The 1153433-nt window shown below is 34.9% G+C and overlaps 3 protein-coding genes and 1 pseudogene across 3 annotated transcripts; 1 reads left to right on the top strand and 3 right to left on the bottom strand.

Annotated features, from left to right (window-relative positions):
- Window positions 1–515710: 515710 nt before the first annotated feature.
- Window positions 515711–516644, bottom strand: LOC137752144 (protein SET-like). Its single transcript, XM_068526880.1, has one exon. The coding sequence runs from the start codon at window positions 516642–516644 to the stop codon at window positions 515769–515771; it is 876 nt and encodes a 291-aa protein (XP_068382981.1). The 3' UTR covers window positions 515711–515768.
- Window positions 516645–766516: 249872 nt separating this feature from the next.
- Window positions 766517–777018, bottom strand: LOC137751862 (sarcoplasmic reticulum histidine-rich calcium-binding protein-like). Its single transcript, XM_068526520.1, has 6 exons — window positions 776903–777018; window positions 768407–768849; window positions 768261–768331; window positions 767657–767725; window positions 767337–767395; window positions 766517–766598 (listed from the first exon to the last, which is right to left on the bottom strand). Exons 1-6 carry the CDS (start codon window positions 777016–777018, stop codon window positions 766517–766519), a joined length of 840 nt encoding a protein of 279 aa, XP_068382621.1.
- A 12193-nt stretch (window positions 777019–789211) lies between these two features.
- Window positions 789212–795232, top strand: PCDH9 (protocadherin 9). The gene is made up of 2 exons (XM_068526629.1): window positions 789212–789749; window positions 791021–795232. Exon 2 carries the CDS (start codon window positions 791156–791158, stop codon window positions 794252–794254), a length of 3099 nt encoding a protein of 1032 aa, XP_068382730.1. The 5' UTR covers window positions 789212–789749; window positions 791021–791155; the 3' UTR covers window positions 794255–795232.
- A 208992-nt stretch (window positions 795233–1004224) lies between these two features.
- On the bottom strand, window positions 1004225–1004713 carry LOC137751861 (TSSK6-activating co-chaperone protein pseudogene; annotated as a pseudogene).
- Between the last annotated feature and the right edge of the window lie 148720 nt (window positions 1004714–1153433).

The following is a 1153433-nucleotide window of genomic DNA, read 5'->3' as shown; positions in this document are numbered from 1 at the left end:
TATTGATTAGACAGTATGGTCAGGGGCAAAGTCAAAAAAAATGCCAATTGATTTCCTGGGAAATGCTACAAAATACTATGGAGAGTGAGTCACAACATCAGTTGAAGCTTAGTCAGTACAGATGAAACAAACATTTGGAGAAAGTCTTCCCTGTGATGATAGAGGAGGAGCTAAAACTTTAATTTTTTTTTTTTTAAAGAAAGTCTCTCTGAGGTTATTTTGTTCTATGTTTCTTAAATATGTAGCACATTCCTAAAGTAACAACAAATGCATTAAATATACTTGTTTCCATCAGATTTCTTCCTGCTAAAAGTGTTAATTCATTTACCAAAAGGTAGTTTGACCAGATATGTTAATGGATTCTACTACTGAACAGCAAATAAGTAAAGGATCATTTTACAGATTCAGTTTGTGAAGATGGACTTTAAATTCTGATATCCTGGTTTCAAACCTAGGCTTTACATGTATGGCTATTTGAACTTGGATGAAGTACTTCATCTCCCTGAGCATCAGTGTTCTTACTGGAAAAAAACAATAGCAACAGCAATGCCAAAATGATGTTAATGTTAATAACCATATATATATATATATATATATATTTGTTTTGAGAATAAAATAATTTAATAATAAGAGTAGCCCTTTTATAATGCTTAATATTTGCCAGAAATCAATCTGTGTGTACCTGTGTACTTAATTTTTGTAATAGCCCTATAAGTAGGTACTATTATTTTCCCTATTGTGCAAATGTTGAAATCAATAAACGGAACTTTTCCAGTTTCATACAATTAGTATTTGGAGAGGCAGGAAGTAAATTCAGAAAGCTGGTTTCAGATCTGTCGAGTTTCCCACTGGGGAACTAATTTTATCAAGGACCTTTCCTAGGCCTGACAAATTTTAAACGCTTAACAAATTTTGTTTCAAAAGATCAGGATTAGACAGAGCGATTCTGGGAACACGGGAACATGGTAAGCTAACTGTGTTTTCCTCTTCTTCCCCTTCCACTTTCAATTCATTTTTCCTTCCTACTCAAAAGACTTCAGGGGCTCTCAGGTAACATGGAAGACCTTGGGTTCTGAGGAATTTTATGCCAATGTAATTGGTATATATGTGTTCTACTCAGTGTACTGAGCCAAGAGTTATAACAGGAAGACAGCAGATTCTGATGACCATCAGGGATCCTATGCCTTCCTAGATTGTTATCAATATTATTAGTTGTTGTTATTCTATTTCATTTGTTTTTTGTGATAGTCACAGTTTATTTTACTGGGTTTGTATTTATTTGTTCTAACTATTAGAGGTGGGAGTTGCTTAGGTCGTTTGAAATTTTCCTTAGTTGACTTAGTGGGGCTCAATCAGGTCTGATGGATGGTGATGGTAAAACAGGTGGAGAAAAGCAAATTGTTTCTATTCCTGGGCCAAAGAAGGTTAACTGCCAGGCCCCCTGAAACTTAAGAAGCCTTCTTGATCCCTTGATTCCTGATGTTTGGATATTCGTCCAGTTTAGGAATTAGGACAGTTCAACTTTTTTCACTTTCTTCACTTCTTGGGGCCAGGGAGACCAGAACACACACACACACACACACACAACTTGAAATAAATTAATGATGATTATTATGATGATAATATCACTCTGAAATATTTAAATTTCACACAAAATTATATTTCTAAAGAATGTAATTTACCAATTAAATAATTAAGTCCATGAGTAATGGGAGAGGTAGACACTGTTGAATCTTATGTAAGTAACTTAGGTTACCTAGTACAACAAATATCTTAAAAATTAACAAAAATATAAAGAGATGGAAATTCTAAAAAAATTATAAGGTAGGTATATAACAGGCAATCATTAAACATATTAAATAAGAAATTTATCCAGATTGAAGAATCTACAAGTTAAAGGGACTTAGTGAATTTAAAGAAATAAAGGATCAGAGACACACATTAAGGAAAACTTCTGAATTCTATATTGAAAGAGAAAGGATTATAATAATCCAAACAAACAAAAAATTACCTGTAAAGAAAAGAACAGATGTCATCAGATTAACAAGCACAAAAGGACAGAATAGAGAATAGATTGTGTATTCAGACAACAAGGAAAATTCTGTCCTCATCCAAAATATCATTCAGTTGCCATAACAAGAGAAAGTTATTTGAGGACATAAAAAGCTCAGAGAACATGACACATTAGTATCCCATTAGAGGAAAATATAACTGCACTTAATTATCTGTATCATTTTATTCCTGAGTTTGGATTTTGAGTGATGTTGACTTATTTAAAACTATTTTTAAATAAAATAGTTTACTAAGTTCCATATATTAAGTACTCAGAGTTACCTTATTTGGGTTCTGTGGTAGCCAGAATAACACCCATCCTTCCACTACAAAGATGCCCATGTCTTCCTAATCCTTGGAACCTGTGAATATGTCTTCCAAACTTACAGAAAGGGGTTTTGAAGATCTTGAGATAGGTAGAAAATCTAGGATTATCTGAATGGGGCCAATGTAATCAAGAGTCCCTATAAGGGAAAGAAGGAGGGAGGGGAGTTGGAAAAAGGGATGTGGCACAGAAAGCAGAGACTGGAGTGATGCAATTGCTGGCTTTGAAGATGGAGGGGCCACAAGTCAAGGAATGCAGGGAGCTTCTAGAATCCAGAAAAGGATTCTCTCCCGGAGCCTCAGAAAGGAATGTACCCCTGCCCACACCTTGACTTTGGCCCAGTGAGACCAATTCAACCCCCAGAACTGTGAGATAATAAATTTGTATTGTTTTAAGCCACTAAATTTGTGGTGATTTATTACAGCAGCCACAGAAACTAATGCAAGGACCTTCACACACAAAAAAATGTATCCTAAGCTATTCAGTTGCTGAGTTCAGCTGGAGAGAATTCACATAATGAAGGATATCTGTACTCAAGTCACTCTCAAAACCAACAAATGACACAGAACACATGCCTAGCTCCCAGACTATGAAGAGAAACAGAACTAGTGGTGAGCAAAACATAGCTCTCCTCTCTCTCTTTCTCTCCCTCTTTTCCTACTCAGTCTCTCTGACTCTCTTTTTATCTTATTTCTTACACACACACATTTGACTGGCAAGAACAGAGTAACTAAATATATATATAACATAAGTGTCAAAAGAGAGATCTTGACATGGAAAGCAAATACTATAAGGGAAATTCTAGTACTGTAATTTACTTTCTATCAAAGATAAGAAGTCCTTACTCTAAGACACATTATTATTTTGTGTAACCCTAAGAAAAGATAGTTCCTTCCATTTAAACAGTGACATGCTATCAATTGTAAGATTCATGCCAATTTTTGATAGTGACTGTTTTGTTTTGATATACTTCTAGAAGTGGAATTGATGGATCATATGGTAGTTCTATTTTTAATCTTTGGACAAACTTCCATACTGTTTTCCATAGTGGCTGCACAAATTTGCATTCCCACCAGCAGTGCTCAAGGGTGGTATAGTTAACAGTACTGTGTTACATACTTGAAAGTTGCTACAAAAGCAGGAGTTATAAGATGAATTCTTAAAACTTCTCATCATGAGAAGAAGTGTAACTATATGTGGTGATGGATGTTAACTAAAATTATTGTGGTAATTGTTTTGAAATATATATCAAATTATTATGTTGTACACCTTAAACTAATACAATATTATATATCAATTATATCTCAATAAAACTGGAAAAAATAAATTCATTCTAAGATCAAAGATGTTAAAGTAAGAAAAAGTGTGTAAGAATAAATAACATTGGGCAATACTTTAGCATTATACTTTTTAATCTGTTGCAGAGTAACTTATGGGTTTATGGGTATGAAAGGTGAGGAAAGAAAGAGTTTTCAAAAGTTTCAGTTGAGAAGGTAGTAGAGATTTAAGAAAGAAAGTAGAGAAGAGATAACATTCCAAATTTGAGGAATCAAGAGCATTGTAATGGTGAAAATGATATCTTGATTGCAGAAAGTATTAATCTCATTTTGGAGTAACAGCAGGCTATATATATAATTGATACAGTAAAGAAAAAGTAAATTTTAAAGTAATGGGGAAACTATACTAAATCTACTAAATCACATGTGCAAAAATGAAAAGCATGACAATTGGATCTAATCAGCATCTCTTTTTAACTAAAAAAAGAAAGTGACAGTACAAAATAAGTTTATACAAGCATAAATGTTTATATAAGCATAAGTGTATGTAAAAAGTATAATATTATTTGCAATATATGTACATAGATTAGATTTTACAATTTACAGACGTTGATTGATTACAGTAATGTAAAACTGAATGAAATCAGGCTGTCATTTTCAAAGAATACATGTTAAAATACATGATCAGATATGTAGCCTAACAGAGAGAATATATGATTTTACATTTTTTACTTTATAACTTTTATTTTCAAGTTTAAAATTGGTATATAGTAGCTAAAAATTACAATTATAACTTTGGTCTGGAAATAGCCAGATTAGTGAAACTAAATAGATAACTGAGGAATAAATTCTAAAATATAGATGTTTATTTAATGAATAGAAAATGGGAAAGTCCATTTCCATAGGAAAAAGATAAATCATTTAATAATGCTTTTAACACATCTGGTTGTCTAGGAGAAGATAAAAATGCAGCCATATCACATGTCATATGAAATACCAATGGATAAAAATATGTTAAAAAATACAAAATCATGTTACTAGAAAATCAAAGATGTTGCTTTTATAACAGAGAGGCAGAGGAAACCTTCTCAACCAAGACTAGAATCCCAGATACTAACAGAGAAAAAATAGACACATTAAAATATACATTTAAATGTTTGTATGGTAAGAAATACCTTAGAAAATGTCATCAGAGATACAATAGATCTTAGGAAACATACTCATAGTGTTGATAATATGTGTCTAAACACCTAAAAGACCCTGAATAGCCAAAACGGTCTTGAGAAATAACAAAGCTGGAGGTATTATCATAATGTGTCCTGTTATCTTACTATAACACAAAGCTACAGTAATCAAAACAGATGGTACTCACAAATATCACACACATACATCAGTGGAACAGACAGAGAGCCCAGAAATGAACCCACACTTATATGGTTAATTAATCTACAACAAAGAGTCAAAAATATACAATAGGGAAAAGACAGCCTCTTCAATAAATGATATTGGGAAAACTACACAGCTACACACAAAAGAATTAAGCTGGACTAATTTTTCACACCACATCCAAAAATAAACACAAAATGGGTTAAAGACTTAAATGTAAGATCTGAAACCATAAAACTACTTAAAGAAAAACATTGGTAGTATGGCCTTTGACATTGATCTTTGAACTTTTTGGATATATCTCCCCAGGCAGGGGAAAGCAAAACAAAAATAAATAAGTGAGACTACATAAAACTACAAAACCTTTGCATAGTGAAGGAAGGTATCAACAAAATGAAAAGGCCACCTACTGAATGGGAGATGTTTACAAACAATATAGCTGATAAGGGATTAATATCCAAAATATACAAAGAACTCATTCAAAAAAAAAAAAAAAAGGAAGAAAAAAGAAAGCCTCAAAGAACTCATTCAACACAATTTTTTTTTTAAAAAAACCCAATTAAAAGAAGGAGAGAAGACCTGAATAGATATTCTTCCAAAGAAGATATACAGATGGCTACAGACACAGGAAAAGAGGCTCAACATCACTAATCATTAGGGAAATGGAAATAAAAATCACAATGAGATATCACCTCATACCTGTCAGAATGGCTATAATCAAAACAACAAGGATGTGTAGAAAAGGGAACCCTTCTGCACTGTTGTTGGAAATGTAAATTGGTGTGACCACTATGGAAAACAGTAAGGATATTACTCAAATATTTAAAAATAGAACTAGCATTTTATCCAGATATTCCACTTCTGGGTATGCAAAGAACACAAAAAACATTAATTTTAAAAGATATCAATATATGCAGTACTATGTTCATTGCAGTATTATTTACAATAGCCAGAATATGAAAGCAGCCAGAATATGAAAGTGTCCATCTATAGATAAATGGATAAAGAAAATGTGATAGATATTGCACACACACACACACAGAATATTGCTCAGCCATAAAAAATATAAAATTTTGCTATTTGTGAAAACATGGATGGAGGGTATTATGCTAAATGAATTATGTCAGAGAAAGACAAATATGGTATAATTTCACTTATATGTGCAATTAAAAAAAAAATAATAAACATGCAAAAGAGAAACAAGAGTACAGAGAACAAACAGGTGGTTTCCAGAAAGGAATAGGGTGTGAGGATGAGAGAAATAGGTGAGGGAGATCAAGAGCTACAAACTCCCAGTTACAAATAAATGAGTCACAGGTATGAAATGTGCAGTGTGGGGATATAGTCAGTAATAATGTAATATCTTTATATGATGACATATAACTAGACTTATCATGGTGATTATTTTGTAATGTATAGAAATATCAAATCATTATGTTGTACACCAGTAAATAACATAGTTTTGTAGGTCAATTATACTTCAAACAGACAAATGAATTCATAGAAAAAGAGATCAGATTTGTGGTTACCAGAGGTAAGGGTGGGGGAAGGGGAAATTGGATGAAAATAGTCAAAAGGTACAAACTTCCAGTTATAAGATAAGTACTAGAGATGTAATGTACAACATGATAAATATTATTAACACTACTGTAATTTATAGATGAAAGTTGTTGAGAAGGTAAATCCTAAGAGTTCTCAGCACAAGGAATTTTTTTTTTCTTTTATTTTGTATCTTATGAGATGTTGGATGTTCACTAAACTTATTGTGGTAATTATTTCATGATGTATATAAATCAAAACATTATGCTGTACACATACAGTGTTGTATGTCAATTTTATCTCAATAAAACAGAAGGAAATAAATAAATAAATAAATAAATAGCTTTTAGGTAAATGCTCATTTTAAAATAAAAAATAAATACAAATAAAATATACAAGATCTACTTAAATGCATAATGAAAACACAAACAGATCAATATAAAGCTGTGCAAATAATATGAATAGGAAATTCACAGAAACTGTCAATAAGCATAAGAAAAGATGTTCAGCCTTGCTAGTATTTAGAATAATGCTAATTAAACAAATTTGACAAAAAAGTAAGAAAAACATAGGTTTTAATCTACCAGGAATTTATGTCAGTGGTAGGAATAAGAAAAAAAAATAAAATAAAGCATTCTTACAATACCTATAAACAATAAAAAAAATATACTCTTTGACCAAGTAACCCCTTTTGATGAATCTGTGTCTAGAAATAAAACTGCTTCTATATATGGGCATGTACACACGCATATTTATCAAAGCATTGTTTACACTGGGAAAAAAAAAAAAACTTTAAAAATAAAACAGATGTCCAGAAAAGGTAATGACTAACATTATGCCAAATCATATAAGATCAAATATTACATTGAATAATAGTCATTATTTAATAATATCACATAAACTAATTAAAAGGACTGGATTAGAGTTCTACCAGTCAAATTGGGAGAATTTCTACTAAGCTATGTTGAATGAGAATATCAACATACGTATACAAGTGTAAGTGCAGATGTATCAGTATAAGAGTATATGATTATAGAGAAATACACCCAAGGCAAGGAAATATTCTAGGTTGTTAACATGCATTATTTGGCGGTAGGTATTGGACAGTTCTGAATGAAGTGGCAGAAGCTGAGGAAAATAAAGTGGCCTAGATATTTGATTGTCCTCCAAACATTTCAACTCCAAATTTAGAGGCTGAAACTGCTGAAACCGTCTGCAGCAGGTCTGCTCACCCCCTCATGGTTAAGGTAGAGAGAGGCACATGACCCAATCTCAAATAATAGGTCAAACGGAAATTTAAGATGTCATGTCTTAAAATTATTTTTTTTTCTATTAATAAGAGGTTCACAGGATGAAACCTTCATCTTTCTTAAGGATTCATTTGTTTATTGATGTGGATTTCCTATAGTCATGTTATAACCATTAAGGGAGAAAGTAACATCATGGGTAAAATAAAGAGAGCAGAGGAGGAAGATAGGGAAAAAATATCAATGAAATAGTGAGTAAATCCTGGAATCTGCACTATCTCTGATTTTCTTGTTACAGAAGGTGATAATATTTTTTATTCTTTAAATCTATCTTAACTGAATGTATGTAAAAACAGAAGGAATAAGTGTAAAGGAAAAGAAAAGGGAAATATATGAAATGATTATATTTAGACATTACATTTAATGTTATAGATATGTATGCATATAGAGAGAAATACAAAATTGAAATTTTACTTTAGTCACCATTTAGCAGGACTGAAAACAGTTGATTATTAATAGTAGAATAAATTGGAAGCTAACTTTATTTTCTAAATGATCATCTAGAAAATGCAGGCCAGTGATCAACTTCCTTTTTTTAATCTCAAATGCTTTTACGTCACTTCCTCAGTGCTGTAGGAAACCATATTTCCCAAATTCCTTTCCTCTCTGGTTTTCAGGTAGTTTGAGTCATTAAGTATCACTGGAGAATCATTTGAGGGTATGGATAGAGGAGAAGCCAGAGCATTTCCCTCTGTTTATAGTGATACAAGCCTACCTCAGGGAACAAGAAAAATCTCAAACAATCTAACCTTACACTTAATGGGGCTATAAACAGAACAAACAAAACCCAAATTTAGTAGAAGGAAAAAATCACAAAGATCAGAGGAGAAATAAATGAAATAGAAACTAAAAAATATATATAGAAAAGATCAGTGAAACTGAAAGCTGGTTCTTTGAAATGATAAACAAAATTGATAAACCTTTAGCCAGACTGATCAAGAAAAAAGAGAGAGGGCTGAAATCAATAAAATCAGAAATGAAAAAGAAATAACAACTGACACCACAGAAATACAAAGGATCATCAGAGATTATGAACAACTATATGCCAGTAAAATGGACAACCTAGAAGAAATGGACATATTCCTAGAAATGTACAATCTCCCAAGACTTAACCAGGAAGAAATAGAAAATATACACTATTATCTATAGTGAAATTGAATCAGTAATAATAAAAAACTCCCACCAACAAAAAAAATTCCAGACCCTATGGTTTCATAGATGAATTCTATCAAACATAGAGAGAAGAGTTAACATCTATCCTTCTCAAACTAATCCAAATAATTGCAGAGGAAGTAACAATTCCAAACTCATTGTACAAAGCCAGCATCACCCTGATACCAAAACCACACAACGATATCACACACAAAAAATAAAATTACAGGCCAGTATCACTGACCCACATAGATACAAAATTCCTCAACAAAATATTAGCAAACCAAATTCAACAGTGTAATAAAATGATCATTACCATGATCAAGTAGGATATATCCAGGGATGCAAAGGTGGTTCAATATCCTCAAATCAATCATTGTGTTACACTACATTAACAAATTGAAGAATAAAAATCACATGATCATCTCAATGGATGCAGAAAAACATTTGACAAAATTCAGCATCCATTTACGATAAAAGCTCTCCACAAAGTGAGTATAGAGGGAACATACCTCAACATATAAAGGGCATGTATGATGAGCCCACAACTAACATCATACTCAATGAGGAAAATCCAAAAGCATTTCCTCTAAGATCAGGAACAAGGCAAGGGTGCCCACTCTTGCCAGTTTTATTCAACATAGTATTGGAAGTCCTAGCCACAGCAATCAGACAAGAAAAAAGAAATAAAAGGTATCCAAATTTGATAGAAAGAAGTAAAAATGTCACTGTCTGCTGACAAAATAATACTACATGTAGAAAATCCTGAAGATGTCACTACAAAACTATTACAGCTCATCAATGAATTCAGTAAACTTGCAGGATACAAAATTAACAGAAATGTGCTGCATTTCTATGCACTAACAACAAACTATCCAAAAGAGAAATTAAGAAAGTAATTCCACTTACCATTGCATCAAAAATAATAAAATACCTAATAATAAATCTAACTATGGAGGTAAAAGACCTGTACTTATAAAACAATAAGACACTGATGAAAGATATTAAAGATGACACAAACAGATGGAAAGATATATCATGTTCATGGACTGGAAGAACTAATTTTGTTAAAATGGCCAAACTATCCAAGGCAATCTACAAATTCAGTGCAATCCCTATCAAAATATCAGTGACATTTTTCACAAAACTAGAAAAAATCATTCTAAAATTTGTAGGGAAACAGAAAAGACCCTGGATATCCAAAGCAATCTTGAGAAAGAAGAACAATGCTGGAGGTTTGCTCCCTGACTACAGACCATTCTACAAAGCTACAGTAATCAAAACAGTATGGTCCTGGCACAAACATCAACACATAGATCAATAGAACACAGTAGAGAGCCCATAAATAAACCCACACACTTATAGTCAATTAATCTTTGATGAAGGAAGCAAGAATATACAATGGGGAAAAGACAGTTTCTTTAATAAGTAGTGTTGGAAAAACTGGCCAGCTACACATTAAACAATGAAATTACATTTTCTCACACAGTATGCAAAAATAAACTCAAAATAAATTAAAATTCTAAAGGCAAGACAAGAAATCATAAAACTCCTAGAGGAAAACATGAACAGAACACTCTTTGATGTAAATTGTAGCAATATTTTTGGAAACATCACCTAAGACAAGGAAAACAAAAGCAAAAATAAGCACATGGGACCTAATTAAACTTAAAAGCTTTTGCACAGGAAAAGAAACCATTGACAAAACAAAAAGACAACCTACTGAATGGGAGAAAATATTTGCAAATGACATGACCAATAAGGGATTAATAACCAAAGTATATAAACAACTCATGCAACTCAATATCAAAAAAAAAAAAAAAAATATATATATATATATATATATATATATATATATATATGATTTTAAAATATGTACAGAAGACCTGAACAGAATTTTTTCCAAAGAAGACATACAGATGGTCAACAGACATATGAAAAATGCTCAACATCACTAATCATCAGAAAAATGTAAATCAAAACCACAATGAAATATCACCTCACATCTGTAAGAATAGCTATCATCAAGAAGAACACAAGTAACAACTATTGATGAGGATGTGAGGAAAAGGGAACCCTTGTACACAGTTGATGGGAATGTGAATTAGTGTAGCCACTATGGAAAACAATATGGAAGTCCCTCCAAAAACTAAAAATAGAAGTAATATATGATACAACAATTCCACTTCTGGGTATACATCTAAAGAAAATGAAAACACTAATTTGGAAAATAAATGTACCCCAATGTTCATAGCAGCATTTTTTACAATAGCCAAGATAATGAAGCAACCTAAGTAACCATCAACAGATGAATGGATAAGGAAGATGTGGTATACACATACACACACACACACACACACACACACACACACACACACACACACAATGGAGTACTACTTAGCCATGAAAAGAAAGAAATTTTGCCATTTGCAACAGCATGGATAGACCAGGCGGGTATTATGCTAAGTGAAATAAGTCATACAAAGAAAGACAAATACTATATGTTATCACTTATATGTGAAATATAAAAAATAAAACAAACACATTACTATAACAAGACAGAGTCACTAATATCTAGAACCAATTAGTGCTTACCAGTGGGCAGAAGGAAGGGGTGAGGGGCAAAATAGAGGTAGGGTATTAAGAGGTACCAACTACTATGTATAAAATAAATATTCTACAAGGATACATTGTGCAACACAGGGAATATACCCAATGTCTTATAAGTTTAAATGGAGTATAATCTATAAACATTTTGAATCACTATGTTGTACACCTGCATTAATATATTGTAAATCACCTATACCTCAATAAAAACATTAAAAAAGAATTTCTGAGTCAAAATCTAGCCATCATATTTTAATATGCCTACAAACTGAGACAATACTCTAGCTCTCAGTGTAGTTGCAGTTTCATAATCCCTTACCAACTCTTGTTTAGCTTCTTAACTCTTAGTTTGAAAGGTTGGCTTGGTTACTGTTTCCTGCCTAGACCTGACACATTATTACTATTATTACCATTATACTACAATTAATAATTATTTAATATACAGCATGATGACTCCAGTTAATAATACTATTATATATTTGAAAGTTACTAAGAGAGTAAATATTAAAAATTCTCATCGCAAGTAAAAAAATAATTGTAAATACGTGAGGTGATAGATGTTAACTACATTTGTTGTAATGACCATTTCACAAACTATACAAATATTGAATCATTATGTTGTAAACCTGGAATTTAATATAATGTTATATGTCAGTTATATATCAGTTCACAACTAAATGAAGTTTAAAAGTGAAAAAATAATGACTAATGTAAGAAAACTAAAAGACTGGATACCCAAGAATTCTCACATTTCTGATTACCAGAATCCATCAAAATAGCCAGAAGAAGGATTTCAGCATTAAGTCTGAGATGGCCAGGCAATGCCTCTATGCAATTCAATCACATTTATCTCTTGTGTGTTCTCAAAGGCAATGTAAGAAATGATCACATAGAATAATTGAAACTGAATATAACAAATCTAATGACTTCAGGAATTTATCAGATCAGTTCACCATTTTCTATTTCTTTTTAACTGAATTTTTAAACCATTGTATATTTTTTTGTTTATGTATAAAGCATTAGCTAGAGAGACATTCTAAAAACTAATTATTAAAAATAAAAATAACTTGGTAGAACTGCATCCTTGTGTGTTGAAACTAAGATTAGCACTCAAGTCTCTGAATTTCTTTCTTTAAGAACCTTAGAAGACACTGTCAGGTCATATTTTGAAATTTGGAATATTTATAATTAGATTGCAAACGCTTGAAATCAGGGATGTTTTCTATTTCTTCTTTACTCTTCTTTTGACAATTGACTGATGTCATGTGGTAAAAATAGAACTGGCCAAACAATTTTGATATGCTTGAGGGTCACTATCCTATTTATGACACAGATGTGTTTCAAATATTGATTTAATTGGAACCCAAAACACTTTTTACAAATATTAGTAATATTTGAGTGATATGTCGCCTTACTTAAGTCATAAAATATCTCAGAGATAGAAGAGATTATTACGTCGTATTATATTTTTTGCCCAATTAAGTTTCTTTTTCTAATGATTTCTGTTTCTTTGTATCACTCCAACAGAACTCTACCTTTACTTTTTTCCCTGTTGCTTCAAATTAAAGTTGAAGATTAACTTATAATCATCGGATTTCTTCATCAGAGTCAAATATACTCGAAGCCCAGGCTACTACTTTTTCCTTTCCTTCTTTCCTTCCTTCCTTCCTTTCTTCCTTCCCTCTTTCTTTCTTTTCTTTCTCTCTCAGTCTCCCTTTCTTTCTTCCTTTCTTTTTCCCTCCCTCCCTCCCAATCTCTCTCTCCCTTTCTTCCTTCCTTCCTTCCTCCCTCTCTTTCTTTCTTTCTTTCCCTCTCCTTTATTCTGGCCTAGCATGGAAATTGTGATTAAAGAGTAAATCCTACAAATGCCATTTAGTATTGAACAGATAAATGATCCAAGATGGAATTGTAGTCTATTCATTAATGTTTAGAACACACTGTGAGCCCAGTATGCCTGCTTCTTGGAGTGAGATATCTATTATGTTATAAAGCCACCCTTGTACTACATTGACTGTGAGCTGTGTTTCCTGATAAGCTGCTAGAGAACAGGCCTGCCATGTCTATGAACTACTTCCTGAACAAGACCTCTAAAGGAATTTGTAGTAGTAGCTGCTTTTACCACCAAATTAGTGCCTTAACCTAAATATGAAATTGTTCCTGAAGGGATACATGATTGACAGTCTCATATCCAAATTGACCTAGGTCCAGTTTTGAATATTGATTTCTCCTATCAAAAAAAAAAAAATAAGGGATAGAGATTATTATTGATTTCCAGGCATAGCGGTGTGATGGAAAGGGAAAGAGAAGACTTAAAAAACAAGTCGGTTTACAGTACCTCTGCCACAGCATGGCACCATGTGCTGCCTCAAGTTACTGTCTCAGGTTGTATGGTGTTTGCCAGGAACATCCTCAGCCCATACCCATGCTAAAGCACATTCTCTATCTGATGCCTCTTATATCTAGGCACACACTTGACCACCCTGGTATACAAAACTGGACAGAGAGGCAAACTGGCTTTTGATCATATCAACAACATTGCTACAGTATGAATTCTTCCTGGAGCCTTGTTGGAATTTACATGTGAATATAGAATTTTAATTTTGTCACAAATCTCAGTCAATATGAATCTGAGGGATATGCTCCATAAATGTCTCAATTCAATAATATAATCATTGTAATACCAATGGCTAGATATGGGGATTTGTATAACTCAGGATAGTTTCCTGATTTCACTACACCAGAGTACTTTAGAGGAATTTTTTAGCCAAAGTTCAGAAGAAAGTCTCATGTTGCCTGACCCCAAATTAATTCACTGGTTCTTTTGTAATACAATGGAGGAAGATTCTGGGTTCTAGGAGATTGTCAGACAGAATTTTTTTCTTCAAAAAAATAGCTTTGTAATCTACTTAAAATAATAATGAATAATTAGCCATTACCTTCTGCCTGTAAGATTTCTTTTATTTAACTGGTTGAAGCAAAATTGGATATTCTTTCTTATTTTAAAAGAGGAAGTGCAATTTCAGCTACAATCAAGCTTAGTAAAAATGACATTGTCACTGCCACTTTTTTCCCAAAGTGACCTGCCTTAATTTGTACCTTACATGATTGACAGTGAAGATGCTGAATTATACTTTTTTCCCCCTCTTTTGAAACACTGAAGAGATGACTTTCTCCACCTGCTAAAAGAAATACTACAAAAGTAGAAAAAGTGCAAAACTGTAAGATATATAGAAACACAAAAAGTATGAAGAAGCTCACAGTTTTGTTATTTCCTTGTTATAATTATAAAAATTATTGTGTGGGAATAGAACAGCTTCAGCCTTACTAAGCTGTCCTTTCAGAGGAAAGGTCTATTAAGCTCATATGTTCAGATGAAGGAAGGATTTTTCAAGTGGCACATGTCTAAGAAGCCTCCTTGACCTGGTGTGGCAGTGTTATTAAAAGTTGCTTAGGCATCTAGTAATACCTTTAATGTGTCTCCCCAACACTTTCAGTTCAAAATCCTATCATATAAAGACTGGAAATCTTGGAAAATGTCAGAGAAATGCCTTATGAATATTCACATACGATAAACTTAGTTGTTCACGTTTGGCTCTTCTATTACATGTGCCTGTCGCAAGCTGGCCTGTATCCTCTCCTGCCGGACCAGTGTAACTCAGGGGCAACTGGGAAGTGCTTCCTTTAACCAAGGACTGTAAGATGCAGCACTCTGGAGCTGTGGTTTCCAAACCTGTTCCTTGGAGGCCTTGAGTCTCGCTGAAGTGATTCAAGGTTCCAAAACATTGGTTTGTAATATTACGTTTGGTAGTGTGGTAATTAAAGAAAACACTCAAACGTGCTGTCAAATTTTAACACGTTGGAGACCACTGATGTGTTAACTTAAACTGCAAGGTTAATTTGCTTTTGTGCATTCCTCAGTAAAATTACTCCTACTATCTCTGTAAATATATATGAAGGTTTTATAACATGTACTGATTGGTGAAGTTGGAGCTCTGCCCTAATCTTTTAATGTTTTTAATTCCTGTGTGAGCATTTCAACACCTTTAAAATTAACCTGCAAGTCTTTTATTAAAGTGTTTGCCTAATGTACCCAATTAAATAGTAAATATGGCTGAGATATAAGCTTGTTGCTTACTCTCTTCAGCAAGTAATGGTCAGTTATACAATGGCTACCAAATACAAAGTAATTTTTAAGCATAAAATTATATAAGCAGTTTTAGCTTTTCTCATTCATTGGTTTTATTTTTAAAAATGCTGTAATTTGAATGTACAAAATCAATTCTTTAAAATTATTATTTTTTTAAGTTTCATATATTAAGATCTACATAAAAGTTTTGTTTGCAAAATTGGGCACCGACCCTTAACTGTGAGTGCAGGTGGAGCTATGGCGCAGTGAAATGGAAACTGGAAGATTGCGGTGGGGAGGCTTTGATCTACCTTCACTTCTAGTGTCACTGGTTTTGTGGGTTTGGGAAGTCACTTTTTTAGACCAGGGACAGTTGAAATAAGAGACATAATCTGGCATTGCTATTTAGGCGTTAGAGGTCTGTCTGTTCGAGGTCCCGGCTGTTCATTCTGAATGAAAATATTATAAAAATTATTAAATTTTTTATTAAATTAAATTATTAGGAAATAACTTCAGTTCTTTCCGTCTGTGAATGATTCCTAAATTTCTTTATGTAGTTTTAACCAAATTTTGGTATTTATGTGGCTTTAGCTATGGAGTACAAAACTAGATTCCTAATAAAGCCCAGAGTTTTCAGAGCTGGTTGTTAGTTAAGGAAGACGGCGTCTTTGACAAGACTTCAGAGTACAAGATGGCAGGTGACTTACCAAGGCGAAAAAAAGGGTATCGATGAGATTGAGGTTGATTTTGGTTTTTTAGGCAGTTTTTCCACACCTGCTTGCCCTGTTGTAATAGAAAAATTAGTATTTGATTAAGAACTAATTCGAGAGAAGATTATGTAACATTGTGTTGCAAGGTCATTTCATACCTGATAAAATTATTGTACATTTTTTTAAAATTAATTTATTTATTTATATTTATTTTTGTCTGTGTTGGGTCTTCGTTTCTGTGCGAGGGCTTTCTCCAGTTTGTGGCGAGCGGGGGCCACTCTTCATCGCGGTGCGCGAGCCTCTCACCGTCACGGCCTCTCCCGTTGCTGAGCACAGGCTCCAGACGCGCAGGCTCAGTAGTTGTGGCTCACGGGCTTAGTCGCTCCGCGGCATGTGGGATCTTCCCAGACCGGGGCTCGAACCCGTGTCCCCTGCATTGGCAGGCAGATTCTTAACCACTGAGCCACCAGGGAAGCCCTATTGTACATTTTTGAGGCAGGCATTTGAGGCAGCCATCTTGGGTTATGTCGTCTGTCTCCTGTGTCACCCATTGACAGCAAAATGATGACAATATCGTCTACGTAACTCCCAGGTACCTTGATGTAGCCCCAAAATGTAAAGGGATAAGAACTTCTAAGTGAGTAATCCTAGCTCACATAAAATCTGCTTTCTTTGTGAATAATCAGTTAACCTGTAATGTACTTTTGTACTTTTCAGTTAAAAAAGAAATAAACAAGTTAAGGCTATTATCCTAAATAAAAGAACACACTATGAGGGACATTTCAGAAATTGAGCTCTTGACTATATTTCAATTAAATATAGTCTTTCCCAATAGAACATTTGAAAAGTATGTTTTCTTGTGTGCTTTATTTAAAATACCATATCTGTATTTTTTTTTTTTTTTTAAAGTATTTGCTTATTTATTTATTTAGGGCTGTGTTGGGTCTTCGTTTCTGTGCGAGGGCTTTCTCTAGTTGCGGCAAGCGGGGGCCACTCTTCATCGCGGTGCGCGGGCCTCTCACTATCGCGGCCTCTCTTGTTGCGGAGCACAGGCTCCAGACGCGCAGGCTCAGTAACTGTGGCACACGGGCCCAGCTGCTCCGCGGCACGTGGGATCTTCCCAGACCAGGGCTCGAACCCGTGTCCCCTGCATTGGCAGGCAGACTCTCAACCACTGCGCCACCAGGGAAGCCCCATATCTGTATTTTTAAAAAATAATTGACAGTTATAACATGTATCAATACTGAAATGTATCATAATAGGTTGTCTTCTGGCTTGTTTGCGGGGTTCCTTCTTCCTCAGTGCCAAAATATCAATATTTATGATTCATACCTTGCAGTCCCATTTCCCACTCCCTTCCTCTTTAAATTGACTGCTCTTAATCTACACTAGGCAAAAAATTCTTATAATCAAAGTTGTTGGCATGAACAAAATATAGAGGGAAAAGAAAATGAGTAAATGCCTGAGGATTTAATTTATTAATAAAGTCCATAGAACTGAAAATATCGATAATGAGTTTTATTTGAAATTTTCATTGTTTATTTGGAAGCATTTCCCAAGTAATTGGAACTGAGTTTAATTCTAACACAGTGTAACAGAATTTTCCAAACATTCTAGGTGACCTTTCTCTCTTTCGCAGAATAGTACTTTCCCTCCACCTCCATGTTGCTAACCATAGTTCTGAATCTGCGAGAGTCAGAGGAGAAGTAAAGGGTAAGGAAAGATTTTACTCTGGTAGTACTATCTCAAGATGGCAAGTGTTTGAAGCTATCTCACTCTCATGACATTTTAATAAATTTTGCATTTTCTGTAAATGCTGATGATGCACTTTACTTTAGGCGACGATTCCCTTTTCAACTACTGATTTTTCCTGTGATCAAGTCCGAACTTTCTGTCTTTGGGGACTCCATATCAATATTTCCTTAGTGGATTCTTTGGCAGGATGTAAAATGACTCAAGCTGGCTTTATCACCATGTAGTCGATCTCTCTCTTTTCTTGGGCATCACAAAACTTTTGATCCGATAAACTGTAGGAGAAAAGGCTAATCCCCCATACAGGGACACTTTCCTTAGCTCCACTTCTAAAACATCTGGACAGCTGTTTTTTTTTTTTTTTTTTTTTTTTTTTTTTTTTTTTTTATCCTCTAGATCAGGGACAGGAAAGTAGTGCTTATTGGACAAATCCATTTTATTACCTGTGTGTGTAAATAAAGTTTTATTAGTACATGTGCCCTTTTATTTATATGTGGTCTACGGCTGCTTGTGTACACAAAAGGCAGAATTGAATAGTTGTGACTGAGGTCATATGACCTGCATAATCGAAAATATTTACTATCTAGCTGTTTACAAAAAAGTTTTCTGACCCTGCTCTAGACATAGGGAGTTGAAGTCAAGCTTTAGTCTCTTATGCTCTGCAAACATGTAGGGACACATAATGAGCTCGCCGAGTGAGCCCACTCAGGACCCATTGGGAGGAGCATGGACACTAGGTAAATCTTCTCCCAAAATCATCTTCTCATATTTTCTTTCTCTACTATTTATCACTGATGCTTGTAAATTTTGAACAAGGCTTTAGATACTTGCTTTGACTTATTTAGAGGGTTGTCTATATTAGAAATTATTTTGACATCTAATATTAGAACTTATTTTGACATCTAATATTTCATAATTTAACACTTCAGTAGAAACCTCCAGATTAATATTTCATTATAAAAAAAGATTTAGTAAGATGAGCTACCTCTTACCTCTCACTTTGTTTCTGTTCAATCTTATTAAACTGGAACTTCTTTTGTAGAGCCGTCTGTGCTCTGCTATTTTTTTTTTTTTTTTCAGAAATTCTCCAGATAGTATTCTAAATTCTCCAAATTCTTCTTCACATAGAATGAAGAATGACTTACTTATTTGGGGAAAAAATAACAGAACACAGATGCTTCAATTAATTTGTTTCTTGGTATTGTGTCTGCCTCTTCAAAGAGTTGGGTGGCATTCCCAGATCTTGTTCTATTTTTGAGGGTATGTGGCCAGACCTTATACATTCTACAGGAAGATCTGGAGACCAATCCTTCTCTCCCCATGTGAGAAGTGTGTGGGAGGCACCACTCTGGGGGTTTTTCTGTGTTGCAGTCCCAAACATTCCATTAGGTGTACCATCTAAAAACCAAGATTGGAGAGCAAGTATTGGTTGTGTCTTCATAGCTAGGCTGAGCTCTCTATTCTTATCGTAATAAAACTGATTTTTAGATCTCTATTTGCCATTTTGCTTATTTTGGTCTATACTCAAAAGTGTTGTGAGTCATTTCACTTTCTATACAACTAAATTAGTAAGCAGTAGGCACTCAATTAAAATCAGCTCTTACTTTCATTATTACAAACCATAGGTTCTGATTTTATACCAAAGAATTTGTAATTAGCAAAGGGAAAACATCATTCAAAAGGATTATTCAGTCTTTTCTCCTTTTACCACTTCTCTCCCCTTAATCTCTCTTTTGCTTTTAGCCTGATATTTTAAAAGTAATTTCAGAAGGTTTCCAAGACTTCTGGACTGAATGAGCCCTGACTAGTTTTCAGTTGAAACTTCTAAGTTCCTGAAAGACTACAATTTGAATAATATAAAAGAATATGTTATACAGGTACATATATATATATATATATATATATATATATATATATATGTATATGTTTATCTATGTCATAATTATTATGAAAGAAATAATCATTATTAATATTTACAATGTACATGTACCTATATAGGGAGAATGTGCCACTCTAAAACAAACCGATTGATATTACATGTCCCTGGTGGGCATGAATTTCATTATTTTATCACTACAAAGAGTATGTCATAACTTATGGCATTTTATTCAATTTGACACATTACAAATTGCTATTTCCAAATAAATATTTTTTTAAAAAATTTAAAGTTAAAGCCGGAGGGTTTGGGAAATTTGACATTGCATTCTTACAAGTGGCTGACCTCATTTGTGCTTATCTGGAATAAAATGGATCTAATGATCTCTTGATTGTTTGTAAATCTCGAAGCCTAGTCCCTGCAGAAAAAAGTGTACACTGGTTGAATCAATATTTTATCCCAATGAGACTAACAATAACATTAACTTTTATATTGTATAAAATAAATAAAAAAACAGTTAAAGTATTTGAGCTGCATGACATCTGAACTACTTTATTCACAGATGGCATCTTTCTTTTGAGATGTTTTATAACTTATCAAGCTACCTTAAATACTCTCTAGAACAAGGTAAGACACACAGTCAATGTCACATTTATTTCCACAAAAAGAATAAATAAAATAGGCATTAAAAGAACACCTCTAACAGCAATTTTGGTTGACACAAGGAAGACCCTTTAAGGAATAATATAATAAAAGCATCGGCATCATATTTCCCAGTTTTGAAATCTCATGTTGATATCTCAAGTTTCATTTAAAAGATTCTCTCACTAACACTTGGACAATTTTTGAAAGTGGGGCAAGAGTTGCATAATTAAATGACAAAAGAAAAATACATTGAATCATACCATCTCAGAGCTGAAGGTTTTCATAATTATCTAGTGTTAAACCAGTTATTTAACACAAGAAACAAATCCAGTGTTGTGACTTGAAGACCCAGGCTTTCTGACACTCCATATTGTGTTTTCTACTAGATGATTCTTAAAAAAAAAAGTCAGCAAATACAATGGGGAACTGGTGATATTTATGTCAATCATATCATTGTTTACAGATTTGCTTCATTAGCATTACCAAATGTTTCATTCAACTATTTCTCTTCCATCTTTCCCTTCAAACACAACAATTTCCTTGGCAAATAAAGCATCCGTAAGTACACTTGGATCTATCTCTGGGATTTCTGGCAATTGGCATTTTAAGATAAGAGTAAAAATAAAGGGAGATGGCTTCAGGGCAAGATATCTTGGCAACATTCAATTTTTGTCTCATATAGAGGAACATGGTTTCCTCTCAGGAAGCTGTGCTACAACACAAAGATTAGAGCAATTATGAAAGCCTTCTTTTTAGTCATCACAAATGATATTTAAAAATGAGCAATCTGTATTTTCTCCTCTATATACCTGTACAAAACTTTAACTTGGGACAATTTGTGGGGTAATTTGGGGCTATTTAGCCACAAAATAGCATTAAATACATAGAGACAGTTTAACAAAGTATTGCCCTTTAGAAAAACCTAATAGAACAACTATACAAAGATAATTTTAAAATGCATGCTTATGAATTACCTACATAATGGTAAACACTGTATGTGTTCTCAGTTCATTGCTTTCATACAAATAGATGCCTCTAAAATGCTTAAGACCTTCCCTCCTTCCTTTTTTTTTCTCCCTTTCTTTTTTTTTCTCTTCCTTTCTTTTGAAAATTTTGTTTTTTAGAAGAAGCAAAATTATATTATTATTATTTTAAAAAGAATATAAATTTATAGACGCCAAAATGTAAATTCCCATCATCTTTTTCCCCCAAGCTCCATGCTGACGACAGTGATAAAATCCAGTGGATTGGTGATGTTGAAGATTTGCAAAGAAAGTAGTTTGACTTCATATTCAAATATTTCATGACGTTAAATAAAACACAAACAGTTTCTTCCTTACCAATAATGGAAATTGATAAGAACCTGGCTTAGCTAAAACTGCTCTAGATAAATTATTCTTTTTGATGTAGAATGAAAACAGCAATTCAAATTCACAGAGTTATTCTATCCTGTTAACTTTTTCCCCTCATTGCCCCATTCCCAGATTGCTAACTTTAAAGCACAGATTCCTGGAATAGATAATTAATTCTATGTGGACAAAACCCTCACTGTATCTACTTTTCAGAAAGATGTTAATATGCCAGAAACATAAATTTAATCACAATTGTAACATTGAATTCTCCTTGAAACTGAGTAAAGGGAAAACAAACTTTTGCTTAGTTATTGCTTCCAATTTGCCAACTTGATATGATTCATTCTAAAAGTGAAAGTACTGGGATCTCTACTACCTTTTACTAAGTGCATGAATTACATAAGAGCAGAGGAAGAAAAATATGTAGCAAGAATCACAATCCACTCAGATTACAAAGAAATATTTCGTTAAAAATAACTTCTTATTTGTTAATCTGTTCTTCCTTATGAATTTCACCACGTAGGGTAGTTGAAAAAAAAAAGACAAAATAATACTTAGACCTAACCAGTAACTTTAGTTCAGCTAATACTTTCTTTAGTATCTTTAGGAATTTACTCTGTGTTTGAATAAATTATGCAAATTTCTGATATTTTCAGCATTCTAGTCTCACCTGGTGCTGCTCCTAACCAAGATGGTGACTGACTGACTGCTTTGTGGGTGTGTATCTAATATACCTTGGTGTGGAGCAAGAAAAATGAGGTATACAAATCCATGTCTTCTGGGTCCTCTTTCTACTTCAAAATGACACATCTAGCTCAGGGAAAAAATACATTTTCATCCAAAGTTAGCACCTGCCTCTGTTCTTGACTTTCCCACATCTGCAGCACAAACCTCTCTCATGTTTCCTTAGGGTCATTGGGAAACTACATTTCCTGCACACCTCATGCTGGCCAAAAAGAACAAAGGTCACCTAAATTGCTTTCTCTTGCCAAAGCCACTGAACAATTTTCCTGCACTGTATAGAGAATGAACGTTATTGGAATTTCTCCTAAAAGTTTAGAGCCCATGTTACCATTAGCTCCTTCTCCCTCTTCTCCAGTCCACTAATATAATGAGTTGAGATTTGTTCTTTTTATTCCTTTATGATTATGTCTTCTTTATTCCTTTCCTGGACATATAGTAAACTCTAGTATGCCAGTGGCCAAGAGAGATAGAGAAATTTTAAAATCCTTTTTTTCCTGACTTTCACCTTGCTTGTCTATTATTTAGGAAGTCAGAAACTGAATATTTACTCCTTTTTGGGTTTGAATTTCTGGTCTAACATTCCTATAGCTTCCCACTATTCCACCAGCTCCCTCTCCGCCACGAGGGTGACTCAGAAAAGAACAGGAACACCAAACGACAAAGAGAAAAATATAGAAATATATTTAGATTCATTCTCTTATTGTATATTTCACTACTAAATGTAAGATTTTATTAGTTAAATATTAATGTTTTATACACTGTGATGTTTACATGAGGATTCATTGTTTACAGTATAACAGATTGTAGGCTGTAACCTATTTTAACCCTAAAAGAAAGCTTAATATGTGAAGAAAAATGTAAATCAAGTAAATATAGTGGAGAAACAATTGGGAAAATTTGAAACAGAATAAGGTCATATAGTAAACTGAACATCGGATTTTAACTGTATTACTACATTGAACAACCTGGCTCAAACCTCTGCTTTGATTTCTATACATTACTTCTCTGGAGCAGACCTTCATTTTTGCTTCCCTGTACTAAGACAGCATGCTTCCCATCCCAAATCCCTGCCTCTGTTTCTATCACCCTTTCTCCTATCCATAGTGTATGCTTAGTTTTCCCCAAACTCAATTATATGCTCAAATGACAGTGGCATCATTTTTTCTCAAGTAAGTTCTAAGTGTGTTTCTGTGATATTAAAGCCTGATTGGCACTCAAAGTCTGCTACACCTTCATTGTTCTAGCTTTTCCTCTATGGCATGTTTTTTTTTTTCTCCTCTAGTACCTAGTCATCAATCTGTTGTCCCCAGAGGCTTACATTATTTTCCTTCTTCTCTTCTCATTTTCTCCACAATTACAATAATCTTTTAACTGATAATTCTCAACTTGCTATCTCCCATCCAATCCACTGGACATCTTAGGTCATGTAGCCAACTGCATGCAATGTAAATATTTCAAAGCAGAGAGTATTGTACCAAAAGTGAAAGAAACTTCCCTCCAAATCTGCATGTTCTTCCGTATTATCTTACTTTTATTAATGGCCTCACTATCCACCTATTTCTGTTCAATAGGGCAATATAATGCCTTATATCAGCCCTAATTCCAAGCTAACTTCTCATGAAACTTTTCTTTTTTTTAGCTTTATTGAGGTATAAGTACAAATAAAATTGTAACATATTTAAAGTGTACACCATGATGTTTTGATATACATAAACATTGTGGAAGGAATCCCGCCTTAAATTTAATGAACACATCCATCACATATTTACTTTTTGTGTGTGTGTGTGAGAATGCTTAATTTCTCTCTCCTAGCAAATTTCAATTATATAATACAATATAATCAACTATAGTCACTGTGTTTCACATTAGATCCTCAGACCTTATTCATCTTATAACTGAAAGTTTGTACCCTTTTACCAACCTCTCCCTATTTCCCCTACCCCTTCGTCCCTGGCAGCCACCATTCAACTCTCTGTTTCTATGAGTTTAACTTTTTCATTTCTTTTTAGGTTTCACATATAGGTGATACCACGCAGTAGTTGTCTTTCTGTGTCTGGCTTATTTCACTTAGCATGATGCCCTCCAGGTTCATCCATGTTGCAAATGGCAGAATTTTGTTCTTGTTTAAGGCTGAATAATATTCCATAAATATGCATAATATATATTTAGGAGTGTGGCAAAAGAGAACAAATAGTAAATATTATTTATAGGGACTTAGGATCTTAACCCAAGAGGTTAAAAGAGGTTTTACGGAGGGAAATGCTTTGTTATGACAAAGTATATGACATAGTATTTTAGGTTTGTGAGGTAAAAGCCCTGGCAATTTTAGGTGAGCTGTTTATAGAAAAGTGCAGACTATCATTAGTAGATACCTGATTTTCCAGATGAACAAACTGCATGCTAAAAAAAAAAAAAAAAAAAAAAAAAGGTTTCCAATCAGTTCCTAAAAGAAATAGTAAAGTTATTAATGATTTATAGCCTTACCTCCTGGGTGAGAACTTTTTTTGAGCAGGCATTAACTTTGACAAAGATGTTCTCAAATCAGAGACCCCGCAGTTATGATGATGCTGGTGAGCTTGATTCTCAATCCCTGCCTTGTGTCATTATCCATTCTGAGCTGAATTCATTCAGTTTTCATTCACTTGTAAACTGAGAACCAAGAGGGCCATATTATAACAAGAGAAAAAGTCTATCCCATGTTGAAGAGAATGCAGAACCAGATATAGGGTATTAGCCAAATGACCTAATTTAATTATCTATTTGTTTTCCTGGATCTTTTCCATGTCAGGAAGGTCTCAGGATACGAGTACTGCATTCTTCCCCTAAGATGACACATATTCCTTCTTAAGAAGTTAACATTATATCTAGGGATGTTCTGCTGGACTTGTTTGTCCAATTTAATAAATTTCTAGGGCAAGAAGTTCTCTGGCCTCAGTGATCTTGCCTGGCTTCAATCATGATCTGAATCACAGAAGGAAGAATTTTTCCTCATTTTCTAGGCCCTTTGTAAAGCGTGAAATGAAGAGAATTGAAGACAGTCCAGAATTCCTTTATGTTGGCTAAGTTTTGTGGTCATGAATCATGGGCTAGATATATTCTGTCTTGAATTAGGTTATTAAATAATCTCTTTACTTTGTTGTTTTTTTTTTAAACATCTTTATTGGAGTATAATTGCTTTACAATGATGTGTTAGTTTCTGCTTTATAACAAAGTGAATCAGTTATACATATACATATGTTCCCATATCTCTTCCCTCTTGCATCTCCCTCCCTCCACCCTCCCAATCCCACCCCTCTAGGTGATCACAAAGCACCAAGCTGATCTCCCTGTGCTATGTGGCTGCTTCCCACTAGCTATCTATTTTACGTTTGGTAGTGTATATATGTCCATGACACTCTCTCACCCTGTCACATCTCACCCCACCCCCTCCCCATATCCTCAAGTCCATTCTCTAGTAGGTCTGTGTCTTTATTCCCGTCTTGCCACTAGGTTCTTCATGGCCTTTTTTTTTTTTTTTTTTCCCTTAGATTCCGTATATATGTGTTAGCATACTGTATTTGTTTTTCTCTTTCTGACTTACTTCACTCTGTATGACAGACTCTAACTCCATCCACCTCATTACAAATACCTCCATTTCATTTCTTTTTATGGCTGAGTAATATTCCATTGTATATATGTGCCACATCTTCTTTATCCATTCATCTGTCGATGGACACTTAGGTTGCTTCCATGTCCTGGCTATTGTAAATAGAGCTGCAATGAACATTGTGGTACATGACTCTTTTTGAATTATGGTTTTCTCAGGGTATATGCCCAGTAGTGGGATTGCTGGGTCGTATGGTAGTTTTATTTGTATTTTTTAAGGAACCTCCATACAGTTCTCCATAGTGGCTGTATCAATTTACATTCCCACCTACAGTGCAAGAGTGTTCCCTTTTCTCCACACCCTCTCCAGCATTTGTTGTTTCTAGATTTTTTGATGATGGCCATTGTGACTGGTGTGAGATGATATCTCATTGTAGTTTTGATTTGCATTTCTCTAGTGATTAATGATGTTGAGCATTCTTTCATGTGTCTGTTGTCAATCTGTATATCTTCTTTGGAGAAATGTCTATTTAGGTCTTCTGCCCATTTTTGGATTGGGTTGTTTGTTTTCTTGTTATTGAGCTGCATGAGCTGCTTGTAAATCTTGGAGATTAATCCTTTGTCAGTTGCATCATTTGCAAATATTTTCTCCCAGTCTGAGGGTGGTCTTTTTGCCTTGTTTATGGTTTCCTTTGCTGTGCAAAAGCTTTTAAGTTTCATTAGGTCCCATTATTTTACTTGTGTTTTTATTTCCATTTCTTTAGGGGTTGGGTCAAAAAGGATCTTGCTGTGACGTATGTCATAGAGTGTTCTGTCTATGTTTTCCTCTAAGAGTTTGATAGTGTCTGGCCTTATACTTAGGTCATTAATCCATTTTGAGTTTATTTTTGTGTATGGTGCTGGGGAGTGTTCTAATTTCATTCTTTTGCATGTACCTGTCCAGTTTTCCCAGCACCACTTATTGAAGAGGTTGTCTTTTCTCCACTGTATATGCTTGCCTCCTTTACCAAAGATAAGGTGACCATATGTGCATGGGTTTATCTCTGGGCTTTCTATCCTGTTCCATTGATCTATGTTTCTGTTTTTGTGCCAGTACCAAACTGTCTTGATTACTGTAGCTTTGTAATATAGTCTGAAGTCAGGGAGCCTGATTCCTCCAGCTCCATTTTACGTTCTCAAGATTGCTTTGGTTATTCGGGGTCTTTTGTGTTTCCATACAAATTGTGAAATTTTTTGTTCTAGTTCTGTGAAAAAAGCCAGTGGTAGTTTGATAAGGATTGTATTGAATCTGTAGATTGCTTTGGGTAGTAGAGTCATTTTCATAATGTTGATTCTTCCAATCCAAGAACATAGTATATCTCTCCATCTATTTGTATCCTCTTTAATTTCTTTCATCAGTGTCCTATAATTTTCTGCATACAGGTGTTTTGTCTCCTTAGGTAGGTTTATTCCTAGATATTTTATTCTTTTTGTTGCAATGGTAAACGGGAGTGTTTTCTTAATTTCCTTTCAGATTTTTCATCATTAGTGTATAAGAATGCAAGAGATTTCTGTGCATTAATTTTGTATCTTGCTACTTTACCAAATTCATTGATTAGCTCTAGTAGTTTCCTGGTAGCATCTTTAGGATTCTCTATGTATAATATCATGCCACCTGCAAACAGTGACAGCTTTACTTCTCTTCCGATTTGAATTCCTTTTATTTCTTTTTCTTCTCTGATTGCTGTGGCTAACACTTCCAAAACTATGGTGAATAATAGTGGTGAGAGTGGGCAACCATGTCTTGTTCCTGATCTTTGTGGACATGGTTTCAGTTTTTCACCATTGAGGACAATGTTAGCTGTGGGTTTGTCATATATAGCCTTTATTATGTTGAAGAAAGTTCCCTCTATGCCTACTTTCTGAAGGGCTTTTATCATAAATGGGTGTTGATTTTTGTCAAAAACTTTCTCTGCATCTATTGAGATGATCATATGGTTTTTCTCCTTCAGTTTTTTAATACGATGTATCACGTTGATTGATTTGTGTATATTGAAGAATCCTTGCATTCCTGGAATAAAACCCACTTGATCATGGTGTATGATCCTTTTAATGTGCTGTTGGATTCTGTTTGCTAGTATTTTGTTGAGGATTTTTGCATCTATGTTCATCAGTGATATTGGCCTGTAGTATTCTTTCTTTGTGACATCTTTGTCTGGTTTTGGTATAAGGGTGATGGTGGCTTCGTAGAATGAGTTGGGGAGTGTTCCTCCCTCTGAAATATTTTGGAAGAGTTTGAGAAGGATGGGTGTTAGCTCTTCTCTAAATGTTTGATAGAGTTCGCCTGTGAAACCGTCTGGTTCTGGGCTTTTGTTTGTTGGAAGACTTTTAATCACAGTTTCAATTTCAGTGCTTGTGATTGGTCTGTTCATATTTTCTATTTCTTCCTGGTTCAGTCTCAGCAGGTTGTGCATTTCTAAGAATCTGTCCATTTCTTCCAGGTTGTCCATTTTATTGGCATAGAGTTGCTTGTCGTAATCTCTCATAATCCTTTGTATTTCTGCATTGTCAGTTGTTACTTCTCCTTTTTCATTTCTAATTCTCCCTTTTTCTCTTGATGAGTCTGGCTAATGGTTTATCAATTTTGTCTATCTTCTCAAAGAACTAGCTTTTAGTTTTATTGATCTTTGCTGTTTCTGATCTGATCTTTATGATTTCTTTCCTTCTGCTAGCTTTGGGGTTTTTTTGTTCTTTTTTCTCTAATTGCTTTAGGTGCAAGGTTAGGTTGTTTATTCGAGATGTTTACTGTTTCTTGAGGTAGGCTTGTATTGCTATAAACTTCCCTCTTAGAACTGCATTTGCTGCATCCGATAGGTTTTGAGTTGTCGTGTCTCCATTGTCATTTGTTTCTAGGTATTTTTTGATTTCTTCAGTGACAACTTCGTTATTAAGTAGTGTATTGTGTAGATTCCATGTGTTTGTATTTTTTACAGATCTTTTCCTGTAATTGATATCTAGTCTCATAGCACTGTGGTCAGAAATGATACTTGATACGATTTCAATTTTCTTAAATTTACCAAGGCTTGATTTGTGACCCAAGATATGATCTATCCTGGAGAATGTTCCATGAGCACTTGAGAAAAATGTGTATTCTGTTGTTTTTGGGTGGAATGTCCTATAAATATCAATTAAGTCCATCTTGTTTAATGTATCATTTAAAGCTTTTGTTTCCTTATTTATTTTCATTTTGGATGATCTGTCCATTGGTGAAAGTGGGGTATTAAAGTCCCCTACTATGATTGTGTTACTGTCAATTTCCCCTTTTATGGCTATTAGTATTTGCCTTATGTATTGAGGTGATCCTATGTTGGGTGCATAAATATTTACAATTGTTTGTTATACCTTCTTCTTGGATCGATCCCTTGATCATTATACAGTGTCCTTCTTTGTCTCTTGTAATAGTCTTTATTTTAAAGTCTAGTTTGTCTGATATGAGAAATGCTACTCCAGCTTTCTTTTGATTTCCATTAGCATGGAATATCATTTTCCATCCCCTCACTTTCAGTCTGTATGTGTCCCTAGGTCTGAAGTGGGTCTCTTGTAGACAGCATATATATGGGTCTTGTTTTTGTATCCATTCAGCCAGTCTGTGTCTTTTGGTGGGAGCACTTAATCCATTCACATTTAAGGTAATTATCGATATGTATGTTCCTATTCCCATTTTCTTAAATGATTTGGGTTTGTTATTGTAGGTGTTTTCCTTCTCTTGTGTTTCTTGCCTAGAGAAGTTCCTTTAGCATTTGTTGTAAAGCTGGTTTGGTGGTGCTGAACTCTCTCAGCTTTTGCTTGTCTGTAAGGGTTTTAAATTCTCCATCAAATCTGAATGAGATCCTTGCTGGGTTGAGTAATCTTGGTTGTAGGTTTTTCTCCTTCATCACTTTAAGTATATCCTGCCACTCCCTTCTGGCTTGCAGAGTTTCTGCTGAAAGATCAGCTGTTAACCTTATGGGGATTCCCTTGTGCGTTATTTGTTGTTTTTCCCTTGCTGCTTTTAATATGTTTTCTTTATATCTAATTTTTGATAGTTTGATTAATATGTGTATTGGCGTGTTTCTCCTTGGATATATCCTGTATGGGACTCTCTGTGCTTCCTGAACTTGATTGACTATTTCCTTTCCCATATTAGGGAAGTTTTCAAATATAATCTCTTCAAATATTTTCTCAGTCCCTTTCTTTTTCTCTTCTTCTTCTCGGACCCTTATAATTCAAATGTTGGTGCATTTAATGTTGTCCCAGAGGTCTCTGAGACTGTTCTCAGTTCTTTTCATTCTTTTTTCTTTATTCTGCTCTGCAGTAGTAATTTCCACTATTTTATCTTCCAGGTCACTTATCCATTCTTCTGCCTCAGTTATTCTGCTATTGATCCCTTCTAGAGTATTTTTAATCTCATTTATTATGTTTTTCATCGTTGCTTGGTTCCTCTTTAGTTCTTCTACATCCTTGTTAAATATTTCTTGCATTTTGTGCATTCTATTTCCAAGATTTTGGATCATCTTTACTATCATTATTCTAAATTCTTTTTCAGGTAGACTGCCTATTTCCTCTTCATTTGTTAGGTCTGGTGTGTTTTGACCCTGCTCCTTCATCTGCTGTGTGTTTTTCTGTCTTCTCATTTTGCTTATCTTACTGTGTTTGGGGTCTCCTTTTCACAGGCTGCAGATTCGTAGTTCCCGTTGTTTTTGGTATCTGTCCCCAGTGGCTAAGGTTGGTTCAGTGGGTTGTGTAGGCTTCCTGGTAGAGCGGACTAGTGCCTGTGTTCTGGTGGATGAGGCTGTATCTTGTCTTTCTGGTGGGCAGGTCCACGTCTGGTGGTGTGTTTTGGGGTGTCTGTGGCCTTATTATGATTTTAGGCAGCCTCTCTGCTAATGGATGGGGCTGTGTTCCTGTCTTGCTAGTTGTTTGGCATAGGGTGTCCAGCACTGTAGCTTGCTGGTCATTGAGTGAAGCTGGGTCTTGATGTTGAGATGGAGATCTCTGAGAGATTTTCACCGTTTGGTGTTACGTGGAGCTGGGAGGTCTCTTGTGGACCAGTGTCCTGAAGTTGGCTCTCCCACCTCAGAGGCACAGCCCTGATGCCTGGCTGGAGCACCAAGAGCCTTTCATCCACACGGCTCAGAATAAAAGGGAGAAAAAATAGAAAGAAAGATAGAAAGAGGATAAAATAAAATAAAATAAAGTTATTATAATAAAAAATAAGAAAAAAATTATTAAGAAAAAGTTTATTAAGAAAATTTTTTTTAATTTTTTAAAATAAAAAATAAAAAAATTATTAAGAACAAATTTATTAAGAAAATTTTTTTTAGTTTTTTAAAATAAAAAGCAAAAAATTATTATTAAGAAAAATTTTTTTTTAATTTTTTAAAACAAAAAATAAGGAAAAAGTTATTAAGAAAAAAGTTATTAAGGAAAAAAAAATTTTCAAGTAAAAAAAAAAAAAAAAAAAAAAAACAGACGGACTTAACCCTAGGACAAATGGTGAAAGCAAAGCTATACAGACAAAATCTCACCCAGAAGCATATACATATACACTCACAAAAAAAGGAAAAGGGGAAAAATTAATATATCCTGCTCCCAAAGTCCACCTCCTGAATTTGGGATGATTCGTTGTCTATTCAGGTATTCAACAGATGCAGGTACATCAAGTTGTTTGTGGAGCTTTAATCCGCTGCTTCTCAGGCTGCTGGGAGAAATTTCCCTTTCACTTCTTTGTTCGTACAGCTCCCGGGGTTCAGCTTTGGATTTGGACCCGCCTCTGGGTGTAGGTCGCCTGAGGGCACCTGTTCTTTGCTCACACAGGACGGGGTTAAATGAGCAGCTGCTTCGGGGGCTCTGGCTCACTCAGGCGGGCGGGAGGGAAGGGTACGGATGCGGGATGAGCCTGCAGTGGCAGAGGCTGGCGTGACGTTGCAGCAGCCTGAGGCGCGCCGTGTGTTCTCCCGGGGAAGTTGTCCCTGGATCACTGGAGCCTGGCAGTGGTGCGCTGCACAGGCTCCTGGGAGGGGCGCACATGGGCTTCTTTGTGACGCAGCAGCAGCCTTAGCGTCTCATGCCCATCTCTGGGGTCCGCGCTGATAGCCGTGGCTCACTCCCGTCTCTGGAGCTCGTTTAGGCGGCACTCTGAATCCCCTCTCCTTGCACACCGCGAAACAAAGAGGCAAGAAAAAGTCTCTTGCCTCTTCGGCAGCTGCAGACTTTTTCCCGGACTCCCTCCCGGCTAGCTGTGGTGCCCTAACCACTTCAGGCTGTGTTCATGCCGCCAACCCCAGTCCTCTCCCTGCAATCCAACTGAAGCCCGAGCCTCAGCTCCCTGCCCCCACCTGCACCGGCGGGTGAGCAGACAAGCCTCTCAGGCTGGTGAGTGCTGCTCGGCGCCGAGCCTCTGTGCGGGAATCTCTCCGCTTTGCCCTCCGCACCCCTGTGGCTGTGCTCTCCTCCGTGGCTCCGAAGCTTCCCCCCTCTGCTACCCGCAGTCTCCGCCCGTGAAGGGGCTTCCTAGTGTGTGGAAACCTTTCCTCCTTCACAGGTCCCTCCCACTGGTGCAGGTTCCATCCCTATTGTTTTGTCTCTGTTATTTCTTTTTTCTTTTGCCCTACCCAGGTACGTGGGGAGTTTCTTGCCTTTTGGGAGGTCTGACGTCTTCTGCCAGCGTTCAGTGGGTGTTCTATAGGAGCAGTTCCATGTGTAGATGTATTTCTGATGTATCTGTGGGAAGGAAGGTGATCTCCACGTCTTACTCTTCCGCCATCTTGCCCCTTCTCCCTATGTTGTTTTTTGATAAGAGAAATCAATATGTAAAAATGGACCCTGTGTCCGTTTGAATATGAGACTATCAGGAATGCTGGCAACAGTCTACCAAGGTAAGTCCGTGTCCCATCTGCTTGTAGTAACCTGTAGGCTTTGGTACTAAAAATTTAATACCTGTTGTTGAGGGCCACCTAACTATCTAGTTTTTAGCAAAAATTCCATTAAAAATAGCTAACTAGTATTGTACATTTTCAATGTCATTCAGCAAGAGGAATCAGGTGCCAGACAACAAGAGATCATGTTAAAGATCTGAGTCAGAAAATCCACATAAATAGTGAGACTTCCTTTTTTTTTTTTTTTATAAATTTATTTATTCATTTATTTATTTTTGGCTGTGTTGGGTCATCGTTTCTGTGCGAGGGCTTTCTCTAGTTGCGGTGAGCGGCGGCCACTCTTCTTTGCGGTGCGCGGGCCTCTCACTGTCGAGACCTCTCTTGCTGCGGAGCACAGCCTCCAGACGTGCAGGCTCAGAAGTTGTGGCTCACGGGCCCAGTTGCTCCGCGGCATGTGGGATCTTCCCAGACCAGGGCTCGAACCCGTGTCCCCTGCATTGGCAGGTGGATTCTCAGCCACTGCGCCACCAGGGAAGCCCGAGACTTCCTTTTAAAGTCTATAAAAGTGAAAAAGCTTCAATAGATATACAATATCTTTTGTAATTTCTTCCCAAATTCAATATTTATGAAAGTTTGGTTACAGAAATAAGCTCCTACAAAAGGTCCCCAGATTTTTTTCCTATATGCGATATTAGAGAGAGATTTATGTGTTTAGCTGTCTTTTTGTGATGTTTACTTCTGAAATTGTGTTTACTATTTTAGAACATTAAACTTGGAACTATTTGTTTCATTACCACAGAGCTGGATGACACCCTGAGGAATATGTATATGCAGACCATAAATTTGATTAGGTTTTAGATTTTAGCCAAATTATAAACAAACTCTAGCTAGAATTAGACCTATACCAGGAAGTAACTAGGAATGCAACAAGCAATATTTACAAAAAGGGCATCCTAGGTATCATAGTTAAGAGCTAGTTAGTGTCTGTTGAAATTAGAATGTTAAACCAGCAAAGAGAAAATAAAATATTTATGAAAATAAAGAATATTAGCATATTTTAAAGCCTGATACTCTGTTGTTTCAGTCATCTGGATCTTGTTCTCTGGGTCTTGGTAAGAAACTTCAGGTTTACACGTGAACCTTGAAGGTGACAGTTTCTGAAAATTTCAAGAATTCTCAGTTTAAAGTGTCCGTTCTTCCACTGATATGAGGATGGTTGTGTCCCTTAAATGAACAGTATTGATTCCAAAGACCAACCTCTTTGAGTTTTGTTCACATGTTGGCAATATTTTTTCCATAGGAGTTTGCAGACCTTTTTTTTTTTTTTTCCCTCTGATTTATCTTCCAGAATATCAGGTCTCCAGGATCCTTATCATGTGAGGGTTGTTAAAACAATGTTGAGGATGGTTCAGCTACATCTTGATAAGAATGGGTATTTTGCACAAGTCCCTTAAAGGATTTGGGCATACCTGTTTGTAGTGGAACAGGTTTATAATCAGAGTGATCTTTCCAGATGGATGGGTTGACCTATCGTTAAATCATAAAGAGAGAAGATGAATCACAGAAGGAGTTAATTTTTTTTTTTTTATATTAAAACCAATAACAAATCTTAGGCCATGGAAGATCAAGATTCACTTAAGTGCTTTGCAAATTTTAGTTTCAGAATTACATTTGTTCTTTCCAACTTTCCTGAAGATTGAGTATAATTTGAACAGTGAGATTTCTGAGTATGTAGCAAGGCTTTGCAATTCTCTATAATATCAGTCACTCTAAATTGGCACTCCTTTCACTGGAGAGAGAGACTGAAAATCCCCAGATTCGGAATGAAACAATATTTTTGCTAACATTAAATCAGTAGCCTTCCATCAAGTAAAAGCTTCAATCTATTGTGTAAGTAAGTAAGCAGTGACCAAAATGTATTTAAAATTCATTGCAGGGAATACGTTATGAAACTCATTTGAATGTGTTCACAGGTACCCTAAGACTAGGCCTCTTGTCCATATCCCATCTTTACAGGTTTACTGGTATAATGTTGATGACAGAGGAGACACAATACAGAGATTCCTCAGACAAAGCCCCCACTTCGATATTGGTTGAATATAATACCCTAATTGTCCTTGCTGTGGTAGAAAAGTCAGTGTAAAATCATTGCAATTTTTTTTGAGGGAATAGAAAGTATTTTCATGTAATATAAAGCCAAGTTTCGCCCAATATTTCTTTTCTTTTTTTCTTCCTTCCTTTCTTCCTTTCTCCTTTCCTCCTTCCCCCTCTCTCTCTTTCTCTCTCCCTTTCTTTCTTTCTTTTTTCCTTTCTTTCTTTCTTTCCTTTCTTTCTTTCCTTTCTTTCTTTCTTTCTTTGAAATTGTGGTTACCAGTCACTGGCATTACATAACAGCTTCTTTGAACTTCTTTAAAAAGTTGGCTTTTTGGAGTTTTAAGAGGGCCAAGATCTTAATTAAAGCTCCAGTCTTTCATAATGATTACCTAAAATCTTGCCCTTTGCCTTCAAGTTATCCTTTTGTGTGCAAATTCTGATTTTATAATGACTATCTACTTCAACAATATTAGGCATAAAGAGTTCTTTAATCTACTGGATATTCTGAATTGGAATTCATGGTGATATCAAGAACGCTTGTTGTTTCCAAAGCACTACAAAATCACATATTACATGCAGAACATGTCTGCTACTACAATAAATGTTAGCTCTCTGATCTCCAGCCGTTCGTCATGATCCAGAGTGTGCAGTGTATTCTGCCATCTGGGCTGATTTGGTTTCTAGTAAAGGGTCGTATACTGTGAATAAGTTGACTTATGTTTTTATAAATCTTAAAAATTTCCTGTTCTGATCTTAAGACTAAACTCATTACCAAGCAATATTATATCTGTATTTTCTATAGGAATTTTTAAAATAACTATGTTTAGAGCATGGATGATGATTCTTGGCAGAGTCCAGTCAGTTATTTGTTTCCCCTTATTCTGATTATGGAAATAAGGTGCCATGATTTAAAGAATTACATTGATGCTTAGAAATGTGTGAGGGAGTAAGAATTTTATAGGCGATATACCTACTTGTTAATAAATATTGAGCTTTTAGGCGAGAACAAAGACTGCTCAGCATGGGGAGCCATCAATTTTAAAACAAAATCTAAACCTCATTTCATAGAAGCTTCCATTATTTGAGTTAAAGCTATTATTGCTGTAAAACAGGGTAGGTAGGCTTTTGCCACAGAGTAAAAAAGGAATGCTGTAATAAACTATTGGTATCTGCATTCCTGTGAAGTTGAGTCAGAACAACATGAGCTTGTCCAGATCACTTATTTATAAATGGATGGGAAATAAATCATAAAATGTTTGCTCCTGCTTAGGGGGTTCAATTATTGAAAACTTGGTTAAATTATACACATATATAGTGATTTCAGAAAAATAATGGATCGATTGCTTATATTGCATCAGTGCGATCAAGGAAACTTCTAATTATTTCTTGACCAGAATGAGAGAAATTTTAATGATGAGAAGTATCTCATAATTGAAATATTTGCATTCTTGGAATATATTATGTCCTGGAATAAGTCATATCCTTTGTTTTGACAAAGTATAACTTTTTCTTAAAAGGGCTATGGTCTTTTTGAGCTGATTAAATATATTGAATCAATCTTGGGCACCACATTATCAATAGAACATAATAAAAGTTGATCCTTATGTCAAATAAGAAAATCATGGGAAAATTTAACATGATTAAGGTCCTGTGAAAAATGGAGAGTGTCTTAATAAACCTCTGAGGCATCATTCTGCTGGTATATTTTAGACCTTCACAGAAAAAGGCCAATAAGAACTTAATTAGTTTAATGAGGGGAACACTAAGATATAAAGCAGTGTACAGATATACAATTGTAAAATGTGTAGGCTTAGGTGACACTGAAGATAAAACACTACTTGGATTCAGTATCACAGAAAGCAGGGGATTACTATTTTCCTTCATGGCCCTGGAGTGTTGAACAAATCAATATCTTTTCTTGTTGTGTTTTGTGACTTACAGTGAAAACACACTGAATAGTATTACAGTGATTGGTACAAGTATGATGTCTTTTTTCTATCAAGCTTCCAATGATTGGTTTCAAGTCCATCTTTGCCTTCTTGTTTTAGCGGAAAATCTGCAAGTTGGGTAAATGTATGTACAAGACAATCTAAACTTCAATATATTCAACATCAGTAAGTCTGTTAATATCAGCCGAATGTTTGGACCATAAAAAGTCCATGAACTCTTGGAAATCTTCAATTTGGGCTTAATTTAGACACAAGCAAAATAGTAGATCAAGATTTGAACTACCTATGACCTGATTACAAATAAGAGAATCTTTGGTTATCTCAAGAAAGAGGTCTTCAGGAGAACACAAGAAGTAATTCTATTTACAAAATAAAACCGTTTTTATTAAGTTAGCATGTGTAGTTTCACAAGAGAAATAATAATATTCTTTGGTTGGAAGCACGCTGATGAGATTTATTGGCTGATAAATGGGTAATGTCTGAAATTTGCTATATAAATTTCTACCACCTGACTGGTCATTATTCCCAGAGTGAGTTTGTGTGATAGTGGCAGAATTTAAGGTTAATATTGTGGTATGTGATATTAATAAAAAGTTTCTAAGTTTGTTTGTTAATATTTAGAGAAAGTTCTTCTGGACAGTTTAAGAGAAAACTCAATTAAGTGCTTTGTTCCCTCTCAGAATACCTGCATTGTTTACCCATATTATCTTTTTCGGTTTTTCCACTTCTTATCTAGCATAGAACAATTGCAGACAGTGAGGATTTGCATTAGTCAGGGTTCTGCAGAGAAAAAGAACCAGTAGGATATGTATATATTGTAAGTAATTCACTCATGTGATTATGAAGGCCAGTAAGTCCAAAATCTGCAGGCTGGTCGCAGGCTGGAGACCCAGGGGAGAGCCAGTGTTACAGTTGTGTACAAAAGCTCTCTGTTGAAAAAATAACTCCTGCACAAGGTAAGTCAATCTTTTTATTCTATTTAGGACTTCAGCTGATCAAATTAGGCCCACTCACATCATGAAGAACAACCTATTCTACTTGAAGTACACCAATTTAAATATTAATCTCAACCAAATACCCCCTTATAGAAACATTCAGAACAATGTTTGACCATATATCTGGGCACCATGGTCAAGCCAAGTTAACATTAACCATACAGGATCTAAAAGAATAAAGGTATTAACTTTTGTACTTTTAAAAATTTATTTCCTTTTTCAAGATATCTTTTACAGAGTAAATGTGTAATTCAAAGTTTCCCCAAGTGGCCATTGTAATTTTGGTGAAATTTTGACATTTAGAAAGTTAGTTGACTAAAGGCAAAACTTGTCGTATAAGACGCCAATCTGACAAGACCTTTGGGACTCGTTGGCCCTTGGGAATGAGACAGATTTATTGCATCTATTCTTATCCTCTTGTCTATGAACGTCCTCTGAAAAACTGGCAACAGGAAGTGGAAAGAACAATCCAAGAAATAAATGATGATGCTGTTAGAAAAAGGACAGATTTTTACCGACCTAAGACCAAAGAAAAGGCTTTTTTAAATTGATGAGATTAGCAGATTACTTTTAAAATGTTTCTTTTATTTCCAGGAGACAAAATTATCTTAGAATTTGGGAGCTTGATGAAAGAAATAGGTGCTCAGACTCAAAGCGGGACCTAGTTCACCCTCATGGCCAGAAAGTCATTCCAAGCAGAAGACTCATGGGGCTTCAAGTAATGCAGTTTTCTGTAAGTCTTAAGCCTTAATGGCCATTTTGGCAAGATCTCCAAAGTCGTCCACTGTTGACTACTCAATTTTATTTGAATTAGCAAAAGAAAAAATTAAAAAGCTTACTGATCAAGCGATGCTGAATGTACAGATTTACAGCTTCAAGGGAGAACTACACCTTGGCAGAGTCTTAATAATAATTCAAAATGGGAAAGTTAGGATAAGATATTAATGAGTTTTGGGGGTATTAGTTTGATGGATTCAACACATCATCCAAGACAAGGGATTTGTTGGTGAAGTCTGTAACAGAATAGATTAGAATTGGTTCACATGGAAAGATGCAAGCCTTAAGACAAAGTTAGATAAGAAAACTGTTCTGATCATTGGGCTTATTGTCAGGTGGAAAAAAACATTGTCTTGTTGAGACAACAGTTTGCTTAATGAAGCATCTTAGACACTTTGAGAAAGAATTCAAATAAAATATTACATTTAATAATGTGTTTATATTTTTGGTGTTAGTTTTAAAAATGGAAAGGATTCTACTGAATTTTATCGTATATCTTATAGTTGCCTTTTTAAAAAATTGAAGTATTGTTGACTTACACTATTATATGAGTTTCAGGTGTACAAAATATTGATTCAATATTTTTATAGTTTATACTCTATATAAAAAGTTATTATACAATGTAAAAATAAAGTTATAAAATATTGGCTATAATGAATTTTAAAAGTTAGCTTTTCCAGAGGACAATAACAACATGTAGTTCTCTGGGATTCATGAAGAGATTCTTTTCACAATCACAAATTTCTTAAGGGAAATTTAATTGTATTAGTTCTGTACCATCTTAATGAAAAGGGATTTTATTAACCTCACTTGGAAAATGTTAAAATCATTTAAAGTTATCTTACTGTCTTTGATTTGAATTTTCCTGTATATTTATGAATGTTGATTAAAAAGGAAATTTTTTTTAATCTAATTTTTAAATAAAATATTAAATCACTCTCTTTCCTCATAAGGTCCTTTTTTTGTTCATACTCTTATGGAAATAATTATTTTTTTCTCAGAAAGTGTGAAAGCTACTTATATGTAGAGAATAACAATAAAAACAACACAACTCCTTAGCAAATGTGATAAAAATTAATTAAAAATTCATAAAATATCCATAATGGATAGAGCAATAGTACATTCATTCCAATGTATACTTATTAGATAATGTATTAATACTTCATTTTATTGTACATGAGTTCAGCCATTCAGCCACATGACTTCTCAAAACTTGATAAAATATCACTTTGTGCAGCTTGGCTTTAATACACATTTTTCCTAATAAGAAAACAATTGCTGACCCAAAGAATTTACTCTTATCAGCTTGATAATCATAATGAGTCTCTACTGAAACTTTCTCTCTATTTCAGTATCAACTAACCAGAGTTAATTTCTGTATTATCTTTTTTGTGACATTTTCAATAGCATAGAATAGATGTTGCTTCTTAATAAGCCCTGACCTTTTCCATCTTTCTTCTAATTTGTTATAAAGGACAGCTGAATATGTCCCACTATTTCTTGTATTCAAAATGAAAATGCACTGTAATAAACATAATAACTTTTAGATTATATATCATCAAAAATATTTCTGATTTTTATCTAATTTAATCATTCTTGGTTAGTTAATATCTGAGAAAGGACCCAAATAATATTTGAATAAATTACATAGTATCCTGTACTTGTGATCCACACCTCAGTAATGATTCAAATACTGATATACTGCTCTTGACTGTCACACTGTTGACATTTCATATTTCCATGAGATCAATGTGTCACAATATACTAGAGGGTGAATGAAAAGTTGAATACCCACAGCAAATATCTTAAATAATTTATCTACATTGTAATGTCACATTATTGCACTTTTGAAGGCATCAAAATCTGTAGGATTTTATGTAATTATTTATATTAACTATAACTGTTTAAACAAACAATTAAAAAATCTTTAGAACAAAATCTGTAAATATTGCATATTTATGGAGCTAACTATCTTCCATCTAAATAATAAAAATGCATAAGAAAACCTAGATTTAGATTTTGTTTGCCTGTCTGACTTATAATGATTTTAAAGATGTATGGTAACACCATTTAGCTGTTACATTTATTGTAAACAATGGTTACAAGTGACATGATTTTGCTATTTTAAATGTTAATAACTGAGTATTTAAAGAAAATTTCAATGAATGTATCATGACAAAACATGTAATTTTTATTTGTTTTGTAAGACTACTCTTCAATAAAATAGAAACATCTAGCTGAGGGAAAAAGGGGAAAAAATGCTTCTAGAAATACTTCTTTTTGCTGTTATTTGCTTCATGTTTATAATCCCACGGCTTCTTAAAAGTGAAAGTGATAAATTACTATCAGTCTATGACAGCTTTTTGATGTGTCCCTTTGTACATGAGAAACTAAGTTGAGACACCTGAACTCATTTTTCTTGGGGTTTTGAACAACTATAAAAAATGGTTTCGTTTTGGACTTGGTAGGGTTCTCTGAAATGAAAATGCCATTATATGAGGACAGCACATCAATCTAATTTTCTACCTGGATCCCTAGTCTCATCTTTTCCCAGTTGAGACTGTTTTACAATATGCAAGATATCAATCTTACTTCACAAGTTAGTAATATTTTCTAAGTGACTTTTATATTTGTATCAACAGGGATAGAACATAACATACTAATTTAAATTGTTACTAATGAATTTTTCTAAAGTAGTGAAAACAGGAGCATTGTAGCTTGTGGGTGCTGTGTTTTTTTGTGAGCATGGAAGCTATATCAGCCAAGATTACACCACAGACAGCTCCCCAAAAAGTAAATGAGTAGATGGAAGCAAAAAGCTACCATTATGTCTTGTTTAAAAACGAAAAAAGGAAAGCCTTAAATTGTGTAACAACTTTATGCAAAAGTGAGAAACAAAACTATTGTTATCTTGATATCTATTATATTTTTGTGATTGAATATAGATTTGATAGTTCAGAGGAAAAGGGAAATGACTATACAATGACATCATTTTATTGTCTTAAAAGAAGAACTTAGGAAATTTTAATATTATATTAATTTAATAAGAATTGTAACTTTAAGGTATTGACACACAAAATTTTGTTAAAAAAGTAATCTCAGATTTGAAAATAAGAGTACCATGATCTCTGTTTTCAATTTATCTAGACATTTGTAAGTGCTTATTATAAATGTTTATAAATGTTTCTTTTAATATATTTATCGAAACGTGTCAGGAATCTGATGAGATTAAGTGTGTACGTGTATATACATGTACAAATTAATCTAAAGTTTCATTACCCTGCCAGCACTTTTTCCTGCAAGATTGAATGTCTATATTCTGGGCAAGAGTTTTGTTTAATCTGATGTACCTAAAGCCTTAAGGATTTCATGTAAAATTTTGTGTTGTGTTTATGTCTGTGTGTGTGTGTGTGTGTGTGTGTGTGTGTAGCATAGAAGATATATGGTTATTGTCTTATAAAAGATAATAAGCCAAAAAAGTCTAAAACCAGTAATCTCTAAAATAATTTCATGATGCTAGAGCTTCCATTATCAAAATTATTCAGTAATCCATTCTAGCATATGGATGTGAGGAGAAAAGAACTTCTTTAAATTGGCTGAAGTATGCACAGGTATTTTAGAGCATTGTTCCTAAGAATAAGAATGCAAGGACAACATTCATCTCAGTTCTTCATATCAACCATGGTTCCCTCAAAAGACAACACACTCGACTTGTATTTTTGAAAACCTTAATTGAAGTAGCTATTTATAGGGTCGTAGATGGAATCAACTGGTTTTATAGGAGGTTTCAAGCCACTCCAGGACTAGTAACAGCCAGAAACCATTTCCAACATTGAATCCCAGTGTGAATTTAGTCACCTGTCAGAAGCTATAGTTCAAAAGGGATGCGGTTACTTTCAGAACCACATGAAAACAGAGTTGTAAGGGGCTTCATAACCTGAACTCAGTCTTTTCCTTCATTTGACCTCTGCTAGATGCCTTCATTGCTTGAAGCCAACCAGTAGCCAGAGAGAAGGGAAACCAGGGTTATGTAATCTGTACAACACTCAGTCTCCCAGCGTTCAGAGCAGGAGAGAGAAAGAATGAAACATGAGTTGAAAGGTACCAAAGGAGAATAATCAGCACAAGGTACCATTTGCTTAAAATGCTGATTGAAAGTTATTTCAAACAAAACTATTCAATCAAAATTCCTAGAATTAGAACACAAGAATCTGCATATTGCAAACAGTGCCAAGGTGAACTTCTGCATATTAAAGTTTGGAAACCTGAGGAGAATCATCTGGAATATTCCCAGCAAAAGAACTATATTTTGCATATCTTTGTTTATGAAAAGATTTTAACAAAGTTTGTCCAAATAAATGAGTTCTTCACTCCCTAAGATGAATTGCATGATCTTCTTAGAGAATGTTCTCATACTGCTGGCAGTTTTTGAAATAGCAGGGTTTTCTTTCTCTTACAACTTGTATGAAAAATATCTGTTTAGCATGATTGTTAAATTAGGTTACTACTCATACTGCATTTCTACTACCCAAAACCATGATCTTGCTTGTAAAATTACTTTAAACTTGGATAAAACACTAATATCAACAATGATTTCATTAACAGTGCCTAATCTTACAGTATAAACTTCATAAAGGTAATATTGTGACTTAATGCAAATATATAAAATAAAGATGGTCAATGATTTTTCTTAACTCATTAATTAATGAGAAAACCCATAAGATGTTAAAACTTCTCCAAAGAACATTTGACAGTTCAAGCAGTTTAACAAAGAAATATTAGGAAAAGATTTTTGAATTATTTTCAAAATTAGTTAATGTCCAACAGGGCCATAAACCACAGTCTTTATTGTTATTCATCCCAGTGGGTGAGAAATACTTCCATCTTTAATGACCAATCTACAAGTCAACCTGTGCCTCTATAGAGTTATAGACAATAACACATCAGTCCCAACATTGTGCTCACAAGACACCCAGTATGCTCTTTTACCAATTTCCGAATTTAGAATATTTTTTCAGACACTAATAACCACCCTTAACGTAAATGTCAAGTCAAGAGACCTATAATGATATTTAGGAACATAGGCACTTCATCATTATCTAAATACTGTAATTAAGTTGAAACTCTGCTGGATGATATTTATTTAAGACATATTTAAGATGTATCTTAAATAAATTAGATATATTTAATTGAGATAAATATATTCAACTGTTCTTATATGAAGAGTTGCAATGGAGAAAATCACAAGCAGGAAAGGAAGATGAAATATTAGTAATTAAATTTAAAAAAATAACATTTAGATCTCTGTGATGGTAAAAGATCTTGAAGAACTGGGTGAAGGTGGAAGCAGCACTGTGGCTATAAAGGAAAAGAGGTGTCAAAGAAAACACTGGTTCTAATAATCTCATAATGCAGATAATTGTCTAAAGGAATGCCATGCACACAGGGTAGTAACACAATAAATATAAAAATACCATGTGGTAAATTAATGCCACAGCATATAACAAAACAATAAAGGTAATTCAGAACAGAAAAGCCAGGAAGTTTCTGAATCAAGTAAAATTTGAAATGAGACTTGTAGGAGAATAAAATTTGTATTGTAAGAGGATATCTGAAGGGCAATACATTGGAAGAAATAGAAATGATTCATGTCTGCATTCACTCCCAAATATTAATAAAGTTCTGATTATGTAACAGGCATTAGCTGGCAACAGAAAGTATAATGGTGAGCTAGATGGAGGTATTACTTGCTCTAATAGAACTTTTATTATAACGTCTGCTAACAGTTAACAAGTAGTTATGTTGACTGTAGTTTATTTTTTAAAACTTCAGTGTATAAGGAAATAATATCACTAGACAACCTGTTAATACAGCAAAGCCCTGTTAATCACAGTTCACTATAGTAAGGGACAGCACAGCTTTCACAGAATCCTAGGAGTGTCTTGGAAGCGGGAAGTAGGTTGATGATAATTATATAGTGTTTTGTCCTGAGATCAAATGTTTTAAGAGGATCCATCAAATTAGAGCTTGTTGAGATTGGGCAAAGTGTGAAATGTTATACTTTAGGATTGGTTACTCTGCAAAAAGAGGGTCTTGAACGATTCTTGATTGTTAAATTGCTGCTTGATAGGAAATGTTCACCTAAGCTGAGTAGAATATTGTCCCAGTTAAAATAATCTGCAGGAATTTCTGGAAGCAAAATATGATGTTACATAATTGGTTTATAATCTTATCTTTCTTTATCAATTTCCTAGAACAAATAACAAGACACAGATGACCTCAGTTCTCAGTCTTAAGAGAGAAGAGCTATGTCATACTGACACTAATGGTCTCAGTTGATGGGGGGAGGTGAGAGAGAGGAAAAGTGTTATGCCACATTGATATTAATGGCTTCAGAATGTTTATATGTACACTCATTACACACATTCATGTGTGTAAATACACTCAACTGTCTAATGTCCTAATCAGGATTACATTCTACTGTGCTTACTAAATAGTATCTTAAAAACACTCCAGAAGAAGCTACAACAATCTTTTCATTCAGTTTTATTTATTTCTGATGAACATAAGGTGCCTTAATAATTAACAATATCAATGTTGAAAACAAATTTTTGTTAACGAAGTGAGTAGTGTTCAAAATAAGTGTTTTAGTTAGAAGTATTGAATAGATACATCTATCCTTACCTGAAGAGTGTATTAAGATCTGATGAGCCCACTTGTCTATGTTCTCTGAAATGACACTTGATATTTAAACCAGAAATAGTACTGCATTTGCCAATGACCTAGAAGATTACTGATAACTTCTTTTACTGTGTGGTTAATTGACCATCTCTAATAGCATACTGTTTGATTTGATTCTAGTACATCTTTTAGGCAATGAACTGATGAAGTACCTAAAATGACACAGAATCCAGCAAGTGGATATTAAATTCTTTTGGATTTTTTTGTTTGTTTGTTTGCTTTTTTTTTTTCCTAACAGATGTTGAATGTGTGGCAGAATTCCATCTGAGACTCATTTTTCTTTGTGCCCTAAGGAGTTAGGAAGAGATATATATTCCTCATGTTCTCTATTAGAGTATACAAATAATTATGAAAAACAATAATTTAGGGCCTCTTTGTCTTATGGCAGATTATAACAGAATAAAAAAATAAATTAATAGTGTGTTATAAAACCCAAAGAAGAAGAATGTATCAGAGAGAATGATGAGGAAAGTTCTTTCTAAGGGTTGGCATTTAAGTCGAAGGATGAAAATGATATCTATATCACTATCTATATATTAGGGAATATAGAGGAATTACATTCTGTTTTTAAGAGAAAGAGAGTGAGAAAGAAAATTTATTGTAAAGAGCTTGAAGCAGTAAGAAAACATGATATGATCCAGAGAATATCAGAGGGCTTTTAGACAAGAACAAATCAAGAGAATGGTGAGAGAGCTTCAAGATGGCGGAAGAGTAAGACGTGGAGATCACCTTCCTCCCCACAAATGCATCAGAAATACATCTACATGTGGAACAACTCCTACAGAACACCTACTGACCACTGGCAGAAGACCTCAGACCTCCTAAAAGGCAAAAAACTCCCCACGTTCCTGGGTAGGTCAAAAGAAAAGAGAAAAAACAGAGACAAAAGAATAGAGACGGGACCTGCACCAGTGGGAGGAAGCTGTGAAGGAGGAAAGGTTTCCACACACTAGGAAGCCTCTTCATGGGCGGAGACTGTGGGTGGTGGAGGGGGGAAGCTTCAGAGCCACGGAGGACAGCACAGCAACAGGGGTGTGAAGGGCACAGCGGAGAGATTCCCTCACAGAGTATTGGTGCCGACCAACACTCATCAGCCTGAGAGGCTTGTCTGCTCACCCGCTGGGACGTGTGGGGTCTGGGAGCTGAGGCTCTGGCTTCAGAGACTTTTTCTTGCCTCTTTGTTTCCTGGTGCATGAGGAGAGGGTATTAAGAACGCCGATTAAAGGAGCTCCAGAGATGGGTGCGAGCCGCGGCTATCTGCGCGGACCCCAGAGACAGGCATGAGATGCTAAGTCTGCTGCTGCTGCCACCAAGAAGCATGTGTGCAAGCACAGGTCACTCTCCACCCCTCCCCTCCTAGGAGCCTGTGCAGCCTGAAACTGCCAGGGCCCCGTGATCCAGGGACAACTTCCCTGGGAGAACACATGGCGTACCTCAGGCTGGTGCAATGTCATGCCAGCCTCTGCCACCACAGGCTTGCCCCGCACTCTGTACCCCTCCCTCCCCATGGCCTGAGTGAGCCAGAGCCCCCTAATCACCTGCTACTTTAACGCAGTCCTGTCTGAGCGAAGAACAGACAACCTCAGGTGACCTACATGCAGAGGCGGGGTCAAATCCAAAGCTGAACTCCAGGCACTGTGCGAAAAAAGAAGAGAAAGGGAAATCTCTCCCAGCAGCCTCAGGAGCAGCGGATTAAATCTCCACAATCAACTTGATGTACCCTGCATCTGTGGAATACCTAAATAGACAAGGAATCATCCCAAACTGAGGAGGTGGACTTTGGGAGCAACGATATATATATATTTGTTCCCTTTTCCTCTTTTGGTGAGTGTGTATGTGTATGATTCTGTGTGTGATTTTGTCTGTATAGCTTTGCTTTTACCATTTGTCCTAGGGTTCTGTCTGTTGGTTCTTTTTTTTTTTTTCTTCTTTTTTTTGTGTAGTTTTAGCGCTTGTTAACATTGGTGGATTTGTTTTTTGGTTTGGTTGCTCTCTTCTTTCTTTCTTTCTTTCTTTCTTTCTTTCTTTCTTTCTTTCTTTTTTATTACTTTTAAAATTTTATTTAGTAATTATTTTGTATTTTAATAACATTTTATTTTTTTTCATTTTATTTTACTTTATTTTATCTTTTTAATTCTTTCTTTTTTTCTCCCATTTATTCTGAGCTGTGTGGATGACAGGCTATTCTTGCTCCAGCCAGACATCAGGGCTGTGCCTCTGAGGTGGGAGAGCCAAGTTCAGGGTATTGGTCGAGCAGAGACCTCCCAGCGCCACATAATATCAAAAAGTGAAAATCTCTCAGAGATCTCCATCTCAACGCCAAGACTCAGCTCCACTCAACGACCAGCAAGCTACAGTGCTGGACACCCTATGCCAAACAACTAGCAAGACAGGAACACAACCTTATCCATGAGCAGAGAGGCTGCCTAAAATCATAATAAGATTACAGACACCCCAAAACACATGACTAGACATGGACTTGCCCACCAGAAAGATAAGATCCAGCCTCATCCACCAGAACACAGGCACTAGTCCCCTCCACCAGAAAGCCTACACAACCCACTGAACCAAGCTTAGCCACTAGGGGCAGACACAAAAAACAATGGGAACTATGAACCTGCAGCCTGCAAAAAGGAGACCCCAAACACAGTAAGTTAAGCAAAATGAGAAGACAGAGAAACACACAGCAGATGAGGGAGCAAGGTAAGAACCCATCAGACCTAACAAATGAAGGGGAAATAGTCAGTCTACCTGAAAAAGAATTCAGAAAAATGATAGTAAAGATGATCCAAAATCTTGGAAATAGAATGGAGAAAATACAAGAAACGTTTAACAAGGACCTAGAAGAACTAAAAAGCAAACAAACAATGATGAACAACACAATAAATGAAATTAAAAATTCTCTAGAAGAGTTCAATAGCAGAATAACTGAGGCAGAAGAATGGAAAAGTGACCTGGAAGATAAAATAGTGGAAATAACTACTGCACAGAAGAATAAAGAAAAAAGAATGAAAAGAATTGAGGACAGTCTCAGAGACCTCTGGGACAACATTAAATGCATGAAGATTCGAACTATAGGGGTCCCAGAAGTAGAAGAGAAAAAGAAAGGGACTGAGAAAATATTTGAAGCGATTATACTTGAAAATTTCCCTAATATGGGAAAGGAAATATTTAATCAAGTCCAGGAATCCAAGGAGAAACACGCCAAGACCTATATTATTCAAACTATCAAAAATTAAATACAAAGAAAAAATATTAAAAGCAGCAAGGGAAAAACAACAAATAACATACAAGGGAATCCACAAAAGGTTAACAGCTAATCTTTCAGCAGAAACTCTGCAAGCCAGAAAGGAGTGGCAGGACATATTTAAAGTGATGAAAGGGAAAAACCTACAAACAAGATTACTCTACCAAGCAAGGATCTCATTCAGATATGACGGAGAAATTAAAACTTTACAGACAAGCAAAAGCTAAGAGAATTCAGCACCACCAAACCACCTTTACAACAAATGCTAAAGGAACTTCTCTAGGCAGGAAACACAAGAGAAAGAAAAGAACTACAATAACAAACCCAAAACAATGAAGAAAATGGTAATTGGAACATACATATTGATAATTACCTTAAATGTAAATGGGTTAAATGTTCCAGCCAAAAGATACAGACTGGCTGAATGGATATAAAAACAAGAACATATATATGCTGACTACAAGAGACCCGCTTCAGACCTAGGGACACATACAGACTGAAAGTGAGGGGATGGAAAAAGATATTCCATGAAAATGGAAATCAAAAGAAAGGTGGAGTAACAATTCTCATATCAGACAAAATAGACTTTAAAACAAAGACTATTATAAGAGACAAAGAAGGACACTACATAATGATCAAGGGATCAATCCAAGAAGAAGATATAACAATTGTAAATATTTATGCATCCAACATAGGAGCACCTCAATACATAAGGCAAATACAAACAGCCATAAAAGGGGATATCGACAGTAACACAACCATAGTAGGCGACTTTAACACCCCACTTTCACCAATGGAGAAATCATCCAAAATGAAAATAAGTAAGGAAACACAAGCTTTAAATGATACATTAAACAAGATGGACTTAATTGATTTTTATAGGACATTCCATCCAAAAAAAAGAATACACTTTCTTCTCAGGTGCTTATGGAAGATTCTCCAGGAGAGATCATATCTTGGGTCAAATCAAGCCTTGGCAAATTTAAGAATATTGAAATCATATCAAGTATCTTTTCTGACCACAATGCTATGAGACTAGATATCAATTTCAGGAAAAAATCTGTAAAAAATACAAACACATGGAGGTTAAACAATACACTACTTAATAACCAACAGATCACTGAAGAAATCAAAGAGGAAATCAAAAAATACCTAGGATCAAATGACAATGAAAACACGACGACCCAAAACCTATGGGATGCAGCAAAAGCAGTTCTAAGAAGGAAGTTTATAGCAATACAATCCAAACTTAAGAAACAAGAAATATCTGAAATAAACAACCTAACCTTACACTTAAAGCAATTAGAGAAACAAAAACAAAAAACCCTTAAGGTAGCAGAAGGAAAGAAATCATAAAGATCAGATTAGAAATAAATGAAAAACATGAAGGAAATGATAGCAAAGACCATTAAAACTAAAAGCTGATTCTTTGAGAAGATAAACAAAATTGATAAACCATAAGTCAGACTCATCAAAAAGAAAGGGAGAAGACTCAAATTGATAGAATTAGAAATGAAAAAGGGGAAGTAACAACTGACACTGCAAAAAAACAAAGGATCATGAGAAATTTCTACAAACAACTATATGCCAATAAAATGGACAACCTGGAAGAAATGGGCAAATTCTTAGAAATGCACAACCTTCTGAGACTGAACCAGGAAGAAATAGAAAATATGAACAGACCAATCACAAGCACTGAAATTGAAACTGTGCTTTAAAAGTTTCCAACAAACAAAAACCCAAGGACCAGAGGGATTCACAGGCGAATTCTACCAAACATTTAGAGAAGAGCTAACACCTATCCTTCTCAAACTCTTCCAAAATATAGCAGAGGTAGGAACACTCCCAAACTCACTCTATGAGGCCACCATCACCCTGATACCAAAACCAGACAAAGATGTCACAAAGAAAGAAAACTACAGACCAATATCACTGAGGAACATAGATGCAAAAATCCTCAACAAAATACTAGCAAACAGAATCCAACAGCACATTAAAAGGATCATACACTATGATTAAGTGGGGTTTAACCAAAGGATGCAAGGATTCTTCAATATACGCAAATCAATCAACGTGATACACCATATTAACAAATTGAAGGAGAAAAACCATATGATCATCTCAATAGATGCAGAGAAAGCTTTTGACAAAATTCAATACCCATTTATGATATAAACCCACTAGAAAGTAGGCAGAGAGGGAAATTTCCTCAACATAATAAAGGTCATATATGACAAACCCAGAGCCAACATCATCCTCAATGGTGAAAAACTGAAACCATTTCCACTAAGATCAGGGACAAGACAAGTTTGTCCACTCTCACCACTGTTATTTAACATAGTTTTGGATGTTTTAGCCACAGTAATCAGAGAAGAAAAAGAAAGAAAAGGAATCCAAATCAGAAAAGAAGAAGTAAAGCTGTCACTGTTTGCAGATGACATGATACTATACATAGAGAATCCTAAAGATGCTACCAGAAAACTACTAGAGCTAATCAATGAATTTGGTAAAGTAGCAGGATACAAAATTAATGCACAGAAATCTCTTACATTCCTATATACTAATAATGGAAAATCTGAAAGTGAAATTAAGAAAACACTCCCATTTACCACTGCACCAAAAAGAATAAAATACCTAGGAATAAACCTACTTAAGGATACAAAAGGCCTGTATGCAGATAATTATGAGACACTGATGAAAAAATTTAAATATGATACAAACAGATGGAGAGATATACCATATTCTTGGATTGGAAGAATCAACATCTTGAAAATGACTCTACTACCCAAAACAATCTACAGATTCAATGCAATCTCTATCAAACTACCACTGGCATTTTTCACAGAACTAGAACAGAATATTTCACAATTTGTATGGAAACACAAAAGACCCCGAGTAGCCAAAGCAATCTTGAGAACGAAAAACAGAGTTGGAAGAATCAGGCTCCCTGACTTCAGACTATACTACAAAGCTACAGTAATCAAGACAGTATGGTACTGGCACAAAAAACAGAAATATAGATCAATGGAACAGGATAGAAAGCCCAGAGATAAACCCATGCACATATGGTCACCTTATCTTTGATAAAAGAGGCAAGAATATACAGTGGAGAAAAGACAGCCTCTTCAGTAAGTAGTGCTGGGAAAATTGGACAGCTACATGTAAAAGAATAAAATTAGAACACTTCCTAACACCATATATAAAAATAAACTCAAAATAGCTTAAAGACCTACATGTAAGGCAAGGCACTATCAAACTCTTAGAGGGAAACATAGGCAGAACACTCTATGACATAAATCACAGCAAGATCCTTTTTGACCCACCTCCTAGAGAAATAGAAATAAAAACAAAAATAAACAAATGGGACCTAATGAAAATTAAAGCTTTTGCACAGCAAAGGAAACCATAAACAAGAAAAAAGACAACCCTCAGAGTGGGAAAAATATTTGCAAATGAATCAACTGGCAAACGATTAATCTCCAAAATTTACAAGCAGCTCATGCTGCTCAATATCAAAAAAACAAACAACCCAATCCAAAAATGAGCAGAAGACCTAAATTGACATTTCTCCAAAGAAGATATACAGATTGCCAACAAACTCATGAAAGAATGCTCAACATCATTAATCATTAGAGAAATACAAATCAAAACTACATTGAGATATAATCTCACACCGTTCCAAATGGCCATCATCAAAAAATCTATAAAAAATAAATGCTGGAGAGGGTGTGGAGGAAAGGGAACCCTGTTCCACTGTTGGTGGTAATGTAATTTGATTCAGCCACTATGGAGAACAGTATGGAGGTTCCTTAAAAAACTAAAAGTAGAACTACCATACCACCCAGCAATCCCACTCCTGGGCATATACCCTGAGAAAACCATAACACAAAAAGAGTCATTTACCACAATGTTCATTGCAGCTCTATTTACAATAGCCAGGACATGGAAGCAACCTAAGTGTCTATCGACAGATGAATGGATAAAGAAGATGTGGCCCATATATACAATGGAATATTACTCAGCTATAGAAAGAAACGAAATTGAGTTATTTGTAGTGAGATGCCTGGACCTAGAGTCTGTCATACAGAGTGAAGTAAGTCAGAAAGAGTAAAACACATATCATATGCTAATACATATATATGGAATCTAAAAAGAAAAAAAAAAATGGTCAGGAAGAACCTAGGGGTAAGACGGGAATAAAGACGTAGACTTACTAGAGAATGGACTTGAGGACACGGGGAGGGGGAAGGGTAAGCTGGGACAAAGCAAAAGAGTGGCATTGACATATATACACTACCAAATGTAAAATAGCTAGTGGGAAGCAGCCGCATAGCACAGGGAGATCAGATTGGTGCTTTGTGACCACCTAGAGAGGTGGGATTGGGAGGGTGGGAAGGAGGGAGACACAAGATGGAAGAGATATGGGGATATATGTATATGTATAACTGATTCCCTTTGTTATAAAGCAGAAACTAACACACATTGTGAAGCAATTATACTCCAATAAAGATGTTAACAAAAAAAAAAAAAAAAAAAATGGTAAGAAATGTAAGAAGAACCCGAGAGATTGGGAGGTTGGAATTTCCAGGTCTTGTGAGGCTTGGTAAAAATAAGGCACACAGTTAGATGTTGTTCTAAGTAAAATGATGAAACTTGTAAAGATTTCAAGAAAAACATTTATATGATCTGTTTGGGATATAAAAGGAATACTAAAGTTGATCTGTGCTGAATGGATTGGATGGGGAAAAATTAAAAATTTGAGAAACGAATTTGATAGCTAAAGTGACAGCCACTTAGACATGGTGGTGGAGAGAAGTGTAAAAATTAATGAACACAAATCTCAATTATGTAAATTTGGGGAACAGAAGGGGGAGCTCTCATGCCCTGCAATGACAGCAGAGCCCAACAGAAAGAATGACTCCTCTTCTTTCCTAGCAAAGACTCAGCCAATGTAAAGCCATGTTCTTTTTCTTTACTGTAGCCCTCCCAAATTCTATAAAAGTGTTCTCCTTCCCTTGTTGTTCAGAGACTTTTGTATGGCTTGACATCATTGCAGACCTCAAATTGCAATTCTCTACTGATCCTGAATAAACCCATTTTGGCTGGAGAAATATCTGACAGTCTATTTCAGGTCAACAGAAGAAAATGAATACAAATATATTTTGGAGGTATCATTAACCTAGATATTGAATTCACCAAGGAGGATGATTAGGGATGTTAAGAGGAAGACTGTGAATCAGGAATAAATATTTCTGAGAAGAATGGCAGCTCTCATGCATCTTTTCCTAAAATGATATGGTGTCAGAGAGGTAAATATCTCCTGCTCTTGTGTGTCACTGGGGAAATAACATCATCCAGGAATAGTACATATAAGTTAAAGAAAGAGGTTAGGAGAATGTGTGAGAACAGTGTGAGGGATACCTTGGAATTTTCTAGTCACTAAAAGGGAACTCAGAAGATAGAACTGGAAGTTTGTATGAAACTAAATGTTGACAAGTTTACTCAGGTTAATGACAATACTGACTCATATGTGTATAGCATTTGCCTGTCAAGGAGATTTGTACTTTAAGCAATTCCTAAAGTAAACAGGAATACTAATGGAATTGGTCTTGGTGGAAATGTAGAATATAGTTTATTTCAAGAACCTCTGAGTAACCCATTAAAAATTGTATGGAAGTTTCACATAGGAATCATTTAGCAAAAGATTACGGAGGGCCTTGAATGCTGAGGTAAAATACTTGCTTTAATCCTATGGATTATGTTACATATATGAGTATGAAGATGACTTTGTTTCCAAAACAGAACTCAGCTCTCTGCCAACAGCTAGTTGGTGATCTTGAGCAAGACAGTACATGCTTAACAGTCAGTTTGTCTCTAAAACTGGTATGACAACTGATTTTATGTCAACTTGATACTATTGCTTAGAGACAAACATATAAAATAAGTGTTTAGAAAGTATAAATATTATAAAAATATGTAACTTGTTTTTGGTCTGCCTTCTCATTTTCACAATTGCTGAATGTTCAGTACAGCAGTACTTCTTTCTACAAATTTTAGAAGCAACAGAGAAAGTTAGAGAGAGAGGGAGATGGAGAAAAAAACAGAGACAAAGAAAGACAGACAGACATGGACAGACAGAAAGAGATGGTATGGGCATAGGGGAGAGTCCTGTGGCACTTGGGAGCTCTTGGTGGCCAGTTCTTAGGAATATATAAAAAAAAAAAATATATATATATATATATATATATTAGGAATATATATATATATATATATATATTAGGAATATATATATATATATTAGGAATATATATATATTAGGAATATATATAATATATATATATTAGGAATATATATATATATGTATATATATATATATTAGGAATATAGGAATTAGGAATTCCTATATTTTAGGAATATAGGAATTAGGAATTAGGAATATATATATATATATATATATTCCTAAGGATGACAGAATGATGAAGCCACACTGAAAGAAGCAAAGATGGAGAATAGAGGGGACATCATTTCTTTACAGTAGATCTCCAATCCCTCATCCTGTTCTTGAGAACTAGCTCCATTGCTAACCTTGCATTTTGCAAGATATCCCATTATTCTCCTGTTAAATTTCCCCATTTTTCCTACAAGTTATTCAAATTGGGCTTCTGTAACTTGCAATCAAGAGAATCCCAATTCCAAAAGCATCACATTGCACTTAGAATGAAATACAAAGTCTTTTCCTTGGCCTACTGACACCATCTGGTCCAGCCTTCCTTTCCCACCTCACATCTTTCCAGTTTCCTCTTTACTCTCTGTGGAAGAGCAGATCATCTCTGCTTTCCAGACCCTCAAAATTTGTGTTTGCCCTAGAGTCTCTACATGGTTCTTTGCACTTGGTCTAGAGTATTCAGTTTCCAGTCATTTCCTGGCTGGATCACCTAGATAAATTAACTAGCAGGCCAGCAGTGTAGGAGGCCTTTCTATGACCACCATTATAAAGTAGCTTTCACTTTATCACTCCCCATCACATTACTCTGTACTTTTAAAAATTATAATTTAAGCTTCATGATATTAGAGACATTTTAAGATTTATATATCACTGTTTCCATGTGACCTAGAGTATAGACCAAAATAAGTATCAAATATTTATTCAGTGAGTAAATGATAAAAAATTATTATGGGTTTTATAGATATTTTAGCAAAAAAATTACATAGCCATAGTTATTTTAAGAACTTTAAACAGTTTTAGTGTTCAAAACATATTACTAATGGATGAGAATTTCTAGTTTTAAAGAGATTCTTTATATACTCTTTTTAAACCAGAGCTTATAAGTTCTTAGTGCCAGGTGGGGGAGAAGATGAGAAATACCTGTGCATTAATGATATAAAATGAAGGCATCCTGTGTCTTGTTCTCATAGAAAATCTCTAGTGATACAACAGAATTTCCAGTTTGCATGCTTTTGTTTTGCACTGTGTAGACATCAGATGTGCACTGCATTTTAGAAAAGCCATTTTTTAATTGAAGAGGTAAACCAGATGGTCCATGTGTGTAGGCATGTAGGTAAAATGTGGAAGATCTAAACGTTATTTAAATTGAGTTCAAGGAATTACAAAGCCATTTTGTGGTACAGACGAACAGTGAGAAAACTAAAATCTATGAGCAAAATTAGAAAGGGATACAACATGAAGACAAAAAGTTTTCATGAGAAGTTTTAGAGTGTCCAGGTAACTGGTAAAGAGATCAGTAAAGAGAGAGTGGCATAAATGAGCACTTTGGAAAGCAAAAGAGTAGAGGTCACACATGACAGTTACTAATACCCAGGAATATGCAGTGGCCAACCACTACTTCTTTTCTAGCAGAGAAATGCTGTGCCTTATGGAGAGTGATAATGAACATGGAATCCTTGGAGAAAATCACATATCTATTTGGTCAAAGAAATGGACATACAGTTCCCCCAAAAGTGGAGGGTTATGGAAATTCAATATATCAGAAGTCCCAGAGACTATGATGTCAGGGTGCTGGGTACAATATCTGGGGCATTTTTTTACAGTTTGAGTTCAAACCCCTGCTCTGGTCCAATCTGATTCCTTGCCTTCGGTTTCCTTCCTTGCAGCAGACCCCTGGACTCATCCTGTTCCTTTCTCTTTTAGTAATGTTTGACTCAACATCTCATGCTCCTACTCTATTTTTTTACTTCTTCTGAAAAAAACGCACAGATAATTTTGTTTAAATTTTAGCTGCTAACTATTGTGTGAGAACACCTCTGTTCTTATTTCTGAGTCAGATGCTCACCAATTCTTGTCCCTCTCCCATCAGTCCCCTTAATTCTCCCCCAATAATGATAGACACATACACACTCAAATGCTTTCTTCTGATGCCATCTTAACAAACCTTATGAAATCATTTTCTTCAGCTATTTGCCTCTTTGAAAACTGAGGGTGTAATGCAGGCAAAACAACACATAACTTCCAATCTTGGGAGGTTATTTTCAATGTTTTAGGATATCCTAACTTTGTGTAGCCTTTCCAAGATACAGGATTAATAGTAGCTAACACTTAGTAAAGTTCTTGCTAAATGTCAGACACTGTAAAATATCCATTACATATTTTTTTTCTTAATTTTTATAGCATCCTTGTCAGGTAGCTTTTACTATTAACATTATTTTTACACATAAGGAGACTGATAAATAGAAATTTAAGGCACAGGATGGAGGGAGGATTCAAACCCAGGGACATGGGTTGATTTATATATTTTTTAAATTATTACTATTATTTTTTACCAGTATGCTATATTAACAAACAGAACATAAAGACTTAAAAAAACTGAAATTGAATGTAGACAGAAGTTATATAAATCAAGGAGGGAATTGAGCATAGATCAACGTTGGTAAGAAAGTTAACATGGTTATATCAGAAACACAAAGAGAATGACAGGGGCAGTCCATTTACCTAAGCATTAATGTATTCTAAAATATTTTCTGTGGCTAAATTTAGAGCAATGTTGAAGAAGGAAAACCTTAAGTAATTTATTAGAGTAGCATGGGTTTTTTTTGAATTATCACTAAGAAGTTAGTTTGGATTTTAGCAGAGAACAAATAACCACCACCATCAAAATCACAACAGAAATATGTATATGGAAGATGCTGTTTTGTAATAAATTTCAGGGGATTAGCCACACAAAACAGAAATGATGGATGTTGTGCAGAATTTTAATGACTTTTGCTTTAGAAACCCTACAGGTATCTATTTATGTGGTAACAATTAAAAATGGACATGTTTGATTTAGAGATTACTTGTTTGCTTTCCATTGAGAAATACAATCTCCAAAGTCAACCTGAGGATAAGCATATATAAAAATATTTTATCTGGATTATATTTCTAAAAATTTCATTTTGATTTCCAAATTTCGTTAACAGATCTTTATAAATATCAAACCTCCCCCTTCCCAAGCAGTCAGAAATGAGATGTATAATTAAAGACTGTTTTGATGCCAGTGATGGAATAAAATCTGGTTAATTTGTAAGTTCAGTCAGACTGTGTTAAAACTATTAGAAGGATAATGGCACAACTTTTTATGTACATAATGGAACGAGTTTTTATTATCAATAAAAAATTGAGCCTAATTTTGTCCTAAAGTAGTGTCTGCTTGTAAAAGAGGATAGAGAAAGATAATATTTAAATAAACACAGAAAGTTATAGTTTTCAGAAAGTAAATTATTTGCCTTGAATTTATAGTAACTGCAAATAATAAGTCTAAAAGCAGCATAAATGTTTTCATCTTTTTATGCAAAGTTTCTTGTTCTTATTCACAAGATAATTGAAAAAACATGAGGGAGCTTGTGAATTCTTTACTGACAATTATATTAATGCAAAACCAGAATTAGGTTTTCTTTCTGAGAATGATAAATTGATCCGAGATCATTAATTCTATATTAACAAGTGGTAGTAAAGATGTAGTTGTTATCTTCGGAACAATCTTTTTAGGTAGAAGTTTTCATGTCTTACAAGAATAATTGTTGGCTTTCTGCTGACTTTGCCATGTCCTTGATTATGAAAAAGTTAAGATCCCCTACTTTGAGTTACTTTATGTGGTTTCTTAAAATATTACATTGCCACCTTGATTAGTAAGTAATTAAACTATTGTTTCTTGATGATTATAATCATGCTTAATCAAGTGACCAAGTTTCTATTGATAATTCTTTTGATTTTTCCTCCTCAAGATCAAACTCTAAATTAAAAAAAAAAAAAAAAAATTAGTGTATCTTTCAGTCTTAAAACTCTTTGATTTTCCCCAAGAGGCACTTTGAGGCAATTTCAAAGAATGATTTTCTCACAGTATAACAAGAAGTATACTAGATAATTTGATTTGTTTAGGATGCTTCATATTTCCCAATTAGATCCAACACAATTGTAAGAAGACCTTCATAAAAAGAGTTGTCAAATCAAAGGACAATTTTGTAAAATATTTTAGCATAAATGTTTCAGAGATGGTGCACTTGGAAAATTGGATTAAAATACCTTATACATGTCTTAACATCCTCAGTATAAAGAATAAGAGCTTATCTTTAAAATGAAATGTAATCAAATTAATATGCAATAATTATCTATTTTATTCAAAAGAAAATTTTACTACCCTACATTCAGATATTGTTAGATACTATAAAAATTAACTACAACTTGATTATTTCACAATATATACATGTGTTGAGTCATCACATTGTACACCTTAACCTAACACAATGGTATATGTCAATTATATGTCAATAAAGCTGGGAAAAAAACAAACGAAAAAAACAAAAAGAAAAAATAACAAACAAATTAACCACAACCACTTAGCCATATTAACAAACAAGAAGTTTCCACTTTCTTCTAATGCTTACCTGAAGGCTTAGCTATATAAACTACAGACTAAACTTTGTGTTTTCAACAAAGAAACTCATTCTTGAACCTCATGAAAAAGATGGTATCAGGTAATTTCAATTAATGGTGCTTCAAGAAATTGACTTATTAGCACAGGTTTCAGAGCTTAAAGCTGGCATTGCTGAGTCAACTCTAAGGAGTGTACCTACAAACAAAGTCAAGGACTCGGTTCCAGAAGCAGGCAACTGTACGAAAGCTGGTTAGTGAACCCAGACTCAAAGGAGCAAGGATCATTTACTAATGAAATTTAATTGTAGTTATTTGTTTTGTAATATTTTAGGTATTATTTTTAATTTCTCACGTTTATATAAATAATTCATTCTTTCTTGTTAGTTTATCTTTAACCCTCAAGTTAATAGGCTCTCATTTTATAAATAGAAATAGAACATTTTTAAATGGAATCTAATTGCTACTAAACTTCAGAATTTAAAATCAAATAATTTTGATGAATCATCTAATTTTTCATGGCAATATAGTTATTTGAACAGGGCAAATAAGAAACATGCAGTGTGCAATTGTGCGACAAATGTTATTCCATGTAGCATGACATTTGAGAAGTGTTCATTCACCTGTAATTATTTACAATAAGCTCACCAATAAGGAACAAGCCCTTTCAGGAAAAGTTGTATGATACTTACTCTATATATAAAAGTGCCTGAGTCCCATAAATTGTAATCAAGTTCATTTTCCGGCAAGTCAATGACTTGAACATATTTGGAGAACAAATACATAAAAATTCAACAAAATCTACAGGTATCATAAGAGAAATCTCTGAAGAGGTTCTTGGTTTTCTAGCTTCCAAAAGGAAGAGTAAACAAATCTTTTAAAATGCCCAATCCTGGGCTTCCCTGGTGGCACAGCAGTTGAGAATCTGCCTGCCAATGCAGGGGAAATGGGTTCGAGCCCTGGTCTGGGAGGATCCCACATGCCGTGGAGCAACTGGGCCCGTGAGCCACACTACTGAGCCTGCACGTCTGGAGCTTGTGCTCCACAACAGGAGAGGCCGCGACAGTGAGAGGCCTGCGCACCGCGATGAAGAGTAGCCCCCGCTTGCCACAACTAGAGAAAGCCCTCGCACAGAAACGAAGACCCAACACAGCCAAAAATAAATATAAATAAAGAAAGAAATTGACACTTTACTAAAAAAAAAAAAAAAGTCCAATCCTGTGTTCCTTAATAAAATTAAAAAAAAAAACCAAAAATCTCTGATGTCAATAGTTGTTAAATATTAAAAATTCAAGGAGGGCTTGTACATTTAATTGACACCACTTGCTACATCTAGGTAAACAGTCACAGCAATACACATTAAAATGAGCATTTTTGCCATTAGGAATAATTTTAGAACATTTTTTGTGATCAGAATTGGGGGATTGTTAATAAAAAATGAACCAAAATTTGTATATAAGCAAAAGAGAGCACAGTATAATACTTTTCAGTGTACCCCATGGTCATTGTTAAAAGCATGTTTATTGATTATTTCATTTTTTGAAGGGGTTGGAGAATGTCCTATGTTTGAAATAGACATTTCCTATTGATTAATGGAACAGAATCTGTGAATTTACATGCCAACTTAAAGACCTAGACAAGGGTAGGTGCAAATAACTTCTGTCCAATCAAAAAGATAATCCCAAGGTTTCAGTTTTATTTCTTTGTAGGATATACCAAAAATTTTGTATGTAACTTAATAATCTCTAATATTTGTTTCTAAAAGTATATATTATCCACTCTTTCAAAATTCTTTTGAATCATTATCAATGAGTTGAAAAAATACTTGACATGTTTATTCTATATTCCTAAAATACACATGTTCTCAACTTTTTGGAAACTACACTTTGACAAGTCTAACTCTTTAGGACTTACTATTCAGTGATAAGTATATTTTCATTGAACATACTCTTTTTTTTTTTTTTTTAATTTATTTGACTGATGTGTTCAAGCATCCCCAGGGCTGTCAGACCCCTTAGAAGAGTCAGAATTCTACCTGCTCTTTAGGCTTTATAATCACCCACTTAGACTATGTGCCAGCTTCTCTTAAGAATTAACTAAATGAAAAGAGAATCTGTTTTTATTTTTTAAGAAATAACCATATACTTTATCAAAGCAAGACAACAAATATCTGCAAAGCCTAACTGTATTAGTTTCCTGTTGCTGCTGTAACAAATTACCACAAACTTAATGGCTTAAAACAATACAAATTTATTATTTTGCAGTCTAGTAGGTCAGAAGTTCAACATGGGTCTCACTGGGTTAAAATCAAAGTGTCGTCAGGGCCATGTTCCTTTTGGAAGCTCTAGAGGAGAATCCAGTTCCTGAACCTTACAATCTTCTAGAGGTTACACACATTCCTTGATTCATGGTCCCTTTCCTCCATCTTCAAAGTCACTTCTACATTGCATGACTTCTCAAATTGTACTTCTTGCTTCCAGTTTTAAGGACCCTTCTGATTACATAGGTCTATCTGGTTAATCCAAGATAATTCCCTGTTTTAAGTTCAACCTTACTTCCATCCGTAATGGTAATTCCCCTTTCTATGTAACATAACATATTCACAGATTCTGGGAATTAAGATGCAGGCATCTTTGGAGGGGAGGGGAATTATTTACCTACTATAATAACTAAAATAAGAAGCTGAATAATTAACCCATGCAAAATAAAGGTGCCTTAGAAGTGTATTCCTTGGTAAAGCCAAGAATATTGATTGATTCACTCATTTTTTTATTTATTCACTCAGAGACAATATGTCATAGTAGAAAAAACTGGGATACAGTAATCACAAAGAAAGAAAAATAGAGTTTGCATCCCATTTTACTTCTCACAAGATGTGTAATGGTGGGGAATTATTTATTCTATTTGAGGTTCTTTTCTCAATTTTTTAATCAGAAAAAAAATGAGAGCAATTAAACGCACCTCAGCACGTTGTTCTGAGGACTAGGTATGATAATTAATATAAAGCTCTCATCAGGTACCAAAGAAAATTAGTTAATAAATGTCGGCTACAAATAGTGTAGCATAGTGCCTGCCCTAAATAGATTTTTAGTAAGTGATGTTTATTCATTAACTAAATAATTTATTTAATCACTTATTTTTCAAAAACTATTTTAAGCTCCTGCTATTATTATGCAACACCAAAACACACACAATGTATAGCACATGTTATTTCTAAAATATTAAAATAACATTGATTCCACCTAGAGGGGTGGGATAGGGAGGGTGGGAGGGAGGGAGACGCAAGAGGGAAGAGATATGGGGACATATGTATATGTATAACTGATTCACTTTGTTATAAAGCAGAAACTAACAAACACACCATCGTAAAACAATTATACTACAATAAAGATGTTTAAAAAAAAAAGAAAGTAAGCAAAACAAATTTTGGCTAAGAGAACAACAGTAACAAAAAATAACATTGATTAGTGTAACTGAAAAAAAAAACACTGATGCTTTATTGCAGTTACCATTTATCAATTTATAGTCATAAGAAATTAGTCACAAAGACATTAAAAATCAGAAGAGTCCTATAGGAAAGTACTAAAATCTCTATTTTTCAGACTACTGCATTCTTTGTGAGGATAGTATTTTATTAGGTCTATTGTGAATTTTTAAAAAATGAGCTGCCAGGGCATCACGCTTCTCCAAATGCTTTATAATTTTAACACGTACTTTGTATCCACATATTAGCCTCAGAAAGGACTTTGCTATATCGTCAGTACTGTCTTTTAAAAACAAGCATTAATATAACTACTGGTACTATAAATTTACTTGTGGAAAATTTGACCTTATTTTACATGATAGATAAATTACCATTATACCATATATTTAATAGTTAAGGCTTATATGTGTTCAACATATTAAATTGTTTTAAAGTATTTTATTATGAAATATAAAATTTTATTCAATTTCACAATTTGTAGCTTAAATAATTTATATTTATATTTCCAAAAATGGATACTATAGCATAGATATTCATTTTAACCAGAGTAAAAAAAAAATTGTTTTTTAGCCTCTCTCAAAGAAAGTCCTATAATCTCTAGGAAAGCTATTTCTCTCAAAGTTGAATTCCAAATTCCTGAAAAGTACAAAACATTTTTATTTTGACAAGGTGTTGAATATTTTAATAAATTTTTTAAAATAATATTATATTCTTTAAGCAGAGTATACTTCAAAGATTTTTTTATCTTTCCTGATGAACAAACCATGGTTTACCAGATTGCACTATAATGCAATATAATTCTTAACTCTGTACAGAGATATTTTCCTTTATTGAGAAGTTCCCAGTCACTATTTCTCTATTGTCTCAAAATCTTTTTGATTTAGTTGAAATAGTACTAGACTGGTACTCAAAGAAACAGAGGCCCAAATTGTCCATCAATAATTTTGGGGACACGCAGAAACTTACCTGATATTTTTAGGTCTCAATTTTCTCATTTATTATATAAAATTTTAATTCAATTTTCTCTATTATCTATGTAAACCTGCTCTTCTCTTCAGGAAAGCTCTTTGCCATCAACCTCAGCATTCCTTGTCAAAACTCTTAGCATCTATAAATCACAGTTTTTTAGTGCATGAGGATCTCCTTTGTGGGGCAAGAAACTCATTAGAAGTTTCATCCCTATGGGTAGGTAACTGAGATTAATTGTGCTGCTAGGGAACCAGTACAGGATTTGCTTGGGATTATTTCTACACAATTTATATGTTTAGAACATTATGATAAGCAAGACACCCAGTTGTGTCTATTCTCAAAGACATTAAATCAGACAAGTAAGTAACCCTGCCATAAATGAGGAGAAACAGGTTTTATTTTCTGTTCTCTAATTGGCAAAAGCCACCTGATTAACAGACCCATGTATGCCATATTCAGAGATGTAGAATTTTTTCCTGACTATCTGAAAGAGTGGTTCTCATTGAGGGGCAATATTTCTCTCAGCTGGGGACATTTGACAATGTCTGGAGACATTTTGTTTTTCAAGACTGTGGGGCTGGCTGTCCTACTGACATTGAGCAGATGGAAAACAGGGTTGCTGCTAAACATCTTACAATGCATAGGACACAACAAAGAATTATCTAGTCCAACATGTCAATAGAGCCACTTTTAAGAAAACTTGATCAGAACAAATTCAAAAGTTTGATATTATCATATCTGTATTCTATTACACCACTCTGATTCTAATGGTATATTGGAATTGGCATATGCAAGAGAGTGTATCAGATAAGGTGTCCAAACTAGAGACTTTAGTGGCCTGAACTAAAGATAATATGAAGATGTGGACAATTTTGGAGATCTTGGAGCAAAGCAATTAAATATACTTCATAATTAATTAGGTGAGGTCAGAGAGCCAGTGAAGTGTCTCTGTGACAACAGAATAAATGGTAGTTAAAGGAGATAAAGAGATTGTAGGAGAAGAAGCAAATTTAGGGAAGAAGATTTTAGGAGGTAATGGATTTTAGTAGATATTCTCAAATGGTAGGTAGAACTGTACATAACTCAATCTGATATAGATAATAATGTAATTTCTATGCGTATAACATTAAGTAGCCACTTGTAGATTCCTTTTATCCTAAGGTAAATTTCTTTTCAAAATTCATTTCATTCTCATTACAGTTTTGAAAGAAGAGAAGAAGTGCTTCTAAGAGGTTTTAAAGATGCCTGTTTTACTAAAAACCCAACTCATATCATTCAAATTGAGAAATGAACAAATAAGTGCATGACGGTTTTATATACCATGACTCATTTAAAGAAGTTTGTGACACTTCCCTCTCTGCAAGTAATTTTATCCCATGTTCTTTCCCAGGGCTTTTTAAAAAATTAATTTTAAAATAATCTTCAAATGTTTAAAACTCAACAGAAGCTGCAAGTGTAGTACAGAGTTTGTTTATATCCTACACCCAGCAACCCCCAATGATAATATCTTACATGACAATAGTATGTTGTCAATTTGATCTAGCTCAGGCTTTCATAAGCATATAAAGGGTTGTTGATAATAGAAAGGAAGATGTACAGGTAGTGTTTTGTTTGATTCAGTTGAAGCATGATGCTGTTATTGTAATAAAATTAGAGCAATTTCAATTTACCTTTCAGTTATCTTAGTATTTTCATTGGGTAACTTGGGCTCAGCAGCAAGAAGGACAGAATTCAGCAATGAACTAAGAGAAAGAGAGCTATTTAATTCTTAACTTCATTCCTTTTGGATGTCCTATTCTCCTCAACAGTAAAATGTGTAAAAATTTGCTTGCCAAGTATCCTTAACATGGTTGTTTGGAGGATGAAAACTGTTTTATTGACATATTTGGGATGTTTATAAATTCTAGTGTGATATTCACAGGTAAGGGCTGATGATTATAAGGTTCATCTTTCTTCACTGATCTATTATTTTATAGTAAATTTCCTTGAAATAAAGACAATAACACTTGAATAATCTTTATAAATCACTAGTTGATTATCCATAATAACATCATATGTTGTGTATTATAATTCACATTTCATAGATGGAGGAATAATTTATATGAGTTTCTCATGCTCATTAAATCAGAGTAATGAATCAAGTTTCAAATGGACTCTTCATTTCTGCAGTAGATATGTCACAGAGGTAGGAATAGAGCCAGGCAAGTAAAGTGAGTGAGGCAGGTGCCTTGGGTAAAAAATTTAATGGGACACTAAAATCTCAGTAATCAATATCTTAATGCAATATTTTTAAAAGTAAAACTTAAAATGAAATATCCATAATTTAAAAATATCAAAATTTTAAATAAAGACATGTCTTATTGAATTTTCCTTTTGCCTCAGTGTACTATATGCCTCTGCATGGCACTGAATGTGTGGTTTAGCATATTGGGCTCTAGAGTTGTGAAGCCTGGGCACATATTCCTGCACATACTTATGGTATAATAAGCATATAACTTCACCTCTTTAAGTTCAGATTTTTCCTACCTATAAGATGTTTATAATATTATTGCTTGCTTGATAGGTTTTATGACAGGATTAAAGAGACAATGTACCTGGCACACTTTGTGACAATTTATAAATGTTCAATACATGACATAGTTTCTAGTGCTTATTTATTGCTGTAGTTAAATACAGCATTACAGAGCATATATGAATATAAATGTAATGCAATATATATATAAATAAATGCAAGCACACAACACATCACACAATCTTGGAAATGTTTCAAAATAAGAAAATTAGTGAAATGCATTTATGGGGTTTTAGATTAAAGACTGGATGATTTTAAGGACAGTCAAAAAGAGAAAGAAATTTTTTGAAATGGTCAGAGTTTGACATAATATCTTTGGATTGGGGATCACAGGGAAGAAAGAGCCTAGATGTGAATCTTGGTGAGCACATTGTTAAACCTGACAAATAGGATATTAGTTGTTTTATATACCCATCTTCCAGGAACAGTCATTTCCTAGAGCAAGTTGATGTTATTTTTCATCACTATTAGCATTGTTTGACACAGAAGCAGGAAATATTTTGTTGCCTTCATTTTTCTTTCTTTCTCTCTCTCTATATACACACACTTACACAAGAGTGTGTTTATAAATGTATTATACACACAGGTAATAAATAGAGAAAATGTTTTCAACTGAACTATGAAGTAATTTAAATTTGGTAGTTACTAATATGTTTGCTGCTAGATGTTAATTTAAAATCACCACTGTCATGCTAGGGACTCTGCTGGCAGTCATGCTCTGATCCTCTTTGGGTTGGGTCCCCATAGTTTCAGCAACTTCCTTTGCATAATTATTCTGTCTCTTCAGATAAAATTACATTTATTGTACTTTATCAATTTTAATCCAAACTCAATTCACTGTGATCTGTGATAACTGAGATATTTTTTTAAAAATTTATTAAGAAATATGTTTCTAAAACACATCAACAAACAACTGTCTGTGAAACACAGGGTAATTTACAGAGTCATTGGTGAATGTTTATGAATGTGCTTTTTGTAGTTAGCTAGTATAGTTTTAGAAAACAACTGCTTAATTGGAATTTTATTGTGTTCTTTCAAGGGATATTTTTTAAACCAAAATCAGCAGGATTTTTTTTTTTTTTTCTTTTAAAAATACCGATAGCCATCTAACTGAAACAGCAAGGCAAGTGACAGGCAGGAAATATATGTTGTGTAGGGAAACTTGGCCCCTAGGAGATCTAGTTTGGGTTTCTTGAAAAGCCTATTTTCAACAGGAACTCATATGTATCCTGTTGTTGCCATTGAGCTATAGAATAAGGAGGTTAAAAGATAATACTATTTATGCTAATATATGCTTTTGCTTTAATACATTTATATTTTAAAATGGCTTATAATTGCATTACTGAAACTACAATAAAGTGAAGAAAAGAAATAATATAAATTAGATTAAAGGTCTTGACAGTTTTAGAGTTTTGTTTTCTTGCTGTTTTTTTTGAAGACTGGTATACAGCTCTTTTTTGTTAACTGTCAATATCTGAAAGGCATAAGAAAGAGTAAAAAATTCATACATTAGTATGCCTTTCTCTTGTTATTGCAATTCATAACATTGCCATCATTGGTAAACATAGGTGCTTGGAGATGCATAAATCTTCATCAGATCACATAATATAACCATAGAAAAAGGGAGAAATAGATCTCACAACATGACCAAAAGTAACAGCACTTAGGCTAATCCACGTAAAATGTTCTTTTAATTCTGACTTTCTTATTTGTGGTCAGCCTGAGAAAAGTGATACTATATTGACAACAGGCAAAACGTATACATAAAGGACTTAGAGAAAGATGAATTTATTACTGTGGTATGCCTACATGACAATGATCAAATCAAATACATAAAGCACAATAGTTAGATTCTAGAACTTTGATAGAAGTGTTTCCCAGACCACTTTTCTAATTGAACATTAAATAACAGGAACTAATTGTATTATATATAGAAAGTGATTTCAATTATTAAAAGAGAAGTACTCTCGAGAGCATTTGATATGTTTCCTAGTGTGACACAGGTTGTATTTTTAAGTCTTACAATTATTGATTAGCATTCTTGCAGGTGGGTGAAAGGCAAACATTTCTTCCTTACGTGGCAGTAATGAGAATACATAACAGCACTAAGGAACACACAATGAAGAAAGGAAAAAGGAGGAACAAGGAGAGAAACGTTGTAAGAGAAAAGGAGAGGGCAGAGGGCAAACAGAGCTCAAGTCATTCGTTATCTATTTATATGTATTTACAGACTATAAGCTTAATATTGTGAACTATATCTAGAACATAAATAGCACTATAGTGCATATAGGCATATAGTTCATATAAAATAATGTGTGCTATCATCAAAACAGGACATCTTGAAATGTTATTTTTCTCACTTTTTTAGTCTCTTCATATTAACATTCAAAAATTTTCACATAACTCATTAAACTTTATCAAATAGCAATTTTTGTTTCAATATCAAGAAAAGAGAGCACCCATATGTATTATTTTCTTTTTCTCCAGTTTTTGAGATATAATTGGCATATGGTTGTATAAGTTTAAGTTGTACAGAATAATTATTTGACTTACACACATCATCAAATGATAATCACAATAAGTTTAGTGAAAATCCAATATTTATATAGATATAACACTAAAGAAATAGAAAAAACTTTTTACTTGTGATGAGAACTCTTAGGACTTACTTTCTTAACAATTTTCATATATAAACTACTGCAGTGTTAATTGTATTTATCATGTTATGTTTTACATCTTTAGAATCTATTTGTCTTATAACTGGAAGTTTGCTCATTTTGACTATCTTCATCCAATTCACCCTTCCCCCAACTCCCACCCCTGTTCATAACAAATTTGATCTATTTTTTTCTAAGAGTTTGTTTGATTTTTTGTTTGTTTTTAAAGTATAATTACTTACAACACTATGTTAGTTACTGGTACAAAACATACCTTTCTATACCTTTCAAAATGATCACCATGATAATTCTAGTTGTCATCTGTCACTGTACAAACATATTATGTAAATACTGATTATATTCCCTATGTTGTACATTTCATATATGTGACTCATTTATGATGCAGCTGAAAGTTTGTACCTCTTAATCTCCCTCAACTAATTTTCTCCTTGCCCCACTGCCCTCTCCTCTGGCAACCACCGATTTCTCTTTTGTATCTATGACTCTGTTTCTGTTTTGTTACATTTGTTCATTTGTTTTGTTTTTTAGATTCCACATATAAGTGAAATCATAGAGTATTTGCCTTTCCCTATCTGATCTATTTAACTTAGTATAATATCCTCTAGGTCCATCCATGTTGTTGCAAATGACAAGATTTTATTCTTTTTATTCTTTGTTTATGGCTAACTAATATTCCATTTCATATATATATATATATATCTTCTGTATCCATTCATATATCAGTGGACACTTAAGTTGCTTCCATGTCTTGGCTATTGTAAATAGTGCTGCAATGAACATAGGGGTGTGTATAACTATTCAAATCAGTGTTTTTATTTTCTTCAGGTAAATACCAAGGATTGGGATTGCTGGATTTTATGGTAGTTATTTTTAAGTTTTTTGAAGAATCTCCGTACTGTTTTCCATAGTGGCTGCACCAATTTACATTCCCATCAACAGTGCACAAGAGTTCACTTTTCTCCACATCCTCACCAACATTGTTATTTGTTTTCTTTTTGATAATAGCCATTTTGACAAGTGTGAGGTAATATCTCATTGTGGTTTTGATTGGAATTTTCCTGATGGTTATTGATGTTGGGCATCCTTTGACCTTCTGTATACCTTCTTTGGAAAAATGTCTATTCAGGTTCTCTGCCCATTTTTTAATTGTGTTATGTGTTTTTTGTTGTTGAGTTGTATAAATTCTCTGTATATTTTGGATGTTAGTCCCTTATCAGATATATTGTTTGCAAATATCTTCTCCTGCTCAGTAGGCGGCCTTTTCATTTTACTGATGGTTTCCTTCACTGTGCAAAACCTTTTTGGTTTGGCATAGTCCCATTTGTTTATTTTTGCTTTTGTTTCCCTTGTTTAAGGAGGGGTATTCAAAAAAAAATATTACCAAGACCAATATTAAAGAGCCTACTGCCTGTGTTCTTTTCTAGAAATCTTATGGATTCAGGTGTTACATTTAAGTCTTTAATCCGTTCTGAATTTATTTTTGTGCATGGTGTGAGAAAGTAATCCAGTTTGATTCTTTTGTATGTAGCTGTCCAGTTTTCCCAAACGTTTATTGAAGAGGCTGTCTTTTCCCCATTGTATATTCTTGCCTTCTTTGCCATAGATTCAATGACCATCTAAGCATGGATTCATTTCTGGCCTTTCTATTCTGTTTCATTGATCTATGTGTCTGTTTTTGTGCCATTCCATACTATAGCTTTGTACTATATTTTGAAATCAAGGAGCAAGATACTCCAGTTTTGTTCTTCTTTCTCAAGATTATTTTGGTTTTTTTGGGTCTTTTATGTGTCTATACAGATTTTAGAATTATTGTTGTAGTTCTATGAAAAATGCCATTTGGTAATTTCATAGGGGTTGCATTGAACCTATAGATTGCCTTGGGTAGTATGGTCATTTTAACAATATGGATTCTGCCAATCCATGAACACAGTATAACTTTCCATCTGTTTGTGTCATCCTTAATTTCTTTCAGCAGTTTCTTATCTTTTTCTAAGAAGAGGTCTTTTACCTCCTTCGTCAGCTTTTTCCTAGGTGTTTTATTCCTTTTGATGTGATTGTAAATGGAAGTTTTTTCTTAATCTCTCTTTTTGATAGTTAGTTGCTAGTATATAGAAACGCAACAGATTTCTATATATTAATTTTGTATCTTGAAACTTTACTGAATTCATTGATGAGTTCTAGTGGTGTTTTAGCAGTGTCTTTAGGATTTTTAGGCATTGTTTCATGTTATCTGCAAACAGTGACAGTTTTAATTCTTTCTTTCCAATTTCTATGCTTTTTATTTCTTTTTTGTGACCTAGCATGTGATCTATCCTGGAGATGCCTGCACGTGCACTTGAATGTATATTCTACTGTTTTGAGATGGAATGTTCTGTGTGTATGTGTTAAGTTCATCTGTTCTAATGTGTAATTTAAGGTCAGTGTTTCATTGTTTTTCTGTCTGGATGATTTGTCCATTGATATAAGTGGAATGTTAAAGTCCCCTACTTTATTTTATTACTCTAAATTTCTCCCTTCATGTCTGTTAATATTCGCCTTATATATTTAGGTGCTCCTATTTTGGGTACGTATTAAATTTACAATTGATATATCTTCTTGAACTGGGTCCTTCATCATTATGTAATGTCCTTCTCTGTCTCTTGTTACAGTCTTCATTTTAAAGTCTATTTTTTTATATATAAGTATTGCTATCCTTCTTTCCTTTCATTTCCATTTGCTTGGAATACTTTTTTTTCCATCTTCTCACTTTCAGTCAGTGTATATATGTCTTTAGTTCCGAAATGATTATCTTGTAAACAGTACATAGATCTGCTAGTTTTTGTATCCATTAAGCCACTCTATTTTTTGTTTGTTTGTTTGGAACATTTAGTCCATTTACATTTAGTATTATTACTGATAGGTATATACTTATTGCCATTTTGCTCGTTGTTTTTGTACTTCTTTTTGTTCTTTTCTTCTTTTGCTCTCGTCCCTTGTAATTTGATGATTACCTTTAGTGTTATGTTTGGATTCCTTTCTATGTTTTGTGTTTGTATCTATTATAAATTTTTGGTTTGTGGTTACCAAGAGGTTTATATATAGCAATTCTATATGTATATGATTGTTTTAAGTTGATGATCTGTTCATTTCAAACCCATTTTAACAACCCTGCATTTTTACCTCCCACCCCACATTTACTGTTTTTTTGACATATTATTTTGCATCATTTTGTTTTGTGTATCCCTTAACTACTTATTGTGGATATAGATGATCGTACTACTTTTGTCTTTTAACCTTCCTACTAGCTTTACAAATGGTTGATCTACTACCTTCACTGTATATTTGCTTTACCAATGAGATTTTTACTTTCATAATTTTTATATTTCCACTTTTGGCCTTTTCTCTTCTGCTTAGATAAGTCCCTTTAATATTTCTTGTAAAGCTGGTTTCTTGGTGCTGAATTATTTTAACTTTTCTTATTTTTAAAACTTTTGATCTCTCCTTCAGTTGTGAATGAAACCCTTACCAGTAGTGTACTCTTGGTTGTAGATTTTTCCCTATAATCACTTCATGCCACTCCCTTCTAGCCTACAGAGTTTCTGCTGAAAAGCTTAGTTGATAGCCTTATTCATAAGGCTATCCCTTATACATAACTTGTTGCTTTTCCCTTGTTGCTTTCAATATTCTCTCTTTATCTTTAATTTTTGCCATTTTAATTACAATGTGTCTTGGTGTGGTCCACTTTGGGTTGATCCTGTTTTAGACTCTCTGTGCCCGGACTCGAATATCTGTTTTCTTTCATAGGTTAGGGAAATTTTCAGCTATAATGTCTTCAAAAATATTCTCTGCCCCTTTATCTCTCTCTTCTCTTTCTGGGGCCCCTATAATGAAAATGTTAGTAAACCTACTGTTGTCCGTTAGGTCTCTTACACTATTCTCTTTAAAAATTATTTTTTTTTAAATTTCTATTCTATTCCATGACTGTTTTTTTCCAGATTACCGATCCATTTCTCTGTATCATCTGATCTACTATTGATTCCTTTCTGTTTTTTTGTTTTGTATTGTTTTGTTTTTAGTTATTGTATTCATCAGCTTTGTTTGGTTCTTCTTTATATTTTCTAACTCTTTGTTAGAAACTTCTAACATCTCACTGTGTTCATCCATTCTTCTCCTGAGTTCTTTGAGCATCTTTGTACTCATTACCTTGAACTCTGAATTGGGTAGATTGCTTATCTCTACTTCACTTAGTCCTTCTGGGATTTTTTCTTGTTCCTTTCTTTGGTACACATTCCTCTGTCACCTCATATTACCTAAATTGCTTTTTATATTTCTATGTATTTGATTGGCTGTTTCCATATCCCAACTTGGAGAAGTGGTCTTACGTTGACTATGTTCTATGGGGCCCAACAATGCATATAGCTCTGGTCACCAAAGCTATATGCCATAGAGTTTTTCTCTACATGAGTTTCATGGGACTTCTGTTGTGCTGGGCTGACTACTGTGGGTATGCTGGTCGACGTGGCTGGCTCCTAGTCTGGTTGGTTGCCAGACCCTGTCTTGTACAGAGGTTGCTGGCTTCTGCTGGACAAAGCTGGGTTCTGGCATGGCTTGCTGCATAGCCAGGTGAGTCCCTGTCATGGTGCTTGCCAAGTGGTAGGTGGGACCAGGTCATGAGACATCTAGTTATGGAGCCCCAAGGGGTGTCCAGTTCTAGTGTTGGCCTACTAGTAGGCAACAATGGGTCCTGGGGTGGCTGGCTGCAGGTCTGGGGGTCCTGGAGCTAGTAGCAACTCACTGGTGGGTGCAGTCAATTCCTAAATCAGCCTACTCTGGGGCCCAGGTTATCCCAGAGTGATGACACTCTGGTGGGTGGAGCTGGATCCTGGAGCTTCCTCAGGGTCCCAAGGTGTCCCAGAGCTGCCTTAGGTTTGCTGTTTGGTAGAACCAGACCACAATGTGTCCAGGGGATTATGCCAGAACATTGGTGGGCAGAACTGTGTCCTAGGTCTTTGGTTGCAGGGTCTGGAGGTCCTGAAACTAATGTCTACCCAATGGTGGGTTAGTCTGAGTGCTAGCCTACTGCTGGGAAGACCTTGGGACCAGAGTCTCTGGTTCCAGGAACCTGGTAATCCTGGAGTTAGTGTTCAGCTCCAGGTAAGCAGGGGTAGGGCTTGCCCCCTGGTGGGTGAACTTGGGGCTGACTCATGGTTGGGGCCAGGTTTTGGGCCCTTTGATGTGTTGAGCCATGTCTCAGGTCACTGGTAAGGAGGATCAGGAGACCCTAGGGCAGCAGACCTGCTGATGGGTGGGGCTGTGTCCCCGCCCATGTAGCTGCTTGGCTTGGGGCATCCTGTACTGGTGCCATCTGACTTGTGAGCAGGACCATGTCTTGTCAATAATCAGTTAGAGGGAGGATTCCAAAATGGTGCTTGCCAGCATCAGTACCCTCATGGTGGGGTGAGCTCCTAGAAATGGCTGCTATCAGCATCTAAGTCCCCAGGGTGAGTCCCAGTTGTCTCCTCTTCTCTCTAGGAGGTTCTCCAAGATCAGCAAGTAGGCCTGACCCAAGCTCCTTTCAAATTACTGCTGTTGCCCTGCATCCCATGTGAGACTTTATGTGTGCCCTTTAAGAGAGCAGTACTCTATTTCCCACATCTTTTTGGCTCTACTAAAAGTAAACTCCACTGGCCTTCAAAGTCAACTGTTCTGGGAGCTCATCTTCCTGGTGCAGGAACACCAACCTGGAGAGAACTATGTGGGTCTTGGACCCCTTGTTCCTTGGGGAGGAACTCTTCAATTGTAATTATCTTTGTATGTCACTTTCCTGGGGGTGTAGGTCTTGTCTATATCTGCCCCTTCTCCCCATATCATTGTGGTTTCTTTTTATCGTTATTGTAGAAGATTTTTCTGCTATTTTTCAGGCTGTTCTCATCAATTATTGGTCTGTAAACAGTTGTAGTTTTGGTGTGCCTGTGGGAGGAGGTGAGCTCAGGGTCTTCCTCCTCTGCCATCTTGGCCACTCCCCAACCTGTATGTATTATTTTTCAGTCTCCCATAGGAGATAAGTTCTGACCACAAAGTATTCTGGGGTCCACAATGGCAAAATAGAGAAAAGTTTTAGACTGCCATGAATTCAAGTTACAGGATATTGGAGCTAAACCAGTAATGGCCTTCAGGACATACAAATTCTCCTTGTTGGATTGGAAGGCAGAAGACATTATGCAGGCCTGTGGGGTCATTTAAACTCGGAATTTACCCTATTGAAATGGATAATTTCCTTAAACAACTGTAAAAATTGTTTGTTTTTTTGGTTTTTGGGGTTTTTTTGGGAAATGCTTTAGATTTGAGTGGGAAACAGAATCCAAAAAGAAACAATTTAAAAGGAAATTTGAATAGATTACTGAACATGAAAAGATGTTTTACTAAAGACTTTTCTAGGGAATACAAACTATATCTTCCAGAAAGCAGCAATGCTCATAGATATCCTATGACTTTTTTTATATGACCCTCTGGGAAAGGAAACACTACAAAGAAAGAAATCTGGACAGTGATTGTAGGGGCTGAAAGTAGGGAAAGGGATTACAATGAGGCAACAAGGAAATATTTGGAGGTCAAGGATATATCAAATATCTTGAGTTTGACATTATTGTCACAACTCACAGAACTCTACATCAAAAAAAACCAAAAAGGGTAAACTTTGTTCTATGTAAATTATGCATTATGAAAATTACTTTAGAAGTTTTTGAAAACTTATATCATGGTAACAAATATCAAACAAATATTGAACCCTGATTAGTGATATGTATGCTAAAGTATTTATGCTGAAGTATACTGATGTCTGCATGATATTTTAAAATGCATCAAAAAGGTAAGATGAGTTGAAGGATGGTGGGAGGATAGAGAGATGTCAGATAGGTATGTGTTAAAGCAAATACAGCAAAATATTAACTTTTATTCTACAATTCTCTCAACTTTTCTGTATATTTGAAAATTTTCAAAATAAAATATCGAGGAAAACTACACACAAACACACACATATTTGTAAATGTATGGGAAAAGTTTCAGAATCACAGTGCAATCACACACCAAAATATGTACAATGTTTTCTCCTAGGTAATGGGAATAGTATGTTGATAACATGTGGGAAATGGATGGCAAGTTTTGCTTTATAAACTTTCAAGTTTTTTCATTTTCTTACATGCCTCTATATTTTATACTTTTAAATACAAAGAAATAAATAAATGGGGTGGTAATGATATACTGGTAATTTTACATATATATATATATATATATTTTTTTTTTTTTTTTTTGCTCACATGAACATTCTGTTATGCCATGTCTCCAGATTCCAGTCTTATGTAATTTATCTGTGGGCATTAATAGATAATCATATGCATGTGGAATTATGAGGACAGAAAGTGTCAATGTCAGCATCAGCCTACAACATACACTCCATTAAGTATTAACAGTGTGCCTTAGAGTAGTGAACCCAAGCCTGGAAATAACAGTGTGGTAGTTTAAAAAAAAATCATGCCTGTCTTTAAAGCTTCCTCAGCTGTCTCATAAGTGGAGGTAACCAAGCCAATGCAAGTCAGATATCTCTGGCATCGTTGACCTTACTACATGTAACAGTATTTCAATACTTATCAAACTATATAAATTTCAAAACATGTGTTAATGATCATCTTGTTGGTCAACTACCAGTGGTCACCTTGTGTGACATATGGATTCATCAGTCAAAACAATAATAGGCAGGGCCATTCTGACCAAAGTAAAGTAAAACTTATGATTTTCTTTCCCATGGATATTCAAGCATATAGATCTGTGGAGGATTGAAGGGATAGTTCTCAACTTTTAATTGTTATATGATAATAAATGTCTTCCCAAGTCCATATAAGAAAGGAACTGAGCTAGGGTAGGGAGTGGATGTTAGGGTCAGAAGAAAGTTGAAAAAAAAAATAAAAGAACCTGTAATAGTAATATATTTTTAACAACATAATTATGAGTCTGATTAAAACCTTCTATCAGTTATTTTGTACTTAAAATGATCAAAATATAGGCTATAGACATGGTCCTGGGTAAATTCTCTCCTACTTCATCCTCTCCTCATCTCCGGTCATCCTCTCTATGTTTTTCTAAGATCTAGTCCCATTGAGTTTTGCTCAATGTTCAAGCACACAAAGTTTTCTCCTGTTCCAGAATAATACTCATATTTGTTTTAGTCCTCTTTTAGATCTATTATAAACTTTTATATAGAAAACCTCAATATAATTTAGCTTCCCTTGAATTTATTCTCTCAGAATATCATATGTTTCCTTCATATAACTTACTATAATTGGTAATTATATTTTTGCTCTATTCAACTGTTAACCAACTTTTTCTTGATTGACTGTGAACTCTAGAAACTATGAACATGATTCCTGTGTTCACTACCACTCAATCATTGACACACACAAGGACTACTGCCTTGTAAACACCCAATAAATGTATGTTTATGGCTGAGTATTCTAAATTACTTATGTAAATGCCATCTCCTTATTGAAAGTAGATACTATCTTGTTATGTGTTCAATGCCAGGAATTCCTAGCACAGTATTTTACATATGCTCTTAACATATGAAAGTTGGAAACAGTTAAGGACAGCAAATAATCGTCAATTAATCAATATTTATTGAACCCCTATTAGGTGACTGACACTGGGTTAATTATTACATTTGTGGATCTCAGTTTTCTGTTCTGTAAAATTAAACTGTTGTGCTATGGAAGATCAAAGTTTTTTAGGAACTTATATTTCTGACTTTTAAAATATTCTACTTAGGACTTCCCTGGTGGTTCAGTGGTTAAGACTCTACGCTTCCACAGCAGGTGGCAGGGGTTCAATCCCTGGTTGGGTAATTAAGATCCACATGATGCACGACACGGCCAAAAAATAAGTACATAAAATAAAATGAAATAAAATATTCTTCTTACCTATTAATGCCAGTTCTAAAAATTTGGAAAAAAATTTAAGTGTCTTACACACTACTTTCCTTCAAGGTACCAGTTATATAGAGGTTAGATAGTACCAGGCAATCTTAACATTACCACAAAAGTTTGCAGCAAATTCTCAAATTTGAGAGAAAAATGCCTGAATAATATTCAGCATATAAATTTGATATTGAAAAAAATATATGTCTTTTGACTAGACTTCACAGAGGCGTCTTTAAAAATTAAAATTGGTAGAACTGATATTTCTATGTCAAAAGATTTCTGAGATAATCAAGGTAGTTTTTTAAGTGAAACAGAAAAATAATTGATTGACAAGCTCATGTTTTCTCTAAAAGCATTTGTGTGATACCAATTTTATACCAGATATAATATTGTTTGATTATATTGAGTTATCATTTACACACCTCTTATCATTCAAATATTAAGTTGATACTCCATATTTTTATTCCAAACTTAATCCAACAGGAAGCCATAAGGAATGGTATATTGAGGAATATGATGTATTGTTTCCTTAGAGTGAAAGTAATAGATCATTTCCAAAATGAGAAAAGACAAAATTAATAGAATACATCTTGACATATTTTATTCAAAATTGAACACCTTTACATATCAGCATTCATGATGGCATTCCAAAGATAAAAATAATGTCTTCCTTGAAGGTCAAAATAAAAGATAAGAGAAACTCAGGCTCATTAACATCTCAGAACATTTCTGGGGCTGATTTAATTAAAGATCATGGAATAATTTGTACACTGTTCCTCAAAGATAGACTTTTATAGAAACCCTCATCTATTTTTAACCTTTATTGGTACATGCAAGTTTAATTCTGTATATGTAAAATTTTTCACGTGCTAAAGAATATCATATATACAAATCAATAAATGGCAAATGATTTAAAATATGATATCAAATGTTATATTAGTAAATATATCTATATCAATATGTATTCTTATATATAACTCAAAATCTTAAATATCTTAAACAGAAGACAGATCCCATGGCAGAAATATTTAATTTCAATAGCCATTCCAGATTACAATATTTGACTGCTTGGATTCATTTGGATCTTTTGGACCTAGGATCTGCTTGGATTTGGACCTAGGAAAAAACATTTCCTTTTCCTAATATTATATTTTATTTTTTCCATATAGAGAATGTTATATAGAAAGTTATATCAAAAGATAAATGAGTAGCTTCAATTCCTACACTGTACAACATATAAACAAATTCTTAATACAGTTAGCAAATATTATTAGGTCCCTCTTATGCTTATGCCACATCCTTAATGTTCCTTTCTTTCCTTTAGTGGAGACAAACCTGCAAGGCAATGAATTTAGTAATAGAGGGTAAATATGTGAAGGTTTTATTAGCAGTCTTCCCCAAATTATCTCCTTTATGAGATCTGAGATTTCTAATCCTGCTGTGTTCTGTTGAGAGTGTGGTGAAGACAATGAAGCATGGTAGGCCTGCTAGAAAGATGGTGGAGAAAGAGATTATTAATCTGAAACTGATGTTTTCAAGTATGCTTAGCTCTTTTTACTCCTTCTAAAAACTAGGATGCATATTGTCAACAAGACAGGTGATTATGCAATATTTTAAAATAACAAGTAAAATATTCTTTTTCTCCTTAGATCATGATTCCATGAGCAATTATACCTCCTCTACTTTGTAAACATGTCCAGGTGTTCTTTCAGAGGTTCATCTGAAGAGATTCACCTGCATAGTCTCACCTGTGCCATGGGTAATTTCTCAAAGGTCAAGTCCTATTTTATAAAGAGACATTCATTTGTGGAGTTCAAAGGTTTTAAACAATTGAAGAATCCTTCATACAGGCAGAACTCAAGGGCAGAGTGATCAGTATCTAAATATTCCTTGCAATCACATTTGATAGGAAAGAAAACTCCTTTAGCTTAACCTGTTTCCTACACTTCTGAAATTTCTATTTCATTGCAATAAAAGACTATATAAATTAATATAAGCACAATGTGGCCGAGATAAGTAGACATTTCTAATGTTGGGTAAGCGCCAGAACAAGGAGGACAGTGTATAAGAAAGGAAGGATGCTGAGGATGAAAGCAGTTGGCATTAAGCTTTCAAACTGAAGCATTGCTCTTGAAAGTTTGATGCTGACATCTACCCATATCAGATGACAGAAGCATAAGATAGAGAAAGACCACCATTTTTTGGTTCTATTACAAGGGATTAATTAAAATATACAAATACAAGAAAAATCTCGAGACCCAATAGAAACCTGGCTCTTTTATTATTGTTATTGTTTTATTATAGAAGTAGAATGTACATATATATGTATGTATAACTGAATCACTTTGCTGTGCACCTGAAACTAACACAACACTGTAAATCAACTATACCTCAGCAAAAAATTTATACCTATTACTAAAAAAATAATGAAGGACAGCTGATTAGCAGCTGTAATTTTCTCTGCAATCTTAATTTTCCTTAGCTATGTAAGATAAAATATTCACAGTTTCTGGAAATTAGAGGTTGAACATCTGTGAGGGTAAATATTCTGCCTCCAGGTATGTTTTGAAAAATTTAGATAATGGAGGCGATAACTAACATTTAGAGTAATAAGGAAAAGCTATGTAAAAGGCATGAAATTTATGCTATATTTTGATATGTGTGTTAAGATACAGAACAAAAACTACTGGAAATCTTGAGATTACCGAGTAGGAAAATCTCTATATTCTACATTATTAGTTCCAATAAAGTCAGGACTTGCGGCTACCCCATGAACCATAAAGATAAATGTTATATATTCATGTTTCTTATACTATCAGGCCTAAGTTAATCAAATAGTTATTGAGGACAGTGACTTTTTTTTTTTTTTTAATACGTGTGTTAGGATCAGAACAACTTTTGGCAGATCTCTTGAAAAGTATTCTAATCCAAGACTGTAAAATGTATATTTTTTTATTATGATGACACAATAGTACTGAGAACATATTCAGACAAGCATAAAATTCAGTATGGCTGAATTTTACTTGCAACAAAATTCCATTATTTCCAGTAATTTATAGTACTTTAATTCCTTAAAAATTCATAGAGTTCAATAAAATGGTAAACTCTCAGTTAATCTAAATATAGTTATTTTTTAAAAAAATACAAATACTCTTGGTCAAGCAGAAACATTGCATTTTGTAAAAGTTTTACAACCATCTACTTTTAAATGCATTTGAGTCAGTGGCTATTTTTTATATCATTTTAATCTAGATGTTTGGTGTCTCAGGGAGAAAAAAATAGTTCTTATTTCATGAACATCTGAACAGACCTCAAATCTAGATGAATGACACTATTACCTAGATAGATAATCCATTTTTCTATAGTGACAATCTGCTCTAATATTTCAGTAGTGCTGCTTTCAAGATGTAAAGTTAGATGCCCAAATCTATGCTTTAGTCCCTGAAGTGAGAGTTAAAGAAAGGCACCATGAATGACTATTTAATAAAGGGAACAAATATAATACACAAAAGACAATGATCCTTCTTGTATAATTAAATGATATGACAATGAGGAGGTAATATTCGTATTTTAATATATTTATGATAAATAAGACAATGATATATTTTCCCCTAATTAAATCTTGAGTGCCTTGATGAAAATGCCTTTGATATAACAGATATCTTCAAAAAATGTAAGGTGCAGCACCATTGAATTTCTGTTTATTGTGTCAAATAACTGATACACTTTGGGGGGTCCATGTATTATTATATAATATCACACACTCTGTCACATATTCATAGCAAATGAATATGGTAACTTAAGAGCCTCCTTCTTGCATAAATACTGCTTTATAATCGACATAATGACAGTTGTAAAGACAATAGGATTTTAAATAAGTTAATACAACAAATCAGACTAGTTTAAAATAGAAAAAAAGTAGTTGGTACTTCAAAGTTCCTATAGAAGTTGGCCCAGTTGGGGAGCATTAAAGTGAATTTCTGAAAGGTCAGGAACAGATGCTTTCTGAACTGAGTTTTTCAAAAATTCATACAATATATACTAAAATATATATATATATATATATATATATATAAAATATACTCTAGTTGATCTTTTATTTTTTTTTAACATCTTTATTGGAGTATAATTGCTTTACAATGGTGTGTTAGTTTCTGCTTTATAACAAAGTGAATCAGTTATACATATACATATGTTCCCATATCTCTTCCCTCTTGCATCTCCCTCCCTCCCATCCTCCCTATCCCACCCCTATAGGTGGTCACAAAGCACCGAGCTGATCTCCCTGTGCTATGCGACTGCTTCCCACTAGCTATCTATTTTACGTTTGGTAGTGTATATATGTCTATGCCACTCTGTCACCCTGTCACATCTTACCCTTCCCCCTCCCCATATCCTCAAGTTCATTCTCTAGTAGGTCTGTGTCTTTATTCCCGTCTTGTCACTAGGTTCTTCATGACCTTTTTTTTTTACCTTAGATTCCATACATATGTGTTAGCATACTGTATTTGTTTTTCTCTTTATGACGTATTTCACTCTGTATGACAGATTCTAGGTCCATCCACCTCACTACAAATAACTCCATTTCATTTCATTTTGGCTGAGTAATATTCCATTGTATATATGTGCCACATCGTCTTTATCCATTCATCCGATGATGGACATTTAGGTTGCTTCCATTTCCTGGCTATTGTAAATAGAGCTGCAATGAACATTGTGCTACATGACTCTTTTTGAATTATGGTTTTCTCAGGGTATATGCCCAGTAGTGGGATTGCTGGGTTGTATGGTAGTTCTATTTTTAGTTTTTTAAGGAACTCCATACTGTGGCTCCATATAGTGGCTATATCAATTTACATTCCCACCAACAGTGCAAGACTGTTCCTTTTTCTCCACACCCTCTCCAGCATTTATTGTTTCTAGATTTTTTGATGATGGGCATTCTGACCGGTGTGAGATGATATCTCATTGTAGTTTTGATTTGCATTTCTCTAATGATTAATGATGGTGAGCATTCTTTCATGTGTCTGTTGGCAATCTGTATATCTTCTTTGGAGAAATGTCTATTTAGGTCTTCTGCCCATTTTTGGATTGGGTTGTTTGTTTTCTTGCTATTGAGCTGCGTGAGCTGCTTGTAAATCTTGGAGATTAATCCTTTGTCAGTTGCTTCATTTGCAAATATTTTCTCCCATTCTGAGGGTTGTCTTTTGGTCTTGTTTATGGTTTCCTTTGCTGTGCAAAAGCTTTTAAGTTTCCTTAGGTCCCATTTGTTTATTTGTGTTTTTATTTCCATTTCTCTAGGAGTTGGGTCAAAAAGGATCTTGCTGTGATTTATGTCATAGAGTGTTCTGCCTATGTTTTCCTCTAAGAGTTTGATAGTGTCTGTCTTTACATTTAGGCCATTTAATCCGTTTTGAGTTTATTTTTGGGTATGGTGATAGGGAGTGTTCTAATTTTATTCTTTTACATGTACCTGCCCAGTTTTCCCAGCACCACTTATTGAAGAGGTTGTCTTTTCTCCACTGTATATGCTTGCCTCCTTTATCAAAGATAAGGTGACCGTGTGTGCGTGGGTTTATCTCTGGGCTTTCTATCCTGTTCCATTGATCTATGTTTCTGTTTTTGTGGCAGTACCATACTGTCTTGATTACTGTAGCTTTGTAATATAGTCTGAAGTCAGGGAGCCTGATTCCTCCAGCTCCATTTTTCATTCTCAAGATTTCTTTGGCTGTTTAGGTTCTTTTGTGTTTCCATACATATTGTGAAATTTTTTGTTCTAGTTCTGTGAAAAATGTCACAGGTAGTTTGAAAGGGATTGCATTGAATCTGTAGATTGCTTTGGGTAGTAGAGTCATTTTCACACTATTGATTCTTCCAATGCAAGAACATGATATATCTTTCCATCTATTTGTATCATCTTTAATTTTTTTCATCAGTGTCTTATAATTTTCTGCATACAGGTCTTTTGTCTCCTTAGGTATGTTTATTCCCAGATATTTTATTCTTTTTCTTGCAAGGGTAAACGGGAGTGTTTTCTTAATTTCACTTTCAGACTTTTCATCATTAGTGTATAGGAATGCAAGAGATTTCTGTGTATTAATTTCATATCCTGCTACTTTACCAAATTCATTGATTAGCTCTAGTAGTTTTCTGGTAGCATCTTTAGGATTCTCTATGTATAGAATCACGTCATCTGCAAACAGTGACAGCTTTACTTCTTCTTTTCCGATTTGGATTCCTTTTATTTCTTTTTCTTCTCTGATTGCTGTGGCTAAAACTTCCAAAACTATGTTCAATAATAGTAGTGAGAGTGGGCAACCTTGTATTGTTCTTGATCTTAGTGGAAATGGTTTCAGTTTTTCACCATTGAGGACGATGTTGGCTGTGGGTTTGGCATACATAGCCTTTATTATGTTGAGGAAAGTTCCCTCTATGCCTAATTTCTGCAGGGCTTTTATCATAAATGGGTGTTGAATTTTGTCAAAAGCTGTCTCTGCAAATATTGAGATGATCATATGGTTTTTCTCCTTCAATTGGTTAATATGGTGTTTCACATTGATTGATTTGCATATATTGAAGAATCCTTGCATTCCTGGAATAAACCCCACTTGATCATGGTGTATGATCCTTTTAATGTGTGGTTGGATTGTGTTTGCTAGTATTTTTGTTGAGGATTTTTGCATCTATGTTCATCAGTGATATTGGCCTGTAGTTTTCTTTCTTTGTGACATCTTTGTCTGGTTTTGGTATCAGGGTGATGGTGGCGTCGTAGAATGAGTTTGGGAGTGTTCCTCCCTATGCAATATTTTGGAAGAGTTTCAGAAGGATAGGTGTTAGCTCTTCTCTAAATGTTTGATAGAATTCGCCTGTGAAGCCATCTGGTCCTTGGGCTTTTGTTTGTTGGAAGATTTTTAATCACAGTTTCAATTTCATTGCTTGTGATTGGTCTGTTTATATTTTCTATTTCTTCCTGGTTCAGTCTCGGCAGGTTGTGCATTTCTAAGAATTTGTCCATTTCTTCCAGGTCGTCCATTTTACTCACATAGAGTTGCTTGCAGTAATCTCTCATGATTGTTTGTATTTCTGCAGCATCAGTGGTTACTTCTCCTTTTTCATTTCTAATTCTATAGATTTGAGTTTTCGCCCTTTTCCTCTTGATGAGTCTGGCTAATGGTTTATCAATTTCGTTTATCTTCCAAAGAACCAGCTTTTAGTTTTATTGATCTTTGCTATTGTCTCCTTCATTTCTTTTTCATTTATTTCTGATCTGATCGTTATGATTTCTTTCCTTCTGTTAGCTTTGAGGTTTTTTTGTTCTTCTTTCTCTAATTGCTTTAGGTGCAAGGTTAAGTTGTTTATTCGAGGTGTTTCCTGTTTCTTGAGGTAGGCTTGTATTGCTATAAACTTCCCTCTTAGAACTGCTTTTGCTGCATCCCATAGCTTTTGGGTCGTCGTGTCTCCATTGTCCTTTGTTTCTAGGTATTTTTTGATTTCCCCTTTGATTTCTTCAGTGATCACTTCGTTATTAAGTAGTGTATTGTGTAGCCTCCATGTGTTTGTATTTTTTACAGATCTTTTCCTGTAATTAATATATAGTCTCATAGCATTGTGGTCGGAAAAGATACTTGTTACAATTTCAATTTTCTTAAGTTTTCCGAGGCTTGATTTGTGACCCAAGATATGATCTATTCTGGAGAATGTTCCATGAGCACTTGAGGAAAATGTGTATTCTGTTGTTTTTGGGTGGAATGTCCTATAAATATCAATTAAGTCCAACTTGTTTAATGTATCATTTAAAGCTTGTGTGTCCTTATTTATTTTCATTTTGGATGATCTGCGCATTGGTGAAAGTGGAGTGTTAAAGTCCCCTACTATGATTGTGTAACTGTTGATTTCCCCTTTTATGGCTGTTAGTATTTGCCTTATGTATTGAGGTGCTCCTATATTGGGTGAATAAATATTTACAATTGTTATATCTTCTTCTTGAATCGATCCCTTGATCATTATATAGTGTCCTTCTTTATCTCTTGTAATAGTCTTTATTTTAAAGTCTATTTTGTCTGATATGAGAATTGCTACTCCAGCTTTCTTTTGATTTCCATTTGCATGGAATATCTTTTTCCATTCCCTCACTTTCAGTCTGTATGTGTCCCTAGGTCTGAAGTGGGTCTCTTGTAGACAGCATATATATGGGTCTTGTTTTTGTATCCATTCAGCCAGCCTGTGTCTTTTGGTGGGAGCATTTAATCCAGTTACATTTAAGGTAATTATCAATATGTATGTTCCTATTCCCATTTTCTGAAATGTATTGGGTTTGATATTGTAGGCCTTTTCCTTGTCTTGTGTTTCTTGCCTAGAAAAGTTCCTTTAGCATTTGTTGTAAAGCTGGTTTGCTGGTGCTGAATTCTCTCAGCTTTTGCTTGTCTGTAAAGGTTTTAATTTCTCCATCAAATCTGAATGAGATCCTTGCTGGGTAGAGTAATCTTGGCTGTAGGTTTTTCTCCTTCATCACTTTAAGTATATCCTGCCACTCCCTTCTGGCTTGCAGAGTTTCTGCTGAAAGATCAGCTGTTAACCTTATGGGGATTCCCTTGTGTGTTATTTGTTGTTTTTCCCTTGTTGCTTTTAATATGTTTTCTTTATAATTAATTTTTGATAGTTTGATGAATATGTGTCTTGGCGTGTTTCTCCTTGGATTTATCCTGTATGGGACTCTCTGTGCTTCCAGGAATTGATTAACTATTTCCTTTCCCATATTAGGGAAGTTTTCAACTATAATCTCTTCAAATATTTTCTCAGTCCCTTTCTTTTTCTCTTCTTTTTCTGGGACCCCTATAATTCGAATGTTGGTGCATTTAATGTTGTCCCAGAAGTCTCTGAGACTGTTCTCAATTCTTTTAATTCTTTTTTGCTTTTTTCTGCTCTGCAGTAGTTATTTTCACTATTTTATCTTCCAGGTCACTTATCCATTCTTCTGCCTCAGTTATTCTGCTATTAATCCCTTCTAGAGTAATTTTAATTTCATTTATTGTGTTTTTAATCTTTGCTTGTTTCCTCTTTAGTTCTTCTACGTCTTTGTTAAATGTTTCTTGCATTTTTTCTATTCTATTTCCAAGATTTTGGATCATCTTTACTATCATTATTCTGAATTTTTTTTCAGGTAGACTGCCTATTTCCTCTTCATTTGTTAGGTCTTGTGTGTTTTTACCTTGCTCCTTCATCTGCTGTGTGTTTTTCTGTCTTCTCATTTTTCTTATCTTACTGTGTTTGGGTTCTCCTTTTTGCAGGCTGCAGATTCGTAGTTACTGTTGTTTTTGGTATCTGTCCCCAGTGGCTATGGTTTGTTCAGTGGGTTGTGTAGGCTTTCGGGTGGAAGGGACTAGTGCCTGTACTCTGGTGGATGAGGCTGGATGTTGTTTTTCTGGTGGGCACGTCCACGTCTGGTGGTGTGTTCTGGGGTGTCTGTGGCCTTATTATGATTTTAGGCAGCCTCTCTGCTAATGGATGGGGCTGTGTTCCTGTCTTGCTAGTTATTTGGCATAGGGTGTCCAGCACTATAGCTTGCTGGTCGTTGAATGAAGCTGGGTCTTGGTGTTGAGATGGAGATCTCTGAGAGATTGTCGCCGTTTGGTACTACTTGGAGCTGGGAGGTCTCTTGTGGACCAGTGTCCTGAAGTTGGCTCTCCCACCTCTGAGGCACAGCCCTGATGCCTGGATGGAGCACCAAGAGCCTTTAATCCACAAGGCTCAAAATAAAAGGGAGAAAAAATAGAAAGAAAAATAAGAAAGCGGATAAAATAAAAAAGAGTAAAATAAAATAAAATAAAGTTATTAAAATAAAAAAATATAAAATAATTATTAAGAAAAAAAGAAAAAAATATTTAAAGTAAAAAAAAAAAAAAAAAAGGATGGACAGAACCCTAGGACAAATGGTGAAAACAAAGCTATACAGAGAAAATCTCACACAGAAGCATACACATACACAGTCACAAAAAGAGGAAAAGGGGAGAAAATAATATATCTTGCTCCCAAAGTCCACCTCCTCAATTTGGGATGATTCGTTGTCTATTCAGGTATTCCACAGATGCAGGTACATCAAGTTGTTTGTGGAGCTTTAATCCACTGCTTCTGAGGCTGCTGGGAGAAATTTCTCTTCTTTGTTCGCACAGCTCCCGGGTTTCAGCTTTAGATTTGGACGCGCCTCTGCGTATAGGTCTCCTGAGGGCGTCTGTTCTTCGCTCAGACAGGACGGGGTTAAAGGAGCAGCTGCTTTGGGGGCTCTGGCTCACTCAGGCCGGGGGGAGGGAAGGGTACAGATGCAGGGCGAGCCTGCAGCAGCAGAAGCTGGCGTGACGTAGCAGCAGCCTGAGGCACGCTGTGTGTTCTCCCAGGAAAGTTGTCCCTGGATCATGGGACCCTGGCAGTGGTGGGCTGCACAGGCTCCCGGGACGGGTGGTGTGGACAATGACCTGTGCTCACACACAGGCTTCTTGGTGGCAGTAGCAGCAGCCTTAGCATCTCACGCCCATCTCTGGGGTCCGCACTGATAGCCGCGGCTCCTGCCCATCTCTGGAGCTCGTTTAGTTGGCGCTCTGAATCCCCTCTCCTCGCGCACCAGGAATCAAAGTGGCAAGAAAAAGTCTCTTGCCTGTTCAGCAGCTCCAGACCTTTTCCCGGACTCCCTCTCAGGTAGCTCTGGTGCGCTAACACCTTCAGGCTTTGTTCACGCCACCAACCCCAGTCCTCTCCCTGCGATCCGACCAAAGCCGGATCCTCAGCTCCCAGCCCCCGCCCACCCCAGTGGGTGAGCAGACAAGCCTCTCGGGCTGGTGACTGCTGGTTGGTACCGCTCTTCTGTGCGGGAATCTCTCCGCTTTGCCCTCCGCACCCCTGTTGCTGCACTCTCCTCCGTGGCTCCGAAGCTTCCCTCCTCTGCCACTCACAGTCTCCGCCCGCGAAGGGGCTTCCTAGTGTGTGGAAACCTTTCCTCCTTCACAGCTCCCTCCCACTGGTGCAGGTCCTGTCCCTATTCTTTTGTCTCTGTTGTTTCTTTTTTCTTTTAACCTACCCAAGTACGTGGGGAGTTTCTTGCCTTTTGGGAGGTCTGAGGTCTTCTGCCAGCGTTCAGTGGGTGTTCTATAGGAGCAGTTCCACGTGTAGATGTATCTGTGGGGAGGAAGGTGATCTCCACGTCTTACTCTTCTGCCATCTTCTCCTCTCCTTTTAATTGATCTTTTAAGGAGTGTTATTGGCTACTATCTCTCCAAATATTTCTTCTGTCCCATTTATCTATCTTTTTTATTTGTCTCTCTTTGTGTTCATTTTGGATAATTTGCATTGAACTGGACTCAAGGCCACAGGTACTTTCCTCACTAGTGGAAATATATATTTGATTATATATATTATAAATGTAATTATATGATAAATATAATATATATGATTAATTTATTTTAACTCTCTTGCCCTTCTCCCTGAATTCTGTGGACCACTGCTTTGCACATAGAGAAAATTTGAGAATCAGCATATACCTGCCCATCTTCATTTTTAGAAGCTAAAGTCTTGAACTCTGTGAATTCCTGGGATAAGATTTAGGTATGGATATAAATGAACTCTTTTGTCTTTTGATGTACTATCCTCATAAATTTAGTAAAGAAGTGTGGGACAGAGTTAGTGGATTGTGGGTACGACCCCACAAGATTCTAATACTTGACACGAGCTAATATGTGTTCTTTAAAGTCATTTAAAACACCAGTTTATTCCTGGATCATGTGGTAGTTCTATTTTTAGTTTTTTAAAGGCCCTCCATACTGTTCTCCATAGTGGCTATACTAATTTACAGTCCCACCAACACTGTAAGATTGTTCTTTTTCTCCACACCCTCTGAAGCATTTATCATTTGTAGATTTTTTGATGGCCATTTTGACCAGTGTGAGGTGATACCTCATTGTAGTTTTGATTTGCATTTATCTAATAATTAGTGATGTTTAGCATCTTTTCACGTGTTTGTTGGCCATTTGTATGTCTTCTTTGGAGAAATGTCTATTTAGGTCTTCCACCTATTTTTTGATTGGGTTATTTGTTTTTATGATATTGAGCTGCATGAACTATTTGTATATTTTGAGGATTAAGCCCTTTTCAGTTGCTTCATTTGCAAATATTTTCTCTCATTATAAGAGTTTTCTTTTTGTTTTGTTTATGGTTTCCTTTGCTGTGCAAAACTTTTAAGTTTAATTAGATCCCATTTGTTTATTTTTGTTTTTATTTTCATTACTCTAGGGGTGGATCAAAAAGACCCAGAACCCCACTGCTGGGTATATATGTGGAGAAAACCATAATTCAAAAAGATACATTCACCCCAATGTTCATTGCAGGGCTATTTAAAATAGCCAGGACATGAAAGCAACCTAAATGTCCATCAACAAAGGAATGGATAAAGAAGATGTGGTACATATATATAATGGAATATTACTCAGCCATAAAAAAGAACAAAATAATGCCATTTACAGCAACATGGATGGAGCTAGTGATTGTCATACTGAGTGAAGTTAAGTCAGACACAGAAAGACAAATATATGTTATTGCTTATATGTGGAATCTTAAAAAGAAGGTACAAATGAATTTATTTACAAAACAGAAATGGAGTCATGGATGTAGAAAACACACTTATGGTTTCCAGGGGATAAGGGGGAAAGGGATAAATTGGGAGATTGTGATTGACATATACACACTACTATATATAAAATAGAGAGCTAGTAAGAACCTGCTGTATAGCACAGGGAAATCTACTCAATACTCTATAATGACCTGTATGGGAAAAGAATCTTAAAAAAAGAGTGGATATATATATATAAAACAGATTCACTTTGCTGTACACCTGAAATTAACACAACATTATAAAGCAACTGTACTCCAATAAAATTATTTTTTTTAAAACACCAGTTTATTCATTCTTACCCCCATTGATATGTGACCATTTTCATATTGTTGGTCATCCATGGAGGAAATCAATTATGGATCATACACCCACTGGGAATGCCCAGTCAATTTCTAGATTTTAGTTCATTTAGGTTTGTTTGGAGTTCTCAACTTGCTAATATGTTTTCAAAAAACTATAATTTTGCCATTTATCTAGATTTTTCTCATTGTTAGAGTGGGAAATGACAATCTCTTATAAATTTCTACAACCACAATTTAAAGAAGTCCAATATATATTTAATTTTAGTAGCCTAAAATATGTGTAAGAGTTTTTCTTTAATCCATTAAATTTTATACCATAGATATTTAAGCTCTACTGAATAAAATATTCAAAATGAAAGCATAGAATACAAAGAAATAATATGGAACAATTTCTTATATTCAAAAATTTAAAAACTTCTAAGAAAATGAATGAAGCAAACAAAAGAGAAGGTTAATAAATAGCATTTGGCAGTGATACATTATGTGGCACAGATAAATCTCTATAGGAATTAAAGTAAGTTTATTTAAGGACTCTAGTTACTTCTCAGCCATCACAGAGGAGAAGAGATAAAAGTTGTACCTTGAATGTCTCTTTAAGTCAAAAGAGAAGGATATAATAGCATAAGAAAAACTTCATGTGCTACTGGGTTCTAGTTATTCGTTTTCTATTCACATGTATTTATAGAGCATGTGGGAGGCCATAAACTCAATATCGTGAACTATAGGTAGACCACAGCTAGGACTGTAAGTAACTAGTCCAAACACAAAATAGTTCTGAGAGATCTAGGTACTGAAGGTAAAGCCAAACAAGTTTCATTAGAATAAAATAATAGATCAAGAGGTCTAAAGAGAAAAAAAAATTAGCTAAAACAGTAGATTTAAACAGCACAAAATAAAAACAAAAATCCTGCAATTATTAAAGGTCATAGTAAAACAGTGAGTCAAAAACCTGGATTAAAAAAGCAGCTACTTTTTTTTTTTGCAGGTCTATATTTCTGTTTTTGTCTGATTCCAACAACCTAATCAAAATATGGGCAGAAGACTTAAGTAAACTTTTCTCCAAAGAAGACATACAGATGGCCAACAAACACATGAAAAGATGCTCAACATCACTAATTATTAGAGAAATGCAAATCAAAACTACAATGAGGTACCACCTCACACTGGTCACTACAAATGATAAATGCTGGAGTGGGAGTGGAGAAAAGGGATCCTTCTTACACTGTTGGTGGGAATGTAAATTGATACAGCCACTATAGAGAACAGTATGAAGATTCCTTATAAAACTAAAAATAGAACTACCATATGATCCAGCAATCCCACTCCTGGGCATATACCTGGAGAAAACCATAGTTCCAAAAGATACATGCACTCCAGTGTTCATTGCAGCACTATTTACAATAGCCAGAACATGGAAGCAGCCTAAATGTCCATCAACAGAGGAATAGATAAAGAAGATGTGGTATATATATATATATATATATATATATATATATATATATATATATGCTGTTCCCAGTGATCTGCTTTGCAGGCAACCCAAAACTCTTTTGCTACTGAAGAAACCAATGGCCAGTATGGCCTCTGCAGACCCTCTGCATATTTCACCAGTTATTGTCCCACATGTATTTGCATTCACTGATGTCAACTGCATGAGTCCCTCCCTTCTCCCTACCCACCTCACCCATGCTGGAGCCTGGAACCTACACAGGCAGCCAGTCCAGGTCTCTGTGGCTGTGAGAGTCCAAGACACTAGCCTAGACTCCTCTAGCTGACCCCCACCACTGTGTGTGAGCTTGGGGTTAGCCCTTCCCGCTGTGCATTGGCAGGCAGATGGCTTGACACCCATCACTGGCCTCCATTATTTTGTGCATACAAAGCAAAATATTATACCCACGGAGGTGCACGCTGAAAGCCAGGGTCCCCATAGCTGTGTATGAGCCTAGATCTAGCCCTGTCTCCTGGTACTGACCTGCATCATAGCCTCACCAGCAGCTAGCCCCTCCAGCTGTGCCTCTGCACAGCCCAGTCTGACTCCTCACACTAACCTTTACTGCTCTGCACCAGCGGTGAGAACCAGCAGCAAGAGGAGTGCACTATAGAAGCCAAGGCCTCTGCAGCTGCCAGTGGACTTTCACAATTGGACCTGTCACTTGCTGCTTACCTTGGCCCCCATCACCAAGTGTACACTTGCAACTGGCCCTTGCCACTACACAGATACCTGCAGCTGACCCTCACAGCTGAGTGTGTGAACAACACTAGCTCCAGCCACCACTGTTGCCTGCTCTTGTTCTTATCTGCTGAACCTGGAGACACCACTGACAGTCAAAACAGTCCTTGCAGCCTCAGTGGATCCCCCTCAGTGATCACCAAGGACTATGCATTTGTTGATGCTTTGGTACCCAGTGACCCAAGCTGATGAGTCACCTCACCCCCTGGACCCAGAGCCACCACATGCTCATACACTTGACACCCTTTACCACTGGACCCAGAGTGACAGCACACTTCAATATATACAAACAAGTGAAGGTCTTTCTTTCATGGGTAAATTCTATCAGACATTTAAAAGGGAATTAATGCCAATTGTTCTCAAATTACTCCAAAAAATTGAAGAGAAGAAAACACTCCCAAACTTGTTTTACAAAGCCAGCATTACTGTGATACCAGAGACAGATAAGGATGATACAAGAAAAGAAGACTACAGGCTAATATCCATAATGCATACTGATGGAAAAATTCTCAACAAAATATTAGCACACTGAATTCAGTGGCACATTAAAAATATCACACACCATGAACAAGTGATATCTAAGCCTGAACAAGGACAGTTCACACATGCAAATAATAAAATACATGTTAATAAAATGAAAGACAAAAGTTATATGATCAACTCAATACATACAGAAAATACATTTCACAAAATTTAGAATCCTTTCACAATAAAAACTCAACAAATTTTGTATAGAAGGAACAAACCTCAACATATAAAGGCCGTATGTGACAAGCCCGCAGGTAATATCATATTCAACAGTGAAAGATTGAAAGTTTTTCCTCTAAAATGAGGAATAAGACAAGGGTTCTCATTCTTACCACTCTTATTCTGCATAGTAATGAAAGTCCTAGACAAAGCAATGAGGCAATAAAAATAAATGAAATATATCTAAATTGAAAAAGAAGAAGGAAAACTGTTGCTGTTTTATGAAGATATAATCTTACATATAGAAAATTCTAAAGACTCTACCAAAAACATTTTACACCTAACAAAAGAATATAGTAAAGTTTTGGGATACAAAATCAACATACAAAAATCAGTTGCATTTCTATACATCAACAATGAACTACCTGAAAAAGATATAAAGAAAACAATCCCATTTACAATAATAACAAAAAGAGTAGAATATTTAGGAATAAATTTGAGCAAGGAAGAAAAACATCTATACACTGAAAACTATAAAATATTGATGAAATAAATTGAAGAACAAATAAATGGAAAGATATATCATGTTCATGGATCGGTAGAGTTAATACTACCGATTTAATGTGAAAATGTCCAGTGCAATCCCTGCAAAATACCAAGGGCATTTTTCAAAGAAATAGAAAGAAAAAATCATAAAATTCTCTGTAACCACAAAAGATCCTGAAAAGCAAAAGCAAGCTTGAGAAAGAAGAAAGGTGGAGGCATCATTTTTCCCGATTTCAAACTACTTTAAAAACTATAGTAATCAAAAAAGTATCGAACTGGCATAAAACAGAAACATAGGTCAATGAAACAGAATTGAGAGCCCAGAAATAAATCCACACTTATATGATCAACTAGTATTTGACAAAGGAGGCAAGAATACTCAATGCGGAAAGTATAGTCTCTTTAATAAATGGTGTTGGAAACCAGATATTCACATGCAAAAGAATAAAATTAGAACCCTTTTTTATACCATTCACAAAAAAATAACTAGAAATAGATTAACAAATTAAATGTTATGACTCAAAACTGTAAAACTCCTAGAAGAAAACATAGTGGCAAAACTACTTCAGTTAAGTCTTGGCAATGATTTTTTGGATATGACACCAAAAGTAAAAGCAACAAAAGCAAAACTCAGCATTGGGACTATATAAAATGAAAAAAATCTTCTGCAAGGCAAAAGATACAATCAACAAAACGAAAAGGCAACCCATGATATGGGAGAAAACATATCAAACCATATGTCTGATAAGGGGTTAATATCCAAAATATATAAGGAATTTACAATTTAATAGCTAAAAAACAAACAATCCAATGTAAAAGTGGGCAGAACAATGGAATAGACATTTTTCCCAAGAAGACATACAAATTGCCAAAAAGTACATACAAAAGGTGCTGTTGATCATCAAGCATCAAGGAAATGAAAATCAAAACCACAATGAATATCATCTCATACTTGTTAGAGTGACTATCATCAAGAACACAAGAAGTAAGAAATACCAGCATGGATATGGAGAAAAGGGAACCCTTGTGCACTGTTGGTGGGAATGAAAATTGACACAGACACCATGGAAAACACTACAAAATTTCCTCAAAAAATTAAAAATGGGACTATCATATGATCCAGCAATCCCACTTCCGGATATGTATTCAAAGAAAATGAAATCACTATCTCAAAGAGGTATCTGCATTCTCATGCTCATTGCAGCAATATTACAGTAGCTAAGACATGGAAACAACCTAAGTGTTCATCAACAGGTGAATAAATAAAGAAAATGTGGTATATATTTATACAATGGGATATTATTCAGGCATAAAAGAAGGAAATCCTGCTATTTGTGACAACATGGATGGACCTTGAGGGCATTATGCTAAGTGAAATAAGTCAGACAGAGAAAGACAAATATAGTATGATCAAACGGTACAAACTTTCAGTTATAGATTAATAAGTTCCAGAGGTCTAATGTACAGCATGGTGACTATAGGTAAGTATACTGTATTGTAGACTTGAAAGTTGCTACGAAAGGAGAACTTTAATGCTCTCATCATAACAGCAACAACAAAATGGTAATTATGTGAAGTGAAGAATGTGTTAACTAACTTTATTGTGGTAAATATTTCACAATATATACATTTATCAAATCATCGTATTGTACACCTCAAACTCACACAATTTTATAGATCAATTATATCTCAATAAAGCTGGAAGAAAAACTGACCATGTGTGAAGAAAAGTAGAGTTTTTTATTGAGGACATAAAATGAATAAAGTTCCTGTCTTCAAGGATTATAAGCTTAATTGAGAATGAATCTAAATTGAAGTAGTTAGGAATATGTTGAGAGTCTCAAGAAATTAAGAGTTTGGGGCAATATCTATATACTTTCAAGCAGTTTAAAGTTCACAAAAGTGCTTGAAATATTTAAAAAATACTAATTCATGAAACAGTGTTGAAATAAATGAAAATTTTATAAAAACCTTTCAAATGAATTTTCAAATTTTGTTTTAATTTTATTACAGAAAAAAATTAGAGCTGATTGAAAAACAATAAGTCACAATAGATTCATTCAAGGTGAAGATTATTTCCCTTATTCCTTGCGTCCGTGTGAAAATTAGAGTAAGATAATTGCTCAAATAAATTCTGTATTTATCTTTAATTATGTGGGTACTAGATATGATTTTTTAAGTTTTATTTTTTTAATATCACAGATTACCTCTAGGCATTATCTTTATATAATTAATTTAGTTTTAGTTTTTAATTTTGTCCAATGAAAAACTATCTTTTGAAATGCAGGGTATATGTTACAAAAATAACCATACTTTTAGTATTGTTTAAGAAAAACAGATGAATGTGTATTTAAATTTTCCAAATAATTACTTAGTTTGAAATGCAACTTTAACTGCAGAGACCTGATTAGGGAGAGTGTAGTGAAATTATTAAAACTTGTCAATATGACCCTCTAATTAAAAAATATGTTTAAAACAGAAAAACCCACCATATTATTATCATTCTCTGTGGATATACCTGTATTTGTGAAATATTTAAAGGAATCTATATTAAAACATTTAAATGATGACACTTCAGCAGCACTTAAAATTAAAATCAACAATTAAAAGCATGACTGTTTAACCACATTACTCAACCATATGGTAAAATACACATTACAAAAAATAGTAATATAGGCAATTAATTAGAATGGAAAATTGGTTAACATTAAAACTTTTCAAAATATTATAAAACTAAATGAGAAATCAGTCTATTATTATGTTTTTGTTTAAAAATTCAGAATATAAGGATAATCTCATTTACTCTTATTGGTAAGTAATGCAGGAATTTGCTTTAAAATAATATTCACAATTTAAGATTAATATTGGTTCTCAAAAGCTTATATATTTTTTTCTTAAAATACTTTAGGACTTAGTTTCCTGAAACTTAGTTTGATTCTATATAAATCTGATTTATTTATTCTTTCTATTTTCCGTTTTTGATTGAAAATTGTTCTATAAATGACAAAGTAGAATTGATTTTATGGTGTCTGTTGATCTTATGCATATTTTAATAAATTGATGGTGAATATATACTGAAAATGAGAAAGCATCTACATATTTCTATTATCGTATTTTCCTATTGGTTCTCATAAGAGACTATCAGAAATCTATATATTTATCCAACTCTACTACAAATAAGGAAAACGAAAAGGAGATTTTATTACTTTTACTCCTGCCAAAGCAGGAAATCTAGCATTATGATTTTAGATTATCACATTAACTAGAATCCAGAGTATCAAACTGAGGGCATAAAAATCTTTTTATGGCTGCAAACTTTTCTAGACTCAGTGGTAAAACTGGATTGATGACTGTTTATAATAGCAATAATCCCAGCAAAATCAGTCATTAGTACAGTTAACAACAATTTGTTGGAGCGTTAACTGCCCTTGGCTTTGCCTCAAGCTGTCCGCAAACTGTCATTAACGGCTGGTTACAATTGATTTCTTGGGGCCCTAGTTAACAGAAATTTGATTTCAATTCAATAATGCAGAGGCTAATTTTGACTCAGTAAACAAGTAAGTCTCTTTTCTTAAGGTTAGTCTTGATACAATATTGTTTTCCCCTGATATATCAAAAGACATCCCAAAAGTCAATGAACATGTGGAAAATCTGTGATTACTCTATACATAGAGTAGATCTAGATTACTCTAGATCAATGTTTGTATTTTTCAACCCACATGGCAGGACTGACAGACAATATAAGACAAGAAAAGCAGTGAAGAATAAAATGTCTTCAGTTTAATATATTCATATACTACACATTTCCAAGGGTGTTCCAGTGAATGAAACCACAGTATATACTTCAAAAACTTACTATATTATTGAGCCATGTAATGGTAACAAAAGAAATGGCTAACAATAATTAAGTATGAAAAATGTCTTATTTCACTATGAATAATCACAAAAAACTCAACATGTTATCTTATTATAGTCATGTTTGATTTCAAAGTGAAAACCCACATTCATATACTTCCTCTGAAGAGTGCTGTTTAGTATGACTTAAGTAATTCATTCATTCATTAAACAAATATTCATTGAGCATGATCTATGTGCTAGGCATTGTTGTTCACATTTGAATAAAACAAATATTACTAATTTGGGGAAATATTGTTTCTAGTGGGGTTAACAGACAGTAAACCTAAAAATCAGAATAAAATATACGTTAGAAAATAAATTCTATTAAAAAAAGGAAAAATAGAATAATGAAAGGAGTATCAGAAAGTAAAAGAAGTGTGGTTATGTTGGAGTTTGAGATTAAACATAGGATGGTCAGGATAGGCTTCAATAAGAAATGGTTTCAACAAAGACTTGAAGGAGGTAAGAGAGTTAGCCAAGTAAATATTGGCAAAGCACAATCCAAATAGAAGAAATAGCTAGAGGAAAAATTCTTATTTTTCTAATGTGGTCACATATACATAAAATGAAATTTACCATATACACCATTTTTAAATGTACAATTCAGTGGAATTAAGTACATTTACAATTTTGTATAGTCATCACCACTTTTTATTTTCAAAATGTTTTCATTATCCTACACAGAAACTCTATAACCATTAAGTGATAATTTCCAATTACCCCATCCTAAACTCTTGGTAAACACAGTTATTCTGTCTGTCTTTATGGATTTTCCCATTCCAGATACTTCACGAAGAACTATGCGGAATTATGCATTATATTTACCTTTTAGTGTAGCATGTTCTCAAGGTTCATCTGTGTTATAGCATATATCAGATCTTTATTCTCTTTTAAGGCTGAATACTATTACATTGTTTATCTATTTATCCATTAATGGACAGTTGGTTTGTTTCCACCTTCTGTTTATTTTGAATAATGCTGTGATGAACATTGGTGTACAAGTATCTGAGTTCCTGTTTTCAAATCTTTGGGTATATAACTTGGAGTGAAACTGCTGGGAGATATGGGACTCTATACCATATTATGCTTAACTACGTTTAAATTTTGTAGGAACCACAAAACTGTTTTCCACAATGCCCCACTCCCTAACATTTATTTCTTTCCTTTTTTTTTTTTTTTTTCATTTAATAGTAACCATCCTAATGGATGTGAAGTGGCAGCTCATTGTGCTTTGATTGCATTTTTTTTAATGACTAATGATGTTTAGCATTTTTTCATATGCTTATTGGTCATTTATATATCTTAGTTGAAATAAATGGCATGATATACATAAAGTGATGAAAGGGAAGAACCTACAACCAAGATCACTCTACCCGGCAAGGATCTCATTCAGATTCGATGGAGAAATCAAAAGCTTTATAGACAAGCAAAAGCTAAGAGAATTCAGCACCACCAAACCGGCTATACAACAAATGCTAAAGGAACTTCTCTAAGTGGGAAACACAAGAGAAGAAAAGGATCTACAAAAAAAACCCAAAACAATTAAGAAAATGGTCATAGGAACATACATATCGATAATTACCTTAAACATGAATGGAATAAATGCTCCAACCAAAAGACACAGTTTTGCTGAATGGACACAGAAACAAGATCCATATATATGCTGTCTACAAGAGACCCACTTCAGATCTAGGGACACATACAGACTGAAAGTGAGGGGAAGGAAAAAGATATTCCATGCAAATGGAAATCAAAAGAAAGCTAGAGTAGTTATACTCATATCAGAAAAAATAGACCTTAAAATAAAGAATGTTACAAAAGACAAGGAAGGACACTATATAATGATCAAGGGATCAATCCAAGAAGAAGATATAACAATTATAAATATATATGCACCCAACATGGGAGCACATCAATACATAAGGCAACAGTTAACAGCTATACAAGAGGAAATCGACAGTAACACAATAATAGTGGGGGACTTTAACACCTCACTTACACCAATGGACAGATCATCCAAAATGAAAATAAATAAGGAAACAGAAGCTTTAAATGACACAATAGACCAGATACATTTAATTGATATTTATAGGACATTCCATCCAAAAACAGCAGATTAAACTTTCTTCTCAAGTGCACATGGAACATTCTCCAGGACAGATCACATCTTGGGTCACAAATCAAGCCTCAGTAAATTTAAGAAAATTGAAATCATATCAAACATCTTTTCTGACCACAATGCTATGAGATTAGAAATCAATTACAGGGAAAAAAATGTAAAACACACAAACACATGGAGGCTAAACAATACGTTACTAAATAACCAAGAGATCACTGAAGAAATCAAAGAGGAAATCAAAAAATACCTAGAGACAAATGACAATGAAAACACGATGATCCAAAACCTATGGTATGCAGCAAAAGCAGTTCTAAGAGGGAAGTTTATAGCTATACTAGCCTACCTCAGGAAACAAGGAAAATCTCAAGTAAACAATCTAACCTTACACCTAAAGGAACTAGTGAAAAAAGAACAAACAAAACCCAAAGTTAGTAGAAGGAAAGAAATCATAAAGATCAGGGCAGAAATAAATGAAATAGAAACAAAGAAAACAGTAACAAAAATCAATAAAACTAAAAGCTGGTTTTTTTAGAAGATAAACAAAATTGATAAACAATTAGCCAGACTCATCAAGAAAAAGAGGGAGAGGACTCAAATCAATAAAATTAGAAATGAAAAAGGAGAAGTTACAATAGACACCGCAGAAATACAAAGCATCCTAAGAGACTACTACAAGCAACTCTATGCCAATAAAATGAAAAACCTGGAAGAAATGGACAAATTCTTAGAAAGGTATAACCTTCCAAGACTGAATCAGGAAGAAATAGAAAATATGAACAGACGAATCACAAGTAATGAAATTGAAACTGTAATTAAAAATCTTCCAACAAACAAAAGCCCAGGACCAGATGGCTTCACAGGTGAATTCTATCAAACATTTAGAGAAGAGCTAACACCCATCCTTCTCAAACTCTTCCAAAAAATTGCAGAGGAAGGAACACTCCCAAACTCATTCTATGAGGCCAACATCACCCTGATACCAAAACCAGACAAAGTTCCTACAAAAAAAGAAAATTACAGACCAATATCACTGATGAATATAGATGCAAAAATCCTCAACAAAATACTAGCAAACAGAATCCAACAACACATTAAAAGGATCATACACCATGATCAAGTGGGATTTATCCCAGCGATGCAAGGATTCTTCAATATAAGCAAATCAATCAATGTGATGCACCTTATTAACAAATTGAATAATAAAAACCATATGATCATCTGAATAGATGCAGAAAAAGCTTTTGACAAAATTCAACACCCATTTGTGATAAAAACTCTTCAGAAAGTGGGCATAGAGGGAACCTACCTCAACATAATAAAGGCCATATATGACAAACCCACAAACATAATTCTCAATGGTGAAAAACTGAAAGCTTTTCCTCTAAGATCAGGAATAAGACAAGGATGTCCACTCACACCATTATTATTCAACACAGTTTTGTAAGTCCTAGCCACAGCAATCAGAGAAGAAAAAGAAATAAAAGGAATCCAAATCAGAAACGAAGAAGTAAAGCTGTCACTGTTTGCAGAAGACATGATACTATACATAGAGAATCCTAAAAATGCCACCAGAAAACTACTAGAGCTAATCAATGGATTTGGTAAAGTTGCAGGATACAAAATTAATGCACAGAAATCTCTTGTATTCCTATACACTAATGATGAAAAATCTGAAAGAGAAATTATGGAAGGACTCCCATTTACCACTGCAACAAAAAGAATAAATTACCTAGGAATAAACCTACCTAAGGAAACAAAAGACCTGTATGCAGAAAACTCTAAGACACTGATGAAAGAAATTAAAGATGATACCAACAGATGGAGAGATATACCACGTTCTTGGATTGGAAGAATCAATAGTGTGAAAATGACTATACTACCCAAAGCAATCTACAGATTCAATGCAATCCCTAACAAATTACCAATGGCATTTTTTATGGAACTAGAACAAATCACCTCAAAATTTGTATGGAGACACAAAAGACCCCGAATAGCCAATGCAGTCTTGAGGGAAAAAAACGGAGCTGGAGGAATCAGATGCCCTGACTTCAGACAATGCTACAAAGCTACAGTCATCAAGACAATATGGTACTGGCACAAAAACAGAAACATAGATCAATGGAACAAGATAGAAAGCCCAGAGATAAACCCACGCACCTATGGTCAACTAATCTATGACAAAGGAGGCAAAGATATACAATGGAGAAAAGACAGTCTCTTCAATAAGTGGTGCTGGGAAAACTGGACAGCTACATGTAAAAGAATGACATTAGAACACTCCCTAACACCATACACAAAAATAAACTCAAAATGGATTTGAGACCTAAATGTAAGACCAGACACTATAAAACTCTTAGAGGAAAACATAGGAAGAACACTCTTTGACATAAATCACAGCAAGATCTTTTTTGATCCACCTCCTAGGGTAATGGAAATAAAAACAAAAATAAACAAATGGGACTTAATGAAACTTCAAAGCTTTTGCACAGCAAAGGAAACCATAAACAAGACAAAAGGACAACCCTCAGAATGGGAGAAAGTATTTGCAAACAAATCAACAGAGAAAGGATTAATCTCCAAAATATATAAACAGCTCATGCAGCTCAATATTAAAGAAACAAACAACCCAATCCAAAAATGGGCAGAAGACCTAAATAGACATTTCTCCAAAGAAGACATACAGATGGCCAAGAAGCACATGAAAAGCTGCTCAACATCACTAATTATTAGAGAAATGCAAATCAAAACTACAATGAGGTATCACCTCACACCAGTTAGAACGGACATCATCAGAAAATCTACAAACAACAAATGCTGGAGAGGGTGTGGAGAAATGGAACACTCTTGCACCGTTGATGGGAATGTAAATTGATACAGCCACTTTGGAGAACAGTATGGAGGTTCCTTAAAAAACTAAAAATAGAATTACCATATGATCCAGCAATCCCACTACTGGGCATATACCCAGAGAAAACCATAATTCAAAAAGACACATGCATCTCAATGTTCATTGCAGCACTATTTACAATAGCTAGGTCATGGAAGCAACCTAAATGCCCATCGATAGACGAATGGATAAAGAAGATGTGGTACATATATACAATGGAATATTACTCAGTCATAAAAAAGAACGAAATTGAGTCCTTTGTTGAGACATGGATGGATCTAGAGACTGTCATACAGAGTGAAGTAAGTCAGAAAGAGAAAAACAAATATCGTATATTAACGCATGTATGTGGAACCTAGAAAAATGTTACAGATGAACCGGTTTGCAGGGCAGAAGTTGAAACACAGATGTAGCGAACAAACGTATGGACACCAAGGAGGGAAAATCGCGGTGGGGTGGGGATGGTGGTGTGCTGAATTGGGCGATTGGGATTGACATGTATACACCGATGTGTATAAAATTGATGACTAATAAGAACCTGCAGTATAAAAAAACAAACGAAAAAAACAACTAATACTAAACTTTCTTTGGGTTATTTGCATGGAAATATGTTAATATAAATGTTAAAAAAAAAAAGAGAAATGTCTATTGAAGACCTTTGTTCATTTTTGAATTGGGTATTTTGTTGTTGTTGAATTGTAAGGGGTCTTTGTATAATCTAGGTATTAATTCTTTAACAGATACATAATTTGCAAATATTTTCTCCCATTTTATGAGTTAGCTTTTTTTTCACTCTCTTTATGGTGTCTTTTGATACACAAATGTTTTTAATTTTGATGAATTCAATTTGTCTATTTTTTCTTTTGCTGCCTGTGATGTTGGTGTCTTATGCAAGAAATCATTGCCAAACCCAAGGTCATAAAGAATTTCTCCTGTTTTCTTCTAAGATTTTTATAGTTCAGCCTTAAATTTAGTTATTTGATATGCTGTGAGTTAATTTTTGTATATGGTATAAGGGTTCAAATTCATCTTTTTTTTTTTATAAGCAAAGGGTCCAACTTCATTCTTTTGCATATGGAAATGCAGGTTTGTAAAAATCATTTGTTGAAAAAACTGTTCTTTCAACACTGAATTGTGTTGACACCCTTGTTGAAAATCGATTGATCATATATGTGAAGGTTTATTTCCAGGGTTTGTATTATATACTGTTGGAGTATATGCCACTACCACATGGTTTTGATTACATTAGCTTTGTAGCTAGTTTTTAAATCAGGGAAATCAGGAAATGTAAGTCTTTCAACTTTATCTATCTAAATATAGAGAGTTGCTATTTGTGGTCCTTTGAGATTCCATATTGCTATGGAATAAGTACTGTTCTCTCCAAATTCATCTGTTGAAGCCCTAAACCCCAATATTATGGCAGTTGGAAGGTAATTTTGGTTAGATTATGTCATGAGGGCCCTCATGACGGGATTAATAATTTTATAAAAACAGGAAGAGACTTGAGATCCTTCTCTCTCTCTGTGTATACAACAAGGAGAGCCATAACAGGACATGATCAGGAAGAGGGCTCTTATCAAGAACTTGACCATGCTGGCACTCTGATGTCCTACTTCCAGCCTCCAGGATGTGAGAAATAAATGTTTGTTGAAGCCACCCATTGTATGGTATTCTGGTATAGTAGCTTAAACTGACTAAGCCTCCTATAAGTTTTAGTATGAATTTTTCTATTTATACAAATGTTTGTCATTGAGATTTTGATGTTAATTGCATTGAATATGTAGATCACAATGGGTAGTATTCAGATCTTAACAATATTGTCTTCCAATCCATAAACGTGGTATTCCTTTCCATTTATTTGTGTCTTCTTTAATTTTTCAGCAACATTTTTAGCTTTATGTGTTTGTCTTTTGCTTCTTTAATTAATTTTATTTCTAAGTATTTTATTTGTTTTCAATGCCACTGTAAATGCAAATGTTTTCTTACTTTCCTTTCTGAATTCTTCATTGCTAGTGTACACAGATACAACTGATTTGGGGACATTAATTTTTTAACATCTTTATTAGAGTATAATTGCTTTACAATGTTGTGTTAGTTTCTGCTGTATAACAAAGTGAATCAGCTATATGTATACATATATCCCCATATCCCCTCCCTCCTGCATCTCCCTCCCACTCTCCCTAACCCACCCTTCTAGGTGGTCACAAAGCACCAAGCTGATCTCCTTGTGCTATGCAGCTGCTTCCCACTAGCTATTTATTTTACATTTGGTAGTATATGTATGTCAATGTTACTCTCTCACTTCGTCCCAGCTTACCCTTCCCCCTGCCCGTGACCTCAAGTCCATTCTCTACATCTGCATCTTTATTCCTGTCCTGCCCCTAGGTTCATCAGAACCATTTTTTTTTTTTTTTTTTTTTTAGATTCCATACATATGTGTTAGCATATGGTATTTGTTTTTCTCTTTCTGACTTACTTCACTCTGTATGACACCTGTAACTTTGCTCAGTTAGTTCCTTGGCTTTAACAGTTTGTGTATGTGTGTGTGGGAGGGAGATTCTTTAGGGTTTTCTACATATAAGATAATGTAATCTGCATAGAGAGAAATTTTTACTTCTTCCTTTCCAATTTATATGATTTTTTTGTTTTTTTCTTGTCTAACTGCCCTGACTAGAACTTAGAATACTATTTTAAAAGTTAAAGAAAGGTTGTAATAGTGAGCATCCTTGTGTTGTTCCTGACTGTAGAGGAAAGATATTAGTCTTTCACCACTGATATGGCAGTAGCTGTAGATTTTTAAATGCATGTCCTTAATCACATTGAGTAAGTTCCCTTCTATTCCTAGTTATTGTGTTTTTACCATGAAAAGTTTGGATTTTGTCAAATGCTTTCCCTGAATCAATTGAGATGATCATGTGATGTTTAGGATCCCCTTATTTATTCTTCCAATTTGTTATTACAGTGACTGATTTTCGTATTTCTAGGGTAAAACTCACTTTCATGGTGTATAATCATTTTAATATGCTGCTTGATTCAGTTTGCTATTTCACTGAGGATTTTTGCAACTTTATTCATAAGGGATATTTCCTGCAATTTTCTTTGCCTCTAGTGTCTTTATCTGATTTTTGTATAAGGGTGATACTAGCTTTATCGAATGGGGTAGTAAGTGTTCCTTTTCTTCCATTATTCAGAAGAGTTTGAGAAAAGTTATATTAATTCTTCATAAATGTTTGGTAGAATTCATCAGTGAAGCAACTTGGTCCAGAAGTTTTCTTTGTTCTGAAGTGTTTTATTACTGATTCAACCTCTTGTATATAATGAAACATTTCTTTCTTACTGCTTTCAAAATTCTTTCTTTGACATTGGGTTTCAACAACCTGACTATGTTTCTCAGTGTGCATTTCTTTAGGGTTATATTGCTTGGAGTTTGGGGGCTTTTTTGTTTGTTTTGTTTCAGTTTCTTGAGTGTATATATTCTCTCTTTTCATTAAATTATAGAAATCTTCAGCCATTATTTCTTCAAATATTTTTTTCTGTTCCTTTCTCTCTCTCTTTTCATCTAGGACTCATATGAAATATATATTGATATACTTACTTGTGTCACATAGGTCTCTTAAACTCTATTTTTTCTTCATTCTTTTTTCTTTCAGGTCCTCAGACTTGATCATCTCAATTACCCTTTCTTCAAGTTTGCTGATGCTTTCTTTTACCTGCTCAGACCTTCTAGTGAAATTTTTCATTTCAGTTATTATATGTTTTCATTTCAGTTATTGTACACTATTGTGGCTCTAAAATTTCTGTTTGGTTCCTTTTTATCTTTTTCTGGATATTCTTATATTTTTCATATATCATTTGCCTGATTTCATATAGTTCTTTGTCTATGGTTTCCTTTAGCTCATTAAGTATAAATGTGACAGTTGTTTTAATGTCTTTGACTAGTATTTCAAATGTCTAGGTTTCCTCAGAGATGGTTTCTGTCATGCTTTTTTTTTTTTTTTTCCCTGTGAGTGGTCTATATTTTCCTATTTTTTGTATGATTTGTATTCTTTTGTTGTTGTTGCTGTTACTGAGAATTGGAAACTCTGAGTATTATAATGTAGTAAATTTGTAAATCTGATTCTCTAACTCCTCAGGAATTTCTGATTTCTGTTTGTTGCGGTCTGGAGCTGTCTGCTGTAGACCTTTCTAAACCATATTTGCAAAGTGTACATTCCTTGCTGTGTGTAGTCACTGAAGCTTCTGCTCTATTATCTCCGAAGTCTGTAAGTTACTTAAGATTTTCTTAAATGTTTGTCTCCAAAAAGGAAAAAAAATGCACTAGCTCTTTAAATCTTTTTGAGAGATGTCTCTGGTGAAAGCTACTGTGGTCAAAGGATTGAAACCTAGGCAAGCATCTATGTGGGTCCCTTAGAGTACCAACCAAACTTCACATTTCCAAATTTTTGTAGAATAAGGACTCCACTGCCCACCTGGATAGCAGCTAGCTGCTCCCGTTGTTCAGAAACTCTCCACCACCAAATTTTGCTAGGGCTGAGGAACGGATACGGTGGCTTTTCATAGTTACAGCTCTCTTTCTTTAGAGTAGCAACCTCTCCCTTACTTCAATCTCTCTTTCCAACTCACTTGTTGCTTTGGTGGTGGAGCCAACACCAGAATTTCCTACTCTGCTTGTTTGCATGATATCACTCCAGAGAAAATTAAGAAAATAACATGCCCACATTAGGGAACAACTCTTCATGAGTCAGTCATCTTGTAAGCCAAGGCATTTGTATTCTGAATTATCTTTGCAATGTTGTTTGTATGGCAAACACCCTCAGAAGATAGAAATGTCTAGGTTTGTTTGCTGTGCAGTATAATAAAGTTAATGTCTCCCTCTGGAAAAAAATTAGGTAGTTTGTTGATAGCCCCTTTTTAAAAATTAGGATTTTCTAAGTTTCTAGTTTCTCTCATATAACAAAACCCACTGTATGTGCCAGTATCATCTGGTTCCTAGCATGCTGCCCTGCTGGAATTGGGGCTTGGGGAATGAGTAAAGATAGTGTGATATTCTAGCTATTTCTATTACTTTAATAAACTGTTCTTTGTTTCTGACACAAGAGTCTTATAGCTTCAGCCAGCTTCTGTTGGACTGTAGCAGACTAGCTTGTTAGCTTGCCCGTAGAGTAAAACTTCAGACCCTTCAGAGTTCTTAAATGTCTAGTGTGTTTGAGGAATAGCAGAGAGTCCAATGTGAATTAAGCAGAGTAAAAAGTGGGGGTAGAATATTAGGAGATGATGTCAGAGACGAAGGAATTGGAAGGATGGACAGTGTATTGTGCAGGGTTTTGTAGGCTACTGGAAGGGAAAATATACTTGCAGTGAGTGAAGTGGGAAGCCATTGAAGGGTTTTAGGCAACATATGACAATGATGTGACCGAATTTATAAGGAGATCATTCTGGATGCTGTGTTTTTGCAATTTACTGGGTATATTTGGTAAACAGGATGATGGATGGTGATTGGCTAATGGATATAAGAAAAAGGGTGTTGTCAAGGCGTATGCAACTGCCATCACCTGAGAAGGCTGTAAGTGGAGCAGGTTTTGGTAATAACATCAGGAATTCAGTTTTGATATGAGATATAGTGTTTGAGATTCTTAATGAGTCTTGCAAACCAAGATGTCAACTAGACAACTGAATATGGTTCTGGGCTGGAGATAGATATTTGGTAATCAGCATGTGAATAGTATTTTAACAATTAGACTGTACAAATCATTAGACTATATGTCTGCAAATGTCTTCATTCAACCTAGAATTCTAGCCTGGGAGTATTGTATTCTGGTTTCTACCTTGTGCGTATTTTTTGAATCATCAATTGTCAACTAGATTTTTACTCTTTGAAAGGTAATCTGTGTTTTCTAAAGATGTTTTTAAGATTTGCTTTTTGTCTTGATTTATTAGAAGTTTTACACAAATGTGTCTGTATATTGACTGCTTTATTATTTATCCTGCTTGAGGTATGCAAATCTAGAATCTATGGGTCATCTTTAATAAACATATCCTTAATTATAATCCCTTCAAATATTGTTTCTGGTCTATTCTCATCTCTCCTTTTGGGTCTTCAGTTACGTATATATTACACCATCTCACTGTGTTCTATATCTCTTACCATATCTTCATTATTTTTCAACTTTCTGTCCTTTTGTAATTCATTTTAAATATTTTCTTATGATCTGTATTCGTATATGGTTTTATATATCCAATTTATGTAGGTTTATAAATTGATGTACTGATTTTTCTATATGTTGTCTTATTTCCTAATGCACCTAACTATGTTTGGGTCCAGATGTTATATTTGTACAATTTTTTAGAAATATTGTGAAAACTAGGATGATATCTTCCTCCAAGGAAAATTTGTTTCTTTCTTTCAAGGAAACAAAGGGCATAATCACTCCAGTATCATCTTAAACCAATATCAGGAATTAATATGATTTAAAAATGTACTACACTCTCTGTATTATTCTGAATTATTCTTTTTCATATTTTCAAACCATTTTGTCTCAACCTATTGTGAAGGGATTCACTAGGCATCCCACTTTGGCAAGACATAGAATTAAATTTTTCTCCCCCTCTCCTTGGGAGACTGTCAAAAGCTCCACTCCACCTACTGACTTTTGACCAACATCTTCAGAATTAACTATCTACAGCAGAAAAGAAGACTGGTCAGTCTCACCTCCCTGGTTTTGCTCCTTTCAAGCATCTTTAGTAAAGTCTTTGAAACCTTCTTAACTTTCTAGTGCCTTCAATTATTCAGAGGATTGTTGTTGTTGTTATTGAGCAGTAGTGCACTGAGTAGGTTTGTTTTATTTTTAAATTTATTTATTTATTATTTATTTTTGGCTGTGTTGGGTCTTCGTTTCTGTGCGAGGGCTTTCTCTAGTTGCGGTGAGCGGGGGCCACTCTTCATCGCGTGCGCGGGCCTCTCACTGTCACGGCCTCTCGTTGCGGAGCACAAGCTCTAGATGCGCAGGCTCAGTAGTTGTGGCTCACGGGCCTAGTTGCTCCGCGGCATGTGGGATCTTCCCAGACCAGGGCTCGAACCCGTGTCCCCTGCATTGGCAGCCAGACTCTCAACCACTGCGCCACCAGGGAAGCCCAGGTTTGTTTTAAATTACTCACTCACCATTATCAAAGAGAGAGCTGTCTCTATGAGTTTTCAATCAAGTCTCTGGTTCTATAATTAGTTAACCAAAAAATTAACCTAAGTGTGTATAACAATGACACATGTCAATACATTGTCCTAAATACCCAGGTCTATGGTAAATTATAATACTCTAATGTTCTTAATCAGAAGTTGTGCATATATTTATTCCATCTTTGGTAATTCCTTGCTAAAGTTTAACCTCTATTGAATGTCCTCAGTTCTTCAGAACTATCATCTTGCTTCATGCTGCCTGACACTGCAGAGCACATAACAACTATGAAAATTATCACAAATTAATGCAGTGGCTTGGGGGAGAGGGTATCATTAGTTTAAATTTAATGGAATAAAAACTTTGAAAAGGTATTAAAAATTGCAGCTAGTGATGTCTAGGTAAACGTTAGATAGCTTATATTTGTAACTAGAATAAGAAAGAAAGCAATATACTGCTTATTCTTCTTCAAGTTATCATTATTATTTTGCTGGCAATGGCAACATAGAATGTTATTTTATGCCTTTTATATATATCTGAATGTATAAAGAAATTATACTCCTGATTTCCCACTAATGTGTTTGCCTCTATTTAAGTAACTTTCAATTCACTACTTTTGGTTTACATAAATACCCTACTCTTCAAATAAACTCAACCCCAAATGCAGAAGCCATACATTTTAAACCGTGATACTGTGATCAGAGAAATCTGTGTCCTAATTATAGAAGTACTTTCCTGGCATGTAAAATGTGAAGGGGCCATAATATCTTATCTTCTCTGTCCTTCAAGTTAAAGACATGTTCTGTGATCATAATTTAAAGGCAGCATACAATTGCATGCTTCTCAATTCAGCATGTTTCTTTAATTTTATTAATTTTTATATTATAGTATTCCTATTCTTTTGTATAGTAAAGCTATATAACTTCTTTTACTTTTTGCCCGAGGCAAAGTGCTAGTATTTGATTTATCTTCTGTACTTGTTTTTCTTTTAACAATATGAACTTTTTCTCAGACAAGTGCAACACTGTATGTGACCCCACAGGGAAATCACTTTCTTTTTAAGAAATGTGTACAAAGTACTTAATAAGTCATGTCATTCCATGACTTACTGTATATTATATTTTCAATGACTACGGTTAAATTTCTTGGTCTCTAGATGCCAACATTTTAATAAAAACAAGACATTTTCAACAAAATATCAGAAACCAAGTGATCAAAGTGCTGTGGGAGCAGTTTGACAACAGTTTGAGCTTTGAATTTCCTGTTCACTTTCCAAAACATTCACTTAAAAAGCATTTATTGAAGCTGAACTGCCTTTATCAGCCTGATCAGAGCTCCATAAAGAGCATGCATGATTCAACTGCCTTCCCAAGCTTTAAAAAATATAACTTTGATATATACCTCACAAGTGCAGCACAATAGTTTTCATGCTCACGTTTGTTAAGATTTAGTGCAGCCATTAAAGAACAGAAGGGCTCTTTGGTGGCAATCCTCAGACATACCAAATATCCCAAAGCAAAACCTTCTACAAATCAGAGATTAAGGTACTGGCAAAAATTTCCACTTGATTGCAGTTTCCCCTTTTAAACCTTATATCAGGAGTGACTATCTTTTCGATCAAGTCTCTTAGGGAGGTGAATAGATAGGTTTTTTCCTCTTGGAGAAAAATATCAACTGAAAGATAAAAAGTGACATTTTATGTGCCTTGTCCAAGAGTCAGTCGATTTATTTAAAAAATGGTATGTGAGCCTGACCTATACATGAAGTTTGTGGCATGTCTCTTGTCAAGTATTGATCACTTAAGACTTTACTGTTTGCCTACTGCAGTGTAGCAATAATCTCTTTTCATTTAGTTTGTGGCTTTGAATTCTTATCATGGCTTTAGTGATTTCTCTGGGACCTATTAGATCTTGCTTTTTCTGTGCAAATGGCTATGGAAATTAAGCTTGCTAAAGCATTTTTCCTGTGCAAACACTCTTTGTTTTCCATCAGTTCATGTGTCAAGTGGTTTGCATGCAGATAGGGTCCATTTGGAAGCAGCGGGTGCCATCAATCTTCATGACTTAGCTATACACACCATTTCACCTCGACCTGTTTCAATGGGAGATTGTAAAGGAAGGCTGAGCAATCAAGCTATTCCCCTTGACTGACATCAGGTATTTCTATCTAACTCACCTTAGCACTTTGGGGTCGATGCTGGGTGCTTTGAAAAATTGGCCTCTAGGTGATGTGGTCAAATGTCTTCCACATTTTGACATATTTGCCAACTCTGTTGGCTTTCAAAATTGTATTTTTTAACTTATTCCACAAATCAGAAGCAAAACTGAATTTCCTCTGCTTACATGTATGCTCTACTTTTAGTATCGTCCAAAATTTTGTGAATGGTTAGTACAACTGTTTTATTTTCTGCATGACTACATCGAGTTATCTCTCATTCAACCAAGAAGTGAGCCATACTTATGAGAAATATGGTGTTTAACTTTCTTGTATTCCAACATGATCTACAATAAACGAATTAGGTGTCAATCCTTTCAAGGCAGTGGTTGATATAGATTAAGGAAATTATAATAACAATAAAAAAGTCTCATGCAAAATATTCTTGTGTGTGCGTGTATGGGTGTGTACATGTGTGTTTTGGTGTATATTGGTATACACAAAGAAAGTAATATGCTATTCTATTATATTATCAAAGTTAGCAAATTGATCAATAGTGTTCACAGTTTTATATTACTATTTAGTGTATTTATCTGTTAGTCCCAGTTCATAGCTCAAAAAATAACTCACAATAAACTCAGATTATATTGGCTATATGATAGTCACAGGTTTTCATTTTTTAATTGAAATGATACTGGTATCAAAATGTATCTTAAAGGAACTCCTCCAGATAGGAGAGTAAGAAAGCAATATATATTTTTTTTTAATTTAGAAATCATATCCAATAATCATTTGCATTTTCTAATCAAGTTTCAATGTAAATATCAGGACCATATTGTATATGATACACTTGAATGGGAATACTGAAGGAAGAAAGTAAAATTTTAAATTTTGCACATAGATTAATTCTAATCAGTAGTGAAATAGAAAGATTCAAACTCTTCCCAAATTAACACAGAATCCTTTGGTACTCTATATGTTCCAATGCTTTGGTTTATAAGTAAATATATGTTAAACATTCCATGAAACCCTCTCAAACACTCAACTCTTTTATTAAAGTATAGTTGATTTGCAATATTAGTTTCAGGTGTACAACATAGTGATACAAATTTTTTTATAGTTATCATAAAATATTGGCTATATTCCCTGTTTATAAGTAAACATATGTTAAATATTCCATGAAAACTTCTTAAACAGTCAATTTTGAATTGGTGACAAAGTTAGAATTGTGAAAAACTGTATGCAAGTGTGTGTGTGTATGTGTGTGTGTGTGTTTGAAGATACATGAATGCAAATATATAATACTCACGTACTGAAAACAAGACTTATGTACTCACTAACTGAAAGCAAGATGCTCACTTACTGAAAACAAGAATTATGAACTAGAATCTTTTAGATAATATACCTTAAAGAATATGTCATTTACATATCATTAATGACTGCATTAAAAATAACAGTTCATGGTATTAAAAATTTAAATACTCTCAGAATGTATATAACTATTTATTTTTATAGTATGTAATATTATAATTTAGCCCTACTGTTTCTAAATATTTAGCTTCTTAATCAATGAATTCAAGTTATTAAATATTTACTATGAATAGTTAAAATGTATATATACAATTTTTGCAATTCTACTTATCCTTTGTGTCTTCCTTTATTGATAAGTGGACATCTAAAACTGTATCTATCTGTGATTAATCCCTTCCTTTGAGGACTGCTTTTCCTCCTCACTTCACACTCTAAGTTCTATCATGTAGTAGTACCAAGGAACAGTCATAACCTTATGTAAACTCTGGACATACTTGATTCATCCAGGAATGGGCAGTAGGTAAAATATGAACAATAATTTACTCTCTGGAATTTTGCCAGGAGGTAAGTAATAGGAAAATTTTATTTTTTGTGAGAATTACCTTTTACTATGTTTAAAATACTTATAGTAGTATCTGGCATATAGTAAGTGCTCAATAAATGCCAGTTATTACCATGATTATTATGATTATTATTATCATATTAGAACAGGAGAGTCAAAATCTTGGTTTTAACCTTCAAATGCCACTCTCATAGGCAACATGCAAGATTTTCTCGTGTTGTGCAATAAGAAAGCAGAAAAAACTGAGGACCAGGCATAGCATTTAATTGTCAGCATGGTTGAGCTCCAAAGAAAGTTAAATTTCTGAACAAAACTGCACTGCTATGTGAAGGTCAGGACCCTGGTTAGGAAATAATAGGACTACTTGACACATGGAATGGTGATATCGGGCTTGAGTCCTTGGAAAATCTTATATATCCAGGTTCCTCTGAACCTAGTGGTCCTGCAGAAATGAGCCACTCAAGCACAGGATGTACTAGCACAAGCTTCTTGTCTAAGATGTTGCAGTGGTCTCTCCATTGCAAGATAGCATAATCCCCTCCCCAGTCAGGATCTGCCTCCCACTTCCTTTTAGGCCTATAACTAGAGTTAAGTTACAACATTACCTACTGAAGATATGCTGGGCCTTATCAGAAAAGGGAGAAAAAAAAAATCCCTGAAATCCGAAGGATCTGCACGACTGAGCTAGTATGTACCACTAAGATACAGGAGAGTGTGTGAGGGATTGAATTTTGTGGCTCTTTGATCCAGGGAGACTTTATTAGGGAGCACTGACCTGGGACACAGGATTTAACAACTTGGAAAGAGCCACAGAAAGACTTGCTACTAGAATGACATACAGACATAGAAAAAGTAGTGGTCTACTCTACATGACATTGAAATGTTGCCCTTACATAAAGTGAAAGGATTAAAATACCTGGAAACTGGGCTTGGCTGGAGTGGTTACTTTATGTAAAGGCCTAAAAATTGTAAGATAATTATATTACAAGAGAGGATCCATATAATATACAATTTATCATGTCCATTAGAAATATGCTAATGAGAGGAGTACTAACACCACCACAAATTTGATGGTGGCTCTCCATGTAGGTCACTCCTGACTATCTGAGAGGCTACTATGGAGTTAGGTTTACTGATAGCAATTCGGATGATAGGACTCTGAAACAATGGTACTTATGTATTAAGTCAAGTGGATGCATCAACTGTGATATGTGGCAAAGTCAAAAGGGCAACTATGGAAGCCTGACTTGAAAGTAGTATTAGAAACAGCATCCATAGTTACAGAACATGACATCCCAGGGAAAAATAACTGGGCACCCTACAAGTGTCTTACTCATTTTTTAACATTCAATGAAAGAAAAAGTCTATAACCAAGAGGCTAAGGGATGTCACCTTAATAAAAGTCAGCATCTCTTCCCCAGTTCTTGGGACTGAGACTGTTTTTGGACTCAGAGTCTTTGATTTAAGAGTTTGACTATCAGGAGGAAGGATCCTACATTGCCAATGTAAGTGTACAACTCAGATAGTTATGTACTGGAGAAAGGGAAATGTTCAAATATTTTGAGGACTCTTGGACACAGGATCAAATTCCTTTGATAACTAAGGATGTGGAGAATTATAATGGCACCCTTCTTAGATTGGACACATTGTTGCTATTGAACCTAACAAAGGCCCCTCCCCTGTTGCACAGCAAAACCCATCTACTGGCACAAGGTTGTGGTGAAGGAAAGTACAGCATTTATTGAAGGGCACCAAGCAAGGGAGTGAAAGACAAGCCTCAGATCCACTCAAACTTGGTCTTGGAGTTAAGATTTTTTTTTTTTTTTTAAGCAGGAAGAACAAAGAAGCTGAACTTAATCACCCTCTTGTGACATTTCTTAATCATAGATTTGGGAGTCAGAATGTCTATGGTTTACAGTTCTTTGCCTAGATGGTCTATGGATAAGGGTTTTCTTAGCTCATCTTGCTTTGGAGAAACAACCTGAGTTTGTCCAATAATGGTGATATCTATAATAGCAATTTTATTACGTTAATGATATTATAGATGATAGCAATTTTGTCGTCTGATTCTGGTTGATTTGTGTTCAGTTAACATGGGATTGAGGTCCGAGGGGACAAGAAAGGGAATAAAGTTTCATATAAAGGGATTAATCATAAACTCAGTAAGGGAACTCGGTTTTAGGTGGACTTGGTTTCAATATGGAGTACATGCAATAAATGGCATTGTGACCAAAGTTTAACTCCCACTGTCTCCATTAGTTCTATAATCCATCCAATGGTTGTTTTATAGCTAGAATAGGCATAACTTGTAGTTGGCACAAGGTTCTTCTTGACCTATGAGATAAGGGCTATTGTCATAGCAAAGGTAAAGTGGAAGCCTCTATAATTTCTTTCCCCAACCCTAGCCATGAGAATAAATTTAACACATAAATAAAATTATTATCTTTTCCTGAGGATATTATAGAATATATAACCACTTTTAAGAATATAAAGGATTATATGAGGACTCCACACCACTGAGGACTCCTTATACCAGAAGAGAGGACCTGAAGAAGAAGGCTGCACCAATGGCATGGGTGGTACAGAGAGAGAAGAGAAGGTGGGCTTAAGAGAAGATCACCCCCTAAGGATCATGGCCACCAGAGCCTGCGTGTCCTGAGTACAGGGCACCAGGGCACAGCACCAGGATGGGATGGGTGGAAGGAACTCAGGGCAAGGGTTGCAGTGGGACAGCAGTGGCAGGGTGCACTCTGTGATTGCACCATGTGCGGCTGAGGTGATCTCAGCTTCAGTCGTGCCACCCCCTGCCTGGGCCCATGAACTCACTGTGCTTGAACCTGGTTGAGGACCACATCCTGGGGATTGTGACAGACAGTTCCAAATATTCAGGAAAAATGAGATTGTGAAAGACACCATCTACACACAGAAGGTTGGGACGCTGAGGTCAGTCCTATGTCACCTCAAGTAAAACGAGTCTGACCCATATTCATACACAGTCATAAAGTCTTTTTTGAGGTCTAGAGGATTTTCAAGATGGCGGAGGAGTAGGAGGACATGGAGTTTATTTCTCTTCACAAATACATTAAGAATACATCTACAGATGGAACAATTCTCACAGAGCACCAGCTGAACACTAGCAGAAGATCTTTGACTTCAGAAAGGACAGGAAAGATCCCTGTGTAACTGGGTAAGATGAAAGAAAGAAGAAGGGAAAGAGAAGAGGAGAGGAGGCTGGATGGGACCTGTGACCCTGGGGAGGAACTGAGGAAGAGGAGAGGTTGCTGCATCTGGGAAAGCCTCCTCACTGACGGGGAAATCAGTTGGGACAGAAGGGGAGCATCTAAGTCTGTCAGAGTAGGGTGAAAGAGTCAGTCTGTGGCAGACAGGACAGAGTGAGACCTACAGACGGTCCGTGCCACAGCCTTGTGCACACCAGACTGGGACATGTGTCTGCCTGTGCACACCAGAGCTGGGAGCTGGAACGTGGAGATTTGAGAGCAAACCTGGAGAGAAGACTGCCGTTGTCTGCAAGGAGTCAGCCTGAGAGGATGGGAGGAAGGAAATCTGCAAATGGGAATGCTTGTGGAGCAAACCCAGTCTATTGCAGAAGCAAGTTGCCATTGTTGAGTGACGCTCAGGGGTGGAGCAGCCATTGCAGCCTCTCTCTCCCCACATGCCAGCTCCTGCCTCCCCGGGTGCTAGGAAAACCCCCCAGTGGTCTGGCCTTCTTATGCCTGCTGCTAGGCACTAGGATAGGTCCTGGCCAAGGCTGGCCCTAGGGCATCAGCTGCCAGACACTAGGAAAGGCTGCCTCCACCGCTGATCCTCTCACGAGGCCACCAGGCTCTAGGAAAATCCCCAGCTAGGGCCGGTTCTCTCATGCCTGTGGCCACTGGCTTCCATGTGCATATCTTCACTGGTGGGACCAGACCTCTTGTGGATTCCACCCACCCTGTGCACTTGTCGTCACTGGGGCACCTAAGACTTGGGCAGCTGTGCCGCTTCTGCATGCTGTTCTCACTGGGGCAGACCCAAGTGCTCCAGGGCAGCCTCAGGAGCAGATCCCTGTGGGTGATCCACACACAGAGCCACCTCTGTGGCTAAAACCACAGCTGAGCCCCCTGGGAGCGGGGCGACTAAGGAAGAGGAACAAAAATCTTTTGGTGCAGCTGCACAAGCCACAGATTAAATCCCCATGATCAGCTTGGTAAACCCTGCATCTGTGGAATATCTGAATGGAAATGAGTGTTCCCACAACTGACACCAGTCTAGCTTTAGCAGCTGTGGATTTTGGGGACAACTACATATGGGAGTTGGGCCTGGTCAGAGTCTGAGCTGCCCCCACATTGCCCTCAACAGGTCCAGAGACCTAACTAGAGGTACTGAAGGGCTTCCTGGGGAGGCAGAGGTTGGCTGGGGCTCACAGTGGGGGCAAGGACATTGACAGCTGAGATGACAGGAAAATATTATTATTACTATTTTTTAATGTTTTGTTATTTTCTGTTGTTTTTTTAATTTTTTTTATTTATATTTTTTAAAGTTTAAAAAATTTTTAACACATTTGTTTTTTCTACTTTTATTTTACTTCTTTGTTGTTTGGTGTTTCCCTTGTTTTCATATTTTTCTTTCTTTTCTTTGTTCTGTTTTGTTTTTAATCTTAGTTTTTTGATCATTTTTGCGTGTTTCTTTTATGTTTTCTGTGTCTTTTTCTAGTTTGCATTCTGCTTTTGTTTTGCTTCCTGTTTTTTTGTTTCTGTTAATTTTATTTTTCACTGTTTGATTTCGTTTTGGGGTTCTTTTGTTTGTCTGGCTGTTCTCTTGCTTCTTGCTTTCTTTGTTTTGTTTTTGTTCTTTTTTTTGTATTTGTGTGTGTTTCTTTGTTAGTTTTTGGTTTTGTTTGTTTTTGCCTTTACCATTTGTCTTAGGTTGTATTTGTTCGTATGTTTTCTTTTTTTTTTTAATAGTTGTTGTTGCTGTTTGTTTGTTTTTGCTTTTGTTATTTGTCTTGGGCTTTGTTTGTTTTCTTTGCTCTCCTTCTTTTAGCCGTACTGAGTGGTTTGTGGGGTCTTTTTTCCCGAGTTGGGGGTCAGATCTGAAATTTTGGGGTGGGAGCACCGAGTCCAGGATGCTGGACCACCAGAGAATTTCTGGCCCCAGGGAATAATAACTGGCAAGAGCTATCCTGGAAGTCTCCACCTGCACACCAAGACCCAGCTCCACCCATCTGCCTTCTGGCTCCAGTGCTGAATGTTTCATATCAAACAACAAGCAAGACAGGAACACAAACCCTCCCATCAGCAGACGGGCTGCCTAAAGTCATACTAAGCTCACAGACACCCCAAAACGCACCACTTGATGCAGCCCTGCCCCTCAGAGGGACAAGATACAGCTCCACCCACCAGAGTGCAAGCACAAGTCCCTCCCACCAGGAAGCCTACACAAGCCACTGGACCAACCTCATCCACCAGGGGCAGACACCAGAAGGAAGAGGAACAATGACCCTGCAGCCTGCAGAAAAAAGGTCTCAAACACAGTAAGTTAGACAAAATGAGAAGATAGAGAAATATACTGCAGATGAAGAAGGAAGGTAAAAACCCACAAGACCAAATAAATGAAGAGGAAATAGGCAATCTATCTGAAAAAGAATTCACAGTAATGATAGTAAAGATGATCCAAAATCTTGGAAATAGAATGAGGAAGACACAAGAAATGTTTCACAAGAATGTAGAAGAAATAAGGAACAAACAAGCAGTGAAGAACAACACAATAACTGAAATTAAAAAACACACTAGAAGGAATCAATAGCAGAATAACTGAGGCAGAAGAACAAATAAGTGAGCTGGAAGATAGAATGGTGGAAATAACTACCACTGAGCAGAATAAAGAAAAAAGAATGAAAAGAAATGAGGACAGTCTAAGAGACATCAGGGACAACATTAAACACACCAACATTCAAATTACAGGTGTCCCAAAAGAAAAAGAGAAAGAGAAAGGGTTTGAGAAAATATTTGAAGAAATATATTTTAAAACTTCCCTAACATGGGAAAGGAAATAACCACACAAGTCCGGGAAGTGCAGAAATTTCTATATAGGATAACCCCAAGGAGAAACATGCTGAGACACATATTAATCAAACTAACAAAAATTAAATACAAAGAAAAAATATTAAAAGCAGCAAGGAAAAAGCAATAAATAACATACAAGGAAATCCCCATAAGGTTATCAGATGATTTTTCAACACAAATTTTGCAGACCAGAAAGGAGTGGCAGGATAAGTTTAAAGTGTTGAAAGGGAAAAAGCTACAACCAAGATTACTCTACCCAGCAAGGATCTCATTCAAATTTGACAGAGAAATCAAAAGCTTTACAAACAAGCAAAATCTAAGAGAATTCAGCACTACCAAACCAGCTTCACAAGTGCTAAAAGAACTTCTCTAAGTGGGAAACACAAGAGAAGGAAAAGACCTACAAGAACAAACCCAAAACAGTCAAGAAAATGGTAATAAGAACATACATATCGATAATTACCTTAAATGTAAATGAATTACATATACCAACCAAAAGACAAAGACTGGCTGAATGGATACAAAGACAAGATGCATGTGTATGCTGTCTACAAGAGACCTAATTAAGACCTAGGGACATATACAGACTGAAAGTGAGGGGATGGAAAAAGATATTCCATGCAAATGGAAAACAAAAGAAAGCTGGAATAACAATTCTCATATCAGAAAAAATAGACTTTAGAACAAAGACTCTTACAAGATGCAAGGAAAGACTACATAATGATCAAGGGATCAATCCAAGAAGAAGATATAAAAATTGTAAATATTTATGCACACAACATAGCACCTCAATATGTAAGGCAAATGCTAAGAGCCATAAAAGGGTAAATCAACACTAACAAAATAATAGTGAGGGACTTTAACACCTCACTTACACCAATGGACAGATCATCCAGACAGAAAATTAATAAGGAAACACAAGCCTTAAATGACACATTAGACTAAATAGACTTAATGAAAATGTGTATAGGACATTCCATCCAAAAACAACAGGATACACTTTCTTCTCAAGTGCTCATGGAACATTCTCCAGGAGAGATCATATTTTGGGTCACAAATCAAGTCTCTGTAAATTTAAGAAAATTGAAATTGTATCAAGCATCTTTTCCAACCACAATGCTATGAGATTAAAAATAGATAACAGGAAAAATAACTGTAAAAACACAAACACATGGAGGTTAAACAATACACTGCTAAATAACCAAAAGATCACTGAAGAAATCAAAGAGGAACTCATGAAATACCTGGAAATAAACAACAATGAAAACATGATGACCTAAAACCTATGGGATGCAGCAAAAGCATTTCTAAGAGGGAAGTTTTTAGCAATACAATCCTACCTCAAGAAACAAGAAGAATCTCAAATAAACAACCTAACATTACACGTAAAGTAACAAGAGAATGAAAAGTAAAAAAAACACAAAGTTAGTAGAAGGAAAGAAATCACACAGATCAGAGCAGAAATAAATGAAACAGAAAGGAAGAAAAAAATAGTAAAGATCAATGAAATTAAAAGCTGGTTCTTTGAGAAGATAAAATTGATAAATGTTTAGCCAGACTCATCAACAAAAGAAGGGAGAGGACTCAAATCAATAAAATTAGAAATGAAAAAGGAGAAGTTATAACTGACCCACAGAAATACAAAGGATCATAAAAGACTACTACAAGCAACTATATGCCAATAAATAGCACAACCTGGAAGATATGGACAGATTCTTAGAAAATTACAACTTTCCAAGACTGACCAGGAAGAAAGAGAAAATATGAACAGACCAATCACAAGGAATGGAATTGAAACTGTGATTAAAAATCTTCCAACAAACGAAAGTCCAGGACCAGGTGCCTCCAGAGGTGAATTTTATCAACCATTTAGAGAAGAGCTAACACCCATCCTTCTCAAATTCTTCCAAAAAATTGCAGAGGAAGGAACACTCCAAAACTCATTCTATGAGGCCACCATCACCCTGATACCAAAACCTGACAAAGATACTACAAAAAAATAATATTACAGGCCAGTATCACTGATGAACATAGATGAAAACATCTGCAACAAAATACTAGCAAACCGAATCCAACAACATGTTAAAAGGATCATACACCATGATCAATTGGGATTTATCACAGGGTTGCAAGGATTCTTCAATATATGCAAATCAGTCAATGTGATACACCATATTAACAAATTGAAGAATAAAAGCCACGTGATCATTTGAATAGATGCAGAAAAGGCTTTTGACTAATTTCAACACCAATTTATGATTAAAAAAACTCTCCAGAAAGTGGGCATAGAGTGAACCTATCTCAACATAATAAAGGTCATTTATGACAAACCCACAGCAAACATTATTCTCAATGGTGAAAAATTGAAAGCATTTCCTCTAAGATCATGAAGAAGACAAGGGTGTCCATTCTCACCACTGTTATTCAACATAGTCTTGGAAGTTCTAGCCACAACAATCAGAGAAGAAAAGAAATTAATGGAATCCCAGTTGGAAAAGAAGAAGTTAAACTGTCACTGTTTGCAGATGACACGATACTATACATAGAAAATCCTAAAGATGCTACCAGAAAACTATTAGAGCTAATAAATGAATTCAGCAAAGTCACAGGACACAATATTAATACACAGAAATCTCTTACATTCCTATACCATAACAAGGAAAATCAGAAAGAGAATTAAGGAAACAATCTCATTTATCAATACTACTTCAACAAAAAGAATAAAATACCTAGGAATAAACCTACCTACGCAGTCAAAAGAACTATACATGGAAAACTGTAAGATACTGTTTAAAGAAATCAAAGACTACATAAACAGATGGAGAGATATACCATGTTCTTGGATTGGAAGAATCAACATTGTGAAAATGACTATACTACCCAAAGCAATCTACAAATTCAATGCAATCCCTATCAAACTACCAGTGGCATTTTTCACAGATCTAGAACAGAAAATTTCACAATTTGTATGGAAGCACAAAAGACCCAAAATAGCCAAAACAATCTTGAGAGAGAAAAACGGAGTTGGAGGAATCAGGCTCCCTGACTTCAGACTATACTACAAAGTTACAGTAATCATGACAATGTGGTACTGGTACAAAAACAGAAATACAGACCAATGGAACAGGATAGAAAGCCCAGAGATAAACCCATGCACATATGGTCACCTTATCTTTGATAAAGGAGGAAAGAATATACAAGGGAGAAAAGACAGCCTCTTCAGTAAGTCGTGCTTGGAAAACTGGACAGCTACATGTAAAAGAATGAAATTAGAACACTCCCTAACACCATATACAAAAAAAAAAAAAAAAACTCAAAATGGATTAAAGACCTGAATGTAAGGCCAGACACTCTAAAACCCTTAGAGGAAAACATAGGAAGATCACTCTTTGACATAAATCGTGGCAAGATTTTTTTGGATCCACCTACTAGAATAATGAAAATAAAAACAAAAATAATAAATGGGACCTAATTAAACTTAGAAGCTTTTGCACAGCAAAGGAAGGGATACACAAGATGAAAAGACAACCCTCAGAATGGGAGAAAATATTTGCAAATGAAGCAACTGACAAAAGACTAATCTCCAAAATTTACAAACAGCTTATGCAGCTCCATATCAGAAAAACAAAAAGCCCAATCAAAAAATAGGCAGAAGATCTAAATAGACATTTCTCCAAAGAATACATACAGATGGCCAACAAACACATGTAAAGTTGCTCAACATCACTAATTATTAGAGACATGTAAATCAAAACTACAATGATGTATCACCTCACACTGGTCAAAATGGCCATCAATAAAAAATCTACAAACAGTAAATGCTGGAGAGAGCGTGGAGAAAACGGAACCCTCTTGTGCTGTTGGTGAGACTGTAAATTGATAGTCACTATGGAGAACAGTATGGAGCCTCTTTTAAAAGCTAAAAATAGAACTACCATATGACCCAGCAATCCCACTACTGGGCATATACCTGGAGAAAACCATAATTCAAAAGGACACATGTACCCTAATGTTCATTGCAGCACTATTTACATTAGCCAGGACATGGAAGCAACATAAATGTCCATCAACAGAGGAATGGATAAAGAAAATGTGGTACATATATACAATGGAATATTACTCAGCCATAAAAAGGAATGAAATTGGGTCATTTTAGAGACATGAATGTACCTAGAGACTGTCATACAGAGTGAAGTAAGTCAGAAAGAGAAAAACAAATATCGTATATGAATGCATATATGTGGACTCTAGAAAAATGGTATAGCTGATCTTATTGGCAAAGCAGAAATAGAAGCACAGATGTAGAGAACAAACGTATGGACACCAAAGGGGGAAGTGGGGGTTGGATGAATTGGGAGGTTGGGATTCACACACGTGCACTATTGATACTAGGTATAAAATAGATAACCAATGATAATGGACTGAATAGCACAGGGAACTCTACTTAATGCTCTGTGGTGACCTAAAGGCAAAGAAAATCCAAGAAAGAGGGGCTATATGTATACATATAACTGATTCACTTTTGCTGTACAGTAGAAGCTAACAACATTTTAAAACAACTATACTCCACAGAAAATTAATAAAGATAAATAAATAAAATTTCTATTAAGAAAAGAATATAAAGGTTTGTAGTTTGGTCATATCTCCATTTCATTCTCCAGACAGATGTATGAGAATGAGAGTAGATTACCACAAACATAACCAAGTATTATCCCAAGTTACAGCCACCATGCTAGATGTGGTGCCTTTGCTAGAGAAGATTAGCACAGCCTTTGTTGAATGTGTTTTACTTGTTTGTTTTTCTCTCTTTATCAGAAAAAATGGTCAGAAGCATTTCATGTTCACATGGAATGGGCAACAGTCATTATTGCATATTAACACCAGTGGTATGCTGACTCTTTCACCCTGTGTACTAATCAAGCCCAAATGGATCTGCACTTCCTGGTCATCCCTCAAAATATCACATGGACCATCTCTACTGTTGGCATCATGCTAATCAGACCAAATGAGAAAGAATGAACTACCAAGCTGAAGATGTTATTATGACACAAACCTAAGAGTGTGAGAGATAAATGCAATGCAGGTTCAGCTACAAAATCAGTGAGATTTTTAGGAAATCAGTGGTCAGGGGTATGTTGAGACATCCCTCCAAAGAAACAATTAGCATATCTTGCACCTCTCACCAGGAAGAGGAAGCAGAATGTCTGGTGGTCCTCTTCAGATCTTGGAGGTGGCACAACCACACCCAGGAATACTGTTCCGTATAATATGTTGGGTCATAAGAAAATCTGCTAGCGTTGTGGGAGGTCCAGAGAAGAAAAAGACTCTGCATCAGGCCCAGGCGACAGTGAAAGCTGTTCTGAAGCTTAACCCCTAAATTCCAGCACACATTGCCATATAAAAATATAAGTAACAGGAAAAAATCCTATGGAGTTTATGAAGAGCTCTGATGGAAAACGCGAGTCAGGGTGGGCTGTCGGCAAAAAAGTCTTATGCTGTCAGCTCCTTCATGGATGCCTCAGCTTCAGAGAGCTACTTCCCCAAGGGCACACTCTTCTCAGGGCAATTCACATCAAATAATGATTGATTCAGGGGTGTAATCCAGGACAATTCTGCAGTTGATCAAGGCTGCCATTAGGCTTGCATTGTAGCACAACTTCTCAGATTTGGCTTCCACAATAATTCTGTGGGCTTTTTCCTTCTAACGTCTTAATATAGCTGATTACTTTAATTGATGTTATGCAATATTTATAGACAACCCAAGACATTTACAGTAAGCTCAATTTATTGATTAGAAATAAACCCAATTTTTCATATAGCTGTATTTTGTTTACTAATATTTTGAGTTATTTGCACCAAGTTTCCTTTGTGAAATTGGTCTGTTAATTACCTAATTGCTATTGTCTTTGTTAGATTTGAAATCTAGTTTTTGTTTTTATTTTTTAACACATAAAGTCAGCTGGAAGAGCACTCTCTTTTCCTATTCTTGGGAAGAGTGTGATATTTCACTATTATATAATGTATACTATTAATAAAATTATTGATGATTATTATTACTTAATTATTGATTTTTATGTTTGGCATAATTCATTGAAAAGTCATCCTGATCTGGGGTCTTCCTTGGACTAATTCAATTATTGTTTCTGTTTCTGTATTACTTCTGCTACCTATTTCTTCTGTATTTAATTTTTTAAGAAATTGTTTTTTCTAGAAATTTGTTTATTGCACTTAACGGTTCAGATGTAGCTGCATACAGTTTTTTGTAATTATTATTACATTTCAACATCTATAGCATCTATAACTTTTTTATCACTGATGTTGGTGAGCTGGGCTTTTTAAAAATCAATCTCTCTTTCTGACTTACTTCACTCTGCATGACAGACTCATTGATTGAGTTATTGGTAGAATTTTTCCTGTTTTTCTTCCTTCTTATAATCACTTAGGTATACATAACATTTTGCATAATCATGGTACTTCATCTAAGCACATAAAGTATTTATTAAAGTATATTGAAATTCAGAAATGTAAATTAAGACCACAAATCGACATCACCTCACGCCTGTTAAAATGGCTATTTTAAACAAACAAAAAAAAATAACAAGCATTAGCAAGGATTGGGAAAAGGGAAACTTTGTATACCTCATTGGTAGGAATATAAATTGGCAGAGCCACTATGGAAAATAGTATGGAGATTTCTCAAAAAATTAAAGACAGAACTACTGTACAATCCAACAATTCCACTGCTGGGTATTTATTTTTTATTTATTTATTTATTCATTTATTTTTAAACATCTTTATTGAAGTATAATTGCCTTACAATGGTGTGTTAGCTTCTGCTTTATAACAAAGTGAATCAGTTATACACATACAATATGTTCCCATATCTCTTCCCTCTTGCATCTCCCTCCCTCCCACCCTCCCCATCCCACCCCTCTAGGTGGTCACAAAGCACCGAGCTGATCTCCCTGTGCTATGTGGCTGCTTCCCACTAGCTATCTATTTTACATTTGGTAGTGTATATATGTCCATGACACTCTCTTACCCTGTCACATCTCACCCCACCCCCTCCCCATATCCTCAAGTCCATTCTCTAGTAGGTCTGTGTCTTTATTCCCGTCTTGCCACTAGGTTCTTCATGGCTTTTTTTTTTTTTTTTCCTTAGATACCATATATATGTGTTAGCATACTGTATTTGTTTTTCTTTTTCTGACTTACTTCACTCTGTATGACAGACTCGAACTCCATCCACCTCATTACAAATACCTCCATTTCATTTCTTTTTATGGCTGAGTAATATTCCATTGTATATATGTGCCACATCTTCTTTATCCATTTATCTGTCGATGGACACTTAGGTTGCTTCCATGTCCTGGCTATTGTAAATAGAGCTGCAATGAACATTTTGGTACATGACTCTTTTTGACCTATGGTTTTCTCAGGGTATATGCCCAGTAGTGGGATTGCTGGGTCGTATGGTAGTTGTATTGGTAGTTTTTTCAGGAACCTCCATACTGTTCTCCATAGTGGCTGTATCAATTTACATTCCCACCAACAGTGCAAGAGTGTTCCCTTTCCTCCACACCCTCTCCAGCATTTATTGTTTCTAGATTTTTTGATGATGGCCACTCTGACTGGTGTGAGATGATATCTCATTGTAGTTGTGATTTGCATTTCTCTAATGATTAATGATGTTGAGCATTCTTTCATGTGTCTGTTGGCCATCTGTATATCTTCTTTGGAGAAATGTCTATTTAGGTCTTCTGCCCATTTTTGGATTGGGTTGTTCGTTTTTTTGTTATTGAGCTGCATGAGCTGCTTGTAAATCTTGGAGATTAATCCTTTGTCAGTTGCTTCATTTGCAAATATTTTCTCCCATTCTGAGGGTTGTCTTTTGGTCTTGTTCATGGTTTCCTTTGCTGTGCAAAAGCTTTTAAGTTTCATTAGGTCCCATTTGTTTTTTTGTGTTCTTATTTCCATTTCTCTGGGAGCTGGGTCAAAAAGAATCTTGCTGTGAGGTATGTCATAGAGTGTTCTGCCTATGTTTTCCTCTAAGAGTTTGATACTGTCTGGCCTTACACTTAGGTCTTTAATCCATTTTGAGTTTACTTTTGTGCATGGTGTCAGGGAGTGTTCTAATTTCATACTTTTACATGTTTCTGTCCAATTTTCCCAGCACCACTTATTGAAGAGGCTGTCTTTTCTCCACTGTATATTCTTGCCTCCTTTATCAAAGATAAGGTGACCATATGTGTGTGGGTTTATCTCTGGGCTTTCTATCCTGTTCCATTGATCTATATGTCTGTTTTTGTGCCAGTACCAAACTGTCTTGATTACTGAAGCTTTGTAATATAGTCTGAAGTCAGGGAGCCTGATTCCCCCAGCTCCATTTTTCGTTCTCAAGATTGCTTTGGCTATTCGGGGTCTTTTGTGTTTCCATACAAATTGTGAAATTTTTTGTTCTAGTTCTGTGAAAAATGCCAGTGGTAGCTTGATAGGGATTGCATTGAATCTGTAGATTGCTTTGGGTAGTAGAGTCATTTTCACAATGTTGATTCTTCCAATCCAGGAACATGGTATATCTCTCCATCTATTTGTATCATCTTTAATTTCTTTCATCAGTGTCTTATAATTTTCTGCATACAGGTCTTTTGTCTCCTTAGGTAGGTTTATTCCTAGATATTTTATTCTTTTTGTTGCAATGGTAAACGGGAGTGTTTTCTTAATTTCACTTTCAGATTTTTCGTCATTAGTGTATAGAAATGCAAGAGATTTCTGTGCATTAATTTTGTATCCTGATACTTTACCAAATTCATTGATTAGCTCTAGGAGTTTTCTGGTAGCATCTTTAGGATTATCTATGTATAGTATCATGTCATCTGCAAATAGTGACAGCTTTACTTCTTCTTTTCCGATTTGGATTCCTTTTATTTCTTTGTCTTCTCTGATTGCTGTGGCTAACACTTCCAAAACTATGTTGAATAATAGTGGTGAGAGTGGGCAACCTTGTCTTGTTCCTGATCTTAGTGGAAATGGTTTCAATTTTTCACCTTTGAGGACAATGTTGGCTGCGGGTTTGTCGTATATGGCCTTTATTATGTTGAGGAAAGTTCCCTCTATGCCTACTTTCTGGAGGGCTTTTATCATAAATGGGTGTTGAATTTTGTCGAGAGCTTTCTCTGGATCTATTGAGATGATCATGTGGTTTTTCTCCTTCAATTTGTTAATATGGTGTATCACGTTGATTGATTTGCGTATATTGAAGAATCCTTGCATTCCTGGGATAAACCCCACTTGATCATGGTGTATGACTCTTTTAATGTGCTGTTGGATTCTGTTTGCTAGTATTTTGTTGAGGATTTTTGCATCTATGTTCATCAGTGATATTGGCCTGTAGTTTTCTTTCTTTGTGACATCTTTGTCTGGTTTTGGTATCAGGGTGATGGTGGCCTCGTAGAATGAGTTTGGGAGTGTTCCTCCCTCCGCAATATTTTGGAAGAGGTTGAGAAGGATAGGTGTTAGCTCTTCTCTAAATGTTTGATAGAATTCACCTGTGAAGCCATCTGGTCCTGGGCTTTTGTTTGTTGGAAGGTTTTTAATCACAGTTTCAATTTCAGTGCTTGTGATTGGTCTGTTCATATTTTCTATTTCTTCCTGGTTCAGTCTTGGCAGTTTGTGCATTTCTAAGAATCTGTCCATTTCTTCCAGGTTTTCCATTTTATTGGCATAGAGTTGCTTGTAGTAATCTCTCATGATCTCTTGTATTTCTGCAGTGTCAGTGGTTACTTCACCTTTTTCATTTCTAATTCTATTGATTTGAGTCTTCTCCCTTTTTCTCTTGATGAGTCTGGCTAATGGTTTATCAATTTTGTTTATCTTCCAAAGAACCAGCTTTTAGTTTTATTGATCTTTGCTATTGTCTCCTTCATTTCTTTTTCATTTATTTCTGATCTGATCTTTTTGATTTCTTTCCTGCTGTTAGCTTTGAGGTTTTTTTGTTCTTCTTTCTCTAATTGCTTTAGGTGCAAGGTTAGGTTGTTTATTCGAGATGTTTCCTGTTTCTTGAGGTAGGCTTGTATTGCTATAAACTTCCCTCTTAGCACTGCTTTTGCTGCGTCCCATAGGTTTTGGGTCGTCGTATCTCCATTGTCATTTGTTTCTAGGTATTTTTTGATTTCCCCTTTGATTTCTTCAGTGATCACTTCGTTATTAAGCAGTGTATTGTGTAGCCTCCATGTGTTTGTATTTTTTACAGATCTTTTCCTGTAATTGATATCTAGTCTCATAGCGTTGTGGTCGGAAAAGATACTTGATACGATTTCAATTTTCTTAAATTTACCAAGGCTTGATTTGTAACCCAAGATATGATCTATCCCGGAGAATGTTTTATGAGCACTTGAGAAAAATGTGTATTCTGTTGTTTTTGGGTGGAATGTCCTATAAATATCAATTAAGTCCATCTTGTTTAATGTATCATTTAAAGCTTGTGTTTCCTTATTTATTTTCATTTTGGATGATCTGTCCATTGGTGAAAGTGGGGTGTTAATGTCCCCTACTATGATTGTGTTGCTGTCGATTTCCCCTTTTATGGCTGTTAGTATTTGCCTTATGTATTGAGGTGCTCCTATGTTGGGTGCATAAATATTTACAATTGTTATACCTTCCTCTTGGATCGATCCCTTCATCATTATATAGTGTCCTTCTTTGTCTCTTGTAATAGTCTTTATTTTAAAGTCTATTTTGTCTGATATGAGAATTGCTACTCCAGCTTTCTTTTCATTTCCATTTGCATGGAATATCTTTTTCCATCCCCTCACTTTCAGTCTATATGTGTCTCTAGGTCTGAAGTGGGTCTCTTGTAGACAGCATATATATGGGTCTTGTTTTTGTATCCATTCAGCCAGCCTGTGTCTTTTGCTGGGAGCATTTAATCCATTTACATTCAAGGTAATTATTGATATGTATGTTCCTATTCCCATTTTCTTAAATGTTTTGGGTTTGTTATTGTAGGTGTTTTCCTTCTCTTGTGTTTCTTGCCTAGAGAAGTTCCTTTAGCATTTGTTGTAAAGCTGGTTTGGTGGTGCTGAACTCTCTCAGCTCTTGCTTGTCTGTAAAGCTTTTAATTTCTCCATCACATCTGAATGAGATCCTTGCTGGGTAAAGTAATCTTGGTTGTAGGTTTTTCTCCTTCATCACTTTAAGTATATCCTGCCACTCCCTTCTGGCTTGCAGAATTTCTGCTGAAAGATCAGATGTTAACCTTATGGGGATTCCCTTGTGTGTTACTTGCTGTTTTTCCCTTGCTGCCTTTAATATGTTTTCCTTATATTTAATTTTTGACAGTTTGATTAATATGTGTCTTGGCGTGTTTCTCCTTGGGTTTATCCTGTATGGGACTCTCTGTGCGTCCAGGACTTGGTTAACTATTTCCTTTCCCATATTAGGGAAGTTTTCAACTATAATCTCTTCAAATATTTTCTCAGTCCCTTTCTTTTTCTCTTCTTCTTCTGGGACCCCTATAATTCGAATGTTGGTGCATTTAATGTTGTCCCAGGGTTCTCTGAGGCTGTCCTCATTTCTTTTCATTCTTTTTTCTTTATCCTGCTCTGCAGTAGTTATTTCCACCATTTTATCTTCCAGGTCACTTATCCTTTCTTCTGCCTCAGTTATTCTGCTATTGATCCCATCTAGAGTATTTTTAATTTCATTTATTGTGTTTTTCATCATTGCTTGGTTCCTCTTTAGTTCTTCTACGTCCTTGTTAAATGTTTCTTGCATTTTGTCTATTCTATTTCCCAGATTTTGGATCATCCTTACTATCATTATTCTGAATTCTTTTTCAGGTAGATTACCTATTTCCTCTTCATTTGTTAAGTCTGGTGTGTTTTGACCCTGCTCCTTCATCTGCTGTGTGTTTTTCTGTCGTCTCATTTTGCTTATCTTACTGTGTTTGGGGTCTCCTTTTCACAGACTGCAGGTTTGTAGTTCCCGTTGTTTTTGGTATCTGTCCCCAGTGGCTAAGGTTGGTTCAGTGGTTTGTGTAGGCTTCCTGGTGGAGGGAACTAGTGCCTGAGTTCTGGTGGATGAGGCTGGATCTTGTCTTTCTGGTGGGCACGTCCACGTCTGGTTGTGTATTTTGGGGTGTCTGTGGCCTTATTATGATTTTAGGCAGCCTCTCTGCTAATGGATGGGGTTGTGTTCCTGTCTTGCTAGTTGTTTGGCCTAGGGTGTCCAGCACTGTAGCTTGCTTGTCGTTGAGTGAACCTGGGTCTTGATGTTGAGATGGAGATCTCTGAGAGATTTTCGCCGTTTGGTATTACGTGGAGCTGGGAGGTCTCTTGTGGACCAGTGTCCTGAAGTTGGCTCTCCCACCTCAGAGGCACGGCCCTGATGCCTGGCTGGAGCACCAAGAGCCTTTCGTCCACACGGCTCAGAGTAAAAGGGAGAAAAAATAGAAAGAAAGAAAGAAAGAAAGAGGCTATAATATAGTGAAGTAAAATAAAGCTATTATAAAGCAGAGGTATACAGACAAAATCTCACCCAGAAGCATATACATATACACTCACAAAAAAAAGGAAAAGGGGAAAAATTAATATATCCTGCTCCCAAAGTCCACCTCCTGAATTTGGGATGATTCGTTGTCTATTCAGGTATTCAACAGATGCAGGCACATCAAGTTGTTTGTGGAGTTTTAATCAGCTTCTTCTGAGGCTGCTTGGAGAGATTTCCCTTTCTCTTCTCTGTTCGCACAGCTCCTGGGGATCAGCTTTGGATTTGGACCGCCTCTGCGTGTAGGTCACCTGAGGGTGTCTGTTCCCCGCCCAGACAGGACGGGGTTAAAGGAGCAGCTGCTTCGGGGGCTCTGGCTCACCCAGGCCGCGGGGAGGGAGGGGTACAGAGGAGGCGGGGCGAGCCTGCGGCAGCAGAGGCCAGCGTGACATTGCAGCAGCCTGAGGCGCGCAGTGCGTTCTCCCTGGGAAGTTGTCCCCGGATCACGGGAGCCTGGCAGTGGCGGGCTGCACCGGCTCCCGGGAGGGGCGGTGTGGAGAGTGACCTGTGCTCACACACAGGCTTTTTGGAGGCAGCAGCAGCAGCCCCAGCGTCTCACGCCCGTCTCTGGTGCCCACGCTGATCACTGCGGCTCGCACCCGTCTGTGGAGCTTGTTTAGGCGGCGCTCTGAATCCCCTCTTCTTGCGCGCCGTGAAACAAAGAGGCAAGAAAGTCTCTTGCCTCTTTGGCAGCTGCAGACTTTTTCCCAGTCTCCCTCCCAGCCAGCTGTGGTGCGCTAACCCCTTCAGGCTGTGTTCACGCCGCCAGCCCCAGTCCTCTCCCTGCGATCCGACCGAAGCCCGAGCCTCAGCTCCCAGCCCCCGCCTGCCCCGGTGGGGGAGCAGACAAGCCTCTCGGGCTGGTGAGCGCTGCTCGGCGCCGAGCCTCTGTGCGGGAGTCTCTCCGCTTTTTCCTCTGCGCCCCTGTTGCTGTGGGATCCGCGCTGTTAGCTGCGGCTCGCGTCCGTCTCTGAAGTTCGTTTAGGCGGCACTCTGAATCCCCTCTCCTCGCGCACCAGGAAACAAAGAGGGAAGAAAAAGTCTCTTGCCTCTTCGGCAGCTGCAGACTTTTTCCCGGACTCCCTCCCGGCTAGCTGTGGTGCACTAACCCCTTCAGGCTGTGTTCACGCCGCCAACCCCAGTCCTCTCCCTGTGATCCGACCAAAGCCCGAGCCTCAGCTCCCAGCCCCGCCCGCCCCGGCGGGGGAGCAGACAAGCCTCTCGGGCTGGTGAGTGCTGGTCGGCGCCCAGCCTCTGTGCGGGAATCTCTCCACTTTGCCCTCCGCACCCCTGTGGCTGCGCTCTCCTCCGTGGCTCTGAAGCTTCCCCCCTCTGCCACCCGCAGTCTCTGCCCGCGAAGGGGCTTCCTAGTGCGTGGAAATCTTTCCTCCTTCACAGCTCCCTCCCACTGGTGCAGGTGCCGTCCCTATTCTTTTGTCTCTGTTATTTCTTTTTTCTTTTGCCCTACCCAAGTACGGGGGGAGTTTCTTGCCTGTTTGGAGGTCGGACGTTTTCTGTCAGCGCTCAGTGGGTGTTCTGTAGGAGCAGTTCCACGTGTAGATGTATTTCTACTGTGTCTGTGGGAAGGAAGGTGATCTCCTCGTCTTACTCTTCCGCCATCTTCTCTCCCCTGCTGGGTATTTGTGAAAGCAACTAAAAACACTGATTATAAACGATATATGACCCCTATGTTCATTGCAGCATTATTTACAATAGCCAAGATATGAGAATAAATGTAAGTGTCCATCAAGAGATGAATGGATAAGGAAGATGTGAAATATATGTATATATTTCCATTATACACACACACACACACACACACACACACACACATAGCTGAATATTACTCTGCCATAAAACAGAATGAAATCTTTCCATTTTCAACAACATGGATGAATCTAGGGAGTATCATGCTAAGTAAAATAAATCTGACAGAGAAAGATAAATACAGTATGATTTCACTTATATGTGGAATCTAAAAAACAAAACAAACAAACTTAACAAACGGAAATAGTTATAGATACAGAGAACAAATAGGTGGTTGCTAGAGGGAAGGGGTGGGGAGAGGAAAGAAATAAGTGAAGGAGATTAAGAGGTACAAAATTTCAGTTGCAAAAAAAGTAAGGGTATGAAATGTACAGTACGATATAGTCAATAACTAATATCTTTGTATGGTGACATATCATAACTACACTTATGGTGATCATTTTGAAGAGTATAGACATATCGAATTACTATGTTGTGCAACAGGAATATAATGTTGTTTTGAATCAATTATACTTAAAAAACAAACAAAAAAAACTTAATGGAAAAAAGAAAACAGATTTGTGATTACCAGAGGTGGGAGATATTGTCAATAATTATGCAAGATATTTGTGTGGTGACTTATAACTAGGCTTATCATGTTGATCATGTTGAAATGTATAGACATATAGAATCACTGTGTTGCGCAACAGGAAGTAACATAGTGGTGTTGTACGTCGATTTTACTTTAAAAACAAGCAAACAAATTCACAGAAAAGAGAGATAAGATTTGTGGTTACCAGAGGCAGGGGGCTGGGTAAGGGGAACTGGGTGAAGGCAATCAAAAGGTAAAAACTCCCAGCTATAAGATTAATAAGTACTAGGCATGTAATGTACATGATAAATATAATTAACCCTGCTCTATGTTATATATGAAAATTGTTAAAAGAGAAAGTCCTGAGTTCTCATTATAAGAAAATAATTTTTTCCTATTTCTTTAATTTTATATCTATGTGAGATGATTGATGTTCACTAAACTTATTGTGGTAATAATTTTATTTTGTATATATATCAAATCATTTTGCTGTACACCTTAAACTTATACAGTCCTGTGTGCAAATTATACCTCAATAAAACTGGAAGGAAAGAATATTGAAGTTAAGATTTTTATGGGTAGGTAGAAGATTATTTGGTCAAGTTCTAGAGAAATTTTAATGAGACACTTATCCTCAGTTAAATAATTTTGTAGAAGTGTTGTGTCTGCTGAATGTGAGGTGTAAAAAGAGATTATTATGAAATGGTTGATATGTGTTCCATTGAAAACAATTTGACAGTCATATATGTTTTGTAAACACAGAAATCAAGTGTTCAATCTGTTCCTTATCCATTTCCTAAAATATTGTGTGTTTACATTGTGACAAATAGTATGTGTTTATTTATTATATATTAGATTTTTAAATTTCATTGATTTCTACAAAATATAGAACAATTTTCCCAATATTTTAAGTGATAATTTTGAATTATAAAAAGTAATTTTAAAATAATACAACAAATACTAATCTACCTTACGTCTAGGTTCTATTTTAAACTCATATCTCCTAAAAATATTTTTTAAATATAAACACATAAATGGAACAATTTAAATGGAAAAATAACCTCAATCATTAAATTTTATTTGTGTTGTTAACTATATTGAAATAATTGGCAATTATTAAAAATCAAATATCATTTTAAAGAATCACCAAAACAAATCTGAACACTCTATTTGTTCACAGTATTTGTTCCTGTGTGTATTTATATATGAACAACTATAGTTTGGATACAGCACTTGTTTTCTTTACAATTTTATTTTGAGTAATAATTGATTGTATCTTGAATAATCAATAATCTAATACTGACCTATTAGTTAATTTATAATTTTATGCAATCTTAAGTACATGAACATATTTCCAAATGATTGTTTTGTAGTCATTACAAATTTCAGTTAAACTACCTGTAAAGTAATGGGTAGAAATGTAGAAAACTGCATGTGATGTATTACAGTTGCAAAATACTCCTTTATTCAAAGTAATGGTTAATAGAAACACACTCTCACAGAATCATTAGCTTTGCTATAATTATAGTCTATATGTTTTAGAAAAAATTGACAGCAGATCCCTAGAGTTCCTCTATGTTCCTAAAGTCACAGCCTACCTGCCTTTAAAATGGAATCTCATAATCCACTAGTTTTGTTGCACTAACTTGTAAAACCTTATGCAATATATGCTGCTAAAACTTTTTTTTAACCTCCAAAACATTAAATTGCAAAGATAAAAATATTTAAAGTCTAGCAATTAATTAAGAAAAAGGTAGATTTTCCTGTATTTCCAAAAAGTCTTAGAAAAAAATAAGTGGAAATTTTTCTTTAATACCTTTAGATTTTCTGTTTGCTTTTTAGTTTTTATTTAGTGTTTGATAGACACATAGAGATATATTACTCAAGGTGATTCTTTTAGCTCTAGGCTAGAATCTTAATTTCTGCATACTTTATGGAAGAATAATGTCTATCAGCAGTGTTAGTGTGTGAGCATGGATAATCAGTTGATAAATATTGGTTTCTTTTCTCCAGACTTTCTATTATGCTTTATTCTCCTTGTGAAAATTTGAGGTGTATTGAAAGGCATTTGTATGTTTTTTTTGTTTGTTTTTTTTTTTTTTGCCCAGTTCAGCTAGACAGCAGCTTAATCCCGTATCAGTTTATTTTACCAACGTCTTAGGAAGTTTTCAAAAAACATTGATTTCTGAATATACATAAGAACTACTTGACTTTACTTTAAAAATTATTTTTCAGTAAAAGTGATATAGTGCTAGATAGGACTATGAATATTAAATTAGAACAATTTTATTTAAAATATCCGTGAAATATAAGGTATATAAAAGAGAATAAGATAAGGCTCCTGCTTAGAATAAGCACGCAGTTTTGCTTATTATATAGGTAAACAAACACATGAAATCTAAGACATTGCAACGGACATTTAGGAGTATACAGAGATTGGTATGAGCACATGTGAATGAAGGAGAAAATACAAGGAGCAAAGTAATAAAAAAGACTTTTGCTTGGAGAATAAGAACAGGAGAATATAGCTAGATTCTTGACACCCTTGTAGTGTGAGACATCTTTATTCTTTCCAATGTTAATCAAGAATTTGCATATATTTTGATTTTCTTTAAAATTCAAAATTTATAATGTAAGCATCTAAACAGTATGTAATTTTAATTCTCTAAAGCTTAGTTGTTCTAAATGCTAGATATGTAAGTGTCTCGCTGCATCATTTAATATAAGAAACTAACTGTATCTTCAATAATGTGTTTACAGAGATCACTGCAATAAACACACCTGCTTATAAGACAGGTGGTTCTATCTGCATATATATGAGAGATAGAATCAAGAGAAAAAAATGTGAATTTATTAAAGAACAGCAATGGACAATTTGGTCTGAAAAGTAACTGCCTTATTTTTTTTTAAATTGTGCTCTAAAGGAGATCATGGAAAAATGGGTGAAATGGGTGAAATGTCAAGAATAATTAAGAAAAATGATAGTGTTTAATATCAGCAAAGGAAATGCATCTTTCCTCACACAATTTTCTTTCCAATTTTCTCCCTTAGTTTTAAATGTCATCTCTATTCTCAAATTATTTAGGATAGTGCTTGGAAAAGGGTAGAATAATTTTTAGGTAATTTGACATATCCCTTTGTTAAAGTTGTTGATTGGCTATTTTCTTATATATAGATCCATTTAACTTGTGCGTCTACTTTATTCTATGACTTAAATGGGTCAAAATTCAATAAAATAACTGAAGGATGTTGGCTTATCAAGGGGAATAGCTTAATTTATCTTTGGATTGTTTCCACCTCATTTCACAAAATCTTTTTTTGGTTGATGCTTCATATGCAATTTAATAGATATTTAAAGTAAAACCATAATGAGGTGTCACAGAGTAATTTATACTTTCATTATTAGTTAATTATACCAATAAGTTAATCCATGTACTAAAGAAAGTTTTGTTTTATTCTTTAACATAAATATTAAAGTCATACTTTTTACAGTTACTATATTCTATAATGGGTAATTTTAGCTGAAAATAATTGTATTTAAACAATTGACATACTTCTGCTTTGATAAAAAAAAAAAATAATAAATAACATAGCTAGTTCACACAGTTCCTAGAACTAGTTCAGACACTTAAATAAAATAAGATTTTTTTTTTAAAAAATGAATTTTTAAAGCTCATGTAAGATCAAAAATATGTAATTTGAAAAATCCAATGTATTAGCTTTAAAATTTTACAGAGTGTCAGGTAAAATTTCCAAATTCAATAACAAAATAAATCTTTGAAAATGGAAATTTTATAACAGACTAGAAGTGAAGCCACTGGTAATTTAGCTGTAAACAACTACAGAATTAAAGTTTTATAGCAGTGTTGTTTATTTCATTAAATGTTGACTATCAGTTACTAAAAGGTACAAAATAGAGGAGTGACCAAGATGACAGAGTAGGAAGACTCTGAGCTGACTCCTCCCACAGGCACACATTACAACTATTTATAGAGAAACCATAGATGAGAACAACCTGAAGACTAACAGAAAAGATCTTCTACAACTAAAGATATAAAGAAAGAACCACAATGAGACAGTAGGTGGTGTGGAGACCCAGTATAGTCAAGATCCATACCCCTGGGCAGGTGATCCACAAATAGGAGGATAATTACCATTGCAGAGATTCTCCCCAAGAAGTAAGGGTTCTAAGCCCCACATTAGGTTCTCCAGCCTGCAGGTCCTGCATCTGGAAAATGAGCCTCCAGAACACTTGTCTTTGAAGGCCAGCATGGCTCACTTTAGGAGAGCCAAAGAGCTATAGGAAATAGAGACTCTAATCTTATGTACACAAATCTCACATGTTTGAGACCTGGGAAAGAGTCAGAAATTTGAAAAGAGTCTAGATTGGACACACCTACTGATCTTGGAGAAATTCCCAGAGATGTGGGAGGGGATTGGGACTCACCTTGAGTACATACATGCTACCAGCAGCCACGTTGGGAAGTTTATTCTATCATGAGGACACTGGTGTTGGCAAGTGTCATTTGGAATTCTCCCACTAGCTTATAAGTCCTGGGACCTAGTCCTGCCCACTAGCCAGTCAAAATCAGTCCTGATACACCCCAGGCCAAACAGGTAGCCAAGCAAGGACACAGTTCCACCCACTAGTAGGTCAGCTGTCCTAGGAACCCCTTGACTTCAGCTGCCTCAAAACCTGGCCCCAACCACCAGACAGCCCAGAACATGGTGCAACCAACCAGTGGGTCAGCACTAGCTCCAGGATCTGCAGCCCTGCAGCCAGTCACCCTAAGACACAGCTCTGCCCATCAGTAGTACAGCATTAACTCAGGACCTTCCGGGGCTCTGCAGCCACCTGTCTCATGACCCAGCCATGCTCACCAGCAGGTCTGCACCAGGACTTGGACTCTCTGGGTCATGGTGCTAACTGTGTCAAGACCCAGACCCACCCACCAGTGGCTGGCAGCTTCTGGAATAAGCAGGGCCTGGAAACCAACCAGACAAGGGACTAGCCACATCTAATAACATACCCATGTTAGCCCAACACAACAGAAGGGCCCATACAGTCCACATAGAGGGCACCCCTAGAGCATATAACTTTGGTGACCAGAACTATATGCACTGCTGAGTCTCATAGAATGTCTTCCACATAAGGCCACTTCTCCAAGATCAAGAATTGTAGCTAACCTACCAAATATATAGAAATAAAAACAGAGAATTAGATAACATGAGGAGACAGAGGAAGTTGTTCCAAAAGAAAGAACAAGATACAATCCCAGAGGAAGAACTAAGTAAAGTGGAGATAATCGATCTACTTGATAAAGAGTTAAATGTAATGATCATAAAGATGCTCAAAGAACTTGGGAGAAGAATAGATGAACATAGTGAGAAGTTAGAAGCTTCTAACAAAAAGCTAGAAAATATAAAGAAGAAAAAAATAAAGCTGAAGTATACAATAACTGAAATAAAATGTACACTAGAAGGAATCGACAGTATATTAGAAGATACAGAGAAACAAATAAGCAAACGGAAAGAAAAAGTAGTAGAAATCACTGAAGTTGAACAGAAAGAAGAAACAAGAATTTTAAAAAATGAGGACAGTTTCAGAGACCACCTGGAAAACATCAGTTGTACCAATATTCACATTATAGGAGTCCCAAAAGAAGAAGAGAGAGTGAAAGGGACAGAGAACATTTTTGAGGACATAATAGCAAAAATTTCCCTAACCTGAGAAAGGAAACAGACATCCAAGTCAAGGGAGCACAGAGTCCCAATTATGATCAACCCAAAGAGGACCACACCAAGATGCATTGTAAATAAAATGACAACAATTAAAGATAAAGAGAGAATATTAAAAGCAGCAAGGGAAAAGCAACAAGCTATATACTTAGGAACTCCCATGAGGCTCCCAGGTAACTTTTCAGCAGAAATTCTGCAGGTCAGAAGGGAGTGGTACTATATATTTAAAGTGATGAAAGAAAAATATCTGCAACAAAGAATACTCTACCAGCAAGTCTATCATTCAGATTTGAAAGAGGAGATAAAGAATTTTATGTACAAGTAAAAGCTAAAAAAATTTAGTACCACTATAAGAGCTTTGTAAGAAAGGTTAAAGGAACTTCTATAAGCAGAAAAGAAAAGGTCACAACTAGAAATATGAAAATTACCAAAAAAACATCTCATTGGGAAAGGCAAATATACAGTAAAGGTAGTAGATCAATTGCTTATAATGCTAGTAGAAAAGTTAAAAGACAAGAGGAGTAAAATCATCTATATCTGCAATAAGTAGTTAAGGGATAGACAAAACAAAAACAAAAAATATGATGTCAAAAATATTAAAGTGTGTGGGGGAGTAAAATACATATTTGTTAAAATGCATTCAAGCTTAAGAGATCAACAACTTACTATATATATGTATATATATATATACACACACATATATATTTTAAGTTGCTATGTATATATATATCTATATACACAGTTATATGTAAACTGTATGTACATATATATTCATTATATATATATTTTATTATGTATACACACATATATTTTTAAGTTGCTATGTATAGGTGTGTATATATACACATACCTATATATATGTAAACCTCATGGTATCCACAAATCAAAAATATATATAATGAATACACAGAAAAGAGAAAAGAATCCAAACACAACATTGAAGGTAGTCATCAATCACAAAGGAAGCAAGCAAAAGAAGAAAGGGAAAAAAAGAACTGCAAAATAACCCCAAAACATTAGCAAAATGACAATAACAACATACCTATCAATAATTACTTTAAATGTAAATGGACTGAGTGTTTCAATCAAAAGACAAAGTGGTGGAATGGATACACAAACAAGACCCATATATATGCTGTGCAAAAGAGTCTCACTTCAGGGAATGAAAAAAGATATTCTGTGCTAATGGGAACAAAAAGAAAACCAGGTAGCAATACTTATATCAGACAAACTAGATTTTAAAACAAAGACTGTAAGAAGAGACAAAGAAGGACATTACATAATGATAAAGGGATCAACCCAAGAAGAAGATATAACCAATAAAAATTATATGTACCCAATATAGCAGCACTGGAATATATAAAGCAAATACTAACAGAAATAAAGGGAGAAACTGACAATAATAGTACGGGACTTTAGTACTCCACTAACATCAATAGACAAATCACCCAGATAGAAAATCAATAAGGAAACATTTGGTTTAAACAAAACATTCAACTAAAGGAGCAGAATACACATTTTTTTTTCAAGTGCACATGGAACATTTTCCAGGATAAATAACACACCAGGCTACAAAACAAATCTCAATAAATTTATGAATATTGAAATTGTAACAAGCATCTTTTCCAAACACAAGAGTATAGAAAAGATCAATGAAACTGCAAACTGGTTCTTTGAAAAGGTAAACAAAATTGACAAACCTTTAACTAGACTCATCAAGAAAAAAAGAGAGAGGGCCCAAATAAATACACTCAGAAGTGAAAAAGGAAGTTACACCTGACATCACAGAAATACAAAGGATCATAAGAGATTACAGTGAATAATTATACACCAATAAAATGGACAACCTATAAAAAATAGACAAATTCCTAGAAATGTATACAATCTTCCAAGACTGCATCAAGAAGATATAAAAAATATGAACAGATTATTTACCAGTAATGAAATTCAATCAGAAATGAAAATAACTCTCAGCAAACAAAAATTCAGGATCAGATGGCTTCACAGGTGAATTCTATGAAACATTTAAAGAAGAACTCACACCTATCCTTCTCAAATGATTCCAAAAAAATTGCAGAGGAAGAAGTGCCTCAGAACTTATTTTATGAAAACTGCATTATCCTTAAACAAAACTGGACAAAGGTGTCACAAAAAAGCACATAATTGGCCAATATCACTGATAAACATTTGTGCAAAAATTCCCAAAAAACAAAAAATTGGCAAATAGAAGTCAACAGTACGTTAAAAGTATCAGACAGGGCTTCCCTGGTGACGCAGTGGTTGAGAATCTGCCTGCCGATGCAGGGGACACGGGTTCGAGCCCTGGTCTGGGAGGATCCCACATGCCGTGGAGCGACTAGGCCCGTGAGCCACAATTCCTGAGCCTGCACGTCTGGAGCCTGTGCTCCGCAACAAGAGAGGCCGCGATAGTGAGAGGCCCGTGCACCGCGATGAAGAGTGGCCCCCGCTTGCTGCAACTGGAGAAAGCCCAAGCACAGAAACGAAGACCCAACACAACCAAAAAATAAATAAATAAATAAATAAAAATTAAATTCTCTTGAGTTTAAAAAAAAATAAAATAAAGGTGACAGGGTGATAACCTCTCTTCTCCCTTAGTAGCTTCCTCCTTTAAAAAAAAAAAAAAAAAGTATCAGACAACATGATCAAGTGGCATTTATCCCAAGAGTGCAAGAATTGTTCAATACCTGCAAATCAGTCAATGTGATACACCAAATTAACAAATTGAAGAATAAAAATTATATAATCATCTCAATAAAAAATCTGTTAACCAAATTCAACATCCATTCATGTTAAAAGCTCTCAACAAAGTGGGTATAGAGGGAACATACCTCAACCTAATAAAGGCCATCAATGACAAGCCCACAGCTAACATCATACTCAATGTTAAAAACCTGAAAATATTTCCTTCCTCTAAGATTAGGAATAAGACAAGGATACCAACTCTCACCACTATTGTTTAACAAGTTGTGGAAATCCTAGCCACATCAATCAGACAAGAAAAAGAAATAAAAGGAATCCAAGTTGGAAAGGAAGAAGTAAAACTGTCACTGTTTGCAGATACACAGAAAATCCTAAAGATGCCACCAAAAAGCCACTGCAACTCATAATTGAATTCAGTAAAGTTTCAGGATACAAAATTAATATAATAGAAATCTGTTGTGTTTGTATGCACTAACAAGGAAGTATCAGTAAAAGATATTAAGAAAACAATTCCATTTACAACTGTGCCAAAAGGAATAAAATACCTAGGAATAAATCTAAGGAGATACAAGATCTGTACTTGGGAAACTATAAGATTGTGATGAAAGAAAGATGACACAAACAGATGGAAAGGTATCTTGCTCTCATGGATTGCAAGAATTAATATTGTTAAAATGACCATAGTACACAGGGCAATAGTACCCACAGATTTAATGAACTCCCTACCAAAAAAACAGTGGTATTTTTCACAGAACTAGAATAAATAATTCTAAAATTTGTATGGAAACTCAAAAGACTCTGAATAACTAAAACAATTTTGAGAAAGAAGAACAAAGCCAGTGATATCACAATCCTGATTTCAAACTATACTATAAAGATACAGTATTCAAAACAGTATGGTACTGACACAAAAATGGACACATAGATAAGTGAAACAGAATAGAGAGCCAAGAAAGGGACCTATGCTTGTATAGTCAATTAGTCTATGACAAATGTGGCAAGAATATACAATTGGAAAAAGACAGCTTTTTCAATAAATAATGTAGAGGAAACTGGTCAGCTACATGCAAAAGAATCAAACTGAACTGCTTTCTCACACCTTATACAAGCATAAACTCAAAATGGATTAACAAACTAAATGTAAGCCCTGAAACCATGAAACTTTTAGAAGAAAACTTAAGCCATACACACTTTGACATCAGTCTTAGTAATATTTTTTGGATATGTGTGCTCAGGGAAGGGAAATAAAAGCAAAAATAAACAAATGTGACTACAAGAAATTACAAAAGCTTTTTTCCAGCAAAGGAAACTATAACAAAAGGACCACTTCCTGAATATTTGAAAACATTTGCAACTGATATATTTGATAAAGTGTTAATAGTCAAAATAATCAGAGGATATCTACAACTTGACATCAAAAAGAACAAATAACCCAATTAAAAAAATGAACAGAGAAACTGAACAGACATTATTCTAAGGAAGACATTCAGATGATCAACATGGCTAGTCATCAGGAAAATGCAAATCAAATCCACAATGAGATATAACCTCACACCTACCAGATAACACCTGTCAGAATGGCTATTATTACAAAAGACAATAACAATTAACAATTGTTGGCGAGGATGTGGAGAAAAGGGAACGCTCAAGGCACTGTTGGTGGGAATATGAAATGGTACAGCCACTATGGAAAACAGTATCAAGTTTCACCAAATAATTAAAAATAAAACTACTGTACAACCCAGCCATTCTTCACCTAGGCATTTATCTGAAGGAAATGAAAACACTGATTCAAATAGATATACACACCCCTATGTTCATTGCAGTATTATTTACAATAGCCAAGATATGGAAGCAAACTAGGTGCCAACTGAAAGATGAATGGATAAAGAAGATGCAGATAAAGAAGATAATATATGCAATGAAATATTAGCCATAAAAGAGAATGAAATCTCACCTTTTGGGACAACATGGGTGGACCTAGAGGGAATTATGTGAAGTGAAATAAGTCATACAGGAGAAAGACAAATACTGTATGATATCATTTATATGTGGAATATAGAGTCATAGATACAGAGAACAACAGGTGGTTTCCAGAGGGGAGGGCAGGTAAGAAGATGAGAGAAATAGGTGAAGGAAATTAAGAGGTACAAACGTCCTGAAACAAAATAAGTGAGTCACAGGTGTGAAATGTACAGTGTGACAAATATAGTCAATAATAATGTAACATCTTTATATGGTGACAGATGGTAAACTATACTTATCTGGTGATCATTTTTAATGTATAGAAATATAGATTACTATGTTGTGCACCAGGAATGACAAAATGTTGCAGGTCAATTATACTTCAAAAACAATCAAACACACTCATAGAAAAAGAGATCACATTTGTGGTTACCAGAGGTGGGGGTGGGGAGGAAGGGAAATTGATGAAGGTGGTCAAAAGGTATAACTTTGTTATAAGATAAATAAGTATTAGGGATGTAATATACAACATTATAACTAAAACTGTTGTATGTTATATACAAAAATAAAATAACAAAAGTTATTAAGAGAGTAAATCCTAAGTGTTCTTATCACAAAGAAAATTTTTTTTCGATTCATTAAATTTTGTGTATATATGAGATGATTGATGTTCACTCAACTTATTGTGGTAATCATTTCATGATGTATATAAATCAAATCATTATGCTGTTCAACTTAAACTTATACAGTGCTGTGTATAAATTATATCTCAATAAAATTGGAAGACAAAATGTTTTAAAATAGTAAATGGTACTGAAAGAGACAATAGGTATATAAAATGAGGAAGATATGCTTCATATCATCAAGTTTAAGTTTTTGTGGTTCTAATTCATAAATATAAGTACTGTTTAAAAACCATGTTTATGTGTGTTTTAAGAAACATTAATAAACATGCAGTGTTTATTAATCCATGAATAAACATGTCATACATTTAGAAGTCAAGAAAATCATGATACAGCAGTCAAAATTTGAACTACATTTTCAAATAGAAACATATGTTTACCAGGTAATAAGGAGAGCAAGTATTTTCCTAGCAGAATAAGTATACACAAGAATTTCTCATGAACCAATGGGGGAAGTGTGTTTCACTGGAGAAGAGAGTGCAAAAACATTATGAGTCCAGAGAGAGAGATAAATAAAATACAGACAAAAATAAAACTAGGAAAGGACTTGCATTTCATGGTAACTAGAGATTTTTTTCTATGCATTTAATGAGAGATATTTAAGTTTAAAAAGTGTGGAGGGACTTACCTGGTGGTCCAATGGTAAAGAGTCCATCCTGCAATTCAAGGGACACAGATTCTATCACTGGTCAGGGAGCTAAGATCCCACATGCCGCAGGGCAAGTAAGCCTGCGTGCCACAACTACTGAGCCCATGCACCACAATTCCAGAGCCCATGCATCACAACTCCAGAGCCCACGTGCCCTGTAGCCTACACACCACAACTAAAGAAGAAAAAACCCATGTGCCATAACTAGAGAGAAGCCTGTGCGCCACAATGAAAATATCCTGCATGCCGCAGTGAAGATCATGCATGCCACAACTAAGACATGACACAGACAAAAATAAAAATAAATTTAAAAATACATATTTAAAAGAAAAAAAAGTGTGGAGATTGCACTAGAGGTCAACAGCGGCAGACAAGTTCAGAACATGTAACCATAATGTAGGTGAAAAATGAAGAAAGTCTGAATTATATCCACAATGTGAAAATTAGACCAAAAAAAAAAAGAAGTCCTTGAGCAGAGTTCATCCTTGGAATCTATATGGGTTTTATCTCTGATTGAACTGAGGGAAAAAAGGAATCAAAGAATTAATGGGAAAGGAAAAAACAAAAAATAGTCATTTTTTAAAATGGTAATATTAAGAAATAGTACCTCACTTAGAGAATGCTTATATCAGTTATATTTAAGCCTTCATTGCTGCAGGTCCAAGTGTCTTTGCTTTACCTATAGTTGTAGCTTTCTCCTATGTCCCAGAGCAATGATTGATAGTAACACCCTCACTCTCAAGTGTCCCAGTTTAGGTGATAAATTACATGGGCCCCACCGTTGTAAGTTATATCTGCACATCTCTACATATTTTTTATTCTACATAGTATTAAAATCAAAGAAAGGATAACCATCCCCTAGTTGGAAAAATTACGGGTAAAGTTATATGTAAAAAGCAAATTTAAATAATTTAATCCAGCATTCAATAAATTTTATCACCTGAACAAAGCTAACTAATACCGAAAAAAGTTCAAATTCAGGAACTTATGTGCTTTTGACCAAAACATAAGCAACTGTGCCTTTTCAGTAGTCAACATTTTCAGTGTTTCTTATAATATCCCCTGTAGTCCTATGCCATAACAATTTAAATTTTAAATAATAATCTAATATACAGTCTAATATATAACATATATTATTCCTTGAAATTAAAACATTTTAGAAGCTATGTAGTACAAGACCTTTGTTTACTACATATTGAGTCATTAACTTTATAACTGGCACTTTCATCTTATAGATTTACTTTAAAACTGTTTCACTGGTAAAGCTAGACTCACTATAAAATATATACTTATATTCATGATGTAAGTCATTCTTATGAGTTTTATTTTGATTTTTTAGTTATAATTAAAATTTGTAATTTCTATCTTTTTAAATATAATAGTAAAACAAAGGAGTAAGGAAATCAAACTGTCAAATGGAAATCAATGTACATAAAATGCTTAGGACATTATTTAGCATGTCATGTATAAATATACAATTATTATCTTTAATATTACTAAAAATTACCAGTCAGTATTATTAAAACTTCACCAGAGCAAGGCAACTTTAGCCCTTTTGCAAGTAACAGCTCCAAACTCTGGACAAAAAATCAGTGACTATCTAAAGTCACTGAATAACAACCAAGTGGGGAAGAAAGAAAGTTGAAACTTGGAAAAAAGGAGTTACACTGGATAAATTTGTGCACATGTATGTGTGTGTGGTTTAATGGCATTTATCCTTGGGGCAAGCCCCAATGTGTGGGTCTATCAAATTCTTAGAAATGTTTACCAAAATTTTCTTGCATTTCTAAAGTTTCCTTTTATATATTTAGTTCCTATGCCATTTAGTATATACATTACTATACATAATAATTTCCTAAAAATCTACACCTCTTATCAGAGCACAGTGTGTGTGTGTTTTTGTTTTTGTTTTTGTTTTACTATTTAGTGTTTTTATCCTTAAATAACTTGTGTCTGAAATTGTTATTCTTTTTGTATGCACAGAATATTGTATTTATTTGCTCATCCACATATTTTAAAACTTTATTCACTTTGTGTTAATGTAATCCTTAATCTTATTTTGCTATGTTATTTAGGACAGCTAACACAGTTTCATGTGTTACACATAGGCAAAAATAAGGGATAAATTTTCCATATAATTTTCCCTCTCAGGTCTTTAAGACACTTTATATATACTTCATCTTATTTTAGGAAACTCATCTTCTTTCTGTCAATCTACAATCCTTCTCTACTTTAAATTGCAGGCAAGATAAAATTTACCCAAATATATAGACTGGCTCCTTACTAAAGTTACACAATTCTCTCCAATTAATTTCTGATGGAATCCATGTTTTCAGTATCATAATTTTTCTCACACTGTTTATCAATCTCTTGGAAATGTTAAATAAAAGTCTGAATATTTATGTAAAATGTAAAACTTCAAGAATTTTGCTTCTATACACTCTCTGACAGACTGTGATTCGAACATTTCACCAGAGGCTTCTTCAGTAATATTCAGAAGCTCAACAGATTCGCAGGGCTTTTGGTTCTCTCAGAAGGGTTGACATCAATTTGCAGTAACACTGAATGTTCACATGCTTTTGAATACATCACAGGCAAGAGTCTATACACTGATTACCAAATGTTTAATTTTAATACTCACCTTGTCCTTCTTTAAATATCTCCCCTCTTTAGAATTAAAAGGGTCTCAAAAAGTCATTTGGGTTTTTAAATAACACCGGATGAATAAAAGTTCTCTTCAAAAGGTTAAAAGAACCCATAACTCTTTGAATAGAGAAAACACAGATGATCTCTTTTGGTAATTGTTAAAGGTCATGTTTTAATCTAGTGCCTCAAAGTGATAATAGGGAACAGCCACAAGACTATAGTTGAAGGTCATAGCATCGCACTGAACTCAAAGTATATTAGAGTAAAATCAATTAAGCATGGTATTTGTCTTTTGAAATTACTGGGTTTAACCAAGTTCACACCCTCATATTTGATATGAATATTTATTTACATATGTTGAGGCAATTGCAATAAAGAAGAAAATAAATTAGGTGGATTAAAATATAATTCAATCATTTTAATATATGTTAGTATTACCTTTTACTTACTTGAAAGTCATTTTCATATATGTTGATTATTAAATAATACCTTGACGAGAGTTCTTAGTTTAAATATTATTTTTAAATTTTTTCCTTCCTCCATAACCTTTATGTCCTGCCAGATGAAATATATAATTAATTGTTCTGATAAAATTTGTCCAGGTTTAAATAAAAAAGAGTTGCAAATTTTAATGTGAACTTCATTGCCTTTTCTTGGCACATCTTCATTATATTGAAATAAACTTAACCTAAAAACTGAAAATTGTGTGAAATTTTAACATTTTATGTTGCCAGTATAGAACTCAATATTATTCAGTATTCATTAAAAGATTAAGATTAGAGAAGTAATAATAATGAAGTAATATTTCCTCAATAAACTTGATGATTTTTTGCATCCACAGGAGAAGAGATCCAATAATTTTACTGGCTTATAATTCTTCTTTACTAGGATAAACCTTATGAAACATATATTTTTATGACAAGTTTTGAATATGTCAAACTAGGATTACTTTAGTTGTCAAATTTTACCATATAAATTAGAAATGGATAAGAACTAACACAAAGATCTTTATTGGTTTTCTTTAACTACCTAGCCCTCCTGCACTCTGCGCCTTGAATGATCTCTTCAAAGACTGGCTTCAGAGACTCAGACAGTGCTCTAAAAGTGTAAATCAAAGGGCAGGTGCAGAATGGTTTCTGGGCAGTGAATTTAAAATAAAATACGGGGGAAAAAGACAAAATGAGATTATATTCTCCAAAATTCAGAAAGAAAAAGAAGAGAGTAATACAAATAAGATGAAATTAGTTATTTACTTTCAAACACTCAGCAAAACCTAATACTGGAAGATTTTCTCTATTTATTGTTAATGAAAAAATACAGTTTGTAGTCTCCAAGCTGTAGCATTGCTTACAGTTGCCAATTACTTTGGAGGAAGAAAGAGAAAAAAATAAATACTTTCTACTATGTGTTAGAAACTACTCCAGATACTTTAAAACTTAACAACTTTACTGACTAATTGCATGCTTTTTAGAATTTATTTAAATTCTAGTACTTTATTCTCACAATGTCCCTGGTGAGAAGAAATTGAGATTCACAGGAGTCAATATTTCAAAGTTCACAAGGCTAGCTGGTGAAAGAATTGTTATTAAACCCAGTTCTGTTTTCCTCAAACTTTTCATTGTGAGGTTGGAGAGATGAAACACCAAAAGCTTGCATAAAGAAAATGGGAAGTAAAATCTTACAACAGAAGATAGTGGCTGTAATGGTATGTTGATATTTTCCATCTCAAGGATCATGAGAGATTACTGCAAGCAACTATATGCCAATAAAATGGACAATCTGGAAGAAATGAATGAATTCTTAGAAAAGCACAACCTTCTGAGACTGAACCAGGAAGAAATAGAAAATATAAACAGACCAATCACAAGGACTGAAATTGAGACTGTGATTCAAAATTTTCCAACCAACAAAAGCCCAGGACCAGATGGCTTCACAGGTGAATTCCATCAAACATTTGGAGAAGAGCTAACACCTATGCTTCTCAAACTCTTCCAAAATATAGCAGAGAGAGGAACACTCCCAAAATCATTCTACGAGGCCACCATCATCCTGATACCAACACCAGACAAAGATGTCACAAAGAAAGAAAACTACAGGCCAATATCACTGATGAACATAGATGCAAAAATCCTCAACAAAATACTAGCAAACAGAATCCAGCAGCACATTAAACAGATCATACACCATGATCAAGTGGGGTTTATCCCAGGAATGCAAGGATTCTTCAATATACACAAATCAATCAATGTGATGCACCATATTAATAAATTGAAGAATAAAAACCATTAGATATTCTCAATAGATGCAGAAAAATCTTTTGACAAAATTCAACACCGATTTATGATAAAAACCCTCCAGAAAGTAGGCATAGAGGGAACTTACCTCAACATAATAGAAACCATATATGACAAACCCACAGCCAACATCATTCTCAGTGGTGAAAAACTGAAACCATTTCCACTAATATCAGGAACAAGATAAGGTTGCCCACTCTCACCACTATTATTCAACATAGTTTTGGCAGTTTTAGCCACAGCAATCAGAGAAGAAAAATAAATAAAAGGAATCCAAATTGGAAAAGAAATAAAACTGTCACTGTTTGCAGGTGACGTGATACTATACCTAGAGAATCCTAACGATGCTACCAGTAAAGTACTAAAGCTAATCAATGAATGTGGTACAGTAGCCGGATACAAATTTAATGCACAGAAATCTCTTGTATTCCTACAAACTAAGGATGAAAAATCTGAAAGAAAAATTCAGGAAACAATCCAATTAACCATTGAAACAGAAAGAATAAAATACCTGGGACTAACCCTACCTAAGGAGGTAAAAGACCTGTACTCAGAGAACTATAAGACACTGATGAAAGAAATTAAAGATGACACAGACAGGTGGAGAGATATACCATGTTCTTGGATTCGAAGAATCAACATTGTGAAAATGACTCTACTACCCAAAGCAATCTACAGATTCAATGCAATCCCTATCAAACTACCAATGGCATTTTTCACAGAACTAGAACAAAAAATTTCACAATTTGTATGGAAATACAAAAGACACCAAATAACCAAAGCAATCTTGAGAAAGAAAAAAGGAGCTGGAGGAATCAGGTTCCCTGACTTCAGACTATACTGCAAAGCTACAGTAATCAAGACAGTATGGTACTGCCACAAAAACAGAAATATAGATCAACGGAACAGGATAGAAAGCCCAGAGATAAACCCACCACATATGGTCACCTAATCTTTGATAAAGGATGCAAGAATATACAATGGAGAAAAGACAGCCTCTTCAGTAAGTGGTGCTTGGAAAACTGGACAGCTACATGTAAAGAATGAAATTAGAGCACTCAGTAACACCCTATACAAAAATAAACTCAAAATGGATTAAAGACCTGAATGTAAGGCCAGACACTATAAAACCCTTAGAGGAAAACCTAGGCAGAACACTCTTTGACATAAATCGCAGCAAGATACTTTTTAACCCACATCCTAGAGAAATGGAAATAAAAACACAAATAAACAAATGGGACCTAATGAAACTTAAAAGCTTTTGCACAGCAAAGGAAATGATAAACAAGACCAAAAGACAACCCTCAGAATGGGAGAAAATATTTGCAAATGAAACAACTGACAAGCATTAATCTCCAAAATATACAAGCAGCTCATGCAGCTCAATATCAAAAAAACAAACAACCCAATCCAGAAATGCGCAGAAGACCTACATAGACATTTCTCCCAAGAAGATATACAGATTACCAGCAAACACATGAAAGGATGCTCAAGATCACTAATCATTAGAGAAATGCATATCAAAACCACAATGAGGTATCACCTCACACCGGTCAGAATGGCCATCAACAAAAAATCTAGAAACAATAAATGCTGGAGAGGGTGTGGAGAAAAGGGAACACTCTTGCACTGTTGGTGGGAATGTAAATTGATACAGCCACTATGGAGAACAGTATGGAGGTTCCTTAAAAAACTAAAAATAGAACTACCATACCACCCAGCAATCCCACTACTGGGCACATACCCTGAGAAAACCATAATTCAAAAAGAGTCATGCACCACAATCTTCATTGCAGCACTATTTACAATAGCCAGGACATGGAAGCAATCTAAGTCTCCATCGACAGATGAATGGATAAAGAAGATGTGGCACATATATACAATGGAATATTATTCAACCATAAAACAAGGAAATTGATTTATTTGTAGTGAGGTGGATGGACATAGAGTCTGTCACACAGAGTGAAGTAAGTCAGAAAGAGAAAAACAAATACTGTATGCTAACACATATATATGGAATCTAAAAAAATGGTTCTAAAAATAAAAAATGGCTCTGAAGAACCTAGGGGCAGGACAGGAATCAAGGTGCCGATGTAAAGAATGGACTTGAGGACACAGGGAGTGGGAAGGGTAAGCTGGGACGAAGTGATAGAGTGGCATTAGACATATATATACTACCAAATATAAAATAGATAGCTAGTGGGGAGCAGCTGTGTAGCACAGGGAGACCAGCTCGGTGCTTTGTGACCACCTAGAAGGGTGGGATAGGGAATGTGGGAGGGATACACAAGAGGGAGGGGATAGGGGGATATATGTATACATATAACTGATTCACATTGTTATACAGTGGCAATTAGCACAACAATGTAAAACAATTATACTCCAATAAAGATGTTAAAAAATAAATAAATAAATAAATAAATAAAAGTTATATTGAAAAAAAAGAATAAAAGAAGTGATGTATATGCACTACTATATTTAAAAAGAATAACCAACAGGGACCTACTGTATAGCACAGGGAACTCTGCTCAGTGTTATGTGGCAGCCTGAATGGGAGGGGAGTCAGGAGCGAATGGATATATGTATATGTATTCCTAAGTCACTTTGTTGTTCACCTGAAACTATCACAACATTGTTAATTGGGTATGCTCCAATATAAAATTAAAAGTTAAGAAAAAGAAAAAAGAAAATAACAGAATCCAGAGGCTCTGCAAATCCTCACTAACTAGTATAAAATCAAATATTAGACATGTGAAAACTAGGGCCCATAGTCAAAGAAAAAGAGTTAAAAAACTGATGGCATAGTAACCCATATGTTGAAATTGGTGTGAATTTAAACTATTATAAATATACTGAAATACTTGAAATATATATTCATAATAAACACATGAAACCTCTAAATAAAAGATATTATGAAAATATTTATATATTAATAATAGACTATTTTTAGAGCAGTTTTAATTTTACAGAAAATTTGAGCATATAGTACAGCAAGTTTCCATATACGCCCTCTCCTCTCTTGCAGTTTCCCCTATGTTCAATGTCTTGCATTATTGTAGTACATTTGTTAAAATTGTTGAACCAATATTGATACACTATTTTTACTAAAGTCCATGGTTTGCATTAGGATTCACCCTTTGTGTCCTACAGTTCTATGGTTCTTGACAAATGCATAATTTCATCTGTCCACCATTGTAGTCTCATAAAGAGTAGTTTCACAGTTTCATTGCCCTAAAATTCCTTGTATTGCAACTATTCACCCCTTCTCCCCTCTACCTCCAAACCCCTGGCAACCACTGATCTTTTTACTGTCTCTATAGTTTGTCCTTTTCTAGAATGCCATATAGATGAAATCATACATTTTGCTCTAGTTTTTGAACTGGCTTCTTTCACTTAGCAGTATGTATTTTTGGTCCTCCATGTCTTTCTGTGGTCTGATAGCTAATACTTTTTTATCACTATATAGTGTTCTATTGTATGGAACATACATAAACAGTTTTTTTATTCACTTACCTATTTCAGGAAATCTTGGTTGATTGCAGTTATTAAATATTTGCAGATTTTTGTGAAGTAAATGAAAATTTTAAAATTAAAAATTACGGTAACTGAAATAAAACTTAAAATAAGTAAATGACTATAATGGCTCAGGAGGACAGTAGAAATGTTTACTGAATTTGAGTAAAGACTTATAGATATAATTGGATCTGAGGAATGAAGAAAAAAATTTTTTTAAACCCAGAGTCTTGTATTTCTATGGGACAATATCAGTTCATTTAGTGTATGTGTATATATATATAGTTCTTTTTTTGTAATTCATGCTTTATTTATATATATATTTTTTTATTGAAGTATAGTTGATTTACAATGTTGTGTTAGTTTCAGGTGTACAGCAAAGTGATTCAGTAAAATATATACATATATTTATTATTTTCCCATATACATTGTTAAAGAATATTGAATAGAGTTCACTGTGCTATACAGTAGGTCCTTGTTGGTTATCTATTTTATATATAGTAATATGTATATGTTAATCCCAAACTTCTAATTTACCCCCCCAAACCTTTCCTCATTAGTAACTATAGGTACGTTGTCTAAGTCTGTGTGTCTGTTTCTGTTTTGTAAGCAAGTTCATTTGTATCATTTTTTTTAGATTCCACATATGTGATATCATATGATATTTGTCTTTCTCTGTCTGATTTACTTCACATAGTATGATAAACTCTAGGTCCATCTATTTTGCTGCAAATTGTAATATCCATTATTTTTCATGGCTGAGTAGTATTCCATTGTGTATTTATACCACATCTTCTTTATCCATTTATCTGTCAATGGACATTTAAGTTACTTCCTTGTCTTGGCTATTGTAAATAGTGCTGCTATCAACATTGGGGAGCAAGTATATTTTCAAATTATGATTTTCTCTGGATATATGCCCAGGATTGGGATTGCAGGATCATATGGTAACTCTCTTTTTAGTTTTTTAAAGAACCTCCATACTGTTCTCCATAGTGACAGCACTAATTTACATTCCCACCAACAGCGTAGGAGGGTTCCCTGTTCTCCACATCCTCACCAGCATTTATCATTTGTAGACTTCTTGAGGTTGGCCATTCTGACTGGTGTGAGGTTATACTTCACTGTAATTTTGATTTGCATTTCTCTAATAATTAGTGACAGTGAGCATCTTTTCATGTGCCTGTTAGCTATGTGTATGTCTTCTTTGGAAAAATGTCTATTTAATTCTTCTGCCCATTTTTTGATTGGGTTATTTGTCTTTTTTTATTGAGTTGTTAGTTTTTTGTTTTTTTTTGATATTGAGCTGTATGGGCTGTTTATATATTTTGGAAATTAATCCCTTGTAGGTTGCATCATTTGCAAATATTTTCTTCCAGTTGGTAGGTTGTCTTTGTTATTGTTTATGGTTTCCTTTGCTATGCAAAAGTTTTTAAGTTTAATTAGGTCCCATTTGTTTATTTTTGCTTTTATTTGCATTACTCTAGGAGACAGACCAAAAAAAAAAAATATTGCTGCAACATTTAATTTATATTTAGTTAGATTCCCAGAAAGAGAGGAAAGTAAAAAATGCATAGAAACACATATGAAGAAATAATGATGGAAATTTCTTCATTTTGGTGAAAAAAATCAACTTACAGTTAAAAGAAGCTCAGTTAACTCCAGCAGAATTTAAAAAAAAGAAAAAACATGAAAGAAAAAGAGCAAGAAAGAAAGAAAACAAAGAAAAGAAAAATAGAAAAAACACATTTATAGTATAGTAGTCAAACTAATGATAACCACAGATGAAAAAGGAAAGGTCTTGAAGGTAGCAAGAGAAAAATGCAGCAGTACATAAATGGCAACCATGATAACAAAGATGGCTTAATTTTCATCAGGGACATGGTGGTCAAATGATAATAAATCAACATTTTGAAAATGCTGAAAAAAATGTCAATCCCAAATTCTACATTCAACTGTTAATGAGTATAAGCTCATACCATTCACTGCATGACAAGCCAATAAGTTGAGAAACAAGGTGTTAGGGAAAGGAACAGCAACTCTTCAGAAAGCCAGCAAACTAAGAAGATGGTGGACTAATGTTCTAAAGAACCATCTTGTCTGGGTTTGAATTCTAGTTTCTTTTATGCTACAAAGAGGGGGAGGTGGGAGGAAGGAAGGTCAAAAGGTAATAGACTTCCTGGTGCTGGCCAGACCTTGGAGGGGATGTGTTAATTTCCTTGTTCTTTCAGCAGTTTGTCATGGGCCTTGTCACAATATTCCTGTAAATCTATGTAAAGTATTTTAGCTTAAGTCTCAAGCATGGGAGGCAGGGTTCCCAGAAAGGGGCTATTATGTATATTTCAAGCTATAGTCAACATTCTTTTAATGATTAACTTGCCTGTGTGCTGAGCTTGCAAGACTAAGCAAAAGCCATAGAATACAAAAGTTAAAGCAAAAGACACAGATCCAATATGGAGTCAGATTTGTTCTTCCCTATTACGTAACCACAAAAGCCCCACAAACTTGCTTTAAATATGAGACTGAAATTCGTATATTTTCAGAAAATATAAAGTCTGAGAGAATTCAGCAGCACCAGGCCTACACTAGAAGAAATGTGAAAGGAATTTCTTCAATTTGAAGGGAACTGACAGTTGATTGAATTTCAGCTATACAGGAATAAATTCCAAGCACTGGAAATAATAAGAATAATAACTCAATAATAATATTGAGTTAAATATAAAATACTATCATTTTCCTCTTTATTTTTTTAAAATCATAACTAATCAAAGCAAAACTACATTGTGCATTACATTAAGTAGATAGATAGAAGGCATATGGAAATAAAAGCACACAGATGAGAGGTAAATGGGTTACATCATGACAAGCATTCTATACTTTGAGTGAAGTGGTGAGATACTAACTCTAAGTAGTAAAATTATAGTGTAATGTGATCCCTACCACATCCACAAAAAACAAAAAAAGATCCCTAAAACAAACAAACAAAATTTAGAACTAAAACCAGAAACCTGATGAAAAGAGGTATACAAACATCAAGTACTGAGAGGTATATCAAATATCAAAACTGAGATAAAGGAAAGAGATGTGGCTTTTGTGATAGTCTATCAAACACTTTTATTGTATCTCTGTAAAATACAGTGTATGTATGCATGTAAGTGTTTTCATCCTAATGTTGCTACTCCCATGGCAAAGAAAAAAAAGAATGAAAAAAAGAAAAAAAATTGGAAAAAATCAGGCTCATAGCAGCTACTGTGTAGAAATTCCCCCCTACTTTTAAATATTTGGTTTTCATTTTCCTCAAAAAATCAGAATACATACAAAGGCAAAACATTTTTTCTCTTTTTTTCCTTTTTGACTTGATCTTCTAAAACATTCCTTACTCCAATTTAAGCTATTTTCTGTTAATATTATTAAGTTTAATTATGAGGCTAAGAATTGTTAATTTTTGTTTAGAGCCCACTTTGTAGCAGATTTATTTGAAATATTTTTTATGAATATTTACACGTTAGAGAAACAATACAACAACAACCATATCAATGTAAAATACATTAAAATATTATCAATTATACTATTATTAAGTATTTTAAAGTATTTTAGAGTCAACATTTTGAAAACATTAAAATTTCCCTTGCATATTTTTTGCTGTCTACTTAATACATATCTGGAGACAAAATGACTGAAATATGCTTTCCCTACAAAAAATTCTTTAATTTTTTTATAATTAAGCTTCTGATATTTAAATAAGTCACATGTAATAATTCTTTTCTCAAAACATTACAATTAGTGTACTTCAATTTTTTTAATAGAAACATGAAGTTAGACATAGCTTGATTTCAAATCATAAATCTAAAGTCCAGTGACATGCTTTTATTTCATTAAATGTAAATATGATAGCTGTAATAGTTCTGATATCTCTTTTTAAAAATTAAGATTTATGTAGATATAAAAACAATAAAAATGTTGTTACAGAACATGTAAAATGATTACAGATTGTACAACTATACTTAATTAAATACTGCTTTGTACCTGATACCTTTTATAAATTATTTGTTAATCTTTTGTTTCTATTTCACAAGTGTAGGTATTATTATTATCTCAATTTTACATTCAATCCATTGTTGACATCTTATTTCATCACTGGTCTCTTGGCCAAAGTCTTATCAATTCCCTTCATACAATCATAAAAATAGCCTAGCCATTCTTACTCACTTTGCTAACGCATTTTCCCAATTTATCTGTTCTAAATCCTAAATTGTTTACTTTCTGTTCCCACATTATATCACGCCCTATTCATTTTGGGGCACTAACAGGTTTCATTAATCCAACATACCAAGAGTATTACACTAGATCCAAAAAGCCTTCTATCGAATTCTATTACCTTAGTTTACCTAAATTTGAAAGAAAATCTTCAACACATGAGGTTGACTGTAGGCCAAATAATTGTCCTCCACAAATGCTCACATCTTAATCCCTGAAACTTATATATATAATTTATATTGTCAATGGGACTTTACAGATGTGATTAAGTTAAGGATCTTGACCTGGGGAGATTACCCTGGATTATCCAGGTGGACCCAATGTAATCACAAGAGTCTGATGAAAGACAGACAAAAAACCAGTCAGTAGTGGAAGAGGTGATGACAGAATCAAAAAGCTGGAGTAAGGCAAGAAGTCCAGTGTAAGTGATGCAGGCTTTGTTAAATAACCTGAAAAAAGCAAGGAAATGACTTATCCTCTGAAACCTCTAGAAAGAATGCAGCCCTGCAGACATTTTGATTTTACTCTTCTGACCTCCAGAACTGCAAGAGAATAAATTTATATTGTTACAAACCACTGTTTGTGATTATTTATTATAGCAGCAATAAGAAACTAATATAGATTTTCACACCTGGAAATGGAGTACTGCTGTAAAAATACGTTAAAAATGTAGAAGTGTTTTTGGAATTACAAAATGAGCAGAAGCTGGTAGAGTTTTGAGATACTAAGAGAAAAAGAGATCATCATCATAGACTGTTGGTAGGAATATGGATGTTAAAATCTATGCTGGTGAGGGCTCAGGATGAAGTGAGGAGCATGAATTCGTAATTCAGGAATCCTCTAGAAGCTGAAAAAGACAAGAAAATAGATTCACCCTTCAGAAATTTCAGAAGGAGTCAACCCTTCCTACACCTTGATTTTAAAGCAATAAGCCTGATTTTAGAGTTCTGACTTCCAGAACTGTAAAATAATAAATTTGTGTTAAGTCATTAAATTTGTGTTAAATTGTCACAGCAGCAACAGGAAACTAATAAGTCTGAAGGCAGCTGATTTAACTTCATTCTCAAACTTATTTTCCTTTCAGGTTATTTCAAGTAGTGTGATGAGGAAATATTAATCTTGTAGGGACTGAGGTTGCTTTTATTGGGAGCAGCTGGGATTTCTGTGATTAAATTTGGTGGAAAAGGAATTTGATAGTGTAAGAATTTCTGTCATGTTTATGAAGAATTTTACATTGACATGAAAGTTGATAGAATTTCAAAGTGTCTATTATAATAATGTAATACACTTCACTTTAATCTTGTCCACTAAGGTCCAATTAAGACTATTCTTTGCTGTATCCTCCCAATGAAAAGGAATATTTTGTCACTTTAGTAACTAACACCCACCTCAGGTAGGTCAACGGTGGGTCACATTGAATAAATACATCCTATTCTATAGCTAATTATGTTACGCTGAGTTTCCCTTTCTGTATTTAACATTTTATTTCTTGGTTCCAGAAAATCCTAATGATTGTGAAGAAAATCATTTTCAGTTTTATTCTTTTAAAGGTTATAGCTATAATTTATACTTACAAATTGCCATTGTCCTGGAGTAGTTTGAGCTCTGCACATATGTCAGTTGTCAATATAGAAATTGATGAGAATTTATTGGACACAATGTAAATAATTATTTAACAGAGCCAATTGTAATTGCATGCTAATGTAAGTCTGATAAGCTCTTTTTCTGTTTTTAAATGCAGACCTGATTACCAGCTCAATAATATAAAAGTATCCTTTCCTCACCAAACAGCAAGCAAGCATCAAGATTTAGTACTAGAGTACTGATCCACTTTTTAAACCTAAAAATAGGTCAAATTACTTTTAAACAATAAAAGAAACTAAAGTAAATTATATTTAAGTGCCCAAGATATATGGTTATATTTTTGGCATATATTATGTTTACTTTATTGGAAAAATAATGAATAACTTCATCAGAAGTAATTGTTTTCTTTACTGTTGTCCCCATGATTGTTTTCTTTAATTCTTATATCTTTCCATTTATTCCTCTCTTCCCACTCATAGAACTTTTCACTGGCTAAACCTAAAGGGACTGCAAGCTTTCTATAGTAAGACTTTAGAGTCATTTAAAGTTCCAAAACTGATTTGAAGTTCAATATACCAGCTTCTACATTTATCCAAAATTTCCCAAACCAGCATTTAATTCAGTGAAATATATTTGAATATATTTTTTGATTATCCATGTGAATGTAAATAAAAATACATTGCATTGTCCTTAATTAACAAATTTATGGTATTCTTGGCATAACTTACCTCCAATACAGTTGTAACTTCTAGTAAACTATGACAGAATTTATAGTCTTTATTACCAAATTCCGTATATCAGAATCCACAATGAAAGTTCAGGTATTTCAGCTAAGCAACAGAAAGCTTCTTTCCTAAATAACCTCAGTGATATTTCTTGACAGATACTTTATAAAAACAAAGTGAGATGTCGTGCCAATATAGATTCATCCTACTATAGTTGCTTCCTAAATATGGAAGGGTATATCGGCCCTATTTCTTTCTCTCCCCTCTCTTTCTCTCCCACTCTTTTCCTAAAAATGCAAGATGATTTGAAAAAGACATCTTTACAAGAATGACAGGTAAATTTCTATTCACCTTTGGTTGTGCAGAAACATTAATGAGTATGAGGGGCTGTTGTTGTCTTCATATGGGTTTGCTCTAAGGTGATGACAAGAGCATTCTCAGAGTGTTTACCTATAGTGGTTAAAGTCCTAGAAAGAATTGTGTGTGTGTGTGTGTGTGTGTGTGTGGTCTATTGCAAACAATGCAACCAATAACCTGCACAGGTATATCAATATGTTTTGAATGTTCTATAGACCTGTTACACTTTTTAATCTCTGAGCCTCTCCAAATGTCCTAACAGAACCAATTAATAAGCTGCCATATGCTGATACCTAAAGACAAAAACACCTGCAGCAGATTATAAAATAGATAATTAATAATACAGCAATAAACAAAAAATAACAGAAAATAAAGAACATGTATTACCCTACCATTGCAGACTTAGGGTCAAATGAAAATATTTACTTGGCTTAACACTCCTGAAAAAAATCTGAAATTTTAAAGGCCTCCCAGTAAAATGCAAAGCGATGATCTAGAGAAATATAAACATGCCAAAAGATAAGTAAAATGAGAAAGATTTCAGTGGTCACAGAGAGTAAGGGTAAGATCTTAGCACTGGAGACAGTCCAGGTTTCTCCAGTGTTTGCCATTTCTTAGGTGTATGACCTTGGGCAAGTTAGATAATATCTCTGTGCCTCAATTTCCTCATCAGTAAAATTAGGATAAATTCAATAACTGCTTTACAAAGTTGCTATGAGGAGTAAATGAATTAATACTTTTTAAGCACTTGAGTGGGGTTGGCACATGGTAAGAACTGTGTGTTTTTTATATAAAAAATTTTTTTAAAAATTCATGGCAATTGTAAATAGTGCTGCAATGAACATTGGGGTGCATGTGTCTTTTTTTTTAACATCTTTATTGGAGTATTATTGTTTTACATTGTTGTGTTATTTTCTGCTGTATAACAAAGTAAATGAGCAATATGTATACATATATCCCCTTATCCCCTCCCTCTTGTGTCTCCCTCCCACCTTCCCTATACCACACCCCTAGGTGGTCACAAAGCACCGAGCTGGTCTCCCTGTGCTATGCGGCGGCTTCCCACTAGCTAGCTATTTTACATTTGGTAGTGTATATATGTCAGTGCCACTCTATCACTTCGTCCCAGCTTACCCTTCCCCCTCCCTGTTTCCTTAAGTCTATTCTCTAAAACTGTGTCTTTATTCCTATCCTGCCCCTAGGTTCTTCAGAAACAATTTCTTTCTTTTTTTTTTTTTTTTAGATTCCATATATATGTGTTAGCATACAGTATTTGTTTTTCACTTTCTGACTTGCTTCACTCTGTATGACAGACTCTGGGTCCATCTACTTCACTACAAATAACTCAATTTCCTTTCTTTTTATGGCTGAGTAACATTCCATTGTATATATGTGCCACATCTTCTTTATCTATTCATCTGTCAATGGACACTTAGGTTGCTTCTATGTCCTGGCTATTGTAAATAAAGCTGCAGTGAACATTGTGGTACATGTCTCTTTTTGAATTATGGTTTTCTCAGGGTATATACCCAGTAGTAGGATTGCTAGGTAATATGGTAGTTCTATTTTTAGTTTTTTAAGGAACCTCCATACTATTCTCCATAGTGGCAGTATCAATTTACATTCCCAACAACAGTGCAAGAAGGATCCCTTTTCTCCACACCGTCTCCAGCATTTATTGTTTGCAGATATTTTGGTGATGGCCATCTGACCGGTATGAGGTGATACCTCACTGTGGTTTTGATATGCAATTCTCTAATGATTAGTGATGTTGAACATCCTTTCATGTGTTTGTTGGTAATCTGTATATCTTCTTGGGAGAAATGTCTATTTAGGTCTTCTGCCCATTTTTGGATTGGGTTGTTTGTTTTTTTGATATTGAGCTGCAAGAGCTGCTTGTATATTTTGGAGATTAATCCTTTGTCAGTTGCTTCATTTGCAAATATTTTCTCCCATTCTGAGGGTAATCTTTCGTCTTTATGATTTCCTTTTCTGTGCAAAACTTTTAAATTTCATTAGGTCTCATTTGTTTATTTTTGTTTTTATTTCCATTCCTCTAGGAGGTGGGTCAAAAAGGATCTTGCTGTGATTTATGTCATAGAGTGTTCTGCCTATGTTTTCCTCTAAGAGGTTTATAGTGTCTGGTCTTACATTCAGGTCTATGATCCATTTTGTGTTTGTTTTTGCATATGGTATTACTGAGTGTTCTAATTTCATTCTTTTACATGTATCTGTCCAGTTTTCCAGGCACCACTTACTGAAGAGGCTGTCTTTTCTCCATTGTATATTCTTGCCTCCTCTATCAAAGATAAGGTGACCATATATATGTGTGTGGGTTTATCTCTGGGCTTTCTATCCTGTTCCGTTGATCTATATTTCTGTTTTTGTGGCAGTACCATACTGTCTTGATTACTGTAGCTTGTAGTATAGTCTGAAGTCAGGAAACCTGATTCCTCCAGTTCCATTTTTCTTTATCAAGATTGATTTGGCTATTCGGGGTCTTTTGTGTTTCCATATAAATTGTGAAATTTTTTGTTCTAATTCTGTGAAAAATGCCATTGGTAGTTTGATAGGGATTGCATTGAATCTGTAGATTGCTTTGGGTAGTATCATAATTTTCACAATGTTGATTCTTCCAATCCAATAGCATGGTATATCTCTCCATCTGTTTGTATCTGCTTTAATTTCTTTCATCAGTGTCTTATAGTTTTCTGCATACAGGTCTTTCGTCTACTTAGGTAGGTTTATTCCTAAGTATTTTATTCTTTTTGTTGCAGAATGGGAGTGGTAAATGGGAGTGTTTCCTTAATATCTTTTTCAGATTTTTCATCATTAGTGTATAAGAATGCAAGAGATTTCTGTGCGTTAATTGTATCCTGCTACTTTACCAAATCCATTGATTAGCTCTAGTAGTTTTCTAGTAGCATCTTTAGGATGCTCTATGTATAGTATCATGTCATCTGCAAACAGTGACAGATTTACTTCCTCTTTTCCGATTTGCATTCCATTTATTTCTTTTTCTTCTCTGATAGCTGTGGGTAAAACTTCTAAAAATATGTTGAATAACAGTGGTGAGTGTGGGCAAGCTTGTCTTTTTCCTGATCTTAGTGGAAATGGTTTCATTTTTTCACCATTGAGAATGATGTTGGCTGTGGGTTTGTCATATATGGCCTTTATTATGTGGAGGTAAGTTCCCTCTATGCCTACTTTCTGGAGGGTTTTTATCATAAATGTGTATTGAATTTTGTCTAAACCTTTCTCTGCATCTATTGAGATGATCATATGGTTTTTCTCCTTCAATTTGTTAATATGGTGTATCATGCTGATTGATTTCTGTATATTGAAGAATCCTTGCATTCCTGGGATAAACCCCACTTGATCATGGTTTATGATCCTTTCAATGTGCTGTTGGATTCTGTTTGCTAGTATTTTGTTGAGGATTTTTGCATCTATGTTCATCAGTGATATTGGCCTGTAGTTTTCTTTCTTTGTGACATCTTTGTCTGGTGTTGGTATCATGGTGATAGTGGCCTCAAAGAATGAGTTTGGGAGTGTTCCTCCCTCTGCTATATTTTGGAAGAGTTTGAGAAGGATAGGTGTTAGCTCTTCTTTAAATGTTTGCTAGAATTCACCTGTGAAGCCGTCTGGTCCGGGGCTTTTGTTTGTTGGAAGGTTTATAATCACAGTTTCAATTTCAGTGCTTGTGATTGGTCTGTTTATATTTTCTATTTCTTCCTGGTTCAGTCTTGAAAGGTTGTGTTTTTCTAAGAATTTGTCCATTTCTTCCAGGTTGTCTATTTTATTGGCATATAGTTACTTGTAGTAATCTCTCATGATCCTTTGTATTTCTGCAGTGCCAGTTGTAACTTCTCCTTTTTCATTTCTAATTCTATTGATTTCAGTCTTCTACCTTTTTTTCTTCATGAGTCTGTCTATTGGTTTATCTTCTCAAAGAATTGGTTATCTTCTCACTTTTGTTTATCTTCTCAAAGAACCAGCTTTTAGTTTTATTGATTTCTGCTATTGTTTCCTTCATTTCCTTTTCATTTATTTGTGATCTGGTCTTTAAGATTTCTTTCCTTGTGCTAACACTGGGGTAGTTTTCCTTCTTCCTCTAATTGCTTTAGGTGTAAGGTTAAGTTGTTTGTTTGAGATTTTTCTTGTTTCTTGAAGTAGGATTTTATTGGTATAAACTTCCCTCTTGGAAAAGTTTTGCTGCATCCCATAGGTTTTGGGTTGTCATTTTTCATTGTCTTTTGTTTCTAGGTAGTTTTTGATTTCCTCTTTGTTTTCTTTAGTGATCTCTTGGTTATTTTGTAGCATATTGTTTAGCCTCCATTTGTTTGTATTTTTTTTACACTTATTTCCTGTAATTAGTATCTAGTCTCATAACATTGTGGTCGGAAAAAATACTTGGTACAATTTCAATTTTCTTAAATTTACCAAGGCTTGATTTGTGACCCAAGATAAGATCTTTCCTAGGCAATGTTCCATGAGAACTTGAGCAGAAAGTGTATTCTGTTGTTTTTGGATGGAATGTCCTATAAATATCAATTAAGTCCATCTTGTTTAATGTGTCATTTAAAGCTTGTGTTTCCTTATTTATTTTCATTTTGGTTGATCTGTCCATTGGTGAAAGTGGGGTGTTAAAGTCCCCTATTACTACTGTGTTACTGTTGATTTCCCCTTTTATGGCTGTTAGCATTTGCCTTATGTATTGAAGTGCTCCTATGTTGGATGCCTAAATATTTACAATTGTTATATCATCTTCTTGGATTGATCCCTTGATCATTATGTAGTGTCCTTCTTTGCCTCTTGTAGTAGTCTTTATTTTAAAGTCTACTTTGTCTGATATGAGAATTGTTTCTCTTGCTTTCTTTTGATTGCCATTTGCATGGAATATCTTTTTCCATCCCCTCACTTTTAGTCTGTATGTGTTCCCAGCTCTGAAGTGGGTCTGCTGTAGACAGCATATATACGGGTCTTGTTTTTGTATCCATTCCACCAGTCTATGTCTTTTGGTTGGAATATTTAATTCATTTACGTTTAAGGTAGTTATCAATATGTATGTTCCTATTACCATTCTGTTAATTGATTTGGGTTTTTTATTGTAGGTCTTTTCTTTCTTTTGTGTTTCCTGCCTAGAGAAGTTCCTTTAGCATTTGTTGTAAAGCTGGTTTGGTGGTGCTGAATTCTCTTAGCTTTTGCTTTTCTTTTTTTTTTTTTTTTTAAAGTATTTGTTTATTTATTTATTTATGGTTGTGTTGGGTCTTCGTTTCTGTGCGAGGGCTTTCTCTAGTTGCGGCAAGCGGGGGCCACTCTTCATCGCTGTGCGCGGGCCTCTCACTATCGCGGCCTCTCTTGTCGCGGAGCACAGGCTCCAGACGCGCAGGCTCAGCAACTGTGGCTCACAGGCCCAGCCGCTCCGTGGCACGTGGGATCCTCCCAGACCAGGGCTCGAACCCGTGTCCCCTGCACTGGCAGGCAGACTCTCAACCACTGCACCACCAGGGAAGCCTAGCTTTTGCTTTTCTGTAGAGTTTTTAATTTCTCTGTTGAATCTGGATGAGATCCTTTCTGGGTAGAGTAATCTTGGTTGTAGGTTTTTCCCTTTCATCACTTTAAATATGCCCTGCCACTCCCTTCTGGCTTGCAGAGTTTCTGCTGAATGATCAGCTGTTAACCTTATGGGGATTCCCTTGTGTTATTTGTGTGTTTTTGCTTGCTGCTTTTAATATTTTTTCTTTGTATTTAAATTTTGGTAGTTTGATTAATATGTGCCTTGGCATGTTCTCCTTGGATTTAGCCTGTATGGGACTCTCTGTGCTTCCTGGACTTGATTGACTATTTCCTTTCCCACATTAGGGAATTTTTCAACTATAATCTCTGCAAATATTTTCTCAGCCCCTTTCCTTTTCTCTTCTTCTTCTGGGACCCCTATAATTCGAATGTTGGTGTGTTTAATGTTGTCCCAGAGGTCTCTGAGACTGTTTTCAATTCTTTTCATTCTTTTTTCTTTATTCTGCTCTGCGGTAGTTGTTTCCACTATTTATCTTCCAGGTCACTTAACCGTTCTTCTGCCTCAGTTATTTTGCTATTGATTCCTTCTAGAGAATATTTAATTTCATTTATTGTGTTGTTCATCATTGTTTGTTTGCTCTTTAGTTCTTCTAGGTCCTTGTTAAACATTTCTTGTATTTTCTCCATTCTATTTTCAAGACTTTGGATCATCTTTACTAACATTATTCTGAATTCTTTTTCTGGTAGACTACCTATTTCTTGTTCATTTATTTAGTCTGGTCGGTTTCTACCCTGCTCCTTCATCTGCTGTGCATTTCTCTGTCTTCTCATTTTGCTTAACTTATTGAGTTTGCAGTCTCCTTTTCCCAGGCTGCAGGTTCGTAGTTCCTGTTGTTTTTCGTGTCTGCCCCCAGTGGGTAAGGTTGGTTCAATGAGTTGTGTAGGCTTCCTGGTATAGGGGACTGGTGACTGTGTTCTGGTGGATGAGGCTGGATCTTGTCTTTCTGGTGGGCAGGACCACGTCTGATGTTGTGTTTTGGGGTGTCTGTGAACTTATTATGATTTTAGGCAGCCTTTTGCTAATTGGTAGATTTGTGTTCCTGTTTTGCTAGTTGTTTGGCATGGCGTGTCCAGCACTAGAGCTTGCTGGTCATTGAGTGGAGCTGGATCTTAGCAATGAGTCAGAGATCTCTGGGAGAGCCTTTGCCAATTGATATTACATGGGGTTGGGTGGTCTCTGGTGGTCCAATATCCTGAACTTGGCTCTCTCACCTCAGAGGCTCAGGCCTGGCACCCGGCCAGAACACCAAGACCCTGTCACTCACACGGCTCAGAAGAAAAGGGAGAAATTAAAGAAAGAAAGAAAAAATAAAATTAAATAATTAAAATAAAAAAATTTAAAAATATTATTAAAATAAAGATGGTAATAAAAAAAAGAGAAGAGAGTAATCAAACCAATAAACAAATCCACCAATGATAACAAGCACTAAGAACTAAACTGAGATGAACATAAAAATCAGAAACTAGTCAGTCACATACAGCACATCCCAAGTCTATAGTTGCTCCCACAGTCCACCACCTCAATTTTGGGATGATTCGTTGTCTATTCAGGTATTCCACAGATGCAGGGTACTTCAAGTTGATTGTGGAGATTTAATCCACTGCTCCTGAGGCTGCACGGAGATATTTCCCTTTCTCTTTTTTGTTCACACAGCTCCTGAGGTTCAGCTTTTGTTTTGGACCCCGCCTTTGCATGTAGGTCACCCTCTGACGTCTGTTCTTCACCCAGGCAGAAAGGGGTTAAAGGAGCAGCTGATTAGGGAGCTCTGGCTCACTCAGGCCGTGGGGCGGGAGGAGTATGGAATGTGGGGTGAGACTGCAGTGGCAGAGGCCAGTGTGACATTGAAACAGCCTGGGGTGTGCCGTGTGTTCTCCTGGGGAAATTGTCCCTGGATCATAGGACCCTGGTAGTGGCAGGCTGCACAGACTCCCAGGAGGCGTGGTGTGGATAGTGACCTGTGCTTGCACACAGGCTTCATGGTGGCTGCAGCAGCAGCAGCATTAGCGTTTCATGCTCATCTCTGGTGTCCACGCTGATAGCCGTGGCTCGTACCTGTCTCTGAAGCTCATTTAGGTGGTGCTCTGTATCTTCTCTCCTCGCACACATGGAAACAATGGTCTCTTGTCTCTTAGGCAGACTATTTCCCGGACTCCCTCCCAGCTAGCTGTGGCTCACTAGCCCTCTTCAGGCTGTGTTTATGCAGCCAACCCCAGTCCTTTCCCTGGGATCTGACCTCTGAAGCCCGAGCTTCAGCTCCCAGTCCCCACCTGCCTGGTGGGTGAGAAAAGAAGCCTCTCAGGTTGGTGAGTGCTGGTCGGCACCAATCCTCTGTGCAGGAATCTCTCCGCTTTGCCCTCTGCACCACTGTTGCTGTGCTCTCCTCAGTGGCTCTGAAGCTGCCCCCCACCCATCCACCATCTCCACCAGTGAAGGGGCTTCCTAGTACGTAGAAACTTTTCCTCTTTCACAGCTCCCTCCCAGAGGTGCAGGTTCCATCCTTATTCTTTTGTCTCTGTTTTTCCTTTTTTCTTTTGCCCTACCCAGGTACGTGGGAGTTTCTTGCCTTTTGGGAAGCCTGAGGTCTTCTGCCAACGTTCAGTAGGAGTTCTGTAGGAGTTGTTCCACATGTACATGTATTTCTGATGTATTTGTGGGGAGGAAGGTGATCTCCACATCTTACTCCTCCACCATCTTGAAGGTCTTCTGGATTTTATAATCTTTAAAAAGCATTGCCAGTTTGATAGCAAAATAATGATATAATATTCTGTTTACCTTGTGAATAGTGCCTAGGACATAGTGAGACTCCAAAAATGTTGGCTGTTGCTCTGTTATATTATTGTTAATACAGAATTTTTCCTTTCCCCACTAATCTCAATATCCACTTCATAATATACTAAATTCATATACATACCAAGATCTGAACTTTCTGTTTTGGTTCTGAATTTGTACCCCTTCTCTCATAATCTGTACATATATGATCAAAAGAAATCCTCTAAAATATTCTTGACTTAACCCATTGGAATTACTCTGGCAAGAAAAATTTTAAGCAAAAAAGAAAAAAAATGGGATATGGGTGGGGAAACATAGGAACAGACAGGTTTTTAACCATACTTCCTAAATCACAACTGCTGTCACAACTTAACCTTAGTTATTAGTCATTTCTTCTGTCTGTCTTATATAAACAAAATAATTCAAAGCATCAACTGTCTCTACTGTATTGACCAATATAAATTTACTGTAGGAGGAAGACAAATTATCCATTGTTAAAATACTGTTGCATAACAAACCATCCCAACAGAGTGGCTTAAAACAAAAATCCTTTATTATCTTTCTTGTGTCTATGAATGAGAAGAGTAGTTGTGATGATTTGGGCCATTTCTGGGTAGAGCTCAGCTGGGTTTGTTCATTCCTTTGAGGTAGGTTGGCAGCGGATCATTGTTGGCTGCTAGAATTGCCTTGGCTGGGACACTGGGTTCTCTTCCATGTATCCTTCACGTTCCTACAGCATTCTAGCCATATTCTCATGGGTGAGGCAGGCATTCAAGAGGAAGCAAGCCCAGTCACGAAATGGGAAGCAAGAAGACACACACACATACTTCTAAAGCCTATGCTTGTGTAATTCTTGCCATTAATATCCAGTTGGCCAAAGAAAGTCACATGTTGAACCTAGAATAAGAGTGGAAGAGCACTGAAAGTTATAGTACTAGGATACAGGCTACAGGGAGACCTTTATGGACACAATTAATGCCACACAGTAAAAAATCCTGAAGGTTACTGTGAATTGTATGAATTTTCAGAGATACCTGTGTTCCAGCATACTCAATTATTAAGGCCCTTAATCAATGCAAAAGGATGAATGGTACTTAGAGTCATTTTGTATGTTATGATTATAAAAGTATTAAATAATTATAAAAATTGAAGAATTTCTGATAAATCAAATCATGTTAAAATCTTATAAATATTTTAATAATCTTGCTTTAACTATACATGCATGTGATTACATGTTAAAAACAAAACTGAGAATATACTGTATATATATATCATGTTTATACTGTTTATATGCATATAATGTGTTTATATGATTATGCATACATATACAATGTAATATATCATATAAATATATACATGAACACACACATGTACATGTGCACACACATCCAGACACCCTCCACATACATGTATATTCTCCTTATCATAAACATTTCTCCACATAATTAAAGATTATTGAAACTCTCCTTTAATTCAACACCACATTTGTTAAATTGTTTATTGTTGGGATCTTATAATGAACCTGTATTATTCTTTCTAATACATAGATATTTTACAGTCCTAAATTTTTTTCCAGAAGATATCTTAGAAGTTGAATTATTGGATCAAAAATATAGATGTTAATAAAGTTCTTAACATATGATCCTCAATTGTCCATGAGAATGCTCTTACAATTTACCCTTCTAGTAAGAGTATCTGAAAAATACAGACTTCCCTTCACTCACACTGAAGCAAGGTAATTTGATTTGTCAATGCAAAAGTTAAAGAGTTTTTTTTTTTTTTTATTGTTACAGAGTGAAATCTTTAACAGTTGTATAATTTTGTCAAATTATTTAACCTTCCTCTCCTTCAGTTTCCTCACATGAAAAATTGGTGTGACTCCACAGAGAAGATGGTGAGGAATAAAAACAGTGAGAATTATTAATTGCAGATCATATTTTCAGGCGCACAGCAAGTGCTCAAAGGGGTTTGGTATTTTTTATTGTTGACAGTACATATGCTGATTTTTATCTGTTATGAAGTGGGCAGTCAAGTATTTTAAATACTTTTCTATTAAGGTATTTCTCACTTTCTTATCAACATATTAGAGCTCATTATACTAAGTATATAAATTCATTGTCATATGCATAACAATGATTTTTCCAGTTTAACACTTACCTTGTTCACAGTGTAATTAGGTGCAGATATTTTTAAAATTTTTGTGTGTCCAAATATATTATTCTTTTTTTCTTATCTGAGTTTTATTATTATTCTTATTATTATTTTAGGAAGGTGATTTCTTTTTTTAGTTTTTATTTTATATTAGAATATAGTTGATTTACAATGTTGGGTTAGTTTCAAGTGTACAGCAAAGTGATTCAGTTAAACATATACATATATCTATTCTTTATCAGATACTTCTCCCATGTAGATTTTTACAGAATATTGAGTAGAGTTCCCTGTGCTACACAGTAGGTGCTTGTTGATTATCTATTTTATATATAGTGGTGTGTGTATAATAATCGCAAACTCCTAATTTCTCCCTCCCCCTCTACTTTTCCCCTTTGGTAACCTTAAGTTTGTTTTCTATGTCTGTGAGTCTGTTTCAGTTTTGTAAATAAGTCCATTTGTATCATTTTTTTTTTTTACATACCTCATATGTGATATCATATGATATTTGTCTTTCTCTGTCTGACTTACTTCACTTAGTCTGGTAATCTCTAGGTCCATCCATGTTTCTGCAATGACAATATTTCATTCCTTTTTATGGCTAAATAATGTTCCATTATATATATGTACTACATTTTCCATATCCATTCCTCTGTTGATGGACATTTAGGTTGGTTCCATGTCCTGGCTATTGTAAATAGTGCTGCAATGCATATTGGGGTGCATGTATCTTTTCGAGTTATGGCTATTTCCAGATACATGCCCAGGAGTGGGATTGCTAGATCATATGGTAGCTCTCTTTTCAGTTTTTTAAAGAACCCCCATACTGCTCTCCGTAGTGGCTGTATCAATTTACATTCCCATCAACAGTGTAGGAGGGTTCCCTTTTTTCCACACCCTCTCCAGCATTTATTGTTTGTAGACTTTTTGATGATCGCCATTCTGACTGGTGTGACTTGATAACTCTTTGTAGTTTTGATTCACATTTCTCTAATAGTTAGTGATGTTGAGCATCTTTTCATGTGCTTTTGGCCATGTGTATGTCTTCTTTGGAGAAATATCTATTTAGATGTGCCACCCATTTTTGACTTGGTTATTTGTTTTTTTGATATTGAGTTGCAAGAGCTGTTTGTATATTATGGAGATTGATCCCTTGTCGGTCATATTGCTGGCAAATATTTTCTACCATTTTGTAGATTGTCTTTTCATTTCGTTTATGTTTTCCTTTGCTGTGCAAAAAACTTTTAAGTTTAATTAGGACCAATTTGTTTATTTTTGTTTTTATTTTCATTACTCTAGCAGGTGGATCCAAAAATATATTGCTGCGATTTATGTCAAAGAGTGTTCTGCCTATGTTTTCCTTTAAGAGTTTTATAGTATCCAGCCTTGCATTTAGGTCTTTAATCCATTTTGAGTTTATTTTTGTGTATGGTGTTAGAGAATGTTCTAATTTCATTCTTTTACATGTAGCTGTCCAGTTTTCCCAGCACCACTTATTAAAGAGACTGTCTTTTCTCCATGGTATAGTCTTGAGTTCTCTGTCAAAGATTAATTGACCATAGGTGCATGAGTTTATTTCTGGGCTTTCTATCCTGTTCCTTTGATCTATATTTCTGTTTTTGCTCCAGCGTCTTGATTACTGTAGCTTTGTAGTATAGCCTGAAGTCAAGGAGCCTGATTCCTCCAGCTCCATTTTTCTTTCTCAAGATTGCTTTGGCTATACTGGGTCTTTTGTATTTCCATACAGACTTAACATTTTTTTGTTGTTCTAGATCTGTGAAAAATACCATTGATAATTTGATAGGGATTGCTTTGTATCTGTAGATTGCCTTGGGTAGTATAGTCATTTTGACAATATTTATTTTTCCAATTCAAGAACATGGTATATCTTTCCATCTGTTTGTGTCACCTTTGATTTCTTTCATCAGCATTTTACAGTTTTCTGAGTACCTCCTTAGGTAGGTTTATTCCTATGTATTTTTTTTTTTTTGATGCAATGGTATATAAGGTTGTATCCTTAATTTCTCTTTCTAATCTTTCATTGTTAGTGTATAGAAATGCAACAGATTTCTGTGTATTAATGTTGTATCTTGCAACTTTACTGAATTCATTGATGAGCTCTAGTATTTTATGGTAGCCTCTTTAGGATTTTCTATGTGTAGTATCATGTCATCTGCAAACAGTGACAGTTTTACTTCTTTTCCAATTTGTATTCCTTTTATTTCTTTTTCTTCTCTGATTGCCATGGCTGGGACTTCCAAAACTATGTTGAATAAAAGTGGTGAGAGTGGACATCCTCGTCTTTTTCCTGATCCTAGAGGAAATCCTTTCAGCTTTTCAATGTTGAGTATGATGTTAGCTGTGGGTTTGTCATACATGGCTGTTACTGTGTTGAGGTAGGTTCCCTCTACGCCCACTTTCTGGAGAGTTTTTATCATAAATCGGTGTTGAATTTTGTCAGAAACTTTTTCTGCATCTATTGAGATGTCCATATGACTTTTATTCTTCCATTTGTTAATGTGGTGTGTCACACAGATTGATTTCTGGATACTGAAATATCCTTGCCTCCCTGGGATAAATCCCACTTAAGCATGGCATATGATCCTTTTAATGTATATATGTGAGATTCATATGTATTTTTATTTTTATTATTATCATAGGACATTTTTATATTATGCTTTTAAATTAATATATCTGGATTTGAGTGTACCATAGTGGTATCATTTATGTACTAACCCTCATAGAGCTGTTGGGTAACATACCAAATTACTCCTTGTAATAAGTTTAATACAATGAGAGGCCAAAAATCAGTTCTCAATGTATGTTTGCTATAAGTCAGTGTACATTAACTATAGATTTATTAATTTTAGATGTAGATTAAGCCCTTACTCATCCCAAATATTTCTTGCATTTCCCACAAAATTTTTAGAAAATGGCTACACTAGAAAACTCAAAAATATATATATATAGGTTGGATTGACAGCAAATAAGTCAGTAGAATCTGTGAAACAAGTTATTCAAACTTGGGCTATTCACAGGCCTTAACCTGTGGGCTGTGTCCTATAAAAACAGCTGATCCTTTCAGTGAAATACTGGAAAAACAGAATGAATAGGGAAACCATGGACTTTACTTTTGAGGAAAAAAAGTGATAAGCAGTCATTTGCATACTATTTACCTGAGTCATATGGTGCTTCAGCTTCTCAAGACCTTGTCATATTGTCATGTAAAATGTCCATGGACACATATCACTAGTACCAAATGGTACAGATATAGGGCTTAATGGGGAAAAACACCATAGCAGAGAACACTTAATCACCCACACTGTCATTATACTATGGCTTAGGCTGAGCACAGGTGCTCTATGAATGCCATAACCAAGTTCCAGTAGAAAGGCATCCCATCTACATAATGCTCTCTATATTTTTAGTTTGGGAGGAGGAGATATTATCCATGTAACTGTGTAAAATGAAAACTGCCTTGTCTGATAACTGTCCTTGTTAAAAAAAATGGAACAATTGGGAGTTCAGTAATTAGTACTAACCTATTCTTCTGTTGAACTAATTCAGACCTGCTGAGCCAAATCTTGGTTGAACCATGAAAAGAGGGATGATGAACATTCAGGGCCATCCTTTGGGCATACTGATGAATACATGCATTGAAACCCATATATTTGGCTTCTACAGAAATCAATGTTATACACAGCAAGAATGTTCTCTATCCATAAAGCATGCCAAAATTGTACAATTGAAATAATACCACAGTCAGGAGAAGAAGAAGAACTTGATCTTTTCACATAAGATACTAAAGAAATGGTGCTATTCAGTATGGTTTCCAAGTATAATAACTCTGGCTGGCCCATGAAGGCCAGTGGTGCTTGGAGCTTTCTGTGGATGGCAGAGTCCTGGATAAGAAATTAAGCACCATTATACTTATGGTACTGACCCCTTAATTTTGAGTGTGTTGTTATTTTGTATTTTGCTTTCTATATTGCCAAAGCAATATACAAAAGCAACTGCAATTGGTATTTTGTTTTGGATATTGCCAATGCTTTATTTCTTACAGCTCTCCAGAAAGAAAACAAAAATAAGATTCTCTGCATTTGGTTTGGTATGCCAACAACCTTGCTTCAGGGGGTTGAAAAAACTCTAGTACAATGTGAACTAATTGTAGATGTATGGACATTTTGTTGATAGTAAACTGCTGACCCTACAGCCACCAACTACAAATAAACTGACCTAAGACCAATTGGCCTATTTGAAAATTGGGAATAGCACATTCTACAACTGGAATTTGCTACTTCCTTTTTAGCAAATAACCAGATACATATCTAAATTTGAATGGAATCCCTTAGACAAGTAGTTTTAAATACAGTTAAGAAAGTGATAAATTAAATTTTACTGTGGAGTATCTGAGCTTTTTTTTGTGCCTATGAAACTGCAAATATTAGCTGTCAATCTCACAGGTGACTAGAACTTTTGTCAGCAAGATTCACCTGGTATTGTCCAGTTTGGGCCTGTGGACTCCAGGGCTTCCTACCTATCTTGAATAGCTACTAACTGGTCTGTTACAGGATCTTAATGGAGACGTATTGTCTCATTAAAAAAAAGCCATGGGGGGGTGGTCTGGGCAAGATGGCGGAAGAGTAAGACGCAGAGATCACCTTCCTTCCCACAGATACATCAGAAATACATCTACACGTGGAACTGCTCCTACAGAACACCCACTGAACGCTGGCAGAAGACGTCAGACCTCCCAAAAGGCAAGAAACTCCCCACGTACTTGGGTAGGGTAAAACAAAAAAGAAATAACAGAGACAAAAGAATAGGAACGGGACCTGCACCAGTGGGAGGGAGCCGTGAAGGCGGAAAGGTTTTCACATACTAGGAAGCCCCTTCGCGGGTGGAGACTGCGGGTGGCAGAGGGGGGAAGCTTCAGAGCCACAGAGGAGAGCACAGTCACAGGGGTGCGGAGGGCAAAGCGGAGAGATTCCTGCAAGGAGTCTCGGTGCCGAGCAGCACTCACCAGCCCGAGAGGCTTGCCTGCTCACCCGCCGCGGCAGGCGGGGGCTGGGAGATGAGGCTCGGGCTTCGGTCGGATCGCAGGGAGAGGACTGGGGTTGGCGGCGTGAACACAGCCTGAAAGGGTTAGCGCACCACAGCTAGCCAAGAGGGAGTCCGGGAAAAAGTCTGCAGCTGCCGAGGAGGCAAGAAACTTTTTCTTCCCTCTTTGTTTTGCGGTTCGCAAGGAGAGGGGATTCAGAGCGCCGCCTAAACGAGCTCCAGAGACAGGCGCGAGCCGTGGCTATCAGCGCGGACCCCTGAGATTGGCATGATATGCTAAGGCTGCTGCTGCCACCACCAAGAAGCCTGTGTGCGAGTACAGGTCACTATCCACACCGTCCCTCCCGGGAGCCTGTGCAGCCCGCCACTGCCAGGCTCCCATGATCCAGGGACAACTTCCCCAGGTGAACGCGTGGCGCGTCTCAGGCTGCTGCAACGTCACGCTGGCCTCTGCCACTGCAGGCTCGCCCCCCATCCGTACCCTTCCCTCTCCCCCGCCTGAGTGAGCCAGAGACCCCGAAGCAGCTGCTCCTTTAACCCCGTCCTGTGTGAGTGAAGAACAGATGCCCTCAGGCGACCTACACGCAGACACTGGTCCACATCCAAAGCTGAAACCTGGGAGCTGTACGAACGAAGAAGAGAAAGGGAAATCTCTCCCAGCAGCCTCAGAAGCAGCTGATTAAAGCTCCACAAACAACTTGATGTACCTGCATCTGTTGAATACCTGAATACACAACGAATCATCCCAAATTCAGGAGGTAGACTTTGGGAGCAGGATACATTAATTTTTCCCCTTTTGCTTTTTTTGTGAGTATATAAGTGTATGCTTCTGGGTGAGATTTTGTCTGTATAGCTTTGCTTTCAACATCTGTCCTAGGGTTCGGTCCGTCCGTTTTTTTTTTTTACTTAAAAAATTTTTTTCTTAATAAATTATTTCTGAATAATTTTTTCCTTAGTTTTTATTTTAAAAAATTAAAACAAATTTTCTTAATAAGTTTTTTATTTTTTATTTTAAAAAAATTTAAAAAAAATTTAGTAATATTTTTCTTATTTTTTATTATAAAAAATTAATAAATTTATTTTAAAAATCTTAAACATATTTTTCTTCATAAATTTTTTCTTAATAATTTTTTCTTATTTTTCATTATAATAGATTTATTGTATTTTATTTTATTTATCCTCTTTATTTCTACTTTTTCTCCCTTTTATTCTGAGCCATGTGGATGAAAGGCTGTTGGTGCTCCAGCCAGGCATCAGAGCTGTGCCTCTGAGGTGGGAGAGCCAACTTCAGGACACTGATCCACAAGAGACCTCCCAGCTCCACGTAATACCAAACGGCAAAAATCTCTCAGAGATCTCCATCTCAACATCAAGACCCAGCATCACTCAATGACCAGCAAGCTACAGTGCTGAACACCCTATGCCAAACAACTAGCAAGACAGGAACACAGCCCCATCCATTAGCAGAGAGGCTGCCTAAAATCATAATAAGGCCACAGACATGCCAAAACACACCACCAGACGTGGATGTGCCCACCAGAAAGACAAGATCCAGCCTCATCCACCAGAACTCAGGCACTAGTCTGCTCCACCAGGAAGCCTACACAACCCACTGAACCAACCTTAGCCACTGGGGACAGATACCAAAAACAACAGGAACTACGAACCTGCAGCCTGTGTAAAGGAGACCCCAAACACAGTAAGATAAGCAAAATGAGAAGACAGAATAGCACACAGCAGATGAAGGAGCAGGGTCAAAACACACCAGACCTAACAAGTGAAGAGGAAATAAGCAGTCTACCTGAAAAAGAATTCAGAATAATGAGAGTAAAGATGATCCAAAATCTTGGAAATAGAACAGAAAAAATGCAAGAAACATTTAACAAGGATGTAGAAGAACTAAAGAGGAAACAAGCAATGATGAAAAACACAATAAATGAAATTAAAAATATTCTAGAAGGGATTACTAGCAGAATAAATGAAGCAGAAGAACGGATAAGTGACCTGGAAGATAAAATAGTGGAAATAACTACTGCACAGCAGAATAAAGAAAAAAGAATGAAAAGAACTGAGGACAGTCTCAGAGACCTCTGGGACAACATTAAACGCAGCAACATTCGGATTACAGGGGTCCTAGAAGAAGAAGAGAAAAAGATAGGTACTGGGGAAATATTTGAAGAGATTATAGTTGAAAACTTCCTTAATATGGGAAAGGAAATAGTTAATCAACTCCTGGAAGCACAGAGAGTCCCATACAGGATAAATCCAAGGAGAAACACTCCAAGAAACATATTAATCAAACTATCATAAATTAAATATAAAGAAAACATATTAAAAGCAGCAAGGGAAAAACAACAAATAACACACAAGGGAATCCCCATAAGGTTAACAGCTGATCTCTCAGCAGGAACTCTGCAAGCCAGAATGGAGTGGCAGGATATACTTAAAGTGATGAAGGAGAAAAACCTACAGCCAAGATTACTCTACCCAGCAAGGATCTCATACAGATTTGATGGAGAAATTAAAACCTTTACAGACAAGCAAAAGCTGAGAGAGTTCAGCACCAGCAAAACAGCTTTACAACAAATGCTAAAGGAACTTCTCTAGGCAAGAAACACAAGAGAAGGAAAAGGCCTACAATAACAAACCCAAAACATTTAAGAAAATGGGAATATGAAGATACATATCGATAATTACCTTAAATGTAAATGGATTAAATGCTCCCACCAAAAGACACAGACTGGCTGAATGGATACAAAAATAAGACCCATATATATGCTGTCTACAACAGACCCACTTCAGACCTAGGGACACATACAGACTGAAAGTGATGGGATGGAAAAGGAAACTCCATGCAAATGGAAATAAAAAGAAAGCTGGAATAGCAATTCTCATATCAGACAAGATAGACTTTAAAATAAAGACTATTACAAGAGACAAAGAAGGACACTATATAATGATCAAGGGATCGATCCAAGAAGAAGGTATAACAATTGTAAATATTTATGCACCCAACATAGGATCACCTCAATACATAAGGCAAATACTAACAGCCATAAAAGGAGAAATCAACAGTAACACAATAATAGTAGGGGACTTTAACACCCAACTTTCACCGATGGACAGATCATCCAAAATGAAAATAAATAAGGAAACACAAGCTTTAAATGATACATTAAACAAGATGGACTTAATTGATATTTATAGGACATTCCACCCAAAAACAACAGAATACACATATTTCTCAAGTGCTCATGGAACATTCTCTAGGATAGATCTTATATTGGGTCACAAATCAAGCCTTGGTAAATTTAAGAAAATTGAAATCGTACCAAGTATCTTTTCCGACCGCAACGCTATGAGACTAGATATCAATTACAGGAAAAGATCTGTAAAAATTACAAACACATAGAGGCTATACAGTACACTACTTAATAACGAAGTGATCACTGAAGAAATCAAAGGGGAATTCAAAAAATACCTAGAAACGAATGACAATGGAGACACGATGACCCAAAACCTATGGGATGCAGCAAAAGCAGTTCTAAGAGGGAAGTTCATAGCAATACAAGCCTACCTCAAGAAACAGGAAACATCTCGAATAAACAACCTAACCTTGCACCTAAAGCAATTAGAGAAAGAAGAACAGAAAAACCCCAAAGCTAGCAGAAGGAAAGAAATCATAAAGATCAGATCAGAAATAAATGAAAAAAAATGAAGGAGACAATAGCAAAGATCAATAAAACTAAACGCTGGTTCTTTGAGAAGATAAAAAAAATTGATAAACCATCAGCCAGACTCATCAAGAGGAAAAGGGAGAATTCTCAAATCAATAGAATTAGAAATGAAAAAGGAGAAGTAACCACTGATGCTGCAGAAATACAAACGATCATGAGAGATTACTGCAAGCAACTCTATGTCAATAAAATGGACAACCTGGAAGAAATGGACAAATTCTTAGAAATGCACAACCTGCCGAGAATGAACCAGGAAGAAATAGAAAATATAAACAGACCAATCACAAGCACTAAAATTGAAACTGTGATTAAAAATCTTCCAACAAACAAAAGCCCAGGACCAGATTGCTTCACAGGCGAATTCTATCAAACATTTAGAGAAGAGGTAACTCCTATCCTTCTCAAAATCTTCCAAAATATTGCAGAGGGAGGAACACTCCCTAACTCATTCTATGAGGCCACCATCACCCTGATACCAAAACCAGACAAAGATGTCACAAAGAAAGAATACTACAGGCCAATATCACTGATGAACATAGATGCAGAAATCCTCAACAAAATAATTGCAAACAGAATCCAACAGCACATTAAAAGGATCATACACCATGATCAAGTGGGGTTTATTCCAGAAATGCAAGGATTCTTCAATATATGCAAATCAATCAACGTGATACATCATATTAACAAATTGAAGGAGAAAAACCATATGATCATCTCAATAGATGCAGCGAACGCTTTTGACAAAATTCAACACCCATTTATGATAAAAGCCCTGCAGAAAGTAGGCATAGAGGGAACTTTTCTCAACATAATAAAGGCCATATATGACAAACCCACAGCCAACATTGTCCTTAAAGGTGAAAAACTGAAACCATTTCCACTAAGATCAGGAACAAGACAAGGTTGCCAACTCTCACCACTATTATTCAACATAGTTTTGGAACAGTTAGCCACAGCAACCAGAGAAGAAAAAGAAATAAAAGGAATCCAAATCAGAAAAGAAGAAATAAAGCTGTCACTTTTTGCAGATGACATGATACTATACATAAAGAATCCTAAAGATGCTACCAGAAAACTACTAGAACTAATCAATGAATTTGGTAAAGTAGCAGGATATAAAATTAATGCACAGAAGTCTCTTGCATTCCTATACACTAATGATGAAAAATCTGAAAGTGAAATTAAGAAAACACTCCCATTTACCATTGCAATGAAAAGAATAAAATATCTAGGAATAAACCTACCTAAGGAGACAAGAGACCTGTATGCAGAAAATTATAAGATACTGATGAAAGAAATTAAAGCTGATACAAATAGATGGAGAGATATACCATGTTCTTGGATTGGAAGAATCAACATCGTGAAAATGACTCTACTACCCAAAGCAATCTACAGATTCAATGCAATCCCTATCAAAGTACCAATGGCATTTTTCACAGAAGTAGAACAAAAAATTTCACAAGTTGTATGGAAACACAAAAGACCCCGAATAGCCAAAGCAATCTTGAGAATGAAAACTGGAGCTGGAGGAATCAGGCTCCCTGACTTCAGACTATATTACAAAGCTACAGTAATCAAGACAGTTTGGTATTGGCACAAAAACAGATACATAGATCAATGGAACAGGATAGAAAGCCCAGAGATAAACCCTTGCACATATGGTCACCTTATCTTTGATAAAGGAGGCAAGCATATACAGTGTAGAAAAGACAGCCTCTTCAATAAGTGGTCCTGGGAAAACTGGACAGGTACATGTAAAAGTATGAAATTAGAACACTCCCTAACACCATACACAAAAATAAACTCAAAATGGATTAAAGACCTAAATGTAAGGCCAGACACTATCAAACTCTTAGAGGAAAACATAGGCAGAACACTCTATGACATACATCACAGCAAGATTCTTTTTGACCCAGCTCCTAGAGAAATGGAAATAAAAACACAAATAAACAAATGGGACCTAATGAAACTTCAAAGCTTTTGCACAGCAAAGGAAACCATAAACAAGACCAAAAGACAACCCTCAGAATGGGAGAAAATATTTGCAAATGAAGCAACTGACAAAGGATTAATCTCCAAGATTTACAAGCAGCTCATGCAGCTCAATAACAAAAAAACAAACAACCCAATCCAAAAATGGGCAGAAGACCTACATAGACATTTCTCCAAAGAAGATATACAGATTGACAACAGACACATGAAAGAATGCTCACCATCATTAATCATTAGAGAAATGCAAATCAAAACTACAATGAGATATCATCTCACACCGGTCAGAATGGCCATCACCAAAAAATCTAGAAACAATAAATGCTGGAGAGGGTGTGGAGAAAAGGGAACACTCTTGCACTGTTGGTGGGAATGTAAATTGATACAGCCACTATGGAGAACAGTATGGAGGTTCCTTAAAAAACTAAAAATAGAACTACCATACGACCCAGCAATCCCACTACTGGGCATATACCAGAAAACCATAATTCAAAAAGAGTCATGTACCAAAATGTTCATTGCAGCTCTATTTACAGTAGCCAGGACATGGAATCAACCTAAGTGTCCATCATCAGATGAATGGATAAAGAAGATGTGGCACGTATATACAATGGACTATTACTCAGCCATAAAAAGAAATGAAATGGAGGTATTTGTAGTGAGGTGGATTGAGTTAGAGTCTGCCATACAGAGTGACGTAAGTCAGAAAGAGAAAAACAAATACAGTATGCTAACACATATATATGGTATCTAAGGAAAAATAAAGAAAAGGTCATGAAGAACCTAGTAGCAAGATGGGAATAAAGACACAGACCTACTAGAGAATGGACTTGAGGATATGGGGAGTGGGAAGGGTAAGATTTGCCAAAGTGAGAGAGTGGCATGGACATATATACACTTCCTCCATGGAACATAAATTCAACTGTTTTCAATTATTTTTGTGTTGCATATAATCTTACCCTCTTTGTTTTGGATGAACTCTCAAGTAACTGAGAGTCACTGGGGGTTCGGCTCACTCCAGGACTCGCTCGCTCTCCTTCTCTTTCTCTCTCTCTTTCGTCTCCCTCCCTCTCTCCCTCCATCATTCCCATCCCACCTACCTTGCACTGGCCTGAGAGGATGAACGGATAGTTCACATAACGTCAGTGAAAAAATTGCATAGTTCATTGTGCTCAGATAAAGAGCACCTGGGTAGACATGAATTCAGAGACTGCCTGTTTTTCTGGTAGTTCTGCAGGCCATTCTTCTGCTCTCAGATGTTGTTTATGATGATGAAACTGTGATTCCTAGATCTCTAAGAGCCTCTTCACTCCAGAAAAAGAAAAAAGAGTTGGGTTTATCCCTCATGGGGTGGGGGGGAGGGGTGTGTGTGTGTGTAATCCTCCACCACAGTAGATAACAGACATCAGTTAGTTTAGCATGAATAAGACTGATCATTGTAAGAGGATGGGGAATGAGGGGGTAAATGACTCTCTTTTCCTATTACATACCTGAATGAACTGCCACAAGTGGCCTTCCACAGCTGTTTCGAAACTGCCTCATAAACTCGAAGTTGATAGATACATCGATTTGCCCCTAGCCTAGCATTTTGGGTATCTTACTGATGTTAGGCTCTCAGATAAATTGTAGAAACTTCTCTGTCCTGTGATGGAAACTATTTTACAACCTGGTGATCAATTGCAACAGATAGAGATACTTATGTGTACAGAGACCTCAAAGGTTACAGGATGAACAGATGAGAGATATACTTGGATATCCATATCCTCTCCCTTTTGGTGCCTGAGCAGGTCTGAATTTGTTAAACAAAAGAACAGGTTAGAACAGTCGCTAGGTTGCCAAGACCCTCTCTTTCTAAGAAAGTCACATTGCTAACCAAGGAGCTTTCAATGCTGCCTAGTCTGCTTATGCCTATATTCAGCCTCCCAGGCCATTAAATCTGTAGCTTCACTTTGATTGTGGTTCTTCATTAGAATATAGGTCATGCTGTATACAGACTATCAGTGTCCATCCTAAGTTTTAGGATATTAAATGTTCAAGGCATAGTGTGTACTCCATTACTTATATTTTAAATTTTTTTCTAATAAATCCTGCTTTGTATTTTTTCTGTGTAGTTCTAATGGTTTAAGTTCTAAACCCTTGCATGACATCCACTCAGCCATTGTTTCTTATGGGAGTGATAGCAATGCCTGAGACAAAATATATTTGGGTCCTGAGACCCTAAATTTACCTTTTTCTAGCCTCACTGACAGAATTGTTATGAGATTGTTTTAATTTGTAAGGAATGCCCCTTTTTACTAGGGAAGAAAGCACAGTGTCATTGTGAATGAATAAATCAATACTGGGGAATTTTCGGGATTTTTTTCTGTTCCATATGAGCTACATTCAGGGGTTTAAGTGGAATTTTCTTCTAGAGAAAGATTTTACCACTGCTATTCACCCTAAGTGAGAAACAACGAAAGGATTTTTGTGTTTGGGGTGAAGGTGACATCACATCATCTCTGAGGAATGGAGGCTCTACACTTTGAGGCTCAAAGATTGCTGAAGTGCTCCCGTGGATAGAAGGTAAGTTCCTCCTCCCCCTGCTATACTGATGTTCATTCTGGAGTAGATGGCAATGCCATGCATTTTCCCCCACTGGTAGGCAATTTGGTAGCATCATTGGAATTGGGTCCATTCGCTTTGAAAAGTAGTTGTTTTCTAAAACCCCTTATATGTGTGGCACAATTAGAGAGACCTTCCCTTTAAAGAGTAATGCCAATCCATGGTTTGGAGTAGGGGCCTCACCATTTGTTACCAATTAAGACAGTTGATCCCAGCAGAACAGAGATTTGGTGGGATCACCAACAGATGAAATCACAAGAAGTGGTCAGCAGAGAAGCATAAATTGACAAAGACGAATGGCTGACTAAGTGGTGACTAATAGCCAAGACAGACTTATGAAATATGGTAATATTCCTCCTGACTAAGGGATGAAAATCAGTAGCTCTCCAGCAAGCTCCATAACATAAGGTGGTGCTGATGACAACCGTGTAGTGTATGTACTCTTACTGCTGTTTACTTAATGGGTCCCAAGGTGTTCCACAGGTAGTCAAGGCTTCTGAGAGAGGGATGCCCTCCTCCAGCACTGTGGCATCTGGCATGGAACTAAGAACAGGGAAGGTTGCCACTGCCCCCTTAGCAGGGCGTATATGACAGAGGGCACAAGTTTGGCTGCATTTTAGAATAAGGAGGACTCGGTAGCTCTGTCAAGCTTGCTGGATTCTTTCTCTATTGCCCGAGGTATAATGGGAAACTGGTTATGGAAGATCAAGGTCTCAAGGGATCAAAGCCTTTTACAGTGTCTATTTCCAGGACAGCATGGCATGTGGCTAGAAATTATTGCTCTAAGGGCATATAGCATGGTGCCAATGAGGACAGTAACCTGCATCAAAAGGCCAGGGACAGTTTCTAGCGACCATGAATGATCCAGAGACTCCGGGAGGCTTGAGAGGAGGTTACTAAAGCCTCTAGTTTACAAAAGTAAAGTAATCTCTGAGCGATACTAATAGTAATGCTTATTGAATTTCAATTTCGACAGATTCTAGATCCTTTTGTAATAGGATACCCCATTCAAGGTGAGTCATTTTACAAGTAATAGCATAAATGGCCTAAGTAAAAGTTTGAAGTAAGGAATAGACTGCTTCCAGAACACAAAAATACCTGAAAGATGTCAGGCTTGTTGTTAATGTTGTGTGTGCTAAGAGGGTCAATAGCTATCTCTTGCTAGTGTCAGGAATGGAACAACCCTCATTCTACCAAATAGCTTTTAGGAATTTAACCAAGATGGCACGGACCTGCAGTGTGTGTGAATCAATGGCCAGTCCCCTTTATGGAAAATTCTTTGTAAGTATTCTGTGTCTTGAATAAATGTCAAGTGCATCCCTTCTGAGTAGAATGTTATCAATGTGATGTCATACCTTTGCTTCTGGTAAAAAGTTGTATCAGATTAAGACCGTGCCTAAAAAGACAGTGTATGATGACAAGGCAGTTGAAGTACCCCATGAGTAGCCAGGTAAAGTTTTACTGTGACCTTTGGAGGTATGGTTAAAACTTTACCTAAGAGGCTGTTTAAATAGTCTCTGTACAAAAAATTTTAGACAACTCTATAATCTCGAAATATCTACCAGTGGTTTATTGAATGGAGTCGTTTATTTTTTGGTGGTTTGGTGGTTACTAGATAGACTTCAGGAATTCCTCTCTACCATGCTTATAAGATTTTTTTTTTCTTCTAGAGAGCCTCAAATTAGTATAATCAGTGTTTAGGGCTTTCGCATGGCATAAGTAGAATAACTCTTTTGGATGTGCCACAGCAGTGCTATGAGTGATTTTTCAGATAGCCATGAAAATCAAGATAATTTCTGGTGATAGAAGAATAGGCAGAAGCAGCAGCAAAGGCAATGAGGAAGTCTTAGTGAACCATTTGTTTTTAGGAGTGTGACCTCTGTATGCCAGATAGTAGCTGCTCTTCCTGCACATGAGTGATCACTCAATGAACATGCATTATTGCATAAGTATCTGCCTTTCCTTAGAGCACTCTACAGAACAGAGTCTAATGCCTGGTTGACATACACAACTAACAGTCACAGGGAAGAGTTGTTTCCCTGAACCTAGCTAGCCTCAGCCACTGTTCATTCTGGGAACAACACATACAGTTCAATCTGAAAAACAGAGATAGGTCTAGGGCAAAACATATGAACCTGAGCCACTTTAAAGAGGACCCTAAATTCATACTCCTCTTTCTAAATGCCAATTCTTAAAACTTCCAACACATAGGTTAGTTAAGACAGAGACTGGATAAAACTCCAGAAAATATAGCACAAAGCAGCACAGCCCAAAGTGCAAGGTAACCACTAAGCAGTAGCTCAAGGAATATACTGTCAGCAGGCAGCAGAACCAGTTAGCAACATGGAGAAAAACAAGAAAAAACCCTTGTATGTAGCAGTGGTCATTGTTAGACATCCTTCTCACAGCACCAGTTGTTGTGAACGCTCTACAGATTCAAAATGGACCTCCACCTAACTTGGTTCTGATGAGAATGAGGATGCCACACACACACCAAAAGATGTGAAAAGGTTAATTACTAACATAATGACACTTTGTAGGGAGAACAGAGTAGATCCCGAACAGGTACAAAAATAGTTTGAGAGAGCACAGTAAGAAAACTGGCTTGGGGTTTTACAGTGACTGGGGGTAGGACAGGAGTGAGAATTTCCCAAAGGCAGAGACTCATGGTTTGAATTCTCAGTGCTGCTAAAAGAAGGAACACCCTAATTTTCTTATCAGATTGTCCAGCTGAGGGCAGAAAGGGAAAAAGAAGGAGTGAAGCCTAAAAGCTATCAGTATCAACATCAATAAACGGAGTCATACTCTTTCTTAACTCATATATTCAACTATCCCCCATCCATCTCCTTCTACATGGTGATCACTGATATTTTTTCTGTCTCTATAGTTTTGCCTCTTCCAGAATATCATATTGTTAGAATCTTACAGTTTGTAGCCTTTCCAAATGAGCTTCTTTCATTTAGTGATACACATTTAAGTTTCCTCCATGTTTTTTTCCTAGCTTGGGAGCTCATTTTATTTTATTGCTGAATAGCTAGATCTCTTGTGTTGATGTACCACAGTTTGTTTATCCATTAACCTATTGAAGGACATTTTGTTTCCAATATTTGGTAATTATTAGTGAAGCTTGTATAAACACTTGTGTGCATGGTTTTGTGTGGACATAAGCTTTTAATTCAGTTGGGTGAATATCTAAGAGCACAAATCCCAGACTACATGTTAAGATTATATCTACCTTTGTGAGAACCTGTCAAACTATCTTTCACAGTGGCTGTACCATTTTGCATTTGAATCAGTCATGTATGAGAATAAGATAATCAGTTTATATTCTCCCATTTTAATTAAAATCATTCATAATTCTCTGTCATATAGACATTTTGAATCATTCTCCCCAATATCTACATTTGAATATATATCCTAGTAGTATGTAAATGTGCATTCTTTCAAAATCTAAACTTCTACTGGCATCTAAACAATCTGCTTTGGGAAATGATACACACTCATCAAGGACCATTATCAACATTGCATGGTGCAGAGATTTCATATATTTATCATAAAAATAAATCATCTGAAATGGGTATGATTATGAAATAGAAACTTATAGAGATTTAATGAGTTGTTTAAAGCCATACAGCTAATAAGTGACGTTCAAACTCAGGGATATACATCTTCAGAGATGATGCTTTTTTCACCTCATCCTACAGCCTTTTCATATTAGTGATGAGTCACTTGTGTGGATTTGAAGAATGTTAAAGTGGATGAGAAATAAATTAGATGGGAAGTGTAACTACATGCACAGGTAAAATTGATGTGTGTCTGCATCAAGTGTGTTAACTTTACAACCACACCTGGAGCAAGTTTCTTTTCCTGGGTTTTGTCTGGGCCTCCTGTAAAGATCCTTCTTCATTCTCTGTTCCACTCCAGACAATAAGAAAGGATTATCTTGGGCTTCCCTGGTGGCGCAGTGGTTAAGAATCCGCCTGCCAATGCAAGGGACACGGGTTCGAGCCCTGGTCCGGGAAGATCCCACATGCCGCGGAGCAACTAAGCCCATGAGCCACAACTACTGAGCCCACGCGCCGCATCTACTAAAGCCCGCACTCCGCAACAAGCCACCACAATGAGAAGCCCGCACACTGCAACGAAGACCTAACGCAGCCAATAAATAAATAAATAAATAAATAACATTGTTTAAAAAAAAAAAAAAAAAAGAAAGGATTATCTTTTTATGATACCCATATTTTATAAACAGCTATTTAGCCTTTACTTTGGAGAACAAATTTCACTGTAATATGGTAAAGATTTCTAATATTTTTCCACAAAAGGAATAATGACATCATTACTATTTATAGAGGCTTTATCTGGAAACACAAATTAATGTCCATAGACTAAATGCAGTCAACAGAATGTATTGTTTGTCATCTCTCTCATTTTAAAGATTGGAGCTGACAAAAAGCAATCAGTAGATTTCATATATAAATCTATGTATCTGTTGAAAAGAAAATCTGTCAAACTCTTCCTATGTCCCCGAGTAGTCACAAGTACTAGACACATGTTCTGCTGCCCACTGTAGTCCTTGCCTCTTCAGGTTGCTTTTTGCAGTGTCTGTTGTTATTTTTCATCTTTTCTTTGGGTATTTGTATGTATTAGGGATAGAATTTAATGTCTTCATATCTCCGTGCCACACAAAGAATTGGGTAGAGAATATTTTTTCTGGAAATAAAAAATTTCCTACATATTTAATGTACATCCAAATATAGACATTTAAATTTGTAATACTTGTTTTACATTATCCCATTTTGCTCACTTATTAATTCTTTATTTTGTATCATCTATTATACTATAATATCCTATACTATACTATATTTATTAAATATATAGACATTTGCATATTTTCAAATATATTAATGTTATTGAGAGTTGGCATTTATACATTGGTTCATAGTAATGCATTTAGAAAGTAAGTAATGAGCTGTGGTTTCTAAACAGCCTTATAATGCATTATTTATATATGGATAATCCGAAGGAAGTTTCTTAACTTCATTTTTTTTAGAATTTGCAGGCACAAGGATTGCAATTCAAATTTCATTTTCTCATAGCAACATGTTTATTAGAACATCTTACATGTAAAACACAGGTTATACACTCACAGACATTCTGCACACAGCTGTGTCTATTTGTATTGTATTCGTGCTAATTAATTTATGATAGCATTAATCTTAAAAATTTTAGCCAAAATCTCTTTGTGCTTCAATATGCCTGGAGGAAATAACCAAGAATCAGGATCACTTCATGTTAAAAGTATATTTCACACTTAATGTTGCAGTGATTTTTAATCATTGTCTACTAATATTCAAAATAGGTACAATGCATGTAAAGAGTTTCTCAATTGTGTTCTTTTTTTTTTTTTTTAAACATCTTTATTGAAGTATAATTGCCTTACAATGGTGTGTTAGCTTCTGCTTTATAACAAAGTGAATCAGTTATACATATACAATATGTTCCCATTTCTCTTCCCTCTTGCATCTCCCTCCCTCCCACCCTCCCCATCCCACCCCTCTAGGTGGTCACAAAGCACCAAGCTGATCTCCCTGTGCTATGCGGCTGCTTCCCACTAGCTATCTATTTTACATTTGGTAGTGTATATATGTCCATGACACTCTCTTACCCTGTCACATCTCACCACACCCCCTCCCCATATCCTCAAGTCCATTCTCTGGTAGGTCTGTGTCTTTATTCCCGTATTGCCACTAGGTTCTTCATGGCCTTTTTTTTTTTTTTTTTTTTCCTTAGATTCCGTATATATGTGTTAGCATACTGTATTTGTTTTTCTCTTTCTGACTTACTTCACTCTGTATGACAAACTCTAACTCCATCCACCTCACTACAAATACCTCCATTTCATTTCTTTTTATGGCTGAGTAATATTCCATTGTATATATGTGCCACATCTTTATCCATTCATCTGTCAATGGACATTTAGGTTGCTTCCATGTCCTGGCTATTGTAAATAGAGCTGCAATGAACATTTTGGTACATGACTCTTTTTGACCTATGGTTTTCTCAGGGTATATACCCAGTAGTGGGATTGCTGGGTCGTATGGTAGTTCTATTTTTAGTTTTTTAAGGAACCTCCATACTGTTCTCCATAGTGGCTGTATCAATTTACATTCCCACCAACAGTGCAAGAGTGTTCCCTTTCCTCCACACCCTCTCCAGCATTTATTGTTTCTAGATTTTTTGATGATGGCCATTCTGACCGGTGTGAGATGATATCTCATTGTAGTTTTGATTTGCATTTCTCTAATGATTAATGATGTTGAGCATTCTTTCATGTGTCTGTAGGCCATCTGTATATCTTCTTTGGAGAAATGTCTATTTAGGTCTTCTGCCCATTTTTGGATTGGGTTGTTGGTTTTTTTGTTATTGAGCTGCATGAGCTGCTTGTAAATCTTGGAGATTAATCCTTTGTCAGTTGCTTCATTTGCAAATATTTTCTCCCATTCTGAGGGTTGTCTTTTGGTCTTGTTTATGGTTTCCTTTGCTGTGCAAAAGCTTTTAAGTTTCATTAGGTCCCATTTGTTTATTTGTGTTCTTATTTCCATTTCTCTGGGAGCTGGGTCAAAAAGAATCTTGCTGTGATGTATGTCATAGAGTGTTCTGCCTATGTTTTCCTCTAAGAGTTTGATAGTGTCTGCCCTTACACTTAGGTCTTTAATCCATTTTGAGTTTATTTTTGTGCATGGTGTCAGGGAGTGTTCTAATTTCATACTTTTACATGTAGCTGTCCAATTTTCCCAGCACCACTTATTGAAGAGGCTGTATTTTCTCGACTGTATATGCTTGCCTCCTTTATCAAAGATAAGTTGACCATATGTGTGTGGGTTTATCTCTGGGCTTTCTATCCTGTTCCATTGATCTATATTTCTGTTTTTGTGGCAGTACCAAACTGTCTTGATTACTGAAGCTTTGTAATATAGTCTGAAGTCAGGGAGCCTGATTCCCCCAGCTCCATTTTTCGTTCTCAAGATTGCTTTGGCTATTTGGGGTCTTTTGTGTTTCCATACAAATTGTGAAATTTTTTGTTCTAGTTCTGTGAAAAATGCCAGTGGTAGTTTGATAGGGATTGCATTGAATCTGTAGACTGCTTTGGGTAGTAGAGTCATTTTCACAATGTTGATTCTTCCAATCCAGGAACATGGTATTTCTCTCCATCTATTTGTATCATCTTTAATTTCTTTCATCAATGTCTTATAATTTTCTGCATACAGGTCTTTTGTCTCCTTAGGTAGGTTTATTCCTAGATATTTTATTCTTTTTGTTGCAATTGTAAACGGGAGTGTTTTCTTAATTTCACTTTCAGATTTTTCGTCATTAGTGTATAGAAATGCAAGAGATGTCTGTGCATTAATTTTGTATCCTGCTACTTTACCAAATTCATTGATTAGCTCTAGGAGTTTTCTGGTAACATCTTTAGGATTCTCTATGTATAGTATCATGTCATCTGCAAATAGTGACAGCTTTACTTCTTCTTTTCCGATTTGGATTCCTTTTATTTCTTTGTCTTCTCTGATTGCTGTGGCTAGCACTTCCAAAACTATGTTGAATAACAGTGGTGAGAGTGGGCAACCTTGTCTTGTTCCTGATCTTAGTGGAAATGGTTTCAGTTTTTCACCATTGAGGACAATGTTGGCTGTGGGTTTGTCATATATGGCCTTTATTATGTTGAGGAAAGTTCCCTCTATGCCTACTTTCTGCAGGGCTTTTATCATAAATGGGTGTTGAATTTTGTCGAAAGCTTTCTCTGCATCTATTGAGATGATCATATGGTTTTTCTCCTTCAATTTGTTAATATGGTGTATCACATTGATTGATTTGCGTATGTTGAAGAATCCTTGCATTCCTGGAGTAAACCCCACTTGATCATGGTGTATGATCCTTTTAATGTGCTGTTGGATTCTGTTTGCTAGTATTTTGTTGAGGATTTTTGCATCTATGTTCATCAGTGATATTGGCCTGTAGTTTTCTTTCTTTGTGACATCTTTGGTTTTGGTATCAGGGTGATGGTGGCCTCGTAGAATGAGTTTGGGAGTGTTCCTCCCTCTGCTATATTTTGGAAGAGTTTGAGAAGGATAGGTGTTAGCTCTTCTCTAAATGTTTGATAGAATTCGCCTGTGAAGCCATCTGGTCCTGGGCTTTTGTTTGTTGGAAGGTTTTTAATCACAGTTTCAATTTCAGTGCTTGTGATTGGTCTGTTCATATTTTCTATTTCTTCCTGGTTCAGTCTCGGCAGTTTGTGCATTTCTAAGAATCTGTCCATTTCTTCCAGGTTTTCCATTTTATTGGCATAGAGTTGCTTGTAGTAATCTCTCATGATCGTTTGTATTTCTGTAGTGTCAGTGGTTACTTCTACTTTCTCATTTCTAATTCTATTGATTTGAGTCTTCTCCCATTTTCTCTTGATGAGTCTGGCTAATGGTTTATCAATTTTGTTTATCTTCTCAAAGAACCAGCTTTTAGTTTCATTGATTTTTGCTATTGTTTCCTTCATTTCTTTTTCATTTCTTTCTGACCTATTCTTTATGATTTCTTTCCTTCTGCCTGCTTTGGGGGTTTTTGTTCTTCTTTCTCTAATTGCTTTAGGTGCAAGGTTAGGCTGTTTATTCGAGATGTTTCCTGTTTCTTGAGGTAGGCTTGTATTGCTATAAACTTCCCTCTTAGAACTGCTTTTGCTGCATCCCATAGGTTTTGGGTCGTCGTATCTCCATTGTCATTTGTTTCTAGGTATTTTTTGATTTCCCCTTTGATTTCTTCAGTGATCACTTCGTTATTAAGTAGTGTATTGTGTAGCCTCCATGTGTTTGTATTTTTTACAGATCTTTTCCTGTAATTGATATCTAGTCTCATAGCGTTGTAGTCGGAAAAGATACTTGATACGAATTCAATTTTCTTAAATTTACCAAGGCTTGATTTGTGACCCAAGATATGATCTATCCTGGAGAATGTTCCATGAGCACTTGAGAAAAATGTGTATTCTGTTGTTTTTGGGTGGAAAGTCCTATAAATATCAATTAAGTCCATCTTGTTTAATGTATCATTTAAAGCTTGTGTTTCCTTATTTATTTTCATTTTGGATGATCTGTCCATTGGTGAAAGTGGGGTGTTAAAGTCCCCTACTATGATTGTGTTGCTGTCGATTTCGCCTTTTATGGCTGTTAGTATTTGCCTTATGTATTGAGGTGCTCCTATGTTGGGTGCATAAATATTTACAATTGTAATACCTTCCTCTTGGGTCGATCCCTTGATCTTTATATAGTGTCCTTCTTTGTCCCTTTTAATAGTCTTTATTTTAAAGTCTATTTTGTCTGATATGAGAATTGCTACTCCAGCTTTCTTTTGATTTCCATTTGCATTGAATATCTTTTTCCATCCCCTCACTTTCAGTCTGTATGTGTCTCTAGGTCTGAAATGGGTCTCTTGTAGACAGCATATATATGGGTCTTGTTTTTGTATCCATTCAGGCAGCCTGTGTCTTTTGGTGGGAGCATTTAATCCATTTACATTCAAGGTAATTATTGATATGTATGTTCCTATTCCCATTTTCTTAAGTGTTTTGGGTTTGTTATTGTAGGTGTTTTCCTTCTCTTGTGTTTCTTGCCTAGAGAAGTTCCTTTAGCATTTGTTGTAAAGCTGGTTTGGTGGTGCTGAACTCTCTCAGCTTTTGCTTGTCTGTAAAGGTTTTAATTTCTCCATCAAATCTGAATGAGACCCTTGCTGGGTAGAGTAATCTTGGTTGTAGGTTTTTCTCCTTCATCACTTTAAGTATATCCTGCCACTCCCTTCTGGCTTGCAGAGTTTCTGCTGAAACCTCAGATGTTAACCTTATGGGGATTCCCTTGTGTGTTATTTGCTGTTTTTCCCTTGCTGCCTTTAATATGTTTTCCTTATATTTAATTTTTGACAGTTTGATTAATATGTGTCTTGGCGTGTTTCTCCTTGGGTTTATCCTGTATGGGACTCTCTGTGCGTCCAGGACTTGGTTAACTATTTCCTTTCCCATATTAGGGAAGTTTTCAACTATAATCTCTTCAAATATTTTCTCAGTCCCTTTCTTTTTCTCTTCTTCTTCTGGGACCCCTATAATTCGAATGTTGGTGCATTTAATGTTGTCCCAGGGTTCTCTGAGGCTGTCCTCATTTCTTTTCATTCTTTTTTCTTTATCCTGCTCTGCAGTAGTTATTTCCACCATTTTATCTTCCAGGTCACTTATCCTTTCTTCTGCCTCAGTTATTCTGCTATTGATCCCATCTAGAGTATTTTTAATTTCATTTATTGTGTTTTTCATCATTGCTTGGTTCCTCTTTAGTTCTTCTACGTCCTTGTTAAATGTTTCTTGCATTTTGTCTATTCTATTTCCCAGATTTTGGATCATCCTTACTATCATTTTTCTGAATTCTTTTTCAGGTAGACTACCTATTTCCTCTTCATTTGTTAAGTCTGGTGTGTTTTGACCCTGTTCCTTCATCTGCTGTGTGTTTTTCTGTCGTCTCATTTTGCTTATCTTACTGTATTTTGGGTCTCCTTTTCACAGGCTGCAGGTTCGTAGTTCCCATTGTTTTTGGTATCTGTCCCCAGTGGCTAAGGTTGGTTCAGTGGGTTGTGAAGGCTTCCTGGTGGAGGGAACTAGTGCCTGAGTTCTGGTGGATGAGGCTGGATCTTGTCTTTCTGGTGGGCACGTCCACGTCTGGTGGTGTATTTTGGGGTGTCTGTGGCCTTATTATGATTTTAGGCAGCCTCTCTGCTAATGGATGGGGCTGTGTTCCTGTCTTGCTAGTTGTTTGGCATAGGGTGTTCAGCACTGTAGCTTGCTGGTCATTGAGTGATGCTGGGTCTTGATGGTGAGATGGAGATCTCTGAGAGATTTTTGCCATTTGGTATTACGTGGAGTTGGGAGGTCTCTTGTGGACCAGTGTCCTGAAGTTGGCTCTCCCACCTCAGAGGTACGGCCCTGATGCCTGGCTGGAGCACCAAGAGCCTTTCGTCCACACGGCTCAGAGTAAAAGGGAGAAAAAATAGAAAGAAAGAAAGAAAGAAAGAGGCTATAATATAGTGAAGTAAAATAAAGCTATTATAAAGCAAAGCTATACAGACAAAATCTCACCCAGAAGCATATACATATACACTCACAAAAAAAGGAAAAGGGGAAAAATTAATATATCCTGCTCCCAAAGTCCACCTCCTGAATTTGGGATGATTCGTCGTCTATTCAGGTATTCAACAGATGCAGGCACATCAAGTTGTTTGTGGAGTTTTAATCCACTCCTTCTGATGCTACTGGGAGAGATTTCCCCTTCTCTTCTCTGTTCGCACAGCTCCCGGGGTTCAGCTTTGGATTTGGACCCGCCTCTGCATGTAGGTCGCCTGAGGGTGTCTTTTCCCCGCCCAGACAGGACGGGGTTAAAGGAGCAGCTGCTTCGGGGGCTCTGGCTCACTCAGGCCGCAGGGAGGGAGGGGTATAGAGGAGGCGGGGCGAGCCTGCAGCATCAGAGGACGGCGTGAGGTTGCAGCAGCCTGAGGAGCGCAGTGCGTTCTCCCGGGAAAGTTGTCCCTGGATCACGGGACCCTGGCAGTGGCGGGCTGCACAGGTTCCCGGGAGGGGCAGTGTGGAGAGTGACCTCTGCTCGCACACAGGATTTTTGGAGGCGGCAGCAGCAGCCCCAGCGTCTCATGCCCGTCTCTGGGGTCCGCACTGATAACCGCGGCTCGCGCCTTTCTCTGGATTCTGCGCTGTTAGCCGCGGCTCGCGCCCGCCTCTGGGGTTCGTTTAGGCGGCGCTCTGAATCCCCTCTCCTCGCGCACCAGGAAACAAAGAGGGAAGAAAAAGTCTCTTGCCTCTTCGGCAGCTGCAGACTTTTTCCCGGACTCCCTCCCGGCTAGCTGTGGTGCACTAACCCCTTCAGGCTGTGTTCACGCCGCCAACCCCAGTCCTCTCCCTGCGATCCGACTGAAGCCCGAGCCTCAGCTCCCAGCCCCGCCCGCCCCGGCGGGGGAGCAGACAAGCCTCTCGGGCTGGTGAGTGCTGGTCGGCGCCCAGCCTCTGTGCGGGAATCTCTCCGCTTTGCCCTCCGCACCCCTGTGGCTGCGCTCTCCTCCGTGGCTCCGAAGCTTCCCCCCTCTGCCACCCGCAGTCTCTGCCCGCGAAGGGGCTTCCTAGTGCGTGGAAATCTTTCCTCCTTCACAGCTCCCTCCCACTGGTGCAGGTGCCGTCCCTATTCTTTTGTCTCTGTTATTTCTTTTTTCTTTTGCCCTACCCAAGTATGGGGGGAGTTTCTTGCCTTTTGGGAGGTCTGACGTTTTCTGCCAGCGTTCAGTGGGTGTTCTGTAGGAGCAGTTCCACGTGTAGATGTATTTCTACTGTATCTGTGGGAAGGAAGGTGTTCTCCGCGTCTTACTCTTCCGCCATCTTCTCCCCCCTCAATTGTGTTCTTAATGCTTGTATCTAGACATGCTAATTTAGTTCAGAAGGATGTGTATTTCATTTATAAAATTTATTTTATACAGTATGTAACTTCAGGGTTTATAATTGCAAAAGTAAACAAAATAATGTATACATATAAGGGTGTGTTTTCTCATGGCCTTTTCTGTTAGTTTGAAACTTAGAATAAATAACTTTTTAACTTCACTTTTTAAATTGAAGTATAGTTATTATTACTGTGTTTGTTTCAGGTTACGGCATAGTTATTCAGTATTTTTGCAGATTTTATTCCATTATAGGTTATGGAATGAGTATAATTCCTTGTGCTATTCAGTATTTCCTTGTTCCTAATCTTTTTTTTATATAGTAATTTGTATGTGTTAATCCCATACCCATAGTTTGTCCCCCCACTTCCCTCTTCCCTTTGGTAACCACAAGTTTGTTTTCTATATCTGTGAGGTTGTTTCTGTTTTGCATATACATTTATTTGTTTTATGTTTTAGATTCTACATGTGATATCATATAGTATTTGATTACTGAATTATTGTCACAAGCTAAGACAATAGATTGTGGTCACTGGTGTTCAAAATTTTTAATGTTTAATTTAATTTAATTAAAATTTATTAAGAACAACCTCAAAATATGTCTACTTATGTGCTTATTATAAAAATATTTTATTGTATACTAGAATACTGTGCTAAAATATTTTGCATTATAAAAGATAATAAAAAATATGAATTAAAATGAATGAGATAAAAGTAACATACTTTAAAGTATTTTCTGTTATATAGATATAAGAAGTCTGTTTTCCTATATAAAAATCTTATTGAATTTAAATCTTTGGTTTATCATGTGACTTATTGAATTCTATGTGTGACCATGCAAGATTCCAAATCCATATTGATTTTATTATTAAATAATGGAAGCATGATTAAATATGCTTCATTATTTTTTATAGTTTTGGCATAAAACTTTGTACACCAGAGTTTTATTTTGATAATGGTTACTATATCTGAAAAACAGATTTCACAGATAAGTAGATCCAAATGGAAGTACATTATTAGTTATGTTCTCTACATTATGATGGTCAGGTTCCAAATCAATCTAACCATTATGCAAATATTTTTGTTAAAGTTTTGCTTGTAAATTTTTATTCTCTCTAAAGTTATTTGATTGTTCTTACAATCAAATAACAATGGAAACAAATAAACTAATGGAAAATATAATGCTTTTTTTGTTTTTATATTTAGAGCGTATATTTCTCTGAAAGATTTTCACTGAAATAAAAGCAAAGCTATTATTTCCTCATTCATATTTAGAAACATCATGCAAATCTTAAAGAAAAAGATAAAATATTTTAAAACATGTATATTAAGTAGCATACCACAAATCGTTATCAGTGTTATACTGTAACTTTGCTGATGAGTCATCAATGAAAAAAAATATTCAACTTTGTTATTTTCTTGTTTTTTTTTTTTTTTTTTTCTTGTTTTCTTTTGCTTATCTTCGATCTTGGTTTCACTGTCAAAAGTTCTCTATATCTTGTACTGATTTTGTGCATATTAATTACATGTTAGATATGTAAATACTTATAAGCAGAAACATGCAAATGTAATATGTGAAGAGTCAAAGAACAAATGAAGATGCCATTGTTGATGCCCCCAACATGTGAGAAATATTACCCTTCTCTGCTTTCCATAAATGATTCATCACCTTCTTATGAGAGGCTGTGAGACAGCACCCATATCAATTTATGACTGAAATGTTAGTAAAGCTAAGTATCCTTGAATTATCATGTGTGTTTGTGTGTGTATGTGTGTGTGTGTGTGTGTGAGATACATCACAGTAGATAGTGTCATGCTCTGCACTGGAGGTGCATGAATCTAATATAGTCTAGACTAGTCTAGACTACAGAATAAACGCTTTATTTCAAAATCCCAAACATAGAATATATTTCTGAGCTACTTTTAAAAATAACACAATTGTAAAATCCTCAAGAATAATGAGTTTGCCTCATTTTTATATTATCTCCCATTTTGCCTAATAATATGCCTAAATATGCATTCACAAATTAGGTTTATTTAATATTGATTGATAATTCAACCTAACAAATTGCTAAGGTACACTCCCAAATTGTAGATTTTGAGTTATTTGCATACAGAACTCATGCAATATAAATTGTTGAAGAGATTCTTTGTTATGCATATATTATCTTTAGGAATTCAAAAGCTTGTGCAATAATCTACTTTTCCCAGTTCCCAGGAGTAATTCCATCAGCAGTGGACTTAGAAGACTTTTTAATAATTCAAAATTGATCTCCTTTCCTAAAAAAAAAAAGTATTTCAAATAAGTACACTTCAAATTTTGATATTGTTGCCAACTGTATTAGATTTACCTTGATCTAACAAATTAAAAAGTGGTGATAGAAGCAGTGATCAGCATTTTTAACAATCTCTTCTAGGACATTTTAAATCAGACTGAAGTTTAACAAACACTGCTTCAAATGGTTTCAGTATCATTTCAAATCACAGCTAAGTATATTACCCACTTTGTATGTGACAGAGCCAAAAGGGAACTCAACTCAAGCACTGTAACTCCAGAATCTGTGCTCTTAAATCACGGTTATTATGTCTTTTGATAGATTCAAGATAGCATTCTTGCATCCCAATGATTTTTAAATGTTTCCTCTTAAATTATACCAAAGATTTCTTCTATCACAAATTCCTTATCTGGAGCCAGTCTTTTTAATTAACCACCCTAACAAATTGCTGCAAGACAAATAACACATTGAATTAAGAATATCTTTAAGCGATCAATGTGGACAAATTAAACACGATCTAAAGGCATATCTTATTTTCCTTGGTTAAATAATCTCATAGTAGTCTCATATTCAACACCAGAGTTTTGCTATGTTGATAATATACTTTTGTAGTTTGCTCTGTGTGTTGAACAAGTCACTCCTAATGGTTTAGCATTCTGTTCCAGGAGCCTTTTGGAATTTTATTTAGTTCCCAAGAAAATGCAGGATGAGTCTCTGGAGGAATTTTGAGCTTCCCCTTGCAAATAATCTTCCTCTGAATAAGGCAAAGGATGCTGGAGAGTCGAATCAGATGTAGACAATCAAAGAAACAACCACAGGGAATTCCCTGGTGGTCCAGCAATTAGGACTCCATGCTTCCACTACCGGGGACTTGTGTTTGATCTCTGGTTGGGGAACTAAAATCCCACAAGCCACGTGGCATGGCCAAGAGAAAAATAAAAAAGCAACAACCACAGTTGATCATAATTTTTACTATTGGGTGCTCACTTTGTCAGCCATCAGCAAAGCTGATCCTTCCTGGCTCCACATCACTAAATGTGTCCCACCCATCCAAGTTCTTTGTTCACCTAAAATTTAAGCTTTTCTTTAAATTATTCCATTGCATTGTGCCATGTTGTATTGTGCTGTATTCTATTGTTTATACTATTCGTGGTGCCTTCCAAATTGCCAAATGCAACAATAGATTTAGACAAATTAATCTGTGCTAATGTTCATGGATGAAGGTCTAGAAAAGTTCCTGACAAATTATAGATGATTAATGTATAATGGAATAAATAGGTAAATGAGAAAACTGGGCTCTAATATTCATTCACAGCTTCTCAGGAAAGAGAGATGCATCTTAACCATAAAGAGTTGAAAGAAGTGTTTCTGATTATCTGGCTTAAATTATTAGACAAGTAAATAAGATAAACTGATAAAAGTTTGATGAAAGAATGGAGGATATGAATAATGTCTGTTGAAAGAGTGTTTTGGGGATTCACGTTAGTGTCTTTCTGAGTAATTTAATTTGTGAAGAGATTACTTCCTCCTTATAATCATATTTTCATATATTGGAAACAATGGACTGAGTGTTTTTAATAACATACTTCAGTAGATATGCCATTTTATATTTAATTTCCTTTAAGAATATAAACTAAAGAACTTCCTGATTAAAATATACTGAATACAAAAAAGTGTATAAACATTATGGGTAACTAAGACCAGACAATCAACTTTAGGTCATACTAGAAACCTTAACTAGAGAAAGAACATTTAATAGATGAGTAACGGTTTTGTCTCCACATGTAAACATTTTGACTTCATTTTCTACCTTTCTATCATCTATCTATCTATCATCTATCTATCTATCTATCTATCTATCTATCTATCTATCTATCTATCTATCACATGGATGTAGAAGAAAACCCTTAACTAGATAGTGAATTTAGAATGTCTACTGTATGTGTCTAATTTAAACAAAAATAAAAATAAAGTTTCTTCATTGATTACATGTACATTTATAAAATCTTTTTATTTAACAATGTTCAACTGAATCACTTTGCTGTACACCTGAAATTAACACAGCATTGTTAATTAACTATACTCCAATACAAAATACAAATTAAAAATAAAAATAAAATTCATTCTAATGAAAAAATAAAGAAGTATTAAATATTCCTGTATATTTTGCCTATATAGACTCAAAGAGATTTAAGGATTTTTCTTTTTATTTAAAAAATTTTTTTTAATAAGAAGGGTTTTCTTAAAGTCACATGTAGTTAAACTAGAAGGCTCACATTCACTTTCAAATACTTTGGAAGCTCTGTGAATACTTTCAAACTTCTATTGATTTTAATGTATATAAAATAGAAGAATTTTCAAATAATGCAGTGCTTTTTTTTTTTTCTTACTTAGTAGGTTGTATCAATTAAAATGTTGAGCAGTGTGCCTGTTCTGTGTCTAACTGTAGTCAACCTACCCCAGAGAGAAATTAGAACTGTCAGATAACTTGTATTTTTTCACTAATTGAGAAAGATGGAAACAGTATATGAGGTTGAGGGGATCAGGTATAATCTATCAATCCTGAAAGCTCCACCTAATGAACACTTATGTGGAGCTTTAGCCAGTTTTATCTTAGGTAGTTATCCAAACCCAGAATTTTAAATGTCCATCTTGTCACCAACAATTCCTTTCACACATGGCTTTAAGCAGTTTATATATGTACCTAATACCACTTAATTCAATCATTTTTATCCTTAATCACATCACCTCACACTCTTATGCAGAATATAATATTTTCTTGAATGCCATTCTATGTATCTTTATAGAAATAATTTATGTGATCTTACTAATGAGTAAATGCTGGCAAGGTTTATAAGACAAGAGGGTAATTTTAGAAACCTAGTGCCACCGTTGAAATATTCAAATTTAGAACAAGTTCAAAACATAACTACTGATGTTTAAAAGGGAAGTTTGATATACCACTTTTTCCCCTTGTAAACATTTCTGTTAATTACTTGGAGTTTGAAAACGCTTTACTTCATCCTGGCAGTTCCCCAGAGTTAACAATCTGTGGCTTGGTTTAGTGATTGTGGCAGAATGCCAATTACACTGCATGATGAGTGAAATATCTGCTACAACTGTCAAAAAGCAACAAAAGTCACAGAAAACATTTACAAGCCAGAGACTTAGTATTAGTTTTCTCACTGAATATGTAAACAAGACTTTATGTCTCAAACTTATCTGCAACAATGAGAAATATGTTCCCATATTTAAAAATAACAAAAATTATCATATTTCATTACTTGATTTTCACTATTCTTTCATGATCAAAAAACACAGGAATAGAGAACACACTAAAAAAGGAAGTTGCTACTATTATTATTTATTTTTAAAATTAGTAATATGAGAATCGTTTTTCTATATTCCTGAAAATGCATAAATTAATGTGCATATAACTAGGTATATATAATATACAAGGTACAAATAATTTACCTAAGGAATATTTGGTAATAATCTTAAGCATTTTAAAGTGGGTTAGGGAAGGGACAGGGAAATTCCAGTGATACTGGAGTAAGTTTAAAGCACATAATATTTATAGCCCAAAACATCGAAAACCACAGGATTTCCCATTATGTACTTGTTTGGAAAAATAATTGTATAATTTTCACTTCATTTTTTTTTTGTACGTTAGCTGCTTTGATACAAAATCTATTCATACTCAAAGATCTACAGAAGTAGGATTCTCTCTTATGCATCCTATTTTTGTGATGGGAGGACATAAATAATCCTGACAGGCTTCTCATTCTTTCTTGGAAGAAATTGCACATGGGCCCTTCAATATTTTTTAGCCACTAATCTCCTCCAAATACACACACACACACACACACACACACACCCCATACGTGTGTGTATGCAATTTCTAATTTAAATTGACAATATGAAATCCCACTGAAAGATTATTTATATCTGTAATTATTCACAATAGTAGGTCTACACTGTAACTATTGTTTTCTTTTATGTGTGTGAGCCATGTATTGTGTAGTTCTTCCAAAGAGGTAAATAAATCATTGAGGAAATGAAATAAAAATTGTAGAAAATAAAATATAACTAACTGCTGGGGAAATGCTTATATGACTAAACACACAGGAAAAAAATTATAGGAAAAGAGGGTAGGATTTGCTGAATAAAAAATGGGATAAAATATTCAAGATGTATGCATATAAATACAAAAAATCGAAACCATTATGCAAAATACGAAAGTATCATGAGTTTGTAGAGACAAGAAATGGAAAGCAAACCAAATATTTGATGAAATGATTTATACATAAGAATTTATAATTGTTTCTAAATGCCACCTCAGGCAATGTGTCTTCCCTCAAGCTGGTCTCTCCAGTGCAGCTCTTCATTTTCTGACAACCAAGCGTGCTGATGACCAGCAACAACATCCACCATGGGAACTATATTTATTGAAGTCTCATACAGTCCTAAAAGTTTTCATGCATTAATTCATTTTAAAAATCCTGTTCAATTTATTTCCACACCTCCATGAAGTAAATCATCATTACCATTTTATGTTTGATGACATTCAAGCCCAGAGATTTAAGAACTGTTCAAGGTCATAAGCATAATGATAGAGTGTGGATTTGCATTTTAGTGATATAAACTTTGTATTGATTACTACTTTCTCAGATTAACAGGTTTGCTAGTATATACTCTCATATCTGTATAACATGACCCTATGTAGGTCACGATCTCTGAAAGCACAATGATATACATGGCACAAATGTAGTTCATCTTTTTTGTTTTTAATAACCATTCACAAACATGAAGCCCTGAGAACCCTTAGATATAACTTGGAGATAAAGAAATATAAAATTCAAAAGTAAATTTAAAAATCAATTGATTCATGTTTTCCTAACTTGAGCTTTTATATTTTGTGTCATGCTGTATGTTACATTCATTCAGTAAACATTGACTTTGTACTTACTGGTACTTACTGTGAGCCAGGGAATGGCAATAGAATAAAGTTCATATTCACTATGTTCAAAGTGAACTATGTATTCCACAACCACTTTGTAAATTTTAGAGAATAAAGTGTTTTTAAGTATTTACATTGATAGGAGTTGAATATAATTCATTTGATTTCATAGACAAACTTCTTAAATGCAAAATTTTATTGCCTAAACCAGGACTGAGACTGGAGTATACAATGCCAGCAGTAAAGTCCTGTACACTTATTTGATTGAGGGGGACCTCTGTTTGATTGGAAATTTTTAACACCAAATGCAAAGAGCAATTTATGTTAATTTCTACAAAGTGTACAAAAATTATAAGTATATTAGTTGTTCTTAACAAGTAAAGTGATTTCTGGTATTTAGATCTGAAAAAGCTTTCTTCAATGAGTCCTTATGAAGAATGTATTATAGAACATAGTGTAAAATACAGTCAGCAATTTCCATGGAGTAAGGACAAGGAGTTTTATGAAATAGTTTTTTATAAATCCTTCACTGTATTTAAAACAATAAAAGTACTTTGACTCTGTAGTCATTCTAATTTATAAACATTTTATACATTTTTCTTCTTTGCTTAATAATCACAACTATATTAACAACAAGAACATTAATTCCTTTTATTTAGCACCTGTGGCACATGCTGTAATACAAACTTTGCATGCATTCTCATTTAATTCTCGATACATTCAAAATAATATAGATACCAGTAATAAGAGAGAGGGAAATTGACACATAGAAAAGTTTAAATAGATTGCATGAAGTCACATAAAAAGAAAGTGAAAAAGAAAGTGGCAAGCTGAGCTTCTCTCATTGGGTAGATGGGTGGATGGATGAATGGATAGGTAGTTAGAGAGACAGAGAGATAGAGAGAGAGAGAGAGATAGTCAATCAGTCATAGACGTGAAGAGATATCAAATGGGGATGAATTCATCTGGGGGCTTGATTAGGATAGAAGCTTCAAGATGGTTCATTCACACTGGACACTCTTCCTAAGGCAGCAGGAAAGCTTCAGAGCCATAGGAAGTGTGAATTCCTATCTTCCTTGCTTCTCTGCGTGGCCACCCAACAGTTTTTCAACATGATCTCTTCAGTATAATAGTTGGATTTCTTACAAAGAAGTTCAAAACTCTCAAAATCACTAAAAGGGAAGCTTTCTGGCTTTCTTAAAGCATAAACCCATAACTGTTAAGAAGTGACCTTTTTCCATATTATACTGGATACAAAAATCACACAACTAACCTAGATTCAATGTGGGAAAGTCTACACAAAGATTTGAATCCTGGGAGATATGGTGCATTTTGGGCCATCTTTGAGAATAGCTACCAAAATAAGTTCAGCCCAGATTAAAAAGAGGAAGGAAAAAATAGAATCTCTCTGAGAGTAGCAGTGATGTATTCTCAGAGAGATAAGACATGGTGAAAGGAGGAAGTAAATTTGCTTGGGGTCACTATATTAATATTAGCCACATTATCCTTTTCATAATAATTTACTTCAAAATATCATCTAAATTTCATTTTGATTTCTTGACACATGAGTAAGTTTGAAGTATATGACTAAATTTCCAAATGCGTGAGTTTGGATAGACATTTATTTTCATTGTATTAGTAATAATAATAATGATAATAATAATGATGATGTTGATGATAAACAGTAGTACTTGCAGTAATAGTGGTGATGGATGTAGTGGTAGTAACAGAAGTTGTTTGTAGCTCAGTTGCATGATAACCAGAATACATAGTCTCTATGATTTATGTCCTTTTAAATTTGTTGTAACGTATCATGGCCTAGCATACATTCAATTTTGGCTGTTGTTCCATTTGTCCTTGTAAAGAATATATCCTTTGTCATTGTTGAGTGCAACGTTATGCAGTCAATTAGGCCAAATATCAAACTCAAGTTGTACAAACCTTCTACTTATTTGCTGACAATTTTCTTTTATTTTTTTATCAATTACTGAAAGATGTACTAAAGTTTCCCATTGTTATAGGTTTGTCTATTTCTTTTTTAAGTTCTCTCAATTTTTGCTTTATATTTTGAGGCTATATTATTATATTTATACAAATTTATTAATTTTATATCTCCCCCATGAATTAAACCTTAATGATTATGAAATTACTCATTTTTCATAAAATCCCTCTCTCTTAAAATTGATTTTCTCTAATATTACTATACCTGGTTTTAGTTTTTGCATTGGTATCTTTTCTGTTCTTTTACTTTCAAACCTTTTACTCATTATAGTGTGTTTCTTACAAGCTCATGGGTTTTTATTTTTCATTTGGATAATCTTTCCTTTTCCTCAATTTGTGTTTCTCAGCTGTACACATTTAATGACATTTAATGTGTTCCTATCAAGATTCTAGATCAAACTACTCATTCCATCACCCAAGATAAATCCCAACAATAATGTGAAAGAAACCAGGAAGATACTCTATTCTAGAAAGTCATTAGGGTGAAAAGGAAAACTGCTTTGATCTTGTGCATATTTGGACAGTGGCTTTGGCCTATGGCAGGAGGAAATCAAGCATGAATGAATGAGATAGTGAAAACAAACAAAGAGTTATTCTCTTGTATTTTGCTCATCATTAACTTGGAAGAAACAGTATCTGGCCCTGTGCCTGATTTGTCTTAGATCTGTTCATGATGCTTCAGCAACAAAATCAGTGCAGAATCCCTGTACTTTTGAGCAGTTCAGAAAATGATAGTGACTAACTAGGTCTTTAACGTTACTTTCCACCTTATTCAAACCTCCTGGCCTGGTAAAAAGTAATCTAAAGACAGTCAGCTCTAATGTTACTTTTTCCTCATTAGCAAAGGATGGAGCCTTGATCTGATAAAATGCTTTGTGGGGTGAGGAAATGATTGAATGTGATTTTATGGTACCTGGTGGTCTTCAACTTAGATCTGTGTTCTCCCTACCACTGAATTACTTGGCTGTCCCAAGTGCTGGGTCCTGGCCTTCACCAAATATATACTGGTTGAAAGAATAGCTGATATCTCCAGGGGGTAATGAGCTCCAGAATAAAGTAACATGATATATTATTAACACCATTATTTTAAGAGAAATGCACACACACACACACACACATACTACTAAAGAGTGTCTAAATCAGAATTACTAGAACTGAAAAATCAAGAATTCAAAATAGAAATATTAAAGAGCTAAGGGAATGTTAGCATATAAAATAATAACCTGAAAACATAATATCACCAATTATAAATATGAGAAATAAAACCATTAAACCATTCCTCTTCAGAAGCATTTTTCTGATTATTCTATATTGCAATGTCATTTTCCTCTCTTACTAGCTGTTGTATCTTTGACAACTTACTATTTTATGCTTCATTTACTTCCTACAAAGTGTGGATGATAACAGTGCTTATAGCATAGATTTATTTTAAAAATTAATTAATTTGTGTAAAACTTATTCTAATATTTCTGACAAGTAGAAGGATCTATTAAAATTTTATATTTTATTGTCATCATTATTGTTAATTAAATCTAGGACTGAAAAAATAAAAAGATTAATATAATAAATAGACATGCATAAAATATTAGAAATTGAATATTAAAGAATATATAATAGGTAAGAAAAGCTGAGGTTTTATTACGCTATAAATTAAAGATTTATATTTTATTTTTCTGACCACAATATATCAATTTTTAATAGATAAATAAATCCCAAGTCATTTAAAGTTTAGGAAAATACTTCTTAATTACTCATAGATCAAAGAACAACTAGAATAGAAATATAAACACTAAGAACTAATTATAAGAAAATATATATCAGAACCTGAAAGATGCAGTTTAACCAGCAAAAGAATTTGTATAGGCTTCATCATTATATTAGTAATTAATTAAGATGAAAACAAATGAGTTATGTTTCTAATTTAAGAGAGAGAGAGAAAGAAAGAGGGAGGGAGAGGGAGGAAATGTTCCCACTTTACATAAAGATGAGATTAGTTTGAAAGTATAAGGAGGGACAAAAGTTAGCCAAGAAAACACTAAGCATATGAAAGCTGGTGCAGCTGTATTTATAACATATGAGGTGGCCTTGACCACCCTGAGTGACAAAGTGGTCATTTCATAGGAACCCAAAATAATCACAATATGTATAGACCTAGTAAAAGTGCTTTAAAATATATGAAGCAAAAATAAAAAAGGAAAAGTAGGCCAATTCATAAGCCTATAGGAAGATTCAGCTAGCAATTTTTAACAATTAGTAATGGTTGTGTGTTGGTTAGTATGCAGCCCCTGTGGGCCCTGGTATTGGGGGTTCCCACCACTTCACAGACTTATTCTCCAGGAACACAGGCTCACAGGACACATTGTAGAGTGTCCCGAGAAAACTTCTTCTGAGGTGCTGGCTAGAGGAGGGTAACAGCACCCACTGCTAAAACTCTCCAGGCCCATCTCCCCTCTCTTCCTACAAAAAATTACTTTAATCTATAGAGCAAAGGGCAAAAGAACATAGCCTGAAGATCACTGTGGAAACTGCCTGTATCCAGGAGAAAATAGCAGCCACAGCAGAAGTCCCCCTCAAACCCATGACACCATTCCTCCTCCCACCTTCTACCTCCTATGGGAAAAGATAGAAAAGAGAAAACTCAAAATGGTACTACTAGTCTATAAGACTTCTGGAAGAAAACATAGGAGAAAATTCATGTGGTATTGATTTTGGCAATGAGATTTTAGATATGAATCACCTTTATAGAAGAAAATCTTAAATTGGAATTGATCAAAACCAAAAATATTTGCACTGAAAAAGACATAGTTAAAAAATAAAAAGGCAAGCTGCAGACTCAAAAGAATATTTTCAAATCAAATATCTGATAAAATGATTGTATCCAGAATATATAAATATCTCTCAAATCTCGATAATATGTATAACTTTGAGTGAAGAAAAGTCTCAGATTAAATTAAGTTTGATATTCATTCTATAAAATTAAAATCCAAACAAGTCTAAATAATATATTGTTTATGCAGATACATATACATGGGACGATACACACACAAAAGCAGTGGAATAATGAATACAAAAATTTAAAAGCTAGAGTGAAAACATAGATTTAACTAAATTACTGATAATCGTCTAGCTATTGTTTTGAGTGGTGAATTCATGATTGATATTTTAAAATAAATATAAAAATAAATCAAATATAATAGGGATATATGTAAATCAAAATGCTAGGTATATCATTACTGTGGTCTCAATGCTTATGTCACCCCACATTTCATATGTTAGAATTCTCACATCCAAAGTTATGATGTTAGGGAGGTGGGGCTGATCTTGGTGACAAGAGGACTTCTGTCTTTGTGGGAAGAATTCAACAAAGAGACTAAGATTGTAAGGCAGGTACAGAGTTTATTGGAAGCACAGTATGTGCAAAGAAAACAAGGCAGCCATTTATTTAGGGCAGATTGAAACTTACACACTCAGAGAAGAGTGTGGGCGTCTTCGCTAGTGGGGGCGTGCAATAGGGGAAGCTTAGGTTGTTAATATGGGGTTAATTTTCCAGGGTTTAGATGACGGTGACTCCCCTTTTCCCTCTCTTACAAGTGTGTCATCTGAAATTCCTTATCTGGGCTTCTGCCAGGGACCATTTTGAATCTTTCCCGTGAGCATCTAAGCAAAACCCGTGGGGGGGGGGGGGTGGGGGAATCACAACTGCAATTATAATGATATTATAATGATATTACAATGTGGCCAAGGTTAATAGAGGACAGGTTGAGATCCCCTCTGCGCATGTGTCAGGCTGGGAACTCCTCTAGACTACAAGAATGAGGAGGGTGCGGTGGGCTGCTTTGTCTTTCATCAAATTGTCAGCAGCCTATGGATTTTTATTTGTTCCATGGTTTTCAAGGCCAGAGTTTCTTGCTCAGATGCTACAAAGTTTCTGTTTCAGATGCCATTCCTCCATGCATCATGGCCATATTAAGTACAAAACAAGAAGATGGCTTTGCCTTCTGCCTAATGCCTATGCACGAGGAGGCTGTTCTTGGGCCTGGACCTGACTTTCCTGCCTCAGGGCCTTTAGGCCGTGAGGATGGAGACCTCATAAATAGAATCAGTGCTTTTATAAAAGACATCCCACAGAGCTCTTTAGCCTCTTCCACAAAGTGAGGACAATGCAAAAAGCTGCCATCTACAAAGTGGACCTTCACCAGACACTGAATCTACTGGAGTCATAATCTTGGGTGCCCCACCCTCCAGAACTGTGAGAAATAAATTTCTGTTTTTTATAAAGCCACCTAATCAGTGGTATTTTTCTATAGCAGCTTGAACAGACTAACACACTTATAATAGGAATTAAGTTTAAAAAAAAAAATAGAACTTAAATAAGAATGGATAAATAAATCATGGTATACATGATTTGGCTTGAACTTTATACTAACTAGAACACCCTGTCTTATGGCCTGTCAAACATGCATTTGTACTTCTGTTTTAATCATTAAAGGAAAGAATGCATTTAAAAATCAAAATGGAGTAACTGTAGTTCAGGCATTCAAAGTGGAGCTGGGTGGTCATCGTAGATGTGATTTCAGACACATTCCTGCATTACTGAGAACTTGAACTTTCTGAACTGCATCAAACTCAAGGACACTACCAACGTTATCAAAACAATATCTGCTACCAGCTGCCAGCTGCAACCTTATGGTCTCAAGTTCTCCCCTTGTAACTCTACAACAATTTTGGACCCAAGTCAATCCTTGCTTAACAAGTACCCTTACTTCTTGCAGCTCCAATTATAATTCTTGATAAATAACTCATGTAACTAACTGAAACCCTGAGGTTTTTGCCTATATAAGCCTTCCCCATTTTGTAGTCTGGTGGAACACAATTCAAGTGCTTCTTGAATCTATTCCCCCTAGACTATTGTCCTCAGTTTGGCTCTAATGAAAATTTTTTTCTATTCCTATTATAGATTGTTTATTGATTATTTTCATCAACAAAAGAAAGCCCCAGAAGAAGTCCACTGTAGTATGCATGCCTACTGTAGTCATGATAGTCTCTAAGATTCAAAACCAGTAATACAATGTTATGGATACATATTATATATGCCATAAATGTAAAAAATGAAAATAGTATAAATAATCTTCTTGAAACTAATGAGATTGGTTTTCTCTTTGGGAGGGTGGGGAAGAGAGTAATTGAATTGAGGAGTTATGTATAGAAGACTCAATTTTATTGATAAAATATTTTATTTCTTAAACTGATTAGTGTGTACATAGGCATGTTGCAACTTCAATAGATAATAATATGTTGTAGTTGAAATAGTACTTTTCTGAAATACGTAAGCGTATATATATAAATGAGAGAGTCAGAATGAGAGACAGACAGACAGAGACAAATAGAAAAGTTATTAAAAACTATATGTGCATAATTCCATTTACAGCTATTGGAATTAGTATAATCATTCAAAATTATTTAATATAAGGGAAAGGAAAAAGTTAAGGCAATAAATGGGATAAAAGATGACATAATTAAATTAACTATTAATCAGCTAAGGTTTTTCAGATACCTCAAATTTTTATTTAATATTCATAATGCATTTATGTGATAGGTTATTTTAATTCTCATTCTATAGATGTAGAATTTGAATTCAATAAATTTTCGGTTCTGAATTTCCTGCATCTTCCTGTATGATTGCTTCTAATGGAGTCACAGTGGGAACATTGGTTTCATTTCATAGCTGTGGAAATATAGGATTTAATTTCAACCAAGAATAAATGAATGAGAAGAGCAATCAAGGAAGGACTTTGGGTTTGCCAGTAAAATTTTGGTGACTTTTTAAGGAAGCATTTTTATAGAATAGTGGGACTAAATTGTTCTTAGGAAAATAAGGCAACAAGTAATATTATTAGCTTATTTTTGTCTCCTTAAATTTAGCTTTGTGTTTTGCATTTTTTTCTCTTTTCAAGATCTTGTGCAGAGATGAAGAGATGAACAACATTAACCTAAATACTATTTTTTCTGGTTGTTCAGCTTGCTTAACTTTGGAAAAACTGAAACTACTGATTACAATGTTTCTCAGATATCTAATGTGGCCCCCCCCAAAATTACATGCCTTTGGAAATTTTTATATCTGTTAACAAAGAAGTGTTCCCTCTCAGAAAAATGAAGTGACTCCTGATGGACACTGTTTAGATACCACTTTAAAGAAAGCATTTGTTGGTTGCTAATAGGAAATTTTGTTTCTTCAGTGACTTTAGCAACAAAAAGTATCCAGGAGCTAAAATACAGCTACAGCTGGAGCTGACTTCCATTCATTTGTCATTGTCACTTCGTGAATTAAGAGCCAACAGACCATATCTCTCACTTACCTCAGCTTCTTTTCAGAATGAGGTAAGGTTCATAATGCTCAGATATGATAGTTCTTTCTTCTAACCCATTATTTAGAGGCAATCGATTTTGATTGGTGTCACTCTATAAACTATTGAGCTTTTCAAAAGGAAAATAAATTCTGATTGGTGTTTATGTATAATTATATGCATCCATGTTAATGGGACATACAGCAATGACATTTGCCTAATATGCCTGTGGTGTTTTTATTGGGTACATTTTAACTTCTCTAAAACTTGAAACAGCTCTCCTTTTCTCTCATTCAAATAATCATGTTCAACATAAGTCCCTTTTTAAGGACGTTAAATGAAAAGATTCACATTTTCCACATCTCCAAAGCTTTTATTATAACATTTTAATGGTAACGGATGAAATGATTATATGTCTACAGAACTGCCAATAGGATAATTGGTCACATCATCACAGAAGGGAAGTTTTTCCTTAAAATGGATTACATTACATCGATTTATTCTCTCTTAAGAGTTACAAGCATTAACCTTTGAAATGACCATTAACCTTTAATTGGCATTCTTATACTATCCAATGTATCATTAGCCTTTGTAGATTGTGTCATTAAAAGTGGCAATCATATTATTCAGTAAATTATAATACTGTAACAAGGTGGGATCACCTTTTTAGCCCCCCAAAAGCCACTAATTAACTATGTGTTTGTGTCAGAATATAAAATGAAGATTTGTGGCAAGCAAATATTTTTTAACTGTTTAGCCTATCATAAATAGAGGGTTATACATCCACATAATTTATAAAGTCACAAAACATAATCATAACTTAATCTCGACAAGATGTCTAAAGTACTCTATGTAAGAGAAAACCATTACAAAAATAAAGGCTCCTATAAAATGTACTTCAATGACATGAAAACCTTTAGAGTTTTTTAATATAAAATCTATGATAAAGATGTGAGATTATATAGGTAGATTCCCTGGATTATTAACTATATAAAAGTCAACTTTTCAAATGTGAACAGGCGGAATCAGCATGGCAAAATTGTTTGAAAATATTGTGGTATCAAAATATATAGATATATAGATACACACATTAGGATTTTAAATTTGAAAAATATGTCACTATAACCCTTGTAACCGATGGAAAGAATATTTGTAAACATTTTTGACACCAAGAGGTACAGAACTTACTAATTAGTTTTCACACACGATTTAACAGAGGGATTCATAAGCCCAGTGTTGAATTAGATGTTTTGCATAATGAACATCATTTGGTATAAACATTTAAAGTGCTTGATATAAAAGTTTTTAAACAATATTCTTATGTGTTTTTTAAAAAAATATAATAAGTTTGGCTTGATATCATGTTTTGTTTTATGACCAAATCTATAAACCCAGAACAAGCTAACATTCTCTAAAGGAATGAGTTTGCTATGGGTTTCATACTATTGACACTGAAGGATATTTAGTAAACCAATTCACAGTTGAAAAGCTTTCCTCCTCCAGTCACCCTTATAGAAATCATATTTTTATAAAAAGGGGAAACCTTGTGCCATCATCACTGATTTCGATCTGTGATTAATTTGTCAGTCTTTGCAGATTTTTCCAATATTCAGTAAAAGAACAGAATATTCTCTGCTATCAGAGTTTTTCCAAAGTAAAATAACTCACTCTGACCTAGCTTTCTCAAAATAGTGAATTAACTAATGATAATGCCAACAAAGATTATTGTTTTATTTCAGAATATACTTACAAAGAAAAGTACTTTGAGACTAAATTCCAATAAATAATTCACAGAATTCTGTTTACTTAGCAGACAGAATGTATGTCATAATCATTATATTGAAAAATTGTTTAGACAAGCGTCTGTGAAGCTTAAGCATTGGAAATAAAGCATCAGAGTACTTTTTGCTCCAGATTACAAATGTGTTAACATATTTGTAATAAAATAAAAAGATGTAAAATTACAGAATGTTTTAGCATGCAGCTACCTTAGAGATAACTGTATCCCTCTGATAATTTAAACATGAGGAAACTGAGACCAAAAGATCTTCAAGACTCATTCAATTTTATGTAGCTATTGCAGAATAAAAAACAAAACCCAGGTAGTCTGATACCTGCTCTTTCCACCACATAGTGCTGTTAAATCACTTACAAAAGTAAACATTCTTTTCTCCTTTTTTAAATTTATTTATTTATTTATTTATTTATTGGGCTGTGTTGGGTCTTCGTTTCTGTGCGAGGGCTTCCTCTAGCTGCGGCAAGCGGGGGTCACTCCTCATCGCGGTGCGCGGGCCTCTCACTATCGCGGCCTCTCTTGTTTCAGAGCACAGGCTCCAGACGCGCAGGCTCAGTAATTGTGGCTCACGGGCCTAGTTGCTCTGCGGCATGTGGGATCTTCCTGGACCAGGGCTCGAACCCGTGTTCCCTGAATTGGCAGGCAGATTCTCAACCACTGCGCCACCAGCGAAGCCCTCTTTTCTCCTTTTAATCAATGTTTATCTGCTAAATGCAGGATTACCATTCAACATATGCAAATATTAACTTTATTTACTAGTCCCATTAACTTATGCAAAAAGGCACTCTTTTGATTCTATTATATAAAGATCTGACCTAGATGACATAAAAGTTAAATGAACATGAGTAAAATATGGAGGAAGTTGTAATTTGGTGAAAAAAGTAAGGCATTTTAAAGATAATTATATACCAAAATATATGTATGATCATAATAAAAGACAAAGTATAAGAGAATTCAGACGGACAAAGTAATGTGTCTACCTGGAGTATCATTAAATTTTTAATCAAGAATGAGACCACTTATGTTGGGCCTTAGATATTGGTAGAATTTAGCATGAAAAATAAGATTTTTGCATTTTTTCTAAATAAGATATTTGTTTTAATAAAGGAAAGCAAGATTTTTCAGCACTGAAGAAACTTTCAAGAACATGCTGAGTGCTTTATAACAATTTATTTGTCAAAATACGAAACAAATGTATACATTATTTACTTAGAAGGGTAGGACTATTCATGTTTGTTGTCTGAATCTTCTTAGAGTTATGTCAAAGTTGGAGAATTAAATTCTAATGTTTTTGTCATCTGATATTGGATACTATATAACCTCTGTTCTAAAGTTACTTCTTTGGCCTTTGTTATGCTGAGGTAGTGTCCTTTATTTGTTGAGAGTTTTTATCATGAAAAAGTATTGATTTTGTCAAATACTTCTTCTGTATCTATTGAGATGATCATGTGATTTTTATCTTTCATTCTGTTAATGTGGTATATCACATTGATTGATTTTCATATGTTGAACCATCCTTACATACAGGGTTAAGTCCCACTTGGTTATATTGTATGATCTTTTTAATGTGCCGTTGAATATGGTTTGCAAGTATTTTATTGAGGATTTTTACATTTATGGTCATCAGGTATATTAGCCTGCAGTTTTCTTTCCTTGTGGTGTCTTTTTCTGGTTTTGTTATCAGGCCAATACTCGCCTTGTAAAATGAGTTTGGAAATGTTTCCTCCTCTCTGATATTTTGGAAAAGTTAAAAGAAATGCTGTATATACATACAATGGAATATTATTCAACCTCAAAAAAGAAGGAAATCCTACAATATGTGACAACCTGAACCTGAAGAACATTATACTAAGTGAAATAAGCCAGTCACAAAAGAACAGATATTGCATGATTCCAATTATATGAGTAATTAAAATAGTCAAACTCATAGAAACAAATAATAAAATGGTAGTTGCTATGGGCTGGGGAGTGGGGAATGGGGAGTTGTTAATCAATGAGTATAAAATTTCAGTTATGCAAGATGAATTAGTTCTAGAGGTCTCATGTCTAATATTGTTCCTATAGATAGGAATTCTGTATTGTACACTTAAAAAACTATTAAAAGGTTAAATCTAGTATTCTTAATACAATAAAAAAGTTATTTGTATTGCTTTGGAGAGCTTAAAATTCATATATATATATGTAATGTATGTGTGTATACACTTTATATACACAAATACTAAAATGCAATTTGGTCAACCCTTTTTTTTTTTGAAAAAGAACATCTCTGCTCAGTATCGAGCTGCAGAACTATTATTAAATAAGAACCACATTATTATCGTCAACTATGATACAGAAAGCAGTTTCCATACTCTAAAAATTTTTCTAGAGTTAAGTATTTGTGCTGAGTTTGCATTTGCTGACAGGATTGTGCAGTGATAGCATAGAGGACATGCAGTAGAAAACAGGTTGGAAAGCATCTTAACTCCATGAAGAGAAAATACATTGCAAAACTATTCAGCAGCATGCAACAAAAGTTTGAAAACAGCATACCATTTTCAGTCAGTGATTCTCTCTTGGAAATTTTACCAAAAAGTAATTCTTAGTTTAAAAAATAGTGTTTACGCTTATGAGTCATTAGAGTATTTTTTTTTTTTACATTACCAAACTTGGGAAACAATGTAAATGGATAAAAATAGAGAAATTTGAATACATATAGTAGACATTAACTCAAAAGCATATTATGCAAGTGACCATTCAGTTGGAGACACTTTTAATAAGGATGATTTGGAAGAAAGCCAGTGCTACAGGTATAAACTCGGACTGGTCCAGGCAAACCAAAACACATGGTTACTCTAAATATTATTCACCTTTTAATATAATGTTAAAAAATAATAATTGACTTGAGGAAGCATTTATAACATTAACTGTATGAATAGTAAATTCAGAATCATCAAAAATATATACATTAAATTGGTGATCTGCTTTGATATTGTAGATATGTCTTTTGGTAAAGATATAAATGACTACATTTATTTTCCAATTTTCTGCATTTTACTAGTTTTTTATATTGAATATTCATTGATTTCATAAAAGAATACATAGTAAACATAGCTTTATTTAAAATATAAACAAGAATTGCCTAAGTAATGAAGTAGTATAACTTGTTCAGAATTCTTACAAAGTTAATAGTTAAGCTATAGAGGAGAGAGAAAATAGCATAAAGAATATATATATTCTGTCCTTTTCTAAGTTATGCAATTCAAAATTACCCCAAATATTTAACAACTTTAAGTCACATTTCAGAACCATTAAAAAAACCTGGCAATTATTCTACAAGTGACCTACAAATAGGTAAACCAGATTACGATTTTATTCTGAGAGATTAACAATTTCTAGACAATGCCTTGAAAGTATATTACTTTTTAGTTTATTTGGTAATGTAGTTTAATTCTTTTAATATATTGCTCAGTTTAGTGTCATTCTCTTAATGCTAACTCACTAATAATTACATACTATTAATGATACACTGATTTTGGAATAAAATTACATTTTCTTACCACAGTCTGTATAAGTGAACAGGGAGTGTCCAGCTAATTCAATTACACAAGATATTCCCTGCCTTAAAGAAGCCTACTGGCAAAAGAGGGAATAAAGCAAGTATCTCAAAATGTTCCTTTCTAGGAAATATGCTACTTAATTTTCAATGAATGTGACTGCAGTTCTGTATAGGTTTAGAATTGTTTACTTCAATCACATTAGAACAAACATAAAAATTATTAAAAAATATATTTGAAAGGACAGGGCTTTTCAATATCATTATAAGATGCTCCAATATTTATGTAATAATTCTCAGATCTAAGGTTCAGATATTAATATTTATAAGGCCTAATTAAATTTGTGATCAGCTTAGCTAATTCACAATAAAAAAAAAAAAACTTGACCAGGGTTTTCAGAGTCATAGTTCTAGAAAATTAAGAGTTTACAGTTACATGCATGATTTTTTGAAATAATAACCAAATGAGTCAAAGTCCAATCTTCCTCCAAAGCCAAATTTAGGAATTTCTCCCTACTGAAGTAAGCAAGCATGAGAGGAGAAATTATTGCAAAATCTCCAGAAAGACAAAAGAAAACAACTAACAGCCATTGAATATGAATGGTTTTCATTCACCATAATCCTTTCTGTAATCTTGTGTGGTAGGTATTATCATCCTCTTTTGAAGATGAGTATACTGGGTCAAGGAGAGATTAAATACATTTTCTAAGATGCACTCCTAATAAGAGTCTTGAGGCAAGTCCACACTGCCCAGATACAAACTTTGTAATATTTTTAACCCATTACATTCATAAAATTTTTGTTGTTGTTACAGTTCCCAACATAGATTGGATTTTCTATTCTCGTCTAATTAACTCCTCTCTATATATTTTAGAAAATATTTAGTCAAGAAATAACACACATCTCTGTTTTTTATGTAATTTAACCATCCCAGTAGCCATTAGATACTATTTCTTTTAAAATAATTTTACTAAATAAAACTAAATAAATTGAAAGAAGAAAGAATCCTCTGGACATGATACTGATCCTAGCACTTGTGACCTCCTTTGTTCTATTGGAAAGCACACTGTCTACATCATATCATTTACAGTTAATCTCATCATTTGAATTGAGCTACCTTACAACTTCATTCTAAATGTGTCATCATGTTGCTTGATTAAAAGAAAATAATCAAGAAGCTCAATATATCCTTCTTCTACTAATCTCTTTCATATAATTCAATAACACAGAACATGCCTATCAAAAAGAAAATGCAGCAGATTTTTCATACATTTTCATTGCTGTTTTTTTCCCTTAGCCTGAAAAGTATGGCATTTGTTTCTTTGTAATGAATTCACATGCTTCTCTTAGATTTCTTTTCCTCTGCAACAGTCCAATGAGTCTTTATCTATTGCTCCAGACAGCCATCTTCTCAAATCACCTAGAGATGTGAATGATAACCCTATCACCTAGTAGACAGAAACATCAAAATTCTGGCTACCGTTCACCAAGATAGCTTTTTCTTATCTGAAGCTATCCATCTATAATGTGTAAGGACAGAGCCTGCTTTCAGTAATGCAGCTGGTGATAGCAACTAAGAATAGCACAAGCTTCTTTCCAGATGATGTAGGTAACACACCTTCATCAAAATGAACTAGAACCAGATGCTTGACTTCTGAAGGACAATTGGAAAATTGTATATTGCATATAAATTGCATAGAAAGACTGAATCAAATAACTAATTGAAATATATTTTGTAACCAATTCTCTAAATAGGTATGATTTGACATCTATAGACAGTTTAACCAGCTTATAATTGTTTTGTTTAATAAGGCAAGTACCAGTAGTTTGCATTTTTCATTATGTGATCAAAAACAATAGCAATAATTGTATAAGTTAGTGAATAAATATGTTTGAGTGAACCTGACATTTTAATGCCATGAAATAATTAAATACATATTGCTCTGTCAGAAAACACACCTCTCAAACCTGAATTTTTCTTTTTGACATTACCTAATGTTATATAAGCTGTTACAAGATCCTCCATTATACAAATTAATCCTGAATAAGCCATCATGATGCAAAACTTACTTTGACAATTAAGACAAAAAAAGATTATTATCTTAACACTAACATATTATTGAATATAAAGTCATTTTCCCCTCAATAAAATAGAAAAAAATCATAAAAATTATTTTAATAAATAGTCACTTTAGCAACAAAATGATTTATTATTTTTAACTTAAATGGCAAGCATCAGGCTCCTTTTTACATAAAGATGTTTGCATCTGTGTGTGTGTATATTTATACACACACACATATATATCTATATATGTACATCTATATCTGTATCTATATCTATATATAGATATATATATATATATATATATAATTTTTTACCTGTGGCTCATGCCCTTCCTTGAGGGGATTTCCTTTTGTCTCATATAAAGCAGGTCTCATCAGATTTTGTGAAAGCCTGAGGTTAGCAAAATCATTTTGTTTTAAGTAAATTTAAAACTTGAGTTCCTAAGAGTAAAAGGCAAATGCACCACTCCACTCCATCCTGTTCCTTATTCCAAGGGTCTTTAAATCTTTCTGATTTGTGTTCCAGAAATGGAGGTAGGCTCACCTTTCTACCTCTCATTTTAGAGCTCCTGTTACACAGTTTGGGCATTTGCAGTAGGGAAGATGGAACAACTCTACACACGTTGTTGCCTCTCTACCATTTAAGCATGGGTGCGGGGTTTTGTGTAACTTACTTAAAGTATTAGAGGTATTAAAAAGGCTTTATTAAATGAGTGTGTAGGCAACTGAAGGTGCACCAGAGTGATATTACCTAATTGCCTGTGGTGCATTTTAATAAACTGCAGGCTCACATATCAATCACAGAATAAATGCTAGCCTATAGAAATGTTTAGATTAATTGTAATGTTAATTGGAAATTAGGGCGCTTTGCTTTCTTGTGGCAAAGCACATCAGTGAAAGCGTGAGTTAGGAGGTGAGGTACTCAGCACTGACTGCAGCTGACCCTCCTTTTCCACTAGCATTTTCCTGAAGTGTTGCTTGATAGCAACATCGTGACTATTATTTAAGCACCGTGCTTGTCAAAAGATAAACTAATTGTGTTACTGTTCTTTCCTGAGAAGGAACCTGGCAACGCTACCCTTTTTCTTTTCTCAAACATTTGCCTCCTTCACATATTCAGATCTTTAAAATACACATAAAACTTTTTTCTATCAAAAACAAAACAGTGGCAACTATAAAAAATTAAACCTATGCTTCTGTAGTCCTTGCATGATTATTTCACCCATGAATCTTACAAATCAAGCAAAAGGGAGTGATGTAGGATCAAATGCGCAGCATCGGCGAGGTGATAATGTACACACAGCCACGTGCAGACTGTGTGTTGGGCTCCATCTTCAACACCTACTATTTTATGTCTTTTATGTGTTTAGGGTCTCAATTTCCTCTTCTTAGCTTCCTATGTGTGAAATGATGACAACCATCCACTTCAACTGAAACCAGTAAATAAATCATAAGACTTATAGCTATGTAATCATTTAACATGTTGAAGGAAGAACAAATATTTTTCAGAAAGTCTTATTGGACATTAAGAAATTATTTCATGAAGTATTAAAAAGCCATTAAAGATAAAACCATGCTTAGGCAAGAAGTATCAAGAAATCATTAACATTGAATATTTTAATTTTATTTAGATGAATTAGTGAGTTTCACTAGCAACTCAAGAGTGTAATGTTTAACTGAAAAAAGAAATCCAGTGGTTGGTTTGTTCAGGGGTGTGTTTAATTTGCTTATACTACTTATGTTAGTTTACACTTGTCTCAGAGGTGGGACATGAGGATAGCTCTCTTTTTGTTCATCGTTTAGTGCTCTCCTCTTTGGGGGCACATTTTATATTAAATATATCTAGTAAAGGACATTTAGCAATTAAACCATTTTTTAAAAAATTTAGTTTCTAAAAAAGTTGAGAAATGTTTTAAAATACATATGCCCCATGGGAAAATTCTTGCCTATATTCTGGACCCTCTCATTTCCTTTAAACAATGCAGAAGGACATTATCTCCTTGCCAAAGATCTGGAAGCTGGTTTTGATTTTCAGCTCTAATGGTCTCATCTGAATCCTCATCCCAGGAGCATTAGCTGACAGAGACCCCATGCTGTGATTCACGCTGTTTAATGCCAAGTTGATGGGCAATAAAGTTATCATAATCCATAATTTAATTATAGATGATAGTCTCTGCTCTGATTGTAACACTGAGACTCTGGTTTCATTTACACTTCTGGGATGCTTGACAAATGATTTGGGTTGATCTTTGATACAGGGTCAAGGGTGGAGAAATTTTTCATATAATTGCATTCTATCTTACTTGAAAGAAACCTTCTACGTCCAAATTGGATTTATTTTTGAGTTGACATATGTCTGTAGTTTCTACGGTAAGTGTAAATTTTAACAAGCATTTGTGTAGGTGTTTCCTCTTTGCAAGAGATATTTAGATTGAATTTATCATCCTATTTGCATGTAAAAATTGCTTCTTGTTACTGCTACAAACCTCAAAAACAGAAGCAAAATATACTGTTTCCTAGGGAAAATAGAAAAAATGCATATTTGGAAATTGATTTTATTGTTCCCAAACTACTGCTCTCATGCAAATTTCATGTCAATTTATGAATTTGCTGAGGCTGTTCACTTAGCTGAGCATAATGCCCTCCTTTCTTATTTTAAAATCGTATCCAATTCTATCCTCTCTATTTTGTGAAGCCCTTTCCTGCAAGGAAGTGTAGTAGATGCTAAGTTCACAAGTAGCCTGTATTAGCACGTACTAGCTATGTGATTGGCACATTCACCAAAACTTTCTAAATCTCTCTAACTTCTCATGACAATGGCAATTTAGCTTCTCTCAAAGGGTTGTAATGAGTAAGCAAGATAACACTGAGGCAGATCTAGCATTCTCTCAGAAGGACTTAATCAAAATGCTATGGAATATATGGATAAAAAAATGAAGCAGCTTTGCATCGGTTTTAATTCTTTATTTTTGTTCATAAGTATGTATACAGGGGATGGTTTTAATGTATACGTTTATAATAGAAATCATTACTTTAGAAAAATGCTTTATACTAAACATTCTTTGTACACTTACTTTCATAGCTAGGAAGATTAGCTTTATTAGATATTCCTTGGAAACTGCAATTATATTTAGAAAGGAAAACCAGTTAATTATGAGCAGCAAGAGACTACAGGGAATATGATTTACTTCCCAATATCTTAAAGAGTATACTAAGTCTCATAATTGAATAAAAGATTCAGGGTCTTTTGAGATCTCATATGTCAATGTTGAATACATAACTACAAAATTTATGAAAGTTGGATGTAAACATCTTTTGATTAGACTGCACTAGACAATAATATATAAATTTATAGGCAGTACTATTGAGATCGAGAAATATTTACAGAAAAAAAGTTACAGATAGAGAAATATTTACAGAAAAAAAAGAGTTACAGAGTACTTTCTATGGGATAAACATAGGCTGCTCTACATTAATACATGTAAAGAAATACGAAGTTAAATTTTGGCCTTGGTAAGTCCAAGGCCAAAAGCATAAGTGCTTTTTCTTTTATTTACATATAAATATTACCTATATTGCTTATACTAGTTTACTGAAATTAAAGAAATCACAGACTAATACACTACACATATTACATTTATACAAAAGGCTGTTATACATGTATTCTCTTTTCAATTATCACACATTTTAAGTTACTACACCAAAATTTTATGTAAGTGCATACATATTCTCTTTTAATTTACATTTAAAGGTTGCCATTCCATCCCTGAGGCATGTTCAAGGAAGAAGAGAAAAATTACAATGGAAAAGAAAAGAAAATGGAATTCACAAAAGAAGAGAATATTAATGCACTCTCTTTCTTTTGCTTTTAGATTATTGGCTTTGAGTTACTGTTATGGAGTAATATTAATTCACTTTTAGAAAAAGAAAGAATTCCTGGAGAGGATTTGGAGGAATTCTAAACATTTCCTTACCTGTAGTAGCCCCAGTTTTTATCTGAACATAAAATTCCTCACTCTATATATTATTTCTGGCTTCACTATACTATCTAAAAGTGATTGTGTACACATCTGTAGAATGAAGTTGAAACTTAATTTACTATGTTTAAATTTTAGATTTGTTTTATGTTGAGCATCCATAGATACTCTAAGCCAAAGCTTGGTTTCATAAATGCTCTTTCGCATTAAAAGAGAAGTTTCCAGAACTTACCTATCACAGTAAATATGAATTTAACAATTTAATTTTTTTAAGTACATGTTTATTTATATTCCATTGAATTCTATGTTATATATAACTCAAAAACTTGAAAAAATAAGATTTACCTCCTAAAGGAAAGTGATTTATATATGCAAATATTCTATTTGTATTTAAGATCTCATGTTCAAAATATGTTATGTTTAAAATATAAAATATCTTAAAATACAAAGTATGTTAAAATAACCTTAGGTAAATATTAAATAAGTTGATATTTAGCTCACATTTTTAGGTGCATAATAAAGATGTTTACTTATTCACGCAAAATCTGGAGAAAAATTATATAAACTATGGTGATGTTTGTCAGAATATTAATTGAAGGATTAATTAATATCAGAATATTAATTGATGGATAGATGCATGCATATATGATAGATATCTAGGCAGATAGACAGATTAGATAGATTATAGTTAGCACTTCTATAAAAATTCCTAGAAAAAAATTATCATTTTAAATTTAAACTTCCAAGTGCTGATTGATCTTAGCACATAATCAACCATTTTGTTTTAGAATCATCTTATTTTTAGAAATGTAAGTTATAGACATGTATGAAGCATATAATTTTCTTTGCAAATAGAAAAGACTTTATTTGTGGTCTTAGAATTGCAGTTTGGGGGAGGCACAGATTTCAATAGCAACTCACATTCGTTCCTGAAGCATACAGTATTTTAACAATTTAAAATTTCTTATTTAATGTTTCTCTTCCTCTAAGTATTTGAAAAATATATAGATAATTTCATTTAACGTGTTGCACACTGATTTATGAAATAAATTTAAATGTGAAAGAGAAATATTTTATAGCAATATACCAAAGAGACAAGAGTACAAATATCCAACTCAAAACTAGAAATAATTTTTCTAAGTGCTAAATCATAAATATCAAGAATATCTACCTTAAAAAAAACAAAAAAAGAATGTCTACCTTAAAATTTTTAAATGTTCAACAGTTGATTTTTTTCCACATCTGAAGTATTTTCATATTTTCCACTTTCAATTTCTGATATATATATATATATATATGCATATATATTTTTTAATCTTAGGGAGGTAGGTTGCCTTCTCTGGTTTTAATGCAATAGCAGATAATTTTCTTCCTGAGAAAAATAATGCTGTCTGTCAATTGTTATTATTGAAAACTCAAAGATATATACAACATACTTCCTTATTGGGACACATTTGTAACAATGTATCTCAATTTAACACATATGAAAATCTACTCATTCTCTCCATAAATAAGGAGACCAAACTCAGTCACTTTCTCCACTTATGAGTGTTCATTTCTCCTTTAATACAACCACATTCTGAACGTCATATACTATAAGCTTGAGCTAAATTACAGTGATAACCACCAAAATAATTTAAATATTGGTGTAAGCAGAAGAAAAAGTAAATTAACATATACAAACATATTTAGTTTGGAAATAAACAAATAAAATATGAGAAGCTATTTCAATCTTCATTTTGTTAATTGGTCCCAAGGCTGTTTTGGTATTCATAGCTTCTTTCCTCAACTATTCATTTCGGGCCTTTTGCCCTTGGGAGTACAGAAGTAACTGGAGTTCTTTCTCTTCTGTTTCCAAAGGATCTGAAATCTGGGTGGACTTGCCTGTGTGGGATTTCTTTAATCTTCCTTTAACACTGTCAAATAAATATGGCAGTACTAGAAAAGATTCTAACAAATTCCCTAGATTCCACCCATATCTTGTCAGACACATTATAAAATAAAAATTATAATTTCTCTTCATATTAAGACTCAATCACTATAGCCAAAAAGTTATTACTTGCCCAGTGGAATGAGGTATTCTATCCAAATGGTTGGTGGTTGCCGCAGCTTTGAATTTCACACAATTTTATTTTTTAAGTAGGTTCCCAGGAGGAGGCATTCCTCCTTCAGTTTCTAAGTCCTGAAAACCAGCAGATTTCCAGATTGAGTGGACCAAGTCAAGATTTTGTGACTGAACCATTAAATGTAACATTTACAGATGCATTTTCAACTCTTCTTTGATTCCCTCTATGATACATTTTAGTTACAGAAAGAAACAACAGTATATATGGGTTGCTGGTTCAAAGCATAATACCATATCCTATAAGAAAGCACCTCAGACTTTTAAGGTTTTGTATTCCCAGCTGACTTTTAACTGAGTCTTCAAAAAGCCATTACACAAGCAATAGTTTCTGGGCAATTGTTTCTGGGGAATTTAGAATATAATAAAATCCGTAAATTCAGTATGTGTTGGCCTATATTGCCTTACTTTGTTTGCTGCAGAATTAGAAACAGTATTGTGTGGAATACCAAGAAGGTGAAAGAGGTATTCGGTAAGTCAAGTATGATTTTGCTGAGAGAGCATGACATATCGAAAATGGAAATGGAAATGGAAAATAAATCCATTTCCAGAAGTTATAATTCTAATCCTGAGGGAAAATCATTGCCTCCAATCTATGATCTGGGAGCAAATTTATACCCTGTAAAATGTTGACTACCAGAGACAAAAGATAGTTCATTGCTACTAACCAGTTGGTTACTCAGTTTTGGTCATAGCCTTGATATAAGAAACATGTTGTTGCAACCATGTGTAACTGCCATCCTGTCCCCATGGCCACTGGGTTCATCAGCCTATTGGGTAAGCACAAGGGTGGCACAATGTTCACCTGCTTACTGAAAACCTTCTATTCAATGAGTACCCTGTGGTGGCATTCACAAGGATAGGTATTACGAAACTCTTCTGAGAAGTCCATTCACATACATTTGTTTAACTCTCCATGTCGCAATCTTCCAGTCTTGCTTTTCCCAAATCTCTGACCACCCAGTGAGTCATAACTGCTTGTCTAAAGTAAATATGTTATCGAGTCCAAGCTCAAACTGCTCACCCCACAACAGGCCAATAAATCTAGAGACAAGGTGTTTTGGGCAAGGAATAAGGACTTTATTAGGAAAGCCACCAGGTCTAGAAGATGGTGGACTGGTGTCCCAAGGAACCATCTTACCAGAGTTAGAATTCAGGCTTCTTTTATACTAACATGGGGGAGAGCTTGGCCGGTGTTGCAAACTTCTTGGTACTGACCAGACCCTGGAGGGGATGTAATAATCCTTTGTTCTTGCAGCTGTACAGGTCAGTCTGCTCACAATGTTCCTCTAAACCTCCAACAAGGCAATTGTTATTTTCTGTTCTGCAACTTTTTATCTCTATATGAATAGAAAAGTGTTATACCTTTAAAGGTCAAGCCTGGGAGGCAGAGCATTGAGAACGGGATATTATGTATATTTCAACATTCTATTACAAAGGTGCAGAGTCAGCATGACTAAGCAGAGGCAATAGAGTACAAAGGTTAGACATAAAGGAATAAGTTTGCTCTTCCCTGTTACAAATAGACTGTCTTTGGACAGTATTATTGTCTAAAGTCTGTATATATCTGACTTCAAATAACCATTATTATCAAGTAAACTGTGACATATTGCTCACAATTTTGCCCTTTGTAGGGAAATTTCTTCCCCACGTTCCTATAGGATCACATCTGAGTGTGAATGTAAAATCTGTACACTTCTGGATGTGTACAGACTATTTTTAAAGTATACTCAATAGTTTTCCTAAAGTCAACTTGTCACAAGAGCTTCTTGTTGGTTCACAGGTGAGGTGGTTTCAGAAGGAATAATAGTGTAGCAGGAGGAGGCATGCTGGGGAAAAAAGTCAATGGTTCACACAACTTTCTTATGCCTTCAACATTGTTTTGAATATGTACTACTTCTACTTGATGTTGGAATGCTGTTGTGTGTATCTGCTCTAATTGCCACACTTGCCCTGCTGGCTATTGATGCCAAACCTCCTGTGCATGCAATTTTCAGAGCTTTGATGAGAAGACTGTAACCTAGAACCTTCTGGGTGAAACTATTATGGTATGTCACCCATGATGATTGATTGCAATATCTCCATCTCTTTCTTGTTTATTATACTGAGGAGTTTCCAGTCCTTCAATTCCTTTCATTGTAAGCCTCCACTGAGTCTTTTTTTTTTTTTTTAAGCAGAAATGAAATTTATTGAATAACTTTAGGTAACTTCCAGAACTAACTTGAGAACCAGAAGGTCAGGATTCAAGGCTCTGCAGCCATAAAAACTCCCAAACCACAGAGTGGGACTCTCAGAAAGTTAAAGCAAGACACTATTGGTGTTATGTGGGGCAGTTTATCAAATTCACTAAGTTACTGGAAACTGGGAAGAAGAAAAACTCCAGTATTCTAAAATACAGTATACTAAAAATTTCCTGTGGAAGATTTAATTTCAGTAATTTACACTTTATGCAAGAAATTTGTTAGTTTGATCAGGTATAACCTAAAAAAATGAATTTCAAAACATTTTTGGTCAGGTACTAATAATTATAGTGATATAATAAAAAAAAGTTTAAGGAAAACTATTTTATGAATAATAAATCAAAATTAAAACTAAATTCATAGTATTTCCAAATAATTCAAAACTATTTATTGCAAAATATATTTTTCTCTATCCATATATTCATAAGGGTTAAATTCAGCTTGAATTGACCTTTACCCACTATAAATTTTTTTAATGTCTTTCAATATCTCAAACCAAAATAAATCTCAACACATTGCCTGTGTTTAGATATTTTCATGTACTTTTTCATATATTATACCCTACTGATGACAAAAAGATAAATAAGACATCATTTAATCAAATCAAAAGGACAGTAAGTAAGTAGGTATATGAGAGGAATAAACAAATAACTCTTTGGTACCATCCAAGACCATCACAGAAATACAGAACATACTTTTACAAGGATCAAAAAATTAGAAGATCAGAGATGTTTAGAGGTAACTAGTCAGAGTATCTTGAGAATGTAGCATGTGAAATAAAACCTGAAGTATAGATAGGATGTTAACAGAGAAAGGAGGAGGAGTTAACTCAGAGAGAATATTAGGAGGAAAGGTGCAGAGGCAATTGGAGGTTGGGATAAGTCTAAGTATATAAAGGAAATACCACACAACACTTGCACAATAAAAGTCTGAGACATTTGTTATATATCCATGCATAGGATTTTTAGTTTACTTGTATAGGCAAATAGGGAAGTCCTGTGCAAACACTGCTTCAGGAAGATTATATCGTCAGCTATGTTTAGGTGCTGACATTCCCATTCATGAGCACCATGAGAATTACTTTTCAGTAGTTTTCAGTAAGCTGGACATAATTAGGACCCAAACACATTCGTTGATGGTGGCCTTGGAAATAATAGAACAGATGAGACTTAATGGAGGCAAACTATACATAACTGGGCAATTATTTGCAGAATGAAAGAGAAAGGAGTAAACGTGGTTAATTCCAGCACAAGTGACTCTAAATTGTATTATTATTACCAAGGTTAAAAGGATTTCCACTGACATTTGCTTTTTTGTGTATTAGATGATATTAGATTTCTATGGAAAAAGAGAACCAATAAGAGATATATGTGTATATATATTAGAATAATATATAATATACTACCTTTATATATTACATATTATTAAATATTTCTATATAGCATAGTGTATATTCATATATGTGTATGTAAAGATATTTATTGTAAGGAATTGGCTCATATGGTTATGGACACTAAGTTCCATGATCTGTTGTCACCAGCTGAAGACCCAGGAACGTTGGTGATGCAGTTCTGAGAACCATAGTGCCAATGGTGTCTCAGTCTGTGAGGGCAGGAGAAGACTGATGTCTAGCTCAAGCAATCTGGCAGAGAAAACAAACTCCCCTTCTCCATATTTTTGTTCTAATCGGGCCCTCAATGGATTAGATGAGGCCCACACATACTGAGGAGAGCAATCTGCTTTACTCAGTCTACCAACTCAAATGCTGATCTCATCCAGGAACACCCTCAGAGACATACCACAAAATAATGTTTAGCCAAATATCTGGGCATCCCATGATCCAAACAAGTTGACACATAAAATTACCCATCAAACCATGGTTAGATTAGAAGTATATTGCCTATTTTTCAAATATTTCTAGTTATATTTTTGTAATTGGTTTCTTAGTTTTACTATGATCAGGGATATAACTTAAATCCTTACAAATTTGTAGACTATGACTCAGTATGTGGTCAATTTTGGTAATTGTTCTATGTGCACTTAAAAATAGTAAGTATTCTTCAGTTGTTGGATGCATTACTCTAAGTGTGTCAATTAGGGTTAAGTTTGTTAATCATATGTTCACATCTTCTATGTCCTTAATACTTTAAATCTACTTATGCTATCAGTTCCTCAGAGAAGTACTAAAAATATCTCACAATGATTGTAAATTTGTCTATTCATATTTTCAGATAGGGTTCTTTTTATCTGAAATATATTTTTTTCACATCTTTATTGGAGTATAATTGCTTTACAATGGTGTGTTAGTTTCTGCTTTATAACAAAGTGAATCAGATATACATATACATATATTCCTATATCTCTTCCCTCTTGCGTCTCCCTCCCTCCCACCCTCCCCATCCCACCCCTCTAGATGGTCACAAAGCACCAAGCTGATCTCCCTGTGCTATGCGGCTACTTCACACTTGCTATCTATTTTACATTCGATAGTGTATATATGTCCATACCACTCTCTCACCCTGTCACATCTTACCCCTCCCCCTCCCCATATCCTCAAGACCATTCTCTAGTAGGTCTGTGTCTTTATTCCCGTCTTGCCACTAGGTTCTTCATTACCTTTTTTTTTTTTTTTTCCTTAGATTCCATATATATGTGTTAGCATACTGTATTTGTTTTTCTCTTTCTGACTTACTTGACTCTGTATGACAGACTCTAACTCCATCCACCTCACAACAAATACCTCAATTTCGTTTCTTTTTATGGCTGAGTAATATTCCATTGTATATATGTGCCACATCTTCTTTATCCCTTTATCTGATGATGGACACTTAGGTTGCTTCCAGGTCCTGGCTATTGTAAATAGAGCTGCAATGAACATTTTGGTACATGACTCTTTTTGAATTATGGTTTTTTCAGGGTATATGCCCAGTACTGGGATTGCTGGGTCGTATGGTAGTTCTATTTTTAGTTTTTTAAGGAACCTCCATACTGTTCTCCATAGTTGCTGTATCAACTTACATTCCCACCAACAGTGCAAGAGTGTTCCCTTTTCTCTACACCCTCTCCAGCATTTACTGTTTATAGATTTTTTGATGCTGGCCATTCTGACCGGTGTGAGATGATATCTCATTGTAGTTTTCATTTGCATTTCTCTAATGATTAATGATGTTGAGCATTCTTTCATGTGTCTGTTGGCAATCTGTATATCTTCTTTGGAGAAATGTCTATGTAGGTCTTCTGCCCATTTTTGGATTGGGTTGTTTGTTTTTTTGTTATTGAGCTGCATAAGCTGCTTGTAAATCTTGGAGATTAATCTTTGGTCAGTTGCTTCATTTGCAAATATTTTCTCCCATTCTGAGGGTTGTCTTTTGGTCTTGTTTATGGTTTCCTTTGCTGTGCAAAAGCTTTTAAGTTTCATTAGGTCCCATTTGTTTATTTGTGTTTTTATTTCCATTTCTCTAGGAGCTGGGTCAAAAAGGATCTTGCTGTGATTTATATCATAGTGTGTTCTGCCTATGATTTCCTCTAAGAGTTTGATAGTGTCTGACCTTACATTTAGGTCTTTAATCCATTTTGAGTTTATTTTTGTGTATGGTGTTAGGGAGTGTTCTAATTTCATTCTTTTACATGTAGCTGTCCAGTATTCCCAGCACCACTTATTGAAGAGGCTGTCTTTTCTCCATTGTATATCTTTGCCTCCTTTGTCATAGATTAGTTGACCATAGGTGCATGGGTTTATCTCTGGGCTTTCTATCCTGTTCCATTGATCTACTTTTCTGTTTTTGTGGCAGTACCAAACTGTCTTGATTACTGTAGCTTTGTAATATAGTCTGAAGTCAGGGAGCCTGATTCCTCCAGCTCCATTTTTCGTTATCAAGATTGCTTTGACTATTCGGGGTCTTTTGTGTTTCCATACAAATTGTGAAATTTTTTGTTCTAGTTCTGTAAAAAATGCCAGTGGTAGTTTGATAGGGATTGCATTGAATCTGTAGATTGCTTTGGTAGTAGAGTCATTTTCACAATGTTGATTCTTCCAATCCAAGAACATGGTATATCTCTCCATCTATTTGTATCATCTTTAATTTCTTTCATCAATTTCTTATAATTTTCTGCATACAGGTCTTTTGTCTCCTTAGGTAGGTTTATTCCTAGATATTTTATTCTTTTTGTTGCAATGGTAAACGGGAGTGTTTTCTTAATTTCACTTTCAGATTTTTCATCATTAGTGTATAGAAATGCAAGAGATTTCTGTGCGTTAATTTTGTATCCTGCTACTTTACCAAATTAATTCATTAGCTCTAGTAGTTTTCTGGTAGTATCTTTAGGATTCTCTATGTATAGTATCATGTCATCTGCAAACAGTGACAGCTTTACTTCTTCTTTTCCGATTTGGATTCCTTTTATTTCTTTTTCTCCTCTGATTGCTGTGGCTAACACTTCCAAAACTATGTTGAATAATAGTGGTGAGAGTGGGCAACCTTGTCTTGTTCCTGATCTTAGTGGAAATGGTTTCAGTTTTTCACCATTGAGGACAATGTTGGCTGTGGCTTTGTCATATATGGCCTTTATTATGTTGAGGAAAGTTCCCTCTATGCCTACTTTCTGCAGGGCTTTTATCATAAATGGGTGTTGAATTTTGTCGAAAGCTTTCTCTGCATCTATTGAGATGATCATATGTTTTTCTCCTTCAATTTGTTAATATGATTTATCACGTTGATTGATTTGCGTATATTGAAGTATCCTTGCATTCCTGGAATACACCCCACTTGATCATGGTCTATGATCCTTTTAATGTGCTGTTGGTTTCTGTTTGCTAATATTTTGTTGAGGATTTTTACATCTATGTTCATCAGTGATATTGGCCTGTAGTTTTCTTTCTTTGTGACATCTTTGTCTGGTTTTGGTATCAGGGTGATGGTGGCCTTGTAGAATGAGTTGGGGAATGTTCCTCCCTCTGCTATATTTTGGAAGAGTTTGAGAAGGATAGGTGTTAGCTCGTCTCTAAATGTTTGATAGAATTCACCTGTGAAGCCATCTGGTCCTTGGCTTTTGTTTCTTGGAAGATTTTTAATCACAGTTTCAATTTCAGTGCTTGTGATTGGTCTCTTCATATTTTCTATTTCTTCCTGGTTCAGTCTCGGCAGGTTGTGCATTTCTAAGAATTTGTCCATTTCTTCCAGGATGTCCATTTTATTGGCATAGTGTTGCTTGTAGTAATCTCTCATGATCGTGGTTTGTATTTCTGCAGTGTCAGTGGTTACTTCTCCTTTTTCATTTCTAATTCTATTGATTTGAGTCTTCTCCCTTTTTCTCTTGATGAGTCTGGCTAATGGTTTATCAGTTTTGTTTATCTCTTGTACTAGTCTTTATTTTAAAGTCTATTTTGTCTGATATGAGAATTGCTACTCCAGCTTTCTTTTCATTTCCATTTGCATGGAATATCTTTTTCCATCCCCTTACTTTCAGTCTGTATGTTTCTCTAGGTCTGAAGTGGGTCTCTTGTAGAGAGCATATATATGGGTCTTGTTTTTGTATCCATTCAGCCAGTCTGTGTCTTTTGGTGGGAACATTTAATCCATTTACTTTTAAGGTAGTTATCCATATATATCTTCCTATTCCCATTTTCTTAAATGTTTTGGGTTTGTTATTGTAGGTGTTTTCCTTCTCTTGTGTTTCTTGCCTAGAGTAGTTCCTTTAGCATTTGTTGTAAAGCTGGTTTGGTGGTGCTGAACTCTCTCAGCTTTTGCTTGTCTGTAAAGGTTTTAATTTCTCCATCAAATCTGAATGAGATCCTTGCTGGGTAGAGTAATCTTGGTTGGAGGTTTTTCTCCTTCATCACTTTAAGTATATCCTGCCACTCCCTTCTGGCTTGCAGAGTTTCTGCTGAAAGATTAGCTGTTAACCTTATGGAGATTCCCTTGTGTGTTATTTGTTGTTTTTCCCTTGCTGCTTTTAATATGCTTTCTTTATATTTAATTTTTGACAGTTTGATTAATATGTGTCTTGGCGTATTTCTCCTTGGATTTACCCTGTATGGGACTCTTTGCGCTTCCTGAACTTGATTGACTATTTTCTTTTCCATATTAGGGAAGTTGTCAACTATAATCTCTTCAAATATTTTCTCAGTCCCTTTCTTTTTCTCTTCTTCTGGGACCCCTATAATTCGAATGTTGGTGCGTTTAGTGTTGTCCCAGAGGTCTCTGAGACTGTCCTCAGTTCTTTTCATTCTTTTTTCTTTATTCTGCTCTGCAATAGTTATTTACACTATTTTATCTTCCAGGTCACTTACCCGTTCTTCTGCCTCAGTTATTTGCTCTTGATCCCTTCTAGAGTATTTTTTATTTTATTTATTGTGTTGTTCATCATTGCTTGGTTCCTCTTTAGTTCTTCTACGTCCTTGTTAAATGTTTCTTGCATTGTGTCTATTCTATTTCCAAGATTTTGGATCATCTTTACTATCATTATTCTGAATTCTTTTTCAGGTAGACTGCCTATTTCCTCTTCATTTGTTAGGTCTGGTGTATTTTTACCTTGCTCCTTCATCTGCTGTGTGTTCTTCTGTCTTCTCATTTTGCTTATCTTACTGTGTTTGGGGTCTCCTTTACACAGGCTGCAGGTTCGTAGTTCCTGTTGTTTTTGGTATCTGTCCCCAGTGGCTAAGGTTGGTTCAGGGGGTTGTGTAGGCTTCCTGGTGGAGGGGACTAGTGCCTGTGTTCTGGTGGATGAGGCTGGATCTTGTCGTTCTGGTGGACACGCCCACATCTGGTGGTATGTTTTGGGGTGTCTGTGGCCTTATTATGATTTTAGGCAGCCTCTCTGCTAATGGATGGGGCTGTGTTCCTGTCTTGCTAGTTGTTTAGCATAGGGTGTCCAGCACTGTTGCTTGCTGGTCGTTGAGTGAAGCTGGGTCTTGATGTTGAGATGGAGATCTCTGAGAGATTTTCGCTGTTTGCTATTACATGGAGCTGGGAGGTCTTTTGTTGACCAGTGTCCTGAAGTTGGCTCTCCCACCTCAGAGGCACAGCCCTGATGCCTGGCTAGAGCACCAAGAGCCTTTCATCCACATGGCTCAGAATAAAAGGGAGAAAAAATAGAAAGAACGAAAGAAAGAAAGAGGATAAAATAAAATAAAGCTATTATAATAAAAAATAAGAAAAAAATTATTAAGAAAAAATTTATTATTTTTTTTTAATTTTTTAAAGTGAATTTATTAATTTTTTATAATAAAAATAAGAAAAAAATATTAATAAAAAATTTTATTAAGAAAAAAAATTTTTAATTTTTTAAAATAAAAAATAAGGGAAAAATTATTAAGAAAAAATTTATTAAGAAAAAAAATTTTTAGGTTAAAAAAAAAAAGGATGGACCGAACCCTAGGACAAATGGTGAAACATAGCTATACAGACAAAATCTCACCCAGAAGCATGCACATATACACTCACAAAAAAAGGAAAAGGGGGAAAATTAATACATCCTGCTCCCAAAGTCCACCTCCTGAATTTAGGATGATTCGTTGTCTATTCACCTATTCAACAGATGCAGGTCCATCAAGTTGTTTGTGAAGCTTTAATCCGCTCCTTCTGAGGTTGCTGGAGAAATTTCCCTTTCTCTTCTTTGTTCGTACAGCTCCCAGGTTCAGCTTTGGATTTGGACCTGCCTCTGCATGCAGGTCACCTGAGGGCGTCTGTTCTTTGCTCAGACAGGACGCGGTTAAAGGAGCAGCTGATTCCTCGGCTCTCGCTCACTCAGGCCGGTGGGGAGGGAAGGGTAAGGATGCCGGGCGAGCCTGCAGCTGCAGAGGCCTGCATGACGTTGCAGCAGCCTGAGGCGTGCCGTGTTTTCTCCCGGGGAAGTTGTTCCTGGATCACGGGACCCTGGAGGTGGCGGTCTGCGCAGGCTCCCGGGAGGGGCGGTGTGGACAGTGACCTGTGCTCGTACACAGGCTTCTTGGTGGCAGCAGCAGAAGCCTTAGCATCTCATGCCCGTCTCTGGGGTCCGCGCTGATAGCCGCGGCTCGCGCCCGTCTCTGGAGCTCGTTTAGGCAGCGCTCTGAATCCCCTCTCCTTGCGCACCAGGAAACAAAGAGGCAAGAAAAAGTCTCTTGCCTCTTCGGCAGCTCCGGACTTTTTCCAGGACTCCCTCCCGGCTAGATGTGGTGCGCTAACCCCTTCAGGCTGTGTTCACGCCGCCAACCCCAGTCCTCTCCCTGCGATCCGACTGAAGCCCGAGCCTCAGCTCCCAGCCCCCGCCCACCCCGGCGGGTGAGCAGACAAGCCTCTCGGGCTGGTGAGTGCTGGTCGGCACCAATCCTCCGTGCGGGAATCTCTCCGCTTTGCCCTCCGCACCCCTGTGGCTGCGCTGTCCTCCGTGGCTCCGAAGCTTCCCCCCTCCGCCTCCCATATTCTCTGCCCGCGAAGGGGCTTCCTAGTGTGTGAAAACCTTTCCTTCTTCACAGCTCCCTCCCAGAGGTGCAGGTTACATCCTTATTCTTTTGTCTCTGTTATTTCTTTTTTCTTTTGCCCTACCCAAGTACGTGGGGAGTTTCTTGCCTTTTTGGAGGTCTGACGTTTTCTGCCAGCGTTCAGTGGGTGTTCTGTAGGAGCAGTTCCACGTGTAGATGTATTTCTAATGTATCTGTGGGAAGGTGATCTCCGCGTCTTACTCTTCCGCCATCTTGCCCAGACCCCCCTATCTGAAATATTTTGACAGCATGAGATAGTTAAACGCAAGTTTAGATTTATTTATTTTCCTATGGATTTACATTTTTATCATTATAAAGCATTTCTCTTTATCTCTAGTAATGCTTCTTCTTTTAAGTATACTTTTCCTAGTATTAATATAACAATCTCAGCTATCTTTTGGTTCACATTTTCAGAGTATATCTTTTTCCATCTATTTAATTTTGACATTTCTGTGTACTTATATTTAGGGTATATATCTTATAAGCAACCTAAGTATTATTTAATCCAGTCCAACAATCTTAGCCTGGAATCTTTATAAGATCAGAGATATTATCTGTCTTCTTCATGATATACTCTAGGTATAGCAACATATTTTACATACAAGAAGTGCTAATAAATGTTATTGAAGTTATAGCTAAATAAATGCATTATGAACTCTCATTCTAGTTATCTTTAGCATCAATTATCACTTTTTTATTCTGTTTTTTCTTTTTTTTTTCTTGACGGTATTCAGTTCTCCCCATCTATCCCTTAAACTGCTTAAAGGCAGCTATTTTGTCAAATAATTTATCTTTATCCTATGTAATATTGAGACAATATTTATCTATCCATCTATTTATTCATCCATCCATACATATGAATGTATGTATATATCCATATATTGGAATATGTGCACATCCTATTTCTTATCTCAGATCCTAATGTAGTTCCAAAATTAATAGCAGATTTAGGTAGTGAAATTTAGGTTCATGTATTCATAAAACCTACTCACTAATTGTACTACATAACATACTTTTATAACATACACTACTTGCAGTTATAGAATAATTAATGTAAAACTATGCTCTCATCTATACAATCCAAGCACTGAATTTCCCTGTTTAAATCTTCTGGATTATTAAAATAGAATAGCATATACATTTGGATAGTCAATTAATCTGAAATTTCAGGAAACCTTATGAGAGCCTACCAAAAAATGCAAAAGTAGTTTTTTCTTGTAAAGGATGTGAAGTAGTTCATTATATACTAGATAACATGTTTGAGTTTTAATGGAGACATTGGGAGTTGCTCATATTTAAGACTATAATAGACAAATTTAAATCTGAAAATATTTTAATTAATTAGATCTGTCAGAACAATCTCACACAGTTGCAAGTTTACTTTGCTATTTAGAAAAATAGTAATACTTGAGTATAGGTTAGAAACATCCGGTGTGGAATTTGGACACGACATACACATGCATCATTTATATTTTGATTGCATTCTAAGTGCCAACAAGGTGTTGTATTCATGAATAATTCAAACAATCTAAAAGAATGGGTTTTTTACAATTCCATTCCAGAGTTTTGTTTTTCAGACAGGACGTCTTAACAATGTAAAACATGTCTCACTGATGGAATATGATTAGAAATACGCTGTGATCTGACAGTTAACAATTATTCCCATATGCACTATTCTTACAGACTATATAAATGATATAAAAGATGTACAGTAGCTCAAAGTATAAGTCACAGAAACGTGAAAAGTAAGCAATATGTGTAATATATTTTGTATGCAAAATTAAAAAAAAATTGAAGTATAGGAGTATAGTGTTTTAGCTAACTAAATGCGATGGATTTCATAAGCAGAATGGAAAACTTACTACCAGAAAGTGGACTAAAACATGAAAAACTAAGCTCCAGGTTGAAATGCTTTTTTTTCATTTTCTTAAGCAAAGTTTATAAATATTAAAGAATACATTTTTATACTTAACTGAAGTTCATGACTTTCTTCATTAATAATAAATTTATCTATTTTGCTTTTAAGTTTCTCTACTAAAGAACAAAAAGTATAAGAATTACAAAAATTAAAATTTGAAAATAAAATCAAACAGGAAAAAAGTTATATTTTTCCATCCATGGTACACAGTCTCAGTGTAGGCAAAAATCAGACACTAGTAAATGTATTTATACATTTCTAATAAAACTGTAGTTAATTTCAGCTCAGATATTTAGATATTTAAAACTATTTAATTATAGGGTGGAAACAGGCAGCAATTTGGGAACATTCATTTGATGTGTTCTAAATCACTGATTGCATTTCTAAGCCAGTTTCTTTGGGACACTAGTAATGTATAACTCAAGGTCGACAATTTTGACCAATTGACAGACTAGACTAAATTTTAGAAACATTTTTACTACATATTCTACTCTTTTATTTGTAATAACATATTCTCTTTGTTACACAGAATAGTATATATTCTGCATAAACAATTATTTACAAATACATATTAATTACATTGTGTTACTTGTACAATGTGTAATTTTTAAAAATATATTAATGAATAATTTATTACTTTGATAATAACTCTTTCACATAATTTATAACTTAAAGAAGTAAAAATAATTGAAAAGCACATATAACTGAAAGCATAAATAGTTCAAATAAATCTTCCTCCCACTTTTGTTCCCTTACCAAATGAATCACCTCCGAAGAGACATTTTCTATTGCTCTTGCATTATATATGTTTACAGATATTCTCTCTATATGCAAATAATATGCATACTAATTTTAAGTTATAATATACTATGTGTAATTTTGCATCTTGCTTTTTTTCATTTGTTAACATACATTAGAGATTGAACTGCCTCATTCTTTTCAAGTCGATACTACTCTATTTAGGACCCTACTGTAATTTATTTGACTGTACCATATTGAACATTACTTACCTTGTTCCTGAAATCTAATGCTGAAATGAATGCCCTTATCCTTCTTTGAGTATATTTGTGAGTATAGTCTAAATCCCAAAAGTTGCATGGTTGAAGGGAATGTATTATTTATTTGACAGATTGTGCCAGGAATTGGTAACAAAGACTAGATATATTCTTTTTTTTTTTTTTTTTTTCTTAAACTGTGGTCTTTATGTAGAGTGATCTGGCGGGGACATTTCCTTGTGGAAATCCTGATGTTGGCGTATTTAGAGCTTTCCTCTGGGGCTGCTTAAATTCCCAAGCAAAGTCTTCCTCTGTCCTCATGTTCTGAGATTATCTCTAGGCTCATCTATGGTGCTGCAAAGCGCAGTGTTTCATTCTTTTCCATGGCGAATATTCCACTGTGTACATGGACCACTTCTTCTTTTTACATTCATTGTCTTGCCAGGTGTTCAAGTTGCCCTGGGCCTGCGGAGCCAAGTGAAGAGCCGCAGTTCAAGCTTTGAAAAGGCAGCGTTGTCAGGGCATTGGGTATCAGGTCTTGGTTAGAGGCAACTCCCACGACATCTCAGACAGCTCACTGGCACAAGGTGGCCATCCCTGGTTTCACATCAACATGATCTCAGGCACAAACCTCCTTGTTTTTCCATTTTGTCTTTAAGTTACTTGCTGAAACAACCAGCCTGCAGTCCCCAGGACTGTGCTTCGCCCGCCGGGGCCCCTCCAGAGCTGGCAGCCTCAGTGAGGCCACCCTCCCCTGGGCTCTGGGGCACTTCAGTGATGGTGGAAGGAAGAGACCCCGAGCCGGGAGTTTCAGCTCTGTGGAAACGCGGGCTCCGTTCTGTAGATATATTCTTTATTATACCACAGTAACCTGACAGTGTTGTCAATCTGATACTTTAAAATGGCATTTCTTTTAATTTTTATTTACCTTATTATTAGTGAGGGTGAGCATGTGTTTGTGTGTTGAAGAGCCATTTTTATTTCCTATTTCTTTTTCTTTAAGCACTTTATTCTTTTCCATAGCCCATTTCTCCCAGAGATTTTTTACTCAAGTCTTTTTGATTTATAATATGTTTGTGTACATTGTGCTGCAGTTATTTTTCCAATTGTCTCTTGTGTTTTACATTTGTGCACGTTATTTTTTTTCATATAGAATTTTTAAATGTAATTGAATTTATCAACTTTTACATTGTTTTTGCATCTTGAATTTGATCATGCTTAGAATAATGACATATTATGCCCAATTTTTCATGTTTTTTTCTCAGTAAAAACGTTTGATTTAATATTTTTATCTGGAATACATTTCATAAACAATTACATTGAGTATTACTAAATGTCTTTTTGGCATGATAATCACATGATTTTTATTTTTCTTAAATTTGATACAATAATATTTTAAATATATCCTAATATTAAACCATCATTTCATTCTTGGTATGAAACTGGTTTTGTTATGTTCAGTTGTATGTTAATTTCTCCTGGTTTGTGTTTACTAATTTGAGGTGGATGTAGAAACTCCTTTTACCTGGCTTTATGTTTTTGTCATTCAATTAAAAACTTGTGGCCTAATTATACCACCTTACTCAATATTTGTCAAAGGAGCAACGGTGAATTATCTTGCTAATGAGGTTCTCATCCTGGGTCCCCTCAAAAGGAGAACCCCAGAAAAAGTCCCCCAGACAAGAAATTAATCTGGCTTATCATCCTAGGGCTCTGTAACGAGCATTTGGGGGATTGAAAGAGGAAACGACAGACAGCCAATTAAAAACAATATCCTATCGTTGATCACTGCTATGGATTACTGGGGCTTAACCTACCTGAGATTTCTTAAAACACATCTTAGAATTATCCCACTTGGGCACACAGAGGAAATAGTTACCTGCTGCCTTAATTTGCCTAGTGGTTAATGACAATACTACACATTTTAAGCCCCTAATGTTCAAGATTGCTTATGTGAAGATGTTAAGTGGATTCCCAAGGGCATCCTACATGAATAGATTAGAGAAGTGAGAGTTTCTGGGGCTGGAAGTAATAGGCAGGAAAAGGCTCAGCCTTTTTATTTATTTTATCCAGTTACTTCAGACATACAAGATCCATTGTAAGACCAGTGGAAACCATGTCCATATGCCTGTAATTGCATCTTCTTTGCTGTAACTAACCATTTTATCTGCAAAGCTTCTCAAAGGGCTACTTAGAAATAGTTGCTTTAGCAGTGCTCGGAGCAAGAAAGACCCTCAGGATTTACAATAGTGCCAAAAGATGTCCAATGTCGTCACCTATTTGTACCACTTAGCTATATTATGGCCAGTCAGCCACAGGCCTCTTCAAAGTGGTAACCCTATCTCTTAAATGGCATAATACAAGTCAATTAATAGAAAGAGAAAACAATAGTTTCTTCTCCAGCAACAGCACGCATCCCCGAAGTAATGGTTAACATTCATCATTTTTTCCCCACCACTTATACTAATTTTCACTCACTCTTGGCCTTTATTTTGGCTGGTCAAGGTTGCTTACCAGGTGGATTGATCCAGATCTTCTTTCCCAAGAGTTACGAGCCTTTGTTTGTCTTACTATTGTCCTTCTGTGATTGTTGCAATTGCCCAGATGCAGTTACCACAAGGTAGGAAAGAAGCAAGAGAAATCCCAGTGAGTTTTCCAGTTTCCAGATGTACCCTTACCTTCCCCCACCATGTAGTTTATGGCTCCTTATGGAAACTGGCTGTTATCCCCCTCAATACAGCAACTCTTTTTTTTTTTTTTGCCTGATTGTTAGTTGGAAGGAGGAGTCCAAAGTTGCCAAGTAGTAGTCGTAATTTTAATTTCTGTGGAATGTTTAGTGTGTTACCTAGAGGAAGTATTTTGTCAGTGGGAGTAAGGATCTTTAATTTAGCCAAGCCTAAAGTAGTGGTGGCAAACAGCACAGATTTTCCAAGTTAATTTCTTAAAGTTTTTATAAAAGGAACCAACATGACTTCCATATCCCAGTTCCTAATTTCTTGTTTTCTATCTGTTAGGGACACATCACCATTTATCAGGAATTGGCAATGTACCATATTTCCATGGATTGATGTTCTGAAGCTAGGGTGTCAGTTGAGCCTTTAATAGGCTATTTCACTCTTCTAGTAGGCCAGTTACTTCAGACATACAAGAGCCATTGTAAGACCAGTGGAAACCATGTTCATATGCCTATAGTTGCATCTTCTTTGCTGTAAAATCAATTCCTTAGTCTGAGTCAATGTTGTATGAATGATCATGCTAATAATTGATCAGTCATTTTTAAGTATTTGGATGTGAGACACACCATGGTCAGGAAAAGCAAACATATATGGAGATGATATCAGTTCTATTAAGGACAAATCACTGTTCCCTTAATGGTGAAAAATATCCCCCCAAGGTAATCTACATGCCAGCAATTGACTGACTTAGCTCATCAAGGGATAGTTTTATATATGCTAAGAACTTGGCATCAGTCTCAGTTGCTGGTAGTCTGTAATACATTCTGCAGTGTCAGTATCTAGAACATCCCTGATAAGAGAGAACCCCTGCCATTGAGCCCACGCATAGCCATCACCACTGCCACCATAGTCAATTTGTTTATGTACCCATTATGCCAGCGTTGAGGCGGCTGAAAGTTAGGCTGTCTGAATTCTACAGAGTGAATCATCCTGGTCACTTAGTTTCTGAGTTCCTCTTGTAGAGATCATTAACAAGATAAAAAAAATAACAAAACTTTGTCCACATTCTCATACAATACACGTTTCTTCTTTAATGTTCGTGTTCTATTTTCTAATTTTGTTCCTTCTATGTCACTAAGTAATGCACCAAGCCAATTACTACTACCCAGGATTCCATGTATATCTGAACTTCAGACTACTTTTCTACCTCTCTTTCCAAGCAAAGTGAACAAATAAGGTTTAGCCATCCCCTCTGGGAGGAATTTTTTTTTTTTTTTTTTTTTTTTTTTTTTTTTTTTGCATTGTCATTTAGGGCCACCCTTGAGTAAGATTTTATTGTGGCAGCAGTACATCTATTGCTTTTGATTCTCGTTACTGTTGAAGCTTGAGAAGAATGAATTTTCCAGGTCAATATTTATATAGCAAGTGTTAGAGGCTATGTTGTTCTGCTCCAGTAAATATACTACTTCTAACATAATGGCTGTGATTGAGACAGCCATTTGGTAAAAGTTTTGGTAGTTCATCAACATCTGTCACAATCTAATTGGTTTTTCTAAAGCCAAACAAAAAGAAATTAAATGGGGAGATGACAGAGACAATGCCCTTGAGTACTTTCAACTTTTGATTGAGGCACTAATTTCTTCCAATCTCTCCAAGATGCAATATCATTTAGATAATTATCTTGGCCAAGAGTGGAAGAGTGTCAGGCCTTGCATCTCCCCTTCCTACCGTTATAACCCTTATTCCACAGGTCAGATAACCAATGTGATAGAAGTATAAAATATGAGATGGTTACACTTGTCTGATAGTAAAGATCTAAAAATAAGAAATAGAAGAGACAACATCGTCTTTACAAAATGCTGGATTTGGTGTCAACTTAGATCCCTTCTGGGTGAGATCAAGTGGCCATTAGGAAATGATAATGTCTATGTCTCAGTCAACACTCAAAATCATTTGAAATGTGTCCTAAATCAATAAATTGACTCAATGATTTCAGTATGCAGGGATCTTTTTATGTTAAGTCTGAATCTCACAAACTGATAGCATTTATTATAAATTGATGTTAGAAAAACCGTGTATATCATGGATCTAGATCAGTTTGGAACATTATGGCAAATACTGAAGGACTAAAAATGAGTCCAGGAATTGTAATGTGAATGGTACATTTACATGATACTCTGAAGTACTGGGTTTTGATTTGAAGAGGAGTAAAACAGTTGTTTTGTAAAAGAAAATTCTAAAATACACGAGTAAATATACACTTAAGAACGTCTTCAATGGTATATATGTAATAATCATATAAAAGTAATTTAATAGGATACTAATTGAAATTCAACTTTATAACTGAAAATGAAAATGTAATGATAGGAATATAGTTAACACTTTTTTCATTATCACAATAAGTCTAATTAAAATTCTCTCAATGATGTTTTTAAAATTGTATTCATATACACCGAGAGAAAATATGATTTTAATATATTCATTTACACTAGATGTTATAATAAACTTTTTAAAAATCTCTTTAAATTGACCTAAATCCACTATGTAAAATATTTTATTTACTTAATATGTAAAGCTATGTCCAAATTAAAAAAAAATAAAAATTTAAACTGCTGACTTTAATTTTACTTATGTATAGAAAAAGGCAAAGCAAAAGCATTTTTTTTTTAAACTCATTTGTGTTTTTTTTTTTTGTTTTTGTTTTTTTTTTAATTAATTAATTTATTTTTTGCTGTGTTGGGTCTTTGTTTCTGTGTGAGGCCTTTCTCTAGTTGCGGCAAGCGGGGGCCACTCTTCATCGCGGTGCGCGGGCCTCTCACTGTCGCGGCCTCTCTTGTTGCGGAGCACAGGCTCCAGACGCGCAGGCTCAGTAGTTGTGGCTCACGGGCCTAGTTGCTCCATGGCATGTGGGATCTTCCCAGACCAGGGCTCGAACCCGTGTCCCCTGCATTAGCAGGCAGATTCTCAACCACTGCGCCACCAGGGAAACCCCAAAAGCATTTTAATTTTACAAAAAATATATTGGATTTGAGTTTGATGCTTTCATACCCAGGCAGAAGCTATCTGTCAAGAAGTCAGAAGTTATGGTTTTTAGGATTTTAAAGTGTTTCTTAAAAAATAATTTGTAAATAGAAATATGAACTGCTTTTCTCTTTCCATTATTAATGCTAGGGTATATGCTTAATATTTAAATGCACATCTCATTCATATCTTTTGTTTCTATAAAAATTTTCCAATAGAGTCTCAAAGCTGCTGAATACAGGTTTAATTCCAAATTTCATTTCTTTCTGAATTGCACCATCCTTAAGCAATGCATCATCATCACAGGTCATTGCACCGATGAAATTAATCTGATAAAACACCTGTGTGACACAGAAAATGATATATTAGTGTGATTCATCATTAATGAACATCGTCAGCCCATGATCTATTAGTGTATTGCTCAAAGGATGGTGTCATTAGGAGTGAGTTCCTAGTGTTAAATTATGGTGTTGAAGGCAGTAGCTAGAGCTTGTTGTAACCCAGAAGGCAGCAAGTAGACGTACCAATACAAAATCAAGTTCCCCAGAACTTTTTTTTTTTTTTTTTCTGGCTTAAAAGTGTCAGATTTGCATCTTTGCTAATAAGGTTTACTACCCTAGGGCAAAATTGAGTTTGCCCTTATTATTCATCTACTATTAAGTACATATCTATCCTCCATAAATTATACCATTTATGGGGCTGACTCACATATGCTGTATCACCAGTGAGAAATGCAAACAAAATTTTATTCGAAAGGGAAGTAAAGATGAATTTGAATTATCTGTGAAAAAATAATAATCTTGCAAGGTTGTTTCTTCAAGCACTTATTTAGGTATAAGTGTGACACAAACTATATTTCACTTGACCAGCTCATATCGAGATTGGAAATTGTCCAGAAATACCTTTGTTAAAGTAATCCAACCAGGAAATTTAAGTTTATTCAAGATAAAAATATGTTTGTATATGCAACAGAATTTTAAATTAGTGTTTGATAAATAGGTAACAAATTTTAAGAATTCAGAATCTGAATAGATTATTTTCTAACATAAACTTGATAAATTTGCTCTTTTAGATTAAAGTAACCTTAAAATGCGACTGGATATTTACTAATTGCATTACTTTGAAAAGATATTAAAAACTGTTCTTTTCCGAGAATGTTTGCTGAATGAGTCAAAAGGTTTTATCTGTTTGATTCATTGTTTTATCCCCGGATATAGACTAGAGACATGCTGCGGAGCAACTAAACGTGTGTGCCACAACTACTGAGTCTGCCCTCTACAGCCTGCGCTTTACAGCCCGTGAGCCACAACTACTGAAGCCCGCATGCCTAGAGCCCGTGCTCCACAAGAAGAGAAGCCACCACAATGAGAAGCCCACGCACCGCAAGGAAGAGTAGCCCCCCGCTTGCCATATCTAGAGAAAGCCTGCACGCAGCAACAAAAACCTAACGTAGCCAAAAATAAATAATTAATTAATTTTAAAAAAAAGATGCTGTCACTTACAAATTTGCAATAGTCTAAATATGCATAAAGTGAGAGTAAAAGTTTTATTAAAATCATTCACAGTATAAGCAAGAACTATTAACTAAACTCATTGGGACTTTCAGTTCAGACAAGATGGCATAGCCTCATTTTTGTCTTTTCCATTAAGTACAATTATAAACCTTTGAAATAACACCCGGGGCAAGTATGGAAATTTCTGAAAGTTGCTAAGAAGGAATCTAAGTCATTTAGAATCCCAGGATTGGAGAAACAACACAGTGGCTCCCATCGACCAGAAGACCTTCTAGACCCGGCATTTCCCCAGCCCCAATCTAGCAAAAGAAGGCAGCTCAGGTAGGTCTCTTTATGAGCCCACTTGTTTGTTTTGTTTGTATATTTGTTTTCTACGTCCAGATACAGTTTGTTTCCTCAGTAACACTGTTCTCATTGGTAGTTATGTGTGCATTTGGTTAGTTACTTTTTTAATGTTAGTCACCGAATTAGAATTTTCTTAACTATAAGCTCCATTAGGGCAGAGTGATTTCTGCTTTGTTCATTGCTCTGTGACCAAGTCCCACTTGAAGGCTTGCCATGGAGTGATTCTGTCTTTAACTATCCTAATTCCCTCTCTTCCTGTTCCCCCTTTTATGTACATTCCTTCTTCCATCTCTGCTTCACTTCCATGTCCCCCTAATCCTGTGGAACAAGCTGTTCTTTTAAAAATCAATCTCTGTGTCTCTACTGGCTCTTTCTTATTAGCTTTTTTATCACTTTAGTTCTTCTTCAGTAAAAACAAACCAATTCAACAAAATCTGAACTCCAGACTCTTCAGATTCCTTTAGCTGTGTGAGTAACTTTATCCTTTACCTTCACAGCCAAATATCATTGAATAATCAAGCATGTTTACAAAATCTCGTAGTCAGCCATCCTCTCATCTAGTTTCCAGCCCCCATTCAGCTACAAAAAACACACTGCAAAAGGTTAACAATACATATTCATATATCTACTCTTTTTCAGATTTTTTCCCATATACCTTATTATAGAGTATTGAGTAGAGTTCCTTGTGCTAGACAGTAGGTCCTTGTTGATCTATTTTACGTATTGTAGTGTGCATATGTATAACTAAATCACTTTGCTGTACACATGAAACTAACACAACATTGTGACCTAACTATACTCCAATATAAAATTAAAAATTTTTTTTAATTAAAAAAATTATAAATGGGAGAAAAAAAGGTCAACATTGCATCCAAGTCAGTAAATAAAAAGAAAAATTCTTAGGTCTCCTCTTGTAACACATCACAGCAACAGTTGTATGTCTGATCTCTTCCAACTTTCAGAGACCCACCCTAGATCCCTCTTACCTCTTTACTCACTCCTCTTTCCATTCCTTATTGGCTCACCTTCCTCAACCTAAGCATCAAATGTTGGAGATTCTAAACTCCAGTGAAATTTTAAAATCATACCCAAATTCAACATACAAATACTTAGATAAACTTATCCATACCCACAGCTGCAATAACCACCTAGATGTAGATTCCTCACAAAGTTATGTTACTAGCGTGTAATAAAATGGCTGATCTTTATTCCCGGTTCCTGGGTGATAACCTGTAAATCCTTGAAATTTCTTGAGTGATAGAGGTGCCTTTGTTATTCATAGTGGGTCCCTCATATCACAAGGGATGGCATGTGCTAACAAGGTGTCTCAGGGTGGGTCATTCGATAGTTTGTGCTAATGAGATAGCTTAAGATTGGAGCTAGCCATGCCAGAAAGAGTAACCCTGTGATTAGATGGTTGGGATTCTTAGCCAAGTGATGTCAGTTTGACCTCTGAGGAGGGGAGGGGGGTGAATTTTGAGTTTGAATCATGTGGCCAATGATTCAATCAATCATGCCTAGATAATGAAATGTCAACAAAACTCCAGGTACTAAAGCTTAGGTAAACTTCCCTGGTTGGCAGTACTCTGTGTACTGTCACACATCAGTGTGCTGGGAGGTTAATGTGTCCTGACTTCATGAGAAGACGACAAATAGAAGCTGCACGTTTGAAACTCTTCTGTATCTTACATACGCATCTCTCCCTTTGGCTGGTTCTGATTTGAATCTGTTTGCGATAATAAAACTGTAGGCATAAGCATAGCATTTTCCTAAGTTATGTGAGATGTTTTAGTGAATTACTGAATTATTGATTATTTAGTAAATTATTTAGTCAGAGTAGTTTTGTGGAGGACTGTGCCCTTAACCTTTAAGGTTTGGCCTAAATCTGGGTACTTGGTATCAGAAGTCATTGTAGCTAGACTAGACTTTTTCTTCTATTTCAGATTGTATGTCCAGCTCCCTATTATTAACTCCTCTTACGTAGCTCAAAACCACAAGTTGGTGAATCTGTTCTAACAAAATGAATGACCTTCCCATATATGCCCTTCTTCAAAGATGCCTGAATTACTGAATGACTCTATCACCTACTTAGTAATGCACAGAAGAAACATGATGCCATTGTTAACTATCCCCATTCTTTTGCCCACCCCTTCAAATATCCAATTTACTTTTTTTTAAACATCTTTATTGGAGTATAATTGCTTTACAATGGTGTGTTAGTTTCTGCTTTATAACAAAATGAATGAGCTATACATATATCCCCATATCTCCTCCCTCTTGTGTCTCCCTACCACCCTCCCTATTCCACCCCTCTAGGTGGTCACAAAACACCAAGTTGATCTCCCTGCGCTATGTGGCTGCTTCCCACTAGCTATCTATTTTATATTTGGTAGAGTATATAGGTCCATGCCACTCTCTCACTTCGTCCCAGTTTACCCTTCCCCCTCCCCGTGTCCTCACATCCATTCTCTACTTCTGCGTATTTATTCCTGTCCTGCTCCTAGGTTCTTTTTTTTTTTTTTTTTTTTTTTTTTTAGATTCCATATATATGTGTTAGAATATGGTATTTGTTTTTCCTCTTTCTGACTTACTTCACTCTGTATGACAGTCTCTAGGTCCATCCACCTCACTACAAAAAACTCAATTTCATTTCTTTATATGGCTGAGTAATATTCCATTGTATATATGTGCTACATCTTCTTTATCCATTCATCTGTCAATGGACGCTTAGATTGCTTCCATGTCCTGACTATTGTAAATAGATCTGCAATGAACATTGTGGTACATGACTCTTTTTGAATTATGGTTTTCTCAGGGTATATGCTCAGTAGTGGGATTGCTGGGTTGTATGGTAGTTCTATTCTTAGTTTTTTAAGGAACCTCCATACTGTTCTCCATAGTGGCTGTATCAATTTACATTCCCACCAACAGTGACACTCTATGACATAAATCACAGCAAGATTCTTCTTGACCCACCTCCTAGAGAAATGGAAATAAAAACAAAAATAAACAAATGAGACCTAATGAAACTTAAAAGCTTTTGCACAGCAAAGGAAAACATAAACAAGACCAAAAGACAACCCTCAGAATGGGAGGAAATATTTGCTAATGAAGCAACTGACAAAGGATTAATCTCCAAAACTAATCCAAAATTGGGCAGAAGACCTAAATAGATATTTCTCTAAAGAAGATACACAGATTGCCAACAAACACATGAAAGGATGCTCAACATCACTAATCATTAGAGAAATGCAAATCAGAACTACAATGAGGTATCACCTCACACCAGTCAGAATGCCATCATCAGAAAATCTACAGTAAGTGTTTATAGCTGACTTTTATTTAAATAGGAAGGAGAGGGGAGTATTAGGGGTACCTTTATATTGAACACTGCCCACTTATCAACTTTGCATTGAAAATATCTGAATTTCGTGTTTCTCATTTTGCTCCAACCTTCTGTCCCTTGTTGGGTTCTATGTAACTAATTATTTCAAATTACTTAAGGTCTCATATTGAGGGGGAAATAAAGCTCTGCACAATTTCACAGCATTCTCAAGTAGTTTGATTTGGGCTGTATTTGATAAACCCTCTCCTCCATTAACCTGCCCGTTGTCCTAACTTTTCATACCCACATGTCCCATCAAGTTATTCTATTTTTAGGAAACAGTTATCTTCTACAGAATAAGTATGTATCTGACTTTAGAAATGATGAGTTTTCTTAGGCAATACTTTATCTCTCAAAAGGTAACTTAATAATGAAGTCAAAATCTTATAAGAAAGGTTTCTGACATGACAGAAAGGTTTCTGACATGACAGAATTTCATTGAAAACAAAATGAAAGAAGCCCCCAAATTATTTAACACTGAGTGTTTATGACTAAAGCAGAAATGTTAACTCAAAATCATTACTACAAACTAGAAATGCCCGAGTATATTCTAGGAGCTCATCTTAGTATCCAATTCTAATTAGAATTAGTATCCAATTCTAATTTCCTAAGCATGCTAAATTATATAAAGGTTAATCTTGCCCCCAACATGTGAAATTATCATTTGTCTTACTCCATTCAGTCTACTATAATAAAATACCATAGACTGGGTGGATTATAAACAAAATAAATTTATTTCTCACAATTCAGGAGGCTGTGAATTTCAAGGTCAAGACACCAGCAGATTTGAGGTCTGGTGAAAGCCTGCTTCCTGGTTCATAGATGGCCATGTTCTCACTGCATCCTCACTTGGCAGAAGGATCGAGGGAGCACTCTGGGGTCTGTTACATAAGGATACTAATACCATTCATGAGGACTCGTGACCTAATCACCTCCCAAGAACCTTGCCTCCAATACCATCACATTGGGGATGAGGTTTCATCTAATGGATTATGGGGTACATAAATCTTCAGTCTACAGCATCATTACATATCTTCATGCTACCCTTGATTATTTTAGCACATACAAGTCATAAGCAACTAGTTACTAAAATGATAAATACAAATCCATTCTTTTGGAAAATATTAATACATATTGATGATGCCACTTCCTATAATTGTATTTTCAATAAACTGATAGATGTGTTATTCTTATTATTTTTTCTTAGCTCCTAATGCAAAGTTAATTTTGGAGAGCTATAGATAAAAGTAGCTGGTTTTAGAAAAGTGACACAGCACACAAAATAATTGTATCCCAAAAGACTAAATTTAAGTTATTGCTGCAAGAGATTTAAAGGTTTCAGAAGTTCCAGCTTCCAAAACACTCTTTCTATAGTAACTTTAGGTTTTTGACACTAATATTGATAAGCATTTTAGTGAAGAAATATTTTCAATCTAAGCTCAATAAAAGTGGATATAAATCAATGTGTATACTTTGCTAAATTTGGCATATTAAATCACTTTTGGATTTAGAAAGTTGGATTTAAATCTCTCAACTTCAGAGAAACTTTCCTCATACCTTTAAATGTATGATATCATGAAAATAAAGAATAAGATATAAGTAAATAAAAATAAAACCATTTTTTTCCTGCTCTAATAAATGACAAGACTCTTATAATACACAGAAAATTGTGTGAATGATCCTCAGAGCTTTGACATTCAGTAGAAAAATTTTATATTAGATTCCAGAGTAGCTGCCAGTAAGGAAAAGAACAAAAGGAGGAAAACTGAAGGGCTATTCCAAATAGCACTGAAAAGAGGAATAATGCAAACTAATGAGACAGGACAGTATTCCTGAAGGGCAGTTAAAAAGATGTATGAAAAGTCTTGAAAAACATACATATCTACTAGTCTAGCAGTTTCACCTTTGGAAATGGAAACTTTTTCCTAAAAAGTAAACAATTGGGGAAAATGTCAAAGATTTATATATGAACTCATTATATGTAACAGAAAAAATTAAAAATAATTCAAATGCTCAAGAATAGATGATCAGTTAATTAAATTATGGTAATATGTATAAAAATTTAATGTCAAGAGAAATAAGTATTATCAAATGTTAGGTATAAAATTCAATAAAATCAGTAGACAAAAATATGAAAAAACTTGTATATGTGTGTTTCTTCACATATGTGTATACGTGTGTGTCAGCTATACTACAACATGTCTGTGTGGTAGATTTATGAGGTTTCTTTTTTTTCTGTATACTCCATGAGAAACCATGAATTTATTTTATATACATATTATATTTAAAATTGGTTATCCAAACATAAAATATCCTTTTATTTCTAGCATTAATATAGAGCTGCATGGCCTTTGAGTTAATATTTATCAAGTAGTTACTATGCACCAGGCAGTGTGTGGAGGCTTTCTACATATAAGTATTCTGCATATATATTATGTATACTTTATTTTGTAGTAGTGATACTTTTTTCTCAGTATCCAAACGCTTATGTCACAAAATACTCTCATCATCTACCTTATCTATTTTAATCCTGAAAATATTTCTAAAAATAAATATTATCCCTGATTGACAGAAAGTTCATTAAGTATTACAACATACTAATATTTTTAACCTTCAGAAAATAATAAAAGACAGATAGAACTATCTTAACTACACAAATATAGAAACTGAAGTTTAGAAAGTTTTAAAAATTGTCCAGGGCCACTCATCTCTAATTGTTTTCAGGAATTAAGCCAAGATCTCTCTGACTTTAAAAACGATTATCAATTTTTTTGCAGAGAAAAAATAAGGCAAGGAGAGGTAGCAAGAAACCCATGATCACACTATGATTCATAGGATGCAAACCAAGGTAATCTGACTTTATGTTATCTGGAGGTTGAGTCACCGCTACTCTGGCCCTTTATGAATGGAGATAAGAGTAAAGAGACCCAGAACAACTTTCTCCTGTTAAATTGAACTGTTTTTTGATTCTCAATGCTTTACCACCCAATCCCCAGTCTCTCTGGATCTAAGAGACAGGTTTGGATGGTCAAACAGACCCCTGACAAATGCAGGTTTATTATTACTAGTCAAGTGTCCTAAACATTCTGAATCCCATTTTCCTCCTTTGTAAAATGATACTGACTTCATAGAAGTGGAAGAATGTAGACATGTGCAAAAAAGCATAGTGTCTGGCACAGAGGAAAAAACTAACAAAATTCTTTTCTTACTGCACATTCTCTTTGCCTGCACAAGCACTTCTTCCTGTCTCCATTTCTGAGTCCTGCTTTTCCTTCATTGCTGTGCTTAATTTTTTTTCCTGCAGAAAATGTTATTTCTATATTCTGGAAGAGATCTCCTCCACTGCTGAATTCTTGAAGTAATTTCCTCCATCTCTTTATGGCAACCATAACAGTTTTACATTTTAACAAAGTCATATTGGTGCATGCCTTACTCTCCTACTTGGCTATATGCTCCTCAAGAAAATTTAGTTTTGTTCAAAATTCATGGAACACCTCTTAAGGGTCAGAATTCATATAAGTCATTGGAGATTCAAAGTAAAAAGAATCCTTGCCATGAAACTTCTCACAGCATTAGTGGGAACAAACCATTGATCTACTACTATACAGATGAAGAAAGAAATGAATTAATTCATTATTTAACTTATTTATTGTCATGAGCTTTACATATTTTATCAACCAATTGTTGAGTAATCATACAAAACTTTTGAAGTATATATATATATGTAAATTTCTTTTGAATAATAAATATACATATATGTACATATGCATATTTATGTATAATAAATAAAGCAAATTTCTACAGGAACTTCATCCAATAACTGGTCTATGTAGTTTCAGCTACTTTGAAGGAAAGCAAGAAGAAACTGAGAAATTACCTGTTATTTCTAACAAGATTTTCATTGTTGACACCTTAAAACCTATCTGTAGACCCTTTGAATAGTGACTGGATTTGGGCTTTGGACAAATTTGCATCAAAATAATGGCTCTACCTTCTATATATGTTCCCTGGGATAATAAATCAGTAACATTAACCGCAACCCCAATCACAATCAAAACCAGTAAGCTACGAATTACCAGGTGTCTAACATACCAGGCATTATGTTAAGCATTACTGAAACCAAGCAGGACACTGTGGGGCTTCTGGGCATGGAAGCCTTTCTGTGTCCCCTGTTTCTTCTTGGTAAGGAATAGACACCAGTGCCCATGACATTTCCTGAGTTCCAAAGGACAGATTTGAACAGTTGCTAATCAGGGAAGGGAGGGGATGCAGAGACAAGGGAGGAGCAGTTAAGAAACAATAGTACAACCTTGGGGTAGGGTCCTGGTTCTGCCTCAAGGGATACACATAACAATATCTTTAAGCTCTCTGCAGAACTACAACCTCACCAAAAGGAAGATGTTCCAGAGAGAAGGTCACAGTTTGATAACCTCAAGAAGTCACAAGCCTGCTGTGTCCCACTTTGCCTGGCAAAGCAATAAATCTATTATTTTCTTCTTCACCCAAAACTCTGTCTCTGAGATTTGATTAGGCACCAGTGCACAGAGGTCAAGTTTTTGGCATCATTACTACATATTATTTCATTTAATCTTCATTAAAACTTTGAAATAAGTATTATAAGGCTATATAGACAAAAGAAAACCTAGGGAACCAAATTAATTGGATTCAGTACCAAATCTTTCTTACTTTAATGATCAGGAACTTAACTATAAGCAACATGGCACTTCCTGTTTCCATTCAGTTTCCTTATTAATAAAAAAAGTAATTATGGGACTTCCCTGGTGGTGCAGTGGTTAAGAATCTGCCTGCCAATGCAGGGGGCACAGCTTTGAGCCCTGGTCCGGGAAGATCCCACATGCCGCGGAGCAACTAAGCCCGTGCACCACAACTACTGAGCCCACATGCCACAACTACTGAGCCTGAAAGCCACAACTACTGAAGCCCTCACGCCTAGAGCCCGTGTTTCACAACAAGAGAAACCACCTCAATGAGAAGCCTGTGCACGGCAAGGAAGAGTAGCCCCCGCTCACCACAACTATAGAAAGCCCATGCCCAGCAACGAAGACCCGACACAGCCAAAAATAAATAAATAAAATAAAATAAATTAATTTAAAAAAAGTAATTATATTTAACAGGGTTGTTGAAATGATTAAAGTATGTCAAATCATATAAAAGGTCTGGCATACCTGACTGATGCTCAATAAACTAGTGGTAAAATAACCAAGAATATATAGCAATATATAATGTGAGTGCTGGAATCAAGTCTTGTGATTTAGTCTTACCTTTTCAGGCTGCCAAAAAATAAACTAGCCACCTGGAAGATTCAGTGAGTTTCAAAGATCTCAAACAACCAGTTGATGGCAAAACTTGTAGAAGCTATATTTCATCATAGCTTGGACCTTGCAGTAGTAAAGTACTGTGAAAAACTGAATGAGATTAAGAGTTGAAAAAGATAACAATATTGTAAGAGATGAACCTCTGAAGAATTATGGAAAATTATATATATTAAGCATTGAGACAAAAATACAACTTAATAATTCTCCTTTGGCATATAAAGGTTTGACCATTCTCTTTTCCACTGAGAATGAAAAAGAAAAAAATTGCAGTTAAATTGAACAAGAGCTCTTTAGATAAATGTGAAAGGCTATTTTGCTGAAAATTAGAGCAGGTTAGTAGGGGAGGTTTGAGAAACACTGTTAAGGCTATAAAAATCAAATGGATAATGATCTCTTTGAGATGAATTAGGCTCAGTACTATCTATGCAGTGGAATAAATATGAAGCTATCCGGAGCTCAATATTTAGTGATTTGTATTCTGCCAATGTAAAAAATTGTCTTAATCCTTAGATCTTATTATATTGAAAATTTGATATTTCGTATAATTAAGAGAAATCTTTCAAAAATTCAAGCATTTTAAATAAGCCATTCAGCTTTAAGATTCTCTCTAATACTGTTTCAGTTGAAATAACTCCTACAGTTGAAGATAAAATAACGTTTCCATTTTACCCTTTTAAATTCAGCAGTAAAAATGGTTTGTAATTATGGAGCACCTCTCTTCTGTGGAGCTTAATGTGTTTTGTGGACATTTCCTCATTAATCCTCCCACCTTTCTTTTAAGGTAGATATAATGGTACTCATTATACAGATGGAGAACCTGAGGCTCAGAGAGGTTAATTGATTTGCCCAAGGTCACACAGCAAGTAAGTGATGAGGCTATGACTTCTGACTCACCATCTAATGTCTTGCACACCAGGCCATTCAGACTTTCCCGATGGGGAGAAATAATCTATTCATTTTTATCAAAGTTCAACTCCAGGCTGCTAAATTCCTTAGGGCAAAGTTACATACTGCAATTTCACACCACAGCATTGGCACACTGTCAGTTTACACAGAGGAGATCTCAAACTGAGCTGCAAGGTTACTAATAAAAATAGAGATGAGAAGATGTCTAAAAATGGCTCTTTGAGATGCCTGAGTTTGTGCTGCTAAGAACTCACACCATCCTTCTCAACCAGGCTGCAGTACAGAAACCTGCAGACTTCAGATGTAAAAGTCTAATGATAATAAATGGTTTGAAAATATTTTTAAAGCAATAAAACAAACGTCTTAACTAGGTCATAGTAAAAGTGTTTTACAGGTGTGCCTCACTTATTTATGCATGTGTATTTTTATTGATTTGTCTCAAACATAAAACCTTCTCTATCTAGTCTTTGGTAAGCTTTCATAAATAAGCACCCTCATCCAAACAAGATAAATAACCAGCACGTTAAAAAGTTATCACTTCAGAACAACAGCAAAACATTACGTGAACCCACTATCTAATCTGCACAATAAATCTCTCCTTGTGTAAAACCTGAAGGAAGATATTCCAGAAACAAAGGTTGTCTGATTATTTGGTATCCCAGTATCCTCTCTAAGTGAGCAGCACAGAATACCATTTTCTCAGTGGCTGAAGACGCAATAACACCATTCAACATACTATTTGTACTGCTTACCCAAAATGGGAGGAATTCAGAGAAGTGCCAAAATGTAGCTTTCGTTATTCCAAATAAGTCTCAGAATGTCGTGAATTATTTTTCCCTCTGAAGCACAACCAACCAAAAACTACAGAAATTCTTAGTTGATTTAATGTCCTATAGACACTGCAAAGTGTTAGTGGAAGTAAAACAATAACAAAAATCCTTTCCCATAAAACAGTATCGATATTTAATTAGGGAATGGCCTCCTACTTGCAGTGGGTTGAAACTTTAATTCACCCCTGCAGACACTAAGGAACAGTCATTGCTGGCTTGTAAGGGGGTGGTACGCCAGAGCCTATGAAATGGACTATGCCTTAGTGTCCCGAGACATATTTAGTTAAATCTCTCTTTGCAGGTCTGGATCCACCTCGCACTCAGTGTAACGTCGATGATATTTATTCCCTATCTCTTCAGAGAAAGATGGAAATAAGCAAATCTTGCCCCTCAACAATTCCCTCTCTGAAGAAATAAACTCAATGAGGGTGAGAATCTTCCTGTTCACTAATGAATCCCAAAAGCCTACAACAAAGATTTTCAATAGAAATTCATTAACTGAATAAATAAAATGAAAAGAATCAATTGTTAAAAACAAAGTCATGCTAATGACTCTGTGCACATATCTTAGAAAGTTATTTCTGTTCTTTCTACAAGTGGAATATATCATGCTTATATGGTTTCTGGAAGAAAGTTGTCTCCAAACTTGTGCCAACTTGTGGCTTAATGTTTCTAAATTTCCTAATGGTGAAGAATCAGATAGGCTGGATTTTAATCACAATTCTAACACTTAATAACCTTATAACCAACCATACACAGGTTATTTAACCTCTCTATGTCTCAGTTTCTTCTCTAAAATGAGAGTAATCATAAAGCCTAACTCATATAGTTATTGTGAGGATTAAATGAGTTAGTATATGTAGAACTCATGTCAAATTCCTTGAAAAAATATTAAATGTTACATAAGTATGAATTATTATTAATTAGTAATAGAGATGGGCCTGCCTGTGGATCCTACTTCAAATGATGTTATCAAGTTATAATTACATCTCATAATCGCTAAGAATTTTTTTCTCCATAGAGGGTATGAATAGAACATTAGCCCCTCCATCATTTAAAGCAGGTGTTTCTCCTTCTGGCCTCCCATCTTCCCACAAAATAACAGCAAGCAACAACTCTCACATGCATAAGAATTAAACTAATCTTGTAAATTCTGAATAATGTGTAAAATCTGAATCTTATGCAAAACATCTCTTTGCCAAGTCACTGGGTTTCCTTGTTTCCTAAAAATTGAGACATTACTTATTTGAAACGAAGAAAAATTAGGCTTGAGCTCAAGAATGTGTCAACTGGGATTCTTGGCAAGTACACATATCAAAGTAACCTTGAGAATGTGTGCTCATCAACACTAAGATATATCTTGTTACTTTTGGCTGTTGCTGTTGGGTCAAAAAGAGGACTTTGGTCTGGAATTCATATCCTTAACATAGTATCTCCCAGAGAGAGGCATTTACCTCCAGATTGGATTTTTTTTCTCTTACAGAATCAGACAAAATTAGTTTCCCAGGGAAGCCTCTGGCTTTTGGACCTGCTAGCCAGCCCACAAGGTGAGAGGTGTGTATCAAAAAACTCTCAGGGCAGGGCCAATATTCCAGATTTTAAAAATCACAAATATCTTTTTTTTTTTTTTTTTGTAAGAGGTACCACAAAACAAAACAAAACAAAACAAAGAAAGGGAAGAAAAAGAAATAAAAGAAAATGAAAAGCCAAATAATTTAAATGACTATGGCAAGAAATGTCATATTTAACTGTCCAATAAAGATGAAAATGTAATGGTCATTCCAACTTATTCTAGTATCTCCCCTTTGCTAGTTAGCAATTAAACAATGTCAGTATGAAACAATGTCAGTGACTTTCAAATGCCCTCACAACCTCTCTACCCAAACTGCTTCTTTCCTAATCTCAGAACTAAAATCACTATCCAGAAAGTCACACTCATAGTTGTTCTTAAATCCTCTCTTTCCATTACACTTCACATGTAATCCAATAGGTAATTCCATAGACTCTATGTATAGAATATATTATAAATTGGATCACTCCCCCCTCTTCACTGTTACCTCCCTAGTCCAAATTCTACTTCAACAGCCTCCTAACTCACCTCTCTGCTTCTAGTCTCACCTCACTCCTTGGATATCAAAAGTGATCCTCCATCCATTAAAGCATGTCCAATGGTTTCCCTTCACATGTAAAATAAATCTCAAACTCTTATTCTAGGGTACAAAGCCCAACATGCCCTAGCCCTGTCTACCTTTCCTACTACCACCACCGTACTCTTGTTGACCTAAAACAAATAGACTGACAGTTATTTCTCTAGCAAAAATGAATTTATTTAGGATCAGCAGAGAATTACAATTCAGTATCAGCAACAGTGATGAGCCATGTTCAAGTCCCCACACAGCAAGGGAAGGAGAACTCTTTTATAGAGGGGAAAAGGAAGTTGGGGGGGGGAGGGGGAAGGTGGTTGGCTGAGTTGTTGCCAGAAAGAAGAGGAGTCTTTCTCTCTGTTGGGCTCTGTTATCTTTGCAGAGCATGAGAGCTCCCTCTTCTGGTCTACCGACCCTATTTAATTGAGGTTTCTGGTTTTTGTTTTTTTTTTTTTACACTCTGCATCAGCCATGTAGACTTTCTTTGTGTTCTTTGAATAATCCTAAGCTTATTCCTGTCCCAGGGATTTAGAATTTGTTGTTTTTCAACAGAAATGTTCTTTTCTGAAATCACGTGACTGGCTAGCTCATTATTCTGGTTTCAGATCAAAGGTTACCTCCTTAGATTAGTTTTCTGATATCATCCACACTAAAGTAATCTCCACACACCCTATCTCCTGTTCTGCTTTATTTTCTCATATATGTATTTATAATATAAATTATTCTTCCACTTGAATATAGATCAGAATTTTGTCTGTGTTATTCACTACTCTACTCCTAGGTCCTTGACAAACAGCACACATTTACTAAATATTTGTTGAAGGAGAAAATGGAAGAAAAAATGAAATGAAGTAATAAATAATCAAAGAAAGCTAAGGATATAGTAAAGATCACAAGGTCTAAATCCCTTATCTAGAGATGGGACAATAAAATAACTTGCCCAAAATAACAAAAATAATTACTTTTCTCTGTGTGTCTAAAATCCTGAACTGTTGGTACTCAGGTTATCACCATGTCCATTAGCCATACTGCCTTCCAAAGCCATAAATGTTGTGAGGGAACTGTAAAAGTCTACCAAGTAAATCATACATTTGCCATAAAAAGAGAAATAAAAAACTTACCATAAATCAATTCATTATGTTTTCAAAACCTAACCTGCCTTGGAAGCACAATTTACATCCCAATATATCTATATACTCCTCCTTACTATTCCAAATTTCACTGTTATTTTTCTCTGAATTCAGAACCTGTATATTTTTTGAGTGCCTGAAGATACAGCCAATAAGCAACAAAAATTAAGTAAAACATAGTATGACACATTAACATAATTGTGATAAAAAAATGAAACAGGAGAGAAGGAAAGAGATTGGGAATGAGGTGTAGGGCCAATTTTATATGAGATAAGCAAAAACCTGAAAGAGTTATTTGTGAAAAAAACTTTTTGACATTTTCAATATTTTTAATAAGGAAAGAAATTTAATATTAGCTAGTATTGCTTCTTTGGAGTGCAATCTTTACTTATTTCCAAATATATTAGAGAAATTTTCCTTTTCTCATATTTTACTTTAGAAAGTACACAAATTCTGAAAAATCTATTAGTCAAGTTAATGATTGAGTATTGGTAGCTTTCCCCTGTTTTCTTCTAATTCACATGAGGTTTGAATTGCTAAAAATCAATTTTTTAATTTAACTTATTTTAGATTTGGTTTGACAACATCTTTTTCCTTCTTCTGAACACAGGTCCTGTCCCTCCCTGTTCAGTAAATTTCAAGTATTTTCTATATATTCTATGAAGCCTCATGAAATAGCTTAATGGCATGGACTGGTGAAAATGTAAGGATGAAGTGTGTTACAGGCTATTATGTTTATAAAATATAGTTAAAGATTAATCTAGCAGCCACAAGTGTATTTTAAAAATTGGCAGTCTAATGGTGAAGTAAACACAGACACATAATTTGAGGAAAAACTTTTTTTTAATTTTAACTTTTCTTTTTTTTTTAAACTATAGCTATTTACAAAAAGCTATCTCATTCTGTCTTCTGTCTTGCATTATATTCAGTATGCATCAGGATGACACTCCCAGGAGAATTTTCAGGATTATTCATTCTTTGAATAATGGCTTGTATGTGGGCTTCAAAGAAAGGCAGTAGAAGTGGGAAGAAAAACATTTTCATTTCCAAAGGAATGTTCTGAACTTCCCAGGGGAAGCTGGGAAATGATTTTGTTGAACTGAGGACACTTGACAGCCAGTTATGTGGCTCAGTGCATTCACAGTAAAAACTAGTTTTCCTCCTCCCCATATCCTAGTTTTATGCATGAGAACAACTTGGTATTCAACTAATGCATAATCTCACTTATAGTACAGGGAATTCATTAACGGGTAATGCAGAGAATAAGTGATACAATGTCATCCACAGAAAAAGCAAAGCGCTCCCTTGTGGCAGGACAAGGTTTCATTCTGTCTGATCTGAATTGAAAGAGTTGTGAGCCCCTTCTCTGCTTAGAGAGTTTGGCTTTTCAACAGGAGCTGCTGAAGAAATGTAGAGTTTTGAAAATAGCAAGTATATTTTGATCAGCATTAAATTCAGGGCACTAATCTTCTGCTACTCACTTATCATGTCTCTGGCAATACCTCACTTGGCCAAAGAAAAGTGGGTTTAATTCAATCGGAAACAGAGGGCTTGAGTGTGTAACCACAATGCACTTAAGTCAGTTTTATATGCTGACTCTTCCTTTGTTTTTACTTAAGGGTTTGCAAAAATTTTAAATATGAATCTAATGGCATGAGCATATAAAGCACTATCATACTACACATAAATATTGAAACTGGATGGAGTCAACATAATAGAGCTGTTAGAATTATTTCCCATATAAATAATTGATATTAAATCTGAGCAACGAGAATACATCTTCTTTTGTGTTTTGTTTCTAGTTAAGAAGAATTTTTTTTTTTTTTTGGATGCAATCTAAAGACTTTAACAAGTCTTATCATGATTCTCAGTTTTTTTGTTTTTTTTTTAATACTCTATTCATGCAGGTAACGGATGACATCTATAACAAAAGTTCTTTTTGTCATATATGTAGTTTTCTACTCTCAGAGATTTTCTTTTTTAAATGAATGCAAACGTGTTTCCTGTAAAGAGTACAGATTCTGATCACTGAGAACTTTACCCACTGGTTCATTGATTGCATCTCCCTCATCAGTATCCAGATATCAAAATTTTCTCTACACTGTCAAGAACTCATAAATCCATTCAGTCATTTATTCATTGAGTTTAAGAATGATTTTACTAATTCATTGAGTATCTGCTATGTACCAAGACCTGTGTTTAGTGTGGGAAATTCAGCATAAATAAGGCAGACAAGGAAGCATTGTGGGGATTTTAAGAGAGGGAGATCTATGAAGATTGGTGTGAGAGGAATCAGAGAGACTACAAGGAGACCAGTGAAAAGCATCTTGTTTTGCACTTAAGTAGATGTGCTGGTGGATAGGTCCAGAGTAGTTGCAGTTGAGGTAAAGAATAGTGAAAGGACAGAAATGAAGCTCACAGATTGGACAGAGAGAGAGGCAGAGGTCATACTTGTTGCTAACAAAATCTCTGGAAGCCAGTTTATTTATTAAGATAGGTTAATTGGAGGGGAAACTAGTTGCAGGCGAATATGAGTTCAATATGAGTTCAATTTTGGACTTTCTGTGATATGTTTGGCAAATAGAAAGGATCAGTGAAAAAAATAGCTATATGATTCTGTTGCTCAATGTCAATGACTGTGTTCAGAATATACTTTTTTCTTTTGATTCATTGAGATGCATTTTTGTACTTGAAGTTATGAAAATGGATGAGGGTATTTTAAGAAGGATGACTAAAACCACAATATAGCAATTTTAAAGCCAAACACAGAGGAACTCAAAATATAAGGATTAGGTAAAAGTGATAAAACTAGAAGTAGAGATCAAAAATGTAGCCAAAGAGGTAAGGAAACTAGAAAATGTGATATTTTTTCTTCCATAAGGAAATGCTTTAAGAGAAGTGTATCTAGTTGTGTCCAATGATGTGAAGAAACTAAACAAATAAAATAAATAAATAATTGAGCCTGTGTTGAAATAAACAAGGAGATCTGAAAGAATAGAGTTTTCTCTTTATAAACTGATGCACAGCAGGGATGACAGCCTCTGAAGAAACTACTTCAAAGAGATTAAACAGGGAAGGGGTTTTGTAGGACCTTTGCAGATGGAGCCATGCTAAGGACAAGTAGGAGTGATTCTGGTAAAATAAACTGCAAGGCTTTAAACATTCTGGCATGCAAGCTTTCAACAAAATAGGACACCTGTTGGTGTGAGTAAAAACAAAATGACCCCTGCAGGGTTCTTGAGAAAGGTACAGGTTGTTATTTCTAGTAACCTTGCTTTAACTTGGGCTAGAGTGGTTTTTTTCACCTGGGGTAAATGGGGCTTGGGAAAAGCTTATAAGAATAGAAAGATCCAAGTGATTTCAGGAAAATACAGTCTTTCAACTGAAATCTATTATTTGAATACATCAACATGGATGCCATTGTTAACAAAGCCAGATTGGAATATGTTGAGAAGTAAATTAAAGGAGAGAAAATTTTATTAGGCGATTGGAAAACTCTTTTGAGAAAGTCAACTCTAAATTAAAGATGAGAGAAAGGAATAGTTAGAGCTGTGTGCAGTAGATGGAAGAATGTGCAGAATTGAGTGATTATTTATGTATCAATTATTAGAATTTTTATTTATTATCAAGATATTGTTAATATATTATTTACCAATTTTATTATTTATTTATTGACATGATAAACTAGAACATAGGAAATGAAGTGAAAAGATCCAGTGGAAAGGAAAATGTTGATAATAAAATATAGAAAATAATCAATAGTACAAGGTTCGGGAGATTAAGGAATAAAATCAAAACAACAGGTAAATCATCTAGACTTTGAGGGAACTTTTTTCATCTAATTGCATCAGGATAGTGGAAGATCACAAATTGAAAGTGACTTTAAATTTGGTGTTGAAAAGGCTAGAAAATCCCCACTTGTGTCTTCTATTTTATCTATGATGAAAACAAAAGTCCTCTGACAAGAGTGGGAATAAGGGAAGATGAGATATACAAGAAAGTTGAAAAAATTGGTATTGTTATTCAGGAGAGTGGAAAGAAAAGCTGGCAAAAGAAATAGTAAAACTGATTAGAAATAACGACGCTCCAATAATTAATCACCATTCACTATTATGAACTCAAATGTTCAGGAAAGAGTATTATTCTTCCCAACTTTATTCAGCTGCTTGGTTCAGCTACTGAAAAAAGAGATGGCTGAATTCATCCATAGTTAGAACTTTGACAAGAAAGTAAACATTTCCTTTTCACATAAGAATGTAAGTAGCCAACAAAAGTAAGAAATCTCCTTTCAGAAAAGCAGGTAGTATGTACCTTGAGAGGGTGAGAATATAAATAAGAATGTCAGGATGGACAAAAGTGAAAATACACGCAAAAATAGAAGACAAGATGAGGTAAAAACTTGAAGAGTAGCTCTACAGGATAGATAAAATAAGAAGAATGAAAAAAAAATTTTTTTTTTGAAAAATACAAGATTAAAAAGGCAGAATTTTATATCCTTTCCCCCAAAATTAGTACATCTTATGTAATTTTGCATAAAATTTAGTTGCAAATCTTAAGTCTTAATCAGAGATTGGCAAACTACAGCTCATGGGCAAAATCTAGCCTGTGGGCTGTATTGATAAATAAAGCTTTATTGAAACACATCTATGCCCAGCCATTTGCATATTATCTAGGGCTACTTTTATGCTGCCAAGCTGAAGTTGAAAAGTTGCAACAAAAATCATATGGTCCTCAATACCTAAAATATTCACTAGCTGGAAATAGACACAAAAAGCTTACCAATATCTAAATAAAAGCAATGAGAATGCTACATTTAAATTTTATATTCTGAATAATAATTTTAAATGCACAATTAATTCTTCAATCTCTTAAAACTCATTCAGTTAACAGATGTTTTTGAGCCCATTGAAAGTACTGGGATCTTTTTGAAACACTGACTATCCAACAGTCAACAAGATGAGTGATGTGTTTGCCTTTAACAAGTATAAAGTTCAGTACAAAGGAAAATTAAACAAGTGCAATAGATAATTAGTCAGCATTAAATACTAAACAGAAAGTCAGAAATTTGTAGGAAGACAAGCTACTTTAGGTTGGGTTTCAGAGAGGCTTCCCCAGCACACAAAAAAAGGAGAACACAATATGTTAGAACACATTTCAGGCAGAGGGACTAGCTAAAGAAAAGGCTCTGGAGCTAAAAATTAGTTTGACATATTCAAGAAACAGGAAGCAGGTCTGTTCCCTGGAATTATCAGGCAGGTGGGAGAGTAGCTTTAGAACATGTTAGTCAGATAGATGAAAGTCAGTTCATGTTAACACTTTGTAAATTGGATAGTAGACTGAGTTTTATTTCAATTAAACTGGAAGACCCCTGAATTATTTAAAGTAAGTGAAATGGTATGATTTAGTTTGAAATAAATTACTCTGGCTGCTATGCAGAGTTGTGAGGGGTTAGGTGGAGAAAAGATTGTAGGTACAAAGAGTAGAAGCTGGGAGACAAGTTAGAAAGCTACTGTAATTTTCAAAGCCAGTGTTGAAGGTGGTGTGGATTTATATGGATGGTACTGGAGATGAACAAAACTGAACTGATTCTAAGATTTTTTTTTTTTTAAAGAAATAGACACAATAGATTTTGTTTATGGAATGAAATAGGGATGAGAAATATAAGTGAACAAAAGATAACTTCTCTGGTTTTGACATGAGCAATTTAGTGGATATAGGAATAGAACCCCTTTTAGTACATATAGTACATTTAGTACAAAGAAGGTAAAAATGTGGGGAGAAACCAAGGGTTCTCTTTTAACAATGTCAAGGGAGGCAACTTTATGTCCTAGTGGAAAAGTTACATAATTAATTCGTTATTTATCTGTAGCTCTAAAAAGATCAACATTAGATATAGCTTGTGATAGTTATATTGGGTTATGGGGGACTAGACGGACTAATCTCAATATTATACTAAGATAGAAAATACAGGGAGCAGAATGGAAACTACATCATTTAAGAGTCAAGAAAGAGGGACTTCCCTGGTGGCTCAGGGAAGAATCCACCTGCCAATGCAGGGCACACGGGTTCGATCCTTGGCCTGGGAAGATCCCACATGCCGTGGAGCACCTAAGCCCATGTACCACAACTACTGAGCCTGTGCTCTAGAGCCCATGAGCCACAACTACTGAGCCCGCATGCCACAGCTACTAAACCTCACGCTTCTAGAGCCTGTGCTCCGCAACAAGAGAAGCCACCGCAGTGAGAAACCTGCACACCGCAACGAAGAGTAGTCCCCGCTCACCGCAACTAGAAAAAGCCTGCGTGCAGCAACGAAGACCCAACACAGCCAAAAATAAATAAATATAAAATAAAAAAATTTATTAAAAAAAGAAGATATGGTACATAGATATAAAGAAATATCTCTCAGCCATAAAAAGATGAAATCTTGCCATTTGCAACTACATGGCAGGATTATATGAGAGTATAATGCTAAGTGAAATAAGTCAAAGTAGAAGACATATAGAGTTTGATTTTATGATTATAAAAGCAAACAGAAACAAAATAAATGAACAAACCAAAGCAAACAAACAAACAAAGAGTCAAGAAAGAGATATAACACAAAATATGGCGTAGGAGTACAAGGGAGATGGCAGACAAAATGGTGAATATGGTGTGAAGGTAACCAGGAGAGTAAAGACTTAAATATAAAAGAGTCACTGTTTCTAATGTGTATACCAGGAGAGTAAAGACTTAAATATAAAAGAGTCACTGTTTCTAATGTGTATATATAGTAGATCAAAAATAAAAACCATTTAATTTCGAATCTGGAAACACAGAGTTCTTTGATTTTGATGGAGTTGAGGGAATGGAAAACTGATGAGACTGAGGAGAGGGTGTGAAATGAGGACACGGATATAGTTTCTAGAATCAAACTTTTCAAGAACTTTTTAAAAATACGTAGGTACAAAGGGGTATTGTTGTAGGCAGAGAGAGGATACAGTGTCAAGGAGTATTGTTAATATAGGAAGTTCTAGGGTATGTTGTACTCCTATGTGTATAATCCAGTAGAGAGGTCTTGAAATATTGATACTGAGGATAATTAAGGGAGGAACATTCTGGAAAAGAAGGGGGAGGAGGCTGATCTCTAAAGAAGCAGAGGAAGGGTTAACCTAAAATGTATAGTTATGACTATGCATTGTAAAAGGAAGGGAGGTACAGATATGAATAAGGATGTGCAGAGGTTGATGCATTTTTGGTAGGCACGTGAAGTGGTGCCTGCCTGATTGCTTCTATTTTCTCCATAGTAGATGAGATAATGTCATCAGTTGAGATTTTCTGGCACTTTAGCATATTCCTGCGCTCTGTAATGCTCGTGCCGTAACCCCAGAAATTGCATTTCCCAGGCTTCCTTGCCATTGAAGTTTGGGGATGTGTTGCCAGTATGAAGCCCCAAGTGCTGTCAAGAAAAACAGGAAGCAGTGGGGCTTTTGAAAGGGTTAGAACATAAACTTGGGTTCCTGTGGCAACTGTATCAGGGAAGTGCCTGCTTCTTCAGGGCGGTGGCAGTTTCCTAAAGTTACTGACTTCCAGATAACACTACCTTCCCTCCTCATGTATTTCAGTCCTTCCAACAATTTTGCAACCTAAGTCCCATTCTTTTCTGCTTCTAGTATCTAGAGTGGTAGCTTCTGTTTTATTGCCTGGATCCTGATATCAGTGAGTGAATTCTGAGGAAGAGAAGATAGGAAAGTCATAGTCAGAAGGCTGGCACGTGATGCATATAAAAGCAAGCCTTTTATGTTTGCAATAAGACAAAATTGCAGACCTCCAGCTACTTAGCCCTTTTCATCTTGCCCCTGTTATGGTGTGTGGTTCATTAAGCAACTCCAGAAAAACACCCAAGGATCATGGGGCCTAATTTTAAAATTCCCGGTAGATGCTTTACTATTCTTTAAGACGTTAGCAACAGTGTTTACTCAGCCAAAATCTGAGCCTTGTCAATGGCAGGACTTCTTAACTTATTAGACCATTTTATTCTTCAAGCAAACTTATTTTTTAAACAAACTCTTAAATACACCATTCTATTCTATGACTGTAACTTCTTTCCCTTGGTCTAAGTGTTTGCTTTGTGACCATTCTGAAAAAAAAAAAAAAGTCTCAATATCAACCCCGTAAATATTTTAAGATCTCTATTACGAGAACTCTCTAGTTTTTTTTCATCTTCAGTATAAAATCCCCCACCCCGACCCCAGTGTCTCCTTGTAGACAATGACACTGAGTCTATTCAATATCCATGCTCCTGTCTTCTGGACCTAATCAGGTTGGTTAATATCTCTCTTAAGTTCTGGCAGCTAGAATTATATAAATACAGTATGAGTGGCCTAGAAAAAAATTGGACAATTGCTTCCCTTGCATTTAACTTCACATCAGCATTAATTGCAAACTTAACATCGCTGATAAATATTTCAGTAACAGTCAATTAAAATAGTTAAGACTTTGTTTTTGGCATTTCACGTGGTGTGTTTGACTATGTCATCTCTACTTTATAGATTTAGTTTTTAGACTTAAATTCAAGGTTTTATATCCATGCCTATTTAACTTTGCTTCATTAAATTTGGCTTGATGCCAGATCTTTTCTTGGATGCCCCTTCAGTCATGCATTGCATTCACTATATCGTGGCACCTGATTATATCAGTTGGCAGATTTTATCATCACAGTATTATTACTTTCATCTAAGTCAATGTCTAAACTATTTATGGATGATTACTACAGGATGACATTGGAAACTTGAAATTTACATTGTTCAGACATCAGTGCACTATTTAGGACATTCAGAATTGAGACCCTGCAGAATAGAATATCCAAAAGATGGAGGCATGTGGGGAAAAATATAGGCTGAGACCAAAGATGATAGTCTAAAGAATCATACAAGTAAGGAAAGTACTGTATTATTTGCTAGCCCTCCCATAACAAGAACCATAGGTTGGGGGTTGGGGGGAAGGGGTTGGGCGTAAAGAGCAACAATTTATTTTCTCACAGGTTGGAGGCTGGAAATCCAAGATCAAGGCGCCAGCAGGGTTAATTCCCTCTGAGGCCCTCTCTCCTGGGCTTGCAGCTGACCACCCTCTTGCTGAATCTTCACAGTCTTTCCACAGGGTATGTGATTTTTTAAGGAGATCACCAGTTAATCGCTCAACGGCACTTCAAACTCAATATATTCAAAGTTCAACTCATTTCCTTTGCTATTCACCTGCTCATGTTCATACCTGTTATTCTTCCTGTGTTATGTTTTCTGATTGATGGGTCAGTCATGTACCTAAGGGCTCAGGTTAGGGGAGCCATTGGGAAACCATTATCCCAATGGTTTTCCACACTCATTGTTATTAGGATAAATTCAAACTACTTACTATGGTGTCACAAGGCCATATACATGACCTGGTCTTTCATCTTAGACATTATCTCCTATTATGTTCCCTTCTTTTACTATATTTCATGTACACTGGGCATCTGCTCATCCTTACAAAAGTACACCAAACTATTCTCAATCTCAGGATATTTGATTTCCCCTTGACCTCTACTTAGAACATTATTCAACAAGATTTTCAGATGACATTCATTCTCAACATTCAGGTCTTATCTTAAATGTCTCTTATTAGTAAGGTCTCAGCTCAAATGTCACCTCCATAAAGGATTTTTTCTTGACTACAATATCCAAATTATGTCCCCTAGAGTCATCATCATTTGTCACTCTCTGTCCTGTTACCTGCTTTGTTTTCTTCACCTATTGCAACATGCATTATTCTTAAAATTTATTATATAGTTCATCACGACCATTGTACTTATATTACAAAAAATATTTAAACTATTTAAAACAATTTTAAACGTCTGGTCTGATAACATGAACAAATTTTTTTTAATAAACTGTAATTATTAAACTTAATAGTAGGGCATTAAAATATGATTATTAACTTCTCAAACTGTATAAACTCAAAAGAGCATTAAATCCATTTCACATAATACCTTGCATGATTTAAAACATTGAAAGAGGAAAACAAATAATATGGTAATAGTACTTGACTGTACAAGTGGATCTTTCTACTTTATTGATCCAGTGCATGAACAAGAGTCATATTTGTTTTGTTTACTTCTATTAAATGAAAGCAGGAAGTGTAAGAGCCATATATATCATAGTTACTAATATAATGGACTGTGGCTGTCTAGCACAACTGGACCATTGTGTTTGCCTCATAACAAAGTACTGGAGGGTTCATTCAAAAACTACATAAGCCAGGTGGCATACTAATTTCCATGTCAGTATATCATTGGCTACACAGTAATAGAATCCTAAGGCAGATGGTGTTTTGAAAAATCATTACACATGGGAAGTCTCTTATCTGGTAGAAAGAATGTTTAGAACATATCTATTTCTATAATGTAAAAGAGCATAAAATATAAATCCTAACGTTAGAGTAAACTTAGATGTCATCCAGGTCGATTATTTTACCAAATTACAGAATTCTATCACAAAATTCTGAAAGGTTCTTGCTCATCCTTTCTTTAAAATCTTCCAAGGATGAGTAACTTGATATTTCACATGTAATTTCATTTTTAAAACAAAACAAAACTTCTAAGTATAAAACTTCTTTTTTAAAGCTGAATGTTAAAATCCCCTTTAGTTCTTCTTTCTCTAGTGATGTATTAAGTCTATTCCCTATCCAAAAGCAGTCCCTTTTTTGCTTTGATAATGGGTATGATACCCACCTCCCAATCCTAGGCCCAGTGTTATTCTGATCGCAATACTATGCAATTGTTCAAAGTTGATTTGGTTGATATGTTCCTGGAGAGAATAAAATACAACTAAAGTATCTTGGATAACAAACTAACATATTAGAGATTCACAGAATCAACAAACATAAATCTAAAAGTGCATATGTATATCACTCTCCATTATATTCTCTATTCTATCCTATAATCCTGCAGTCAAAATCTCTCATGAATACCTCTAATAATGGAGAAGTTTCTGATTTCAAAGACAATTATTTCTATTTTAGCCAATATAGCAATTTCAAGTCTAGTAGAAATCATATATTTAATAGAAATCAGATGTTCTTTAGTTTACATATTTAATATTGCTTCCAATATTTTAGACCTATAACATAAATGTCACTGCTTTCACAAAACAAATTGTTCAAACTTTTAAGGAGAGCTAGTTAAGGACTTCCCTGGTGGCACAGTGGTTAAGAATCCACCTGCCAATGCAGGGAACATGGGTTCGAGCCCTGGTCTGGGAAGATCCCACATGCCGCAGAGCAACTAAGCCCGTGAGCCACAACTACTGAAGACCATGAACCTAGAGCCCGTGCTCCGCAACAAGAGAAGCCACCGCACTGAGAAGCCTGTGCACCGCAACGAAGAGTAGCACCTGCTTGCCGCAACTACAGAAAGCCCGCGCGCAGCAACGAAGACCAAATGCAGCCATAAATAGATAGATAGATAAATAGATAGATAGATAGATAGATAGATAGATAGATAGATAGATAGATAGATAGATACATAGATAAAAAATAAAATAAAAAAATAAAGAGAGCAAGTTATTCACTGCCTCCCACTCCCATCTCCCAAATCTGCATTTATTTTGTTTTATTCTAAACACTGCTGTTTGATTGCACAACCTAAGATAGCAGAAAGATTTTTGATATGCAATCACACTTATATTTTGCTTATAGTCTAATAAAATTCTTACTGTTATTTCCTACACTGTACTTTTTTTTCATTCCTGTGTTTTTGTGTATTTTCAGATTTTCTCAGTGTAGTATTATTGAGATCTAGAGATTTAAGATTAAGTTGTGAGTTTGGAAAACTTGACAAAAGGGGTTGATAGATCCAATTTTATTTCTACAGGCATATCCTAGACCACTGTTTGTCCAAGTATTGTGTACTTCCCACTGGTGGGTCATTCACTGATTCATTTTTCCATTCAGTATATATTTATCATAGGCTTATTTGTGTGCAAATAATATTAGTAAAATTGTTCGACTTAAATATTTTTGACAATGGCGGGAAAGTCATACACTTTCAAATAGGCTACAGAATAGTATAAACTGTACTTTGAATTTTGATCTTTTCCCCAGGCTAGCTATATCTGGTAGACACTTTCTTGTGATGCTGGGCAATAGCAGCAAGCTGCAGCTCCCAGTCAGTCACAGGATCACATGGGTAAACAACCAATACACTTACAACCATTCTGGATCCAGTTTTTTACTTTCACTATTAGCATTCAATAAGTTATATGAGATATTCAACACTTTATTATAAAATAGACTTTGTGTTAGAAGATCTACCCAATTGTAGACTAATGTAATTGTTCTGAGCATGTTTAATTTAGGCCAGGCTAAGCTATGTTTGGCAAGTTAGGTGCATTAAACGCATTTTTGACTTAATGATATTTTCAACTTAGGGTGGGTTTGTCAGGACATAACCTCATTGTAAATCTAGGAAGATTTGCAGTACAAACAATATAGTCACTACCTCAAGTGGTTTATTTTAAAGAATTAATTAAAGTATCCATATAAAAGAGCTTAACATAGTGCTTGATACATAAAAGTAAATCAATAAAGCAGCTTTTCTGTCATCATCATCATCATCATTTTTTTTTGTTGGTATTTCTTTAGACCTTCTCCTTAGGTTGCTATGGCCTGTGACTGAGACCACCTTAATGTTTCCCTCAGCATGACTAAATTTTAGACAGGTTTCTTCCTGACTATAAGTCTCGGGTCACCCTTTTCTTAGAGCATTTGCTTTATAAACTTGCAATTATAAATTATTTTTCTTCCCCTTTGAGATGTAAATTTTATCCCAGCATCTTGTTAGGTTTTACAACTCAGGAATGTCTTTCTCAAGGACCTAGGAACCATCTCTTTACAGTGTAACTATCAAGAAAGCTAGCACCCCTATCTTCTAGTCTCTGTTCTGGTTTTATAATTTAGGCCCAGAAAATCAAACCACTTTTTGAACAACCCCCATCCAGTTATCTTTTGATTTTCTCAGTGTAACCTTGCCTTTTAAACAAAAAACTTCAATTAGGAAGAGGAAAAAAAAATGTATATTTTGCTGCGTACGTCTTCAACTGTCCTGTTATGTCAACAAGAAATTTAAAAGAAGGAAATTATATTACAGATTTAATGAGGTAGACTCCTTCATTCCATCATGGATCAGAAATAAATGGTAGCCATTGGGATGTATATATCTTCAGACTCTTAATCATGACTTGCACTTGGTACATCCCCCAGGAAGACAGCATGCCTAGCAGTTACTCCTGCTTTCCCACAGATGACATTATCTTGTTTGTAGCAGAGACAATAAGGAAGCCCTGTGTACCTGGTCAAATTAGTATCATTTTTCACCATTTATATTCTGTGACTGTTCTGTGTTGTTCTTTTGACTTGAAGTATTATCTCCTCAAAAAATCTGAATTTACATTTCTAAATGTGTTATTTAGTCTCAGTAGTATATGTTTCTTCTGCTTTTTTCTCTCTGTTTCAGTTTATTGAGTTGCCAAAAGTGTCTTGAATTCATGATTGCATTTGCAAAATATTTTTCAATTACTCCATTTTATTGAGGATATCTTCATCTTTTATAAATAAGATAAGAGTTCTAAATCTTGTCACTCTCTTTTAAATCTAGGACCAACTCATCTCTAAAGCACATCTAATTGGTGAGTCCCTCAGCAGCAGGATAATCTTATACATACATTTATGATCATGGAACAGTTCCCTTTATACCTATACCTCTTAGGTATCAAGGTAAACTAGTGTCTATCATGGGTTCCCCTGTACACTCTCCACTTTTCCTGGCCTGTTTTATCCTGGGCTTCTTGTTCCATATTACTTCTAATAAAGTTATTACTCCTCCCTTCATGCTAGTTTCTGCTAACATAGTGAAATACTAACAATTGCCATGTATTTGTTCAGTTAGTGTCAGCAGAAGTTTCTTCAGAAGCTGAGTGAAGTTTCATCTGAATAATCCAAAAGTTTTTATAGCTTATTTTACTTGTTTTACAAATATTCACAAGCACATACTCACATGTATGTTTTTATGAATAAAAAGAGATCTGAAGTGAGTATTTTGGTTTTTAGAGACTATATTGAGAACTACTATTAAAATCCTAGCAAATTTTCCAGTACCTCTTGAAGGACTAGATTCAAAGAGTCACTTAAATATGGCTGAACCATTCCTAGTTAATTGAGCTTTCCTCTATGGGATGAATTATCTCAGCCTTTGATTTCACTTCCTCCCAATAAATACTTAATGACAATAACAGAATACTATATGCACAAATAAACTTGGGAGTGAGTCAACAGCAAGCTTACTGTGAGCCAAAAATATGACATAGTACTTAAATAAAACAGATACAATCTTTGGCTACATGAGTGAATAATAACAAGAATTGATGTTGAGAACTTACCGTGCAGATATCTCTGATCACAGCTGGAGAATCCCACATGGATTGTCATATTTTACAAGACACATCTTAGAGCACCTTCACTATAGACAATCAGAATGATCAGAGCCCCTAAACAATATCATGTGAGAAATCACCCACAAGGACCCATTTTTTCATTATTTTATTCATATATTCAACAAATATATGTTGAGTGAGAGTTACGTGCTATGACTGTTTCATTCTCATGGAAGAAGAAAAAGAAAATAATGTAATGTAACAAAATGCAATGTAACGTAACAAAAAAATATGTTGTGTATTTTGGTGTGTAAAATGCAAAATATCTGCACATTGTAAAGGTGATAAAGGCTTTGGACAAAAAAAAAAAAAAAAAAAAGCAATGAAGGGAATACCTCATCTTGGGAGGAAAGTTTGATCATTTAAAAGATGGTCAGAGAATGCCTTACAAAGATGGGGACATTTAAGTAGAAGACTGATGGCAATGAGAGGAAAAGAGGAACTTGTGAGTGGGTAGTTGAACTACTTTTCAGGCAGGGAGGAGCATCGCTAAGTGAAAATTCCATAAGGCTATAACTTATCTGCAGAGGTTGAGGAAACAGGAAGAGGACCATGTGGCAAAAGTGATTAATGCAGAGAGTAGAGATGAGGCCAGTGAGATAAGGGCCCAGGAAGATAGGTCTTAGAGAGTCTTGTAGGCCATTTCCAGGGCTTGGACTATTATTCTGAATGAGATGGGAGCCATAGAAGAGTTATGGGCAGAAGAATGACAGTAAGGATTCAGTTTTAACAAACCCACTCTGGCTGTCCTGATATAAATAGTCTCCAAGGATGAAAACAGAGAAATTAGTTAGAAAGTTTTTGTATTTAATCATCAAGACATAATGGTTAAGTAACACCACTGTTGATAAGAGGGAAAACAGAAGTGGTGAGATTCTGGATTTGTTTTAAAGATTGGTTAACAAGGTGTGCTGGTGCACTCACTGTATTTGGGCTTCAAGAACAATATTCATTGTGAATATTTACAACAAGTCCCTGATTTGCACTGTAGCATGGGATGGTGAAATTACCCTGCAAGCTGAAACTACACAAAGCAATCTTTGTAATCAATGGGAAAATTTATGATTGTTGCATGACTTTTAAGAATTTTTGTCAAATCATTAGAAACTCTGATACTATCTGTTATAAATGTATATAGAAGTAAAAAAATGTATAGAATCCAATATTTATTTAATATACTATCATATAAAATATTGAAAACATACAGAATTAAAGTGTCTTATTTCCTTGTAAAAAAGATAAAGAGTAGTTTATGTAGTTTGAACAGTGTTTGCCTTCTTCTCATTAAATATGTTCGGCTGAGCTTCCAACATTTTATCCTTTGCACTTTTAATGTTGTGAAATATCTCCAGGAGTCTCTTCAATGTGAAGTTTTTGCCAGTGTCAGTGCCTCTGCTGTTTCTTCATTCTTTTCATCACAAGGCCAATTCCCTCTATTGATCATTCATTTTTGTAAAATGCCACCTTTGTTTATCACCAGGATATTAGGAGGTAACACAAGTGCATGCTTTGCTGTCTCTGCTTGTACCAAATAACAGATTCACCAAAAGGCTGAAAGAAGTAATGTGACTGATGACAAATCAGGGTGTTAATAATCATCTATTTTTTACATAATGATTTGGGGACTAAAGAGCTAACAGCAATGTTGTTACTTTATGCAACTGGTCACAGTTTATCCACTATTGTAACTGAAATTTGAACCTTGGTGTTGGGAGACTGATGTTATTTAGCTAAACCTTGGTAATTGAAACTCATGCATATTACAAATCATATAAAGTGAGGATTTCCTATTCTCTGGATAACAGACATTTTAGAAGGATTCCAGTTGCTACTTTCAAATATATAAACTGAAAAATATAAATGTCTTGTATATAGTCAAGAAACATAGGTGAAAGTTATAGATGGTAAGATGGTAATTTTTTGCCGGTAGGTGAATTCATTCAAAACAAGATAAGGCTTATAAAAATTAGAAATGTCCAATATTGGAAGACATTGCCTCTGAAATAAGTAAAAGCTTGACCAGTAGATATTTTCTAACACACTAGGTAACCATCTTTTGCCCAGGAGTGTTATATGGCAAACTCCAAAATTAAGTAGACCTTTCAACCAACTAACTCTTTTCATCTAGCTAGAACATGCTCTCTTATTTCTGGAGTATATTGGATGGAACTCCCACTACTCAGGGACATCTACTTCCTCATTTCCTGTAGTGAGAAGAAAAGAAGTGTTTTTTGAAAAGAATAGGTCATTCAACAATGTTATATGTACTAACACATTTTGACTATCTATGTATGACACTTTTAACCAGTTACTGGAAATGTGCAAAATTTAGTCAGCAAATATCAACAGTGTGTTCAAAATAGATAATGTTGCAATAAGTAATTATTTTCTCAGAATTGGAAACAATTTATAATAGTTGATTTGCACATGTACCATGACATATTTGTAGTATATCTATATGTGTTCTTACAAACTATAAAGCAAAATATACCCTAGTAATTATGCATAAGAGTAATTTTATGCCATATGATATGCACTTGTTTATTATACAACATGATATAATGATGTTCCACTATCCTCCATGTATGTGTCACCAGCATTATGGCTGGGAAATTTCAGTAACTGTGGGAATTGCTGTAATGTGAGAGATGCTACAGTAGCTTTAACCTTGTCTCCGTGTAAAAGATCAAATTAATTAGTCTTACATTAGAAAACACTATTGTAACATTATTCCAGAAAAAAATATAGGATGTTTTTTACCAGTGAGTTCAATCTGTTTTGTTTGAAAGTGATGTGAAATCTTTGATGTGGCACAGCTTCTTAACAGATAATCTATCAAGGAGCAGGATATGAATACATAGCATTTTAATCATATTTTCTAATTGCTACTTTAGTTTTTTGGGTTTTTTTGTTGTTGTTTTTGTTATTTTAACTTTTTATTTTATATTGGAGTGTAGTTGATTAACAATGTTATGTTAGTTTCAGGTGTACAGCAAAGTGATTCAGTTATACATATACATGTATGTATTCTTTTTCAAATTTGTTTCCCGTTTAGGTTGTTATATAATATTGAGCAGAGCTCCCTGCGCTATACTGTAGGTCCTTGTTGGTTATCCATTTAAAATATAGTGGTGTGTACATGTCAGTCCCAAACTCCCTAACTATCCTTTCCACCCACCCTTCCCCCCAGTAACCATAAGTTCGTTCTCTAAGTCTGTGAGTTTGTTTGCATTTTATACATAGGTTCATCTGTATCAGTTTTTTTTAGATTCTGCATATAAGATCTATCATACGATATTTCACTTTCTCTGACTGACTTCACTCAGTATGACAATCTCTAGATCCATCCATGTTGCTGCAAATAGCATTATTTCATTCTTTTTAATGGCTAATACTCCACTGTATATATGTAACACATCTTCTTTATCCATTCCTCTGTCGATGTACCTTTAGTTTTCTTCCATGCCTTGGCTATTGTAAGCAGTGCTTCACTGAACATTGGGGTCCATATATCCTTTCGGACCATATTTTTCTACAGATATATGCCCAGGAGTGGGATTGCAGGATCGTATGGTAGCTCTATTTTTAGTTTTTTAAGGAAACTCCATAAAGATCCCTATGCCTATTTACATTACCACCGACAGTATAGGAAGGTTACATTTTCTCCACACCATCTCCAGCATTAGTTGTTTGTGGATCTTTTGATGATAGCCATTCTGACTGGTATGAGGTGATATCTCAATGTAGTTTTGATTTGCATTTCTATAATAATTAGTGATAATAATTAGTTGAACATCTTTTCATGTGCCTCTTGCCCATCTGGATGTCTTCTTCGGAGAAATGTCTATTTAGGTCTTCACCCATTTTTTGATTGGGTTGTTTGTTTTGATGATATTAAGCCACATGAGCTGTTTGTAAATTTTGGAGACTAATCCCTTGTTGGTCACATCATTTGCAAATATTGTCTCCCACTCTATGTGTTGAATTTTCATTTTGTTTATGGTTTCCTTGGCTGTGCAAAAGCTTTTGAGTTTAATTAGGTCCCATTTGTTTATTTTTGCTTTTATTTCCATTATTCTGGGAGGCAGAAAAAGAAATTGCTACAATTTATGTCAGAGAGAGTTCTGCCAATGATTTCCTCTAAGAGTTTTATGGTGTCTGGCCTTACAGTTAGGTCTTTAATCCATTATGTGCTTATTTTTGTGTATGGAGTTAAAGAATGTTCTAATTTCATTTTTTTACATGCAGCTGTCCAGTTTTCCCAGCACCATTTATTGAAGAGACTGTCTTTCCACCATTGTATGTTCTTGCCTCCTTTGCCATAGATTAATTGACCATAGGTGCATGGGTTTATTTCTGGGCTTTCTATCCTGTTCCTTTGATCTATAGTTTTATCTCTGTGCCAGTACTATACTGTTTTGTTGACTATAGCTTTGTAGTATAGTCTGAAGTCAGGGATCCTGATTCCTCCAGCTCCATTTTTCTTTCTCAAGATTGCTTTGGCTATTCAGGGTTTTTTGTGTCTCCATATAAATTTTAAGATTTTTTCACTCTAGTTCTGTGAAAAATGTCATTGGTAATTTGATAGAGATTGCATTGAATCTACAGATTGCCTTGCGTAGTAGAGTCATTTTGACAGTATTTATTCTTCCAATCCAAGAACATGGTATATCTTTCCATCTGTTTGGCTCGTCCTTGATTTGTTTCATCAGCTTCTTATAGTTTTCAGAGTACAGGTCTTTTTTCTCCTCAGGTAGGTTTATTCCTAGGTATCTTGTTCTTTTTGATGAAATGGTAAATGGGATTGTTTCTTGAATTCTTTTTCTGATCTTTTGTTGTTAGTGTATAGAAATGCAACAGATTCCTGTGTATTAATTTTGTAACCTGTAACTTTACCAAATTCATTGATGAGCTCTAGTAGTTTTCTGGTAGTATCTTTGTATTTTCTATGTATAGTACCATGTCATCTGTAAACTGACAGTTTAATTTGTTAATGCAGTATATCACATTGATTGATTTGCAGATATTGAAAAATCCTTGCATCCCTGGGATAAATCCCATTTGATCATGGTGTACGATCCTTTCAGTATATTGTTGCATTCGGATTACTAGTGTTTTTTGAGGATTTTTGTGTCTATGTTCATCAGTGATATTGGCTGTAGTTTTCTTTTTTATGTGGTATCTTTGCCTGGTTTGGTATCAGGGTGATGGTGGTCTTATGGAATGAGTTTGGGAGTGTTCTTTCCTCTGCAGTTTTTTGGAAGAGTTTGAGAAGGATGTATGTTAGCTCTTCTCTAAATGTTTGATGGAATTCATTTGTGAAGCCATCAGGTCCTGGACTTTTGTTTATTGAAAGCTTTTAATTCACTCTTTCAATTTCAGTGTTTGTGATTGGTCTGTTCATATTTTCTATTTCTTCCTGGTTCAGTCTTGGGAAATTGTACCTTTCTAAGAACTGGTCCATTTCTTCCAGGTGGTCCATTTTATTGTCATACAGTTGCTTGTAGTACTCTCTTATGATCCTTTGTATTTCTGTGGCTTCAGTTGTAACTTCTCCTTTTTCATTTCTATTTTTATTGATTTGAGTCCTCTCCCTTTTTTTCTTGATGAGTCTGGCTAAAGATTTATCAATTTTGTTTACATTGTCAAAGAACCAACTTTTATTTTCATTGATCTTTTCTATTGTTTTCTTCAACTCTATTTCATTTATTTCTGCTCTGATCTTTATGATTTCTTTCCTTCTACTAACTTTGGGGTTTTTTTTTTTTGTTCTTCTTTCTCTACTTGCTTTAGGTGTAAGGTTAGATTGTTTACTTGAGATTTTTCTTGTTTCTTGAGGTAAGATTTTATTGCTATATACTTCCCTCTCAGAAATGCTTTTACTGCATCCCATGGGTTTTGGATTGTTGTGCTTTCATTTTCATTTGTGTCTAGGTATTTTTTGATTTCCTCTTTGATTTCTTCAGTGATCCACTGGTTGTTTAGTAACATATTAATTAGCTTCCATGTGTTCATGTCTTCTACAGTTTTTTTCTTGTAGTTTATTTCTAATCTCATAGTGTTGCAGTCAGAAAAGATCCTTGATATGATTTCAGTATTCTTAAATTTACTGAGCCTCACTTTGTGGCCCAGCATGTGGTCAATCCTGGATAATGTTTCATGTGCATGTGAGAAGAATGTGTATTCCACTGCTTTTGGATGGAATGCTCTATATATATCAATTAAGGCCATCTGGTCTAATGTGTCATTTAAGGCCTGTGTTTCCCTATTGATTTTCTGTCAGGATGATCTGTCCACTGGTGAAAGTGCGGTGTTAAAGTCCCCACTATTATTTTGTTACTGTCAATTTCTCCCTTTATGTCTGTTAGTATTTGCCTTATATATTGAAGTGCTCCTATGTTGGGTGCATATATGTTTACAATTGTTATTTCTTCTTCTTGGATTGATCCCTTGATTATTATGTAGTGTCTTTCCTTGTCTCTTGTAACATTCTTTATTTTAAAGTCTATTTTGTCTAAAATAAGTATTGCTACCCCAGCTTTCTTTTGGTTTCCATTTACATAGAATACCTTCTTCCATTCCTGCTACTTTACTTTTCTTCATTTTTTCAGGGTGAGTAAAAATGCTTGTGTGAAGTAATCATGCTTATAGATTTGTTTGTCTCAGCAAGTAGAAATTCACAGAAGGATCTTGTTCATAATTTTCATTTAAAAATTGTACTATTTATTTTGAGACTTGCATACTTATTTTCAGGCTTTTGTGAGCCAATTTTAAGCAATTGATCATTGAGAATGTAAAGCAACATTATAGAAAACTACCCAAAAGAAACTTATCAAATATATTCAATAATGTGAAGTGACATGAAAATGCTTTAGCTGAAATGAAACACTTCTTGTTACTAGTAACCCACAGAGTCTTTTTATCTCATGCACAACCTTTAAGAATGCATCAGTTACTAAGTTCTTATTAAGGTCTCTGGGAGCCATACATTACCTTTAGTTGCAAGTTTTAAAAATATCTCTGAATAAAGTCATTTAAATATTTTCTCTACTTTTTTCTAAAATATCTTGATTAACATTTGATAGACCAATGGCTAACCAATGATCCTTAGATGAAGATGAGAAGGGATTCAAGTTGGGTCAAGACTTGAGTTTCTAATGCACCTGCAAGGTGTCATAAGCACAATGATTTCTTGAGTACTTTATCAATGTTACTTATAAATCATACTTGATACTGCATAAGCTAACTTGCCTAATCTTACACTGCAATCTGATGACCCATATTAAAAGGACACATGGTAGAGCATAATTAATTAGACTGGATTTATGTAGAAGATAAATTGTGGAAGGTGTTAAATAATTGTTCAAATTTTCTCATCAAAATTCCAGCTATCAGGATAATCATTTAAAAATTACATTGATGTTGAATTTCCATATCCTTAAACTTTAAATAAATTGTCAGTGGCTTATATGGTATGCCACGTATACCAGATGTTCCAAAATTGTATAAAAGTGAGGTGGAGTCATTTTTTTAGATTCAGCAAGCATTTACTAAATACTTTCTAATATGAAGGTTCTAAGGAACAAACATGAAATTTCCTCGACCTTGAGGAGATAAAATTAAAATATTACTATTTATATTAAAAATATAATGAAAAAATTTAACCATTGATTTTAGACAGCTTGATGGTGAAAATCTGATCCTATGGATTAGGAACAAAGTGTAAATTGCCACTGCTAATCATGGTTTTCTATACAGTAGAAGGAACAAGTGCTAGTAAAATTGGGGAAATTTTAGTTGTAGACTTAAAATTATTTCATTTATATAGTTATTTCTGAAAATCATCCTACAAGATACAAAACAGAGCAATGCCTCATTTTTATTTCATATTTTAGGAGATTGAGGCTCATGAAGATTAAATGGCTTATTACAAATCAGAGTTAGTGACAGAGTCCTGACAAATGTCCTTGTTCTTTTTTCATAATGATTCTATAACAAAGAAGCCAAGGAGAGAGAATTGAAACCTTCATGGGGATCTGGATGGTTTGGATAAAAAGACATGGTCAGTAGTATAATGCAATTTATATTTGGGAAAATGAAAAAAAAATTTCAATAGCTCAAGCCCAACACATTCTAGTAGTGATTAAGTACATGCAGAGAATGAATTGTGTACCAGCAATTCCCTTGAGTCAGGAGTGTCCTAGGAGAACATAATGGAATCTTGAACTGACAAAATATTCCTATTTATTATAAGGTAGAAATATTTAAGGAAGAATGGAAAAAAAACTGTCTTATATAATATTAAATTATTTAGAATAAAATGAACAAAACAAAAAAAAAAAAATAAAGACATTTGGTTTAATATGTATGATGAAAGAAAAATGCATTATGTAATTTCTATTTCATATGAATTGCTCTAAAAATGAGAAACATTTATTACATTCATTAAAGATCATTATGAGAATTATTCTTATTACTCATATATTTTCAAGCATCAGAACACTTTTTTGAAACAATATTTAGTATATCAAAACTTCAAACCAAAGACTTATGCGCAGACCTACAAACACTACATTGAACACAAGTTATTGAATGGATCTCAAGTTAAGTCATAAAAGAAGTAGATTTCAATATGTGTAACAAAGCATAATATTTTTGCAAAATTCTTGTCTGGCATGTGCTACTGCAAAGTTTCCCAGACTTTTTTTCTAAATTATTTCTCACCTAAAAAAAACTTTTAATATATTTTCCCTAACTGTTCCCTCCAATGAAATTTTAATATCACAGAGAGACTGTATATCTGTTTATGTACTGTGGCCTTCAGGAAGACCATAAATCCCAATAAAGCCAAGCCCCCTCAAAAACCAAAAAAAAAACAATTTTCTTTCCCTTGGTGTAATACTTTCCAGATTGATTATTCATGTGATACAGTAATCAGTTTTAAAAGTACAGAAATTCTAAAAAATTAATCTGGTTGATTATATAAATTCATTATCACTCCTTTGAAATTCATAAATGCCTGGCTAGCTCTTGTCAAACACTTGATAGTCAATTCAGCACAGTATGAAGAGTCATCATGTCATACTTTTAATATACAATTGTAATTTTTCCCAATTCTAAAGCATGAGATATATGTATTCCATCCATAAGTACTACTGTTCTTTACGGAAATGTATCACTGTTACTCTAGAAACATAAGAATTCATAGAAATGTGTACATATCAAAGTCAAGTTTTCATGTAAAAAACAGAAAAAATTTATTGTTTTACCATCAATTCAAGAGGAAACATGCACAACTAACGGAATTATTTTCTCCTGAGCTTATTTTCTGAATGTAAACATGTCCTTATTTCTGCATTTGAAAGGTAAGTTAAAGAAAATTATGTATAAATTCATAATTTCTGTGACCATTAATGTTATTTTATATGTATTTATGTGTTAATAGAGAAAATACAAACTACACAAAAAAATCCTAAGATGAAGGGTAACACATAATTAATACTTAAAAAAACACACACACACACAGCTGTACTTAGAGATGCCAGTGTCTTTCTGCTCTCTTCTGCCATCAACTTCTTGCAATCAAAACCTCATATTTTTTAATTCCAAAAACCAATGATATATTCGCATGGGATTTCTCTCATGTCGAACCTTCTGCATGTCCCTTTATAGCACATTTCCTTCTTGTCTCACAGTGGTTCAAGATGTAAAACTTAGGTAAGAAGGGAAAACATGGTGTAGCTGCAAGTGACATGATAGATGCGTTGTTCTTGAAAGATTACTATTTCATTGACTAAAGTTTATATAATCATACAATTGCCTATGATTTAAATGTCTTCCCACCTTGGGTTGAAATCATATATAATGTTTGCATCTGGTGCTTAGTAAGACAAGAAACATGCACACGGACATCCCTTTATGTGTACACCACCAAACACATACAAGAAAACTGCTAAATAGTAAAGAATTTGCCTATTCCTAGAACTTCATAAGTAACTTTATTTAAGTTTATTCCTAGAACTCCATGAGCAACTTTATTCCTAGAACTACATGAGTAACTTCATGAGTAACTTATTTACTAGTTCTTAGCCCTTACAACATTATGAAGTAGAATTATTAGAATTATTATATTCTTTATGAATACAAAAAAGTCCTAGATAGGTTAACTTAGATACATGTTGTTAAATGAAGGGACTGATATTCTAGGCAAGATATGACTCATTCAAGAGCCCATGCAAATATCCTTCAATTCAACAGAAAAATATGTCATCTAAATATACCATTAATGTCAGACTTGGTCTAAAAATGTATTGGGATAATGCATGTAACTCCTTCCCCTCATCGAGTCCTAGTGAGATACCAAATATATGCGTGTGTATGTATTTAAGGATGAATACATAATTGGCATAAAAAATCATGGCAATTGTACCATCAATTTTCCAGAAATTTTAGTGAATTATTTTAGAATTTGGAGGAAGGTAAAATCAGATTGGCTGAGAAAAAAGAAGAGAGAAAGATAATAAAATAAAGGCCACAAAAACAAAGCCCACATTCATGAATAAGAACTCTATTTAGATAAGTATTGTAATATAAAGTATTTGAAAGATCCTAAAATAAACCTAGTAAAACAATTTAATGGAAACATGAGCAAGTCAGATAAAAATGCAGTCCATGAACAACAAAAATGCATCACATATAAACCTTAAAATGCATTGAAAATAGCCTCATTAGTATCAGAGACAATTTAAAACAATAATTATTGTTGTTGAAACAATGATTTTGCTCCCATCCTATTTGCAAAAATTAAAAGTTGATTAGTCGATTCTACCTGAATTTGTTTTAGATGTGGGAACTGGCTCTATCAATGTCACTGATGGACATGATAATCAGTACAGCCAAAGATATATAGCCATATTGGATGTATTTACCAAAATTTAAGTGCGTGTGCCTTGTGATTCTGAAATTATCCTTCTAGAGATCTATCCTGTAGACAAGATGCCTATATATATATTTAAGGGTGCTAGTTGCAGCATTGTCTGTAATACAAAAAATGGAAGAAAACACATCATAATTATGGTATAGAATGTTATACCAGGGTTGCAATGAATGAGGTGTGTATCTATATACTGACATGGAACACAATCAGAAGAAATTTTGTTTAAAAAAGGACCAGTTACCTAACTGCATGTATAATTCCAGTTATGTTTTCTAAATTTGTGAACACAAAGACTTAGACAAAAACCTAAACATGTAGAAAAATGTGCAGAAGAATATATATCAAATTATTGAAATCCTTGTTTAAGGGGAGAGGAGAGGTTTGATATTGAGAAAATAAAGTTACTTAACTTTTTCTTTCCTATGTCTGCATTGATAGAAGTTTTAACATTTATTAGGAAATAATATATTATAATTATAATAATAAATATATACTTTGAAAAATGAAATTAAAATACACTATGTGAGATGACGGATGTGTTAACTAAGCATATTGTGGTAATTATTTCACAATATGTACATATTTCAAATCATCACATTGTATACCTTAAATTTTCACAATGTTATATGTCAGTTATATATCAATAAATCTGGAAAAAAATTACTATATTTTCATTTTATTAATACATTTTTGCAGATTTTCTTTGTGACCATTAAACTCCATATTTCTCACTAAAACCTATATATTTGCACCACAGGTGAAGATGCCTGTAATGATAATACATTCATTTAAGTGTTAATGGAAATAAGGGAATTTCCTTTATGGCAGCTTCAAAAATAATTCCTTTTTTATTTACTATGGATTTAATTTATCTTAGGTGAGATTGCACTTGCTAATTCAACAGTTCTGTTTAATTAGACTCGACTACTCCTGTTATTAAAACCCACCCATTGTCTAATATGTAATTCTAAAGTTAACCCTGAAAATTCTGTGATTATTGATGTTAATGTCAGTATGTTAATGTTTTAATTGATGACAAATACACATATGATTACTACATTGTTTTGATATCAATTACATTTGTTATAAGGGTTCGTAATTCTATAGGTTAAAATGACAAATATATTCAGATTTGGGGGTGTGGACATATGAAGGTGCACTGTGTACGTATGTGTGTGAAAGAGGGATAGAAAGAATACTAAATATTTTCTAATTTTGACTATTATTGTGATAATCGATAGCTTTATACAATGTAAACTACAATTCATAATTTATCAACAGATAATGTCATGTTTTTTTAACTTTTAAATTTTGTTTCGAGAAATTATCAGACATATACCCAGAAACATTTAGGGAAACTTAGCCAAATTAAATATGAAACAGCTTAATGTGAAAGAATTTATCTTTTATATGTTTTAGTCTCAAAAAGTTAAGCAGACCACAAACATATTTTAAAAATTAAATATCTTCATTAAACATTTGTGCCACATTCTTGCGGGATTTGATATATAATGCTCTAGTGAAACTAAATATTTGTAAGGACAAATTTAATTTATCTTAGGTGAAATTGCAAACTGTAGTAAAAAAATATTGTTTGTAAATAGACTGGATTAAACATGCCTTATCTCAGCAAGCATTATCCTTATTCCTCCATTTCAACATTCTTTTACTTTCTATATAAATGGTTATAATGTCTTCTTTTTCTTTAATACACTTTAAAGAGAAATTTCATCCTTACTGACTTCAGAACAGGAAATTTGAATGCTGAGGCTCTGCCAAGATTTTATTCGTAATAACATCATATTGTCTCTGATGTGCTTACAGTATTAACAACTTGCCATAAAACAAATTATAGCTCAAAGGCTTAAAATCCATTCCCTGTGAAACATACCTGCTGATGACTCACTCTCAAATGATGTAATTTTCAGGGTTATTTGATTTCCCATATTGAACATTTTATATTAGATCCATCTTTTAATCAGAGGGTATACCATGTCATATCTATGAATTGTAGGAAATCAGTGTTTCCATATTGATTGTTCAGAATTCAAAACACATTTTCTCATGAAGCAGTAGTTTAGTCTCAGGATATTGGGCACACAAAATCCTATAAAGTGGCTAAAAATAATGCAGTTGTATTAACTCAAATTTTCATTCCTGAGACCAGAAACATTTGATATAGGAGGTAAGAAGTGAAGAAAAAGAAAATGGACAAAGAGAAATAAACAATTTTCTAATATTTGTCCTGCTCTTAAATTCTGTCTCTTTCACATATTAGGCTGCTTGAGTTTAGGAAAATTACTTAAATTTTCTGGTCTTAGTTTTAAAACAGACATATAATACTATCTTGATTATTTCTAGGATAATTAATGCATGATTCATCTTGAAGTACGTCCCTAAAATTTTTATGATTTTTGCTATAAATCTCCTTTTCATAAATACAAATTTTAATTAAACCAACTATGCATCAGTAGAAATATAAGAAATTTTCTGACTTTGGGGATTCAGTATTTTTAGTACATTTTTTACCAGGAAGCATGATGCATTATTTTCTAGAGATATGGTATGTATCAAAAAGAAAAGAAAAAATATCATTTGTCTTCATAGAAGTTTGTATTTCAGGTATAACCACCCCTGGATTTACTATTTACTATTGACATAACTTGTCACTACCAAAAGGTTAGAAGTGGGGAAGATAGTGACAGAGAATGGACTTCAAATTTAAAAATTCAAATACAATTTGTTAGTTGTCCAAGCATCTTTAGAGTTCATATATGAGACCTATCACTAATGCTGATATTTTTATTCCCCCTCCAACTATCATACTAAACTCAAAAATAATAATAATAATAATCTACAAAGCTGAAATCTGAGAGTCATAGGGTAGCATTTGAAAAAGAGAATCAACATAAAGGAGAATATATTTCATAAAAAAAAAGTCTTGTAAGAAGTGTGATGCTTGCTTATTTTAGCTAAAAACATGTTAGGCAGTAGATTAATTTTACTTGTTGCTTCAAATTGGTTAACTCACCAAAAACCAAGTTTTATTGTTGTTGCTCATGATTGTCTTTTTTTCCCACATCACACTTCTGACTAATAGCTAGGCACAAAGAGATTAATAGAAAAAAAATTGTTAGTAAGAGTGATATTTGAAACTCTTGAAGGAGATCAAATCCTTTAACAGGGTAAATGGCCTATGACAATATCTGTAGATAGTTGTTATTTTGACTACAGCATGCATCAGGCACTTCAGAGTGGTATAAGGAGTACATCCCAAGGTTGTTTTATGGTACGCAATGCTTCATTAAAATCAGCCCTTTTGAAACTGAAACAGTGTAACTTTGTAAGATTTTATTTTCATTCTAAGGTGAATACATTTCAAGCACAATGTTTTCTCCAATTATCAGCGCAATATATCTTTCTATTTAGTTGCCTTTTTGTATTCAATCATCTTTTATGCTTATTCTAGAAATTGGAGCTTGCAATATTCAAAGTTTAGTATGCTACCAAATTATCATTAACAACAAAGATTTTTTGACAGGGTAGTAGTCATTTTAAGTTTTCTTTACAATCAATAAGATGAAAGGAGAAACTCTGAATCACCGGTAAGCTTTTTCACTTCTACCACAGCAAATACTCACAATGAATGTATAAGTAGAATCAGGTTTGGGACGTCAAAAAAGAAATATTTCCTAGTTGTTTTTGTTGGCTTTTTAAAGGTGACTGTCCTTTTAAAATTCTTATTATCATTACTAAAATTTTACACATCCTAGACATTCAATAAATGTTTCTTTTTGATGAAGACAGGGTTGCTGTAAAGAATATCAAAAAGATTAAAACTCAAACTCCCTTATAACCAAGAAAACTTGAAGCAGAAATCTTTATGCTGATATGTCTATCTCAAAAAGAAAATGATCCCCTAGATCTTATAGAAATGTTTGGGTCTCAGATTGTCATATCTTATCAATCTTTATGCACTATAGGTTTATAAACTGTAATAATGACATTGATCATGTTAGAATTTATACTTGCTCATGTTCTTTCATAAAAATAAATTACATTTTAAGATTTCAAGGTTTTAGATATGGTTTTGCAATGTTACAACTTCTCACAAAGATGAATAAAATGCAGATTTTTTTGCCTTTCTAACTTGTATTTATATATATATATATATATATATATATATATATATATATATATATATATATATATATATATATCTTGGCTATACACATATATATACATATTCAAGACAAATATGTATGTATATGTACATATATACATGTATATGCTATTTTATTACTTATCCTCTTGTGGTATGAATATTTCTGAAGGGTCAACATTATTGAAACACATACAAAAGTGTTTCCTTAAATATATAGTATAAACTATATGTGTGGGAATATATTAGAATTCATATATTACTATAAATTGTTGGCTTGTTAGGAAACAATATATATTGATCCTATAATGTTAAAATTACTAAAATTATTTTTGACTTCTTAAGGTCAAAAATCACTTAAGGTAACACACATCACAATATTATCAACACATTTTAATTTGAACTTCAAATTATAACATTATTAATCATGATATTCAAATATATCCATCAAATTTGACTGCTGGTATTTTGGCCATTTCCAAAAGTCATATTCATTCTCAAGGGACTAAGTTTTGCCCCTATTTAACAAGAGTAAACATTAAAGCTCTGTTATTAATCACTGACTTCTCCCTACTCCCTTAGCTTTTCCAAATGTAACTCTAAACAACACCCTCATTTTTGTTAAATAGTACCTTGAGTTAGTCCATCTTGACTGGTTCCATTTTTTTTCTATTTATAATCATCTTCAATCATCTCTCACCCATAAATGACTAACCATATTCATGCCTCTCCTCAAGATACCATTTTTTCCCCTTGCTAACCAGATTTCTTGAGAAGTTAGTATCCACTGCCTCCACTTTATTGTTCCCTTAGGTCCTTCACAGCAGTCTGACCTTGGTCACCATTACACTTGTGAAATTGCTATCACCAAAATTACCAGTTATCTAGAACTGAATTGAAGGTGATCTTCTCATATTTCATTCTATGTTTACTTTCTGATGCAGTTAGTCTTTTGACTAAATTCTTTGGAGTCAGAGAGTCTCTGTGCAAAAACCACTTGTATTATTATTTGTGCATACATTTTTGTCCTTTAATTTTTTTGGATTCTCATTCTCCTAATATGGGGATAGTGAGACCTACTCAGTGGTTGGTTTGAGTAATTAAATTAGATAATATATAGAAAGAATACTTTATAGTATCTGACACACATCAAACACTCAAGAAATGTTAACTATCCTTCCTTTCTAAAGTGTTGTCTATATTTGACTCCTTTCACTCTATTTTTCTTTTCACCCAATATTTGTATTTTATTTCTTATGTATAATTCAAATATAGATGAACATCTGCCAGAGACCATCAGGAGCACAGTTGTTTTCAGCAAAGTTAGATTCTCTACTTCCTGTAGCAAGGGAGATTATTTAATATAAATGTGGGCTGCCTTTAATAGCAGGTAAGGTAGAAAGAGTACTTAGGTTTTGTGCTAGAGTTAGGTATAGGAGAGTCTTGAAAGGGATGTTTCAGATTTTGCAAACGGCAAAGTCAGTGGACTTACCTTTAAAGTTGTAGTTCTAAACAAAGGAAACCAAAATGAGAACAAACAGAAGCTATTTATTCAAAGCTGGTTATAACAAAGGAGTTGGCCACAATCACTTGAGTTTTAGAGTCTCATGGGTAGGCACAGAAATGGGAAAGCATTCTTTTTTTTTTATAGTGCAAAAAAAAGGGAAGTCTTCAAATATTCTCTAATCGGAGGCTGTTTGCATGGGGAAGCTGGAGGCAGGGTGACTAGAAGTGGGACATTTATGTGATTGATTTGGGGACCATTTTTGGTTTTATCTGGTTGGGCCTCAGAAGTAGGGACAAAAATTGAGGAAGTTGACAGTTATTGACTGTTTTGGACTGATTGCTGCAGAGGTTGTGTCTTGGCTTCCTGGTCAGGCTGCTGTGGAAGTTGTGGGGTAGAGCTCTGTTGTAATTTATGGCTGACCAGTGTCCATGTTTATATTCAGTCTCTCAGAACCCATGAATTTGTGCTGAGCAAGTTTTAGGTCAATTTCTCTATAATCATCTTGGACCATATGTCTCTGGATGAACTGCTGTTTAGAAAAAAATTGAGTTAGATATTTTGTAAAGAACATGATGGCTTTGGTTTGATTTGGTTTCCTATTTTGAGAGTCATGGTGTATTGGACAAGCTGTGCTTTATTTTTCAATTCTCAGTTCTTCCCTAACAGTTTAGCAGCCAGCCGGTCAGGTTTTCACTTATCAAAATCTAAAATAAGATATATTCACCTGGATATTTCAAAAGCATCTCAAAACAAGTGGTTAAGCTGTCCACCTATACTTATAAAATATTTTTACTTATATTTAATTACCAAGTGACTGTTTCCTGATTTTTGTTTGTACTGATGTATTCTAGGTTTTAGCTATCTCTTGAATGGACAATTGTAATATACCCCTAACTGGTGTATCTAATTCCAATCTTTCCTATGTCCAGTCTATCTACCCCCAAGCTACTAAAGTTTTATTTCTAAAGTATAGAATTTGCTTTAAAATATAAAGTTAATTCTGTATTTAGTACACAATAAATCCCAAACATAATAGGCTTCATATCCTGGTTCAGCCCACTTTTCCACAGCCTTTACCTTTCCCTGCCATATCTATATCCCTAAGGCCCCGAATATTTCCTGAGTTTGACAAATGCTTTTACAACCTTGTTCACTTATTGCTTTTCCTCCTTTGTCTTGCCTGTGATTTCATTTTCATCTAAACATTAAAGGTAGGTCCAGACTAGTATAATTTCACCAGCCTTCTCAGACAAACTTAACTGCTTCTTCCTCTGTGTCCCTATAGCCCTCTGTCTTGGAATCCCCATAGCATTCCAATCACATTGTCATAATCTGGGGTCATACTGTATTAGGTGCCCCTTCATCAGCTTATCATTCCCATTATACAGATGAGGAAACTTAGTGAGTTAAGAACTTGTGCGCCATCTTGAATATTTAGTTTTCCATATACAAACTTGCTTACTTTACTGTCTTCAAAGCCTATTATATTTACTAGTGATCCACCTTGTTCCTCCTGCATCATAATTAGAAGTGTAAGCAAAAAGTCAAAAAATTCGACTTTATCTTTCAGCATAAATTAAAATGCAATTTACCATACGACATCTCTATAAATTTCTTTTTTTCACCATTGTATCAGCTCCTCCAAGGCAAGAGTCAGGTATAATTCATTTTTAAATCCCCTGTGTAATGCATTGTCTCTCCTATACATAACACAGGGCAAAAATTGAATGAGTGTGGCAAAACTTCTAAATTTCTAATGGCATTTCAGAAATACCTTTAGAAATTAAAAATGTATCTCAAATATTTCCCCTTGTAGGTTTAAATTTTCTCATCATCATATATAGCCATGATTGAAAAAGAAAATTTCATAAAATATTAAACTGAACTTTAATTTTTGGTAAAAATTAAGTAGTTAATCTATTTGTTGAATTAATTTCTTCGCTTTTTTTCCTCTAGTTAAAAACATTGTAGATGTATCAGAACTACATACTATTTACATACCATACCACTTATATAATATTTACATATACATTGTTTAATGCTTACTATTTGCATACATACCAAATGCATAATCTCTTATTGGTTATGCATTATGGAGACATAACACAATAATTATTTGTCAGTTATTGTTTTAACCATCTTCAAAAAGTTTTAGATTGGGCATAGCTAAGGGAAAAAAATATTTGGGGACAAATAGATATTGAAATTACATAGCTTAAAAGAAGAAATATAAGATTTTGTAGTTATCTTCTTGAGTCACAATTCCTTTGCTAACATGTTGTCAAGCAAAAAACAAACCTGGCCTTATCAGAAGAGACTTTCTTTGAAAGGGTTATCAGAAGAGTGGGAAAGAGACAATTGCAATGGGGGAGACCGAGTATTGACACAGGTAGAATGCTCTTAACCTTCTCTCTTTTTCAGAATCACAGGGCTCATGTAAAATTCAACACAGCCAGGATTCTCTTATATCACAATTTATGCTATATCATCTATTTATCCCAAACTGCCCTGACTGTGGAAAATGTTTTGAAGTGGCCAGAGTCTGATACAAACCCAGCTCTCCCACACACCTGTAGCCCAAGCTGGATGTTTTCAGTCACCTGGGAAGAAGACTTCAGAGAGGTAGTGTGAAATAACTTTTCATGATGAAAATTCATCAGTAAACCTAATGCTATTCCATTGGTCTCCTCCCTGTCTGCTTTTCAATATCTGGCCTTACTTATTGCAAAAAGCAAAAAACTCAATGGCCACAGTGCTCTCAGATATTCTTTTCTATGTTTATCTTAAAAATAATTGTTTCTTTAGAAATAGCGTATATCCATCCCATGTAGAAAATCAGGGAAGTACATAAAAATAAAAGAAATGAAAATTACTCATAATCATATTACCAACAAATAACTACTGTTAACGTGTGTGTATCACATACATATTTATATACTTGAGATAATGCTGTTAGAAAATTTGTATTCTACTTTTTTATATTTCACATTTATCTTATATATGATAAAATTATTATAAAAATAATTTTAACTTTTGTATAATAGTCTATTCTATGTAATAATCCCATATATTGTTATACAATATTTAATGAAATATTATCATGTATTTAGGATATTTGATTCTTTATTTCCTAATATCCTAGTAAGGTAAATAAGGCTTAATAAAAATAATAATGCATAAATCTTTGGCTGAATCTGATTACCTCTTAAAGTTATATTCATGTTACTATAATTACTAGAATAAAGAGTATGAACATGTTAAAATATTTATTTCTGAGTTGCCTTCCAAAAAGAATCATTGAAGTATACTATTTCACCACATTTTGTAATAGATGTATATATTCAAATTTTCACAAATTTAAAAAAATTAATGGTTAAATAATATTTCATTATTTAATGTACATTTACTGATAATGTTGAACAGAGTACTATCTCCTTATTCAATTTGCATTTACTAATAATGTTAAACATCTTTTTTTTCTTTCATTTTGAATTGGTGAGGCTCCTTTTCTATGGGAAATCTTATATTTCTTTCGAACATACATGAGCTTTCCACAATTTTTGTCTCCTCCTTAGTCAATAATATTTAGTCCTTCATGAACCCATTTATAGTTTTAAAATAAGCCCTGTCTTTCCTCTCTCTAGGTAGATTTGACTTTCTCTAGTCCCCCAACCTCCATTTTGTAATTCACGTATTAAAAGGTCAGAAAGAAGGGTTCAAAATACCCTGGCTTCCTAGTGCTCCTTTTAAAGCATTGTTCTTGCAATGATGACAGTGAGGACAACTCTTACTTATCATTCCTGTAGTCCATGAATATCAAGGTTACTATTCCATTTCTATCTTTTTGTCTTTGCTTATATCTTACCATCTATCTGGAAGAACCTTACCATTACCATTTTGTCTTCTGGAAAAATTCGACTTTATCTTTCAGCATAAATTAAAATGCAATTTACTGTACAACGTCTCTATAAATTTCTTCAATCCAGAGTAAATACCTCTTCTGTGTTTTCATAATTGTTTCTATTGCTTAGAACAGTGACTATCAGAGAATAGATGTTAATGATTTTTTGAATGGATTCATTTATATAAAGCATGTTATAACCTTCTTTTGTAGTTGTGTTCTTTGTAATTGTATGTATTCATAGCACATAACATATACATGAACCTTTTTTGTTCTAGATTGCGAGTTTATTAAACATAAGAACCAGCTTTGGTTTGGTTTTGTTTTGTTTTCTTCATATAATGCATGTGTTAAATGTTTCTGGAGAAAAGGATCTAGCAAATACAAAGACAAACGTGATAAACCTGTGACACAGGTGAGCTAATGTGGGAATTAGTTACTCAAGATCAGCAGAGGATCATGAAAGAATTGACAAATCCAGGCAGAATATTTGAAACCAGAGGTAAGGAGGGACAAAAATAAAGTCATTCTTGATTGGTTTAAAGCTGGATTTGTAGTTGGCTCTCCGCAATCAACAGGAAAATTAGAACAAAAGGCTAGCAAGTAACATGGTAACATTATTCTAATTTGTACTTTATTCAAAGATTTTTTTTCAAGTTCTCCACTACATTTTGAAGTAGCTAGCATCAGTCCACTGACAATCTACCAACCGTTTTTAAAAAGCCTTTTATCTGAATACGTGTGGAGCTTCAGACACAGAATGTATAGATGTTTGGACTGTTTTAAGATCTGATTTAGATAGCTTTATGTAAGATTAGATTAGGTGTAGAAATCCTGACAGAAAATAAATCTAATTAAATGACAGATACGTGATCAGAGATAATTCTTTACAAAACAGTAAATGTTCAAAAGTGCTTCAGATAATTGATCAATGCAGAGTGATGTTCTGAATATTCAGAATAATACATTGCACTTTGGCTCCTCATTGTCTAAAAATGATGAAAATATTCAGGTAAGGCTTGATGTGCACGCCAGTGGACACCATGTATTTCCATTTTGAGCTACATTTTGCAATGAAATGCTAGATAGCAGTTGGATATAATTTTTCCATAATGAAAATAACAAAATGTCTTCCGTGTTAGCGCATAACAAACAATATTCATATCAAAATGAACCTATTTAATAAAAAGTGTAGCTGGTTTTATACACTTTTATAGCAGTTTGATCATATTTTGGCATAATCAGCACTGAAATAAATCTACTATATGTCTCAACAGAAAGTGTTAAAGCTGAATAAAAAATTGCACAGATCTAGTTTTCTCATGCATAGTTTTTAAAACGATGTTCAAAATTATACAGAACTATGCTGCTTAGGCATTTCTTTAATGAATCAGAGTGAATGATAGTGCATTCTTATAAACAAACAGGCACATAGAAACAGTAAAGTGGAAAGGAGGATTCAGAGAATTGCATTATGCTAATCCTAAGAAACTAATTCTTGTGATGTAGTACAAGAACAGTCTACATCCCATTCACTTCAAATAAGAAAATATACTGCAGAGACCATTCAGAAATTACTGTTACTTCAGAGTACATTCAGCAAATCAATATTGTGTGTTCACTATTTTGGCAATGTGGGCTGTATGGGTGCTGTCAGAGTTCTAAAACTCTACCAATTCATCTAGAAGAGAAGGCAATTTGATTTTTTTAAAAAATAAATATAAAACTGAGGACTCATAATTATAGTCTCATGCATAGGAGAGTAAACAGAGGAGCATGCATAGATGCATTCCTTTGAATTTTATACAGCTTTGTTATTGAACTTAATTATAAATGTCTGTTATGTGCTATGTTTAATGGACAGTACAACACAGAAATAGCTAATAAGTATTAATTATGTTAAACGGAATGTGTTGTTAATTAATGAAGTTTTCCTTTGAAGAAATTTATAATGTCTGATTTTAAATATATTGTGATTATATTTTTATGGGACCACCATGATGATTTGGGGACATAATTTAAGTAGGTGAATATTTTATTTATTTGATAATTAAATTATCATTCCTCATTCAAAGTAATGCCAAATAGGAAAGTTTATGTTTGGTATAAATGATATTGATTGTCTATCTAAGATGCATGCTAATCTAAGATAATAAAAATGTGCAAATCTTGTTGGTTGTAACAGAAAGACCAATTGACAATTTTTATTAAATTGCTGAATACAAAAAATATGTTTTATTTGAAGAGGACTTTATGTCAAAAATATATAAAAAGTATTGAGTAAAGTCAAGTGCAAGACTCAGTCATCAAATGAGGTTTATGTTTTTATAATTCCTTTTGCAAATAGCTTTCAGAATTGCATTAGAAGCTAGGCTGAAACTCAATTTTGAGTCTGGAATATTCTAATCATTTGGATAGGGGAACTTTTGCAAACATGTTGTTTTTGATCCAAATTTTTTCATTAGGGTGGTATTATGAAATGGGATCTCTTGTTCTAAGGTGACTTTATTCATATAGAGTGCTGAATAAGATTATATCCTATAGCACCAGATGCCTGTATTTAAACCATACTTCATCTAATCCTGTATAAGTGACCTTGACATAGTTAAAAAGCCTAACAATACATCAGTATATTCATCTTTAAATCCAGGGTAATAATAGAAACTTTTTAATAGAGTTCATTAATCTGTAATTTTCAGAAGTTTTGTAAAGCATTCCTCTCATACAAATATAAAATGAACATCTGTCAGTTGATATTTAACTTACTATTTAATAAAGGAAGCAGTAACATGTTATGAACAGTTTAGAGAGCATTTAAGTATATACATAGAAATAGAAATAAAGATAGATATGAAATTTGATAGATTGCTGAATAAAATACAAAACTGGCCAATATCCAACAAATCCACAAACCATAATATTTGGGATTATCTCTTCTACTGGATAGAAATTATTTACATCTCTACCAGGCAAAATTCTATAAGTTTACCACTGCCCCTAGAGGGTTGGTAATCACCAGTAAATGAACCCAGAACTGCACTAGAAGAATACCTGGTAATCTCTTTACTTATATCCAAGTTGTGGATATTTTTGATCTGGCAGTTTTCCCCTGTTGTGATCAGAATCTCCAAAGATTATTCTTGATCGCAAAAAAAAGCTGTTCTTATTAGATTTAGACTGATTATTTGCATAGATAAAGCAAGAGTGTTACTTAATTCAATAAGCCTTCTTCAGTTCTGAAAATCAGACTTGAATAGTTTTGGCAACTAATAATGTCAACTAATTAACCTCTGTGTATAAAGTTTCAGAAGAAATTCTAGATTGACTCCTCAAATTATATGATTTTTTCTTTATTGGTGAGGCTGAGGTTCCAAGCCTAAGACACACTCTCCATCTGATTTCAACTGTTATATTTATATATTTGGGTAGATTTCTTTTGAGTTGAAATTCTCTAAGATTCATTAAGGTCCTTATATTACTAGGTAGTGAATTCCTTACTGAGAAAATTCACCTGTGAATTTTTAAACTGTGGTACTTACTTGATAATCCAGGTAACAAGTCAGATTTCTTGGAAGAATATTACAGAATTTGGCTCCAAATATTGTCAATACCTATTCCTTAATATGTGCTTGTCATACCTGATTAGATGAGATTTCTCTCAAATGTAACACTCCAAGTATAGCCTTGGTTGCACTATTGATTTGTCCAATTATATCCTGGTAAGACAGAGGGCAGATCTGTACTGCATTTACTTTTATAAGAAGACTCAGCAAAAATATTTGTTTTTGATTTTTGAAGGGGCAGTGAGAATCAGATATTACCTTAGAATTGTTCATTTCAGCTTAAAAAAGCATAACCTACTAAACAGTGGGTTAGAGACAGCTTAAAAAGAAAGAGAAAGAGTGTCTTCATATACCCATATAAAATAGAACATCAAAAATAATGCTAACAGTATTCCAGGACTCCCACATGAAAAAATTAAGAGTTCAGACAACATTTTTCCAAAAATAGATTTTAGAATTTGAATGATTGGCAGCTCAGGACATTGATCCCTGGGCAAGGAATGACAAAAATGATGAGCCCTATGAATGTTCTAGCTTATTCCTGGCTCAAGTGCGTTTCCAGGATGTGGAGAGATGTGACTACAAAAGTAGAGACCAGAGTGAAATGATTGCTGCCTGCGAGGAGCTCCTGAGCTAAGGAATGGGTGTAACCTTTAGAAGCTGAGAAATGCAAGTTAACAGCGTTTTCCCTAGAGCCCTTGATAGGCATGCTGCCCTGCTGACATCTTTACTTTAGCCAAGTGAGACCCAATTTGGACTTCTGACTTCCAATATCATAAGGCAATAAATTTGGGGTGTTTTTAAGCCACTAAGTTTGTGGTAATTTGTTACAACAGTAATAAAAAACTAATATAAGACTTATAGATCAAGGCAAATAATATTCCCTTGCCTCTCATATCTTTTATAACTTGGTATACTTCCTCAAGTTTTGCCTTTCATTATATACTCTCATATATTCTGAGACAACTATATCTACACTTTAGAACAAAACTATTTACTTTACCCTTGAAAAAATTAAAATTCTTCCTATTATCTTGCATGTCTGGTTCTTTTTCTTTGTCACTATTGCTGAGTATACTCTAAACTACCCATGTCAATAACTTTTAATCAGAGAAGCTCACTCCTAATTGACAGATAAAACTGGGAAGTAAAAAGCTCCAAACTGTGCCACAATCAAACATTGTAGCAGGTTAGCTAAACTTTAAAATGCACGTCACACAAATTTCTATAGCCAACACACATGTGCTTTACACCTTTTTAAGTGGTAACTAAGTCAACTTAATAACGAATTATTATTATGTTATGAATTAGCTCAATTTAATAATCCAAGCCTTTAAGTTAACGAAATATCTTGGAAATAGTTTAAGTTGAAAAAGGAAAAAAAATAGTGATGTAAAAACTTTTACTGTCATTATTATGCTATTATAATTTATGTTAGCTTACTTGATCATATAACCAGTATAAGAAGTAAGAATTTCAGATTAAACTAGCCTCTTCATTTAAAACAAACACAACACAAATTTATTAAAGATAAACAGGCAAATAAATAAAATGTACGTTTGCATTATCCTCAAGAAAAAGGTATATAGCTGTTTAATATTTTTAAAAACACACAAAATTATTACAACAGTCTAAAGACTTAACTATGAATGTAGACTCTGAAAATGTTTCTAAGCTAGCAGTTTCTCTAAGGATTGTTTTTTCTTAAAATTTGGTACATTAAAAGTATTAAGATTTAGTATTTTTTTATTCTCAGAGAATCTAGAAATATTCTATTTACTTAAGCATTTATTAATACCTATACATCAATAAAGGATCTTTTATGTAAGAGATGTTAGAGTAGGAAATAATCTCATGCTTACATAAAAAGGAAAATCTTTTCTCAAGTACAAACACACAGACTCACAGACACAGAGAGTTTATATTTTTGGTTCTACAATATCATCCACAGTTCAAAAGCAAACATACAAATACAATCACTGTCTATTCCAGATCTCAATGGCTGTTTTCTTTCCTAGCATACAGGAAACTATTAATTGATTTGAGTTCATAAATAAACAGACACAAAAAAAAAGACTAACAAACTTGATTCTCTATCATCTCTCACTCAACAGAGAATTGTTCTCAATCATTTGTTTACAGAGATCACCAATGTTCATATCATTAAACTAAACCCTGCTAAACTAAATTTCTGCCATCGATGAGAAATAAATTATTAACCATGTGAATCAAAAAACCAAATCAGTCAATATCCTGTAATAAACCATAATAGAAAAGAAAAAAACAATTAAGAAACCCAAAAGCAGGGGAAGGGGAGGGACAAAATTCAAGTTCTGTTACTTCTTAACATTCTCTCTAGTTCTCTGTGAGCCAAGAAAGAAAGAAAGGAAGGGAGAGAGGGAAGGAAGGAAGGAAAGAATGAAGGAAGAAGGAAGGAAGGAAGGAAGGAAGGGAAGAAGGAAGGAAGAAAGGAAGGAAAGAAGGAAGGAAGGAAGAAAATAAAACCAAAATGAGCTAAACAGCCCATGAAGCACCTGTTAGGAAACAATTCTCCATGCCTGTCTCAAAGTTCTCCAAACAAAGGCAACAGCTTCTTGTCTAGACTAATACTTCAGGATGTTTATAGAGCCAATGACATTGCAAGTTAGAGTGTGTTCCTCACTCCAGAACCAGGAACAGATTTGTTTACAGTAGAGGATAAGGAAGATAATACCTCCCTCCAAGTCAAAGTTTGGACAGGTTTGCTAGGAGCCACTTTAAAAGATTAGAGTTATCCAAAACTGTGGTTCCTCAGCCGTGTTTCAAATGTACAGTGTGTGCAGAATTCATCCGGGCCCATCTCTGCACTATCCTACAGACATGGGGGTGCAAAGGGAGCCTATGAGAACAGGAAGTTGTGTTGCTTGCTGTGCTGTAATAAAGTCCTTTGCTCTGTCCCAGGAGTCTCATATCTTCTGCTAGCATCAATGAAACTGTGGCTGGCTAAACTGTTAACTTGTAGGTTAAAAGTTTATTCCCTAAGCAGCTCTTGACAAGGACATTTCTTTAACCATGCAGTTTCTTTGAATCTTTTAGGGAAGTTTACTTGGGCATCTTCCCAGATGATTTCCAAAACTCTTAAAGCATAAGTTTCAAAAGTGTGACTCTCCTACCAATATAAAATGAACATGTGTCAAAGATTTTCTTTAAATCATTAACTACTGTAATAAGGTAACAGGTAAATTATTGTGACTCCTTTAAAGAGCATTTGAGAAGCTAGATTACATATAGAAATATAAGAGTGCTGGGTTGGATACAAAAGTTGTTAATGTTCAATTGGAATAGAAACTATAACTTTTGGCCCTCTACCAGAGCAAAATAGTCGAGACAAACCCGACCACGAAAAAGTTGTAAAATAGTCCAATGAAAATTTGTAAATTGTTCAGTTTCAGTGCTACACCAAAAGATCACCCAGTAATATTTTACTTATTTCCAGGTCTCAGATGATGTTTCCTACTTATGGTTGGAAGGATTATATAGGTTAATATATTTAAATCTCTTAGAACATAATTAAATGCCATATAATATATATGTTAGCCATTCTTTCTCTTTCTTTCTTTCTTTCTTTCTTTCTTTCTTTCTTTCTTTCTTTCTTTCTTTCTTTCTTTCTTCCTTTCTTTCTTTCTTTCTTTCTTTCTTTCGTTCTTTCTTTCGTTCTTTATATGATTTGCAAAACCAAGTATGAATTAGTTTTCTGTTTTTCTAGACAGGAAAAAGAGCTGAATCTTAGCTTATCAATGACCTATTCCTAGATAATTTGTTTATTAGTTATCTATTTCATACATATTAGTGTATATATGTCAATCACAATCTCCCAATTCATCCCACCACCATGCCCCCGACTTTCCCCATTTTGTGTCCATATGTTTGTCCTCTACATTTATGTCTCCATTTCTGCCTTGCAAACCAGTTCGTCTGTAACTTTTTTCGAGATTCCACATATATGCGTTAATGTATGATATTTGTTTTTCTCTTTCTGACTTACTTCACTCTGTATGACAGTCTCTAGGTCCATCCACGTCTCTACAAATGGCCCAGTTTCATTCCTTTTTATGGCTGAGTAATATTCCATTGAATATATGTACATCTTCTTTATCCATTCCTCTGTTGATGGACATTTAGGTTGCTTCCATGACCTGGCTATTGTAAATACTGCTGCAATGAACATTGGGGTGTCGTTTTGAATCATGGTTTTCTCTGGGTATATGCCCAGTACTGCGATTGCTGGGTAATATAGTAACTCTATTTTTAGTTTTTTAAGGAACATCCATACTGTTCTCCATAGTGGCTCTATCAATTTACATTCCCACCAACAGTGCAAGAGGGTTCCCTTTTCTCCACACCTCCAGCATTTGTTGTTTGTAGATTTTCTGATGATGCTCTTTCTAAGTGGTGTGAGGTGATACCTCATTGTAGATTTGATTTGCATTTCTCTAATAATTAGTGATGTTGAGCAGCTTATCATGTACCTCATGGCTACCCGTATGTCTTCTTTGGATAATGTCTATTTAGGTCTTCTGCCCATTTTTGGATTGGGTTGTTTGTTTTTTTAATATTGAGCTGCATGAGCTGTTTATATATTTTGGAGATTAATCCTTTGTCCATTGATTCATGTGCAAATATTTTCTCCCATTCTGAGGGTTGTCTTTTTGTCTTGTTTATAATTTCCTTTGCTGTACAAAAGATTTTAAGTTTCATTAGGTCCCATTTGTTTATTTTTGTTTTTATTTCCATTACTCTAAGAGGTGGGTAAAAATGATCTTCCTATGATTTATGTCAAAGAGTGTTCTTCCTATACTTTCCTCTAAGAATTTTATAGTGTCCGGTCTTACATTTAGGTCTTTAATCAATTTGAGTTTATTTTTGTGTATGGTGTTAGAGAGTGTTCTAATTTCATTCTTTTACATGTAGCTGTCCAGTTATCCCAGCACCACTATTGAAGGGACTATATTTTCTCCATTGTACATCCTTGCTTCCTTTGTCATAGATTAGTTGACTATAGGTGGGTGGGTTTTTCTCTGGGCTTTCTATCCTATTCCATTGATCTATATTTCTGTTTTTGTGTCAGTAGCATATTGTCTTCATTACTGTAGCTTTGTAGTATAGTCTGAAGTCAGGGAGCCTGATTCCTCCAGCTCTGTTTTTTTCCCTCAAGATTGCTTTAGCTATTCGGGATCTTTTTTGTCTCCATACAAATTTTAAGATTTTTTGTTATAGTTCTTTAAAACATGCCATCAGTAATTTGATAGGGATTGCATTGAATCTGTCGATTCCTGTGGGTAGTAGAGTCATTTTCACAATATTGATTCTTCCAATCCAAGAACATGGTAAATCTCTCCATCTGTTTGTGTCATCTTTGATTTCTTTCATCAGTGTCTTATAGTTTTCTGAGTACAGGTCTTTTACGTCCTTAGGTATTTTATTCTGTTTGTTTCAGTGGTGAATGCGATTGTTTCCTTAATTTCTCTTTCTGATCTTTCATTGTTAGTGTGTAGGAATGCAAGAGATTTCTGTGCATTAATTTTGCATCCTGCAATTTTACCAAATTCATGGATTAGCTCTAGTAGTTTTCTGGTGGCATCTTTAGGATTTTCTATATACAGTATCATGTCATCTGCAAACAGTGACAGTTTTGCTCCTTCTTTTCCAATTTGGATTCCTTTTATTTCTTTTTCTTCTCTGATTGCAGCAGCTAGGACTTCCAAAACTATGTTGAGTAAGAGTGGTGAGAGTGGACATTCTTGTCTTGTTCCTGATCTTAGAGGAAATGCTTTCAGTTTGTCAACATTGAAAATGATGTTTGCTGTGGGTTTGTTGTATATGGCCTTTATTAATTTGAAGTAGTTTCCCTCTATACCCACTTTCTGGAGAGTTTATACCACAAATTGGTGTTGAATTTTGTTAAAAGCTTTTTCTGCATCTATTGAGATGATCATATGGTTTTTCTTTAACATCTTTATTGGAGTATAATTGCTTTACACTGGTGTGTTAGTTTCTGCTATATAACAAAGTGAATCGCTATACATAAACATGTATCCCCATATCTCCTCCCTCTTGTATCTCCCTCCCACCCTCCCTATCCCACTCCTCTAGGTAGACACAAATCACCGAGCTGATCACCCTGTGCTATGTGGATGCTTCCCACTGGCTATCCATTTTACATTTGGTAGTGTATATATGTCCATGCCACTCTCTCACTTTGTCCCGGCTTACTGTTCCCCTTCCCCATGTCCTCAAGTCCATCCTCCACATCTTTGTCTTATTCTTGTCCTGCCCCAATATTCAGAACCATTTTTTCTATTTTTTAGATTCCATATATATGTGTTAGCCTACGGTATTTGTTTTTCTCTTTCTGACTTACTTCACTCTGTATAACAGTCTCTAGGTTCATCCACCTCACTACAAATAACTCAATTTCATTTCTTTTTATGGCTGAGTAATATTCCATTGTATATATGTGCCACATCTTCTTTATCCATTCATCTGTCGATGAACACTTAGGTTGTTTCCATGTCCTGACTATTGTAAATGGAGCTGCAATGAACATTGTGGAAGGCCAGACACTAAAAAAAACTCTTAGAGGAAAACATAGGGTGAACACTCTATGACGTACATCACAGCAAGATCCTTTTTGACCCACCTCCTAGAGAAATGGAAATAAAAGCAAAAATAAACAAATGGGACCTAATAAGACTTAAAGCTTTTGCACAGTAGAGGAAACCATAAACAAGATGAAAAGACAACCCTCAGAATGGGAGAAAATATTTGCAAATGAAGCAACTGACAAAGAGTTAATCTCCAAAATATACAGGCAGCTCATGCATCTCAATATCAAAAAAGCAAACAACCCTATCCAAAATGAGCAGAAGACCTACATAGACATTTCCCCAAAGAAGATATACAGATTGCCAACAAACACATGAAAGGATGCTCAACATCACTAATCATTAGAGAAATGCAAATCAAAACTACAGTGAGGTATCACCTCACACCGGTCAGAATAGCCATCATCAAAAAATCTATAAACAATAAATGCTGGAGAGGGTGTAGAGAAAAGGGAACCCTCTTGCACTGCTGGTGGGAATGTAAATTGATACAGCCACTATGGAGAACAGTATGGAGGTTCCTTAAAAATCTAAAAATAGAACTACCATATCACCCAGTAATCCCACTACTGGGCATATACCCTGAGAAAACCATAATTCAAAAAGATCATATGGTTTTTATTCTTCAGTTTGTTAATATGCTGTATCACATTGACTGATTTTCGTATATTGAAGAATCCTTGCATCTCCGGGATAAATCCCACTTTATCATGGTGTATGATCCTTTTAATGTGTTTTTGGATTCTGTTTGCTACTATTTTGTTGAGGATTTTTGCATCTATATTCATCAGTGATATTGGTCTGTATTTTTCTTTTTCTTGTAGTATCTTTGTCAGGTTTTTGTATCAGGGTGATGGTGGCCTCGTAGAATGAGTTTGGGAGTGCTCCTTCCTCTGCAATTTTTTGGAAGAGTTTGAGAAGGCCGGGTGTTAGCTCTTCTCTAAATGTTTGATAGAATTCACCTGTGAAGCCATCTGGTCCTGGACTTTGGTTTATTGGAAGATTTTTAATCACAGTATCAATATAATTACTTGTTATTGTCTGTTGATATTTTCTATTTCTTCCTGGTTCATTCTTGTAAGGTTATACCTTTCTAAGAATTTGTCCATTTCTTCCAGGTTGTCCATTTTATTGGCATACAATTGTTTGTGGTAGTCTCTTAGGATGCTTTGTACTTCTGCAGTGTCTGTTGTAACTTCTACTTTTTCATTACTAATTTTATTGATTTGAGTCCTCTGCCTCTTTTTCTTGATGAGTCTGGCTAAAGTTTTATCAATCTTGTTTATCTTCTCAAAGAACCAGCTTTTTGTTTTATTGATCTTTGGTATTGGTTTCTTTGTTTCTATTTCATTTATTTCTGGTGAGATCTTTATGATTTCTTTCCTTCTACTAACTTCGGGTTTTGCTTGTTCTTCTTTCTCTAGATACTTTCGGTGTAAAGTTAGGTTGTTTATTTGAGATTTTTTGTGTTTCTTGAGGTAGGATTGTATTGTTATAAACTTCCCTTTAAAACTGCTTTTGCTGCATCCCATAGGTTTTGGATCATCATGTTTTCGTTGTCTTTTGTCTCTAGGTATTTTTTGATTTCTTCTTTGATTCCTTTAGTGATCTCTTGGTTATTTAGTAATGTATTGTTTAACCTCCATGTGTTTGTGTTTTTGTTTTTTTCCTTGTAATTTATTTCTAATCTCATAGCGCTGTGGTTGGAAAAGATGCCTGATATGATTTCAATTTTCTTAAATTTATTGAGGCTTGAATTGTGGTCCAAGATGTGATTTATCCTAGAGAATGTTCCGTGTGCACTTGAGAAGAAAGTGTAATCTGCTGTTTTCAGATGGAATGGCCTATAAATATCAGTTAAATCTATCTGCTCTATTGTGTCATTTAAAGCTTGTGTTTCCTTACTAACTTTCTGTCTGGATGATCAGTCCATTGGTGTAAGTGAGGTGTTAACATCCTCCACTACTCTTGTGTTACTGTTAATTTCCCCTTTTATAGATGTTAGCATTTGCCTTATGTATTGTGGTGCTCCTATGTTGGGTGCATATATATTTTTAATTGTTATATCTTCTTCTTGGATTGATCCCTAGATCATTATGTAGTGTCCTGCCTTGTCTCTTGTAACATTCTTTATTTTAAAGTCTAGTGTATCTGATATAAGTATTGCTGTTCCAGCTTTCTTTTGATTTCCATTTACTTGGAACATCTTTTTCTATCCCCTCACTTTCAGTCTGTATGTGTCCCTATGTCTGATGTGGGTCTCTTGTAGACAGCATATATATGGGTCTTGTTTTTGTATCCATTCAGCAAACCTGTGTCTTTTGGTTGGAGCATTTAATTCATTCACATTTAAGGTAATTATCGATATGTATGTTCCCATTACCATTTTCTTAATTGCTTTGGGTTTGCTTTTGTAGGTCCTTTTCTTCTCTTGTGTTTCCCACTTAGAGAAGTTCCTTCACCATTTGTTGTAGAGCTAGTTTGGTGGTGCTGATTCTCTTAGCTTTTGCTTGTCTTAAAGCTTTTGATTTCTCTGATGAATCTGAATGAGATCCTTGCCAGTAGAGTAATCTTGGTTGTAGGTTCTTCCCTTTCATCACTTTAAATATATCATGCCACTCCCTTCTGGCTTGTAGAGTTTCTACTGAGAAATCAGCTGTTAACCTTATGGGAGTTCCCTTGTATTTTATTTGTCATTTTTCCCTTGCTGCTTTTAATAGTTTTTCTTTGTCTTTAATTTTTGTCAGTTTGATTACTGTGTGTCCCGACATGTTTTTCCTTGGGTTTATCCTGCCTGGGATTCTCTGCACTTCCTGGACTTGTGTGGCTATTTTCTTTCCCATGTTAGGGAGGTTTTTCGACTATAATCTCTTCAAATATTTTCTTGGGTCCTTTCTCTCTCTTTTTTCCTTCTGGGACCCATAAATGTGAATGTTGGTGCATGTAATGTTGTCCCAGATGTCTCAAAGGCTGTCTTCATTTCTTTCATTCTTTTATCTTTATTCTGTTTCACAGCAGTGAATTCCACCCTTCTGTCTTCCTGGTCACTTATCTGTTCTTCTGCCTCAGTTATTCTGCTATTGATTCCTTCTAGTGTATTTTTCATTTCAGTTATTTTTTTGTTCATCTCTGTTTGTTCATTCTTTAATTCTTCTAGGTCTTTGTTAATCATTTCTTGCATCTTCTTGATCTTTGCATCCATTCATTTCCCGTGGTCTTGGATCATCTTCAGTATCATTATTCTGAATTCCTCTTCTTGAAGGTTGCCTATCTCCACTTCATTTAGTTGTTTTTCTGGGGTTTTATCTTGTTCCTTCATCTGGTACATAGTTCTCTGCCTTTTCATTTTGTCTATCTTTCTCTGAATGTGGTTTTTGTTCCACAGGCTGCAGGATTGTAATTCTTTTTACTTCTGCTATCTGCCTTCTGGCAGATGAGGCTATCTAAGAGGCTTGTGCAAGCTTCCTTATGGGAGGGACTGGAGGTGGGTAGAGCTGGTTGTGGCTCTGGTGAGCAGAGCTCAGTAAAACTTCTAGCCACTTGTCTGCTGATGGTTGGGGCTGAGTTCCCTACCTGTTGGTTGTTTGGCCTGAAGCGACCAGCAGTGGAGCTTACAGGCTCTTTGGTGGGGCTAATGGTGGGTTCCAGGAGGGCTCATACCAAGGAGTACTTCTCAGAACTTTTGCTGCCAGTGTCCTTGTCCCTGCAATGAGTCACAGCTGCCCCCCACCTCTGCAGGAGACTCTTCAATACTAGCAGAAAGGTCTGGTTCAGTTTCCTATGGGTCACTGCTCCCTCCCCCTGGGTCCTGGTGCGCACACTACTTTCTGTGTGCCCTCCAAGCCTGGAGTCTCTGTTTCCCCGAGTCCTGGAATCAAATCCCAGTAGCCTTCAAAATCTGATTCTCTGGGAATTCCCCCTCCCCTTTCCGGACCCCAAGGTTCTGACATGGTACTCAGAACCTTCAATCCAGTGGGTGGACTTCTGTGGTATAATTTTCTCCAGTTTGTGAGTCACCCACCCAGTGGTTATGACATTTTACTTTACTGTGACTGCACCCCTACTACCATCTCATTGTGGCTTCTCTTTTGTCTTTGGACGTAGGGTATCTTTTTTGGTGAGTTCCAGTGTCTTCCTGTTGATGATTTGCATCAGTTAATTGTGATTCCAGTGCTCTCGTAAGAGGGAGTGAGCGCACATCCCTCTGCTCTGCCATCTTGAACCAATCTCAAGTCAGTCCTATTTATAGATAATTAATGATGATACTTCCCCTCCACCCAAACTGTCATAACACAATTATATCAAAATCTTAGGCCACCTATCTTAATCTGTTTTCCCTTTTTATTTTACCATTCTAACTCCATGTGTTAGGAGCATTGTCAGAATTCTGTTACAGGAGAATTAGTCATGAATTCTCTGTCAATCATGGTTCCCTGAATTTTCCATTGTGTATAATGAATTAACTTATCTTCTATGCATCTAGAAGATACTAGCTATATATTCTCCTTGGGACAATAAAAAACAGCCACTAAAATTCTTCTTTGTAGTTCTTCATTCTCTTAAGGAGCCTTGATTGAGAAAGGCTGGATCTGGACAAGCAACATCAGTAACACTTGGAGGATTGTTAGAAACTTGAAATCTCAGTATCTACCTCACCTACTAAAATTCAGAATGAGAATTTTAGCAAGATTCAAAAGTAATTCCTATGGTTATTAAGTTTTTGTGAGGCACTGCTCTAGAGTATCCATCTGTGCAGTACTTCCTCAGTTTATGATGGGGTTACAGCCTGATAAATCCACTGTAACTTGTAAATATTGTAAGTCAAAAATGCATTTAATACACCAACCCTACTGAGCATCAGAGTTTAGCCTAGCCTACCTTAAATGTGCTCAGAAAACTTACATTAGCCTACAGTTGAGCAAAATCACCTAATACAAAACTTATTTTATACTAAAGTGTTAACTATCTCATGTAATTCACTGAATACTGCACTGAAAGTGAAAAGCAGAATGGTTGTTAGTATACTGGTTGTTCCTCTCATGATCATGTGACTGATTGGGAGAAGCTGTCCTGCACAACTTCATGAGAGAGTATTGCATAGAGCTAGCCCAGGAACAGGTCAAAATTCAAAATTTGAAGTACTGTTTCTACTGAATGTGTATTGCTTTCACACCATGGTAAAGTTGAAAATCGTAAGTGAAACCATTGTAAATGAAGCAGTTGACTAGACTGCTCCAGAGGGTAAACCTTCATCTGAGAGGCAGTTTATGTAGTAGTTAATTGTGAGGCCCCTGAAGCTTGATGACCTGGTATAAAACTTGGTTCCACCATTTAAGAGTTTTGTAACTTCTGCAAGATAAATAACCCTTAACTAAGTACTTTAGTTTCTTTATCTGTAAATTGGGTATAAGGATACTATCTAATTCATAGGGTTGTAGAATAGAATTCTACATATGTAAATGCTCTCTATCAGCACCTGACACATGGTAAGCTCTTAATAAATGAGGACTATTGTTATTTATATTCATGTCTTGGAGACACTTTTTATTTTTTTACCCAGATACAACAATTGGATATATTTTAATTCCCACCCTTTGTGAACTGAATATTTTACATCAATACTGTATTGTTTTACATTAATACTGCATGCTTTTCTATATGAATTTAATAAAGGATGTCATAAGCACCGTGGGAAAGCAAAAGTTGAATATTGCCTCGTATTGCAACATTTAAGGATTTCAAGATTACATTTATGGTCAGATAAATTATATTTATTTTCATTTTAAAACATGGTCTTATGTGATTTTCAGTTGCTGTAATGTTAGATATGTTTGAATTAATAAGTATACACACACTTTGCCACATCACTCAAAATCCTGAAATAAGGGAATTAAAGAGATTCTTAATTGTTTGATCTATGAAAGAAGAGGAATTCAGGCTCAAAAGAACTTAGTCCAAGGGAAAATTTAATTGCAGCCTAGGAAATAATTAAGTTTAGAAAAGAGTCATTCTCAGGTGGAGAAAGCTTTGGAATAATCTGACAGCATTTTGGTGTTATTACCATAAGAACACCATAAAGCTATAAACACAGAATAGTATTCCTAAGAAAGCTATTAATCTTGAAGAATTAGACAGAAAATCACTTCCTACTCTAGAAAGAATTCCTCTACCTTTGTTTCCATGATAATATGCTCATGTGAGTTCTCAGTATCTTTCTCAATGTTCCTTTTGCCGTCTTTTGCTGAATAATTCACTTTTCTATTTTCCTTAAAAGCTTAAAATATTTGTGCATAGTAAAAAGAATCTAATACTACAGATGTATCTAAAAATAAAAAAATAATAATATCCTGCTCCAATTCTCTACACTCCCTCTCCCCTTCCTTGTAAACTATTTTAAATAATTTGTTTTTTTTTTAAAATTATTTGCCAGTTTCACCCACAAGATTAAGAGGTTTATATGGTATTACTTGATTTGTCCATTTTAGAAACTTTAGGTCTATTTTTATCTTGCTATAATTCCCTTTTTTAAATTTTTTATCATCTGTCTCCACACACTAAAATCCTGAAAAAGCAGAAACGTACATCTGCTTGGTTCACTGCTCTAATCTCAGTGATAGAACAGTGTCTGACATTTAGTACTGGTTGAATAAATAAGTAACAAATAAATAGATCAAAATTGCTCACACATCAATCCCAGACTTTTTACCCTCCAGTTTTTGGTAACCTAATTCTTTTTCTTTTTCTTCCTTATTTAAATTTTCAGTTTCAATTACCTTCCTAAACTAAGTGCCTTACTTCTTGAACTAGAAACTCTTGACCTTCTCACAATGAAGACCCTCAATTTTTTCCCAGTTACCTCTTCTCTACTCATAGATGATGCTTCCTAAACAAGGCCATTCATATTCACATTCTTCATTTTGATGGCTTTTGAATTTATATCATTATTTTTTATATGACCAATGAGTTATGCAGTGGTATATTCAACTGCCTATTTTATAATTACATTTGGTTATCTAAAAGTAAATGTAGGAGTTTTAGTTAAAAAAAAAAATTGCAGATGAAATTCCCGAAATACAACCATGCACCAAGCTTAATGACAGTATTAATTTCAGGCATTTTGTTAGACTCCCATGACAACCAAGCTTTAGGAAATTCCTTCATGACATGTTACTATAAAATCCATATATTCTAGAGTAGTAGACATTTGTTTTTACAACTAAGTCATAATCCATCTTGAAATGATTTTGTATACAAAATGAGCTAGAGCTCTAATGATTTTTTTCAATCAAATAATAACTGTTAAGTTCAAAACTGTGTAGGGTCTGAGATACTAACCTACTTACAAGTTAACAAGTTAGCCTGCTACAGTTACACACACACACACATGCACACACACACACAAATCACACAATTTAGTCATAGATCATCTTAGCAGCACTTTTTCCCCACACGACTTCCCCCACAGGGTGATGTGTTGAGGTTCCGATGTACTTACATGTTCAGTGAAGTTTACACCACAGGTGAGGGACCCTAAAATTATGAGGGTCAGATCTTATGTAGAGCAGCTGTCAGATCTCTCCCTTTGAATCTCTGGAGAGAAAAACAGAGAACTTTTCTCTGGAATATAAAGAAATTATCCTTGGAGAGAGAAAGATTTCTAGGTGTATTACCTTTGGAATTTGTGCCAATGGATCCAAGGGAGAGGAGTCTTTAACTCTCTCCTGAGCAATTCACTACCTCTAACTTCCAGGGCATGCTTGTCATTCAATAATAAACCCTAAATTGAGCTGAAATGTGAAAACACTCATGGAAAATTGTTTCCCAACAATAATTTTCCTCAAGATCGTTTAGTGAGTAGTCATCTTTTCCCCAAGGATCTGCAAAGCAAATTGGTTGTACAGTATGTTTCATACAAGCCTGAACCCATTTTGGGCTCCCTATTCTGCTTAACTGCTTTATTTCTATTTTCACATTAATGCTGTTATTTCACATTATTCATGTCAATTCTTATGACAAATCTTGTTACTTGATGGGGAATGTTACCCTGCTTTATTGTTTTTTTTAGGATTCTCCTGATCATTTTTTGAGAAGTTTAGAATTAGTTGATTGAGTACCATGGATAAATGTTATCAGAATTTTACTGAAATTGAATTGAATCTATGAATCAATATTGGGAGAACTAATGCCTAATAATATTTAATAACCTTATTTATAAGCATCACATGTTTTATGTGCTTTATTTAATATTAAAATATTCAAAATATTTAAAAAATTGGCTGTTTAAAATAACACCTCAACTATCATGAACAGAGCATATAAAAAAGTTTATTTATTCAATGGAACCTATATTACAGTGAAAAAGAATAAACTGCAATTACCTTCCTGAACATAGATTTATCTCAACAAATAATACTAAACAGGAAAAAGAAATTTCTGAGAAAATAATTTTTTTTCTAAAACAGTTTTATATAATTTGAGTATGAATATGTCCCATACCATATTTGGGACAAATTTAGTAAATCTGTCCATTCTAGTTCCAGGTTAGTTGTTGGTATCTCCCTTAACTAGTCCTCAGGTAACAGAACTTGGCAATATATAGTTCATCCTAGACCTGCCTGGCAACTGAGGTGACAATCTGTGTTAACTTGTCGGCTTTATACAGATGGAAAAAATAACAAACAAAAAAACAAAGACAAAAAAAAACAATGTTCCTCTTTTTATGACAGGAGGCAGTTTTGAGACTTGGAGCAAGATGTTCACTGAAGTTAGGCTCCTACCCTCCCACAGAAACTGGGAGATGAGGGACAGGATCTCCCTTGATGTTTACATTTCAAAGAGATGGCTCCCGGGTTCTTAAGAAAGATTTTCCTGGGTCACCAAAGTGATGAAAGGTCAGCTAGAAAGATCTTTCTAGTTTTCAAAAGAAATTACATACATTTTAAAGAGATGAGAAAGTGCTTATAATTACAAGTTTTCTAAGGAAAATGCTGAAAGAGAAAGGAAGGAAGGAAAATCTCTTCTTTATTTTCAACAAGGAGCACTAAGCCTCTTATTTTTAATTTGTATTTTTCATTATAGTTGTCAGATAAAATACAAGAGGCCCAGATAGGTTTGAATTTTAGATAAATATGTTATATATATATATCCCAAAGTATGTGTGAAACAAACTTGGTAAATCTGCCCATCTTTGTTCCAGGTTAGTTGTTGACATGTTATAGAGGAGAACATTCTTACCTTTGCAGTACTCCAAGCTCACTCAACTATATCAGGTGGAAGATCCCTTCCAGAAAACCCCAGTGTTTCAAACAGAAAGCACTGAGGCTCTGCTTTCCCACTCAAGCATCATCTGATAGATAATAATTCTTAAGAGGAGAAGGGAAGTAAAGGCAGCTAGGTCCTGGGTGAGACTGCAAGACACTTCACCCAAAGAACTTTATGCAAATAGTAAATAAATGTAAAAATCTTTTTAGACAGAGATCTTAGTAGGTTAAGAGAGGGACTTGAACCCAACTTAAAAAAAGAACAGTTAAATTAAGCAATTATTACAAAATAATTTTAAATGTGCATACCTATTTTGTACATTGCAGCTATTTGAATCCAACTAGAATACCTAAAATGTAGATCATTATCTGCATGAGTAAGAAAGACTAATGAATTACTAACAGCCCCCCTCAGGCTGAGCACAGTTTAAGCTTCTTCTTTGGTATGCAACTAGAGCTGCTGTTTGCAGACCCTAATCACTTATACTCACAATTAGTCTCCAGACTTTGCTCAAAAACACTTATTCCATTTGTAATTATAATGCTTTGCCTAACTGATTTTAGCAATTGCTATTTCTCTAAAGTTAAAATTCCCTGTTGCTTGCCCTCCTCTTTGGGAGGAGGAAAGCTTGTGGATAGTTCTCCAGTATGGTCTTCTCTGTAGTCTTGCTTCTTAGGTTCATATTATTCAGTCACTGAGAAAACTGAATGATGACACTTTAGAGATTTGCATACATTTTTATTTAAACAACAACTATTGCCATTTTACAACATTTTCTGGATTAACACATAAAAACTTTGGGCTTTCTTATTCTCTTCACTAGATCATGTAAAGAGTAGATTATGGGGCCAACACTACATCTCCTGAGGGAAAATCTTCAGAAATCTCAGTAGGATGGTAGCTGAGTTAATCAGCCATGGAAAGAAAAAATAGTATGTAAATCATCAAATTATATTTTCCAGTTAAACTTATACACATGCAATACGTATATCCAAAATCTGGCCAGGAATGCTACAGTTGGTTGAATTGTTTCCATGCCTCAAGACCTACATATTAGATTGATCACTTAAACCATCTCCTGCTTTCTGTTCACTGCCCATCATTTGTTAGAGCGCCTACTGACTGCCATCACCAGCAGAGGTACGTCACTAGACAGAACACTAGCCTACAGAAATAAGAAAAAGAAACAAAAACCTGTCTGTCTAATATACATGATCAAAAAATGATATTTTACAGGCATATTATCACTGTCAGCTAAATGAATAAGTAAGTGAAATAAATGTGATTTGAAATTAGAAATGAAAAGAGATCCTACAACTTAAATTTTCAAAGACAGAACAACACATTATTTATGAATGCCACATTGTTTTACAGTCCAAAGCATAGAAACATTTTCAGATAATTCATATCCTCACTCTTCTGTAATGTTTATGCAGTTTGTGAGCTGAGTGGATTGTTGTTAGTGATTTAACACTCTTGCTTTTTTTTTTTTTTTTCTCTGACTATAAAATAACAAACAAAAGCCACCATAATATCAGAACATTTTGGATCAGCTTATCTGAATATGCCTATCAATCCATCATTTTTTTTAACAGTTACACAATTGTTTTTCACTGCATATGGAAGAAAATAAGTTACACTATCTGGATTTATCTGAACAGAATAAACTTAAAGAGTAGTTTAAAATGCAGTTTATAGCTTAACGCTCTCTGTAGCAATGATCTAAAATAGCATCTTACTGCTATTTATAATTGCAACTTTAGCGGAGACGGATTAAGCATTATTATCAAGGTTACAGAGTAAATAAGTCAGTCTCTTCTCCATGAGTCCTTACACCATGATGCCACTTACCATTCCTGCTATATTGTCTTAAAGCCCACAAGCTTTTATGAAAGAACGCTATGCCCCTATATCTCAATTTAAAAAATCCAAAGGAAACATCACATTCCCTAAATCTTCTTATAGTTCCGCATTTTCCATTTCGAAGTTAATTTATGAAATCTACATGTGAGAGCCATTGTTTCTATTTTGCACTGGAGTGACCAGTACTATGATCTAACAGGTCTTTGCCCCTCCAATTTCAAAGATTAAACTGAATTGTAAGGACAAGTTATTTGTGCAGAAACACTTACACTAATTAAAGAAGCTTGCATTAAACCTTGAATTTTCAGAGTGAAATTCCTAAGGGAGTTGTTGGCAACCTTTTATCCCCAGCACCTTCCTTCTGACTAACTCTTCTGGCTACTCAGCTTTTCTGGTGTCAAGTGCATGAGTTTCCTCCACCGCTCTGCCCTTCAGGAGTCTTCATCACCTTAATTGTGGCGAGATACTTGAAATACCCTATCCAGAAAACTCTCCTGCTCTCTTCTTCTGCTATTTTCATGCAAAATTCTAACCTGGGTTCATAACACCTTAAAGTAATATGATTAAAACCTAGTTAAACTAAACACAAGGGAGAGAACAGAATATAAAAGAAGTTGGATAACCTAAAGGAGATCAATTTAAATCTGTTTTTAAGCTTATTAATAACATAGGGCCTGCCTTCTCCCACATTAGTGCACCTTCTGGAATTTACAGAAATAAGCTAACAGGAATGTTTCTCTTTGATATGCTTTGTCTTTGGGCATCTTAGTGCCCCATCTGGAACACCTCAAGTCTTAAGCAGTTGTCATATTACTTCCCTCAAGTCCCTTTAGTTTTCTTGGACCTCCTCTAATACTTGTTCCTTATTTCTCTTGGAAAGCCAATGTTATTCTGGAAATAAACAGTTCTCCACCATATTTAGAACATAATTCTCAACTTACCTACTGAAGGTTCTCAAATCTTCTTTGTTTAAATCATTTGCATTTTTTACCCTATGCTTGTTCTGATTTCTCCCATGAAAAATAAATAGCAGAATAAATTTATCTACAAACAAAAAACAAACAAAACAAATTCTTGCTCATTTTTCCTCCTACCTCCTTAGTATCAATCACATTATTTATCCTCTCTTTAAAAAAAATGATCTTCCTTTTCACATATTCATTGTAAAAACAAAAATCCTTGACACATCGTAAATACAAAGAATGTGCCAATAAAGAAGTAATTGTTAGCAGAAAAAAAAGAATAAAGGTCTTACAAACAAGAATATGTTAAGTCTCACAATTGGGTAATCTGTAAGTATAGCTGATTAAAGTGTATTGCTTTGAATCAAATTAAACGGGGTTGAATTATGAAAGATGCCCAATAATCTCATCTAACATGTTTTTCTTTTTTTTTTTTTAACATCTTTATTGGAGTATAATTGCTTTACAGTGTTGTGTTAGTTTCTGCTGTATAACAAAGTGATAACATGTTTTTCTTTATTTTAAATTTTGTTAATTTATTTTTGTTTTGTTTATAGAGGGTGGTTCCTGGAATTGGGCTCAGCACAATATCATAACAGTAACCTCACACATTACATGTAGTCCAAAACAACTAATCCAAGCTCTAACAGAATAAGTCTTGAAGATCAGAATTTAGGATATAGCTTGAAGAACTCTGTTCTTGTTTATATATTTGAAAGTAGTTTATATATACTTCTAGAAAAAAAGTGATTAGGGGTAATATGTTTTCTCCTTCACATATATATTATTTTAAACAAGTAAATTTACATATGTAATTCTCATATATAGCAGAAAGAGGTGTTATGGCAGTTTTTAATTCAAATGATTTACTGCTTGAATAAAATTTGACTGTAAGATAGTGTTGATTAGATTAGAATTGTTACTGTGCATCTTGCTACATTATTTGCTTAGTTAAATAATTACTTGCATTTTATAAGATGATTAGCCATTACAGAGTCAGTCCCACACAGAGTACCAAATGTAAGCATGAATGTCAATGAGATAACCAAGGACATTTTTTTAGAAAGCTGATCAGGTGCTTTTAATATTTTCTGCAGAGCTTCATTCTAGATGTACTTCGTGTCATTGTTTAATAGTTGAAATATCAGTTCTTTGATTTCTGGGAATGTCTGTTAGATAGCCTTTCTTCTACTTTGATTTACAATCATTGTCTGCCAATTTAATTTATAAAAAACAAATTCTGCTACATGTCATTTACAACAATTTTTGAGGTCAGAGCCTATAAAAATTGAGAACAATAATTTTGTAGAGAAAAACACTACCCCTTGGGCCTACTAGAAATTCTTCTCAATTTTGCTATTACAATTGCACCTCACACTCAATAAAAGTCGTCCTTGAAGTAGCCCTTCATTGTAACAAATGGCACCCAATTTAGTCATTTCTAAGCAAGATATCAATTTGTCTCCCAAAATGAAGAGAAGGCTGACAAGATAGAAAGCATACAAGGCCCAGTATTTATGGATTGAACACACAGCATGAAGTGGAATGAAGGTGCTAAAAGGTGGTTATTTGGAACTGCTGTCACCTGACCCAGAAAATGCAATGTTTGAGATTTTCCTGTGCTTCCTCATCACTATGCAACTGATATTTGGGTGTATATAAGCAGAGTGGGCCATACTTATAGACTTGAAAGCAAAGGGCCGGAACGTGGGGATGATGTGGTCAACTGTGCAATCATCTAATAATCAGACAAAGTCTGGGTTAGGCATCCACTGTTAACTCTTACCTACTATGACTTACCACCCAAAGACAGAGAAGCAAAGAATAAATACTTTAAAAAGTCCTTAATCTTTCCTAGCCTTTATTATTTGGCTTGACTAATGGGAAAAATACTCTGTGTACACAAAGTCAATTCTTCATCTCCATTTCCCATACACAGTGCTACACAGCTTAATTCTACCCATGATAAAACTAGGCAGAAACCATAACCTGCCCTCCATGTTCAACTTGTTTACATTTCAAGAGACTACCAGTGGCTTAGCACTTTTAAATCTTTGCTCTTATTTGATTTGGTCTCATCTCTCCTCTCAACCTAAAATTCTTCCTTTATTAAATATAAATATGTATGCAACAAAATACGTTAAAAATAACTTGAGCTACTGTGAATTGTCAGTTTAGAATATCTCTAACCCTATCTCTCGATCTATGTCTATGGTGAGATGACTTTATTTCATTTGAATATCCTAATAGCCAATCAGGAAACATCTCTAAACTAAGCTACTTTACTTGTATTACTATTTTAACAAGTCCACAACATATCATTGTATTATCTTGCTGAACTAGGAGGAGACTAGATGACATAAAAAAAGCAAAGATAATAGAAACAGACAATGCTGATGTTCACTTCTCCTTTTTCTTAAATGTCTATTAGTTTAAAACTAGATATTTAAGTTATAAAATCATATATCAATGGAAAAATGAATTATTAAATAAAGGATGCCAAGAAGATCAATTTATTGCACACAACTCTAGTTTTTCAAAGATCAATACTTTGAAGGCAAATGTAGTACAAATGTAATGAATCATCCCGCACATCTGGCCCTGTTATTGAAAACCAGTTTTGTTTTCCACTAGTTCAATAATACATTGAAATATATAAATATAAAAATTACCCTGAAAGCAATTTAACTTTCATAAGAATACTGCTTTAAGTTCCTCCTCTTCCTTTCATGGGTGGGGTATAATTTTACATTATGTGATTGGGTTTTGTTTGGATGATGACACTCTAGTTTATGAATTGACTCCTCTAATTTGTCAAAATCATTCTCTGAAGTTGAAAATATTAATACTGATACAATCGCCTTAGGCCTTTGTGCAACAGCATGTATTTTTCTAAATAGTTGGTAATTTATTAAGTTGGATAAATATTACATTTATCAAACTAGAAAAGGCATATGTTTTTAATAATATACTATTCCAAAAGGGTACCTGGTTAGTTCACAAACATAATATATTATTACTATTGATTTTCATGAATATAGTTATGATAAATATTTCACAATAACATCTTGATATTACTTCCATTTTTATTTCCTTTCTATTATTATAAATCAATATTATATTAATTAGCGAACTATAGTATGACTAAGTTTATGAGCTGGTTATTTTTAATAATTAAATTTATTCTGATTACCTAAGAAACAATTAGATTCCTTATTTACTTTTTATGACATTTTTTCTTTCAGTTTTATTGAGCTATAACTGACATACAGCACTGTTTAAGTTTAAGGTGTACAGCATAATGATTTTGACTTACATCATGAAATGACTACCAAAATAAATTTAGTAAACACCCACCATCTCATACAGATAAAAAATGAAAGAAAAAAATATTTTTTCCTTGTGATGAGAACTCTTAGAATTTACTCTCTTAACTTTCTTATATAACATAGAGCAGTGTTAATCATGTGTATTACACTGTTTGTAGTTATTTATCCTATAATTGGAAGTTTGTACCTTTGACCGCCTTCATCCAATCCCCCCCTACCCCCCACTTTTGGTAACCACAAATCTGATCTATTTTTCTATGAGTCAGTTAGTTTGTTTTTTTGAGGTAAAATTGACCTGCAACACTATATTAGTTCCTGGTATACAACGTAGTGATTCAATACTTATATACATGACAAAATAATCATCACAATAAGTCTAGTTACCATCTGTCACCATACAAAAATACACAATATTATTGACTGTATTTCCCATGGAGTACATTTCATCCCTGTGATTCATTTATTTTGTAACTGGAAGTTTATACCTCTTAAATTCCCTTACTTATTTCACTCATGCCACCACCCCCCTCTCCTCTGGCAACCACCTGTTTGTCCTCTATATCTATTGCTTTGTTTCTATTTTATGTTTGTTTGTTTGTTTTATATTCCACATACAAGTGGAATCATATGGTATTTGTCTTTCTCTGTCTGACTTATCTCACTTAGCATGATACCCTCTAGGCCCATCCATTTTGTTGCAAATGGCAATATTTCATTCTTTTTTATGGCTGGATAATATTTCATTGTATGGTATATATATACCACAGGTTCTGTATCAGTTCATCCTCGATGGGCACTTAGGTTGCTTCCATATCTTGGCTATTGTGAATAATGCTGCAATGAACATACAGGTGCATGTACCTTTTCAAATTAGTGTTTTTGCATTCTTTGGAAAAGTACCCAGAAGAGGAATTGGTAAATCATATGATAGTTTTATTTTTAGTTTTTTGAGGAACCTCCATACTGTTTTGGATAGTGACTGCACCAATTTATATTCCCACCAAGAGTGCACAGGGTTCCCTTTCTCCACCTGACTTCCAATACTTGTTTTATATAGTCTTTTTGATAATCCCATTCTGACAGGTGTAAGGTAATATCTTCTTGTGGTTTTGATGTGCATATGCCTGATGATTAGTGATATTGAGCATCTTTTCATGTATCTGTTGGCCATCTGTATGTTTTTTCTTTTTTGGAAAAAATGTGTATTCAGGTCCTCTGTTGATTTTTCAAACAGGTTGTTGTGTGTTTTGTTTTGTTTTGTTTTTTGATGTTGAGTTGTGAGTTCTTTGTATTGGGTTAGCCGAAAAGATCATTTGGGTTTTTCTGTAACATCTTAACAGAAAAACCTGGATGAACCTTTTGGCCAACCCCATATATTTTGGATATTAACCCCTTATCAGATATATTGTTTGGAGATAAATTGTTTCCTTATTTATTTTTTAAGATTATTTTTCTTGTTATTGTTAGTTAAAATTACTTACCAATCTACAGTATGATTGGGTTCATTAATCATTTTTAAAATTAAAGGCTTTCAGGGGCTTCCCTGGTGGCGCAGTGGTTGAGAATCTGCCTGCCAATGCAGAGGACACGGGTTCGAGCCCTGGTCCGGGAAGATCCTACATGCCGCGGAGCAAATGGGCCCGTGAGCCACAATTACTGAGCCTGCGTGTCTGGAGCCTGTGCTCCGCAACAAGAGAGGCCGCGATAGTGAGAGGCCCACGCACCGCGATGAAGAGTGGCCCCCGCTTGCCACAACTAGAGAAAGCCCTCGCACAGAAACGAAGACCCAACACAGCCATAAATAAATAAATAAATAAATAAAATTAAAATTAAAGGCTTTCTGATTATCCATGATACAATTCGGTTTTATTTATACCTGTTAAAAACCAGTCATAAACCTGAAAATCTTCATAAAATCCTATTTTTAGTAATGACATAGTACAATAATATAAAGCATGTTGAACATATAATTTCCAAATAGCACCACTATGCTGCAAAGTTCAGTATGAATCTGGAATTCACTTAAAGAAACACTCTACTCATTTCTTTGTTAAATAACCAATGATCATATACAATGCAATAGTGAAAGTGCTAAGAGCAGGGTTAATCAATTGAAGGTTTAGAAATGTTGACTGTCAATTTGTTTTAACAGTTTTATTATAGAGAAGGTCTTCAATTTGGTAACTCCACTTTAATATGAAAACAAACTGATACTTTGCTATGTGTTTAAATAAAGCATGCTATTTTGGCCTTGACACTTTCAAAATAAGAACATTATTTAACAGCAGCATAACTTGTCTACGTATCAACCAGAACTATTGGAGCTTAGTGTCCTTTGTAGACATTGAGCACAATTACTCAATGATTGGAAAGCTGATTGTTTTTCACTGACTCAAAAGGATATATGCAATAATTAAAATTTGTTTAAAAAACTGACTTTGCCCTTTTGAACCTGGCTTGAGAAAATGATGACTGAGCAGTCTTTAATGGAATTGCTTTCGGACACCCTCGGCCAGACCTTAGGAAAAGTTCCTCTGATCCTTTGTATTTGACAAGCATTTGATAATATAACTGAAGATCCTTTTCCATTTTACACCGGTCTTTTTATTCACCTGTTTGCAAAAGATTATGAATGCACTGCAGAAGTAAAAAATATCACTTGCTAAATTTCAAATCTCTTTTTAAAATTTACTTAATTCTCCTGTTTTTAAAGAAATATAAAAGACAAGACAGGCTGCTTCGGATTGCCCCCCACCAAGATCATCACCATTTTTTTACTAGTGAACCAAATGCAGCATTTTGCTTGTAGGTTTTTAAGCCTGACAGAGAGAATGGGAAAATTTTAATTATTTGATTGAGAAGTCTTTCATTAAATCAATTGAGAAGTCTTTCATTAAATCATTTCTAAATAATCTGTATGAAGCTCTCTCCTTTCATGGGGACCATAATTGTAAGTAAAAGTAATTCTCTGTATCCTCGATAACTATTTAGGGATAGTTTAAAACAAGCACTGCAGGGTGTATTCCATTCTGTGGAGAAAATCAGAATGCATGACCATGCAATTACAAAGTCAGAGAGGTCTCTACATCTTTAGATAACTTTAAAAAATTGAATATTTCTCAACCTGTCATGTAGCAAGAGTCTCCTGAATGCTTAATTACCTGACAATATTGAAAGCTCCTAAGGCCTTAACGGTGCTGTTGAGTGCCTGCTCTGTAAGAGCAGGGAGTTGCTCCTTAATGTCAGGTTAAAGTGTAACAGAAAACTGCTTTGATTTTGTGATGCATAGAAGTGATGGTCTCTAAAAGCTGAAATCAGAAAGGAGACAAAGACTATTAGAAAATGATGGTATTTCATATTAGTCTTCTTAGTTTCTGTTTCACCAATAGACAATTTCAGGAGTGTCCAGTCTATGTCGATACTTTAAAAGTAAAATTTATGAACTATATGTTCATCAATAAATGAACAGAGAGGCAGGAAAAAAATTTAGACTCCATTCTTTGGCATGAGTGCTCACTGACAGAAAGGTACACTGGTCATGCAGTAGTGCAAAGCCTGAGTACATGAATACAGATGTTATGCCTGATAATTCAGATTGTCTCTAACTTGCTCTTCCTTTATTCTGTAGTGAATCTTTCTCTGCCCCCCTTCCTCTTGTCTACTGGGTAAACCTCCTATAATTCTTTAGGGTTCAAGTTAAGTATTTATCCATTATTAAAACATTTCCAGATGCCCCCAAGAAGTGTTAGATGCTGTTTTGAATATTATTGTATTAAAGCTATGATGATTTATTTTCAATTTTGAATTCTCCAAAGTTTGGCACAAACATGCACACATACACCCACACCCTCAACATTATATCAATTAACAATACAGAAAAAATATAGATGGATGTATGTGTAGGTGAGAGCCAATAGGGACTGTCTGTTAGACATCCTCTCTTATGGCTACTCAATACCCATGTAAATCCATCTATCCGTGTTTAAACTTCCATACAACAACAATATCAACAACATCATGCTTATACCCCAGAGGATGCAACTATCCATATGCAAGGAAAGAGGCGCTCATCTTCTCCAAAAAAGGTACATCGGATCCTATCAGTTATTATATTCTTTTCTGAATGAAGTTAATTCCTTTTCTAGATTAATTGCAAAGTTACTTCATTATTACATAAAGATCAAATACTATATTTTAACATCATTAAAAGAACTTCCCATTATATCATCATCATAAAAAGGCTGTGACCTGACTCAGTTCTGGGTCACGTTTTTTTATGGTAACTCAATAGCCATCTGTGTTCACCAGACATACAGTTTTTCTTACTACATATGCAAGTAATACAATAATAGGCTCCCCATACAGGATACTGTGGTTAATTAAGCCACTAATATTAATCTCTGCAGGTCAAAACATTGTAATTGTCACTCTGGACTTATGCTCACCACAGTCACTGTATCTGCCACTCTAGAATTCAAATCAAACCCACTGAAATGAGAGAGTCCAGGTCAATGGAAACACTGGTCATTATCATCACAGGCCTGCAAAGGATAAACTCCATAGAGCTTATAAGGATGCTGGAGCTCTTTTTGCCAACACATTTTCAAGACGTTTCAAATATTTTCAAGTTAGTATCCTTTAGATCTTCCCATGGGACATATCATTCGTGAGAAAACCACACCAAGATGACTATCTCCCTACATACTTGGATTCTTTCCTCCCGGTGTACCAAGGAAATTCTGGCAATCAATCTCACAATGTAGGCCACTGTTGAGACCAGGTTTCAGCCAACGAACCATGAAAAGTGTTAAAGTCACTCTAAGCTGCTTGAGTTAACAGTTGAATCAGAATCTCTGTTACATGATCTAATGTTATGTTCTGTTCTTCTTGATCTCACACCCTTAGGATACATCCCCGCAAATAATGTCTAGGTTTTTGCTCATATAAGTTAGCAAAAATTGGTAAATCTTTTAGGGTATAAGCTATATTCTTTTTTTTTTTTTTTTTTAAATAAACACTTATATACTCTTTATTTAGATTCTTCAATTGTTAACAGTTTCTTTTATCTTTCTTCCCCACTCTCACCACTTGCCTTCTATGAACCACTATATTCTTCCAAGTCATGCTTTCTACTTGTTCCCTAGAGGCACTAGTAGACCTGATCTAGTAATAGATATGAAGGGGAAGGGGAGTAGGGTGTGGAGACTGCAGAATAAATAAATTTTATAAAGCAACTGCCTAGGGTAAGATTATCACAGAAATTTGAAGCAAAGGATAGCTAGGATGTTGCCAAGGTAGGAGGGGCAGTTCTGTTGGTAAAAGAGGCTTGAAGGATTTAAAAGGCTCTTATATTCCTTGGAATCTATCTAAATGTCCTCAATTGCTACCCTCCTGTTCCCAATTCTTATCAAATAATATATCACGTAAGTCACAGGTTAAGCTCTGAATTCTACTTCTGGTGCCTGATTATATTTTAATCTTATTTTAGTGTCATTACAGGAATTTTTCTCTTATTGGACCTTGATCTCAAAGTTTAACAGCCTGACCTCTGGTATTATCTTCCAGTAAAGTCTCCAGGACAGTCATAAGCAGTCAACATCCCATAATTCTTGTAAGCATTATCCACTCTGTCAAGTGCAGCCTTGCCCTCACTAATCACTTCATCCCAGGAAACAGGTGTAGAAATGACCATTTGCCTGTGCATGCCATGATTACCTGTGGCTCATATTCTAAATGTGACGAGTCAATATTTACAATCAGGTCAGATAAGTACTGTCAGATTTACAGGTTTAGTGGCTGATTTCTCGGGGACACTCCTTAGCACATCTACTAGTTGATATTCCGTCATTATAAGAGACACCACTCTTGATATTTCAAGTAGAAAGGAAATTGATTAAGATGGTGTTATCTGCAGGCATGGGCTAGAGGAGCAAAAGGGAAAAGGGGCAGTTACATCAAGCTCAGAAAGCTGCTGCCTACCCTGAACTCATGAGCCCACACACCTGCTGAGTTACTGGAGATTCTGAGGCTGCCACTACCGCAATTTTTCTCATGGCTACCGAGCGGGATTCCAGGATCTGACCTTCTGCTGATGTGGTTGCCACTATGTTAATACAGCTGTTGTCTGCAGCTATCTGCAATCACCATCACTTACCCCACGTGGTTGTTACTATTGTCAAAGTCACTTCCAGAGGCAGAGAAATGTGATGTTTCTTTTCCTCCACCTTTCAATCTGTCACTTGTGCCTCCTAATTGTAGCATATTTCTTTTTTTTTTTTTTTTTTAAGGAATTCTTTTGGGAGAAGGTGATTTTTTTTTTTTAAATTATTAGCATCTTTACTTATTATTTATTTATTTGTTTATTTATTTGGCTGTGTTGGGTCTTCGTTTCTGTGAGAGGGCTTTCTCTAGTTGCGGCAAGCAGGGGCCACTCTTCATTGCGGTGCGCGGGCCTCTCACTATCGCGGCCTCTCTTGTTGCGGAGCACAGGCTCCAGACGCGCAGGCTCAGTAGTTGTGGCTCACGGGCCTAGTTGCTCCGCGGCATGTGGGATCCTCCCAGACCAGGGCTCGAACCCGTGTCCCCCGCATTAGCAGGCGGATTCTCAACCACTGCGCCACCAGGGAAGCCCTGTAGCATATTTCTTGAGCGTATTTTGTATACAATTTATTTCAGCCTTTTGAATTAGGCAGTATGGTTTAAATACATCAAATCAACTTTTCAAATAAGTAAAGCTCAAAGTAAATTTAATTTAAAAAAAAAGAATTTACAAAGATCAAACTGAGAGCTTATAAGGAAGGGGAAAATAATTGTCATAAACTTTATCTTAAATTTGTTGGGGGAGTAGTATTTTCATATAGATGAACAGCAATGTATTTTGACCTGGTATCACCAGTTACTTCCTTTTCTCCAGATTACTACTTCTCTAAGGACATCAAAATAATCATCCCTATATCATCATCTAAGATGATGTAGTCTGAAAATTTTCTCTCTATTGAAAATGATTTACTTTCTATAAATTATATATATATAGCCATACATATATGTATATATTTGAAGATGTTTTGCAAACTGTAAATTAGAACAGAAATGCTATGTTGCATGATTATTTATAGCATAGTATCAGAAACATCTGAAATTCTTTGAAAAATTACAATTAATTCCTGTTTTTAAACATAATGTGGAGAGAATCATTGAGCCTTTTGCATTTTTTTTTGTGGAGAGGAGAGGCATTTCTCCTGGAGAAAACTTTTGAAAAAGTGTATACACTGACATTGCATTAGAAAGGGAAGATTACCTAAAATCATTACACAAAAGTAATTGTTTTTAAAGTCAAATAATATAAGAAACTAATAAAATATCATATTTTCCTGTCATGCAAGACAATTCAGTCTCTAAATGTCATTGCTGACAGTATTTAGGGGTCAAAACATTTAAGGTCAGCAGACAGCTCTGCTTTCACAAAAACATGTGTAAATTTTGCAGAAATGAAATCTGCAGATTTCCTTGCAAAATTAAGAGGAGTATTGGTATATCGGTACCCAGACATCTATGAAATGTTTGTCAGGAAGCACTACAAATAGATAAATATAGATTTCTCAGTAATTTTCAAAACACTATTATCCAATATAATGCTGACATGTTCCAGTAAATGTAGCCACTATGCTTTGGGGAGTAATATCTGTCCAATAATTATCTCACAACTGTTTATTAGATGCTTGCCTTATTTTGTTTTTTATTGTATATATGTGTTTATGTTTATCCTTATTATTCTTTACTCAGTTTTACCTTACTCTTATCTTCTGTTTTGTACTCCCATCAGATTTTTTAAAAAATTCTGTTTATAGTGCTTTTAATTCATGATATTTTTATATACATAAAGCATTTAACAAATATTTGTTGAATGATCAATATCAGTAAGTTACCTTTAAACTCCATGAGTGATGCAAAGATATGTGGATTCCCTCCTCATTCCTCCATAAAGACATGCAAACTAGAAAGAAAATGAGATAATTACAAAATGTACTAGAATAATTTAATTGCCTTAAAGCTAAAGGGGAAAGATATTTCAAGATGTTTTGGCCTAACCTTTCCTAACCAACAGGGGAACACCCAGTAAAATGTCCTTAATAGATACTTAGTCTATCTCAATTTTGCATGGAACATTCCAAGCTCATTGATTGTATTCATTAAAAATCTCCCACTATATGAAGCTGGAATCTACCTCCCTGTTTTATCACATGATAAATAGATATTGTGGGCAAAGATCTTTAAAGAGGAAACAACAGTACTAAACCACAAAGGCTGAAAAGCATAAGGATTCTTTGACAACAGTAAAAAAATCAGTTTAAATAGTGTAAGTAATAGTGGCATAGGGACAAAGAAATGTAGTGATAGTGATATTTATCAGAAACTTCAGAATTTTAACAATGTTTTAGTAAACAGTACCTCTGATGAGTAGGGAAACAAAAAATGTGAGAGGCAAGAGGTAATTGGTAAATTACCTAAGTTCATAATTTACCAATTTTCTGGATATCTGCCTTTTATTGACAAAATATCACTTATTCTCTGTGCCTCAATTTCCTTATTTGTAATATAAGATTTTTAATACCTATCTTAAAAGGATCTTTTAAGCATAATAGTATATTTGAAAGTGCCTCATAAACTATTTTATTGTACAAGTTTAAACTGTTATTTTATATACGATTCAGGTATATTACCACTTTCAGCAAGTTTAAAAGTTGACATTATACATTTTACAGAGAAGGCAATCAAAAATGCTGTTGCTTTGACTTCAATGAATGCTTTCTCATTCACAGAAAATAAGAAACCATTAACATTTATTTCAGTTATGTGGCATATTATACACATCACATATCTATTTATAATTATCTGAATAATAAATATATGCACACACATTCGGTGGCTTAGAGAGGTTCAGGAACTTCTTTAAAGTTCAGAATTAGTCAAGGGTTTGAACAGCTGCCAAAACTTGCAGGTCCATCCACCAGGCAGTCTTGTGCATGATTCTACTGTCTGGAACTCATATCAGAAATATGATAATAGACATATGAATTTTCGCCCTCAAATAATTGACCCATTATATGGGTTAAAGTTGTAGAAGCAAAATATATAAATGTATTGATAAGAAATCCACAGACATAAAGCAATCTAAAAGTTACTTAAAAGGACAAAAGGAGAAGGATAGGATCTGGGGAACATCATCGTGTGACCACATACTGCCTGCTTGGCTAGGCAGAATATATGTTTTTCTATGACAGCTACAAATATGTAGGTAAAATGTGCTTTTTGTAAAAATAAAATTTCAAAGCTCTACATGCTCTGTAGTAGTTGCAACAAGCTAAAAACCAAACTTGCAACATTGCTAAATTGAATAAATAGTAACCTGTAACTCAAAAATTAGAAGTAAGACTGGACAATCATACATTGGACTTAATTCTGACCAAACATATGGAACAGAGTAATGATAAAAAAGTGAAATAAATGCAACAATAGTCATATCATCACAGAGATTATAATAGTAAATTTCTTTTACTTTTTTCTAAAGAACAATGTTCAACAGACAGAATAGTCCTTGTAATTGAGCAAAAGAGCTTTCTAAAGGTTTATTCTAAAGGTGGAATAAGTCTGGTTTCAAACCAAAGAATTTTATTTTTAAGTGTCAAAAGGAATAATGTCTGTTAAAACACTAATATCTGATAAAAAATTACAAATGTCTACAAATAGATATAAAATATAATGTGGATGTCATCCTTCAAGTAATGCATCCATGTTACTATAGAGACACTGCTTTTTAAGACCAAAGACTATATGTAGGTCATATGATCAACAATAAAACAAAAACAAAGCAAACACATAAATTCACCTAAAATAAAACAGAAGAAAGATCTACTGAGTTTCTAATTACATGTTACATAAAGGAAATATCATCTACTTTAGAAATGCATGGTTTTAGAGAGGAATGATAAGAATTTGTGACCTCTGGGGGGATCATAAGGATAGTAAAAAGTCTTCCATAATCTTTACGCTGGAAAAAGATTTTTGGATTGTTATGTGTGCAAAGCCAAATTATACCACTTAGAGAATAAAGTTAATTACTATTAATGAAAATGACACTGATCTAATTTTGAATTAATTTGAGGGGTTGTTTAAATATTATACAGAAATATAATGATTTTTACATTTTCATACACTGATGGATTTGATTTTGGGTAGACTCCAACAGAGAAATGACTCTTCAGACAAAAAATAAATAAAAAATAAAAATCACAATCTTCTTTTTATCACTATAGTGCAACAGAAAATCCAGCACTTAATAAAAGGATGCAGTCACGAGAAGACATAAAACACTAAGTCAGACAGTTCATTAGTCAGGGTGCCTAGCCTCTGGTAACAACGTCTCAGATATATAATGGCTCAACACAAGAGCAGTCTGCCTCTTGCTCATGTCAATAGTGAGCAGATGAACAGGTCCATGAGACAGGTCTTCTCCACAGTTATTCAGAGATCCTAGCTAATGGTTCTTCTGTCATCTTCAACATGTGACATTCAAGGCTTCCATAGTCTTCTCCATCCCACAGAACTGATTTTATGGGTCAGAGGGGAACTCACATTAGTGAGTGGGAGCTTAAGACAGATACCTGGATACCATGAGAAGATAATGGGACCCAGAACCTCAATCCTGGCAAGGATACAGGATGAAACAGACCCCACAAATAGTGAGGGTTGGAGGTAAACAGATTCTGGGTGAAACCTGACACTGGTACTGTGTTTGTGTACACGAGAAGGAAGCGGAAGAAGATCCAACTGTCTCCTTAGTTTGGGGTCCATAATTCACTATTTGCCTTTAGAAAAGAGAAAAAAAATAATCAGAACTAATTTCATGTGCAGAAGCCTCATACCTGTTGACACTGTTGAAGATTATTATGCCATCCTCTTGAAGGTATCCACAAACAATATTCCTTCTGAGCTGTGATCCCTAGGAAGTAGCTGAGGTGTAAGACAACTGTCAAAATACAGGACAAAAAGAATGGATGTAGAGAAAGAAAACCTCATACGAAATGTGGACCCTCAGAACAAAATTATGGTGTACAGAGAAACCCAAAGCCATAGAGAAAAGCTAGTAAATCCACAACAAACAGTTGAATTCACAATGTTGAACTGAAAACAGCAGAGTGCTCTGAAGATATTAAAATAAGTGTATTGTCAATGTTCAGAGTGACTATGAAGAAAATGTCATCCATAAAACAAGATTAGAAGATAGAAAAAGAAAAAATTGAATTGCAGAAATGGAAAAATGTTATTAAGATGAAAATAAAATGATAGCATAAATAGTAGTTGGGGAACAGAGAAAGAGAGAATTAATGAGTCAATAATTAGAATTGAGATAGTCATCTAAGACATTATGAGATAAAAATATTAAAGATAGATTGAGTGGTTCTAAATGAAATTTAATGGAAATTCCAGTAGAAGAAAATAGGATAATTGAGAGAGCATCCAAATTTAAATAGACAAGATTCAAACTTTTCTGTAATTGAGAAAAAAACATACTTTAGAATGAAAATATATTCCACTGCTGAGTAAGACAGACATAGAAACAAACATAAGGGCAACTAATACCTAGCAAAAATAAATTATAAAATAAAATTTCAAGGAAAATGGGAAAATATTAAAAACTACCAGAATTAAAAATCTGTAATCTGATGTAGGACATTCTGTCAGGTATAGTAGATAAGTCACTACAGTGAAAGAAAATAAATCTCAATATTTGTCTCTATATCTAGCTAAACATATATTACTGAGTTAAAAAAAAAAATCAAACCATTTTCACCAATAGGGTTTATTGCTCCAGATGTTTGCCAAAAATTTACTGAATGATGTACTTGGGCAAGAAAAATTGTGAGCCCATTAAAAAGTGAGGAGCAAAATATAAGTGAGCAAACATATAAATAAAGCGTGTCAACAAATTAGACTAAGTATAGAAAGCTTATGAAATAAATACACCAATTTCGTTTGCTTTAAAAAAAAGATAGAAATACAATTTTACAAGACAAAAACTTATCAAGTGGGTAAGTAGTATTTAGAGAAATTTTAAAACAAGCTAACCTCTTTAACACAGATGGGTTAGAGAAATATAAAAAAATTAAGCATGCTAAAACTTTAAGGAAAATTACTATAATAAGATATAGTATATAGCTTTCCAGCATAGTAAAAATGAAAGAAGAAAAAATGATTAATTTTCAATCCCACAGGAGGCAGAACAAAAGAATAATAAGAGGTCCTTAGTACTGTTTTGCTGTCTTGGTAACAGGAGAAAAATTGCACAACATTTTTATCAAATACTTGAGGATATCACCATGTCAATTATGGGAAAATTATTGGAGAAATTTCTAATACATAACAATTAGGAATCAAAGACATATTTATAAGCTAAAATGGTTGTGTTAAAACCAATAATTTATCAGAGCAAAATAGTGTCCTTACTTTAAATTTTAAATAACATTTGAAAAACTGTCTATCTGCAATTAACTGTAACATGTGGGAAAATTCTGTGAATTCTCAGTAATCATTTATAAAATTTTTAAAAGAAATAACTATGTGATGAGCAATGTATAATGTAAGTAATGTACGAAAATGATTTATAACATTTATTCAGTTCTTAAAATACTCAGTTGCTAGACCATTAGCTCATTTAATCCTCACAGCAACCTTATGACATTTATTATAATTATTATTCTTATTGTGCAAAGGAAAAAGAAAGTCACAGATAGCTTAAATAACCTGATTAAGGTACACAAATATTAGATAAAGAAGCCAAGAATCAAACCTAAACAAATTGGTTCCAAAATCTGAGATTTTAACCACAATGTTCTACTGCCTTATATATTGTTACCTCTCATTAGTTGCCAGTCTCTGTTAACTATTGGGTTGCCCAAAAATTTCTTTTGGGTTTTTCCAGAAGATGTTACAATAAAATTCTATCCTTAATCACAGTATTATCCTTCATTGTAATGTAATGTCATTCTCAACTAGAAATACAGTGAGCTGATTGAGAGGGTTGTGATAATTAAAATATCACTTTTTTTTTTTGCTTTTCCTCTCACAAGAGGTGAAATCTATTCCCTCTCCTTTTGAATCTTGTATGGCCCTATGGCTTGCTTCCACCAATAGAATGTGCCATCTTAGAATCCTGAGACCCTCATTTTATGTGTAAGCAGAGTTTAGCCTCCTTGAAGATGAGAAATCATGTGAAGAGAGACATCACATGGACAAAAAATGTCCAGCCACGCAGCAAAAGACCCAGACATGTAATGAGTTCATTTAAGACCATCTGGCCCCAGATAACGAAAGTTGCATGAGTCACCACAGGCAAGACCAGCAAAAGAACTGCCCAGCTGAGCCTGGCTCACCAAGCTGTCAACAGAAAGAAATGTGAATAAATAGATGATGATTGTTTAGAGCTACTAAGCTTGTTATGCAGAAAAATTTTTCCCAAAACAGGGGTTAATAAGCCTTCTGTGATTTTTGCCAGTCAGACACATCTTGAATATTGAGTCTGTTTCTCCACTCCACAACTGCAAAATATATTTGACAAAATATGTCTAAAGGCTGATAACCATAGTGATGACATATTCAAATACCATATTAGATAAAAATATAGCAGCTGCTCAAAACTACTGTCCTAGATTCAGAAATTCCTGGAAGTGTGGTCCAGGACTACTGCCTCCAGAAATAAATGTGGAATGATACCTTATCTATATTCTACCAAGCTGAGCAATTGCATCTCACTCATAATTTTTTATTGTGGTACTTTGACCAGTGGATTGCAGCTGTAATGGGAGGTATGTGCCTTGACATATATTCCTTAATGGGTTATGTGACATGCAGAGTATAAATGATAGGAAAGAAATGGCAGGGATATGTTTAATGAGTTAAAGTGGACAGAATTGACTTCAACTTCTGTTTTTTGTCTTTGTTTTTACAGCAAAGTGCACCTGTACAGTGCAGAGACCTGCCAGCTGTGCTTGAGGTGGAGCCTCACCTCCCCAAACAACTGCAAGATAGTGTACCTATCATAGGCGGGGATGCTGGTATGTTAGGGACCTGTATCCAACAAGCCAAAGAAAAATTGCTCACAATTGCACAAAGAATTGCTCACCAGTGTGCCTATTGTGTGTCATTTAATGGAAGCAAAATGAGTTGGGGACTTATTTCTTGTGAATCTTTTCATGGATTCTAAACTTGGTATCATGTGACATTGGATCAATGGTTGTATAGCGGGCAGATTAGGGGCAGAAGTAGAACTGATACAAACACACCTATTCAACACGTATAGCAAAAGATTTATAAGGTGAAAGACAATATGGAGGAAAGGAACTGATAGCACTTTGATCTCTGGCTGGTGGCCAATCCACCCATAGTCTGAAATAGTGAAAATCTTGCCACATGTGACTAGGAATTTCTCCTTTTAATGGAATTTATATGATGTAAATTTGACTACAGCTGAATAGAAAAAAAGAACCTGTGAAAATGGCTAGAAAATAAAATGTACAGTGATACAATTGACTGCTTTGGCAAAAGTGAAACTGTCAGCTAGAGAATAACCAGGTAAATAATTTGAGGTCAGTATATAACAAAAAGAAATGGTTCATAATGACATTCTAGTACTCTTTTGAAGATTGGAAGAAAATTAAGGTTAATCTAACTGTTTTATAGTTAGGTATTACAGAATAAAGGAATCTATGTGGAATAAGTAGCTACATAAAGTTAGTTGTGGTTTTGGCATTCAATTCATTAGTGACAAAAAGGTAACAGATCTCTCCTCTTCAAGGTGGTAAAAGCCAGAGTCAGGTGAGTGTTCAAAAAAACTGAGAATTGTCCTATTTCCTCTTCCATGTTAAAATGGAACATACATATTGAACAATGAAAATGCTAAGAGGGGCAATGCCATTTCATTGGTTATATGGTAATCAAAATAGAGTTGCCCCTAATGGCATGCTGCTCCCCCAAACAATGTTGGGAACAATAAAATTCAGTGAAACTCCAATCTTCCTGTTTCGGGAGCAAAAGAGCATTAAGATATAGTAGTAGATTAACTTCCTGAATTATCTTCCATGGAGTTTGAGAGTGTGTAAAAGGTTAGAGCAATTCAAAAAAGCCAAAGAAAAAGACAAATGAGCCTAAGGGTAATGGTTTAAAAGAAGAAAAAGATTAAGCCAGGCAGAGTTGTTCTGCTATTTATTAAAAAAAAGAAGAGAGAAGTAAAATAGAAAAAAATAAGTACCCACAAAACATCTACTTTACATCCTTTAAACACCTCTTAAAGGATCTTGTCACATTCAATCTATCCTCTACTGGGTGAGTTTAAAATAGGTAAAATGAAAAGATAACTAAATAGAAAGGCTGAAACATGGTGCACAATTCATCTCATCTATTTTGTCCGGGAACTTGAAACTGCATCTCCCAGCATGATCTCTATGGCTGTGTGAAATGTTTAGGTTAAATATCAGGGTGTGTGAAGCAATTCTTCTTTGGCTTGTTGGATACAGGTCCCAAATACAACAGCATTCCTGCCTATGACAGTGAAGAGGCACTGCAAGGACTTCAGTGGAATTGGGTGGTTATGGAGATACTTTCTTGTAAGGCATTCAATAAATGAAATTATTCATGAATGAAAAAAAATTGCATATCAAAGTACTGGAAGCAAAATACCCCTAAATCCATAATTGCAATGAATGCGACGTAAGTGGCAAACATTGCTGTTATCTCCTTTAGGTCAAATTTCATTCAGAATAAATTGGACATGAAGTTTGGTAATGAGTACTAGGTAATATAGAATTCACAAAGGGCAACAGAAATTTTCAACTTTCTTTTTTTTTTATAAAAGAATTTATCTAAATTCTAACATCACAATGAATATTACAATGGTGTTTCATAAACCTTTTTTGTGATTATATTTTTTTAATTGAGGTATAGTCGATTTACAATGTTTCAGGTGTACAGCAAAGTGATTCAGTTTTATATATGTACATACGTATGTGTATATATTATATATGTATATATATATACACACACATATATATGTATACATATGTATATTCTTTTTCAGATTCTTTTCCTTTATAAGTTATTATAAGATATTGAATTTAGTTCCCTGTGCTATACAGTAGGTCCTTGTTTATCTATTTTATATATAGTAGTGTGTATATGTTAATCCCATATTCCCAATTATCCCTCCCCCACTTCCCTGTTGATAGCCATAAGTTTGCTCTTCTATGTCTGTGAAAACATTTAGAAATGTTTTCTAAATAAGTTCATTGGTATCATTTTTTTTAGATTCCTCATGTAATTGATATCATATGATATTTGTCTTTGTCTGACTTACTTCACTTAGTATGATAATCTCTAGATCCATCCATGCTGCTCCAAATGGCATTATTTCATTCTTTTTTATGGTTAAGTAATATTCCATTGCATATATGTACCACATCTTCTTTATCCATTCATCTGTCAATGGACATTTAGGTTGCTTCCATGTCTTGGCTATTATAAACAGTGCTGCAATGAGCATTGAGGTGCATGTATCTTTTTGAATTAGAGTTTTCGTCTTTTCTGGATATATGCAGAGGAGTGGGATTGCTGGATCATAAGGTAACACTATTTTTAGTTTTTTTTTTTTTTTTGAATTTTATTTTATTTATTTTTTTATACAGCAGTGATGAATTGGGAGATTGGGATTGACACATATATACTAATATGTATAAAATGGATAACAAATAAGAACCTGCTGTAGAAATTTTCAACTTTGATTTAAAAATGTTAGAAGTGGGGCTAATAATATCAATGCACCCTACAACAATTTGAGTTAGATTAATGAGAAAGGTAAGAGGGTCATGGAGATTGATGCTATGCTAACAAGGAATGAATAATATAGTACACTTAATAGCAGTATCTGTTAGGAACTATCTAAAATATGCAACAGACTAACAGAGATTGGTATAATGTGACATTGTGTTAACACTTTGTTTTCATACTTAGAGCAGAAAATTTTAAAAACCTTACAATTGCCTTTATATGAGTGGAAAGTCAATACAATTTTACCACATTGTCAAAGGTATTAAAATTCTACCTTGTACTATCATACTTTTTGTGAGGAGAAATTTGGTCATGATATTGGTGAAGAGCAGGCTAAATCACTGTATTGTTGGTATTATACTAGCAGCAGAATGGGAAAAGGAAGTAAAAAAAAAAGCTTGACAACAAAAGTTACACATAAGTCTTATAGAGAATGGTTGATGAATTTCAAAAATTTAGAAATTGGCTAAGACTATGAAATTTGGGAAATTAGTTGCCTGGTGCCTCAAGAGGTTTCCCCCAAAATAGAGATAATTACTGTTTCTGAAGAATTTAACTACTAAGAAGACAGTACATATTTAGTGGATATATCTCATTCCAAATTATGCACCTTCCTAATTTAGGGAATTTAATTACCTCTTTAAAAGAGGCAAAGTGAAAGAACTAAGTGACTAGAAGAAGACTATTCAAATGGACATCTAAATAGAATTTCATACGGTGAGATATAAAAAGTGTTATAGAACAGGACTTGTCTAGTCCACTGGGACCATAAGGTCCAAGTGAACATATGATATTAGATTTTACCAACTCACCACTATGCTCATTGGACTTGGTGACAGAAGTCAGATCATGCTTCCTCAACCCCTTATTACAGGCTCCTAGAGTCACAGACCTAAAAGCTACCACATGCTGCTATTATATATTGTTCTTTTCAATAGAAACTGTTCCCTTGGTATTAGGCTCTAGTAGAGACAGCACCCAATACTAAAGACATATGGACTATGGACACAATAATGGATTTGCTTTCTTAACTATCCTGCATGGGAGTTGTGGATGGGAAAAAGACTAGAATAATCCAGAGAAAGTGTATCAGAAGACAAAAGGGAAACTCTGAGCCTAAGATTGAGACAATTGGGACTACTATGAGGATGTTTCCCAAGAGAGTTTATTTATCAAGTGAAAATTGTGTGTGTGCATGTGTGTGTGTACTGAATACTGAATACTGTAGGTGTTGCCTCAGGAGGATTGTCACCTAATATGACTACCATTTACATGACAATCAATGAAACCTAGGACCTTCTTTCTCCCAGAACCCATTGATGGATTACCTGACCATCTGACTCTCTTCTTAATAAAACAATTCAAGTATCATGGTGTACCTATGATAACTCTCAGAAGAATGGAAATTTCAGCAATTCAGCTGATGGAGAAAGTGTTCTTGTAAGAGTAGGAAAAGGAAAACCCGTAGAGTAGGCTAAATTACTTGCAGTAGTACATTTAGCTTTTGTACAAATGCTAGAAGCTTATTCTCAATGGGTACCTGTGGATTTTTTACAAATTCTTGGGCAGTGGAGATAACCTACCTATGTGTTTGGTTAATGGGTCACAGAGAATTGGAAAATTAAAAATATGTACATGTGGAAATCCTTAACCTTGAAGGACTTCAGGAACCCCAAAGAATGAAGAAAAGGTAGTATGTGTTGGATGGTCCCTAAAAAACCTAGCAGAAAGTTCTGAAGAGGCTGGAATGGGATGTTTCAAACAATATTTGAAGTAGCAGGCTGAGTATAAGAGATGGGTCTCCATGGGTACTACCAGTTGGACTGAATGAAGGTAAATTTCTTTTTTCTCCATTGAAGTACTAATAGTTGCCTATGGCTCTTCAGAATGACAGGAAAAGGTATTTTTTTCTTTTTTTTATTTGCTGTGGAATTAATTCCACAGAGACAAAATCCAGCTGATAATTATCAGTTAGATCATACTAGGCCATCACTTATAGCTTCCAGAGAATTTCTAAGTGTTTGTACATTCTCTGTTTTTGTTTGTTTGTTTTGTTTTGTTTTCTTGTGAATGTCATTACTGAAGCAATGATCCAATATGTTATAAAAAGATAGAAACAATGTGAATTATTTCAATTTGGAGCATCCAAATCTATTTTCTCAACTTAAAGGACCTATTTCACAATAACTATGATACACGGTTCAGCTAAAAGCACCATATTATTTGGACATATTCCATACATTCTCACTTTCAGAGTAACATTTTGATAAGACATTGAAAGGGGCACTTAAAACCTTTGATAAAATGTGGAAAAAGGAGCAAAGAGCTTGTCTGCATGATCAGATGACTGGATTTAACATTTTAATAGGGAGGATATAAAATGGGGTTATTTGGGGTGCAGAAGTGAGAATGCATGTGTAGGAGATGATACCATAATACAACTTTGTCTCTTCCACTTGACAAATTATTTCTGTTGTAGTGTAGTATCACATGATACTAAGACCTTGATTCAGTTTGTTGGCTCCAATTGAGAGAGACATTTTGACACATAACTTTATTGCTAAGACTTCAAACCTTGTGGCATTAATTCCAAAAGAATTCCTGGTTGGATGGGCCTTATGTTCGCAGCTTTGACTGTGTTTTGTGTGAGAGATATCTCTATTCCTTTCAAATCCAGTGACATGAATGGATGAAAGAGAAGACATTGGTGCAGTTACACCCTTTGCCAATGTTATGGTTGAGGATTGTGCCTGAATTCCTCAACCCAATTCAGGTAGGAAGAATCCAGGTAAATCTAGGGATAACTAAAAGCAGGAGAAGTGGTAGGTAGTAAAGTAAGGAACTTGGAAGTGAGTGATAGCACCAGGAAAACAATGTTTTTTTCCATCAACATTGTCTCAAGGCAAGAGAATGACCAATATTAGTTTTTGTTCCCTCTGGAAGACCGCCAGCCCTGCTTCCTTCTGAGAAATGTCCATTGCACTGAAGGTGAGGTAGGAACTTTGCCAAAAAAGTTTTCTGTGTAATCCAGAGGAAAAAAATTGTGATTCAGCACTCTTTAATGACTCTACTGAATCTTGGTCTTTTTGGAACCTTCTTTTAGTTAAAGGTTTATAAACTCTGTTCACTACCTGAGCTCTTATGCTAGAATCTAAAGGAGATACTACCTTTGAATTGCACAGAACTGTGATTGTACAATGGTTGATCACTTGTGCATTAGATAATTGTGAACCAGGCTGATGCACTGTTGAAGCAGTTGCCAGGATATGAGGGATGTTGTATTTCTATAGTTTGCTTGGTGTGCTAAAGCCTGCTCTGCTGTTCTGAATATGCTAAATGGAAATGTGATGAACTCAAGAATGGGAATTGAAAAGAGGTTGATGATAATAAGGAAGGCTAATATAGGGATGATGCAGGGTCCACACTAATTGTTTTTCTCTTCGAAATCTCCAAAGGAACCCTCTCTGGGAAGTTCTTATGGTACATGTAGAATGAATAGATTTTAGAAGTAGAAAATGAACAATGAATGATTTCCCAATAACCACAATATGTGTGTGTAAATATAATTTTTCTATACTACAGTCATGCTCAACAATAACAAGGGCAAGTGTAGAGCAAAGTCAACACTGGTCTTAGTGGTCTTGAAGGGATTCAGGAACCATTGATTTGTAGCTAAGTGTTCTGAGCCAAGCAGAAATAGCACTTTTGGAAGTATGCCACAGTGTTAAAATGTACATTGTGTTCCATATAGAAATTTTAATGGGATTTCTTTGGCAGGAAACTAGCCAAATTTGGCAAGACTCAAGAAAAATGATGAGCAACGGGTGTGTAGGGCACATATACTCATGAAATGATGAGACAGTTTTCCTCTAAAAATAATGAGGCAATTTTCCTGAGTGACCGTTTGGGAGAAGGTATAACCCCTTGCATAGGATAAGCTCTCTTATATGTTGATGACCATAAAATCAAATAGGTTGTGAAGAGTATAACTGAGTATCATGAAAGTACAGGCGAGAGGAGCTCACTCATTGAAAGGGTCTCAACGGCCCAAGTTGTGAAGAGTGCCACAGAGAAGCATTAAGTAGGAAAAGTTTCCTGATAACACAATTGGTGGAAACAGGGAAAAATACAATCTGCAATATGTCATCTTAGAGGGAAGTAGACAAATCATAGTACACAATGATATTTAAAATACAGTATTTGTCAAAGCTGATTATTTGTAACTAGGTTATGACTGGGAGCACAGCTTTGATAGGCCCTAAGTTTAATAAACAGTGACTTTTAATAACTGCTTGCCTTATTGGGAATATGTAATATAAGTGAAACACCACTGGTATATTGTGAATATATATTTGGTGTGGAAAACTTTAATAACACATCTAATGGTATTTGGTATAATAAAAGATTTATTGTTTGAAAGTAACTGAGTAAAAACAGATATCCCAATGAAAAAAATCACAGAATAGAACATTATTTGGAAAAACTGATTTTCAAGTCTTAACTGATGTAGCTTCCATAGAAACTAACTGGACTGAAGAATAAATAAATTTATTTTCAGAATAATTAGATATATATTTAAATTCATCTCTCACATTTATTTTTTTAGAAGCACAAATAGTAGTAAATGAGTAAAAAGTAAAATCAAATTGATTATAAAATATTCAAAAAGTGAAAAGATGTGATCAAGACTAACATATCTAGTCAATCATACTAACATTCGCAAAATTTTGCCTAACCTGTTGGCTACAGACAAGAAAAATCTTTCTGTTTGCAATGTCAAAAATATATCTTTCAACAGCGAACCCTACTCAGTACTCTGTAATGGCCTAGATAGAAAAAAGTCTTAAAAAGAGTAGATATATATATATATGTATAACATATTCACTTTGCTGTACACCTGAAACTAACACATTGTAAATCAACTATACCCCATTTAAAAAAAAAAAAAAAAAAAAAAAAATATATATATATATATATATATATATATCTCTTTCAAAAGAGATATAAAAAGGTGTTAAAATTATATGATATGACCATATCCAGAGTTCAGGGGTAGACTATTGTTAAAGGGTTAACAGTAGGTCTAAATTCATACTCCATATCCAGGAACAACTGAGAATATGACCCTGGATTTACCTGCCCCCTGGAATGTGTTGACAATCTGAACAATGATATATCAAGCATATTATACTTAGTTATCAGGATTGTTTATTGTTAAACTCTTTGTTGAGTTGTGGTTGCCCTGGGAATGATGCAACTTGCACATACTGCTAGAAGGACTCCACGGGAAAAATAAAAGTTAGGTGAGAGATGGGAAGGGCTGCTTCCCTGAGTGGGCTGTGTCTGGGCCCTCTTCAGCCTCTTTTGCCTTCAAACATGCCCCGTGCAGTGGAGACTCTGGAGAGCCTCGACTACTATGAAACCCCTGGATGCAACTTCTATTTTGTTGTGTGATATATTCCCTGCTTCCAAGTGAATGAGAAAGTGAGCAAGGACAAGCCAGACAAAAGTCATAGTCTATTTGCAATCTAATTTAGATGTGACATCCCCTAACTTTTGCCATATTCTGTTTGTTAGATGTGAGACATTAGATCCAGCTCACAATCAAGGAAAGAGAATTATATAAGATAAGGCATAAATACTAGAAGAAGTAATCACTGGGAGCCGTCTTAGAGGCAGCCTACCGCACTTGTGAAGAAAATATTTAAACATTGAATTTGCATTTGTCTGGAAGTGAGTTCATATGACTTCTAAATTCTTTTCAATTCTATATTTCTATAATTGTATGTCAATAGTGGAGTTAGAGAGATTGTAGAAACATTTTTGAATACATTTAAAAAACTTGAATGGTTTTTATATTTTATTTACTCTTTGGCTCAATACAAAAAGAATTAAAAATACTTTGATAAGGATTCATTCTGAAGATAAGAATTCAAAATACTTGGTCAAAATTCTGACTATTTTTATAATTTTGAAGTATTTTAAGCTCTTAAAACTTCTATAAATTTATTTTAAGTGAAATTTAAAATACTTTCTATTTAAATAAATTGTTAATATTATCAGGAATTGTCAAAATTTTTCCCAAATCTATCTGTTTGGTGGGTTTATTTTTTTTAAATGTGGTTTTCTCAAGCAATGCAAATATTTTTCCTTAATTAATTTCATAATGATAAGATTAATATAATTTTGGAATTAAAAAATGTTTCACATTCACTTTTGTCTATCTCTCAGGAACTAAATGTCTTACCGACGTTTACAAAGTTTGAATTAAAATCCTGAGAGTCCAATCTACTTCTTAAATGAATGAGTCACACCAATTCATACTTGTTCAAAATAAATATTTTTTTTATGATACCTGCCGTTCCTCTATACAGTTGTAGTATTGCTTAACCTAGGGTACTTTTTAAAGGAATGAAGCAAACATTTCTTAACTCTAAGTGCATAGATTGTTATTTTTAAATGCTAGATTTCTCTAAACTGAAGTTTTAACTTATTTCTACTCTAATATACAAAATTAACTTGTATCAAGAGTACCTTAATTTTTCTATTAAATAATAAGGAAACCTGATTGAAATATATACGAGGCTTCAATACCTGTGAGTTTTTGGAACTCTCAGGAAAGAGTCAAAGGATACATAATTTTTAATACTCTTAATTGGCTTTTCAAAATCCATCAGAACTGATGTCCAAGTTACAGATATTTGTATAACTGGGTCAGAACAAATATTCTGAATGATCCTACAATGTTAAAGTAAATAAGATACATTATTTTGCTTCTACTGCTGTAACCAGGATATGAGCAGGTGAAAGTCACATTTACAATGTCCATAATATTATCCTTTCCATATTAATATGTCCTGAACTTTAAAAAATTTCTCTCTACTTTCTAAGCCTTTTCAGTGCAAAGTATGCCTCTGTATGATTGCTTGTTGGGTTAAGAGGTTGCATAGATTACTAGATCAAGCTGCATTTTACATCCAAATTAATGTCACAAGTGTAACAAATTGGGATGCTCAGATACTGTCAAACAATGTAGGGCCAAGGTTGGCAAATTAATTAGTATTAGCATATAGACCTTTTGGCAGGAAAGAAAAGCTTTTTACTTGGAGCTGGGCATTCTGCAGGATTTGTCAACTCGAATCTGCCACTGGTCTTATTATCTCATTTGTCTTATTTAGGCTAAATTGGCAGTTATGTCTTCATGGCAAATGTTTGTTTTTACAAATGAGCAATGAAGCAGAATCTGGGAAACACACACTAAAATAGGTTTGGTGTAAGTTTTTAAGGTATTTCTAGAGCTGGATCATCCATAGAAAATTTTCTTTACCCGTTGACTTCGTTTATATTGTAAATTTGTGGCTATTAGGGCAAATAACATAGAAATTTGAGTTCCTCTAATCAATTGGACAAAATATATTGAGTATTGAAAATGTGAATGATTTAGTTATGACACTGGACAAGTTAAAGAGTAAGAGTTTATTTTTGATGTTTTAGTGTTGTAAATTAAAATTTCCTTATGTGATCCTGATTGGCACAATCATATACCTGATGCACCTATGTGTGTATATATATGTGTGCACAAAACCACACACACACATACAAACACGCATACATATATGTGTATACACACACATACACACAGGACTTCACTGTAGCATATTTTATTCTGATGAATAATATGTAAGACAGGCTTATTTTGTTTAGCTTGTGAACAAAGAAGTTTAGAAAATTCAGTGATAGAGGAACTGTATTATGAAGACATATAAGCACAGATTTACATATACACACATACACGTAGCCTCAGAATAGTATGGTGTGTAAGTAATATGTTATGTGTAAGTAATAGTATGTGTGAAAGTAATATATTAACAATAATATATATGGATATATATAAACTGTTTAATACATTTGTTAAGACTAGATCAGCTAGGTTATACTATATGTTACAAAAATAACATCATTCCTAGCAAAAAAAAATAATTTAAAAAAATATATCTTGGTTATTGTATGTAGAAAACCAAATAGAGAAAAAAATAATAAATGCTACATTAGAAGAATTTTTCATAGGATTATCTTGTTCTTTAATCTTACTTTAAGTTATATCCTTGAAATTACAGTTTAAGATCTACCAGACGTGTGCTGTCATTCTCTTCACCCCAAATCTTTATAGACTTCATAGATTATGAATCCTGAAAAATCTTTGCTTAAATTTACAGGCAAATTGTTTATGGACAACTAAAGAGTTCCTTGTAAAAACAAAATAGTGAATATTATTTTACTAAAATGAGTAAGACAGAAAAATACATTTTCCTGATACATAATCAAAAATAGTCAGTCTCTGGCTTTTATTTTAAATGTGATTACTGAGAATTTTATAAAGGAATTCACAATACAGAGGTTCATTTGATATTCAATAAGCGCCTTGTCCTTTGTCACAGATGCAATTCATATTGGTTCTTCCTTAGTTTATGGATGTATATATAAAGGACCAAAATTCCATTAGCTTCAAAGTCAGTGACAAGAATAGAACAAGACCTATGGATTACAGTAGAGACTCCATGTTGAAAACGCTAGTAAATAAATATTGGCCATAGTGGGCATGAATGAAAATATATTAAATAAATTTTTATCTAAATTTCTCAGAATATGTGTTTCCAAATACACAGGAAATAGACCTTTTGTAATTATTACTACACGTAAATTTACAGTTACATTTTTGCCAATTACTACGGGAATTTGTTCTTTTTTTTTTTCTTTTTAAAGATTGATTGATTGATTGATTGGTTGATTGCTATGTTGGGTCTTCGTTTCTGTGCTAGGGCTTTCTCTAGTTGCGGCAAGCAGGGGCCACTCTTCTTCATCGCAGTGCGCGGGCCTCTCACTATCGTGGCCTCTCTTGTTGCGGAGCACAGGCTCCAGACGCGCAGGCTCAGTAGTTGTGGCTCATGGGCCTAGTTGCTCTGCAGCATGTGGGATCTTCCCAGACCAGGGCTCGAACCCGTGTCCCCTGCATTAGCAGGCAGATTCTCAACCACTGTGCCACCAGGGAAGCCCTGTTCATATTTTTGAAATATAATTCTTTTATAGTTCACTTAAATATAAAATGAGTAATTTTTCTTTTTTTTTTTAGTTTTGCACAGTTTGGTTTCAGTGAGGTCTGATCAAACCATGTGGGTAAATATTGGCTTATGTGGAGTATTCTGCTTTATAAAATCTCTGATAGAGATTAGCATTTAGGTTTGAGAAAGGAATATATAACTTATTTTCTGTATCAACACCATTTCATGACAGAGTATTGCTGTCTTGAATGTGTAAAAGAAGCTGCTATCAACTCTCTTTAATCTCAAAATTCCAAAGAAAAAACTCTATTCTGAAAACTTGTGGTATACTATTTCAAAAAGGATGACTATCAGTAATTATCAGATAATTATTGGCAAACTCTCAATAAGCAGTAATTACTTCCATAAACTTGGGAAACGGAAATAAGTTCCTACAACCTATTTTGTAAACTCTATTTACTTGAAATAGCTCTGAGGTAGGACTAAATTACCACTTTCAAAATGGAATCCACTTTTTAATGAACTAAATAGATCAATATTTACAAAAACTGAGACATCCTTATGTTTACTTCAATACAAGCCAATGGCTACACAATATCTAAAATTGCTACATAAAATAAAAATTATATTTTTTTTAAAAGAGTGGTTGTATATGTCATAGAGAAATTGAATTTCTTTCAGGGCAGGATAAATTGGGAAGACAGAGCCAAGAATATGAAGAATTGCTGAAGTTGCTGTATATACTGAATATGTGTACCTCTGCGGGAATATGCTAGGACTCTGTGAGCCTTCACCTGTGCAGTGTAGGGAACTATATGGGAATTCACCACACATAAAGTTAGGAGTAGAGAAAGACGTATACTATTAGAAAATATAGTTAACTAAAAAATGAATTTGAAGACTGTCAGAAAGTAAGGAAACTTTCTTTCTCATATTTCAGGCTCTTGTTAGAAGTAAAATAGAACTTGCTCCATGAGAACTTATGGCAACGGGCTACGTATAAGCGTTGAATTTGTGCTATTTGTCCGGTTCGAAAAAATAAAAAAGAATAGTTAATTTGAAGTGGAGTGGATTTCTATTTCCTCCAGGTCTCAAGGAGAAAGAAAGGGGAAAAAAGAAAAAAAGAACAACAGCATCAGAAAGCTTAACGTCTAAGAGAATGGACCCTAAAAAGCCAGGCCTCATAGAAATGCCATAGAGTTACAAAACATTATGAGCCCCAATTAAAAATCATAAAACATTATAAGAAACAAGACTATGTGAGTAGTATTCATCAGAGAAAAAATTAATAATACCAGGTACATAAAGATTATATATTAGAATTGTTGAATATTGTAGTAAACTGAATAATGAATGGCCTCCCAAAATATTGACATCTGAATCCTTGGAACCTGTGAATATGTGACCTTACATGGTAGAAGAGGCTTAACCGATGTGACTAAGTTAAAGATTTTATGAGGAGACACTATGCTGGATTATCCTGTAATCACAAGTGTCCTTATAAGAAGGAGCAGAGTTACAGTCAGGGAGAAAGTGATGTGATGACAGAATGAGAGACTGAAGTGGTGCAGCTATAAACCAGAAAAATCGTGGAGTGCCAGTAGCCTTTACAAGCTAGAAGAGTCAAGGAACATATTTTCCTCTGGAACCACAAGAAGGAACCAGACCTGCCAACATCTTGATTTTAGCCCCTTATGACACATTTAAGACTTCCAGCCTCCACAACTACAAGCAAATATACTTGTGTTGTTTCAATCCACTAAGATAACTATTGTAAAAATGAAAACAAATTATTGTGATAATTTGTTACAACAGCAATAGGAAACTAATACACCATAAATATGAAATAAGAATACTTAAAATGTTTAAATTATTAGAATGTAAATTGAAAATATTCCTGAGGAAAAGAGATTATAAATATATCTATAAGCACATTTGGGGGGGAAAAGCCCACTAAAAACCAATTAGTTTTCAAAAATACAATAACTCAAATTAAAAATTCTATATGAGAGTTAAATAGCAGTATAGACACAGCTAAAGAAAGAATTAATTGGATGGATGAACCATCTGAAGAAAATACAGAGAATTTAATACAAGAAGCCAGAAATATAAAATGTGAAAAATTTAAAATATATGGGAGAATATGGTGAGCAAAGATAATACATATCTAAATGTAAAGTGATAGGATGAAGAAAAAACTGGAAGAAATTTCACCTGAGAACTTTCTAGAACTGATGAAAGACACATCCTTCACACTTAGGCATAATTAGTTACTTCTTCACAAAGAAAAATCCACACTTAAGTATATTGTGATCAAATTGGAGATCACTAAAGAGAAATAAAAGACATGAAAAACAGTCAGGTAATATTTACTGCAGATATATGGCTGAAATATGTCAAAACATTAAATAGCTCAGGAATATATATTATAGAGGGAGGGTCAGTGTTTTAGACATACAGAACCAAAAGATTCTTTGTATGTTCACTGTAAAACAGGAGGAAAGAATACCAAAGTATATGTTCAAATGTAACTTTCGTAATATATGTTACATTATACTATATAATGTATATATGTATATACATCACTTGTGCACTTATTTATATGCATATAATACATGTTATATTACATATAATACATGTATATAATATGTAAATTACATATAATACCTATCATAATGTATATAAATTATATTATATAATGTGTCAGTCAAGGGATGAGACAAAGTAATGTTGGTTCCTTTGACTTTTTAAAATTTAAAATATAAATAAAATAAAAAATTTTAAAGGAGAAACAAGAATAATATGACAAAATAGCAATGACAATGACAATGGCATGCACCACCTTCTATATTCATTACCTCAAATTATATTTTCTTCCTTTTTCAAGACTTTTTTCATAATACCAGAAATTATCAAGAATATTTTTTTAAATTTTTATTTCTATGTATTTCTTATCATCTAACTTTACCTTGCAATACATACAGAATACTCATATTTTCTGTCCAAATCCAGCAATCTTTCTAGGTCTAACTCAACTTGCCCCATTGTCATGATTATTCCAGGACTCATGAACACTCTTATGGAAGAACCTAGGGAAAAAAATTAAAATGAAACCTAAAACAATAAAACTAAACCGAGCAAAAACTCCTGCATATTTCTTTTACATGAGTCCATGAATCATATTTATTTCTCATGAGAGGCAGCTGTAATTAAAGTTTGTGCCTATTGGCTATTGGCTTACTAAAGCTATATTAAGTCCTATATGCCCTCTAAAGAAATAACTTCCCCTTATTCAACGAGTGATGAGCACAGGTGATATCTTCAGATAATTCAGGAGAAAATTCTTCCTTATTAATAAAATATGCTTGTTTCTTTGAATAAGAAACCAATACATCAGATACAGTAAAATAATAATGTGATTGGATATAAGCACAAACCCTTAAATTATGCCCTGAATTGAACATTAAGAAGAAATAAAATAAGTTACATTCCAAAATAAATTTACATTAGATATACAGAACCAAATTCCAAGAATCTCATGCCATAGTGCAGAACACCAGGTAAAAGGCAAATAACTTTTTGAACAATTGAAGACTTACACCTTCATGCAGAGAACTTAGACTAGTGAGACCTGGTTGGGAATAGCAAGTGGCAACTACCTGTCTTCAATTTTCAGTTCTTTGCAATCAACAGACTTAATGTGCAATCTTACCCAAAGAGCAAAGGCGTATATCCCTAAATGGAGCAGTTCCTATGGTACTATCTCCTGCCATTTTTACTAATAATACTGTAATTAATAATTAATAATTATAATTAATTAATACTGTAACCTAGTATTCCATACATATGCTATCTTGTACTGTTTTATAATTTCATGGGTGAGAATGGCACATCTTATACTTAAAATATTTCCCAATTTTTTTAAAATTTCAATATTCTGAGCTTTAAAGAAATCTCTTTCAAAACAGAAAAACTTACATTACAAAAACCCTCTACAATTAAAATCTTGCTGTTAAAGGTAAAAAAAGGAAAGGATGCTTACTAATTTTTGCATTAATTGATGAGGATTCATATTCACCATTTATTCATTCCACTTGATTCAGAACAAGCAGTTTACCATATTATCGATTGATCCATTGATCTATATGTACCACCTAATAACACTAATGTTTTAATATAAGGAGAAGAGCGAATCTAACTGCAGAAATTAGTTATTATTCTAATTGCTAGAATTCCTCCCTTCTGGAAACAATGCCCTCCTCTTCTCCCAACCTCTCTATAGCTAGCATAAAGTCCCAATGTAAGCAGATATTGCCCCTTTCCCTTGGACAAAGTGAGTGTTGAATAAATAGGTCCCTAATCAAAACTATAAAAACGTGTTTGTTGTGATTGGGTCACAACATGGACAGGCAAATGAAGAATCTATATGAGAGATTTCCCCATTATTTCTTTCCATGGGCTCAGCTCTGAGGGTTCGGGTCTGTAGCAGTTAACGTTGCCAGGAGAAACCTGATCAACTTTAAGAAAAATGAAACCAAATGAGAAAGAGGCAAAGGGGGAGAGTGCTAAATTCAATATCCTTGAGTATCCTTGTTGGGATTCCTAGGGCTTCCAGGTATTTGCATTCCCAAAGTTTGACATACTAACTCTTCCTTTGATTGCTTGAGCTAACTGAGGATTCTTTAATATATTTTCAAACTAACTCAATTTAAGCCTGCTTTACTAGAAGACAAATTAAACTTCTAAGTAATAAACATGTGCAGATTTTACAATCTATTTTCCTGCATTCTATTTTACACTATATAAAAATTTTAGTGTCACAATTAGCATTGGATCCACAGAAATACCTATCTTTTTCTTATAAAGAATTTTAATTCATACGTACATAAAATTTGACAGTAAAAATATTTTCCAGAGAAATAAAAGCATCTACATTTGAGCTTTATTCTAAAGGCAAGGTGGTAAATGAAATACACATTTTGCTTTAGTTTAATCTTTAGAGCAACCCAGTGATGGTATTATTATTATTAACATTCAGGAGAAAAAAAATTGGCTCAGGGAAGCTAAGGGAATTGTGCGAATTCAATCTATGACTGTATTGCACCAGAGCCATGTACTTAACCACTACACTATAGTCATTCATCATTCACTGGGTGCTCTTTTAAGAGAAAGAAAACCTTTAAAGAACAAGTGCATCAGTTTTCTAAATATCTTTAACAAGATGCATTAAAAACTATGGTAGCTGACATATGGCTATTGATGTTAGCCAGTGAATCCCCCTGAAAAAAATGGATGCAATAACTTCTTGCATTAATATCTACCATATATTGCTAAATATAAATATGATGATCCCAGAGTGTATTTTTTTTGCTCTTATTATTTAGACAGCATGCTTATACTCTTGTACAGGTTTTCCTATTGGCAATTATATCAAACTAGAAATAAACGATCATAAGGTAAGCAATGATATATATATATATATATATATATATATATATATATATCTCACTTTCCAGCCATATATATATATATATATATATATATATATATATATATATAGCTGGAAAATGAATAATTTATTATATCAATGTACAGTTGTCACAGTGATAGGAAATCTTAAACAGATGAATGGAATAATAATAGAACTTCTTGCTATCATTGTTCTCACTCTCTCTCTTTTCTCACTCTGCCGATCTGTATTTCTTTCCATCTGTCTCTCCCTCCATCTATTTAGTCTCGCTTTCTCCATTGTTATATAATATAATACATGCAAAATATATACATCTATACCTTCCTGATTTACATTTTATAGTTTCAGCCAAAGAGAAAGAGAAAAGGATTTACATTAAACAAGTATACTAAACTGAAAGCATTTTTAATGTGTTGAAGCAAATACAAATTCTGCATGAGTAATAGGAAGGTAAAACACGTGAACAAATGTAATCATATATATTACATATGGTATATATGTCACATGAATCAATGTGCTATAATCTAAGCTGTGCTGTCCTGTAGAATTTAAGGCAATATTGGAAAGTCTTTCTTCTCAGTCCAATTGTGGTAGCCACTAGCCACGTGTGGCTTTGACTACTTGAAATACGGAGAGTAAGACTATGGAACTGAACTTTTAACTTTATAACAACGTGTGGCTAATGCCTCCTGTGTTGAACTTCTGCAGATACAGAAGAAATAAATTTGGAGTGAATAGATTCATAAATATCAAGAGAAATATTGCTTTTAATAATAAAATTTTAAATAATTATTCTGTCTAATTGAATGAAAGTGCTAAAGAGCATTTGAGTTGACAAACTGAAAATGTTAAGAAAAAACACTTAGAAAATAAATGTATGCCATAGATTCTAATATAAATGTCCTAATTTTTAAGATTACAGATTTTCAGGATCATTTAGTATGCAATAGTTTTTCATCTCTTTTTTCATATGGAGGGAACTTGAATTGTCACCTCCAGTAAGCAAATAGTAGAATAAATAAGTTAAAAAAGTAAATAAGTAGATACTGAAAATTACTTGATATCCACTAGGTATGTTTAAAATATTTTGAAATAAATGGGCCACCACCCAGGATGAAGGAATTGCCTTTTCCTGTGTAGCATCCTGTTTTATGCTTGATGAAAGTTGTTTTATAACGATATGCTTCTGCTCTAAATTTATTATTAATTTTCCCCAAAAACGAACAATTTACTCAGAGAAATTTTATACACAGTCTTATGAAAAGGAACCTCAAAAAGGGGATCTGAAGGGTTCAAAACTGAATGTGACAAATAAAGATTTAGAAAAAATGTTCAAATTCTTAACGATTAAAGACTTTTATTTTCTGATCTAAAAGCCCTGGCCGGGAGATTGCTGCTTGAATCACAAAGAAATGTTCCCCATTTGCATTTCAGATTCAAAAAACGTTCCTTTAATGTGTGGCTGAAGATAAGGACAGGGATCACTAATTGAGCCATGTTTTGTATTTATGTGTCGTCTATGTTTGGAAATTGAACTGGGACTATCAAGTAATTTCACTTAGGCCATGGAAAAAGCTGTTGGATATTTTAATGTTTAGTCACCAGTGGTTTGGTTTGAATTTAATACATCTGTGAGCTAGAAGTTAACATCTTTGTATCCTATTACTAATCTCCTGAGGAAGCCAGACTTATTTATTTCCCCATTTTAGATTCAAAGGGGTCATTTGTTCTTGATTAAAGGCAAACATTGATCCTTAAATTAAAAGAAAAAAAAAAAAAAAAAGTTTTCTAACGCCTGGTACTTGGTTTTCCTACTGTGACTTTTAAGTGTGAAAGTATAATTTAGTCGAGCAGAAAACCTCTTTACAGAACCAAGTCTGCTCTAAAAGTATCAATCTCAACACGTTGGCCTTTTTGAGAAAGTACTTCCTTTTCCAAAGCACTTAAATTGCTCTTGGTATCATAGGGATGCTGAGGTTTCCTTCCTTTTATTTCTTAGTCTGTATAGGAGTCAAAAATTGTTGAATTCTTTTTTTTTTTCATTGCAGAGTTAAGACGCGCATCACAAATATTACTTCCTTTCTTTTCTGCAATAAAAATGAATGTTACCGATGTCAGTAATGGCATCATTTGAAAGGTAAAGAGTAATGCTGTGCTGTTCCTTGTCAAGTCAGCCTCTACAAGTTCCCAGGTCTTACTAAAGAAAATGTGTAGAAAGAGAGAGCTAACCCTGCTGGGTGTACCCCCGCTCTATTTTATCATCAGGATTTACATTACTGCAGGACATTTACATTACGGCAGCAGAGTTATAAATAAACGAACAGCCTGTGACTCACGCTGAAGGACAATAAAGCATCTGCACCAGACGGAGAGTCACCTTCTTGTTCTATTAACTTATCATTCCAATTTTAGATTCAGGTTTTCTGAAGCTCTTAAATATGACTTTTCCCACTTCAAGTCACTTATGCCCTTTTATCTTATTTTCCTATCTCAAAATTTCTATCAAAATTGCTGAATAATAGAACTTATTTTATCATGCCATGTTTCAGAAGTACATCTCTGTCCCTCCCAGGTTTTCAACACTGTTCTCTGTCGTTCGTTTATTAATTCATCTACTAATTCAACTCACAAATAAACTTTGATAAGCTGCTATATGCCATGTTCTATGCCAGGAACAAAAATGTCACATGAGTAACATCTTCTGAAAAAGGAGGATCCACCTAGTCTGCCTGTAAAAAGGTATCACCTGTAGTAAAAGTATTGGACCCCAATAGACTGGAACGTGCAAACTATCTAAATAGTTGCTCTAAATCTCCAGATGATTTAGAACCATCTGGGAGGCTTTTAAACACTAAATTCTTCAAGTCTCACTTCAGACCGACTGAATTAGACTCTCTGGTGGTGGGTGTTGGCATGCATGCTGTGAATAACAAATCTACGTGACTTTAATAATGCCAGTTGAGAACCACTGCTCTAAGATATTATAGAATTTGTATTTTCATTATAATGGGGCAGCAAATAAATAGAAATAAAACATGATCAAGTGAACAAACACTAACATTAGATTATAGAAATTATTTTGTAATCATGTAATCAATGATTCCACATGTTGAATTAGCACCCTATGCTACAATGCTTCAGGAAAGAGAACCGTATTTAAGTGTATTTTTAAAAAGATATCTGTTATAGAATGAATTGTGTCCCCCACCCTCCCAAAATATATATATTGAAGCCCTAACCTCAGTGGGAATATATCTGGGGGTAAAGACTTCAAGGAGGTACTTAAGTGAAATCATAAGGGTGAGGCCCTAATCTGGTAGGATTGATGTCCTTATAAGAAGAGGAAGAGACACCAGCAATCTTTCTCTCTGCCTGCAAGCACAGAGAAAATGCCATGTGAGGACACAGTAAGAAAGTAGCCACCTTGCAAACCAGGAAGAAAGTTCTCACCAGAAACCAACCCTGCTGGCATTTTGATATGGGACTTACAGTCTCCAGAACTGTGAGAAAGTAAATGTCTGTTGTTTAAACCACTGAGTCTGTGGTTTTCTATTATGGGAGCCCAAATAGATGAATACAATATCTTAAGGCTACTTCTCCTGTCCTTGTGTTCGAAGGAGACAGGAAGAAACCAGACCCGAGTAAAATATGTCATCTTAATTGAACACAGTAGAGCCAGAGGTAGTTACCCATTCCTGCAATAGTTGACAGGAGAAAACAAGCTCAAAGAGACATGCCATATATAAAATGACAATCTTAGCATATGACAGATTCCTCAAGACCCCTCATGTTCACAATCGACTACCAAAACGGATTATTTCAACATTAATTAATTAATTAATTAATCCAAAGGCATTGATATCAGTCTCTGTGTTAATTCCTGGATGATTCTTTGAGGTTCTTTGTAAGTTGCTACTAAAACAGAAGAGAAATGTAACAGTGGCCATGGTATTCAACAAGGGAGGAACATATGGCTGCAAAGTACACAGCAGGACAGTGAGAGGCAGGTGATCAGTTCATGGCAATTAGTGGATCAGGCCTTCCCCTTCGAATAAAGAAATGAAACTTAAGAGCAATAACAATATCCATAGGGCAGCACAATTTATTGTGCAATATTTTATGATACATTTTCCTCTTGTATAGTTAAGTTTTATTATTTTGTGGCAGAATAAGATGGAGAAATGCTCTGCCCTATTTCATGGCAGAGGAGAAAGAAATAGGTAATTATTATTTATAGAGCACCTCTAACATGCTAAGCAATATGCTAAATATTTTACATTTCAAAGAGTCAGTATAATCTTAAAAGTTAATGTAGGTTATTACTGTAAGTAATAATCCTAAAGTTATTAGTAGTGTTTTAAAGGAAAAAAAAAGGCAAGTGGAAGCTTGGGAATTCTGAACCTGTGACCCTATTAGGAATGTGTGTTTACTGACCATACTAATTTCTTTTTCCACAATTGTGTGTCTGTATTTGGTTTAGGGAGAGAGTCAAGGGAGTCATTTCCAGAACACAATGGAACAGCTATCCCTAAAATGATGACAGTTTTGCTATAACATACCCATAAATGATGGATGACATACCTAACATTCTGAATGAAGCAAAAAGAATTTTGTCAGTTTTGTTCAATGCTATTGAACAAAGGAGTTGAAAACTTATGTCCACACGAAAAGCTCCACCTGGATATTTACAGCAGCTTTATTCATAATTGCGTAACTTTGAAGCAACTAAGATGCCCTTCAGTAGGTGAATAGATAAATAAACTGTAGTATATTCAGACAATGGAATATTATTTAGTGCTACAAAGAAATGAGCTATCAAGCCTAAAAAGACACACAGAAACCTTAAATCAGAAAGAGCTCTATGCTGTCTGATTTCAACAATGACACTCTGGAAAAGGCAAAACTATGGAGACAATGAAAAGATCTGTGGTTGTCAGGAGTTAGGGGAGAGGGAGGGATAAATAGGGATGAATAGAGGATTTTTAGGACAGTGAAACTACTCTGTACAATACTATCAATGGTGAATACATGTCATTATAGGTGTGTCCAAACCCATAGAAGGTAAACAACCAAAAGTGAACTCTAACGTAAACCATGGACTTTGGCTGATAATGGTGTGTCAGTGAAGGTTCCTCAGTTGTAACAGAAGTGGCCACTCTGGTGGGGATGTTGATAACGGGGGAAGCTATGCATGTGTGAGGGCGGCAGGGGGGTTATCGGAAATCTCGGTACCTTCTACTCAATTTTGCTGTGAACATAAATTGCTCTAAAAGATAGTCTACTTAAAAATACAAAAAAAGAATGAGTACTCTAAAACATCTACTATATTCATTCAAATAACCTGTTACAAATGTATAAACATGCAGATATATGATAAATAATAATTGGGACTGTAGCTACCTTTGCGGAGGGAAGGATATAAAACTTGCTTCAATTTTAACTGTAAAGATGAATTTTCCTAAGCTGGGTGGTGGTTTCATGTGTGTTTATTATATCATTTGCTATAAATTTTGTATGCCTGAAATATTTCATGTGTAAATGCAATAATGAGAAACGGATAGTGTAGAATGGAAGGTTTTAAATGAAATACCCATAATTAACAACTTCTATCCTCAGTAAATATTATTTCCCAAAATCTGGTCTGCGGATAACCCTAATTAGGGTTCCCTTTATTCTCTTTTTTCTCTTCCTGCTAAAACAGCTTCCCTGCTCCCAGTTACCTTTTTCACGATCTCTATATTATTCATTCCTTAGTCATGCAGGCAGAGGTGTTCAGCTGTCTCCACCCCCGCTTCAAAATGTGTGCCCCCAAACCTACTACAGAGCACAGCAAGGCAAACAGATAACCTTCTAATTAGCAGGTCCCCATTTCTACCCAAACACGTATATATACACACAGAGTGTTCAAGACATTAAAAATATATATGCATATACAAATATGTATGTATTATATACATGTATATATGAAAATGAATCTTTTGCAAAGCCGAGGACCATTTTATATTTTTCTTTTTTCCCAGTATTTAGCACATACCTCAGTACAAGGTAAGACCTACCAAACAAGAGGTCACTTGTAGTTGGCATGGCCTGACTGGCCCTTGCCTTGACAGGCTGGCTGCCTGAAAGCTCTGTCATTCGTGTCCATGTACATAGTACATTACTTGAGTCTTTTTTCAAATACATGTGCAAGAAAAGAGTACAGGAGGAGAGAAAACATTACAAATCACGGTTAAAAAATATAAAAATCAAGAAGGGGGGAAATGCTGCTCAGATAAACTTTGTCGGTTTGCATAGAAAGCAGTCTTCATTTTTTTTTTTTAACATCTTTATTGGAGTATAATCGTTTTACATTGTTGTGTTAGTTTCTGCTGTATAACAAAGTGAATCAGTTATATGCATACATGTATCCCCATATCCCCTCCGTCTTTCTCTCCCTCCCGCCCTTCCTATCCCGCCCCTCTAGGTGGTCACAAAGCACCGAGCTGATCTCCCTGTGCTATGGGGCTGCTTCCCACTAGCTAGCTATTTTACATTTGTTAGTGTGTATATGCCATTGCTACTCTCTCACTTTGTCCCAGCTTACCCTTCCCCCTCCCCGTGTCCTCAAGTCCATTCTCTACGTCTGTGTCTTTATTCTTGTCCTGCCCCTAGGTTCATCAGAACTATTTTTTTTTTTTTTTTTTTTTTTTAGATTCCATATATATGTGTTAACATATAGTATTTGTTTTTCTCTTTCTGACCTACTTTACTCTGTATGACAGACTCTAGGTCCATCTACCTCACTCAGTTTTGTTTCTTTTTATGGCTCAATAATAATTCAATTTCATTTCTTTTTTATGGTTGAGTGATATTCCATCATATATATGTGCCACATCTTCTTTATCCATTCATCTGTGGTTGGACACTTAGGTTGGAAAGCAGTCTTCTTTAAATTTTGTTCAAAAACAGTTCTAAAATAATTTATTACTGAAGCTTAAAATAAAAGGGATTTACATAATATGCTAAAGATGTGAAAAAGGAGAGATACATTTCATATATAAGCGGGCTGTCATAATTATGTTTGCTTTGGAGAATGTATGTTCCTACCAAACAATAATGAAATGAATGTTTGTGCCATTGGCTGTTTTCCTGATTTTCTGAAACCCAATCCCATCTCTGATTGCCACTAACCAAGTGCAGACCACCAACAGCTCTCATGATCTGCCAGTTTATTGCTTTGTGGCTCTCCAAAATTGTTTTTGGTCAGTTTTTTGTTTGTATATTTTTGTTTCGGTCTTTCTCTCAACTTCAACCCACAGGTACCAGGGATTGGGTCAGGTAAATTGTTGATACAAAGTTGATTCTGGTTGAATTGAGATGCATTTGCTAAGTCTTCTGTTGAGTTCCTTTGCCCAAAGCCTATCTACTCAGGAACTCTATCTCTTAGAGGTGAAAAACCTGCAAATTATGCATTTTTGGTAAATTAGCAGAGGCTGGTCTAGCTCTTTGAGTACACAGAACTGTTGAGCATTATTAGGTCTCTTTAAATTTTCACTAGAAAGTTAATTTAATTTAGAATATGAATAGTTTTATGCATCCCTTTCAACATATTTCCACCATCCTCTATTTTTTGGCTATGTTTTCTGTTGTAGTTGTTTCAAAAGATTAATAATCAGATTTCATCCACAGCATATACTTTTCCCTAGATATTTTTTACAAGCATGTAAAAAAAAAATATGAAATGCCAGCTGAATTTTAAGGTGTCTGGAAGAAAGAAGCACTGAATATTCTTATCCAACAGGGATATGCTGTTAATACATGAAGAAAAAAAAGTTTGGCTTTAGCACCTAGGAAGATATTTTTGGTTGATTTGAAAACACTGAGGCAAGTGAATAGCAAATGCACAAATTGACTTTTGGCTGATGTACTTATATTTTCTAAATATGACTCTTACTGCTCTTTGGAAAATGCCATTTTATGAACTGAATTTGAACTCAGAAGGTTAACTTGTTAAAGGTTAGATCACTACCCAAAAGGGCTTAATAAAATATAAAACCTCTGTGTTGTATATATCATAACTCAGAATAAAAGGGAAAATAGTGCAGTTTCAGGAGAGACTTTAATAGCTCGTGTCCTTTCACCAACTGCTCTGTTAACTAGATCTTATTTTATTTGTGTCTGCGAACTCACTTAAAGTATATCAGAATTAGATGTAAATTACCTCAGATAATTTTCTAATTGCAACAACTGCATGTATTATTCTAAGGCCAAATAATATATAACTAATCTCATTATAACCTTCTCTCTAACCACGATTTTGAGAGACAAAATCGCAAGTATAGGTCCTCCACATCATCAGAGAAAGTGACACTTTATACCTCTGGGAACTCAGAACACATAATTTGACCCAAAAGAAAAAAAAGTGTTAATGAGTAGCCTTACCCTGAGATTGTATATTTATTTGTCTATTTTATGTTGAAGGAGGTCATGGATATATACTCCTGTGCCCTGTACCAAAGCATACATGCCTTGTGGATTTTACTTGGCATTTTCCAGTATCAAGATATGCAAATCCTTAAAAATGCCATACCCTCACATTTTGCCAAGTAAAATATAGGAAACCAGTAGGATGGGTTTGCCTTGACATATAGCAGCCACTCAGTGGAAAAATAAGAGTTGCTTTCCATTTCAGTAAAAGTGAAATTAGAGTCATCAGGGAAAAAAATGTTACAAGAATATATAAGAAATATAGAAATAATTGATTATAGAATAAGTTGATTCAGGGTCTCTTGACTTCATTCTTTTTCACGCTGTGTCTCCTCCCCATATTTTCCTCTCAACATCCTATTTTTGTTTTGTCTTTTGGGAGTAGTCCATCTTTTCTTTTTAATATCCTCTCCTGTAACCATAGATTTTAAAATCCTAGTTCTTCCAAGAGTCTTCTTAGATTGGAAGGAAATTAACCCTTGTTTCTATCGCTGTTTTTAATTATCTAACTGTGGTACAATCCATTAAGCTAATCAAGTATTATAGCCATTTTTTATTATTAGCTGTATTTCAGCTTTTCAAGTTGTTGATTGTGCTCAGCTTGTTTTATATTCTTTGTATTTCTTTACATTTGTCTTAACGGCATTAACATCCCTTTAATTGGGAGTCTCAATCTTAAATATTTTGAGAAGCGAAGTGGTAAAGTCGTACACATCTACAGAGTGTGAGAAATCTGGAGAATTAGAACTTGACGCCTTTCCTAAAATTATTCAAATTTAAATTCCTAGGAAATATACTAGTCAAATTAAATATAAGATACTGCTACCAGTTATAAAGTAATTTGTAGAGGAACAAATAGAATAATATACAATTAGAAGTAGACAAACAAAAACTGCTTACCTCAGATAACTAAACTTCCACTGAAAATTATCTTTACATGTCATGGTAAGGACCTTTTAATCAATATTAAAATTAAAATAAATTGTCCCATATGATTACACATAGCTCAGTATTCAAAAAATATTTGAATCCTAAGCTATAGACTCTGGATTGATGGTAGAAAGAACTGCCAAAAAATTATATATTGGAATAGATTCAGTAACAAAAAAATTGTAAGTGAAATAAAGTAAATTTTCACAAAATGGCTGAATACTAGCTTCATATCTATGGAAGAATATTACTGATGCTGAACCACAGCAAAGGGCTATGAAAAAAGGGCAGAACCCTGACTAACCCAGCAGTTACAATCAAAGATAGGGTATCATTTTTGAACAAAATTAAGTGCTACAGATTAAAAACCTAAGACCTCTTTTGCATATGTATAATGCCACCTAACCGTGAGTCAAATTTGTCTTTTAGGCAACTGAGAAGATATTATCAACAGTAGTATCTGCCAGGAAGAAAGAAAGGAAGAGGAAAAAATAAACCAAACCAGTGGTGTGATCTCATCGAAATGATACTCTACAGGAGGGCTTCCCCGGAGGAGAGGGAAGGAGTATGAGAAACACATGGGGGGTTTTCTCAGACTGTAAAAGCAGAGGTGTGATCTTCAGCCAAGAAGCATCTGCAGAGTCCTTGCTGGCAGAGGTAAAGGAAGCTCAGAGATTCTGTTTAGCACTGCTGTGTTGAACATCATCCCTACGTGTGTATCTGAACTTTCGTATCAGTCCCAGGCAGCCTGATCACACACACTCACACACAGGCTCAGTGCATCTACATGTGCTCTTACACTCTCGCACATGAGCACTCCCACTCACATTTACTCATTCGCACTGTCCTTCACACTCACGCCCCCGTTCAACTACACTTCCCCTCCTATGCCAGCAGAGAGATCTAAATCCTATAGGAATTAAAAATAGTTGTTCAAAATTCCCCTTTAAAAAAATCTTTAATTGCCAGCAGATGGATTATGGACTTGATATTTACATTTTGAGAGGTTTCCAATTACAATAAAATCTACCAGCATTTTTCACTCTATATGGAGCCATTCACTTGTATTTGGAACACAATTCAATTTTCCAAATTTGGCTAAACTAAACGTATTTTAGGAACACAAATACCCATCAAAAGGAGATAGATTTACAACTGGGCAAAGTGCAATGTCTGCACGTTTATTTTCCCCTCTGAGACATTATCAATTTTGACCAAAAAAAATGTTTTTCTCTCTTTGAAAATTAGGCACCTGATACACTCTCATTGACCGTATGAATACTGTTAGGTCTCTGACTTCTTTTCTTAAGTTTGTAAAAAAATTTTTTTAATTTTATTGAAGTATAGTTTATTTACAATGTTGTGTTACTTTCTGTTGTACAACAAATGGATTCAGATATATATGTATATATGTTCTTTTCAAGATTATTATTTCAGATTATATTGCATTTAGGTTATTACAAATTATTGAATCTAGTTCCCTATGCCATACAACAGGTCCTGGTTGTTTATCTATTTTATATATAGTTTATATCTATTAATCACAAGCTCTTAATTTATCCTTCCCCCCTTTCTCCTTTGGTAGCCTTATGTCTATGAGTATGTTTCTGTTTTGTAAATAAGTTCATTTGTATCACTTTTTAGATTCGAAATATAAGTGATATCATATGATATTTGTCTTTCTCTGTCTTACTTCACTTAGTATGATCATCTCTAGGTCCATCTAGATCTCTAACTCCTCTTAAGAGAAGAAGAAGCAAACAGAATACGGGGATTGGACTCTTTGAATTGAAGAGGGGAAGAGAACACTAGCATTAGAACGCACTGTGACTTTTACTGAAGCCTAGGCACTGTGCTAGACCACACAATAGGTGTGATATAGACATATTCTCACTTAAGAAAGCTAGGGTTTTATTCTTGCTTCTGGGGGAAGCAGCTATGCAGCCTTGGATTCCAGTTAATTGCTCTAACCCAAAGCTATGATTTTAAAATTATTTAACTAGATCATTTATATTATCATATCCAGATTTAAATTTATATTACTATTTAAGAGTAATAGAAACGTATTTAATACTATAACTTTATTGACAAAATGATATTTCTATGAGTATTATGGTCTATGACAGTGCTTGCTCACATGTCCTTTCTTCAGTGGGTTTTAACATAGTACAACATTTATTTTTCTTATATTTCATTTAAAATCTAATTCTCTTTTGGGGGGTTGGAAAAATGTAGACTACATGTCATTATTTCTAAGTACTTGTCTTCACTCAAATTCAATGTAAAATAGCTAAAAATGTTATAGCCGCTACTGTTTATAGAATGCTTTCACAAATGTTAAACTGATCCATATTTATGTAACTGAGATCTACAATATTCAAGGAATTGAGGAAGATTCTGAGTTTAGAATCACCCGGTTAAAGAAAAAGGTGGTAAGGAGGATTATTCCACTGTTAGTCCAATGAACAGTCCACTGTTCCTCCTCCAATTTCTGAACTGGTAGAAAGAAGTATCACATTGATGGAGATCAAATAATAAAACTGTTAAACTATTTTTGATAAAATACAAAATGGACATTTTGTATTAGATATCTAGACACAAAGAGGGATTTAATATTTCATTACTGATCAGTGTTCAGATTGCTCCCCAAGTCACTGGCATAGCCTGAATTGCAGACTTCACCATCAGCACAGGCCAGGAGCCCATCATGGAAGACAGAGAACAGCCATCCAGAAAAGAGGCTGCTCCGAAGAGTGGGGACCCAGAAAGCCTTAAATCCTGTATACTATAGATTGAATGTTTGTGTTCCCCTCCCCCCGCAAATTCATATATTGAAACCAAATCCTCAATGTGATGGTTTTAGAAGTGGGGCCTTTGGGAGATGATTAGGTCATGAGAGAAGAGCCTTCAAACAGGGTATTAGTGCCCTTATAAAAGAATCCCAGGGAGCTCATCTGTACCCTCCTCCATGTATGGTTACAGTGAAATGGGAGCTGTTTATGAACTAGGAAGTGGCCTTTCCCAGACACTGAATCTGCCAGCACCTCGATCTTGGATGTCCCAGCCTCATGAATGAACTGCGAGAAATACATTTCTGTTGTTTATAATCTCCTAATCTGTGGTATTTGGTTACAGAAGCCCAAATGGACTAAGACAGGAGTCTAAGAACTCCCTTCTTCCCAGCTCATCAATTAGCAAAGTTGCTCTTCCAGTGGGCACGTATGAAAGGAATAAGTTGAAGGGTCTTGTAATACTGTTTCTACAGAGGAGTAGTAGTTTCCTACCTTCTAAAGATACATGGCAAGTGGGTACTCACAGTTCTTTCCAAGTGGTCATAGCTAAAGACACTCAAAGCAAATCGCTTGAGCTTCCATGGGGCTGCAAAAGGGAGACACGATTTCTCTTCTACTTGAAGACTGAATATTTTAACTGTGATTGTGGGAATCAAATAATCTACTTTATATCATGCAATTAATATGTAAAATGTTACCTAGGAAATGGCAATTATCTTTGGACAGAGGTAGATTCTCAAGTCTGGATCTTCTATTTACTAGCTATGCATTCTCTTTACCTAACTTTTTAGCTAAATAGTCTATTTACAATGAGCAAGTTAAAGGATTTTTTTTTTTTTTCATTTATAAAACTGAGAAATAATCTGCAGAGTTTTTGAGGAGAAGTATTAAAAAAAAACACAGAGAAAATATATGTAAATCATTGAAGCTGGAACTTGACATATACTCATTAAATGTTAACAATTATTTTCAAGGGAAGTGTTCAGATTTGGAAATCTGCTTGTAGAGTCAAGTATCATTTGTTCATTCAGCATAAATTCTCATATTTTCTTATATTAAATACTAGGCAACAGCACTGTCCTAGGCATGTGAGGTACATTAGGGAAATAAACATTTAAAAAATCCCATCCTTGGTGGAACTCAGATGACAGCAACAGATTTAATTGCCAGATGTCATAAATATAAATAGAATATAAATACACAAAAGATGTCATTCCACTCTTCACACAAATAATCAAGATAGGTCTCAGGTAATTTTATGAACAGCTGACTTTCTTTTCCTCAAAACACACACACACTTAATATCTGAAGAATAAAGAAAGAAAAAGTATGAAACTAACATTCTTCTTATTTGTTTTTGGTAGAGATGGGTAGCTTTTGAAAAAACTGAGAGATTTTTATGTGTGTGACTAAGATTCAAGTTAAGAAATATATGTTGCAACCAGACCCCATGCAGATAGTGGAAGTAAAAGACCTCCTTCACCTAGAGAAGTGAAATTCACAGAAGGGAAATAAGACCAAGGTAATAGATTGAACAGCAAGGACATTCATGCCTAGTGGAAATGTTCAGCAGGAGAAGTTGTCCAAAGAATTTCCAGAACATAGGGAGAGTGATGGGATGGATAACATCAAGCAGAGAAAAGCCAACATAGTAGCAAGGTAGGTCTGAAGTTACAGATAATAGGGGATTTTAAAATAGCAGCAATATATCCTTAATTCTGATAAGCTTTGTACTATCCACAAACACCTGTTTATATTCCATATCTTTTATTTTTCCTGATTTAACAAGCTTATAACCATAAGAGCAACACATTGTGTTGTGTTTCTGGAATATGAGATTCTGCCTTTAGAAATGTATTAAAAATGTATATACTTCTCTTTATATAGAGCTTGCACCTTTCCTGCTAAATGTATTCTTAAGAATTATATAAATTTTATCACAACAAGTTTCTTTTGTCGTTTCTGGTTTTAGTTGGGCATTGCTAGTGTCGCTGGCTACACCACAAGGGCTTTTTTCTTTCTTTTTTTTAATGAAAAGTCAACCACCTCTACTTTTATTCTTGTTTATTTTACACTAAAAAATGGCATTTTTGTCTCACCTCTTAACAGACTGCAAAAATTATTTTTCTGTCTTTAAGAAAAGGGAAACTATACTTTTTTACTCATTAATAATTTAAGACCACTGTTTTAATAAGCCATCAAGGTCTATGTAAAACAAAACAAAATGATAATATTTTTTAGCAGAAGATAAAAAATAGAAGACAGGTATTTAGTTAGTGAGAAGGTGAAATAAATATGAAAGAGGACATCTGAGTACTGGGGAGAAGAAAAGACGTGAACTACATTAATAGCAGGATTTCCCAACTGCGAGGCTTTGCTATTGATACAGAACTAGCCCAACAAAGGAGGGGTTCAGATGCCAGTTGAGTAAATACAGAAGGACTCTTTCGAGGAAAACGGTTCATATGACTATTAAGCTGGGAGCTAAGACATCATTCACTAATGTACCAATTCTCACTTGACTGAGAATTTCTCACTACTTACTCTCAGAACCTTTGCCAGGTTAATCCCCATCAATGTCTAAAGAAGTCTCCTCACCAACTTCATCCATTAACTCTCTTGTTTCCTGTCCATCCAAAATGAAGCTCATCTATGCCATACTAAGATTCTGCCTGGTCTTTTTTTTGTAGGGCAGTGTGGATTCTATCTTTTGAATGCCCAGAACAGCCAAAAGCTTCTAGGAGGAGAGAGAAACAAATATAACTAGTGATATATATTTTGAAGGTAAGATGAACAGAACAGGTTATGGGATACCCCATTATATTAGCACTTAAAACAAACAAACAACAATTAGAGACCATCCAGCCATCTTACTCTATTGTCAGTCATAAACATCATCTAGTTGAGTTCATCAGGTTTTCTAAACTTGGCTATAAAATCAGATTCCATGGAATGACAATGAGTAACCTTAGCTCCAGCACTACACATTCTCAATTTTGAAGTTCAATGAAAACTGGCTGGCCTGCTTTGGGTGACATGCCCAACACCAACCTGTCAATGTGACTAAGGTAAGGTTTACTTTATGTGCTCCATTCCTATATCCTGAGGTGAAATCAAATATATCAGAACCACAGGCACTGAGAATGTAGGAAGATGTAGATTTCCATAGGGACACCCTTCAATTTAAATCATAAGAGGAAAAAGTCTTAACAAATTGTAGATAAACCATCCTCCAGGAGGTAAAAACTTAATATCATTAAAAATGCCAAACGGAGACACAAAGAATTAATGATATTTTAATTAGAATCACATTGTTAACTTGATTTAGTGTTTCCAAAGTTCATGTGGAGAATAAATGTAGATGAGAAAATCTTGAAAAGTGGAACAGTGAGTGAAGATTTCCTATACTCGACAATAAAAGTTATTATAAATCACCATAATAAAAAATAATTTAGTGTCTTTGGAGAGGTAGCCAAATAGATATTTGGAACAGAGTCTAAAGACAGATCCAATTAAGATATAAATGTGGGAGGCAATGTGACATTTAGGTAAAGGAAGGGCTTGATTATACACGTAAGTTAAATGGGCCAGTGGTCAAGGAATGCTAGATTTCTTTATTTCTATAAATCAAATTTAATCTACTTGGAGACTATACTCAGAGTTGTAGGAAAGTCAGTGTCAATGATTGGAGGGAATGGACCTCTGTTTTTCTAGTATCTTAAAATTCAGAGTCTTTGTATTAGTGTCTAATACTGTGTAACAAATTACCACAAATTTAGCAATTTAAAACAACACAGATTTCTTATCTCAGTTTCCCTGGGCCAAATGTCCTGGCACAGCTACACCAAGTCCTTTGTTCAGGGTCTCACCAAGCTGGAATCATGGTGTGGACTGGGCTGTGTTCTCATCTGGAGCTTGAGGTGCTCTTCCAAGCTCATCCAGGTAGTTGGAAGAATTCAGTTCTTATGACTGAGGTCCCTATTTTAGTGCAGTCAGCTGGGGTTATCCTCAGCTCTTTGAGGCTGTCCTCGGGTCCTAGCCATTTGGCCCTCAGACAATATCAATATTGACCTTACTTTTTCAATGCCAACAGGAGAATCTCTCACGGTCCAATAAGACAGTGTCTCCTTTAACATAATGTTATCACATAACATTTTCCTCCATGTTGGTCCACAACAAAATCTGAATGAGGTGATTTCTGTGCACTTGGGAATTTCATTTCTTTATTCTATAACTCAAAACTAATTTACAACATAGGAAAATGTAGAGGTTTAGCTGCCATCGTGAAACAGCGAAGGGATAATGTGTCTTATTTTCTCTAATTGTTGATAAAAATATAAACAATCATTAATTAATAAAGCCTAGATTATCTTTCCAGGTAAGTAAGACATATAAGAAAAATATATAAATAAAAAGATCAAAGAACAAACTAAATTAAAATGAAAGTGTTCATTTGGTAAAAAACATAATAAACAGTATTGAAATACAAATGATAGACCAATAGAAAAAGTGTTATTAATGTATATGACAGAGGAATACATACAATAAGCAATTTTAAATTAATGTAAAGAGCTCCTATAAATTTATAAATAAAATAATTCAATTGAAAAATAATAAAAGTTTTGAACAAATAATTCACAGAATAGAAAATGCAAAAAGACAATAAACATACTGTAAGATGTCTAGCATTACTAGAAGTCAGGAAACTGCAAATTAAATCAGTAATGAAATATTTTTTACATTGCACTAAAAGATATTGAGGAATAAATATTCTTACACATTGTTGGTGGTACTGTAAATTATAGAAATTTTAGGATGTAATCTAGCAGTATTTATTAAAATTTAAAATATATATACTTTTGGAAGCAGCATTTTCATTCTGTGAACTTTCTCTACAGATATGAAAATATCAATAATTGAGAGATATAGTCATGACTGCAATTAATTTTAAAATTCCAGTAACAATGTTGATACTCAAGTATAGAAAAATGGTTGCATATGCATTGAATTCATTTAATAAAAATCTATAAACTATTGAAAGATGACAAGTTAAATGTATATTAAATACATATCAATTTAGAAGGATGTCCATGGCATATTTTTAAGTGGAAACAATTAAGTTAAATGTTTTAAATATTATCTTACATTTTTGAAAATTAAAATAAAATAAAACAATATTTTAATATGTATATATTTGAACAAAGGTACTATTTTGGAAAGATATAGTGTATACCAAAATTTTAATAAACTCTAGTTTTATTTTTCTGTATTCAATCAATATAAGTGCTTTTAATTTTTTGCAGGAATATATTACTACCATCTAAATATCATGTATCAGTGGGTCGAGATGAACTTAACCTAGGAACAGTTTGCACTATATGTCTTAGATATGCTTGATCTTGTGGCTCTAACTCCCATAGTGTTTCTTTTTTCTTTTTTGTCTTTTCTTTTTTTTTTTTAACATCTTTATTGGAGTATAATTGCTTTACAATGGTGTGTTAGTTTCTGCTTTATAACAAAGTGAATCAGTTATACATATACGTATGTTCCCATATCTCTTCCCTCTTGCATCTCCCTCCTTCCCACCCTCCCAATGCCACCCCTCTAGGTGGTCACAAAGCACAGAGCTGATCTCCCTGTGCTATGCGGTTGCTTCCCACTAGTTATCTATTTTACATTTGGTAGTATATATATGTCCATGACACTCTCTAACCCTGTCACATCTTATCCCTCCCCCTCCCCATATCCTCAAGTCCATTCTCTGGTAGGTCTCTGTCTTTATTCCCATCTTGCCACTAGGTTCTTCATGACCTTTTTTTTTTTTTTTCCCTTAGATTCCATATATATGTGTTAGCATACTGTATTTGTTTTTCCCTTTCTGACTTACTTCACACTGTATAACAGACTCTAGATCCATCCACCTCACTACAAATACCTCCATTTCATTTCTTTTAATGGCTGAGTAATATTCCATTGTATATATGTGCCACATCTTCTTTATCCATTCATCCGATGATGGACACTTAGTTTGCTTCCATGTCCTGGTTATTGTAAATAGAGCTGCAATGAACAATTTGGTACATGACTATTTTTGAATTATGGATTTCTCAGGGTATATGCCCAGTAGTGGGATTGCTGGGTCGTATGGTAGTTCTATTTTTAGTTTTTTTAAGGAACCTCCATACTGTTCTCCATAGTGGCTGTATCAATTTACATTCCCACCAACAGTGCAAGAGTGTTCCCTTTCCTCCACACCCTCTCCAGCATTTATTGTTTCTAGATTTTTTGATGATGGTCATTCTGACCGGTGTGAGATGATATCTCATTGTAGTTTTGATTTGCATTTCTCTAATGATTAATGATGTTGAGCATTCTTTCATGTGTCTGTTGGCAATCTGTATATCTTCTTTGGAGAAATGTCTATGTAGGTCTTCTGCCCATTTTTGGATTGGGTTGTTTGATTTTTTGTTATTGAGCTGCATGAGCTGCTTGTAAATCTTGGAGATTAATCCTTTGTCAGTTGCTTCATTTGCAAATATTTTCTCCCAATCTGAGGGTTGTCTTTTGGTCTTGTTTATGGTTTCCTTTGCTGTGCAAAAGCTTTTAAGTTTCATTAGGTCCCATTTGTTTATTTGTGTTTTTATTTCCATTTCTCTAGGAGTTGGGTCAAAAAGGATCTTGCTGTGATTTATGTCATAGAGTGTTCTGCCTATGTTTTCCTCTAAGAGTTTGATAGTGTCTGGCCTTACACTTAGGTCTTTACTCCATTTTGAGTTTATTTTTGTGTATGGTGTCAGGGAGTGTTCTAATTTCATGCTATTACATGTACCTGTCCAATTTTCCCAGCACCACTTATTGAAGAGGCTGTCTTTTCTCCACTGTATATGCTTGCCTCCTTTATCAAAGATAAGGTGATCATATGTGTGGGTATATCTCTGAGCTTTCTATCCTGTTCCATGGATCTATGTTTCTGTTTTTGTGCCAGTACCAAACTGTCTTGATTACTGTAGGTTTGTAATATAGTCTGAAGTCAGGAAGCCTGATTCCTCCAGCTCCATTTTTCGTTCTCAAGATTGCTTTGGCTATTCGGGGTCTTTTGTGTTTCCATACAAATTGTGAAATTTTTTGTTCTAGTTCTGTGAAAAATGCCAGTGGTAGTTTGATAGGGATTGCATTGAATCTGTAGATTGCTTTGGGTAGTAGAGTCATTTTCACAATGTTGATTCTTCCCTTCCAAGAACATGGTATATCTCTCCATCTATTTGTATCATCTTTAATTTCTTTCATCAGTGTCCTATAATTTTCTGCATACAGGTCTTTTGTCTCCTTAGGTAGGTTTATTCCTAGGTATTTTATTCTTTTCGTTGCAATGGTAAATGGGAGTGTTTTCTTAATTTCACTTTCAGATTTTTCATCATTAGTATATAGGAATGCAAGAGATTTCTGTGCATTAATTTTGTATCCTGCTACTTTACCAAATTCATTGATTAGCTCTAGAAGTTTTCTGGTAGCATCTTTAGGATTCTCTATGTATAGTATCATGTCATCTGCAAACAGTGACAGCTTTACTTCTTCTTTTCCGATTTGGATTCCTTTTATTTCTTTGTCTTCTCTGATTGCTGTGGCTAACACTTCCAAAACTATGTTCAATAATAGTGGTGAGAGTGGGCAACCTTGTCTTGTTCCTGATCTTAGTGGAAATGGTTTCAGTTTTTCACCATTGAGGACAATGTTGGCTGTGGGTTTGTCATATATGGCCTTTATTATGTTGAGGAAAGTTCCCTCTATGCCTACTTTCTGCAGGGCTTTTATCATAAATGGGTGTTGAATTTTGTCGAAAGCTTTCTCTGCATCTGTTGAGATGATCATATGGTTTTTCTCCTTCAATTTGTTAATATGATGTATCACGTTGATTGATTTGCGTATATTGAAGAATCCTTGCATTCCTGGAATAAACCCCACTTGATCATGGTGTATGATACTTTTAATATGCTGTTGGATTCTGTTTGCTAGTATTTTGTTGAAGATTTTTGCATCTATGTTCATCAGTGATATTGGCCTGTAGTATTCTTTCTTTGTGACATCTTTGTCTGGTTTTGATATCAGGGTGATGGTGGCCTCGTAGAATGAGTTTGGGAGTGTTCCTCCCTCTGCAATATTTTGGAAGAGTTTGAGAAGGATAGCTGTTAGCTCTTCTCTAAATGTTTGATAGAATTCGCCTGTGAAGCCATCTGGTCCTGGGCTTTTGTTTGTTGGAAGATTTTTAATCACAGTTTCAATTTCAGTGCTTGTGATTGGTCTTTCATCTTTTCGATTTCTTCCTGGTTCAGTCTCGGCAGGTTGTGCATTTCTAAGAATCTGTCCATTTCTTCCAGGTCGTCCATTTTATTGGCATAGAGTTGCTTATAGTAATCTCTCGTGATCGTTTGTATTTCTGCAGTGTCACTGGTTACTTCTCCTTTTTCATTTCTAATTCTATTGATTTGAGTCTTCTCCCTTTTTCTCTTGATGAGTCTGGCTAATGGTTTATCAATTTTGTTTATCTTCTCAAAGAACCAGCTTTTAGTTTCATTGATCTTTGCTATTGTATCCTTCATTTCTTTTTCATTTATTTCTGATTTGATCTTTATGATTTCTTTCCTTCTGCTAGCTTTGCAGTTTTTTTGTTCTTCTTTCTCTAATTGCTTTAGGAGCAAGGTTATGTTGTTTATTTTAGATGTTTCCTGTTTGTTGATGTAGGCTTGTATTGCTATAAACTTCCCTCTTAGTACTGCTTTTGCTGCATCCGATAGGTTTTGGGTCGTCGTGTCTCCATTGTCATTTGTGTCTAGGTATTTTTTGATTTCCCCTTTGATTTCTTCAGTGATCACATCGTTATTAAGTAGTGTATTGTGTAGCCTCCATGTGTTTGTATTTTTTAAAGATCTTTTCCTGTAACTGATATCTAGTCTCATAGCGTTGTGGTCAGAAAAGATACTTGATACGATTTCAATTTTCTTAAATTTACCAAGGCTTGATTTGTGACCCAATATAAGATCTATCCTGGTGAATGTTCCATGAGCACTTGAGAAAAATGTGTATTCTGTTGTTTTTGGGTGGAATGTCCTATAAATATCAATTAAGTCCATCTTGTTTAATGTATCATTTAAAGCTTGTGTTTCCTTATTTATTTTCCTTTTGGATGATCTGTCCATTGGTGAAAGTGGGGTGTTAAATTCCCCTACTATGATTGTGTTACTGTCGATTTCCCCTTTTATGGCTGTTAGTATTTGCCTTATGTATTGAGGTACTCCTATGTTGCGTGCGTAAATATTTACAATTGTTATACATTCCTCTTGGATCGATCCCTTGATCATTATATAGTGCCCTTCTTTGTCTCTTGTAGTAGTCTTTATTTTAAAGTCTATTTTGTCTGATATGAGAATTGCTATTTCAGCTTTCTTTTGATTTCCATTTGCAAGGAATATTTTTTTCCATCCCCTCACTTTCAGTCTGTATGTGTCCCTAGGTCTGAAGTGGGTCTCTTGTAGACAGCATATATATGGGTCTTGTTTTTGTATCCATTCAGCCAGTCTGTGTCTTTTGGTGGGAGCATTTAATCCATTTACATTTAAGGTAATTATCGATATGTATGTTCCTATTCCCATTTTCTTAAATGTTTTGGGTTTGTTATCGTAGGTGTTTTCCTTCTCTTGTGTTTCTTGCCTAGAGAAGTTCCTTTAGCATTTGTTGTCAAGCTGGTTTGGTGGTGCTGAACTCTCTCAGCTTTTGCTTGTCTGCAAAGGTTTTAATTTCTCCATCAAATCTGAATGAGTTCCTTGCTGGGTAGAGTAACCTTGGTTGTAGGTTTTTCTCCTTCATGACTTTAAGTATATCCTGCCACTCCCTTCTGGCTTGCAGAGTTTCTGCTGAAAGTTTAGCTGTTAACCTTATGGGGATTCCCTTGTGTGTTATTTGTTGTTTTTCCCTTGCTGCTTTTAATATGTTTTCTTTATATTTAATTTTTTTATAGTTTGATTAATATGTGTCTTGGCATGTTTCTCCTTGGATTTATCCTGTATGGGACTCTCTGTGCCTCCAGGACTTGATTAACTATTTCCTTTCCCATATTAGGGAAGTTTTCAACTATAATCTCTTCAAATATTTTCGCAGTCCCTTTCTTTTTCTCTTCTTCTTCTGGGACCCGTATAATTCGAATGTTGGTGCGTTTAGTGTTGTCCCAGAGGTCTCTGAGACTGTCCTCAGTTCTTTTCATTCTTTTTTCTTTATTCTGCTCTGCAGTAGTTATTTCCACTATTTTATCTTCCAGGTCACTTACCCGTTCTTCTGCCTCAGTTATTCTGCTATTGATCCCTTCTAGAGTATTTTTTATTTCATTTATTGTGTTGTTCATCGTTGCTTGGTTCCTCTTTAGTTCTTCTACGTCCTTGTTAAATGTTTCTTGCATTTTGTCTATTCTATTTCCAAGATTTTGGATCATCTTTACTATCATTATTCTGAATTCTTTTTCAGGTAGACTGCCTATTTCCTCTTCATTTGTTAGGTCTGGTGTGTTTTGACCCTGCTCCTTCATCTGCTGTGTGTTTTTTTGTCTTCTCATTCTGCTTATCTTACTGTGTTTGGCGTCTCCTTTTCGCAGGCTGCAGGTTCGTAGTTCCCGTTGTTTTTGGTATCTGTCCCCAGTGGCTAAGGTTGGTTCAGTGGGTTGTGTTGGCTTTCTGGTGGAGGGGACTAGTGCCTGTGTTCTGGTGGGTGAGGCTGGATCTTTTCTTGCTGGGTGGCACATCCACGTCTGGTAGTGTGTTTTGGGGTGTCTGTGGCCTTATGATTTTAGGCAGCCTCTCTGCTAATGGATGGGGCTGTGCTCCTGTCTTGCTAGTTGTTTGGCATAGGGTGTCCAGCACTGTAGCTTGCTGGTCGTTGAGTGAAGCTGGGTCTTGATGTTGAGATGGAGATCTCTGAGACATTTTCGTCATTTGGTATTACGTGGAGCTGGGAGGTCTCTTGTTGACCAGTGTCCTGAAGTTGGCTCTCCCACCTCAGAGGCACAGCCCTGATGGCTGGCTGGAGCACCAAGAGCCTTTCATCCACACGGCTCAGAATAAAAGGGAGAAAAAATAGAAAGAAAGAAAGAAAGAAAGAGGATTAAATAAAATAAAATAAAGCTATTATAATAAAAAATAAGAAAAAAATTATTAAGAATAAATTTTTTTAGAAAAAAATTTTTTAATTATTGAAAATAGATTTATTAATATTTTATAATAAAAATTAAGAAAAAATTATTAAGAAAAAAATTTATTAAGAAAAAAAATTGAATTTTTTAAAATAAAAAATATGAAAAAACTTATTAAGAAAAAAAAATTTTAATTTTCAAAAATAGAAAATAAGGAAAAAAATTTTAAGAAAGATTTATTAAGAAAAAAAATTTTTTTCAGTTAAAAAAAAAAAAAAAAAAAACGGACGGACTGAACCCTAGGACAAATGGTGAAAACAAAGCTATACAGACAAAATCTCACCCAGAAGCATACACATATACACTCACAGAAAAAGGAAAAGGGGAAAAATTAATATATCCTGCTCCCAAAGTCCACCTCCTGAATTTGGGATGATTCGTTGTCTATTCAAGTATTCAGCAGATGCAGGCACATCAAGTTGTTTGTGAAGCTTTAATCCGCTGCTCCTGAGGCTGCTGGGAGATATTTCCCTTTCTCTTCTTTGTTCGTACAGCTCCCGGGGTTCAGCTCTGGATTTGGACCCGCCTCTGCGTGTAGGTCGCCTGAGGGCGTCTGTTCTTTGCTCACACAGGACGGGGTTAAAGGAGCAGCTGCTTCAGGGGCTCTGGCTCACTCAGGCCGGGGGGAGAGAGGGGTATGGATGTGGGTGACCCTGCGGTGGCAGAGGCCGCATGATGTTGCACCAGCCTGAGGGGCGCCGTGTGTTCTCCTGGGGAAGTTGTCCCTGGATCACGGGACCCTGGCAGTGGCGGGCTGCACAGGCTCCCAGGAGGGGTGGTGTGGAAAGTGACCTGTGCCTGAACACAGGCTTCTTGGTGGCGGCAGCAGCAGCCTTATTGTCTCATGCCCGTCTCTGGGGTCCGCGCTGATAGCCGCGGCTTGCACCCGTCTCTGGAGCTCCTTTAAGGGGCGCTCTTAATCCCCTCTCCTCATGCACCACGAAACAAAGAGGCAAGAAAAATTCTCTTGCCTCTCCGGCAGTTCCAGACTTTTTCCTGGACTCCCTCCCGGCTAGCTGTGCCACACTAGCTCCCTTCAGACTGTGTTCACACCGCCAACCCCAATCCTCTCCCTGGGATCCGACCTCCGAAGCCTGAGCCTCAGCTCCCAGCCCCCGCCCGCCCCGGCGGGTGAGCAGACAAGCCTCTTGGGCTGGTGAGTGCTACTTGGCACCGATCCTCTGTGCGGGAATCTCTCCGCTTTGCCCTCCACACCCCTGTGGCTGCGCTCTCCTCCGGGGCTCCGAAGCTTCCCCCCTCCGCCACCCACAGTCTCCGCCCTTGAAGGGGATTCCTAGTGTGTGGAAACCTTTCCTCCTTCACAACTCCCTCCCACTGGTGCAGGTCCCATCCTTATTCTTTTGTCTCTGTTATTCCTTTTTTCTTTTGCCTTACCCAGGTACGTGGGGAGTTTCTTGCCTTTTGGGAGGTCTGACGTCTTCTGCCAGCGTTCAGTGGGTGTTCTATAGGAGCAGTTCCACGTGTAGATGTATTTCTACTGTATCTGTGGGAAGGAAGGTGATCTCCACGTCTTACTCTTGCGCCATCTTGCCCAGACCCCCCTCCCATAGTGTTTTGATTTTGCCTTCTCCTACACAAAACAGCTGTCGGACCACAATGCTATTGTCTCTGAGTCAATATCTAAGACTACTTCTGCATTTCCAACTCTATATGTTACTTTATTTGTTTACTGATCTCTACTAAGTATTGACTATTTCAAAGAATATTAATTTTTTGAAACTATAGCCAAATATACTAGAGGAAACAGATGAAACCACTGTATGTTGAATAATTGTTTTGTGCCACACAACTTGCTAGTTGTTTTCAGTGTCCATAAATTTGAAACTTATTCACACAAACACTTATCTGTAGAACAATGAGTAGAATCCTGATTAGTAGCCATACACACATAAGAAAAATACTATATGGTGACAAAAAAAGCAGAGTGAATGAATTTGACTCAAAATAGATTTCAGGGAGACACCCAGAAGCAACATAAAGGGACCAAAACTGTGTCTATTCTTCCATATTAAACAGTTCATTTTCCCTCCAGCAGTTTGTGTCTATTCTGCTTTCTTAAGTAGGCCTGAAATAAGATCTAATCTCGATGCCATCATAATTTTGAAGGCAGAGTACAGGATAGCCACTTAGAGAAACAAATAAATAAAATTCTATATTTTCAGTCTTCTTTTCTTACAATCAGCTAAAACATACCTAGTTAATTTTTCTTAGACATATTTTACTCCCTTTCAAAAGATACTTATATTGTGTTCCTCAGCTTTCAACACTATACCACCATCTGTGTAAATTTGACAGAGGTAGGTAATTTTATTCTTTTGTTCTTTTCATACTGTCTTAGTCTGCTCAGGCTGCCATAACATAATACCATACACTGGGTGGCATAAACAACAGAACTTTCTCACAGTCTGGAAGCTGGGAAGTCCAAGATCAAGGTTGCAGCAGATTTGGTTTCTAGTGAGACCTCTCTTCCTAGCTTGTAGATGTCCACCTTCTTGCTATTTCTTCACATGGCTTTTCCTCATTCTGTGTGCAGAGAGAGAGAGAGAGAGACATCTCTCTCTTCTTCTTATAAACCACCAATCCTATCAGATTAGTACCCCACCCTTATGACCTCCTTCAGTCTTATTTACCTCCTAAAAGCCTGATCTCCAAATACAGTCGTATTAGGAATTAGAGCTTTAACATATGGATTTGGAGTGGGGAGTCACAATTCAGATATACAAATGTTTATCATTTCAGGTATTTATTTAAGAGTAATTTATGAATGTCTACTAAATGCAGGGAAAGTGGAAGTTACAGTGTTGTACACAATTAACTATAATATAGGCACTATATATAAGTCTATATATGCATTCATCAATTTATTCTTTCAGTAAACAGTTTCAGGAGCCTATTCTAGGCATATGAAACATAAAGCCCAAATATTGAGTGAATAACTTTAGTGCCTCAAATTTGGGGAAATTTTGATATGTTTCTATTGTCATATCAATTGATCAGTCACTAATAATTTTGATCACCTGCTCTATACTCAACGTTCTAGGATGTGTGTGGGGGAATGAAAATGGCAACATATAGTATAGATTTTGATGGTAAAAGCATAATATGCTCATAAATCTTTTAACTGGGAATCATTGGGAGTTATCAGCAATCATTACTAACTATCTCAGTTGTCTATGGCTACAACAATGTTGTGCAATAATTAATCATGACATTTCCATGGCATATAGCAATAGACCAATTATTTTCACTTATGAGACTGTATGTCAGCTGGGCAGTTCTGCTGACTGAGTTGGGCTCAGAGGAGGCCATTCATGCATCTGTGATCAGCTGTCCCTCAGTTGTTCTGATCTCCTGATCTTGGGTGCGTTCTCTCACAGGTCTGGGCCTTCAGCTAGAAAATATTGGTCTGATTTGGTTCTACTTGATGCACCTCCTTGGGCAAGGTAGCCAAGCTAGACCTCAGGATGAAAGCAGAAGAGGAAGAGAGAATGGAATCATGCAAGGCCTAATAACGATGGGTCTCAGAACTGGCACAGCATCATTTCCTTATAATCTATTATGTAAGACAAGTTACTAGACCAGTCCAAATCCCAGGGGTAAAGAAAAGAAATGTATCATTTGATGTGAAGAACTAAAAAATCGTATTGCAAAGAGTGTAGATGCTGGGGTTGACTGACGAGCGGGTGAAGAATTGGGGCCATTTTTGCAATCAATCTAGCACACTAGCACACATAAAAATTGGGGAAAATATAAACAAATTGTTAATCACTTAATTTCATAGATAATCAGAGAAATTACCAAACGAATACACAAAGGTGCCCAAGTTAGTGGGTCACAGATACGAAAATAAACTAAGTCAAGAGAACTATTTACTATTTTAACTGTCTTATTATCAGGAATGAATGATTATATATTTTCTCCCCCCTCCCCACCCATGCACATGCACACAGTTCAATGTTTCTTAGTATCTGCATACATTACTTAATTATCAGGTGACTCATTAAGTATTTTATGACAAATATAGGATTTGCAATTAGATGTGGACTTTCTGTTTTCTTTCTCTTCTCAGTTGAAACCAAAGTTCCATTTCCTATTGTCACCACATTTTTCCAATCTACCATCATCTCTTGCCTGGATCTGCCACCTAACTGTGAGTACAATTCCCTATATTAGAGACAGGCAGTCTTAAAGTCACGCACACATGTGCACACAATTAAAATACTGTCCACTACTTTTTAATACATACCACATTTAACATGGACTACCAGGCACTTCATGAGCTGATTTTTTGTTCATCTACTTAAAGGAGGCTTATTCACACTTTCCTCAGTACATTTGTAAGTCCTGTTCCTTCAGGATAACAAACACCTCCCACTTACTCTTCAGATTTTAGATAAATCTGTATTTCCTTAATTCTTTTGACTAGTTAGAATAGAAACCTTACTGTATGTTCACATAAATCCCCATTGTTATTAAACAACAGTTATCATAGTTTGCAGTTATATTCTTGTGTGTTTTTTTATTAATTTTTGTTCATCCTCTCCCCCACAAATATACCTCATACTGTCAGCTTCATTAGAACAAATGAAAAATTTGTTTTGCTTAGCATTTATAGTCTGTAGTTATAAACTTAGTCTAGCTAGTGTCTAACACACAGTAAACACTCCAGAAACCTCACTGACTGGATAAATAAATTAGTGTATGTCAAAAAAATTTCTTTTTAAAATCTGGACTTTCAAAACCTGATCATATGGTAGAATATTTAGGCTTATTAAATATTCACCAGTTCTGCAAATGTGTCAGCCCAGTTTTGTGAGTCACTGGATGAAAGAAAGTTGCCCTGGAGAGTGGTATTGGGCATTTCATAATTATGGTATAAATCTTGTTGTATTAAGCTTGAGGTTTATTTGTAACTTAATCATAGTCTATCCTATGTTGACAAATATAGATGTTAAGATATATAAAGTTATTAGCAAGCCTATTGATAGAGAAGTATGCATACAATTTTATGTGCACCTTTTTGTATAGAAATACAATATTTAGGCATATTTTAGATTTTATTTAAAGTCTACTTAAGAATCACCCATCTTTAATGATTAAAGTCATAATAATTAAAGAAATACTTAGTGTATTTTTCTCTGATTTGAGTCAACAAACATCGCTGTGGTAAAGAATTATTACACTGTTCAGTTATTAAATCAATTTTACTACAATTATGTTCAGAAAAATAAACTCAATTAAAATCTATATCATCACTAAAACCTACATTGTTTTTCAAAAATCTATTCATGTAGCAGCTGTATTTTGACTTAAAAAAAAAAAAATGAATCAGTGTAAGCTCCAGATTTAACTTTCTCCAGACTTTACATGCTATGCTCTCTTTTAAATAGTCTGCCTATCAGGGCTTCATTCTTTGACTTCGGTTACTTACATATTATTTTATTCTCTATTGAGTAATTTCTTGTTTTCATTATCTAGTACTATGTTTTTTCCCTTATCGGACAAATTAACATCTCTTAATCAAGTGTATTTATAGAGAAGATCCCTTAAACGTCTCTTCTCTAGCTTTTGTGTATAGTACTTAGTATTTGGCACATAATCCATAACTAGGGAAGATTATTTCTTCCCATTCACAGCTTATCTTTTCCCCACATTGGTTACCATGCTTTTATATTATAAATAATGTTGTCTTCAACTGTATATTTGTGAAATTTTACAGAATTATTTACATTTATGACACTTGAAATTTCACTTCCCAACTTGAATCCTAGAACCTAGAATTTAATCTGTAACCCTATGGCTTGCTGTTCTCCCTTTAGTCAACATTAAACATGGTGATGGAGAGGCAGAAGTAGGGTGCAGCCTGTTCCAGATAAAGTTGCATGTTGAGTGCTTGGGTGGAAAGGGATATCTCTGAAGTTCCTCCCTGTGGAAGTTCTTCTCCAATATATTAAAACACAGTGTTTTATCCAACTTGGGAAGGGAAGACTTTGAATTTGGTTCCTTAACGTTTTATAATAATGTGCTCAACATGTCAAGAGATTCTTTTTCTAAAGTTAAATTCTTTTTATACTAAAGTCAAACTTTTATTAATAAAAACATAATAACTTCATAGGAATTATTTGAAATGTGTTTTTAAAATGTGATTTTATGACTGATTATAGATGACACTATAAACGAGCTGCCTGAGATTTTGATCCAACATTCAAACACAAGATTCTAAGCATTCTGATGTTTACACATGATTAGCCCTGTGTTACAGTCAGTCATATTGAAATTAACTAAATGAATGTAAAAAAAGGAATATGAATAATGAAATGTTAAAAAGTGCACTCCACAAATAACAATTTATAATGACGTGTAAAGAATAGCTATTTAAAGTGAGAATTTAGTTGTATCTCTCTTGTACACTGATGCCAAATTTCAATATTTAAAAAAGAAAGAGGAGATTTAAATAATTACCCAACCCCCAAAAAGAGTTCTTATATAATTTTATACTGTTTTTATCAGATAAAGTAAAAAAAAAAAAAAACCTTATACAAGAATTTCTATCTTTAAAAAAGATATGCTACACCTTAAACATGTACATACCCATAATTAAGATTTGAGTTCAGGGCTTCCCTGGTGGAGCAGTGGTTAAGAATCTGACTGCCAATGCAAGGGACACGGGTTTGAGCCCTGGCCCGAGAAGATCCCACATGCCACGGAGCAACTAAGCCCATGTGCCGCAACTACTAAGCCTGAGCTCTAGAGTCCACAAGCCGCAACTACTGAGCCCATGTGCCACAACTACGGAAGCCTGCACGCCTAGACCCCGTGCTCTGCAGCAAGAGAAGCCACAAAAAAGAGAAGCCTGCACACCGCAATGAAGAGTAGCCCCTGCTCACTGCAATAAGAGAAAGCTTGCGCACAGCAGCGAAGACCCAACACAGCCAAAAATAAATAAATAAATAAATAAATAAATAAATAAATAAATTTATTTTAAAAAAAAAAGATTTGAGTTCAAAAGAAAGCTAAAACTTCCAATGTTTATCTATTGCTTCTTTTGCTCTCTTTATACAAAACTAAGCTAGAAATCAAAATAAACAAAATAAATAAAATCTAAATATTTTTGGAGTTTTCCCTTTTTTCCACAAAAGGAAATTGTCCTGTAAGAGATTTCTATACATTTATCTGTGTGATCAGCCTGAGGAACTTCTAATAATATGGGGGTGATGGGAATGGCAGTCTGACAATGAAAATAATGTTAATGAATATTTGAAGCTTTTTTTATGGTCCCACTCAGTATCAGTATTGTATTGTCCCATGATCTTTATACTGTCATTAAGTTATTGCAAGCTTGCTTTGTTTCCAATTTGCCTTCACCCACAGCATGACTGACATATATATGTATATATATAAAATATCATATCACATATTGTATATCTTAAGCTTAGCAAATTTGAAATATTTTGCCAACATCTTACAAGAATTATATTTTTATAAGATATTACTAAAAAAGATAATCAAAAGTTTATTTTGCCAAAATACAAATGTGTTATTTGACCTTTAACCTCTGCTTTTTAATGTCAACCTATAAACTTTGGCTTTCTTTGAAAATCTTTTATGAAGTGTTTTTCACATTTCTTTGAATTCTTTGTTCATTCTGTACAACTAAGGAAACAGTTTCTTTATTACAATCACTTCAGAAAACACTGATTAATTGCTGTCCACAAGACCTTTTTGCTAGGAAATGGGATTTTATAAAAAACAAGCTTCTATTCTCAAAGAGTTTATAATCTGTAAGGGTGATATACTCACACTATTTCAAGATAGGGATAGAGACAGGTAAAGATCTGGAACACAAACGTGGATATGGATATTATAGGTGTAGGTGTGGATATATAAGTGAAAACCAGAGCATCTCAGATAGTTAGCTGCAAAAGCAATCATCACTGGAGATTCCAAAAAGAGAAATTAGTATTGGCTTCATGAAATAAGTGACCTTTAGCAACAGATGTAGTCATTTGAAGAGACAAATGAAGAATTTAGACAAACTTTATAAAATATTTTCATACTTTATCAGTTTTTATAGTTTCCCAAGCAATAGCTAATATTTTAGCTTCAGAACTCTTTCTTCCTCTGATTGTTAAGAAGACTGTCTAGAAATAAATATTGTCTTTCTAAAATATTGACATAACATTGGTTTATAACATTATATGTTTCATGTGTACAACTTTATATTTTGACTTCTGTATACACTAAAGTGTGCTCCATCACCAAAAGTTTAGTCTTCCATCTGTCACCATACAGTTGGCCCTCTTTACCCATTTTCTCTTCCCCTCTTCCCTCTGGTAACCACTAATATGATCTCTGTATCTATGTTTGTTTTGTTCATTTTTTAAAAAATATTCCACGTACGAGTGAAATCATACAGTATTTGTCTTTTCCGTCTGATTTCTTTCCCTTAGTGTAATACCCTCAAAGTCCATCCATGTTGTTGCAAATGGCAGGGTTTATTCTTTCTTATGGGTGAGTAGTACTTCATTGTTTGTATATACTACATCTTCTTTACCCATTCATCCATCAATAGGTTGTTTCCATATTCCAGATATTGTAAATAATGCTGTGATGAACTTTGGGATACATATATTTTTTTTCAAATGTTTTTATATTTTTCACACAAATACCCAGAAGAGGAATATTTGGGTAATATGGTAGTTCTATTCTTAATTTATTGAGGAAATCGCTATACTGTTTTTCATAGTGGCTGTACCAATTTACATTCCCACCAAAGTGTATCTTTTCTCCACATCCTCAATAACACATTATTTCTTGACTTTATGATAATAGTCATTTTAATGAACATGAGGTAATATCTCATTTTGGTTTTGATTTATATTTCTCTAATAATTAGTGATGATGTTAAATAGCTTTCTATGTGCCTGTTGGCTATATTTTTGTCTTCTTTGGAAAAATATCTATCCAGATCCTCTGTTCATTTTTCAATCAGGCTGTTTTCTGTTGTTGTTGCATTGTATGAGTTCTTATATATTTTGGATATGAACCCAAATATAGGATTTGCAAATATTTTCTCCCATTCAATCAATTGTCTCTTCACTTTGTTGATGGTTTCATTTTTGTGCAGAAACTTTTTATTTTGATGTAGTCCCATTTGTTTATTTTTACTTTTATTTCCCTTGCCTGAGGAGACATACCCAGGAAGATATTGATAAGACCAATGTCAAAGTGCATACTGCCTATATTTTATTCTAGGAGTTTTAGTTTCAGGTCTTACATTCAAGGTTTTAACCCTTTTTGAGTTAATTTTTGTGCATGATGTGAGATAGTGGTCTAGTTTCATTCTTTTGCATGTGGTTGCTCAGTTTTCCCAACCCCATTTATTAAAGTGACTATCCTTTATCCATTGTATGTTCTTTGCTACTTTGTTGTAAATTAATTATCTGTATATATGTGGGTTTATTTCTGAGCTCTCAATTCTCTTCCATAGATCTATGTGTCTGTTTTTCTGCCACTACCATGCTGTTTTGATTACTATAGTTTTAGTAGTATAGTTTGAAATCAGGGAGCATGATACCTTTAGCCTTGTTCTTTCCACAAGATTGTTTTGGTTATTCAGGATCTTTTGTGGTTACATACAAATTTTAGAAATTTTTTGTTTTACTTCAATAAAAAATGTCATTGGGATTTTGATAGGGATTGCATTGAATCTGTAGATTGCTTTAGTTAATACAGACATTTTAACAATGTTGGGTTCTTTCAACCCATGGAACAGAATAACTTTCCATTTCTTCCTGTCTTTGATTTTTTTCAACATGTCTTATAGTTTTTAGTGTACAGGGCTTTAACCTCCTTTGTTAAATTTATTCTTAGGTATTTTATACTTTTAGTTGCAATTGTAAATGGGATTGTTATCTTAATTTCTCTTTCTACTAGTTTGCCGGTAGTGTATAGAAACACAACAGATTTTTTAATATTTATTTTGTACTGTGCAAATTTACTATATTCATGTTTTATTTCTAATAGGTTTTTTCTCATGGAGTCTTTAGGGTTTTCTAAAATCATATTATCTGCAAAGAGTGACAGATTTACTTCTTCCTTTCCATTTTGGATGCATTTTTCTTGCCTAATTGTTCTGGCTACGACTTCCAATACTATGTTGAATAAGAGTGACAAGAGTGGGCATTCTTTTCTTATTATTGATCTTAGAGGAATAGCTTTCAATTTTTCACCATTAAGTATGATATGGCTGTAGGTTTGTCATATATCACCTTTATTATGTTGAGGCACATCTCTTCTATACTCACTCTATTGAGAGGTTTTATATAAATAGGTGTTGAATTTTATCAAATAATTTTTCTGAATCTACTGAAGTGAAAATATGATTCATATCCTTCATTTTGTTAATGTAGTGTATCATGTTGATTGATTTGTGGATGTTGAACTATCCTTGAATCCCTGGAATAAATCCCACTTGATCATGGTGTATGATCCTTCTAATGTATTGTTGTATTCAGTTTGCTAATATTTTGTTGAGGATTTTTGCATCTTTGTTCATCAGTGATATTAGCCTGTAATTTTTGTGTTTGTGTTGCCTTTGTCTGGTTTTGGTATCAGGGTGATGTTGGCCTCTTAAAATGAATTAGGACACTTTCCTTCTCTTCATTTTTTGTAACATTTTGATAAGGCTAGGCATTAAAATTATTGTGTGTTTGGTAGAATTGATCTGTGAAGCTGTCTCATCCTGAACTTTTGTTTTTGGGGAGTTTTTGGTTACTGTTTCAATATCTGTACTAGTGATTGCTCTATTCAGATTTTCTATTTGTTCATGATTCAGTCTTGGAAGGTTGTACAATTCTAAGAATTTGTCCATTTCTTCTAGGTTGTCCAATTTTTTGGCATATGTAAGTTCATAATATTCTCTTATAATCCTTTGTATTTCTTTGGTACACATTGTTATTTCTCCTCTTTTGTTTATGATTGTATTTGAGCCTTCCCTCTTTTTTCTTAGTGAGTCAAGCTAAAGGTTTGTTCATTTTATCTTTTCAAGGAATCAGCTTTTAGTTTCATTGATCTTTTCTATTGTCTTTTTAGTCTCTATTTCATTTGTTACTGCTCTGATCTTTATTATTTATTTTCTTTTACTAATGTTGGGCTTCATTTGTTCTTCCTTTTCTAGTTCCTTTAGTTGTAAGGTTAAATTGTTTATTTGAGATTTTTCTTGTTTCTTGAGGTAGGCCTGTACTGCTATAATCTTCCCTCTTAATATCACTTTTGCTGTATCCCATAAATTTCGGTATGTTTTACATTTATTTTCATTTGGTTTCAGGTATTTTTGATTTATCCTCTGATTTCTTTATTTACTCAATAGTTGTTCAGTAGCATATTGTTCAGTCTCCACATATTTGTGATTTTTCCATCTTTCTACTTGTAGTTTATTTCTAGTTTCAGACCACTGTAACTGGAAAAAGATGTTTATGATTTCAGTCTTCTTAAATTTATTGAGACTTGTTTTGTGTCCCAACATATGGTCTATACTTGAGAAAGTTCCATGTACACTTGAGAGGAATGTGTATTCTGCTGCATATGGATGGAATATTCAGTACATTCTATTAAATCCATCTGGTCTAAATGTTTCATTTAAGGTTGCAGTCTCCTTGTTGACTTTCTGTCTGCATGATCTATCCATGATGTAAGTGGGGTGTTAAAGTCCCCAACTTCTATTGTGTTGCTGTCAATTTCTTCCTTTTTTAATAATTTTAAATATTTTTACTAATTGCTTTATATATTTTGATGTATATTATAACTGTTATGTTTTCGTGATGAATTGTCCCTTTTATCATTACATAATGCCCCTCTTCTTCTCTTATTACCTATTTTGTCTCACATGAGTATGGCTACACCTTCTTTCTTTTGGCTGCCATTTGCTTGGAGTATCATTACCTTCCGTCCCTTTACATTGAGCCTATGTTTGTCTTTAGAGCTGAGATGAGTCTCCTGAAGGCAGTGTCTTCAAGACCTGCATCTTGCTCTTTAATCATATGACAACTCTGTGTATCTTGCTGGTAAATTCAATTCATTTCCATATAGGGTAATTATTAATAAGTGAGAACTTAGTACTGCCATTTTGTTTTTGATTTCTAGTGGCTCTACATCTACATTTATTCCTGTGTTTCTGTCTGCCATTTAGTTTGGTGGTTTTCTATGATTTTCTCAGTTTCCTCTTTTTTAATGTTTCATGTTTCTGCTCTAGATTTATGTTTTGTAATTACCATGAGGTTTCTATAAAATGTCTCGTAGAAAAATAGTCCTTTTTTCCTCTCATAACATCTTATCTTTATTTGCCTATACAAGTTCTGTCCTTCCTTTATCTCTTTCTCTTTTATATTTTGTTTTCTCAAATGATCTCTTCATATGTTGTGAGGTGGGTTTTGTTTGTTTGTTTGTTTTGTTTTTTACCAAATTGAAGTAGCTATAGTTGTTCTATATTTTCCCGCTTTAACCTTTATGTTATAGTTGTTTAACAATCTGTTCTGATATAGAGTTACAATTTTCTCACTCTCTCTATTTATCACCATAATAAAAGTTTTGTATATTTCTGCCTTTTCATTTCAGGTGGAAGAACTTCTTTCTACATTTCTTATAAGGCATATCAAGTTCTGCTGAAATGCCTCAGCCATTGTGTGTCTTGGAAAGTCCATATTTTCCCTTCAAATCTGAAGGATAATTTTGCTGGATAGAGTATTGTTGGATGACTGTTTTTAATTTTCAATAGTTTGAGTAGGTTAGTCCACTCTCTTAGCCTGAGGAGCTTCTGCTGAGAAATTTGCTGATAGCCTAATGGAGACTCCTTTGTAGCTTACTGTCCTTTTTATCTTGGTTGCCTTTAAAATTCTGTATTTGTAATTGAATTTTGACAGTTGTAATGTCATGTTCTTGAAGAAGGTCTTTTTGCATTTTGATAATTAGGTGTTCTCTTAGATATCCATCTTAGCTATCTCTTAGATATTCTTGGACATCCAATTCCTTCCCCAGGTTTGGGAAGTTCTGAGATATTACTTCATTAAATATTCTGCTCCCTTCTCCTTCTCTTCTCCTTTACTTTATGTTGTCCATTCTAATGTGGTTGAATAGTTCTCACAGAATTTCTTTGTTTTTTAAGATTCTCTCTCTCATTTTCTACTTGTATCCTTTCCAGATTTCTCTCTTTGAGCTCACTAAGTCTTTGTTCCATATGGTCTTCTCTATTTCCAATGCTTTCTAATACCTCAGTTATTGAGTTCTGCAGCTCCAGAATTTCTGCTTGGTTCTTTTCTAGAGTTTTAATCTCTTTGGTAAAGTATTCTTTCTTCTCATTAATTTTATTCCTGAGATCATTGAACTGCATTTCTAAGTTTTCTTTTAGCTCACTGATTTTCCTCATGACAGATATTTTGAATGTTGTGTCAGTTTTTTGCAGTGTTCCAAGACTTTAAGTTTGGTTTCTGGAAAACAGTCATTTTCTTTTTGTGATACCATGTTACTGCACTTTTTCATGGTACATGCTTGATGAGTTGTTCCTCTGGTGGCACATTTGAAGTAGTGAACACCTTTCCTCTTTAAGTAAAGCTTTTTTACTTGATTCTAACAATTCAACAGAATGGTAATTAGAGGTCTTTCTTTTGTTTTTCAGTAGGTGGCGTTATAGTACAAGTTTTTGGCTTCTCTTTCTTGAGCTGTGTCTTGGCTATATTTGAGGATTGGCACTTTCAATCCTCCAAGGGCTCTGCTGAAGGTATCATCCAGTGCCATCATTGTCCCTGTTTGTGATTCCAGGGTTGCTGGTGCCAGTGTTACTGATTGCATTGCTGACAGCAACACCAGGATGGCAAGTGCCTCTGCCACAGTTAAGTTTGCCTGGGTCACAGGCACCACTGCCATGGGGGATGTGGAAGGTCATGGGGAGCTGGAGGCATAGGCACCTCCACCATGCCCGGGGTGTTGGATTCCTGGGTGCCACCATTGCAGACAAACTTATGGTTACCAAAGGGGAAAGGGGTGGAGGGATAAATCAGGAGTTTGGAATTACAATATACATACTACTATATATAAAATAGATAAACAACAAGGACCTACTGTATAGCACAGGGAACTCTATTCAATACTCTGTAATGGCCTATATGGGAAAAGAACCTAAAAAAGAGTGGTTATATGTATATGTATAACTGATTCACTTTGCTGTACACCTGAAACTAAGATAACATTGTAAATCAACTATACTCCAATAAAATAATAATAAAAAAAAATTACAGGGAGGTAAAACTACTATATAAAACTAAAACAAAAACAAACCTAAAACTAAAAATAGAGTTGCCATATGATCCAACAATCTCATTCCAGGGCAGGTATCCAGACAAAACTATAATTAAAACAATACATGCACCCCTCTGTTCATAGCAGCACTATTTACAAGAGCCAAGACATGGAAGTAGCCTAACTGTCCATCAACAGATGAATGGATAAAGAAGACGATATAGATATATATAGATATAGATATAGATATAGATATAGATATAGATATATATCATCATGGATATATATATTGTGTGTATATATATACACAATAGAATATTAGCCATAAAAACGAATGAAATAATACCATTTGCAGCAATATGGATGGACCTAGAGATTATCATACTAAGCAAAGTAAGTCAGAAAAAGAAAGACAAATACCACATGATATCACTTTTATGTAGTATCTAAAATACAGCACACATGAACATATCAATGAAATAGAAACAGACTCACAGATATTGAGAACAGACTTGTGGTTGCCAAGGGGGTGGAGGGCTGGGGGAGGGAAGGATTGGGAGTTTAGAATTAGCACATCAAAACTATTGTATATAGAATGGATAAACAAAAAGGTGCTACTGTATAGCACGGAGAACTGTATTCCATATCCTATGATAAAGCATAATGGAAAAGAGTATGAAAAAGAATATATATATATATATATATATATATATATATGTATAACTGAATCACCTTGATGTACAGCAGAAATTAACACATTGTAAATCAACTATACTTTAATAAAAGTTAAAAAAATTAAAAAAAAAAAAACATAAAAATAACATACTGTCTATAATTTGAAGCATAGAGAGGCAATTCAATTTTAATGTCATAGTTTTTTTCTTATTCTGGTCTTCAGAGTGTTGAGGTTTTTTTTAAGTGGTTGAGAATTCCCAGCCTAGTCCTAATAAAAAAAATAACATAAAAATAAAATAGAATAAAAAAAATAGCAATAACAATAAAATAAAAATTAGTTATAAATTAAGTTAGTTATAACCTTTTTAATAATCTTGCTACGTGCCAGACACCCAGTTAAATACTTTACATGCATTATCATATTTAATTTTATGTCAGTGCAATGAGGAGACATGTACTACTATTATCATATCCAGTTTAGAGATAAGGATAATCAAAATATATATCTTAAAGCCAAAATGTTATTCTCTGTAAATCAAGGGTCCCCAACCCCTGGCCTGTTAGGAACCAGGCCGCACAACAGGAGGTGAGTGGCCGGCAAGCGAACAAAGCTCCAAGTTACATCTGCCGTTCCTCCATTGCTCACATAACTGCCTGAACCAACCCCCCGCCACCCCCCCATCCGTGGAAACATTGTCTTCCATGAAACCTGTCCCTGGTGCCAAAAAGTTTGGGGACTGCTAATATAAATTATCCATTTCATTGCCCCCCATCATAATGCCATGTTATTAGACCTTTATTATATTGAAGTTTACAGTTTTACTTACTTATAACTCTTGGAATTTTTTTTCTTAGTTTCTTTACTGATTAGAAGCAAAAAATTTTTCTGTTGTGCTAAGTTTTGTCTTTTTTTTTTATTTAAAAAAAGTTTAGTCTTTAAAATAAGCTTTCAATTAAGCAAAGATGTGTGTGTGTGTGTGTGTGTGTGTGTGTTTTCTTTTTTGTCAAATTACAATCTTGCCTTGTTCTTCAGTTACTGTTTTTACAAACCTATTATTATAACATTAATATACCTGTACCACAGGAAGTGTATTGCAGAGTTGCAGAAAGGTGCAATTTCTTGAGACTCTTAGTGTCAAATGACATTTTATGGGATTAAAAAAAATTCTTATAAAAATTAGCTATTTTCTATGTAGTTCCCAAATTATTCCAACAAAATTGTTCTAATTTTATTACATTTAACTTAGGAATAATGTTTGAAGATGGCCATAATTTAGTGTCATGTAATAAATGTCTTTGATAACTTCACTTTCAGACATATTTTTATGGATGCTAAATGATATTTTGCTTCTTTGCTTCCTTAAGTGTGAGCTCTAGCGGTCTCAAACCAGGTTAAGCTTTCCTGAAATGGCTCTGTGTTACAAATAATCAGAATACAGTGGGCTCAGAATAGCTCTTTCAACATGAAAGTATTGCCTCTTGAGAATTTTTCATTTTGTTTTGGAAATTTTCCTTTCCTGTCTCCTAAATGCTTTGTTTGAGTCAAGATCTGAAGCATATATGCAGTTGAATTTTAATAGGTTGGGAAAATATCATCCCTAACACTATATTTCAACATAATGACAACATCATCCCGTGAATATTGCTTCTAGTCAGAAGTCCTGGAGACAGATAGCAAGTATTAAAGTAGTGACAATTACTGCCTCAAGTTACTCCTACATATGTTTGAAGAGTCTTTGCTATTTTTCTACCTCAAATTATAGCTCTTAAAAATCATAGAAAATCATTACTTATTAAAATTCTAAACATAAAAGGATAGAAGTTTTTATATCTGTTAAGTTTGTCTTAATACCCTCAGGGATTTATTTACAATAATCTAAGGTTATCTAGGCTCATATAGAAAAGTTTCCAATCTTAACTGATGGCTATAATATACTGTAGAAATCTTAAACAATAAAGAGTCCTAAGCCTTAGTAGCTCAGAAGTAAAGTCCAAAAGAGTAAGCTTTTCAAAATGTTTCAGAGAAAGTAAGTCCACTTATGGTAATGGCAGAATAAAATGTAACAGACTTACCCTCCTGCAGATAAAAAATAAAAAGTCGAGACAAAATATTTTTAATAACATCACTTTTTGAATGTATAAGTCTAACCCTGGAACAGATTAACAAATTGGATGCAATTTGCAATTATGTAACTTTTTGCCTGGGTGGGGGCACTCTTTAGTGGGCCTTCCCACGAGTGTTGAAAAGCAATCAGAAAACTATAATCTTATTGACTTGAGGAGTCAGAGTGTGGGCTTTTGTGGGTTCCAGAGATAGCTGGAAAGTGAGATAGAAAATTCCAGGAAGAAAGAGTTATTGAGAAGTACAAAATTTGCATATAAACTCTACCTGCATTCTTGTCTGAGCTTTCCATATGCTTTGAGGAGGCTCCAGTATACTCAGCAGAAAGTAATGGCTGGAAGACTAAAACAACAAAGTGGAGAATTTAGCTGCTGACTACCACAGGTAGGGCCAGATAGAGATTGAGTTCAGCCAATTTATCTGCATGACATTCTTCAGAGGAAGATAACAGAATCCAGATCTGTATCCAGATTGTCCATAATGTCCAAGATATAATCTCCCTATGAAGAACTGTCTGGACCTTGATAGTTTTACTGGTAATTCTATTAGATGTTAGAAAAAAATAAATAAATAAAGCCAACCTTACACAAATTCTTTTCAAAAAGAAAAAATCGTTAATTTCTTTATGAAGCCAGTATAATCTAGAAATTAAAACAAGGAGAAGATATTGAAGAAGAAAATTTTAACTTTTATTGCTGATAAACGTGGTTAAAAATATTAATAACAAAAAACACTCTTTAGGGGGAGCAGGGGAATAGCAGAAGACCTGGTCTCATCCCCTTATAAAGATACTAATGACAAATGTACCGGCAGACACACTTATGCTATTTGCTTGGAGAAGAGTTCTTGATGATGGGATGTTTTTAACAGGATATAACTGATCTAGGATTTAATCTAACATACAAAACCAAAACAAAAATGCAGCATTGGGGGAAAAATCAGTTATCTGTATCAGTTGGATATTCTAAAACAAAATAATTTAATTATTTTTTTCCTAGGTGTTTCCAATTAATACTTAGGTTTAGAAACCACTGTAATCTTAGGAGATTACTTCTACCTATTTTGCTAGTTGGCCCAGAAGGGCAGAAAGAGGATTTCAATTATTCTTAGGCATTGACTACAGAGACTAATCAGAAAATGACAAGACAGTTGTTTACACCAAAGTCTTTCATTATGCCAGCTGCTAATATTTCTCTACACTATTGGAGCAGAGGTCACCACTAACAAGAAATTTCTCTTTCTCCTTAGCTGCTCCAACCACTTGTTGTCATTTTTCACTTACTAATGAGCATATAAAATAGCCGGCATTTTTACTATTTTATAATGTGTCAGATGTACCTAACAGTTAAACAAAATTCCTTCTAAGATATAAAATTAAGTTACAGTTCAAAATATTTAGTCATTACTTTATTAATTACGTCATAAATGCACTTACAATTTTACCCAGTGTTTCCATGACAAATCATTATATTGAAAACAAACATTAATTTGTTTTTGATTATCTCACTTTAAAAAAGGTAAGTTGCAACATGAGGGTTTATTGTCATAATAAAGTTAACATTTTTAAACTCTCATTATTTGCCAGTCATTATGGAAAATGTTTACATACATTATCTCAGTTAGTCTTCAAAACTGCACTATAACTAAACATTTTATTATCACTTTTCTCAGCAAGGCAGAAATAATGTGAATTTTTCAGGTGATTCTGAAATACCCTGATTTCTAAGTTTGTGAACCATTACCTTAGACAAATTACTTCAAATTTTCACGTGATTAATGCTTCTCAGGTGAAAATATAGATCCATTTATTTTGAAAACACCACATGTGACTTATATAGACATCAGAGTTATAGTATCATGCACTTAAATTGGATTTCAGAGAAATTAACTTGAAAGCTTATGATGAGTTCTACATTGATCTGATAGACTCAATTACTTTGGGTCTTATATTTGCTCACATTTTCATCAATTATATAATAATGGGTAACACCTTACTATTGAGTTATCACATGACGCTGAGTTTTTGTGAAAGCAAAATCAGTCCACTTTGGAGTTCATTGTGATAAGTAGTGTTAATTGCCTTGGACAAATCAATCCTATAGCACATTGGTCACTTAATATTCGTGAGCCAATCAAAACAAAAGCAGAATTAACAGTCATGCTGCTAAAGAAGTAGCAGCATGACTCAGACACGACATGGAAAGAAAGCCCTGGGAAGAATTCTTCCAATGAGCAAGACATTTTAAGATAATCCGCCAAAGTATTAAGCCATGTCCATTTCATCAGGGGTGAAGTAGATGGAAAGAATTAGGAAACAAAAATCTTATCTGATATCTGAGTTGATTTATAATGTTCCCATGCCACTCTCAGAATCTAGAGATACTGAGGACTGATAACTAATGGATCTGATCCAACTAGCAGCCCCCAGATAATAAAGTCCCTCCATATCTAGGAATCTAGTGACATGGAAAGGCCAAAAAAGGGGGAGGGGGTCTCTTGATTGAATACCTCTATAAATTGATGTTATTTTTTCACTTCCTTGGGAAGCTTTCAAAATTATACACTAAAGCCACATATAAAGGGAAAATATAGATTGTGTAGATATATAGAGGACTTTCGTAAACTGTTAATAATGCTCAAGCACATGTGTTGGTGAACTAAGACCAGTGGATAAACAGGTCTACTGCCTGGTTTTGTATATAAAGTTTTATTGGAACACAATCACATTCATTCTTCACGTATTGTTTGTGAATGCTTTCATGCTACCCAGACAAAGCTGGGTAGTTACAGCAGAGACCATGTGGACTTTTTATTATGTGGTACCTTACAAAAAGGTTTTCTGACCCCTGCATTCAACAGACTATATCAATGTTTAAGGACTGCATAATGTTGGAGAGAAAGCTTCTCCCGAATTCTCATTTTGTTATGCAGTGACCTTTAAAAGACCTCTTGACCCACACATTACTCATTTTACCCATGGTGAAAGAATAAGTTATCTGGCTGGTAGATGATATTCATTGGCTTATGTCGCTGCATTGGATGGAGCTAATGCACTAAGAGGCTATAAATCATAGGACTTCAGTCATTCTCTTTCTTTAAAAGTTTTTAAATTATTCTAAGCACTAAACTTGTGAATGCATAATTCTGGATAATTTTATCTGCTCTGCAGACCCTCATTTTCCTGAGGCACTCTCTCACAAATTTTACTGGGGGCGTGGGAAGTATCTGCAAACCTATTTGGTTCTTATTCCCAAGAAAAGTTCTAGACCAACTTTATCAGAAATAAAAGTGATATACTGATCTCTATCTGCGGGAATTCTGTATCACTTATTGTTTTCAGAGTTGTGAGTGGATGAAGGGCACAATTTATGATTCTAAGAGCACCAATCTATCAAATGCCACATGTTGGTGTTAACCAAATTGCTTACATTCTCGTGGGATAATCAACAAGTTAACATATAGTTAAAATATTCAGAAGTATGTAATACTAAAATACATACTATGGAATCAGAAAGAACAAAAGAAGATAATTTAAAAATTACTTAGAAGGGTATGAGCATTGAATGTGACTGAGAATATATTTCAGAGGTAGGGCATATTCTGTGTGTTGTGCAAATAGAGTAGAAAGAAATGTGTCAGGATTCCAGATAAAGTAAATTGAGAGGAAAATATGCAACTATGAAAGAATGTGGTTCATTTGAGAAGTACATTATTCAGTTTGGTGTATCTAGAGTATAGAATGAAACTGAGGAAGAGGATCAGAATAGACTGGAATGTTAAACATGAGCAAAAGCATGAAGTCCTAAAAGAATAGCACACAGTCATTGTTTTGTTATGCAGATATATTGAATTCCTTTTCCTCCGGAAAAACTGTTCCTCTTACCCTTTCAACTCTTGTAATTTAGTGTAATTCAAATCGACCTTCATTACCATCTCAGTGATGTTTGAGACTTTGTGACTTTGACCCCATACTCTTGAGCACAGCACTTGATTCAGAGTATGGTCAGGTGATTAGATTAGAGTCAATGAGGCAAAAATGAACATTTTTTTTTCTGAGAGTTTGGTGAAAATAGACACTTACTAATCATGGGACTTGATCTTGGAAATTTATAATTATTAGAGCTAATTGTAGCTTTTATGAAACCACCAAGGAAAGGCTTCTCTGAGAATTGAACTAGCACAAGAGAGGCTGGACGGTTAAATTAAAAAAAATCTCTTGACAGAATTTAATCTCTGGGTCAAGTTGTACGTGAAATCAATTCTACTTCTATAGCTTTGTGCACCAATAAATTCCGTTTTTATTTAAGACGGTTTATGTCAGATTATGTGCAACAGTAGGTGGTCAGATTTATTTGGGGCATTTAACATAGCTCTCCAAGCAATCGGGAAGGTGAACTAAATGAAAAGACTGCAAATATAAATATGCTTTGAGTTATTACTTTATGTCATAGAAAGGTAAGTCTGAAAATAGTAAAATATTGTATAAGTGCAAGAATTACACATTTTACTCTCCTGGTCAAAATTCCTTAATGGCTGTAGTAGGCAGAATAATGGTTCTCCAAGATTGTCCATATTCTAATCTGTGGGATATTTTAATATATTACTTTACATGGCAAAAATAACCTTGTAGATGTGATTACATTATGGAAATAGAGATGAGGAGTTATTCTACATTATCCCAGTGCTCCCAGTCTAATTACATGGGTCCCTAAACTTGAAGAAAATTTTCTGGTTATAGTGAGAGAGAAAGGCGACTCTGGAAGAAAGGTCAGAGAGGTGTGGCATTGCTGATTTTGAAGACAGACGATGGAAGCTATAAACCAAGGAATATGAGTCACCTCTTGAATTTGGAAAAGGCCGATAAACATATTCTTTACTAAAGCATCCAGAAAGGAACATAGCCCTGTTAATACCTTGATTGTAGCCAGGAGAGACCCCTCTTGAACTTCTAACCTCCAGAACTGTAGGCAATTAATTTGTGTTGTTTTAAACCACAGTTTGTGGTAATTTTTTATAGTTTCCATATGAAACTAATACAATGACTCTCTAAAATTTTCAGTATGAAGACTAGTTACTTAGCTACTAAGACTTTCACGACACAGGACCTCTTTCCCCATGGGATTATTTTACCCATCCAAACAAATTATGCTTTCGGGAATCTGTCCCTTTGCTTGCATCTAGAATGACACTTCCTTTCCATTTGCCTTCACCTAGAAGTTCAAAACCTGGTTCAAGAATTATTTTCTCAGAAATATTCCCAGATACCTTGGCATATTTTGAGTTTCCCCACCCATGCACTTTCATTTCCCCTGAGCTTATTATAATACACACCACTTTGGGCAGTAATCATTATACTTATATAGATGAACCTCTCATTAGACATAAATGATTTTAAAATTAATATAATGCAGTGTTTTCATTGGGGCATATGCTCAATCTTCTGTTAATTGGCTAAATGAATGAGAAAAGGATGAATTAGGGCTCTTTGTCAGGGATATGCAAAATGACCCCAAGTTTCTATGATTCACTGGGAAGACTCATAGGATTCATAATATAGTTGTATCATGGCTATGCATATTATAGCAAATGGATATAATGAACGAACATCAAAAGAAAAAGGAATATAATATATGTTCCAGAGAAAATCAGGTACAATCTTCCAAGAGTCCTTTATCAGTAGAATCACAACAGGATGTACTTAAATCCCTTGGCAGTGAGTTATGACAACATTTGTAAAATGTTGTCAACCAGGGAAGCTCATCTGAGACTAAATGCTCAGGGTTTTTTATTAGAGGCTGATCGTGATCACGACTTGACTGACACATAACAATATTCCATATACGCAAAAGGAATGAAGGTTTTCAGTGTAAACATTGTTCATTCAAACAGTGTAGGCACAGTGAAGCACTTTTAGCAGTTAATGGTGGAAACCCTCCTGAAATCCAAGCTCCCAGATGCTAGCCAAGGATAGTACTTCAGGCCTGCCATATTGACTCTTTTCTTCATAGAGCTGTAAGTATCATCTAGAGGCAGAAATTCCATCTGAACTTACTACTCTGGTTATAAATTGTCTTATTTTAGCTGAGAAAGTACTCTGACTGCATACGTTGTATCTAATATAAACAGTGATATGGATATAGAAACTCATCTATAAATATGATTAGATAACCAGGAATCACACAATATTTGAGGAAAAGATAGAAATACAAATGCAACAATAAAAGAAGTAGCTACTGTAGAAATACAGTAAACAGAGGAGAGCATATAAATTAAACATTTTAATAAGTATTAGTTGCATTTCCACACACTAACAATGAACTATCTGAAAAAGAAGCTAAGAAAATCTCATTTACAATAACATCAAAAACAATAAAATATTTAGCAACAGATTTAACCAACGAGGTGAAATATCTGTACACTGAGAACTATAAAACTCTGATGAAAGAAATTAAAGAAAGTACAGTACATGGGAAAATATCCTGTGTTCATAGACTGGAAGAATTAATATTGTTAAAATGTCCTCATTACTCAAAGCATCCTACAATTTCAATGCAATACCTACCAAATTCTAGTGGCATTTTTCACAGAAATAGAAAAAAAAAAATCCCAAAATTCATATGGAAACTCAAAAAGCCCTAAAGAGGTAAACAATCTTGAGCAAGAAGAACAAAGCTGGGCAAATCAGTTTCCTGATTTCAGAATATTTTACTAAACTATAGTAATCAAAATAGTATAATACTAGCATAAAAACTAACATACAGACCAATGGAATAGAATAGAGAGCCCAGAAATATACAGTCAATTAATTTTTGGCAAATGCACTGAGAGTACAAAATGGGAAAATGATAGTATCATCATTAATGGCATTGAAAAACTGGACATCTACATGCAAAAAAAGAAATTAAACCCTTATATTACACCACTCAGAAAAATGAACTCAAAATGGATTAAAGACTTAAACATAAGACCTGAAACCATAAAACTTCCAGAAGAAAACATAGGTCATAAACTTTTTGACATTGACTTGACAAGAATTTTTGAATATGACACCTGAATTTTTTTGCACAGCAAAAAAGCAAAAATAAACAAGTAATACTACATCAAACTAAAATGTTTTTGCACAGCAAAGGAAACAATCAATAAATTGAAAAGGCAATCCATGGAATAGGAGAAAATATTTGCAAACCATATATCCAATAAGGAGCAACATCTAAAATATATAAGGGACTCGTACAACTCAATAACAAAAAACAAATAACCTGAATAAAAAATGGGTAAATGGCTAAATAGACATTTTTTTAAAGAAGAAATACAAATGACCAACTGGTGTATCTAAAGATGCTTAACATCACTGATCATTAGAGAAATGCAAATCAAAACCTCAATGAGATATCACCTCATACCTCTTAGAATGCTTATTATCAAAAAGTCAAAATATAGTATATGTGTTGGCAAGGATGTGGAAAAAAGGTAACCTTTATACAATGACACTGGGAATGTAAATGGGTGCAGTCATTATGGAACAGTGTGGAGTCTCCTCAAAAAATTAAAACTAGGGGACTTCCCTGGTGGCACAATGGTTAAGAATCCACCCACCAATGCAGGGGACATGGGTTCAATCACTGGTCTGGGCAGATCCCACATGCTGTGGAGCAACTAAGCCCATGCACCACAACTACTGAGCCTGTGCTCTAGAGCCCATGAGCCACAACTACTGAAGTCCATGTGCCTGGAGCCCATGCTCTGCAACAAGAGAAGCCACCACAATGAGAAGCCTGCCCACCGCAACAAAGAGCAGCCCCCGCTGGCCGCAACTAGAGAAAGCTCATGTGCAGCAATGAAGACCCAACATAGCCATAAAATAAAATTAAAAATAATTAAAACTAGAACATCCATGTGATCCAGCAATCCCATTTCTAAGTATACATACAAAGGAAAGAAAATCATCTCAAAGATATCTCTGCACTGCCATTTTTATTGCATTATTCACAGTAACCAAGATGTAGAAACAAAGTGTTCTTAGAGAGATTAATGGATATATATTCATGGCATAATATATATAGAATATTATTCAGCCTTAAAAAGAAGTAAATACTGTCATTTGCAGCAACCTAGATGAACCTAGAGGACACTGTGCTTAGCGAAGTAAGCCAGGCATGGAAAGAAAAATCCTGCATGATTTCCCTTTTATGTTGAATCTACTGATCAAACTAAAAGCAATGAAAAACAAGCATACAAGGAGTGAGATTTAGTTGTGAGTTGCAGTAACACAAACAGCATCTAGCTGGAGGGAAGAAATTATCCCAGAAATGTGAGGAGGCAAATGCAATATTTTATGCAAGGATCCAGACATTTTCCTATTACTATGAGAGCATGATATCACTTAGGAAAGAGTATAAGGAATGAAAGACCACCTAAAGCAGGAGTTCTCAATTTTTTTTCTTTAAGGCCCAGATAGTAAATATTTCAGACATATGGTCCACACCATTTCTATTACAAATACTCAGGCCTGCCACTAAGCTCTACCATTACATCCAAAAAGCAAATGCATACTGCAAATGGCACCCACTCTGGCCCCTCTTTCTTCTGTGCTGCTCTCCTTTGGGGAAAGGTGTCATTTCTGGCTTGGGGAGACTGCACACTTAGAGGGAATGGAAAGAACTCATATTCAAACCCCAGGGTTTCTGCTCCAGTACCTTGAGACCTAACCACAAAGCTGACAGGGCAGTGATGGCCACAGAGCATAAGAGAATTTTCAGCTCACAGATGGCTTTGGCTCTAGCACCTCAGTCTCCAGCCTGACATCCCATGAAAGTGATAGCTGCCAGCACATCCTGGGAGAAGACATGATCCTTGCTCACTTCAGATCCAGCTCTCCCACCAAAGATACTGGGCACACATAGATTGAATCAAGATGTTCCCACACAAGGATGCCTCTTCAAGACTAGAATATGTAACTGTTTCACCGAATTTCATAAAGGCAGAGAAAGTTAAAGAGGTGAGAAGATGGAGAAATTTGTTTTAAATGAAAGAAAAAAGGAAAACTCCTGAAAAAACAACCAAGGAACTCTTCATTTATCAGATAAAGAGTTCAAAAGATTACTAATAAGAATGTTAACTGAAAGCTAACCTGAGAAAAAAATAGATGAACACAGTGAGAATTTTAACAAGGAACTAGAAAATATAAAAAAGAACCAGTCATAGCTGAAGGATACAATAACTGAAATGAAAAATACACTTGAAGGAATTAACAGTAAACTTGGTGATAGAGAAGAATGCATTAATGATCTGGAGGATAGAATAATGGAAAGCCCCTAATCAGAACAGCAAAGAGAAAAACAAATTTTAAAATATGAGGAAATTACAGGACATCTAAGATAAATTCAACCTACTAATATTCACATTATGATGTTCCCAGAAGGAGAAGAGAGAGAGAAAATGGTTGAAGGTATTTGATGAAATTACGGCTGAAAACTTCCCAGAGCTGAAAAAAGGAAACATCCAGGTACAGGAAACCAGAAACTACAAAAGAGGATGAACCCAAAGAGACCCACACCAAGACATATCATAATTAAAATGGAAAAGGTTAAAGCTAAAAAGAGAATTTTAAAGGCAGCAAGAGAACAAAAAAGAGTCACATACAAAGGAAGGGAACCACCATAAAGCTATCAGGTTCTTTTTCTGCAGAAACTTTGCAGGTCAGAAGGGAGTGGCAGGATACATTTACAGTGCTGAAAGGGAAAAAAAAAAAAAAATCCCCTACAACCTAGAATACTCTACCCAGCAAGGTTATCACTGAAAATTGAAGGAGAGATAAAGAACTCCTCAGACAAGCAGAACCTAAAAGAGTTCATCAATACTAAACCAACCACTTAAATAAGCTAGTACAAAGATTAAAAGACAAAAATTGTAAAATACACTGTAACTACAATAACTAGCTAAAGGATAAACATTAAGATGTAAAATATAACATTAAAAACACAAAATGTAAGAAGGGAGGGGAGTAAAATGTAGATAATTTACAATGTGTTTGAACTTAAATGACTGCCAGTTTAAAACAAGTAGGTGTAGTTATAGGTCAACATATATAAACCCCACAGTAATGACAAATACAAATCCTACAATAGATACACAAAAACTAGAGAGAAAGAATCAGAAGCATACCACTAAAGAAAATCATCAAATCACGAAGGAAGAAACAAAAAGAAGAAAATACAGAGAAGAACTGTAAAAACAAACAGAAAATAAGTAACAACATGGCAAAAAGTACATACTTATCAATAATGACTTTAAATGTCAATGGACTACGTGTTCCAAACAAAAGACAGAGTGGTAGATTGGATAAGAAACAAGACCCACCTATTTGCTGCTTACAAGAGACTCACTTCAGGGCTAAAGAAACATACAAACTGAAAACGAGGGCTGGATAAAGATATTTAATGAAAACAGAAATGACAAGAGAGCTGGGGTAGCACTACTTATATCAGACAAAGTAGAAATTTCATAACAAAAGACAAAGAAAGGCATCGTATAATGATAAAGCAATCAAAACAAAAAGATGGTATTACACTCCTTGGCATGTATACACCTAATACTGAAGCACCAAAATATATAAATAAATCTTAACAGACATAAAAGGAAAAATTGGCAATAATGGAATAATAATAGGGGACTTTGACACCACACTGACATCAAAGGTTAGATTATCCAGACAGAAAATCAATAAGAAATCAGTGGGCATAAATGACACATTAGACCAATTGAACTTAATAGATATATACAGGACATTCCACCCAAAAGCAGCAGAATACATATTATTTGCATGTGCACATGGAATGTTAACCAGGATAGATCGCATGCTAGGCCACAAAACATATCTCAACAAATTTAAAAGGATACAAATTATATCAAGCATTTTTTCTGACCACAATGGTATGAAACTAAAAATCAATTACAGAAAGAAAAGAAAAAAAAAAGTGGAGACTAAGCAACATGCTACTAAAAAACAATGGGTAAATGAAGAAATCAAGGAGGAAATCAGAAAATACCTTGAGAAAAATGAAAATGGAGACACAACTCTCCAAAATCTATGGAATGCATCAAAAGCAGTTCTGAGGAAATTTTACAATGATACTGACTTTCCTCAAGAAATTATTAAAATCTCAAATACACAGCCTAACTTACCACCGAAAGGAATTAAGACAAGAAGTACAAACAGAGACCAAAGTCAGCAGAAGTAAGGATATAATAAAGATCACAGAGGAAATAAATAAAATATAGACCAAAAAAAAAAAAGAAATAGAAAAGATCAATGAAACCAAGAGCTGGTTTTTTGAACAGATAAACAAAACTGATAAAACTTTAGCCAGAATCACAAAGAAGAAAAGAGAGAAGACCCCAATACACAAAATAAGAACTAAAAGAGGAGATATAACAATCGATACCACAGAAATACAAAAAAAAATCATCAGAGACTTCTACAAACTCTTATATGCCAACAAATTGGACAATCTAGAAGAAATGGAAACATTTCTAGACAAACTGCAAAGGCTGAATCAAGAAGAAACAGATGGAGACGTTCAAGATGGCGGAGGAGTAAGATGTTGAGATAACCTTCCTCCCACAAATACATCAAAAATACATCTACATGTGGAACAACTCCTACAGAACACCTAATGAACTCTGGCAGGAGACCTCAAACATCCCAAAAGGCAAGAAAATCCTGATGTACATGGGTAGGGCAAAGAAAAAAGAAAAAACAGAGACAAAAGAATAGAGATGGGTCTTGCACCTCTGAGAGGGAGCTGTGAAGGAGGAAAAGTTTTCAAACACTAGGGAACCTTTTCACTGGTGGGGATGGGGAATAGGCAGGGGGGAAGCCTCGGAGCCACGGAGGAGAGCACAGCAACAGTGTTGCTGAAGGCAAAGCGGAGAGATTCCCACACAGAGGATTGGTGCTGACCAGCACACCAAACTGAGACGCTTGTCTGCTCACCCGCTGGGGCGGGTGGGAGGCTGGAAGCTGAGGCTCAGGCTTTGGAGTTCAGAACCCAGGGAGAGAACTGGGGTTGGCTGCATGAGGACAGCCTGAAGGGGGTTAGTGCGCTACAACTAGCCAGGAGGGAATCAGGGGAAAAGTCTGGACCTGCTGAAGAGGCAAGAGACCATTGTTTTGGGGTGCGCAAGGAGAGGCAATTCCTTCCCCTGTGCCCACAGAAGGCAGAGCACCAACTAAGCGAGTTCCAGAGACAGGGGTGAGCTGTGGCTATCAGTCCCGATCCCAAAAACAGTCATGTCTAACACTAACACTGCTGTCGCTGCCAGCAAAGTCTTGTGTAAAAACACAGGTCATTACCCACACCCCTCTGGAAGCCTGTGCAGCCTGCCACTGCCAGGTCCCTGAGATCCAAAGACAACTTCCCCAGGAGAACAAAAGGTGCACCTCAGGCTGTTGCAATGTCACACCAGCCTCTGCCACTGCAGTCTCACCCCTCATTCCATTATGACTACTGTACCCCTCTCTCTCCTTGGCCTGAGTGAGCAAGAGAGACCTAATCAGCTGCTGCATTAACCCCTTCTTATCTGGGAAGGGAACAGATGCCTGAGGGCAACCTACATGCAGAGGCAGGTCCAAAACCAAAGCTGAACCCCAGGAGCTGGGTGAACAAAGAAGAGAACGGGAAACTTCTCCACGTGCCTCAGGAGCAGCGGATTAAATCACCACAATCAACTTAACGAACACTGCATCTGTGGAATACCTGAATAGACAATGAATGTTCCAAAAATTGAGGTGGTGGACTTTCAGAGGAACTGTAGACTTGGGGTTTGCTTTCTACGTTTGATTTGTTTTTGGTTTTATGTTTATCTTAGTTTAGTTTTTAGTACTTGTTTTCATTGGTGGGATTGCTAATTGGTTTGGTTGCTCTCTTCCTTTTTTTTGTTCCTTTTGTGAGTGTGTGTGTTTATTTCGTGTGTGTGATTTTGTCTGTTTAGTTTTGCTTTTACCATTTCTCTCGAGTTCTGTCGGTTTTTTTTCTTTTTTTTTCTTTTTATGAGTGTGTGTAGGTATGTTTCTCTGTGTGATTTTTGTCTGACTGGTTTTGCTTTTACCATTTGTTTTGGGGTTCTGTCTGTTTTCTTTTCCTTCTTTCTTTTTTTCTTCGATGCCATACAGCTGGCATGGTCTTGGTGCCCTGGCTAGGGGTCGGACCTGAGCCTCTGAGGTGGGAGATCTGATTCCAGGACACTAGACCACCAGAAACATACTGGCCCCGTGTAATATTAATCAGCGAGAGCTCTTACAGAGATCTCAGTCTCAACACTAAGATCCAGGATCACCCAACAGCTAGCAATCTCCAGTGCTGGATGCCCCATGACAAACAACTAGCAAGACAGGAACACAACCACACGCATTAGCAGAGTGGCTGCCTAAAGTAATAAGAAGTTCGCAGACACCCCAAAACACACCACCAGATGCATCCCTGCCCACCAGAAAGACAAGATCCAGCCGCACCCACCAGAACACAGGCACCAGTCCCTTCCAGAAGGAAGCCTACACAAGTCACTGAACCAACCACACCCACTGGGGGCAGACACCAAAAACAATGGGAAATATGAACCTGCAGCCTGTGAAAAGGAGACCCCAAACACAGTAAGTTAAGCAAAATGAGAAGACAAAGAAAAACACAGCAGATGAAGGAAGAAGGTAAAAACCCACCAGACCTAAAAAATGAAGTGGAAATAGGCAGTCTACCTGAAAAAGAATTCAGAGAAATGATAATAAAGATGATCCAAAATCTTGGAAACAGAGTGGAGAAAATACAAGAAACGTTTAACAAGGACCTAGAAGAACTGAAGAGCAAACAAACAATCATGAACAACACAATAAATTAAATTAAAAATTCTCTAGAAGGGATCAATAGCAGAATAACTGAGTCAGAAGAACAGATAAGTGACCTAGAAAATAAAATAGTGGAAATAACTATTGCAGAGCACAATAAAGAAAAAAAGAATGAAAAGAATTGAGGACAGTCTCAGAGACCTCTGGGACAACATTAAACACACCAACATTTGAATTATAGGGGTCCCAGAAGAAGAAGAGAAAAAACTAGGGGCTGAGAAAATATTTGAAGAGATTATACTTGAAAATTTCCCCAATATGGGAAAAGAAATAGTCAATCAAGGCCAGGAAGTGCAGGGAGTGCCATACAGGATAAATCCAAGGAGAAACATGCCAAAACACATATTAATCAAACTATCAAAAATTAAATATAAAAAAAATATATTAAAAGCAGCAAGGGAAAAAGCAACAAATAACATATAAGGGAATCCCCATAAAGTTAATAGCTAATCTTTCAGCAGAAATTCTGCAAGCCAGAAGGGAGTGGCAAGACATATTTAAAGTGATGAAAGGGAAAAACTAACAACCGAGATTACTCTACCCAGCAAGGATCTCAATCAGATTCAGTGGAGAAATTAAAACCTCTACAGACAAGCAAAAGCTAAGAGAATTCAGCATGAACAAACCAGCTTTACAACAAATGCAAAACGAACTTCTCTAGTCAGGGAACATTACATTAAATGTAAACAGATTAAATGCTCCAAACAAAAGACATAGACTGGCTGAATGGATACAAAAACAAGACCCATATATATCTACAAGAGACCCATCTCAGACCTAGGGACACATGCAGACTGAAAGTGAGGGGATGGAAAAAGATATTCCATGCAAATGGAAATCAAAAGAAAGCTGGAGTAGCAATACTCATATCAGATAAAATAAACTTTAAAATAAAGACTGTTACAAGAGATAAGGAAGGACACCACATAATGATCAAGGGATCAATACAAGAGGAAACATAACATTTATAAGTATTTATGCACCAAATATAGGAGCACCTCAATACATAAGGTAAATACTAACAGACATAAAAGGGGAAATCGACAGTAACACAGTAATAATTAGGGACTTTAACACCCCACTTACCCCAACTGACAGATCATCCAGACAGAAAATAAATAAGGAAACACAAGCTATAAATGACACAATAAACCAGATAAATTTAATTGATATTTAAAAGACATTCCACTCAAAGGCAGAAGAATATACTTTCCTCTCAAGTGCACACAGAATATTCTCCAGGGTAGATCACATCTTGGGTCAGAAATCAAACCTAGGAAAATTTAAGGAAACTAAAATTGTATCAAGCATCTTTTCTGACCAAAACACTGTGAGATTAGAAATCAATTACAGGAAAAAAAACTGTAAAAAGCACAAATACGTGGAGGCTAAACAGTGCACTGCTAAATAACCAAGAGATTGCTGATGAAATCAAAGAGGAAAATGAAAAAATACCTAGAAACAAATGACTACCAAAACATGACCCAAAACCTATGGGACACAGCAAAAGCAATTCTAAGACAGAAGTTTATAGCAATTCAATCTCACCTCAAAAAACAAAAAAAAAAATCTGAAATAAACAATCTAAACTTACACTTAAAACAACTAGAAAAAGAAGAACAAAGAAAACCCAAAGTTAATGGAAGGAAAGAAATCATAAAGACCAGAGCAGAAATAAATGAAATACAAACAAAAAAAACAATAGCAAGATCAATAAAACTCAAAGTTGGTTCTTTGAGAAGATAAACAAAATTGATAAACCTTTAGCCAGACTCATCAAGAAAAAAAAAAGAGAGAGGACTCAAATCAATAAACTAAGAAATGAAAAAGGAAAAGTTACAACTGACAGCACAGAAATACAATGCAATGTAAGAGACTACTACAAGCAACTCTATGCCAATAAAATGGACAACCTGGAAGAAATGGACAAATTTTTAGAAAAGCACAACCTTCCCACACTAAACCAGGACGAAATAGAAAATATGAACAGACCAATCACAAGCACTGAAATTGAAACTGTGATTAAAAATCCTCCAACAAGCAAAAGCCCAGGACCAGATAGCTTCATAGGTGAATTCTATCAAACATTTAGAGAAGAGCTAACACCTATCCTTCTCAAACTCTTCCAAAATATAGCAGAAGGAGGAACACCCCCAAACTCATCCTATAAGGCCACCATCACCCTGATACCAAAACTGGACAAAGATGTCATAAAAATAAAACTACAGGCCAATATAACTGATGAATATAGATGCAAAAGTCCTTGATAGAATACTAGCAAACAGAATCCAACAGCACATTCAAAGGATCACACACCATAATCAAGTGGGGTTTATCACAGGAATGCAAGGAATCTTCAATATACGCAAATCAATCAATGTGACACACCATATTAACAAACTGAAGGATAAAAACAATATGATCATCTCAATAGATGCAGAAAAAGCTTTCGACAAAATTCAACACCCATGTATAATAAAAACTCTCCAGAATGTAGGCATAGAGGGAACTTACCTCAACATAATAAAGGCCTTATATGACAAACCCACAGCCAACATTGTTCTCAATGGTGAAAAACTGAAACCATTTCCTCTAAGATCAGGAACAAGACAAGGTTGCCCATTCTCACCACTATTATTCAATATAGTTTTGCAAGTTTTATCACAAGAATCAGAGAAGAAAACGAAATAAAAGGAATCCAAATCAGAAAAGAAGAATTAAAACTGTCACTGTTTGCAGATGATATGATACTATACATACAGAATCCTAAAGATGCTACCAGAAAATCTCTTGCATTCCTATAAAATAATGATGAAACATCTGAAAGAGAAATTAAGGAGACCTCCCCTTTTACAATTGCAACAAAAAGAATAAAATACCTTGGAATAAACCTACCTTAGGAGAAAAAAGACCTGTATGAAGAAAACTATAAGACACTGTTTAAAGAAATTAAAGATGACACAAAGAGATGGAGAGATATGCCATGTTCTTGGACTGGAAGAATCAACACTGTGAAAGTGATTCTACTACCCAAAGCAATCTACAGATTCAATGCAATCCCTATCAAACTAATAATGGCATTTTTCACAGTACTAGAACAAAAAATCTTACAATTTGCATGGAGACAAAAAAGACCCCAAATAGCCAAAGTAGTCTTGAGGGAAAAAAATGGAGCTTGAGGAATCAGGCTCCTGGACTTCAGACTATACTACAAAGCTACAGTAATCAAGACAGTATGGTATTAGCACAAAAACCAAAATATAGATCAATGAAACAGAATAGAAAGCCCAGAGCAAAACCCACACACATATGCTCAACTTATTTTTTTTTTCAACTTATTTTTGATAAAGGAGGTAAGAATATACAATGGAGAAAGGACAGCCTCTTCAATAAGTGGTGCTGGGAAAACTGGACAGCTACATGTAAAAGAATGAAATTAGAACACTCCCTAACACCGTACACAAAAATAAACCCAAAATGCATTAAAGACCTAAATATAAGGCCAGACACTATAAAACTCTTAGAGGAAAACATAGGCAGAACACTCTATGACATAAATCACAGCAAGATCCTTTTTGACTCCTCTCTTAGAGAAATGTAAAAAAAAAAAAAAAAAAAAAAAAAACCAATGGGACCTAATGAAATAAAAGTTTCTGCACAGCAAAGGAAACCATAAACAAGGTGAAAACACAGCCCTCAAAATGGGAGAAAATATTTGCCAATGAAGCAACTGACAAAGGATTAATCTCCAAAATATACAAGCCACACTTGCGGCTCAATATCAAAAAAACAAACAACCGAATCCAAAAATGGGCAGAAGTCCTAAATAGACATTTCTGCAAAGAAGATATACTGATTGCCAACAAACACATGAAAGGATGCTCAACATCACTAATCATTAAAGAAATGCAAATCAAAATCGCAATGAGGTATCACCTCACACTGTTCAGAATGGCCATCATCAAAGAGTCTACAAAAAATAAATACTGGAGTGGGTGTGGAGAAAAAGGAACCCTCTTGCACTGTTGGTGGAAATGTAAGTTGATACAGTCACTACGGAGAACAGTATGGAGGTTCCTTAAAAATTTTAAAATAGAACTACCATATGACACAGCAATCCCCCTACTGGGCAAATACCCTGAGAAAACTGTAAATAAAAAAGAGACATGTACCACAATGTTCATTGCAGTAGTACTTACAATAGCCGGGACATGGAAACAACCTAAGTGTCCACTGACAGATGAGTGGATAAAGAAGATGTGGCACATATATACAATGGAATATTACTCAGCCATAAAAAGAAACAAAATTGTGTTATTTGTAGTGAGGTGGTTGGACCTAGATTCTGTCATACAGAGTGAAGTAAGTCAGAAAGAGAAAAACAAATAACATATTCTAACACATATATATGGAACCTAAAAAAGAAATGGTTCTGATGAACCTAAGGGCAGGACAGGAATAAAGATGCAGATGCAGAGAATGGGCTTGAGGACACGGGGAGGGGAAAAGATAAGCTGGGACAACATGAGAGAGTACCATTGACATATATACACTATGAAACGTAAAATAGATAGCTAGTGGGAAACAGCTGCATAGCACAGGGAGATCAGGTCAGGGTTTTGTGACCACATAGAGGGGTGGGATAGGGAAGGTGGGAGAGAGGCACAAGAGGGAGGGGCTATAGGGAGACATGTATACATATAGCTGATTCACTTTGTTATACAGCAGAAACTAACACAACATTGTAAAGCAATTATACTCTAATAAATGTGTTAAAAGAGAAAAAGAAGAAACAGACAATTTGAACAGACCAATCACTAGCAGTAAAACTGAATTGTAATTAAAAAAACAAAAACGAACAAACAAAAAAACAACCTCCCAGCAAACAAAATCTGAGACCAGATGGCTTCTTCATGGATTAATTCTACCAAACATACAAAGAGGAATACTGTCCTCCTCAATCTCTTCAGAAAAATTGAAGAACACTCCCAAATTCATTCTATAAAGTCATTATTACCCTGATACCAAAAACCAGACAAAGATATTATAGAGAAAGAAGATTACAGGCTAATAACTTTGATAAATATAGTTGCAAAAATACTTAACAGAATATAATCAAACCAAATCCAACAATATGTAAAAAGGATCATAATACATGATCAAGTGGGATTTATCTAGAGATGCAGGGATGGTTCAATTTTCATAAATCAATTCATGTGATACACCACATTAACAAAAACAAGGATAAAAATCACATGATCATCTCAAAAGAGTCAAGAAAACATTTGACAAAGTTCAACATCCATGCTTGATAAAAACTCTTTGAAGTTGATATAGAGAGAACACACCACAATATGATAAAGGTCGTTTATAACAAACTCACAGCCAACATCATACCCACGATGAAAAGCTAGAATTTTTTTCTCTAAATTCAGGAACAAGACAAGCATGCCCACTCTCACCACTATTTAACATTGTATTGGCAATCCTAACTATAGCAATTAGAAAAGAAAAAGAAATAAAAGTCATCCAGATTGGAAGAGAAGAAACTGTTTTATTTCCAGATGACATGATATTTTATACAGAAAATGCTAAAATCTCCACCAAAAAGCTATTAGAAATGATAAATTAATTCAGTAAAGTTGCAGGATACAAGATTAAAATCTCATAATCTGATGCTTTTCTATACGCTAAAAATGAGTTATCAGAAAAAGAAAGCAAGAAAGCAATCCTGTTTAAAATCACATCAAAAAGAATAGAAAATTAGAAATAAATTTAAGCAAGGAGGTAAAAACATACTCTAAAAACCATAAAAAGTTGATGAAGGAAATTGAAGATGATACAAAGAAATGAAAAGATATCACATGTTCACGGATTGTAAGAATTAATATTGTTAAAGTATCTATATGACCCAAATCAACCTACAATTTTAATGAAATCCCTATCAAAATACTCATGACATTTTTCACAGAACTAGAATAAATAATCCTAAAATATATATGAAACCACAGATTATCAAAGCAATCATGAAAGAAAAGAACAAAGCTGGAGGTATCACACTCTCTGACTTAAGACTATATTACAAAACTACAATAATCAAAACAGCATGCATTGGCACAAAAACAGACACATAGATCAATGGAACAGAATTAGAGCCCAGAAATAAACCCATACACTTATGATCAATTTATCTATGACAAAGAAGGTAAGGATGTATAATGGAGAAAAGACAGTCTCTTAGTAAGTGGTGCTGGGAAAACTGGACAGCTACATGTAAAAGAATGAAATTAGAGCATTCCTTCACACCATATACAAAAATAAACTCAAAATGAATTAAAGACTAAATGTAAGAAAAGAAACCATAATACTCCTAAAAAAAAATATAGGAAGAACACTCACTCTGACAAAAATTGTAACAATATTTTCTTGGATGTGTGTCTTTAGGCAAAGGAAACAAAAGCAATTAACTAATTAAACTAAATTCTTTTGTACAGCAGAGGAAACCATCAACAAAATAAAAAAGTAAACTAATGAATGGGAGAAACTGTTTGCAAATGATATGATCTATAAGGGGTTAATACCCAAAGTATATAAACAGCTCCTACACTCAGTATCTAAAAAAGTAACTACCCTATTAAAAACTAGGCACAGGACCTGAATAGACATTTCTTCAAAGAAGACATACGGATAGTTAACAGGCACATGAAAAGATGCTCAGCACTGCTAATCATCAGAGAAATGTAAATCAAACCCACAATGAGATATCACTTCATACCTATAAAAATGGCTATCATCAAAAAGTCTAGGGCTTCCCTGGTGGCGCAGTGGTTAAGAATCTGCCTGCCAAGGCAGGGGACACGGTTTGGAGCCCTGGTCTGGGAAGATCCCATGTGCCACGGAGCAACTAAGCCCGTGTGCCACAGCTACTGAGCCCGCATACCACAACTACTGAAGCCCTTGTGCCTAGAGCCGGTGCTCTGTAACAACTGTAACAAGAGAAGCCACTGCAACGAGAAGCCCACACACTGCTACAAAGAGTATCCCCTGCTCGCCGCAATTAAAGAAAGCCCATGCACAGCAAAGAACCAACACAGCCAAAACTAAAATAAACAAATAAATTTTTAAAAAAAGTCTACAAATAACAAATGTTGGTGAGTATGTGAAGAAAAGGGAGCTTTAGTGCACGGTTGGTGAGAATATTTGGTGCAGCTACTGTGGAAAACAGTATGGAGGTTCTTCCAAAAACTAAAAAAGAATGACCAGCAATTCCACTCCTGGTATTATCAGAAGAAAACAAAAAGACTAGCTTGAGGAGATACATGCACCACAATGCTCATAGCAGAACTTTTTACAAAAGCCAAAATATGAAAGCAACCTGAGTCTCCATAAACAGATGAATGGATAAAGCAGATGTGGCAAATTATCTATCTATCATCTATCTATAAAATGGAATATTACTCACCATAAACAGAATGACATTTTGCCATTTGCAAAAACATGGTTGAACATAGAGGATATTATGTTTAGTAAAATAAGTCAGATAGAGAAAGACAAGTACTGTATGTTATCTCTTATATGTGGAACCTAAAATATAAAAGAAACAAATTAATACAATAAAACAGAAACAGACTCAAAGATATAGAGAACAAATTAGTATATACCAGTGGGTAGAGGGGAAGGGGAGGGGCAATATAGGGGTAGGGTATTAAGAGGTACAAACTACTGTATGTAAAATAAATAAGCTACAGCACAGGGAATACAGTCACTATTTTATAATAACTCTAAATGGAGTATATTTAAAACAAACAAAAACAAAAATCCAAAAAGCCCCTTCATGTGTAAATTAATGGATGTGGCTATGTTCTAATAAAAATTTATTTACCAAAAAAGGGTGCATGCAATGGGCCATACTTTGTCAAGATCTGACCTAAAAGATGAAATAGTTTTTTATACAAATAAAAAGAAGTATCCTAAAGACACTGTTTAAATGGTGAGATTAAATCAACATTAAACTGGATAGGACAAATTTTTCTATCCTGAAGCACTCACTGTACTTATCCTTGATATATAGTAGATTGAAAGCTTAAAAATGAAAATGACAAATAATAATGCAAAAAAGTTACATTTTATATTGTTAAATTTTATATTGTTATAGGTAAAATTCACCCCAAATATATACTACCCATTAGGTGTATGAGAGTATAATTTCAAAATACAGACAGCAAAATGTTATAAATACAAGAAAAAAATGAATGAATGTATGTTTTTTATAGAAGATTTAACAGATCCCTTTGAACACACTATGTATCACTAAATAACTATGAGACTAAATATTAGCAGATGTGGAAGACTTGAAAATATAAGTAAAAATTTTGTCTCAACAAATATTTATAACTTAGTAGTTACTTTACAGAAAATATACCATGGATTTTATGACTCCATCATTATATAAAAGAAATAGCACTATATTATAATCCACACTATGTTGGTAAAATCCAATACCAACAGAAACATTATATAATTTTTGTTCATTCAATATTTTATGAAAAATAAGGAAATCTCTCTGGACTTCACAACCATTAAAATGTACATCCAAAGATAAGATGACCATATGTGCATGGGTTTATCTCTGGGTTTTAGTCCTCTTCCATTGATCTATATTTCTATTTTTGAGCCAGTACCATACTGTCTTGATTACTGTAGCTTTGTAGTATAGTCTGAAGTCAGGGAGCCTGATTCCTCCAGCTCCGTTTTTCTCTCTCAAGATTGCTTTGGCTATTCGGGGTCTTTTGTGTTTCCATACAAATTGTGAAATTTTTTCTTTTGGTTCTGTGAAAAATGTCATCAGTAGTTAGATACAGATTGCATTGACTCTGTAGATTGTTTTGGGTAGTATAGTCATTTTCACAAGGTTGATTCTTCCAATCCAAGAACATGGTATATCTCTCCATCTATTTGTATCATCTTTAATTTCTTCCATCAGTGTGTTATAATTTTCTGCATACAGGTCTTTTGTCTCCTTAGGTAGGTTTATTCCTAGATATTTTATTCTTTTTGTTGCAATGGTAAATGGGAGTGTTTTCTTAATTTCACTTTCAGATTTTTCATCATTAGTGTATAGGAATGCTAGAGATTTCTGTGGATTAATTTTGTATCCTGCTACTTTACCGAATTCATTGATTAGCTCTAGTAGTTTTCTGGTAGCATTTGTAGGATTCTCTATATATAGTATCATGTCATCTGCAAACAGTGACAGGTTTAATTCTTCCTTTCCAATTTGTATTCCTTTTATTTCATTTTCTTCTCTAATTGCTGTGGCTAAAAATTCCAAAACTACGTTGAATAATAGTGGTGAGAGTGGGCAAACTTGTCTTGGTCCTGACCTTAGAGGAAATGGTTTCAGTTTTTCACCATTGAAAACGATGTTGGCTGTGGGTTTGTCATATATGGCCTTTATTATGTTGAGGTAAGTTCATTCTATGTCTACTTTCTGGATGTTTTTTATCATAAATGGGTGTTAGATTTTTGTCAAAAACTTTTTCTGCATCTATTGAGATGATCATATGGTATTTGCCCTTCAGTTTGTTAATATGGTTTATCACATTGATTGATTTGCATATATTGAAGAATCCTTGCATTCCTGAGATAAACCCACTTGATCATGGTGTATGATCCTTTTAATGTCCTGTTGGATTCTGTTTCCTAGTATTTTGTTGAGGATGTTTGCATCTATGTTCATCAGGGATATTGGCCTATAGATTTCTTTTTTGTGTGACATCTTTGTCTGGTTTTGTTATCAGGGTGACGGTGGCCTTGTAGAATGAGTTTGGGAGTGTTCCTCCCTCTGCTATATTTTGGAAGAGTTTGAGAAGGATAGGTGTTAGCTCTTCTCTAAATGATTGATAGAATTCACCTGTGAAGCCATCTGGTCCTGGGCTTTTGTTTGTTGGAAGATTTTAATCACAGTTTCAATTTCTGTGCTTGTGATTGGTCTGTTTATATTTTCTATTTCTTCCTGGTTCAGTCTCAGAAGGTTGTGCTTTTCTAAGAATGTGTCCATTTCTTCCCAGTTGTCTATTTTGTTGGCATATAGTTGCTTGTAGTAATCTCTCATGATCCTTTGTATTTCTGCAGTGTCAATTGTTACTTCTCCTTTTGCATTTCTAATTCTATTGATTTGAGTCTTCTCCCTTTTTTTCTTGATGAGCCTTGCTAATGGTTTATCAATTTTGTTTATGTTCTCGAAGAACCAGCTTTTAGTTTTATTGATCTTTTCTATCATTATCTTCATTTTTTTCTCATTTATTTCTGCTCTGACCTTTGTGATTTCTTTCTTTCTGCTCACTTTGAGGTTTTTTGTTCTTCTTTCTCTAATTGCTTTAGGTGTAAGGTTAGGTTCTTTACTTGAGATGTTTCTTGTTTCTTAAGGTAGGATTGCATTGCTATAAACTTCCCTCTTAGAACTGCTTTTGCTGCATCCCACAGGTTTTGGGTCATGAGGCGAGAATATACAATGGAGAAAAGACAGCCTCTTCAATAAGTGGTGTTGGGAAAACTGGACAGCTACATGTTAAAGAATGACATGTTACAGAATGAAATTAGAACACTCCCTAAGAGCATACACAAAAATAAACTCAAAATGCATTAAAGGCCTAAATATAAGGCCAGACACTATAAAACTCTTAGAGGAAAACATAGGCAGAGCACTCTATATGACATAAATCACAGCAAGATCCTTTTTGACCCACCTCCTAGAGAAATGGAAATAAAAACACAAATAAACAAATGGGACCTAATGACATTTAAATGCTTTTGCACAGCAAAGGAAACCATAGAAAAGATGAAAAGACAACCTTCAGGATGGGAGAAAACATTTGCAAATGACGAACCTGACAAAGGATTAATCTCCAAAATATACAAGCAGCTCATGCAGCTCAATAACAAAAAAACAAACAATCCAATCCAAAAATGGGCTGACAACCTAAATAGATATTTCTCCAAAGAAGATACACAGATTTCCAACAAACACATGAAAGGATGCTCAACATCACTAATCATTAGAGAAATGCAAATCAAAACAACCATGAGGTATCACCTCACACTGGTCCGAATGGCTATCATCAAAAAATCTACAAACAATAAATGCTGGAGAGGGTGTAGAGAAAAGGGAACCCTCTTGCACTGTTGGTGATAATGTAAATTGATACTGCCACTGTGGAGAACAGTATGGAGGTTCCTTAAAAATTAAAAAATAGAAGTACCATATGACCAAGCAGTCACACTACTGGGCATACACCCTGAGAAAATCATAATTCAAAAAGAGTCATGTACTACAATGTTCATTACAGCTCTATTTACAATAGGCAGGACATGGAACCAACCTAAGTGTCCATCGATAGATGAATGGATAAAGAAGATGTGGCACATATATCCAATGGAATATTACACAGCCATAAAAAGAAACGAAATTGAGATATTTATAGTGAGGTGGATGGAGTTAGAGTCTGTCATACAGAGTGAAGTAAGTCAGAAAGTGAAAAACAAATAACATATTCTAACACATATATATGGAATCTAAAAAAAAATGGTTCTAATGAACCTAGGGGCAGGACAGGAATAAAGATGCAGATGTAGAGATGGACTTGAGGACGGGTGGAGGGAAGGATGAACTTGGACGAAGTGAAGTGTAGCATTGACTTACACACACTACCAAATGTAAAATAGCTAGTGGGAAGCTGCTGCACAGCAGAGCGAGATCAGGCCGGTGCTTTGTGACCACTTGGAGGGTGGGATAGGGAAGGTGGGAGGGAGACGCAAGAGGAAAGAGATATGGGAATATATGTATTCCTATAGCTGAATCACTTTGTTATATAGCAGAAACTAACACACCATTGTCAAGCAATTATACTCCAATAAAGATGTTAAAATAATAAAATAAAATGTACATCCAGAAGTACATTAAGAAATAATCATATTTCAATAATTTAAAAGCAAATTCTCAAAAAGTCCCCCAAGAATATATAAACTTTTTTCTATTTATTAGGCCAAAAAGAAAATCTCAACAAATTCCACATGCAAAAAAATATTACTTTAGACTCTTTTTCTCAAAACAAAGCATTATAACTAAGAATAAATATAAAAAGATAGTCTTTTAACCCTTCCCTTAACTCAACCTAACTTGAAAATATCCCAAAACCCATGGGAAAAAAAAGTATCAGAGTTGAAATTGGAAGCTATCAGTAAAAAACTGAGTACTACAAATCTTCAAGGAAACACCGTAAACAGACCAGAAAAATTTCCAGCTGGAATCAATGAGTTCATTAAAAAGAAGAAATAATTTGAAGTATGAAATAATTGAACAAAACAAGAAAATAAGCCTAAAGGAAGTGAAACAAAGGATATCATAATTATAAAAAAAGAAATGAATAAAACAGAAAAAAAAATTAGGTGCAACTTTTAAATTATTATTATTAAATAAAAATTGGTTCCTGTAAAATATCAGGTTAGACCATAGTGTCAATCCATTAAAGAAAAAATTTAGAAAGGATCAAGTAAGTAGCTGCAGGAATTGAAAGGTGGAAAAATTTTGGATATAAAAAATATTTTTTATAACATTACACATCAATATAGAGAGAGGGCAAGGAAGAAACTGTTTGAGCTCGATAATTAATGCATGATTTTTGTCTGTGCTTTGAAACCCTCACGCTGAAAGGGTTGTTGTGCTCATGGCACTCTCAATGTTTAACTGCAGGCACCTCACTTTTTCTTCCGGTTCATGATAACAGACACTAGGGTAAAATTCCAATACCAAGCAATCATATTTATTTTTCTAGGAAATTGATTCTTAAGCTGATAGATACAAAGAAGCACTGAGTTGCTTTCAGAGACCTTACAGAAAATCTCCAGGAGGTCCTGCAGCTAAGGTCTCCGGGCTCTATCTAAAAGTATGTTTGTTCACTTCTTCTTTTAAGTTTTTAGTTACTCCAATAACCTTCCAATAAAATCTTTTTTTTTTTTCCTTTGTCACTCAAGTGAGCCAAGGTAAGTTGTTCTGACTAGCAAACAAACAAACAAACAAAAAACTACTGCCAGAGACCTGTGAGAGATGAGAAATATCAGATTTCAGTGTTGGACTGTTGCTTCTGAGATTTCTAAACAATTCCAAATAATAGAATAACTATTTCAACTTCCAAAATTTACCTCAAGTAAAGAATAAAATATAAGGCTTTCACGTGCTTCTTCTGAAGGAATTATTTACACATGACTTTTCAGAGAAGTCATTTCATAAAATAAAACTTCAACCAAATGCACCCACTAAATTCACAAATATTTTACTTCTCCGATGAATGTTACAACATTATCATGGACAGGATGGAAAATTTAATGTCAGAGGATGTATAGAAACTTTCTCCACCCAATCGCTTTTCTATTCTAAACTATTCTGAAATTACTACTGCAGTTTCTCTATACTGAAAAAATTAAATAATTTGATTCATTCTTCAATTCTTTTTTCTTTGAACTTTAACCAGAAGTATAGTTCGATATGGCAATCAGAATTAAGTGAAACATCCAGAAGGAAGAAAAAAGGTCGCATTCAAAAATGATTTTCCTAATTTACATGATTTTTTTAAATGGGAAATTTTACAAGTGCAATTTGAATGTCTTAGTCAAAGAAGATGCATTTTTTGCCTTATTTCATTGCTATAGGTATGCAGGCTTGCACATGTGCATATTTTCCTGCACACACACACACACACACTCACACACAAGTAGACTGCATTTAATATGATAGCTTAGAAAGCCAGCTATAGTTTTTTCAGTAGGCTGAGTTAGGTAATATAAATCTTAACAAAAGTCAACCCATGCCATGTGGCATTTGAAGGTGGTAAATAACTTAATATAATATACAGGGATGGCTAGAGAGTCTGCAGAGATAAGGATATTTGATTTATTTTGTCGTGTGTGGTCTTTCCACACAGCCCAATCTGTGTTCTCTCCAGGCTCTCTTTCTATATACAGAAATATATACATACATATATATTTCTGTATATGTATTTTATATATATATAATAAATTGATGAGGGGAGCATAATAACTTTGAAACTTGCTTTGCGTGAAAAATTAATTATCAGAAACCTCATTAAATAGATTTAGGAGACCTGGGTGTGGGGATGGTTTCTCACACCCATTGAAGATCGCAGAGCCCAACAGGAACAGAAAAGATTCCTCTTCTTTCCTGGCAAGGATTCAGCCAACAAAAAAACCGCAGACACATTGTTTATGATAGCCCTGCCAACTTCCTTTTGCCCTCTATAAAAGTGTTCTCCTTCTTTTGCTGCGTGAGGGATTTGCATGTGGCTCACCATGGTTGCAGACCCCAAACTGCAATGTTTTGCTTATCCCAAATAAACCTATATTTTCCAAATAAATATCTGGCAGTCTATTTGTTTTATGCTAACATTTTGGTGGCCCATATGGGAACCAGGAAAGACCCTCAAAGGTTCTGGACTGGTGAGCAAACAGGTGCAGTACCCACAATTGAGCCCATTATGCTGACTCCTTTTCTTGCAAACCCTGGAGTTCGAAAGTACATCTTTCTCCTGGATCTGAGCTCATGCACTCCTTGCATTTCAAGCTCTCCAGACTTTATTTGGGAACTATTTTAAGGTTTTGTTCTTTCTGGTTAAAATCTCATTTTTATGTGAGTATTCATTTGACACTTTGGTCTGATTTTGAGATCAGACTGTTTCAACTGAAGCTGACTTAGAGGGCTTCAGCCCATTCCTTTGGGAACATAAGCTTCTCTGAACCTGTGCCAGTTTTTCAGCCTTCAACCCTTTTTTTTTTTTTTTGGAACAGGGGCTGTTCTACAGAAACTGGCTGAAAAGCCTTTGACCTTGCTTCTCTAGGACCAAGCTGTTTCCTTAAAACTGTCTGTGTTTGAGTTGCAAGCTTTTTGAATTGAGCTGTTTAAGCTGTTTGAAAATTATTCTTTTACCCTAGAGAAAAATCTCAGAAATGAGATAAAAGTTATCCAAAGATTTGGAGGGTGTCCCCCTCAAAGGACTCCAGTCAACTTTATGTTTAAAAACTGGGATCCTTCCTTGTGAGCATTTCTAATTAAGAAGACAGAACTGACCAAAGGCAATTTAGAATATCAGTGGCCATTAAGAAAAACCTTTGAAATCCCCAAACTTAATTTTTTAAAAACTGAATTGTGTTGCAATAACACAGACATTCCCAGAACTGAATGAGATGGCTATTTCAATTGTTATTTTGAGGCTTCCCCAAGTTATCAGGAGTCTAAATTTGCCTCTCTGCAAAATAAGATTTTAAGATTACCTGAGGAAAACAAGCTATTAAAGAAAGATAAAATGGCTCCTAAAGCCTCACGCTATTCTTCCTTGGCTTCTTTGTCTCAGGATCTACCTCCAACATCATCTTGTCTTTCTCCCTTGGCTCCTTGTGGTCAGACTCTGCCTTCAGGACCACCTTCCTCCTCCCCTTCTTTACTGTCTACACCTCTTCAATACCTCGATTCCTCCATACTAATTCTCTCAAGGGACTTCCCACTTCCTTTTCCTCTAAATTTTTCACAACTTGTCCCTTTAAAGTTAAGCCTTCTGAGGATCCAGATGCTAAAGTGATAATTTATTAGGTTCCCTGGAGTAACGCTGAACTGCAAGTCATAGTCAAAGATTTTCTCAAACTAACCAAAGATCCTCACATATTTGCTAAGGAATTTAATATAGTCATCAAAATATATCAGTCTGGTGTCTCTGACATATCAGCTAGTCCAAATGCTCAGCCCCACTACTATAAAGCAGTCCTTCCCTCGGAGTACTAAAAGAATTCAAATAGTGGGGATCTCTAATGAATCTCAAAAAGCTTCTGTCTCTGAACCTGCTCCCTTTTGCTTAGGTCCTTTAAGAGAAACAAACCCAATTATCCTTAGTTCCTCCACCCCTAACCATTTATTAGCTTGAGACTTCTTAGAGAAGTGTAATGCTGGAATTGCTTTTTCCAAAAGGGGGAAATAATTCTAGAATTTGACAGTAGTCATCAAAGTAACCAACCAGATGAATTAAATGACCCTTTGATATATTTTACTTGTTTTGTCTCTGAGGGTACTAAGAGTCGATTCTGGAAACACTGATAATTTGTCCCTAGTGAATCAGCTATCACCTTTCTTATGGGAAAATCTCCAACTGACATTGGCAAAATTCACAGCCCATCTCCCATCAACATTCAAATAGATCCCTCAGAACTTCTTCCCATAATTAATCAATACCTTATAGGTAAAGAAGCCCTTCAAGGCATAAAGCCCATAAAAAGATTATAAAGGCTCAAGGTGTCATTATCCCTTGTGCTAGTCTCTGTTAATACTTTTATTTTACTGGTGAGGAAATCTAAAGTTAGAGGGTAGAAGTTTGTCCAGCACATCTGAGCAATAAACATTGTTGTTATCCCTTGACATCTTGTTGTTCCTAACCCTCACATGCTACTAACATCAACTCCCACCAGAAGTAAATTCTTTACTGTAATTGATTTATGCAGTGTATTATGTAGATTTCCCATAGATAAAGCTAGCCAATACTCTTTTGCTTTCACTTGGAAAGAAAAACATTTCACCTGGAGAGTAATGTCTCAGAATTTTACTAAGAGTCCTTATTCCATGCAAATCCTGAAACTGATCTGTATGATATAAAGTTTGCTAGAAGTTCTACTTTGTCGTAATATGTGGATGGTTTACTTCTTTGCTCTCCTTCTCAAGCTTCCCCACAAGAAGACAGCATCAACTTGCTAAAACTTGTAGCTTTAAAGGGACATGAGGTCACCAAAGGAAAATTGCAGTTTGCCCAAACCCAAGTTCAATATTGAAGGCATCCAATAACAGAACAAGGTCTACAACTAAATTCAGATAAATTTCATAGTGTCCTAAGTTTCCCAGAACCAAAACTAAGTGCCAATTGCAGGTTTTTCTAAGGATAGTTGGTTATTGTCAAAATTGAATTCCAACTTTCTCTCTTATGCCTAAATCCCTGTATGTTTTACTAAACAACAACAACCTCCATGCAATTTTATAGGAAGAACCATATGACATGGTTTTTAAGGACTTAGAAGAGAACTTGATGAACCTACGTGTCCTTGGATATCCCAGTTTTTAAATTCCCTTTTTCTCTTTTTGTATATGTAAAGGAAGGGAAACCCTCTGGGTTCCTACTCAAAAACATGGGGACCTCAATTGACCAGAAGGGTATTATAGCCAGCAACTGGACCCGGTGGCATGGGGAAACACCCCCTGCCTTAAAGCCATTACAGCCACTTCTCTTTTGGTTAAAACCACTCGTAAAATTATTATGGGATAAACTTTAACCATTTTTGTAGAAGTCCTCTTGACTTCTCAACACACTCAACATTTTAATCATCAGCATCCCCTCCTATGAAGTCTTTTTGTTAATGGCTCCTCACATAATTATTTTATACTGTAATAAACTTAACTCATCTATTTTCCCTGCCATCACCAATGAAGTTCCTCAAGATTTCTTAATGCTGACAGACTACTCCTGGTGATGATTTGCAAGAGACACTTCTATGTAATTGTAGACATCTCATGGTTCACTGATAGTTATTTAAAAGGTGACAATGGCAAATATTGTGCTTGGTATGCTATTACAACTCCTTTTGATGTTGTTGAGGCAGCCTCTTTAACTATGGCTATTTCAGCCCAACAGGATGAAATATATGATTTTACAAGGGCTTGCACTTTAGCCAAGGACAAAAGTGTCAATATTTATACTGATAGTAAATATGCCTTTGGAGTAGCTCATAATTTTGAAATGTTGTAGTAGCAAAGTGTATTCCTTACTTCCAGTGTAAATAAAATTAAAAATGGCTTCTATAGTCAGGAGTCATTGGATGCAATACTTTTACTTGTTGCTCTAACTATTTTTAAGATGCTGGGGTATTTCAAACTCGACTCTCTGGATTCTCAGGGAAATCACCTTGTTGACGTTTCCTCAATAAATGCTGCCCTTAAAGGGACCTATAGCAGCCAAATTTGTCATGGTTCAAGGGGATATTTCCCCAAATGATAATTTAGAAACACTGGCTAGAGAAGCCCAACAACTGGTCTCGGAAAAGGAAAAACAAGATTGGAAATTCAACAATTATTGTTTCAATAAAAAGAGAAAGCTCCGATTTGGATAAAATAACAACCCAATTCTACCAGAGACTCTAAAATTCTCACTCCCCATTACTGTACATGTCTACTGACAGAATGATACTGACCATTGGTTTACTGACAAAAAGGTAGCATTCATGAATCAATATTTGTGGAGAAACATTAACCAAGCCACAGAAAGTGCCTACCTCACTTGTTCCACTTGTCTGAAGTGTAACCCACAGAAGTCAGTTTGTACTGCTCCCTGACATATTAAACTGTCTAATGAACAATTCAAGGTCTGGCAAATATATTTCATACAACTTCCTCCCTCTAATGGATGTAAATATGTTTTAGTCATGGGGTGTGTTTTCACACTGGACTGAAGCCTTCCCTTGGAGACTGTCTACTGCCTCTTCTGTGGCTAAAGTCTTTTTGGCAGAGATTATTCATACCTGGGGAAATTCTCTCAAACTTCATAGTGATAAAGAAACCCATTCTACTGACCAAATGCTTCAACAAGTCTGTGCTGTTTGGCCAATTTTAATTTCACTGTTTTTACCACCCTCAATCTTCTGGTTTAGTTGAACACACTAATGGTATTATGAACATTCAACTGACAAGATTTGTAGGTGCCTTCCAAATACCTTGGCCAAAAACATTGCTTTCGGTCTTTCTAGATCTCAGATGTACCCCTTTTGGAACTCATATATTCTCACCCTTTGAGACAATCACAGGATACTCAATGTACTTTGCTCCTGCTGCTTTTGACCCACACCTAATAAAAGGAAAGCTATTCCATTATTGCAAAGACCTAATGGCTTCTATTAAAATAACCATGTTTGGGCAGAGCATTATTTTAACAGTGCGCTCTCAGGAAATGAAGAACTTAAGCATCACACCTGGCAACTTGAAGATTTCATCTATTGGAATAGACACCTCCAGAAGAACACTTCACCCTCACTGGAGAGGCCCATATTAATTAGGTACAGCTAACCAACCGTTATACTGCCAGACTTCAAGGAACAGACTCTTGGATTCATGTGACACATCTAAAGAAAGTACCAAACTCTGACTGGACATGTGCATCATTTGGTGACCTGAAAGTAATATTTCCTGTAATTGAATCAGACAATCTGTTAAGACAGCTTTCCTAAGATATCTGGACTAGGTGTGTTGGAAGTTTGCCACCAAACCTTTGATGATTACATAACACTTCAGATAATCTCCAATGTCCATGATCTTGGTAACATACAGATGTTAGATTTAAAATGTCTGAGAGTTCTCCTTTCTATTCCTCCTTGTTACTCAAATGTGACCTCAGCAGGTTTCTAATTTTTGCACTTTCCTTCAGATGTGAGACACCATACCCAGGGAAGGTTTTTTCCTGATATTAAGAGGCAAACAGTCGCTGAAACTGGAAAACCTGACTCTTGCTCAGCAATGCTTTCAGAGAAAGCTCTTGATCAAAAAGGTAAAATATAAAAAAAATCTAATAAACAGAAACCTCAATTAAAGAGTTGGGAGACCAGAACAGGGAGCTCTCATGCCCTGCAATGATAGCAGAGCTCAATAAGAACAAAAAAGACTCCTATATTTTCCTGGCAGACAATGAAAACCATGGACTTTTTGTTTACTGTAACCCCCTCCACCAACTTCCTCTTCCTTCTATTCAAGTGTTCTCCTTTCCTTGCTGTGCAGAGACTTACATATAGCTTGTTATGTTTGCAGACCCCGAATTTCAATTCCCTGCTCATTCCAAATAAACCTCCATGTTTACCAGAGAAATATCTGGCAGTCTATTTATTTTAGGTCAGCATTTGTCAGTCTTTTCTCTGTACTAGAAATGATGATGAAAAAACATATAATGCAAGGGAGGTGGTTTCTGATCTCAATTGTAATTGGAGGAACCCTTAGCTACATGAGTTCAGTTACTTCAGAAGTGAAGTGTGTGCGGTCACTGTGTTAGTCCTCAGCACAGTAATCAGGGGTCAAGGAATGGTATGGCATTCAGAATTCTCTGATAGTCAACAGATTCCTAGGAATTAAAATGGAAACAACTAAACTAATTGACTTGTAAAACCAAAACAATTCAGAATTGACAAAGTCTCTTTTTTCATCTAATTCACAGTCAAAAAAAGTCAAAACCTCTATAAAAGTCACATAATTGGCTTCATTTATCAGTCCTATAGTCCACCTACTGTCTACTTTGATTATAAGGGACACAGGATCCTTTTCAGGGAAGCCATATCTATGAAATGACATATGCCTATTATTATTTCTCACATTTCCCAGAGTATGCTAAAAATATATAAATATTTTGAGAGAATTAGCTTAATTCCAAGGTAACTGTAATTACTAGGGACCTGAAATATTATTGTGAGGTGCCAATTAGAGTTCAAATTTGTGGGAGGAGGACCCTTTGATCCTTTGACACTAATCTTTGATCACTTTTCCAGTTCCTGAAAATATCACACAAATAGATATTCCAACATAGGCTCCTTAGCCCATAAGTGATATTATAGTGTGAAGAAACAACTGGAAGTCAATGGACACCCAGCCAAGTCATCATTATCATTATTGTCATCATTGTCATCATCATTCTTGAGGAAATACTAAAGATTATTTTAATCATCAAAAGTTTGAAAGTCACAGGTGTAAAAACAATCTTCATTATTCCTATCCAGTTCTCCAGATTGGGTAGTAACAAATTTGTATATTCCTAGACAATAAGATGGTGACTAAAATATGACTTTTGTTAAAAATATAACTAATTATCTGATGTGGTAGACAAAATAATGCTCCTTTAAGATATTCCCTGTGAATTTCCAGAATCTATGAGTATATTATATTACAAGGCTGGCAGAACTTTGCAGATATTATTAAGTTTAACAACCTGGTTTGGATTTTCCCTATAACATTATGGAGGTTTCCTGGATTATCCAGGTCGGCCCAATCTGACCACCTGAATCCTTAAAAGTGGAGAATTTTCCCAACTTTGGTAAGAAAAGAGCTGAAAAAATGGAAGCAATGTCAGAGAGACACTATGTTGCTGTGGAAGAAAACCCTGAGCTGAAGAATGTAAATGGTCTCTAGAAGGTGAAAAAGGCAAGAAAGTGGATTCTCCTCTCAGACCTTCAGAAAGAAACATAACCATGCTGACACATTGATTTTTGCCCATGAGACTCATTTTGTAGGTTGACCAATGGCACTGGAGTATTATAAATTTATGTTGTTTTAATTCATATATATATATTTTTGTAATTTGTTACAGCAAAAAATAGAAAATTATATTTGCTTAAATTAATATAGCATCTGATATTTGGAGTGTTATTATTGATGAGGATAACACATTACATATGGGGAAAAAAAACTCTCAAAGCTATTAGAACCTATTTACTTTTCTTGCAGAAAAGGAAAAGCAGATTTTACTCTATTGCCTCAATAATACATCAATTCTTATACTTTATGCCACAATGTGGTTCAGAGTCCAAAACTCCTCACCATCTCAAAGAACATCATCCTGGTCCACCACCCTGATGCTATCATGCTCATAGGACCTAGAGAGCAATAAGGAGCAAGCAACTGATAATTTTTTCACTACCTGTGTGTTAGAAGATAAGAAAGACATCTTATTTAAAAAGTTTTGTTATTTCAGTAAAGTTATTGGTGGAACAGTGACAACGTGACAAAGGGTATATATGTTATACACATTGCTGCTTATTAATCCTCCCTAATTCTAAGGAAGAGGGTCAATGCTGAGGACTTTGGAAGCAGGCTATAAGATATTTCCTTATGGAAACCATTTTCTTAATAATTCAAATATCCAGCTTTTAAATACAGTCCAATATAAGAGAAAGATTTGTACCATTCCATATTTCTGAGTGAAAGTATATGAAATTGTGGCCTTATAATCTGGTAGATCCTACAAAGTGAAAACAGTGGCATATTATAGAGTTAGAAAGTATCAAATAGGAGAATTATAAAAGAGAAACCAATGACTTTTTACCAAGATCATGTATAATTCAGCAAGAATATCTTCTGCTATTGAAAATATCTCTGGAATTGCTTTGGGATTTTAGTAGACACTAAATATCTAAAAATATTAGACTTAGATAATAATCTGAATTAATAATAATTACATTAATAATAAATAATTTAAATTTTATTTAGACATTAAATAATCATTCGGAAATCATGTGACCATATTACTTATGGGTCCCATCACAAAGTAATGCTTATTAATCTAATCAACATTGTCATAATGTCAGGTAAGTCCTATAACACTGGATAAAAAGTTATTAAAAGGATAAGCCTTGTACAAGGCTTGAAGATAGTAATAAGTTTCATGCATACAAATGTACTATCTGATATGTATACTCCCACAAAATTGTTGTTTCATGATAAACTTACATTGATGTCTTAAATCCACAATGAAGGATAAAATTGATAGGTCTTTTTTATTATGGCTGTATGAGCACACTGAATACTTACTCTAGATTTGATTTGCTTGCCTTCACAGGCGTGATCTCACAGATTGATTGGATGTCACTCTAGGATGTGGTGTCTGTCCTGTATTTGGTACTTTCTCTCCCATGGTGAGTGCATGAGTTAGCAATTAGCACCCTTAGTGTCAGACAATAGAACACTGCAGCTATTTTAAGGATGAAAAGGTTATTGCAGGTTTCAAAGTGTAGAAATAGCAAAATTAAAACTACCAAGTCAATAATTAGTATTTTGCATATAAAAATAGTTCGAGAACTGGGAGCTTCCCAATTCAAAGTCTGATATGAAGCTTAGGGTCATGAACTTATAAGATAACTTATAAAGTGAAAATGAGGAAATTATTAACTTTTACAATGATCAATTTTTACAATGGCAATTGAATTGGTGACTTTTAAAAAATTCTGCAGTGAGTACCATTTTTAGAAAGATGACTTAAAGTTTTCTTTATGATTTTCAGAGGCATTTACAAGAAATTACCTGTTAAGTTTTGGTTATGTTCATGAATTAGGTCAGACTTAGTTCTGCTTACATGACTTACATGGTTTTGTCTGTTCAAGACATTCTCCAGTCCAGTCTCCATTTTGTATTTAATTTTAACACAGGTTAACTAACACGCAGTTTACAAAGTCATTTAAGAGCTGTAGAAGCCATATCCTTCCAGGAACAACTCCCAGAAACAATGCATAGTCAACTACCATTGTTACCACCAGACCCACATAGCCCTGCTATCACCCTCAGCAACAAAATTGATTTTATGTCTCCTGAATGTTCTTCATGTAATTAACTTCCATGTGATGGTATTCTAGAGGTGAGATAGGCTTTGAAATGTAATTTTGTTATTACTTTTATTATATGTTTGAAGAGCAGAATTTACACTGTGGTGAGCTATCAAAATATAGGAACCTGGTGTTCAGACTTAGTTTCCTAAATATCATTCTCCAATAAAAGGATCCAAGGTTTCTTGAAGAAATAGTTGATTTTAGGGCCAGAGTAAGGAAAATACAAGAGAGTCTGGAACATCTTGCAGTGCAAAACTTAAGGAAGTACAGAGCCAAAGGGAGGAAGAGGAAGAAACTGGGCACACAGAGATTACCTGAAAGAACTCTCAATGCCGAGGGCTGGAAATATTTGAACAACAATTTAAATAATGTAGTATTGAATTATAACTCAAAAGATGTAATAAATATGCATGAATCCAGCATGATACTGATGTAATAAATAAATGGATAAAAGGGAAAAATCTTTCTTAGAGAAAAATTACAAATATTATAAACAATTACTTTGTTCTTTCAAGGTGTGGAACTTAATTCTCCTCCTCTTGGGTATGGGTTGAATTTAATGACTTACTTCCAAATGATAGGGTATAGAAAAAGAAAAATAGTAAAGTGAAGAAAGTTGGCAAACACTACCTTAATCAAGTGTTCGAGCTTAGCATCACCAGTAATGAGTCATATTGACATCTTGAGGTTTCATGAGAAAAGCATAAGATAAACCTAATTCAGAAACATTTTACAAAATACCTGACCAGTATTCTTAAAAACTGTCAAAGTCATAAGAAACAAGTAAAGACTGAAAAATTGTTAAGTGCAAGATGGTATCCTGGATTGGATTATGGGACAGTAAAAAGATAAGTAGAGATCTGGTGAAATCGTGGTAAAGTATATAGCTTAGTTGGCAGTAATGTGCTAATGATAATGTCTTAGTTTTGGAAGATGGTTATGATTGTATAATATGCAACATTAGGGGAATCTGGTTGCAGGAAATCTCTACATCGTTTAACTTTTCTGTAAAACTAAAAGACTGTCAAAACAAATGATTTATTTAAAAACGTAGAGAAAGTCTTCCAAAGACTTTGTGCTGCCAGCATACATCTTTAATATGAAAGATACGAAAGATAAGGAATACAGTTTGAAAGGAAAAGAAAAGTTCCCAGACACCCAAAAAAGCATATCAATGGTGAGACATATTAATGTTCAGCACTAGAAACATGATCTACAAAATTTTGTTGTTGGGGTCTACACCTACCTTTAATCCAAATCAAACCTCTATTTTTAGATTACATGAGGTGGGGCCTACAGTATGTCCTGCTGTATATTTCTATGATATCAAATTTCATTATTATCACATGTAGTCTAATAACCAAAACATTTGTCATTAAATAAGCTGTATATATCCATCAGTCAGAGACTAACAAGAACATACAGTCAGCAGTGTTGGGTTTAGTGCATGCTACAGCAAAAAGATCTCACAATATGGGGCACTCTGAGCATCTCAAAAAATAGCTTTAGGGAAGGAGTATTAATAAAATTTGAAGGATAGAACTTGGTCATGAAATGCTCTTATCAGAGATTGTAAGAATGTATAAACTAGAGAGTTTTGAGAACAGTCAATGATCTAGTCTTTAGAGCACATGAGTCCACGAGGAGTCACTGTAACATTTTCTTGGGATATATGTGTCTAAGGAACTGGAAAGAATTTAAGCTTAGTCTGTGATGAGCATCATGGTTTGGTATGAAACAGTTCATTTGTTTTATAAATTATAATGCAATCCATTTTGAAAAGTTGTGGTTTCTGTTACATGTCTCAATTCCCCCTGACAGTCTAGCTGTCAGAAGGAACATTTTTCACTTTATCAAAGCCAACCAACACAGCAGAAGATTAAATAATGAAGCAAAATGCAATTTTAAATGCTTTAAAACCAATCTGTTATATATGCCAGGTATTGTTCTATTCAGTAGTAATGTGGTTTTTAATCCGTGAAAATCCTTGTAATTGTATGTTGCCATTATTTAGGATAGAATTAGCCCATAGCTGTGTTTATGGCAATAAAAGTTTATTTTGCTAAAATGCTTGCCTATTCCACAAGCCATACAAAATTGCCTTTTTTAAAGAGCCCTAGGAATTCTTCAAATATTTTTCCTCTAATAATGGAAAATATGACCATACCATTTTCAAATATGACTAAATAAATAATGTATAATCTATAGCAATCCTTTATTTGCTTTAGTTTAAGTTATATGTCATCTTCTCATGTCTTTTTACTAGAGCATTCACATTAGTAACTTTTATTTATATGTTTAGCATATTAAGGTTAACAACTTTCATTTTGCATGTTTATGATTCCAAGCTGAAGGACGGGATGTTTTATACTCATTCTGAAGCAGTGATTGACATCTACTTGATGATCAGTAAATATTGTTAAACGTGTGACTGTGTGATGAGTGAATGGAAGGGGTCAGGTGGAAAGATTTGAGGTGTACTCCAAATGGTAAAGCGTAGGGAGCAAAAGATAGAAATAATAAATGAATTTACTTAATGCTAACTCTGTTATATTCTTACCCATTTTATTTAAAAAAATTTGTAAGTGAATTTTGAAATAATTATAATCATAGACCATATGGCTATGGTCCATATGGACCATAACGAGTTACAAAGAAAAAGAGAAAAAAATGCCTTGTATTCAATTAATTTTTCTTTGGACCAAGGAGAAAATTATAACTAAGCCTTAGAACTATTGCTAAAACGTGTGTGAATAAATATTTGAATAATTAATCCTTTTTTCTATTGATTTTTTTATACCTGTAGGAAAAATTAATTTAGAGCTCATAGTAGAAATAATAATTAAGAAGCCAACATTTCTTTAGAGGAAAATATGAGTTTTCAATGGGTTTTTGATTCCCTGAATTCCAGAAGATATGTAATGTACAATTTTTCCTGTTTTAGTACTTTGTTTTACCCATGTAAACTGGTTCTCTGGGGAAGAAGTCATAATTGAGTCATATGCCTTTTTGTCAATCTTAGAGTAATTATCTTATATCAATACTTGAATAACTATTAACATGCAAGCAAATATCGTCCTTAAATTGTATTAGAACACAGTAATCAAGCTCCATGCTTACCATTAAAAATTAGAATTTTCCATTATTAATCTTTTTGAAGTCACAAAAATCCTGATAATTTTACATTTACCTTACAGATCACTGTAATATTCTCTTGTCAATAATGTCAATATGATTGCAACACATCTTAGAAACTTTGTTCCATCTGGAGTATAACCTATTTTCCACCCACGCAGTGAAAAACTCATTAAGTAAAACTCTTGAACATTGCAACGCTTTAACTTCTTGATTGTTTCCTCAAGCTCACCACCAAATCCAGATATATTTAGTAACAGCTTATTTTCTTAGTTCAAATTAATTTAAAAATAATATGTTAAAATTTTATATTTTCAGTCCTTTATCTTTCTTTGACCACTGAGAGGAAGTCTGCGGTTCTGACCCTGATGCCATTGGTCAACCTCCAGTGTTACTGAGTTTAAGTCCCTGAGATATTATAATCTTCCTTCTTTATGATTTTCACCCAGTACATGTTAATTTAGCTTGTGGAGTTATATGTTCCCCACCTTTGTAATACAATGCATGTAAGTGAGGTTTTATTGCTTAGATGCTAGACATAATATCCAGAGAGATTATTGACTCCCTATCAGAAAAGTAGATTAAGTCCTCCAACACTTGCTGTAGTAGTGAGACTTAGAGGGGACTCAAGCACTTTTTTTTTTTTTTTTGAACTTTAAACCACAGAACTTTTATTCTATGTCATTTCACATCTCACAATTAGTGAAAAAGATTCACATAAATTTTACTTATCACTATAGAATACACTGCATATAATTATAACTGTGTCTTATTTCATAAACCCCTGAAAACATCATCATAGATTTGTCATTATTATACAGGATAAAATAATAACATTAATCCAGCACTCTTTATGTGTTAGACATTTATCTTTATTATTTTTGTTGTTGTTGTTGCCAACAACCCTATTTGGAAGTTATTCTCATTATCTTTATTTATATGCAAGGAAAATTATGTTTAGAGAGGTTAGCTAAGTTGTCCAGAATTAAATAGCCAATAAAAGGTAGAGTCAGTATGTTACTGTTAGCATTCTAGCCCTGGAATGTATGAATTAAACACTACCGTTATGCACAGTGTCCACAGCTGAACGGCACGTGGAACCTGTTGTTTGCCCTATTTTCTACTCACCAAGCCAGGGACTCTTGTGCAGGAAATGCACCAGCCTGGAAGATGGTAGCCATGAGCATTACACAAAGGTTAACAAATATGTTTCAAGAAGTCCCTTATTAATACAGTGTACAGCTTTCATGTTTTTCCTCTCAGTGGTCAGCATCTAACACACTTTGGACTCCTCCTTAGCAGGAGTCCCATATTTAAATTTTTTTAAAAGAGAATGTGTTCTATGTTCCCAGCACAGTGTCTCATGTTTGATATTTATTAACTCATTCTACCAACTTTTTTTTAACAAACCCACAAACACATCACAGGTAAAATGACTTATTGTTGTGGACACATAACTAGCTCTGGGTGCCCTGACTTACCCATTTTGTGGCTTTTGCATCAGAGTAAACCAAACATCTGAGTTCCTATTCATTTATTAAAATATGAAGCCACCACATTAAAATCTTCTCTATTCCTAAATAGTAGTTATATTTTTAACAAGATGGCTTTACAAACAATACGCAGGAAATGCAAAACTAATTTTTTTCTTCATTGAATATGAAGAAGTATTAAGCTAAACATTTTGAGTGTATAGTACTCAAAAAAACATTGATGATCTAATAATTAATTTGAATTAAAGAAAAACTATTTGACCAGCACTGCTATGAACTGAATTGCTCCCACCATTTGAATATTTATTTTACAACCCTTCCCGGGCTAAAACTGTTTCTAAAAAATGTAAAAAGGTAATATAAAGTAAGAGCATGTGTCTATTATGAAACAGATATTTGTGAACTTAGATTGACTATGTATTTTAAAAATATTTACTTGTTTACCCTATTTTCATAAGAAACAATTAATTGGTTTTTTATTTCAATAAAAATAAATCAGAAAGTATTAATACAGGAAAAAGAAAGTAATGTCATGCTTAAATTTTCTTTCAAAATTTTTAAAAATATTATCTTTGTTTATGTACTATGTTATATTAATTAGCACCCATTACTGCAAATTATTGTCTAATTATGCATATTACATAGTAGACACAAATTTCTGTTTATAAATACATTTTTAAAGTGTGGAACTAACTTGTATGGTTTTAAATCAGTATTAACCACGGATCATCAGTTCAGAGAATAGCTACATATTATTGAGCATATACCATGGAACTGGCCCTATACTAGGTACTTTATATATGTATATGTGTGTGTGTATATATACATATATATACAAAAAATATTTTCTTCTTTGAATGTCATTATCTTAATATGGCACCTTATTCTCTATTTATTTCATGTTTTTATAACTTATTTTTGAAGATTTAAAAATTTTTGTTCCTGCAATATAAATCTAGTTATCAAGAACATATAGCCCTTTCCTGATTTTTTTAAAAATCATAGTGTGTCCTGTATGCTCATACTGTGTTTCTTTGCAAACAGAAAGAGAGGTAGTGGCAAATGTTTTGTTTCAAGGAATAAAATTTAATTATTATGGAGAGAAACATCCTATGATAATTGAAATGCTTAGATTCCCTTGACATAGATGAAATTCAATGTGTAGCTCTTCATTTCATTAAACTATTATAGACACAGCTGGGCTTGGGTGAAGAATTGGAAATGACACATTTTGGGAAATATTTTAAACAGGCACAACTAAATAAGTTGGACTTATTCCAAGGTGCTGAAATATTTATGTGTTGTTTCTTTCTGCTGACAAGTAGCTTGCTACATGTGAATGTTATTTAGACATATAATCATTGACATTAGGTTACTAAGTTGTTGTGCAAGTAAGGAAAGTTGAAATCTTTTACTTTATAATCAGTTGAAGTTGATGCACTTTGACTTTAAGATAATATTCCTACTGTGTTCCAATAAGAATAAGCTTTAACTGAGACTCTAGGGATCCACGTAAATGTCATACGCAAAAGGAACAGGGATGCTTGAGATGTCATTTGCAGAGGATACTTTAGTTGCAGGCAGACTCAAAAGAGCTTATTGATATTATCCCATTTAAAAATGGGCAGTGGGCTTCCCTGGCGGCGCAGTGGTTGAAAATCTGCCTGCCAATGCAGGGGACATGGGTTCGAGCCCTGGTCTGGGAAGATCCCACATGCCGTGGAGCAACTAGGCCCGTGAGCCACAACTACTGAGCCTGCGCGTCTGGAGCCTGTGCTCCGCAACTAGAGAGGCCGCGATAGCGAGAGGCCCACGCGCCGCGATGAAGAGTGGCCCCCGCTTGCCACAACTGGAGAAAGCCCTCGCACAGAAACAAAGACCCAACACAGCCAAAAATAAATAAATTAATTAATTAATTAAAAATAAAAACTGTTAAAAATGGGCAGTGAGAAAGCAAAGGAGAGAATTATTGTGGGAAGAAGGGTCAATGAAAAAGGCAAAAAATATAGGAGAAGGAATTCTACATTCACAACATCTTTCTTACTTTACTCACTTAAGAGATGAATTCAGTACAAAATTATAAAATAACATTTTGAGCTGGAAGCAAGATCATTGCAATTATAATCATGATTATTATGATAAATTGCTTACCAGACAATGAGAAATGCTTGAATTTTAAAAGATATGCAATACTACGAGAACATCTGTGTTGCCATTTATTCTTCTCAGACAAAAGTAGACACATACTACATAAAGGTAGATCTCTCCAGTTTAAGCTATTTCTAGAGAATATTTCGTAATCTAAATTTTAAAGTTAAGATTCTTAATTTTTTATTTTTCAGGAATAAAATAAATCATATTTTGATATTGTCTCTTTTGAAGAAAATAAAATCATCAGTTGTTCTTCCTTTTGTTTTTGTTTTTTGTTTTTTTTAACAATGAATGTTAGTGACAAGTCCACAGCCTAACTATACATGGACAAAAACTCCACTTGGATTCAATCATATTATCAGAGGAGAGATTTTGCAAAATTTTAAAAATTTATGTATAATTTAACCTATGTGTCTAGGACAGTATATCATTGTGGAGGACTATACATCAAAAAAACTAATGAATTAGTCAATTCATTCACAAAAGGACAAAACTCTGTTTCTATTTAACAGCATTAAATGAATCACTGTATAAAATATCAGGTTTATATTTAAATGTTCTAAGTATTATTTCTCTCATGTAAAAAGTTAAATTTTATTTTATTTTATTTAGATCAAGTTTGAATGTGTTTTATTTTTTAATATAAAGTTTCAGTGGTCAACATAAGAACATAAAAGCTTTGTCCTAATTATCTAAAATAGTTTTGAACATATTAACATATTAATTTCAATTTCACACAGTTTAGCTTTAAAAATTAACTGAGTAGTCTCTGTATGAGATTAATCATAGAACCTACATCATGAATATTTTGAAGTAGGGTCTCTCAGTTTTTTAACTTTCCTTTACAAATAAAAATACATTATCAATTGTTTTAAGGTATGTAAAAGTACCTTTCACATGATCATGATAACACAATGCAAAAGCAGAAGTTCTCTATTTTCTAAAATCTCTTTTTTCCTGACTCATGTTTTTTTAAAAAATAAAAAAAAAATTGTTGAAAAGCAGTTGATATACAATATTATGTTAATTTTTGATGTTTTACATAATGATTTGACATTTGCATACATTATGAAATGATCACCACAATAAGTCTAGAAACAATCTGACCACATACAAAGATGTTAAAATATTATTGACCATTTTCAAATGAGTGTTTTTGGTTTTCTTGGGGTAAACACCCAGAAGTGAATCTGCTGGATCATATGGTAGTTCAATTTTTAATTCTTTTAGGAAGCTGCATAATGTTTTTCGTAGTGGCTGTACCACTTGACAGTCCCACAAACAGTGCATGATGGTTTCCTTTTCTTCACATTCCAGTCAACACTTGTTATTGCTTATCTTTTTGGTGATAAGCATTCAGACAGGTGTGAGGTGGTAGTATTTCATTTTGATTTGCATTTCCCTGATGATTAGTGATGATGAGCGTTTCTACATGTGTCTGTTGATTATTTGTATATCTTCTTTGGAGAAATGTCTATTCTGGTCCTTTGCCCATTTTTTAATTGAGTTTTTTGATCTTTTTGATGTTGAGTTATATGAGTTCTTTGTATATTTTAGATATTAACCCCTTATTGGATATACTGTTTTCAAATATCTTCTTCCATTCAGTAGGCTGCTTTTCCTTTTGGTTGATAGTTTCTCTGGTTGAGCAAAAGATTTTTAGTTTGATGTAGTCCCATTTGTTTATTTTTGCTTTGTTTCCCTTGCCTGAGGAGACATATACAAAATATATATATATATATATATATATATATATATATATATATATATATATATATATATATATATATATATATATATATATATTGCTAAGACCAATGTAAAAAAGCACACAAGCCAAAGTTTCTGTAAACAAAACAGCATGCATGGTATTAGCACAAATACAGACATATAGATCAATGAAAGAGAATGGAGATCCCAGAAATAAACCCATGCACCCATGGTCAATTAATCAATACCAAAGAGGAAAGAATAGACAATGGAGAAAAGAAAGTCTCCTCAATAAGTGGTGTTGGGAAAGCTAGACAGCTACATATAAGTCAATGAAATTAGAATATCACCTCACACCATGTACAAAAATAAACGCAAAATGGTTTCAAGACCTAAATGTAAGACCTGACACCATAAAACTCCTAGAAGAGAACATAGGCAAAAGATTCTTTGACAAATCATAGCAATATTTTCTTAGGTAAGTCTCCCAAGGCAAAAGAAATAAAAGCAAAAGTAAACAAATGTGATCTAATCAAACTTAAAAGCTTTTGCACAACAAAAGAATTATCAAGAAAACTTGCAAAATGGGAGAAAATATTTGGAAAAAATGTAACTGACAAGGGATTAATATCCAAAATTTATAAACAACTCATACAACTCAATGTTGAAAAAACAAACAACCAAATTAAAAAATAGCCAGAAGACCGAAATAGACATTTCTCCAAAGAAGACATACAGATAGCCAAGAGGCACATGAAAAAATGATCAACATCACTAATTACTAGAGAAATGTAAATCAAAACCACAGTAAGGTGTCACCTCACACTGGTCAGAAGGCCATCATCAAAAAGTCTACAAATAATAAATGCTGGAGAAGTGTGGAGAAAAGGGAACCCACATATACTGTTGGGGAGAATGTAAATTGGTGCAGCCACTATGGAAAACAATATGACGGTTCCTTAAAAAACTAAAAATAGAGCTACTATATGATTCAGCAATCCCACTCCTGGGTGCATATCCAGAAAAAACGAAAACTTTAATTCAAAAAGATACATTCACCCCAATGTTCATAGCAGCACTTTTTACAATATCCAAGACATAGAAGCAACCCAAGTGCCCATCAACAGATGACTGGCTGAAAAAAATGTGATATATATATATATATTACTCAACCATAAAGAAGAATGAAATATTGCCATTTGCAGCAACATGGATGGACCTAGAAAATATCATGCTTAGTGAAATAAATCAGATAGAGTAAGACAAACACTAAATGATATAATTTATATGTGGAATCTAAAATAACAACACTAATGAATCTACATACAAAACAGAAACAGAGTCACAGACGTAGAAAACAAACTTATGGGCAGGGACAAATTAGGACTATGGGTTTAACAGATATAAACCATTATATATAGAATAGATAAGCAACAAGGGTTTACTGTATAGCATGACATATTATACACAATATCTTGTAGTAACTTATAATGGAGTATAATCTACCCACAAAAAAAAAAAAAACAACTGAAATAAAAGTGTACTGGCTATGTTTTCTTCTAGAAGTTTTATAGTCTTAGGTATTACATTTAAGTGTTTAATCCATTTTGAGTTTATTTTTGTATATGGTGTGAGAAAGTAGTCCACATTGGTTCTTTTGCATGTAGCTGTCCAGTATTCCCAACACCATTTATTAAAGGCTGTGTTTTCTCCATTGTATATTCTTGCCTCCTTTGTGGTAGATTAATGGACCATGTAAGTGTGGGTTTATTTCTGGGCTCTCTATACTGTTCCATTGAGCTATGTGTCCATTTTTGTTTCAGTGCCTAACTGTTTTGATTACTATAGTTTTGTACTATAGTTTGCAAACCCAGAGTGTGATATCTTCAGCTTGTTCTTCTTCTCAAGATTGTTTTGGCTATTCAGGGTTTTATGTGTTTCCATACAAATTTAAGGATTATTTATTATAGTTCTGTGAAAAATTCCATTGGTATTTTGAAAGGGATTGTATTGAATCTGTATATTGCCTTGTGTAGTATGGTCATTTCAACAACATCAGTCCTTTCAATCCATGAACACAGTATATCTTTCCACTTGTTAGTGTGGTCTTCAGTTTCTTTCATCAATGTCTTATAGTTTTCTTAGCACAACTATCTTACCTCCTTGGTTGTATTTATTTTTAGGTATTTTATTCTTTAAAGTACAATTGTACATTGGATTGCTTTCTCAAATTCTCTTTATGATAGTTTGTTGTTTGTATACAGAAATGCAACAGATTTTTGTATATTAATTTTGTATCCAGCAACTTTATTGAATTCATTTATTAGTTCCGATAGCTTTTGGTGGTATTCTTAATTTTTTCTCTATATAGTATCGTGTAATCTACAAACAGAGACAGTTTTACATTTTCCTCTCCAGTTTAGGTTCCTTTTACCTCTTTTTGTCTTGTCTGATTTCTGTGACTCAGATTTCTATACTCTGTTAAATAAAAGTGATGAGAGCAGGCATCCTTATTGTGTTCCTGATCTTAGAGGAAATGCTTTCAGCTTTTTATCATTAAGTATGATGTGGTGTAGATTTGTCATATATGGCCTTTATTATGCTGAGATATGTTTCTTCTATACCAACTTTTTTGATTGTTTTTATCAAAAATGGATGTTGAATTTTGTCAAAATCTTTTCTGAATCTATTGAGATAGTCATACAATATTTATTATTCAATTAGATAACGTGGTGCATCACAGCGATTGATTTGCAGATATTGAAACACCCATCCTTGCATCCCTGGGATAAATTCCAATTGATCATGGTGTATGATCTTTTCAATGTATTGTTGAATTTGGTTTGCTCATATTTTGTTGAGGATTTTTTCATCTTTGTTCATCAGTGATATTGGCCTGTAATTTTCTTTTTTTTTTAATTTTATCTTCATCTGGTTTTGTTATGAGGATAACGCTGGCCTTATAGAATGACTTTTGAAGCACTCCTTTCTCTGCACTTATTTGGAATAGTTTGAGAAGAAAGTGTGTTATCTCTTCTTTAAATGTTTGGTAGTATTCACCTATGAAGCCATCTGGTCCTGGACTTTTGTTTGTTGGGAGTGTTTTTTAATACTAATTCCTAATTCAATTTTATTGCTAGTATTGGAGTGTTCATATTCTCTATTCCTTCTGGTTCAGTCTTGGGAAATTGTATGTTTCTAGGAATTTGTTCATTTTTTTTTCTAGGTTGTTCATTTTAGTGCTGTATAATTGTTTTAAGTTATTTCTTACGGTGTTTTGTATTTCTGTGGTGTACGTTGTAACTTTTCCTTCAATTCTGATTTTATTTATTTGGGCTATCTCTCTTTTTTCTTGATGACTCTCACTAAAGTTTTTTTTCAATTTTGTTTATCTTTTCAAGTAACCACCTCTTAGTTTCATTGATCTTTTCTATTGTTTTTTGGTATCAATTTATGTCTGCTCTGGTCTTAATAATTTCTTTCCTTCTACTAACTTTGGGTTTTGCTTGTTCTTTTTTTCTAGTTGCTTTGGTATAAGATTAGATTCTTTATCTGAGATTTGTCTTATTTCCTGAAGGAAGCTTGTATTGCTAAAAACTTCCCTCTTAGAGCTGCTTTTGCTGTTTCCCATAGATTTTGTATCATTGTATTTTCATTTTTATGTATTTCCAGGTATTTTTTTAAAATTTCCTTTCTACTTTATTCTGTAAATTATTGGTTGTTTAGTAACATTTTGTTTACTCTCCACATGTTTGTGTTTTTTGTAGTTATTTTCTTATAGTTGATTTATAGTCTCATAGTGTTGTGGTTGGAAAAGATGCTTGATAAGATTTCAATATTCTTAAATTTGAGACTTATTGTATGGTCTAGAATGTGATCTATCCTGGAGAATGTTTCATGTGCAATTGAAAATAATACATATTCTGCTGCTTTTGGATAAAATGTTCTATATATAACCAATAAGTCCATATAGTCTAATGTGTCATGTGAGGTCTTTGTTTTCTTATTAATTTTCTGTCTAGATGGTCTGACCATTGATGACAGAGAGCTGTTAAAGTCCCCTACTATTATTGTGTTACTGTCAGTTTCTCCCTTTATGTTTCTTAATATTTGCTTTATGTATTTATTTGCCTCATTGTAGGGTGCATATTTATTTCCAATTGTTTTATTTTCTTCTTTGAGCTTTCCCTTTGCCATTATATAATGTCCTTCTTTGTCTCTTGTTACAATCTTTGTTTCATGGTATATTTTGTCTGATGTAAGTATTGCTACCCAAACTTTCTTTTTGTTCCACTTATATGGAATACATTTTTCCCTGCCCTCACTTTCAGTCTGTGTGTGTCTTTAGATCTGAAGTGAGTCTCTTGTAGTCTGCTTATAGATGGGTCTTGTTTTTCAGTCATTTAGCCACGCTGTGTCTTTTGATTGAAACATTTAGTTCATTTACAGTTAAAGTAATTCTTTATTGGTATATTTGTTTCCATTTTGTTAATTGTTTTCAGTTGTTTTTATAGTTCTTTTTTGTTCCATATATATATATATATATATATATATATATATATATATATATATATATATATATATATATATATAATGGTGATCTCAAGTTCTAATGCATTCTCACAACCTTGAATTTTTACTCCCCACTCATATTTAATATTTATGTCATTATATTTTACATTGTTCTGTTTTGTGTATCCCTTAGCTACTTATTGTGCATATACTTGATTTTACAATATTTGTGTTTTAACCTTCATGCTAGCTTTATAAATGGTTGATATATTACCTTTATTACGTTTGCTTTACTAATGAGACTTTTTTCTCTCATAATTTTCATATTTCTAGTTGTGTTCTTTTCTTTCCCACTGAGAGAAGTCCTTTTAACATTTCTTGTAAAGCCTGTTTAGTGATGCTGAACTCCTTTAGCTTTTGCTTCTATGTAAAATTTTAATCTCTCCTTCAAATCTGAATTATTGCCATGTTGGATAGAGTATGCTTTGTTGCAGGCCCTTTCCTTTTATCACTTTGACTTGTGCCACTCCCTCTGGTCAGCAAAGTTTCACTGAATAATCATATATTAGTCTAATGGGTGTTCCCTTTTATGTAACTAGTTGCTTTTCTCTTGTTGCTTTTAATATTCTCTCTTTTAATGTTTGCCATTTAAATTATAATATATATTGGTGTAGACATCTTTAGGTTGATCTTGTGTGTGACTCTCTATGCTTCCTGGACCTCGATGTGTTTCCTTTTCCAGTTTTGGAAGTTTTCAGCTATTATTCCTTCAAATAATTTATCTGCCCCTTTCTCTCTCTCTCTTCTCCTTCTGAGACCCCCCATAATGTGAATGTTAGTACATTTGATTTCCCAAGGGTCTCTTAAACTATCCTCATTTTTTTAAATTATTTTTTCTTTTTTCTGTTTAGCTTAGGTAATTTATACTCTTCTGTCTTCCAATTTGCTGACTTGCTTCTCTGCATCATCTAAGTTACTGTTGATTCCTGCTAGTGTATTTTTTATTTCAATTATTGTATTATTTAGCTCTGTTTCCTTCTTCTTTACATTTTCTAAATTTTGTTAAATTCTGCTTTCATCCATTCTTTTCCTGAGTTTGTTGATCATCTTTATGATCTTTATCTTGAACTCTTTATCAGGTAGATTGCTTCTCTCTACTTACTTTAGTTCTTTTTTGAGTTTTTGTCTTAATCCTTCATTTAGAACATATTCCTTTGTAACCCACTTTTGTCTGATTCTCTTTTTCTATTTCTATGTATTAGATAAGTTAGTTGCATTTCCCAATCTTGGAGAAGTGGCCTTATATAGGAGACATCTTATAGGGCCTAGCTGCGTACTCTCCTCTCATCACCAGAGCTATATGCTATAAGGATGCCCCAAATGTGGGTGCCATAGTTTTTTTCTGCTGTGGCAGGCTGACTACTGTTGGTATGTTGGTAGATGGAGCCAGCCCCTGGCCTGGTTCACAGCCAGTCTCTGTCTCATGTGGTTGTTGCCAGTCCACTGTTGTATAGGGCCATGTCTCAGAGCAGCTGGCTGTGAGTCCTGAGGGTTCTGGGGCTGGTGTCAGCCCACTGCTGAGTGAATAAGCCCCGAGCACTAGTAGACCAGAGGGAGGATTCCAAAATGACATTTGCCAAGGTCAGTGTCTCGATGGTAGAATGAGCTCCCCAAAATGGCTGTTGCCAGTGTCTATGTCCCCAGGGGGAGTCGCAGTTGTCTCCTTCTCTCTGGGAGCCTCCTCAAGATTCAGCAAATGAGTCTGAACCCGCCTCCTTTTATATTAGTCCCTCTGTTCTGGGTCATGGAGCATGCACCCTTTAGTAGTGGAGTCTCTGTTTCCTACCAACCATCGTGCTCTCCCACATGCAAGTCGTGCTGGCCTTTGAAGACAGATGTTATTGGAGCTGAATCTTCACAGTGCAGGAATCCCAGGCTGGGGAGCCCAATGTGGAGCTCAAACCCCTTGCTCCTTGGAGAGAATCTCTGCAATTGTGATTCTCTTCCCATTTGTGGGTCACCTACTCAGAAGTGAGAGTCTTGACTACATCACATCTCTGCCCCCCAACCGCTTTTGTTGTTGTTTCTTCTTTATATCTTTAATTGTGGGAAATCTTTCCTGCTAATCTTCAAGTTGTTTTCATGTATAGTTGTTCTGTAAGTAGTTGTAATTTTGGTTTGCCTGTGGGAGGAGGTGAGCTCAGAGTTTTCCTACTCTGTCATTTTTTCCTGTATCACATCTTCATTTCCTAAAGTACAAGCCCATTCATTTGTGCCTGTTGGGATAATATGAATTATTTCTTCATAGGAACACAGGACATTATAATAAGAAGATAGTACTTTATTGGGTACATAAATAGAACTCTGATTAAATCCTGACTCTTCCTTTTAACAGCTGCATGACCCTGAGCAAGGAACTTGTATTCTCTAATCCTTAATTTCTAAATGTGTAAATGGAGATAATAACACCTACCCCAAAGGGGTTTTTCCAAGGTAAATGATGTGTCATAATTAAAGCATCAGACAGAGAGCACATCGATAGTGAGCATTTCATAACTATGAGTTCACTAACTCCTGCCTCCTACTACTGTATAGGAAGTTCTCCTGAGATAAAGCAGGAGCTTTGATTGTGAAAAACAAAACAACATAGTGATACATTGGGAACATATTATTCTTTCATTTTATATTCAACATTGTGCATATCAAGATTGTTTGACAAGCCTTAGAAGTCAAACTAGTAAAATCATACATTTAAATTCAATAAGTGTATTTGTTGCTGTAGGAAATTTTGATGTTATTTGACTCAGTACACTGGAATGAAACTACAAATTTAAGTATGATAATTTTCCATGAAGTCTTTGGAATGTGACCTCATAAGATACAGAATTCCAAAGTCTGCTTGTTATTTGACAGAATATTAGATATGTAGCAACCTTTAAACAACTACTTCAAATTATTATTTAATTGACAAAGTATGTGGACTTTAATAAGTAAGCCAAATTGCCAAGAACACACAATTGTTCATCTACGGTGAAGTAGGCTCTATTTGTATTAAACATTATATTTATTATTAGTTAGTGTCTATTAGTAAATACTACACGAAATGGTTTGGAAACTCTCAAAATAATTCAGTGAGATAGACATTTTGAATTTTGTCAAATTAAAACAAATCCAGTCTTAAAGACTTTAATTAGAAAAAACAAAATATGGCAATAAGGAGGCTGATCCAACCACAGAAATCTGGGAGCATCTCAAATTCATATAGAGCAAAGTTTTTTTTTTATAGTAGTCCCCATTTATCCATGGGGGATACATTCCACCTCCCCCCCCCAGTGGATGCCTGAAACCATGGATAGTACTGAACCCTATATTTACCATGTTATAACTATGATAAAGTTTAATTTATAAACTAGGAACAGTAGGAGATTAACAATTACCAATAATGTTATTGGACGATTATAACTACATGCTATAATAAAAGTTATGTGATTGTGTTCTCTCTCACTCTCTCTTAAAATATCTTATTGTACAAATTTAATGCCTTTTCTATCTTAACCGAGCACTATCACACACTGTGGTCCCAACTGTTCCAATTTGAGGTACAACAGCAAACGTAGCACAAATTCCCTTTTCCTTCCTCACAATTTCATGGATAGAAGATTCGTTCTTTCCATAGATCTTAGCAACCTCAGCATAACATTTTTCCCTTCCTTATTAAGCTGAGAACTTTACTTTTGCATTTAAAAGAAGCATTTTACAGCTTCTCTTCGGCATATACAAATTGCCAGCTCTAGTCTTGCACTTTGGGGCCATAACTAAGTAAAATAAGCACTTGAACACAAGCACTGCAATACTGGGACAATTAATCTGATAACCAAGATGGCTACTAAATAACTAATGAGAGGGATATGCTGGACAGAGGGGTGATTCATGTCCAGGTGGGATGGAGTGGTACAGTGTGAGATTTCATCATGCTATTTAGAACAGTGTACAGTTCAAATTACTTATTTCTTGATTTTTCCATTTAATATTTTCAGACCATGGTTGACCATGGGTAACTGAAACTGTGGAAAGTGATACTAAGGATAAGGGTGGACTACTGTATAGGGTGAGGCAGGGACCAGCAGAGATAAGCAAAATCTTTGGCATGAAAACTGGATGTAACCACTGGGGTCTGATAAGAAAAGGGTCTCCCTGTGGTCAGCTGATTTCCAAGAGGATCTGATAAGGGAGACATTTCCACTTTTGTTGTGCTTGCTCAGGCTTAGGGGTAAACAGAGTCCAATGCAAGAGAGAAGCCTGATTAATGTTTGTCCAGGATAAAGCAGAGAGTAAGCAATGGCAATTGTGAACGTGTGTTTACTTTCTTTTATTTCTTTTAAGATATTGTTAGGACTGAATAGTATTCTCCCAAATTCATGGTTTGAGGTCCTATCCCTCAATGTTAATGTATTTTGAGATAGAGCTATAAGACTGTAACTAAGGTTAAATGAGGTCAAAAGGATGGGGCTCTCTTCTGATAGAATTGCTCTTCTTATAAGAAGAACAGGGCCCAGTGTTGTTTTCAATGTATCACAGAGGAAAGACCACATGAGAACACAGCAAGAAGGCTGCCATCTGCAATCCAGAGGGTTCTCACATGGAACCAAACAAACTGGCACCTTGATCATGAACTTTAAGCCTTCAGAACTGTGAGAAAATACATTTCTGTTGTTTAAACTACTTAATCTGTGGTATTTTATGACAGTCATAGTGGACTAAGGCAGATATACAAAATTGAAGCTCCAAAAATTTAAAAATTTCATTTCATTTTAGAATCTAGTATGTGGGGGAAAAGAGATATCATGCCTAGACCTGTCATTAATATCCATGACATACCACTTTGTCACATAACCTTAGCAGTTAGTGAATTACTAAATTGTTTAAAACATTTTTTGTTTCTTAGTCCAGATCTTAAATTATTATATCACAGCTACCTTGAAATGATATAACAGTAAAGTTCCCTCCACCACAGTACTCTGCTCAGAATATTAAGTTGGCAGTCCTTGGAAAGAACAGTATTGCCACCTCCGGGATCTTACTCCATTCAATGGAGGCTCCATACCTTCTATATAGGGGGTTTGAAGGCTTCTTTCTCACTGGTAAGGCAGCAATAAGGATTGTAACAAGGTTGCTTATGCAGAACAAGTATCTGCTTTTATGTGATCTATTATTTTTTATGATAGGTTTAGGGACATTATTGGGAAAGACTAAAAACATCCCTTTTTCATGCTATACATTGGTGCTTCCATGGATTCTCTTTATGTAATTTTTGTTAATATTTTGACTAAGGGGTAAAAGGTTTTTTAAAAATCATATTAGTATCTCAATACTGTTCTTACTTTCCATGTTTCTTTTGTCTTACGATTAATAGGATCTCCTTTTTCCCTTGAAGCTATAAGATGTTGCTTTATACAATTTCAATTGAGTAATATTAATAGAGGATTAAAGAGTTTGTTTCTATTTTCCTGAGGATTTATTACATATATTTGTTACTTTAAATTAAAAGCAATTTTCTGTGAAAATGTGACTGAACAACACAAAAGGTCATAATTTACAAAATTTGTTTTGATCAGCATTTGCCTAAGATCTTTGGTTCAGGATCTTACGTACTTTGCCTCCCTTACTCAATGTGCATTTTAATATGTAGGTTTTCTTAAACAGGGAAATAAATCATCAACAACTTCAATAGAAGTTTATTTTTCATAACAGAAACTGTATATCAAGACAGCTTGACTCTTACCAGGCCAAAGTAAGAAAAGAATAGCATAGAATAGAAACTTTCCACCTAGGACAAAAATTTTTAGTAGTTTTGAGATTCCATTGCCAACTCAATAAAGCTATTTACCTTTCCCTAAAGAAACCACATAGATGCATAACTCAACAACATTATTATAATTGCAGTGAATTCATAGATCATAAAAGCCCTAAATCTGTAGGAAGTTACATAACTATTTCTTAATTATTCTATATATTACTATGTTATATATATCATTTTATACATGTATATAGTGTTAAGTAATATAATATATATATTGGTCTCTGCCCCTGGTTCATGTCACAGAGCTCTTAAAACCCTTGTAATTTCCTAAGTGATAAGAGCACTAAGAGTATTGTTTTGTTTTTCTTTTTCAACATCTTTATTGGAGTATAATTGCTCTACAACTGTGTGTTAGCTTCTGCTATATAACAAAGTGAATCAGCCATACATATACACATATCCCCATATCCTCTCCCTCTTGCGTCTCCCTCCCACCCTCCCTATCCCACCCCTCTAGGTGGTCACAAAACACAGACCTGATCTCCCTGTGTTATGCAGCTGCTTCCCACCAGCCATCCATTTTACATTTGGTAGTGTATATATGTCCATGCCACTCTCTCACCTCATCCCAGCCCACCCCTCCCCCTCCCTGTGTCCTCAAGTCTACTCTCCACGTCTGCATCTTTATTCCTGTCCTGCCCTTAGGTTCTTCAGAACCTTTTTTTTTTTTTTTTTAGATTCCATATATATGTGTTAGCATATGGTATTTGTTTTTCTCTTTCTGACTTACTTCACTCTGTATGACAGACTCTATGTCCATCCACCTCACTACAAAAAACTCAATTTCATTTCTTCTTATGGTTGAGTAATATTCCATTGTATATATGTGCCACACCTTCTTTATCCACTCATCTGTCGATGGACACTTAGGTTGCTTCCACTTCCTGGCTATTGTAAATAGAGCTGCAATGAACATTGTGATACATGACTCTTTTTGAATTATGGTTTTGAATTATATGCCCGGTAGTGGGATTGCTGGGTCGTATGGTAGTTCTATTTTTAGTTTTTAAAGGAACCTCCCTACTGTTCTCCATAATGGCTGTTCTCACCAACAGTGCAAGAGGGTTCTCTTTTCTTCACACCCACTCCAGCATTTATTGTTTGTAGATTTTTTGATGATGGCCATTCTGACCGGTTTCAGGTGATACCTCATTGTAGTTTTGATCTGCATTTCTCTAATGATTAGTGATGTTGAGTTTGTGTTTGTTGGCAATCTGTACATCTTCTTTGGAGAAATTTCTATTTAGGTCTTCTGCCCATTTTTGGATTGGGTTGTTTGTTTTTTTGATATTGAGCTGCATGAGCTGCTTGTATATTTTGGAGATTAATTCTTTGTCAGTTGCTTCATTTGCAAATATTTTCTCCCATTCTGAGGGTTATCTTTTCACCTTGTTTATGGTTTCCTTTGAGGTGCAGAAACTTTTGAGTTTCATTAGGTCCCATTTGTTTATTTTTGTTTTTATTTCCATTTCTCTAGGAGGTGGGTCAAAAAGGATCTTGCTGTGATTTATGTCATATAGGGTGTTCTGCCAATGTTTTGCTCTAAGAGTTTTATAGTGTCTGGCCCTACATTTATGTATTTAATCCATTTTGAGTTTATTTTTGTGTATGGTGTTAGGAAGTGTTCTAATTTCATTCTTTTACATGTAGCTGTCCAGTTTTCCCAGCATCACTTATCGAAGAGGCTCTTTTCTCCATTGTATATTCTTGCCTCCTTTATCAAAGATAAGGTGACCATATGTGTGTGGGTTTATCTCTGGCTTTTCTATCCTGTTCCATTGATCTATATTTCTGTGTTTGTGCCATTACCATACTGTCTTGATTACTGTAGTTTTGTAGTATATTCTGAAGTCATGGAGCCTGATTCCTCTAGCTTCATTTTTCTTTCTCAAGATTGCTCTGGCTATTGTGGGTCTTTTTTGTTTCCATACAAATTGTGAAATTTTTTGTTCTAGTTCTGTGAAAAATGTCATTGGTAGTTTGATAAGGATTGCATTGAATCTATGGATTGCTTTGGGTAGCATAGTCATTTTCACAATGTTGATTCTTCCAATCCAAGAACATGGTATATCTCTCCATCTGTTTGTATCATCTTTGATTTCTCTCATCAGTGTCTTATAGTTTTCTGCATACAGTTCTTTTGTCTCCTTAGGTAGGTTTATTCCTAGGTATTTTATTGTTTTTGTTACAATGGTAAATGGGAGTGTGTCCTTCATTTCTCATTCAGATTTTTCATCATTAGTGTATAGGAATGCAAGAGATTTCTGTGCATTACTTTTATATCCTGCTACTTTGCCAAATTCATTGTTTAGCTCCTGTAGTTTTCTGGTAGCATCTTAGGATCCTTTATGTATAATATCATGTCATCTGCAAACAGTGACAGGTTTAATTCTTCTTTTCTGATTTGGATTCCTTTCATTTATTTTTCTTCTCTGATTGCTATGGCTAAAACTTCCAAAACTATTTTGAATAATAGTGGTGAGAGTGGGCAACCTTGTCTTGTTCCTGATCTTAGTGGAAATGGTTTCAGCTTTTCACCATTGAGAACAATGTTGGCTGTGGGTTTTTCATATATGGCCTTTATTATGTTGAGGTAAGTTCCCTCTATGCCTACTTTCTGGAGGGTTTTTATCATAAATGAGTGTTGAATTTTGTCCAAAGTTTTTTCTGAATCTATTGTGATGATCATACAGTTTGTCTCCTTCAGTTTGTTAATATGGTTTATCACATTGATTGATTTGGAGTATTGTTCTTATAATATTTGGTTTTGACCCTGTTTCCTTACACAGAGTTCCTAAATACCTTGGGATTTCCTGGTGATGGCAGTGTCTTTTACTCTAATGAGATGACTTTTGTTGGGTTCCTGAATGGGAGCTGATTACTAGAGAGGCCAAACCACAATTAGAAGCTTAGAATTGTCAGCCCCATCTTTCATTCTCCTGAGAGAAGAGAGGGACTGAAAATGGAGTTAATGATCAAGCATGCCTATACAATGAAGCTCCATAAAAATTTCCAAAGTATGGGGTATAGAAAGCTTTCATGTTGGTGAATGCATGTTGGTGCTGGGAGCCTGGCAGACCAGGAAATAACATGGAAGCTTCACACCCCTACCCACGTAAACTGTCCTCTTCCATCTGGATGTTCATCTGTATCTTTATCATGTCCTTTGACAGTAAACTGGTAAACAGTAAGTAAACTGTTTTCCTGAGTTCTATAAGTCACTCTAGCAAATTAATTGAACCCAAGGAAGTGTTCATGGGAACCTCCAACTTATAGCCGATTGGTTAGAATAGGTGGCAACCTGGACTTGCAATTAGTGTCTGAAGTCAGGAAGAAGGAATAGTCTTGTTGAACTGAGCCCTTAACTTGTGAGATTATGCTCTTCACGCTCTCAGCATTAGCATCACTTGAGAAATTGTTGTATTACTAAGATGATAAATTATCAAGTAAGGCAACAGATGAGAAAAGCAAACTTTTAGAAATTAAGAGTTACATTTTAAATGAGTCAGCAACAATCTCTGAAGTTCAGATATCTTAAAACACTTGTTTGGTAATAAACCAGAAGTATACATCTTTACACTCGTTTCCAGACTAAATAGCAGAATAAGCTTGTGGTTCTTTCACAGAATTAGCTTCTTAACCCAGAATAATATCTGCTTTTCTGAAGCTTTAGGAGCAAAGAAACATGATTTTTCACAAGCATCAAGAATAAGCACTGGAATTCACCTGGTTAGCACTGACCAAAAAAGAGTAGACTGGAGAAGCTTAAAACTTAAAATATGAGAAAAGGAAAGAGTGAAAAAGGTGTTTTAACAAGTAGAATACGGGGCAAAGGATGTTCTGCCTCAGCAGGGCATGCACGCCATTCATCTTCACGTGGGGAGAAAAGTGAAGTTCATGGCTAAAGGTGTGGCCTTGGAGTCAGCCTGGTTTGAGACAAAGCCCCACCCAACCACTTGCTAGCTGTGACTTTAAGGAAGCCATTTAACCCTTTCAACTTGTTTGCTAATGTGTCAGATAGGAGGAGGATATCTATTCCTCAGAGTGTTTATAACGTGTGTAGCTTGGCATTCGGCATGTGAGTCCTCAGTACAAGGCGGTTCTGTTGTTTACTGTGTTTACGCTGATTCCCTGGAGCTTCAGGCTGTGTAGCTACTGCACTTCTCTTCCCTTCCCTTCACCCTGCATCATCCCCACCAGACTCAATTTCGTCTGGTGGAACTTTGGCTCTAATGGGTAAAACCTCAAAATTTCCCCATTTCCTCTCTCTTCCATCACAACTTTTCTCAGCAGCTTTTAATAAGCAACTCAAATCTGGCCCTCGCTTTTCTATATGACTTTATTTTCCACCACTCCCCAGAATGTTCTTTCCATGTCAGAAAGTATAATGGTCTTACTGTGACTTCCAACACTTCATTCTCACTTACTTCCTCCTGTGTAAACCTTGCCCATCCTTAAGGATCAGCGCCAGTCCCAGCCTCTTCAGACTATCTTGGTTACTGCCGTCCTTAGCCACTTGACATTTCTTAGGCACCTCCATGTGCCTGACTATGTGTAAGGTACCAGGAACGCTAAAATGGGACATGGCCCCCACCTGCCTGTGATTCACACAGCCTCATGTGGGAGACACGCAGGTAAGTGAGAAAGAGGTTCAGGTGCTGTGGGGGGTTACCCTTCCCCTGGCTTCTTACTTGGCATTCTCCCAAGGATTGAATTACACTTTGTTTTCTTTGAACTTTGGTGGCTGAGTCTCATATACCCAATAAGCTGTAGGCATAGGACTGAGTACACAATGAGCACTTTGGAAAATATGCTGGCTTGACCTTTAACCTTGAGGTGCACAGGTAAAAGGAAGCATGGTTGTTTGGCCTGTTGTAATGGGCCTTGTAAACTTCAAAAGATAAATTTAAAAAAATTGATGATAATGTTAAGCTCCTGGCCATCACCATAACCTTTTGGTGACTCAAGTGGTTTCTAGGCTTGTAGAATTTATGGAACGGTGCATTTTTTAGTTGGGAAGTTCTAAAATGAAAATAAAGACTTGTCCTTTGAATTGAATAATTAACTTTATGGGAAAAAAAAAAAGAAATGCAGAATTTTCAGGTCCACTCAATATCTATAGAATCAGAATCTGGGGTGGGGCCTAGAAATCTGTGTTTAACAATCTCTCCAGGTGATTCTTGTACATGTTGGAACCTGAGAAGCCCTACCTTAGGTAACAGCATCTAGACATATTGTTTTAAACAATTTACAGGCTGGTGACTCCAACATTTCATATCTTCAGCCCCATCTGCTCACTTGATGTCTTCAGTTTAGAACATTTAACTGCCTAATTAAAATTACAATTAGGATGACCTACAGGCTCCGCAAAATTAGCCTGTCCAAAATTAGTTTCTGAACTCTTCCCTCAGCCTCCCAATCAGCTACTCTCACAATGCTCCCTAGTCAAATTTGTTGGTCTTCTTCCACCTCAAGCCAAACCTTTTGGATTGATTATTGATTCACTCTTTTTCTGATACCACACAGCAAATCTATCAGCCAATCTTCTGAGAAATACTTTCAAAATATACTTTGCCATTTAAACCATTACCATACTCTCCAATCTGTGAAGGAATAAAAGCACTGGGCAATTAAGGAGATGATTAATTAAGGCTAACAAAATAAGGAGAATGTTCATTAGTGAGGAATATATCAAAGAAAAGAAAGGGAGCTTGGGATTGTACAGAGGTGGTTAACAAGGGAGATTTTGTTCAGTGTTATGGGGCTTATGTGGGGCAGGGTGATCTTTTGTGGTTATTTATTTCCAAAAACAAAAACAAATAGAACTTCTTAACTGTTACTACTTTTTAGGAGCACAAGTTTCAGATAAATTACAAAATTTTCAAATCCATCATCATCTCTCTATCAGGTTATTGCAGTAGTACAGATATTAACTCCATAATTTATTCTTTCTCCTCACTTTGTCTATTATATATATATACACAGAAGCCAGAGTGATTGTTTGAAAACATAAGTAAACCACACTATTATTCTCTTTACAATCCTCTAATGGCTTTCCAACGCACATGAAGAAAAATCCAAAATTCTCACCTACCCTAAAAGATTGCCTGTTGCCAACCAGCCTTGACCTGACCTCCTAGTACTCTCTCCCTCAGTGATTATGCTTAACCATACAGAATTCTTCAGTTTTCTTTAAGGTCTCAAACACTTTACAATGAAGAATCTTTTCCTTTTGTGTTTTATTTCCAGGAAAGTTTTAATCTACGTAGCTGATCCACTTATTTTCTTAAGATCTCTGCACACATATCATCTTATTATACAGGTTGTCCTTAACCACCCTATAAATGAGCACCACTATATTCTCTACTCCCTGTACTGTCTATTTTCATACTCTCCTTTTTACACCTTGTAGTACTTACATATATAATATAATATAATTATATATTATATATAAAAATATAATTGCATATTATATACAATATATAATATATATACTATACTATATTATATTTATATATTGTATATTTAATATACATAATATATTATGTATAATTTTAATATATTAATATATACTAGTATATAATATATTTCATATTAATATACATGTATTTTATATATTAAAATATACTAATATATCAATATGTAATATATATTTATTAATATATATCATATATTAACATATTACATATGTTATATATAATGTATTAATATATAATATTTAATATATATAATACAAATTATATATAATTTAATATAATGTATAATATATGTTATATGCACATTATATATAATGTATATATAATATACATTATATACATTAAAATAAAATATATACATTTATTTAATATTATATAAATAATTTATATATATTCTTAGTATATTATATATATTATATATAATGATAAATAAATATACATGAATATATAAAACACAAATAGGACTTCTTAACTGCTACTTTTTAGTAGCACAAGTCACAGATAAAAGTCAGCATTTTCATTCCATCATCATCTCTCTATCAGGTTATGACTATAGCATAGATATTGATATAATAAATATTATATAATATTATATTATTATATTTATATTAATAAATAATAATATTTATATTAATAATGATAATAATATAATAATATAATAAATAATATTATATTATATAATATGTTAATATTCTTATATTAAAATTATATTATATATATTATATATAATATGAAATAATATATGGTATTATATATAATAATATTTAATATTTATATAATATATATAAAGATATAATATAAAACATATCAAGGTATTTAATAATGTATTATTTTATATAATATATAAATATACAATATATAGAACACATTCTATATATTCTTTATATATTATATATGTAATATACATTATATAAAATAAAATATATAATATATATTATAACATATTATAAGATATACTATATATACTATATAGTATATTATTATTACAGTATATTATATATGATATATTATAATATAATATTAATATACTATATAATATATAATGTAACATAAAAAAATATATATATTATATTTGGGAGGAGGAGTTATCTATTTGTTGATCCCCCCCCAATCTAACATCATTTCCTGATGGCAGGAACCTTTGTTTTTTCATTACTTATCTCTAGAACATTGAATAATGCTTATCATATAGAAGAAGCTCAATAGTTATGTATTAAATGAATTAAATGAAGGAAGAATAGTTTATGTGAATTGACCAGTAAATTATGTTAGGGCAGAAAAATATCTATGGTAATGTTAATCTTAGGAAAATACAAGTAGAAGTGGAAGGAAAAAATGAAAAGCAATTCTATGCTCACAACTATTTATATACAAATATATGGACCACATATGATAAAAAACATAATTGAAAATTAGAATAGAAATAAAAATATAATTTAGCTGTAATCTAAACTTTTATTGTTAGCTTTCCATATTATTTGATTATTGATTTATATACAGCAAACAAGAAAAGAGAAAATAGCTGAAGAAAAATAATGAGAAGAGGATAAAAAAGTACACACAGACACACATGAAGAAGGTAAACATACTTCAGTGTCAATAATGGAACAAATGTACACCTACTATATGCCAGTTTTTCCTTCAGAGAAATAAAAGTCTACTGGAATTGAGAATAAAAAGAATAATCAGAAAGTATGGAAACAGAAACAAAGAAAACAATAGCAATGATCAATAAAACTAAATGCTGTTTCTTTGAGAAGATAAACAAAATATATAAACCTTTAGCCAGACTCATCAAGAAAAAGAGAGAGAGGACTCAAATCAATAAAATTTGAAATGAAAAAGGAAAAGTTACAATTGACACTGCAGAAATACAAAGCATCATAAGAGACCCCTACAAACAACTCTATGCCAATAAAATGGACAACCTGGAAGAAATGAACAAATTCTTAGAAAGGTATAACCTTCCAAGACTGAACCAGGAAAATAGAAAATATGAACAGACTAATCACAAGTAATGAAATTGAAACAGTGATTAAAAGTTTTCAACAAACAAAAGTCCAGGAACAGATGGCTTAACTGGTGAATTCTATCAAACATTTAGAGAAGAGCTAACACCCATCCTTCTCAAACTCTTCCAAAAAATTGCAGAGGAAGGAACACTCCCAAACTCATTCTATGAGGCCACCATCACCCTGATACCAAAACCAGACAAAGACACTACAAAAAAAGAAAATTACAGACCAATATCACTGATGAATATAGATGCAAAAATCCTCCACAAAATATTAGCAAATAGAATCCAACAACACATTAAAAGGATCATACACCATAATCAAGAGGGATTTATCTCAAGGATGCAAGGATTCTTCAATATACGCAGATCAGTCAATGTGATACACCATATTAACAAACTGAAGAATAAAAACCATATGATCATCTCAATAGATGCAGAAAAAACTTTTGACAAAATTCAACACCCATTTATGATAAAACTCTCCAGAAAATGGTCATAGAGGGAACCTACCTCACCATAATAAGGCCATATATGACAAACCCACAGCAAACATTCTCAATGGTGAAAAATTGAAACCATTTCCTCTAAGATCAGGAAGAAGACAAGGATGTCCACTCTTGCCATTATTGTTCAACATAGTTGTGGGAGTCCTAACTGCGGCAATCAGAGAAGAAAAAGAAATAAAAGGAATCCAAACTGGAAAAGAAGAACCAAAACTGTCACTGTTTGTAGATGACATGATACTATACATAGAAAATCCTAAAGATACCACCAGAAAACTACTAGAGCTAATCAATGAATTTGATAAAGTTGCAGGATACAAGATTAATGCACAGAGATCTCTTGCATTCCAATACACTAACAACAAAATGTCAGAAAGAGAAATTAAGGAAACAATCCCATTCACCATTGCAACAAAAAGAATAAAATACCTAGGAATAAACCTACCTAAGGCGGTAAAAGATCTGTACTATGAAAATTATAAGACACTGATGAAAGAAAACAAAGATGACACAAACAGATGGAGAGATATACCATGTTCTTGGATTGGAAGAATCAATATTGTGAAAATGACTACATTACCCAAAGCAATCTACAGATTCAATGCAATCCCTATCAAATTACCAGTGACATTTTTTACAGAACTAGAATAAAAAAATCTTAAAATTTGTATGGAGACACAAGAGACCCTGAATAGCAAAAGCAGTCTTGAGGGAAAAAAACGGAGCTGGAGGAATCAAATTCCCTGACTTCAGACTATACTACAAAGCTACAGTAATCAAGACAATATGGTACTGGCACAAAAACAGAAATATAGATCAATGGAACAGGATAGAAAGTCCATAGATAAGCCCACACACATATGTTCAACAAATCTATTACAAAGGGGGCAAGGATATACAATATGGAAAAGACAGTCTCTTCAGTAAGCGGTGCTGGGAAAACTGGACAGCTACGTGTAAAAGTATGAAATTAGAACACTCCCTAACACCATACACAAAAATAAACTCAAAATGGATTCGAGACCTAAATGTAAGACCAGACACTATAAAACTCTTAGAGGAAAACATAGAAAGAACACTCTTTGACATAAATCACAGCAAGATGTTCTTTGACCCACCTCCTAGAGTAATGGAAATAAAAACAAAAATAAACAAATGGGACCTAATGAAACTTAAAACTTTGGCACAGCAAAGGAAACCATAAACAAGATGAAAAGATGATGGGAGAAAATGCAAACAAAGCAACTGACAAAAGATTAATCTCCAAAATATACAAGCAGCTCATGAAGCTCAATATCAAAAAAACAAACACCCCAATCCAAAAACGGGCAGAAAATGTAAACAGACATTTCTCCAAAGAAGACATACAGATGGTCAAAAACACATGAAAAGCTGCTCAATATCACTAGTTATTAGAGAAATGCAAATCTAACCTACAATGAGGTATCACCTCACACCAGTTAGAATGGGCATCATGAGAAAATCTGCAAACAACAAATGCTGGAGAGGGTGTGGAGAAAAGGGAACCCTCTTGCACTGTTGGTGGGAATGTAAATTGATACAGCCACTATGGAGAACAGCATGGCAGTTCCTTAAAAATCTGCAAATAGAATTACCATATGACCCAGCAATCCCACTACTGGGCATATACCCAGAGAAAACCATAACTCAGGAAGTCACATGCACCCCAATATTCATTGCAGCATGATTTACATTAGCCAGGTCATGGAAGCCACCTAAATGCCCATTGACAAATGAATGGATAAAGAAGATGTGGTACATATATACAATGGAATATTACTCAGCCATAAAAGGGAACGAAATTGGGTCATTTGTAGAGATGTGGATGGATCTAGAGACTGTCATACAGGGTGAAGTAAGTCAGAAAGAGAAAAACAAATATCATATATTAATGCATATATGTGGAACCTCGAAAAATGGTACAGATGAACTGGTTTGCAGAGCAGAAATAGAGACACAAATGTAGAGAACAAATGTATGGACACCAAGGGGGGAAAGTGGCAGTGGGGGTGGTGGTGGTGGGATGAATTGGGCGATTGGGATTGACATATATACACTAATATGTATAAAATTGCTAACTAGTAAGGACCTGCTGTATAAAAAGTAGATAAAGAAAAATTCAAAAATTCAAAAAAAAATTATGAAAAGTAACTATCCTAAGTGCCATTTGAAATTCATGATATATAAAGACATGTGACCGAAGAGCCCAGATTTATTAAATTACTTTTAAGTTTCCAAACTGAAATAAATTGCATACCAAAGCACTCAAAGTGTATATCTGCTTCTAATGTCTTACATGGCAGAGATTAATTATTAATTTTTTAAAAATTTTAGGTAAATATAATAGTTTTCAATCATATTTGAGGAAGCATAGAGAATATAAGATTTGTTGAAAGACTGGCAAATTCTGAACTGCACTTTAAATAGAAGGATTATCAACTTTTAGAAATAAAAATATTATTGGAAATGAGCATATTTTTTATTGAGAATAACAGTTGCAATAATCCATTTTTTCTTTGTAGTTATTAGACTGATAGCCTGGGGACCCCTGCTGTACACACACACACAGACACAAACATACACACACACTCACACACTTATTCATTATAATTAACCCCTGTACTCTGAATAACCTAGAAAAGTGAGAAGGAATCTTACCTCTTCACTAGACAAAATTATAGAAACTTGAGTCATGCCAAGGATAAAACCAATACATAATATTCCATCAAGATAATGGATGGATTCTGCACCTAAACAGTATTGATTTTATATCAGATTGATTAAGTCTTAGAACATATACCACTGGATTTTATATTTATCCATTTTCCACTTTATACATTAAAAATCAATGTCACTTATAGCTTTAAACAAACAAAAATGTAGCTAAAATAATATACAATATACACTTAAGCAGCATACTGATGACATAAAGTGAACAAATACTTGCCATTGTGATAGGGTAGATTCAGGTTTTAAATTTATATCAGTCTGAGACAAATGACATAATTTTATCTTCTGGTTTTATTGAGATATAATTGACATACAGCACTGTATAATTTTAAGGTGTACAGCATAATGTTTTGATTTATATATAAAATAAAATTATTACCACAATAATTTTAGTAAACAGTCATCATCTCATATAGATACAAAATTAAAGAAATAGAAAAAATATGTGATGAGAATTCTTAGGATTTACCCTATTAACTACTTTCATAGATAATATAGAGCAGTGTTGGTTATATTCATCATGTTGTACATTACATTCCTAGTACTTATAACTGGACATTTGTACATTTTGGCTATCTTCATCCAATTCTCTCTCCTCTCACCCCCAATTTGTTAGTGTGGTGTATCACATTGATTGATTTGTGGATATTGAACCATATTTTCATCTTTGAATAAATCCCACTTGATCGTGTTATATGATATCTTTAATGACTAGTTAAATTCAGTTTGCTTATATTTTGTTGATGATTTTTGCATCTTTGTTCATCAGTAACCCTGGCCTGTAATTTTCCTTTTTGTGTGGTATCTTTTCCTAGTTCTAGTATGAGGACCATGCTGACTGTGTAGAATGAGTTTGGAAGCATTCTTTACTCTGTAGTTATTTGGAATAGTCTGAGAAAGATAGGTGTTAACTCTTCTTTAAATATTTAGTAGGACTCACCTGTGAAGTCATCTGATTCTGGACTCTTGTTTCTTGTGAATTTGTTTTTATTACCGATTCAATTTTTTTGCTGGTAATTGGTATGTTGATATTTTTTATTCTTCCTGACTCAGTCTGTAAGATTATATATTTCTAAGAATCTGTCCAATTCTTCTAGATTGTCCATTTTATTGGCATATGATTATTTTAGGCAATCTCTTATTATCCTTTGTATTACTGTGGTGTCAACTGTAAATTTTTTCATGTCTGATTTTATTTATTTGGAACCTCTCTCTGTCTCTTCTTTTTTTGGTGCATATTACTAAAGGTTTGTCAATTTTGGTATCTCTTAAAAAAACAGCTCTTTGTTTCATTGGTTTTTTAAATTATTTTTTGGTCTCTATTTCTGTTGTGATGTTCATTATTTATTTTCTTCTACTAACATTGGGTTTTGTTTGCTCTTCTTTTTCTAGATCCTTTAGGTGTAAGGTTGGTTGTTTATTTGAGATTTTTCTTTTTTCCTCAGGTAGGCTTGTATTGCTATAAACTTCCCTCTTAGAACTGCTTTGCCTCCCTTCCATAGATTTTTGGGTTACTGTGTATTTGATTTTATGGTGTCCCATTTGTTTTTTAGTAGCATGTTGTTTAGCCTCCATGTGTTTGCATGTTTTGTAATTATTTTCTTGTATTTGGTTTCTAGTCTCATACTATTGTGGTTCAGAAAGATGCTTGATATATTTTCAGTATTATTAAATTTACCAAGACTTGTTTTGTGGCGTAGCATATGATCTATCCTGGAGAATGTTCCATGTGCACTTGAAAAGGAATGTGCATTCTGCTGCTTTTGGTCGAAATGTTCTATTTATGTCTATTAAGTCCATCCTGTCTAAAATGTTGTTTAAAGCCTGTGTTTCCTTACAGATTTTTCTTCTTGGTGATCTGTTCAGTGATGTAAGTGGGGTATGTGATATCACTTTTTATACATAATATAAATTATGGTTAAAACTATTTATTTTCTACAGTTCTGATGCAAAAGTCCAGCATGTTTTAAGACACTACTAGATGAATAGTAGCTAAAGCTTCAGGGTATCTTCGTTTTCTTTTTGACTCTTTCCAATCTCCTTTGACATATAGCATAATATTTTATACAGAACAGGCATTCCATAATATTAGTAGTACTTAATTTAAGAGAAATATTACATTAGAAGATTTATAACAGACTTATATCACCCAGATAAAAAAAAACATAAGTGTCTGCTAATATCCAAGATAGGTAAACACTAGGATGCTAAATTTAATAATGATGATATTAAAGTGTATGCAGAAAATGACTGAACATTGTGGAACTTGTGAAAACTATGTATTTTGAAAAATCATAGAAGGAAGTAGGAAACCTTAGACTAGAAATATATTTTGTGGAAGGAGTGGTATAAACATTCTAAAAAAAAAAAAAATAGCTTGTCATATGGAAGGGAGATCAGATTTATTCTGTTTACTTTCAAATGGCAAAATTTGGGCCATGTCTAATTTCTGACCATTAGAGTGACCCTAAACAGATTGTCTGCTCTTTATGGAGGAAGTGTTACATCAGTGAGAAAATTCAAAAGTAGACACAATTATTTTCTGTCATTGTGGAGAGGCTATTTTATTAGGTTGGAGACTGTGCTAGGTAACATGCAAAATTAATTTTAGTTTTATTATCCTGTAATTATATTATTCTAAATTGTTAAGTAATGGGAGTACTAAGACACTGAGAAGAGAGACTCTTGAAGTTGTTTTGATCTTAGCAACTTCTACAGTGTATCATTTTTAATCTTGGTATTTTCACCTCTAACATAATTAACCCTGGTATTCTAATTCTACCACTTACCTTTTATTTCCTTTATGGCACTGAGGAGCCTAGAAAAGTGGGAAGGGATATCTTTACTCATGTTCTTGGGAAAAGATTATAGAAGCTTGAATCATGTCAGTGATATAATAAGAAAAATTTTAGTAATAATATATGTGTAGCACATTTTAAATTTTGAAATGCCTTCACTTTAAAAAAAAACATATATTGCAGTGTTAATACCGTTTTGCAGAGTACTAACTTCACATATTAATTGTTCCTGGATTCATTTTTTACCTTTTTTTCTTTGCATAATGAATGATAATATATGCTCTCAGAGGGGCTAAAATCCTCCCACACTTTCCTTGATGAGAATAGATGAGAAAAACTGCTAATTTGCTTTGAAGTTAATTTTGGTTTCGCCCCTAGGTTCTAAAGCAAACTGCTAAGATATTTTGAAGATTTTCCAGGTTATGCTTTGAATATTTTACAAAGTAACAATTGAAAGTGAAAAATTAAAACATTCTAGGAAGGAAAAGATCAGCAGTTTGACTTCAGTAAAACTGCTTAGTATCACAATCGGCTGTTTTAAAGATGTCTAATATAATTATTAATCTTTGCAAACAATAATGATTTCAAGATTATCTATCCTCTACTACAGGAAATACATTTATGTAGTAACTAAGTTCCTAGAATTGTTTATTTCTAGTATAGTAGTCATTTGTTATTTACTCAACTACTTTTTAGTGTCTGCTTTATCCTTATAGTTGCTTTGGCATTGGGGGTAAAATTATGAAAAATATAGTTGGAATAATAGAGCATGAAAAGATCCAAATGCAAAAGAAAGCATAGAACTTTTATAAAAGCAGTTTGATTGGGACATGAAATATGGTTTGGAAGTAGGTGTTGGAAATGAGACTGGCGGGATAAGCAGGGTAAGATTATGAGAAATATAGCAGGCTATAGGTTTAGGTATAAGAGAGTTTTAATCAGCAATGTAATATGATTTTCATGTTAGGAAGATCACTGTATAAAATAAATCAAAATTGGAAACTTGCATTGCTATGAAATAAAGAGTTAGATTATCTCAACTCTATGAAGGAGAAAGTATAGAGAGGTGAGGGAAAAATACATTGATGGGGGGGTGGTCAACACTGAAAGCAGAGAAAGATTAAGAGGCTAGAGTGGAAATACCAGAGTAAAGGTGATGCATCCTGGGTCAGGGAATTGAGAGAGGTAGTGGAGATAAGCAAATAATTTAGAACAGCACAATTCAATAGATGTATGTTGCAAAGTTTACATAATTTCACATTTTCTTGTGGCTACATTGGAAAAGGAAAAAGAAACAAGTAAAATTAATTTTAATAATAATAACATATTTAATCTAAAATATAATCTTTTCACAAGTTATCAATATAAAACAATTCTCAAGAATATTTTACATATATTTTTGTTACTAAGTATTCAAAACACATCTCAATTCAGACACTAAATATTTATCAGAAATACTACATCAGTACATGGATTTCATAAAACTTATAGTTAAAAAACATATTCACACATCCTAGCTCTTCAAAACATACTTAAAATTTTCTAATACATGAAATGAGTATTGTGATACTGTGATTTACACTACGAAATATATATTCAGTATTTGTCCCTGTTTCTGGTATAGAGATTCAATAATGCTTGACATTTCCTAACTGAAAATTAAAGCATAATAAAGGTGTCTCTTGTTATGTTAATGAGGTAAATTTTGGATCACAGCTAAGGTAGGTGGCTGGTATCCTGGAGAACCAACCATGTGATTAGATGTTTGGAACTTTCAGTCCCACCTCCCTGACCTCCATGGAGAGGAGAGGGGCTGTAGGTTGAATTGAGAGCCAATGGCCAATGGTTTCATGAATCAGGCTTATGTAATGAAGCCTCCACAAAACCCCAAAATAATGGGGTTCTGAGAGCTTCAGTACTGGTGAACACATGGAGAGTCAGGAGAATAGCAGTCTCAGAGAGCATGGATGCTCCACACCCCTTCCCCATACTGTGCTTTGTTCATACTGTGCTCTTTTCATCTGGCTGTAAATGAGTTACATCCTTTTATAATAAACTGGTAATCTAGTAAGTAAATGTTTTTTTTCTGATCTCTGTGAGCTGTTCTAGCAAATTACTCAAATCCCAGGAGGAGGTCCGGGGAACCTTCATTCTATAGCTCATAGGTCAGAAGCACAAGTGACAATCTGGACTTGTTACTGGTATCTGAAATGGGGTAGGGGAAGTTGAGGGGTGGTGAAGGTAAGTCTTGTATGAATGAACCCTTAACCTGTGGGATCTGATGTGGTCTCCAGATAGTGTCAGAATTGAGTTGAATTGTTGGACAGAGTTAAAAAAGCAAAATTCAACTGAGTAAATTTTAAAGATCTTATTGGTTTTATTCAATGATTCATGAATCAAGAAACATCAAATGTAGCAGATACAAAGGTACTCTGAGGAGCTGTACAAAGTGAAAGACTTTTATAAGCAGAAGGGAGTGGGAACAAGGGAGTATATGAAAAACAAGAAAGCAGGTTTGTTATTGCAAGGTTCTTTGCTTTAGGGGATAGGAGGGATCTATCAGTCAGGTTACTGAACTATTGCTGATCAGGAAATTCCTGATTGACTGGTTTATGATTCTATTACTGGGAGAGCTGAAACTAAGTTGTTTTGGTTTGGTGATGTGGGGCTTAGCATAAGCAACTCCATTTTGGGTCTTTGTCTTGTTTGTAACAACACCTGACTGTTGTAGGGAAAATTGCTAGTGGTATGGGGAAAACCCTCCTGACACTTGTTGAAATTGAGTGACCAGAACTTTTAAGCATCCATTTAAACATTTAAATTTAAATGAAGAAAAATTATATAAACTTTAAAATTCAGTTCTTCAGTTTGCTTTGGCCTCATTTCAGGTGCCAATAGACACAAGCAACTATTGGCTCTCATATAGTATATTGAAGATTTAGAAGATATATAGAAATAAAAACTGGGAACACTTGGTGTAGAATTGTATTTCATAGAAAGGGAAATAGAATGGGGAAGTGTGTTCTAGATAGGGCACTTTAGGATGGTAGAATATTTCAGTAAAGTAGGGAATGCAGCAGGAGGAGCATTTGGGTGAGGTCAAGTGAGACCAGAATTCTAATAAATCAAATACTGAACATCAATTGTGAACCAGGTTTTTCAGTATGTAAATTAAAAAAAAAAAATTATCAGTATAGTTGATTTACAATTTTGTGTTCGTTTCAGGTGTACAGCAAAGTGATTCAGTTATACATATACATATATTCATTCTTTTTCAGATTCTTTTCTCATATAGGTTATCATAGTAAACATTTTAATTTCATCTCAAATTAATAGTAGAGTGCACCCAAATTTTCGAGCACATGTCTGAAAATTTGGAATCAATAAAATGTTGTTTAACAAATAAAATAATATAGTTGCCACTGCATTGCTCCATTCTAAGACTAACAACTTCCATGCAGTACTATATTTAAAAATGTGAAATTGGTGATTTTTCCTTTTGTTGGCTTCCCAACTGCCCAATCATTCTTTCTACTCCTCATTCTAGAATATTTTCTTTCAGTTTTTTTCCATAGAGTTTTATTTCATTAGAGTAATAGTTTGTGATTCTAAATACTCAAGGGAATTTAGAAGATTAAAGCATAGTAGTGCTGTTATAGATATGTTGTATCTTTCACAAATAATTTATGGGAATCCACCTACTTTTAAGGATAGACTTAACAAAATAAACATACTACCAAATCAGTCATCTTAATTTGTAGGAAGATAAAAGTATCTTAAGAAGTTCATGAATCAACTTTTATGAGGGCTTTAGATTTCATTAGTTGCAATCACTTTTAATCAAGAAAATAAAAAAAAAACAAAGGTAATTAACGTTCATTGATCATTGTATATGCAGACACTTAAAAAGGTTATAATAGTAAATCCTTGCAACAAATGTATATATTATGACTCCCATTTCCAGCTGAAGTAAGTGAGGCTTAGCTTAAGAGATAGAACCCAGGTCTACATAACATCAAAGTTCGTTTAGGGTTTTTTTGTTTGTTTGTTTGTTTGTTGTTTGGTTGGTTGGGTTTTCCCAATAAGCTTTTTATTTTAGTATAGTTTTAGATTTGAAGAAAATTTTCAAAGATAACACATTTCCATACACATTAGTACACATACTATTTTATATTAGTACAGTATATTTGTCACAATTAATGAACCACTATTGATACATTATTATTAACTAAAGTCCACAGTTTATTAAGATTTCCTTAGTTTTTACCCAATGTCCATTTTCTGTTCCAGGATTCCATCCAGGTTATCATATTACATTTAATCATTGTTAAAGAAAAACCAGAGCTGGGCAGTAGTTAAATGGAAAAACAGGTTTTATTCGGGAACTATTGCCGTAGGAGAAAAGAGACCTCAGTATAGAATTAGACTCAGTTCTAAATGCAGCATGTCAAGTGGGCATTTATAGCCAAGGAGCTAGGTGGGAGTTAGTGGATGGAAGATTCCTAAAAGGAAACATCAAGGAGAAGAGGGATTCTGGTTAAACAGACCTTACAAAATTTTTGCTAAGGGAAAGCCAGGGTGATCAGATATCACCTTGGCGATTGGTAGAAGATGAGGAATTTGATCAGCTATTGAAGGTGGGGATTCCTTCTAGCTGACTCAAGATTCTTTTTATAACTGAGAGATGGAGGCCCAACAAGGATGGACACCAAGGTTGAGGCTTACAGGGCTTAGAGAAGCCTGACTAGAGTTAGATCAATGAGAGTGTCTTATTATCATGTTTCCTTAGCCTGCTCTTGGCTAAGACAGTTTCTCAGGCTTTCCTAGTTTTTGATGACCTTGACAGTTTCGAGGAATACTGATCAGGATCTTTACAAAAGATCCCTAAATTTAGGTTTCTCTGATGTGTTCCTCATGATTAGACCAGGGTTATGTGTTTTTGTAAAATGCCATTTTCATCACAGCATATCAAGTGTGCACATCATCAACATGACATCACTATCAATGTTGACCATAATCACTTGGCTTAGGTAGTGTTGGTGAGGTTTCTCCACTGTAAAGTTGCTTTTCTTGTCCTTTCCATATTGTAATCTTTGAAAGGAAGTCACTATGCACAGGCCACAATTCAGTAGTTGGAGCTCTACCTCCTTAAGGTGGAGTAACTCCACAAATTATGTGACCTTCTTCTGCATGGGAGATTTCTCTATTTCCTTTATCTACTCAATCATTTAATTATCATGAGTATAGTCTCATGGATGTTTATTTCATAGTTTGGCTTATAATCCATTACTACTTTAGTTTTTTGCTCAAATTCTTCAAGTTTTGGCCACTGGGAGATCTTTTAGTTGATTCCAGTGTTCCTTTGACAGACTCACATTATAGTGTGTTTGTGTGTGTGCGTGTGTGTGTGTGTGTTTTTAGGACTTCCTTACTTACTGGTGCAATAAGCCACTCCAAGTTCTTCTTGTATATTTCTTGCCCCAGACCTAGAATCACCCATTTCTCTGAGGAGCTCTTGCTCCTGTCATTTTTCTCTGAGGAGATCTGGCTCCTGTCATTCTCCTGTCATTGGAGAATGCTGTTTAAAAATACACATCTAGGTTCTAAGTGTGCTTGTTACTACCACTAGGCCCTCTAAGCTGACAGAGCAAGAGAATATATGTGTGTGTACTGACCAGTGTATATACACATATTTATAAATATTTCTACATGGAATAAAAATTTGTAGGTATGTTAAGATAAACATGAGTTTATACTCATGCGTCCAACTCTATTCCAACTCATGGATCATTCTGGCCTGCTCTCTTTACTTATCTCCCACTCTTACAGTGATAAATCCACTCCCACCATCTGCCATTCATTTACTTATTTTTTCAACTCCAGTGCACAGTCGACCCTTGAACAACATGGGCGGTGGGGGCACTCCCTCCATGCAGTTGAAAATTTGAGTATAATTATGTAGTCGGCCCTCCTTATCCATGGTTCTTCATCCACAGATTGTGTAGTACTGTAGTATGTATTTATTTTTAAAATCTACATATAAGCGCACTTGCGCAGTTCAAATCCCAATTTGTTCAGGAGTCAACTGTACTTGTATAGTAGTTTCAGAACTGTTAACCTGTATCCCCACAGGACACAAGTTTATCAATTTCCAAAATTACTTTGACCCTTCTAACAGATGTGTAGTGGTATCTCACTGTTGTTTTAACTTGCATTTCCCTGTTGACATATGATGTGAAGCATCTTTTCATATGTTTATTAGTCATCTATATATCTTCCTTGGTGAGGTTTCTGTTAATATCTCTGGACCATTTTTTAATCCAATATTTTGTTTGCTTATTGTTGAATTGTAAGTGTTCTTGGCATATTTTGGATTACGGTCCTTTATCAAATATGTCTTCTGCAAATATTCTCTCCCAGCCTGTGCTCTGTGTTCTCTTTCTCTTCATATTGTCTTTTACAGAGCAGAAGTTTTTAATTTTAACAAAGTCCAGCTTATCCATCATTTCTTTCATAGACTGTGTCCTTGGTGTTTATCTAAAAAATGATTGCAATACACAAGGTCATCTGGGTATTTCCCTGTGTTATCTTCTACAAGTTTTAAAATTTTGTACTTCACATTTAGGTCATGATCCATTTTGAGTTAGTTTTTATGAAGGGTATAAAGTTTGTGTTCAGATTCATTTTCTTGCATATAGATGTCCAGTTGTTCTACTTTACTCTTCTTGCATGCATGGTTTCTATTAAATGTTCACGGTAATTCTTAACCTTTTTCCTTTATAGGTATTTTCACTTCTGGCTTTTTCAAGATTTCTTTGTGTATGTTTGCTTTTCTGCAGTTTTAATATAATATAGCTAGTTTTTTTTCTTATTGCTGTTTTTTTCTGGGGTATTTTGTATAGTTATTTACCCTGCTTTATGTTTCCTGAGCTTCCAGTATCTGTGGTTCTTTGTCTGTTATTAATTTTGGAAAGTTCTCTGATATTGTTACTTAAATCATTTCTTCTGCTTTTTTTTCTATTTCTTCTACTCTGGAATTCCAATTATTCAAGTTACGCTTTTTGAATTTGTCTTATAGTTCTTGTATGTTCTATTTTTCTTTTTTTTCAGTTTTAAATAAATTTTTTCTCTTTGCGTTTCAGGTTAGGAAGTTTCTCTTGGTCTATTTTTCAGCTCACTGAATTTTTCTTGGCTGTATTCTTTACAACTGTTTCTCCAGTGATATATCTCCCACACCCTGCCCTGAACTCCCACTTCTTTCCTTGTCTGTGACCTTCCCCATCTATTTCCTTAAAGCCATGTCCTCAGCTGAGTTTTCTTTTTTTTTTTGCCCTTATATGGGACAGCTAGGCTAGAGGGGGCTGGATGGGAGAGGAAATGCACTTACATACCCCCAATTAGGGTAAGGGTGTCACAAAATATTTTCCACTGAAGAGTATAGCTCTTTATAGGGAAGGTTCTGAGTATATTTCACCATGATTACTCTTCCCCTTCTCCTGCCAGAGCAATGAGGGGAAATTTATATCAATTTTTCTCTACTAAAACCTGATGGAATTCCAGGAGGAATCCATGAAAGTTTGGGGTCCCTACTAAGATTGCATTCCCCAGTGGATTTCTCAGTCTTATGCTCGTCTAAACTTAGCCTCTAGCCTCATAAAAATTACCTTTTATGTGTTTCTACCAGTTGATGTCCCCAGTGGCTTCTGCTTCAGGTAAACAGATCTTGGCTGCATCTCTCCAGAGTTCAGAGTAGACATTTGTCCTATGACCTCAGTTCTCTGATGGGTCTAAAATAAGTCATTGTTTTTTCAGTTTGTCCAGAGTTGTCTTGTTGTAATTACAGGAGTAACACATTCCAGGCTCTTGACATGTTGGAGCTGAAACTAGTAACCCAGTTTGTTCAGTTTTTACTTGCCTTCAGTTTAATTCAGCAGTTTCCTGATGTTGCTCCCCTTAAAATTGTCATTTAGAGTTGCGTCCAGCTGTAGGCTTCATATTTTCAGTTCAGTGCTTTTACTCTCTCTATAATATTTCTCTCAAAATTCCATATCTATTTCCAAAACATGCACTCTCCAGAGCTTAGTATCCAGTTTCCTTTTATTCTAACCAAGATATGCTGAGAAATCTGACCTTATTCCCAAATTCCTATTTCTGTTGAAACTTCTTATTTTTTTCTACTTCATATCTCACTGCGTAGAAATGTAATCTTACCACTAACTTAAGCAAATACCTAATTTTTTTCAAGTTATCATTTATTAAAGCTAAACTCAATTGGTTCAATAAGTTTACAATCATAAATATACATGCATTTGTTTACATGTGTACACATAGTTATGACTTTCAAGCAATATAGTGAATATAAGTATTCAAATTTTATTTTTGGTTACACAAATTCTAGTCTCTATACTCTAGAAAATATAAACAGAAATTTATTATGAATTTGCATACATTAGCTAAAAGAGAAGGGGAAATATTGTCTCTTTCAGTGTCTTGAAGATTAATATGACTATGTGAGTCAATTCCTTACCTATAATTTAAGAAATATCTTGTAGTCTTACAGTATCTAAAAGGCATTGTTTGTTACCTACTTAATTTTTTATACAAAATCGTTTAGGATGAATTTTGCTGACCTTAATCCATGAACAGACATGAGCACAATGGCTAATAATTTGCTGCGTCTTTGTATTCTGCATTCTTCAAATAACTTCCTACATATCGTTAATGTTGGTGACTTCTGTGCCAGTGAGAGATGCTTCCTACCCCTCCTCTCACTAAATATGGTTGTATACTATGTGGGAGTAAGTCACAATTTCAATTTCACAGTTTATGTAAAGCACCCTGTGTAGAGAGCTGACTTCACTGACATATTTATTCTAATTTCTTCTTAGTTTGGACATCTCAAGCAGCTGCCCAACTGACTCGCCTTGTTCCCAGTCGCAGTTCAACAAATCTATCTGGAATGCAAATTAATGAGCTCATCAGAATTAAAGCTCCTTATGAGAAAAATTAGAGCACAATTATTTCATTCTTTTAAACATTGAGGAAAATTTACATTTTCTTTTATACTATTTCGGTGTTTCAGATGTATGCAGTTGCTGTGTTTCACTGATGATATACACTGGTTTTAAAATGTGTGGCCTCTCAGTTGTACAGAGGGAGCATTAATTTTCTATGCCCAATTTTAAAATAACTAAAAAATTATTTGCCCTCAAATCGCTATTTGAATTTCAGATTTTAAAATAAATTTATACTGCTATTTTTAATATATTGATTTACTTTCATAAAAGCCGATATAGGACAACAAATGACTGAGCACAAGTAGGCATCAATACAGTTTTTTAAATAGCCCATATTCTACTAACTTTAAACTTACTTTGGTAAAATCAAAAGCACAAGACCTGCTTTCACGTTCAGTAGAAGAGTATTATCTATTTAAGTGCATAGGCATCATTAAAATCAAGCAGTAGATGGGCAGCCTATGGAAACATTTTGAGCTCTGGAACCCAGTAAGTCACCCTAGTGCTAGGTTATTGGCAACGCAATTATGTCAAGAAAGTTAAATCCAACTTGCAGTTAAGCACCAAATGGCTGTTTATTTATAGTTTTACCTGCTTGCACTGCTGCAACTAATAGAAAGGGTAGAACTCCTGCTTCTTTCATTGGAAGCCATGAAAAATCAATTTGCATTTTAATATTGAAAAATTTTCAGTTGCATAATTTAGAATTTAAATGCACACAATAAATGAATGTTCTGGAAAAAGAAGACTAGTACTATTTTCTGGCAAAATACTGAAAAAAAGGGCTTGAAATATTATGTGTCCAAATGCCTCATTGTTACAGAAGAGAGAACAGAGCAATAGAGATTAATAATGACTGTCCCAGATTCATTCAATTAGATATAAGCAGAGTCTGATACCAAGGTGTCCTGAATCCTTATGTATTTTTCCCACTATATCTCATCACCTCCTCATATTAAGCTACATTTTAAGTCAAATCTACCTTGAAATCAGAATAAATTAAAAATTGTCAACTGTTTAAAATTTATATTAAGTGTTTCCAAATGCAAATCTAGAGAATTATTCTGGAGGTCATATTTTTTCATTTCTCTTCTACAAATAATAAAAGATTATTAACACCTTTTGATTTTTCCTTTGATATTAAGCATTTTTCTAATGAATGAGTAGTTACAATAAAAATTACATATGCACAGTTATGCACAGTGACAAGTGGTTGACTGAAATTTCAAAATTTTTAAGGTAAGAAAAATAAGAGGTTGTTGCTTATTATCCTTAAAATAGCTTAAACAATCTGACCTACTGAGACTGTCCAAACTAGTTGGGCAATGGTTGAGGGAAAAAAAAATGCACAGAATTTGAAATGATAATGTTGAATGCAACTTCACTTATTTAGTCTTCTTTAACTGTGCTTACTTAACTTATCCCTAGTTATACTCTTTCAAGTGATACCACAGGACCATCAACAAAAATCAGTAGAGGATCAACTCTTTTACAAAAAAATAGAGATAGAATCTGGGTCTGTAGATTGCCATACTGATTTTTTTTAATTGGTCATTTTGCTACTTTTTCTTTATAGGATTAACAGACAGTCCAACTGATAATTATTTCTCCAGTCAATCATCTGAATCTTTCAAAAACATTGTGTAGTGCAAAGGGAGATAGATTTTCTCATCATTTCATACTCCCAATTTCGGGTACAGACTCTTAACACTTAACCTGTGCTTCATCAATATTAGAAAGCTGCCTTAATACCTGATATAGAGAGCGGTGTAATAGTCCTTACCCTGACAATCACCGTCTATATGATTGAATATATGTGGTTTAAATTATTTGAATTTCAAATTTATTAACTCTAAACTAATCTCCCAAATATACTTAAAGTCTAATGCTTTAATATTCTATCAGCTTTCATTTCAATTTGTACTCATGAGGAAATTATTCTATTCATCACCAAAACTACATGCCACTTGCAGCATGACATATCTAAAATGTGTGGTCAAGATTTTGTCTTTGATTAATGAAACTATCAAATATTGACATTATTTAGAAAAATGAAAGGACATTAGGAATGAGTCTTGCAAAAGTTAATGGGGCCTAATAATACCTAATAATGTAGAACTATTTAATTTTTCTTACCTCTGAGAAATAATGGATTATTCAGTTTTTAGCTAAATTTTTGACAACTACAAATATCTAGGCAATTTAATCATGGGCACCTGGAAAGAAAAGATAAAACATTCCTTTTCTGATTTTAATCACTTAAATTTGGCTATGATGCCTTTATTGTAATTTGGTTGTATGACTTAGTGCCTCAAAATGAATGAAACATGTGGACTAAACTTTATATGTGGAATCTAAAAAAATGATACAAATGAACTTATTTACAAAACAGAAATAGATTCACAGACATAGAAAACAAATTTACAGTTACCAAAGGGCAGGGGATAAATTAGAAGTTTGGGATTAAAATATACGCACTACTATATATAAAATAGATAAATAACAAGGACCTATTGTATAGCACAGGAAACTATACTCAATAACATGCAATAACCTATAATGGAAGAGAATGTAAAAAAGAATATATATATATTCTATATATGTGTATAACTGAATCACTTTGCTGTACACTTGAAACTAACACAACATTGTAAATTAACTGTACTTCAAAAAAAAAGCCCCCATAGTTATGACTTGTCAAAAATAAAGACACTTTTGTTCTTTGTACCTAATGAAATAGGAGCTGAGATAGGTGAAAACAGTGTTGTATACAAATTTAATGTAAATAAACACTCTTGTCCTACCCTTCAAAGTTTGAACCACTATCTCATTTATATAATTGGTTAAATGTCATGTGGCTTATGAGTTCTAAAATTTACTATTTACAAATATATATTTAATTAAGCTTTTCTTTTATTGGTGTCTGCATTCTAAACTCAGATGTATGTTCTCACATATCCCCTACTATTCATTTTAAGGCACCTCTTATAATTTAGCTAATGCATTAAGTGAATAGAAATTATTTCCATTATTGTAGTCTGTAGACTATCCACAGGACCTCTGGTTATAAGATAACCTAGTAAGTTGTCAACTTTTGTAATAACTATTACAAAGTCTTCTTTGCTCTAAAAACCAAGCAAATATACTTATCAAAATGGAGGTGAGGATGGGAGTGTTACAATTTATATTAAACAATTTACATTAACATATTAAATAGTACAGGTATTGATTTAACTACCCAAAGGTGTTACTCTCAGCCTTTTAAAATATTATTGACAGTCATAATTTCTTCATAATTATCAATGTATAATTTTTCATCACTGAGAGTCCCTAAATCATTTGAAAATGTAATTGCCAAGATGAGATTAAGCAAAAATTCTCTCTTTTAGTTACAGAAGAATAAATTGGTTGATGTAAGTGAAATAATTATAATGATTTGCAGCTCAAACTGAAGGGAGTAACACAGGCTAATCTACTCTATACTTTTTATAATAGTCATATACTTCTGCTGTGGAATAAAACTAAGGCCATCACTTTTGTTTCACTACCCAAGCAGACTTAGAAAGGTATAAAATAAATAATGAATTGAAGGTTTTGTAAAAATACATCAACCAGTTTCCACAGCAGCTTCAGAATTACATCATAAACAGTATTCCACTTTATTGGTCTCCCAAATTTTCTCTTGAAAAATATCAGATGTTATATCATAATTTGTGCCTATTTTTGACTGTACTTGTATCATCTTATCAAATAGGCAAAGGTTTAGGAATTTGAATTGAGTAAAGACATTTTCAGTCTCTGGTTACTGCAACTTTGCATGAAATGTTGTTACTTTTAATTTCCAGTGACATTTTACAAGTCATTTGCCAAGCTTGTACATTTGAAGCAGCATCTCATTAGGTAAACTGCCAGTACTAATATTCTGTTTATTTGTTACAAATTTTTGCAAAAGTAGTAGATTGTAACTCATGCTGATTTTTGTGTTTAAAGATTTGGCAGATGAAATAAAATGAATAGAGAAGGTATCAGATATAAAATTTAGTATTTATCCTAAATTCAGGAAGATCTTGACTACCATATTGGTGACTTTGAGTGTTTTATTAACTTGTAACACAATTATGATATTGCACTTATTTTCTTTCTTTCACGATATAACTGTGATGTAATTGGAAGTTAAAAATAGTCTTTCTTTGAAATTCAAGTTCACCTGCAAGAAATCAAACATTTTCTGTGTACCCCTACATGCCATTACATTTGCACCATTTCTGTATCTTTTTAGTTAGAAGCTTTGTAGAAAATCCATCTAATTTAAAAAATAGTTGATAATCAAATCTTTTTGCAAAATCATTTTTTGTGTTATAGTGGTCATGGGTAGTTCAAATATTATTTCTTAGAAATGAAATAATTGAAAATATAGATAATGGGAAGACTTTCCTGAGTTCTTTTACAAATTTTTAATGAATATATGAGTCTAGTCCTGACAAAATTTTAAATATCTTTATTTTAGTATCCACAAAGGAAGGAGATAATATTCAACTTATTATTAAAGATTATCATTTTTTTGTATCAAAAATGTAATTCAAAGGTCTATGGAAATTGAAGAAAGCATTCAGTGTTCTTTAAAATGATTGTACTGATAGTTATTTAAAAATTAATTAATTAATTATGAAAGTGCATACTGGTATGAAAGGGATTTACATGTCATCATAATTGAATCAAATCTAGAAAATATTACTTTTCGAGTTTACATTCTATGAAGTAACATCGATTTAGATACATGCCTATGTGTGTCTAACAATATTAGTAGACCTGTGGACTTGCACTAGAAGATCATGTGCTTTAGAACAAATTTTTAATTCTGAATTAAAAGGAAATAATATTTCACTGTTTTTAGTAGATAGAAAGCATTTCAAAAATATTTTAGTTGCATAATAGAAAGACAGTAAAAATGCATTGACCTTATTAAAAAAAAAACACACACACACAAATGCTATTATCTTGAAATTACCTTTAGCTCATCCTATTCTGTTCCTTCTCACAGGAAACCTTCTTTTCAAACATTTCATATAGCATCCCCTTGCTTTTTTCTTTCTTTTTTTTTTTTTAATGTGACTTTATTTATCCTTACAGTTTTACTGAGATATAATTGACACACAGCACTGTATAAGTTTAAGTTGTACAGCATAATAATTTGACTTACAAACATCATAAAATGATTATCACAATAAGTTTAGTGCACATCCATATCTCTGTAGACACAAAAGTAAAGAAATAGAAAAAATAAATTTTCCTTGTAACAAGAGCTGTTAGGATTTACTCTCTTAACAATTTTCACATGTAACATACAGCAGTGTTAATTATGTTTATCATGTGCATTGCATCCCTAGTACTTATTTATCATATAACTGGAAGCTTGTACCTTTTTATTGCCTTCATTCAATTCTCCCTTGCCCCACCACCAACCTCTGGTAACCACAGATCTGATCTCTTTTCTTATGAGTTTGTGTTTTTTGAAGTATAATTGACCTGCAACACTATGTTAGTTTCTGTTACACAACATAGTGATTTTTATACATTTCAACATAATCACCATGATAAGTCTAGGTATTTTACGTCACCATATAAAGATATTGCATAGTTATTGACTATATAATTCACACTATACATTTCATGCTCATAACACATTTATTCTGCAGCTGGAAGTTTGTACTCTTAATCTCCCTCACCTATTTCTTTTTTACCCCTACCCCCTTCCACTCTGGCAATGATCTGTTTGTTCTCTATATCTATAACTCTGTTTCTGTTTTGTTATGTTTTTTCTTTTTTTTTTTTTTAATATTTTACATACAAGTGAAATCATACAGTATTTGTCTTTCTCTGTCTGACTTATTCCACTTAGCAAATGATAGAATTTCATTCTTTTTTATGTCTGAGTAATATTGTGTGTGTGTGTGTGTGTGTGTGTATATATATATATATATATATATATATATATATATATATATATATATATATATCACATCTTCTTTATCCATTCATCTTTACATGGACACTTACATTATTTCTGTATCTTGGCTATTGTAAATGATGTTGCAATGAACATAGGGGCCCCTACCTTTTCTAATCAGTGTTTTTTGTTTTATTTGAATAAATACTCAGAAGTGGAATTGCTGGATCATGTGGTAGTTGTATTATTAATTTTTTAAAGAAATCTCCATACTGTTTTCAATAGTGGCTGAACCAATTTACATTCCCACCAACAGTGCAGATGGTTCATTTTTCTCCACACCCTCACTAACACTTGCAATCATTTTGATAAAAGCTATTCTGATAGGTGTGTGGTGATAGCTTTGACTTTATATTTCCCTGACAATTAATGATGTTGAGCATCTTCTCATGTCCCTGTTGGCCATTTACACAGCTTCTTCGGAAAATGTCTATTCAGATACTCTACCCATTTTTAATTGGGTTGTTTGTTTTTTTGATGTTGAGTTGTATGAGTTCTTTCTATATTTGGATATTAACCCCTTATCAGATATGTCCCTTGCAAAAATATTCTCCATTTCAATAGGCAGCATTTTCCTTTTGTACATAGTTTCCTTCTATGTGCAAAATCATTTTAGTTTTATGTAGTCTCATTTGTTTATTTTTGCTCTAATTTTCCTCGCCTGATATGACATTTCCCGCCAAAAAATTACTAAGACTGATATCAAAGACCTTACTGCCTATGTTTTCTTCTAGAAGTTTTATGGTTTTAAGTCTTACATTTAAGTCTTGAATCCATTTTGAGTTTATTTTTGTATATGGTATGAGAAAGTAGTAGAGTTTGATTCTTTTGCATGTAGCTGAACAGTTTTCCCAGCACTATTTATTGGAGAGGTTGTCTTCTCCCTGTTGTGTTTTCTTGCCTTCTTTGTCATAGATTAATTGCCCACATGTGTATGGGTTCATTTCTGGGCTCTCTATCCTGTTCCATTAATCTATGTGTCTGTTTTTGGGCAAGTACCATATTCTTTTGATTACTGTAGCTTTGTAGTACAGTTTGAAATTAGAGAGTGTGATGCCTCCAGCTTTGTTCTTCTTTCTCAAGATTGTCTTGGCTATTTGCAGTCTTTTGTGTTTCCATAGACATTTTAGAATTATTTGTTCTAGTTCTGTGAAAAATTCCATTGGTATTTTGATAAGGATTGCACTGAATCTGTGGATACTATGGTCATTTTAACAATATATATTCTTCCATTCTGTGAACTTAGTATAACTTTTCATCTGTGTCATCTTCAATTTCTTTCATCAGTGTCTTATAGTTTTCTGCACAGGTCTTTTACTTCCTTAGTTGGAGTTATTTAGTTTTTGATTCTTTTTGATGAAATTGTAAATAGGATTGCTTTCTTAATTTCTCTTTGTGACAGTTCATTGTAAGTGTATAGAAACGCAACAGATTTCTGCCTATTAATTTTGTCTCCTTCAGCTTTGCTGATAGTATTGCTATCCTGTTTCTTTTTTTTTTTCATTTCCAGTTACATGAAATAAATTGTTTTCATCCCCTCACTTTCAGTCTGTGAGTATCTTTAGAGCTGAATTGACTCTTGTAGGCAGCATATATATGGGTCTTGTTTTTGTATCTATTCAGTCACTCTATGTCTTTTGATTGGATAATTTAGTAGATTTACATTTAAAGTAATTATTGATATTTATGTACTACTTACCATTTTGTTAATTGTTTTGGTATTTTTTTTAGTTCTTTTTTGTTCCTCTTTCCTTCATCTAATTTATTCCCTGTGATTTGCTGACTTTCTTTAGTGTTATGTTTGGATTATTTGTCTTTTGTGTGTGTGTATCTATTGCAGATTTTTGATTTGTGGCTATCATGAGGATTATGTATGGCAATCTCAATATATACTTGATTATTTTAAGTTGCTGATCTTTTAAGTTCAAAGGCATTTTAACAACCCTGCCTTTTTAATTTCCCTACAAATATTTACTGTTTTGACATCATATTCACAACTTTTTGTTTTGTGTATCCCTTAACTACTTATTGTGGATACAGATAATTTTACTACTTTGTCTTTTAGCATTCCTACTAGCTTTGTACCTGGTTGATTTACTGTTTTTACTACATAATTACCTTTATCAATGAGATTTCTCCTTTTGTAATTTTCATATTTCTAGTTGTGGTCTTTTTTCTTTCACTGAGAGAAGTCCCTTTAACGTTTCTTACAAAGCTGGCTTGATGGTGTTGAGCTCTTTTAGCTTTTGCCTGTCTGAAAAACTTTTGATATTCCTTTCCAATCTGAATGAAAGCTTTGTTGTAGGTTTTTCATTTCCATCACTTTAAATATATTGTTCAACTCCCTTCTGACCTGCAGAATTTCTTCTAAAAAGTCAGCTGATAACCTTATGGGTGCTCGCTTGTACATAACTTATTGCTTTTCCCTGACCACTTTTAATATTCTCTCTTTATAAAAATTTTTGCAATTCTAATTACAGTGTGTTTTGGTAGGTCCTCTTTGAATTGATCCTGTTTGGGGCTCTCTGTGCTTCCTGGACTTAGGTGTTAGGGAAATTTTCAGCTATTGTGTCTTCAAAAATTTTCTCTCTCTCTTCTCCTTCTGGAACCACTATAGTGCAAATGTTAGTTTACATTTGGAGAAATGGCCTTATGTAGGAAACATCTTATGGGAACAAGCAGCACACTTTCCTAGGATCACCAGAGCTGTATGCTCTAAGAATGCCTTCTGTATGGGCTGCATGGATCCTTCTGTCATGGTGGGCTGACTACTGTGGATGTACAGGTAGGAGTGTCTATCTGTGGTCTGGTTGATTACTATGCCCTGCCTTATGTGGAGGCTGCCAGACCCTGGTGGATGGGGTTGGGTCCTAGCATGGCTTGCTTCATGACTGGAGGAGTACCTGTCTTGATGCCAGCCAACTGGTTGGTGGGGCTGGGTCATGAGACCTGGGAGGTCTTGGGGCTAGTGCTGGCCCACTGGTAGGTGGGGTTTGGTCTTGGAGTGGCTGGCTGGTGGGCTGGGGCCCTGGAGTTAGTATCAACTTACTGATGGGTGTGATTTGTTCCTGACTCAGCTGGCCATGATGTTCAGGATGTCTCAGATTTGGTAATGACCTGCTGGTTGGTGGTGCTGAATCCCAGATTCCTGGCTGAGGGGCCACAGGCATCCTGTGGCTGGTTTTGGTTTACTGTTGGGCAGGGCTATGGCCCAATGTGAGCAGGTGCTGGTGTCTACCCACTGGTGGGTGAGGCTAGGCCCAGCAGATAGTACTGGCCCACTGGTGGGTGAAGCCAGGTCCTAGAATCTCTGGTCATAGGGTCTGGGGTCCTGTAGCTGGTATTGGCCAGCTGGTAGGTAGGGCTAGGGTCACAGAGCTGGTGTCCATTGGCGTCCATATGGCTAGCCCCTGGTTGTCAAGCCCTGTCTTGTGTGGAGGCCACTGGCCACTGGTGGGTGAAGCCAATTCCTAACATGGGTGGCTGCAGAGTTCAGAGTGTTCTGAAGCTGTTGTTAGCATGCTGATGGGTGGGGCTGGATCCAAGGGTGGCTAGCTGAGGGCTGCATGGGCACTCAAATAGTGTGAATTCAGGCTAGAAACACTGATTTGATTAGCTGTGAAGTTAACATATTAGGAAAAGTGGTAAACTATACCATGTAATCATTTGCTGATTAAATGATAAAATGTATCTCAAGAGTCTTGGACTTTATAAATATTGGCCATCAAAGGTGTTTAGCCAAAACTTATCCTTAGATATACTGACACTTGTTTGAATAAAATTTAATTTGCTTTTGGATCTACACAAAGCGAAACGAAGAACCTGTCTATTATCAAAGTGCAGACTAAGTCCTCAAAATTGCTTCGGCGCACAAACTCTGTTTTAAGTAATAATTAATATGCACACAAAAATCACAAAATATCTACACTGATAGCTTCTACAAATGACCTTATTATTATTATATAGGCACGAATGGGGGAGGGGTTCCACTGCTTTATGTGATCAAACCTTAAAAAAGTTTGTCCTGGCTCCATGTGAATGACATTTCTCTTGTCACATAATGAGAAAAATATTGAAATCCGTCTTTTAATATCTTAGTGTGGTAGATGAGAAAATATAAACATTATTATGGCTTACAGAATTGGATCTATGCCAGAAATGGCATTGCATGTTATTATTTTTTTCTGTTTTATATTCTGCATTATTGCCATTCCTTTACTATATTACCTCAAGCTTCTCTAGTTTTTGTTTCTGCTATTTTTCTTCAGAAACCATACACAGAGACAATTTCAATGTAAAACACTCTTTAAAAGAATTCCAGAAAGATATTAGCAGTCACTATGTCAGCACTTAATATAAAATTTTGAAGGTAATTTTTAACCTTTTCATCTTTTAAGTTGTAACTTGTGTTATTAAAAATGCTTTCTCTCTTCTTCCTCCATTAAAATTTTTGTTTATATTAAAAATAAGAAAATGTATCAAACAATCCAGATATCCCCATTCTGCCCATTCAGTATGTGACAAAGAAAGTGACATTATCACAAATAGTGACTGCTTATGTTCATTTATTACACAAAATGACCCATATGATCAGTTTCTTGTTGAAAATTGTAGAAGGAGAAAAGGTTCCAAGTGTCATAAAACCAAAAAGAAAACGTATTTTCATGAATTCATTGACCTTTCCATTAATATCATAACAGAACATAATCACTAAGGCTTTTAAATTAGCAAGGTAGCTCAATACAGAAGGATGGCTTGAGAAATCTCAAGGGCTTATGTTACCAGAACAAGATCCTGACACTAAAAGTAAAAGGGTAAATGAGAATCATGTTTAGTGATGACCTTTAGGTCCCACAGCTGCTTCTCACATATCTTGTCTTTTTGCCTTACTGTTGCACTTTAGCTTATTAAAATTAATTGTGTTCTCTTTTGGATGTTAAGAATTTTTAGTTTCTAACCTTCTTTGTCGAATGAACAGTACTTTTTTTTTTTCTTTTGTTGTAGTATAATAATAATTCCAGTTATGTGATTTAAATAAATATACTAAGTAAACAGATCTTGTAATTCTTAGTAGAAAATAAAAATTAAAAATTAAATAATAAGAATAGAAAAATTTGCAAAACAAGTTCCTATAAGGAACACATTTTTGAGTAAGAAAAAGACAATAAAATAAACTAGGGTTATACAACAAACATACGATGGACATTTAAATGAGTTTTTGTACATCAGAACAAATTTTTTTCTATTGATATATACTATATACCCAGAGAAAAACCTTTGCCTATTCTGATTAACAGTATTATTGGGAAAACTTTAGTAGTTTATCTCCTGGTGTTTCTACCCCTAAACATGTAGGTAATCATTGAGACGTATATTACTGAAACACCAGTATAAATGGACAATGTGCTTCATCCTTTTGTAAAGGAAATGATTAGCAACTAATCCATCTGTCTTGTTAGATGAAGTTTTGTTTTTTAACATGAATATTTATGTATTTCTACAAACTTTGTATTAAATGGACTGATGAAGAGAATTTTTTAAAAAGTGTAATTTGTTAATAATATATGGCAACTATTGGTCTAAGTTCTTTGACCTTCATATAGTGTGTGTGTGTGTGTGTGTGTACAGTAAACACACACACAAATTATATACTCTCCATATATGCTATGTATGATTATTTAATCCTCTCAAAGTCTATGGGAGTTAGGTATCCTTTTTATTTTTACTTTCCAAGTAAAGAAACTGGGAAAAGAAAGGTTTGACCCAAGGAAAAGATTCTTACTTTGGGGTGGAGGGCATATAATTTTCCTTCCAACTTGGAAAACTTTTGAGAGTGAAAGTGGGCTCATAATAGAAAAATGAGTTAGGCAAGCATAATCAGAGACTGTCCTAAAAACCCAAATGCATGGTCACTTTACAATAATCACATGACAGAACTGGAACTGAAACCCAAGCATTCTGACAGCATAGCGACACTCTTAAACTCTATTCTACACTGCCTTCAAACAGATTTCATTAACTCATGAGTCACACATTGTGTTCTGTTCTGTCCAGTGGATACAACCTGTAATGGTTATCAATGCCAAGGTAAGACTCTATCTACAATAAAATAAATACAATAAAGTTAAGCCCTGGATGAAGCAATGCTTTACAACCATAGATAAAAGACAGAGCAAGGCAAGCTTCAATAGTGGACAACAGTCCCCCGTGGTCAGTGGGTCCCTCCCAAAAGCTGATGCAAGGCAACTGGCACACACGCATCTTGTGTTATAGTAGAAGGACTCCCATCCCCTCAGGGAACCCCATAGGGTCCAGATACAGTAGTGGAGTTGACCAGGTGCCATACGATGCCTACACATAAGCAGAACAAAAGAGTATGCATTCAGCCTGAAACAGGGAAGGATATTCCCACACATGGATATATGCACTTCTCAGGTGGTGAGGGCTTTTTATCTCTAAATAAATAACTGTTACAGGCCCAAGGCTCTAATTGGGCAAGACTGAGGAAGGGCAACAGCTCACACCATAGTTGATCTCCCCAGATATTCTGTTCTGTTTGTGTTTCTTTTTTAACCTAAAGACTAACATTTATTGAGGGTCTATGATTTGGCAGAAACTGTGTTCAATGCAGGGTCTGCATCTTTGAACAAGCAAACTATGTCTTCAAATAATTGAATTTGCATTGTTTTAGAGAGGAAATACAATGAATAATTTTCAAAAATGAGCCCCAAAGAAACAGAGAATATGATATTATGATGTAGAATAACATAGGTGTTTAATTTTAAGATACGAGAGCCAGGGAAAACAACTCAAAATGTGACATTAAAGCTGAGGGTAGAAAAATGGGGATTACACAATGAAATATGTCAAGAAAATAATGATCTGGGCAAAGGAATAGCAGGTGCAAAGATCCTGAGATGAAAAAGAATTTGGTGTGTTCAAGAACCTGAAAGATAGAGTGACTGAAACCAAGTAAGTTAGGAAGATAGAGTGTGAGTTGAGTTTGGGAACCAAGGCAAATACTTTAAGAACATGACAAGTGATCTGATTTAACAGTTTGAACTTTGGAAACTTTTTAATGGTTTTAATCCTTTCATTAGAAATATTTGTTGAACATTTGCTATGGCTCAGGTACTGTGCTTAAATTATGTGAAGGGTTAAAAACGCTGGTAAGGGGAGAGAGTAACATTTTAAAATAGTGGTCAGGATAGCCCTCATTGGGATGATGAGATTTGAATAAAGACTTGAAGCTGGGTTGGGAGAAAGTCAAAAGAATATTGAGTTGGCATGGAGAGAGCATTCCAGACAGTAGGAAAATCCAGTGCAAAAGCTTTCAAATGGGGGATATATGTTGTGCTCTGGAACAAGCAAAGGAGCCTGTAGTTTTCCAGCAGAATAGGAGGGGGTAGTGACACAATATGAGCTCAGAAGTTAATGAGAGAAGGAAGGAAGAGGAAGAGCAGATCATGTATTTGTAAAGAATTAGAAAGGCTTAGGATTTACTTTGATTGACATGGAGATCTATTAGCAAGGTTAAAAGAGAGAAGTAAAATGATTTGATTCACATTTTTTAAAGGTTACACTGACTGCTGGGAAAGGGAGCAGGTAGAACAGGCAGACCAGTTAGGAAACTATTGTAGCAAACCACTTGAGAATTTGATTTCAATGAAAGAGGTTAGGAGCTGTCCCATTTTTAATGGGACTTGAAAATTGACTCAACAGTATTTTGTATAAATTAGGTGTAGAGTATGAAAGAAAGAAGTCTAGGTTTTTAAGTTGAAAATGGAAAGAACAGTGTTTCCATTAGTGTATGTGCATTAGACTGTGTGAAGAAGGTTTGGCAGTATGTGTGAGATCAGGAATTCAGGTCTGAGCATGTTAATTTTGAGATATCCCAGGAAATGTTAATTATGAGTTATCTACTAATATCTCAGGCAGGTGGATATATAAATTCAAGTGCTTGCTTGTGATAGGTATGAAAATCTGAGTTGATGGTATTGAAAGCTATACAACAAATGAGATATATATCTAACAGAGTGATTTTAGATATAAAATAAAAGAAGATCCTGGGCCCTCCAGAATGAAGGAGAAGAGAGCAGCAAAGGAAATTGAAAGGAGTGACCAATGACATGAGAAGAAAACCAAAGGTAAGTAGAATTATGGAAGAAACGTGGGGAATTCCCTGGCTGTCCAGTGGTTAGGACCTGGCACTTTCACTGCTGGGACCTGGGTTTGATCTCTGGTCAGGGAATGAAGATCCCACAAGCCCTGCAGCATGGCCAAATTAAAAAAAAAAAAAAAAAGAAAAAAAAAAAAAAGAAATGTAAAGAAAATGTAAAAAAAGAAATGTGAAGAAAATGTATCTCCTATGATGTAAAAAGCAGATTAAAGGATCAAACAAATTGAAGATTGGGAATAGACCATCAGATTTAGTAGCATGGAGGATCTTGATGGTTACAACAAGAGCCAGCCTGATGAAGTAGTTGGAGTGAAAGTCTGATTGGAATTTTTTTTAAATAATGGAAGGAGAAAATTTTAAAATAGCACTGTGAGTAAGTATACAATTTTCAAAGAGTTTCCTTCAAAGAGATACAGAAAATAAATGGGAAGGTAGCAGATGGGAAAAGATGAATCAATAAAAATGTTTCTTTTGTTTTCTTTTGTAAAGATGGGGAGACTAATAACAAGTTTGTATGATAATAATTAAAAGCTCTAACAGAAAAATTTGATATTAGGAAAGAGAGGCATATTTTTGGAACAAAGTTTTAGAGTAGGGGGAGGAGGTGGGATTCAGTGACAATGTTGTGAGCCTGACTCAATTTGGGGCAGATGATATGGGTACACGTCCTGGTAGCTGGGTAGATCTGATAGTGAGAGTAGGGAAATTCTTCCAGCTACCTGCAGTTTTCACAGAGAAGAAAGGTCATTAATAACGAGTTTATGGAAAAGTTATTTGAGGCTTACGGGGAAATGAGAAGATGTGAAATTAACACTTAGGACATTAGGAGAGTGAAGGGCATAGGAATTAAGGTATGACTCTGAGCAGCAGTCTTCAGACTCAGCTTAATATCTATAATCATGACTACGAAATAAGACCAGTCAGAATGGTTGTGCATTTTTCTCCATACACATTCAGTTTCCTTGGGACAAACATGGAATAAGTGGAAAGATGGATTTAATTGGTTAGTGACTGTGCCAAGAGAGTGCAAAAAAGCAAGGGAGGAGTAAAAAAGTAGAGCGTATATAAAAGGTAGTGATTCTAATGATTGATTGTGGAACATGATGTTGGTAAGAAGGAAAGAAAGAATCTGGAGGGAATGAGGGAAAATAAAAAAGTTTCAATAGGATTGAAATTATTGAAATATTTGGTGCAATGAGCTAGAAAGATAGAGTGTAGTGATCAGAGAACAGGACAAGTCAAATTAAGATTATGAAGGGTCTGATATTATAGGTAATGACAAATTCTACAATATACTTCTGGGAGTGAGTGAGGTAAAGAGAAGGATGAGTTGAATAGAGGAGAAGAATTCAAGAAACTGAATGTACAGGTGTCAGAAAGAGAAACTATAGTGAAATTGTTGAGAAAATCACCAGAGTAGTGTTGAAGAGCCCATGAGACAAAAGTTTAAAAGTTTAAAAGATGGGAGAGTCTATTGAAGGATTGGTAGTAGACTAGAATGAGAGTAGTCATGGAGAGACTCAGATGACATGGATTTAAAGCTAATTTGTATGGAGAAGGAGGGAGAGCTGTCTGGAAATGGAATTGAGAAATAAGGAGGACACTAACCTAGTGGACTGAGTCTGTGGGGAAGAGAAAAAAAAAAAAATCAATTGAGAAAGTTGCAGGTAAAGTAGTGTCTTCTGTAAGAGCAAGAAGAAGGCTTTAGAGAAAAGACTCAGGATCTAGGAGATATTTCTCCAGAGAGCATAGGGGGAGGGTCTCAAGAGTGATAGAAGAGGGGCAATAGGAAGTAGAGAAGGCATGAGATTCTAGGAGATGTAGGATGACTCCCAAGCCAGCAGTTTCATTTGTGGACAAATTAAAAAATAAGTCCTAGTGAACTCAAGGAAGATAAAGGCGGCAACACTGAGTGTCAGAAAATATGAAAAGTCTGAGGTTCTCTCCTGATTTACATCAGTGGAAGTGGGACTCCTGAAGATACATGGTTTTAGTCTCAGTGCTTAGGGTTCTCTTTGGACACTCATGGGAGGAGGGGTGGTCTTACCCTAATGTGTATGAACTTTTGACCCCTGTTGGTGGAAATGAGGAATGTGGGAAGAAGTTTGGTGCTATGCCAATTTTGTGGGGCATCCTATTGACATTGTAAGTGAAGGGAATTATGAAGAGGGGTATGGTTTTAGTCTCAGTGTTATAAATGTGGTATCAACTGATTTAATTTGGTCAAAGCTCAATCTGGCTACCCTGTGGAGGATGGGTTGGAACTGAGAAAGGAAGAAGGAGTGTGTGGAGATCTTTAGATTTATCAAATTGAGAGTTGATGATGGCTTAGATTAGGGGGCTAAAACAAAAATGGAAAATAATGGATTGATAATGTATGTTGCATTCCTTGCTTTGCATAGCAGTGCAGGACCCCAAAAGTGGTCATGCAAGTTGAAACTGTACTAAGTAATCTTAATAATCAATGGGAAAATTATTATTCTCCCATGACATTTAAAAATGTCACAAAAAAACTCTCATGCTGTCAGTTACAAATGTACTCGGAAATTTAAAAATAGCAAAATTAATGTATGTTTAGTAATTTAAAACATTAGACCTCTGGGACAACATTAAACACACCAACATTCGCATTATAGGGGTCCCAGTAGGAGAAGAGAGAGAGAAAGGACCTGAGAAACACTGAAAATTAATGTCATACAACTCAACATCAAAAAACCAAACATCCCAATTAAAAAATGGGTAGAAAAATTGAATAGAGATTTTTCCAAAGAGGAAATGCAGATGGCCAATAGGCACATGAAAAGATGCTCAATATTGCTAATCGCCAGGAAAATGCAGACCAAACTCACCATGAGATATCACCTCACACCTGTCAGAAAGGCTATCATCAAAAAGAACGCAAATAACAAATGTTGGCGAGGATGTGGAGAAAAGGGGACCCTTGTACACTGGTTGTCGGGAATGTAAATTGGTGCAGCCACTGTGGAAAACAGTATAGAGGTTTCTCAAAAAACTGAAAATAGAACTACCATATGACCCAGCAATTCCACTCCTGGGTATATATCTGAAAAAACCAAAAACACTAATTTGAAAAGATACATGCACCCCAGTGTTCATAGCAACATTATTTACAATTTTCATGATATGGAAGCAACCTAAGTGTCCATCAACAGATGAGTGGGTAAAGAAGATGTGATACACACACACACACACACACACACACACACACAATGGAATACTATTCAGCCATAAAAAAGAATTAAATTTTTCCATTTGCAGCAACATGTATGGGCTTAGAGGGTATTATGCTAAGTGAAATAAGACAGAGAATGAAAAGCAATGGATGATATCACTTGCATGTGGTATCTAAAAAAATACAACAAACTAGTGAATATAAAAACAAGAAGCAGACTCACAGATATAGACAACAAACTAGTGATTAGCAGTGGGGAGAGGGGGTGAGGGACAATATAGAGGTGGAGGAGTGGAAGACACAAACTACTGGGTGTAAGGTAGGCTCAAGGATATATTGTACAACACAGGAAATATAGCCAATATTTTGCAATAACTGTAAATGGAAAGTAAGTTTTAAAATTGTATTAAAAAATAAAACAGAGCAGAGAGAAATGAAACAATCCTATGGAATCTCAAATATTATTTGCTCTAAAAAATTTGTTAAAGGAAACTGAATGATAGTTTGATTAGTGCTTGCTTTCTTCTCATTGTATAACTTATGACACTTAATAAGCATCTTTTTTACGTATTGTTAAATTATCATACTACCTTCAACGTTTGGATGGACATCTACCATTTGATCCTTTTCACTTACATTGTCATGAATTATCTCCAAGAATGTCTCTAATGTGAAGTTTGTTTGATGGCACCTAAGTTCTTCTGGGACATTTTCATCTGTTTCATCACAATTTCTTTCCTCATTTCTGTCAGTAATCTCACCTTCACTAACTTCCTCTGGCTGCACATCTGGAGTCTCTCAAACAGTGGTAATGCCAACATCTCTATGGTCAGCTAACTCTTCTGTAATTTCAATTACATTATATTCAAATATCACTTTCAGTGTTGTCATTTTTCATTTAGCAATATCCTCTTTCCATCATCTGATTTTTAAAATAATAACAAATGGGTTTATCAGTAGGAGACAAGGAGGGTACACAATTATCTGCTTTGCTGCCTGTGTGTGAACTGAATAACAAATGTGAAGTGACCACCCGCTGTCAGATTTTGACAAGGGTTACATGATTTGTCACTGGTCATGATGCCCTTCTGTTATTTATATAACAATTTGTGTTGGGCTTCCCTGCTGGCGCAGTAGATAAGAATCTGCCTGTCAATGCAGCGGACAGAGGTTCAATTCCTGGTCTGGGAAGATCCCACATGCCGTGGAGCAACTAAGCTCGTGCACCACAACTACTGAAGCCTGTGCACCTAGAGCCCATGCTCCACAACAAAAGAAGCCACTGCAATGAGAAGCCCGCGCACCACAACGAAGAGTAACCCCCGCTCGCCACAACTAGAGAAAGCCCGCGCACATCAACGAAGACCCAACACAGCCATAAATAAATAAATAAATTAATTAATTAAAAAAAAAAAAAACTATTATAACAATTTGTGGACTAAACTAGCAGCAAAATTTGTACTTTACAAAATTACTCAGAGTTAGTATATCATGGTAACTGAAACTCATACATTTCAGAACCATGCAGTAAGGAGAATGAATGCATGCGTGTGCATGTGTCTTTAGTTGTTGTCATTAAAGCCAGCAGTATAACTGAAACAGAGAAGCCTGGATGATGTTTAGGTTCAAATATCAAAAATTGTTTTGGGTTTGTGAAAACTGAGATACCTATGAAATGTAGATAGTTAGTGATCATAATAGATTCATAATGTCTGGGAAGATGTTGAATTTTAATGAATAAATTTAATGCTGATTACAATTTAAATCAAGTTTCCTGGGAAGAGAGTGGAAATAGAAAAGATTACCAGAAATGAGTAAAAGGAACTAAAAATATTAGTTTGATTCAAGGAGCACAGATTAGCAACGAAGTTGTGAGGCATTAGTTAGGGAAGCTGAAGAATAAATAAAAGAAAAAATAAATTTTGACACACAAAATGTTGTATATATTTACTGTATGCAACTTGATGTGTTTGAAGATAAGTATACACCCATGAAATAAGCCCCACAATCTATGCCATAAATCTACCCATCACCTAAAAATATTTCTTCTCATCCTCTTATATGATGATGTTGATGATGATTACAAGTACCCTTAGCATAATATCTACCCTATTAGCATGTTTTTAAGTAAACAATACAGTATTGTTAACTATAGGCAAATGCCATACCATAAATCTCTAGGACTTATTTGTCTCATATAATGGAAACTTTATTCCCATTGACTAATACCTCTTTATTTCCCCCCTCCTCAGTCCCTGGCACCTGCCATTCCACTCTCTGCTTCTATGAGCTTTACTATTTTAGATTCATTATATAATTAGTATCATGTAGTATTTGTCTCCTGTATCTGGCTTATTTCACTTAGCACAATGATTTCCAGGTTCATCCATAGCACAAATGACAAGATTTCCTTCATTTTAAAGGCTGAATAATATTCCATTGTATGTGTATACCATATTTTCCTCATCCACTCATTCATTGATGGGCATTTAGTTTGCTTCCATATTTTGGTCATTGTGAATAATCCTGCAATGAACATAGGAGGTCAGATATCTCTTAGAAAACCTAATTTCAATTCCTCTGCATATATACCTAGAAGTAAGATTGCTGAATCATATGGTAGTTCTCTTTTTAGTTTTTTGAGAAAGCTTCATATTGTTTTCCATAGGGGTTGCATCAATTTACATTCCCACCAACTGTGTACTAGGATTCCCTTTTCTCCATATCCTTGCCAACACTTGTTATCTATGTTTTTTGTAATACCCATCCTAACAGCTTTGAGGTGATGTCTCATTGTGGTTTTGATTTGTATTTCTTTAATGATTAGTGGTGATGAGCATTTGTATGTCTTCTTTGGAGAAATGTCTATTCAGTTCCTTTGTCTGTTTTTTATTTGATTATTAATATTTTTTGTTACTAAGTTGTAGAAGTTCCTTAAATATTTTGTATATTAATCCATTATCAGATATGAGATTGCAAATATGTCATTTCATTCCATAGCTTATCTTTTCATTTTGTTGATTCATTTTGTTGATTGTCTCCTTTGCTGTGTAGAAGTTTTTAGTTTGATATAATGCCACTTCCTATTTTTGCTTTTGTTACTTGTACTTTTTATATCATATCCAATAAATTATTGCCAAAACCAAAGTGAAGGTTTTTTTTCCCTAGGAGTTTTATAATTTTAAGTCTTACATTTAGGTCTTTAATCCATTTTAATTTGATTTTTGTGTATGGTGTGAGATAAACGTCCAATTTCATTATTTTGCATGTGGATATCTACTTTTTCTAATACCATTTATTGAAGAGACTATTCTTTCCTCACTGTATTCTTGGTGCCCTTGTCAAAGATTGACTGTATATTGTGTGCATTTATTTCTGGGCTCTCTTTTCTATTCCATTGATTTCTATGTCTGTTATTTTTAAGAAGTCACAAAAATAAATGAGCAGAGGTTCTTACCTTGAGGTGCCCTAGTGGGTATGAAACACACACACACACACACACACACAATTTCATGTGATTTAGTAACACATGATTATATTCTATTTAACTATCAGCCTATGATAAACTAGCACAATTGAATTATTGTGTCTTTCAATCAAGGATTAACAGATATTTATCTTTGATATTTCTACCAAAACTAAACTCCCTTATGAGAAATTGCCTAAATAAACTAAACACTACTAAAATATATTTAAAGAGATTAAATAACATTTTCATATTGTTTTACAGATCAAAAAAGCCTACCAAAGCTATATCCACAGGCAAAAAGAACCCCAGCATTTTCTTGCTTACTATCACCAAATCAGTCTCCTAAAGCATCATTTTATTCATGCTATCTCCAGTTTCTTTATTACGAATGGGGAAAAAAAAGTATTGGACCACACACCTGGAAGTCCAAAGGTATTGTGGGCATCAAAATTGATTAAACTGATATAACTATATTTCTCCAATACCATTTCATTGCAGTTTTCTTGGTTTGGCATTCTCTGTGTGATGGCTTCATCAGTTCCAGGCTCCATCGCTGCACATGAAAAGTCCAGAGGAAGAGAAAGCCTTGAAACCTCCCCTCCATGTCTATGGGTCCTATGTGCATTCTTTATTATCAGGAAAAAGCTATGCAGTGATTGGCTTTGGTCAGTGACCCTGATTCATTCACTGGCAAGGGTGATGAAATTTGTATTTAAAAAGATTTCTGTCTGGAGAAGAGCCATGATCCCAAATGCCTGGTTGCTTCAGCATGCGAGAGAGGTGTAATGTTAATATCCCATCCACCACATTCTCTGTGATCAAACTCATGACTCCATCTCCAGCCATATCATTTATTACCACATGATAAAATACTCTATTAAATTGGTTCTTTAATGTTTAGTGTTCTTATCTCTAAAAAGGTTGTGTATCTCTGAAGCCTCTCTCTTTACTCTTCTTGATCCAAACGATTTTTACCTCCATATGCAATAGGCTTTGTCAGTTCTTCCGACTTTAACGTGTGCAGGACTTCACATATGCTGTCATTCCACCTGTCTGGAGAACATATTTTTCTATTCTTTAAAAATCTCAATTTAAGTGTCATCTCAAAACAATCTCTCAGATACCACCCGCAGACTAATTAGGTTCTTCTCATAACAATTTGCACTTCTCGTTCAAATAAGTTATTAGTAGCAATTAACTAATTAGTTACTCAGTTTTTTTATTCAATATTTGTATAACCTGGTTTATTTTAAACCTTATGAGGGCAGGGTTGTGTCTCTGTGTTCACTGCTACGTGCCCATTTCTAGCAGAGAAAGGTGAGCACTTTCTTAGATATTTATGTAAGGGGAGGAGGATACATTAAAAAAAATGATGGAGAAAAAAGGAGAGGAGGAAGAAAGGAATGAAAAATAAAAGGAAGCATTTACCATCTTATTGCTTTCAGGAATGGTGGGAGATCATGCTGAAGAATTTAAGTGGGGATGCATTAAAAATAATAAGTTAGATTGTTTTGCCATGTGGTCCCATAGCACCCCTTTTTTATTGCTTTCATTAACAATCATTATATTTGAAATTAATTGTTTGTTGTTCATTTTCTTCAGTGGACTTTGGTTCGTGTAGAAGGGGATAAGCTCAATCTCCTTTCCAAATTTATTCCCAGGGCCTAGCACCATGTCTGCCAAAAAATTGTGAATGGAATTAAATTATTAATAAAGCATAATTTAGAATCATTTGTCAACTAGGTGATTAAATTGTCTATTCAGAAATTAAATTCTTAGTTAAATACTATTCTTTGGCTTCTTAATCAAAATGGGCTCTTGTGTTTTATGAGTTAATTTAATAAATGATATGTTATTGTATATTCATACATTGCAACTGTCCAGGTCATCAAACGTAGCCCTTTTAGCCCACTACTTATTTGCCTTTCTAACCTTCAGAAAGGAGTATATCTAGGACAGCTTAATCAAGTTTTAGCACAAGAAAATGGGGACTAAATTTGGCATCTTTTTGCATATAAACAAGTAGGTTCTTTTAATCTACTATCTCTTCATCTGCCATATAAACTTTGATAATTTTCAGACATTGTAACATTCATTATACTTTTTGCTTATCTTCAATAGCAGGTTTTTTTTTTTTTTCCTTTTTCCTTTTTTTCCTTTTTCAGGAGCTATTTTCCCTTTGGCAAGGCTGTTTATTTCTCACAGAATTCTTTTAAAGTAAATGTCATATGTGGATATTGCCAGGTAACCTTCAAGCAAGGCTTTTTTACCACAACTTTATTTCGTGGAGTGCCTTTTGTGGAAAAGCCATCACAAAACACTGTCAAAATTGGAAACAAAAGTCACAGTCAGAAAAATCAATGATCTTTCAAATAATCCAAGATTAAATCAAATCAAACTAGCTTTAAGCTTAAACTTTAAAGCCAGTCAAAATTTGGCTCACCTGAGAAGGCCAATAAACATTACATTCTAGACACTTGTGTTTGCAGTAGGAGCCATCCTTTGGGTAATAAATGATTTATCCAGCATCTGAATGAAAATTTAGAATCAGCTCATAAAACATAAACAATGAAAAAAAGTCACACCAAACTAACAATTCATCTTAGAACTATGCATTTTTACTGATCAATTTAAATAAAAACTTTGCTTTTAAATTTTGCTTCGCATCTAACAGCAATTGCCTTAATTGTAAAGGGCCAGCCAGAGAGTCTCTGTTTTCTTCACTCAAGAGCAAAATTGTTTTACATGGCATGTAAAAGGACAGAAAGGAAAAACATTACTGGAGATTGTGGACTTGTTCATATGGTCTAGACAATTCTGGAACTAATAAGCTGGAGTTTCTAAATACCCTCTCTCTCTTTTTCAAACTATAAGTATTTTAACAGAATTAAGTGAAATTTTTAAAAAATGTGTGTTGGCAGTATGTCTAGAATAGTTTTTATTGTTCATATCTGGTCAACTAATTTGACCTGCTTTAAGCAATATAGGGCATTGGTAACTTAATTCCACACACCAATAGATTATAAGGAACATATTGTAATTGAGAAGTACTTTGTTTGGTAAAACAATATGTTCTGCAACATGGTATACCACCCTACAACTTGTTTTGTATATATTAACATAATATCAAAAGAAACTCATGAATATATGTATGAGAAATATTTTCATAATAGTCAAATGTCAGCATCTATAATTCTATTACTTTTTTCTTCATAAAACTGACTTTATTAGTATTTTTTCTTCAGTTATTCTCTTTAATTAGGAAATAAACTTGTAGACCAAAAGCTGATTTAGAACTAAATGACACCTTCATAGAGTAAGTTTTGTAGAAAGGGACTTACTGTCAAGAAGGACATTATTGTTGTAGCAGACAGAATAATGGCTCCCCAAAGATGTCCTCATCTTAAAACTTGTGAATATGCTGATTTACTCAGTAAAAGTGATTAAGAATCTTAGGTGGGTAGAGCATTCTGGGTTATCCAGTTGGGCCCGATTAAATCACAAGAGTCCTTGTCATGGGAGGACAGGCGTGTCAGAGTCTGAGAAAGAAATGTGAAGGTGTTACGCTGCTGGTTTTAATGATGGAGGAAGGGGTCATGAGTCAAGGAATACAGGTGGCTGACCTCTAGAAGCTGGAAAATTCAAGGAAACAAGATCCTTCCCAATGCCCTCAGAAAGAATGCAGCCCTGCTGACAGTTAGATTTGAACTCAGTGAAATCTATTTCAGATTTCTAACCTCCTGTAAGATAACAAATCTGTGTTGTTTTTAAGCCACTATGTGGTAATTTGCTACAGCACCAATAGAAAACTAATAAAATTGTCTAATAGAATAAAAGTAATAACAATACAAGCTGCATGCTTGCCATATGGTAGGCACTATATTAGGAGAATTCCAGGAAATATCTTACTTCATCTACACAACAATGCTATGAGATACTTATTCTTATTAATTATTATTTCCATTTTACAGATGAGGAAATGTGTCTTATGAGGGAAAAGGCGTATCTAAAGCCTGCACAACTAATAAGTGGAAGAGGTGGGGTTTGAACACATAATCATCTAATTCTTCTCTGTCAAATAGTATAGTTTGAGAATAAAAGAAGATTAATAGTGGTCTCCTCTAATCCTAAATAAATTTGGCTCTTATACTGTTATTTTTTTCTTAAAATATCTCAAGTACTAAAAATGACCCGCCAGGAGAAATACATGAGTCACTAAAGGAGAACCAAATATGACCTTCTTTTTATACATTCAACATATCCACACTGAGAAATGTAGGTCACTGTAGGTATTTCAGAACAGCCGTCCCTTCTGAAAATGTCTGTCCTTCGGGCAGGCACCATGCTGCACCCATCTGTTGCTGCACCCCTGGCTGCAGTTGGTTGGTCCAGAACTGGGCAGCTGTATCACATTTATTCATTACCCTTCCTGGGAGTTCAAGTCGGTATTGCAAAAGATGTACTTCATCTCTCTGTGCTGAATGCTCCTGTTACATGGATAATCAGGAGCACTCAGCAGAGGTTTGTTTCATCACAAAAACTAGAGAGATACAGAAAGCTGTTCTGCAAGGAGAAAATAATTAGTTATAAATGTAGATAAACAGTGTTGACAGATACAGAGAGAACATTGAAATTTTGTCAGGCCCTGGTTCTAGTATATTATTAAATGCAAAGTAATATTAAATATTTGTCCTTCCCCTTAGGTTCTTTGAGATGCCCTCATGGCCTTATGACAAATTTTTACTTAAGTTAGCCTCAGTGGACTTATATTTCTTGCAAGATGATCAGGTTTGTATCAAATATTGTGACAGACCCTAGACATAATGGTTCACCATCCCTTTCTTTAAAGAACTTATGTTCTCATGCAGTTGTGGCATTTATCAGTATATGTTAGGCCACCAGTAATAAACCCTGAAATTATCCAAAAAAATCAACATTTAGTTCTTGGCAAATGTCATTTTTCTGTCTTACCTTCTTGAAGGCTGCCATTCAGGATAAGATTCTAATACTAAACATATTAAAACCTCCTATTCTGTGCCTTAACTTATTCCCCATGTAATATAGTCAATCATACTCACTCATTAGTTTTCCAATTATGTTTCCCATATTTGATTAATTTCCTCATTAATGTAATAATTGGTGATTATAAAAATTCATTTTCTTCCCTCGTTACTGTGACATGTAATTCCTGCTGCTTCCATATCATTATCATCTTCCTGTTCAACCTCTAATCAATTTACCTTGAAAATAGGTGGCCTAGAAATACTGACTTCATATACTTTAAAAAAGCTACAGATAAGTTATCAATTTGTTCCATTTTAGATGATTGTGTTATGGTCAACATGACACCTCAGTGTTTCCTCCTCTAGCTTCATGTTTTAGATGTAATCTACCCACCAGGAAGGAGGGTTACATTTTGAAACAGATTTCCAAATTTAGTCTTAGAAATATTTTTAAAGCTCACAACATTCTTCTTACTCTAAACCCAAGATTTCTTCACCTGTTGACTATTGATGAAATTCTCTCCCTTAGATTGTCACTTTCCGCTGTCCATGACATGGTTCCTGTCAGCATTTCACACACTATCCTGCAATGTTTCTGTAAACATGTTTAAAAACTGTTGAGAGGCGTCCTCCCACCTCTGGGTGTTACTTGTTACCTCCTATCCTTCTGCACCCGTTGCACCTTATCCTTCTTTTTTAAAGCGCATCCCTTGCTGTTTTGTGTCCAAGCCATTTACTGCAATGTCTTTTTCCGCAAATGATTTTGCGATTTTGTCCAGCAGATGTTGCTTTTATTTGTTAATAAAATCTATCATTACACAATCTTTAAAGTAGTAGGTGAGTAATAATTATTCTAACAGTACATTTTTTTTTCCTAAGGCTCTACCACTTTTCCAGTTTACTCCATCTTCCCACCTTTCATTTTATCTGGCCTTATCTTTCCCCTCCCTCTCACCTGCTTTTACATCACTTTGCTAGCTACTTACCAATGTAGCTATATAAAACATTATGTGACTATAGAAGTTACTCTATAGGAACTTATATTTCTCTTTTTAAACATATATTTCTCTCCTTAAAAAACAAGCACAAGCTGAATCTCTTCTGGGGCTCAGTTATAGAAATATGTCCTGGGTACCAGTAAATAATCTCATTTTTAAAAGAACGCTTCATTATAATTTACAAGAAAGCAATATGGTCTCCATTTTCTCAGTCATTTTAAGTTCAACAATATTTCATGTTTGTTTCTCTGCACAATTTATTTCCTAATACACATTGGAATATAGTTAAACATCTGGTTTCATATTTATTATATCTGTATAAATAGCATGTTTTTGGTGTAGTGGCAGATTGGGCAGGGAGAGATTTAGTTTATCTCATTTGGGGTGCATTTAACATTGTAAACTGCATTTTATAAAATGGACCAGTCAGAAGACTAGTTTTGTGTAGGCTAAATAGTCCCTTGGGAGATAATTCAATATACAGAAATTGTTACTTCATTTAGCAAGGAAAGGAGAGGTGGAGAGTTAAGTGTCTACCAGTATTGATCTCCTGGCCATCTTCTGTCCAAGCTCTAACTATATCCATTTCCACAAATTAAGCTTAAACCTGAAGCAAAAGGTCAAATTAATGTGACCATATGCACACCTCATGATGTGCCAATTCACACCTAAGTATATTTTCAACAGAAACACATTCATATGGCAACTAAAAAAAAAGTACTAAATGTTCATAGGAGCACTATTCAGAGTAGCCCCAACCTTAAAGCTACATAAATATCAATTGAAAGTAAAAATGATGAATAAATTATAGAGTGAAATACTATACAACAATGAGAATAAACCAATCACTTTCTATACTTAATAATATGTATCAATTTCAAATCAAGTGCTGAGTGAAAGAAACCACACACAAGAATATATATATCTTGTCTGATTTCCTTTATATCAAGTGAAAAAATAAATATGAAACTAACCTATGCTAGAATCCTGGATAACAATACCCTTGGGGAATTGCATAATGACTTGAAGGTATAATGGGAAGGGCTTCTGATGTGTTTCAGAAATGCTGATGATTTTCTGTTTCTTGATCTGTAACAAGCACATTTTCTTGTTACACAGTGTGCTCAGGTAGTGAAAATTTATCAAGTTGTAGAATGATGACATATGCATATTTCTATATGGATATTTTATTTCAATAAAAAGTTTTTTAAATATTAGCTAATATTGAGTATCTAAAGATTATATCCAAATGAAATCTTCTTGTGGGCTTGTTTTGATTACATGTAATTAAACTACACAACACCTTAAGCTTGTTTCCCTATTTTCAATTCATACCAAATTTTATAACTATTATCTGTGTCATATCACTGATTTCATGTAGTTCTTATAGGTTCCAAGAAAGCCATATGTGTATTTTTTTCAAGAAGATTAAGTAAAATGCCACTATATGCCAAAAGGACTACCTTTTCCCTCTGCCTAAAAAGCTCTTACTCATCTTTGAAGACCTAGCTCAGTTGTCACCTCCTCTGTGAAATCTTATCATTTGCACCACAGGAGAGAAGCTGCTTCCTACTTTGTGAGCCACATACAATGTTATTAACTCTGACAGCTTTTAAGGCATTGTGTTGGGATGACCTCTTCACTGATCCGACTTCTCTACTAGATTGTGAGTTTCTCAAGGGCAAGAACATCCCTTTATGCATTCTAGTTTCACTGGCACTTAAAAAAATACACATAAAATATCTAGAAGTGACTTCAACCAAAATATGTTGAAAACAGCGTGGAAAAGAGGACAAAACTACTCTGAATTAAGTTATATCAGCCAGGAACTAAGTACTTGAACCACATGTTGTGTGGTTCTTTTAGAATTACTTTTATTGATTTTTCCATTATCATCCTATCTAGGAAGCAGTTTTAAGAAACCTGTTGCTGTGCTTTGGAAATAAAAAGAAACTCTGGCCTCAGCCATAGCAATACTTAGGTTTTCTCTGAAAACTAATATATTTCAATCTTCTGAACATTTTAAATCAAGTTCCTTATAGTTTTCTCTATGCATTTTCAAGTAAAAAGTGTAAATATAATCCCTCTCCAGCAAATGTACAAGACTTTACTGTACTTGTTTTATCCAAAGGATAGTCCCTTGACTGAGTCAGGACATAAAAGCCTATTCTGAAGTTAGCTTCACTTGACTCCAGGGGGTAAAGAGCTTTATAATTATCAAATGGCATTAAGTAAGGAAGAGATAGGGGCTCATATTCCTGTAGAAAATGCAGAGATAAAGGGAAATAGAGAAATAAACCAATAATAATATTAATAGCTAAACTATATTGATTGTTCCTTCTCTATCATTTTACATTATTGATTTCATTTAGTCTTCATTATAAGACTTAAGATGACTTAATAACAGGCTAATGACCTTTATTATCCCCATATAACAGATTAGAAAAAGCCTTACGGAATTTAAATATTTTGCTAAAAATTATGAACAGTGCGTATTAGGGGTGGGTTTAAATTCACCTGAATAACCTAGGGCCTGATTCTTTAATGACCCTACTATACAGCCTTGTTAAAAAAAATGTTCATAAAGACACGTGAAGCATTGTACATTTGGTTTCTTAGACTGACACATAACTTTTATAATTCCTACTTTTAACGTATTTTATTTCATCCTTGTTGAAAGTATTTATGTAAGATATTTCAGATAATTTCAAGAACTGGAATGGGATGTCATTCATGGATAAAATATGCAATATACACACTAGGAGCAAACAAGCACAAATATGTAGACACTTCTAGGCATGCAAATATAATCTTTGATGAATGAGAACTTGAATAAGTGGGTATCATAATAAATATGTCTATTATTTCTAAACTCATTTTTAAGTTCAATGTAATTGCAACTAAAATTTTAAGAAAGTTTTGTGTGAGAAGATCTGGAAAGACCAGTCTAAAGTCTGTATAGAAAATATGCCAAAAATGTTTATTAGCTTTTATTATTTGTAATTACAGAAAATTAAAATAAAAAAGTAGTGAAAACATTGTTTCAAGTAGCACATTACCAATGATTTTTAACATGTTAAAGTTTGACAAGTAAAAATTGCAGAAATTTTTCTAAATACAAATTTAGTAATATATAACACACTTCACAAACAAGTCTCGTAATTCTCTATTTAATATTAAAAACAAGGAAAAGAATAATTGAACAAAGTTTTCTTCACAGAAATGTACTTCATCGCCTACATGTTATAAAATGAAAAATTGGTATTAGGGTTTCAGTATATGAATTCTGAATTTTGGTAGGACACAAACATTCAGTCCACAACAGATGGGAACGTGGTCAAAGTTGTTAGAATGACAAGATCTATTTAGTGGAGCTCTGGACATTGGGAAGAAATGAAAACAAGATACAGTCAGGTCAGGCCAGATTATGGAGGGGCTATGAAACCAAAGAGTGAAAAGTCCCCATGTGGTTCTCAAGGTCTGAGTGGGCTACCTCTTACATGGGAGAGTATCCATAAGCTTTAGATTTTTCTAGTAGGATCAGTGGTGTTCCCTGAGAGGGAAGGGATAGAGGCAAGTGATTTGACTAGAAAATCTAGAGGTAAAAACTGGGGCAAAAGCCCCAGTCAGGTATATTTGATCAGTCGCCAACATGGGCCACCTTCTTAAACATTACTGAGTTACATAAGTCTTTTCTATCTGAGGCCAAATTATACTTCAAATAGTTAATATGTATTTATTCACCAGGCACTGAACCCAGCATATGCATTATTAATTTTTTCACTTTGTATTTTTTTAAACCTTTATGTTCTTTTATTGGAGCAAGATTCCTGACCGGTATACAGTGGTGTATTTACTACAGAGACCTGTGCAGAAATTACATACTATCCATCTAGACAGGCTTTCATTACACTTTGCCTATTGATGGAATAGTTCCATTTATAAAGATTTTATACATCAAAAGTCTTTGAATTTAACCAGTCTGTCCATTAATTAATCTCTGAAAAATTTAAGTGGCATTTAATTTTAGCTACTATATTTTTACAACATTAAAAATCTTACACATTAGGTAGCTTCTCAAAATGTTACTTATGGAGGGTCTGGGCAAGATGGCAGAAGAGTAAGATGTGGAGATCACCTTCCTTCCCAGAGATACATTAGAAATACATCTACACGTGGAACTGCTCCTACAGAACACCCACTGAACGCTGGCAGAAGACGTCAGACCTCCCAAAAGGCAAGAAACTCCCCACGTACTTGGGTAGGGCAAAAGAAAAAAGAAATAACAGAGACAAAAGAATAGGGACGGGACCTGCACCAGTGGGAGGGAGCTGTGAAGGAGGAAAGGTTTCCACACACTAGGAAGCCCCTTCGCGAGCGGAGACTGCGGGTGGCAGAGGGGGGAAGCTTCAGAGCCACGGAGGAGAGCACAGTAAGAGGGGTGCAGAGGGCAAAGCGGAGAGATTCCTGCACAGATGCTCGGCGCCGAGCAGCAGTCACCAGCCCAAGAGGCTTGTCTGCTCACCCGCCGGGGCAGGCTGGGGCTGGGAGCTGAGGCTCGGCTTCGGTCGGATCGCAGGGAGAGGACTGGGGTTGGCTGCGTGAACACAGCCTGAAGGGGTTAGTGCACCACAGCTAGCCGGGAGGGAGTCCTGGAAAAAGTCCAGAGCTGCCAAAGAGGCAAGAGACTTTTTCTTGCCTCTTTGTTTCCTGGTGCGCAAGGAGAGGGGATTCAGAGCACCGCCTAAACGAGCTCCAGAGATGGGCGCAAGCCGCGGCTATCAGCGTGGACCACAGAGACGGGCATGAGACGCTAAGGCTGCTGCTGCCACCACCAAGAAGCCTGTGTGCAAGCACAGGTCACTATCCACACCGTCCCTCCCGGGAGCCTGTGCAGCCCGCCACTGCCAGGCTTCCGTGATCCAGGGACAACTTCCCCGGGAGAACGCACGACGTGCCTCTGGCTGCTGCAACGTCACGCCGGCCTCTGACGCCACAGGCTTGCCCCACATCCGTACCCTTCCCTCCCCGCGGCCTGAGTGAGCCAGAGCCCCGGAAGCAGCTGCTCCTTTAACCCCGTCCTGTGTGAGCGAAGAACAGATGCCCTCAGGTGACCTACACACAGAGACGGGGCCAAATCCAAAGTTGAACTCCAGGAGCTGTACGAACAAAGAAGAGAAAGGGAAATCTCTCCCAGCAGCCTCAGAAGGAGCAGATTAAAGCTCCACAAACAACTTGATGTACCTGCATCTGTGGAATACCTGAATAGACAATGAATCATCCCAAATTCAGGAGGTGGACTTTGGAGCAGGATATATTAATTTTTCCCCTTTTGCTTTTTTTGTGAGTGTATATGTGTATGCTTCAGGGTGAGATTTTGTTTGTATAGCTTTGCTTCCACCATTTGTCCAAGGGTTCGGTCCATCAGTTTTTTTTTTTTTTCTTTTTTTTAACTTAAAAAACTTTTTTCTTAATAAATGTTTTCTTAAAAATTTTTTCCTTATTTTCTATTTTTAAAAATTAAAAAAATTTTTTTCTTAATAAGTTTCTTCATATTTTTATTTTAAAAAATTAAAAATGTTTTTCTTAATAAATTTTTTTCTTAATCATTTTTCTCTTATTTTTATTATAAAAAATAAATTTATTTTAAAAAATTAAAAAAATATATTTTTCTTAACAAATTTTTTCTTATTTTTTCTTATTTTTTATTATAATAGCTTTATTTTATTTTATTTTATTTTATCCTCTTTCTTTCTTTCTTTCTTTCTTTCTTTCTTTCTTTCTTTCTTTCTTTCTTTCTTTCTTTCTTTCTTTCATTTATTTCTCCCTTTTATTCTGAGCCACGTGGATGAAAGGCTCTTGGTGCTCCAGCAGAGGCATCAGGGCTGTGCCTCTGAGGTGGGAAAGTCAACACTGGTCCACAAGAGACCTCCCAGCTCCATGGAATACCAAATGGCAAAATCTCTCAGAGATCTCCATCTCAATGTCAAGAGCCAGCTTCACTCAACAACCAGCAAGCTACAGTGCTGGAAACCCTATGCCAAACAACAAGCAAGACAGGAACACAACCGCACCCATTAACAGAGAGGCTGCCTAAAATCATAAGGCCACAGACACCCCAAAACACACCACCAGACTTGGACGTGCCCACCAGAAAGACAAGATCCAGCCTCATCCACCAGAAAACAGGCACTAGTCCCCTCCACCTGGAAGTCTACACAACCCACTGAATCAACCTTAGCCACTGGGGACAGATACCAAAAACAATGGGAACTACGAACCTGCAGCCTGTGAAAAGGAGACCCCAAACACAGTAAGATAAGCAAAATGAGAAGACAAAAAGCACACAGCAGATGAAGGAGCAGGGTCAAAACACACCAGACCTAACAAGTGAAGAGGAAATAGACAGTCTACCTGAAAAAGAATTCAGAATAATGATAGTAAAGATGATCCAAAATCATGGAAATAGAATACAAAAAAATGCAAGTAACATTTAACAAGGATGTAGAAGAACTAAAGAGGAACCAAGCAATGATGAAAAACACAATAAATGAAATTACAAATATTCTAGAAGGGATTAATAGCAGAATAAATGAGGCAGAAGAACGGATAAGTGACCTGGAAGATAAAATAGTGGAAATAACTACTGCAGAGTAGAATAAAGAAAAAAGAATGAAAAGAACTGAGGACAGTCTCAGAGACCACTGGGACAACATTAAATGCACCAACATTCGAATTATAGGGGTCCCAGAAGAAGAAGAGAAAAAGAAAGGGACTGAGAAAATATTTGAAGAGATTATAGTTGAAAATTTCCCTAATATGGGAAAGGAAATAGTTAATCAAGTCCTGGAAGCACAGAGAGTCCCATACAGGATAAACCCAAGGAGAAACACACCAAGACACATATTAATCAAACTATCAAAAATTAAATATAAAGAAAACATATTAAAAGCAGCAAGGGAAAAACAACAAATAACACACAAGGGAATCCCCATAAGGTTAACAGCTGATCTTTCAGCAGAAGCTCTACAAGCCAGAAGGGAGTGGCAGGATATACTTAAAGTGATGAAGGAGAAAAACCTACAACCAAGATTACTCTACCCAGCAAGGATCTCATTCAGATCTGATGAAGAATTTAAAACCTTTACAGACAAGCAAAAGCTGAGAGAGTTCAGCAACACCAAACCAGCTTTACAACAAATGCTAAAGGAACATCTCTAGGCAAGAAACACAAAAGAAGGAAAACGCCTACAATAACAAAACCCAAAACATTTAAGAAAACGGGAATAGGAACATACATATCAATAATTACCTTAAATGTAAATGGATTAAATGCTCCCACCAAAAGACACAGACTGGCTGAATGGATACAAAAACAAGACCCATATATATGCTGTCTACAAGAGACCCACTTCAGACCTAGGGACACATACAGACTGAAAGTGAGGGGATGGAAAAAGATATTTCATGCAAATAGAAATCAAAAGAAAGCTGGAGTAGCAATTCTCATACCAGACAAAATAGACTTTAAAATAAAGAGTATTACAAGAGACAAAGAAGGACACTATATAATGATCAAGGGATCGATCCAAGAACAAGGTATAACAATTGTAAATATTTATGCACCCAACATAGGAGCACCTCAATACATAAGGCAAATACTAACAGCCATAAAAGGGGAAATCAACAGTAACACAATCATAGTAGGGGACTTTAACACCCCACTTTCACCAATGGACAGATCATCCAACATGAAAATAAATAAGGAAACACAAGCTTTAAATGATACATTAAACAAGATGGACTTAATTGATATTTATAGGACATTCCACCCAAAAACAACAGAATACACATTTGTCTCAAGTGCTCATGGAACATTCTCCAGGATAGATAATATCTTGGGTCACAAATCAAGCCTTGGTAAATTTAAGAAAATTGAAATCGTATCAAGTATCTTTTCCGACCACAACGCTATGAGACTAGATATCAATTACAGGAAGAGATCTGTAAAAAATACAAATACATGGAGGCTACACAATACACTACTTAATAACGAAGTGATCACTGAAGAAATCAAAGGGGAAATCAAAAAATACCTAGAAACAAATGACAATGGAGACACGAAGACCCAAAACCTATGGGATGCAGCAAAAGCAGTTCTAAGAGGGAAGTTTATAGCAATACAAGCCTACATCAAGAAACAGGAAACATCTCGAATAAACAACCTAGCCTTGCACCTAAAGAAATTAGAGAAAGAAGAACAAAAAAACCCCAAAGCTAGCAGAAGGAAAGAAATCATAAAGATCAGATCAGAAATAAATGAAAAAGAAATGAAGGAGACAATAGCAAAGATCGATAAAACTAAAAGCTGGTTCTTTGAGAAGATAAACAAAATTGATAAACCATTAGCCAGACTCATCAAGAGAAAAAGGGAGAAGACTCAAATGAATAGAATTAGAAAAGAAAAGGGAGAAGTAACCACTGACACTGCAGAAATACAAAAGATCATGAGAGATTATTACAAGCAACTCTATGCCGATAAAATGGACAACCTGGAAGAAATGGACAGACTCATAGAAATACACAACCTGCCGAGACTGAACCAGGAAGAAATCGAAAATATGAATAGATCAATCACAAGCACTGAAATTGAAACTGTGATTAAAAATCTTCCAACAAACAAAAGCCCAGGACCAGATGGATTCACAGGCGAATTCTATCAAACATTTAGAGAAGAGCTAACACCTATCCTTCTCAAACTCTTCCAAAATATTGCAGAGGGAGGAACACTCCTCATCTCATTCTATGAGACCACCATCACCCTGATACCAAAACCATACAAAGATGTCACAAAGAAAGAATACTACAGGCCAATATCACTGGTGAACATAGATGCAAAAATCCTCAACAAAATACTAGCAAACAGAATCCAACAGCACATTAAAAGGATCATACACCATGATCAAGTGGGGTTTATTGCAGGAATGCAAGGATTCTTCAATATACGCAAATCAGTCAACGTGATACATCATATTAACAAATTGAAGGAGAAAAACCATATGATTATCTCAATAGATGCAGAGAAAGCTTTCGACAAAATTCAACACCCATTTATGATAAAAGCCCTGCAGAAAGTAGGCATAGAGGGAACTTTCCTCAACATAATAAAGGCCATATATGACAAACCCACAGCCAACATTGTCCGCAATGGTGAAAAACTGAAACCATTTCCACTAAGATCAGGAGCAAGACAAGGTTGCCCACTCTCACCACTATTATTCAACATAGTTTTGGAAGTGTTAGCCACAGCAATCAGAGAAGAAAAAGAAATAAAAGGAATCCAAATCGGAAAAGAAGAAGTAAAGCTGTCACTGTTTGCAGATGACATGATACTATACATAGAGAATCCTAAAGATGCTACCAGAAAACTACTAGAACTAATCAATGAATTTGGTAAAGTAGCAGGATACAAAATTAATGCACAGAAATCTATTGCATTCCTATACACCAATGATGAAAAATCTGAAAGTGAAATTAAGAAAACACTCCCGTTTACCATTGCAAAAAAAAGAATAAAATATCTAGGAATAAACTTACCTAAGGAGACAAAAGACCTGTATGCAGAAAATTATAAGACACTGATGAAAGAAATTAAAGATGATACAAATAGATGGAGAGATATACTACATTCTTGGATTTGAAGAATCAACATTGTGAAAATGACTCTACTACCCAAAGCAATCTACAGATTCAATGCAATCCCTATCAAACTACCACTGGCATTTTTCATAGAACTAGAACAAAAAATTTCACAATTTGTATGGAAACACAAAAGACCCCGAATAGCCAAAGCAACCTTGAGAACAAAAAATGGAACTGGAGGAATCAGGCTCTCTGACTTCAGACTATATTACAAAGCTACAATAATCAAGACAGTTTGGTACTGGCACAAAAACAGAAATATAGATCAATGGAATAGGATAGAAACCCCAGAGAAAAACCCATGCACATATGGTCACCTTATCTTTGATAAAGGAGGCAAGAATATACAGTGGAGAAAATACAGCCTCTTCAATAAGTGGTGCTGGGAAAACTGGACAGGTACATGTAAAAGTATGAAATTAGAACACTCCCTGACACCATACACAAAAATAAACTGAAAATGGATTAAAGACCTAAGTGTAAGGCCAGACACTATCAAACTCTTAGAGGAAAACATAGGCAGAACACTCTATGACATAAATCACAGCAAGATTCTTTATGACCCAGCTCCTAGAGAAATGGAAATAAAAACACAAATAAACAAATGGGACCTAATGAAACTTAAAAGCTTTTGCACAGCAAAGAAAACCATAAACAAGACCAAAAGACAACCCTCAGAATGGGAGAAAATATTTGCAAATGAAGCAACTGACAAAGGATTAATCTCCAAGATTTACAAGCAGCTCGTGCAGCTCAATAATAAAAAAACAAACAACCCATTCCAAAAATGGGCAGAAGACCTAAATAGACATTTCTCCAAAGAAGATATACAGATTGCCAACAGACACATGAAAGAATGCTCAACATCATTAATCATTAGAGAAATGCAAATCAAAACTACAATGAGATATCATGTCACACTGGTCAGAATGGCCATCATCAAAAAATCTAGAAACAATAAATGCTGGAGAGGGTGTGGAGAAAAGGGAACACTCTTGCACTGTTGGTGGGAATGTAAATTGATACAGTCACTATGGCGAACAGTATGGAGGTTCCTTAAAAAACAAAAAATAGAACTACCATACGACCCAGCTATCCCACTACTGGGCATATACCCTGAGAAAACCATAATTCAAAAAGAGTCATGTACCAAAATGTTCATTGCAGCTCTATTTACAATAGCCAGGACATGGAAGCCACCTAAGTGTCCATCTTCGGATGAATGGATAAAGAAGATGTGGCACATATATCCAATGGAATATTACTCAGCCATAAAAAGAAATGAAATGGAGGTATTTGTAGTGAGGTGATGGAGTTAGAGTCTGTCATATAGAGTGAAGTAAGTCAGAAAGAGAAAAACAAATATAGTATGCTAACACATATATATGGAATCTAAGGAAAAAAAAAAAAGGTCATGAAGAACCTAGTGGCAAGACGGGAATAAAGACACAGACCTACTAGAGAATGGACTTGAGGATATGGGGAGGGGGAGGGGTAAGGTATGACAGGGTGAGAGAGTGGCATGGACGTATATACACTACCAAATGTAAAATAGATAGCTAGTGGGAAGCAGCTGCATCGCACAGGGAGATCAGCTCGATGCTTTGTGACAGCCTGGAGGGGTGGGATCGGGAGGGTGTGAGGGGAGGAGACGCAGGAGGGAGGAGATGTGGGAAGGTATGTGTATGTTTGACTGATTCACTTTGTTATGAAGCAGAAACTGACGCACCATTGTAAAGCAATTATACTCCAATAAAGATGTTTCAAAAAAAAAAATGTTACTTATGCACAATGGCATTTAGCAAACAGAGTACAGTCCATCATCTCATCCAGATTCACACAGACAGGTCTCATTTGAGAGCTATATTCTAAAGAGCTGGTATTTTGAGACAAAAGTACTCCTAACCTGAGTTTCTTAACTGCCAATACGGACTTCTTACTTGGAAAGCCGGTCTTCTTGGCCACCTCGACCACATCTAACAATTGCCCTGTTGTGTGTTGACTCGACAGTCGAGCACCAGGTCTGTCTGATGGTGGTGGCAGGAACTATTATTATATCCAGATAAATAAAAGCCCATATTTTGAAATGCCATTTTGAGATTCAAATCAAGGGTACAACATATTCAGAAATGAGTTTTCAGCAATCTGGAATCCTGAATGATGTGAAAAATTTCAGAAATTGATGGCAAATTGTACCCGTGATGGGTTCCCAGCTATGGAAACATTAATACATTGATTCAAATTCCTTTACTCAATCAACATAGCCCTGGGGTCATCCTGCAATTGTGTATCAAAAAATACGAAGTTAGGGTGACAAAGTTTGACAATAATTTTATACAAGTCAAATTTGGAAAGTCATATTAAGAATATCCATTCTGACAGAAAAACATCAAATCCTTTGTGTACACATTTAGTTTGACTGTAACAAAGCAACGTGTACAATTTTAACGTTTAAAACTGAGCATCATCTTTCTTTCCAGTGAAATGAAAAGAAAAATTTAAAAATAAACAGGAACAAAATTACAATAAAGAATGTCAATTGCAAATGAGATCCTATGGGTTCTACTGATTCTCTCATCGAGTGGCAGGGCTCAAGTCATCATTAGGAGATAATTTGATTTTAAATGTGTCATCTTAAACTGCAAGGATGTCTGTTAAACATCACAATTAAAACATGCCAAAGGAGAAGCCATACTGTCAAAATGCCCACTTAACCCACCCAAGCATCTCAAACCCACCCTTTGCTGACCTTCTATAACCCCATTTATTAAAGTTTTTTTTTTCCTTTTTTTAAACAAGAGAAAGTAAACAGATACATGTTGGTAAATGCTAACTGTCCATATTCACATAGAGACACAGTGTAATCTCTGAGCCCAATATACAGAGAATGGAGGAAAAAATCTAGACTTCTATGCACTACTTCACAGGGGCCTAGCACCCTCCAGCTTCCAGCAGAGCTAAGGGAGTAGGAGGCTTTTTTCCCACGGAGCATGGTGGTGTTGATTCCATAAAGTTTTTGTTGAGACAGGAAGGGATAAAAATGAATTTGGAACAGAAAAGGGTAGAGACTCTTTTCCTACTGAGTTCTGCTCAAGGTATTTCCCCCCAAAATAAGTTGAGAACCATGGTATAAAGGAGAAAAGAGACCTCAAAACAGGATGACTAAAAACAAGAGGACAAAAAAAAGATTGCAACTTGCTCCCAGGGACTGGAGAAAATTAAAAAAGGAAGGTTGGAATCCATCAGTGTTCCATTAGTCATCTTCTCCTTCATCTTCCTCTCCTTTCTCCTCCTCCTCATAATCTTCATCTTCTTCACCTTTATCCTCATCCTTTTCTTCATCAATATCTTCCAATCCTTCTTCTTCTTTAACATCATCATCATCTTCTTCTTCCCCTTCCTCATCATCCACGTCAGGAAACAAGTAGTACTGTAATGGATTTGGCCAAATATCATCTTTGATGACCTCTCCTAACTCATCTTCAGCTGCGTCAGAATGATCAGGAAACCAGATGAAGAAGCCCTCTGGTTCCTCATGCTGTGTCTTCCTGCTGGCTTTATTCTGCGTTTGGCTTGAACTTTTCATCAAATCGTTTCTGGATTTCCATTTGATTTCAGTGCACTTTGAAGATGAATCACCACTCTCATTCAGATGAAATTCTTTGGAGAGAACTTTATTTTCAAAGTGAGGGTTTTCATTAAAACAAAAATCTACTCTATAACCTGATTTAATATTTTCAAGTTCTCTTACTTCAACTCTTATCAAATAATGCAGAGCCTCTTCACCCTCCTGCACAAACAGTACAGACAATTGTGGATGGTTGACAAATGTTGTTACACCAAAATTTCGGATTTTGGAAGTCAATTCTGACCTCTTCTGAAAAAATGGTTGGCGGAGTTTGTTATTTTTCTGTTCTGCTTTCAAAATCTTCTCGCTGGCTTGTTCATTACGTCTGTCAATTTCATTTTGTACTTCATCAATATGTTCAATTTCTTCTTGCTGTTCTTCTTCTTCCTTCGGCAAGTTTGGAGAAGCAGATGTTTCCTCTGCCCTGGAGGCAGGAGTCAGTCTCACTTTCTTTGGTTTCTTCACTTGAGGTGGAAGTGAATACTGGTGTTTGGGAGCCATGCTGTGGGAAAAACCAAGAATCCACCCAAGGGAAGACACAAACACAAAGAGCTCTGAAAACTCACATTATTTCATTTTAATTCTCATAGTCATACTTTGAGACAGCCACACATTTTTCTCTCCATGTTAATTAACAGACAGGCAGGTAATGTTTAGAGACCCTGAAGAACTCAACCACATCTCACAGAGTCAAAACCAAGCTGTCAATTCAGGTCTGCCTGGCTCCAAAATCCACCACAGGCATGTCTGCTTGATCCACAAAAGAAATTAGGACACAGGTGAAGTTTGAGTGGAGCCAAAACAATGAAACTACTTAAAGACCTTCGTCAGAGAATTATGATAATAAAATTATTATTTTAGGAAAATTAATCTGATAAGAACCAAACAGATTAAAATGGAGTGACAGATTAGAAGGAAGAAGAGCAACTATAAAATAACTACAGGATTTCAAGTGTGACATAATGAAAATCTGAATTAAGCTGGGAATGGCAAAAAAGGAACAAATTTGTTGGGCTTCCCTGGTGACGCAGTGGTTGAGAGTCTGCCTGCCAATGCAGGGGGCACGGGTTCGAGCCCTGGTCTGGGAAGATCCCACATGCCACGGAGCAACTAGGCCCATGAGCCACAATTACTGAGCCTACGCGTCTGGAGCCTGTGCTCAGCAACAAGAGAGGGCACGATAGTGAGAGGCCCGTGCACTGCGATGAAGAGTGGCCCCCACTTGCCATAACTAGAGAAAGTCCTCGCACAGAAACGAAGACCCACATACAGCCATAAATAAATACAATTAAATTTTTTAAAAAAGGGACAAATTTGTAACAATAATTAACAGAATAGATAACCGATTGGATGTGAGGAACAAAAGATAAGAGAAAGTTAATGATGATTGATATATGAAAAGTACTATTTTGGCATATGTTATATATTTTCAAAGTCAGAAATATTTCTTGACCTGTTTTAATACCAATATTGTCTAAGGTCAGCATATTTCATTATTTTTACATGTATAGCCTTATTAGAACTTACTGTAGTCTTGAAAAGTTAGTGGAAAAAATATATGCCATGTGTTTTTAAAACTGGACAAGGCTGGGTGAGCTTTTGATATGAGCAAACATACATAAATTAGAGGTCAGCAGTCAATGCATTCCTAATGTAGTCTATACTATAGTTATCCAAATGTATTTTTGAGTTCCCCATACTTGTATGGAGTTAGTGTTGGTATTAGCATATGCTGAAATGTAACTTTAGTTAATTCAGTGTGAATTTTTATTTCTGAATAAAGTAGATGTCATTTGATCTTATAAGATTCTAAGAAATAAGTGGATCTTTGAAAATATTTTTCTTAATTATCACTATTCTACCAGGCAAGTAGCTGTACATTACCAAGAAAGTATCATCTTGTTTATTTTGAGGATTATTTCACATCTTCTGCTCTTTCTCAGAAAAGAAATCATTTGGTCCTTTGAATTTATGCCAGCCAACACAAATGCTTAATTCAAATTGAGATAGAAACCAATTATATTAGGGGAGGATCATCGACAATTGTAGCATTCCAGGAATTTTGGCCCTGGCAGGGAGGAGTATGAGGCAAAGAATAGCATTAGGAGGCCCATGAGGAGTCTTTATTTCAATAATTCAAAGAAAAATAGCTGAATTTGGAGACATTTTAACTCTCTGAAATAAGTGAATTCAATACAAGCACAAGGTATGTTATTTTCTTTCTAGATAGCTTAACAACATCATTAAAGCATGTAAATATTAAATTTCCCACAAAACACAAGGAAGCATAAACTAAGTCCCTGTAATCCTGCTGCTCCTAGTAAGCTAAAATGTATTACATATTTACAATAAGCATTGTGTAATCTAAATTTTAACTATTTTTTCATTCAATTCTCACAACATCATGTGCTATTTACACCCTTTATGTGTTTACAAACACATAAAGTGAGAGGAAAAGAGTTTTATGTTTGCCTTGGTCACCCATTTATTTTTCTTTTTACCTCCAAAATTGCTTCTTAACAAAGTATGAGGAAAGATTCTTAGCTGGTAGGCCCTATGATTTATCACAATCAATCATGAGTTGCCCATTCAAACAAGATACTTACATAAGCAAATATCTCACTCCACCTTATCTAAACAGATAAGTTGCTTTGACCCAACCACAAACACTTATATATTTCCAAACAGCATTTTGGAAAGCAGAATCTCCAGAGATTTGTAAGATATTGTAACTATCAGAATCAGAATGACCTTTTCTTTTTTATTTTATTGCTTTCAACCATCACCTTGCGTACATTAAAATTCATTGACTGAGCTGGTAGGGATCTACATGTGCACTTCACCTTAGTATCAATTGACTTGGTGTTAACTGAAGTGCTCTGGCATCCTTGACCACAGAATTTTGAATCGGATTTTGGTCGGGGAAATAACAGAAGAAACAAAAACAACAAAACACCCCATGAACAACAAACCTATAAACTACCTTTTGTAGTATGGGAATGAATTGTTTAGCATAGAAATTAAAGGCTAACAGGAAGAGTTAGGATTGCAAAAGTCAAGGACACCATTAAGTCATTGCCGAGAGTCAGAAAACTGCCACAGAAAGTCAAGGAAGTGTACACAGCAGAACTCAGCCTGCACAGCATTCAGGTGGATTCTCCTCACAGACATGCAGGAAAGAGGTGAAATCTCAGAATTTCATCTGTTTCATTCTCATCATTTGTTTTATTCCAAAAGTCATGGGGTAGATGGTTCTCAGGAGCTTACTGGGAAGCCATAATGAATCTGACATCTCCCCAGGAAACTTTCTGCAAATGACTTTAGAAGAAAATGATTTCTCCCCTTCAACCTTCACTGGTTTAAACAAGTACCTCAAAGTCTATTCTGGAACTATACAGAAAAATGCATTCTGGGAAATGTAGTATCCAGCTTCTCCTCAGCAATGTGCAAAGCCAGGCTTAGAAGGAGGCAGTGGTGATGGCAAGTTGCCAACAGGTAATCCAAATGAGGAGACACAAAACCCCATAAGCCATTGTGTCTCTCCCCTTTGATTTTTCAAATCTATCATAGCTCAGTCACAACATCCTTTTAATATCTTCTAATTTAAATACTGAAATATAGAGTTACCCATTATTAGCATACTTTATGCTAGGTTACTGGGGACTGGAAGAAAATAAAAATAATTGTTTAAAACATAATATATATATATATATATATATGTATATATATATACATATACATATATATATACATATATACATATATATACATATATATATACAAATATATACAAATATATATACATATATCTTGTATATACATATATACATATATACATATATCTTGTATATGTCTTATATACAAATATATACATATCAAAGCAAAGAAGAAAAAGTGCATTATTTCTACAGTCTTCATTTCTTTAATTATTATGTGACCATAGTTGTTATTCATAACTTCCTTTCTCCCTTTCTTTCTATATACTCTTTGTTCTCAGCCAGAACTTCAACTGGCTATGGTTATTTATCTGAAGGGAGAGGGGAGGTGGCCCAAATCATTATTTCTGAAGAGTCTGTTCCATTAACAATCTTGCTTGTATGTGATTTTTGCTGCAGTTTCACATTTACATTTACCAGTGGATTTGGGAGTACTAGGAAACACCACTGGTTCCAGACATATTCATCCTTGACCTCATTTTATATTGGCAGGCCTATCTCCCCTGGATCATCAGGACCTATCATATCAACCAGTACATAAATCCTTTATGTGTCTATTGGTTCTAAAGTAGCCAATGGGCAACATCCTTTCAATTCAATGGAACTTTTGTTGGGTTCTCTGGTTGGAGCATTCCTTCTCTGGGAATCAGAAAGGCATATATTTGCAGGGATGGGAAGCAAGCATTTTGCACTGAATTATTTTAGTAATAGTGACCAAAGTCACTCTCATTTCCATACCTTGGCTCCTAGACTTATGTATTCTGGCTACAGGAGAAACAATAGCATATACTGATGGCTAATTCAGAACATATTGGAGCTTGAACACTCAACTTAACAGATTTTGTCACAAAGCCAGCACTATAATTGCATTTCTAATAGCCATTTCATTGTTCTATTAGGTCAGCTGTAGGATAACAGATTTATAACAACAAGAGTGAGTTTGATGGACACAAACATATTGCCAAAATTCACTCACTTTCAGTGAATTCCCTGATCAGAGAATACGTTGCATGTGTTCTGTGATGTTAAAGATGTCACTCTATAAGTCCACTGATGGTCTACTGGAAGAAGCACTGAAGATTGTGAAGAGAAAATAAATGTCTCCCAGGAAAGGGAAATCATTACTTCTGCCATGAAAGATTCAGTTCATTGTAAACATCCTCTCTTGTGGCTGGCATATCCTCCAGGAGAGTATGTAATTCCTTCACTCAGCAATTTTGTAGTTCAGCCTTAGTGAGTGAACCCCAACCTGGGTAGCTCATTCCTATGGAGTTTCTGGGCAAACAATATAGCTGACATCCAAAGAACAGTCATTTTGTCCAACAAATTATTGAGAACTTTCTCTATAGGACTTTCTCTATAGTGGGTGCCATTTGGTGAGCATTCTTAGAGAAAACAAATATTTTGACACCCTGTTACAATTCCGAGAAGTGTATCTACTTAATTTTTCCTCAGATTCTCTTATCATTCATTTTAAATCTTGTTTCTTTCAAGTTCTTAACCACTATTCTTCAGGTTCCCCCCTGAGAGGTGCTGTGATATTGTACTGCCATTTTCAGAAAGTGCCAGCGAATTGTGAAGAACTATTTGTTATCCAGGTTTCATTTTTCTTTTGTTTCTTCCTCTCCACTCCCCCATCAACAGGTTACAGGGAGATCCCTTTGAGATTGTAGCTGAGGGTTGAGAGAGTGGGCAATGTGGGGGAACTACAAGTCATGGGAGTCTAAGTCACTTGCTCCTACAATTTATATGTGCTTTCAGCACTGATCTTATATATCACTTCCACTTGATGATAATTTCTCTGCACTTCCAATGCCGTGGCTTGAAGGGTGACATAACACTAAGTTCATTGTGAGTAACTCAGTTTGCATGGTAATGTAATATTCCTGATTAAATATTAAATCTTTACCAGGGCTCAGTAGTACCAGGAACTATTTTACAAAAAGGTAAAAGATGTCTCTGGAAAATATCACGAATTTGACCCAGACCCTAAGTTTCTGCACTTGACCTTGTGTTCTGCAATCTTATTAAACTCAGTCATTAATTTTAGTAGATTGTTGGTAGATCTTTTGAGATTTTCTATGTAGATAATTTTCCTCTTAAATAGCTTACTTATTTTATAGAACATAAAGGGAAAACTACTCTCTTATATAAACTCACCTATTTACCATTTTTGTTGCTTCTCTTTTGTTCCTGAAGAACCTAGCTCCCCTCTGCTATCATTTCCCTCCAACTTGAAGAACTTCCTTCCTGTGACATCTTTAACATCTTTAACATGCAACATATTCTCTGATCAGGGAATTCACTGAAAGTGACTGAATTTTGGCAATGTGCTTGTGTCCATCAAACTCACTCTTGTTATAAATCTGTTATATTACAGCTGACCTAATAGAACAATGAAATGGCTATTAGAATTATTTTGGAGCAGGTCTTCCAACAACAAATTATTTAATTTTATTTTATTAATAATGAATTTATTTTCCTTAATTCTTAAAGGAGTGATACAGATATAGATGAAACAGATATATGTATATAGAGATATAGGTAAAAACAGATATGGATATGGATAAAGATGATATAGATATATTTATACAGAACTCTAGCTTGGCACATCTTTTCTTTCAGCAGTTTAAGTATTTCATTCAACTGTTTCCTAGTCGCTGATATGTAGTCTATTTCTCTCTAGCTGCTTTCAAATATTTTTCTTTATTTTTGTTTTCCAGAAATTTTATTATGATGTGTCCAGGCATGATTTTCTTTGAATTTATCTTGTTTGAGTTTCCTTCTTGAATTGAAATCCTTAAATCTTTAAATTGATGTCTTTTACCACATTTGGGAAGTTTTTCATCATTATTTCTACAAATATATCTTTTTGTCCCAGTCTCTTTCTCTTCTCTTTCTAGAACTCCAATGACACAAACTTTAAACATTGTAAAATTTTCTTATATGTACCCGAGGCTCTAGTCACCGTTTTTTAGTCTTTTTTGTTCTCTTTATTCAGTTGGATATTTTCTTTTGATCTATCTGAAAGTTCGCTGTTTCTTTCTTTGTGATCCCATTCATAATCTAGTGAAATTTGTATTTGAGTTATTTTATTTTCATAATTCTTCCAATAAGTTATTTTTTTTTTAATTATGGTAAGAGCACTTAACATGAGACCTAACTCTTAACAAATAAATACACAATACAGTATTATTAACTATTAAAAACACTATGTTGTATAGCAGATCTCTAGAACCTATTCATCTTGTATAACTGAACAGCAACTCCTGATTTTCTCTTCCCCCAGAACCTGGCAACTATCATTTTACTGTCTGTGTCTATGAGTTCGACTATTTTAGAGACCTCATATAAGTGAAATCATGTCATATTTGTCCTTCTGTACTGGCTTATTTCATTTAGTATAATGTCCTCCAGGTTCATCCATGTTGTTGCATATGGCAGACTTTCCTTTTTTAAAGCTGAATAATATTCAATTGTATGTATATAACATATTTTCTTTATCTATTCATCTGTTGATGGACATTTGAGTTGTTTTTGTATCTTAGCTATTGTGAATAATGCTGCAGTGAACATGGAATGCAGATATCTTCAGATCCTGACTTTAATTCTTTTGGATATATATCCAGAAGTGGGATTGCTGGATCATATGATAGTTCTGTTTTTAGCTTCTTGAGGAACTTTCATACAGTTTTTCTTATAGTTCCTATATCTCTAGTGAGAACATATATTTTTCATAAACTTAATTTGTATCTATCTTTAATTCGTGTGGCACAAGTATAATATCTGCTTTAACTCTTTTTGTGATAATTCCAACTTCGGGATCACCTGAGGATTCGCATTTGTTTATTGTATTTTCCTTTCAGAACTGGTCACATTTTCCTGTTTTTATATATGTCAAGAAATTTTGAATTATACCTTTAAATTTCAAATATTAGGTTGTGAAGGATCTAGAGCCTGCCATAATTTTATTAAAAATGTTGATTTATCTTTATTTTTGATTCTTCACCTGTTTTAATAATCAATCAATTTATCTACCTTCAGATCACAAAGTCTTTCTTATGCTGCTTTGGTTCTGTCCAGTGCATGCTCCACTCAGAAATGTATAGAAGCTTTTGTACAGCAAAGGAAACTATAAACAAGTGAAAAGACAACCCTCAGAATGGGAGAAAATATTTGCAAATGAAGCAACTGACAAGGGATTAATCTCTAAAATATACAAACAGCTCATGCAGCTCAGTATCAAAAAAAACCCCACAAAAACCAATCAAAATGTGGACAGAAGACCTAAATAGACATTTCTCCAAAGAAGACATACAGATGACCAAGAGGTACATGAAAAGATGCTCAGCATCACTAATTATTAGAGAAATGCAAATCAAAACTGCAATGAGATATTACCTCACACCAGTCAGAATACCCATCATCAAAAAATCTACAAACAATAAATACTGGAGAGGGTGTGGAGAAAAGGGAACCCTCCTACACTGTTGGTGGGAATGTAAATTGGTGCAGCCACTATGGAAGACAGTACGGAGGTTTCTTAAGAAACTAAAAATAGAGCTAACATATGATCCAGCAATCCCACTCCTGGGCACATCTTTGGAGACAAATGGTTTGAAAGGATGCATACACCCAGATGTTCATTTCAACACTGTTTACAATAGCCAAGACAAGGAAGCAACCTAAATGTCCGTTGACAGATGAATGGATAAAGAAGATGTGGTACATATATACAATGGAATGTTACTCAGCCATTAAAAAGAATGAAATAATGCCATTTGCAGCAACATGGATAGACCTGGAGATTATCATACTAAGTGAAGTAAGTCAGACCGAGAAAGACAAATATATGTCGTTGCTTATATGTGGAATCTAAAAGAAAATTATACAAATGAACTTATTTACAAAACAGAAACAGACTCACAGACTTAGAGAACCAACTTATGGTTACCAGGGGAGAAGGGTGGGAGGGAGGGATAGAGTGGGAGTTTGGGATTGACATGTACTCACTGCTGTATTTAAAATAGATAACCAAAAAGGACCTACTGTATAGCATAGGGAACACTGCTCAATATTCTGTAATAAATTAAATGGGAAAAGAACTTGAAAAATAATAGGTACATGTATATGTATAACTGAATCACTTTGCTGTACAATTGAAAGTAACAAAATATTGTTAATCAACTATGCTCCAATGTAAAATACAAATTAAAAAAAAGAAATATATGGAAGACATGGATAGTGGTTAAATCTTAGTTCAGTTCTAAAGACTTTTTCTCTATGTCTCTGGATCTGTCCCTCACATACACAGCTCAGAGGCCAGTCTGAGACTTGTTTGGGAACATACATGAAACCAGGAAATTTCCTTCTTCCTCCTGTCTCTTCTCGGAGATTTTCCCCATGTTCTCTGTTCCACGAGGCCTACATTTACTTGTACTCTTCAGAAAGATCAGATTATTTTAAAATTTTAGGTGTCCACACCATTGTTCTGCCATGTAGCCCCATGACTGCATGCTCAGGCCAAATCCGTGAAAGAAATGAGAAAAAAAAAAAAAAAAAAAAAAGATATTGGTCCCCTTGCATCATATCATTTCTCCAAATTTTGACATTCTCTCCATCTGCACGTACTTCCTGATTTTGTTAACCTTTCAGAAAGGAGAAATGAATTCTGTCAATTACTTTGGGTAAGAAGTTAATAAAAAGACAGAGAATAGACTAGTGGAATTGTAAAGGTGAAGGTTTGGTGATCCCGACAAGAATGATCTTACTGGAATTGTGGAGATGAAAAATGGTCAGTTCAGTTCAATTTTTTATATAAAATATAATATTTTAAATTAGGATAATTTGATTTTTCTCATATCATTTCAATATATAGTGCATTGTTAAATTTTCATTTTCTTTAAAAATTCAAATTCTTCATAATGCTTATACACAAATTCCTTATTTTATTGTCCAGTGACCTTTTGAGATTCTGAGCCTGTGACCTAAGACACTGCCTTTGGAAAGCCTTAACTGTGACAAAATCTTTTAGTATATATATTTTCATGTACCTCTACCATTTAAAAATATTCCACAGAATAAGGACATTTTATATATATTTTTAAAAAATATGCTTTTCCTAAAGCTGTTTACAGTGTATAATAAAAATAGTGTTAAGAACAGTTACAATTAAAAATTGATCAAAGGAAAGCAAATGATAAAAACCTTCATTCTAATATGTTCAAACTCTGCACCATAATTAGAAAATTAAAAGTGACTAAAAGGTTATCATTTTTAAAAAAATCATCTGTACCCTCACATTGTCACTGATTCCAATGAAGATAACTGAGGGTTTCTAGTGCAAAACTAAGAGGTCAGAAACTTCTTGAACAAATGTGTCCATTGAGAAATCTATATCAATGCTTTGGAAATCTATTGATAAAGCTCCCTCTGTAATAAGTATGTGTCTCCACTGTAGAGTCATCAACCAGCATATTGAAATTGCTCCTTCCATGTCGAATAACAGTTTTTGCCAAGAAAGGAAGCCCCATGAAGTCATTGTTCTCTCCCCTGAAGTCCTCACTTGGTGTGAGTATGGCTCAGAGCACCTGCCTGTTCTTCCTGAACTCCTGTCTATCAAATGATTCCTGGCATTGAATCCACCTGCCCACTTGCTGCACTGACAGCCACAAAAGTTACTGGATAATGTTGACTATCTGCCAAAAACAAGTGAAGACATAATTTTTCTCTAGGAAAAAATGTGATTGGGACACAAGTGATTTTTTCTCTGGAAGCTCTCTACCTTTCCTCTCTCCTCACAGTAGTCCTTCCAGCCTGCCTTTTAATAAACCACCATTTTGCTGTTAAGAGTAGGAGAAAGAACATAAAGTCCTTCACTGAAGAAGCACTATGTTCATTTTTGATTTGCCACAATCCGATAGGAAATCTGAGGAATGTTCTGGGACAGAGTGTGACCAGAACAAGAGAGTTCAATTTGATTCACTTGATACCCACTTCCTGAAATTACTTGATAGATCAGAGTGATGTTGTAAAATGATATTTTATTTCTTTGTTCCTCTTTGGCAGTGTTTAAGTAATTTATTTTATTCTATCTTACAATTCTTTCTGGAAACATCTACCAACAGCTAAAAATCAGATTTAGAGATCTGGGGAAGTGAAAAAGAAATGGATTTCATGCAAATGAAAGATATAATGCCGAAATTGAGAATTTGATTGAAAAATGTCTCTCCATTTTCCTATAAGATTGAAGTTATATAAAATATGCCAATGTTAACAATCTGAGGTATATGAAACAAATACTTCTTTAATTTTAAATTATTAAAAAGCCTTTTTTTAATTAAAAAGCACCAAAATAATGAAAACTCACTGTAAACTTTAATACCCAAGTGTAAAGAATAGTAATTGAAATCTCGCTTCAGCTCGAAAATATATCTATCTATATATGGATTTCTAGCACAATCTTAATCCAATATATAATATAATCATATGTATACACCCGCATATATATATGGGTATATATATAAGATTACTTTATATAGAAAGCATATATATTATATACAAAGGATATATATGTGTATATATATATCCAATTTTATCACTAGAGGCAAACAGTACAGCAGTGAAAGTATCTTCTCATACTTTTTATCTGCATCATTAAGAACCTATGTATAAACAAGGGCTCATACTGTAAATTTGTTTTATGACTTGCTTTTTTATGTAACAGAACATTGTGTGGTGGTTTTCAATAGATAAATATACATATCTAATTCTACTTACCACTATCGTGTTTCATTATGTATTTAACTATTTCCATAGTAATGCAAAATATTCAATAACATAAATAATATTTACAACTATGTATACAATCATAATATACATGTGTGCATAACTTTGATCATATGTTGATTATTTTGTATAATAGGATATTAAAAGTGAAAGTGAGGCTTCCCTGGTGGCGCAGTGGTTGAGAATCTGCCTGCCAATGCAGGGGACACGGGTTCGAGCCCTGGTCTGGGAAGATCCCACATGCCACGGAGCAACTAGGCCCGTGCGCCACAACTACTGAGCCTGCGCGTCTGGAGCCTGTGCTCTGCGACAAGAGAGGCCACGATAGTGAGAGGCCCACGCACTGCCATGAAGAGTGGCCCCCAGTTGCTGCAAACAGAGAAAGCCCTCGCACAGAAACGAAGACCCAACACAGCCAAAAATAAATATAAAAAAAAAAAAAAATTAAAAAGTGAAAGTGGAAATCAATTGGTGTGTCAATTTAAATATTAAAAGATTATAGTAAATTGCCCTTTGGAAATCTATTATAATTTATACAACTACCAGCACACTTTGAGAGTGTCTTTTGCCAAACATTTTCATGTATTTAAAATGTTTTAATATTTCTTTGTTGTAATTACATCTTCTCATAGATTGTTTTAAGGTATCATAATTCTCTGGACTATTTTTATTTCTCTGTGAATTTCCTGCTCAGACTTTTGCATATTATTATTATTATTATCATCATCATTATTATTAGAACTATTATCATTATATTGGTTTGTAGAAGTATTTTATTATTATATATTCATATTTCTATGCATGTCATAAAATATATATTTATTGCAAAACTGATGTCTGTTATTTTCTAACATTGTTCATGTTAAAAGTTTCAAATCATAGATATATAACATACAAAAGAATCAAATAATATTAGTATATTTCTTTCTAGATCTAATTTGATAAAGAATGTCTTCTTCACCCCAAGAGTATACAGATATTCTTTGATATTTTGTTTGGTAATTTAATAGTTCCAGGTTTAAAATTTAGAATTTTAAATTCTCTGGAATTTGTTTATTCACGTAGTATGAGAATTATTGATATTTTTTAGTATAAAGTTTAAATAGCTAGACAATTATAACAGTATAATAGTTAATAGTCAATTATTTTTCCCTCTGACTGGAAATGACACAATTTTAATATATAAAGATTTCCATTAATGCATAGAGGAATACTTGAACTCTGTTTCCTCCATTAATTCATTTCCTACTTCCACTTTCGATAGTATTGTATTTGTGCGTGTATAATGAGAAATGGAGGTGAATTCTCCCTTCATTGTTCTTCCTATAGATCCCTATTATGAATAGGTTATTAATTATATTCTAATTTTAATTTTTACTAGTTTATTGCAGAAATACAGGAAGCCACGTGATATTTCAAATTCAATGTTTAAATACTCTAAAATTTTTTTATTTACACTGTCTTTAGAATTCAATTATAAGCCACCAAGTGTTTAAACATAATAGTATATTTCTAGTTAGGTAAGTGGGAATATTTTTGGTGTTTGCATTTTCTACCTCAAAGAAGGATTGTTTCTTTTTCCCAGTTTCTATATTAGTATAGGACTTGAGCATTAATCTCTTTTTGAATGGTATTTCTGTATTTACTTCATTTCAAAGTAGTAAACAAGATTCTTTCATAGTAAATAGCAGGCTTTCCATTCAAACAAGCAGTTCCTAAACTAGTTCCCTGCAGTTTTCTGAAAGGACACAAGATATGGGAAGTTTTGTCAAAATGACTTCCATGGTCACGGAATTTGGGAAATCCTACAGAATACATTCCTTCTAAGACTGGCAACATAAATTAACAGATTAAAACTTTGCTTTTTTCTGCAAGAAAATAAATTAAATATCTCTTCTTCACTTACCAAACTTATGTAAGCACTATTTCTTCTTTTCTTTTCTTTCTTTTTCTTTTCTCCTTTCTCTTTCTTCCTTCCTTCCTTCCTCCCTCCCTCCTTCCTTCCTTTCTTCCTTCTTCCTTCTCTCTCTCTCTCCCTTCTTTCCTTTCTTCCTTTCCTTCCTTCTTTCTTTCTTTCTTTCTTTCTTTCTTTCTTTTTCTTTCTTTTCTCTTTCTTTCTTCCTTCCTTCCTTTCTTTCTTTCTTTCTTTCTTTCTTTCTTTCTTTCTTTCTTCCTTCCTTCCTTCCTTCCTTCCTTCCTTTCTTTCTTTCTTTCTTTCTTTCTTCCTTCCTTTCTTTCTTTCTTTCTTTCCTTCTTTCATCTTTCTTTTTTCTCTTTCTTATTAGGATCTTTTTGAACTAGAATCACAATAAATGTTCTTTAGGAAATACTTTCTGAAGCTCAAGCAAAAGTTAATGTTCTCTAACTCTTTGATTACCTACATGAAAACAGTATTATATTAACATCTCTTCAGAATAGCTACATTGTCTTAATTATCATTGCATTACCATTATTTATAAAATCACTGCACAAAAATCAACTTCTCAGAGAACATTTCTTGTTTTGCTCTTCACTTAATCCCAAACACAATACAAGCCTTAACATTTAAGAAACAGTGAGGAGGAGACCTTCAAGATGGCAGAGGAGTAAGACCTGGAGATCACCTTCCTTGCCACAAATACATCAGAAATGCATCTACGTATGGAACAACTCCTATAGAACACCTACTGAATGCTGGCAGAAGACCTCAGACTTCCCAAAAGGCAAGAAACTCCCCACGTACCAGGGTAGGGCCAAAAAAAAAAAAAGAAAAAACACAGGCAAAAGAATAGGGACTGGACCTGCATCTCTAAGAGGGAGCTGTGAAGGAGGAAAAGTATCCACACACTAGGAAGCCCCTTCACTGGCAGACACGGGGTGGTGGGGGGACGCTTCAGAGCCATGGAGGAGAGCACAGCAATAGGGGTGCAGAGGGCAAATTGGAGAGATTCCCACACAGAGGATTGGTGCCGACCAGCACTCACCAGCCTGAGAGGCTTGTGTGCTCACCCGCCGGTGAGGGTGGGGGCTGGGAATGGAGGCTCAGGCTTTGAAGGTCAGATCCCAGGGAGAGGACTGGGGTTGGCTGTGTAAACACAGCCTGAAAGGGGTTAGTGTGCCACCACTAGCAGGAGGGAGTCCAGGAAAAAGTCTGGGACTGCCTAAGAGGCAAGACAACATTGTTTTGGGGTACACGAGGAGAGGAGATTCAGAGCACTGCCTAAACGAGCTTCAGAGTTGGGCGTGAACCATGGCTATCAGCGTGGACACCAGAGACGGACATGAAATGCTAAGGCTGCTGCTACAGCTGCCAAGAAGCCTGTGTGTAAGCACAGGTCACTATCCATGCCTCCTTTCCTGGGAGCCTGTGCAGCCTGCCAATGCCAGGGTCCTGTGATCTAGGGACAACTTCCTGGGGAGAACACACGGAGCACCTCAGGCTGTTGCAACGTCACACTGGCCTCTGCCACTGCAGGTTCGCCCCGCATTCCATATCCCTCCCTTCTCCCAGCCTGAGTGAGCCAGAGCACCCTAATCAGCTGCTCCTTTAACCCTGTCCTGTCTGAGCAAAGAAGAGATTCCCTCAGGCAACCTACATGCAGAGGCGGGGCCAAATCCAAAGCTAAACCCCAGGGCCTGAGCGAAAAAGAAGAGAAAGGGAAATTTCTCCCAGCAGCCTCAGGAACAGCAGATTAAATCTCCACAATCAAATTGGTGTACCCTGAATCTTTGGTATACCTGAATACAAAACGAATCATCCCAAAATTGAAGCAGTGGACTTTGGGAGCAACTGTAGATTTGGGGTTTGCTCTCTGCATCTAATTTGTTTCTGGTTTTATGTTTATCTTAGTTTAGTATTTAGAGCTTATTATCATTGGTAGATTTGTTCATTGATTTGGTTGCTCTCTTCCTTTTTTTAAAAAATTATATATATATATATATATATATATATATATTTCCTTTTTCTCTTTTTGTGAGTGTGTATGTGTATTATTCTTTGTGTGATTTTGTCTGTATAGCATTGCTTTTACCATTTGTCCTAGGGTTCTACCTGTCCGATTTTTTTGATTTTTTTTTTTTGGTATAGTTTTTAGAGTTTGTCATCATTGGTGGATTTGTTTTTTGGTTTGGTTGCTCTCTTCTTACTTTCTTTCTTACTCCCTTTTTTAAATTACTTTTTAAATTTTTTTTATTTTTAAGACTTTTTTTTATTTTAATAACTTCCTTTTCTTTTCTTTCTGTCTTTCCTTCTTTCTCTCTTTCTCTCTTTCTTTCCTTCCTTCTTTCTTTCTTTCTTTTTTTCTCCCTTTTCTTCTCAGCCATGTGGCTGACAGGGTTTTGGTGCTCCTGCCAGGTGTCAGGCCTGTGTCTCTGAGGTGGGAGAGCTGAGTTCAGGACATTGGTCCACCAGGACCTCCTGGCTCAATGTAATATCAAATGGCGAAAGCTCTCCCAGAGAACTCCAACTCAACACAAAGACCCAGCTCCACTCAACGACCAGCAAGCTACACTGTTGGACACCCTATGCCAAAAAACTAGCAAGACAGGAACACAACCCCACCCATTAGCAGAGAGGCTTCCTAAAATCATAATAAGGTCACAGACTCCACAAAACACAGCAGCAGACGTGGTACTGCTCACAAGAAAGACAAGATCCAGCCTCACCCACAAGAACACAAGCACCAGTTTCCTCCACTAGCAAGCCTACACAACCCACTGAATCAACCTTACCCACAGGTGACAGACACCAAAAACAACAGGAAGTACGAACCTGCCGCCTGCGAAAAAGAGACCCCCAAACACAGTAAGTTAAGCGAAATGAGAAGACAAAGAAACACACAGCAGATGAAGGAGCAAGGCAAAAACCCACCAGACCAAACAAATGAAGAGGAAATAGGCAGTCTACCTGAAAAAATTCAGAGTAATGATAGTAAAGATGATCCAAAAATCTTGGAAATACAGTGGAGAAAATACAAGAAAGTTTAACAAGGACCTAGAAGAACTAAAGAGCAAACAATGATGAACAACACAATAAGTGAAATTAAAAATTCTCTAGAAAGAATCAATAGCAGAATAACTGAGGCAGAAGAAAGGATAAGTGACCTAGAAGATAAAATAGTGGAAATAACTATTGCAGAGCAAAATAAAGAAAAAAGAATGAAAAGAATTGAGGACAGTCTCAGAGACCACTGGGACAACATTAAACATACCAACATTCGAATTATAGGGGTCCCAGAAGTAGAAGAGAAAAAACAAGGGATTGAGAAAATATTTGAAGAGATTAGAGTTGAAAACTTCCCTAATATGGGAAAGGAGATAGTCAGTCAAGGCAAGGAAGGGCAGAGAGTGCCATACAGGAAAAATCCAAGGAGAAACATGTCAAGACATATATTAATCAAACTATAAAAAATTAAACAGGGGGCTTCCCTGGTGGCGCAGTGGTTGAGAATCAGCCTGCCAATGCAGGGGACATGGGTTCGAGCCCTGGTCTGGGAAGATCCCACATGCCGTGGAGCAACTAGGCCCATGAGCCACAACTACTGAGCCTGCGCGTCTGGAGCCTGTGCTCCGCCACAAGACAGGCCGCAATAGTGAGAGGCCCGCGCACCGCGATGAAGAGTGGCCCCCGCTTGCCACAACTAGAGAAAGCCCTCGCACAGAAACGAAGACCCAACACAGCCAAAAATAAAATAAAATCAATTAATTAATTAAAAAAAATTTAAACAAAGAAAAAATGTTAAAAGCAGCAAGGGGAAAAACAGCAAATAATACACAAGGGAATCCCCATAAGGTTAACATCTGATCTTTCAGCAGAAACTCTACAAGCCAGAAGGGAGGGGCAGCTTATACTTAAAGTGATGAAAGGGGAAAACCTACAACCAAGATTACTCTGCCCAGCAAAGATCTCATTCAGATTTGACAGAGAAATTAAAACTTTTACAGACAAGCAAAAGCTAAGAGAATTCAGCACTACCAAACCAGCTTTACAACAAATAGTAAAGGAACTTCTCTAGGCAATAAACACAAGAGAAGGAAAAGACCTACAATAACAACCCAAAACAATTAAGAAAATGGTAATGGGAACATACATATTGATAACTACTTTAAATGTAAACGGATTAAATGCTCCCACCAAGAGACATAGACTGGCTGAATGGATACAAAAACAAGACCCATATATCTGCTATTGACAAAAGACCCACTTCAGACTTAGGGACACATACAGACTGAAAGTGAGGGGGTAGAAAAAGATATTCCATGCAAATGGAAATCAAAAGAAAGCTGGAGTAGCAATTCTCATATCAGACAAAATAAACTTTAAAATAAAGACTATTACAAGAGACAAAGAAGGACACTACATAATGATCAAGGGATCAATCCACGAAGAAGATATAACAATTGTAAATATTTATGCACCTAACATAGCAGCACCTGAATACATAAGGCAAATGCTAACAGCCATAAAATGGGAAATAGACCATAACATGATCATAGTAGGGGACTTTAACACCCCACTTTCACCAATGGACAGATCATCCAAAATGAAAATAAATAAGGAAAAACAAGCTTTAAATGATACATTAAACAAGATGGACTTAGTTGAAAATTATAGTACCTTCCATCCAAACAGAACAGAATACATTTTCTTCTCAAGTGCTCATGGAACATTCTCCAGGATAGATCATATGTTGGGTCACAAATCAAGCCTTGGTAAATTTAAGAAAATTGAAATCATATCAAGTGTCTTTTCCGACTACAACGCTAAGAGACCTGACATCAATTAAAGGAAAAAAATCTGTAAAAAATACAAACACATGCAGGCTAAACAGTACACTACTAAATAACCAAGAGATCATTGAAGAAAGCAAAGAGGAAATCAAAAAATACCTAGAAACAAAGGACAATGGAAACACGATGACACAAAACCTATGGGATGCAACAAAAGCAGTTCTAAAGAGGGAAGATTATAGCAAAACAATCCTACCTCAAGAAACAAGAAAAATCTCAAGTAAACAATCTAACCTTACACCTAAAGGAATTAGAGAAAGAAGAACCAAAAAAAACCAAATTTAGCAGAAGGAAAGAAATCATAAAGATCAGATCAGAAATAAATAAAAAAGAAATGAAGGAAACAATAGCAAAGATCAAAAAAACTAAAATCTGGTTCTTTGAGAAGATAAACAAAATTGATAAACTATAGCCAGATTCATCAAGAAAAAAAGGGAGAAGACTCAAATCAATATAATTAGAAATGAAAAAGGAAAAGTAACAACTGACACTGCAGAAATAGGAAGGATCATAAGAGATTACTACAAGCAACTACATGCCATAAAATGGACAACTGGAAGAAATGGACAAATTCTTAGGAAAGCACAACCTTCTGAGACTGAACCTGTAAGAAATAGAAAATATAAACAGACAAATCACAAGCACTGAAATTGAGACTGTGATTAAAAATCTTCCAACAAACAAAAGCCCAGGACCAGATGGCTTCACAGGTGAATTCTGTCAAACATTTAGAGAAGAGCTAACACCTATCCTTCTCAAAGTCTTCCAAAATATAGCAGAGGAACACTCCCAAACTCATTCTACAAGGCCACCATCACGCTGATACCAAAACCAACAAAGATGTCACAAAGAAAGAAATCTACAGGCCAACATCACTGATGAACATAGATGTAAATATCCTCAACAAAATACTAGCAAACAGAATCCAACAGCACATTAAAAGGATCAGACACCATGATCAAGGGGGGTCTATTCCAGGAATGCAAGGGTTCTTCAATATATGCAAATCAATCAATGTGATAACCCATATTAACAAATTGAAGGACAAAACCATAGGATGATCTCAATAGATGCAGAAAAAGCTTTTGACAAAATTCAGCACCTATTTATGATAAAAACCCTCCAGAAAGTAGGCATAGAGGGAACTTACCTCAACATAATAAAGGCCATATATGACAAACCCACAGCCAACATCATTCTCAATGGTGAAAAACTGAAAACATTTCCTCTAAGATTAGGAACAAGACAAGATTGTCCCCTCTTATCATTATTATTCAATGTAATTTTGGAAATTTTAGCCACAGCAATCAGAGAAGAAACAGAAATAAAAGAATCTAAACTGGAAAAGAAGAAGTAAAGCTGTCACTGTTTGCAGGTGACATGATACTATACGTAGAGAATCCTAAAGATGTTACCAGAAAACTACTAGAGTTAATCAATGAATTTGGTAAAGCAGCAGGATACAAAGTTAAGGCAAAGAAATCTCTTGCATTCCTATACACTAATGACGAAAAATCTGAAAGAGAAATTAAGGAAACACTCCCATTTACCAGTGCAACAGGTAGAATAAAATACCTAGGAATAAACCTACCTTCGGAGACAAAAGACCTGTATGCAGAAAACTATAAGACACTGATGGAAGAAATTAAAGATGATACCAAAAGATGGAGAGATATACCATGTTCTTGGATTGGAAGAATCAACATTGTGAAAATGACTCTACTACCCAAAGCAATCTACAGATTCAATGCAATCCCTATCAAACTATCGCAGGCATTTTTCACAGATCTAGAACAAAAAATTTCACAGTTTGTAGGAAACACAAAAGACCCCGAATAGCCAAAGCAATTTTGAGAAAGAAAAACGGAGCTGGAGGAATCAGACTCCCTGACTTCAGACTATACTACAAAGCTACAGTAATCAAGACAATCAAGTACTGGCCCAAAAACAGAAATATAGACCAATGCAACTGGATAGAAATCCCAGAGATGAACCCACACACATATGGTCATCTTATTTTTGATAAAGGAGACTAGAATATATGATGTAGAAAAGACAGCCTCTTCAATAAGTGGTGCTGGGAAAATTGGACAGCTACATGTAAAAGAATGAAATTAGAACACTCCCTAACACCATACAAAAAATAAACTCAAAATGCATTAAAGACCTAAATGTAAGGTCAGACACTATAAAACTCTTAGAGGAAAACATAAGCAGAACACTCTATGACATAAATCACAGCAAGATCCTTTTTGACCCACCTCCTAGAGAAATGGAAATTAAAACAAAAATTAACAAATTGGACCTAATGAAACTTAAATCTTTTGCATAGCAAAAGAAACCATAAACAAGCAAAAAGACAATGCTGAGAATGGGAGAAAATATTTGCAAATGAAGCGACTGATAAAGGACTAATCTCCAAAATATACAAGCAGCTCATGCAGCTCAATATCAAAAAAAACAAACAACCTAATCCAAAAATGGGCAGAAGGCTTAAATAGACATTTCTCCAAAGAAGATATACAGATTGCCAACAAACACATGAAAGGACGCTCAACATCACTGATCATTAGAGAAATGCAAATAAAACCTACAATGACGTATTATCTCACACCGGTCAGAATGGCCATCATCAAAAAATCTACAGACAATAAATGCTGGAGAGGGTGTGGAGAAAAGGGAACCCTCTTGCCCTGTTGGTGGGAATGTAACCTGATACAGCCACTATGGAAAACAGTCTGTAGGTTCCTTAAAAACTAAAAATAGATATACCCTATGACCCAGCAATCCCACTACTGGGCATATACCTTGAGAAAATCATAATTCAAAAAGAGTCATGTAGCACAATGTTCACTGCAGCACTGTTTACAATAGCCAGGACATGGAACCAACCTAAATGTCCATTGACCGATGAATGGGTAAAGAAGATGTGACACATGTATACAATGGAATATTACTCAGCCATAAAAATAAACGAAATTGAGTTATTTGTAGTGAGGTGGATGGACGTAGTCTGTCAAACAGAGTAAAGTAAGTTAGAAAGAGAAAAACAAATACCATATGTTATCATATATATATGTAATAAAAAAAAATGGTTCTGATAAACCTAGGGGAAGACAGGAATAAAGATGCAGACATAGAGAATGTACTTGAGGACACGGAGAGGGGGAAGGGTAAGCTGGGCCGAAGTGAGAGAGGGGCATGGACATATATACACTACTAAATGTAAAATAGATAGCTAGTGGGAAGCAGCCACATAGCACAGGGAGATCAGCTCAGTGCTCTGTGACCACCTAGAGGTGTTAGATAGGGAGGGTGGGAGGGAGACACAAGAGGGAGGAGATATGGGGATGTATGTATATGTATAGCTGATGCACTTTGTTATAAAGCAGAAACTAACACACCATTGTAAAGCAATTCTATTCCATTAAAGATATTAAAGAAAAAAAAAAGAAATGGTCAGTAAAATATGGCAAATTGAATAAAAGAATAAGTAACTAAATTAATTACAGAGTGAATAATTCTTAGAAAGATAGAATTGTAATTTGTGAAAGAGTATATAGGAAAATTATATTTAGCAGTATCTGGTGAAAAAATTGAACCAAAATTTTAAAAACATGTTGATCAATAGCTCCTTGTCTTAAGTAGGTAGTCACTTGGAGTATTCTGTTCGTTTTTCAGTAACAACTGCTAACGTTTTAGGATATCTCTTCTACTCTTTTTTCTTAAAACATACATTTTGATATCCTAATGTGCATTATATGTGGTAAACTGTTTTTAACTTAACAATGTTGCTATATGGTCTGAATATTTGTGTGCCCCCAAAGTTAATATATTCAAATCTTAATGAGCATTGTGATGTATTAGGAGATGAGGCCATCATGAATGGGATTAGTGGTACTATAAAAGAGATCTCAGAGAGTTTATTAGCTCCTTTCACCATGTGACGCTAAAACCTAGAGTCTGTCATGCAGAGTAAGTCAGAAAGAGAAAAACAAATACTGTATGCTAACGCACACATATGAAATCTAAAAATAAACGGTATTGATGAACCTAGTGACAGAGCAGGAATAAAGATGCCGATGTAGAGAACTGACTCTAGGACACAGGGGGGGAAGGGGAAACTGGGATGAAGTGAGACAGTAGCACTGACATATATATACTACCAAATGTAAAATGGATGGCTAGTGGGAAACTGCTGCATAGCGCAGGGAAATCAGCTTGATGCTTTGTTACCACCTAGAGGCGTGGGGTAGGGAAGGTGGGAGGGAGGCTCAAGAGGGAGGGGATATGGGGATATATGTATACATATAGATGATTCACTTTGTTGTACAACAGAAACTAACACAACATTATAAAGTAATTATACTCCAATAAAGACATTAAAAAAAAAAGTGTCTGTGACTGGGAGGAGGACTTTACCGGACCATTCTGACACCCTCCAGAACTGTGAGAAAGAAATCTTTGTCAAAATACCACCCAATCTGTGGTATTTTGTTATAGCAGCCCCAAAAAAGACAAATGTGCTGTAAACGTTTTCTGAGTAATTAAATAATCATATACATCATTTTGCATAGCTGAAGTATATTCGAACTTGTGTTTATAATAATTTAACTAGTCTTCAGTTATTGAACAAATAGGTTCTTTCCAATTTTTTTGTCATAATAAATAATGACTATCTTGTTCATAAAGAGTATATATAAACCTAACATTATTTTCTTAAGGTAAAATTTATAAATGAGATTGCTATTCAAATTGTATGAATACTCGAAAAGTTTTTGTTACATGCTGCCAACTTGTCTCCAGAAGGATTGTGGATCAACTTATATCATCATTAACAAAATCTGGAAGAGTGAGTTTCACTGAACTGATACTACAAAAGATGGGATTGATTTTATTCTCTCTTATATTGATAGACAAAAATTGGCATTTGCTACTAGGTTAATTTAGTTTCCTTTACTTACTAATATACAAAAAAAGAGTCTTTCTATGTATATTTAAAAGTTTTATGTATTACTAGTATTCCTGACTTTTTCATACATCAAAAAATATACTTTCTGGTATATGAAATTGCATGATTTATGAAGTCAAATTTCCTCATGTCTTCTTTTGTGTTTTTTTTCCCTTGCTGTTACATTTAAAAAAGACAAATATCTGGTTGACCTGTTTTTTACTTTTGAGTTCCTATGTTACATTGTTTCTTTTCAATCCATCAAAATTTAATTTTGGTTGATATTGTTAAATAATGTTATTACTCAGTTACATTTCTATAGAAAAATTTTTATTCAGAATTATTGTTCAATAATTCATCTTTAACCACTAACCTATAATATAATTTCTATTTTTATATTTGTGAAACTGATTATGCATATTTCTAAATATATGTGTATATATAGATAGATAGATGCATTCTGGGTCTGTTTTCAATTCTTGCATTCTGTTGATCTATTTTTATACACATATAACACCATTTTATAGTAAGTTTATATCTGTATGTCTTTGTGCCTTCCAAATTCCTCTTCGCTACTTTAAATATTATTTCTTACATATTTATTATTTCATGTATTTGGATCAGCATAATTCAGTACTAAAAAAGTAATTTTTAAATCACATATACAGTAATGTAGACTTCTCTTAATTTCTTTGAAATAAGCTTATATGTGAAGATAGAAAGTTTTTATTATATTATCTGCAATTTCATTACTTTCTTGCTTATTGTTAATATTTTTAAATTGTCTTGGTATGTTGTTTCAGAACTGTGAACATTTCTTAGCAAGTTATATTATATAATTAAAAGGGTAGATGGAAAAAAATTCTAAAATATAAAACTGTACTTCTGGTTATTTACTTTCTTCCATTTCACACTTTACAGTTTCCTATTCTGGATGCTGCAGTATTTTCCTGGATTTCAATGCTCAGTGATTATATTAAAAATAGTAAAAACTCAGGTCCTATGTTGGCTAATGAGCAAGCTATACTCACTCATCTTTCACATTAATCAGATTCCACCAACCTCTGAGTATTCTTTCAAATTATGACTCAGGATATACCATCTGCTCTAATCCAGTCAATCTTGTCATTTTACCACCCACAAAAATATACACCTTAACCACCATCAACAAAAACTCTTTATGCCTTTGCCTTTTTAGTATTCTTATCCTCTTTTTAATTATAATTTCCAAGCAAAACTTGTGAGCCCCAGGCTACGTTCATTTCTTGTGGTCTTTCAATCTGGGATTTATTCTCCATGTTTAACTAGTCCAACACTTACTATGAGGTTATATCTTATTCTTGTGCACTAATTTTCCATAGCAAAATGGCCCTGGAATTTGTTCTTAAATTCTTGAGATTTATGATTTTCTTATTTTTTGTAAAAACACAAAAAAATTATGTTCTGTCATTAAATGACAGCTTCAGCTAATAAATTTCTTAATTGAGAAAATGCCACAATTTATTATTTCATCTACTCCACAATGTCAGAGACAATACAATATATCGAACCCTGTCATTTTTAATATAATTCTTCTCTTAAAAAATAGTTATTAAATAAGTACATATTTATCAGAAATTTCATTATTGGACTTAAAGAATAATGCAACTTCCAAAAATGTTAACACAGTTCCAGTGTATAGCTTACACACTGCGAACATTCTTCTTCATTTCTCTGATGATGTTAGTAGATAATAAAGCAGGAAAATTTCCATCGAAATATAACACTGTGTCCTTGAATATAACGAAAACAACAACAACGAAAGAAAACTATCATTTTTCAAACTGGTAAATTTGCTTTTAAATATATTTTTAAAAGTTACTGAAGTCCTAAAATAGACAGGAATACGATAAACAATGACCTGTACGGGAAAATCAAAGACTGACAGACACCGCTGCTCCTAATAGGGGCCGCTGCTGTTAACAAACCTAGATCCATCAAAAGTTGATTCAAAAAGATTGAAGAAGAGGTCTCAACCCTGATTGAAATGAAATGTCAGCAAGGATAAGAGAAGAAAGATGGAGATTGTATTAAAAGAGAAACTATGTTCAGAAATAAGCTTTGGGACATACACGAATCTAAAATGGCATCTATATCCAGCAGAGCAAATTCATGGGGTCTAGAAAACTAGGTTAGTTTGTCTTTTTGAAGCACTTGTTGAATTCAGAGTTAAATCTGAACATAAATGGATTTAAAAGAGAATCCTTTTTATTGATTTCCAAGGTAAGACGACATATGAGGCAGAGAAGTAGAAAGGAATAAAAATTGCTAAGGCTATAAAAGCTTGCTATTTTTCTTCTTTCTTAAAGTTTTCAATATAAGTACAAATTATGTACATTTATCTACTTTAAGAAATTGTTTACAGTATGCCATGCTGAGAAAATTGGCCATTAGTTTCCTTTATTTTCTTCATATCAGCCCCTGCCTTATTCCACACACCAGAGATTATAAAATGACTAGGAGTCCAGATTCCCACTGACATGCCAATTTGAAGACAAGGACAAGAGATTCAGTTTTTCAAGGAGGCAGTTGGATGTGGTGGAAAGAATACTGCATTAGTCCTGAAAGTCTAGGGGTTTAATTTCAGTTCTGACAATTCAAGCAGTGGGTTCTGGAAGTCTCACCCGCTATGAACCTCACTGTTTCCAGACTTAAAGTGAGGCGAATAATCCCTAATGTTTCCTTGACTAATTCCAAATACAGGATTCAAGTTTTAAATTATGTGGAAATGTGAAGAAATGTACAAATGTAGCATTTTACTATTTCTACACATACAATTTTAAAAGTCTATCAACTCACTATCTCTCATGTAATCAACCTTTCCTCTATCTCGCCTTGTTAAACCATCCTCAGATGTCACTTCCTGGTATATAATCATACCAACCTCAGCCCTCAGCTTGACTCCAAATAAAACTCATGGCAATTTTTCTCCTTTCTATCATCATCTTTGCAGTTCTCTTACAATGATATATCTTCCCTTAAATTTTCCTAGGTAGCTATGTCTCTTTTTTGAATTAAATGATACTGCTTTTTTTTTAAAATGTCCAAACCAAATTCCTCAAAGTATTGTTCAATTGAATTCATTCTCTTTTACACTCACTCATTCACAGCCTATATTTCCCATCATAAAAATATCACAGAAGAGTCAAGAAAATGAGGATAAAATAAAATACTCCACTGTATAAGCCAAAATAAAATCTTTTCTATCAGTTCTATGCCCAAAACTAGTCAAAGGAGCATCATAAAGCATAATCATGGAATGTATTTATATGAGTTCAAAACAAATTTGCACTGAATGAAAGTAACACAGTAATGATACAATTAGTTGAAAGAATAAAAAACTAATAACCCACTGATTAATATCTAATAGCACACTTTGTTAAACCACAATTTTTCAGGCATACAATTTTTCCTTCTGATGCTTAAGTTTAGAATGAAATTGTGTTTGCCAAAAGACAAATTAAAAGAAATATAATATTACATTTTGGAATCTTACTGGAAAATTAAAACACTGTCCCGGACTTATATGCAAGACGTTTAGAACCAAGTGAGGCAATTTAGTACCTAAATTCAATTTTATTAGTTAAAAAAATAGTTATATTTTCAAAGTGCTATATATAATGTTATTGTTTAGATAAAGAAAAGATGTGAATACAAACATGCCATTAAAACGATAACAGCTAACATTTATTGCGTATTATCATGTCCCAGAAACGGTTCTACTTTCCTTTATGTGTATTATTTTATTTGTCTTATAAAGTTCCCTAAACTTTATTATTATCATTATTACTTATATTCAAGCTGGCCAACAAATATATATGTATGCATGTGTATATATAAATTGGTTGAAAGAATATATAACTTACATTATTTTAAAAATTGATGATAATCAAATTTTTCCTGCTTAAAGATATCAACAATATTTTCATTGTCCAGAAAATTTTTCTAGATGCCCTTGTTTCATCACTGGCAATAATATGACTATAGAGCCTCAAAGTAATTTTCAAGATTTGAGATAATTCCATCAGTAGATAAAAATTATCTCCACCTTCTGTGGAGAGGAACTATGCCCACAGAGATTAAGCATGTGCTCTGGTTGTATAGAGATGAACAATAACTCCTTATGGGAAAACAGTGTATAGAGCTAAAGAAAATAATATAGCAAACCTAAGACAATGAGTGCACAATCAAATACAATACTGAACATAATAAAACCTTAGCTCTTCTTATCAGTTCCATATGAGGAGACTCAGACAAAATGTAATAAAGGGTAACAAGGTCAAGTGAAAGCAATGTGTGTTCATAGGAATGTAACATAACTCTACCATATTGTGTTTAGGTACCCAGATGGAAAATGGACTGGGCAATGCAGTGATTTGTAGAAAAATGATGAGATCAAGAAGCTGTCACTACACCAAGAGCTGAATATAGTAGAGAAACACAACACTTTTTTTTAACATAAACACAAAATCATAAAACATATATATTCAGTATTATTTCTACTAGAACCTTCTTTTGGAAAACTTGATTCCCTCTTCTAATACAAATCTTCAGCTCTTCAAAGATTCCTAGAAGTTCATGCCCACTATAAAAGACAGTCTTTTATTTTACTCTTTCCTCAACATTATTAAACAGTATTAATTATTATTAAACCATAATAAATACAGATCATCAACAAAACCTTGAACATCTGGTTGACATTTCCCTTCAGACTTTAAAAGAAAACATCCACAGATTATTTTTCCTTTCCAAAGAAGATGAAAACAGTATTTAAAAAGAAGGTGGGTTAAGATGATATTATTTCAGGAAATATGTAATTAAATTGACAATTTTTGTGACCATCATCTAACATTTATCAAGCACCCACATTATGCTGTGTGCTACATAAATACACACCCACTACCTCTTGCATTGCTCTTCTTTGTATTGACAAGTGCTCTGTGTGTGTGTTTCTATAGGCAAGTAAAAAAAAAATAAAAAAACAATCAATAATACTTTTCAAACTATGTACAAAAAACGAAAAAGGTACATGAATATTCTCTAGCAAAGACTATAGTATTTTGCGGGAATGACCCTTAATCTCAAAATTCACCTAAATCTCTCTTCTAGATTTGTGGCCTCCAAAGAGGGGTGAACGTACGAGAGAACATTTGTATATAATCGAGTGGGAAGCAGGAAAAATACTAAAACTGCTATTTACAATCATTTTTGCCAAAGGAAGGAAATTAAACTTTTGTTAATATTCAGCACATGGACCATAACTGGTCCATAAAAAACAAAAGTTTTTTGTTTTATACATCAGGTGGCCACATATTATAGGATAGATTATGTACTCAGAGAAAAAGTTCAGTTTTACGATAGACAAGCACTTAGAACCTCACCATTTACTTTCATTTTATAACAATTTATTGTAGATTTTGTGTTCCCAGTTAAGCAGTTTGCAAATTATTCTATTTAGCTTTAACCAAACTAGCCCTCCTCACAAAACTGATAAACAGTGTAAAAGCTTCCTACCTCCCTTCCTAAAATTCAGATAAGCAAACAACAAGAAAATGACGGCATTGACAGTCATTTAAATTTCCAGGTGAAAATAATCACAACTTAATCAGATATAAAGTGGAGTTGCTCAAAAAATTCAGGAAACTATTACCTAGAACACTATTTGAAATATGGATTTATATCTCCTATATTTAATGAGATTTGAAATTCATTTATTTCATTAGTCATAGATCAGTTAGTACTCAAAGAAGTTTTTGCAAGAATTTGCATGTGTCATTGACGTCCCTAATTGTATAAAGTTAGCACTTTTAAAATTCAGTTAAATCCTTACAGTAAATTGCTAAAAGGTAAGGATTGACTAAGAAACATTGTTTTCCACATAGACATTTGCAGTTATCAAGAGGGAAGAGTAAATAAGTTATAGAATTTAAAGGTGATTACACTTTTTTCTTTATACAAAAGAAAAGAGACCCAAATACGTTGTCCTATCATTACCGTCTGATAGACACTAATAAGGTAGTATATTTTCAACAGTAAAACAGAAAAAAAAAAACCACATTTAATCTGTACATCTAAGCAAAATGGAACATTTTAACATTTAGAATCAGAAGGTAAATGCTCTTGGAAAGAAATGTGTGCTAGGTAATATCTGTTTAGAAAACAGATATTTGGAAATGTTTCCTTTGTTATACTATTTAGTTTTTGGAAATGGCATATGTGCACCACCCATAAAAGAAACCTGTATCTGCACACTTAAAAAACAAACAGATGAAAACTTGGAGGCAGAAGTTCCTAACGTGAAAAATTCTTCCAAAACTTATCAGTCAGTTACAAAACCATTTGTAAAAAAATATAAAAATGCAAAACATTGTGACTAGTTTGAAAGAACAACTGATTTGTAGCAAGAAATATGTAAATTTTTGATGAAATTAAAATTAAAAATGGATTCTTGTGCAATTTCAATGATAACAAATCTTAAATAGTGAATATGATCTGACACTGGTGATCAAGATAAAATATAAACCGTTGCTGATAAGAATCTTCCATTTAGATATTTATATTTTGAGTTATCTTTTCCAGCATTGAGAAATATTCAAATTAAGTATTTAAAGAAACTGGAATGAGAATCAGACTTCAGTTTAACAAAGTGTTAAGCAAAGCTTTTTTAAAATAATGAAGCCTACTATTTAAAGTAATTCACTCATTCATTTTATAAATAAATAAATACACATGTACTGGGGATACATGCTCTATTTAAAAAGTCCCTGATCAGTGAAAGGCAGACTAAACTTTATTATACTGAGGTTATTAGACAGGGTTTTTAGAAGAAAGAGTGAGTAGGATGGTGGGTTAAGAAAAAGACTAATTATAGTAGAAGGGTCAAAGAGGTCAGTGATTTAAGTAAAATAAATGAAACTCACAGGTTGGAACCAGAAACTGAATAGAAGAAAGTTTCACAAAAAAAGGGACAATAATGTTAACTAAAGCATTGTTTCATTTAATTCTAATGACTCAATAGCCATGTGGTCTAATAGCATTATCTCCATTTTTCATCTAAGGAAATAGAGGTTTATAGAGCATATTAAATTGTAAAAAGCCACTAGGAAAAAATGGAAAAAATTGAAAAAATGATGCCCCATATGTGGACATTTTTGTTTTAAAGTCAATTAACTACATAAATTTTAGACCTCAGCAACTCTAAATAAGTAGAAATACACAAAATGCATCACCCAGCAAGCACTAAATGTTAAATGAATGGTATTAAGTTATAAAAATAAATATAATAGGCTACAAGGATGTATTGTAAAACATGGGGAATATAGCCAATATTTAGTAATAACTGTAAATGGAGCATAACCTTTAAAAATTGTATACAAATAAATAAATGTTTAAATAAATAAATATGCTTACTAAATGAGATTGGATATAAATAAAATAAGATGAAAAGATAACTATAAAAGACATAAAGTGTTAAATAATCTATTCTGATTTTTTTGATATAGTGATAAAAATTTTTTCAAAGATTTTTTTGAAATGTCTACTAATAACTTCTGTATACATACATTACTGAAAATCAGTTCAGAGTGAAAATGACATGCCCCCTTTTAGTGCCATGTTTATTAGTTTATTTTTATAAAGAAAGACAAGTACAGAAGATCTCTACCTTTGGAAAGTCATAGTGAATTACATTTTGTTAATAATTGGTTTCCATATAAGACCAAAGAAGCCTAGACCACTGGTTTATTTTAAATTAAAAGGCAAATTGACTGAACATAACTGAACTTTGAAAATACACTTAAATCTGATTTTCGATTAGTGAAATCTTTGTCATCAATAATGTAACTACTAAATTGATAAATCCCAAAAGCATTGCTTTAAAAACCTCATTAGCATAGCATTCCTACAATCTTCTTCCCTTGTAACTCCTGTTTAATTACAGCAAAGTCTTTATTCAGACACAACCCCAGAGAAAAATTTTAAAAAGTGGTTCCCTAGCAGAGATGAGATCAAACTAAAGGTCACATGAAATTGTACAGGAAGCCTAGGGGATACTAGTGGTGGCTTAACACAGAGCTATTGTCCTTGGGGAAGTCATCCTTCCCAGATCTCTGAATACACAAAATATGTCATGCTGGTTAAACTTGCATATACTTTCTTTTTCAGGAAATAATTTTGAGATTAACTGAAAATCAACTAATGCCTAATTTTTTCTCATTTTCTCTGTCAAATTATGATTTTAATTGTTTTTTATAATTCATTATATGAACTCATTTATTGTATTGTAGTCATATTAAATTTTTTTCCTAACGATTATCATTTTTATTAAAACTTTGATACACCTACTTGTATCTAGTCAGGAAAAAATTAAAGAAAATAAAAAACCTTGTAAATTCAATTCTCCAGCATTTTTTTAGAAAACAGCACTAAATATCAAATATTTATCTGGCATGTCTTGGGTCTTCCTGTCATTGTCCTCTGTCTTCAAACTTCAGTGTATCTTAGTTTCCTCTTCTTCTCTGAAAAGTAATAGCCTGTTGTCTGGTCAGTGAATGCAGTCACCTTTTATGCCTAGATTTGTTACTCGTTGAGTTGCTGCATTGAATGTAATCAGCTCAGATTCCTTTATATCAGCTTGACTGGCCCAGAAGCTCTAATGTCATTTGTTAGGCCACTCCTAAATCCAGCCCCTGGGACCCAATGTCACACTGCAACTGAACCCTTGTTCATTTTCAGAAATAAAATGATTCAGTCTTGGCATTAACCATATATTTTCTTCATTAACTTAATCCTTTTCCTCAAGTCCTCTTGAAAAGTGTTTATATATTTTTACAGGTAATATTCTGAAATCCATAACTTCTACAAACATTCATTCACATTTATCATGTAATTTTTATCTATTTTCCCAAAGAGTAAGCAAGGAATAAGGATTTCCTTTTAGAAATGGGATTTTGCATCTCCTATGGTATTTGTTTTACCAATGTAACAGTTATCATTTAATGGCTTCAAAATGGTTGCAAGAAAACTTTGATCCAAATTCACAACTATATATTAAAGCTGCTTCCAATACCAGTATATTTTTTTAAATGAAATAAAATAAAATTAAACAAGACTTAAACAGCTCAGAGTGGTTGCTTTGCAGCTGAAATAATTACCAAAGGACGTAAAGCCATACCAACTAGTATAAATTTAACATAAAGGTGTATACATTTCAAATATAAAATTCCCACATGTAATCACTTTTAAATAAAATTGTGTTTCTTCTATTTAAACTAAGCGAATTATCAACACATACAATCTCCCTACAGGGAACTCCCATATTTCCTTGTGTTGTCTATACTTGGAACAGATTATTTACCATCTCAGTTTCTTCAATTCATACATTGATATTCCTGATATCTAAAGATGAAATTTCTTAGAAAAATATGGTTTCATGTAGAATTTATAAAATGGTTTCAAGATAGAATTCCATATCATTCAATAATGCATCTTGCAGTACTAGTACATGACAGAGTATAATCTGAATATAGCTTTTGATGTTTGTTTGGTTTTGGTCTGATATTTTTCTAGAGACCATATTATATTAAAATATTACATGTAACGTATTACTCAGCTCAAATGTCAATAGAGTAATAGAATATTAGATTTGGGGAGACCATGTAGATCATCTAGTAGTATTTCCAAAGCAAGTGAGATCTTATTATAATGAATGATGTGACAAGACATGATATCATATGACATTATAATATTCCTGAAGAAAATCTTCTACCCTCTACATGGGAAATCCAAGTAATTGGGTATAACTATCTCAAAGAGTAAGGAACTACTTCTAAAAACTTATGATTATTTGGGAGTGATTTTACCTATTTAACTGATAACATTTCCTTGTTACATTCAAACCTTGGTTCCCTAATCTCTAGAAGTGATTTTTAGCTATCTGAATATATCAGTCATTCACATACCTTCCCATTCTGCACATGTTCCTCTGTTTCTGGGATTCCCTCTCACCCCTACTTTTCATGATAAAGTCCTGTTACTCATTCTTTGAATTCCAGTGGGTTAGAGTATGTACTCTTCTGCTCAGGACCCCTCCTTTTCTACTCCATGCTAGGAGGAACTAATTCCATCATCTACTGTGCTCCCATGGACATTTTCTTCAAAGTTCCAATAGTTCTTATCTTACTCATTTATTCTTTCTTGTTCAGAATTAACCATAGAACAACAATAGTAACCTGTCACTAGTGAAATGATCAAAACCTAAACTGGTATTCTATATTTTGTGAAAACATTTATTTCCTGATTGATTAGGTTCTTTCAAGAGGTAGGAATGTTAGCAAATGCTCTCATATTATAGGTCTCATATTTATTGCAAGCTTAACCAAAAATGTTAGGCGAATAGAGAACCATTCTACATTTTCTCTGCTAGTTTGGCTTTATGGATATCAAGGGATATGTTTTAGGAAATGCAGCAGCTTTAAGAACCTATGGCGGGTTATCATACCTGCAGAAGCAGACATGCTTTGCTTACTTTTCCATTCCCCCACACTGATGAATCTACTCATCTCTATTGATTTTCTGCCTCTTTTTATTGCTTCCTAACTCTCTGTCATAGTTAAAAAATATATATATATATAACTGGTTTAGTTAATCACTTTTTTATCTATTCAATATACATTTCCCCTGTCAGGCAGATTTCTTATCTCAGGTTACTAGATAAACCACAGTTCTTAATTTCCAATATATATACTGTGGCCTTTGGAAGGAACCCAATTCTTGTTTAGGCAGCTGTAAAGGAATCATGTGACATATAGCATGACAATATGTATGAAAAAATATTGACTGCTTTCCTTTGTAGAATGATGTGGGGAATGGCATGGCACATCAAGTTTCACGTGCTGTCTAACAAAACATACTTACAACTTCTCTGTTTCTCTTCTCTTATGGAATTACAATTTAAGATTGAATTAGAGAGTGGCATGGACATATATACACTACCAAACGTAAAATAGATAGCTAGTGGGAAGCAACCGCATATCACAGGGAGATCAGCTCTGTGCATTGTGACCACCTAGAAGGGTGGGATAGGGAGGGTGGGAGGGAGGGAGATGCAAGAGGGAAGAGATATGGGAACATATGTATATGTATAACTGATTCACTTTGTTATAAAGCAGAAACTAACACACCATTGTAAGCAATTATACTCCAATAAAGATGTTAAAAAAAATTGAATTAATAATTTTTAGCCACTTAAAATTTTTTTCAGCCATCAAAATGGTTCACCAAAATAAAATCCTCTTTAATTGGCCATAACTCATTCCATTGGGGGTGTAATGTTTAAAACAAAGGCAGAAATAGCCACAATTGTCCAGCTCCCCAATTCTCCATTCCAGGTTTCAGGATAAAAGGTTCCTTGGTCTGAGTATGCTTACCTTGGGTGTAAGCATACGCAGACCAACGAGTATGCTTTAAATCATGAGCAATAGTCCTTTTGAGAAGCTGGCTCATCATAAGGGCCCTCATTGTTCCCCATTATTTCCAGGCTGAGGAAAGCAATGAGGATAAAACTGTATCTCAAGACATCAATAAGGTGGTGTGAATTTCATGTCAACAACAGTAGCACCAGTCTATGTACAAGGTTCAGATTATTTAGTTCTCTCTTGATTTTTCTCTGTAGGAACATAATATTAACACCCACCTTTCTTCCTCAAGACACCAGAAACCAAGTTCCAAGTCAACTGGCTTTCTTTTTTCTCATAGTATCAATGACAGAACAGGGAATCTAACTAATATTGGTTCAACAGATTTACTTGGGGAGACGATTTTTTAAAAATTGAAATTTTCTTCTGTCTTAGTACTGCTGCTGAAGCATTCTGATCTTTTGATCCGTGGTTGTGAGATCGAACTACATAAGGGGAGAAAAAATATCAATAGTGAAAAGTTGCTTGAATCTTTCTTCACTTTTTTCACCTTAAATGTCAAAATTATTAATCACACGCAGAACTGTAAGAATTATACACAAACATTCCTTGATGACGTTTTCTTTTTTTAAAATATTGACATGAGAAGATTGATTTTTATAGTAGATACTGATTTAGTCAGAGTTAACCTCTGATTATGCCTTGTAGTCTTTCCAGTTGGCAATATAAGAAATTGTATGTGGTTTTTAGGTTTCACCATCTAAAGTGATTCTTAGAGGAGCACAGTAAATGTGTTTATAGTGCCTCCATATATAGCCTGCTTGTTTTAATTTAGGTGTTACTGCTGCTTTAAGTAAAAGACAAAATAATTATTGTGTATAAAAATATTTTATACACTGTAAATAACTACACAAAATTAAAACCTCTTTTGTGTTTTTCTTTCTTAGGTGAGTGCTAATTATTAATGTTGTAAATGTGTTTGCATGATAGGGAAACCTAACTGGCATGAAGAATCACTCTCTGACCTCTGGTTATTTAGAGAGGATGAAGGTTTCCATCTGGCATGGAAGTAACAGGAGAATAATTGAGAGTATAAAATGAAATCAGACTCTTTGAACGTGAGTGAATGCCATATGGAAAAGAAAGAAATCTGACCTACGGTAGTTAATCTCTCCTTTTCTCATTTTATAATATTTCAGTTAATTCTATCTTTTATTTTGCTTTTAATGTTTAATTTGTAATGAGGGACAGAAAGGGAAAGGACAAATTGATGGATATAAATACAGTGTGTGATGCAATCAGGTGAAGTTTCTACTCTACACAAACCCTGTTTACACCCTACTGTTTATACCCTCTATGCTGCTACTTGCTGGAAACATCTGATCCTAAACTTAGTTAGATGGAAGGACAGACAGCTCAAGTTGAAAATTCCTCATTCAGTTAATGTGGGGGAGAATCACATACAAATTACTACTACAGAAATGTGTAATATATCAAAATGACCCATGGGGAATGACTGGAACATTGGTTATTTCTTGATTGCCAGATATGTATTATAAAATCATGAAGAATAATAATAGTAATAATAATAATAAAGCTATTACCATTACCATTGTCTACCATCATTGTAATCATCATCATCATCATCATCATCATAGTAAAATTTCCTCCTGCTCATTGACAAATGAGGTAACAAATAACTGTTTATCCAACTGACAGTGTCTAGTTACCATGGTCCTTAAATGGTAAAGAGAAAAAAAAAATCACACAAAATAATTGAACAATGAAAAATATTTAGAAAATGGATGGGAGGAGAAAAAGAAAAGGTAGTTCTCTGACAATCTCTAATAACTAGACTTTATGCTAAAAGGTGAAGGTTTCAGGTCATCAACACTTATTTTATATATAAAATGCCAGAACTTTTTCAATTGACTTTGTAGGCTTTTTTGTTGTTTGTTTAACTTAACTGACAGATTGTGCCATATTTTTTTTCCTGTCATTTAAATACATTTGTAAAGTAGTTCTAAATTGGAGAATGCTTGCCTTGTTGAATTTTTGTTCACTCTTACAAAACGGCACAATAGTGACAGTCTACTCATAATTATACTGTTGAATAAATCTTAGAATATGTGTATTCGATAATAACTCAGCTTTAAAAAATAGTAAGCAGCTTGAGGCAATATGGTGGAAGAGTAAGACACGGAGATCACCTTCCTTCCCAGAGATACATAAGAAATACATCTACACATGGAACTGCTCCTACAGAACACCCACTGAACGCTGGCAGAAGACGTCAGACCTCCCAAAAGGCAAGAAACTCCCCACGTACTTGGGTAGGGCAAAAGAAAAAAGAAATAACAGAGACAAAAGAATAGGGACGGGACCTGCACCAGTGGGAGGGAGCCGTGAAGGAGGAAAGGTTTCCACACACTAGGAAGTCCCTTCGCGGGCAGAGACTGCGGGTTGCAGAGAGGGGAGCTTCGGAGCCACGGAGGAGAGCGCAACCACAGGGGTGCGGAGGGCAAAGCGGAGAGATTCCCGCACAGAGGCTTAGCGCCGAGCAGCACTCACCAGCCCGAGAGGCTTGTCTGCTCACCTGCTGGGGAGGGCAGGGGCTGGGAGCTGTGGCTCGGGCTTCGGTCGGATTGCAGGGAGAGGACTGGGGTTGGCGCCGTGAACACAGCCTGAAGAGGTTAGTGCACCACAGCTAACCGGGAGGGAGTCCGGGGAAAGTCTGCAGCTGCCGAAGAGGCAAGAGACTTTTTCTTGCCTCTTTGTTTCACAGTGCGCAAGGAGAGGGGATTCAGAGCGCCGCCCAAATGAGGTCCAGAGATGGGCGCAAGCTGCGGCTATCAGCGCGGACCCCAGAGACGGGCATGAGACGCTAAGGCTGCTGCTGCCGCCACCAAGAAGCCTGTGTGCAAGCACAGGTCACTATCCGCAATGCCCTACCCTGGAACCTGTGCAGCCCACCACTGCCAGGCTCCCGTGATCCAGGGACAACTTCCCCGGGAGAACGCATGGCACGCCTCAGGCTGCTACAACGTCACGCCGGCCTCTGCCCCCGCAGGCTCGCCCCGCATCTGTACCCCTCCCTCCCCGCGGCCTGAGTGAGCCAGAGCCCCCGAAGCAGCTGCTCTTTTAACCCCGTCCTGTGTGAGTAAAGAACAGACGCCCTCAGGCGACCTACACACAGAGACGGGTCCAAATCCAAAGCTGAACCCCGGGAGCTGTACAAACAAAGAAGAGAAAGGGAAATTTCTCCCAGCAGCCTCAGAAGCAGCGGATTAAAGCTTCACATACAACTTGATGTACCTGCATCTGTGGAATACCTGAATAGACAACGAATCATCCCAAATTCAGGAGGTGGACTTTGGGAGCAGGATATATTAATTTTTCCCCTTTTCCTTTTTTTGTGAGTGTATATGTATATGCTTCTGGGTGAGATTTTGTCTGTATAGCTTTGCTTTCACCATTTGTCCTAGGGTACGGTCCATCGGTTTTTTTTTTTTTTTAACTTAAAAACTTTTTTTTCTCATAATAAATTTTTCCTTAATAATTTTTTCCTTATTTTTTATTTTAAAAAATTAAAAAAATTTTTTTCGTAATAATTCTTTTTTTAATTTTTATTTTAAAAAACTAAAAAATTTTTCTTAATACATTTTTTTCTTAATAATTTTTTTCTTATTTTTTATTATAATAGTTTTATTTTATTTTATTTTATTTTATTACATCCTCTTTCTTTCTCTTTTTCTATTTTTTCTCCCTTTTATTCTGAGCCATGTGGATGAAAGGCTCTTGGTGCTCCAGCCAGGCATCAGGGCTGTGCCTCTAAGGTGGGAGAGCCAACTTCAGGACACTGGTCCACAAGAGATGGCCCAGCTCCATGTAATACCACATGGCAAAAATCTCTCAGAGATCTCCATCTCAACATCAAGAGCCAGCTTCACTCAACGACCAGCAAGCTACAGTGCTGGACACACTATGCCAAACAACTAGCAAGACAGGAACACAGCCCCATCCATTAGCAGAGAGGCTGCCTAAAATCATAAGGCCACAGACACCCCAAAAACACACCACCAGACGTGGACGTGCCCACCAGAATGACAAGATCCAGCCTCATCCACCAGAACACAGGCACTAGTCCCCTCCACCAGGAAGCATACACAACCCACTGAACCAACCTTAGCCACTAGGGGCAGATACCAAAAACAACGGGAACTACGAACCTGTAGCCTGTGAAAAGGAGACCCCAAACACAGTAAGATAAGCAAAATAAGAAGACAGAAAAACACACAGCAGATGAAGGAGCAGGGTCAAAACACATCAGACCTAACAAATGAAGAGGAAATAGGCAGTCTACCTGAAAAAGAATTCAGAATAATGATTGTAAAGATGATCCAAAATCTTGGAAATAGAACAGACAAAATGCAAGAAACATTTAACAAGGATGTGGAAGAACTAAAGACGAACCAAGCAATGATGAAAAACACAATAAATGAAATTAAAAATACTCTAGAAGGGATGAAGACCAGAATAACTGAGGCAGAAGAACGGATAAGTGACCTGGAAGATAAAATAGTGGAAATAACTACTGCAGAGCAGAATAAAGAAAAAAGAATGAAAAGAACTGAGGACAGTCTCAGAGACCTCTGGGACAACATTAAACACACCAACATTCGAATTATAGGGGTACCAGAAGAAGAAGAGAAAATGAAAGGGACTGAGAAAATATTTGAAGAGATTATAGTTGAAAACTTCCCTAATATGGGAAAGGAAATAGTTAATCAAGTCCTGGAAGCACAGAGTCCCATACAGGATAAATCCAAGGAGAAACATGCCAAGACACATATTAATCAAACTATCAAAAATTAAATATAAAGAAAACATATTAAAAGCAGCAAGGAAAAAATAACACACAAGGGAATCCCCATAAGGTTAACAGCTGATCTTTCAGCAGAAACTCTGCAACCCAGAAGGTAGTGGCAGGATATACTTAAAGTGATGAAGGAGAAAAACCTACAACCAAGATTACTCTGCCCAGCAAGGATCTCATTCAGATTTGATGGAGAATTTAAAACCTTTACAGACAAGCAAAAGCTGAGAGAGTTCAGCACCACCAAACCAGCTTTACAACAAATGCTAAAGGAAATTCTCTAGGCAAGAAACACAAGAGAAGGAAAACACCTACAGTAACAAACCCAAAACATTTAAGAAAATGGGAATAGGAACATACATATTGATAATTACCTTAAATGTAAATGGATTAAATACTCCTACCAAAAGAAACAGACTGGCTGAATGGATACAAAAACAGGACCTGTATATATGCTGTCTACAAGAGACCCACTTCAGACCTAGGGACGCATACAGACTGAAAGTGAGGGGATGGAAAAAGATATTCCATGCAAATAGAAATAAAAAGAAAGCTGGAGTAGCAATTCTCATATCAGACTAAATAGACTTTAAAATAAAGGCTATTACAAGAGACAAAGAAGGACACTATATAATGATCAAGGGATTGATCCAAGAAGGTATAACAATTTAAATATTTATGCACCAAACATAGGAGCACCTCAATACATAAGGGAAATACTAACAGCCATAAAAGGGGAAATCGATAGTAACACAATCATAGTAGGTGATTTTAACACCCCACTTTCACCAATGGACAGATCATCCAAAATGAAAATAAATAAGGAAACACAAGCTTTAAATGATACATTAAACAAGATGGACTTAATTGATATTTATAGGACATTCCACCCAAAAACAACGGAATGCACATTTTTCTCAAGTGCTCATGGAATATTCTCCAGGATAGATCATATGTTGGATCACAAATCAAGCCTTGGTAAATTTAAGAAAATTGAAATCGTATCAAGTATCTTTTCTGACCACAACGCTATGAGACTAGATATCAATTACAGGAAAAGATCTGTAAAAAATACAAGCACATGGAGGCTACAAAATACACTACTTAATATCGAAGTGATCACTGAAGAAATCAAAGGGGAAATCAAAAAATATCTAGAAACAAATGACAATGGAGACACGACAACCCAAAACCTATGGGATGCAGCAAAAGCAGTTCTAAGAGGGAAGTTTATAGCAATACAAGCCTACATCAAGAAACAGAAAACATCTCGAATAAACAACCTAAAGTTGCAGCTAAAGCAATTAGAGAAAGAAGAACAAAAAACCCCAAAGCTAGCAGAAGGAAAGAAATCATAAAAATCAGATCAGAAATAAATGAAAAAGAAATGAAGGAGACAATAGCAAGGATCAATAAAACTAAAAGCTGGTTCTTTGAGAAGATAAACAAAATTGATAAACCATTAGCCAGACTCATCAAAAAAAAAAAAAAAAGAAATAATAAAGATCAGATCAGAAATAAATGAAAAATAAATGAAGGAGACAATAGCAAAGATCAATAAAACTAAAAGCGGTTCTTTGAGAATATAAACAAAATTGATAAACCATTAGCCAGACTCATCAAGAGAAAAAGGGAGAAGACTCAAATCAATAGACTTAGAAATGAAAAAAGAGAAGTAACAACTGACACTGCAGAAATACAAACGATCATGAGAGATTACTACAAGCAACTCTATGCCAATGAAATGGACAACCTGGAAGAAATGGACAAATTCTTAGAAATGCACAACCTGCTGAGACTGAACTAGGAAGAAATAGAAAATATGAACAGACCAATCACAAGCACTGAAATTGAAACTGTGATTAAAAATCTTCCAAAAAACAAAAGCCCAGGACCAGATGGCTACACAGGCGAATTCTATCAAACATTTAGAGAAGAGCTAACACCTATCCTTCTCAAACTCTTCCAAAATATTGCAGAGGGAGGAACACTCCCCAACTCTTTCTACGAGGCCACCATCACCCTGATACCAAAACTAGAAAAAGATGTCACAAAGAAAGAAATCTACAGTCCAATATCACTGATGAACATAGATGAAAAATCCTCAACAAAATATAGCAAACAGAATCCAACAGCACATTAAAAGGATCATACACCATGATCAAGTGGGGTCTATTCCAGGAATGCAAGGATTCTTCAATATATGCAAATCAATCAATGCGATACATCATATTAACAAATTGAAGGAGAAAAACCATATGATTATCTCAATAGATGCAGAGAAAGCTTTCGACAAAATTCAACACCCATTTATGATAAAAGCCCTGCAGAAAGTAGGCATAGAGGGAACTTTCCTCAACATAATAAAGGCCATATATGACAAACCCACAGCCAACATTGTCCTCAATGGTGAAAAACTGAAACCATTTCCACTAAGATCAGGAACAAGACAAGGTTGCCCACTCTCAACACTATTGTTCAACATAGTTTTGGAAGTGTTAGCCACAGCAATCAGGGAAGAAAAAGAAATTAAAGGAATCCAAACCGGAAAAGAAGAAGTAAAGCTGTCACTGTTTGCAGATGACATGATACTATACATAGAGAATCCTAAAGATGCTACCAGAAAACTACTAGAACTAATCAATGAATTTGTAAAGTAGCAGGATACAAAATTAATGCACAGAAATCTCTTGCATTCCTATACACTAATGATGAAATATCTGAAAGTGAAATTAAGAAAACACTCCCATTTACCACTGCAACAAAAAGAATAAAATATCTAGGAATAAACCTACCTAAGGAGACAAAAGACCTGTATGCAGAAAATTATAAGACACTGATGTAAGAAGTTAAAGATGATACCAAAAGATGGAGACATATACCATGTTCTTGGATTGGAAGAATCAACATTGTGAAAATGACTATACTGCCCAAAGCAATCTACAGATTCAATGCAATCCCTATCAAACTACCACTGGCATTTTTCACAGAACTAGAACAAAAAATTTCACAATTTGTATGGAAACACAAAAGACCCCGAATAGCCAAAGCAATCTTGAGAACAAAAAATGGAGCTGGAGGAATCAGGCTCCCTGACTTCAGACTATATTACAAAGCTTCAGTAATCAAGACAGTTTGGTATTGGCACAAAAACAGAAACATAGATCCATGGAACAGGATAGAAAGCCCAGAGATATACCCATGCACATATGATCACCTTATCTTTGATAAAGGAGGCAAGCATATACAGTGGAGAAAAGACAGCCTCTTCAATAAGTGGTGCTGGGAAAATTGGACAGGTACATGTAAAAGTATGAAATTAGAACACTCCCTGACACCATACACAAAAATAAACTCAAAATGGATTAAAGACCTAAGTGTAAGGCCAGACACTATCAAACTCTTAGAGGAAAACATAGGCAGAACACTCTATGAAATAAATCACAGCAAGATCCTTTTTGACCCAACTCCTAGAGAAATGGAAATAAAACACAAATAAACAAATGGGACCTAATGAAACTTATAAGCTTTTGCACAGCAAAGGAAACCATAAACAAGACCAAAAGACAACCCTCAGAGTGGGAGAAAATATTTGCAAATGAAGCAACTGACAAAGGATTAATCTCCAAGATTTGCAAGCAGCTCATGCAGCTCAGTAACAAAAAAACAAAGAACCCAATACAAAAATGGGCAGAAGACCTAAACAGACATGTCTCCAAATAAGATATACAGATTGCCAACAGACACATGAAAGAATGCTCAACATCATTAATCATTAGAGAAATGTAAATCAAAACTACAATGAGATATCTTCTCACACCGGTCAGAATGGCCATCATCAAAAAATCTAGAAACAATAAATGCTGGAGATGGTGTGGAGAAAAGGGAACACTCTTGCACTGTTGGTGGGAATGTAAATTGATACAGCCACTATGGTGAACAGTATGGAGGTTTCTTAAAATCTAATAATAGAACTATCATACGACCCAGCAATCCCACTACTGGGCATATACCCCGAGAAAACCATAATTCAAAAAGAGTCATGTACCAAAATGTTCATTGCAGCTCTGTTTACAATAGCCAGGACATGGAAGCAACCTAAGTGTCCATCTTCGGATGAATGGATAAAGAAGATGTGGCACATATATCCAATGGAATATTACTCAGCCATAAAAAGAAATGAAATGGAGGTATTTGTAGTGAGGTGGATGGAATTAGAGTCTGTCATACAGAGTGAAGTAAGTCAGCAAGAGAAAAGCAAATACAGTATGCTAACACATATATATGGAATCTAAGGGAAAAAAAAAAAAAAGGTCATGAACAACCTAGTGGCAAGACGGGAATAAAGACACAGACCTACTAGAGAATGGACTTGAGGATATGGGAACGGGAGGGGTAAGATGTGACAAGGTGAGAGAGTGGCATAGGCATATATGCACTACCAAATGTAAAATAGATAGCTAGTGGGAAGCAGCCGCATAGCACAGGGAGATCAGCTCGGTGCTTTGTGACCACCTAGAGGGGTGGGATAGGGAGTGTGGGAGGGAGGGAGACGCAAGAGGGAAGAGATATGGGAACATATGTATATGTATAACTGATTCACTTTATTATAAAGCAGAAACTAACACACCATTGTAAAGCAATTATACTCCAATAAAGATGTTTAAAAAAAAAAAAATAGTAAGCACTTTAACTCCAATCAGTCCTTATATTAAATTCCTATCAGAGCTCTTTAACTAAACAACATATAAATTTTATTTCTACACTATTTCTGAAAGTATATATATTGGTTGATATACCACAGTTTCTTTACAATATGCCATGATATGAATATGAAAATCATTTACTAAAATAAATGAAAAATCAAACTACTGGAACTTATTGAATATTCCTCAAAGTTTACATTGCAATACTATCTAATAGCCTTACATTTATGACAGAAAATATTTGAGGAACAACAAATAGAATCATAAGTGGGAGTTGGTACTGTAGTTAAATCCTTATAAAAGTATTCATTAAACTAAAACTTTATGTTATGATATTTACTTCTGTAGTGTGTAAAGATGGGTGATTTATACATATGCACGTACAATGAAAAAAATCCTTCTGATTTAATACCTATGAACTTTGCTTAGTAGGGTTTCAATAACTATGTACTAGTTTTTTAATTAAAATTGTCACTTCAAAAATGTTCAGCAAAAATTCCCTTGGGTTTAAAACATTTTATCTTTAATAATACACATATCAGTGCTATAGTTGTAGTTTTAAATACAGAGATCCTTGGTCTAAGGATAAAATTGTTTCAGTTTGTTACTAAATAATAACATGAAATTCAAGTTCCCAAAGAGCACACAATGAATTTCTCTGTTTGAAACGGACAATTGTTTTGTATAGACATATAAGTTAAGTCCTATGGTACTTTCTTCAAATTCTTTCAAAACACCCACCACCATCAGGTAGCTTTGTGCATGCAAAACTATGGTAAGAAGAATTTTACTAAAAGGGTTAGCTGCCTTTATGGAATAATACATTTTCTCTAATGTACAGACAATAAGGCAAGACATGTGCTGATATGATCTCCTAAAAGAGAAAGAAATTCTATTCTAGACTTTAAGAGACTTAAGTTTGTGTCATGCAGTACCTGATGATTTCAGAAAGAGAAAAGAGTTTCAAAGTCTGTTTGGAACTGTGTGCGAACAGGTGTCTTGAGTTCTGATTGTACCTCTCTCTTCTTAGGACTCTGGTCCAAGCCCACAAAAGCTGACCCTTTATTGAGTTTCTCTAACAGGCTTGTCACTGTCACCCCAAAATACACCCTGTCTTCAATAACTGTCAGTGGGATCATTCATTAAAACTCAACTTTTCTTCTTCTTGTTCAACATATGCCTTGAGTTTCCTAATCAGCTCATTTGTGTATATTTTGCATTTCTTTTGACTTTTTTTTAAAGAATACTGCTAACATGTCTGTATTCTAAGTTTTTTATTATCCTTAGAGAACATCCCTGAAAAAGATATTGGATGATTATTTGTTTATTATTGGAGCAAGTGATGGGTAATCTAGCTTTTGGGTTTTATTTAGGGGCTGATGTATAAAATGTAAATTTTGTACACACAGCCTTTTTTGAAATAATACTTTAAGCAACTCTACAAAATATCTATCTTTCTTTCTGGTATCTTTTCTGCTGCTTTTGTAGTTTCTGCTGTTGTTAAAAAATTCCAAGATTTCCTTGCCCTATGTCTTTCTGTTATTTATCCTGATACAAATTTAATTGTTGCATATTTTTAAGTTAAATTTCAGTAAATTTTTAATATTTCCTTGTAACATTTCTCTTTTGTTTTTAAGACTACAGATACCAAAGTAATAGTTGTATTTTAAAATACAACTAAGTCTAATGATAAAATTGATTTTATCATTTTGTTATTTTTTATATTTTTTATATTTGTTATCACCTTTTACTAAATAAAATCTCTATTTTGCATCATTAAGCTGAGTTTAGTGCTCAGTGATCTATATTTGTGGGATTGGTTTAAATCAACATTAATACTTACTGTTAAGAATGTATTAGTGTACATAAATGTGAAAGCTAAATTATTCATATCTCTGTAGAGAACACAGATTTTTCCATATAAAAATTTGAGAATTTTTTTAGTTTACTTGTGTTACTTGAATAATAAAAAAGTAATAAGACCATCCAATTATTTGTAAATTTATGGTATTCCATTTTGAAGTTAATTTATTTCAATATGGAAGGCATACACTTTATATTACTTTTTAATATAGTCACCTTTTATTGCATCTTCGAATGTATAAAGTATGCATATGTGAGAGGTGAATGGGGGCAGAGTATGTATGTCACATTTAGGGGACAGAAACTGGCAAGTAGTTTTCAATTAATACCTCAGACAGTCTCTTTGGTAGTCAGCTGTGGCAATGCTTAAAAACCTTAACATCTCTGGTAATGCTTGTACAAGTATCTCTAGAAGGACCAAAATCTCTGGTCTTGTGACTCAAGAGGAAAAGTGCTCACGTAGCCTTGCACTCCCTCCCAAGTGAGCTGCGTTTTGGAAGAAGCAGAATAAATTGTATTGTTCGCTTTAAATGACAGTTTACCTGAATAATAATCTTCATGACTTTCAAATCCCCCAGCAGGAAGTCATAAGTTTTTCTTCCTTCTTCTTTTTTTAAACATTTTCCTCTGTAGAATAGATTTACTTTGACAACTGAAACATTCCAACTTTATAAACATAAGCACTTTATATAAACTGTTTTCTGGTGAACAGCAAGCCTAGAACTCTGCAAGGGGAGAAGAGAAAAATGTATCTGAACGTTGCTATCCTCCTTCATCTCTTGAAACCATATTCTTTGTCTGACATAGTATGAAGTCTAAGTCAGATATGACAGCAAAACCCAATAAATTGCAGGGAGTACAGAGAATTGGGATGACTTGTTATAGTATCAGTTCTGGAAGTGTCTCCATTTCCTTTCAGTTTTAACATCTACCCAAAGAAGAAAATCAGAAAATTATGAAAAATGATGGTGATAATATTGTACCTGAAAATTGTACCTTATGTGTGTCAATCCTAGGAACAAGACTACTATCTTTCACTGCATTGTTATAATCTACTAAGTAAACTGTTTTATTAACAAATTATAGGTGAGATGGATAAATTGTTATAACTACATACTAGTGAATGCCTTATGATACCCAAACCATCAGATATTTGTATTTTAATGGTTTGTATCATTGAATCACTCCTAGCTTACCTAAAATTAAAATAAACTAATTATTGAATATATGTTATTATCACATTTCAAGCATTGTGTCAGAAGAAAACTAATATTACCGTTTTACTAACTTTGAAAACATTTATAAAGATAGGAGTTACTAATATTCTCATTTTTTTATTCATTTATCAAATATTTACCAAACACTAACTAAACACTACTATAAGGAAGTAGCCTAGATCTAAAGATTGAGAATTATGACAAACAGACTGCAGTGCAAAGGATTCATGAATAATCAGGCAAAAAGAGTGGACATTACTCATCTATGCCTTCCTTATTCCTGAAGGAAGCCTGCTGAGATATTGAAGCCTTCTTCAATATCTCACGTAGAGTGAGGTACCAACAGGTCTGAGTTGCCAAGAAACTATGGGTTTTCTTCATTTTATACTAGGTGTCAGCAAATCTGGCCCACCACCTTTTTTTGTAAATAAAGTTTTATTGGAATGCATCCATGCCTACTCATCTACATATTGCCTATGGCTGCTTTCACTTTACAACAGCACAACCCAGTAGTTGTGACAGTGACTCCATGGTCCACAAAGCCTAAGTCATTTATTACCTCGTCCTTTAAATGAAAAGATTGCTGACACCTGCTTTATGTCATGAAGCTAAGGAAGGGACTATGTTAGTGGTTAATTGTCTATATAACACCATCTAAGGCAAGCATTTGCTGTGTTACAGTTGCATTATTCTATTTCCATTTCATGCTCTGTCTTCAGGCCCAGAGCGTGTTGGGTCATGGCCCACTAAAATCCATTCCTTTGGATGGGGACATGGGTATTCATGTTTCATTCCTCACCAATCTTTAACTCTTACTGGTACATAGAGATATCACTTTTTTAACATAGCAACAGCATATCCAAAGAAACTACAAGATAAAAGCAGGTAATATTAACTATCATGGCAACCTCAATGTCCATATATACACTACCACTCTCTCACTTTGTCCCAGCTTACCGTTCCCTCTCCCCGTGTCCTCAAGACCATTCTCTAGTAGGTCTGCATCCTTATTCCCGCCTTGCCCCTAGGTTCCTCATGACCTTTTGTGTTTTTTTTTTTTAGATTCCATATATATGTGTTAGCGTACGGTATTTGTATTTCTCTTTCTGACTTACTTCACTCTGTATGACAGACCCTAAGTCCACCCACCTCACTACAAATAAGTCAATTTCGTTTTTTTTTATTGCTGAATAATATTCCATTGTATATATGTGTCACATCTTCTTTAGCCATTCATCTTTTGATGACACTTAGGTTGCTTCCAAGTCTTGGCTATTGTAAATAGAGCTGCAATGAACATTGCGGTACATGACTCTTTTCGAATCATGGTTTTCTCAGAGTATAGGCCCAGTAGTGGGATTGCTAGGTCATGTGGTAGTTCTAGTTTTCGTTTTTTAAGGAACCTACAGATAGTTTTCCATAGTGGCTGTATCAGGTGACATTCCCATGAACAGGGCAAGAGGGTTCCCTTTTCTCCACACCCTCTCCAGCATTTATTGTTTGTAGATTTTTTGATGATGGCCATTCTGGCTGGTGTGAGGTAATACCTCATTGTAGGTTTGATTTGCTATTCTCTAATGATTAGTGATGTTGACAATTATTTCATGTGTTAGTTGGCAGTCTATATATCTTCTTTGGAGAAATGTCTAATTAGGTCTTCTGCCATTTTTGGAGTGTTTTTTTCTTACTTTTTTAATATTGAGCTGCATGAGCTGCTTGTAAATTTTGGTGATTAATCCTTTGTCAGTTGCTTCATTTGCAAATATTTTCTCCCATTCTGAGGGTTGTCTTTTCGTCTTACTTATGGTTTCCTTTGTTGTGCAAAAGCCTTTAAGTCTCCTTAGGTCCCATTTGTTTATTTGTGTTCTTATTTCCATTTCTCTAGGAAGTGGGTCAAAAAGGATCTTTCTGTGATTTATGTCATACAGTGTTCTGCCTATGTTTTCCTCTAAGAGTTTGATAGTGTCTGGCCTTACACTTAGGTCTTTAATCCATTTTGTGTTTATTTTTGTGTATGGTGTTAGGGAGTGTTCTAATTTCATTCTTTTACATGTAGCTGTCCAGTTTTCCCAGCACCACTTATTGAAGAGGCTGTCTTTTCTCCATTGTATATTTTTTCCTCCTTTATCAAAGATAAGGTCACCATATGTGCGTGGGTTTATCTCTGGGCTTTCTATCCTGTTCCATTGATCTATATTCTGTTTTTGTGCCAGTACCAAACTGTCTTGATTACTGAAGCTTTGTAATATAGTCTGAAGTCAGGGAGCCTGATTCCCCCAGCTCCATTTTTCGTTCTCAAGATTGCTTTGGCTATTCGGGGTCTTTTGTGTTTCCATACAAATTGTGAAATTTCTTGTTCTAGTTCTGTGAAAAATGCCAGTGGTTGTTTAATAGGGATTGCATTGAATCTGTAGCATGCTATGGGTAGTATAGTCATGTTCACAATGTTGATTTTCCAATCCAAGAAAATGGTATATCTCTCCATCTATTTCTATCATCTTTAATTTCTTTCATCAGTGTCTTATAATTTTCTGCATACATGTCTTTTGTCTCCTTAGGTAGGTTTATTCGTAGGTATTTTATTCTTTTTTTTGCATTGGTAAGTGGGAGTGTTTTCTTAATTTCACTTTCAGATTTTTCATCATTAGTGTATAGGAATGCAACAGATTTCTGTGCAGTAATTTTGTATCCCACTACTTTACAAAATTCATTGATTATCTCTAGTAGTTTGCTGGTAACATCTTTAGGATTCTCTATTTATAGTATCATGGCATCTGCAAACAGGGACAGCTTTACTTCTTCTTTCCCGATTTGGATTCCTTTTATTTCTTTTTCTCCTCTGATTGCTGTGGCTAAAACTTCTAGAACTATGTTGAACAATAGTGTTCAGAGTGGGCAACCTTGTCTTGTTCCTGATCTTAGTGGAAATGGTTTCAATTTTTCACCATTGAGGACGATGTTGGCTGTGTGTTTGCCAATATGGTCTTTATTATGTTGAAGTAAGTTCTCTCTATGCCAACTTCTTGGAGGGTTTTTATCATAAACGGGTGTTGAATTTTGTCAAAAGTTTACTCTGCATCTGTTGAGATGATCATATGTTTTTTCTCCTTCAGTTTCTAATATGGTGTATCACATTGTTTGATTAGCGTATATTGAAGAATCCTTGCATTCCTGGGATAAACCCCACTTGATCATGGTGTATTATCCTTTTTATGTGCTGTTGGATTCTCATAAAGATCAGATCAGAAATAAATGAAAAAGAAATGAAGGAAAAGATAGCAAAGATCAATAAAACTAAAAGCTTGTTCTTTGAGAATATAAACAAAATTGATAAACCATTAGACAGACTAATCAAGAAAAAAAGGGAGAAGATTCAAATCAGTAGAATTAGAAATGAAAAAGGGGAAGTAACAACTGACACTGCAGAAATACAAAGATCATGAGAGATTATTACAAGTAACTATATACCACTAAAAGGGACAACCTGGAAGAAATGGACAAATTGTTAGAAAAGCACAACCTTCTAAGACTGAACCAGGAAGAAATAGAAAATATAAACAGACCAATCACAAGCACTGAAATTGAGACTGTAATTAAAAATATTCCAACAAACAAAAGCCCAGGAACAGATGGCTCCACAGGTGAATTCTATCAAACGTTTATAGACGAGCTAACACCTATCCTATCCTTCTCAAACCCTTCCAAAATATAGCAGAGGGAGGAACACTCCCAAACTCATTCTACAGGGCCACCATCACCCTGATACCAAAACCAGACAAAGATGTCACAAAAAAAGAAAACTACAGGCCAATATCACTGACGAACATAGATGCAAAAATTCTCAACAAAACACTAGCAGACAGAATCCAACAGCACATTTCATTTATTTCTGACCTGATCTTTATGATTTCTTTCCTTCTGCTAACTTTGGGGGGTTTTTTGTTCTTCTTTCTCTAATTCCTTTAGGTGTATGGTTACATTGTATATTTGAGATATTTCTTGAGGTAGGACTGTATTGCTATAAACTTCCCTGTTAGAACTGCTTTTGTTGCATCCTATAGGTTTTGGGTCATTGTGTTTTCATTGTCATTTGTTTCTATACATTTTTTGATTTCCCGTTTGATTTCTTCAGTGATCTCTTGGTTATTTAGTAGTGTATTTTTTAGCCTCCATGTGTTCGTATTTTTTACAGATTTTTTACTTAATTGATATCAGGTCTCATAGCATTGTGGTCGGAAAAGACACTTGATATGATTTCAATTTTCTTAAATTTACCAAGGCCCCAACATATGATCTATCCTGGAGAATGTTCCATGAGCACTTGAGAAGAAAATTTATTCTGTTTGGATGATCTACCCATTTGTGAAAGTGGGGTGTTAAAATCCCCTTCTATGTTTGTGTTACTGTCGATTTCCCCTTTTATGGCTGTTAGCATTTGCCTTATGTACTGAGGTGCTCCTATGTTAGGTGCATAAATATTTACAATTGTTATATCTTCTTCTTGGATTGATCCCTTGATCATTATGTAGTGTCCTTCTTTGTCTCTTGTAATAGTGTTTATTTTAAAGACTATTTTGTCTGATATGAGAATTGCTACTCCAGCTTTCGTTTGATTGCCATTTGCATGGAATATCTTTCTCCATCTCCTCACTTTCAGTCTGTATGTGTCCCTAGTTCTGATGTGCGTCTCTTGTCGATAGCATATATATGTGTTTTGTTTTTGTATCCATTCAGTGAGTCTGTGTCTTTCGGTTGAAGCCTTTAGTCCATTTTCATTTAAGGTAAATATTGATATGTATGTTCCTATTCCCATTTTCTTAATTGTTTTGGGTTTGTTATTGTATGTCTTTTCCTTCTCTTGTGTTTCCTGCCTAGAGAAGTTCCTTTAACATTTGTTGTACAGCTGCTTTGATCGTGCTGAATTCTCTTGGGTTTTGCTTGTCTGTAAAGGTTTTTGCTTGTCTGTAATTTCTCCATCGAATCTGAATGAAATCCCTACTAGGTAGAGTAATCTTGGTTGTAGGCTTTTCTCCTTCATCACTTTAAATATGTCCTGCCACTCCCTTCTGGCTTGCAGAGTTCCTGCTGAAAGATCAGCTGTTAACCTTATAGGGATTCCCTTGTATGTTATTTATTGCTTTTCCCTTGTTTCTTTTAATACTCTTTCTTTACATTTAATTTTTGATAGTTTGATTAATGTGTCTTGGCCTGTTTCTCCTTGGATTTATCCTGCATGGGACTCTCTGCCCTTCCTGGCCTTGATTGACTATTTCCTTTCCCATATTAGGGAAGTTTTCAAGTATAATCTCTTCAAATATTTTCTCAGTCCCTTTCTTTTTCTCTTCTTCTTCTGAGACCCTTATAGTTTGAATGTTGGTACATTTAATGTTGTCCCTGAGGTCTAGAGAGTATATTCAGTTCTTTTATCTTTATTCTGCTCTGTGCTAGTTATTTCCACTATTTTATCTTCCAGGTCACTTATCCGTTCTTCTGCCTCAGGTATTCTGCTATTGATTCCTTCTAGAGAATTTTTAATTTCATTTATTGTTTTGTTCATCATTGTTTGTTTGCTCTTTAGTTCTTCTAGGTGCTTGTTAAGTGTTTCTTGTATTTTCTCCATTTTGTTTCCAAGATTTTGGATCATCTTTATTATCATTACTCTGAATTCTTTTTCAGGTAGACTTCCTATTTCCTCTTCATTTGTTTGTTTTGGTGTGTTTTTACCTTGCTCCTTCATCTGCTGTGTGTTTCTCTTTCTTCTCATTTTGCTTAACTTACTGTGTTTGGGGTCTCCTTTTTGCAAGCTTCAGGTTTGTAGTTCCCTTTGTTTTTGGTGTCTGCCCCCAGTGGCTAAGTTTGGTTCATTGGATTGTGTAGGCTTCCTGGTGGAGGGGACTGGTGCCTGTGTTCTGGTGGATGAGGCTTGATCTTGTCTTTCTGGTGGGCAGGACCACGTCTGGTGGTGTGTTTTGGGGTGTGTGACCTTATTATGATGTTAGGCAGCCTCTCTGCTAATGGGTGGGATTGTGTTCCTGTCTTGCTAGTTGTTTGGCATAGGTTGTCCAGCACTGTAGCTTGCTGGTCATTGAGTGGAGCTGGGTCTTAGCGTTGAGATGGAGATCTCTGGGAAAGCCCTCACCATTTGATATTACATGGAGCAGGGAGGTCTCTGGTGGAACAATGTCCTGAACTCGGCTCTCCCACCTGACACCCGGCCGGAGCACCAAGACCCTGTGAGCCACACAGCTCAGAAGAAAAGGCAGAAAAAAACGAAGGAATGAAAGAAAGAAAGAAAAGATAATAATATAATAAAATACAGTTATTAAAATAAAAAATTGAAAAATTATTAAAAATGAAAATGAAAAAAGGAAAAAGAAAGAAAAAAGAGAGCCACCAAACCAAAAATCAAATCCACCAATGATAACAAGCACTAAAATCTATACAAAAAAAAAAAAAAAAAACAGGCAGAACCCAGGAGAAATGGTAAAAGCAAAGCTATACAGAAACACTTACACAAAGCATACACACTCACAAAAAGAGTAAAAGGAAAATTATATATATATATATATATATATATATATATATATATATATATATATATATATATATATATAAAAGGCACAGAGCAACCAAATCAATAAACAAATCTACCAGTGACAATAAGCTCCAAATACTAAACTAAGATAAACCTAAAACCAGAAAGGAATTAGATGCAGAAAGTAAACCCCAAGTCTACAGTTGCTCCCAAAGTCTACTGCCTCAATTATGGGATGAGTCATTGTCTATTCATGTATTCCACAGATGCAGGGTACATCAAGGTGATTCTGGAGATAATCCACTGCTCCTGAGGCTGCTGGGAGAAATTTCCCTTTTTCTTCTTTGGTCGCACAGCTCCTGGGGTTCAGCTTTGGATTTGGCCCTGCCTCTGCATGTAGGTCACTTGAGGGAGAATGTTCTTTGCTCAGACAGGACGGTGTTAAAGTAGCAGCTGATGCGGGTGCTATGGCTCACTCAGGCTGGGGGAAGGGAGGGATACAGAATGCGGGACAAGTCTGCGGCAGCAGAGGTTGGCATGATGTTGCACCAGCCTGAGATGCGCCATGTATTCTCCCGGGCAAGTTGTCCCTGGATCACAGGACCCTGGCAGTGGCGGGCTGCACAGCCTCTCGGAGGGGGAAGTGTGGATACTCACCTTTGCTTGCACACAGGCTTTTTGGTGGCTGCAGCAGCAGTCTTAGTGTTTCATGCCCTTCTCTGGTGTCCACGTTGATAGCCACGGCTTGCATCTCTGGAGCTAATTTAGGCTGTGCTCTGAATCCCCTCTCCTCGTGCATCCTGAAACAATGGTCTCTTGACTCTTAGGCAGGTCCAGACTTTTTCAGACTCCCTCCCAGCTAACTGTGGTCCATTAGCTCCCTTCAGGCTGTGTTCACGCAGCCAACCCCAGTCCTCTCCCTGGGATCTGACCTCTGAAGCCCGAGCCTCAGCTCCCAGCCCTCACCCGCCTGGCGGGTGAGCAGACAAGCCTCTCAGGCTGGTGAGTGCTGGTCGGTACTGTTCCTCTCTGTGGGAATCTCTCTGCTTTCCCCTCTGCTCCCCTATTGCTGCGCTCTCCCCCATGGCTCTGAAGCTTCCTCCCTGCCAACACTTGTCTCCACCAGTGAAGGGGCTTCCTAGTGGGTGGAAAATTTTCCTCCTTCACAGCTCCCTCCCAGAGGTGCAGGTCCTGTTCCTATTCTTTTGTCTCTGTTTTTTCCTTTTTCTTTTGCCCTACCCAGGTACATGGGGAGTCTCTTGCCTTTTGGGAAGTCTGAGGTCTCCTGCCAGCATTCAGTAGGTGTTTTGTAGGAGTTGTTCCACATGTAGATGTATTTCTGATGTATTTGTAGGGAGGAAGGTGATCTCCACATCTTACTCCTCTGCCATCTTGAAGGTCTCTCTTTCTATTCACTTTTATAACATTCCATCATAATCCCAGTAACTCTTTCCAATACCACTGCTATCATGCCCATCCAAGAAAAAAATGAAATTTGAAAAGATTAACTCCAAAACATCCCAGACAGTAAATGATTTTCAAATCAAGAAAGATGCTTGAAATATGTCCAGAATGCAACTCAGGTAAGATAGAAATTTCTGTCTCCTGAAATCCAATAGAAGCTTCCAAAGAATGAAAGTGAGGTGGTAGTTGGTCAATAATACTTTATCATATCCCCTCTTTAATGGTGATACCAACTTTATTTAATACTTCCTACTGCCAGTTAAAGATGCTTGATAAGCTTCTGGCATTTCAGCAGGTTTTAACTGCCTAGTGTCTTCTGCTGACATTAACCAATATCAAGTTTAAGATCCACAGTTTAAGCTTCAGATCCTCTATTCTAGAGTTCACAGAGGAAATAGAAATTGGTGAATAAAGTGCTTTAAGCTTTTACTATCACAAACAGGACTGAAAGTGGCTCCAAATCTGGTAGTATAGTCACTCACTTGTTGTAACCCTTGCTCATCTTTAACATTCAAGCCTAAGATCTGCTACATCAATTTGGGTATGAGTTTGGTTTATATTGTCCAGCACCCCCCATAGAAGGAAAGGATGTAGATGCTTAGCAAACTGGGCATCATAATGTGCCATATGGTTTACCTGGTGTATGGACTGAATGTTTGTGTTAAATGTTAAAAATCTTTGGCCTTTGGAAGGGAGCTAGGTCATGAGAGCTAGCCCACATGAATGGAATTAGTGCCCATATATGAAGAGACATAAGAACACTCTCTCTCTTCCTCCCTCTCCCTCTCTCTCTCTCTCTTTTGCCTGGCATGTGAGGATACATTGAGAAGACAGTCATCTGCAAACCAGGAAGTGTTTCCTCACCAGACACAGGATCTGCTGGCACCTAGATCTTGGGCTTCCTAGCTCTTAGAACTGTGAGTGGGTTGTTATTTAAGCCACTCAGTCTATGGTAATAAGTTATAGCAGCCTGAGCTAAGACACGTGGTCTCTGTGCCATGGATAGGTACACTTCAGCACCTCAGGAAACTCTAGAACCTTCTGAGTCATCCCAGCTGCAGCTTACTCATCACCACCCAAGGTGGGAAACACAACATGTTTCTCCCCATGTGAGGAGTGGGTTGTTATTTAAGCCACTCAGTCTATGGTAATAAGTTATAGCAGCCTGAGCTAAGACACGTGGTCTCTGTGCCATGGATAGGTACACTTCAGCACCTCAGGAAACTCTAGAACCTTCTGAGTCATCCCAACAGCAGCTTACTCATCACCACCCAAGGTGGGAAACACAACATGTTTCTCCCCATGTGAGGAATGGTAGCTCTAAGCCACCCAGTCAGTGGCTCATAACACCAGTGTACTCCTTTAACTCCTTTAGGAATGCAGGCTCACTGAATTACCAGGGCCTGGCCCAGCAATAGAAACCATGTCTTCATGATGAAAACAGGTACTAACAACACTCCTTGACAGTAACTTTGATGAGAACTTCTAGATGAGTGGCTTGGTTAGTGACAGGTTAGACCACTTGATTCCAACATGTAACACTACGTTAGGTGGCCAGGAGTGCAGGCTTTTTCCTTCAGCGGAGCCTCTTCTGTGCCTCTGCAGCTGTCACTGGATGAGATTACCCCATGGTATTTCACAGCATCCTCATTTCTTTATTCCAGTTCTCCTTTCCTAATAGATCCCTAATTACCATTACCTAGATCAACAACTATACTATGCAGAGTCTGCTGCTGAGATAGAAGGCCAGGCTAGATAAACAACAGCTGGTCCATTCTTTAGTGAATTCTGGATTATGAAATTGGTAAATAGTAGTATTTCTCTGACTCCAAAAGGGGCAATGGTTAAACTTGACTTGAATCAACATATGTATTTTAGATATATGTTTGCCCCAGGGCCTTGGTCAGCACCACTATCAAAAGTGCTAAAGAAGATTTGGTTCACTGACATGAAACCACATGTAACATCACTGCATAAGAGGGGACCTACTCTATAGCAAAGAGATGTGGTAGTAGTCACAAAGTCAAGGGTGTACCACCTACAAGTCACCCATAGTAGAGAGAATGGAATGGTTTGTTAAAGAAGCGGCTGAGATGCCAGCCTGGAAATGGTTATCTGCAAAGGTGGGGTACCATGTCAAACGATCAGGTGTCAAGTGAGTCAGTTAGGAAAATAAACTAAACTGAAAGTAGCAATCAGGCCTTATTCGCTTACTGTGACAATGCATGTAAGATAGAATGCTCCAGAATGGCGAAAGCCAATCATCATATGATGCAGCATGGGCAGGGCATGGACAGGGCACCTGTCTCACTGCTGAGGAGCCCCAAACAAAATACTCCTGTCTCATTATATACACATGGGCCAGAGGGATGGGAGGATTGGAAAAGTACAGAGAAAAGTACTCATCCAAAGCCTCTGGTAAGCCAAAGCCCTCTTGGTAGAGGTGGCTGGGAAGTATCTCAGCCAAGGTCCCTGATAAGAAGGACTTCAAATGGAAGACCTGGGCTAGGAATGTAGACATGCCTGTGAGCATAGCTGGCCTAGGGATGACACTGACTATAACTCTCTCAGAAAACTGCAAAATACTGGCTATGAACCAACTCTGGTATGGGGAGGGTAGCTTCCCCTCATGAGAACTGCTAGGGAAAGACTTGTAATTGCCTATGGTCAAGGCTGAGAGATCACACATAGGATTCTATCTGGAGCCAGACTCCCCACAGGATACAGTGTACACCCTAAACATCCAGTGTTTGAAGGTGCTGTATTTCCATTAAGTAAAATTAACAGGCCTAGGAACCATGGGTGGGGAGTAAAGTAGAAATGACCCCATTTAGTATAACCCCAGGTACCCACTTTGGCAATTTGAGCTTTCTGTCCCAACTTTAGTCTCTGTGGGTATAGAGGTTCTGATTCCTAGCGCTGTAACACTTTCAACAGATGACACAGTAGAAGTCCTACAAGCAGAGTTATTTAATCTGATCATCAAGAAGTAATGGGTACCACTACACCAAAGTGGCCATGGAAGAATATATATTTAACTTGGGTTTCCACCTGGCTATCTTTTATTGTTCTTGTGCTCAGTTTCAGTAGTAAATAGATCAAACTGGCAGGCATAGCTTGACAATAAGACATGGTAACAGGGGCTCAGGTATCTCAGTATTGAGCGTTTGGGTTATCCTACCAGACAAGTCATACAAATCAGCAAATATGTTCATTATTGGTGAGAGGAATATGGATTGATGATACAAGAAAAGGATGAGGAGTATCACGTGTCCTTGAGATCAAATTCACATCAGGGCTGTGGTCTCACTAAACCTTCTAAATTTCCCAGGATACAAGACCTAAAATATTCCTGGAGATCTGTTCCTAGATGTGAGACATTTACAATAAGAGGCATGTAGGTCTGAGCTGCATTCACTATAGTGGATACTATCGTGCTGTATAATAACCTCTCTTTATGGATAATTAACCCATCCCCCACTTGCTAAGAGTAACAGTGCAGCTCACAGCTGTACCCGTCATTGGGATGTGCCTTTGAGCTCAAGGAATTACATCATCCACCATAGTTTTGCCTCTTCCTGGGACAATACTAAAAGTACATGCCAACTCCAAAGTTTCCCACAGGATTGATTAAGTTGTTATTTGCAACTCCACAGCATTTCCCACTACCAAATTGTGTCTTCATCACTTTCTTACAGCTGTATCTCCAAAGCACACATCCTAGTAATCTTCCTGCAATAACTCGGTATCTCAAAGTTGGTTTACAGGGAACTGAACAGGTAGGGATGCTTCAAATTTATATTTCTCCCATTACTCTTGACTTAAATCACAAGATCATGCTTTCTAATCCCACTAATTATACCAAAGGAACCCTGCAGACGTCAGAGATCTTGCCCAAGACAACTTAGATTTGGCTGAAATTTGGGGTTTTTTGCTGCTGTTGTTATTGTTGCTTTTTTTTTTTTTTTTTTTTTTTTATGTTGTTGAGATGGGTTTTGTGTGTGTGTGTTTAACTTTTAACTTCCAAATGCCAAACAGGGAATGTAAACTCTGTACAAGTAAGAATACAAGTAAGTACATGGTTTCTTGAATATCCCATTGAAACTTACCTGCAGTGTTTGAAGTCAATACAACTAACTTGCACTGAGCAACCTACCTGGTCAGAAGAACAATGGAAGATATAAGTTCACTGTGTACTTTTCAATTCGACTGAGGGAGGAATATATCATCACTCACAATTCTCCCTAAGGAATATTATAAGGATTTTGTAATTCACACAAGAAGAAGGATAAAGACCAATTCTCTGGGTATGGTCATGTTTTACTTCCAACACCCTCCATAGGCATAAATTCATTATCTGACACTTAATAAATCACACCTTCCAAATCTGATTTTATCTAATCTTTAAATATGGAAAAGGTGACAATTCCTACTTTCCTATTTCATTTCTGATCCAGTAATAATTGACCCAGTTACAAGTCTGAAGTGTATTGTCAGTCAGTTTATTCTTGGTCTTCTTTTTGAAGCAAGAAATCTAGAGCAAGTCAAATTTATCTTTGAATATAAGGAATATCACATGGTATTTAAAAATGAGAACTCTAAAGCCAAATGATCTGTATTTGAACTCAAAAATTACTTAACAACTTTGTTCCTCAGCTCTCTTATCTGTAAAGTGAAGTAAGCTCCTACATAGGGTTGTGGTAAAGAGAACAGAGATGAGTGTCAAGCAATTTACAGAGCCCGGTACACATGCATCCCCTTTAAGTCCCACAGATTAAATGAGATCATTCTTGTGAAGCACATGGTTGGTGCTGCCACACAGTAAGCATCCGATACAGGTTATATTCTATAACTAATACCAATAATATGAGTAATTATAATCTGTCTTTGACCGCAACAACATTTATCTTACAAGATGTTCTCAAAGTTAGTGATAAGTTATATGAAGCAGTCATTACAGCGTTTGGTCCATTGTAGGTGCTCAATAATTGGCCACCATTATCAGAATTCTGATCTCTCTTGCTTCTTAATTCTTTTGTTCATAAATCAGTATAGTCCCTGTTCACAAAAACACACACTGCCTTCTCGAGTCTTGTTTTGGAATCATAAAAATGAAAAAAATAGAACTCAATGCAAAATCTTGTCTTAACTTCAACTGAGGTTTTATTCTTGTTTTAAAATTATTTTATTAAGTTCCAGGGCTTACTTCTTACAATGTTAATGATGATAATGCTTAGAGGATTTATTTACCCCACACTTTAATCATGTCATTAATTAAAAGGGATGGCATCTTTTTAAAATAGGTTATCTTTAGAGCATTTCTGGTTTACAGCAAAATTGAAATTTACAGAGATTTCCCCATATACCCCTGCCTCATATGTAAACAGCTTTTTTTTACATTACTAAAAGATCAAGTTTGACTAACATGAGTTCCCCAATATACACATTTATCATCCAAAATATTTGTCTTTATAATATTCTCTTTTCTTTTATTATATTCTCAGATATACTGATATACTGCTATCTTTTAAGATAAAGTATCCTCAACTCCATTTTCTTCTTCATCCTCTGGGGACCCCTCCTTCAATTACCCCTGAACACAATCCCTCTCAATTCATCTCTGACCTTTTACTGTCCAATGTCTAAAGCTTTGCAATATCTTCATATGACACTTTGGTTTCCTTCTCTTTTTGTTTCATTTCCACTTCCAGATTTTTTAAACAAGTGGTATATATTGACTGCCTCTATTTATAATCACCAACTCGCAACTTCTCAAGAAACATTTGAAGTGTTTTGGTTTCTAAGGAAGCTCCCATTACCTCTTCATCCTCAAACTCCTGTTCTCTCAATTCTTCCTCTCATTATAACTCTTTTAACATTTGACCACTCCTTGAAGCAGTCAGAAATTGCTTAAGAAAAGGCATGAAAGCAAGGAAGCATCTATGTGTTCTGGGAACACATCCAAATTTAGTCCCAGAAGTTACAGAAACCATGCAAAAGAGAAAAAGGACATGTAGGGAGGAAAAACAAACACTCACAAAATCAAAATCAGAGTTAGAAAAAGAAGTTTCTACCATGAGACATCACTGTCTAAATACTTATTGTGTACAAGACAAGGGATCAAGTTTCCCTTTAACCTGGTTATGTGTGTATGTGTGAAATTGGCATAATTAGCTCAAATCAACGAAGAGTCTACAGTCATTACTAAGCTGGCTCTTTTTCCTCTTTGTGACTTCAATATTATTGATTAAAATAACAAATTAAAATGAATGTGAAAAGGCCTGTGAAAGAGGCTCAACACAGCTGGAAGTGTGACAGTAGTGAGTCATCAAGAGAACAAAACCTTTAACTACTCTTCTTGGAAATATGAATGCTTCAAATTATCCTGGCAGTAATTGATTATCAGAAATTGATAATTGTTAATATCATATGTAATCATCCAACTTAGTGCTTGATTTTGAAATTTTGTGTCAGGTTTAAATAGAACTAGAATAGTATGAATAGAGATGGATTGGGGTAATATAAGCAGAAATTTCTGAGCAAAAAAATGAGCCTATTGCATCAGAAATCAATCTTCATGTACTAAACATAAATAGGGCCTTTTCCTCAGGTAGAAGAACCTGGAAAAAATGTGCCCTATAAATTCTTACAAAGCAGTAGTTACACAAAGTTATTTTTTAAACAAGGATTTTGAATCCATCTTTAGGAACTGTATAACATAAGCTAAATAATGGTATTTGTTGCCCTTGAGAGATAACACTTCAGGTAAGTAAGCATTAGTTTTAGAACAATTTAATACCTTTACTTTTCCAAAAGATTGATGGGAAATTCATTCCAGGCATTTAAAGAAGCACAAAATAGGCAAAATTTACTATCTAGGCAACATTAAGCCATTAGTATAAAGATTATATGCATTTGAATCAGTGACTATAATTAAAGATAATTTTCATTTTTTGAAAAAAAAGAGTGAAATCAAATGAAAATGAGTCATTCAGAAATTGGATAACAGAAGTGCAAAGCATTATGAATTTTATTTTGCATCATCTTCACGATTTTTGTCTAATTCGTATTCTAGCTCATTAATACTAATTTTACCTGATATTATAAAATTAGACCTTGAATGCTTTTTGCCTATTTTAATATGAAGCAAAAATTCACATGAAGTTAGGGTTTTGATATACAGTTATACTTTTCTTATACATATTAAAGAAACATATCCAACTATGAATTTTTAAAGTAGGTCTACGTACCGCCTAAAATCATCTTGTAACTAGTTTTGAGGGGAGAGGGAAACAATTCAATTCTTTAGATATTGATAGTCTTAGTCAGCTTGGGCTGCTATAAAAAAAATAACAAGACTGGGTGGCTTAAACAACAGACATTTATTTCCAAAATTTCTAGAGGCTGGGAAGTCCAAGATCAAGTTGCCAGCAGATTCAGTTACTGGTAAGAACCCTCTTCTTGGCTTGCAGATGGCCACATTCTCACTGGGGGCTCATGTGGAGAGAATGCTGGTGTCTCTTCTTAGAAGAACACTAATTCCATCATGAGGGAGTGCACCCTCGGGACCTCATCTAAATTTGAATTTGAGGAAATAATCAGCAGTTTAACTGCAATAAAAACTAGTGTTTTCTCGTTTTAACATAAAAGATGTTATATTCTAATTTTAAAATTTATGCCCATAACCAAAAGTATTTCATTGTGACATTTTATTCTTAAAAGTAATCTTATTTTAATATAATTTGCATACGACAAATTTAACCCATTTTAAGTACAAATCTGTAAGTTTGGACAAATGTACACACCCATGTAACTGCAAGGCAATCAAGAAACAACTTTTTAAATTAAATTTTAGTTTTAAAATTATTATCAAAATTGTTTCCTCATTCCTTCATAGTCAAACCTCTTACCTATTACTCTATATTACTTTTTGCCTATCCTAGAATTTCATATAAATTGAATTACATAGAATGTACACTTTTATGTCTGGCTTCCTATTTTCAGCATAATAATTTTGGGATTCATCCATGCTTTAATATCAACTGTTCATTTTTAAAATTGATAATTAGGATTGCTTTTTATAAACATATCACAATGTTTAAGAATTTGCTCTTTTTTAAAAAAATTCTTTATTTTATTTATTTATTTTTGGCTGTGTTGGGTCTTCATTTCTGTGCAAGGGCTTTCTCCAGTTGCAGCAAGCAGGGGCCACTTTTCATCGCAGTGCGCGGGCCTCTCACTATCGCGGCCTCTCTTGTTGCGGAGCACAGGCTCCAGACGCGCAGGCTCAATAGTTGTGGCTCACAGACCTAGTTGCTGCGCGGCATGTGGGATCTTCCCAGACCAGGGCTCGAACCCGTGTCCCCTACATTGGCAGGCAGATTCTCAACCACTGCGCCACCAGGGAAGCCCAAGAATTTGCTTTTTGGTAGACATTTTGGATTTTTCTAGTTCTAAGCTATTATGAAGAAATCTATTCTGAAGTAATGCCCTCAAGATTTTTTGAGAAGAAAAGATTTTACTTTTCTTGGGTAAATACCTAGAGTGGGATTGCTGGGCCATATGATGCTTATGTTAAACTTTGTAAGAAATTGCCTAATAATTTTTCCAAAATGTTTGTACCATGTTATACCCCTATCAACAATGTACCAGATGTCTGGTTATATCACAACCTCACTAGCACTTTTATTCTCAGTCTTTTCAAGTTTTACCCATTGCCGTGAATGTGTAGTAGTATCTCACTGTCATATTAATTTACATTTCCTTGATGCCTAATAGTGTTGAGCAGTTTTTGAAGAGTTTCTTTTATTATGTTTCTTTAATGTCCTTTGCACATCTTTTTAAATTTTTATTGGATTGTAAGAGGTTTTTTTAAATATATTCTGGATGGAAATCCTTTTTAAAAGATATATGAATTGCAGATATTTTCTGCCAATCTGTGTTTTGTATTTTCATTTTGTTAATGAAATGGTGTGTTTTGAAGAGCAAAATATTTTAATTTTGATGAAATTTACCAACAATTATGTGTTTTAAATTTGGTGGTTTTCGTGTACTATTTAAGCCATTTTTGCCTGTCCCAAGGATTTTCTTCTATGTTTTCTTCAAGAAGTTTTACAGTTTTAGCTTTGACATCTTGGTTTATAGAGATTGGGTATATATGTAGCTCTAAAGTCATATCATATTGTTTTAAGATTATTTCTTGAAATGGCTATTCTTTCCCTATTTAATTACCTTGGTGCCTTTTTGAAAATCATTTCATCATATATGTGTGGGTGTATTTTTCTAATCTCCATCTTTATGCCTATCCTATTGCCCATACCATAATTCTTGTTTATTTTGACTTTATGATGAGTCTTAAAATCAGAATGTTTAAATTCTCCAATTTGGTCCTTTGCATTTGAAATTCTGTTTGCTGTACTATTTCATTTCCAAATGCTTATAGACTTTAGAAGCAGCATTTAAATTTCTACCAAAACCCCCACCGGGATTTCTATTGGGATTGCATCAAATCTGTAGATCAATTTGGGAATAATTATCATTTTTACAACATTGACCTTCTCAGTTTTTGAATATGCTACATGTCTCACTGTGACAGTTAAATTTATGTATCAACTGGCTAGGCTACCCAGTTGTTTAGTTAAACTTCAATCTAGATGTTGCTGTGAAAGTATTTTTTAATGTGATTAATGTAATCAGTAGACTTGAGCAGAGCAAATTATCCTCCGTAATGTGGGTGTACCACATCCCTTCAATTAAAGGCTTCAAGAAAAAAGACTGAAGTCCCCCAGAGAGGAAGGACTCAAGACTGCCTTCAGACTCCAGGTTGCAACATCAACTCCTGTTCTAAATTCCAGCATGTTGGCCTGCCCTGCAAATTTTAGCTCCTACAACTGTGTGAGCCAACCTCTTAAAATGAATCTTCTCCTTATTTGTATATATGCTATTGGTCCTGTTTCTCTGGAGGAAATTGATCCTGGTAAATTTCTTTATTTTTAGAACTTTTAAAATGTCTTTCAGAAATGTTTCTTTAAATTTTCACTGTAAAAATATTGCACATAGTATTTAAAACTAATCTGAAAACATTATATGTTTTTGATGTTATTGTAAACTTTGATGCTATTGTAATTATTTATGTTTGTTGCTGGTATAAAGAGATTCAACTAATTTGTGTTATTTTCAACTTGAATTATTCAGCTTTTTGAAATTCACTTCTTTGTCTAGTTCATTTTAATAGAGATACCCTAGGATTATTTATGTATATGAATATTTTTTCTGCAGAAAGAATACATATTACTTCTTTATTCCCAATTTCTATACTTTTTATTGCTTTTTCTTTCCTCATCCAGAAAGAAAAGCAAAACCTTAGAAGAAATTAGCAGTTTCATTTTGTGTTGTGAGAAATGACTTATAGAAATAAAAACAAGATTGTTACTGAGAGTAAAGAGAATAGTATTAAAGAAAAACTATGGCCATATTTGATTCTATAAACAATTCAGACCTTTTCATATATATTTTTCATACCTAAAATAAACTCAATAGGCAAATTCAATATAATACTTCTGCAATAATTTCAAGCAACCTGACTCTATTTTTACACATCTTTTATTTATTTATTTATTTTTGGCTGCATTGGGTCTTCGTTGCTGTGCATGGGCTTTCTCTAGCTGAGGGGGGCGGGGGCTACTCTTCATTGCTGTGTGCGGCCTTCTCATTGTGGTGGTTTTTCTGGTTGCAGAGCACAGGCTCTAGGCGTGTGGGCTTCAGTAGTTGTGGCTCGCGAGCTTAGCTGCTCTGCGGCATGTGGGATCTTCCTGGGCCAGGGCTCAAACCAGTGTCCCCTGAATTGGCAGGTGGATTGTTAACCACTGCGCCACCAGGGAAGCCCATATTTTTACACATCTTTTAGAGATGTGTTTTTATCTAATTGGAAATAAAATATTTGCCAAATATAGACAAGTGTTCAAAAAGAATGTGTGCACTTTCAACTTCTGAGAACTTTCAGAACTGAGAATATATCACTTTGATAAAAGACTGTGAGGAAGAAAGCAGAATCTTTTCAGGTGTGATTTATTTTCAAAGATGATTAGTAATCGTCATGCATGCAAAAAGGCAGAATACAGTGACACAAAGGGGTCAAGATTAAAAAAAAAAAAAAGAAGAAGGAAATAGTGACTGCTGTACAGCATAGTATATTCTGTTCCTCCTCCTGGATGTTGTGAGTCTCTTGGCATTGGGCAGGAGAGCATAATATCACAAATCCTGGAGCCAAATAACCTGGGTTCACATTCTGTCTTTCTCACTGTGTGATTACGCTGTCATCTTGGGAGATATTTTTAATCTTTCTGTGCTTCATATGTAAAATTCAGGTAATTATTGTAGCAACCTAATAAGGTTATTATGAGGATTAAATGTTATTATTCAGAAATGATTTAGAAGAGTTCCAGACACATATTGAGCTGTGTGTGTGTGTGTGTGTGTTAAACACAATTTTAAATGAATTCCACTTTGGAAAGAAGACATATTACTCATATGCCTCAAGGCAAAAGTATAATAGTAGTCACAAGAATTATTTCCATTATTAGTTCAAGAAGTTACATGTTTAATTACACAAAGATTACAGATTTTATTATACAGAAAATATTCTTAGTCCATTTTATAGGGTATTATCATAAAAGAAAAAGATGCTACTAAAATTTTTCATGCATTAATGAAGAATTAAGATTCTCCATAAGCACTCTGTGTTTTTTCTTCCTTTCTCTATTCATTACATCACAATTTCTTGGTCTTCAAATGGCAGCGTGAATGTGACTTTCTCAGGGAAGTCTCTGATCCCTGTCTCTAGGATACATCCTTGATACATGTCTTAATGAACCCTACCTTCTTGCCTTTATGGTACTCATAACAATGGTAATTAAATGTTGCTGTAATTATTCCTTTATATCTTGTTCACAGCAAAACTTTAAGTTGTTAAAATACAAGAGTATTTCTTCCACATCTTCTTCTTCTAGCAGAGGGTCTGATACAAAGTATCCATAAGTTCCCTGAGAGAAGGATCTAGCTGTACTCTTTTTATCCCTAGCTGTTGAGCATATTAGTGGTATAAAGTGGTGCAATAAATATTTGTTGCATGAATGATAAAACCATGTAACATAAAATAAAAGTAATAAATTATTATTTTTGGGTGATAAATCATAGTTTTGCTTTGCAAAGTTACCATGTGGATTTTTGGTTCTGCGATTTGAAAATACGACCTTGAGTCACTGTCCAGCAATACAATTCTAGTCAGGTTCTCTGGCTTTTACTTAATGATTTGAACATGTGTTTGTATTAAGGGCTAAGTGGGAGGCAGAATTTTATGATGGTCCCCAATAACCTGGCCTCTAGTGTACATATATATTCTTCCAGCTTTCCAATAAAACACTTATCCAGGTGCTGCTATGAAGGGATTTTGAAGACATAATTAAAATTCCAGATTAGTTGACCTTACAACAGGAAAACTCTATGGAAGCACTCTTTAAAAACTAGGTCTAGAGGTTAAAGATGGGGAAGAGAGTGGTAGTGGTGGTGTCAAAGATATTTGATGTGTGAGAAAAATTCCATGCAAGAGAAATTCTGTGTTGCTAGCTTTGAAGATGGTAAGAAGCAAATGGAAAATAATACAGCAACCTCTAGGAGCTGAGAGTGACCCTCATCTCCCAGCAAAGAATTAGGGACTTAAGTCCTTCAGCTGCAAGGAACTGAATTTTGCCAACAATCTGAATGAACTTTGAAATGGATTCTTCCCCAGATCCTCAAGACAGGAACACAGCTTGACCGACATCTTGAATTTCAGCCATTGAGATATTAAGAAGGGAACCCAACTGCATTGTACCCAGACTTCGGACCCGCAGACTTGTATGCTAATAGTGGGGATTGTTTTAAGCTACTGAGTTTATAGCAATTTGTAATGCACCAATAGAAAACAGAAACACCTCTTTATAGAAGCAAGTAGATTTGTTTTGCAAATGTAAAGAAAAGTTGTACAAGTTTCAGATGAATTAAATTTGTCTGACCATAACTTCTTGAGACTCAATTTTAACTGTTTAATAATATAATTTTTAAATACTAAAAATATAAATATATGTATATAAATACTTATATTTATATAAAGAAATAAAATATAAAAGAATAACATTTTAAAAATTGAGTCTCAAAAAAGATGAAAGAAAGCAGTTTATGAAATTACTTTATTACAAACATCTTCTCAGTTACCTCTAGTCATTAAGATAATGTTAATGGAAATGAAGATTTTTAAACAATATTTAAAAAATAAGTATTGTATACTTGACAGGGACTTTATCTGTGATTCCAAACACATGCTGACTCGTTTGTATATGCCAGAAACATAATCCAGATTTATAGCTCTCAAGAGTTTGTTTCCTTCAACATCCGTTGATCTTCACCACTTGTGTTTCATGTGCTTGTTTGATCCCTGCCACTTCATGTGGAGATCACAAAGGGGAGAGAACAATTATAACCCCCATTGTGTTTGAAGATCAGATCTGTGCCATTTTACTGTGTCCTCCTATAAAAACAAAAGGTGAATCTATAAACTATAGACCATGATGAGAATAATTTTTCTGTGTAACCGAAACAATTCATATATTCTCAGTCAGGAAAGCTGCAGGTGCAAGAAGCAAGCAGGGAAGGGACAAGGTGAAGAGGAACTTCTGATTTTCTTCAGCAGTGCAACAGCTGTTCCACTACATTATATTCAATTCCCAGCACTTCTTACTTCTTCTTCATAATGTTTTTGGAACATTACTGAGCATCCTTTATATATCTGAGTCCCTAGCATTATTGTCTCATGTTGCTTTATTACTATAATAAACTTGTGAATCATAGTAACTAACGCAGTAGGGCCCCTATGGTGAATTCATTTTCATAACCTCTTTTGTTGTCACAAATGTGATCCAAAAAGGTGCCAAGTCAGCAGATCCTCACGCTTATTAATCTAGCACATTACAGAGATTCATTTAAAACTTCAACAGATGTAATATAATGAAACACTCTACTTATAATTACAATTATGCTAACACTTAATAATAATTGAAATAGTATATTTCATTTTGCTCTAAAGACAATTGGATCTTTTCAAAAGTAGCTAACCCCTCAGCAGGTGTTCTGCTTAAAAAGCCAGCATAATTAAGTGAGAAGAAAAAGTGGTGATGGCACAGGCAATAAGTGTGCAACTGAAAGGTAGAAATTAAAGAGATTTGGAGATCTAGTTGTTTTTAAAGAGAAAACAAGGTTACAAAATAAAAATCTGGAGACAATGAGATTTTATAAGTACATGGAAGTAAGAAATAGTAAAAATGTGTCTTGTGATTAGCACAGCTTGTTGCCATTAAAGTAATCTGTAGAATTATGTCAAGTGTAAACAAGTTATTCATAAACAACTCATCAAATTCTGTTCTTGAAAGTTTAGTGATGGCAGGAACTCTAAATAGCCATTCTAGTGACTAACATAATACCAATTTTTCCATTATGCCATATTTACCTGTGTTATAACATCTATAGCTTATTACAAATACCACTGAAGTATAGAAATTTTACACCAAATACTGATGAGACATTGGCTAACAAATAATCAAATTTCTTCTCCAAGTGCAAAATATATATATTTCAGATCTTATTGACCCCAAAATTTTCTATAATGGAAGGACTTTAATCTCACAGTGAAACATGTAATTTTAGATGGATTTCCCTAAAAGATGCTAACACCTCCACATGCTTAATTTTAATTTTAAGTAAATATGACTGAGTTTTAAATTGATGATGAAACATAGAGGTAAATAACAAAAAGATATTCATAGTCTATGTTTTAGGAAAATGTATTTATTTGTAAGTACCATAATTATGCTTTAATTATAAGCCAAATAAATGCCCTGATAGGCACTGGATATCAGACATCCTTCCTCTGGGGGATTTACAATCTAGAAAAAGGCATGCAATAAACAAATATATAATGATAAGTTGTGACAACTGCTATGATTAAAATAGAAGTAAGTTCATGTAGGAGAATAACCCAGTGTATAGAGTTTAGAATGGGAGATCTGGAACAGTGCTTCTCACAAGGAGACATTTTAGCAGAGACCAGATTGCTAGGAAGGGTAGTATGGGGTGAAGCAAATAAGAAGAGTAGCTCTAGGCTGAGAATATGCACCTAAAATCTCTGAGATACAGATCAATGTAGATTTAGCAGATTGTGAATGGTCGAGGGTAAAAGTTGGAGAAAAGTTAGTTGATGAAGAATTTCTTAGGGCAGGAATTTGGGATTTTATTTTAACTATATTACAAGGTTATGACAATATTTTAAGTAAATGGAGGCTGATGACAAATTAATTTTAATCTTTCAAAACATCACTTTGGATGCTCTGTGGATGCGGTACTGTGAGCAGGAGACTTGAGTCCCAGTATAGAGATCAACTCAGAGGTTTCTACAATAATCTAGATGAGTGATGATAGCTCAGACTAAACATTAGACATTAGGTCTTTGGGAGCTATAACTAGGCATTGAGTCTCTAAACTTTTATAAGACACAAGAAAAATTATCCTGTACAAGATTATATTAATTTATGAATTTATGAGTTTTTATGCCTTGCCTTATTGCGTAAGGTTCTAATGTGTAGTTTTATTAAAGATTTTGTTAATTAAAAATAAATTTGTAAAGACAAAATAATATAATATTGTTTATATGTTGAATTTAAAAACAATGGTACAAGTGAACTTATATACAAAACAGAAATAGATCCACAGATATAGAAAACAAACCTATAGTTACCAAAGGGGAAAGGGAGGGAAGAGATAGGTTAGGAGTTTGGGATTAACATATATACACTACTATACATAAACTAGGTAACCAACAAGGACCTACTGCATAGCATAGAGAACTACACTCAATATTTTGTAATAACCTATAAAGGAAAAGAACCTAAAAAAGTAGATATATATGTATATATAACTGAATCACTTTGCTATACACCTAAAACTAACACAACATTGTAAATCAACTATACGTCAAAAAAAAATAAATTAAAAAATGCACACCAAATCATGACGAAATGAACACTGAGCAAAAAGATAAAAGGTAAATACCAAAAATGAGGAAAATTCATTAAATTGTAAGCTATAATATCTTAATATATTAACTAGAAGGGAGACGTGATTTGCTTATAAAATTTCTAGAAACTAATAAAAGGAAGGAATCATGATTTCTCTTCACAAAATATAAATATTCTAAAAGTTCTAAAAAAAATTAAAAGTGTTTGTCAGTTGAAATGAAAGAATTCCTGATACTGCTATTCATTGTGAAATATCTTCATATGAAATCTTTAAATGAAAATCCTATGTCTAGAAAAAAATGACTGCCACAACTCCTTAGTACTGATGCTGAAGTACTATGCCTAGGTTTATTATTTCCTCTCCAGAATTAATTTTGGGCTTGTCCCAGCTGCTATCTAAAATGATCCCTAAATCTCCATGCAGGCTTAAGTCCCGGCTTTGCTTAGACCATTACAAACTCAGGCAAATGGTCTGATACTGAGGAAAGGTCAGAAAAAAATATCAACAGAATCCTTATTCCTAACAGGTTTCTGCACATTGTACTAAAGAATGTAACTAGTAATCACTAACAGAATAACTGCATCCAAGCCTATCTCTTAATCAGATACAATGATGGCCTGGTCATTGGGAAAGAAGCCTATAGTGGTGAATAGCAGCGGGATACTTCAAGAGAGCAAGGATTGTGCTCTCAATGGTCCTCGCTTTGCAAACTGGCTCCGCACTCAACAAGGTTTTAAGCTTTGAGCTTCACTTACCCGGTTAAAAAATGCTGATAAGAGTGGCTGAACATAGCCATTGCGAGAATTAGAGATGATGCTTGCAAACCATCGTTAGAGTGTCTTATGCATGATAAGCGCTTAGCACATTGTTACTATACTTCTTCACTTGTTTTAAACAGAAAATAAAGCTAATTTAATGTTGCTTTGAAAATCTTAACGCTTGCAAAAATAATACCAGTAAAGGTGCTGATCTAATGAAACTGGCAAGCGACAGGACACTGTGTTTTACTCTTAAGATACCAGAGACCAGGAAAGTATTTTATACAGTAACTTTAGTATGTAAATACACACTGATCATCCTCCCAACTTCTAAAAAGTCACTCTCGGTATAGAAACATTCACCAGCTGCTCTTACTACAAAAGGAAAACCTGGCAGAAATACTAGGGTGTGAGGGATGGAGGACTAAAATAGGGAAGTGGAAAGGAGGGAACACACACATAAAAATATAATAGAAAAACATTATCCACTTCACTACAAAACACACCCTTCATTTCAGATCAAATTATATGCTAATCTTTCATCCTGAAAACAAAGAGTATACTTACAAAGCCATCTTTTGCCTTCTTTTTCTTTCTGTAGATATTTTCACAGTGATTCATTAATTTTAGGAATCTGAGAATTTCACATATTTATGAAATTACATGTTAATTATATGAAATAAATGTGTAAGAAACAACCATGTTATGCCAAAATATCTTTTGTGATCCTTCTCAATGATTTTAGGTCACATATCTTTAACTCTGAATGACTAAACTACTTCTGTCCCAAGAGCTGAAGATCTACTCTCTCCATGTGTCTTAGAATATTTGATAGCAGATTTTGCAAGATCGTCTCACTCTTGTTACATTTTAAGGTTTTATTAACAAATATAAGGACTTTAAGGATAATACCATATGGAATTCTTAAACCCTACCTTTCAACCTGCTTTCCTGAAATAGCGATAATTTGGAAAATATGTCAATAGTATCATAGAAATGTAAGCGCACTTGTGCACAATGCTCTGCTTCTTTTAATCATCCTTTTATCTATTACCAGCATTTAAGTGCATGTTATATAATATTCAGAGATAAATGTAGCCTCAATTCTTTGGGGTTTTTTCCCAGTCACAATGAGTCAAGAAATAGCAAAGATTTTAATAATAGACCTTAAAAAGTATAAATTGTAATGTTTGTGTTCATATTAATCTTGTACAGAGAAGGCTGGGAACGAACCTCTCTAAGGAGATACTTTGATAAAAAATAGAAACTGGCTAGTAGTTATTGGTGGAATATTTTCCAATTTTTCTACTAAATACTCATGGAAAGCCAAAAATAAGAGTTTGAATGCAGAATGGTAAGACTGACAGTCAACCTGTTATAATGTAGGACAGCTTTTCCCAAAGTACAAGGTCTATAAAACTGGATTAAAGAATGTAATAAGGGTAAATTGGCTAGAGGATATTTTGCCCCTCTCCTTCTTCTATTCACTGGTTTACAAGCACAGGGAAAAACCACTAAGAAATTGGGTATCCAACCATGGTGCCACTCCAAAACTTCATTGTCTTGTCTCAGTGGGCAGGATACTTTTGTGGTAAGTAAATGACAGAGGTGCATTGAATTTTGAGAGTTTGATTTTCAAAAAGTAAATTCTTCGTTGGCAGCCAGAGTAAAAGACTTAGTAAATTCTTGTAACTCCCCATATGCTCTATCTATATCAGGATCAGAGGGGCAAGAAAAATGGACAGATGGAAAGAATTGTAGTTTATTAGAGCACTATGGATAAAGTCCTCAGATTGTAAAACCTAAGCCATATGTTGACACACATTGACCTACTATCCAGGTTTGGTTCAGAGAGGAGGCTTCAATCAGCAGCCAAGAGGCTGAGATTTGAGCCAAGTGAACACCAAACATTCATTTGGTACGCATGGTGACAAATCACTATCAAGAAACAGTAAATCAAGGATTATTTAGGATTGAAAAAAGGCTCCCCTTCTCTGTGTGCTGAGTTTTAGAGTATCATGCTGGAAGTAGCCAATATCTTTGCTCTGCTGTCACGTTCTCATAGTGCCCTCTGCTGCCTTTCAGGTAGTCTTGGAGACAACAGGTTGGTTGACAGCTAAAGGATGTGCTTTCAGGTATGAGAGACCAATAAGAAGAAGGAAAAATAATGAGTAGATTTCCTTTTTCACATGTTCTCAATTACCTGAAGATACATTTTAAAGCCATTCTAAGTTCTTGTAAGCAGTATTTCTCCTTCAGTCCCAGGTCAAACAGCCTACATCTCAGAATATTCTATCCAAGTAAATGAAAAAAAAATGTATACTTTAATTTTGTAATTAAGAATTTATTAACAAAAATAGTTTTAAGAAGTTAAAATAATTCTTTAGTTGATGATGAGTTAACAATTGATATTAACAAGTTGTTGCTTTAAAATCTTAACTACATAAAAATAACATGTTTATACTGCAGATTATGAAACCCCCAAAACAGTATTCCCTTCTACTAATTGTTGAAATTATCATTTTGCAAACCAGTAAATGATGCTAGAATGTTTTTGCAATTGAGAAAGTCCAGTACAGTTTAAGAAGTTGAGAATTACCTTTTTTAATTCAAATGTTTGCAAAGAGAAAAAATTATACAAAACCAAAATTTTCAGAAAATTACAAAACAAATGAAACAAATGAAAAGTAATTTAGAGCAAAGCTCATAAAATAGTAGCAGATTTTCATATTACCACAGTTACACCTTTAAAGTTCACCTAGTAGGTCTCAGAGAAATCTATAATGATATAGCAAAACAGTTTAAAGCACAAAATAAATTATTCTGCACAAATTAAAATGGTGTATTGTTTTAAAATTCATTTATTTTAATGAAATTCTGTAGTAAGTTAATATGAAATGGAGTTTAAAAAGATATCAACATGTAAATTATAAAACTGTGTCCACAATCACATTCAACACTGCAAGCCACTTTTATAACACAAACACAACAGCAGATAGTTTCACTTTGAAGTTTGCTTTAAGTCAAATCACAATTTGATATTTCTTTTTATAGTGAGTAAATGTAAAAGCAAATGTCACAGTGAAAAATAATGTATTCTATATCTGGTTTGTGTTAATGCAAATTTATCAATGAATATTGAAACTAACAGTAGAAAAAACAACAAAAAAATATTTTTCCAAAATAGATTTGGTAAATCACACAAACACATAATTTGTTCTGTTATATATTGTAAAGGTTATGTTTATATTACCAACTGTGAATGAGATTAATGAGTTTTCTCAGCACAGTAAACCTCCTCCATGGAAACAGAAGCTAAATTGCAAGAAATCATGGGTTTATGTTCACGTATTTATGGGATGGGAAAGATTTAGAGTTCCTCTGTAGAGAAAACCATCCCAAAGTAAAAGAGAAAATTATGGCATCCGTTACATAAAGGTATATAAACTGGGGCAAGCTCAAAGTTGTGCATTCAATACACTTTAATAATATCAGTAATTTATTAAAAGTAATTATCATGGCAGAGTTGCATGGTGTACTTCACCAGAAGTGACAAAATGCTAGTTCAATATGTTAGTTATGTTCACATGATTATGTATCGAGAACAATTAAATTAGAGCTGTCATTTTTCTACATTTCCCTTAAAACTAAACACTACCGTTCCTTCCAAAAAAATATCTCATACCATTTAGGCCAAACTTATATCACTGCCTAAGGATGGTTTTTTTTCATTGTTTGTTAAAAAACAAACCTACTGATGATATTTGGCTATCTAGTAAGAGTGTACTCTCTGAAATTTATATAAAAAAAGAGGTTTTGGCCACAAATTTTGTGGACAAACATCTTGAAGACAATCTAGTATCATTTTTAAGTGAATATTTTCCTGGCCTCTTCAATTTGTATCATCTTACTGGAAAAATTAGCTGAAACCAAACACTGGAATACAATTGTAGCGATACTAACCCAGATGCTAAGAGCCTAGTAAATTTTACTTTGTCTGCACCTCTAAATGAAAGAGTCACTATTGGAAACAGTAGAGTGAACTTTCTACTCAATATCTTGAAAAGAAAAGGACAATGGAATCTGATAGATTTGTTTCTGGGAATGTTATTCAATCTGGTTCAAACACACTGTAATGTTAAGAAAAGAGGAAATCAGATTGTTTTAAAAAAATCAAGATCATTTCAAGTGAAAGACTGATAAGTAAAAAAATTCTTATGATTAAGAAAATAATTCCAATCTCAACAAATAACGATACAGTATTAAAGTTGAACAAAATCTTGTAAGGCCTGGAATGTCATGTTTCATACACTTTTAAATGGACTGCTTTTCTCATCTGTCTTGAGAAAGAGATCAGACAAACCACGGAGATAAATTTAGATCTTCTATGCTCACATGTGAGTAAAAAGTCTTTGTTAAGATTATACAACCTCTATTAATTTGTCATGAAATAGAGATGGTTTAATGGAACACCAGAAGTTACTCAGATTGGAGGGCAATGTAACTTTTCTAAGGCAGATTTTCTTAGGTCCTTTGAGAAATTTATGTCCATTAATGTATGAGCAATCACTTCCATATTCCTAAACTATTTGACTCCATTCAGTTTAAATATTTCCAAATAACATATTTAATGAGCACTACTTGAGAAAGAGCCAGAAGTATAAAGATGAATAATGCATAATATTATCTCTAAAATAGTGAACAATCCATGGGTGGAGATAATATAATATGAGAGATTTTGATATTTTCTGAAATGAAAATGTAACATTTTTTAAAACAATGTGCAATCTTGAAAAAAAAAGAGCTTAATCTATATTGATTTCTAAGATTCAGTAAATAGCAAATTGACAAAAGGTAAACTATTTCTGATTTGGCACCCTTAAAGAACATATTATCAAACATCTCAGTCTTTACATTATGTAAACTATTGTATGTCACATTTTCACATATGCATTCATACATTTTGACTCTTCTAGTGCTGTCAGACTATTTGTTAACAATAATTGGCAACTGAGATAAGTGCATCATTTTTGTTTTATTACAGAAACCAACAAAATGATTTGCCTTATTCCCAGCCAAATTGCTTCATTTCTATCTGTACATGGAAAACAATAAAATGGGTTAATTGCAGTCTTTAGTAGTGTGTTCACACTTGTTCAAAATTTTTCTATTGGCTTGAGAGGAACAATATTATTATAGCAGATTTTAAAACACCACACTGTTGAAAATAAACCAATCATTGTACTTATTCATGCCTTATAAAGATCAGGTCAAAAGAGAGAATACTTCAGCTTTAGTGCTTTCTTAAAACTTATTCATTTATAGTCAGTTTTATATAGAAACATTTTACAATTTCTCATTTCCAAGAAAATTATTGTATAAAAGAAGTACATAAATATCTTTCTTAATAACTTTAATGAATAATTTTTTTAAAAAAAGAATAAAGTTGTAACAGCAAAAGGACACTGATTCTTCTTCTCTTTTACACATGACACGGTTATACTTTACTAGGAATAGTTCCAGAACATAAAAGCTAAAGATCATTAAAGTGCTGTTAACAAAGAGTTAGAGTCAAGCAAAGGAATATTTTATAGGTTCAAGGCACATTCAAATCTGCACAACATCCAAAGTTAATAAAGTTATAACAAGCTTGGAATACAATAAATAGGCAGATAAACAAAACTATCACCAATCTGATGGCAGAAGCATTTATTTCACTTATTTTCCAATGTTTCAAATTTTCCCACAACAAAATTTCTACACACAGACTTCACTGATGAAATCTACCCTAAAAGAAATAAACCCAATTCACCTAAATTTATCAAGGTCCTTTTAAATATAGAGGAAGTGAGACTATGTTCCAACTCCTTTTATGACACCAACATATCCTTAATACCAAAACATGATAAAACATCATCCAAAAAATTACAAATATTTATCATAAGTATAGATGAGAAAATCTTTGAAAATATAAGTAAATAAAATTCATCATTACATAATAAAATATAATACAGAATGTCCAAATTATGTTTATCCCAGGAATGTAAAAATGGCTAACTCAGGAAAATTAATCAGTCATTACGTTAACAGAAACAAATGAACACAATTACATGATCATATCAATAGATATAAAGAAATCACATGACATTACACACACATTTATAGTTAAAAAGTTCAGCAATTAGAAATGAGGTTAAAAAAAAAAAAAAACCTTTAAAAATCTGTATCTAACATAGTTATTCCTGAGGATTTAGTGCTTTCCTCTCAAATACTGTAAAAAAGACAAGGAGATACTCTTTCAACACTTCTATTAAAACTTTTACTAAGGACTAAGTTAACAAGAGAAAAGACAAGGAAAAGAAATTTTAAAAAATAAAGGGAGTAAAGATTAAAGTGAAAGAAATAGAACTATCCCTATTCACAGGCAGAATTATTTATATGAAATATAATATATAAATCCTAAGGAATCCAGAAAACAGCAACTAAAACTTTAAGCAGTTTCTGCAAGCTTGTGGGATACAAAATCAATATACAAGAATCAATATAATTTCTATAATTTGGAGCAAAATAGAAAATATAGTTTAAAATGAATTTACAGTATTGAAAACATAAATATCTTAAGAAAATTTAGGCTGTAGATGGGCAAGTTCTCTTTTAAAATCTACAAAGTATTGCTAAGATAAATTTAAAAAACCTAAAAAAATGGGAAAATATATCATATTCATGGATGGGAAGGCTACTATGTTTATTTATTTATTTATTTTTATTTAACATCTTCATTGGAGTATAATAGCTTTACAATGTTGTGTTAGTTTCGGCTGTATAACAAAGTTAATCAGCTATACGTATACATATATCCCCATATCCCCTCCCTCTTGCGTCTCCCTCCCACCCTCCCTATCCCACTCCTCTAGGTGGGCATGAAGCACTGAGCTGATCTCCCTGTGCTATGTGGCTGCTTCCCAATAGCTATTTTATATTTGGTAGTGTATATATGTCCATGCCACTCTCTCACTTCGTCCCAGCTTACACTTCCCCCACCCCATGTCCTTAAGTCCATTCTCTACATCTGTGTCTTTATTCCTGTCCTGCCTCTAGGTTTTTCAGAACCACTTTTTTTTTTTTTTTTTTTTTTTAGATTCCATATATATGTGTTACCATACGGTATTTGTTTTTCTCTTTCTGACTTACTTTACTATGCATGACAGACTCTAGGTGCATCCACCTCACTACAAATAACTCAATTTTGTTTCTTTTCATGGCTGAGTAATATTCCATTGTATATATGTGACACATCTTCTTTACCCATTCATCTGTTGATGGACGTTTAGGTTGGTTCCACGTCCTGGCTATTGCAAACAGTGCTGCAGTGAAAATTATGGTACATGACACTTTTGAATTATGGTGTTCTCAGGGTATATGCCCAGTAGTGGGATTGCTGGGTCATATGATAGTTCTAGTTTTAGTTTTTTAAGGAACTTCCATACTGTTCTCCATAGTGGCTGTATCAATTTCCACTCCCACCAACAGTACAAGAGGGTTCCCTTTTCTCCACACACTCTCCAGCATTTATTGTTTGTAGATTTTTTGCTGATGGCCATTCTGACAGGTGTAAGGTGATACCACATTGTAGTTTTGATTTGCATTTCTCTAATGATCAGTGATGTTGAGCATCCTTTCATGTGTTTGTTGGCAATCTGTATGTCTTCTTTGGAGAAATGTCTATTTAAGTCTTCTGCCCATTTTTGGATTGGGTTGTTTGTTTTTTTGATAGTGAGCTGCATGAGCTGCTTGTGAATTTTGGAGATTAATCCTTTGTCAGTTGCTTTGTTTGCAAATATTTTCTCCCATTCTGAAGGTTGTCTTTTCATCTTTTTTATAGTTTCCTTTGCTGTGCAAAAGCTTTTAAATTACATTAGGTCCTATTTGTTTATTTTTGTTGTTATTTCCATTTCTCTAGGAGGTGGATCAAAAAGGATCTTGCTGTGATTTATGTCATAAAATGGTCTGCCTATATTTTCCTTTAAGAGTTTTATAGTTTCTGGCCTTACATTGAGGTCTTTAATCCATTTTGAGTTTACTTTTGTATAAGGTGTTAAGAAGTGTTCTAATTTCATTCTTTTACATGTAACTGTCCAGTTTTCCCAGCACCACTTATTGAAGAGGGTGTCTTTTCTCCATTGTATATTCTTGGCTCCTTTATCAAAGATAAGGTAACCATTTGTGGATGGGTTTATCTCTGGGTTTTCTGTCCTGTTCCATTGATCTATATTTATGTTTTTGTGCCAGTATCATACTGTCTTGATTACTGTAACTTTGTGGTATAGTTTGAAGTCAGGAAGGCTGATTCATCCAGCTCCGTTTTTCTTTCTCAAGATTGCTTTGGCTATACGGGGTCTTTTGTGTTTCCATACAAATTGTGAAATTTCTTGTTCTAGTTCTGTGAAAAATGCCAGTGGTAGTTTGACAGGGATTGCATTGAATCTGTAGATTGCTTTGGGCAGTATAATCATTTTCACAATGTTGATTCTTCCATTCCAAGTACATGGTATATCTTTCCATCTGTTTGTATCATCTTTAATTTCTTTCATCAGTGTCTTATAGTTTTCTGCATACAAGTCTTTTGTCTCCTTAGGTAGGTTTATTCCTAGATATTTTACTCTTTTTGTTGCAATGGTAAATGGGAGCGTTTTCTTAATTTCTCTTTCAGAAGCGTGGGGTGGGGCCTCTGCTTAGGACCTGTGCAGAAGGGGAGAGGCAGCACGTCCAAAGAAGGGCCTCTGTAGTGTGGAGTTCTGGAGTTTGGAGCCGTGTGCCTGGCAGGGTCTTGGTGCTCTGGCTGGGTGTCAGACCTGAGCCTCTGAGGTGGGAGAGCCAAGTTCAAGACATTGGACCAACAGAGACCTCCCAGCCCCATGTAATATCAATTGGCGAGAGGTCTCCCAGAGATCTCCATCTCTATGCTAAGACCCAGCTCCACTCAATGACCAGCAAGCTCCAGTGGTGGACACCCCATGCCAAACAACTAGCAAGACAGGAACACAACCCCACCCATTAACAGAGAGGCTGCCTATAATCATAATAATGTCACAGACACCGCAAAACACACCACCAGACGTGGTCCTGCCCACCAGAAAGACAAGATCCAGCCTCATCCACCAGAGCACAGGCACCAGTCCCCTCTACCAGGAAACCTACACAACCCACTGAACCAACCTTAGCCACAGGGGGCAGACGCCAAAAACAACGGGAACTACGAACCGGCAGCCTGTGAAAAGGCTACCCCAAACACAGTAAGTTAAGCAAAACGGGGGTAAAAACCCACCAGACCAAAGAAATGAAGAGGAAACAGGCAGTCTACCTGAAAAAGAATTCAGAGTAACGATAGTAAAGGGCTCACTATGTTCAAAATGTCACTTTCTCCAAATTTATCTATAACTTCACCTCAGTCTCAATTCCACTACCAATAAGCTTTGGGGTTTTGTTTTTTTTGTAATTCAATAGCAAACAGCAAGAAGATCATAAAATTTGTATGGAAATATTAAGAACCTAGTAAGTACAGACAAATATTGAAGAAAAACAAATTTGGAGAACCTGATTTCAAGATTCAATGTAAAGCTGAAATAGGGACTTCCTTGGTGGTGCAGTAGTTGAGAATCTGCCTGCCAATGCAGGGGACACGGGTTCAAGCCTTGATCTGGGAGGATCCCACCTGCAGCGGAGCAACTAAGCCCGTGTGCCACAACTATTGAGCCTGCTCTCTAGAGCCCACAAACCACAACTACTGAGCCCACGTGCCACAGCTACTGAAGCCAATGCGCCTGGAGCCCGAGCTCTGCAACAAGAGAAGCCACCGCAATGAGAAGCCCGTGCACCGCAACGAAGAGTGGTCCCCACTCACCACAACTAGAGAAAGCCCACACGCAGCAACAAAGACCCAACAACGAAGACCCAATGCAGTCAAAAATAAATTAATTAATTAAAAAAAAAAAAAAGCTAAAGTAAAACCAAATAAGGATAAGTAAATAACAATTGGTACAGACAGAAGATAGAACCCAAAATACTCATACACTGATTTTCTACAATAGGAAGCAAGCAATTCAATAACTAAGGGCAATATATATATATATATATATATATATATATATATATATTTAAATGGTGCTGGAAAAACTAAATATAGAGTGGAGTTGGGAAATCTAGACTCTTGTATCTTTCCACATACAAAATTATTTAATAACTTTGCAACTTCGGGGTTAAGTGAAGTATCCTTAGATCAGATGTAGAAATAATAATAAAAGAATAAAATAAAACCAATTAAACTTCACTGAAACTAAATACTTCTGCTCGTTAAAAAATACTTTTAAAGAAAATAGACCAAAATCTGGGAGAAGCAGGGAAGAAAAGGAAAATATCTTAACATTTTATTAAAGAAATTATTTATAGAAAGTTCAAGAACATGCAAAACAAGTATACTGTGAAGAAAAAACATAACAATTATTCCCTCTAGACAGGGAATGGAGATAGTTCACTAGGAAGAGGCATGAAAGAACTTTTTGGAATGAGGCACTTGTTGTGTAACTTGATATGGGTATAAAATACAACACTATGCATAGTCTGGATCAAATCATAAGGAAATATCTGATAACCTCAATTGAGATGCATTCTACAAAATCACTGGCCTGTAGTCTTTAGAATGTCAATGTCAAGAAAGACAAAGACTGAGCCAGCATATGTTCCAAATTCAAGGAGTCTAATGAGATAAGGCAACTAAATACAATGAATGCAGCATCTTGAATTCATTTTTGGAGCAGGCTAAGATAGCTATAAAAAGACATTATTGGAGCAATTGATAAAATTTGAGCATAGACTGGTATAATGCAATAATGACAATTTTCCAGATTTTGATAACGGAATGCAGATATATCAGATAATTTCCTAATTCTGAGAAAATATAGATTGAAATATTTAGGTGAAAAGGTCTCAGCATCAACTTAACTGCTCCAGAAGAATATGTGTGTGCATATAAGAAAGAGAGAATAATAAAGGAAATAAAGCAAAATGTAAACAACTTCTGAATCGTGTAAAGAATATACAAGAATTTCTTTTATTTCTGCAAATTTTCTCTAAATTTTATGTATCAAAATAAAAATCACAATCTAGGAGCAATATGAGACAGAAAAAAGGAAATGTGTTGGGAGTGATTGAAGGCTAGGAGATAAGACAGCAAAAACTTAGAGTTCTCAACTCTGAGAACACATGATTCCTTCAGTTTTAGACATGATTGTTATCCAGAGAAATGATAGTGGAGGAAAGCCTCAGAGAAAACAGTCAGGAAAAAATAACTTGCTATCTGGAGGATGACTGTACTTAGAGGAAGGTACTTTTGCTTATGAGTTTTGTTTAACAGAACGATGTCTATTAGAAGGGCAAAAAGTAAAGAGAACCTCAAAGGTTCAACTTACAAATGATTTTCTTTAACGCTATATGCCTTATTCAAAGAACACTGACCAAGATAGGTCAGTTTTAGTCCTAGGTCTGCAACTTAGTAGTCAAATATATAACTTAAATTTTATGTGCATAAATTTCTCACTTGCAAATAAAGCAATAAGGCTATCCAATTCATAATATTTTTATAAAAAGTAATGACAATTCCAATCAAATGTTAAAACGTTAACATTAATTATTTAAGAACATTAATTAACAATTAATTAAATACTATATGAGACATCATCATGCATCTGCATAAATATAAAAGTTATACCACCTTTTGATATTGTTAGGTACAAATAGAAACTATACATCACTAGATTCCATTTTATGCACTGTAAAATCAGCATGCTTGCAAACAATAAACATCAGTTGCAAAAGCAAACATTTATTAAAGGTTTTGACATAATACATGACCTTTGAACATAACATATAATCATTAAGATGTTTTTTCCCTATTTTACTTCTGCCTTTTAGGATTATATTCTGTTTTGAATAGTTTGATCTGTGTTTCATTGGCAAACACAGAATTTTGCAGAAAGCAAGCAGCTTTGGGACTTCCCTTGTGGTCCAGTGGTTAAGACTCTGCGCTTCAAATGCAGGAGGCGTGGGTTTGATCCCTGGTTGGGGAACTAAGATTTCACGTGCCACGCGGCACAGCCCCCCAAAAAAGAAAGCAAGCAGCTTTGCAGATGTTTTCCGGGTATACAACATATTTGAGCTGCTGTCTTGGGAATTAGGGCATTTTTATACAATGAATTGCTGCATATACTTGAAATGTCAAGACATGCTCTCAAGACTGTACAGGCTTTACATGAAGTCTAACTTAGAACACTGTCACATTTTTAATTCAATACACACTGATTTATGAACAATCATAGTAGATTTTCTTGAAACTTTATTTTCTTACTTTTAAAGCTCGATCTAGCATTTCTAGTTAAGCACATTTTCTATTGTCTTCTATTGAATGGTTACAGTGTTAAAACTTTAATAAAAAATCACGATCATTATATATATATACATATATACTTGTAAAGGTCATTTAGCATAAAAATATTAAGATTCAGTCATGATGTTAAATATGATAAGCACATTTGTGTATATAAGTATCTACATGCATATATAATGAAATCTGCAAATGTCATAAAAGTTTAGCATATTAAGAAAGTCACATTGAATGCTTCATAAATCAATGATAATAATATCTGTAGCTTACAGCATGAGAAGGATTTTTGGAGTAAGTCACATGCATATGTAAACTATGAAAATAGTTATAAAAGTAAATGTAATATTCCCTATAATTGTGACAAAGATACTGAACTATAATTTCTGATTTTAAATTACTTTCTATGTATTAAGGACTTAGAATTTGGTGTTTGAATAGTCTTTTGTAATGTGTATTACAATGCTCTTTTCTGTTTAGAACCATAGCATTTACTTATTTTGGTAATAAATATGACTATACAACACAAAAAATCTGTTATGCGTATTGAAATTAAAGTGATACACAGAACATGCTTTGATATAATGCCTAGGATATTTGGAGATCTATCTAATTTTTTAATGATTAATTTACTTATCATCAGACCATGACTTTCTCTACTTAAACTTATTCGGATGAAAAAGAACCAATCAAACAAGATTAAAGGCTGATTCCAAAGGCATACCTTGTATACTGAATAGCTACGCACTATACAATGTAGTATAAGTTTGCATATAAATGAAAGAGGTAAGGAAAACAGAAAAGAAGGATGGAACTTCAGTTAAGAATTCCAGTGATTAGGTTATTGCATGTAATAGACTACATGGAATTCCTTACATTTTTACTTGCAGTCCAGGAAGCAAACACAGTGATTAGTAAAGTGATCTATAATCATCCGTCAAATAAGTACAAGCTACTTGCTTGGGAGATGTTTGACTCTTCTTTGTATTTAAACCAGATATATTTATTTATTTTCCTGAGGACATTTAAGAAAGGACTTTGTGATTCTCAAAAAAGGTCAAACTGCGATTCAGTGAAAGTACTTTTAAAAGGATCTGTTTGTTCTCTTGCTCCTGGACCATTCTCTCTCTTCCTGAAGATCAGACAGATCTTTATAAGATGTAAATCACATCCTTCCTTCCCCAAATCCTCTGATGGTATTTTATTACATGTGGCATAGTCTGATCTCTTAACTGGGTTCTACAAAGCCCTACATGAAGTGGTCCTTACCTAAATCTCAGATATCATTTTAAAGCTAGCATTTTCTCAGCTTTTCTCCGTAAGGTTCTTAAATGCCGCCCTTGTTTCCCACGTTCAGATAAACCCAATTCAGTAGAACTTCATATTTTTGCAATCACTTTCCTCTTTTCTTCGAAACCTTTCCCTCCAGATCTTCACATGCATGGCTAACTCAGTTCATTCAGGCCACTGCCTACCATTACCCCTTCTGGGAGGACTTCCTCACTGACCCTGTCCAAGGTGACCCCCCTCCACAACCCAGTCCCTTTGTTATAATACTCTGTTTTATCATCCTCACAGAACTTACGAGAACATGTAATAATGAGCATGTAATGAGTATAAATGAACATGTATACATTTTTAAAAATTATTTGTTATTTACCTCCCTCCCTTCCAAAAATAATACATCGTGGCCCAAGAAGCAAACACTTGGCTGTTATGTCACTACTATCACCCACCACCAAGAATGGTGTCTGGCTTAGAGTAGCCATTTAATAATGATTTTTGAATGATTGAGAGAATGGGGAACTGATACAATATAAGCTAAGTACCCAGCTCTCTGATTACCTGGATAGTACAAGAATAGAAATTAAATTATCTGGAGTGGTTTTTGATCCTCAAAATCATAGGATTCTGCATTCAGGATTAATAAGGTCCATTAGTCAAATACCAGATGAGGAACTGCAAATTCTTTGGTACTAGAAAACCAAGTAACATTCCATTATTGATCCAGCTGCCTGCATTCTGATCTTTCTCCAAAGCGCCTCCATTTTTTTTTTTTTTACAAGTGTGAGCTTCCTAAGATATGATATACCTGTTAATAATAGGAGAATTTACTTTGTATCTTATTACTCTTAGACATAAACGTTCTAAAAAGTCCCCATCACCAAAAGGCTCGTCAAGGCTCCCTTGGTTATTATGTAAGACATTTCACAAACTGGCTAGGCCAGCTTCTCCCGCTAACTTCCCACTTTCCTCTCCCACTCACTGTACTCTAGCCTTAGGGAAATTTGTCATTCTTGCCCATGTTTCAACTCAGTCTAATTATCACTTCCTCTTTTTAACTTTTCCCTGGTGCCTTTAGGCACTCCATCACACCCTTCTGTCTGTTCCCATGAAAGAAGCTAATTGGCTGTCAGTCAAGGATCTTATGGGGAGTATTCCAGTACTGAGACAGATGCTGGATTAAATAACCTCAAAAGTAACTTCCAACTCTTTATTGCTTTCCTACAAGCTATTATGTTTATATAAGCATTACATCAATCAACAAGCCCAATTACAGTTGAAGATTTTACATTCAGGTTATTAGAATAAAACAAAGCTATGTCTCCCTTAACCTATTAACTGTATTTTTATTTTATCTTAGAACTTTTTGCATCTTTCAGAATGGTGGCACTACATTTTATATTGGATAGGTAGGTGTATGTTAGTATAGATACAGTAGCATATTATGTAGATATGTATATTATGTAGTATAGTATAAAATATTATATTAGTTTTCTAAGGCTGTTGTAACAAAGTACCACAAACTAGATGGCTTAAACAACAAAAATGTGTTGTCTCACAGTTCTGGAGGCTAAAATTGTCAGCTCGATTGGTTCCTTTCAAAGGCTGTGGGGAAAAATCTGTTCTATGCTTCTTGTGATTTACTGAAAATCTTTGGCATTACTTGGCTTGTAGAAGTATCACCAATCTCTGTCTTTATTTTCACATGGCATTCTCCCTGTGTGGGTATCTGGGTGCAAATTTCCCCTTTTTATATAGACACCACCATTACATTGAATTAGAAGCCCATCCTACTTCAGTATGATCTGATCTTCACTATTACATCTACAATGACCCTGTTTCCATATAAGGTCACATTCTAAGGTAGTAGGGTTTAGAATTTCAACATATGAATTTTAGGGGGACACAATTTAACCCAAAACATACACATATATTAGTATCTATACTAAACTATACCATTGATATGTTACTTTATTAGATAGTATAGTTCATACTATTATAATGATACATAGATACAAATATAATACAGAGTATATATTTATACTATGAGCATGTAAGGAAATATATTAGTATGTTTTATAGTACAAAGGAAGATGATAGATAGATAATCTATAAGACTGGCCGATTCCAAGCAAAATCTGAGCTGACTTATTTATGGAAGTGCCCTGAAAAACTATTCAAAGCAATTTTTCCCTGCAACTTTTTCTCAATATACTAATTCTTTAAGGGAGAAAACGCAAAATATTATGGAGAAATGGAAGCTAGTAATAGCACCTTACTTCATGTGTTTCAATAATTAATATAAAGATTTTCCCAGGTAAATTTTCAATTGTATATGTGTTTTAAAGCTACAACTTTCAAAGTTGCAATTCTATGACTAACTTTGGAAAGAATGGTATGGCCATTGAATCTGTATATGTATGCAGTCCCATTTTTTTCCTTAAAGATGTTCACAAACTGGAAATATTTGCCAACATAGTATTTAGACTGAGTCCTCTCTGTTTATATTAGTAAAGTGATTAATCCTATAATAGCAGTTTAAAATACAGGCAATATGAAGTATTTAGTGCTGTATATAAATATGTATGTGAGTGCGTGAGTGTGCGTTTGCCATTTGCTAAAACCTATTTCAGTTAGAAGTCCAAAAATAACTAGTTACATGGTATTTGGTGAAGTAAATAGCACCATTTAAAACCAATCAAGTGTGACAAAGTGAAAACGTATTTGTGAAACAGCTCTTCTGCTTTCTCTGTTTTATTCATAGCCTGGATCCCTTTCCTTTGCTATCACATCCAATCCTTCGCTGGGCTCCCATCAGAGTTTGGGATCTAAATATCAAAATCCATCTTGTTTTTAGAATTACTGCTTTCATTAAAAAAACTAAGCCTTTGTTAACTGAGGCAAGATTTTAATGACAAACTCTGTCTTCATTAGGACAAATTTCTTTTCCATAATTTTTTAAGTCTCACACACACGCACACACACTAAAAGGAAACATACTGTTTCCTTTCTACTGCTGTCAACACTTTATAAAAAATTCATAAACAGAAACCTCGATTAAATAGAGTCTGGAGACCAGAAAGGGAAGCTCTCACTCCCTGCCGCAATAGCAGAGGCCAATGAGCAGAAAGACTCTTCTTTCCTCGCAAGGATTCAACCAATGAAAAGCCATGGACTCTTTGTTTACAATAGCCCTCGCAATTTCCTTTTCCTCCCTATAAAAGTGTTTTCCTTCCTTTGCTGTGCGGGGACTTTCAAATGGCTCACGATGGTTGCAGAAACTGAACTGCAATTCTCTGCTGATGCCGGGTAAACCCATCTTTACTGGAGACATACACAGCAGACTATTGGTTTTAGGTCAAGAACTTCTTACAACAAATGTGTAGGTTTTCCAATTCTCTGGACAACAACTGTGTGTCCTACAATAAATTCAGTTCTGACACTGTCTACCTGGAGTTAGATCTCATAGGTTAAGAACTCAAGTCTCACAAGATTACCCCCGCTTTAGAGTCCAATCACAAGTCTGGATTTCTCATACTTTGGACTCAGGAAAGCAATTTACTTACAGTTACCCATTTATTACAAAGGAGGTAGCTCAGAAATAGCCAAATGGAATAAATGCATAGGACAAGCCTTGGAGAAGGGGTATGGGAGTTTCCATTCCCTCCCTGGGTGCTCTACCTCCCAGTTTGTGGGTGTGTTCACCAACCCAGAAGCTCTCTAAACTCTTTAGGTTAGGGTGTTTTATGGATGCTTCCTTATGCGGGACATAATTGATTAAATCACTAGCCATTGATGAGTAACTCAAACTCAAACTCCTCTTCCTGGAGGTTGGGGGTAGGGCTGAAAGTTTTAATGCTCTTTTTACCAGGTTAGTTCCCTTGGCAACCAGCTCCCACCCCCATTCCAATCCTTAGGGCCTTTCCAAAGGTCACATCATTAACATAAACTCAGGTGTGCTTGAAAGAGTCTTGTTATGAATGACAAAAGATTAACTTTTCACTTTTTTCACTCTGGAGTTATTTTCAGGAGCTGAGGATAAAAACCAAGTATTATAACAAAGGATGCTCCTAGAGATCTTAACACTTAGGAAATTACAAGGGTTTTACGAGGTCTGGCCAGGAGCTGTGACAAAAAACAAAATATATATTTCTTATTATATCACAAAATCACACACACTAACATACACATATGTAGGCATGTATGTGTGTATGTATGTACGTGTTTGTAATTTCATATGTATATTACATATGTATGTATATGACCATAAATTTCTGGTAAGGTGGCTCTAATTGTTTGCAAGAAACATACAGACAGTCGTTTCTAAATTCCAGTGTAGGTTCTAGCTGGAAGCCCTGCTACATCAGATTGAATGGTTTCTATTCCTGATTCTGCTTATTAACTTCTCCATGCCTCTATAAGAGGGATAATAATATTATTGTGAGTATTAAATAATATAGCTGCTATAGTCAATAATCTTCGATATATAGTAAGAACACAATAAATCAGAGTTATTATCATCATCACCACCCTTTTTGAAAGAACACAATTCAAAATATTAGCAATAGTTACCTTTATATGTTGGAATTAAAACTGATTATTTTATATATTTTCTGATATTATATTTTCTGGGACTCTATAAGGACAATGAATTGCCTAGTAATAAGTAAAATGTTGTTTTGAAATGAAATAAAAAGAACCCAATATTAATCTAATAGTATTAATAAACTATAAATTGTTTATTATGTAAAATAATGTTACATTGACTCTGTTTCAAACCAAACTGTAAAAAGTAATTACTGAGTCCATTAAAAATGGTTATTGACAACCATGGCAAATATGAAAGTGGCACAGATAAACATTAGCTGTCTCTTATTTTCTTCTATTTGGTGACAGTGGATCTGAAACCTCACACCTGTTCTCAAATTGGGACTTGAACCCAATCTCACCTCAGATGCGATTCAAACCCAGCCAAAACTCAGACTGGGACTTGAACCCACTGTCTTTTAATTAAAACCACTCACCTGGTTTCAGGACTTAATGAAGCTCAGTTCTTAATGTCTCAGTGCAGAAGGAATTCAGCAAGAGGCAAAGTGATCAGCAAGAAGTGGATTTATTAATATAGGACACTTGTGAGGGACACAAGCGGGCAGTCAAGGGGGCTCTGCCCCAAGAATTAAGCAGGCTAGCAGGTTTATTTAGGGAGATACTCACTCCATGGGCAGATTGTGGGCCATCTCAGAAGGCGGGAGGCTCTGGGAGATACACATTCCCTAGACAGAATGAGGTCCGTCTCGCAAAGTGAGAGTGGCTGTATAAGGGGTGTTTAGTTTTTATGGGCTGGGTAATTTCATAGGCGCTTGAGTGGGAAGGTTATTCCAAGTATTTTGAGGAAGGGGTGGGGATTTTCAGGAATAGGGCCACTGACCACTCTTTGGCCTTTCATGGTTGACCTTGGAATTGTCATGGTGCCTGTGGGTGTGTCATTTAGCGTGTTAATGCATTACAATGAGTGTATAATGTGGTTCAAGGTCTACTGGAAGTTGAATCTTCCACCATCTTGGGCCTAATTGGTTCTAACCAGTTTATGTCACACCCTCAATGACTATGTCATTCATTTAAAGGTTGTGCCCTGCCCCTTTCCCTCCTTTCTCAGACCTAAGAGCCACACAGTTGTTTTCAATTGTCATTTTCCTTTGCCTTTTATGTTTGGACAATTGATAAAAAAGGATAGCAGAATATGTAATCCCAAAATATGCCAGTTTGGTATGAGGATTATTTTGAGCTGAAGGCAATCAAGACCCAGCAGACTCAAGAAACACTTTACCTCTCCCTTAACTGCCTAAAAGAATTTACACAGGGGGCCTGATCCAAGAAGAGAGTTATTACAAGAGATACTACAAAGAGTATCGGCTGGTGTGGTAAGCTGGGGAAGCTGGCAGGGTCTGTTTGTCCACATTCCTCTCTGTGTCCTGTTGTCTCTGCATGGCATGACAAACATTTGTTTACCAAACTATACTCTTCTCATCTTCCTGTGAATGACTTTCTTCCTGACCCCTACTTTCCCTGTAGCTGAGTATGGCATATAAGCCCAGTTATCTGACTGTCTTTGAGTCTTTCATATCTATGTGAGATTCCTGTATGTATGAAATTATTTTTTTTTTTCTGTTTATCTGTCTTAGGTCTCTTTTAATGGACCAGCTATAAAAGCCTATAAGGGTAGAGGAAAAATTTTCTTTCCCAATAACCCTTTAAAACAAAACAAAACAAAACCCTTAAAATGGACTCTCTGCCCCTTTTAACAGCATTTACCTTGCATTCTCATTTACCTGTGGTTAGTTTTCCTGCACCAGGATTTATGAGATAGCATTTACTATTGTGTGTTTATTTTTCTATCCCTTTACACTCAACTACTGTATGTCCTGATTTATTTCTCTAAAAGGAGCATATATCTGAATTTCAGCTTTCTCCTGATGAAAGACTTTTTATCACCTAATATGGAGTTAAGTCTGTTTATATTTGTTGCAATTACTGACAGTTTGGACTGTTTTAGTCATTTTCTTTTGACATAATTTTATTTTTTGTTGTTGTTGTTTTTACCCTCTTCTGACTTTTGTTAATGTTTTTCCTCCCTTAATTTTCATCTTCACATTTGCACAGTGTATATTTCTTCTTACTTTTCCTTTTAGTTGTTAACATTTATATCTACATTTTTCCCTAATAAATGCTAATATTAATCAATGCCTTGCTTTTTATCCAGAACAAGGCAAAAAAGACACACAACATACTTCAGTTTCTTATGAACTTCTTCTCCCCGACTCTCATGTCATTTTTGCAGATTTAGTTCACATTTATTATTAACCATAAAATCTATATTAATTTTTTTCTTTTTTCTTTGTATTTTACTTCTTATTTTTTATTAATACTTAGCTAAATTATTGTTTTATTTTACCAATATGTATTCTTATTATTAATGTTTTGTCTTATTCCTTTCTTCTGCATTCACGTTTTCTTTACCTACAGAAGTACACCCTTTGATAGTTCTTTTGTAAACTTCCTCTGGGAATAAACTTTCTAAGTAATCATATACAATTATTTTCTCAGCCATTGTAACTAAAGAAAAGTTTGTTTGTCCTGGTACTATTCTGTAAATAGTCTGAATTTCTCTCTCTGATAGATTCTAGAATTTTCTCTCTGGCCTGATGTTGTGTGATTTCACTGTGATGTATCTATTCCAACTCCGGGTGCTCCTCAATCTGATGATTCATATGTTTGTTCATTCTGGAATAATCTCAGGTTTGATTGTTTCAAATATTTTCTCCCTAACATTCACTTTATATCCTCTTACTGCTCTTCTTTTAGAAGTATGTTACAGAGATTCACCATAATCTCTATGTCTCCTTATTTCTGTTTTCTCTCTGCCATCTTTTTATCCTCCCTTAATGGATTGTGGGACATTTCCCTGCTCTGCTTTTAAACTCACTAGGTATCTGTACATAGATTTTATTCTCACTGTTTCCCAGCTTTCATCTCATAATGGGACTTATAGAAAAGATTAATATTTATAGGACACACTTGAGTAAAAGACAAGTCTGCTTATTCAAGTAATTTATTTGAAATATTTAGCAGAATAACTGACATTCTTTCAATAATGTTCCAAGATTTATAACTAGTGCTATTAACCAAGAACAGTCACTAATATCTTCAGGTGAGTCAATCTGTAATAAAAATATTTTGGATTTAAAAATCCACTTTTGTGATTTATCTATATCAACTCACATGTTATCATTGTGAGTATTACCCGTGTTCTTCAGAAACAAAGCCTTTCTATTTCTCTTGTTTTATTGGCACCAAATGTTGACAATTTCCATGCAGGCTAGTTAAGAGAATTGTTCTGCAATTGTGTGTGCTACTGTGATTTCAGCTATTAACTGCAAGACATTGTAACTAGCTTATTGAGCTCAATCTAATACTCTTGTGATGTCTTACAGAAGAAATTTTAAATGTTCAAATCTTGTTCTGCCAACAATGAATATTTTTATAGTAGTTTGCTAATATAATTATATAGAGCTTGGCACTATTGTTGGTATAACTAATATAACTATACAATACATGGCATCATGACTTGACTTGATAAATTCCCAATAGACTGTTTAGCTTGAAACTGAAAAAATTATTGAGTCACACTAAAATATATTCGTGCATCTTAATTCTAAAAATTTTTCCTTCCTTCCTTTCCCTTTCCCCTCCTTCTTTCTTCCCTCTTTTCCCTCCTTTCTCCTTCCCTCCTCTTCTCTCTCTCTCTTTCTTTCCTATTTTTTGGGGTCCTTTTCTTTGGTTACTACATTTACTTGTATCTTTGATGACTGAAACCATAATATTATTTATTATGCTTGGACTATGAAGTAAAAGTTAAATTATTTTGAGTGCAAGATACTTAAGTAGAAACATACAGGCTTCAGAAATCAATTTTTTTTTTTTTTAATATTTATTTATTTATTTATTTTTAATTTTTTGGCCGCGCTTCACAGCATGTGGGATCTTAGTTCCCTGACCAGGGATCAAACCCATGCCCCTTGTAGTGGAAGCACGGAGTCTTAACCGCTGGACCACCAGGGAAGCCCCCAGAAATCAATTTTTTTAAAATAAGGTTTTTCAAAATTATGATGAAAGTATTGACAAATCTAGCATGTTAATAAAGTAAGGAATATTGAAATAGTAATTTTAACTCAATAAGTATAATTCTATAAAGTCACAAAAAAGCAATAATATATTTATATAATAAAGTACTAGAGAAATCAGTTTTGAGAAACTCATTTTATGTTCCAACATTTTTTCATTTCTAAAAAATAATTTATTATGAAATTCTATCAAATATAAAATCGTGGCTTTTAGTATATAAAACATTAATGGTAAAGGAAAGAAAGGTCAAAAAGAAAAATCAATGAATGCAATTAAGCATAGGAGGAATTAAGATCAGATGAGGAAAATAATAATTTCTAGAACAATTCAACAAAAAATTCTAGATTAAAAAAATTGCAGAATTAAAGAACATATTTTATATACTCACAAAACAAGGAATGCCACTGAAAGTAAAAATTACAATAAGTAATCATCAAACTGAGATACTTACCTGGTAGACGGTGATAGGACCATGCAGTGTGACCAATATAGAAAGAATACTCTCTAGTGGCAGGAACAGATCACCAAGTCACAGGGGTAAAAATACAAATTATGAATTCAGGATTTTTATGAAGTGTGATATAAAAATATTCTAACATAATTTCAAGTGTACACATCTCAATGGTTGTAAAATTATTTTAGAATTAAAAGGTATGATAATTGACATCTCACAGTAAACTATAACTTACTCAAGAACAACAGTGGTGGGAATCTCTCAGCTTGTTTCATCTTTAACAATATATTGATTTTTTTAATTAAAATAACTGTTTTTTATTTCCATATTTTACAATGTTTTATGAATGTTTCATGGTAGCTATCTCATCCCAAGTCTCTTTGAATATTACAAATCACTACCAGTACCATCAACTTACATGCTTAGATTTAACCAAAACCTCTAAACATGGGGTCTGGGCATCTGTTGTTTTCAAACACTCTGACAAACATCCTAAAAAGGACTGAAAACCAAAATTTCTAATACAGATTTTTACAGTGCCTCTAATCTTCCTCTACTTTCTTTAAACTCTGCTATGAATTTTTCTAGCTTTAGTCTATGGACAGCCTTCCATGTAGCAATACTCCCCATATATTCTCTAGTTTTTGTTTGTGCGCTCATCTTCAGCAGTAAACATTTTCCACTATGTCCTTGTAGGGGGTTTCCACTGGTACAAGTTCCTGGTAAATTCCAAAACAATGCTTACAATTGCTCATTTACTAGAGGTTTAAATGTCATTGTGAGTTCAGGTGTTGTCAGTATTAAATTTTATTCTGATTTTCTTTTTGCTGAAACTGACACTAGGTGAGGTTTAGGTTTTCAATCTTTTTGTGGTTGATTCTCCTATATTTCAGCCTGTATAGGGAACTGTCTTCATCTGAGGTCCCAAGATAGCAGACAGAGATGTATGTTCTAATCCTTATTTATTGGCTGTGAAGTATCTTTCTGGCCTCTGGCTTTATTCAGACCATTTTTAACTAAGAGTCTATGTGGGTTTTAAATCCTATCCCTAATATCCATATTTACTCCTTCCTCATCCCTCTGTGAGCCATGTGAATTTCACTTTTGCTCACTTTCTGGATACCCATTTGTTTCCAGTCACTTGGGGATTCCCTTTTCTTATTTTGAACATGGCTATCTGGTAAAAGTTAAATAAATATTATATGAAGTAAGAAGGATATTCCAGCATGCCATTAATAAGTCATCTTCACTTGAAATCTTGAACACTGACCCTTTGTGTATAATGATACACTGCTTTGAACAATTTTGCTCTCATTAGAAAAATAATTATGCTTATTTTATTCTTGAAAGTCATGATTTCTTTGGACTTGTATAGTAAAGCCCCGATGTTACCCTAAAAGTGAAAAAACAAACAATAAAATTGAAAATAAATTAGTTTAACATATAACAGTATTTATTCCCTCAGAAATATATCTTAGCATGCTGCTGAAAATTTTAAAACAGTACAATATGCTCCTGAAATGTGGTCCAATTTTTATCTAAGGTCCAAAATATAAAATCAGATGCCATTCACATTTTAAGTGGGATTTTTAGTGGTTTAATAAAGCATTCAAGAATATATTAGACTCTCAGGACTCTTCTAGGCTTAACTATTTAAGCATATTTTTATAGTACAAACCAGACCCTGAGGTTGCTATAGTAATGGTCAAATGACAACTACAGATAATGATATATTTGAGGTAGGATAACAAAAGAGACTTAATTTGCCCTCAGTGATAATATTTTCCTCTTTGGCCCAGTTAGAAGCCAAATTTTAACTACCATGTTATTTTTAGTGAAATATTAGAATAGTCAATAATTCTGAATTACATATTACTTAAAGATTTCAAAAAAAAACTTTATCTCTTAGAAATTTTGCTGTAAATCTTAAATTTAATTCCCATTTAATTACTGTGCTTCAGACATTTGAATTCATAAAAATGTAGGGCAATTCTATTAATTTGCTACATGAATGATTGCATGTTTAATATACATTCTCCACAAAAGGTTTCTGATGTTAGTCCTTCTCTCAAAAAGAACTATTCTTAGCTAATATGATTGTCTTTAATTCACAATCTTTGTTCCCATTGTCCAGCCTTGCTTCTTTACCTTCTATTTATGAATTCCTTACAAATTTATTTTTTTTCTCATTACATCCTACTTCTACCTTCAATATTTCTGATTCCCAATAACAGAAAGCAGACTTAGTCAGCAACAAAGCACTAACAATTTTTAAAAGCAAGGATAGCATTTCAAAAGCCAAGTCTTTGCTTGAAAAGTTAAAACTTGGCAGATATGCTTTTAAATTCTGATAGTCTATCCAATTTTAATAGTTTTAATTGCCTAATTATCTGCTGCAGTGCAATAATAAAGCCTTTTAATATTTCATTTTCTACTACAGGAAAAGGTATTCCAGTCTGTGCAAGAGAACCTTCTCACCCTTTGTTGAATGTTAAATTGAAATTCCCTAGTATAATCCTGCACTTTTGTAAGCCAGCTCCATCTGTCTGTCATCCCCGTTTTGTCCCCTCCTCCTCCCTCCTTACCCAAATGTTACTTGTTTATTCAAGGAATACCTCGTTTTCTTTCCTTTATCTTTTTGTCTTTGGCAACTCTGCTTTTTATATCCATTTTTATACTCTTCATTAAATTTCTCTCTATATCTATGTGTGTGTTCTTTAATTCAGGCAATATATTTCTGAATCGTATATGCCTCCCCATGCCTCTGAAAATCTTGTTCTGTACTCCCAATCTTGCCATTAGCACCTCCCTCAACTGTTGGTCTGTGTTGCACTGAATAGTTAAGAGAGAATCAATGCTTCTTTTCAGGCACTGACAGGAAGAACTGCCTTGGGCACACTCAGCAGAACAAGGGACCATGAGGTCAACAACAATAAGAGGAATCAAAGACAACTGTGAGGCACTGAATTTCTACTTAGGAAATTCCGTGGTCCATTTTTGTGTGTCCTTTATTGAACTGATCAATCTATGAGAAATACATAATAAGTATGAACAAATCTTTTATTTATTTACAACTTTGAGAATGTATTCCTCACACCAGGAATGCACAAGAAGTTCTGAGGTTTCATGCCCAGAAATGCTGTCATGAATTTTCAAAATATTACTATTTTTGTATCAAGATCAGTACTTTCGGTTTCTGTTTACCACGCAGGGCTCAGCCCATCAAGTTATTCAGCCTCACTCTTTATTTAGGTACCACCTGCTTACTCTCAAATTTTTGACACCTCACAAATGAAAATGAAAATATTTACTTTCAGTTTCATTATAAGGTAGCAAAAGAACTAATCAACAGTAATTAGGGCTTTAAATATTCTTCAATGATGGTGCTCCGATTATAATCAGCTTGGGAAACGATGTAAAATCATTTTCTTTTCTTGCAGAAAGGTAATGTTCAATTGAGAAAATGGACAAGAAACCAAAGCAGCCACATTTTTGAAAATCATTTATCTCTAACATAAGTTTTTTCTTTAGAAAAAATTAATGCATTGCAATTCACAGGAAAATATTAAACTTAAGTAAGAGATTTGCGTGAGTAATGTAAGTACTTCTATCATCAATGTGTTTCAATAATGCATCTCAATAATTATTAACTGTACTACTATGTCTACTTAATTAAAGTTCTCCTTATGACTTAGGGCAAATGAAAACTAGGGGTAAGACTAAAAACTTAAACCCATAATTGGTCTCAAAATTTGATTTAGTTTATATATACTAGGAATAGAAAATAGAGATTGCATGCCTCTTCAAATAATACATTTTATAAATAAGCATCTAAAGAAGAACCTTTCACAAGAAAGAATATTTATATGCTAACAATTTGCTAAAGCAGGCTTAGATGTTTTTGCACCATGCCTGTATCATTATTTTACAAACATGTTGAAAACAGCTAAGAATATCCTTCATTTGTTTTTGAAAAAGACTGATGAGAATTTCTGTGACAAGCCCAAGTTGAAAATTACAAGTATAAATGATCCAGAATAGAACACCAATAAAATAAGGATTTGATTAAGAACTGAAGTATGACATTCGACAAGAAATTGTCTTTATTGTGGTTTTAGTGATCACAACTCTTATTAGTAAGATATAAATAATATACATATTTCTGACAAAATAAAGAATGTACATTATAAAAGAAAATATATTTTAGGAGATTGTAGCTTATAAATATTTTTCTTTTTCTTTGAAAATGTCTTAGTAAGTTGGTAATATTAACATAACCTAAACATATATGCTTTATTCATTACCAAACCATCTCTCTTCAAATAAATTCTGAATTTAAATATTTATTTATTTAACAAATTTTTTTAAAAATCACCATATAGATCTTAAATTGAACTCTTTCAAATCAGTGGAAAAAAAGCTTTTTAAAAAACAGGTAAACATGTAATCAGTTCTGTAATTATGCATACATAGCTGCATTAGAAATCAAATTTATGAGAAAGAAAATAGAGCTCATATCCTAAAGGAGTTTAGACTGATTGAAAGCCTGCCACATGATTTTTGCAGGTATGTTAATTTATTACATGTGTTTGTATGTTTAGTTGTATTCCTGTAAGTGTTGCAATAGTTAACTTTACACCTAACCCACAGTGTGAGCTGCAGGGTGGAGTGGTCGCTAGGCAACCTAACCAAGAGAACATTAAGGACCAGATTTTCCTCACTTAAATCTGTTTGAGAGCTAGAGAAGTGAGACATTTTTATGGGCAGAACTTTTCAAGTTGATTTGGCTAAAAACTAAGCTGCCTGCAATTTGTATGCCTGAAATCTTGTTAGTTTGACAAAGGCCGAAACTACAGAAAATGCTTTAAGGAAATACTATTACTGCAGTGAGGAGGATTTTTTTTTAAGGGGTAGACTCAGTTTTATTCTTAAGTAAAAAAGATGTATTTTTCCAATACTGTGGAAATTTCATATTTGGTGTATTTTTATCCCTGTATCATTTAGTATTCTGATCATGATTCTTTTTAAGGCAATTTATTATGCCTTTAAAATTAACCCAAACTCATATTAGATGTAACTTAATAGAAAATGTTTACTCTTCTTTATAGATTTAAGCACAGAAAATTTCTATTTCTAATCAGTTCCTGATGTTAATAATTCAAGTTAAAAGGGTAGGGTGGTGGGGAGTAGGTAAGTCTTTGGTTTTAAAAACCTACAAGATATTTTTGTTTGTTTGTTTCTATTATGACTTTTAAAAATTAATTATTTCCTTGTTTGAGTGTATGATTTCATTAACTATGTATATATCATCCTAGTTTATAATTGCCTGTTTTGAGCTTTATATTAATAGAATCACACCTTTTTTTTATGAATTAATGATTTTTCCTTAAATAATGCTCATGAAAAACAGTGGTGGTTTTGTATGTGCTATGGTTTATTATTTTCATTTCTGTGTATTACTTCATTATGTGAGTGGTGACATCAATAAATAAAATAGATAAATATATTAATTATTTGTCTATCTTACTATTAATGCAAATTTAAGGTATTTCCAATTTGGGGGTATTAAAAACAATTCTCTTGTGACTCTTGTATATGTCTCCTAGAGTACCTGTAGAGGCGGGTATATTGCAAAGAATTAAGACTAGGTCATGGGAATGCTAAAACTTTAACTTTACTAGGTAATGATAAATACCTTTCCAAAGTGGTTCTACAAATATATACTCCCACCACAATATTCGAGTATCTCATTAGTTGTTCCAAATCTTCACCAAGTTTGTTACCATCAGATTTTTTTTTCATCTTTTCCAACCTGGTAAATCAATGGATCTTTCTGTGGTTTTAGTTGACATGTTCATGATTGATCATGAGATTTCACATCATTTAACATATTTCTTGCCTGTGACATGCCCCGTGAGGGAATGTATGAACATTTAAATCTCCTCCATCCATACCTGATGGGCACTCACTAGTGGTTCTCCTCCCAGAGGAGTATTCAGCATTGCCCTACTGATGTCAGAGTGAACACAGTGTGGGTAAAAACCATGTGTGTCACTTCTGTGTTCAGTATTTAAGAGTGTGATTGTGATTTTCATAACTCTTTATCCTCTGTCCTGAGGCCAGTAAGTTTCAAATGCATTTGCTCTAAGAGACTGGGTCTCTAAATAAGATGATAGAGTAAGGTCAAAGCCCACCTGTGATGGATAGGCTGTGTGAGAAATTAGTTACTGATATTTTAATCCACTAATGACTTTTAGGAGTTTTTAAAATACATTCTGGAAACTAGTCTTCATTGGATTCAAGTGTTGAAAGTATTATTTCCCATGTTATAATTTGTTTTTCATTCTTCTTGTGGTATCTTTTGATGAAAAAAATTATTAAATAGAATTTATGTAAATTTATCAATCTTTACCTTCTGGTAAGTTTAGTTTAAAAATCCTTTTCTCTCCTGAGATAATTATATTCTAAAAGCCTTTATTCTAAAACACTTCACATTTTAGTAGAACTTCACAGTAAATATATCAAGCCTTGAGGCTCATTTGCTTGTTTGTTTGTTTGTTTTGAGAAATATGACTAATGTTTTACTTTTTTAATGACTATAGAGCTGGTTATACTTTCTATTTTTCTTTTAGTCAGTTTTAGTGTTATATTTTTCTAGAAATTTATTAACTTCTTATACCTTAAATTTATGAACATAAAGCTTTTTATATCATTCAGTAATTTTGTATTTGAAATATCTATAATTTGTTAAATATATTTGTTCCCTCTTTATTTTTATATCGATTTTAAAAGTTCATCATTTTTATTAGACTTGTGTATAACCAACTACATCTTTGTTAATCTTTTCTTTTTGATTAATTTCTGCGTTTATATTTATCACTTTAAATTTTGTTTTAAAAGATGTATTTTTCTAATATTTTGAACTGGATTAATTTTTAATCTTTATTCTTCTCTATTTAAGTAGTTAGGTTTCTAATTACAAGTTTTATGAATAATATTTTCATTACCATTAAGTTTAAAATTATTTTTATTTTCAATTTTCAGTTCTTTGTTTAATTCCTAGGTATTTTAGAGGCAGGTTTACTAATTTCTAACATTTTCTTCTTTTGGATATTATTAATATCCAGCTATTAATTATCTAGCTTAATTACATTTTGTCCAAAATTTTAGTTCTTTAAAAAGTATTGAGACATTTTACATGGACAAGTATGTGATTAAATTTTATAACTATTCAAAGTGTGTTTAAATATTTATTCCATATTTGTGTGCAGGAATAACATGATAGATAAATACATAGATACATAGATGATAGATTTCTATTAGGCCAACTTTTGTGAATTTTAATGTTTAAAATGTCTTTATTCTTTCTCGTATTTTTACGTTTTATCAATTATTGATAGTGTTACTGAGAATAGTATAATAAAATTCCCAACAATAAATTTATATTTGTCTTTTTCTCCTTATATTTCTCCTCAATTTCCATTTCATTTATTTCAAAGCTGTTTAATTGTGTGCATGCAATTGTAAAATATTTTATCTTATTTGTTAATTTTGCTATCTTTCACCTAATGTTCTGCCTTAAAATAAATTTTGTCAAATATTATACTATTAATAATTTTTAAATATATAATATATATATAATATATATAAAATTTGTAAAAGAGTGAAAATTAGTGTAGCAGTGAATTTGTCAAAAAAGATAATGTAATAATATTTCCAAAGCGCAAAATAGTAAAATGATCAGCCTGGAACGGAACACTCAGCAAAATTCTTAAGCACGAATGTCAACCACAAACCATGAACGTTTACCATCAAAATACCTTTACTAAAGGAATTACTATAGTTGTAATTCAGGAATTAGGAAAGTGGTCTCAAATGTTAGATATTAGGTGAAAAAACTGAACTGGCAATAATAACTAGCAAATGTGTAGGCAAACTTTATAAATAAACAGTGCCTAATTCATTTAGTTAAACCAGAATAATACTTTTGTTTAAATTTCAATTGTTATACGTGTGTTCCTTTATCTTTGTATCTCCTACTAACTCACACATAGTAGGAGAGCAAAGACTATTGATCAAATTTATCTAGGAAGCTGGGGACAATGTCATTCTTTTTCAGTACAAGGTGGCTTGTTATATAAGACTTGGTAAATTTTGTGAGCTCTTGGGGAAAAAAAGGATATATTTATTTTTACTCTTCATATTTCCCATAACTAGACTTTGCTTGGCATATAGCATGTTCTCAGGGGCTGACTACTTGAATAAATGAGTGATTTAATAAATGAATTTTATAACATAGCCAATAATCCAATATCAGAATCCAAGCTATTCAATTCTGATCTTCTTTTTAGTTGTATTACTCATGACCATGGCTGTGTGCACTGTTAACCCAAAATTTGCAGTATACTTCCTCCAAACTGCCCTTGGCTTTAAGATGTCTTCCATACCAACCAAGACAGCATTCAGAAGGCTAGGACAAGAATAGTAATGTTGGCAGCCAGGGAATACAGATCATTCAAACAGAGAGAGGCTGAAGGCATAAAATCACACAAATAATAAGTGAGGTGATGCTTTAATAACTAATGGAATCCTTTGGTGAAGGACACAAAAGTCACTCAGCAAAATACTTTATTAAAATCTCATAGTTAAGGTAATCTTTGGATAAGAATTAAAGCAGAGTCTAAAAATATTGGTCTTGAACCAAAGGGCATAACTATTCTAATACAGAATGACCTTGAGCAAAACAACACAAGGTACAAGGAGATCAGTAGTATTTGGAAGACTCAAGAGGAAGAGAAGCCAAACCGAACCAGAGAAAGGAAAATTCAGAAATTTTAAAATTCTGATATAAAATTTCCTAGAAATTCTAGTGAAATGGTATAAGAAATTCATATCAGTATCTCATAGTAATTAAAAATTGTTCTCTAAGTTAGCTCTAGAGAACAGTTTTCACATACCCATTTATTTATTCATTCAATGAAATTATATTTTTTGAATATTACCATGTGTCGGGCAGTAAGAACATAACAATTTGTTAATCTCTCAATGTCTCAGTTTTATCATCTCTAAAATAAGGACAAAAATACAGTTAACTCATTGGATTGCCTTAAGGATTAAATGAGTTACTCCATCTCAAGGGCTTAGGGCAGCTCCTTATACATAGTAAACTCCCCCCAAAAATGCCAGCGAACATTAATGATACATATCTGCCAAGTAAGTGAAATAATAAGCTAAGGAATAGCAATGGCCATGAACAATGTTGTGAATTAATTTCTTTTTCTGAAGTTCCACATCAAGTGAAAGTCAGAAATTGAAAAACAATGGCTGATAATTATGGACAAAAGGTCAAGTTTAAAAATAAAAGTGCATTTCAGAATATTCTTCAATCCCATCTATTCAAATGTTTTTGACCCTCCCTTCTTGGAACAGAGTTCCAGTAACTGAAGAGAACTTTTCTGAAACAATATCAGCTAAGGATCTCTCTAACTGGGCTCAAAATAGTTTTATTTCTAGGGAAATTGTGACCAAACATTCCACGTTTAATTGAGCTGTGGAGAGTGAAACATGATACCTGAAGAAGACTGGAAATATGGATTCCATGAAGACAGGTAAATGCTCAGCAACAGAGGGAGACTAAATACAGGAATTATTAACACTCCATGCCACTGGCTTTGACAGCAGAGAACAGAGAGAGAGATGCCCTAATTGATTAGCGGAGTACCATTTAGAACATGTTTTCCAAAAGTCAGTTAAGGGAGTTAGAAGGTCATAGTCATTCTCTTTGTTTTGGAAACAAGTTCCAGAGAAAATAGGCAATCAGCTTCAGTTATTTTGCCTGACATTTGTTCTGGATAAGGTTTCACATACTAGCCTGGAACAAGGTCATACTGTTGCACTGTTCCAACCTATTTAAAAAAAAAAAAAAAAGTAAAGAAAATCTACAATCTTTCCTGAGTAAATGTATCCACACAAAGGAACTTTTCCAGCTATATTCATTTGCACCTTCACCTGTACCTGTAACAGTTTAAGAGAACTGTGGTCATTATAGTCATACTGATTAGAAAGAATTATTTATTTACTGTTATGGCCACAGACCAGTCTTAAAGTTGTGCTACTGCATGAAGTATCAGTGCCAGCTTGTAGATGTGCACTAGGCAAGGTGCACACGTCCCAGCCTTCAAGATACAATGTGAAGGGGTTAAGAACTGGAAGGAGGTTGAGGCTAGCATTTGTGGAAAGAAACCAGTTACAAAACAAGAAGTAATAAAGTCCTAAAGAGATTTGGTGGTGGCTCTTAGTACAGAGATGAGGGAAGTTTTTGGCTCCCACAGAATCGGAGGATTTCAAAATTGATCTAAGGAAGATGGGGAAAAGAAAAGGAAAGATATTACCCACATTTCAAGCCTGAAAGAGTAAGGAGAAAGAAACTGGAGCATCAAGAAGAAAAATGAGTAGTAGGGGAAAATAATGAGCTGAAATTGGACATGAACATTTTTATTGTTGGCAAAATTTTATCATGTATGGATTTAATATCTTAAAAAGAGTCAAAATTCCCTCAGTTTGAATTAGAATATGGGAAGCAATGAAACTGGAATAACGGCCCTTTGGGTTATAAAATAATGTGTGGCTATCAGGTAATAAAAGTGCTCATTTTGTAAAATGTATAAAATAGTTCAGAAGATTCATGAGAAATATTCCATAGAAGTTTTAAACATTGATAATGTTATTGGAGTAACAACATTCCAAATTACTATTCTGATGAATTATCATTTGGACTTAGAAGTTCTATTGTATACATTTAGAAAAATAAACTCTTTGATTTTTTGCTGGTCTTCATACATATATTTGCATATTTTAAGTAAATGGGGATTATTAAGGGCACTCAAACTTTTTCATATTTTTAATGACAACAGATATTACTAAAAATAATGGCAGTATAATACTATAACTAATTCATAACAATTCAGTGAGGAGGGAGTAATAGATAAAGAAATAAATTTAAATATATTCAATCCTCAAATTTGTCTTCCCAGACCCTACCCCTACTAGTATATAGGTATCTAGGAAATCTAGTTTTAAAAAATAACATTTGGAATAATACATGAAGAAAGCAATGGTGTTTTCATTTGGAGAGCAAACACTATAATCTAGAAGAAGAGAGTTTACAGAAAGCCATGCCCTAGCAAGGAGTTGTGACAAGAGGATTAACCAAACCAGATATATAAATAAATTAAGGTCATGTCTCCACATTTTAAAATGATATTCATCATGAGATAGAAACAGCACACAGCATGGGAAGACCTCCTAGGTTGACTGATAAGGTGAAAACATAAAAGTTTTTTTCGAAAACGATTACAGTGATTTCATGCTCACAATGTGAATGAGGGAAATAAACAAAACTGAAGCTCTGTATACTAGCCACATGCGGAGGAGAAGGTTACCCTCTCATCCATGACCGCGGTTTTTCTCTATTACTGCCTGATAAATTCAAGTATACCCAATAGGTATAAAATGACGACAGATGACCTCCTATGGGATTCTGTGAACAGAAAATGGGGGATGAATCAGTCTGCATTGAATTCTGTTTCTCTCTCCCACAGATAAATATTGCCTACTAAATCAGTTTCAGTGTACTCACATAGCCTTCCTTTTAGCTTAATATATTCAGTGTCAACTTATTTCAAACTGAATACAGTTTGACTCTATGTACATAGTTTGTCTAAGGTAAAAATTGAAAACAGTTAAAGCAATGTAGAGTGAAATTCTTTTCCCACTCCTATAATTTTTTAGAGACTAGTGAGAAAAATCTATGAGCTGGAACACCAACTTAACTGGTATTTCTAATACTACTTAGTGCATGAAAAACCCATATCCTTCACATGCTAAGAGAACCTACTAGATTATTCTATTCAGATTCCTGTAAACTAAGACTTTCTTTAGTCACTGTCTCAGTCAATTGGAATAAATCAAGTTAGGTCACATTTTCCAAGAATTTTACACTAGGTTACTATATTCCTGAAAATATTGTTATCTGCACATCTCATATCAGAGACATATTTTATGGTGCAGAACTGTTTCCCTATCTCCAATGTCTTATGGAGATAAAACAGTGTATGTGTGCATGTGTGTGTGTGTGTGTGTGTGTGTGTGTGCATGTAAGACATGCACAATGTATTTCATAAACTTGTAAGGGGTGCTGGATATAAAGTTCTTGAACAGAGTCACAGTGAAAATATAACACTGCCTGCTTTCCTCGCTTTTCTCCAGCAGACATCTTAGCCAACACCTAAAGAAAAGGTGAGGGATGGGCAGGAAAGAAATTGGTGATAAGTGATGCAAAGAACATCAAGGTAAACTCAATCCACTTACGTTGGTTGAGAGATTGGTTGGGCTGTTTTAACAAAGATCCGGGTTAACAGTGGTTTAAAGAAAATAGAAGTTTATTTCTTTTTAAGGTAGTTCCAAGTTAATATGGAGAGCAGGAAATATGAATTTTTATCAGGTTGAGGTGCTTTCTATTTTGTCATGTAACATCTCTCTCTGGATGACCTGACTTCATACTGTAAGATGACTCAACACCATGTGTTCAGTCTACACACTGGGAAAGGAGAAAGGGGAAAGGTCACATATGACTGGATCAAACTTCTTTTTAAGGGTACAACCCTGAAGATTAAAAAAGAAAAGAAGAAACTACTTACGTTTACATCACATTGCATAGAAATTAGTCACATGCCACACCTGGGTTCGAGGATGCTGGGAAATGTAGTTTTATTCTAGGAATCTTGTGCCTGGCTAAAACCTGAGTGTTCTGACTATAGATAAACCGGATACTAATAATCACAGTAATCATTTCTACTACACTAACAAAAAATTCCTGTCATAGTTCTGTACTTTCCTCATTCTAATAAAACATATACCTTATGAGAAGTGATATGACATAAATGTTTAGAAAAACACCTCTGAAAACCTATGCCTTTTGACTGAACCTTGGTTCTGTTACTTTCTTGCTAAATGACTTCTCTGTACCTTAATTTCCTCATCTGTGAAAAATGGGAATAATTTTTGTTAGGGTACTGTAAGTATTAAATATATTTGGGGATGCATGCGTTTAGAACAATACTAGACACATAATAAGAACTCAATAAATTAGCATGTAGAATTATGTGTCTGCTTTTCTCTAGAATGTTTTTAAAAGTCTTTTATAATTTGTTTTATTTTAATGTTTGTTTATAGATTTCTATTTTTATATGCTTCAAACCCATATTGTCTAAAACAAATAAAAGCCCTAGACTTATGTGGTTTTTTCCTTAAATTGGAACTTTTCTTAACAATTTCTAACAAAATACGTTTTTATTTAATTTATAACCACCTCTATAAATGATGGCTTCATTAATTGGCTAAATAAGCTTACCAATAGGATTATTCTTATTTTTAAATGCCTAAAAAATAATCTTAACTTTACAAACTCCTGGGTACATGTTTACAAAACAAAACCAGACTGTTTTAGACAGCCAGAAACTAATAACTCTTTATTGCATACAGCAATAATAAAGATTTGTGAGTATTTACCAAAGCATAACACAGCTTGAGAAATATAGCTCAGAATGTCGAAGACATCCTGATGAAAAAGAGTCAGATGAAATTTAAGAAATTATGTGGAGTATAAATTATAAGCAAGCATTAAACACAACAAACCCATGGCAAGCAGCTGATGTTCTGCATAAGTACAGGGTTGGGCAGTAGTAATAGAGTGTGCGGTTCGTGCTTGAGCATGCGAATATACTAATATCAAAGGGAAAAAGCACTCCTGCCCATGATGGATCAATACTGAACAGATTTTATGTCGCAAGACAGAAGATGCAGGGAAAAAACACACAGTGGGAGAGCAAAGAGAAGAAAGGGAAGGAGAAAGAATGAAATGGTAAAAGAGATTAATCAAGGTTGATGTAAAAATTTTGGATCTGAAAGGAGAAAACAGGAACAGAGGTAAATTATGAGAGAAAGAGACATAGAAGAGAGGGGAGAGAGAGAGAGAGAAGATGTCAACAAGAAAAAGAAAAATAGAAAATAAATCTCCCTCAAAATTCAGGCCTGAAAATAAAGGCTAAGATGCCAGGCCGATCCCACCCACAAATGACCTAACCTCCCTGGCTTGGGCCTCTACTGCCATTCTAATAGTGAATAGGCCTTCTTGAGGTTCCTTCTTGTCTTTCTTTCATAACCTGAGGCCTATGCCGTCGCTTAACCTGGACATCTTGCCTCACTCTTCATCTACACATCAGCACTCGGGTGAGCACTGCTGCTTCAGAAGTCAGTTAACCTCAGTCATGACATTTTAGATACACATGTTTGCCCATGGCAGGTAGACCTGAGATAGGCTGGGACCTGGGATCCTTTACTGCAGTGCTTGCCTCTATACTAACCTCTCCTTGAGCAACAGAATACAAAGAAACTGTAAGGGACTGAAAATAACTGCATGCGTGCACAGTTGGGGCAATTATGAACAATAGGATACAAAAAGGCCACAAATCAACTGCCATGTCTGAGGTGCCAGGAGTAAAAGCAGGGTACTAGGCATGATCCTTGCACACAGCACCACCAAGGAGGTGGGCAGACCGCCTAAGTTATGCCTCCTGCTCAACCCAACCCTCACCCCATTTAAGAAACCAGCTTACCCCCCACTCAGGGAGCAAGCAAAGGCACTGGTTTCTTGTTCTTGCTCCTGCTCTCTCGGACGGCACTGGTCTAGAAATTTGCCCATCACAAGGCAAAATTATTTGCCTTTCTGTAACTTAAAAAAGGGGCTTCCCCCTGAGCAGAGCCTTGAAAGCTTTGTAAGTGCATCATCTGGTGCATGGCCCAAAGGGCAATGGCACATGGTTACCCTGGACAACCACGACACCTATGCCTGGTCTCTATCTAAGGACTTAGAATATGTGCAGTCCAATTTTTTTTTAAGCCAATTAAACCAATTGTTACTTCTTACCCTCTTCTAGTCACATTTTATATATTCTTCCTTACCATGATAACATAACAGACACAGGGGAAATTATACTTTACACTGTATACACTCTGAGAGTCAGAGTAAAGATGTGTTTTAAATATTCACTGAAAAATTTAGGTAGGTGAATGTATTGAAATGAGGCATAGAAACTAAAGTGTCCTATTCAACATAAAGTATCTGAGAAGTTAGTGCTCGATGGTCATGTCAGTCAGCAGCAGGAAAATCCTACAGTAGGTAAAGTATTACATTTCATCCATTGTAAGTTAGATTTTTTCATATTTTAACATCTTTGAAATCAAGATGCATCTTATGATTGATTGCTTCCCATAATTTCTGCCAGACAGAGGGCACTCACAACAAACCCATCACTGTCCGTGCATGTGTGGGCATCATTGTCACTTGTGGCAGGATAATACCACTGAGATGTCGACATTTCAGCTCAAACTATTTAAGATCCATCTGAGTGAGGAATAACAGTTCTGTTTATATTATGAAACCTTCCACAGACACATCCTAGTAAGGTAAATAAATACAGGTCTTGTAGAACTGGCGTCCATAGAAGGAAATTATGGAGACAATGCAGAGCAGTCTGAGAAAATTATCTATCATAATTATTTATATTTATATTGTATTTATATATAATATATTATATATATTATATATACTTTATAATTATATTAATTATATATAATTAATTAATTATATATAATAATATATCTATCATTATTTTTTTTTTCCAAAATATATTGTGCCTTGGACCTTGATGGTCCAAGGCACAATATATTTTGGAAAAAAAATAAAACAGGGGCATTAATAAAACTGAGATGAACAGAGATTCAGACTCTTCATATGAAGAACTTTAAAAATACCTACCCAACTTATTTCACTTTTATTTCTCATTCACTTATTCACAAAGGTGATATGTGGTAAAAATCTATATATAAGTCTGAAAAACCTTTTCTGAAATGTATAAAAATACAATTCTAATTTATAGTTATGAATCAAATTATTGTTTAATTTCCAGATATTTTTCCTTACGGTTTTAAAAAGTGATGTTACTTTTGATTGGTACCATCATAACATAATGAAGTGGGATGCCTAAACTATAAGCTTGAAGAGGAGCCCATCCTCAGTGATAAAATATCTAGGGTCTCTTTGAGTTCACCAACTTTAACTATTTATGCTTTCAGATCATTCTGTAGTTCTCAAGAATATATCAAAATATCAAAATATAATGCTCATACTTCATCTTCTTATTTGATTGTATTTAGACAGTATTTATTGATTTCCCAACATAAGTAAGGAAATATTAGAGAATTTGTTCTACTTTTTATGATTTCTTTCCTATTAGCCTCACAGTTTTTGTTTGTTTGTTAGTTTTAATCCTTTACCTGAGTACATACATATATCACACTAATTCTTGATCTATTAATTATAGACAATATTTATTGAAACTCTATAAATGACTCATCTATCCTATTGTCTCCTCTTGATTTCTGTTTATTGTGCTATTCTTCGACAATTTTCATGTTTAGAATATTTACATTCTTAAACTACAATTCAGTTTATTGCCTTTTTCTATATGTTGTTGGAACAAACTAAAAAATAATATGAAAAATCATAATATTATGCTTAAGTAACTACTTCTTCAGGATCAGATGCTATGATTGAATCCATAAGGAAAAAACATAAAACTATATCAGTACATTTGTGTCTCTTGATTGCTTAGAAATCATACGACATTTTTTTCCAGCATAGATGGATTAAGACTTTGTTGAATAGCTTTTTATTTTTGTTACAGTTTTAGATTACTTTTTCATCCTCTTTATAGGAAAAAAAATGTCCTCATCATAAAATTGTAACTTTCCTTAAATTGCAGTAGAATACCTTTTTGGAGATATTTTTTATAGATTCCTTTATTACCTGCTATCCCTTTGACATTCAGCAGTTTAAAAAATTCTAGTCCTGGGTTTAGTTCACTGTTTAATTCTATGATTGCTGCTTTGCTTATTTTTTTTAACTTTTTTTTTTAATGGTATGTGTATACATCTTCAAGTATTTTTTTTCTACAAGAAGAGTCAGTGAAAGGTGGATTTTATGAGGGTTTTGTGGGTTTTTTTGCCTAAAAATATCTATTTTTTTGTTCTTAAACTTAATTTGGTGGGTGTTACAGAGTAGAATTGGCTTACTTAGTACCATTTCCTAGATCCATGCTCCCTTGCAGTCTTCTAATTTAAGGCCTAAAAGAATGAGACTCAGTACTCAGTTTTCAGCTTCTTGACAGCTACGATGCCCAAGAAACACAGCTGAATCTGGAAACCTAAGTGAAATCCTGCTAGCAGAGGGACATATCTAGAAAAACTTTTGTTCCCTGAAGAAATACAAATAAAAATACTCAGTTGATGTGGTACTGCTGTCCTCTCCTCTATCCTTACTCTCTTGCACATAAATGGGAAGACTAGTCAAGAAGGGTCGCAACAATCTAAACAATTATCTATTGTTTATCTGAAATTGAAATTGATCTATATGCCTTATTTGCTGGTTTGTTTGCTAAATCTATCTACTCTAAGGTTAAACACACACACACACACACACACACACACACACACACACTCAGAATGGAGACCTAGAGAGAAAGTGAGTACCGCAGTGTTTCCAAGGTATTGGCATCAACAGTCAACACGTTTAAAGTAGTATAAAATTGGATGGAGCGGATTAAGAAGCTGAGAATGTCCATTTCCATGGTGGGTCAGCCCAAGAAACTTCTTAAGTCTTGAGCTTTAGGAGAAGATGAAGGAGAAAGGGGTTTGGGTGAAGAGAAGTAGAGGTAACCAAAGAATCCACTGATGCTCAGAATTTTAGTTCAGCACTGGTGCTTGAAGGTTCAGGAGAAAATGGAAAGCTCTCCCCAAGTAGAAGGTTCCTGGATTAGAAATATATCTGAAAGAAAATATTCCCTGTGTCCTACACATTTTTTCAGGGTCATCAGTAAATAGGGAGAGATACTAATGTGGTTTCAATATATATTTGACAAGATAAGGAAAATGGGGAATGATAGGATCAGTGATGTTAGACACAATAAATAGGAAAACATTTGTCTCCCAGAAAAGTAAGAACAAGAACATTAACATCCAAGACATTTCTTGGGCATGGGGAAAGGGCTGAGGCAACTCTTTTTTTCTGGTTCATAAGTAGCCAATTCATTTTTACTGAATTTGTGGGATCCAGTCCCAGAAAAAAAATTGAAACCTGTTAAACTAGTCTTCTACTCCAACCAGGTTTACAGTTTTTTGTATGTGTGTATGTGTGTATGAGTGTGTGTGTGTGTGTGAGAGAGTGTGTGTGTGTGAATGTGTGTACATGAATTTGTATACAAGCACATGCATGCTTCTTGTGGGGTAAACATTAATTCTATATAGAACTAGACACTGTTTATGTATATATACACAGTATATCTCCAAACTGTATATACCTTGTGCTAGGGTTTTTAAAGAAAGAAAACTTCATGTAAAAATATGTTACCTTAAGCTTCAGAATTTCTTCCTCTTCTAAACAACATTCAAAACCAGGATATATGAAACATCTTCAGAGGTATGACCCTTTGTTTTGCAGTGAAAGAAAATCTTCTGGGTTACCACCCTTGCTGCAAAATATCACAGAGTCTGTGAAATAAGAAAGTCAATATGTATTAGGCAAAGAGAAGAAACGACTGTATAGAGAGTGAACAGGAAATCAGAGATGAGGAAAACAGCAGGGGGTTGCTTGTTGAGCCCAGTGACCTTTTTCTATTCTTAATACATAGAAGCTTGTGTAGATCACAGAAAAAAAAAAAAAAAATTCTTTAATTCTTTAGTTTTCTGTATATAGATAAGGATTTTTCTCTCCTCTTTTCTCTATTTAGTAACTTTCTCCAGTGAGTTTATTACGCTTGTAAATTCAATTCAGTGTAAGCTAAATAGGATAAAATAATAAGTATCTTAGAGTTTTTCCTACTAGTAGTTATAAAACTCTCCAAGAACTGCAAGAATTCTTCCCTTAACAAGTAATACTATATTCACCAAGGGAAATGAAACAGAGCTTAGAGTGAGTCTTGCAGCCTATTAAACATTTAATAAGTAATAAGGATCCATCAAACTGTGGACTATTTTTTACAGATGATGACTGCAGACAGTCACTTCCCAATCTGAGCTATAGAAGCCAGGAGGGAAGCTCTTGTGATGGAAGAATCAAATATAAAGTGACTAAGAATAGCCAATTTATTGTATTTGACATTTGTTAATGTGAACTTTCAAAGTCTGGGTCATGGATGCAGACAGATTTGTGCCGTTGTCTATGTATATGTGTCTCTGGCTCAATCAATATCTCAAAATATTGAGATCCTATTTCGTTTGCAATATCTTAATAACCACTTTGATACATTCATTAATCAGATCTCTGGATTGTAATTTGTCTTGTCTTGTGATATCAGGGACTAAGATCAAGATAGAAGACATTAAACATAATTTGATAATTCAGAATGCCTCTCATATTCTGATTGTCAAGCCTAGCTAATTTCATAGTTAAAGAAATACATTTCAGGGATAGAAGCTTAGAATCCACATCCACCAGGAGCAAATCACTTGCTTCCTCTTCATTCCACCTTCTAAATCTAGACTGCCTTCATAACGTTCTGAGAATAAGGCACGTGTGTCACCATCATCTACTGTTCACATCCAATTTCCTGACACGTTGTGATAGGTAGACAGAATTCTAAGATAGTATCAAGATTCCTGTCCCCTGGTGCTCATGCCTTGTGTAATTCCCTCTCCTTGAGTGTGGGTGGGACCTGTGAATATGATGGATCTCACTGCCATGGTTATGTGATATTATGTGGCAAAGATAAAGAGATTTTGCCTGAGTAGGCCTCTCCTAGTGAGACAGCCACTTAAAATTGGACTTAGACTTTTCCTGATCTCAAGGATTCTCTTGATGGCTTTGAAGAAGTAAGCTGCCATGTTGTGAGCGAGCAGCAGGATTAGGTGTGGAGGGTGGCCTCCAATTGCAGAGGGGGACCCTCACTGGCAGTCAGCAAGGAAACAGGAGCCTCAGAAATAAACCAAAAAAAACAAATTCTGCCAACAACCTGGATGAACTAGGAAATGGATTCTTCCCTATTCAAGCTTTCAGATGAGAACACAGCTTGTCTGACATCTCCATTTCAGCCTCGTTAGTCTCTGAGCAGAAGACCCAGTTGAGCCAGGCCCAGACTTCTGACCTGATGAAACTATGGATTAATAAATGAGTGTTATTTTAAACTGCTAAGTCTGCGGTAATTTGTCATGCAGCAATAACAAGCTAATAAACATTGCTTCTAGACCAGAGGCATCTTAACTTAATATAAATTGATGTTGGTTGATGTTGTTTCAAGGACTCTGAAAAACTTTGAATGCACAACTAGGCTAATATAGGTCCTAAGCCAGTGCTGAACGCACAGTACATACTGAATAAAAGTTGTATATGTGACCGAATAAATGGTTGACTTATAATGAACACTTTACACTGCAGATTACAAAGCACCTTGAGATACGTTGATATTTTAATGATAAAATATTGGTAGGAGTGTTATTAAAATATACATTTTAGAACTGAGAAAAGAAACTCACAGAGAGGTAAGTGACTTGACTGAAGTCACAGCCTTGGCAAGTGAAAAAATTTTCCACCGTAATCTCTCTACCTCTATTGAACAGAGGTATTAAGAAAATAAGCGATGGAAACGTGTTTGAAAATAAATAGAATTCTGATTAATTCATGAAAGCAACCAGAAATAGCATCAGGAAACTCACTCTGGGGCATGTTACCTAACATCTTTGAGTTTCAATTCCTTCATCTATAAAATAGAATGAAAATAGTACCAAACTCACAGAGAACAGTGCATCCACATAAGCTTGTCTCTTATAGGTTGATTTTGAAAAAATGAAAAATGTAGCATTTTAAAATTCTACAGGTTTTATAACCTTGTAATATGCTGTCTTTATAGATATCTTCATATATACTAAAATAAAGAAAATTTAATCTCTTGTAAATGTATTTTTTAATAGATTTTACACACTTAAAAGAAAACAGTGTTAGAGGTCGTGAGTTAAATGTTTCCTTTTCTTTTAAAATATTTAAGTCAAATGTTTGGTAGGGGTTTGGGTTCTCTACAAAAGTGTTTAATATCCTCCAATATTTTTCTATCCACCTCCCAAAAAAGAACATAGAAAGTGAGGTTCATTTAAAATGACAATAACAGCACAGCACAGTTCTAAGTTAGTATATCATCTTTAGAATTTCAGAAAAAATAAAATCACTCTGGAATATTACAACAAAGGACTGAATGATTTTTTGAATGATTTTTAACTTTCTGAAAGAAGGTCAGTATATAACTTTTCTTTAAATATTGGAAAGAAAGTCATTTAGTAAATAGCTTTCTCAGACACTCTTACTGAAATAAGTTTCTTCTTGAGAATAAAAGAGAAAACATCATCATATTTTCACTACTTAAAGAAAAATATTAAAATAACTTCACAAAAGTTGTTTCTACTTTTAAATGGTTTGAGACTTGACAATATATTTCCAAAATTCACTTTATATTTTCCAAATTTACACATACATGTTTTAAGCCTGGTAATTGCTATTGATATCTTCAAAAGAAATCACTCGAGTCATTTGCCCAGAATAACTCCAATGGATCTTGAATAGGACTTCCTGACAGATACACTTAGATATGAAACATCTTGCAACATGATTGACGCATTCTCATATATACACTAGAGCTACAAAAAGGATATATTTTCTGGGGCTGCAAAAAATGAGTTTAAAATATCTAGTATTAATTTTAACTGGTTATTTTCTTAACAGTCACAGAAAAGTAATAGATTGATGTATTGATTAATAAATGACCACTAACATTGTATTCTATGCAGAGGAAAAAAATTAGACTTTGTGTATGTTTATTCTTGTCACCATAACTTAGTGAGTATCTGTGTAAATTTCTCACTTTTTTAAGCATTTGGATTTGTCTCTTTTCAGTAATCATTTTTGAAATATAAAATACTTGAAAAGAATCCAAATGAATCAAATTCTTCTTCATTTCCCGTAGTTTTACGATTTGTATTATCCTAAGTTCTAATAGTGCTTTATTCCATACATGAGTGTAACAAAATGAGTTATCTACCATCATAAATATTCATCTCACACAACTTAAGTTTTCACACAAAGCAGAAGTCATGATTTTCCCTGTGATGAATGGATCTTCAAACACAAGAAATTCCTATCTCCATCTGCCCTTACCAAATAACAAAGACATTGTGATTATTCTCTGTCTGTATTTTCATATTTATAACACAAATGTAAAATTAATTATATCAGTAAATGGAGAGGAAAAAAGCACATATACAAAGTAGGAAGCTTTAATTTTCAGACAAGATTTGGAAGTAGACTGGTGAGGAAGAAGCTATATGCCTTTGTGCCTCCAGGCAAAAGAAAAACCAGGTGTATTCAGCATGTCTTGAATATAGTGCCTGTTGACTGGACATCTTGACTGACAGTATAGAATTTCAACATTGTTATAAATTACATTAGCAAGTACAGATGATTAATTGAGATTATAGATAAATACACATACATCAATAATTAGGAAGACAACAATAAAACAATACTTTTAATATTTTATTAGGTGGTTTTTTAAATGTTGCAATAACATTTAACTCAGAGGTGACGATTTCCCATAAATAAATTCCTAGAAACTAAAAAAAATGCATTTTTACTCTAGCACTTGCAAGCGTATTGTAAAGAAGCTGTAATGGATATTGTTGGGAAGGTTGAACATCAGGAACAAACCTGAGACTTGTATATAAAACTAGGATTCATTATTAAAAAACTGAGAAATTTCCTATTACAATTAGCAGATCATTTTTACTTGGCAAATTGTTACTTTTTAAAAAATTTTCTCTATCTCTGAGAGAAATTCAATTAGGTGCTTGCCAGCCCCCTTGCCTGAACAGCAGTCACATACACCTTGTCCCTGTCACAGTGCTTGATATCATCTAGAGGAGAGTAACAGGAAAGTCCAGGACTAACAAAGCCTCACTCTGATCCTGTCAGCCAACTCTGGGATGTCTTTCTTATTAGAAGTACCCAGGAGTTTTCTCTGCACAAGTAGAGTCCTAGAGTAGGTAGAAGCTGTCTCTTGTTTTAACCATTTATACTCCTGAATCAAAGCAGATCTCTCCCTTATCAGAGAAATGCCTGCCCCCTTTTGGCCAAAAACCAGCAATTTCATTTTCATTGAGAAAACACAAACCATAACGTCCTCCCCTCCCCCTGTGGACTTCTGTCTTAAATAATGGAGTGAGCAGTTCTCAAATAGAGAAAAAACTAATTATCATGATGCAGAATTTAAATGAAAAGCAGTCTCCTATCTTTTGTTATTATGCAGAAGTAGATCCTTGGGTGGAACACATGATTTTAGTTTTAGTTTCTGAATGAAAACAAACAAACAAAAAAAAAACCTATGCTCACAGAAGTTCAAGTTTAAATTTCCTCCTCATCAGGCATCACAAATGTATTACTTTTCCTGGATTAAGATAATTATAATAACAACACTAGTAGAGCTGGAAACATAAGGTTTAATAAGATTACAGGTTAAATTGGAAAACCTAAAAATTTGTATTCATTTAAAAAATAATGGTATATATTTAATAACTCACGAAGGTGTCACTAATTATTGAAGCTGAAAAGAAAAAGAAAAATACTGTTTGTGTCACTTGTTAATCTATTACTTGATTCTGATAGTTTGTTATGAGAATACTGTTTTGTGAAAAATATAGGATAGAATGTGAGGAATTAGAAATACCCAAGTGCAAAGCTAGCTGATTGAATCATGAATGTGAATAATCTAGAAAGTCAAAAAAGCTAAAATCTCGGGAGAAAATAGAACAATTTAAAGCAAGTGTCAGATTGGTCAAAGGCTAACCTTTGATTCTGTGGTTAGGAATGAGAATTACATTGCAGTGCCTGTTGCAGGGAGAAAAACAACCAGCACTACTTGCCTTTGCACTGAAAAGGTGATTATTTAATCAAGAATGACGTTGGATTTACTTCCTTCTTTGTGTGTACTCAGTATTTACATTGAGATTGGATGGCAAACAATTTCTCTTGGAAACAGACTGAAAAAGACATGGTAACTTTTTAAATAGATTGTTGGAAAAACCTATACTTATTGATAAAGCCACATCATTTTATTTAGTAATTTATTTAATCAGATCTAATAAACATAAAGCAATACTTTCTTGAGTCTTTATGGATCTCATGAACTCTAACAATTTCAATGACCTTTGATTTGGTTTGCAGATGTTTATTTACCTTCTGAATTTTTTTTTTAACATTTTTATTGGAGTATGATTGATTGTTTTACAATATTGTGTTAGTTTCTGCTGTATAACAAAGTGAATAAGCTACATGTATACATATATCCGCATATCCCCTCCCCCTTGCATCTCCCTCCCACCCTCCCTATCCCATCCCTCTAGGTGGTCACAAAGTACAGAGCTGATCTCCCTGTGCTATGTAGCTGCTTCTCACTAGCTATGTATTTTACCTTTGTTAGTGTGTATATGCCATTGCTACTCTCTCACTTTGTCCCAGCTTACCCTTCCCCCCCCCCCCACCGTGTCCTCAAGTCCATTCTCTACGTCTGTGTCTTTATTCTTGTCCTGCCCCTAGGTTCATCAGAACTATTTTTTTTTTTTTTTTTTTAGATTCCATATATATGTGTTAACATATAGTATTTGTTTTTCTCTTTCTGACCTACTTTACTCTGTATGACAGACTCTATCTAGGTCCATCCACCTCACTATAAATAACTCAATTTTGTTTCTTTTTATGGCTGAGAAATATTCCATTGTATATATGTGCCATATCTTCTTTATCCTGATTTGTATTTATTTGGATGTAGTGTCCATTATCCCAAAATAACTCTCTCTCTTTCACACACACACACACACACACACGCAGACACCTATATGCAGAAAGACTCTATTATATAGGAACATAAACCTGGATTCTCTCTCCCTCATTCTGCCTTGAAGGAGTAATGCTGTTATGAGCTGATCAAGATGGAAAGAGAGCCTTAATGTTTCCCTCAACTTGACTAAATTTTAGACAAGCATCTTTGTGACTCTAGGCCCTGATTTCCCTTTTCTTAGAGGATTTGCCTTATAAAACTTATAAATGTAATTTCTTTATCTTCCTCTTTGAGATGTAAATCTTTTTAAAAGCCTCCTGCAAATTTTAGAACCCAGAAATATTTTTCTCAAAGACTGGAGATCCATACCTTTGAAATAATCAGGGAAGACAGTACCCCATCTCCCAGTTTCTGTGGGAGGGTAGGAGTCTATTTTAGTAGGGACCCTTGCTCCAGGTTGTAAAACTACTGTCATGAAAATAAGAGAAAGTTTAATTTTCCTTTTAATAAAGCCTATTAGCAAATATAGGTGGCCTAAGATTCCCACTCAACTCTTAAAACTTCCCCAACTTTTGTTTCAATGGGGTTTTCTGTCTCTCTCCCCCATTACAATAACCTGAATAAAGTCTTCCTCACCTGTTTTACTTTGGCCAGTTCAATGCTTGCTTTTACATAGCCAAATTCATGGTGTTAGGGAACAGTGCTTTTTTTGGGATATGGGATAGAATTGCAATCTACTGTTCAAATTCTTAGTCTATAACCTCTTAGTGAAACCCTCTTTCAATTTGTATTTAGAGACTTTTCTTGATCCTTTTTTTGGGTTTATTCTCTCATGTGACTTATATTCCAAGATTTAGCTGTGATGCCTATGATTTTGGAGGTGTGCAAATGTTTTCAGGGATTCTTAGGTTTGGGTTGCTAAAATAAACACTTGAAAGTCATGAGATGAATATTCCCCTTCACTTGCTAATCTTTTCTTAGATTTATCTTTCCTTGTCTTTGATCCTTGGTAATAGCAAGACCATGAGGACCAAGATTAAGATGTGGGCATAGGGTAAGAGTTCTTAAACTTCTTTGTGTCACAAGCCCCGTTTGACAGTCTGGTGAAGCCTATGAACCCCTTAGAATATTCCATTTAAATCCATAAAACAAAATTCATAGTATTAAAATGGAAGCCAATTACATTAAAAATTACCAAATGTTTAAAAATTGTTACATGGTAATATATTTGCTTTTTTAATACATTAAATAATAAGATACAGTGACTAGTCTATCATCAACTGTAACCTTGGCATGGTGATAAGGGATATTTCGGTATACCTGCAACACCTTGGTAACATGAAAAAAATTATATTGGTATATATCAACAGATAAGCTTATGCTGCTGTGGGTTTTTTTCCTATATTCACAATTGAAGAAAGTGTTAAATTTCAGCTGGTGGTTAATGAAAAAATGTATTTTTTTCCTATTTAAGTGTATGGATAGCCTGGCCTGGAGGACAAGGACCAGAAGAGTGTTTTGATTCTAAATCAGGACTGCAAATGAAAACTTATGGCCTTACTGGCCCATTGTAGCTTTTCATCATTACTGGCTATGTATAGGAGATTGTGGCTGAATCCCTATTGAAATAAACTATAAATTCCTTCCAAATATCATCCTTATAAAACTGAAACAGTGCTAAGATGAAAATTCAAAAGGTTGGAATTCCAGCACAGTTTCATCACATCTTTATTTTTACTAATCTCTAACTGCACGAGCATAAAATGTACTCACTCATCTGACTATGCTAAGTTCAAATGCCTTAGGGACAAGCTGTTCACTTTCAGTGGGTATTTTTATAGTATAAGATAGGAAAGAGCCCTAGGAGAAGGAAGTTTTGAGTAATGGCAGAGAAACTATATGGACCATTCACTTACAGAATGTTCTTTAACCTCTTAAGTAAATGGAGTTTTATAAAAACTCCTCCCATAACAGCTGTATAAAACTGAGGTTTTTTTTATATATTACAATGACATTACATGTTTCTCTCAAACGCTTGTTACTTTGCAGTTCCCATGTTGTACAGATTTTTGCAATCATAATTCTGAATAGACCGTGAAAAAAAAAGATAAACAGAAATACCGTTAATAAACTCTGCAGTTAAGAAAGAAGCATTACATTTTACAATCATTGCTAACTGACTGATTATACTCAAGTTATATTTCATTCTGATACCAAGAACTGTCAACCTCATCAAAAGCAACAGGACTAGAAATTTTAAAAAAGAATTCTAGAATTCTTGAACAAAATCAGGCTGGAAATAACTAATTCCTGAATAGAGGCATAATCAATACTGTAGTTAGGGGGGAAATGCTAGTTAATATTAAACCTAATACATTTAATCCTATGTGACTTCTAAATTCTGCCAAATTCACTGTTGTGAACCTGAATAGGTTTTTTTTTTATTCTTCCCTTTTCCTTAGCTTTGATGTCTTTCTTTTTTTAAATTTTTATCTTATATTGGATCATAGTTGATTTACAACATTTTATTAGTTTCAGGTGTACAGCAAAGTGATTTAGTCATACATATACATGTATCTATTATTTTTCAGGTTCATTTCCCATATAGGTTATTACAGAGTATATGTTTTTTATGCAGCGTGTGCTTAGTGCCTCCAGCTAATTCTTTTCTGTCTTATGAAATCATATCAAAAGTTTTAAGCTTTTCTCTTTGACTATTTATTACTAAGGAGATGTATAGAAAAAAAATAATTCAATTCATATTTGTGTTTATCAGATACATCAGGTAAGCCCACCCCACTAATTCCCATCAGAAAATGCTTAGAATATTTTCTGAAAATAGAGTCATCTGTAAAAATATGACTATTAAGTTAGGCCATAGATAATTTCCCTGCACTGGGCCAGAAATAATAACAGGATTTGGTCAATGGACTACCAGTTTGCCATCTCTTGTTAATTGCATAAAGCACACTGGAGTTAGAAAGAAAGGAAAAGTGAAGTGGTATTATTGGTTCCATAACCACTTCCGTGACCAAGAACACCTCAGTCTTTGATGTGGAGAGGTGAAGGATCACTGTGTGCATTTTGATTTGATAGCTTCTCAGAGTATCTCTTGACCTAACTCCAGTCAATCAAATGCCAGAATCCCAGGAAAAGGAAGGTTATATAAAGAACAAGGCAAATCAAAGCTGCATCACTATGCTTTCTGTAGGCAAGAGGCAGTTCCAGTTGTGACTTTAGTACAACAATAAGAATTTAATAAAAGGGAAATGTTTAAAGGACAACAACAAGACAGATGCACTTTGCAGGAAATTTTAGGTGGAATCATTCACCTGCCTACAGCATAGGTCAGGTGGTATTAGCTTCTAATATACCTGAAGACATCAGTCAGTGACTGATGTATTGGCAATATATGAGCCAGGAAGCCATGTAAAAATAGGAAAAAAAGATGGAGTTGTGAGACTGCCCAGGATTAATCCAATTGAGCAAGTCAGAAAAATATGAACAGGTTCCAGTTTCAGCAATTCAGCTCCTGAGTAGAAACTCCTAGTAGCTCACAAATTCCTGTCTTTTTGATGGTGTTTGTCCCTTGATCTATAATTACCTTCAGGCCACTGGCTTACAACCATGATAACAGGTGTTCAAGCACTTTCACAGACCACATGACTTACTTAGATCTAAATAATACATGTTCTGCATGTAACATTATTTATTCAGAAACAAGTATTCATTTTTGCTCAAGATATCAGCCTGGCTCACTTGTCCATGGATAAAGCAATATTTGAGTTATGGTCTATGCAATATCCACAAATAGAATTATGAATTTTTGAAATGTAGTGAAACAATATCTTCCTTCAGAAGCATTAACTTCTGGATATAATAATTATGACTCCCATGACTTAGAGAGAAAATTAAAGCAAACTATCTATCCTCTTGATCTGAGAGAAAAATATGGTCATTTTTCATCAAAGGAGATAATTGAACTTACTATTCAAGTTTAAGAATCTCCTTATTCATGTTGCTCTATTAGCTCTATCAGAAGAAGATGCATGTATTTCTATCTATAAGCCTCTAGCATAGTGCCTGGAACACAATCAGTGATCATTAATATGATTAAAAAAATGGGAAAAGTTCAACTCTTTTTTTAAAAATTAATTAATTTATTATTTATTTTTGGCTGCATTGGGTCTTCGTTGCTGCATGCGGGCTTCCTCTAGTTGAGGTGAGCAGGGTCTACTCTTCGTTGCCATGAGTGGGCTTCTCATTGGGGTGGCTTCTCTTGTTGCAGAGCACGGGGTCTAGGCACACAGGCTTCAGTAGTTGCGGCACGCCGGCTCAGTAGTTGTGGCTCACAGGCTCTAGAGCGCAGGCTCAGTAGTTGTGGTGCATGGGCTTAGTTGCACTGCAGGGCATGTGGGATCTTCCTGGACCAGGGATCGGACCCGTGTCCCCTGCATTGGCAGGCAGATTCTTAACTACTTCACCACCAGGGAAGTCCCAGGAAAGGTCAATTCTTAACAGCTTTTCCTTATCAGAGCCACAAAAAGAAAACTGTAACAAGCATATATGGGATACTTAAATATCACTGGGGAAATTAACATCACACCCCAAAATATTCTCCTAAATTAAGTGTTTATAAGCCTTCCTTAATCTAAGCTAACAAGTTTTAAATGTCTCTTAAAATTTTGCATCAATGTGATATTTGTTACTCTGAGAAGGAGTTTACTTCTTATCTTTGCCCTGTTTTTGTGGTAATGACGTTCATACAATTTATTGAAATCCTACTTACTTTAGAAGTGTACTCTAAAGGAAAATAAGTAAACCTTTTGCATGTTAAGGAACACAGCAAATGCAGTTGACATTATTTGCTATTGAAAGACACAGAAAAATGAAAATAAAAGGAATAAAAAGGAAAAAGAACTGAAAAAATGTTTTTAATTTATGTGAATTTGTTTATTTCAATGAGACTGTTAAAACATTAAAGTTCTTTAATACCATTTTTCAGTTATTGTCTTTTTGTTTGAACTCATATACTAGCATAGTATTGTTGGTTACCCTCCCATATTTATGGCCCTTTCTTCTGTCTAAAGCATACATCACCTGAAGAGGCAAATATTTCTCATATTTTCTTTGAAATACTTGCAACATCTTCCTTACACATATTAACTACCTAGTTAATAATTATCAAATTAAATGTATGGCAAGTCTTTATGCCATTGCCTGAAATATTTGTCTCCTCCAATCCCAATCTAAATGGGCATACAGGTGGCTAAAGTCTTAAGTTTCAGTATCAAATTTGGGTAAAAGTACCAAAAATTTACCTTTTTTAAAATACTAATCTGAAGTGCTCTTCTTTTCTTTTAAAATTTTTTTAGATTTGAACCTATCTTTGTACCTGGTGGGTGTTGAGACTTTCTAGCGAGTCCAAAGCCTCCCTATCACCAGAAGTGATGCTGTTTCCAAGACATGCTGAGAGACCTGAGAACTAACTCATCCTTTGTTTCCCTAGTCAAGTTTCCACTCCATTATCTACATCTGCTTTTTTTAAACATGAGCAATCTCTTGAAAATGTCCACAGATCTTCCATTTCATAGACAAAATAAAAAGAAGTATCAAACAGAAATATCACCAACTTTTAGCCTTTCTTTTTCTTAGTCTTCCAATGGATCTGCTAAGTCACACCTTTCAGAAACCCTTCTCAATGTATTTTCAACTTCTCCCACCAGTACACTGAAGATCCTTTCACTTGTTACCAAGTCATAGAATATCCCAGAGCACCTACCTTCTTAGAGCCTTCTACAATAATTCTGTATTTAGTGTTCTCTTCCTTTTGCTTCTGTGACAATGATTTCTTGTTCGTCTTTTTCTCTCACGTCTGAATGTTCCTTTTTAGTTTCTTTTCATCTCCTCTACTTCATAAACATTGGTTTTCCTAACTCAAAAGAAAAATAACAAACTGCAAAGGTATTTGCAACGTATTTTTCTACTAAGTAATGGTAATGTTTACAACCAATGAGAAGCTCCCACAATATTGAATTCTGAAATTCTGTAATTTATTTCATGCACACCCACAAAGTTCTCCATCACCATCATCACCAGCATTATTAGCCCAAACCCTAATCTATCTTACTTGGAATGTTAAGAACTTATTGCTAATAATTTTCTCTATAAACTCTGTGACCACTTACAATCTATCTTATATACAAAAATCAGAGTAATATTTTTTAAATGTAACCTGAACATGCCCAACACACACACACACACACACACACACACACACACACACCCGACCAACACCACCACTGCTTCAAATTTTGTTTTTCTAAGGATAAAGCCCCACATTTTTAACATGGCCTGTGAAGTGCTGTATGGTTTTGCTTTGTGTTTTGCTGTTGCCTCACTTCACACAAGTTCCTTGATTGCTCTTTGGGCTCCATTGTCACTGGTCTGCTTTCAATTCCTCTAATATGCCCTACTTTTTCCCAGTCACTGCAAGATTAAGCAATTAATGATCTTCTTCTAGTTATGCTTTCTCCTCCACTTTTACCTACTTAACTTTTATTTCACTCAAATTTTAGCTCACTCACCACTTCTTCAAGGCAGCTCTTCTGCTCCGATGTCTCTACTGCACATTGTTTTAGCACCTTCTATCTTTCCTTGCTTGCATTATTGTAGTTTGTAACCATAGATTTAATTTTATAGCATCATTTATTTGATCAGGGCAGAAATTAAATATCCAACATCTATTCTTGTCCCTCTTCTCCCTTAATTTCTCTCAAATCCTGCCAATTCTTAACATGCTTACTATGAAATTTCATCCAGATTATCTCTATGGACTAGTAAATGTTTACCCTGTCTTTAGTCTTGAACCATTTCATCTAATCTCTATTCCTTAATTTAAAATGGTCTTTCTAAAATGTAAATCTGATTTTGTTTCTTCTCTATTTAAATCAGTTCAAAAGGCCTCATAGCTCTCAGAAAACAAGCACAAAGTTTACTTTGGTTTACAAAACTTTTGTAGGATATCTTTTTCATCTTAATTCATTCCCCACCAACCACTTGATGTTAAATCTGTCAAGGACTTACCTGCTCCCTTACCTCTAGTTCCCCTCCTGCTGTTTCCTTGCCTGCCTGTCTCCTAGGTATCTCTGTAGGGATATCCTCCTTGATTACATTGGACTAGTTCAGCTGCTCTTAATCTTATTTCCCATACTAGCTAGGCTTTGTTGCTTTTAGTCTGATTCTTTATATCACCTGGATCTTTATAGCGCATTTCTCTCTCTACACACATATATGTATATACATATAGATATGTATGTATGTATGTATATATATGTATGTATTAATTTAAAAAATTAATTTATATAATTTTATTTCCTCTTACAGGACAGTAAACTACTAGAGGTCTTTACTCACTTTTGTGTCCCCAGGGCCTAGTGTCCAGCATACAACATGAATTTCTTAGATATTTACTAATATCTAAGATTTTTTAAAATAATAAAATACAAACAAGATTTTAATATAATAAATCTACAAGTCTGAGTACCCAACCCCAACATGACGGGGTGTGGGGGGGTGTTTTCCCCCCATACCACTGAGCAATTCTTGGACACCAGCTGGATATTCTACAATTCAACTCAATTCTGGCACTATCTACCCTGAGATAACATCAGATTCCACAGGTTAAGGGCTCAGTTCTACAAAAGTACCTTCTGCTTCAGATGCCAATCATAGGCTCAGTACAGACCTGTACTTCTGATCCACTGGCTGTAAATCAGAGGTTCCCACGATCCTCTCCTTTGGTTCAATTAATTTTCTAGAGTGGCTCACAGAACTCAGAGAAACATTTTACTAACTAGATTACTGGTTTATTATGAAAGAATACAACTCAGGAACAGCCAGATTGAAAAGATGCATAGGGCAAGGGGAAGGGGCTCAGAGCTTTCAAGCACTCTATGAGCATGACACTCTTCTTAAATATACAAGTGTTCACCACCTGGAAGTTCTCCAAATTCCGTCCTTTAGGGCTGTATGGAGGCTTCATTACATAGGTATGATTGATTAAATCATTGGAGATTGTGACCTCCAGGCCCTCTCCCCTCCCTGGAAGTCAGGGGGACAGGACTGAAATCTCCAACCCTCTAAGCACCTGATTAGTTCCCCTGACAACCAGCCCCCTACCTTAGGTATAGTCCAAAGTCACTTAAGTAACATAACAAGACACACCTTTATCACTCTCGTCACTTAGGAAATTCCAAATGCTTTAGAACCTCTGTGCTAGAAATGTGGGTGACAACCAAATATATATATTTATTATAAATCACAGTATCACAAAATCAATGCCTTATCAATTTTTATTGTGTTAATGTACATAATTGTCTAACCTCCCTTAATATATTATGAATTTCTTGAAAATTATATTATTAATATTTGTAAAACTTTATCAATTGCAAGTTGATTTTATTTGTATTATCTCATTTGACTTTCAGAACAAATGAGATTGATGAAGGAGAATTATTGCTATTCTTATTTTTAAGAGTGAATAATTGAGACTCAAAGTGATAAAATGACTTTTAAGACCAAATGCTATTAAATATTATTAAATTATAATCCCGTTCTTTCATTTCAAATCATGTGCTTTTTACGCCAATTGTTTCATATACATATGTCCAAAAGCACATAGCTGGGTGGTTGCATACAATTTTTTTTTGAATGAGTAAATGAATGCTCTAGTAATCTAAATGAAAATTTCACACTTTTGTTTAAAATTATAATGATTGGAAGAATATAAAACAAGACACAGTGGATTTATAGTTCTATAGGATCTGGCACTGTACCAGAGAAAGTTTAAAGTATTGTAGATTGAATGCCATATAAAATGGCATTAATTAATTATTTTTGAAAAGATCAGGATATGAAGAAAATAGCAAGTGAACACAAGAAGCAAAACTTTAAGTTAGGAATTTTTAATTTAAATTTTAAAATTGGTTATATATCAGATTTAACTTTCCTTAATACATAGAAATATTCTAAAATAACTCACAATTAATCTTTTAGAGGGTTTTTTTTCATTTTAAAGTGAGTTTACATTTAAAATCATACTGATTTAACTTAATATCTCTGTAAAGCAGTATGAATCACACCTGCCTTTATACATCTGTTTATGTAAGTGTGAATGCAAATTATGAGAATGAAACATTATAAGCAATTTATATTTATTGTAGTCTTGTTTCTATTTCAGTGGGAGTTGACCATAATGTATGACCCTGGTAAGCAGAAATGCATTGAACATCAAAAGAGACTGCTCCCACAGAGTACTTTCTTCAAACATAACGAGTACAAAAAGGAGAGTACAATCATCTTTAAAACATCTTCAATAACATGGCAAGATTTATTCACTTAAAAAATAAAATCATCATTATAAACATTTCTAAGTGTCTGTATGGTGCTCACTATTTCTGAAATCTAAAAGAGAAAGAAAGAAAGGAAAAGGAAAAAAATCAAAGCCTTTGTCGTCGTTAGATTATGCCCTGAGATAGACTCAATTCAGTCACATTTAAAAGGAAGTAAATGCTCTTGATTCAAATGAAAGGAAGGAAGGAAGAAAGAACAAAAAGAAAAAAGACCAAGAATCTCTATGCATCATTAGTTTACAAAGACTTTTTAGTCTTTTATTTTAAATTGATTTAATTTAATGGGATGGGACAATGGTATTTTTAATGTTTCCCCTCAGATTACATATTTTGGAGAAAAAAAAGCTTCCAATTGTCAGGCATAATTTCAGTGCCCAAAGATTCTATTGTCTGCTGTTTTATACAAATATCCTATATGATTTATAGTAATTACTTAATATATTTTAACTATTTCCTGAGAGATAATTATCCATTTAATTTAGCGATGTACAAATGTGTTCACACAAGCAGTTGGAGGAAAAATATGTAAGATTAAATTGTTAAATATACATAACCATTTCAAAAGATAGTAACTCTCAAAATCAATTAACAATAGTCCTTAAAATATGCTCTGAAGACACACATTCCTGTTGCATAGACTGTAAATAAAAAACTTGATTCTAGAGCTTAAAGTCCATATTGTGCAAAGAAGTTGTAAATTAGATACACAGTTAGAATGTGGTCAAATATAAAGTTACCATATGAACAGTCAGATGACTCTGGAAACATGCTTACATGCTGCTGCTAAATAAATGTAATTTTTACTTCCTGCTTACATCACACAGGAGATCACTGAATAAAATTTTTCTTTGTTGTCTATTTTCTATAGTAAATAAGACCACACTGAGGAGGCACATAGACATTTCCAAAGATACTACCAGTTAGTATGTATAATGGATAACTTAATATAATGTTCCAATTCATACCTATAAGAAGACTACTTCTCCAGCAGATCTAACTCAGAAGGATCCACACATTCCCTGTGCTTGATGGGATCAATTTTATGCATATTTAACTTCTTTATATTGACACTAGGCCCATTTTGGTAATGCCTTATGTGCTTGTGAGTCTTTCTTTTTTCTACCATGAAGCACAATTGAAAAAAAAAAAATTAATGATTTCAGATTTTGTTAACTATAGGCTCCACTTCTAACTTCATCCTACAGAACTCAAAGCCTCTAGACATTCACCCATTAGCCTCTGTGTATCAATTCAGACCCATTTTTAATCTTTCTTAACATGATTCTGAGTTCACTTATCTTACCTATACTGCTTAAATCATACCTAGGAATCCAATTTATAATATTTACCCATACAATATCTCTTTTCTAGTCCCATAACACTTAATTGTTTGGGTAAGAATATGGTGAAGAGTTAACAAACATTAACTACAGTTGAATAGCTAAAATCCTAGGAAAAGAACAGGGGGAGGAGATCAAGATGGCAGAGTAGGAGGATGCTGAGCTCACCTCCTCCAATGAACACATCAAAAATATATCTACATGTGAAACAATTCTCACTGAAAACAAACTGGAAACTGGCAAAAAGACTCTTATACAACCAAAGATGTAAAAAAAAAGATCCAGATGGAGTTGAGTAAGAAAGGAAGAGAAGCAATCAGGTCAGGACCTATGTCCCTAGGAGGAGACACAGAAGAAGAGAAGGATTACACAGACTTGAAGATCAACCCTGGGGATTGAGGGATTAAAACTACATATTGGGCATCCCAGTCCTGGAGTCTGATATTGGGAAGACAAGTCCCTTTGGCTGGTTTGAAAACCAGTGGGACTTACTGAGGGCTGTAATAAATTTAGACTCTGCTCATGAAGGGCATGCACACACTTGCTTACTCCTGGGAACAAGGTGGAGGAAGCAGATTGAAACTCTGTGGGACTCTGGCCAGTTTCCTGTGACTGTCCCATGGCACCCCAGCCCATGCCAAGCACCCACTCCAGCCCTTCTGGCTCCAGATTCACATTAGGGGAGAAGGCTGCCATTGCTGATGAAACTGCACAGTTGAGGATGATGGAGCTAGCTTGGACTTGGCATTGGCAACCGAATGGGGCGAGGGTGGTCATTACTGACATTCACAAAGATGGCAGATTGGGAGCCACCTGGAGCTCTAATTAGTGCACTGGGACTGCCTCGGTGTGTGACCTGGCCCATGCCAATCTGTGACCTGGCTCATGCTCCAGCACTGTTCTCCTCTAGGGAGAAGGTGCCTTTAAGAGTGAGAACTTAGGCAGAATAGAACCAGTTTGGGCCCAATCCTCAGGACTTCTGCTTCAGCAACTTGAGACCCACCCCCATCCCTGATAGTGTGGTGACAGCCACTGAGCATAGAAGAACCACTGCTCACACCTGGCTCTGGCATTAGCCCCTCTGTCTTCAACCCCACTTCCCCAAAAGAAGATATGAATCAGCACACCCTGGGGGAAGAAGTGACCCATATTTACTTGAGATCCAGCTCTCCCACCAAAGTCACTGGACACAAGTAGACTCCAACACAAGGACACCCCTTCAAGAGAGGAATAGGTAACTGTCTCACCTAGTACCATAGAGACAGACAAAGTTAAACAAAATGAGAAGAGAGAGGAATTTGTTTCAAATGAAAAAACAAGAAAATAAAAACTGAAAAAACAACTAATGAAACAGAGATAAATAATTTTACAGATAGAGTTCAAAGCATCAGTAATAAGAGTGTTAAGTGAACTAGGGAAAATAATAGATGAACACAGTGAGAATTTTAACAAGAAACTAGAAAATATAAAAAAGAACCAGTCAGCACTGAAGAATCCAAACCTGAAATGAAAAACGCACTTGAAGGAATTAACAACACACTAGGTGATACAGAACACATAAGTAATCTGGAAGATAGAATGATGAAAATCACCCAATCAGAACAGCAAAAAGAAAAACAAATTTTAAGAATGAGAACAGTTTGAGGGATCTCTGGAAGAACATCAAGCATACTAACATTAGCATTAGAGGGGTCCCAGAAGAAGAGAGAGAGAAAAGGGTCAAAAATGTATTTAATAAAATTATGGCTGAAAACTTTCTGAACCTGAAGAAGGAAATAGATATCCAGGTACGGGAAACACAGAGAGTGTCAAACAAGATGAACCCAAACAGACTCACGCCAAGACATATATAATTAAAATGGCAAAAGTTAAAGATGACGATAGAACTCTAAAGGCAGCAAGAGGAAAAACAAAGAATCACGTACAGAGGAACTCCCATAAAGCTATCAGCTGCTTTTTCTGCAGAAATTTGCAGGCAAGAAGGGAGTGGTTTGATATATTTAAAGTGCTGAAAGGGAAAAACATACAACCCAGCACGATTGTCATTCATAAAGGAAGGAGAGATAAATAACTTCTTAGACAAGTGAAAACTGAGTTCATCAATACTAAACCAACCATAAAGAAATGTTAAAGTGTCCTCTCTAAGTAGAAAAGAAAAGGTTACAATAAGAAGTAAAAATTTATAGAAAAGGAAAAATCCCACTAGTAAAAAATATGGAGTAAAAGCTGTGGATCAACCACTTAAGTAAGCTAGTGCATAGATAAAAGACAAAAATTGTAAACTATAACTACAATAAACAGTGAAGGGATAAACATGAAAAAGTGAAATATGACATCAAAAACACAAAACATGGGGGGAGAGGAGTAAAAAAATATAAATATGTTAGAATGTGTTTGAACTTAGATAATTTTCAGTTTAAACCAAGTAGATGTAGTTGTAGTTTAATATATGTGAACCCCACGGTAACTACAAATCAAAAACCTATAATAGATACACAAAAACGAGAGAGAAAGAAACAAAATTATACCACTAAAGAAAATCATCAAACCACAAGGGAAGAAACTAAAGAAGAAGAAAAGAACTACAAAAACAATCAGAAAACAAATAATAAAATGGCAATAATTACCTACCTATCAGTAATCACTTTAAATGTCAATGGACTAAATGCTACAATCAAAAGACATAGGGTGGCTGATTGGATAAAAAAAAAAAACAAGACTCATCTAAAGGCTGCCTACAAGAAACTCACTTTAGAGCTAAAGACATATACACTGAAAGTGAAGTGATGGAAAATGATATTTCATGCAAATGGAAATGACAAGAAAGCTGGAGTAGTAATACTCATAACAGGCAAAATAGACTTTGAAACAAAGTCTATAACAAAAGACTGAGAGGCATTGTATAATTATCAATGGAACAATACAAGAAGATATAATATTTGTTAACATATATGCACCTAATATAGGAGCACAGAAATATATAAGGCAAATATTAACAGACATAAAGGGAGAAATTGACAAAAATATAATAAGAGTAGGGAAAATTAACGCTATACTTACATCAATGGAAAGATCATCCAGACAGAGTATCAATAAGGAAACTGTAGTCCTAAAAGATACACTAGACCTGTTGTACTTAATAGATATATATAAGAGATTCCATCTGAAACAGCAGAATACACATTCTTTTCAAGTGTGCATGAGGTATTTTCCAGGATAGGTCACATTCTAAGCCACAAAACAAGTGTCAACACACTTAAGAGGAAAGAAATTATATCAAGCATTTTTTTCTGACCACAATGATATGAAGCAAGAAATAAATTACAGAAAGAAAAATGGGAAACACACAAACATGTGGACACTAAACAGCATGCTACTGAAAAAACAGTGAGTCAATGTAGAAATCAAAGAGAAAATCAGAAGATAACTCAAGACGAATAAAAACAAAGCTTTCAAAAATCTATGGGAGTCAGTAAAAGTAGTTAGGGAAGTTTACAGTGATACAGACCTACTTCAAGAAATAAAAACCTAGGAAACGATACGTATTCTGTTTCACATAGACTTTCACTAATGTAAATCCTAATAAAAAAGAAAATAACTCTACAATTGTCCCATAATTCCCCCTTTTTTAAAAAAAATAAATTTATTTATTTATTTTTGGCTGCCTTGGATCTTTGTTGCTGTGTGTGGGCTTTCTCTAGTTGGAGTGAGTGGGGGCTACTCTTCGTTGTGGTGTGCAGGCTTCTGATTGCAGTGGCTTCTGTTGTTGCAGAGCATGGGCTCTAGGGCACACGGGCTTCAGTAGTTGTGGCACACGGGCTCAACAGTTGTGGCTTGTGGGCTCTAGAGTGCAGGCTCAGTAGTTGTGGCACATGGGCCTAGTTGCTTCACGGCATGTGGGATCTTCCCAGACCAGGGATCGAACCCATGTCTCCTGCATTGGCAGGTGGATTCTTAACCACTGCACCACCAGGGAAGCCCACCATAATTCCTCTTGACATATAGTAATTCATTAATCTAATTCCCCCAAATTTGTTTCTGGGTTTGAAATCACTGTTGGACAAAATCATAAAAGACTCCACTGAATGGGCCACTATAATCTTTGCTATCAATCCATAATTGGTCTCTTATTTTTCCACATTAATTATTTTCTTTCATTATTTGGAGACTCCTTTTAGGCTTCTGTACAGCAGCTCTGTCCATGTTTCCAGAGATCCTTCTGTTTTCAATATTATTCCTGCTTTTCTCACTTAGCAGGTGACTTTGCCTATTCATTCTCTGGTAATACTAAATCATTGACCTTCATATTCACAGTGTCCTTTCTCTAGACAAACCCAACACCTGTCAACATATTATTTCTTTCAATTTTAAAGCATGTCCATATCTTCATCTATCACTCTTACTAGGCCAGAAGTAGTCCTTGATCTCAGACCGTCTTCCTTTCTCCTCTAGCAAATATCCTCTCTCTCTATTCCTCTCTGTTCAACAGTAAAAGTATTCTATGATCTCACATGAGGTTTAAAATTCTGTATTAAAGAGGGAGGTACAAGTAACTTATCAATATCACTAATACAGCTTCCTTAATGTTAGTTCTAGGATTTTTTTTATTATTTAGAGGTCAACCTGTACTACAGAAAATCCATTCTGGCATTTCCAAGGATCTGTCAAACAACAACACCTAAGAAGTCTTTTACTGAGAATACAGGAACTGGAAGAAAAGAAAAAAATTACTTATTAAAATTCAAATTTTGTTGCAAAAGAAACATGTTTAAATTTCAATTTGGATAATTAAATATTATGGATAATGAAATATATGAATATTAACAAATGGGGTTTAAAGAACATTTATTATGAACTCTTTGCTTTGGTAATACTATCTTATTTGGATAAAGAGCTATAAGTGAAATATTATTACTCAAAATTTCCACGATTTCACATTCTGATTGGTTGAAAAATTCGGATTCTTTTCTCTCACTATAACTCTCCATATTAAATCCTACTGTCTTTTACTCTTTGTTCCTATTCTGATATTTAGTTCTTTTCCACTCCCTAGCTATTATCACAAATGTCCAACATAATTCTAAAGTAATTTTCTATCCTGTACAGCCCAAGGCCATAATGTGTTCCCACTAACAGATATCACACTCCGAGCATCTCTTATGCACATTTACTAATTGGACCTGAGTAAGCCTATTATCTATCTTATTTAATTCTGGCTCAGAATCTGTAGCCTTACTGGAGAAAGTATGGTAATCATATTAATAGACCTCTGTATATTTTCAATTTAACTTAATTCAACAAATACTTATTCATTGCCTCTATTGCTCAGTGCCTATCACATGGTTGGGCATTAAGAAATAAAGGAAAACGAGGTAATTTTTGTTTTACTTTACAGAGAAGCATTGCATAATTTTATTAGCACACTTTGCTAAGGTGAGAGTTCCAAGCCTCCCAGGAAGCTGTTCCCCACCTCCCACCAAACCTAGAGCTTGCCTGTAGTGTCTGTGAGTAGTGTAGTCCCATCTTCCTGGCCTCAGCCTGCCCTACCTGCTCTATCCACACTCCAGAAATCTTACACTTTGAAGTCCAGGATGACTATAGATAATATAAGTCATCCAAACCAGCAGCCCCATTTACAAGAGGGCAAATTCTTTTGAGACATGGTATTAGAGACATGGATAAAAGAAATTAATAACATTTGTTAAATGCTAAGAAAAATAGAATATGTGCATGGTCTGATAAGAGCACATATGAGGGACACTTCACTCAGGTTAGAGTGAGCTTGGAGAGTGTCATGAGAATAAAAGAATTCCAGGTAGAAAGATGACTGCAACCAGAAGAAATAGTCTAGGGTGTTTTTAAGAAATTATAAATACCTTCAACCTAGTACAAGAACAGAGGCTGAGCAGGGAGGAAGAATATTGCTTATAAAGGGATTTGTACATTTAAAATTTAAAAAGGGAATGAAGGAGTGTCAGTATCTTGATCAAGGATGAGGAAGGGATTGAGACTATGGCTATGATGAATCTGATTAGGAACTTCCAAAGTAGTTGCAAGCCAAGCAATAAAATATACACTTTTGGAACATAGGATAGATATCTGGGTAGAAAATATGTACCTGAGAAAGTCTTTATATAAGTAATAAATAAATGCATGGTTGTAAATGGCATCATTCTTCTGGTAGAGGTCAAATAAGAAGGATAGTTGAAAGACAGAACCTTAAGAAATAGCAGGAGAATGTTTAGGAGTAGGATAAGGAAGAGAAATCTTGAAGCATCTTAGAAAAAGAGATAGAGAATTAAGACTAAAACCCAAAGGTGACAGTGCCACAGAGGGCACGAATGAGATTTCAAGAAGACTGTGTATAAGATTAATTCACCAAAAATCACGGGATAAATAACATTGAATATTCACACACTCTCTACCTGGAAAGATACTTTCTAAATATAAAAGAAAGTGTGTATATTTCACAAGAAAAATTTAAATGTAACTACATAAAATTAAAAGAAACATGAACCGCAAAAGAAAAAATACATTAAAGGCAGTCATCAAACCCGGAGAAACATTAGGAACAAGTATAACATGTAGTTAAAATTCTACTGTATGAGAATTCACCATAATTGAATACAGGAAACTCATTCCAATAGAAAAATAAGCAAAAAGGATGAAGAGAAAATTCACAGCAGATAAAATACTAAAATTAAAAGTATAGAAAAATGCTCCAAATTATCAATAACCAAATAAATTCAAGTTAGACCAAGAATGAAGCACCATTTTTACCTATCAAATTTATCAGACTACTTCTTTGCTGGCTAGTGTTCGGTGAGATAAGAAGTCTTAAACATGGATAGCTGAGGGCAAATTGATGAAAACTTTCTAAAACGTGTATCAATTATTGGGGTGGGGGATTTGGTGAAGGGGGAATTTTAAAGAAGAGATTATTGTATTTTATATGATGTGATCCAAATTTTCATCTATCCAAAACCTTAAGCTGAGTATCTTCAGTACTTTTGGAGTCATATTTTTTCCATTGGGCATAATCAAATGTTAATATTATATAATGAGAGAAAGGAAGATGTTCAATGAAAAAACCCAAGGTATTGGGGTTACAAATGTAAATATTGCTTTCAAGCTTTGATTATAAGTGCTCCCAAAAGATGTGGTTCATAGTCAGTATTTCTTGTTTGTCTGTTTCTGGTTGCTCTATGCACCATACAACTTGTATCTGAGGTCCTCCAAGAACATAATTCAGTGATGACCTCATTGGCAACCATAACAAAACTTCTTTATAAATTATTCCATGTTCACTTATTCTATTTGTTGTTTATTATATATTCACTAGTTCTCTAAGATTTTTGTCTGTCAAAAATACCAGTTTTTAGAACACTTGTGAAATTTTTAATTTTTAGAGATAATCAGTTTTTGAATACCACTGAGGGTATTGTTATTTATAAATATATATTCCTGATGAACCTCAACTAAAAGAGTTAAGATATTGTTTCCTCGTGTCGAGATTAATAGTACTTACTAGGTACAAATGCAACAATACTTATTTATACCAAGATATGCTACATACTCACGAAGTTAAGTGTATCTCTATGTCTTGGGAGCCTTCTCGGATATATACTATTCCCAAAAATGTATAGACATTAAAATCTATTCTTAGCAAGCCACAGGCTTGGAGATAATATATCAGCCACAAATACTGTGTTAATTTAAGCCAACAGCTGATTGGAGTTAATAAAAAATGTAAATATTTTCCAAGATCTTAATATGATAACTCCCATATAGATTGAAACCATATTAATATGAAATCAATAGAATTGTGATTAATCTTAATTTCAACATTATAATGCGTAGCTGAGTAGTATACTGTATTTTAATATCATTTCATATGTTATTTATTTAATTATTTCAATTGGATAATATTAATGGATCAGTAGATTAAAAATCCTATCTACAATCAGAAATAAAGTATTCTTGTCATATTACTAAAATATAGACAATATAGCACAGAACATAATTACTTTATAAGTAATATCATCACACATACCAGTTGGATATGCCTTTTCTTTCTTATGTTTCAAAGAAGCGAAAAGGAGATTTTTATATATTTGCATCATAGATAAGAGATACTGCTTAACCAGAATAAATGTGTGAAGTGATTGGAAAAGGCAGATGTTTATGCCAGAAAGGGTAGCATGCATGCTGGTCAGGTGAACGTGTTTGCAGGTTTAAATATTTATACAGTTATTAAAGCCTGTAGAGTTATAAAAATAAGTTGACTGGTTATGTGTTTCTAAAAGAAATACTCAAATATGTTACAATGCCTTGTACCTTGTATTTTAAAAACTTTATCAATATCTTTACATAGAATGATATTGGTAAAATCACTCCCTGCCAGAAGACCTTCATTTTTTATCTAACATGGCACTTAAATTAACAATTTTTTTTTTTACTTCTTTAAAATTAATTTTTATTGGAGTATAGTTGATTTATAATGTAGTGTGAGTTTGTGCTGTACAGCAAAGTGAATCAGTTATATATATACATATACATATTGTAAAATCAACAAGAGAATGTACCAAAATTATTACACTATACCTTTATGTGCTAGGGCACTTTGTGTGATATTCCATTGCAAAAGCAGCAAATCAACTTAATGTCATTCATTAAAAATGAATGGACAAGATCAAAAACACTTCTTCAATAACAGCATTCTGGGGAATACATGTTTTTTGCACTTGCAACAGTATATTATGATATTAATTATTTAAAAGAAATCAAAGGACAAGCAGAAGCATTGGATCATTATATAATTTATAAAATTTATAAAATTATCATGTACAGTTCCTAGTTAATTCAGTGTTATTCATTTATTTCTTCATTTATAACGAACACTCAAATTAATACAAATCATTGGCAAATTTAATTTACAAATCATTTACAAATTTAATTTATTTGTTTCATATGCTGATTTCCTTGCTAGGAAAATATGAATTGCTATTATTTACATCCAGGGATATTAGATATAAGCAGTCATATAATTATGAAAATTTCAGTATGCTATACTTATGTCATTGACTTGCTTATTAACTCAATAGCCCTTTCTCACACCTTCCAAACCAACTTTTTGCATTTTAATGATTGACTTTAGAAAATTAAGAGTTGAAAGGAATAAAGCAAACCAGAAATCCAATCGTAGGAAATAGTTTAATAATGTGATTCTTTTGCTTCTTTAACATTCAGTGTATCTGCAAGATTTCCCTCTCCCTGTGTGTAAAACAAGGGTTTCCTATAATATAAGCTCTATATATCCTTTGTGTTTAGACTCTGCTCAAATGAGGTTCAGATAAACATTGAACAATGCCACAGTCAAAACCCGTGTCCTGCATTAACACTGGCATTATTTCATTCTACTTAAATAATTATGCCAGAAGAAGTTACTGCTGTTTTTCATTTGGCAGTTATAGTTACCTAAGAATTTTTTAGAACCGAGAGAGAGAAGAATAAATCTTTATAAATCCAATCAGCAGAGAAAAATTATAAATTATAATTAAAATTTGAGCACATGCCTGAAAAGATAGATTTCTACGTAATATAAAAGTACTATTTGACTATCTATTTTCCATTGAAGACTGCAGTAGCAGAATTATTAAAGAGTCACACAGTGGTCTACTATGTAGTACTAGGCATGTACCCAATGGGTGTTCAATAAGTACTAATTATTGCTGCTGTTTCAGTACTCTAAGGCAGCCTGGGAACATTGTATAATCAATGGGAAAAGAATACAAATTACATTAGTGGATTTTTTATTTTTTATCATCTCAGGACAAGGATGGGCAGGAGTAAATGGAGCAGATACCTACTGACCCAGCATTGTTAAAGGATCGTTCAGGACAGCATGAACAAAATGTCTGTCTGTTGTGTGCACTAGATACTGCAATCCTTCCCTGTCCAACTTTGTCTAAAATCATCTTAATTTGTCTTCTGGGAGGCACAGGCAAATTCAAGCTCTTATTTTACTTTCTCTAATAATATACAGGATACTTAAAAATTAAAACAAAATGAAAGAAAATCAGAATGCTAATTTAAAAGAAAGGAAAAGATGGAAAGAAGGAGGAAGGAAGGAAGGAAGGAAGGGTGGAAGGAAGGAAGGAAGGAAGGAAGGAAGGAAGGAAGGAAGGAAGGAAGGAAGGAAATATAGAAGGAGAAAATAATGGTAGAAACATGTCTTTGCAATCTCAGTGTCTTTTTTTTTTTTCAGTGTCTTTTGATCATGGATGAAACGCAGTGACCCTCCCTTGCTGGGGAGATTGTGTACATCCCTGATCCCCTGTATAAAACCAGTGACACCACCAGTCACTGTGAAAAATAAAACCTCCTGTAAACATTTCCAAATATACCCAGGCAGAGGATATATCTTGTTTTGAAAACCACTGCAGGCCTTTGTATATCATGAAGTTCTTGTTAAACTAAAAATACACCAGAGACATTTGGCTTCTATATTAGTGGTTCTTAACCTTGACTGTGCATTAGAATCATCCAAGGAGCTTTTAAAATTCCCAACTCCAAGGCCACGACCCAGGTCAATTATACCAGTCTGTGGAGGAGGGACCTATACCTCAATACTTTTCAAACCTCTCCTTCTCCAGACAGTGATTTTAATGTTTTAAACCATTGCAGAGAACCACCCTCCTGCCCAAACCTTTAACACTGATGAGTTGACTTAATAAACAAGTCAAAACTGTAGTTTCTACACAAGGGTCTGGGTCTAGGATTTCAATGAAGGTAACAAAAGACATTAACCATTTATTGACAGCCTACTATGTATCAGAATCCTGCAAACTTACATAAAAATTACATATATAGATATGTATATACATGCATATATATGTATATATATAATCTCAGTACTCAAAGCCACACTGCAAAGCACAAATTATCATTCTTATTCTTTTTAATGTGAAAACAGTTTGTAATGATTGACTCATTGAATGTCATGTGGGTGAGAGATTCCATTTACAAACCTGAGGCTATCCACTTCTTTCTCTTTCAGAACACTCTGTAACTTTAGAAGAGAGCAATTGCATAGGATCGACCGGAGCAGGGGCCACCGCCAGAGCCAGCCTGAAGAGGCTGCTTCCCTGAAAGAGAGAGCAGGAGAGGAGACGATGGCCGTGCCATCTTCTCTCTAGATCAACAACACATACAATTAAACTTGGTTTGCATACTCAGGTTTCAGCAGCCAAGGCCTAGCAGGAGGTCAAACATAAGAGTAATGGAATATGAACATGAACTCTTCAGAGTTCATAACAGGCCAAGTGTGACAATGGGGGTGGGGAGAAGGCAATATGAACAGAGTAGTGCAATTTTAATTTTTAGCACTTTCCTTTAGATTCAGGGTTTATAATAGGCAAAACATAACTCAAACTCAGAGAGAATTCCTAAATAAATAATCATGTGGTCTCTCATTCTCTCATCTCAGAATGAAAGAGACACACATATGATGTAAATGTAATGATTACAGTGGTCAAAATAGAAGATGAGTTATTAAGGGAATGCATCAACACAAAAATAAAGTTCCTGAGGAGAGTAGTTCTAAGCACTATAAATATATATTTTATTTTCAGCCATTTTGTCGAAGCAAAAGGGGAAATGATGTACAGAGAGGAGAAATAAACCGTATAACATTTACCCACATAAAAGAAAGTAAAAATCTGCAGAAAACATTTCATTATGTCACTGTGGAATATCACTTCACAATATACACTGTGTTCTGCTTCGTGTTAATTATAACAGGAAATTAATGCCATATTTTGTTTTTTGAATTATATGTGCTCTAGATTTAAAGCTTGTTTTATTTTTTCAAACTATATACAATAATTAAATAATTATGATATACCCTCAAAAGTGCAGCATATTCATACCAATCTGCTTTGAATTAATGCATATGATTTAATTTTTAATATGATTAGAAATTAAAGTTACTCATATTTTTCAAAGCATAAGTCAGGAAAATTATATTTCACTATTGAGCTCTTTTTGTCTTTGTTTCCTTTTCTAAAAATTATTTGAGAATATTATAAACAAATTATAAAGAGGAATTACAGTTTTAAGTTTATTTTTGTAAATATGCATTTGTTCAGTATTTTCTTTTTATCAAATTATGCAACAATTGGAGTGATTAAGAGTTTAAATTTCTATTTACTTGCTTACATTAAAATATTTTCAAATATTTTAAGCAGTATATTTTAAATATCTACAAAAAAGGAGTCGGGAAAATTAATGACCTACAGGAACCAGCTACAGAGTTGGTAATCAAATCTGTACTATCGTGTCTTGAAAAGGAATCATGGGGCTGCATACTAAATACCTGACATTATTTTTCCCACTCCCAAAGAGAATATGACTTTTCCCTGCAAAACATTCAAATTGTAGTTTGTATCCAGTGCTCTCAGACTCTCAAATTGTTTAAGACTTTAAAATTTAATCAAGGGATTTCTTAATGGAAGCTAGGAAGAGCAACATCAGAAATACATTTGACAAAAGGATAACAAATTTCTACTTAATTATTAACAATGACCATGTATGGCTACAGAGAGACAGAGAAGAAGTCAGAATCGTGTGCATCAAACTCAGCTGTCTGAAAAAACAAGGGCATCAATTCGTCCTCACACCATGCAGTTTTCAAGGTTGCATCTTGTAGATCTTGATGAAATTACAAGACTAGGATCTGAAGCTTCCTGCTAGTAATTTATTGCCACAGGTCACTCTGAATTGAATGTTTTCAGGGTACAGAGACATTTGCATGCATCTCATTTTGCCACCTAAAACATGCTTATCATCATTGCTAAAAGCCACTACTTTCAAACATTTTTTTTCCTCTCTCTCTGTCTCTCTTTTTCTGTCAGTCTTTTTCTTTCTCTGCCTCTCTGTCTCTATTGCTATCTACATCTAGCTCTCTTTTTAGAATAACAGTTATGTTTTCCACCTAGCCCAACATTAAAACAAACATCCACAAGAAATGATAGATTAAAGCAATTTAACCTACTAAGTTAGGTCAGAGTTTTTCCTTTTTTCCTGTTTAATGAGCTAGACTTATAGTACGAGTCAAATATATTTTTATAAATCTTTATTGGAGTATAGCTGCTTTATAATGTTGTGTTAGTTTATATTGTACAGCAAAGTGAATCAGCTAAACATATACATATACCCCCTCTTTTTTGGATTTCCTTCCCATTTAGGTCACCACAGAGCACTAAGTAGAGTTTCCTGTGCTAATGAGAACAGTAGGTTCTCATTAGCTATCTATTTTATACATAGTATCAACAGTGCATATATGTCAATCTCAATCTTCCAATTCATCCCAACACCCCTTTCCCCCTTGGTATCTATACGTTTGTTCTCTATGTCTGTGGCTCCATTTCTGCTTTGTAAATAAGATCATCCATACCAATTTTCTCAGATTCCACATATATGCATTAATATACAATATTTGTTTTTCTCTCTCTGACTTACTTCATATGAGGTCTCTAGGTCCATCCACGTCTCTGCAAATGACCCAATTTTGTTCCTTTTTATGGCTGAGTAATATTCCATTGTATATATGTACACATCTTTTTTATTTATTTATTTATTTATTTATTTATTTATTTATTTATTTATTTATTTATTTATGGCTGTGTTGGGTCTTCATTTCTGTGCGAGGGCTTTCTCTAGTTGTGGCAAATGGGGGCCACTCTTCATCGTGGTGCACGGGCCTCTCACCATCGCGACCTCTCTTGTTGCGGAGCACAGGCTCCAGATGCGCAGGCTCAGCAGTTGTGGCTCATGGGCCCAGTTGCTCCGCGGCATGTGGGATCCTCCCAGACCAGGGCTCGAACCCGCGTCCCCTGCATTGGCAGGCAGACTCTCAACCACTGCGCCACCAGGGAAGCCCGTACACATCTTCTTTATCCATTCCTCTGTTGATGGACATTTAGGTTGTTTTCATGTCCTGGCTATTGTAAATAAGGTTGCAATGAACATTGTGGTGCATGTGTCTTTCTGAATTATGATTTTCTCTGGGTATATGCTCAGTAGTGGGATTGCTGGGTCACAAAGTAGTTGTATTTTTAGTTTTTTAAGGAACCTCCATAATGTTCTCTGTAGTGGCTGTGTCAATTTACATTCCCACCAACAGTGCAAGAGGGTTCCCTTTTCTCCACACCCTCTCCAGCATTTATTGTTTGTAGATTTTTTGATGATGGCCATTCTGACCGGTGTGAAGTGATATCTCGTTATAGGTTTTTTTTTTTTTCGTTATAGTTTTGATTTGCATTTCTCTAATAATTAGTGATGTCGGGCATCTTTTCATGTGCCTCTTGGCCACCTGTGTGTCTTCTTTGGAGAAATGTCTATTTAAGTCTTCTGCACATTTTTTGACTTTTTTTTGATATTGAGCTGCATGAGCTGTTTATATATTTTGGAGATTAATCCTTTGTCAGTTGCTTCATTTGCAAATACTTTTTTCCCATTCTGAGGGTTATCTTTTCATCATGTTTATAGTTTCATTTGCTGTGTAAAAGCTTTTAAGTTTCATTAGGTCCCATTTGTTTATTTTTGTTTTTATTTCCATTTCTCGAGGAGGTGGGCCAAAAAGGATCTTGCTGAGATTTATGCCAAAGAGTGTTCTTCCTATGTTTTCCTCTAAGAGTTTTATAGTGTCTGGGCTTACATTTAGGTCTTTAATCCATTTTGAGTTTACCTTTGTGTATAGTGTTAGGGACTGTTCTAATTTCATTCCTTTACATGTAGCTGTCCAATTTGCCCAGCAACACTTATTAAAGAGGCTGTCTTTGCTCCATTGTATATTCTGGCCTCCTTTCTCACAGATTAGGTGAGCATAGGTGTGTGGGTTTATCTCTGGGCTTTCTATCCTGTTCCATTGATCTATATTTCTGTTTTTGTGCCAGTACCATACTGTCTTGATTACTGTAGCCCTGGAGTATTGTCTGAAGTCAGGGAGTCTGATTTCTCCAACTCTGTTTTTCTTTCTCAAGATTGCTTTTTCTATTTGAGGTCTTTTGTGTTTCCATACAAATTGTACAATTTTTTGTTCTAGTTCTATCTCAAATGGCATTGGTAATTTGATATGGATTGCATTGAATTTGATTACTTTGGGTAGTGTAGTAATTTTCAAAGTATTGATTCTTCCAATCCAAGAACATTGTATATCTCTCCAACTGTTTGTGTCATCTTTTGCCTCCTTAGATAGGTATATTCCTAGGTATTTTATTCTTTTTGTTGCAATGGTAAGTGGGATTGTTTCTTTAATTTCTCTTTCTGCTCTTTCATTCTTAGTGTATAGGAATGCAAGAGATTTCTGTGCATTAATTTTGTATATCCTGTGACTTTACCAAATTCATTCATTAGCTCTAGTAGTTTTCTGGTGGTATCTTTGGATTTTCTATGTATAGTATCATGTCATCTGCAAACAGTGACAGTTTTACTTCTTCTTTTCCAATTTGGATTCGTTTTTCTTCTCTGATTGCCATGGCTAGGACTTCCAAAACTATGTTGAATAATAGTGGCAAGAGTGGGCACCCTTGTCTTGTTCCTATCTTAGATGAAATGCTTTCATTTTCTCACCACTGAGAATGATGTTTGCTGTGGGTTTGTCATATATTATTATTAACTTTATTATGTTGAAGTAGGTTCCCTCTATGCCCACTTTCTGGAGAGTTTTTAGCATAAATGGGTGTTGAATTTTGTTGAAAGCTTTTCTTCATCTATTGAGACCATCATATGGTTTTTATCCTTCAATTTGTGAATATGGTGTATCACATTGATTGATTTGCGTATATTGAAGAATCCTTGCATCCCCGGGATAAATCCCACTTGATCATGGTGTATAATCCTTTTTATGTGTTGTTGGATTCGGTTTGCTAGTATTTTGTTGAGGATTTTTCTGTCTATGATCATCAGTGATATTGGCCTGTAATTTTCTTTTTTTGTGATATATTTGTCTGGTTTTGGTATCAGGATGATGGTGGCCTCGTAGAATGAGTTTGGGAGTTTTCCTCCCTCTGCAATTTTTTGGAAGGGTTTGAGAAGGATAGGTGTCAGCTTTTCTCTAAATGTTTGATAAAATTCACCAGTTAAGCCATCTGGTCCTGGGCTTGTGTTTGTTGGAAGTTTTTAAATCACAGTTTCAATTTCATTACTTGTGATTGATCTGTTCATATTTTTTATTTCTTCCTGGTTCAGTCTTGGAAGGTTGTACCTTTCTAAGAATTTGTCCATTTCTTCCAGGCTGTCCATTTTATTGGCATATAGTTGCTTGTAGTAGTCTCTTATGATCCTTTGTATTTCTGCAGTGTCCATTGTAACTTCTCCTTTTTCATTTCTAATTTTATTGATTTGAGTCCTTTTCCTTTTTCTTTATGAGTCTGGTTAAAGTTTTATCAATTTTATCTTCTCAAAAAAACAGCTTTTAGTTTTATTGATCTTTGCTATTGTTTTTTTCACATCTATTTCATTTATCTGCTCTGATCTTTATGATTTCTTTCCTTCTACTAACTTTGGGTTTTGTTTGGTCTTCTTTCTCTAGTTGCTTTAAGAGTAAGGTTAGATTGTTTATTTGAGATTTTTCTTGTTTCTTGAGGTAAGATTGTATTGCTATAAACTTCCCTCTTAGAACTGCTTTTGCTGCCTCCCATAGGTTTTGGGTCATCATGTTTTCATTAAGTCAAATATTTCAGTAGTTTTATTCATAGGGAAACCCCTTAGCTTTCATACTTTGCATTATGCATTTATTAAATTTTCTCCCACAAATAATTGCCCTGACTTTATGTTACTAAGAGAGAAAAGACATTTTCAAACCAATACTTGTTGTCCTTGAATTTAACTATATAATACATTTATTAGCCTTGATATTTTTAAGTTTGAAGTTATAATATACATTATTTTTTAACTTTAATTTATTTGTCACTTTGTTTTTATAGAAGTTTAGTTGATTTACAATGTTGTGTTAGTCAAGTGTACAGCAAAGTGATTCAGTTGTACATATATATTCTTTGTCAGATTCTTTTCCCTTACAGGTTATTACAAGAATTGAATATAGTTCCCTGTGCTATATAGTACGTCCTTGTTAGTTATCTATTTTACATACAGTAGTATGTACCTGTTAATCTCAAACTCCTAATTTTCCCTCCCCCCACTCTTTTCCCTTAGGTGAGCATAAGTTTTTTTTTTTCTATGTCTGCGGTTCTATTTCTGTTTTGTAGGTAAACTTATTTGTATCTTTTTTTTAGATTCCACTTATAAGTGATATCATATGCTATTTGTCTTCCTCTCTGATTTACTTCACGTAGTATGATGATCTCTATGTTCATCCATGTTGCTGCAAATGGTATTACTTCATTCGTTTTTATAGCTGAGTAATATTCCATTGTATATATGTGCCACATCTTCCTTATCCATTCATCTGTTTAATTTTTTTATTTTAATTTTATATTGGAGTATAGTTGATTAACAATGTTGTGTTAGTTTCAGGTGTACAGAGAAGTGATTCAGTTATACATATGCATATATCTATTCTTTTTCAAATTGTTTTCCCATTTAGGTTATTACAGAATATTGAGCAGAGTTTCCTGTGTTATACAGAGTTCCCTGTTCCTTGTTGGTTATCTATTTTAAATATAGTAGTGTGTATATGTCAATCCCAAACTCCCAATTTATCCCTCCCCTGCACCTTTCCCCTTTGGTAACCATAAATTTGTTTTCTAAGTCTGTGGGTGTGTTTCTGTTTTGTAAATAAGTTCATCTATATCACTTTTTTTAGATTCTGCATATAAGTGATACATACGATAGTTGTTTTTCTCTGACTTACTTCACTTAGTATGATAATTTCCAGGCCCATCCATGTTGGTGCAAACAGCGTTATTTCATTCAATAGCTCAGTAATATTCCATATCTTCTTTATCCATTCATCTGTCGATAGACATTTAGGTTGCTTCAATGATTTGGCTATAGTAAACAACACTGCAATGAATATTAAGGTACATTCATCCTTTCAAACCATGGTTTTCTCCAGATATAAGCCCAGGAGTTGGATTGCTGGATCATATGGGTAGCTATATTTTTACTTTTTTTAAGGAATCTCCATACTGTTCTCCATAATGGCTGTACCAATTTACATTCCCACCAAGAGTGTAGGAGGGTTCCCTTTTCACCAAACCCCCTCCAGTATTTATTGTTTGTAGACATTTTGATGATGGACATTCTAACTGATGTGAGGTGATATTTCATTGTAGTTTTGATTTGCATCTCTCTAATAATTAGTGATAATGAGCATCTTTTCATGTGCCTCTTGGCCATCTACAGGTCTTCTTTGGCTAAATGTCTATTTAGGTCTTCTGCCGATTGATTGATTGGGTTGTTTGTTTTTTGGATATTGAGCTGCATGAGCTGTTTAAATGAAATTGAATGTTTCAAGGAAATAAATCTATAGGTCTCTGAAGAACTTTGTTTCTTGAAGAGGAGATATCAGCTTATTTTTCACAATTAAAAGACTCAAAGATTGAGTAAATTTTATATACATTTATGAGTTATAGGATTTATCTGTATGAATTAAACTTTCTGAATATACAAGTTCCTAGAAATTTATATAAAACTGCATGTATATAATCCCTGGAATAATCCAGTGTACCTAAAAATTTGCCTTATTTTCAGCATATGTAAGGGATAAAACTGGGGAATTAATCTAATGATGCAAAAAATATAATCTTGCAATTAGATTGTTAGAAAAACATATAATTAAAAATACTGTGTGAATTTTTTTTTAATTTCTGAAAGTTATAAAATCATTGAGTCATATGTCTCATAATATGACAGCTAATAGGAAATCCCTTTTATGACATTCTGAGCAAGCATCCAGTCATTGAGAGACTAAATATGAAAATATAACTCATATCCATAATCAAATTTCTTTTATTGTACATTGTATATCTTGGATTACTTACAATAGTTGAGAATTTTTATGTGTCTTCTACTAAAGCAAAATTAAAAGAGATTTCCTTGGAACTTCCTTTTCTCTTTTTTAGGGTACACATGTATATGAACTAGAGATCTCACATTTTCCATAACTAAACTTAATACATTTTAGTAATTAATTTGGTGCATTATAAACTTACACTAGATTCAGCATCCTTCATACAAAGAATAGGTAAATAATAATTTATCACTTTTAAAATTTAAGTTAATTCTAAGTGGTCAATAATTCACAATGTTGTTTCACCATACTAGCCATCTCAGAAAATTCTACTCTTTGGTTTAAAAGATTTATACAATAGCAAATTTGAAAAACAACTGGTATAGGATAACTGGGAAACACTCACACTTAGGATAAATTTTTCTCTAGTTCCACAAGAATTCCTAAGCCATTCTATTATGGGAGGAACTATCAGGTGGTTTCATAAGGATGAGTGGAAGTGATAGACATAAAAACATGGAAGCATGGACTTACAAAGAAATAATAGTGAAAGAAGCATAATTTTATATTTCAATAACTGTGGAAGATCCGAGATATTACTCTCTTTGCAAACTAACACATTATCCTACCACACTTGCAGGGATGCTGGCAGAAGACATGAGACTCCTGGGTCAGAGACAAAAGACATTATTCCTTTATTCCACACCACACATGGGATAGTGCATCAGTTCTCCTCGGCCCCCAAGTTCCAAGGAGTTGAAGCAGAGCTGGGCTCAGGTAAATGTTGCACACAGTGTGTTAGCGTCGCGGCTGAAGGACACTGAGCTTAGGAAACCCTAACCTTTAAAAAAAATGGCTGCTGGCAAACCTGTCTTCACTTTTCCAGGAAGGAGATGTTATCTCTTTTAGCTGGTCTGAAAACAAACCTGTCTGCAACTCTGAATGGGGACACAATTCTTATTTTCCAAGGTTGCTTGCTGTACAAACATTCTTGGAATTCAGTCCAGTACCAAAACTGATATATGTGCAGAGACATAATAGGGAATTGTCTCCAAACACTGATATGAGAGTTAGTCTAAAACCCTGTACATCACTTCATTGTGATTGGAGGATTTCAAAATTAGTACAAGCTAGAATTGACAAAGTTGTTACCATGATCCAAAGAAACCTAAATATTTTACATGTGTTTGTCACCAAGGATTGTGAAAGCATTTCATTGAATTTATCTGAAATTTTGTAGTTATAGTGAGCAGTCATTTTCCCTGGTCTAATGCTCTTGGGACAATAACAGGATCAGCATAACTGTTAGATAAATACTCTAATTGAAACATTCATCTATTTTACATGAAAGTCAGCCTTGTTATACTTACATTTGTCCTAACAGTATTAGAATTTGTAGATCATTTTAGTCTTCAAATAGCTCCTGTTTTTTTTCTCTTTCTCATGCTCTCTTTGACTGTAATAATTTCCCTGTCACCATCAAACCCATCTAAAGATTTCCCCCCCTCCCCTGGATCTCAGGAATAGATATTATAACCTGAAGTTCAGATCTTTGTGTCCATTCCCATATTCTATGGCTCTCAAGTGGGAACTATAGCTTTCACATTCATGCAAGTTAAACTGCTCAGTAATCTACATACTTCTGCTGCTCTGAATTGTCAGTCTTTCAGGAATTTTAAGCAAAAACACTTTCATTTAGTTATTTGCAATCTATGTGATCAGGGTTTATTTTAAAAGTAAGTGTGGGTATCATAAAGAAGTAAAAAATCATAATCCACATGGTGGAAGAAAAATATTTGCTTCACATCTAATTAACAAAGGATTAGTTGACAGAAAAATTAAAAGATACTAATTTTTTTTAAAAAAATACAAACTACTAGAGAAATAGGTAAAAGTTATAAACAAGCGTATCAGAAGATGACATAATGGTCAATAAATATGTGAAAATATGCTCAGCATTAGATATCAGGAAATTTATAATTAAAACTATACTGAAATAATATTCTGTACTACTAATTTGGCAAGAATTCAAATTTGTAAGAATATAAAATGCTGGCACACTTATGGTCCTCAGAAACTCTCATATACTGCTTGTGGGTTAAAACTGATATAATTACTCTGGAAAATAATTTAGTGACACCTTGTAAACAAGTAAACACTTGTGCATCTGTCCCAGGAAACAAGAAAAAAAACACCATAGAAGCATTATTTTTAATGTTATACAACTGAAATCAACTTAATGTCTACAGAAAGAATGGTTAAATAATTTTTCATTGAATGAATAGTGTACAAAAATAAAAATGATTGCATTATAGCAATGCATATCAAAATGTAAAAATAGAAAATACATACATTATGAAAACATTTTTATAAAACAAAGCAAAAACTGAAAATTAATAATAATGTGATATATATATAATGTATATATATGTATGTATATATATATATATATATACACACACACACATATATATACACATTACAAAAATAAAGAGAACATTCAAACAAAGAAACCAGTTTGGAAATTGGGTGTGTGTGTTTGTGTGTGTGTGTGTGTGTGTCTTCTCTTTATCTGAGAGAAAGGCTGAAAGATAGATTGGTTAAAAAAGCACTAAGTAATTGGTAATGTTCTAATGTTCTCTTTCTTTAAATGGAGAGTGAGTTTACTATTTTGCTGCATAATACATTCATGTATCTAACACTTTTTTATGTATCAATTATTACACAATAAAAAGATAGGAGTAAAAGTCAGTCTATGTAAACCTGGTTTTAAAAACTGGATATACCTGAACACACGCACATGACACATGTGCACCAGACACAGAGAGAGAGAGAGAGGTTTTGGTTTGGTTTGGGTTGGTTTTATAAGGCCAGGTGTATTCTATTTGCTGATGCCATACAATATTTAGGCAAATTTTCCATATTTAACCTCATCTTTATTGCAAAAGTCTATGGGATTTTTTAGACTAATTGTCCTTGGCATTTGAAACTAAATTCCCAATTCCCTTAAGATGCATTTTCCCACATCTTTATGGAAATTAAAATTTAGACTATTAACCCTCTTTAGTCTTGTCTGAATTCTAGGAAGAATGAAACATAAAATTAGCCCTGGTTTATAAACTTGAGCAATAATTTTGTACATACTGACTCTAGTGACCACATGATCACCTTTGAAGCAACTGGCAAACTGTAAAGCTTGCTATGACTCCTTCTCCTGTGCATTTTATTTGCATCATTGTATATTTATTCACCAAAAATGACTTACTGTTTTGGGTTCATCACATCTTTTCCTTTAAAATTGGAATATATTCTTGTAATATTCATTTTTCTCCAAGATGGCTCCATGCTTCATTAGTTTTTAATAAGGAACAGAGAATGAGTAGAGACTGTAGATTTCAGAATGCCACAGATAAAAAAGAGGAGTACTTTAACTGTTCTTCCCTTTTTGTGACAAAGGTGGGGGAGGATTTAGATTAAATTTAATATTTCAATTAAATTTGGTATAGTGCTGTTACTATTGTACAATATATCTGTTTTATAGACTAATCAATTATTAATCACTAAATTTGAAAACAACTCTTGCAAACTACATTAATATTTCATGAAACTTTGCTGACTTTAATGGTATCTAAATACATGTTAGACCTTCTGTGGTTTCCACTGATGATTGTTTTTTTTTAAAAACTTCATGCTTGTATGTATGTTAATACTGGGTATCATGACATTAGAGAATTTTCAAGACTTCATGTTACTGGCGATTTTCTAAGTTGTAGAATTCAATGCATTGTTACTACAGACTTTATCTTAAAACCACACAGAATATGTAAATGTTAATGTCTGCAAAAAAGGCAGTCTCAACATCATCATAAATAATATAAAATGCATAGAATTTTTATTCTGATTTACCCTTTTGTCTCCTGATCTTAAAATAAAATGAAAACTAGGTTGGTTTTAATGAGAGTGGATTTTACATTTAAAACTATTTTATACCAGTTATTTATGACTATACCTTAAATTTTAAGTAAAAATTACACTTTAGGTGCCATTGTACAGGATAAGTATACATATGTTTGCCAAAATTATATATAAAGAACCTTAATAAAATTGAAGTTTTGTTTTTTCCGATAATAAAATTTGTGACATTGTATCTGCCAGGTAAAATATATATGTGTATGTTTATTAACAATTCATTAAGTAGTAAAATTGCATTTATTGTCTTATGCTTTTTTCTCAAAATATAGGACAAGGAATATAATTTGAATGCAGAAAAAAATCTTTAATATTTTTCTTCATTTTTATTGAAGAAATAATTTATTTTTTGTCCAGAACACTAGGCAGCACTGTGGTGCAAAAAAAATATAGACTATGTTTTTTATACTCAAAAATATATGTACACGTGTGTGTAAATATCTGCATGTTTCATATGTGTGGGCATATATAAATATATGCATGCACATGTATATATGTGTGTGCATGTGTTTATGTATGTGGATAGATAAATGATAGATAGATGGATAGAAACATATAGGACAAGGTTTTCTGATAATTAATATAATCCAAAGCAGAGATTTCCTGAAAGAAATTATTGTTGCATAAAAACATGAAAGTTCTTATAATTAGTTAAGCTTAGCCATATATTTTTTAATCCCTGCAAGAATTCTGTAAAAATGACTATAAGTATGAAATAAACTGTCTTCCCATAACCCGATGATGAGACAAATGCAGGAAATAAAATATGAAGATATTGGCTTTACTATTATATTCCTACGTAAGGTCAAACACGATTACCAGCTCAAACTTTTCACTCTTTCAATCACAGCAAATTCTTTTAAAGTGTAAAAATGTCTCCTTGTATTCCTGCAATATGATGGAATCAAACAAGTTTTTCAATGAACACGCTAAGCTCCCTAGTCACTCATTCTGCAGTGAAAACAACTAACTCTTACCTGGTTTGGACAAGATGGTTTTAAGGTTTACTGTAGCTTTAAGTTTCTATGGGGCTCTAGGGTAGTCAATTTAATCATTGTGTTTTCTATCAAGTTGCCATTCAAATATTTGCTAGTTCTTACGTTACCTATTACCTTTCATGCATTATCACTTATTTTCATTCTGAAGGCCTATATTTGTTCAAATTGAATTGGGACTGCTTTTATATATCAACTAAGTTCATTGTAATATAGAAATTATAAAATTGTGAAAAGGATTCCTCTTCTTCACTCCCATGATTGCTGCAATCATTCAAGCCCCAATTTTTGTCTCCTGAAGTATTAAACAGCCTCTGCCTCCAATTTCATCATACTGTCACTTAATTGATTTGTTTTCTAAAACACAAGTCTGATCATGTTAGTCTTCTTAAATTCCTGCAATGGTTATACTGCCTACCAGCTAATATCCATATATTTCCACGTGATTTAAATGTGCTTCATTGATCAGGTACAAACCTCGCTGCACCTTCCTTTCCAATTATTTCCCAGTTACACTCTCTACTTCTGAAGTACATTACGCTTCTCTGCATTTGTTCATGCTGTTCCCTCTGAATAAACACCCAACCCACTTTGTTCCTCTTATTTCTCTTTCAAGTGTTAGCTCAAGCATTACTTCTACAAAATATCTCTCTGATCTATCTGAGAAGAGGAAGAGATATCCTCCTTTTTGTTTTTCTCCAAAACCTCAAATTTACTACATTCACTCAGCTACCACTATGCTGTGCTTGTTTCTCCATTTGCCACACTTCAATATTAGTATTTGTTAAATTATGTCTCTTTTATTAGATTCAAAGTCCCTTTAGGGAAAGGTCTTCTTCATCTCATATGATCAGGCTTAGTACAGGGTTGAAAAGTACTATGCTTTCAATTGACATCTATTGAGAAATAGAATGAAGTGAAGCATCCACACGAGAATATTAGCAATATGAGATTAATCAAAAGTATTGATTATGAAAAGGACTTTATACATTTATATTAATCTATAATTGATACATTTATATAAAAATTAGACACAGTACAGTAAGTAGCATCAAAATTTTTGAAGTGTTTATTATAAATATAGACTTCTGGGTTCCAAGGACCAGAAATTTTGATTTCTTAGTTCTGTAGGACACAAAAATCTGTACTTTGGCTAACTCCCTAGTTGATTCTTCTTCAAACTAAGGTAAGAGAATAAATTCTTATAAAATATCGTAAGAAAAATGAGGTAATTTTTTAACAGAGTGATGGACATATGAGAGGCCACGTCTCATCTTTGTTTTCATAATGAGCCGAGTTGAATTATAGAATTCTAAAGTTCTGATTCTTGACTACAGACAAGTTTCCTCATATGCCAATTCAGCAGTCTCCAAATATGTCATGATGGCATCTTCTAAAAACAGAGTTGCTTAATAGTTTTAGAGGTCAGAATTGTTTGATGGTTTAAACACTAAATGCCCCCTTTCTAAATTAAATCTCTATTAACAGAATTTATTGAGGAACAACCAAAGGTTTACATAATATACACATTTTTTCTATTATCTATTGTATATTTTTCTACATAAATATACACACACAGTTTTACTAATATAAATTTCAGTAATCAGAAAATAAGTAATGAAGGTAAAAGCTCTCTGAAACTTGAAATATAGTATATGAACTGTATAGCATACTTTTCCAGGTATACTTACTAAAATCTATATATCTGATCCATGTACCTAAATACAATTATCATACAGTTAATAAAATAAGATAATATAAGCATGTATTGATTTCTCCACTTATTTAGCCTTCTCTTCTCAGGAACATATATGACTTGCAAAGGGGTTTGTATTTCTGTATGGACACATATACACACTCACATAAAGTTTCTTGTCTTAAGTGCCATATGGTCTCTTTTTAAATCTTTTGTCTTCCAGATTGTATAGACTTTTACTATTGATTTGGCTTATCTAACTCATTTTCAGAAATGAAATGAGTTTTCTGATTAACTTGACTCATTCTTAAATGTATAGATTAAATGCCCCTTAATGTGTCTGCTCACATCTGGTATTCCAGATGTTTGCTATAATAATCATATAAAAACCAACACAGCATTTCCAAGGCCATGAAAAACACTGAAGAATGAATAAAGGCAGAATTGTATCCCTTCCTGCATATGATTCTCTAGAAATTAGGTATTCTGTACTGCACAACTCAAATCAATTCATCAAAACCTCAAAACCTAAACAGTTCTAATCCAGCCTTAAATGAACTGGAGCCCTAAATAGCATAAAATGAATTTCTCATTCAAAGATTCTCTTGAGTACAGAAATCTTCCCTGACAAATGCCCTAAAAATAAGCATCTTGAATTTTTTTTAATTTTATCATGATTTTTTTTTTTTTTTTAAATCAGGACTGAGGCTTGATGGTGTATCGTGCAGTCTGGGCCAGACAACTATGACCAGGAGGTTAGATAGCCACACAGAAGCTGTGCGAGGGAAGGTCCAAGTTGCAGTTACTAGGAGAGGGGATGGTGACACACATGTGTCACTTCAGAAGTGGTTGCTATCAGACAGTAGGTTGGGACACTAATGCAGTGGGGCAATAGGAATGTTTCTGGGTGAGTGGCACTTAGATATTTTAGAATAATCAAGGTAAAATGAATAATGAATAATGCAGACTTCATGTATGATTAGAACAAATTAAGGGATGTAAGTACAGAATGTGGAAGACACAAAAAACCTAATGAAAATATCTATGGAAATAATTCTATCTCAATATAAGCATGATATCATTTGAAGCCTCAAATTCTAATATAATTGATAATCAATTAAAAGAAGTATGGTTTTTAGACCAAGAGGAGCAATATTCCACCACATTCTACATATCTAGTGTTCAATTCTAGTGGGACATTTATGTTACAGAGAACATTGGTAAACAATTATATACTGAGAAAAGCAAACAGTTCAACTCACTTTAACATTCATCAGCATGCTGGTAATTTGCCAAACACTTTCTAGATATTATAGAGTGTTTAGAAAGCATTATAGAACATATAATTTGTCAAAGTGAGACTACTTATCTGAAAAAGAGAAGACTTTGTATGAGGTGGAGTGAAGTTGGAAGGCATACATTGCATTGCTTCTCTTTTGAACATATAAAAGACTGAGTGCCCAGGGGAATGACACTCATTAGGAACTCAATAGGAAAGAAACTGAATGGACTATTTTATGAGGCAGTAATTTTCCTATTAATCTACATGTTCAAGCAGAGGACTTTGGTAACAAAATTTTGGTAACAATGTTTGGGCACCCCTAAAAAAGATGGGGTTGCATCTTAAGTTTGGTGAAAACCAAACTTGCAATTCAAAATTTCCAGCTGTTTTATGGCATGTGCAGAAATAGAACCTAGGGATCCTGTCTTTTATTCTTTCCACTACACTTTGACTTCTGGGTGATATTTACCAGTCTGCCTCATCTCCTTCAGCAGTTGATAATGCATTAGAGCCACTTCATATCAGACAAAAAAATAGGCTGTTAAATGTTGCTCCAACTGTGTCTACTACTTCCTGGACCGTAGCAATACATTAGTTTTTTTCTTCTCCAGAAGGATGGAAAATGATATACCTGACGTAAAGGACCATGAGGAATTTGGAAAAGGTGGTATTATTTGAAACCTAACTAAAAGAAACATAATTTCATTTTTTATTTTGAAAAAACTCATGGTTACACTGTTTCTGATATCCTTAGCGTATGAATTATATTACACCTCTATTTTCTTATTTTACTTGTACTATAAATATTATTTACTTTTTTGACCCCTTTGTGATGGGAGAACAATATGGGATAAGAATTTAATAAAATGTGCTCTATGTGCTTCTTGATTGGCTTTGAGAACAATGCAGTATATATATAAAACATGATCAACCTGTTATATACGTGTTTCATTTTGAATAATACAGAGGCTTAACATGTGCCAGACAAGATTCTTAATACATCATATATTATAAATTTTATCATTTAAGCAGTTTTCAGTTATGTAACATGATAGCACTTTGATCAATATTGAAAGGAAAGCTCATTTTCACCTAATGAACATACCAAGTTAATCAGATATCATTCACAATCACAGCAATGTGCAAGGTAATATAGCATTTCAAAATAAATTTAAGACTGTTCTTGACACAATTAGCATAATATTTTTAAAAGAGATGGAGGTTATAACCACAAAATCGTGTTAGCCTTAAGGTATCCTTGAAAGTGACCAAGGTAAAGCAATTCATATTATTGCAAGAGACAGTTTTTTTCACAAAAATCTGGATAATGAAAATCATTTTGAATGTGAAACATTTCAACCGTATTTGAACATTCCATATTCCTTATTTACCAGTTTTCTCTACTTTTAGCGGATGTTTTATATGACAGTTTAGCCACCCTGTAATGTCTGCTCAGGAAAGATGTCCTGGTTGGCACTGGTGACTATTTTGTTACAGTACATAGATGTGAAAATATATGACTGCAAAAGAATTCCAAGCAGTTCAAACCTGAGGATATTAGTAATGTAACACTGAAGAAATGTTCATGTAGCTGAAGCAGTCTTAAAGTTTTGTGTCTCTGCTCACTATCCAGCACTTAGAGTATAATCAGTTCTGCAAATGTAAATGGCTTATTGTAAGTGGCACATTGCTACTTGAGAGAGAAGTTCTCAAACAGTTCTTTTATTATATTCCTAAATTAATCCCACATAAGTCATGGGCTTGGGTCATTGACTATAAAGTAGAAAATCTAGAAATCCAAGCTTAAAATAAATAAAGATGATCAATTTGCAATCAGTTTAAGTCTCTGTATATGTAATATTTACATCTTTCTCAAAAAGTATTTTAGAAAATGAAGACTAAAATTGACTAATTTATTTCAATCTAGAATTCATTCATTCTAAAATGAGTAAAAACCATGAATATAAACTGTTGGGAATCAATTAATTGGGCTTCAAATAAGATATGGTTTTTCATTAGCCATTTTTGTATGCTGACTACAATATGCATTTTGGGAAATAATTCACAATGAGTGAATGTAAGTCCACAAGTCATATTTTGTATTTTCCATTCTTTATATATTGTTAATTAGAAAACAAAATAAAAAATTGAAATACACAAACTTTATTAGTTAAGGTAATTATAACATTTTTTGAACAACATTACTTAAGTGAAGCAAGAGGGAAAGGAAAATATAGAACTCTGTCCATGATTTAAATGTAGTGGAAAGAACACTTGACCTCAGTCAAAAATCGGAGTTTCAATCATGCAAGTAAGTTAAAATTTTTTGATGTTATTATCTTTGTCTATGACATGTAGAAAGTAAGATCTACCCTAGATAACTCACAGTGTTGTTGTTGTGTGTTAAAAGTGATAAAATGAATTTGTTAGAAACTATTAGAAAGCATATTATTAAGTGATTAATAAATGAATAGAGAAAGGTTGAAAAGGTTAGTTTGCTTGAAGTCTGTACATTTACACATATCTTAATACTATCTGAGGGATACGTGCTTCTAAAAAGAGTCAGATTCTGAAGGAACAAGATACCATTCTCAGCAGTCTCGAATGGTTAGGAGTGAGCAAGTGATCAAGGTTTAGAAACTCCTAATTTCTTGCATGAGACTTTGAATCTAGAATGAGACCCCTAGAGAAGAGAGCTATTGCAATTTCTTTCCCCATCCCAACTGTCTGGCAGTGGCGACTGGAACATTGACTGCAGCAGGAGTAGAGGCAGGAATGGCAGATACATCAGTGACGTGGGCTCAAAGTCATCCCAGGGGTGTGGCCCTGGCTCTGGTTCCCACAGCCCACTGTCCCCTGGCTTTGGCTTATCCTCTGAGTCCTGTGGTTTCTAAGACCTGTCTAACACTCTTCCAAAATGTATTGTTTTCTGCAAAGAGAGTCACGCTTGGTTTTTGCTACTTGCAATCAAAAATCTGTGTCACGTAATGAATTCACCAGGAGTTTATTTGATACAAACATAGTTATAGTAATATAACTGGTACTCTCTTTTAAGGATTAAAAATATGGTTATTGATTTCATGAATTCCTTTGTTCCTAGAAAGCACTTCTTTCTTTCTATCTCTCTGATCTTTTACATATCTTAATATATTAATACTATCTTGTAGTGTGCCTTAACCTGAAACGGCTGTACTCAGAGACACTCCATAATTCCCTTTACAGCCCAAATCCCCATCAGAACTTAAATTATATTATGGTAATCACTGTCTTAAAAAGAGCCAGTTAGAAGTGGCATGTACCAAAATAAGAGGGTTGGATATTAGCAATGCATATTTTAGTGTCTACAGTTGTTCTACTTTTCAATGCAATACAGTGTTTCTTACCCTTTACTTGTTTAGTGGAATAGATGGCATATTTTTGAGGACTGATTTATTTGGCTTGGTTTGTACGAATTGATTCATTTTAGAGCATTTGACAGAATAGTTGGTATCAAAATAATGCTGTACACAAAACACATAAACACATTATTGTATGAAGAATGAACTAAAAGATCATAAGTTCTCAAAAATGATGCTCACAGCAAGAGGATTAAATTGCATAAAAATCAAGTCACTCTGAAATACGTAGTATAATAAAAGCTTGAGAGAAAAATGTAAGATGAGCTCAATTTCTCAGCCATTGCCATGAGTCTGGATGTGCATCCTGCTGTTATGTGAACAATTACCATGCCTGGAGGGAACTGAATGAATGTTGGCACCTATTGGCAGATGAAATAAAAACCTAAGCTTATTCTCCTATCACTAGGCTCACATGCCATATGCTACAAACTAATACATTAAGTCAGCATAATGAGGAAGATAACACATTGTGCTCCTGCTTGCTTACATTGCAAAAACAGTGACACCATTCTATAAATTGTCTGTAATTCATTGAATTTCTTTTTTTCTTGCAATTCTTAGAATTGTAGAAGTACACGAATGAAGAAAATATACCAGTTGATTTGCTTTGTTAAGAGTAGAAGATACATTGAACTTTGACCTAAATCATTTTCTCTCCATTTTTCTTGAACCTTCCAAGATCTATGCTGCATATTTGCCATTGAATACTATAATCTCTATGTGCTTTTTTTTTTAATAAAACAGGAGTGCATAGAAAATATACAGATATGACACTGAAAATCTTATTTTCATTAGGTGGGTTATTCTTACAAATATATTTTAATTGGATAGTTTTGATTTCCATGTTAACTATATTACTGTGTCCCCTGTATGAAAGATATGCAAAATGTGTAGCATGGTTTAGGTTTTGAGCCAAGGGATCAGTGAATGTTTGACTGTGGATTGACAACTAATACATGGAATGTTTGGAAACTTAGACGTCTGTATAACCACATATGATCATTTCGGACAAATCAAAGTGAGAATGTATGGGGAGGAATGAACAATTACCTCAAATAAAGAGGAAGCAAATTTAGTCTTTCTTTCCAATTATCCCTGTGGATATCTCTCAACATAAAAAAAAGCAGAGGATGGTAAAGTCACCAGGAGTATAAGAGTAATGTGCATGTGATTGCTATAGCCCTAGACCTCTCATCAATTCAGCCAGTCAACAGTGTGTTCTGCATTTGGCCATGCACAGTAAAATATTCCAAGAAATATAGGACACTGTTTTTATTGTCAAGGAGTTTAAAATTCAAATAGTGTGCCAGCACATATAAGGTTATAGTATGGAAAGTAAAAACTCAATAGAGAAAAATTAGATGTAATCTAAATGGGATGAATCAAACTACTGGGGGACTCCTGAAAGGTTGGAAGATTTTGTGTAGAAGATTGGAGTTAATTGACTGATGAAGGATGTGGAGGACATGGATAGTAAGGAAAAGGTGTAAGATATGCCAGGGAAAGACAAGCCAAAATAAACAAAGCCACTAGCTCAATGCTAGCAATGAGCATGTTTTGTATTCAGGAGAAAGGAATAGTACTTCATGATGAAATGTCACAGAATAATTCAAAATATGTTTGGTGAGGAAAGAGTAGATAGCTCATGGAAAATATTGAAAAAGAGCAGATATTTGGATTTGTTCTGCTAGATAATAAGGAAATACTGAAGAAAACACAATTTCATTCAAAGGTAATACTTATTAATGTAATTCCCAGTTACTGCCTGGCCATTGTGCAGGATGGTAAAATAGCTAAAAAGTATTCTAAGTGTATCAGCTAGTATCAGTATGTGGTTTCTTCACCTTGAAAATGTTTTCTGCTTTGCTTAAAATTTTATTTTTAGACATTCAAAAAGAGAAAAAAAATATGGAATTTCTGGTTAAATGACTTTGTAAATCAACACTTTGAAATTTGTATTTCTCTGATACACTACATCCTCCGTAAAAATGTGTAGCAATGATAAATTACGTAAAGAGGAATTTAAGAGCCCCCCAAAATAAACATTTATAGGTATCAGAAATAAATATAAATGTAACACAATGAGTAGAGGATAAAGCTATGTGCTTTCTGGGTTTCAGGTATCAATGCAGGCTGAGAAAGCCTAAAGTTCACTTTGCCTAAGTAAGAAAGATGGAAACCACAACATATAAACGATGGGAAGGACCAAAGATCTGCTCATTTCTGAAAACCAGGGTTAAAGAGGATTTCCACTGGTGGTGAAAGGAGATGAAATAAATTAACACCAAATAGGTCCCCAAATCATGGCTTTTTGAAGTTACGGATCTGGGAAGTAGATGGACAAAAACCCAACTTAAGAACAGGAACTAAAACAGCACATCTCTGGCTTGGGATCTGAATTTACAATATCCCCAGTATCATTGTAGGATAGGAGCTCCAAGCTGACACTTTGAGAATTTGCTCTGTGTCAGGGGCCTTGTGGGTTAGTTGGAGGCATTTAAATTCAGTATGCAAGATGGGTTATGAGAAAGTGATAGACAGACAGATAAAGAGAGAGAAAGAATCACTGCTCTGTTCACTGCCACATACAAGATGAACTTGAAAAATCAAAACTCTAATAAACACAAAGAATGAAAAATAGCAAATTACTCTAAATGAATTTACACTAAATTAAGTAAGAATAAAATAATATGTAAAAAAATTTACATACTTATATTTAATATCATTAAAGAGATAAGGGAATAACATTCAAAGATTTCTGCAAAAATAGTGCAGAAATGAGACAATATCAGATGACTATGAATAAATTCATTGGAAATATTTGAAAAAATGTGAATGTTGAAAACAAAAACTCAAGATAGGATAAATTCTAAAATGTTTAGATTTGAGGTCTACCATGCCAATTGGACCTGATGGTAGGGACAACTACTCTAGGTGCTTTGAAAAGATGCACTTGTACAAGGAGATGATAGATGCATCCTTCAAAAATTCAGAGGTTGCCACATGAGTGAAGTTTTTAGGATTTCAGTAATCTTTGGCAAGCCAAAATATCCTTTTATGTCAGTGGTTCTCAAACTTTAATGTTCATTAATATCAACCTCAGAGTTTCTGATTAGTAGAACTGGTCAAAGCTCAAGAATTTATATTTTTAACAAGTCCCAAAGTAATGCAAAGCCATGTCGTATGTAACAGAAAACAAGAAATTATTTGAAGAGTATATCTGTATAACCTATTGGGCACTAGCTGAGGCTAAGTGCCTGACTATGTAACATCAAGGAATGGTTATTATCACACTCAGAGACTCATAATATTGGTTGAATACAGCAGCAATACATCATGCAATAGAAATGATACACTTGGGATCCAGCCCTGCAAGATCAAGAGGACATAAGTAAAGTACATAAAGAGGTAACCCAGAGGTTACCCACCTCTGTTTCATCACTGCCTCTCCCTCAGCTTTACATCTATAGCCTCCCAGAGGGTTCCCTAAGGCTCACTACAACTGTGGATATGAATTCAGCTCTCATTTGCGGATGAGTAAAGTTATTATTAGAAAAAAATGGACTGCTTCCAAGTTACTGTCATTTTCAGGGCTGGCCCTCAAGACACTGGGCAGGAGGAAATAGCCTCTCAGTGTGATGAGCTGTATACAGAGCACATTTACTTTGGGAATGAAACGGCCTTAAGTACAGATATACACTGACTCCTAGGCAGGCATGATATTTAAAAGAAAAAGATGGGATAATGGGAGTCAAAGGAATATGGCAAAGAGTAAAGTGGTGGATCTACGGAACTGAGTGCAAAACACATATCTTTATGTCTCACATTAATATACACCAGAGAACATTTTTGGGGAACTCTTAACAATATAGACAGTATGATTTTCCTTGTGTATGTCTATCAGCCTCTCTCTTCATAAACTTCCATGCTGGGCCAATGAATCTGAGAAAGATGTACCTGGTAGCAAGGCTAAAACTACATATGGTCTCAAGAACATATATTACCTTTCTCCACCTATAAATCTGCAAGCAGAAGAGACAACTCTTATCCCTTTATCTTAGCACCATTCCTCAATGAGAACACTGGTGACAGGTTGACTATATTGGACCCTTTCTACCCTGGATGGTGCAGCAATTTGTTCTTACTGGAATTGACACCTATCTCAGATAGGAATTTGTCTTCCTTGCCTGCTATAGTGCTTCTTCAAGAATTACCATCTTAGAGCCAAGAGAAACACTAACTTATTGGCATGGGATCCTGTACTGTATTGCCTCATACCAGTGGACCAATTTTATGGCAGAAGAGGTATGACAATGTGCTCATGATCATAGAACCCACTGCTGCTACACTATATTGCCATAATTTGCCTAATAGACTGATGGAATGGATATCAAAGTTACCACAAGAAATAGCTCAGATTACTATATCTTGTGAGTTTGAGATTCTATTTTCCAGTATTTGCACTGAACCAACAGCTTACATATGGTGATAGGTACTTAGAAGCTAGAATGCTTAGATCTAGGAACCATGAGCAAAAGTAGGATCCACCCCTCTATACAGTCCTCCCAAAGGCCTACTTGTAACTGCGAGGGCAAGATTAGTAAAGTGGATTTTGAAGAACAAACCTGGGAAGACTCACTCTCCTGGATGTTAACACAGTCTATCATTGGTGTAGATGATTGACAAAACAGAGTGGCAACTTTTAAACATGCTAAATGACAGATTTGACTTTACAATACAGTAAAGAATGAACTTTCTATAAAGTGGAGCTAGGAATATTGGTTGTTCTGTGGAAAATATAAACTTGGATTCTTTCCTCATATCATATAACAAAAATCCTTTCCAGGTAGATTACAACTTAAGTGAGAAGAGCAAAAAGTTAAAATTGTAAAACAATATGTAAGAAGATATGACCTTAGGATAGGGAAGAGTATCTTAAAGAAGACACAAAGAGCACAAAACACACAGGAAAATATTTATAAATTTGACCATATTAATTTAAATTTTCCTACATAGACACGCCATACACAAAATGAAAAGAAAAACCACAATCTGAAAGAAGATATTTGCTGGGCCTATACACAAAACAAAAGTTGAATTATTTATTGTTAGGAACCTCTCCGACAATAATAATTGTTAATAAAATGACAACCCAATGGGAAAATCGACAATAATAAAAACAATTCACACAGGGGGAAGTCTGAATTAGCAATGAACACAAAAAATGTCTAACACCAGAAGTAACTACAGAAGTGAAAATTAAAACACAATTAGATACCATTCTCATTATTATTATTATTATATACGTACGAACTTTAAAATATTTGACAATGCCAATAACTGTCAAAGATCCAGAAAAATAAAATTAAGAATTGTCTCATGCTCCTGATGGACATGTAAAATAACAGAAGCATTTTGGAGTGCAATTTGACAATATCTAGAAAAGTTTAAGAGGCAGTGTATCATTTAGAATGATGTTCAAGCATAAGTAACTGTAAATCAGATTACAGTGGTTTAGTCAAGCAAAGGGTTTGTCTCAGACACTAAAATAAAAATTATCTGGACAGCCCTGGGCATCCCAGGGCTGGAGAAGTGGCTAACAATGCCTTCAAGAACCCAGACCTATTTTGTCACTCTGCTTTCCTGCACCTCCAGGATAATCACAATTCCAGGCAAGAAGAAGGTTAGGCGTGATTGAATTGGCATGGGCAGTTTATACTGATATTGACTTGGCCAGAACTATATCATAATGTAGCCACATCTAGCTGCAAAAGAGATTTCTTTTCAAACTCTAAAGTTGAGATATCCAAATATAAAGGGATTTGAGCAGTGCTGAATTAGTCAGTTTGACATAAATATATACATATATATATATATCGCCTACTGTCTTGCTACTCAAAGTGTGTTGTGTCCTCTATGAACAAGAAGATGCCTCTGCACCATTTAGTAATTTTTAAGAAATGCATAATTTCAGGCTCTACCTCAGATCTACTGGATCAGTATCTGCATTTTAACAGGAGTCCCAGGTATATCCACATGCAAATTAACCATGTAACAGTGTACATTGTACCTTACAAGGAAAAATGGAAGTAACCTAAATGCCCATCAATAACAGAATACATAAATATTTATTCAATAGAATAATTTAAAGGGCAGTTGAAACAAATAACTAGATTGACTAGTACTCATATGGACAAATACAAAAAGTATAATATTGATTTAAAAAGACCAAATGCAAAATTAAATCAACAGTATGATATAGTTTGTGTATGTTTTTTAAAGTATAAAACAATATTTCATATGAATACAAACATACTTATCAAAATATTTTAAAATGCATGGATGAAGGATGCTCGTCAACTTTTTATATTGATTAACTTGGGATAAAGATAAAAGGAAATGTGATTGAAAAAGAGTACAGAGTGGTTTCAATTACATCTGTATTTCTTTTAAAACTGCAAATATGGCAAAAGGTTAAGAAATGTGTGTATTTGCACTTGTATGTCAGCAAAATTATTCTCTAAACTTTTTATACATTTTAAATATTTCTTAATATATCTTTACATATAAAACGAATGCAGATAATTTTTTTGAAAGGATAATAATGATGTAACACTTTCCACACTGGCAATTTGTTCTTAAATGATTTAGCAATAGATGGGTAAAATGAATACATTATTTATGATTAAGTCAGCATTAGAGCAACATTTGTAACTGATTTTTATGATAGTGAGTCCATGATATTTCAATGAATTTGCGGCTCTTTCCTGGTAATAACACAGTTAAGAATATATCTAAATACATGCACACATATTTATAACAAGCATGCTTCAAAACTGCTAAGGATGAATAGAATAAATGTGGTGAAGCTGAATATTATGCCTGTTTTTGAAAGGAATCTGAGTACTCTTGGAACGTACACACCATTTTCCTGACCTCTTGTAGTCTTCCTCTCCACCAACTGCTTTGACTTCGACAGTGATGTTTAGTATATGTTTGCTCCTTTTCAAAACATCAAATCTGCTTGAAAAATTTGCATCTTGGTTCCTGTCATTGTTTGCTTCATTTGTAGTGTACAACTTTCTCTGTGTTTTTAGTGCTTAACATTAACACTAGAAATGGCATATTGTTTTATACTGTAGAAAACAATTTCTTAGCATATAATAGTCCTAGAGAGAAAAAAACCCTCGTTAATAAAAGGATTGTTCACTCAGTCTCTCTGCTATGTGAACCACTTTCATATTTATTAGCCATAAGATAGGGAAACTAATGGGAAGAAAATTTAAGTGACATACCATGAGGACACACAGTAGTGAGTGGAAGGAACAGGGTTTGAAATAATCCCATGGTGTTTCCACTCTGTTCTCTTTGAATCTTTCACTATCTTCACAATATCCTGAAGTTAAAACCCAGAGACTTAGTTTCCTACTAAAATATAAGAGCTTTTTAGTTTATTCTGATATTGGCCTCAAGTACCACTTCTTGTCTTCTCCCCATAATAGATGTTAAGATAGTTGATTATTATAAGAAGCTTATCCGTGGCTACTTGGCCATCTTTACCTGCATGCACAAATAAATGCCTGAAGCTGGAGTATTGAGAGGGTAATTAGAGAGAGAGAGAGCTGGTGAATTTTTAAATTGGTGAACCAAGAAGGAAAAAAGCGAAATGTCATTAGTGGCACATAATATATTTCCATTCCTCGTTAAATGCAGGACCACTTAAAAACAAATAAAACTAATGAGTATTCAGTGAAATTGCCAGATACAAGGAAACATAATAAAATAATAGCTTTCCCAAATGCCAGCAATAATCAGGAACTCATACACACACACACACACACACACACACACACACACACACACACAGAGTTTTTTAGAAAAACCTGCTAGATACTTAGAAATGAACTTCAGAACTTAGAAAAATACATATCTAAACAAAATAACAAAATAGTAAAAAAGTATTAATTAAAATGGCCTACTAAAAGATACCATATTCCTGGAAAGGAAGAATCGATAATAAAAATATGTCAAATATTCTAAAATAAACATGTTCTTTCAATGTAATCTCTCCAAAACTGTAATAAGAAGTAGATAAACATGTACCGTCCTGAAATGGAAATATGTACAATGTATATCATTAGCTGAGAAAAAGAAAGATGTAGAATAATATCTGATACTTTAATAGTTGTATATACATAGAACACATGGAATCTGTGTGTATTTTTCTTCCTCTCTCTGTGTGTGCATTTACACAGGAATGGAATGATCCACACCAAATTCTTAATTTCAGTCATTGTTGGGAGACAGGTGGGGAGGAGGGAGCAGGAGAGCTTTTTACATACTATGTACTTCCGTGTTGTTTGAAATTTTTATGATGACCATATTATACTTGAAAAAGAAAAATGAATAAAGCGTCAAAGAAACAAAATGGAGGTATGTCATACTGAGGAACATAAAGAAATCATTTTTGGTAGTTTTACAAATCTGTTTCAAGAAGGGCAATAAGTCATGCTGAATAATGACCCCCAAAAAAGTCCAAATCCCTGGAACTGTGAATATGTTACCTTACATGGTAAACAGCCAGGCTAACGTGATTAATTTAAGGATTTTGAGATTGCGGGTGGGGGGGGGGGGTTACCCTTGATTGTCCAGGTGGGCCCAATGTTACCATAGGTGTCCATACAAGAAGGAGGCAAAGGAAGATTTGACTACAGAGAGAAGAAAATGTGAAGACAGAGGCAGATATTAGGTGAAACTGCCAAGAGTCAAAGGATGTCAACAGCCTCTAAAACCTGGAAGAGTCAAGGAGCAGATTCCCTCCTGGAGCCTCCAGAAGGAATCGGCCCTGCCAACACCTGGATGGTAGCCTATAAGACTGACTGTGAACTTCTAGCCTCCAGAACTCAAAGAGACACATTTCTGTTGTTTTAAATCACTAAGTGTGGTAATCTGTTACAACAGCAGTAAGAAAATGAATGCAGGCAGGAAAAGTGCCCTGAGACAAATCTGCTTTGTAGTTAGGGTAACCAGATAACCCATGTGGCCCAAAACCTAAAGGTTGATGAGATTAAGTTTGGCAGTGCCAAGCAAGAGGAAAAAGAGGATGTGAATCACCATGGTATGGGTAGAGCCGACATTTAAATCACAAGCAGAACATTTTAAAAAACAAAAACAAAAACCTGGGATAAAACTGAGTCAAAAGTGAGAGACCAAGATCAATCAGTCAGCTGATTAACAAATGGGTTTTGAGTGTGTGCTTTACACAAGGCTTGGGATGGAAATGTAATGAGAAATGGACTGTGCCTTTACAGAGTTTGCAAGCAGGGAAAGACAAACAATCCACTGAGTAATTTTAGGCAGATGAATGATCATTGATAGCGGGTTGGATTGCAAAGATAATATTAACCACAAGAAGAACAGAAGCCTGTGCCCCATGGGGAAGTCACAGGAAAAGCATAGATCAGAAGCAGAAAAAAGACCAGGTCAGAGCAGTCTCAGGGGTTAAAGATCAAAGGAATGAACTATGTCCATCACATCTCCTCTGCAATCCAAAGCCTCTCAAGAAGTGACCTGGGGCTTTGCCCTGGGGAGGGAGACCTGCAGTTGCTGGTGTCCCCAAAAGAATGGCACTTATACTCTCCTAAATGGAGCGCTACTCTATATGAGAAAAAAAAACAAAACCAAAAAATTATATTGAACACATCAGTGTCAAACTAGAATTCTTTGCTGAGCTAATGCCAGTTTACTTCTGATTATTCCTATAACAGGGCCACTGATCTACTTCTAACCCACATAATGAAGAAATGAAGAAAAATACACACACACACACACACACAAATATGCATATTGTTTTTGTACGATATCAGGTTTTCTATTAAGGTTTTAGAAAGATTACCTACTTAATTAATGTCCACATTTGTTTCATCCTGTAGTATTGGTTTTAAAATATAAACTTTTGAAATGAAGGTGGTGTGGTCTTGTTAATCTGCTCCAAAGCCATTTCAGTGTCAGGCACACATTATACACTAATTGGATTCCTGATGCGACTTTAAAAACTAATTTCAAAACACTAAGTAATCAGAGGCTTTGTCTTCAATACAAGACATTGCATCAGCAAAAAGTGTTTATTAGTCAGCCACCTGTGTTCTGTACAAAGCGCTTTAAGCAGACACAGTCCCTGCCCTGAGGAACTGTCTAAAGCCAGTGCCACTGTAACATTCAAAGACAGACAACTACACTAACGACAAACACAAGCTACTTACATTATTAAAAAATAAAATAACCCACTTCATAATGTTATTTGAATCAAAAGCTCAGCTACTGTTTTGTTTTGGAAAAAAATGGTAGAGAGACTTGCAAAATAGTCGATAAATGTTTGTAGAATTAAATAATGCATTCAACAATACTATTTTGACTCAAGAGATAGAAAAAATACAAATGCAAATATGTTTTTTTGATTAGAGTATATTATAAATGGCACAGTCAAATGATGTGGACTTTACTTATCTGAGGACCAGGTTCTCATATGTCTTTCTGTCATTTCCATGACATTGTAATCTACCTAAGACAGGACCAAGAGATGTTACTATTTATATATCAGTTTTCACCACAGTGTCTGTTATATGATATAGAGCTTACAGAAATGTTGAAGATGACTAATAACGAACAGTGTAGAATAATATTGGAGCCAGTTTTCTACAAGTAGAAACGTTCCTCTTTATGCCTTCTTACTAGACCTGTTTTTTAATATTTGTGGAGGATTATGAATATATTAATACCTTCAATAGAAAGGATATACTAGGTCACCCTGGCTTTTCTTATAACACTTTCCCATAATACAGATTTTACTGTTTGTCTTGTAACCTTCACGTTGCAAACGTTTCTTCAATTGCAAAAAAGATGGACTAAATGAATTTCTAACTGAGGCCATTTTATGAACCCATCATGTATGGATGTACCTCAAAACTCGAGGGAACATCATTTACATAGATACATCAGTATAATTGGGAGTGTTACCTCTGGAGTTGTGCATTATAGTGGCTCTGAGTGAGTTAGGGCAGCATACATGATGTTCAGTATAGACAATGACTTTTCTCACAAACTAATGTACGCAGACCTCATGCCCAGTTAAAGCAATCTCTTCAAGGGAATACTCAGTCTCCCTTCCACTATACGAGTGTTCCCTCAAAATATAACCATTTTTCCCCTTCTAGTGGGAAGAAACAGGTGAAAAAATAAACAACAAACTTAGAAAAGTTATAGAATCCTCATACATCTATTCTAGGAAAAAGGAATTATTTCCATCAAGCCATGGAATAACTTTATTCAATAAAGTTTTGACACCAAAAGTCATTGAATTAATTTCAATTGTTGAAATCAATGTAAAAATACTGATAATCTATAATCAACTTTATGCTGCACTACAAGGTTTAGAAAAATATTTTAAGCATAGCCTCTGCCTTTAAAGAGTTTTATGAGAAAATAAGAATTACAGAGTACATAGAATATGATCCAGTGTTAGAACTTTCATTATAAAGACATTTGGGGAAATTCTCATAAGTTGTGTAAGAGAGAATTTTGTACAATCAGTTACATTATGTTAAAGTCATATCTTATATAATTTCAAAGTGTATTAGAGATAGATAGATGATAGATAGATAGACACACACACTTTAAAGAATGGGAGAAAAATAGAATCAATAAAAATAAATAAATCAGAATCAATAAAAGTTTCATTTCACCCCTAATGTAGTATGCTGAATAATGGCCCCCAATGACATCAGATCATAATCCTCAGAACCTGTAAATGTTACCTTATTTGGAAAAAAAGCATCTTTGCTGATGTGATTTAATTAAGGATTTTGCAGTGGGGAAATTATCTTGGAGAGGATGTGCTTTAATTGCAAACACACACACACCCTTATAAGAAGGTGGAAGAGGAAGAGAGGGATGAGAAGAAAATGAGGTGTGAAGACAAAACAGATATTTGAAGGCTCTGTGCTGATGAACTAAAAGATGGAAGACAGAGGATGAGGCCATGAACCAAGGAATGCAGCCCTAGAAGCTAGAAAAGACAAGGAAACATTTTCTCTCCCATAGTCTCCAGAGGTAGCACAGCACTGCTGCCACTTAGGTTTTAACACAGTGAAACCACTTTGGACTTCTGACCTCCAGAAATGTAAGGGAATAAATGTGTGTTGTTTTAAGCCATTAAATTTGCAGTAATTTGTTAGCGCAGCCACAGGAAACCAATATACATATCCCCAGATACAGAACTGGACTCTTTAAACATCCTTCTTCAAATGATTTCTCTCTCTTCCTTTTTAAAATAATTAAATAATTCCAAATACAAACACTTTCATGAAGGTTAGTAAATTAATCAAAAATATTTAACTGTCTTTCTCTTTATTGATTTCCTCTATTTCTATTTATCAGATCTTCTTTTAACTCCAGGCTTTCACTTAGGCTCAAGTCCCTCATGATATATATATATATATATATATATATATATATATATATATAAATCAGACACATCTTGACAATTTTTTTCTTAATATTTCTATGTTATGTTTGGGATTTCTCCATAATATATATTTTGCATATTAATTTTGTGCTAACAGAAGTTACAGACAATTGTATTAGTTTTTGGTTGCTACTGGAGCAAATTTTCACAAACTTGGTGGCTTGAACAATAGAAAATTATTACCTTACATTCTGTAGGTCAGAAGTCAGATACAGGTCTCACTGGGATAAACTCAGGGTGTTGGTAGACCTATGTTCCTTTCTGAAGGTTCTAGGAAATATTCTGTTTCTTTGATCTTTCCCGCTATAGAGACTGCCCATGTTCCTGGGGCCCCTATTCTCTATCTTCAAAGCAACAACAGTGGGGCTAGTCTTTCTCATGTTGCCTTTTCTCTGGTTCTCTGACCACAGCTGGAAAAGGTTCTCAGGTTTTAATGATACATGTGATTAAATTGGGTACACTTGGATATTTCAAGTTAAACTACCATCTCAAAGGTCTACACCCTTAATTACATCTGTAAAATTCCTTTTGCCATGTAAGGTAACATCTTTAAAAGTTCCGGAGATTATGTATGGACATCTCTGGAAGCCATTATTCTGCCTCCATACCTATCTACTATATATTCATATATATTGTTTATACTATGAAAATCTAAAATATGTTGATTGATAGATATTTTAAATAATAATGACAGTAATTTTAAAATTATTTGCACATATTTCATCCTTAAAAAATACAATTTACAGATCACATGTATCTTTAAAAGCACCAAATTTTAAGTATTTTTCAAAAAGATGTAGTAAGATGTATGGAGAAGGTATATCCAAAGGAAGTCTGAGAAAGCCTCAGAAACACTAGGTGGACTGACAACAGGTATTTGTCAGTTATTAACGACCAGAGGAGGTGACTGCTGCTTCAAATATGAAAACAGAAATGGAAAACTTCAAGAAACATGAAAAATTAAAGAAATGTGACATCACCAAAGGTTCACAATAATCTCCTGGTAACTGATCCCACAGGCATGGAGACGTGTGAGGTACGCAATAAATAGCTCAAAATAGCTTTCTAAAGAATGCTCAGTGAGGGACTTCCCTGGTGGTGCAGTGGTTAAGAATCCGCTTACCAATGCAGGGGACACAGGTTCAAGCCCTGGTCCGGGAAGATCCCACGTTCCATGGAGCAACTATGCCCATGTACCACAACTACTGAGCCTGTTCTCTAGAGGCCACAAGCCACAACTACTGAGCCCAGGTGCCACAACTACTGAAGCTTGCACACCTAGAGCCCATGGTCTGCAACAAAGAGAAGTTACCACAATGAGAAGCCCAGGCACCAAAACAAAGAGTAGCCCCTGCTCACTGCAATTAGAGAAAGCCCACACACAGCAATGAAGACCCAACACAGCCAAGAATAAAATTAATTAATTAATTAATTTTTTAAAAAAAGAATGCTCAGTGAGCTAAAAGAAAACACAGAAAGGCAATCCAGTTAGATCAGGAAAATAATACATGAACAAAAAGAGAATTTTAACAGAGAGAGAAATCAATAATAAAGAACCAATCAAAAACTCTGGAGCTGAAGAATTGAATGACTGAAATGAAAAAAAAAATGCAATAGAGAGCATCAAAAGCAGAATGAATCAAGCAGAGGAAAGAATCTATAATATAGAACATAGCAATTTTGAAATTATCCAGTCAGAGGAGAACAAAGAAGAAAGAATGGAAAAGAGTGAAGAAAGCCTCTTTCTTTGATGATCTATAGAATATCATCAAAGAAACCAATTTGTGAATTATTAAGCTTCCATAGGAGAAAAGAGGAGGAAGAGAAAAGAAAGTTTATTTAAAGAAATAATGTCTGAGAACTTCCCACATCTGAGGAGATATTTGGATATCGAAGTTTATGAACTCATAGGTCACCAAACAAACTCAACTTAAAGACATCTTCTCAAAGATACATTATAATAGAATTTTTGAAAATCAAAGACAGTCTTAAAAGCAGCAACAGAAAAAAGCATGTAACTTATAAGGGAACACCAAAAAAGTTATCAAGAGATTCTCAGCAAAATCCTCACAGGCCAAGAGAGAGTGGGATGATATATTCAAAGTGCTGAAAGAGAAAACTGACAACCAAGAATATTCTAACTGGCAAAATTGTCTTTCAGAAATGAATAAAAAATTAAAGACTTTCCCAGACAAATAAAAGCTGAGGGACTTCATCACCACTAAATATGCCTTAAAAGAAATGCTGGAAGAAGTTTTTCGAGCTGAAATGAAAGGATGATAATTAGTATCATGGAAACATGTGAAAATACACAGCACAATGGTAAAGGTAGGTATATAATTAATTCAGAGTACTCTAACATTGAAATATGGTGGAGTGTTAACCACTTAACTCTAATATGAAGGTTAACAGAAAAGAGTATAGCTTTCTTTTCTCTTCTCCTTCTTCACAAATATGTGGAAATTAAACAACACACTTCTGAACAAACTAATGGGTCAAATAAGTAATCAAAAGGGAAATAAAAATATATATATTTGATATGAAGAGATAATAAATAAATATATTTGAAACAAATGTAAGTGCAAACACAACAGCCAAAAATCTATGGGATGCAATCAAAGCAGTTCTAAGGGAAAGTTTATAGCAATAAAAACCTACATTAAGTAAGAAGGAAGATCTCAAATAAATAACTTTATACCTCAAAGGAACTAGACAAAGAAGCCCAAAACTGATCCCAAAGTTAGAAGAAGGAAGGAGATAACAAAGATCAGAGTGGAAATAAATGATACAGAGACCAGAAAAATGATAGAAAAGATCAACAAAACAAAACAAAACTCATTTTTTGGGAAGATTAACAAAATTGATGAATCTTTAGTAAATTAATAGAAAAAAAGACCCCAAATAGCCAAAGCAATTCTGATAGAGAATGAAGCTGGAGTCATCACACTTCTTGATTTCAAACTATACTGAAAAGTCATAGTAATCAAAACAGTATGGTACTGGCATAAAAATAGACACATGGGCTAATGGAATAGACATGAGATTCCAAAAATAAACCCTTGCATATATAGTCAACGAATATTTGAGAAGAGAGCCAAGAATATTCAATGGAAAAGGACTGTCTCTTACATAAATGATGTTGGGAAAACTTGATATTCACTTGCTGAATAATGAAATTGGATTGCTATCATTCACATACTCATAAAATCAACTCAAAATAGACTAAAGACAGAAACATAAGACCTGGAACTGTAAAACTCCTAGAATAAGACATAGGGAAAAATCTCTTTGACATTGGCCTGGGCAGTGATTTTTTTTTAATATGACACCAAAAGCATAAACAACAAATGCAAAAAATAATAAATGGGACTACCTGAATTTAAAAAGCTTCTGTACAGTAAGAATCAATAAAATGAAAGGGTATCTTATAGAATGGGAGAAAATATCTGCAAATTCTATATCTGATAAGGGGTTAATCAAAATATATAAGGAACTCATACAACTCAGTAGCAAAAATAACCCAAACAATTCGATTAAAAAATGGGCAGAGGAATTGAATAGACAATTTTAAAAAGAAGACATACAAATGTCTAACAGGTACATGAAAAGGAGCTCAACACCACTAATCATCAGGAAAATGCAAATCAAAACTGCAATGAGATATCACCTCACACCTGTTAAAATGACTATCCTCAAAAAGACAAGAGATAAGTATTGGTGAAGATGTGCAAAGTAGGGAATCCTTGTGCACTGTTGGTGGGAATGTAATTTGGGCAAACACAATGGAGAACAGTATTGAAATTCCTCAAAAAGTTAAAAATAGAACTACCATATGATCCAGCAATCTGACTTCTGAGTTTATATGCAAAGGAAATGAAATCAGGATCTCTAATAGACACCAGCACACCCATGCTTGTTGCAAGATTCTTGACAACAGTTAAGATATCAAAACAACCTAAGTGGTCATCAATGGATGAATGGAGAAAAAGATGTGGAATGTACATATGCAATAGAATATTATTCAACCATGAGAGGAAAGGAAATTCTTCCATTCATGACAACATGAATTGAGGGTATTACTCTAAGTGAAATAAGCCAAACAGAGAAAGACATATACTGTATGATATTCAATTATATGTGAAATCTAAAAGAGCTGAACTCATCGAAACAGAGAATAAAATGGTGGTTGCCAGGGGCTGGTGGAGGGGAGGTGGTAGGGGAAAAAAGAGAGATGACAGTCAAAGAATATAAACTTCCAGTTATGAGTAAGTTCTGGAGATCTAATGTACAACATGGTTATTATAGTTAACAGTACTTTATTATATACTTGAAAGTTACTAAGAGAGTAGACCTTAAATATTCTCACTACAAGAAAGAAACCTTAATTATGTGAGGTGATGGAAATATTAACTAACCCAATGGGGTAATTATTTCACAATTTATAAGTGTATCAAACCTCTCAGTATTCACCTTACATGTATACAATATTCTATGAAGATTATGATTATATCTGAATAAAACTGGAACAAAATAAAGATTCTAGGGCTTCCCTGGTGGCACAGTGGTTGAGAATCTACCTGCCAATGCAGGGGACACGGGTTCAAGCCCTGGTCTGGGAAGATCCCACATGCCGTGGAGCAACTAGGCCCGTGAGCCACAACTACTGAGCCTGCGCATCTGGAGCTTGTGCTCCGCAACAAGAGAGGCCACGACAGTGAGAGGCCCATGCACCGCGATGAAGGGTGACCCCCACTCGCCACAACTAGAGAAAGCCCTCGCACAGAAACAAAGACCCAACACAGCCAAAAATAAATAAATAAATAAATTAATTAATTTAAAAAATAATTAAAAAAATAAAGATTCTAGACTAGGTTTTGGCATATTTTCAGGTGGGAAGATAAAGACGGTCCCTTGTATTATGAAGACAAAGCTGAAGCAATGAAGAGAAGTGGTGGGTCTGAAGAAAAAGAAGCGTTAACTTAAAACTTGCCTGGTATTAATGGCAGTTCTAAGGGGTAGCCTGGACTTTTGGAGGCCTCCCTGCTGCTCAAACTTGGTCACCTTAACACCCCTCAAAACTCTCAGATGCAAAGAGTTTCTTATCCTTGCTTTGCCAATGCACCTTTAAGGTCAATATCCGCTCCAAAACAGACTGGCACTTTAAACAATTCTGATAAAGGTTTTCATGAATTGCCAGTGAAGTCACATTACCTAGTTTCATGGGACTATCTGTGTTCACTTTCTTTCTCTTCTTACATCCAAATGTTGATATTGAAACCATTTTTTTCACTTTCTAAACACAATTTCTGGCATTTGTATGTGACTTCTAATTGAGAAGTGTGCCAGATGGCAGTTAGATTCAGAGGTTGAGATTTACCAGCAGTTTAACTATCTGCCCAGGTATAAACCTACCAGTAAATTCTATCTCTTCAGTTTTTTTCGTCTTAGATGTGTATTTTCCTGTGCAACACAGCAGAGGTTTGAATTTTAGCTTAAATTCAGATCCCTAATCATCTCTTAAAATGTCTTTGAAATGATAGTGCTATGATCCAACATTGAAAAAGAAAAATCATACACAGAAAATTGCCTGTCACACACTAGGCAATGTAATAAAAGGTAGTAGAAATTGCCAAACTTCTCAATATAGAATAAACTTTTTCAAAATTAGGAGGTCATGGGGAATGGATTCATGCATGATGAAGAACTATGACACAGATACCAACACCTATCAAAAGAAAACTGTTTTGGCAGACTTTAGAGAAGACTTATTTTTCAATAGTATTTAATTTAATTATGACAAAAACAAAACAGAAACTTAAGCCAAATAGGAAATGCAGATGGAATTAGGCTATTCTTTGGTATTACTAGAAATCATATACTAAGGCTTAAGAACGCTTATATTATACAATGAGGCTTAAAGATATCATTTTATATTGGACGTGTGTCTCAGTGATATAATGAATGACTATCAGTTACCTGGAGTGATTCACAAAAATCTTCATACTCTGAAATTGAATTAGGTACCGGCTCAAATTCTAATTGTGACATTTAAGAGGGAAAACGGTTAGAAATTGAAAGAATAGCATTATTAATTTTTGATTCATTAAAAAGTTCTGTTTTTAACAGAGTACATTATCCAAAACTTTATTGTGTGTTTTATAACTAGCTGGTGTGTTAGCTTCAAGAAAATATGACAGTAAAATCATGATTAAGTGCTCTAACTAGATCTTAGCAGTGCTCCAAGGAATTAGGGGCCACAACTCACTGGGGTCAGTCTGGTGTTGTATGTATATGAAAATTACATATACATACTGAGAGCTGGTCAAGAGAAGGAGGGACTCATGAAAAAGAGTCAACTGTGTGAGGGTCAACCATTGTTCTTCGCGTTAGCAAACTTTTGGGATTAAGTTTTAATTTTATTTATTTTAAATATTTTATTTTAATTTTTAAATTAAATTAAATTATTTTAATTTTTAAATAAAATTAATAATTTTATTTATTTATTTTTGGAGCAATATTATTTGTAAATAATATTATTGTAAACAGTGTTGCAATGAATACTGGGGTGCATGTGTCTTTTTGAATTATGGTTTTCTCTGGGTATATGCCCAGTAGTGGGATTGCTGGGTCAAAGGGTAGTTCTATTTTTAGTTTTTTAAGGAATCTCCATAATGTTCTCCATAGTGGCTGTATCAATTTACATTCTCACCAACAATGTATGAGGGTTCCCTTTTCTCCACACCCTCTCCAGCATTTATTGTTTGTAGATTTTTTGATGATGGCCATTCTGACCTATGTGAGTTGATACTTCATTGTAGTTTTGATTTGCATTTCTCTAATAATTAGTGATGTTGAGCATCTTTTCATATGTTTTTAGGCCATCTGTATATCTTCTTTGGGGAAATGTCTATTTAGGTCTTCTGTCCATTTTTGGATTGGGTTGTTTTTGTTTTTTTTTTTTTTTGATATTGAGCTCTATGGGCTGCTTATATATTTTGGAGATTAGACCTTTGTCAGTTGCTTTGTTTGCAAATATTTTCTCCCATTCTGAGGGTTGTCTTTTCATCTTATTTATGGCTTCCTTTGCTGTGTAAAAGCTTTTAAGTTTAATTAGGTCCCATTTGTTTATTTTTGTTTTTATTCTCCTTATTCTAGGAGGTGGGTCAATTGCCACAATTTATGTCAAAGAGTGTTCTGCCTATGTTCTCCTCAAAGTTTTAATTTTATTTTTTAATGATTAATTTCCATTAGAGTTACCAACTAATAAACGGTCATACGATTTTGAGTCCCACCCTCACGTCCTGCAAAATACTAAATTTGAAAGCCCCCCATTAAACTCTTTCAATACCACAGTTGACATATTCTGTTGAAAAGTTTAGCACATTCACTAAAATATAGCTATTCTGGGGGGATTTCAGGAAAATGTACACTAAGGTGGTTTTCCCACTTCAGGCATCAGAAAATTAAATATTGTCTTTAGATTGTATCCACTCTATCTGGTTATTTATGTATCTGGAAAGGAACATTTAATCTTTGGACGTTATAAAAGCATAAAATATTTAGTGAGAAAGAAAAAATACACATTTTGGAATGAGAGCTATATAGACTCATGAAAGACTAGTTCAAAGAATCTGCAATGAAGATTTTACATTAATTACCATTAACTCTTAAATTTAGAATTGTTAGAGCATTTAGGCAAATATGACTAAGAACAAATGTTTCAGTTGGTCTTCTTTCATCATTGAAGAACTATATTTATTGCCTTTTTGCTATTGTGTGGCCCAGGCTGTTTTGCTTTAGCAAGATTTTTTCTTTGAAGCAGGGTACTTAACTGTTTGCCCAACTTCCCATTGTCACCAAAAATAAGTACCAAGGTATGAGGCAATTAAGATAAGAATTAACATTCACTATATTTCCAGTCTGTAAACCTGAAGTTCAACTGAAACAAAGTATACAGATAGCTACCTCAGCAGTCCTCTGCTATGCAGCCAGAACACTGATTACATGTGCAATGTCATAGTTCAGGTTAATATTTCTTTTCCAGGAAAACCTTTTTGCCTCTCCTGACTCCTACTCTCTCCATCCTTTCTATAATTTAAAAAAAAAATCACTTTTTTTCCTAAGTGTCTTGAAAAATATCTATAATTTTCAGCCACCCAGCAATCCCATTTTTATCTACCCAATAGCTGTGGAAACCTCTTATTTTCATTGGTGTATGACTCTCCTTCCAAAGAGCACCTACAAAGCCCTTGTCTTTTCTTTCTCTTTTCCCCTTTCTTGTAAAAAATATTGTCTTTTATCAAGGTAGTAAATTCTCACACATCTAATATCAGAGATCTAGGAAACTTGTTATGAAAAATAAAATTGTGGTTTACCTCCTTATATATGTCATGCCTGTTCCCCAGAGGCAGCAAATTTCATATCATCTTTTGTTCTATCATTTTATCCACATTTAATTTTTTTTTAATCTTAGTTACTATTTACCTCATTTCTTGATTTTTAAAACTTTTAGATATTATCTATTAAATTCTATTGATAGATATTTGAGATTTATTTCTCTTATTCTCAGATACCCAGTATACCCCTCATCCTCTCAATATAACTATAACAAAATTTGGGGTATACTGTTTGTTATTTCCATTAGTATTACTCTTTAATTAATGACCATTACCCACAGCTGAGTTATATGATATATTAGGATTATATGTCCTCTCTTACACTGTTTTCCTCAAATTAATAGTATTAGTTATTTTTATTTTTTTAATTTTTAACTTCTTTTATTGAAGTATAGTTGATTTACAATGTTGTGCTAATCTCTGCTGTACAACAACGTGACTCAATTATATACATATATAAATTCTTTTCTTATATTCTTTGCCATTATGGCAGGGGTCCCCAACCCCCGGGCCGTGGACCAGTAGTGGTCCACAGCCTGTTAGGAACCAGGCCGCACAGCAGAAGGTGAGCAGCGGGCAAGCAAGCAAAGCTTCATCTGCCGCTCCCCATTGCTCCCCATCGTTCGCATTACCACCTGAATCATACCCCCACCCCGGTCTGTGGAAAAATTGTCTTCCATGAAACCTGTCCCTGGTGTCAAAAAGGATGGGGACTGCTGCATTATGGTTTATCACAGGTTATTGAATATAGTTCCCTTGGTATACATTAGGACCTTTTTGTTTACCCATTCTAAATGTACTAGTTTGCATCTACCAACACCAAACTCTCAGTCCATCCCTCTTCCTCCCCCCCACCCTCCTTGGCAACCACAAGTCTGTTCTCTATGTCTATGAGTCTGTTCCTGTTTTGTAGATAGGTTCATCTGTGCCATGTTTTAGATTCCACATATAAGTGATATCATATGGTATTTGTCTTTCTCTTTCTGACTTAACTTCACTTAGAATGATAATCTCTAGTGGTATCCATGTTGCTGCAAATGGCATTATTTTGTTCTTTTTTATGGCTGAGTAATATTCCATTGTATATATGTGCCATATCTTCTTTATTCATTCATCTGTCAATGGATATTTAGGTTGTTTCCCTGTCTTGGCTATTGTGAACAGTGCAGCTCTGAATATAGGGGTGCATGTATCTTTTTGAATTATAGTTTTGTCTAGGTATATGCCCAGGAGCGGGATTGCTGGGTCACATGGTAGTTCTATTTTCAGTTTTTAAGGAACCTCCATATTGTTCTCCATAGTGGCTGTATCAATTTACATTCCTACCAACAGTGTAAGAGGGTTCCCTTTTCTCCACTTCTCCAGCATTTATTGTTTGTAGATTTTTTGATGATGGCCATTCTGACCGGTGTGAGGTGATATCTCATTGTAGTTTTGATTTGCATTTCTCTAATAATTAGTGATGTTGAGCATCTTTTCATGTGTTTGTTGGCCATCTGTATTTCTTCGTTGGAGCAATGTCTATTTAGGTCTTCTGCCCATTTCTAGATTGGGTGGTTTGTTTTTTTGTTGTTGAGTTATATGAGCTGTTTTTATAGTTTGGGGATTAAGCCCTTGTCTGTCACAGCATTTGCAAATATTTTATCCCATTCTGTAGGTCGTCTTTTCTTTTTTTTTTTTTTTTTTATGGTTTCCTTCGCTGTGCAAAACTTGTAAGTTTGATTAGGTTCTATTTGTTTATTTTTGTTTTTATTTCTATTTCCTTGGGAGACTGACTTAAGAAAACATTGGTACTGGTATGATTTATGTCAGAGAATATTTTGCCTATGCTCTCTTAATATTAGTTATTTTTAACTGGTGAGGATTTCTTGGTACCTTTCCCTAATTTATCTTTAAACTCTCCTTCAGAAATAAATATCTCCTTTAAAGCAATCAAAATTTATATTCCTTTCTTTTTTTTTTTTCCCCTTGGAGAAAGTTTTACTGGAAACTTCCATCCTCCTGCTCCAATGTGAATCATTTCTTGCTTCAGGACTTTTATTCTGGGAGTTTCATTTGTGCTGGTCTCTGTTTCTCAAATTAACAGTTCTCTACAAATGTTTCACATTCCTTGACTCTCAGTTCCTATTTAGGAATAAGGCATAAATAATCACATGCATTGGGGTGCATTAATTGGTGATCATTATCCTCTAATGATCAGGCCTGGGTCCATCAGTTGGGAATGTGTAGATCTTTCCTCCTGCGTTCCTAGGTCTTCCTCAGAGAGAAATTGTCCAGTCTCAAATGACTCCCCCCAATCTGGAAGCAAGTTCAAGAAGGAGGCCAGGAGTCCCCTGTTAACTATGTAGACTTTCACTTAATCTTGTTATTCTTTTGTAGAGGCCTTTGTTTCAACATCTCCAGAGAGGAAATTTACAGAATACTCACCAGTGTCTCCTGGCTTTGCAGGATGAGTAACAGAATCTTTGATAATTTCTTATGAGACAGCCTTTAAAACAATCTTCTGACCTGTAACTACAACAGCCCCCCTTTATTATAACCTACTCCTATTCCCAAGCTCTACCATGACTAATCTATAGCTTGGCTATCTTTGTGAAAGCTTAGGTGTTAGCTTTCTCAGCTCTGCTAAGTTTCATCCACATTCCAAATGCAAAACTTTTGTTGACATATACCTTCTGTCATCTTTAAAACTCTCTTTTCTTGGTGTTTATGTGCTATGACTTTTTAAAATCTTTAATTGTTGTATTGACAGGGTTTCCAGTTAACGTGGAAACAAAAGCATGTGTTCAACTCACCTGTTTAACTGACTCTCTGATGCTTCTTAAATCAATTTCTCATTAGTGAAAATTTCCACCTAACTGTTCTTCTCAGTACACTGCAATGCTCTTCATTTCTTTCTTATTATAAAGGTATGGAGTTTTCATCTCCTAGGAGGTGCATAGCACCTCTGTGCAGTTTCACTATCTTTAGCACCAAACACCTAGTCAACTGTAAAGTAATCTGGGATTAGCAGTGTTTTACCTGCAACCACCAAAACAGGAAGTTTAAGTAATGCAGAAATCATCTTTATATGTGCACTAACAGAAAACAATTCTTTCTCTCAGTCTATAATGACTTAAACTTGAGTCTTTAAATATGTAGAATCCATAGACTTTTTTCTTATGGAACTTCTGCTTTCCTAAAACATGCTCTGTTGAATCTCCGTTGGAACTTATTTACTTTCAATATGCCCAATTTCCAACTTTCTTTTTCCCTCTGAGAATCTTAGTGTTGCTGCTTTTTAGGAATAATAAGAAATTCATGGAATTATAATGAACCACATAAATGTGTTAACCTAAACCATGACATCAGAATCCCTCCTAAAAAAGTAATGATTATTGCTCAGTATATTATATCACTGAAACTATATGAGGAAAGTACCAATTTCAAGCTCAGTGTTGTGAAGAAAACTAAAACAAAACAAACACAAATAAAAGCTAAGCTGTATAAGTCAAACAGAGGAATTTCCTTTGCATTTGAGCAACTAAGGGATTGGAGTTATAGGAAATGGGGAGAGCTTGGGAAAGGAGCCAGAAAGGTTGTAGTTATTTTGTATTAATTTGAGAATAACAAGGTCATAAGCTCTAGCACTGAATTCTTGGGAAGGGAAAGGAAAATGGGATCAGGGGAAAGTAAAAACAGGTCTTTAATTTTATCATTAGTGTTTTATTTCTTAAAAAGAAATCTGAACTAAATATGTTAAAATGGTAGATATTAGACTATGGTACATATTAGACTATGTAGTCACATAACTATTCATGATGTTCCTTTCTATACCTATATATATGCTTGAAATATTTCATAATTTAAGAAAAGGCAACAACAAAAGAATATGGCCTAGTGCCTCTGAATTGGAAAACCATATCCATATTACAACTTAGAGAATGAGACCTATGGTTAGAAGTTTTTGAATATCAGGCTGATCAGAATTTTCCCAGATCATGGGCCTTAGGTTAGGACTCATCCTAACATTTGTCCAAAGTTGACCTTCTATCTGAGAGGTAAGTTAAGGAGAGAAAGAAACTAAGAAAATAGAAAAGAATTCTAGTGGAATTATCATCCACTAGGAAAAAAAAAAAAAAAAAAAAAAGCAGAATTATCAATATATCAGCAGATATTAGAGAATGGTCAAAAAAATGTAATTTTTTTTCTCATTGTACCATACTATCTTAGCTAGGCAGATTCCCAGAGTCTGCTGTACTACCCTCATCCCCTTCTTGTACCTCTATTTTTTAAATATTGTTCTCTATGTCACCTTATTTCTTTATCTATTTAGTTGTATGTCTTATTTCCTCATTAAGGCTATAGTTATCTATGTCTACCTATAGTTATCAACTATAGAGTTGATAACATTATCATTTAATATTATTTCTGATTTTCCTGAACTTAATTAAAGATTGGAGGAACTTTTATTTATTTTTTTTAACATGGAATCTTTGTTGTCATTTCCCAGTGCTAGTATCTCAGGGAATCCACCTTGAAAATGATGGATTAAATCATTCCCTAAGGTGCATTCAAGGGCTAATATTAGATGATACCATCATTTCCTTGAAATACTGCTCTTTCCCATGCTGGTGGTGGATGTTCTGTGTAGCTTATTAAAGAGCAGATGCTTAGGTATCCTGCTGTCATCCAGGGAGTAGGTTTATTTTGTAGCAAGTGACACTTCCAGATGGTGAACTGGATGCAGTCTACCAAGCTGTTGATGAAATGGCTCAGAAAGTGGTGTAAGGCATTTGTGGGCTGTGCAAATTTCATTCAAAATTAGATATTAACACCGTGTTTTACACATTCAATTGTTTTGGAGCTTAATGCCAGGGTTCAGCTTTACCCATTAAGCTCATAAAGGTCATGCTTCATCATCAAACCCTATATGTTTCCTCCTTTAGAGTGTTATTAGCTTTTGTAAAGTGTTGTCAGTTCTGTCTTACAAACAGAAAATGGCCATATCTAGTATACTAATAGTTATATGACCTTCTTTTTTAGCTCATTCACATATAGCATTTTATCTACTCTGCAAAGCAAGTTAGACTTTTTATTTCTTATTTTTGTATATTTTTAAATAAAAGGAATTACTACATATTAACTTTTATTTCCAACTGATTTTTCATTTTAAAGTTATCATTCCAAGAATGATACTGTATCAAATGCACATTGAATTATATAATTTATGTGTGTTAAGGTGTTCACTAGAATAACAGAGGATAGGAAGTATAAAAACTCCTAAATTGAAGAAAAGATTAAATAAGTGAGATTACTATGCCATACATGAAAGCACATAAAAAATTTATTTTAGAATCTATTTGAGATATTTTAAAATAAATACTATGGCATTCGCATAGTTCTCTCCTTTCTCCCTACTTGCTTCATAAGAATCGTATCCTATAGTTGTCTCCCAGCAATCGCTTCCCTAAATGATTTATATCAAGTTATACCCCAGCATTCACTGATTATATTGTTCTAGTTTTCATAAATCCAGCAGGATTCAGATAAAAGAAGGTAACTAATTTGATCTGAGGATTTGGCTTAAGAATTTACCTTTATACATATTATGATCCAGGTATATATTTTTCATACACATGCAAAATGACTTGTTTCCAGATAAATAAACATGAAAAAATAAACTCTGCTTCTGCACAAAAGTAAAAGAAAAATTGTTCAAAACTTACTAGAATGTCTGTATTGGTTAAGTATTACTATATAACAGATCACTCCAAATATAGCATCTTAATGCAAGGAATATTTTATTATCTCAGAGTTGGTCAGGATTCTGGTCATGATCTATCTTGATCTCCTGGCTTAGAGTCTCAATAGGATGAAATGAAACTGTTGGCAGGGGCTGCAACCCCACCTTAAGGCTCATGTGGTTTTTGTCCGAGCTTGGTTTCTCTCCACAGAACTCCAGTTGCCTACCTCCAGGGTTAATGATCCAAGAGAGAGGAAGAGAGAGTACCCAGTAGAAAAGCCAGATTTTTTTTAACCTAACCTTGGAAGTGACATCCCAACACTTCTCATATTCTATTCCTCAGAAGAGAGTCCACTGGTCCTTCACACACTCAAAAAGAACGTGTTACACAAGAGCACGGACAGCAAAACTACATGGTCATTGTGGGCAGCCTTAGAGGATGACTACCGTAATATGTTTCATATCTTAAATTATCAAAGTAAATATTATTTTGAGTGCTTTTAAGTGTTTTAATACATAAAATCAGTAGGATGTAATTGAGGCATTCAGGTCTTAAGAACATGAAATTAACACCCAAGAAAGTTTAAAAAACCAAAATTTCTTGAGGTAATTTTCCATTCCTTATATAAATTGATCTAACTATAATGCTAAGAGATAATTGGCCTCACATAAGTAAGTTTACAACGGGAAGATTAGATTGTTCCATCTGTGAGATCTACCTGACTCCAAAGGAGAACGTTTATGAATATAGACGTTATATATGAACATATATCTTTATGGTAAGTCAGAAAAATTCCATTTCATAAAGTACCTTTGTAATTAACCATTACTTTTAATGTTCTGAAGCAAAACAAATAAAACAAACTTAATTATTATAAAAGTGTAAGAAGTTAAAGCCTTTTTAAACAGGCATATTATAATATTTCATTATAAAATATATTTTTCCTAACAATTTAAAGATTCAAATCAGCTTTAACTTATTACACTTCATAATGTTATTTACAATAAAAGAAAACAGTTGTGTTCCTCTGAACAAGAAACAATGATAAGAGATGATAGGAATGAAACAATGAAACAATTTAACCTTCCTCTGATACATAAAATATCAACAACCATCTGACAAACAGAAAGATGCCTGTCTTTCATTCCTTTCCATCATATTTTCCTTATCAGGTTTAAGATTTCAACCTAAACTGTAATTTACACTTCATACCATTCAAAGGGACTAAATGTGAAGCTATTCACAAGCAAGAGAAACTTCAGGTAATTTATTATTATATTTTCAGTTAATAAAATCTATGCTATGAAAGAATTCAATTTACAGAATTTAATTTATAAGAAATGTGTAGAAAATATTAGTTGCTTCACAAAGTCATTTTCCAAAATCAATACAGCCTCTCACATTACAGATTGACACTAGCCCTTTTTCAAATAATCCTAATTACCATCTCATATCTAAACATTGAAAAAGTAACCTATTTTAGATCAATATTTCATCATAGCTACTTTTAATGATAACTATCCATATTGCACAGCTTTTGTTTGTTAAGCTGACAGAAAATTAGCTCTGCTTTTTCTTGCTTATGATTTGCACTTGCATGTGAACCAGATGGCAGTAAGAATCAGATAAAAGAATAATAAACTTAAGCTAGAGAAATTGAGATTATTTGAAACAACATATCATTTCAAAGATATAAAAACACTGATGGTTAAATCCCTTCCCTTTTGCTCTTAGCATGAGCTGTCTAATGCATTTATTTCCGTCTACCTTTATCGGAGAATCTGTCCATTAAATTAAACCACGGAAATGCAGGGCAGATGAGTCTTCGTTCAGGGAACTAATAAGCCCACTAAGTCATGAAGAGTACATCAGATGAGCTGTAGTTTTTCACCTTTCTTACACACCTGGGAGGCATTATACAATTTTCCCTCTGAAGGGAACTTTTTTCCTTGTCCAGAGGAAATACTTTTCTTACATAGGCTCTAAATAATGAGCCACTTTAGGTAACTGTGTAGAGAGACTTGTGTAGCAAAAGTACATCACAGGATGTGAGCTGTTAGAAACCCAAGCTTATTACTTTTATGTACCAAATGATGCCACAACTCAAAAATTCCTAAAGCTCTATCTGTTTGGCATGCAATGAGGTAAGTGACAAATAAAGATGTTCTAACATTAGCCTTGCTGCCTCCATGTCAATGCCTGTATGAAACAGAAACCTGGCTTTCATAAAAAATTCTTGTGAGATACTTGCATGAGCATGGATCCTTGGGGAGATTATAAATATGTCCTTATTGCATGAGAGGTTGGTTTTAATAGACGTTAGATATAGTTAATAAGAAATTTACTCTGACAATGGATAAAAAGAACATAAGAAATTGAACTGGTAAATGAGAGGAAGAAGAGATGAAAATTTGACAGCACCAGTTACTTCAAATTACATAGTAATACAATAAATAGAGATACTCAAATATGTATAACTTTATATATCTGCATATATCAAATACTAATACAATAAACATGGAAGAAATATGTGGAAATCATTTTAATATTTGTTATTTTCAAATTGTTCAAATGTGCATTTTGATAAATTAGCTACCTATTTCAAATAAGAAATGACTCATAATTCTGAGATTCTGAGGAAATGTGTGTGTGTATTTAAAAAAGTAAACATTTTCAGGGAAGAACTAAGAAATTGGAATTGCTAAAATGCCTTTTGCTAATGTAATCTGATTTTTGTGACGCTTTTTGAATTAACAGCTTCACATAATTATGTGAAGTAATTCTAACATTTTTCTATAAATAAAGCTAGTTGAAATAACTAAAGGGATGGAAAAAGCAATGCATGAATATTTTATTAGCTACAGTTGATGTTTTTTTGCATGAATTGTAGGGTAAATTCTGATAGGATTGAAGAAAGAAGACCAGTAGAAAATCAAACACATTCAAATTCAGTCTGTATATTTCCAACTTCAGATAACATTTCTTATATGATAATTGACTTCTATTTATACTTTAAATAATATTTATTTAAAATAAAGCACCTATAAAAAGATATTGATGAATACCATCCTGAATTGAGAGAAAAAGTGTTGAATTGAGTCAACATACATCTGACAGAATTAAAGATCTGGATTTTTTCAAAAGTAACTAGTTTATATTTTCAAAGCCAAATTTCAAAATTCTGTATATGAAAATAGATTTAAAAATGAAATTTTTTTAAATTAAAATTTCATTAAAAAATTTAAAATTTGAAACAAATTGAATTCAGTGGTCCTTAGCACTTTAGTGCAAAGTAAGTAAAAATAAAAATCTTTGTTGTTCATGTTTCAATATTTTAAGATATACATCTTAAATAATGGAATTTTTTAAAGTGTCATTATACCTACCAGTTTATATAGTAAAATTTAACTATATTAATAGTTGTCCCAGTCTCACATAATAATTCATTTGCCTCCTGGGCAATTATAAAGCACTTTTAAAAATCTTGATCAATATAACATATAGGTGCAACACTCATGGGAAAAATGGCACCAAAATGGGGAAGAAAGAACTACCTGAATGGCTTCCCTGGGCTCTCAGTAAATCACCACCTATAGAGAAATTGACTTAGTATGGAAGCTTAATCACTGGCTGCTGAGGAGTGAGTGATATATTTACTTAGTCATCAATTACACTTACAGAGAACAAAGAACATTTGGGGCATGTTTCAGTGCATATATCACTCGTCAGTGTGCTCCGGACAATAAATAAACTGTTGGTGACTTTATGAACTTAAACCAGAACAAAGAATACATCTAACCAACCGCTTTAATGGAGTTTAATTCTTCTATTTCAATGGAGATACTTTGAATTTCTTAACATTCACTGTCTCACATAAGAGAAGTTGTTTTCACTTAAAAAAAAAGTGAGGTAGTCATATGGCCATAGTTATACCCTTAATGCTTAAGGACTCACAGATGTAACCAATAAGTGAGATGGAGGAATTGTCAATTTGTATTCATGGAAATTCCAAAATCATTCAGAATTGAATTTAACAGTTGCAGGCAAGTCCCTTTGAATTTCAAAATTTCTACATAACCGATTTTTGTCCTAATAAAAATCATGGCAAAGTATGTTCAATATAGTCTCTTAACATATGGAAAACAAAAGGTAAATAATAAACTTTGTACAAAAACTTAAACTGCTGGTTTATATTAGGTGCAGTATAGGCTTAGATATTGATATTATTTTAAAAATTAAATTGTAAAACTCAAAACTCAGTGCTTTAAATAAATAAAACCGATTTTTTTCTCTCTCATCACTGTTTGGAGATGAATGACAGAGTCAGATGACTCTGCTCCAGAAAATAAAAAAGCTCCCAGGTACATTTCACAATTTTGACTTGTCATTGCCAAGGTATCATCCTCATCTGCACTGCTGATTGTAAGTCAATGCTTTTCTATGTTGTAAGCTGTGGGGAGAAGAAAGGTAATTCAAATAAATTTAACAAGTGAGTTGGATGTTCGTTCATTTTCACATTCCACTGAAGAAAACAATAGTTATAACTAACTGCAAAGGGGTTTGGGAACTGTCTTGGCAGTCGTGTGCCCAGCAAAAATCTACTGTAATGGATGGATGGATTTGTAACCACAGCAAATAAATGAACCCAAATACATGTGTCCTCCCTTATTCCCGTAAGCAGAGTCATCCCACAATTTTCTACATCTTGTTCAGCTTAGGATCTCTTGGGGAAGCATAGTCTTCTCAATCAAGCCCAAATATGACTCTTCTCAATCTGGTAACTTATAAATGAATAGATAATTTTTTTTATGTTTAACTTATCCAGTGACTTTTTAGTATCAATGACTATATGCATACATATATATATATATATTTTACCTATGGTAAAATACACAAACATAAAATTTACCATCTTAAACATTTTTAAGCATATACTTCAGCAGTATTAAATACATTCAAAATGTTGTGTAACCATAACTATCATTCACCTCCATAATTCTTTTCATATTGTAAAACATTCATATTGTAAAACTGAAACTATTAAATAGTAACTCTCCTTTGCTCCCTCACTCATTTCTAATAGATAATTTATATGACCACCTCTTACCCAGAATACAACAAAACAAATACCATGGCCAAATAACTGGCTATGTTAGGACAGGCATTCGATTTGTTTTTCTTAGTAGTAAAATTTTCTCAAAAAACATGTTTTTATTTTATTTTATTCCAGTCAGCTTTTTGTTAAAATAACTATGCCCAAAGATTTCCTCTAAACATATACTTCAAGACTGCCAATTCTTCTATTTATTGGTTCTGGACTAGGCCAATCCACGCTCCAATGATGTAAATTGAAAATTGAAAATGTAGCAAAAGTACATCACAGGATGTTAGCTGTTAGGATGTTAGCTGTTAATTTAGCTGTTAGCAGCTAAATTGAAAATAACCTGGAACAATACAGTTGGATAATAAGGCAACATCTTCAATCTGAGCTTTATTGTGGACTGGCTCCCTATTATGCCTAAAAAGTTTAATTTGGAGGCCATGGAGTTAGGTTACAAGTAGCAATCTCATGTGCTATTTAGGATAAATAAATGCTTTTAGGGTCCAGATTATTGGTTTCTCAGTCGATCTGATTGCTGACTGCAGGCAGACTGCCTCTTTTAGCAGTGCTATATTTTCTTCTGTATAGGATTGCAAAAACTGTCATTTCTTGCCTGATCTCAGCTCTCTTTACTAGTAATTTTGCTAAAACAACAAAGAGCAGCCAAACACATCATTCATTTGAATTTTTCTAACAAGTTCCAGTAAAGCTACAGACTTGGTAAGCATATTGCCTGCTATTGAAATTATCACAGGTGATAGCTTTACAAGTATTCTGCCATGTCCTAACATGAGTCATCATCTTTACAGCCAGGACACTCATGACATCCCTTTTCACCTTCTTATAGCAATGTCATTGCAACATGACTTGGGTTTTTGTTTAATAGCACCTCACACACTTTTCTGTACTAACGAAAGACTCAGTTGATCACAAATGGTGCACAGAATACATAAGTTTAAACTGGATTTGTTTCTCTCACACATGCATTGGGAGTGGTTCAGACTGAAAGGCATCATGCCTTTGTTAAGTCCTTTCTCTGAAGGAACCCCGGTTCTTTCCATTTTGTTGCCCTTTCTTCCCCTACAGTATTGATTTCATCTTCACAACCAAAAGACGTCATTTTTGGAATTCCCTGGCGATCCAGTGGTTAGGACTCCATGCTCTCACTGCTGAGGGCCCGGGTTCAATCCCTGGTCAGGGAACTAAAATCCCACAAGCCATGCGGTGTGGCAAGAAAAAAAAAAAAAAAAGTCATTTTTAATCCATGTCTCAGCCTATAGAAAGAGGAACATTGAATTGAGGGCAACAACTTCCTTTTGTGCAAGACACTCAAATATGACACAGATTATGTCTACTATTCATAGTCCAATAGAGAGAATGTAGTCTCTTGGCAACACTTAGCTGCAGAGAACCCTCCAGACAAATTCTTCAGTGAGGGACTTGTTGAGTTGGCTTCTTAGATTGTTGTCAGCAGATGTATTTCAACTGTCAGGCCTTTTAGGCATTGCCAAGTTGCAAAGAGTCATTTTGTCTAAGGACAAGCCCCATCCAGGGCAACCTATATTCAAGGACCAATCCATGTGGGGATGTGGAGTCTATCTCCCTTACCAAAATCGAGGACAATGCCGAAAGCCTAGTCAATTTTCAAAGACACCCATGGGCTCAACCAAAGTTAGAAGTAACCTATCTCTTACTACTCTTATTTCCTTCTCTGCTTCCACAGGTATTGATCCCAAGGACTCTCCTGAACAAACATCCTGCACACTAAACTCCATCTCAGTCAGCTTCCTGAGGAACCAAAGAATTAACAGTGATAAAGTATTCCATTTAATTAAGACATGTATAAATGCATTTTTCTATAATTAGCTATATCAAGGCAAATATAATAGATGTCCCTATACATGCCTTCCTCCTGATTCAAACTTGCCATCAACTTAGACATTCTTTCCAATTAAGTAAGTTATCCTCCATCCTTGTCCTTGTGGCTATAATATCAAATGCATAAGGCAGATGAGAAAAATATGTGGCTTAAATAATTTCAGTGTACGTTCCCATGCCTCCTTGACAATATACATTTTATACCTGTATCTGAAAGATACTATCGGATAGGAGTAACCAGACTGCTTCTCATCACTTCATTACAAATTCACATCTATTTAATAGGCAATGTTAATACTCTAAATCTCTCTGCTTCTATTTGTAAGTACTAGCTTTTGTTTAAATGGGTCATGCCAAAACCAATACATCATATATCACTAGCGACTAAATAAGGAAGGCTTTGGTCAGCCTAATAAACAATGCTTGTAAAAGAAAAAAAAATGCATGAAAAGGAAGGAACGTGAGGTCCATGAGGCTTTCACAAGACCAGGAGGATTCAGCTTGCTAAGTCCCCCTCTTAAGGACCAATGAGGTGGGGAAAACAATAGGGAAGCTGCCAGTGGGCACAGGAGTGACTTTTCCTCTGAACCAGGGGAGAAATATTCCCAGAGCAGGGGAATAAACAAAGGTGATAAACTCCTGCCAGTCGAAAGATAAGACTTCACTCTGAATAGCTATGCCATTTCTATCCTGCCATTACTTTTTTTTTTTGAGTCAAATGAAGGCCAAAATTTTAATACATTCTACATTACATAAATTACCATAGTGTATTTTGCTGTTTTGAACTTTTCAGCATTTCTTCTATAATTTGGTTGGACAGCTATTATACTTGCTTTCTGTTTACAACATTTAACCTGAAAGGACGAGAGGTATTGAGCCAAACGAGCAAAATACTAAAATAACACAGAGACTTAATTAGAGGTATAATGTGTTGCAAGTCAGTAGACCAAAATGCCAGTAAATCTGGAACTGCCTTGTGAATTTCTTGATTGACAGAGGCAGCAAGAGAAGAGCAAGTCATAAGTAAACTGAGGACAACTAAAACCAATTATTGGTATTATTTAAAGGTCATTTATATTAAATTTTTCTCTAATGTATTACATGTAATAATAAAAATGTTTTAAAAATAAATTCACAATTGAGAAATGTGAAATGTACCAAATTTACATTAAAATAGCCTTGGATAAATAATATTTGGCAGGACAAATGCAATCCATCGGGTGACATTTCTTGAGTGCTTAGAATGTATAACAAATGCATTGGGTTAGGGACTGAGTACAAATAAACATAATACATATTTCAAACAGTTTACAATCTTTAGCTGAATTTGCAGGAAATGAATGAGAGCTGCCACAGATCCACACAATTGAGTGGTTTTTCCCCCAAGAGCATTTAGCAACCTGAATGAAAAAGTAGTGGTGAAGGATGGTTGGACTGATTGAAGGTTGAACTTTGCTAGACCATGTAGCAAAAAGAGTGAGGGGCAAGGAAGCTGAGATTGTTTGTAAGATGGTGGTTTTAGTGAGTTCTAGGAGTATGATGATTGAGATACAGTGTGTGAAAAAGAGAAAGAAAGACACAGTGGACAGTGAAGACCATATACAGTGTTGGGAAGGATGAAGCAGAGATTAGTTTGGAAATACATGAAGCTAGCACTTATGTTTCTGGTGTTGAACAAGTAAGACAGGGATGTGAGGCATAGTAGTATTAACTGATTTTACCTTTGTTGAGTATAACAGAGAAAGAAGTATGAGAAGGGTGACTATTATACATCAGAGTATGTAAATCTTAATTTTTAAAAGATGATTTAAAACATATACTAATAAAAAACTGTCTTCAATCCATTCAAAAATCCTAATTATATTCTATATTTTAACTAATTAGATAACTTATATTTTCAATTTGTTATAATCCACTAGATGTGAAGTCTCTATTATTGTGAAATAATGACTCTAAAAGTATAAAAATAATTATGAAATTATGAAATTAGATCCCCAAAATATACCAATGCTCATACATTCAAATCAGCACTGCTTTTCAAAGTAGCCTTGAGTCTAATTTCAAAATGCTGCATGGTGGAATGATTTTGGATTTCCTTCATTGATGATGTTTCAAAATCTCAAACAATTCAATATAGGCACAAGCTTTAAAAAGAAAAAATCAAAATAAGACATGAATTAAATAATTATTATAATATACTATAGATTTGGCAGCCAGAAATTTCAGTTTTCTGCACCTCTGAAAATAATCCAAAATATATTCTAGCATTTTATATTCTTGCATGACAGTAGTGTAAGTACTCTGAAATAAGGTAAGGAGTTCCCTAGGGTTTCTTTTTTGCCTCATATATCCAAAACTTGGAGATAAAGAAGCCAACAATCCAGAATGCCAATGGGTGTCGGAAAAAAAAAGCTCCAATGAAAGCCTGCTTTTTCTAGGCAAAAGAGCAAGAAAAGTGAAGCATGGCAGACAAACACTTTTAGATATTAACTATTCTACTCCAGCCAAACAACATAAAAAAAAAAAAAAGAAGTGACCCTCCCCACCCACCCATAAGAGCAAAAGCTTACTGAGGAGGCTAGAATTTCAGTCTTGCCAGGAATTAATGGGGCACCTTAACCTTTCTGCCAGGGTGGTGTCAGAGAAGGGTAAGTTAAGAGCTAGAACTTTCATCCTTTCCAGTGTATAACATTCACCGCCACCTGGCAGTATTGAGATCCCACTCCACTTCTGTGTTGGGAAGAACCAAATGGGAATTTTAGAGCTGAAAAATACAATATGCATGGTAAAAAATGCAATGGATGGACTCAATGGCAGAATGGAGGGTATAGAGGACAAGTCAGTGAATTTGAAGATAGAACAATAGAAATTATTCAAGCCAAAAAACAGAGAGAAAATAAAGTGAGGGAAAAAATGAAAAGAACCTCAGGGACCTGTGTGACTTTAATGTAATATTCATGTCATCATAGTCCCAGAAGGCAAGGAGAAAGAGGCTAAAATGAAACTTTCAGGGCTGAAATCAAACTTCAAGAAATAATGGCTGAAAACTAAGCAAATTTGACAAAAAACCTAGACCTACAATTTCAAGAAGCTAAGTTAACATATTCACACACACACACACACACACACACACCAAGACACACCAAGACACATCATGAGCAAACTCTGAAAATTAAGGATGAAGAAAAAACTTTTGAAAACAGTGAGAGTGAAATAACACCTTACCTATAGAAGACAAACAATTAGAATGACAGCAGATTTCTCATCAGAAATCATGTAGGTGTAGAGGGGGGACTACATTTTTATCTGCAAAATAAAAAGGAAAATCTAAATAATCCTAAGTCCCTACCAGTTCTAAAGGTATACTATTTTCAAAGATAACGCAAGGATTTCTCAATCAAAAAGTGAGTATCGCCATTTAGAAGTTCAGGGAAATTATTGTATATGTTCCTTCTGTAGAAGCCGTGTGGCAAAGTTTGTAGACATTAATTTATGGTTTGAATTGTATCCCCCCTATGTTGAAGTCCTAGCTCCCAGTGCTTCAGAATAGAAACTTATTTGGAAATAGGTTACATTGCAGATGTAATTAGTTTAGTTAAGATGAGGTAATACTGGACTAGGGTGAGCCAGTGATCCAATATGCCTGGTAAACTTATAAGAGGACAGTAATGTGCAGTCAGAGACCCACAGGGAGGATGCCAGGTGACGAGAGAGACAGAGAGTGAAATTATGTAGCTGCAAATCAAGGAACACCAAAGCTTGTCAGCAAACCACCATAAGTTAGGAAGAGCCAAGGACGAATTCCCTTACAGATTTCAGGAGCATGGCCCTACTGACACACTGATTTTGGATTTCTAGCTCTCAGAACTCTGATAAAATTAAGCCACCCAGCTTTTGTAACTTTATTATGGCAACTGTTATATATGGGATACAGATTTTGATACAAATCTGCTGTTTCCAAGATATCGGAGCATGGCACTTGACCTCTATGAGCTTCAGTTCCTACTACTGTAAATTTTGGGTTGTGAAATCTACTTCATAGTTTTATTTTGTGAATTAGAACACATATAAACGTGACTCAAATATTTTCTTATCATAGTAGACAATCAATAGTTTCATGCCTTATTCATATCACTGGTGCTGAAATTTGAGCTATGAGAGAAGTTTGGTAAACTGTAGATTCTTTAGCCTTATCATAATTTTATAACTTAGAATTTCTGGGAGTGGTTTTTATAAATATATATATACATATATTTTTTAAACATCTTTATTGGAGCATAATTGCTTTACAATGGTGTGTTAGTTTCTGCTTTATAACAAAGTGAATCAGTTATACATATACATATATCCCCATATATCTTCCCTCTTGCGTCTCCCTCCCTCCCACCTTCCCTGTCCCACCCTTCTAGCTGGTCACAAAGCACCGAGCTGATCTCCCTGTGCTATGTGACTGCTTCCCACTAGCTATTTTACATTTGGTAGTGTATATATGTCCATGCGACTCTCTCACCCTGTCACATCTTACCCCTCCCCCTCCCCATATCCTCAAGTCCATTCTCTAGTAGGTCTGTGTCTTTATTCCCGTCTTGCCACTAGGTTCTTCATGGCCTTTTTTTTTTTTTTTTTCCTTAGATTCCGTATATATGTGTTAGCATACTGTATTTGTTTTTCTCTTTCTGACTTACCTCACTCTGTATGACAGACTCTAACTCCATCCACCTCACTACAAATACCTCCATTTCATTTCTTTTTATGGCTGAGTAATATTCCATTGTATATATGTGCCACATCTTCTTTATCCATTCATCTGTCAATGGACATTTAGGTTGCTTCCATGTCCTGGCTATTGTAAATAGAGCTGCAATGAACATGTTGGTACATGACTCTTTTTGACCTATGGTTTTCTCAGGGTATATGCCCAGTAGTGGGATTGCTGGGTCGTATGGTAGTTCTATTTGTAGTTTTTTCAGGAACCTCCATACTGTTCTCCATAGTGGCTGTATCAATTTACATTCCCACCAACAGTGCAAGAGTGTTCCCTTTCCTCCACACCCTCTCCAGCATTTATTGTTTCTAGATTTTTTGATGATGGCAATTCTGACCGGTGTGAGATGATACCTCATTGTAGTTTTGATTTGCATTTCTCTAATGATTAATGATGTTGAGCATTCTTTCATGTGTCTGTTGGCAATCTGTATATCTTCTTTGGAGAAATGTCTATTTAGGTCTTCTGCCCATTTTTGGATTGAGTTGTTCGTTTTTTTGTTATTGAGCTGCATGAGCTGCTTGTAAACCTTGGAGATTAATCCTTTGTCAGTTGCTTCATTTGCAAATATTTTCTCCCATTCTGAGGGTTGTCTTTTCATCTTGTTTATGGTTTCCTTTGCTGCGCAAAAGCTTTTAAGTTTCATTGGGTCTCATTTGTTTATTTTTGTTTTTATTTCCATTTCTCTAGAAGCTGGGTCAAAAAGGATCTTGCTGTGATTTATGTCATAGAGTGTTCTGCCTATGTTTTCCTCTAAGAGTTTTATAGTGTCTGGCCTTACATTTAGGTCTTTAAGCCATTGTGAGTTTATTTTTGTATACAGTGTTAGGGAATGTTCTAATTTCATTCTTTTACCTGTAGCTGTCCAGTTTTCCCAGCACCACTTATTGAAGAGGCTGTCTTTTCTCCACTGTATATGCTTGCCTCCTTTATCAAAGATAAGGTGACCATATGTGCATGGGTTTATCTCTGGGCTTTCTATCCTGTTCCATTGATCTATGTTTCTGTTTTTGTGCCAGTACCAAACTGTCTTGATTACTGTAGCTTTGTAATGTAGTCTGAAGTCAGGGATCCTGATTCCTCCAGCTCCATTTTTCGTTCTGAAGATTGCTTTGGCTATTCGGGATCTTTTGTGTTTCCATACAAATTGTGAAATTTTTTGTTCTAGTTCTGTGAAAAATGCCAGTGGTAGTTTGATAAGGATTGCATTGAATCTGTAGATTGCTTTGGGTTGTAGAGTCATTTTCACAATGTTGATTCTTCCAATCCAAGAACATGGTACATCTCTCCATCTATTTGTATCATCTTTGATTTCTTTCATCAGTGTCTTATAATTTTCTGCATACAGGTCTTTTGTCTCCTTAGGTAGGTTTATTCCTAGGTATTTTATTCTTTTTGTTGCAATGGTAAACGGGAGTGTTTACTTAATTTCACTTTCCGATATTTCATCATTAGTGTATATGAATGCAAGAGATTTCTGTGCATTAATTTTGTTTCCTGCTACTTTACCAAATTCATTGATTAGCTCTAGTAGTTTTCTGGTAGTATCTTTAGGATTCTCTATGTATAGTATCATGTCATCTGCAAATAGTGACAGCTTTATTTCTTCTTTTCCAATTTGGATTCCTTTTATTTCTTTTTCTTCTCTGATTGCTGTGGCTAACACTTCCAAAACTATGTTGAATAATAGTGGTGAGAGTGAGCAACCTTGTCTTGTTCCTGATCTTAGTGGAAATGGTTTCAGTTTTTCACCATTGAGGACAATGTTGGCTGTGGGTTTGTCATAAAAGGCCTTTATTATGTTGAGGAAAGTTCCCTCTATGCCTACTTTCTGCAGGGCTTTTATCATAAATGGGTGTTGAATTTTGTTGAAAGCTTTCTCTGCATCTATTGAGATGATCATATGGTTTTTCTCCTTCAATTTGTTAATATGATGTATCATGTTGATTCATTTGCATATATTGAAGAATCCTTGCATTCCTAGGATAAACCCCACTTGATCATGGTGTATGATCCTTTTAATGTGCTGTTGGATTCTGTTTGCTAATATTTTGTTGAGGATTTTTGCATCTATGTTCATCAGTGATGTTGGTCTGTAGTTTTCTTTCTTTGTGACATCTTTGTCTGGTTTTGGTATCAGGGTGATGTTGGCCTTGTAGAATGAGTTGGGGAGTGTTCCTCCCTCTGCAATATTTTGGAAGAGTTTGAGAAGGATAGGTGTTAGCTCTTCTCTAAATGTTTGATAGAATTCGCCTGTGAAGCCATCTGGTCCTGGGCTTTTGTTTGTTGGAAGATTTTTAATCACAGTTTCAATTTCAGTGCTTGTGATTGGTCTATTCTATTTTTGATTTCTTCCTGGTTCAGTCTGGGCAGGTTGTGCATTTCTAAGAATCTGTCCATTTCTTCCAGGTTGTCCATTTTATTGGCATAGAGTTGCTTGTAGTAATCTCTCATGATCTTTTGTATTTCTGCAGTGTCAGTGGTTACTTCTCCTTTTTCATTTGTAATTCTATTGATTTGAGTCTTCTCCCTTTTTCTCTTGATGAGTCTGGCTAATGGTTTATCAATTTTGTTTATATTCTCAAAGAACCGCTTTTAGTTTTATTGATCCTTGCTATTGTCTCCTTCATTTCTTTTTCATTTATTTCTGATCTGATCTTTATGATTTCTTTCCTTCTGCTAACTTTGGGCTTTTTTTGTTCTTCTTTCTCTAATTGCTTTAGGTGCAAGGTTAGGTTGTTTATTCGAGATGTTTCCTGTTTCTTGAGGTAGGCTTGTATTGCTATAAACTTCCCTCTTAGAACTGCTTTTGCTTCATCCCATAGTGTTTGGGTCGTCGTGTCTCCATTGTCATTTGTTTCTAGGTATTTTTTGATTTCCCCTTTGATTTCTTCAGTGATCACTTCGTTATTAAGTAGTGTATTGTGTAGCCTCCATGTGTTTGTATTTTTTACAGATCTTTTCCTGTAATTGATATCTAGTATCATAGCGTTGTGGTCAGAAAAGATACTTGATACGATTTCAATTTTCTTAAAATTACCAAGGCTTGATTTGTGACCCAAGATATGATCTATCCTGAAGAATGTTCCATGAGCACTTGAGAAAAATGTGTATTCTCTTGTTTTTGGGTGTAGTGTCCTATAAATATCAATTAAGTCCATCTTGTTTAATGTATCATTTACAGCTTGTGTTTCCTTATTTATTTTCATTTTGGATGATCTGTCCATTGGTGAAAGTGGGGTGTTAAAGTCCCCTACTATGATTGAGTTGCTGTCGATTTCCCCTTTTATGGCTGTTAGTATTTGCCTTATGTATTGAGGTGCTCCTATGTTGGGTGCATAATTATTTACAATTGTTATACCTTCCTCTTGGATCGATCCCTTGATCATTATATAGTGACCTTCTTTGTCTCTTGTAATAGTCTTTATTTTAAAGTCTACTTTGTTTGATATGAGAATTGCTATTCCAGCTTTCTTTTGATTTCCATTTGCATGGAATATCTTTTTCCATCCCCTCACTTTCAGTCTGTATGTGTCTCTAGGTCTGAAGTGGGTCTCCTGTAGACAGCATATATATGGGTCTTGTTTTTGTATCCATTCAGCCAGTCTGTTTCTTTTGGTGGGAGCATTTAATCCATTTACATTTAAGGTAATTATCGATATGTATCTTCCTATTCCCATTTTCTTAAATGTTTTGGGTTTGTTATTGTAGGTGTTTTCCTTCTCTTGTGTTTCTTGCTTAGAGAAGTTCCTTTAGCATTTGTTGTAAGGCTGGTTTGGTGGTGCTGAACTCTCTCAGCTTTTGCTTCCCTGTAAAGGTTTTAATTTCTCCATCAAATCTGAATGAGATCCTTGCTGGGTAGAGTAATCTTGGTTGTAGGTTTTTCTCCTTCATCACTTTAAGTATATCCTGCCGCTCCCTTCTGGCTTGCAGAGTTTCTGCTGAAAGATCAGCTGTTATCCTTATGGGGATTCCCTTGTGTGTTATTTGTTGTTTTTCCCTTGCTGCTTTTAATATGTTTTCTTTATATTTAATTTTTGATAGTTTGATTAATATGTGTCCTGGCGTGTTTCTCCTTGGATTTACCCTGTATGGGACTCTCTGTGCTTCCAGGACTTGATTAACTATTTCCTTTCCCATATTAAGGACGTTTTCAACTATAATCTCTTCAAATATTTTCTCAGTCCCCTTCTTTTTCTCTTCTTCTTCTGGGACCCCTATAATTCGAATGTCGGTGCATTTAATGTTGTCCCAGAGGTCTCTGAGACTGTCCTTAGTTCTTCTCATTCTTTTTTCTTTATTCTGCTCTGCAGTAGTTATTTCCACTATTTTATCTTCCAGATCACTTATCCGTTCTTCTGCCTCAGTTATTCTGCTATTGATCCCAACTAGAGTACTTTTAATTTCATTTATTGTGTTCTTCATCGTTGTTTGGTCCCTCTTTAGTTCTTCTACGTCCTTGTGAAATGTTTCTTGCATTTTCTCTATTCTATTTCCAGGATTTTGGATCATCTTTATTATCATTATTCTGAATTCTTTTTCAGGTAGACTGCCTATTTCCTCTTCATTTGTTAGGTCTGGTGTGTTTTGACCCTGCTCCTTCACCTGCTGTGTGTTTTTCTGTCTTCTCATTTTGCTTAACTTACTGTGTTTGGGGTTTCCTTTTCACAGGCTGCAGGTTTGTAGTTCCCGTTGTTTTTGGTATCTGTCCCCAGTGGCTAAGGTTGGTTCAGTGGGTTGTGTATGCTTCCTGGTGGAGGAGACTAGTGCCTGTGTTCTGGTGGATGAGGCTGCATCTTGTCTTTCTGGTGGGCACGTCCACGTCTGGTGGTGTGTTTTAGGGTGTCTGTGGCCTTATTATGATTTTAGGCAGCCTCTCTGCTAATGGATGGGGTTGTGTTCCTATCTTGCTAGTTGTTTGGCATAGGGTGTCCAGCACTGTAGCTTGCTGGTCATTGAGTGAAGCTGGGTCTTGATATTGAGATGGAGATCTCTGAGAGATTTTCGCTGTTTGGTATTATGTGGAGCTGGGAGGTCTCTTGTGGACCAGTGTCCTGAAGTTGGCTCTCCCACCTCAGAGGCACCGCCCTGATGCCTGGCTGGAGCACCAAAAGCCTTTCATCCACATGGCTCAGGATAAAAGGGACTAAAAATAGAAAGAAAGAAAGAGGATAAAATAAAATAAAGCTATTATAATAAAAAATAAGAAAAAAATTATTATGAAAAATGTATTAAGAAAAATTTTTTTAATTTTTAAAAATAAATTTATTAATTTTTTTATAATAAAAAATAAGAAAAAATTATGAAGTAACAAATTTATTAAGAAAAAAAATTTTTAATTTTTAAAATAAAAAATATGAAAAAACTTATTACGAAAAAATTTTTTTTAATTTTTGAAAATAGAAAATAAGGAAAAAATTATTAAGAAAACATTTATTAAGAAAAATAATTTTTTAAGTACAAAATAAAAAAAAAAAAAACGGACGGACCGAACCCTAGGACTAATGGTGAAAGCAAAGCTATACAGGCAAAATCTCACCCAGAAGCTTACACATATACACTCACAAAAAAAGGAAAAGGGGAAAAATTAATATACCCTGCTCCCAAAGTCCACCTCCTGAATTTGGGATGATTCGTTGTCTATTCAGGTATTCCACAAATGCAGGTACATCAAGTTGTTTGTGGAGCTTTAATCCACTGCTTCTGAGGCTGCTGGGAGAAATTTCCCTTTCTCTTCTTTGTTCGTACAGCTCCCGGGGTTCAGCTTTGGATTTGGAACCGCCTCTGCGTGTAGGTCACCTGAGGGCGTCTGTTCTTTGCTCACACAAGACGGGGTTAAAGGAGCAGCTGCTTCGGGGGCTCTGGTTCACTCAGGCGTGGGGGAGGGAGCGGTACGGATGTGGGGTGAGCCTGCGGGGGCAGAGGCCAGTGGGACGTTGCAGCAGCCTGAGGCGCGCCGTGCGTTCTCCCAGGGAAGTTGTCCCTGGATCACAGGAGCCTGGCAGTGGCGGGCTGCGCAGGATCCCGGAAGGGGCGGTGTGTATAGTGACCTGTGCTGGCACACAGGCTTCTTGGTGGCGGCAGCAGCAGCCTTAGCGTCTCATGCCCGTCTCTGGGGTCCGCACTGATAGCCGCGGCTCGCGCCCGTCTCTGGAGCTCGTTTAGGCGGCACTCTGAATCCCCTCTCCTTGCGAACCGCAAAGCAAAGAGGCAAGAAAAAGTCTCTTGCCTCTTCGGCAGCTGCAGAATTTTTCCCGGACTCCCCCCCCGCCCCCGGCTAGCTGTGGTGCACTAACCCCTTCAGGCTGTGTTCACACCGCCAACCCCAGTCCTCTCCCTGCGATCCGACTGAAGCCCGAGCCTCAGCTCCCAGCCCCCGCCCACCCCGGCGGGTGAGCAGACAAGCCTCTCAGGCTGGTGAGTGCTGCTCAGCGCCGAGCCTCTGTGCTGGAATTTCTCCGCTTTGCCCTCTGCACCCCTGTGGCTGCGCTTTCCTCCGTGACTCCGAATTTTCCCCCCTCCGCCACCCGCTGTCTCTGCCCGCGAAGGGCCTTCCTAGTGTGTGGAAACCTTTCCTCCTTCACAGCTCCCTCCCACTGGTGCAGGTCCCGTCCCTATTCTTTTGTCTCTGTTATTTCTTTTTTCTTTTGCCCTACCCAAGTACGTGGGGAGTTTCTTGCCTTTTGGGAGGTCTGACGTCTTCTGCCAGTGTTAATTGGGTGTTCTGTAGGAGCAGTTCCACGTGTAGATGTATTTCTAATGTATCTGTGGGAAGGAAGGTGATCTCCGCGTCTTACTCTTCCACCATCTTTATCCATTCTATAAATATATTTTTAACTTGTTCCTCAGGTTATCATCTACTTCAGCCAGCCTAACCACCTTATAGATCTTTTTGGGGGAGCCACCTATTTAAATAAGAACAGGTACATTGTTAATCTAAAAAATGTTTTACATTTGTAATGTGGAATTATTTCTTTCAAATTTGGAGCACTCTCAAAAACTATAACTAGAGAAATGTCTATTTAGGTCTTCTGCCATTTTTTGATTGGGTTGTTTGATTTTTTAATATTGAGCTGCCAGAGCTGTTTATATATTTTGGAGATTAATCCCTTGTCAGTTGCTTCATTTGCAAATGTTTTCTCCCATTCTGTGGGTTGTCTTTTCATCTTGTTTATGATTTCCTTTGCTGTGCAAAAGCTTTTAAGTTTCATTACGTCCCATTTGTTTATTTTTGTTTTTATTTTCATTACTGTAGGAGGTGGGTCAACAAACACATGAAAAGATGCTCAACATCATTAATTATTAGAGAAATGTAAATCAAAATTACAATGCAGTATCACCTCACACCAGTCAGAATGGCCATCATCAAAAAATCTACACACACAAAAAAAATGTTGGAGAGGGTGTGGAGAAAAGGGAACCCTCTTACAATGTTGGTGGGAATGTAAATTTATAAAGCCACTATGGAGAACAGTATGGAGGTTCCTTAAAAAACTAAAAACAGAACTGTCGTATGATTCCCAATCCCACTCCTGGGCATGTACCTGGAGAAAACAATAATTCAAAAAGATACATGCACCCCAGTGTTCATTGCAGCACTATTTACAGTAGCCAGGACGTGGAAGCAACCTAAATATCCATTAACAAGGAATGGATAAAGAAGATATGGTAACATGTACAATGAAATATTACTGCGCCATAAAAAGGAACGAAATTGTGTCAGTTGCAGAGACGTGGATGGACTTAGAGACTGTCATACAGAGTGAAGTAAGTCAGAAAGAGAAAAACAAATATCATATATTAACGTATACATGTGGAATCTAGAAAAGTGATATAGATGATCTTATTGGTAAAGCAGAAATAGAGACACAGACGTAAAGAACAAACATATGAATACTGGGGGGGAGGGGGTAGGAAGGAGGACGTGGGATGGATTGGGAGATTGGGATTGACATATATACATTACTATGCATAAAATAGATAACCAATGACAATTGGCTGTATAACACATGAAAATCTACTCAGTTCTCTGTGGTGACCTAAATGGGAAGGAAATCCAAAAAAGAGGGGATATATGCATACATGTAGCTGATTCACTTTGCTGTACAGCAGAAACTAACACAACATTGTAAAGCAAATATTCTCCAATAAAAAATTTGCAAAAAAAAAAAATCAAAACAAAAACAAAACTATAACTTGCTTTGTGAATGTGTTAATTATCTATCTTCCCCTCTGAAAAGTAGCTTATATGCATATTTTGTAATTAGGGTTTTGAAACAAAATTCTAAAGTTTGCATAATATAATAATACTCAAATAATATTCTAAAATAGTGTTTCAAGGTCTCCGACAGGCTTTCAAGAGTTCCACAGTAGTTTAAGTGTTCTAAAAGGCTATGAAATAACTTTTGTCATACGCATTTCACAAATTTGAATTTTAAGCTTTATTGATATTTTCTCAGAAATACTGTTATTGTCATAATAACCTTATATTCTTAAAGGTTTTTAATATGCTTTCCAGGCTTCTTCATCTTCTTTTCACTTATTCTGAGTCTTATTTAACATTAAGTATCAGGTTGATAAATAATTCCACCTGAGGTGGGGGGGACAGATCACTGTGCATGTTATATATTGTATTTTTTAATTTGTATTTTTGTTGAATTGTGAAAAAGCATATATATATATCACGGGCTCAAAAGCCATTCTTGAAAAGATAAAAGTTAGTAATGAAACAGTCATGTAAATATTACAATCTAGATTTGTCATAAATAAGTAGTGAGATGATTACCAGTACTAATGTAGATTGTGAATCTGTGTGTGAGCTGGAGAAAATAAAACTGTGTAACAATTTTACACAAATAGATTAAAATGACTGAAAAATCATAGGATTGGAAAGTGGGTATATTGAACTAGAAATTCATTACCTCAAGTATTCAGCATGTTATCATTTATAAAAATTTGATAAATTTTGATAATATATATTTTTTTAATTTATATAATTTTCAAAGCAATTTTCTGTTTGGTAAACCAATTACATTTTTTTCCTAGAGCAAGTGCTCAGTATTGGTTTCATTGTAAATTTAAGAAGTTTGTCACTATTCAGCTACCAAAACTACAGGAATATCAAAGTTTTATTTCTCTAAGAAATCATAAACAATCATATTTAAGACATGTGATTTCAGTATTAATTATGAATATTATCCTTGGAGATAATACAGTTTGGGAGAGTAGCAAAATTCCTTTATCAATGGAAATAAATATGATAAAAGATATGGCATTTTACATTTCATTAGACCACTGAAGTGCAGAAAACAAATCAGTTCTTGGCATATATTTAGTGTACATTAGGTAGACGTGTTTAATAACAATTTACAGCCAATCTTCATTATTCCAAGATTCTGTATTTGTGAATTCATCTGCCTGCTAAAATTTATTTATAACTCCGAAATCTCTAATTTCAGCGTTTTCATGGTCATTTGCAAACATGCTCAGAGCAGCAAAAAATTTGATTCCCCCAACACCCACATTCCCAGCTGAGATTATACAAGTTGCAGCTCTGCTTTCAACCAGAGGCAGATGGACCAGAGGATGGAGACAGTAGGGGGTGGTGGAGTAAAGGGCAAGAAACTCCAGTTCTAGTATGGGGATTGAACCCTAACTTTGGCACCTGTTAGTGGGGTAGCCCCAGGCAAGTCACTTAACACTTCTGAACCTCACTTTCTCTTTTGCAAAATAAAGAAAATAGAATCTACCAGGATGAGTTGTTTTAAGGATTTAAGATTATAATCTATGTTACTTATGTATATCTATATGTACATATTTATCCTGGGGCAATGATTCAGTACTTGCAAATTCAGTTTTTGTCAACTTTATGTAACATAACTGCTGTGCATGATGAGAACTGACTGTATATTGTCTCTCACTGCAAAACTTTATTAAGGGAGAAAAAAACATTTACATATGTACTACTTTGTGATCAATTATATAGATTATAAGGGTATATTATCTTAAGCAAGTATCTTTCAATGTAATATGGAAGTTTGAATACATGAGTTTTTACTTGCTCCCCCAAACTACTAAAATAATATTTAAGAAATAAAAATTGGATACACAGAAGGAAAAAAAGAAGGAGAGGAGAGACAAGATATGTGAACAAAATTTGGGGAGATTGAATATATTTAATAAAAAGTAATGATTTAGAGAAGAGAAAACTGAAGTTATCAGAAGCAGCGAAAGCAAACTCTCTCCTCCTTATTCCTTTCAGTAATAGGCCACCTCTCTTTTAGCTGGACACATGACTGCCAGGTCTGACTACATTTCTTAGCATCTCTTGCATCTGTATACGTTCGCTGAGGTATAGTGAATGAAAGTAACTTGTGTGACTCCGAGAACATGTCCTTTGAGAAGAAAAATATTTGTTCTCCAATTACTTTTTCCCCATCCTTCTGTCTACAACTTGGATTCAGTGCTGGTGGTCCAAACTTTATGTGCAGAGGAATGTAGTAAGATAGACAATAACAGCAAGAAGATAGAAGGAACCTAAGTCCCTGAACAACCTCTAGGAGCAGAGTTACTAATTATTTTGGACAATCTTCCTGTCCCCTGACTATCTATGAAAGACAGGTAAAGGGTAGACCAAAACCAATAGGATCTCCAGGTTCCTTTCTCTATCCCAGCAAAAGACTGGAATTTTATTCTTTGGAGAGACTGAGTCAGAAATGTTCTGAATGAGAGGAACCAGGACTTAGCTGAGGGCAGGGAGAAAGCACCATACCAAAACAGCAGATATTTTCAAAGATATTTTCTTTCATATCAAAACAATTAAAATTTTCAACCTTAAAACTGCACAACCTGAGTTCCTAGTTCTACAGCAGGCTTCCCATATAGAGATTTGAAGGACTCCTCTCTGAGGAGAATAATCCAAAGAGTAAAATCTAGAAAGATTAATAGATAGGAGTCTCTCAAAAAAACAAAGTCCAGAATTTTATAAGAACCCTACACCTTTAGTGAACTTTTTTTAGCATATCACTCCCCAAAATAAACTGGCAGTCAAGGAAAAAAACTACTATAAACAGAGAATAACAAACAGAAGGAGAAACTCATAAAAACATGTTAGAAAAACATACAGAAAGAAAAACAATATTTTAAATCTGAAATTAATATTATCTGCACTTGTTATTTACACTGATTAATAGATTATCTCAAAATTTAGTGGCTTAAAACAATGAAAATATTTATTATCTCTCACAGTTTTTAAGGATCAGATGTTTGGGAGCAGTTTAGCAATGTGGTTCTGACTCAGGATTTCTCTTGGTGTAAACATCAAGATGTTGTCTGAAACTTCAGTCATCTGAAGGCCTGACAGGGCCTGGAAGACTCCTTCGCATGGTTGGCCGGTTGGTGCTAACTTTTGACAAGAAGTTTCAGTTCCTCCCCATGTGGCCTCTTTCCCAGGGCTATTTGAATGTTCTCATGACTCTGGAGGCTGGTGTCCCCCAGAGCAAGTGGTCTAAGAGAAGCCAACACAGAAACTACAATGGCTTTTGTGGCCTAGACTCAGAAGTCATACAGTCACTTCCTCAGTGTTCTATTGGTCATACTGGTTAATAATTATCTATTGTGGGAGAGACCTACATAAAGTGTGGATACCAGGAGATAAATATTATCAGAGTTCATTTGGAGAATGCTTACAGCATCATCTCTAAGAGAAAAAAATAAATATTAAGTTGGACAAAAAAGGGTAGTATATTCCAAAAAGACTTTCTAAAACTAAAAATGAATTCTTAAAAATTTAAATGTTAGTGTCAAATATTAAGAATTCAATGGAAATTAAAATATAAACTCCAGAAATTAGAATTTAAAAAAGTTTCCAGATGTTAGAACTGAAAGACAAAGAATTGGAAATTTGGGGGAAAAAATAGAATATTGTCGGGAAAAAAATAGATAAATTTTCTAGAAACTGCCTGCCAAGAATTCCCCCCATCTCTGTAATGCATGCAACCCCTCCAGTCATGTGATGAAACCTATTTCCACTCCCTTTGAATCTGAACTGGCTCTGGGATTTGCTTTGATCAATAAAATTTAGAAGCAGGAAGATCAGGATAGGAAGTGGGAAAAAAGGTCAATTTCCAACTGGTCACTGATTCTCAATAAATAGCACTCATTTGCTTGTTTATGCAAGACATTTTGAAGAGGGTATGAAACTACAGGTGTACAAAAATACCACACAGTATGGAATACTGAGAGAAGGAAGAGCAGGTATTTATCTGCCAGCTCCTCCCATTTCCTATCTCTCAGGGCTTTAAGTTAACTTTATGCATGAAGTATTAGCTTTCCTATAGTTCTATGTTGTTATTGAGGCCTCTGGACAGTTTCTGGAGAAGTCAGATTCACCACTACTACCACTACCTCTCAGCAGAGAGGTGCTTTGTATAAGTATGGAAATGGTGAGATGTGAGCAGGTTTATGGGTTCACTAAGGCAAGACTTGGTTACTGAAGATGGTCTGCTCTCTACACAGTAGGTGCTGTGGAGGCCAGATTTTCTCTGCAAGAATATCTGAGACAGCTGGTGTTAAGAGAGTAAGGGATGACAGGGGCAGCTAAGGATCTCCATCTTGTAAGCATCCCAACTCAGAAGACAGATGGAACTGAGTAAATCTGTTAGGGGGAGCCAACAAATTAGATTTCATTCAGTCCATCCCTCAACTACTTGGATCTGCTCACATTCTCCAGCAATAGTATGAAAATCAGATTGCCACCCTTCTTCGTCAAGAATGGAGGTGAAGGGGCTTCCCTGGTGGCGCAGTGGTTGAGAATCTGCCTGCCAATGCAGGGGACACGGGTTCGAGCCCTGGTCTGGGAAGATCCCACATGCCGCGGAGCAACTAGGCCCGTGAGCCACAACTACTGAGCCTGCGCATCTGGAGCCTGTGCTCCGCAACAAGAGAGGACGCGATAGTGAGAGGCCCGCGCACCGCAATGAAGAGTGGCCCCCGCTTGCCGCAACTAGAGAAGGCCCTCGCACAGAAACGAAGACCCAACACAGCCAAAAATAAACAAATAAATAAATTAATTAAAAAAAAAAAAAAAGAATGGAGGTGAAAATGCAATCATTTTGTAGCCAGTTGCAAAATTCTAAAATGTATTGCAGAGGGTTAGCACACCATGCTATAGTCCCTATTGCTGCAAGCTTCCCCCAAACTATAATTGATATTCCTCTTCCAACCCGTTCTAGATCCACCACTCCCTTCTGCCTTGACCAAGATTTCACGGGCTTAGCAAAGTAGTGAAGTGACCAAGATCTTCATATCTGAAGGTTCTGAGTGTGGCTGTCTTGTTCATGTTCAGCTGAAATTTTCTGCATAGACACACCAAGTAATGTTACCTTACAACTCATTCATTCCATACATATTCCTTCCTGCACCCATTGTGCAGAAGCACACCCAGTTTCTCTTAGTAATAGGTTTAACTAAACCAGGTAATCCAGTAATTCTTTCTTTGCCTGCTAATCACCTTGAATGAGGAGCCCAATATGGCCTAGTGATATATGCAACCTCTATTTCAGTGAAACTCTTGTATTTTCCTCTGGTCGAAATTATACCCATAGTAAACAGAACCTCTGTTTTGGCAGTTACTGGTTGGGAAGAAAGGCTGTAAAAATTCTGCAATTTGGTCACTGGGAGCTATAATGAGGAGATCAATCCTATTTCTTCCTTTTGTTATCTGACCCTTTTGGAATGCAGCTCCGTAAATCAGCCACTGGATCAGCACATATAATACCTCCAAAAGGACAATGCATTTGAACTCATTGTATTTTCAAAAATGGCCACAAAAATATCTTCTATTCCATACACTCTTCCGCAATGTAATTTGTCAGTCTCACATCAGGAGGTAGAGTCTAATTCCCCCTCCTCTACCTCCATGAATCTGAGCCAGCCTTAGTGAGTACTTTGAACTAAAATAGTGCTAATGATGATATTATAACCTGGATCATAAGAATTTGCAGCTTCCACGTATGTCTTTTACAACACTTTGTATTGGAATGCTTCTTCCAGAACATAGCCATCATGCCCAAGCTGCATGAAGAGGCTATGTGTAGATACTCCACTTATCAGCTCCAGCTGAGCTCCTGATATCATGTGAGTGAGCGATCAGCCCCATCAAGCCCTTTGCAGGCCCACCTACAGCCTCAGCCCCAATATTTGGTCTAAGCTATCTGAAAACCTCCAGTGAGGACATTGCAGATTAACTTATTAACCAACAGAAGAGTGAGAGATAATAATTTGTTTAAACCATTTAGTGTAGGAATGGTTGGTTGTACAGCAATAGATGACCAAAGAGTGCCTCAAACACTTCAAGGTGTTGACCCCAAGTTGACACTGTGCAGAGACTTCAATGGGCCATTTTGTCATTCTATGGGAACAATCATTTTGGATAATAGAAAACATTGTAAAATCAGAAAATGCCATGGTCATACACCCATTATCATGGCATTCCTATAATATGGTTCCCTTAGTTAGAAGCAATGTTTTGTGGGGCACAATGTTATTGGATGAGGCATTCTAAAAGTCATGATCATCAAATGGTGGAGCTAGCAGGAGTAGGGAAGACAAATCCATATCTTCAATGTATATCATTTTAAGTGAAAGTAATCTCTGTTCCCTCCAAAGTGCCTGTTATAATCTACCTGTCACTAAAAGGGTGTTCTGAGTAATAGTACCATATGAAAGAGCTAGAACTGTTATTTTTCAATGGTTGTACATTCTGCAGTAGGTAATTCAGCCTTTGCAATAGGCAACCCACAATTTTTGACAAATACATAGCTTCCAGCCATGCCACCATAGCTATTCTGTTTATAGGTCCATCTTGCAGGTAACAAGATGACCAAGAAAAGAGACTTGCTCACATGCACAGTATAGGTCATCTCTCACCTAATTTTTGAGAGCCTGCTCTTTGGTGAAAGCACACTGGTGGCATTTACGAGACAAAAAGATCTTCATACTTTGTGTCCTTTCCTATAAGTCCATCCATGTAACTCTTCTCCAGACATCCTTATCCCCAGTCTTCCATTCTTATTTCTTCCCAGTCATTATCCATTACACAGCATTTCCTGCATATCCATATGCTAGATGATACCTCCTTCTGTACAAAATAGATGACTGAGTATTTTGTTCACAGCTTTGCTCCCTCACATGATTTAATTTGACTAATTTCTTTCAGGACCACCTATGAATGTGGGTATGACACTGCAGTAGCCCCTTTTCCGAAAATGTCAACGCATTGTGGTGGTCCATCTGTGAGCCAGGCTTAAGTGTTTACTTTCTCCATCAATTGATTAAAAGTTACCCTCCATAAGGACATAGTTGTGAGCTGAAGGATAAACATCAGATAAACAGAAATAAGTGACAAGGGAGTCTGGGCCATCTGTTCATTTAATTTATTTGTACTTTCTGAATCTGCTTCAGCCTACTCCTAAATGTGTCACTTCCATTAAATATTCGATTGCTATAGCACCTGCTTAACCTTAGAACTAGCTGAATTCAAAATAACTTTGTTCATGGTGGAAAGCTCTGGTTTCATAATCTCATGGTGTGTCTTGGTCAGGTGCTCAGACAAAACCAGTTGCTTAAATGAAAACAGTTGCTAACACATGCATGCAAAGCTATGCTTTTCAAATGGAGGGTAATTCTCTGCCATGGTGATCTTGGCTTTGCTCCAGGACCCTATGTGATTGTCCCATACCTAAAGACTCAACACAGGATCCTTTTCTACTACTGATTCATCTAGCATAAATTGATCAATGGATGAAATGGCCACAACAGCAGGGCAGCCTGCACTGAAGACTAGAACTTTGAACCTCATTCAGTACTGACAGCATTCAAAATTTCCTGATCAATGGATTGGAGCTATATTCTCAAGAGATGTGTATGTTGCATGCATAGTGCAAAAAGACTTATAAAGCACGATGGCTTTTTCTCAGTGGTTTATATTTCTATAAGCAACAACTTGCCTTTAATTTAATGCAAGGTATCTTGCAATATCCCAGATCTTTAAACTCCTAAAAATTTCATTAGTCCAGCAGGACTTTGATTTATATGGATTTATTACCACTGCCTCGTTCTATTTCACTGCCATGGCTCTCACTTTGATATAAGACACCTGTTGAGGCTACAACAACAACATCAAAACCCTTTTGCAGTTCTACCAATCCTATAATCAGATCTTTGGTCTGATTTTCAACAGAATCTGCCTGGTGACTTCAAAAGATAAAAGTCTCGTTAAAAATCTATCATAATACTCTTTTGCTTTGACAGCCTACCTTAAGTTGGCAATTAGCTTTTCATAAGGTATCCAAAGGCATAAAAAAGTCATACAACCTTATTAAATGTTTAATTATCATTCTCCTTGCATTGATGAACTGTACTTGCCTTACCTTTACACCTCAAGTGAAAACATGACTATGATGTCATTGAATGTAAAAAGTTATTAACACGCTACTGATAATAAGTCCTATTTCAATCAGAATCATAAAGATCAGATCATAAATAAATGAAATAGAGACTAAAAACAATAGAAAAGATCAATGAAACTAAAAGCTGTTTCTTTGAAAAGATAAACAAAATTGATAAAACTGTAACCAGACTCACCAAGAAAAAAAGGGAGAGGGTCCAAATCAATAAAATTAGACATGAAAAAGGAGAAGTTACAATCAACACCACAAAAATGCAAAGGCCCATAGAGGCTACTACAAGCAACTATACGCCAATAAAATGGCCAACCTAGAAGAAATGGACAAATTCTTAGAAAAGTACAACTTCTAAGACTGAACAAGGAAGAAATAGAAAATACGAATAGTCCAATTATAAGTACTGAAATTGAATCTGTGATTTTAAAACTCCCAACAAAAGTCCAGGACCAGATGACTTCACAAGCCAATTCTACCAAAATTTTAGAGAAGAGTTAACACCTATCCTTCCAAACCTATTCCAAAAAATTGCAGAGGAAGGAACACTTCTAAACTCATTCTATGAGGACACCATCACGCTGATACCAAAACCAGACAAAGATACCACAAAAAAGAAAATTACAGGCCAATATCACTGATGAACATAGATGCAAAAATCCTTTACAGAATACTAGCAAACCAAATCCAACAATACATTAAAAGTGTCAAACCCACTTTAAAATCCATCCTGCAGATTGACTTTCCAGGGCCAGTCCTGGTCAATTTTTTCAGTCCACATCCCTTCAAAACTGTAGCTTTAGCTAAGGTTTGCATGCTAATGTTTTGTTGGTGAAAGAAATTCCAGGTAGTGAGAGGGAGGTAGAAATAAACGTGCCATAAGAATGGAGAGAAAACAAATATAAGTTTGTTATTAAAGCTCTGCCAGCACAAGGTATCATATATGGGCTTGGACTTTCGAGCTACTGTAACTTCCACTGCAGGAGAGATGATGGAGACTCCTTAGGCTTTAACCCAAGAGAGGTGTGACAGCCAGCAGTGTTTAGAGATTTAGTGATAAGCAGAGGAGGTTGCTGTGGTCATATCCTCTACTGGTCAAACAACAGAGAAGGAAAGTGGGAATTAGTGAATCTAAGTAGGTGCATAATTTGGGCCTAATAGCACAAATTATAAATTCTAAATATAGATTCTGTACATTACTCTTGGAATTATGTTTTGGTTTTTATTATTAGATTACTCAACTCACATGTGGATTAATGGTTGCAATTGGTATCATTTTCTTCAGATATTCTGTATCCTAGAAATTTATATAATTTTTTTTAATCTTTACTACAACTATAATACAAGTGTCATTATCTCCAGTTTAGAGACACTGTAACTGAAGCCAAGAGAGATGGAATAACATTCCACTATCAGATAATTGGTGTCTGTGATTCCAACCTAGGTCTGTCTGAGTTTAGTCCCATGCTTTTTTTATTACACCATGACAAGTCAATAAGAACAAATTGCTGCTTGTTTATTACTTTGTAGTATAAAAAAAGTCATGAAAATCTATTTTGTCCCCTTAAAAACCTATAGAATAAGTATGGTTTAAGTTATTACTCTTTTACTTACTTGAAAGCTGAAGCTCAGAGAGGCTAAACAGCGCACCCAAGTTCACATTCCTGGAGATCACAAGGTTAAGGACATACTTCTAGCACCAATCTGAAAACTCAGTAATCCGCCGCAAGGATTCCAGGAACACAGAAACATTTTAAAATGTGGCACAACTTTATTCTATGCAACACATTTGCCAATGCTCATTCCTCACTTCTGCCTGCTAATTTGGTTATTTTTTTCTATGAGAAAAGAAGACATAATTCTATGAAGAGCTGCCGTAATATAGGCTTTACTCAGAAAGCGTTCCTACTAACGGAGAGGCACAGAAAAATACAGTAACCCCTATTGCCTAAGAGGAGGGAGTCTCTGTAAGTTCTTTTAAAGATTACTAAATCAATTTTTTTCTTCTTGCATTAATAGAAAGCTCAAGATGTAACAGGATGGTCTGTGGTAATAATACAGGTGTTTGGGGGTTTGTAGTGAGGTGCTCAAGTGTGAAGATGTGCTCCAGAGGCAGAGAGACCTAGAATCTAAACCTGGTACAGCCATTTAATAGCTATGAGACCCAGGCAAAGTTAACGAGTTCTTCCTATCTCAGTTGTCTAGCAAGCAAAATGAGATTTCTTCCTGGCATGTAAAATGCACATGTTCAAATCGTGTCAGTGAAAGGTAACATTTGCAATGTGCTTAGTAGGTGCCTAGTTCAGATTCCTCAACACTTGGCAGTTCTGAGGTTTAATTGTAATAGTTTAACTGCCTATGTTATTGTTTATATATTTCAGAAAAGGAAGGGTGTTTATTCATTTCACTATCATCCCTCATGCAGTCCCACACAGTTGGGCACTAATAAGGTTAACTCTCAGTTGCTAACTAATTAATCTGAAATTGCTAAATACCCACATGAATTAAATCCTTGTTTTCATCATGAATAGCTCACTAAAAATGAAGAGCTGTTTAAGATTGTGTAAAACATTGATTAATTATCTTTCAAAAATAAGAGTCCAGGGATACTTAAACTCTTTGCATTTTAATAGCAGAGAGTGTTCAGCTCAAATCACTAAACTGAATCATTTTACGATTAAGGGTGCAAAAAATGAGCTCTTGACTATGAGAAGGGGGTAACATGACACAAGAGAGTGATCCTATTCTCCATTTTTGTGGCAGTATGTGAAGTGTGTTGCTATGAAGTGAACAAACAAAATCACATATGGGGAGAGGCAACAGCTGTCCCCATAAAGTCTTTGGCCTCCTGCTGCCCTCCATCCTAGAGGCAGACATGGTTGTTGATGGCTGCCCACCATGCTCTACTTTATTGCTTCGTTGACTGTTTTGCAAATGCTGACAACAGTTTACCAGCCGCAAAGAAATTATTTGATTTACCTCAAGTTTTTTTGCTACCACTCCAGAGTCTTGCTTGTCCTTGGTTAAATGGTGTCCTTGCAAAATTGCAAGGCAAAAAAATGTACTGTTTTCTCCTTAACCAAACAGACATAGTGCTGTGATGTGAAATTACTGAAAAAAATGTGACTTGGGGAAATTACGGTTCCTTGTTTAGTATGTATTGTGCATGCCTTACAGCCTTCCCTAACCAGTAGCTCCCAATTTCATTTAAATTGTAATGATTTCCTTTAAGGACAATTAAGTTGCCTAAGAGCAGTGCATGCATACTAATGCAGCAGAGGCAAGGCTCAGTGTAGAAGAGAGTAATAACTGTTTATTAATATGATAATTAAGTGTTAATGCTTAGCAACCTAATGATATCTGTTAAATAACTTACACTTTCCATTTGCCAAATCCTGGCAAATGGAATTCTATTAAAAATAACAAAATGTAGTGAATATAAAAATAAATGATGTTAATCTGCCATTAAATCACATATATTTTCTGATTTGCATCTCATTTGAGAGAAATCCCCTATTCTCTCTTTTCTACCAAATATGCGAAGCCAGTATAATTAGCCATGCTCATTTCAGAGTTTTTAATGCTTGTGGATGTTTATAAATACTCAATGGAAGGAGAAGTAATAAAAAGTAGAGATTAAGGTGAATACCATTTTAGAATATTCTTTTTAAAACTATCCTTTTAAAAGTATGCATTTTCTAAACTTTCAAAAAATTCTCAAATAGGAAAATATAACATCAAAAATGTGATATTCAAAATTTTAACACTTTCTATGGGGCCTCATTCTCCAGCTTCATATTATCTTTTATATTTTCACAGACAATAGTGAATATTTCTAATTTCCCAGTGTTATCTAAAGTTTTTCAATTTTTAAAACTCATTTAAAAATTTTAAAATGTATATTCTTAATTCTTACACCTTTAGTGACATATACATTTAAGAGTGTGACTAACTACACTTTCTTAATTTATTTGGGTTCTAGACAGTGTTAAAGATTGGGAAAACAAATAGAAATTGTCATTATTCTTGCAAAATGGGTAACAGGGAAGATTTATTCTCCAAGTGTGAAGTCATACTTCGACAAATGCAATAAACAAAGTTTTCTTGTATTGCTTCCTTTTGGAAGTTGCCAAACTATTTCCTAGGTTGAAATGAAACACCATCTTATTCACTGAGTGATTTTTGGTCTCTGATCTGCACTCTGAAGCCAACAGTCAAAGGAGGAAAAAATCCCATCTAAGGGTATCTTCCTGAAATCCTGTTTTTTAATTACACTCTCTTAGACATCCCCTCTTTTCACTGTTCTGCTACCTGTGTGGTAAAATATGCACAAACTCACTGAATAGAGTCCTTTGAAAGAAGACAAAATGCCTGGTGAAATTTGTTCCAGAGAATGACATGTATGAATGTTGGTAGAAGTAAAGAAGTCAAATGCTTAGTGGATCAAATAAAAATAAGGACTAGAAATGCTCATTGGATTTAATTGCAAAAAAACTCCTTAATGGCAATATTAAAAGGGTAATATGTTTAGAATATTTGGAGCTAGGTCAGACTGCAATGGACTGAAGTGTGAATTGGATTAAATTAAGCCACAAAGAAATAAAAATAAAAATAATTAATTTTCACAAGGCTTGGCTATAAAGGGAGAAAGAGATGTAGGGTATTAGCTAGAGAGAGAATATATAATTGAGAAGTATTTTTAAAATAGAGTATATGTTTGCTTAAATATGTTTAGATGTGAAAGAAATATTAAAGAGAGATTAGTTGAAGATTAGCAGGAAAGGAGATAGGAATGATGAAACAAGGTCCCTGAAGATTCAAGTAGGAGAAGATGAAACTTAAAGCATAAATGGAGATATTGGCCTTGAATCCTGCAGGAACACCTCTGTCTCTGAAACTGAAAGGAGGTGAGGTGGTGGTATTTGTATTGTGAAGGCAGGAAGCTCTTACTGAATCATCTCAAATTTCTCATCTCAAATTTTCTAAAATAATATAAGAAGCACTGATATCTAACCTTTTCTTTACTACAAGTAGTTTTATGTTTGGTGTATTTCTCTTTAAAATACTAAGCAGTGGAGTTTTAAAAATACAGACTTTTACAGCACACCTGTCAAATTCTCCTTTAGTCTGCAAACTTCTCAACCTCAAAGGTTGTAGCTGATCTAGTTAACCTTTTTTGTTTTCAACTTCTGGCTCAAGTTATTGTCCCCTGTCTTTGTTTGGACCTCTAGGGCAGTGAGGAATTCTTTCCTATTTGGCCCCAGGTTTATCCCTTTGGCTTCTGGTCAAAATTACACTGACATACTGTCTACCTCCTTGCAAACCTGGCTGATATCCATTTTGCTAACTGGAGAAGGCTTCTGTCTCTTGGCTAACTTTTCTATTCAGACAGGGATATAAGTCCTTCTCCCTTCATTACCATGTGCTAGATATACTGTTTTTCTACTTTTTCTTCCTAACTTTGGCTATTTTTGTCTTATCTTTTATAAAGTGAAATAAGAAGAAAAATACAGATAGAGGAAGAAGACTGCTTTTATAAATGCTATTAATGTTGAGGAATTTGGGCTTTCATTAATATTCTGAGAGCTTGAATGTCTTTTGTTATCTAATATATGTCTCCTGAGCAAAAAGTAAGTGAATAGGATCCAGAGCTCTAGAAGTAGGGATAATTTGACTAATTTGGAGTTTAAATTTCTTATTTAATTTTATGATTGAGTAGAATAGAATTTGTGTATAAGGGCTAACCATGTGAAAGTAGTGAAAATACCACACTCCAATAAAAATGTTCCCAAGGAAAGTCATGGAGGGGGTCAAACCCAAGTCAGAAAAAGCTAGAACATTAAGAAGTCTAAATGTAGATATAGCACTTCACCAAAAGTTTTCCTTGTCAGCCTAATGAACAAACATGTGTCAGTGGTTTGGGGTTAGATAAATTGATATCTAAAAGGTGAGTTTACTAAGAGAGTCTAAGTGTGCACATGAAATGTACCCCTCAATGCCAGATGTTTATATTTATTGTTGTTTTGCTTAATCAGATCCCTAATACAACCTTGCATCTGAGTGCTTATAAGAAATCACATGCACTGCTGAGACCAATGAGGTAAATTACTTTATGTGGACCTAAAATTGTAAAGGAAATCATAAGACACAAAACCAAAAAGATTCATGCTAGTGGAGGTGTTATGAATGCTTTATTTTTATAAGAAAGCACAGGCAATAAACTATTGATTTTAAGATGTCAAATTGAGCCTGAATATTTACATTTCTTCCCTTTATGTATAATAGATATTATCAAGTAAACATGATACATTCTAAAAGAGAGCTGCTATCAACAGAAAAAAACTTGGATTAATTTTTTAAATAAAGGAACAAAGTGGGATTGGGGTAAGGAAAAAGCCAATAATTTCAAAAAGCACTTGATTAAACATATCAAAAGAGGGACAAACAGAAACAAGTGTACTTGTTTCCCCCCCGAAAAAAATAATCACCAGTTTTCACTATGAAGGAATTAGTGTTATCTGTGATCATATCTTCATGTGTGTGCAGCTGTGTGTGTTTTGTGGGTGGGAGTGATTGAAGAAGTCTGAAAATTTCACCAGGACCAAAACTGACTGTGACTTACATTCTTAAGGGTCACTTGGTGAATCAAGTAGATAGTCCAAGATGGAGAATCCAGTACCAAAAGGTAGGAAAGAAGATCTCCAATTAAGCATCGGATTGTGACTACACCAATAAGTACAGAGGAAGGAAAACCTTCAGTGAAGCAGTGAAATCTCCAAATCTGACTAGTCTCCACATTACCTCCTTTTCTATGTCCTACTCATAACTGCATTTAAACTGAAACGTATTCTCAATACCCCACTGGCAGAAAATAAAAGAATGTAGATATTATTGAGTAATGACAAAGATTTGAACTAAGACTTAAGGAATTCCATTAGCACCCTTCATTGAGAGCAGCCAGTTACTGCACTGATCTCCAGGGCAAGTGCAGAAGTGAGCTTTGTCCACCAGCTTCAATCTTAAGAAAAGGTTTCTGTACCACCCTAGAATTCATTTGGAGGAGAATTTTCCAAGCATAGGAAGAGAATCCAAGTGATGAGCAGCCAAATTCACTATGTAGCTCATATCCTCAGTATAAGAAAAAAAAAAAAAAAAACCCACAACTTAATATAGTGTCATAGTCCAAACTTATAAATGTCACATTCTCTGAACCCATCATAATAAAACTAGAAATTAACAACAGAAAGCCAAATAAAACAAAACAACTAACCATTCAGAAATTTAACAGCACTTTGTGATCTAAAACAGATTGCCAGTTATTTCTCCAGCAAAGATGAGTTTATTAAAAATCAGCAGAGAATTGCAGTTCAGGGTCTGCAAGAGGAGCCATGTGCAAGTCCCCACATGGCATAGGAAGAATGCTTTTATAGAGGGAAAAAGGAAGTAGGGAAGGCTATAGTAAACAGTCCATGGCTTTTTATTGGCTGAGTCCATACCAGGAAAAAAGAGGAGTCTTTCTTCTGCCCTTTGGACTGGTCCTGAGAGATCCCCCTTCTGGTCACCTCACTCAATTTAATTGAAGTTTTTATTTTATTTTTACATTTCCCCCTTTTGCTCAATATCTTTCTCTGAAAGCATCACTGTTTAAGAGTCAAGTTTCCTAGTTTCAGTAGCTTTTTGTCCTTCAATGTCAGGAAGGGCATTTCCTGGAAGTAGTGTCTCACATCAGAAGGAAAGTGCACTGATTGGAAACTTATTGAGGACACATTTGAGTAACAAGGAGGAGTAGGAAGAAGAATTCTCAGATGCTTTTTATCTGAAATTCATATGTTATCAAGATCATAGACACTGGAGATTATCTGAAGGGTTATGTAATCATCAAAGGTTTGGCTACAAACTTCCAACAGGCCTGGTCCAGATAACTTGGGAAAGCTATCTTATCAGATGTTATCTGCTTCAATTGCAGGAAGTCTTTACTTTCAGGTCACCAGATGATGTGCAGGTCCAGTAAGAGTTTGGTGCTATCTTTAGGTGTGTCACATGAATCCAAGAGTTTATTCTTTGCAGTGGCAGTACAAGGGTTGGTTAAGAGTACCTGATAGGAATCTTTCCAGAGAGGTTGAAGAGTTCTTCTGGAGGTGTCTTTTCCAAAACACAAAATCTCCAGATTGCAAGGTGCACTGCTTAGTGTCTTTGTCTTCTAAGGGCACACCATGAAAAGATTGCTCTACCAAAACATGGTTATTTTTAATAGAAGCAGTTAGGCCTTAATAATATTGGAGTATCTCTCCTTTAATCAGTTGCAGGTCAAAAGAAGCAGGAGCCAAGTACATTGGGTGAGAGATTATGAATTTAAAAAATGGGTAGGTCTGAGATTTAGAAGAACAAAAGGCAGTGCTTTTGGCCAAGGTATTTGGAGGGCCTCTACAAATTTTGCCAGTTGAGTCTTAATAATGCCATTAGTACATTTGACTAAACCAGAGAATTGAAAGTGGTAAGCACAGTGAAAGTGTTATAAAACCAGCCATACAGCATAGACTTGTTGAAGCACCTGGCCAGTGAAATGGATTCCTCAATCACTATGAGGCTTGAGAGAAGTTTCCCATGTATGGATAATCTTTTCCAAAAGGGCATTAGCCACAGATGAGCAGTAGCCTGTCTGCAAGGAAAGGATTCAGTCCAATGTGAAAACATACAGACCATGACTAAGACATTTTTATATCCATTAGACAGGGAAGATTGTATGAAATCCATTTGCCAGACCTTGAATGGTCCATTAGTCAGTTTAAAATGTCCAGGAACAAAATAAAAAAGGCTTCTCTGGGTTGTACTTTAGACAAATGGGATGAGTGACGTAGTCACTACTACCTTGTTAATGTTTCCCCACCAATATTCATTCATGAGTGCTATCAATTTGTCAGTAGACCAATGGTGTAACGCCTGTATAGTGGTTAAGAGTGGAAATTTTAGAGTCTTCAGTAGGACTGGGCTGTTATTTGGTCCAAACCTGAGCTTTCTCTTTACATCAAACCAACAATTGTTGAATTTCCAAACTTGTTTTTCCTTTTCTGAGGCCAATTCTTGGGCTTCTTTAGCCAATTTTTCTAAGATATCATTTGGGGAAATGTCCCTTTGGACCATGACAGAGGTTTGGGGGCCTGTTGATCTCTTTAAGGGCATAATTCTTTGTGGAAATGTTAGCAAAGTGATTTCCCTTAGCTTCCAGTGAGTCAAATTTAAAATACCCAGAATCTTAATAATAGTTAAAGGGATAGGTAAAAGTATTGCATCCAATAATTTCTGAACATAGGGGTCTTTTAAATTTTATTTCCATTGGAAGTAAGGAAGACATGTTGCTTCCACAACATTCCCAAATCATGAGTTACTCCGCAAGCATATCTATTATCAGTATAAATATAGGCAGTTTTGTCCTTGGCTGAAGTACAAGTCTGTGTAAGACTTTTGGGCTGAATTAGCCAAAGGTAAAGATGTTGCCTCCACAACATCAAAAGGAGTTGTAATAACATACCAGCATAGTATTTGCCATTGTCACCTTTTAAATATGATCCATCAGTTGAACCATGAGAAGTCAGCATTACATAGAGGAGTTTCTTATAATCATCACTAGGAGTCAGGAGATGGTTTGTCAATGTCAAGTGGCCTTGAAGGACTTCATTGGTGAGGAAGGAGGCAAGAGCAACAGGGTTAAGGTTGTTACAATGTAAGAGTTATGTGAGGAGCAGTTAACAAAAGGACCTCATATGAAGTGGCTGACTGAGAATTGTTGACTGTGATGAGAATTTAGGAGAATTTCTATTCCATGAGGTAAAATGGTTAAAGGGGATCCCACAACAATTTTTTTAGGTGGACTTAACCAAAAGGGTAGTGGCTGTAATGGTTCTAAAGCAGGGGGTATCCCCATGCCACAAGGTGCAGTTGCTGGCTACAATACCCTATGGTCAATGGTGTTCCCCATCTTTTTGTGTGAGTACCCCAAGGGCATCTCTTCCTTTTCATATGCAAGAAGGAAAAAGGGAATCTGATAATTGGAAGGACAAAAGCATGTGGGTTCATCAAACTCCCCTTTGAGACGTTGAGGTTTATGTTACCTGGTTTTCCCCATAAATTGGGTCAGTGTTGTTATTTAGTAAAACATACAGACAATAAGAGAGAAACTGGGAATCCAGTTTCAGCAATAACCATGTAGCTCAAGAAGACCTCACAGTTGGCACTTAATTTGCGGTTTGGGGAAATTTAGGACACCATGAAGTCTATCTGGATCTAGGGTATAGCACTTGTTCTGATATCAGATGCCCTAAATATTGAACCTGGGTTTGGGCAAACTGCAATTTTTCTTCGGTGACATTGTGTCCCTTGAAGGATAAGAGCTGTAGCAGGTGGATGCTGTCTCCTGTGGGGAGGCTTGAGAAGGAGAGTAAAGAAGAAAGGCATCCACATACTGCAACAAAGTAGAACTTCTAGGGAACTTTATATCATCCAAATCAGCCTTCAGGATTTGTGAGAAATAATAAGGACTCTCAGTAAAACCCTGAGGCATTACTGCCCAAGTGAAATGTTTTTCTTCCCAAGTGAAGTCAAAAAGGTATTGGTTAGCTTCATCAACTGGAATACTAGAGAATGCACTGCATAAATCAATTACAGGAAAGAATTTACTTCTGGTGGGAATGAATGGTAATCACATATGAAGGTTAGAACAACAGGGTGTCAAGGGATAACAATGTTGTTTATTGCTCAGAGGTTGGATAAACCTCTAACCTTGGCTCTTAGGTTTGCTCACACAGCAAAATGGGAGTGTTAACAGGGATAATGTACAGGGAGTGCACAAGGGATAATGAGGCTTTGAGCCTTGTAATCTTCTAAAATGGGCTTTATGCCTTGAAGGGATTCTTTACTTATAGGGTATTGATTAATTCTGTGATGAGGTTTTGAAAGATCTATTTGAATCTTTTTCTAATTAATTTTTATTAGAGTATAGTTCTTTACAATGTTGTGTTAGTTTCTACTGTAGAGCAAAGTGAATCATCTCTACGTATACATATATCCCCGCCTTTTTGGATTTCCTTCCCATTTAGGTCACCACAGAGCACTGAGTAGAGTTCCCTGAGCTATGCAGTAGGTTGATGGAAGGTGCTCTGTGAATTTTACCAATATCAAAATTTTTGCCCATAAGGAAGATGTTCACTAATTCAGTAGGGATAAATAATAAATGCTCCCAGAATTAACTCTAGTACCGGCAGAGAGAGAACAAAAAAAGTTATCAAAAGGGTCATTTAGGGACTTCCCTTGTGGTCCAGTGGTAAAGAATCTGCCTTACAATTCAGGGGACCCGGGTTTGATCCCTGGTCAGGGAGCTAAGATCCCACGTGCCGAGGAGACAACTAAGCTCGCATGCCACAACTACTGAGCTAATGCGCCTCAACTAGAGCCCGCGTGCCACACACTACAGAGCCCATGTACTCTGGACCCCACACACACCACAACTACAGAGCCGATGCACCCTGGAGCTCACGGGACACAACTAGAGAGAAGCCCACGCACCACAATGAAGAGTCCACGCCCCACAAAGAAAGATCCTGCATGCCTCAACTAAGATCCTGCAGGCTGCAACTAAATAAAACACAACAAAAAATATAAATAAATAAATAATAAAGACAATTTAAAAAAACACACTCATGGTTTAAAAAAAAAACGTGTCACTTAATTCATCTGGTTGATTACTTTGATGACTACCGTCAAATTCTAGAATCATTTCCCTTTTGTTGAGAGGAAGAAATTCCAACACAGTATCTATTTAAGAAGTCTTGGGCTAATGAATAGGTAGGGGCAGAGGAACTAAGGAGAAAAGGATATGTATCTCTCAAAGGGCCTAAACAGAAAGAAAGATGTTCAGAGACAGGAATTGCTTGAGGTTCATTAGTGATTCCCCACTATTTGAACATTTTTAGTTCTCCAAGGCAGGGGCTGCTTTATAGCAGTGGGGTTGAGAACCGAGAGTGTGGCTTTGGTGTCAATTAGAGCTTGGAGAGACTCATCCCCAATCTGGAGAAATGTTTCAACAAGACAATTAAGAGGGACATTGAGAAGAGCTCCTCTAATTCCTTGGAGCCCCATCTTTGAGAATTGGAAGGATGTTGGAAAGGCTGGTTAGAGAGCTGAAAGTGCCTAAAGCACTTAGGTTTGTAATGATCTCTTTTTCGAACATCCTGGCTTTTGCAATAATAGCAGAACCTAGGAGAATTTTGATTTCATTTAGGAGCCTTCATTTGCTGGAGTTGAAGATTAAGAATTTTAGCTGCCTTCCTTTTAGATGACTCATCTAGACTGTTGGAGAGGTAGTTTGCCATATTAATTAAATCTGGAGTGGACATAATTTCCTATTCCACCTGGTCCTTTTTACAAGAAGAGAATGGTCCCAGCTCAGCCCATTAATAAACAAACAGTTAAAAGCTACCCAAGTGGAATCAACATCTGAAGGGATGCCAGACTTTTCTTTAAAAATAATCTGAAGTCAATTATAATAGTCATGAAGGGGTTAGTCTGATTGTTGTGTACAAGCCTAAATTTTGTTCCAATCAACGGGCTTTGGGAAAGCCCTAGAAATTGCTCTATGAAGTCACCTAGTGATTGCCCCAGCCTGATCATATAAGTTATAAGCTTGGGCTCCCAATTATAATTCTAGAGATCTTTCAGGATTTTTCCCAGTTAGTGGTTTTCATCCAATTCTAGGCCTGGCCTTCAGGGACAAGCCTATAAGCTATCTGATATAAATCAGAGAAACCAGATTGATAAGTTTGAATGACTATATTAAATTCCTCAGCAAATCTGTAAGAATCTTTGGCTACTTTGGAAAAATCTTTGACTATGGCTCACAGTTCAGATTTTGTCCAGGAAATATAAGAAATTAAAGGTTTAGCCTCTGGATCCTTAGGAGGCTTAATTTTAAAGGAACAGATTCTGCCTAGTTCAGAGGAAAAGGGGCTTTGCTAAGAGAATTAATATAGAGGAACTGAAGGTATAGAGAAGGCATAAGCGGCATGGAAGGGAAGGAGAAAGATGGCACTGGAGACAGAGTGGCCACAGAGAGCTGAGGGAGACAAGAAGGCTCCAGAGGTGGCGCCAGAGGCAAAGAAGTCAAGGAAGATGGGCCTGAGACTTCAGGTGCCATTTTATCTTTCTTTAATCATTTGTTTGTCTCAGTTAATCTTAAAATCTAATTTTGAAGAGAGGCATTTTTAGGCTCTTGATAAGATTTAAAAGCTTCAAAATACTAAACAACATAGGAATTACACTCAGTAGTGGAAATTTTTGAGCTATTGTAACCTAATTTGTTTTTTAAAAAATTAAGTTTGGGGATTTCAAAAGTTCCCCATAATAGCCATTGATATTCTAAATTGCCTTTGGTCAGATCAATCTCTTTTGGTTATAAATGTGCATGAGAGAGGACCACAGTTTTTAAACATTAAAATCAGCCATGGTTCCTGTAGAGGATGGGCTCAAAATATTGACAACTAGGATTCTATTTCTCAGAGGGTTTTCTTTAGATTAAACGAATAATTTTCAAACAGCTTAAAAAACTTACAGCTCAAACACTTCAATTCAAACAACTTGCAAGCTGAAGCAGCCCCTGTTCACAAAGGAATGGGACAATGGCTGCTCAGCCAGCTTAGGTTGAAACAGTCTGATCCAAAATCAGACCGAAGTCCCAAACAAGTATTCCCATACAGAACACGGCCTTAACTGGAAAGAACAAAACCTTAAAGTAGATCCTGAATAAGCCTGCAGAGCTTCAAATGCAAAGACCATGTGAGCTTGAATCCAGAAGAAAGACATACCTTCAAACTCCAGGGCCAGGTAGAAAAGCAGTGAGCACAGGAGTCTCAAATGTAGGTACCACACCTGTTTGCTCACCAGCTGCAGAGCTGGAGCCTCCAGAGGTCTTCTCCAGTTCTTATATGGGCCACCAACATGTGGACCTAAAACAAATAGACTGCCTGATATTTCTCCAGCAAAGATGGAGATCAGCAGAGAATTAAAATTCAAGATCTGCGATCATAGTGAGCCGTGTTTTTATACAAGGGAAAATGAAGTTGGAGGGTATAGTAAACGGAGTCTATGGCTTTTCATTGGCTGAGCCCTTTCCAGGAAAGAAAAGGTGGCTTTCTGTTGGGCTCTGCTCTTGTCACAGGGCACGAGAGCTCCCCCTGCTGGTCTCCCAATTCTATTAATCAAAGTTTCTGTTTATTAGTTTTTTACAACTTCTTAATAAATCTGGGATCAAAAACTGATTCAAAATTTAACTACAGACCTACTCTACGAGGGGACTGCAGCAGAAATGAGAGCTAATCTACTCTTCAAAATCCCGGAAAGGCACTGACATGAAAGTCAGCACCTACCTTGGAGGGCTAGAGTAAGAAGCTGAGCTGAAAAGCAGAGGACAGATTGAAGGTCTAAAAAAGGAAAAACGGAGCGCAATGCCTTTCTCCATCCCACCAGTACACACACACACACACACACACACACACACACACACACACAGAGCATAACTTCTGGCAAAGTACAAGTGGTTTTTCGCTAAAGAAATTAAAATAGAAATAAGGTGAATCAAAGCTTTCTGATGAATATTAGAGTCCCAGAGTAAAGTCCTCAGTCCTGGGGATTCTAGAGCCCCCAGCTGATAGCCAGCTATCTTTACTTCACCCTAAAGTAAAGCCTGCCAGTCAACCCCAATTTTTCCCCATACATTGAGGTCCCTACAGACTTCCCAGTCAAGGAAAGTGAGAAATCGTGCTGCATATACCACAGAAAAAACCGATACTACCTTCCCAGGGCTTAATTATTGAATATAAATGGACAACCAGAGACTAGCAGATAGATAAATAAAGAACAGTGGTAGCCCGAAAGATAACAACCAAGATCAACAACGACAACAGCAAAAGGTGATTCCCAGAGAAACATGTAATTCAAAGGAGTATATTTTAAAATATCTAATTAATATACCCAGAGAGATTAGAAAAATAAAAGTTACATCTTTAACACAAAAATAGAATGCCAAGGGGGAGAAAAAAGGAAAGATCAGAGAACAAACTACATGAGAATATGTTTGTTTGCAAAACATGATAGATGTATTATTTCATCCATTCAACAATCCCTTACGGAATGTCTGTGGTGTGTCCATGTGTCAGGCATCTTCTCCACATGCTCTCTTACACTTGAAAATTGTTTGGGTAAAGAAGCATACCAAAAATTCAGGTTAAAAATGCCTTTATCACTGAGAGATGAAAGAAAATTTGCAAAGGGCCTATAATGTGCAAATGATAAAAATCAAAATGTTAAATGAGATGATCTGGGCACTAGAGAGAGTAATGGGACAAAGTCCTAAGGCATACTGGTGAATTTGTAGCCACTACTGACAAATATTATACTCATTTTAATGATTTTTTTCCTCTATAAGTATTAATTGCATTGCCTTTTTTCTGGAAAATATTTATGAATGCTATTATCAATACGATGCTCAGCTGCTGTTTCTATTACTCCTCTTAGCACTTTTTAGTCAGTTGTCAATGTGGCCAAATTTTATAGAACAAAATGCTTAAGTTAAGAGAATGTGTATCATAATTGAGAAAATTTTTCTTTAGTCAGTAGGAGAAACTGTAAAGAATGGTTGAAAATTTTAGAATGTACAAAATCCACCAGGAAAATTTGTTAAAGAACACAGGTCCCTCTCTCATATTTGGGCTTTGGAGTAATTGGTGCAGAACCCACAGTTCTCCAATTCTCTACTTGAAGAATCAGTCTTTGCATATGAATTGTTGAGAAATTAAAATATCTTCGTCTGTCTCTGAGTCAGCTATTTCTGGTTGAGCCATTTATTACATCTTAAACTATTAATAGAGTTTAATATCCCCATCTTTACTCTTACTTTAATTCAAAAAGAAGAGAGTTCTGCTGTAGGGAAGTCAATTAACTACTCATTACTATAAATATGATGAAGGTAGAAAAACTTTATACGACCATCATCCTGTAAGGTACTTGCAGCCAGATTTAAGAGAAAGCTTAGCAGAATATTTATGGTGTGTCCGACTTCTCAGGTGTAAACTGTGAGTAAATTTGTAGTTGGGTGTATTTGATTAATGTTCACATTGCTGCTGTGATGGCTCAAAACACAAAATCGGGCTGGAATAAATTAAGGTGGGAAAAGGGTCGAATACGGTCAAACTGCCAGTTAAGGTTCTTGTTTGGGGCTCTATAAAAGTAAAGTCAATTACTTTACATTTCAATTTGTTGTTTTGCTATTCAGAAACCATTAGTTCACTTGTTTATTTAATAAATAACTTCTAAGTATGTACCAGGTGCCAAACGATATATGAGAGATTAATTTATCTTATTCTTACACAAAGACTTTTAGTGAAAATTTACAGAGTTCAATATTGTCCTGACCTAAGAGAATAACATTGTTATTAGCAGGCAAAATTCAGTATGACTACTTCTGTCTGAAATCTATTTCAAATTCTCTTTGAAAGTCTATCCCCCGGGGAAGCAGTTGAGTAGACTGGTTCCAGAATTTTGCATTTATGAACCTCAGCCGGTTACATTCAAATTATCAATTCATCAGCACATAGAGCCACACAAATGATTTCACTCTAATATATAGTTTGATTTGCTTATCACAGGAGTCACTCCATTTTAAAACCTCAGCTTTCTTTTAGTTCTCCACAGATCATTTTTTAAAGGGCTCCAAGAAAGACTAGAAGTTTCCTCAAATATGTCTGTTATTATTTAGCAAAAGAAAAAAGCATTTCAGAACAACTTGACCTAGAAAAATATTTATTTCCTCCTTATATTTCCAAAATAAATATGTCTGGAATTATTAAGATAAGATTTAACTATGACAAAATATGATAACTAAGTCAATACTAAGTAATATATTAAATAAAATTGTACATGATTGTGTTTGCTAAGCTTGTTCCACTAAAACATTTGACAAGATTAAGTATTCTGATTTTTTAAAAAATGATTCATACTGGATTAAATATAAAATATACGGGCATCTGTTTTAAAAATTCAATGCTATACCTCTCTGTCAGAAATATTTTACCATTATTTCTATAGAAAAATCATATCTGATTTATATCATTTTGACTAAAATTACCTTTCATGGGTCTGTAACACAACTTATGTGTCAAGACTATTCTTGCCTCAATTTTTTCCCCCCTTTGGCAAATCCAACTCAGCTCAACATTTTTTCAAGGGTATCAACATTACAAGAACTACATCATCTGAGGAAAACAGAAAGGAAATTTTGAAATGACCTGAAAAGATTGCAGTGGCTGTCTGAATGCAGTGAGTTGAAAGTAATAAAACAGGTTAAAGGAAATAAATCTAATCAGATATATAGATAGTAATCTGTTAATGAAAAGATAAGCTCAAGGAAGATCTAAGAGAGATAATGGGAAATAGAGTGAATAAGTCTTTCCAGACAGAAAACCATTTTTATAACAAATTGATTCAGGTAATTAGATATTTTGATACCAAAAAAAAGCAATCAAACATAAACCAGGAAATGATGGCAACTTGATGGTTATGACTTGCTTGCAGAGTAAATACTGTGGCCCAAAATGAGTCACGTTGATTATAGAAGAGTCTAAAGAACTACCCTGTTTCAATAAGTCTAGGATGAAAACGTGAAAGGATTCATGGAAAGTGTTAATATGAAGAATGTCCAAATTTTACAGATACCCTAATGGGTAAGAACTGTTCCAAAAAGAGAAGTTTTCTAAACCAAAAGAATAGATGATGGAAGGTTGAAGAGATAATGAAAATACTGGAATACATGTAGCTCTTTAGAGAGCTCTACATTATTCAGTCTCTTTCACTTGATCCCCACCCATCAAGTAGGAAAGATGAGGAAGATACAATTTCTTCAGCAGATGAGAAGGCTTACACTCACAGAGGCTCAATTGTTCAGACTGTCTTTGTATTTTTCTGATACACCCATAACTTCCAGCATCTCTTCTTTGTTCCTTTCCTTTTGATTCCTTCTGCTATGTCTTTTTACTGTTTATTTTTATATTTTTGCCAGAAAACAATAAGTATCATGATGATACAATGATATTATGCTCTGGATCTCTTACACCTTCCTTCCAGCAGAGAAAAAACCAAGTGGAATTAACCAGTCTTATGTTTTCTACCCACACATGGTGGTGCAGAATATCCTAAACCAGAGTTATATGCTATATCTTTGTCTCTGAGCTGCCTTCTCTCTCTACTCCACATTCTCTTCTTTCATCATTTTGAGGTGAAGATTTTTTTTCCCATTTAAACATCTGGTGGAGGTTGAGACTGCTAATAAATTACTTCCTCTCCTCCTTCTCTTCTAAACTAATGGTGCTGTTAAAAGTGAACATATCAGGAACAGAAGTGCTAGAGAAAGCAGTTCGGGTGAGTCTAAATTCACCAAGTCCAATCTTGACAAGGCCCACTGAGGATAAATTTGAGTCTGTAGACCAGAAATGTTTACATAAACCAATATCTCTTTTTTGCCCTGGATAGAAAAAAAGAAAGGAAAACAGACCTTTCCATTTAGGAACTTTGGTACATTCAGTTGAACAAAAGATAAGAGTGATGAGTAAAGTAGAAGACAGGGATGTTTCTTTATCTGAAGTCCTTCTACATCAAGAATGAGATTATTTTCAGCTGTGAACAAGTCCAAAAATGTGGCTAAAACATGACAGAGTTTAAATTCTTTATCACTAAATCTTGTAGGTAGTATAAGATTGTTAGCACAGCTCCATGGTCCTGAGTGAGCCAATCATTTTTCAACTTGTGTCTCTTTCATTTTTTGTACCTGAATTCCACTTTGTGGTTCAAGAAATCTCCCTCTTGAGCCACTACTTCCACCAGCTTAAAAAATGGAAAAGAGGAAGAAAAGATTATGCACCCTCCCTTCAAGGAAACCAAACTCAAGTGCACACTATAGCATATTGGTCAAAACTAAGTCACTTTCAATAGTACTTTGCAAGAAGACTGGAAAATGTAGTCTTCATTCTGTATGCTCATGCTCTAAGCTAAAATTTAGGTTTCTATTACTAAGAAAGAAAGGGAGGACCCATAGAAAGCCAAACTCACAGAAACAGATTAGAATGGTATTTCATCAGGGGCTGGGTTTTGGGGGGAAAAAGCGAGATGTTGGTCAAGGAGTAAAAACTTCCAGCTGGAAGATGAATAAATTCTGGGGATCTAATGTACAACATGGTGATTATAGTTAAATATAGTGCATTAGATGTACATGAAAGTTACTAAAATAGTAGAAATTAAAAGTTCTCACCACAAAAAAGAAATAGTAATTATGTCGCATGTTGTATGTGTTAGCTAATGCTATGGTGGTACTCATTTTGCAGTGATATAAGTGTAGCAAATCAACATATTGTACACCTTAAATTTACACAGTGCTATATGTCAATTGCATCTCAGTGAAGCTGGTGGGGGGAAAGGCTTAGGAAACATTTTGCTTTTTAGGACACACTCGCATACCAAGACTATGTATTACCATTTGTTGTTAATTTTAAAGTTATTTAGCATGAACTCTTTTATTCAGGAAGATAGTTATCTACTCATTTCTGCCAGCAAAATAAAATGAGTTGTTATATACATCTTTAGGTTCACCAAAAACAGCAAACCACATGAGTTAGAACAGGTAGGGGCACTACAGGAATAGATGAGTGCAGTGGACAATAGAGATTTGCTTGCCCATTAGCCAATACCCCTTGTTGTGGTAACAGCACCTCAATTTTTCTTTCCCCCACTCTCAGTTCAGATGACTTAGATTTCTGCTCCTGTCACTTTCTCCCAGATTTCAGGATTGGGTAGGTGACTCAGGATTGGTCAGCTGGGGAGTTCCATTCCCCCCAGCCATAGGGATGGGGATGGAGCGCAAGATGGATCAATAGGAACCATTCAAAACTATTTTGAAAGCAGAGTTATGTGTGGGGGGAGAACAGAATCCTTCTGGATCTACAGTCAGGACAACCCTGAGACTTTGAGACTTTTTTGTTACATAAACAAATAAATTACTCTTTTGCTAAAGCCAATTTGGGTTAGGTTTATATGATTTTATTCCTTTAAAAGCCTGACAAAGTAGGAGTCAGACTGTTGGAATCTTTTTTTTTTTTTTTTTTTTTCTAACTTACTGTAATTGAACAATGCCATTTAATATGAATGTGGTACACAAACTTAAGATGGGTTCAATGATTCTGGCCTCTTAGTATTCACTATTTGGTATTATCCCCTCCTCTTGAATGTGGGCTGACCCACTGACACTCTTCTAATGAACAGATGACAAGCATGATGGGTTGTCCCCTCAAAGATTAACTTATGAAGAGTTGTGGTTTTTGTTTTACATGCCCTTTCACACTCTCTTGACTTGCTTGCTCTGACAGGAACCAGCTACTATTTTTGAGCTGCCCAATGGAGAGTTTCAAGTGGGAAAAAAAAATGAAGTCTCCAACCAATAGCCAACAAGGACCTGAGACTACAGTCACAAAAGTGAGGTTGGAAGGGGCTCTTCCCCTAGTCCAGCCTTGATAAGAATGTAGCTCTAGCCCATAACTTGATCTCAGATTTATGAGACACAGTAGTGAGCCCAAGGACCCAGCTAAGCTGCACCAAGATTTCTGAAGCACAGGGACTATGATATAATAAATATTTATTGTTTTAAGCTGCTAAATTTAGGGGTAACTTGTCATGCAGCAATAGAATGAGATTAACCCCAAATAGATTAACAATAAAATACTCAACTTTTAAGGGAAGACAAAAAAAAAATTTAATTGGAATGATAATATTTATCAATAACAATTTATAGTAGAATTTACATTATTAAATTCAAACATGGTTTCTGGTGTAATATAAACTCTTTGGACAGTATCAATACAAAAATTTTAAGTAAAAAAGAAAGGAAGACTGGCTAGTGGGGGCAATGAATAATTTCTACTACCCTCGCCACCTGCTTACACACTAACATGCTCCTGGCGGGGTAGAGTAACATTCATATATTTATCCATAGCTTTTCTTCCTCTGGCCAATAATTTTTGAACTGTCTAATATGAGTTTTTACCCTTGCTTAGTCTGATTAATGCTCGTGTATTTTTTGCAATTTTTTACTTTGTTTCTTTGCTTGTTTGCTTCATTAGGTGTGAAGAATAGGAATGTTATGACACTGCTTACTCTGCCATCTTTTCTTTGTCAGCTTTCTTTGATTTATGCTACAGTGCTCACTCAGGATACTTTCTAGTCTTTCAGGCATGTGAAATCTTCTCTCACCATATAATTTTAAGGAAAGAAGTGCACATATGATAGATTCATATATATTATTCTAGCTGTGGTGGCAGTTATAAAAAGAAAACATATTTCCAGATTGTTAACTTGTCAATTGATTATCAATGAACTTTTAAAATGCATGCATCTTTTTTTCTCTTACTGTATTCAAAGCTTCTTGTGGGCTGAGATCATGTATCTTTCTTAAACCCCAAATGTGCACAGCTATATAAATATAAGGAATCAATAAATATCAATATTTGCAGAAATAAAGAAAGAAAAGTAATAACAAAAGAGATGGGAAAGCAGCTTAAGGTAAAAAGGAGAAAAGAAAGGGGAAGGAAACATGAGCAAATAATTTATGCTAAATTTCATGAAATAGAACCATCTGGTGCATAAGTAAGAACAGGCTAGATTACCATGGTACTCAATTGGAAAAAGACATGTTCTTTAAGGTATCTATCTACACTGTGTATAAATTCAACGTTATTCAAAATATATAAATGAAAACATTACTTAACATGTAAGTTGTAGTCAAAATAGACAGGAAAACACAATAACAACACATTTTTATTAACATCCATAATTCTAATCAGTTGATGCATAAAATTGAAAAATTACACTTGCAGGTCAATTTTTTCCAGCTAATGTAAATAATCCAACTCCATGCTTTCATGAAAAGAACAAGCCAAATGCTACTGAAAAGAATCTTACACTTTAATATCAAAAGGCAAACCTCTGGCCAATAATACTAGCAGGCACCCATTATATATGACAGATGTGGTTTAATTAACTCTAAGGCTCAGTGATCAATGTTGTATGTTGTTTATTTTACCAAACTAAACATACTCAAAACAACAAACTTAGATTTATCAAAACAAATATTTTATTAATGCTATCATGACTCCCTTGAGACTGTTTTTTTCTTCATGAAACTAAGGATACTACATACAAAAGTGTCCTTGCCCTTTTGTGGTGTATAAGCCAGGAAAGGCTTCAAGAAGTTCAATAATTTGTCCTTGTGCCTAACTAAATTATTCAATAGGGTTATAACCAAATTTATGGAAAAGCATAGAGTGTTCTAAATAATCATTCCTTTGGAAAGTGGTATCAGGCAAATGCACTTTACTCAAACTACTTTTTCCATCTTCCAATTCTGAACTAATGAATTTCTATCTTCTCTTCACATTAACAGAATTCTCCATCATATGTGTTAGGTACCTATATTATCAATTATTACTACCATGATATATTTGAGTGCTAATTGACAAAGAGTAGCTTAAGTGCCATTTTTGGTCTCTAAGGTCTTTGGTATTTTTCTAGTAATACATTCTACAGTAGCTAAAACTATCATTATTAAACTATACAAAGTTACCACATGTAATATATGTGTATATACAAACATACCACTTACATCAGAAAGCAGGTTATATAGTGTTGCACTTTTACTCTTATTTTCAATACTCCCTACCATAGTTAAAATGGAGTTTCCAGGGTCAATACAGTGGGCCAGAGTGTCAGCATACATCTTTAATTCTACTTAGGTAAAACTGGACATCTTTGTGGCCAAGATGAGGTGAGCTTCTTTAGAATTAGAGTGCTAGGGTAGATGCAGACAGGGCGATTGTCAGGATAATGGGGGATGCATGGTATAGTCATTGGCATCTTATTAGAAATTCAAGTTCATGGCACAGTTGTCCACACAGAGTCAAGACTTTGTAAAAAACATGTTAATCTGGTTATGAACTACACTGAGAAAGCCGAGCTATCTGTAAACATTGATTCCAGAGGTAAATCAAAGCAGACTGGAAATAGGCCAAACAATTTGGCAAAATCCACATGATCTCAGATAGTGGTGAGCAACAGTTTTCTATGAGAAGTAAGCAAATTCAATATCCAAGGTTCAGATGGCCATGGAAGGCAGCATCCCAAAGCTATAAAACTGAGGGGTAGGGAAAAGCTTCAACCAGGCAACCAACTTCAGGACTGATTTAGTTTCACTTCAAGATAAGAGAATTCTAAGACACTATGCATTTCCACTTACAAAGCCACCACCTCAGAAAAAATAGAAAACAGTGACCTGGGAGCAAATGGACTCCTGCATGTTCATCCATGGGGTTCTAATCTAGGTCTATGTGTGAGCCAAGAAGACCAAAGGATCAGTGAGCAACAACTGTCAGTCAAGACTGCAGGGGCAGAACATCAATAGTCCCATATGGCGGAGTTTGAGGAAGGCACGGCCAGAGGAAATAAGGTAAAACACTCTAAAGTGGGAGAAGATGATCATTTGCTTTTTCATAGAATAGGATGGCCAACATAAAAAATGAAAAGATGGAAACAAGACATATAAAGGAAGTCTCCAGATTTAATAAAAATGTTAAAGGGAAATATTACATACAATTTTAAACAACTTTCAAATCAATTATATAAAATCCGACATATATTTAGACCAAGAATAACTTTGAAATGGAATAGTCAAAAATGGAACTATGAGGTATTTGTAGCTATTACAGACTTGGCAAGAATATGCTAATTGTGATTTAGGAGCAGGGACTGGTAATGTGTGAAAGGAAATACTGTGACATGACAAAGTCAGCAAATTTAGGGTTGTCTCCAACACTTTAACTGAAATTAGAAGCAAGACCAATAAAGATTTAGTATGAGATACAAGAACAGTTTGTTTATAAGCAGTAGCTGACCCAGAACTATTTAGCAACAATAGGTTTTATTTTAATTTTCATTATAAATTAGCCATATAGTATCTTTTTCTACCCCCATAAGAAGGCTAGTCTTCAATATTTATCATTAATATCCAGCCTTGCTCATTTTCTTTAGCTATATTCAGACTTTTTGAGCTGAGGATATCTCAGCTTTGTAGTCATTAGTGTTCATTATCCTTAAATGAAAATGTACTGGAAATAACTTTTATATCATTCTTATTGGGTAATTTAAGAGAGAAAATGGTAATATTAATGCTGAAAAAGTACAGTGTAATAGCCAAAAAGCCTGGCGAAGAGAATATCAAGCTACAAGGATCACTAGAAAAGACGTGCCCTTGTATGATGTTTTACGTAAGGTCTGTGCTATTCCATTCCTGTTACCGGAAAAGACTCATCCCTGTTTTCAAAAAAGAGAGAAGCGATGTCGACCAACACAACCTAACACCAAAGTGGTATTCTTGCTCCCAGTGCCTTGAAATATCAGCATTCTGTAATTGCCAGAATAAATTATTGACTAAAACACTAAGTCAGACCTTAATTCTCTATCTTTTAATCTGGTAATTTAATATCACTTTTACTCTCAATCTTGACCAAGCGTTTGTAAACAGGAAGCCCCACTTACAAGATGCTGCCTTTACACTTCAGTGAAAACAGAGCACTCAAAAGTTCTGTCACTGTGTGGTAACCGTGAGACCTCGGTTGAACAGCAGATGGACTCAAGAAGTCTAGGCTCAAACAATAGTGGAAACAACACGTTGAGCAGCCCTGAAGACAGGAAGCAGGGCAAGGCACGCAGGACTCTTTTCCACTTAGACTCAGGTTATGCAACACCTATTGAGGCTGACACGCCAATCCAACTCCCTCCCAGATCAGCTCACCAGCACCTTCCCTGTCATAGGTGCTGACATTCCACTGAGTCCACTTAATGTTCATAAGCTGATACCATCCACATCTCTCATGGCTGTGATTCCTGAGGCTTGTGTACCCTTCTACTTGCCCATTTCTCCTATTCTCTGATTCATTTACAGAGAATTGCATAATCCAACTTCATTGCATTTCAAAAATTTTTAAAAAGCTCTCTGTAGTTATAGTCTCTCTGTAAGAACTTTCTGTTTACTTCCTTCCACAAACTGAAACCTGGATTTCCCCTAGAAATTGCTTTTCCTGCAGTCTTCACCAGTGGAAATTGGTCCTTCTCTCTCTCCTCACATTATTGAGCAAAATGTCAGGAGGCAAAGTCAGCAGTCTTCTAACTGAGTCTTCAAAGGTTGACTCTTATTCTTTCATCCTCATATAAAACTCTCTCCTTCACATTCGCACCCTCTTGACCTCTTTTTATTAATATTTTGGTGGGTCATTTGCTCACATTCATTCAGGAGTTAAACTGAACTAAAGAAGCTTTTCATCATCTTGCTCTAAGACTGAGAAATATGCATATCTATTTGGATATCCATGAAACAACCAAGTCTATTTTTTAAAATTTTCTTCATCCAGTGACTTCTATTGCCACTGTACTTCATCAATTCACTCCCAAGAGCATACCTTAAACTTCTAAAAACTTAGTCTTTATCTTAATTTTTTACCACAACTTTCTATTCCTTTCATAACCTCAGTTTTAAAAAAATCGAATGTATCCATATAGTGGATGGTTAAAAATATTTGATTTTGCAATGGGCAAAAAGAGATGAGAAACGTCTTAAACTCTGAAAAAATATAAATGTCAGAGTGTATTTCTTAAAGTTGTAGAGAGAGGACATAAAAAATAAACAATTTAAAAAAATTGAAGATTCAATAGAAAAGAACAAAATGTCAAAAATCTAATTATTTATTAAGTTGGATGAAACAGAAAGAACACTGGTGAGATTAATCCAGGAAAACTCAGAAGGCACAATTAAGAGTAGATACAATCACACATTTTAAACATATTTAGAATGAGAACGTCATAGAATATATACCAAATAAATCAAAATCTTAGATAAATAAGCAATTTCTTGAAGAAGAGATTTTACTAAAAACAGACTCAGGAAGTCAGAGAGAACTAAAAAGTCTATAATTGTTATTTAAATTGAATTTGTAGCTGAAAATTTATGCCATGGACGGAAAATATACTAGGCTCAGCTACTTGATGTTTCTTTTTTATTATATTGCTGATTTTTATACAAGATTTTCTGAACTAAAATTTTACGGGTATATTTCCCCCTGAACAGAATTATATTTTTCAGTGAAATATGCTTCTGGAAAGAAGAAGTCCCCACATTTCACAAATAAGCACACTGAAATTTAGGGAGGTGAGCTACTTGGTGAAGGAGGTGTAATCTCCATAACTCTTCCAGTTGTTGTGGCTGAAAAATTAATTTTAAAACAACCTTAATTTGGCTCATGCATCTGCTGTCTGAGACAAATGTCAGAGAATTCGCAGACTTGTTTTAAAGGTATCACAGTGAACAAAAAGCTGTGCTTTTAAAAAGAGGTGAATGGATAGAAGCAAGATGGCCACTTAGAGCTGAGACCATATCAAACAAAATGACCCAAGGAGACTGAGAAACTAAGAGTTTCACCCTCAGTACATCAGGAAAGATCAACCCACCAACAGAGAGAGAACATAAAAACAAGTCACCTTTTCCCACTTCAAGATTCATAATTACTGATCCAGTCCTATCTTGAGTTTGGAGTTTGATTCCTTGTGAACCTGAGATCACAATTTAATGTTGCTGACACATATTTAAACATATCTACTAGAATGAAAGTAAGAAGTTGCTCCAAATTTTCAAGCAAATAGTGGGAATAAAAACCACTTCGTTAAATGAGATTAATATTACAAAGATAAAGCGGCAATTTTCTACTCAATATCATTTTCCTCTTCCTACATATTAACAGAAATCCAAAGTTGTTGGAGTAGCACTGTACCAAGGGAAAAAGATATATTCTTCGGGCTCCCTTATAAGCAGGGGGTGGACATGGGACTATTTTGGTCCAAGTACAGGTCACTTAATCAGAATTCTTAGAAGACCTCTTAAAAGAGGGCTGACTCAACTTCCCTTGCTCGTTTACCCTTTTCTTGTTTCCTACTTCCTGCCTGGACTGCAGATATAATAAAACTCAAAGTCATTGTTGGAGCATGAAGAAGTTCACAGTTCTTGCCTACTTTGAAGTCTTTTATTACGTCTATCTTAAAAACATGGACTTATTGCCTTCCCTCCTCTTCTCCTTGCTTTCTCCTTTTTTCTTGTGTTTAGCACCGTATGGAGAAGTATACCACAAGCATTGCAAAAGTGATTTATTTTCCTTATATAACAAGAATCCAGGATGAAGGTAGTGGCCCTAAGATACCATCAGTGCTGCAGGCAATGTCTATTATGGGGCCTGCAATTTTTGAAGTGTGACTTTTCTCCGCAGTTGCAACATGACATCTGTGCTCCCATGCATCACAAAAACTTTCTGGAAGATAAAAGGGGAAGGGGAAAAATAAAAGTAAAAGGGAAATGACAGCTAAATCTGTCTCACTTAATCCAAGAATAAACAGCTCTCCTGGGAGTCCCTTATTGGCCACAAATACTATAACTTAGACTACACCTAGATGGGCAGCAGCCTGGGAAATAAAGTATTTAGCTGGGCACATTACTACACCAAACAGAATTGGATTTCTGTTAGTAAAAAAAAAGGGGTAGAATGAATTTTGAGGGCACAGCCAGCACTGTCTAGTACACATCCTCCCTTTCATCACAATTCTGATCTTTGATTTGTTTAGTTATATGTAGCAAATGGAAGTAATTGGAATATTTAATGTTTAGCCCAAATTAGACAAACGGCTATGATTTTCAAGATAGAAAAAAATCATAGAATTTCAGTAATGACTTTAATCATTAATACATATAGACCATATGTCCTGTTTTTTAAAGGGATCACATTAGTATATGTGACAGCATTCAGATTATTATATTTATCGAATATTAAATCAGCATTCTGCCCCAATTTATTAGAAGGAAACTAAGATAACTCTAACTTCCCAGTAAAAGTTTTTGAATATTATATTCTTAACCCAAATATCCTTATTATATTTTCCTCAGGCGTTTAGCCATTTTGTTACATCTTACAGAAGCAATAATTCTCTATTCCATAAATATGGAATTTTACAAGCAGGACAAACGGTTCCATAAATTAGGAGTAATACCTGCCTATGCAGAAACAACTCATTTCTTTCTGATTCATCCTTTTGTGATATATTTGTCTTAGAATCACACTCTCATTGTTCTTAAATTTACAACTCTTTTTTATGGGTTGAAAATTCGGTGAAAAATTGGTTGACTCCTAGAATATCAAGAAGCAAGGTATTTATAAGTAAAATGCATATTTCAGATGCGAATGTTTTCTTAAAACATTTATCTCATCCTAAAATGTTTCTGAATATATTCAGTACGTTAGTAAGATTTTTTTCCCAACACACTTCAAGGGCTGAGGTGTGTGTTTAAACAAATACACATACAGTTAGTTACCTGTGCAGTTGAGAATTTTAGGTTGCTTTTTTCTAGACAGAGTAGTCTCTGTGGCATATTATGTTCTTTTTTGCTTTAGGAGAAAATTTGCTAGTATTAATCCAAATCTATACATGAGGATTGCTAAAGGAAACGAATAGTAGAAACAACAGTATAGCAACAATAATTTAAACATTAACATTGTATCTGATTGTATTCTCACAAGTTATAAGTGAGGCAACTAAGGAATAAACAACAAGGTCCTACTGTATAGCACAGGGAACTATACTCAATATCCTGTGATAAACCATAATGGAAAAGAATATGAAAAGGAATATATATATATATATAGTTGGCCAAAAAGTTCATTTGGTTTCTTGTAAGATGTTATAGAAAAATCCGAACAAACTTTCTGGCCAATCCAATATAACTGAATCACTTTTCTGTACTGCAAATATTAATACAACATTGTAAATCAACTATATGTCAATAATAAATAAATAAATAAAATACAGAGAAGAAAAAACTAAGTGAGGCAACTGTATCAGAATGGGTAAGCACTTTTTCATATTTTCACATTTGAATTATACAGTTATCAATAGTCAGGAATGGAACCCAAGTGTATTACACTAGCCAGGCATTTCAATAAGCCATGCAAATACTGAAAATAACATTTGTAGAATTAGGTCTTTCTTTTTTCCTCTTATATAAGTGCCTATAAAATTCCCCAAAAGTACAAAAATTCAAAAATTACTGAACTTCTTCAAAATGAATACAGCTTAAGAACTTCCACTTCAAGATTCTGAAGTATTTCTTTTCTGATATTCTGAGGAAAACTCTTCACAAAAGCCAATACTAATTTATGTTTTTACAGATGTGTAATTAATATCTCTGCAGTTGTATAGTTTCTCTGAAAATAGATCAGATTCATAAATATGTATTAAGCAACTACTATATGCCAGGTTCCATGCTTATTGAAAAAAAGTCTGCTAATCCATAAAGCTTAGTGTAAAAAAAAAAAAAAATAAACAGGTTTGAGGAGAGAAAAGTTAAAACTAAAATTAGTTATGCATTTATTCTTCATATAAATTTTTAAAAATAAAATGCTTAATGTTTTATTTCTATTTCAAGTTTAGAATAAATACAGAATTAGGGCAGAGAACTCTTGGAAAGCCATTAATATATATTGGAAAATCATAAGCTCTCTCCATTAACAAATATTTTTAAATTTCTGTGGGAAACTATGCTGGATGCTCATGCAGACACAAAAATGAAAAAGACACATGCTGTGGTCTCCAACACTTACAGTGTAGCAGGCCAAAAAAAGTAATTATAGTACAAGGCAAAATGAGAAGTGGAATGTTTGTTACAGGTGTTCTGGAGGGAGAGGGAGGAAGAGGGAGAAGGGGGATGACTGCTCCCTTTGGGACATCAGAAAAGCCCTTTACATATTTAATTCTAATGACAGACTCGCAGAGGCAGACATTTTTATTCACATTTTATTGATGACAAAATGTAAAGATATGAAATAACCTGCAGAGTCTGTATCAATCTGTGTCTCTAAGAGACTTACTGGAGCAAAGTATTCCCTCAGCCTGCCTCCTGGCCCCCACCCCCTACACAAATATTTTCATAAGGAGTTAGCCCAAAACAAACTTTTGTTGAGTTATATCACTTAGTTTGCGGCTGTTTGTTACTACAATATACACTATAATGTACCCTCATTCAATCAAAGGCATTCTGGGTAGAGGAAAGAGTAAACATAAATATTTAAAAGACTACATCATGAGTGTAAGATGGTGAGAAATTTAATTTGGCTAGAGTATACCCCCTGTGTAGGATGGTAATGTAGGACTAGACTGTAGAGACCAGTTGGCTCTATGTTATTGCAGTCCTTCAATGTCAGTGGAAAGCAACTATCCTCAATCCAAGAGGTATAATTCAGTATTTAGCAGGCTCAACACAATATGAAAATTAATCATTAGCAAGCAATGCATACAATAAAAGTGCTTTCTAAGCTAAAAAGTCTATTATCCTATATTTTGAAGCTGTTCTCTATATTCTTTCCTAACTGGATATAAACAATCCTTCTCTAAAATGATGTTTATAAAAGAGATGCAATGAGATAAGCTGAAAATAGTCATTTTTGGAATAATATTTAAATAAATGTTAGCTATATTTATTGGAAAACTAATAGATGGCAACACAAAATTGTTATAAATATAAATATACTAAGTTAGACAATATCTATTCAACTAACAGATGACTTGAAGAAATGCCAAAAGCTATTTTGATAAAGATATGGTTGTTTACTCTTAAATCATCTCTAGGGTTACTGATATACTCCAAAAAAACCCCCAAAATGCCTTCCCATAACTTAGATCCAGTCAGCAGTAAGTGGTTACCATCTGCATCATAGTATATATTAAATATTGGTCATCTCTCACACTGGAGCTACACAAGGGGGAGAATACTTGTCTGGGAAATACTGACATCACTGCAAATAAAAACTGAAGATGTGGAGCCTGGAAGTAAAAACAGAAGGGGATGGTGCTCAATGGGTTATAGCAATTGCAAATATCAGTGCAGACAAGCCAATGTCCAACTAACAAAGGAAATAGCGATGAGGGCATTCTGAAACTCATGGAGGACAAGAGAGGACACCCAGGAAGCTGGAAGAAAGGTAGCCAATCCCACATCAAACACCACCATCCCCAGGTCTCCGTATTCTGGAATTTAGACAAAACTGTAATCTGTGAGAGAGCTACTAAAAACAAAAAAAATAAATTTCCATCCAGTTCTGTGGAAATGCTATATAATTGACCAGAAGAATTGAAAAGGAGGAAATAACAGAACTAATAAAAATAGAACCTGGTGAAATGTCTAATATGCATTTCCCTCAGCCCTAACTCCTCCTCTGCCTAAATCATTGAGATATACACAGTTTCTTTGCAGATTTAAAGTTCCAGAAATACCCTATATATTATTCTAAGACCTCTATAATACTAAATGATCAAGAAGCATCATTATTGAAATATAGAAAATCTAAATTACAAAGGATAATGCATCTTTTTCAGTACATTTGATTTTGTTTGAAATTAGAAAGATAAATTCAAATTGATGTTTTTTAAGTTTACTAATTTGTACATTTTACTAAACTCAATCCTAAGAAAACCTAAGATCAAAAGATGCTAGGATATTAGGATCAAACGACATCACTTGCCAAGAATAGCAGATCTTTGTTCAAATGCTCTTTGGAATTACTACAGAATTAACTCCTCTCTTGTAGCTTCATAGTATAACTAAGATGTTAAAGTTTCAAAGATGTCCCGCAGTAAAGAAACATCTTTAACTTGATTTACGTTAAATAAACCTACTTCCTCGGGGAAAGTTTCATCACTGTTTCTTTGAAAGCCAACCTAGTAATACCCCTTTAGCCCTACATAGACAAGAATGTTGAAAGTATGGTTTCTCAACCTTGGCACTATTGACAAACTTGTTTTCTATTGCTACATAACAAATGACAGATTTGGTGACTTAAAACAATACCCATTTACTAACTCACGGTTCTGTAAGTGAGAAGTCCAATAAAGCGTGGATGGTTCTCTGCTCTGGCTGGGGCTGAGTTCTCACTTGGAGGCTAGAGGTCTTCTTCCAAGCTCATTCCTGTTATGGGAAGAGCACAGTTCTTTATGGTTTTGGGATTGAAATCCCCATTTTCTTGCTGGATGACAGCCAGAACTGCTATTCATTCCTAAAGGCCACTCGCAGATCCTTGATTGTGGGCCCGGAGATCTCAGCAGCAGAGAACCTCCTCACATCTGTCAGATCCTTCTCACGCTCAGAATCTCTCTGATTTCCTCTTCTCTATCAGGAGAAAACTCTTTGCTTTTAAAGGGCCCGTATGATTAGCCTACTTGATTATCTCCCCATCTTAATGTCAACTGTGCCATTTAACATAATCACAGGCATAAAGTCATATTCACAGTTCAGGGATTATACACGGTGTGTACACTGAGATGGGGTGATAAATCTTTAGGATATTTAGGGACATCTTAGAATCCTCCCTTCCGTTAGATGAGATAATTCTTACATTCTCCATCCCAAGTTTTCACATTCAAAAATGTCTCCAGACCTTGCCAAATGTCCCCGGGTGGGGGGTAAAATCGCCCTTGGTTAAGACTTACTGGTTAAAACTCTCTTCTACTCAGTGTAAAAATAAAAATATGCATAGTCCTATTTTTTAAGTCCCATAAAATATGGATTTTGTAAACTTACTACAATTTTATTAACTTGTTGTTAGTTTTTAAATACATACTAACCTATATTATTACAATGACTATTTTTACTCATTTGGAACTATAGCATTGGTTTACTTTTGCTAGTTGAACAACAACCATGATAAACCCCAGTTTTAAAACATTAGGCAACTAGGAGGAAGAGTAGCAGGAACTTCAATGAATTTGGACTTAAAGTTGAGACAACTCATTAATAAAAGTCATAGCTGGAGCCATATTGGCCCTCAAGTCCTAGTTTTCCTTCAATTTGTTATGAATTTGTCATGAATTTGCCACCTATGGAATTTTCTCTACTCTCTTAAGATTTATTTATATCTTCAACATGGAGCATTTTCAAGGTTTTAAGTTTCACAGTTTTACAACTAACTCTGTAAAATGCAAGTGTCTTTTATTAGTTCTAAAAAGTATCTTTTGTGAGCTTCTGGGGACAGACTCTTCAAATATTCTCAGATTGCTAAATATTTTCATGTCCATCCTCTCATAATATTTTTGAATTTATGGATTTTATAGCATTCCTTCTTTACTTTTATTTTCTCCAGGTTAAAGAATTCTATTTTTTTTCAAAATCTCTACTTATATAGAAGCATCCTTCTGTTCAATAATTCGTGTGGCCTCAAGCTTTTGTAATGAGGGGATAGTCTGCTTTTTTGAAGCCTTGCTATCATAGTGTGTAGAGAAAGGCGTGTGGGCTGACACCACCAAAGCATACACTAACTAGCTGTGTGAGTTTGGACAACTTAACCTTGGGCCCTCATTGTCCTTACTCTAATCTAGTGATTACATCACATACATTTTTGTATTGTTAAAAAATTAAAGATGTAATATATGCAAGGTCCTAATATAGTACTTAGCTCATAGAAGTCACTAGTAAATTTATTTACTCATTTAAGACATGTGTGTTGAAAACTCATCTGTGGTAATGCTGAGTATTTAGGAGTTGAAAACACAAACAAAATACAGGCATGGCCTTAGTCCTCATTGGTCTAGTAATTTTTATGCTCTTATGAAGATGAGAGACAAGAGGATGAAGGTATTAGCTGTGATGTTCTTTCCCTACTGGCTGGAAAATTGAGATTTTGGAAACTACCACACAGAAATAGGCACTAAATGACAATTCCTTTGCTGTACAGTAGAAATTAACACAACATTGTAAAGCGACTATACTCCAATAAAAATTAATTTAAAAAAAGATAATTCCCAATTCTTCTGTCTTTTCAAACCTTAACAAGAGCCACTAGTAAGAAATAGCTTAGTAGTTATGCCCTAACTATGATCATCCTCTGTTGGTGACTTTACAAAATACAGACATCTAAACATCCCATGATATTCTGATTCATTAAGTTTCTAGTAGGGCATAAGGTTGACCCCTGAAAAACATGAGGGTTAGGGGCACCGACCCTTCAGGTGGAAAATGTACATATAATTTATAGCCTGCCTTCTGTATAAGGGGTTCCCTGCACATCCAGGGTTCCCTCCATATTTGTGGTTCTACATTCGTGGATTCAGCCAGCAGGAGATCATGTAGTTCCATAATATTTACTATTGGAAAAATACCCACATAGAAGTGGACCTGAGTAATTCAAACCCTTGTTGTTCAAGGATCAACTGTATTATCTGAATGTTCAAAGAGGGTCAAGGTGAGTTTGATGTATAATTCAAGTCCAGAAGTTATGACCCTGTGGGCAATGATTTATGGCAGATTATAGCATCATCCATTAACCAATTGGAGATTACTGCCTTAATTTATTGTGTTGTTATGGACTTTTCTCAATGTGGTAATTTCTTGCTTGAAGTGCAGTTTCCAGAAATGGACATAATATTTCAGGACTGGGTGTATCATTATTTTATGGAAGTATACAATGTTTTCTATTTTGTGTTCAACGCTCCTCATCAAAGATTCTCAACTTTCTGCAAATTTTCTAGGCAAACCTCACAAGTAACTATTTTATTTTAGAATATGACTGATTAATAGAGAAACAAATGAAAAATGAAGTAACTTTTTAATATCTAGTACAGGTCTCTATATGCTATCTACTGGGAAGTTCATATGCTTTTCCTCCTTTCCATTTACATAATCTTTCCTGATCATCTTTAGATTTTGCTTCTCGTGTTATTTCATTCTTCAGAAATTCAGTGACATCTATAAATCTAGCAGGTTTACTATTCACTTTAGAAACCTTATTAAAATAGTAAATAAAGATGATCTCATAACAATTTTTAGAAACCCTTACATTCACAGCTTTCCACCTCTCTATTTCTGATCTAGGGACATTGACATTAATTCATTTTTTTATTCATTATCTATTGTTTCCACTAATCTTTCATTTTTCAACATTGTGTTTAACTTTTCAAAGGCTTTTTAATGTTGTTAGTCTAATTTTTTTTCCATTTCTAAGAAAAAGTAAATAAACAACCAAAAAAGAGTGCAGACAATTTCGCAGACCAGCGGGCAGAGGTAGCAGAACTGGTAGTGCTGGGGGCGGGGATGGGGAGAGAGAATGAGCGGTAGGAGGTGGTCAGGGGCGGAGTTAGGATGGGGCGTGGGCTGTACTTGGGCAGGAGGCTAGCTAGGTGAAGGTTAAGGTCAGAGGCAGGATAGGGTTTGGAGTCAAGGCTGCATCAGGGGTAAGGGGTTAGGTCAGTTTGAGGGCAGAGGATTTGGGGCTGGGGGTGCTCAGATGGTCCCGGGCCATCCGGAAACCTGGTGGATCCTTGAGTCTGGGAGAAGTCTCACCTGGCACTGGTCGCAGTGCTCTCCCATGTTCTCCTCGTCACAGTGACAGTTCTCACATTCAGTGCATCGCTGGGGACCAGAGGAGCCTGGTTAGGCAGAGACGTTTGGGAGCCACCCGCCAGTCCTCCACCCTGCCCGCTGGACATATCCTCAACTTCTCAGCCTCGTTACTTCTGACACTGAGCTCAGTATCTTCCTCCAACCTGCTTAACCTGCTTCCCACCCCCTCATTTCCCTATTGCAAGGCGCCCCGACGTCCCCTTGTCACTGTGGACTGGACCTTTGAGGACTCTCTTCACCCCCTCTCTTCCTATTCTCCCCATAGCCTGTCAGTCTCCAGGCCTGTCCCACCTCCCTCGGCTCTGCCTTGAACCCTCCTCCCTGTCCCCACATCTGCAAGTGCAGCTCAGGCCTCACCCTCTCTTTCCTGGACCACTGTCCCAGGCTCTTCCCCAGCCTCCTGGCCTCCAGTCTGTCCCCCACTTGGCCCCAGAAGTGTCTTTGTTTACTCAGACCCATTGCTCATGGTCCTCCCAAGGCACACCAGAGCCCTGCCACAAACTCTAGGAACAGCTTGGTGGATGGAGCTGGGTTGCGGACACACATTGCAGAAGGAGCAGTAGCCACAAAGGGACCCTGGCTGGTAGTTCCCGCACTCCTGGGTGTCCTGCTGATCTGTGGGGACAAGAGGGCAGCGGTGACCCAGGCTGACTCCGCTCCTCCCCACCCCCATCCAGTCAGATCACTTACCTGTGTCCTCACCACCCTCCTCTTCACTGGAGGCACCTGCAGACACCTCCCTCCTGGCCAGTGGGTTGGGGATGACGGTGAAGGGGAGCTCATCTTCCTCCAGCCCCTCCTCCTCATCTTCTTCCTCCTGGTGGTCTTGGCTCAGTGGGACCCAAACCTCAGCCCTCTCTTCCCTCCTCTCTTCCTTCTCTTCTTCCTCCTCCTCCTGGCTCAGGCTGAGGCCATGACCTTCCTCCTTGTCTTCCTCATCCTCCTGGCCCAGGCTGCCATGGTGGGTGCCTTCTCCTCCCTCCTCTGAACCTTCATCATCTTCTTCATGGGAGCTGTGATCCTCTTCCTTCTCTTCCTCTTCCTCCTCAGAATCACTCTCCCTTAAATGGCTTCTATCCTTCACCCCCATGTGTTCTGGGGGCTGGAGACTAATCTCCTCTTTGATGGACCCTCTGTGGCCAGTCCCAAATAAAAGAAAAAAAAAAAAAAAACAACCAAAAAAGATACCTCCAATTATTAACCAAAGTGATCTCCATTTATAGTTTTCCTATCTTTTCGTCAATATGTACAATTCCATAAATGTCCCTTAGCCTTACCTTTTATTGCATCGTACTAACCAGAAATAAGTATGCAAATGAGACTAACTGGGCTATAATTAATAAAGTTATCCCAGATGCCCCTCTCAGGAATAAAATCAATTGGTCTTCTTAAAGGAACTATTTGTTAATTACATGGTACCACATTTTCATAATTTTATCCTGATACTTTTCTTCTCCATATTCTTGGTAATTCCCTATTTAGTAGTCTCTAGTGTTTCTTTAAAAATGCCTTATTTCAAGTGTTTTACCACAATTATGAGAAACATTGCTGTAAGATATATATTTTACATGGTGACCAAAGAATGTCCAGCTCAATGGCTGATGACCATAGGCAGGTTCCTACCCCAGCCTACACACTTTCCTCCAAGTTTAGTGGCTAATAGTAGCCCCAGATTAGGGCATAACCCAATGTGTATACAGGAATATATGTCATTGAGCTTTTTGATGACCCTTGCAAATGGACATCCAGAACTGGATTTGATTTGCTTAGCAAAAATGAAATGTCACAATTCTTCCACTTCTAGTGTCCCGGAGCAATTTATGCCCATTGCAAATGCACTTCAGATTGGTTTTGCCTTTTTCTATTATTTATTGTTACCTCAACTGATTTTGAAAATCACCATTTCCTCCAGGGAATAGAGATCAAGCTCTATAACTGAATAAGAACTTTGTGTGATTTGAGCTTTTATAGTCCTCTAGAAGAGATGCATGTGAAGGTCTCATTATAATGATGGACAGAGTTCTAGAGAGTTAAGAATTCTAAGGTTGGTAAACTTTGCATTTTTTTAAGAAGAAAAATAAGGCTGTTTGCATGTGACTATTTGCCAAAGGCAGTAAAAATCATTTATTCTTACAAAGGTTACTCAAGGCACAAATAGTTTGGAATTTTCTCCTTTAAATATACCAAAGTGCCTGCTGTATTTTCTAAGATGATAATGAATCACTTCCAAATATATATACTTTTGAATTGAAATGTCTCACACTTGAAGAAAGCCTAAAGGCAAGTAGTTTTGATATTTGAAATTACCATGTTTTATATGCTAACATATCATCAACTGATATATATATATGTTACATTAAAAATGTAAATATTAGTAAAAGATTCTTAGTTTCTCACACAGAGGTTTTCTCTCAACTTCCAGGAATATTATATTTACTTTTACAGTTAAAAATCAGGGTTCATAAAATTAAGCTGACTACTACGGAAGTTAATACTGGTAAAATTAAAATAATTTATAGGAATGAGAATCACAGTAGTTTGGTGGAAATGTCACTGACCAAAGATTATTTGCTGAATGCCGTCATTAAGCAAAATATAGTGAAGATTTCAACACCTTTTTAATCTACTTGCTTATACAATCTCATCACTGGATACCATATTTGAATAGCAGACATAACGGAAACATATTGAGAAAGAACAAAGGGGTCATTAAAATACATGTAAAAATGAGAACTAGGACACAAAATCCATTTAAATATCTGTATTCAGAACTGGAGGTTTTCTCTTCTGTAGTATTTTGGTTTATGCAGTTGATTTCATTTAACAAACTTTTCCAAGTAATAAATATATATCTTAGGCACAGTTTAAGAGTTTTACGTATTTTTTTTAATGGAATAACTACTCTAGAAAATTGAAAATTTAGTGGGAAATTAACATGTAAAAAACTAATAATATAATTGAGTTGATTGCTACAGATTTGGAAGAAATTCTGTCTTAGAGAAATAGCCTAGGCTTTGAAGTAAGAATAAAATTATTTTGAATTCCTATTCTGCCACTAATAAGCAGTATGAATTTGTCATGGCACTTAACTTCTCTAAATAAAATTATTCATCTGTGAAGTGCAGATGTAAGTTCAAAAATGCATGAAAAGGCTTACGTGAGACATGGCATTTGTAAAGTACTTGCAAAAGTAGGCACTCAGTAAGTGTTTGCTATTGTGTTCAACAGTGAATCATGTTTCCTAAGGTGAAGGGAGTGGGAAAGCATGTTAGAAAGGCTTTAATGCTAAGATGCTGTTGGAATTAACTTCAGAGGATGACTTTTATATGCCATCAATAACATTTATTTGCTCTAAAATTGTATTTGCCCCAGAACCTATGACCCTTATTTTTAAAAAGGGGAGGGGGCACAGCATAAAGAAAATAAAAACTTACCATTACATTCATTTAAGAATTTTAGTTAGATAATGGAGATCAACATATGATAACCAAGAGCAGCTTATTTAGAATACAAAGAGTGACATTGAATTAACTACTTTCAACATATCTAAATCCTATCACCTCTGAATCACAGACACTTTCAAATAAACCAATACTGACTTGATAAATTTGCTAGGGATCAGGACAACTTCAACTATGTTTTAACAGCTTTCTTGAAAGTATCCTTTGATATATCTAATGAGTTGCCAGGAAGAGATTACTCAGGTTGAAAATAGGGAAATATTGTCAATTTCCAGGTTGAAAATAGGGAAAGTAAGTGACTGCAGCCCTGCCACTTTGAAGACCTCCAATCCTATCAACCCTCTTATCATGTTGGGACCTTGTTATTTTACCCTTTTCTATAGCAGCATGGAGAGAAACATTTGGAATAAAAACAGTGGTTGTCATTGTGGTTTTTGCAAAGAGGTTGAAGATGGGTGAAACTTTTTAAGGGTTTAAAGGATAAAAAAGAAATAGTGTAAAAGAATGACTAGGTCCTGATCCTTAGTTCCATTTTCTAATGTTAATAAGTATTGAAGTTTGCTGTGGGAATATTCAAGAGTGTTTACATTATTTACAAAATAATTTGTCAAACAGGTAATTACTAAGTGCCTATCAGGTGCCCAGGAGATAAAGAGCATCCAAAGGAAAAGAGGAAAACGCAACACACTCTCCTCACCTTATAGAAATTAGTTTATTGGGTCAAAGGAAATGCATATTATGTACCGATAAATACGTATAGAGGGCACTCAATGAAACAGACGACACAATGAGAAGAACAGATGACTAAAGAAACTGATGGGGGCCAGTGATACAAGGGAAAAAGTCATTGTTAAGGCTGTAGGTTTTCTGGATGAAGAGATGCCCTACTTGAGAGTTCCTTGCCATGGAGGCATTAAGGAAACGAAGAAAGTTAAAACAACATGGGGGGGCGGGTGGTAGAGAAGAAATATGAGGATAGGAGAAAAATAGCTCTGATAGAGTTGAACTTTGAACTAAGTAAATACTTAAAATGTGCATTTTTAAATAAGAAAAGACTGGGATACTTTTAATTGGCAGACTTGAGTCCCTCTCTGCCCTCCAATCATCCATTATTATTCGGTATAGAACAGTGGGTAATAATGTTTAGGGTTAGGGTTAAGGTTAGGGGTGACTATATTTAGATCAAATATGATTAATTTGTTCAACTGAAAATATTGAGTGAATTTGTGTCATCACTTCGTGGGCACAGAGACACACATACAGGGTACAAATGTTGGGCTCCTGTACCTTTCACAGCCCCTCTGTTCCTCTGGGTAGACAGAGTGGCTTTATGAAGGCTCTACACCAATGAAAAGAGAAGGCTGTCCACATGCGGCAGTTCAGCTGAGCTGAGCAAAACTTCAGACGCAAAAGACGTCAACTCCACTGAACTTTCAGGGGGCAATAGGCTAATATTAAAGGGTGGTAATTGCACGACAGAGATGAGAAGGACAAAGTTGTTTCTTGGCCATGTGGTTGTGAGTAGTAGTCACTCACATAGCAAAAGAGTGTTTATTCTCTGCGTGTCCATGCAACTGCTTGGAGCTGGAACTGGAGAGAGGCAGAGCTTGATCACGTGAAGCTGGCATAGACTTTTAAATGATGGTTCCACTGGAGCTCACACCTAAGACCCCACAGACTTTGAGGGCTTAGATCTCAAATCCAAGCTTTTGGAACTCAATTTTTGTTTCTCTCAAATTAATGCCTTTGAGATGAATATTAAAGCATGTTTTTAAATTCAAAAAGTAAGCATTGTCTTTCTAGTTATCTGAACTTTTCCTTTCCCAGAGGCAGCAAAGGTGGAAAAATCAGAATTTCCCAGATTACAGAATACTCAGGTTATTGTGTGTATATAGCTATACATATACATATAGAACAAATACATGCTTATTATATTTATATCATAAACAATTATATCTATTATTGTTTTCTGGAAAAACTTTTCTAATTGCTGCTCCTTTATAAGAGTGTTCTATCAAAAACTCTTTGTTTCTTTAATTAAGTGATAATATGTATTACCATATGAAATGTTATCTGGAACCCTGAAATATATGTATTTTTAAGTAGACTCTTTTAAACTTATTTGACAATGGAACCCATTTCTGGAGATCTATGTTTTATCTTCTCATAAGTGCTGAGGAACTACTGATGGGAAATACTGCTAGATGGAACATAGAAATCATAAGAAACATAGAAATCAGCTTTTTAAGTGAGTTTTTCTTCTCTCTCCCATCCTACCTCCCATCACCTACCTCCACCTAACAGGTCTGAGAAGGCAGAAAAGCTATCTTATTCATCCTGTATTCTCAATATCTGACATGTTATATAAACTATAGTTGGGCTCAATACCTGTTTTGTTCAAATTTTCTTCCAAAAATTTGATGTATTTCTGGTAAAAATGTATCACCATTCTTTGCTAAAATATTGTACAGGTTTGAAATTTAGCTTTTATTATTATTGTCATGTTAGTATAGATTTGTATAAAGATGGAGAATAGTTAAGTAAAATCTGTTAAAAAACCTTTAACTACTTAATAAATATTTATTATCATCTTGGGATGGGTTGGACTCTTGTAGCTATGATGTGAAACTCAGAATTGGAATGGAACTCTTGACAGAGTTGATTACATTTAGATTTAAACTGGTTCTCGAAAAAGATAGCATAATCAAAGTTGAAAGGCAAACAAGAGACAAAAATAGTTGCATTGGACTTCCCTGGTGGCACAGTGGTTAAGAATCCGCCTGCCAATGCAGAGGACACAGGTTCCATCCCTGGTCCCAGAAGATCCCACATGCTGTGGAGCAAATAAGCCCATGCGCCACAATTACTGAGCTTGCGCTCTAAAGCCCATGCTCTGCAACAAGAGAAACCACCGCACTGAGAAGACTGCCCACCGCAACAAAGAGTAGTCCCAGCTCGCTGCAACTCGAGAAATCCCGCATGCAACAATGAAGACCCGACACAGCCAAAAATAAATTAAAAATTAAAAAACAAATAGTTGCATTATCTGACAGTCTTACTTTTCAAAATGCATTATTATCTCCTATATTTCAGTAAGAAATATATAAATTTGTCAGAAAACAAAGTAACATAAACAGGCATCTACCAAAAATAAAAATACAAACAACAATATACATTGTTTAGAAGTCTCAAATCAACTAATGATTCAAATAAATGAAAAGTTAAAAATAACATTATCCTATCAGATTGATAAAAATTAAAAAGATTGATCACACTCAATGTCAGAAAGATTTTGAGTATATACTCTTGGTATATCTTTAAGCTGATATCTCCGGGGAAGGTGATTTGGAAATAGTTATCAACATATCATATGCATTTCCTTTGACCCAACAATCTCAGTTTTAGATATTTATCTATAGGGATACAAAATAAATGAAGACATATGTATTGTGATGGCCAACATACCTTAGAGTTTTAGAAAAAAATTAAGTATATGGGAATGATTAAATTTCTAGAATGTTCCCATCAATACTGATAAAGTTGATTTCTAAGTATTTACATACAAAGATGTCTTTTAAAATAGATATAAATATGTAATGCATATTTATCTGTGTGTACTAGTGGGGTGGGAGTGAGGTTGGGGGTAGGGGAATCCTGAGAGGGTCTTGAGGTGACAGCTGCAGTGGGGTAATATGAAAAAGACAAGTTGAGAGGAGACATTCATCCTCTACCTCAGCAGTCCCCAACCTTTTTGGTACCAGGGACCGGTTTCGTGGAAGACAATTTTTCCGCGGACTGGGGTTGGGGGGTGGTTCAGGATGATTCAAGTGTATTACATTTATTGTGCACTTTATTTCTATTATTATTACACTGTAATATATAGTGAAATAATTATACAACTCACCATAATGCAGAATCAGTGGGAGTCCTGAGTTTTTCACTTGCCACTCACTGGTAGGGTTTTGATATGAGTCTGCAAGCAATCGATTTATTATGGTCTCTGTGCAGTCAAACCTCTCTGCTAATGATAATCTGTATTTACAGCCACTCCCCAGTATTAGCATCACTGCCTCAGCTCCACCTTAGATCATCAGGCATTAGATTCTCATAAGGAGCATGCAACCTAAATACCTTGCATGCGCACTTCACAGTAGGGTTCGAGCTCCAGTGAGAATCTAATGCCGCTGCTGATCTGACATGAGGTGGAGCTCAGGCAGTAATGCGAGCGATGGGGAGTGGCTGTAAATACAGATGAAGCTTCGCTTGCCCTCCACTCACCTCCTGCTGTGCAGCTGGATTTCTAACAGGCCAGGGACCGGTAGTGGTCCATGGCCCGGGAGTTGGGGACCCCTGCTCTATATTATACTGTTTTTTTTTAAGATTTCCCTTCCCCCTCAGGGGTTTGTATAGCTTTATAATTTAAGAAGCTATTGCAACTCCGAAAAACATTTCATATATGAATGCTATATTTTGGTGGGGAAGAAGAGTATTAAAAGTAAGATTAATTTAAAATGGAATTTAATCATTAATGTGAATAGGTCACAACTCTTTTTGTATGGCACTAAATAAAATAATTGTGTTACTAACCTGGACTCATTAAAAGGTTTAAAATGTACTTGCTTAAGTTACATGGGGAACTATTTCTCAGCCATTGAAAGCATTGTATTAGGAGTTTGAATTTAAAAGGATTATATAAATTTAAGATACAAAGTGGTAAATGAAGACAGTGCAGCCAACAAGTATCAGAATTTCAAACAGCAAGTATAATTCATACTGATAACATTTTAAAATATAAAAGAAATGAAAATACTATTGAAACAAAATCAATAAAAATGGCCACAATTGGAAAACTGCAAAACCCATGTAATTAAATACTCAATGTATGTGATCTTTTTTTAAGAATAAATTATTTGAGTTGGAAATAACTCTATGACTCTCATAAAGTATGAAGTCTTAATAATAAAGTATATTTTTTTTAAAAAATTACATATTTTTTTTCACGTAGACTTAATTTCCTCCATTCTTTTTCGGAGCCTTTAAAAAAGATTTTCAGAGAAAAATAAACTATTTTCTTGCTGGGTGATTGAGACCTCATAAAAGGTTAATGGAATGCTAGAACCTGATCATTGCATGTATTTATTTCACTTCCCTCAGGAAGCTGAGTTTGATTAAGTAGATAATTCTGTGTTGCAAGAGAAATGCATGTGGTGTATCTGTGCAGTAACTTTAAAGGCCAGATGAGAATGCCCTCAAACTAATTTGAAAACCACTACAACCCCAATAGAAGATTTTTTCTAACTTGCAGAGGGAGGGAGAGAAGAGGAAGGAAGAAGAACGGAGAAGCACAGAGGGCATGGAGGTAGGCAGCGGAGTTCAGTACCGGAGGTGTAACTGGGTCGTAGGGTGTTCCCCAGGAAATGCAGAAGTGGGAGTGGGGGACGGGGAGGAAGATGGAAAGCATTATAAACGTTAGCATCCAAGACAAATCGATGAATTCGAGTCCAATCAAAACACAGAGCACATAATCCAGCAGGTTCGTATTTGGTGGTCGGAGTCCCTTTACCCTGATGACACCCAGAATCAGGCCAATGACAGTATTTGGCTCTTCTGATGTTCTATGAATTAAGGCCTATTCCAACCAAAAAGGGATGAGGAGCCTAGCACATCAGGGCGAGGCTTCAGGATGTCTGCCAAGCAGGCTGGGATTCTGCACAGGTGTGGGAACCTGAGGGGCACTGAAGGGAAAACCAGGACGGTGGAATAGGGCTGGGCCGGCGGAGGTGGACATAGTGGGGCAGGCTGAAACCCTGGGGAGTTCGTGTTCAGGCCTCGCCCTGTCATTGAGGATTCCTGGTGAATTCTCCGGTAGGTTGCTGGCCTCACCTGTTGGTGGACTGCGCTCTCAATCTACTCCAGGTAATGCTACTGACTGAGGATACGTGGGCTGCTTGCAGCGGCTCAGGACTGAGGTAGCATTTCAGAGCTTGGGGAGGTCTTTCTGTTTGGTTTGCTTTTTGTTTGGTCTTGTTTTTGTCGCTCTGTTTTCTTTGTTATTTGTTTTCCTGTATATGAGCAGTGATTATGTTTAGGCTTTTCAAGACTGTGCAAAAGCCCTAGCAACTAAGATGGCAGAAAAGAGATTCTCTTTATTAAGGCTCTTTCTCAAATGGCTTTGCAAACATAGAAACGTACCTAGCCGTGAATTCATTTGTTCAATTACAAGTGACCCTCTTTCTTTTAACGTTTAATATCTGCCAAATGGTAAAGTGGGGAAAACTGTCTTTATACTCAGATGCTGTGACTAAAGACTATTTTTTTTCTGCCTAAAAACAACCTGGATATCACTCTCTTCATCCTGGATGCACAATAGCCAGGCAGATGAGCAGGCAGCCATGACAGAGCCGTGAGAGGTGCCGGTTTCAAAGTGTTTTCTGTGAGTCACACATTCTACATGTAACATGGCAGAGGAAAGTAGATGTGCTGAATTTATCTTATTAAGGCAGAAATAATCAGATGACTGGAGGCTGTTCTAAGGGCAACCAGCAGAGGGGATGCTGTATTCAGATTAATGCGAATTAAGCAACCCATTTCTGGGATATATTTCTAAATGTAATATAGGGTGTGTGGGGGGGGGACATTTTTTTTCCAGATAAGGGAATCATTGCATGTTTGTTTTAACTCCTTCAAAAATCTGTCTCACAATGACAAAGAAATGAAATGGGGCAAAAGCCACAAGAGTGAGGAGCACAGAAAGTCGCACGTAGATGTGGAATTTCAATACATTTACAGAAAGTCATAAAACAAAGAAAGCATGTTTCTAAAGTAAAATATATTAACAAATATTATTAACATTTTTATGTTGGTTACATGGTGAAATGTGTTTTAGATATATTGGGTTGAATAAAATGTCTTATTAAAATAATTTCACCTTAATTTTTTATTTTTTAAAAGTGGCTATTGAAATACTTAAAATTATGTATGTGGTCCAAATTATATTTTCACTGCACAGCACTGCTTTAGACCTAACTGCCAGTTTACAAAAATACAGGTCACAGAGAATCAGGTTAATGACCCCAAGAAGAAACAAGCAAATACAGATTGTGGAATAGTCCACTGTACAAGGGCCCTAAAGTGTCAACGAAAAAAAAAATGAGAAAAGTGTTTTAAACAAAGAGGTTAAAGAGGTATAACAATAAAGACAATGTGAACATAAATTAGATTGGATTGTATTTAGAAGAGCCATTTGTGAATGGCTATAAACTTCTTTCTGAGAATGAGAATAAGAAATTGAATAATAAACTAGATATTAGATAATGTTATGGAATTATTATTACTTTTTAAAGTGTGATAATGATACTGTGATTATGGAGGAGACTGTCCTTATTCTTAGGAGATGCATTCTGAGTAATTTTGCAATGACAGTTCTGTATCTTACTTTCAGATGTTTGAGCAAATGTTGCGAGAAAGAAATCAAGAAAATTGGACAAGATACTAAAAATTGATGAATTTACATAGAGGATGGTACTATTTTTCTACACATAACATTTTTCTTATCAATAGGCAAGGGTCCAAAGCTTAAAGTACAGAAAGGTGGCCAACATTTTCTGTTCCTCTGTGGTATACTATTTTCTTCCATATGTATTTCTTACTTTGATTAAAAAATACAGTATGTAAATGTGTAATATCAAATAACATAAAAATAGCAGAAGTCTCCACTGGAAGAGAAACTATTATTCTTATGTCCATTGATATTGATTTAATTCTTTCCTTTCCCACCAGAAATCATTTACAGTTGAAACACCAGATGCAAAAGGGTGATTGTTATGCCAGTCAGCATTCCATAACTGTCATTAATATTGTCACTTTTTCTCACATAAATGTAAAACAATAATCGAATAAAATTGTATTGGACTCTATCCTGGATGTTCATTGTAATTAAAACATCAAATTATGAAAAGAAAAATTACTTTTATACTCACTTGTCATAGATTTTCCCTTCAACTAGGCATCTGGACAGCTTTACAGCAACTTCTCAGAACCACATTTTAATGCTATGTATCTGTCTTGTTTGACTTGATTTGAAATTTACACTCCTCTTTGTCTTCCTAATAACAGAATTAAAAATCTCTAGCAGTTTAAGTGCAGACCTAACATAAAGATTATACTGAAATAAAGTCCTAGTCATCTCAAAAAATTGCAAATACACATCACATGGTTACAAGTGATACAAAGTACAGTGTTTGACAGATTTCATTAGTAACCAATCTGGAATTCAAGGAGCATATAAAAATAAATTCCAGTTAGCACCATTTGTATAATTTTTATGCATATATTTGATAGCCACTTAACTTTAAAATGGATGTTTTTCTTTTTGTTTTCACAAATTTTTGACAATGGAAACTTCATAAGTGTTAAGGCACAATTATTTCTACTTAAATAAGCAACATAGCAAGGTATCTCTCTTTTTATACCTTTTTAGGTAAGGAGTACCCCGCAGAGTCTCAGCCACTATTGATGAATGAGTAATTCCTCAAAAAGCAGACGTTAGAAATCAGCACAATGAGTAAGTTAATGAAACAGGACTGGAAAATGTTCACGTTAAAACCAACACAAAACAGGAAAGAAAGGAAGAAATAACAAGAATAGGCAATTCTATCACTTTTCTGAAAGAAACATTTGTTGTAAGGTGTATACATGATATATTGACATCATTGTATTGCTGGTTTTTCTAGCTATTGACTCTAATATATTTTTTGCAAGGACATGACTAGAATTCTGATATTATAATCAGCTTATTAAATAGCAAAAAGTAAATTACTACCTGGCAAATGTGAGTAAACAACTTAATAAAAATTTCATTCAAATAATATCTTTGACAATGTATTAGTATTTATACTTGAAATCATAGCAAAAAATGGTTTACTGGTTCAAGGTTTCAACTAAGTTAATTTCATGAAAGATAGAAAATAACTTGTCAGGTTTATGAAATTTATAAAATAAAAATTATAGCATAAATCCATACATTTAACACTTTTAGACATTTTAGTTTTAATATTCATTGCAAAAAAAGTCCTCTAGATGGCAGTGTTTACCACAGTTAGAAATTATTTTAGCTTTTAAAATGATTCTCAAATGAGTCAAAGAGTATAGAGTTAAAAATTCATTTTTCTAGTAATCAGTATTTCTTCAGCATTTTTGCTTTGCTCTGAATGAATGTTTAACCTAATTCATCAAGTTTTTGCTCACTTGTTAGGTTATTATTGCAATTTAATGTGCAAATTTCCAGGAAAAATTAAATTGACCCAAAAACTTTAGAATAGACATATGTGTGATCAGTATCCTTTGGAGGAATTAAAATAAGTTGTTGAGACTATTGTAACCAGGATGAAAGAAATCTTAGCAACTAACCAGATGAATTACATTACTCTTTTTTTTCAAGCTTGTATGTAATTGCAGATATGGATAGATTTATCTATACTTTTGGGACTTAACAGTCTTATAACCAAGGGAGGTTTTCATCTTCTATTTGAAGTAATTGCAGTTTTAATTTTTTGACTTGATGAACAACCCAAATAAGTCACAGATATATCACAGAATCTAGGGCAATCATATTTTGTCAGAGAACTTGAGAGTGGGGTAGATATTTTTTAAATTATGAAATGATAGAAATAATTATTTAAAAATCTGAAATTAACTTTTATACTGGATATATTACATACTAGTATAAAACCAATAAAAATGTCTCATTAAGAATCTTACATTTTGAAAACAAGGGTGGACAGAAATGGCCAAGATTAGGCCCAATAGTTGGTTTATAGATTTGCTGTGCCTTCTATAAAAATTGAAAATTTGTCACTAATGGTTGGAAGAGAGATTTGTTTTTTCCAGATTTCAATTAGTGTTCCAGAGACATAATTTATAACATATTTTGTCCATTTTTCTGAAGGTCATCGAATGAGCTCCAGTAATATTTTAACTCTTGGTTTGGCTATTAAGAGATGTAATTAGAAATAAATTTGGTGAAACTAATCATAATATATAAAAATGCAAATGCTACACATCTGTTTTCCCCAACTTTGGCACTACAGCCAGTTTCGGCCAGATAATAATTTGGGTTTACGTGAGTGAGTGTGTGTGTGTGTGTGTGTGTGTGTGTGTGTGTTGGGGCAAGTGGGGGAGGGGCATTTCTATGCATTGTAGACATCTGGCATCATCCCTGGCTTCTACCCCACTGCAGGGTCTCCTAAGGGGTAAAATCACCTCAAGCTGAAAACCACTAATGCAAACATTTGATTGTTTTTCACTTTTCTTATTCTCCCTTACAATTATAACAAGTAAATCATGTTATCATAGTTCATATTTTAGTTCTTCATAGGATAAGTTAATCAGGAATAGAGTCAAGCAAAACTACCAAGTTGCTGTGGTTAGTTTTTATATTAGTTAGGACTCTTGGTTGCAAGTAATAGCTATTATTAAAGCTAATAGCTCTTAAGAAGCAGTGGCGGGGATATAATCGGACATCAACAGTGAACTGGAATCAATTAACTACCATAAGTGGTTCTCTATCTTTGGTTCCTTCTGTGCACCATCTTCATTTTTATAACTCTTTTCCCTCAACTTTCCTTTGGGTTTCTGGTCTATGTAATGAAAACTACTGTTTCTAATTACTCCTGAGTATACATCACTTCCTGTTCAGAAAGTGATTAGATTCATCTTGGAGTATCTCTGTTGTAGAACTAGGTTCTGTGATAAAGGGGTTCATTGGTCCATCCTGAATTTAGTATCTTCATAAACATAATCAAGTGTTGTCAAAATGGAATGCCAATTTCTGCCAGGGTAGGAGGAGTCCACACCATGTGACTATAGCTGCTTTGCTTTTCATGTGTATGGAATATGGGGAAAAACATTTCAAAAAAGTAGGAAACCTTTGTGAGCTTGGGAGTCCACACATGTATTCTATCACCTCCTTGTCGACACCTCACATACTCATTCAGCGGCCTGGTACCCTCACATTGCTCAGTAAATGCCCAAAGTGCTCCTGTTCTGTTCCATGCAGCCTGCCTTCCCCCAAAGGGGGCCAGGCTCCAAACACCTTCTTCCTTACTTCCAGTGAGTTAAAGTAAAACAAAAATTTAGCTCCAGATATCTAGTCTCTGTGGGGAAGAAAACAAACTAAATCAAATTAGTACATGAGTGATATGTACATTTCTTGTGCCCCTGAACAGCACTTGTGTCAGAAGTATTCTTGGTAACAGAATTAATCCCTGCATGGTACAGTGGTAGATACAGACCTTTTTCCAATGCTCTTTTTGTTTTGTTTTTCTGTGAGCCACGGCACTATGTATCTAAAATGCCTTTTAGGTCCTTGTTACTTAAAATGTGGTCCACAGATCAGGAACATCAGAATGCCCTGGGAACATGATAGACATGCAGGACCTCAGTATCCACCCTAGATCCAATATATCAGAACCTGCATTTTAATTTAGCAAGATCTCTGGGTAATTTGTATTCACATAAAACTTAAGAAACACAGAGCAGGTTAATTAATTGTTATTTGACACATGAGTAGAAGGCAACTTTAGTATAATACTTGGTTGATGATAATAAACTCAGTAAACATTCTGGAACAATATGAAGATTAGACACAACTAAATGCTAGTGTATTTATGTATATTATCAAGAAATTGCTATTGAGCCTTAGAACTATTGATTAATGTAATAAGCAAAAATTTTTTAGTGTAAAATATAAAGGAGAGATATTGTGATGAGAATTATCAAAGTAGAAAGGACTCACAGTATAGTATTCCTCACTGCAAACAAATGAACAGTTAAGAGCCCTCAGCTGAATTATGCTTGAAATATAGCTATTTGAATATTTCTGTGCTGAGCCTATAGGATGGTTTTTAAAATACAGTAGGGTTTTTTTAGGCATTTTTACATTTTAGGCATTTGTACATAATGTACATTTTACATTTTTAAATTAGATTTTTGAATGAATTAATGAATAGATTTATGACACTAAATTTGTCCCATATGTGTTTTATAATCTTTTCATGTAATTCTCACTTTCCACTTTTTCCTATGAATTGCAGTGTTTACCTAAAGTGTTACCTGGTCTTTAGGATCGACTTATCTATTGTAATACACCAAAAAGTCAGCCTACTTCCATAGTGAGGGACAAATATTACTGGAAGATAATTACTCTTTTGTTTCATTACTCTTGCAGTATAGCTGTTAAAGACACTCGCATTGGTATAGTTGTTACTTCTACAAAGTAAACAATGAATTTTCAATTAGGCCTTAGATATACTGATATTGCACTCAAACATGGGTGCAGTTCACTCCCCAAAATCAACACATTGCATAAATATCTTTGTGACATAAAGAAATGTTTATAATCATTTCGAAATTGTAAGGGATATTTATTGCTTTTTCTTATATTTTACAAGTTATATTATTCCAAGGAAAATTTTTCTAACTAGTCTTTCTTGTAAACTCCACATATAATGTTTCTTGCAACATGCTATTTTTAAAAATAAATCTCTCTTATGATGACCCCATTCCATACAGCCAAGAAATTTCTTTGAGGCTCTTTTAATCCATTCTGAAAATTTCACCAATCTGTTTGAGGCTGACACACAGTCAATTCATAGGCATAGGATTGAACAGATGATGTGCATTTTAGGATCTTTTAAGGACTGTATTAGTGTGTACTGCAAAATAAGATTTTCATTTAAGAAAAAACATTATTTTAAAGAATTATGTATATACACACACACACAAACACACAATTTTTGCAAGCAGAGTGATATTGACTTAAATCCCAAACAAAGCATATCACTGTCTTGTAAAGGCTGAGCAAGCCCTATCTCCATTATTTGGGTGTCATCAGTGATATAGAGGCTGCAGGAGTCAAGGGAATATGCATGGTCTCCCTGACTCATCCTAATTCAATTCGAGGGGGACTATCGGTTGAATTTGGTCCCTGTGAGGAGACTATATGAGAAAAATGAGGCTTATCCATCCTGCCCTATATTAGTAAGTCTATTTATATGCACATTGCGTAACAAATTGGGCTCCTAGAAGAATATTATGTGAGCTTTTTTTTTTTTTTAAAGAGGACAGGGAAAATAGGCGTAAAATAAATATATGCATGAAGAAATTTGGGGTGGGGAACAAGGAATGAAAGTGACTAGAATGATGTTGTTTCAAGTAATATAAACTCCTATTTTTAACAACATACTCCTATGATAAGAAATAGTACTACTGAAAGAGAATTTTAAAATTTGTACTATATTTTAACTTGAAATAGTTCTAATATCTATGAAAAATAATTTCCCAATTATCTTTGGGCAAATGCATTTGTGCTTAAAACATGTTCTTATCTCAACATTTTTCTATCTCTATTTTTAGTGTAAATAGAGGTGCTTTCAAATAATGTGCATGTTATATTTGGACATTTATCATTTATATAAATATGAATTGATCATACTTGATATTCTAATTGAACAAGTCTTACAAAAATAAATATCATACAGACACAAGAAATAGGAAGTTTTATATATTTCCCTTGAAATTACATGATTTTAAAATGATCAAATTATTTAAACTTATATTTATTCTCTCTTTACAATCTTTAAACCAGTTTTTCATGTTTCCTAAGTGATTGCTTGAGCCCTACGTGTAATGGGGAAACCATTTTTTATGAGAATTATGTCTATATGAAGTCTTAAACAACCAATAATGAAATCTGAAAATTCAATATTTCCTTTATTTATATAGTAATCATGATAAAATAGTGGCACGGAAAATGTCAGTTTATATTGTAGTAACTGTTAGAGCTACAAACCTGACATCTATAATCATTGTCAGTCATAAAAATATAGCAAATTGGGATAAATTTAGTTCAGTCATTCAAACAGAGTGAAGCTTCTTGTCACCTGCTTTCCTTTGTCATTTGAATACCTTGGTCTAAGTTTTCCTTAAAAAAAAAGAAAAAAAAAAGAAAGGTGTTCAAAGAAAAGAGCCAATAGTAGAGCAAAAGAATGATTCAAGGAGCTTACTACACTTTGCCAGTTTGCAGCCTTAAAAGGTGTTAATTTTCTTTTTGTGGTGTTAAAATTCTGCATTGTCATTTTCTAAATAGTGGTGACACAAATAACCCTTGGCATTTTTCACACAATTCCCACCCCACCCCCAGGAAATACAGTACAATAGTCTAGCCTCTTCTGTGAAATGGGGACAATAAAACCTGCTGTGACATAAAAGCCCCTGTGATTGATTGATTAATGTCAGTTAGCCACAACAAAACATCTGGATTAAAGGAACTTTAGAAGTACAGGGCACAATAAAATTTTATTTTATTTTATTTTATTATTTTATTTTTACCTTTGATTGGAATATAGAACTAGTACATTAGAGTTGAAAATTTTAGTCTTGAAATCCTTGAGGAGGTCATTTGATCATTCCAAATACCACAGTCTATGTCATTTATAGAAAATGTAACATGAAAAAGCCTTTATGATCTCTGTGTGAAATGTAATTTTAAAATGCTGAGTGGTAACTAGAAAATCATAGGTGAAAATCCAATTAACAAACTGAACTGCGTAGTAATTCAGGTTATTAAATGCCATTACATGGAAATTATTGTTTAAATATATAAACATTAAATTCTTGCAATATAAAATAATTTTACTAACTCGATATCTCTTTCTGTATAAAACTGTAATAGCATTTTAGTCTTCACTTAGCTGGCCGAAGGTGACTTGGTTTCACAAGTATCCCATGACCTATATAGTTGGCAGAGAACACTAAGGTAATTTTACTACAGCCTGGATGGCATAATTCTTAAAGTACTAATCAGGTACAACACAGGTGAGAACATGATAATTCCTTGCTGTAGAAAACATGCATTGACAAAGATGTATAAGGGTTAATTGAAGAGATCTAATTGGAAATCTAACATATATACTGGAAGATGTATATCGGAAATCATATAATTGAGAATCTAACATTTTATTAAATTCATGAAAGAAAAAAGTGATTAAAATGCAGCAAAAAAACAATAGATGTTCCCCTATGAAAACTAAAATTAATGAATATTATCATTTCCCTAATTCATAATTATTCAGATATACCTTTTTAATAAAAAATTAGGAGAGGTGGATTGTGAGTAGCTCTCAATATGCAAATGTTTTATATTGTGGTTTGGGCTGAAGCCTCAAGTTATGATAGCAGAGGGTTAGGAAAATGACCCTTTATATTCAATTTTCTTCCAGGAATATTAATAAGATCTCTAATAGTAGTTCTCATTCAAGAGTTTAGCAGTTGAAATATAATAGGGCAAACAAGCTTCAACTATTCTAGCTTTAAGAGGTAAAACTATTATGATTAAAGAATCCCACTAATTTATACATGCCAAATAAACACCCATAAGATGGAATGCACTGAAGTCAGTAGCTCTATTTCTATATTATACTCAATGGCCTTTGAAAAGAATCTACATGTGCTTCGTTTTGGGGCTTTGACCTGTGGTTTCTGTTAATTGAAGTCTCATGGTCATAAATTTTTATAATGTGATGATATTTGTCTCTTCCTTAACTTTCATCTGTGTTCATACTAAGATTTCATTTATGAGCATAGCATAATAATGGGTCCTGACTACAAGCAAAGCTACCCCTTAGCAAACAGAAACAATTCCACTTAGTGATAATGTTAATTATGACTAAGCTATGTGTTGTGACTTTGAAATGACTACGGTATGATTAGAATAAGTGTGAGATAACTGATGCTTACAAAATGAACTGGAAAGAGGCTGTGCTGCTATGTTTATTGTAAATGTATCAGAATGATGGTTCATTTACTATTTTAAACTAGTTCAGAGCATAAAATATATGGTAATTGGAACAATGCACTAGCTTTAATTGTAGATTTTGTGAATGGCAAAATGATCATTCACTGTGGTAAAATAAAAGAATCTTCCTTTAACTCACTCGCATTATTGTATGAGGTAATATTTTTCTTTTGACTTTTTAGCTACTTAAGCAGTCCTTTTTATTCTTAAATTTTGTATATTCTAATCATACAATATACTACCATGAGAGTTGTTTGGTCATTTTAAAACAGTATCAACCTATGGTCTGCTAGAAACCTATTTTATATTTCACATAGAAGGGATTCATGTATTTTACAGTGGGCTTTGAGGCACTGCACTTTTACTGTGTATATTCACCTGAGGAAAAGTTCGGAAAAAATCCTTACATTTCCATAGATGTGGAAAAATTGCAATGTCAAATGAATTGGTTAAATAATGGAATTATGTATACAATATCTAAGTTTGGTAGGTTTGCTTAGTGATTTTTTTTTTTTTACTTTTAAATATCTAAAAATAAGTGTTCATATTTAAAAAGGAAAGCCATTGTATTCAAAAGCAAAAGGTGTTCCTGAACACGCCATCACAGTGCATAACTACATGAAAGAGCCTTCAAGGCATCTTCAGCCCAATACAGAATGGGAAACACGGAGGTTTAAAATAAATGCCCTTTATCCTCCCTGTAAGTTAGAACAAGTTATTCAATCATGCATTAAGACCTTCTCAGACAACCTTTATAGGTCATGCAAAAAAAATTATTTTTTTTGTTCCAAGTGAACTGTTACTATTATTAATGCTTCTAACTTTACTCAGGCATCTGGCGTCGTAGGTACAGCCCATAAAACAAACCTTCGTGGTTTACTGATTTTAAAAGATCAATCAAATATAGATAGTGCTTTCGGGGCCAATATTTAAGGAAAAAGGGTAATCCTTTCTAGAGTCATTCTATCCGGCTCTTGCGTGAAAATGAGAAACGCGTGAGGATACTCGACGGAACAGGAGTCAGAGAAATGAATTGCACAGGGAAAGACAAGTACTACATGCCAAGTTGGAATCAGCAGACAGTCTAAGGGGAAAGGAAACGTTCCACAGCTTGAGGAGCAGCTGGACAGGACTCCTTCCAGCCTCTCCCGTGCAAAGTTTGCAGTTAGGTGAGGTGAAGCGGCTTTTGCCGCAGCCGCGCGTTCGGGCGAGCTCGGGTTCACAGGTTTGGGGCGCGGCGGAAGCAGAAGTGCAAGGACAGCCTGGATCGGCCGCCGCGGCCCGTCCTGCTACTGGAGACAAGACTTCGCCCCGCTAAGCAGACTGGCCTAGGGCTGACTAGGGTGACTAGGGGATCCCAGAGGCTATTTTCCCTTTCTCCCGGCAGCTTCCGTCACCCTGCACGTAAGGAGTGCTCAGATTAATTTTCTTTCCGGTCTTGATTGAGATTCGAATATCCTCTGTCCCGACCTTTCCTATCCGCCCTCTCTGCCCTTCTTGCCAATGTCCTCGCCAGCAAAAGCCTCTAGTTGCGGCACCGGGAATGTAGCCCGTTTAACGCACTCCGGGGATCTGCTGGGCCGTGCTCTCCTCCGAGGGCCGACAGTGTGTCTCGGACCCCGGGTGGACTCTCCCATCTGTGCATTCTGGTCCCTCCATTTAGCAAAGAGAAGTGTGGAACCTGCGCCGGCAGCTGAGCCGCCTCGGCATTCCCCAACCGCCCGCAACGGTGCCCGAGGCTGCCGGATCCGCGCCTGCACGCCCGGCCGGCCTCCCGCGCCCCCTGCTCGTGCGACCGCCGGGTCTCGGCCGCTCGCCGCCCCGTGCCGTCCGGAGGAGCCGCCAGCCCCTCAGCGCCCGTGAGAGCCGCGTCCGCGGAGGCCTGGGGAGCGTCGCCTTTTCCCTCCCGGGCCGGACCCTGCTGGGCATGCTCAGTGCACCTCCTGGAACCCGGCTCTCCCGGGGCCAGGATCGGGTCTCCGGGTTTTCGCGGCTGCCGAGGGGGCGCTGGGGAGGAGAGGCTGGCAGATAGTCAGCGCCTTCTTCCACGCCCAGCTGCGGCCGCCCGCACCGCAAGATACGGGCCAATCAGGGGCCGGGGGCGGGGCTTATGCCGTCACGCCCTCCCTCTGGGCTTATTGAGAGTTCTATCAAGAAATTCAGTTCGGAGAGAGGAGAGAAGGAGAGAGGGGCAAAGGAGAAGGGAGAGAGGGAGAGCGTGCCAGACAGGAAGGAGCGCCCTAGAGTCTCCGAAGCACGAAAGAGATAACCAATTAGGAATTTTTCGGGCAACTGTCACCCACCCCGAGAGCAGCCAGAGACTCACCATCACCCCAACTCTGACGTTTCCTACAAGAAGTTAGAGACTTAAGCAGTACTGACATCGGAGGGAAATGGTATGTTTGATGCTGTGGAAAATACCCCGGAGCTGAAGAAGTGCAACTGGATGTTGTGTGTGCGTTAAATACCAGAAGAGCTCAGACCCCGTGGGTAATAGAGACGAAATGTGGAGAGAATGACTAACGACAAATCTGTGAATTTGTTCTCTGGAGTTGCTAATTTGCCAGCCCGAAGCAACACATTTTACAAGGAGGAAACGTTTTGCTGCTTCTGATTTCTTCCCAAACTGGTGCTACCAGATGCATGGCTTTCTATGTGCTGAAACAGCTCATTTCTAACTGCAGCATACCGGGAAAGGGGAAAGGTTGAGGCAACTAACGTAAGTATAAAGTTTCACATGCACAATTGTAAATTTTGTGTTTAGATATGTCCTCGGTGTAGACGAGGGATGTTTGTTATTGGGTAGACGGTTGGGGCAGAGCTCACCTACTAGGCTGTATCTGCATCCCTACCTGCATCACTCTGCCGGAACTAATCGCGGGCATCAGCTACCGTGCAGCCTAATGCAGATAAGATTAGAGCCTGGGTACTGACCAGTTCTACTCAAGTAGGTAGCTGCCTGGAGCCTTGCACCCGTTTAAATTGCAGTTAGGAGGGCATCTAAGCAGAAGGCTTTTTACCTGCGTTATTGAGTTGCAGTATTTACGTGTGGCAGATGTTACTAATACTACAACCGGAGATCGGGGTTAAGAAACTGCATTTTTCCCCCTCTTTTATGCTCAGTAGAAAATATTGTGCTGTTACATGGAAATGTTAGCTGCGTTTCACTTATATCTTGGCACTCTCTTCCACCTCTAGGATAAGGAATCCTATGTTATTATATATATTCTAAAAGTTTTAATGTGTTTCTTAATTCTAATGGTGATAATTTGGCAACATGGAGAAATGAGAGCAAGGTCTGGGTAAGAAACTGAAGGTCTTGGTATTGTGCTTTTAGGCAATGAGGTTATACAGTGGCCAGAGACTTGCTTCTGATGCTGCAGCAGCATGTCCGGATGCTTGCTTCCCAGTAAAATTGTATTTAGAAGGCAGTTGAAGAACTGGGAGGAAAGAAAAAAAGATAGTCTTTTTATAAGAAAGAGATGACTCAGTGTGGCAGAGAAGAAAACACATCACGTATGACATGTGAGAAAGCAGTTAGCAGGAACCATAGCTAAATAGTTAGTGTTTTTCACTGGCTCCCAAAAAAACTAAGGGAGGTGGGTTAGAAGCCAGGAGGCGGGTAAGACGGGGGCGGGGGGGGGGGGCGGATGGAGGGAGATGGGGAGGTGGGGGCATGGTGGTGGTGGAGGGGAAGAGGAGAACAAGAACGCATGTTTTGAATTAAACAGTGTCCTGAAAACAGTGTGGGTGAATACAGGTAAAAATAGCAGCTGTCTTTAATTCAAAAGTAGATAATTTCATTTTCTCTGGGCAAATGCAACAAGCAGGGGATATTTAGTATTTTTATCCACAGAGTTAAGTTGCAAACAGTGGCAGAACAAACTGCCATGTTTACTAATATGCAGTGGGGAAATGTGTTGTGATATTTCGTGACTGTGTGCTTTTGTTTACTGAAGAATAATGTTGTCTATATGATTGTGTTGACAGTGGCTGTCTCCAAATAAGTCATGAGATGTAATGCATCCTCCAGCCCATGCACGCTTCCTCTTGCAATTTGTGCATCATTCCTCAGTGGAAACCTTTAAACCCTAAAATCCAGGAAAAGAAAATAAATACATTATCATGGACCTGAGGGATTTGTACCTGTTGGCTGCTCTGATTGCCTGTTTAAGGCTGGATTCCGCAATAGCTCAAGAACTTATTTACACTATTAGAGAGGAATTGCCTGAAAATGTGCCCATAGGAAACATACCAAAGGATCTGAACATTTCTCACATCAATGCTGCCACAGGGACCAGCGCCAGCCTTGTCTACAGACTGGTTTCTAAAGCTGGGGATGCCCCTTTGGTGAAAGTATCCAGTAGCACTGGCGAAATTTTCACAACCTCCAATAGAATAGACAGAGAAAAACTCTGTGCTGGAGCCTCTTACGATGAGGAGAATGAGTGTTTCTTTGAACTTGAGGTGGTGATCCTCCCCAATGATTTTTTCAGGCTGATCAAAATTAAAATAATTGTCAAGGATACCAATGATAATGCCCCCATGTTTCCATCTCCTGTCATCAATATTTCCATCCCAGAAAACACTTTGATCAACAGCCGCTTTCCAATTCCATCAGCAACAGATCCTGACACAGGCTTCAATGGTGTACAGCATTATGAATTGTTAAATGGGCAGAGTGTTTTTGGACTGGATATCGTGGAAACTCCGGAAGGAGAGAAGTGGCCGCAATTGATTGTTCAGCAAAACTTGGACAGAGAACAGAAAGATACCTATGTGATGAAAATCAAAGTAGAGGATGGAGGCACTCCACAGAAATCCAGCACAGCCATACTGCAGGTCACAGTAAGTGATGTAAATGACAACAGGCCAGTGTTTAAAGAGGGTCAAGTGGAGGTGCATATTCCAGAGAATGCTCCCGTAGGCACCTCTGTAATTCAGCTCCATGCCACTGATGCAGATATAGGCAGTAATGCTGAAATCCGGTACGTTTTTGGTGCCCAGGTCGCCCCTGCAACCAAAAGACTCTTTGCTTTAAATAATACTACTGGGTTGATTACAGTTCAGAGGTCCTTAGATCGAGAGGAGACAGCCATTCACAAAGTGACAGTGCTGGCTAGTGATGGCAGCTCCACTCCCGCTCGAGCAACGGTTACCATCAATGTCACTGATGTAAATGATAACCCTCCAAACATAGACCTCAGGTACATTATAAGTCCCATCAATGGCACAGTGTATTTGTCTGAGAAAGATCCTGTCAATACAAAGATTGCCCTAATTACAGTTTCAGATAAGGACACAGATGTGAATGGCAAAGTGATCTGTTTTATTGAAAGAGAGGTCCCGTTTCATTTGAAGGCAGTATACGACAACCAATATTTGTTAGAGACGTCCTCTTTGTTGGACTATGAGGGCACCAAAGAATTCAGCTTTAAAATTGTTGCCTCTGATTCTGGGAAGCCCAGTTTAAATCAGACTGCTCTGGTAAGGGTTAAGCTTGAGGACGAAAATGACAACCCACCAATTTTCAACCAGCCTGTAATTGAGCTGTCAGTTGCTGAAAACAACCGTCGTGGGTTGTACTTAACAACCATTAGTGCCACAGATGAAGACAGTGGGAAAAATGCAGATATTGTTTATCAGCTTGGACCGAATGCCTCCTTCTTTGATCTGGACCGAAAGACAGGAGTTTTGACAGCCTCCAGAGTCTTTGACAGAGAAGAACAAGAAAGATTCATTTTTACAGTAACTGCCAGGGACAATGGGACCCCTCCCCTCCAAAGCCAAGCGGCTGTGATAGTTACTGTTCTGGATGAAAATGACAATAGCCCCAAGTTTACTCATAATCATTTTCAATTTTTTGTGTCTGAGAATCTGCCAAAGTATAGTACTGTGGGGGTAATCACAGTGACAGATGCAGATGCTGGAGAGAATAAAGCTGTGACTCTTTCCATTCTAAATGACAATGATAATTTTGTGTTGGATCCCTATTCTGGAGTCATAAAGTCAAATGTCTCATTTGACAGAGAGCAGCAGAGTTCCTACACTTTCGATGTCAAAGCCACTGATGGGGGGCAACCACCCCGTTCCTCTACTGCAAAAGTAACTATAAATGTCATGGATGTCAATGACAATAGTCCAGTTGTCATTTCACCACCTTCTAATACTTCTTTTAAGTTGGTGCCTCTCTCAGCCATTCCTGGCTCCGTGATAGCAGAAGTTTTTGCTGTGGATATTGACACTGGGATGAATGCTGAACTTAAGTATACAATTGTGAGTGGGAACAACAAAGGCCTGTTTCGGATTGATCCAGTAACAGGTAACATCACTCTGGAAGAAAAACCAGCACCTACTGATGTGGGCTTGCACCGATTGGTGGTCAACATAAGTGACCTGGGATACCCTAAGTCTCTGCACACACTTGTGCTTGTTTTTCTTTATGTCAATGACACTGCTGGCAATGCCTCCTATATCTATGACTTGATTCGCAGGACTATGGAGACCCCATTGGACAGGAACATAGGCGATAGCAGCCAACCCTATCAAAACGAGGACTATCTCACCATCATGATTGCCATTGTCGCAGGTGCCATGGTGGTCATCGTTGTGATCTTTGTCACCGTTCTGGTGCGCTGTCGCCATGCATCAAGATTCAAAGCAGCTCAGAGAAGCAAGCAAGGTGCCGAATGGATGTCCCCAAACCAGGAGAACAAACAAAACAAGAAAAAGAAAAGGAAGAAAAGAAAGTCTCCCAAGAGCTCTCTTTTGAACTTTGTTACCATCGAAGAGTCCAAACCCGATGATGCAGTTCACGAACCCATCAATGGGACAATAAGCCTGCCGGCTGAGCTGGAGGAGCAAAGCATAGGTAGATTTGACTGGGGTCCGGCACCTCCAACCACCTTCAAGCCGAACAGCCCTGACCTGGCCAAGCACTACAAATCCGCTTCTCCACAGCCCGCTTTCCATCTTAAACCAGACACTCCGGTTTCCGTGAAAAAGCATCACGTGATCCAGGAGCTCCCGTTGGACAACACCTTTGTCGGGGGTTGTGACACCCTTTCCAAACGCTCTTCCACTAGTTCAGATCACTTCAGTGCCTCAGAGTGCAGTTCCCAAGGAGGCTTCAAGACAAAGGGCCCCTTACACACCAGACAGGTAAATGAGCACTTTTACTGGTCTATAAGTACTGCATACAAGTGCCCAGTCAACCAGTATTAACGTGCCAGTGTGTCTCTTGTTTTGGTCTAACTTTAGCTTAGTTATAAAGAGGGGAAAAAAAACTTGACCCCTTTTCTATTCCTCTGGGGCTCAGTCAAGAATTTTTAGAACAGCTTTGAAATTTCTGAGTTCTGAGAGTTATTTAAACTCCCAGTTTCCTTCAAATGGCAAAAGATGAAAAGAGGAAATTATTCCAAAATGTCCCAAGATAACGTTTGCTGAGGAAGAAAACCTGTCCTGATAGGCCAAATTCTGCTCCTGGGGTTTCCAAATTGACTGCTTCAAGATTTTCACATTACCGTTTGATCTCAAAAGTCACCTTCAAATCTCGTTTTAAATGATGTTTGAAGGTGTGACTATAATTATGTTACAGCTGTGGTTGCTAAAGGGGTTAATTTTTTTTTAGTCTCTAAAAAAGATAGTAGAATATTAAATGTATATCAGCTGTGAAGCACATGATTGTTGATAGATTGCAACTAAGCCATATAGGAAGTCTTCTCTTTAATTTCAGATGATTTTACTGTAATATAGTAATTTGGGGGTTGAATAGAAAGGTTTGCAGATTGTCCCCAATGGCCAAAGTCCTCTTTCAAAAAATAAAAAAAATAAAAGAAGAAGGAATACTTTCTCCCTAATAGAACTGATTTATACAGAAAAGAATGAATCCATTGTAAATATTCTCTCATCTTAGTAATGCATAAGTGATCTGTCATAACTCATTTTAAACTGTGAAATATGCCATATGAAGAGGGATTAAGAGGCTGAGAAACTCATATTTCAACCAAATCCAGAATTAGTTTTTCTTAGGTCTAATAATTCCTTGTTAATAAAGATTTAAATGCAGCGCTGTCTAATTTATTTCACTGGTTGCTTGTCTGTTGCCATGAAATTTGAGTGTCAATAATAGCCTGTAGATGGCACTAGGGTATCATGTCCCTTGTGCTGGCCAGCTGCCAATCCCACAGTAGCAAGGAAAGGGAGAGGGAAAGATCAAGCTGGTACTATAGCCAAAGATACCTTTTATTTAATGATAGTTGCTCTGGAGCGACTAGCATGTCAGTTCATTTGCTTGCTCTTTGTGATCAGCTCTCACACACCAACTTTCTAGGATTTTGTAATCCAAGTTCTATCTTTGTTGGTATTGAGTCCACCTATGGTGATGACCCATCTGAATTTGTTAAAAATAAGGAACATACAGATTTTAGAGAATCAAGTAAAGCAAAATAAATTTTCAGGATAGTATTGACAGTCATTGCTTAGTATTTGAAAAGTCAAGAGTTTTTCTTCTTTTTTTCCTGTGGTGGTGGGACGGGTGAGAATGGTCTATTGAAACTCTGTCTCTCACCATCCAATGTTTGTTGCTCTGCAGTGACTTTAAGGTTTCATGGTAGTAAGATATTTATTAAAATAATTTTGGCAGTGAATCACAGAGATTCTTTCAGAACATTAAGTATAACTCCTACGATTTTACAACTAAAATCTACATTTCTTAAAAGATTAAATATCTAGAGCATTTAGAAAGTACAAGAGCTTGAATGCACAGGATGAAAGGAATTAAAATAAGTCAGTTTGGAGGTTCTAGAGGAGAATATGAAGTTATTGGATATACATAGAATTTGGAATGAGTTATTTTCATGTTAACTTCATGAGCTTTTTAAAAGAGGTTTGATGTTTTAAAGTTAAGAAAATATCTGAGTTTAGTAGAGGTTTATAAATGTTGGTAAATAGTTAATCATGATGAGAAAAGTAATTTTTGAAACTAAGTGGATTTAAATATAAAGTTGCTATTTTAATGAAAAGAAAACATGGCTTTTTATTATTTGCTTTTAATGGGAAAGTCACTCAAAATACTGATGATATTTTATGATTTGCATAATATCTTGAAAAATATAACACGATTTAAAACTTTTCATATAAAATCTGAAATTTGTTTTCCAAAGACACATGCTGATATTATTCCCACGTCGTCATCTTTCTTTTCATATTATGTGTGGTGGGTATTATGAGCATTGATGTACAGACCCACTTTTTCTGACTTCTTCCCCAAAGTTGAATCTATATATAGTACAGTGACATAAACGTTAAGTGCATTTCAGCAAAGTATGGGAAAGATCTTTTGTTGAGGCTTAGTCAGTCATTGGAAATTTGTTTGTACGATGTAATCTTTGAAATAAGATGCTGAGTAATTCTCTAACTGGAACTAAAGTGCATTTTAGACATTCCTTGAGACCATGTGTTACCGTGCTGTTCTCCTTGTAGGCATTTCAATGTTCAAATTAGCTATAATTCACTATTATGGTAAAGAGCTACTGAAATGGCTTTGCTTACTTACACCTTTTAGAAGTTTTCATGCTGAGAAAGAAAAATTGCAATGTTGTAGAAAAGGAATACTTCTGGAAGTAAGGACAGGTGATGGTGATAGCAATGTGTACAATTTTACTATGAAAGAGGCATATTTTCTATGAATGAAGAACACACATATATATACTATCCTTTAAATTATTTTTTCACTGAACTATATGGCTGTTATTAAAGATGTTCTAGTTAAGCTAAAAAGTAAAAATTCTTTTTTTTAGCTCCTTCACTTCAACTAGTGGCTTCACGTAAATACAAAATGTGCTCCTGAAGCAACACAATTTTGAAAAAGTAGGGTTTATTACAACAAAAGCTTTCAAAGGGATTTATAAACTAAGGTATAATCTGTGAAGATTTTTAGTTGAGTGGGCAAAGATTGCTGTTAACAGAAACACCTTTTCACTTTATGGTGCTAGTTGATGTGTGGGGTAAAATGCAAGATTCTTGAGCAAAGGGTTACCAAACTTAAATATCATGAGTTTGTATTGTCTGTGCAATGAAAACATAATGTCTGACATTTACACCATGAGTTTGATTGTAGTGCATTGATTCTTATTTTGTCTGTCCTTTTTTCCCCTGCTGTTTTCCCTCATATGATATAAAACAATCATAAACCACATTCCTCAACCACTCTGTTTTACTAAACTTTCATTTCCCTTGAATATAACAAATCTGTCACTGAATCTTCCACAAATTATTTTTTTATGAATTTTGGGAAGTACCCTTAGTATTCACAGATTGAATGAAATGTCCCTTTTTGAAAGAGCTAGATTATATCTTGATATTTATTCATAAATAAACAAAGTTCACTGTTATAAGGTTGAGAAGATGACAACATTATCATTTCCAGTAGGGCTTTAAATGATAAAGCTCATTGGTATATTTTCTCTAAAAGGAAAATATCTTCTTAATGAATATGATTTTTAAAAGATAACATTAAGTTCTCAAATTGTAAGGTGTCTCAGAATCATTTGGAATGTTTCTTAAAACATGGGTTGTTGGTCCCCAATCCCAGAGGTTATGGTCCAGTATCACTAGGGTCAAGCCTGAAAATTTGCATTGCTGACAAGATCCTAGGTGGTACAGATGCTGTTAGTCCAGGGACCACACTTTGAGACCCACTGCCTCAGCATATTGGGACCAGAAATTTCAGCCCCTTTCCCTTTCAGTTTATCATTTCCAGAGGACCTGTATTTGCATACTCCAACTCTCAGCTCTTATTGACAGCAGTTTTATTGTAGCTGGAAGCTTTACAGTTAGCTGTTTATTGCTGTTTCCCAGCCTGGTTGACAGCATTTGGGGAATTAATTTTCTTGGCCCCATTGTGCTTTTGGCAGGGGTATAAATGAAAATGTTGAAGAATTAAAAAAGTGACCTATTTACATTTGACAACTTCTTACGGTAATAAAGCAATCTGTAATAGTTGTACTGTGAGTTTGGTTCAGGGTAAACAGTTACGTCTAATTTTCTAAATGAAATGCTTATTTTAGAGCTTAAACATCCTTACTTTAACTTTTCACAATCTAGAGTATTTGCTCATATATACATTTGTGTATATATTGAAGAAATTATATATTGAAAACGTGTTTGCATGCCATACTCAAGTGTATACATATACTTTTATAGCATAAAGGGAATTAGTTTATTCCCAATCATTCAGAGATACTATATTACTTTTATGATTACTTTTCATTTTTGAGAATCCCACTGCAGCTGTTACTGAAATGCTGTTATGTCATGTAAAATGCACAAGATAGTCATAGAATTTCTATTTAGAACAGTAAGAAAGAAAAATAAATTGAAAGTGAAGGGAGCAAATGTTAACTAATGTGAAGCTAGCAAAAACTTTAAGATATTTTAAACTGTTAAATTTTGCAGTATACTGTGAGGGATGAACATAGGTGGCATATGGAAAAAATTGCTCCTCAAGATGCAAATTATATTTAAAATGTTATCAGTTGTGATTTTTGTTTCTACGCCTTTGCTAAGTGATCTATGTCATGAAATTAGTAGATACCCAGACCCCTTGGATATTCATTCAGGAATTTGAAATGACCATGGGCCATCCATTCAGCCTGGCTACCTTTCCTCTTGGTTTTGTGAGACAAATATTTTATATTTTTTTTCAGTTTGATACACCTAAGGTATAAAATTCAAGTTACAATTTAGCCTTTGTTGCTAATAACCTTAAGGAGAATAAAAGTAAAAAGTTACCACTGTATTGGGCATGGACATGTCTACTGATTACTGAACATTTGTTAACATAGAGAAAATAATTTCAGTAGTTAAAATATTCTATTATCTTATTTTTAAAATTTTGTTGCAATGAATTCTATATATAAGCAACACCATAAACTGATGTTCCCTTAGCTTCAGATGAGTCATCCTCATGTTGTCACAGAACAGGCTTTGGCATCATTAAAATTACCTTGTAAATATTGTACTTGTACTAATGTGTTATATTCTTATGGTGTATGCATAGTCTTATTAGTTAAATATTTCAAGCTAAAATTTATCTTCTCATAATAGCACAAATTAAAATATAATACATGAAATAGTAAAACAGAATTTGGACTTAATACAAAAGCTCAGATCTAAAATCAGATTTCCTCATAACCAGTTCTGAATTATTTTGACTCTTAAAGTTTCATTTTCTTATTGACATATAGGAGATGTATGTAAATTACACCCAAAATATTAGAAATGGCATCTTCATGAATTATTTTTCACATTACATTATTTTACATGACAGTACTGAGGTAGGAAAATGAAACCTTTAAATTATCTTCTTATAAGCTCTGTTTTCACAATTATTTTTAATATGTTATTTAGATTGTTTGATTTCTAAATTTTGCGGGTTGGGGAGTGGGGTAATGCAGAAATCCACCAAATGGGAAAAGCTATAGTGCTTGTGTTGGTCCAGCAGTACCAGATTGAGTGTTTGCAGAATTCGAGACCATGTCAACTGCATGGCTCATTTTTAGTACTTTCTCAGTTTGATTTTGTCAGAGTTGAGCTCTTAGCTTGCATGCAGGCTAAAGAAAGAAAACTGTGGATTGTTTACACTTTCACTTAAAATCCTTGCAGTAAGTTTTCTCTGAATTTAGTCTGGTGTTTTCTTGAAGGGGACCCTCTATTGAAACTATAAATTCGTCTCTTGGTAATATTAACAAATCAGTTAATATCATATATTTCATGTAGTTGGAAACTAAGCAAGAATTGTTTTATGTGTATTTTTAAGTTTTTGCTTTCTTGACAGCTGATTTTATGTTTAATATATTTCTCAGAATTTATTACATACCAGAGCCCTAAAATTTATATCAGGTTTGTTGAAATATGACACTAATCACAGACCAGGTATTCGTGAGAATTCAAGAATGCAAGTCAACAAGGGGCTCGCTTTAAAGTTGTAAGTATCTAGAGGCATAGGAGTCATGTTCAATAAGTAATAATGCTAATGTGTTATGACCTTTTTAAAGGTTAGCTCCCCTAAAATTTATATCGGATCACAAAAGCAAATCCAAATGTAGAAATATGACGTCTCAATTACAAAAGGAAATATACTTCACTGTTTAAGATTTCATGAGTTATTTCAGATAGCTGTTAAATCTGTCCAACATTTCATTTGGAAAGGAACACATGCTTTTTGCCTTTGTTTGATACAAACCTATTGGGCTGTCAGTCATCAGAAACATAGAACAAGAAAGATATATTACCATGATTGACATTTTGGTTTTGATTTATATTCTTTTTTTCCCTAAGTCAAGATTCATTAAAATGTGAAGTTCATAAATAAGTTCTACCCATTCTTTAACAGTAAAGAATGATGGCAGGAATAAACTGGGAAAACAATCCATATGTAATCTCTCTCACTCATACTGTTGTCCTATAGGCAGTTTGTTGCCTATAGAAAAGAATAGTGGCAGAATTGGAATTTTCTGAGCCATAATATATAACGTTAAAGCATTCAGAACTTGAAGTCATTCATTAAGGATTTGTTTTTACATACTTATCCATTATTTAAATGGCACGTGAAAATATTTCCCCCCTATCTTTAGTGGTTTGATTGATTACAGTGCTATATGCACACATCACATTTAAAATGATGGACTTGGGACCACCTGTACAGCTGTGAGTGGTGAAGATACATGCACAGGCAAGATCTGTGAAGCATATTTGATTGATTCTTTCTAGTCATTTTACACTAATTATCCCGGAATTCCTTGAGAAAATATATGAAATTAACTTATCTGTTCTTGAAAGGAGTATACTATAGCCTCACCACTCATTAATTTATGTAGATGTTGGGGGCTTCCCTGGTGGTGCAGTGATTAAGAATCCGCCTGCCAATGCAGGGGACACGGGTTCGAGCCCTGGTCCAGGATGATCCCACATGCCGTGGAGCAACTAGGCCTGTGTGCCACAGCTGCTGAGCCTGCGCTCTAGAGCCCGCACGCCTAGAGCCCGTGCTCCGCAACAGGAGAAGACACTGCAATGAGAAACCCGTGCACCGCAGCAAAGAGTAGCCCCCTCTCGCCTCAACTAGAGAAAAGCCCGGGTGCAGCAACAAAGACCCAGTGTAGCCAAAAATAAAATAAATAAAATAAATTAATTAAAAAAAGAACACCATTCACTTTACAGCAGTGCACCATATATACTCAATAAATATTTGTTAATTAAAAAAAAAAATATGTAGATGTTTAATTATGTAGGCTGCAGGAAGGAATGGAAATTGGTTCAGTTTTACCATGTTTGTATAATATCTTGTATTTTAACATTCTTCCTTAGTTTATCTTTCTATCTGACCATCTCTACATTTTACTATTATGCAGCTTTGTTAATATCCACGCTCTGGCCTTTTTCAGTCTGTTAGCAGTTAAGAAATACTCTAATCCCTTCCAGGATATTGAGAAGCTAATGGATTGCAGAGTATTTGGGTCTTTAAGCTTCATTTGTAAATGGTATGAAGAATTGTCATTGAGCTGATATTTGCATATATCTCTTCCAGTGCTAGTTACTTTGCCTCCTTTTTTTCCTCCTAATCTTCAGCTTTCATTCTAAGAATATTTATTTTAGTCGGAAATAAGCATGCCAGTGATAGAAATTTGGGATTCACCTCCAAATGAATGCCATCACAGACAGGGAAGTTCTGGCACATTTTGCATACATCGGTATGAACACAGTGAACCCTTCATAAGCTCTTAGATTGCAGGAAATCAGTGCTGAAAATTAAGTGGAGTTTTAAAGATCTGCAAAGTAGAGAGCTTTGTATAATGCTGGTATTGCCGGTGCCTATTAAATATGAAGTAAAGGCTTTGTAATACAACTAGCTAACACATTCCCTTCCACATTAGAGTGATTTATACCCTAGGGAATTAGTCTTGCCTATTTTTTCCAAATGCAGAAACATTGGATGTGTCTGAAAGAATAAAATCTCAAATACCTGCCTTAGAATGGACAGATTTGCTCTTGGTTGATTCTAGTTATTCAAGATAGATGTTGCAGGCTCTCTCATACTTACTTGTGGTACCTCTGTCCATGGTGTGGCCTTCACCTCTCCTACAAGAATCTCTCAATTGTGTGTATATACTCTCCTCTAAACATAAATCAGATTATAACCCTAGGTATCTATAAAACTGTAGCATTACCATAATGAAGAGAGCTGGCTACTAAGTGAGTGCTTTGATCCTCAAAGGAATTGCTATTGAATCATTTCTCAAACTGTATTTTTAGAATTCACCTTTGCTCCATTTGTAAACAGTGTGTATTTGGAGCACAGCAACTCATTCCAGACATACATAGGTTTCAATATATTTACTTTCATGACAGGGTTCAGTAAAATGCCTCACAGTTCTTCAATGCTTAATGTCTTTGACAGGGCCTGTTAGATATAAAATCAGTGGAAATAGCCATGCCTATTTTTTAAAGATTTTACAAATCCTATATTTTTGCCTACTAGAAAACATATATATAATCCATGTGCAGACCACAGTAGGTACTGTGGACTTGCTGAGAATCATCACAGATGATTGATTTTGAAAACGAAAACAGTTTTTGTTCAAGACAACTGCAATTCAGTAAATGAGGATTTTTCCCTCATTAAGTAAACCTCAAGAAAGAGAAGCATGGAAACACAGGATATATATAATGAAGATGTATCTTTTTTAGGAAGACAGTGTCTTCTGCTGACAGGAGTTCCCTAGTAGATCTTTTCTTGAGGAAAAAAATTGCTGGTGCTTTTTTGGATTTGGAGGTTGCAGCCAACGTGTGCCTCCATGTGGTAGCAGCTTCATGCTGAGGACTTTCAAATACACAGCTAAGTAGGATTCTCAGGAAAGTTCTTGTAGGGGGTGCAAGTGACAAATGGAGACAAAGTGGAGTGAGTTCTGAGTTGTGAGTTGATGCTCGCCTGTGTCATATATTCATGCCATTGAACCGATTTTCACACTGGAAGCCTAGAATCACAATAACCTTCCTTGTTTGTCAGCTGTGAACACACCTGTACTGACAGCTTTTCTTTGCTTCATTTCTTGTCATTCTTTAGGCGGACTTTGTTCACTTATGTTACCTCATATACATCCGCTTTCTTAATTTCTGGATATATTTTTAAATGACAATGACACCAACTTATTTCTGTGTATCTTTCCTCCAAAAAAATAAAAAGTCAAACAGAAATATTTTGCTCTAGAACATCCATAAAGGGTCAAATAAAACATCCACAGTGTGTCCTTTCTTCCTAGAAAGAGAAAATCTCTATTTATGTTTTTCCTTTGCAATTTTCAAAATTGGGTTTTTTATACTGATAACATTTTCAAAGTTAAGAAATCATAATAAATTTAGCTGTATAGATTAATAATGTTTCAATGTGTTCAAATTTCCAATATAAAAAAAGATGTCAGAATTTTTATGAAAATACTTTTTTTGCTACACACTGAAATGAGTATCAAAATTACATTAAACCATAATAAAAACAGATCTTTTAGGATATCTTTAGGATATCCTAAATCTTTAGGATATTTTAGTTTGACATGAACTCATTTTCATTCACGGTCTTGACCCCAAAATCTGCCAAGCAGTGATGGCAAACTATGCTGAATTCACTGATTGATTTTTAAACATGGTAATAATTAAGCAGAATCATTTTGACACCTAAAGTCTCTGTTTTAGACAATTAAATTCTGCTTTAGCTAAGGGTTATTGACTTCTGGATGATACTGGGAGCAACACTCCTCAGGGTTTAAACTATTCCTGCAGGACCATCTGTTATTGGCGGGGCTGAGCAGCCTCTCCAGCCATGCAGTGTCAACCCCAGGTGTATATTCAGGATCGTTCAAAACACAACCCGGGTTCCTCATGATCTTTCAGTCTCAAATGACAACTAAGTTAATAAAATACTGGTATATCATAACTTAAAGCTTAATAATTAAGGAGAATATAAGAAAGTCCCTCAAAGTAGAGACAATGTCTTACTTACCTTTGTATTTCTAAGACTAAACTTACAACAACTCCTAAAAGAGTGAACTTCGTAGTCATTCAGTAAATGTTGACCTAATGAGAGTGATCAGCTGATATTGGAATCATGCCTTATATATGCATATTTCCATTGATAATCTCTATAACAACTACAGAAAGAGGATATTACCATTCTTATTCAACTTATATAGACACTGAGAGACAGAAAATGTGTTTTTTTCAAGTCACATGGCTAAAGCATTTATTTCCAGTCTAGAACCTTACCTCTGCACTGGTATTTCTTCCTCATATGTGCCTACTTTTACTTGAAAAACACTATTTTTAGGCCAGATATAAGTTTGAAACATTTTCTTTATTAGGGACATTATTTTTGTTGGAAAGGATTGCAACTCATTTATTTAAAAACCCACATTATCAATACAAGGCAATTCATTGCACCCAAAATTGTTCTTCCTGCAATACCTCCCAGTAAACTAATTCTAGACCATAAGATTAAACTGTGGTAAGCATATGACGACGAGGCCTAAACAAAAAGTATATATGGGGAGGGTTTGATTGTCTGGTTTCAGCTACTGTCCCTATTTTCCTCTGCAACAGCTGGGACTTGATGACAAACTCTCTAGTTAGGTTTAAGGGGTTTTTGGGTTTGGGGTTTTTTTTAAGAAATTTTGATCTCCCTAGACACCTCCATTCATATTTCTGGAGGTCTGGTGAAGACCAACTAACCTAACCTCATCCTATAGATGAGCAAGTGTAAGCATTCTTAGACTCTGCATTTTGACTTTTTGATTTTTGTAAACAGTGAAATATAATTAACACCTTTATATGTTTTATCAGTGTCTTGACTCACTAGTGATTTCTGCATTTGTATGAGAGAGAGAGAGAGAGAGAGAAGCAGAGTGTTAAAAACCCACTGATTCTAACGTACATGAGCACACTCTCGTATCACTTAATTAGAGATATCTGTGGTTTCCGTTTTCTCCCTCACTTCTTCCACACCACTGTGTCTGCCCATCATAACATCTTTATTCATGTTAGGATATAATAAGGGAAAGAGTGAACATAAACAGGATCAGATTTCTTTTCTTCCAAGACTCCTCATCCAAAATTTTTATTTAAACCTTTGATTACTTAGATAATTGAGTGATTACTTCTAAACAATGATCAATAGATTCACTTTGATATCTGCTTAACAGAGACAGTGTGTTTTGGAGGAGAAAAAAAAGTCATCATTAAAGTTCACTTAATAGACTTTTGATCCCTCCAGACGACACCATAGAATCACATATGAATCCTATAAAAAGCAGCAAAATAATAATTGAATAGTAAGTGGTGTCTAGCTACTATATTAATTTTAGAAAGGTAAATGTAGTGTCTAATAGAATTCACAGAATAGTTTCTCAAGACTCAAAATGGACCTTTGAGAATATTTGGCCTATTTAATTCCTTTTCCAAGTGAAAAAAACAGAGATTACTACAAAAAGTAGTTTGATATTTGAAGTAAAAAAAAAAAAAAATGACTTGGAGAACTGCTATTTTAAAAACTGTGTCACATAGGATACATCATTTGAATGTACCGTTCCTTGCTTTCCTAGTCTGTAAAATGGATGTAATCAGGCCTAATCCATAAGGTTGTTATTAAACTGAGTGCATACATGGGTGCATGTAGATTTCTGGCCCATGGTAGGCAGACACTCCAAAAACCTACCTATTTTTCACCTATTTTTTCCAAGGATACCAACTTACCACTGACAGAGGTGCCCAATTTCATTTAATACATGTTCTCTAAGTTTTGTTTTTGGTGGTTTTCTTGAATTTAAGTTTTGTATCTTTTTTAAAATTTTATTTTATTGAAGTATAGTTGATTCACAATGTTGTGTTAGTTTCTGGCATACAGCAAAGTGATTCAGTTTTACATGTATATAATGCAAACTATTATATGTATGTATAACTGAGTTTTATATCTTTTTAAAAAGCAAGTTATCTCTGTTCATCTGTTTTACGTTTAAAACACTGTTTTTGAGTTATCTAGCATTTATGAAAAGTTGATCTTTGTAACAGCATCAGTGAACAGCAGATAGGATGTTATATTTTCTTTTGATCTTAGTCCCTATTGTTTCATATTTGTATAATTGCTTCATCTTTCATTTTGTGTATTTCACCATTTTCATTTGCATGTTGTGTTTTAAAATTATCTTGCTTCTTCTAGTTTTTGTTATTAATTTACTTCCCCATGAATTACCCATAGGAACTCTACCCATCTGTGGATTTTCACCTTATACATCACTCCTGTTACAAAACAACATACGAGAGAGGGAATCTGTTTCACAGTCAGTACTTAACACAGCTGGAGCCATTTGAAACCTGCTGGGTTTTGCTTCCAATTATTCCATAGACTAGAAAGCATCTCTGTTGAAGTAATGGCATCCATGGTATAATCATACTAGTTAAAATGCCTTAGAGTATATGGATCATATTTCTGGGATTCATCAAATTTATGCCAGAAGCACAATAATCAATAGTTTTTGTTTTTTTTTTTTACTATTTCTCTGATTCTAAATTAATATATATTCATTTATAAGTAAGATTTTTTAAAAATTAATTAATTAATTTATTTTTGGCTGCGTTGGGTCTTCATTGGTGCACACTGGCTTTCTCTAGTTGCAGCGAGCAGGGTCTACTCTTCGTTGCGGTGCACAGGCTTCTCATTGCGGTGGCTTCTCTTTGTTGCGGAGCACGGGCTCTAGGTTCCGTGCTGTTTGCTGGGGAACACGGGCTCTAGGCGCGTGGGCTTCAGTAGTTGTGGCTCGCGGGCTCCAGAGCGCAGGCTCAGTACTTGTGGCGCACGGGCTTAGTTGCTCTGCAGCATGTGGGATCTTCCCAGACCAGGGCTCAAACTCATGTCACTTGCATTGGCAGGCGGATTCTTAACCACTATGCCACCAGGGAAGTCCCTATAAGTAAGATTTCAATGTCTTAATATGCAAGTTTATAATGTTTGAGTATGTATGTGACACTATAACATAAATGAGACCCAACAAATAAAAATATTACACAAATGATAGTACCTGAAAAAATAATTTTTCTTAATATCCTGAGGCCAAAATCATTGCTTTATGTTGGAATTGGTGAAATCATCAAGATAAAGTTAATGATTTGGATTTGGAGCAGAATGTAGTGGGGATTTGTTACTCATTTAGTTAACTTTATCAACTAAATAGAAAGTAGATACAGTCAAATTTCAATTGGCCTTGCTGTGACTTAGATCGTAAAAATTAAAATTTTAAGTTCTTGTTGACCTTTACGACCCTCTCAGTGCTGTTTGATTGTTTTTGGATCAGTCTTTTGTTTTAGTTATAGACAGTGGCTCAATAGGTAGAAAGGACTTTAAAACAAAACAAGCAATGATAAGAAAACTCACTCTTTGTTCTTGGAAGAATTTAATCTAACAGAGAATGCATGGCAAAGTGGCATGATTTCCTTTAAACCACTGCCTGTTTTATACTAAGATGTGATGTCCATCGTACAGTATTGGGGTACAGAGCAGGGTGGGGACATAGGGTGGATGTTACCTTGGGTATCAGACCTCATGGAGTTGTCGTTAAGAATTATAGCATGATAGCATGGCATATAGTAGGTGTTTAATAAATTCTAGTTAATCCCACCACAGGGGCAAACAGGAGATAATCAGGCAAAATGAGGGTGTTAGACACATTTTAAATGGCAAGAATCAGGCTTTAAGTATTTGGGTTCATAGTTTTTTTGAGATATTTAACTTTCTCATGGCATCAAGTGTATATACGTGTTTACTACATATATATAGCTAAACTTAAATTAAGATGACAACCATTTTATGTTGTCCCTATCAATGATCTATTCTGTTAACTCTTAGAATGGAGAGGTGAATGTGTATCCCAGGAATTTTATGTAAATTCCAGTTCAGATAATGACTAAATACTTTGTTCTATGAGGAGAATTATATTTCTTGCATCATTCACATCTTTCTTTATGTGATCACGGCTCACTTGATTTTCTCATTTAGCAATGCGAAGGACTTTTTCTGCCTGCTGAGCACTTATCTTATTCAGGCATAAGCCTGACAACTAGACAATATCCAACCTTATCACTAGAACACTGAACTATATTATATTTTCCTTATATTATATTTTCCTAATGGATACTAAAACTTATTCCAGAATTATATATTATAGCTTTAAAATGTGTATTCTTTTTTAATTCTGCCTTATAGAACTATGAAACTTTTCTGCTGCCAAAGAACTGTGATGTGATCCACTGATATATACGCAAATTAATCTCTTATTTTTCATTAATTCTGTTATTCAACAGACATCTATTGAGTAACAGCTGTGATCTAGGAACAGTGTTAGACAATGGGATTTTTTTTTTTTTTTAATGAATAAGACATTGTCTTTGCTTTAAAAGATTCCAGTGGTCTTAAGCACAATACATCTTTTTCCTTGGAATTCCCTTATTTAAAAAAAAAAATATATATATATATGAGTTCTCTCTCTCAGTTTTAAATTGATGTCATCATTTCCCTGAAATATATTTTTTAAAGTCTTTTTTTTAACTAGTGCTGGAGACTTGATCTTTCAGTAGGGTAATAAAATTCTAAGATCTATTACTCTAATTATAAGAATGCCAAGTTTAAATTTATCCTTTGGTTAATTTAGAGGGAAATACACTTTTCATCCTTAAAATCACACTTCTTCTACAGGCAAAGGTGTCAATAAAATATGGTTGCAAGTAAAACTTCATTTTTGTAACTATATGAGATTAGCATATTTGCTATATTAAAAAATCACTTTAAAAACATGGCACACATTGATAATGTTGAATAATAACTCGGGTTAAAAAAGACAGTGTTCTCTAAAAATGGAGTTTCATAGGGATCCATTTTGAAACGGATATTTTGAGTCATGATATTCTGCAAAAGAATGTTCAGCCTTAGCCCTTCAAAAAGACATAAGCCTAACATACACATGGAACATAGATGTTAAACTCTAGCTAGAATAAATGTTTGGTTTAATTGGCTTTTACCTCCAGATGGTTCTGAATTGGACAAGTCCATTTTCTTATGAATATTTATCACAATATTTAAAAGAATGGATGCAATGACATAAATTTGAAAATAGAGACCTTTGTTATATAAACTTTTTTCTTAAATTAAGAAACATTCATATCCTGAAATTTTGGTTTTCTTTAATCATAGAAGAAAATGTCATAATTGCGCTTTACGTTTCAGGCAAAGACAGTATTGTTATTTTTAACTTAATCATTTCTAAAACACTAATTTACATATGGGTGAATGTTTATATGAGCAAGTTGTTTCAAAGTTTCAACAAAATATTCGAGAAAAAATCTTTGTTTTTCCACATATTTGCACATTTTTGTGCAAATGTATTTTTAAGATAAATTCTTACTGCCAGAAAATGTACTATTTTAATTGTAGATAGGCTTCAGTGATAACCATCAAGCTGGTGCCTAACTCCAAAAAGATCTTTCCAACTGTTCTGTGGATATTTAGGCAACTGTCTCCAAGTAATTACTGTAATATACATGAACTACAAAATTGAAACCTGGTAAAATATATAGACCTCAGGAATAAGGTGTGTAATAGCTCTTGTTAATTAAACTTATTGATTAAAACATAAACATTTTTTGGAAATTATAAATGTATTATATGACCAGTCATGAAAATAAATGTAATTCACTTTTCAATAATGTGAAAATATGGACAATTTGGAAAGCTAATTTAGAACCAAACAACAGGTTAGATTACGCTTAGTAACACAGATACATTTAAATAAAGAATGGTGTGGAAATCACATGAGGATTATCCTGTCTGTGTTAACCAACTTCTACATAAAATCAGAAATGTGGTAGTCTCACCATTACTCACAATGACAATGACATTTAACTTGGTGTTATTATGTAGTTTTAATTCCTTGCTTATTATGATTTTTATAAGTAACTATGCATTGCTTTACCAAAGAAAATAAACCACTAGTGGTTAATTTAAATAAATATTTAGATTTTCCTATATTCAAAACTTTGATACACGTTATTTTCTAATTTTTGGCAACAATAATACCTATTCTAAACCAGTTATACTTTGCTAAAATTTCACTTAGCATCTTGAGAATTCAATTTTCTCATCTGAAAAATAGATCATTGGATTCAGCCATTTTTAAATTTCTATTATTAAAATTTAAACTACAGCCTTTGTTAATTACTTAGGGAAACATCACTCTTTGGCAGGTTTCCTCTTACCACCCAACATGCGTCTGGCCTACTTCTTTCTATCATCAGTTGATATATGTTCAAACAGTGCAAATCAATGTTAACATTGGCTCAAGAAAAACAATTACAAAGTAAATCATATGGTTCAGTCTCTCCCGACAATGAACGATTTGCAGTATTCTCATTGTTTGCAAGATGTATGTTATCACTCTCTTGCATTAGTATTGAGAACAGACTGTTGCCATTATCTTCTTTGAGGTCTCTGACTGATTAATTTTCCCCTTCTGAACTAGAAAATTAACTTTTTCCTCCTAAATCAGAAATCACAAAACAGAAGAACTATAAAATCTCAAGAAGATTATTAGTGCTTAGAGTTTGATTAGAAAACTGTCCATTTAAAATAGTATGTCGCTACTATATTTTTATCAGTAATATTACTTTAATTATGTTTGATTTTTTCTGTAGTAAGACATTAAGATGAATTTAGTATTTCAACTTTTGTGAATATTGGAGAATTATACATAGTTTGAGGATAATGTGTAAATACAATTTTTTTGAAGTCAGACACTGGTAATTTTGATTGATGGTATCATTTGTTCTTAGGATAAGTTTTAGAAAAGCTAATTAAATCGAATAATACTCAACGATTTTATTAGTAACCTGTTCATTCAAAGCCAAAATAGAGTTAAGTTGAAGAGAAATGTAAATAATCAGAACTGTCCATCTGAAGGAAAATCAAGTTTGGGAATAAAAGGACTGAATTTCAAATTAGCTGAAGTAGCCCCCAAATATGCCACCTGAATGTCAAACGACAAGTGGTATTTGCTTAGAGGAATATAAACTAGAACTATGTATTGCCATAGCACAGCCTACCACATTTTCTCCAGAACACTGCAGAAACGGCCCTACAAGGATGATTCTGAAACCTGGAGAGAAGCCTAGGAGTACTTGCTTCCGTAATGTCTCAATGATATCTGGACCTCAAAATTTGCTTGCATTTATCACTATTTACTGCGTTACACTCCTTCATCTTATCAAAAACTTTAGGAAAACTCAATTCTATCCGTGTTTTTGGTAGAAGTATTACAAAAAGGCTGCTTTATGCTGTAGGTGGATGGGTTTAGAAGTTACTTTGCAAGTTTGGGAAGTTGATATAGATGGAGGAGGTATATTTGCAGAGATGCCACATGTTGGCCACAAGACATTTTTTTTTGTTTTTCATTTTAAGCAGCTTCGTCCAATGCTCACATCCTGAGTATACAGCAACAAAGATGCCTTCCTTAACCGTATGAGTATATGGACATGATCTGTTTTCTAGATATTTATTCCCTGGATGTAAGGTCATATGTAGATTATTTAAAAAATCGCAAGACTATTTAATGTCACAGTGCAGGTGACAGCAAATTATAAAGAATTTAAAATGATATAAAAGAAATAGATGAGTGTCAAATGAATACCCTGTGATTTTTGCATAAGAGGCATTTTAGCTATTTTGGGCAGTGATTGGTGGAATGAGATGTAAGCAATCTCTGACAAGGTGAGAAGCTGGACAGGCCAAGGTTTAAAATCCCGTGTGTTTATAGAGCTTTGTCAGAGTCAGCCATTCTGGGGACAATACAGTGTATCACAGCTATATGATTAATCAAATCAGTTCTCTATTGTAAAAGGACAAAGAGATGATGCCCACTGGCATCTGATTTGGAATTGGATGCTTGTAGATTAATGAACTTGTGTAGACTGTGCCTTCCAATGTTTTGCCTGGAAGAGAAATAAATTCATTAGGAATTTAGACAAAAGCAACATTAGAAAACCATAACAGAGTTAGAGTAGCCTATATAGGGGAAAAGCTAACATTAAAAAGAATAAATTCATTAATCTTAATGAATTGCGATTGAAACTAACTATTGAGTGACAGGATTAGTCATTATCACTAAAAAATGTAAAACATGCTTTTAAACATTTATAAAAGTCACTGGCCAAAAAAAACCCACACTACTTTCAGCTAAATAGCAAACAAGTTCATGGGAGAAATGGAAGATATTTGGGAATCTGTAAAGAGAAGATCGCAATATTCCCTTTGGCACTGTTATCTCTTTATTTCTAGTAACTTCGTTTGCAATGCTTTGAAAGTAGATTTCCAACACCAGATAATGACAATCAGCCAGCATTTACCTGAGTACTCACTGTGCTCCTGGCATTCTTCTCAGCCCTTTACATGTATTAACTTCTTAAATAGGAACAATAACATTGTGGGTCAGGTAGTATTGTTAACATCCCTCTTTTCCAGCTGAGGAGAAGTTAAACGATTTGCTTAAGGTCACAGTTCTTGTAAATGGAGAGTAGTCTAGGACTTGAACCCTAGCAGTTTTACACCAGAGGCTTTGCTTGTAGTTGCTAAGCAATACTGCCTCTATGATTGAACTTCTAGTTTAAAAAATAAAATTGTGGCACGTCACCAAGAGTCACTTCTGTCCCCAAATAAATTATTTGTATAAAGATAAAAAAGAAAAGCTGAAGTCTAATTTAACATTTCTGTTTTAAATTCCTTTAGGGTACAGATTTCGACACTAAGCATATGGCTTGATGATACAGTCATACCTGAGGCATGCGTGGTTCTTTCCAGTGTACAATGAACATTCATGGACATTACATAGTAAGAGTAGTAATAGCACTAGTGTGTTTTAGGCAGTAGCATCCTGGATACTTTTCACAAACAGTATATTTTGGCAGTGAATTTCAAACATTCTGCTAATTTCAAAATAGAAGAAGAATTTTGTGATTTTTTTTTTTTAACTACTCTTTATAAGGAGGCATCTAGAAGAGGGGGCGGTCAAGCAATAATGATGATAAAAAGATCTCTCTTCTTCACTAGACTAGAATGATGCTTTCCTTTTTTTAAATTTTTTTTTTATTCCATCCCCTGCTCTCCAGTAGAGCAGAAGCAACAACCACCCTCCGTCCACATCTGCACAAACTTGTCCACTAAGGTCAGCATATGCCTTTTCCCAACCTATCCGTAATACGCTAGGAGACATATCTTCATGTGTATTTAGAAACGTGTATAATAAGCTTTTATTACTGTTTATAAAATTTTAGCCCTAAAATTTTTCCAGTTTTATCACCTACAACCACAAAAAGTATCCAGTAATTTCATACAGTTTTATAAATCTACCATATTTCATTACTGGCTTCTTAATGTGTCCTTGCCTAAAACTCTAACAAGAGATGGTGAACACTTGTCAACCACATGTTGGACTTTCAGGATCCCCCTTAAATCTCAGAACCTGAGAGAACCATTTCAGCTGTATAGTCAGATAAACTGTGTTTATCATGGATTATTATAATGGATGCATTTTGGTAAAACTCCTAAGTGAGAAAATTGCAGTTTTAATTTGAGGTGCATTTGAAGGTGAAAACGAAATAGCTGAGAGTTCTGGTTGCACAGCTTTCCCTATTCCATTTGGCAAAGGAAACTGATTCTTGGAACAACATGCTAACTTTTTGTCCACTGTGTGTAGTGCATGTGGATCATTGCATTACTCATGGATGCTATTCTTATTTAGAATATAAATTCTGCCACATTCCTAGAGAATAACAAGGATCTGCTCTTTCGAAAAATGTCTCTTGATATGAGACAAACAGCTTGACTTTAAATTCCAAAAGTCCATATTTTTGAAGCTCACATTGCTTACATTTTGATTGTGCTTACTTTATTTTGGGTCGGCAGCTTTTTCTTGATGACCCTTACTAATAAGCTTCAGTAGGCAGAAAAATTTCAATTATTCTAATTAAAGACCAGTATTGAACATGGTGACCAAATGTAGATTTTATGTTGTTAATTAGACAAGAATTTGGTAAGGTTTTAGATCAACCATTGATACAAGAAAGCTAAATTCACCTGTGAATTTGTCAATGAACTAGAGTGGCAGGATTTCCTTGGTTTAAATTATTAAGGTAAGAGATTGGAAAAGCATAATTCTTCAATATGAACTCAAAGACATACAGGCAAGTTTACTTTGAACTCAAAAACATATGCAAGGCTAGAAAGCAATAGAGATGACAGGTGTAATTTTTGTCTGTATATTTGTTTAAAGAGTCATTTATAGGAAGTAATTTTTTTAAATGACACTTTTTGATGGAACTCACATTTCATGAGACCAAACATAAAAGCAAAAATACTTGTAGTAATCACTTTTTTATCAGATTCAGGTAGAAGAGTGCCAAACTGTTTTGATTTCACGATAGGCTATAGTCCTGTGATGGAGTTCCCAGCTGGGGTTTGGAAACTAAAACCCTGGCATGCAGATGTTAGTGCCTAACATGATGTGTTGATTTAGCTTTCCAGATGACTTAAAAATAGCTGGAGTTCTCCTTTATCTAGGGACTAGACACACAAGGCTTTGTGAGAAACTAGATTAATTTTGCATTGACGTTCTGGGTGTTGCTGATAATTTGTAGAGACATTATGCCTTTTGGTTATGACTGTGACAGGCAGACTCTATCCAAATGGACATTACAAGAGCCAAATTTAATAGTCTTAGCATTGGAAATTTCTGCCTTGAGTAGAGCAGAAGCTTTCCAGCATGTGCTTTGTTTTCTACTCCCACAATTATGAATTAATATACATCAATTCCAGACAGCTGAGGAATGACATAAGAGGATTAATTAGAACTAGACAACATTACACTAGTGGAGTGAAAATTCTGTAATGGTTTTTCTGCAGTGACGTGGTAGAAAAGGCAAATGGACACCAATTTCTAGCTTTTGCACATTCAGAATTTCAAGAAAGTGGACGAAAAGGGAAGTGGAGAATAATTATGTTACTCAAGCTGGTATAATTTTTCTCATCAAATACATAACTCATTTTTCACAAATGTCAAGAATTGATTCAACTGAGTGAGTGAGTCAGTATTGTATTCAGTGTATGATTTTGTCCATTTAATTACAACCACTTTTATCTCTTAAAAATAATCACAGAAAGGGTATATTTAGTCTGTGACCACAATAAGAAAATGAGATGCAATGAATACACGCAGGTCTCATATACTATTATATACATATTTCTGTATGAAATATCTCTGAAGTGAAAAGATATTTTCATACCTTACCTAAAGTTTTAATAAAAACATTTAACTATAAAATGTTGAAGTCTCCCCTACCTCCAGCTGTTGTTTTTTTCTTGCTATGAAGCTTATCTATCATAGCAGTAGATTTATGGCAAGATTTTCTACTACTAAGACTGTATATTTATTGATTCAAGTTATTTGAGAACTTTGTAACTGTTGTTATTGCAAATTGACTTTTTCTGTAGTTGCACTTTAATAAAATTAGTTTTGGGACTTTAAATTGGCAAGCTCTTGAGTATACTTGTACATAGATTTCTGATGTGGGTACTAACTTTAGATTTTTGACAGTGTGATTTTTTAAGATGTCTCTTCAGTAAAAGAGCATTTCTTTTCCTTAATTGTGTGCATTCTATTGTTTTAATCACAAAATGTATTTGAATGCCACGCATGGATTGGCAAAAGTGAACTAGAGCAATACGGAAATGACTTACTCGGTATCACTTTTACACATTAACTTAGGCAATGGATTCTAGTAATTCACAGAACTTTTTAAAGCTTTTTAAAAAATTATTGTCTCTTAAAATAGTAATATTAAAACTAAAAGGATCAGGAATATGCTAAATTTAAGATGATCATTTGAAAAGGAAATCACAGACTTGTTCATCATACTGTATTTGAAGTGATTGTAGATGAGTTTTGATATACAGAATGGTAGTAAAATAGAATTATAAAGTCTATTAACCATAATGATGGAGTTCTAGATGTAGATAAAATGAGATGATTGTATTTAAGCTTTCAATAAATTTGTTACCCAGTTTAGGGATATTTGTAGTTTACGAAACCTTGTTTATATTCACTTAACTTCAAAACGTTAAGAAAGAATATTTGAAGCTCTATTATTTAGTATCTAAGATTCTGAGGGAGTGGTCAAGAGACCGGAGCTGTCTTCACTGAGTGTGAATGTCCACATACTTTATAGTTAAACAAATCATTCTTTGCTCCTGTCAAGGTTTTAAAGCACAGAGTGCTGAGAAGACATAGCAATTTGCTTAATTAACCCCTGTTCATTTTACAGGGCAAGAAATAAGATTACTCTTTGGCAATCACATGTTACTTGAGGTATATTTAATCTTTTACTACCCTGAAAACTTAACAACACACACACATCCTAATGCAAATGTGGACAGAAGTAATACCCCTACTCATAAGTGAGCACATTTCTTCCTAACATAAATGCATTAATAGCTCTGAAGGCATTTCTCTGTGACAGAAAAATAAGGTGCCAAAGTTAGTAAGGCAAAGCTCATGCTTCACAGGTTTATGGCCTACACTAAAAGTAGATTAAGTCTGCATGTGTGTGTGTGTCCTCTGTATCAACTGACTTCTGATAGAAAATGTCTATGCTTTTCATTCTGACCAATAAAAGGCAACTTGGTGAGTTATAGAGATTGACTGGGTGCTTGACATGTGGTGCTGTTCCATTAAAATGGTGGGCAATTGGTACTGGGGAGGTTTAGGAGAATTTAACTTGTCTTGCTTGTTTTTAGATATGCTTTTAGATATGTTGATCTCCTAATATTCTGAAAACATAAAAATGCAGTATCAGTTCACAGCCAACAGGTTTCTTTATGTTGCTTTTCTAGTCCAAATGTAAAAAGAAAGTGATAATGTGCTCCTAATCATTCTATGCTTGTGTTCTAATATTACCAGGAAGCTTTTGTAGACATACTCAAATAAGCACATTTTTCATTATTTAAATGCAAAATGCATCTTTTCAATTATTATTGTCCAAATAATTTTTAGAGAATGATCATTGCATGATCCCTCTCCCCACTTCACTACTCTAAGATAGGTGGATATGTTTAATTCCTTTTCTGTACTTTCCATTATTAAAAGAACCCTACAAAAAATGAAACATTTGTTTTCAATTGAACAACAACAACCCTGGTAATTTATATTCAGTTTTACTTCTGCAAAATAGACACATTTTTACATAATCCAAACAAATTGTCATGTTAACTGTATGCTAAATATGATGAAATGTGGCTTAAAATAATCTCTCTTATTGTGCTACAATGTATCAATAATTTTAAATGTAAACACTTGACATCACCTGTTTCTATAATACCATTATTCTGTAGGTAGTATTCACAGTACAGTATATTCTATTGCTACTTGGTGAAATGAACTCTTGAGATTCATAATAGGGCAGTACACAAGCGTTATTATTAAAGGATTATAGGGAAAATTTTCCCAATGGAAAACTGATAATTAACGGTATTATTTAAAATAAGTATAGTGAAGAGTAGATAAGAAGTTCAATGTAGCAATATCTTTCTATTTTAATTTCAAATTAAATTTTTATATACACACAAAAAAATTTGGCTCAAGAATTAGCTGATATAGTTTAGATTTTAAATAGCCAAAATAATGTTGCAGTGTGTTATATTCATAATTTATCAATAAAATGATTACTGTTAATAACTGGTAGAATTCTTTCTTCCCTGTGCTAGTGATTTAAGTTGAATGGGAATTTAGTAACATGTGTAAGGATGCATCTTAATATCTATATCTGCTGAACAGTGTTAAAAACACAAAACTTGTCCTCATTAAAATGGACTTCTGTACACTATAATTTGAATTAAGTAATGCATATATAAAGTATTTAAAAAGTTGTATATCAAATGTATAACGTTCCATTTTCCACTATATTTTGTAAAACATTTTTGGTGTAATCAGTATGACTCACATATGTCAAACAAGTATTCTACTATTTATTTAAACAGATATATACCTAATGTATTTGGAAGCTTATTGCACTCATATAATTGTGTATATTGTGGCCTCAAAAGTCTGTACTTATCCTTGCTTTAAAAAAGTAGTATGTGCATTTCTTTCCAATTTATTTTAATTAATTATATTAAGGAAAACATCCTTTACTAAATGTACCTTAAAATTCACAATAAAGTTTCAGAAATTGTTTTCTACAACTTTGAGATTTTGTGTTGAATTTATTTGTGAACATTTTTTGAAATTGTTCTCTGATTTTCTAATAAGGAGTCCCTGAATTTAATCTTATTGATAAAATGATGAGTTAAAACATACAGTGTGGTGAAGAGCTAGCCCTTGTTTAATCGCGAGGCTGCTCTCCTAAGTGATGAATGGCTCACACCTGTGCAACCTGGCTAAATGACACAAAATGGGCTTCCCCCTCAAAGCCCTAGTTACTCATTATGTCCACTTTCCAAACTGGAATGTCAAGCAATTTGCACTTTAACTGAGTGTTCTAGACTGCAGAGAAGAAGTTACATGGAGGTAACGTGGAGAAAATATATGTAGGTCTGTTAATCAAACTTTTTTATGCTCTGTTTACTGAAGTTACAAAGATATTTAAGAAAAAAGTTTGGCATACATTACTTTTGACATCGCATTAAAATGTAAGGCTAGACTCTCAAATATAGTAAATATAAATATCCACATTTGGTTCAGGTTAGTCCACTGAGGGATAGACTCCCTTATTTTGCTAAGAAATATCAGATTCTGGGGCAATCCCTGTATCATCACAGTTTTTAATGTCACTCTTGAAGCCTGTTGGAATACAACCACTTGGCTATTTGCACAGAGTAACACATGTACTCAGCATTGCTGGGGGAGGGATAGATATGCATTTGCTGTGTTTTAGGTTTAGATTTACAACTATAAAAAGTGGGGAGTTGAACTAAATTTTATCACACATAATCTTCTCAGTTGCAGATTGATTATTTTATTTATGTATTTATTAAAAACAAGCAAAAAATTGTTGTCATTAAAAGGTCCAAATAGTTTTCATATGAAAACCATTTTGTAATGATATTCATTTGAATTAGCCAAGATGAAAACTTACTAATCATAAATGTGGAAGGCATGTTACAAAATTGCTGTTGGTCTTAAAGTTATCTTGGGTTTAACCCAGAGAGATTTAGCCCATTCTGCCCTTTTTGCCGGATTTTGTTTTGTTTTGTTTTTGCAGATGTTTTTCCCTTAAAAACGTAAGTTCACTCAGGTCCATTCAGCAAATGTAATTAAATGAAAATATTTTTAGCTTGCATTGACATTTTCATGCTATACACAAAACAGAACACTTTTAAAATTTACTGTCCATCCATGTAATGAAAAGTATTTTGAATACTGAAGTAATCAAATCTTAGAATCATCAGAAGCTGGGCAAGTGGCTTGTTGGTATCTTAGTTAAATAGTAAACAGCCAGGGATAACAAGGTTCTTTTCCTGTAAGAGAAGAAAAAAGTGATTCCAAATATGTATTTTCCCCTTTGATTAGTTCTTTGAAATTGTTTACTGTTTTAATGCTATCCAGCATTTCTATCCATTCCTTTCCTCTTTCATTTTTTTTTTTTTTTTAATATTTATTTATTTATTTATTTATTTATGGCTGTGTTGGGTCTTCGTTTCTGTGCGAGGGCTTTCTCTAGTTGTGGCAAGCGGGGGCCACTCTTCATCGCGGTGCGCGGGCCTCTCACTCTCGCGGCCTCTCTTGTTGCGGAGCACAGGCTCCAGACGCGCAAGCTCAGTGATTGTGGCTCACGGGCCCAGCTGCTCCGCGGCATGTGGGATCTTCCCAGACCAGGGCTCGAACCTGTGTCCCCTGCATTGGCAGGCAGATTCTCAACCACTGCGCCATCAAGGAAGCCCCCTCTTTTGTATTTTTTTCATGAGCTTTAATTCCCTACAAGGATTTTGCCCATATTTTTATTCATAAATAATGCATATTTTGTTAAAACATTAAAACACATTAACACAATAAATCCAAAAATTTTTCACCACTTACTTTCACTTCAAAAATGCATTCTGACATAAGCAGAATTGTATTCTGGACTACTTTGAGCATCATTTAAAAGGTATAGGTGCACTCTCCAGAAAAATTCATATACCCACATATATTTTTTAAATATATGTGGGAGGATTAAATAAGTATTATTAGTCACATTTTAGAAGAAGCAAGTGATTTTTAACTGAGAAGAACTGGGGGGAGAAAAGGAATGAATATTATGCCTAACAAGATATTCTGATAGTCAACACCAGCTAATTTAGTGTATACTTTTAATTTTATTTTTGGTGACTAGAAATAAACTGCCTAATCTCAGAGATGTATCTGTATATTGGTATATGTTCATATATTTACATGTACAGATATAACTATCTTATAATCTGTATGCATGTGTATATAGAAGAATATATTTATATACATATATTTATATAGAGAATTATTGAAACATTAATTCTTCTGCACTCTAAAAATTTAATTTTTGTTATTTACTAAATATAATCAGTTATCTATTATACAATCAGAATTTAATATATATTCTAATACCAAAAGTTTACTTTTGATATTATTTGAATAATGTATCAATTTTCTGTTTTAAAATTTTGAATAGGTGGAATCTTTGGAATTATTATCATTAATTAATATTTTCATCAACCTAAGTATCATAGACTGTCATTATTTTTACTATAGCTGCTTTTGATATTTAAATATATTTCCTTTAGCAGAGCACAACACTTAGTTTTTGAAAATGTACAAGTAACCATTTACTTATGAATACATAAAAAATTCAGAATTTTCCAGTTAGTGTAAATGAATCATTATTTTAACTTTTGACTACTTTAAAAAAACTACATCAGGGAAAAAAACAATTCCACGCATCATTTATTTAATAAATATTTATCGCTCACCTATGTTACGGTGCTTGTTTTTGCCAAGTGGTAACTTTACACATAATTTGATGTGTTTCTAATGCTGCACTTACAACCTTTTGCATAGATGATCTGTAAGGTGACTGGGTTTCTTTGGAATGGAGGGAGTAAAATTGAGAGTTTTGTATACCAAATGAGATTTAATAACATACTGAAAATTCGAAAGAAATCTGGCAGAATTCCTGTTCATAGTAGGTGCCTAATATGGACAAATGAATGACCAAAGACTCTGATGATGGAGTTGTTCTTTTAATGTATATAAGTAATTATAATTTATACTTTCTCAAATAAAATTTCACTTAATCTTGTTATATGGTAAGATGCATGTTACAGTTAATTTAATTATTTTATTTTGTTTATTTTTCTCCTTAACATACATACTTGCAAAATAGAACAAAGTGTGTTCCCTATACAATAGGGAAAATAACAACTAACTTTTTTGTTGCTTTGTTATACAAAATAATACTTGATATATAAGTGTAATGTCCTTATAGCCCAGAAAAGTCATTATCTATTTGCCACTTTAAGTATAAATATATATTTAAAAATAAATTAAATATTTAAAATAATATTTTTAAAATATTGAAAACAATAAATGCTGGCAAAATTTTGTTTTGATAATCATTTGTGACTTTCTTTACATAATTACCTCTTGTCTTATATAGAAAATTAACAGTGTTAGAATTAATCCATTTATAAATCATAACTATTAATTGCTACATTTAAGAAGCTATTCTTAAATATATGTATTAAGTGCATGCATGTAATTTTGTGCCTTTTGGCAATTACTTATTTTAATCATTTTGGAAGTGTGCGATAGCCTTAAGCATATAAATGGTTATTAATATAACAGAAATATATTTGTTACTTTAAATATTTCACTTCAAAACCAACAGTGCTTAAACATTTGTATTCTGGACTACTTTGAGCATCATTTAAAAGGTATAGGTGCACTCTCCAGAAAAATTCATATACCCACATATATTTTTTAAGAATTGCAAATTGTTCAAGGTTTCCATAGACTCTGTGAGCCCATCTATGAAATCTTCCAGGGGCCTGTGGCCCTGGGTAATAACCAAATTTATATAAATTATTTGACTCTTCATGCAACTCCTACAAAATATTCTTTGAAAAAAGTTTGAAGTATTTCAAGAGAAAGGAATTTAATATTCTTTTCTCAGCACTAGCTATTGTTTTAGAAAATGAACTCTCTTTGGAACCACTTCCTCTTATGATAATGGTTAAAATCCAGAAATATTTCTGCTTCCTCATCTTGTACAGTAGAAAAATAACACATTAAAACACACGTTTTGCCATAGGAATGAAAACATTGATCACTTTAATGAAATGCTCTCTGCAGAATATATATAATTGATGCTGTTAGCAGGCATGAACATAAGCACTCAGAGCCAGCCAAGTGAAATAGGACAGCTTTAAATTTAAACTTGATGTATGCAGTTCTCACTATTTGTTAAGTTTGATTTCTTTTTTATAGTTTGTCTACTGTCCTTTTGGTGCTGTCAGGTGCACAGATAATCCCTGTGGAGTGACATAATACAGGTGTAATTTCCTGTTCACCCTCATGTTTCCAACCTAGACTTTGCCTGATGTCTCCTTTCTCCTTACAAAGAGAATAATAGAAACATGATTTTTTTTTTTTGTCAATAGCCATATAAATTGATAAATTAATTTCACATAAGATTGTGTGTTTGAGTGCCACAAAAAAGTTTAAATTTGATTTCTATCCCCATTTCTAAGAAAATTAAAGCTCAGTGTTTCAACGTTTTTCAAGGTCACACAGCTCCTACATGGCTCAGCTAGAATTTTTTTTAATCTTCTACCACTCGTCCCAAGAATCAAGATTGATTTGAAAAAGAGACAAAAGTATTTTAAAGACAATGAAATGAAACCTTACATAAGCATACATCAAAATGTACTTGCCCAGAATTCTTTGAAAATACGCACAAAACTTTAAATGTTGTTTATTTATAATATTTTAATAGTATTCGTCACATATGCAGAGATACTTTGCACACTACATTTTCATTATTTGTATTTTTCTCTAACTCAAGATCAAAGACATTTCAAACTTGGTGAATTAGTAAGGCTTCCTTCCTCCCTCCCTCCCTCCCTGCCTCCCTCCCTTCCTTCCTCCTTCACTCCCTCCTTCCTTTCCTTCTTTCTTGTGAATCTTTTGCCAGAATTTGAGATGAGAGTAGTTACCACTGAGTGGTAAGGTGTCCTGGATGAGAATTCTAATTAATACAAACCGTTTCACTTTCTGACTACCATTCTCTACCAGTCTATTAAGGACAGGTTTTTTGTGTTCCTCCGGTTAAGATACCTCTTTGTTTTTGGTGAATCCATATCAGTACCCAGAGCTACTATACCTAGTAATTATTATGCATTAAATACTTCACACATGCCTTTATTCATGGATTTTTTTTTAACCCTCAAAATCACCCTATGAGGTAAAGTTGTTCTTATCCTCATTTCATTGATGAGGAAACTGTTTCGTAGACAATAAGTAACGTATCCAAAACATTTGTTTCAACTTCACAGCAAACCACTAGTTTAAGTTGTAAACTTAAACTTCACCTTTAAAGGTTAGTGACTATTTTTTTACAACTTTGTTGAGGCATATTTTAGATATCATTTAACTAATTCATTTTAAGTGTGCAATTCCACAATTTTTAGTAAATTTAGCAAGTTGTTCAACTATCACTGTAGTTTGGGAACATTTGCATCACCTCAGTGAAGATCCCTTGTGCCTATTTACTGTTGACCTCTATCTCCCCAAATTTGCCCCCAGGCAACCACTAAATTTACTTTTCTCTCTGGACATTTTATATGTATGGAATTATACCATATGAAATCTCTTGTATTTTGCTTTTTAGTGATCATGTTTTATACTGCTTAAAAATGAATACATCGTTCAATATCATTACAAATATTAATACTGTGAAAATGTACTAACATCTACCTTTATCCCCATGAACATGAATCATTTCCCCAAAAGCTTTCCTAATTGGCATTGATTCTTATTTTTCTCAAAAATATTTGATAAAATCCAGTGACTTTTCATGAGAGTGACAAATGATTATTGCACCGAAAACTGGTGTTTGCAACCTTCATTACCTATTAAATAATAGATTACCTACTAAATAGTAGGTGAATTAATTACTTTTGAAACTCTTGAAATGTGTGTAAACTAACAATATTAATTTTCCCAGTGAAAATGTATTTACTGCATTTTCATTTTTGTCAGTGGTTTGGGCTCAGCTCTGATGACCTCCTGTTATGGATATTTCTCAGTTGACACAAATGATCCCGGTGTCCACTCTCAATTAAACTGGCAATTTAATTGAGGCATATATCACACCCATTGTTGTAATTACAACTGGCTCTCTTGGGAGACATTTCCTTCTTTATATTAATGGTGTTTCTTCATTATGCTTTTGAAACATTTTGTTTTTTCTACATTTCAGCATACACTTTAATTGCTGAGTGTTTTCAACTGTGTCACTCTTGTCAGAAAGTTTCAGAACCAGAAAACTTACCAATTTTCCCACAGTAAATTAAATGAATGGAAACAAAATACTTACTATTTCCTTGAAATTATTTATAGAGATCACTAGAAAATAAAAACTTCAAGTTTTAAAGGGTAATAATCTAATAAAATGATTAATATTAATACTATCTTATTTGAGAAGTGTAATAATATATATTGCAAAACAGCAAATGGTCCAAATTTTATGTTTTTTTCTTAAGATACCATTCCTGCATTCTTGGTAGCAAGTTTAGTTCCTCAGTTGTAATTTTTGAGCAAATATTTAAATGATTTTATCATTGAATGATTATTAAACAGGTAATATGGAGAGATGAGCAGACATGGTTAATGACAGAGGAATAGTTCATTGAAGAGTCATCATACCTATGAAGGGTGGAGTTCGTAAAGATAATGGAGATGAAGGTGGAATTGCAAAGCTTATTTTAGTCTTCAGTGGTCACTATTGAATTTTTGTCTTTGTCCCCTATGTTTTAATTTGAAGCCAGTGATTTTGTGAGTGTCTCAACATTTGTGAAACAAAGAAATAGTAAATGTGTTAACGTCTCTATAGTGCTTATATGAGTGCAATAATCAAAGAATTAATATTTGAAAGAGTTTAGAATATTGCCTGGAAAGTATGATAAAGTGTCTGATAAATAGTATTGCTAAAACTTCCAAAACAAAGCTTTCCTTTCAACTTAACTTTAACAACTATTTTTGCTTAAAAGTATTCTGTCATGCAGGATCTTTAGTTGCGGCATGCAGAATCTTTACTTGTGGCATGTGGGCTCTTAGTTGCAACACGCAGGTTCCCTGACCAGGGATCAGACCTGGGCTTGCATGCCGCAAGGAAGGTACCACGTGCTGCAACTAAGACCCGGCACAGCCAAATAAATAAATAAATATTAATTTTAAAAAAGTATTCTGTCAAATCAGCTTTAAAAAAAATTCATCCTGTGTTATATGGCAGAAAATAACTGAAATAATCTAAATGTACAAAATTGGGAAGTTACATTGTTTCTTGTTCCTATGTGTGCATGTCTAACTTACTAGTGATACTAAAATTAAATGTTTGTACAATAAAATCTGATTTAGCAGAAATATTTAAAACTGGTGTCACTTCCATAGAGATATGGACATAGTAAAGGGTTATTGCCATGGGGATTAAAAGAGACTATGAAACTGAAAAATCACAACAACCTTTCCTTGAAACTTCCATAAACCCATAACTGTAGGCTTTCTCTTTAATCATTACTTGTAATTAAAGTATTTTTCCCACTTATAAGGAAGTGAACTGAGAATATATATTCAAGGTAATATATAGTAATATAGTCTTTGCATGAAAGGTTATTTATTTTTATGATTTATATCTTTTGGAAAAGCTCATATTTCAGAGTTTAACAGATAGGTAATATACAGGGATTCATATTCATTTCTTAACTCTATTCAACATCAAACCAGATCTGAGATACCCTGCTTACTTTTCTGCATTGATTTTTCTTATATTAAATATAGTGAAAACTGTATAGAGGAAAAATAGCTGAATTACTACACACACACACAAAATGTGTGAATGGAAACGACAAATTTATAAGGGAAGTGTGCCAGAGGCTTTCATTTATTTTCTGTTTCTTTTGTGTTGGGTGTGTTTTTAATCTCCTATAGCAGATAGCGTGATTCCTTATATATAGTTGACCAAGAACTAAAGCCTCAAGGAGAGGGAAGTTCTTATGATTACAACCACTTCGGTGGGAGCTTACCTTATCAGACTTCTTTATTTCACTAGGCTGAAGGAATTTATCCTAGATATAGTCTGAATCTGGCATGTCACTGGATGTATGTTTGATTACAAACAAATGTGACTTTAGTCAGACATATATGGGCTCAGTAATTACGCTGTAATTGGGTTTTCATGTACATATTTTCAGTATATCTCCTTACTTTTTACAAAAGCAACATGGCTGTTGATAAATTGGGAAAGGAGCAGCTTGAGGAAGGAACTCTCCACAGAATTGGGCAGTGAGGATGGTTCCTGTTAAGAAATCTTCCCTTCCAGCTACCTGATGAAAGATGTTAGAATCTTACATAAACATTCTTTACAAAACACATGGAAGTTATGTATGCTTCTGGCAATAACTCAATGAACAGGGAATTTAAATTGAGTGATTTTAAAAGTTGCAGCTTTGTACGCAAAAATAAAGGACTATCCATCTTATAGTTTATCTATATTATTGTAAATGACATCTCCTGAGCAATCTGCTTCACTCTGATGAATTCTACTTTTCTGAGTTTAGCCACCAATGCCTAATCAGCTTTCCTTCCATTTCATGAGCTAGCCCAGGACCTTTCTGGTACATTTCTAACCCTTCCCCTCTAGTTTTGAATTCATTTTTACTAAGTCAGACTGAGTATGTTGTTGTCATTTGGAATCCAGGATCCTAAAGATATATTATAAAAACACATGTAAATCCATGGATTTATATTTATAATATTAGGAAATATACATGTAGCCAACATATACTATAGGTAAGTAAACTTTTATTTATGACTGGGATGGTCAGGAAACCTTCACAAAAGAGACTGAAGCTCACCAAAAGTGTCCCAAAGTTTAAATCAATAGTAACTTTTCATATCACTTTAAATAATTTTTCTCTCAATTGTTCACAAAAACATTATGGGTTTGAATGGTCAGATATTTTTTCCACATCTTTTCATTGACAAAAACAAGGTTGAATGATGGAATTCTTGGTAGAAGAAGAATATATATTCTTAATATGTACTAAGACCTGCATGAACCCCTTTTGAGTCTTTCAGCAATCCTTTTAATTATAGACTGAGTTACCCCAATTTTTACCAGTAAGAAATCAAAGTAGTAAAGTGACTTGCTAGGGTCACATGGAGAGCAGGTGGTTTAATTCCAGTAAGACCCCTTGTTTCCGATTCAATTCAGATTTCTTTCTTTCGTATAGTTTCTTGAAGGAGAATTAGCAGAGAAGGAAAAAGAGGGAGAAGGCCTGAGGCAGGGCTGGTAGAGGAGAGGTAATAGCATTCAGAAGAATATAAGGCAGGTCCTGGTAAGAGTGCAGCTAGTTTGATCAGGCAGAGATTTGTGCAGAAAAGTGGTTAGAGATATGCCAAAGTGTCAGACTGACATTAGATTATAGTGAGCCTGCAAGAACTTTCTAGGTGATCCCATTGTTCCAGCGTTTTCAAACTGAAGTGTGGGGATATGTCCCTAACATTATGTAAGATGATGTATTGTTTTCTTTCAAAATATTGGAAATAGTTTTGGCCAGTGGAAGCAATTCAAGAGTTCAAGATTGTGAGCAGAAGAGGACAAGAACAAAGTAGTAGATTGCATAGAGAAATTCTTCAGATTCATTCAAATACTTATTAAGTATTTATTGAAAGCTTGTTATATACTAGAATCTGGAACAATAAAATGAGCAAGACTTCCTCCCTGTTTTCAAGGAATTTATATTTTTCAAGGAATGTACGTTTTCTAAGGAGTTTACATTCTAGACAGAGAAATAAAGTAGTTATATAATGTGTTAAGTATATATTTGTTTTACTTATGGAATTGAGATTTAGCTCATAGTAAAGATTACAAGCTCAAAGAATGAATTATTTTCCTAAAAGAGAGTATTTTTAGAGTATTCACCAAAGTATTAGTGGATATTAAAGCATCAAAAACATATTTCATTGCTTTGGGAGATTCAGGCTTAAGAAATCACATATGAGTAACATGGGGACAAAGCCTTGAGAACTTGTTGTGCAACCATTCCTTAGTATTCTTCAATAGGAGAGAAAGTAGAAATTACCAATTTGACTTTTTTCCCCATCTTCTACTTATCTACAAGAAGGTTAAATGAAAAATTAGCCTTCATTTGACATTTTAAAATATTACTACTGGGAAGGATCAAGAATTTAAGGGACATAGAACACTGAAAAAGCAATGTTTATTCTAACTAGAAGGTAGAAAAAAAGTGTTTTGCTATGGTATAAAATATATCATTTAAAATTGCAGAAAAGTTTGAGTTATAAATAGAAAAACTATTCATATTAAGGAAAATGTTTTTGGTGAATCTATATTATTTAATGCATTTGAGCACTGATCTATAATTGAATTACTAATTTTACATTAACAGCTTTTTACTGGATTCTGACCACTCAGTATGTTGGATTCAGTGTTCTCAAAATAGAAATCCAAAGTTCTTTCTTGGAAACTGCATTATTTGATTTGCTAGTGCATCTTTCTCAAAAGGATCCATTAATTGCTCAGATCTCCCTTGATATTGAATTCACTACAGACACAACAAAATAAAACATTTCTTCCAAATTTAAAGTATCAATAACTAGGTGAACTTGCCATAAAGAAATCTGGTAGTTTTAAATTTGAGGAAAGTAAAAATTAGCCCTACTACCATTCATCCATTAACTCACTAACTTAATAAACATTGCTATTGTGTTCACAAGTAGTGTCTTTGCCTGTCTTATTTTCTGCCTATCTAACATTTGATGTATTAGAGATACCAGGCATAGCACCATCACGCAGGAAGCAACAGGGCTGGATGTCAAAGGGCCTAGTGATGAGAATCAGGTAATACCTTGATGTCTCAGGCTCTTTATCTGTACAATCAGGAATTTTGAGTAGAATTTCCAAGATACTTTGTATATTAATTTCAAGAGGACTTCCACAAAACTTTATTGATATTTTAAGCCTTACAAAATTAGATTTGCAAATAAGCTTTTAATTGATAAATGTTAATGTCAAGGGTGTCATAAATGTTTGATGTGCCTTTGTGACAGTATCTAAAGTTGTATTACTTTTAATCATTTTCTATTAAGAGTATTTGTTTAGTGGATTAGTTTACACTCACTAATTCTATTCATGTAGATAAATTAAAACATCACCCGTAAAAAAAAAAAAAAAAAAAAAATCACCCGTGTCTCTTGAACCTTACTTTTTCCTCAGAGTATTAGTTTAGTAACCCCTTTTGCTCTTGCTAAATTCCTTAAATGTACCTGGAACATTCTTTATCCCATTGTCATATGGCATTTTCCTTCATTTCATTCACATCTCTGTTCAGTACTCCTCCTCCAATGCTCTCTATACTTTCATTTATTATTTTTTGGCAACACTTAATATTACTTATATTGTACATTTATTTTTAACTGTATTCATATTTATAACTAATGAGAAATAAGCTTTATGAGGCTAGTTTCTTTGTTTACAGCAAGGCTGTATCTCTATTGCCCTGATTTGCTATGCTGTCCAATAAAGTAGATCCTAGCCATATGTGACAATTTAGTTTAAATTAATTAAAAGCAAATAAGATAAGAAAAATATTTCCTCAGTCACATGCCACATTTCAGCTACTCAATAGTCACATGTGGCTAGTGGCTACTGTTGCCGACAGTGTAGACGTAGAACGTTCCCATCATCCCGGGAGGTTTCATGGTCAGCACTGCAATGATTGATACATAAAGGATGCACAAATAACAATGAACGATCAAATCCAAAACCTTCCATATAAGTGAATGTTTTCAATTAAGATCTATCATTTTTTCTTTTATTTTAGATGGAATTATTCCCATACAGTGAAAGATACTGTAAAAGTGAAAAGGTGAAGACAATTTCCCAGACACTTGTTCACTGGTAAAGTCAAAGATTTCCAGGACAACTCACTGCTTTTTCCCTCTTTTCAAACGTTATTGAAATTATTTCATTAAAAGAAGAATTTCTTTATAGATAAATACCTTACTGAAATTAACAGGGAATTATTTTATGTTAGGAAAATAGAATTAACATTACCATACATGATCACGTGAGGAATTATACCTCCCTTGCCAACTGAAAAATACTTTTACTAAAATTGTTTATGATTTCTTAAGTAACAGCATTGTCAAAAAAATGTCCCCAAAACTTTATTTTAAAAAAACCTACATTTGCTTCCCATTTTTAGGTTCAATAAAGATTTAGAAAAATGTTTAGAAGATAGGAATAAGAAGGCTGAGTATTTATGACAGAAAATATTGTCTTTTATATTAATACTAGTATAGCTTTGCTGACACAAAAAAGTGACTAAAGTCAGAAAATTATTATCAGTAAAATCAGAAATCTCACAAAGTTGCATATAAATTGGTATGATAAATATAAGGTGCAGGTTTTTTCCACTGCTGCTTAAAATTAAACTTCATTAGTAAATCATAAGATATAAACTGCCTTGTTAGTTTTAATACCAAAATTTCTTATAAATTTTTACAATTAGATTTTACTCTTGAAATTGACCTGCTCAACTGAAGAACATGGGCTTTGAGATCACTGTCTTATGGATATAGTTGCATTTTCCCTTAGCCTATATCAATAAAATGAAAATAGATGTGATTTATGAATTTTATTACAATGTGCATATACATGTGATAACATCTATGATTATATGTATTCATAGATAAAGTTGTACAAAAACTATGATGCAATTCAGTAAGAGCATTTTTTGGTCAGTTATCCTTTAGGGAAACAGAACTTTATAGAGACACCATTTAAAGAAGTTAGAAGGCCTTCTGCTGGAAACGTAAACTATAACTAAGAAAACCCATTATCTAATCTACAGGTTGTAGCAGACCATACTGTATAAATCAAACCCATCTGTGCACACTTTTGGTGCACGTTTCTATATTCTATCTTTCCTCTATCCCCAGAGGTTCAACAAGACTTGAGGAAAGACAGTTATGATTGTTTTCACTTACTGAAGAAAGCAGCTTTTATATTTACTGGGAGGATCAGAGAGGCATTTGGAAACCTGGAGAGCTTCTTTGGCTCCAGGGTTTAAGTCACCGGGGTGTGTTTGTTCTTTTGTTTGTCTTTCAGGGCTGCATGGAACAGCATGACCATCATGTTCAGCTTTGATGCCTGTGGGGATAGGTTAGATTTGAAACATAGTTCAGAGAAAGACAGATGCTTGCTGCATTTGTACTGAAAGGTTTAGAGGAAAAATGGTAAAAACATTTGGGCCCACCTAAATTGAAGCAAACAAACAAAACAACAAACAAAAATTCTTATAAATTGCTGGTCAAATTATCAGTGGTTCCTTCTCTTTTAATTATAACATATATGATAGAAAATGGCCTTAATATTTCATTTATTGCTTTACAGTACTATTTTATTGTTTGTTTTGTGGTTGTTTTTGTTTGTTTGTTTGTGCAGGCTTCAGCAGTTGGGACTTACGAAGCCCAAGAATTTTCCTGTCTGAAGCTTACTAGGGATCTAACGTGTACATTCATTTTGGAGTTGTAGCAAAACCCATATGGTAAAAAATAAGCATTAGTATACTAACTATTATTACACATTAGAGTTATTATCTAGTTGATCTTTTACCAACGGAAAATAACTTTCCTTTTTCTCTCCCCTTCATTCATTCTAATCTTTTCCTCTTGAGATAGATCATTAAAACCTAATTCTATTTAAGGTTTTGCTACTAAAAATGCAGTCCGCCCATGAACCAGAAGCATCTATATTACCTGAGAACTTGTTAGAAATGCAGAATCCCCATACCTACTGAGCCAGAATCTGTATTTCAGCAAAATTTCCAGGTGATTTGAATGCATATTAAAGTTTGAGAGACAATACTTTAATGTATGCATTATATTGCAGTAGACATTTCTTAATCCTATATAAATTCTGAGTCCTGAAATGAAATTATGCTTTTCTATTATATAAAACCATCAAGTAATGGATTTTTAACTTCAGTGTCACTCGTCATACTCAGAGGTGAGTAAACATAAATTATTTTAACATTATACTTATCCGTCAGGATCCATATCGTTAATTTAAGTATATGCTCTTAAGATCCAACAGAGTGGAAAGTATAATTCCCTCCAACAGCAGATTGTTTCATATTTAATCGTACATTAATTATGTTTTTGTACTCCAGAAGAAGTTTTAGCTTTTGAAAAATTGTAAATGCTTATTAAAAATATTTCCAACTAGTTGAAAATTATCAATGGTAGAGTGTCCGCATGGCTAAGAGAATTTGTTTTGTAGAAGATTTGAGATCTACTGTCTCAATGGTCACATCTTTGAAAACTCTTAAAAATAAGAGATTAGATACTTGAGCAAATAAGATATTTCAAGTGGTTGATTTTGGTTTATTAACTTCAGGTTATGTTAGTTTCATGTGTAAAAATTTCTTGGCCTATGATGAAGTACATTGTTTTAATGTATACTTACTTTAGATTGTAATCACTTATATATTACACATTTATATGCTAATATATTTTTACATAACTCTAATCCTGATTCATGGCATCATATCTGTCTCCTCACACCCAAGATATTGTCTTTTAACCTGTGTTCTTCCTCTTCACCTAGTTTGTACTTTAGCCACCTCATATAATTTAACTGAGAAATTCTTTCTTCTGTCATTTTTAGGTAATTTTTAACATTTGAAATCATCTATCCATTCAATTATTTTTAATCTCAGAAAATAATTTGGAAAGTAATACCATTTCTACCTGTGTTATCAAAGACCTCATCATTAATTATGAGGCTTAATATATTTAATAAACATTTCTTTTTCAGTTAAACAATTTGCTTCTTTCTGGGCCACACATCTTCAGCTATATATCAGAGATGCGTTGGATTCTTAGAATACGATACAATATTGCATAGGAATTTTCAGAATGTCACAAAACTCTTCTTAGAAATCTATTATATATATATATTACACAAAGTAATACATAGTCTTATATTTTAAGAAGCTCAATCATGTTAGTTACTAATTATAACACTAGCTCAATATTAATGTATTTTATTTAATTCTGTGCAAAAAATAGAGATTTAATTTTAATGTTTTACTTTATATTGTTCATCATTGGTGATGGGTTTTCACTATTCCCCACTAAACAAGTGAAATAAAGGAGCACCCCAAATTATTCAATGAGAGTAGAAACCTATAGTACAGAAATACTGTTAAAGAAAATATCATATAATTTATCCTCGGTACTGGTGGTGGTATTTTTTTTCTTTCTCTCTCTGTGTGTGTGTGTGTGTGTGTGTGTGTGTGTGTGTGTGTTCTGTAAGAACATTTAACATGACAGTTATTTTCTTATTGTACATTTTTAAGTGCCCAATACCTTGTGTTGTGTCCTTTTAACTTTTCAATGAACTGTAAACATTTATTTTAATCGCCAGTCTCTCTAATGGATCAAGAAATTAGTGTAACAAACATGCACTCTCTGCCCTCAAGAACATTGCTAGGTATAAGAGATAGAGGAGCTGAGTAGACAAGTAATTATATAAGGTATATAGTGTACAACAGTGCCCTAAGGAAAGTCTTGACTCTGTAGTACGCACATTCTGTGGAAGGAGTTATTGCAGTCAGTTGAGAAGTCCAAAAAGACATGCATTAGGATGAGGTTTAAAGGATGAACCACCTTTCAGCATGTCAGGAAAGGTCACTCTAGCTGAATGGAAAATAGTAAAAAAACTATACTATTTCTAGAATTCATGGTTTTATTTGCCAAGATAATAAAATTACTTTCCCCAGTAACATGAGACATGAATTTTTCAGGGTAGAGTGGTCACTTACAATTTATCAACATCCCTCAACCTGCCCATGCCTTAGTTTTAAAATCCTGTAACTCCACAAATTCACAGAAATCTAAACGGGTATGAAATAAGATTATCACGTGGACAAAAAGAGTGATTTGTTCAGAATTAGCACAGAATCCGGGGCGTGAATGGGACCTTGACCCCTTTGTTCATTATAACCTTCATCTTCACAATTTTTGCTTTTAAAGAAGCTGGGTGACTCTCATTGCCAGTGTTGTCCCCTGTGTCATTTGATGGGATGTTCAGATACCAGCCGCCTGGAAGAAGCTTTATCATACATTTCCACTAATCAGGTGACTGTGAAATAGCAACTAAGGAAAGAGACACTGTTCTCTTTCTTCCTCTGGCATGAAACAGAAAATTTAGCTACATACACTGATTACTAGATGTTTTAGAAAGAGGCAAATGTGGTATTAGAACACAAATTTTCTCATTAACACCATGCATTTCAGTAAGAAGAGAATTATCAACGCATCATAGAATGATTTGCAAATATACATGGAAAGAAACTGCAATTCTACATCTTAAATTGTAATTTTTAGCCACTTAATGTTATTTTTGTATATTTACTTATATTATTTTAATATGTAACAATGATCTTTCATTATAAAATTTAAAAATTAGTCAAACTGCTAAAACCATTTCTTTTATCTCAAACTTCAGTCATAATATCTTTTGTTTTTTTTTTTTCTGCTTTTGAAAAATATAAAGTATGGGAGGTTTTGTAATTAAAAGTGACTGCCTTTATCCTCTGAGGCACTCCTCTTTAGCAACATCCCAAAGACCTAAGAGAGATGTAATAAAAATAGCAACTGAGATATCTGGGGTGATGTTTGGACTCCGAAGAAAAGGAAGGAAGCACGTTGTGGATGCAGGAACTTGTAAAGGATCTAGTTCATAACAAGCTTTTTCAAAAATATATTTACCTACATTGCCCCAAATTCCAGCTCATATGCGAACTTTATGTTTTTTCTTAATGGTTAGGAGTCCAGGACCCAAGTAAGTAATATTGAATTTCATTCCTGCCAATTGCTTCCTCTCTGATTTTGGGCAAAATTTTAGCCCTCTGATCCTTATTTTTTGCAATGTATTGTAATGAGGTTCAAATGTGCATAAAGAACTAAGAGCAAAATACACGGTAATTATTACTTTTGTTATCATTGATATTGGCTATAGTAGTAGGAACAGTAGTTGCAGTAATCATTCAAATCTGTAGATAAATTAATTGAATCCAATTAATTCCTCCCAATATCTAGCTAAGAAAGCTGCACTGAGGAAATAGAGACACTCTTTTGTTTATTTTCCTTTTTCAAGAGATTGAGAGTAATTTTAGAATTTAGATCCTTCCTGCCATGGCACCTCCTTCTAAATACTCCAAGGAAGTTAAGAACAGTAGTGAGGAGCTTAGGGACAGGGACAAGTAAAGTAAGAGATTCCCCCCGCTCCCAATAAATTTTATCTATCTCCTAACTTTTCCAGGAAGGACTAGTAAGCACTTTATTCAACTTCCTTCAGCCTATGTTTCCTTAGTCTGGGAGGTGAAAATTTACTCTCAGTGTTTGAAGGATGTTCATGAGCTCAAGTGTCTGCAAAGATCAGTTCATGTAAGGTCTAACCAGCAAAGATTTGGGTTGTATTCTGAAAGAGAAGAGGAGTGTCTGAAAGTTTTTCAGCAGAAGAATAGCTTGATATGACCTTTGATTAACACAATCCTTCCCGTTATTATGCAGGAACTGACTTTAGTGCATAAAGAGTGAAAACACAGATAGAGATAATGGTAGTTTGGACCAGGGTATATAGCCAAGGTGGCTGTAAGGAATGGTGAGATAAGGGATATTTCCTACATATATAGTACAGCTAACATGCCATGTTGACAAATTAGATGGGGGTGGGGAGGAAAGAGATGATTTGTATCTAACCTATTGACTTCTAGGGTTTTGGTTTGAATGAAAGGGGAAATGGGAAATCCTGGGGCTGGAGTGGACTTAGGAGAGAAACTAAGAGTCCTGTTTTAGGCAAGAGAAGTTTAAGATGCCTAATTGACATCTAAATAGAAATATCAGGGAAGTGGTTTAATTTATGAGTCCTGAGAGGGAGCAAGGCTATATCTGGTGACATATATATGGGATCCATCTTTATAATGTTCAATGCCCTGAAACTAGATAACAATCTAGGTAGCCTGTGAGAGAAGAGATCCAAGGACAGTGCCCTGAGACAAGTCCACATTCAGTGGCAGGAGGAGGGAAGCCACCAAAGCACCTAAAGAGGTGGTCAATAAGGAGAGAGACAAATTGGGGACAGTGGTGCCCTAGAAATCAAGTGAAAAAAAGTGTTTCTGGGAGAGGGAGTGATTTTCCAGTAAAATTGTGTTGACGGTACATGAGGGCATTAAAAGACAGAGAATTGACCATTGGAAGATATTGTGTGTGTGGCCTTGAGAATAATGGTTCTAAAATCCAACTTACAGTTTTTTCAAGTCCTGCAGTTTCAGTCACTTCTATGTCTCTTTGGTGACTTTAAAAGAAACAGCCTGAGTACAGTGTCTCTCCATCTTTCCAAGATTAACCTATATTACTCTGCTTTTATACCTGCTTATAGAGCCAGTACCCACTGTTATTCTCACTATTTTGAGATATTTTTTATGGAATGTTCACTTTATTCTGCCTTCATTACACTATTACCCACAAAGACTCAAATGCCATCCCATCTTAACAAGCTAAAAGAATTATTTTAACCTCCAGTGCTTTGCAGTTGTCTTTAAATTCATTTCACAAACATATTTTTCAAATGATCCATATCCTTTTTCCACCAGGTCCTCTTTCTTTCTCTCCCAAACCTCTTGCAATATGACTTTCCCCTATGACTGTACTGAAATTGTTCTGCTAATGACACCAATGATTTCATAAACATTGAAACTGGTAGCTTTTTATGATTATTCTCTCTATGCAGCTATTTTAAATAGAAAGTTGAAAAAAATTATTTACACTATTTGCAAGTTTGATTTACCATGACTCCAATTTCAATAATAAATCCCCAGGAACTCCTCTTTTGACTTAAGCTTTTCATAGACCCTACTTTGAAAGCCACTGATCTAGAAAACAAGGATTATGTTAATGTCTTTTATGGAGGACAACACCTAAGGTAAAGGCCAAGCTGATTGTCTCTGGGTACCTACACATCTCCCACTGTTAAATTTCCCATTAATTTGAAAATGATTTTCAGTAATTAAAATCACAGTTATATTAGCCTCTTGACACAAATTTAAAACGAAGAGCTTTAACTTTATAAACGATAATGCTTACTGCAGTTGATGGTGCTAAAAGGTAACAATACAACTCTGTAAACACATTTGGAGTTGCTACCCTGAACATGAGCCAGCATCATAATCTGCTTATCAGTGAGAAATGTTCAGGGAGTGTGAAATTCAACAAGACAAGCCAAAGAAAATTAATTCAGACTTGCCTCAGAAATGCCAATTGACCTAATCTTCCCCATCTATTAATTCTGAAGGTAGAAGGAGCAATAGATAGAAAAGCCTAGGGGGTAATCATAATGGCACAAGACTTAGGAGCAGCTCACAGAGCCAGCTCTGCTCCCAAAGACAAACCAGGGAATTTTGAATAGTTATTTTAAATGTGAATAGGCCATGTAGAGTCTTACAGGTCAAAAACAAAATCCAAAAATCAATAACAAAAAGTGAATTAGGAAACTTGAAGATATAAATAATGTGATGAGTTGATTTAATGCAAGTGACTCTCGGAGTTGGAGGCATCCTGTAAAAACAGAGGAGTCATGTCTTTCAGTGAGCCATACCAGAACCCAACAATAAGCTTCACTAGCAGATTTGGAGATAATAAAAGCTTTGAATCCTAATACTTATAAAATGGTGTAACTATAAAACCTTTTCCTGAAAACTAGTACCAGTTACATAGCATACAGATTGTGGTTGTGAGTCAAGGTTTGTATGTATCAAGCCCCACTGCCTGTCCATTCTTTTATTCTCTGTTAGAAATAGTAAAGCAGAAAGCATCTGTAAATAAAAGATGAAACCAATCTTCTAGGAAATATTACATATTGTTAAAAAGCATTTCAATATATCATACTTAAATCAGACATTCATCTAAACTTCCAAGCAATCAAATTTTGTAGAAAGAATGCCTAAGAAATAAAACCAACTGGTAGTTTGGAGATTTAAAAGAAGTCCTAGTCTAGGCGATTAACTGAACATAAATACATGCAATAATGGATGTACTTTAGTTTGGAGTTTTCTTGGGTGCCTGACATGAAGACCATGGATTTCTTAGCAAATCATAGTTTTAAGTCTATACTGCAATCAATATTTGCTTTTCAGTTATATTTCTCTTTTCCCTTCCCCTTAACTTTGACTTTGAAATAGGTTTTAAAAAGATGATAAAAACAGATTCCCAAGAGAAGTAATGAGGGAACAGCCAAGAAACTGGGCAGAAATGTTGTAGCATAGCTTAATTTTTTAACATTTTTTCCCCCCAAAATAACTCTTGTTTAGAGAAGATCTATGGAGTATTTACTTAATAAATGATGACCTCAAAATGGCTTCTGGTGTTTTTAGCTTTAATTCTAATAGAGTATGACAGGCGTAAAAACTAGATTTAATACCACTAATTATTATAAATTAAATACACAGCAGTTAACGCTAGAAATCTGTTTTTGCTTAACCTGGTTTGTTAAGATATGGTCCCTGTAGTCTTGCTTTGACCTATAATCTAGTTACTTTTACAACCCACTTCATAGTCATTTAGCTGTTGCGTGCTGAACAGGCTTTGACTGATGGCATGTGGATAGATTGCTATGGATCAAGCACAATCACTGGCTTAAGACTCAATGATCCCATTACCAGGACTAGTTATGCAGATGTTTAAATAAAGAAAATAAAATTTCTACATGGACTTTAAAAAAAAAAATTTATTGAAGTATAGTTGATTTACAGTGTTGTGTTTAATTTCTGCTGTACAGTAAAGTGATTCAGTTATGCATATATGTATTCATTTTTATATGCTTTTCCATTATGGTTTATCAAAGGATATTGAACATAGTTCCCTATGCTATACAGTAGGACTTCGTAGTTTATCCATCCTATATATAATAGTTTATATCTGCTAATCCTAAACTCCCATTTGGATTGGAAGCTTGGGATTACATGGATTTTGTGACTGACAGTTCTGAAAGTGAATACTAGCTTTGACAGTTACTATGGCTGTTAGACAATAAATTTTAGGTGCTCTTTCAACTTCAGTTTTCTCTTCTGTAAAATAGAGATATTACCACCTAATTCATAGTAGTTAGGAAAAGCAAACTCCATACAGTATCTGAGACACAGTGGCATATTCACTTATGTCTTCCTGACTCAAAGGTTTATTGTGCCATTACTATGTGCAACAACTGTGTTTAAATGGGTATATGGACATAAATGCACAAATTATATTTAAAGTCTCTCTCCTAGTGGACATCACAGGAGAACTAGGAAGAGAATTAAGCAAGGCTTTGCATTGTACTATTTCTGTTAAGTATAGAGTACCAAGGGATTTTCTAGCCAGGGTATCTATTTATTGCTCTATTGGAGCTCAGGAAAGTCTTTCTCCCTCATAGAGTTGTTTTGAGGAATTTAAATGAAAGTATTTGTGTAAATCTTTGCTCAGTGTCTGGCACAAAATAAGCATACAACAAATGTTGTCTATCACCAACATTTTTAAGATGAAATTTAAAAGATGTAAATACAGTAGAATTCAACTAGAAAGGATGGAGGGATATGATCCAGGAAAATGGAACAGCATGTGCAAAGCCCTGGGGTGAATGAGAGTGGCACTGAAGAGGAGCTAAAAAAAAAAATTGGATATAGTAACAAGTTCAGAGTAAAGGCGATAGAGTTTTAAGGCTCCAATTATGAAAAGGCCAATTATCAACTAAGTTAGAAAATGCAGACATTATTCTAAATTGCAATGAGAACTCAGCAAAAATTTTTAATGTGAAGAGTTGACATAATCGAATGTAGAAAAAACAACGATAAAGAACAGTTACTGAATGTCAGAATGACAGGTATCGTACACTAAGTACTTGACATGCCCTATCTCATTTAATCCTTCCAACACAAGACATTAATTGCTCTCATTTTACAGCTGAAGAAATTGAGACATAAAAAATAAGTAGTTTGCCCAAGATCATACAACCACACTGGTGAAAATGGAATTCTGAACTATTTTAGTCTGACCTTTAACTTCTATGAAACATTTTCCCCTTCTTAGTGATCTTAGCAAGATCTTTTTCAGTGTATAGAGAGGTAAGATAGGAACCGGCAGCAGTAAGAATTAAAGAAATAATATCACATGGACTGAGATAGTGGCAGTGAGATAAAGATAAAAGAATAGGTTTGAGAGATATTTGAAGTCACTGGCATTTGGTACCTGATTGTATATTGTTTTTGAATGAGAAAGATGATTCAAAGATGACCCCCAGATCTGGCTTGGGCAATTGGGTGGGTATTGCTTCCCTTTATTGGGCTAGAGAACATACAAAAAGGACTGATTTGGGGAGTGAAGGTTAGACATCATGGCTCAATTTTGGACATGTTGAGGTTGAGACATTTGGGACATATCCAAATTGAGAGGTCCAGTATAGTAAAATATGTCTTCCTGTCTGAAAGCAGATGTTTGAAGACCATCAGTGGTAAATGGTAATAAATGGTAATTGAAGTCTTGCCCTGCAAGAGGTTGTAAGGGAGAAGAGGACAAAAGAGGGAAACACCAACATAGTAGAATAAGCAGCAATATTTAAGGGTTATACAGAGAAGCAAGATTGTAGAGTTGTGTATGCAAAGACGGACAGAAGAGGGAACAGTCCCTCCGAGCTAGCTAAGAGGCTGTCTCCCAGGCTTAAGTCCTCAGTATGTCCACCCAATAAAACATAATTCTCAAAAAAAGATGGACAGAATAATGGGGAGGGAGTGAAACGGACAGAATTCAACAAAAGGAAAGAGGGTCAGGGTGTCAAATGCTGCCAAGATACTAAGTAAGGTAGTGGCTGGAAAGTCAGCTGGATTTGGTGAAAGGAATCCTGTAAGAGAAATTTCAGCAGAGTGTTGGAATCCTGATGGCAGTTGGGTGATTAAGCAGCAAGTGGTAACTAAGAAATAGAGTGTGAATGGAGGTAATTTCAAGAAGATCAATTCTGAAAGGGAGGAAAAGATACAAAAGCTTGGAGGGGTGACAGGTGGCAAAGGATTTTATGTAGTGACAGAAAGTACTAATTATTTAATAACTCAATAAATGATATATACTCTCAATTTAAATTACAAAAAGCAAATGCAATTTTTGAAAGTAGTAGATCAATATCTGAAACTTTGTATGATTTATGAGTATCCATAGCAATAATAAAGCCACTTAGATGAATGCTTACTATGAGCTGAACACAATATTCCTTATTAATAACAGGTGCTTTAATTCTTACAACAACCTATGACAAAAGTGTGACTGTTGCTCTCATTTTTAGAGATGAAGAAAATATGACTGAGAGATTACACAGTACCTAAGGTAACTCAATAATTGCATTGTCTTTCCTCTCTGACAGAAAATCAGTGTAGCATATTTTTCTTTAATTTTTTTGTAATAAGATCACAGGAATAATATCTTATGAAGGTATATGGAAGTATCCTCACACGCACTTTAAAAAAGTTAATACCTATGTTAGTGCAGAAGAAGGGAAGTTCCGCAGAAGAACCACAAGTGTGATGAAATAGACAAGGCTAGATAAAGGCGGGAAATAATCTAGTCTTACTTAATGTTGTGCTGTAGATATTCAGTTTTGTTTGTCTAAAAATATTAGTACTGCAGGAATAAGTGAAGCTAGATAACACTGTCCATTGAAGCATCTCTAAATATGTTTTTCAGTCCTAATAGAGACTCTTTATTTTTGCCTTTTGTTTTTATTTCTGGAAACCATTCAAAAATTGCTTTAATAACAATGCTTCACCAGAATGATTTTATTCAAAAACTTCAAATTGAACTGAAAGTACCTTTTAGTTGAAGAGGAAATGAAGAGAGTGGGGCAAGATGCATGTGCAGAGATTCAGGCAGATCATCTGGTTAAGCATGGGGGATTGAACCTGAAAAGATTTATGGGACCCTGAGCAATTTGCTTTATGCTGGTAATAACTGCAACACTGCTTATTCCCTACTTCCCTTATTAACTTTCTCTGCATCACCGCTCTTTTTGAGTTCATCTGTCTTAATGAAATATCCATCTTCTGTCTTCCTTTCCTGCTTTACATTTTTAGACCTTATAGAGGATTAAAGCTAGTTTTCTCAGCTGGACCCACTCACTAGCCAGAGGCCAACTTTGCTTCCAAGTCAGACTCCATGCAATTTCCTCCATTAGGCATTTGTTTCATCGTCTACATGAGAGCAATCAAACTTATCAGCTAGCTCAATCAAACACATCAGCTGGAAACATCTTCTTGCTGTGAATGAACAGACCAGTTAAAAAAATAGTTTCCCTGGATTTTCTTGTTGAAACAGTCTGGATCTGTTGTTTGAACATTAGACGTGGTTTCTCTGTCTGCATATTTGTACATTTCTAAAATCTACTGCTGACATTTTATAGAAGTAAGTGCTATCATACTTTACGAGTTAAGGAATGGGATTGGAAGTATCAGTTATGAGTTTTAGGTGGTTTTGGGAGTTATAGAAATAAGTACATACTTTATTCTATCAATTATCAGTTTGAACAAATAACTTCTCTCCAGCAACAATTAAGTTTCCATTCTCTTTCTTATAATGAGAGAAAAGGTATTTATGAGATATTTTTCATTCATCTAGGATACTCCCTGAAACTTGAATGGGAAGATCTTGATATGGGTGGCATCCTGAGCAAGTGTGAAGTGAGGGGTTAGGTGGAAATAGACACAGAAGTAGGAAGCTAGTATCACCCAAAACAACTATCATTATATGTACATATATATAAATACATACAGGATGCTTATTGGGATACACACACATACACACACACACACACACACACACACACATATGTCCTACTTCTTTTTTGCCATTTTATAACCCCTGTTGGTTTCAGGCCCTGCATACGGTGTTCTCATGGATAGTTAGGGTGGTTTGTATATGAGAGTTCAGATAGCTTACCACATCAGCATGATTTATTTATAATGAATCTTGGCTTATCATAGGTAGAAACCAACCAAGACCCCTTTATTTCTGGGGGTGTGAAAATTACTTTTCTACAATAGTAATAATTATTTTTAGTCATTAAAAAAGCTAGTTTCCCTAAAGAATATCATAAATGTCTCAGGAATAAGCACCACATTGTTCAAGCTTAAAAGATCATTAAAGACATATTGAATCAAATAACAAAGGATGTTTGCTCCTTCCCATATCTAGATATATCATGCAAAAGTGTCCAAAAGCAAACTTCCCTGCAACCTTTCAATCTGTGGAAATGCCTCTTTATCAAAGAGCATTTACCTTTGTTTAGATCTATATCATTGAATAAGTATTTTTCTGACATAAAAGACAATTAATTTGTTTTCAAATTTACGGCGATTCATTAAACATAAATTTGACATTAACACAGAATAAATGAATAAAAGACCATTTTAACAAGGAAATAAGAAATCTGGGATGGACACATCAGCCTTATATTTAATGCTATAGGATTTGACCCACACAAGCCCATCCCACCTTTCCCCTGCTTACCTGAAAAACGTAGCTTTAGTTATTGGTTCAATTAAAAATAAATTTATTATCAAGAGTGCTTAAAATCAGCAATGTTTAAAATCCATAGTAAAAACAGCACAACATTCATAGCCAGCCTTTCTATAGATAGGATTATTGTAATAGACAATAAATTCCCTCCCTCCCTATACACTCTCCCTATGCATGTATGCATGCATATATGTACATATCCATGTATCCATCTATGTATTATCTGGCTATCTGCTATGAGTAGTATATTTCAAAATTAATATTTTATATACAAGTACGCAAGGACAAGTTGCATGTATATTTGGAGTGTGTGTGTGTGTGTGTGTGTGTGTGTGTAAGAGAGAGTTAATTTTCCCACAGATAAATATTCTTGTTAATTTAATCAATGTTTTGTCATGGAGACATATGGTCTATGAGATACTAAAGATGCTTTTAATTTTTCTTCCATTAAAAAAATAAAATAATAATATGAATATATTAATTATAAAATTTAAGAACTGTTAATTTTTTATCCCTTTTAATGGATAGTTTTATTAACAAGAAAAACCTGTCATTTAATTTGTTGGAAAGAGCTTCTGCTTTTGTTCAAAATGTTTTTTAAAGTACAAATAATTCATACATGCTACTCCACAGATCACCTTCTTGGAGAAAGTTTATGGTTTGATAAGAGGGTGGTGGGGTTCTGTTTTATTTTTGTCTTAAAGCTAGAGGCATAAAACAGCATTTTCTGCCTATAAAGAGTACTCAGAATTCAAAATTCAAAACATACCCAGGCACACACTTCCCGCTGCCTTGCTAACCTATTTTCCAGGGTCATTTTCTTTCAAGTGCAGTTAAAAATTTTCTCTGTCGAACTGAAGTATGTACCAGAGGCTCTTGGGATTTGAGTTCACCATTCCAGACTTTTATCTAGAGCAGGTAGCCTAAGTGAATTTTCCATCTTGTGAAACTCCTGCAGCGAGGCCGCAGAGGAGAAAATGGAGCTAAGTACTGACAGATGTACCATGAGTCCCTAGATTGTGAATCAGGGTTGCAGGTGGAAAAAATATATATAATTTGCTGATCTTAAAAGATATATCTTTCAAGGGGCTAAGCTAGTCACCCCTACATTTTCTGCTTTAATACTTTTCACGGCAAGGTGGATTCAATACCTATACTTCTCAGGTGATACAGTTCCCCACCTGGCACTCCTGCTTCCAGATATTTTTCTATAATAAGTTGCAAATTCTATTCATTCAAGAAGATCACTGTGGGAAAAAGTCTTAATATGGATCCTCAATCGTCTCTTCTCATGCTCCAGTTTTCTGGTCTATCTGTAGAAAGTAATCACAATAGTCTAAATCTTTCTCATGCTGATTTACTCTTAAACAAAGATTTTTAGAAGTTATTTTTAGTTTCCTGAGCTGTAAGGAACAGAGTTTCAGAGAGTCGAGTGACTCTTTCCTTTTTAGATTTTAGCTGCTTGTGGCTACAAAGGTATGAGTTTCTGCCTGAGATCTGAATACAGTCCATAGATTTATTTAATTTGGTCCTGCAGTGTTTTAAGTCTTAATTAGCTGCCAGTAGTTAAGAATTAAGAAATGTTAACTTCTCTTGAATGTTTGGGTGAACCAGCAACACCATCCTCATTCTTGAATGGCCTCAAAAACCATCAAGAATTGAGCCACACCTACCACTGTATTATAGGCTCCCTTAAATTCGAATGGTCCCTACCACTCTATTATTCCCATCACTTGAGGCCAAGTCTTCATTGCCATTGTTCATCTTTCTTCCCATGTAGCTTCACTTATTTACTTTAACTGTCTGTTCATTGAAGTCATTTGAATTTTCTGCTCATTCTGTAGGAAAGGCATAGATATTCCAAATTTTGTACCATTTCTTATGAATGAGTGTGTGCTGCCTGGAGATGTATTATGAATAATGCTGGGGCTCTGTCTGCCTTCAGCAGGAAAGGATGCCTTCAAGAATCACACTATCTGCCAGGGGAGGCCATGAGGGCAATCATGCTAGACATAGTTGACACACACTTGTGATGAAGGACAGCAAGGTTGTCTGAAACAGTCCCGTTACAGCAATTGGAAGAGAAGCTGATGCTTACTGAACATTTTTTTTTCAGACAAATTAACACACAATTCATAGATCTTGGCTCCATAATAAGCCTGTTAGCCTCAATCTATAGATAAGAAGCTGAGGTTCCAGGTCTCATCTGATGTGATAAAACCTAGTAAGTGCAGGTCTTAAGTTTTGAACGTGCATCTCTATTATATTGTGCCCCTTTAGTGTTTTGAAAACTTTCACATTTTTTAGAGAGGTCAATGAAATACAGAATCCTGTAGCAGAGAATTAGATACTAAGAGTAAAGCCTTTTAGGGAAATCAATTCCACTGCTCCATTTATTGAGGGCTTACAATGTGCCCATCATGCTGCTAGGTACTTTATAAAGGTTATCTCATTTACTTCTACAATTTCCCAGTTTGTAGGAAGGTATTATAATCATCACTTTATAGAAGAGGAAACTCAGGTTCTGTTGCCTCAAGCAATATACCCAAGATCACAAAACTAATAAGACATTGAGGCAGGATTTAAATCCCGAGGAATATTTTCTTCAATGCCTAGTTTCTATGCACTACACCCATTAAAAGTCTTGGTTGAAATGTATAATGAAATAGGGATATAACCATATTAGGAAAGATAAATCACTGCCATCACAGTTTCAACTAGGTCTACTTCCTGAGATTTTGGATGAGATCAAAGGTAGCTCAGTGTTTTGGCTCAAGCCTCCCAATTTCACTTCTGACACATTAGGAAGAAGTATATCAACTTGAAACAATATTGAATGAATGAGGTTAAGGGTTTTAATGAATGGTGAGTCTTCTGCTATCAGTGGGAATAGAACCCCCAGACCCATCCCAAACTGGAAAAGTCACCTGTTACCTTCATTTTAAAATGAGACCCCAATTTGTAGCTATTTATGTTTGCTTTTACCTCATTTATATACTTTATCTTCATTTTTGTCTTTTAAATATTGTTTGGATTGTAGCGCATATAATTAATAAGAAAAATCAGTCCCTTTAGAAAAATTTACGTGGAAAAGTTAAAATAAAGGGGACAAAAATCCCTCAGTGATAATATGGAGGCAGTTCATGGTAAATGGGCTTTTGTATGCTGTATTTAACATAGGAGAGATAAGTTGCTTGGGCCAGGAGTTGTCAAATTTTGTGACATCACCCTTTGATAGCCCCAGGCATGTAGTGATTGTATTTCTCTCTGAGTCATGATTACATGTGAATTTTAAATTACCTCTATGGTTCTCATGTTTTACTTGTAGTAAGTATATTCCAATATGCATTCCCATTATTATTTTATTATAACATTCTAATGTTATATTGCAAAAATTTGCTTCTTAAGGTAGGGTCTCTAATAGAATTTCCTTTGCTCTCTTCAGTCAAACAGTATTTCTCACTTTACACTTCTTTTCATTCTTTTCCAGTCACTCTCCATATCTAGTATAGAAATAATCCTTTTACCATAGAGTTTACCCAATTTTAAAGTAATTATTAGCAAATATTTTTTGAAATTTTATGTGAAATGCAGTCTTACATTAGGTAAATAATCATAATCTCTATTCTCAAGCGAATAGTTACTGCTTGTCTATGGCAGTGTTATGTTACCATAACACTTAACAGTGTGCATAGGAATACATAACCATGTAAGTTCTGAACTTTCTTAATTCAAATACAAATACCAAAAGTAATTTTGCAAAATAATATAAATAAAAGTAACCTGATGTTTGTACAATGTTTCAGCCTCAGTGCTTCTGAATAACATAAATCAGTTCTTTTCCTCAAATAATGTATCATCTAGAATGAGACCAGCCTGTAATTCGCAGATACCCATTATACAATAAACTATATGAAAGAGGAACAGGATTTAAACAGGATGCTCTACAAGCATATAGGGGTACCCCTAATCTATTCCTGAGATTTGGGGAGCTGGGTGTGTTGCCAGCATTGTAATTTGACATAGTCAGTGAAATAAAGGAGAGAAAGAATCAGAAAGCCCTGTGATATTTTCAGCAATGAGCTAATTGGACAAAAAAAATGCGGAACAGGAAAATGAGGGCTAAACTGATTAATTCACTGTCTCAATATCTTTTAAGTGGTTAGTAGAAGAAGCTTTTATTATTTTAATAGTAAAAAGTGTCATTTAAGGATATCTTGTTAGAAAATACATAGATACTTTGTTGGATTTTTTTTTCAGTAACACAGGTTTGCTAAAATTCTATGTGAGTTAACATTGATGTGACAGTTTCAATAGCGACAGAATAAGTTTAAAGTATTGTTTAGCTTACAAAATAATCTTTTTAGTTCATTGTACAGTTTTTTCATGACAGTAATTTAAAAATGAAGTGCTATAGTATTTCAGAATCTGCTATAATATTTTATTTAAAAGATGCCAAAGGACATGTAAACAGCAATAATTTTATGAGTTGAATCTATGCCAGAGCTTTCCTTAAAAAAATTAAATAAAACAGGACTTTTCTATAGTAGAACATTAAAACACATCAATGGGTTAGTTTTTAATTATCTTAATGAAGTGTTAAATTAAGTACAAATACTACCATGAGCATTGCAAAATATATGTAAATAATTTGAACTGATGATTTTAGAAAGTTATAGCTTTAATTTCTTAAAATGTGAATTTTCACTTATTGCAAGCTCTTGCCTCATATTTGCATTCTTGGTTTTCATGTCAAATTCAGTCATCTGTTTGACAAATATAGCTGTGGTCTCCATTCATAAACAACCATTAATTTTCTACAATGACACTGTTGACTGCCAGTGTCACCAGTGTGAATAGAATAATGTTTCTACACCTGAAGAGTTTGCAATGTCTTGTGAATGTGTGAGGAGTAGGGAAGAGTAGATAAAACATATGTTAATACCTACTTATTCAACAAACTTTTATTAAAAATCTATTAGAATTGTTGCTCATTCTTAGGAATATTAGAGTGATCCAGACTTACTCGTGAAAGGGGCCTTAAAAGTCATTTTAGGAATTGTAGAGATTCAGAGCTGAGTGCACTCAAGTCAGAGGTAACAAAAATTTAAAGATTGAAAAAGCATTTTAAATGAACCTTGAACAGTGGTTGACAATTGGTAGTCTTTTGTGTGTGTTTGTGTGTGTGTGTGTGTGTTTCTTCTGTATTATTAATACCCCTTTTGAAAGTCACTGAAGACCTTTTTAGTATTCTTGGTATAGATCTATTTCTCTCCCGTATTTCCTTTTCTTCCCGGTTTATTTCCCCATGGTTATGAGCATTCTGTATCAGCCTTTAGAATCAATGTTCTTGAACTATAGCAACATAAAATGGTGATATGATGCCAAGGCTTAGCAGAGAGATTATATATTGAAATCATTTTCCAATCAGATATCTTACATCATAAGGAGGCCGAAAGAATAAAGGTTTTGTCACAACTTGTCATAAATGTGAATACAGATTGCCACCTGCTTTGGATAATAAGTGATTTTCCAGAGAGGTTGTCTACGACATGGTTGCCTTTATCAGCATGTTTTCTTCTCTCCTGGCATTGTATTTGTCATTTTTAATATAAGCTTTTGTTATCTATTGCTGTAAAGCAAACAATTTGTTTCTGCTTGAAATAGTAGGGATGTGACCTCAAGCTCCAAAAGACCGCTCTGTCTCCTTTCCTTTTTCCATGAGTCTATTAGAAGGAGCTTGGTTTCTATTTCATGTAAATCTAAATTTTCTCTATACATTAATTGTAATACTTTTGCTAATTAATTGGGTTATGAATATAACTCCAGACAGCAGATCTGTTCTAAGCTTGGTTATAGCACAATAACTATACTTCGCGGCATAATCATGAAGAAAAGGAAACAAAATCCTGATATTTAGATAAAATGGGGCTTAGAACTTCCACATATTTAAAAGGCTGTTGAAAGCAAATTGGAAATGGATAGATGCTGAAGCTGGGCCTCATTCCGTTAGTTAAAGCAAGTGACTGAAAATGTTGATTTTCCTGCCACAGGGGAATGTCAACACTTATAAAGAAAAAGATGCTGACTTAAAGCAAATGAGTTAGAAGTCTACATCAAAAGCTTTTCTACGGTTTAGTGAAAGCTTGATGAAGAGTGGCTTTTCTCTGTATAAAACTGTAAATTTGACTTTATGTACTAGAGAATTATATGATACATTCCTTACCAAAGTCAGGTACTGTCCTTATTGTTTTTTATATTAATATCTTAAATCCTTACAATCACACTATGAAGTAAATAGGGTTCTTGTCTTCCTCATTTTAATAAGGGGGAATAGAGCCCCAAAGCGTTTAAGTAATTCGCTGAGAGTGATGCAGTGATTAAGTAGTAGAAGCAGATTAAAACCTATATAGTCTGGCCCCAGATTCTCTCTGTTCTTAACCATTTTATTATGTTGTCCAATGACACACATGGTCCCTTTTAAAGTCAAATAATGTAACCTAAACATTTTACACTTAGACTGGACAAAGGATTTAAAAAGTCATAATGAATTTATAACTTTAAGATGGAATAAGGAAACGTTTTGTTCCAAGGCAAGAAACCAGAATTAATTAATTAAATCACTAATGACAGTGTTAAAAACCCTTACTTTTCAGTGATCATTTTTCTAAATTTATGTGATTGTTAGTGTCATGCAAATACATTTTCCAGTGTTAGTTTACCAAAGAAAATTTCAGATAATAGAAATAGTTGTAAAGTTGTGGTCTCCTAGGCAGAAATGCAGTCAGAAATAAACTCAAACTTTGACGATTCATTGTAGGCTATTTTGTTCCAATATTATACATTTTTATCCTGATAGAGAAAAGTAACTTTGTTTCTCCTATTACCACTATAGTAATATAGCATAGAATATAAAACAAAACAATCAAAATGATACAAACTCAAAATTCATAAAAATTCCTATTGATCATGCTCTATATGAGTCTAATCAAATAAGTAGACACTTTCATTTGACAGAAAATATCAGTTCTGTTGTGTTACCAAACTAAAATAATGTACTAAGGAAATAATTTATATATACCCATTGCAATCATAATTTAGGTACATACTCAAATGTCCATGTTTTGCATGATATGAAACTGAGTTTTCAAAGAAGTTAAGTGACTTGTTCAAAGTTGTACAGTGTAGCGAAACTAGGCTTCCAATTGAGAGGGATACCATGAATCAGTTCATTCAGTTATTTTTTTGGATGCCTGCTCTGAGCAAGAATCTTTTGGATCCAAGTGTATCAGAGGTTGGGGATACAGCATTAAGCTAAACCAAGATTCTGCTCTCAGGGCTCTTATACATATCTAATAGAAGAGAAAAAAAAAAAACAAAACATTCAGGTACTCACAGAGGTATCAAAAGTGAATAAAGAAGTATAAGAAGTATAAGAGTCCAGGGAGTTATGGCGTATGTGAAAATTTTTGTATATGGAGTGGTGATGGGAGAGCATGCTGATAAGAAATCCAGAAGAAGCCATTGCAGATTTCCTGGTCTTAACAATTTAGGCCAACTGACCCCACACTAAAGAGTTTCCAACTCAAGAATAAACAGATTCAGAAATCATGATTAATCATATTAGTTTAAATGTGGTTAAATCATTACTTGTAATAAACATATTGTCTGCAAAATGGGTAGAGTTATGTAGCTTCTAATTAACAAAGCATAATAGGCTAAGTAGCAATAATAAATCAACAAAGCAGTCATTTGAATATGATTTATTACACAGACAAAAAGATGCAAATGCCAATACATCTTGAAAAACTATTCAAGTTCCCTAGGAAATAAAATTATATTAAAAAGGTAATAACTAACGCCTATCCACCTGTCAAAAATAAAGTATCCAAAATCACCTTAGGTTCCAAAAGATATTCTCATGAAGACATTCTCAGGAAGAGTTGGTAGCAGTATAAATTGGATAAGCTTTTTTTTCCTGAAAGAGATAGATAGATAGATAGATAGATAGATAGATAGATAGATAGATAGATAGAATAAAAACGTTTTCTTTGTCCTGGATTCAATCTCATTCTGCCATTTAATCCAAAGGCAGTCTTGACAATTCATAAAGTTCAGCAATATCAGAGTTACTGAGAACATAAAAGTAATAATTAATATAAGATTTTAAACACAGAATGTAACGCAGTAAGCATACATAAATTATTAGTTATTACTATTGTAAGATATATGATGGTATATACTACAGCCATAAAATTCAACTTTAGAATTCAATGACATGTGGAAATTTTTATTAACATATGAGTAAATTAAAATTGCAGGTTACAAAACAATATCTATAATATGACTTCACTTTGTAAGAGTAATCATGTATATTTTATGATGTATAGCCATATTTATGTTCAACTTATTATTTAACTAGCACAAACTCAATTCATTATCATAGCTCACTAATGAAAATAATTAAGTGAGAGAGATAAATAATATTAAGAGAATTAACAAAGTTTACTTCCAAGTGATAGGATTATATGAGATTTCTTATTTTTTAATTCATTTTTTCCCCTTCACACATTATTTTTCAACTCACATTATCGCGTACCTACACTTTGCTAAGGTCCTGTATGAGATGTTGCATTGTTGTGATCAACAAGATTATCAAGGTCTCTGCCTGATGGGGCTTTCACTGGGGTGTAGAGTCAGCAGGTAAATGAATTTATTTGTAAGGTAATTTCTAGGGCTACTGCTATAGGAACACAAAACAGAATGTTGAGATAGAAGGTGACTGGGCAGAGGGAGCAAGGCAAAATTTCTACCTATAAAGCATGGTCAGAGAAGATCTGAGGAGTTAAAGAAGAAATTGAGGCCAGGAAGACCAGAGGAATACACTTAAACAGCAATCTGGTCAAAAGCCTGAGGGGAAGAAGAGGCTTGGCCCTTGGAACAATGGCAAAGGAGCCCCAGCGGGGTGGGCTGTCTAGAAGGTTAGTGGGGCTTTGACAGCCAGAGTCCAGTGCTGGCTCTTCTTAGTACTTTTTTTTGTATTTTTCTGTGGTAGACATATTATGTATTTTCAAATATTTTAACTGAAATATAGATCTGTTTTTCAAAATATAGATCTGTGTTTAATAGAAATAATAAGCATAAAAAATGTCTGTGGACAAAATGAGAACAGCAGAAAATGAACTTGGAGATACATTATAATTGCATTATGTGCAAATGCACATGCATTTGGGCAATGCTTAGAAGATATTGAAGCATATAATTATGTTTGAGTGGATTAATAACTTTTTAAAAACTAATTCCTTTAAACTTTCAGCTAATTCATTTTTACAGTAAGGTAAGGGAAAATCACTTCATTTATTCATTTATTCCCTTCACAAACTTCAGGAACCTCTTTTATCTTTTACTTTAAAATTCCTGGAGGCTGTTATTATGCTTCTCTTTATTGTAATGGCCTGGTTTCAGATCACTAGTAAACAAATCTGGAGATGTTCATTGATAGTTTTCCTGACTATGTGTAAGTCACTGATTATTACTTAAAGAATTATACATTTTGGCCACCTAAATATAAAATTATAAGCAATGATATTATATATCCTCACCAAATACTGTATTATGCAGTGTTTAAATTCAGTTATTTGACATAGCAAGTTTTGGGATTAAAAATAAACTCTTTTTTGGTCGGCCTTAGCATATTAATAACTAAAACCAGAACTTATAATTACTGCCTGCATATCTTCCTACAAAATAAAATGAAATGTTACAATGATTAGAAGTTAAGGAGTTTAATGTTTTTGATGTGACCTTGTTATAGAAAACCTGCACTGGAATTTTAAATGGTTGCAATATAATGACAGAGAAGCAAAGTTCAGACGGAAAATTTAGAGCACACATCAAGGGTAATTTTAATAACTGTGTTTGTTTGACAAAAGAGATTGAAGTGCCTAATCTATCTTCTGAAAGTACTATTCAAGATCCTATACTATATGTCTATTAAATATGGGCTTTAGATATTTTTAATTCATATTATACTTGAGAGTAGCTTGATTCCTCTTTGCTGAGGACTAATTCATGAACAACTGTTTTACAGCAGATATCTAAAATATTGTGCATATAGACACCAGTATTGTACCCTTAAAGATCTGTTAAGGGGGGGCTTCCCTGGTGGCGCAGTGGTTGAGAATCTGCCTGCCAATGCAGGGCACACGGGTTCGAGCCCTGGTCTGGGAAGATCCCACATGCCGCGGAGCAACTAGGCCCGTGAGCCACAATTACTGAGCCTGCGCGTCTGGAGCCTGTGCTCCGCAAGAAGAGAGGCCGCGATAGTGAGAGGCCCGCGCACCGCGATGAGGAGTGGCCCCCGCTTGCCGCAACTAGAGAAAGCCCATGCACAGCAACGAAGACCCAACACAGCCATAAATAAATAAATAAAATAAAATAAATAAAAATTAAAAAAAAAAAATCTGTTAAGGGGGTAGGTGTCATGTTAAGTGTTTGTCTCAGAATACAGTTTTTTAAAAGAATACAAATAGATTTTTATAATACCATGATATTAAAGTAATAAAATGGGTTGATTCCAAAAAGGAATTATGAACAATTCCTGTAATTTAATTGAAAGCTATGGTCTTGACCTCCACATCGTATTTATCATGGCTGAGAAAGATCTGCATGTGCTTCTTTATATTTGATTCCTTTTGATTCTCATTCATGGAGTTGCTACAGTAACCAAATTTTTGAAAGCCCAGAGTTGGTTACTTCTCTGATTTTACATGCTGAACTTAAGAGTGTTACTATTTACGTATGGTAGCTAATTAATTGTCCTGGCTATTCTGATCATGATCTGAATGTGGGAGAGCTGGAGAGCCATAAAGTACATACATGATTTTTCCCATATTTTCTTGTTAACTTCTAAATTTCACTGCAAAATGTAATGACAAACTTAAGAAAGATTTTCTCTTTTAGTGACCTTAAACCAAGGTGCTGATTTCTCAGTATGGAATAGTGTATGTTCGACAGTTCTCTTTTTTCTGAATATATTATTCCTTAAACAGTAATGTCTAGGGGATTCTCCATCAGTTTTCCTTTCTCTTTGATGTGAAGAAAGATGCTAAAGACTCTGAAGCATCATACCTTCTCTACTCATTCAGGAGTTTTGGAAGAGGGCATTGAAGTATGGCCAATTTTATTTTCTGATGGAAACTCCTGCAGGCCAGGAACTAGGTCAAAAACTGCTGACCTTCTTCTCAGAGCAATCTTTTCTGGCAATCAGATAGGAAAGGCTTTTGATGGACATTCTGTGAGCTTGGAGTCCAGCAAGTGGAAGTCAACACTGAGGTATTTGGTGTGTGAACGTAAATAAAAATATTTCACAGCAAAATTCCCAAGAGAATATATCTAGTCCTCTTTAATCATCTGAAGTTTTAAAACTAAAGTTCTAGAGAGAAGCTTTCGGAGAGTCAGGTGCTTTGAAAGTTGACATGTTTTTGAAATGTTTGCATTTTAGGAGAAATTTGAACTACAATTTGAGACAGAGACTAGCATTATCTTTCTATTTTATCAAATGTTATAATCCACAAATGTTAGTTTTGTGCAAATGTACATTATTTAGGGTAGCTATTTAGGCCAAAAAGTATTAGTAAATGGAAGGAATAAAGCCAAGGAAAATTTAGTCTGAATATGAAAAATTAATAATGCTAAAAATTATTGGCTGTATAATTGCTTCCCAGAAGATGTGGCAAAATCTCTACTCCTAGGGTCACTTAAGGCTGACTTGACCAAGATGCTTAGACTGTGGGCTAGGCCAGCTAATAAGTTTTGCCTCTCCCCAATTCACAAACACTATTCACTGCCTATAGCATATCACAGTTATAAATTTAGTAAGTACAGAGAAGGCAAAACCCTTCATAATCCTTGGAGGAATTGTGTGGTTGCTATGATTACAACATCTTCTCTGGTTATGAAACTAATGGGAAGAGGCACAAATTGCAGACATTTGACAAGGGGAAACAGTTTCATTTTCTATTATTCTTCCTTATTAACTACTGATTCCCTCTCCCTTCTCACATTAACCATCATTGACAGTCCCTAGAAATTAAAGTGTTTATGAGGTCCTAGTCTTCTAGGTACTGTCAGTGGTACTTTCTAGAGGCAACAGGTCCCCACCTTAAATAATAGCTCTGCCTGTGGGTGGGTGACCTGCCGAAAGTGACTTACTCCACTTGGAGTTCAGTGTCTCTCTTTTGAACTTACCCTCAGATGAGCTGCAAGAGCCTTGGGCTCTGTGGATAAATTAGGAAGGAAGAAAGAGATTTAGCTGTTCGGAGGAGGCTGGAGTCAGCGGGTGCTAAGCCAGGTGTTCTATCGCTGAAGAGCTTTAAACTTGGAAACAGCAGCATAGCAGACCTCCTGAATAATTCATCACTGCCCTCTACTCTTTCGAGGCCATACTCTTATTTATGAACATAGATTATACTGTTATCGATTGCAATCCTCACGGAGACATTTCATTAACTGGGAGGTTTGTCTGTTTGCATATGCTTTGTTTCCCTGAGAGTTTCCTTGTATTTGAACATAAATTTACAGCCGAAGTAAAATTATGGAAAATTGCCTAACAATTCTGGCTCATTCTGCAAATCAGGAAGGGGATTGGGAATGGTTTCCACCAGACACCCAGACTGTTAAATCATTTTATCCCATTAATTGTACTGTGATATGAAAGAGGGATGAAAACCCCCCAAGAAGAGTATTCGTCCCAAGAATCTCTTTATTTATGTCATTTACTACTGTTGTTCCATTTAGATTATCTGAAATTTCAAATACATTTTTCCACGGTACTTGTATTTCAGAGATGCTTAAAATATGAAAGTGACTAGGAAAATTGCTTGACTTCTCCACAAACTAGCTCCTAACCACATTAATTCAAAGGATATAAGAATTCAATTGTACTCAGTGCTGCATGAATATTCAGATGGAATCTAGATTTTGACTCTGTAGGACAAATTGTTCTCTTAGGTGCCTATGAACAGAAGTATCCTTTCTTTTTTTTTTTTTTTTAATTTATTTATTTATTTATTTATTTTTGGCTGTGTTGGGTCTCGTTTCTGTGTGAGGGCTTTCTCTAGTTGCGGCAAGCGGGGTCCACTCTTCATCGCGGTGCGCGGGCCTCTCACTATCGCGGCCTCTCTTGTTGCGGAGCACAGGCTCCGGACGCGCAGGCTCAGTAGTTGTGGCTCACGGGCCCAGTTGCTCCGTGGCATGTGAGATCTTCCCAGACCAGGGCTCGAACCCGTGTCCCCTGCATTGGCAGGCGGATTCTCAACCACTGCACCACCAGGGAAGCCCCAGAAGTATCCTTTCTTAAAGAGGGATGCTTGAATGATGCTAATGGCTCATGATACCTTAGTAACTGGTTAATTTATATCTGATAAAACACAATGGTGTAGAGAGTATTACAGACTGACTGTTCACTTGAATCACGGTATTTAAAACATAAACCCTAAGATAAGAACAGCATTAGATGACGTAAGATTGAATTTTTAATCAAACAGAAATATGAATGCTCTTTCTCTATCACAGAAAAGAAGACACATGAAACTTTTGGAGTATTTGTTTTTGTTGCATTTTGTTGCTGTTATGGATGATTTGGTTGTTTGAAATCTACAAGGCTGAAGAGAAATGAGTCACAAAAACTCAGAGGAGTCAGGATTTCCCAGATGGCAGTGATGCTCATCTGAAAAAGCTCTTCAGAATGTCTCTGAGCTGGGGTACTTTGACAATGGAGGAAACAGGAAAGTTCATATTAGAAATTGATTCGTTTACAGAGTTACAAAGAAGCCCTTAAAGTTCTAGCTCCTGTGCTAAAAATAATTTAAAAAAAAAGGAAAAATAAGCAGGCAAAGGCTCCTTTCTTACAAGAAGAATATATTTTGGTTGCATAGTTTAGCTATTTCTTTATTACAGTATTGGTTTTCTTTGCACTAAATGCTACATTATTTTCAATGTCAGGTTTACCTATTTATTTATTTTTTATGAATGGACTTGTTTCTAAGAGTCAACTACTGAATGAGCTCTCTAAGAAGATATGTTGCCATTTGTTAGGCAAAAAATTATTCACCACCTGCCCTTTCAGTCATTTCCCCAGTTATCTTAATGGTTTTAAATGAAAATGTTTCAATAAATTGAAAATCTAAAGTAATATTTTATTAAAAAAATTTTTTACTCTCATTTTCCAGGGCCTAGTCTGGTTTCTCTGGCATCCATTATTTCCTACTTGACCCTATTGCTTTTCAGTTTGTAAGCTTCGTTTGATTTCAGGATGTGTTGTAAAGGACCAAGTATGTCCGTAGTGGGCCAGATGTGACATTCTGCACTGGCTTCAAGGCAAGTCATGCCATTCCTGTATTAAAACACTTCAGTGGTAAACACTTTCCTTTAGAATAAATTCTAAGCTCCTTGCCATGATTTATACATCTCTACATATGGTGCCCCACTCTTATCCTTTGCCCAAGGCTGTCCCAGTTTAGCCAAAAGTCCCATGTCTCAGGCAACCAGGACAGTTGATCACTCTACATAGCAACCTTCTTTTCTTACATCCTCCCATTCAAATCCCTTCTGCCATTCTGGCAATTTCCAGGTGTATGATCTTGAAGAAATCATCTTATTTTGCTGATCTTCAATTTCTTCATTTTTAGGATAGAAATGATAATAGCATGTCTATTCATGGTCCTTTTACAGAAGAAAGACAGTGTCACTGGGTCTATCTTATTGCCCAGGAATAGAGTGAAACCATTTCTCTTGTGGAATTTGATGCTATTTTGAACAACAGGGAGACTATTATTTCCTCTCGCTGATAGGAAATAAGCTGAATTAGTGTAATTTCAACATGACAGCTTCTGTATCTTTTGCCTAAGTCATCTATTTAGTGTTCCATTGACTATATAGATATGGTAAAAACACCATAGAAGACAAGCCCCACTTACAAAATATCATAAAGGGTAAAGCTGTGACAAAAACTATTTATTTTTTATCTGTGCATTGGAGTCTTTCATGCTTTGGGATAAAAGGCACTGAAGAAGAAAGTCGACTTTTCTAATTCCTGCTGTCAGTTTGTGAGCTACATAAACATTCAAGCCAAGGATATATGGAAATAAATAGACATTTTGTTCTCTTAGTTTTTACTGTATGAAACAAAATGAAGCAGATATTTTTACTTTCTTTGGACCTAAAATAAGCACAAACACCTATGCCCTTGTAACTTTGCTCTCAGGAACATTAAAAGATCTAGTGATACGAATTAAGTCAATTATAAGAATGTGTATATGATGTACTATAGAAAGACTTTGTAAATATTGTTATTTTGGCAAAAACAAAAACTAAGATTCTGACATTCAGTTACCTTTGTAAGAAGTTTACTTTTAAAATTGCTCCATTTCATTTGGCGTCTAAACTCACTACAGAAGCTTTATGATTTTATGCTTTTAACTAATGTCAACCCCCAGGTTGCAGTGAGAGTTGTCTGATTTCCCTACCAGAGCCCAGACTGAGAGAATTATGCTGGCAATAAAGAAGTGATGATGCCCATTGAGGTCTCAAATTCAAGTTTCAAAAATCTCTATCTGCTTATACAAGCGTTTTAAGGTTGTGTTCTACTAAAGGGCCTTCTGATGACCAGAGAAATATCTTTAATAAATATAAAAGCTAAAAATTGACCACAGCCATAATACTCTCACTATTTTATTATCTCACTTGGCATGTTTTATTTCCTATTCAGTTCCTGCTCGATAAAAGAAATTATTTGGAGCTCTAGGCACTTACCTCTGCATGATTTTGCATGGGTTTGAGAGTCAGTAGAGTTTACCCGTAGCACAGGCCAGAGCTATAGTAGTAGAGGTGCATCTCAGAGACGTTTAGAAAACTGAACATTTTGTAAGCTGCTGGGGAAAATAGAAATAATTATTCTTAAACTCGCCATTGATATAATTTACATCAATCCATTCAAATCATATTATTTGAATACTTAGTGTATGTATGTCTTAAAGGCATGAATATTTCAAAAATGAATAAAAGAAAACGCAGCTGTCAAGAAATTTGTAGCTTAATAAAGGATATTTTTGAATTACATAAATCCCAAGAGTGAAAAGTGGCCAGGTGAGATGTATGCAAAGTTTTGGGGCAAGGATGAATATCATGATCAGAGATAAGATGGAGTGAAGACATATTAAGACTCAGAAAGGAGTGTGTTTCTTCATTCATTCAACCAGTTAATATTTATTTAATATATGTCAGGCATTGATGTAGGCACCAAGGATATGGGAGATAACACAAAAGGTAAGCAATTTATTTTATAAAGCAAAGAAGGAAATAAACAAAGAAAAAGTAATATCAGTTAATGTTACATACTCTGAAGAAATGTGTTAGAGAGTGATAGGCAAGGGAAATTTATTACAGAGGCTAGTCTCCTTAAAGATATGATATTTGAGCTGAGGCTTGAAGGGTGAAATTGAGGAGCCATATGAAAATCAGGGAGATGAACGTTCCAGGCAAGAAGGAGACCTAAAAGGCTCTGAAGTAGGCTTAGGTTTGCCAGCTATGTTAGTATTTGAGTGGGTTTTAAAGTATGGATAGAATTTAGACACCTAAGTAAAAGCCAGATGAGACTGCTATTGCTTTTTTATTCCCACAAAACAGCTTCCTTTTGTTGGTTATTTCAGAGTGAGTCCAATGTCTTACTCCTCTCTGTACAGTTCTTAGTGTTCTGGAGACTTCCTTTAGGGTATCTAGCTTCTGTCAACAGTGAGTAATTCCTCAACAAATACAGAGGGAGAAAGGAGACTGCCCTGGGACTTAAAGAGATGACTTAAAAATAAAATCACCTAATGGAACACATCATGCACCTAGCATATGTTCCATTGTTATAAAAATTAAAAGAATATTTTTTTCATACATTTGGTAATTCCTGCTTAAAATTATGATCCAATTTCAACATAAATAAATTTTGTTTTCTACATTTGTTTCCCATTTGGAAATCTCTCCATGCTTATGTAATGCTCTAGCCTCTTATGCAGTAATATCAGGTAATCACTAAACCAAAGCCTGATAACAGATTTTAAAATATTAGAAAAGCCTGAAGCATTGAACTATCTCTGAAAAACCTGAATGATTTAGAAATGATACTGGAATTACTTGAGCCTGCTGACCTACCGCATTCAGTTCCAGACAGAGTTTTAGTTTGCTTCTGAAAAATAACTGATATGAGTTTTAAAAAGCAAGTTAGTGAGAAACTCTGAAATATCTGATAAGCTGGGATGGGATGCCAAAATACAAAATTGAAAGTCGTATGTACAGAAAGTATAACCCCTTTGACAAAAGACATCCATTAAGTGAATGCAATGAAAATTAGGTACAAAGAAATCATTATAAGATAGAAAACATTTCTTAATACAGCATAAGTTACCAAAACAAGACAGTATCTCTTGTATATTCTAAACTAGCAGTAGATTATTTCATACATTTACTTTTTATGTCTTATATGAGGAGTTTGTTTAATTTTATTATCTTCTTCTTTACATTTCTTTTAATTCAATGCACCAATTCTTTTTAAATTAGTTCTATAAACCAGTATATACCTTGAGTAAGATGCCAAAGTACATGTGTGTATTCATTGTGTGTCCTTGTAATTCTAAGGTCACAACAAGGGCAAATGACACTGACATTGCTTTTGTCATTCATACAAAATGATTTTCTCTGGCGATTCAGTTATTTCAGGGTGAACTAAATTTTTCATCAGTGCCTATTATACTGTAAATATATTTTTCAGCAAATGGTAAATCTCCAGTAACTGCAAATAAAAGCATCATAGAAAAAGAAACTGGGTAAGCAAAGCAAGCAGATATTTAAGGATTTTTTTCCCAAAAAAAACTGACTTAATTGTATGAATTTATCAACACATATGGAAAGCCCTAAATGTGTAAGGCATTTCAAAGTATATGAGGATAAAAATGACACAGCTTTTATAGGTGGAAAACTCACAAATTTACAAACAGAAAATATGTTTAAACAAGTTGTTAAGTGTGTTGTGAGAAATGCCATAAAATATTTAAAAAATACATTGTGTAAGGGACAACTGATTCTGTTAGAGAAGAAAGTTGAAAAGAGGAGCTTGGACTGGGGCGCAGGGCCATGCAGGTACCCGAGGATAAGCAGAGTAAGGGGAGAGGGCAGGGTGGCCATGATGTCAGAAATGAAAAAAAGCCCTCAGGGCAGTTCCAGGGGCCAGTGATTAGGGCTAATTGGGGAAGTATCTGGAATGCAGTTGAAGTCGGATGTTGGCTGATCTCATCCACTTACAAAGAAAGAGAAATAATTATGTATGCATTTAGAAAGAAGACATCACTTTCTTGAGACTTGTGCCTCTGTCCTCTAATTAGCAACTCAGATTTATTTTTCCTAGGTATTTGAAATGTGCAGCTTTCTCATCTTCCCCTTGCTCATTTCTTAAGTATCATTTTGAAAGAGGTTCCCCCAAATAAAGTAAGTTTTAAAGTAGCATTAATGATGATTCCTTCTTCACAGCGACTGATGGAAGGCTTTGTTACTTTTTTCCCTTAGTGTGAAAAAAAAGCCTCTGTTCTTGTTTCAAGAATGTGAAGACAAGACAACATGCCTTTGAACAGAGCTGATATTCCTTTCTTTCCAAAAGGGCATCAATCTTTGTGAGGCAGCAGACATTTTGTTGAGATGATTAGGTCTGTCATGTCTAAGGGGATTTAATTTAATCAGAGACAGAAATATTCTGCTATCTACCCAAAGAGATGCTGATTTCAACTGATTCACTGTTGTTGTTGCAAAATTGAAGAAATGGTTAGAGATTCGGTTTAGAAAAACATATATTGTTCATAATTATTTCTTCATCAATAAGGTAAAATCAGAAGTCTAGCAATGTTATGTTTTTTACTCTGAAAAGTACAGAGAGGCCTTAGGCACAAGTGGATGTCTGGAAACGGTAGATTTCATAAATTTGAACTAAATTGTGTCAGGCATGGAGGGCTGCCAAAGTCTAATTCATTAGTTCACTGCTTGGCAGAGTTCCACTTCCTATCACCGGGAAAACATACAAGTTTCTTCTGGGGATATGGAATGTTCTCCCTTCCAAAAGGCAGCTTTTGCTTTTATTTAACGTAAAACATGGAATTCTTAAAACAAATATAGCACAAAAAGGTCTTTAGTTATAAGAAGATGAAATTTGGGGAAATTTGTTAAAGATTACAATTTCATATAATTGGGGATGAGTGTTTTTAGGAAATGAAAAAGTATCTTTAAGAATCTTTTCATCTTGCAACAAAATAATTTTCTTTTTAGGCACAATTATGATACAGGAACTCTGAGTGCATCCGGGCCATGGTGCCTTGCAAATGGTACCAGAATTGAGTGGAGATGTTGCCTGCAGCTCTACTGTGGTTGTTACCTCTTGAGGACTTTATAAGACCTTAAAAGCATAAAATCCCTAAGCTTAATGATATTTTTCTCCTTCTGATTATTATTTGCCTCGGTTTTGATCGATTGATCAAAAATGATGAATTTTTTTTATTCCTATAAGTATTGAGCAAAAAGCTTTCTCAGCTTCTAGAAAAGAAGTATTCCTCATTGTTAGTTGCTGTATGAAATGAAGTTCTTGGCTCAGATGAGGTCTTCTAGTTCTAAGAGTATAGGATTTTAGAATGCAGTGCTTCCCCTTAGATTTCCTACCCAAGCTGGAATCATGCCCAAATTTTTCAAGCAAATCATCAAAGCAGTTGCAGCTGCTGGTTTACCAGTAGAACCTGACCCTGTTCCCTGGGCATTGCTCAGACACATACACCCACACCCAGCAACCCATAAAAATAAATGTCAAGGGAGGGTAGAAAATAAGGTCTTGTTCCTTCACTAGATTCAATATTAACATCCCTAAAGAAGAACAAAATGCTATTTTTCTTTTTTTTTGGTTACCTGCTATATGTAAAGTATTGTATTCAGCTGCAACTGGGGACTATAAAAGTGGAAAAAAAAAAATTGCCTTACTTACCAGAAGTCTGTCTCTAGTAGCAGAAAAAAACACAACAATAAATGACCCTATTTCAAGATAGTACAGAGATAAAACCCATAAATGAGATAAAGACAAGGAGCTCTAGATGTCCAATACTTCTTTTCTAGAAGCTGGGAAAGCTTTTTGCTCTTGGTATTCGTGGAAGGAATAGTTTTGAATAGAGTGGCCAAAGACATCCTCAAAAAAGGATGACCCTTTCAGTGTACTTTGAAAAAGATGAGGACCTTTCTGGATTAAATAGGTAAGGGCACAGGACAAGACAGTGTAAGGCAGAAGTCATACATGGTGAATGTTGAATTCAGTTTTTCTGTAAATTCATCTCTATTTATTCAGTGGACAGTGGGGATCGATTGAAGGTCTTAGGAAGGGGAGAGTGACAGTGAAAATTGGTGAGATAAGAAGATTAATCTGATTATAGCAAATAAACTGGATTAAAGGGATTAGTTTCTAACTCTGTTTGCAAATAGTTATGCAGTGGAAAGATACAGTCTTCCCAGAGTTCTGTTAGGTGAGTGAACAGCACGGTATGCCTGTGGTTACAAAGAGCAAGTACAGTACAGGCACGCCTCATTTCATTGCACTTCACTTTACTGTGCTTGGCAAGTACTGAATTTTTCACAAGTTGAAGGTTTGTGGTAACCCTGCATAGAGCAAGTCTATAGGGACCATTTTTCCAACAACATTTGTTCACCTCATGTCTCTGTGTCACATTTGGATAATTCTCATAATATTTCAAACTTTTTCATTATTGTTATATTTGTTATGTGATCTATGATTAGTGATCTTTGATGTTATTACTGTAATTGTTTTTGGGTGCCATAAACTGTGCATATGTAAGACACAATATTGAAATTAGGCCAATTAATAATCCTACGGTGGCCTCTAAATTTTCAAGTGAAAGGAAGAGTCACACGTTTCTCACTTTGAATCAAAAGCCAGAAATGATTAAGCTTAGTAAGGAAGGCATGTCTAGAGCCAAGACAGGCTGACAGCTAGGCCTCTTATGCCAAACAGTTAGCCATGCTGTGAATGCAAAGGAAAAAGTCTTGAAGGAAATTAAAAGTGCTACTTCAGTAAACTATGAATGGTAAGAAAGTGAAACAACTTTATTACTGATAGGGAGAAAATTTTAGTGGTCCGGATAGAAGATTAAACCAGCCACAATATTCCCTTAAGCCAAAGTCCAATCCAGAGCAAGGTCCTAACTCTTTTCAATTCTGTGAAGGCTGAGAGAGGAGAGGAAACTGCAGAAGAAAAGTTTGAAGCTAGCAGAGGTTGGTTCATGAGGTTGAAGGAAAGAAGCCATCTCTACGACATAAAAGAGCAAGATGAAGCAGCAAATGCTGATGTAGAAGCTGCAACAAGTTACCCAGGAGACCTAGATAAGATAATTCATAAAGGTAGCTACACTAAATAATAGATTTTCAATGTATTGCTGAGATGACAACAAAGGATTTGGAATATTACATAAACTTAGTTAAGAAAGCAAAGCAAAGTTTGAGAGGATTTACTCCAATTTTGAAAGAAGCTCTCATGTAGGTAAAATGCTATCTAACAGCATCGCATACTGTAGAGAAATCTTTCGGGAATGGAAGAGTCAATCGACATGGCTAACGTCACTGTTGTATTATTCTAAGAAATTGCCACGGCCACCCCAGCCTTCAGCAACCAACACCCTGATCAGTCAGCAACCATCGATATCCAGGCAAAAGCCTCTACCAAAAAAAGATTACGACTCACTAAAGGCTCAGCTGATGATTAGCATGTTTTAGCATAAAGTAATTTTAAATTGAAGTACGTACATTTCTTAGACATAATGCTATTGCACACTTAATAGACTACAGTATGGTGTAAACATAGCTTTTATATGCACTATGAAACCAAAAAAATTAGTGTGACTCACTTTATTGCACTATTTCCTTTATTGCGGCAGTCTGGAACTGAACCTGCAACACCTCCGAGGTTTACCTATACAAGTTACTCTGTTTTCTAGTGTTTGATTGTTGCTGTAAATCAAAAACAAGTCTGTATTACAGTTGACCCATAAACAAACACTGGGGTTAGGAGTGCAGACCCCACAGGCATTTGAAAATCTGTATATAACTTTGCAGTTGGCCCTCTGTATCTGCAGTTCTGCATCTGGGGATTCAACCCACCATGGATCATGTAGTAGTGTAGTACATATTTATTAAAAAAAACTCCACATATAAGTGGATCCTTGAACTTCAAACCCATATTATTCAAGGGTCATCTGTAATTGTAAATGGTTCTGTTTCCAAACTACAGTTCTCATTCCTCAATATAATTATGGGCACTTATTTTTGGTGTATTGCGCTGAAGAATAACATGACTTAAATTACACTTATTGATTTAGCAAAACCAAAGGGATGGTTAGGGGAGCAACATGGGGCCATTGAAAAGAATATGAAACCAATGATTATATTTCTGATTAACATTTGTTCAAAGTATCTTAGTTATGCATCCTTTATCTTTGCTAATGCAGTCAAAACAGGCTTAAAAAATGTAACACTCTCTATTAGTTATTATTTTTTTTCTGACTTGTTATAGAAAGCTATGCCTTGGATTTTTTTGTTTTGATTAAAACTGAAATTATGTTTACCATAAATATGGGCTGAAAATATTCCAGCCTATATATTACCCTTGTAAAACTTTGATTTACAGAATTTTGAATTCAGAAGTGACTGTCAGATACCTCTGTCACTAAGAAGCTCTGTAACCTTGAATCTTAATTTCCTCATCTGTAAAATGGGGATAAAAATACTACCTAGGGTGTTTGTAAAGATTAAATACGCCAATTTGTGTGAAAGTGTTCAACTAAAAACAAAGTTTTTAAAACTCAAACACTACACAAGTGATTTTTATTCCTAATGCCATTACCTAGTTTCCATGTTATTAATCTTAGATTTTTTTTTTATAGAAAATAATAGCTTTTAAAGTAGTTTTGTTCATGGAAGTAGAAATTGCAATTTCTTTGCAATTTTTTAGGGTAACTAGTAAACATAAAAAAATCAAATGGCCATTAGTATTTACAGTTTGATTTTCATGGCCATTAGTATTTACAGTCTGATTTTCCCTTTAATGTTACTTTGTTTGGTATGAAAGAATATGCTTTGTTCAGTTTTGTTTCTTTCCTTTCTTGTAAAAATAATGATGATGATAATCATAATAGCAAAATTTATCAGGTCCTAATGGCATGCTGGGCATTAAGTTTAAAATAAGATATCTTATTGAATTCTCATTACACCTGTAAAGTGGGCACTATTGTTGTACACATTTCATAAATAAAGTGAGACTTAGAAGCATTGAAAATAATGTGTCTGGTATCACAGGACTAGCGAGTGAAGCAGAATTCCAGCTCAGACAGTCAGCAACAGGAATTCATATCCTTGCTAGTTTATGCTTGCTGTCGTCACACTGATAGGTAGGTTTCCAAGGATCTCAAACGCTAGAAGGTCAGGTCTCTGTCTTAAGACTTTTCCACATAATTATTCACCTTAATATTTCTTCAAAAGACTTGACCACATTGATAGCTCAAAGTTGGTCAATAAATATAGTTGAAGGCTCTTTGGTGCCATAGAGTAAATTAGGGTAGGGACTCGGGTGTTCAAGTTTGAGCACAAACCAGAGGGTGAAAACCTTAAATTTTGCCGTATCCTATTTGTAGCCCATAGTAGGTGCTCAATAAAAATGTGTGGAGTTTTTTTTTGGACGACTCCATTCTCGATTAGAACTGACAAGGTCCTGCAATAGTTCTACATCATAGAAATCAAAAACTTAATATAATACATTTTTTAAAGATCAAAAGAACTTGGCTATTTATTATATTCATCCTTGGACAGTTTTCAGTGACTGTATTATTGCAATTTAACCTGTAGATGCAAACCTTTAAGAACATGAAAGCTTCAGGCCTTGGTCAATTTTTCTCAGGCTTTTAATGGTAAATAAAAATATCTTTATGACAAGTGTAAAGAAAAGTAGAGAAGGACTTCAAAGGACATGGAAGCAAAATATGACTGAAGCAAGAAATGCTAAGTTTTAAATGCAAATGACTATGTTGATTGATTCAGAAAAGTGGTACTTTTAAAGAGCATGTTGGCTTCTTTTGCCTTAATCTTTTCATTTAGAATTAAAAATCACACAGGCATTCTAACCAAACGCTGGTAATTGCATATAACAAGGAACAACATAATTACTTTTTTTTTCTTTTTTTTTTTCTTTCCTGTGTCTCATTGCACATGTGCGTGCTGCTATTACCTAGGAGAGGAACGAGTGTATATCAGCTGTAAAAATCCAAAGAATATAGGAAATTCCTATAATTGGTCCCTAACTGTCTGGGGAGAGCTGCTTCACACAAAGAAATGGTCTTGAACAAATCTTATTCCTATTCAGTAGTATGTTTCCTTCAAATCACAAATGGGAGGAAAAATACAAATTCCAATTAGTGTAATTTTGTAGGAAAAAAAAAAAAAAGACATGGAAGGTATCCTTTAACATCCTAGATATGCTTATAAATTCTCAAAGCTACTGAGACTTAGTGACTTCTGAGGACTTAAAGTATGTTAAAAAGATAGACCCGCATTTAAATGCTGATCTCAAATGTTCACTGGGGACCACTAAAAAGCCTTTCAGAAGAAAAGACCAGGATCAGCAAAACATGAAATCATTATAGCAGCAGACTTTCTAAGTCGGCTTTATATTATACTTTCGAAAAGGACACTTGTTTAAGGACATGATAGTTTTAGCCTGCATGTAATGCGTACTCACTTACTGGGTGGGGGGATGGAGGAGGTTGGCAGGGAAGGATGGAGTGCTTTGCCTGGGAGGTCACAGACCAAGACACAGGAGAACTGGCCCAGATCCGAGCTATTTCTTAACAGTTCATCTGTGAAGGCATTCTTCGAATTCCTAATGAGGGAAGAAAAATGAACAGTGGACAGTCTTGGCTTATAAATGTGCCCCTGGAATATAAGGACATGATTTTGACTATTGAAAAGGTAGCCATGGTGGAATAGTTCCCAAATGTGCTCACCTTCTTTCAGAATCACTTGATCTCAGTTGTTATTCCTTTTGATTAAAAAACAAAACAAAACAAAAAACTGGATGTGGCTCTCTCTTCAAGCTTATTAACACAGCTGTGCACATTAGCCAACGAGGTCACTTTAAAGTAAAGCAAGCATCTCCCCACCCCCACCCCTAGGAACAGAGCAGACTGTGAGCTGGATGTGATCAAAGAGCATGTCACTGCTATCCTAGTAGATCCACAGCACACTTTTATATTTGTAATGTGGACTTTTTCTCACTCTTTCCTCTTGCCAAACTCCCACCTCAGCTCTTAAAAAAAAATACCATAAGTAGATTTGAATAATTGCAAAGATAAAGCCATTTTATTTTTCCAAAAATTCAATTTCTAATTCAAAAAATGAAGGTCTGAGAGAAAGTTTAAGCATCCTATTTTCAGCCGCTGAAAATAAGGAATTGAATAAAAAAGAATGTTAAGTCTAAAAACAATGGTATAAGAAGCCATTTCAGATGAGCTTTAATACTTGCAGAACAGACAATACGCTGTAAGCGAGAGGAGGGGAGCAGAGAAATGGTCCATTAGAGCCTCTTTCCTACATTGTTTATCTACTTTGTATGTATAAAAATGCTCCCATTTGCCTCCGGGCACCTATATAGCAAAATTCAGAACCATGAAAGAATAACTAAACGTAAAAAAGTAAACCAAAATCACAATTGTTCCTGGCCAAACTGGAATCTCACTTCCTATCAGAAAAGACAGAGGAGAAAGAAAAAAAAAAAAAAGCTTCACTATTTACTTTATGAAAATGTTTAGAAAAAAGTCTGCACTTAAGTGGAAGTTTGTTTTGACTGAAGTAGGCTTTTCTGGCAGAGTACTTTTAATAAAAGAGAAAGAACTTGCCGGTTACTCACTGCATTGAAAGCATTTCAGAATTGGAACCCTTTCATAAGTTCTTAATGTAACCACAGCCGCTTCTAAATGTGAACTGTCTCAAAGATTCCTGGAAGGATCTATTTTGGATAGGGTCATTTGCTGGTTTCCGATGTTTCATGCATATTTTTTTAAATTTAGTGAGCAGATGATTTTTCGAGGTTTCCATTGACATAAATAATGGCAGAAAGCCTGAATCAAGATGTCCATCAGAGCAAACCAAGGAAAATGATTCTGTTTTTTTGTTTGTTTGTTTGGTTTGGTTTTTTTTTTTAAGAATTTGACCTCAAAATTACACCAAGAAATTTCAATTGGAGGAAAGAATATATGGCATGTGTGATATTCTCCATTGCATAAATCATCATATATCCACATATTAGTATATGCATCTTACGTATGTTTAGTTTTGTAACATCTTAATTATAAAGTAAGTTATCATGAACATATAGCTTCATTACATAGAATCTTAGGAAAAGCCTCATTAAATACAGGGATTTCTGCTGTTATTCAGTATCAAATATAACAGAGAGACTGTTTAGCATGAACTTCCTGGAAACATTTGAAGACACTTCAATGTCATTTTATGTTGACTGAGATGGAACGTGGACTATTTCCTCAACTTCCCGCCTAAAGCACTGAGCAAAAAGACACCTATTAAATCTGAAGATTAAAGGCAAGCCAGCTTTATAGCAGACAAAATTAATTCTTAAACTTATTGCCTTGCAAGTTAAAAGCAAAAGACTTTCTGATTATAGATATTAAGACCCTATAATGTCATCCTTCAAAAGCACATGTTAATACAAAATCCTTATAAAATATGATTCTGGTGTCATTTTATAGACAGATATATCGTCTCTTCTGAAGTTTGAGGAATGTCATTGAAGTGACTTTCTAAATACCTTAGGAAGACTTTTCATTCATTATACTAGTATATTTTATATCCTGTAAAAATAGTACAGTAATGGGGCTTCCCTGGTGGCGCAGTGGTTGAGAATCTGCCTGCCAATGCAGGGGACACGGGTTCAAGCCCTGGTCTGGGAAGATCCCACATGCCGCGGAACAACTGGGCCCGTGAGCCACAACTACTGAGCCTGCGCGTCTGGAGCCTGTGCTCCGCAACAAGAGAGGCCGCGATAGTGAGAGGCCCGCGCACCGTGATGAAGAGTGGCCCCCTGCTTCCCGCAACTAGGGAAAGCCTTCGCACAGAAACGAAGACCCAAACACAGCCAAAAATAAATAAATAAATTAATTAATTAAAAAAAAAAAATAGTACAGTAACCATCAAGTAGTAATTTGACTTTGAGCTGGACTAGTTTGCATTAATGCTTCTCTTAGTCTTTGTCCATAAAAGACTCCTGTTACTTATTCCTGCATTTGAAAAATTATGGGATACACATCTCAATGTTTGAAACTTCAGAAGGTTTTCTTTGTATAGGCTACTCTTTTATACTATAAAGCCTACAGTATAAACTGTAATGTGAATGATAATAGGTTTATAGGGTAAGATATTCTTTCCTAGTAGGCATGAACAGTCTCTTCTTGTTATTGAGAAATCATATTTTGTCTTAATTAAGATTCGAGTTTCTGTGGTACTAAATGAGATGCCTAAAATCCCTCAACATTCCTATCATGTATGAAAAAGAAAGAACAAAAAAAAGTTGACAAGGTGAAAATAATTAATTCAGAACACTTGAAAGAGAACTAAGAATTTTAATAGAGAGGTACTTCATTTATAAGTATCTTGTTCATATCAAATCATGAGTTCTTGAATAATTCTATTTCTCTGGTGTTTGCTACTAATATTTAGACAGTTATTCAAAGAGAGCTTTGGACAGTCATCATGCAGTACTTGCTGCGGTGGATATTTTTTGACTATCATCATTGCATTGTACTATGGTGTGGAATAGATTTTCTCTTTAAAGCCAGTTAAGGAGGCTAATGAATATTTGATTTAACGGAACTTTAATTTTCCTGTTGTTTTAATGTCAAACACCAAAGAGGACAGGGAATCTGAAAATCTATGAAAACCCTCATCTTTCAATTCAGTCTGTGGATCTACTTGTGCAATAGAACAACTTATGTAATTTAGTATGTAGAGAAAACTGTTTTAGGAATTAGGGGGGTCAAAGTGACAGATGGGATTTAAATAACTGACAAATAGAGGATTTTAGTTGGAGAGACTGTGAGTGCTGAGACAGCATTTCCCATTTCATCCTATTTTTGTGTAAAGGAAATAGGTAGGGAAATGGAGACCATTTACATGTCTTCTTTGCATGTTTTTCTCCCGAATGCATACCACACTCACCTTCTATCAACAACTTTAAAACGTAAGTGGAATGAATCATAAGGAGCATTGGATCTGCTATACAAAGTATTCTCTGGACACACTATTAGCATTCTTCTACAGTGAATGATAGAAGTCGTTCATACAGGGATTTAGGAGCCTTGACACTTTTACTCTCTTAATGTCAGTTTGGTATATAGCAAGTGTCTAATATTTTACACATTTAATTCGTGTACTTGTTCCCAGAACTATAGTTATTTCCTAGTATGAATATTTTATAAAATGTATGAATGTTTTGCTAATTAACTGAGGTGGTTCAAGATTAATTGACACTGGTTCTTTATTTGGACTGTATTTTCTTTATTTTAGTAATAACACCACCAATAATAAGATATTATATACAGCAAGGCTCTTTTTTTCTCATGATCACTATTAATTAGGATGAAAAACAAGGATAGAAAACAAGATCATTGTTCCTAAGACATAGTTACTTACAAATTTTACAAAGTGGAAGCACCCTCTTTGTCCTTCATTTTAAAAACCTTTTTGTCCCCAAATCGTTCCCTAGCAAATAAGCCCACTGTCATAAAAGCAAATTAAAAATCTCTTTTGGAAATAGTGTGGCAAAACCAGGAATAGGAATTGTTGCTCTAAAGAGTTCTATTTGCATTTTCTCTTTACACATTTTTATGTTAGAAAGCTTCTAAAATGCACCCATTTGCCTTTCTTAGAGACTAAAGGGAGTTCCTCTGTGATAGCTACTATTGCCCTTCAGGGAGATATAGGATCTATTTCCTCAAGGGAAGAAACGGGAAGTGTGTTCCCTGGCAGTGTTCACTGCCCCAAAATATATAGGTGCATAATGCTTAGGACTCACCCAATTATCTGGATGGATGCATTGCTTCTTCAGTTTCCCTTTCGTAGCCTACCTGAAGCATATAACTGCTATGATATCTTTAAATGGGTTTAAGTTGACTAGGACTTCAGTTGGAATGCCGCCACTGAGGAGGTGATGTGTCTATGATATATCTCACCCCTTTCATGACTTTCCCAGTGGTCTGTTGCTCTGTCTGACCAGCAGTGTCCCCTTCCTTCCCTTCTTGCTAGATCTGTTGTGACTTTCCTAAAGCTGTAATCCCAACAGAGAAGGGACATCTTCTCAGAGAGCTCTCCTACTTTTTTCGGTTCAAATACTACAGACGTATTTTGTGCTAGATGTATTTATATTAAATGTATTTATATTTTTAAATGTATTTATATTTTATTTTATAAACATCTGCATTATGAAGTCAGTGTGGCCAGAACCATTTTTTTAATAACTACGGGAAGGAACACTATGCAACCTCCCCAAACGTTGACCTAACCAAACTTAATCATGGGTTTCCTAATTTTAAGTCTTAGATTCATTAATAATAAATCCTATGTCTACCTCACAGGACTGTTCTGAAGTTCAGATGGGGACATTTATGGGAAAGTATAAAGAGCAGAACTGTGTAAAAATGAGTTATTAAAATAATTATAATCTAGTCCTTTTGTTGTCCATGATACTAATGATATAGTTGATGAAACAATTTTATTTTGATGCATTTAATGTGTATTTTCAGGAAAATAAGTCTAATTCTTCAATGTCTATTTCCTCATTTCATTTACTGTCATAAAATTTATCAATATTTGTAAATTTTGCAAGGAATTTAATTTCAGAAACCAAACAAATATCCTAGTGTTTATCTGCATTTACTTTTTAAAATATTTAAATTTTATCTTTCCTTAATATCACTTTGCAATCTCAAAGCTTATGTTTTCAATGTTCATTAAGTAACATTTTCTTGAGTACACACTGCCAAACATTCTTAATTGCTAGGTGGAGAGTAGTGAATTTGTCTTTTACCTTCATCTTTCTTAAAAGTTCAAATATCAAGTATGAATGGGACCATTGAAACTGTAGTTGACTTAAAATCCACAAAACCAAAATGAAATATAAGCCATGATTGTTGAGATACTATTTTTTATATAGAATCAGTTGGAACCCTTTTTCTAGGTCTTTCTTTGATGCAATTTTATTTCCATATTGAATCAATGTAAGGACCTTCACTGAGGCAATTAACGTAGATAAATGGAACTATATAAAAGTTTATTAAAACATAAATTTACCAGACCATACAAAACTTTAATTCTGTTTGATTTTCTTGAAATGAACTGTACGAAAACAAGGGGATGAAATTGGATTAATTTTCCACATGCTGGAGTCAAATGAACATATTTTGATATTTACATGTATTTCCCCAGGCTTTCCCATCAGCAACCTTGTTTGTTCAATAGATGGTAACATAAAATATCAGTCACCAATACCATCACAATATTTTCTAACCCAAAGTTCACTTAGGTTGTCATCTAAAATTGTTTCATATAAAATGTTAAATCCCATATTTATCAGTGGTGCAGAGGCAAGTCTTAACAGCCACTGAAAGTATTGGCACTTTGTAAATAAAGAGTTATTGATGCAGAATGGACTCCATATGATGCTGCCAGAAAATAAGGAACAATAAAGATGGTGCAATCACATTGTTGAGACTCAGGATCACGGTTACCCCACGTAATCCAAAACTGACACACCATTCTGCTTCCCCACCTTTCTTCTTCCCACTACTTAACTTTCATGCCTCTGCTTTCCAATTCTTTTTCTCTGTTTCCCACTCACTCATAACACTTAGCCCACTGTTCCTGTTGCATATGTGCTCTTGTTTCTCTTTAATTTTTGTCCATATTAAAGGGTCTATGGAATTTCAAACAAAATATATAAAGACCTTCTAACCCTCTTTCTTTAGGCCTCTCATGGCTTTTAATCATATATTTGTCTTGTTTCTCTGTTGTTAGGGATCTAGTTCCTTATCTTTTGTGCTGTCCCAACTTGTTCTTCAAAAGTAGCTTCCAACAAAACATAAAACATCAAAATAACAAATATTACATACAAATGTGGAAAAATGCAAAAGAAAGAAAATGTAGTGTCATAAAACTGAACTAGAAAAGAATGTATGCCCTGGAGGCCCATGCAGACAGCTTTTACTGCACACCAGACTTTAAGCTTTTCAGTAGCAAACACAGGAGAAATATACTACCCACTATCCACAGTGTCCAGAGCATGCATTTCTCAAAATAACCTCTCTGATCCTAACAGAAATATTTCTCCTGATGGTACAAACAAAGAGATCGATGGAGAAAGCACATTGGAATTAACTGGGAGCTTTTAAGAAACACCAGTTAAAGGACCCACCCCAGATCAATTAAATCAGAATCTTTGTAGGTAAAAACCCAAAACTATTATTTTTAAAAAGCACTGAAAGTGATTATAATGTTCTCTTAGGGTTGAGAAGACCTCACCTAGAGTAGAGAGGACTGGACCCTAGACTGGAAGCAGCTAAATACCAGATGTATGTACTTGTCAGTATGATTCCCCTGGGTTTTCTGATTTCTAAATCAAAGAGTTTGACTTAGATACTTTAAAGGATATATCATTTTGCAATATTTTTCTCCTATTCTTCCAGCGGTGGACTTTTACCTCTAATAGCTCTCATGCTGCACAGTTTCCAGAAAAAGCTAAGATATACATGGATTGCCACCTGTGATCCTCGTAATTAATGGTCAGTTCCGGCAATGTGAGCCAGACACTTTGTGTGACTAAATTCTGGACCCCAGGAGGTACATTTAGTCTTTCAGACAATAATTGAATAAAAGTGCTCTTGTCATAAATCACTAGCCATTGACATTAGCAAGCATGTTCTTTTATGATTTAACTCTTTCTTAAACCCCAAGAATATTATTGTTTTTTAAAAAAAATAAGGCCATGGGGAAAATAGCATTTCCAGTAGCAGAAGAGAAATCAGCTGATGGAATTACCTAATGAAGGGTGTATTTCAGATAAAGAAAAATATTCAACTCTGTCACAAAAATAACCTCCAAACACCAACAAAGACTACTCAAAAATAATTCAGTTGGCCTTAATTATTAACTGTTTATTACCTGTGACCAAATGTGAGAACTGTTTTAGAGTTAATGAAAGCATGATTACTTATTTCAAGGGTACATATCCAGAGTCAGATTGGGTACTGGAGAGCAGATGTCGTGCTATGTACAAACTGAGCCTATTACAGCGATTGCCTCCCCGCTGGATTGGGTAACCAGATGTACAAGTCATACACTTTGAGAAGCAAAACTGCTGATTGTCAGGATGGTTTTAATTTTAAAGTAATAGTCACATATTTGGGATATGTTCAAATCCTTGGCGATACTGGATATTAACAGCCACTACAAATTCAAGAAATTGCAGTCTACAAACAAGTTTCTATATAGTTTCATTTTTTTTTTTCACAGAGAATTGGCAGAAAAGGAGATGAAGTTAGAGAATTTTATATGATCACTCTGCCAGTTTCATTGGTAACTTCTGTGCTGGAATCAAATGGGGAGTTTGCTCTGATTGCAATATCCAACTGTGCTGAATCTCTGAGCGATTAAGACTTGTTAATAGCGGTGAAGAGGCAAGAAAACTGCTTACAGATTTGAATGGCAACACTGAACAGTCAGAACAAAGCCAAATTGTTTTAATGGAGCAAATTTAATTCACACATAGTGTGACAGCTGATGTCAGAAGAAAGTCTCCTGTTAACGTTTCAGATGGTTATGTTATTACTTGGGTGACTTGATAGAATCCATCATGGCTTATGCAAACTAGGACATGGCAGATGTCGGGGCAGGAGAAGGCGCACATGTGATAGCGCTGCCTAGAGTTTTGCCCTTGAAAACTGGGGGTGGGGTGGCGGGGGAGTCGCATTTCCTTCCTGATACAGGTACCAATGCTTAGGATTCTCACTATTGGAGATCCATGTCCTCAATCAAACAGATATAAATACTGTTGATATTGTTTTGTACTATTTTACTTTAAACCACAACTGTTCCATTTTGTTTCCTGGGAGAATTTTGTATGATTTGATTAAAGTATTTAGTTACTCTGATTTGTACTAGCTATTTTCAATGATATATTAATAGATTACCATTAAGTTCAGTACTTTAGGTCAACAAGTGGCACAGACCATAAATAAAGCATGAACACACGAAAAACATCCTAACCATACTTTAAATATTTCATGCAATTTACATAACTTGCTTAAATAATGGATACCATGTACTGAGTGCCCATGATGTGCCTGCAATGTGCTAAACAGTCTAAATATACCAGATCATTTGGTCCTCACAACAACTCAATGAAAAGAGCATGTGTATTTCCACCGTTTTTTAGAGGAGGATACTAAGGCTCAATGAGACAGAGTACTTTACTCAGAATCTCTCAAACAGTACAGGTAGGCTCCAAGGCCACTTCATATAATAAAGAAATTCATGCATTTTCTATTGAGTTAAAATGGACTTCTTTCCGGTCTCTTTCTCTCTCTCTCTCATATAAAATTTCATTTTTTTTATGATATATGCATGACTACTGAAAATAAGACTGGAATTAGTTTCTTTATGGACATTCCTTTCAGCTTCAAAAATTTTTAGCAATCTTTGACATGGAATTGATCAGATTTTCTCTCCTTTTTAGGCATTTTTAAATTGTGCTTTTTAGTAAAAGTCAAGTAATCGATTATGGACAAAGAAAATCAAATAATCCTTGCGGTTGATGACACTTTTAGGCCAAGCAGATTTTGAGTAGCTGGAAGAGACCACCAGAGAAGAAAGAATTCCCTTTTATTCCTGTATATTAATAGCACATAAGTGGCTTTAGCAGAATCTGTAACAATAGCGCTACCTCTCACTATTGCAGACAGAGCTGAAAAAATGTAGATAGGTTAAATGTTCTAAAATGTATTATAAAATTACATGTCACAGCAGCTGAAAGCCAATTTGCATTACAACATAGCTCACTGTGCAAGAGTTGAATCATCTCTATTTTGGTAACCGTTCTTTATCACTAAAGATAATTCACGCTATATTTTCATTGTTATGATGGAGGCAAGAGGATCACCCCAAAGTTTTGACCTACAAAATTACACTTGAGAAAGCAGATTGAGGAAATAGTGATAGATATTCTGGTGCTTTCTTTGAGTTTGTGGTTGGAGATTTCAACAGACAAGATTCGATTTAAATAGATTACCAATCAGTCTTCTTCCTGACATTATTACCTGAATATGACTTGACTTACATGTATCAGTCACTGACTCTTCATAGACAATGATAAAATATTTACCAAGTAAAATGAATAAATGAGAAGTCCTTGCTGCTTACATTGCTACACAATAATGTTACAGGGTAAATAGATATAAGTAATTGCCACCAGTCATTTTATAGAGCCTTCATAAACACATTGTATAAAATTTGGGGACAGAAAAAATGGAGCCACAGATATTTTACTGTTCTGCCCTGTTATTATTATTATTACCTATTTTGTAAAATGTCAAATTAAGGTTCAAGTGATTGATTCAGATTGCAGTTTTAATCTCTGCATCAAGAGATTAAACAGTGTTATCCATCTGAAACTACAGCGTTTATGTAGATAGTTTAGTTACCCTTCATTTCTAGCAGGTGCAATTAAGTATAGCATATTGAATTCTCAAAGCAGGTATTCAGTCACTCCTCCCAAGCTTCCTTACTTTAGCATTAGATGATGCAGCAAACTCAAAGGACCAACCACAGGTTTAGACTCTGATGCCATATGGAACACAGGTACTCTTGAAGAGTCACATGTGCTGCACTAAAGGGCTGATTCATTCTCTACCTTATCACTTATGCTTAGAGTTTAAGAATATTCAGCATGGTGGAGGGGAGGTAACTGCAGCTGAGGAAGCACCATCATAGACATATAAGGGAAGCCCTTTCTTGCTTTCTGGGAGCAGGAAACATGGATAGCATTGCTTCACTGCAATCAACATTACCAGCTCTCCAATTCTCCCACTGTCCAAGACAGTATTATAGGAGAGAAAAATGTGATGGGAAAACATGCCAACACCTCTCTCCAATTTGAAAATGTACTGTAATTTCTCCCAGTTGTGCTTTTTTAAATTGACTCCTGACAATTTTACTGCATACATTTGCAAATTCTCTTTGAGTATTCTCATTTACATCCTCCCCTCAGAATACTGCAGTTTGCAAATCACTAATTGTTCCTCTCTCCTAAACACTGCCCACTGGTGTTCTTGTTGTGAAATTAACTTGGTTGTGAAGTACTGGTGTTTGGTTACATGTTCCACCTAATAATTTTAGAAAACCTTAAGTTTTACGTGAATCAAAGAGAGACAGATTGAAAATAAAGACAGGAAATGCCCCTTGTAAACCAAGATGTGTAGAAAGAAAATGGAGGGAGATGTAGAAAATATAAATTGGGTACACACAAGCTGATATCTGAAGCCAGATTTCCGGTTTGCTCTGACTATGATACCCACAAGTGCTTCCATTTCCCCCAAGTCATAACACCATAAAACAGCAAATAAAATACAAACTAGAAAACATTATTATTTTATTCTAACAATTCACAATAGCTATTTTGATACTTCTGAAATTGTGCTGCATATTGCAATCAATGGCATCTTAAAATTAATTGATAACATATTTAATGGCACATGAAATCATAATACATTGTACAACTGATGGCATCTTAGAATCAATGAAATGCATCATTATTAACAATGATAATTAATAGTAATCTTCCCTACCCAGGAATGATTTTCATAAACCAATCCATATTATACAGTGGACTGGATATTTCTCATTCCTCACATGTCGTTGCTACTTCATAACTACAGTTTCTTTCCAGTTTCGATGGCAGAAAAATCAACCAACACAACATGATTTCTTTTTCTCTTTAAATAATCAGTTATTTGAAAGAGTTTTAAACATCAATTTGAAGGAAGACTTGAAGAGTTTAAATTGCCATCTCACCCATGCCAGATGCCACTTCTGCATTGTTTTAGAAGCTCCTGGAGTGTATTTATAGATGTCTTGTTTGCTCTCAAGCGAGTTGCTAAGTGTCTATATGCCGCTGTTTGGGAGTATTTTCAGATGTACTATAGCAGCAAGCCACCCTGCAATTCAGCCTTATATTCCTTAAGAATGTGCTTTTGAATTAAAACAAAAAAGAATGAAAAAAAAAAAAAAACCTTTAAATGAAGAAGCATGCATATGTTGTTAGAGCAAAACACAGCAAGAGAGAATTGGCTGTGGCACCACAATTTCAGTGGCTCTGATTCTCCAGGGTCATCTTAATGCTGTGTGAGCAGCAGGGCTAGTGATTCCAGGTCCCCTTGGGGTGGCCATTTATATGAGCTGCGATGAATTAGTGTGCCAAAAGAAGGGTTTATTCTGGATTATTAAAACAGCTAATTCTGTGATAAAGGGTGATTTATATCATTTATTACAAGTTTGTGTTTTTATCTAAATGAAATGACCTATATCTAAGAACCTCAGGGAGTGTTTTGAATTTTAAATTCTCCTAAATCCTGATCTTTGCTATATTGAAAATGGGAAAAGAAGAGGATACCACCCTTAGAGCTTTTGATTTTTACATTGCATATTTTTGTCAACATTGGCTTTCATAGTTATTTTGAAAACACTTGGAGGCTGTCTTAGAAGTTTTTATTAAAAATAGTCACTTTTATAGAAGTTCAATTGCTCAACATGAAAATATAATTATAGGATATAAATATTTTAAAATCATCAAAGTGCTATTGATGCAAATTTTCAACAGGGCAAATTTTCAAGAGCAGAAGTCTCCCTCTCCTGCCTTAATAAATTTCCATTTCTATACATCTTTCGAGAGACCTATTTGACTATGAACGTTCACAGGTGTCTTTAGATAGAAATTTTTTTCCATACTACCCTCACTGTGGACCTTTTAAAGGAACACATGAGACTTCGATGTATTCCTAAACTAAATTAGTCCCTGAAACAGTCACTGTTTCTAGCTTTTGATTAATTTATTGCATGAGTAGTCTAAACTTGACTATTAAGATATTTTCTTAACAATGTCTTTTTATAACCTTTCATTTCTAGATGAGCAAGAAGAGGTGATGCAGTCATTTAGATAAAACACAAACTGCCTGCCAGGGAACCTGGATTTGTTCCAATTCTCCTCTTAGGCAAATCTTTTATCTCCCTTTGATATAGACCAGTGTTCTATAGAGCACTAAACTAATGAAAAGACTTTGTCTTTTTCTGTAACGTTATGACATAGAATTTAAATTTGAAATTATAGAATTGTAGAGCTGAAGGAAATCTTGCAGTCATGTAATCCAACTTCCCAAGCAGTGTAAGAATTGTGATTCAAAATTCCTTGCAGTTTCATTCAGCCTCTTTGCAAATGTATCCAGATATATGAAACTCATCCTAAGGGTGGCCTATTTCACGATGGGGCTTTAGTTGCAAGTCAAGCTAAAAATCTACTTCTCTGTTATTTTTATCTGTTATTCCTCTCTCTATGCTCTGAAATAAAAATGAATAAATCAACTTTTCTCCATCTTAAGACCCACCAAAATTTTGAAGCAACTTATTGTGCCCCTCTTTTATTGTAGATAGATCCAAATGTTATATCCCAAATTTATTTTATTTTTTATTTTTGGAGACCTTGCATTTCTTGTTCAAAAATCTGATATACAGATTTTATATGGGCACAGTATTGCCTATATATGGTCTGACAGTGGCAGAAAACTTTTGAAGTCTTGTTTCTTGTGATACAGGTACCCAATCTATGAATTTAACTTCTGAGGAGCATCACTGAAATATCTTACAAGAAAATACCATCTTAAACTCTGGTACATAAAATGAGTATTTCAGGGATCCAGAAAAACATGTGAAGTAGTTATGATAGACATCTTGATGTATTTGGATCTGAGCTGGTCCTTAAGGAACACATAGATTTTAACTAGAAGAAAAGATCAAGAGTAGTGTTTTCTTTCTCTCTGACACATCACCTTGTGTTGAATATTTGAACTTTATTGACCTCACAATACATTAAGGACCTCAATCTTTTTGATATATAGTTTGTCAACCATATTTGTAGTCCTATATTTAAAGTCACCTATTTTTTTAATTCTATGTTCTATACTTGGCATAAATTATTATTAACTTCTCTGTTGTTGATTTTGACCCACTTTTACAGACTGTTAAAATTATTTTGAATTTCTGCTTTTATCTTTTATTGTTGCTATGAACTATGTATAATAATGCCTTCTATTTGACACACAGGGCTCTTATATCTTAATTTAAATTGACTAAAACACAGTGAAAATGGAAGGTCTTTGAACTAAACTTTCATTTTGCATAGATACAAGAGAGTAAACTCAACTGTGAACCTCTAAGATATTTCTAGCTGGAGAAATCAGGAAAACTTCTTGAAAGGTATAAGCTTTTAATTGTAGATTAGAAAATGGGAAGGTGAATGAAGAGTATATTTCAAGTAATTCAGATATATTCCTGGAGGTGGGAAGGTACTAGGCAACATGGTTAAATGGGAGCTTTGGTTGCTAATAGGGAAGAAATGAAAATTGAAGGTGAAGTAATATCCATTCTTTCCTTGTTTCCCCTGATCAGAAAATCAACTTTAATTTCCTAACTCTGATTCCCTACTCTTTCATACAGCTTACCAATTAGAATTTGTCATATATATAGGTACAAAAAGCAATTTGATAGATAATTAAACTGAGCTAGACGCCTGTGTTTGTAGTCCCTGTGAAAAGAGAGCATCTCTTCCTGAGAATGGCAGAAGTTCCAGGTGTGAAGTTGGTGTGGGCACACAGACTCAGATGTGCAGATAGATGGGTGGGCAGGGGTTGTGTTTTCATTGAAAGGTGGTCTCCTGTAATTAAATCAAGAGCCGGGATATGCAGGCAGTTACACGCCTACTGTAACTGAAATCATGTGTTTACCATATCCGTAATCTCTCTCTGAGGCACTTGTCCAAGCAAGACATTGTACAACATACTGATCTGTAGCTGAAGATGATCATTGAGGTAGAACTGAAAGATGTGTGAAAATCAGATAAAGATGTGTACATAGTTTCTTTGGAATTTATTTACTTCCCCACTTTTTTCTGAGCTTCCTCTAATTTTTCTGCTAAATTCCCCATAATTGTTATTAATGCTTTCTAATAGCAATAGTGAAAAACATCATGAGTGAAAAAAATCGCTGAGATTTTATGCATGTAATATTTCTATCCTAGTTTAAACTTAGGGGAAACAAATTGCAGGGTTAACAATCAAGATGTCAACAAGTTCAGAATTACACACAAAAATTTTAGAATAATTTGCCAGGTTAAATCACACATATTAATCCTTTAAGTTTAGGAACAATGTTTGTAATGTGTGGCTTCTTTTCCATTCAAATCAATTATGTTTTCCAGGAGCAATATCCCAGACATAGTGGGGTAAAGAATCTCTGATGATCAGTGGAGATGAATTTATTTCACATACATCTCCAAAGAGGTGGGACTCCTGTGATACGGACCCTTCCTTGACCCTTTCTACACTCCTTCCTTTGTGATAAATAATACATTGGAGACTAAAGGTGCAAGTGATAGCTTAAAATGTAGGTCAAAATTTCATATTTAATTGCAAAATATATCATCTGGCCTAAACTATAAGTAACACAAATAGGCACCAATTTGAATTAAACATTTAAATATCCGATCTGTCTTTTCGTTGTTCTCAATTGTTATTTCTGTGTTTTAATCTGGCAGCATTATATTATTTTAAATTAATACCTTACTTCAGTTTTCTCACTAGAAAAGGCATCATAAAATATGAAAACTATTGTAATATCCTGTAAGCAATATACCATTTTGGAGTATTAGATCTATGCATTTTAGATAATTCATACATGAAAAAAAGCTGAAGAATTACTTCATTTACTACATCTAGAATTAAAACATTTTTTTGTTTTGGTTTTAAACATGTATTCATCTTTGACATTTTTTGTTTCTAGTAGCAAGATGGTATCACCTTGCTACTAGAGACTACATTGAAGTAATCCTTTCCTACAGAGCTAAGGAACTACATCTACCTCCTGTTTCTTTCTTTGTGTGTGCAGAAAGTGAAAATGCTCATTCATAATAAGAAAATGTAAGTCTGGTAGGCACCAAGGCTTTAATATTTAATTTTCTACATTATAAAGCAGACTCTTCTCTGCCTTCCCATAAATGCAGAAATGGATAAGATTAATTAAACATTAAACCATTATTCTTCGTAAAGGAAAAGTCTTTTGCTAGTCATGTTCGATATACTTTCTTTCCAAGGTGATCTTTCCCAAGTTTAACTCTCATCTCTTTTTAATATTTTTAAAATTATTAATAAAAAAGAATGCAGTCATTTTATTGTCATTTTTCTCTTTTTTTCCCTTGTATTATTGTGACAGACTTTAATATGAATTGTGGATTGATTCCAGAATACATAATTTATTTGATATTATCAAACCTAGCACTTATTTTATAGTGTTATTTTGTAGAATTGTCTGGCAGGATAGAAAAACAAATTTCTTTTCCAGATCTTTTAGCTCTAAGGAATGTATATATAGTATATATATGTTCTCTATAGAATAGAGAATATGTAGCTATAGAGAAAGATAGATAGATGATAGATAGATAGATAGATTCTAGGGCAAAACAGATGTTTGACTTAGCAGCCAATCTTATAGAAGTTTGTGACTATACTATTCTAACTAGTGACTCATTCCTAATAGAGTCACAAAGTAGAAAACAAAAACAAAAACAAGATATATTGGACCAAAACGTAGAGTTGAAATAAGGTCAGAATACTGGATTGAAACATACACACACACACTTTTCATGCATACAATTTCTATCATGCATTTTTACCTTCTAACATGTATAAACATAACTCATAATTGCTTGCACTTTTTCAACGTGAGCATAATTACCATGAACATAATTATAGCATTTGCCAGATTCTGTTCATCTCAGAGAGAGTTGTCTTTTTTTTTTTTTCCTTTCTCCCCTTCTTTTGTTAGGCATGGTTATTAGCTATCTTTCCTGTCAGATGATGATGATATACCTTCTGTTTTTTACAATGATATTAAAGAGAGCTCATGCAAACATTCAGAATAAATTATAAATATAACAGAACTGCTGATAACTATTATTCATGGTTATGTTACAGTTGTTCTCAGAAGGTTGACTTCTGCCCTCAGGAGGCATTGATTAGAAAAAGGAAAAAAAAAACAAAAAAACAAAAAAACCCAGTAGTCAAGTGGTTAGCACTAGGCAGAAGAATATGTCTCCCATTAAGAAGAGACAAAATGATTTGATAGACCAAGATCAAACTTATTTCTACCGTCCCCCTCCTGAGTCTTTCTGAGAGTAGGTAGGGCTCCAGTAAGTCATCTAACTCATGTACTAGTGAAAAAATTCTAACAGGATTGCCGATTAGCTGCTCCATCCTCCTCTCCTAGGAGGTACCCCGTATTGGAACATAATTGTGTAAGCGCAAGATCTCCTTGGGGAACTCAAGCAAAGGAAAGAGATATAACACCAGTGTTAATCCACAGAAGCCTCACTAACACTTCCTCCTTTTTAAAGGGTAACCAAAGTAAAAGTTTACAACCAATAATACAAACTGGGGGTTGAATGCTAGAGGGAGAAAGTAGAAGGGTGGTAATAAAGCCACTCGGTGATATGAATTAAATAAAGTAAATAACTCAATCTAGGGAATACCTTTGTGGTTCGCAACTGCCATAACTTTGATTAACCCCCTGGTGTTTGATTAACACCCCCTGGTGTTTCAGCACCAGGTCAGGCAAGGCTTTTGACACGGTTTCTTTGAGATGTCAGTCACATTTCAATAACTTTTCAGCATGGGCTTGTAAGTCCTGTCTCTTCATTGACTTTGAATGAAGCAGGTTGCTTATGAATGCAGCTTGAAGTGTCACTCAGCGATACTTGCATTGTGTTATCTTTGACTGGCATGTCTGGGGGTTGTGGAAAAATTCCATCACATCCAGATGTGCTCTTTAAACACTGAATATCTTTACACAAGTGTTTTCTCCAGGAGAATCCGCTCAGACCCTTATGATGATAATCTGTTAGTTATTGCAGTGTTGCCTCTCACGACAGGTGTGGTAGTATATCCTAAAGGGATAAGTTCATGGGACTTGGGAACTCAGATTGTGTTTGCAATGCTGATCCCGCAAGCCTTTGGGGCTACAATTTAACTAATATATCACATTAACTGCCATACACAGAGCCTATCTAACAACCTAATTACTTTGATGAGACTACCTGTGTAATATCCTCCTACTTGGCAAAAAAAAAAGTGGTGCTAAAAAGATCCCAAAGCATCATCTACTTCATCTGGAAAAAAAATAATAAAAACATTCCCTTCATTAACAAAATGCCAGACATCTAAACAACTGATTTGCAAATAATCCTTATGGACAAAGTGCTCCTGTCTGCAGTACTGACTCCCTTGCAATAGATGACATGAGCTGCTGGTATTCACACTAGTGAGATTAGAAAAACTATGGCTTGATATGTTATCTATCCATATATACAATAAACACAAAAACACCTTGAAATGTATAGGGGAGCTGACTCCAGATGTAGCTGGAGTAAAGACATGTTCAAAATGCCCTTCCCCACAGCATAAGCCTTTGTTCTGTTGTAGTGCAGAGAGGACGCATGCATGCATGCATGCATGCACACGTGCGTGCACACACACACACACATAGAGGCACCCTGCAGTGTATGAGGATATCAGGGAAAGAGTTAGTTACTACCAAAGTCCCCCAAACTCTCATTATTCCACAGAGGAGGATGTTTAGGCTGGACATATCTAGACCAGTCACAACAGGGGAGGTGCTCCATGAGGAGGTTGCCCACCCCAACAATGCTTTACATGTTAGACACCAAGGGGCAGAAACGTCTAGAAAACTATGTACATCTAGAATTTCCTGTCAACAAGGTGGCCTTAGAGAATGAAGACTTCAGGGAACTCCACATCAGCCTGTTCTTCCACTGAGGTCTATTGAGCCAGGTTCTCATGAAACTACCCAAAGCACTGAGAAAACTTGTCTCCAGGGCCATCTGGATTTGGCTCTCCTCATTTAGAGACCAAATTCAATTAATTTACTACTAATCTGGGCAAGGAATATCTTTTTATAATACAAATATCTCTGGGTCCATCATGGGACAACTGTCATTTATATATTATTATTCCTTTAAATTCCATGCTCCCCGCCTAACACATTAAAAAGATCAATTGACTTAAGGAAATTAAAATCTTGATTGCCATAGAAATGAAATACTATGGGCTAAAACAGTTTGAGGACACTAGGGATATTTGGGAAATACCAAAGTCAAACTTCAGCTATTTTAAACTTTTGCCTGAGTCAGCCCTATTCCTCCTTAGAAAAGGGAAGAAACGTGTCTGTGTTCTTTGCCTTACTCACCTCCCTGCTGCCAGGATGCAGGAATATTAATGCATTAATTAATAATTACTTAGTTAATAATGGATTAGACAGGCCTTTGTAACTATCTTTGGCATCTAACCACCACTTACACTATTGTTTCCATATTTGAACAACTGATCTACAAATTAAATCTTTAAAAAAACCAATGTATTTATAAACTAATATCTTGGCTACACTGATCTAGTGCATGCTTATTTAGAAGAGGTAAAATTTCACTCTATTTATGAGTATATTAGAGTTCACTAGAGAACGATGTTATTGGTTGATTAAAATAGTTAAATGAAAAGTGAAATAGCTTCACTATGATAATTAACTTAATATAGGGTAGTGGCTAAAAGCCCAGGCTCTGGAACAACATACTCAAATTTGAATCCTGATCACTATTTACTAAATATATAACATGTCTAAGTTTTTTAAAACTCTTTGAACCTCAGTTTTCTCATTTGGAAAATGGAGATATTAATAGACCACTAGGAATATTCAATGAGCTAGTACAAATAGCACACTTAAAAGAATAACTGGTACATGATAAGCACTTAAAAATGTTAGCTATATTTCATATTAAATATTGGTGGAAATTTTGTAGATTATTTTGAAGAATTTTTAATCACAAAGTAAATATGTACTAATATATTTATAATACTTAGTCAACAATTTATTGAAACTGTATATTTAATTTAAAAAGTTAGGCTGAGTGGGGGACTTTCAAGATGGCAGAGGAATAAGACGCGGACATCACCTTTGCTCCCCACAAATACATCAAAAATACATCTACATGTGAAACAACTCCTACAGAACACCTACTGAACGCTGGCAGAAGACCTCAGACTTCCCAAAAGGCAAGAAAATCCCCACGTACATGGGTAGGGCAAAAGAAAAAAGAAAAAACAGAGACAAAAGAATAGGGACAGGACCTGCAACTCTAGGAGGGATCTGTGAAAGAGGAAAAGTTTCCACACACTAGGAAGCCCCTTCACGTGTGGAGACAGGGAGGTAGGCCCGGGGGGAAGCTTCAGAGCCATGGAGAAGAGCACAACAACAGGGGTGCAGAGGGCAAAGCGGAGAGATTCCCGCACGGAGGATTGGTGCCGACCAGCACTCACCAGCCCGAGAGGCTTGTCTGCTCACCCACTGGGGTGGGAGGGGGCTGGGAGTTGAGGCTCGGGCCTAGGAGGTTAGGTCCCAGGGAGATGACTGGGGTTGGCTGCGTGAACACAGCCTGAAGGGAGCTAGTGTGCCACAGCTAGCTGGGAGGGAGTCTGGGAAAAACTCTGGACCTTCCTAAGAGACAAGGTACCATTGTTTCAGGGTGCCTGAGGAGAGAGGATTCCTTCCTCATCTGCCCACAGAAGGCAGAACACTGCCTAAACGAGCTCCAGAGAGAGGTATGAGCCACGGCTGTCAGCTCAGACACCAGAGACGGTCATGAAACTCTAATGCTACTGCTGCAGACACCAAGAATCCTGTGTTCAAGCACAGGTCACTATCCACACCCACCCCGGGAGACTGTGCAGCCCACCACTGCCAGGGTCCCGTGATCCAGGCACAACCCCGGAAGAGCACACAGTGTGCCTCAGGCTGTTGCAACATCACGCCGGCCTCTGCCACCACAGGCTCACCCTGAACTTCAATTATAACTACCGTACCCCTCCTGCCCCCAGCTGAGTGAGCCAGAGCCCCCTAATCAGCTGCTGCTTTAACCCCATCCTGTCTGGGTGGGAACAGAGGCCTGAGGGCAACCTACACGCAGAGGTGGGTCCAAAACCAAAGCTGAACCCTGGGAGCTGTGCAAAGAAAGAAGAGAAAGGGAAATCTCTCCCAGCAGCCTCAGGAGCAGTGGATTAAATCCCCACAATCAATGTGATGTACCCTGCATCTGTGGAATACCTGAATAGACAACGAATCATCCCAAAATTGAGGCAGTGGACTTTGGGAGCAACAGTAGACTTGGGGATTGCTGTCTGCGAGTGACTTGCTTCTGATTTTTATGCTTATCTTAGTGTAGTTTTTAGAACTTGTTATCATTGGTGGATTTATTTACTGGTTTGGTTGTTCTCTTCTTTTTTTATTATTCTTATTACCTTTTAAATTTTTTTTATTAATAACTTAAAAAAATTTTTTTATGTTAAAAATTAAAAAAAATTTTTTTATTATTATTTTTTCTTTCTTTTTATCCTCCCTTTTCTTTGGAGCTGTGTGGCTGACAGGGTCTTGGTGCTCCGGCCTGCTGTCAGGCCTGAGCCTCTGAGGTGGGAGAGCCAAGTTCAGGACATTGGACAGCCAGAGACCTCCTGGCCCCACATAATAACAGTTGGTGTGAGCTCTCCCAGAAATCTCCGTCTCAACACTAAGACCCAGCTCCACCCAATGGCCAGCAAGCTCCAGTGCTGGACACCGCATGCCAAACAACTACCAAGACAGGAACACAACCCCACCCATTAGCAGAGAGGCTGCCTAAAATCATACTAAGTTCACAGACACTCCAAAACACACCACCAGACATGGCCCTGCCCACCAGAAGGACAAGATCCAGCCCCACTCACTAGAACACAGGCACCAGTCCCCTCCACCAAAAGCTTACAAAAGCCATTGAACCAAACTTACCCACTGGGGCAGACACCAAAAACAACAAGAACTACAACCCTGCAGGCTGTGAAAAGGAAACCCCAAACACAGGAAGTTAAACAAATGAGAAGACAGAGAAATATGCAGCAGATGAAGGAGCAAAGTAAAAACCCACCAGACCAAACAAATGAAGAGGAAATATGCAGTCTACCTGAAAAAGAATTCAGAGTAATGATAGTAAACATGATCCAGAATCTTGGAAATAGAATGAACAAAATACAAGAAGCATTTAACAAGGACATAAAAGAACTAAAGAGCAAACAAACAATGAAGAAATAAAACACAATAAATGAAATTTAAAATCCTCTAGAAGGAATCAATAGCAGAATAACTGAGACAGAAGAACGGATAGGTGACCTGGAAGATAAAATAGTGGAAATAACTAACACAGAGCAGAATACAGGAAAAAAAAAAAAAAATGAAAAGAATTGAGGACAGTCTCAGAGATCTCTGGGACAACATTAAACTCACCTACATTTGAATTGTAGGGGTCCCAGAAGAAGAAGAGAAAAAGAAAGGGTCTGAGAAAATATTTGAAGAGATTATAGTTGAAAACATCCCTAACATGGGAAAGGAAATAGTCAATCAACCCCAGGAAGCACAGAGAGTCCCATAGAGATAAAACCAAGGAGAAACACACAAAGACACATATTAATCAAACTATTAAATCAAACTATTAAAAAAATTAAATACAAAGAAAATATACTAAAAGCATCAAGGGAAAAGCAACAAATAACATACAATTGAACCCCCATAAGGTTAACAGCTGATCTTTCAGCAGAAACCCTGCAAGCCAGAAGGGAGCAGCAGGACATATTTAAAGTGATGAAAGGGAAAAACTTACAACCAAGATTACTCTATCCAGCAAGGATCTCATTCAGATTTGATGGAGAAATTAAAGCCTTTACAGACAAGCAAAAGTTAAGAGAATTCAGCACCATAAAACCAGCTTTACAGCAAATGCTAAAGGAACTTCTCTAGGCAGGAAACACAAGAGAAGGAAAAGACCTACAAAAACAAATAGAAAACAATTAAGAAAATGGTAATAGGAACATACATATCAATAATTACCTTAAATGAAAATGGATTAAATGCTTCAACTGAAAGATATAGACTGGCTGAATGGATACAATAAAATATATGCCATATATATGCTGTCTAAAAGAGACCCACTTCAGACCTACAGACACATACAGACTGAAAGTGAGAGGACGGAAAAAAGTTATTCCATGAAAATGGAAATCAAAAGAAAGCTGGAGTAGCAATTTTCATATCAGACAAAATAGACTTTAAAATAAAGAGTATTACAAGATGGGCTTCCCTGGTGGCGCAGTGGTTGAGAATCTGCCTGCCAGTGCTGGGGACATAGGTTCGAGCCCTGGTCTGGGAAGATCCCACATGCCACGGAGCAACTGGGCCCGTGAGCCACAACTACTGAGCCTGCCCATCTGGAGCTGGTGCTCCGCTACAAGAGGGGCCGTGACAGTGAGAGGCCCGCGCACCGCGATGAAGAGTGGCCCCCGCTCGCAGCAACTAGAGAAAGCCCTCTCACAGAAACGAAGACCCAACACAGCCAAAAATAAATAAATAAATAAATAAATAAAATAATTAAAAAAAAAAAAAAGAGTATTACAAGAGACGAAGAAGGACACTACACAATGATCAAGGGGTCAATCCAAGAAGAAGATATAAAAATTGCAAATATTTACGCACCCAACATAGGAGCGCCTCAATACATAAGGCATATGCTAACAGCCATAAAAGTGGAAATTAACAGTAAAACAATAATAGTAGGGGACAAGCAGCTCATGCAGCTCAATATCAAAAAAAACAAACAACCTTATCCAAAGATGGGCAGAAGACCTAAATAGACATTTCTCCAAAGAAGATATACAGATTGCCAACAAACACATGAAAGGATGCTCAACATCACTAATCATTAGAGAAATGCAAATCAAAACTACAATGTGGTATCACCTCACACCCGTCAGAATGGCCATCATTAAAAAATCTACAAACAGTAAATGCTGGAGAGGGTGTGGAGAAAAGGGAACACTCTTGCACTATTGGTGGGCATGTAAATTGATACAGCCACTATGGAGAACAGTATGCAGGTTCCTTAAAAAACTAAAACTAGAACTACCATATGACCCAGCAATCCGACTACTAGGCATATACCCTGAGAAAACTGTAATTCAAAAAGAATCATGAAAAAAACAAAAAACAAAAAACAAAAAACAAAAAAAAACAAAACAAAAAGAATCATGTACCACAATGTTTATTGTAGCACTATTTACAACAGCCTGGACATGGAAGCAACCTAAGTGTCCATCAACAGATGAATGGATAAAGAAGATGTGGCACATTTATACAATGGAATATTACTCAGCCTAAAAAAGAAATGAAATTGAGTTATTTGCAGTGAGGTGAATGGATCTAGAGTCTGTCATACAGAGTGAAGGAAGTCAGAAAGAGAAAAACAAATACCACGTGCTAACACATATATATGGAATCTAAAAAAAAAAAAAAAAGTTCTGGTGAGCCTAGAGGCAGGACAGGAATAAAGATCCAGACATAAGGAATGGACTTGAGGACACGGGGAGGGGGAAGGGTATGCTGGGACGAAGTGAGAGAGTAACATTGACATATTTACACTACTAAATGTAATATAAATAGCTAGTGGGCAGCAGCTGCATGGCACAGGGAGATCAGCTCAGTGCTTTGTGACCATCTAGAGAGGTGGGATATGGAGGGTGAGAGGGAGACAGAAGAGGGAGGGGATATGGGGATATATGTATACATATAGCTGATTCACTTTGTAATACAGCAGAAACTAACACAACATTGTAAAGCAATTATACTCCAATAAAGATGTTAAAAAAAAAAAGGCTGATCATTTTAAACTCGATGCCTATTTTATTATGTAAATATTTTGGTTATCATATTTCTCAAAACTTTCAACTCTTTATATGTAAATACATGAAGGAAAAATGTAGAAAGAGATGCTTTGAAATTCTTAAATTAAAATATAGAGAGTGTTGTAGCAAGAGGATATTAGGACATTTAACATGTTAAATAATATTCCCATTGTTCTCAACTCAGATTAATATTATATAAAATTATACATACATATGTATATAAACTTTAGGAAGAAACTTTCTTCAATTGAAATATATATGACATATAACATTGTGTAAGTTGAAGGTGCACAACATGTTGATTTGATACATTTATATGTTGCAATATGATTGTCATTATAACATCAGAAGGATCTTTTCAAAGGGACACTAGATGGCCAAACTAAAAGGCAGACAACATGTAAAGATGTATGCTCAATCTAAGACAAATTAAGCAAAAATAAGTGAAAATATAAGAGAGACAAGCCCACTAGAATATATGAGAGGTGATTATGGGTGACTTATTCTACATTATATTGAATTCAAAGCTAAAAAGAACTAAATTCCAAGTATGTCAAGAACTAGTTCCAAGAACTAGTATCCAAGTATGGATGATGGTGATATTCACTGATATTGAATGAGATAAATGACATAGGTTCAAAAATTCCCAGAACTTACTCACTTCTCCTTCCTCATTATGCCATATCCACAATTATGTTGTGATTTTTCTGTAGTTTAATATTTCTATAACAAAGAAATTTGTTCCCTCTTACCCCTGGCCAGGTAAAGTCTCAGAGCTTTTATTTTAAGCCATGCTCTCCACACCACACCTACACTAAGTGTAGGTAAAGGGGATACGGTTTAAGAATAAAGAATAAGGAAAAACATTTAATCATTCCCTAACAAGGTTGTATTATTCTTCCATCAGCAATGCTAATGCACGTGGTCTGTGTTCAGGCTGCCAAGTCACAGAGGAGCAGCAAAAGATGACACTGTAGGTCCAAATCCATGTCTATCTGAGGACAGTGGCACACCATGAACAGTACTGATCTAGAAGCTAGGAAAGAATAAGGGGTGAACATTTTATGAGTGTCTGCTCTACATCAGACACAGACTCTTTATAGCCATTTCTCTACTATATTTCCACACCTCTCTAAGAATCCCCAGGTTTGCAGATGAGGACCTGAGGCTCAAAGACTTGCCCAGAGTCAGAGGTTTCATGAGTTACAGAACTAGGATTTGCACTCTGCACTGACTCCAAGCCCAAGACCCGTTCACTTCCACATGACCGATTTCTAGTTCCAGGCTTGTCATTGGCTATATTGACATAAACAAGTCACTTTCCTAGGTGTTAATTTAGGGAATTGTACCAGGACCCATCTGGTTCTTGGGAATATCTAAATTAGTAAAACTCAATGAGGTGAAACTGAATACATTCATGTCATCAACATGAATGCATCACATGGAAGGTATACAGAAATCTCTTTCTCAACACCAGTGAAATGGTTCTCATCCCACAGGGAAAGAGCTTGCTGAACAATTAATACTCTGCCAGGACAGCTGAAATCTACTCTAGACAGCATTGACCATAGGAAGTACAAAATGTAAAACCAGAGAGAATCCAAAATTTTTTTCTATTCCCACTTCTTCTAATTCACTGTGTATTTCAAAAGAAGATTCCTTTCGTTCCTCCTCCAAAGATTTAATCAAAACCAGAAAGAATTACTGAAGCTGAGGTCAATGACCTATATCAACCAATAATAGCACAAGAAAGGTAGGGGTGATACACTAGTAGATGTTAAGTTATTAAATCTAATAAAGAATAATGTAGCTTGAAAAGTGCTTTGGGTTTGTCATAAATAATACTGGGTAACCAACAATATGTTTATTGTTTTACAGCTAAGAACTGATTAAGAAGCCCCATAGGACCTTCTACCTTGTTACAGAATTAATTTTTAACATCCTTTTCTACTTCACAAGATCGAAAGATGCTTGAGGAAAGAAAACAGGTTATTTATACACTCTTATTTTTCATTACACCTATAATATTCCTTAGACATGTTGGGTATCCAGTAAGTGTATATTAAAGTCTTCCGACGAATATATATGCCTATTACATCTGAGACACCCTCACTAGTCATGTATCCAGTTGAGTTTAGAGTTTCCATTTGTCATATATATTTGTCATGAATAGCAAAGACCTGAGCATACTTAAACGCAGTTTATCTTCCTTGTCTCTAGGGGCAGCAGATGTCATTGCTTTGACAATACTTAGTGGTTATGAGATGCATGCATTTTACTCTCTTGAGAATATGGATTATTATTTAGTATTTAAAAACAAAAAACTCAAAGAATAATTCAGAATACTCCTGTAAGTTACAATTAAAGACACATTCAGTCAGGCATGATAGCAAGCATTTTTGTTAATTTTCCTTTAACTCTTCAGGTGATTCATATTCTGAGAATTAAGATACTGTTTGGATGATTCTTTAGTACTGTCTAGCTAATTAATCTGAACTAATTTTGAGCAATAGTATACAACATACATGTAAATAACAGATGTTTTATAACCTACAGTGACTAGGTGTTTTATGAAGAAAAAGTACAGAAATCAATTAAGTTTTTTTTCTTTTCATCACTTCTCTCAAACTTTTAATATCTTCTAAGTATTCAGAACAAGTTGGTTCTTTAACACCTCGTATTTTCTTTAGGTTAAAAAAGAATGAGATGATAGATATTAAGTTTAATTGTAGGCACAAACTCTGTCTTAATCATACTTTCATAATTTAATAGTCATATTAACCAATGATAGGTGTCATTAAATTGCTTTAGAAAGATACATATCTGAATAGAAGAGAATCAAAGTAGAGCTTCGGCTAGTGTGAAAAATTTAGGAATAGAAACATAAGTAATGAAAGCTTTTCTCTCCAACCAAGTGTATGTTTATAAGGGATGAAGAGCATCCTTTACCTTAGACATGTAACGTGAGGTGATATGTTGGAGCACAGCCAGGTCTCGATTTGCTCTAACTGGGGCCAGGCGAGGAGAGGAAAGGAAGGAGTTCTGGGTGGTAACATCTCTCAGCATTGGCAGGAAATATGCTGCCGTATATGTCCATCTGAAAGTAGCAGACCATGGCAGTATTTATTTATGTGCTTCCCGATTCTAGGGACTTATCTTTTTTTTTTTTTTTTTAATTTATTTATTTATTTATTTATTTTTGGCTGTGTTGGGTCTTCGTTTCTGTGCGAGGGCTTTCTCTAGTTGTGGCAAGCAGGGGACACTCTTCATCGCGGTGCGTGGGCCCCTCACTGTCATGGCCTCTCTTGTTGCGGAACACAGGCTCCAGATGGGCAGGCTCAGTAGTTGTGGCTCACGGGCCCAGTTTCTCTGCGGCATGTGGGATCTTCCCAAACCAGGGCTCGAACCTGTGTCCCCTGCGTTGGCAGGCAGATTCTCAACCACTGTGCCACCAGGGAAGCCCCTAGGAACTTATCTTTTGTGAATCTGGTAAGGATATAAAGATGGGTAAAGAGTCCTTTACTGCAACATGTCTGTAAAAGTGAATAGATTTTGTCCTTCCAAATTTGAAGGGATGAATCAAGCTAATTTGAAAACATATTAATACCTGAATAAAGGAATGAATGAATCAATGATAAAACCAAAAACATAATTAGGGAATTTGCCTACTAATTTTGATGATCTCTATTGAGTAACAGTTTTCAATGTTTGTGTCACTAAAAAAAATAATGACAGAACTGTTTCTCAAAAAGAATAAAATTAATTTCATGGATGACCTAAGCTACAAATTAAAAGCAATATTATTTACCTGATCTCCTTGGAAGATTTTCTGGTGTGGTAGAGTTACATTAACCTGAACAGGATCCTTGCTTCCTAATTATTAACTTCACCCTGAACCTCATCTTCATCATCTGTAAAATGGTGATAACATGTTCTTCATGAGGTTATTGCTAGGAATAACCTAGAAAATATGTATAACATACCATGGAGATGAAAGCATTTAAGAGATATTGAGGTCTTTTCACAAGCATCTCTGCCATGTAAGAAAATGTTTGGTACTTTCAATTAAGTTCTATATCTTATTTACGTAGACATTAATTTTTATTGCAGTTGGAATTGTCACATTTGTAATTCAGTTATTCATAAATAAGAAAGAAGAAAAGGAAAACAAATCAGGATCTAGACCAAATAATAGACATTGGGAGAGGCCTTGTCAATAAATTCAACTTGGCCATCTTAACATAAAAGCAGTTTCTTTTTTAAGACAATGTGTTTAGAGTGTATTCATCATGATCAACTATACTATTAAAAAAATAGAGCAAAACAAACAAATAATCCAGAGGTAGGTGGGGAAATTGAAGCCCAGGGGAATGATATGAGTTTTATAAAATGACATACATTTATTTATTGGCAGGGCCCAAATAGTCCAAGTCTTTTGCACTTTCAAATCCAGACAACTTTCCACTTTATAACAAAGGAGTTTTCTTACAGGCAGAAATAGTCATATGATCTTGCATCAAGAAGATTGTATTTATTGCTATTACACAAGTACTTTTTCTAACTGAAAATTTTGAAAGGGGTGTAAGTTTAAGCGGCATTCTCTTGAGATTGCTGATAATATGTAAAAAAGATTAGAGAGTGCAATACAAAGTAATGTGGAAAAGGACAGAGGAAAATAATTATTCTGTATGATGGGGGGAAAAAAGCTTAAGATACTACAACAAAGACATTAAAAGTTAACATTGCTCCAGGCAGCAATATGTTGTAATTCTCTGGCAGAACACAGAGCAGATTTTCCCAATCCCAGTACAGTAACTCATGGGAGCTGCAGGTTCAATGCCTTCTAAAATGACAGCTCATGCTCATTGTTTGCTTGTGGGACGAATAGTTGGAGCTTCCAGGAGAAGCAGAAATAAGAGTCTGTATGTCCCAGACTACTCTTAGGGCCAAAATAAATTATATTCGCAAATCTTACCGTGTACATTGATTCTTATCTTTTGTAACATTTTCCAAATTTTAAAAACAAGTGTTTATGTAAGGAAGTACTCTGAAAGAAATGAAGATTATTTTATGATAGCTTTGTCTCTCCCACTGCTCAAATCCAAGTTGTTTGAGGGATTGTATAATTGGTATCTTCAAAATCCATCAGAATATAAGGTAGGAAGTCAATAGTTATGAAGTAGATTAATAAATATTTGGTTAACAATGGAGTATTCCTTTTCAATGCAATAGTGCTTCTAGACCTATTTCCTCTGCAGTGGTCTAAATAATAACCTCAAAATAAGATGTTTTTCAGCTACTTAAAAACATATGCTGACTCCTTATTGCAAAGTCTATATTTTTTGTGTCATGATATATGAGAAAATAACTTGAAGACTTTAAAGTATTACATAAATGAGAAAAAAAGCATTATCAATTGATTTTGGCAAGTTTCTAAAGAGGGCTTAATATGTGACACTGAGGATTCAAATAATGAAAATAATGAGAACTAATCTTTGTCATATTGGACCAAGTATTCCTGTGACTAAACACTGATACAATGTAATTGAACTATGTGTAAAGAATTATGTAAGCAATAATGAGAAAGCCATTGAGTTTGTTGTGCCAGGGAAAAGTTAGAGATAATTACATTGGAAGTCATACTTTAAACCGGATCTTTAAGATTGAGTGGTGCAAAGATTAAAGGAGAAAAGGGGAGAAGCAAAAGAAGAAGGGTTGTGTAGGGAAAGCCAAGTTGTTGGGTGGCAGAAAAAGGAATTAAGTCACTCAATTATAATCCTTAATTCCAGGCATTAGCCATGAGTGAGGGCCAGTGAAGATTCACATTCATAACAGATAACAGATAATACCTGGGTCCACAGAGGTGGACTGTGTACGAGAAGAATGTATAAGGCACATTTCATTATGTAATTGCACATAGACTCAGACTAAGAACAACAGTATTAATATAAATGCTTTTTTTGGATGCACTATCAGCCTTCTTCAGGGCATTTAAGTGGACCCTTATTATCTATTAATGCATAGGCATGACAAACAGTAGAGTTTTGAAAACTTAATTCACACACTATGTACATATATAGGCTTGGGAAAAAAAGAGAAAGTATTCTTAAATTCTCATATATTTAAATATATTTTCTGTTTTTAGGAATAGTATGAGATTATTGAAGAAGTGGCACACGAAGTTATAAATTTAGAGTAAGATGAATATATAATCGTTTTCTGCATATATTTACATATTTTATGAAAAAACATAAACAGACTGTGGAAGATCTGACAATGTAAAACAAAAGCCACTACAGTGCTTAAAACACAGTGTTCCCAGCCAACCTACTCATGACTATCTGGCCCAGTATCTTTCTAACCAACTTGCACCATTCGTTGAGGTCCTCAAGGTACTTATCTGACTTCATGCTCCATACCCTCTTCTAGTTGTTTAAGAACCATTGTAAACCATTGCTTAAGCATTTCTAAAACATGTAAGCTTCTTAAAAACAAAAAACTGCAGGTTAGGTTTCTGTTTCTCAAGGTAGATTACATTTTTGGCCAATTGATGCCTGGGTCTAAGTTCTATTCCTGAATCCTGAGGAAACAAATGAATTTGTGAAATTTCCCTATGTAACTCTACACTCTTCCAGATTCCACAAATTTTGTCTACTCAACTCTAAATTTTGTTCCATGACTCTTTTCTGTGATAGTTTATTGCTGAGTAGCACATTCTGCATTTACCTATCTTACGTTAGGTAGCATAAACTAATCTAAATATCTGTTTGAAAGATACTTTTAATAGTCTTATTTCATTTTTTTAATAGCTCTTTATTGGAGTGTAATTGCTTCACAATACTGTGTTAGTTTCTGTCGTACACCAAAGTGAATCAGCCATATGCATACATATGTCCCCATATCCCCTCCCTCTTGAGCCTCCCTCCCATCCTCCCTATCCCACCCCTCTAGGTTATTGCAAAGCACCGAGATGATCTCCCTGTGCTATGCTGCTGCTTCCCACTAGCTATTTTACATTCGGTAGTGTATATATATGGATGCTATTCTCACTTCGCCCCAGCTTCCCCACCACCCCGTGTCCTCAAGTCCATTCCCTATGTATACATCTTTATTCCTGTCCTGAAACTAGGTTCATCAGTACCATTTTTTTTTTTTTTTTTTTAGATTCCATATATATGCATTAGAACATGGTATTTGTTTTCCTCTTTCTGACTTACTTCACTCTGTATGACGGACTCTAGGTCCATCCACCTCACTACAAATAACTCAATTTCTTTTTTTATGGCTGAGTAATACTCCGTTGCATACATGTGTCACATCTTCTTTATCCATTCGTCTGTCGATGGACATTTAGGTTGGTTCCATGTCCTGGCTATTGTAAATAGTGCTGCAATGAACACTGTGGTACATGTCTCTTTTTGAATTATGGTTTTCTAAGGGTATATGCCCAGTAGTAAAATTGCTGGTCATATGGTAGTTCTATTTTTAGTTTTTTAAGGAAACTCCATACTGTTTTCCATAGTGGTTGTATCAATTTACATTCCCACCAACAGTGCAGGAGGGTTCCCTTTCCACCACACCCTTTCCAGCATTTATTGTTTCCAGATTTTTTGATAATAGCCATTCTGACTGGCGTGAGGTGATACCTCATTGTAATTTTGATTTGAATTTCTCTAATAATTAGTGATGTTGAGCATCTTTTCATGTGCCTCTTGGGCATCTGTATGTCTTCCTTGGTGAAATGTCTGTTTAGGTCTTCTGCCTATTTTTTAATTGGATTGTTTGTTTTTTTGATATTGAGCTCCATGAGCTGTTTGTATATTTTGGAAATTAATCCTTTGTCTGTTGTTTCATTTGCAAATATTTTCTCCCATTCTTAGGGTTGTCTTTTTGCCCTGTTTATGGTTTCTTTTGCTGTGTAAAGGCTTTTAAGTTTCATTAGGTCCCATTTGTTAATTTTTGGGTTTTTTTCCATTACTCTAGGAGGTGGGTCAAAAAAGATCTTGCTGTGGTTTATGTCAAAGAGTGTTTTTCCTATGTTTTCTTCTAAGTGTTTTATAGTGTCTGGCCTTACATTTAGGTCTTTAATCCATTTGGAGTTTATTTTTGTGTATGGTGTTCGGTAGTGTTCTAATTTCATTCTTTTACATGTAGCTGTCCAGTTTTCCCAGCACCACTTATTGAAGAGGCTGTCCTTTCTCCATTGTATGTTCTTGCCTCCTTGTCGTAAATTAGGTGACCATATGTGCGTGGGTTTATCTCTGGGCATTCTATCCTGTACCATTGATCTATATTTCTGTTTTTGTGCCAGTACCATACTGTCTTGATTACTGTAGCTTTGTGGTATAGTGTGAAGTCAGGGAGCCTGATTCCTCCAGCTCCATTTTTCTGTCTCAAGATTGCTTTGGCTATTCAGGGTCTTTTGTGTTTTCATACGAATTGTAAAATTTTTTGTTCTAATTCTGTGAAGAATGCCATTGGTAGTTTGATAGAGATTGCATTGAATCTGTAGATTGCTTTGGGTAGTATAGTCATTTTCACAATATTGATTCTTCCAATCCAAGAACATGATATATTTCTCCATCTGTTTATGTGATCTTTGATTTCTTTCATTAGTGTTTTGTAGTTTTCTGAATACAAGATTGACATGGAAATGTGTAATCTTCCCTTACTTACTAATGTAATGGTGGTGTTCAGGAGGAGGTAGAAGGTGCTGTGTTGATCATAACAATTCTAAGCTCTCATAAATGGTTGCTTATAGAAAATGTAAGGGTACATCATGTATTTTATTCAGGTTAAGGTCCAGGACTTCTAAGCCCATTTGATTAAATTATGGTTATGATTACACCAACAATAATAATAACAACAACAAAATCAACAAACAAACCCAAAAAGGGAAAAGAAAAAAAACCCCAAAACAATCAAACTTCTGAAACTCATAAGGCTTTAGGCCCATAATGGATTTTAGGATGCAGGCTTTTATTTTTCCATTCATTACAGCCTTGCAAAAAGGATATTCTGTTTCTCACTTGATATATTCTAAACATGATCTTAACTGTTTGTGCTTTAGTTCACTGTTATAAACCACCTGCTACTGCAAAGAAGATGTTTTAAATTCCAAGAAAAACTAAATTAATAATCATATGATGCATGCCAGGTCATATAGCTTTTTTCCGACCAAATTAATTCAAGTAAGTTACTTGTTCAACATTTGGATGCTGACCCTGGTAAATTGTGGTGACATCCAGAAAATTACCTGTTAGGAAAAGGTATTTAGGATAAATAGGTTTCAGTGTGAAGGTGTTGCAATGCCAAAGATATAAATATTTAGGAGCTTGATTAAATTTTGATTCTAAGTTCAGGGCTATCTTCAGTTGATCCTATTGTACTCTATGGCTTCTTGCTTTTCAAAAAGCTATGGCCGCTTGGAAAGTTAATTTAAAAGTGTGTGTGTATGTTTCACCCTACTTGGCTCTCAGGAGGTCACATTTAGAATAGATCTTTCACCAACGAGAAGAAATGCTGGGAGCTCACTTGAATGAAGCACAGATAAACAAACAAAATCCACTGTGCCATATGGCAGTTGTACCATACAATTAAATTTATTATCAGATAAAACTGTTGGCTTATGCATTTCATAGTTTTTACTATATATAGCCAGTGTTTTTAGAAGTTTTCTGTAGGGTTATTTGCCCAGACTTCTGGAAAAAAATAACAATATGTCCTTGTTGCAGGAAGTGTAAGAAAATGAAATCCAACTAGAATAGTGAGCAAAATTACAGACTAGTTCCCTCCTAATCCTGGTACAAGTACTAAGAGCTATAAAGACATTTAAACTAATGAATATAACATTCTATCTGTTCAGTAATAATAAGTGTACCCTTGTATCCAATACCCACAGCAGAAGTTTGTGCAGCATATAGTCCATAAAGAGAAAGTAGGTTTCTTACCTTAAAGTTATTTAACGTTGTTGACATGAACTCTTAACTGCCAATTAGGCTGGTAAATTTTACTGAGTTCAGACAAGCTCAGTGTTGAAAAGGCAATGTCATTTTTCATTTATGGAATGATGTGCTTTTCTTAAAATTTCACATATTCTAACCCTGATCACCCAGTCAACTTACCCATGTTCCACATGGAAATATATAAGCATGTCCTTTTCTATGGGGAGTAACTGATTATTTCTTGCATTTTATGTGGGCTATTTTCAAATCCTCAAATAAGTTATATTTGAGACCTGACATTTTTATGGCTCAAAATCCTTTTTAATTTACATCCTTAATTAGGTCACATTAAGGAAAGTGCTTTTTTTTTTTAATCAAATGTATCCATTCATCTGTGAAAGTGGACATTTATATTATTACTTCAGATAAGATTGCTCTCTGTGTTTCAGAAGCTCTGATGCATTTAACAAGTGCAATTTCAAAGCATGCATACATAGACAACATTATAAATAGCATTCAGTGTAACTTTTATTCAGGCTATGAATTTGTACTTTATTCTTTTTCCTTTCCTAGTCTTACTTCTGTGGTTCTCATTTTTCATTAAGCTACTTTCAAAATAATCTTAAAATGTGATGTCCTGCGATGCTTGTGCTTAGAACCCATCACAGCTCCCTCCCCCAAGAACAGAGCTGGATGTGAACCCCCCTCACTTCCACTTGGATATGCAGTTTGACTTTCTCAGTGAAGTTGGCAGTGATCCTTAAGGCTGAAAGGGAATCCTTCAAGGAGGACAATAGCGTTTTTCTTTGGCAGTAGGAAAAGATGCAAGAGAACACAATTAATTCCCTACTCTTGTCTTCAATGACTCAATTCAGCTGGGCCCGTTCACCGGCATTTTCAGTGATTGGCGTGGAAAGGAATACAGAAAAATGGATCTACAGAATTGCTCCTCAAGAGAGACAACTTACTTATCCATAACCTGTCAAATTTACCACCAATTAGTATCAGTATCATGAATTCTTTACAAATTTGGCAAGGCACTTTTTTTCTGTTTGTTTTTTTTTTTTAAGATTGGTCCGTTTTCAGAGGATATCCTCAAAGTTCTGCCTTCTTTGTTATATAAATTTCTTTCTTTTTTAAATAGAAATGGTAAAATATGATAATACAAAGTTGTGAATAATATTTGGCCCAGCGCTTATAGAAATGGAAATTACCTGAGAGGCAACATTAATAATGAGTTTGCATAATAAGTTTACTACAATGGGTTTGACGCCTTGATTGCATTTCTGAGGTGCATTTGTTGTTGCTTTGGGGAAAGTATGTATATTGGGTTCAATAGAGCATAGAATTTTAAATTAACCTCTTATTTTCCACACCTTGAGCATAATGATTTTAATAGGGTCTGCTTGTCTATTTAAGGTAGGTAGAACAAAGAATGTTTGCTTTTATCAATATCACTAGCCTTATTTCAGTCAGTTCAGCTTAGAGTGAGAAAATATCAGTGACTGCTCATGCATCTGTTTTTAAGTTGCTTGACTAAACCCCATTCCCAAGAGGATTTTTTTTTGTCAAGTTGAATTCAACAAGAATTTATCCTATTCACGTCCTAAGAGTGGGAATGTTTAGCACTTCATTTTTCAACTAGTCTTGCTAATCTTTTCTCCTCCTCCTCCTCTTTCACCTGATAAACTTTTGAAGAAGCTGGGAAAATCATGAGTTGATTTTTGGAAGTTGTAGCAAACTTCATCAGAATCTCCTTTTGAGGTAAATGACAATTTTTTAAACAAGAGATATAATTAAAAGGAATTTATATGACTAAACATAATGTAACAATTTCATCTAATTTCCTCTGATTCTGTGTGGCTAAGTTTCCAGCATTCTCTGATTGATATTGTTATCTATGGTAAAATATCTAGGTTTGGGAGTTTCCAACTAGGTTTGAGGAATTTTCACATTCCAAAAGAAATAAGACAATCTTTGAATATCAGGCATCTAAGAGAAAGAGGGAGGATAAGAGAAGTTATGTAATTTGACAGATTCTATCATTCCTCCCAGGAGGTCAGCAATTTAAAAGCTTGTTGGAATAAGGTGAGAGAGAAGAAAACCAAAATTGAGTTAGTCAAAAATAAAGGGGAAAAAAGGAAATAATAGCAAATCAAACACCACTGCTACTCTCATTACTACTACGAGTTGGTCCTAATATTTAGCTCCAACCATCTGCCAGTCTAAGTTCATTGCATGGATTTTATCATTTACTCATCTCAAAATCCCTTGAGCTGGGAACTGGTACACTTCCCATTTTGCTGATAGGAAACAAAGGCATTTGACTTTAAAAATTATAAGGAAGTTATATTATGCACCTCCTTTCTCTATTGCTGAAATGTATACTTGGAGGATATGAGTAACTTAGCCAAAATCACATAGCTGTCAGCATCTGGATTCTAATCCAGATAGTCTGGCTAGTGCCTTTGGTCCTAATGACTATGCCATGTTACCACTCCTCATTTTAGTTGATAAAAAATAAAATTTAAATCAGGATATAATTATTACTCTCATCCAGGTATAAAATGAAAACATGTCAAAGATTTTATTTAATTCATTCATTAATGAAGGAACCAGAAAGTTATTACATTTGATCCAAAGGAGAACCCAAACTTTCACACATTAAAATAAGATAAGGAATGCTGAAGTAAATTTACAAGTGAATGCAAAACTGGCAAAAAAGTTCAATATCCTAAGGGCAGAATCAATTGTACTCTATTGAACACAATCTGCATTTTTATGAACTGGATTTATTTTTTTATTACTATCTGTTTTAATTACACATTAATCACATTTTAAGTGTCCTGTTGCTTAAAGGACTCACAAGAATCACTTTGTTCTCATAGAACACCTTGTTACAGGCAAAATATACAGAACAGCAGGAGCAGAAGTATTTGCATTGAAAAGGGTCCAGAGATATCAGGCACAGGCTTTTTTTCTCTCCCATTCCTGGCTGGGTTGCACAGGACAGGCATTGTCTCTAATACCACCACTGGGGTATATGCAAAGTACCTCAATACCAGGAAGCCCACAGTCTGCTCATGGTGGGAGGCTGTTCCCGTAGGCACATCCTACCTGTATGACCAGCATTAACCTTTGAAGCCCCACCACAGGCTTCACCAAAACTAGATGCAAATCATAAATCCAATTTTATTACTTAACAGTGACAACAGCTTGATACAGCCTACTCCAAAACTCATATACACTCATGATTATAAGATATCATTTCTCTTTAGTTAATAAATTCTGTAGCATTGGATCAGTAACCATGGGAATCTGTGTGTGGTCAATCCAAAACAGCTGAAATTAAACCATGCTGTGCATCATTATTTTTCTACAGTTTAAATTCTATCTGTACAGAACTGTAAAAAATAAAGAAATAAACAATGAGATAACAAAGTAGAGATAATACAGATGGCTGAGAGTTAGGACACTAAACAATTTTCAAAGTATTTCACAATATTTTCATATACAGTGTAATCAAAAGTGAGACAATTTCTATATAACACCAGTCTAACTAAAGTCAAAATTCCAGTCAATCTTCTTTGTATTTCTACTTATAATCAAAGTTTCTGATACATAGATATATTCATAATTGACTTTGTTTTTTTTTTTTTTTCTTTTCTCCCTCCCTCCACTCCCACTATAGTTTGCAAAATTAGAATGCACAAGAAGGGACCTCCAGTTGCATAGTTTCGGAGTTAATTTAAAACTCTTTATTTTAAAATATAGTTGAAATCTTATATTCAGCAATACCTTGGTTTCATGGAATATTGCTTTAAAGTTGGTTACAAGAAATGTTTCTCTGCTTTTCTTCATTCCTCTCATTCCTTTCATTTATTTTTTTTCTGTAAAAAACTGAGAAAGCAGTTTAAACTATATAAACTGACAAATACCCCACTAAAATTCAATTAAAAGGTATATGGTTCATGGAAGAGCAAACTTCAATGTAGTCAATAGATAATTTTGTCCACTTTTTTTTGCATTGAATTGAACAATTGTTTTAATTTTAAGCAGATTAAACTCAGACTTTTCTGCTAAGTTATAATTATGCTATGTTATGTTCTCTAATTTGATTCAAAAGAGAAAATAAATAAAACTCGGGTTACACTGTATAAAGCATTACTCTCTGTGATGTTACAGATTGAGCACCTTGACTTTTAATTAGCTCTATCCAGCAAAACAAGTACATTTTATTGCCTACTTCAGTGATTGCATTTCTCAGTATGATCCAGGTGTTTGACGGTCAGAGTTTTGGCAGTTACTGTATCAGAAGGAAACATGATTTGGCAATGCATAAACTCATGAAAGGTGTTCTTCTTGCTACCATATGGAACAAAAGTAATTATTAATGATGGAAGGGAGAGAGATTTTATCACTTGCAGTTTGTTGAGGAATATTCCTCAAAGCCGACAGTGTTTTGGTTGAAGTTTTAAGGCATGGGAAGTCACCTGCCTTAGGAATGTAAACAAGATTTTCCTTTGCCTTTTTCTAGGGACAATGGCAGAAGAAATATAGTCAGAAATGTTTTGTGTGGTTTTTGTTTGGATAAAGTTATATTTATCTAATTAAGGTTTCAGGACGATTTGATTCTAAGAGTAGGAAAAAAGATCACACCAAGATCAGTAATTTGATTTTAACTGGGAAATTATATATTCTAGTGAGATTGGGCTAAAGTCACAACACAAAGGAGACCCAAATAGATATAAGATATTATCTTGCAGAGGTCTTACGCATTTTTGCATTTTAGTAAAACAATAAGAACTAGTATCCATTTTTGTAAAGAGTTTTTGGAGAATTTGTAGCTTCACTTATTCTTTGATAGATACTTAATTAGTTAATATGCTATATTAGGCACAGGAGATCAAGACAAATGAAAATTCCTTCCCTGGAAGAATTGTAATGCTGAGGGTGAAAGAGCAATGTTCACAGAGAGTTATAATAAGATGGATCTGCTGTGGATAAGGGTTCTGCTGCTAAATGCAGCAACACATGATTTAAATGTGGATCTTCCACACATTATCTATGTCCTTGGACAGATGTGTTGCCTCAAGTATTGAATGATAACCATAATAATTGTGTTATAAAGCTACTCTGAAGGTAATGTGCCAAACACGCTGCCTAGTTCAGAATAAGTGTTCACAGTATGTTTAATATTAGATATGAAGTAAATGATGAGGATGGGAATTATATTAATAATAATTACATACACGGCATTGTAAGGAGTACTCACACGTAGAAGGTGAACTCAGGCTCTACTCTGTCCATTACGACTTAAATGCAAAATATGACACAGAAATAATCTAACTGGCATTATTCTGATGTCAAATTGCACTGTAAAAAAATGTGTACAAAACTAACATGTTTGCTGATATGGCGAGAGGGATGGTAGCATGACACGTCTAATGATTGGATAGACTAGATGCATCTGAAATTATTTGTGAACTTCCTAAAATGTAGTTTCAAGGTAAGAGAATAATACCATTAGTTTTATAAAATTAATTATTTTTATTACAAATAGATAAGTGATAATAGCGGTGTGGGAGGCTTAATTAGCATAAAAAGGTGAAAATTACATATTGTCCTGCATTTTTTTGTAGCTATTGTATTTAGACTTCTGTATATACTTAGATTGGTCTTATCAAAGCCACTCAAAAATAAGACTTGACGTACTAGTTTCCAGTGACTGATCTTGCTTCCATTTAAATAACTAAGAAAATCTGCCTTTAGAATAGTGAGCAGCAAAAAGACTGTTAATTTTATGCTAGGTAATTAAAGATAAGTAAAGTGACAATGAATCTTATATTTTTACTATATTCCTTAAAAAATTTGGTAGTGGTAACAGGAATTTACCATTTTCATGACATATCACTGTTTGGCTGGTGCTTGTTATTTGGCCCTTACAATAGGCCATACATACACAGTACAGACTAAGAGTTGCTCCTTTGACCTAGTGCTTACCTATCCTGAAAACAATTGTTTGTTTATTTGTTTACATAAAACTTTACATAGCCTATGAGATCATTTGCTTAAAAGAATATCATGAAAATATTGTGGTGTGTTAATATCTCAGAATGATAATAACTGTATCTAAATTCCATGTGTTACTAGACTCATTTCTTCACTTACTTGCCATCTCAGGTGTATGTAATTTACTTGTTATGCATGCTTTACAAAAAGGTACTTGAAAATGTGATATATTTATATATGGAGGGAGACAGAATTAGAATTTTAACTCACTTTGGTTAAATAAATAAATAAATGTTATTCCAAGAAGCCATCTGAAAGAATTGCAAGCCATATAATGAAAGAGGCATGAAATTCAATTAGTTCAAGTTGTTTATTTAGACAGTCAGTTAACCAATATGCATTGAGTAGTCACTGTGTTCTAAATTCTAGTTATACAGAAGGTATTAACATCCTGGAATTTGCATGCTAGTGGATAAGACTATACATCTGTGAACAAATACATTGTATAATTTCAGATCATGGCCACTACTATAAAGAAAATGAAGCAGGGTCATAGGATAAAAATGGACTGGGTGAAGTGCTTTACTGGGGGAAAATATAAAACAAGGGTAGGCCTAGAGTCAGAGAGGTAAACAGACATATATATCAATCAAGACTCCATTTCCTGAATGTGTATGTTACTTAGGCTCAGTGAACCTCTGTTTCCTTATCCGTAAAAGAAGGATCACACCAACCTTGCAGAATTGTCCTGAGATTACAAATATTATATGTATAATATATGTTGCATAGTAGGCCTTCAATAATTATCACTTAAGAACCATACAGTAAAAGCCACAGAGATTCTTCACGTGGCTGTGTCTTTGTCTATAGTGTCTCTTTCTCTTAGAATTGCTTTTTCAAAGGCCTCATAAGCTAAACACACAGTCAGGTGTTTGTACTTAACTTTTAATTCTCACTGTAAATAAATCGATTATTCTTTGGTCAGGAGTGTTTGCTCCTCTAAAAGGGAGAAGGGAAGGTGGGCATATGCTCATTGGGTATTTTGGGAAATTATTTATCTCAGTGAACATGGTTCAAATACATCACTACCAGCTTGCATTTCAGGGGCCACCTGGCTCATCATCTGACGACAACATGCTGTGTGACTTGAAAAGAATCATTTCCATACATTAATTTTCTGTAAATGAACATTTTTGCATAGCAGTTTTCCATTTGAGGAGCTTACACCTAGATTACAAGGACTCTTACAATGCTCATTTGCTTAGATATTGTTTTGTCAGCCCATTTCTAATTAAATTCTTTTGTGTGTGTGTAAAGCCTCCTCAAATTGTCAAGCCCTTGAGACCAAGGACTCCTCTACTTCTTTAACGCTGTTATGGGAATGTGGTACACAAGGTAAGTGTTGTGTACATAGTGAGAGTTACTTGTTACAATTAAATATAATTATGTTATATAATCCACTTCAAGAGGTGTATTGTCATTTCACTAGTGATTCATCACAAAAGCTTTGATTTTTCATGTTATAAATAAGAAATCAAAGCTTCAAGATGCAAAATAGCCTTTTCTAAAACCAAATAGAGAAATGTAATAAATATTTGAACCAGCTTTTTTAATTAGCCCCAAAATTATTTTGATCTAAAATAATTTCACTATTTCTAAAATAGCATGAAAATTAATTTAGCCTTGCTGGAGATGAGTTTTGAAACAATTCTTATGTCATTATGATACTAAATACTAGGATTTTATAGAGACATTCAAATGTATAGTATAAATATGATGGAGGGTTAGAAAGTATTAGACGCAAATTTTAGACACAACTTTAAAAAAAATTAGTAATGAATATTTACATGTGCTTGTGAATAGGGAAGATGTCCAGACTTGGGTTGATTGTATAAGCATACCAATAGAAGACAGATGCATTTTAAAAATGAAATATGCCATACTACATGATTAGGCTACATTATTGACTTACTTAGCAAAATGAATTTGATCATTCTCATAACACACAATTACCTAAATTCCATTTGCAAAATAGAACTTCAAAATAAATCATAGCTGGTAAAATACTGTTAGGTTATGGACCTGAAGTAGGGAAAGGGTGAGAAAGTATAGAGGAAGGAGAAAAAGTGGCAAAATCAGAGATTCCTCTTTTAATTAGTTAAAAATCACTTTTTCCTTTTCTTTTGAGATGTGATTAATCTTCATTACCTCTTTACAATTGTAGATGTGTGAGACTTTGCAGTGGATTAGTTATTATTGAAAAAATTTTTACAGAATGTATATATATATATTTTTTTTAAATTTTATTTATTTTATTTATTTATTTTTGGCTGTGTTGGGTCTTTGTTGCTGCACGTGGGCTTTCTCCAGTTGTGGCAAGCAGGGGCTACTCTTCGTTGTGGTGCGCAGGCTTCTCATTGTGCTGGCTTCTCTTGCTGCAGAGCACGGGCTCTAGGTGCGCGGGCTTCATTGTGCTGGCTTCTCTTGCTGCAGAGCACGGGCTCTAGGTGCGCGGGCTTCAGTAGTTGCAGCGTGCGGGCTCAGTAGTTGCGGCTCACGGGCTCTAGAGCACAGGCTCAGTAGTTGTGGCGCACGGGCTTAGTTGCTCCGTGGCATGTGGGATCTTCCCAGAACACGGATCGAACCCATGTCCCCTGCATTAGCAGGCATATTCTCAACCACTGCACCACCAGGGAAGCCCTGTAAATATATTTTTAATTTGCCCAGATGTTTTCCAGACATAGGACTGAGACCACTTATTTCAAATAAGCCACATGATTTTGACTAAAATTGACTGAATGTGACATGGCAGTGGGATTGAGCCAAACTGCTAAAATTATGCTAAAATACTTTGGTGGCCTAATTGATAGTCCATACTGCAGTGTTATTCTTTATAACATTATTAAAATGGAAAACAATATTTTGAGAAAACATATTTTCTCAAACATGCATTCACTAGTGTAAAATTGATATATATTTATTCAAATTTATTAAAATATTCACCTTGTCCCCACCCATTTATTTAATATAATACCCAGTTTAATTAAAATTACAGATTCATTTGTTAAAGAAATGGTGATTTTCATATTTATATGTGTGAATTTAATCAGTCCTGCTATATCCTTGTGGATTATTCTTTATTCCTGTAACAAATGCTGTATCAGGCTATATGCTATATAGTAGAAATGGTACAAATGGAAATTAGCTTTTCCTCTAAAAATGGATTTTATTATTGTCCCGAAGTGGGATTTTTCTATCTTGAAATTGGCAAAACAAATTGTTTATGGCTTTAGCATGGGTGTCTTTTGAGCACATCTGCCTCATTCCCATTAATTGTCTTAATTTAAAATGTTATGTGTTGCTTATTGTGAAGAATCTTCAGTTCCATATAATTATGTTATCAGCTTACTAGTAAGTGATCTGTGCATATCATTTAATTATTTTAAAAGATAATATCCTGAATCAGAACTGCATTATCCTTAATATACCATTTTAAAATTAGTATTAACTTTCACCATAAAATATTAAATAATCACAACTATGATTAACCTACTTCTTTTCATTTAAAGATGCTATAATCCTCTGTTACATTAAAAACAGGGTTAAGTCCAGAAATACAGTTAATGTTTGAGATAACCTTGATGATTTTCCATTTATCTTGTATTTTATGTAAAACACTCACTCTTAACATAGAACACTTAAAAAATATAGCACAAAATAGGTAAGCTGACCCTTGAACAACACGGGGTTAGGGCTGCCGATCCCTATGCAGTGGGAAATCTGCAGACTTGCTAAGTCTGACTCGAAAACAAAAGAATTGATAAATGACTCACCCAAGGACAGGAAGCTGAAATAGTTTGGGTAGAATCAGGACTCAAACCCTAGTTCTTTTGATTCCACATATTGTGATCTCAAATCAAGCACAAGCTTTCCCCCACACTTAGTTAATTTAAACATCTGTAAAATGAAAATACAGGTACTATATTTAGTGAAAAAAATCCACATACAAGTGGACCCACGCAGTTCAAACTCGTGTTGTTCAAGGGTCATCCATGTACTTAACATGTGTATATTGGATGAATGAAGAGATGTGTATACAGTAATCACATATAAAGCAAGGCCTCAGGAGTTTTCATAAATTATCCAGTTTAATACTCACAATAACTCTGCAACAAGCAAAGGTACTATTATTGAGTGGCTTCCACATGTGAGGAACTTTATATACTTAATTTTCCTTAATTCTAACAGCATATTCTTTATTTTAGCAGTGGAAAAATAGAGATTTCAAAAGTTAGGTGACTTGGTCAATGACATCATTATCTTAGTGGTCAAGTGAGTATGGATGACAGTTCTGGCTGACTCAGAAGTCTATCATAATTTCTTGCCCTATATTACTATTTATATATGAGATTGTTAACTTTAATGATGCACATGATTCAATATTATATATCTGATTGGGCTATCAGTACATTGTACATTCAAGCAAATGTGAAGATATGAGCTTTAGAACTTAATAAATATTATTCTTCAGATATGCATAAATTTAATGGTTGAGAAGAAAATGGAAAGCTGCTTGTTTAAAAAAGAAAGAAAACAATTTAAAAAAAGACAAAAAATGTATTTCATCCCTTAGGTGTAAAAGATGCTGTATCTTTCTTCTTCCCACTCATCTTCTAAGGGGGCAGATTTTCATCTGGAAAATTAGATCATTTCTGAATGATCGCAGTGTCTTTCTTGCAAATTTTAAAATCAAATTTTAATATCTTTCTCTCAAATTTTAATAAAAAATTATTTTACAAATAGGCAAGTGTTATAATAGTTAATTCGTGTGCTCACTTTATCTCTGAGTACACAGAGAATTTGCAGTTAGAATTATTTATTTCAAGACTTGCCTGTCAATGACCCATTCTTTTCCAGTTAGATAGAATGCAATTGTCAAAACCTGTAACCAAAGAATACAGTCTTTCATTTTCTAAAATAAAGTGTTCTGCTTCTTGTGTTTTTATTTCCAAAGTTTAGAGTTCCTTTGCCCAATAATATTATTTTAATTTACTAAATTACTGGCAGATAAAGGAAGACTTTCCATTTTACTTGATTTTTTTTCTTAGACAAAAATAGTACAATCCTCTATATTTTCGGACTTTTGCCAAAAACTGTAGGCAATTTCATGTGGTCTTTCCACATCAGTTTGTAATCCAACTATTAGAAAAGAGACAGAAGATACTGAATGAATGAAACAAGAACTCCAAGGCCAGGAGGCTTCAATTTTGAAAGAGTGTTAGTGGCAAAATATGTGACTGTAGACATAGTAGTGTGAGTGATGAGAGAGGATTTGAGTTTAAGAGTAAGATAATCTTGTGAAGGAAGTTTCAAAAGAGCAGTCTAGGGAAGAGAAGATTTTAGTTCAGTGAAGTTGAATTGATTGAAATATGAAATTAAGGATTCTCTTATAGAAAGACCGGGACCCTAAAAGTTAAAACCATTTCATTGTATAACCAGATATAATTTATATGTTTAGTAATCCAAAGGGATCATTTGTGCAGTGTCATGCTAAGCAAATTTGCAGTTGATTTAAATCCTATAGTGTAATTGGGAAGGAAGATGGCTCCAAAGGAGGGGGCACAGGGGGAATGGCATAACAGCCCCTATCATTGAAATAGCTAGTTTGACAATGCTCTAAGTATCTAAGGGCCCTTTTAAGATGCCATGTGAATTTATTATTTTTGCTATAGAATTCTGAAGTATTTGCATTTCCAGCAGTTCAATGCATGAACAACCTAGTTAGAAGTAACAGAGTTATGCATTTCTTTTATCCTCGAAGTGAAATCTAGCTTAAACTCAATATGTTATGTTTATAACTCCAAGGCACAGATTTTAGATGAAGTTCTTATGATAGGTTCTTCATAAGAATCACATGAACTTGATGCCATTGTTTACAAGAGATAACCTTGAAGGGAACACAAAGCTTAAAATGTTGCTGCATCTTATGGCAGTTGACAGCGAGGACTTACTTCGAGCATCTCATATGAAAACTATGTATTAGTGAAGTGTATTTGATTTTCTTGAAATGTCTGATGTTGCATTAAGACCTCTAAGCTCTAGCAACACTATAACTACTGTAATTTTATCACAATTGGCCTCTTTGCAACTAGATTCAAAGTAGTTCACTTAGCCCTGTACATAACCAACAAATTGACTGTGTGAATCCCCTGCTCAAAGAACTTCAGTGGATCCCCACTGCCTATTCAAGGACAGGAATTCCTTAGTCAGGCATTCAAGTCCCTCTGCACAGCTCTCTTACATACTTCTCTGAGTGCAAACGAAATGATCCTGCTTCTTGTCTATCATCCATCACTTCTGTTTCAACATAATTTATAATACTTTTCCTGACTGTATAACTAATACATTGTTGAAATCATTGTAGAAGATTAGGAAAATATAGAAAAGGAAAAAGAAAAGTAAAAAAAAAAACACTTGTTCTTCTGCCACTTGAAGAAAATCAATGTTAATTGCTAATATAGTGAGCACGTTTGAAATTATATTGAATTTAGAAGTTTACAATCTGAACGCTGCATATTTAAGTTGGTGATATTGGTGATATTATACAATATTATTAATATATTATATAATATACACCTTTTGTGGGCATCTCTAATAATTACTTGTAAATAAATCCTTGAAAGTGGAATTGAATTATCGAATTATAATATAAAAACTTTCAAGCTTTTCAATTTTTTACCAACAACATCACCCGCAGAGCAGTTACACTGATTTAGCCTCCCAAAAGGCAAGTGTGAGGTGTCCGTTTCCCCAACTCTCCTCACATATGTGGTGGTATTTGACATTTTAAATTTATGAATATTTTTTCATGGATTTTATTTTTCCCAGTACTATTATTGTATTTTTATTGATTTTAAAGATCCCAACATGTTATATGTATAACACTTTGTCATATATCGTGACATTTCCCTGTTTTTTACTTAAATTTTGCTACAGTTTTTTAAACATTTAAAAATATTTGTGTAGTAGAACTATCTCTTTTTCTTTAATTGGTGTTTTCTTTACCATAATGCTTAGAAAATATTTTAGGCAAATATTTACCTATACTTTTTACTTTATATTTTAATAACTATTAAACTATTATTGCCTTACTCTATAGAGTAGGGCACATTGTTTTTGCATATGATGAGAGATAGGAATATAACATTATTGTCTTTCAAGCAAATTTATGAATTGTCCAGGTACTATTTAATAAACTAATGGTTTTTATTGTCAATTTAATTATAAACTAAATTCATGTATATACAAATCTGTTTCTATTATTTTTGTTTTATCACTTTCATCTGTCAATTATTCTTTCTGTAGTATAGTGGATTGATAATATGTTTTATATACAATAATAATAATTAGACCTATCTAATCACTATCTCTTTTCCCCAGAATATCTGCCATTCTTCACTGTTTAACATTTTAGATTAAATTTAGACTCTCTTTGTCATATCCCTTCTGCACCCTCTGCCAAGGAGGAAAAAAAACAAAAGATTGGATGTGTTCTTTGTTTACTTTGAGAGATATGAAGCATACAGATGATAATTTGGGCGGTCAGCATGTTTCTTTTCTATTTGAAAGTGACTACTTTCATCTTTTAGAACTTTTGATTTTGTTATTTTAAAAACACAGATGCATTTTTAAAAACACAGATGCTAGAGCACGTTGTCAACAACACTAATATTTTTGAACATTAGTGTTTTATATTTGTGCATCATTCCATGTTCAGAATATGCTGAGTTATGGGTGTAGTTTGCCTACTTTAGAGATGAGATCACTGAGGCTCAGAAAGACCTCAAGATTGCAAAACCCAAAGAAAGTGAGGAAGGAGCCCTTGCCCACCTATGTACAATGTCTATAACCACTTTGGGTTTGCAGCTGCTAAGAATCAAGGGCTCTGAGGTGTAATCTAGCACTTTCACTATTGCACTGTGCAAAGTCCCTTACTTTGCCTTCGTGTTTGATGCATTTTTAACTGAAGTTCTGGAAGACTTGCAATTTTTTGACCTTTTAACATAGGAGAATGACTTTTGAAAAAGGACCTATCTCCCTTTTTATGACAGAGAAGGCTTACAGAAAGTGACATAAATAATATGACTACCATAGGAAGAAGCATTCTTACAAAGACTCAGTACTGGGACTGAGACATTGTGGAGATTTAGAAATTTTCAATTATTTAACAGTATTGCTATTCCATTGAGGCATTCCATTCCGTTCTATAACAGCATTGGTATTCTTTTTAACGGTATTGGTTATCCACTGTTTATTTTTATTCTTTTTGTTACTCTTTTTTTTTTCCTCCAATGTTACTCATTGATGTTTACCCTGAGAGAAAACTGTGTCATAAGTGAAGATATTATAACACAAACCTAGAGTTAAAAATCAATAGATTATTCACTCTGGGCTTAAAATGCTCATTGAATGATACACAGAAATATTAGCTAGGATTGTACATCATAATAAAAAAAACAAATAAATCTGTACCACATTTTAGAGTTACATTACTCTACACTGGCTTACATTTTCAGTTCTATGGATACACTTAACAGGTGTATATGTATACATATTATATAAATATATATTAATATTATATAATATATAATTAGTGTTTATAAATAATATACACACATATACATATATATACACTCAAATATATATGAGTGTGTGTATGTAAACATATATATATTTAGAGGATGCTGAATGGGTGAGGCAAATTTCACAAATTTCTTACTTCATGGGCAACCTGCTTTTCAAATTGTTTAAGAAATCCTATTTTTTAAGAAACTGCTATTACATTGTATCGGAGAAGGAAAAATGAAATATAAGATCCCAGATTATTTGATATTTTCACATAAAATATACTCCCTTAACTTCTTTTTCCCAAGCTGTACAGGAACTGATTCAGGGAATGATGATTATGTGGCAGTACATGTCACAATTACAGCTTTTGGATAACATGTTCTCACTTCTAATCAGATGGCATCTAAAGTCTTTTCTTTCTGAAAGCATGAATGAAAGGTAGGAGTTGGTGTTTGCTATTTTGTTTATTGAAAAATCTCCAGGGCTGGGTGGCAGCAGCAGGGTATAAGGGTGAGGAAGTGCCTTGCTCTGGGGAGCTGAGTGGACAGGGTATCAGTGGTTCTTGGCTTCTGCTGGCAGCAGTGCTTTTCCAGTCTGATAGACATGGTTAGGCATCTGCTGATTCCCTTCAGGGGAAAATCAGTTTCCATTCCTGAGGCACTTTGCACTCTAGAGAAAAGTACCCATTTTTTGAGTGATTACATTTCTTTCCCAGCAGCTTTCTCTCTTAGCTCTCTTTCTGTACTTTGCATTGCGCTACTTCTTTAGAGGCCTTTTTCCATAGATATCCTGTGAGCAGCCCAAAGTACAGATGTTTAACCTCAACTAAAGAAGATGAGAAGGAATGAATAGTTTAGAGCAATTTTTAAGTCACCAAGGAAAGATAAATTCTCAAAGTATGTTCTGATATTAGAAGATAATAAGCAGAAGAGTGAGAGAAAAATCAGACTGTGAAGAAATATCTCTGAGGAAGACCAGAACAGTTAAAAGGGTCTTTCTGGAAGAATTTTTGGTAGATCTGAGGTAAGATACAAACTGCCGTGATTACTTTTTGGCACTTATTTCTGCAGTTTTGCAGTTTCTTAGTACTAATTCTTATCTTAAATTAATAGTATCCCTTAATTATACACATGTAGCTCAAGATAGAAATATTTCTTGCATTTCATCAGGCTTTACTTTAATCAAGTTTGTATGATTCAAGATATAAACATTTCCTATGTGTCAGTAAGCTGTGCTTTATATATATATATATATATATATATACACACACACACACACACACACACACACACATATAAATATGTTGTTTTGTGTTCTTCAAGTGTATTTGCACTTCAAGTAAAATCTAAATAATCAATATAAAACTGTCCCTGGTACATACTGAGCACGCAGTAAATTAGCTCATTATATTTTTATTAACACCATGTGTACAATTAGTTCTTAATCGATAGTATAATGAGGATTGAAAGAGGCCAATGGAGTTATAATTTAATTAATTAATATGTCACGAGTCAGCTGACCTAAAATGCAATAATGGATGAAGCCCTGTCAGGTTCCGTAGGGACCGTGTGTGACACAAGGCACTAACGAAGATGTCAGCCGCTTCAGAGGCAGGGGCAAAAGCCAGAGACTTAGTGACACGTCTACTCTAATGTTTTCTTTTCTTTTCTTTTAAATGTAGTTCAATGATTTAAAATCACTAGGAAGAGTGTGTTTGAACTCCTAGAGATGTGGAATAGATGTTATACAGTGCCATGGAGCACAGAGACCCATTATCATAATTGTCTCTTTTATTACCTGAGGGTAAGTGCAGGCAATAGAACAAGGTGTCAAGCTTACTTTTAACCTGTGCTAGAGGAAGAAGCTAGATGAAGGGTTGAAAGGTATTTCTAAGTTATTATCCTTAGAGACACCCCACTCACCGTCCCTGTGCAGCTACGAGCGTGACTGTTATCCAGCCTGTAGTGTCAGCCCCTCATATCAAGTTCTACTTAGTCCTGTTGTGTTCTCCACGGGACCCTTCACCTGAGAGCCTCTGCTTCATCTAATGCATTGTAGATGAGTACACTCTCCCCACTGTGCAGTCTAGTCAGATGAATTGTGTTTGAAAACATAATAAACTCATTTCTGAATATTTAGAAAAAGTTATGTCATTACATTATTTCAGTTAGAATGTTCTGGATCAAATGTCAAATTTACTGGCCATAGTACACTCCCTTAAATTAGATATTTATGGTTAGATAAAAAAGTGAATATTGGAAGTCATTGATATTTACCTCATTTATTTGAAGTTTTGCAAATTTAATGACAGATTTTCAAAACCCCAGTGACTTTTGACTTCAACTGATGGTTCCATGCGGGCCACTTTAGTTACTTGACATGTAGTATATATAAAAGGGTGTAGGGAATATGGTCATTTAGATCTGTCAAGCCAAACATATTTGGCAAGTTCTCCATTAATCTTTCCTATGACCCAAAACAGGAAAGCTGGAGCATTAAGCTAAAGTTCTAAAAAGTCTGACTAATGGCCACCACAGTACTGACAGCATTCCCTGGCTTATGTAAATTGATTCTATCCTGTGGTGACCTTGTTGTTGCTTAGTTGACTAGAATGATAGGAGTGAGAGATATGACAATATGAATCCACAGGGTTTGGTGTAAAATTCTAGACTCAGAGGATCCAGCCTGAGATCAGTCTTGCCTGACATGACATTTATTTAGTGCAAATACTTTGAGATTTATTAAATACCTGTCTCCCTTCTAGAAATAACTGGAACAACTAGTTTACACACCACCACCCACCTTCTAGTCAGAAATCAGTTCTCTTGTTTATATTTGACTTTTTACTTTCTCACTTATATTGGTTTATTTTCTTTGTATGCAATATGCAGGCCTCTTTATTTGCATTTCCTAACAAAGGTATTTTAACCATCCTTCCCAGCACCCAATGATAACAAATCTACTTCATCAAGTAAGAGCAGGTTGTGGAAATACAAATTTTTTCTATCATCTCAGACTCTTTCTTTGTATTATTCTCTTTAAATTTTTTTATTCTAACAGTTTTGCGATAAGTTAGTCATGCAAACTATAAAGCTTAAAGAAAATTTAGGTTAAATAAATTTAACTGGAAACAGAATTTAGATAAATAATTTAAAAGTAATTGTGAACAATAAATTACATTATCTGTAATCAGAAGAAGTAAAATAATGATACTACATTTAGGAAACTTTGAAAAAAGACCATCTTAAATAAAATAAAACTCTGATTTTTAAAAATATTACTTACTTTTTTTTTCTAATATTACTTAATTTTAAGAGGCATTTTCCCTAAGCATTTAAACATTTTTTTAAACATTATATTATTTAATCCTAGATGTATTGAATACAGAACTGGGCAACGCTTCAAAGATCACTTAGTTCCGTTACTTAACAGATGTGAATGCTCACAGAATGTCATGATTCAGAGATGATATAAGTATTCTGACATTCTGCAAGTTAATATTTATGTATTGCATACTATTCTACAGCTCTATTTAATTTGAGTTTTTAGAGTCATCTGTTCCTCCTGTGTCTTTTGTGGTTGTTGTTTCTGTACTTGTTTTGTTTGTTTTTAATCTTGGTAATGATACTATTTTTAGTGTTTCACTGATATGCTTCATGATCAGAAATTGTGTGATTTGTGTGTGTGTATGCGTCTGCGTATGTAATCAAATCTTCGAGATTGGCTTCTGAAGGAAGAACTACTTTACCTTCTGAAATAATTTTTAAATATTTTTATTCATAAATATGGAATACACTTATCAACTTCACAAGGATGTTGTTGGGGGTTAGGTAATTGAAAAGCACTTAGCACATATTTATAGTACTCTGAAGTCCTTACCTGATAAGGTTTCCCTGCAACAGTAAAGTGTCTAACTCCTCATTGCTTGTGTTCCTTGTTTCTATCAGTGGCAGGTGTGTAGTTTTTCTTTATATCAAGAATTTATATATGCTTTTTACCCTACAAAGTTGCTTTGTGTGTGTTCCAGGATGTTACAATTAAAATTAAATTACTTTTTTCCTTTACTGAAAAGAATAACTATAGACCAAATGGTTATGAGAGCAGAAAGTTCACTTGATGGTAGATTGTAAAAACGTTTTGCATGGCCCCTGTCCTAAAGGCTTAATTACTATTGTAACCATAACGAGTCCCTTTTTTCTGATAGTAAACAGCTTAGAAAAAAAGTATTTTTTCATTTAAAAATATTCTATGTGCCTTACAGTTGATGGTTTATTTTCAGATTGGTCCCTAAGAGTATCGATCATTTATTCAATATTTTATAATGCAGATAAATTTCTTAAACTAAATAAAATGAAATAAAAAGAGAAATTAACAGAATAACTTTTAGTTAAACCTGCATTTATATACTGAAAATATTCCAATCAAAAAAAATCTTAGAATATTTTAAAAATGATGCCAGTCATGCATTTGATAATGAAAGTAAAGTACTGAAAAATTATCTTCTCATCTTAACTTTACATAGTTTTTAAAAATAGACTTTAGTTTTTAGAACAGTTTCAGGTTCACAGCAAAACTGAGCAGAAAATACAGAGTTCCCATATACTCACTCATAAGTGCAGTCTCCCTATCACCATCCCACACCAGAGCTTTACATACTTTTTCATTTACTATTAAAAGAGAAAGAAAAACAGAGATGGATAAATAATGCAGTAACACAAAATCTATAGCACTACTATCTGAAATACGATTGCTCTATCACATACTATTGTGATCCTTAACCAGTGATGTAAAAGAGTACCTCTGGTAAGAGCAGTTAAAGAGATGTGAACAGCATCTAAAAGTTGCCTTTTAGCCAACCTGTTGTGATTAATCAGGATCCTATCCCTTGAGTTGTTGAAGATTTGTGTGGTATTGCTGAGAACTATATCCATCTTGGGGGAAATTATACAGAGAAAAATAAATTCAGCTTTTCCATCCCTTAGTTGGAGCAACGAGAATATATCCTAGGGAGACAGGATTTAAATAAAATGAATATTTTAAAATAAATTCTGAAATTCTTCTGGGTCTAGGAAATAGAATGTTTTTCAAATGATTTGGTAGAGTTTTATGTTTTGTGGCTTTGTTGTGTTTCTATATAATAATCTAGTTAAAATAGTGACAGCAATACTATGAACTGCTAAGGAAAATGCAATATAGAAAACACTCCCCCCAACACACACACACACACACACACACACACACACACACACACACACACTTTATCTTACATTGCTTCTTTATTAATTGCTACCCTATACAGATGTTAAGTTTATTTTTTCCCCACGATAGGTTAAAATCTGTTATGGTACTTAAGAAAATTTTATTTTTTATAATGTATTAGCTATGTTTTGGCAAAAAGAAAACATTGACTATTATGTGTTTATCTTTACAAATATACTGTGCATAATTATAAAAGTTAGCATTCTGTTCCTTACTGATCTTGAGTAAATACAGCTTCAGCTTCAGCATGGGAGAATCAGAGTTGCCTTTTAGTGAAAGATACTTAACTTCTATTTAATTGTGGCTTGTTTTGCAAGTATAAAGATTCAAACTGCAGTTATTTGGGCCAGGTGTTTTTATATAACAAACCCAACAGTTCATGATAAATAAGGTATTATCTGAGAGACCTTGTTTTAGATTCATTTAGCCTGGGAAAAGAGCTAATCATTTCTTTGGCGACAAAGATTTAGTAGGTGACAAGTACCATGATAGCTACTTTATGTACATTATCTCATTTAATATTCACAAGGAGCCTATTAAAGTGAACTGAAAAGCAGAAAGCTAATCATGCCTCTGAAGTCACACAGCTATGCATGGCAGAGGCAGAATTCAGTAAAATGGGTTGCCCTGATGATTAATTTGATAGTGCTGTATCTTGGTCCAATATGCATCCTCTCTTCTGTATTAAGAAGAGAGGTTGAGATCATGGGTGTGTTACCCGACGTTGTTCTTCTTCTGTCTCACTTACCCCACATGTACATATGAACTGATCCTGAGGATCTTAAATATATTACCTTTTTAAATATAGCACTGAAAATCTTTTCTGAATTTGGTAATAATTTTAAATAATTCATGACTTTGAAATAATAACCAAGAAATACTTCAAGTTCAAATCCAAACTGGAATAGTTCACGCACATCAAAGTGAATTTTATACCACTGTATATAGTTTTTTAAGAAACTCTGAAACACTTCTTGCGCACAGCTGTATTCCATGCTGTCTGAGTAATTGGAATGCAAGTAACACTTGATTGAATCACACACAAGCCAAAGACTAATGCCTACTTCTGTTCTATTCATGCTTCAGTGAAGGTGGTGAAAATGAACAAAACAATTCGAAAGAATATTTGTCTTTTGGAAAAAACCCTCAGGCCTTTAAATCAAAACATATATGTCATAAGAAGAGCCAAATTTTTCACCTTTTCCCATCAGCTGAGGGAGACAACTTGATTTTCAACTAAGGGTTGCTTTTCAGTTCTTAAAATATTTTTGTTTCCTGATTTTAGTTTTGCGATTTTGGCCAGATTCTGGGCTGGGAAGAAAAATTGATAAGACAGCTGAAGAGTTAGATTTCCCCAAGAATGGAATTCAGAACATTCATAAGATTTGGAAATTAGAAGAGATTCATGGTGCAAAGCACTGGCTTGACATTACATATTAGAGAAAGAGAGAGCAAGAAAGAGAGAGAGAGAGAGAAAGAAATTCATGCCTGTTTTATTAAGTGTGTTTATGCAGGCAAAACAAGAAACAAAAAGAAAAACAAAGTAAGAATGTCTGAGGTCTTTTTTGGTAGAACAACACAGCAATGCTGGGCATGGGTTTGTTTCTTGGAATTCTTATGTCACCTCTGTCACCTTAGGATAGTTACTTAATCTTGTTTACATCGTGTATAAAGAAACAGGTTGTTTTAGAATAGGAATCAGAGTTAAATACTACAAAATATCTATAGCATAGAACACATCGAATGCCTTCTATAAATGTCAGTTTCATTCTTTCCTCCCAGTATTAAACCATGGCAATAGCTTTGTTAACAGAGGTATTTAGATCTTATTAAGCTACTTCCATCCGGCAGGTAGAAATGATAACACCAACAAGAAGGGTTTTGCGGTAAAATTTTTAGGTTATAGGAATGTGAAATTGAAATATGAGAAGTAAATAGTAGACTGCCTAAAACACTTTTCACCAAGTATTCTCACTAGTCCAGCATTTGAATTCAAGCCTGTGATTGCTACAGATATTACTTAGGAATGTCCTATTATGCTCTTGAATACTCAGAAACAGTTCTGAGTGCTTGCTTGGCAGTGGATTTCCTATGACTTAATATTGCAGGTGTAGATTAGTGGAGCATAAATATTTTCAATTGTATAAGCAAATGTATTTTTGTAATCAATAGGAATCCATGGAGTGGAAGAGAAGAAAATTCTTTTTCCACTTTCCGTTTCTCACTAAACATATCCATTCCATATGTGGTATTTTTTCCAACACCTCATCTTCCAAACTTCCTAAAAGCAGAAAGTAAATTTACTAAGATAAGTTGTATAAATAATATTGGAACTAGATAGTAATGCCATCTAATGACCGACAGCCCCATTCATCAGGTACCCTTGTCTGTAAGTGTGTAGTCACCTTACAGGCAGGTATTGACTGCAGGGGCTGGAATCCCTGAAAATCTGCTGTTCTAAAATAGGTGTAGTGACCTCCTAATGAGAAAAAGAAGCAGGATATGCTAATTTTCAGAGAAATTATTATCATGCCTGATATTCCCAGGTGTTTTTGTTTAGTTCAGAACCCTGAGATTATAGTTTACAATTTTGCTCTTGTAAAGACAACTTAAATGAATCAAATTTTATTTTTAGTCAACTAATAAAATTAAACTTCCCTTATAGAAACTTCCTTTGGGGAACCAAAGTATTCTTAGCTCAGACCTTACTGGCGTAATACTGATATCGTGTAATTACTTAGTTTTGAAGTTACTATAGATTTTTTTTTTCCTTTACCCAGTTGCTTGGTAGTCTACATCACTTAATAGCTGAAATTCCAGTCAGTAAGTGAATCTGATGGCTGGTTGGGCCTCAGAAATGTTGAAGCCAATATGAAAAACGGATTCACGTTGCCCACATGATTATTTTTCTGTAAAAAACCTAACGATGTTATAAAACTGAACATTACAGTTGGAGAGTAGAAGCTCTGGCTCCTAGGATATTTCTCATTGTGCTTTTTTATGTGAAATAAAATGAAATAACATAGGGGAGAAATCACGTGGTTTAGTGCTGTTGAGATGACAACTTTAGCAAACAAGATATGCTACCATCAAAGAAGGCTGAGTGGCATTAGACATTGAAACTGTCTCCTCGGTCAGGGGCATAAACCACAGGGAAAGAATTATGACAGTGGCAGTAGTTCAAATCTCTATGGGCCCTTAAAAATGAGATTTTTGCTTTTTTTCCCTTAAGTTTTTGCTTAGATTCTAATAGCTGCACATACATCCAGGTACATTGTTACTAAGTCAATTTCTTTACAACTTGGTACAGGTTTAAAGAGGTAATTAGTAACAAACCATTATGTTGAATTTGACTTTGCTACAAATTCATAGTGTTATAAGCAAAATATGAAAATTAAAATCTGCTGGTGGTGAAAGACTGGGATCACTTTCCATGCATGTATCATAAGCCAGATATATAATAGATCTTTGATGTAGATACTAAGAAATTTTAAGTTCCATAAAGTAAGAATAATCCAAGTAAATGGACAAAGGGCTCTTTGTTACATTAAAGGTAAGAACACAATGAAAATAAGTTTATTTAAAACTCTGATAATTTCAGTATAGACCAGCAAGTCAAATCAGTGTAGAAATTATAGAACTATTCTTGATATACATCCAAAATCTTAAATCTTGTTCTGTATTTTAGATATAAGTAAAACATATTCTCTTAACATATGAACATATGTTAAAACATATGAACATCGGCAAATAATAAATAATACTTAAATAAAAAGCCATTTTATTGGGAATGAAAGCACATGATTATATTTATTTCTCTTGAGTTACTTGTGAATTGACAGTATAAGTGATATCAGGAAAAAAATGATAAGGTGTCTAAGACATACCTGAGGCAATATTAACAGTAAGTTCCTAACACAGCTTGAATTATGCCATAGTGTTACATACTTTATTGACTTTTACATACACTTTGTAAAACTTGATTTGAGTATCAGCATCTTCATTTTGCAAATGAGGCAACTTATAAAAGGTAGAAGAGGATTGGCTGTGTGACATTTCAAAGGCAAGACTCTCACAGCAACAATATAGTGTGTCCTTGCAGGAGATTCTGAAGTCACAATTGTATTGATTATAAAAGTGGAAAAAACGTGTTTGAGTACCTGTTTGTATCTGATATAAGTAGGACTTCCAATAAGCAGAAAGGAAAACCATGATGTAATAAACAGCAGTGGATTTTGATTCACAACCCCCGAGTTCATTGTATTTCCCTTCAGGCTAGTAAGCCTCAGTTTTCTCATCTGTAAAGAGAAATAAATGTTAATATCATCTTCTGGTTGATATATGATAGTCATATAAGTTGATGCATGTGTTTTGTCAACTACAGAGCAGATACAGATATTGAGTTTTGATAGTTATTTTATCTATTAATTATCCTAGGGAAGCAGACATCAAGAAGCAGTGTTAAAAATCAGTCTAATACTGCTGTCTAAATTTGAGTCTGTAGTCATTCTATTTCTCAAATTATTTCTTAAGATGATTGAAATGTTGGACGTTTGTTCCTAATAATCTGATTATGTTGGAAGATTAAAAATATGAAAATCAAAGTGAATATGAACAAATTCAAAGGTTGTGGCTCCTATCACAGATTCTTGGGCGTGTAAGCTAAAACCTGTAGATAACAGAAAGAGAACAGCATTGGCAGCAAGTCCTACAAGTCATGGCAATACACATAATCAACAAAACGTGATAATATTTGTAGTTGGAGTTTTATAAACTTTAGCTTTTTAAACTTCCAACAGTGTAGATTTCAGTTTGCAAAGTCTACCCTGTATTAGTTTCATCTCTTGCATTTTTCATGAAGGTTTTTGTGTAGATAAAACAGATTTTATTTTTAATTTCAGTTTTATGTACATTACAATATTTAAGTCATTTAAATAAAGAGCATATGTGATTTTAAATTCCATTGCACCAAAGGGATGTAGAATTTATTTAAATTAATACTTGAGTTCAAACATGTTATGAATTAACACATTCATTGAGGGAGAACAAAGTGAAACATTTTAGGAAGCATTCAAAGGAGAAAGAGGATGAAACTGAGTCATTTCACAACCACTACCATATATGACATCAAGGTTCAGGAAAAGTACAATGAAGTTCTCAAAATGATAGCAAGCTTTTAGTTCTACAGTCTCTCTAATGTTAAACAAGAATAAGTTCAGTGAAGATTCTAGAAATAGACTGGTTCTACCTGGTTCTACCAGTTCCTAGCCACATGACGTAGATCAAGTGATTTAGCCTGCCTGAGATTCTGTTTCTTCTTCTGTAAAATAGTATCTATTTCACAGTATTCCTGAGAGCTAATAAATGTGAGCATCTAAAATGTGATTGGCTCGAGCCTTTTGAAATATATTCTCAATGAAATAGCATACCTTCTTTTTTTTATATTTTCTAACACGCTTAATAATTTTCTTTATTTTTATTCTTCAGCATTTCAGAACTTCATTGTGATTTTACACAACCCTTGGTTTTAGAGCTGGTAATGGTTAATTCTCTCACTGCTATTTTTTTCTTCTTCATGTTGTACAACATTCTTTATTCACTCTCCAGTGAATTTATAAATTCCTAACTTATAAAAGTACCTGCCATGTGGTAAGCACATAGTAAGCATTAAGTGAAGAAACAAATATTATCATTATTTTTCAGTTCAATGCAGTATTATGCCTTTTAGTAGCTCTTTAAATGTTTATAGCCAAAAAAACATGTATTCATGAAAGAAATTTTACAGTATACCCTAAATTCTTCCTATTAAAAGTGTTGTCTGGGGACCAGAAGCATTAGAATCACCTGGAAGCTTGTTAGAAATGTGGACAATTAGGTCCCACCCCAGAAGTAATGAGTCAGAATCTGCATTTTCACAAGTTTCTCTAGATGATTCATATAACAATTGGCCCTTGAACAACATGGGTTTGAACTGCAAGTATAGTACATACTAAAATTTGAGGACTGCTTTAAAACATTTCCTCTAATTGTAGTCTTCATTAGTAATCACTTAATCCACTAATTCAACAGGTAATTTAGTAAGTGCCTATTTTGATTTCTTGAAATTCTTCCATGATAATGGTTTGTGGTTATGGTCAATTGTAAAGGGGCAAATGTCAATTTGGAATGACCGTTCTAAGATCTTGGCAGACAAGTTAGCATCTTGGCTTGGGTTACATAAGAGGTCACAGAAGCAATTAAGAAAAATAAGAAAGGACAATTCTATGTATTTGGTTCATGGAAAGTGTGACCCATTGTATTGGGTTGGCCCAATACATTCCATAAGATGCTATGGAAAAACCCCAACGAACATTTTGGCCAACCTAATACAGGTACACTAAAAGAACCAGGAACAAGTAGGGTAAGGAAGTGACACTAAATATGAACTCTTTACTTTTTGCCCAGGAATAGCTCTGTGAACATCTGAAAAGGGGTAAAGAAAAATAATGTTGAAACGCAGGTAAATGTAAGGAAAAATATTCATGTTCTAGAGGATTCACTATTTGACCAAAGAGATGCTTTATGAAAATGACTTCCTTTGTATATTTAGAATAATTTTATTTATAACTTGTGAGTAAATAATTATATTTCAGGAGCTGGTTATTTGTCACAGTATGGTAACTTTTTATAAAAAGAAATGATATAATTTTCACAAAACACTATATTGCTTGAAGGCAAAATACAAAGTTGTTTATCCTTCATATCTTCATGTCCTAATATAATACATGGGTAAGGTATATGTTCAAAAACAATGATTCAGTATAATTGTATTGAATAGATCTTGACTGAAGCCTTTGGACTTATTCAGGAAAGACATAAACTTCTTCAGATGAATCACTGCTTTCTTGTCATTGAGGGAAGTACAATTGAGGTTACATAACTTGGGATTTGTAAATAAGTAGCAAAATTAGAAGATGTCAAATAAAAATACTATCTTATATAAACAGACAATTATATTTCTGTACTTGTATATAAATAAAGTGAAAAAGAAGTGATATTTAAATCTCTAATTATACATCCTCCACACATACTATTTCTTTTTTTGTTATAATACTCTGCCTCTGAGTGTAGAATTGGTTATTAGAAAATGATGCACACATTATAAATGATCTTTACTCTTTCTGCTTTTGACATATGTAGTCTGAAACAGTCTTAAAACTTCATTAGTAAAGAACTTTTGAATAAAGTCAATGAATACACAAGAGAAATAGAAAAGAAAATAAAGTATGTTTATTTATACACTTTTATATGAAGTAAATTCTGTCATCTCTTTTAGTTACATTTTTTAATTTTAGAGCTACTATTCTAAGTCTTTTCCATGCCACTAATTAAATATGATTCTATTAATAATACTGGAAATGCTTGAGATATTAATTCAAGAGTCAGACACTTGAGCAACAATCACTCTCTTCCTTACAATGTTTTTTTGATTGAAATAAAACTAGGATTGTGTTTTTAAACTGCTCAATGATTGTATTTTCATTTTTATTGGAGTAGAGTTGCTTTACAATGTTGTGTTAGTTTCTACCGTACAGCAAAGTGAATCAGATATATATACACATATATCCCCTCTTTTTGGATTTCCTTCCCATTTAGGTCACCACAGAGCATTGAGTCGAGTTCCCTGTGCTACACAGGTTCTCATTAGTTACCCATTTTATACATAGTATCAATAGTGTATATATGTCAATCCCCATCTCCCAATTCATCCCACCCCTCCCCTTTCCACACTAGGTGTCCATATGTTTGTTCTCTACATCTGTGTCTCTATTTCTGCTCTGCCAATAAGATCATCTATACCATTTTTCTAGATTCCACATATATGTGTTACTATACGGTATTTGTTTTTCTCTTTCTGACTTACTTCACTCTGTATGACAGACTCTAAGTGCATCCAAATCTCTACAAATGACCCAATTTCAATCCTTTTTATGGCTGAGTAATATTCCATTGTATATATGTACCACATCTTCTTTATCCATTTCTCTGCTGATGGACATTTAGGTTGCTTCAATGTCCTGGCTATTGTAAATAGTGCTGCAATGAACATTGGGGTGTATGTATCGTTTTGAATTATGGTTTTCTCCAGATATATGCCCAGGAGTGGGATTGCTGGATCATATGGTAGCTCAATTTTTAGTTTTTTAAGGAACCTCCATGCTGTTCTCCATAGTGGTTGTATCAATTTACATTCCCACCAACAGTGCAGGAGGGTTCCCTTTCCACCACACCTTTTCCAGCATTTATTGTTTCTAGATTTTTTGATAATAGCCATTCTGACTGGCGTGAGGTGATACCTCATTGTAATTTTGATTTGAATTTCTCTAATAATTAGTGATGTTGAGCATCTTTTCATGTGTCTCTTGGCCATCTGTGTGTCTTCTTTGGAGAAATGTCTATTTATGTCTTCTGCCCATTTTTGGATTGGGTTGTTTGTTTTTTCATATTGAACTGCATGAGCTATTTGTATATTTTGGAGATTAATCCTTTGTCAGTTGCTTCGTTTGCAAATATTCTCTCCCATTGTGAGGTTTGTCTTTTCATCTTTTTTATGGTTTCCTTTGCTGTGCAAAAGCTTTTAATTAGGTCCCATTTGTTTATTTATTTATTTATTTATTTCTCATTACTCTAGGAGGTGGGTCAGAAAAGATTTTGCTGCTATTTATGTGAAAGAGTTTTCTGCCTATGTTTTCCTCCAATAGTTTTATAGTGTCTGGCCTTACATTTAGGTCGTTAATCCATTTTGAGTTTCTTTTTGTGTATAGTGTTAGGGAGTGTTCTAATTTCATTCATTTACATGTAGCTGTCCATTTTTCCCAACACCACTTAATGAAGAGGATGTCTTTTCTCCATTGTATATCCTTGCCTCCTTTGTCATAGATTAGGTGACCATAGGTGCATGGATTTTTCTCTGTGCTTTCTATCCTGTTCCATTGATCTATATTTCTGTTTTTGTGCCAGTACCATACTATCTTGATTACTGTAGCCCTGTAGTATAGTCTGAAGCCAGGGAGCCCGATTCCTCCAGCTCTGTTTTTTTTTCTCAAAATTGCTTTTGCTATTTGGTGTCTTTTGTGTTTCCATGTAAATTGTACAATTTTTTGTCTAGTTCTGTGAAAAATGCCATTGGTAATTTGATAGGGATTACACTGAATCTGTAGATTGCTTTGGGCAGTATAGTCATTTTCACAATTTTTATTCTTCCAGTCCAAGAATATCGTATATCTGTCCATCTGTTTGTGTCTTCTTTGATTTCTTTCATCAAGGTCTTATAGTTTTCTGCATACAGTTCTTTTGCCTCCTTAAGTAGGTTTATTCCTAGGTATTTTATTCTTTTTCTTGCAATGATGAATGAGCATTGTTTCCTTGTTTCCTTAATTTCTCTTTCTGATCTTTTATTGTTAGTGTATAGGAATGCAAGAGATTTCTGTGCATTAATTTTTTATCCTGCAACTTTACTAAATTCATTGACTAGCTCTAGTAGTTTTCTGGTGGCATCTTTAGGATTTTCTATGTATAGTATCATGTCATTTGCAAACAGTGACAGTTTTGCTTCTTCTTTTCCAATTTGGATTCCATTTATTTCTTTTACTTCTCTGATTGCTGTGTCTGGGACTTCCAAGACTATGTTGAATAACAGTGGCGAGAATGGACAACCTTGTCTTGTTCATGATCTTACAGGAAGTGCTTTCAGTTTTTCACCATTGAGAATAACATTTGCCGTGGGTTTGTCATAAATGGTCTTTATTATGTTGAGGTGGGTTCCCTCTATGCCTACTTTCTGTAGAGTTTTTATCATAAATGGGTGTTGAAATTTGTCAAAAGCTCTTTCTGCATCTCTTCAGATGACCATGTGGTTTTTATTCTTCAGTTTGTTAATATGGTTTATCACATTGACTGATTTGCATATACTGAAGAATCCTTGCATCCCTGGGATAAATCCCACTTGATCATGGTGTATGATCCTTTTAACGTGCTGTTGGATTTGGTTTACTAGTATTTTGTTGAGGATTTTTGCATCTATATTCATCAGTGATATTGGCCTGTAATTTTCTTTTTTTGTGATATCTTTGTCTGGTTTTGGTATCAGGGTGATGGTGGCCTTGTAGGATGAGTTTGGGAGTGTTCTCCCATCTGCAATTTTCTGGAAGAGTTGGAGAAGGATAGGTGTCAGCTCTTCTCTAAATGTTTGATAGAATTTACCTGTGAAGCCATCTGGTCTTGGACTTCTGTTTGTTGGAAGATTTTTAATCACAGTTTCTATTTCATTACTTGTCATTGGTCTGTTCACATTTTCTATTTCTTCCTGATTCAGTCTTGGAAGGTTGTACCATTCTAAGAATCTGTCCATTTCTTCCAGGTTGTCCATTTTATTGGCATAGAGTTGCTTGTAGTAGTCTCTTATGATCCTTTGTATTTCTGTGGTGTCTGTCGTAACTTCTCCTTTTTCATTTCTAATTTTATTGATTTGAGTCCCCTCCCTCTTTTTTTTTTTTTTTAATTTTATTTATTTATTTATTTATGGCTGTGTTGCGTCTTCGTTTCTGTGCGAGGGCTTTCTCTAGTTGCGGCAAGTGGGGGGTCACTCTTCATTGCGGTGCGCGGGCCTCTCACTGTCGCGGCCTCTCGTTGCGGAGCACAGGCTCCAGACGCGCAGGCTCAGCAATTGGGGCTCAAAGGCCTAGTCGCTCCACGTCATGTGGGATCTTCCCAGAGCAGGGCTCGAACCCGCATCCCCTGCATTGGCAGGCAGATTCTCAACCACTGCGCCACCAGGGAAGCCCCCCTCCCTCTTTTGCTTAATGAGTGTGCCTAAAGGTTTATCAAATTTTTTTATCTTCTCAAAGAACCAGCTTTTAGTTTTGCTGAACTTTGCTATTGTTTTCTTCATTTCTATTTCATTTATTCTGCTCGGATCTTTATGATTTCTTTCCTTGTACTAACTTTTTTTGTTGTTCTTCTTCTTCTTTCTCTAGTTGCTTTATGTGAAAAGTTATTTGTTTTTTTGAGATTTTTCTTGTTTCTGGAGGTAGGATTGCATCACTATAGACTTCCCTCTTAGAACTGCTTTTGCTGCATCCCATAGGTTTTGGATTGTCATGTTTCTGTTGTCATTTGTTTCTAGGTATATTTTGACTTCCTCTTTGATGTCTTCAGTGATCTCTTGCTTATTCTGTAGCATATTGTTTAGCCTCCATGTGTGTGTTTTCTTTACAGATTTTTTCCTGTAATTGATATCTGGTCTCCTAGCATTGTGGTTGTAAAAGATGCTTGATATGATTTCAATTTTCTTAAATTTACCAAGGCTTGACTTGTGACCCAAGATGTGATCTATTCTAGAGAATGTTCCTCATGCACTTGAGAAGAAAGTGTATTCTGCTGCTTTTGGATGGAATGTTTTATAAACATCAATTAAGTCTATGTGGTCTAATGAGTCTTTTAACGCTTGTTTTCCTTATTAATTTTCTGTCTAGATGATCTGTCCATTGGTGTAAGTGGGGAGTTAATGTCCCCCACTATTATTGTGTTACTGTCGATTTCCCCTTTTATGGCTGTTAGCATTTGCCTTACATATTGAGGTGCTTCTATGTTGGGTGCATAAATATTTACAATTGTTATATCTTCTTGGATTGATCCATTGATTGTTATGTAGTGTTCTTCTTTGTCTCTCACAATAGTCTTTGTTTTAAAGTCTATTTTGTCTGATATGAGGATTGCTACTCCAGCTTTCTTTTCATTTCCATTTGCATGGAATATCTTTTTCCATCACCTCACTTTCAGTCTGTGTGTATCTCTAGGTGTGAAATGGGTCTCTTGTAGATAGCATATATATGGGTCTTGTTTTTGTATCCATTCAGCCAGTCTATGTCTTTTGGTTGGAGTGCTTAATCCATTTACATTCAAGGTAATTATCCATATGTATGTTCCTATTACCATTTTCTTAATTATTTTGGGTTTCTTTTTGTAGGTCTTTTTCTTCTCTTTGTTTCCTTCCTAGAGAATTTCCTTTAGCAGTTGTTGTGAAGCTGGTTTGGCGGTGCTGAATTCTCTTAGCTTTTGCTTGTCTGTAAAACCTTTGATTTCTGCATTTAATCTGAATGGGATTCTTGCTGTGTAGAGTAATCTTGGTTGTAGGTTTTCCCTTTCATCACTTTAAATATGTCCTGCCACTCCCTTCTGGCCTGCAGAGTTTCTGCTGAAAAATCATTTGATAACCTTATGGGGATTCCCTTGTATGTTATTTGTTGCTTTTCCCTTGCTGCTTTTAATATTTTTCTTTGTGTGTAATTTTTGTTAGTTTGATTAATAGGTATCTTGGAATATTTCTCCTTGGGTTTATCTTGTATGGGACTCTCTGCACTTCTGGACTTGATTGACTATTTCTTTTCCCATGTTAGGGAAGTTTTCGACTATAATCTCTTCAAGTATGTTCTCAGAACTTTTTCTCTTCTTCTTCTGCGACCCCTATGATTCAAATGGTGGTGCATTTAATATTGTCCCAGAGAGCTCTGTGACCCTCCTCATTTATTTTCATTCTTTTTTCTTTATTCTGCACTGTGACAGTTATTTCCACCATTCTATCTTCCAGGTCACTTATCTGTTCTTCTGCCTCAGTTATTCTGCTATTGATTCCTTCTAGTGTATTATTAATTGCAGTTATTTTGTTGTTCATCACTGTTTGTTTGTTCTTTAGTTCTTCTAGGTCCTTGTTAAACATTTCTTGTATTTTCTTGATCTGTGCCTCCATTTCATTTTTGAGATTTTAGATCATCTTTACTATCTTACTCTGAATTCTTTTTTCTGGTAGATTGTCTATTTCCTCTTCATTTGTTTGGTCTTGTGGGTTTTTACCTTGCTCCTTTGTCTGCATTATATTTCTCTGTCTTCTCATTTTGTCTAATTTACTGTGTTTGAGGTCTCCTTTCTGCAGGTTGCAGGGTCATAGTTTTTCTTGCTTCTGGTGTCTGCCCCGGGTGGGTAAGATTGGTTCAGTGGCTTATGTAGGCTTCCTGGTGGGAGGGACTGGTGCCTGCATTCTGGTGGGTGGAGTTGGATCTTGTTCTTCTGATGGTCAGGGCTGTGTCAGGTGGTGTACTTTGTGGTGTCTGGGAGCTTAGTATGAATTTAGGCAGCCTGTCTGCTGATGGGAGAGTTTGTGTTTCTGTCTTGCTTCTTGTTTGGTGTGAGCCATCTAGCACTGGAGCCTGCAGGCAGTTGGGTGGAGTTGGGTCTTGGATTCGAGATGGAGACCTCTGGGTGAGCTCTTGCTGATTAATATTCCCTGGGTCCAGGAATTCTCTGGTGGCCCAGCATCTTAGACTCAGCACTCTCAGCCCAGAGGCTCAGGACCAAACCCCAGCCAGGGAACCAAGACTTCACAAGCTGCACATCACAGCAATAAAGGGGAAGAAGAAAAGAGGGTGGGGACAAATAAAAACAAACAGAGAAACAAAACCCAAGACAAATAGCAAAGACAAATAGCAAAGACAGAAACAAACAAACAACAACAATAGCAATAAAAAAAGAAAAAGACAAACAAACCCCAGGCAGATGGTAAAAGCAAAACCAAACAAAAACAAAGAAACACAAACACCACAAAGACACAAATACAAAATCAAAGAAAGCAAAAAACAAGAAAAGAACCAAACAATAGAACCTAAAAACAAAATCAAACAATTAAAAACAAAAGTAAAAACACAAAACAAAAAGCAAAACCAAAGCAGAAAGCAAACTGAAGAAGAAAGCACAGAAAACAAAAGAAACACATAAAAACGATTTTAAGAAATATATAAAAACCAACAGAACAAAGAAAAGGAAAAAAAATAGGAAAAAACAGAAAACAACGAAAAAGCAAAGTAAAAATAGAAATATGAAATACATACTTAAAAAGCAGAAAAAAGAAAAAAAACCAAAAACACCCCCAAAAACTAAATAAAAATTTAAAAAATTAAAAAAACAACAACAGAACAAATCAAAACCTAATAAAAATAAGAGTAATAATAATATTTTCCTGGGGTCTCAGCTGTCAGTGTCCTTGCCCCTGCCATAGCCCACATCCACCTTCCCAGGAGGCCCTCCAATGCCTCTAGGTAGGTCTCTGGACCCACTGTGGGCACTGTGAGGACAGCTCAGACTCTGATCTCACCTAACTCCTCTGTGTGCTTGCCCCCAATGTCCACAGCTGCCAGAGCTAGACTGGTTTCATTTATGGGACTCATTGTCCATTCAGATATTCCATAGATGCAGGATCTACCAAGCAGCTCATGAGGATTTAATCTGTGGCTTCTGCAGCTGATGGAAAGATTTTCATTCCTCTTCCTTAGTTGCCCCACCCCTGTGGCTCAGCTGTGGTTTTAGCCCCACCTCTGCATGTGGACCCCTGACAGAAGTCTGCTCCCGAGGCTGCCCTGGAGCACTCAGGTCTGCCCTGGTTAGGACAGGGCTCAGACGAGGCACAGCTGCCTGGGTTGTGGGAGCCCTGGCGGCAACAGGTGCGTGGGGAAGACAGTGGCCACTGGCGTGAGAGATCTGGCCCTAGGGGGAGACTTTGCTAGTGCACGCGAGGGACAGCCCTGGCGGGGCCCTTTCCTAGCACCCAGGGGGGCAGGGGCCAGCATGTGGGGAGAGAGAGAATGCAATGTCTTCTCCACCCTCTGTGCTTCAATCAACAGTGGCGCCTTGCTTCCATGGCACTCCAGATTTCCTCCACAGACATTCCTGCTTGCGGATTTCCTTCCTCCCTCCCCCTCAGGCTGTCTCCTCACAGCCAACAGCACTCCTCCCACCAGTTTTGCTCTCCTATCCCCACGCTCCAGCTCCCAGCCCCCATGTACACTGTTGGACACACGTCCCAATCCGGGGCATGCATGGCCATGTCACAGACCATCTGTGACATCTGTGACATGTTCTCACTCTTTCCTGTCTGCCACAGACCAGCTGCTTCACCCTCCTCCGACTGCCTCAGATGCTTCCTCTCTGTCCCAACTGATTTCCCCATTGGTGAGAGGGTTTCCCCGGATGTGGGAAACTCTCCTCTGCTTCAGCTCTCCCCCAGGGGCACAGGTCCCGTCATGCATCCTCTCCTCTTCTTTCTCCCTTCTTTCTTTCATCCTACCCAGTTATGCAGGAATCTTCATTGTCCTTTCCAGTGTTCGAGATCTTCTGCTAGTGTTCGCTGGTGTTCTGCAAGAACTGTTCCATCCGTAGATGTATTCTTGATGCATCTGTGGAGAGAGATGTACTCCACCATGTCCTCCTACTCCTCAGCCATCTTGAAAACTCCTAAACTGCTCAATAATATTTTTAAACATATATTTGATAATGCAACAGATCTCACAGAGTTTAAAACTCCTAGTCTTCAACTCAAGCACTCTGAACCCTGATGTTGTATATGCTTCAAGTTATTAAACGCTTCTTTTCTGCTAGATGAAGTGACAATTATACTATTCGCTTAATTCTTCTTAAGACCTCCTAAGGAAAAGTGATAACTTTCCCTCTTTAGGGGAGAACAAGTTGGCCAGTTTGTCAAAAGTTTAAACATCATTAGTTGAGATATTTCGCTTATCAGCATTTTCTTAACGATGTTTACCAAAATTAAAAGTAATTTTACATCATCCTTATAAGGAAAAAATCTAGCAAAAGATATCAGGGGAAAAAAAAACATTCTGTCACTTTTGAATTATCCATGCATGTATTGCTGGCATGTACTAGATGCTTGATCAAATTTGGTGAATGGATAGATGCCTTACGGACTAATCGCAGTTTAGAATCATCTGAACTTGTTTGCATACTGACTCCTAGAAGCTGGGTAAAACTGAAGTGCAGTCTAAAATGATTTGAGAACCAAGAGACATGGGTTAATGTAGTGCATTAAACAACACTATGACCTCATCCACAAACTAGAGATAAATGTCACATCAAGCCATTCAAGCAGAAATTCTTGTTCTTTAGGCAGTAACTCTGGGAGGGGAAAAAAATGAAATAGATCAAATCCCCTATCTTTCACATTACAGAGTAGCTGCAATTCCTAATAGTGAGGCTCAGCAGCTTTTGGGCTGATCAGGCTATTTTGGTGCTTTATCAAGAGAAAATTTTGACAGTCTTGGCTCACAATTTAACCTCCTTCAGAACTGTTACAATCTGGTGGGGGAATATCCACAGAATACTAAACATCTATCTTGTTTTAAAACCAGCCATTCTCTCATAAATAATAGCTGTATTTCATGCACCATCCTCTTTTTGTTCTGTTGCTGCAGAAGCAGCCAATTAGGCAACAGAAGAAGCAAAAGTAAACTAACATATTCCCAGTTCTCTTGGCATCACTGATGAAAATGTCTGTGATGCTTATGATGGTCCAAAAGACATGTCAAGAAAAACCGAGCTGGCTCATGTTGTGTAAGGAAAGTATGTGTAACAGGAGGATGGGACCTGGACAGTCAATGTTTGCCAGTTGAAAAGAACAAAGCTTGGATGAGGAATGTGTCACAGCTCCCAAGCACGCTGCAGTTCACGGAGACTAAGAGATGAGCATTTAAAATATTTTAACATCCAGAACTTGCATTCACCATTTATGTTCTAGTAATTGTTGAATTACTTACTATATTAAAATGTGTTTCTTAAGGAAGATTAGAAAGTATAAACCTTTCTTTCTGTAGATTAGAATAAAATGGGGTTTTTGACATATCTGTAAAATTGGTACTAAGAATATTTATGCTTGTATCCTTTAATCTTTGCTCTTGCAAAGCATATCAAATGCTTTTTGAAGGCCTAAAACTCAGAAGCCTAGTGGAAGGTTTTAGCATAGGCACCAGTAAGGCCTCTTCCTTGAGATACAGGCAGTCCTGGTGTTGTATACTAGAACCTTAAAAATGGTTGTACTAGCTGAAATCATGCAAAGAGATCTTAAAAACTGATGGGGAGAACTACAGTTATTCTGTCACCTTTAAAATTTTTTCCCAAAACATTGAAAACTCTCTTCCTGATAATTATACATGTATAAGGAAATGAGCAAATAGTAAAACTAATATTTATTTAGTACACGGTAATTTAGAACCTGAGAAACATTGAGGATTAAAGTGTTTTATTTCTTTGTAAAGAAACTTATCAAGAGTAGTTTAAATAGTGCTTGCCCTTATCTTCTCATCATCTAATTTACAGTATGGAAGGAGTATCTTTTCTACGTCTTGGTAAATTCTCACACTCCTTTCTAAGTTTGGATCAGCTAGCAACATTTTATGCTTTCAATATTCTGAAGCATTTCTGAGAGTTCCATTATTGTGACGTTTTTGCCAGAGTCCCTTATGGGACGTCGTCTCCCTTTTCATCACAGACACTTTACTCATTTATTTTAGTAACTTTGCCTCCACTAAATTTCCCTGGCTGCAGTTCTAGAGTCTCTTGAACAGAAGCAGGATCAACATTCCCACACTCAGTTATCGCTTCTATAACTCACTTTTATTCTATCCTAATTTTACCAGCAGTGGTGCCCCTTTTTGGTTTCTTTGCTGCACTTTGATCTTTATTGACCAACTACCTCTTTTGATTATCCATTTTTGTAAAATGTTGTATGGGTTTATCCCTGGGAGACGGAAGGCAACAGAGCTACAGTTGTCCCTCAGTATCCTCTAGGGATTGGTTCCAGGACTCTTTCTTCCCAAACCAAAATCTTGGGATGCTCAAGTCCCTTATATAAAATGGCATACTACCTACACCTTTCCATACAATATAATCATCTCTATATTACTTATAATACTTAATACAATGTAAGTGCTATGTAAATATTGGTATATACAATGTAAATGTTATGTAAATAGTTGCTGGCATGCAGCAAATTCAAATTTTGCTTTTTGGAACTTTCTGGAATTTTTTTATTCGGAATGCTTTTGATCTGCATTTGGTTGAATCCAAGGATGTAGAACCCAAAGATACGGAGGGCCAAATGTATATGCTTTACTGTCTATGCATTCTGAAAGAAGTGCCAAGATTGCTCACTGATAAATACATAATAATGTGTGAACTGAACAGCTAGCAGCAAAGTTTGTACTGTGCAACCCTTCAAACAGTATATCAGCCACTGTTAATATACTATGGTAAATAAAATTTGAACCATGCTGTTGGGAGACTGGTGTTATTTTACTAAGTCATGGTAATTACAATTCATACATATAGAAAATGTGCAAATGAGCCTGCCTGTATAGATAACTGGTTAATAAGTTACATAATTTAAGATGCTTTATACCTAAATAGTAAGTTCTTTTAGGTTCTTTATCAAAAAGAAAAATATTAAACAGTCTACAGGGGATATATGGTTTGTTTTCACCCACAGTTATGCCTATATAGAATTTGCCCTTCACTGTGAAGATGATTAGAGAGAAAACTATCAGCTGAATCAAGCTTGGTCTCCCAGGATTGGCTAGTGGGGTCCATTCAGGTCAAAGTGGTTTTTTTAAAACCTTACATACTGTGGAACTTCGCATTAACAAATCACCTGTAGAAGTGACGAGGTTCTCTGGGTCATTCATTCTTGTTCACTAGGCTAACAAGGAAACGCTAATTTATACTGGGAGCTCTATCTACCGCAATTAGTCATTGGCATTTGGCAGAACCTTTGGACAAGCTCATTCAGTCAAGGGCTGAACTCATTTCTTGGAATATTGTTTATTTTCCACAAAAATAAAACAAAGTATTTTTTTTCAAATAAATAAGCACATTCAATAATTTGTCTCTCCCTATTTGAGAAATATTTCTCTTCAGATCATAGGTGTTAGTTCTTAGAATCAGTACTTTATCATCTCATTGGGGTGAAATTAATATTGACAAATTTTGTTTCCAATGTCTGTCAATGATGCTTATTAGTGACCAGAATTTATTTTTTAACTTGTCCCTTATAGATACTTGAACTTTACAGTTCATATAGCAATATTCTGCATATATTTGAAAATGGCCATCACATAGTAGGTGCATATTAAATGTTTCTCTGTCTTTCCTTTTCCTCTCATTAGTTATTTGTACTGTTGTTCTTGATAATCTCTCTTTAAGAACATACAGTATTGCTCCTTGTAGAGATTAGAAAGCTCCTTAGGTTTCTCAGGGCAATATTCACAGATCACTACCTTGATTAGTTTTGTACTGGGAATATTTCCATCAGGAAGCCATTTAAATTGTTAGGTGTAAATCTTCATAGGATGAATTTTTTCCCTTAAAGAAAAACACAGAGAGTGAAATTTTCTTATATTTGACCCCCAACAGTGAGGATATGTGTTAATAAAACGTGTAGCTTCCTATTAGTAAATGCACTCCCAATTGTAAGATTAAATGACAAAATGCACCAGGAACTAGTTGGGTATAAACTTTTAATGCAAGTCCTACATTTAGGTGAAATTTGCATGGGTTGGAAAATTAAAACAGACTAAAAATCTCTTTTAAACTAAATTGTCACTCTGTTTCAAAATGAGTGTTCCCACAACATGCTAATAAACTGTACTATATCATGTTTATATTTGGAATCCCATAGGGTTGATTACAAAACAGCCCTCTCTGGTGCTACATGGACACAGCTCTCAGAGTACATTGTACTAACGCCATGTTCCATTTAAGGAGTCCTTTTTGCTCTGTGCTCATTTTTCTGCTGACCATCTCCTTGTCAATTTTTTTATTATTATTATTACTGGATGATCAACACTCTTGACATAAAAAAACCAAAACCCAAACCAGAAAAGCATATTGGGTTCATGAGGTCTCATAAGGCTACTTAGTAACGGAAAGCCACAGAACTGATTATTTTCCTGTAATTCTCTGCATGTACATTATTTTAATGGTCGGAATTTCCTTTTCCCAGTTGTAGACTAATTTTTAAAATTAATATGTAGATCCTCTTCTCCTAATAATGCTAGTGACACACATTGTTTGTTGCTCTCTCTAATTACTTATTTAAGGCTGACATAAGAATGCCTCCCACAACACATCAGTAAATGTACCTAACCCAGTTATGTTTCTAGACTGACTTTTGTTATTGTAAAATGATTAAAATACCACATTAATTATGCAAAACTCTATAAAATGGAATTCAACAGAGGTAATAAATGCATATTAATAATACATAAGTTATTAATCTGTATATTTAGTTAAGTGAGATGCAGAATATATTTTCAATTCATAGAGATTAACTGTACTTTTTATAGAGTTATTTCCTTTAATCTTATCCAACTAAAAAAAGAAAAAAAACATTTTCAGGGTTTACCAGGTTTCAAGATCTTTTTCATTAATTTTATTTTAGCTTCGTAATCTAATTTGAATAAATATTTGGTACATTGGAAAGTTCCAGAGATATTCTAGTATTTTTTGGACTTGGATTTTCATTTAACAAAAGAACAAGTAGAAATGAATGTCTGAAAAGATAAAGTTTTAGAAGTTTGCTGATAATTTTTATTTAAACATAGCACTGTAAAATTATTTGGTCTGTTTATTTAGGAATTTTATAGAGCTATGAGAACAGGTATTTGTGATATTTTGTATTTAATTTTTTATTCTTTATACAATTTTTAAAGGTTATACTCCTTTTAGAGTTATTACAAAATACAGGCTGTATTCCCCGTGTTGCACAATACATTCTTACAGCCTGTCTTATACCACTCCCTCACCCTTAGATTGCCACCCCCGCTGTTAACCATAGTTTTTTCACTTTATCTGTGAGTCTGCTTCTTTTTTGTTATATTCACTAGTTTGTTGTAGTTTTTAGATTCCACGTATGAGTGATATCATACAGTATTTGTCTCTCTCTGTCTGACATTTCATTTAGCATAATGCCCTACAAGTCTGTCAATGTTGCTGCAAATGGCAAATTTTCATTTTTTTAATGGGTGAATAATATTCCATTATATATATATCTATATATATCTATACCTATATATATATATAGATATATATATACCACATCTTCTTTATCCATTCATCTGTTGATAGACACTTAGGTTGCTTCCCTATCTTGGCAATTGTAAATAATGCTACTGTGAACATTGGGGTGCATGTTTCTTTTTGAATTAATGTTTTTTTTTTTGGGGGGATACATACCCGGTAGTGGAATTGCTGGCTTATGAAGACATGGGGATGATAAGAAGTACCATTTGTAAATATGGATTTTAATTAATATGCTTTTCTCCAAATGATTTCTGAGAAAAAAATAATTGGAAATCTAGAATAAGTGATACTGGAACATAAAGAGGTTAAAAAAAGGGGCGAAGATTTGATTTAAAAATTAAACTATAACTCAGAGGAATATTAAGCAAAGCGTGTGAATGTAAAGGATTTAAATTATGTCTTGTCAGAGGCCAAACAGTATCCCTGATTAAACGAAAGTTAAAAAAACCTACATAAGGAAAATAGTTGAAGTCCTGGTTCTTACCAGTCAGTCGCCAGGAAACCATTAAAAGTAGAGTAGAAACGTTATATTTCAGGTATTAATAATACATTTAATATTAAATATGGGACAGGATTTTACTGTTTTAAAAACAGAAGATTTGCAGTACAAAGCAGTGAATACAGATTAGATTTGTAGGTTTCCAAAATACCCCAAAAATAACCATATAAAACAGCCTCTAGGAGAGTGTCATAGATGATACTTGGTTAAATGCGTAACAAAGCAAAACAAACAAATCGCAACATTGCTTAAAGAATTATCATCACACATAACCATTTATTACATGTGATTCATTCTTGAAATTACAATTGTTCTCTACATCCCTGGCTTTTCTTATCTTTGAGTATATCTCCCTATTCCCAACAAAATATTGAAAAATGTTTAAACTATAGGACAATTAGGTATGGGTATTTCTTTTTTTTTTCAAAATTAAATCAGAAAGTTATTTTACCATCACTACTGCCTTATAGGAACACCTCATATTGTTAGATTTATTGGCAGAGGCTTAGTGGTTTGTTAATCAAAAATTACTATACTTTTTGCAAAATAATGAAAGTCATTTCATTAGATTTCATAACAAGATCACACAAATAATTTCATGGGTTTGTTTATTATGCACCAATACACGGATCGTAACTAATGTAACTAAATATTCTTCACAAGGAGGTTAAGCTGTCCTCCTGCTGATCTTTCTGTTTTCCCCTCAGAACATAAACTGGATTTGTTGACTGCAGTCCTTATAATAGGCTGTTAACATTGGGCAACTGATTCTAAGAGAATTTGCCTAAACATTAATAATTTGCTTCTATATTCTAATTCCTTCTGAAATCCCAAATTGTTTTATTGATTTTGATTTGCTAATCCCCCTTAATGCAGAAAGTGGTCATAATTACATGAAAATGGCATTAGACTGAAAACTAACGCCTCATAGAAATATAGTTTAATAAATGGCTAATCAGAGTGGTACGTAACGAGGGACCTTTGGACACTGACTACTAGGCAAAATATGTTGCTAAAGTAGCATGTGCCCATTGGAGTTGGAATTGTTGAAAGTTTTTACACAAATAGGCTTTTTACACATTTGCCACTGAAATTCCCAAGTTGGTGTTCTGACGTCTATATGAAATATATGAAAAGGAATAAAGTATTTATCACAGTTTGTGGGGTAATTGCTTAAAATTTTGAGAGCTTCAACAATGATTTAGGAAATGATAAAATCATGTTTTAAATTACCATATATTTTATTAATATACCAAGATAATGCTTTTCTTTCATTTAAGTAAACACATTTAGAAATTATTTTATTTTATGTTCCATACATTTCATCATATTTTTAAGTGATAAATAGGAATAGATTTCTGAATATTATAATTTCTTAGTATGCCTTTTCTTTCCTATGTGATAAATGTATCCTAAATGCCTTGTTTTTTGCTCTCTTCAGAAATCCTAAATTCCAACTCCCTTACACTGATCTTTAGTGCTTATCTAACATATTTTAGGGTCATGGTAATCATACTACTGACCTGTGGATTTCATTAACCACCCATGAGCTTTGGGGTTTGCCCGCTATTGTAAAGTGATGTTTTCTTAGTTTCTTATTTGTGGACCAAATCCAGACTGGCCACTGAAGAACGGTAATAGAGAATTGCTTTCTGATTTTTTGGAATGTTATCAGAGATTTAGATATAAATGTGAAGAGGTGCTTTAGATCATAAATAGTGCTTTATTTTGATATCCCAGCCTCACTCTCTTCTAATAAAGCACCTTCAGCAATCTAATTCATCAAATACGTATTGGATTTCTAGAACTTCCGAAGTGCTGTGTTTATACTTTATGAAGATAAATAAGACATGGTTCCTGCCATCAAGAGGCTTGAAGTCCAATGGGAGGGTGAGGTATTGTATAGGAAGAGCTATAGTAAAAGATAAAATTCACAGGTTGGAAAGATTACAGAAGGGATATATATGAGGCACATTTGAACTTGGAGTTTGCCACTTTACGGCCAAGCAAGATTTAGACAGGTAAAAAGAGAAGGAGAACACTGGAGGAAGAGCAAGGACAGAGCTGAAAAACATGAAATTTTTTTGAGGGCAGTGTGTCGGTTCAAATCCTCCAAGAGAAGCAGACAAGAAGGTGGGAAAAGATCTATAATATATTTATTGAAGGGTAAAGGAGAGGGAGCTGGAAAGGGCAGGGAGAGCCTGGAGACCAATGCAGGTCTCACACTTGTAAAAGAAGAGGTAAGTAAGAGAGGACTGGAAAGGAGAGGCTCAAGGAACAGTGCAGGTCTGAGGAAAAACCTGGCCAGGCTGATGGTGCAGGTAGGAGCCAAGGCACCAACTCCAGTCCCCCTGGTACTCTTAGCCTTTGGTAGGAAGTAACCTGGGGAATGTGGCTTCAGGGTTGATGCATGGCCACTGGAAGCTGAGCCCAACTATGGCTCCTGCAAAATGTTTGAAGGACATGTGAGTGGACAGTGCCCATTGGTATCACAAGCATCTGCAGGAAATCCAAGCGGTTTCATTGGCTAGAACATATAGACTATAAGGAAGGGAAGAAACTGAGACTACATCATGAGTGGCCTGAAATGTCATGCTTTAGAATGTGTACTTTATCTAACGGAAAGACATTGAAAAGTTTTGGACTTTTTAATATATAAGTACCATTTAAAAAGAATTGACATTTGGAACTATATCTAAAAAATACGCATATGATAGATTTTTAAAAGGGGGCAGGTTGGCTAGACAAATGCACTCACTCTCTATTGTACTAATTCAACTGAAAAAAATGTGGCTTCAGTGTTACCATTAAAAGTGAATAGCTATGACTGAAGTACAATGTCAAGGAAACACACTGACAAAAGAATCAAAGACTTGGGAAGAGAGAATAAGTAGGATGCAAGTAAGAATGGGAGGGAAGAGAAGTGATTCTAAATTTAAATCTAAATTTCTCAAAGAAAGTCAATGTCATCCATTCATTTATTCATTCAGAAATATTTACTGAGCATCTACTATGTGCCAAACACTATTTTAGAGATCAGAAATACATCCGAGAACAAAAAAGACAAAAATTCCTTTTAAAATGGAGTTTACATTTGAATGGATGAGACTGGAAAAAAAAGTAAGATTTGTATTAAGCAGTGACAAGTGTTATGAGAAAAATTAAGCAGAGAGTGCAGAAGAATGAGGGGAACCAGGGAGGTGAGGAGATTAGCTGTTCTTTTAAAAAATGTGATTAGGACAACTCATCAAAATGACAATTGGGAAAAATAAGCATGCAGAAATAGCTAAGGAAGCAGGCAAGTGGGGACCTGAGGGAGAGTGATGGACAGAGGAAAAACAATAAGGGAAAGTCAAGGCCTGAAGTAAGAGCATTCCTGATGCATTCACTAAACAGCAAGGGACCAAGGAGATTGGAGAAAAGAGTGACACGAGAGTAGTGGGAAATACTACCAGAGATTAATGTGATGATGACTAGGGGGTGGGGGCAGGTATCTTTTTGGACATTACATAAAATTAAAGGTCATTGAGATTTTGAACAGAGAAGTGACCTGATTTCACTTTGATCTTCACTATGCTCACTCTTTTGAGAATAGACTGTAGGAGAGCAAATTCAGAAACAGGTCAACTTCATGTGAGGCTTTTCCAATAACAGGCGGGAGAAGTTAGTAATGAATGTGGTAGGAAGAATTCAGATTCTAGATATATATATTAATCAGGCATAATCAGACATTAAACACTGCTACCTTGCCATGATTATGCATATTTACTTCTCAAAGTTTGAAGCAATGGTAATAAACATATGTCTTATGTCACTTTGAATGGAAAACTCAACTCTACGTCATGCCTACATTGAGTGTAGATGGCAATCTGTCTTGAATAAGATGTACTATCATTTCTCTTGCAGTAGTCTCCAGAAAAACAGCTTTGTTTCACAAAATTGTAGGATCACTTCTATTAAGAGTTTTCATAGAAACTAAAGAAGACTTTGCAGATGCTGATTCATCTGTCAAAAACACTGTTTCCCTTCCTCATAATTTAGCTCTTGGTTTAAATACCACCTCAGCTGAGAAGTCTATCCTGACTGAGAGCCTATGTCACAGGATCCTATATTTCCACTCTGTGTTCCCGTAGCCCTCTCTATTTTGCCTGTTATGGCGCCTATGCTTTGTAGTGCTTGCTGATTTAAACTTCTGTCTTCCCCTTAGCCATTAGCTATTTCCATTGAATGAGATTTCTCCTGCTATTTTATTATACAGCTATTTGATATACCAAATAATGATGCATGTTTCTAGTTATTCACATATTGAAAAGGCATAGCCTCTGACAAATTTACTGAACATCATTTCCACAAACTCAAATGCCCTGCTATGCTAAATATCATATGAACTCTCTCCCAAATGAGAGGTTTGCATTTATCTCTGTCCATAAAAGATCTGTAACTGAAATAATGCAGGTAAGGTACTTAGAGCTATGTCTTGTGCATAGAGAATGCTCAACACCTCCACCTACTCCTATATTATAATGACTGTACTCATTATACTCAGCGTTTCTTTTTTGGAGTGATTGGAAGAATAGATGTTTTAAGTGGAGTGCTTTAGATAATCAGCATACTTGCTTCTTTGAATGGTTCTTTTTTCTTTAAATTTTTATTTGAATTTATTGATTAAAGCTTTTGATTGTGAAAACTATATTACTAATAAATTCATATTACTGCCTTGCCAAAATTTTTGTCAGTTTTTTCCCAATTCTTTCAATCTCTAAATTTATAGATTGCATAATGGTATTCTACCGGGTAGAGTAGGGTTTTCTTACAGTTTTGACATATTATGATATATAAGTATTTTTATTTATTGTATTAGTAGTATTGTTATTCACTTGTTATTTTCTTAATAAATAAAAAGCACATTTGAACAATTATAATTTGAGTGTTCAGATGCAGTGTTTTATTCTTGCTAAGAAGGGAAAAATGGATATTGTTGAAAAGATTTTTAAATCTAAAGCAGAGAATGTATCAGGCTATGTGTAAAAACATAGAAGAAAGATCACAGAAATAAATATATAGAGATGATAAGTTGGAGTACAGTAAGAAGTTGTGATAGAATTTTAACTAGATGTGAAAATAGATGGAGAGAGTTTATGAAACTTTGTGTAAAACGCTGCCATAATTAAGAAAGAAAGCATTAAGGATTCCTTACTCCTCCAGGAAGAACCCATTGTTACAACTGAGAAGTTAGAGCTGGAGGTGGCAAAGCAGGTATGATAAAGCTTCCGAGGCCCTGCATTCCCTTCCCTTATGAGATCCAGGTTTTAAAAGTCCAGTTTTTCCTTTAAAACAATTAATTGAATTAACTCAAATGTCATACTATATAAGAAAATTAAAAAATAGGAAGAGTATAGAAGGGAATGACCTAGAATCCTCTTGTACCCTCCCCTTTGAGCATGAATAAAAGCTACATCTGTCGGGTTTTTTTTTTTTTTTTTCTTTTTTTTTTTCCACTTCATGTTTATGTAAAATCAAAATATTCCCACTTCCTTTCCTCTTCTTTATTTCCCTCTTTCATAACTGACTTCAATAACCTTCCTCTTTATGAATCCACAAGAAAATGATAATTGTGTTCCCCAAAGAGAAACAAACGTACTAAATTGACTGAGAAGTCTTGAGCAAAACGAACTACTTCAAAAAAGAGAGCTAAAAGTAGAAAATGATACATGTGGGTGGATCATACCCCTTGGTGTCCTGAAATACTTTCATCATTTGGCTATCTGCTTCTAAGCATTTTATTTGAAACAAGAAGTTACATTGTTTTTTCTTGTATCTATCACACTAATACACTAAGGGATTGCAAATGGACGTGCCCCTGACAACTGATCCATTCCCTGTGGGGAAAAGCATGGCACCTAAAAAATGTCTACACTGAGGACAAGCAAATCCTGGCTCCAGCTCAGGTTTATAGCGTCTAATCAGGTACCAGGGAATTCTCCTGTTCTCAAGTGTAAGAATATCACTACAGTACGTTGAGAACCACAGTCCCCATAAAAGCATTTACTTTTCTTTTCTTGTTTTGAGTCTAAAACAATCTTTTACATATTAATACTAATAATGCTATACTCTCGCTTACTCCCTTTTTACTCAGAGATTATAAATCACACATTAAAGAAACATTAGACTACAGTACAACCTTCAAAATTTTTTCTCATTTTTGCTTGACTTTTATATTTTGAGTCAAGCAAAATATGCTACTCAACTTGAGTCAAGCGAGTTGAGTAGAACTAGTCTATAGTACTGGTCTTGAGTTTTCTTCTCCTGGATAACCTTATAAATGAAACTACCTGCAGATACTTTAGGAAATCAATATCCTCTTGGCTGGGTTTCAAGATAAAACTATCTTGTATCGAATTTTACTCCATAACATTTGCTATTATAGGGAGATAGGTAGCTAGGTAGATGGGTAGATAGGTAGATAGATAGATAGATAGATAATTTCATTTCAGTAAAATAAAATAAAGAATATGGAGCAAGTCTTGCATCAGGAAGGCTATATTGCAAAACTGAAACCCAGAAAGTTAAAGCCTCAAATTTCCCACCAGAAATTAAAAGCACATAAAGCAACTCAAGAAATGAATTTTATTAGAAGTACTTTATTTTAGTGGAAATGAAAAAAACATCTTTATGCTGAAAACCAATGGAATCAATAGAGTTCTAGTTAGCATGCTAGAAAAGAAAACTATGTATCACATTTTGAATCTCAAAACTATGCACATTTAGAAAAGATATTTTATTACACATGGAATAGTTTTGCATGAGATATAGTGGTTATATAATTGTTATATTACTGTAGCAGTTATATAATAGATAAAGCTATTAAATTATAAATGTTTAGAATGTGAGCAACAATTGGCTGATTTTCTTTCTTTTTTTTTTTTTTTTTTTGCCAAAAAGTTTTGTCTCTTAAAGAGCTCCTGGAATCCTTATGTTCCTGCTTCATTTGATAGCTTTACTTGCATATTATTCCACTTGCCATCAAAGAAGTTTCTAATTGTGTCCAATAGTTTTCATGTTTTCTTTCTTGTTGCTTATAACATGCAGTGTCATGCTTCTCTGCAACATGTCTTGTTTTTCTTCCTAATTTGTAAACCCCTTGGAGGTCAAGAGGAATATTTTCATCAACCATATCATAATCTCTAGTGGAATAAAATAAGACAGTGTTTTAGTTCTTCTTTGCAATTTCCTGCAGTTAAATTAATTGAATTCCTGTGTTTCTGTAATAGCAAATATTAGGTTATTGACAGCATGGACCAAAGAACTTTTATTGATATATGTCTTGATATTTACTGTCAGGTCATACGGCTCAACATTCCTCTGATGAAAAAATAAAATTATCTTTGACAGATATTTGGCAAAATTCAATTGGCCAATTTTAAACAATCTAACATACAAAACATTTGAGTATTCTCTATGACCATCACTTCCCATCGGATTTTGGAACCCTATACTACTTGATATATGAAGTTGCATCATAATATTATTGAAAATTTACTGTAGTTGAGGATGCCAACAGGAACACCTCCTAGGACAATCTTCCAGACACATTCACCTCAATTTTATTCTGGGAGAGCCTTTCTCAAATTGTGATTTCCAGACTACTTGCATAAGAATGACATTGGATACTTTACAAAAATTGACATCCTTAGGCCCCACCCCAGATCTTTTGGGCATGTGTATCCATGAATCTGCAATTTTAACAAGCCCCTTGTGTGATTATTGGTTGCCTAAAGCCTGAAAATGACTGCTCTATGGCCTGAATTTCAGAGACTCAACTGAGCATCTTTGAATGTGCCTGTGTAGAACCAAATCATTTTCTCCAAAAACACTTACAATTCATTTCTGCATGTGGTCAACAATTTTCTTTTGTTGGAAGGAAAAAATTGAACTAAAATTATTGGTCCCTAAGAATCATCTTGTATACTTCCAGCACTTAACAGATATTTCTAATGTAATACAAATCCTAAGATTTATTTTAAATTTTAGTATACATTTATTTATTATTGCATAACAGAACACTTTCTCTTTCATATAAATTTTGGAATATTTACCACAGCACCACCACTATTTTTTTGAAATATGTTACATGAGAAATTCTCTCCCTGCCCCTTGGGGTCCAGCATGTAGAACCTTGCCCTCCCCTGTCAACAAGACAGGATTGATAACCTTAATATGGATACATGGATACATACAATAGGTCAGCAGTCACTCCTGATGAGAGATGAGGGATATCTCTCAATGGTCTGAAACAAGCCTTATGCAGAATTGTATAGCTTTTACTAGGAACCCAATTGCATTAATCATATTGTAACTGGTAATCATACTAAGATTTATGGGGTAACAGGGTATAGAACCATATGTTTTTTAAGCATTCTCGTACTATTGAATAGTTTGTCTTAATTTTTTCTTGATATAATTTTAATAAATTTGTGTTTTATTTCTGTAGGAAAATTTATTAAAAGTTTGCTTATTTACGAAACAGAAACAGATTTACAGACTTAGAGAACAAACTTACGGTTACCAAGAGGGAAGGGTGGGGGGAAGGGATAGATTGGGAGTCTGGGATTGACATATAAAAAAAAAATGTTTTATCAGTTTAAAAAACAAAAGAATTGATAAACAATGAGGTCCTACTGTATAGCACAGGGAACTATATTCAATATCCAGTAATAAACCATAATGGAAAATAATATAAAAAAGAATATATATATATATATATTATAAAACTGAATCACTTTACTGTACATCAGAAACAAACACAACATTGTAAATCAGCTATACTTCGATAAAAAAAATTTTAAAAAAAGGTTATGATGACTGTAGATTTGATAGATACTGCCAAATTTCTTTCACCATTGTATGAATTTAAATTCTTACTGAGGTTTTACCAAGGCTAGAAATGATCAGCTTTAAATTTTTTAAATTTTGCCAATCTAAGAGTCAAACATTACATTACACAGTGATATCCACTGGCTTTTTATAATATTAGTGAGTCTAGCCTTTTATATTTCTTCTTTTGTTATTTGGAGGGTAGTAGTCATTCATTGTTCAAAAAATCACTGCCAGTGATTAGCCAGGAAACAGGGAAATGGGATTACTAATCTATCAATACTAAATGTGATCCTCCTATTGTTATTATTTAGCTCTTCCTGTTTTCTCCATTATGCCAAGGATTAGGGGGCTGGGCAGGGAGAGTTGCTTTTCCTTAAAGAGAAGACTCACTGAAGAGAAAGTGCCTTTTGTTGGGGAAGTGAGCAGGGATGAATATGTAAATCTGACTGTTCAGATTATTGCCTCAATTTGCTAGAAGGACATTTTGTCAAAATATATGCCAGACTACCTAGAGTTTAAGCTTGAAAATGTGCAGACGACTGCTCCAGACCTACTGAATTAGAATCTCTGGAAAGTTGGGGCATGGAATCTATATTTTAACATTGCCCATATGCAAACTATAATTTGAATACCAATATTTCGGGGGAAAAAATAAAGAGAACCAATTTATATTTAATTATTTGATTTTTACATTCAAGAGCTAGATTGAACAAATAATTAGAAATACTACAGACCACGATTTTCTTTTGTAAAATGGAGAACTATTAAGATGCATAATTTAAAGAAGAAATATACTTTAAGACCGAATATAATGCTTCTCAACGTCCGCTGCAAAATTTAATCAGTGGCAATTGCCCTGCTTAGATAAAATAGGAAAGGCTGAACATAAAACAGTTGTTTTGCTTGTTCTATGTAATCACTTCAAGCACAGCAGGTAGATTCCTGAAACAGTTGTGAGCCTGAAGAGGAAAAGTTTAAAAATAGTAAAGGCAGCTTTCATGAAAACCTAAGGTGTTACTTCTCACACTTAACAGTGAATGACTGTCCATATCTCTTTACATTCCATGTTTCTGATTTTAGAAACCTCATAATACCTGTTGACAGATTTAAATGAACTTCTTTTTTTTTTTTTTTCTTTTCTTTTTTTGAAACTGTGAAGGTAAAATGAGCCTCTTTGTTCTTCACAGCAGTTATGCTTGGCAATACTTAACATTAGGTGGAGGTTAAGTCTTGTGATTGGTGCCTCTAAGCTTTTCTTTGTAGATACACAGAATCAAGGGGTAAATACTTCATAACTTAATCCGTAATAAGACAAAGTACTAATATGTGGCCATTAAAAGCCTCTACTTGGAAAACAGTTGTGTTTTATTTACAATACATATTTTTGTATTTATAAGGTATTCTATCTTCTTTAATCTTCAAGTAGTAGGTGGCAGGGCTGATAAAAATCAAGGACCCACTGGTTACTCAGAACACTTGAAGACTCTGGATCACAGAAGGTCAAGAGATGGAGGGAAGCTTAATGATCTCTGGCAAAAGAGGTTCTTAGTCTTTTACTTCATGTAACATGAACGATGGATCATATTCATGTGCTCAACATGTTCTTCTGAATATACCCTGCTCTTGACGGTCCTGGGATTTTTCCGAGAAGCAGAGCAATTAGCACCACAGATTCTTTATCAATTAATCTGCTTAAATCTGCTCCCATTAGTACTGTTTATTCTTAGCCTCCATAAGGGTAAAAAGGCAACAATTTAATTAGAAGAAATTTCCTCACAGTAAACACATATAATGATTTCTTTACCATAAAGAACTTTTGTGGTCTGCAGAAAGCAAATTCAGAATGAAAGGAGATGGTCTATTACGGGGTGTGAAAAGCCCTAGCACGCGATCAAGCTGCTCATTCTCTGCACAGACTGGGAAGTAAGGGAGCCTAAAGCAAGCTTGAAACTGGCCTGATCCTTCTCAGGATCCTATTAATCCTATTACTCCATGATTTTGATTGAAATTGTTTTTTTGTTTGTTTGTTTTTTGGTTAGTAGATAATTAATTATAAAATATTTGAATATAATTTTAGAAACAATTACAAACTGGATAGTATTTCAAATTTATATTCTGTTAGGTTGTTATTTTCTCCACCACTGAACAGCAATGCAGAATATAAGGGTTGACCCTACATTCAACTCACTTCATTTTATTTGAGGTTTTGGAGAAATTGGGGAGATGGAGAAAGGTACTAGTATCATATATGATGCTCTCCTCAAGTCATATCTTTTTTGAGAGAAAGGATATTTGCAGTTATTCAAGAAATTTATTAAAAAATGGTTAGTAATAAAAAAGTTTCATGAAAATGTAAATTAAATACATTTTATTATATGCCTTAAAAAAGTGCGTATTAAAAGTGAATCAAGTGGTTTTATTTAGCTTTTATTTTTACAGACACATTACTGTCAAAACATCCTCAACTTTAAAATGTTAAAAAACTTTACAAATTTAAGAGAGGAAGCTTTGTGTTGTTAAAAGATAAACTGGGTACTGTATATGGTTTCATTTTAGCTTAGGGGAGAAAGTCCATCAGGCTCTGAATATCAGCTGCCAATTTTGTCACGTTCTGACCATAGAGCTAATTTAAAAAGAAAAAAAAGTCCTTTAAAATATCTTGTCAGGTTTTAGCTGGGACAAATAAATATTCCCGGCAGTACTGAAAAACCCCTTGGAAGCCAAGAGGAGTCCCCAGAAAGGATGCAAAGGATAATCTGCTCCCAAATTCCAGAGTCACTCCCAAAGATAAACAAACACAACATTTTCCTGAGAGCTGGCAACAGTCAATAGGACCCCACCTGCAAATGGAGTGCAACCCACATTTCTGTGCAGCAATATATGGGGGTCCTCCAACCAACCCGAGTTCTCAGGACACAAAAACAAGACAAACAAAAAGACACTAGCTGTCCCTGGGTTGGGAAGGATCTATAACCAATGGGTACCTGAAAGCAAATTCACAAATCACAACTCAAAGATTGAATTCTTACAAATATTTTTGCCTGCCAGTCTGAATTTGGAAAGGAAGGGACAGCATGAAATTGTACCTTCGTCTCTCGACCAGGCACCACAGTAGAGATCTGGGAGAGCTGAGTGGTAAGAATTCTCTCCTTTGGTGGCTTCTGCCACTTTTCCTAGGATCCCCTGTCTGTAGGCTCTGAAGTGAGTGGGGTGTCCCAGCAGGTCTCATCCTGGTCACCAGACACTGCAGAGGAGGAAAAATAATTTTCCCTCTACCCTTTACGGTGAGTGTTTGGCTGAGAGCCCCTTTTCTCTAGGGCACCTAACAAAGGGATACATTTATCTAGGTTAAAAGTTCTCCACTGAGGCCACTGTAATTCAAGACTATCGTTGGTAAAATTAACCTGATTGTTCAGCCTTACAACAAAATTTTACTCACCTGAAGCCCCACACTGGACCCTGTCCAGTATCAGCCAGACCCAGTCTGATCCCAGACACCGACCAATTTCTAAGTCGGAGCCAGTCTGAAAAAAGAAATGCTCAAATAAAGTGTGAAAGCTCATAAAGCAAAAGCTGCAGAGCCAGGATGCAGAGGGACCTCCAGAGGCAGCAAGAAAGCAGGGAGCTCAAAGGGCTCCACAGACATCTATGTCAGGAACAAGGAAGTTGTAGTAGATAAAAGAAGGGGTTGGTTATCACAAGGTCATTTTCCTTTAGGGGATGGCAGGAGTCTATCAGGCATATTACCTCACTAGTGTTGATCTAACTGGGCGATTCCCGATTGACTGGTTTAAGATTCCATTTCTGGGAGAACTGACACTGTAGTAAAGTCTTGGTTTGGTGCTGTGGGGCTTAGCATAAGCGACTCCATTTTGGGTCTGTTGTCTTGTTCTTAACAGTGTGCAACTAAACTTTGTTTAGAGACCTTTCTGATTAAATAGGATGAAAGTTTTAAACTCAAAGATTTATTATTATTAGTTCAATTATTTGGAGATGACAAGAAAGTAAAGACATGAACATATTCTGATAGGATTAGTCCTTACTTCATATCTTCATATGTTGGGAAAATTTAAAATAGTTGCATTTCGTGTTTTTACATCTATAGTTGTTGACGAATTAAATGTGCCACTTCAGTAAATATTTGAAAGAAGGTTATTTTTCCTTTATTTCTCCTTTCAGTTTTTTGCTAGATGATTCTGAACTGTAAGCGGCATGCTGTTCAGAAATGAGTTTGAGGTTTCGGATCAAACACACCTGTTCTAATGCTGACTTTGCCACTTAAACTTGTAGAAACAGGGACAGGCTATTTAATTTTTCTGAATTTCAGTTTCCCTCTGTGTAAAATGAAGATAATAATATCCAACTTTTAAAGGTATTTTGGTTAAATGAAAGAAATATGTAACTCCTAATTTTCTAAACACAATAAATATTAATTCTCTTTCCTCTTATACCTTGCTAAAGACCTCATTTCAGGCACCTTTCTATATCCAGCTGTTAGCATGATGCACCTTCCCTGTGGCATACAAAACTAAATTCTGTTGATAACTGCTTTTTGGAAAAATAAACTTTTAATGAATAAGCTTTATATAAAAATTGCATTTTAGCATATCTCTTACCTAACACCTGAGGGATTTTTTAAAAGAAAATTTAAATGAAGTAATACTTATTAAAGATATATTGATTTTATTAATACTATTTTTTTGTGACAGTGTTGTATATAATAAGAAAATAATTAGCCTTGTTGGGTACTTTGCTTGTTTACACTGCTTTCTTGGGTTATTCTACTGTAAAATACATGCGTGCTGCTTATAAAGGTATTTGCCTAGTAACTATCAAAACCGATGCTCTGTTACCAGAACTGGTTCTAACCAAATGAAACTAGTAAAGAACTATGACTTTGAGTGATCTAAGGATGTCAGACCTTTATGGGAACTAACTGAAGACTTTTCTGACCAGAGGATTATTGCATTTAAATTGTGCAAAGACTTAACACATGCAATCCAATCCAGGAAGCTAGCTCTCTATCTTTAGTTAGCAACTTGCATGAAACTGCCACCCACCCCTGCCAACTCTCTCCCCACTCTCCACACCCCTGTGTGGGCCCAGCACTTAAAACCCTGGGTTTCTTTCCCTGAATCAGTCAGTGAACTACACAGCACACGTCTCCACTGCCAGGCATTCCCTTGCCTGGGATGTTAATACACTCAGACTTCTGTTTTTAATGTTGTTTTGTTTTTTAGCTGTAGTGATCTTTGTTTTATTCTTTAAAATTATTTTCCAAAAAAAAAAGGTTAAAAAAAATCACATGGCTACAGAGTGGGTACTTTGGGAAGTGAGATGATCTTTTACATTAGTAAAGGCTGTGCTTCCCTACTGGATAGCTATGAGCCACATGTAGCAACTGAGCACTTGAAATTTGTATAGTTCAGATTGAGATGTGCTCGAAGTGTAAAATACACAGTAATTCTGAAAACAGTACCCCCCCCCCACACACACACACATTGTAAAAATATTCTTAATAATATTTTATATTGATTGCATGTAGAAGTGATGATATTTTTGGATAAATTGGTTAAAATAAGTACATTATTAAAATTAATTTCACTTCTCTTTACTTTTAAAATATGACTAGTAAAATATTTAAACTTACATATGTGGCTTCCGTACTTCTATCGGAGAGTCCTGGTATAGATGTAACTTGCCAGTTGTGTTTCTCTGCTCATTAACAAAGGCATTGTCCCCCCCACCTATTAAATTGAAGGGCAGTATAAAGTAGGATTGCTAGAAATATGAATGAAAAGATTTTGTCTGGAAACTTTGGCTAAAAAGAAGGAAAAGGAAGAAGAAAAGCAGCAAATAATCCCGGCAGGCATGATGGTCCTAGGTGGTTTCCAAGCCTTAGCCATTTATTACTCTCAGGAACAGAGTTCAACAGCACTAATGGGTGACAATGCTACTGAGGATATAGATTCATGCATTCAATATGGATATGTTGTATTTGCTCTGAATATAATAGTGAATAGTGTAGGGGAGGAAAAAGTTTTCTCCATCCTCTTAGGGTCTCTGGCTAGATCTGAAAATTAACAGACAAAGACAGATTAACAGGAGAAAAGCACACAAAATTATTTAATGTAAGTCTGTGTGACACAGGAGACTTGGTGAGGAAAGGAAGACCCAAAGAAACAGACCTGAGTATTTTTATGCTAGGTTTGATGACCAGTGGGCAGTTGTAGAGAAATGTGATAGGTCAGGAGTATGAGGTAAGTGTAGTAGGTCAGGAGAATGAGGTAAGTGTAGTAAACTGGGGAAAATCTAGCAGCACCTGTTTGTTTGATTCTTCTCAATGTCCCTTTGTGCTCAGAGACAAGGATGTTCTTTTCCTCCAGGTATAGAGAGGGCACCTCTCACAGGAGGGTCTTATGACCTATTTCAGGGGAGCAGGGTGGAGGAAGGTCAGAGTGAAATTCCTCCTTCTACTCTTTTCTCAAACGCCTTTAGCTTAAATATTCAATACCCAAGGTGCCTTCTTTTGGGAGTAGCATATCCTAAACCTCACCAAAGGACATTGTAGTGCATATCCTTGTAATCTGATTAGGGAAATGCTGTATGGCCTCAAACAAATTGCAGCAAAATTGGGCATGCTGAAATTGGTCACGTACGGAAAAAAATTACTAGGTGTGTACTAATGTCGAAAATTAAGAAGTGGCTTATTTTATTTCATGTTAACCATATCTGTTATTCCTTCAGCAAGAAAATACTGATAAAATCCCTAGAATTTCAAAATAATATAACAAAAAAATGTTCTGTATCAAAGGCTTTACTTAAGACTTTTAAGTATTTATTCCAGTCATTTAAGTCATACTAAAAAAAAAATAAAGAAATAAGAAAAAGAAGAAGTCTTTTGCATGTCTTGGTTTAAGTTGAAGTATACTTTCTCTTGAGGTCTTAAAACGGACCGACCCGAATTTATAATGATGGTTTTTAATGACTGCCAAGTATTCCACTGGATTGAAAGGCTAAACATGTACAAATATTTTCCTTTCTATTTAAAAAATGCTGTGAGCAACAACCCTTAACCATCACATCAATTAAGAACACGTCTTATATCATTTTTTGAGGTTCACAACTAAAATTTTGTTTTAAAGTCGAATCATCTAAACCATACCATTTATGGTGGGGTATTTAGTGGAAATTTTCTCTCTCACAAATTCCTAGCACGGATGCAACATGATGAAGCAGCTTCCCAAATCAATTCTATTGAACTCTGTTATATTGGAGTTGCAGTTCAGTTTATATCTGAAATGAGAATATAATCTTAGACAGCTGAATATAATTTGTGAAAGAATAATTATATCTTTAAGTGAAAGGTAACTACATGTTTTCAGGTGTTATTTCAAATTTAGACAAATAAAAAACTTTTTTTTTTTTTTTTAAATGAACTAAACCTTTGAAAAAGCTTAGTTGTGGAGAATGGGGTGGAGAGAACACTTGCTTGCTTTTCTTTTCATCTTATCTGTCACCATTTAGTGGGCTTGCAAGAAAAGAATGATTAAATGCATGATTAACATCATGTAAGCATGCTTCATTCCAGTTTCCTGACAAGATACCAAATCCTCTGAGTTTTATGTGAGAAGTAATCCCAAGATCCAGTGTCAGCATAATTCCCCCAAGACAGCTTAAATATTTATCATTTTCTCTTAAGTCAAGTAATCGCTTAGGTTCATTTGGATTCCATTTCTACAGATATACATCTATTTATCTATATATCTATGTATGTATGTATCTATCTATCTACCTATATCTGTCTATTTACACAGGATTATATACATATACACAGACATACAAACACACACATGTATTTTTTTCCCTTTGAATCCCCTAATGGATTGTTGAAATGTGTGCCATTTGTTTTCCTTCACAGTACTCTAATGAAATACATTTAAAAAGTGTGCAGGGTCGACAAATTATATCTTTTGGGAAAGTCTAAACCTGGAAAAAAAAAATATGAGGAGGAGAGACGTTTATCATGATTACTAGAGTAGAGTCTCAGTAGGCTGGGATTATTGTAAGTAAAATTGATTTTGCCCATGATTTGATTTTAATCTAGTTTAGCAGAATCATATTCTACAAGGAACAGATATTTAATTTAGTATATTATGATGAAAAGACTTCAGTTTAAAGAATTTTAATGCATTTGATGAGATAAAAGCACAATCTGATTATCAGGTTTTTTAAAATAGTTATTCCTTGTTAATTTATTACCATTTAAATAATTTTCTCTGCTCATGATAATTATACTAAATTAGAAAATATTTTAGGCTCTTGTACTGGTGCTCTGGCTGACTGCCTCTGTAAAATGCAGCAATTTAGAAAAAAATAAATAGAATTTAAAATTTGCTGCACAGGTTTTTTGGTTTTGGAGTTTTGTTTTGCTTTTTTGATCTAGAGGTTTTCAGGGAAACCACTTGCCGTAGAATGAGTTGGAGCTGTCTAGTTATCAGCTACAGTTGTAAATAAGGGTCTATGGAAACCAATCTCTTGTAATTTTCCAGTCTACTGTTTTTCAGTATCAAGGAGTTAGAACTCTTGGCAATTTTGAAGACACTGCTCAACAGAGGTCTCTAGCACTTTAACAGTTGGAACCAGATGGGACTATTTTCTGAGGTTAACACCGAGGCCAGGAGAACTATCCAAGCAAAGGAAAGAGACAAAAGGGGAAATTCAGAGGGTGGAGTATCATATTTCTTTTTCTGTTGAATAATTTATGCCAAAATGTTCTCGCTCTGGCGCCATTTTTCCTATAGGCTCTTTTTTTTTTTTTGAGAAATTTTAATTTTTTTATAATTATGTAAAATATTTACACGGGTTCAGAGTCAAGGCTACAGAACAAGGTATATTCAAAGAAATTTAGCTTCTATCTGTGTCTTCTCCATCCTATATCCTCCGCCCTCTATGGTCAAGTTTTTAAAAAATGATGGCTAATACTGTCTACACCACATCTTCTTTATCCATCACACGAATATCTTTTAAAAGTTGCTTTGGCCCTACCGCAGACCAGTTAAATCAAAAGTTCTCAGTTGGGAGCCAGGTAAAAGCATTTAAGGCTTGTGGGTGACTGTAATGGGCAGCCAAGGCGGAATACCATTGCACCAAAGGAGGGGTCTTAACCCTTTTTGTACCATGGACACCTTCTCAGAATGTTTGAGGTACATTCAAAATACATAGTATTACAAAGGAAAGTTATTGTATTAACACTTGGTTATCAAAAACTAAAACAAATTTTATTTAGGTGGGCCATTTTTCTATGTCAAAATGGTCTAACAACCATTAGTAATTCCACATGGTTCAACCAAATAGTAACACGTACTTATTATACAGTAAATAACAAGATAGAGCAGTAGGACTAACAGATGATGTAGTTGCAAAGAAGTGATAAACATAAACAATATTTCAAGGTATCTGCAACAACTGCAATATAATCTGTAAATGGCTGTGATTTTTGTTGGTGAGACACACGCTACCATGATTTGTTGCTTCCATTCATAATTTTCAGAGAGCAGCGACATCTGCTGGAAACTTGTTATGAACACAAACCCCAGATGGGCTGTATCTCTGGGGTCCATCAAGACAGCAGCCAGCTCCATCCCCTCTCCATCTCCAGGTAGAATTAGTTTTTCAATCAGAAATAATTTGATACTTAGAAAGGTATCTCAATTAAAAATAATCAATAAACATACTAGTTTTTCATCTTTATTGGCTATTTCTATTTCTTCCATGAATTGCTAATCAGGGGTTTTGTCCATGTTTCTGTCAAAGTGTATGTCTCTCTTTAGTGGCTCTCTTTATATATTGGGGATGTTAATCAATCTCTCTTTTGGTGAAATTTAACAAAATTTACCAATTTGTCACTTATCTGTTTGCTTTATACATGGGTGTCTTGATAAACAGATATTATATTCAAGGATCAATCTGTGAAATTTCTTTTTTCTTAAATTTAGAAAGATCTTCCCCTGTCAGCTGAAGGTTAACATATACCTCGGTTTGCCTGCTTACTTTTAATTCCTTGCTTTTTATTTTGGAATATAATTAAAGAGGTCTGTTTATTTTCTAAATAGTAAACAAATTATTTTAACATTAATTATGGTGAGAAATGCCAGGAAAGATAAAAGAAGCCCCTAACAACCAATAAACATAGATGCAAAAATCCTCAACAAAATACTAGCAAACTGAATCCAACGATACAGTAGAAGGATCACATACAACAATCAAGTGGGATTTAGCCCACAGATGCAGGGATTTTTCAATATCTTCAAATCAATCGGTGTGATATGCCACATCAACAAACTGAAGAATAAAAACCATATGATCATCTCAATAGATGCAGAAAAAGCTTTTGGCAAAATTCAACACCCATTTATGATAAAAACTCTCCAGAAAGTGGGCATAGAGGGAACCCATAGAGGGAACCTCAACATAGTAAAGGCCATATATGACAAACCTACAGCTAACATCATACTCAACAGTGAAAAGCTGAAAGCATTTCCTCTAAGATCAGGAATAAGACAAGGATGTCCACTCTCACCACTTTTTGTGTGTGTGTGTGTGGGGGGTTCCCTTTTATCCACACCCTCTCCAGCATTTACTGTTTGTGTATTTTTTGATGATACCCATTTTGACTGGCATGAGGCGACACCTCACTACAGTTTTGATTTGCATTTCTCCAACAATTAGCGATGTTGAACATCTTTTCATGTGCCTCCCAGCCTCTTTAGAGAAATGTCTATTTAGTTCCTCTGCCCACCCCTCGATGGGGTTGTTTGTTTTGATGATATTAAGCTGCATGAGCTGTTTGTAAATCTTGGAAAGGTGCTTTTATTCAACATAGTTTTGAAAGTCCTAGCCATGGCAATCAGAGAAGAAAGAAATAAAAGGAATACATATTGGAAAAGAAGTAAAACTGTCACTGCTAGCAGATGACATGATACGATACACAGAATATCCTAAAGACGCAACCAGAAAACTACTAGAGCTCATCAATGAATTTGGTAAAGTTGCAGTATACGAAATTAACACACAGAAATCCTTGCATTCTTATACACTAACAATGAAAGATCAGAAACAGAAATTAAGGAAACAATACCATTCACCATTGCAACAAAAAATAAAATACCTAGGAATAAATCTACCTAAGGAGGTAAAAGACCTGTACTCAGAAAAGTGTAAGACACTGATGAAAGAAATCAAAGATGACACAAAGAGATGGAGAGATGTACCATGTTCTTGGAATGGAAGTATCAATATTTTGAAAGTGACTACACTACCCAAAGCAATCTACAGATTCAATGCAATTGCAATCAAATTACCAATGGCATTTTTCACAGAAATAGAACAATAGATTTTAAGATTTGTATGGAGACACAAAAGACCCTGAATAGCCAAAGCAATCTTGAGAAAAAAAAAACGGAGCTGGAGGAATCAGACTCCCAGACTTCAGACTACATGACAAAGCTACAGTAAACAAGACAATATGGTACTGGCACAAAAACATAAATATAAATCAATGGTACAGGATAGAAAGCCCAGAGATAAACCCATGCACCTATGGTCAACTAATCTATGACAAAGGAGACAAGGATATACAATGGAGAAAAGACAGTCTCTTCAATAAGTGGTGCTGAGAAAACTGGACAGCTACATGTAAAAAATGAAATTAGAGCACTCCCTAACATCATACACAAAAATAAACTCAAAATGGATTAAAGACCTAAATGGAAGACTGGACACTATAAAACTCTTAGAGGAAAACAAAGGAAGAACACTCTTTGACATAAATCACAGCAAGATCTTTTTTTGCCCCACCTCCTAGAGTAATGGAAATAAAACCAAAAATAAACAAATGGACCTAATGAAACTTAAAAGCTTTTGCACAGCAAAGGAAACCGTAAACAAGACAAAAAGACAACCCTCAGAATGGGAGAAAATATTTGTGAATGAATCAATGGACAAAGGATTAATCTCCAAAACATAGAAACAGCACATGCAGCTCAATATCAAAAAACCAAACAACCCAATCAAAAAATGGGTGGAAGACCCAAATAGACATTTCTCCAAAGAAAACATACAGACGGCCAAGAGGCACATGGAAGTGATGCCCAGCACCGCTAACTACTAGAGAAATGCAAATCAAAACTGCAATAAGACACCACCTCACACCGGCCAGAATGGGCATCATCAGAAAAATCTACAAACAGTAAATTCTGGAGAGGGCGTGGAGAAAAGGGAACACTCTTGCACTGTTGGTGGGAATGTAAATTGATACACCCACTATGGAGAACAGTATGGAGGTTCCATAAAAAACTAAAAATAGAACAACCATATGACCCAGCAATCCCACTACTGGGCATATACCCAGAGAAAACCGTAATTCAAAAAGACACATGCACCCCAATGTTCATTGCAGCACTACTTACAACAGCCAGGTCATGGAACCAACATAAATGTCCATCAACAGATGAATGGATAAAGATGTGGTACATACTTGCAATGGAATATTACTCAGCCATAAAAAGGAACGAAATTTGGTCATTTGTAGAGATGTGGATGGACCTAGAGACTGTCATACAGAGTGAAGTAAGTCAGAAAGAGAAAAACAAATATCATATGTTAATGCATGTATGTGGAATCTACCAAAAATGGTACAGATGAACCGGTTTGCAGGGCAGAAATAGACACACAGATGTAGAGAACAAATGTATGGACACCAAGGGGGAAAAGCGGGGTGGGATGAATTGGGAGATTGGGATTGACATATATACACTAATATGTATAAAATAGATAACTAATGAGAACTTGCTGTATAGCACAGGGAACTCTATTTCACTTCACTGTACAGTAGAAACTAACACAACATTGTAAAACATCTATACCCCAATAAAAAAAAAAAAAAGATGTGGTACATATATACAATGGAATTTTACTCAGCCATTAAAAAGAATGAAATAATGCCATTTGCAGAAATGTGGATGAACCTGGAGATTATCTTACTAAGTGAAGTTAGTCAGACAGAGAAAGACAAATGTCATATGATATCTCTTATATGTGGAATCTTGACTAGAGAGAATGGGGCCAGATTTCCAGTTTCCAGTCCAGCATGTAAGGGGCTTAGAAGTCATCACTCCATCCTTTGATGGTCTCATAAGTATACTGGATACAGCTGAGGAAAGAATCTCTGACCTTGAGGATACGTCAAGAAACAGAAACTTCAAAAACATTCCACTATCTCGTCAGCTCTCTACTGCCAAGACTGAGGTGATACCTCCTATAGGCTCTTGATGCTGTATAAATACTATGTCAATTCATTATATTCCCTGTAGCTCTGCAAACTATTTGTAGTAAATTTTTGAGTCTTAATGAATACAAAGAGTATCCACATTTTTTTTCATGTTGAGGCTGCTATTCTCTTTACTGTAAATAAATGATTAAAACCATCTTTTAGCTCTATACTATTAATTTGCTTTACAGACATTTTGTTATATAAAATTACAAAGTCAAATCAGAATGGCTCTGTGCATGCAGAATGCATTTTGTTGTTGCTTTTAAAGGCAAGAATTAACTAGTACTTGAGACCTAAAGGACTAATCAACTGTATGGTGTAGAACAGCGGTCCCCAATTTTTGGCACCAGGGACCAGGGTTGGCACCAGGGTTTCGGGGAAGACAGTTTTTCCACGGACCGGCGTGGAGGGTGGGGAATGGTTTCGGGATGATGCAAGAGCATTACATTTATTGTGCACTTTATTTCTATTATTATTACATTGTAATATATAATGAAATAATTATACAACTCACCATAATGCTGACAGGAGATGGAGCTCAGGCGGTAATGCAGCTGAGTAATGGGAAGCAGCTGTAAATACAGATGGAGCTTCGCTTGGTCTCCCACCGCTCACCTCCTGCTGTGCAGCCTGGTTCCTAACAGGCCACGGCCCAGTACCGGTTCGCGGCCCGGGGGTTGGGGACCCCTGGTGTAGAAGAAAGGAGGTTGACCATCGTAAGACAGGAGGAGTTTTTTGCTTTGGAAAGCATCTTAAATTCTATGAATAGCAGGTTCATTTAGTAAGCTAGATGGAACCTTAATAATATATCTACCTGAATGCATTACTGTATGCATTAAAATTATACAAAGTAGGTAAAGCCCCTCCCCAAACTTAGCCTGGAGCTGTTCCTTAGTAAATGGTGGCTGCTTTTGCTGATATTTATGCTTCCTGACCCCCTTGGGCTTAGAGTATCCCTTGTGAACAGTGCACAATGAGTTGTGGGTGGAAGTGAGGTGTATCTCTGCTGGGCCAGAGCATGTAATTGCTAATGGAGATTGTCCAGAACTCTGCCTTTCTGTCTACCATGGCAACCAGCAATGGTAACAGGTAGCAGTTGCTCCATCGACTAAGATCCCAAACAGAACAGAGCTGCTAGCTGACCTGCGGACTTGTAATATGAGTGAGAAATAAAGCTTTTTTTTGCTTTAAACCACTAAGCTTTGAGGGCTATTTACTGTAGCATACTCTAGCCCATCGTGATTTTATCATCTTAGTTATAGCATTTAATACCAACATTATTCCAGTTCTTTGAAACTACTTACCACTTAACGGCATATCTGACCTTGATTAGGAATCTTTAATGCATGCTTTCTAGATTATTTCTCATCCCTTTTAAAAGTAATGAAAATCTTATTGTTCTTAAACACATTAGGAGAAAAAAACTGAATCTACATCATTAATTTAATGAAGCTGAAGTATGGTTAGCTAATTTCTCCACAATTGTTTTAGGACACAATTTATTTGTAATACTTCTGGTTTCAGAATAATTTTATAATTCCCTTAGATTGTTGTATGAAATATGTCTATATACAATATTTCAAAATTTTTTTTAAATGCAAGGTTTTTTTTAAGACTGGCATTCCAGATGTTGTTACAGGAAAACACAATTGTTCATAGTTCCTGATGATTATCTTTTTCTTCCTTTTCAACATATATATGCCTCTGCAATGTGAGTTAACAATATCCAATGTGCAGTATGCAATCATACAGTAAAATGGCAGGAGATGTGCTTGCCTTTTATATTACCTAAGATGGTTAACATTGCGAAAGAAATCTTGCATTCTCTGCAGATTTCTCCCTTACCATCCTTGGGAACTGCAAGGAAGGCTTTTTTTTTGACAGATGAGTGTAGCATGCTTGTGCCCATTCTGATAAACACTGGAATTTTTCCTGCAATAATTTGAGTTATTTGGAGCGTAGGTCACAAGCTTCAAAGTGTTGTGTTTTCCGGTTTTTTAATCTATCTATCTAATCTCTCCAATTTCTTGTCTGTGTTTCACTGTCTGTTTGGGGCAAATAAGATTGATAGTGGTACCTTGGATTCCTGTCACTTGGGACCTGGTGAAACAGTGTGAGACACATTGCCCAAGCCGAAGCAAGGGAGCGCTCCTTTGGCCTCTGTCTTATCAGTAATCTTTGACTTCCACCAGTTGAACTGCTGGAGTGCTTCATTCCATCTCCTTCTCCTTCTCCAGATTCAGGAGTAATGAGAATTCCCCTGTCATTACCGCCTTCGAGTCCCACGCTGAGATTACATCAGTTCATTTAGCTGGAGCTTTTCAGGCACACGTTGGCAGGAAATGATCTCCTTATTTTGGTTCCTTTGCTTTTGGATTCTGCCCAAAAGACATATTCAAGGAAGTGAATTCTGCCCTTACAAGGTCTGTTTCAGATAATTACCTGAAAATGTTAGAAAATGTAAGGCAGTAGCAGGTTGTTTCTCTTTATCTGTAAACCCACTAAGAACATGTCTATAATGCAGTTTAAAAAAAAAAAAGTGCGTTTTTTCTTGGGAGTTTGCGGAGAAGGAAGCAACATAAAGAGAAATGAGAAAGTTAAAAGATTTGCTTTTCAAATTGTTTCATTAGAAAGTTCCTAAAAGACAAAGGATTCTGAAATACCAAAAAAAAGTAAATTGAAAAAAAGGTAGCATGTATTTTTAAACCAATCTTTCCTTCATCAGTCATGATGTCATTTCAAATACGTTTCTTGACAGTTTTCAAACCACAGCTTCTTTGCATATGAATATAGCAATTATTTTATACCTGTGCTAGGTGTGTATACAGAGATGAGATTAATGCATCCTTCCTGCTCTCACAGACTTTGCAGTTCAACTGGCATTAGTTTTTCCACTCATTTGACTGTCTCCATAACTGACCTGCAAGGTTTTTGTGGAGGCAGTCAAATGAGCAAAAAAATACTTTATTTGTTGATAACCGCTGCTACTGAAGGAAGTGCAGGGCCTGATATCAGGCACCTCTGGATTCCTTACCCTGGGGAAGTGGAGGCAGTGGGAAAGGTAAGGGGAAAATGTCACTTTGAAGGGGGAGGCTTAGCATTTTGTTTCTGTGTTTATTACTACTGAACAATACATCGAATCCTTTTCCATATTTCACTTGACATAATCTAACTTCACATGAGTACAAAAAAAAAATTAAATTTCAAAAAGTCATTTGATTTGTCAGCTATGCAAGATATAGCTTCATTTTGTTCTATAATGATAAGAACATTACTACTACTACTACTACTACTACTATTACTAAAATAAGGACAAGTCAGATCTTATTTGCCAAACTAGGTGCTCTTACTTCCTCCCCAAAGATTTTATTCAAGAGCGTCGTAGTTTAAATGATTTTAAAGGAAACCTTTACAGAGGAGACATCACAGAAGTTTCCTATATTCTGATCATGAGGAATTGTGGAAGGAAAATCCAGTCCACACCGTCTGGAGAATGATGCAAAGGTGGGAGGAATTGGTCTGTATTATTTTGATGCTCTACTTGATTTTAAGTCAGTGAATGTTGCTCTCAAAGTGACTCAGAGAAACTAATTTTGGGATAAAGGAGGAAATGGAAGCAAAAAGGCTGATTTAAATATCATCATGTTTCTATTATATGGTGATAATTGTCAGAATTGTGGTGCTGGCAGTGAGAATGGAAATGAAGGGATTGTTAACAGAGTCATTTCAAAACAAAACAAAAATAAAACCCAAGTCTTAAAGAGTGATTAAATATGACAAACAGGTGAGAAAAAAGAATCGAAAGCATTTATTATTTGTGAAGTGACATAACAGGAGGGGAAAAAAACCCACAAAAAACCACCAGCAACTAAAAAACAACATAGGTGTTCTTGATTGTAAAGGTCCTAGATGAGACTGAGCTCTTCACTTCTACTGTGAGAGCCTGGGGAAATTATCTAACTTTTCAGAACTTTTTTTCTTCTTGGATACATCGGGCGATTGTAAAAACTGCATGGAATAAAGCAAGGGAAATCCCCAGCATCTCTGGTCTCCTTTGCTCATCTGGAGTGCCAAGCAGAGCTCAGGCACTTTGTGCACCTGACCTCCTGAAATTCTTCCAGCAAAATGTTGAGGAAGTTTGCCTCTCATTATGATTTAGAATAGTGGAGGTCAAGTGACATGAGCAACTTGCCCTGTGTGAGTCCATTCAGGCAGCTGTAACAAAATACCACAGACTGGGTGGCCTAGAAACAGAAGACATTTATTGCTCACAGTTCTAGAGCCTGGAAGTCCAAGAACAGAGTGCAGCATGGTTGGGTGACTGCCCTCTTCCAGGTCACAGACTTCTCATCATATTTTCACATGGGGGAAAAGGGTTGGGGCCATTTGTGGGTCTCTTTTATGAGATCACTAATCTCATTTATGAGGGCTCCACCCACATGACCTCATCACCTCCCAAAGACCCCATCTCCTAGTACCATCATCTTTGGGGATTAACATCTCAACATGATTTTCAGGGGTTACAAACATTCAGACTACGGCATGACTAAGTCACATAGATAGTGAGTTGCAAAATTAGAATTAATATCCAGGTGTTTCTGAATTCAGAGCCACACCCCCTATTACATAGCTGGCATTCAATAAATGGCATTTCTCCTCTTTGCAAACAGTACTTTTTACACTTTTTGAACATATGGTAAAAGTGGTGGGCCCTCATCCCAGAATAAACAAAGAACATACATAAGAACATACGCAGATAAACCCAAAATGTTGGTGTTATGGACGTCCATGAAGCAGTAAAGACCTCTGAGAAGCTGATAGCTTCAAAGTTAATTTCTATAAAGTTGAAAAATAGGTTAGTTAGAAAAACCAGTGCAACACTAGAAATAAAAGTATTTCTTCATTCAAAACGGTTTCTTCTATTAAGGTTTGTGTGTTACTGTTTGATGAGGCAAATGTTGAGTAGGTTTTTTTTTTTTTTTTAATTTTTAAAAATTCTATTTTATTTTATTTATTTACGGCTGTGTTGGGTCTTCGTTTCTGTGCGAGGGCCTTCTCTAGTTGCGGCAAGCGGGGACCGCTCTTCATCGCGGTGCGTGGGCCTCTCACTATCGCGGCCTCTCTCCCTGCGGAGCACAGGCTCCAGACGCGCAGGCTCAGTAACTGTGGCTCACAGGCCCAGCTTCTCCGCGGCATGTGGGATCCTCCCAGACCAGGGCTCGAACCCGTGTCCCCTGCACTGGCAGGCAGACTCTCAACCACTGCGCCACCAGGGAAGCCCTGAGTAGGTTTATTATTGTCTTGAAAGCACATTTCGGTCCCCATGAGCCTGGACCCTCTTCCCAAGGGAGCCCCATGCCTACACTTTTTCCTGTCACTCAGCTCCCACTCAGATGTCACAGGCCCTCCTTGACTGACTACTTTGTCTACAACCACCCTCCATGACATGTTGCATTCCACACCCGCACTATTTTTCTTTATTACACTTATAATTACTTGACAGTATGTTACAGTTTTATTTTTAAATTTTTTTTCTATTTACCCATTGGAATATAAGATTCATGAGGTTCTGAACTTTGTTTTGCACAGAGAAACTGTGTGCTAGCACACAGTAGGCAGTAAATATCTATTGAGTATATGAATGGAAGACTTTCTAGGTAGCAGACAGTTACACGTGGGCAACAGTGCAAACATGCTTGCTGTTTCAGAATAACGAAGGAGGACAGAACAGGAAGGAGAAGGAAGAGCTGAGTCTGAACTTTTGGTTCAGGGTGCTGGAGCGACCCTGGGAGAGCTCAGCCCCTCCTGGAGAAGAGCTGTGTACAGAGAGGAAGAAGAGAGCAGCGTGCAGTCAGGTGCACATGGAATGCCCTCACTTCTGCTGTGGTTACCTACTAAAATGCCCCTTAGACACGCTTCACTCAATGCATGTTGAAAGATGCCTCCTTTAAAAAACTAAACCTAAAAACAAATAGAGAACATGTGCTGACAATTACTAGTGAGCTGCCGTATATTTTCAGGTTAGCTGTATCCAGTTAGCTTCAGGATGCGGGCTTCTGTGTGCAGGTGAGCCTTCATCTCTAAGCTGAAAGCTCTTTCAAAAGTGTGCTAATGTATAGAAAACTACGAATACAATTATCTGTTACTCTTTGAGGATCACAGGTGAACCAGTTACACAGTGTTACTATTTGACACGGATCATAGGCATGCTTTTATTGCTATTTAAGATTATGCACATACTTCAAAGCGTAAAAATCTGCTCTCATTTATAGTAATATTTCTGTTGTGGGATGAAAAGTATGTGTAGTTAGAAGTTCAATCACAGCTCCTGGTTTATTGGTAGCAGTGTCCTAGATAGACCGTGGCCCTGACAAGTGCAATGCAGTGAAAAATGAGGATCATGCTGAGTGCAATGGAAACTTAAAATGAGATTGGGTTTAAAGTCACGGCTGGGACTTGCACACTTGGCACTGGAGAACATGGGGTCACTATAGTAAGATAAAGAATGTTCAATCATATCCTTCGGGGAAGCTAAGATACTGGTTTTGTGGCTCTTGTTTAAATTCCAAGTTTCTCTTGGATGATGTATATGGTCATATGCGACTGTGTGTGTGTGTATACATACTTAAACACACAAACACACAGATATATGTGTATATTTTTATTGACATACTGAGAGGGATAAAATATTGTGAAGTCATTAAAAAATCCCTTTTCCAATAATATGTTATTCTTTTACAATATTTTGATGTAAAGAAAAAATACATACTGTATTGTATAATATAATGTAAAATATAAGGATTTAGAAATGATGTTTCCTTATGATTTTAAAAGCTATCATTAAGCATGCTACTATTTAAATCAGATAAAAATTGGGACTATGTAACTAAAATTCAGTTACGTGATTTTTATTTACACATTCATAATTACAGAGTTTCAGAGAATAATACTGAGTCAGAAAAAAACTCCATAAAATTTTGAGTAAGACAAGGGGAAGGAAAAAAGAACACATTTTATTCATGAGCTTATTATCTGCCACGTATAGTGATTGACCTTTTTGGGGTGGTAATAGTATTATCACCCTGAGCTCAGATCTAATATAAAAGCTAAGAGCTCATATAAAAGAGCTCAGAGCTAATATAAAAGTTAAGTATCAACTTTATTTTTAGAAGAAAAGAAACAAAATTTCTGAGTCATTTAGTAATTTGGCCATGGTTAAATTGGTAGTTGTTGGTAGAACCAGGGCTTAGATTCAGATCTTTCTGATTTCAAAGTCCACATTTATTATTTCTGGGTTTACCCAATTTTCTTTTTTTCCCCTCTTTCCACAAAAGTAATGTTATCTTGTTTGTTTGTTTTGTTTGTTTGTTTTTTCTGTTTTTCACATCATTTAGGAAAGGGCACCAAGAATAAGCCTGATTTAGGGCTGGAATGCATGAAAATTCTTCAAACACAGCAACTACATTTAATGAGTCTGGATTAAATACATTTCTGCTTTTGATGGCCAACTATGGTGCTGATGACCTATGACCTGTAATATGCACATTTTGATTATTTCCAAGTGTTGTCATGCTGAGAATTTCCTATCCTCCCAGCCATTTCCCTAGACCTATTGCCAGTGAATTAAAAAATTGGTTTAAATCTAATAAAGAGAAGTTAATTAAAAAACTACTGTGCTTGCATTTAGATTTCTGTCATACATTTACTAATCTATTCAATAAACACATAGTGAATACTGACCTGAGTAGACACTGCACCGATCTTGCCCTGATCCTTATGGAACCTAAAGACTTCTACAAGGGTTGGGAACACAGTTTTGCAGACAGGTAATATAAAAAAAGAGAAATAGGTGCATGGCGTCCATCTACTGTTACCCAAAAGCACCTGGCACATGTAGGAGAGTATAGCTGCTCCTCAATGTTCACCAATTGTTGTCATGTAGTGATGTAACTCAGTGTTGCCTGAAGTAGAATTTTTCACGAGAACAAAAAAATTCCAGATTTTTATATGAAATTAGTCATTTTTAAATATTGGCACAGTTTTTGTTGTTTAACTATGTGCAGAACAAATACATTCCTCCTATAACCCAACACTTGGTAATACACCATCTATAGAGATTATATTGGATAATATGTTTTCCACCACTACATAGTGAGTTCCTAGAGGACTGGGACCATCTTAGAAGCCAATATGGGTTAATAATTGTTTTCTTAATAAGGTAGAGATACTTATTAATTAGGAAGCAATTGGTGATATCTAATGAGTTGAAAGTAAGCCTCTGACCAAGACGGAGAGAAGGTATCTATGAGCACCTACTATATCATGAGTATCTTGAGTTGGTAATACCATTTAATGATCCAAATCAATGTTGTTGTTAGTATTACCCATTTTATAAATGAAGAAGATAGCATAATTAAATAAGTTACATGAAGTTGCATCCTCCAATAAATACATGTTCAAAATAACTGGAATCTTGTGTCCAACATACTTGACTTTAAATTCTAGTGGTTTCAAATTATATTCTCATAAAACCTTGTGCAATATATTTGATCTTGCTGATCCTTAATTTTCTGATATATACAGGTAACATAATAATAAAAACTTAGAGGGCTTCTGTGACATTTATTTGAGATAATATATGTTATGTTCTTTGAAGAGTGTGTGGCATTTTGTTGGTTTCCAATAAGTGGTAGATAACATCATAGCTACTGTTTTGTGCTTCAAGCCTGTGTTCTGTCTGCTATACTGATCTTGGGTGGCCTTGACCTGCAGTGGCTTGAAGCAGGATTTCAGTTACTGGCCAAAGAGTAAGGTCAGGCCATGGCAGTGAGAGCACTGAATCCTAACCACTAGACCACAAGGGACCAGTGGCCAGTGACAAGGCCCTGGCCTACCAGCTGTGTAGAAATGAATTTCCACATAGAGATGGAAAGTAGTGAAACAAGTAAAGTGTTTATTAGGAGGAAAAACGGTATGTGTAAATAGACACACGGGCGGGCTCAGACAGGGAGTTGCACCCTCGTGGTAGTTTGAATCACTTTTATGGGGCATTTCTTCCAGGTTTCCTTTGGCCAATCATCTTGCTTTGCCTGGTTCTGAGTCCGTATTTGGTTTATCTCAGGGTCTTCCCATGTGTGTGTGCGCATCTCTTAGCCAAGATGGATTCTAATTAAGAGGGCTATTGGTAGGTTGACATCACTTACTATGAGGTGATGCCCCCTCCCTTTTTGACCTTCAAGGAGCCTTTCTGCACATGTGTAGTCGGGAAGGTCTCCTTGACTTCGAGAATGAGGAATATGTGGTCTTTTATCTCTTATCTGGGCAGGGCTCAGCTCCTCTCTCACTCCTGCTATTTTGGAGTATCTGTCCACAGGGGAGATATTTTGGAGACATCTGTCCACAGCTGTTCAGACTGGGGCCCATCTATCTCCTGCCTCAATACCTCTGAGGGCAAAGGTATGTGAATGACACTGATTTCTGGGAAAGCAGAGACAATGACTTCTCATCGTCCCACACATTTGATTATTTCTAAGTAGCCATGTCAGTGGGCCCAATGGCCACCAAGACTAAAGGCCTTGCTTCTCTGTGGATATAGAGTCAACTTTAGCACCTCTCTCCCAAGCTCCAGTCAATCAGATTCAGGCTGCCCAGACTCATTTCAGCAATGAAGCAGCTACTATTCTAAGGAAAATATGTATTGAATCATGGATTTCAGTCTGGAGAATACATATCAGAATTCACAGGGTACCTTTCTCAACCTCAAGGAGGCACATCAAGTAGCTGTGAGGACCACTGGTTTTCAAAGAAGCCGATATTCAACCAGAAATGTTAAAAAGCCAAGAATACCCGTTTCATGGTGATGAGTTGTATCTTTCTAATTAAGTATCTATATGGTCATGAATCTGAGAATATATGACAAATAGAGTAGTAATATATTTACAGAATAAAAATTTCTTCATCTTTGTAGCCACATTCTTTGCACAATGTATATAAAATAGTGCATACATCATCAGTGCTGGCTTAAAAGCTTAGGCTGAATCTGTCCTCCCTGCCTTTGTGATAGTGTGGTGAGTGAGAATGTTGATGATGGTGGTAGTGGTGATGACAGGAAGGCATCCATTGACACTTATTGAGTACAAGGCTCTATGTTAAATGCTTTACATATAGGCCCCCATATAATCCTCACAATAATCTTATTACTGCGGTGCCATTTTCAACCTCCCTTAACAGAGGAGGAAATGGATGGTTGGAGAGGTTAATTAGTCAAGGTTTACACATTATAATAGAGTTATGATTCTCACTCCAGAGCATGGACTCCTAATTTTACACTTTGCTGTCTGCTTGAGAGCAAAGAACTGTAAGGGAGGCTTGGGGTCTTCTTTAAATGAGTCTCCTGAGACACACTTGTACCAAGAAAATTTCTTTGTCATCTATAATATTGAAACTCCGTCCCCTCCTTTAGTGAATATAATTAATTATTGACTGTGCATCTTATTGGGAGCAGGAAAGCAAATAAACCCAGCAATACAAAAATAGACATAGAGATACATAGATAGATAGCATCTGGTTAGCTAGCTAACTAGAATAGATGTAGTGATCAGATCGAGACATAATCACATTTTTGTTAATTAGGCCCTTACTGATGTTTTTTAAGTGCCATCCATTCTTCTAAACAAATAAGTGTTTGCCTCTTAAATAAGTAAATTGCAGCCCTGGCCTCATTTAGTACATTAACCACCTTATGAGAACTGATAAGACTTCTTTAAATATTCTAGTATCCTGTGGCTTCTCATTTTGAAATAACAGTACGTCAGTTATTGAAGATTCTTTTTGTGCATGTTTTTTTTCTGAAAATACTCTATTTATTTGTTCTGTACTGCTTACCATGTTTCTATTTAGACATTATTTTTCTCAGAATATAATATCTACCCCCCCTTCAGAGGTCTAGAAATACATAATTCCATTTGAATCTAACCAAAATCCGAGGAGGAGTACTGTGCATTTAAAGATACTCAGTGGATGGGGGTTGGATGACTGTTGATTCTGCTCACACTGCCTGTTCAGATACACACATATTTATCTTAAAATCTCAACAAATGTACCATAATTTTCAGAAAAAATATTTGACAGTTATAAACTGTTTGGAACTTCTCAGAGTTCATTTTGACCTATGCTTCCTACAGCAACTATTACTCATATTTAATGTTTCAACAAATGTAATATACGTATTATCATCATTGTTTTCACTCTCAGAATTGATGGCACATCCAAACAAATGTAAGTGGTAAGTTAAGTCATTAAAGAGATTTATTTTTTCAAAAATCAAGAGGAAAAAAAAAGAATAAATTTTAGTAAGTGTAATATTTTCCTCAAAGGGAAAAAAATCCAGGTAGGATCGAAACAGTTCAATGACTTTTAAGTAGAAATAATAAAATATAATCCACTAAAGAGAAATTAAGTTTAATAATAGGATCAATGCAATGGTGAAAACTTTAAGCAGGAAATCAGCACCTCAAGTTACTTTTAGAATCATACAATTTCTCTGATGGTCTCGACAAATATAATACGCTTATCATATATGGTGGCTCAAGCAAACACATTTATTCGTCAATGCAAAATATGTGTTTTTTAAATTTCTACTGGACACATGTCCCAGTGCTGAATAATATGACAGATGTGGGATGTAAATGTTCCCAACATTAAGAATTGTGATTTTTTTCTCAGGGTGAAATTAGTCCTTTTATTTCTGCTTTTAACCCTTTAAGCTGCCTTGATTATAACAAGTTTCTTAACATTAAAGCATGGCAAAGTTTTCTTTTCTCCTCCGAGGTGTTGAATGTTAACATGACTGTCAAAAACATATATCCATTAAATGTGCATTAGAAAATTATACCTAGAAAAACTCTGAAGTTTTGCTAATACTAACTTATCTAACCTCCAAAGCTGCTAGTTAGGTCTTTGAGGGCTCTTAGATGAATTATTTTTAGACAAAATTAGGACATGCAGCAGAAATGACAAATGAATCCAACATCTTTTGGACCACTATATGCAAAAGCTCATATATTACCCAAGATAAGCAAATGTGGATGTGTATGTGTACACAACAGAATACATTTATGTATTCATTTGCAAATTAAAATATATGAAAATAAAAATAATAAAATCTAAAAATAGCAGATTTTTCTTAATATATTACTCTATTAACAAAGTTATGTGTCTTCAATTAAAATGAACTATTACTGCTATTATGAAGAGAGTTTGGAAGTGATTCTCAATACATGGTCAGAAAGAATAAAATGAAAACTTTAATGTTTTGCCCCTCGTCTTCCTTTTTTTTCCTTTTGTTTTATCAATCTACCTGTTACAACTAGGTTTTTTTTTTTTTTTTTCCCCAAAGTGAGTGGGTGGGTGAGTGGGGGGAATCAATCGTTTGTATCTTCCATTGATGATGGGTCAGAGGTTCCATAGTTTTAGAACATCTTAGAATATAATCTCTAGTGTAATAATCTCTAGCTCGTTGACTTCTTATGAGGATTCAATGAGTTAATAGTTAATAGTTATAAATTATTTAGAAAATATTTGGCATAGAGTAAGTGCTCATTAACTGTTGTTGTTCAGGTTATCACAGAACTTGTTTCAAACATGAATCTGATAAATACTGGAATTATAAACTTAAATGTGTCATCTGTATTATCAACACACCTAATATAAATGACAACTTGGCCTAATAGGCAAATCATACATTATATACATTATTTAACCAGTGAATCACAAAGGTGTTTTGCATTATTTTGTTTGTTTTTTGGGGCACAAATATGGAGGAGATGAATTCAGCATAAAGTTACTGTTTTGAGATAGCTTATGGTATGGAGAATAAAGGTGTGTGTGTGTGTGTGTGTGTGAGAGAGAGAGAGAGAGAGACAGACAGGGAGGGAGAATACACACAAAATAGAGCAAGATAATGTCATTTATGTACATTTTAGCCTCAGCCCCCTTTCCAATATCCTTTATCTTATTTCACGCTGTTAATCAAAATTTCCCATCCCAGAGCACCACATTTTATTTCCCTCATTCTATAACTTTGCTGTTTCTCGTCCTATGTCTTGTTTCCTCTGTGCTATTTGTGGCCTCTTTACCCTTCTGTTCTCCTCTTTCATTCTGAGGTTCCTGGAGGATGGAGCAAAACTGCAGTTCTAGATTTGCATATGGCACTTATTTTTGGACAAAGCTTTGCCACAAATTCCTGTTTTCCCCTCTTTTTTTATAAAACAAGTTGAATCACCGAGAAGAAAATTGAAATTCACATTTTCTTTCACGATGTTCTTTATGTCCTCTATTTGGGATCTCCTTACCTGCTCCCACTGGCTTCTCTAGAACAGGGCACTCCACCACCCTTGACCTCTCCACCTTCTCCTAGACTATGGGCTGCAGCTCCAGACGAGACCACTCCCTTTCAAGCACGGGTGGAACTGCTTAACTGTCATGTCCATATGCGCAGCACCAGATGGAAATCTGCAGCATATGGCACGCCTCCTGTCTAAAACGGGGCCATGGACTTCTCTGCTGTGTAGCTTGTTTGAGTAGATGGCAGAGCCACTTCCTCAACCAGAAACCTCAAAAGACCCTTGTTTTCCCACCCTCCACCTCCACAAATACATCAAACGGCTCCGTTCTTTCTACCTCATCCACATCGCATGAATTTATATATTTGTAATATATAAATTATAACTAAATTTATAATTAAATATAATTTATATAAATATGTCCTGTTATGCATTCACTTACTTGGTCTTCTCGTATCCACTCTTAACCTAATGCACAATTTTGAATTTTTGTTTGTTTTGTTTTTAAAGCTGCAGCTAGAGTGATCTTTTATGATATGTATACGAAACTGACAAGTAAAACTTTCCATGGATTGTTAGTTATCCTTCAGATAACCTTCCAAATCCTTAACAGGGCTTACAAAGTGATCTGAGTGCTGACCTCTACATCTCACTTCTTTTAATTCCTGGAGTCCATCAACCTCTCTTCCTTCTTAGCCTCAGGCATGCATTTCCCCTGCTGGATATCTTCCCTATCTTTTCGCTAACCCCTTCTTAAAGGACTAATTTCTACTCTCACTTCGATGTCATTTCTAAGGTTGTTCCCCTGGCCCCCTTCCCCCTCAACCCTTGCCGTACTTGTTGTCCACCAATTTGCTTCCCCTCATCAAGCTGGCTGCTCACTGATGGTTCCCAGCATATAATAGCATGAAATAATTCTTTGGGAAATTGAGCTGAGAGTCAGAAACATGAGAGCCAAATTCTAACCTTATCACTTATATCAACTTTGTGTATGCCACTTAATTTCTCCAAGTTTTACTTCCCCCATCTATAACACATGGACTTGCATAGCTGTAGCAAGTATTAATAATATCAAATAATATCTAACACAGTCCTTGGAACACTTAAAAACATGGTAGCTATTATCCTGATATTTCCCAACTCAAAAGTTATTCAACCTCCGATTAGGTTAGTTGTATCATCCTGCCTACCAAATATGTGACCTAATAAGTAATATGATAGCTCAAGGTGTATTAGGAGAAAGAGAGAGAGACTGAAAGGCAGGATGGTTTCTGCTGGCCAGTTGTGAAAAATGTTGAGCTTCCCTTCAGTCTTTCCATATCCACCGGTCACTATTTGCTAAAGGACCCCTGTGTTGATTGACCTTTTCATTGTACCTTCTGCTTTTTACCCCTAATTAAGACCAATAGTTGCGACATGTGAACTCTTAGTTGCGGCATGCATGCTGGATCTAGTTCCCCTGCCAGGGCAACTAAGACCCGGCACAGCCAAAATAAATAAATAAGTAAATAAGTAAGTAAGTACATAAATAAATAAATATTAAAAACAAAACAAAACAAAAAAAACAACCACTAGTCCTTACTCCAGACCCATCTCCCAGAAAGATGAGAGACAAGGATAGTTAGCAGGTCAATGTTAATTTCAAACTAACAATGTTTTCTTTCCCTTTATTAATGTGTTTGCATTTCACAAGCATCTTTTGGAGAGAAAATGGCTTAACGCACAGGCTGTAAGAGTAGATATTTTCATTGCTATGGTCAGTATGGTGGGTAATTATTTTGGAGCAGGTTAAATAAAGAATCTTCCTTAAATTATGAATCTTGAAATATTCTCTACTTGATTTGTGCTCTAAGCAGAGTCTGATTGATTCCTAGTGCTACTGCATCTTCATTTGTGGCCATTAATACAATTCAAAAACCAAGTGAAGGAATAAGGTTTCTAATCCCCCAAAGATCTATATCTATTACTTGTTGAGCTTTTAGTTGTATTTTTTATTTCTACTCTTGTCATGTTTATATACACTGAAGATTTCAATTAAAATAGACAGCAGGGTGATATTGAATCAATACTTGTTGTTTTGTATCTAGGGAAAAAGAAGCAATATGAAATATGGAAATCTGAGAGAATGTAAATGCTCTAGGATCCGCTGTGAGACATACCCTCCTGCTTGTCAGACAGACATGATTTTTAGAGCAGAGAATTTGCTAGCTTAAAGAAGACAACTTGCCAGTTTCATTAGTTTCATATCTTTCACTAGTCAGAGTCACTGTTCCAATTATTAAAGCACTAATTCTAAGCTTCCACTAAGTTTGAGCCAAATGAGAGCATGTTTTAGAAGTGCTTTGTGCAATAACAATATGTAGCTGAATACTCCTTATAGATGAGTAAGCTTATGATGACTTCACTATAAACTGGGTTCTGCTCTCTTTTTCTTGCTTAGGTTTAATTTTCATGAGCTTGCCAAGAACATAATTATTAGTGCTTCTTATGAATACCCAGCAGAGATCACATTGAAAGAGATTCATTCTTAGAAGAGTAGAAATTTGCAAATATAAACTAAAGTACCAGTATAGTAAGAACTGAGTAGGTGGAATCACTAATTGTCATTATGGTGAAGTTGTGTTTTTTTTTCCTCTCCCTGCTCAGGGGTGTGTGGAGAGGTCAAACAGATTAGATCCAAAGAACAGTGAATTGCTTAAACATATATAAGGGACACTTCAGAATAAATGTTATCAGATCAAGAAGTATCTCTTGCAACCAAAATTAGTATGGGAAATCCACCTGCAAAGAGCAAATCTCTAGTGAAGAAAACGCTATGTTTTCATTATTGAAACCAAAGTATTTCATTATTTTGTTCCATACTGTGCACCCCACACAGTATCAGCCTGGGATTCAGAAGAACCTGCAGGAAATCTTGTGACAAACATTTAAGGTCAGCTAGACAACATTTTCATTCTCTATGATTCCCTCTGAATTTACTATTGTTCATTCTGAATTCATTGTTTTCTGAAGGCAAGGAACAAAACAAACACTAACTGTTGGATATCTTGTCTTGCTGTCTCTCTGCAGAATTTGGGGGCTGCATGCAGTTCTTCAGAGTATAGTAGAAAATAGTACTTATGTTTATACATTTTGTGTTTCTCTCGAACATATTTTCCTACAGACCTATTAAATTTCTTAAACTATTTATGCACAAGAGTTTCCCAAATTGGCAGTTATTTCATGGTCTGGCAAGGTAAGTGTCTGCTTTGAAATAGCTCCTTAAGAAAAGATAGAGATAGTCAGCTACCAGTAAGTGCTTGGTGCCTTGTTGAAAAGCACATGGCTTCTTTATAGTCATCCTCAGGCAAAGATTCCTACAAAAGGTGTTAAGAAGTTCTTGATGTGTATACATATGCCTCCTGGGATTCTGCTCCACCAGCAGTGAGGAGGGAACTACAATAATCTGTCCCTTGAGAAAACTCCGTTCATTGCTGGGAAGAAGAATCTGATTGCTTTTCCAGAATGTTTAGAATATGTTTTATCCCTAATGTGATAGATGTCCGTGTATGAAATATAGAACAGTAGACGATTTTCCCCAATTTACAGATGCCTACTGTTAGCAACATCATTCCTTAGTATGTGCCTGTAAGACAGCTCATAAAATCCATATATATGATATGCTTCAGATCCTTTTTAAAGCAATGTGCTTGGTCCATGAAATAATGACTTCTATATCATTAAAATATTATTCTTACATTTATGCTTATATTTTACTAAACACAGAAAGCATAGTAGTTAAGAAAGCCACCTTCCATTAGAACAAGAAGTACCAATTAAGGAAAGCTAAAAGTTAGAGAGAGCAGCCCATTTTTAATTTTAGGCTATTAGAAACATCTGATTACAATGCACTCTCATCTAAAAAAATATTTACTTTTCAAGGGGACTAGAAGGTCTCCTAAGGTTTTAAGCACATGTTGCCATTGCAAACCCTGCAGGTATTTCAGTTTTATGTCTTTGGATGGTTTTGCTTTTAATTCAAACTGTAATGGGCCCCTGTGTTTGCCTGTCGGGGTAACAAAGCTATTCCAGCAGCAGATTCAATTCTAAAGACATAATATGAACACCTACTGTGTGCAAAAACTGTGGGAGTCCCTGAGCAGGACACACCTGTGAGTTACAGAGGCCCTGCCTCTAAACTGCCCACGATCCAGAAGTTCAGGCTTTACTGAACTTTTAATTGAAGCCAAATAACCTTGGAGTTTGCAGGCCCAGGGAACGTCAGTTCACACATTTGTTCTATCCCGAACCCACCCATTTACCATTATCTTTGTTTTCCCAGGCAGTCCGATTTCTTTCTTTTGGCCTTCTCCCTCCGAGGCTGAGAACACGCATTTGTGTGGGAGTAAAGGCCCCGAGTCACTGCACCAGCACAGGAAAAGAAACAGAAGGAGCAAGCAACAAGCTATGCTGTTATAAGCATGGCCTCATCCCCCTTTGCTCCTGACACTGGCACTTTGGGCCCTGAGCGTATGGGCATGGGCTTGTTTTCAGAGACACTTATGGCACATATATAAAATCTACTGCGCCTTCCTGAAAAAAATGCAGTGATTGTGAACCACTTGGGGGAGGGAGAGATTTATGGAAGGGGAAAAACACACCCAGTCAAGACATTAAACACTGGTTTCCATGCCGTTTTCAGTTACCAGTCTATGAAGGAGGAGCTCTCATGTTAGGCTACAAGATGAGCAAGTGTTTGGATCCTTTTTGAAATAAATTACTTGCCAAGATCTTTTTTATGGACCAATTTTCCTATTTATATCTTTGGAATCATAAGTTTATGAAGTCAGTGGTCAAGGGTAAAGGATAGGAAACACATAAAATGACAGAAGTAGCCTGAAAGTTATTTTTCTATTACTGAAAAGAAGAGCGATAACCGAAACAGCAATTTTGCAAGTAATTAATCCCTTTGAGTTGATTTATCAAAGAAATCCTGTTCATAAATTGTACCGTACTTTTGTTGGTAGAAAACAGGTAATATGTTCTATAATGCTTTTGGATGAATAAATCCATGTAATGTCTTAAGTCAATCTTCCAGTTTGGCATTGGCATTCTCATCTCACTATGCACGAAATTTTTTAAATCAGGAGAGCTGGCTTTCTGTGTAAGTTGACATATATTAAAACGTAAGAGCGTGGTGGCATGCCGTTAGATGCTGTTTGACTTAGAATACCATTGTACATTTTTACTAATATGTTTAATTTTACTTAAAGGCATTATGCTTGCACCTTCCTATATCCATTTGTAAAGCTATATCAAGAACTTAAGGTGAAATTGTGAATCCAAATTAGTAGCCAGCAAGGGTGGGAAGGAAATAGAAGACTATTGAGAAGACCTTATGGATGTCAATTTCCACTGAACAGAAGGAGGGAGAGCCCTTTGTATGTAACTATATATTTTGCATAACTTAACCTTTAAAGTGTTGTGTGATTTATTTATATATATGAAATCAAAAAGAAAATGCCACTCTTTTCTACTGAAGATGTCATTTTGGTTGGAGCTATAATTAGAAATGCATAATGAATATTTTGAAAGTGTTTTGTTTTTACTTGGGTAGGGTTGGAGAAGGGAAGAGAAAGGCAAATGCACTTCAGCAGGTGCTGCTTACTATTCAACTCAAAGAAATCATTCCAGTGGAGGCTGTGAGCACTGTGGCCTTTTGGAAAAGCCAATAGAGTGGGCTAAGAAACCTGGATTCCAGCTGGTTTTCCCACTAGTTATGAAACCAAGAGGACATCTCTAGCCTTGTCTAAGTGCCTCTGCTTCGTTCCCCATTAGCACTTTGTATGTTGTATACATATTATAGCCCACACATAGCATGTGCTCACTGTACAGGCGTGATGATAAGTACTTTATATGCATTGCTCTATTTGAAATGTCCTATCAGAACATTTACTAGATTATACTGAAATGATCTGTTCCTTAGTCTAACTCTTCTGTGTGACAGAGACTATGCTTTATTGACATTTTAGATGCTTTAGTAAGGTTTGTTAAGCTGGACTGACCTTTTAAGTCCCTCGTTTCTCATTTTTTTTTGGTTTTCATTCTTTCAGATAACAATAAGAACGTATTTCTCCTCATCAGGATAAGCAGGGCTTCCTTAGTGTTTTCCCTATTGTTGTAATATGTTACAGTAGAGTATTTTTTTGGTATACATTTCCTGTGTTACCATAGACAATTGCCATTTTAATTTTATTTTTGTAGCTCAAATGACTCACTCCGACACAGGGAAACATCCCCTCAATAGATTGTTCTTAGTGATAAAATAAGTGAAAACATCACAGATTCTCAATTCATCAGACACTAAAAACATAGAGTGAAGCTACAGGGTTTGCCAAAATAGAGATCTTCACACTGATCATTGTCAATTTGAACTTAAGTCTTTTTAAAAAGCTATGCCTTTTTATGTGTTTGTATTTGCTGTTGTGATACAGTCATTAATATTTTACTAAGCTTTATCAGTTTTATCAAACAGAAAAAGGGTTGTTTGACTGACCAAGATTTGTTAGTCTGTCTCTACCTGTTAATTTTAAAAATCGGTGAAGAGTTATTTTCTAAAACAGCTTAGGGTCTCTATCTTAAAGCTGAGTGTAAAATCCATTAGCAGCCCACACTGAGGGCTAATTGCTACAGTGTAATCTTGGCAACATTTTTATAACTGCTTGTGAAGCCCACATAGCTAAGAGATTACATTACCTTCTAATAATTATATTCTCAGGGGATTTTGTCCTTAACATATAATAGTGTGAATAATAGCATGGGTCACTGGCCAAGGATGGAATTATAATCTGTTCAGATGAAGATCTCCTACTAGTATAAACTATGTTTGAAATGCTTCGAGTTTATGTCTGTGGTGGATAAGATGAGTTTCATTGAGATAAATACTCTCCTTTTTCCTTTTTCTCTTTGGCCAAAAACACACCAGTACCATTCAGGAAGAGGAGAGGGAATAAAAAGATAAATAAGAAATAAAGAATAAGAAAAAGAAAATAAAAACAAAAACAAAACAAATACCAAAAATAATCAAGGGACAATAATTACCAGAATTTGATAGAAAGTTTCTTTCCTCAATGGTCTGGACAGCCAAAATGAGGCTAAGGGTTTATTCTTTTTGAAAAGGAACACTTGAGCATGTCATCATATTCAATTAAATTTTAGTAGTAGGTCTAGCTTATACAGCTGGAAAAACCAACATGCAAACCTAAACATTATCAATTAGACCTATCCATCTATCTATCCACACATATATATACATATACTTGTACACATATATATGTATGTGTACATGTATACACACAAATATATATACACACATGCAACTTCTTTCTTCCCTTGACAATTTATTGTAGACATCTTTTAATAAAACTGTTCCTAAATTTAGAAAATAAATAAATAAATAAATTTTAGTAGTAAGGATGATAGGGAAATTAAAAACATTTACTTATTGATGCTAAAGTTTCCAATTGGGTTTTTCAATTCCATGGCTAAATAGCCTATCCAAAAATTCAGAGTTTAGTAGCCTTTGAGGTCACTTGAAATGTTGTTTTTTAGTCACAGCATAGCCTTTTCATTAATTTTCTTTCTGGGCAGTGCCACTGCATTATCAAACAAGAAAGCAAGTGATGTAAAGCAAAGGTGGGAGGTGGAGAGAGAGACAAAGTCTGTGACTGACCGAGAAGGACCAGGTATAGTCAGCTAGATGCATTGAGATGAGAAGAGATAAATATTGAAATTATCCTAGACTATGGGAGAGAAAGAGAAATGCTTGAGAGGAAATTGCACAATACACTATCTAGCTTGGCCTGAACACAGCATTTGTATAAGGTTTGTTGAGAAATAAAATAGGAAAGGAACATTTGAGTCATGATGTAGAACAACTCAAACTCAGCTGGGAACATTGACCATGTCAGGCATCCACTGGACAATGAAATGATAAGGATGTAGAGAAAGGGCTCTGTTTCCAAATGTTATTTTACCCAGATCCCTGCTGAGGTTCCCACTGCCTCTTGGAGATCTGAGTAAACTTGTCCTGTCTCCCTAATTCCTTATATCCTGAGAATGTCTCAATCTTTCTCCACAATTTGTAAATTCCCTTGGGCTGCATTTCCATCATCTGCTCCGTTTCTGCCCTCTATGTGTGCACAATCTCTACTATAATCACACTGTACTGGCAGGATATCTTATTTGGTGTCATCAGTTTTCCATAAAAAATTACATCCACAACAAACATTTGATACTTTTAGTAACTTTGCTAAAGATTTGAGAGGTCATGCCCCTAAGTTTCTTCTCCACTCCTTCCCTCTCATTTTACTGAGAGTCATTTCTTCTCCTTCACTGAAGCCGTGATACAAACTGACATCCATGTTCTTAAGGGACTCCCCCACCACCTCCATGAATTTGGTCATTTTCTTGAATTATTGATGTTCAGTAAGATTTAGTCACAGCCTTTGCCTATCTCTGGAACTGTAGTGTAAAGTCAGCAACCTTTGGAAGATCCCAGGATATGCTTTAACATCTGCCGTTCCACTTACCATACTCCATTGAAAGAATTAGACTTGTTTTAAAAGGGATGGCCTGGAGAAAGCTTAGGGCACAGTTCTCTTGGGACTACAGAAATGACCAAGTTGTACTTTGTACGTGTGTGCATAAATTGTGCACAAACACAATTTTTCTTATATGTAGAAAACACACAGTGAATACTTTTGAGAAGCCCTGAGAATTCCTTGTGGAGTTGGCATTTGGGTTCTCATTCTGATAGCCATACAATGTGATGGGAATTTTGATCCCTTCCTTCTAGCCACACTAGTAATAGAATGTTGTTATAAGATTATATTTCTTACTATTTTCTGAAGCAAAGGGTATTTAAACTTTTCACTTCGAAAAGATCTTTCTTTCTTCCATTCCCCCCCTCCCCTTTTAGCACAGCTTCAGGATAAAGGAGATTCAGAAATTATCCCAATTTCTTTCTTGAGTTTTGTGGATGTTTTTGGTTGCTTGCTTAGTATCTGTGACTCCACCCCTCATTCCCAACAACAACTTGATTATGTCTGGGTTTCTTCCTTCAACCTGACCCCTGCCCCAAGGCTGGAACTTTGTTTAAATGAGCTAGTTTTGTTAATACCAGTCCTCTTTCCCTAGATTAGAAATGGATTAGCCTAAACCAGTTTAATTTGATGAGAGGTTTGCTTTGGCCTGCCTCAAGTTTCCATGCATTTATACGGAGGGTAGAAGGCCAGCACAGCTCTCCTATAAGACATGAATTAGGTTATATACACATAGTCACGACTATCGTACTGGGAGCCATCTCATGACCATCAGAGACAGCGGATTTATGAAGCGACTGCAGAACACATAAAGATAAAGGAACTGGTAATCAACAGCAGTTTTAAACCACTAGATCAACTAACCCTGACACTTGCTTTAATTTTGGATTCTTTGTTAGGTGGGCCAATACTTTTCCATGTACTTTAAGAAATTTCTTCCCTTTTATTAAAACAACCCAAACATTTTCCTATTATTTAAATCTATAATTCCAGCTATTGCATATTTTACCTTCGTGTCCCATGGGCCCTGTAATTTTATCACACTATTTTCAATGTTTTATTTCTGTATTTAGCACCACCATCCATTTTGTCACAGAGAGGAAATCTTAGGTTTTCCCTTCCTCTTCCCCCTCACTTCCCACCCAGCTGATCTCTAAGTCTATTTTATTCTAATTGAAGTATAGTTGATGTACAATATTATATAAGTTATGGGTGTACAATATAGTAATTCACAATTTTAAAGGTTATAAGCCATTAATAGTTATTATAAAATATTGGCTCTGTTCCCCATGTTGTACAATATATCCCTGTAGCTTATTTATTTTATACATAATAGTTTGTATCTTTTAGTCCCCTACCCCTATATTGCCCCTCCCCACTTCCCTCTCCCCACTGGTAATCACTAGTTTGTTCTCCATATCTGTGCATCTACTTCTTTTTGTTATATTCACTAGTTTGTTGTATTTTTCAGATTCCACATATAAGTGATATCATATAGTATTTGTCTTTGTCTGACTTATTTCACTTAGCATAATGTCCTCCAAGTCCATCCATGTTGCTGCAAATGACAAAATTTCATTATTTTTCATGGCTGAGTAATATTCCTCTGTGTGTGTGTGTGTGTGTGTGTGTGTGTGTGTGTGTGTGTGTGTATACACATACCACAACTTCCTTATCCATTCATCTGTTGATGGACATTTAGGTTGCTTCCATTTCTTGGCAGTTATAAATAATGCCACTATGAACATATGGTGTGTGTACCTTTTGGAATTAGTGTTTCTGTTTTTTTCAGATATATACCCAGGAGTGGAATTGCTGGGTCACTAAGTCTTATTGATGTATCACTTAAATTCATACAGCACTCCTATGCCTATTTCAACTGCCTTGTTTCAATTCTTAATCGTTCTTTACATGGACTATTGCAATAGATGCCAACCTCTGTCTCAGCCTTACATCTCTTCCCCCAATGCTACAATCTCCAAATTACTTCCAGGAAGAGCTTTCTAAACAAAAATTTGGCATGTCCTCTTCCAGCCTAAAATTTGTAAGTAATTTCCTATCCCTTGAGTGTAAAGTCCCAAATCTTTTGCATAACATTCGACATATTTTTTTCTTTTTCTTTTGAATATGATGTAGCTGATAGTTATATGAATTCCATGTCCCAATTACACGGTGTTTCTTAAAATTCTCTAAATATGACTTATTTTCTCACAACTTGATGGTCTTTTAAATTCATCTGCTTTCATGTACTCACTGTAATTAATATTTGTATATGGCAAACTCTTTTTTATCTGCAAAGATTGTCAGGGAGAAACTTTAATGTAATTTCTAGCCCAACATTCCTTAGGAAGCGTTGGGTTTTTCTCCACAGGGCTCCTGCAAGTTCATTCCATACCTCTGTTAGAGCACAGCACAGCACATTCTAATAGTTTATTTTCTTGTCTGTTTTTCTACTAAACCCTGAACTCTTGGAGCTAAGCACCATTTGTCATTGTATTTCTGATACTCTCATTGTGGCTGGCACATAGTAGACAAGCACTGCTTGTTTTGGAATGAATAGTGAGAAAGAGAATTCCTAATGTAAAGACTGAAAGTTATCTGTATATGACGTCAGCCCAGCTTGTTAAAAAGGAAAATTTCAGAGCGTTAATTGTTTTTGTTTGCAGTTATCCTAGTGATAACACATGACTGATTTTATATTTGTTTTGGTCATTTTATTTTCTTTTTCACTTAGATACTTGATTTTGCTTTGTGGTTTTGTGTTGTATTTTTTTTCCTCTGGAATGTATATAGTAACAGGAGATAAAGTGGCTTTATCTTAAATAAGAATTTAAGTCACTAATCAGGAAAACACAATTGAAAACACATTTTTAACCAAAATTGTATATTATTTACTTGATATTAAGTGAATATATATTCTGTTTGACTTACAGGTAGATTATAGAGATAGCGTGAACTCAGGAGACTATCTTCTATAGCTTATTTCTGGCAAAAGTACAGAGGTGTTGCAATTATCAGGATAGGTTAGGTCATGTTGTAGTAAAATGAAACAATTCACCTCTCCCCAAATTGCAAGATCTCAGAGATTCAACATCACGAAACTTCTCTTCTCATTTGTGCTACAAACCCCATGCATAACAGAACACCTCCACTCCACACAGTTACTCAGGGATCCAGGATGACAATATGAGCCCATACTGGAGGTGCACCTTTGGGAAATTAGGGGCTTTGCCAGAGCAACAAAATAGAAAGGGAATGGAGAATTGTGTGTGTGTTTTCTGTAGTCAAAACCTAGAAGTGACACTCTTCACTTAGATCACAGTTCAGTGGCCAGAAGTAGTCACATGACCTTGCCTAATGCCGAGGGCTGAACACATAAGGGAGCAAATGCAATTGTTTGTGAGCATTTCTTTCTTCTACTTTATTATGGTACCTGTTTCATAGATTCTTATAACAATCCAGTCTTGGAAAAGTTAGTAAAATTGGTGAAGAGGCAGGGAGAGAAAACAAAGACCTTTTATTTCTGTCTTTCCAGTAAGCAAACTGCTCTTCATTTGAGATTCAAGTTCTAAGTCCCCTCTCACAATCACTCCTTCTTTCTATCTATCTATCTATCTATCTATCTATCTATCTATCTATCTATCATCTATCTATCTATCTACCTATAATATCTATCTATCATCTATCTAGACATTGCATGTCTACTGAAGTGCACATAGAACATTAAAGGAAATATAAATATAATAATTAAATGAAATAAAAATTTAAAAGTAATACATTATCCTACTTTTTTCATCAAGATTTTTTTCACTCTAAGATACAGTATCCAACTGTACCAGCTGTTTTTAAACATACAAGGGAACATATTGGCTGATAGTATTGAAAAGTTCAGGCATTTGCTGCATTGACTTGAGGCTCAGCTATGTCCTGTTGCTCTAATAATGTTGTCAGTACCTGGGCTCTCCTTTTATTTCCCATCTCTAGATCAGCTCTGCTCCATTGAGGCTTTCTTTCCAGGAAGGCTCTTTTCACTAAGTGTTCCTTGGCCATCTCTACTCCCTACCTGCTCATTAAAAGTGAGGTTATCACCCCAGACCAGTTGGAACCAGAAGGTTGATGATGCCACCAACCTCCCACTTTCCTCCCCACCAACCAATCAGAAGGATGTCCACGAGCCAATCACACCCTCTTTGAACCATTACTATAAAACTTCTCACTACTCCCTCCAAGTTGGGACACACAATTTTGAGAGCATTAGCCCGCTGTGGCCTCCTTTGCCTGGCAAAGCAATAAAGCTATTCTTTTCTTCTTCACCTAAAAAAAAAAAAAAAGTGAGGTTATCAGGAGGATTACATTAGCTATCACAGGCAGTGTCTAGAAGGCTGTACACTTACTTAACATTTCCTAAGTGTTATTCTATCTTTGCTGTTTTAGAAAGAGTCCAGAAAGAGAATTTCATTACCGTGGCTCAAATAAAATGCTCCAGGCTTAACTAGTCAGTGTGATTAGTAGATCAAATATTGTGAATGGCCGGACTTATGTCATTTGTCCAACCTTTGAGCAGGAAGGGATGTGTTTGTGGTCAGCTCTATCTGACATTCTTGGAGTGACTGTTGGGGAGGGGGATTCCTTGAAGGGGAAAGTGATCCTGGGAAGGCAAAACAAACAAACAAAATGCCTACTCTGCTTGATATGCCCCAAACATTAGCATGTTCATTTGGAGCCGTGCATTTGCATATATAAGGTATACTGATGAATTCTCATTTTCATTTAAAATGTATCTATCAGTGTTTCATACCTCATTCAAAATTAACAATTATGATGGAGAAAAATATTCAAAGTGAATATAGGATACTTAATTTTTTAAGTCTTGGGGGAGTAGAGTTTTCCTTCTGAAATAAAAATAAGTATTTTTATGTCTTTGGTAGTTAATTATTTACTCAAACTGTAACTTTTTTATTTGCATAGATGAATCTATATTGTTTCCCCAAAATACTAACCTTTTAGCAGCAAAATGTATTAAGTATTTCTTCCTGGCAACACTCTTCCCTGCTCCCACTGTGTTTTTACTTAGGTTAAAAATTTCATAAGCCTTTGGTTATTGAAAAACATATTTCCAGGTTTTCAATATGATCTCAATGTTTATTTTTATAAAAAAAGTCATATTAATGGATTATTATTGTTTAAGTGCTTTACTATCATGGGAAAGAGTAGATTATTTGACTAGGTGTTTTTAAGTATTAGATTTGTAATTTCATCAGGAAATTGGATACAGTTTGGTTCAAATCTAATTAAATTAGATTTGGGGCATGTGTATGTTTGTTAAGGCAATCTACTATGTTATTACCTTATGATCAATTATCTTAAAAAATTAATACTATAAACATCACACCAGATTGCAGTTTTCTAAAATCCTAAACATATACATGTGCATTTAAATTACTATACTTATCTACGGTAATTATGTTTACAATCATTTTATTCATATTTTCTCAGATCTACAGTGATCTTAAAATATCTCTGGAAAACGTTTGAAGTATGTGTCTTTTCATAATGCAATCACTGTTATAGTATTTTTGCTCCAAAACAGGTTCATCTTAAATTAAAATTTAATTCATTTTATAATATAAAACCCCAAAGAATTTCTTATACTGGCAGCCAATATCAGAGGTGATTTCCTTGGATTCTAAGTGAGTTCTTGATTTCAAGTGGAATTTTTGTAACTTATTTTAAAGCATTTGTGATTTCTGTTTCTGGTTTAACAGCTGTTTTCATCATTTCCATATGAACTGTTATTTATACCTTAACATTAAGCTTCTGGGAATTCTTTTCCTTACTGTGCTATCTCACAACCATATTCTAATATTTACAGTCTTTCCTCCAGCCCTCTCACCACCACCATCTTTTCATGTCCATTACAGTAACCTTTTCACTATTTTTATTATCAAAAAATCACTCTGTATGCCAATATTCTGATATTCTTATTGCTCAGAAAGACATTTCTCCATTGGCCAAGACTTAAGGTTTATGGGGGTAAATAAACTCTGCCCCTACATTCTCAAACTGGTCTTTTTTACTAGAAGAAGGTCCAGTTAATTTTATCTTTCTAAGATACTGAAGAATAGCAGTAATAAATTTTCGTTTATGAAATGGAACAGTCCTGAACCATGACCCATCTGAGAGTTTCCATCTCTCATTTCTATGCTCTGTGACAGTATGCTTGGTGCCAGAGAAGAACTTTCAAAATATTTCTGTCATGTGAAAGCTGCAATATAGTTCTCACAGAAAGAACTCTCCTAGTATCAGATCTATACAACAAAACAAGAATAGCATTGTGTACTCAACAGACACCTGATCATTTCTGTAAGATGGTACATGTAGATTTGGAATCAAGCCTTCAGATTTTGTGTTTATACTTGGGATCATAAGAGTTCATAAAGATGGCCATAGTTATGAAGAACAACAACAAATCTTTAAGTAACATTTTTAAAATCTAAACTGTATAGTGGATTTTTCTATCTGTTCATAGAATACATACAGTAAACCTACAGAAAGTGTAAATATCCCCAGGCTCAGGGTTGAGGATACATATATGAATCAAGAAGCCAAGCTCCAAAACCATTTCTGTGCAAACCAAGCAAGTACCATAACTTCATGATTTAACATTAATAAAGTGAGCATTTTTCCCCCAGTTCCAACGCTATTTAACCTGGAGTTGAAAAAGAAGTTAAAAAGAAATCCAAAATCTCTCCTGAGTTGATTTAGACTTTTCTCCTTATGACACTGCAACCAAAAAATAGTGTAGGATTTTGTGGAAAGATGAAGGGAATGTATCAGGGATTGAGGGGTACTCTAAAGCTGCTTTTAACTAGGTCTGTGGGGTAATCTGAAAACTAGATGCTCCAGCCTCGTGTCAGGTATATGTTAAACCCCAGTTTTAATTTACAACCCGTAATTTAGTTTCCTTGGCAGTGATTCATAAATCCCCATTTCATCCCACGACTGCTGCATGATAATGATGCTTTCTCCGGGGCAGCTTCTATCACTACTAAGCCTGCTTCTCAAGCCATGATGTCTTCCACTTAGAGAATTCCACCCAATGCCAGTCTTAACAAATGCATAGCCTTATTGAAAATGTGCCAGTGCCTCACATTGTTATGCAGGTCCATGGTCATTAAAATTTTATCATATAAACCCTGCTGTCTGCACAGAAGAGGAACTGAAAATGTTGGCAAGGGATGATCACATATTTTATCAGAATCTCCTAAAAGAGAAAACCAACATGTTTAGAGCAGGAAGGAGCTAAAATAACATCGCCTTTAATTTAAATATAACAAAATGTCCAAAGCTCTGAAATTGACATTTATCTACTACTGTTCATTTTCACATTTCCCTTGAAGGTCTCAGTTTCCCAAAGTTTCATGACAGTCTGATGCAGTTGCAGTGATATGATTTTCATATGTTTCTCTTGGAAATCTTGTGTTAATCAAAGGATGCCCCTGAGACCTAAAGGCAGCATGCTATTGATTACAGTGTTGACTTATCAAAAGGCTAAGAGATTAGTGGGTTTACAGCTTTATGTAGGAATAGAGATTTGAATGGCTGGAAACTTGATTTGGGGAATTGTACCTTAGCTTATGAATACAGATAAAATATGAAACAGTGGGGCAAAACCAATCTCACGGTACCTACAACATTTTTGTGAAAGGCACACGCATTCCCCTCCAAAACATTCCTCCTTACAGTTGTGTCTGAATACATTTTGTTGATTGTGAGATGTGGCATTTTATGTTTTTCCTTTTTAGATTTAGAACAGTGACTCTCCTAAAATGCTCCTGTGCTGTTCCAATTTCCGTCAACGGCATGAGTAATCACTTTGAAAAGAGAAAATCTATCAGAGCTTTGAAAATATATAAGAGTTGTTCTTTTTTGTCATATTTTAACATTTTATTATTTGGAACAGTTTTAATGATTTATGTCTATAAGTTTTCAAGGTTAAAATCAGAGTGTGGTCAGATAATTTTAAGCAGATGAGAAAATCAACCAAGAACAAATGTTGGATTATGTCCTAAATTTCTAAATATTTGTATTATTTTATGCACAGATAGGACAACAGTTCTCATCCTTGGTAACCTGGCTCTAAGTAGTGCTGTGGAAGTAGTGATACGTTTGCTCCGATATATTTTTTCCTCTTCAGTCTTTTGAGATTGTTGTGGAGACAAATTTGGTGGGGAGATTTCTTGATTCCAAGCAAAGTTAATTAATCCATGTTCAAATTTACCTTAGGTGCCTTCTCATAATTACCATCCATTTTTTTCCCTAACAAATCAAAAACTAATATATAATTTAATTTTCATAATATAATTTTAACATATAGTTTAAATCATATAATTCTATCTTACATATTTATGTATTTGAAGCAGTCTTCGTTTTTTTTTTTTTTATTTTTAATTTTTTTTTTTTTTTTTATTTTTGGCTGTGTTGGGTCTTCGTTTCTGTGTGAGGGCTTTCTCTAGTTGCGGCAAGCGGGGGCCACTCTTCATCGCGGTGCGCGGGCCTCTCACTATCGCGGCCTCTCCCGTTGCGGAGCACAGGCTCCAGACGCGCAGGCTCAGTAATTGTGGCTCACGGGTCCAGTTGCTCCGTGGCACGTGGGATCTTCCCAGACCAGGGCTCGAACCCGTGTCACCTGCATTGGCAGGCAGATTCTCAACCACTGCGCCACCAGGGAAGCCCTCTTCGTTTTTATTGAAGTCCAGTTTCTGAGCTTAGCTTTAAAAGGTTCAAAAGTTAAGAGAAGCATAATGTTGTAATGGACAGCTGCAGGTGTTCGCTTAAGAAATTGGAAACTGTGTATTAACTCTATGAACATAATTCAGCCATTATGGGAATTCTGAGTAAATACAATAGAAGAATTGAAGTGGGGATTATATCTATTAATGTACAATGTATATATATACAATTAAATGTTATGTCTAGCACATCCATATAAGAATAAACCTTGATAGGACATTTTGGAAAAAGACACATGCCCTCTACGTGACTTGCACACTTTGGACTGTACATACCTGCCTGCCACTGTATCCTGTGGCATACCTCTGGTGTGAAATCTAATTGTGAAACAACTGAGCAAATGTTTCAGCTTGGAGCTTCAAAAATGCCATGAAGAAATTAGCAATTATTTGATAATCACTGAACCTGCATTTTCTTCTCTTTAAGCATTATGTAATAACAAGGTATGCATGTACAGATACATGAATATACATATATGCATATGTGTATACGTGTACACACAACCAACAGAGCACAATATTTCAAGACCACTATATTCATTATGTAATCATGCAATTTTTCTGTAGGAATGAAATATTATTTTAGGATTGACTAAGATAGTAAAACAAATTGACTAAACTTTCAGCAGTGAGATATCTCTGAACTTACGTGCATTAAATTATACTTTGAATAGTTTAAATTGTTTTGAACAGATAAAATTTTAAGAAATGGAAGAACAATCTAGCATGAAAAATTTAGACCTAAACAATGTCACAGTATATTTTTCAGAAAAAAAAAAATGTTTACTATATTTATTCCTTCAGAGTTGGTTCCACCATGTAGTTTCCTGGGCCCAGGATAGCACAGGTAGAGCACAGATACGTATTTTACAGTGTCCATTGGTTTGTGTTTTTGTTTTTCTTTAGCAAAACAAGCTGGAAGATCATTAGTAAAATCCCACTTCACCAATAATGATTTTTTTTTTTTTTTAAAGAAATATGTGCCGTGCTAGTTTTTTTTTTTTTTTTTAACTTTTGGGTTTATTTATTGATTTATTTATGGCTGTGTTGGGTCTTTGTTTCTGTGCGAGGGCTTTCTCCAGTTGTGGCAAGCGGGGGCCACTCTTCATCGCGGTGCGCGGGCCTCTCACCATCGCGGCCTCTCTCGTTGCGGAGCACAGGCTCCAGACGCGCAGGCTCAGTAATTGTGGCTCACGGGCCCAGCTGCTCCGCGGCATGTGGGATCCTCCCAGACCAGGGCTCGAACCCGCATCCCCTGCACCGGCAGGCAGATTCTCAACCACTGCGCCACCAGGGAAGCCCAATAATGAAGATTTTTGTATGAATGTCATAGGCAGGATGAGTGTATTGAAAATGTAATGAACTGGCCTTAGATTATTATATATGTATGCTATTATTCGCAGTTCAAATAGTATAAAATGTATGAGTATATTGCTGTCCATTTTATTTATGAAAATTAAAATAGAACACCATCCTTTTCAAGTTTGTAAGTTGTAATAGTGATTTTCTTATAAAATAATTTGAGTCTGAATTTCTTCCTAATCCTTGCTGTCTTCAGTAAATAGATGTCTCATTTATCGTTTTGTTTATCAACACTGAATTGAAATGCACATTAAGTGTTCAAAAGATACTGAATGTCTTGCTTCACAGACTGTCTGGGAATGATTTCCAGTATAAGAAGACTCAATCAAATATTCCTTAAGCAATAAAGACATTTAATCATTTCATATCACAGATATCAGAGAGGTAGGCAGTTCCAGGGACCAGTGACTCAGTGATGTGAATATAGCATTTGTGAAGGGTAGAATTTTCAAAATTCTCTTGTCCTCCTTTAAAGGTCACAAGATACCTGTCACAGAACTGATTATCATGGCTTCACACCCTTGTTCCAGGCAGAAAGACATTCTTTAAATCAACATACCCTCATTAGCACACCCTTCCAACATCTGTCTTCTCAGAGATTGGATAACAACATTTTTTCCTATTAATGTTCCATTTTTTTTTTTCCTTCAGTCCTTAGTATCTCATCTGTGACAGATGAACTCAGCCCCTCTGTATCTTTGAAAAAACACTTCCTGAACATTGGGTTAGTTCCTTTTATCCCCCTTCATTATTACCTTTTCATTGCTTACCTGGTGCTATCATATATATGAACATTAACTTTTCATTGCAGTCACTCACAGCTCTAACATGGAAAATATTTCATTATCCTGCTTCAAAATCCAGTAAAAAGATAGATGTACTATTTTATAATAAAGAATCACAACAAAAAGAAAGAGAGAAATTCTAATTCTCATTGGTATGAAGGTGACTATTATAGCCTCCTTACTTGTACATTTATGTTGAAGGAATGGCAAAAAAAAAAAAAAAAATGTGGATCAAAAGTCAGGGTAGGGTGTCCAGCTTGTATTCCAAGGGTTTCCTCAGACCCATGTAAATTTTTTTTAAACAATTTAGAAGGAAACTTAGCAAACAGACTAAAAACATGGGTCAATGCTAAAATTCAGTGATTCAGATTTTGCAAACTATAAAAACCATTCTGATAGATCTACAACTAATAACCAATTCTGACTGCTTCAAAACATTGCTTCAAAACAGATTGCTGTACTTAGGAGGCAAGCTCTTCAAATTGTTACTCAGCAACTTGCCTGGAACAGCATCAATCCTCTTATATGTATTAAAAACTATCTTCTTAAATTTTGTGCCCTTTATACAATATAGCTAATGGTACTCATGCTTTCACAGTTTATTTTTAACTCAGACTAAAAAATAGCACAGACATTTGTCCAAATAGTCTTATAATGAGTCTCATTCTAACTGTGTCAGTAACATGTAATAACATTCTGGTTTTAGGTATAAACCTTAGGACAAAGGAGACCATTTTCTTTTTTAATATTCAACAGAAGTTTTGCATAAACACAAGCAATGTTATACTTCTCTAAATTGGAAATATTTACTTCTTAAATTGTTCTTATTAAAGCTGATGTTTTAATTTAAAAAAAAACATTTAGCAATTGCCTTCACATCTACAGTCTATGATTGCTGGCTTTTCTAACAATTTCCACTGGAAGCCCAATGGCTAATTGCAAAATTCTTGCCAGTACAAGTGCACCTGTGTTCTCTGTAGAATTGCTCGTCTTATTAAAACTTTTGTGAACACTTGTTTTGAAATTATTTTTTCCTCTATTTTTCATTGGCAAGTTTCTACAAAATCATATGAAGTCTTAGTAGGACTAGAAGGGCTCTGTCTCTTTGAAAAGAGTAGTTTCCAAAGGTAGCTTCTCTTAACTCTGTAATAATAAATCAAAAACAATACAAATATTGTTAATTCTCCATAAAGTACCCTAGCAAGGCAAATATTTCAGACATAAATAATGGAAAAGGGATCTATGAATACTCAAACAATGAAAAATGCAATATTTTATAAAATTATATTTTAAACATAGAATAACAAGATATTTTGGAGGGCACAAGTGTTACTTGAATTGGATTTTACAGGTAAGAAAAGAGTTAAAAGTTCTGGAAGAAATTATTATTGTAAGCTGCAGAAACTATGGATACTTTTTAACTTCATTATATATACATATATTTTAATTTTTTGAAATAACTTGTTTTTTATCTGTTTGCTCATTACAAAAATTATGGATGATTCTAGCTTTAGATTACACTGTGTTTTCATTATTGGTTCTTTTCTTAACACCTGGTTTCAAAGCAGTTTATGGCTAAAAAAAAATAAAATAAAGAGGCAACATTACAGCTCTCTCAAAGCTTTATATAAATGGTTCCATTTTTTCACTCATTTATGCTTTGAATACAAAGTCAGTGTGAAGCAGTAATTCTTTTTCTTTATTTTACTCTCAAAATGTCAATTTTGAAAACATAGCATGTAATTTTAGGGCTAGTTAGTCTAAGTTTCCTGTATCACTGTTACTAGTAGTTTGAATAGATTACTGTGAGTGACTTGTTTAAATACTAAATAAATAAACTTACTTTAGGAGTTGTGGATGTATTAGATTTTCTTATATCTGCTTTTTATTGTATTGTCAAAAAATTGTAATTTTCCTTCCTAAGTCATCAGGTAACACCCTTAATTAACAATGGGAGAAGAGTGGAGGTAAACTTTAACATATGGAGGGAGAGACCCTCAACCTGCAGGGTAAAGGCTCTAAGGAGGTATGAAGAGCAAACTAATCTTTCCATAAAGAGTATTTCAGGCAGAAGGCACCTGGATTCTGGCAGAAGTATCCTCAATCTCAGCTGAAATTACCTTATCTGGGAAAGAATGCTGGGTCTTAGAGGCTCTTCTAAGCATTCTGAATTACGGGAACAATTTACTGTCTTCCACTTTGCTTATTTGTGCTCATGGAAGATGTTTTGCTATTGGTCTAAAGCTATAGGTCCAATGCAGGGTACACCTGGGACATTTCTTCTTCTACTCATGCAAGACAACATGCAGTCTTTTTCTGATAATGGGCTCACTAAGCCAGCAAGAAAAGTGGTTGGCTCAAAAATTGTGAAGTTGTGAGTGTCCCAAGGCCTCTGTTCATTTTTACAATGATTTTGACAGGAAGATAAAAGTATTCCAAATATTATTTATTAAACTGAGAAAGTTACCTGGAACGAATGAAAAAATAATTATAGAAAACCAAACTGAAATCTTTGAGTTTGGGAGTTGAAAAATGGAGAGTAATGAGAGGTTGCACTAGGTGAGTAGTATTATTTATGTTTAAATGTTCTCGCCAGAATTGCAATGTGTTTTCCTGGTTGGAAAAAACAATGAATAAGCATGGTTCCATAATGCATATTGATCATTCAAAAGCACATTGCAAACTAAAAGGCAAAACAACTTAGTCAAGGCTCTTAAAACACAGGCGGGGAATTATGCCAGTAAAGGAAGCCGCTTTGTAGGGAACACAGGGATATATTAGCTTTTGAATGAAGAGGTTAGCCACTGAAGCACTTTTTTAGAAGGGGTGGAAAGACAGCAGACCTTGGAAAAAGTAGATAATTCTTTATGGTTGAGAACAGGCCTCCACAAGAGTCTACATAGGATATTTTCAAGAATTACCTAATTAGAAAGAGTGAAAATTTACAAAAGACAGTATTAATATTGTTTTTAAGAAGCCATTATATTTTTCTCATGATTCTAACTTTGCATAGCTTTTTACATATAAATTTCATCTCAGGACAAATTGGAAGAAGATATATTCTCCTCTCTTTCTGCTCTTCTTTCCTGATAAGAAAAAATTCCAACAGTTTTTAAAGTATTTTATCAAAATTATAATTTCATCTGTCTTGCCTTGATATTATGAGTTCCATGACAGTAGATCACTTTTTCATTCATTTTTGCATAATCAGTGTTTAAGTCAAAATATTTATTGAATAAATCAAGAAATTGATAAAAAATATATTAACAGACTTGTTTAAAATTACAGAATTCATATAAGCTATTTTTAGAAGCTAATTTGATTTCAGGCCAACATGATTTTGCCAGAATTATCTTTCTGATTAATTCAACTCTAATAGTCAACCTTTAAGTTAAGAAAGAATAAAAATCTTTGAAGATGTCAAAATTTGTCTAGCCCTTATTTAAATTTATAGGTAATCCATCAAAATTAAGGTGTCATTTATTCTAAGGTGTCAATGTATGTGTATTGTAAATAGGTATTAAAATGACATATTTTTCAATGTAGAGAAGTAACAGGTATTATTAAAATATTCAGAAGAAAAACATATTAGGAATGAAAGTACCAGAAAGGAAAGTTTAAAATTTGTAGTCTCATAAGTCCTAGGTTAACTAACTTTAATAGTTAAACATCTTTATCTTTTTCTCTAAATTTCTCATTTTAAAAATGAATTCATTCTATATATATAGTGTTTTGCTTATTAAAATGCAACCAGATAGCACATTAATCCTTAGCAGTGCTTAGGAGTACTGGGAGAGGATTGAGGGACTGGTTGGGGGAGGGGAGAAAAATGTAAATTATCTGGGAGTGGAAATGAAAACAAAACAAAAAAAGAACACATTTAATTAAAGGAAAGATGGGAGTGGGTATCAAGAACAAATTCACCTGTTTCATCATTTTGCTTCAGGTACACATTCTAGGAATACTCTACAGAAATGAAAATGAAGTTCTTCTACCTGTGGCAACATGGAAGAATCTTATAAGTATGATATTGAATGAAAGAAGCCAGTTACAAAAAAAAAGTATTGTTCAATTCCATTTCTATAGAGATTTTAAAAAAGACAAAGGTAATTTATGGTGTTAGAAGTCAGGAAAGTGGTCAGGGAGGGTGTTATAACTGGGAGAGGGGACAAGGGAGCTTTTTTTAATGCTGATAGTATCCTGTTTCTTGATCTAGCTCATAGGATGACAAACATTTTCTGTAAAAAGCCAGATAGTAAATATTTCAGGCTTTGCAGGTGATATAATCTCTGTCTGAACTACTCAGCTCTGTTCTAGTGCAAAGGCAACTATAGATAATATGTAAATAAATAGGTATTGCTGTGTAAAAAAAAAAAAGAATTCATTCTATGTATATAGTGTTTTTCTTACTTTAAAATACATAATAACTGTTTATCATAAAATGTTTGTTACTTTTTTTTCCCCCACAATTCATTTACTGAATTGGAGAGGTGATTTAACAACAGATTACGAGATAAGGCTGGGAGAGAAGAGTTCTTGCTTTCTCTCCCAGGAGACAGTTGTGTCATGGATGCTTGTAAATTTTCCAAAATAGCCATCTGCGGTTGGGCAAGCTGGGCCTGAAGCTGGAGATTGGCATACATACATTCTAGGAGTCCTAGGTATTCCTTGGGCTTGTGGTCAATTCCCGAGGGCAGCTTTGTGGCCGGGATTTTCAGGAAAGTAGCTGATGGGGAACTTGCTTGAAGATGAATAACGCTGGGGGAGGGTTTGTCTTGACAAAGAGGCACAGCATTACCTTCTTCTTTGGCTCTTCTGTTAGTAGGATGACTAGAGCGCTGCTCCGTCCGAACACAAACAGGTGTGGTGTCTGCAGTGTTAATTGAAAGCCTCAATCCCAGCACCCACCCTTGTAGTTGATACACATGCGCAGTCATTTGTTACTTTTTAAAAAGAACATAGCACAAAAGATAAAACATAGGCACAAATTCAGCTACACAGTGGTAACACTAATGCTATATAGTATAATACTATAGTATTACATAGTATTATATAATATTATAGCATTATATATTATAGTATTATATATAAATATATGTAGTAAAAGCACATATATATATATTCTTTAACCTATCTTTCTAGAAACATTCAAAATGGATTTATTGAGGTAAAACTGACAGGGAATAAGATGCGCATGTTTAAAATGTAACTTGGTAAGTTTTGAAATGTGGGTATACCTGTGAAACCATTACCACAATCAAAATAGTGGACATCTCAAACATCAACAAAAGTTCCCTCAAGCCTTTGTAACCGCTCCTTCCCACCTTCCACTAGTAATATTCAGTCTACTGTTTCAAAAATGGAATTGCTTTTAACTTAGCACATAGTGGAATTCAACAAGTGGAAATTAAGTAAATCAATATTAATTTCATGCTCCGACGTGATTTTTTTCCAAAGAGAATATTTTAATTTTTGATGCCAATGGCAAGATCATAATTATGTACTTTTGAATGTGCTCCTGCGCTCTGGAGAGAAAAATAAAACAAAGGGGCTTCCCTCAATAGAAATAGAGATTTTTGAATACTTAATGAAGTGTAAGGGAACATTCATATTAGTTTTTCTTGGCCATCTCATGAATTATATTTGAAATGACTTGGTTTTGATTTTTCATTACATTTGTCCAATATTCTAGTAGTGTCCTATAACAGATGGCTTGGCTTTTCACAGAAGAGTTAAGATAAAATATACTAAACATTTTCACATGTCCATTTAGAAGAGAAAGTTAGAATACAATACCATAGTAAACAATAACTTCTTCCCTAGCATGTGTACACACACACATACTCACACAGACACATGTTTATTACATATTTTACTGATATAAAGAATGAATAGCTCACAATTTACAAATCACATATTTCATGCTAAATTTCATATAACCAAATGATTCTTACAGAATATCTTCATTTAACTGGCAAATGACAAATGAGTACACTTCGGACATGAATCTTTCTGATATTTTCATTTATGTTAATAGGCAAAACAGAAGTAAAAGAGAAGTAAGACATATTTCAGAACTTCACTCATTCATCAACAATGAAAGCACTTATTTGTTTAATCAGGTAGTAGTTTTCAAATGATGGAAGAGCATTTCATCATTTTCTTCTACTATGTGCAAGTAATGGCTACAGATATGACACATTTTAAGTTTATTCTGTATTAATATTTTCTCCATCACTCTCAAGTTTAGATAATCAACAAAGCGCTAAATCAAGCCCTGCATATTTGATAATTTCTATGGTGTGAGTCCTTCAAGCTACCAACACGATATTACAGAGCACGGAGTTGAAAAGGGATGCACAGACGGTGCATTACATACTATCTGTACCATACACTTACAATAGATGGAACAACTTCGAGATCATTGACAAGAGTAAAAGTTGGTAAAGCAATGATTTTAATATAATTTACTTAATCATAAGTTCTTATATATTAATTTTTAACAATGACTGTGTTTAGTAACTGGATCACCAAATTCCTGAAAATTTACCAGGTTTTAACAGCTCCAGTGCACTGTTGCCCATAGAGTGTTGCACTCCTAAACATGGAAATTATGACCAATGGCCATTGAATATGGTGGGAGTTAGCCCATTCTAATAGAAACTTTTGCTCTTTAATAGTTAATCATCTGTTTTTGGTCAATCTTTGCTAAAGTTAACTAGTTTTCACCAGACTATAAAGTTCTATATTGTTTGATCTAAAAGATTAAATGTTTTCTCATCATCCATTTGCATTAAAATACACTGATTTGAAGGTAAAATACAAATTTCTCATTCGGTTGGCTTCCTGATAAAGAATTTAGAGTAGTACATGGGCTGACAGTTGCATGCAGGTTTTGTTTTTCTGAAGGGCCAAGGGAACAATTTTGGCAACCAGAGCTACTGTTATCCCTATCACTTCTCTTCCTCCTCATCTTCCTCTTGCTTTTTTTTTTTCTTTTTTCTCCTCCAGATAGAAACCCTTATAAAATGGGATATCCTTAAAATATAGTCTGGTCTGTTATTGATATAATTTATTTTCTTTGTTTATATTCTTTCTGAGTCTATATAAAGAATATGGTCTTTGCCTAAAAATTGCACTGAAGTATGCATATGTACCAGTCCAGCCTGTTTTTCTTTTAAGTGTTTCCCAACTGCCTTTTTCTTAAGCTACTTTCTTTTTCTGTTGGCTGCTTGTAACCATGACAACAACCTGTGCTTAGCCATTGTGAGTCTTTCTCCATCCAGGAGCTTTGGAGAGCCTGGCAAAATGCTAGGGATATGTGTTGATTCAGATCTTTGGGAGGGTCCATTTAGTTGTCCAGTCTTTGATCCCAATTGAGAGTTCTTTTGTCTGTTTGCTTCACCTCAGGCAAACTATCTTTCATTTACTTATTTCAAATTCTTGACTTGGCTGTTAGGTGTCACTTCAAGTAACTGTTAAAATCAAAAGATTCACTTCAGGGCTTCACTGGTGGTGCAGTGGTTGAGAATCCGCCTGCCAATGCAGGGGACACGGGTTTGAGCCCTGGTCTGGGAAGATCCCACATGCCACGGAGCAACTAGGCCCGTGAGCCACAACTACTGAGCCTGCGTGTCTGGAGCTTGTGCTCCGCAACAAGAGAGGCCACGATAGTGAGAGGCCCGCGCACCGCGATGAAAAGTGGCCCCCGCTTGCCGCAACTAGAGAAAGCCCTTGCACAGAAACGAAGACCCAACACAGCCATAAATAAATAAATAAATAATAAAAATAAATAAAGGAATTCCTTTAAAAAAAAAAGCCTATGTCACTTTATTAAAAAAAAAAAAAAAGATTCACTTCAAATATGTCTTTATTTTATGTTCTTTCCCATTTCCTGGAAGTTGATTATGTTGGCATATAGAAGATGCAGTTTACTCTAGAATTTCTGGCGTGCCTTTGAAGTTTTGAAATTGTGTTACAAAGGATGCTAATGTGATTGCTTTTTTATGGGTAATGGAAGGCAAATGGCAGTTGGTGGAGAAGAGAAAAAGGAGTGTGGGAGGGGAGTACCAATTTGGAACAGGTGTTGATCATTTTTACCTAGATTAAGTAGTACAACTATAAACAAACCGTCTTCTAAAATAAAGCCTCAAAGTTAAAAAGGCTAAAAGAAAGGCTTTCCATGAGAGCACCCCCAATCCCCTTCCTAAAACAGAAATGTTCACTGTAAAACAGAAGTTGCAAATTTGTTAAGAGTGGTTGGTTGGAAATAAGAGCTGAAAGAGAAAACTGCATTGCAGTGATTGGCTTGATTTGGTGAATAAATTGCTATTTTCAGATTCAATTTGTATCAATAGGCAAACTCTGTACACCTGCAGACCCTGTCGCAGTATCAGGGCACTGAAGCAGCTGATCTTAAATAATCCGTTTCCCTTTCAACAAAAATTGCACCCCCATTCCTGAAGCCTCAACCTAGGAGAGGAGCCTTTGATGTCTGGTTGACAAGCAATACTCTTTTCTATCACTAATGGAAAGAACACCACGGTTTGTAAATTTAAAGAATATCTCAGAAAAGTCGGCCTCCTTGTTTTTAAAAGAGCTGAGGGTGTTGAATTGTTGGAAAGATTCATCTCTATTAAATGTGACTGAACACTGGGAGAGTAAGATACTGTTTCCTGCAAGAAAGTAAAGAAACCACATTTTGGTTATTTACAATGCTCAGTGTAGCAGGTTGAGTTAAACAGGTGTTCACAGAAGTCATGCATATTTCCTGGCTGAGGAGAAAGGTAGCAAAGGTATTTTACATGCTTTTCACCATGGAGGGGGAGGGTTTGGGGTGGAATACCCTAGTCTTCCTAGGCTCTGATTCAGGTGCCTAATTGGAGACCTCCTTGTCCATCCTAGCACTTGGAGGCTGGAGCATTTTCATGAAATGAAGAAATCTTCCATTTTGAGGCCATAATAGATACAAATTAATTAATTCATAAATACTTTTTCTAACTTTCCAATTGGTGAATATTAACAAAAATGCAAGGGATATATTTCATACACGTATATTGAAAGAAAGAGAACAAAAATTTACCTTTGAAAATGACATCATAATTAGTGTAAAAAGTGCCACCTCCACATCCTTTAGTACATTCAATTTTTAAACCCAGAGATATAAAAGGAGAAAATATGTGATTTATTTCAATGACACTTTTCTAGTATCAAAAACTTTTATGGGTACTTGAATAAAATAAAGCTATACTACTTGTCACTAAGTATGCACTCAAGTATTTAATGATTCCTTTTTTCCTGTTACATTCATTTATTAAATATTTATTGAGTGTCTGGTACTCAGGCACTGTGCTAGGTGAGAGAAATAAAACTCTGAGTGGTTCCTGCAGAAATCCACTTAATCTTCTAAAGAGGGGTTATAGGTAGAGCAAAATATTCTTCCTTGTATGCTAGTAGTTGTGCAGTATAGCAATATAACTTAAGCAGTTGTCACTTTGCATCTTGAGTTTGAAGCTTGACGAGGTCTGCATTGGGTAACATAAGAATGAATTGCACATTGAATGACAAGAAATGGAAAGGGAGACTGAAACTTTGATAAAGGAATAGGTTTCTTTTATTTCATGTAGGCAAAGGGGAAAAAAAAAAGAGAATAGAAATGCCAAATTATAATGTGCAGATATTTATATAATGAAGACATTCACACTTAATTGTATACTTTGTTTGAATTGCCTAGTTTTACCTCAGTTTTCTTCTACTTATTTTCACTGGTGTTTTAACTGAAGATAGAAATCTCACATATTCAGATTTTGTGGGCTCAAAGCATTTCATACACCAAATAAAAATTTTCCAAAGTCCCATATGATTCAGGTTAGCAGATGACAGATACACAATCCATTTAAAACCAAACACATGTTACTGGTGTTATTATGATGATTCTATTCCCATTACTCTGCATATGATATATTATAACAGGCTGGATTGATTTATTTGACCTCTTGTCAGATATTTGTTTATTGACTGAAATCTACATGGCATTTTTCCCTGTGGGGATTTGGCTAGTATATAAAAGCAACATGCCAACTACATATTTTACTGTTTTTATTTTTCCAGCTGCTTTCTTGATGGACAGTCTGTTCCTGATTTTTGTCTTTACTTTGCAATCAGTTTGGGAAGAAAGAAATATCTGCATTTCATCTCCCAGTGTGGGGATACTTTTTCAGGGGTTCAAGCCTCCTGATCCATATTTTTCCTCCTAATAATCCAGACAGATATAGGTATTGCTTGGGTTGTTATGGATTCAACAAAGCTTTACTTGAGCAGTGAATCCAAAAATAATTTTGTCTGTCAATGTACTTCTCTCCTATTTAACTGCAGCTTGTCAGTGGCTGGTGGGGAGAAGGCAGGTGGCTGGATGCATTGACATTAGTCACACATGACATAACATAGTCAAACTGGGATAAGTGAGTATCACACAACCAAATAAAAGCTTTGTTGTTGTTTTTTTCTGTATTTTTTTTTTACAGATGGATTCTGCCTATGAGCAGTACTTGACTTTTAGAAAAAAGAAACATACGCTACACACACAGACTAAAAACATAACTTTGTACATGTGCATCCTGAATTATAGAATATAATAGTCAGTCTTATTTGTCAAAAACTGATAAAAAATATTTTCACTCAAACTTAGAAAAAGGATTCAAAAGAATTCATAGTTTGCAGATGATTGAGAGAGTGTGTCCAATAAAGAAAATTATTAGACAAAAGCCACCTGATCCAGCTACCATACCCATCCAGGCACTCTTCTTTCCCAATTAACTGTCTGTCATGTGGGCAAAACAGTTTGAACTTTGTACCAGTGCACCTGGTACTCCCCTTTGCTGCCTCTGAAGCTCTGCTCTGTTCCCTCCAGGATTCTCCAGAAGCTTCCTCTCTTCCCTCCAGATATCTGTGTCTTCTCTAACACGTCCACTGTCTACTATAGCTTGAGGTTATTCTTCTTCTCCTGAAGCATTCACTGAATACATCCCCTGGCCATCGCGATGTTCCGGCCCTAGGAAGACACCAATGAAAGAATACATGAGCCTTCCCTCATGACCTTACAATCTTGTGGGAGAGCCACAAAAAGTAAACATTACAATGGAAATATATAGATAGCAAAAAGAAAGGACCTACTGCCTGAAAGAAGGTGTTGGGAAAGGCCTCACAGGCAATTATTTGAACTGACATTTTGAAAAAGAGAAGATTCTCATGTGAACTTTGTGAGGGAGGGCATTTCAAGAAGAGGAGAAAACATATGTCAAGAATAATGGGGCTGTTCAAGGAGCAGTACTCAGCTTAGGACTACGTAAGGGAAAAGTGAGAAACAGGCAAGGCAGGTGAGGATGGTTGTCATGAGACTAGATACTTGTGAAGTCATGAGATCAGGAATGTTCTTATTTGCCAAATAAGTGAAGTTCAAACTTTATAACCATTTCAATTTAGGGGGGAGGGGGTGACATGCTCATATTTAAATTTCAGAAAGAACATTTAGTTATCAGGATGCATTATTGAGTTTAGAGGCAGAGAGAATAGAACAGGGGGCATTACAATGCCGAAGTAAGGGATGAGAGAGCGCTGAGGTGTTTGGAAGACTGTGTATGGAGCTTGAAAACATATGGAGAATGAAAAGAAGGAGGGGTCTAGGAGAGAGATGGCAAATAATACAGTGAATACTATCTCTTCCCTCCTTGTACTCATAGGCACAGTGCTAACCAATCAGAGTAATCACTGTAACTAAACCTGGTTGTGGCTCAAGAAAACACTTCTGAAAGCCACCCCCAATTAATCAGAGAGGCCAAGTGAGGGGACATATATTTGCTACTACTGAGATAAGGTGACTCCTAGTTTATCGATTCACTGGGGAATCTCATGTGAGAATATGTTCAGTTTATTAAGTAACTCATTATTTGGCCATACCATTTATTGTCATGCCACATATTTTGTTTATTTGTGTTCCTCTTGAAATGCAATATGAATCTCTCATTCTTAATTAATTTTACCCATTTATAACTCTTTTTCTAACTAAATTGCAGGTTCATTTGAAACCCCGAAGATGTTATTTACCAATATAACTTTTGTTTTTTTCAAACATACTTTGCACATAATTAGCAATTAGTCCATGTTCGCTGAATGGATTTGTTAGCCATTTTGACTATCACAAGGCAATGTCTACAGAATGGTGACACACAAAACATACTGCATGTTAGTGATAGGTGAATTGCTTCAAATCAAACAAAATTTGGTAAAATCAAAAAAATAAACAGTAACAGTAAAGAGTTGGATTACTACTAATCAAATGAAGGTATGTAAATATGTCTAGGTTAAAATATTCTTAAATCCAGCTGAGTTGTGTATCTGTGGGTCTTTGAAGTTGTAATTTTCTCTCACCTACACCATTACTTTTAAATTAATATGTACTTTCTGGAGTATCAGTCTGAGATTATTGGATTTGTAATTTTCTCTGTGCACAGCAAAAACTTTTAACATTTCTGTCCCTACTTCACTACTGATAAACTCGTATGCACTATAGTTTTAATTACTCATAGACTGTTCGAAGCAAGAATTTTCTTAAATTCCTGAAGATTTTGTAATTCTTGTTCTGTGAGAAGTTGTTGAAGACAGGCATTATTTTACATTTGGGATACATATAAGTTCTAAAAATACTAATACAGTAAAAATGTTTTAACTATGATTTATCCTTCATAATCCCCCTTCAGAATTGAAATAAAAAGTGTAAAAATAGAACTGTCTCCTCAGTAAACCTGGGATCATGGGCACATGCACAGTAACAGGTGGGTACCTCTCCTTTTCCCCTCACGGTGCCCATCTGCTGGTACCCATCTGCCTTATCTTTGTAAACAGGGATATTTTAAACTGTAAGGGAATATCAATGTCTGTAAATTTCTTAGAGAGCAAGATTTATTTAGATTCCCAAAAGTGACAGTATAATTCACTTAAAGTGAAACTTCATTTATAGTAAAGCCGAATGAACATTCAGATATCTAAAATGTATTGTGTTGTTTAAATTGCATTTTTGGTTTATACAGAGCCACTTTTCTTGGAGCAGGTTTTGCTTATGAAATCAAATTGAATTCTACTCTATTTCTGTCCAACAGATCACGGTTCTGCCCTAAATGAAATCATTCTATTTTTCTAAACAGAGGAAGACAGGACATGGCCAGCTTTGTCTGGCTCGCTCCTGATTCACATTTGCCCAGTATCAGCAGCTTCTTCTTTGTATACTATGGCTATTTCAATAGCATTCACATTGTTAAATTCAGAACTATTGGAGGTTGCACTGATTGTATTGCCCTTCTGAGAGTGCTAGAAATGCTCTCAGAGGACAAAAAAATGTCTTGTAGAAAATATCATTGAGCACTTAATGGGTGCCCTTGGGTCCTATGTAGTAGGTGCTATTACTGAAAAAGACTGCTGTGCAAAGAGTACGCCCTTGGAGGCTTATACGGTGAATTATCCTGTGGAACCTACACATAAATGTAATAATATGAAAGAGAAAATGCTTTTATATCAAATCAATATTGTTATATGAGACTACTGCTAAAATATTAGCCATGAAACAAGTCAAATGTGCTTGTATTCTGGTTTGGATGCGTAGTAGTTTTGGTGGTGTAATGGGTCAGTGAATTATTGGAGAGAATATGGGGAAAGTACAAATAAAATTTACTGAGTTGAGACCAAAACTCATTTTCAAGAAGTTCATTTGCTGAGCTCTACAGAAGACTTGTAGGATTGTAAAGCTTGAGGTAAATTGGCAAGATGATTGGGGAAATGACACAATAACTTCCTCTCATCGAGGCTTTGAGCCAATCTACTTATTTGTGGATCCAATTTATCAAATTCATCTCAAATTATATAGCTTGCTTTTCCTGAGTAGCTTAAATTGTCTTACAGACATTATCTCATTTGTCCTCATAAAGAGATGGGAAGCTACTGTTGAATGAATGCTTCATGGAGTGTAAATGTTAATGAATGGAAATTCAAAGTAAGTGTTTTTAATCCTTACTGTGTCACCCACTGGCTTTGTGACAATGAGAAGTAACTTAACCTCTATGAGTCTTATTTTCTTTATCTCTACCATTATCTCTACCATTCACTTAATAGCATGGGCGGCGTATTGTAAAATGTCATGCCGATGCTCAACAACATTCTTAGAATTCTTCCGAAGAAAAGACATACACTAAATGTTAATAAACTTAAAACTACAATAAAGCATGTTTTGCTATTGAATTAACATCATCTAGAGGCAGCATATTCTTGTAGATATCAGAATGATTTTAATTACTGAAATTATTTTTTAAAACATTTCTTGAGTCAGAAATACTTACCTGGAGCTGTGCTGGTGTGAGAATCACAGAGATGAATGATATGGCTGCCGCTTTCAGGAAGTTCTAACTAGAACAGACCTGGTAAGAACGTAATGAAAGAGGAGTGGAGAGCTGTACGTACTGGAGTGACCAATGTGCCATGGGAGCAGAGATGAAATAGAGATTCATTCTGCTTGGGTGGAATAAAAGGAACAATTATGCAGGAATAGAGAGTAGAAGAAGAGTTTGGGACCAAAATGTAAAGGATCTGAATAGCAGATGTAGACTGAACCCTTTTAACAGAACCATCAAAGTTTTTAAGCCTCTTGAGTCTGATCAATGTATTTAATCTGTTCTATGTATCTGTAATTGTGATGGTGGTGATAAAAGTAGATTAGAAATGAGTTGTGGAAAGACATAGAAACAGAGAAGGATAATTCAAATAGGATTTGATGATTTCTAAGTTGAGTAATTGGGTGGCTGGTGATACCATTAACCAAATATCAGAAGTAAAGAGGGGAAGCAATAGAAAGAAAGGAATAACAGAGTATGATTTTTCTAAATTGTTTAATATTCTTCTGTATCTATATTCCAATCTTAAAATTCAGGTTATATTTTTAATATCAACCCAAATATCTGCAGTTTTGACAGATGCCTATGTTTAGATAACAGTAGAGCCATGGAGACCAATGTGCCTGTCCAAGGAGAATAGGGGGAGAGAGAATACAAGAGAGTGAAGACCAAATCCAAATAACATTTAAGGGGTTATTCACAAAGGAGGTGCCCATGTAGAAAGCAGAAAAAAATTGTAAATGAAAAGCCAGAAGTGAATAATGCCATGGAAACTCTAGAAGAAAATCTCAACAAATAAAGAGTATCCCATTGTTAAATACTTCAGTGATATCAAGGGAACTTGATGGAGACCAAAACTCATTTTGTAAGACCACTAATTGATTTTGGGCATTGACAATTACAAATTCACTGTAGGGTAGGAGGCAATGGTTATCTTATAGTAAAAAGAACATAAAGCTAGCCAGTTAATTCGAGAAATGTAGTAACTAAGGGAAGGAGAGATGGGACTGCTTTTTGAAGAGAAACTAGGCTCAAAAGAGATCTTTGACAACAAAAGATGGTTTAAAACATCTACATGTAAATTATCGGTGGATGGAGGCAATGGATTTCAGGAGGGAGAATACAGCGTTCTTAGGGGAAAGCTGCAAGAAGCAGGAGAGAGGTAAGATCAAAAACACAGTTCAAAACTAATTGAGCCACTTCTTCACAAGAGACCTTTAAAAGAGTTGGCTGCTTGTGGTACAGAAATAGGTCACCTGCTGGAGGGTTGGTTATGTGTGTGGGAGAGGTGGGAATGGATATTTTGGGTAGGGTGCTTATAACTCAGAACTTTGTTAAAGGAAATGGGAAAGGAAGCTGAGTAGATGTAATTATGGTACCTGGTAACACTGATATAAAAGCAGTGATTTTTTCAAAGGAAATCCAGACTCCAGGTAAGCAGAGCAACAGAGAGAATGTTCTGAGGGAAAAGTTTGAGGATCTCCTTTTTTTTTTTTAGCAAGCAAATTAAAGTTCTAGAGGACACAATCAACCTAGAAAGGACATTTTGCAAGGAAAGAGAGATTAAAGGTCTAGCACGGGACTGTGCATGAGCTGCCCATGGCTGTTTCTACCCCTACAAACTGCCAGTTCTTTGTTTTCACAGAGGACATCAATGTGAGACAATGTTATTAGTCAGGCCCAGAACATCTGGCTGGGAATAATATTCTAGAAGGATGTGTATGTTGGAAGTTATAGAAACTGATGCTTCTTTTGGTGGAAAAGAGTAACTTGCCTAGGTTCAAAGAAGGCAAAAGAAGTTGTGCAGTTCTGACTGGTTTTAAATTTGAACAGGAAAATGTCTTTTATGATCTGGGTTTTAAGGCTTCAAGTATGAAAGATACAGAACTGTTTCTGAGGAGCAAGTCAGCAGAGTTGATATGGGCTGATGGCCAGAGTGTTGGTTACACACTGAGAATAAGAACAAGAGCATGGGATCCAGGGGATGCTCACCTCACAATGGCAACCCTTTCCCTCCTAGTGTCTGTCTTTCACCCTCATGGCCCTTTCTCTCTTGGCCACCTTAGCTTTTTTCATAGTTAAGATCAATAGTCTTATGTTAAACCTATTTTTCTCCAATTCAAAATTGCTTTCATGCTGAACATTTTATTTCTCCTATTTAACCTCTGATTTTTTTTTCTTTATTCATCAGCTATGGGTAGAACTCATCCAAGGACAACCCATCAGGGATAAGTGAGTCTAATAGCTGAGGGATTATAAGTGAGCAGGCTCAGTCTATGCACAAATCATAGGCTTTGTGGTCAACATGTGGGTTTCAAGGATATATTTTCAAACTAAGTTTTCTTATGTTTATAGTATATAAAAATCAAAACCTTGATCTACTTCCAAAGATCATTGATACTTTTATATCAATGAAAAAATTCAGAGATGTGGAGAAAGAATTAGCCATAGTGGTTATCACAGATAGATAAATGGTTAAATATATATGTATGGCATATCCATAGAATGAAATTGTGATTTTTTTTTACTTAACATTTAACGCTATTGGAATAAATGTTATGTTGTAGTTTGCTAAACAAAAATAGGATACAAAAGAATGATCCATATTTTAGCAGAAAGAAATGTGTGTGCATCTGTGTGTGTGTGTCTGTGTGTGTGTGTGTGTGTATTACAAACATATGCTTAGGAAAAATCCTAGAAAAACTACAATATAATTTTCATATTGCTTATTTCTGAGTGGTCATTTCATGGGTGATTTACACTTTTCCAATACATTCACCTAGATATACTAAATTTTTTATAGTGACCGTGTATCACTTTTCTTATTAATAAAAAAGAATACTTATGTGATCACAGCTATAATTTTATGTTACAATTTTATGGCATACACATACACACACACACACACACACACTTCGACACATTGTCTTCTGGTTTTCAAACGAATACAGTGACTTCACCTAGTAATTGGGCCTAATTATCTTCTGCAGTTCTGGGAAGTGTGTGCTTTTTGCCATTATGTCTAATGCCAGCCAATTTACACATAGGTCCTCTGCAATTGATCTTCTGGGCCTTTCATGATAAAATACTTAGAATTTTCTCAACAGTGTGACTCTTTAATCTTTCTATATACAAAAAAGGGAAATATTTGTCAATTATTGAGTGCTTCAGTGTTAACCATTTGATTTAGTTGGTTGGAGGAGGGGAGTGTAGGGGCATCACAATGATGGGGGTAGGAGCTGGATGAATCAGAGGCTGTCTTTGCTGTTCATGAGGTGGAAAACAATGTGATTCACTAACCATTCAATTTATTTGTAGTCTTCCTGTTCATTAGTCCATGAATAATATAAACTGGGTGAAACAATGATTCAGAATTTTCTTATCAGTGTTCATTCAGCAGGAGAAATGTTGAGGTCTCACTGTTTGTTTTGCTTTTTTCTTTCCTTCTTCCATCAATAATAAGTTAGAAAAAGTAATTAAATACTGTTGGTAATAACTTGCTTGTTGTACCTTGAAAAATAATGTAGTTCATTATAGAAAACCCAAAGGCCAGGTTTATTCTCATTCTTTTTCTTTCTCTCAGAAGCACACATGCACATGCATGTAAACATGCTACCGGATATTTAAACATTATTTTGCTGATGTGATTATAGCCTAAATCTCACTAAATTTCATAGACATCAATCATACAAGTATTATTAAAAATACTATTAGAGAGATTAGAGTTATTGGGCTCTAACAGAGCCAGGTGCTATGTAAATTCTGTGCATGAATTACACTTTGTTGATGGCTTTCAATATTCACTTGCTAATATTTATACTGGGTAATAATGTATTTTATAACTTTAAAAAAGGGTTAAATTTAATTTTTCATAGTTTAATATTCTGTTCAACAATTACCAATGGAATCACTATTCAAAGATTCTGTTAATTCTTTCAAGATTTAATGCTTATAAAAAACTATATAAGCAATAGGGTGATTTCAAACTTGCAAAAAGAAAGAAAAGAAGGATGGAAGAGAGGGAAGGAAGGAAGGGAGAGAGGGAGAGACTTACTGCTCAGCATAGAATGCTCTACTCCAAGCAAGGTCCTGTTTTTATCCTTAGTTTCATGGTTTAGTTGATAATTGAACTGAAATATGTTCTCCTCATAAAACTTTAAAGAAGAGTTGCCATGCTGTTTTTCTTGAGTAAAAGAAAGATAAATTCAAAGTTAGGCACTTTATTATTTTAGAGTAGGGGGTTGGTGATATTAGTAACCACCAAACCATATTTTCAAGGAACGGGTAATCTAAATCTATCAAGAGCAAAACAGTTTTGCAGGATAATTTTGTGAAGAGCAGCCAACAACATTCAGCTCTCCAGCCATTTTTAATCTGTTGGAGCGTCTACTTTTCTATGTAACTTTCATTTGATCAGTCTTTTAGAGGCTTACCTGATTGAAAATGAAATGTCTCAGATCTTATGCCAATGGTCTAGTGATGTTTTATATGGGGACAGTCTCTTGTATATCTGTGATGGGTTGGTGCTGCACAAGGCATTTAATTATTAACACATCAAAATACTCATTAGTAGTACAGTCACTTCTAAGGTATTAATTTAACAGATATCTAGTGAAAGCATTTTAGCAAAACTTCCATCTCCCAAAATAAGAATAAAATGCTTTTGTTTAGAAAACTAGTAATTATTTTAGTATCCCTATTATGTAAGGTGAAAAAAAAAAACACTTAATAAATGATAAAATTCTGGATTAAATTTTTAATAATATTCTGGTCTAATAGACTTTAGACTGCAAATGTAGGATATGGATGCAGATTTTTCTGTTTCCTCATGGTTACATTGAATACAGCATGTGCCTAATAAGTACTGTGAAAGACAATTGTGTAAGTAAACATTTGACATTATTTTACCATAGATTAAAATGAGCAGTAAAAAAATGATATAAGAAAACAATGTGACAATATATTAAGCTGAGTCAGAAGTTGTTTTTGCCTACATGTTGTGCATATGTCTCAACTTCCTTTTTCTTTGGTTTTATATTGATGTAGGACATTTTATCAGTCACCTCTCTCTAGGTCACATGAATATTATGGTGAATACTACAATGTCTGTGAATTTTCTTTGAATCCATAGAAGGGTAACTGGCAGGGAGTAAGAACTAAGTATTTAATCTTTCTGGTTCAGAAAAATGTAACTCAAATAGCCCCACAGGTGACTTTACCCATTAGTTTCTACCTCCTGCCAAAGGCAACTGATCTGAGTTTGAATTACTTTTCTTTAAATTGGTATAAAGTCCAGTAGAAATGTTAATGTTCACTGGGGTTTATCTGTCATGGTGGAGAGGAAATCTCTGAGTGAGTCAAGTGTTGTCACAAATTGGCCAATGCATATACTTGTAAGGGAAAGAATATTGTAAATAGGCCAGCACAATCTGTTATTATGGAGTTCTAAGTCTAACAGGACACTCATCAAAATAATAGCAATCATCACAATTAGTTAACTAGTATTTCATCAGTCTGGAAGCCATAAAAAATGACATTTCTGATATGCTTCAATGCCATTCTCCTGTCTTCCAGTGTACCTGTCCTGTTCGGAGTTGGTATAGTGCCCTTTTCCATGGTGCTGTTGTGCTATGACCCAGTGTGAGGTTAGCATCCTGCCTTGCAGGCTTTGTAGGCAACAGAGAGAAGAATAATGGTTGAAAGGGCCACCCCACACCCACTGCACCTCAACATAATGGATTACAGCTTCCGGTTTAGCTGATTAAGAGTTAAGGTTTTGGGACCCCTTAGTTTGGAGTTTGAATCCTTACTCTGTATTAGCTGAGGGATTTTGAGGAAGTTATTTAACCTTTCTATGCCTCAGTTTTATCTTAAAACAGCAACAATCATAGCAACAATAGTAGTAGCTTAGTTTAGGGAAAATTTGACGTTAGAATAAAATAATATGTATAAAGCCCTTAGCACAGTGCTTGCCAGTAAGTCTTCAATACATATCAGCTGCTATTGTCATAGTTATTTTAATTAACTTCATTAACTTATTCTTCACATTTCCCTAACACCAATTAGCTAATTGCTAGATATATAATTTGGCAAAGTAACATCCAAAAGGATTTTACATTCATTCTCTTTAGAGAGAAACACATGTAAAGAACAAGTAGCAGCACAAAGCAGGAGACAACTGATAAAACAAGAGCTACATTAGTCTAGTAAATAAAGAAGTGGTCTTGGTAGTCAAGGATGGGTGGAATTTGCTGTGGGAGAGAAACAAGAGCAGAGCAAAGGCTGGAAGACTTACAAACTGGGGAACAGATCAGACAGGGTACAGAAATGAAAAGAAATTTAACATGCTCATAAGTCAGTGAAAAATCCCAGATGCCTAGCAATAGGAGAAGATCCTGACTTTGTGTGACTTGAAACTTATACATTTTAGGGCTCTCTTTAAGAAAAAAGGGAATACAAGTTAATTACTTTGTCTTCAAGGAGACCTGTGCAAATGAGGGGCCTTGAAGCTGATGTCTAACTTCACTGTAAATCCACATCTATCTGACAAGAGAAGTATTCACCAAGTGTAATAAAATGAGTAGGGTGGCCTTGGTTACAGACAGCTCTGAAATCCTAGAAGAGGAGTTTAGAACAGTGTGTTAGAACAATGTTTCTCAAAGTGTACTTCCAAGGACCAGCACCATCGGCCTCAGATAGGAACTTGTTAGAAAGGCAAATTCTAGGCCCAACATCAAACCTTCTGGTTCAGAAACTTTGAACCAGCAACCTGTGTTTTAACGAGCCCTCCTGGTGATTAAGACGCCTGCTAAAGTTTGAGAATTCACCTTGCTAGAAGATAGTCTCTGACTAGCCTATAATTAAGATGAAATAAGTAACGGCAAGCTCCGAAAGAAAGGGGTTCAGGCACATTATACGTATTCGGCATTGGCTAGATGAAAGGCAGGTAGGTAAGTGATATCCTGTTACATTGTTGGCATATAAGGAGATATATAGGTAAAAGGGAATTGACTAGGTTTGATTGCTGCATTCGAGTATGAAGGAGTTTTATTTCAGGATAAGTCCAGGTGCCCAGGTTGCTTTGGACAGCAACAATGAAGTCAGGAGGGGTCGTTTGCTGGAAGGAGAATATGGGGTTGATGTATGGGAGAAGGTATAGAAAATTCTGTTTTAAACGTAGTTAGAGAGCCACACCAAGACATGTTCAGTGCATGTTATAACTTCTTTTCAATTCTGTCCTAGAGGTGTTCCCTGGAGTTTCAATTTGACGGTAGGACTCACTCAAGGCTGACATCCCCCCAAATCTGGTGTCCCAGGGAGGGGCAAGAGGAAGTCTTCAAGACTTGGGCTGCAGCAGGTGACCTAAAGATGCAAGACTAGAGGGAGGCAGGGGATGGACCTCATCAGTTTCCTAGGGTCCTCTCTATTCAAACCAGACAGGAGTTTACACCAGGATGGGGGCCCTGTATAGACTAGGGAAGAGGAGGCAAATCTAAAGATGAGAGAACTGTAGAACCACTCAGAGTCATTGGAAATGAAGTTTGAGATTTTACAAGAGCATGGATTTTTGTTGTTGTTTTTGTTCCCTTTCATTATTTATAAGTCAAATGAAGGAGAAAAATAGTTACACTGCCTGGAGTGGTATAGCATTTTCTATGTTTCCGCAACTTTTATTGTCATATATATATGTATATACATATATATATATATATAAATAATTTTATTCTTTTAGCAATTGCATTGTATAAGTAGGGCCAGTATTATTATCCCTGTTTTTGAGATGAGAAGAGGGAGGCCCAGAAAAGGAAAAATGACCTCCATCAGCTTTAAAAAAAATTCTGGTTTGAGCATGCTGACCCTGGGATACCAATGAGATATTTAAGTAAAAATATGGTAGCCAATGGGGTAAAAGGGACTGGAGTTCGTTGCAAGGACTGGAAATACAGCGTTAGCATATTTCCTGGATGGCAATATAATACAAAACAATATGTAATTACACACCCTCCTCACCCCACAAAACAATAAACTAACAATTTTACAGATTGTGCACTAGCTGATTTCTTTTTTCTCAAATTGTTTGCATAGAAAAGAAGTGTGATACTGTTCTTTTCCCAGTGGGTAGCTAGTACTTAAAAGAAATTCCACTATAGTGGAGTAGTGGTTTTTACTTTCCAGTAACTTTGAATAGGCTCTAGCAATTCTAACTGCTGTGGAGAATGTAAACAGAAACAAAGGATTTTTGGAGCACTTTTCATTATTTTGTTCCATATTATTATGGTTCTGTTTCATTCTCTTATTCCAAAATCAACATATTATATCTAATGCTGATTGGGAATTATTCTAACTTTAATAAAATGTGCCTATTTTATTTGTATTTTTGCAATATATACATAATAAATATAGTTGTATTTTATGATGGATGCCAATATGAATGGCGAAATAAGCTTTGATTAGAAGCCTTGTCTTTGTGTACAATCACATAAGACCAGAAGCATTTTTCACTTGCCAGTTGTTTTCAAAGCAGTGATATAATTGCATTCTATGTCTTTAATGGCATAAAGTTGATATATTCATAATGGCCCAACCACTCTCAAATTGGCTACTATACACTTTAGGAAAGACACCTGAATACAAACGTTAGCCTTAGGCACAAGCCATGTACTCAGAGGTGCATAGGTCCTGGGCTTTGGTCACACAAATTGCATTAGACAAAATGAGGAACATGGAAACAAAAGTGGACATTACCTGCATGCACAAATGAGGATTCTTATTCAAATTCCACTGCATGGCCTGAACATAGTATAAGGTTAGTAACTTTATGCTGAATGAGTGAAGAGCAGTTATTTATTCCTCTTTCTCTCTATTCTGTGCTCACAACTCCTCAGGAAATTCAGAGAGGATTGTGAGTGTTTTCAATTATGCCACAAATGCTAACAACTGAAAATAATTTCTAAGCCAAATTAATATAGTGTTTATATACATAAAATTTAAAAAATCATTTATTAACACATATTCTAAGTTGATAAATTAAACATAATTAATGTTTTAAAAAATAAATATCTCTAAACCACTCATGATCTCACTATTTTATCCTGAGTAATGTTTGAACTCTTGCTTTTTCTTTACATCTTTGTGCTCAGCCATAAATGTATTTGCAGATCTATTATCTTGACAGGTAGAACTTGTTCATTATTTTTAACTTAAAATTATATCTTAAATATTTCCAAAGGTTTTCACGCTTTTAATAATATTACAATAATGGCTGTACAATACTCAATGTAATAACACTGAATTTATACTTTGAAATATATCTAGCCATTCCAGCTCTTGTCATAGATATTGCTGCTATAAAAAGTTTTAGAGAATAGCTCTTTCTACGGTTATAAACTTAGGAAATCTTTCCAGAAAAAAATTTTGATGCTCTCTGGAATATTTCCATGTAATATATTCACACATTGGAAGTATTGTTGAAGCTTGAATATATATAAGCACATTGGGTCTTAACATTGGAGGCCAAATTAGGCTTAGATGGATTTCTTCCTTTAAAAAGTATTTTCCCTTTGAAATTATATCACTTCCCTTTGAAACTGAATTATTTATTATATATTTGAAACAATATATGAAATTATGCTTTCTTTTAGAGTTATGTTGTTATTTATACCTTATTAAAATATATAATGTATAGTTCAGTTACTATGTCTAATAATAAAATATTAAATATAGTAATATTTACCTCATAATAGGAATTAAATAAGTGACAATTGCATCGAAATTAATGGTCCCAAAGAGATGTTTTTAGAATAAATGACCTTAATCCAATTTATAAAGCTAAAAAAAACCCTGTTTTTAAATATATCCCTTCACTGATCTTCCCTCTTCTTCTAGGTTATTGAGTTCCAAATGATGGTCCAAGGATCAGTGTGGAAGAGACTATATAAAATCACCAGGGATGTGGCTAAAAATAGTTATTTCCAGATCTTATCAACCAAATCTTTAGGGGTTGAGGCTTGGGAATCGGTATTTTTAATAAGTTCCCCAGGTAATTCTGATAATTTCAGACAGAATTCAGAACCAACGGCATAGATTAACAGAGACACCCACTCCATTTCTATCCTGGTTTTATGTTTCTTACATCCTGCCACAGTCCATCCTCCACGCTTCAAATAGATCGCGTTCTCTTTGGTCTTGAACTTAAGGTATTATTTTATTTCTCCCTATAAAATTCAGTTTTAATCTCGTTATGTAATGATGCCTGCTACAGTATTTCTTTTTAGATTTATCATCTGACCCTTATATAAAACCATTCTGGATATAGGGCAGGACTAAATAGCTATGAAGGAAGCAGAAATATATTACTATGTAAAAGACCTTGAAATACCTTCTTCATCCTTCACTTTCACTGATAGAATGCAATCATCACCTACTACCTAGCTAAATTCATTCCTAGTGTTTGAGAATTAGAAATGTGCATATTGTCTCTGGAAGATGTTTCAAAATGTACATATTTACAGTATCATAGTTTAATTGAAAATGATTGCCTGAAAAGGAGTTTGTAGGCAAGGAAACAAGATGATCCATTGGATCTGTGATGCCAACCACAAGAAGCACACAAGGAATGTTTGAGGGGAATGAGGGTTACTTTACGTACGTTTTAAAGTGGGAGTGGGGGAGGGAGAAGGTAGTCTGAAGACAAAGTGATAAATGGTACAGAGTTGTGCAGAAAAGCCCATCTAGTCTTGTCTTTGCCTAGGTTTACTACCAGCCAAGCACACTTACCCAAACCCTCAAAATGGAAAACCATCGATTTGAAATAAACTCAAATAATGAAGTCCCTTCATTTCACCAAATCAATTTCCCCTCCTGAGGGCTCTTCTTACCACTTTTCCATAGAGATCTTAGTTCTGAGGAAGTGACTCAGCAGGGAAAGCAAATGGATGTTCCCACATGCTGAGATGTCTGTGACTCTGCTTGCCTTAGTTTTTCAAATTTCCTCCAACCTCCTGTGTGAAGTTTTTGAACAGGAAACACTTGCTGCTCAATCTCTTCCTCCTGTGTCCACCTCTTTCCAAAGGGGCACTTCTTTAATATTCGCTAAGTACAGAAAGGAGGAAGAACATCCCACAAATAATTTGTAAAATAATATTTATTGCTAGGTGACCACCTCAAAATACACCTTTTTTTAAATTAGATGTTGACATTTGCAGTTAGAAATAACTGACTTGAAGATTTATTGGCCAATGCTAATAATAACAACAATGACAACAGCTAAAGCATTAATTTATCTGTTATCATATGTCAGGAAAAACAAGAGCCTTAAATAAAATAGCTCATTTAATCATCCCTTAAATCCCATAAATCTAATATTTTATCCCTCTGCTCTTTATGCTAAGGAAACTCAAGCACAAATAATTCAAGAAACATCTCCCAAATCACATATTGATCAAGTGAGAGAAACTGGATTCCAATCTGGACTCCATGGAAGCCTGCAATCTACTGCCCACTGCCAAACATATTTTAAGCATATTTCTTTTAAAATTTGTTCTTTGTAATGATATGTTCATAACAATTGCAAGATACAAATTTTTTTATTTAAGAAACTCATATTTTGTATGAATATTTTAAAAGAATCTAATTAATGTATTGTGAAAAGCTTTTTAATCTATAGTGTGGCTTTTAACCATATGTTTGCATGAAGCAAATAAATTATATCAAAGAAAAAAAGTTAATTTTTTCCTCTGAGACCGTCTCCCTTCTATGGAATAAATCAGGGCCCTGATAACACCACACTGCAGAATAGGGGCATTTTTCAAAGGCATTTTTCTCTTCTCAGTTTCTCAATGAACTTCATCAAAACTAATGGGACTATAGAGAAGATTTATCAGAGGCTCAGTCAGCTCTGTGAGAGCTCCCCTGCACGTGGGAACAGGCAGATCCATCTGCCTTCCCTTGAGACTAGTCGGATAGAGAACTCCTGACAGGTGTGATGCCTTCTAAAGAGACTATTTTTTTAAATAAAGCCTCTTTCTTCCTATGCTATTCTCTAATAATGAGTAGCAATCATTAAAATACTTCCTGTAAAGTGTTATTTAATTTTGTAGTTATAATGGATAGACTAAAGAGTGAAGTATCTTAAGAGTGTATCATGACTAATTTTGCATCTGGGACAGACTTTTTGGCAGTATATGAAGTAATGAAATTCCCTACTTCATACTATATTGGTTCCCTCTTAATCTTCATTTAAATAATTGGATGTGATGTTCCTAAGTCTATTTCAAGTCTACTAACATTAGGTTTAGTTTATAATATGTGTATCCATTGGGGGGCTGCTTATGATGAAGAAAAAACATCTTGTGTAGATACCCTCAGATAGAATAAGAGATTAAACTGTGAGAGTAAACTTTTGTTATTATAGTTCCTTAAAATGATATAATGATAACATATATTAAAAATAAACGTACTGTAGAATGAGGAGATAAATCAGTTCAATCTGTTCCCTACCCCCCTATTTCTTAAATTTAAACTGTTATTCAAAGCTCAGTATAAGGGACCAGAATTTGAAAGTTTTTGGAATAAATGACTTTTTAGAAGTCAGATAATATTTTTGTTGCAAGAAAATCATTTGTAAATTCGCTTTTAAAATATAACAATACTTCAAGAAATATATATGCTTTATACAATGGATTTCTAAATCATGTGCACTTACTATATATATGTATGTGTGTACACTTATAATTGTCAGAAACTTCCATAAACAAACCAGACAGTTTGGGGAACTGTGGAAAACAAGTCCGGATAAAGGCCACTAAAATGCAGGGGGATTTCATAAATGATGTGTGACTATTAAAAACATCTCTGTCCAAATGTAGTTGTTATATTTAACAATAAAACAACAACCAAAAAGCCAAAACAAAAACCAAACAAACAACAAAAACAGCCTTCAGGTTCACATAGGAACTATTGAAATGCCCAGAGGTAGGTGGCCGGAAAGAACCAGATAGACTGATAATTAAAGGACTGATCAGTTTATCACTTTCTAATAGCATACATGATATTTTCCATCAGACACAAAAAGAGCATAATAAACCTGATAATTAAAAGTATAGTCACATGGCAAATGAATAGAAAAAAGGAACTTTGTAGAAAACTAACCTCTCTTTTAGGAAAGCTAACTTTGTTTCAGTCAAAGTTAAGTTATGAGTAATTAGATTGAGCACATCATTAGTCCCATTTGGAAACCAAACAGAGATAATCATTGGTCTCTAAAAATTGGTAGTTATCTTCTTAAAAAGAGAAAGAAAAAAAGAAATGGAAAAACTAGACATCTTAGACTCACAGCTAATTGTCAAATTCCTTTCAAAAACAAAATAGTGACATTTAGGGCTGACTCAATACATTGAAAAATTCAGTCTTGAACATATTTGATTGCCATTCTAACTCAGTATAAAATACTGTTTCATGTACATATCTAGATGATATGCATTTTGACATAAATTTTGAGAACTTTATATCTTTTTTCATTTGAGTTAAATTAGGAGGATATTGAATGGCTTATGAATTTATTATAGGCAATTAAAAAACCCTTAGTATAATCTTTTAGTGTGAGCTTACTGATATAGCAAATTAGATTTTTAAAATAAATATTTCTCTTAATTATTGCTATGTTGTCCATATTTCAGTAACTGATAGAGTGTGGTTTTACATAAAACTAAATATTTTGAATCTTTTACAAATACTTCAAGGAATTCTGAAAATAAAGACATTCTACCGAAAAATCTGACTTGCCTACTTTTTTGGTTCTAACTGTTTCTGGGGACAATGGGAACAATTTCTCAGCATTATTTCAAATAATAAATATTTATATTACAAATGATATAATACAGGAGAAACATACATTAATTTTGTACACGAACCTGGAGGCATAATAAATAAGCTGAAAAATCTTCCTGACAATAACTGAAGTTTTACAAGCTTCCTGCAGAGTAGTCACCTGTGTTGATAGAAATTAAAACCAGGAGAGTAGGAAGTAAAAGCTTAAAAAGCTTAATATATCAAATGCATCCATGTTTTTGGAATGGCTCTTAGCTGTCTCTGGAAGATTAATCTCTTGGGCAGGGTACCTGGGATTCACTGTCACCAAGGGGGACTGCCCTGTCCCCTCTATCCCACTAGGAGTACACGACCCTGTCTGTTCCTCCTACTTCTTAGATCCCATCTTGCCTTCTCTCTGTCTTTCAGTCAGAGCCAAACTCTGGTCCTAATTAAACCAAGGGGATTGGCATTCTCTCCTAGGTACTTAGAGTGTTGTACCAAGAGCATTCTCAGACCATGCCAGCCAGGGAACAAGACATGGCTTTTCCCATTTTGGGATTTCTCTCCCCTTGTTTTGTTCACAGTAAGAAACTAAAACTTGGATTACCAGCAGCACAACATAGCTTCTATTCTTGTTCTTTTGTGTCCAGTGAAATAATTTTCAGGAACATAATTCTTAAAATTTTATGGCACAAATTATCAATGGTTTACACAGTTTTGAAATTATTTTGCTGTTTTATTCTAACCAATGTGATCAATAGAAGCACAACACCTGCACATTTGAACCTTAGTTCAAACATCAAATCTCCCACTTTTATTTGAGTATGGTGATTACAAAAAATAGCTTATCAGCTCTGTAAGTTGGAAAATAAGATTAGTTGAGACAGACTTAGCTGTGTGTTGAACTTATTAGCTTTGTGACTTCTGGGAAGTTTTTTTCCTAAATCTTAGTTTAATCTTTTGTAAAATGTGGGTAATTATAAAAGCTACTCTTCACCTATCATTTTGTAAATGAGTAAAGGATATCAAGTACTCAGAAATATAACAGGGTCATATAAGTACTCAAAAAGTGAAAATCAGTAATACCAATAAATATATTATTTTTATAAACGTTTTTATCACTTTAAAAGTATCAGAAATTTAATATTTTTAACTTTAGGACATTCTTGGGGTATTTGTTTCCTAGCTTAAAACTGTTTAGAAACACTGAATAAAATCAGTTGGTCATGAGTTAAGTCTAAAATCCACTTTTTAACATTGATAAAAATTAAGAATGTTATTAGTTTCCTTCTGTACAAAGAGAATTTGATTTTATTTCTTGTGAAATTTATTCTCTCAGAAATATGATTGAAGAATGGAAATGATATCAAGCTACTTATTTCTTTAGAAGTAAGTTTATTTCATTTAAAAGTTCAAAGAATGTAAAAGAAACTTGTGAGATAGCATGTACTTTAGAAGTATAAATGAGTTTGGTCATCTCTGTTCATATCTTTTTTTATATGCTCTTCCTTTGCTACTTTCATCTATTATCAGCATTTCTCCTATTTGCTGCTTACTCTGAAACCTGTATCTCAAACTTGCTTGACATCTAAGGCAAAATTAATTGAATTTAGAGATTAAAGGACATATGAACTGGGCCTTGAAGGATAAGTAGGAGTTTGCCAGATTGAGTATAAAAGAATAAATAATATAGCCTGAACCCAGGCAGAGGGTTGGGTTTGTTCGAAAACCAGTTTGTTTGGACAGCATGGTGTTCTAAAGCATAGTGGGCTGGGGAAACGGTTACAGTTAAAGGAAGATAGCTGATTCACTTTGTTATAAAGCAGAAACTAACACACCATTGTAAAGCAATTATACTCCAATAAAGATGTTTAAAAAAAAAAAGGAAGAAAAGGAAGCTGGTATAGATTGCAAAGGACTTGAGTCCTTGGTTTTTCTTGGTTTATGTTAGAGTTAGTGATGATTGATTGAAGTCTTTGTTTAGTTTTTATGTTGTCTTTGTTTTGAACTGAGCCTTAATATTATGACTCTTTTTTTGGTTTTCAGTGAATGAATGGGTAAGTTTCTTTTGGATATCCATTTTTCACGTTTCAGTATCATAATCCGATACGAGGTCTGCGTTATCTATTGCAGTGAATATTTACCAGCCTATTAATCAGGTCCCATCTCTTCCACATTTAATCTAATTCAATCACCACTTCGAAGCATGTCTCTGTTTATGTTACCACTTTTTCCTTCTCTTTTCCTCTCCACTTGACTCCAGTTAAAAACTTAGGTAATTTTCAATTTTATACTGAATCTTCTGTAAAATCCTTTACCTAACTTGCCATATAATTTACTTATTTTACTGTGACTATTGTAAATCATTTTCCTTCACTCACTAGAATGTCAGTTCTGCAAGAACAGGGCTCTGTGACCATTTGCCCACGTATCCCACCTTCCTGGAACATAGTAACATTCAGCACAATGTCCAGCTCAAAAGACACTCTCTTGATGAATTTGCTCTGAGGACCCAAGCTGTGGTTTGTATTGCACTTTTCTTGTGCCTCTCAGATAAGACTTAAAATTCTCCTTAGCCGTATCTTCCTCTTAAATAAAAAAGCTCTGTGAGGCCAGACAGTCTTGTTCACATATTTGCATCTTCCACAGATTTTAGCCCATTAGCCCAGTAAATAATAGGAAATAATTGTTTACTGGAAAAAAAATGAGTGGGGATTACATACTGTGAAGTAATATACTGTGAAGATGTTCTTTATTTTTTTTTTCACCTATTGTGGCGCAATAATAATCATCTAAGAGGTCTAAGTAATCATCATTTAGTTCATTCAGTCTCTTATTTTGCATTCAGTAGATCAGAGCATTTTTAGATAGCAATAATCTGGATGATCTGTTTTCTCTGACGTGGTTGAATATGTTTGATATAAACTATTTCTCAATCATTTTATAAAATGAGATTGAGCTCTGTCTGGAAGAAGAGTTCAAGAAGCTGCAGGTACACACAATATAACAGATGTTCTTTTCTCCTTTAGAGTCACCGGAAACCATCTTCACTTTGCAAAATTAAAGGGTAGAACTGACACAAATATTGAAAAATTCTTCTAACTTCTTAACCCAACCCCAAAACTTAAGGTTTGAAAATTGATTACAGCTGCTCCTTTCTGTTTCTTTTTTTTTTTTTTTTTTTCTCCAACCTTCATGGTGGACACATTGATGCACCAGCGCTCAAGCAGAGCCTCTGCCTGCAGGTGCATCTACCACTTGGGGAACGTGCTGCCCTTGTTTTGTTAGCATCAGCATTTTCAAAAACCTCACTTCGCCTGTGGTGCTTGTGCATTCATCACTGTCCACCTCTTTTGCCTTTTGTATTTACCGTTGTCTTCTGCTTCAGCGTTTCTGATGCCCTTGAGAAGTTGTAACCATGCTTTACATTTGAAAAGGTGCCAGCTCATTTAATCAGGTGGAGTTTGAGAGGCATGGATGAATTTATTCTCTCTAACATTTAATAAAAAATAAATTAAAAATGTGACTTATGCTATGATATGCTTAGCATTACCCTTCCAGGTTTAAATTTGAGAGTTGTCAGCTCCCTCCCTGGTCTGAGAACTGACATGTTATCAATCTAGTGTATGGGTGACAAGGCCACTGATGTCTTCCCAAGGCACTTGTTTAATAATTAATTTTTCATTGCAGGCATGTTCAATAAATAGATTACAAAACTTAAGCCTGTTTAAAAGGTTTTAGAAATTCATTATTAGTTTTAAAAGATGAATGTACAAATTAACTCTCCCATGATAAGTGGGGCATACTAAATATAGCCAGGCCCTATGTGGTTTTAGCCTATATTTATATACAGTGTAGAGTAAGGTATATAGTCAGCACAGTGTTGTAGACAATGTCATTGCATGACCCAGGAAGGGATTCTTTTCAAAGGAGACTCAAAAAGGGAGATCTGATGACAAACTCGTGCTTTGAAAGTCTTCACCTTTTCTCTTGCTCTCAGAAGTCCTCAACCATCAAGCCTCTGGACACGCTCTGTGCTATTTCTGGAGTCAGGACCTCAGCTCAAGTTATTCCACAGAAATAATATAATGATTTAAAAGGAAAGGAATCTTATCTGTTATCACATCCCAATTTCCTTGATTAAACTTCAGTGCTGGTTATTAAGCTGTTATCTTCCAGCTTCAGACCAGCTTTGTGATTCCTGGATGGGGGCGAACCGCATTTTCCCTTGGCCAGTAGGGTGCACTAGAGGGGGGCTGGCTGGCCGGGTGGAGGGAAACTCTGGCTTCCTTCTTTGCTGGCTCTTCCTTTCCTTGTCCTGCAGCAATGACAGCTCACCGTGGCAGCAACCGCAGCCCTTTCTTGGTTGCAGCGCTTTTTTTTTAGCAGCCTAGAATCAGTCTCTTTGCCCACCCTTGGAGTTACCAGGAGTAGCCGACAGTGTCCTCTCTTCTGAAGTCTGAGGCCCAGTTCTGTGGGGCCCTCTGCCAGGCTTCCATTTCTGATAACCCCAAGCTCTTCCTTTGTGTCCTAAGCTGTATAGGTGTTTGCTGCTTCCCACAGTCACTCATAACTATGTTACCTCTGTGTCTTTTTTCTTTCTTTTCCTTTTCTTTCTTCCTTCTTTCTCATTTTTAAAATTTGACTTTCTAGCCCTCCAACATCTGGTTAACAGTTTCCTATGTTAAATTCTCTCTGCTAAAACAACTAATGTGCTTTGTTTTCTCCCAACTGGTGCTTGGCTGGTACCAGTGTCACAGACCATTAAAAACAAAAACCAAAACAAACAACCAGTCTGTCCCTAGCTTCTAAAGGAACTCCATATAATTGAATGATTGTAGAATTCTGATCTCTTTTGTTTTAGACCATTGGAAATGTTTTACATGTAATTATAATATATATAATTTTTAAAAAATTTATAAAATCAGAGTTCTTAGCAGGCTCCCTCACAGGCTCCAACCAGCTTTACTGGTTGATTTCTTCCCTCCCACCCTCTCCAGCTTTCCCATGTCTGTTTCACATTTCAAGCCAAGGTGTGAGGAAGGACAGAAGTATGACAGTAGCTACAACTCTGAGAGTCACTTTCCCTATCAGCTGTTGTACAAGTGAGAAGCTTTAGGTAAAAAGTACAGGAGCTACCCTCTTTCAAGTAATGTTTCTCATCATTCTACTAAAAACTTGGCTTTCTGAAATGGTTACTCTTACTTCATAGCCATGTCTCCGATTATTCTGAACAAAGACTATGTCAGGAATTCATCTAATTTAAATCTTTCCTCAAATGAAATTCAGCTATGACCACTACCTGCAAATGTTTATTTATAGACAGGATTATTGATGTGGTCTTATTTTTCCATATTCAGCATACAAAGTAAATATCAGGTAAATCAGGAAAATAAACAAAACTATTTCCTTGGTTAATCATTTTCCAGTTTTTATACATTGATTGGTTCATTCATTTTTTTTGATAGATGCTTCACAGATGGCTACTACAAATTATGCAACATACTAAACACAGATTGAACATTTTTAATGGGAACTTCTTTTTGGAATCACTCTTTACTAAATAATATCTAGTATAAGCAATACAGAGAAAGGTATTTCATGAAGACTGAAAATTATCTGATGTCCTTATTAGAGTTTAATTCAGAGGAAATCTAAACTTTAGCATCTAAATTTTAATGTAAAATATTTTCTTTACAGGTAGACATAGGTAGACACTTCCTTCAATGGTAGATGTGTTTTCTCCTTTGCCACTCTTTTACATTTTAGCTGTAGTCCATTCTGGACTTTTTTTGAATCAAGACTCTTAAGTGGTCAGAGACTTTTACTCTATAACTCTGATTTACATCCTCATGAAGACAACTGATAGGCAAGAATAACGGTATACTTTGGCCCTAGGAGATTCTTGATGATGAAATTCATTCACCTATTTTCTCTCCTGTTCTGTCTTTTGTCTTTTGGGGCATGCATTTTTATCAATTCAGCCTGTTGTTGTGACTAGTTCAAAGTCATCCAAGCCTTTAGGTCTGGAATAAGCCATTAATTAAGCAAGGTTTTGTACCACCCACTGTATCCAACTAAGAATATCAGGGGGCTGTGAAGTGGAAACAGATACTGGCTCTGAAATTAAAAGAGCTCATCTTCTAACAGGAGTGTGATGATATATTAAAGAATAAATGAATTAATATCACAAATGAGGTGCAAGAGTCAAAGAAAAGAACAGTACTCAGATATAGTTAGGTTGGTGCACTGCCAAGGAAACAAGCAGCATCTCTGATTGCTTCATAAGCATGTCAAATTGACTCACTCCACTGGAGGGCGTGGTTTCAGCAGTGTCAAGTTAGATCCCTGACTGCTCTTGAGACAGCTAAAATGTCTTTCCCCCATTGTACCACAAATCCTCATATACTATGTAAAACACAGTAGATGCTCAGAAAATATTTGATGAGTGAATGTATCATTGGATGATCAAAGTGTTTGTTTTCCTATGGGGATATTAGTCTCCTTTCATCCCCTGAATCTCAGGTTATAATCTGCTCATTGATTAATCAAAAGTCATAAAATATATATGTAGAGCTCACTGGTCATCATCTTAATATATATTTCTAAAAATCTGGAGTTTGTGGCTCCTTTCAGTGTTAAGCAAAAACAAAGCTTATTCTGTCACATGGAGACTTAAAACTTCCATCAAATTGGAAGTGATATTAAATAAAAAATATCCTTTACCATATAAAGGATGGATAAACAACAAGGTTCTACTGTATAGCACAGGGAACTATATTCAATATCCTGTGATAAACCAGAATGGAAAAGAATATGTTCTTTTAGAAAATAAAAAAATATACTTTATCATAATCATCTATCTAACTACCTTATGAAACGTTAAGTATGAAACTTTTCATTTAACATTAATTAAATATTAAGGTATGAAACTTCAAGGATTATGCCCCAATCAGTTTTGACATTGCCTCTTTGTCTTGTTTCTATTTATATTTATGCTAGTGAAACTTATTATTGTCCTTCATGAAAAGACTAGTATTTTCCCTTATGAAAAGCATTTTATTTTCTTTGTGAAAGTATGCTTTACTTTACCTCTGATGAAGACTTTATTTTGGTTTGGGTTTTGGGTTTTTGTTCTTTTGTTTGTTTTCAAGTCAACCTCATTGTTAATCTTCACTTGAAATTATTTCCCAGGCTTGAGTTCAGGTGAAAATGTTAATGGAATTGAAAAGCAGTTAGTCAAGTGAAATTACAATGAATAAATTAAATTTGAGCTAAACTGAAATAATAAAGAATGTTGTTTATTAAATAAGAGTAAATCAAAAGTATGCATTTTTTTAAAAAATGAGTAACTAGAGAAAGTAATTTTATTCTGAAGTCTTTTATGATTCTTATATATGTATTTCTTCCTAGAGAGTACCCTTTTGGTAAGGGTACACTTTGGTTTTGAGATACATGTTGAAATATTTCACAAGGACATTTAGCCTTGCTTTTGTCCATTGTGATGGGAAAAAATGTGCCTCATCGTTCTTCTCTTAATAGTTTTTAGATATGAATGGATTGGTCTTGCAAAATCGAGTTTACACCTGCTGGTGTCTTGCAGCTCCAACTTGATTTTGTCATATATGCAGACAAGTTATGGACTGTAGACAGATTCAGAGCACTTACAGAAAAAGGAATAAGAAAATATATTATGAACTCTGGTCCAGATGATATACATAACTGACAAACTGGAGTTGGGAGCATACTAAAAAAGCATATTAATATTGAAAATATTTTCAGATGGGTCTTCTGGAAAGGAAAATTAACATTAAGCAATAACAAGAAAAAGCAAACTTTATGGAGAGATAAACGCCAGAACCTATTTTTTGGATATTCTCTGTAGTGAACTTATTCTTGACTAGAAAAAATACTTCTTTGTTATGAAAAATATCAAAAAATTTAATCATAATTAGGATGACTAGAAGTTGGAAGATGGAAACTGTATCAGTTATCCAATGGATATGAAAGTATCAAATATAAATAGGCATAGATCTTAGTATACTATTTTGTTAGATATCAAGTGTGGAGACATCTACACTCTTCAGAAATGTAAATTTTCTTTGAACATAAATGAAAATTTTTATCAGTTTTATTTACTACTGAATCTGTGTTTGATATTGATTTGGTTCTCACATTTGCTTAACTGTGTCACAAATGCTATATTCTTCTGAGGAAAAGGAAAAGGAGAGGGAGATGATGGACTGTCAAGTAGTGTCACACAAGTTTTCACCAATCCAGGCATAGCCAGTGCTTGGGGTTTACTGTTTCTAATTGTTTAAAATCTTCTGGGGTTTAAAACTTTATCTTAGTTTACCTCTCAAGATATAAGGATATACATGACTATTATTTTAAACCTCATTCAGTTTCACCTTTAAATTAATGGCCCCATTCACTGGACAATTATCAACGTTTGTTGAGTTAGAAAACTTTGCAAACAGTAATAGAAAAGCAAAAGAAAACAAACAAACAAACAAAAAACCCAACACCTCTTCTTCCATTAAAAATAATAACTTTTTTAGCTAAAAAAAGTTGGTGATACATTTATTATACCATTATGTCTTGAAATCTTATTATTTTTCATCCATCTTTGAAATGTGCTATTATACAGCACTTTATTTGTTTCTACTAAGGAAACAGCCTGGGCATCTAGCAGGATAGTAATTTTGAATTTTTCTACAGTGCAGGTGAAAATGCTTCCAGTCTGAAGAAGTATTCCTCCTTGTTCAATTGTTTATGTCCCCATTGTGCTAATGACTCACCATGTTCTTTAATATTCTGTGAGAGTCTGAGGAAGTAACTGCTATATTAAGTGCATAGTCAGTTAGGCACTCTGTCACATGAAGTGAGAATGTAAATTTTAACAATAATTTAAATATCTAAAATAATTCACAAGTACGCAGGATTGTTAGTCCATTATTCATGACTAAAGTGATTTAGAGCTGAAGCTGAGATGAAAGTCTTTATAGTAAAAAGGTTGAGTGAATAAAGACTTAGGAGCATGGAGTAATTTCATAAAGTGCCATTTCTACAATCAGGAAGTGGCATTCATTACTTGATAACATTAGCTGAGGAATAAATTTTAGTCTGTTTCTTAAGTAATTGTATTTGTAAGACCATAGGAAGCAAATCATTGGAAAGATGAAATTAAATCGTAGCTTATTTAATGGCTACAATCTCTATATTAAGGACACTGTCTGCTCCTAATAGCCATGTGACTCTTATTTCATAAGATCATTTGGGATAGCGGTAGATCAGGTACGGAAAACATTTCTAGCTACTCTAACAAATGATATCCATAAACTAATTAGAATATGAATTTTAAAATAGTCCACATTCTAGTGGCTCCATGTTATTTCAATTAGAAACACAATCAGTCCATGATTTGCAACATATAGGATATTTATACCAGTACTTATTCAGCATGATTGGGAAACAAGTGCAGATCTTTAATTTTTGCCCCTCAAAAATCCCTTCTCTAAAACTCACCTGTCCCCTTAGCAGCCTCACTGTTGCTTGGTATATAGTGTGTACGTTGTGCTCCAACAAAGTCTGCTGCATGTGAGCATCTCTTTCATGTCAGCAGATTTGCACACCATTTATTTGCCCTGAATGGCTCCCCATAGTCTTCTCTGCAACTGCAATCAGTAGCAAAACTCTGGATGAGTAGTTACAAGATGTCTTAAGTTTAGATCACCCTTGTACTCCCACTAATAGTGAAGCTGTGCACGAGTCATCTAATGATTCTGAGCATTCATTTCCTCATCTGTAAAAAGAAGTAGGAGTAGATAATTGTCCCTATTGCATCTAGTGCTGAAATTATAATTTCCACTAATTTTTTCTTCATTCTTTCATTTGTGTTCTTGCTGGGTTCCTTCATTTACATCTCATATGGGAAATATTGTGTGTGTTCTCCTTTCTAAACCATTTTTAAGCACTCAGAGTACTACATAGAACAGTACTATCCAATAATGAAGATTCAATAAATATCCCAAAAGTCTGTGTCATCCTTTCTGTCATGGAATGTAATACGTTGTCCTACCTCTTTTTAGAACACAAAATTCACAAACTTACCATTTGGTGCCTAGTGAGGGAGAAATTGTGTGAGGACTCTTTAAAAAAAATTTTTTCTTGGAATTTTGAGGGTGGAATGGGAATGGGGAAACTGGCAAAACTGCTTTATGTAAGATTTTATTGTATAAATATCAGACCACCTTTAAGATACAGGTTACATTTAAGATATAAAATTTTATTTTCATCTTACATTATAACCAAATTTTCACGGCTTCATTTAACTTCTGTGCCTTTCCCAATCAGCTTTCATCACTTGGGAAGCTTAGGCCTCTACTCAGGTTTTACAAATGAGAATTCCATTAAGAATATTTTTTGAACAGATATTTATGGTATCAGGGAGCACATTCTTAATTTATTTGATGTTTTCAAACAAAATCTCTATTTAAAGTTTAAGTTTTAGAGCCAATTCTCTTGTTTTAAACCATGAGTATGCCTGGCTCAATCATCTGGTAATTATTATTTAAAAGAAAATTACACTTAAAAAAAGTGGAGCATCTTTTCTAATCATGAGGCTACAGCATCACAGTTTTGCGATTATGCAGTTCTTTGCAATATAAATCCTGCCTACCAATGATTTAGTTGATTAAAAAAATAATGAGGTGCGTATCATCTGACTCTTTTTTCATTTTGTAAATTTTTTGTTATAATTCACATTATGTAGGTTGTTGAATACGGCGATTCACTAGAAAAGTGCAAAACAAGGTCAAATTGCAATGTAGATGAGGTCATAAACTTTTAAAATAGTCAATAAAGAAATTAATGTATCAACAGCATGTGCTATGAAACAGCAATATAATAATGTCACTGCTCACACCAGGGTCCTCTGAGTGTTTATAAACAGGAGAGGAAGCTGGGCTCAGACTTTTCACATACATGCTGCAGAAAAATACCACACAGCCTTGGAGTCATTAAAAGAACTCTAGTTCAAATGTTTCCAAGAAGCTCAGAAATACAGTAGTCTCCGCATATCTGTGGGGATACTTTCCAAGACTCCCAGTGGATGCCTGAAACCACAGTTAGTACAGAACCCTATATATGTTATGTTTTTTCTTATACATATAAACCTATAATAAAGATTAATTTATAAATTAGGTACAGTGAGAGATTAACAATGACAACTAATAATAAGAACTATTATAATATTGTAATAAAAGTTATGGGAATATGGTCTCTTTCTTTCTCTCTCAAAATATCTTTTGTAAAAATATGTTATTTTTGTAAGTAACAAAAATTTAATGAGTGTTCTGTCTTAACTAAGCACTATCACACACTGTGGCCATAACTTTTCAACCTGAGGTAAGATAGCAAAATTAGCACAGATTTCTTTTTCTTTCTTCACAATTTAACAAATAGAAGATTCGCTCTTACCGTAGATCTTAGCAACCTCCACATAGGATTTTTTTTCCTTATTAAGTTGAGCACATTCACCTTTTCACTTAGAGAAAGCACTCTATAGCTTCTCTTTGGCATATCTGAATTGCTAGCATAACTACTCTTGCACTTTGGGACCATTATTAAGTAAAATAAGGGTGACTTGAATACAAGCACTGTGATACTGTGACAGTCGATCTGATAATCAAGACCACTGCTAAGTGATTAACGGGTAGGATACACTGGACAAAGGGGTGATTCACTTCTGGGCATGATGGAGTGGATCAGTGTGAGATTTCATCACTCTACTCAGGACAGCATGCATTTAAACCTTATGAATTGCTTATTTCTGGGTTTTTCCATTTAATATTTTTGGAGTGAGGTTGACCAAGAATAACTGAAATCTCTGAAAGTGAAACCAGAGATGAGGGAACTACTGTATACATATTACAAAACACGCATTGAAAGAATAAAATGGAAAAATACAAAACATAAATCACAGGTCCTTTTTAAGTTCATTTAAAGTTTGTTTAAATTGCAAAGCAATATACATTCATTGTAATAAATTTACATAAAACTGAAGTGTGGAAACTAAAGATCAAAGTCTCTTCCCTCTCCAATGCCATTTGTGGAGGTAGGCTCTGTTAATAGTTTAATTTGAATTATTCCTTCAATTTCCCTACCTGTGACATATATATCTATATATTGATATAAATATAAATATATACCACTTATTATGTATACATTCATATTATAATAATGGAATCATGCTCTATTGGTCTGCATATTTACTTTTTCTCTATTTCTATTATACAATTGTTTTTATGTTTATTTTGAACACTAAAACCGTATGGTTTTAGTACTCCTAAAAATCTATCAGAAATCATTATGAAGTTTCATATAGAAATTTTAATAAGATATTAGTTAAATTAAATTCCTAAGATAAAATGAGTAGCTAAAGGTCATTCCTCTCCCATCGATTATGTAAATGGACTATCTAGTATTTGGACTTCGTTTATTTCCAATAACACATCTTAAAGGTAGTATCAGGTTATCCTAAACTTTTTGCCCTGAATGAAAAATAATTTACTCATTTGTATTTGTCATGATCATTTATTCATAAGGTGTCAAAGAAAATGCAAGGAACTCTTATGTTCCTGTTTTGGTTGATGTAATGAAGAGGCCTTACAGATAAAAAATAGACAATATGTGAATATATGATATTTTCAGTCATATTCATGGCTACACAAATGGATATAGTGGCTATTGTCCAGATGAGGATTTATGGATAGGATTGACTATCTTTTGTCTACACTTGTATTTTCCCTCCTGGATTGTATAAAAGTGTGTAACAATGCATTGAAATGGAAGATCAAACTACACCTACCTCCAACATACAAACACACACACAAACACAACTAAACGTCTATTTTACTAATTTACATGCTTTTGTAGTAGAGAAATGATAAGCCATTATCAATCAGCCTGCAGTTCTTATTACAGAGCTTGAACAGTACAGCGGCTGAGCATCATTCAACGAATAAGTAAATTTTATAATCAGTCATGCAAATAAGCTATGTTGATGCCTGGTAGAAATCAAAAGGAACTATAGCCTGTGAACTTTGATACAGTCCAAGGATAAAAAAGAAGACCACTTCAGTCTTGTTAATGCCTGAAATTTCAAATAAGCTTCCAAAGAAAAAACACATGTATAAGATGTAACTATATATACAATGCATTTTACTAGGCATGGCTACTTGTTCAAAGGCCAAATTATGAAAACAATTTAAATATGTAACTTCATCATCACTTATTATCTATGAATGAATTAACTTTACATTATTTTAAAAATCATTTAGCTTTTTATATATTAGAAATGCCCAAATGCCCTTTTATATTCCTTCCACAATGATAGGTTTTATTGCCAGGGGCTGATCTTGGCACTATAGTAAAAGAAAACAGAGAGTATATATATATTCTTGTCAAGGTAAAGAAAAAAACAACAAGTAAGCAAATACACAAACAAAATGATTTCATCTTATAATAAGCACTATGCAAAAGATACACTTAGAGACAGTATAATATGAGAGTTGAGCTGAGATCTGAATGATCTGGGCAAGCAATGATTTGGAGGAGAATGTCTCAGGCAGAAATAAGAAGTGTAAGTAATCTGAGGTTGGGACTTACTTGGCAAGTTGGCAGAACAAGCAGATTCCAACAGAGCTGGAACAGGAGGAGTGTGGTGGAGGGTTCACTTACATAGAAGACTTTTCAAATCAACCTTTGGGAATAGTACAGGAAATGACTAAAAGCCTAATCACTAAAATTAGTGAGAAAATATACAACTATGATATTTTATGAGATAATTATCAATTGTTGTTTTGCTAAAAGAAAACATTTAAAAATTTTTGGTAGACATAATTTTGTTACTCAATTTCAGTTATAGTTAAATTACTCCCTTCATAATTCATTGTAAGTAGATTTTATTTCTGTCATTAACTTTCTTGAGTCCAACCAATGGGTGGTTCTATTTTAGAATTAAACAGTTGAAAAATATCTTAGCTTTTATCAGATCCAAATATTTCCTCTCCTGTTTTACAGACGAGAAAACCAAAGGCTACAATAATTTTTCCTAGGCAATCAAACATGAAAAACTCTAGAAGTAACTTTCCCTGAGCACTCAAGTCAGTGTGTATTTTCCTGTTGTATGACATGTGAATCTTTGTTATGAAAATACTCAAGAGGTGGAAAAGATGATGTTGGTTTGAAAATGTAGATTATAGATATCTTAAAAAGGATATGACAATTTTCATGAATACTTAAATGTCTGATTTATCTAATTCTTTTCTTTTTAAAGTTTTTTTTTTTAATAAATTTATTTAATTTATTTTTGGCAGTGTTGGGTCTTCATTGCTGCTTATGGGCTTTCTCTAGTTGTGGTGAGCGGAGGCTACTCTTTGTTGTGATGTGCGGGGCTTCTCATTGGGGTAGTTTTTCTTGTTGCAGAGCACAGGCTCTAGGCACGCAGGCTTTAGTAGTTGCAGCACGCAGGCTCAGTAGTTGTGGAGCACGGGCTTAGTTGCTCCGCAGCATGTGGGATTTTCCCTGACCAGGGATCGAACCAATGTCCCCTGCATTGGCAGGCAGATTCTCAACCACTGCCCCACCAGGGAAGCCCTGATTTACCTAATTCTTAAAGCAACCCTAGAGGATGGCAAATAATATTACAACCACTTAAAAAATAAAAAGTGAATAATTTCTTTGTTCTTTGTTCGTCAGCTAGTAAAGAGGTTTTCTCAACCCTAGTCTAATATTTGATAAAGTTACAATTTTATTTACATCTGTCTTCATGAAATTTCGATTGTTACCTAGTATGAATATTTATTTGCATAATATAAATGTATAAAAAGGATGTAAAGGTAATAACAGAATGTCTAAAATTATGAGCATTTTTTTCTTGTTTATTTAGTTGGTACTTATTAGAATATGGTGTTGAGTATAAGAACTTTTGCAAAAAGTAGCTTTTCAATAAAATGTAATTCTTATTTACATTAGATTACATCAGCAAAAGCAAGAGTGAATGTATAAAGTTTTATGATTTCTGTTGCCAGAGCACATGCTAAACTCGTTTTAATTTGAGAATATTTTTAAAACCATCTGCTGCATCTCTAGTAATTCTGAGAATGCAATCAGTTCCCATTACCTTCTCAAAAGAAGGATAAGATAAAGCAATGAATAATCTAAAAGCCATTTATATTTGCCTAATTACCTATCTTTCCTTTCCTTTTATTTTTCCACAAACACCTAACCTCTCTCACACTCACTATGTTTCTCATAAATTGAAAATGAGCTTTTTTTTTTTTTTTTTGTTACCCAACTCTGCTGGATAGTGAAGGGGAACAAAGCATTTTATTACAGTAAATAATATGCAAATTGACAAATATACAAAGTGACATTTAAAAATTATTTTCTTTAAAGGTAATAACAACTCTGAGCAGAATCTTTAGTACCTAAGGAAAAGAATAATTCATAGGAATCAGAAAACATTTCATTAAAAGCAATGGGATACCTTTTCCCTTCCATTACTTAACACACGATTTTAATGTAAATGTATATATGTGAAGAAATGCAAACATGCTACTTTAGATACATCTCTGTATGTTACAGGATGGCACTGTCAATTCTGGCAGGAATCCTATTCAAGTTAATCTGCAACTCTGAAGCAACTTCTTAATTTACATATTTTTAAAAACACACAGGACGTCATAGTAATTTGGTAGATACTCTTGGCTGCCAGCAGCAAAAAGCCCAAGACTGTCCTAAACAAACAAACAAAACATATGTTTGCTCTCCTTATCTGAAAGAATAGGATGTACAGGCTTCAGCTATGATTTGATCAGGAATTCGGCTCCATATTTCTGCCATTTTCTTGGTTCATCTTTGCTTTGTCGTAAGATATATCCTGTGGTTGGTTTCTCTCATGGTAATAAAAGTTCTATGAAAGCTCTTGACCTCACATAGAGCATGCTCCAAGAACATCAAGCCCAAGTCTTAGGCTTCCTGCTGATTAGATCAATTAAGTTCATTGGTTCACCCTGAAATATCAATGGTGTCAATGGATGCCACGTGTAGATTGGCTTACGCTTAGTTTATGCATCTATCCTTAAATCAACCACCATGTAAGAAGTATGAGTATGTGGATTTGTAAGGCAGCTGGGGGGCCACCTTTAAGGCCAGGAGTGGAGTCATCCTTCCTAACTCTGATAGTGTGTGATGTACAAAAATACCAAATGCTGTAATTTATCTTACTAAAGGAATGAGAAACAAACAGGAGTGCTTTTATAATGAAAATGAATGTAGGAAATTACTTTTTGTTGTTTTCGATTACAATATATAATTTACTTCATACATCATATTTTAAAAAGTGTTCCAATTACCATCAATGCTTTATTATATTAATTTTATCATGGAATAGTGACAGTTATATTCTGTTTTCTTATTACTCAAGAATATTTTTACGAATTAAATTTTTAATGATTGTTTTCACATTTGCATGAACATCAATATTCACAGAATGTTTTATATTAATTTTATGCTACTTTATGTAGTATATATTAATTCTATAGCCTATTTCATACTACTGTTATTTCAGTAATATTAATACTATAGAATGTTTAATATTCACACTATAGAATATTTAATACAAGTCTACTTATAAGTGTGTTTTTCATGGAAGTTCTACAAGTATAAACAAATAATTGTATTTTGCATGAGGACATCTGCCACATTCTGTTTTTGAGCCTGTATAATTCATTGATGGCATTAGGAATTCTAAAACCTTAATAATGCCAACTAGGTTTATTAATTAATCTAGGAAATATTTAATAAATCTCCCTATATGCATTATACTGTCCAAAAGCAGTGTGAACAAAGGGGAAAAAAATCCCTCTCCTCCCTGAGCTTACATTCCACTGGAGGGAGACAAACAATAAAGAGATAAACAAGTAAATAGCATTTCAAATGTTTTTAAGTGCCATAAAAATACATAAAGCAAGGAAAGTGGATAAAGGCCAACATAGTGGGTACAGATGTGAATTAGGTAAGTAAAGAAGTCTCTGATGAAATGAAATTTGAACAGATATGAGAAATGAGGAAGAAGTCAGCCAAGAAGATACAAAGGCTCATGGGGAGAGGTTGTTGGGGAACTGGTAGAAATGTTCACGGTTTGGGAGGAAAGACAGTGCAATGGCCCAAATCAGGAACTCACTTGGTTTAGTTCAGGAACAAGGAATGAGATAATTAGGGAAAGAGTGTAAGAATTGAGAGAATTGAGGTCACAGTCAGCAAGGACTGAATCATGGAGAACCTTGGAGAAGGTTCATATTCCAACTTTAGATCTTTATTCTGAGAAGAGAAGCTATTGCAGAACATTAAGCATAAAGGTGACATGATCTGACATATTATAAAAGGACTATCTGGGATGCTGGGTGAGAATAGTCTATGGGAAGTGTGTTTGTGTTTCATATGCAAATATTTTTCAAGGTTTCAGTCCCTGTTTTAGCCATTACCCGAATTATCTCACCTAATTCTTCCAACAACTCTTTGAAATAGAAACTGTCTTTATCCCCAGTTTACACATTAGCCTGTGAAGCTTTGAGTGGTTAAGTAAATCTCCTGGTGTTAAAGCAGCAGAGTCAGAGGTTATACCTATGTGTGTCTCTGTTTGACTCTATAGCCAGAGGTTGCTACCAAGGTTTGGCCTCTTATCATGTACCAGTCGGCCTCTTCTACACAGTTAACTAGGGCCTGGTTAAGAGCATACCGGCTGGGGGGTAGTGCAGATTTAATTAAGGGACATAAACAGCATTATTTATTTTAGTAAACATTTACCTTTTGGAAAAGGGTTTTTTCAAATAAAACAAATCAGAAGACTCTTTACAAGGCAAATGTCTTATCAATTCTGGTTGCTCTTACTAATTTAGAATTGTTTTCTTTCTTAGAACACAGTGAAAATTAAGAAAATTGTGAACTTTCGAATGATGAAACAAATTATGTTTACCTGCAGTTAAATTACATAATGTTAAACATAATATATAATTATGCAATTGTAACCAACATAAAGCAATATATGGCACATGGTATCTAGATCATGCATAAAACTAGAAAATAAGATACAATTATTCAGAGAAAGCTAATATAATATTTTCTATCTGCATTATCTTAAAGATATATTCTAATAAAGTTATTGGACTATGTTATTTCAGCCAACTACCATACTCTATGGTTTAATTCATCTCAGAACATATACTCCTTGCATCAGTGGCAAGGGGAGGAAAGCGCCAGGATGCTCCTGCCTGCCCAACCCCCTTTGCAATGAAGCAATAGGTACTTCTTGTCTCACTTCAGGGTTGCGATTGCAAACATGCAATTAATGGTGGGAGAGGTGGGAAATAGATAGATAGATAGATAGATAGATAGATAGATAGATAGATAGATAGGTAGATAATCTCCCCCACCATTTTATAAATATACACAGACATATTTTTGCATGAATGATTATATATATGTATATATAACATATATACACATGTATAGCATAACAACAACAGGTTAAATGACTACCACCCTCAATCTCTTACAGAATATAAATTATTTTTTAAGTGAGAGGAACTTTTGACATGAATTATTTTAACTGAAGTTGAAGGAAATATGTTTTCACTTTGAAAAACTCTGTTTCTGGTCTTCAAAAGTGTTACGTATGTGCCCAGATGACCTGTTAGGTAATTGAAATGCCAGTGATGACTAAGGTGTTTCACTATCTGAGTGATTTTGTTGGGTCATCATTTTCTTCCCTTCTGTTGATTGTCACTCGCAGAGGTTGGAACTGGATATATTTTTAGAGAAATTGTTCAGATTATAAAACTAGCATTTTATATTTATATGTATACACACACACACACACACACACAACCACAGCAGTTTGTCAGTGTCTATGCAGTGTAATTGGTCATGTACTGCAAAGTTGCAAGTACCCACTGGTTAAAACTATGTCTGAAAACACCCTTTTTGGGAATCACTCTTTAATACCAATAAAGAAATTGAAACATACTAGATGTTGCGAACAGATGTGCATTCTTCTACTTAGGCATTCGGACAACTTATCCATGTAAAAAACTGAAAGCAAGAGACAGAAATAGAATAATGACTACTCTATAGTAAATCCTGAATAAATGAGCTAATAATTTCTGAGTGCTTCCAAGATCTCATTTAAACCTTTCAATAGCCTGTGAGGTGGATATTGTTGCCATTTTAAAAATGAGGAAACTGGTTAACTTGACCAGAAGACTTTAAACTCAAACCTATCTGACCTCAAAGATATGATCTTCATACCATCTGACTTAAAAGCAATTATGTGAAGAAGGGAAGTACCCATTTCAGGAAAACAAAAGAGGGGTATAAATCTTCCATCTGATTTATTATATGCAAGAAAGAAAAAGGTTGTATTTACCCTCTTTGATTTGTTACATGCAAGAAATATCATCATGCATCTAAAGTTGCTGAGACAGAACTGGAGAAGCCAGAAAAATCATTTGTTTCCTAACTACCTGCTTCTACACTGAGGGGGACTCCACCCCCTATCAGTAGGTGACCCCTTTTTCAGAACTTTTATAAAAATCTTAACCGATAAACATAAATAAACATGTCTCTCTCTCCATTAAGCTACTTTTCATCCTCTGATAAATTTTTCAACTTTTTAAAGCCTCAATGAAAATTTCACTTTTCAAAAAATGGAACATACAATGGAACATACGATAGATCTAAATGTACATCAAGACCAGGAGTTCACATTGTTATTAATAAAAAAAAAAACCTGCTTATAGAATAATTTTGCTTGAAATTAAGAAAGAAATGCTGTGGGGGAGATTAAAGAATTTCAAGTGTTTTCTTTTTTCTCCAGATTTCTGCTTAAAGCATACAGACTCACTGTTTCTTTACAAAGCAGGGTTTGGGGGAGTGGTGCTGAAAGCAGACCAGTTTTGATAGAGGTGGGAGAAATGATCTCAGACTTTTCTGAGGAGGGGGTAGATGGAGTGAGTAGGCAGCCTGGTCCTCCTTCTGGGAGACCCTGGGCATAGGTAGGCCTGGAAGACAGCTTTCATATATTTAACTAATTCAACCAAAGCAGAAAAGAAGTCTACTTCCAATCCTACTTTTATGACTAAATATTGAATTATAATGTAATTTTATAGTCTAATACTTATGTCTACTTTTATATTCTTCGTGTAATTCTGCATTTTTGGTAACTTGGGAGCATGTTTTATATGAAAACGTGTATTTTATAGGAACTGATATAAGGGATTTGTTATTGTTACTGGTAAATAAGTTACTGTTGGACTAATTTTCTGTTATAAAGCTTATCATGTCATAAATTTTAGGTTGGTGTTCCATGTTAATTTTTAACGTTACCTTTTCAGTTTATTTTTAAACATTTAGTAATGTTTGTAATTAGCATTATGACAGATCAAGAAAGCGGATGGACATATTGATATATTGCATTCAGTAACTAGATAGCTATAATCTATAGAATAACAAGCATTCCATTAATAAATTAACAACCAGGGAATTTTTTTTCTGTTAGTAGAAATTGTATTATTAACAGGATCTTTAATAAGAGGTAAGAATTCAATAAGTTTCAATTGGATCACGTTTTCAGTAGGTAATTATAATAGTAATAAAGAAAAATTAAATCTTTCTCAAGTATATTTTTAAGTATAATTTACTGCTTTTTACCTTTTTCTATGTCTTAGTCTTATTTGATTCTGGAAATATCTTTAAGGTCAGTACTTTATATATTCTGTTAATAGATATAACACCTAGCACATTGCACATGTTTAAAATAGACTGTTAATAGCAAAACACATGGAGCTTACTTTAATAAGCATTGTACAAAGGCTGAATATTATTGGACAAATATAGCTTACAAAACAGCTTGGAATCCACATGTGTGTTTTTATGCATTATTTGTTTATTTTGTTTTAGACTTATACTGAATTTCACCATAATGCTCTTTCTGCTGAAAGATTTGGCTAAAATATTTGTTTATTTGGCAAATATTTATTAAATACCTACTGAGTGCCAAGTATTAAGCAAGGGACAGGATATAAAGTAGTAAAGAAAGCATAAATTCACATAAACTTATATAAACATGATTATGATTCTTAAAAATTAGTGATTGATATAGTTTTAAGTAAGTGAGCACACAAAGGAATATATGATTACAAATAGTGATAAGGATTGTGATGGAAAAATAGAGGGGATGAGAAAGGATAAAGGGACTTCATTAGATCAAATCAGGAAGATTGTCCTATAGGAAATAATGTTCAAATTAAGATCTAAAGGATGAATAGAAAATTCTAGAACACAGGGTAGTAATTGAAGTTGTTAGAAACCATAAGTATATGTTGGCCAAGATAATAAATCTTTATCTTATTTTAAATTAAAAATCATTTCAGATAAATTATACAATCCCCTTATAATGTTATAAGATTACCCTAGCTGTTTTATATGAAGTGAACGTGGACTTGGATTGTGGAGATGGAGATGGTGTGCGTGTGTGTGTGTGTGTGTGTAAATATGTGGTGTGATAAAGACCACCTCTTGATGGATTAGATGAGGCTGGTGAGAGAGATGGAGGTTTTAAGAATGCCTCCCAGTTTGTGAACATGAGCAACGGAATAAATAGCATTGCAATTTCCTGAGGTGGAAAAATGAGATTAAAAAGAAGTTGTTAGAAGTATCAGAAGTTAAGATACATAGATGATAAATGTAAAGATATATATGTGTGTATGTATACATATAGTGTTACATGTATATGTGTATATATATACACTATAATATATATAGTACTGTGGTACAGTATGGTATGCATAGTATATATTAATGTGGATATCACTGCCAAATAAATGGTATTAAAAGCAATGAGAATAGAAGATATCACCTTTCGGGAAAAATGAAAGAATTACTCCAAGCTGAGCTAGTAAGAGTTTCAGAAGTCAGTAGTTAACAGAAGAGAATGAAATAGGAAAGAAAGTCAAAGAGAGACAGGCCAAGGGGTAGGAGAAAATAACTAGTAGGTGGTGAGTGAAAAAAAGCCAAAAAGAGAAAGCGAAGGAGAGAGAAAGGAAGAGGAAGGAGAGAGGGAAGGGGAGATGATGGGTAGAGATTCAAGTATATATGGTTAATTGTGTAAAATGAGAACTGAAAAGTATCCATATGATTTGAGACACATGGAGATTATTGGCAGTCTTACACATGTAGTTTTTGGAATTATAAGGGAGAGAATCTGATTAGAAAAAAATGATTCTTGCAAGAACTTTAAACATGACTGAGAGAAGAGAAAGTAGATGATATTTTGATAGAAATGTGGAGTGGAATACAATTGGTTGTGTTTGTTTTAAAATGACAGCCACTGTGGAATATTTGTATGTTGTTAAAATGATCATCAGAGAAGGATGCTTAAGATTCAGGGGAAAGATATGTTTAAGAACGCTTGGAGGCCGGGCTTGGTTCCAGAAAGGATGGTTATATCAATTTTTGATAGAAAGAGAGATATTTCCACCATTATTAATGAGGAAGATGATGGAAAAGGTAGACTCAAGAACCATGTAGATTTACAGATTTTTTGGATAAAATATTAGAAAGTTTCTGTCAAATGGCTCTTATTTTCTCAATGAAATATGATGTGAAGTCTTGCTTTTTCACTGGAATCCATACAAGGGAATTCTGTTACATAAGTAACAGACTTACATAAGTAAAGGACCTATTTCTAAGAAAATTTACCTAAGGTCCATTTTTGCATAGACTGTAAGTCTGGACCATTCAAAGGCAGTAAAATCTCCAAAGTTTGTAGTTTTATTTTTTGTGTAAACTTTAATCTCTTTGCTCTGAAAAGGACATTTAATATCAACTCAACACTTACGACATGTAGTAAAAAAACAAAAACAAAGAAAAAGAAAAAAACAAGTCATTCTTTGCTAACCAAATACAGATGTTGACTATAAAAGATAATTTTATACAATTTTTATTAATACAAATGTGTATGGTGTTTCGGCCCTTATAATTTAAATAGCTATACATATATATTCTCATGGAAGATAATTAATATATTAAAATAAGAAAACAGCAATATATGTATGGGTCTCTGATCTGTGATTCACTTCTATACAGGAAGACTCTTTTGTAGATGATGTGGAAAACTTCAACTGGAACATATGTTAATGTCTCATAATAAACTTTACTTTATAAACAATAGGTGCCTTCCAGAAATGTGTAATATAGTATGGTAGGTGATATTATCTATTTTCTTGTAACCATTCAGAAATTACAGTAGCTTTTGTTTTGCAGATGGATAATCCTGAGCAAGAAGAAAATCCATATTGTTTTTCCCCCATTTTTGATTTGCAGAGAAACTTAACCCTAAATATCTTACCAGCTCTACCTGTATTATTTAAACAGACTCAAATTTCAACATCTGAAAGTAAGTTTCCTGTTCTCTCATGGTTAATGACAGCAACAATAACAGAACCCCAAAACTAATAAAAATAATAATACAAGACAAAAACATAAATGTCATATATCTGAATGTATACATCTAAATCATCATTCCTATATTTGGTAGGTTAGTCTTTAATATGTTAGTTTAATGAAAAAGTTGGTCAGCTTTGGGGTTTTCATTCCATTTAGGTTATGAAAAGATTTAGATTACATTAAAGGCTCAACAGGTATGAACAATGATTAATTTAGCATATTTTCTCTTAACATTATTGACATCTATCCAGATTATGTACTTTCTTCAAAAATTACAGTTTTGCCTTTAAAATCAGAATTCTTTTAATTTTGCCATAGCTATTTTCTGTAGGAAATCTGGTGGTATGGACCATTTCCAGTGAGGAGAGCAGATTTCACCAGAAGCACTATTTCCCAGCACTCCTTTCTGGTAGCGTCTAGGCTCCTAGTGGAAATGCTGCTGCTATTAGGATTATCTGAAGTGCTCTGGAGAGAGAGCTTCTGCTCAGTTACCAGTCAAGCTGGAACCTACTATGACAGTTGTCAACAGTGCCCTTTCTGATGTCTCCCAGTTGTGTTCCATTTAGAATAAGTACTTAAAGAGACACCTGCTAGGAAAGACAGAATAGAGAAGATGCATGATTCTGGCAAACATATGTAGACAATGATATCCCTTTCCTACCTTGAGCAATAACTTAATAAAGCCTTTAAGACAACAGAATCTTAAGTAGTCATCCTTTTTGTTGTTGATGAGGAAGAGGGATATGGATACCAACATCAAAACTTTCTTTGTGTGACTGCAGCTGTGATCTGGGCACTGCCACGCTTTCCTGCTGCTATGACTCTCCAGCCATATGCTGCCGTTTAAAGTACAGCCTATGACTCAGGCAGCAACGCTTGTGAAATTGGCATATAGGCTGTCATCACTGTACTCTAAACACCCTGCAAGCCAGATTTTTCTTCTTCCTATGAACATTAGACAAGATCCTCCAAGTGTCAAGCATATAGATGGTATATATTCTAAATATGTAAAGAGAGGTATACTATTTAAGAAGAATGAAATATTAATTATTACCTAAGGAGAAGTATAATGATCTCAGAAATTTATTACTAGAATGAGAAATAAAATGACACACCCCAAATCTATTTTCGGTTTCCAGTGAATAAAGGAAAATGATACTTCCAACAAATCATTTAAACGTGACAGATTAGGTGTTTGGATCACTGGGGTTGGGGGCCACGGCCTACTTTTCAGAATTTGGGTAGTGTTTAAATGGGAAACAAAAATGAAAAATGAGTTTCAAATTTCCAAAAGATCTGTCTGATTTTAGATTTTTTTCTTTAACCTCAAGAATTTTAAGGAAAAAAAAAATGTGATAGTGAGATATATCTACAGGTAGAAACAAAGGTAAAATAAACTGTCTTCAGTCCCTCAAAACATCATATTTGTTCTTTTTCTCTTATTTGATTACAGATAAAAATATAATCTCTTGGAGTGGATAAAGGTCATACAAACGAAAAATGACAGTTGGTATTCAGTTTGGGCTATCCCTTAAGGCTCAGATTTGCTCCCAAACTTAGCCTTGCCTAAATATTGACTTCTGTTGTCCATATTGGTCTTGAGGTTTGTTGGGTATACTTAATTGTAATCCCCAGTAAAATACTGTATGCATGGGAATAAGGTGTGTTTCTTGGCTAGGGGAATCTACAGTTTATTCATGAAGCCAAAAATCATTTGAAACTCAAGGAATTATTTTACTGGTAATATTTCAGGCTCTGAGAGATTTCATAGAGGAAATGAGTTTTAGCCAAAGGGCCTGTATAGTCATCCTCAAATTAGACCCATGGGAGAGCCGCAGAGTGGAACTTTAAATACATCTCTAGTTTGTGTGTTCCTTAGGTTGGCCGCTCTATAAATAAGTACCATATCTTCCACACATTTCTTTCTGCTAATGCTTTAAGATGAATAATCAATATTTTTCCCTCCAAAGTTTAAAATTTTTGAACAGGAAAAAGGAAAAGGATAAAACAATTGCTTGTAACCGAAATGAAATTTTCTCGCAGGTGGATTTTAGGATTGAATGGTATCTAAGAGATTGATTGAAGTAGACAGTAGTTAATAGTCACTTTGATATTTTTCCCCAAAGGACAAAGAAAATATTTCCTGTCTCACTTGGTACATGCCCTATCTTTCAGAAGAATTTTTTTTCTCAATACTTCCTTTCTCTCTTCCAATCCCAGTTCCTCATCCTTTTTTAGAAAATGTAGCAAAAACTCACTATAGATTAATTCATGTGATTAACTGTATCTCACTGATGCTGAATTGCTCTTCCACACAATTTTGCTTAGAAATATATTACTTTTTATTCACTGTAAAAGTTGCTTTTGGAGGGGGATGATATTATAGCACTTGGTATATAAATACATTTCCTCTTACCATAGCTTATTGTAATTATTTTTATTTCCTTTACTACACTGGGGTCCCCACAAGGTCAAGTGCATTAATTTCGTATTCCTGGCACCTAGTTATCTCGTTCCTGGCACATAGTGTGCATTCGATAAAAGTTTGCTGAATGAAAACATTAATAAATATAGAATGCCTGTTGAATGATTCTTTAATTTCTTTGTCCCCTCTTTCACCTACCTACCTTCCACCTTTATCATTGCTCTGAGTAAAATGTTCAGTATTGACTAAAATTTTTGAACTTATCAGAAATAGCTTTTAGCTTCCTAAACAGTAGTGATTCCATACCAGCACAGTGGTTAAAAGCATCCCCTCACTGCATGCCCCTGGGCAACCTATTAGAGTTTTTTGTGTTTTGTTTTTTGTTTTTTTTTAACATCTTTATTGGAGTATAACTGCTTTACAATAGTGTGTTAGTTTCTGCTTTATAACAAAGTGAATCAGCTATACATATACATATATCCCCATATCTCCTCCATCTTGCATCTCCCTCCCGCCCTCCTTATCTCACCCCTCTAGGTGGTCACAAAGCACCAAGCTGATCTCCCTGTGCTATGCATCTGCTTCCCACTAGCTATCTATTTTCCATTTGGTAGTATATATAAGTCTATGCCACTCTCTCACTTCGTCCCAGCTAACCCTTCCACCTCCCCGTGTCCTCAAGTCCGTTCTCTATATCTGCGTCTTTATTCCTGTCCTGCCCCTTTTGTTTTCCTATCTACAGAATGGGATGGTTTTTGGATTCGATTACTCCACACATATAAAGCACATAGTACAATGTCTAATAGGGAGTAAGTGTTAAGTCAGTGTTAGCAGTTATTATTAAGTCTTACCCTAAAAATTCCACTGAGATAATTTGACATTAGAATGGATTGTCTGTTCCTCTCTCTCCCCAGATTTATGGTATCAGAAATAATTTTGATTGTTATAATTCAATAATTTGAGGTAATTCATACTCCTACTTTCTGTAGCCTAGCCTATCCCCCTGTCTCTTTTGTTCATTATGAACTCCATGAGGATCTACTGAGATTCATCATGCTGGTTCATGGCGAAGATGTCAACGTTGTAATGGAATTTTAAACCCACAATTTTCTTTTATTAGTTTACTACAATGATTAATATTCTCAAAAATAAACAAAGGAGTAAAAGCCTAAGCATATCTAACATCAGACAGGCTTTTATTATTGTCTTATCAAAAGTCATTTAACTACTATGTGGTTAAAACTGTCTTATTTAAACCAGGTTATGTCATAACACTGCTGCAGATAAGGTGAATAGTTCACACAGTACTGTGTGTTCAGTCACTCATAATTAAACTTCACAATGTAAAATTTCACTTTAGAGCTGCTTTAGACTCTCAGTTGGCACAAAAGCTGACAATCTCTATATGTGCAGTTTGTCATTTATGAATGGGCATAGTGTGGTTAAGGTCAATCATTTAAAATTAGAAAGCCATTTTACTACCAAAACAATGTATTTTAAGAAGTTAGGTGAATAGGCTAGCTCACAAACAATTTGCACATAAATTATCTAAAGAAAAAGTTCGGTAGAGTGTTATGAATGCATTACTGTTAAGTGGAAAAATGCTTTCAGAAGTTCAAAATGGGATGCCAAGACTGTCTTTCCCTCCATTCTGGAGGATGATTTCCCTGCTTCTTATCTAATCTAATTTCTGTACAGATGAGCCAAGCCTCTCTCATCTTAAGCCTGGAGCTTAGAGCAGGAAGTTGAACAAGGTAGGTGTCAGGATAGCCCTGAGAAAGGGGTTGTGACTAGAGAGAGAGGGAGAGAGTGGGGCTGGCTTAGGGAACACAGAAATGAGATTTTCTTTCCTATCACCCCTCACAGCTACTCCTTTACATCAGTAACTTTTAAAGTGGGGAGCACAGTCTCCAGAGGGTAGTTGAGATGACAAATTGTAGTGTGGGAAAAGTATTAGAATCACAGTTTATTTTTTCTTGAAGAAAAAAAATTTAAATTTCTAAAATTTAATATAGGGATTGGGACTCAGCCCCCATCACCAAGGTCACTGTGGTCATATTCACCTTTTTGAGGTAACCTGAGGGGAGGGTGGGAGAACCGTAACATGGAAAGACGAACAGTGGCATCTTTAGTCACACATTTGATTTCACTGCAATGTATCATGCACTGGTTTCCATACCCTTGTTACATGAAATAATGATTATATTATTCTATTATAACTAAGGTCATCCTCAGTAATCCTCATGTGTCCATTTTCAAATGGACAAATCACAAACCTGACAACTGAACATAATACAAGTAGATGCAGGAAGCAACAAGAAAATGACATGTCTATTCTCAGAATAAGCTTTACATCAAATACCTTATATTTTCTAAATTAACTGATGATCTATCTGATTTGATAAGACATCATACAAAAAATGAACACGTAAAAGATATTTGAAATCAGATGTTACATTGTCTCATTAATTTTATTGTGCCTTGATAGATTAGCTAACAGTATAAATACATGGCTATAATTCTAAATGGATAGATAGTTACATGTAGTAAGTTTATGTTTATATCTTATTTTTTAATCTGGTTGAAGTACATGATCAAAATAGTTTGAAACCACTGGTCTAGATCACCATCCTGTCACTTCTTCATTTCCCTTGGAGGACCTCCGATATGTCTGTCCTCTTCTCTTCCACTGCTCCATCTTATACCTCATAAGTAGAGTTTCTCTCCTTTTGTAGTTGACTGTGGAACACATACCAATTTCATGAGCATCTTTTAAAATAAAATAATCATGATGTGGTGTCTTGTTATTTGGACGTTTGCATTTGTTCTTGCTTGTAACAACTTACATCATGAGAAGGGGTAAAAAATAAAGATAAACCTTCAGATTTGTGAAGGACTAAAACAGTATTTCAAAAGATTCTATAGCTTTTAGTACATGAGTGAAGGTAATTAGGAGCAGAGATGGGTGCTGAGGGGTTGGATGCAAGGACTATTATGCCCCGGGGAAGCCACAAGGAAGAACAAAACATGGAGATAGGGCTGATTCCCACAGTGATACTACAATTCACGAACTAGGACCTGAATCCAAGGGAAATAAAGAGCAGTTTTCAGGGATGGTTACAGCCGGTAATGTTAGATAGAGTGTTGATTGGAAAGGAGATGGACATACTACATGAACAATAGGGAAGTTCCCCGAGGCCACTCATCTGTTCACCTGATACCAGATGAACCTTTATATATAAAGCATGGACAAAGAGAAGATAGTGACCAGTCTTTTAACTGAGCTTTATTTTTTTTGTCTAATTTTACTATTTTAAAGAAACCATGGCAGGACAAGTATGAGTCATAAAGCTTAAGTTCTATTAGAACTACCAGTGACTCAAGTTGACCTTGAGGCTTTTTGTTTGCCAAAACCAGATTCTGAATTTCTGTATCAGTGTAATGGAGATTAGAACTGTGTCAAAACCTTCTTGTGAAAAATAAATGAAATAGTGAACCAGTATTTCAAAAGGATATTTTTGGAAATAGCCATAGATCTCAACAACTAGGCCACAAAGTGATTTCAGGACTTATTGCAAACTATGCTGTAGGATATTGAGAAAAACTAAGTATTGCACATACACTTAGTGTGGAGAGTGGCAGAAACCATTTCTTAAACAGAGGAATGGCTGCAAAAATATACTTTGCATGACTTAAGCCATGTCAATGTTCACTTTCAGTATTTTACACTAGGTTATACAAGGTAAACAAAGGCCTACAAAGAGAATAAGCATTGTATGCGGAAAATACTTCGGACAACAATTTTTTTTTTTTTCTGGGTTCGATGGCAATTGTCTCTCATTCTCCTTCTACCACTATTTGTGTCTGTGATGCTTCTTATGTATTTAGTAGGAAAACATGACTAGTCTGTTTAACGCAGGAGAGAATCCAGGTTTGGATATGTTTTAGCAATTCTATTTCTAAGAACTGAAGCAATCACCTTGTATAAATAATTTGATTTCTTGCATTGTAGGGTGTGTACGTGTGTGTGTGTGTGTGTGTGTGTATTGACAATATACTCAGATGGCCCTCTCCATAATCAGTGTGGATCAGCATAAGTAAGATTAGGAAATAAATATTCATCATAACCTTAGTTTTCTTCCTTGGTGTTAAGAATGTTTGCACTCAATTGAGGCTATATACCTAAAATAAAATTTATATTATATCAACTGTTTTAAGATCATATTTAATGATCTAATATCACCGTTTGGTATAGCACCCTATTGTTTAAGAGTAGCCTGAAGTCTCAACTGCAGTATAATTAGAAATGATTCTTTATGAAATGTGAATGAGCAAGGAGCTGTTTATTTTTATTCATTTTAACTAAAATATCTTTTGGCCTTCTAAGGTCTCTTGGATATATTATTTGAAAAAACCTCCTCCCATTTTATTATTCCTATTTTGTTTCTTCTCTTCATCAAGACAAACACATGCTCAAGGACATATCTGAAGGATTGAATTTATAGGCTGACAGTTCCAGTATGCATTAGATTTGCAGTCAGTGAATAGATTAGTGTCAGTAATTAAAAGAGACACCATATAAACCTTATACAAGCATATAATGATTCCAGGAGACAGTAATGGCCTTGGGAGAACATAAATCAAATAATCTGAATAGGATTATACTGTGGTCCCATTTCAAAAATGCAAGAGAGAAAGCATAAACTTTTCCATGCATTAATTTTTTATCTTATATAACGTTTTTGAGAAGACAGGAAAGATGTGGTTTTACGAATGGGATTTTTAAGGACACATCAGTAAACATTATTCTGGAGGTTTGTGTTTGGTTTTGTTTATATTCATTTGCATATTATGGACTGCTGTTTGCATAGTAAGACCACTGTTATTTCTAGTCAGTCTGTGGATGATTACACATGTGAATAACACAATTGTGTATCCTTTGTGATATACATGATTGTAATCTATGACAGTACCCTGACAGCTCTCTGCGCTGAAGACTAGTGAATCATGCTGCAGTGTTAGATGACAATTCCCCATTTAAAAAGAGAGAGATTATAAAAGCACATAGAATTGTCCAATAGCACTTCAGATCTGCAAGGCTGTGATTAGAAAGCTGATCTCATGCATGGTCAAAGATCTGGACAACTTGGCTCCCTTTGATCAATATCTAAGACTGACACGATTGTGCAGTGATTTGCATAGATAAGACAGTCAAACAATTAGATGGAAGAGGCGGCAATTCTGACACTGATCATTATAGGCTAGACAGAAGAATTCAATATGGGCTGACCTTTTTTTTTTTTTTAAATAAAGGGACACACTCAGAGATCTGAACCATAATGGAGAAGGGGGGTGAGGAATAACGGAAGCCTCACTGTCTGAAACAGTCCTATTAGTTACCCTCTGGAAATGTTAGTATCTGTCTTGTGAGCTAGAAGGGACACAGACTGAGAACTCAGGAGAAGAAAACTGGACATGTGTGAGAAATGGGGCTAAGCCTTTTTTAACTCCATACTTTTTTCCTAAGGTCTGCCAAAGAAATGCCTCACATGCTTGATATTCTCAGTATGCATATAACTTCACATTTCAACAGATTATTTTTTAGATTCTTCTGCAGTGAAAATCATGTGAGAGTAATGATCATCACGCCACCTCTAGTTTTTATGCATCTAGAAGGTCTGAAATTCTAATCAGAGTTTCATGAAGCATCGACCTGGAACAACTTCTATAGGTGTGAGATAATCTAATTTTCCTTTGCAAGACTATTCTAAGCCAGGTTTGCTTTTCTATTTCCCTTTCTTTCAAAGAGTACATGTTTATAATTGCAGAAAAGAAAAAAAGGGAGAATTGGATCTAGAATGGCACCTTAATAGTGCACATCTATGCACATACTTTGGACACACAACCAAGACCTAAAATATCATTGCTATCAGTAAGATTATTTTAAGACCTATGTTTTTTTTCCAGGAATCACTTTTTTTTTACTCGAAGAAAAAGCATAGCTAATTATGCTTCAAGAATATGTACATGCCCCATTTCAGAATTATATAGGAAGAAAAATCTAATAGTTGATATTCAAAATAGATTTAGCTTAATCTAAATTAATTAATTCTGTGTATATCTGAGAAAATATAATTTTGGTAAAAATACCATTTTAGTTGCTTTAGGTCAAAGCACAAATATTTCTGAGATTTTTCAGAAACAATTGCTAGAAAGTAAATCAATCAATGCTTGTTATTAAAAAAATAGTTTGAAAAAGAGGGTATTTAACTGATGTTCATAATCCTATATCATATAGAAAGTGCTGGGCCAAGGAGTCAAATTTAGATTTCTCAATCATACTATTGAAGCTGAAGAGTAAGGTGTTCTTTCACTGACAGGATTATGCTATGAACATAATTGTAGGCATGAGACTAGTGATTTCAATTTATTATAACTTTATAAGCTTCTGGCAGAGCAGTACAGTGTTGAAATGGAAAGTGTCTCCATACATCATTTGCTTTCGGTGCGGGGGAGGTCTAAAACTCAAAAAGGGTTAAACGGTGGACTTAAAAAAATAAAAACTAATGGACTTAACACTCCATAGCAAAGTATGGAATAGAAAATTGGGTGTGCTGCAAATATTTAGGAAAAGAAATGCAATCACTTAGAAATACTTACAGAAGCAAGAATGCCAAAAAGATTTCATTTTTAATTTTGAAGAGATAGTTTGGCAGCTTACTGGAATGTTATAGAAATAAACTGGTGATGTCAGCATGGCTTTTGCCAGTCTTTTTTTTTTTTTTTTTTTAATACATTTATTTATTTATTTATTTATTTATTTATTTATTTATTTATTTATTTATTTATTTATTTATTTATTTATTTTGGCTGCGTTGGGTCTTCGTTTCTGTGCAAGGTCTTTCTCTAGTTGCGGCAAGCGGGGGCCACTCTTCATCGCGGTGCGCGGGCCTCTCACTTTCGCGGCCTCTCTTGTTGCAGGGCACAGGCTCCAGATGCGCAGGCTCAGTAGTTGTGGCTCACGGGCTTAGTTGCTCCGCGGCATGTGGGATTTTCCCAGACCAGGGCTTGAACCCGTGTCCCCTGCATTGGCAGGCAGATTCTCAACCACTGTGCCACCAGGGAAGCCCCGCCAGTCTTTATTAGATATATTTCAGGGAAGAGAATAGATAAACATGTTCTAGGTATTAGATCTAAGGGGATCCAGCTGTACTTGAAGGGAGTGAGTGCCATGTGGTAACAGGCAGGCTTTGCAGTGAGAAGATCCCAGTTGGAATTCCAGCTCTGGCATTGTCCAGTTACCTGCTTTTGACGAAATCATTCACATCTTCCATTTTTCTTTATAAAATGAAGATAGCATATTAAAGAGTTGTTATAAGAGTTGAAGATCACATATATGTGGTTCTTAAAACATCATAAGTAATCAAAAATGGTAAATGTGAGAATCATCTTAGAAGGAGGTTTCTGGTATTGTGATACAGGCATTTGCCCTTGGACTATTTTTGTCAATGATTTTGATGTAGACATATAGGTTATGCTTATCACATTTGCACTCAATACAAAGCTGAAATGATAGCTAATATATTAGATGATTGACACAATCAAAGTTTAGAAAATCTTGACTGATGGAAACAACATTCTCAAGCCATCAGCATGAAATAAGGTCTTCCTCTCAAACACGAGAAACCAACCAGAAGAATCAAGGACAAAGGAGTCATGATTTGACATCACATCTTAAAGACTTAGGAACTCCTAGTTGATTGTAAATGGACTGCGAGTCATCCTGTGATGAGAATGCCAAGAAAAGCTAATGGGATCTTGGGCATCCTGAATAGAAATACACTGCACAGAGCCATGGAGGAAATTCCCACAGTTCTCTGCACTGATCAGAGCAACTGGTAGATAATGCAATGCTCTGGACATTGCTCTTTGAGAGAGGAAAAATTAAAAGAGAACAAAGAAGTATCTGGAAATGATGCCTTATGAGGAGAGTTGGTATGTTGTGTTACAGTCGGCTACAAGTATTTCAAAGGCTTTTACATGGAAAAAGAAACTTCTTTCAAACTTTATCTGGTAAAATGTAGGATTAATGGGAGTTATATAAGCAGGTAAATTTGGATTTTCTTGTAATGAAGACACTTCTTTCTGAGTTGTTAAAAATGGAATGCTTTCTCTTATGAGGTGGCAAATCTCTTGCCAGCGTTAGTGTTGAAGCAGATGCTGACTGATTTCCTGTTAGAACTGGATGAGAGTTTCCCTCATTTCACAAACCTGTACTGAGTACATGCTGGATACCAGGATTACAAAGATGATGAACTGAGACTAGTAAATGGCATGAGTTTTAAAGTAGCAGTATGTGCCCAGATGAGAGGAAGGGGCACCCAACCCACCCCAAGACCTCCCACTATCCTGTAAATGTGAAAGTTTGTAATAAAGTCTAACAGGTAAAAATAAAATGATCCTTTTAAGCCCTTGATATCAAAATATTTAGTTTGTTTTAGTTTTTAGATAGCATTTATTATAAGGGAAATTCTTGTATTTTTTTGTATTTGTATTCTTTGTTTTTATATTGCATTCATTATTGTTATAGTTATATATTAGGCTTATCTCTGATTTTAGATGACCCTATCACTTGTGAAATATGTTTCTGCACCTCAGTATTTGGGAAAACTGTATTACAATAAAGTCGTGCTGTCCAAAAATCTTTCTGCAATGAGAGAAATGTCTCTATCAGTGCTAATCTATACAATAGACACATATGGTTCCTGAACACTGTAAGTGTGACTAGTGTGATTGAGGAAATAATTTTTTTTAATTTTATTTAAGTTATATTACTTTAAATTTAAATAGACACCTATGGCTATCAATATTGGACAATGCTGCTTTAAACAACTGGATTAGCTTGATATCACTAAAACAATTGTATCTATCAAGTAATAAGCATACATATATAGGACTAAATTTTCTTTATTTTCTTTAGCATTATGAGGAATTAAATTCATGCTACTGTTTGAGTATCACTCATATACTCAAATAACATATCTTGGAATCTGTCTCATCTTCAACGACACAGTACTCTTGAATCTTAAAACCTCATTTTTCTAGTGGTAGATCAGGAGCTATCTTGGGATAGTCCTCCTGCCTTATGACTTTCCTTTCACATTGGTCTGTAAATTAGGCATTGAAGTTAGCATTTGATACATTTATTGATTCATATATCGGGGAGTCAGGCTATGGGGCACTTTTAACTTATCTATTTGGCTTCATGCCTTTGCATTTTATTTGCTGAACATTTTCTGATTCTAAGTTTCTAACAGTGCTGTAGAGAAAATGTTTCCAATTTTCTTCTCTTTTTCACACTCTGTTTACCATTCTCTCACCTCTTCACCAGAGTTCCTTTGTAAACATTCCATTGAATACGCCACTGCATCTATGAGCGTGACCATGTCCTCACGACCCTGCAGCAAAAGACATAGGGCACCAAAATTCTTCTGAATAGTTTTCACCTCACTATGAAGGCAGCTTAAATTGTCATCTAAAGATCATAGAATCACAGAAATTTAGAGCAAACCTGAATTTAAGAAATATTTGAATTTCTCTACTGCTTTGAGATGAAACTGCTTTTGTTCTAGTTTCTATCTTAATATTTCATAATGAATGATTCTATTTTCCTAAGGAAAAAATCACTATTATTTACAGTCCCCACTGAGTGTATGTCATTGTGATCACCATAGAGAGAAGCATACTGAAGACTTTGTATTTTATTTGGCTGTTTTAAAGGTTGGAATTTCTGCTGAACTGTACCACTTGTTTCTTATACAGGTGAGTAAATTTATTTATTAACAAAAATAGAGCAGTTTTAGGTTCACACTGAGGTGAAGATACAGAGATTGCCCATATACCCCTGCCTGGACACATGCATAGCCTCACCTATTATCAACGTCCCCCACAAGAGGGGTACATTCGCTACAATTGATGAATATACATTGATACATTATAATCACCCAAAGGCCATAGTTTACATTACGGTTCACTCTTGGTGTTGTACATTCTATGGATTTGGACAGATGTATAATGACTTGTACCCATCATTATAGTATCACACAAAGTATTTTCACTGCTCTAAAAATCTGTGCTCTGCCTATTCATCCTACCCAACCCCCAACCTCTGGCAACCACTAATCTTTCTACCATCTCCATAGTTTTCCTTTTCCAGAATATCATATATTGTAGTTGGAATCATTCAGTATGTAACTCTTCAGATGGGCCTCTGTCACTTAGTAATATGCATTTAAGGTTCCTCCATGTCTCTTCATGGCTTGATAGTTCACTTCTTTTTAGTGCTGAATAATATTCCAGTGTCTGGGTGTACCACAGTTTATTTATCCATTCACCTGCTGAAGGACATCTTGGTTTCTTCCAAGTTTTGGCCATTATGAGTAAAGCTGCCATAAACATACAACTATGTGCAGGTTTTTGTGTGACATATGTTTTCAACTCCTTTGGGCAAATACCAAGGAACACAGTAGCTGAATCACATGATGAGGGTATATTTAGCTTTGTAAGAAAAAACCAAGCTGTCTTCCTAAGTGGCTGTACCATTTTGCAGTCCCACCAGCAATGAATGAGAGTTTCTGTTGCTCCACGACCTTGCCAGCATTCGATGTTGTCAGTGTTTCAGATTTGGGCCATTCTAATAGGTGTGTTGTGGTACCTTACTATTGTTTTAATTTTTTCTCTTTTATAACAATGTTTTATATGTTATCACATTTGATACTTGAAACATCTTTAATAGGTAGGGTAAGCTGGGCAATCATTACTACCTCTGTTTACTAAATGAGGAAACCAAAACTCAGAACCTTAAGGGACTTCCCCAAGAGTTTGTGTGTGTTGAGTTGCAGAGATGGGAGAAGAACCAGACCTTCTCTTGCTTAATGCCCCTAATCCTCATGTGAAGAAATAAGAAGGATCATGTGAGTATATGATAAACATTTTTAAAATATGGCATACAATTCAGCTATTTCCTAGTTCATGGCATAAATTAGTTATAAGAACACTTTCAAAAAGATTTAGGTGACCAGACTTCAATTCTTAAATGTGTAAAGTATTTTTTGACCTTGAATTTCTGGCTTCTTCTCCTTAATTTACATTTTAACATTGATTTGTATGTTTTCAAGAAATATATCTAAATCTAAAATATATTTTATATAAGAATTTACACATCTGTTTTCACATATTTTATCTTCTCTTTAATGGAACAACTATAGCTGACATTAAAAATAATCAGAGATCATTCTATTACTATGGTAATAGTGTTATCACCTTCACTATGTCATTAGTGCATAATGAGTTGCTGTGATTAAAAATAATCATTCATTCATAAGCATTATAATAAATAAATTATGAAAACTTTTGCAATCGCTTAATAGTAAATTTCTGTTATAAGATGTGATGGCCCTGAGGGGGAAAAAGAAATAGACATTTTAACATAAATAGGAAAAATAGAGATTTGTAAAAGGTCATGATTGTAATGTTTGACTGAGCAGCTTGTTTTTTGGGGCTATATGGAGGAGCTTGCAATAGCTTGATGAGTGTAATCTGGAAGGCTTCCTAAACATATGGAGTGGTGAGAAAAAGTGGCACAGAAATGCTAGCAAGGAAAGACGAAAATTGGATAAATCAAGGGAAAAGCCTGGGGGAAGGGAAATGCCTGAGGGAAGGGGATGAGAACAGATGTAGAGATGGTCACTCTACTCCTGTTATTTTGACATCAGGAGATTATTTTGAATGTGCTCTTTAAAGGAATAAGCTACTACAATAATTCAATAAGAGGTTAAACTGGCTGGAGTGGTTAAAGAAGGTTTTACGTTTAGCAGTTTCCAGTTTCAGCATATTGATTAAAGTAGAATTTAGAATGAAGAATGTCTAGTAATGGGTAAGCTGGAGCTTTTAATTTGATGCCTTGCACAGCATCATACTTGCTTTGTTTTAGAGTGTGTATGTTATTTACCTTCTGTATGTAAGGACATCTACAGTGTATGAAAGATTTTAAATCATTTTTTTCTTTTATTTCTAAAAAGAAATATTTTTAAATGTTTTTTCCAAAATGTGCAGAAATCTACTTGCTTCCTTTAATTATGTGATGCATCACCTCTAGTAAATGAAAAAAAAAAAAACAAAAACCATATTTAATAGTTTTAGATTTTTAGTTGATGATCTTTTGGCAGATACAAAGCATATAGTTCTGTAATGCCCTTGATTTTACATGTGCCCCAGACCTCTCACTCCAAAAATTTACAATGCTAATTAACCTTGAGCATACACCTTTACTTCAAAAGAATATTTATATACAGATGCTTATTCCAGATAATTGAAGGAATAGTTTGGGAATGACATCTTGTCTATCATTTTGAAACTGGACAGAAATTTTGCCAGGAAAAGACTCAAGAGATTAAAAGGAAAAATTCCTTAATTTAAAGTCTGTTAGATTCCTGAAGAACAAGCATCCCATTGCAATACATTGAACCAGAGAAAGCACACAGTAGATCTACAATGCCTTAGAGTAATCATTTTATTTATTTTTTATTTTTATTTTTCGATTTAACAACTTTAAAAAAAAATTTTATTGGAGTATAGTTGATTTACAATGTTGTGTTAGTTTCAGGTGTACAGCAAAGTGAATTAGTTATACATATTCATATATCCACTTTTTCTTTTTTTTTTTTTAGATTCTTTTCCCATATAAGCCATTACAGAGTATTGAGTAGAGTTCCCTTTGCTATATAGCAGGTTCTTATTAGTTATCTATTTTATTTTTTATTATTTTTAAAATAAATGTATTTATTTATTTTTGGCTGCGTTGGGTCTTCGTTGGTGCGCATGGGCTTTCTCTAGTTGCAGCGAGCAGGGGCTACACTTTGTTGTGGTGCACAGGCTTCTCAGTGCGGTGGCTTCTCTTTGTTGCAGAGCATGGCATCTAGGTGCACGGGCTCCAGTAGTTGTGGCACGTGGACTCAGTAGTTGTGGCTCGTGGGCTTAGTTGCTCCACGGCATTTGGAATCTTCCCAGACCAGGGCTCAAACCCATGTCCCCTGTGTTGGCAGGTGGATTCTTAATCACTGTGCCACCAGGGAAGTCCCTAGTTATCTATTTTATATAGAGTAATGTGTATGTGTCAATCCCAATCTCCCAATTTATCCCTTCCCCCCATTCCCTTGTAACCATAAGTTTGTTTTCTACATCTGTGATTCTGCTTCTGTTTTGTAAATAAGTTCATTTGTACGCTTTTTTTTTAGTTTCCACATATAAGCGATATCATATGATATTTGTCTTTGTCTGACTTACTTTTAAGTCAAAGATTTGAAGCAGAAAATTTGACAAAGCCATTGCTAAAGTATGTAGTCACCACAATTCATTTTCCTAACAGGGTGTTTACCAATATCAGTTTATTTTTGTCTATTTTTATCTGGTTTTCCTAGCCTTGTCTCAGAGGGAGCAACATATATAACCACAGTGAGAAGTATTCCATTTAAGCCAAATCTTTAAATGCACCAGACAGTGCCATGTTCCCCAGAAAGTGATAGAGAATAAGATTTCAATTCATGTCTGTTTAGTACTTACCCTATTGCCAATAAAGATATCCATGTTACCATTGGTTTTCTGAATGTAAGCAGCAACTGAGTTTGTACTCTTTATTCATTACATGTAGTTATAAAGCTCACAAATTTTCAACCCAAGAGATAATGTATTATTGTTTTCAGTATTAAATCTGGAAACTATACATAGTATTACTAGTACTTTTAATATTTATATCACCACAATTTTAATGTGTTACCTAACATACAGCAGGAACACAAACTTTCTCTAAAAGAATGTCTAACACGTTATACTCGTTTCCAATAAATGTTGCCTTACTCAAAATTATTACCCTGTACAAATCAGGAACATACAAGACTCTCTGTTTTTAGACTTATGAAATGAATCCATATGTCCATTGGATATTGACTCATTAAATTGTGGTTTTTATTGACTCTCCCAAAGAAGGATAATGAATATTTAGAGATTTCACTTGGAGATGCTGTCCCATCTTTGTCACCTTTGACCAACAAATGTGTTTGTAAGATTATTTGAATAGTTTTATCACATCAGCTCTGCATTATTAGAAAAAAATAACCAAATTTAAAAAGTGCTGACACAAGTCATGAAAGCAGTTTTATCAAATTAGTACGGGAATCATTGAGTATCTAAGTAATGAATTTTGTAACCTTACTTGGATTTTCACTGGCTTTAAACACATCTACTGAATATTCACTTATGAAAAGACACTAAACCTAGTAGCAAATATAATATGCTGGAGATAAAAAATTGTACTTAAGAGCCTAGGTTAATGTGGGAATTCACATGGCATTTTACTCCTCTGGAAACTGAATCTCCTCTTAGCACAATAATCCAATGTTTGATTTTTGCTATAACTTTTTGGTGATGTATATAAAAGAAGATATCTGCTTATAATTGATGAGATTTTTTTCTTTGGTAGTATTTGTAGTACTTAAGAAACTGTTCTGACTCATGTCCAGTTTTGCAACTTTTCTCAAATACTTAAGAAAACTACTTATGGTGCCTGTCTACTTTAATGTGAATCTAAGAGAGCAATACATGTCTTGATTTAGGATATTAGAACTCTAGGTGAGCTCATCATCAACTTTATTCATCAAAGATCCTTTTCATTATCCCTTTCTCCAATGGAACCAATTGTATCTAATACATTATTAAGCAATTACTTGCCTTATGATTTTTTTTTTAACCAAAGACATCTATAGTTTATAATCAGTTTTTGATCAACATAAAAAATCTAGTGCTACTTTTCTCAATTGATTGAATTCTGTCCAAACAAAAATTCTTGATATTTTAGACTGTGCAGACTTACAATGGATAAACATTTAAATTACATAAGTTTAACTTCAATATTTATTAAATGTTGAAAAAGATACAGACTTATATTACTGCCTTTGAGAACTCTGTGAAGAGTTTCACTTTATCAGTTCACTCAGTAACAATTTAGCATTAGGCAATGTGTTTTCTGAGAACAATGTTGATGCTAAAGTGACTTATTTCTTGCCATCATTGTGCTCAAAGTCTAGTGGATCTTATTTCAGGGTTATAGACCCCATGTTACATAAATAAACTCAAAAATGAGCTCTTTGCTTGCTTTTATAACACCCTTTAAAATGATACACCAATAGAGTACTGGAACATATGCTTTAAAATTAATCAATGTTTCTTTTTCAGTCCATTTTAAATTGCATGGTTGTTTAAAAAAAAATAAAAATGGTAAAGTTTTTGTACTATAGGTATTATGGTCATGGTATTGTTTGTGCAAATCAGTTGAAGAAACAATAAGTAGAAGACGTTCAGAATTTTTAAATATATATAAATATTTAAATATATCTCCATCTATTTATATGGATTTTCCACAACTGCTAATGTTTAGATGACCAATAAGTAAACCGTGTAACATTTTGCTTATTTTAACAATTGATAGTCTATACAGTATACCTTCCACAGAAACCAAGCCAGCCATGTTTAAATATGTATGGTTTTTTAATAATTAGAAAAATTAATCAACATTGTTTTGAAATTTTATAAGTTAATTGAATATTATTAAGAATTGATTTAGTGATCCTATTTCCTTTTGAAAAATATTATCTATCTTCATTCTATACGGTACATTAAAACTGTAATGGGAGGTGGAGGGTGGTGGTGGGATGAATTGGGAGATTGGGTTTGACATATATACACTAATATGTATAAAATAGATAACTAATAAGAACCTGCTGCATAAAATAAATAAATAAAATAAAATTCAAAAAAAGGAACTGTAATGAATGCTGCTATTTTCTGTTTTAACTACCCAATTATATTCTGTTAAAGTAATCATTGCAACATCAATGGCTAAAATCTAATAGCTTCTAAAGAAAATTATTTATAATCTTAACTTTATATTAAATCCCAAGAAGTAAATAATAATGTGAGAGTGACCTTCATTATTTCTTGGGAAGAATTTAATTAACAGGAGACTGTCTCCTTCCATGAACCCACTGCAGCCTTTGAAATTTTTTGGAGTGGCTGAATTCCTATCATAAATTCTTTATAAGATTTTCAAAATTACTGAAGGAAAGAAAGTGGATAAAATAATTCTTGATGTATAGCTTTGATGGTAGTCAACAAGACACTGTAATTCACATGGGGTCCAATGATATGGCATTGATTGGGAAATTTAATTAATTAATTAATTTAATTTTAAAAATTAAAAATTATTTTGGGATTATTTTCTCTTAAACTGCTTCTGTAACATAGTTATAGAGCATTAACACCTAATGTGGCTGATGACCAAAAGCTCTGATCGCAATTAAATATATTTTTAAGTGAACATGAGGTCAGTAGAGATGTTTAGATTTCAGTTCAGTTGCAGAAGTATACTCATCTTTATTGGCTATAAATCAATTCACAAACAAAACTTTCAGATAATTCTTTGGGATTTTTTGCTTTATGCTTCTTAGTGTCAAAATCACTCCCTAATAAATATTCGGGTAAGCTAGATACTGTTCTAGAGTACAGAGTCACTAAGGAAATGACGTAAAAGTCATTTAACTCAGTAAGTGAAATGAGTTCAGAAATCATGGAAAACTTTTGAAATAGAGTCTTAAGCATTTCAGAAAGTCTGTGGATTTCTATTTCATTGCCTGAGCCTGGATGACTGTTGTTAGTTCTAGCTCTTAGGCCAAAAGAATATCTTTTCTTACTCAAATCATTTATTAATTGATATTTTTATTATGGATGGTTTACAGTTGGCTAAATATATTGAGAACTTTTTCCTATTGAGAGAATGCTCTCGTTGGTAGTTTACAAATATCAGACACCTTTATAGAGTGATATAAGACGTTGTTTTGTATTTTTAAAACTTTTTAAATTATACTTAATTCATAGCACATGCTATAGCATTCATTTCAGACTTTGGAGACTCTCAGTGCCAGCTCTTACACACACCCCAAGTTATGTGAAGAATACTCTATTCAAATAGATGTTTTTGTTGTGCTCTTTTAAAAATATCATTTGAATATCTCCTGAAATTTTTGTATATTTAAGGATGCAAATCTGTTATCTAAAATTATATTAACCCACATACGCTCTTAATTTAAAGTATGGACCAACTTTGCCACAAATTGGAACGTTTGTATGCGATCATTTAAAACTCAAGTCATAAAATGAAAGAAACGATAAAGGTTGTTTAGAATAGAAACAACAGCAAGTTTTCAAAGAAAAACTAGACAGAAAATAAGATGGGAAATTTAAATGGTTTCACTTCTGAGAAAAATGTCTAAGTATAAAACACAGCATGACTCATCTCTGTAGAGAGAACCACCTCCTCGCTAGCGTGGGTACTCTGCTGAGTGACACTTCAGTGGAAGTGGGGAGAGTTCTTATTTATGTTTGACCTAGCTTAAAAAACAGTGGCAAAGCTCTGTGCCTAATATAGAAATGCTCTGAAAAGATCTAGTTCAATTTCATGAAAAAATAATAGGACAAAAACTTTAAAAAAATACATCAATGAATAGTGTGTCCTAGTTGCACTTGTAAGGGGAATAAATGAATGGAAAAAAATTTTTTTAATAGTTTTGTAATATAAAAGAAAACTAATATGGGACCTTAAATATTAACTGCTATGTAGTACATGTCTATAAAATTAGAGTCACTTAAATCCATATTACTGACTCTTCCCCTTTTCTCCACTCTGTTTATCTCTAGTCCCATGCAATTTAAGGATGACATGAAAAATGTACTATATCAATGCTACTTCCTGACTATTTTGTCATTTAGAACAATTCCTACTTTCTTTGATCTTATTGCTTGCAATCTGTGAAATTAGTCACAGAATTCCATGTTTTAATTCAATCTACCTCATAACTCCAACTTTTGAAGCACTCCAGTTTTATTACTCCATCTCCAGGATTGCTCTTTCCATCATTAGCTTTCATTTCAACCATTGAAATATATTTCATGATAATTCTTCCTCTTCTAAACATCAATCATATTTCTCCTTGTTTTAGAGCCAAAGTTCTCCAATTAGATGCTTCCATTATCTTATTCTTACAAATCTTATATTAATCGAGCACCCAAACTGTAGTAACTCCTCTCAAGTTTACATGGAACTTCCTTTTCATTTTACTTTTTATTAGTCAGCTTAGGCTGCCAAAAAACAAAAACAAAAACAAAAAAAACACAGACTGCGTGACTTAAACAAGAGAAATTTATTTTCTTATGATTCTGGAGGCTTGGAAGTCCAAGACCAGGGTACCAGCATACTGTGGCTCTGGTAAGGACCCTCTCCCTGCCTTGCAGATGGCTCTCTTCTTTCTATGTCATCACATTGCTCTCTGGTATCTCTTTCTACAAGGCCCTAATCCCACTACGAGGTCCTCACCCTCATGATTCATTGTAACCTAATTATCTCCCAAAGACCCAATCTCCAAATACCATCGTACTAGGGGTTAGAGCTTCAGCTTAGGTATAAATTTTCATTGGTGGGGGGGGGACACATTTCAGTCCATAACAACTTTACTGAAGTATTTAACATTCACTGACTGATATTTCTTTAGGAGAGAATCTGTGTTTAACTTCATGACACCTCACCAATGCATCTTCATATGCTTTCTCTATCAAAAACTTCAGTAGGGCCATAGATTCATAACAGGCATCACATTTGCAGATTATGGGAAATTTGGAGGTGTAGTACTCTGTTAGAAGGCTATCTTGTAAGCTGGACAAAAGTAAGGGTAAAAATAGAGTTCAGTGCAGCTAACAGCACAAGTATGGTTGGAGGATTATGAGGCTTATCAGCACAAGTCAGAAAGATGTTGGGATTTTAGTTGCAGGAAGTCTGAATATTAGTCAATAGTGTGATGTGATTGCCAAAGTGCAAATGAAATTTTAAGCTACTTTAGTCAGCACACAGCTTCCAAAATAAGGGAGATAAAAATTTCACTCTCTTCTGTATCTAACTACAAAGCACTGTTACATTAAATTCTGGGTGTCACATATTCAGTAATACACATTAGGGTGAATCAAAATCATGCCTTATGAGTATCCCCTCTGGAAGTATAGAGTTTCAGTCTAAATAGACACCAACTTGAAAGCCAAGGCTTCAAATTCCTCAAAAACTGGAATATAATGCTACCCCAGATAAAAATAATCCCTGTTCTCCCAGAAAAACAGTGACCTACCTAAATATATAATCCTCTAGGGATATAAGAAATAGTCAAAATTGTACTTGCTATATTTAAATAACAGTTATTGCTTTTTCAATATCACATTGCATTAAAAATATTTTAAACTTTATTTAAGCCACATCATTGTCAGTGTCTCAGTCAACATTAATGTTACTTGGGGGCCATTTAACAAGTCATCACCATTTTCAAGTTATTAGAAAGATAGTACTTTTTGAAGTTAAAGTTTTCACTAGAAATTTTTCTTTCAAACCACAATTAACCATATATTCATTCACTTCTTTAGGCAGCAAATGCATTTTGAGCACCTCCTGGCAATCAGGCACTGCTGTAGGTAACAGGGATGACTCAGTGAGCAGTAACAAAGCCCAGCCCTTGCATAACAAGAGAACAATTAGTTTCTCGCTCATTGTAGGTATGAGTATGCTTAGGTGTACTTAAGTATACTTAGGTATACTTAGGCATACTTAACACGCACATTTTGTCCATCGAATTTTTGAAGTGGTCTTTAAAATATGTCATTACATAGTTATAGAAAACTGCGAATTTGAATTAATCCCGAGACTAATTATTAAACTGTGTTAAAGTACTTTGCTATTCTTTTTAATGGTTGACCTCTGTAAGCATCCAAAACAGAAATTGATTCAAGTTCTCAAAGGCCAATGTGTCTTCTTCAAACAGGGCTTTTAACATGAAAGAATCCTAAAGAGGCCCAGCATAGTCTGGCTCCTGTGTTCTGAGGGGTAGTCTTGGGAAAAAAAATATTACCTTACATTCAAGCATTCATGGTACTTGATGAACCTTAAAAAGGGGGCATTTGGGGGTCAAAATGTACAAACGTCCACTTAAAAATAAGTCCTAGGGATGTAATGTACAGCAAGGTTACTGTAGTTAATAATACTGTATTGTGTACTTGTAAGTTATTAGGAGAGTAGATCCTAAAAGTTATCTTCAGAAGAAAAATAATTGTAACTATGTGTGTAATGGATGCTTACTAACTTATTGTGGTGATAACTTTGCAATATATACATACATTGAATCATTATGTTGTATGCATGAAACATTGTTATATGTCAATTGTATATCAATTAAAAGAAAGAGGAGGGGCAAGATGAAATTTTTCTTGCTCCAAAGAGCCAATGTTTGGATGGCAGATTGCAGCTGATTTTATTCATTTGAATAATATTCTATTAACTATTCTTAAATTTTTTAATAATTGACATAACTCATTAAGAGAGTAAATTTACTATCTCTGCAAATCCTAACAAAGAATTGGATGACTAAATATTCTTTCTTACTTTTCTCTCTCTCTCTTTTAAAATTCTACTAGTATGTAAAGATACTAGGGAATCTAATCCCTCTGCATTCTAACTTGTTACATAATTTTTAACTTGGTAAGGGGCTTTGAAATAATCAGATCATTGATAGTGAATGCCATGATCAAGAAATGATAAGTGGCGGGATTGGAACCAAGATGGCAGAGTAGAAGGACATGATCTCACTCCCTGTTGTGAGAACACCAGAATCACAACTAGCTGCTGGACAATCATCAACAGGAAGACACTGAAACTCACCAAAAAAGATACCCCACATCTAAAGACAAAGGAGAACCACTGTGAGATGGTAGGAGGGGAGCAATCACAGTAAAATCAAATCTCATAACTGCTGGGTGGGTGACTCACAGACTGGAGAAAACTTATACCACAGAACTCCACCCACTGGAGTGGAGGTTCTGAGCCCCACGTCAGGCTTCCCAACCTGGGGGTCTGGCAACGGGAGGAGGAATTCCTAGAGAATCAGACTTTGAAGGCTACTGGGATTTGATTGCAGGACTTCAACAGAACAGGGGGAAACAGAGACTCCACTCTTGGAAGGCAAACACAAAGTAGTGTGCACATCGGGACCCAGGGGAAGGAGCAGTGACCCCAGGGAAGACTGAACCAGACTTACCTGCTGGTGTTGGAGGGTCTCCTGCAGAGGCGGGGGGGGGTGGCTGTGGCTCACCATGGGGACAAAGACACTGGCAGCAGAAGTTCTGGGAAGTACTCCTTGGTGTGAGCCCTCCTAGAGTCTGCCATTAGTCCCACCAAAGAGCCCAGGTAGGCTTCAGTGTTGGTTTGCCTCAGGTCAAACAACCAACATGGTGGGAACCCAGCCCCACCCATCAGCAGTCAAGCAGATTAAAGTTTTACTGAGCTCCGCCCACCAGAGGAACAGTCAGCTCTACCCACCACCAGTCCCTCCCATCAGGAAACTTGCATAAGCCTCTTAGATAGTCTCATCCACCAGAGGGCAGACAGCAGAAGCAAGAAGAACTACAATCCTGCAGCCTGTGGAACAAAAACCACATTATCTGTGGTTTTTTCTGTGACATTTTTCTGTGATATTTTATTATCACAGAAAGATAGGCAAGATGAAAAGGCAGAGGGCTATGTACCAGATGAAGGAACAAGATAAAACCCCAGAAAAAACAACTAAATGAAGTGGAGATAGGCAACCTTCCAGAAAAAGAATTCAGAATAATGATAGTAGAGATGATCCCGGACCTGGGAAAAAGAATGGAGGCAAAGATCTAGAAGGTGCAAGAAATGTTTAACAAAGACCTCGAAGAATTAAAGAACAAAAGAACAGAGATGAACAATACAATAACTGAAATGAAAACTACACTAGAAGGAATCAATAGCAGAATAACGGAGGCAGAGGAACGGATAAGTAACCTGGAAGACAGAATGGTAGAATTTACTGCTGCGGAACAGAATAAAGAGAAAAGAATGAAAAGAAATGAAGACAGCCTAAGAGACCTCTGGGACAATATTAAACACAGCAACATTCACATTATAGGGGTTCCAGAAGGAGAAGAGAGAGAGAAAGGCCCAGAGAAAATATTTGAAGAGATTATAGTAAAAAACTTCCCTAACATAGGAAAGGAAATAGGGACTCAAGTCCAGGAAGAGAGTCCCATACAGGATAAACCCAAGGAGGAACACGCCAAGACACATAGTAATCAAATAGGCAAAAAAATTAAAGACAAAGAAAAATTATTAAAAGCAGCAAGGGAAAAAGGACAAATAACATACAATGGAACTCCCATAAGGTTAACAGCTGATTTCTCAGCAGAAGCTCTACAAGCCAGAAGGGAGTGGCGTGATATACTTAAAGTGATGAAAGGGAAGAAACTTCAACCTAGAATACTCTACCTGGCAAGGAACTCATTGAGATACGATGGAGAAATCAAAAGCTTTACAGACAAGCAAAAGCTAAGAGAATTCAGCACCACCAAACCAGCTCTATAACAAATGCTAAAGGAACTTCTCTAAGTGGGAAACACAAGAGAAGTAAAGGACCTGCAAAAACAAACCCAAAACAATTAAGAAAATGGTAATAGGAACATACATATCAATAATACCCTAAACGTGAATGGATTAAATGCTCCAACCAAAAGACATAGGCTTGCTGAATGGATACAAAAAGAAGACCCATATATATGCTGTCTACAAGAGACCCACTTTAGACCTAGGGACATATTCAGACTGAAAATGAGGGGATGGAAAAAGATATTCCATGCAAATGGAAATCAAAAGAAAGCTGGAGTAGCAATACTCATATCAAATAAAATAGACTTTAAAATAAAGAATGTTACAAGAGACAAGGAAGGACATTACATAATGATCAGGGGATCAATCCAAGAAGAAGATATAACAATTATAAATATATATGCACCCAACATAGGAGCACCTCAATACATAAGGCAACTGCTAACAGCTATAAAAGAGGAAATTGACAGTAACACAATAATAGTGGGGGACTTTAACACCTCACTTACACCAGTGGACAGATCATCCAAAATGAAAATAAATAAGGAAACAGAAGCTTTAAATGACACAATAGACCAGATACATTTAAATGGTATTTATAGGACATTCCACCCAAAACCAGCAGATTCCACTTTCTTCTCAACTGCGTGCGGAACATTCACCAGGATAGATCACATCTTGGTCACAAATCAAGCCTCAGTAAATTTAAGAAAATTGAAATCATATCAAGCATCTTTTCTGACCACAATGCTATGAGATTAGAAATGAATTACAGGGAAAAAAACATAAAAAAACACAAACACTTGGAGGCTAAACAATACAATACTAAATAACCAAGAGATCACTGAAGAAATCAAAGAGGAAATTAAAAAATACCTGGTGAAAAATGACAATGAAAACACGATGATCCAAAACCTATGGGATGCAGCAAAATCAGTTCTAAGAGGGAATTTTATAGCTATACAAGCTGACCTCAAGAAACAAAAAAAATCTCAAATAAACAATCTAACCTTACACCTAAAAGAACTAGAGAAATAAGAACAAACAAAACCCAAATTTAGCAGAAGGAAAGAAATCATAAAGATGAGAGCAGAAATAAATTAAATAGAAACAAAGAAAACAATAACAAAGATCAATAATACTAAAAGCTGGTTCTTTGAGAAGATAAACAACATTGATAAACCATTAGCCAGACTCATCAAGAAAAAGAGGGAGAGGACTCAAATCAATAAAATTAGAAATGAAAAAGAAGTTACAACAGACACCGCAGAAATTCAAAGCATCCTAAGAGACTACTACAAGCAACTGTATGCCAATAAAATGGACAACCTGGAAGAAATGGACAAATTCTTAGAAAGGTATAAGCTTCCAAGACTGAACCAGGAAGAAATAGAAAATATGAACAGACCAATCACAAGTAATGAAATTGAAACTGTGATTAAAAATCTTCCAACAAACAAAAGTCCAGGACCAGATGGCTTCACAGGTGAATTCTATCAAACATTTAGAGAAGAGCTAACACCCATCCTTCTCAAACTCTTCCAAAAAATTGCACAGGAAGGAACACTCCCAAACTCATTCTATGAGGCCACCACCACCCTGATACCAAAACCAGACAAAGATACTACAAAAAAAGAAAATTACAGACCAATATCACTGATGAATATAGATGCAAAAATCCTCAACAAAATACTAGCAAACAGAATCCAACAACACATTAAAAGGATCATATACCATGACCAAGTGGGATTTATCCCAGGGATGCAAGGATTCTACAATATATGCAAATCAATCAATGTGATACAGCATATTAACAAATGGAAGAATAAAAACCATATGATCCTCTCAGTAGATGCAGAAAAAGCTTTTGACAAAATTCAACACCCATTTATGATAAAAACTCTCCAGAAAGTGGGCATAGAGGGAACCTACCTCAGCATAATAAAGGCCATATATGACAAACCCACAGCAAACATCATTCTCAATGGTGAAAAACTGAAAGCATTTCCTCTAAGATCAGCAACAAGACAAGGATGTTCACTCTTGCCACTATTATTCAGCATAGTTTTGGAAGCCCTAGCCACGGCAATCAGAGAAGAAAAAGAAATAAAAGGAATACAAATTGGAAAAGAAGAAGTAAAACTGTCACTGTTTGCAGATAACATGATACTATACATAGAAAATCCTAAAGATGCCACCAGAAAACTACTATAGCTAATCAGTGAATTTGATAAAGTTGTAGGATACAGAATTAATTCACAGAAATCTCTTGCATTCCTATACACTAATGATGAAAAATCTGAAAGAGAAATTAAGGAAACAATCCCATTTACCACTGCAACAAAAAGAAGAAAATACCTAGGAATAAACCTACTTAGGGAGACTAAAGACCTGTATGCAGAAAACTATAAGACACTGATGAAAGAAATTAAAGATGATACCAACAGATGGAGAGATATACCATGTTCTTGGATTGGAAGAATCAATATTGTGAAAATGACTATACTACCCAAAGCAATCTACAGATTCAATGCAATCCCTATCAAATTACCACTGACATTTTTTCACGGAGTTAGAACAAAAAAACTTAAAATTTGTATGGAGACACAAAAGACCCTGAATAGCCAAAGCAGTCTTGAGGGAAAAAAATGGAGCTGGAGGAATCAGACTCCCTGACTTCTGACTGTACTATAAAACTACAGTAATCAAGACAATATGGTACTGGCACAAAAACAGAAACATAGATCATTGGAACATGATGTATAGAAAGCACAGAGATAAATCCACATGCCTATGGTCAACTAATCTATGACAAAGGAGGCAAGGATATACAATGGAGAAAAGACAGTCTCTTCAATAAGTGGTGCTGGGAAAACTGGACAGCTACATGTAAAAGAATGAAATTTGAACACTCCCTAACACCATACACAAAAATAAACTCAATATGTATTAGAGACCAAAATGTAAGACCAGACAGTATAAAACTCTTTGAGGAAAACACAGGAAGAACACTCTTTGACATAAATCACAGTAAGATCTTTTTTGATCCACCTCCTAGAGTAATGGAAGTAAAAACAAAAATAAGCAAATGGGACCTAATGAAACTTCAAAGCTTTTGCACAGCAAAGGAACCATAAACAAGATGAAAAAACAACCCTCAGAATGGGAGAAAATATTTGCAAACGAATCAAAAGACAAAGAGTTAATCTCCAAAATATATAAACAGCTCATGCAGCTCAATATTAAAAAAACAACCCAATCCAAAAATGGGCAGAAGACCTAAATAGACAGTTCTCCTAAGAAGACATACAGATGGCCACGAAGCACATGAAAAGCTGCTCAACATCACTAATTATTAGAGAAATGCAAATCAAAACTACAATGAGGTATCACCTCACACCAGTTAGAATGGGCATCATCAGAAAAACAACAAATGCTGGAGAGGGTGCGGAGAAAAGGGAACCCTCTTGCACTGTTGGTGGGAATGTAAATTGATACAGCCACTATGGAGAACAGTATGGAGGTTCCTTAAAAAGCTAAAAATAGAATTACCGTATGATCCAGCAGTCCCACTACTGGGCATATACCCAGAGAAAACCATAATTCAAAAAGACACATGCACCCCAATGTTCATTGCAGCACTATTTACAACAGCCAGGTCATGGAAGCAACCTAAATGCCCATCAACAGACGAATGGATAAAGAAGATGTGGTACGTATATGCAATGGAATATTACTCAGCCATAAAAAGGAACGAATTTGGGTCATTTGTTGAGATGTGGATGTGTCTAGAGACTGTCGTACAGAGTGAAGTAAGTCAGAAAGAGAAAAACAAATATCGTATAGTAATGCATGTATGTGGAACCTAGAAAAATGGTACAGATGAACTGGTTTGCAGGGCAGAAATTGAGACACAGATGTAGAGAACAAACGTATGGACACCAAGCAGGGAAAGCGGCAGGGTGATGGGGGTGGTGGTGTGAAGAATTGGGAGATTGGGAGTGACATGTATACACTGATGTGTATAAAGTTGATGACTAATAAGAACCTGCTGTATAAAAATAAAATAAAATAAAATTCAAAAATTAAAAAAAAAAAAAAAAAGAAAGAAGGGGTAAGTGGCAATCCGAGTTGTGATTTAAGATGTTTGATCTGAGGGCCAGGGAGTTTAGGAGGGAGTTTCCTAATCTAAGTGTCCTTGTTCTGTGAGATAGACAGGGTATTGTGAAATTATACTTTTTGTGCCCAGAGCATGGGCCAGGGCCATCAGCTGAGCTCTGCAGTAATCTACAGCTCCGAGGTTTCAACAAAAAGGCAATAGGGAAGAGCCCAAGTTCCCTTTGCTGATACACTCTAGCACCCTTGATGTGTCACAGTGATCATTCAAACTAACGTTGCTCTTGCAACAACCCGAAAACTCTTTCCTTCAGCTTCAGCCTATCTAATATTTCAGTCAAAAATTTGTAGGAGGCAATGCAACAAGTGTAGATTAGTTGGTCTAGGTTTGAATCCAACTCTCCAATTACTAGTCAGGTGGCTTTGCACAAAGGACGTAATCTTTCTAAATACTAGTTTTATGAATAAAGCAGAGAAAATAAGTTTCCACCTTGCAGTGTTGTTGTAAGATCACATTTATATAATACATATAATGTATATATATACAGCTATGTACATATAGGATTTTATATGTATAAACATAGTACACATACACACACACATAGAGAGAGAGAGTCATAGTGTTACGGTGTCATAAGGCATGGGCTAGAAGCAGTCAGGACAGTAAGAAAAGAAAATAATTGCATTATTTCAAGGTTGCAACAGCTTCTGATACTTGGCAGATGTTACTTTCCAACCCCACTCTTCTAGACTGTCGACCCAGAGCTTTCTTCACTTGAAAATGTGCCCTGACAAAATTGCACCATCACGTGTGAGGCATCCTGCATTGTCACATGGACCAGAAATGTCAGCTGGTTTGCTGAGAACTACAGAACCACTATGTTCCAGTTGGAAGCAAAGGGGAAATGTGAAGATGACTATTATGACTCAAGTATCTCTGCAGGAAATAGAGTGTGTTTTTCTTGATTGTCCATGATTCAATTCCCTTATCCCATATTTAATGTAAGCTCACCCTGTAGAATTCTGAACCCAAGGAGAAAAGTACGTATACTAGATACACTAGGTAAGATTACTGTGAAGAAAGCTATTTCAAACATACACTGCCCGTTGGGTTTGTTGGTGAGGAGTGGAAATGAAAAAACGAGGAGTTACAAGTGTGTAATAATAACACCCCCCATATTATTAATGGGTGCAGGTTAGAGGGTTGACTTGTGATGAGGAAAGAGCAAGCAGAAAGGAAAGGATGGAGACTCTGATGCTGTTAGAAATAATTTGTGTGATATTTTTGCAACAATAACCTGTACTCTAGAATATTTGCCAAGAAATTTTGAGAACAAGTTTATGAGTATATATAAGTATAAGAAATAAAATAAATATTTCAATGACCAACCTTGCCATTAAGATATGTAATGGAATATTCACTCATTGGCTCAGCAAGTTTTTTTTGAGCATGTGCCGTGTTCCAGTCATTGTAGGCACTGGGGACACAGGGATGAACAAATCCTACTAGGTCCCTGATTTGAGAGAGCATGTAGTGAATAGCTGCAATATTATGGCATATGGCTTCAGTGTTAGCATTTTAAGGTAAAATTTAAAAATATATATATTCTCACCTTTTGATGATTATTCTTAACTAGCAGATTTTTGTAGTATCTAGTGCTTACAGTATACGCATTCCAGTTTTAATATTTTTTTCTCAAAAATCATAAATCTGGTGACCTGTTTTGGTGCCTCCTGCTTTCACACTGGGGGAGGGGATGAGTAGCCAAGATATAATGAAGGCTCCAGCTCATAATTAGTATCCCTTATATCTGTGAGCATACATTTCATACTTTACCGTTCTTGGTTTTAAATTACTACTTACCCTCCAGGTAGACTATTGGACTCTGTTATGAGAATACTTTTATATTGGATGAGAAGAATCAGAAAAAGTTGACTATAAGAATAAGAACCACATTTCTAGAGTACCTATGATATGCTAGGAACTTTCGTGTGCTTGAAGTAAACTATTTACTTACACTAATTTTTTTTTTAAACATGTCTGTGAGGCTGTCAAATAACATTGTAGTGAGAAATGTCGGCTTGAATAATTAGGACAGTGTTGTTGTAGATGGCAGGAGGTTGAACATCATTAAATAAATACAGGGAAGCAGTATTTGTATCAATCACCGTCCAAGGGGCTTTCCACAATCTATTGTGCTTTTGCTGGAGAAGCATTTGCACTCTAGAGTGTGCTGTCAGCACCCGGCTATTTCATGAAGAAAACTGGTCTCTGCACAACCACGTGAGACATTTATCCATAGGAATGTGAGTTTAGAAGATGCCACAAAATTCAGAGAAATGACTTGCAGAGTTACTAAGCCTTCAGCAGAGCCAGCTTGCTTACCTCAGTACAGATGCTCACCTCTACTTTAGTTAAAGTCATCACTAGTAACAGATGAAAGAAATAATTACAACACACCCCATGTTTATTTTATAGGGAGAGGATTAACATACAAATTCACCTTCTCCTTTGATTTTCTTTTAAATGGATAGATCCCTGCAGGCACTTAAGAGATAGAAACTGTATCTACATATAAAAAGGGAATGAGGAAATTAAGGTTGTTATCAGAAAAGTGCAACCCCAAAATCCCCTCTCTTTAAACAAATGCTATTGAAAGTTCAGTGAGGAAAATCTAGATAGCACCATCAATTCTGTCTGTTTTTGTTGGGAGCCCTGGTTTGTTGTTTCTACATCTGAGTCATTAAGGATAATGACTCTAGTAGAAAGGGGCAGCACAGGGCGATGTTTGGCTCAGACACACTATTCCTTGCTCTGTCTTTCCTGTTCATGCCCCCAGCATTTAACATGAGCACCCAGGCTGCTTCTGTGAAAACAGGATCTTTGACAACATTTTCATTTATGACTGCTGTTTCTTTCTGATTTGAAGTTATGAGTCCAATTATGTCAGCAGTCACTCTTTCTGATGTGGAAGAAAACTCTGTGGCTGAGCGAAATGTATTCCAGTTTCCTCATCCTCCCCAGGCACCTTTCAGTGTAGGCTGCTTTGGGAGACTTGCACTTGGATATGTCCCTATATATCTTCACCTCATTTGTGATACCATTTGCCATCACCATGAGCAAATGGTATGTATTTCTAGTGCACTGAAAAGCAGAACAAGAGAAAGAGAGGGAGAGAGGAATAAATTAATACTTACACCCAAATTCTTCATTATTATGAAACATTGGTTAATAACCTATTGGACTAGAGGCTTTGCAGAGTAATTTAAGAGCTCATTGCACTATACACTATAGCTTTACTGATAACCAAGGAACAGAGTGGAATGGAAGACATTTCACCCAGTAAATGTTGAGAAAAATAAATTAAATGATAAAATTCAATATTTTTCTTGCTTACAAGCCAAGGGTTAAGTGTATCTGATAGAAATTCACATTCTACCAGCTGTCCTTAGTAATGAGAAAAAATAAATACACAATGGGAAAACCTGTCCCGTGCCATATGACAGATGGATGGATAGATAGCTTGGAGAAGCAGAGCTGTTTGTTGTTAAGTAGACAATTTTAAGCACTTCACATGGTTTTAATCATTTTGAAAAGTCCACATGATCACCTGTCTTGAATGTTTATTTTCCTTGTCAAGGTCTTGGCAGCTCTGAGTAGATATTTTCTAGGAAAGAATTTTCTGTGTATACATACCTATGGCATCCTGTTTTGTATTTTAAAATTCTGCCACTTAAGATTATTAGACATTAATAAGACAATCTTTTTTTTTAATATTTTATTTATTAATTTATTTATTTATTTTTGGCTGCATCAGGTCTTAGTTGTGGCTTGCGGGATCTTTCACTGCGGCTTGCAGGTTTCTCTCTGGTTGTAGCGCATGGGCTTAGTTGCCCCGTGGCACGTGGGATCTTAGCTCCCCGACCAGAGGTTGAACCCATGTCCCCTGCACTGGAAGGTGGATTCTCGACCACTGGACAACCATATAAGTCCCAAGAGGACAATCTTTTTTTAACCAAGTATACACAACTTAATTTACCAAGAGAAAACAGTATTTTCCCAGAAAAGAAGCTGAAATTTTCATTTAAGTAATAATACTGAGTAAAATATATCACAGACAAATATCCTTTATTGTGAAACTACTATGTCCCCTAACATTAGATATTCTACATAAATTATCTCATATTTTCGAAAGAATCCTACCTGGCAGAGCATAGCAATAGTGATTAGATGAGGAAAAGAACATTTCTAAAGGTTGAATAAAGTGCTACAAATCTCACAGCTATCAAGTGACAAAACCTAGATGTGAATCTTCTTTCTGATTTTACTCCAATGCTGTATGATGTCACAGACACAGGAGAGAGAACCACCAACTTCTGAGGGAATTCTGTGGATTAAATTGGAGGATACACAACTCTTTCTGAGTTATAGCCAAATCTGATTTTTGCTAAATATTATTAATTTGTGTCACCATACACATCACCTAATTTAATATTTACAGAAATCCTATGGTAGGCATTATTATTTTCCATTTAATACGATAATCTTATTTACCAAGATTAACTGATATTTCCATAGTCATTTAAAAGTAAATAGAATTGATATAGAACTTAGACCTATCAAGGTCAAAAGGCATTTCTTCTAACCACTGGATTTTTCTATTAAATAGAAATTGTTAAAAATTGCTTGAATAGTTCTGTGTCTTTTTTCTTTCTTTCACATAAAACCCAGTTTACTCAGAACTGGTGCCAGACAAAATTGTGAAATATAGAAATTCCTATTTCAGGGTTTTCTCTCTCCTGCCAGTATCCCTTTCACCTTTACCTTGTTTCTCTACACATTTTTCCAAAGCTCTATTCTATTTCTTGTTTCATTCCACTAGTCCACTAAGATGATAGTTGATAAAAGATTAAGGCTCTGCATTTCCCGGGAGTATTTATATTTTAATGGGGGTCTCTTGCTGATCAAAAAAGCCTCCAAGATGCAGAGGAATAAATTCTAAAGGTAGCAGGCGGGAGAGATATTTTTAGATAGGAGCATCTGGCTTGCCCCTCTAATCACATCCCATAAGCTGCCTACTCCATTTATTTGTAAGACTTTGGCTTTGCTGTTTACAGTGAGAAGGTTCTCTGTAATTGCACATGCTTTTTCCGAGGTTTCAATCCTGTCTCAGAGATGGTGTGATATTGGTACCTCAATATTTATTCTCTCTCCTAGTTCCACATTTTTGATGACTGGAACAAATTCCAAAAGCCTTTTTAATGATGATGTAAAGCCTTGAACAAAATGAAAATCTGTTGTTTTAGCATATTTGGAAGAGAATAATTCAGCTGTCACAGGATGAAAGACTTGTCTGGAAATGCCATCTTTCCTTCGATGTGTTATGATGCACACCTAAAAGGGAAATACCATTTTGTATAAATGTCCTCTAAGATACAAAGAAAAGAATGCATAATAAAACACCCAGCAAGCTTTTGTCACTTCACGTGCAGAACTCTCTCTTTAAAGCGTATTAAGCCAAGCTAGTACGCCTACTTGTTTTATCGACTGAAAGAACTGAAAAGATTAGGAGAAAGTTTTTTTTTCTTTAAAGCCCTGATTTAGCATATACGCTAGATTAAATTGGGTGCTCTCACATAGCAATTTTCTATGCAAAAATAGACACCCTACTATCTATTTTAGGTAGTTTCAAACCTAAAAAGCTGAATAATTTTCAAAAAGGCTTAGTAATTAAGTGTGATGATAATGCATTAAAAATGGAAAACAAAGGAGGCTTTCAAACACATTCTTGAAGTGAAGGAAGTTGGGAAGCATCTTGAAAGCCTAGGCCTTCATTTGGTCAGTTAGTTAATATCGTGGTATTTGACTGCTAAGTACAGTAGTCTTTCTTGACCAAATGTTAACATTTGCCACTCGTTTTAATATTTGTTTAAAAACCTTGGACATTTACCTATTTCCTGCTTTACATTATTCATTTTTCCAAACATTCTGAAGATGATTTTGTATTATGGGGCTTACAATTAAAGATAAGCTATTTAGTGCCATAATTTAATTTTTTTTCTGTGTCACTATACATACTCAAGAATGAAGCAAAAAGAAAGAGGCATATAAATCAGGATCCTAAATATAAATTCTGCATTCCAACCTCCTTCCCAAAAGCAGGCATGAATAATTTTGAAGAGTAAAAGGGCAAGACATCACTATGATATAGCTCATGTAGCAACTGATTTTTTTTTTTTTTTCAGAAATCCTTAACTATTATTTAGATTTACTGATAAATCATTCATCACCAACAATTCATTAAATTTCTACTGTACGCTTAAATTTCTACAAGTATGAACTGCATCTACTTCTCTTCATATAAATATTAACATTTATGTTGTTGGAAGTCTCCAGATAACCTGTTAGCACAGAATGTCCAAATGACTATGGTAAACCAACCATTTCTCCAGAGTCTCCAGCTTATGTCAATTTCACCACTATTCTGAGTCTTACAACTTCTACTTATGAAAGTATATTTGAAAAGTCCTTTAGCCTCCAGAGGCCCACATTTGTTAATAAGTATTGTCAATTCTATTTCTGTAGTATCTCTCATACCAATTTTCCCCATTTTTAAAATTCCCTACCATATTTTATTTCCCTCCAGTTTAGGTAGTTCCAGTAACTGCTTGACTTTCCTCTTCATCCAGTGCTTCTTGTTCAATCCTCCAACTACTGAAGACAGATTTACCTTATTAAAGAGTACCTTTAACTATGTCAGCCCTCTAATCCCACTGCTTCCTCCTAAAATGTATAAACACCTTAGGCTGGCTGTGCAAGGTCCTGTACAATTTCACTCCTGACCTACCTTTCTAAACTTTCTCAAATGTTTCCCCTAAAGATAACTTAATTTCAAGCCAAAATGAATTATTTATTCTTCTCTAAATAATGGTTCCATACATTTTCATCTCTAAACTCCTACTATAGCTTATTCTCTCCCTCTTTTCCAATCCTTTAATCTTCATTTAAATCTGCCTCCATGAGGTCTTTTCCCATCAACACTCCTGTCTACCATCAACAACAACAAAAAAATAAAATTGTATCAATATGTTGTTTTTAAACTCTTAAGGACTTTATCTTCATATTTCCAATGACAATTATATTAAGCCTTGTACTGCAGTAATCTGCATACTTGTCATAACACTCATACTTGGGAATACTTTTTGGAAGGAAAACATGTTTATCAGTTCATTTTTAAACCAAAGTTTATTTTTTACAGTGAAATTTATACTAACAACTACTGTCTCTGACTCTTGGTTTTCTTGTTTGTGAAATGGAGATAATAATTTGTTATTATCAGGGCTGTTTTGACAGACAAATAAGGTAACACTATGTGAAAGTACTTTAGCATAGGTGTGCTTACTTTACCTCTTATTATGAGATATCAGTGATTGATGTGTACAGAGTGAATATGCAGATGAATTGTCTGACCTTGAGTATTCTGGCCATTGTACACTTCCCTGCTGCCATGCCAACCAGCTGCCTGCCAAAGAGATGCTTCATGGAAAGGCAAGCTTGCAATTGAGTACGGTTGAATTATACGCCCTAAAATCAACCTAGTCAGTATTATTTGATTAATATTGTATATGCTTATGCTAAAATGTGACTTCTTCACTATTTTTTCGTTTTAAAATTAAGGAGACTATTTGCGATAAGGATGAAAAATTTATGGCAAAAATATAGCACATTTTTTGAACATATATTTTGTGCAAGGCATATGGTGCCTTCATTTTGCAGAAAAGTCAACATTTTTGGAGCTTTTCTTGAACGATTCATATTAACTACATATTATCCCCTTCAGACTACTGAAATTCCATTAGGAATTATTTCTAAAAGATAGAATTTGTGGTAAGGTCAGAAATAGAAGAGATGTTTTGCCATAAAATCCATAAAGACTTTATAGCTTTGAGAAGGCCAATGACTCCTGGATTCCCCAGCTTTCACTCTATTTTATAATTTAGGATTATATATTTATGGCCCTTTCTAAGTTTTCTTTTTGATCCTTATTGCTGTTAAATACTCAGTACCATAGTGTGTACCCTTTTCACAGGTGCTATATATGACCTTTGCAAAATATTCTTAAGGCAGTAAATTAAAGTAAAATGTGCTCATAAATGTAATGGTATAATATTCTTTATATTTTCATATATCTTCAATATATGAAATACATTAAACTCATGATGTCATTGAATATATTATGTGTTGTAATATAATGTCAATAAGTCGATATATTATACATATTCACCCATGTTTCTAATTACTGATTTAATTATACCAATTTTTAAGGAGCATCTAATTTGTACTCAGCTGCTCATCACTCTAATTGTTATACCTTTGCTTAGCATTTTATATCTTTATGTTAAACTGTGATCCCTAAATTTTCCATATGTTTTAAAATTAAGGAGATAGTTGCATTAGAGGAAGAAAGATTTATGAGGAGAATATAGAACTCATAATGATATGTATTTTGTGTAAGAAATACAGTGGCTCAGTTTTTGAAAAATATTGTGGTTTTGAGCAGTTCTTGAATTATTTACAATAAGTACTATTTTAAATATTGCTTAATACTTTTCAAAGTGATTTAATAATCATTATTTTATTAGCTTCTCACAGTAGCCCTAACATGTAGACATAGAATCATTATTATTATCCAAATCTGTCTTTGAGAAGAATGAATCACTGAGTTTTCAAGAGACAAGCCCAGGGTCCTGTAGTTTCTCTTTAGGAAAACAAGGACTCATGTCCAATTCATTAGTCTCTGCAATTCACATTTTTACATTGTCTCAAGCAGATTTTCTGGCCCACATTAGTGCCATGCAAACAAGAAGTCTTTTACAGTTTCCTTCCCCTCCTTCCCCTGCCCACACACAGTAATTGCTTGATGTGTTCTCATATTTTATATTGGTAGTTAGAAAAAAATTATACCAAGAGTCACTTTTCTTTCAATACAAAGCATAATGATAGGTATGGATAAGTACACAGGTTCTTTGAGTATAGAGATCTGTATCAGTCTCTAGGGTTCTCCAGAGAAAGCTATGACATGACAAGCCAATAGTCAATTTCAAAAAGTTTTCAAAACCTTAGGGTAATTGTACTTGAATCTAATGAAAGTAATTTTCATGTAATTTCAAAATTTCTAAGTTAAGTAAACAAAAATTTCAAGGAACAAGAATTGTCACTAGGGAAATTACTGGCAATGATAGAGTAGAAAATTGCCAGTTCTCTATGATTTCCACAATGCTTGATTATCTATCTAGAACATTTAGGGTAGAACACCCAAATAATCTTCATTAATCTTCTTCTATTGTTCCATTTCAAATACACAACTGTGCCTATGACCAATATAGACCCTACAATAAATTCCATGAGGGCACAGTGGGGAGTGGGGGATGGGTTAAAGATGGAGTTGACTAGAAAAGGAGCAAAAACACAATATCGTGTAATACAGACCATTTGTAACATAAAGGTAACAACCTGACTTATGAGTTATTTAGCTTGCAAATTCATTATGAAAGCATGTTGTGATTACTAGCTCTAATATGAATCAGTTCTAGAAAATGATGTTTCAACTAGTATAATGCTTAATGTATTGATAAAAAGAGGTGTGCTTCTCAGATTAAGCTACCAAGTAGGGTTAATTCAAACCTCTTAGAGTTTTTTTCTTCTTCTATTTGTAAATTTGATATAATAATGGGAGGGATATGTCAATGCCAAGCAGAGAAGGCTGTGAAATTACCAGCACTTCTCTGTTCTTCCAGATTTGCTCTCTGGGCATTGTTAATCCATCACCTCAGTGGCCAGTTTCTCTAGGGCTATTCAGACACTTGAATCAAGCCACTTGAGGATTAAACCAGAAAACTAATTCAATCATTTAAATTAAGAAATTCAGATTTCATATTCAGGTATTAATTCAGATCGTCTATGTCTATGTACCGAGACTTCTCCAAGCACTATTTTACTTTACTTTAGTTTACCATCTATGATTTCTACTTGTCTAGATTTCCTCTAAATTTTAATTTTGTCATTTAACATAATTGCATAACTGTCTTAAATTTCTTCTCCCAGAAATCTGGTTAAATATACTTTTTTTTTTAAAAAAAAGGAAAACTCTTTTGAAAGAGTCCTTAATTATTAACTACACACACCTCATTTTTGGACCCACATTTTTAATTAAAAACAAAACAAAAAACTGAAGCTCAGAAAAATACTGTATATGTTATGTTGTCAAATTGGAAAATGGTTAATATTAGAATGTATGGACCCCTGATGTTAAGCTATGATATACATATGCTCTAAAAAATATTGCAAATGAGTTTGATTCTGCTAACACCTCAAAGAATAACTTGTATAAGATATTTAGGAGAAACTAGGTATCATTTTAAACCCAAAGAAATGCCTATCCATTGTTCACATTACAAAGTAGAAGATTTCAAGATACTTCAGAAGAAGTATCTCTAACATTGAGAGCATTAGGACTATTTTTTAAAATCATAACTTAAATTTATTTTTGTTTTCTTTATTTCTAGTTAAATACTCATTTTTCTGCTGTTTCTTTGTTAAGGTCTACATTGTAATCAAAACAATGCACCTGCAGGTGAACAACTGTTATGCAATAATTATCTATGATAAAGATTTTGCTTTCCAGTTTTTCACTGAAGTTAATAGGAACTATTCACCTTGACAAAGTTTATTTCTTCATTTTATTTGTACTCTCTGTCACTATGTTTCTATTTGTACAAGGCACAAGTTATTGGAGTATAACTAGGGAAGCACAGAGACCACTGAGTTCAAGTGTCCCACCCCTTAAATTTGAAAACCTTAAGTGTTCAATCAAAAAAAAAAAAAAAAAGCTGAATGAACTAGTGACATGTAAAAATTCAAACACATGAAAATCAATCACAAATGTCAAAAGGAAATGTTATCATGAAGTATTCACTAAAAACTCCTCAGCATACAACTATTCTTTTCACTTTATCTGCTTTTTGCCCTTATGTCTCATCAAGCTTTTCCATTTTTCCTAGATGATATAGATTGATGAAGACAATTGTATAACAGTGAACTTAGTGAAATAACTGCAGTGCCATATAGTAAAGTCATTCAGCTGAAATCAATGTTAAGTTGAATTCTTGGACAACAGTAGCAAGGCAGGTAGTGGGCAGTCACGCTTTAGGTACTTTGAGTGTACTTGTTTGCCAACTATGATTTATATTTTTTATAATTTCTGACAGTTTAAAATTGATTACTTTGATGAGGGTGATTGTATTACAAGTGGATGGATATTCATCTTTTTTTCTTAGTTCAGTGGAAACCCAGTGTTTCTTCTGCCCCAATATTTTTCACCTTGCTTGTGTTTTTAATAAAATTACTGGATGTTTCATATAAAAACAAATGTCATATTTTGAGCTGTTTAATTAGAGCTTATGCAAATTAATACAAATTTTTAAACTAATATTTACAGAACCCAAGGCACTTCCCAGGATTCTAAGATTTGATGGATGACACTTTTTTTCTACCTTGTTTGCCTGACATTCAAATTGCTGAAAATCTAAGCATTTAGAACTGAACATTTTGTCTTGACAGGAAAACAACAACTGCAAATATCTCTTACCCTGTGTTGAGTAAAGTACCTTTATAAATCTATGTAAATCTAATCTATGAACCAACTAAGGGATTCTTATTCCCAATTTAGATACTGGGGTCTAATAAATCTACTTTACTATTGTAGCAGTACCAAATCTTGAAAGCGTTTTTCTCAGTGGGCGCCAAATTTGGCTGTATTATTTGGATTATGAGAGAACACCACCTACAAGATAATAATATATATTGGTGACAAGTCATCTTACTCTTTCCTGTTGAGTTATACAAAACAGATACTACCTTATTCAGCTGAGAAACTGAGAAATTTATTTTATCTAAACTGATACTTTAATACTCTTTTTGTTGACAATGCTGAAAATATACTGTTGTCATAGATTAAAGGCACTTTAGATCACAGATTATTAAGAAAAAGTCTTTTACAGAAAGTAAGCATTTACTTTCTGACAAAGTCAGACTCAAATACAACAAGAAATCACACATACCTCTGGACACAGGGGGCGGGACCTAGAAGGCAAGATATTGTGTTAGTTTACTGGGAAGTTAAGTTATATTGTGGTTCTCTGGGTGACAAAATATAAAGACTATACAATTTTTCTAAACATTTTGTTATATTATTTAAATATACCTTTTATACAGCTTAAAGAATAAGGTTCCTAGTAACTCAATAAGTATAATTATTTTAACTATTTCTAAGCTCACATATTATATAATATATAATATAAGGTATTTCTATATCAATGCAAGAACTATACTATTTCTAAGCAACTGGCTATTTTCTAAATTTTTGACACATTCTAGGTATTCTAGATATTGTTTTGTAGACATTTTCCCTCTCAGTTACACTACTGTAATTTTAGTATATTCTGAATTTTATAATTTGTAACTTATTATAAATCTATTCCAGAAACAAAATGAAGGTATTTACACATTTGAGCCTAGACAATAAAGGAAGTTTTTTTTTTTTTTAACTTTCAAGAGTGAATGATGTGACTTCTCTTATGAGTGGGAGTAAAAAGGGTTTTTAATTAGAATATACTACTCTAGAAATAATTTATGTAGAGAGGTAATTTTTTGGTTTTGTTGATGTGGCTTTTGAAAATTCATCTGAGTTTACAGTTATAGCAGAACTATTTTAGAAATCACTTTGAAATCAAAGAAGAATGAAGGGTTTCCAAAGTTAATTTCTTTAAAATGATTTAGGAATGAAAGATTGTTGAAGGGATGTTCTTAGCTAGATGATATTATATGGAGGAAGAAACTGAGACACAGAAAAGCTAAGTGAATTTACTTTAATATTAAACACCTAACAAGTGGCAAAGCCAAGAGTTTTATTCAAGGCTTCTGCATCCTGTGAATCAAATGTTCTCTGGTACTCTTTCAAGAAAGAGAGATCATAAATTATTCTTTGAGTTCTCTAGAAAGAGAGACGCTGCAAATTCCTGCCTGTTCTGATCCTGGGTGCTGATATTTGTATCTAGTTGACTGCTGACCCCCCCTCACTAGTCTCCCATGTACTTCATTCCTAGTTTCAGTCAAACAAAAGGATGCAGACACATACACCCATGAACATACACATACACACATGCACCCTAATACTCACCCATTCTTAGTCACTGCAGATACAAATGCTCCCAGACACTCCATAGACCTTTGCTACATAGTCAAACATTTGTGAGAAGCGGGATGCTGGTGAGCATATTCTGTCACTTCTGGAAAATCTTCATAAGAACAAAAATAATTAAGAGCATTAAATCAGAATATAACTACTTAGATGAAATCAATGACTGTTGATATCAGGTGTTCAGGACTTGACAAAGGAAACTTCTCCATTCTAGGAATGTACCATAGAGCAGAATATTCATGCTAGCTGCTTGGTGCTTCCTACACCAAGCACTGCACTTGAAATACAGAGCATTAAAAATCAAATGAGTGACAGTATTCTCTTTGATTTCCATGTGTGCGTGTGTGTGTGTGTGTGTGTGTGTGTGTCTGTGCGCTTGTCCCCAACCTTCTAAAATATCATTAACTTCAGAACAAAGTTAAATAGATTACATTTTTCTTCTACATCAAACACATCCATTTATACTTTCCTCAGGATACAGCAGAATCCCTCTGATTGACCATAGGAACTTTTTTCCTGAAGATTCCTCAGCAATATATTTATAAGCCAAGTAGAGTGAGATGCTGAGAGGCTGGATTCTCATTATTTCTTTTCCTTAATATTCTTTTGTTATGTAGACTCCATATATTCTGAGACCATTCTTATATCTTCTACTTTTTACTACAATGTAGTTGGGTCAACTTTGCATATTGAATAAATGAAGAAGAAAAAGACAAAGTAACATTTACAATGGAAATTAAATTTGGAGAGAAAATTTAAATAGGTAACATTCTATTCATAGCTAATGCAATTTTTACAGAGCTCTACGCTGATTCCTTTTTTGAAATAAGGAAGGTGAGATGGGAATTCAGTGAGCTGCAGTCAACATAACAGGGCTGGGAAATATTAGTTGATACGAGCAGAAAAGATAGGTTTCCCTTTTGAAATTTTTAAAACCCTGAGCACATTCAGTGTGTGCTACCACTTAATGCATTGTCCAAGTATTTCCTGCACATCCAATTTTTATGAGAACCTTAAAAGGTTTCTAGTAGACAGTTTAATCACATTTCCTCTCACCACTTGCACGTGTGCTTTTTATATGGAGGTCATTGTCATAAAAAGGAAACTTGTTTGGCTTCTCAGTGTGCTTTTTCATTTCTTTCTTTTTTTTTTTTTTTTGGTGTAGGGGAGGGTATGGACACCTAATAAATACATCAAAGCAGATAGCATTTACAAGCATAAACAATTGCTTGATTTTGTCAAATATGAGCTATCATTAATATGTGCAAAAAATATATTTCAATGTCCGTAGACTTGGCCTCACCTTCTTCCCTGCCCTCCAAAGGAATTAATGAGCGTGAACATTAATAGATGAATGACAGTGGGACAATTGCTCATAATCCCTATGATATATGTGTAATCAGATGAAGTAATCTTTTAAAAATGGCTTCATAAGATTTTCATGCTCATACTTCTTCAATAGCTTTTATACTATATATCCTAAATTTACAGATCAAAGGCTACAGGGAAGGAAAACAGAGCTCTGAAACCAAAAACCAAGCAGTGTCTTCCCCAGGTATCCTTTTCCATCTGTAAATGTGCTTTTGTTGAAGTTTTTGCCACTGCTGTCGTTGACAGGGCATAGGGAAGTACTAGATTAAAATTTCTTTTCTTGAGAGAGATTTTATTACAGGTACAAAGGAGGAAACAAATTTTGGTCATTTTGTGAAAACTACTTAAAATGATCTTTACGATCAGAAATGGTGTTACAAGTTTGAATGACTGTATCCTTGGAATGAGAGCAGAATGCTAAGTAACATTACTTTTAGGTAAAATAAAAGTACATAAGCTGTTGGTTTGATATAGTACTCTCCAAGTCTGTTCAGGGCTGGAGCACAGCACAGGAATACAGTTCAGATAAAAGACCCTGTCTACAATTCATGAGGTGAATACTGGTTTCTTTTTAATGTAGATCATCAGAAAGCAGAAGCAAATTTCTCAGTTTAACCAGATAACTACCAATTAATCGTGTGAGAATATAAGCCACACTTTGTCAAAGGACCAGATTATACATCACTTAGGAACGTGGTGGAGTATAATGCAATTTTCAGTTTTCTTTTTATTCCACTACCAGGAATTACAAAGATTTTTGCATGATACACTTAATGTGAAAATTTGCTACCTCATTATACCTCAGTATGTCTCAATATGACCCTTATTGTGAAGACTAGATAATATAAAAATAAATATACAGCACACTAATTGACCCATTCCAAAAGGCTCAAATGAATATGAGTTATTCAATTTAATTGTAAAGATAAGATATAGTGTTGTAAGTTATGACTACTAAAATAAAAAAAAAAGTCAATATAACATATGTAGTAAATTTGTTTGGAAAAAATCAAAACTTACTCTGTGAAGTTTGGCCAAAATATTTTGTAACTAAAATTTTGATAGTATGAGTTTTAAAGTTTTTTGTGTATAATATTAAAAAGAAAAAAGAAAAAAAAATGAAGCATTGTTCCTTGGTTAAAAAGTAATCTGCTTAAAGGTAAATACATTAAAAATATCATAGTTATGCCCCACAATTTACGTATTCAGTATGGAAATTATTCTTTGTCAAAAAAAAAATTTAAACACAGAAAACGGAGTCAAAAGGTTTTTTTTGTTTTTTGTTTATTTTTAACTGTCCACGACTGTGAAACCATAAACCTGCTGTGGCCTGATACAGAAAGATCATGAACTGTGTAAACACAGAGCCATTTCTTCCCTGGTTATGTGGTTTTAGAAGATTTCTTTAGTATTCTGAGCTTCCATTTCCATATCAGAAAAGTAGGAATAATAATATTCACTGTGTATATTGTTTTGAGAACATGAAATTCTCTACAGAAAGAGCCAGAGTGTCTGAACCTTGTCCTTGAAACACGGTATCAGTTACCACCATCTTCATCATCACCAGGATCCCACCACCTTGTCACAATAAAGGCCACTGAAGTCTCCTTTAAGGTGGAGAAGTTTCAGTTTTATATTTTAAAAATAACATAATTGAGATCTTAAGAGCTCACCTGCCAAGGCCGCACAGCAAGTGTGTAGCAAACTGAGAAGGAGCCCAGGGCTCACGGCTTCTAGTCTAAATGTTCTTTCCATATGATTATAAGTGGAGAGAATAAATACTGTAATAACGCTTCTCTTTCCTAATGTTTTCCCACTCTTACTCCTGTGTGGCAGGGGTGCAGTTTAGGGGATATGGATTCAAAGACGATTTCTAATAAAAGAATTTAATTGATGGTGATTACTTTGTCTACTTATTTTAAATTTCTAGCTAACAAATGGGCATTCACTATTTATTTCACTATTATGCACTGAACTGTGTTCCCTCAAAATATATATGTTGAAGTCCTAACCACTATTAAATCAGAAGGTGACCATATTTGGAGATAGGGTCTTTAAGGACGTAATTAAGTTAAATGAGGGCACTAAGGTGGGCCTTAATCAAATAAGGATGGTGTCCTCTTAAGAAAAGGAGATTGGGGCACGGATACACTCAGAGTGTAGATTATGTGAAGATAAGGATATGACGATTACCTCTAAGCCAAGGAGAAAGGCCTCAGAAGAAACCAACCTTGCCAGCACCTTGATCTTAAACTTCTAGCCTCCAGAATTGTGAGAAAATAAATATCTGTTGTTTAAGCCACCTGGTTTGTGGTCTTTGTAATAGCAGGCCTAACAAACGAATGCACTAGGCACTAGACAGTCTTATGAAAACCTTATCTACATTGTGTCATTCAGAGCTTGTCATTTCAATTCTTATGGAAATGCTAAGATAATTTCCCCAAATGGAGACTTTATTCTTTTCCTTGAAAAAGCAGCCATCTAAGAGTCAAGGGAGAACAGTGATACCCAAAAATCTCTCTTTAGAAAGGCCATCCTAATGTTACTTGAACACACTGTCCTAGTCTAGTCCTGTTAGTCTACTTAAGTCTCTTGTGTGATCTTCTTTTAAGAAGCTCCTTACATTGTGATTTACTGAGTCTTTTTGTGTCTATCACTCCTCAAAGAATATTAGCTTGTGTAAAATAAAGACTCTATCCCCAAGCACTTAGCACAACAAATTGTAGTGTGTGGCAAGTGTAGATACTTGATAAATGCTCATGGAATTACACTGAAACTTCTTCGTAATGCTGATCTGAGTACCTATGCTATGTAACTGACTGCCTTGGTAGTGAAACAGTCTTATAACATGATCTTTTAACCACCTCAATAATTAAATTTGTTTGGATGGTCTCCAGAAAAGACTAATTCATGCCAATGTTATTATAGTGTAATTCCACAATGGTAATTCTGGTTCTTGGTTGTAGAGGTCATCCTTGGTACCTAAAGCTAATTAACATAGCAATAGAAATCTTAATCCATGCATCTTACAAGTGGAAAACCCAATTAGAGTGATGCAATATTAATTAGAAGAAAATAAGAAGTTTGGATTGAGAGCCTGGTAACAGTATGAATTATGAGCATGAGAGGAGATGTAAAGCAGGGAGTGAAGGTGTTCCTTTCCACACAAGGCATTAGAGCTTCAAACAATTACTCAAGACACTCTGAGGGTTACTGTGAGAGTATTTCTAACTTCTTTTAACTCATCTAAAGAGGGAAGATACAACATAAAAAAGTGGTGATTAATTCTTTTTTCACAAATACTACACAGTTGTTGAGGAAGGGAACAGATAAATTGTGCCCAGGGGAAATCACTTTAGAAGCAGTGCTTCCCCACTGCTCAGACAAGGCGGGAGCCACGTGTGATACTAAAGCCGCATGAGGGAACTGGTTTCCTAGGGGAAGTTCATTATGTCAGTTAACGGAACTTCTCCGGGAAAATGAGGTTTGGAAAGCAAAATAGTATTTGGTAACATAATAGTGTAATGCAGGTATTACCATTGCCATTGCTGTTTTATTCAGATGATTATGTGTAGATAATAAGTAAATGAAGCCCTGCAAGGAATAAATGGTGATTAAATTACCATATCTAGAAGCAAAGATTTATTTAGAGAATTATCATAGAAAACTGTTAGGAAATATATTTTATGGTCTTATCTATATATTTTATTACATAATATTATAATACGTCTGTGTGTTACAAAGAATTTGATAAAGAGAATATTTAATTTTTTTTCTTTTTTAAATATTTAAAAAATTTAAAAGCAACCAAATATGCTATTAATGAAAGAGGCATTGAATGTGTGATAAGAATAAGGAAATAACATTAAAAAATTGACTTGACAATGTTAAATAAAGAATCAACAATTAACAACTGATGACTACATAATCATGTCAACCTCCAACTCAGAAATGAATGGGGAAGTGAAGATAAAGACTATTGTACAGGGGACAACAAACTGTTAGACTCCAGTGTGACTTAGTTAAATCAAATCTCTGCCTTGTGGCCCCTCCACATAGGGCTCCAAAGAGAACACATTCCGTATTCTCAAAATATTAAATGATTGCATATTAGGGAAAACATTTTATGAGGTACATATTATAGATGCAGTAGATAGACACAAGTGTAAAGGAAGGCTTTGAGGACTCAATATGAGAAAGTGAGTTATTTTGACCGTTGGAAGCAAATTTTGATATTTTAAAAATAAAATGGCTTGCATGAAGAATATTTAGAAGTCATATTTTAATATTTTTGAATGAACTATCATCATAGCACTCTACTTCTTAGTCCATTTAAAATCATTTAAGAATAAAATATTGATAGTTGAATCAAACTGACAGAATAAAGCTCACTTGTAACCATTTATGCCTTTTAGTTTTCTGATTTATATTCTTCCTAGTTCTTATGTCACAATTTCAGATCATTTGCTGAAATTTTTAATGTTTTTACAAAAAATATGTTTATATTTGTACCTTTCATTTATATATTCATGATATTTGCCAGTTTTGAAAAGTATTAAGAGTTTATGTGCTATATCCCAGCATGCTGGTTTGCCCTGTGGGTTATTGCATTCTACTAATCCAAATCCCTACACACTTAAGTAATAATACAGCTACACAATCCAACTCGGAATTCTGAGCTCTCTAACTCTGAGCAGTGAAATTCCTCTAACATTTAGCACACCTATAGATATTTCTTTTTATTTTCTTCATATGTGCATACTTAATGTGTGCATGTATACTCATGTATGCATACTTTTCATATATGTATCAATAATATAATTTTCAAAATGTTTATGAGACTGATTATACACATTTCCAGATTATACTGTTGTTTGTTTGTTTTTCATTAGTACATGATGACATTCCTTACATATTTTCTTTAAATGAAGAGCTTCCCTAATACACTTAAATACTGATAGAATCTCATTTTAAGTAGCATTGCTCAAAACTCTTACCTTGTGTTCAGACTTAATTATAAAAAGGAGCTGATTGAGAATGTGTATAAAATGCAGATACTGTATTTTTTACATTTTTCTCTTCACATAAAGCATGTGGTTACCTGTGTAATATATTTACAAACAATAAAATGGTGGAGAAAATACTTTGAATTGGGAAGTTTTTACTGTCTTCAAAGCAGTATTACATGAAAAGGTAATTTTTTTTTTCAATCAATTCTGCTCTGTCTGTATTTGAGATAAAATATAAAAGTATATTAAAATCTAACACTAACAATTTGATTGAATGAGGGCTAAGAACAGTGGCTTATAAAGTAAAGGTTTTCTTAAATGATGCATTTCCTGGGAGAAACAGATGGCTACTTGTTCATAGATTGGCGACCACAACTGAGTTCTCACCCAAAGGAATTTCCAGAAGCTTTTTAAATAGTACAAGTTGAAAACTAGTATTGAATAAAAGAGTAAGTAGACATTGGTCAAATATCTTCAGGATAAAGTAAAATTTAAGAATGGCTGTCTGTAAGATTACAGGTTTTTGTAGGCGGTCTCTCCATTTCTCTAATGTCTCTTTGTTTTCTTGACCTTCCTGCTTCCTGCTTTAATTCTGTGCCAACATGACTGTGTGCTTTTGGAGTCTGACCTATGGTTGAAAGCTCATTGCAGGGACTAGGTAAAACAGGAGGATCCTATATCTTTAAACTTTTTTAAAACATAAAATTATTAAATGTTATCTATATGTTAAGTACTGCATTTAAACACCAAACAGACAACAGTTTCATGAAATAGGCTATAGCTAGTAAATTGGAAAGAATTGTGGAGATACATTAGTACATTTTTGTTGATTATTGGAAACCAGTTCACCCTCATTAATAAAACAGTAATAGAACAGGGTGATTGCAGATATTTGAGTCCTTTAGCCATGCCAAAGAATTCACCTTTGAGTTTTTTAACGAATCAGCTTTGTGACATTATTGTTTACTCACCCTATGCCTCAGTTTTCTTACATATTAAAATGGGAATGTAGATTGAATACATTATGTTGAGTGGTTATGAAGATTAAAAAGAAGATTAATGCATCTGAATTACTTAGAACTATATCTGGCACATAGTAATCAATATGGTCTATAATCATAAGCTTTTGCTTTTAATTTGGATGTTAAAATAGCTCCAATCATATAGAACTAGATATGTCTATTGTCTTAGTTAAAGTGGAATCTTTATTCAATTTACAAAATGGAAATATTTGAAAACAAAATTTTCAGAAATAACTCTGTTTTGAAACACAGTTTACATATAATTATGTACCCAACTGAAGGATGTGCTATGTTTTTCTCATTTCACTTATTCTTCATAGTCGAGGTTTGGTACATATAATTAGCTGTCAAGCATGTGCCAATTATGCAACAGCTTATGTGTATTAGCCAGGTGTAGCATACCTTAAATATTAATTCTATGAATTTGAAGAAATTATATGAATTATGCCATTCTCCGCTCTTCAGATAATGGCCATGCAATAATTTATCTATTCACCAGTGATTTATTCTTTTTGAATTGTGCATATTTTTTACTTATCAGAGCCATGATGCATTAACTATGTTATATCCTCAGTTATGACTTGAGCATAAATATTCTCAGCTCTTTCATACTCTAGTGATGCCAAAGGAATATTAGTTAAGATATAGCTAAAAAGTGATAAACATGCACTTCTAGTTCTATTTACTTCTAAATATTTAATCATATAATGAGGGTTTTAATAAGATGAAAAAATAAATGAGTTAGTAAAACATGACCATTGCAATAATAGTAGTCTTGGTAGTGTTATCCTTTTCCCAAGGAGAATGGAAGGGGGATGTAATTTGATTGGCAGTATCCCCAGAGGGAAAGCTAACCTGTAAAACTGAGGACTGTCAAGTTCCTCATATCTAATAAAAGAGTGGCAAATTAGAGTTATCAGCAGCACTAGCAATAGGAACAGATTGCATTATAAATCATCATATCATTGACAGACAATTACATTCAGAACTTTCCAAGCATGGGGTGGTACAGTGTTTGTCCACCAACAAAGTTATTCAAGCCAAAAGCTCAGCAAGGATGTGAATATAAGGAAGTTGCTTCTGGGTGAATTGCTGGATTTATTTCTCCTATTATCTTCTTCCCATACATCTCCTGTAGTCATGAAAATTAAAGATAGAAAATACCTATTAGCATTCTTTGAGTTTGCTCTCCCTGCTCATTCACAGGCAATTCAAATGTACTATCCTTGTTTCTTAGGTTAGGAGGGGGATAAAAGTCTTTGTAAAAAGAAGGCAGAGAAGTAGTTCTGGAGTTGACAAAGAACTAACTGATCAATATTTTTATTCCAAACATGACACTTGACATTTACAACTAGATATATATTTTATCTATTCTAAAACATTTTGGTAAAATAGTAAATCAGTATTTTTTGATAAATTATATGTTTGCGTAACATTTAATTTCTGCACAATCACTTCATCAGTGCATAGTCAATCACAAGACTGAGTGTAATAAATTGAAGAGATGGCATTGTCTCTGTCCATGAAAGGAAAACAAATATTGGTACTCCTTATACATGAGACAATTTAACCCAAGAAACAAGTCATCTCAAGGAGTAGTTGACAAAGTTTATGTAACATTTACAAAGTTACAAAGTTTACATAAACGTTTTGTTTTCTCAATAGTGATATTCATGTGACAACATTTTGGACTTAATAGTTCTATAAATCGCTTAGTATATGAAAACTACTATCCATAACCTGAGTAAATTTCAGGACACTTTAGATTACTGTTAGAACTATTGTTATTAAGATTTTGTGTATATTTCCCCTGAAGTTTTGCCAACCACCCAGCCCAGCTCCACTGCACTCAAAACAGGAAGCATTCACATAATAACCTACCTTGTATTAAAATATATTTTGTACATGTGGTCTTCTCTTGAGGTCCGAAATTCTGAAGGAGAGATACTATGTTTTACTTAGTCTTTTCAATTCTTCCAGTAGGTTTAAATATGTGCTTTGCTTCTGCTTTATGCAAAACATATATTTGTTTAATGTGTGTGTATTCATGTAGCAAATTTTTAGCTTTGTTATGTCTTCCACTGAAATTGGCTTTGTCTTATGAAGTTTTGGTAAAATAAAGATTGCTTACCTAATGTGAGAGGACCAGATGCAATAAATATAACCTAACTTTGTCAACTGGATAAGCCAACAGAAACTGCTCAATGTAACTGATATGTCTGCCTTATAAAGGGAGCTATTCTGAATCGAACTCTGGTTTTGTCTTTAAAAATATCTCATTTCTTATATAAATACAATCTCTGCCTCCATAGTTACTATAATTAAAGGTAGTTAAGAATATTGAATTTTAAAATGCTATCCAATATTCTAAATTTATTCACTTTGAAAATATAGCAATTATCTGAAGCCTTTTAACTGACATTTTCTGGTTTACAAGAGAATTATCTGACATAACTCTACAATCTGCTCTAGGATTATGTTTTTCAGATAGATATTTTCAAACTGAACTAAGAACTTACATTAGTTTGTTGAGTATATTTTTTAGGGTTTTAATACAGAGTGAAATAAAGTACAAACCTCCATCAATCTTACCCAAAGAGAAAGCCTCCATTTCTGAACTCTGAAATTCATTCTCTGATAGTTTTATGTAAATAAAGGTCTTGCAGATTCCAAGAATAACCCTAATAATTTGGATTTACCATAATTGTTGAGGCAGTCATATAAAGAGGCAATTTTTAAAGACTGATTGAAAATATACAAGCATTCAGGAGGCTATTGTTTTAGGATGCCTTTGATTTTGGAAAGGAGTAGTTTTTGCCCTGAAAATTGTGGCTCACTGCAAACAGAAATCCACTCAAAAGAACTGATTTGGAACACAAACTGCTATGTAATTTTCAATATATCCATGTTACATAAGTGCAGAAGGCTGCATGATTTTACATTACATTGGTTGAGGATTGGGGATTTGTGTTTCATTTCTGCTTCAACAACTGCCTGTAAAAAAGATGATGAATTGTGAGGTGGTTACAGGTTTTAATTTTTTGACTGAATGGATTGTATTTATAGAAGGTCATTCAGCTCCTGTGGGGAAGGTTATTAATATAAGAAATTATGTGCTGAGGTAAACCACCTCAATCAGACAGTGAAATTCATCATTCAATACTTGTTTAGGGACATGCAAAATACACTGTAAATTGAGTGTCCCCCTTTCAAGGAGATTAATGTTACAGCTCAGGAATTTTCAGAAAGTTGTGATAAGAGTCTTGAGGATTAGTGGCAATCAGAATACAGTTAATTTGTCCTTTATTTACCCAGAGATCAAATCCACTTGAGGATATCTCCTTTCATTCTTGTTCTGCCTATTTTGCTTGAAACACAGGGGAAAATGGCTGTCTATTCCCCCCATCCCCAAGTAAAAGTGAAAAGTACACATTTTTAAATATGTGGGTTCATTAAGTCAAGTCTTTACAAGGCAAAGAATAAATAAGTAAATATACATCATGTTTAGTTATCAAGTATATGTATTTCTGAATAATAACCTGTCACAGTTTATACTTGGAACAGTGTAGTAAGGGTCACAGACAGCATATTATTTAGGTTATTCTAAGGAGCAAGCATATTATCAATTATATGAATATGTTTAAGAAGTCAAAGAATGTTAAAAACATTGTCCTAATTTGTTTTGAAAAATGAACACCATTCTAGGTTTAAAACTTAATAAGGAATAAAAGGACCATGTTATATATAATTTTAAATGTTGATATTAACACAACCTGACTTTGGATAACCCCTTATACTTCTCAAATTCTTTACACTTAATTATCTCATTTAAGCCTCCTAACCACCTTCCCTGACAGGCAAGAGAGGGTTATATTATCCCCATGGGGACACAACCACTTTCTCATGGTTTTACAGTGAATACAGTGCTTTTTTCCACTGGACCATTCTGAAGACTATGACTGTATGCAACGTGTGTGAATGGAATACTAGCAAATATTCAATGATTCTAATTAGCTGTAGCAGTGTATGGGGTTCTCTGAATGCCAGTGTAATGTGTGGTTCCATAACAGAATTCGAAATTTTACTGAATATTTTATTCAAAATAAATAAGTAGTTTTAAGAACCAACTACCCACTAGACACTGTGCACATCACTAGGACATCAAAGGGAAAATAGGCACAAAAAAATACATAATTACTATACAGATAAATGGATGTTAAAAATTTTTCTTTGCTATGGATGCAAAAGGAAAAGTATAAGGAGGGTCTAAGCCAATGGGCTTTGAATGGTTTTAAGAGGTGAGAAGGAATCCTGGAATATTAGCAAACATTGAAAATTACAGAATGAAACATAGAAGAACAATTAGTTCTCTTAGGAGGCAGTAAATTTAGATGACATCACTTATAGGTGTACAGGGGATAATGAAAGGTATGGAATAACATGAAGATTCTCTGAGAAATAAGAAATGGTGAGAAGCTCCCCAGGAGTGTAGACTTGAGAAATGTCAATATATAGGATGTTTCCAGGGAGAAAGGAACAGTCAAGGATAATGAAATTAAGAGAGTTATTGAGGAACAGAGAGATTAGCATTGTGGGAGAAAAGGGAAAGAAACCAGAGTGATGACTTTCCAAGAGTAATTATTGTTAAGTGTTAAGGAAGCTGCGGCATGGTTGAGAAGTGAGGAAATTGAAAACAATTGAAAAGAATACTCTTTTCAAAATGCCCTATGAGAGCAATAGGTGGAAAACAGAGGGTTGAAAATACCAGTAAGTGTTACAATAATTATAGGTGAATTTATTTTACCATGACCAAAAAAAAAAAAAACAAAAAACAAAAAACTTATAAATCTTTTATAAGAGAAGTGACAAAAGTTAAATCATTATTTAGATTTAAATGCATCGGGCACATTGGGAGCATTTAGTGGTTTTATCCTGATAATATAAAAATATCTGGGTATCCATTTGATACTTGGGCACCTATTCTACTTCTCTGCTTATGTTTTTCTCAATAGAGAAACATTGGTTAAAATTACTGCTTTAGCAATTATAAAAACTGTTAAAATGGTAAATTAAGACATTCTTTTTTCTTTTTGCCTTAATAAAACTGAATTTGAAAGTCTGTTTCTCTTTACTTGTCTTACCCTTTGCTATAAAAGAAAAGTTAATAAAGTGATATAAAAGGCAGTTTAAGAAGACAGTCTTAATATAATGTATACAATTATAAAAGTCGATGATGAAGAAACTTTTGGTTATAAGAAACAGAAACTCACTTACACCAGCTAGATTAAAATAGAGATCTCCTGACATCCAAGGGGTGAAAATGAAGAACACTTGAGTAGTTATCAAAAGTGGAACAGAAAATGATAAATGAGGCAGTTTCTCTGTGTGCCTGTGTGTCCTTCACTCTCTGTCTGTCTGTGTCTCTGTCTATCTCTGTTTCTCTGTTTTCTTTCCACTTGGTATCTACGTATTTCTGGAAACATCTGTTGACTTTCTCTATACAGTTTTGTCACAACTTGTACATGGCTGCTACAGGGTCCTTGTATACTCCAATCCTTCAATTTCAACTTCAATCACCAACTGAGACTTTCTTTTCTCCCTCTTAAATTTCCAGGAGAGCACTGGCGAGGAAGAACCCATTTTTTAACATAGCCATGTACAGCAGTTTCCACACAAGACACTAATCATCTTGGATTTTGCTTATTTGGGTGTCTAAGGTACACCACTTTCCTAATGTGCCTGGTCTGGAAGGGACAAGGAATGAGAGAGAGGTGATTGAGTCCTGTAGTTGGAATGTCTCTTCAGGGGATTGGGTAAAGCAGAAGGAGATATCTTGAGTAGTTTGTCACATATATAATACTAAAGTGAAAACATGACATTTTAAATAGGCAGAGTTGTTCATATAGAGGGAATCAGTACCCAGGAGCCATTTTAGTAATGGATTATTTATGTATTTTTACCTTGTAATGAAATTAAAAGGGATCTTCTGGTTGATTCTATTTTACATACTTTCTGTTTGTATTGGATTCTCATACCAAGTATTTGTCACTTCTTTTCCATAAACTTATTTTATACTGAATCACAATGAATAACTATCATAAAAACAAATAACATGTCAACACATTTATTCGACCAGAACCTTCTTGAAATAATGCCTTAATTTTCATCAAGACTGTAGTGATTAATGTTTCTGATTATGATTATCAAATAACTCATTAGTGATTATATTTCAAAAAGGATTTAAAATATAAAATGTTTCAAGAAACTGGTGAGTCATTTGACTCAGTCTGTTGAAAGATGGGGAAAACTGAAAGGACAATCTTGACGCTTAGTATCAGGCACTAATGAAATATATGTTAGGCAAGTGTGCCCGACTTTTACATGCAACACATTCCCAAAGGCCTAGTTTCGTGGCAGTTCATTTTGAAGTGCATTCTTGTTTATTCATGAAGAATAAATTGAGCAAAAGTTGTTGCCTTGTCTAAAGTGACATTAACATAAACCATCAAGTGAGTGGATCAAGGTTTCAGCAAGTGAAGGGTATGTTTTATTAGTTGTTGCTCAATATATAAAGCAGGCAATTGAAATAAAAGAAAGTAGGTAGTGACTTTATTTTTCATTTGTAAAAAGTTTCAGTTTAATGAGCAGCAGAAAATACGGTTTTGTTATCTTTCATGTGTACTTTCGATAGCTTCTTTAAAAGTTTGTAAATATTTGCTGAATGTGCCCCTTATTAGGTGTATGTGTGTGCATGGGTTTTCCTTTCTCAGGCAAACATCCCTTCTTGTGTTTAGCTTTTTATTTTAATAAGACTGTGGACAAATCTCTATCCTCCTCCACGCTTTAGAGAGCTCACTAGGGAATAAGACTGGAAAGAATGTTTTGTACTTTGAGATGATATGTACAATATCAGTTAGCTTAAAAGCACAAATACCAGTTGGTAAAGTTCATTCAAGCCTTGCTCATAATCAACCATTAACACAAAAGGGTCTAAGCTGTGTGAATAAATTATATATACAGCTTCAATATTTAGACTTACACTTTTGACCATATTCAAGCACGTATTTATCATAGTATTTGGTTTTAAACTCAACAGACTCTCGTTTTTTAGCTCATGTTTCAGAATATCTGATTGGCCCTTTCAACCTCCCAGATTCTGAGCATGGCATATTTCCAGCTGAACTGAGAAAGGTGTATTTTATGAATATATTTGGATATTTTAGTTAAGCAGATGGTTTCCTAAGATTTGGTTATAAGTTCCTTCCAGGGAAAAACATCTTTTTTTTTTTTTTTCTTGTTCAATTGAATGGCCACCTGGATTGAAAGAACTATAGGCTCTACATCCAGTCTATTGACAGGTCTTTGTTATTAGCCTCTTGCCTGGAAGTGATCTGGGCAACTTGTGAGAATATTAATGCACTGAGTTCAAAGGTCCCTTTAAAGTCTGTAAACCTATAATTTAAAATATAGGATTGAAAATACAGCTGAATTTTTTGTTGCTTCAATTATAGTAACAGGAATTAAGATAATTAAGATAATTTCTACCGTAAGTCACATAAATAAGATAAAATACATCATCCATTGGCCTCTAAATATTTGCTCCTGTCTCTCTGCCTTGATTTCTTCATCAATAATAGAGGTTAAGAAAAGAATCTCTAATGTCCCTTTCAACTGTAATATTCAATGAATCTATCAGATGTTGAAGTCACCCAAAGGGAAGGGAATTGTTACAAATCCTGACTTGCAAGTACAATTTTCAAACCCAGACTCCAAGCTCTTAAAAGAGTTTCCATGCCACAGAGGGGAATGAAAAAGAGACCTAATAGAACTTAAAAAGAGGAAAGGCTAAAAGGAAGGCAAAGAGGGATTCAGAGCTGCTGAGCTCAGAGTCAGGAGTACGAATCATATTTACTCCGATTTCTTGTTTCTTTTGATGTTGAGTCTCAAAAGAAAACAGCTACCTTATCTGGTTGGTTCCTTCTGCTTCTCTATACACACACATGCACATACACAGACATACATACACCCCCAGCTCCCACTCTTTAGAAGCTGGAGAAAAGTTATGTGTTGTTTTTTAAAGTGTTCCATAGTTGTTTGGATTATTGCAGAACATTGTGGATTGTCTGATTAATTTAAACATCTTTCCACAGTGATGCACGAAAGCCAACCCAAATTAGTGTTGATGGTCTCATTCCGGGCTTATGTTAGGTCTCTTGGTAATCAAAATGGTAAGAAAAATATATCATGTAAATAGTCTAACAGAATTTTTTTTCTTCCATAAAGGGGTGTAAAAAAGTCTACTCATTCTTATCAGATCCTTATCATCTAAGGTTGAATAAAAAGAAATCTTTTGTAAAAGGGCTTGACATTGTAATAGAATGCTAATACAAGATCACAAAGAGCCATGTTTCAATGGTATTGAATTGTAAAAGGCAATAATTATATATTTTTTCTCTTTTCCTGAAATTATTTTCCTAAAATCATGTATTATCTTGATTTGGAAGTGGATTTGAGTTATCGGTATTACTATTATGAAGAGAAATGTTTTATAAAATGTTCTCTATATATTGTTCACTCACTTTAAATATTGCCCCATCCTTTTCCACTTCATAAAAACTGTCACAAACTTAAATATTAAATCTTATTTACTGGAACTAAATATATTTATTTTAATATCAGTATAGGACTAAAATACTTTGTTCTTTGACAAAGAGCTATCATTCTGTATTCTTCTGAAGAACACTATAGAGAAAAAAAAAAACCCACAATGTATAAATGCAACTATTTAATCATATTCTCTTCAGATTTTATTCTTTTTGTTCCCTTTATTTTGAGATATTTACCCGTGTTGCTGAATACATTTTGAAGATATGGAGAGTTCATAAAATGAACATTTTTTAATATAATTGGCACATATAATATACTGCCAATTTTTTGAGGACAAGGATTATTTTTTATTTGTATTCTTTTAACCAAGTCATTAAAAAGTATATGGCACAGAGGGGGTTGTTAAGAAATATTTGTTGAGGTGAATAAATGCTTTTATTTGGGAGAGCCTTCACAAAAGATACAGCATTTAATGTCCTTCTTGAAGAGAAAATCAAATTTTCTTCCTCAGAAATGTTTCCCAGTTATGCTTTATACTTATTAATATATAGTTTCAAAAATTTGTTTTTGGAACATGTTCCTATAATCTATTTCTGGTTCATTTTCATACCTCTCATCACCAGGGGAACGACCTCATAAGACTAAATCAGGGAAGTGTTAGTGTTTTAGAGAATCATCTATGTGTTAAAGTTCTATGACCTCAGGATTAAAAGATAAACTTAACGACGGCTTTGCTGAAGTTAAATTAGTTGGCAGCTTAGAGACAAAGAAAGTAACTCAAAAGATGAACTCTATAAGCAGTGACTCATCTACAGATATTTCCTTGTTTGTTAAAGTACATTCCTTTGGGGATTCTTGTCCCAAAGTTATAAGAAGAACCATTTTTAAGACTTTGAAAGTGAGCATGTTTCTCATGTGACTTGGTTTTGTTCCTTAAAATACATAGAACTTCAAGAACTTCAATTTAAAAAATAGATTTAAAAAACACTCTAGCCTTTTAAACATTCACAGCTAGATAGATTCCAGACTTGCTAAAGAGTTTCCATCCAACATCACTATGATTAGTTTCTTTATTTTGGCCTTAAATACTCTAAACTATCTCAAAAGGCACTGGATGCACCAGTTCTTTTTCTGAAAAGAAAGTCAATAAACATCAGACCTTTGATAGTGGTTTTTTTTTTTTTTTTTCTTTATGAACAAAAAGACGTTCATGGAACAGGAGAATTAAAAATTTTACTTTGGTTTTAATAAAAGTCACATGCCTTTTCAAAGCTATCAGCAAGATAAGAGCAAATGATTATAACAGAATCAGTGGTAAAGTCTCAGCTTTCCTGCAGTCCCTTTATTAACTAAGTTATTTACACCATTTTATGAAGATCTGATAGAGACTGATATTTGGAAAAACAAACCCTAACTTAAATTTTGGAGAAACAGATCTGATAATATCTCACATACATAATGCATTTTTTTTTTTAAAGAGATTGGAGTTTCTTTATTTATTTATTTTTGGCTGTGTTGGGTCTTCGTTTCTGTGCAAGGGCTTTCTCTAGTTGCGGCAACTGGGGGCCACTCTTCATCGCGGTGCGCAGGCCTCTCACTGTCGCGGCCTCTCCTGTTGCGGAGCACAGGCTCCAGAGGCGCAGGCTCAGTAGTTGTGGTTCACGGGCCTAGTTGCTCCGCGGCATGTGGGATCTTCCCAGACCAGGGCTCGAACCCGTGTCCCCTGCATTGGCAGGCAGATTCTCAACCACTGCGCCACCAGGGAAGCCCCATACTGCATTTTTGACTTGGAGAGGTGGAGGAGATTTTCTATCCTAAACTTCCCATTTTACAGACAAAGACACTGAGGCTGTGAAATGACATGGTCAGATGGTGACAGAGCTGAAGGTCAAGTCCAAGTGCCCCAGTGCCAGCTGGCACTTTCCAGTGTATTCTGGAATATCCTTTTTACTCTAAATCATTACTCTAATAGTTATGAATTTCTATTCAAATTTAGCTAACATACAATTTGCATAAATGAATTTAAAATCAAAATTTGAAACACTCAAATTACAAAAACACATCTTAAAATTATGTATTCAAGGGATAGTGTTTGTTTGTTTACTATTAGTGTACATACTACAAAAAAAAAAAAGAAAACATGTCTCTCTTTTTCTCTCTGTGTATGCTATTAAAAATATAGGTTGCAGCTTCAGTGTCTGTTTTAGAAAACTTTCTGGTAAGAGAAGTCTAATAAACCACTGAACTTATTTAAGAATTTGCCTTGAAAGACAATATTCAAATAACTGGCACAGCCTTGAACTTTGAATTCACTTTAAAACACTCTAGATTTGAATCTCTGAATTTATTACCTGATTTCTTTGACTGAAGGTTGGCTTGCAGACTGTTGTGAAAGACTGGCATGCAGATAGCCTAGGTTAATATTATGTTAAAGGCTTATTTTGGGAGAGCACTTTTTTCATAATACAAGGACATATTTCTATTATTGGAAATTATATTCAGTTCAGATGTTTTAAAAAATTCTCTCTCATGAAAATTTCAACATATAGTTATAATTGTAGGTAAGATTATTTTTCAGAAATATTTCACTCTAAACTCTAGGATGTATTAATGTTAGATATTATATATACTAACTTAGTATAGTATAATATGTGGTTTGTTTACAGCACATTTAAATTTTATAAATAAATATTTATATAGTATATAATTTATACCAATGCAGGGTGAAATTTTTTAGAAAAAATATAGTACTTGATGTAATATTGATAAAAACAATTCTGTGTAGAAAAGAAATATTCCTTTTATACAAATATATGCAATCATCTACAAAAAAATATGAGTCACCTACATGAAACATGGATTCACAAGCATGTTGTATGTGTGTTTGCATGTGTGTACACACACGTTAAGTTCAATTCACACATGGCTGCCTCTCTATAGAAGAAGAATATTTACTGGGTGGAAATCCCATCACTGTGTAACCAAGCAGGACCCTATGGGGTATTCCTGGGACAAGCCCTCCTCCATATCCTCTGCTTTAGCTCCTCTCTGAAGTACCTAGATAACAGTATTCGATGCACATTTCCTAAGTTGTTTTACAGATGTGAAACCCCCCACCAAATGGAAGATGTTAACTAATCGATGACCATGAGCACATAGCCTCAGGACTCCTGGAGCTTAAGGACTGATAATGTTAACCCCTGTGACACCGCCCTGTTACCTCACGATCAGCCAATCAGAGAATTGTGGATGAGCTGATCACATACCCTGCAACCCCCCTCCCTCATCTGGCTTTTAAAAATGTTTTGTGAAACCCCTCGGGGAACTCAGAATTTTTTAGAGCATGAGCCACCCGTCTCCTTACTTGCCACTGCAATAAAACTTTCTCTGCTCCAAACTCAGACGTTTTGGTTTGTTTGACCTCACTGTGTGTTGGGCACACGAACTTGTGCTAACAACTATATCCCTGGATTCACTTACATCCTAGATTCATATAACTTTTTTGTGTGTTTTAATGCCAGTAAGTGGAACATGTTATAAACTAATACTGTTGTTTTCTAATAAGTTAGTTTTATCACTGTGTATTTGGTACTCTTTCAGAATTCAAAATTTCAAAATGAAACTCATGATTTTCCTTCCTTGAAGTCTTTCAGTTCTGGCTGGAAATAAAACGGAAAGACCCCCATCGAATTCCCAGTGGACATTTCTAAAACAGGACCTCTCCCATTGTGTTTGGAATATTCAAACTATTTTTACTCACCCTATTTTTTGCTTGTGATGAGAAAAATTTAGTTTTGTTTCTCTTCAAGGTATAAATAAAATTAAATGATAAATACATGAAAAAATTCTCAGGGATTTTATAACAAAAATAATAAAATAAACTTAAATGAACTACAAAACAGTTGTCTTGAATAAAAAATACAGCATGAATAATCTTGATTAACCCTGGTACTGAAAATGTCTGTTATTTTAGTCCTTGGAATATGTTTGGACAGAAGTTAGCCTCTCTTCCTAAGTGTCTGGAGATGTAAAGGTTTGTATTGCTTGCATCCATTTATTTAAAATGTAGAATTAATATGCAGTGTGCAATGCTGACTGACATTAATGAGGCTTAGCCCAAGCAACATAACATGCAGTACTTTTGTAATTTAAAATCTTTCAATGTCTTATTGCTCTTGTGAAATGGCTTTATAGTAAGGTAATAATACAAGGAATAAACCAATGGAGAATTGTAAAGTATAGAACATAAGTGTTTGAAGTGTACTTTCTGAGGGTTTTTATTTCTATGCATGCTCATAGCAACTGGGTCAAAGGAGGTTCATAAAGCTCTGTATAACATCCATGAACCACTTAAAGAAAATGTTGTAATGTGCAGAGAGCAGCTACAATTTGTGATCCTCATAAAGGTGGTTTTACATTGTTGTTCCTTGGCGAGTAATGACCTACAATTGTATCCAGTTTGTCTATATTAAATTAAAGAGCATAGTAGTAATTGCTTAGAAAGAAATTTATAACTGGATGTGGCAAAACATATGGGTTTGTTCATGTATTTATTTACTTAGCAAAATTGAGTTCACACTCATGTACCCAGCACCCTGGCACACTCAATGTTCAGTTGACAGAGGCTTGCTCTGCTGTTGCACATTTAGAGGGAAGCTGCTGAGTAACTTTGACATAAGATGTTATTGTTTAATTCTTAATTGAATTACCAAAATTTCTATAGGACTATAAAATTATTTTCCCTTTATTCCCACTCTCATTAAATATCATATTGAGAAAAGAAGACAAAATTCAGCTTAATGTAGCCCCTTCACAAACTTTATGATTTTGGGGGGAATATATCTTTCTCTCTCTCTCAAGTTCTGCATTTGTGAATTGTCCATTAAGAAAAGCCTTGAAAGTCATTGCATGGAAGGAAAATCAAGCATTCTCAGGAAATGAACAATATACAGAGTTGCTAAATCTTTATAATAACCAATGCTATTTATAGCAATAGATTGCTCTCAAACACCACTTAGGTAATAACACATTGAGAGAAAGCTATTTCTTGGTTACAGTACTTGGCACCTATACTTTTTATTAAATTGTTACAATTGTTTGAAAAATGTCAACCAGCTTATGATAGAGACCATTAAATTTTGGAATAGCATATGTAAGAAGAATCCCTAAACAAAGGGGAAAAAATGTTTCATCTGATAATTCAACTTGAATCATTTACTGAATTTCATCAGATGTTAATTCCACATTCTTAGATTTTTTTTTCCAATCCTCTCTTTGCTTGTATTTGTTAAGATTTTATTTTGTTACAAAGTATTCCTATATCTTAGCGGTTTTGGAATAAGTGGATTCAATTTAGTATATTATAAAATAGTAGGCAGAGGTAAATATTATACTAATACTTTAAAAGTGACCTTCGTGCAATAACAATGTGCACACTAAGAAATACATCTTTTTGTCTGTTAATTTCACTTGACCGTAGGGAACTATAATTGATGGAAGCCAACTAGTCTATTTAATGGCCTGTGCCAAAAGACTATATAAAATCAGTTTTTGTTTTTTCACAAATCCCACATGGAACAGTCAGCTTCTTCCTGTTCATTGAGCAGAGGTGACCGCCTCCATCTAGTTAGTCTCTTTGCAAACCTGGACTAAAAATGGAAAGGCTTGTTAGGACAGAGGAGAAAGCAAGTGCTATTGTAGATGAAATGGGAGGAGGTACCTTTGGAACATCAAGAAGGGAGAAGAAAGCTTACCTCAGGACTGAAAGAAGATACTGGATGGGGATTGTGAGAAGGGTGGAGGGGAATTTACCCAAAGTGAGAAGGGCTATTGATCAGTTCAGGGAGTTTTGAAGTAGATCCCAGTCAACTTGCATACCCGGGGGGTCTGATGCCCTGAACAACCAAGAGGCTGGACCTGGCAAAGTCTCCTGTGTCGGGAAATGGTGCAGGGCCCAGAAGATGAACAGGAGCTAATCTGTTCATGTATGCAGTAGATCAATTCAAATGTATCCACTTATGTAACATATTACTGTGAGAAAGATGCTTTTGGCTACGAATTACTCAAGGTCCAGTTGGAGAAACAAAGCATGATGACTAAATCCACTGCTTTGTTTATTGTTTTTAATACAGGTATTCTCAATCTATGAGACTAATGTACTTTATTTTTGTGTTAGCATTTACGATAAAAAATGTAGGTCTTGGGAATACTAATTTTGCAATTTTGCAATGAATTTGTCTGCTGGAGATGAAAACATAAAAGAAAAAGGAAAACAGCTACAAAGAAATTATTACCCAGGGAGTTAGAAGCCAAAATAATCTAGGTGAATACAAGTCTCTGTAAAAGTCTTGCATTTATGCATTTATTCTTTCATTTCACTTAAAATTTTCACATAAAATATTTATAAAATACCTGGTAATGCTGCAGGCATTGTACTATATACTGGAGATAAATTGTCAACAGGAGGATCATGTTCTCTTGTGAAGTGAAAGAAAGCAAAACTTATTTAGAGGAAGTAGTGAAAGACCTTTAAGCCGTAGTACCATAGAAAGGAAACCAGCATGTTCCTCACCTGTTTCTAAAAGAAACGTTTTCTACTAAAAAAGGAAGGGTTTATCCCAAGCCAAATCAGAAGGGATCTATCTCCCACGTGGTACCCTTATTTCTGAAGAGGCACCATTTCAAGATTTTATAGTTTATAAAGCTCTTTCATAACCATTATCTACAATCTTGTTGAGGTGGATGAAACAGATTTTTAACAAAGCCATGCTAATTCTTTTTCTATGTGCTAATTCATTTTCAGTTATTTGAAAAACTCAGAAAAAGTAAAGAGAAATAAGGAAAATACCTATGTCCCTGGCACCCAGAACAAATATATGTTAATATTTTCTGATATTTCTGTCTCCAATTTTTAAAGAAAAATACTTTTTTTAAGAAAAGAAGGGAGGCAAAACAAAATTTTTTTAAAATTTTTACAAAATAAACAAGAAGACGCCTGTATACTATTTGTACAGTTGACATTCCTTTTAAGTACTTTTACAGTTCACAGTTTTTTTCTCATTCTACATAAGTAATCTCTACACTGATATGTATTCTAGCCATCTGTATTTCTATGATTTTAAAACTAAATACCATTTATATGGTATATAGTTTTTAAATTTATTATACTGCATTTTCATTTTAAATCAAAACATGTATTGCATAAGGTGAATACCTATCTGTTCACACTTCTTGATGAGCGTTTTAGCTTTGTTTTCCAATCATATTTAATGATGACAGGACAATAAGCCAGTAGAGAAGGACTCATAGAAGACATTAGAGAGAAGGCAGGAGATACAAGCTCAAGCCTTCCTGATTTGAGACAGTAAGTTTCAGGACATTAAATGATTGGAACAAATTTTCAGAAATCGGAATGCACACTAAGGATCTCTTAAAATATAAATTTTATCAGCTTCCTGAAATATTCACAAAGATATGTGGTGTGATGTAAGCATGCTTAGGAACACTCTAATAGTCCTTCTCTTGTCTGCTTATAAATAGGAAATTGTTCATGGATCTGTTTGAGAAAGTATTTTAGAATCGGGAACCAGTGGAGAATGCCATCAGAAAACATACTTCCTGAGAAAGTAATCAAGCTTCATTTTCTCCAAGCTTTTCAGTTTTAACAATAACAACACAACAACACAATTTAACAATGACAATAACAACACAAACAGTTAAATGATTCCAGAAGGAAAGCGTGAGGGATAAAAAGACAACAAGGAGTTTGTGGTGTCCTGGAGGGCGAGTGACATAAATGCATCTTGAAGGAAGGAATTGTCAGTTGTGTCAAGTGAGAGGAGGACTGAGAATTGCCCTTTGAGTTACTATCCTTGGTGATGGTGAAAGAACAGTTTCAATGGAAAGGGGTGGTAAAAAAAGTGACACACATGGGCTTCCCAAAGGAATGGGTGGAGAGCTTGAAAACACCAAGTATAGACAATCCTTTAAAGTAGATTATTTTCTGTAAATGTCAATTTTTTATTGACCTTTAGAACCTTTGTATTAAAAATTTAAGAATGTTTACCAATTCTTCATGAAAGCAATCTCTAGTTTCTTAAAATGGGTAGGAATAATAGTTTCAGTGGGAGGTTTTAACAAAAGGAATTGTTATTTAATGAAACCTATAGCATAAAAATACAAGGCGGCTGCCTCTATAATGATTGTATAAATTTTATACCAGCACCATTGATTTTTAGCAAACATTGCTTTTGTAAGAAGGTAGGAGGAGTAACAGAATAACAGGCCATATTGCTGCTACTACAGAGTTGGGTGGAAAATGTAAAGAACCGCCTTCATAGCAAAGAAAACAGCAGTGTCTTACTTATGGTTATGTGTTTTTTCATAAAACTTTTATTGCTTTCGCTACTGCTGTTGTTTTTCTCTTGATATTTTGTTTATGAAGTACTTCATTAGGAATTTGTGTCAAAAATGAAAGAGCTAATATTGCTGATTATGAGCCAAATTTGTGTAGGTATTTCTGTAGATAGTGAATGACAATTTCCCAGGAACTATGACAAGTGTTTAAGGAAGGGAAGCATTATACACATAATAAAATGAGACTATTAAATGGAAAATATCAGATAGACTTTAAAGTATAAAATAAATGTATTTACAGTGATTGCCATTGAATATGATTGTTGTTAGTGAGCTCTAGCTCTAAGTTTGATTTACATATGAATCCTGCAATATGAAATCTGTTTTAGCAAATCCATCTTAGTCATAATTCGTTAGATAGTTATTCATACGAAATTTGGAAAATGTAAATTTTTTTTTTGAATTTTTGAATTTTATTTTATTTATTTTTTTATCCAGCAGGTACTTATTTGTTATCTATTTTAGACATATTAGTGTATATTTAGTGGGTGAAATCTCAAGACTTTTACAATAAAACTTCTTTCTATTTTCAGCTGCAACTCCCTTTGAAATAGAAACTTGTTGGGAAGAATTCATAGCAATTAAATTGTTTTTCCCTTAAGAACTTGTTTCCCTAAAGTTTGGGCTATTAATAATATCAGATCTCAAAATACTGTTTATAGTGTATTTTTTCTTTCTTTTTCGCTCTGATTCATAGATTTGTGATCCCCAGAGGCTATTTACCTCATAACACTCAAAAAATTTAAAAAGTGATGAAATAACAGTGGATTAAACTTCTCCTTGGATGTCATTCACTGTTCCATAGACAGAGGTTGCTCCAGAATTAGACGCCGGAGAGGCATAGGGGTGAAATCTTGTTTAGATAGAGGAACTTACCCTGGTGTGAGTTATATTGCAAGTGCATTCATTTGGCTTATATTGTATTCACTACCTTAGGGAGGTAAAGAAGGAATGATGATAAAAGCTCACCTTTGACATCCACTGTATATAAAGCGCCATTCCATTATTTGGTTGTCCTCTCTTATATTAAGTCCAGTTCTATAACTTCTCATCATTGGGTCTAACCATTAAATTTCCTTCACTAATAACCTCTGTTCCTATCCTCATAGCATATCTCACATGATCCATGGTTAAAGCACTATTGAACTACTTGCAGCTCATAGGCAAGTCCTGAGAATTCATGTCTTCTAGACTTTGCATATGCTGTCTGTTCTGTCCTGACTACTGTGCTGGCCATGATTGCCTTATCGACCCATCTTTCAAGACTCTGCTCACAGGAGTCTCACAGTTCTCTCTTCTCTGTCCCTTAGCAACTTAGGCATATCACAGTGTTTTTTTGTTTGTTTGTTTGTCTGTTTCCAATTATGGCTTCACTGCTAGTGTGAGACTATTGCAGATATGAAATGCCATACCTTTGTGAGACACTAAAATCCTGATACATAACCTGCACTCAGCAAATATCTGATGATCAAACAAATGAACAAACAGAATAGAATACATGAATGAATAAGCAAATGAATGAATCCCTTAAGGGAGCTATGGCAGAGTAGCAATAGCCCAAGTCCTGTCACTTAGGAGTGATTTTACTGGACAAATCTTTGCACAGAGGGCTTTGAATATATCTGAACCTCTGCCTTCCCCATCTGTTAAAGTAGGATTATACTTTCTACCTCTCTCTGCAGAGGTTTCTTGTGGATAATACATAAAATCTTATGTGTAAAGGTATAAAGTATTATGCAAATAAAGGATTTTTTCAGTTCCAGAGGCATTATGATATATCCATGAAAAAAAAAAAAATCACCAGTATCACCTAATACACAGCAGGTGTATTGGAAAAGGATGAACAAATGCTGAGGAGAAAGAGATCAGAATGAAAGAGGAGTGAGGCCAAAATTCCTTATAGTATCCTGAGGCCAGAAAAGAAATGAAAACCCTAATCCAGGGATTCTAAACTCTGGCTGCACATTATAATTAGCTGGGTATTTCAAAAATATTTTTGCCTGAGCCCTAATTTATCTGGTGTGAGGTGGGGCTCAGTCATTGAGACTTTTTAAAGCTCCCTGGGTGATTCTAATACACAGGCAGAATGAGAGCCACTGCTGGGCCACAGGAATTGAGGAAAAGTTTCTAGGGAGAAAAACTGCATAATACATGAGATGTTTTACAAAGATTAATCAGCATGAATAGATATGAGGAGAAGCTAGGGATAGGAATTGAGAGACTAAAATGTCACAGATGAAAATAACTGTTTTAAGGCCTAAACTTTCTTTTTTTTGAAAGCTAAGGAAGCTGCTGTGGAGAGATATCAAAGATATGCCTTCATAATTAGCAGTGAAGTTGTTCAGACAAACTCAGGCACATTCCAAGAATTAATACTGGCAGAGCAGCATTTTACAAACTACATCTAAGTCACTCAGGTTGCAAACAGAGGCTAAATGCAATCACCATTTGTTTCATTACCCACGAAGAGTTCCTAGAAGAGGTAGGCTTTGAACAGGCTTGAAATAATATTGTTTGTAGAGAGGACAGGCATATAATTTTTTTGATGCTGAAAGGTTTCTAATATGGGTTTACTTTTCAGAGTCATGCTTTCCTAGTCTGCCATATTGCTATGGCTCTTAAACAAACAAAGAAAGATAAATGAGATAATTAATAATTGACATTGTTGGAATGTAATGAAAGGTATTCTGAAATTATTTTTAGAATAGTTTCCATTTTTCTGTGTTTAAAATTAAAAAAGTTTTAAAAAATGTAATGCGAATATTTCAAAATACACATAAATATATAAAATGGTGGTTTTGAGATGAAAACATACTGACCTCAATTATACCAAACTCTAAAACTCACTTGCTTTTTAAAATGCATTTAATAGTAATTTTCTAACGGATTGTTCTCTGGTTATGGGGAAAGTGAAATTTCATTAGTGAACCAAAAATGTGGCATCCTAGTTTGAAAAATATCATCTTCCCTTCTTACATCATAAAAACCTGCGCATACTTTGTAGTCTTATGAGAGAGGAAAGGTTATATACCAATGACGAGCCCCTTTGGGAGGCACTACAGTATCTTTTATTAAAGTAGAAACCTGAGACACCCCAATGTGATATTTAATAAATGACCGAGCAGCCTTGAATCCAATAAGAGATTTAGGAAAGGAGGAAGCAAGGATGACAGAAAATGAATAATATCTTGTTTTCACATAAAACAACTCTTGTGAGGAATATGGAAAACGATCATTTAAGCATTTTCATGGAGAAAGGCCAAGTCATAATTTAATATCTTATGTTTTACAGTTCACATCCATTTCCAGGTGAATTATTTTAGTTAACCTGTATCTAAAAATATTTTTTATTTGGTACAGAAAAAAGTGAAGTCATATTTTAAGACCTTAAACTTTTAATTTTTATCAGTTTTATCTACTTAAAAGGTGTCATTTATAAGGGGCATGCATATGGTAGATAAGGTATGGACCATGGTCCCAGAAAGCTGGGTAACAGCCCAACTTTGGGAAAAATATATTTTTATGCCTCATTTTCCTCATCTGTAACTGGGGGTACTAATAATATCTATTATTATTTTTTATACGATATACCATTCATACTATATACCATTTTTTATTTTTTTGGTAAAGGCTCAGTATGAATGCATGTACCTGAGGGAGACACCTGTTAGTTCACAAGGACCTCCTCTATTAGTCGCTTAGCAAATAACCATGTCTCTCAATAGACACTCTTAATGTGGAGTAGTTTATCACAATTATTTGGTAATCTCTTTCAGTGTAACTCACACAGCAAAAGTGACAATATTCCTGTCACTCCTCAGAAATGTCCCAGCTCTGCGGGTTTCCACATTCAGGAGAATGAAGAAAGCCATTACGAGGTATGCCATAACTCTATAGAGACCATGTTGGTACTGAGCGATTTGCATTTTCCTAGTGGTTTTAAATACTCTAAGTTAACTGTTATAAATATTTTCTTTGATGACCCCTTTTATGGTCGTATTTTTACACTAGTACCTTTTTTTAAACAACTTTAAATAAATGATATTAGAACAAAAAGGAAGCAATGATCTTTTTCCTTTTTTGGTAATGGTCGAACTATGAAATATAGTGTTCTTGTCATTGAATGCAAAGTGTTGATTTTTACCAATTTTTGGAGAAAGTAATAAGCAACGTTATTTTTAAATGTTCTTAATTCATTTTTATTAGTTGAGCTAAAAATGCCCACATCCATTTGTTGAAAGATTGATTTGCTTCATCCGCTATACTCAAGGAAGACAAAGAACACAACGCTGCTTAATAACAGGTTAAATTGGAGTTTTCATTAATCTTTTCTTTTTTACTACTTTTTCTCAGCTTGATCCTTTAGTGTCCTGTATGTTTGAATTTAAAATAAAAATCATCATTTTCCTTTTTTATTAATGGGTTCATCCACTGTATAAGATCCATATTTTTCTCTTTTTTGGGGGGGAGAGGGAGAGCTATTCCAGTACCAATTATTCTATTATGGCTGGATGTAGGAATATGTTATTTTTCATTTAAAACAAAATAGTGATTTAAAACACATAACATGAAATTTACTATTTTAATCATTTTAAGTGTAGAGTTTAATAATGCTAAGTATGTTCACATTGTGCAATAAAAGATCCCTATTTTTAATGAACTGTGTTTCAATAATTGACTCTAGTATTAATACACACATACTTGTTTCACCTATTGTCCACTGTCATAATATAGATTGTAAAAAGATGATGGAGAGATAGATTATGTATATGGGCATATATGTATGTGTGTGTGCTGGTGTGTTCATGTGTTTTCTATTTTCTCATTGAAGCTAGGTTTTCCCCCCCCATTTCCTTAAAGGTACTGAAAATGTTTTGATTATTATTAACAGTAAAGTGTTTTTGCCAACTAAAGGAATCTATCCTTGTCAAAGTTCCGGGTGTAATGTAGGTCAGAGAAACTACTTTGATTAATAGAAATTTGATTGAGCAGGCAACTTCTTTTTTTGGACATACCATTAACGGAGGTGGAAAAAGGATAAAGTGACATTTGGGGCAGCTTATCCCCTAATTTTTCCTCCATGTATTTTTTTCTTATTTTTCTTTTTCTTTGTGTAGAGCTATTTAGAAACATCCTTCTAAACTACAGCATATAGTCTTCTTCCTGCTTTGCTTTTATTTTCTTTATCTTTCTCTCTCCAAAATCTTAATCACTTGACAGTTGAGAGAAGAACTGTAATTTTTAACCCTTTGATTGTCCATCATCACTATGTATGTGTCAAGTGTCTAGAACACAGGAGTGTGTGCCATTACTCACCCGTATTCCATTCAATAATAACACAACCCTTATTCTATGGCAGAAATAAATGTTTCATTCATAAACACTCATGTAAATCTTTAAAAAGCCCATCCAGAATGTTCTGAAAGCCATTGAAATCCAAGTTGATTTCAAATTCCTAAGAATTATACTCATTTTTATAACATTTTCATGTCTGTATCTTTTGAGTAAAGAATCCATACTCCCCAGAGACCTCTTGGATTACCCAAGAGGGTAGAATATGGAAATTGTTAACTGAAGATTTTCTTATTTTTTTCTAAGGAATTTAAATGAGCTGTAATTAAAATAATTTTCTAGGAACCAGATATTTTTCTTCCCTAGATATTTTATAAGTCTCAAAGCATAGGAACACAGTGTGTACAGAGTTTATTAGACTAAAGTTCTAGGGAATATTGACAAGAAAAAATGATACTAAGAGTTACAATGTCAATTTATATTATGACTCCAATCATCAAAGTATAGTGAAAGTAAACCTGCTGTGCTATGTTCATAAACAAAGGAAAGAAAGAAAATACTTTAGAAAACTTTTACCTCACAAATTCTCATTTAACCATCATATATACTCCAGGCCAATTGTAGTCTGAGTGGTTTCAAAGTAAGTTATCTCTTAGGTCCTATATATCTCTAGTGGTCTATGATACCATATAAGATGATGATTTAGACAAATGAAACTTTTGTAGCATGTCCTCTGTGCCAGATCTGTTTCAAGCTCCTTATGTGTGTATTGCTTTTGATAATAATATGCCTAATTTCTTAAGTACACATTTTTTAAAATGCAGAATGACAATCTCTGATTTTTTTTAACGTTTTTATTGGAGTATAATTGCTTTACTATGGTGTGTTAGTTTCTGCTTTATAACAAAGTGAATCAGTTATACTTATACATATATCCCCATACCTCTTCCCTCTTGCATCTCCCTCCCTCCCACCCTCCACATCCAACCCTTCTAGCTGGTCACAAAGCACCGAGCTGATCTCCCTGTGCTATGTGACTGCTTCCTACTAGATACCTGTTTTACATTTGGTAGTGCTTATATGTCCATATATACACTCCCACTCTCTCACTTTGTCCCAGCTTACCCTTCCCCCTCCCCTTGTCCTCAAGTCCATTCTCTAGTAGGTCTGGGTCTTTATTCCCATCTTGCCCCTAGGTTCTTCATGACCATTTTTTTTTCTTTAGATTCCATATATATGTGTTAGCATACAGTATTTGTTTTTCTCTTTCTGACTTACTTCACTCTGTATGACAGACTCTAGGTCCATCCACCACACTACAAATAATTCGATCTCATTTCCTTTTATGGCTGCGTAATATTCCATTGTATATATGTGCCACAACTTCTTTATCCTTTCATCTGTCGCTGGACACTTAGGTTGCTTCCATGTCCTGGCTATTGCAAATAGAGCTGCAATGAACATTTAGGTACATGACTCTTTTTGAATTATGGTTTTCTCAGGGTATATGCCCACTAGTGGGATTGCTGGGTCATATGGTAGTTCTATTTTTAGTTTTTTAAGGAACTTCTATACTGTTCTCCATAGTGGCTGTATCAATTTACATTCCTACCAACAGTGCAAGAGGATACCCTTTTCTCCTCACCCTCTCCAGCATTTATTATTTCTAGATTTTCTGATGATGGCCATTGTGACCAGCGTGAGATGATATCGCATTGTAGTTTTGATTTGCATTTCTCTAATGATTAGTGATGTTGAGCATCCTTTCATGTGTTTGTTGGCAATCTGTATATCTTCTTTGGAGAAATGTCTTTTTAGGTCTTCTGCCCATTTTTGGATTGGGTTTTTTGTTTTTTTGATAGTGAGCTGCATGAGCTGCTTGTAAATCTTGGAGATTAATCCTTTGTCAGTTGCTTCATTTGCAAATATTTTCTCCCATTCTGAGGGTTGTCTTTTCATCTTGTTTATGGTTTCCTTTGCTGTGCAAAAGCTTTTAAGTTTCATTAGGTCCCATTTGTTTATTTGTGTTTTTATTTCCATTTCTCTAGGAGCTGGGTCAAAAAGGATCTTGCTGCGATTTATGTCATAGAGTGTTCTGCCTATGTTTTCCTCTAAGAGTTTGATAGTGTCTGGCCTTACACTTAGGTCTTTAATCCATTTTGAGTTTATTTTTGTGTATGGTGTTAGGGAGTGTTCTAATTTCATTCTTTTACATGTAGCTGTCCAGGTTTCCCAGCACCACTTATTGAAGAGGCTGTCTTTTCTCCATTGTATATTCTTGCCTCCTTTATCAAAGATAAGGTGACCATATTGCGTGGGTTTATCTCAGGGCTTTCTATTCTCTTCCATTGATCTATATTTCTGTTTTTGTGCCAGAACCATACTGTCTTGATTACTGTAGCTTTGTACTATAGTCTGAAGTCAGGGAGCCTGATTCCTCCAGCTCTGTTTTTCTTTCTCAAGATTGCTTTGGATATTCGGGGTCATTTGTGTTTCCATGCAGATTGTGAATTTTTTTGTTCTAGTTCTGTGAAAAATGCCATTGGTAGTTTGATAGGGATTGCATTGAATCTGTACATTGCTTTGGGTAGCATAGTCATTTTCACAATGTTGATTCTTCCAATCCAAGAACATGGTATATCTCTCCATCTATTTGTATCATCTTTAATTTCTTTCATCAGTGTCTTATAATTTTCTGCATACTGGTCTTTTGTCTCCTTAGGTAGGTTTATTTCTAGGTATTTTAATCTTTCTGTTGCAATGGTAAATGGGAGTGCCTTCTTAATTTCACTTTCAGATTTTTCATCATTAGTATATAAGAATGCAAGAGATTTCTGTGCATTAATTTTGCATCCTGTTACTTTACCAAATGCATTGATTAGCTCTGTAGCTTTCTGGTAGCATCTTTAGGATTCTCTATGTATAGTATCATGTCATCTGCAAACAGTGACAGCTTTACTTCTTCTTTTCCGGTTTGGATAACTTTTATTTCTTTTTCTTCTTTGATTCCTGTGGCTAAAACTTCCAAAACTATGTTGAATAATAGTGGTGAGAGTGGGCAACCTTGTCTTGTTCCTGATCTTAGTGGAAATGGTTTCAGTTTTTCAGCATTGAGGACGATGTTGGCTGTGGGTTTGTCATATATGGCCTTTATTATGTTGAGGTAAGTTCCCACTATGCCTCCTTTCTGGAGGGTTTTTATCATAAAGGGGTGTTGAATTTTGTTGCAAGCTTTCTCTGTATCTATTGAGATGATCATATGGTTTTTCTCCTTCAATTTGTTAATATGGTTTATCACATTGATTGATTTTCATATATTGAAGAATCCTTGCATTCCTGGAATAAACCCCACTTGATCATGGTGTATGATCCTTTTAACGTGCTGTTGGATTCTGTTTACTAGTATTTTGTTCAGGATTTTTGCATCTATGTTCATCAGTGACATTGGTCTGTAGTTTTCTTTTTTTGTGATATCTGTGTCTGGTTTTGGTATTAGGGTGATGGTTACCTCACAGAATGAGTTTGGGAGTGTTCCTCCCTCTGCTATATTTTGGAAGAGTTTGAGAAGGATAGGTGTTAGCTCTTATCTAAATGTTTGATAGAATTCGACTGTTAAGCCATCTGGTCCTGGGCTTTTGTTTGTTGGAAGATTTTTAATCGCAGTTTCATTTTCAGTGCTTGTGGTTGGTCTGTTCATATTTTCTATTTCTTCCTGGTTCAGTCTCAGAAAGTTGTGCATTTCTAAGAATTTGTCCATGTCTTCCAGGTTGTCCATTTTATTGGCATAGAGTTGCTTGTAGTAATCTCTCATGATCCTTTGTATTTCTGCAGTGTCAGTTGTTACTTCTCCTTTTTCGTTTCTAAGTCTATTGATTTGAGTCTTCTCCCTTTTTTTCTTGATGAGTCTGGCTAATGGTTTATCAATTTTGTTTATCTTCTCAAAGAACCAGCTTTTAGTTTTATTGATCTTTGCTCTTGTTTCCTTCATTTCTTTCTCATTTATTTCTGATGTGATCTTATGATTTCTTTCCTTCTGCTAAATTTGGAGTATTTTTGTTCTTCTTTCTCTACTTGCTTTAGGTGTAAGGTTAAGTTGTTTATTTGAGATGTTTCTTGTTTCTTAAGGTAGGATTGTATTGCTATAGACTTCCCTCTTAGAACTGCTTTTGCTGCACCCCATAGGTTTTGGGTTGTCGTGTTTTCATTGTCATTTGTTTCTGGGAATTTTTTTAATTTCCTCTTTGATTTCTTCAGTGATCTCTTGGTTATCATGTAGTGTATTGTTTACCCTCCATGTGTTTGTATTTTTTACAGATATTTTCCTGTAACTGATAACTAGTCTTATAGTTTTGTGATCAGAAAAGATACTTAGTATGATTTCAATTTTCTTAAATTTACCAAGGCTTGACATGTGATCCACGATATGATCTATCCTGGAGAATTTTCCATGAGCACTTGAGAAGAAAGTGTATTCTGTTGTTTTTGGATGGAATGTCCTATAAATATCAATTAAGTCCATCTTGTTTAATGTATCATTTAAAGCTTGTGTTTCCTTTTTTATTTTCATTTTGGATGATAAGTCCATTGGTGAAAGTGGGGTATTAAAGTCCCCTACTATGACTGTGTTACTGTTGACTTCCCCTTTTTTTTTTTTTTTAATTTTATTTATTTATTTAGGGCTGTGTTGGGTCTTCGTTTCTGTGCGAGGGCTTTCTCTTGTTGTGGCAAGTGGGGGCCACTCTTCATCGCGGTGTGTGGGCCTCTCACTATCGCGGCCTCTCTTGTAGCGGAGCACAGGCTCCAGACACGCAGGCTCAGTAATTGTGGCTCACGGGCCTAGTTGCTCCGCGGCACGTGGGATCCTCACAGACCAGGGCTCGAACACGTGTCCCCTGCATTGGCAGGCAGACTCCCAACCACTGCGCCACCAGGGAAGCCCCCTGATTTCCCCTTTTATGGCTGTTAGTATTTGCCTTATATATTGAGGTGTTCCTATGTTGGGTGCATAAATATTTACAACTGTTATATCTTCTTCTTGGATTGATCCCTTGATCATTATGTAGTGTCCTTTTTGTCTCTTTTAATAGTCTTTGTTTAAAAGTCTATTTTGTCTGATATGAGAATTGCTACTCCAGCTTTCTTTCGATTTCCATTTGCATGGAATATCTTTTTCTATCCCCTCACTTTCATGTCTGTATGTGTCCCTAGGACTGAAGTGGGTGTCTTGTAGACAGCATATATATGGGTCTTGTTTTTCTATCCATTCAGCCAGTCTATGTCTTTTGGTTGGAGCATTTAATCCATTTACATTTAAGGTAATTATCAATACATATGTTCCTATTACCATTTTCTTAATTGTTTTGGGTTTGCTATTGTAGGTCTTTCCCTTCTCTTGTGTTTCCTGCCTAGAGAAGTTCCTTTAGCATTTGTTATAAAGCTGGTTTGGTTGTGCTGAATTCTTAGCTTTTGCTTGTTTGTAAAGGCTTTAATTTCTCCATCAAATCTGAATGAGATCCTGCTGGGTAGAGTAATCTTGATTGTAGGTTTTTCCCTTTCATCGCTTTAAGTATGTCCTGCCACTCCCTTCTGGCTTGCAGAGTTTCTGCTGAAAGATCATCTGTTAACCTTATGGGGGTTCAATTGTATGTTATTTGTTGCTTTTCCCTTGATGCTTTTAGTATTTTTCTTTGTATTTAATTTTTGATAGTTTGATTAATATGTGTCTTGGCATGTTTCTCCTTGGTTTTATCCTCTATGGGACTCTCTGTGCTTCCTAGAATTGATTGACTATTTCCTCTCCCATGTTAGGAAAGTTTTCAACTATGATCTCTTCAAATATTTTCTCAGTCCCTTTCTTTCTCTCTTCTTCTTCTGGGACCCCTATAATTCGAGTGTTGGTGCATTTAATATTGTCTCAGAGGTCTCTGAGACTGTCCTCAATCCTTTTCATTCTTTTTTCTTTCTTTTTTTTTTTTTTTTTTTTTTTAATTTTTATTTCTTTATTTATGGCTGTGTTGGGTCTTCGTTTCTGTGAGAGGGCTTTCTCTAGTTGTGGCAAGTGGGGGCCACTCTTCATCACGGTGCGCAGGCCTCTCGCTATCGCGGCCTCTCTTGTTGCGGAGCACAGGCTCCAGACGCGCAGGCTCAGTAATTGTGGCTCACGGGCCTAGTTGCTCCGCGGCATGCGGGATCTTCCCAGACCAGGGCTTGAACCCGTGTCGCCTGCATTGGCAGGCAGATTCTCAACCACTGCGCCACCAGGGAAGCCCCATTCTTTTTTCTTTATACTGCTCTGCATTTGTTATTTCCACTATTTAATCTTCCAGGTCACTTATCTGTTCTTCTGCCTCAGTTATTCTGCTATTGATCCCTTCTAGGGAATTTTTAATTTCATTTATTGTGTTGTTCCTAATTGTTTGTTTGCTCTTTAGTTCTTCTAAGTCCTTGTTAAACATTTCTTGCATTTTCTCCATTGTATTTCCAAGATATTGTATCATCTTTACTATCATTACTCTGAATTCTTTTTCGGTAGACTGCCTATTTCCTCTTCATTTGTTAGTTCTGATGTGTTTTGGCCTTGCTCCTTCATGTGCTGTGTGTTTCTTTATCTTCTCATTTTGCTTAACTTACTGTGTTTGGGGTCTCCTTTTCGCAGGCTGCTGGTTCGTAGTTCCTGTTGTTTTTGGTGTCTACCCCCAGTGGCTAAGGTTGGTTCAGTGGGTTGTGTAGGTTTCCTGGTAGAGGGGACTAGTGCCTGATTTCTGGTGGATGAGGCTGGATCTTGTCTTTTTGGTGGGCAGGTCCACGTCTGGTGGTGTGTTTTGGGGTGTCTGTGACCTTATTATGATTTTAGGCTGCCTCTCTCCTAATGGGTGGGGTTGTGTTTCTGTCTTGCTAGTTGTTTGGCATAGGTTGTCCAGCACTGTAGCTTGCTGGTCGTTGAGTGGAGCTGGGTCTTGACGTTGAGATGGAGATGTCTGGGAGATTTTTGCCGTTTGATATTACGTGGAGCTGGGATGTCTCTTGCGGATCAATGTCCTGATCTTGGCTCTCCCACCTCAGACGCACAGCCCTGATGCCTGGCTGGAGCACTAAGACCCTGTCGTCCACACGGCTCAGAATTAAATGGAGAAAAAAAGAAAGAAATAAAGAAAAAGATAAAATAAAATAAAATAAACGTTATTAAAATAGAAAATGAAAAATAATTATAAAAAATTTTTTTAAAGTAATTTAAAAAAAGAAAGAAGAGAAAAACCAAACCAAAAAACAAATCCACCAACAATAACAAGCATTGAAAACTATTCTAAAAAAAGAAAAACGAAAAACATAAAAACCAGACAGACAGAACCCTAGGACAAATGGTAAAAGCAAAGCTCTACAGAGGAAATCACACACAGACACATACACATACACACTCACAAAAAGAGAAAAAGGGAAAAAATTTATATATATAGTTGCTCCCAAAGTCCACCTCCTCAATTTGGGACAATTCGTTGTCTATTCAGGTATTCCACAGATGCAGGGTACATCAAGTTGACTGTGGAGATTTAATCCGCTGCTTCTGAGGCTGCTGGGAGAGATTTCCCTTTCTCTTCTTTGTTCGCACAGCTCCTGGGATTCAGCTTTGGATTTGGCCCTGCCTCTGTGTGTAGGTCGCTCGAGGGCATCTGTTCTTTGCTCAGACAGGACGGGGTGAAAGGAGCAGCTGCTTCAGGGGCTCTCGCTCACTCAGGCCATGGGGAGGGAGGGGTATGGAGTGCGTGGTGAGCCTGTGGTGGCAGAGGTTGACAAGATGTTACCACCAGCCTGAGGCATGCTGTGTGTTCTCTTGGGGAGTTGTCCCTGGATCACGGGAACCTGGCAGTGGTGGGCTGCACAGGCTCCCGGGAGGGGAGGTGTGGATCGTGACCTGTGCTTGCACACAGGCTTCCTGGTGGCTGCAGCAGCAGCCTTAGAGTCTCATGCCCGTTTCTGAGGTCTGCACTGATAGCCGTGGCTTGCGCCCATCTCTGGAGCCTCTTTAAGCAGCGCTCTTAATCCCCTCTCCTCGCGCACCAGGAAACAAAGAGGCAAGAAAAAGTCTCTTGGCTCTTTGGCACTTCCAGACCTTTTCCTGGACTCCCTCCCGGCTAGCTATGGCGCACTAGCCCCCTTCAGGCTGTGTTCACACAGCCAACCCCAGTCCTCTCCCTGGAATCCGACTGAAGCCCAAGCCTCAGCTCCCGGCCCCCACCTGTCCCAGCGCATGAGCAGACAAGCCTCTCGGGCTGGTGAGTGCTGGTCGGCACCGATCCTCTGTGAGGGAATCTCTCAGCTTTGCCCTCTGCACCCCTGTTGCTGCGCTGTCTTCCATGGCTCCAAAGCTTCCCCCCTCCGCCACCCGCAGTCTCTGCCCACGAAGGGGCTTCCTAGTGCGTGGAAACCTTTCCTCCTTCACAGCTCCCTCCCACTGGTGCAGGTCACATCCCTATTCTTTTGTCTCTGTTTTTTCTTTTTTCTTTTGCCCTACCCAGGTACATGGGGAGTTTCTTGCCGTTTGGGATGTCTGATGTCTTCTGCCAGCATTCAGTAGGTGTCCTGTAGGAGTTGTTCTACATGTAGATGTATTTCTGATGTATTTGTGGGGAGGAAGGTGATCTTCATGTCTTACGCTTCCACCATCTTGAAGCTCCTCCTCTGATGTTTCTTATAAAATAAAACTTGAAGATAGAACTGATGTCAGCTTTGGAGTTCTATAAAGCATTCTGAGAGACAGGATTTCTGTATAAATGCTTAATATCTGTAGACCAATAACTAGGGAATCAGTTTAGTAAGCAGTTCCTTAAAAGTTATTAATCTAATATTAATCTTTCTTGAGAATTTATAACTAAAGGCAATTATGATCTAAAAGTTGGTGCCTGTAATATGCCGTTATTTTTTTCTTCATATTGAATAATGGACTAAACTTGGTAAATATATGTATATTCTTAATTTTCAATTTTCTTACAATTTATACTTTCCTTCTTTAATCACCTTACTTTGTAAAAAAGAGCACGTTTGTTCTATCTATCATAAAAATACTTAATTATATAAAACTATTCTGTTTTTCAAGTAGAAAGTAATATTTTATGTCAATTAATATTTATTAATCAAATTCAGTTATTAAATCTGTACTATGACATTAGATACAAAATAAAATGAAGGCTGATATGACTAGCAAGATTTTAATCACACTTAAACTATCACTCAACTTATCACTCTTAATTTAGATATAACAATTACTGCTTACTTATAGAGAAATGTTAATATCATCTATTGGGCAATTTTTGCCCAAACACTAGTCTAAGCACTTTATGTGTATTACAAAATTTCATCTAATCTATTACTGGGTATAAAACGTGCTACAATTTCATGTACCACTATGGAAAAGTGGCTCTTAATTAAACTCTAATAAATGTTTATTTATGATTTATTTAATATGTGTCCTGCTTTAAGATATGAGGAAATATAGGAAATTTTCATATTACAATTATTAAAATATAGCTCATTTAATTCTAATGACAACCCCATTAGGTAGGTACTATTATTATTATTCCCATTTTACAGATGTGGAAACTGAGACACACAGAGGTTATGTAATTCTTCTCAAATTCACAAAGATAGTAGTTACTGAAGATGGAGTAAACTACAACACATGGCTTCAGAAACTTCAGCGTAACTACTCTGTGATAATGTCTAATAAAAACAAAAATCACCAGCTATTTGACTGTTAGGGACCATCGAGATTATATATTCATGTTACTGAAGCATAATTTGAAGACTAAAAAGATGGAGTAGCTTGCCCTGGGTCACAGAGCTAGCTACAGATAAGCACTAGAATTAGATCCAAGTTTTCTGTTCCTAGAGTGATCTAATAACTACCTTCAAGCTACATACACTTCTTTCAAGCAAGTGTCAAAGAAAATAGTTCCTAAATTAGATTTCGAATTAGGTGTGGAATTTAAACTAACTGTCATGTTTAAGTTTTACCTTCCTGGCAGACCTTCTGTCACTGGATACACAGAACATCATAATGGTTAAAATAGAGGCAAAGAAAAAATAAGTGCACCTTGTTTTCATACCATAAATGCATATTATCCTTACTAAGCATCTTTGATCTATAAATTTTATTGTCATTTCCCTTTACTGTATTCAATTCCCTTTACCCATGAAACTGCATAAAATATAAGCAGATAGAGCTCTCAGGGTCTGTACTCCGCAATCTGTAGGAAAATGTCTCAGTTATTGGAATTCATACAAGACTGCATCTCAGTATGAGTAGCTGTTCCCTGTCACTGTTTTTGATGCTTGAGCTGAAGTATTTTTACAAAATGGTCTAGTGTTTAGTGTATGAATTTTTGAGATAAGACTTTTCCCTTGTAGCAATGAAATCCGAAAATCAATATCAGATGGAAATCTTAGCTCTAAGAGTTAGGGAAATTGGTGAAAGAGTTTTAAAACACGTGAATTTTAACTGCCAGACTTTGGAAATGTGGCAGTTATTACAAGTGTGAAATTCATGGGTGCAGATGGTTGATTAAGATATCCCAGGATGGACCACTGCTATAAATCAATAGACAAAAATTGGAAAAACCATCTTGATAAAGGAAATATTTCTGACCTTTTACATAAATGTATAAGGCAAGTTTTGCTGGATTCAGAAGTTCATAGAAGTTAAATTATCATTTGTTTCACGAACATTACAGAGTGTCATTTGATGGACATATTTAATAGAATAAAACATGTCAAATGGAGAGTGAGAGGAGCGAGCGTGTGGTAAGGGAAGATAACTAAAATGTATTAAACGATTACTGCATGTCTTACATTTCACATTCATAACCTTAGAAAAGTTGTCCTTCAGTAAGTGTAATCTCCCTCCCCATTAAAGATGAAATTATGGGTGCACCTTGAGCTTGGGCCACCAAACCAAAGGCACACTGAGAGGTGGGAATACAATGGTCTCAATGTTTGTAATACGTCTTAGAAATTAACACTACCAAATGGAGTAAGAGAAAAATGTTAACATTATCTACTACTTTCAAATAAAAAAGGAGAGATGTAAAGCCAGGCACATTTGCAATTGTCTTACTTGGTCTTGGTCTTTTCTTTTCTTCTCTTTTCTTCTTTCCTTTCCTTTTTTTTCTCTTTTCTTTTTTGTACCTATCACATATTAACCTTACTTAACTAACTTAAATTAATATTCTGGATCTAGTTAAACAGGATTTAATATATGAATATTATACTAAATAATTGCATTTTCATGTTGATGGTGTATTATATAGTCATGCTACCCAACCAAATTTAGCTTCAAAAAATTAACTGTGTTTAGTACTTAGAAAAGGTATTACAGTTGATATTAGTTTGTTTTTTTTTTAATTTTTAAAAATCTTTATTGGAGCATAATTGCTTTACAATGTTGTGTTAGTTTCTTCTGTAAGACAAACTGAATCAGCTATATGTATACATATATCCCCTATTCCCTCCCTCCCACCCTCCCTATCCCATCCCTCTACATCATCACAAAGCATCATACTGATCTCCCTGGCAGCAGCTTCTCACTAGCCATCCATTTTACATTTGGTAGTGTATATATATCAGTGCTACTTCATCCCAGCTTCACCTTCCCCCCTGTGTCCTCAAGTCCGTTCTCTACCTGTGGGTTTTTATTCCTGCCCCACCACTAGATTCATCAGTACCGTTTTTTTAGATTACATATATGTGTGTTAGCATACGGTATTTGATTTTCTCTTTCTGACTTACTTCACTCTGTATGACAGACTCTAGTTCCATCCACCTCATTACAGATAACTCAATTTCATTCCTTTATATGGCTGAGTTATATTCCATTGTATATAAGTGCCACTTCTTTATCCATTCATCTATCGATGGACATTTAAGTTGCTTCCATATCCTGGCTATTGTAAATAGTGCTGCAATGAACATTGCAGTACATGTATCTTTTTGAATTATGGTTTTCTCAGGGTATATGCCCAGTAGTGGGATTGCTGGATCATATGGTAATTCTATTTTTAGTTTTTTAAGGAACCTCCATACTGTTCTCCATAGTGGCTGTATCAATTTACATTCCCACCAACAGGGCAGGAGGGTTCCCTTTTCTAGATTTTTTAATGATGACCATTCTGACCAGTTGGAGGTGATAACTCATTGTGGTTTTGATTTGCATTTCTCTAATGATTAGTGATGTTGAGCATCTCTTCATTTGTTTGTTGGCAATCTGTATATCTTCTCTGGAGAAATGTCTGTTTAGGTGTTCCACCCATTTTTGAATTGGGTTGTTTGTTTTTTTGATATTGAGCTACATGAGCTGCTTGTATATTTTGGAGATTAATTCTTTGTCAGTTGCTTCCTTTGTGAATATTTTCTCCTGTTCTGAAGGTTGTCTTTCATCTTGTTTATGGTTCCTTTGCTGTGCAAAAGCTTTTAAGATTCATTAAGTCCCATTTGTTTATTTTTGTTTTTATTTCAATTTCTCTAGGATGTGGGTCAAAAAGGATCTCACTGTAATTTATGTCATAGAGTGTCCTGCCTATGCTTTCCTCTATGAGTTTTACAGTGTCTGGCCTTACATTTAGGTCTGTAATCCATTTTGAGTTTATTTTTGTGTATGGTGTTAGGGAGTGTTCTAATTTCATTCATTTACATGTAGCTGTCCAGTTTTCCCAGCACCACTTATTGAAGAGGCTGTCTTTTCTCCATTGTATATTCTTGTCTCCTTTGTCAAAGTTAAGGTGACCATATGTGCGTGGGTTTATCTCTGGGCTTTCTATCCTGTTCCATTGATCTATATTTTTGTTTTTGTGCCTGTACCATACTGTCTTGATTACTGTAGCTTTGTAATATAGTCTGAAGTCAGGGAGCTTGATTCCTCCAGTTCCATTTTTCTTTCTCAGGATTGCTTTGGTTATTCAGGGTCTTTTGTGTTTCCTTAACAAATTGTGCAATTTTTTGTTCTAGTTCTGTGAAAAATGCCATTGGTACTTTGATAGGGACTGCACTGAATCTGTAGATCGCTTTGGGTAATATAGTCATTTTCACAAAGTTGATTCTTCCAGTCCAAGAATATGGTATATCTCTCCATCTGTTTGTATCATCTTTGATTTCTTTCATCAGTGTCTTATAGTTTTCTGCATGCAGGTATTTTGCCTCCTTAGGTAGGTTTATTCCTAGGTATATTATTCTTTTTGTTGTGACGGTAAATGGGAGTATTTCCTCAATTTCTCATTCTGATTGTTCATTGTTAGAGTATAGGAATGCAAGAGATTTCTGTGCATTAATTTTGTATCCTGCTACTTTACCAAATTCATTGATTAGCTCTAGTAGTTTTCTGGTAGCATCTTTAGGATTCTCTATGTATAGTGTCATGTCATCTGCAAACAGTGACAGCTTTACTTCTTCTTTTCCTATTTGAATTCCTTTTATTTCTTTTTTTTTCTCTGATTGCCATGGCTAAAATTTCCAAAACCATGCTGAGTAATAGTGGTGAGAAAAAAAAAAAAAAAAAAAAAGTGTGGGCACCCTTGTCTTGTTCCTGATTTTAGAGGAAATGCTTTCAGTTTTTTCACCATTGAGAATGATGTTGGCAGTGGGTTTGTTATATATGGCTTTTATTATGTTGAAGTAGATTCCCTCTATGCCCACTTTCTTTAGGGTTTTTATCATAAATGGGTGTTGAATTTTGTTGAAAGTTTTTTGCATTATTGAGATTTTCATATGGTTTTTATCCTTCAATTTGTTAGTATGTTGTATCACATTGATAGATTTGAGTATATTGAAGAATCCTTGCATTCCCAGGATAAACCCCACTTGATCACGGTGTATGATCCTTTTAATGTGCTGCTGGATTCTGTTTGCTAGTATTTTGTTGAGAATTTTTGCATCTATGTTCATCAGCGATAGTGGCCTGTAATTTTCTTTTTTTGTGACATCTTTGTCTTGTTTTGTTATCAGGGTGTTGGTGGCCTTGTAGAATGAGTTTGGGAGTGTTCCTCCCTCTGCTATATTTTGGAAGAGTTTGAGAAGGATAGGTGTTAGCTCTTCTCTAAATGTTTGATAGAATTTGCCTGTGAAGACATCTTGTCCTGGGCTTTTGTTTGTTTGAAGATTTTTAATCACAGTTTCAATTTCAGTGTTTGTGATTGGTCTGTTCATATTTTCTATTTCTTCCTGGTTCAGTCTTGGAAGGTTGTAATTTTCTAAGAATTTGTCCATTTTAATGGCATATAGTTTTTCATAGTAATCTCTCATGATCCTTTGTATTTCTGCAGTGTCAGTTGTTACTTCTCCTTTTTAATTTCTTTTTTTTTCAAGTTTTGAATTTTATTTTATTTACTTTTTTATACAGCAGTTTCTTATTAGTTAACCACTTTATACATGTTAGTGTATATATTGTCAATCCCAATCTCCCAATCCTTTTTCATTTCTAATTCTGTTTATTTGAGGCTTCTCCCTTTTTTTTTTTTTTTTTTTTTTTGATGAGTCTGGCTAATGGTTTATCAATTTTGTTTATCTTCTCAAAAAACCTGTTTTTAGTTATATTGATCTTTGCTGTTGTTTATTTCATTTCTTTTTATTTATTTCTGATCTGATCTTTATGATTTCTTTCTTTCTGCTAACTCTGGGAGTTTTTTTGTTCTTCTTTCTCTAAATCTTTAGGTGTAAGGTTAGGTTTTTTTTTAGACTTTTCTTGTTTCTTGAGGTAGTATTGTATTGTTATAAACTTCCCTCTTAGAACTGTGTTTGCTGCATCACATAGATTTTGGGTCATCGTGTTTTCATTGTCATTTGTTTCTAGGTATGTTTTGATTTCCTCTTCGATTTCTTCAGTAATCTCTTGGTTATTTAGTAGTGTATTGTTTAACATACATGTGTTTGTGTTTTTTACAGTTTTCTTCCTGTAATTGATATCTAGTCTCATAGCATTGTGGTCAGAAAAGATGCTTGATACAATTTCAATTTTCTTAAATTTACCAAGGCTTGATTTCTGACCCAAGACATGATCTATTCTGGAGAATGTTCTGTGTGCACTTGGGAAGAAAGTGTATTCTATTGTTTTTGGTTGGAATGTCCTATAAATATCAGTTAAGTCCAACTGGTCTAATGTGTCATTTAAAACTTGTGTTTCCTTATTTTCTGTTTGGATGATCTGTCCATTGGTGTAAGTGGTGTGTTAAAGTACCCTACTATTATTGTGTTACTGTAGATTTCTCCTTTTATGGCTGTTAGCATTTGCCTTATGTATTGAGGTGTTCCTATGTTGGGTGAATAGATATTTACAACTGTTATATCTTCTTCTTGGATTGATACCTTGATCATTATGTAGTGTCTTTTATTGTCTCTTGTAATAGTCTTTATTTTAAAGTGTATTTTGCCTGATATGAGTATTGCTACTCCAGGTTTCTTTTGATTTCCATTTGCATGGAATACCTTTTACATCTCCTCACTTTCAGTCTATATGTGTCCCTAGCTCTGAGATGGGTCTCTTGTAGACAGCATATATATGGGTTTTCTTTTTGTATCCATTCAGCTAGTCTGTGTCTTGGTTGGACCTTTTAATCCATTTACATTCAAGGTTATTATTGATCTGTATGTTCCTATTACCATTTTCTTAATTGTGTTGGGTTTGTTTTTGTAGGTCTTTTCCTTCTCTTGTGTTTTCTGCCTAGAGAAGTTCCTTTAGCATTTGTTGTAAATCTAGTTTGTTGGTGCTGAATTCTTTTAACTTTTGCTTGTCTTTAAAGCTTTTGATTTCACCTTCGAATCTGAATGAGATCCTAGCTGGGTAGAGTAATCTTGGTTGTAGGTTTTTCCCTTTCATCACTTTAATTATAACTTGCCACTCCCTTCTGGCCTGTAAAGTTTCTTCTGAAAGATTAGCTGTTAACTTTATGGAGATTCCCTTGTATGTTATTTGTTGCTTTTCCCTTGATGCTTATAATATTTTTTTCTTTGTGTTTAATTTTTTTAGTTTGATTAATATGTGTCTCAGTGAGTTTTTCCTTGGGTTAATCCTGTATGGAACTCTCTGCGCTTCCTGGATTTGATTGAGTATTTCCTTTCCCATGTTGGGGAAGTTTTCAACTATAATCTCTTCAAATATTTTCTCAGACCCTTTCTTTCTTCTTTTCCTGGGATGCCTATAATCTGATTGTTGGTGTGCTTAATGTTGTTGCAGAGGTCTCTGACACAGTCCTCCATTCTTTTTTTCTTTATTCTGCTCTGCGACAGTTATTTCCACCATTTGATCTTCCAGCTCACGTATCCGTTCTTCTGCCTCAAGTATTCTGCTATTGATTCCTTCTAGAGTATTTTTAATTTCACTTATTGTGTTGTTCATTACTGTTTGTTTGCTCTTTAGTTCTTCTAGGTCCTTGTTAAACGTTTCTTGTATTTTCTCCACTCTTTTTCGAAGATTTTGGATCTTCTTTACTGTCATTATTCTGAATTATTTTTCAGGTAGTTTGCCTATTTCCTCTTCATTTATTTGGTCTTCTGGGTTTTTATCTTGCTCCTTTGCTTGAAAGATATTTCTCTATCTTCTCATTTTGTCTAATTTATAGTATTTGTGGTCTCCTTTCCCCAGGTTTCAGGGTCATAGTTCCTCTTGCTTCTGTCTCTGCCGCCAGTGGTAAGGTTGGTCCAGTGGGTAGGCTTTCTGATGGGAGAGTCTAGTACCTTCATTCTGGTGGGTTGAGCTGAGTCTTTTCCCTCCACGGGCAGTGCCGTGTCAGGTGGTGTGTTTTGGGGTGTCTGTGAGCTTAGTATGACTTTAGGTATTCTGTGTGCTGATGGGTGGGTTTGTGTTCCTGTCTTGTTTATTTTTTGGTGTGACACGTCCAGCACTGGACACTTCTGGAAGTTGGGTGGAGCCACGTCTTGGATTCATATAGAGACCTCCGTGTGAGCTCTTGATGACTAATCTTCCCTGGGACTGGGAATTCTCTAGTGGTCCAGCGTCCTGGACTCAGTCCTCCCACCCCAGAGCCCTAGGCCCAACTTCCGGTTGAGCAACCACGACCCTGTAAGTTGCTTGTCCCGGCAATAAAGGGGATTAAAAAAAAAAGAAAAAGACTAACAAAACCCTAGACAGATGGTAAAAAGTAAAATCAAACAAACAAAAAAAGAAACAAGGAAACATGCACACACACAAAAGAAACAAAAACAGAACCAAATAAATGAAAAAGCAAGAGAACAACCAAACAAAAGAACCAAAGAACAAAATCAAACAATTAAAAGGAAAACTGACAAAAACAAAAAAACAAAAAACAAAACCAAAGCAAAGTGCCAACTGAAGAATGAAGCAAATAAACAAAACAAACGAACAAAAATGATAAAAAAAAAGAAAAGAAAAGAAAAAGAGTCAGGGGGACGAAAACAGAACAACAGAAAAGCAATGTAGAAATAGAAAAAAATAAAATAGAAAATGTATTAAAGAAAAGAAAAAGACAAACAGAACCCCAGAGAAATGGTAAAAATAAAATCCAAGAAACAGAAACAAGGAAACACACACACATGTAAAAGAAACAGAAACAGAAAGTAAGAGAACAACTGGACAAATAGAAGAACTCAAAAATGAAATCAAATAGTTAGGATTAAAACTAACAAAAACAACCTAAAAACAAAGCCAAAGCAGCGTGCCAGTTGAAGAATAAAGCAAAGAAACAGAACAAACTGATAAAATTGATTTAAGAAAAAAAATAATAAAATAATGTAAAAAGGGAAAAAGCACAGGACAACAGAACAGCAAAGTAGAAATGGAAATATAAAAATAATTTAAAATATATTAAAGAAAAAGAAGAAGAAAATAAGGGAAAAGAACACAGAACAACAGAAAAGCAAAGTAAAAATAGAAATATATTTAAAAAATTAAAATAAAAAATATGTTCTAAAACACTGAGATCCCAAAAGACTAAATAAATAAAAAAAAAACTAAAATGACAGCAAACAAATAAAAAAAAAACGGAAGAAAAAAAATCCCCCCCCCAAAAAATAAGGCCAGAACCAACAACAGAAAGAATCAAAACGTAATAAAATTAATAGTAATAATTATATTTCCCTGGGGTCTCCGCTGTAAGTGTCCCTGCACACACCATGAGCCACAGGCTACCTTTGCCTACCCAAGAGGCCTTCCTCTGTCTCTGGTCTGGTCTCTGGACCTGCTGTGGGCCCTGTGGGCACCACTCAGACTCTGATCTGGCCCAAAGCCTGCTTCTGCTTGCCCCCAAAGTCACAGCTGCCAGGGCTAGACAGTTTTCATTTGTGGGAACACTCATTGTCTACTCAGATATTCCATAGATGCAGGGCCTACCTAGCTGATCATGGGGATTTAATCTGCAGCTTGTACAGCTGATGGAAAGATTTTCAGTCTTCTTCCTTAGTCACCCTGTCCCTGGGGTTCAGCTTTGGTTTTATCCCCACCTCTGCATGTGATCAACCCACAGGAGTCTGGTCCTGAGGCCAGCTTGGAGCTCTTCGGTGTGCCCCAGTGAGGCCAGGGTGCAGAGGTGGTATGACTACTTTGATCATGGGAGCCCTGGCAGTGTCAAATATGCAGGGAAGTTGGCAGCCACAGGCGCAAGAGATATGGCCCTAGTGAGGGTCTTTCCTGACACCCAGCATAAGGTGCGTGAGGGCCAGCTATGAGGGGAATTTTTTATTGCTCGGCAGCCAGTGCCAGTATGTGGGGAGAGAGAGGTTACAATAGTGGCTCCTCCCCCTGCGTGTGACTCAGCAGTAGTGCCCTGCTTCCATGGCAGTCCGGTCTTCCTCCATAGGCATTTCCTGCTGTGGATTTCCTCCCTCCCATCCCCTCAGTCTGTCTCCCCACAGCCAATATCAGTTCTCACTCCAGGCCTGTTCTCCAATCCCCATGCTCCAGCTCCCAGCCCCCTTACACACTTGTGAACACATGCCCCAGTCTGGGGCATGTAGGGCCTCAGTACGGATCATCTGTGTATTTCTCACTCTGTCCCATCTGCTACAGATCGGCCAGCTTCACCTTCTTCCTCAGCTGCTTCCCTTCTATCCCAATTGATTTGCCCATTGGAGAGGGAGTTTCCCCGAATTCCGGAATCTCTTCTCTGCTTCAGCTCCCCCACCCCTGGGTGCAGGTACTGTCCTACTTCCTCTCCTCCTCCCTTCTTTTTTCTGTCCTACCCAATTGTGCAGGGATCTTTATAGTCCTTTCCAGTGTCCAAGGTCTTCTGCTAGTTTACAGCTGGTGTTCTGTTAGAATTGTTACATCTATAGATGTATTCCTGATGCATCCATGGAGAGAGATGAACTCCACGTCCTCCTACTCCTCCGCCATCTTGAATCCGCCAACCTGATATTAGTTTTTAAATGAAAATAATTAATAGGTAAACCATTTAGTGATTTTTTAAGTAATATTTGGAAGTAACAAAGGTTATTGCAATTAATTGATTTTCACTAATGGTACTAAATTCACAAGCCAGTTTACTTTTATTTTATTTCTTTGTAAGAACAATCTTTCCTAAAACCCAAAAGGTAGAAAATATTTAAAGAGATATATATATGCGTATAAATATATATATATATATGTATAGCACACATATACATACATATATACACACATATATATATGCATACACACATAATTCCTAATATAAAAAAATTTATATTTTCAGTAACATACAGAATTACTCTCCAAAGTGCAATAAATTAATAAAAATGATAAAAACTATGTTACACTTCAGTCACTTACTGTGAAACTTTGTATATCTAACAAACAGTAGAGAAAGAATGCTGGATGGCAGCCTGGGCGACTCACTAAATAAGGACATATTCTCCTTTTCATCCTTTTCTCATGAAGAATCTTAAATCTGCACTTGAGTGAAATAACAAAAAGTACACATCATGGATTGCAATTAGAGTTAAGTTCTCACATGTCCAAATGAGAAAACCCGAAGTTCTTACGTGCCATTTCATGTGAGATTGGCCTTGCAAACAATTCCTAACAAATAATGGGGCAATTGCTGACCACCATTCTAAACATTATTTAGGAATCTTTATAATGACTGGTGGGAAACTCTGCTTGATATATATCTGTCATGTGCAATTTATATTATATAAAGTTGAATTTTCCCTAAATACCTCATTAAAAATATTTGTTAAGCCCTTATTAGCTTCTAACTAAGCATATATAAATTTGAAACAAATTACCAAGAATTCAAAGAATGTATAGTACAGTACTATATAGACACTGCACACACTCATCTTTAATGCTTCTGTATAATAATATTTTCTAGAAAATGTAAATTTTTATACTATTAAACTATGTTTGAAAAATTTAGAAGGCATTAGAGTTGTAAGTAAATATAATAATACACACATCTGGCCAACTCTATACTACTTATCCGTGCATTCTGATGTGGCTTGATTTAATTTTTTAAAATGGGGCCACAAATGCATCCATCCCTTGAGGCCTATAAACAGGGATTGGGTGATAGGTATTCCTTCCTCTGTTTCTTGCCCACAAATATGATATTGAGACAATTCTTTAGAGAAGAAACAAATTATCCTTCTTCCTCTTATTGGTCTTTTCCAAAATCATGCTGAAACAAATCCATGAGTCATAAATTAACGCTTCCTCCCTCCTTCCCTCCCTCCCTCCATCCCTCCCTCTCTTCTTTCCTTCCTTTCTTCCTTCCAAAATATTTATCTAGTAAGTATACCAGAGACACAATTATATTATACGCTAAGTACATCATGCTGAGCAGGCAAACATGGTTCTTTTGTGTCTCATACATTACAGTCTAAGGGGATACACTCTTATATTCAATAAGTTACCATAAATTGTAAGCAGTGCTAAATACATTCAAGATTCAAGAAGAGCATGTAACAGGAGCAATTTAAACTAGTAGAGGAAAAATATAACATTAATATAAGACTTGAGGGAGTCTACTAGGTAAATGATCAGGAATGGGGTACCCTGTGGTGGTGGAAAAATGAAAATATTTCTCAAGTAGTGTGCATGTGTGAAGGTCTGATGTTAGGAGGAGGCATGATAGGTTTGAGAGAAGCTCCACTGGTTATTTCTCTTCTCAATTCACAGCACTTTCCTGACTCCACTATTAAGACCTCATCTTGGTTTGAAATTCAGGAAGACAGTAGCTATCAAACTTCACATTCTTAGTCAGTGTGATATCTACGTATATTTTTAGTTAATAAGAACAGCGACTGTACACTATTTCTCAGTGTATTTTCCATATAGTTGGCTTTAAAAGTTCTAGAGACTTTATTTTAAACTCAGATATGCGAATTTGCATATATTCTTATAGATTTGGATTTTTTAAACAGATTTTATGTATAATAACTGTATGTATACTATAGATGAATATATGTAATTATTATATATAATAAATCTGATGTAAGGTTGCATTTGTATGTGGATGTGCAAATCTGATTTTATATATATTAATTAATAGCCCCTTATTATTAAATAAAGCACACATTAGTATTTTCCAGAGGATAAATAAATATACTTGAACAACATGGGTGGCCTTATAAATTTTCTTTCCTGGAAACTTATGGAGATGCTTTCAGTTGGATTCCTTGTATTCCAGCAACAGATATAAATTAGTTATCAAAATTTCCACCAGCTCAATATTTTTTTTCAATTACTTAACCCTGTATAAAGGATGACTATCACTTTCTTTTATTGCTTATTAAACATGTTCTGCCAATTCTTTCTTCACCACAGAACAAGTGGGCTGGGTTTGATTCACAGGAAGAGCTGCATTTGACAGATTTGATGATGGTGTCAGCAGTGGTCGCAGGCTTGAAGGACAGCACCAAACTTTTCTGTGGCCCAGCTCCCGCTAATTAGTTGTTTGAAGACACTCTGTGTGCCACAGGCATAGGTGTATCAGCCAGACATCTTTGCCATTCTGAATGACAGCTGTGATGCAGCTGTTCGTGGAGAGAATGGAGTGTACAAAGAGAGAGAGGAAGAGCCTTTCAAACAAGTGACAACCATAGTAGCTTCCACTGAAGGACCCTGAAGATATGACAAAAAAACCAAAATGTAGAATATAAAAGGTGTAGCTCAACCTCTCTTGGATCAGAATGGAAGCCACACATAAAATGACAATAAATGATGTCAGACTGTGAGAACGAGAGAAAAATATAGCTGTCTTAAAGTCCTTTCTAAATCAACTGAAGTTGCATGTTCTTGTGATTAATATAGGTCAAGCATTTGCTTATGGAATAACAGGGATGCGTGGAGTTTGCAGAAGGTTCTGCACATCTCTGGATACATATGCCTGCCAGAAAGCCCCATATTTAAACTCCTATAAGAGTACATGACCATAAATAATTTATTGGCTATCTCAAGATATTGAAGACATATTGGGAGGAGTAAAAGTAATACAAACACATGGGAGAAGAGGATAGAAATGGGAATGATAAAAAAATAAGAACTGATAACTTTTTTTTAGAAAAGAGTACTTATATTGAATTAACAATGAATAAAATTCTTTTTCACTCATTGATGATTATGAAAAATGAGATCACCTTTTAACTACTCTTCAAAGGATTTGGAAATCTAATAAAAAGTCAAAATATCTATTGTTAGAAGTGCATATCAACTAATTAAATTAAATAAATATTTTTTTTTCATAAAAGCAGTTCATATTATAAAATCCTCATTCTAATTTCCAAACATCCAAACATCTACCAAGAATAATGTTTTTTATAAAAGATACCTAATATTTTATAAAACAAGTTTAATTATGCATTATAGGATTTATAAATATGCTCTAAATCATGATGTAAGCTACAGAAATTATCATAATGAAAGATATTTCAGGGCTTCCTTGGTGGCACAGTGGTTGGGGGTCCGCCTGCCAACTCAGGGGACGCGGGTTCTATCCCTGGTCCGGGAGGATCCCACATGCCGTGGAGTGGCTGGGCCCGTGTGCTGCAGCTGCTGAGCCTGTGCTCTAGAGCCCCGTGAGCCACAACTGCTGAGCCCGTGCTCCACAGCGAGGGAGGCCACCACAGTGAGAGGCCTGCGCACTGCGGCAGGGGGTGGTCCCTGCTCGCAGCAGCTGGACGGGGCCAGCCTGCAGTGGCAGGGACCCAACACAGCCAAAAATAAATAAATAAATTTAGTAAAAAAAAAAAGATATTTCAAACTTGAAGTGGATTTTTGGATGTTTGCACTGGATTTATATATTTATATTTTATAAATATCACTATTATACTCTATAGACACATATAATGATTATTTCAGAGGACTTAGGAGATATAGTTTGATGTGTCACCAAATTCTGGGAGAAATGGATGTGAAATTACAGCTAGACTTCTCTTTTGTTCTATAGTACATACAATTCTGAATATAGATATAAGGATGGTTTACCTATTTAAAGGCTTGAGATACACTTATCTATGCCAATTAAATATAAAAATAATACAGAAAATATAAACTACATATTCTCAACTTTGACTTAATTTTAGCTTTTATTTTAGTTTTATATAATTTTGAAATTTAAAATGTTAAAGCTTATTTTAAAATAGAAGCAACATAGAATCAATCTAATTATTGAGGAAGAGTTACCTAGATATCTTTTTTCTCTAAATACTTCAAACAAACAATGAATGTATGTCAGAATGTAAGTGTGTGTTTGTGTGTGTCTGTGTTGCATATATTAAATATAGATTAAATCTTCAAAAAGAATATATTAAGCAGAGACCTTCTCTTTAAATGTCATTTATTTCTTCAATTTTGGAATTATTGGAAATTTAGAAGATCATTCAGTGTCCATAGCATGTTATGCATGAGAGAGAGAGATTGATTCTGAAGCCAAGACCACCATGAGATCTGTATTCAGCAGGTCAGGCATAGAGTCTAAATCTGAAATTTTGGAAAAAAAATTCAAATTTTATGAAGTATCTAATGGGTTTTATATGGAAGGTGGACAGGGGGACTAAAGGCAGAGTTTAAGTGATGATCAGTATATATGTCATATAGATAAATTAATGTTTTGCAGTCTCAGGATCACAACCAGCTTTTTCTTTTTTTAAAAATTTCTATTTATTTATTTATGGTTGTGTTGGGTCTTCGTTTCTGTGCGAGGGCTTTCTCTAGTTGTGGCAAGCGGGGTCCACTCTTCATCGCGGTGCGTGGGCCTCTCACTGTCGTGGCCTCTCTTGTTACGGAGCACAGGCTCCAGGCGCGCAGGCTCAGTAATTGTGGCTCACAGGCCCAGTTTCTCTGCGGCATGTGGGATCCTCCCAGACCAGGGCTCGAACCCGTGTCCCCTGCATTGGCAGGCGGATTCTCAACCACTGCGCCACCAGGGAAGCCCCCCAGCTTTTTCTTAATAGAATGGAAAAGAACAGAATAGAATAAGTTGTATAGAATTGAATAAATAAGTTAGAACAGCATAAAATAAAGAGACAAAGAGAATAAGAGAAGAAAATAGAAGAGAAAAATATATTAGTTTGTATGGCATATAAAATAGTTAAGTATTATTTCACTTTTATTTCAAGTGTATTAATAAATATGAGTAGATTCATTTACTTTAACTTGGTTAAGTGCATTTATACATTAATCCTACCATAAATCACCAAGAGGAGTTATTGAGGGGAGAACTTTTTAAACTCATGCAGTTTACCCACCCTTTTTACAAAGGAAATCTTATGGGACAAATGATCCAAGAGACCCACATCAATAAACTCTGACCTAAGGCTGGGATTTAAGAGAGATAACCGCTGAAGTGAAAGAGTGTTGTATTATTCTGTGAGTCTGGTTGCTGGTCTCAAATCTGGGTCTGCCACCATCTTTGTCAGAAGCATTAGAGTAGTGGCTAAGAGTACAAGCTATAGATCTAGATTTTCTGAACTTGAATCCTGCCACAGCCCCTTATTTGCTATGTGACAGTGTGCAAGTCACTTACCTCTCTATGCCTTCCTTTGTTGAACTATAAACGAGAGCATAGGAGATTCCTCCCCCAAAAGGTGTTAATTCAGTTAATAAAATCAAAATGTTTTTGAAGCGTTCCAGATAAATAAGTGGTATGAAGGGTGAGCTACTTTTTATCAGTGGCTTTCAAACTTTTGCCCTTAAACAATAATAAGCAAACCATTTTACATAGAAATGTAATATAAACACTCAAGCATACACAAACATATATTGATATTTAACCCATTCACTGATAAAATAATTTGATTATAAAATCATATTCAAAGAAAACCTATTAATTATTATATTCCATGTAACTCATTTTGATAAACACTGGTCTAGATCATAAATGATACTGTATGCTAAATTCGATTTTCTGATGTTAAAATCAAGCCTCTTGAAATTTAAGTAAGACCTCCATTGTTAAATAACATGCATGTTAGAAAATAAAACAAAAAGGATGTGATGTCAAAGGTGTGCCTGTGTGAGTGTATTATCTACACACTTGTTATCAGAAAAGTAAAAGTATTTTTTAAAATTTCCAATTCCACCTTGCTTTTTGGACAAAAATCTTTAACGATATATGTCTAGCATATTTTTCAAATGAACCTCCATTCAAACATAAAACCTTGAAGGATTTCTCATTGAGATTAATTTCTTACTGCGTTTGTCATTGTTGCCCATTCTAATGTGTCTGTTTTTTTTTTTTTAATTAATTAATTAATTAATTTATTTAGGCTGTGTAGCGTCTTCGTTTCTGTGCGAGGGCTTTCTCTAGTTGTGGCAAGCAGGGGTCACTCTTCATCGTGGTGAGTGGGCCTCTCACTATCGCAGCCTCTCTTGTTGCGGAGCACAGGCTCCAGACACGCAGGCTCAGTAGTTGTGGCTCACGGGCCTCATTGTTCCGCGGCATGTGGGATCTTCCCAGATCAGGGCTCGAACCCGTGTTCCCTGCATTGGCAGGCAGATTCTCAACCACTGCGCCACCAGGGAAGCCCCTAATGTGTCTGTTTTTAAAGGAAATGTATGTATCTTATCATAAGTATGATGTCTTCTTTTTTTCCATTTCTGCTAAGAATTTTTTAAAAATAAGATCAAAATAACTTTTTTTTTAGTTTCTAACTACAAATTAATAAAGCCTCAACACAGTGATATGCTGAAATAATTGCAGAAATACTGTTGTACAGTGAAAGATGACAGAAATAGAGCTAAATTTTGGATGGCAGGCAACTCCAGCTTCTTCTTCAAGTAATGTACAAGTTTGAATTTGAACATATAAAAATTGCTAACATTTTATATTGGTCAAAAGTATATTATGTGAAAGTCAACTACCACTTATCTATATTAAATGTTAGTAGTTCAGATTGACCAGTAATGTTTAAAAACTAGCCAATTAAGTTTATAAGATAATATGAGAATAGAGGGAAAATTCATTAATTAACTAATATTTTAAAATATGTTTTAATTTTTCAATATACCACTCTACATGTTTGCATCTTAAAATTGGAATAAAAGTGAAGGGATTATCACTACTTTCAAACTTTCCTTTAAGAGTCTACTCTGTAGCTGCAGAAGGTGGAAGTTCCTGGTGTCCAGAAATCATACCCTCCCGAATAATTCCACTGTGTCAGTTAAAGATTAAAAAGCAGTTCACCCCACCAAAGAAAGCCATATTGCATGTAAGTTTGATAATGAGTTCTTAAATAATGAAGTTCATGCATTTAAAAAATAGCAGTTTGGGAGTTTAGCCCACATCTAGCAAAAGGACATTTTTTAAACACATACTTTAGAGAAGAGGTTTATAATTTTTCAGATTGATCTCATAGCCATTACCATCTAATACTCTTATTCTATTGATGTATAATTATTTCCATATTTTTGGCCAGGAAGCCAAGCTGCTTTAAAGTGCACTTTCTGGAGTAATTATCTCAAGTTTGATTTGGATGAGTATTTAGGACATAATATCTATTTAAAACAAATGGATAGAATAAAATTTCAGGAAATCTCACATTGATATTTAATTTTAAGCAATTTGTAGCTGTGCATTTTACCAAAATTCTACAGGAGATTTAGTATTGTTTTCAAAGTGATGGCTGGTTTGTTTATTTGCTTATTGGCACAGTTATTACATAAGCAGTTTTCCAGTTGAGACCATGGAAAACCTCCACTCAAGATGTGAAGGAAAAACAAGAACGTTTTGGGTGAGTGAGTTTAATCTTGATTCAGAATGTATCTAGAAAGCAGAATATGATGTGTATCATCTTAAGTAATACAAATGTTGATACAATACAATAAGAATATTCAAATTTGAATTCTAAATATGGATTGAAAAAATAGATAAACAAATTGAGGTAGCATACAATGTAATACTACGCAGCAAAGAATGGAAGAAACAACTAATATATGTAATAACATGGATGAATCTCAGTAGTATCATGATAAGTGGAAAAAAAAGACATAAAAGGCAAATACTGTATAATTTGATCTCTATGACATTCTGGAAAAAGCAAAGCTATAGAGACAGAACTCAGATCAGTGGTTGATAGGAGCTGGGGCTTGAAGGGATGGTATTAACTACAAAGAAGCTCAGAGGAAGTTTTGGAGTGATATAGACTGTAGTTTTATGGATCAACTATAGTCTATAACTTGACTATAGTTGTGGTTTTTCAAGGAAAAAGTTTCACTGATTGGAGTTAAATAGGCAAAGGAGAGTTTGTTCAAGACTATTGCAATAGGGGAGAGAGATGGAACTCAACTATTTTAGAACAAATGAGGGAGAGTTTTAAGCACTGGGGTGAGCTAGTGGGAAAAGATGGGGGGATTTGAGATGGGAAGTTGGTCAAAGTGATCTGGCCATCTGTGTTTGGCCTTAGTACTTATCAAAGTTAGGCTCCTCCCCCACACAGAGACTAGGAGATAAGGATGGACTTATCTTTCTTGATGAGTACATTTCAAAGAAAGGCATTCCTGAGCTGTAAAACTGGCAGGAGAGGGGAGACTTTTATTTCAAAAGGGCAGAGAGATCTTTTACAATTGTAAGTTGATTTGTTTCTTGTTTTAAGTAAATGCTCTAAGAAAAGGGAGGTCAGGGCCTAGAGTCAGAAAGAAGGCTGTCTAAAGTTGAGTCAAGCTGAGGGGAATGTGAAGGATACCCCAGTCAGAGTCCCTACTGTGTGTGTTTGTCAGAACTCATAGAACTCTACTCCTAAAAGGGTGAATTTCACTACATGCAAATTGTTTGAATGTGTGCTCAATAAACTTGACATTAAAAAAAAAAAATACAGCAGTGAAAAATGTCACCATTGGTGTAGAATGAGAGCAGTAAGATCATGATTCCATAGAGAAAGGGAAAAGTGAGATTATAACCCCATAGGAAATTGATCCTTTTCTCTTTCATGTATGGATCATCTAACATCTTTCATGAGTGACGTGATAATAAGTAAACTTAATATATTCATGATATCAGGTCTCTGCCTAGAAATACAAAACAGAGACCCTAGCTGCTATAGACAAAATGTTTGCTTGCATATCTTTCTATTTACTAAATTGTTAAGAAAAACAAGGAGCTGGAACCTAGAGGAACATACTTGATTAAAATCAATACACTCATCTAACCAAATTCTATACCAAACACACTATTCTAGCTTCATAGAATTGAAGCAATTGTACTATTCTTTCAACAAGATGTACATAGTTATGGTGAAAATCATCCCAGGAGTGAACTTTGCTTCTTAGAATGCAACTGTATAGTGGCAGAAAAAAAGAGAGTTTCTTATTTCTTATGTTGACTCCTATACTGCTGAATGCTTTAATTCCAGAATCAGAGGGTGTCTAATCTCCTTGTAGTGGTGATTAGAGGGCAAAGTTCTCATTTTCATCAGGGAATAAGGGACCAGGGGCTGGGGATGCAAGGAACCAGGATCTCCAAGGAACAGCATGCTTTATGCATCTTGTTAACAGGATTCTCCAGGCACTCTCTCCCCACCCTTTAGTCACTTCACTGAAAATACAAAAGGCTCATTTAGCAGCACCGGTAGGCAAAACATCACAGAGCCAACCAATCAACACAAATATTTCCTCTCTGAGGCTCCCTTGTGACCTTGAGAAGCATGATGAATGACTTAAAGGATGGAACAGACGGAAGTTTCATGATAAACCAAAAAATTATGTTCTGCTGCATGATGAAGGTAAATAAAATGGAGAGAGCTATATATACGTTTAGTTTAAATAAGACTCGGTAAATTCTGTAACTGCTTTGTGCAGCCTTGACCCTAGATCAGAGTGTACTCAGCCTGTAGGGTAATCAGAACTTTCTCCATAAACCTCAGCCTGTTACAGTTCTTACCAGATTTACTTTCTCAGTACAATAGTACTTTACAGCTTTCTACTCGATTATGGCCAGAGTTCCTAGCAGTTATTGATAACCATACCATAGACTTCATATCTCAACCAGCACAGGCAGGAGCAAGGCAATCAGCACAATGAATTTCCTGACCTGGATCTATCCTCCTGAAACATGAAGATGATGACTCAGTTCTACAGTTGAGCTTGTGATTCTCACTGTGGTGAAAATTCTTATGTCATTTTTATTTTTAGCTCTTTGGCACAATTATAGAAAATTATTGTAGGAAAATCACAGCTTTCATAAGGAAGAGACCTGACCGCTTTTAAGAGGTTCTAAATGTTGGGAAAAACTCATAAACACTGTGCAGTGCATTTCTTGGTGAGAAAATGCAGATAAAAATATGTTTACTAAAAGAATGAAGTA

The sequence above is a fragment of the Eschrichtius robustus genome, chromosome 18 (genome assembly GCF_028021215.1).
Source record: "Eschrichtius robustus isolate mEscRob2 chromosome 18, mEscRob2.pri, whole genome shotgun sequence".
Classification (NCBI taxonomy): Eukaryota; Metazoa; Chordata; class Mammalia; order Artiodactyla; family Eschrichtiidae; genus Eschrichtius; species Eschrichtius robustus.
Note: the sequence above shows the minus strand (reverse complement) of the source record. Positions and strands in the feature narration are given on the sequence as shown.

What these genes read in the sequence shown, in the direction of transcription:
- LOC137752144 (XM_068526880.1), bottom strand. Translation starts at nt 516,644, where the DNA reads ATGGCTCCCAAACACCAGTATTCACTTCCACCTCAAGTGAAGAAACCA.
- LOC137751862 (XM_068526520.1), bottom strand. Translation starts at nt 777,018, where the DNA reads ATGACAGGGCGAGGCCTGAACACGAACTCCCCAGGGTTTCAGCCTGCC. An exon ending in GGAGGGTGGTGAGGACACAG is followed by an intron (nt 768,332 to 768,406) that starts GTAAGTGATCTG and finishes TTGTCCCCACAG; the next exon opens with ATCAGCAGGACACCCAGGAG. An exon ending in AGCACTGCGACCAGTGCCAG is followed by an intron (nt 767,396 to 767,656) that starts GTGAGACTTCTC and finishes CCCCGCCCCCAG; the next exon opens with CACTACCAGTTCTGCTACCT.
- PCDH9 (XM_068526629.1), top strand. Translation starts at nt 791,156, where the DNA reads ATGGACCTGAGGGATTTGTACCTGTTGGCTGCTCTGATTGCCTGTTTA.